The 1,066,650-nt window shown below is 38.2% G+C and overlaps 3 protein-coding genes, 1 long non-coding RNA gene and 2 pseudogenes across 9 annotated transcripts; 2 read left to right on the forward strand and 4 right to left on the reverse strand.

Moving 5' to 3' along the window:
- The first annotated feature begins 40,418 nt into the window (after positions 1 to 40,418).
- Positions 40,419 to 834,916, forward strand: TENM1 (teneurin transmembrane protein 1). Of its 3 annotated transcripts, XM_077888554.1 has the most exons (37): positions 40,419 to 41,719; positions 56,935 to 57,001; positions 66,816 to 66,932; positions 92,189 to 92,316; positions 115,268 to 115,334; positions 267,799 to 268,079; positions 343,109 to 343,369; positions 344,994 to 345,050; positions 494,319 to 494,559; positions 523,206 to 523,444; positions 555,796 to 555,948; positions 574,589 to 574,788; positions 576,023 to 576,233; positions 580,833 to 580,934; positions 582,250 to 582,444; positions 585,496 to 585,696; positions 653,675 to 653,860; positions 655,458 to 655,481; positions 657,396 to 657,542; positions 668,269 to 668,485; positions 685,414 to 685,533; positions 691,110 to 691,371; positions 693,618 to 693,885; positions 708,533 to 708,676; positions 716,954 to 717,203; positions 725,843 to 725,863; positions 730,870 to 731,102; positions 758,745 to 758,899; positions 789,773 to 790,139; positions 792,024 to 792,534; positions 803,565 to 803,737; positions 804,859 to 805,094; positions 817,236 to 817,532; positions 823,684 to 824,071; positions 824,893 to 826,113; positions 826,899 to 827,041; positions 829,245 to 834,916. In XM_077888554.1, exons 6-37 carry the CDS (start codon positions 267,863 to 267,865, stop codon positions 830,001 to 830,003), a joined length of 8,199 nt encoding a protein of 2,732 aa, XP_077744680.1. In that variant the 5' UTR covers positions 40,419 to 41,719; positions 56,935 to 57,001; positions 66,816 to 66,932; positions 92,189 to 92,316; positions 115,268 to 115,334; positions 267,799 to 267,862; the 3' UTR covers positions 830,004 to 834,916. The 3 variants fall into 3 exon arrangements, with proteins under 3 accessions (XP_077744680.1, XP_077744682.1, XP_077744683.1); XM_077888556.1 differs by lacking the exons at positions 66,816 to 66,932; positions 92,189 to 92,316; XM_077888557.1 differs by lacking the exons at positions 66,816 to 66,932; positions 92,189 to 92,316; positions 115,268 to 115,334.
- Positions 834,917 to 837,787: 2,871 nt separating this feature from the next.
- Positions 837,788 to 860,302, reverse strand: SH2D1A (SH2 domain containing 1A). Its single transcript, XM_077888563.1, has 4 exons — positions 859,970 to 860,302; positions 845,844 to 845,907; positions 840,507 to 840,651; positions 837,788 to 839,485 (listed from the first exon to the last, which is right to left on the reverse strand). The coding sequence occupies exons 1-4, from the start codon at positions 860,104 to 860,106 to the stop codon at positions 839,445 to 839,447; spliced, it is 387 nt and encodes a 128-aa protein (XP_077744689.1). The 5' UTR covers positions 860,107 to 860,302; the 3' UTR covers positions 837,788 to 839,444.
- A 1,428-nt stretch (positions 860,303 to 861,730) lies between these two features.
- On the reverse strand, positions 861,731 to 875,152 carry TEX13D (TEX13 family member D). Of its 4 annotated transcripts, none has more exons than XM_077888561.1 (7): positions 872,881 to 875,152; positions 872,310 to 872,517; positions 868,418 to 869,967; positions 866,592 to 866,733; positions 865,107 to 865,256; positions 863,557 to 863,795; positions 861,731 to 862,298 (listed from the first exon to the last, which is right to left on the reverse strand). In XM_077888561.1, exon 1 carries the CDS (start codon positions 874,928 to 874,930, stop codon positions 872,891 to 872,893), a length of 2,040 nt encoding a protein of 679 aa, XP_077744687.1. In that variant the 5' UTR covers positions 874,931 to 875,152; the 3' UTR covers positions 861,731 to 862,298; positions 863,557 to 863,795; positions 865,107 to 865,256; positions 866,592 to 866,733; positions 868,418 to 869,967; positions 872,310 to 872,517; positions 872,881 to 872,890. The 4 variants fall into 4 exon arrangements, with proteins under 4 accessions (XP_077744687.1, XP_077744686.1, XP_077744685.1 ...); XM_077888560.1 differs by having other exon boundaries at positions 868,418 to 869,879; positions 872,310 to 872,524; positions 872,881 to 875,151; XM_077888559.1 differs by having other exon boundaries at positions 865,149 to 865,256; positions 872,310 to 872,524; positions 872,881 to 875,151.
- Positions 875,153 to 917,834: 42,682 nt separating this feature from the next.
- LOC144308029 (prothymosin alpha pseudogene) lies at positions 917,835 to 918,671 on the reverse strand (annotated as a pseudogene).
- Positions 918,672 to 929,141: 10,470 nt separating this feature from the next.
- On the reverse strand, positions 929,142 to 980,975 carry LOC144308787 (uncharacterized). The gene is made up of 3 exons (XR_013375109.1): positions 980,745 to 980,975; positions 934,490 to 934,618; positions 929,142 to 931,470 (listed from the first exon to the last, which is right to left on the reverse strand). It is a non-coding gene; the product is annotated as an uncharacterized LOC144308787 (long non-coding RNA).
- Positions 955,753 to 960,298, forward strand: LOC144308224 (ATP synthase peripheral stalk subunit OSCP, mitochondrial pseudogene; annotated as a pseudogene).
- Positions 980,976 to 1,066,650: the final 85,675 nt, after the last annotated feature.

A 1,066,650-nucleotide genomic window follows, 5' to 3' on the forward strand; every position in this document is an offset into this window, starting at 1 on the left:
TTAGCATGCCATGCCACCTATACTGATCAGATTAGGATAGGTTGATATTGCAGTAACAAACAAATCTTAATAGGCTAACAAAGAAAATGTGTAGTTCTCATTCCCACAAAATCCAGTCTGGATCAGGGCAACTCTCCAGGATGGTTGTTCTCCATGTTAATTTCTACAATAATTTGACTAGATTCCTGATAATTTGACTCAATTGTTTTAACAGATATTTCCACAAGAGCCAAGGAAGAGAAGTGAGAGCTGGAGAATTGTGCACTATGTTGTAGATGTTTCAATTTAGAATTAATATATAACATTGTCTGCTTAGCCATTTGACCAGAAATGGAAATGTGACCCTACTACCATGAGGAATCTGGGAAGTATGGTATTACAGTTAGAGGAGAACAGGACTGGATTTGGGTGAGTGTTAATAGTGTCTACTATACCATTCTAGACCACCTTAGAATGAAGCAACACACTAATATTCTTCAAAGAAGTAGGAACAAAACCAAAGACACTATAAGGATCTTTTGAACCCTAGTTAAAGAGTCTTGATTTACTTTCTAAAAGTTAGAAATCCAACCTTCACTGAACTTATTCCAGCAAGAAGCAGAATTATTTAATAGATTTAACTTGAATTTTGTGTTCAATTCTCAACTCCACCATTTACTAACCGTATGAGTATGTGTTTTTGGACAAATGACTTATACCGTTAATCCCTGATTTTCTCATCCTTAGAAGGAGGATGATAATGCCCAGTTTCCATGGTACTTTTGAAGAATGAGTGAGATAATATTGAAAATGAACTAGCACTGCCTCTGGTACATACCAGAGTCTTACTAAATATTACTTCCTTTCTTTATCTCCTCTTACTTTTCCCTTAACTTTTCTAAATATTTGCATTTTGCAAAGAAAAGAAAGAGCTTTTGTGATTATGAGGTTGAATTCTGAAAATAGAGTTTGCATCTTAGCTGTCACTCACTAGTGTATAATCGGGAAAATTACTTATATCTCTCTGAGCTTCAATTTCCTCATCTATAAAATAAGGGTCAATAAGGCAGCCTGGGTGGCTCAGCAGTTTAGTGCTGCCTTCGGCCCAGGGCCTGATCCTGGAGACCGGGGATCGAGTCCCACATCAGGCTCACTGCCTAGAGCCTGCTTCTCCCTCTGCCTGTGTCTCTGCCCGCCTCTCTCTCTCTCTCTCTCTCTCTCTCTCTCTCCCTCATGAATAAATAAATAAAATCTTCTTAAAAAATAAGGGTCAATATAGTACCTACCTCATAGAATTTTTAGAAGGATTAAGTTATATAGTGTATGTAGAATATTTAACAGATTTCTCAATAAATGTTAGCAATCATTATTATTATCATTATTAACAATGCAATGTGCTTGCAGGTTTATGTCAGAAATTTGACCTGCTTAAACCAAGCTATAGAAAATGCCTTATAAATACTCAAAATATAACCCATAGCCCAGCAAAATTGGCATAATTTAGGAGCTTTTTAGAAATATAGACTCTTAGGCCCTGCTCCAAATTATAGAATCAGAATCTATAGTTTAAAAAGATTCCCAGGTGATTCTTATATACACTGAAGTTTGAGAAGCACTGCCCTAATATATGGAGTGGCTGAGTGTTTTCATGTGATGTATTATCAGAGTGGTGACAAATAGGACGTCCAGGAAGATAGCACAATGTTTTGAAAGAGACATTTGATTAGGAATCAGAAAATCAACATTTAAATTCCAACTCCTCCACTGACAAGCTGATTGACCTTATGTAAGTCATTCAATTCATTTTAGGTTTTTTTTCCTCATTTACAAAATGAAAGAGTTAAACTCTACCTGTGGTTCTTAACCAGGAAGACACACCAGAATTAATAGAAGGAGTAACCACAAAATATCTGACAAGCCTGGTACACATGAAGATTCTGATTCATTAGGTGTATCATGGCATCAAAACTGGGGGCAGCTGCTTTTATTATGTAAATCTCCAGAGATGAGAGGAGTAATAATTGGAGAGAGAACACTTGTAAGACGGCCTCAGAAAAGAGCAGAGATTGGAAAACTGGAAACCAACATCCATCGTGCAACAGACTTTAGCAAATGCTCTGGTACAGGACAAAATTCCATAAATAGGGCAGGTCGGAGAGCTGCTATGTTCAGTGTTCTTGTGGGAATAAAAAAAATTATATGGGTAAAGATTAGCATAGAACCTAGCACAGAACTGATTCTCAATAAACTTTCTTTTTCTTTCCTATTTCCCTCGTTAAGGAAACTCCTAATTCATTTCAGAGGAATCTAACCAATTTCCACATGGCACACCATACACTAACTCTCTTAGCTAAAACATACCGGATATTCTCAAAAACAAAACCATATAGTAAGTAATTTGGGCAAATAAAACAGAACAATAAACATAATGTCTCACTTTATTAAGCAATACACCAAGACTCCAGACCAGTCATATAATTTTAGGAAACCAGGGCAAAATGAAAATGTAGGAATTCATTTTTCAAAATGAATTAAGTATAAAGAATTTCAAGGCAGTGACAGCAGAGCATTAAACCAAGTGTAGGTACCCTTCTGCACAATGGGGCTTGTGTGAATGCACAGGTCAGATGCCCTGGAAGACTAAAGGAATCCTGGACTTGAAGTCTGAAGGCCTGGAAAATATGCTAGATTGACAACTTTTTTACTGGTTGATCTGAATCCCATCACTTTACTTCTTACATATATATAATTCAAAATTACTCAACCATTAGAAAGGATGAATACCCACCATTTGCTTCAATGTGGATGGAACTGGAAGGTATTATACTGAGTGAAGTAAGTCAATCAGAGGACAATCATCATATGGTTTCACTCATATAGGGAATATAAGAAATAGTGAAAGGGATTAAGGGAAAGGAGGGAAAATGAGTGGGAAAAATTAGAGAGGGTGACAAAACATGAGAGACTTCTAATGCTGGGAAACGAACAAAGGGTAGCGGAAGGGGAGACGGGCGGGGGGGGATGGGGTAACTGGGTAACGGGCACTGAGGAGGGCACTTGATGGGATGAGCACTGGGTGTTATACTATATGTTGGCAAATCGAACTGCAAAATAAAATTAAAATTAAAAAATAAAAAATGAATGATATCAGTACTACTATGCTCATTTTAAAAATAAATCAAGGGCATAAACTGATAAATAAATAAATAAATAAATAAATAAATAAATAAATAAATAAATAATTTTTCATATCTGTAAAAGTATCTCTGATATTTTATGGCTCCACAGCATACCCTGGAATTTCCTAGAAAATATGTTGCTTAATTTTTTATTTCTTTGAATAATGTTTAAATGGCACTGAGCCCGTGAAACAAATTCATTCAGGATTTTGTTTCCCCCTCTGCCCCCTACCTGTCTTGTATGTAATTTATATTACTCATCAGGCAATACATGGCTAATATAACTGATAAAAAATACTTTTTCCAGGCAGCCTGGGTGGCTCTGTGGTTTGGCGCCACCTTCAGCCCAGGGCGTGATCCTGGAGACCAGAGATCGAGTCCCACGTCAGGCTCCCAGCATGGAGCCTGCTTCTCCTTCTGCCTGTGTCTCTGCCTCTCTCTCTTTCTCTCTCTCTCTCTCTCATGAATAAATAAATAAAATATTTTTAAAAATAATTTTTCCAATATCTGAGCACAAAGAGTCCAGATTTTCAGATAATAGGGGTTATTAGGAATAGCCATTCAAGCAGCTACAGTTCCTAGTGCTCCACTGGAAGAAAGATACAGATTTGTATGGAAAAATAGTAAAGATAAACACCAAGGTCCAACGATAATATGCTTGCATTATTTGGACTCATCTTAATATCTGAAGTATTTAGTCTTACTAATAGCTTTGTTCCCATTATATTCAGTTCACTATAGAGTAAAATAATGACTACTTCAAAAATACAAGGCTACTTGAATGTTCATCCTCCTCCTTGTTATCAAGACTTTCAATTCCATATACTAATCAAAGAGGAGAATTTGGAAAAGCACCAGTGAGACAGAAGCTTAGCACGTGTGACCAAGATTAACTCAAAATCACTAGAAGAGAGACAGGAAAGAAAAAAGTTAATTCATACCCCCTGCAAGAGTTTTTTTAAAATGAGCAAAAAGATTGATTAAAAAAACCTCTAAGTCAAAAGGACTATTTGAACAAAAGCAACACTTGAACAAGATGAAACAGAATACCCCAGGCAGAACAGAAATGATATCCACTGGAAAGCTAATGTTCCCCAAAGAAGGAAACTCCCCAGAAATTCAGAACAAAGATAAAGGCATAAAGAATCAAAGTGCACATTAAGAATATTAAATTCTACTAAATTAACAAAGTGCTTGGTTCATAAACAAGCACAGTAAGGAAGCTCTGTACTGAGTATTGTGTTCTGCCAGAGAATGCAGGCAATGAGTACATTCAAACAGGCATTCATGACCAAGCAGAGACCACCACCTTACCATAACGTTATCCTTGTGTTTACAACATGGGACCATATTATGAATGAAATAGTCTCACAGTAGGCTTGCTATGTGTCCCCCCAAAATTCATAAGTTAAAGCCCTAATCCCCAATGTGATGGTATTTGGAGGTGGGGCCTTTGGAGGCTATTCAGTTTAGATGACATCATGAGGATGGAGCCCCCAAGATGTGACTATACGGCCAGATCTCTTTTTCTCTCTACCTGGTAAAGGAACGGAAAGAAGGTGCCATGGGTAAGCTGGAAGTAGGTTATCACCAGATACCCATACTACCAGCACCTTGATGGTGGACTTCCCCGCCTACAGTACTATGGGAAATAAATGTTTGTGGTTTAACCCACCCAGTCTATGGTAGTTGTTATAGCAGCCTGAGGTGATGAAGCCAAGGGTTCTTTTCATACTTTCATACCCTCTTCTAGAGGGTAAGTATTTACCCTCTACTCCATGAAATCAAGAAACATCTAGAAAGAGCTAACCTAAGCTGCTTTGTATCATTTTTATAAGTTTTGATGAATATTGTTACATGTTTGCTTCAATTTATTAAATGCTTGTTCAGATCCTAGTATTTAAACAGATTCTTGTCATTGTATTAATGATTAAAAAGAATGATTCTCTAATGGTGGGATTGCTCACGCTGAAAAGGAATAGGTAGGTACATGGGACTTCTCACCAAACTTCTAGTCATATTGGGTAAGTAGGTATTTCCTCTACCTGTGGAAAGGCTGATGTCCAGTTCTTTAATCTGTGACATCTTTTAACAATATACACAGCTTCTAGTATGGTATAGTGGTTGTCTAGGTAACTCATTTATTCATTCTTTCATTTATGTAGTCATTCATTTGAGAAATAAGAGCCATATACTGTGCTATACACTAGAAATACAATGGTAAACAAAACCAATATTGTCCTTTGCTCTCACAGTTATAGAAAAATTAAACATGATGAATTTATTTTTTAATTATTTTAGTTATTTATCAAGTTTTTAATAAATTCTATTAAGTTAACACATAATGGAATATTAGTTTCAGGAGTAGAATTTAGTGATTCATCACTTACATATAACACCCAGTCTTCATCACGGTAAGTGCCCTTCTAAATGTCCATCACCCATCTAGCACATCCCCCACCCATTTCCCCTCCATCAACCCTTAGTTTGTTCTCTATCATTAAGACTCTCTTGTAGACTGACTTCCTCTTTTTTCTTTCCTTTATGTTCATCTGTTTTGTTTCCTAAATTCCACGAGTGAACTCATATGGTATTTGCCTTTCTCTGACTGACTTATTTCACCTAGCATAATACCTTCTAGTCCCATCCATGTTGTTGCAAATGACAAGATTTCATTTTTCTGATGGCTGAGTAATACCACATCTTCTATAGCCATTTGTCAGTCAATGAACATCTGGGGTCGTTCCATAATTTGGCTATAATTGATACTGCTACTATAAACATCAGGATGCATGTGCCCCTCAAATCAATATTTTAATACCATTTGAGTAAATACCTAGTAGTGTATTTGCTAGGTCATAGGCTAGTTCTATTTTTAACTTTCTGAGGAACTTCCATACTATTTCCTAGAGTAGCTGTCAGTTTGCATTCCCACCAACAGTGACAGAGGGCTCCCATTCTCTGCATCCTCACCAACACCTGTTGTTTCCTGTGTTGTTGATTTTAGTTATTCTGACAGGTGTGAGGGGAGTATCTCATGGTAGTTTTTATTTCTATTTCCCTAATGATAAGAGATGTTGAGCATCTTTTCACATATTAGCTACCTAGAGGTCTTCTTTGGAAAAATGTCGATTCATGTCTTCTACCCATTTCTTAACTGTATTATTTGTTTTTTAGGTGTTGAGTTTGATAAGTTTTTTACAGATTTTTGTTATGATCCCTTTATCAGATTTGTCATTTGCAAATATCTTCTCCCATTCTAAAGGTTACTTTTTAGTTTCAATGATTATTTCCTTCACTGAGCAGAAGCTCTTTATCTGGATGAAGTCTCAATAGTCCGTTTTTACTTTTGTAGCCCTTGCTTCCAGAGACGTGTCTAGTAAGAAGTTACTATAGCCGAGGTCAAAAAGGTTGCAGCATGTGTTCTCCTCTAGGATTTTGATGGTTTCCTGTCTCACATTTAGGTCTTTCATCAATTTTGAATTTCTTTTCGTGTGTAGTGTAAGAGAATGTTCCAGTCCCATTCTTCCGCATGTTGCTGTCCAATTTTCCCAGCACCATTTGTTGAAGAGATTGTCTTTTTTCCATTGGATATTCTTTCCTGCTTTATCAAGGATTCATTGACGATAGAGTTTTGAGCACATTTCTGGGTCTATTCTGTTCCATTGATCTACATGTCTGTTTTTGTGCCAGTACTATACTCTCTTGATGATTACAGCTTTGTAATATAGCTTGAAGTCCTCCAGAATTGTTATGCCTCCAGCTTTGCTTTTTTTTTTCAAGATTGCTTTGCCTTTTCTATGTCTTTTGTGGTTCCATACAAATATTAGGATTGTTTGTGTTACCTCTGTGAAAGATACTGGTGGTATTTTTATAGGGATTGTATTAAATGTGTAGATTGTTTAGGGTAGTATAGACATTTTAACAATACTTATTCTTCCAATCCATGAGTGTGGATTGTGTTTTCTATTTCTTCATGTCATTCTCCATTTCTTTCATCAGGTTTTATAGGTTTCCGAATACAGATCTTTTCCCTCTTTGGTTAGGTTTATTCCTAGGTATCTTACAGTTTTTGGTGTAATTGTAAATGGGATTGATTCCCATTTTGCTGTTTCATTTTTAGTGTATAGATATGCAACAAAGTTTTGTACATTGGTTCTATATCCTGCAACTTTACTGAATTTATGTATCAAAACCAACAATTTTCTTGTGAAGTCTTTTGGGTTTTCAACATGGAATATCATGTTGTCTGCATATAGTGCAAGTTCGACTTTTTTCTTGCCAATTTGGATGTCTTTTATTTCTTTTTGTTGTCTGATTACATAGGACTTTCTCTTCTATGTTAAATAACAATGGTGAGAGTGGACATCCCTGTATTGTTCCTGACCATAGAGGAAAAGCTCTTGGTTTTTCCCCATTGAGGATTATATTAGCTGTAGGTCTTTCTTATATGGTATTTATGATGCTGAGGTATGTTCCTTCCATCCTACTTTGTTGAGGGTTTTTATCAAGAATGGATGCTGTGCTTTGTCAAATGCTTTCTCTGTGTATATTGAAAGTATCATATGATTCTTATCCTTTCTTTTATTAAAGTAGTACATCATGTTGATTTATTTGTGAATATTGAGGCACACTTGTAGTCCAAGAATAAATCCCCCTTGATCATGGTGAATGATTTTTTAATGTACTGTTGAAGTCAATTTGCTATTAATTTGCTGAGAATTTTCATATCTATGTTAATCAGGAATATTGGCCTGTAATTCTCCATTTTAGTGAGGTCTCTGCTGGTTTTGGAATAAAGGCAATGCTAGCCTCGTAGAATGAATTTAGAAGTTTTCCTTCCATTTCTATTTTTTTGAAACAGTTTGAGATGAATAGGCATTAACACTTCTTTAAATTTGTGGTAGAATTCCCCTGGGAAGCCATCTGGCCCTGGACTTTTGTTGATTGGGAGAGTTTGGATTACTGATTCAAATTCTTTGCTGGTTATGGATGTGTTCAAATGTTCTATTCTTGTTTCAGTATTGGTAGTTTATGTGTTTCTAGGAATTTTTCCATTTCTTCTAGGTTGCCCAATTTGTTAACATAATTTTCATAATATTCTCTTATAATTGTATTTATGTAGTGTTGGTTGTGATCTATCCACTCTCATTGGTGATTTTATTTGGGTCCTTTTTCTTTTCGTTTTGATAAGTTTAGCTAGGGGTTTATCAAATTTATTAATTCTTTCAAGGAACCAACTCGTAGCTTCATTTATCTATTCTACTGGGTTTTTTAAAATTGTTTCTATATCATTCATTTCTGTTGCAATGAAATGGTATTTGCCTTCTGCTCGCTTTAGGCTTCATTTTTGTGCTTTTTCTAGCTCCTTTAGGATAAGATTAGATTGTATATATGATATTTTCCTTGCTCCTTGATATAGGCCTATATTGCTATATATGTCCCTCTTATGACCACTTACACTGCATCCTAAAGGTTCTGGACTGTCACGTTTTCGTTTTCATTTGTTTCCATGTATTTTTAAAATTTCTTCTTTACTTTTCTGGATAGCCCATTCATTCCTTAGTAGGATGTTCTTTAACCTCTATATATCTGTGGTCTTTCCAAATTTTTTCTTAGGGGTAACTTCCAGTTTCATAGTGTTGTTGTCTGAAAATATGTATGGCATGATCTCAATCTTTTGTATTTGTTGAGGCCTGATTTGTGACCTAGTATGTGATCTATTATGAAGAATGTCCCATGTGCCCTTGGAAAGAATATGCATTTTTTTGTTTTAGGATGAAATGTTCTGAATATATCTGTTAAGTCCATCTGGTCCAGTGTGTCATTCAAAGCCCTTGTTTCCTTGTTAATTCTCTGCTTAGATGATCTGCCCATTGCTATCAGTGGGGTGTTAAAGTCCCCTACTGTTATTGTATTATTATCAATGAATTTATTTATGTTTGTTATTATTTCATATATTTAAATGCTCCAAAGTTGAGGGCATAAATATTTACAATTGTTAGATCTTCTTGTTGGATATACCCCTTTATTATGATATAGAGCCCTTCTTCATCTCTTGTTACAGTCTTTGGTTTAAAATCTAGTTTGTCCAGGAGCAACTGGGTAGCTCAGTCTGTTAAGCATCTGACTCTTGATCTCAGGTCAGGTCATGATCTCAGGATAGTGATATCAAGCCCTGCACTGGGCTCCATGATGGGAGTGGAGCCTGTTTAAGATTCTCTCTCTCCCTCCCCACCTCAGTAAATAAATAAAATAAAACCTAGCTTGTCTGGTATAAGAATGGCTACTCTGGCTTTCTTTGACATCCATTAGCATGATAAACTGTTCTCCATCACCTCACTTTCAATCTGCAGATGTGTTTAGACCTCTACTGAGTCTCTTATAGGCAACATATAGATGGGTTTTGGGGTATTTTTTAATCCATTTTGATACCTATGTCTTTTGATTGGAGCATTTAGTCCATTTACATTCAGAGTGATTATTGATAGATACAAATTTAGTGCTATTGAATTACCTGTAAATTTGTTGTTTCTGGAGATTGTCTCTGTTCCTTTCTAGCCTTTGTCACTTTTGGTATTTCTTTCCCACTCAAATGTATTCCCTTTAATATTTCTTGCAGTGCTGGTTTAGTGGTCATTAACTCCTTTAGTTTTCATTTGTCTGGGCACACTTTATCTCTGAATGACAGACTTGCTGAGTAAAGTATTCTTGGCTACATATTTTCACATTCAACACATTGAATATATTATGCCACTTTCTTCTGGCCTGCCAAGTTTCTGTGAATAGATCTGCTGCTTACTTTATTTGTCTTGCCTTGTAAGTTAGGGATTTCTTTTCTCTTGCTGCTTTTAGTATTTTTTTCCTTTTCTCTGTATTTTGCAAATAGTACTACAATATGCCTTGGTGTGGGCCTGCTTTTGTTGATTTTGATGGGAGTTTTCTGTGCCTCCCGGATTGGGATGTCTGTTTCCTTCCCCAGATTAGGGAAGTTTTAAGCTATAATTTGCTCCAATAAACCCTCACCCTTTCCCCCCCCCTCTCTCCTTATGGAACTCTATGATATGAATGTTATTATGCTTTATGGAGTTGCTGAGTTCCCTAAATCTACATTCGTGATCCAATATTTTTCTTTCCCTTTTCCTATCAGCTTCATTAATTCCCATTATTTTATCTTCTATATCATGTAGTTGTTCCTCTGTTTCTTCCATTTTTGTGGTCATTATATCCCATTGGTTTTGCATATCAGTTACAGCATTTTTTTTTTAGTTTCAGCCTGAAGAGTTTTTAGGTCTTTTATCTTTGCAGTAAGGGACTCCTTGGTGTCTTCTATGCTTTTCTCAAGCCCAGCTAGCATTCTTATGATTGTTGTTTTGAATTCTGGATCAGGCATATTTCTCATATCAGTTTCAATAAGATCCTTGGCTGTGACCTTTTCTTTTTCTTTCTTTTGGGGTGAATTCCTCCATTTTGGCATTTTGTCTAGGTCTCTATGTTCTTCTCTGTGTTAGGAAAGCCTGTTATATTTCCTGCTACTGTGATTAATGGCTTTTTTTAAGCATTCCATTTTTTAAAAAGATTTTATTTATTTATTCATGAGAGACAGAGAGAGAGAGAGAGAGAGAGAGAGAGAGAGGCAGAGACACAGGCAGGGAGAAGCAGGCTCCATGCAGGGAGCCCAACGTGGGACTTGATTCCGGGTCTCCAGGATCACACCCTGGGCTGCAGGCGGTGCTAAACCGCTGTGCCACCGGGGCTGCCTGAGTAATGGCTTTAATACTTTCCAGGGTCAGGTGCTTCAGGTAGTGTTTCTGCCATATGCTGTGTGTACTCTGCTGCTGTGTTTTGGGTGCTCTTTCCCTCAGATCAGTCCTCTGAAGAGTTTCTCCTTGACTGCAGTAAGGAGTTTTTCAACTTTGTCCAGAGTATGATGAGTTTTATTAGGTGTGCTCTGCTGCTTGTTAAAAGAGGCCAGATCTATTTTCCCTAGATTTGAAAGTTTGCAGCACTCAGTCAGTAGATTTGGTGTGTGCAGGGTGTGTGTGTGCTGGTCTTCTGGGGGAAAGACCCACTGCTCTGGTTCTCAGGCACACTTGTGCTAGTAAAGAAGCAGCACCTGCAGGGTGCAGGGAGGCAGAGCATAGTGTAAGTTGCTGAGGACCCTACTATTGGCGCTGCTCTCCTCACTGATGATGGTCTGTGTTGATGGACAAGGGAGAAAAACAGTGCCAGTTCTCTCCCTTATCCCAGAGAAGGGAGTTCACTCCTGCTGCTGTTGGGAAATCCTTACAGAAGAGCAAAAATCTCCCCTCATGTGTCCTAGGCCTCCTCAGATCCCTGCCTTCATTCTCTCTGTGTCTGGGCTGTCTGCTCACCCTGCACCCTGCAGCACAATGCACCTATGTTTTATCTCAGGCATGCTGGCTGAGTTTCAAAAGTCTTAACTTTCAAGATCACGCCTGGTCCAGACCCTTGTTGGTCCTCTGGGAGGAAGTCTCACTGTGCTGGAGCTGTTGCCAGTTTGTCCCCGAGGGGTAGTTACACCAATGCATCAGGGCTTGGAGTTTAGAGTAAAGCACAGCAAAAGGCCACTATCCAGGTTAGCTGCCCTCAGCAGATGTCTCTGCCCCTATGCTAAGGAATAGGACAGCACTATGGTGTCTATAAGCTCTTTTGTCCCCTGAGAGGCAATGCCACCTCTCCCAGATGCACTCCAAAAAGAGGGAGAGTCTCTTCCAGAGCATCTGAGGGGATCCTCAGGTCATGCTATCCACTCCTGGCTCTATGCCCTCTGTCACCACAGGAGCAGCACTGTGCTTGCTGGGCTCCATGTTGACCATAGCCTGGACTTCTAAAACACCAGTGTTTGAGCCCCACTGGTTGTAAAAACTCATGATGATCATCCCCTCTCATTTTCCCAGTAAATGGTTTTGGAAAAGTGTTTTCTTTTGCCATCCTCTGTGTGCTGCTTTTTCTCTCTCTCCCTCTCTGTCCTCTCTCTGTGATCAGGGTTCCCTCCCCTCTACAGCAGTCATGATCCTTTTCTCCTCTAAATCAATTCTCTACACCTCCTACCTTCTACAATGTAACATCTTGTCTCTCTCTAGTTGTGCAGTTTATTCTCTCAGTCCTCAGATCAATTTTGAGTATTCAGAATGATCTGATATTTATCAACCTGTGCTTGAGAGACAAGGAAAGCATAGGGTCTTCCTACTACTCCACCATCTAACATGATGAATTTCTAAGTCTAGGATATTACTTAGAACATACAGCAATGGTTATTTCTGCCTGCATATATATTACAGGCAAAGGTATTCTTATAGCCTGCTTGTAAAGTAATTTAAATCACAGTGGAGACATGCTTAGTTTTCTTGTGAAGAGGAAGAAATTAGTGAAAAAAATCTATGAGGAAGTATTGTGAATTAGAAAGCAATCTTCTGCAATGAATTACTTTTTGAATGAGCAACTTTGGAGAATGTTCACATCAATATGGTTTATTGGGTTCTGTGAATTTGGAAAGGAAAATTGACTAGAATATGTTAGAACAAGGAAAATTGACTAGAATATGTTAGAAAAATGAAGGCAGTACTTCCCCACTTTTTGATAAACTTTAAAATACACATCTCTTTACTTAAAGATGAGCAAAGGGACAGGTATTTTTCAAGTCATTCATCATTTAAACAAATCAATCTCACCAAAAATCATTGAGATTCAAAGATATTAAATGTTAAAGCAAGGATATTGTTGAATACAGAGCTTACAGTAACAGTTCTGTAACAACACATTAAGACTTCTCCTTTGACATATCACTTTTAGTAGATGCCCTTTACAGAAGACCACTTAACTCTGCCCATTTAACAATCCATTCCTTGCCTTCTGCTTTTGAAAGTGCATTGACATTCACCCTTCTTATTTCTGTAAGCAGTGTCATAAAGCTTAATTTCAGTCACAGCTTCAGCAGATCAGAAAATTTGTACCCTTCCATTTTTCTTGTGATGCAAAGCAATATATTTTTTTCCAGCAGAAAAAGGGGTAATGAGGTAAAGATTTAGCATTCATGATTATGAATGATTTCTGTGGTTAATCAACTTAATTCTTTTTAAAAAGTGTTTTTGCTATGTGTTACAGACATAATTAATGTGTTTATGCTAATTTTATATAAAATTTTATCATTGGTTAATTAGCACTAACAAAATATGAGTGTTACATAATCATTTGAACATAATTTATATAAATTTCGAGCATAGTGACATTTTTTGCTTTATGTTTGCTATATTATAAATGGATCATTCTAAGTTCACCTGTGTTGCTCAGTCAATTGGGTGTCCAACTCTTGATTTCAGCTCAGGTAATGATCTCAGGGTCATGAGATTGAGTCCTACAATGGTCTCTGCACTCAGTGGGGAGTCTGCTTGAGATTCTCTCTCTCCCTCTTCCTCTGCCCCTCCCACATGTGCATGTGCTCACTCCCTCTCAAATAAATAATCTTTAAAAAAAATAAATGGACCATTCTTTTATCAGTGTTCTTTATCTTTCATACCATTTATTTTTCTTTTTCAGTACAAACTGAAAATGTACTTAAGGAATGAACAAATTCAAATTAAAGTTGTACACCCTTGGTGTTAGTTTCTTATAGCTGCTGTAACAAATTAGCAGAAACCTGGTGACTTAAAAAAATATGTATTTGTTCTCTTATGGTTTGGGAGGCTTGAATTGTGAAAACAGTTCTGCTGGACCTAAATGAAGGTGGTAGCAGATTTATGCTCCTTCCAGAGGCTCTAGGGGACAATCTATTAATTGCCTTTTCCTGTTTCTGATAGTTGCGCACATCCCTTGGCTTATGGCCATATCACTCCAATATCCCCTTCCACAGTCATAGTGCCTTCTCCTCTCCTGTGTGTCAAAATTTCCTCTGTGTCTCTTTTATAATGATACATGTGATTACACTTAGGGTGTGCCCAGATAGTCCAGGATAGTCTCCTTACCTCATGATTCTTAATGGCATGCCTGTAATGTTCTTCTTTGCTATCATATAAGGAACATTCAGAGGTTCCAGGGATTAAGACATGATATCTCTTGGGGGCCATTATTCAGCCAACCACATCCTCTTGAAGTACATTCAGGACAATATATTTTTTTAAATTTTTATTTATTTATGATAGTCACACACAGAGAGAGAGAGAGAGAGAGAGAGAGGCAGAGACATAGGCAGAGGGAGAAGCAGGCTCCATGCACCGGGACCCCGACGTGGGATTCGATCCCGGGTCTCCAGGATCGCGCCCTGGGCCAAAGGCAGGCACTAAACCGCTGCGCCACCCAGGGATCCCCATTCAGGACCATATTATGACTTCTGTGAACACTTGCCTTTGTGGTCCTTTTCTCCAAAATGAAATTTAAAATTATATTTTAATTGCATGATATAAAGATAAATCTTTGTATATTCATTGTTATTATTAATATATATGTGCATTATTATTATATTCATTGTTTTCTTCTGATGTCAAAAGAAATTAAAAAGAAAATATTGCTGTGGACCTTCAAAAGTGTTATGGGCCCTAGGCATTATACCTAGGCACTGTATATAAATAACACATAAGGTCTCTGGATCTCAGCAGCTGATAAAATGTTAAAAGTACACAAGCTCAGGAAAGAATCCTAATATATACATAGATTTCTTAATTGCACTTGGGTTTTCAAAATTCACAGGATTTCTTCTCCAGTTTAGATAAGTGCTCCATTTTCTAAGCTCTGTCATTTCTCTATCATGTAATCATTAAAAAAGGAAAGACAAAATATTTTTAATAAGATCTATTTCTTCCATACCTCACTGACAGAAAAATAATGTGAAAGGTCTTTTAAAACATGTTTAAAAAATGTTTCATTCTATGTCATCTCACTGCAGAGTCTGCATATAACAATTGTATGTGTTTTCTTTTTAATTTTTAAAGGTTGGATATAAGAGAGAAATAATGCTAATAACATTGAACTAAGTCATACAGCTTCAATGTGACCTGGTTGGATTTCACCCAATTTATGCCTTGTCCAAATTAGGTTTCTCAACAATAATGCTGTTCTACTGTCAAATGGTTCATAATTGTAAACACAGTTCATTTGTGGTTTGCAGAACTACATTTCCTTTGGCAATATAAGAAGAGTGAGAAATCATACAAATTTTTATTTTCACTGTGTTATGAAAGATTATGTTAATCAAAGAAATCACAGCTTGGGTATCTAACAGCAAATCAAAGTTTATTTTTTCTCCTTTAGTAGGAAAATGCCATTATTATTGTGCACTGCTTTTCAACTAGGAATTCAACAACCTTACATTTTCTAACATGTTTCAGAATCTCAGTTCATTAGTATTTATTTATTTATTTATTTATTTATTTATTTATTTATAGAGGGAGGGAAGAGAGGCAGAGGGAGAGGAAGAGAAAGAATCCCAAGCAAGCTCCACACCTAATGTGAGCCTGACACAGGTCTAGATCCCACAACCCGGAGATCATGACCTCAGCTGAAATTAAGAGTCAGATGCTTAACTAACTGAGTCACCCAAGTGCCCCCAGTTCCTTAGTTTTAATAAATTCTTCTGATTTACATGATGCAACAGATGATATTTTATATTATATATTATTACCTCCAAGACAGTTTCAGCTACACCTAAAGTAAAATGTGCTATCGCTATATCTATTCACTACTTTCTTTGGAAGAACAGAATGAGTAATTATATATGAACAGAATGAGTAATTATATACAAAAAGAGTAAATGAGGGGCACCTGGGTGGCTCAGTTGGCTAGGTGTCTGACTCTTGATTTCAGCTCAGGTCATGGTCTCAGGGTCATGAGATCAAACCCCACATCCAGCTCCATGCTCAGCATGGAGCTTAAGATTCTCTCTCTCCTTCTCCCTCTATCCCTTCCCCTGTTTGTGCATACTCTCTCAAAAAAGAAAAATTAACATTTTGATAACCTTGTGGATAAAGCTATTAGTTTGTTACGAAGTAACAGATTTAAACAGTAATCTCAGTCAGTTTCATAAATATATGGAAGGCACAGAGAGGATTTGGACAGAGAAAAATCTGTAAGTCACAACAAATTTGTTGCTCCTATTGAAAGGGAAACCAATCAAAGACCATGTCCCACTGAGGAGGGGACAGTAGTGCCAATTTAGTAGTGCCAATTATATTTAAAGAACAACATTAAAACATAATGGAGCTATAAGCTTTCATTGAAAGCACTTTGTGCTTTGCATCACTGTTTTATAGATGGAGGTATCTCCATTAGTACATGATACCAGAAGTAAAATAACAATAATAATAATAATATATGTATGAATGTTTACAAAAAGTACTCTTTGGCTCACCCACACACACATTGACCAAATTAACAAATCACTTTAATACCCTAGAATCTAGGAATTGGAAAGGATTCCTTTTGTAACAGTTTCCAAGCACAGTTTATGAGCAGTGCAGAGTTTTCCTCTATGTTACACCTGGTAAGTAGACATCCAGTCTCTGCATAACCCTGCCAGTAATGAGCAGCATGAAAAGTAGCCCATTATTGTACAGTAATAGTTTTGAGATTTTGTTGTCTTACCAGGCTGTCTGTACTTCCATTTATTAGGCCTACTTGGCTTTTTGAAAAGGACAGAATTAAACTTAATCTGTTCTCCACATGACACTATTTTAAGGTAGCAATTATGTTCTTTTTCTTCCTTTGGATATTCACTGCAGATTCTGTTAACCATTATTCATATGGAATATTTTCACAGAATGAACATGCTATTGCTAATTTACTACCTAATTTATTGTGGGCCAAAGATCATGCAGTGAACTTTGTAAGTTATAAGTGAGAAGTCACCTGTTTCCTATCTGCAGCTTCCCCTCAATTCTGAAATTATCTATTCTTCTCCTGAAACAAAGCTCATGAGAAAAACACCTTCCTCTGATATTTCACTATGCTTGTTCTTAAGCAATCTAAAAAGAGAATGCCTTTACCAAAATTGTCGCTTGATTCGGGGCATTTGAATTTGTTGTATGTGATCATGCATCCAAGCAGTTAAAAGGCTTTCCACCTCATGTGTCAGCATAGCATGCTTTCTTTTGACAGTTGATTATCTTGGCCTTGTGCCTACCCTATCAGTTTTATCCACATGCTGGCATCAATCATAGTCCTTAAGATGTCATAAATGTGTTTTTGTTTTTATTGTGTGAATCTTGGTCAAGTTGGGGAGAAGACTTAAAAGTCAAGCATTCAAAAATAAAGTATAGCCCATATTTTACCACCTTCCATCTCTCCCATCTACACATTAGCACTGAAACAACCTGAGGCCAACATTCTACTCAGAAACCTGAAGCCATTTAATCTTATCTTCAATTTTTTCATCACATGTGCATTCTCAAACTCTCAAGCCTCTATTGCCTTGAACTTCTTCCTTCCTTTCATTCTTCCAATGGGGATAAGGTTCCTTTCTCTCTCTTTTCAAAGTCTTCCTCCTTTATAATGCTTTCTACTATGCCAATCTGTTTCGTGATAAACAACCTACCTCATCTTCATTTCTTGAAGCAAAACTTTTGCTCTCTCCCAAGGACAAGGAAGCTTCCTCCAAGAAATCCCCTAGAGGGAAAACTACTAATCACTATGCTTTGAATGAGTAGAGAGAAGTGGGTGTTCCAAGGAATAAGTATTAGCTAGCTCTCCTTTATTGTTTTCAAAACTTTACTTCTCTAACCTTCCTATTAAAATATTTTGCCCTTAAAGATGACCTTACCTTTATCTAACCCCACTACATCAGTATAATCTACAGATTTCCAGGTCAGTTTTCTAGTATTTAGGTTTTTTTAAAAAGATTTTATTTATTTATTCATGAGAGACAGAGAGAGAGAGAGAGAGAGAGAGAGAGAGAGAGAGGCAGAGACACAGGCAGAGGGAGAAGCAGGCTCCAGGCTCCATGCAGGGAGCCCGATGTGGGACTCGATCCCAGGACTCCAAGATCACACCCTGGGCCAAAGGCAGGCACCAAACCACTGAGCCACCCAGGGATCCCCCTAGTATTTAGTTCTTAGAAGCCCAATCAGGTTATATATGTTTTTTCTGGAATAGAAAACAGTTACATCTGAAACCTAGGATGAAATAAACAAAAATTTTTAAAACCAGTGTCAGTCTATTGTCACCTGCTTCCACCTCTCCTCATATCTAGAGTATATTTATTCATTCATTGTCTTCATTTCTGTTTCCTTGCCTCCTTTTGGTAAACTCTCATAGACCGCAATTGGGCTTTTGCCTTACCACAGCAAGTGAAATGTTCTTACCAAGGTTCTCAATGTCTCCTGGTTGACAAATCCAGTGGATACATTTATTTGACCTACCAGTCAAAGACTGTAGGCCATTCTTAAATGATCTCTTACTTTAGCTCCCATGACACAACTTTTCTCTAGGTTCTGCTCCTATTCCTTGGACTTCTCTCTGACCATCCCTTACATGTTGATGTTCTCCGAATTCTGTCCTAGGATCTCTTTTGTTTTTTACTTTATACCTTCTCTTTTGGAAACAGAATCTCTGTCTTCTCATCTTACCCTCTTTACCAAAACTACCCTGATTCTGGACCTGCCTACTTGTCTGATCCTTTAAGTTTCAGCCCCAGAATTCTTTCTTCTGAGGAGTCTTCCTTGATTCATTTTCTTTCTAACTCTTAGAACCTGACACACTTCTTTGTTTTTATAATATATATTCATTAAATCTTACCTTTGTTTTGTCTTTACTTTTTTAAAATATTTTTTATTTATTAATTTTAGAGAGAGAGAGTGAGAGAGAGCACCAGTGCAGGGAGGAGGAGGGGCAGAGGGAGAGGGAGAAGCAGACTGCTGCCTGAGTGGGGGGCCTAATGCGGGACTCAATCCTAGGACCACGGGATCAGAACCTGAGCTGAAGGCAGATGCTTAACCAACTGAGCCACCCAAGTGCCCCTATTTTGTTTTAACTTTTGGAATATTACTTTCCTTAAGGCCTATGGTATATTGTGTATGGTTTGTTTCTTGTTTATTAAAGTTTTAAAAGGGGTCATCCTTTCTGAATGCTTCTATTGATAAGATTTCCTCAATCAGTTCTGCATTGTTAAATATAAAGTCCAAAGCAATATTTCCTGTGGTGCTTTCTCCTTCTTTCCTGTGAGGTACTAAATTGTTAGCAACATTAAGACAAGAATGTATAAGTGTTTCTACTTCAAAAAAATCTAAAATATGTATATAGGTGAAGTTCTTCTCCCTACAACATCTTGCCCATGTAAGAATTGAGGCATTCTAAAACAGATACCTACCATTTTTCTATTTGGGTAGTGTATATATGCTTTAAAAATTAAATTATTTCTCTGTCCTTCTCCTTTAATCTTATAGAATATTCTTACTGCAATCTATACTAAGATTCTTGGATTTTCACGTGGGTGCCCATTTTGAACAGTGTCATTCCACAATATTTTTTATTTCCATTTCAAAATTGTAGTCTAATTATGATTCACATTTATGGTTGGCAGCATTCTAAGATGGCCTTGAAGATTCCCTCCCTTTAGTATACAGAACTTGTGCAAGCCTTTCAAATATGATTACACCTATGAATATGATGAGACATCACTTCTATGAGGAGGTTGCTAATCAGTTTTGACTTTGAATTAATCAAAAGAAAGTGGGCCTGGTAATAATCAGGTGAGTTCTTTAAAAGAAGTATCAGAGAGCTACTTCTGTTGACCTATATGAAAGCAAGCATCCATGTTGTGAATTGTTGGTGGAGATCAGATGACAAGGAAATATGGGCCACCTTGAGAAGCTAAGAGAGGTCCCCAACTAAAAGCCATTAAAAAAATAGGGACTTCAAGCATAGAAGGAACTAAATTCTACTAATAGCCAGTGAGTTTTATTTTGGTCCCCAGGAAATTCACTTTCTTTACTGTCTGAGCTTCCCACTACTACAGTTTAACAGTATTCTCCAAATTTCCCTGGTGATAAAAACCACCTAGGTGCTTGATAAAAACAAAAAAAACCCACAAATTCCCAAGCCCAACCCACACCCACTGAATAGGAATCTTTAGAAGGAGGGGCTTGATTATCTGTTTTACATATAATTCCTTCTACTAAATCTTAGCCAGGAAATATGGAAAATGCTGGTTTATACCATCATCCAGAAAATCAGTTTATCTTGACACCAGCTATGGAACCATATGATAAACCATTGTATCCTTTAAATGCTTCCAAAATCAGGACACCTGGGTGGCTCAGCGGTTGAGCCTCCGCCTTAGGCTCAGAGCATGGCCTGGGATCGAGTCCCACATCAGGCTCCCTGGATGGAGCCTGCTTCTCCCCCTGCCTATGTCTCTGCCTCTCTGTCTCTCTCTGTGTGTCTCTCATGAATAAATAAATAAAATCTTTTTAAAAAAGAAAATAAATAAATGCTTCCAAAATCATGATGTTCAACTGGAAAAAAACAAAAATTGCACTTGTGTCCCAACCCCATCCATTTCCTACCCTGGATTGAAAAATTACTGGAGATTTATTATTGTTTACTTCTGGTAATAACACATATTTTCCAATGCTTCACATTATATTTGGATTTCCTCCTCTTCATCCCACTGGTGAGGGAAGTATTCCCAATCTTCCCGGGATGGCTGAACACATGACATCCAACACTGGACAGATGTGACTAACAGCAGTTTATTAATCATATATATTCACAGTCTGTGCGAGGAGGACACCACATGCTATGCAGAGCCACACAAAATGGAGTGGGGATTTTACTCAGTGATCCAGTGAAAAACCAGGAGCTGTAGGAAGCAGGCTCTATAGTATCAGAAAGGTGGGGGTGACTCCTGGTGCCCTCAGGAGGATATGATTGATTTGTCTGAATAATTCCACAGGCTAATGAAGAACTGAAACCTCAGGGATAAGCAAGGACTATGTCTGGTTCCCTTGATAAGGATGGTTGTTAGACGAGGGGACCTTATCCACGGGAGCAGAGTGAGGAACAAAACTTTGCTATTTGAAGCCCTCCCAGTTTCACCAGATACCCAGGCAGCACATAATTTGGGGCCTTAATTTTAGGCCTTAAACCACACACTAGCTCTGAGAAAGAATGACAGGCAAGACCCTCAGCATATTCTGAATATGTGTACTTAGAAGAGAATTTATGCCCCTTTAACCATGCTAGAGTGAATCTTTAATGTATGTATACATGTAGTCATTTTCTGATTGTAATATTTATAACAATAAAAAATCATGGTCCTGGATTCCCAGGTGAATGCATGTCATGCATTTATTTCTTGATAAAATGGCAAATTCTCAAAATTATTAATGGAGGAGAGTTATTAACTGTTATCATGTAGTTAGTTTAAGTCTTTCAAAGTAATCCATTTCAATTGTACTTAAAATATCTTACAGAATGGAAACACTGAGAAGACCATAATGCTTTAAATCAAATAAATTTGTGAGTCCTTATTTCTTGGAAATTGCTAAAAGACATATTTGTCTAAATAGATTTATCCATGGCTTTGACTTCAGAAACAAAGAGCAGAAAGCCTTTAGGGCTACAGTTTCATACTTCTAATAAGAAGAAAGTAGACAATTCTTTCTATATGAAAAAATTTAGTCATAAATTTTCTTTTTACTTTCTATATCACTTGGACAGTTTTTTCACACTGGATATATATGCCCTCTTCCTTTCCTCCCTTTCTGTTCCACCAGGTGATGTTGCCCACTAGGGGAAACTATTTCCTCCCCTACACATAGCTTATAAAGAAGAAAAATAAAGCTATATCTATCTGAACTCAAGGGAAACCATTATTGTTTGGACATGTATTCCTATCCATAGTACCTTTACTGACTGAGAGTAGTGATCATAATTGCAATAAAGACAACTTAAATGAAAAAACCCTAACTCTAGTGAGCTAAACTTGCAAACCTCAACTTATGCAGTAATCACAAACATCAAGTATGTCAATGTAATAGTTGCAAATGTGAAACATGATCTAGTTTAAACCATAATTAATCAGATATGGGCAATGGTTCAGAAATGTACTGCTTCTATTTTAAAGATGTTAAAATTTATTACTATATTATTGTACTTTTTAAAAATTTTGGACACTGGGTTTAGGCCCAGAGGAATTTTGAGAATCAAAACTGACAATACATATTTAACTATCATAAACCACTCAGCAATTATGGTTAGCTGCTATAGTCTCATCCAATAACTCCACAATCTAGGAACTTCTGTGCGTATTGAGATTCCTATGGAAGTTATAGCATTAATGAAATTGAGTTTTAAATTTCCCTAGGCTCAACCTAGACATTAAGAATATAAATGTAAATTAACAGAGAAGAACTAGCAGCCATGAATACTAACACTCAAATCACATTCATTTTCATTTAAATTTTACACAGACATCAGGGAAACAATTTCTCCTCCTTCCCTCCATAGAAATTATATTAATAATTTTGGCAGGCTTCCTGTGAAGGAAGAATGTGCAACATCTTTACATTACTTAGAAAACAGGGGTATTGAAAACTAGCAGTTGATAGATCATGTTTGCTTTGCTTGTGGGGCAATTTTAGAGACTGAATCTAAACAGACTACTCCTGAGTTTAAGGAGATTCTAAGGTTTAAATGTCTGAGTTGACTATACTTACCAATCAACAACCAGTTAATGGTATATAGTAAGCACTACCAAGTATAATAAAAGGACGCATAACTTAAATAGTTCAGAGAACAAAAACTGCATAACGATATAATAGTAACTCTTCCTCTCCCATTTTTCTGTAAGATTCTGCCATGACCAGAAGGTTGTGTGCCTCCTACATAGCTTTACTCGATGAGTAAAAGGAAAGGGGAAAGAGTAACAAATTGCTGGCTGTTTAGTGGCTGGTTTACTTGACATTTGGTAAAGAAATGAGTCTCCTATAGGTGGAAAGACAAGTCCAAATAGTTTGGAGCTCCTAGGCAGACATGTGGATACCAAGATCAATCCCTTCTGAGAGCAAAATCAAAGTTGTCCAGTGAATGGTTCCATTCCAAAGTTCATTTGAAACATGAATTTATTCAGGTAGGTATGGTAAGTAGGACAACAAGAGCAAGAAGCTGAGCTTCTGGAAGCTGTCCTAGCCCACAGGCCGTTCACTCAAGATAGGAATCTGATCCTTTTCATATGCCTTAAAGGCCCCCCTACATAATTTCTATTTTGATTTCCCATTTGGATTCTCTTCTCTGACAGAAGATCATTCCTTAGTGTTATAGATAATTTTCCTCTGAGACATACATTCTTATATTTTAATTTTCATATAACAGTAGTCCAAATTCATAATCCATTTTCCACAGAATTCTTGATAGAGAGGTAGTGTCATTATAAAAAAATATGGGCAGGAGAAAGATCTTCTCCAAAGTTCATATAGGTGAAAAATATTTTTTTACCTAAATAAATAAATAAAAACAAGAGTGAAAGAGGAAGGAGAATGCCTTACTGGAAAGATGTCAAAACATACTATAAAACAATGTTAATATAGCATGATATTAGTTCAGGGAAAGTCACTCAGATCATTGGACTAAAATTGAGAACTTTAAAAAAAGATGTATAAAGGTATTATAATTATATCTTTATATCATAAATATAAATATAAATATAATTATATTTAATAATATTTTATTTAAAATATAAATATTTTATATTTATAATATAAAAATAAAATTATGATTTATATTTATATTAACTTATAATAAAATTAATTGATTGAAGGATATTCACATATAATGTTATATTTGTTTCAGATATGCAACATAGCGATTTGACAATTTTATACATTATGCAATGCTCACCATGTTAAGTGTAGTTACCATCTGTCACCATACAGTGTTACTATAATATGATTTATAGTGAACTTTAGATTAGTTAGAAAAAGATGGACCTGTTATAAAAGATTTTGGGACAAATGGCAAATCAAACTGAAAAGAAAAAAATAGGCCATACCCGTATTAGAAACCAATAACAAAAATAAACTTTAGAGTTACAATTTTTAAAATGTATTGAAGATAATCAAATAAAAGAATGGATACTTTTTAAATGGTATGGGGTAAATTCTTTTTAAGCAGAATACAGAATACAGACTCCCAGACTCCATGAAGGAAACAGCTGACAGACTGGCAAAATCAAGTGATAAACTGAGAGAAGATATTGGCAACATATATAATAAAAGAGTAATATCTAAAATACATCAGAATTCCAATAAGTGCATGAGATAAAAGAAAATAATATTATAAAAATCAGAAAGTGACAAAAGAAATATTAAAAATAAAAACCATATTAAGGAGGAGGGGCAAGCTGGCGAAGAGTAGGGTCCCCAAGTCACCTGTCCCCACCAACTTACCTAGATAACTTTCAAATCATCCTGAAAACCTGTGATATCGGCCTGAGATTTAAAGAGAGACCAGCTGGAACGCTACAGTGAGAAGAGTTTGCACTTCTATCAAGGTAGGAAGACGGGGAGGGGAGGAGAAATAAAGAAACAAAAAGCATCCAAGTGGGAGGGGCCCCGCGAGCAGCCGGGTGAAGGCCGGGGCGAGTGTCCCCAGGACAGGAGAGCCCCTTCCCAGAGAAGCAGGAGCTGCACCAATCTTACCGGGCGGAAAGGGGCTCCCAGGGAGTTGGAGCAGGACCCAGGAGGGCGGGGATACCCTCGGGCTCCCTGGGACAGTAACAGACACCTGCGCGCCCAGGAGAGTGGCCGAGCTCCCTAAGGGCTGCAGCGCGCACGGCGGGACCCGGAGCAGCTCGGAGGGTCTCGGGCGGCGGCTCCACAGAGGGGGCTGCGGGGCGGGAGCGTGAATCCAACAGCGCAGACCCGGAGCCCAGGGCGCCGGGGACACAGCCCAGGATCCGGCCTCCCCCCGGGACAGGCAGAGGCCAGGAGGGCCCAGGACAGCGAGGACGCTCTTGCCCCGAGCTTAGCAGATCAGCGGCCCCGCCCCGGAGCCTCCAGGCCTTGCAGACAGAGCTCCGGAGTTCCTGCGGGGGCTGAATCCAGGGCTCCAGAGCTGGCCCCGCCACTGGGGTTGTTCCTCCTGGGGCCTCACAGGGTAACCCACTGAGCCCTGCACCAGGCAGGGGGCAGAGCAGCTCCCCCAAGTGCTAACACCTGAAAATCAGCACAGCAGGCCCCTCCCCCAGAAGACCAGCTAGACGGACAAGTTCCAGGGGAAGGCAAGGGACTTAAAGTACACAGAATCAGAAGATACTCCCCCGGGTTTTTTTGTTTGTTTGTTTGTTTGTTTTATTATTTGTTTGCATCCCCCAACCTTTTTTTCCCTTTCTTTCTTTTTCTTTCTTTTTCTTCTCTTTTTTCCTTCCTTTTTTCTTTTTCTCTTTTCTTTCCTTCTTTCTCTCCTCTCTTTTTCTCCTTTTCCCAATACAACTTGTTTTTGACCACTCTGCACTGAGCAAAATGACTAGAAGGAAAACCTCGCCTCAAAAGAAAGAATCAGAAACACTCCTCTCTCCCACAGAGTTACAAAATCTGGATTACACTTCAATGTCAGAAAGCCAATTCAGAAGCACTATTATACAGCTACTGGTGGCTCTAGAAAAAAGCGTAAAGGACTCAAGAGACTTCATGACTGCAGAATTTAGATCCAATCAGGCAGAATTTAAAAATCAATTGAATGAGGTGCAATCCAAACTAGAAGTCCCAACGACCAGGGTTAATGAGATGGAAGAACCAGTGAGTGACATAGAAGACAAGTTGATGGCAAAGAGGGAAACTGAGGAAAAAAGAGACAAACAATTAAAAGACCATGAGGATAGATTAAGGGAAATAAACGACAGCCTGAGGAAGAAAAACCTACGTTTAATTGGACTTCCCGAGGGTGCCGAAAGGGACAGAGAGCCAGAATATATATTTGAACAAATCATAGCTGAAAACTTTCCTAATCTGGGAAGGGAAACATGCATTCAGATCCAAGAAATAGAGAGATCCCCCCCTAAAATCAATAAAAACCGCTCAACACCTCGACATCTAATAGTGAAGCTTGCAAATTCCAAAGATAAAGAGAAGATCCTTAAAGCAGCAAGAGACAAGAAATCCCTGACTTTTATGGGGAGGAGTATTAGGGTAACAGCAGACCTCTCCACAGAGACCTGGCAGGCCAGAAACGGCTGGCAGGATATATTCAGGGTCCTAAATGAGAAAAACATGCAACCAAGAATACTTTATCCAGCAAGGCTCTCATTCAAAATGGAAGGAGAGATAAAGAGCTTCCAAGACAGGCAGGAACTGAAAGAATATGTGACCTCCAAACCAGCTCTGCAAGAAATTTTAAGGGGGACTCTTAAAATTCCCCTTGAAGAAGAAGTTCAGTGGAACAATCCACAAAAACAAGGACTGAATAGATATCATGATGATACCAAACTCCTATCTTTCAATAGTAACTCTGAACGTGAACGGGCTTAATGACCCCATCAAAAGGCACAGGGTTTCAGACTGGATGAAAAAGCAGGACCCATCTATTTTCTGTCTACAAGAGACTCATTTTAGACAGAAGGACACCTACAGCCTGAAAATAAAAGGTTGGAGAACCATTTACCATTCAAATGGTCCTCAAAAGAAAGCAGGTTTAGCCATCCTTATATCAGATAAACTAAAATTTACCCCGAAGACTGTAGTGAGAGATGAAGAGGGACACTATCATACTTAAAGGATCTATCCAACAAGAAGACTTAACAATCCTCAATATATATGCCCCGAATGTGGGAGCTCCCAAATATTTAAATCAATTAATAACCAAAGTGAAGAAATACTTAGATAATAATACACTTATACTTGGTGACTTCAATATAGCTCTTTCTATACTAGATAAGTCTTCTAAGCACAACATCTCCAAAGAAACGAGAGCTTTAAATGATACACTGGACCAGATGGATTTCACAGATATCTACACAACTTTACATCCAAACTCAACTGAATACACATTCTTCTCAAGTGCACATGGAACTTTCTCCAGAATAGACCACATACTGGGTCACAAATCGGGTCTGAACCGATACCAAAAGATTGGGATCGTCCCCTGCATATTCTCAGACCATAATGCCTTGAAATTAGAACTAAATCACAACAAGAAGTTTGGAATGACCTCTAACACGTGGAGGTTAAGGACCATCCAGCTAAAAGATGAAAGGGTCAACCAGGAAATTAAGGAAGAATTAAAAAGATTCATGGAAACTAATGAGAATGAAGATACAACCGTTCAAAATCTTTGGGATGCAGCAAAAGCAGTCCTAAGGGGGAAATACATCGCAATACAAGCATCCATTCAAAAACTGGAAAGAACTCAAATACAGAAGCTAACCTTACACATAAAGGAGCTAGAGAAAAAACAGCAAATAGATCCTACACCCAGCAGAAGAAGAGAGTTAATTAAGATTCGAGCAGAACTCAATGAAATCGAGACCAGAAGAACTGTGGAACAGATCAACAGAACCAGGAGTTGGTTCTTTGAAAGAATTAATAAGATAGATAAACCATTAGCCAGCCTTATTAAAAAGAAGAGGGAGGAGACTCAAATTAATAAAATCATGAATGAGAAAGGAGAGATCACTACCAACACCAAGGAAATACAAACGATTGTAAAAACATATTATGAACAGCTCTACGCCAATAAATTAGGCAATCTAGAAGAAATGGACGCATTCCTGGAAAGCCACAAACTACCAAAACTGGAACAGGAAGAAATAGAAAACCTGAACAGGCCAATAACCAGGGAGGAAATTGAAGCAGTCATCAAAAACCTCCCAAGACACAAAAGTCCAGGGCCAGATGGCTTCCCAGGGGAATTCTATCAAACGTTTAAAGAAGAAACCATACCTATTCTTCTAAAGCTGTCTGGAAAGATAGAAAGAGATGGAGTACTTCCAAATTCGTTCTATGAGGCCAGCATCACCTTAATTCCAAAACCAGACAAAGACCCCACCAAAAAGGAGAATTACAGACCAATATCCCTGATGAACATGGATGCAAAAATTCTCAACAAGATACTAACCAATAGGATCCAACAGTACATTAAGAAAATTATTCACCAAGACCAAGTAGGATTTATCCCCGGGACACAAAGCTGGTTCAACACCCGTAAAACAATCAATGTGATTCATCATATCAGCAAGAGAAAAACCAAGAACCATATGATCCTCTCATTAGATGCATAGAAAGCATTTGACAAAATACAGCATCCATTCCTGATCAAAACTCTTCAGAGTGTAGGGATAGAGGGAACATTCCTCAGCATCTTAAAAGCCATCTATGAAAAGCCCACAGCAAATATCATTCTCAATGGGGAAGCACTGGGAGCCTTTCCCCTAAGATCAGGAACAAGACAGGGATGTCCACTCTCACCACTGCTATTCAACGTAGTACTGGAAGTCCTAGCCTCAGCAATCAGACAACAAAAAGACATTAAAGGCATTCAAATTGGCAAAGAAGAAGTCAAACTCCCCCTCTTTGCCGATGACATGATACTCTACATAGAAAACCCAAAAGCCTCCACCCCAAGATTGCTAGAACTCAGACAGCAATTTGGTAGCGTGGCAGGATACAAAATCAATGCCCAGAAGTCAGTGGCATTTCTATACACTAACAATGAGACTGAAAAAAGAGAAATTAAGGAGTCAATCCCATTTACAATTGCACCCAAAAGCATAAGATACCTAGGAATAAACCTAACCAAAGATGTAAAGGATCTATACCCTCAAAACTATAGAACACTTCTGAAAGAAATTGAGGAAGACACAAAGAGATGGAAAAATATTCCATGCTCATGGATTGGCAGAATTAATATTGTGAAAATGTCAATGTTACCCAGGGCAATTTACACGTTTAATGCAATCCCTATCAAAATACCATGGACTTTCTTCAGAGAGTTAGAACAAATTATTTTAAGATTTGTGTGGAATCAGAAAAGACCCCGAATAGCCAGGGGAATTTTAAAAAAGAAAACCATAGCTGGGGGCATCACAATGCCAGATTTTAGGTTGTACTACAAAGCTGTGGTCATCAAGACAGTGTGGTACTGGCAGAAAAACAGACACATAGATCAATGGAACAGAATCGAGAATCCAGAAGTGGACCCTGAACTTTATGGTCAACTAATATTCGATAAAGGAGGAAAGACTATCCATTGGAAGAAAGACAGTCTCTTCAATAAATGGTGCTGGGAAAATTGGACATCCACATGCAGAAGAATGAAACTAGACCACTCTCTTTCACCATACACAAAGATAAACTCAAAATGAACGAAAGATCTAAATGTGAGACAAGAATCCATCAAAATCCTGGAGGAGAACACAGGCAACACCCTTTTTGAACTCAGCCACAGTAACTTCTTGCAAGATACATCCACGAAGGCAAAAGAAACAATAGCAAAAATGAACCATTGGGACTTCATCAAGATAAGAAGCTTTTGCACAGCAAAGGATACAGTCAACCAAACTAAAAGACAACCTACAGAATGGGAGAAGAGATTTGCAAATGACGTATCAGATAAAGGGCTAGTTTCCAAGATCTATAAAGAACTTCTTAAACTCAACAGCAAAGAAACAAACAATCCAATCATGAAATGGGCAAAAGGCATGAAGAGAAATCTCACAGAGGAAGACATAGACATGGCCAACAAGCACATGAGAAAATGCTCTGCATCACTTGCTATCAGGGAAATACAAATCAAAACCACAATGAGATACCACCTCACACCAGTGAGAATGGGGAAAATTAACAAGGCAGGAAACCACAAATGTTGGAGAGGATTCAGAGAAAAGGGAACCCTCTTACACTGTTGGTGGGAATGTGAAGTGGTGCAGCCACTCCGGAAAACTGTGTGGAGGTTCCTCAAAGAGTTAAAAATAGACCTGCCCTAAGACCCAGCAATTGTACTGTTGGGGATTTACCCCAAAGATTCAGATGCAGTGAAACGCCGGGACACCTGCACCCCGATGTTTCTAGCAGCAATGTCCACAATAGCCAAACTCTGGAAGGAGCCTCGGTGTCCATCAAAAGATGAATGGATAAAGAAGATGTGGTCTATGTATACAATGGAATATTACTCAGCCATTAGAAACGACAAATACCCACCATTTGCTTCAACGTGGATGGAACTGGAATGTATTTTGCTGAGTGAAGTAAGTCAATCAAAGAAGGACAAACATTGTATGGTCTCATTCATTTGGGGAATATAAATAATAGTGAAAGGGAATAGAAGGGAAGGGAGAAGAAATGTGTGGGAAATATCACAAAGGGAGACAGAACATAAAGACTCTTAACTCTGGGAAACGAACTAGGGGTGGTGGAAGGGTTAGAGGGCGGAGTGTGGGGGTGAAGGGTGACGGGCACTGAGGGGGGCACTTGACGGGATGAGCATTGGGTGTTATTCTGTATGTTGGTAAATTGAACACCAATAAAAAGTAAATTTTTTATAAAAAAATAAAAAATTAAAACCATATTAAAAAGTTCTACGTTACAAGTGATCAAGCAACTGTATATTAAAACATCTGTGAGAGGGACACCTGGGTGTCTCAGCGGTTGAGTGTCTGCCTTTGGCTCAGGGTGTGATCCCGTGGTTCCGGGATCGAGTCCCACATTGGGCTCCCTCCATGGAGCCTGCTTCTCCCCCTGCCTCTGTCTCTCCCTGCCTCTCTCTTTCTGTGTCTCTCATGAATAAATAAATACATATTTAAAGAAAGAAAAAACATCGGTGAGATATTTTTGTCCATCAAATTTAAAATGGTTGATGATGACAGGGCACCTGGGTGGCACAGTTGGTTAAGCTTCCGACTCTTGGTTTCAGCTCAGGTCATGATCTCAGGGTTGTCAGATCCAGCCCCGCATGGGGCTCTGTGCTCAACACAGAGTCTTCTTGAGATTCTTTCTCTCTCTCTCCCTCTGCCCTTCCCCTCCTCCACTTCATGCTCACTCTCTTTCAAAGAAATAAAAAAAATCTTTAAAAAAATAAATAAAAAGTTTGATGATGTGCCATGTGGTTCAGTGTAATGGAAATGGACACTTTCAGACATTCCTGCTAAAGCCCTTTGATTGATTATTTCTCAATATTACTCTTTAATCCATTCAATCCACTCTAGGAATCTCTTCTTAGGAATTTCTCATAGAATCACACAAAGATTTATAATTAAAAAAAAAGAATGAATTTGTCAATGTTTATTGCAGCATTATCAATAAAAGGAAGTAAGGGGAAACTACCTGGATGTCTATCAGTAGAAAAAGGCTACATAAACTATAGTACATCCACAAAATGGAATACTATGCAGCTGTTTGAAGAATAAGGTAGATCTATAGGTACTGACTTTGCTATTTTTTTTAAGTAGAAAAAGCAAGCTTCAGTATCCTGTATATAATGCGATCCAATTTAGATAAGGGAAATGCATACAGCATATTCATATACATAATTGTGTAGAACCAAGACTAAAGAAATGCATACCAAACTGCTGATAGTGTGAAAGCAGGAGCAAGACTAAGGAGAGCTATAGCAGAGTGAGTAAGAGCATAGATTTCTGGGGTCAGAAAACTCAGTGACTGTTGTTCTAAGCCCTAAGTTTTAAGGCTTTTTAGAGCTTGAGTTTCATTGTCATACAATAGTTAACTGATACAAAGGATATGACATCTGATGGAGAGAGGCCACATGGAGAGAGGGACCCAGAAGCCTTCATTGTTCCAGCCACTCCAGCTGAGTCATTAGACATTTGAGTAAACCCATGTGGGATGAATTCATCCTTAGGTGACCTGTCAACTGAATGCAGCTACTTAAGTGATTTCTGAGAAGACCAGCAGAAAAAAAAATTCCCATCTAATTCACAAAATTGTGAAAAATTGCAAAATGTTGTTTTAACCTCTTAGACTTTCCCATGGCATGGACTAAGTAAACATGGTGCTAAATCAAGGCACCAGATTTTTAAAAAATATTTTATTTATTTATTTGACAGAGAGAAAGAGAGAGAGAGAGAGAGCAGAAGCAGGGGGAGAAGTAGAGGAAGAGTGAGGGGGAGAGGGAGAACCAGGCTCCCTCCTGAGCAGGGAGCCTGATGAGGGCTCAGTCCCAGCACCCTGGAATCATGACCCGAGCCAAAAGCAGGTGCTTAACTGACTGGTGCCCCAAGGCACCAGATTTTAAGAAAATTTCCTGTAGGAGGTAGGAAACTTGAATTCTAATTAAACTTCATCAAATAGAATTTATTACACATTTCTCTTAATTATTCTCATTGTTTTAATCCTTTGTTTTAGCTGTAAAGTTGTTAAATTCAAAACCTGTCCCTAGTTCTTTCTTTTTTAAAAACAATTTTATTTATTTGAGAGAGAGAGAGAGTGCACGAGCAGGGAGGAGGGGCAGAGGGAGAAGCAGACTCCTCACTGAGCCTGGAGCCCAGGAAGCCAGATGTGGGGCACGATCCCAGGACCTTGAGATGATGATCTGAGCTGAAGGCAGACACTTAACCGACTGAGCCACCCAGGTGCCCCCTCTAGGTATTTCTAAAGGACCCACTATTTATAACCAAGGTATGTAGAAGGGCATGCCCTTGACCTCAAAGAAATAAAAGTATCTAAGAGATAAGAGAAATAGGCATCTAAATAAATAACTATAATATAAGGGAGAATGGGATAAGAGACAAGAGAGGACAAGTGCCTTAACCATTCAGAGGTAAAAGCATTTCTGGATGGAAGTTCAGAGAGTACTTTTTGAAAAAAGGGACTAATGGATAAGAGTTCTGATAAATATGAATAGACAGCTAGAAACGGAGAAGGAAAGGCATCCTGCACAGATGCAGCAGAGTTTTAAACTATAGAATTTTTAGGCTTTATTTACGATAGTATTTGAATGAGAGACTAGACTGTCCCACTGTAACTGAATGTCCATCTGATGGCCTGTGGGATAAACTCTACACAATCTCAAGACACACAGAACTGCAGTAGCAGCATCTAGAAATTCAACCCATGTGTCAGGTATCCTAGAAAACTGTTGAACCTGCTTTGTGGTGCGAGGTGAGTCTTGCCTATGCTCGTCCTGTGATTGGAATTCCTTTGGTGATAAAACAAAGTGGTCTTGCCTTATTAAAATGATTATTACTGAAGAAGTATGTGTATAGCATATCTTGAGATAAATAGAATCATGCCTTTAAAATGAAAGGCAAGAGTAGGTATAAGACTTATAAGGAAGATCAGTTATATTTTTATATTTTCAATAATGGTTTTCTGATTACAAATTAATATGTATTATTATGGAAAATAAAATATACAAAATATAAAACAGAAAATTAAAACCACTAACAAGCCCACGAATCACTATTAACATTATGATTTATTTTTCCTGGTCCTTTCACCATGCATCTATTTGTAAAGATTTTAGTTTTAGTCAATTCACAGAAACATGAGATTATATGCTTTTGTGATCTCAAAAAAAAATAAATAAAATGCTATTCAATGCCATTTTTCTTACTTAAAAATATATTGGGGATCAGTTAAGACTTTTTTAAAGATTTTTTTATTCATTTGAGTACATTATTTATTCACGGAGAGAGAGGGAGAGCATGAGCAAGGGGAAGGGGCAGAGGGACTCTCCTTTTTTGTAGTACTACTTCTCCTTCCTTCTCCCTCGAGAAGCAGACTCCCCACTGAGCAGGGAGCCAGACAGGGCTCCATCCCAGGACCCTGAGATCAGGACCCAAGCCAAAGGCAGATGCTTAACTGGCTGAGCCACCTAGGCACCCAGGATCAGTTCAGTTTTAAACAAGTTGAGTTTGGGATAGTTGTGAGATAATAAAAAAAGAAACATCCAGTTGGGACAGGGCTGTGATCTGGAAGATATCAAACTAGAAGTAATTGTTGAAACCTGGAAATGGGATGAGATCATCCATACTTTTTCCAAGTGTGGGTTACTGGGTTAAGAAAGCAATTGATTTGCTTAGAATAGAATAGATAATTTGAAAATGCATCACACAGCAGTTTTAAGTGATCATTCTGGATTGCAATATAAAAATTGATTTCTTATTGTGAGAATTGAGACTTTAGAAAGAGTAAAAGACACTAATAAGAGGGAAATCACAGCCAGTTTTAAGAAAAGAAAATCAATGGTGGGCATTGGTCTCTAGACCCCTTTACTAAACTCTTCAAAATTTTTGAGGACCCCAAAATGCTATTGTCTTTGTAGGTTATCTCCATTGATATTTCTGTAGCAGAAGTTAAAACAGACAGATATTAAATATCTCTGTATTGATGCACTTGAAATAATAAACTCATTACATGTTAACATAAATAAGACTTTTATGAAAAAGTACTACATTTTCCCAAACAGAAATTATTAAGAAGAGTTAATAGTGTTATCTTTAATACCTGGCTTAATAGAACACAGCTAAATTTTCCTATCTGCTTTTGTATTCAATTAATTGATGTATGTTTGTAAGAGAATATGAGTGAAAGGCAAATAATATCTTAGTATTATTTGTATTAAATTATGAAAATAATTTTGGGTACACAGATACTCTAAAATTCTCTAAGGAAATCCCAGGAATATCTGGATCATAGAGAGGTCAAGAAAAAAAAGGATAGAAAAAGTTTATAATTTGAAAGTTGTAAGTACAAAGGCTTGATTGAGATCCGCTGAACTGTAAATCAAATCATATCACACCTTCCTGGACTTCCACTGTCCTTAGGGCAAAATCTGAAATCTTTATCAAGGTCCCTAAACTCTTGTATGACTTTCCTCTTTTCTGCCTGTCCTGTCTCATCTTATGTCACTCCTCCTCCCCAGCTCCCTTCTACTTCTTTTTTTTTAAAAGATTTATTTACTTATTTGAGAGCGAGAGAGAGCATGCACACAAGGAGGGGGAGGGGCAGAGGGCGAGAGAATCTCAAGCAGACTGTGAGCTGAGCACCGAGCCTGATGAGGGTCTCGATGCCATGATGCTGAGATCATGACCTGGGCCAAAATAAGGAGTCCTAAGCTTCACTGACTGAGCCACTCAGGGGCCCCTCCTGCCACTTCTTATGCTCACTACACTCCAGAGGCACAGGCTGTCCTTGCATTCTTTGACATTGTCAAGGTATTTCTCACATGAAATACTGTAGATTCTTTTCTCTGTGCTTGGAATGCTGACTAGTACACATTCTCCTGGCCTCCTATTAGTAAGTAGCCCCTTCCTCAGGGAAGCCTATCTAACCACTCCAACCTCAACATAAATTAAGTCTCCTCTGTGTTCTCTTGTCAATATAGTGTTCTTTTCCTTCAGAGTATTCATCAGTTTAGGACTATGTATCTCATTGTGGGATTGGTTATGTCGTCTCCTACCAGTGGACCATAATCTACTCAAAGACAGGAACAAGAATGTTTTGCTTACCACTCTGTTCCCTAGTATTTAGCACTGAATAGACACATATTAGGTAGTCTATAAATCTTTGCTTAAAGTATGAACGAGAGAATGAGGAGCCTCTGTCCTTAGTCTGAAAAGAATTATTCATGTTTATTATGTCGCATGGAAAATGATAACATTCTATTTTCCAATCTTCATATAAAATGCATTTAAAATCTGTTTATGATAGACTATTCCTAATAATTGTTAGCATCTAATAGCAATTGCTAATGTATGTGGCTATAAAAGTCTTCTTATGGCCGTTATTAAGCATGCATTTAAGAAGCACTAAATGCTTTAGTTATTTCAATACAAATTAATAGTTACCTGTAAGTCATTCATGATAATAATTCACTTAAAAGGTTATTATGATGAGGTCACAAAGTTAGAGAGAAGTTCAAGTGCATTTAAATGCCAACAGAACAATCCTAATTGTTCTATACTCTCTTCAAATTCTTTCTGGAGTGTAATTTCATCTTTCAAATAGAAATCATGGTACATTTTGAAATCAATATTTCCCCTTTTCAACAACTGTGATAGTTAAAAAGTGCCAAAAAGTAATATTCTCAAAAGTATTTCCAATAAAAAGAAAAACACTAGTATAAAGCCAGCTTTCAAATCTGCAAGGGAAGGCACTACATTATCTTTATGAGGATAGAAATTATTGTTATTGCCTTATTTTATGCGTATGCATATCAAATATAAGTGAATTTCATATAAATTAAAGACCAAGGTGCCATTCTTTTCATTGTCTGTAATTTTAAATTTAGCAATTATTTGAATCCATTATGGCAATAATGCACATGAATTGTCACTGCACCCTATTGAGAAGTCTTCGTTTCTGAAGGTTATGATTAATCTGTATTAGGGATACATTTTATTTTATTTTATTTTATTTTATTTTATTTTATTTTTTATTTTTATTTTTATTTTTTTTAAGATTTTATTTATTTATTCATGAGAGACACATTATTTATTCATGAGACACACACACACACACACACACACACACACACACACACAGGCAGAGACACAGGCAGAGGGAGAAGCAGTCTCCACCCAGGGAACCCGACGTGGGACTCGATCCCGGGTTTCCAGGATCAGGCCCTGGGCTGAAGGCAGCGCTAAACCGCTGAGCCACCCGGGCTGCCCGGGATACATTTTATTTTGATAGAAAGGTGCAGCAGCACTGATGGAGCCTTTCCAATGAGGGATATTCTGTATGAATGGACACCTCTGGGAGCAGGGATTGCTATGTGGAATACAAAGTGACTTCTAAAGCCCAAAGGGAAAAAAAAAAAGTATTTTGCTTCTTCTTGGAAGTCTAGTCAGAAAAATGGATCTTCAAGATTCATTTGGATACTAAATAGAAATAGGTAAAGAGAAGACTTTGATTGGCTTGTCAGTTGTCCTCTTGAGCCTTTCTTGGGTGTGTGAAAAAAATATCATGCCTGACTCTGTTCTGAACAGATGGATGCAGAATCCTGGCCACCAACTGTTCACATCCAGGCTCAAGTGAATTTCCTCCAACGTGGCTGCTTTCCCCAAAGGGGCCCACAGCCGGCCGGAAACCGGCACTCCCTAGCAGCAAGCTGGTGATTGCAGTTTTACAGCTCTGTTTATGGAAAGTATTTGGGTAAAAAATCATTAAGCTACCTCTGCTGCTTCCAATCATCATAGCCAAAAGTTAAGGTGCCAGCACCATTCATAATCTCTGGTAGCTGATCTCTGGATGACATTGTTATCAGTTGCAATAGGAAATAATGGTGCACCACAAGTATGTATTGAAAGTGTGTCTTTGAAAACATCTTCCCATTCGATAAGCAACCAACAAAACTCCTTCATTTCAGATAGTTCACATTGATTTTCTTTATGTAATTGTTATTGACTTAGTCTTTTAATATTATTGTACTTACAGTCTTACTTATGAGGGTACTTAGAAACAAGATTGAAATAAGTGATATTCTCCATTATGCATTCTTTGCAGAGAATGAAACCTATGGATTAAACAAATACATTTAAGAAAAATCAAGGCTAGAACATATAAATATTGTTCTCTAGTACTGAGTTGTTCTAGATACATGGTAATGGCCACTCCATATACGCTTGTCCATTAGTGAGTTGTTCACAAATCTTTCAACATCTCTTAGCTTAAGTCTCAATTTCTTTATCTATTCCTGGTGCTGGCACAGTTCCTGAAACATAGTAGATGCTCTATAATCATTTGCTGAATTCAATATATGTAATTACATTAGTTCTGGGAATATATGTATAAAGATGTATGCATACATGTGTGTGGTCTTTGTTAATGAAAAGACAGCTCTTTTAAAATTCCTAGCAAATTATTTGAATAATATAATCTAGGCAACTGAATAACTGTGCTATATAGATTGCATACTCCATTACAATTGGTTATAGTTTCCTTTACATTGGGCATTCTGAAACTGGCAATTTAGTGTGCCTTCTTCCTGATATCCACATTTGAAATAGAAATTCTTGCTCCTATGAGCAAAACGACTTGAAAATTCTGCAACTTCCTGCTACTTAAATGTGTCTAGGGAATCCCTAAAGTTGAATAAATGCTTTAGGAAATCCACCTACGGTATCAGGCTGTGGACTTCCAGAAGCAGTAAATCAGTTCTTTGGAAAGGAAGAAAAGTGACAGAGCCCTCTGTACTTTGGAATTAGAAATGGAAACAATGTTTTTGAAGGAACTAAAGGTAGACAGCTGCAGACCAAATGAACTAAGGACTCCAGGGAGCTGTGGAAGACCAGTAAGGAAAATGAGAGGGAAGAATGTGAGAGAAAATACAAAGAGGAGGCAGCAGAGGAGAGAATTTTTTTTTCTTAAAATGATTAAAAGGATTGTGCTATTTGCCAGGAGAGAAACAAGCTGAATTTCCTTTTATGAAATCCCTAGTTATCAACTGCCCTCTCCTTCCTGGGTCTTCCAAAAGAGTAACAAAAGAGACAGCAAGTGTGAGAGTGAGATGATCCTGGTTTTAAATCCTGTATTCCATTTCCACAGCTGTTATGGTCTGTCCACCTACCACTCTGTCAGAATTCCCTTTTCATTTATGAGTTCTTTCCATAATCATTGGTTACAGAGTTTCCTTAGACTCAGAGTGTTTCTAGTCACTGGAGAAGGGACTGGCCAGATGTTTCTTTTTCCTCCTTCTAGAACTCTTAGTTGGGAATTGAGGAGGTATCCTGAAAGTCTTTTCCCTACACAGTTCAGGATTCTGGTAGTTCCTAACGAGGATTCTTTCTTTTATTTAGGGTATTTATGTATGATACATATATACACACACGCTTTTGTTTCAGAGGAGGGTAGTGGGTTTTAGGAAGGTTCGTTTACATATTCGTGTCGAGACACAGGCTTTACAGCCATGACTTCCCCCGTTGCTTTTTCAGCAGCTCAAGAGATGGTTCTGGAAGCAGTTGCTATCCCCCTACAGAGTCGAGTTGTCATCTTTTGTTTCTTTGTTGGCAGAGCGGTGGGGTGGGGGTGGGGGTGGGGTGATGAACGGCAGGGAGCCAAACGATTCCTGCCCAAAGCTGAAGGCGGTGTTGGAAAAGGGACGCAGGGAAAATTCAGCTCTTGACTCCCGGAGTCTTTCCCCGAGTGCTCAGCTCGGTATATGTCCTCCCCTCGGTGGTGTACCGGGCTTATAATGCACCCTCTTTCAAATACCTGTATTAAAAACCAGGAGGAGGAACACACGGTTCCGAGATCTCTCCCCCTGGCGTCACCCTATACTACCTCTTTCGGAAACCGAATCGGGTCCCTCAGCTCTGGAGCGCAGGGACGGTACCGCCCGGAAGCTGTCCTCGCGCAGCTGCCACCACCCAGGGAGGAGAACAGCTGGAAGCTCTGGTGCGCGCCCACCGCGCCGCGAGCAACTCTTCCCGGTCGTTAGGTCCAGCCAAGGCTCCGATCGTGCCTCATTGCAACCCCTAGCGGGCTCTCAACTCAGCAGTAGCTTCTCGCTTTCCTGTCTCTGCTCTTGCGGAGAAAATTTACAAACGTGCGTGCACACATCCACATTCACACACGCCGTTCTTTCTTCACTCAAGAAAACCACCAGGAAGCGTCTTTCCCCAAAAGAAGGTTCGACTCTTCGCGCTCTCTTTTCTTTGCCTAGAGGTTAGCAGTCCCCGGAACGCACGCGGGGCTCCCTCCGCTGCTCTGCGCGCCCCCTACCTGCCTACGGCGGGGGTGGCGCTGGGGGGAAGGGGCTCTGGCAGTACGCGACACTCCCGTTTCTCCAGTTGGTGCAGCTCCCCTGGCTCGGTACTTGGTATCTCCCAGGGTCTTGCTCTAGCTGGGAAGCCGGGAAGGAGAAGGCGACTGTGGGCGTCGCCGCCGCCCTTCCCGGAACCGGAGCCAAACTCCAATAGGGCGCCAACGCCTCCCTCTTAAGGTTCACATCTGGCGCGGCCGTGCAGAGGTTGGCGGCCGGAGAGTTCCTGCACGCGAGGCACCTCAAGTCCTGGGCATGCCCAGTAGGACTCCTAAGGCTCCCGAAGCGAGTTTCTGGACATGCAGATTCCGCTTTTCCGCTTTTTAGAGGAAGCTGAAGAGGGTGGGAAAGGAGGGATGCGGGGCTTGGGGCAGCGCGCTGAGTTCTCCCGGGTACGTGCCCTCCCGCCCCGCGGGGTGAGGGGCGGAGCCGGTTGCGGAGCCCGGGGACCCGAGCAGCGCGGCAGGGCGGGCGCTGAGCTGGAGCGCTGCCCCCTGTCCCCGCCCAAGAGGACTTTGTCAGTGCTGAGCTGACGCGCCGCCAGGAAGCTGCGGGGGGCGGCCTTGGCGCGCTGGGGTCACGCCATCGGCTGGTGGCACTCCGCGGTGCTCTCACACAGACGGACGCGAGCGAGCTTGCGGGTCACTCACGTACTCGCGGGCTTGGCTTTTCTGGAAGGCGGGGGAGAGGGGGAAAGGAGGAACCCAATTTCCCTGGCTCCTCGCTCGCTTTTCTCTTCTTCTTCTTCTTCTTCTTTTTTTTTTTTTTTGTTGCCAAAGTTATACTGGCAAGAGACTTCGGATTCTTTCTAAGTCAGTCCTGAGGCTGATCACAGCGCAGCAGTGATCACGCTCCTTTGTGTGTGTGTACGGTGTGTGCCCGCGCGTTTGTGTATGTCATGACTATGAAGCACCGTCCCAGGTTGATCTTGGGAATGACAAACACTCCTCTGAACCTCCTACCTCACCTAACCCTCGGAGGGGGGCGGAGAAGCCAGTCATGAGAATCCCCAGGCCGGAAACTCATTGTAGCACAAAATCTAAATTTTGTTGATCCATATTTCCTTCCTCTGCTCCCACCTCCAGCTTTCTCCTTCCCTCTCTCCATCCTTTAACACCCTACCCTGATCTTTCTCATCTCTCGACTTCCTTTCCTCTGCCCGTTACCTGCTCCCTCGGCCCTCCTCCTCCTCCTGCTCCTCCTCCCTCTCCCCATCTCAGCTGCGGCTAAAACCTGGAGTCTTGGGGAAAAGGGAAAAAAAAAAAAAAAAAAAAAAAAAAAAAAAAAACCCTCGGCTGTAGAGCTGTCAAACCGGGCATGCTCAGTAGACAGGGCAGGTTTTTTGGTCTCGAGTAGCGGAGAAACATTTTTTGCACCACCGCTACCAGCCTTAGAGCGCGGCGGCGGCGGCCACGGCAACATCAGCACTGCCATTCGCCGTGCAGACGCCCCGCACCCGGGAGCGCGGCGGGCTCCGGCTCAGCCCGGAGTTCACCTCCGAGTGCCCCGGGGGCTGAGCTCACCCCTTCTGCTCGCACACACACGCACACTCTCTCCTTCACGGACACTCACGCGTATACACACTCTCGCACACACACACGACCCCGGGCGCAAGCACCCTCCTGGCAAGGATCGTCCGCTGGCGCGGCGATAGCCAGGTTCGGTCCCTGCCCCCGGCGGCTGCCGGCTGAGAGCACCGCCGCCGCCCGCCGGAGGAGAGCGATGCGGGGGCCCAAGCGGCAGCTCGAACAGTAATGTGGATTTACAGTCGTTTCCCGCAGGAACCGGCCGAGACGCCTGAAGTCCTGGGCACCGGCGGCGCCCGGCGGGGCTGAGCACCTGGCAAGGGGGCGGGGGACCGCACCTGGGGACGCCACCGAAACTTGCGCCTGGACTAGGTAGGTGCGTTGCTCTCGGCCCTCACGTCCTTCCCTCCGGCTCGCGGCCTCCACCCCCACCTCCCACCCCAAGGACTCGGGCGAACTTCGCCCCGAGGCTGCGGGCGACGGATGGCGGCTCCGGCCGTGAGCCACGGGCTGCGTCCGCTCTGGGAGTTCTGCCCGAGGTAGCAGAAGCTTTGCTCCTTCTTCTCCCGGCCTCCGCGGGGCCCGGGGCTCTGGACCACCCGGGGAAGGCGGCAGGTCGGCCTCGGTCTCAGTTCAAGCTTCCAGCGGGCCCTGGGGGCGCTGCCTTCGAGGGCTCGCTGGGCTTTTCTGACGACACTTTTGCCAACCAACTCCTCCGGTTGTGCAAGGGGAGCCCTCGCCTCGGCTCTCGCGCTCTAACAAGTGGACCTGGGCGCTGGGAAGAGGGGGGCTCGGTCTGAGAAGAGGCAAGGGGCACCTCTTCTCCGGCATCCCTCGCACCTGGAGCGTTCGCCCCGGGCTCAGCCACTTGCGTCCCGCTAGTGCCACCTCTCCAAGATGCCCAGGGGCTAGGACGCACTTTAGTACCTGTTTGCTTCTGAATTTTTCTTTGAGCCTCACTTGGGGAGCCCAGATTCGGGGAGGGGGGAACTCTAGAACCTCCTTCTAACCTACGCCGTCCGGGGCCCCACCCGTTGCGTCGTCCTATACCCCAATCTTTGTCAAAAGAGACAGTCATTACGCAGTAGTCGGTGTTCTGGGAGCCGTCGGTGTTGGCTTTAACCACGCGCTCAGCTGCGCGGGTTTGTGTGGTTTTTTTGCATTTCATCCTGAGACGTGGGCCCGGGAATCTAGCAGCGGCCAGTACCTCTGCGGAGCGCCAAGTACCCTCTGGGCATGCTTGGGGAAATATAACCTCACTTTCTTCCACTCCACAAGGGGCGGATCGGCAATTCAGTTTCAGGATGCTTTTCCTAGAGGTGGAGAAGGGAGACTGTTAGCGCGACTTGGTGAGTGGATTTGTTTGCTGTCAGGAGTGTATTTAAACATTTCAGCAAACCCAGTGGAGCCAGTTGTTTACAATTGCGGAGACAGACGATCTCACTCCACTAGTAGATGTTGTCTCGACATCTATTTCGCCACCGGGAGAGTAGGGGCGGAGGCGAGGTCTGGTTTGCAGCTCCTGCTTGCCGTCGGCAGCTTCAGCTTCGGGTTTAGCAGATCTGCATCATTGCTCGGTGATATGCTAATATGCGTAGGAAAACTCCACATTTTCTATATGAAGCAGTTGGTCCGGAGCTGCCTGAACTTCCCGTACCCCCCACCCGCAATGTGAATCCCGAGATGTATTTGAGGTGGCCCAGAGAAATACGAAAAGAAGTTTCTGGTGCTATAGAAGGGCAATTAGTAGCCATTCGGTTTTAGAAACCAAAAGGAAACGAAATACCCCAGTGGACTCTAATACGTACTGTTTGATTAACATTTAATTGATCGCCTTTGTGGTAAGTAAGGGTCACAGACAGCTTCCTGGAATTTTAGGTTGTTGGTTTTTTTATTACAACTAACCAGGTACTGTGAGAATCAGTCGCTCGCTACTCAACCTGTTTGGGAAAGACATTGCATATGTCTGCTCTGTGATTATCTTTTGGCTGAAATATCCTAGTTCATCTTCTTAGTCCAAAGACTTTCGTTTTGGAGCATAGGGGACTTAAGTGCTGCCAAGAAAGTACAGTCTAAGAAGGAAAGGTTTCTTAAAATTATTATTAAAAGGAGAGCCACAGCTTTACGTGATGCTCCATGATTACCCAGCATTTGCTTGTTTGCTCAACACCCCCTTTGCTCTTCATATCTGCATTGTGGGGGAAAATGAATTTTTAGAAGACGTAGTATGCCCCTTAAAGTAAAGAACTGGAAAAGCAAGATCCTAGCTTTTCCATTTTGGTCGAAGTTTATAAGACTTTTATTGGGTGATGTATTAACTAATTTACTATTGCGAAGTTTTTTTTTTTTTTTTAAGGGAGTTAAAAGCTTTCAACTATGCCCAAGTAATGTTGGAACCTTTTAATGATAATGAAAGTCACAAGACACATTTGAAAAGGAGTTCAAGTAATTTCCAAAATGAATCCGTGCTTTAAATGTTAGTTGGAAGTTTTCAGATTGTCCCCCAGAATGTTTTTGATAAACAGGTGTTTCTGGAAAACAACTCTACAAAGAAATTTTAGCATTTGCGTAATAAAACTAACAGAGTCTAGTCTCTAGAACAATGCCAGACACAGTAGAAAATGAGTGTTTTTAATACATGAGTTAATATTTACCATTAGTTCTAGGTCCCAATTGTGAACATTATAATATATAAGGAGGCTGAAGGAAAGAAGGCTTTGTAGAATCATTGTGCTATAAAGGTGATTAAGTGAGACTCCAAATACTCAAACATATAGGAGTGTTAGAAAATAAAATCAGGTTACATGTAATTATGGTCTCATTCAAAGGCCTAATTCAACATCCAAGTCCAAATACCCTAGAAGTCTCATAGTTCCAATTCAGCTATGATATGTTTAAATAACACTGACATAATCATAGTTTCCTTTATAGTCATTGTACCTTTCTGATGCCTTTCATACAAAGATTCTTGCTGAAGCAGAACAGCTCAGTATTTAAGATTATTCTGTACAATATTACTTTAAATCATCAAACTACAAAATATTCTTTTGACATGTTGCCTCTGAACTTTATTTTCCATGACAATCTTAAAAACTTGGAAGTAGTAAGAAGGTTCAGTAGTAATTAACATAACAGATTTTTTTCTACTCTGTGTTAAAGATAGCCATTAGAATCCATGTAATTTTTGCTTGAAGCTTGTTTTTCCCAAAAGTCCATCGGTTTCAGATTTTAGTTATCAAATGTTTAGTATAGATTAAGTTAATAAATCCCCTAAGGTCTCCCAAACTATTTATTTATTTATTTATTTATTTACCCACCCACTGACTGACAGACTGACCTGAGGTCAGAAGAAGAGCACTACTTTGCATGCTCATATTTTATTTTAATGAAAACAAAATTCTTATAGTACATACTAGTTCTCCCACCCATGCACACACACAATCTCTAAAGAATGCCATGCATCATATATAAAACATATATAATAATTTTACTAAAATTTTATATATATTTTTAAATTCCTGTGACTTTACCCTCAAACGTGATAATCTGTGCACACTTAAAAAGAAAAGAAGTTACCATTTGGAATAAAGGTTTGAACTGGATTACTAGCACAACTACAGGCAGATTAAATGATGAAGAATATTGTAATAAAGAGTATTTGGCATTTCTGATCAACAGCATATATCCATAGCCAGGAATGTAGCTGCTGATTTAAGAAAAATGAAATCTTAGAACTCTTTCCATATACAGTAAGTGCTTTAAATCATCTGCAGATTCTGTGTATTAGATTAAATCACTATTTTGAATGTAGATTACAATTATTTTTCCTTCCCCTAAAAGGTAAAACATTCTGAATCCTGGCTTTCTATGATATTTCTATTTCTTTCTATTATCCTGGCTTAATATATTTATTTCTTTCCGTTTTCCATTGATTTTTTTTAGAACTGAGAAAAGTAAATATCAGATAGAACCAGCTACAACCATGCTTAGTTAGAAAACGTTTCACGCAGCTTTGATTATTCCCGATAACCTTGATGGTCCAACTATAGGTGTCTCTTCAGTATGTGGTACTGTGTTATGACAATTATGTGATGTATAGAGATTTTGTAGTTTGCTAGATGCATGGTGGTACAATTTAGCAAGGCCAACAAAATTGCTTACATTTGGAACCCATGAAAAATAAGGCTGAGGAAATTGGAATTTGATGTCATAAATTGAAAATTATTGTATAACAATATTTATATCAATTGTATTGCTAACATTTTTGTGTATAATCAAAGTAAACTAATTTTAATTGGAGATAGTAAATATTTTTATGGTTGATGTTGGATCTCTAATATTTAAAAAACAATATTTTAAAGCCTGATAAATAAAGCCTGTTAAATTCTTATGTAACTTTAGGACTCATTTCTAGACCTGGAAGTATAATCTTGGATAATTTACAATTGAAAAAAAAATCGGACTTTTACTTCCTGTCCAAGCCTCTACTTTAGGTAAACAATAGCATATGGTGAAACATGCATATATGCCAACTAAACACTATCTCTTGGATGATGTTTTCAATGTGATGTAATGACTCTGAAATACTGGGTTCTCCATTCCCAACCTACTTTAACTGTGTGAGTGGAGAAGTTAATTGGAAAATGGGTTAAATAATCTCTTTTCATGTTGGTGGAGCACCCCCTGTGAAGCTCTTACTCTGAGCCTTCATACCTGTGTTTATGGTAGGTATGTGCCAAGATTAGTATTTTTTTTCTGGGTTCTTATGACAGGTCTCTATGGCTCTCTCTCAGATATTTGAGTGAAAAGTTCAGTCAACCATCCAGCTGTTTGAGTTGATGCAAGCAAACATCTGGTTGGTTGAGAGAATTTTTTACTTAGTCTCTGGATGTTTGGAGTCATTTAACAGGCTGATGAATCTTAATATCTATGCTGAGAAAAGAAAGCAAAAATAAAATGAAGCACTTTAAAATAATATAGAGTACCTTAAACACTCTTGGATTACTATAAAATATATAATGAACTATGTGCCATTCTGAATCTACAGCGTTCTATGAAATGTGTAAGGAGATGTTGCTTGCATCCCTTAGCAATTACAAAAACAGAAACACACTGGCCTTTTCAACAAGCCAGGAGATTAAAAACTTTAACTTCAATTCTACCTCCCCCCTACGCCCCCACTACTGATTCATCCGTTTAAAGAAATCAACTTAAAGAGTTTGATATGTTGGCTTCTTACAATTTTCTGCACCTCATTTCCCACCAATTCTTCTACTGCCATGGAAACTAGACGGGACAGACAGCTGGGAGTCACTAATTCAGGATGGGAACCTGCTTGTTAATTTAATTTCATGCCAGCCTATTGGTCCCTGAAAGTAACCGTAAAAGGCTGGGGAATTAAATTTGCGAGCAATAAATGATTAAACAGAACAAAAATCAGTGCCATCTCTGTCATTTTCCTGAAGATCTTACTGCTTACCCTTTTTGTCCCCTACTCAACCAGATCTTTCAAAATAATCACAGAAATAGAGGCTTGATTTGTGCATTCCTGTTGGTATTTATGTGTGCTACAGAGCGTTTTTGTTCTATGAGGACATTCACAGCTGTAAAATAGACTCATAATAGCTATTATATTAAAAAATATGTTCTTTCAAATTATGATTTTGTAGACTTTGAAGAAGCCTAGTTAGCAATTATAGTAAAGTTAAATATAAGTGATGCTTGAATTTTCCAGTAGGATTGGTTATTTTTCCTTTCCAAATATGAAAACAATTTTATTAAAATATCTATGCCCCAGTTGTTTTTTTTTATTACAGAGACCAAATGGATTTGAAAACATTTATTTGAAATCTGTAAAACACTCATTTTACCCGTCACCATAAAGCATACTGATTGTTTTAATTTTAATTGACTAAGTTGTCAGTTGATAAGTAGTCAACAATGAGGAAATTGCCTTTTAATGTTTCTCATATTCTGTTGTAACATTTTTGTGGCTGATTATGACTTACAAAATTGAATTTTGGAATCACAAATTCTAATATAAGCTGAATTGCAATCCATGTTAAGCTTTTTGCAATATTATCAGCAATGGGTCCTAATAAACTAATATTTTTTCCTGAGAATTTATGGCTGTAAACAAATTTCTATATTATTGCTAAGAGTGATTCCCAAAAAGGATTTTGGTGATGAAAAAAGAATGAAGTTCTGTATTTATATGTCACCAGGTATTTTTGTTTTAAAGTGACTAGAATTTCAAAATATAAATATCCCAGACAGAATTTTTAATGATAGAATAAGCTGGAAATTTATAATGTAGGAAAAATTATATTTTTACATTTTAGTGAATATTGATAATATTGGTATCTAGCTGTGTGTTATTGAATTGCATATATTTTGATTATTGGTTTATTTTTGGTACTTCGGCCATAATGGTGTAATATGAAAATAGCTGAGTAAAATGTGAAAAATTCAGTCAATCATCATTGTTGAACATATAAATTTCCTAGTATCTATCTGTGTCCTATCTTCTGTGTCATGTCCATTTCTTCTAGCCTTTGAGCAGATGCTTGGCATTTGGATGTACAATGTAAAATAGTAGTCAATCATCTAGATGGTTCCAAATATCTGACCAATGAATTTTGGCTATTCATCTAAATAATGTTCTGGTGTTATCACCTTAGTTTCCCTTTTGAAATTATCATATATTTACTTTTCAACTGTTTTCCTATTTAGATGAAAAGTATTGTGAATATTCAGGACGAGGATGCAGTTATATATATAAAACTTGTTGTAGAATCCCTATATGGTTATATCAAAGGAAGTCCATTTTCATTTTAATGTTTGGAATTACAGTTTAATGTTTTTAGCTGCCTGTGTGAATGAGGATTTTTAAAGCAGCCAAAATAAAAGTACATTACATACTTTGGGGAAAATCTGATCACTGGCTGAGGTCAAGGAGAAAATTTCCCAGTTGCATGGTTTTACATAATTGGTGATTCTAAGTGTTCATATTAACTTCTTATGCCTCTATCTGGTTTAGACACCTGTCAAAGAGAGGGTGCCAGATTAGGTGGTCAATTGGCTTATTAGATATTATAATCCCTGTGTCCCAGCTGTATATAGACATTTTAAGAAAACTCTTCAGTTGTTCAGAGAAATTAGAAAAAGATACTGCAGATGGCCTATCTCAATAATCCACGTTTTTTTCAGGTACATTTAAAATTAAATGTCCTAAGAGATGATTAATTCAGGGAAGTTATTGATAATGAACTCATCGTATGCTACACATCCTTTGCACCTATGATGATGCCTTATTAAAGGTGTCTCAATCTTGCTAATTACCACCTGTGTTTAAATATAGAGGTGTATAAATACACTACAACCACAGGGTGACTGGAAGCCTTCTAAATCTGAAATGTTCCTAGCTAACTCAATTCCTATCAACAGAATGTTTCTGATCAACATTTTGAATTTATACTCCATGAGTTACCCCCTTTAGCATTAATGATTTTATTTTTTTAAAGCTGCTCTGCTTAATTGCAAGCATTTGAGTGATACTGATGTGTGATCTCCTGCTCTATTAACTAGCCCCAAAATATGTTTGTGTTTATGTGTGTGGGGATGGAATTTTTTTCTAAAGGAATATTTATCAAATACTATATGTACATTTTTATATGGATTTTGCAAGTATCATTTACAGAAACGTACATCACTTATTTGCTTACTCAATGCTTAAAATGAGTATATCTTTGTGATTGTGACTCATTAAATGTTTACAGCTCTAAGCAGTGTAGGGAAGCATTGACATCATTGCTATGCAAGTCAAATAAGAAACTCCTTTTGGAAAGATAGTATTAATTTCACTAATGAGATCTAGTGATCTCTAAGGGAGAAGGCTGTGCAGTTGATTGGCCATTGATACCTATAGCTTAGATTTGAGAAGACTCTTGTACCTTGAAATAGCAATAAAAATCACTCTCATTTCTTCTTCTTTCCCTTTTTCTTTTTTTCCTTTCCAAGAATTGAGGTAGTGCATAGGGTTATGAGAAAGGAAGCTCTGGGACACTGGTAGTGATTAGCCTTTTTATTCTTTTTCTAAATCTGACCATTTCTTTGAGTATCCTAGAGAATTATAAGTGTAATGTAAAATATTATTCTTTGTATTGTTTTTGGCACATACAGTCTCTCAATGATCTTGAGTAGAAGCTAAAATAATACACTGATTTCCTAGGTTGTTATTCTTTATTACAGATGTACTCTGTGCATATATCCATACATTGTTGGTGCATTTGTGATTTATCTTTCACGTTTAGTGTAATAAAATGTCAACACTTAGGTGTGACACCATTTATTTTTGGTTTCAAACCCATGAAGCGTTAACACAAGGGTGTTACATTTTTTTCATTGTTTTGTTCTTTTCTCATATTTGAGATATTGCCTTGATGAAACATTGGACAACTTGTGAAAGTGAGGTAATTTTAATGTAAACAATTAGAATTCAGTGCAACAGAAATATTTTAGGAGTAATTCAATCTAGAATAGACAAAATTTTAACAATATATTTCTGTAAAACGTGGAATAAAACATGTTTAAGAAAATGTGTAAAACAGGAATAGATGTAGTGAGAGAACACTGGTCCTGGGTATTTAGCAAAATACCTGGAACTTCTTTGTTGTAGGAAAGGCAGAAAAAGAATGACCTTTATACAGACTTCAGGGGCAATGTGTGATGAAGTGTCAGGTCTTCCACAAAGACTCTATAGGTCTCATGGACTGTCCTCTTCTTTTACTGAAGACTTCAGTATTACATGGGTTTGATTATATATCATAAAACAGTCTTCATGAAGAAAAAACTTGATCTGTTCATTTCTTCATTCATTCATTCATTCATTCATTCACCAAAACTTTTTAAAAATGCCTCTGCTTACCCAATGATACAAGGGCACTTTAAAAATTTAGATTCTAATGGAGAAGGCAGACATATATGCATACTATTGTCATGTAATAGATGCTCTAGAAAAGGAATTAGAATGCTCTGGATGCTCAAAGGTAGATATAGTTAAGTAAAGGATGTGTCATTTGAATTGGCTTTTAAAGAATAGCTAGGAATTTTTTAGTTGAGAGAATATGGGGAACCACATTCCACATGGGAAAGGATTATGAAAGGGCACAAGGCTAAATTAGTAATGGAGAATACCAACCCAGGATAGTAGAGTTTCATTTTATTTTCTATCCAGATTGGGGAATGGGGTTGGGGCTAATGTCTATTTTATATCTTTCTATGTGCCTGACACACAGAAGATGCTTAGTAGATATTTGGTAAGTGAATGAATGTATTGAGATTTTCCTCCATGGAGAGTTGTACTGGAGAATGGTGGTTTTTCTGCTGTTTATCCAAAATCATACAATGTAGTATGTTGTAGCAGAGTCTATAGAATTAGATGAGGGGCTTTAAAGTGAGGGGACAGGTCACCAACTTTGGTTTTTTAGAAAGATGACACCTATATGAAGAATGGATTAAAGTGGATTAAGAGTAGTAGCAGTGAGACATCGAGAGACTATGTTGTAACTGTGAGCAGTTATGAGGATATGAACTAAGGCAGTGACAGTAAGGATGGGGGTGGGGAATTCGAGAGCCATTCATAAAGTAGCCTTAGTGGGACTTGGAAAATGAAAATATTTAGAGGGTGAAGGAGGAGTGACTTTGAGACTTTGGCTTGGGAAATTAGGTAATGCCATTAAGCAATATAGGGAACATAGAAGAAAAAGTCAGTTTTTGTGGGGATAACGAGGTCATGTTTGGATTTATTTAATGTAAGACACCATCTAGACATCCAGATGGAGATGGTTTGTAACAGATGGAAATTACAGATCTGAAGATGAGGTCTGGAGGTAGATATTTGTGTGTCATTGGTCAATGTAGTAGTTGAAATCATAGGAATAGGAAGGGAAGTTCTCCTAGGGAGAGGGCATATAGAGTAAGAAGAGTAGCAAGGGTGAAATCTTGAGAAACACTCAAGAGGTTGGTGAAATAAAAGAAGCCTTCAAAAGAAAACAAGTCAGATTAAGGTCAGAGAGGTAAGAGGCAAACCAGAAAATAATGAAGTAGAAGCTAGGGGAGGGAAGGATTTTATTTTTTATTTTTTAAAATATTTTATTTATTTATTCATTCATGAGAGACACAGAGAGAGAGAGAGGGGCAGAGACACAGGCAGAGAGAGAAGCAGGCTCCATGCAGGGAGCCTGATGTGGGACTCGATTCCGGGACTCCAGAATCACGCCCAGGGCCAAAGGCAGGCGCTCAACCGCTGAGGTACCCAGGCGTCCCAGGCTGGATTATAAATCCCATCTAGACAAATGCATGAAAAGATTATTCACACAAGGAAATAAAAATGGCCAATAAACGTGAAAAAGGGTGATCAATAATAAAAATAAACATGAATTAGAAACAAAAACAAGGGATTTTTTGTTGGTTTTGTAGGATAATGCTCAGTGCACTTGCTCAAGTCCCATATCTTAGAGTCCTTGATTCATCTTTTTTCACACCTGGCCTCCAATCAATTAACAAATGTTGGTGACTGTACCTTCAGACTATGTCCTGTCTGAAACATTTTATATTCCTTCATTATTAATACCTTAGACCTAACAACTATCATCTCTCACCTAGAATACTGAAATAGCCTCCTAATTATGCCCTTACCTACATTTTTGGCCTCTGTAGTTTTCCACATAACAACCAGGGTCATCCTTTTATTTTTTTTTAAGATTTTATTTATTTATTTGAGAGAGAGTGAGCAAGAGAGAGAAAAAACAAGAAGGGGGGAGGGAGAAGCAGACTCAACACTGAGCAGGGAGCCTGATGTGGGGCTTGATTCCAGGACCCTGAGATCATGAACTGAGCTGAAGGCAGAAGCTTGACCAGTTGAGCCACTCAGGCACCCCAGGGTGATCTTTTTAAAATATAAATAAGATCTTGTGATTTTCTCACTCTTTGATCTCCAATAGCTGCCTTCTTCTCACACTTAAAATACAATTTAAAAAATAATTTTAAATTGTTTACTATTGCCTACAAGGCCCTATATAATTTGGTGTCTGTTGGGCCTTTCATCTTACTATTTTATCTGTCAAACTTTGGTCATAACATTCTAGCTACACTGTCCTCCTTTTTGTTCCTTTAACATGCCATGCATTTTTATTTCTCAAGGCCTTTGCAGTTGCCATTTCCACTGCCTGAAATGAATTTTCTCCAAGATTTCTGTAAGCTTACTTTCCTGCTTCATTCAGATCTTTGATCAAATATTCCCTAACCATAGAAGCCTTCTTGGCCATTCTATGTAATGAGTCCTGTCATGATTCTTCATTTTCTTTGCCTTTATACACTTCTATTTTCCTCTTATTACTCATCACTACCTGACATCACACTGTATTTTTGTTTATGATTTATCAAATCTACTAGCATATTAGCTCTATGAGGGTATGGGCTTTGTGTCTGTTTTCTTCACTACTGCATCCATATCACCTAGCATAGTGCCTGGTACATAGTAGGTATTTAATAAGTAGTGATTGAATAAATGCATGAATATAAGGACATGATGAAATGTTAGTTGGTATAGATTTGGCAGTTTGAAGCAAAAGCCTTAAAAATGCTTATATCCATTTGACCCAGTAATTCTACTTCTGGGAATTTTTCCTAAAGAAATAATGCAAAGTGCAGAGAAAGCTTTATTTGCAAAGATTTTCACCAGAAATTATTTGTAATAGTTGGAAAAATGAAGGAACCTAAATGTTCAGCAAGGGAATTGCTAAGTGATTTATGGTACATCTAGACAATGTAATATTTTATGGCCATTAAAGATGATGTTTACAAATATTTTACGATAAAAGGAAAATGTTTATGTAAGAAAGAAAAAAAAGACTGGAAAATCAAGCACAAAAGTGATTATGTGTCTTTGGAGGAGATGGGTATTAGGTGATTCTTTTTCCTTTATACCTTCTGTATTCCCAGATTTTCTACATTAAGTCTGTATAGCTTTCATTGCCAAAAAATACATTTACAAAACAAAGAGGAAACAAAAACCACAAAAATAAATATTGCCACCTTAGATAGAGGTAAGGTTTAGGTCATAAATAACAAAGAGGATAAACCTGTTCTTCTTGAGAGTGCTAGAGGGAGAGGAATATACCAATTGTTACTGGGACCAGCTGTTCTCTGGTTGCTTTGTTTTGAAGAGATCTACAGACAGGGAAAATAATTGAGATCCACTGATCCAATCTAGTTTTAGTCATTGGAGAACCAAGAAGCGCTGAGTTTATCCTGTCAGAATTTGAACAGGATGTTCAAGGGAGATTAGGCAAGTTAAGACTTCTTCATATTGCTGTGGAAACCATCAGCAATTTGCTTCATGTAAAACAGGAGTGATTACTCACTATATTTCTTCATGTCATGTAGTAAAAACAATTATGTGAAGTTAGACTATAGATTGCTTGGCTATTCAGCCACAGTCACCTCTAATGGAAAAGAAGAAAAATAGCATTGACAAGTTTTGGCAGGTCTCATCATTAGAAATGCCCATATTGCCAGAAAGAAAAGAAGCTGCAGCCAATAATGTAAACCTAGAAGTTCTCTAGACCCTGAGGAAGAAAGTGACGATACAGAGTGTTGCGGCATTAATTGTCTGAGAGCACTGATCATTGTAATGGGGAAACCGTCTCTGTTATTAACGCAGTTATTTTCTACAAGGTCTTTGAGTAAACGTCCCATTAGAAAAATAGCATTAGGGCTTTCAAAGTATGTGTAGCAATATATAAAGATATACGCATTAGTAAAATAAAGTGCGACCTATATGCAGCCCAAAGTCCCTTGAAAATAGAAAGTGTTAATAACTTGTTATAGTTATAATTAGTATATAATTGAATAATTATTGAAAACAAGTAAAAAATGGCCCGTTTCCTAAACAAATAAAAATTATACTTTTGAAATCCATCTGAGAAAGATATTCATCCCTACACACATATATTTATATTTTGATATATATGTATTTTTATATATGTATGTATTTTTTGAACCAGACTCTTAGACCATTCTTCTGTTCCTTCACCTTCATCTTATTCACTTCCTCTCCACATCCAATCTCAGATGATGGTTTTGTTTTAAGAGGCTGAGAACTGAAGGATGTAGAATATTATTCTCTACATAGGACCAAACAAGAGGCAGTAGCACTAATTAAAGTGTGGGTTAGATGAACTCTTAATGAGCTATTCAGATTTGACTTTAGGACCCTGCTTGCAGGCTCTAGCCTATCTCCAAAACCAATAGTCAGTACTGTGAGATGCATTTCTAACATTTGTGTATCCTACTGCTTTTGCCTCTGGTTTGCATTACTTGGTTGCATTCAATGATGGTCCTGTCAAGAATTCTTTTTTTTTTTTTTCCTAAAGAGTAGCTAGCCCACATGAAGTATTAAGACAGTCAGTGGTTTCTTTTTTGGAAATGAATTCTTGAGTGAAATACAGAGGTTAAAGGTGAAGGAAGTGGTACATGTTTGAACTGGTAAGTGACGGCATAATAACCTGGGATATCTTATATAGATCCATGTATGAACTGGCCTTTTCTAGTCATAAATGGGGAGCTATCTTCCTGAAGGCTTCAGTTTGAAGGCAGTTGAGAAGTAAGCAGAAAAGAGCTAAATCATTTCAAAGCCCTTGCTTCTCAGTCCTCTGTGTATGTCACCAAGGCAAAATGCTGCATATAGGGCAGTTTATTTTTTAAAGTACTTTTTGCTAACCTCCTTGCAGAATCAGCCTGATGGGTATGAAGCCAATTTCTACAGACTTGCTCTGGTACATGTGGCAGAAGAGCCAGAAATACTTTTTTGTAGTTTAGATGTAAGTACTTCCTGAAATGTCTTCCCTTGAAAGATTCTAACTTAGCACTATTATGGAACCACATGAACACTTGAGCAGAACTATGTTTTTTTTGAGCAACCATTAATGGTGATGAAAAATGAACGTCAGGCAATTAGATTGCAACTAATCAAGAGCAGCACTTCAGTCTATTATGATTTATATATAGTATATTGGATATTGAGATCATTAGTAATAATATAATGTTCTATTATTATCATTACAAGGTCACATTGATGATCTTTGTCAAAGGTGACAATAATGCTATTGACTTACATTTTAAAAAATTGCATTTAGATATTTTCTTCTGCCTTGATTTGCTGTGCAGAAATTTTTAATTGTTTGCCCTTATTACTGAGATTTTGCCTCAATATAAAAAGAATAAGTTTTGGGATTACTTGATTGATAAATTGGGGCCATAAGGTTAATTGAGTGCCAATCATAAAATATTGGAATACTAAAGTTTGTTTTCCCTTTTATTTTAGTTCAACACGCTGCCTTTTCTAAAATGAATTTTTTGAGACTTTTTTTGGTTTGTTTTATTTCTTTTTCATTTAAATTCCAGTTACCTAACATGCAATGTAATATTACAGTGTAATATTATTTTCAGGTGTACAATATAGTGATTCAACACTTCCATGCAACACCTAGTGCTCATCACAAGTGTCCTCCTTAATCCCCATCCCCTATTTCTTCCATCCTCCCGTCCACCTGAAATAGATTTTTGAAGAATTTAAAGCATAGCTTTTCTATATATGAGTGATATATGTTCATTATAGAAAAAGAAAATACAGATACACAAAAAATGAAAAGAAAATGTATTTTACATACATATATGTCTTTTTAAAAGCTAGACTCATGTAATTATAATGTGCTTTTTTATTTATCAATATACTGTTAACATTTCTGTGTCAATGAAATATGTATACACACATACATACGTGTACATATGTAGAGAGAGAGACATATGTCTCTCAAGTCAGGCGATATAGTAGGAATTTTGATAGGAAATATTTCCTGCCCCTTTGCCTAGTACCAAGTGTGGCCTATGGAGAAATATAGTTAATGTTATAACTATCATGAAGGAAGTCATGTGGGACATTAGACAAATGACTGAACTGAAAGTGAAGGGACCTGGATTCTAGTCCTGGCTTTGCCACTAACCACATATGTGACTTTGTGCAAGCCATTTAAGCTCTCAGTCTGTTTCTTTAGGTTTGTTTTGAGGATTAAATGAAATATGTATATGAAGGTTTCTGGTGAACTATAAAGAACTATTTTAGTATAAGAAATTTAAATTACTACAAATTATTTCTATTGGTGAAGACTCCTTGAAATTGTGGGCATTTCATCTCAAAATGAGTGGTATATTGAACAATAATTGAATACTATTAAATTGGGGCTGTCTTGTGGGTGAGAATCCCATAGCCCTCTAGGTATACTCATTGTTAATTTAAAAATTCTTAGCTATATAGTTAATATGATTGTTTGAAGTTTCAAGCAGACCTTTTAGGAGACTGACCCCATTATTCCTTGTGAATTGCAAAATGAAGTCTTATGTTCACAACCCCCATGCCTCCTCCCACCCCAACCCCTCATGCATCTCTTCCTTTCCCTCATAGAAGGATTGCTTTGGACCTGCTTGTACATATGTTTGAAGGATAATTTGGCCTAATTTGTTTACAGGAATTACAAGAGTGACCTTTATTCAGCTGTCTCCTTTCTGATTCCCATAACTTCTGGATCTATCGAGGTATGTGCATTCTACACTGAAATTTACTTGGGGAATTGAACACTTTGTTGTATAATGTGAAAAGAACGGAATGTTTCACAGATATAATCAGTTCTATTCATTGAGTGTCATGTAAATGAAATACATTTTTTTAAACCTTTAAAAACCTATTTGGCCATGGTATAGATAAGAGTGTGTCTGTACTCCATAATTGTTAGTCTTTGCAAAATCAAATATGCAAGCTGTCCTACATATTTGAATGATCCTGTGACCTTTTCTGTAGACAGCTGCTAAAACTAAGAGACTCCTTTCCTAAGGGAAATATCTGCAAAGTACAAGGGAAGACAGTGGCCAGTAAGGATGTTTGAGAACCAATGGTTTGAGAACCATTTAATAGTTCTCACTGACGGCAAATAAGCATGGCATTTTTCCATATCAATGGAAAAAAATTCATTCAGAGAATTTTACTGACAAAACAAATACTTGCCTCCTGAAATGAATCTTTTAATTTTTTAGGAAAGTCTCAAGTAAAATATCTGTATTCACGTGGTATTGCATTCATTTATTTACCTTTCCATCCTTCCTTTCATCCATCCATCTACCAGTTTATATGCTCAATAAATACTTATTGCCCAACTACTGGGCAAAAGTTATTGTGCTTTTTATTTTGGTAAATGTGCCAAAATAGATAGAACTCACCTGGAATATTGAGAAAGCAATTGCTTTCTCTATTCAGTCCTCTGGTAGATGGAATATGTGAAAAAATGTGGCAAGATGGGGGAGACTTAGATTAATTAAAATCTACAGTTACCTGAAGGACTTCCCTCATTGGCCTTCACTCTTATGAAAAATATTGGTCAGTGTTCAGTACTTAGTAAGAAATAGAGAATATTATTTTTTTCCTTTGCTACTAATATTTGATAGTGCTACACATTATTATTCAAATAAGATTACTCATCCCAACTTGTAAAAAAAATAAATAGAATGATCTGAATTTGTGATAAGTCTGTGGAGTCACTTGATGCTTTCTCTAAAGTATGTAAACAATGAGGTTATATAAAAATGAAATTGTTAAAATCTTGCAATTTGCTTGTCAATTGAAAAATACAGCACAAATACGTTAAGGGTTTTTTTTTTTTTAATTGGGTTCCAGTTAATTGGAATTAGTCTGTAAAGGGAATTTTAAATGGATTTGTCAGTTTTTTAAACTATGCATATAGTTCCATTTGCCATTCTTCTTGAGGTACTGCCTTTAGGGAATACTATAGCCAAAAAGTTGCAATCGCTATAGGGAAAAAAAGTATCAGAAAATAAAATGACAGATTAAAAATGAAACTTACTGAGGAAGTAAGATGAGATTTCTGCATTTTGTGTCATTTGTGGAAATAATGTTCTTAATTTGGGAATTGTAAGTCTGCCAGTTGTGTAATATTAACTGAGAGGTATTTTTTCATACTTAAGAAGACTTAAGTGTGTGAAAAATGAGTCTTCCTAACCTTAGGTGATTGAGTAGATCAGAATGGAGGAAAAATGCCTAACAGGCCAAAAGAATGCACACTTATGAAAATAATTGGCACTAAATATTTAAAAGGTTCAGAGAGCAGCTAGTTTTCCTCCCTTAGAGAGACAACATGGTATATGCTAGAAGAGCCTGTGCCTGTTAATCAGAAAATCTGGGCACTGCTCCTGGTCTTAGAATACTGCTGATATGGTCCTCCTCAGGTCATTTTCCACTCTGAGCCTTGGTTTTCTAGTATCTATAATAAAAACTTTGGATAGCTCTAATCTCAGTGTATGATTTTTAGAAAGTTAAGGATTCTTCTCAAGTGTGCAAAATGGAATCAAGATTGGCCATTAAGCTGGAATACACATACCAGTTGTTGTTAAAAAAGATTGCTGCTTGTTTAAGTGTCTTAGTGCATTAGTAATAGGGCTTTATTTATGTTTTATGTTAAAATAATTTTGTGTCCTAACACCACTGCCCCCCCACCACGTACACACCAGTATTGGCATTATAATATATAGAGTCAAGTAGAAATTCAGTTAGTAGTCTTATTTTTCTCCTCGATAAAAATGCTTAACTTTGGAATGCTGATGTGTTGCTCTTCTGTAAATCTCTTGAAATTCAGCAAAACTGTATATTTCCTCCCTCTTGCAAGGTGGTCATTCAAGGTCAAGCATCTCTCTGTAACTTGGAACCAGCCAAGTGCATAACCTGATGAGTTCAGACTCCAATGCTTTCAATCTGGCACCCTTCATGAGCATTGAGTTCATAGTAAAGCATTTAAAATATATTCTTCTTCATCTACATATCACAGCAATAACAACCTAGGCACAGGACAGTGCCTGGGAGCAAATAACCACTTGGAGTTAATGATCTGAGGGGCAGCTGAAGGACCATTGACTCTTCCTAGTCAGTCCTTCATCCCTATAAAATGTCTATTCCTGAGATGGCAAGCCTTCAATAATTTTTCTGTCTCACATTAGATTGACTGGTGGCCATAAATAATAGCGTTTAATACATAATAATGAGATGTGGAAATGCAATAAAATATCAACAATTCTAGTACCATACAGAGATGGCTATTCTGATCAAACCCAAAAGAAAGAGTGGTAAATAAACTTCATGAATCATAATATTTTAGAAGTGACTTTCCCCTTATTGATTTGAAATGAGATATAAGAATTCATATGGTTTAGGGGAGCAGTTCCCTTTTCTTTTTTGTTTCTTATTCCACTGACGAATGATCCAATATTAGAAATAATAAAAAATGCCTCTGACCTGCATTTTAAATGGATTTTTAAAATAGTTTATGTTCAGCTTCCCCCTCCCTTTTTGGCACTAGATTCAGCTTTTGAGATATGTATAGCTTTGAAATAATTAGCAAACACAATTCTACATATTTTTTTTTTTTAGTGGAAGAAGCATTTTTCACTGATTTACTACTGTGACAAACAAAAATTTCTGCAGTGTGCCAGGCATGGTACTAGGTGCTGGGGAAACAAAAACCAATAGGAGACATAGTCCCCAATCACAATCTCATGGTAGAGAGGTGAGGCCTGACTTGTACACAGAGAAATAAAATAACCAATTGTTATAGGTGTGGAATGCATATGAATTTATTTGCTCATGGCACTCATATATATTTTAATTAAAAATATTCACATATTGGAACCTACTTAATATATATAATCTCAAATAGCTCCCTACTCACAAAGTCTTTAGGAATCACTGGTCATGATAGACAGAGTGGCTCCCCGAAGATGTCTATGTACTAATCCCTGGAACCTGTGACTATGTTGCATCACATAAAGGGGAATTAAGATTGAAGATGGAATTAAGGTTGCTATTTAAAAAAATAAAAGGTTGCTATTTACCTGACCTTAAATTAGGAAGATTATCCTGGTTAACTGGGTGAACTCATTATGATCACAAGGGGTCTTAAAAGTCTAAGAGGGAGGCTAAAGAGAGAGGACCAGAGAGATGACAGCTTGAGAAGAGCTTGGGCCAACATTGCTGGCTTTGAAGACAGTGGCCACAAGCTAAGGAATGGGGGTAGCCTCTTGAAGCTGGAAAGAGTAAGGAAAAGGATTATCCCCCACAGCCTCTAGAAGGGAGTGTAACCCTGCCAACACTTTTACTGTAGTCCAGCAAGATCCATTTCAGACTTCTGACTTCCAGAACTGTAAGATAAATCTGTGTTGTTTTATGCCACCAAGTCTGTGGTAGTTTATTATAGTGGCAATAGAGGACTAGTACACTGAGGTTTACCTGGTTCAGAAAATTTGCAGTAAAATCTCTAGTTAGTAGTCATGATTGCTGAAGGGCATGGTTTATTATGATCTTGGTGCACAGGGATATTTGACTAAGGACCATTTTTCCCCTGGATATGCATTATCAGGCCCCTCCTTTAGAAGTACAACCATTTATGAGATCTCTAAAATCCTACTGACAGTCTCAAGGAGAATATAGCCCTCTTTCTCTCTCCTAATATGGACCAATTAGGTCCCTTTATTTCCATCCCCTTGTCCCCCATACCTCTGCCTTGATGTCTAGGATGCAAAGTTCATGGATAGGTGAAAAGTAGAAAATTATCTTTCTTTCATGTGACCTACAGCAACAAGAAAGATATAGGCACTACTATCCTAATAAATTATCCTGACATGGGTTTTATGACAAGTATAAAGTTGGGAATTGAATATAGTATGAAACAGGAGTCTCAAGCTAGTGGCATACTACTCAGGATCAGTCCTCAGATTTGTTTTGTTTACAACCCAGGACTCTTCTTTTCTTCTCTTTCCTCCCTTCTCCTTCCTTTTTTTTAATGCTTATAGCTTGAGTGTACCCTGTTTCATTCCCTGTGTCTGTACCCCCTTCTATCTTATTCTTTGCTTACCTAACTCATGTGTTATGATCCTGGGCCCTATGCTATAGAGGTTCAGTGCATATGCTTTGAGGTGTAAGTCGATAAGATGATCCAATTCTGCCACATATTTGTACAACTTGGACAAGTAGATTAAATATAATCTTTCTAAACTTTAGTCCCCTCATCTTTAAAATGGGAATTATAACACTTATCATGATGAGCACTGAGTAATATATAGAATTGTTGAATCATTATATTGTACACCTGAAACTAATACTGTATGCTGATTATACTTAAATAAAATTAAATAAAATGGGGATAATAATTATACCTCATACTTCGTAAACTTGTGAGGTTTAAGATGGCATTTTGCACAATGATTGCATATAACCTAGTACATGCTCATAAAGATCAGCCATCACTCTCACTACTGTTATTGCCACAGTGAGAGCCGAGAGAGAAATTGCATCTAGTAGAAGAATGAGAATCAGGCATCTGAGAAGGCTTCATGTAGAACGGAATGCTAGTATATTAGAGCCATTCTATAAGTGTGGACTGATAGGGGCTAGGAAACAGCAGTATAATCTGACGAACAAAAGGCAAAGATGGGCAGATGTTCTTAGCAAAAGAAGCAGTGGCACAGAAACATCCAATAGTCCTGGCCCCTTAGAGGAGCTATAGTCTTTCTATATAGGTAAAGGGTGATGTGGATGGTAAGTGTGAGAAAAGATGAGCCTGATGAAGAGGAACTTCTACTTCAAAGGAACATCTCCTTTCTCTTGCTGACCAGTGGTTTTATAAAGCTACTTGTAAAATTTTAAGTTTGGTTTACTACCCACTGAGCCTCTGTATTGCCTGAGAGCAACCTTGAAACTCACTTAGAGACTCAGTTTAAAAACCACTTCTAGGGGCACCTGGGTGGCTCAGTGGTTGAGCATCTGCCTTTGGCTCAGGTCATGATCCCGGGGTCCTGGGATCGGGTCCTGCATTGCGTTCCCATTGGGAAGCCTGCTTCTCCCTCTGCCTATGTCTCTGTCCCTCTCTGTGTGTCTCTCATGAATAAATAATAATTTAAAAATAAAAATAAAAACCATTTCTATAGGCATGGAGGAACTAGGAAAACATTTTAATAATCACATTTGTGATGTAGAAGGGTCACTCTGACTGGATGATGGGCACCGAGGAGGGCACTTGATGGGATGAGCACTGTGTGTTATACTATATGTTGGCAAATTGAAGTTCAATAAAACACACACACACACACACACATAGACACATATCTTTTATATATATATAATAAAGAAGGTTCACTCTGGTGATAGTATAAAGGATAGATTGGAGGATGTAATATTGAAGGCCAGGGAACCAATTAAGAGACTGTTGCCATAGGCCAGATAAGAGATGATGAGGGTGGCATCCCATCCATCCAGGTGGCAGTTGACAATGAGAATAATGGTAGATGGATTTGAAGAATGATTCTCAAATTTGAGTGTGTATCAGAATCACTTGGAGGGCTTAAGTTGCAGATTGCTAGACCCTTCCCCCAAGTTTCTGTTTCAGTTGGTCTGTGGTGGGGCCAAAGAATTTGCATTTCTTTTTTTTTTAAGATTCTAAAAATGTATGTATGTATGTATGTATGTATGTATTTAGACAGGGAGAGGATGAGGGGGGGCATGCAGAAAGAGAGGGAGAAAGAATCCCAAGTAGACTCTGCTCTGAGCACAGAGCCCAATGTAGGACTGGATCCTAGGACCCTGAGATCATGACCTGAGCCAAAATCAAAAGTTGGACACTTAACTGACTGAGCCACCCAGGTGCCCCAAGAATTTGCATTTCTAACAACTTTCCAGGGGATACTGATGCCATTGATCCAGGGACTATACTTTGAGAACCATGAGATTTGACATATGCTAATAGGTGTGAGTCACTCATATGTAAGAAGTGAGAGAAAGATTCCTGGCTTGGGAGACTGGGTAGATGGTAATACCACTCAGTATTACTGAGATCAAGTTGAAACTGAGTTGAAAAAATTTCTCATGACCCTAGCTAAAAATCAGCTAAAAATCTTTAAACACAGTTTGTAATCAGATCCTGGGCCCTTTTCTGGATCTTTTGACCCTGTTCTTTTGTAGTGGTTTCTTCCACTCCCCCCTCAACCCTACCCCTACCCCACTCCCATTCATCTGCTTTGGTAGCATTCACTTTCAGGGAGTGAAAGTAAAGGTTTTGGCCTTGGTGGTGGGCAAATGGGGGCCATAGGTAAGGATAATGAGTTCCATTTTATACCTGTTGAGTTTGGGGAGCATATGGAACATCTAAATGAGAAAATCTCAAAAAAATAACTTAGGCTTTAGTTTTTGTTTATTCTTCATTTAAGAAAAGTTTATCTCCTTATTTCAGTTTGGTCATCATTTTCTGTTTATGAAAAATCAGAATAGTCAAGATATAGGTCCAGATGTCATTAGATTGAGTTTTTAGTGTATTTGCAGTCAATCCTTTAAGGATTTCTGAGTGTTAAATTTTCTCATGGCTGACAATCATCCTTTTTATAGTATAGATCAGTGAATCCAAAACATGTTCATTTTAAAATTCCCCTTGAACATTCCAGTGACCTAGCTTTCTCTACCACTTCACCAAAAAGAAAAATCAAAGTATGACAGAATATCCATGCTGTTAAGTAGGGGAGAGTAAGAGTATCATGTAGGTTTGCCCGTTTTTCTTTTTTTCTTTTCTTTTTTTGTGTGTGGCCTATTTCAGTAATGGTCAGATTTTCCACCAAAGCTATAAGCCATGTCTCTAAGTTTGAGAGTAGGCAAAGAAAAGATCTTCCAACAGGATAAAGTACCTACATGCAGTGGTAAGATGAAGAATAAAACAGGGCCTCTTGGGACGCCCAGGTGGCTCAGTGGTTGGGCGTCTGCCTTCGGCCCAGGGCATGGTCCTGATGTTCCAGGATTGAGTCCCATGTCAGGCTCCTGCGGCAGGCCTGCTTCTCCCTCTGCCTGTGTCTCTGCCTCTCTCTCTCTCTCTGTGTCTCTCATGAATAAATAAATAAAATCTTAAAAAAAGAAACCAGGGCCTCTTAGCCTTTAGAGGAGCAGTAGAAGTGGATACTAAGCAAGAAGAATTAAATTGATAGACTTGATTTTGTTGTGAGAGGTCAGTTGTACAGATTAAGCTGAACTTTTCTGACATATGATATATCCTTACAGATTAGGTGATAGATTGATAGATCAATAGATCAGCAGATCAATAATCAATAGATTAATAGATTGATGGGAAGATATGGATTCTCAATTAACTTGTCAGCTTATACTTCCATGAAACAGTAGTATCATCCTTAATACATGGGCAGAAATATGGTAAGATGATCAATTATAACCATTCACTGCCATAAACTTCCTTGAAAAGATGCATTTAACTGTGCCATCATTCTCTTTTGGATTCTACTGATCTTAGTGAGTGATTACATACTTGTGTTTTGTGGATAGGACAACCATTCATACATTTCCATCTGCAAGACACATAATGAATCTTAACTTGTAGATTGCATTCATTTTCTTGTAGCATTTAGCTCTGATCTTTTAAGGAAAATGGAAGCATTGCTCAGTTGATACTTATTCCTCTACCTTAGGGGAAAAAGAACACAGAAAACAACCATAAAACTGAGAACAAAGCCTCAGGCTTTTGCTAAATGTTTATAGATAAGCCATAATCTGAAATGCATACATATTTGCCAACAAGTTGTCCCACGTTAGATGTTTAGGAAATGGGTTCAGAGTTAATAGAAATGGCTCTTGTGGCTTTTGGAAGATCTCTCTGAGCAGATCTTCTTTAGGGGTGTTATTTCAACAGGGAATATAGCAAAGCATCTTTTGGGTGAGGCAAAGTCCAGTCTTCCATTTCACCTTAATAAATTTGAAATCACTATTTCTTCAGTCTAACTCACTTCCAAAGTATATTGAGAATGACTATATATTCTTTTTTAAAAAGATAGAAATGAAAAAAAAATAAACAATGACAAAAATTATGAAATAAGTACAAAGCAGTAATGTAATCCTGTGCCATGTAGTACACTATCTGAAGTAGCCAGGATCTTTTCTATAGGATAGATGTTGAATTGGTGACCTTCAAATATTGTCCTATTTTTGCTAGATGTCTGACAAATGTCAGATGAAACTATTCAACTTACATGATTTTAAATGGCTGTTTTCCAAGAACACATCAGTTACCTATTTTATCCCAGATTTATGTGTATAAGAGCCTGCGAACTTCAATTTTGAGAGATACACTTTAACTGACATAGCTGACTATCACATGTGTGATCGATGACTGATTTTGTTCTCCTCTTATGTGCAACATTTCTCACCTGGTTAAATGGGTGGGCATAATTCATAGTGTCTGATGTAAACCTTTAATGAGAAATTAATATAAACAGTACAAGTTTTCAGTGGCCATTGTAATTTTATTTAATTTTACACCCTGCTTTTTCAAAAGCACCTTGATTGATGCGTGAATATTTTGTATACTGTGTATGAACATGTAATAAAAGACGCGCTTATGGGCATGCCCTGATCCAAGCTTACATCTACATACTGTATGATGTGAGCACCACCTATGAATACTACTTTGCACCAAGCTTATAGTTTTTTTTTAAGTTTATAGTTTTAATCGCAAGAGAGCGCGCAAAGTTACTATTCACTTTACTGTTCACAATAGTTTGAGGAGGCAGAGGAAGGAGCTCAAAGAAGACTGGTAATTCTAAGAAAGGCTGATTTCCAGTTAAGTACATTTTCGTAAGTCATTTTGTCATTTGGTAAACACACGATGATTATTCCTTCAGACAGATGAAATATTCATTAGGAAGAGAAGTGAGGAAATCATGGTACTATTAAAGAGTAGCAAGGGAGTGGGAGACCTGTCAAGAACATTCTGACCCCAGAAAAAAGAAATCAGAATTGCCACAGAGAGGGACCACAAGAATGCAAACTTTAAAAAGGTTATTTCCATAAAGTCTGAGGAAATCTTGGCCTCCATTAAGATTTTTGTCCCTGAGAGCCTAAACTGTAAGTATGGTATCTGCTTTGTCTGCAGAATAAAAAAGAAGATCTTCGCTTAATCATTATCCTGGGAGCTGAACATCCTGCTACATTTGAATAAAAATGCCTACTTCATTACTGATGGGAACACAGAGTTCAGTGTACCAAATGATTTACAGTAGAGCTTACTGACAGGGCTACCTTATAAATGAAGAGGCTGTTTAAAGAATGCTAGTTGTTAATGTGTTTACTATCAAAGGACGTCATGTTGACAGTAATGCCCACAAATTCTAAGGAATTAACTAAATGAATGCTGTCTATTAAAAAAAAAACAGTTATGCAATACCTGTAGGTAAAATGGAAAAAGATGACGTAGAAAATAAGACTCTGATGTATCGGCAGTACCATCGTTGTTTTTTTTTTCTCTAGTGAAATCTCTTAAAAGTGATGAGAAACAGAGCTACGAAATAACTGAGCTGCAGAGGACCTTGAGAAATCATTTGCTTTAGGCTTTTGCTTTCAAGAATGTGAATGTCTACACAAAGGGTAAGGGAATCATGTCATCTGCGCTGAGCGTAGAATTCTTTATTTAGCAAATATATATAGCATTTATGTGTCAGGCACTGTTCTCAGTGCTTTATAAATATTAACTGGGCAAATCTGTCACAGCACTGATGTTTCCCCCCTTCTTTCTTTTTCTTTCTCCTTATTTCCTCTTTATATATCTTTTCCTGTTTTCCTTTTCCACTACCAGTTTCGTAGGTTTGCCATTGGCCCTCCTTAGCATTATTCCAGGCTTGTTGGAGCTCTCCAGTATAATGAGGCTACTGAACTCTAGTGTAAGCCCTTTTTTTCCTCATTGCTTTTAAGAATGTCATAGGATTTACGTCAGATTTCTTGTTGAAATCAAAATAGATTATTTTACCATTTTGCCTTCATCTCTGACTTGTCATATTGTCATGAAAGGAAATAAAATTGACCTAGAAAAATTTGATATCTGCGTAGCCTTGATAGTTATTTCTAGTGTTTTAAGATCAATTCTTTAATGATAATACTTTTGGAAAAGACTGGAATTGGAATGGGGATTGCATAGACCATTGCTCAAATAATAATTTCCTATTTAAATTTTCCAGTTTGCCAAACCACATGAGAATCTTCTCTCGCTCTCTCCCCCCACTCATTCTTGACATTTGGTGAAAGAAGGTGAATATGCTTTCTTCATTTTCTATTTTTTTCCTCTCGTTCTTGGGTTTGTGTTTTTCATTTTATAAATGTTGAAGGTCTTTATAAATGACTTCTTACCTTGTTCTTTCACTTTTCTGTCTAGGGCATAGAGAATCCCATGTGACTGACATACTTATCTTTTAAATAATAGTAGACAATTTGGTTTTTAGCTTACTTAAAAAAACTTATATAGACTTTTCTATGTGTTGCTAATTGACATGTGCATGTATGTTTGATAGAGATCTAGCAAGTTATGAACAATTGCTGTATGCCAAGAACTGTTCCGTTCATTTTAAACCTGGTATCTCACTTAATCCCCACAATAACTTTATGAAGCCTCTACTATTATCATCTTCAGTTTTAAAGTTTAAAAAGACAAGAGAGGTTAAGTAATTTGTCTAAGGTCAGTAAGTTAGTGGCATGGCCAATATTGAAATAAGGTTTGGACTACTATTTTTTTTATATCTCTATTTGTTACTAAATCCATTAAGAGAAGAATCCTGTTTTATTTTTAATCTGACTTGTTTTTATAGTTTTGGTGCCCCAATTTAGGAATTCCTAAGTTAAGCAATGTGAATCCTAGACTGGACTTTCGGATTTGGCAGCAGAATTTCAGACACCTGCACAGAGAGTATTCTTATTGTGGAATACTTCAACTAAAGGATCCTCATGTGACTCCCCTAAAGAATGATTCTAGTAAATATATTCTAAAATATAATCTTGATATGTTTGCAGTAGCCAGGGCGCCTGGGTGGCTCAGTTGGTTAGGCACCCAACTCTTGATTTCAGCTCAGGGCATGATCTCAGGATGGTGAGATCAAGCCCCATATCAGGCTCCATGCTTTTCCCTCTCCCTTTGTTCCCTTTCTCCCTCCCTCCCTCCCTTTCTCTCCCTCTCCCTCTGCCTCTGCCTCCCCCCTCCAAAATTTTTGCAGTATCCAAAACAGATAGATAGATAACGTAGATCAGAGAAACCTTATTTTCTGGTATCCCCTCATCCTGTGCCTGCCCATATCGCCATTCTGAGAACTTGTCTTCTCTTTGTCTGATATCAGTGTTGTTCATTTCCTATGAATCTTCCTTGAGAAAAGAAACTGGAGATTTCTTCCTGGATTATTTTCTGTTTTCTATATTCAAACTGTTTATATACTCAAGATCCACTACTTGTTTTTCACCCTCTACCTTTTCTTTCTTGGGGATTTCATCTATGTTTATGACTTTAACTGGTATTTCTTATATAAATGAATTTTAAAAACTATTTCTTTCACCATAGTCCCATATCTCCAACTTCTTGCCATGTGTATACCCTTGGATATTCTGCTGATACCTGAAATTTGTCACATTTCTAAAGGTGAGCACATCTTCTTTCCATGGTTGGATCCCCTGTCTGCCTTCTCAATTTCTGCCAGGGATACCATCATTATTCCAGCTACCCAGGCTTGAAACCTTGAGTTTTCTTTGCCCTCTTTTTGTACTATGAATTCCATGTATAATCTGTCATCGTGTCCCATCAGTGCTTCATAATGTCTTTTACTTCCCTCCTTTCTCTTCTCTATCACTGCTATGAGCTTTACCTCTAATTTAGACAGTTTAATATCTTCCTCATTAATTCCCTTCTAAAGCTTCGTGTATTTCCTTGCCCACAGCAGGAACCTGGTATATTTTTCTTTGTGATTGATTGAGGAGCAGGTTACCTTCTACCTCCAGCAGCAATGGAGCAAATCACTTTAGGAACTGGATTATCGGAGTCCATCTTTTTCTGCATGTGTGTAGTATCCCTTTTGTAACCAGGTGTATATATTTTTATTAGGGTCAGTGTTATATGCCTGTCTTTCAGGGGCTACTAGGAGGAAAAGGACTTAAATTCATCCTGAATTAATGACTTCCAGGGCTTTAGGAGGACAGTCAGTGCATTTTATCCAGTGAGAGGGAGATAGTAAGCTCCATGATGATGGAGGCTAGATAGAATTTATTTACTGCCAGATCCTAGCACCTAGCTCTGTACCTAGCATGTAGTAGATATTTCCAGATATGCATTGGATGAATTCATGTGTAAATGCAATGATGGTGATAACTATGTTGTCCTAAAACAGGAGAACAAAAGTCTCCTGATGACTTGTCTCATTCTCTCTAAAATATTAGACTGAGAGGATTGTGCCCAACATACTCAGATTTTCCACATAGCCTTATATTTAAGGCAATAATTGGATCGTTAAGTAAAATTTATGTCCATGCTAAATTATGCTTCTTGTGGGATATCATGGCATGATTCTACATGGGCACCACAAATTATATTGATGGGGTGAAATGTGCTTTCATGTCTGTTTGTAAAATGTGGAAGATTATTGAATTACGTTAAGTGTCATGTTTGAGATGAGTTTAGGCTGGTTTCTTTGCGTTTGACACATTTCAGTCTGTCATCCTGTCCTTAGAGATGTTGAAAATTAAATGGGGATACTTAAATAATTTAATTTATAAGCTTGCTTACAGCCATGTGGTTTATCAAGCCAGATGTCGGTAGCTTCACTTTCTTGCAGCTCAGATGCTGCCAGACATAAATTAAAATTGTTTCTGCATGTTGGGGATTAGCATGTAAAAAAGGAAGAAACTTTCTTTCAGATGGCCAATCTCAATGTAGTCTCTGCTGGGCATTGCCATTTTTTTTTAGTCATTGGCAAATTTTGAAAAAAAAAAGTATAAGTCATTCATAAAACAAGCTCAATCATATTTCTGGGGAAATCCAGTTCCCTGTGCACATGATGATGTAACTCACTTTATCACACAAAGTCTGTAATAGAAATGTTATTCTAGTTTCATGCCTCCCCCTACCCAGAAGTCGTCTTCTGTTATTGTTTAAATGCAATAGATTTACTCAAGTTTTTATGGCTATCCTGTCTACATTTCCAGTTTCTCTTTTAAAAATTGGTCTAGACAATGTTTTAGCAGGGTATTTTTCTCAGCAAGAAAGTAAGCATCTAATGGCTGAGTAATATTCCATTGTATACATATACCACATCTTCTTTATCCGTTCATCTTTCGATGGACACTGAGGCTCCTTCCACCATTTAGCTATTGTGGATATTGCTGCTATAAACATTGGGGTGCAGGTGTCTTGCTGTTTCACTGCATCTGTATCTTTGGGGTAAATCGCCAGCAGTGCAATTGCTGGGTCGTAGGACGGCCATTAGAAGTGACAAATACCCACCATTTGTTTCAACGTGGATAGAACTAGAGGGTATTATGCTGAGTGAAGTTAAGTCAATCAGAGAAGGACAAACATTATATGGTCTCATCATTTGGGGAATATTAAAAATAGTGAAAGAGAATAAAGGGGAAAAGGAGAGAAAATGAGTGGGAAATATCAGAGAGGGTGACAGAACATGAGAGAATCCTAACTCTGGGAAACGAACAAGGGGTAAAGGAAGGGGAGGTGGGCAGGGGGCTGGCTGGGGTGACTGAGTGATGGGCACTGAGGGGGGCACTTGACAGAATGAGCACTGGGTGTTATGCTATATGTTGGCAAATCAAACTCCAATAAAAAAATATACAAAAAAAAGAAGTAAGCATCTGAGTTCAACTTCCCCCACAAAAAAAGGAAACAAACTGTCTCTGTGTAATTTAAACGAGGTTGTAGGAGACTCCAGCCCATCGGAGCAAGGAAGAATCTCTCTCAGCTCTGTGGAACCTTGAGTAAGTCAGTTACTCTATCTATAGGCTCACTTCTTCTTATATAAAATGAGGAGTTAAGGCTGAATCATCTCTCAGTTTCCTTGCCTGCTCTAGAATTCTTTGAGATGTTTTAAAGTCTTAGCCTTTATTTCAACTCCTTTTGCATTAATAAATTCTTTCCATTCTTTAAGACCCATGAAATATTCCAAGTTGCATGACTCTAAGATGACTGGCCCAATTTTTTGAATTCCTACAGCATTTATTTAGTCAGAATGCAGAGCTTTGCATGTTTGTATAGTCCTACTCTTTTTTGTGCATTAAAATGATCTCCACGACTATCAAGGGTCTTGAATATAGGAACAGTGTCTTATGCCTCTCCTCTTTCCTTCATTAAATCTATTACATTATGAATTACATAAAATTATTAATTGATTTGGATGAGATGCAAATCGCTTACCACCCGGATTGAAAGAATTTGGCCTGTGAACAAAGAGAGCCTCTTTTCTTGAAAGTGTGATTCATTTGGTAGCTAAAAAAGAGTATAGAGGCCTCCTGTGAAATTATTGCCCTAAAGCCCTTATACTGAAGTAATATCCCAGTCAAAAAGAAATTTTTTTCTGGGTCTTTAGATCTGGGGATTCCATTTCAGAGAAACAAGTCCCTATTTGGCAGAAAAGAGCTATTTTGGTCATCTTTCTTTTCTGGACCTCTAATATCAATTTTCTAATCCAATCCAGCCAACATAAATTGAGCGCACACTATGTGTCATGTACTGTGATATACACTGTGATGGGTTGGAGGAAGATTGGTGTGTGTGAAGATTAATAGGACAGGATTTTTGCCCTTGAGGGGTTCAGAGTATAGAAGTTGGGGTATAATTGACACAAAAAGAAACAAATGAAACTCCCTACAATATAATATAATAAGAACAGTAATAGAGGTATATATGAAGTGATATGGAACCAGAGACAAGGAAGCTCCTGACTGTATCTCATGTTTTATGTCTAGGAATATACTACAGAAAGATGACATTTATTTGGGCTTTAGAAAATGACTAGGAACATGGCTGTTAGGAAAGGTAGGGAAGTGAATCTAAGGTGGATATATTAAAATAAGTAAAAGCATAAAGGCATACAATCTATGGTATATCTGAGGGACCATCTGGTATGGCTAAATTACAGGATGTTTAGGGAAAACATTTCAGAAGAAAGGACTGGAGTAGCAGGCCAGCTTCCTAGTTTATTATTGATCATCCAAGTTCATTTAATTCCCTAGAGGATATATATATATATATTTTCTAAAAGTAATGAAGGCCATGAGGTGGGAGAGACAGTATACAAGAGGAACTTATAGAAGTATATTCCATTCTGCCAGCAATTTTTCAGAATCAACTTCTTCAACTGTCCTATATATTCAAGACAGTAGGGTTTTTTGTTTTGTTTTGTTTTGCTGTTTGTTTCTCTTGTATGTGTATTAGGAATGATGAGATTGTCTTCATTTGTTTTAAGACTAATTAAAATAGAAAAAACCCTGAGTATGCATCTGAAACTGAAATCTTACAACTAACACATAGCAGTAGGCAGCAACACAGACAGCTGACACTACATTGCACTCAGGCTTGGGCACAGGAAACTTCTTCAGCAAGTTTGAAATGTGGACCTTGCTTTCTTGTGTACTTTTTCAAGTCTTGATGGTGGCTGTCTCCTGTTCCCTCAGGCAACCAGGAAATTTACGTTTTTACCTTCTTCCTTTATGTCTACTCTCCAGAAAACATAAAGCCTATTCAGAAAAGGATCTGACCAATTTAGTCGGTTGGTTCTTGAGCCACTTAAGGCCCTGTGGGATGGTCTGTCAGTGCTGTTTGCATTTTCACAAGGGGAGGCAGGCCTTGCTGAACTTAAGAGGCTTTAGAATTTCCTGCTAGCTACCACCTTAGCATTGAGAACAAGTTACTGATAACACTTCATGGCCCTTTATCTTGTTCAATAACACTAAGCTACTTGAAGTCTGATATTTCTCACAACTGAAATGAGAATATAGAGCTAGATTTTTATAATAAAAATGGAATGAAGGCTTGGATTCTCCAGACTATTTCTCACATTTACTGTTTCCTTTTAAAATAATGAATAAACAATATTTTAGCTAGAGAGAAAAAGAGAGTGAGAATAAAAGAAAATAAAAGGACTATAAGAAGAAATGACTTTTCTGGCTTCTCTTCCATATTGCTGAGTTTATGGAACTGATTTTTGATTGGCAAGGAGAGTGTTAAGATTTTGAATAGAAGCTTAGCTATTAAAAGAACTGTATTTTACATAAGCAAATTAGCATGGGCTCAGGGTGTTTAGTTTTGAGATAAAACTAAATCTATTAAAAACTATCTAAGGGTCAGATTATTTCTCAGTTCCTTTAAAAGCAAAGCCATTGCCTGACTGAGAAGCAAATTAAGAAAGAGAAAAATAATTCTGATTTATACCAGCCATGTGTGGCCACCATAACCAGTTTGTTAGTCAGTTCATTGTAATTGGATTTCTGAATTATTTTTTTCATCCTACATTATTGCCATCTTTAAAAGGAATGTGGTCATTTTTCAGCTTCTTGCATTGATAAGTAGGTACACAACTCCCACTGTTATTCATGTGTGTCTAATTTTTGCCACTCTGCTGAAAAATACATGACAAAACAGAAGTCAGTATATTCCATTTTACGTCCTCAGTAGAAAGCAGTTTCAGCAGGAGGTACAGTATTATACCTAGTGCTCACAAATAGAAACTATTTGTTTTAGCCAGCACCTATATCTGTGGTGTACTTGGCTGGGTACTAGGCACTAGAGAGAAGCAAAGCAAAACATGTGTCTTCTTCCCTCAAAATGCTTATCCTCTAGGATGAGAAATATGATCTGTACAAATGCACGATATATTGATTTCCTATGTCTCTGTAATGAATGATCACAAAATGAGTGGATTAAAACAATACCAATTATCTCCATATCTGTAAGTCAAAAGTCTGGGCATAGACTTAGAAGATTTCTCTGCTTAGAATCTCACAAGGCTACAGTTAAGGTGTCAGGGTGTTGGCTGGGTTTGTTCTCATCTGGAAACTAGACTGGGGAAAGATCTATTTTCAGCTCCCTTAGGTTGTTGGCAGAATAAATTTCATTGCAGCTGTAGAGTTTATGGCAGTTTGGTTCTTCGAAGCCAGCCATGGAGAGTCCCTGCTGCTTCAAACCTCTAACTTCAGAGGTGGCCTTAAGCTTCTTTACAAAAGGGCCCTCCTGACTATATCAGACCCACCCAAGATAATCTCTCTTTTTATTAAGCTAAGGCCAATGAATTTAGAGGCCCTAATTATACCAAAAAATCCCTTTGCCTTTTTTATACCCTATTGATTAGAAGCAAGTGGTAGATTGGGAGAGGGAATTACATAAGGGTGTGACTTACTGGGTGTTACCCTATGGTGTGTTGGCCACATACAGCAAACACTAAATATAAGCATTAACGGTAAAAATACCTTGGTACAGACAACAGTCTAAGTTGAAAGTATGCACAGGGACTGAGGGGACAGAAGAAAAAAGTGATTCCTGCTTAGCAGTAGCTCATTATTCAGCAAAAGTTTACTATGCACTTACCATGTACCAGGCCTTGTGTTAAGCTCTGAGACTGAAGTAAATACAAATGCCTGAGGTTATTCTTGAAGACACACAATGTTTAATTCCAGAAGATTCCAGAATTCTGTTAGATATACTTATCTGAATGAAAGATACTAAAGAAATAGATGATAATAAATATATTTACTTATAGGCATGGGTTCCTTATATCTTGCTGTGGACATGTAATACAGACACACAGACACACACATTGGGGTGGAAAACTGTAATGATCAAGTCCAGGGTTGGAGATCTCACAATTGAGTCAATTCAGGTAATATACACCTGATGAGCAGGGAAGCTTCTCATATCAGTCATTGCATTCAACATATTACTTAGAGTTTATTTGAATCTTTTTCTATTTATTACTTTATTGGATCTGAACACCAGCCCTGTCACATACACACAGCAAAGTGCCACTCCCACTTGACGGAGGAATTCCTTATCCAGAATTAGATAGGCAGGATAGTGGAAAACAAAGGCTAAAACCTAAGTCCTGTCACTCCGAATCCAGGGTTTTCTATATGATATTTATGATTTAAGAGTAATGAAGTAGGATGGAGAAAAAAAAAAAGTATAGAAAACCAAAGTGTCCAGCTTCTCCAATAAGATTGTAAGATTTCCCTTCTTATTCTGTGTTCAGTGAACACTTTTTTTTTTTGCCTTGTTCATTTTTAAGCCCCAAATCATAAGCCTGGAGTTCTTTATGGAGTCAGAGTATTTATACTCAAGAATTTATGAAAATCAAAGTCATTGTCCCTGAAAAGTGCCCTTGGACTCACCTAGAGGGACCACTTCCTAGGAATAGGTTGTACTGAGGGTGCAAACAAGCTTACCATTTCACAATGACTGTAATGATGTGAGCATTGGCCCGTTGGGAATGAGAATAAAATCACCATTTCATATAGGCTATTGTACAACTGATAGTTACAATAATAAATTTCAGGACGCTGCTGTCTGCTTGTTCAAATTCACTTTGGGATTTTTGCAGTTCACCCAGTTTTGTCCCAGATTTTGTGTTCTTACTACTATTCAGGCTACTTTAAGCCAAAGGTTTAGTCAGTTTTTCATTTGTATACTTACTGCCTACATTCAGGCTTCACATAGTATCCTAGAGATACTGCTTGGTTACCTAAAGCTGTCACATCCTGTCAATGGGAGAGCATGTTGCACAGTAAATCCTAAGAAGAATGGGCATTTGCTTCATATAGGTGTCTCACAAGTTAATTGCAAAGGGCTTCTCAGGATTCCATTGCAACATTTGTTTGTTTTCTGCAGGTGAAGCTTGAAGATTAAACAACAGTGTCATATCTAACTGAAGCTAACAGCCTCAAACAAAACTGGTTATGGAGATTTGATTATAGCAAAATGGAATTCAGGATTCCATGGTCATTTAAATACTACCTAATATGCACTTTTATCTGTCTTCAATTATTTGTATCTCATTTCACAGACACATTAAAGATAACCTCACATCCAACCATTTTGGGTAGTGTGTTTCTCCAAAAATCTCTTAAGATTTAAATGTAAAGTTTTCTAGTATGTCAGTTTTCTAGTATGTCTAGTATGTCAGTGGTAGCATAAACATAATGGGCCTTTCATTTTTACACTGTATTAGACTAATAATTTGGGTCCTTGAATTTTAATTGCTGACTATTACTAACTAGCTGTGTGACATTGAGAAAGTTGCATTACCTCTCTAGGTCTTGGTTTTCTAGTTTATTTCCCAAGGCTATAGTGGTGAAAAATCAAGATAGTGTACACAAAAAATACTTTAAAGAAAACCAAGTGCAGTGGACAGAGTAGTTATTAATAATAATAGCAAATGTTGGTAACTTGGTTGACACTGCTATTTAAATTCATCATATTGTAAAACTTATGTACATGACATCCAATCTCTCATGTGAATATGGGCATTCTTAAAGTAACATCATTTCATTTGAACTTAAATGCTATTTTCCAATGAGGTTATGATGTTTTACAGTTATCAGGTGTAACTGGAAAGGTCCAGGTTTTTCAGAGATCCCTAACGATATCTTTTTTACACAAGACATTATATGTTATTAGATTCTACTCCCTAATAAGTAACGTATAAAGTGAGGAATAGATACTGATTTGTTCGGCCTGCAATGTTATTATGCATGCATTTGCATTTTTGAAACATGCTCTATCTCAATATATATCACATGTGCAAAACTCGAGTGCCATCAGTACCAAATCATTTGAGTTATTCTTTACTAAAATTATTTTTTCCTCTAATGGCAAGAATTATGGCTCCTGAAGCACCCAGAAAAGTAACTCAGGCTTACCATAATGGTTTAAAAATGTAATTACTTTATTAGTTTATGGCAGTTATAAAATATATGGCATACAAGGAGCAGACAAAATGTTTTCCAAAAGAAATGTCTATGTGATTTTCACTACCTGAGTTCTCTCTGTTGAAGCCAGGTTAGGAGTTAGTATAGTGCATTTCCTGAATTGTGGGCCTAGTGGTGCCAGTCTTTCAAAAGTTGAACAGAAAAGCAGTTCAGCTTTTGTCTTCCTGCTATCATTAAAAATATCTCTGTTTCTCTTCTCCCTGCCTGTATCCATAGAAGTATCACCACATGAAGGACCGTTACCTGTCATTGTGTGCCTTTATGATGCGGGTGCCCAAATTTTTCTTTTTCTACTCTTTATTTCATGGAGTGGTAGTAAAGTTAAGTTTAGGCTTCCTATGGAGAGGACAGCTTATAAATGAAAGAATGCCTTAGATCTACGTTCACATTTCTCTATGTTAGTGTCTAATGATTTTGTTTTGAGCCATGGATATATTGGCTATTAATAGAGCCAGAGAATATGGCAAAAATCCAACTTCCTCCACATTTCTGCTTAATATGCAAAACCAATCCTTCTCCATCCTGTTGTTTCCCGCCCTCTCCTCCTGTGTCTCTTCCATCCTCATAATGGTGTTAAGAATTGGTATAATTTCATTAACTAGAGGTTATGCAAATTAATATAGAAGGTTTCTTTTGATGGCCTAGATAATGTGAATGAGAATCACTTTCTCACTGTAAACTAATCTGTAATGGCAGACACTCAATGTCATTTGTGTCACTAACAGCTTTTTATGCTGGCTTTAGCAACCCTTGTCCTACTGAATCAAGTTTGTTTTCTGGTCATAAACATGATATTCAGTCATGAATACCTTTTTGGTAGAAGTTGAATGGAGAAGGTGGTTGGTGTTGGAAGTAAGCCATACTCCCTTTCCACAAACTTTCTATACTTAGGCCCAATGCAGGCTGACTCCACTCTGTTACATCTTCAATGACAGAACAGTGCTTACAACTATGGTATACTTACATAAATTAACATTGATTTAGTGAAGAATTAGAGGCATGCAGGAAAGGAGCTTTTCCCTCTTATTTACTTGGTGAAGTATAATTTGAAAGGTTGTTATCACACCTTAGGTGCATTCTTAGCCCAACGGAAGAAGTCAGTGAGGCAGGTTTACAAGTGTTATGGAGTGTCTACTATGTGCTAGGTATTCTGTTAGGTACTCTGCCAGGTACAAAGCAATAATTTGACATCTCAAGTGTTCACTTTATGTTCTTTAGATTTTAAGTGCAATACAAATTGAAAGAAGAGAAACTCAGTACAGACTGTAGTACTTATGGATGCTTTTGTAGAGGAACCGAGGAAAATCTACAATCTGGAGAGACTGAGGAGTGAAAATATTCCATTTTGGCAGAATGACATATCAAAGGCTCAGCCTTTATTTCATAGGAAAGACAAAATTATCTGAGGATTTTAAGCAGGGGTGTGACATGATAAAATGGTATTATGGGATGGATAGAAAGTGGCTTGAGAGGTAAGGGTTTGTCATTTAGAAAGGTATCACGGTAAGCTGTGTCTATACATTACTTAAATAAATGGCCAGTTTTCAGGCTTTGTGTATATACATGAGTGAAATGAGTCCAAGAACTAGTTGTTTTGAAATTAACTGACTTGGAAATATTGTGAAAACCACCAGTTTGATTGAAGTCAGTTGTTTCTTTCCAAATCAGCTCATTATTATAGAGGCACTATGTGTTAATTACACTCAGAAAAAAGTCACTTAAGCTTGTTGTTTCATAGCTTACAGGCAAACCAGCTTGTAGATTACCTAAAAATTTGGCTTTTCAGCTGGAAGTTTCAGTGTTGTGTCGATATAGGCTTTTAAGAGTTGCGTAGATATTGGCAGGCAGTACTAAGTAAGATATGTTAGAACTACTAGGTGTTAGGAAACAGACTTAAGTTATCACCCATAGCAAAATAAATCCTTGAGCAAAGAAGTGACAAGAACCCATATGGCGTACTTATTAAATTATTTTCAGTGGTTTAGAATTTACTAACTTGTAAATTAAAATTTACAGAATGGAGCATGGAGAAGAAAAAAAGGGACCAAAAGGCACTTTCTTTTATATATAATATTTAATCCACAATGAAGAATATGCTATTGTCAGGAAATAGGCTTTTCTGAAGAGAGGGAAATCATTTGTCAAAACCATATTCCAAAGGGTTGGCACCAGGCTAAACATTAAGCAGAGGTCATGAATATTTTTTTAAATACTTATTTTCTCATATCTGTATGTCATTTCAAACTTAACTTTTTCTGAAGGAACACCAACTGCACTATCCTTAATGATATCCTGGGGCATCTTTATTTTTGCTTCTCATAGCCAACCTAAAATATAATAGCTATATCAGTATATCTAGAACATTAGCTACTGATGCTTTCTAGATAGCTATTATGATGGCATTGTCAATGCCAAGTAAGTCACCTGTTTGTGACAACCTGTGGCAAGGGTTACTCACTGGCTAATGGCACCCACCCTAGGGAATGTAGGGCAATATAAAGCTTCTTTGAGAAAAGAAGCACTTTTCTGTGGCAGTTCTTGCTCAGCAACCACATACTGCCACTATCAATTTCTTTCCAGCTTCCACTTTATAGCTGTATCAGTAATACAACATCCAGAGAGACTAGAGGCAGGGATACCATTTAAGAGGCCAATGGCATAGCCTAGGAAATTGGTAGTCTCAATTAAAGTAGTGGCAGTGGGGGTATTAAGAGACCGATGTATGGTAGAGACATTATGACAGTTGAATTTTCAAACTTCGGTAACTCTGGGGAGATGGAATGTTAAGAGTGAGAAGGAAGATCAGAATGATTCCAAAGTTACAATTTAGAGCAACTGGAAGTATATGGGTACTGTGAAGTGAAATTGGGCATTCAGGAGGTAGAGTAGGTTCATGATGGGGAAAGGTATTCCATTCTGGATATATTATCTTTGAGGTGCCCAGGGTGATGATAGTCAACTGATTGTTGGGATTGTGAGATTGGGGCTTACATAAGAGAGTGGAGCTGGAGATGCAGATATGGGAATCATCAGTTTATTCAGAATTTAAGTGTTAATTGAAAGTGTGACAATGGATGCAGTTGCCCACAGAGAGAATAGAGAGAGCAAACAAAACAAAACGGACTGAAGGAAAGACTTGTGTGCATAGAGGAAGATTAGCCAATGAAAGACTAAGTGCAGGAGCAGTCAGAGAGATAAAATGAAAACCAGGATAATATAGTGTTTTGGAGTCTAAAAGAAAAAAGGAAAAAAAGTTGGGGCACCTGGGTGGTTCAGTGGTTGAGCGTCTGCCTTTGGCTCAGGGTGTAATCCTGGGGTCCTGAGATTGAGTCCTGTGTCAGCTTCTCTGCAGGGAGCCTACTTCTCCCTCTGCCTGTGTCTCTGCCTCTCTCTCTGTGTCTCTCATGAATAAATAAATAAAGTCTTTAAAAAAATAGAGGAAAAAAGGTAATCAAAAGGTGTGAAGATGGTCAGCACTATGAAATGTTGCAGAAGTGTTGATGAGGCTGAAGGTTGAAAAAAGGCACATGGGGATCCCTGGGTGGCGCAGCGGTTTAGCGCCTGCCTTTGGCCCAGGGCGCGATCCTGGAGACCCGGGATCGAATCCCACGTCGGGCTCCCGGTGCATGGAGCCTGCTTCTCCCTCTGCCTATGTCTCTACCTCTCTCTCTATCTCTGTGTGACTATCATAAATAAATAAAAATTTAAAAAAAAAAAAAAAAAAAAAAAAAAAAAAAAAAAAAAAAAAAGAAAAAAGGCACATGGTGCTCTGGTGACCTTTATTTAAGGTGTAATTTCAGTGGAGTGGAAAGAACAGATATCAGCTTGCAGTGACTTACTATAGATGCTAGGTCACATGTTGTCAGTGATAGCAACTATTGTGATAAAGTACCAAAAAATATGAAAATTTCCTTAAGTTTATGGATTTTAAATATGGCAGTGCAGAAGTGCTTCATTAGGTGGTATCCCCAGTTCATTTGCTTATTCCCCATGAAGCCAGTGTAGCACTGTGAAATTCTGTCAATAGCTGATAGGGTTTTCACAGCCCAAACAGGGAGCAACAGAGCTAACGTCAAAGAAGTTATTCTTTTACTGAGTCCTTTTCTTATTTCCTCGGGATCTCATAGTACCTGGCACATAGTAGGCACTGAACAACTGTTAGTTGAATTGAATTGGATCCTTTGAGAATCTCTGATTGCCTTAGGGAAAAACAACCAAATAAAAGCTTTTCTCCTGGCCAGGGCCCATACATGCTACCATCTTTTTTGGGAAACAAGCAGTTGACATTTTAAGTCTTCAATGTCAGTGTTTAGTACTGGACTTGTGGTGATATACCCCCAGTGTCTTTGTTTTCCAAATAAATTTTAATAGAGACATCGTGTATATTAGCAAATGATCTTAACAGAAAGTCCCTCACCTAGGAATAGATGCGCACACACACACTGCTCTTCAAAGTCTATTGTAAAATGAAGGATTTTTCTGTCTGAAAGTAAGAATAATTTAGTTTTTTTCATTAAACATCTGTCATGATTTTGCAGACAAAATATTGCTGGCATTCTTTCATCTAATTGGGTTATCATCCAGACTTAAGCATCAGCATCAAATCTACCTAATCTGTTAAGATTAGAAATCCTGTTAACATACAAATTCTAAAAATTTATAGTACATAAACTTAATACAACCAGTGTTTTTGCATGCTTTTGTATCATACTAAGATTTTTCACATCAGATTTTATATACAAGGGAGAGCTTTCTGGGAGAGCTTTCTGGAGACCTGTTGAAAACTAAAAAGTGATGAAGAGGAAAAGAAACTAAGGAAACTATTTTCTAAAAGTCTATTAATAACTTAAATAAGTATGTCTCTCATAATGGGGTATTGGGGTTTACAGTCAGACAAGGTTGATGGCCATGGTAATAAGACTTCATAAAGGACTTTGCTAACTCTTAACTTTAAATGATTATTTAGTCACCTCAAGTCATTTTGGATTAAGATGGAGTACATTTTATTACTTACGATGTTGCTAAATACAACTTGGAAAAAAACCCCCACAACTTAGAGTGACTTTAACAATAGAGATATATTATCTCACATAACAAAAACTCTTAAGGTAGGGTTGCTCACTTCTGTAGCTTACAGGTATCATTTTATTTCTTGCTACTCCATTTACAGTATGTAAGGTAGCTTGTTCTCATAATAGCAATATGGCTGCAATAGCTTTAGGCATCACATCCTCATACAATGCAGAAAGGGGCAGAGAAAAATCTTTTGTTTCTATAACTCTTTAGTGCTGAGAAATCTTTCTTACATTTTTACCCCCAAGAAATCTTTCCCTCACACTGCATTGGCCAAAATTGGGTCACATGACTCTTCCTTAGTCAAAGAGAATGGAATTATGACCTATTTACATTGATCAAGACTGACACTCTGTGACTGAATCTGGCTTTGGGTGTGGGCCTGCAGTTTCAGCTGGGACTAGGGCTAGGGCTGTGGATATAGACTTCTTAAAACAGCTTTATTGAGATACAACTCACATAGAAAAATTCACACATTTAATGTGTACAATTCAGTGGCTTTTGGTCTATTCACAGAATTGGGCAATCATCACCACAGCTCTTTTTGGAACATTTTCATCACCCCTAAAAGAAATCCCATACCAGTTCAGTAATTATACTCTATTCTCTTTGTCCCTAGCCCCCAGCATCACTCATCCACTTATTTCTGTATGGATTTGCCTATTCTGGATATTTCACATAAATGGAATCCTATGTTATGTGGCCTATGATGACTGGCTTCTTTCACTTAGCAAAATATTTTCAAAGTTCATCCTTGTTGTAGCATGGATCAGCTCTTCCTTCCTTTTTACGGCTTTATAATATTCTCTTTTATGGATACAACACATTTTGTTTATATATGGGTTGATGGACATTTGGGTTGTGTCTACCTTTTGGCTACAATGGAAATGATGCTATGAACATTTGTATATAAATATTTGTGTGAACATATGCTTTTACTTCTTTTTTTTTTAAAAAAGATTTTATTTATTTATTCATGAGAGACACAGAGAGAGAGGCAGAGACATAGGCAGAGGGAGAAGCAGTCTCCCTGCAGGGACCTGATGTGGGACTCGATCCCAGGACCCCAGGAATACTACCCGAGCCAAAGGCAGATGCTCAACCACTGAGACACCCAGGCATCCCTACTTCTTTTACATATATACCTAGTAGTAGAATTATAAGGTCATATAGTAACTCTATGCTTAACCTTTTGAGGAAATGCCAGATTCTTTCCTACAGTGATTGAAGATTTGTCCCAATTTCTCCACATTCTCTACAATACTTGTAATTATATGTCTTTTCTATTATATAGTTATCCTAGTGGGTATGAAGTAGCATTTCATTGTAATTTTGTAGTCTTTCTTGAAGCATATGGACAAGTGGAAGAGAAAGGATACCTGAACAAATCTGGGATCATGTTAATAAAAAAGGAGAGAGAATTGGTTGTTATAGGCCAATAACAGTTTCTGATCACAGGTAACTAAAAAAAGGTTCTTATTTAAACTAATTTGATAGCCTTACTCATTTTACTTCAACTTTACATTTGCTATATGTTTTTGACTCAGAATTTCTCGGTTACTGACTGGAGAAAGATTCTGTTATATAATAAGAAAATATGTCTGGGTATAATCATCAATTTTCTAATTAAAATATGGCCTGAGAAATTTAAGTTTTCAAATTCATTTGGGCTGGTATATTGATAACCCCAGCAGATGATATGGATGACACAATAGATGATCAGTGTTATAAGATCAATTCTCAGAAGACCATACTATTTGTAAGGCCCATTTATCCCAGGACTGGGAGTTGGGTTTGGTAAAAAATGGCAGAGTACATTTTTTTTCAAAAACATGATTATGTACATATGAAGTTTTATGTGGGAGATGGGTGTGTGTGAGTACTGTAAATCCACAGGCCAAAGTTCAGTTCAGTCTGATAGTTTCAAGGGGGGCTAGCAAGAGAAGTTAAAGGCCTCAAAACCAAAAGAGAGTCTGCAGCTTCTTTCTTAATGATTAGCAATCATGTGACCACAGTGCCTTCTGTGCACCTCCCAGGTCATTGTATCCAGTATCTTTTTTGAGTGAACTCCATTTCCTACTTGTTAGTTGTGCTCATATTGGATTTCAAAAATCTCATCTCATGTGTTCATGGACTGTTTCTGCCTTTGCTCTCCCACACAACTTGGGTCTCTGGAAGCTGACTCTAACTCTCCTTTTTTTAATGACTGCATACTGCCATTTACTTATCCAACAACCATTTCCTCTTCCTTTGTTGTTAACATAGTATCAATTTTTTTCGGGTATCCTAGAATCCTAGTGTCACAATCACATTTTTTATTTTATAAATTAAAGAGAACTTAGAAGTCATTGAGTCCCCATTTTCTCACTGGGAACTGCATTCAAGCCCATACCCTCCAGTTGGGCCTGGTACCTCAACCACTAGCCTCCATTAGTACTCTTAGCCACAGACATATAGTGATTCCTTGATATTGGTCTGAGTGTTGATGTGGGTGATTTCGCCTACAAATACTATATGGGCCCTTGTTCTCTCTTGGGAATCTACTAAATCAGAATCTCTAGGAGTGGAATCCCAAATTGGTACTTTACAGGCTCTCAAAAATGATTAAAATATGCATCTACTTCTGAGAGTTGCTGACTAGTGTAACTTCCCAAAAATTGCTTTGAGAAGTATGGATGTCAATGCCATAAAGGGCTGCTCTTGGGTACTACCCTCAGCTTTTGTGGTTGATGTCATGTAGACAACCATGACCCTTTATCCCTGGTCTGAAATGCTCCTTGGTACCTCTATAAAGACCATCTTGAGTGGGAATGAACATAATTGACTCAATTTGGTATTTTCCATGATTTTTGAAAATATATTTATTATTCTATGTCAAGATGTAGGTAAGAGCACAGCCAAAAAATATTTCTTCCTCTTCATAAATTTGATGTCTTTATTTTTGGTTTAGGGATGTATGTCTTAGGAAGTTTGATTTCTTTACATTGGTGTCATGTATGCTATATATATTTGGCTTAAAAGATGGGAATTCTGAAGCACACTGACTATTTTGCTCTTTTACCCTTTATCATCTAGTGAGTTTGCTCAAATGATGATATTTTCTTTCCTGAAATAGTGGGATTATCGCTCAGATATGTGTTCAAGTTAAGTGTTCCAGGGAACATATTTAGGTATTTCCAGGTTTTCTTCCATGAATTGTACCCGAGTGAACTCTGAATAACATGACTGTATTTTATACCTCGATTTTGAACTCCTTTCACTTTAGATGTGCATTCCAAACACGGCCATTGGTGTTGAATTCATAATGCAAAGTTGTTTGGAAATCGTGGCATGTTAGTTTGTTCACACCAAATAGACTTGTTGAGAGGTGAGCTGTTCTTGGAAATTGCTCCCAGAGAAACCAATCATCATCAAGTTTTATTACATGTGCATGGTGTAAAGTGCTTCAAAATCTATAATAGCAACAAAAAACATGGTATCAGTCGATGGATACAAAAGTATATGTAATATGTGTCTATCTGCAAACAGCCTTGTGCTGAGCACTTGTACTGTAACCTGATAGTGACATTTATATTTGCAAGCTGTATTGCATATTGGGGTGATTGCTATAATAAGCTAGTTAAACAGAAGCAGAAATTTGTCCCAAGGATTCCAATATAAGGCAAACAGCCTATGTCTACATGTATGACTATGGAATCATTTTCTAAGTGATTAAGTAAAAAATGAACAGCTAGATCAACAGTTCTCAATTCTAGCTGCATATAGGATCACCTAGAGAGATTTTTAAAAAGATAATGACATCCAATCTCACACAGATTGACTTAATTGGTGTGGAGTGGAGCCCAGGTGTCAGTATTTTTTAAGTACCCCAGGTGATTCTAATGTGCAACCAAAGTTGAGGATTCTTGGACTTGACTATATGCCTTGTGAGGATAGGCCAGTGCCTAACACATAGCAGTTCAATAAATACTTGGTTCATGCAAAGTTACCAGCAATAGAGTTGGTAGAAAGCTAAATATTTAGATTCAGTTTTTGAGGCATTCAAAAAACAACATTTGCTGAATGTTTAGAGTAAACCAAGAGTTGAGGATGTTTACAAAGAATGTGATCTCACAAAAGCCCTCATTAGGAGGTTTTCTTAACTAATGGCCCATTATGCCTGTGTCTGGCTTAAGATACAAGCGTCAAGAACAAAAATGCACAGGTCCTGACCTCAAGGCCCTGACCTTAAGGTAATCTGCAAAAACTCTACTAATTTCCCATGTTCTCCTTTTTGTGTGGTCTCCTTCCTGCTCTTAACCCTTAAGAAATGTGGACAAATACTACCGTCAGGTGGGTCTGCTTTTTCTTTTCACTATAATATGAAGAGGAAGGTGAAAATATGTTGATTAGATAGAGCAAGAGACCTCTGTCGAAGTTTCAAGATCATTCCCAAGCCTGTTAGTACAGGTAAATCTGGGTTAAACTCATGCATCTCAGACACTTTTCCAAAAAGAAATATTTCAAGCTAGTTTCCATCTCTTACTCTGTCATAACTTCGATGACTTCAGAGTCTTATCCCAAACGCCAGGGTTATGACTCCAATTTAAATATGTAAATTTAAGAAATGTAACGCCAGTGCCCTTTCTTTTTAGTGTAGATTGGCTTCAAACACTGGTATAGCTGGGATTCGATAATTACTTTGGCCTATAGTAAATCTAGTTGGGTAGTGAATCAGGTAACATTTAACTAATTGATTGTATTTTCTTTTTATTAATTCCATGTTTGCAATTGAGTTATGTATGAAGCAGTAAAAACATCCCGCTGTTCCTTGAAAATGGTGTTATATTTTATCACACAGTGTCTTAAGCATACTAATGTTTAAGGAGATGACGCAAGGTTTAAAATGCAGCTTTAGTTTATGAACAACATACCTCTCCACAATAGTCGACACAACATACATGTAGTGAAAATGACACCCGATCTATTAAGTGTGGGGACTGATGTCTTGTGTAAAAGATGCCTGCGTCACTGCTGGGGGACGTGCTTGTGCATTATTCATCTCTGCTCAGGCACTACATTCAAATCCCTTCCAAGTGTTCCCTTTTCAAGTACTTTCATGCTGAATTGCTGTCTGTGAATTTGTGCTGTACATTTAACACCCAATTTGACTTTTCACAGAGTCACGGTAGCAAAGTAAGGTGGAAACTAAGGGTCAAAGAATAGCTTAATCTGAAAATCCCAGTTTTATGTAGATACAGTTGGTATAAGAGGACTCTGGTGAGGAAGTGCTCTTGGAAAATGAAAGCTCTACAGATGTTAGGTGGGATTATTGTACTCAAGTATGCTTGGCATGAAAACCCCCTCTGTTTTGCTGATTAGTATACTTTCACTAATTACCCATCAAGAAAAAGGGGTGGGGAAGAAATAACTTTCAATTCTGTTTTAGTAGTCTCACCTGAGGAATTGAACCAGTTAGGTTTTTTTTTTTCAAGACTCAGGAGATTAATTCAGTTTATATCTAGAAGAGGAAAAGACCTTTTTCTTCAAAGGTTGACTGGTGTAGAAAGGCCTATAATTAATGCAGTAAGTGATATTCTGGAAATTGCGTTTGAGTAGAATCACCCTCCCTCCCCCCCAGTCATTCACCCCAAGGGCATTCTAACAGTTGAAACTCAGAGTGAATTCTACTTGTTTTACCTTGTGTGTCTTAAAACAGAACACTTGGTGGCAGTCCTCCTTAAGCACCAAATTTCCTTGATTTAGCTCTTTCTTGGGGGAAACAAAAGAGTTTCCCTCAAGCTTTTCTTGGGCTCCTGACAGATTCCTTTCTCCTTTATGTGGTAACTGAATTACTAAGGCATTTCCTCCAGTGAGGAAACAGCAGTTGGGGGACTCTAGCCTTATGCTTGCTTTTTTCATTTGAGACTCAGCTTGCTTAGGAAGCAATTGTTTTCTTGGGGTTTTCAGACACACCTGTATTCTTTGTATTATCACTGATTTAATTGCTTTCTGTTCCTCCTCCCTTCTCTCTCAAGCAGCTCTCTCAGCAAGTGTGATTTGGGTTTAGGCTTGTCTTATGGTCCTCTTCAGTGGCATCTACTAGCCTCTTGACCATAGAGCACATCTTGAATCCAGAAGGTATTCTTGGGTGGCAATAATGTTGGTCTTCTTCACAGTATCCTAGTTTGCACAAACTGTGGTTCTGTGTGTTCCTAGAATTGTATGGCTATCGCTCTCAGAAATTGCCTTATGGAACAATGGCTCCTAAGTTTTACTGGAAAGCTTTCTCTCAATACAACGAATGGAAAATCTACATACATGTGTTATTTTTGATCAAATGAACAAAATCCATCATTTTTCTATAATTCATGTCCTCTTTCATTGCAGTTAAGTAGTATTCGATATGTGTGCCTTTTTTTCTCTTCAACCACCCACATCTGCACTACGTGGGGAGGAAAAATAATTTTTCCTGTATCCTTTTTAGGTTCTTGGCTCAGACACTCCTGTGCTAAAAGACAGATTAACAGGAGAAAAACAAGTAGAAGGCTAATAATATGTTTACCTCCTGAATGTGTGGGAGGTACCCAGCAAAACAGTTACTCCCAGAAATGGCCCAAGCCAACACCTTAAAAATTATCTCCACCTAAAAAGAAAAGAAGATTTGGGGAGGAAGTGAGAAGCCAGTTATGGGAGGCTATCAGAAAAAGCACAGTAAACAAGGGTAAGGTTGTTATACAGTTCTAAGTCATTGCCTTCTCCACTGATAAGAGTTTCTCGAGATTTAGAATCATCTTTCTCTTCTTGGCACAGAGAGGGAGACACCCTTACAAATGGAGATTTTCCTTATAAATCTAAAAGTCTCTTATAAAAGGATAAACTCTACTCAGTTTTCAGAGCCTTTCCTGTGTCAGCTGTTTTTTAAAAATAATCAGCCTAAAATAATCCTTATGGCAAAGAGGTGTATTTTGCGGTGGTATATTCTGCTTCCCTTCAATTGGTCAAATCATCTTTTACCTTCGTTTTTTTAAAAAAAGATTTATTTTATTTATTTATTTATTTATTTATTTATTTATTTATTTAGCAAGAAAGCATGTGCGTGTGTGCCCACACAGGAGCTGGGGAGAGTGGGCGAGGGAGAGGGAGAGAGAAACTAATGATTCTGAGATCAGACCTGAGCCAAAACCAAGAGTTGGTTGCTTTAACTGAGTGCACTACCCAGGCACCCCCATCTTTTACCTTCTTAAACCCACACACATTCTTCTGCACATTCACACTACTTACTCTTGGCTGCCTTCCATGAAATATGCTGCCCTACTAGATGAACCTATAAAATAGTTTTATTATAATCCTCTCTAGCAAAATCCATAAATTAAAATGAAATCAACTTATAGGTGAAAATATCTTCTGATATCTTTTGTACAGTACTTGGACATGAGATCCAAGATGATACTGTATATGACAAAGTTCAGTCTGTGTTAGCTAAGGTTGTTGTAAGGTCTCTGTATATTTACTTAGTCGAGGGTTTCTCCACAAAGGCACTATTGACATTTGATGTTGGGTAATTCTTTGTTGTCAGGGAGTTGTCCTGCACATTGTAGAATGTTAGGCAGCATGCCTGGCCTCTACCCACTACAAGCAAGTAGTACCACCCTTACCCTGCCACCAACAGTGACAGAAATATCTCCACATATTGTCAAATTTCTCCAGAATTGGGTGGACTGGGGACAAATTACCCCTAATTGAGAAGTCCTGGGTTAGACTATCTGGGGCCTAGCCTTTCATTAAAAAGGTACAATCACTTTTCAATATAACTGTATATACAATTTTCGATTAGTGCCAGTTATGCTCTGTGTTTGTACCACTCTCCTGACCTTCAATACACTTCCTATATTTGAAGAGTTAAAAATAGCCTCATCTGTTTTCTGTGATTGTGACATGATTATCCAAGTAATTTATAATATTCTTCCCCAAGTCCCATTTTCAAGCATTTTCTCTTACAAAGCAATAATCTATAATATACCACAAACAGTTCATCTGTGTCTTTTCTGCATTGGTCTCTGATCTGTGTGTGATCTTATGCTGACTTGCCATTATTTTTAAAGCAGTGATGTTAAACTATTTTGGATAAATACTTTCATTGCTTTATAACTTTGCTGGAAAGATCAAAGTCACTTTATTTTAATATTTTTGGGGGATTTCTTTTTTGCTGAGGATTTTTAGCCTGCATTGCTTTTTAAGATACCATGTTCTGATGATTTATTTTTTAAGTTTACTCTTTCAACATAACTGTGGCTATAAGCCCGAGATGCATCATACATTTTCAGGACCTGTCGGCCCACTAGGATTTCCATTTTTCCCCTCAAATTCCTAGGAATTTTATACAGATTTCCTATTTAAAGATAACTTTGATTTTGTATAAACCTCACTATGCCATTTAAGTAATAAATATTGGTGCATGAACTGGTTTGACTTTCTGCTGAGAACTGCTAAAAGCCTTTTAATAGAAAACAATAGGGAATGTCAAACACTGAATCACGATCTCACAGAAGCAATTTTTCTTAGAAAGACTTTCATCACACAGAAGTTTTATCCTTGCTCAAATTTTGCCAGAAATTATGTCCAGTTAAAATCCATTGTTATGCTTTGTACAGATTGTTTACCCATGTTTTTATGAATAAAAAACATGCTTTTAATATGTTGATACCTTTTAACTTATTTAATTTTTATCTATAGATATATTTAGAGGCAAAATGAGATTATGGCTTGATTTTAGATTAGGCATTCGCTAGGAGATGTGGTATAATGGCCACATGCATGTTTAATAGTATATGACTGGTTACTTTGAAGCAAATAAGGAGAATTCCCCCAGATGAGCTACTTATTTTCACTCTATCTTCTTGCCGGTCTCTTGCCGGTCTTTGCCCTCTAACCCAGGCCAGCTGTCTCAACAGACAGCATGTGAAAGGAATGTAGACTTGGCAGAGTTGTCGCAACTATAGAAAATTAGTAGTAGATACAAACTACTAGGTTTATTTATTTTGATATTTTGCAACTACAGTATGCTCTCTGTAGAGAGTTTTCAGTAGGCTTTAATTTTTATAACTCCTATAGATCTGATTAGAACAGTTGAGATGGGGAAATAAAAGTGAAAACCAAACAATAACTCAGATTGCCCATTCTGTCCTCATGTAAATACCATCTGTGTGGGAAATGTGAAGAGTCTCTTTCCATAGCTAACCACCATTTTGGGCATTTCCTTATCTCCTTCCCTCTCTCCCTCCCTCTTTGCCTTTCTTCCATTTTTTAATCAAAACGTTTAGATGGTGATGGTCGTCATTACTCATGTTATAAACATGTGTGCGATACTGAAATAGTAGTCTCAATAAGCTAAAAAATAAGAATATTGCCTGTGTTAGACCATAGAGGAGGTGGGTCTTAAGCCACCTAAAAGATGTAAATTGTGGATAGAATATATTTTATAGCCCCTCATTGCATACTTCCATCCTAATTTAGTGCCTCACATATGGAAGGTACTTTATTTTTTTGTCAGGGTCTCCTTACATTAGAAGTAAAAACTGATCCTGTTTTCTTCCACTTTGAGTTTCTTTGATGGCCATAGTTATTTCCTTTTCCCAGGGGGGGTGGGGGACAGAAGATGCTTTATATGGCATTACTGTATGATATCTTAAATATAGTCAGTTCCATGGTAATTAAAATATTATTTATCCTTTGTTACATGGAAGTTATTTTTCTTAATAATTAAATATATTCATTAATTCATTTACTGCATACAGATTCATTGAGAACTAAATATTTACCATACTCTGTGCTAGGTTCTGAAGATATAAATAGATGTCAATCCTGTCCTCAGGAACTAACAATCTGGTTGATGAGAAGAGAGCATAACAACTACGGTCTGGTGGAACAAGAGCTATAATACAGATATGTACAGTGTGCTGTGGTAAGCAGAGGAGGTTAATTTCATTAATGGAGACAGAGCGGGCTATAGAGGGAGATGGTAACAATTGACCTGGTCTTAAAAATTGGTAGGAGTTTACCAGTTAATGAAGTAAGAGTGTATGCTGAGTGCAAGGTGGAGTGGTATTCATCCCAGTCTACTGAAAGAACATGAGCTAGGACATGGTAGTATATCACTTCTTTGACATGTATATCATGTGTTCTAGTGTGGCTGGAGCATAACTTGCATTGGGACAACTTAAAGTATGTATTGCTAGAGTGATGGAACCTTGAATGCCAGTTAATGAATTTAGACTTAATTGTGTAGGCAAAGAGAGCCATTGAAGTATTTTAAGCAGAATTCTGGCATGATCTAGTTTTCATTTTGTGGAGAGAATTTTGGTAGCTGTATTGAGGGTGTATTAGAGGGAGAGGATATAGGATGTGAAGGAACCAGTTAGGACTTCACTACAATTATCCACGTGTGAGAGATGAGTGCCTGACTTAGGACAGGGCAGTATAAATGGAAAGGAAGAAATATTTTTTAGGTATGATAGACAGAACTTAGTAACTAATTGTATGTGGGGCATAAGGAGCAATAGAGAAGAATGACCACAGGTCTTCAGCTATCACCTAGGGGAATACCGGGGGAGGGGCAGGAGGAGGGGCAGATTTGACTGAAAAAAGTGATATGGGATGTATCTAAGATTAATGTAGAACACTAGGCATTCAGAACTCTGAAACTGGAGTTCAAGAGATATTTCAGAGCCAGAGATATAGGTTTGAGCATTATATGTACATATGGGAAAGTTAAAACCATAATCTGTGAAAATTGCTCAGTGTGAGCATATAGAATGAAAACAGGGAAGAGGACATAACTCAGGGGGAGACTGGCTTTAAGAAGCTGGTAGAGAAAGAGAAGCAAAAGGACCAAGTAGTTGGGCTAGAGATATAGTAGTTAGACTAGAGAACTAGCATATACTATGTTGAGGAACTCAAAGATGAGAATGAGAACAGAAGGGATGAGACGAGAGCACTTAAAAAACAGGGTAAGACTGAGAGAGAAATTGAGAGACTGAGAGAAACTGAGAAAGTAATTGCATGTTGGAGAGAAAGAGAATGAACAAGAGAAAGATTGAAAAAGAGTGAGTGAGATAGACACATATTTATAGAGAAAGAGTTAGAGATAAATTTTGGTAGGGAAAAGAATAGAGCAGAATTTCAGAAGAGGTGATATGAAGGAGATGGAGATTAAAAGCACAAATGAGGGAAGATTATTAGAAAATTAGGAGAATATTTCTCCCTTTGGTGCAGATGAGAAAAGGAGTAGAGATAGATGAAAATACATCTGGAAGGAATAGCTAAGGAAAGCTGAGCATTCAGACCCCGGTGACTTATTTCTCTAAGAATAAGAGAAAATGCCCTCCGTGACCAAGGGCTGAGTGAAGTAGGGCTGAGTAAAAGCATCCGTGCTAGATTTTTAAGGACCCACTGCTGTTAAAAAAAAAAAAAACCTTGATGGATCTGCAGTGGAACCAATCAACAAGAAGATGTAGCTTTTGCTTTCAGCTGCCTGTGAGCAGGAAGGGGGAAAAAAACGAAAGAGGGCCGGATGCAGGGTTGTGAATCAGTGCTTCCCGTGTGGTAGCAGGTGGGGCATAGAGGACCTGTGATCACTGGTGAGGGTCAGGTGGGCACATGAGGGTAGTCAGGAAGAGGCTGATAGACTGGGAACTTAGACACAATGTGATAGGAGGTTTCATTGAGGATGAAGAACAGATTTAGTGGGAGTGAAGAAGTGTATTTTAAGTCTAATTATAAAGTTAGAGTCTTGCAGATTTAAATAGAGAGTCTATTCTGGCTCAACTAATTTTTATAACAAAAAAAGTAATGTTGAGTAAAACATGAAAAGAATCTTTAAACTCCCATGAAGCATGTGCCTGTGATTAGAGTTGTGGAAGCTCATAGGAGTAAGATGAGAAACAATGAAGCTGGAAATGAAATGCTCTGTGTTTGTGCACATGCGCTCATGTGTATGAGTTAAGGCAAGAAGATACTGATTGTTTGACATGTGTGCTGGTGCATAAGTTGCATTGGGACAAATTATAGTGTATAATACTAGAAAGATATATACACATTTATGCACATTGTTATATATATTAATATTATTCTATGTAGTGTATATTTTATACATGTACATATTTTTTCTTTCATCCTATTTGAAACAAGAAAAACTTGAGAAATTTGATGAATCTATGTTTAAGTGAAAAGGGAAGGATTGCACCTGAGAGGAGCTAATGGAAATTATTAAGGGCTATGGTCAGGTTCTTGGTAGTTGGGCTTAGAATTCAAAGTGACTTTAAAGTGACTTTAATATACTGAAGAAATTATTAGAAATCAGCCAAATTCAATGAGGACATGTTATGGAGTAACATGGGAGGCAAAAAGGAAAAGAAAGAAAAAGAAAAAAAATGGGTGAGCAAGGCTTGGCTTGCTAATCATAAACCCTTTAGCTTGTTTGTATCTCTCACTAAATATGTGTTGCATTAACTTCAAAGGTGAGTAGGTTTTCCCTGTGAATAGGAAAAAACTGCCAATTAATTCTACTTTTCACTCTATGTCCTAATCCTCTCTCTCTCTCTCTCTCTCTCTCCCAAAATTCTCTCTACAATATGGGAACTTATCATTCCAGAATCCTGCTTAAAACATTTTTAATGGCTATCTGCCCATAAAATAAAGTCTAAAATTTCCTATCCAGGTGGTCCCTACTTATGGTTGGTTCTACATTAGAAATATCTTCTTGGGTTGATCTTTATACCTCTATGTTGACATATTGACTTCGTGTTTGCACAAAATTCACACAGATTGCCTAGTAAATTTTACTGATCATTTATGCCAACTAAAAGGTGACAATAGGTATAAAAGCTCTTTCTGAAAAAGGACAGTGTTCTAGTTAATTCTGTTATCATAATGTGCTCAATCAATATGTTTTCTATGATTAAGAAAGTTAGGAAGCAACTTGAAAGATTTAACTTGGTCCTATGCCAGTGAACCCAGGCTGAATCAAACCAAACTTGAGTTCTCAGCTCCAAGAGGGCATTTGTTCTAACTGTGTTTTCTGCTTGATTTCCCTCAGTTGAAGTGAAATGGATGAAGAATTTTAATTTGTCTTTTTTTGCATTCAAATATAAAAAGTCATTGGGTGTTAGTTGAAAATTTATGAAGTGACAGTCTTGTTAATAAAGATAAATGAGATGGCTTGTTTTATTAATATTAATGTTGCACATAATGTAGCTTTGCTAAATAAATATAGGGTTACAGTTTGCAAATTTTGCAAACTAAGAATCTATAGCAATTGCAGAGCTTAAGACCAAATTGTGATTTTCGGGTGCATTTCAGTTGGTAAATTTTAAAAATTGGAAAGTCACTTGGATTTGTCTGAAATATTTGGGAGGCAGCCTGGTTATAGCCTTAATGATTTCCAGTATGTCTCAGTGATGGACTCAATCATCATTTAACAATAAGGACTAATACAAAGTGTAAAGTGACCTGGTAATTGAGAAGCAGAATCCTCCATTGTCTAATACAAGTCAATCTCATCACTATGAATGCCATAGGGGGCCACATGGTCTGGCTGCAGTGAATGCTTGTAGTCTCAAAGAAGAAATCAGGCCCACTTTTCTTATGGAAGATGGGAATTAAATTAATAGTTCGGGGGATGGAAAATGGGAAAGGAGAAGGCCTTAGACATGTCTTTATTTTACTCACTCATTTATTCATTCATTAAATATTTATGAGTACCTATTATATGCCAAGTCCTAGGCTAGGTACTGTGAATACAGCTGATAAAGTCCTTGGTCTTATGGATACTTATCACTTTACTTCTCAGATGTGGTACTCCCATGCTCCTGGGGCATTGTAAGTTATTTGGAGAATATGGCTGAGTCTTTCAGGCCCAAGTCCTAACTTAGTAAATATGATTAAGGTGTTGAAGTAGAGAGAAGGGAGAGGAATTGTAGTTGAACAGAACTGATGTGGAGAGTTTAGTTCTCTCCTCACCCCTTACCCAGACTGCCTGACTCACTTTAACAATGGGTTAGCAAGTGGGATGTGTTTTATAGGCAGTACATGACTCCCATTTCAAGTTTTTCATGATCATTTTGTAAAGTGACAAAAATTAGAAGGCCACTATTGGCAGCACAGGAGGTGGGGTGACACTTACTCTGGACCATTTTAATCTCTTTAGTTTTATGATGTAAGCTGTGATTTCAAGTGTAACTGTATTAGTGTTTAAATTTCATAATATCAGAATAAGCATTAAAGTATAAGAGAGGAACATGATGTAAAAATTGAGTTACATCTTTAGATTTATTGGAAGGTTAGTTTTCCTAATGTGTACTCATAAATGACTCAGGATCACTGACATTGCTAATGAATTTGACCGAAAGTTATCATCAGAGTGATCCTCACACCTTGTGTACATTTGGATTTAGGAATACACCATTCTGTACTTCATAGGGAACAAAAACATTTCAAAACTAATCTGTTTGGAGGAAATCAAGTTGCTGCTTGCTTTCTTAAAATAATTTGCATTATGACTCAAAATTACTCTGTGTCAGTGAGACATGAGAAATATCTATGAAAAATAAAACTCTAGAAATTATCCAAATGTTTTTAAAGCATCCAACTGCTTAATTTTGTGGTCTAGGAAAACTAACCTCTAGATTGACTATTTCTCCTGATATCCAGAAATAATATTTTAAATAATGTAAAGGGAAAAGCAGTAAATGCTATGTTAGTCTCTTTCCCAAGAAGATTTGGGGCTTTTTTCTCATTTTTTTCCCTCATGGGATCATTGCAGTACAAGAGAATTTCTTGTTTCACAATCTACACTTATATGCCTATGCTTTGTGTAGGGAATAGTTAATTTCTCTTTGACAAGATTTCTAAATTTTTAATATCCCAAAGTTAGTATGTTGGTCTTTTGATGATAGGTATTTTAAAGGAAAGTGACAAAGGGTTGCGCTACTTTTACCTAGCAGCTAACATTAGTTTCCATGGCTGAAGACATGTAAGCTATTGTTAGTCTTGGCAGTATAGAAATAAGATCAGCTTTGCTCAAGAAAGTTTTCATTTGGGTTAATAATATTAGAGTAAAATCCCAGCTGAGTCTACATCAGGAAATCTTTTATGCTCTGATATCATTACACATTCAAGAATAACAATCATTCCTTTAAATAAAATTAAAAGGATTCAATTTGAGGCTGGATAAAAAAAATAGATTGGAAAACTGTATAGTGGAGATATATACTCTTGCTCTGTTGGGAACCCATTTATCTCTGACTCTGAGACTAATCATATTATTAATAGTCATACACACTCTGGGCAACTTGAAAAACAATCCGTTTCTTCAGTTCCAGAAGGGGTCTCTGAGATATCTTCTCTTGCCTGAAAACCCCTCTGTTTGACACCATCTCTTTATGAGATTATTAAGTATTTCTCTACATTTTTTTTTTGCTTTTGCATGTGTATCTACCCCATCATGATGCTTCATACGTGAACTGCCGTTATTATACATACTCTTTTATCTAATTTTTTCTCCTTGGTGGAACCTGTCAAGTATTGCCGACCAACAGATGTTCCCTTGGTGAGCCAGTTCAAGGATCTACATATTATTTCCAAAGAATCTTGCATACTGCTGGTGCAGTGACTCCAACCCCCTCCTCCCCTCCCTACTGCTGTTTCCTTTGGATAAGTGTGTTCATGACTGTATAAGCAGCATACACCTAGACCAACATACTTAAGATCAGATATATTTTCAGGCTGCAATTCAGATCCATCCTAGAAAGATCAGAAGCTGTATGGTTACAACTGTACTAGAATGAGGTGACTAATAGTGTGGATGTCAGACTCAAGTAGAATCGCAGTCCAGATTTGACTGTCCGTGCCAAGGGAAAGAGGCTATGTTGTACAGCAGTGGGGTCTTACATCTTTTTTTCTGAAAGACGTCCAAGCATCTTCTTAAGTAAAATCCTATGTAGAATCCCAACACCTATAATTAAGTGGAGCTACCTAGATTAGAGAGAAGGCTGAGGCCCAGTCTCTCATCTTCTCTACTTTCTGCTTGGCCTCCTCATTATCCTCTACCGTGACCCTTAAGGAATCTCTTTGGATACATAAAGCTCAGAGGAATTAGATTGAAAAACACTAGGTAATAAAATGTTTTTCTTAAATCATTGATCATTGACTTTGAGTGAGATGTTCTTTTTAAAATTTTTTACATTTCGAAATTGGAGTGTCAGCTCTTTAGTGAAGTCATATCACTTCACATAAAAATAGTCCTACCATTCAACTGGAATCGGGAAGAATTAAAAACTTGTCCATCTTTACCATCTAATCAAAAGATTAAGTTAACATAAAAATTAATGAAGTTTCAAGTGATTGAAAGCTAGTTTCCACACTCTGCCCCCATATCCACTGCACTGATAAAGAGGGGAACTAATGTTTGTTGAGCATCTACTATCTGCTAAGTGCCCTGTTGTGTGTTTTATATTCTCTAATTCTCACAACACTGGAAGATAGAAATTATTCCTATTTTACAGCTTATGAGAATTTGGCTTGTAGATATTTTACAAGCTAAGGTCAGACAGCTAGGAAGTGGAGAACCTGGATTCTGAACCCTAATCTGGCTGACTTAACTGCTCCTACTCTTTCTTCAGTATTAGGCTACCTTTCCAATAGTACAATGAGGGGAGCCAAGAATATCATGAAAAGTAAATACAAGAGAGTTCTGAAAATCTGTGTAGAGATGCCTTTAATCACAAACACAGTCTTTTTCATTTACTACCCATGCACTACTACTATGTTTGTGACTCTTCTGTTTATTTTGTAATATAGTATATTCTTCCTTCTAAACCTATCTTCTCCTGTGCCTGCCTCCTCCTTTCTCCTTTCCATTCTCACCTTACTGCCATCTTTACAGTTGCATAGTCTTTTTCTTTAACTGAGAGGCTTTTATTTATTTATTTATTTTAAAGATTTATTAATTAGAGACAGTGAGGTGAAGGGCAGAGGAAGACAGGGAAAGAAGCAAACTCCCTACTGAGCCTGATGCAGGACTCAGTGCAGGGCACAGCATGGGGCTTGATCTCATGACCCTGAGATCATGATGACTTGAGATGATGACCTGAGCCAAAACAGAAAGGTGGCTGCTTAACCAACTGAGCCACCCAGGTGCTCCTACAGTTGCACAGGCTTAAGGGGTCCACCTTTTTTCTAGTCAAGGTTCTTTTGGTTGCAAAAAAAATGGAAACTCACTTAACATAAAATGGGAAGGTTATTGAAAGAATATAAAGATCTCACAGAATGCAATGGCAAGGTGTGCCTACTATATTAAGACATAAATGGCTCTTCCCACCTCTCTGTGAGTGCATACTTTTGTTTTACGTTTGCTTCTTACGGCTTCTCTCTGAACATCTACTCTTTCTCCCCTCACACCTCTGCTTCCCTTAATTGACTTCCTCTTTTTAGTCATCTTGAGCCCAGTATGGATGTCCAGGTCCAACTTAGCATGAGTTTCCAGATGTAGTACCTCAATCTTTCTTCTACATCTCTAGGCCTAAGTTTCTGATGGCATATGATTGGCTTGGCCCAGCTCAAGATAGAAACCATCTTGTATTAGGTATTCTACTCTGGTCCATTTGGCTGTATTGGTATGACAGGTCACAGTTCAGATATGGTTCCTTCAGTAGACCCTATAGGTGGGGTCTGAACCCCAAGACATGTCAAGTAACCTTTCCTTTACTCTGGACTTTGTTTCTAAGTGTACTCTCTTCCCTGTACCCTAATTACTTGAGACTAGGAGAGGAGGGGTCCCTGAGACTAGCAGGACGCTCTCCTACAAAGGAGGTCAGATTGTTCAATTTAGGGCTTACAGTGGGAAATATGTTCAACTCAATTATGCCTGGGCATCCCGTAGTGTAGCAGAAGGCTCAGAAACCTTTGTAGGAAAATAAATGGAAAAATTTTTTCTTGAGTGTTTGTTTTTACATGGAGCCAATCCTTACAAAACTGCTTTTCAAATTAGAATGAACAACATGAGAAGCGTTTACCACATGGCATAGTTGCTTTAGACATGGGTGAGAGAGATGAGTGTAATCCACCTTGCCTAAAGTTTTCTTACTTGGATAAATAGTAGGAAACATGTTTCTATGAATAAGATATACTGGATGCTTTGTTTGTGATGGGTTTGTCCATATTTGAAAGATAAACATCTGTGATGCTGCTGCCATTTAAGGCCGGATAATACATTACAAAATCATTCAAAGAACATTATCAAATTATAAGGCAGCCCTTTTATACTGTGTGTGTGTATGTGCATGTGTGTTGAGGATAGAGAATTACTCCCAGTGTGAGGTGGGAGTAATGTTTGTGTTACAGGCTAATGAGATTATATCAGACTTTGGCTCTAGGAGTTATGATCTGAGTAGATGATAAGTTCCTGATATATAAGGACTTGGTTAAGAGAATTCTAGGGTATGTGAGTCTAGTACTGATGGATCATGTTGTGAGGTTGCAACTCTTTAATTTTCCAAAAAGCCTAAAAACTGTTTTTTATACTCCTTAGGCATCTTTCATTATATTTAACCAAGGAAGTGTTAAAATGCAAAGTTCAACTGAGTAAATTTTAAAGATCTTAATGGCTTTTTTCAGTGATTCATGGATTGGGCAGTATTCCATCTGGCAGATAGAAAGGAACTCCAAGGGGGCACCTGGGTGGCTCAGTCGGTTAAGAATCTGCCTTCAGCTCAGGTCATGATCTCAGGGTCCTGGGATCAAGCCCTGCATTGGGCTCTCTGCTCAGTGGGGAGTCTGCGTCTCCCTCTCCCTCTCCCTCTGTGCTCTTTCTCTCTCTCAAATAAATAAATAAAATATTTTTAAAAAGAAAGGATCTCTGATAAACCATACAAATGAAATGCCTATAAAATAGGTAGAAGGGAATAGGACAAGGAAGCTATACCAGCAGAAAGTGGATTGGTTGTGGCAGGGGTCTATCAGGCAGATTACCTGCCTAGTGCTGACCAGGTAATTCTTGATTGACTATTTTAAGATTCCATTCTTAAGAAAGGCTGAAGCTATACTTAGGTAGTAAGTCTCAGTTTGGTGATGTGGGGCTTAGCATAAGGGACTCCACTTTGAGATTCTTGTCACTCTTTTAATAGATATAAAGAAGATGGTTATAATCAATAAGTTCTAAAACCTGGAAGCATATCACTTTCAGGTTTGACGGTTTTTCCTGAAGATGCTTTGCTTCTAGACACCCCTTCTTGCCTTCCCCACAGTGTCAGCATGTTTAATGGTGCCTATGGTGGGCTAGCCACTCTGTGGTTGTTCAAGCTTTTCTATGTCAGGACCTTCATATATGATGATTCTCCTAAACATCATGGTTGATGACTTCCCACTTTAGGGAGGCCCTCCCCAACCATCCAATCTAAAATAAACCTCTTCATCCCTTGCTCTTCTCTCACTTTATACTGTGCTCTATTTTCTACATTTTGCTTATCACAATCTGCAATCATTTTATGTCATGCTTTAGGCTTTTCATGTTTTATGGTTTATTGAATGTTTTTCCCACCAGACTGTAAGCTCTGAGAGGGTGAGGACCATATCTATATCAGTCACAATTGGGATCCCCAGTGCTTGAAGCAGTGCCTTGCACAGAAAAGGTGGTCAATAAGTATTAGGGTTAGAGTAATGAACAAAGCATTAGAACACTATCATCCATGATTACAAATGATCCACCTAAGTCATTGTTTCACTTTAGAGAACATTTAAAAAACCTATTGTTACCCTCGCTGTGTCTCTTATGTTCACTTGGTTAGCATTAGTGTTATCCATGGAGAATGGGATAAGGGATTTGAGCAAATCATACTACATGAAAAGTCCCCATACATACCTTTCAAAAATAACATTTATCAAAGTTTAATATACATATAGAAAAGCACCCTTTGTTATAAGTGTGCAGGCTGATGATTTTTTTTCATACTCTCATCATACCCATTTGGCTAACAGGCAGATCAAGAAGCAGAATATCCTTGATACCCTGGAAGCTCCCCTCATGCTGGCTTCTAATCACTATTCTTTCAAGGTTAGCTACCATCTTGCCTTTTAACAGTATATATTAGTTTTGCCCATTGTTACTTTATATAAATGGAATCAGAGTTTGGAATCTTTGAGTATGATGTTTGTGAGATTCATTCATCAGCCATACTGTTGCATGTCCAAGCTTAATGTTTTTAAACAAGTGGAAATGAATCCCAAGGCACAATGAGAGGCCAAGGTAAAGGGAGAAGGATGTTAGTCATATAGAATGAAGATTGGAGATTTATGTGCTGAAGCGAGCCATGTTCTACTAAATTCATTTTGCCTTCTTTGCTTCCTCTAGCTTTGCTTTCCAAATCTTAAATATGTAGCTTACAAATATCTACCCTTGGGAAAATTATTTACTGATCCACTGAAAATCCATCTCTGCCACTGCAATAAATAAATAAATAAATAAATAAATAAATAAATAAATAAATAAGTCAGTCAGTCTTTTGAGCTCATGCTCTCTCTGAGGTGTGTCAGTAGTATTATTTCTTTATATAAGGGGCAGCATTTAATTATTGATTCTTAATGCACATGTCCTGAAGGTGTTTATTAAATTGAGTTTAGGGGCATTGTTCTATCTCAGTGCAGGAGATTATGAGAAGACCTACAGAGGAAGGGGCGATGGAAAATCTGATTAACTTTCTGGACTTTACACAGAGACAGATAAAAATAGAATACTATGTGTGATTTAAAATTGGCAAGGACAGGCCTTCAGTATGAGGAAATTTCTTCAAGTTATTAATTGTGAGTTATATGTTTTTGTGACAGTGAAAGGTAGAAGCTTTAATTAAACACACCTTAATAACCTTCCCTTAGAAAATCTCTTTTTAAAAATAAATGTGGCATCAGATAATCTATGGAAGATGTAGAGTAACTCTTCTAGAGTCCTATATAATGAGGAAGCACTCCCTGACGGAGAAGGTTGCCAAGCACTTTGCACAAATTACTAAGGAAGGCTGGGGAATCGATGGCCATCTGTTCAGCATGGTTCTCATGCAAGTGTGCCTGGAGCCAGGGGGCTGGTTGACATGATCTCAGAAGGAAAAGACCTTTCCTTTTTCATTTGATAATTATCAGGGTTCTTCAAGCCTAAAAAAATCCCTTCAAACTTAAATAATGAAATGAAGTGTTCCTTTGGTTCATGCAATGTGTCTGTCTCTCTCAAGCATTTTCAGACTTTATGCCAGAGACTACTTGGAGGCAAAAGACCATTTATTTTACTCCTTCCACTCTTAGTACAGCACATTAAAAAAAAAGGCATTGTGCTGTTGCTTGGGTACAGAGCTATTATTTACTGGGCCTCATTTTAAAAATGTTATTATTGCTTTTTAAAGTGGTCAAAATGACACTTTTAAAACCCACAAATTTTGTGTGACCTGCATATTGAACCAGCCCAGACACTACTTGCAAGGTCTTTGCAGGCCACTATGGCTCCGTACACCATAATAATCAATACTACTTAGACTACTTTTTGGGTGCATACAAGGTGCCAGGAACTGGTTGGCATTTCACATACATTATCTCATTTAATTTCTCAATGATCCAGCAGGGTAGGTATTATCACTCCAACTACAAATAAGGGAAGTATTTCTTGGCCAAGTCAGAGAACTAGCCCTCAGTCACATAGCTAATTTTTTTAAGCACTGAATTACACACCCTCATCTGTCTGACTGCATAAAGGTCCACATTTCTTTTCTATATGATGCTTTCCTAATACTTTGGGAACCCTGACCTATTTAAAGTAATACTGAAACAAACATAACTTCTGATTTGGATATGTTTTCAGGTTCAACTGATTTGTTTCCTAGTCATTTTTGACATACTGTGAGACTCGGTTTTAGAATCAGGTAGTCCTACCTTTAACCCTGCCTTTTCTACTTGTCACATATGTGACCCTTCAGATTCCTCTTCTGTGAAATAGATTAAATAATAGAATAGACCTCGTAAAACTGTTTTAAGAATTCAAGGAGATGATGCAAATGAAAGCATATATCAGGATGATAAAGAGCACATAGTAAATGTTCAAGAAATATTAATAACAAAGAAATATTAATAACAAAGATGCTAGGAATGGTTTTTGAACTTACAGGACCTTGACACTTTTTCTTTCCCTGTTCAGTATTTAACGTGGTTGCCTCCTTCAGAAGCCTTTCCTATTCCATCAAGGCCTACCTTTTTCCTACCACTAAGAGTTGAAGTTTACCAATTAAATGGAGGCTGTCAACAAAAGAATTTTGGTTCTCAAACTTAGATTTTTTAGCAGCCTGATTTCCCATCCTTAAGGTCCAAAGAATAACCACAAGAATATAAATGAACTTCAATCAAATTGAATCATATGTGTCCTGGAATCTCAAATCTTTAAAATATTGTTACCACAGAATTTCTGGCTATTTACCTAGCCTTGTGGCTGTCCTACATGCCAAACCAAAGATTGGGTCACATGGTCTTACAGAGATTTTTTTTCTGATTTATAATCTGATTTATAGGATAAGATCTGTGGAGGCATAAAAACTAAATGCATTTACTTATACATCTTATGAATCAATTTTGTGGAGAAGAATATAGGAATTCCAGAGTTGAAATCTCCGAAAGATCAGGGACATGTGCACTCCACATTCTTCTTTTGAGTAAAAGCCTGTCAGCAATGTTTTTTAATATCCCTGAAAAGCACCTAAGTCAAAGAAAATTAACATCTGTTGCAATGTTAATAACTTCATTCCAGAATTTCCTTTGGTTTCTGTTGTATAGCTTCACTTGTAGAGCTCCTATTAATGCAGTGATAAACTTACAGAAACACATGCTTTATCTAATTTTTGGTGTTGGTAAAAGTGATGCATATTCAGAGGGGGGAAGAAGTTAATTAGCCCCAGGGTTTGATAGACATCATTTAGTAGTCGTCCAGTTAATCTAAAATCCTACATATAACCCAATTACCATCGTAATGAGAACTTTAATTTTTAAACTTCCTATCCAATTTCTTTCAATCATTGCTGCAAAACATTTGAAAGCCAACAATGCAGAAGTTGCTGTGCAGGCCTGTGTTAGAAATGGTCAGATCCGCAGAGAGCTAAAAGACCGTTTGCACACGTAGAATGATCTTCTTTTCACTCTGAGCATTATATAATTTAGACTTTGAAAAAAGTCGTAGAAAGGAGGAAACCACGCAACTTTTAGTGATAAAAATACTGTGTAACCATGTTCAGAGAATACCCATCCAAGACCATTTGTTTCTCCTGATCTTTCTAAAGAAACTGTACTATTTGAACTGACTCTCGATAAAGCATCTTGAAGGTGGTGGGTGTAGGATTCCTGTTGGAATCTGCAGGTCTCTGTGTAGCTTTTGCTGTTCAGCGCCTTTTCTGTTTCTTTTCTCCTCTCGGCTTGCCTCTTCTACCTCTTCTTAAAGAGATTACCCTGTAAGCCGAGGGTGATTCATTTCTACTAGTGGTGAAAGGCATTTTCATCCACTACTCTGAGGTAGTATTAATCTGCTAGGCCTTCATAAATTTCATTGTGATGGGACTTAATTTGTTTCCATTATGAGAACTTTTGAGTACATTCAGTTATCATAATCAAAAAGCACTTAACTGCCTGTGTGCTATGCCAAGAGAACTACAGTGACACATTTTCTGCCCTCTGAGTGTTCAAGTTTAAGACTGAGTGCCAGGTTTTGTGCATCACTATGCAGAAGGGCAAGATAATACATGATCTTGGTGAGCAAACTTAGGCTCAGGTTGTTAGGCCAAACCGAAGCATCTGTGTCACAGCTAGAAATTTCAGGGGAGCTAGGAAGTGGTATGGGAAGTCCAGGCATGATAGGGAAGAAAATAGAAGCCTGGTTAGTCTGTGTAGATTAGAGAACTGCATCCAGAGGATCAAGCACAGCAAGAAGGTGCAGGCAGATGTGAAGTCCAAGCATACAAGTTGTTCAGGATTCATGTCCGGCAAGAAGATAGTGTTTTGGCTCAGATTCAAAACCAATAAGGCATGTCCACTTAGTAACACAGCCATGGTGGGAATCTGTTTTCCTTCCCTTGCCCAGATTTTAAACATTTCTGTTGTATTTGGTTTAGGAATCCTGATTTGAGCTGCTTCTTCAGGTGAGGCAGGCTGCTACAGATGCTGGGTATTATAATACAGACTGGGATCCTGGAGTGGGCTTTTGTCATTTTTACCTTTGAGACTACATTAATATGAATAAACATTCATTTGAAGGTCAAATGATATCTAGTGTCTCCGGGTTGCAGCGTATCTGGACTTCTTGATTCTTTCTTGCCAGTGAAATACACAATATAGGCTGACTCTCATCAAAGCAGCTTTTAACATTTAGAACTGAGGAAACCAATTGACATCTGAGTAGAATTTTTTCCCCCTTCTCTCTCTTAGGTCCTACAGGCAGTAGACTTCCCAGAAAGGGATTGTAGATTGTGGTCAATTCCAGGTGATTTGTCAATCTGTTCAGTGGCAAGTACCAAATTAGTTCCTGTCTTTTTTTTTTAATTTCAATTTATTTTTATTTTTAATTTTTCTTGAGGAAAAGTAGCCACCCCTTTAGCTGCAGGATTTTACCTTGACCTCTAGTCATCATTTAGTTTGATACACATTGGCTACTACACTGGTTTCAGCTTGAACAATGATACTATTTTTGCATAGTGTCACTGTGATTTGATAAACAGGTAGTAGTGCCCTTTCTGGAATCAAGGTAAGCATAAGCCCTTGGATGAGGGAGAGGGGAGGAGGCAAGGACTTTAAGGGATGCTTAACAAGCTGCTAATTACTCTTGATGGCATTATGCTACAGTGCATGTGTTAAGGACCATCTTGATGTCTGGAGCAGTGAGCCGATTAGTATCACTTGGAACCCCAAGGGCAGGAGTGAGATGGTGGGAGAGACGGTTTCAAAGAGCTCTGGGGCAATCAGTTCAAGAAAGTCAGGGCTCTACCTGAGTTTTTGACAATATGTTCTGAAGAATTAAATAGTCGCCTGGATTCCTAAGAAAAAGAGAGGGAGAAATGGGAGAGAAATGCACCCTCTGTGCATTTGATCTTCATAATGCCATTATCAGTAGGGTATATTATCATCTTTGTTTTACAGTTGAATAAACTGAACTTCAGAGAGGTAAAATAACTCGCTTAAGTATCGTGGTTAAGAATTAGGACTCTGGAGTCAGAGGAAGCTGAGTTTGAATTTTGGCTTCTGCTAATTTGTAGCAGTAAGGACTTGGGACCAACAAACTTTTTGTGCTTTGGTTTCACCATCTATGAAAGAATGATAATAATAGTACCTATAATCAAAAGAGTTTTGTGCATATTTAATGGAAAAATGTGTATAAATTGTTTAGCACTGTCCTGTATTCCTAGTAAGTGCTCAAAAAGGATAGCTATTTATACTCCTCCTCCTCCTCACCATCATTTACCACTACCACCACCCAGACATGTAGGCCCAAAGCTCATGCTGTTTCTGAAACATTACAGTGCCTCCAAGTGCTAGTAAGAGCAGTGGTAAGAAGGGCCAGGGAAAGTCAATATGTCTAAGTAGAAGATGAAAAGATAAGGCAGTGAACGGAAAAAAAGACAAAATTTAAAAAGCAGGATAAAAGGAATTCCATAATAAGAGATGTGGTCACTAGAAGGTCACTAACTAGCAGTTGTCTCAGATGCCCCCCACACAGTGTGGCCTACAATAGAACAACTCTTCCTTTCTGACCCCCTAAGGTTACTGCATTGTAGACAAAAACAAACAAACAAACAAACCTCATGTGATCAGTCAATGGGATTGATTGACAGGCCTTCATTAGATCTGGTCCTCACTCTAATTGTAAGGAGCTTAAAAACTAGTTCTAAGGCCATGTACACCCAATGAAAAATAACAGGCAACACAACATGTTTATGTGACTTTAATGATGGAATTGAGGCAGTTCCATGACCTGTGGGATATAAGGAATGGTTATTAATTAATCAATTAATTATCTTGAATTTCCAAAGCCATGGATTATCATGTGCCAAAAATTACTTAAATTGTGCAATAACTGTTGGGATCCCTGGGTGGCGCAGCGGTTTGGCGCCTGCCTTTGGCCCAGGGCGCGATTCTGGAGACCCAGGATCGAATCCCACATCAGGCTCCCGGTGCATGGAGCCTGCTTCTCCCTCTGCCTGTGTCTCTGCCTCTCTCTCTCTCTCTCTCTCTCTGTGTGACTATCATAAATAAATTAAAAAAAAATTTAAAAAAAAATTGTGCAATAACTGTATTAAACTATTATGGAATGCTTTAACTCAATTATAAGTCACTGCATGAACTTTGATGTTGCTTCATATGGGTGTTCATTGCAGCAGCACTCAACAAAGGTAACCAACTACGTGCAGCCCTTGGAAGAAGAATGACTCTGCCATGTCTAGATGTACAGGAAAGCTAACTTCTAAGCCAGATGAAGTTCAGTTAGCCTGATGAATTCATCTTCTGTGTGATTGCTGGTTTGGCCTTTGTTTTATTATAAAAGTGAGAATAAATAGGATCTTTTTTACTGTTCCTCTAGTGATTGATCACCATTTGTACTAATTCATTCTCAGGTTCTACCCCATTTTCTTTTTTATTTACTTATTTATTTTTTTTCTACCCCATTTTCTAAGGGAGAACCCGCCAGATGCCTTCCACCTGAGAAATCCCTGGTTCTAAGCTTGAGTTACTCTCATGAGTATTGAAGTTCAACACACAAAACTGTTGGACGTTAGCTGATGAAGATTTAACTCCTGTTGACTAGGTGGGACTTTTAAGTTCTAGGTAGAACTTTCCCACATTCTGGGATTTGGACTTTTGACCTAGTGGGGCAGCTGATACCTTAATCAAAACAGTGTTCTCTTTATACTCTAGGTGGCAGGAGCTCCTTAATATAAATGTGAGGGATTGCTATAAAAGCAAGTTTAGACCAGTGCATCACTAAGGCTGCTGTCATTTTATAGAAAGAATGCATGAAAATGTGAACCCATGAGATATTAAAGCGGAACCTGTGAAGAAAGAAATCCTTTGTGTTCAGCATGGTAGTCTAGGATTTAGTAATAGTAAAACAAGATTATTGTTCTTTTACATAATGCCATTTCAAAAAAATTCCAGTAGTAAATTAAACAAAATGGAGTAAATTAGTAAAATAATTTATTCCTATGTGTTTTATTGCTTGAAAGCTTACTTCCTACAGATCTCTGTCAAAATACCATTTTATTAGTAGGGCCTTAACTCCACTAGCATTCCCTAATCCCTGGATGTTGTTTTGTTTTCTCCACAGCACCTGTTGTGTTGTGACATACTTCATATTTTCCTTGCTGATTTATTGTGTGTCTCCTCTACCCACCCCCCCCCCCTCCACTGCCTCCCAGAATGAAAGCTTTATGGGCAAGGACCTTGTTTTATCCACTATTGCATTCTTAGTACCCAGAACAGTGATTGGTACATAATGGGCATTCTGTGCATGTTTATTGAATGAATGGATGAATGACCATTAACAAATTAAGGTAAAGTCACAATAACTTGAATTTAAAAATTATCTTTTTAGAAAAAATAAATTCAATTAAGATATGGAGTAAACATTTTATAGTATACATGTCTAATTTTATTTTTCGATAATCATTAAAACATAAAATACTGTCACCTAAGGAGACTAGTCTCTATTTTAATACTTGATGGTAACTAAGGTAATTAATTTTTAAGTAATTATGCCAAATCTGTTAGCTGTTCTAACAGATATTTTGATATCATTAATCAAAATAATGAACCTTGTTATTGATAACATTACGATTTACTGGTATTTTACTTTTTGATTTCATTTTTTATTTGTGTTTTGAGAAGTTGTGTAATATCTTAGGGAAAGAAAAGATAAAATGATGATAATAACTGAATTTGTAGCATTTCTGTGTTATTAGTTTTTAAATATTCAAACTGCCTCTGCAAGTATACCTTTAAAGTTTTACTTGTGATGTGGTAAAGAGAATCTTAGACTGAGCATTTGAAGACTCGGGTTAAGTTTTCTTGGCTTTGCTACTTACCAGCTAGGTGATTTTGGCAAAGCACTGAATATTTCCAAGGCTTGAATCCCTTATATATAAACTTGATATAATAATTTTTGCCCTGTCTTTTCATAGGATTATTGAGATATATCAGAAATTCTCTGTGAAATATGAAGTTCTATTCAACTATAAGGAGTTCTATGATGCTAGTAAATAATTTCATTTGTCAAATGATTTTGCCTTTAGAATGCTTTTTTTAACAAAATGTGCAATATTCTCACTGCAATTCTTTAGAATGAAATAAAATTGCATCTAGGAATATGTTACTGTTAGGAACAAAGAAGGTATTTGCCGACCAGGCATGCTTTGCTAAAGAAGTAGTCATTAGTACCAGCATCTTTAGAGAAAGATAAAGAAAAGTGAAAGCTAAAAAGCCATTAGACTTGTCTTTTGGGAGGTCAGTGGTTTTAGTATTGTGGCCCTGGAAACTAAATTTCAGACAGTCAAAGAAAAAATGGAAATAGAGAAGTGAATGTGAAGCACTTTATTATGTGGTTTGATGGCCTAAGAAATCTGGGACTCGCTGATGAGCCTGGGTCAACCTTGGTGCTGGATGACTGAGATGGAAAAGAAGCTTCTAAGCAACGAGGCAGAAGGGTAGTCTGGAGTGAGAAGTCAAGTCACTATTGTCTGAAATGCCATGTATGTGATGGAGAACCTCTCTTAGGCTGGGTGGGGAAGGATAATGTAAGTCCAGAGGGGAGCTAACATCAGAGGCCTAAGAAACTGGGTCTCTGGTCAAAACAGCAAACAATAAGGTAATTAGCCAAGAAGCTAAGAAAACTGAGGGGGATTCATGGAATGTAGCTGGTGTCATCATAATATTTCAAGATCCACAACATGTGGTGAGCTGTTGCTTTTATGTGAAGCTAGTGTATTTTGCATGTGTGTAGGCATTTCTTTTCAAATTGCTGAACCAGGTGAGGTGGGCAGCAGGGATGAAGAGAAATTTTAGTTTTGTCCAGTCTTAATTATAGAAATGTTTTTCTAATGGCAAAGGGCTAGTATACATGATAGCGATAACCTTTGAAAAATATCTCAGGTTTCCTGTTGAATATTCAGCAGAGATAGACCTTACTTAAGTTTCTCTTCCATAATACAGACTGTCTCAAGTATTTTGTTTCTTTTATTTATTTATTTATTTATGATAGTCACACACAGAGAGAGAGAGAGAGAGAGAGAGGCAGAGACATAGGCAGAGGAAGAAGCAGGCTCCATGCACCAGAAGCCCGACGTGGGATTCGATCCTGGGTCTCCAGGATCGCGCCCTGGGCCAAAGGCAGGCGCCAAACCGCTGCGCTACCCAGGGATCCCAAGTATTTTGTTTCTAATACCTTCATGTAGGACTTTGAATATGCTCAAGCTGCCATAACAAAATACCAAAGACTGAGTGACATACACAACAGAACTTATTTTCTCACAGTCCTGGAGGCTAGAAGTTCAGGATCAAGGTTCTGGCCAATTCAGTTTCTGGTAAGACCTCTCCTCCTGCCTTGCAGAGCACTGCCTTGTTACTGTGTCCTCACTTGACCTCTTCATCCTGTAAATGTGGAGAAGCTTACCTCTCTGGTGTCTCTTCTTATAAGGACACCAGCCCTATCTGATCAGGTCCCACCTTTATGACCTCATTGAACCTTGATTACTTCCTTAGTAACCTCATCTCCAAATATAGCCACACCAGGGGTTAGTGCTTCAACATAAAAATTGAGGAAGGAGGGTCACAAACATTTAGTCCATAACAAACCCTGACAGCAAAGTGTATAATAACTGACTTTTATTGAACTCTTTTTTTGGGTTTGCCAAGTACTGTGATAGGTACTTTAAATGAGTAATCTCATTGTAGTAGTCAAATATTTTGGTGATTTATCACATATTTGGTATTCCCATCACCATTCCATGAGGGTCAGTAAGAGGAACTCTTTTCTTTATAATTAGTTAAGACCCAGGCTCTTTCCATCTTGTGGCTCTGGTCTCTTCTCAGTCTAAGAGTCTGTTCATTTAGCCAGTGGATGGTTAAAGAGAGTTAGTATTGCATAAGGGAGGTTTTTATGGCCCATGCCCAAAAGTGGCACATGACCAATTAATCATTAGCAAGAATTTAATCACATGGCTAAACCTAACAGCTAAGAAGTGCAGTCCTCTCATGTATTGAGGAAGAGGTAAGCAAGGAAATACAGATATTGATGAGCTGTAGCTATCTCTATCACACTCAATGAATCTTCACAGTAATGCACCAAGATAGGTACCATCAATGTCCCAATTTTACCCATGAAAAGGGTGAGTAGTTTGTTCAAAGTAATACAGCTAGTAATTTAGAGCTGAACTCATTCTGGCTTCAGAGTTTGCTTTTAGCCACTGTGCTGTTCTTTCTGAACTCAGGATAAGAGAATTATTTCATTACTGTGGTAAATGTTTGACACTTTTGAACCATCCCTCAAAGATATTTTAGCAAAACATTTATGTTTGGATAAGTAATATATCAAACACTTTGTTTTAATTTGTTTATAAAGGAAAGAAAGAAACAAGAAAGAAAAGAAAGGGAATGAAGGAAGGAGGGAGGGAGAGAGAACAAATAAGAATAACAAGTCTTTTGTGGAGGTGTTGGATTCTCTGATTATATTTCATCTTATATGTACATGTTAATACTAGCTTATTCATCCTTAGGGTCTTTTCCTCAATTAGCATAAACTACAGGGATACTTTGAATGTGTTTAGGGTATGATTGTGACGTGAAAGTACATGGGATCTTTGTCCCCACATAACTATAAAGGAGGTTGTACTGTCCAGAGATATTTTGTAGTTTCACCTCAGATTTTGAATCCATTTGTCCATATTGAGCACAATTTGAAAGGTCAAGGTCTAGGATAATGCTTTCCATTGAGCTAGGGGGTTCCTGAAGTGAGGGGGCAGGGAGGAGGGATAAGAGATTTCCTCTTTCCTTTTATTTAAGCGAATGTAGTGCTAAACAGTAATTACAGTAAGCTGCCAGTTGTCTTTTGGGTCTGGGTTGACCTTATAGCCACCTGGATTTGGCTTCCTTTCCACTATACCACACTAAATGGTGCATTGGTTGGTTTGCAATTTTCAATAAACATCTATTTTTTTCCCCAGTATTCTATTGTAGTTGAGAGTTCATTTTCTTTTGATAGAGAGTACAATACTATCCTAATTCTAGATAAGTTGCACTAACAAAGTACAGAATATGAAATTCTAAGCTTCTGAAAGTTATTTTCCTACCATTCAGATGGTATGTTTCCTAAAATGCCAACATTTCTCAAAGACAATTTAATTCAGCCTTCTTGAAGCACAAGAAGGAAGTATTTTTCTAGCAAAGCTGTTCTCCTACCATATTAAGTGAAATTTCTGTAATAGTCCTGGTAGCTTCTGAAGGTGGAAGGAGATAAACTGTTTAGACAGAGTGTGAAAAAGCTTAAATGTTTCCTTCCTATATTAAGGAAAGGAGCACTCTGGGATGGTTTCATTTTAAAATAGATTTGTGTTCTGTGGTTATTGGTAAAGGGATAGGGAAGTACACTGGACTGACCTGTTCCATTATTAGAAGCCAAGTCAAGAATGTTGCCTATATATATATAATGAGAGTTCATATACAATGATATTACATTAGGCTTTCATCCTGTGCTGTTGATAGTAACAATAATTTGGATAAGGCCTATTTTACCAATTCTGAAACACTCTATAATCTGAGAAAGCATTGAAATCAGACTTGTAGAACTGAATTAGAGATGTATGGGTATTAAAATACTCCATCCACCCCATTTCCACATGTACCATCTGTTGTTTCCAGATGTACTGCATCCTAGAGGCAGTATTCATGGGCATGGTATTATAACAACAAACCGGCATTCCTAGTTCTGGGACTTAATTCCCAGAAATACAAGTTTTCATTGGCTGCACTTCAGGGAATTAGACTCCTCTGTGGCTAGGGACATGCCATTACAACCATGGTAATGGAAATAGACCAATTCAGAGCTTATAAGGCATCAGGGAGCCTTCAAATTTGGAGCAGTACAAAGTTTCTTTTATGTGCCTGTAACTCAAGGTAAGTTGGGCAACGCTATTAATGCTCCCCTCACCCCTTGGTGATTAGATATGCCTAGCTCATTGTAGATAAGGTGTTGGAGGTATCTCTTCTATGTTAAGTTTGATAAAGGAAGTTATAAAATGCTCCAAAAGCTCTAGAGTGTATGCTTAAAGCCTCGTATATAGTCCAGCACCTTAATCTGATGCTGTCTGTAAAGCAATGGGCTGTCACCTCCCTCCAGACCACTGCTTGCCTCATTAATACCACTGGAACAAATTATCACTTCACAGCCCAGAAATCTTCTATAGCAGTTGTGGTGATTGATGTAACAAGGCTAAAAAATAATGATGAAATGCATGTTCCAGAAGACAGATTCAAATGGCAGGAGCTTCAAAGGCAATTAAATGTGACACAGAAGGAGTCTTCCTGGAATAAAGTATTTTCAAATAAATGGTAAGATAAGTGTGATAATCTCCTAGACTCACATTACACATAAATTAGTTTGCTATGAATAATTATTTCTGAAGGCTTAGTGTGCATTGAAGTAAAAGTTTAGAAACAGCCAGTATGAACCATTTAAAAAATACATTTTTTTTTTTTTGGTTTAAGATGGGGCACAAAGCAATGCAGTGGGGATGGCATCTGTGCTTATGATGGGATTTATTTATCTGTGGCCATAGTATTTGAATGATCTTTTGATATGCTTTAAGGTTTCCTGTTGGTTGGAAAGTAAAGAATCGTGACTACAGATGTCAAGTTGAACTGCCTTCCTCCAAAGTGAGTCAAACGATTCTTTTGATGTATTGATTCTATACCACTAAGTTACTAACTGTGCTGTGGGAGGAACCTGCCTACTCAAGAGAGTGCAGCTGTACATTAGATGGGCACATCAAGGTCGCTGTGAAGGGGAAATTTAAGACATGGAAGTAACTAGAACAGCTGGGCAGTGTTAAAGCACTCTGGCATCTAAAGCCTTGCAAAAGGTACACCTCAAATTGTCATTTTAGGTCTGTAAGTGCTACTCTCTTGTTTTCTTGAAATACGAACATAGGACAGGTAAGACAAGTATTGGCTTAGATGTAGCAAGAGGAGATTATTTTTACAAGGTTTCTTGTTTGAAGGGTTAGTTAATCTTAATCATGAAACTGGATTTGTAGAGAGTTTTAAGAATACATTTTAAATGGTTATTTTTAAAAATAATCTTGTTTGAGTTAGGTGTAAAATGATCTGAAGTTGTATTGGATATTTGTTTAAAGTTATTTCCTCACTAATCTGTTATTAGCTAAACCTGATGAGGCCATTTGTTGATTTCTTGGCAGGATCAAAGGAACACACTTATTTAAGGTAGAATATGTATCAGTCTCACCCAGAATTATCTAGATATGAGTCAATGCAATTCAACAACCATTTATTACACTTTAATAATCAGTTTGACATTTTTTTTAACAAAATCTTGGCCACCCTTTTCAATAACATGATTGAATGATTCAGAAGTTTGTTTCTAATTGTACAGGTCATCAGTAATACTGTTATTTACCCTGAAGTGGTTGAAGTGTCCTTTTGAAATACAAATTAAGGACTATTTTGATCTCATTCTTTGAAACAAGTATTACTTTTATGCCAGGACACTGTTTAGTATGTAGACCACAGATTGAAATATTCACCAACTGTCAAAAAGGCTGAGAAGTTATTTCCACTCTAAGATGTCTGCAATTCACTAGTTAGAGACACATACATGAATCAAGTAACTTTTTTTTTTAATGGGCTTTAAAAAATTGCATTACTCTCTTAAAAACCTTGAATTTGGACTTGAGAAATTCTGCCTTTTACTTACCTGGCTTGTTAATTGGTTGAGCATACTGAAAATACATGCTTATGGATGGCAGAAAACACATATGACTAATATGACAGCTGCTTGAAATAGAAAAAGCAATAAAATGACTTTGTACTTTTATGACACATTTATAGACTGGTAATAAAGCTCCTTCCTAATCTCATTCTCTCATCATAGCACCCAAGTGATTTGTGTAATTATTATTTTATCTGTCTTTTTAAACAATGGAAAAGCCAGAAGATGAACCTAATGACCCAGCATTCATTTTTTATTGTTACCATCCTTTAACTACAAGCACACTCATACTCGTTTTTAAGAAAACCGTGGGCTTTTTTTTTTTTTTTTTTTTTTGGTCCTATCCAAAAAGCATTTCACTAAATTCTCGTACCTGGTGACAACTGGCAAATAATAGCTAGAGTTTTTTTTTTTTTTTTTTTTTTACACGAACTGTGGTTTTAAACAACATTGAGAATTGGTTGTTTATATGGGGTATTTAAATTAAAGCACATAGATAGGCCTTTTTAACTGAATACTTGGAACTACCCAATTCCAAATTCATCATGTAATATTTTAAGAAAGGAAATATATTTACATGCGCTGAGTGTCTGCTCTGGGCCAAACACTGTCATATATGTAAACTTATTTAACAGCAACTTCACAACAACATTGTGCGGTAGTTATTTTTAACCCTATTTTTATGGAGGAAGCAACCCAACCTCAGAGACGTTATGTAGCTTCTCCACTGACACACCAGCTAGCTACTTAGTGGCAGAGCCAATATTCAAATGTGCATCTGCCTGATTCTAACTACCACATTATACAGCTTTTAAATAAATGTGGAGAATATGTTTGATAATAATGGCTAAATCAAAACACATCGGAATAAATCTGTGTAATACTGTTCATCAAGGTAAAAGTATGTGTTTAGTTTTTGAAATTGCTTTATCCAAGACACTAGAATAAATTAAATGCATGAGTGATATCAGAATTTATAGAATTATGTTTATTGGATTAATGGTGTTTTATAAATTATAATGATTTACATCTCAGAACAGTCTACACAGTATTTAATGGAAAAAATAAACTTATTTGCACCCACATTCATAAAATTATGGTTTTTAAAGCTAGAATTTCTATTTTCCACAACCTCATATATAAAATAAGCCAATTACTGAAATTGAAAAATGATATTACTTCAGATTTGAGCTATCTATTGCTTGGTGTGAGGACTGTTAAAGATATTCTGATGCAAATTACTATTTAAAAAGACGGCTTACATTAAATACATTCAGGGGTATAATATACTTTTGGCTTTAGGTTATAATATAATCAATTATTTCATTGTGATTTAATATTGATATATATATCTGTGAAGAAAAAACCCAGTGACTATGGCAAGCAATTATATATGATTCTACTTGTGTAGAAATCTTGCAGTATAAATGCATTCCAGTTATTTTTGCTACTAATCATTTATGAATATTTAAGGCTTTTAATTTTTTCACTTTTAATCTAAATGATACTTTCTTTTGCAGAATTACAGAAAGAATAGGTTCACCCTAAAATGACTGTAGCATTTATTAGAAATAATAACTATTCCAGAAAGTACAGCAAAATAAGTTTCTATTTCTTCACCAAATCAAGTGTTCAGTACCTATGATAACCCTCTCAGTCCATTTGACCTTATAATTCTGTACCTTCTCTGAGCCCATTGCTTTCTTGTCTGCAGAATGGGATATTAACTACTTCTTTGGGATGCTATGATAATTACATGATTTAACATATGAAAAGGGTAGTGAACAGTGCCTGGCAATGGGTAGCTATCAAATTGTTATTGAATCAATGTATTGAGCATATAATTCAGCATTTTGAAATATAATTTAGGAACATCTTATAATCTGATGCAGAAATTTATTTTAAAAATGAATTAAATCTCAATTACCATGCAGCTGCTTATCAGATCCCGTTGATAGCTTCCCCAATATTGATCAAAATTATATAGACCTCTTAAGAGCATGCCTCCGTTGCCACATCCTACCTTACATCCTTCCTTTTGTGTTTCATTAATTTCTCTCTCAAAGCAGAGCATTTTGGTCTAGCTTTGTTTGACATGACCATTTTGAGAGGCATATTGACATAACCACCTCCAAATAATCCTATCAAATATAAAATCAGTTTTTTTGTCTTCCGAAGATTATCTTATGAGACATCCCCAAACCTAGTTCTGTCTCTACCACCCAGACTGCATGATTCCTTCTCTTCCTACTTTACTCATATTTGAATTTATTTTTTTATTAAATATATTGCTTTTATAGTCATAAAAACCGTAACTATTTAAAAAATTCATACATAATCATTCATAATCTCCAAGGGAGAGGTGATTTTATCCCCAAAACCATTATTATGAAAGAGTGCTACCTCATAATTTATGAGCACTATTGTGGAAATTGTTAAAGGAATTGTTCTCATAGCTCGTCCCCAGTGTCTTATGGGATTAGCAAAATCAAGAAGTGTACCAAAATCACAAAGCCACTTAAAAAATATTTTCAGAAAAAGAATTTCTGCAGGAAAACAAGACAAATTCCACAATTACATTCCTAAATCTGCATTTCACTAGAGATTAAAAGCATGACTGTTGTAACTTTAAGAGATCAGATAATTTGACTATTCAGCAAATGAAATGAATTATGACTGATAGTCTTTTGTGAGAAAAGCATATGTGATAAGCATGGGGCTCCTCGTTTTATATCATGTGGATGCTAGGTAGTGCCTAACCCCAATCTCATCCTTTACCCCTTTTCTGAGCTTGTTGTCATCTCATACTCTTCTGGCATATAGAGCAAAAATGGAGTGAGGCTCAAAGATAGGATGAGGATGATTACCTCACATACTGCTTGATCTAAAACAATCTGAATACTTAAACACTTTGTTGTTTAAACCTTGTTACATTCTGAAACTGTCAAGTACATTCTTCTTTTCTTTCCGGTATACTTGTCTCCTCTCTTTACTACAACACCAAGTGGTAGATAATTGTGCTACAGGACAGAGTTTATGTCTGTATGTGTGTACATTGGTAGATGGGGATAGAGTGGAGAATGATGTATGCAGTTGGTATAAGAAGCTGGGCATTATCTTCCTTGATCTTTCATTTTGATTCCCTGCTTCTATGATATGAGACAAGTAAAAATCCTACAACTGTATAACAAAAGGATTTTAAGATATTTCTAAATAATAAAGAATATCTATTTGAAAATGGGCTTTCAAACTAAAAATGAATCCCTATCCAAAGATAACGTCTTGGAAGCAGTAAAAAGACCAGAACATCTGCAAAAGATACAATTTACTCATGCCATTATAGGAAAGATGTGACAGATTTGAAGAGATATTTGTATAAAAAAACAGGCTCTATTTTTTGCAAGTAACCTACCTGACTATAGTTATATAGTAATAGACAAAGATTTGAGTAAGGAGATTGATGATAGGAAACATCAATGTGGAACAAGCTGGTGATATATTTTATAAGGCCATGTCGGCCATTGCATATCCTATATAACAGGCATATGTTAAAATAGCATCAATAATTATGCATTTGTTGAACATCTATGAGCAATGTATTTTTATAATATAATGGATGCAGACATTCCAATTCCTCCCAGTAGATGGTTTTCAGTCTAGAGGGGACCCTATGATATGCTGACATACAACTGATTGTAAAGAAGAACAGTCTTAAATATTGCTTAGACAGATATTTAAATATTGTTAGTGCACAGATCTGATATAGTCCAGGTTAATCCGAAAAGGTCTCTGAACCAAGTGAACCTTAAAATCAAATTTCTAGGAAAGGATTTTGTTACTTGGTCTTATTTTTGAATCAGAAGTATTGAAGACTGCTCAAGGAACCCTGTGATTTCTATTATTTTCTAAGTCTAGAGAGGAAGAGTCCTGTTATGAGATAAAGTTCATGAAGGAAGACTGACAGAGGTGTTGGTTGGATATGGTGCATGCTGATTTTATGGTAGCAGAATGTCATCAACTGGCATACTATAATGACTATTACACACCACTCACATGATTAGAAGATAGCAACCATTCATTTCCATTTTGATCATCTGCATTTTTTCTAGGATATTTGTAGCTTATAAAATAGGATAACCTGATTAAATTTAGTCCCTTGAATCACAAGGAATTCTAGATTATTTCCTTTTTAATTCTGGGAGAACTTAAGCCATCTGTTGCCTTGAAGCAGAGAGATTTAGTAATCAGGCACAGCAGAAAGAAGATATTTGTCTAGGGATGCTATTAATTAACAAACTTGGAAAGCATTCTGCATTTCTTACCTTAAAGTCAAAGTACCCCTAACAAGTATATTGGACAATTAGATGAGAAAACCTGTCTTGGGTCAGATGCTCTTTATGTTCTGTTTTGGATAGTGCAGAAGAAAATATGAATAGAACGTGTTGGATCCAGTACCATGGGGGAGAAAAAGCAGCAAATAATAAGAATTATTAATTGTGAGATTCCCAAAAAGGAAAACCCCAATATTTCTAAACTTATGATATTTATGATTAAAGTATTATGATTTTTTACATAATCACTTTACACTTAAAAGGAATTCTCCTGGTGTTCCTTCTAATTAACTCCTAAATTTAAATTGGAAAATTTGAGCAACAAATTTTGAGGGAACTAGAAAGCATGTTTTTGTTTAAATAAGGTTTATTTAGGTGTAATTATCGTACAATAACATGTACCCTAACTTTAGTGCATACATTGATGAACTTTGACAAATATATATATATATATATATCCATCCATAGAATCATCACCACTCCTCAAGACTAAGGATGTTTTCATCACCACTTAAGACTGATCCTCTTTTGCCCTTTTCTAGTTGGTTCTCCCTGTCCTCAGTGCCACAGAATCACTGATTTGCTTTCTGTCACTAAAAATTAGATTTGTCTTTTCTAGAATTTCATATTAGTGGAATCATACACTACTCTTCTGTTTATGACTTCTTTACACTTAGAAGGAGGGTGTATAGTTTGTTTTCCCCCCATCTTTGTTAAGATATAGTTGACAAATAAAAATTGTATACATTTAAGGTATACAACTTGATGTTTTGATATATACTCTGTGAAATAATTGCCATTAGCTATTTATCTTACCCATCACCTCACATAGTTACCATTTTATTTTATTTTGCTGAGAACACTTAAGATCTACCCTCCAAACAAATTTCAAGTATACAGTACAGCATTTTTAATTATATTCACATTACTGTATGTCAGACCTCCAGATTTATTCATCATATATAACTGAAACTTTGTACCCTTTGACCAACATTACCTATTTCCTCTTTACCCCAGCTGCTGGCAACTACCATTCCACTTTGTGCTTCCATGAGTTTGACTCTTCGAGATTCCATATATAAAAGTGAGATTGTGCAGTGTTTATCTATAGTTGTCTGGCTTATTTTACCGAGCAGAAGTTCCTCCAGATTCATCCATCTTGTTGCAAATATCAGGAATTTCTTCTTTTTTTTTTAAGGCAGAATGATATTCCATTATGTGTGTGTATGTGTGTGTCATACATATATACTCATTTTCTTTATCCATTCATCTATCAACAATTAGATTGTTTCCATATCTTGAAATAATGTTAATAATGCTGCAGTGAGCATGGGAGTGCAAATATCTCTTTGTGATCCTGATTTTTTATTTTGGATTTATAACCAGAAGTGGGATTACTGGATCATAAGGCAGTTCTGTTTTAATATTGTGAAGACCCTCCATACTATTTTCCATCGTGGCTGTACTGATTTACATTCCCACCAACAGTGCACAAGGGCTCCCTTTTCTCCACATTCTTGCCAACACTTCTTATCATCTGTTGTTTTGATAATAGCCATCCTAACAGGTGTGAGATGATATCTCATTATAGTTTTGACTTACATTTTCCTGATCACTAGTCATGTTGAGCACCTTTTCATATACTTGTAGGCCATTTTTATGTACTCTTTGGAGATGTTCAGGTCCTTTTCCCAGTTTTCAGTTAGGTTGTTTTGTTTATTCAGTTTTGTTTTGTTTTTGTTTTTGTTTTTTGCTATTGTGTGAGTTCCTCATATATTTTGGATATTAACTCTTTATCAGATACATGCTTTGCAAATATTTTCTCCCATTCCACAGGTTGCCTTTTCATTTTGTCGCGTTTCAGTGTTCAAATGCCTCCAGGGTACATAAATTAGTTGAGCATACACAATCGAGACTTTTTTTTAAAGGTTTACTTATTTATTCATGAGAGACACAGACTGAGAGAGAGAGAGAGAGAGAGAGAGAGAGAGGCAGAGACCTAGGCAGAGGGAGAAGCAGGCTACTCGCTTGGAACCTGATGTGGGACTTGATCCCGGATCCCAGGATCACGACCTGAGCCAAAGGCAGGCGCCCAACTGCTGAGCCACTTGGGCATCCCTGCAATCTAGACTTTAAGCAGACCTGTGTTTGAATCCCAGCTCTTCCATTGACTTTTGTTTTGCTTTTGGTAAGTTATTTATCAACCCTAAATCATTGCTTCCTCAATTCAGAGTTAATGAGAGTACTTTATAGATATTATTATTGCTAGGATTGAATGAGATAATCTATGTAAATTGCTTTTGACCACAGTGGCTGCCATGTAGAATGTTCCCACAAACATTGGTCCTTTTCTTCTTCTCTTTGGTCACTCTAGCAATTAGCTTTTTTCTTTAGTAAACTTTTATACTTCTTGTCCCTTTCCAGTCCAAACTATCCTATATACTACCATCACGGCAATCTCCTAAAAATACCTTTTGGATCTTGCTGTGCCCTGTCAGTCTCCAGTGGCACCAGAGTTATCTGCTGGCTAAAGTTCTAACTTTTATCTGGCTAAAGTTATCTGCTGGCTAAAGTTCTAACTTTTTGGCTCAATACTCAAAGTCCTCTATAATCTGCCCCCGGCTGTTTCCTCCCTATACCTCTACGTGAATGTTTTACTCAAACTCAATTAGTAGATGCCATTGTTTCTCCAATAGGTTGGAAGGCTTGTTGTTTGAGGATAGAGAGGTCTGGTATTGTGGAGAAGCCTGATGGTGGGGTGATAGAGATGCTGAAAGCATTTTAGACAGAAGAGGGCTAGATCAGAGAAAACAACATTTCTTTTTCCATTTCCCTCTCCCACTGCAATGGCCTTCCATGAAGTAGGCCCAGATTATTTTGGCTAGATCTGTTTCTTTAAAAGACTAACAACTCTGCCAGATATTACCCTAGGAATGAAGACTATTGTGACCTTCTCCTCAGTGAATTTATCACAAATAGAGGAAGTGGACATGAAAACAAACAATTTTTAAAATTATAATATGTGATACTGCCTTTTTAGGTGTATGTATATGTGTGCATGCATGTGTGTATGTGGATTCTGTAGAAACATAGAGGGAAGAGTGACAAATTGAAGTACGTAATCACTCATTAATACGGTAACATTTGAGTGTGAACTTGAGGCATGTAAAATTTCAATGTGAAAAGAAAAATAAAATTTCAATGTGAACAAGAGCATTGAGTAATGGTAAGACAGGGAGGGCATTTAAGACATGGAGAACAGGGGAATCCCTGGGTGGCTCAGTGGTTTGGCGCCTGCCTTCGGTCCAGGGTGTGATCCTGGTGACCTGGGATCGAGTCCCGCGTCGGGCCCCCTGCACGGAGCCTGCTTCTCCCTCTGCCTATGTCTCTGCCCCCGCCTTTGTGTGTGTGTGTGTGTGTGTGTGTGTCTCATGAATAAATAAATAAAATCTTTAAAAAAAAGACATGGAGAACAGAAGACACAAAAGGATAGAGATGTAAAGAGTTTGATGTGTTCAGGAAATCCCACAAAGTCTAATGAGGCTTCAGCATAGGACTGGGGTGAGAGAAGTGGAAAACAATGAGAAATGAGGCTCTGGATGTAGTTTGTGGACTATATGATATTACAACAGTAACCAAATTATAATTTATTGACTACCTACTATGTGCTAGGCACTGTGTAAAATCCTGTGTATTAATCTCCTTTTTCAAAGATTTCTATCAACCATATGAGGTATTAGAAATATTATTATCCCCATTTTATAGATAAGGAGAATGAGGCAGAGATTAAATAAGTGCCCAAGGTCACCAATTGGAAATGGCTGAGCCAGGACTCAAACCTTGGTCTGTGTGACCACAGAATCCATAAACGGGAGCAAATGAGGTAGTGATGGTGAGGTGGATATAGAGCAGAGAGTGTAGACTCTGAGGCATCCTCTTAGGTAGAAAGTGTTAATGTGGCTTGGTGACAGGTTTTGGTGTTGAAGGATGAAGTAGAGTGAGGCATGGAGAATGACTCTAAGGTTTCAAACTTGGGAGATATGGTTTGGGGATATGGTAAACCCATTAGCAGAGATGGGGAATTTAGGAGGGAGAGGAGTGGCAGGGAGCATTATGAATTTTCATAAACTTCAAGATTTTCCAGTGGACTGAAGGTAGTCACTAGACAGTTATAAATAAAGCTTGAGAGGCCAGAACTGAACGTAATAGGTCTGGAACCATCAGGATAATGGCAATAATAGGAGATTTAATAATGGACAAAATTGTTCAGAGGGAATGTGTAAAGGTTAAAAAAGAAGAGTACCAAGGATGGAATGCTCCTTTCTTTGAGAATTTTTTAAACATTTTCCATGCTAAAATAGCATAAGCTTCCTAGTGTTATGTAAGGGGTTTTTGTTTCTGTTGTTTTGTTTTGTTTTGTTTTGTTTTAACTGTTCTGATGTCTTTTGGACAATCAGCTACTTGAGAATGGAGACCTCTCTGGTTAATTTCTACAAGCTAATTGCTAACCAGAATTTAGCTGAGAGCCTTGTACATAGTGTGAATTCATTATATTGGATTGTCCTGGAACATGGAATGGTGTTAAGAATGGGCCCCTGAGAAACCGCGAAGGAGCGGCTTTTTTCGCTGTCAATTAGGAGCCAGAGAGAGAGCCATGCACTGGGAGCAGCAGCAGCAGCAGCAGCAGCAGCAGCAGCGAGAGGTTATCTCCTGCTCCTGTCTTACCAAGGCTTGGGCTATTTGCTTCTTTTAAAGTTGGAAGTATTCTCAGATGTGACATGTGCTAGAACTTAGCGGAGGTAGTGAGAAGTCCTTCAACTAGAGCTTTCACATTCTAAAAAAACCCTTCCTGATTGTAGTAAATGATGAACTGAGTTCTTATTTGTTTTCAAATTTAGAAATAATATTTCAACTATGCATCACAATGCAGCTGTTTAAATCAACTATTCTCTTATTATTCCGGGATTCAAGAAGATACAGGGCACCACATAAAGCCGACAATTGTTATTTCACTGTTGCTAAAAGACAAAATCGATACTTGATTACTCTGAATTAGTATAACCAGCCATGCAAATCTTTAACCTCAGATTAACTAAATGTAGGACCATGACCCAACCTACAACCTAACATTTAGAAATAGAGAATTGACTGATGCAGAGCATATTTATAAAGCGTGGAGTTGCACTGATGCCCAAGCTAGTTTTCTGGGTATCGTTGTGTCTAAAGTAGCTGCAGAATTATAGCAAGTAGAATTTTAGCTAATTGGCATTTCTGTGATCCTCCCCCTTCTCCCTATGTCAACTACCCATTTTATAGCACAGCTCATAAATGAGATCGTCCTACCCCCAGTGGTACTTTTGCATCATAGTGAAGATTGTTTCTTTTGTTCATATTCTAAAGAGTTTTACAAATTGCCATTTCTCATATCTCTAAGTATCCATTAAATCATTCAAAATGTAACAATTATGTATTTTATACCTGCTTGTGCCAGGTAGTATAGTAGCATACTAGGCCTTGGAGCTGTAGTGGTGAGGAAAACTGTCAAGGGGTCTACCTGTAAATCTCTAGAATTGGGGGATCAGGCCAGAAAAAGAACTCCCCCTGAAATGAAAGGCAACATGAATCTTCCTGGAGTAGATACGTGCAGTTTTTTGCAGCAGTAGCCCAATGACAGATGCATGAAGGTACAGCTGTTGAGGTGGGGATGTGTCTAATTGGCAGACAGAGAAATATCCCCTGGAAGGTATCCATCTCAAAAGGAATTCATGGGAGATACCCTGCAGTGTCACTAATTTCAGCCTGTGCTTCAGGAGATGTCAGGATACTGGAAGATTTTCCTGTCTGAGGAAATTTTGAAATAAGTGAGTTAGAGATTTGTGATTTCTGCACATGTCCAAGGGACAGAGACTATGTGTGGTGGCTTTGAATCCTTAGGAAGGCAGTCTTTGTAGTGCAATGTGAATAATGTTTTGGATTCCATCAGAGTAGAATCCACCAGATAACACTGCCTACAAAATTCTCTAGTTCCCCTTTCTTAGATTCTATGTGCCCCAAATTGCCTTTGTATTGCCAAAAATAGCTTCATCTATTTGTCCTATGCTCACAGATGTGGCCACATGTGCAATCTAATTCAGTCATCAAACAAGCCCTACAAGGTAGGTTTTATTCTGTGTCAAAGATCATGAAACTAAGGCCCATTGGAAATGCCCCCAGGAAAATATCAATCTTCACATAAAATGTAGAGAAATGAACAAATGTGAATATCTTGGAAATAGAGCCAACAGGATTATTTTTATAGATTTGGTATAGAAGATAAATAATATAGCTTCTTTATCATTGCTACTGACAGAGAAATTGAATTAGTTAAGTTTAGTCTATAGTTGTTGCTAGAAAGCAACTATTAATTCTTCACATTTTTGCATTTGGGTCTTCCACAACTAAAAGAAAAACTTTTAGAAGGGCTTTTCCTTTTCTTTTTTTTTTCTAGTTATTTGATCCTTGAGGTAGTTATAGATTAAGTCATCCATTTATGAATATTCTGTTTGCTAGTATTACTCGGTTTAATAATGTAAAACTTTTTCTAATGTGAGGAAATTGGTTGTTTCCTTTAGTGAGTTGGGAGAAATGGTTGGGGATGGAGGGAGTTGGTCCTTTGAAATGGGAGAAGATGCTCTTACTAATGAAGAGTAGACTCCAGTTATACAGCGAGAGATGGGTCTGAAGAGGTCCAAAACTTTGTGAAGGACATTTGATAATATATTAAATGGAAGAATGGGGTTAGAGATAGATCACACTTTTCCTAGGCTTTTGTAATCAGTGCTGTGCTACCTGTGGATCACTTGCCTTTCACAGAGTTGTTCATCTTAAGGAAGAATTTTGGAAATAGCTGGGAAAGAGGAATTGAACTCAGATTTGTAGACTTCCTACAGTGTACCAGGAACCATGGCAAGAGTTTTCTGAATGTTGTCCCATCTACTTTCCACAAAACACTGGGAAAAAGTATTAAGGCCTTTTCACAGATGAAAGGATGCCACTGAACCTTAAAGACGTTAAGTAACTTGCTCAAGGAACAAAGCTGGTAAGTGGCAGGTTCAAGATTTAAACTCAGGTGACTCCATAGTCTATCTTCTCTTGGCACTACAGACTTTGTGGTGCTGTGAATGAACTTCCAATTTATTTGTATTTTCAAATATGGATCGTCACCAAGTTTCTGACTGTAGTTAAAATTTAATTTTACATTAAGCAAGCAAGACCTCCCTAATTCTGGAAATAAGATGGTTGAGTTATGGAAAGATGTTTCAGTGCTGTCAGGTTTAAGAGAGAAACCCCCCTTAATATCATGGTTTGGGGCTATTTGATGAGCTGCTGCTTTCTGTTAACATTTAAAGGGTTATAATGAAAAAAGATCACACTTTGGGTCAAGGAGAACTCCAAACACTACCCAGCATGGGAACCAAGTTACCTGATTATATCCCATGGTACCATTAAGACCTGCAGTGTTAGCTCCAAATGAGAACAAAATGGGACTAGAAATGTTCACAGCTTTCATGATGAATTTCTAATATTGAAACCAAATTAACTCAGGGTACCATTTTATAGTGTCTATGTCAAAATTAAAATACTAGAGCTGGGAGATTCTAGAAAAAGCCAATAAAAACTGAAAAAGGAAATCTTTATAATTGGATTTTTAAAATTAAGAGTACATAAATTGAACATAAACACCTACCTTTTGCATTATAGTTGTAAGGTTTTTGATTGCAAAGGAAAATACATTTTTAATGTCAAGTCTGTTACCTCAATGAGAATGATTTATTGAGAGTCAAAATGTGGGATTTAAAAATAATTTCAAATTAACAATTCTTTTTATCATGGACATTTGTTAATTTGCTTCTTATATACTTCAGCAGAATTTATTTCAGCAGAATTTTCCTTACTATTTTGGTTTAAGTTTCCATCTCCAGAACATAATCTTGCAAGATCACCTCTCACCCTTATCTCTTGGTGACTGGATACTGAGACAGGACATTATGAACTTGATCTGACAACTTAATAAGATGTAATAAGACCTGAAATAGGGGCAGTGCCCTCTCAACTGAGAAGTTCTAGATAGGCACAGAATCTTTTCAAGGATATGTCTAACTAAATTCCATTTAAGACTTCCCTTTAAAACATTAAATGTCTTTTTCCTGTTTCAAACTAGAATGTGATCAGTTGGAATATTGGCGAGGAACAGGTCATTAGTGAAAACTCCAATGAAGACAATTGGCTTTGGGTTTGATTTTCCTGTTTTTGCGGTTAGCTTAGCACCAGATGGTGCCCTAGTGAGTTCTGTATAAATAATACAATCATAGGGTTGAGTGATTCTCTACCAGTCACAGACTCAAGCAGAAAATAACACTTGTCTTTCCACATAAGCCCATGTAGATTCTCTTATTGCTGAATTGTTCTTATGCAGCTCTAACCTTAAATTGTTGTTATGGTTGTTAATTTTTTTCCTGTTTCTGTATTGGGGAAGCAAGCAGCCAAATCCTCACTGTGACCCAAAGGGAAAGGCTACTGATTTGAGGCTCTTCAGCTGATCTATCCACCCATGGCAGAGAGGAGGAGAGGCAAAGAAGCAAAATCTCTGCACTCCCTCTATTGTTCCTGAAAGGGAAGAGTGGCCCTAATACTCCCTTGACAGTTGGTGCACATTAGGGGGTGATGGAACTGGCTTTGCTTACAGAAGCCCTGTGGCAACCCCTTACAGGCTTTCAAGGTCCAGCTCAAGTTCCAACTTCAGCCCGTGATGCTCAGTGATCTTTCCTCTTTCTCTGAGTTCATATGACAGTTATGGTTTGAGCCTCAAGATCTAGCTCTTCATTATGTACTATTTGGTATTATCCTTTCCCTGTACCTCTCCCTTTGGATGTAAGTCTTACGTCACTTACAGGAGTCTATGCTCAACTCTATTTTCTTACTACCTGAACTACTTAAGACAGAATTGGGCATTTAGTAACTGTTGTTGACTTGATAACACATGGGGTTATAGCTCCCACACATTGGAGCACTGTTTTAATGGTCAGTACCCCATTCAGAGATCAGAGTTCACTTTTATGGTACAAAGGATTCTGGTTTCTTAAGAATGATAAAGAAATGCTGAAAAGCCTCCCCCACTCTTCCTTTTCTCTTTACTGTCCAGAAGATTTGACCCATATAGTAGCAAACCACAGAAAAGGTGATGAAGCACATTCGGAGAAAATAAGCAGAATCACTAAGAACCTTTCTTCGTTTGAAAGCTTCCTGTATTTTAACTTTGGAAGCACAAATAACCATATAATGTATCCAGCCTTCACATAGGCCTGAAATAAAATGGACTCATTCAGTTGTCTTTCTGAGCAAGTTTGGGGTGCCATTTCCAAGTGATTGTTACCTCCTATGTACTAGATGGTTTGTGTGACCTCAAAAGAGGTCATTAGGCTATTTGGATCAGGCCATTTAAACCAATGATTTATTAAATATATTCAAATGACTCATTTCATAGATTTTCCAAAATATTTTATGGTGTGCTGCAGAGTTCTCAAAGTGTGGCCTATGGAATATTAGTATTCCATGAGTTATGAATAGATGCTTCTTGAAAACAGATTGGTTGTTTGGTTGTTAAGAGAAATGTTACACACTCTATTTGCCTCTTGGAGCATCACATAGCATATTAAAGGCCCCAGTGAGTCCTACAGCAAAAAGATTGGTTTAATTTGTTTAACTTGGCATTTAGCATATTTGACCTTAGGAATAGAAACAATATTTAGTGAGTATTCTGTGCCAAGTATACGTGAGCTTACCAAATTTCCATAGTCAGACTCTAAATTAGGTCTTATTATCTATATTTAAAGATGGTAAACTTAGGTTCCACTATGTCAAAGGGTTTATTCCATGTCATACAGTGACAGGATCTCCTGTAGTGAGTCCTCATGTTGATTCTATCACCAATTTTGAATAACTATATCAATCTTGATATCCTTATTTGTGAGTCACATTAAAATAATAATGTTGGTTTGAACATGAAAGAATTTATATTACCATGTTTTGAAAAAAAAAGTACCACAGAAGTAGCATTTATACTTGACAAAAATAGAAGGAGGAGGAAGAGGGCAGCAGTTAGTCCTAGGAAACATGTTCACTCATAATGTATAAGGCTAAGTGCTAGACTTTTAAGAGCAAAAGCAAACAAAAAAATAGTTGTAGCTGCCTTGAATGCACACCAGAACGTGTACATTTTCATTTGTAAGTACTGTGTATTTTGGGTTTAGTCAGACTCCAGGACTTGGGGTGGATTGATCAAATTGGGTAATATGACATTAAGGCCCCCACTGGTCCTGTTGGGAAATGTTAAGACTAGAAATACATTATGACTAGATATTGCAGCTTTGACCCTTGACTGCAACTTTTCTTGCTTCTATGGCTATAAGCCAGAAGCTGGGATTCTTTCAATTCATTTTTGTGTCATTCATTAAGTAGGCATTACATAAACCACTTGTGGCTCTGCCTCTTTACTCCACCAGTTCCACCATATGGTATCTGATTCTTAGGACTCTGTTATCTCAGCTTGTCCAATTCACCGTGTTAGGCAAACTCATTTTTTCTTGGCCCCTTGCAAGCTTAGTCTTGAGTGATTTTGATGTAGATATCTTTTCCCCTTGATTTTTCAGTCTTTATAACATTCTGCCTATAAATTCCACAAATAAATAACACAGCATTTAATGTAATACGTAGTTCCATTTCTCTCTAAACTTATTCTACATATTAACCTGAATGTGGTGATGGGCTTATGACAAAGAGGAAGACGACTGCTAATTAGACATCTACCTTGCCAAATTGGAAACTGATTTCCTCGTTACCTAAGTTGAACAGAATCCCGTTTTCAATCTAGAAGTAATTACCAAGGCAGTGCGCAACTGAACTCAGACAGACTTCATTTTGCATTCTGCCTCCCTGAACTATCATTAGCTGATATCATAAATATTGATATATAGTATAATACTCCACCAAGTTTATTAAAAGAATAATTTAGAAGTCCATAGTGGTTTTATCATCCAGAGTTCTACCATTCTCAGATGTGTGATGAGTGTTTCTGTGGTTTTCCTACATTTTGTATTTATGAGTTGTTTATGGCTCTGACATTATTTTATGCCAGAATTCATTAACCTTTAAAAAGTTTCTGATATGGTTAGGCACTATTGTCACCTCTGGTTTCTAGACACACAGAATGCATCCTAAAAAGAGGAGATGGAACTGATAGCATTCAGATTCACTGGAAGCTTCTTTCAGTAGCCACCTGGTCTCTGAGGTGAGCGCTGGATGTACTGGTGAGGGCAGAACTGCCTTTGATGCGATGATATTACAGTTCCTTTGTTAGAGCCCCAAATTACAAGCTTCATTCTCTGAGAACTGTGATTTCTTGAAGGGTGCACCTCCATATCTTTACTATAAAGAATAGAAGAGAAATAATACCACTTTTTAAAGGATGCTCTCAAAATATGAAAAAAGGGGTAATTACCATGGAATCTGTGTATGGCCTTAACGAGCTTATATTCTGACAAAGGCATTGCTCTAAAGGCAACTCTGTGGGTAGATTAATGCTATTGTCCAGAGTGCTCAATAGAGCTTACAAGACTGAATGAGATGGACAATAAAAAGCAAATGGACAGACATAAAAACAAAAACCTCTTCCACTTCTTTCTAAACCCTTTGGTCTTTATGCAGCTCAAAAGATGAAGCAAAGATCAGAAGTACTTTTAACACTTATTAAGTCACGAGCCTTCTGTTGCTGAGCAGTGACTTAGAAAGGACTGAGGCTGAAATTAGGTCTTTTTTTTTTTTTTACATTGATTCTGGCCTGATATAAATGTTTATGTCCTTGAAATAATTTGCTGGTGGTCGTCTGTTCATTATTTTCTTTATCTATTAAATAGGAAGTCCTTTGGTCTCCTTCAAGTTCTGGATGTGCTAATTAGCCATTTTGTAAACCAGTATAGTACAGTATTTCATCTAGATGAATTAATTTATAGTCTTGCATTGAAATGTAATTAAAATGTTGTTGCAACTAGTTTTTAGTCCCTAATCAGCAATTGCTATTACTCTGTACATGAATTGGATGTTAAATTTCATTAGCTTGTTTTCCTGGGCAAAAGATAGTGTCTAATCAGAGTCTCTGATCCACAGAGCTGCAGAACAAACCTTTGACTTGAGCTTGCTAAACAATAGTTGTTTATGCCCTGTTTTAAAGATCTCCTTAAAGTGAAGGGGTGAAGATGCTCCTTTTTGTTTTGATAATGTATTTTTCATTTCCTTGATGTTGTCTATATGCGTGACAATACTTCCCTTATGAGCTTGAAATAAGGCTATTTTTTGCTACAATTTAAGCTGATATTCACTTATTTTGTTCTTCCTCCATAAATGCCAAGCACAAGTGCAATCAATGCATCGGTTTGTCTGCTAATGCTATTGAAAAGTAAATTTCAACCCTGAAGCTTATCCATTCACTCCATTTATTCTGTCACTCAACAAATATTTATGTGTGACTACATTGTTCAAGGTATTCCGCTAAATAGACCCTGTGATGTTTTTTTTGCAAACATAAGAAGATAATTTAAGTTTAAAATTTGATGTTAGTCAAATTAAAATTTTAAAATATCAGATTTTTTCAGCAGAATGAGGCCAAATTGGTGACAGTATTTATCAGTAAGCATATTGTATTTTCACGACTTTATCAGTAAGCATATTGTATTGTATTTTCACGACTTTATCAGTAAGCATATTGTATTTTCACGACTTTAATACTTAGTACCTGATTGTGTAAAGAGCAACATATTTGCTGAATTAGTGACTTTTTTGGAAAAAAAAATTTTAAAAGATTTTATTTATTCATTCATGAGAGACCCAGAGAGAGAGGCAGAGACACAGGCAGAGGGAGAAGCAGGCTCCATGCAGGGAGCCCAACACGGGACTGGATCCTAAACTGTGGGATCACGCCCTGGGGCCAAAGGCAGACGCTCAACTCTCAACTCTCAACCGCTGAGCCACCCAGGCATCCGAACTTTTTTGGAAATTTAAATTGCTTGACTAGTAGCCCTTTAAGAAAACAGTGACAGACTTTTCTGTAATGGTCTGTGCAATCATGTGATTCTATAACACTAGAGCTTTTTTCCTGGGAAGGCACATTACCTCAGGATCAAAATAAGAAATACTGTACTATGTTTGTGTTACAGACCTCAGTTTTAACACATTTTAGTAAATCCAATGGAACAGATTAAAAATCAGTGGGACTTTTTGGTTGCAGAAGGTTATTTAGAATTTTTGGTAACACCTTAGGTGAGATTTTTAAAAATGCTAGCATTGCTTTTCAACATTGCTTGAATTTGTAGAAATGAGGTTTTGTTGTTGTTTCTACACACACACACACACACACGCACACACTCACACACGCACGCACGCACACACACACCAATTGATACGCCAGTTGAAAAAAGGAAGTTGGGTGTTGGGGCACCTGGCTAGTTTAGTCAGTGGAGCATGTGATTCTTGATCTCAGGGTTGTGAGTTCAAGCCCCACATTGGGGGTAGAGGTTATGCAGTATACCTTCCTGATTGGTAGGGGATAGGCCAGCAGACCACTCTGGAGTGGGAGGTAATTTATATTATCTTGAAAGGCATAAATTTAGAGCAGAAAACAACCTCTTACAGACAGGTATTCTCATGCATCACATCATAACTATCACTCAGTACCAGAAACCCAGTCTTCAGTAGGTAGGTGCAGATGCATAGACACCTTTCTAACATGAGGGTAGTAGGGAGCTGGTGGTTGGTGAGTGCAGAGGCTAGCAGCCCCAGAGCTCAGGGCCACATTGTTCTGTGGTGGCGAAGCACATAAAACAGGATGCCACTCTTTGACCAGCTTCTCTGTGTCCTACCAGGCTCTCGTTTTCACATTGTTATCTCTAACATCTTTTCACCAAAGATTCAATAGTCCTTCTGCCAATATTTTATAATTAAAATAGTTGAAAAGCCAGATCCTCTGAAGCCTGTGCTTGTTGGAGGAACTATTTTTCCCATCACTCTGCTATTGTGGGAGTTCTCTAGAGAAGTTTCCCTCATTAGATGCTCTGCTCCAGGTGTCCTAGGAAATTAGGGCTATTTATTAGGTTTAGTAATCAAGTTGCATGGACTCCTGAGGGTAGGAGGAAACTTTATGGTCACTTAGACCAGCATTCATCTAATGTTGGGATCTCCTCTGTTTTTTAAAGAGTCTCACAAGTAACTCTGCTTCCCGAGATAGTCTTTATTCAGTGTTTCCTCTGGGGTGTTCTCTTTAATGCCAGTCCCAAGAGGTGCTTTACAAAAGAAGTGCTCCATGGTCATATAAGTTTGAGAAGCAATAGTTACCATTTGAGCTCTGAGTATTCCTATAGAAAATAGGCTTGTTTAAATTAACCTGAAGTCTCCCTCAGCTCATTTTGTCATGAAACCTCTTTCTTCCACATAACATGTTTTAATAGCCCATTCCACAGACAACACTTAAGTATTTTTTTCAGTTAATACATATTTATAAAGCAACTTAAAATTGCATTGACTTTTTGGACTCCTATCAAGCTGACCTTTGGCTCCTTGAGTCTTCTTCTTTAGTACAATTTGCTTTTTAGGCACATCTTCATATTTTGCTGTGCTTGCTTTTTGGACTCAAGTGTTGGTCTTCTTTTTTTACATTTCATCCTATTGGTTCCAGTGTACTACTCCAATTTGCCTTTTTTTTTTTTAGGGATTTTATTTATTTATTTGAGAGAGAGAGAGACAGACAGAGAGAGACAAAGAAAGCAAGAGCAGCAGAGGGAATGGGAGAAGCAGGCTTTCTGCTGATCAGGGAGCCCATTTCAGGATTCGATCCCAGGACCCTGGGATTGTGACCTGATCTGAAGGCAGACACTTAATCCACCAAGCCACCCAGGCTTCTGTCCAACCTCCCTTTTTGGATCCTGGCTAGGTCACCCTGCACATTCATCAGCACTCAGATCTGTGCCATTCACTAATGTCATGAACATGCCATCTACATCTTTATTCAATTGTTTGATTAGAAATGATGAACAGGACTCAGCAAGGTTGAAATCATTCCATAAACCATCACCCTTTGGTTCTTTTTTTTTAAAAGATTTTATTTATTTATTCATGAGAGACAGAGAGAGAGAGGCAGAGACATAGGCAGAGGGAGAAGCAGGCTTCTCGCAAGGAGGCGGATGTGGCACTTGATCCCAGGACCCTGGGATCATGACCTGAGCCTAAGGCAGATGCTCAACACAGAGCCACCCAGGTGTCCCTCACTCTTTGGTTCTGATCAGTAATCTCCCTAAAAACCCTTCAGAAGAAAGGTTCTAACAGCCGGTTTGTAAACCTATTTTCTCCTACTTTTAGCTTCCTAATTTTTTTTTCCAAAGCAAAACTGGTAATAATTTTGTTTCTAAATATAGTCACTCATCAACTCTTCATGAAACTAATGAAACCTCTTTTGAAGTAGTAATTTTGATCAAAATCCCACTTTATATTTTGCAGAAAATATTTTAGGGATTCCTTATAACACCCGTGGTATCTTTCTGTGCCTGGATAATTTAGTTTGTGTGGTATTTAGTATATTTGTATTGTAATTTCCTATTTGGAGGAAGTCTATTGAAATTGTATATACTAATTAGTGTAGTTTGTAAAATAATAGATACTTTTCAGTGTGTGGGAGGTAAGGCTTTCAAATGCAGCATTTTAATATAATTGCTGTTTAAACATCATTTCACTTTAAAGACATGTATTCATTAATTTTTCTTATAACTGCATGTTTGGGGTGATCTATTGTTAATTAATCTCCACACAAAGCAGAAAAAAATCCAATGTATTGCACAAACTTTCCCCAAACAGCCCCACATGTCTTATTTTTAACGTAGTTTATTTATACTTCTGTGCGTATATTTGCAAAGCTTTAGCCCCAACTCGTTATTTCCACTAAATAGAATCCTGGAGAAAAAATTCTACTTTGTTTGCAAGTCACTAGGGTAGTATTACTGAGATTTTGAATTTGCTTTTTTCTATCAGAGCATCATTAGAGTTTCATTGTTAAGGTCAATTTAGAAAGGAGTATGTCAGAGTCATTGAAAATCCAAGTTCTGAGACTGAAATGACATGAGTTCATAATTGATAGCCTGCCACTTTCTAGCTGAGGTACCCTAAATAAGTTACTTAGTTGTCTAAAGCTCAGTCCCTCATTTGTAAAATGGAGATGAGGATGATGATGGATTACATACCTTGCAGGATTGCTTTGAAGATTACATGAGGAGCATTCAGATAAAGCACTTACTACATTGCCTCACACACCTTGAGAAATGGATAAGTGATTATCAATCTTTTAAATTTCATCTATAAGCAAAACCCTTAAAAGGTCCAGGAAAAGTTGGCATATTATAAGTCAACCTTTTATTTGCATAGAGCTCTGGCAATCAAAATAGTTCTATTTCTCAAAGGTCTTCAAGTCTCATGATGACCATGGGTTGCATTATCTGACTCTAAGGCATACAACATAGCAGTATATTTGGAATTCAGACTGTTCCAGACAATCTGTTTTATACAGCGACCATCCAGTAGTACCCCAAATATATCTCAGCCATGGCACTTACCAGAGTGCACAGAAATGTAGATTGTAAGTAGGATAATACGGTCTACTGCCCTTGCATGGCTCAGATAAGGCCTAGGCAGTCTGAAAGAAGTACAAAACAAAACAGTCCCTTTACATTGCACATCCAGCTATTCTGAATTGTCAAAGTGGAAATAGGTCTCTTTAAGATCATTTAGGTTTAGGATGTGGTTCTGGATATTTTATTTCTCTATCAAAGCTGACTAATTTGAGAAAAATTTTGTCTATTTTTCATTTCTTAGGAACAGCCTAGGTTACAAAAATACAGTGGATGGTACTGTGGCTTGGAGTAAAATGTCTAGGTGGAGTACACTCCTATGTAATATTAAAAGAGCAATGGGATTCAATGACCTTCAATCCCATTTAAGGACCCAGAAGAAGAGACCAATCAGCAGCCCAAGTTCTTTGGAGGGACAGCCCCAGAGAACAAATCTAATAGATGTTATTAGACAGCCAGTGGAGTCTTAAGGATGCTCGTACAATTTGTTTTCTGCATGAGGATGCCCTACTGAGGGGACATGAGTTTGGGCTAAAATAGTAGCCTAGACTCCACTCACTGTGGGGCCTGTATAGTTGTTCTGCCTGAAGATGGCACTTTGTTGGCATTCTTCCAACCAGAGGGGGTGTTTTGTTCTATTTTGCACAGAGGTACTTTGCAAAGAGTGCAGACCTGACAGTCTACTCAGCCTTTGTTTCTTCCCCTGTATGCCTTCTCACTGTGCCTTGAAGGCACAGAACTCTTTCATATAGAATTGTCATATGGTAGGCTGAGAAGGCATCACCTGGTCCCCCTCTCAGAACCATATTCTTGGTTCCTGTGATATTGTGATTATTAATAAAAATATATATTTAGTCATTCAGATGACTAAGGCTTTCAAATGCAGCATTTTATTTTATTTAAAGATTATTTATTTATTCATGAGAAACACACAGAGAGAAGCAGAGACATAGGCAGAGAAAGAAGTAGGCTCCTTGCAGGGAGCTGGATGTGGGACTTGATCCCTGGTCCCAGGATCACGCGCTGAGCCTAAGGCAGATGCTCAACTTCTGAGTCATCCAGGCATCCCAAATGCAGCATTTTATTTTATTTTTTTAAAAGATTTAATTTATTTATTCATGAAGGACACAGAGGAGAGAGACAGAGGCAGAGACATAGGCAGAGGAAGAAGCAGGCTCTATGCAGTGAACCTGATGTGGGACTTGATCCCGGGTCTCTAGGATCATGCCCTGGGCGGAAGGCAGGTGTTAAAGCACTGAGCCACCCAGGGATTCCCCTCAAATGCAGCATTTTAATATAATTGCTGTTTAAACATAATTTCCCTTAAAAGACATGTATTTATTAATTTTTCTTATAACTGCATATTTGGCGTGGTCTCTTGTTAATTAATCTCTACACTAAGTAAAAAACTCCAATGTATTTCACAAACTTGCCCGAAACATCCTATTTTTTGATGTAGTTTATTTTTATTTATGTGAGTATATTTGCAAAAGTCTAGCCCCAACTGTATTTCCCCTAAATTGAATCTTATAACTTTTCAGATTGCTCATGAGAAATATATATTTGGTTTTCATTCTAGGTTTCCTAGCTCACAGCTCCCAAAACCCTTGGAATCTCCTAAGTATTGAGAGTGATAATGATGTCTTTTGTATGTTAATGACATGACCTTCAGAAAACCCAAAGGGTGGTAGCTGGTTGCCTGGGGAACTGATCATGTGATTAGAGGGTTGGAACTTTCAGTATCTCCCCCCCCACACACACACACCAACCTCCAGGAATGGGAAAGGGGCTTAAGGTTGAATCAATTGCCATTGGCCAATGATTTAATCAATCATGACTATGTAATGAGTCCTCCATAAAAACCCAAAAAGGACAGGGTTTACAGAGCTTTCCGGTTGGCGAACAAGTAGAGATTCTAGGAGAGTAGTGTACCTGGAGGATTTGGAAGCTCTGCACTTTCCCAGTACTCTACCCCATGCATCTCTTGCATCTGACTGTTCTTGAGTTATATCCTTTTATGATAAACCAGTGATGTAGTAAGTAAAATGTTTCTCTTGAGTTCTGTGAGCTGCATTAGCAAATTAACAGAACCTGAGGAAGAGGACTTGGGAACCTCTCATTTATAGCCAGTTGGTCAGAAGTACAGGTAACAACATGGGCTTGTGACTGGCATCTGATGGGTAGTGTCAGGATTGAGTTGAATTATAGGACACTGAGATGGTATCCCTAGGATTGCTTGTTGGTGTGCAGATCCCTCCTCCCTGCCCCACTTTGGAAATTGAGTCTCACAATACCAGAAGAGTTCCACAATATCTCTAGAAATGATACAAGAATCCACATAGTGAGATGGTGAAAAGAACTGAGACTTTGTAGTAAGAAATAAGAAGGCCAAGGATTTTAATCCTAATTTCAACACTTACTGTCTTTGTGACCTTGATCAAGTCCATGAAAAATGTGAGATATACATCATCAGATTGACTCTCTAACATTTTCAATGGTCACATATGCTGTGAATTTTCTTAAATTTGAATGAAACTTAGTTTATGAGTAGAAAGAAACGAATGACTTTTGAGACAAAGAAATGACTTTTCACTATTTTGAAGCAAAATAGTCATCCTGCCTACAATATTTACCCTAGGTAAATATCTCTTCTGGTCCATGTAGACTGATAGAATACATGTATGATTCTTAAAATTGTATGAATTCTTGAAATCAGAGAACCATCTTGACTCTGATGAACACTCCTGGGATTTAGAGGAAGTGACTCCTCTTGTAATCTGGCCCAATGGGGTTTGGGCTGTACAGGAGAAATGTCCCATACCACTACGTTGAAATTTGAGAGCAGCAAGCCAGATCACAGAAGTTAGTCATCTGTAATGTCCACTTTGCCAGCCTTACAAGTGTATTTCAGAAATTGCTATGAGGCTTACAAGAATCCTATTCAGCTAACAAAGTTTTTTTTTCTTTAATTTTCCAAGTAGAAAGTTCTGTGGAGGAAGGGCTCATTGTATATAGAATACACTTATCAGCAATAAAATTCCAAGGTTGTCATTTACACAGGAGTGTTCTAGGTAGCTTTCATTGATAGAATATGCAGTGGATATAGATTCTGCAGTTGCTAGTCATGCATAAGTTGTTTAGCAGGAATCCTGAAGAGTAACCTAAGAAAAATATAAGAACAAAATTAAACTCCAATAATATCCTTATGACTCTTACTGGTTCCAGGAATATGGGAAGAAGTCCTCCAGAAAATGATTTCTTTCATGTAAATTCTATTAGTAAACAACATTGAACCATAGAGAATATTCTTTGCATTGTTTGCTAGTCATGTTTATAATTTGATCTGTGGTTCACATATTTAATTCTGTTCCATATCTATACCTTGTTATTTTCTGGTGGTACGGGCATCAGAATCCACATTGATTTGTGACTTCTCTGGTTCACAATTTCCTACTTCTCCATAGCACTTTACTTTCATATTAGACCATAGAATTAAGCCTTATCTAAAAATTGGTTTTTCTAGCATCTGTATTCCTTGAAATCACATCTGCTGTTGGATTTCACTTTTCTGAACAATATTGTCTTTCATTTGTCTCCTTTTAATGTGTCTTTGGATTTTTATTGTTGCTTTCATTGACTACATTTTTGGGAGAAATGTTAAATTAGTTCTATGACTCTTTTTGGCTGCTATAAAGTCTACAAAGCTTTAACTGCAGAATGGTATTGGGGAAAAATAATAATCTTAAAATGCATAAAATACTTCACCAAGTTTAATATGACCTTTCCTTTTCCTTTTTTTGATTGAATAGCTTCCCTCTGTTGGGATCCTTAGAATGACAATCTAGTTAAGCAGGAAATGTGTTTGTTTGGTAGATTCTTTGAGTTGTCACATTTTAGAGAGTTTTGCTTCGATGTGGGCTTTGATTAAAAGAAATTTATATACAAGAGAGTAGGGCATAATTTCCGCAGTTGGTAGGGACTACAGGGAAATTTTTTCTACTTTCATATAGGTATCTTTCTATTCGAAATATCACATTGGCAGATACTGGTGTAAATGTCTCTAGCAAAAAAAAAAAAAGTTTTAACCATTCATTGTCCTATTTACCACAGAATCACTCATTTCTCCCCTTAAAAATATTCTTCAGGGTTTAAATTATAGCTCCACAGTAGATGCAAAGCAAACACTTTATCTTCTGTATTATTTTGGTTTAGATGTTCAGTTCTCTAGCTGATAGTTTGGGATATTATGAAACTATATTGTGAATGAACATTGAGCTACCCCTCCTGATCCCTAAATGGCCTTTTTGAGGGCAGGTTTCTCTGGCTACCTGTCATTACAATAACCCTATGGACCAATTCTCCTGACACCCTGGTGTCATTTGCTTGACCTACTCAACCTACCTGGTCTCCTGTTAGTGGATTATATTACAATTTAAAGTTTCTAAACTTCACTGAGCCCTCAGCATTTCTTTTATAAGACAATCTTTTTATCCCTCCACAGTAAACTTCTTTTTCCATTCTACTCAATGGCTGTCTCTAGCCATGTCTTCCTCCCTCCCAGTAGATAATTAGGCCTAATTTCACCAAGAAAATGGAGGTTATCAAGCATGAACCCTCTCAACTTTCCTCATGTTTGTCTTAAAAATATTGTCAAGCATTTTTTTCTCTTTCCTTCTTGTTTTTGAGTAACAAGTCTGCTTTGCCAATATTTTTTCATCATCCTTTCACTTTCTACTTTCTTGCTGCAAATCCTATAATTCAGGCTGTCATCATTTGTCATCTTCTAACTATCATTGTCTCCAGTCCTGTCCCCCAACCTGCCAATCCAATCTCTACAGTATAGCCAAAGTGATTTTCTATTCTAATCATGTCACTCCCTTGTTTCCAATTCTTCATTGCCTTAAGTTAAAATCTAAAATACTTAACAGAGTGAGCAAAGTCCTTCCTAATTTGTCTCCTTATAATCCCACTTTCTACCATTTCTTTTGCTGTAGTCATGGTCAGTCACTGCTTCCTGAACATACCATGTCATTTTATATCTTTGTGCTTTGCCATGCAGCTGTTTCTGTTCCCTTTACCTAGAATGTCCATGTGAAGTCTTGTCCTAGTTCACCCACTAGGCAGCATTAATTCCTATATATTTACATGGTCCTCTTTGTATACTTTCTTACAGTGTCTTCACAACTCCTTGCAACTATTTATGTGCTTTTCTATCCTGATTTGTCTGATGAGCTTCCTGTCTTAATCACCTTTTTTTTTTCAAGCTTTTCAAGCTTCTAACATAGTGCCTGACATGCAGTGGACATTCCACAAATTGTTGAATGAGTGTATGAAAGAATGACAGGTAGCACAGGTTTCATTTTGGATAGTTAAGCATAACTTGAAGCCTCAAACTCCAGGCACTTGAAAAGATAGCAACATTCCAACAAAATTGGGAAAATTCAAAGAAGATGATGACATGTGTAGTGGTGGCAGATAATTACTGGATCTAAAGCCATCCACTTGCCAAAACTTTTGTTTGATGATGGGGATTTAGGGGGAGGCAGCGTTGGACACAGAAGTAGGAAGGCAAATGAGTGATTGACAGTGATAGGTCCCTTCTTCATCCAATGGGCTTGATACACATACCCTTATGTATTTTATCTGGCTCCTCCTATAATCCTTTTACATAAATGTGGGAAGTCAGTATTTTCCATTTTTCTCATGTACTTTCTCAAAGGGCTCTTGACTTTGTTCCTGAATGTCCTTCCCTATGCTCCTCCATGGCAGAAACACCAAAGGGAGGATGATTCAACTTACTCCCTTCTTAAACTATTACCATCTTTATGTTCCTCCCATTTGGCTTTATCCCAGACAGCATGCCAAATATTTTTATATAGTTCTGTCTCAAAGTAAGAGTCATGATATGAGTTTAAATTGTGAGCTTCTAAACCAAATTCATTGAAAGATTACCCCATTTATTCATTAATTCAACCACCAGATTATGAGTGCCTACTGTGTGCCAAACCATAGAGTACTCAGAAAAATGTTCATCATGCCTTCTAGGGATGGTATGGTCTCATATGCTAATTGAAATGGTACATTCCTCCTGATTTTTATTTTTTTTAAGATTTATTTTTTATTTATGTGAGAGAGAGAGGGAAAGAGAACACAAGTGGGGGGAGGTGTAAGGAGGAGGGAAAGAGAGAGTGAGAATCTCTCAAGCATACTCCTGCTCTGTGCTCAGCACAGAGCCCTACATGGGGCTATCTTATGACCCCCAGATCATGACTTGATCTAAAACCAAGAGTCTGTGGTTCAACCTACCGAGCCACCCAGGTGCCTTTCCTGCTTTTTAATTTTTAAGTAGTTTTTTGGAGTTCAGTTACCACTCATGTATAAGGATGAATCTTAGACCCAACAATCTGATTGTAGGTGATAACAGGAAAGTTTTGGCAAAATAGGTTCTTTTTTTTATATATATAAATTTATTTTTTTTAATTTTTATTTATTTACGATAGTCACACACACACACAGAGAGAGAGAGAGAGAGAGAGGCAGAGACATAGGCAGAGGGAGAAGCAGGCTCCATGCACTGGGAGCCCGACGTGGGATTCGATCCCGGGTCTCCAGGATCGCACCCTGAGCCAAAGGCAGGTGCTAAACCACTGCGCCACCCAGGGATCCCTGTGCCACCCAGGGATCCCGGCAAAACAGGTTCTTAAAGGTATATTATTTTTACCATTCAATTTAGTAAAACCATAGTAGAGGGATCTTTAGCTGTCAGGATGACCTTGAAAATTAATGAGCCTTCTCTGGAGATCTTGATAAGAGATCAACATCCCACTAAAATGTTATAGACAATCATAAACTTGGATGTGTTGATCTTACTGAGGTCCTTTGAGCCCTAAGATCCTGTGATTAGAATCCATGCTTGATAACACAGATTCTAGTAAAAATCTCTCTTCAGCTCTCTGATTTATTTTTTAATGTCCCATTTCGAAAAATGTACTAATGTTAAGTAGCCTTTAGGCTAATTTCATTTTTTTTAGGCTAATTTCAAATAGTCAGTCCTCTTTATGTCACTGGTGATGGGGAAAGAACTATTATATCAAGATTTTCCTTTATATAGGTATTTTTGAAGTTGTGATTTGGCATATGATATATCATTTCCTATTGTAATGACTTATGACATTGACATTTAGATTAAGTGGATTTGATATTAGGAAAAGCTTGACTAGTGTCATTGCTTATACCCATTTTCTTTCAAGAGGCCAATCCCTCCTCTTTCTGCATTATAATCCTGCAATTTGTCTGACCTCTTTGCTGTTTTTTAAAGTAATCTTTTAAAAATTAATAAACTGGGGATCCCTGGGTGGCTCAGCAGTTTGGTGCCAGCCTTTGACCCAGGATCGAGTCCCAGGTCGGGCTCCCTGCATGGAGCCTGCTTCTCCCTCTGCCTGTATCTCTGCCTCTCTCTCTCTCTCTCTCTCTCTCTGTGCCTCCCATGAATTTTAAAAAAAAATCTTAAAAAAAATTAATAAACTATTTTTAGAGCAGTTTTAGGTTTACAAAAAAAATTAAGCAGATAGTACAGAGATTTGCTATTACTACAAACACTACCACTACCCCTCCACCAGCTCCCACCAGCACAGATTTTCCCTTATTAACATCTTGCATTATTATGGTACATTTGTTGCAATTAATGAGCTGGTACTGATTCATTATTACTAACTAAAGTCCATAGTTTATTTAGATTTCCTTACTTTTTACACAATGTTCTTTTTCTGTTCCGGGATCCCATCCAGGTTACCCATCCAGGTTACCACATTACCATCCACATTACAGTGAGTTGTCATGTCTCTCTAGGCTCTTCTTAGCTGTGACAGTTTCTCAGACTTTTTTGTGGGGGGTGACTTTGGCAGTTCGGAGGAGTACAGGCCAGGTATTATATAAAATGACCTTCTTTTCGAATGTGTCTTAATGTTTTTTTCATGATTAGACAGAGGTTATGGGTTTTGGGGAGGAAGGCCACAGAAGCAAATAAAATATCACTTTTCTTCACAAAATATCAAGGATACCTATTATCAATATGATTTATGTTGATGTTGGCCTTGGATTGCCTGACTGAGATACTGTTTGTTAGGCTTCTCCACTGTAAATTTATTCTTTTTCTCCCTTTCTATAGTGTACTCTTTGGAAGGAAATCATTATGTATAGCTCATACTTAATGAGTGGGAATTAGATTACACTTTCCTGAGGATATAATATCTATATTACATTATTTGAAATACTACACAGGATATTTGTCTCTTCTCCCCCATTTATTTGTTTATTTTGTCATTCATTTATATCCATATGAACACATGGATATTTATTTTATACTTTGGCTTATAATCCAGTACTTTAGTTTGTTGCTCATACTGTTCGAATTTTGGTCATTAGAATATTTTTCACTTGGCTCTTGTGTCCCTTTGACATATCCCCATCAATGTAGGGTATTTTTTCTAGCATTTACTTAGTTTTTGGAACAACAAGATGCTCCCATTTTTTTGTTTCAATTTCATTTTGCATATTTGCCTCTTTGCTTTTAATATCAGTGATCATTGTAGACACCATTAGAAGACCACAGATAACCAGGAAAAAAACTGATTAATGGTTTAGAAAAGTAAGGTGTCTTCATGCCTTTAATTAGTCTTTTATCTATAACTTCAAATTGTAGTAACAAGAACTCTTTTTGTGCTTTATATTGATTTCCTCCCAAATATAACTGATCTCTATATTTAAAAACTGGAATTGTAAGTGATGACTTTAATAGATTTATAAAATGTTGGGAATTTTAGATTCACTGAATCAACCTTTGTCTTTAGAAGAAAGTAGTTGATATGTTGGTGCCCAGACATCATAGGCACTAGTTACAATTCTCTATAAAACATTGAATATATGATATATTGTTTAAATAATTGAAAAGCCTTTTAGACCATGTCCTGATAGTAACTTAAAGGGAGACAATGGACATTGAATATGATAAATAAGACAATGATTTTAAGAAAACCGTATCAGTTTACATTTATTGCCTGTGTATACAGATATTGTCATATACGAGTGACATTACAGGTGCACAAGATACTACAATCTCCTCTTGTAAGGTCTGTCAGCTTTTTCATAATAAACCTACTTTTCAAGGGCATATAACATCTCCTCTAAAATTTCATTTAGGATTTAAACTTGCCAAACACAATTGCAGACTATGAATTTTTTTTTGAAAATTTAATCAGAATCATTGTTTTTGCCCCAGTGCTTTGACTTGTGTGATAGCTACTTTCTTTCTTCCTGTGTCTTGATAAGTGGTTTCTCCCTCATATGAGAATGATAACTGTTGAATGAGAACATGGCCTTGAATTCTCTGAGTTTGATGGGTGGTGCATAATATCATAACTCTTTGATTCTATAGCAGGCAACTTCTAGCAGAGAATATGTTTTCTAAATGGCAATAAGTGTTTCTTCTTCTATTTTTTTAATGGCCTATTAATGTAGTCCCTATGGGTTGTGCTATACTTCTCTGTTGATGTATCAGCAATAACTAGTTATAAATTATACTTATGAAAAAGGAGTTTATTGGTGATACTTAAAAATAAATACCTTCAAATTTTAAGAACAATTTTAACAAGAAAAATATGAGGCCTATATTTTCTTCAAAACTACCAAATATTCTGGAGAAACAAATTAAGATTTGAATAAATGGAGAGATCTAACATGTTCTTATCTAGGATGTGGTGAATATTTAAAATATGTAAGTTTTCCCAATTTAATTGATTTATAGGTTTACAGGTATAGGAAATTCAAAATTGGGATGCCTGGGTGGCTCAGGGGTTGAGTTCCTGCCTTCGGCCCAGGGCGTGATCCTAGAGTTCTAGGATCGAGTCCCACATCGGGCTCCCTGCATGGAGCCTGCTTCTCCCTCTGCCTGTGTCTCTCTGCCTCTCTCTGTGTGTCTTTCATGAATAAATAAAATCTTTAAAAAAAATGAAATTCAAAATTAATTTATAGGCTTTATGTAAATTCAACAGAAATTTCTCTACACTTTTTAGACAACGATTTGGAAATTTACTTTTGAAGAATAATCAGATTTTTTTTCAAAAATTTATTTATTTATTCATGAGAGACACAGAAGGGCAGAGACATAGGCAGAGGGAGAAGCAGGCTCCTTGTAGGGAGCCTGACATGGGACTCGATCCCAGGTCTCCAGGATCACACCCTGGGCTGAAGGTGGCACTAAACCACTGGGCCACCAGGGCTGCCCGACTAATCAGATTTTAATACTTAAAATATGTTTTAAATATAGCAGTGATAGATATTAAAATGTGTCAGTTACAATAGTTACTATTGTGATGCAGTTTTAAGAATGGAGATGTGATAAATGAACTAGATAGCCTTGAAAAATGATATTTTATGATAAAAACATTATAAACAACAGGAAAAAGCATCATTCAATAAATAGTTCTTAGAAAATTGGCTGTTTGGGTGGTGAGGGGATTTTCCATAAAATCTCAAGTTACAACCGTATTTTTTTCTTAAAAAAATCAGTAATAGAATGAAAAAATCAGAATCCTAGAAAATAATATATGCAACATATATAAGAATGGCCTAATATCTGTAAATATATCAGTATCTCTTATAAATCATTAAGAGAGAGGTGCCTGGTTGGCACAATTGGTTGAGTGTAAGACTCTTGGTTTCAGCTTAGGTCATGATCTCAGGGTCATGAGATGGAGCCCAGTGTTGCGTTCTATCCTTAGCACAGAGTCTGTTTAAGATTATCTCCCTCTCCCTTTGCCTCTCCTCTCTGCTCACAATGCCCTGTCTAAATAACTAAAATAACTAAAATCTTAAAAAAATAAATAAGAAAAAGATGAATATTCTTATAGGAAAATGGCAAAAATGTAAATAGGAAATGAAAAGTAGACAATAAACATTTGCAAAATACAAATAGAAATTAAAAGCATATTCTTTTTCTCCATGTTGTATTCACAGAGATTAGAAATAATACTAAGTTCCTATGAATGTGCTGTGATTCTTGTAGACTTCTAGAGGAGTGTAAATTAGTATAATCTTCCCTGGAAAGCAAATACAAAGAGCCTTAAAAAACTATTAAGCTTTAACTCAGGAATCCTGTATCTAAAAAACAACCAAGAAAGAATAATCTGAATGTGGACAAATAGATGCTGGGACAATCATTTTATCCATTATTACTAATGATGAAAGACTGGAACAAATCTAAATGCCAGCAAGTGAGGGAAACATTATGTTATGGTAAATCTATTATATAGAATAATGTATAGTCATTTACAACCATGTTATGTACATGATTTGAGTTGTCATTTGAGTAGGTAACTTTTTTATCCTCCTGCACATTTCATTCCTGAGCCTGATCAAATTAAAAGATTGATATGTAAATCAAGGAAATTTTGTAGAATTTCCAAAACTCTATAGACAGTCACTATTCACTGGTTCACATGTTGGATCTTTTGGCCTGGTTAGGATGAAGCTCTTTTGATCTTTCATGGGTATCAAATTCCATTTGTGATTTACTTAGATGATATAACCCTGAAAAGATCTCAGAACCTATGTCTCAGTAAAGAACTCCTACTTCTCCTTAGTTGGCATATCAAAAGGTTGACCATTCACTTTCCTAAAACTGTCTTCTCTTTACTGCTAGGTCATTTCTCTCCTTGTTTGGCCCTATTTCTACTTGTCCTTCTGCTGTCTCCCTAGTATGATGGAGAGATGTGCCATGTAGGTCCCTCAAACAACCCTCTGCATTTCAGAATGACTGTGTTTTTGGTTAAGACACTTACTACGGCATGAAACAGAATGATGAGTATGGGATTTGAGGTCACACAGACCCCAGCTCTGCTTCCAGTTAGTGGACTTTGGGAAAATGACTTAACCTCTCTAAACCTTAGTTGTTATGGATTAAGAGAGAAAATGTGCATAAAATTCATTCACTCATTGAGATATAGTAGGTAATTAAATTGATAGCTATTATTGCTATTATGCATTAAGGACTGTAGGAAACCATTGAATTTCTAAAGAAAATACTGATTTTTTAGGAAAAGCTACTTTATTGTTATTAGCAGCTGATGCTACCAAAAGAACAGAGTATCAGCTGACCTGCCATTCTAAAGTTACTTAAGTTATAAAGGAAAGAAGTAGATCTCAGGAAATGTTCTAAGCAAGTGGCACTTAGAGACCATGCCTCATCTACCTCTCCATCCCTAGCACCTAGCACAGTTCCCAGTAGGTAGTAGTGCTCAGTAAAGATTCGTTGAATAGATGGAATGGAAGGATGGCTGGCTGGCTGAATTGTGAGAAATCAAAGGCCCTGGTAGCTAGGGAGTAATGTCAAGGAACCTAGTGCATATGTATCTAGAGAAGAGAGATATGGAGGAAGAAAAGGGAAGGCTGAGACAAAGGGAGATGGAAGAGTATGAAAAGAGAACTCTCAGTGCCTTTTGGTATCTTCTAAAACACAAGGATTTGGGGGGACTTTCAGAAAGGCTGGTACTGTCATGGATTACACATACATAGACACACACATGCAACACACATCTTTATTATAGGAATTCCCATCAGGATTTTCAGTAAATTTTTCCATAATCATGATAAAGCTAGAGAAGTCCAGGTAAGACATGTTCAGTAGCAGGTGGTAGAAGAGTAGGGTCCAATAGATATGCCGTTAATCAGACTTGACTGGTGAGGTAACAAAAATCAGGAATACAAATGGGACTGCAAGGAAGGATTAAGAATTCACTGAGATTATAGTATGAAAATTAAGTATACTTTGTAAGTAGACCAAGAAGTAGAACGAATCATTTGTTCAGCAGGAAACTGAATGTTGGTGAAAAGATCCCAGGAGATCTTGAGCTTTATGAAAGACGAAAGGTACACATACTCATTTGGCTTGAGAAGAGAAATGAGGAAGGTTTCAAAGGCATAGGTGGTGTCACTACCATTCATTCAGTCAACAAATACTTTTGGCAAGCCTGTCACGTGCCAGAGATAGTGTTGTAGGCACCAAGGAGACAACATTAAGACCTACTAAGTTCCTGCTTTCATGGAGCTTGCTTTCTAAGAAGACACACAGATAAGTGAACAAATACATATCTAATGTGTTAGGTGGGGATAAATTTATAAGGAAAATAAACCAAGACAAGGGACTAAAGAATAGTATAGTAGAGCTGGAGTGTTATTTTAACTGTGCTGGTCAAGGGTCTTCTCTCTGAGGAAGTGGTACTTGAATAGAGGCAGAAAGCATGTGCTGGAGCCAGCCATACAAACCTGCAGGCGGGGAGTGGAGTGGTGTTCCAAATAGATGGGTTAGTAAGTGAATATGCCCTGATATAGTATTAAGCTTGGAGTACTAGAAGAACAGAAAGCAAACCAATAGGGTTAGAGTTTAGTGATATGAGGGAGGCAGGGGCAGGTTGTATGGGGCTCCGTAGGCCATGGTGGAGAAATCGTTTGATTTTGAATTTGATTGAAAGCCATTGGAGGCTTCTGAGTAGAGGAGCTAGATGATCTGTTTTATGTTTTAGAAAGATTACACTGGTTGCTGGGTTGAAAGAAATTTTAGGGAGGTGAGACTTGAAACAATGAGACTCATTCAAACGTTTTGTCATAGTCTGGGTGCAGGCTGATTGATGGTGGTGTGACCAAGAGTGGGAGTGGTGAAGGTAGTGAGGTGTAACTAGATTTAGAAGACATTTTGAAGGTAGACCTGGTATAACTTGGTAATTGACTGGCTCTGGGGATGAAAGGAAGAAAGTTCCCTAAGTCCAAGCTTCTAGCTGGACTAAGAATTAAATTAACTTGAGGCAGATCAACAGGAGACAATCAAAGTTAGTTTCTTACATTAGGGTAATCTACACAGGCAGGAAATTTCAAGACAGGTAACATGAGGCTTGGATGACATTTGGAGCTAAAGAGAGGGCTAAGGATCAGGGTCTACAAAGGGGAGGAACACCATTAGCAGGAAGGTGAGAGAAAGCAAAGGTGGCCCTGTTATCCATACAAGCCTCTAAGGTAAAGAAGAAACTCTGTGGATAGCTTTCTTCCTGGCACAGGCTCTCCTTTCCTATTTAAGTTTGGGCAGTTGAGAAGGAGGTAAGAGCTTTTCCTGAATCTGCTGGGGTTTGGTTGCTTATTAATGCACGATAATCATCATGCCAAAGTGGCCCATCTTGGGGGGCCTCCCCTACGCCCTTACAGTTTAGAAAGAGGAACTAGGGAGGGCATCAAGGTTTTTGGTCTGAGTAACTGGGTAAGTAGTAATGCTATTTATAGAGGTGGGGTTATGAGGGAGTGGAAAGTTGGGGAGCGAAATCAAGGGACAGATTTTGAACATGTTAAATTTGACATGCCTGTATTATAACCAAGTAGTGATTAGTAGTATGCGGTTAGATTCATGATTATGAAGTTCAAGATGAGATCAGAGTTGAAATTTTAACCTGAAGACTGGATACATACTATTTAAACTTTGTGATTAGATGAGATAAAAAGGGGTCCAGCAAATATGCATTCCATAGAAATTATCCTCGCCAAGATGTATTCAGTTCACAAATATTTCTGAGCGTTTATTATACGCTAGTCACTATTCTAAACTCTGGGGATATAGGGGAGGACCAGATAGATAAAACTACTGTCTCTATAGATCTTCAAATGAAAAGTTACATGGCTAATGAGAGCAATAGGATAAAAAAAGCATTGCCCAGAAAGATAGATTAAAACATTAAGGTTTACAAAGAACAAATCTAACAACAGTGAAGTGAAAGTTGTCCAGTTAAGCCAGAAGACAGAGAAAATGAGTATTTAGGATATGTGTGGGGAATCAGGGAGCAGGAGAGGATCAGAGTCAGGGACACTCTCAGGAGTGAGGTTAACTATCTCTGGAGAACATACAGGTAGAGCTGAAGCCTTGGATAGAAATTTTTGAGCCTATTGGGAAAATGTCTCTCACACAGAGTAGATATGGAAGGGAAGTGCATTCGCGTTGTGGCAGAAAAGACAACCTGGAGTCGAAGTAGAGAAAACATCAGAAAGGCAGTAAGTGTTTATGAGCTCAGGTTCCAAAGTCAGACAGACGTGGCTTTATTTTTGCCACCTTTAGCTATGTGACTTAGGCAACATACTCTTTCTGAGTCCCGGTTTTCCCATCTGTAAAACAGGGAAGGAAAGTACTGAACTCACGGGCTAGATGTGAGGATTAAAGTGATGATGGATGGAAAATATCTAACAAGATGCCTTGTATATAATACTGAATAAATGTATCAGTTTATAATAATACTGATTCTGATGATAATCAATGAAAACAGTCTTCTACAACTGAGCTAGTATTGATCTCCATCAAGCTGGTATTTCCTCCCAACAAAGTGAGGACAGAAATGGAGTTAATGAGGCTCATAGGTAAGCTATGTTGACGCTTGGTAAATATGCCTGTTTTTATACTTCTGTGGTTTTTGTTCTCAGTTTTACATCTCATCCTCTCTAGAGCAATGTTTCTCAAACTTGAATGTGCACAGGAATCACCAGAGGATCTTGCTAACAATGCAGATCCCCATTCAGTAGGTCTGGGATTGGGGCTTGAGATTCTGCATTTTTATGAGCTTCTAGGTGATGCTGATCCTGGTGCTGCTTTCAATGAACCAAACTGAGTAGCACTGAGCAAGGAAACTTATCTGGGCTCTAGAAAATGTAGTAGAGCTGGGGCATTCAGTGATCTGAGTCTCAAATAAGTGAGAGATGCCCGCCATGATTACACCTGCTTCTCATCTCAGCCTCAAGTGGTACTGTTATGTTAACACGGTGTAAAGAAAGGATTTGGGGGTGGCAAATGGGGTTATAAAAACATGAATGCTGCACACGATCCCTTATAGTCTCCATGTTGCCCTGAAACAGATGTGAGTGCACAGCTGTCTACTACAAAGAGAGCTTCTGAAGAAAGTCTCCATGGAGCAATATATCTTACTTTTATCATTCTCCTTTTTATGATGTTTTCTTTTCTCAGTCCCATGAAAGATCACATAATGGCATTTTATTGTAGCCTGTTTGAATGAATAGGACAATGGAGAAATAATGTCAAGAAAGTGTTCCCACAACTAAGAGTTTATCTGAGAAATGTTTGTGGCAGAACATAAGCAACCATTAGAAATGAAATTTGGACAAAATAAAAAAATCATTCAATATAAATTGCATATTGTTTATCAGAAATACTTGTAATATACAGAAAGATTTTCATTATGATTATTGAGATTAAAATATGGCTTTTAAATACATTGTTCCAATATGACCAGCATATTTTATTGCAAAAATGGTCCTTCCTCAGGAAAGGCCTCTGATAAGTAGAGGTTGAGATAGACAATACATTTAGATGCTACTGAATATCCTCATATATCTTGCTTTTCAGCAAGTAAACCAGAAATTGGTGGTGACAGTGTCCCTGGTTTGTTGGCCTTTTCAATGTGATCCACCCTTTTAATGAATGAAACATTTTTATTCTGTTAAAAGGCATTTATTGCTTTGTATATTGTTCACTCTTTCTGTTTATGATCATTTAGTTTTTTATTCTTAACCTGCAATCCTTGATTTTTCTGGTACCTGATTAATTGGCATGAGAGGCAGTAGAGCAAGGCATTTAAGAGCATGGACCTTAGGAAAGATTTGAATCCTGCCTGCCACATATTGTCTGAGTGACTTTCGAGAATCAATGTAAGCTCCTGGTATTAGTTTTTACATCTATAAAATGGGAATAATAATCATAATAGCCCTTAATTTATGGAATTATTGTGGGTAATACATGAGTTCGTATATGTAAAACAGCTGAAACTAATGACCAGCAAATTTGTGAACCCTTACTAAGCATTCAAAGTATTTTGGATAATATTACTAATGATGTTACATGCTAAACCATTTCATGGCAGTGCACATGTTTTCTCCCTAGCTGGACTACAAACACATTTTAAGTATGGGGACAATATCTTTTATTTTCTGTTTATTTCCTTCAGTACATGATTATTTCTGTATGCTTGCCATCATCACTATAGATTTTGTTCGCAGATGCAGCTACCAAGAAGTGCATTATAGGGCAGCCCCGGTGGCGCAGCGGTTTAGCGCCGCTTGCAGCCTGGGGTGTGATCCTGGAGACCCGGGATCGAGTCCCACATTGGGGTTCCTGCATGGAGCCTGCTTCTCCCTCCTCCTGTGTCTCTGCCTCTCTCTTCGCTCTCTCTGAATGAATGAATAAATAAAATCTTTAAAAAAAAGTGCATTATAAATTAAAAAAATGGAAGGAGCAATTAGGAAACACTGCCATCCATAAGCAGTGGGTAATGAGGTGGGGTAAATGGAAAGCACATATTTTCTCACCAATAATTAATACTAATTATAATAAAACTATTTATCAAGTACCTATTTTACTGTGTTTAGACACTTTATGTCATCTCTTTTGTTCTTCACAATAATACTATGAATTGGAACACTGAAACTCATAGAGAGTTAGTAACAAGTTTTAGGTTATTCAATTAGGATTCAAACTGATTACTCTCAAATTACAAATACTTCATTGGCTCATATCTTTTTTAACAATCTGAAATGTGATTCTTGGCTAAAACAGCTGAATTGAGTTCCCATAACAGTTCTGCCTCTCACTAACCATGTGACAACTTGGAATTCAGAACCCAGGCTTGTACAGAAAGACTCTAAATCTAAATCTAAAGCTCCTTTGTAAGAGACTTTATCCTCTGCTGCTTCCCTGCTAGGCTGCTGCTCCTTTCTCTAGAACCACAGGAGTTGATCATTTCCTCTAAAGTCCCTAGTTACTGCTAGTCCAAGACTACACATCCTCTGTTATTATGTCCCAGGATTTGTTCTCCTTTTTTTCATAGGTATAAGTTATGATGATGCATTTCTGATTTCCCATTCAGTGAGAAAAATCCAAATATTAAAAGATTGTATTTCTCCATCTGATTTCACACTTAGGCTAGCTATCAACATTTTAATTAGTAAGTACTACTCTGAAGCAGTGGTGCAGAACAGAAAGAGAAAGATCAATATTGCTTGGTCCAAGTCTAGATGTACTATAATGAGCATCTTGGACATAAACAGGATTACTTTAGTTGGTTTATATATAGTCTTGGTACCAGCAGATTATTAAACCACTGATAATCTCCTAGTTCTACTTTGCTTGGGGCCAATAGTTTCAAGGGATTTTCCCTTCTCTCCTGATCATTTCCATTCATTACTATTATTATGAGAGAGTGTGTGATGGGTGGAGGAATTGGTCAAGGCTAGGAGTAGACGGTGGTGGTAGATGAGAGTGTAGGAGGAACTGTGAATGTATTTTCGTATTCCCAAGAGTCCTTAATATGAGAATATATTTTGCTTTATATTAATTCTGTCACCTAAATAATATGTATCTTTAAAGTTTTGATTACAGATCCTTCATCATTTTCTTTTCTTCCAATTTGAGTATCATTTGCAAACTAGAAAATGTTTGCAATATCCTCATCCAAATAATTACATTCATATAAAAAATCTGTTAATGAAACATTAGAGCTAAGGACTTAATTGCTGAAAAATCAACTCTCAGAGCTAGAAAATTCAGTTTAGGTTCCATGGCAACAAGATCTATTATTAACTGTATAAATGTTATCTAATAACATTTTGAAATTAACATGCTAGTTTAGGTACTTGCAGGACTATATATAAAGTAAGGTGCTGCTTAAAAATAAAATAGTCTGTTTAAATAGTTTTTCTGGATGAAAATTATGGAAAACTTCCCATTCCTTCCAATTATTTTATTCCTTATCAAAGTTTATGCTCATTTCTCTATCAGTTAATGAGAAAATGCCTCATTTCTTTTGAAATATGGCAGCATTTAATGTCCATGAGTCATATTTCTGTCTCACTTTTTTTCTAAAGAAAAAACTAGCAGAAAAGGAAAATGCAAACACAAACTTAATGAAGTAGGAAAGCTGCTATAGGATGTGTCCTGAGGAGGGACTCTAGGAGAGCAGATTGTCCTTTGAAAGAAAGAGTTCTAGACATGAGAAAATATTTGTGAAAAGTTTAAGCGTGATAAGGATGACAAAGGCATCTCAAGTTGAGTGAAAGATATTACATACTTATTTGCTATAAGAAGATGAAAGAAAACTGGCCCAGGTCAATAAAAATGACTGAAGGAAGGTGGTAAAAGATTTTAGAATAAGCACATCATTCATATGAAGGCAAAAATAATTGAATGTTGAAACTGCTGAATGTATGACTGAGAACTTTCAGTAAGAATATTGAAAAGATTCAGGAGTGGGATTTTCCTCTGCTGGGATCTTCCCATTCAGACCATACTCATGCTACAGATGGCAAAAGAGAGGCCAGGGCCAGGCAACAATTTTCCCAATGGCACAAAGCACATAGCAGCAGCCTCAGTACACAGAAAAATGCCCAGCTCCACCCTCCAGAGGAAAATCATATCAGTATTAGAGAATCCTTCATAATTATGGTACTCAAACACTGGAAGAAGCATTTCTTTGAAACATGCTCTTTATTCATCACTCTGTTGGTTAACACAGGGGATCCAAGCCAAAAGGACACAGTATTTGCCCATGAGAAGCTTTTTATCAGCTTGGGAAGACAAAATCTAACATATTTACATTAAGCTCTAGAGAACAAGTCCAAGTTCAGGTAGAACGTAAGAACCTAAAAGACTACACAGTACAAACTATATACATGTTGGCTAGAGCAGTTAATTCCAGGTAAATGTAGATGGTTCTGGGGTGAGGTGACTCTAAAATATGATGGAGAACACAGGCAACACCCTTTTTGAATTCGGCCACAGCAACTTCTTGGAAGATACATCCATGATGGCAAAAGAAACAAAAGCAAAAATGAACTATTGGGACTTCATCAAGATAAGAAGCTTTTGCACAGCAAAGGATACAGTCAACAAAACTCAAAGACAACCTACAGAATGGGAGAAGAGATTTGCAAATGACGTATCAGATAAAGGGCTAGTTTCCAAGATCTATAAAGAACTTATTAAACTCAACAGCAAAGAAACAAACAATCCAATCCTGAAATGGGCAAAAGACATGAACAGAAATCTCACAGAGGAAGACATAGACATGGCCAACAAGCACATGAGAAAATGCTCCGCATCACTTGCCATCAGGGAAATACAAATCAAAACCACAATGAGATACCACCTCACACCAGTGAGAATGGGGAAAATTAACAAGGCAGGAAACCACAAATGTTGGAGAGGATGCAGAGAAAAGGGAACCCTCTTACACTGTTGGTGGGAATGTGAACTGGTGCAGCCACTCCGGAAAACTGTGTGGAGGTTCATCAAAGAATTAAAAATAGATCTACCTGGGATCCCTGGGTGACGCAGCGGTTTGGCGCCTGCCTTTGGCCCAGGGCGCGATCCTGGAGACCCAGGATCGAATCCCACATCAGGCTCCCGGTGCATGGAGCCTGCTTCTCCCTCTGCCTATGTCTCTGCCTCTCTCTCTCTCTCTCTCTCTCTCTCTCTGTGACTATCATAAATAAATAAAAATTTTAAAAAAAATAGATCTACCCTACAACCCAGCAATTGCACTGCTGGGGATTTACCCCAAAGATACAGATGCAATGAAACGCCGGGACACCTGCACCCCGATGTTTGTAGCAGCAATGTCCACAATAGCTAAACTGTGGAAGGAGCCTCTGTGTCCATCGAAAGATGAATGGATAAAGAAGATGTGGTCTATGTATACAATGGAATATTACTCAGCCATTAGAAATGACAAATACCCACCATTTGCTTCGACGTGGATGGAACTGGAGGGTATTATGCTGAGTGAAATAAGTCAATCGGAAAAGGACAAACATTATATGGTCTCATTCATTTGGGGAATATAAATAATAGTGAAAGGGAATAGAGGGGAAGGGAGAAGAAATGGGTAGGAAATATCAGAAAGGGGGATCCCTGGGTGGCGCAGCGGTTTGGCGCCTGCCTTTGGCCCAGGGCGCGATCCTGGAGACCCGGGATCGAATCCCACATCGGGCTCCCGGTGCATGGAGCCTGCTTCTCCCTCTGCCTGTGACTCTGCCTCCTTCTCTCTCTCTCTGTAACTAACATAAATAAATAAAAAAAAAATTAAAAAAAAAAAAGAAATATCAGAAAGGGAGACAGAACATGGAAGACTCCTAACTCTGGGAAACGAACTAGGGGTGGTGGAAGGGGAGGAGGGCGGGGGATGGGGGTGACTGGGTGGCGGGTACTGAGGGGGGCACTTGATGGGATGAGCACTGGGTGTTATTCTGTATGTTGGCAAATTGAACACCAATAAAAAATAAATTTATTATTTAAAAATATATAAAAAATAAAATAAAATATGGAGTTTCAGCTGCTCATGCTATATTGAAAAGCTGGAAAATTGACTTTAATAAGAGTAGATATTTAGGTTAATAATAAGGAATAACTTTTCATTAAAAAATATTGAGGTCGTTTTATAGTACTTTTCAGGACTGAGAAGTCAAATGAATTATACACTTCTTACTTTTCCTCACTTTATAATTTAATGTAAGATATAAGGTATTTTTAAAGCTTATTTATTTAAGTATTCTCTACACCCAGTGTGGGGCTCGAACTCACAATCCCAAAACCAAGAGTCACATGCTCCTCCAACTGAGCTAGCCAGGTGCCCCAGATACAAGGTATTTTTGAGATGTAAGAAATAAATAAGGAAGTTGATGATTAAGTACTAAATGAGAGACATAAACAGGAAATCACGTGAGCACTATAGAATGGTCTCAGAGGAGGGGGACTCTGAGGATTAGTGACAACGTGGATGATGGTGATATGGAAATACTGTAATCTACGGAGTCATATAGATTGGGTTCAAATGCAGGCTTTGATGCTTATCAGGTATTTGGCTTTGCCGAGCCTCTTTTTTTTTTTTATCTGTAAAACTAGAGATGTAATACCTAATTTATAAGAATCCTGTTCAGATTGTCAATAATGGATGCAAGGGTGTGGAGTTTCTTTTAGGGGTAGTGACAATATTCAAAAATTGATTATGGTAATGGTTTCACAACACTGAATATACTAAAATCCATTGAATTGTATACTTGAAATAGGTGAATTGTAAGTTGCATTTCATATATATATATATATATATATATATATATATATATAACTCTAAGAGATATATATAGTAGATGCTATCTAAAAAAGTGAAACAAATTTACCATATGATTGAACAATTTTACTCATGGGTACATACACAAGAATAATAAAAACATACATGTACACATAAAAACTTATATTTGAATGTTCATAACAGTGTTTTATTCCTAATAGCCAAAAAGCAGACACAACCCAAATGTCCATCAGCTGGTAATGGATTAGGAAAATGTCATATATCCATACAGTGGATGTTATTCAGCCATAAAGAAGAATGAAGCTCTGATACATGGTACAACATGGATGAATATCAAAAACATTATGCTGTGAAAGAATCCAGATGCAAAAAACAACGTATTGTATGATTCTATTCATACATCATTTTCCTGAAAAGGCAAACCTGTAGAGACAGATAATAAATTAGTTGTTGCCAAGGACTAGAAGTGGGAATGGGTAGTGACTGCAAATGGGAACAAAGAGAAGCTTTTGGGGCAATGTAAATATTCCAAAATTTGTTTGTGGTTGTGGTTGCATGACTCGGTAAGTTACCTAAAAATCACTGAATTGTACATTCTAAATAGGTATGTTTTGGGCAGCCCGGGTGGCTCAGCGATTTAGTGCTGCCTTCAGCCCAGGGCGTGATCCTGGAGACCTGGGATTGAGTCCCACGTCGGGCTCCCTGCATGGAGCCTGCTTCTCCCTCTACCTGTGTCTCTGCCTCTCTCCCTCTCTCTCTCTATGTCTCTCATGAATAAATAAATAAAATCTTTAAAAAATAGGTATGTTTTATGGTGTGTAGATTATATCTCAACAAAACTGTAATGCGATCAAAGTGTCAAGTCATATATGCCTAGTAAACGGTAGCTTTTACCATAGTTGAAGCACTCAGGAAAGGCCTTCTGAAGGCAGGGGATCTTTAGTAATGGGGGATTGGAGGGTTTGGCTGGAGGGTGAGGAAGGGAAGAAGGAAGGATAGCAAAATAGCAATGAGCAGGAGCCTGGGTGAGAAATAGGCCTGGTGTAAGTAGTGTTGCTCTAGAGTGGACTAGAATATGGGAGTTTATATAACGGGCTATTGGTAGATAAGAAACTGCTGGAATCAGACCTGAGACTGGAAAAGGACTGGTGGTGGGCGCAGGGCTGACACCTAACATTGATGACTGGGTAAAAATGAAGATGAGGTTCGAGTGGTAGAGGCCCCAGGTGATCAGAGCTTGTTTTATCAGCTGGCAGTTGCCAATCCCAAACCTGTAGAGGCTGAGTCAGGAAGAGCTTAGGTGATGGGAAGTGCTAGGGTGCAGGATGGTGTGGGTGGTGTTGTATGACAGGTGCCTCAGCAGTAACTTATATGAGATCAGTTTTGTGTCTGAGCAGGTAAGCTAGAAGGGCCAGGCCCAGAGCAACTGGCTTGGCAGCATGTAAGGTAAAGATGGTGTTGTGGAGACTTGTAGGTAAAGAAAAAAAAATGGTGATCCAGCTGACTATCTTTTCTCTGGCTGCTCATGGAATCCTGTAAGCACTGACTAAGCTGCCTTCCAGTCTTATGAGTTATTTAAGTAAGCAGCCCTGTCAACATTATGCCCTCCAGCTTTCCAACAAATTCAGTGAGGTCGCTGGGGGAGAACTCTGAATGTCTTCTTGAAGTTGTCTAGAATTTTAAAGATTTCCCAACCAACTCGAAGCAAATTCTTACAGTGCTTAATCTAAGTGATGTGATAAGATCATGACCTTTTCAGAAATGCCTTTGATGTCAATCCTAATTCTGCTAAATTTTACCTGACAGGGTAAGAATGAAACATTATAAGCCAGTTTGTCAAGCATTTCAGTAATCTGTTGTGGCAATATTCTGCTGCAACTCAGGTCTGCAGGGATGGGGCCTGGTGAGTGATGTTCCTTGACTTAGAAGGAACTTATTAAGTGTTTGGCTATTGATTAATGAAGTAAAAATGCACAAGGTAGACCTTGAAGTGATAAACCAAACAGGAACCTCAGCAGCCACTAGTTCTTCCTGCCCACTGTCCGTAGTGTGATTTATTTTGAAAATGATGACTTCTCATTTTCCCACCCACACACCTTCAGTGACTCAGAAAAACCAGTGTTGACAATCAACAGATACAGAAATGAAAAATATTACAGGTAAGTCATTTTGAGTTTTAATCGTCATTATAAAAGTGGGAAAAAGATGTACCCGTGAAGGATTAGAGTTATGAAAGCCCATTTTTCCTCAAATGGCCTTTCTGATGTGTAAATCAAAAAACTATGCTATCATTTTTGATTATATAAACATAAAAGAGCAAGGAAATTGAAATTGCATTTTTATTTTTTCAGGTGTACTTTATGATTGGCCATAACAGCAAAGTAATTATGTGATTTTTTTTAGTTGATCATTTATTAAGTTTTAGAATGCTTTTCATCTCTTCTTCATCAATGTATCCTATTTTCCCAGAGACCATAGACACTATAGTTCACAAACTGAAGAAATGGGATTATTCTTTGTTGCTTTTCTTAATGTTTTTGTGAGCTATCAGCTTTTTTTCTGTTAAATTGTCCCTCCATGTCCACATAGATTATTGAGTGCTTTAGAGGATTGACAGCATACAGAAAACTAATTTTCCTGCCCTCTGTCTTGTGCCATCAGTGTGATACGCAAGGTTTGATCCGAACTATTTGATACTTATGTAGACTAGCAGCTCATGAATCCCTCCCTATTGAGGCTTGTTTACCAGGAATAACTTTTTTTATTGTTCAGGTTCACTTTGGCTTGTCATTCCAGACTGTAGTCTTTGAAACTTCTTTTAGAGATATCTGTCAATGTGATCATATGACAAATGACCAAAAACCTCCTCCTTTATCATAAAAAAACCTTACATAGCACTATGAACATAACATAACATTCAGAATGTTCAAAACCAAGTGAGATACAAAATCAAGGTGGCATAGAAGATTCCATCAGATTTGGAAGGTCTACCAATGTCGCCTTGCAGTTTCTTTCCTGGACTTCTAAGGGCCTTTTTGTTCATTATAGCTCTGGAAAGCTTTAAATACTACAGTCCCAAACCTCGCTCCATGACACTCCCTGTATGGGCAATTCATTACCAAGAATTATGATATCTTAAAAATGAAGTCAGAAGTTCTTAGTTTGATAACACAAAGCATCTCTTTATGTCTTGGTGTCCAACAGGTACTCTTATAAATTACTGACGAGTAATAGTAGGTGGGAATTCCTGCATGGCTGCTACTGGTAGATAAATGTAGGCCATAATATTCCTCCTTTTATTGTCTTTTAAAAGATCATCAGTTTTATTTTAGAGTAGCAAGGATATAAAATAAATACACAAGATACCTTTCCAGCAAAGGAGTGGAAAACCAGCATTTTTTGTGCCTGAAAATAATAGTGTCAAAATGGAATGACATTTCTGAGCAACTTCTTGTTTCAGCACAAAAAATGTATATCCGTTTCCTACTTGACTATAAAAAACACAGAACCAGTTTGTCGTAGAAGAAAAATCACAGGACCAAGAGAGAGAAATACCAATGTTTTAGCCCTGCCTCTGTCACTAACAAGCTGTATGACCTTTAACAAGTCACTTAACTTCACTGTATCTTAGTTTCTGCCTCTGTAAAATTATGTGGTTAAATTAGATGACCTTCAAGATTCCTTTTGGTTTTAATATCCTATAGTCTAATAGAATGAATGCACATAATGCCATATGTAGTATATTTATAATTATGTAGCTTATTTGTATGACCTGACAGCAATATATGACTACAGAGCTAGCAACTTTTTATTTTAAAGATGCTATTTATTCAAGAGAGAGAGAGAAAGAGACAGAGGGAGAGATAAAGAGCTTGGGAAGGAGCAGAGGGAGAGGGGCAAGCAGACTCCCTGCTGAGCACACAGCCCAATTTATGGCTCAATCTCAGGACCCCAAGGTCATGATCTGAGCTGAAACCAAGAGTTGGATACTTAACCAACTGAGCCACCCAGGCATCCATAGGGCTAGCAACTTTGTGAAGATGAAAAGAGAGGATGTGGCTACTGATGTAATAATAACAATAATAACTAAATAATAATAATATCAATAATAATAACTAAAACTTCTGTATTATTAATTCAGTCAACAAATATGCATTGAACTCCTAGGTGCCATGTCAGTAGTAGGTATGAAGGTAAAAATGAAATATTCCCTTTTGTTTCATGTGTAATAGTGAATGACATGATCCTTTAATATAAAAAAAAGTCTTGATTAACTAGATGCTTAGGAAAGGGGATGCTAATTGAAGCTTTTAAAAAATTAAGTAGCACAGCTATTTTTTATTTCAGTCTTTGTGGTTGGAACATTTTATAAAACTACTTCATTTTACTACCTTAATAAGTACAGTTTAGTGAACATAATTGAATTTTACTTTAGTATTTGGAATATTTTTTCAGGGCCTCAAGTTTATCATTCTGAAATTAGTTCTTATTTTACGAAAAAAGTAGGAGATTATGATTAATTTATATTGGACCATACCACTTCTTGGAACCGAGTTTGTTTTTAAGATATCTGCTTGTCTAGTCATCATGTTTCTTTTTCTCATAAAAGTTGAATATAGAACATGAAGTAAAATGTTTCATTAGTTGGGCTTCAGTTAATTAAGGTTTTACTGTATGTAGAATCCTAATTAGTAACAGAGGAATCTGGTTGCTTTTTGGGGAAATAGTATGCTCAGTCTTCAGTGCCAGATTTGGTTAGGAACATGGGCTAACTACATGATGGTGTCCAGAAGAAATCAACTGAAAAGATGAAGGTAAAGCCTATTGTTACTGGTTTTTTCCCACCTTTATTGAGATATAATTAACATATAATGTAAGTTTAAGGTATATTATGCAAATGGATAAAGGAAGTTAAAGTGTGTGGAGTGAAGAAAGAGCAGGAGATACATGTACCTTCCATCTATAGGAAGAGCTTTTTTGTAGATGAGTGAGTAGAATCCCTTTTGGAAGGGATGTGGAAGGTTGTCTAGTTGAATACCTTTTCTCTCTCTCTCTCTCTCTCTCTCTCTCTCTCTCCATATGTATATATAGATAGATACTATAATATTTTAATCTCTTCTACAGTATTCCATGAGGTGACTGAGACCATCTGGAGAACTTCTGATGCAGCCCATTCCACCCATTGGCTCTTCTTCATACTGAGCTCAAATACATCCATCCACTGGTTTGAGCCATACAGAGTACCTCTAATCCTTGCCATACCATAACCCCTCAGATATTTAAAAAGCAGTTAAGCATGTCCTCCTGTTGGATCTCATTTTCACTCCCCTGAACCTTAACAAGTAGACTCAGTCTCCAGAAGACGGAGCCTACAAGATACTGTACAAGTTCCTCATCATGGCATTTAAGGCTCTGCCCACCTTTGGTTTTAATTCGTATTATTTCTCCAGTTGCAGGCTACACTCCAACCTCCCTGGGCCTTTCTTTGTTCCTTGAACAAGTTATTTTGTCTCCATTCATGCCTTTGCTGGTGAATGCTTTCTCTTCTTAAATAGTCTTCTTTCCTTCTGAGACCAGTGAACTTTGAAGAACTTGTTCAGGGCTTAGGTCAAATGCCCTCTTTTTTTGTCAAATATTCATACACTCCTCTTCATACCCACTTGCTTCCCTCAGAAAACTGAGCTCTAATATGTTCTTATACCCCTAGCCCATGCCTCTTTTAAATCTTTTATATCATTTGCCCAGCTAGAATGTGAACTTTTGAGGTTAAATACCATGTCTTGTTCATATTTCTTTCCCCTAGATTAACATATTTGGAAAAAATAATGCATAAATGATGTATAAACTTCATTTGCCAATTTCATGGGATGTTCCCTTATTTTACCTTTCCGAAATGTGATTCATCAGTCTATAACTTCATTTGTTAGATTTCCTTTGTCTTTCCAGGTTGATGATGCTTAAGAATACTTTTTGGCTGTTCCCTATTCCATTCATTTTTCTCTGGATCTTTTCTGTATCTATCATGGAGCAGAACACTGAACAGGTCTAACTGGGGTTGAGGGGAGGCACTGGGACAATTGATAGCGTATTTGTCCTAGATGAAAATCCTGAATGTTGTCAGACTACCATTACCACTTCTTTTCATTCTAGCTTGCCTCTCCCAGGATAGCTCCTAAGTCTCACTGAATCACATAGCAGTTGTGATCATTTCTACGTCAGTGGCATATTAATAGTTTGTCTTTCTTTGCTCAATAACACAAATCAGAGAGTGTTTTGTTTAAAATGATGTGCATTTTAATGTATGGTACTAGAATGTTAGTTCTTACTCTTCCTTTGCACATGCATCTTCCAAAGCATTGCAGGTCAATTCTGAATCAACTTTTCACTGGGATTTCCAGAAAAGTATAGGATACTTCCAAACCAACTTTTATTCTCTAAAACAATGGAGAAAAAGGATGAGGAGGAAAAGTGAAGTGTTGACTGGGAGCCTGAAGTCAGTTTCTTTAGGTAAAAGTTTGAAAGTAAAAACAACTTCTTTCTGAAAAAACGCAGGACAACCACCTAGAGAAGCCATTTCAAACTCTAGAAGTATTAAGAAAGCTATGGCCTGCTGTGTAGCTCAGACATGATAGAAGTTGGTCTGCCTGCCTCGCCAATAGTGTTTGAATAGGCATTCCTTTAGATGACTGACTGAATTTCAGTTATGGAAAGCCCAGGTAAGTGATGCAGTTGATCAAGTGGAACCCAACAAATGAGGAGCAGAGATGAATGCTTCCTAAAACAGAGGAGAACAATAGGGAAAACTTTCATTAGATAAACTATACATTTCCCCCTCCCTGTCAACAAATAGGATCTCTCTCTCCTAGAGTCTCTGGCAAAATGTCCCTTGGAAGGGACTTGGAAGGCTCCAGCATAGTAAGCTGAAATCTATTTGAACACCAATGTTATTTTGGGAACTAGTGGTTTATAATGCTGAGAAGCTACTCATGTCACAGGATTTTTGATGAGATTGGATTTTTCCCCAGGCCCCTTGACTTGGAGCCTAAGGAAAATTAACCCTTTCTTTGGGGGTGTTGAGGCAAGAATGATCTGTTAACATTTGCTGTGCATTTCTGCAAACCAATGTACTATTACAGCGAGAAGTGAGCAGTGATTCTCTGACCTGCCATTTCTACTTCTGAGAAAAATTATATTTGGAAGTCATTGAAAATGAAGCATTTATGCCTTTAATCGTATCTATAAATACTACAGGTTTGGACCTTTCACTTTTTCCTATGCCAGGTATTTCTGCCTTTTAAATAAGTGACATATTTAGAATCAAATATGTAAATTGAATCAAAAGCTAGAATGAGCCATTCTAATTTGAAGAAACTCTGCTTGAGGAAATTCATACCAGAGAGTCCCAGGCTCACTCCTCTTCTGTGAGTGAAGAAGGGCCTCTGACCTTCTCTCCCAAGCATTGGATTTGGGCTGCAAGTTCCTTTTTTGCTTGATCTGGCATTTGCTATGCTAGGAGGCAGCTCTTTAAAGAAGGACTGTGTGAGATTCTATGAAATTGAACTAATGTTTTAAAATTGGACCTATGTTTAAACAAACCAATCAAACACCAAATAAGAGAACATCTAAAGCATTTAGAACTGGAAATAAAACTGTGTTTGCCTGAATTATCTAACTTAGAGTTCTTCACATTGTCTGGACTGAATGTGTAGCATGGCAATATTTCATTCAATTTAATTCACTTTAATTCACTAAGTCAAATGATGACATATTTTCATGTTTTTTTATATTGTCTTTGAAAAAACTGAAGTGTTCTTTTTTTTAATTTTTTTAATTTATTTATGATAGTCACACACACAGAGAGAGAGAGAGGCAGAGACACAGGCAGAGGGAGAAGCAGGCTCCATGCACCGGGAGCCCGACGTGGGATTCGATCCTGGGTCTCCAGGATCGCGCCCTGGGCCAAAGGCAGGCGCCAAACCTCTGCGCCACCCAGGGATCCCTGAAGTGTTCTTTAAAAAGTAACATAATTGTGATAAAATTATAGTATATTTTTATTCTTAAAGTGATTTTAGAGACCACTTAATGTGACTTCCTTCTTCAGATTATAAAATTGAGAAGAAATCCAAGAAAATGGACTAATGCAGGTTTTATATAACCTTGGTATTCTCTCAGTTCAGTGATCATTTCAGTACTGCAAAATGTTCCCTATTGCAGTCAGTTCATTGGAGATTGCAACTTAAAGAGAACAATAGAAAATAAAAAATAAAAAAATAAAAAAATAAAGAGAACAATAATGAAGGACAATAAAATTTGCCACTAATTTTTTGCTTCCTTTTATTAGCATAAATAGCTAGGCTCTGAATCAGGCTTATTGTGCAAGGGACCCTGGACTAGAAGCCAGTAGGAGATGGAAAGGGGGAAGGTAGTCCCAGACCATCTGAGTTTCAAAGAAAAGTTGATCTCCCCATATTTATCCATGGAATACTCATAATCCTTTAACAACTCCTGTGTTCCTTAGGTCCCAGTTCCCTACCAGTTTGCCCTCTTTAAGGCACAGATTCAGGCTTGAAAGAATCCTTCTTCGCAAGTCATCTGTTCCTATTGTTTTGTGTCCTTGCACAACTTCCTTGACAATTGGCCATTAAACACATGCAGGAATCTTTATGCCATTCAGCTATCCTAGTCCTTCTCGACACACACTATTTGGTCTGTTGTCTTTTTAAGAGGAGGAGCCCATAGTTGAATACAGCACTTTAAGTATAGTCCCAAATCACATCAAAAATAGTGTCTTTTGGGGCAACTGGGTGGCTCAGTTAAGCAGCTGCCTTTGGCTCAGGTCATGATCCCAGAGTCCTGGTTTCAAGTCCCGAATCAGACTCTCTGCTTAGCAGGGAATCTGCTTCTTTCTCCCACTGCCCCTCCCCTTGCTTGTGCATTCTCTCTCTCTCTCTCTCCCTGTCTCAAATAAATTAATAAAACCTTTTTTAAAAAAGAATAGTATCTTTTTTCTTTCCAAGGTCTACATTTCCATTTACACAGCCTATGCTCATATCAACCACATCATCCTGCCAACTCATCGTGCTTACAGTCAAATAAAATCTTTTAGTCTCTCTACATATGCTATTTTAAAGCCAATTCACCCACGACATGCTTAATGTAGTATTTTTAATGCCAATGCAGGATTTTATATATCTGTCTATGAAATGATAATATGTCATATTTGGCTTATAGTCACATCCTGGCATGAATTTGGGGCATCCTGATTGTATCATTCAACAGGGTAGCTCTTCTGACTAGTTCTCTGTCCTCTAAAAATGACTTCTTAACTCATGGAATGGATAAAAATTTTAAATAAGATGAGGGAGAGGAGATAACTAGAGACAAGTCAACCAAATGAAACCTTGTTATGGTTATTTATATGTTAACTCAGTTGCACCACCATATATTGTTTAAACTCATATAATAGTATATCATGAAAGACCTTGCAAAGTGCTGTGTTGAACACAAAACACTTAAATCTGCCCATTTCCTTGTCCTGTCAATTTAGTCAGCCTGCTTAAAAGAAAAGTTAGTCAAGATATATTCAGAGTATGCCTATGCTGACTACAATACTAGCTGCTTTCTACTCTCAGAGCTAAGTCAGTGCTCTGAGAAATCTTTCACGAGGGCCAAGAAGTATGTTTTTAACAATACCTTCTCATGAATCCTGGGCTTCAATTTGTTCTTACTAATGATTCTGTTATTCTTTCTAGTTCAAAATCTCTTTGACAAAAAATATATATCTTTGACAGAAAAGACAGATGCAAAATAGGGGTTATCTACTTATTGATTTTAGGATTTGTTTGACAAGTATCATCATTACACCACTGACTCTAGAGTGTTCATATTCACTCATTTTTAATCTTGCCCTAGATGTACCTATAAAAGCATCCACTCCTATGTTTTTTGCTCTCTACATCTTTCATAAATTGTATTAGATTTAGCTTAATCAGACCCTGTTCTTGATCATATGTTACTATTTCCATCTTTTAGCATTGTGGCTTAAAAAATTCTGTCAAAAAGTTTCCAACTGGCCATATATTAATTTTATGTAAATTTCCTTTGTGTCTCCAGTCAATATTACTAGGATAATGATGATGAAGGTTATGAAGACGTCAGTGACAACAACAGTATTATAAGAGCTAACAGCTATTAAGCACTTACTATGTGCCAGGCACTCTTCTGTCTTACTCCATTCAGGCTACTCTCACAGATTACCAAAGACTAGGTGGCTTCTAAATAATAGAAATGTATCTCACAGTTTTGGAGGCTGGGAAGTCCAAAATCAAGGTGCCAGCAGATTCAGGTTCTGGTGAGGAGGGCCTGCTTCATGTGGTAGAAGGGGCAAGAGAGCTCTCTGGGGTCTTTTATATGCACATGAATCCCATTCACAGGGGGTTCCACCCTAGGACCTAAACACCTTCCAAAGGCCCCACCTCCCAACATTGTCACATTGGAGGTTAAGAATTCAACATAGGAGTTTTGGAAGAACACATTCAGTCCAAAACATACTCAAAGTGCTTTTCCGATGTTAACTCTTAATTTTTACAACAACCCTTTGAGATAGATTCTGTAGATCAATATCTCCATTTCCCATATGAGTATATGAAGGCATGGACAAGTTAAACTAGTTTGCTGCAAATCTCATGGTGAGTAAGTCTCAGAGCTGAAAGCCCTGCATTCTGATTTCATAGTGTAGCCAAACCTTTACTCTATTGCTTGAGAACACAGGTCAGACACTGAAAGGTTGAATTGTTAGGGGAATCATGATGCAGTCTCAGGACATCTAGGCAAAATTGTGGCTTTTTTAGTATACTAATTCCATATTCATTTTTGATGTGCCCCATCTCTTCTGTACATTTAACTACGTTTGCTTGTTGTCACCCTCTGGTTTCCCTCTGCTAATAAGCTATCCTTAACTCTTCAACTAAACTCCATTGTCACCCACATACTGTAGCCAAGCACACGGTCAAACATGGGGTGTATGTGAAATCATTGTGGAATTAAATAAGTGGCAGACCTTGGAATTCATTGCTGAAAAAATGAGTTGTGTTCTCCTAGAGGAGATGTGTATGGACGTGCGCATTCAGAAGCTCAAATGCTTTTCCAAAGAAACTGTGGGTAGTGGGGGAAAACCCAATACCTTGCATACAACAGAGCTCAGTGACTGTCTACTAAATGAATAAATGAATGAGGCAGAGAGAGTTTCCCTGGATAAAGATCAATATCAATTGTCCCCATGCCTTATTTCTACAGAATATATGCTCTTTTGAACAATTAACTAACTGATGCAGTGTGCTAAAGTCTTTTATTCAAATCTGAGTCACAGTAATTATGCCAGTAGTTTACAATACTATTTCATTTCAAGTTCAATTAATAACATGAGTGTGGATATGTACGGGAAGTGTGTTTGCAGGCGGGCGCATGTGTGCATGTATGTGTGTGTAATCTCCAAAGAGAGATAAGGATATGATGGCTTTTTGTTTGGGTAAACAGATCAACTCCTGATGTCTTTCAGCTAGGTGAATACAGTTTATTATCTTAGTATCTGGGTAAATCTTGAGGTGCAAATTGACTCAGACCTATTCAAATTTAATATCAGACTTTAGACAAATCCTTTCATAACAAAAAATAAATGGAGAACATATGATGGCTTAGGTCTTTTATATATAATTATATGGTTCCCAGAGGGGAGTTATAATTGAATTATAAGCTGCCTCATGAGCATTCTAGCTGGTGTTTAGAGAACCGCGAAGCAGAGCTGAGCAATTTTTTTTTCACCAGCTAGAATGTGAACAAGACACCCTATAATTCAATTATAACTAGCCTCCAGGAACCATATAATTATATTATAAAGTAGTTTGGGCAAACTGGAAAACTGAATGTTTTTCAACACATTGTATATGTTTAAATGATAATATGATAATTTTACTTTACCTCTCACCTTTCCTAATCACACAGGTATGGGGACATTTTTTGTGACCTTATTCCCATGTACTTTTGTACAACTTTCAGAATAAATTATCATCCTGGGAAGTCCTTAGTTTATTCCCCTTTGATTGTAGGACTGTCTGTGTATATATATATATATCACTTAAATTCTTTGGTCTTCAATTATTTCAACTATAAATTGATAAGATTTCATTTGAATGATCTGTAAAGTGCTTTCTAACACACTTGCTGAGTCTTATATTAGTCTGGATGATTCAGAGAAGCAAAACCAAGAAGATAGAACTATATCTAACTATCTATGTATCTATCTAACTACCTATGTATGTATGTATCTATCTATCTATCTATCATCTATCTATCATCTATCTGAGAGATTTATTTTAAGGAATTGGCTCACATGGTTTTAGGGGCTGGCAAACCCAAAATCTGCAGGGTAGACTGGCAGCTCAGAGACCCAGGGAAAAGGTAATGTTGCAACTTGAATCTCAAGGCAGTCTCGAAGGCAGAATACCTTGTCCCCCAGGGAAGCTCGGTCTTTTCTCTTAAAGCTTTCAACTGACTGGATGAGGCCTACTCACTTTATGGAAGATAATGTGCTTTACTCAAAGTCTGCTGATTTAAATGTTAATCACATCGAAAAAAAAATTACTTTCACAACATATAGGCTGGTGTTTTTGCCAATACGTGAGTACCATGGCCTAACCAAGTTTACCCATAAAATTAACCATGGCAAGTCTGTATAACAAGAGAATTTTTACTATTCAAGTTCTGCTTCTCTAAATTGTGGATTATCTTTTGAGGACATAAATGTAAATTGGGAAGGTAAAACTTTAGCTCTGAAAGCTTGGTACAGTTCAACATTGTCATGAGTACAATATATGAAGAAAGCAGATGCTTTTATTTTTAACAAATTCATCCTAAGAAATATGGTTTTAGGAATGGAAAATGACATGTTTAAATCTATTTCCTATTAAAGACTTTCTCAGAATTTCTACTCTGTAAATAGCTGATGGAACAGTATGGATGGAACACTCTCCATAGAAAACCCACTCTATTATTCACTTTTCTACCATCTTTTGGAGGTTTCCTCTGAGCAACTAATAGTTGTGGTAGCTACATTAATTTTTAAAATTCAAACTAGTTTTTATTAAAAAGTAATGCATACATGTGAATCTACCTGTACACGAATGCTTATAGCAGCACTATTCATAATAGCTAAAAAAGTAGAAACAACCCACATGTCTATCAAACGGTAAATAAATAAACAAAATGTATATACATACAATGGAATATTATTCAGCCATAAAAGTGAGTGGAGTTTTGATTCATGTTACAGTAATGATGGATGTTGAAAACATTGCACTAAGTGCAGTTAAGAAATCACAAAAGGCCACATACTATATGATTCCATTTACATGAATATCATGAATAGGTAAATCCATAGAATAGAAAGTAGATTGGCAACTCTCAGGGCCTGAGGGCAAGAGTGGGAAATGGAAGTTAATAGGTACAGAGTTTCTTTTGGAGGTGATGAAAATTCTTTAAAATTAACTGTGATGATTGCATAACTCTGACTAGACTCAAAGCCATTTAATTGTACGCATTAAATAGGTTACTTGTATGGTACATGAAGGGTATTAATAAAGCTGTCAAAAAGCTTAAAAAAAAACACCACAGAAGATTCAGACAACATTGAAGACTATCTGTTGGAATGTTAAAGTCTTCCTCTTACTTGTACCCCAATCTGTATTCATCCCTCCACTCCTTACCAGTAACCACTATTAATATGTATTCCAAATACTATTTTTCCCTTGATTTTTCACTCAGTGAAGTTTTTTTTAAAGACTTATTTATTTGAGAGAGAGAGTGCACAAGCAGAGGGAGAGGCAGAGGGAGAAGCAGACTCCCCGCTGAGCAGAGAGCCCAATGCAGGGCTTGATCCCCCTGCCCTGGGATCATGACCTGAGCTGAAGGCAGATGCTTAATGGACTGAGCCACCCAGATGTCCCCACTTAGTGATGTTCTAAAACTTTCTGTTTCATCATATATACATCTTTGGCATTATTTTGAACAGCTGTCTGATACTCCTTTGTGTGGATACATCAGAATCTATTTAAACTTTGCCCTTCTGAGGAATTCCTAGTCCTTTCCACTGCTTATGACAATGCTGCATAAACATTCTTCTACATCTATTCACAAGACAGTGCACAAATACATCTGTAACATAAATTCTAACAGGAAATTGTCTAGTCAAAAGGAATGTGCGTTTTAGATTTTGATAGATATTGATTGCTACATTGCTCTATACAATAGCTGTACCAATTTAGACCCCCATTGACAATGCTTGAGAGTACTTGTTCCTCCAGATTAACACAATATATTATCAAACTGTTAATCTTTTTCAATATGATGGGTAAAAAATTTTTTTTCACATCAGTTTTAAATTGTGAACAAAGTGGAACATCTTATATTTTGTCGTATATATTTTTCCTTTGAATTTTCTGTGCGTTCATATTTCTATTGGGTTATTGGTTTTTTTATTATTGATTTGGAAGAGCTCTCAAACATTAAGGAAATTAGTCCCTTGTCTGTCATAAATGCTGCCAAGATTCTGCACTTTTTCATTTGTCTTTATCTTGGGTTTATGGCATTTTTTGGATGGATACTTTCTTAAAGTGTTCTTTTTGTTGCTTTCAAATAGATTGGAATGTACAATGGAAAATATAGTACAAACTGAAATCACACTTTTATGTGACTTATTTTTTTTAATCAGGCCAGGAAGTCCCCTCTGGAGGAAACCCTGAAGTTGCCAGTGGTGTCAGTACTCCACTTTACAGACCCTTGTCCTCATGGCTATCAGATATCCTTAATTCTCATTCTGAAGTTTGCTTTTACATAAGGGTATTTTTTGTTGTTTATTTTTTAATTGGTCACAGCTTGATCAATAAAAACGTGGTAACATTGAACAGATTTCAGATCTTTTTTCCGTTGCCAGGGCATTCTCACTTCACTCAATAGAACAGCTGCCACAGTGCTTACATTATTTGCTAATTTAACTCTATTACTCCTTTCTCATAGACCACATCAGAATCTTTACAACATGCGATTTTAACATGGAGACAAAATGACACTTAAAATGGTTTCAAGTAAAAAATGCAATTAAAAATATGAAAGACCTGAGCACTGGGTGTTATTCTGTATGTTGACAAATTGAACACCAATAAAAAATAAATTTATTAAAAATAAATAAATAAATAAATAAAATAAAAATATGAAAGACCTGACAATAGGGTATTAACTATTAGGACTGCTTTCCTTTCTCTTCCCTCCCTCCCTCTCTCTCCCTTGTCTCTTTCATTTCTATTTTAGTTTTTTCATTTTTCCTTTCCTTTTTTCTTTCCTTCTTTCTTCCTTCCTCCCTCCCTCCTTCCCTTGTTATAAAAGCAATGAACACTCACACTAAAACACATGTGTATAAACAGATACAGAATGAGAGATAACATTATAAACGGTATATAAAGTAAAACCTCCCCTGCCCCCCACTACCTCAACTTGCCATTCACATGCCCCAAAAAGTACAAGTTTTTTTTTAATGTATGGCTTTTGAAATTTTCTATGGGAATACACATGTGTATATGTGCATGTGCATGCAATTTAATATATTATATTGCAAGAATATATGCATACAAATGAGTGTGATTCTCATGGAAATAATCACATCAGGCTATACAGAGATTCCATTGCTATCATTGCTAAAAAAAATTTCCTTAGGGTTTCTTTCTGGCTATTGCTTTTAGAACTTGGGAATTATCACAAAATGTTCTCAACGGTAGGGGCACCTGGGTAGCTCAGTTGGTTAAATGTCTCACTCTTGATTTTGACTGAGGTCATGATCTCAGGGTTGTGAGATTGAGCCCTAAGGCAGACTCTGTGTTCAGCTGAGATTGAGATTCTCCCTCTCCCTCTGCCACTCCCTCCATGGGTGCATGTGCTCTTGAGAGAGAGCACATGTGCGCGCATGCGCTCTCTCTCTCTCAAATAAATAAATAAATCTTTAAAAAATGTTCTCATTTGTGGAATTTGTTTTCTTTGAAGGTAGATTTCATTTTGGGGAACAACCAAATGCTATTTGGAGTCAAGTCTTTGCAGTGTAGGTGTTCAAAATATCTAGTATGACTTTTGATAAAAAACCTAGAGTAGTAAAGCTGATTTTCTAAAGCAGCTTATAAAAAAACACTAAAATAATCATCAATGAAGAATTCTAAAAATGTTTTGAATAATGACAACATTGTATATTTATGGCATCACGAGGTAACAGAATCAATGAAGGAGCCAGGACTCATTTGTATGTATGAATTCTGCCATTGTAGTTTTTGGATGTCAGAGTTCTGCTTACAAAATTTGCCTTAGTTCCCCTCCTTAAGAGCCTAAGAAGCCTCATTCTAGGTCAGCATTGTGGTATATCCAGAACAGACTTCTTTTGACAGTAGTCCTGATGAATATAATGACCATCTCAGAGGTGAGGAGAGAGCTCCCTGGATATTTTTGGTGGTCTTTCGTAACCCATTGTATAATGGCTCTTCCCCCCCCCCTCCTTTTTTTTTAAAGATTTTATTTATTTTAGAAAGAGAGAGAGAGAATGAGAGAATGAGACCATGAGCCGGGGGAGAGAGGGGGGCAGAAGGAGAGGAGAAGCTGACTCCCCTCTGAGCAGGAAGCCCAATGCTGGACTCGATCCCATGACCTGAGCTGAAGGCAGTTGCTTAACCAGCTGAATGGCTCTTTCTAAAATATATATATATATATATTTATTTATATTTATATTTATATTTATTTATATTTATATTTATATGTATGTATTTTTAAAATGTTTGATTAACATGTATGTATTTTTAAAATGTTTGATTACAGTCTTTCAGGAACAGATATGTTGTTTCACTTCAGTAAAATACATCTCATAAGAAAAGCAAGATAAACATGACATTCTCTATCATCTTTTATATTGAGACACTTTTTAAACTTTTTAAAAGCTGTCACTCGATGAAATCATTATCATATTCTCATGTTCAAGAATTCCTTGCTTAAGGACAGCTTATATTTTCATTGGCGGTGATGGCCAGTATGGAAGCTCAAAACGTAAACTAATGAAGTATACAATAATGATCTATGGCAATCTGGCCTAAAATTGTGGCACAAATGATTTTTGATTGAAGTGTCATTGACACGATGTTACATGAATTTCAGGTATACAACACAGCGATTAGACAAACAAATTACTTTTCTTTTTCATTCTGTAACGTGCAAATGCTAGATGCAACAGAAGTAGGAAAAACATTGCACTGTGATTATAAAGAGGATTTGTGGTATTAGGTGTGGGCATGAAAGAAAGTAATTATAAAAGCTATTCATGAGAAGTGAGCCTTGGTTTCTAAGTATGATACGGTAGACAGGAGGAGGCCAGTGATTTGGACTCTTAAGAGCCCTGATTTTCAAAATGAACAACAGTTCTCTAAATTAACTGCACATTTCCTTCAATATGTTTTTCAGATTAAATGGGAAAGGGCAATCCTTTTTTGATTAACTATTTTATTTTATTTTATTATTTTTTTTTTTTGGTTAACTATTTTAGGTATATAACTGCTTGAGTTTACAATGAAGCCCATTGTCAGGCAGCCCTTGTTCTTGTTAAGGACAGCCATGTTCCTATTCATTGGTTTGTCCCTTTTAGTAATGTGGCCTGTCCCTACAATTGAATGGGTCAAAATGTGGGTGAAAGTGTCTTCAAAAGGTTTTATTGAATTTATATTGACAAAATGTCATTCCTTTCTTTTGAAAGCATGTGTTGAATACCCACTATGTGCTAGTCACTGTGATAGTTGCTGGGAATATATAAGCCAAGAAGATGTCATCTTCCCTCGAGAAAGGGAAGGTTGGAATAAGGAGTAGATCTGATAAACCAGGACAATAAAGCATAAAAGGTGCTGGGAACAAAGTATTTTTGTGGCATTGATTGACTATACTAAAGGCTTTCTTAACCTTCTCTTCTGTTATAAAAGTAAATAAAAGGCAATTTATTGAATTCAAATCTCAGCCCTGTCACTTGACTAGCTGCAAAACTGGGTTCAAGTTCTCCACATTTCATGAGCCTCTGTTTTCTCTTTGTCTAATTGAGATGATACTAATAATTACCTTACAGATTTAGGCAAACTTTGTAATTTATACATATAGTATGGCTATTCTTTGTGCACAGTTACTAAATGGCAGCGAGGATCATGAGTATTAATACATAATTTGCTTATACGGATTGCATGGTGTGTGACTGAGAGTTTTTTCCCCCTTTTTCTGAAACAAGATTTTTCCAATTTAAAAAGTGACAAATGTTAGAAAAGAAAATGACTCTATTTCCCCAATGCCTTACAAGTACTTTGAGATAACACCAAACATGTTTTTATGGTTACATATTTTGTATCTCTCCACCATGCCATGCATATTATACTTGCCTTAACAATAATTTCATTTGCCACTTAATTTCTGTCTCACACATTTTCTTTTTCATATTTCCCTTGTAGGGGTCATGCCAAGAAAGGCTGCACACAGGCGAACGTTAGCCTCCCTTCCACCACATGTCTCTGTTCTATTCTCTGATATTTTTCCTGTCAAATTGAAGCTTTAAAATTGGACTCACTTTAGGACATAGAAAGCTAACACTGAATAAAGAAATAAAAATACTTGACCATGACTTATGGCAAAAACTTTTGTGTGCTGCTTTCTTCTCTGTCCTTTATGTTGCTGGTTTCAAGCTTTCTCCACTTAATGTTAAAATATTCAGTCATTGGGAAAAATCATCCAAATTAGATGGCCATTTATAGACAGATTTTTTTTAACTGACTGCACTTCTGGAGCTTTTTGACTTTATGATATGTTGTTGCAGACTTAAATGTGTCTTACAGATGAGAAATAATATTTGTTTTGGGGCAGGAGTGTCAACTTAATCACTTTTTTTTGATTAACTATTAAGCTTAAATTCATTTTTAGTTTCTTACTAGTTAAAAAAAAGCCCTATAAGTAATTTTACTTTTTTAGTAAATTCAGTAAAGGCATGGATAGCACATTGCATATATGTGCCAACTATTGTGGTACATACCCAGGAAGCTGCTAAGATGTTACCTCCTTCCTCCATCTTAAAGAAGGGTCATAGTATCAACATAAACTTGCTATAGAAATCTGATCCATGCTATGATAGAAATATAGATGGATGACAGGGTAATTACCTATCATGCATTCACTTAAATATTTCTTGAGCCCCTATTATATGTTAGTTACTATGGAAAGCATTAGGTATTTAGCAATGAAACAGTTGAGACAGATAAGAAATAGCTAAAATTAAAATTGTGATATATGTGCTGAAGAATAATAAGCAAATGCTGTGAGAAAATGTATCAGGGACCTTAATCCCAGTCTGGTGGGGAGGGCAGTCTTCCTTAAGTGACATTTAAGTTGAAAGGGGAAGGAAGGGCAGTAGTGACAATGCACAGGGATCCACCCCCAATAAAGAATTATCCAGCCCAAAATGTCAATAGTGCTGAATTGAGAAACACTGAATTAGATCCTAGAAGAAGAGAGGAAGATCAGTTTACTTGGGAAAAGTACAGAAACAATACAAAAGAAACCAGAGTTTAGTTTACCACACTTCATGAAGTACTATGTATTAGGCATGGGGCCAGGAGACATCATTCATCCTTAATGAGTTTACTCTAGAAGGGAAAACATAGGTAAACTCTAGAAATAATGCAAGTGATAACAAATAATCATACTGTGCTAAGGAAGCACTGAGAATGGCTACCAGTCATATCTGGAAGCGGTCAGGAAAAACTTCCCCACAGATTGGATACTTGAATAGATTTTAAGTTGTAAGTAGGAATTCATCTTTCTGAAACTTCTGGAATCATTGATAGAAGAGAGTTGGAAATGGATTGTAGAAAGTTACAAATGGACTAGGGAAACTAAGACTTGGGAACACAAAACAAAGGTATGACATTCCATAAACTAGCAAGCAGGCTCATGGCAGTGGGCCCTGGAACAGAAGTACAAAGGGGGAACTCAAACTTGCAGCCTGACCCCCTTCCTTGTCATCTCTCTCTCTGCACAGACCATTTGGGCAAGGATTTGTACAGTACAACATCGTAGGGATGGAGGGGAATAGCAGGCTTGGTACGGGTATGGCTCCCTGGCTCTGCAAAATTCCCCTTCTGTGAGCAGGGGAGGGTCTAGATAAGAGTCAAATCAGAATCCTTTAACATGGGGTCCAGGATAGGGGTATCTGTAGCCCCAACCTAGAAAATGGAGCTATTGGTTTGGAGTCCAATGGGTAGTTAAAAGTCAGGGTACAGAAAACACAAGATTAGTTTTAGGTAATGGATATGCTCTGGATTTGGGATGGCTTCAGGATAGTAGACGTAAGACACTCCTAGCAAGGGCATCTTGTTCCTGAGACTCTAACCTCTGAAACATCTGTCTCAGCCAGAAGCTTCTTGTATATCTCCTGCTAGTGAAGGAACCAGTGTAAAACTGTAAATAGATAAGTGGGTATTGCTTCAAGTTAATTCAAAAGTTTGGGTATCTAATGTTCATCCTTCTGAAATGTTTTTTGCTGAACAGGATTGTAGCTAGAGATTTAGTTGATTTTATCTTGACCTTTGGGCTTATGCTATGACTAAATTCTGGTATTAGTTTAATTACCTCTTTGTAGAACTATGACATTTTTAAAGTAAAAGAGGTCCCTAGAACTCATATAGTCTGATGGGCTTCAAGATTTTATGTCCTATTTTTTTAAGCATCAGAAATTTTTGTTTTTGAAATGGATTATATAGTGGTTAAGAAGATGGATAGTTGAGCCAGCCTGCCTGAGTTTAAATTCTGCATCTTTTATTTACTAACTTCAAGAACACGGGCAAATTACTTACCTTTTCTTTGTCTCGATTCTCTTCTGAAAAATGGCAATCATGTGAAGATTAAATCAGCTAATGCATTAAAAGTACTGAGAACACTGCTTGGCACAAAGAACATATCATTTAAATACTTAATACTTTTCCAAAAAGTAATCTTTTATAGAATGCAAACTTTATATAATCCAAAGAGCTGCTCTGGTTGAAGGGGAAAGGGTGGTGAAGTGACATTACTGGCCAGCCACATCCCACCGGGATCTATTCCTTTTTCCTCCAGTAGAGGCAGCCTGGAAACAATTGGAAAACTTGAAAATAGTTTGAAAACCACTGATCTGAGCCAGTCACCTCTTTTTGCAAATGAGAAAATTGTTTTAGGTGTGTTAACTCATTTAATCCTCACAAAAGTCTCCATGTTTTTGAGGTTTAATAACTTGCTCAAGGTCAGGCTGCTAGTAAACTGCAGAGGTGGCACTTGAAGCCTCGCAGAAAAGCTAGTCAAAGAATATGGGTATTTTTTTTTTTGAATATGGGTATTTTTATGTATTGGCTTTCATATCTACCAACTGCAAAGACTGTGGACACCTTCCTCAAAGAGGACTTGGTCAGCCACAGATTAGATACTTGATTTTGCAGCCCTCCCTTACTTTCATTTAATCTAGTCAAGTTAGAGCATAATAAATTAGACTACAGTAAATTTTCCATCAATAATTAGCTATTTTTTTTGTCACTAAGATTTTCACAGTCACCTTCTACTGTTTTGTTTGTTTTTTTAAATAATAGTCTTAGGTTGCGCCTGGGTTGTTCAGTGGGTTAAGGTCTGCCTTTGGGTGAGGTCAGTATCCCGGGGTCCTGGAATAATATCCTCAATCACAAGATTGAGCCCCACATGGGGCTCCCTGTTCAGCAGGGAGCCTGGTTTCCCTCCCCTGACTGCTTGTGCTCTCTCTCTCTTGCTATCTCTGTCACTGTCTATCTCTCTCACACATAAGTAAATAGAATCTTTTAAAAAATAATAGTCTTAGCAAATATTTGTCAACATACTACCTTACAATTTTCTTAATTAAATTTGTGCCACTTTTGGAAAATGTGTTTGGGGGAACAACTATTATCTCCGCTTCTGTTTTTTGTTGCTAAAGCCTGAAACAGTTGTCTTCTGCACATAAAAGTACTTTTAGATGCTGGTGAGTAGAGGTGTGGGAGTTATATTATCTGTTTTATTTGAGGGATCTGTCCATTGGGTTGCAGTTTTTTATATTTTAATAATATATTAGTCTTCATGTACAAAATGAACTAAATGTTCCTTTCACATTATTATTATTATTGTGTCTTTAAAGGAGATGAGACATCTGGTTGCTTCCTTTGATGAGATGTTGTTAGGTATTTGGTTATGTGGGCCACTGGTGTAGGAGTTGAGCTTGCTTCTGCAGGAAGGCAAACAGGGTTTTGTTGAGTTGGGTTGGGCTCTGTCCAGTATAAAGTATCTTCGGTTAAAATCGAATGCATTAAATTCATCTGCTGCATCCAATTACTGTGGTAATTGAAAAGGACAGCATTCCAGTTTAATTATGTGTTCTCATTTCTGCGTTTCTTTTAATTTATGGAACCATAAAAAGTAAAGCAATTGTAAAAAAAAAACAACTGTTGAAAGAGCCATTTGGTACTGTTCATCTTTGACCCTGTCCACTTGAGATTTCCAGATTTTCTGTGATTTTGGTCTGTTTCCCTAAGCACAGTTTGTTAGCTTCACTGGTTATTTTCAACAACACATGAAATGTCTCCTGGGACCCTGTTTTCTGGCTGACATTTGATATTGTTTCTGCTGTCACTTTTAAGATTTTGTACTTCTCCAGCTGTCGGGTTCTGGAGTAATTTGCCTGTGTTGCTTACACCAGAATCATTTAGAAATTACAAGGAAACATGAATGGGGATGTGATTGCATTAATATTTCTAATGAGCACTTTTTACTTCCTATAGTTAATAATCATCATCATCATCATCACCATTGTCATCATCATCATCATCATCATCACCATCATTAAAAGGAAGATGGAAGCTGAGGAGGAGGAAGAAGAAGACACCATCAAGAAAGTGAAATGACACCCCATAAAATGGGAGAAAATATATGCAAACCATATATATCTGATAAGGGACTTATATCCAGAATATATAAGGAGCTCTTATAAGTCCATAATATAAAAATAAATAACCCAATTTAAAAAACGGATGGACATGAACAAGATGGTGGAAAAGAAGGCATCAATACTCATGTGCTGCTCCCCTCAGAAATAATAACTTGATAGCCATCCATGGACCTTTTTAGAGCTTTGAACCCTAGGTACGAGATTATGAAATCCCAGTGGAACCCAAAACTGAGGAGGACCATTTTGAGAAGTGAGGAAGACCATTTTGAGAAGTCTTCGCCCAGGTGGCAGATTTCCCAACCATGGTCCCCAGAAAGAGCTTTATTCCCTTATAGACTCAGCTATAGCCCTATTTGGATTTAGTCCTGCCACCAGCACCATCTGCCAAAGAAGCTGGCAAGAGTCATGCCTGCCTGTGCCCCAGATAACAGGCCTGTTGAACTCAGTCCTGGTTGTGAACTATGAAGTGACTGTGATGAGGCTCCAGCCCCTCTCAGCCTCCAGTCCTTCCTACCCAGGATTTTGGCAGGAGACATGCCTGGCCATGTCCTAGAGACAGCCCTTCTGACCTTGGTCCCATGGCAGACCCTGAAATGGCTCCATGGCTCAGTCCTGGTGCCTCTCAGCTATGGATGGGCAGCACCCCTGCCTATCCATGGGACCAGGTGGGACACAAACCCATCCATGTCCCTGATGTAGCATCACTCCCGCTGCAGACCCTGAACTGGCCTTGTGACTCAGCTCAAGCCACTCTTGGCCGTGGGCTGTGGACCCCTGCCCAGCCAGGAACATGCTGAGAAACCTGCCCCCTGTGCGTCTGAAGCCCACCAACTTTGGCTTGATTTTGGACCTTGAAACAGCTGTCACCTGGCCCTGGCAGTTGTGGCACTGGTTCTCTTTCCCGGGGGCCTGGAGGGAGCTTTGCCTGCCTGTGTCCCCCGAAGCAGGACTCCTGACATCAGTCCAACTACAGACTCTGAAGCAACCCTGTGAGGCAACCTCTCCCCACTCTGCCACGTTCTCTGGGAGGTCCCACCCACTCAGGAACCTGGCTGGAAGCATTCCACTCTGCGCTCCTGGAGGCCAGCCTATAATCTTTGGTCCCAGCTGTGCATCATGAAGCGGCCCTGTTACTACACTACAGCCCCTCTTGGCTGTGGTCCAGGGCCCATCCTATCTGCACAGGGACTTGCCCCCTGACCTATTAGGAGTTTTCCCAGGGACATGTAAAGAGCCACAACTGTCTGCATATCTCGTAACAGGCCTGCCATCTGCAAACACTGAAAAGAACCCTTGTCACATTGCCAGCCCTACTAGCCAAGGTCCTGGTGGTAGTCCCATCCACCCAGGGGTCAGACAGACTCCGGCCCCACCTGAGACCATGGTGACAGGCCTGCCAGCCATATACTCCACTGTGGACCCAATAGAAGCCACACAGTCTAACTCTTAAGAGCTTGCCCCCAGTCCCAGAGGCAATACCATTAGACTCAGGACTCTTTAGGAGATGGATATTACCAGCCATAACCACTCTTCAAAGACTGGAAGGGGTATTTGCTCCTTCAAACATACCAACACTAATGCAAAGCTATACAGATCATGAAGAACCAAGGAAACATGATATCACCAAAGGAAATCAATAAAGATTCAGTAACCAACCCCAAAGAAATTGAGATTTGTTTATCACCTGACAAAGAATGCAGATAATCCTCCTATAGAAACAATGAGATGCAAGAGAATATGGATTGACAACTAAAAAAAAAAAAAAAAAACCAGGAAAACTACGAATTAACAAAATATGTTTAATAAAGAAACAGAAACCATAGAAAAGAACTGAACAAACATCCTGGACCTGAAGAATGCAATGACAGAACAGAAACATTAAATAGCTTCAGCAGCAGACTTGATCATGCTGAAGGAAGAATCCCCAACTCTGAGGGGCCACTTGAAATTAGCCAGTTAGAGGAACAAAAAGGAAAATGAATGAAAATCCACACTTATATGCTCAACTAATTTTTGACAAAGGTGACTTGAGGAAAGGATAGTCTCCAATAAATGGTATTGGGAAAACTGGATATCTACATGCAAAAGAATGAAATTGGACCCTTAACCTTACACTATACACAGGAATTAACTTGAAATGGATTAAAGACTTAACTATAAGACCTGAATCCATAAAATTTCTTGAAGAAATATAGGGAAAAAGCTTCATGATATTGGTCTTGGCAATGATTTGTTTGAATGTATAATGCTTTTGGATATGATACCAAAAGCATAGGCAACAAAAGCAAAAATAAGCATGTGGGACTACATCAAAATTAAGAAGCTTTTTACAGCAAAGGTAACAATTGACAAAATTAAAAGGCAACCCAGGGAATGGAAGAAAATATTTGCAAATTGTATATCTGATGAGGGGTTAATATCCAAAATACATCATTTCCTACAATTCAAAGCAACACCCCCCCATGACCCATTTTTAAAAAATGGGCAAAGGACCTGAATAAACAGCTTTCCAAGACACACTAATGGTCAGTAGTATGAAAAGGTACTCAACATCAGTAATCATCAGGGAAATACAAATAAAAACCACAGTGAGATATCACTTCACACTTGTTAGGATGGCTATTATCAAATAGTCAAGAGATAACAATTATTAACAAGAGTATGGAGAAAAACGTTAGGGGGAATATAAATTGGTTTAGCCATTATGGGAAAACATGATAGAATTTTCTCAAAAAATTAAAAATGAAACAGTAATATGATCCAGCAATCCCACTTCTGGATATTTACCTGAAGAAAATGAAAACACAAATTTGAAAAGATATGTGCATCCTCATGTTCATTGCAGCATTAGTTGTAATAGCTAAGACATGAAGACAACCCAAATGACATCCAATGGATGACTGGATAAAGAAAATGTGGTATATGTATATATACAGTGGAATATTTTTTGGTCATAAAAAAGAATGAAATCTTGTCATTTGCAACAACATGAATGGACTTTGAGGACATTATGCTAAGTGAAATAATTTGGGCAAAAGAAGACTCTACTGTATGAACTCACTTATAGGAGATGGAGGTGAAGGGTAGTGGGTGAGGGCATCAAAAGGCACAAAATTCCAGTTATAAAGTTAGTCATGGAGATATAATGCACAACATCAGACTGTAGTTAATAACACTGTATTGCATACTTAAAAGTTGCTAAGAGAATAAATTGTAAAAGTTCTCATCACTAGAAGATAAATTTTCTAAACTATCTATGGTGATGGACGTTAACTAGACTTACTGTGGTGATCATTTTGCAATATATACAGATGTCAAAGCATGTTGCACATCTGAAACTAATATGTTGGATGTCAATTACCTCAGTAAAAATATATAATAAAATATAAGTAGATATTTTCCTTCATAATTTAAAAAGATGCTTTCATTTACTTTTATATTCAGTTGTGAATATTTAAAATGTTATTTTATTCTACACACGTATCTTGTACAACAAGACCTTCTGTAATGATATGGAATGGTGGGTAGGAAGGTACTGCAGGAATTTTGATGAAGAAAGAAATAAAACAACCCACTCAAAATATGTCCAATTTACTCTAGTATTCTTAGCAGCATTATTTGTGATAACCAAAAAGTAGAAATCCACAAATGTTCATCATGTGATGAGTGAATAAACAAAATGTAAAATATTGTTACAAGGGAATATTATTTATCCATAAAAAAAGAATGAAGTTCTGATCCCTGCTACAACATAGATAAACCTTGAAAACATTAAGGCAAGTGAAAAAGCCATACACAAAAGGCCACATATTGTATGATTCCATCTATATTATATGTCCAGAATAGCCCAATCATAGAGATAGAAAGTAGATTAGTAGTGGCTACTGGGGGAAGAGGGGAACTGGGAGTGATTGTTAATGAGTAAGGGGTTTCTTTTTGCAGCAATGGAAATATTTTGGATTTAAAGATTTTATTTATTTATTTATGAGAGACACAGAAAGAGGCAGGCAGAGACATAGGCAGAGGGAGAAGCAGGCTCCATGCAGGGAGCCTGATGTGGGATTCGATCCTGGGTCTCCAGGATCACGCCCTGGGCTGAAGGCAGATGCTCAACCGCTGAGCCTCCCAGGCATCCCATATTTTGGATTTAGATAGTGGTGATGGTTGGATTTAGATATGTGGCTGTACTAAAAACCACTGAATTATATACTTTAAAGAGATAAATTCTATAACATGTGAGTTATATTCAATAAAGCTCTTATTTAAGAAGGAGAATAATAGCCAACACCAGGCACTTATTAGATTCTAGGCATTAAGCTAAGTACTTTTCTACCCATGGTCATATTTAATGTTCACAACAGCTGTATATGCATCGATACTATATTATTTCCTCCATTGTACAGATGTGAAAATTGAAGTTTAGTAATGTTATTCAAGTTACTTCAGAATTTGCCCAAGGTTCCAGAGCCTAAAAACCTGAAACTGGAATTTAGAATCTAGATAGCTGTCCTCCACTCTTGAGTACTCTATGTTCTTCCTGCCTATATATTTTTTTGAGAGAGAGCAACAGTGGTGGGGGACAGAAGGAGAGGGAGAGAGTCTCAAGCAGACTTCACACTCATTGTGGAGCCTGATGAGGGGCTGGATCTCACAACACAGATCATGACCTGAGCCAAATTCAAGAGTCGGCAACTCAACTGAATGAGCAACCAGGCACTCCTCTGCCTACATTTTTAAAACATTGGCTTTAAGATATTAACATACCATGTAATTTGCCAATGTAAATGAACCACCCATTCAGATTTTTTTTTAGTATATTCACAGATGTATGAAACCATCACAATAGCCAATTTTAGGACTTTATCATTATAAACAATCCTCCTCTCCCAGCCCCAAGCAACCACTAATCTGTCACTGCGGTGATAGATTGATAATGACCTCTATAGCCGTTTGTGTCATTGTATTATCTATTAAAATTGTGTTAGTCAATTATGAGAATTATGAGATGGTACGATTCCTTTAAAAAAATGGCTCAGACACCTCCATTGTTAGGGGAGAGAATAACTGAATATGATACTCCTAAAGGCAAAGGAGAGACATTACAGATTTTGATTTGCCTGTTTCTAAAATTACATGCATTGTTTTACTGAGGAGCTAGGTCTGCTATAAGATATATATGAAATAATAATAAGAAAAAAATCTTGATTGATAAAAGTATATTTTGCTTCTGAGAGAGAATGAAGAAATTGTCAGGAACTTTCTTTGCCTTTGAAATTGGCACAATGCCCTCTAGCTAAATGGTTTTGCTAAGTGGCTTTGCTAGAAACCTTTCCTCCCCTCCTTGTCCTGAAGCTACTGCTTTTCTTCCTGACCCTCTTGACTTCAGTTTGAGTATATGTCTTCCAGTTTAACAAGTAATTTGGGGGAGTGTCAAAAGGTAACTAGTGTCCCCTGGGTTACAATTAACCTAAAAATTAAAAGGTGGAGTTTAAAATCCTCATTAAGTATAACAAAAACATTAAAAGGAGTTTCTGAATTCGAGTTGGATTTAGAAACTCACCCTTGAATTAATGAAACTAACTGTACTTGACTGTGTACCAGGCTAGGTATTTGAGAGAGGATATATATTTGAGAAAGGATATATAGTATAGTTTAGTGGCGATTAGTGGTTTAGGCAAAATGAGTAGAAAAAAAATCTTTCTAGGAGGCTTTTTCTGTGATCCTACCGACTCACAGTATAAATGCTAATATCCTTCAGTTTTAATTGCCACTAATTTCTGAAATATTTGAGTGTTATATTATTTGAATTAAAAATTACTGTTTTCTCATTTAACCTGGCCAGATATTTGGTAACATCATGTTTCTCTAAGAAATGTTGTTGATTTATTTTTGAAGGTAGCATAATAAAAACAGCTGGGGTCTCTAAAAATGATTTATAGTGAATTCTTATGGCTTAGTAATAAATTCTAACTATATGTATTATTCATAATGGATGCCTATATCTTGTTAACTCTACGCTAAAAGTGGGAAACATTGTTTCTTACTATATAAACCTTAAGCATCCATTTTGTGCTTGATATACTTTGAGCATGGTGAATTTTTAAAATATTTAATAATTCAGATATGCCACTGTTTATTTTGAAATAATTCTAAAATTTGATTCTAAAAGCAATGAGGTTCTGGGTAGCTCAGTCAGTTAAGCACCCAACTCTTAGTTTTGGCTCAAGTCATGATCTCAGGGTTGTGAGATCGAGCTTCATGGTGGGCTCCACACTCAGTGCAGAGTCTGCTTGAGATTCACTCTCTCCTTCTCCCTCTGCCCCTCCCCACTTCTTGTGAGTGTGCACTCTCTCTAAAATAAATAAATAACATCTTTTAAAAACAATAAGGTTCTTACTCTAAAATAACATTTAGAATCACATTTTATGGAAGTCAGTTTGTCATCTCTAGAAGCAGAAGTATATAATATTATAATCATCTATTGAACAGGAAACATTGGGGAAGGACTAAAAAGCATCACTGCTGTTTTGGAAATTCAAAACTGAATTGTTCCCACCGATATGTATGTATGCCCTTTCATCACATTTCTTTCTTTTTTTTAAGATTTTTTATTTTATTTATTCATAGAGACACACACACACAGAGAGAGAGAGAGAGAGGCAGAGACACAGGCAGAGGGAGAAGCAGGCTCCATGCAGGGAGCCTGACGTGCGGCTCGATCCCAGGTCTCCAGGATCACGCCCTGGGCTGCAGGCAGTGCTAAACCACTGCACCACCAAGGCTGCCCTTTCATCACATTTCTATTAAATAGTGCTTCAGTAGTAATAAGCCTCATTTACTTATTTAAATGTATTCCTCTAACCCCATCCTCTAACACACACACACACACACACACACACACACACACACACACACAAGAATGAGCAAATATGCTGTGTGTTCCATTGTCTTAACCTTCTCAAGTTACTTGGCTTCTAGGGAAGTTCATTTGGGGACACGGAAAATTTTAAAGGTGAAATGAAGTTGACCTCACTGACCCAAAGTCAGCAGGACATGTCCCTTGAGTTTAGAAATGCAGGTGGCCTTGCCAGTTTCTTTATAACCTGTGACATACATTTCTGCAGCAGCTGGTTGGGGGTTAAGCTTTTCTCTATACCCATGGTACAAAGAAAAGATAAGGGACTCATTTGAAGATCAACCCCCCTCCCTTTAGCTCATTAGTGCTGGGCATTAACCAACGGATATAGAATTATAAAGAAGAGAACAAGTAGCAAAGGGCAACTAGGAATTTTATGACAGAGAGATTGTGTAGGTATCTAGGACATTTTCTTCTTCATTAGGAACTCCTCTGAAGGCTCACATACTTGAATTCTTTGGAGAGACATTTAAGATCTCTCATGTGTAAGGTTACTACTGGATTCAAACAGACTGTGGGTTTCTTGACTGAGGTCAAAGAAAGATTTTTAGTTGGTGTGAGTGCATGAGCAAGCTTGACTCTTTAAAATACACGCTGTGTACAGATAAAAATAATACCTAAAAAGGGTAGTGCTTTTGTACTTATTTTCTTTATCTTTCAATACATCTGTAAAAAGTGAACAGATTTGGTTACTTAGTAGACCTCTTCTCAATTTAGTTCACATCACCAGAAATGAATTGGCAATATTTAGAATTTGCTTTTTCTGTTTTTAGTACTATTCTTTCAATATTTTGTTTTTTCCAAACTACCTCCAAATCAGGAGTGCAATTGGAATTGCAGAACAAGTAGGAATTCATTGTTTTGCTTCTTCAAGAGGAAAAACACCAGATTCTTCAAGAGAAAAAAAATTTCCTAGTGTTTGTAAACAAAAATGGTATATTAATGCATATGGAGGAGGTCTTTTAATTAAAATTAAGTTGAAATTAATAGATGAAACTGTTTTTGGCTTCAGCTGAATGAGCATTAATATGCTCTAAAGTTTTCCAATAAACATATAATGTTGGGAAGAAAGAAATTTCCTCTGACCTTTAGAGTCCTTCTAGCGGAATTTGATTCAAGAATCAAATTGACATGAGTTAAGATGACAAAAATCAAATTTAGTTTTGTATGTGAGGGAATCCACACAGGTATGAAATTCCAAAGACAGGCAACAAGAATCTTATGTGATATCCTGAGCTAATGAGAGGGGTAGGGGTCAAGGGATTCCAAGAGGAGGAAGACCATTAGTGGTAGGGTGAGAGGAGGTGTTTGGAAAACAAAAGGTTACCCTGTTATGCAAATAAGTATTTTAGGTAAAGAAAAATCTGTTAATATTTCTCTTTATGGTGTAGGCTCTTCTTTCCAATGTAAATTTAGGTACTTGAAGAGGAAGCAAAGATTTCCCCCAAATCTACTGGGTTTTGATTGTTCTTAACTCAAAATAATTTTCATGCCAACATGGCCCATCTTGAGGCAGCTCACCTTTGTCCTCTACAATCTGTTGGTAAAAGACTGGTGACTATAATTTACTATCTTATCTGTTGGGAAGTGACTATTTTCTACTTGCACTGAATTTACAATGATGGTCAGAGTTTCTATTGACAGGGTTATGCTTATGAACTCAGTAAATTGGTTTTTCTGTCCCATATTTAGTTTGATTAGTTTATCTAGGTCATTTTCATGATTACTAACTGGCACAATGATTAAGAAATGTGACTTTTCTGAATCCTGAATGTGGATTTCATAATTTCCCTGGCATTTAATATTGATGAACTAAAGCCACAAGTAGTTAGGTATCTAGCAGTAAATGAAAAGGGAAAAACAGAGTTCCCACTTTCTCTGTGGACATATACTTAGGAATGTAATGTCTTAATCTAGAATTTTATTTACTTACAACCAGCAACAAAATAAAAACTACTCCATAGCTTTGGGATTAAGTTGAATATCATGACTTTTAGATATATTTCAGAAAGAAATTTAGAAAACCCTAATCGTTAAGAAATGAATCACTAATAGAATAGTAACACTAGTGTTATTTTAATAAAAAATCATTATATATTTTAACAAATTTGAAATTACTCACCAAGTTACAAAATTTGGTAGTATACTTAAACCATCCCCCAGATGTTTTTTTTTAACCATTTAATAGAGAAGAATATCCTTGCATAAGGACTTGAATTTAATGAAAAGATGGGAATGTTTTCTAGGCTGATAATATATCACAACCTAGAATTTATATAGTCTGTGGTTAGTGATGAAAACTTAGGCCAAAGATATGTATTTCTATTTTAATTTGGGTTTATTGAGGAAGGTTCCATGTGAAATGATTTTATGATTTTTAAGTCTGTAATTTGATAGGTACCTACTCATCTCTAAAGATGAAGATCAAATTAACCTATTTCTAAGCTTCATATTCAAATGTGATTTTCTTCCTGTAATAGCCTAATTTGTAGAGCTCGCTGACCAACTTGTTTACCTGTAGGGCTGAATCTGTCTTTTGACACCTGTCATCTCTCCAGATATGTTTCAAATGTCAATGTCTAGTCAGGGTTTTGAACTTTGTTACTTAATGGTAGCCTCTTGTAATTGGTCAATCATGTTTCTTTCAGCAGGCTCACTTGATATTTGTATAAAAGAAGGGGGATTTCTCTCTCCCAAAGTATCTTTGTATTTTTCTTTTCTTTTCTCCCCAAACAGCTCCCACTTACCCCACAATGGTGACTGAAATTCCTTCTTTAGAGTTAAGGCATTATTGCTCTAGGAGCCCCAGACCAACTTGCAATTACCTGTAGTGATTTTGATTTTGATTGATTAGTTTATTCAGATCATTTTTAGATTTCTCACTTGATAGCAGAGTCCTAAAGTGAAGGCTAAGTCGTAGCTTGGCTCAGGGGTGAGAGGAACAAGTCTGAAGATCATACTATTGTCCATTCTGCTATTAAGTCAGAAGACTGTATAAAATTACTGGTGTTACTTAGTAAGATAAACAAAAGAGAGATACAGAAATAGGAAAAGAGGATTTAGAAGGAAAAACAGATCTACAAAGACCAATATTAGCTTCTTTACCCAAACCTGACTCAAAAATCTAGAGGTAACTCAACTAATTACTGGGATTGATTTCAAGGTATAGTACTGGTTTTAAACTTAAACTGTGTCAAATTCTGTGATTAAGAGAAATTAATGAACAACTTCAACTTTTAAGTATTTTTTTCTCTAAGAGCACTGAAGTCATACTTAAAGCTTTTGAACAGAAAGTGCCCATTAATTGAAGTATGGGATATGTCCAGGTATGAGAGGGCTTTTTTTATCCTGGGAAAAGTGCAATGAATAATAATCTTTAGAAGCCATTAAAGCACACACATTCTACTTGACCTGCTATATTTATGTAGTCTTTGCCAGCATTTACCCATGTGGTTATATCCTCTTTAGTTTTTTTCTTTTGCTTTTCCTCCCTTTGATCCTCCTTAGTATTCTTTTAATTTTTTTTAAGATTTTAGTTATTTATTTGACAGAGAGAAAGAGTGCACAAGCAGAGGGAGTGACAAGCAGAGGAGAGAAAGAGAGAGCAGGAGCAGTGGGGAAGGGCAGAAGGAGAAGCAGGCTCTCCACAGAGCAGAGAGCCCAATGCAGGACTTGATCCCAGGACCCTGGGATCATGACCTGAGCCAAAGGCAGACACTTAACCAACTGAGTCACCCAGGCGCCTCCCCTCCTTACTATAAATATATGCTTCCTTTAGCTCTTCTGGACATTGCTAAGCTAAAGGAATATATAACCCCCTGAGTGGTACCAGTTGGGGGACATTACAAGATCTGTGCTGCCCTGGTGCCTGAAATTTCTAACATTTTGGTTATGGTTTGTGGCCAAGGCACTAGGCTCCCCCCTCACCTCTAAAAATACCATACAAAATCTCCATAAGGATGGTGTATATGTCCAAAGCAAGTACATTCACATTTGTTCCTTAGAAGGCAGAGAGAAGTTAAAATGTTCCATTTACTTAGGACTTAATGTAACTTAGCATGTTAGAGAAAGGAAGGATCTTTGAGGTCATCTCCAGTTTTTAATTAAAGTTGGATTTTTTGGTTTCCTTGATGTTTTGTTTTCAAATCCTTTCATTAACTGAGATTTGATATAAGAGTTCAATGAATAAAATAGATGAATCGGAGAATATTAGGGCTCACCTCTTCTACTCATCATCAGTTTTGTGTAAGCTTGGTGGTTCTGTGGAGTTTAAAATGAACTCAGTTCCAGAGACATTTTGTGGAGACAGTGCTAAAAGAAGCCAAATCTTCTGATTCCTGATCTAGGACTCTTTACATCCATTGAACTAGTCCCAGTAATTACTTTTTTCTTTAATTCACCTGAATTTCTTCTACTCGGTGGAAACATTCTTAATTAACATGCTACTTAGTAATATTGCAGTAGTACTAGAGTGAAATGACAGCCAGCCATAGGGAAAATAATCCAAAGGGAGAAGGAAGAAGCATGATTCTGAAACAGAAATTTTACTGGCAGGGTCTACAGTGTCTAAGAGAAACTGAAATGCATACCTGATTATGGAGATTAGGTAAGGGTGTTGTATTATTGGTAATTTTATTGTTTTATTGGTTTAATGACTACCCAATTGACATTAAAGCAATATCCAAGTAAAGTGACCTTTGATAGAAAGAGGAATGAACTGTAGTTTCAATTCTCCCAACTCTAGAGATTACTTTCTAAAAACAAATAGCAATATTTGGTAAAAATCAGTTTTCTGAGGTCATGAGCATAAATTTTATTGCAAAGCTCCAAATGATGAATAGTGTCAATTATTTTCCTTCAGGTCAGATTTTTAACACCAGAGAAAGGAATTTTGCATATGGCAAAATAAATGTAATCAGTGAATACAAGTAGAACAGTTATTGGGTAGTGAGACTGGATCCGAATGGACTCTTATTAATCAGAATATGCTGTACTAATTAGGATGACAATTGATACCATAACATACATCTAGTGATGTCTTAAAAACTGTAATTGGGGATCCCTGGGTGGCGCAGCGGTTTGGCGCCTGCCTTTGGCCCAGGGCGCGATCCTGGAGACCAAGGATCGAATCCCACGTCGGGCTCCCGGTGCATGGAGCCTGCTTCTCCCTCTGCCTGTGTCTCTGCCTCTCTCTCTCTCTCTCTCTCTCTGTGACTATCATAAATAAATAAAAATTAAAAAAAAAAAAACTGTAATTGATGAGAGTTGCCTATAGTAAGCATATGATGTTTTCTTTTTTTTTTTTTCAATGGATGGACCTTAGCCATTTCCCGGTTTGTGGGAACTGCAATCTGAGTGTTACCAAGGTGCTGACCATGAAGCAAAGAAATAAATGTCACATCCTGACATTTTATGATCCTAACTTCCATAGAGTTCCAGTTATTTGGTTTTTGTTGTCCTATGTTGCTACAGCTTTTCCTTCAGAGACACTTCTCTTTCTGGAAGAGGTGTAGGCAGGAGACAATATATGTTTTGTTGGGGCCTAAGGTTTATATAATTTGGGGTCTTCTCTTTAAAAAAAGAATACAAGATCACAGATGCAAAAGTTCGTATGAAAGTGAATATTTAGAAGGCCTATGCAAGTGAGGTGCCCTGAGGCTTAAGCTTCAAGGTAAATCCACTTGTGCATGCAGAACACACCACTAAATAATTTAGTAGTTGATCAGTGAAGGAGAGGGAAATTTTTCAAAAGCCACAACTCTTTGATATTGGAGGGGTTTTTTGATATGTTAATGACATGTATAAATACAAGTGACAAGATTGCAATCATTTGGTCAAAGAAAGACGGAATTATAATGTGCAGTTTGATAAGATGAGATCTAAATTAGATCAATTAAACTTTGATAGTGCTGAGACAATCTGGTATGTCTTATGCAGTGCATCTTGAGGAATTTAGTTACAATTATTTTAAATCACTGATAGTGCGTTTTATACCAATGAAATGGGAATTACCAAGAAATACATTCAATCTGATCAAGGTTAATAAGAAAAGGCTCAACATTTTCATAAATGCTCTCTTAAACAGATGGTCTCGTGTAACATGTAAAATGAAATCTAGGATTAAAGTAATGATTCATTTTTTAATTTGTGATATAAACTGCAATTTAATGTAGAATCACTATGCTTTTAGACATCTGAGTCTATTGTATGGGTTATTCACTAAATAATAGCGTCTAGTTATCTTCAGCCTCTCTGAGAACCTTTGTGTACATGTTTTTAATCTATCAGTATTAGGTTTAACTATGTTTTCTAATTCACTGGAAGCTTAATTTAAGGTTTATCTATAGAATTACTGGCAGGAAGATTAGAATATATATTTATGGCTACTAGTGGTGGGTGAACACGATTGGCTCATATTTTTGGGACCAGCCATATATGTTGGGGAAACATTTGGCTCCCTGAGTGGTACCATTTAAAGGGGTGCCACAAGATCTACTTGCAAGAATGTCTCTCTCTCTGTGTCCTGCACTGGTACCTGAAATTCTCACCATTTTGGTTATGATTTGGGGTCAAAATACTGGCCTGAAAACACAAATCATCAGAAAAATTAAACTTGCCAGATGAAAAAAAACTCACCTGATTTTCTATCCATGCAAATATGAAACATATAGAGCTTGGCTATAAATGTAAATGGTGTGTAGTCAAGAGGAAGATACTGAGTGTTATTGGAATATATTCATAAGTACATAACTTGAATTTAGGGATAGTATAGATGTAATAAATTGGTTTATTGCTAAAGGACCATAGCTCTCCTCCTTCCCTACTTGGTTATTAGGTATGACTTCAGGAGTCATTTGAATTCTCTAAGTTGTCCCTCATTGTAGCATGTAGTAATTGGTCCCCTATCAATTTTTAGTGACTTAAATACATGTTGAGAATCAACTTTTTTTAGCTTGTTCTGGAATATTAATCCAGAGTTCTTTAAATTCAGGTCGATAAACTATTTGCCACTGATGATACTTGCAGTTATTTGTTGATGCTCTACCATATTCATATACACTTTCCCTTTTCTACTATTTACTTTTGGAATAGAGGCCTAGGTCAATTGTAATGGTTTTGTGAGATGAAAAAGAAATTGAAAATGACAATTTTATAGGCTGATTTTATTTTATTTGTTGTTTTAAGATTTATTTATTGGAGAGAGAAAAGAGGTAGAGGGAGAGAGAGAGAGAGAGAGAGAGAGAGCGCACTCATGCACACACAGCAGGGAGGAGCTGAGAGTTTCAAGCAGACTCCGAGCTAAGCACAAGGCCAGACCCAGGACTCAATCCCATGATCCCGAGACCATGACCAGAGCCGAAACCCAGAGTTGGACACCTAACCAGGGATGCCAATGAGGTGCCCCTAAAGGCCAATTTTAAATTCTAACTTGAAAATTGCCCACTATAGATATGTATGTCTTAACTCAAAACAGGTGTGACTGTCCATATGACCATGATATCTATTTCTCTTGCATCTAGTTGGATATGGCCTCAGAGAAAGCTACAGTAGAGTATCAGTTTAAATAGCAGAGTATGCAATTTGCCTATAGTAGTTGTTACAAACAACAAAGTGATTTTATAAAACAAATACATTTATGTGGCACTACTTATGAATCAGACACTGTTTTGAGCACTGTAATACTTGCTGATTTAATCTTCACAATATTATCTCCATTTTATAGATGATCAAATTGAGACACAGAGTTGCTAAGTACACCTGCTTAAGCTCACTTATAGAGCCTAAAGTGGCAGATGGGGGGACCAAACTGTCTGATGCCAGAGTCATAAGGAATAAAGTAGGTATAGTAAGGAGCATCAAGGAAGGATAAAATATCAAAGGGCATAGAAACATTTCTGTAAGTAGCCAAGCAAAACTCTGTCACACCTAGAAAAAAATATGTTCTAAAGCACATATAGTTATTAAAAGCCATTTACAGCAATAATATACAAGAGTGGCTAGTCTTGCATGAGACAAAGAGGAAATGGCTGGACAGATGTGAAAAATGGGACCATGAGGCTTTATTGTTTTACTGACTCTGTCTTGCTGCCTTGGTGTAATGATTACCCCTTTAGCCAAAGTACACCCAAGAATGTGGCATTCCACAGGCCATTTTGAAGCAGATAAAGTTCTTTCCCACTCGATTCTGTTAGAATGACATGTGGAATGCAGGGGACCCTATTTAAAAAGAAGTCTGGGAAAATGTAGTATACATTCTAAGAGCCTAGAGAGACTAATTTATGAGGAAAGATTAAAAGGATTAATTATATACAGCTTGGCTAAGTAATGACTAATGAGAAACATGAGAACTGTCTATACGTATCTGAAGAACAAATACACCAAGGAGAGAAGGGATTTACTTAGTTAGGCACAAATAATGAAACTAGAAACATTGGTTGAAATTACGGAAAGGATCATTTTGGCACATTAGTATATAAAACTTCTTGACAGGTGATATCTACTAGTCTATAAAATAGATTCAGGAAATAAAACAAAGCAAAAAAGGGCCCAGTGTGACCTTTAAAAATATCAGCAGGGTTTCCGGGAAGGTGCAGTGATATATATTAAGAAGTATAGTCTAGGTTAAATCCTCTGGTCTTACAGTGTGATATCCCTTAGAGTTGGGAAGGTCACTGCCTACGCAGCTCAGAACAGTGTTAGCATGCAAGTTATGGTGGTTATGTTTTATTCACTTTGCCCAGTGGTGTCCAGGAGTTTTTGTGCCTGGTTTTTTTTGTTTTTTTTTTTTTTTTTTTTGTGCCTGGTTCTTGGGATGGATGTTGCAACAGGAAGGGAGGAGACACCAGTGAGAACCAAAACCATTCTCCTGAGGGAAGATGTGTTTCAAGGAGATACTGGAGCCCAAGAGATTACATTATGAATCGGACATTTTAGTTAACACAGTAGGTGCTCATTTATTATGTACAGAATGTATAAACGGATGAATGAACGAACCTCACTGAATCGGAATATCCTTATCTATAGAATATAGTTAACAAAAAGTATGTACCCGTTAGCCAAATTAAAGAAATTAACTGGGCACCTGGGTGGCTCAGTGGTTGAGCATCTGCCTTCAGCTCAGATCATGATCCCAGGGTCCTGGGATTGAATCCTACATCAGGCTCCCCACAGGGAGCCTGCTTCTCCCAATGCCTATGTCTCTACCTCTCTCTCTGTGTCTTTCATGACTAAATGAAATCTTTTAAAAAATTTGCTAATGTATGTGAAGCCTAACAAAAGGTATATATTCAGGAAATGGTGGCTATTATCATCTGGTGCTCAGTGAACTGGTATAGAATGATATTTAAGATCTTTCGGTGACGATTCCCTGCCCTTGTACCCCTGATTATGCCTATCTCATCAGGAGGGTGTTGACAGGGGTCATAATACTTAAACTCCTTGGAGGAAGTCAGGACTACAAAATGAGCCACTATTGAAGCATTCACTTTTGGATTCAAATTAAGTCATTGTACACAGAGTGGAAGCCTGATGGTGCCACTAAAAAGAAAAATAGATTGCCATGTTTCACAGCATTGTTCTGATAGAAGAAATTAAGATGGTTTTATACCATAGGTTTCCCTAGTATTTGCCTTTCCTTTGACTCTTTGTCACTAGAAATCACCCATGTGAAATAAAGCTGAAAGTCCCAATTAGCCATTGAAATATTATCAGAATGACTTAGTTTTAGTAAGCAATGCAATACAGGTATCCCCCACTTTTTGAAAGTTCATGTTACACCACTTTGTTTTTATGAATGACCTGCATGAGTTCCTGTTTTTGCTAACTGAAAGCAATTCAGAGAGGATTTTTGCTTTTGTGGAAAAAGGCAAAAAGCAAAAATAGCATTCAGCATTGCTTTTTCAGCTAGCTGTTATAAGGCAGCCTGCACCTGGAGCAAGTGAGAGTGGCCCCTCCAACCTCCTTCCCTGGGAACTACACTCAGCATCTCAGGCTCAAGCCACCATAGCTTTGAACTGTGTCTGTGAACATCTGTGCTTGATCAGGATTTATTTTGTGCATCCCTTAGCAAGATGTATCCTAATGTATTAGAAAACTGTAAGAGAGGTTATTTTTGGGGTCTAGGAATGCTCAAAATTTTTTCCACATAAATTAATGATAATTGCTTCTTCACTTTACACCATTTGGCTTATGAAAGGTTTCATAGGATCACTGTCCTTTCAGATAGCCAGGGAATCCTGTATATTTCTACAAATGTATTATTATGTCCTAACCTCTCCCCAGTGCCCTGCATTATAGCTGAAATCTATGTAGTCTTTGTCTTTATGTTTCCCTTTTATAATTCTTTTTTTCCCTTTTATAATTCTTTGTACATTTTGACACCTTAACTCACAAGCATTTCAAACTTAAATGTGTTTTTAATTCTCAGATGTTTAAAATCAACACAAGTATGTTGCAAAACCATGATGCTTTATTTAGGGTGAAAAATCATTCTTTTTAAAGACACAGTAGTTGAGCTTTCAACAAACACATCCTTAAAATGAATATAACAAAAGCAATACCAGGCATAAATTACATTCAAAGATAAATCAGGTGAAAATAGAAAATTTTGACTAAGTGCCAACTGCTACATAACGTTGTTAAGACTTAAAGAATACATTTACATTTATTTAGTGAAGATTAAAGGCATCTCTGTTTGCAAAATGTCAATTAATAAGGACCTGCAGTTTTGGAGTGAGCATGCATTTTAATTGTTTCTGTGGAATTTTAATAATGATTCAATTGTCCTTGTAACCCGATTACTAGCCCTCAGTCTCTAGAGTAGCCTGAGAGATAATACATAAAATAGTTTCTGCAATATTTTTTTATAAACTTATCCATTAAGAGTGACATGCTGTTGTTTCTAATGGAGCGCCATAATGGGAGGACAGCACACCTTCTTCATTCACAGGGGATAGGCTCTAAGACCTTCTTGACTCCCCATATCCTCAAATATCACTCTAGCATATAATTTCCCTCATAAAATGCAGTAAAGTATAACTAAAAAATTTAACAGACCCTTTTCAGGCCATTAATGATTCTATAAATACAAGACTAAAAATCATTTACAAAGCCACCCTCTGACTAAGAACTAGCACTTTCTTTTCATTGCCAGTATTAGCACTAGCAGTTGTTTTTCTTTTCAGGGCCATTTTCCACATAGAAATAAAGTTACCTTTTGTCATTATAGTAGAGTTGCTGCATATACCCCAATATGTAGAGAAGAACAGAGTTTTGGATGCTGGGAAGTTGGCCAGCTCACTTGCTAGCTGTAGTATACCAGACTCTCAACCCCAAAGATCCAAATTCCTGTGTCAGCAGCACTACAGGTTAACTACAGGTCATGGACCCATGGAGTCACTTCATGAATAGTTGAAATTGCAAATGTTAAATCCATAAATTCTAAGAATCTACTATATTTACCAGCTTAATGAGCTTGGAAGTTGCTTTTCACTGGTTATAGTGGAGTATCAAAAACATCTGAGTTGTAATGGTGTCATTATCAACCCCACAAAGAAATCTAGAAAAATGTTTTATGTCGTAGATGTTGGGCACCAACACTGGCCTTTATGCTGCTATCCATGCTTTGTTTTTGATACTCCCAAATGTAATATACCATTTCTAGTAAATTACATTTATTTTACTATTAGGAATGTAGAGAACATTCTATTTGTCTGAAAATTAGATGCTAAATAGGAGTATGTATGAGCACTTAGTACTTGCAATATCCAGATACTCTGAGGGGCACTATAGTGAATTAAAAACAATAATATAGAAGCTATCGTTTGTTAGTTACTCCTCTTTGTGTCAGACATTGGGTAATCCCTTTACATTCATTATCTCATTATTCCTAATGAAGAGCCTATGAGGAATTCTCTTTGCCCTTAAGGAGTCTGTAATCTATTTGAAGTGATTAGTCATAAATGTTACATCTGATTGGTTCCTTAGGATGGCCTGATAGGCATGAGGGGTCTTACTCCCACAATATATTAGAATTCCAAAGTCCAGTTTTCTAAGTCAACTGCTTTTTCATCCCACAAACCAACTACTTTAGAATTTCTGTTAATTCAAGTAGGTATCTCTGAAGTATATGTACCTTTGTATATCTAATTTTTAAGAATTTATCGGGATTATTAATAGTAATACATTATAGTGAACACTTAGTCTTCATTGGAACAATCTGCTTTTGTGCTTTTTATTCCAAAAATTTTCATTGCCTATAATAGCATCTTTATTTCTTATGAAAGTAGATTCTATAGCCTATTGGACTTGTGGTAGTTTGTAAGATAATATAATTCATCTGTGATGTTCAATCAAAATATCATTATTTTCCATGAGAGTTGCAGGCATGAGACAGTTCCAACATTGTTCCTCCAGAGCAAGCTCAACTTACTGAGTTAGAATTTGTTGATCAGTGCAGATTGACGCCAACTCTTGCAAATGACAAATCTTGGTCTCCCGCCTGCTCTGGTGTAGAGTTAACTAAGAACAGTGTAACACAGAAAATCCTGCAAAACCAAACAGATTGCAGAAGTCTAGCATCTCGGATGGTATGTAGATTTGTTGCTTTTCCTGGAGGGCTCTTCTTATCTGTGAAGCAATAAAGGCTGATAAATAAAGTCTCTTGAGTAATATATTGTCTAGGGAGTTAAGAGCTGTGGCTTCTAGTCCAGGCCTTGACACAGACTGTTACTTTATTTCTGAGGACCACAGTTTCTGCAGCTATAAAATGGGATGATCATCTCCTAGTGCTGTTGTAAGGGCAAATGCAAAAAAAAAAAATGTGTTCCCTTCAGAAGAAAGGCACAGTGTACATTCAAAGTAGTGTTCTTAAATATGCATGTATGTGTTTTTTCATTGTTGACATGTATAATGAAAACTATTTGTCATTTTATTTAACTGTTGCAGCCCAACAAGAGGTACAGATGAATAAAACTTGATCATAAACAAAGGAAGAATATTGTGTAGATGAGCTGAGTAAATTTTTCTTCTGCAATGTATGCAGTTTATGATTGTTGTAGTCAGGAAGAGGATATGAAAAAAGAAAGCAAATCTGCAGTTATTCAGCACCAATCTTTATAAGGTAAAATGCTCTATAGCAAACCCATGGTTCAAGAGAAGGAATTGAGGTTTCCAATGTTTTCCCAACCCTTTGTTGTTCCCTGCCTCCTACTACTTATGGCCAGAGGCTGCTTTTTCCACTCCAAAAACTTCATAGCTGGCCCTGAGGAGGTTTAGCAGGCTCTATTGTCACAGCTTTGTCTTCTTTATTGATTTCAAAATGCAGTGAGGATGACACGATTATCTATAGGAGTATCCCTCCCCTGGATGACAGAATATACATTGAATTTCAGGGTTTTCAAAAATATATATTTCAAGTCAGTAAGTCTTTACCTTGTAGCTACCATGTATCCAGACTAGTATTAGATACTGTGAGTGACTGATGGAAAATGACCAACATAGTTCTGACACCAAATAGTTTATGACTGAGATATAACATTTTTATGCATGACACTTATACCATCTTCCCTTTGAACCAAAAGCTCTTTGAGACCATGAGCCATGTCTAGCTCATTTTGAGGCCTTCCATAGTCACTTTTTGGGAGAGAGAGTTCTTCATACTATGGGACTACCCTATATCATTGCATCATAAATATTACCCCTAGTTTCTCTGACTAAATGCCAGTAAATCTCTTGGTCACTATAACAACCACCACCACAACACCCCTCCACACACACATTTTCATACTTGAGGCATTTGTCCCCACAGCTGAGAATCACTTTTTAGAGTTTCATAGATATTTTGTTGTATGTGATAAGAGCTCTGTTAATATTTTCTGAAGGGATGAATTCATGAAACATAACAATTGGAGAATAATACAGCAGAGCAGAAAATCACATGCAAGCATCTTTGGAACAGAATACTAGTATATTAGGGCTCTGGGAAGTGAGACTGTATTATATTGGCTGTATGAATGATCTGAGGCTGTGCCTCAAAGCATAAGTAGGCTTTCAAAACTGGGGGAGCCTAGTCCCTGTAAGTAAGAATCACGAAATTAAATAAGCACAGCTGTTGGAAGGAACCATGCTGACTGGGTTGGAAGACTGTTTGGGGAGATACGACAAGGAATGTTTGGTATATAGGATGGACCAGACTGTAGGCAGCTGAAAAGTCTGGCCTTGATCCTGTAACCAACAGTTTGCTCCCAAAGGCTTTTATACAAGGCTATATGATGAAAGTCTTATTTTATGAAGATGAACTTGGTTATTTGGATGTGAGTTGGATTTAAGAAAGCCCATACTGGAGACCAGTGACAAGTTAGGAAGTTATTGCCATAATCTAGTTGAGGAATATGTAGTTTCTGCTTCTTCTTCTTTTCTTTTTTGTTTGTTTTCCCACCCATATTTTTCTTATATTGTTTCTTCATCTCTTTTAGGTAGTGGAATATTATTTTGATACCCAAACTCATTAATGTTTTCTTTCACTTCTCCTTACCAATGGAATATATTCTATACTTTTATAATTTTACAGAATCTGCTTAGCTTTATCTTCCAGCATTTATTTTACAATTTAAAAGCCTGAAACTTAAAGCACTGGAAGATGGAAGCAAGAATCAACCCAGTGATCAATCTGCTCTGCTCCTAGAAGAATAGGGGGGAGAATAAGAGGAAACCTTTAACTCTAAATCCTGAGGTTCTTAAATATGAATGGATGAAATTCACAAAGTAGCAATGCTTTCTAGTTTCTGAAAAGAAAAACTTGATGAATTTGATTATATTAACTTAGTTTCTCTTGGCAGATTCTTTTATTCATTTGTCAATAGTTTAAAATTTCAGTTGGAACTGGGTTAGAAAAGGGCAATAATGTATGTCCTTACTTCTCAAATCAATTGTTATTTACTTAAGATAACCAGGAGAGGGACAATATAGTTAATATAGCAATATAATATGGCAATAATTCATTGCTTTATATTAATTCATAAAAATGATTCAAGTTTAATATACTAATACAAGATTCCTAGGCTGGTTATTTAAACTTTTAAAGGAATACATTTCCAAAACATATTTTTACTCAAGCATCCATTGATATACAAGCAATCAATACACTAGTTTCAAATTATTTTTATCTATTCATTAAATGTCCTAAGGGACTGCTACTAGTAACACTTAGGAGTTAGCAAGAATCACTGTTTGCAAATGAAAGTAATGAAACTATTACATAAATGAAAATATTTTAGAATTTAGACTTTTTTTTTTAAAGATTTTATGTATTTATTCATAGACACAGAGAGAGAGAGGCAGAGACACAGGCAAAGGGAGAAGCAGGCTCCATGCAGGGAGCCCGATGTGGGACTCGATCCCGGGTCTCCAGGATCACACCCCAGGCTGCAGGTGGCGCCAAACTGCTGCGCCACCAGGGCTGCCCAGAATTTAGACTTTTAAAAAATTTACAATTTTCTCACACCACCAAGGTTTTATTCTCTGTGTAATACACGTGTTAACATATAACATTAAGCAAAACAAGTGGCAGACTGTTAGGTAGAGACAAGTGAACTTCGGACATCTGTCATATATAGTTTTAAAGAGCATTCTGGGGAATAGATCAGATAAGATTGAACATTTTTCATGAACAAATGGCTAAAGTATGGAATATTAAATCTTAGGTGTTATAGAAAGCTGTTTTGGTAGCTCAAAACTAGAGAAAATAGAGTTGTGGCTTTTTACCTTGATAATTAAATTTCCTTTGATACCTTTTTGAACTGGAGTTTTTTTGGTAGGCCAACAAAAGAACAGCTAGATACATTTATGGGGCAAAGAAAACAATAGTTAAGAATGAGAAATGTATTTTTCCCTTAAGTAAGAGTCCAGCTGAGCTTCCTGGCTTCTTTTTTTTTAATTTATTTATGATAGTCACACAGAGAAAGAGAGGGGCGGAGACAGAAGCAGCCTCCATGCACCGGGAGTCCAACGTGGAATTCGATCCCGGGTCTCCAGGATCACGCCCTGGGCCAAAGGCAGGCGCCAAACCGCTGCACCACCCAGGGATCCCTACTTCCTGGCTTCTGAAATGCTAACCTTCTTGGGAGTTTTTTAGGACTTAAGTTTGATGCTTAGCCAATTGCAATTCTGTGATTTGAAGAGGAAAAAACAGGCCTCATGCTGCCTGTGAACTCTTTCAAACATTCATTTGATTAACCAAATGATATGTGACATAACTGTATTTAAAATGCCTTGAAGTGAGCAGCCCGGGTGGCTCAGTGGTTTAGCACCGCCTTCAGCCCAGGGCCTGATCCTCCCAGGATCGAGTCCCACGTCGGGCTACCTGCATGGAGCCTGCTTCTCCCTCTGCCTGTGTCTCTGCCTCTCTCTCTGTGTGTGTCTCTCATGAATAAATAAATAAAATCTTTTTTAAAAATGCCTTGAAGTATATATTAGTTAAAAAGTAGAGGATACACTGTAGATAGTCACTGATCAACCTCAATCACTTTGAGAATATAAATAACACAGGTCACTTCCTCAGGCAAATCTCTTTCTTTCAGTTGTGCCGTAAGTGGGCCAGAATGATAATCTCTGATCTTAGTCTAAATATCTACCATGTCCAAAGTCCCCCTGCTTGGTAACTTTGGTCCTAAATTCTAATCATTGCTTGACTGAAGAACTGGATTGGACTATGAGTCAACTGCAAGGACCCTTTCTGCCTTAGCCATGGGCAGGCTACAGGGATTCAGGGCACCACTGCTTTCCTCTTGGTTTTCTAAAAGAGGCCTGTAGTGAACTTGAGCCTTTGTTCCCTAAGACAGGACTCCCTGAGTTTTCTTACCACACTAGCTGCATGAGTTTCAAAAAAAAAAATCAAAAAGAGGAGAGCAGTGTAATATATACCTGCAAGATTTACTAAGTTATTTTAAACATAGGAGGAACACATGGGCTTTGTAAGCAGACCACCCTAAATTCCAGTTGTAGGTTTGACAAACATGTGCTTTATCATGTGACCACAGGCAAATTGCCATATCAGTCTGAGTCTAGGTTCCTCATCTATAAAATGGCCAAAAGCATGCCCACTACCTGCTAGGATGTTTTGACTTCAAAGTGAGGTAAGGCATGAGAAGAGATGGGGTATCTCCTTCTGGATATTGGAAAGAGTTGGTATAATACAAACTGGTTCCAAGAAAAAGTGATTAATACCTGTTGTTGAGATTTAGCCTGAGGATAAATAAGAACTATTTTTTTTAAATAAGAAGTGTTCTTAACATCTGGCTTATGAATAAATTTAAGGAAAATCAAGTAGGACATAGATCAGGATAAAAGTAAGACTTCAAGGGACTGGAGACAAAGAGTGCTCCAGATGAAGGATAAAAGAACTACCTATAAGTTCAGTGTTGGGCAGTCTGAAGACCCACCCAAAGCCAAGTGCCTTCATTACTCAGTGTGCATCAAGGCAGGATCAGCAGTGCCCCACGTATCCACAGAGCAGAAATTCAGACTGTTTCATGGCCAACACATATAAAACAGAAGACTATGCCAGGAAAACAAGATGTGTGGTGTCTTTTATCTAATGCCGGTTGGCTGCAAAGCTTTTTTGCATCTATTAAATCAATTAATTCTTACAGCAACTCTATGAAACAGGCATGACAATTATTTCTACCTCTCTCTTTAAAACTTTTTTTTAATAGACTAGTATAGAAATAGGCTTTGGAGAAGCAGGAAAAGAAAAGGATAAAAGGATCAAGCCAGGCCCACCCCTAACATTTGCTAGGCCACAGGGTATGGGTACATATATGGAGATTGACTTACCATATCACTAAAAATTTACAGGCAGTATTTTAAACTACATACTTTTAAATAAAATATATTTGACAAATATACCATTGTAGTGACCGAGACGGCCAGGTTCAAGTTTAGAACACTTGGACACACCTCTAAGTGTCCTAACATACCCACAGTTGACATTCCAGCCAGTGTATAAACTCCAACCACATCTTGCAAACAGCTGTCTCTTGACCCTGTTAGACCTTGGGATGTGTACGAAGAAGTCATGTCTGCCTTTAGGGGTAAGGACTTGGGGAAGAAACCCTTACAAATCTTCGAAATGGGTTCCAGCTCTTTGGCTGGGGAATTCCAGGGTCTTGGTCACCAGAGCTTGGTCTCTGCCTTCATTCCTTCTTCCTCCTTCTGCTTTCCTTTTCTCTCAATCATCTTCTATATGTGAAATTTTAGATAATTATGGTGTAAGATATTTGACTTCTAAAGCCAGATGTCATTAAAACAACCCAGCAGCAATTTGTAAGAAATTTTGGAATTTCCCTGCAGCTCACAATTTGTAGGCTTCTTTGCTTTATCTTCTAATTACTGCAATTTTGGGGATGGGGGTTGTATAGCATTAAGTTGCATTAATATATATTTAAATCAGCTTCTCTGGCCATGAAATCACTTGATGTTTTATAGAATTTAATATTCGGAAATCTTTAGTGGCATGTGAAGTCAGCATATAGCTGCTAAGTGCCAACTTTAAATCCTCAATACAAAACTTTTTTTTTTTTAAGTTTATTTGAGAAAGAGAGTGAGCAAAAGAGAGAGAAAGCATGAACAGAGGGAGGAGCAGATTCCTCACCAAACAGGGAGCCGGATGTGAGGCTCGATCTCAGGACTCCCTTATCATAACCTGAGCTAAAGGCAGATGCTTAATGGACTGAACCACCCAGGCATCCCCTCCATACAAAACTTTTAATTCTATTTGAGTTTATCTTGGGTTTTCAGTAATAGGTTGATGGCTGGCTCCTAAACTGGAGAGAAATTTTTAAAAAGATTGGATGAAATAGTTTTGATTTTCTTCTGTGTTTTTTATTAATGATGAAATATGTCAAATGTACAGGGATTTGATATAGCAGATCCTCATATGCCTATTACTCTTTGAATCAGCTTAAATCTAGTATGTATTTTCTTTAGATTTACTTTCAGGAGTGAAAACATTACAGACAACATTAAAACTTTCTTAACCCTCCCAATCTCATTTCCCTTCCTCTCAAATACAACTCTTGGATGTAACCAGTATCCTGAGTTTGATATTTATCATGCCTATATATACTTTTTTTACAGTATTCATATAGATTTCCGTTAAATACATAGCCTTTTTCAATATTCTTTTGTCTCTTGCTTCTGTGATTTAACTCTGCTGGTATGTGAGGTACTGTTTCATTTCATTAATTTGTATATATGGTGCATTAGGTGAATATATTAATCTTCCCCGGTAATGGACACTTAGACTGTTCCCCAAATTTAATTTTACAAATTGTGCTGCAGTAGACATTTTGGTGAGTACTTTTTGTGTGTATGTGTAAGAGAGTATGTTAGAGTATACACCTAGAGGTGGAACATGAATATTCTCAATATCCTCCTTTACTAGGTGTTACCAAATTGCTTTCCAAAGCACACGAGATAAGACTCCCACCATCAGTACGTGAAATTGCTAATTCTCTATATATTTATCAACATTTGTTCTTGTTAAATTTTTGCCAGTTTGCATACATTATGAGTACTCACTGTTTTAATTTACATGCCACTGATTATGAGGCACAGTGCTTTTTTACGTGTCTATTCAGGTTTACTTGTCTGAGAATTGCCTGGTGATATCATTTGTTCACTCTTCTACTTTTTGTTTAGTTGTATTTTTATATGTATACAAAAATCCTGGAGATGCCTGAGTGGCTCAGCGGTTGAGCATCTGCCTTTGGCTCAGGGAGTGATCCCGGAGTCCTGGGATCTAGTCTCACATTGGGCTTCCTGCATGGAGCCTGCTTCTCCCTCTGCCTGTCTCTGCCTCTCTCTCTCTCTCTCTCTCTCTGTGTCTCTCCTGAATAAATAAATAAAATCTTTTTTAAAAAAGCCCTGGATACTAATCTTTGTAGTTGTGATCTTTGCAATTGTCTTCAAGTTTGTGACTTGTGTTTTCAATTTGCTCTTATGTCTTTGATTGATTGGCATTAATTTGGTCTTTTGGGTATGGGTACATATATATGGAGTTTAATTTGAGTACAATTCATATTTTTATGATATTGAGTCTTCCAATTCATGAACATATTTTATTTCTCCATTTGTTATAATCTTTTATGTCCTTCAATAATTTTTGCAGCTTACTCTATAAAGGGTTTGCTCAGCTGCTAGTTTTATTCTCAGTTTCTTTTTAGCTTTTGTTAATCCTATAAATTGGATCTTAGTTATTTTTCTATTGAATTATCTAATTGGTTATTACTTGTATAGGGGTTTGCTATTGATTTTTACATATTGATTTTATTTCTAGAAACTTTCCTAACCTTTCTTGTTAGTTCTGATAGTTTGTACTTACTCTTGGATTTTTCTATGTAGACAGCTATGTTATTCACAAATAATAACAGTTTTATCTCATCCTTTCCATTTTTATACCTGCTTTATTTTCCTTGTTTTATTATATTGTCTAGTACCCTCATTAAAATGTTCAAATGGAAGTGGTGAGAATGGGTGTCTTCGTCCTGACTTTCATGGGAACGCTTCTAAAATTATAGCATTGATTATTATGTTTAAGTTGTTAAAAGATAAATATTTAAGAAGTCAAAGAACTACTGATGTAGTCCTAATTTCCTGGATAAAAATAGGTTTTCAAATATGAAAAATGCTCATTTTTGTTAAATGCTATTTCTGCATCTATTCAGGTCATATATGTTTATATTGCTTTATTTTGTTATTTTGGTTAACTACACTGATTAATTTTTCCAGTGTTGAACCATCCATTCATTTCTTGGATAAACTCAGTTTGGCCATGGTATATTATCTTTTTTCCACATTCCTGGTTTTGATTTGCTCTTTTCAAAAGGATTTTTGCATGAGTAAGATTAGTCTGGAATTCTCCTTTCTCAAATGGCCTTTGTCAGGTTTTTGTGTCAAAGTTTTACAAGCCTCAGTGAATGAGTTGGATAACTTTTGCTCTTTTTTTAGTCTCTAAAACAGTTTATATGTAGAAGTTACATATTCCTGAAAGTCTGATAAATTTTGTATTTGAAATTGTGTTAGCCTGTTGTATCTTGAAGTGGGAGACTTTTAATTACACATTCCATTTGTTTAATGATTATTGTTTAGTTTTCATTTTTACTTTTTTGTGTCTTCCTTAGAGTGTTTTAGTAATTTGTATTTTCATAAAAATAGTCCTTTTAATTAATTTTTCTGTTTATCAGTTTTGCCAAAGGATTGTCTATTTTGTAAGTTTTTTTTTTAATGATCCAGATTTTCGCCTTTTTGGTTCCTTTCTCTGCTTTCTACTTTCTATTGTAATAATTCCAGTGCTTACTTTTACTTTCCTTCCCTACCTCATTATGTAACATCCACAAATGTTGCTATGCCGTACTTTTGCTGTCTCTAATTTCTAAATATATATTTTTAAAATTTCTATTGTGATTCCATTTTTAACTCATTTAATATTTAATAGGGCTTTTATTTTTATTTTTTTAAGATTTTATTTATTTATTCATGAGACACACACACACAGAGAGAGAGAGAGGCAGAGACACAGGCAGAGGGAGAAGCAGGCTCCATGTAGGGAGCCCGACATGGGACTCGATCCCGGGTCCCCAGGATCACGCCCTGGGCTGAAGGCGGCGCTAAACCGCTGAGCCACCCACGGATCCCCTAATAGGGCTTTTAAAGTTTCCATCCATCTAGGCTAGGTTGAGAACTGTCATTTTAGTGTTGACTTCTTATTGCTCATCATTGTGTTTTAGAGCTCTCACTCATTCCATCCTTGAGGCAGTGAGTACTTAGCTCAGGGCTGGAGTGTGAGCCTGTGCCTTGTTCTTTTCTTTCTAGGTCAGCCATTGATTATAAATCTGTAACCCTTTCAGGAGGCCTTTGCTATTCACCTTGCCTGCCTCAGAGTACTTATATTGCTGACACCCCTCTGAAGCTGAAGTCTTGGGTAGCATCACATACTTCTGGGCTCAGAACCCAAAGCATCATTTGTTTCACAGTGCTTTGCAGTTTCTCTTCTGTTTCCAGGCCAAGGAGATGTTAATCTTGTCTTTGAACACAGCTATGTTTTTTTTTTTTTTTTTTTTGCTTTTCTCTTTTTATGACAAATCTATCATTTCTATGTATTTAGAGTAGAGGGATTTTGACTTTCATTATCTTAAGTAGTGTTAAAGCATTTACTCCTGTAAAAATGAAGAACTGACATAACATCCTCACCTCCATTTCCTCACCATAAAATAACACTAGATATACTTATGGTCCAAATTTTTTTTTTATTTTGACTAAGTACCGCTCCATACAATTTTGAAAATTTGTCTTTGCTTTTTGGTCATGAAGAACAATACTTTGGTAGGAGCATTGCTTTTTTTTTTTTTTTTTTTTTTGACCTTTTGGAAGTGATAACACTTTTGCATTGTGTTCAATATTCTCAATATAACTTTTTAAAAATTTTAACTTTTCATGTAAAACTGAAGGTCATGTTGCCTGTTGAGAACCAGCTCACTCCAGTAATAGTGAATCATAAGGCCAAACAGAATTGATTGGGAATTGGCAAGACTCTGCATTCTCAGGGCTTATCAGGAGATTTAGTGGAAGCTAATCACTTCCCTGCAAAAATAGCTAAAAATGTAAAGCTTCCTCTTGCACTTGGTAAAGCATATTGATAGTAGTTAGATTTTAGTAATGAAACTAACTAAATGCATTATTCAAAGCATACTTTAATGGATAGTAAGAATATAGGTCTTAGTTTAAGGGAGGTATTGAAGAATGTATGTCCTTTATAAGTAGTGTTCATGACTGAGAGTAGTGGCTACATGCTTTAAAACTATTTTTAATACACCCAATGTGGGGCTTGAACTCACCATCCTGAAATCAAGGGTCACCTCTCTACTGATGGAGTCAGCCAGGCACCCCAAGTGGCTACATGTTTTATACAGAACTAGCCAGGATCATTATTTATACCATGACCCATGCACTGAATTTTTTTTAGATTCTTCTGTCCTTATTCATGAGACACAAGCTATTCAGTAAAATTGTATGCATGTCATCATCCAACATTATTCTTCTGGGGCATTATCCTCTCTAGGATGATGAAGACTATAAGACTCTGGTCAATCTTTTATTTTCATTTATTTTTTTAAATTTATTCATGAGAGAGACAGAGAGAGAGAGAGAGAGAGAGAGAAGCAGGCTCCTCGATCCGGGGACTCCAGGATCGCGCCCTGGGCCAAAGGCAGGCGCCAAACCACTGAGCCACCCAGGGATCCCCCTCTGGTCAATATTTTAAATATAATGTCAGTCAGTACATGTTTGTGTCTAAAACTTAGCCAAATAGTGATTTCCACAGCCTGATACTTGCGGCTTTCAGAACTGATGTGGCCCAAAGCTTAGTGGACCAACTTGTTCTTTAAATACTGCACATTATTTCTATTCATTCAGTATGCAGAATAGGTGATTTATCATAAATCTACAGTAAAATGGATGATAACTGAACACAAGAAAGAAAGAAAGAAAGACTATAAAATTAAGTTGTATTGCTTGGGAATTCTACAGAGAATATATACACATTTAATGTAGACCTAAGTTTCTCAAATATAAAAATCAATTGTACTTTAACTCTTACCTCAGAGGGATAAATAGTATGTTTTAGTAGGAACTGCCTTTTTTCTAAATTAATTAGGCCCCTTGATGTTTGGGATACTAAACAGAAATTTTTAAAAATAATTTTGCAGTCATGAAAATGCTCTTAAAAAGGTTCATTATATATCATATTTGAGACTGGAGCTTTTAGAGCACTGGGATATTATTCGAGTTCCTAAAACCAAAGACCAAACTCTGTTTATAGTAATAATTTTGCTACTTGGTCCTCATGTCACAATGCTATCTGAATCTCTGAGGAGTTAACTTAAAAGTAGATCATATATTATACATTTTGACCTGGAAGTTTTACTGTTGTTTTCAACCTAATTTTTACCAAACCCTGAGTACCATTTCTGCTTGTGTCTTATTTCTCCTGTAGTTTTAGTTTCTTTGAAAAATCTATATGGGTCTTTCAGCCACTGGGTGTGTAAAGTGTACACTTTACACTTAGGGTAAAGTCACTAAGCAAGGCCTTTTTTTTCTTGTGGAGAAGTTTATTTGACCTGTGGGGGTGAAGCACATATCAATAATATTTGAATGTTGCGGGGGGGACCTTGCTGTTAGATGCAAGGAGTTAGCAACATTCATTTTTAGCCAAGTAGGTGATCAACAAGTAATTTATTAAGTGAATGAATGGGCATAAATTCTAGAGTTTGCTACAACTTTTTCAACTTTTTAGTGCCATATCTGTGATTATCAGAGATATAAAGGATAATAATTTCTGCCATATACAAATGTCAAGGGACAAACCAACAGGGATTGGCAGTTTACAACCCTCAGCCAAATATAGCCGTGCCTCCTGTTTTTGTATGATTTGCTAGCTAAGGGGATCCCTGGGTGGCGCAGCGGTTTGGCGCCTGCCTTTGGCCAGGGCGCGATCCTGGAGACCTGGGATCGAATCCCACGTCGGGCTCCCGGTGCATGGAGCCTGCTTCTCCCTCTGCCTGTGTCTCTGCCTCTCTCTCTCTCACTGTGTGCCTATCATAAAAAAAAAATTAAGATTTGCTAGCTAAAAATAATTTTTACATATTTGAATGGTTCAAACAGAAAATAAAAAGGATAATATTGTGTGACGTGAAAATTATGTGAAATTCCAGTTTCTATGCTCATAAACAAAGTTTATAAAACATAGCCATGTTCATTTATTTACATATCAGTTTTGCTCTATAAAGGAAGAGATGTGTAGTTAAGACAGGTTCTATATAAACTGCAAAGCCTAAAAGAATTACTGACTCTTTAAAGGAAGAAAAAAAAATTTCGCCAACCTCTGAATTAAAGGATTGATGAAATGGTTTTCATAAAAAAAAACCTACTAGGGGAAAAACAGTGCTATATAAGCACAAAAGCGTTATGATTATTTCATTTCTAAATCTGTTGCTATTATTTTTCTGCTATTTGCTTCCAGGCCTTATAATGGTAACAGGTGCTAATGCGCAAGAATAGAACAATAACTCCTACCATAATTGTCCACATTCACAGAAAACTGCAGGTATAGCTGCAGCCAGATGTTTAAAGAATGGGAACTGAAATGGAAATGTAAAAGTCTTTATTGGGAAGAAAACGGATAAATGATATAGGAATTGTACCTAAGACCTGCTAAGAATCACAGGCAAAAGAATTATTTGTCTTTAATTCAGGTGTATAATACCCGGGATGAATTTTTAATAGACAGCCTCACAAAAACTTTGTAAGACCATAAAAGGGTTTTCTCTTCTAAGGAAAAAAACCTTAATTTCTGTGAAATTGACATAGCATTAACCCATTCAAGTAAAGTTAGTTTTAATTTAATTAACAGCGAGCCATTTAGAAAATTTTAGCAATTTATTTAAAGCCTTGGTGAGATGTTTATATCCCTATGGGGTAAGCGTATAAAGTTTTAATTCAGTGGCAGTGAGGGAAAAAGAGTGAGGTATCAAATTTGGAATAATATAAGGAAAACTGAGCAAATTTTAAGACTACAACCATATTTTAGGGCTAAAAGCTTACAACGGGCTATCTTAAAACAGCACAAATGGAAATGAAGTTTAACTAATGGAGTTCATTTAACTAATGTAGACAATAAAACCAGATATTTCACTCCTCGAATGGGATTACACTTTGGCAGTTATCTAGTTAATTTGATTCATGGGGATTTGTAAATTGGATCATTCAGAGTCCCTAGTGAAATGGTGATTTGAATGCAGCTCAGTGGTCTCTGGAGAAATAATCAATTCTGTGGAATTCATCTGAAGAATTAAGTTTTTTCCTAATTACTCACCTGGAGAGTTAACTTGAATTTTCAGTCATTTGACTAGGTAAAAAATAAACCTGGGCCTTCCATTTAGAAAAACCCTCCATGGAACAACTTTGGAAAATTTCATGCCCAGTAATGACAGGCCTAGAGACTATGTTCTTGATAAAAAGCAAAAAAATCAATTATATTGCTTCATGCAGTTAGGAGATCTATTCACTTGTTTATTTAGTAAATATTTATGAAATCCTTCTATGTGCCAAGAACTTGTATAACCACTGGGAATACAGAAGTAAACATGTGGATGAGACAAATAGGTTCTCTGCCTTCTTGGAGTTCATGTTCTTGTCAGGCAACAAAGATAACTGTTTAAAAAATAATTTCTTTTTATTAAAGATTTTATGTATTTGTTCATGAGAGACACAGAGAAAGGCAGAGACATAGGCAGAGGGAGAAGCAGGCTCCATGCAGGAAGCCCCATGTGGGACTTGGGACTCAATCCTGGGACTACAGGATAACGCCCTGAGCTAAAGGCAGACACTTAACTGCTGAGCCACCCAGGCGTCCTAAAAAGATAATTCAAAAAAAATAAATAAATAAAAAGATAATTTCAGATGGCAATACATTCCATGTAATAAAACAAAGTTATTCGATATAGATTGAGAAAGGAGGCAGTACTCTAGCTGGTGTGGTCAGGGAAGTCCTCCTCTAGGAAGAAGTTTGTAGCCAAAACCTGAATGACAAGAAGGCACCAGTTATGGGGAATAGTTAGGGAAGATCCATCCAAAGATGCCCAATTAACCTAAGTTGGAGACAGATTTCATTCCATAGAGTATTAGATTTCATTCAACAGTGAAGTCCAACCCATTTTTTTCTTTTTTACTGAATATTAATGAAACACCTTGGAAGGACAGTTCTGCCACAGACTTACTACTGTCACTAGCTTTGTTATAAGTAACATTTTATAACTCAGAAGTTAGATGTTTTTGTGCATAGCATTCCATTTGAGCCTCATGTGGTGGATGGGTACTAACAATTACCCTATTTCATAGAAAAGAAGACTTGGGTAAAGGAAGATCAAGTAGCTTACTCAAAGCCACTCTAGAAGAATTTCATAACTGCGGAGGTAGGGCCTTGAAGCCAGAACTTTTTGTTCCAAGTTCCCAAGTTGCTTATTTTATTACACCACTTCTACCTTAAGATACACTTGTAATTGTATCTGAGTACTAATTAATATCCCCAGCAGACAACATATTTCTATCTGATAAAGATTGCTACTATGTACTACTTAAAGTGATCAGAACAAGATTTTCCATCTGAGACTTCATGATGGTTTATGATCAAAATAAGGGATATAATTGATTTTAAATACTACCACACATGATGGCCCGTATTTAGTTTTTTGCCTCCCTCTTTTCAAAATAACTCAACATAAAAACAACAAAAACAAAACAAAAACAAAAACAAAATAACTCAACATGCATAAATATCAACATTGTTATTGGTTTATTTTTAAAAGGAGAATTGTTCTTTGAACACCAAATCAGTCGTAATGTCAATTGGCAATCTGGTGCGGGTTGGTTCGGTTTATTTTTTGTTTTGTTTTTGTTTTGAAGCTGCCCTGATGCTAATGCTAAAATTCCCATCTGCACTGGCCTGGGTTTGTGGGGTATTCATTGACTTAATGTCCATAGAAAAGTAGTGAACATCGTCTTATGTGCAAAACACATTTGGCTATGGTTGACAGGATTTTCATTTTCCATTCACAGATGTAAAGCATTTTCAATATAACACAAGCCTCAGCATAACAAAGTCAGCAATTTATGAGAGGCACACAGCTCTGCTTACCTTTCATTTGTCAAAGGTTGATGGGAAACATCTATATTGCTTGTTCAATCTGTTAATTGTATGTTTTCATCCAAGCTGAACTGACAAGCTAAGATCTGTCCACTCATGTTAGTCTGTAGGGATGTGTTTGCCAATAAGACCTTTCAACTGCTTTACATGTGACCTATAACTCAAGTAATTCTTAATAAAACACATTCAAAAGGTTATCTATTCTTTAATATTACATTTGTGGCACTCTCTAAAGAATAGCATCTAAACTTGAAAGACTGCAGTGTAATCATTTCTAAGATTTAGAATTTAGTTAATTTGAGATTGGTTACCGTGAACTTTGAGAAAGGAATTAGGAAATTTACCATTGAAAATACTATGCTTTTAATTTTTAAATTACTCAAACTTTTACAAGGAATTTGGAGAGGTTTGGGTAGGTAGCATAGTGAGTTTTAGACATTTTTCTCCCCAAATAAGCCCTGAAAAAATTATTTCAAAATCCAAAGTGTAGAATCTTTGAACTAGAAGCATAGTGGACTATGAGCCCCTTGAGAGGAGTATCTCAACTGCTTAGCTCTGGGTTTAGTTTATAAAAGGTGCTTAGTAAACGATGGGTGAGTAAATCACCAGTCTCACTAACTTTACTGTTTTTGATTCTGAGGCCCAAAGAGGTGAAATGACTTTTTACATGGTCACGCAGCAGTTTAATGGTAGAAGAGGAAAGAGAACTCTGGTTTCAAGTCCCAGTCGGCTTTCCACCCTTTCCTCTATGACACTGTTTCTTTGAGTTTATTTACTTTGTTTCCTCAATCCTAACTTCCAGTGACTTGGATTGAGTAGGCAAATGGCTTTGTAGGCTAAATCCCAATGTAAGCCTGCACTCTCAAAAGCAAAGAGAGTTTAGATACTCTATCAAAGCATATGTATGGAGTTTGTAAGGTTAATATCGAGTCCTCCATAAAAGGGGTCAGTTTTTATTTGCTGTGCCTACCATAGGTTGAATCTCAGAAGTGACAACTGAAACGAATGTGCAGCACAGCTTTTTCTCATTAAAGAGAATTGCTTGCTCTGATATATTACATATATGCTCCTATGATATATTGCATAATCCTTTGGGAAATGTTATCTTATTGATGCGCTGGAGGGAAGGTTTCACTAAGCATTGGCAGATAAAACACAAGATGCTCGGCTGAATTTCAACTTCAGATAAACAATTGATATTTCTTTTTGGTATAAATATGTCCCAAATGGGATTTATTTGCTAAATCTGGCAATCCGAGATTATCGGTCATGCAAAAACACCCAAGGATGTCTCTATCTGCTTTTTGACAGCTTGCTCTTCATTGCTTGGTTTTAATAGTTGTAGTGATTGCTTTGCTCACCATCCTCTTTACCGTGTATTTAGTGAATCTTCAGAGCATTACTGCAGGCCAGTTGCTAGTGCTGGTGATTTACCTGACCTGTTAACAGATTAGCGATCCAGGCATAATGGGAACCTTGTCCCAGAGGCTTTTGGGGGGCTGGGGCTAAACCCCTGAAACTATTTTGTAACCTATGCAAACATAAACCTCCTTTTAAGAAAAATAAAAACGTATCTCCCTGAACTCTGCTGAGAACGTTGTTTTCTATAGATTCTTTTAGAAACTATTTTATCCTTTTTATTTTACAAATATAAAATTAGATTATGATAGTAAGTATGCTTTTTCAAGTTACATTCCATATAACATTGCTCTAGAGATTTTGAAATCCACCCCTAGAGAATAAGGCCCTCAATTGAGAATCAGTGCTCTTATAACAGGGTAAAACCAATCAATGGAAACAGATATTCTCTCAAGCTACTCACTTAATATTTTGTTTTAGTTTTTGCTACATCAGTGTTTATCAAAGGGTAACTCCAACAATGGTTAAATAATAATTACATAATTAGTGTATATTAGAAAATAATGGTTTCCATTCTGTTGTAGAGATAGCTTCAATTTGGAAACCACTAGTCCATGTAGAAGCAAAGACATAGTTTGTCTTTCTTTTTTAAAAAGATTTTATTTATTTAACAGAGAGAGAAAGGGAGCACAAGTAGGGGGAGTGGCAGAGGAGAGGGAGAAGCAGGCTCCCCGCTGTGCAGTAAACCTGATGCTGCTGGGCTCAGATCCCAGAACTCTGGGATCATGACCTGAGCTGAAGGCAGTCCCTTAATCGACTGAGCCACCCAGGCACCCCTGTCTTTTAAAAAATTCTAATATCTTCCAATTTTTCCTCTTAAATTGATCAATTGGTTGGGCTTTTCATAGGTAAGTAGAAGACTGCAGGCCACATACATACCTGAAAAGCCTTTTATTGTTAACACCTGAAATAATAATAATACCTTGTGTTTCTTTGTATTTACCTCTTCAACACAGGGATACAATAATATTATTCCCATTTTGCAGATGAAGAAACTAAAACTCACACTGAAGAGATGCCTGGCTAAAACTATTGAGGATTGGATCATAATCTTTATTATAAACCATAGCTTGCTTTTACTTCTGTTGAATTAGTTTTTTAAATTACATTATTGCACATTTCTGGGCTTCAAGTGTCTATTGATATATGAACTATTAGATTTATTTTTTTTGAACTCTTAGATTTAAAGGAGGAAGTTTTTATGAGAAGATTAATATCTAGGCAATTATAGCGCTAGGAAGGAAGCTTAGAGCTGTGTATTAATTCTCCTTATAGATGTTTGTTTTATTTCCACTCAAATGATAGGTTTAACATCATGCAAAGAAATATGTAATAGCAGTGTTTTGTATTGTATCATCCACTTGTGGATTAAGTTTGCTGAGCTGCTCCAGCAATACCAGGGTTCACACACTTAATCTGGTTAGGCTGTTGCCTGCCGATTAACTAGGACTTATTGATTTTTTTCAAGTTGGAGAGCACTGTGACTCAGAAATCTTTACCCTCTGATTTAATCAACCTAAAATAAAGACCAAACTTAAACTGATTTCTGAGCTTATCACATAATATCACTGAAGCGCAGACCATCATTTATCATTGTGGCGTATCCTGGCCTGCTAAATAAAGGAAAACACAAATTACCTACTACAATTTTTTGGTGGAAAGGTATGAAAATACCATTTTGTTAATTAGACATCTAATATTAGTTCTTCATGTTAACAAAAGTCAGAAATGAATAATCAGGATCTTTAGTGGTTTCTGTATTATGAATTATGTATTTTAAGGTTATTGCAGATTAAAGTATTAAGCACTGATTACTATTAAAATTAAATACTAAGATATTTATCAGGCTTACTTTAAAATGCATAGTCTGTCTTATAACAAAATTTCTACAGCATTAAAATTTAGATAAAATGTCTAAAATCCTACCCTAAAGCAATCATTATATAGTTACTCTTCATTTATGATTGCCTACCCTCATTTGCCTAGACATTTTGATTTTTGAGACAATCAGTTTCGTCTTTTCTGTTTATCATCATAGAACATAAAAAGTCATCAGCCATCAGCCGCTTTGGAGATGAGGACAATGAGGTATAGGAAGATTAAGTAACTTTATAAAGGACTTTTCTAAAACTTCTTCCTCAGCCAGCACTAGACAGAATTGGAAGTATTGAACACTTTGGGGCTCTATCTTCCTGATCAAAAAATCATTCATGAAAATGTGAAATATTGCATGTTAACTAAGTAGCCAATCTATACAGTGCTTTTAGATACTTTAGAAATATCTGATTATTTTCACTGGTAAATCAGATGCATGAAAACCATATTGACCTAGCCATCTTCTATATACTTACATAAAGCTAAAATACCGTGTTATTCAATCAACTAGACACTAAATGATCTCAGCTACTATCCTAGAATTGTTTTGATCTCATGAACACCCATCTTTGGTCTTGTGCTGTATCAGTTTTTCATATTTCCTTCCTTTAGCCTCTATTTTGTTTTAGGAATAACAAAATACAATTCATGTTAAATATAGTTCTCATGTGATTTAGAGTATTTTCTTACAAACCCAATTATTATACTATTCCATGAATATTGAAGTCACTTCCAATGGACTATAATGAGATTACCAAGATATATATCAAAGAGAATACTTTAGTTAAATTATTGTAATCTAAAAAACTGGCTCTGGGTATGATGATATGATTAAATTATTATAATTATATGATGCTTTTATTTTATTTTATTTTTAAAGATTTTATTTATTCGAGAGAGAGAGAACACACAAGAGGGGGGAGGGTCAGAGGAAGAAAGAGAAACAGACCCCTTGCTGAGCAGGGAGCCTGATGTGGGATTTGATCCCAGGATTCTGGGATCATGACCTGGGCGGAAGGCAGTTGCTTAACCATCTGAGCCACTCAGGCACCTGTGATGCTTTTATTTTAAAATAGAGTTGTAAGTATATTAAATTTGAATTTTTAATACTTAAAACTAAGGAGCCAATTTCTATATAGGTAGTCTCATCTTAATATTGGAACGTGGACAGGAATCTATTCATGCTTTCTATCAGTGGAACATTAGATCATTTTTCCTCTAAAACTTTCTTGAACATGTTATATAAACCTTAGATTCTATTAGTGGAACATTTATCAAAATATGTTTTCTAGAGATGCTCTTTAACACATGTACATGTGTCCACTCAGCAGCAACAGCAACAACAATCAAAAGTCTATCACTTAATACAATGGAGAGATACTGCATACCTAACTGCTTTCATCTTGGAGATTCCCAACATATATTAGTTTACTAGAAACTCTAAAATGTTCTGCAATAAAGAAACTTGTTTATGTAACCCAGCATCTCCTAAACTCATTTGACCATAGAATTCTCTTTTTTTTTTTGGGGGGGGGGGTTATGTATAATAATTACTAGCTCCTGAAGAATAGATATTATGGGGAACATACTTTGGCTAATGCTGGCCTCATCTAATTTCTTTCGTTATTCTTTGGGACTGAATTTTGAACAGCAACTTAGTATCCTGGAAAGAGCATAGAACTAAGAGGCCGGAAACTTTCCATACCATATTCCTAGTGCCTACCACAATTCTGATACAGAAAAGGGACATGTCATTTCTGTTGTTACAAACTTGCTCCAATATCTGGGACTAGTCTTTTGAATATTTTATTCCTAAGTATTTTTGTCTTAAAAAAAGAAAGATCACTTGCCCTACTTAATAATGTTGAGAAAATAATAAATATTAAAATAGTTTGAAAGTAAAGGTATAGGGATACCTGGGTGATGTAGCGGTTGGGCGTCTGCCTTTGGCTCAGGGTGTGATCCTGTGGTCCTGGGATCAAGTCCCAGATCGGGCTCCCTGCATGGAGCTTGCTTCTCCCTCTGCTTCTGTCTCTGCCTGCCTCTCTCTCCATATCTCTCATGAAGAAATAAATCGAATCTTTTTTAAAAAAAGAAAATAAAGGTACAATATAGAAAGGCTATGTTCTCTTCATGCAGAAATATTCAGGGAAGAAAAAATCATGATATCTGGAATTTACTTTAAAATACTCCAGCTTAAAAAAATGAGGCAAATTTAGCAAAATATTAGTAATTATTAAATCTAGGTGATAGGTATGTGGGTGTTTATTACACTATTATCTATTTTTATATGTTTCAATATTTTCAGAATAAAAAGTCTTAAAAATTCACAAAATGGTATGCTCTCTGTATGTAAAGTTGTAATTTGATTTTTAAAAAGATTTTATTTATTTATTCATTAAAGAGAGAGGCAGAGACATAGGCAGAGAGAAAAGCAGGCTGCTCGTGAGGAGCCCAATGTGGGACTCGATCCCAGGACTCAAGATCACGACCTGAGCCAAAGGCAGACATTCAACTGCTGAGCCACCCAGGCATCCCTACAGTTGCAATTACTAATTCAGACATGTTTACATGATTTTATAGAATGAGGTACAAGACTGCAGAGAAGCATGCCTATTTTGTTGTCTTGTGTTCCCTGTAACCAAGGGCAGACAAATCTGGTTAGGGTGGTCACATCAGAATTTTCCAACTGACTGAAATGAGATTTGAATTTAAAACCTTATACTCAGTATGACCATGCTCTAGCACAGTAATTCTGAAAGTGTGTTCCTTGAACCAACAGTGTGGACACCGCCTGGGAGCTTGCTGGAAATGTGAAATCCGCAGGTCCTATCCCAAACTTACTGAATCAGAAGCTCTGGGGGTGAAGTCTAGAAATCTGTATTGTAACAAGCCCCCCAAATGATTCTGATGCATTCTCAGGTTTTAAAATCACTGCCATAACATATTGTGTTGATCTACATAGACTGAAGTGCAATATAAAAACTCCATTTTTATCATTGGCATTGTATGAATTCTCTCTTTTTAAAAAGATTTTATTTGTTAATGAGAAACACAGAGAGAGGGGCAGAGACATAGGCAGAGGGAGAATCAGGCTCCCTGTGGGGAGCCCGATGCGGGGCCTTATCCCAGGACCCTGGGATCAGGACCTGAGCCGAGGGCAGATGCTCAACCACTGAGCCACCCAGATGTCCCTATCTCAACTCTAAATAGGAAAAAGTTAATAGAGATTGTATCATGGGTTGACTTAACACCCTGCTTCTCTATCTTTAGGTACTGTTTATACAGGTTTAGTAGATGGAGTGAGGAGCTAAGATGTGTCTACTGTTTTAATTACCTGAGAGCCTTGCTATGTGCCACAGAGGTCCCATCCACATAAGGCACGCTTATGGGATGAGAACCTTTCATTCTGCAGGTATATTTAGACCCATCATTCAAGTTGTTGTTGATGGCTTATTATCTTGGTTTTGTGACAAGGATATTATCTAGCAGGGTCTGCTTATCTGTGGATAGTAGATAGCAGCCTGTCTATATCCCTGCGGCATATATAAAAGCACGCAAGTTACTGGATACTAGAGTTTGGGGTCAGTTGCTATTTAACTATGAACTGGCCCCTAAAGTGGAAACATTCTTCTCAGTTTTGGTGAAAAGTAAAATGAAACCATTGTCATCAGAAGTTATAAGGTGGTCCAAACTGTTCCCCTTGAGGCTTTCTGGTAGAGGTGACTAACGTTTTATATATTGAAAATAAAATTATAAATCAAGCCTCTTCAGAGGAATTTGTAAAGCTTTGCATTCCACTATTGACTTGTTGAATTAGAGAAGTGGATAATTGTTTCTATACAGCGGGAAATTGATAAGAAATGGAAATTTGGTAACTTCTATCTAATTGCATTGTTGGCATTATATATGTATTATAAATGCAAAGCAAAACACTTTTCTTACAGTTTTTAATAAGGAAGACCATTTTGTTGATCATATTTCACTTTTTATATGATAACACTTGGCAAAAGTTCTTCCCTAATGTTTGTGGAAATCCAGGACTCAGGCATAGTATCACAGGAAATTTCCTGAAACCATCTCCTTATTTTTTAACCCCATCAAAAAATGGCAGAAGCTTTTGGCATCATGGAGACCATGGCCATTTCTAATCATGACAGCTGTAGTGTGAGATTTACTGGCACTTTCTTGTTGGCAAATTGAGGGCATGTTCTCACTTTGTACATTGAATTAGTATTGCAACAGGTTTTACCATTTACAGTGTTTCCTTCCTTCCCTACTTTTAATTTATTCCATTCTAGGGCAATGAGGACTGTGAAAAATTTCCAGTCCTATTTAACAAATCTCTTGGGTCAGTCAGGAGTTAAGTCAATTTATAAAGAAGTGAGTTATGGAAACCAGAGTGTCTTTTAATTAGTCAATAGAATTACTTGGGTTTGTAACGGAAGGACCCATTTTTTTTTGTCTTTATCTTGCAGTTACTACAATAGAGTCTAGCAAGAAGGCAAAAATGAGAGAGTAAGTCTTATGGAAGTCCATTTTCTTCTTTTGCTTGATTTTCATTTAAATTTGTATGAAATGTTTTTAACCAAAACCCATTTGGAAAGGGCTTAGTTTTGTGAGTCAAATGTACAGCAATAAATATTGAAGCTATTTTTCAGCTTTATTGAGATATAATTGACAAATAATAATTGTATGTGTCTAAGGTGTACAACATGTGATTTGATATACATTGATCACCACAATCCAGCTAATTAACATATCTATCACCTCACACACCTCACGTTTTTGCATGTGGTGAGAACACTTAAGATTTGCTCTCAGCAAATTTCAGGTACACAATAGAGTACTGTTGCAATCATCACCAAGTTGTACATTACATCTCCAGAGTTTGTCTTGTAACTGAAAGTTGGTATTCTTTGAGCAACATCTCCCCCATTTCCCCCAATCCCTAGCCCCTGGCCACCACCATTCTTTTGATATTAGGGACTCTGGCAGGGAACCAGGTTTTCTTTCTAGGACAGGTTAAAGGCAAGTTTGTGATGAACAGTGTTCAAGAGATTCAGGGTACCAAGACACTTTCGTGCTTTGTCTTAAATGGAAAAGGACCCTCAGTCACTCAGGAGAAGAGCAAGTGACTTAGAGGATATTTTGTTGGCCCTAGAAGGCATTCTCCATTTACAGAATTAAAAGAAATTCGCCAAGTAGTTCCAGCTTTATTGAACAAATATTGAATATTTCAATCTGACTCTCTGAAAGAGACAGATAATATATAGCAATTATAATATAAAGTAATAGGTTTAATCGTAGTGCAAGAGCAGGGTGCTAAAGGAGCCCAGGTGAGAAGCACTCTGTAATATAAGTCCTTGTTCATTAATTAAACAAATATTTACTGGATACCTACTATGTTCCAGGCACTAGGTGCTGAGAATACAGTAGTGAATAAAAAAGACTTGGCCCCTGCCTTCCCCTGGCATATCGTATAGGAAGGAAGAAAATGAAACAGCTATATTCCATAGGTGTGATCAATTTAGTCATTCCAGGGTCATAGATACCTTCGTGATAGGCAATGGAACCTCATCTTTTGACCTGAATTGTATGTGTGCATGTGTGAGAAAAATCTCTCTAGACAGACAGAGGTAGGGGTAGAAATAGATATATACACACAAAGTTAGGGTAAATAAGCTTATAGCTTATACTGCTATAAGCACTCTCAAATCACAGCGTTTAAACACAAAGTTAATTTTTTGCTTCCTTCATAGTCCAGTGTGCATTGGTGTGGGGGAGGAATTTAGGAATTCTACCCTGTGCACCCATGTCTCTCATTTTTGTACATAGCCTTTTCCTACCCTGCAGTGCATCCTTGTAGACATATCTTAATACCCTGACGAGGTTTCAAGCCTCCTTTAAAACATTACCTCTGTTTCCCCAGTGCCTATCATATGCTTATTGAAGATAATCTTCTAGAGATGTATAGATTACTAAAATAAATAATGAAGTGGATTCAAAGTGGGTTGAATCATAGGTGATGAAAGCAGGGAAAATAACTTGGAGAACATTTAGCTCCAGCTACCTCATTTTACAGATGAGGAAGGTGAGATGTCATAAAAATGGACCAAAGACTATCATTTCTTTCCGTCAATCTCACCTGACATGGTCAGCCAAGTGGAAGCCCTGTATTCTATGGAAAGGATATTGTGGAACCAGAGGAGATGATAAAAGGTCATTAATATGGTGTACCCTCTTGATGGGATGAGCACTGGGTGTTATACAATATGTTGGCAAATTGATTTTAAATGAAACAATTTTTAAAAAGAATTAAGATCACACACACCAAAAAAACCAAAACTGTAGTGTGCCCTGCTTCCCATTACTTTGCAAGGTAGGCTAGAGGGGTGTTTTAGCTAATACACAATTTCTAACACTTGGACCCCTTCTGTCACCCCATAACTTTATATATACAAAGATTCTTTTAAATATATAGCAGAATTTGCAAAGAACTGAAGTCAGACCAAAAATAGTAAAACCAGGTAATCTATGTACTTACAGGCTGACTGAAGTACACTCCTAGGACATTGGGTGGCCCTTGGCAGGTTTGTTGCAAGCAAAAATCCCTTCGGAATTTAATCAAGACACTAATTTGAATTGAAATAAGTTGGGTGGGGGTGGGCAGTGAGCTCATTCAAGTACGATAAATTTAATTCCAGAGAAGTCAGTCCCTGGTTGTGATTAGAAGTCTTTGGAAGCTGCAAAAACTAGGAAGAGGAACCTCAACTTCATAGAGTCAGCTGCTCAGAATGAATTTGTGAAGAGTTTTCATTCAGAATATACAGGCATGCCTCATTTTATTTTGCTTTGCTTTATTGTGCTCCACAGATATTGAAGGTTTATGACAACCCTACATTGAGCAAATCTATGGGCATCATTTTTCCCCATACCATCTGCTCGTTTTGTGTCTCTGTGTCACATTTTGGTAATTCTTGGAATATTTCAAACTTTTTAATTATATTTTTAAAGGTTTTATTCATTTGAGAGAGAAGGAGAGAAAAAGCGAGAGAGAGAGAGAGAGAGAGAGAGCACATGTGAGCTAGGGAAGGTGCAGAAGAGTAGGGAGAGAGACAAGCAGACTGCTTTGAGCGCAGTTGTCGGGCTCTCATCCCAGGACCCTGAGATCATGACCTGAGTAAAACCAAGAGTTAGAGTCAGATGCTCAACTGATTGAGCCACTGAGGTGCCCCCCCCAAACTTTTTCATTATTATTATATTTGTTTCAGGGATCTCTGACCAGAGATCTTTGGTGTTACTATCATAATTGTTTTGGGGTACATGAATTGCTCCCAATATAAGACAGTGAACATAATTGATAAATGTTCTGACTGCTGTGCTTACTGGCTGTTTCCCCCTCTTCTGGGGCCTCCCTGTTCCCTGAGGCACAACATTATTGAAATTAGGCCAATTAACAACTCTACAGTGACCTCTAAGTGTTTAAGGAAGAGTTCCAGGTCTCTCACTTTAAAACAAAAGCTAAATCATTAAGCTTAGTGAGGAAGGCATGTTGAAAGCCTAGATAGGCTGAAAGCTAGCCTCTTGTGCCAAACAGCTAAATTGTGAATGCAAAGGAAAGTTCTTGAAGGAAATTAAAAGTGCTACTTCAGTGAACACTCACATGATAAGAAAACAAAACAGCCTTATTGCTGATAGGGAGAAAGTTTGAATGGTCTGGATAGAAGATCAAACCAGTCACAACATTCCCTTAAACCAGGACCTAATCTAGAGCAAGGCCTAAACTCCCTTCAATTCTATGAAGGCTGAGAGAGGTAAGGAAACTGAAGAAAAAAGTTTGGAGCTAGCAGCTAGTGGTTCATGAGGTAAGGAAAGAAGCCATCTCCATAACAAAAAGTGCAAGGGGAAGCAGCAGGTGCTGATGTAGAAGCCTTAGCAAGTCATTCAGAAGATCTGGCTGAGACCATCAATGAGGGCAACTACCCTAAACAGCAGATTTTCAATGTAGACAAAACAGCCTTCTGTTGGAAGAATATGCCATCTAGGACTTTGATAGAAGACTTTGAGAGAAGTCAGTGCCTGCTTTTAAAGCTTCAAAGGACAAGCTGACACTTGTTAGAAGCAAATGCAGTGGTGACTTTAAATGGAACCCAGTGCTCTTTGACCATTTTGAAAATTCTAGTGCCCTGAAGAATTATGCTACATCTACTCTGTGCTCTATAGGTTAAACAACAAGCCTGAAGGACAGCACAGCTGTTTACAACATAGTTAATTGAATAGCGTAAGACCTACTGCTCAGAAAAAAAAAAAAAAGTTCAAAATATAACTGCTCATTGACAATGCACCTGGTCACCCAAGAGCTCTGATGGAGATGTACAATGAGATTCATGTTGTTTTCATGCCTGCTAACACAATATCCATTTTGTAGCTCATGGATCAAAGAGGAATTTCAACTTTCAAGTCTCATTTAAAAAATACATTTCATAAGGGTCTAGCTGCCATAGTGATTGCGCTAATGGACCCGGGCAAAGTAAATTGAAAACCTTCTGGAAAGGATTCACTATTCTAGATGCCATTAAGAACATTCATGATTCATGGGAAGTGGTCAAAATATCAACAGGAACAGGAGTTTGGAAGATGTTGATTCCAACCCTCATGGATAACTTTGAAGTGTTCAAGACTTCAGTAAAGGAAGCAACTGCAGATGGTGTGGAAATAGCAAGAGAACTAGAATTAGAAGTGGGGCCTGAAGATGGGACTAAATTGCTGCAATCTCATGATAAAACTTGAACTGATGAGGAGTTGCTTTTTATGGATGTGCAAAGAAAGTGGTTTCTTGAGATGGAATCCTCTCCGGGTGAAGATGCCATGAAGATTGTTGAAATGACAACAAAGGATTTAGAATATTGTATCAACTTAGTTGATAAAGCAGCATCAGGGTTTGAGAGAATTGGCTCCAATTTTGAAAGTTCTACTGTGGTTAAGATGCAACCAAACAGCATCATATGCTACAGAGAGAAATGATTTGTAAAAGGAAGAGTCAGTGGATGAAGCAAACTTCAATGTTGTCTCATTTTAAGAAATTGCCAGTGCCCCAAATTCTAGCAACCCACCACCATGATTACTCAATAGCCATCAACAAAACCCTCTACCAGCAAAAAGATTATGATTCACAGGGATGCCTGGGTGGCTGAGCGGTTGAGCATCCGCCTTTGGCTCAGGGTGTGATTCAGGGATCCAGGATCAAGTCTCTCATTGGGCTCTCTGCAGGGAGCCTGCTTCTCCCTCTGCCCCTGTCTCTGTGTCTCATGAATAAATAAATAAATCTTTAAAAAAAGATTATGATTCACAGAAATCTCAGATAATGGTTAGCATTTTTAGCAATATTTTTAAATTAAGGTCTGTACATTGTCTTTTTTAGACATAATGCTATTGCATACCTAATAGACTACAGTGTAGTGTAAACATGACTTTTATACACACTGGGGAACCAGAAAATTCATTTGACTTGCTTTATTGCGACATTTGCTTTATTGTGGTGGTCTGGAACCAAACCCTCAATGTCTCCAAAGTATGCCTATTATCTCCCAAAGGGCTAGGCTTGCTGGCCAGCAAAAATAAAAAAATTAAAAAATTAAAAAATTAAAAAACCTGCAAGAAACCATTTGGTTGCAACAAATATAACATGTACATGGCATTTCTCATTTTATGTGAAAAAGCAGAGTCAAATGGGGTTTAGAATTTTTCATATACTTTATCACTTGGTTTAAAAAAAGAAAAAAGGAGGGGTACCTGGGTGGCACAGTCAGTTAAGCATCCAACTCTTGATTTAGGCTCAGGTCATTATCTTGGGGTCGTGAGATTGAGTCCTGCATCGGGCTGCATGTGAGCAGGGAGCCTGCTTGGGATTATCTCTCTCCATCTCCCTCTGCCCATCCCCCTATGCTCATACTCTCTCTCTCTCTCTCAAAAAAAATAAGACTTATTTTGATATTAAGGCAAACAACTGTTCATACCAGAATCTCACCCAATGTACATTAATGTATCTCCTCTCATATTTGTAACATTTGCTTTTTGAGAATATGATGTTTTTAAAAGAATTCCAAAAACACAAACCCCACAAAACAATGTAACTTTCCCATATTCATTTACTAGTCTTTGTATCCTGACACAAACAATAAGATAGCCCCAGTGTTCAGAGACTCTTGTTATTCTCAACCGTGAATTTCAGATGAACTTTCAAGTTTCAACATTTTCCTTGCTCTAGGTCAGATAGTATTTTCAATTATTAAAACTATAATCTTGAAGACAAGCATAATTTTTGTAGCTTCCTTGTAAATTTGTAATTTTAATGACTTAGTTTACGCTGAACATGAATAATAAACTATCACCTATTAAACCTGGAGAGCACCAGAAGTTACTAATATGATTTACAATGCACTGCAAAATGAGATTCATTATTATCTTGCATTTTTAGATTTGCAGTGAAGTGGCATAAACAAGTATTTACTTTAATTAAGGAAATAGCCAGTGTTTTTTAGGGCTGTGTTTTCTGGAAAAAAATACTTATCCAAGACCAAAAAATCTTGCACTTGGTAAAAAGAATTCTCTGCATTGACTGAATTCTACCAGGAAATCTGTTCCTCCTTTTGCAAGACAATAAGGCATGTCTAAAAGCTTATCTACATGTTCCTGATGGCTCCTTTCAGTTCTTGCCAGCTCACCCTGTCTTTAAAGCAAGGTCAGTGGGGAGGGCCTTTACTCAAGGGAGGGAGAACTGGAAGTACCCATGTTACTTTTTTTTTTCTTTTCTGAAGTTACCTTTGTAGAAGAAGATATTTATTAGTGGTCCTTGAAAGATTTTTTGAGACTTACAAAATCACAGGTGGAGGGATAATAGGCTAACTTTAGATCATGTTCAAACTTTTCAACTAGCATTCCTTCACAGCAACTGCCACCCACCCCCTGAATGTGGCCCATTCTGTGTCTGTCTCTTTCTGCTCTCCAACGTTAACATCTACTTCTGTTGATGTTTTGTTTAAAAATGGATTTTAGAAGGTTGCTATTTCATATGGAGTTGAGTCTGTTTTTGAGTCCACTTTTATTAGCTAATGAAATTAGATTCTGCTGTCCCACAGGGAAGATTGCTTCCCTTGCTTGTTGAAATTTAACCCACTGGTCAAGCCTAGGTTTTCCCTACTGCTTTCCATGAAGTTCTTGTCAACGAATCTAGTTAATGATCATCACCACATAATTTGAATACCCCTAGTACTTCTAACATATCTGTGCTTGTATATCTCATATGGAACAATATTCTTCTCTATTGGTCTTATGTAAAATGTGTGATGTCAGATGTATAACCTCTTAACACAAACAATATTTACATTTTTATATGCACACACATGCTAGAAACAGTTTATACAGTTAAGTTTTCTTCTAAGAAAGTTATTACTGAGTTTAGAGATGCTGCCCCTGCTCCCGAATTTTGGTCAGGGGGTGCTTTTGGAGAAAAGTTCCACCTCATTTCTTCATGTCACATTGTGGTCTTGACACCGAATGAAATTATCTAGCTTGATAACTCATTTCATTTAACTTCCTTCTAACTTATGATTTTAGATATTTCTAAAATTTGAATTGAACCTCAAAGATAGAATATGTCTGCTAGGGAATAGGACGAGTATGTTTCTGGTTTAGAACACAAACAGTAAAGAAGAGTTCCAGAAATTTCTGCAGCAGTGTAAATAAGTGTGTGGCTCCCTAAAGTGACTGTTTTGAACAAGACAGCCCTCATTTGTTTCTATGCATTCTGCTTTATTGTTAAAAATAAATCCACAATTGCTCTGTTCTCAGGAGACGTATATTAAAGTGTATATCTGAGTCTTATTGCCTCAACCAGAAGGTAACCTCATGCTTCAGTGAGCATTTCACCTCAGGAAAGTTGCTGAAGTTCTCTGTGTCTCACTTTTCCCCTAAGTCACATGGTTATAAGGCCTATCTCATAGGATGCTATGAAGACAAAATGAGAGTACATAGAAAGCAGTTAGACATCGAGCCTGCCATGCAATAAATACTCAGTATATGTCAGCTGCTATTGTTATTACTTGTTCTTTGAAAGTCTTTGTTTACATATACTCTCTTTTTGCAAATCCGGTGGCCAGACTTTATTATTTAGACCCCAGTCATGTTATATTAAGTCCCCACGCACAGCACTCCTGCTGAAATATCTTTATCCATTTCTGAGTTTACTCCTTTTCTTGAGACCTCTTAGTGGCTTTCTATTTTCTTCTGTTCCAACTTCAAACCCTTTGAAGCCAGTTTCAATGCTTATATCTTGTGACTGTCATTGAAGTCAAAGACTAGACCTCTTTATGGTATCTAGCTCATGTAAATTACATTAATAAATAACGATGATATCATAACAAGCTACATCGAAGGGCTAGAAAACTGGAAAGGCATGTAGGGGAAATAACCAGTGGGAAATCTATTCTTTTTCTAACATGAAACTGGTGATTGGCCATGATGCAGAATCACAGGTGAAGCAATTGAAAAACTCACCCCTTCTAAAACCAGCATGGACAATGGATGCTGTTAATAAACAAACTCAGGGATCACTGCCTTGACCTTGTACACAGATGAGAATAGAGCGGTTTAGGAGATGAAGGCTTTCCACAGTGGTTTAAAAAATGGTCAGAGGTGGTTCTACTTGAACAACCTTACTATCCATGTTGAAAATGGGACAAGGGAGCAATCAGATCTAAAGTACAAAATTACAGCCCAATTTGTGTCAGGTCTCCTCTGTGTCTCCTTTTGGTGTCCAGAGCCACTGGCTCCCACCCTGCACTAAATGTACCAGGGAATGCGAGACGTTGGCATTTGACAGAGCACATTGTCAAAGTTCTTATCGTTCCTTTGACCTAAATTAATGGAAGCATTCATGACGAGAGCACACCAGCACATTAAACCCAGACCTTTTGTCTCTGCAGAATAATGTTCTGTTTTGAGATTTCTCATTACACAAAGTAATGAAACAGCCAAATCGCTATGTACATCTGTGTTTGTTGATACTTGACATTTGGTTTTAAAGTGAGATTTAGGAGGACCCTTATTTGATCTGGGTTGGACTCTCCTGTGATCCAATTTATTTGCTGCCGTTTGGATTTCTTTTCTGTGTTGAGCATCCAGTTGCCCCAACATAAAATTAAAAAGGCCTTCTTCCTTTAATTAATTATACTTCCCATATTCTGCACCATTATTCAGCTCATTCACCTTGAAGAGTTGGAATTAACCCTATCTCAGGGCCATAGACAAATGGCACTCTGCTAAAACTGTGCCTTGGAGAGGTTTTGGAATACGCTTGTAATTGCCATTGGCTGAAATTCAAACTCCTTAATCTAGCATTTAAGGCCTTCCATAATCTGGCCTCAATTTGCCTTGTCCTTTCATTAAATCCCTTGCACATTCCCTGCACGAGATAGTTGCTTAATAAATCGGTTATGTCCTTCCTCCTCCCCAGCTCTCCTTGTTATACTTTAATCAAACTGGTATCTTCATGTTTCTCTGCTTTTCAAACCACACATTCTTTAAAGTCCACTGAAATCCCACCCTTTTCTTAAAAGTTTTCCTTATAGTATGGTCTCCATTTCTCTTTCTCTTGTTTCTTTCATTTCTTTGGGGCTATGTGCTCAGTGCTGGTGGCTAGTTGATAAATGTTTCACATGTAGATATTTTCAACAAGAATATAATGGCCAAGTGGGCACAAGGACTGCATCTCATTCACTTGTCCATCCTCCAAAGTGCCAAGCAGAGTGCTAAGCTTATAAACAACACTCACTTAATGATCTATGATAGAGTAATTGATTGGCCTTTAATTGTTTATTTAATGAGTATATATTGCTTGCATTGAGTAGATATTGCCTGTGAGGGGTATTATGAGAAGTTAGTATATCTTGGTGAATGACATATGGGGTTGAATTTTGTTTGAAAGTTCAATTATATTATTCTGGAAGGATAAAAAAAATTTTGTTTATTTTGGGATTTTGTTGTTGTTGTTGTTGTTATTTGCCTTTTAGCTGTAACAGAATCAGTAAATCCCCTCCTGATTTAACATGGAATCTGTTGGTAAGCGGCTGTTAGGTTTCTAATCCTGAAAAGCAGAAAATAAAATTGGACTTTAAACTAGAATATCTATTTTTAGGAGTGCTGTATTAGACATATGTTTTCAAATGGACTACTCAGAACCCAACTACATCTGTAAGATAGTTGCTAACATAGGGCAGCTTGAATAAATTAGGTTTTTGTGTCACTAAAATATTTTCAGGGACTTAAGAGTGTTTGCAAAAAGCTAGGTCAAAAAGTTAATATGGAGACGGATTAAAGAATTTGAAAGATCAGGCACCTATTAGATGATTATAGTACTTCAGGATTATAACTTGGATTTTCTAAAGAATATGCACAATTCTCAGATTTCACTATTAAAACTCCACTTATTAGTTTAAAATAAAAACCTTCTATACATAGTGTTTCCCAAAAAGCATTTCACACATTTTCTTTATTATTTCACTTAGCTTTAAAAGCATAAAAATACAGATATTTCAGCTTATATGTTTTTTTTTAAGGAAGAATAATATTCTGGTTTTTTTTTATTTCAAATAAGTAACAACTCAGTCTATGAAAGGTTGTTTGTGATGTTTCCATAAAAACATTAGGCATTTTAAAGAAAAATGAAATTCAGAAACCCAGGTCAGCAAATTGAAAGTATTAGGGAAAAAATTTTCCAAAAGAATTTAAATACTGGTACCACTACTACATGTTTTCCTTTTATGGTTAATGGTCAAATGCTTCCCTTTAAAATTCACATATATACTACTTTGCTGATAATAACACTCTGTACTCCCCTTCTTTAAAGCATGTGATTTACTGTTCTAGCAGTGGGACTGAGTTGCTGATGCATTCATACACTCCCCTTGGTGAAAAATGCCATGCATATGTTTAGCAGCTGGCAGAAGTCAGGGGTTTAGTTTGTTGCCAAGAAATAGAAAAACACTAGATGTCCCAATCCTGTGTTGTTGGCCTAAATAGAAGCAGCATTGTGCCATGAAGAGTTTTGAACTTGGACGTAGGAAATGTGGATTCTAACTCTATGAGCTTCTGGCAATTCATGCATTAATTCACTAAATTAATATTTATTGAGCTAAGGACAAATCTTTGGGCTAGGTGTTGGGGCCTATAGTGGAGTAAAATAGGCAAGATCCCTCCCCTGATGAAGCTTACAGTCTAAAGACAGACATTATTAAAATAATCATACCTATAAACAGCTAAATTGTACCTCTGACAAGTATATGGAAGAAAAGCTAGAATGCTGTATAAAAACATATAATAGGGGAATTTAAACAAGTCAAGAAGGTGAAAACAGACTTTCCTGAGGGAATAATGGTTTAATGCTTGAAATCAAACTGTGCAGAGGTGCGGAGGGAAGATCATTCCAGACATAGGAAAAGCATGTGCAAAGGCCCAGTGATGTGAGGAGGTTTGGCACATTTAAGGGACTGAAAGCAAGTTAGAGTGGTTGGAGCAGAGGGAGTGAGGATGCAGAGAGTACAAGGTGAGGCTACAGAGGTAGCAGAAGCTAGGCAGTAGGGGGCCTTTTAGGTCATATTAGAGAAGTCTGATGTTTATCCTAAGATCAATAGGAGGCTTTGAGGAGTTTTTGGCAGAGATAGGATGTGCTCAGATTTCATTTTGAAAAGATCACTGATGGGCACCTGGGGGCTCAGTGGTTGAGCATCTGCCTTCAGCTCAGTTGTGATCCTGGGGTCTTGGGATTGAGTCCCGCAACAGGCTCCCTGTGGGGAGCCCGCTTCTCCTTCTGCCTGTGTCTCTGCCTCTTTCTGTGTGTCTCTCATGAATAAATAAATAACAATTTTTTAAAGAGGAAAAGATCACTGACTAGGGCACGAAGAGCGAATGGGAATGGGGAAAAGCAGGGAGACCACTTAGGGAGACTGTTGTAGTCGTCCAGGGGAATGATGCTGGCAGTGGAGAGAAGCAGAGAAATTCAACAGGGAGGATGTAAAATCAGAAGAGTTTAGACTGGATCCAGGAATGATGAAGAGGGGCCTGTCAAGGATGACTTGTACATTTCAGGCTTGTATAACTTGTAGATGGTGGGTCATTCCTTGAAATGAGGAACACTGTAGAAGAACTGTGATTGGTTTTGGGGAACCAGTAGGGCAGCAAAAACCACGCATTTGCTTTTATCAGATATATTGAGTTTGAGTCATTTCACCTGTTTGGGCCTCAATTTCCTAATCTATAAGATAAGGGTGATGAGTCATTGAGGTCTCCTCTAGAGCAGAGGTCAGCAAACTTTTTCTGTAAAGGGCCAGATAGTGTTTTTGGCTTTGTGGAACATGTGTTCTCTGTTGCAACCACTCCACTCAGCTGTTGTAGCTGGATTAAAGTATTGTATCTCAGTTATGAGCTCCTTAGGCCGTGTCAACACAAACCTGCCAATTGATTTGATCAGCTGCAGTAAATAGTCAACTCAATGACGAACTGATGGTATCATGATTTAATGACTCAAATCAGTAAAATTAGGAGATGTGGTAGACTTGAATAGATCTAACAGCATGTATGTATTATAAATTGAACAGACCCTGCTGCCAATTTGCAATCAGGAGAATATGGATTACCCACCAATGCAAAAACTAAGCAGAACAAAGCAGAACAATCATCATGAAACCAGGGATAAGCGAGGCACTTACTTTCTGAATAGAAGTTATGTTTTTGCTGACATTGCTTCCTGTTCCAGTCATGGGTGTTGCCACTGCCTCTGTCTTGGAACCTCAGTGTAGTTAGTGGGGACAACTCAGCAATGGAGATACTGTGTGTGTGTGCATGCACACACACATTTAGGAAAATCATATGATGAATACTGTATTGTAATCTACTTTTTTAACATAATGTTTTGGACATTTGTTAATTCTATTAACTTTTTGTTCCAAATATGCTTATTCTTAGCTTTGTGGATTATCTATATTTAATTCTCATTTTGTCCCAGCTGCCCAATATTTTTCTGAAGCTGTGTTCTCTCATTCTCAATTGGCATATATTTTGTCCATAGCTACAGCTCATTAAACATTTGCATAGGAGAGAGTAGAAGCATAATATAATGTAGTCCTAAGGCTCAATAGTTTGAGGTTTTGAAAAATATACTATTGTTGTTGAACTATTTTTCTGCTCCTCACCATTAACAAGGATGATCAGGGGTTAACCATGTTTGAGCATGACTTATACACTAGGTAGGCAAAATGAGGCTTCTGAGTATATGGACTATGGCAATTGGGTGAATAATTGACTATCTCAGGAAAAAGTGAAAATTTTAATCAAATCATACCCATAATTCATCCTTATGAAATACTAGTTCATTTCCATTCTTTACAGCTTGTTATGAATGACTATAAGAAAGCTAAGCCTAAAGCCAAAGATATTTTTCATAAAATTCTTTCAATTTGAGACAGGTAGGTTGACATTTCCATGATTTATTTAATAAGATACTTTCTCTTTCATGCTATATTATTGTTATTTAATATTTATTGAACACTCTAGACTGAGATGGTCTAGGGGGAAAAGAAGGGTGTTTGTCAAGTCTTAGTTTACACCGATAATGAGCAAAAGTTTTGCTGTAGCTTTGAGTCAAAACCAGTAGCTCTACTATCATGATTGGAATGTGACCAGCATTAAGGTAGCCCAAACTAAAGTTGGCTAAAACCTGAAGGCCAGGCAGATGGAGAAGGACTAGACAGAGCATTGCAAAGGTCCAAGAAGGTCTTGGTGGTAGGGAATACCAAGGGAAGTTTAGACATGTAGATCATTGTCCTCAGGAAACTGAGTAGTAAAATAAAAAAAATCTAATAAGCAGGTTGAACACGCATCAGAAAAGGCTGATGTTTAGTACTCTGTTGGTCACCAAATGTCAGGCCTAGCTCTACCGGAAGATGAGGGAACCTGAGAGTTGTAGCCAGATTTTCCATTCCACAGAAGGACTGGAGTGAAGGCACTGCCCACACCTGTAGTTTTAGACAAAGGGGTTAGAAGGAGTCAAGGAAAAACATGTGGTTCCTGGAACTAGGATCAAAGATGGGGCTTAATTATAATGGAGCAATGCTGAAATACTAAGAGTTCACAGGGTTAGAGCAAGTCCAGCAGCAAAGTTGGTTTGATGCCAGACTTTGAGTCACATAGAGCTTTTTAAAATTCTTCCAGTTGTTTAATTCACAGTTGGTCCCAGATTCAGGGATGGGGAGGGAATGGGGAACATCAAACATAAACATGGGGTCTTAGTGACACTGGATCCTTATATTGGAAAAATACAGAGTTAAGACATGTATGTACTATCATTAGATTCAGATGATAAGTGGTATAAATGCTCTTTTTTCATCAATCACATGACTGAAAATTGTGGTTGAAATAGTCATGAGAACCACTTTGCTACATGAATTTGAATTCACTCTCAAAAACACACATACACAGACACACACTCACTTGCACTTTCATAAATATATGGATCCACCAGAAGAGAATGGAGCTGGCCTTAAGCGTACGTAGCCTTCCCTATGATGAGGTGTGCTCTTCTGCAAACCTAGCCATCTCCTGCCTTGACATGCCTGAAACCCCTCTACTGAAATCCCACTTCTTTGGGAAGAAGAAGACATGGTTGCTGCATTGTTGCTTTGAAGGAAATATATTCCAGATTATATTTCAGGGAAGACATAGAAGGGGGTTAAGAAGTGGTGCTTTGTCCAGGGATCATCTGGGTGATCTCTAAGTAGGGGTGAAATGATTTTTGCATGTCATCCCACCTCACTTTTCATACCCTTATCCCCAATATGTCAAGTCTATCAAATTATGTTCAAACTCTTCTGACGAAAATAAAACTCCTAATCATATAGCTTCAGTCTACCTTTTTTTAAAAAAGATTTTGTTTACTTATTCATGAGAGATACACAGAGAGAGAGGCAGAGACACAGGCAGAGGGAGAAGCAGGCTCCTCGCAAGGAGTCTGATGTGGGACTCGATCCCAGACTCCGGGATCACATCCTGAGGCAGACTCTGAACTGATGAGCCATCCAGGCGTCCCAACCTTTTTTTTTTTTTTTTTTTTTTAAGATTTAATTAATGAGAGACACACAGAGAGAGGCAGGCTCCATGAAGGGAGCCCAATGTGGGACTCGATCCCGGGACTATGGGATCACGCCCCGAGCCAAAGGCAGATGCTCAACTGCCGAGCCACTCAGGCGTCCCTTCAGTCTACCTTTTTAGCCTTATTATTCCTTGCTCTCCTACACTGTAGGTGTAGGGAACCTGAGAGTTGTAGCCAGATTTTCCATTCCACAGAAGGACTGGAGTGAAGGCACTGCCCACACCTGTAGTTTTAGACAAAGGGGTTAGAAGGAGTCAAGGAAAAACATGTGGTTCTCGAACTAGGTGACTTTTGGGCCATATCTAAGGATGGAGCTGATTGCCACTGGAGCCAACCATGTGACTGGAGGGTTAGAACTTTCAGTTCCACCCTCTGATCTCCAGGGAGGAGAAGGCAGCTGGAGACTGAGTTAAAATGCAAATGGCTGATGATTTAACCAATCTTACCTATATAATGAAAAAATAAAAGGATGGGGTTCAGAGAACTTCCAGTTTGGTGAACATGTGGAGATTTGGGGAGAGTGGCACACCTGGAGAAGGCATGGAAGCTCTGCTCCCTTTCCTACATACTTTTAAGATGCATCTCTTCCACCTCCTGTTCCTGAGTTATAGTCTTTATGATAAACTGGTTGTCTAGTAAGTAAAATGTTTCTCTGGGTTCTATGAGCTGCTCTAGCAAGTTAATTGAACTTGGGGAGGGGGTCGTTGGAACCTTGCCAATCAGTAAGACGTCTAGGTAACATCCTGGACTTAAAGTGGTATCTAAAGCGGGAATGGGAGTGACAGTTTTGTAAAACTCAACCTTTAACCTGTGGAATCTGATGGCATCCCTGGGTAGATAGTGTCATAATTGATTTGGTGTCCTTAGAATTGCTTGCTGGTGTGGGGAACTCCCTGCTACATGAGAATTCATATCAGAATCAATTTAATAATAATCATGATAGCAGCAACCATTTTTTTGAGCCCTTATTTCATGCCAGGCACTCTATTAAGTACTACACATGCATTATCACTTTCAGTCCTTACCATAATTCTGTGGGGGAGGCACATTTCCTCTCTCTCCAGACACCAAATTCTCCAAGTCTGTGGGGAAGGTTAAGAGTGAATTTATTCTTGTCTGTAGCCTTAGTGACTAACACCTGGGGCTGTCATGTTATAGGTACTCAATGGAAGATTACTGGTTGCGTGAGTGTATGCTGTTTCCTTGCTGCTCAAGGCTTCCAACCATGATGTCTTACCTAGGCTTGAACACCTGAGCTCATTCCTAGCTCCACCCACATACAGGAAACTGTATCTTTCCTACATTAGATACCCTCAGGATTTTTATTTCTGCTGGACAATTGATAAATTAATCCTGATAGGATGATAGCAGCAGATAATTACTGTGAGTATGTTAATGTGTCACCCCTCCTACATAGCTTATTTGCATTTTAATGGAGCAATTCTGGAGATAATCCCTTACAGCAAAGGAATGAATCTTGAGGGTGAAAAAGCCAGATTCAGTGCCAAACTGCAGTTGTGGGGGTGGGGAGAAAGCAGGTGACTTGCATATATCAGAAGAGATACCATATAGATAGCTGCCTACTTCACCTATGTGTTATGCCAGCTTTGCTGGATAATTTTTAAAAAGCCAGAATTATGAACTATTGCTGTCTGTTCTTAATTTTATATTAGATTTGTTAATTCTCTAGAGCAAAACCTCAAAGCCCTTTTGGGCAAAGACGAATGGCTAAGCCTAATAAGATGCATGGTGCTGTGAAATTAGATTAATTAAGAGGATTTGAGTTGAAGTTGTTTTCAAGATAAAATTTGTCCAAAATGTATTCTTATGAAATGTTCATTTGCAATGCCTACAGTATGCCACATTGACTGTAATTCTTAATACTGGGAAGGGGAGCATGTAGTCAGCCATCACAAAAAAGGATAAAAAAAAAATCTCACTCTATACCCTTCTCTCATCCCAAAGGTCTGTTTAACTCACCATGTATATTCTATTTTTTTAAAGATTTTATTTATTTATTCATGAGAGACACACAGAGAGAGGCAGAGACATAGAGGGAGAAGCAGGCTCCTCCTAGGGAGCCCAATGTGGGACTCAATCCCGGGACCTGGGATCACTCCCTGAGCCAAAAGCAGATGAGAAGTATGTTACCACAGGTTTTTTTTTTTAAGTTTTAGTAATTTCACCTAAAACATATGCAGTCAGCTTTTATATAAATGATTCATTTTGAGGTTGATGGAGCTAGATTATTTTCAAATAACAAGATGATGTCATTTACCACAGAGGATTAATTAAATCTCTGTCAAATGATTTACTGGCCTAGTGTAAATGCTTAAGATGCCCATTTATTCAACAAATGTTCAATGAATACCAAGTATGTACTAGAAACTGAAAGGTATAATGGGAATGTAAAAATTACTAATAAATAAATATATTTTGTATATTTTCAAGCCAGATGTTGGGTTTCAAACTTTTTTCCTATAGAATACTTCTTTTAGAAACTGCTTCCATTAGGTTCTATTGATCCATTTACTTTTTCTTAGACCAATATTCAACTTTCTTGATTACTGCCTTTTTGTAATAAGTTTTAAAATCAAGTAGCATAATTCCTTCAACATTGTTCTTTCTCAAGATTATTTTGGCTATTCTGAATCCTGTGTTTTCCTACCTAAATTTTAGAATTAGCTTGTCAATTTCTACCAAAGAAGCCTTCTGGGGGGCACCTGGGTGGCTCAGTGGTTGAGCATCTGCCTTTGGCTCACTTCATGATCCTAGGGCCCTGGGATCGAGTCTTGCATAGGGCTTCACACAGGGAGCCTGTTTCTCCCTCTGCCTGTGTCTCTGCCTCTGTGTGTCTCTCATGAATAAATAAATAAAATCTTTTTTAAAAAGCCTTCTGTTACTTTGATTGGGAAGGCAGTTTGGGGAGAATCAATGTCTTAATGATATGTATCCACAAATTTATTTCTCCATTTATTTAGCTTTTGTTTAATTTCTCTCAGTAATGTTTCATAGTTTTAAGCATAGAGGTCTTACACATTTTTGTTAATTTTTTTCTTAAATATTTTGTGTTTTTTGATGCTACAGTAATTGGCATTTTAATTTTAATTTTCTAGTTGTTTATTGCTAGTATGTAGAAATACAACAGATTTTCATATAATAATCACAAATCCTGTGACCTTCATAAATTAACTTACTAGTTTCTAGTAGCTAATTTGTAATCACCATAGGATTCTCTATGTAGACAGTTATGTTATTTGCAAATAAAAGCAGTTTTATTTTCTTCTTTAAAATCTGAATCCTTTTTAGTTCTTTTGCTTACCTTATTGTGAGGTCTAGGTTCTCTAATACAACATTGACTAGAAGTGGTGAAAACATACATCTTTTCCTTGTTCCTGATCTTAGGAAAAACATTTTTAGTCTTTCACTATTAACTATGATGTTAACTCTATTTTTTTTTAAATATATAGACACCCTTTATGGTTGAAGGAGTTCCCTCTTATCCATAATTTGCTGAAAGCTTTTTAAATCATGAATGAGTGTTAAATTTTGTCAAATATTTTTCTGCACTCATTGAGATGATCATATGAATTTTATCTTTTATTCTTCCAGTAGTGTGAGTAACGTTAGTTAATACTTAAATATTGTACCAACCTTGGATCCCTGGGATAAACCCCATGTCATTATGGTTTATTATCCTTCTTCATGTTTTGCTTAATTTCATTTGATAATTTTGTGTTTATGTGTTTCTTGTACTTGTCAAGTTTGTGTATCAGAGTTATACTGGCCTAGTAAAATAAATTGGGAATATTTCTTCTTTTATTTTCTAAAATAGCTTGTTTAAGATGGTTATTTCTTATTTTTAAAATGTTTGATAGAATTCACCAGGAAAAGTATCTGGGTCAAAAGTTCTTTCTTGGAATTGGTTTAAAAACTACAATTCAAGGGTGCCTGGGTGCTATAGTAGATTGAGCATCCAATTCTTGGTTTTGGCCCAGGTCATGATCTCAGGGACATGAGATCGAGCCTGGTATGGGCTCTGTGCTCAGTGTGGGGCCTGCTTGGGGTCTCTTCCCTCTCCCACTGGCCCTCCCTGGTCATGTTTATTCTCTCTGAAATAAATAAGATAATCTTAAAAAAAAGCAACAAGAAAGTACAAGTTCAATATCCTCAATAGTTATGTAAATAATTAAGTTTTCTATAGCTTTTGGGGTAAATTTTGCCAGTTTTTAAAGGAATTTGCCCATGTCATCTATGATACTGAATTTATTGCTATAAATTTGTCCTGAAAATTCCCTTATTATTCTCTTTAATGTCTATAGGATCTGTAGTGATGTCCCCACCTTTCATTTTGATAAGTCTTCTACCTTATTTGGTGGTGGTTAGAAATAGTTCAATCCCAGATAATTTATAATTATGAATGTCCCTCTTTAGTCAATATTTCCTAATCTCCAGACACTTGTTTCTCTCTCTCTTCCATAATCTATCACCCAACCTTGCTAAGCTACTGTATTTACCCAGAAAAACCATTTTATTTTTCTGTATATACTACCACTGATTTCTTCCAGAGAACTCTTAATCAATATGAAACAATAGATTATCTTGAACCAATCAAACCTGATTCCAAAAGTAGCTACTACCTTTGAATTTTAATGATCTATAGTAGTTTTTAGATTGTTTAAAGAACAATAAAAATCTGGTGTAAATGCTTGGATTAATCATCCAGCAGTAATGTTCTGTTCTTTTTACATTTGTCTTTAAGTTCGATTCGCCAACATATAGTTTAACACCCAGTGCTCATCCCATCAAGTGCCCTCCTCATTGCCCATTGCCCAGTTACCCCAACTCCCTGCCCACCTCCCCTCCCACAACCCTTTGTTCCCCAGAGTTAGGAGTCTATCATGGTTTTCCCCCTCTCTAATTTTATCCACTCAGTGAAATAAGTCAACTGGAGAAGGACAATCATCAAATGGTTTCACTTATAACGTGGAATATAAGAAATAGTGAAATGGATTATAAGGAAAAGGCAGAGAACTGAGTCAGAGGTAATGTTCTAGAGGTGTTCTAAAATCCTAGGACATGAAATATAAAAGTAGTTAGGAAATGAAACAGATCAACACAGGGGAAAAAAAGAGAGAGAGGCAAATCATAAAATAGACTCTTGAATATAGAGAACAAATTGAGGGTTGCTAGAGGGGAGGTGGGCAGGGGGATGGGTTAAATAGGTGTTGGGGATTAAGGAAGGTACTTTTGATGAACACTGGGTATCATATGTAAGAGATGAATCACTAAGTTCTATTCCTCAAACCTAATATTGTACTTTATGTTAACTAACTGGAATTTAAATAAAAACTTAAAGAAGTAGTTAGGAAGTATATAATCTTATCTGAAACTTAGATAAGTGTCCTTAAAGACAGTCTCATACCATCTTTTAAAATTAAAAGATAGGTGAAGGGGATTAAGAGGTACAAATTTCCAGTTATAAAATAAATAAGTCATGGAGATGGAAAATATAGCATAGGGAATATAGTCAATAATGTAGTAATGTATGGTAGCAGATGGTGACTACACTTACTGTGATGAGTATACAGTAATACATAGAATCTTCAGATTACTGCATTGTATACCTAGAGCTAATATAACATTGTATGTCAACTATATTTCAATATTAAAAACAGTAAAAAGATATACATGCCCATAATGCAGAACATGTGGACAATATATATTATCCGTAGTTCTAGCATCATAACTGCTGTCACTTTTATACATTTTCATTTGGTCCTTTTTAGGTGCTTCTGTTTGGTCTCTCTATGCAGTGATTGTTTTAGCTCAGTTATAGACAATAAAGTATATATATTTTTTCTTCACTAAAGATTATATCATAAGAATGTTTTCAAGTCTCTATATAGTTTTCTTTGCCTTCTCTTTTAATGATGGCATAATACTAAATCAAGTGGCTATATAAAAATACAACCATTTTCCTACTTTTACCTATTGTATTTTTTCCCCGGTATTTTGATTCTCTAAACACTACTAAAATTGAATATCTTCACATATATAACTTTTTTTTTGTCAATTACAGAGATTTTGTGGTCATGAACTTTTTTTTAAGATTTTATTTATTTATTCATGAGAGACACACACAGAGAGAGAGAGAGAGAGAGAGAGAGGCAGAGAGAGCAGGCTCCATGCCGGGAGGCTCACGTGGGACTCGATCCCGTGTCTCCAGGGTTAGGCCCTGGGCCGAAGGCGGTGCTAAACCGCTGAGCCACCCGGGCTGCCCCGATCATGAACTTCTTACTGGATTCCCTTACATGTTGAGGATGATGATTAATATTGTTATCATGGGATATCAACTTGGCATACGAAAAAAAATTCTTGAGTGCAAAAAGTAAGGCATAGTGTAACAGAAACATGGGAACACTTAAAGTCTTTCAAGATCAGGATTTATTCGGAACCCAGGTCTAGGGCAACAATGTGGTGAAGGAATGGTGAGGAGGGATGTGATGTTAATTCCACTGAAGAGTCAAGACATGTAGCAGCTTAAAAACTCCTGCTGCTGAGAGATCTGAGACATATTCACTGGGAAGGCCCTTGTTTCATAGAAAATCCATTTAAATATTCTCTGTAAGAATTCAAAGCTATAAACAATATGATTGCTTCTGATGTTGTTGGGCATTATACTGCCTTGTATTCAGAGAGAAGCATGGAAGTACCTCATATGAGATTGCCTCAAAGAGAGTTTTATATGATCAAGTAAACCCTAAGACAGTAAGCTCCATGCTTGAAAAAGTCAAAGAGGCTTTCAACTTCTTTCTCAGCATAAGGTTTAAGTAGTATATGAAAGTGACTTCACTTCATTTCCTAATTAAGAGGAGAAAGGTCACCCTGACTATCATGTACAGAAAGATTCATGAAAAAATTCAGAAGTATAAGCAGGGGATACCATTAGGTTAGCCATTCCCAAAGAAATTTCACACCTTAATATTTCATTTTCACTGACTAAAAGGGAATCAGGAAAAAGGAAATATCAAAAATAGAACATGAAAGAACTTATTTAACATATATCTGATATTGAGTAGAGTTAGTATTATTATTTAAAAAACAATAGTAATCACCTCTCCTTATATTTCCCCCTTTGTGTCAGCTTGCATGCCACTCTTTCTAACTTACATGCTGACTGTCGGTTGGAGACTGTAAACTTTTAACTACCAGATTTCCCCCCACTGGCACTGCAGCTCAGTACACTTGATGTGCCACATTTAATTTTCAATGCTTTTTAAAATGATGTTTGAGTTGTGATGTTGTATAGAAATGTCAGGGCTACTGACTTGTCAACCTCATTATGCTGTGCTCCAGTGACTGCTTCCCAAACATTCATCACATTGCACAGAGACCATGTCTATTGTTTTTAGAGTTTTTTTTTCCCCCCTTAAACCCTGAACTTTAAATTGCTTTAAAAATTAAATGTGGCTAATTAGTGTTTATAATATTTTCTTAATTAAACACAATTAGAAGTCTAGGCTGTGTTTTATATGACACACAGCATTGCCAAAAGATAGCCCACACCCAGTTCATTTTCTGTGACAAGCAGTTTGTAAATGATTACGACTCATGCCACATTTGTCAACCTATGTGTATTCTGATGTCAAGATACCTTAGAGATATAAATGACTACTTATCTCTAAGCATAGTGGATGTCACCCATGTGTTAGTCACACTTACTCATGAGTAAATGCTTTAAGGTGACACTGCATCAAAGGAAGTTATAGTGAGCCTAGAGGTTGATTCAGAAGTGTGTGCCTTGATGGTAGTGTTTTTATAAATTCAGCATGATTGAAGAATCAGAAGGCCTGCTTAATCAAATAATATGATTTGTACCACTCCTAAGGAATAAGAATTTAGTAAACTATGTTAAATGTAAAATGATAATGAATGGAGTATAGTCATTTTCTGAATATTCAGAAGGCATTTCCAGTGTATGCTGTTCTTCAGGGTCATCATTAAAATTATTTTTTATGGTACAGGCGGAAGCCCCAATCGATAAGAGTTTTCTTGCTGACAGAATGCCAGAGCACAGAGCATTGACTGCAATTCACATGCTTTGTTGAAGACAAAGGCTCAGAGTCATTTACTGTGGGCATTTTTAACCTTAAATTTTTAAAAAGATTTTATTTATATATTTGAGAGAGAATGAGAGTGAGCATGAGCAGGGCAAAAGGGAGAGGGAGAAACAGATTCCTCACTGAGTGGGGAGCCTGATTTGGGGCTCAATTCCAGGATCCTGGGATCATGACCTGAGCTGAAGGCAGATGCTTAACTGACTGAGCCACCCATGTGCCCCAATCTTAAATTCTTGAAACAAACACCAAATGAGACTCAGTGAAAAAAAAAATGTAGAAATACCAATTCTCTTTAGTAACTTGAGGCCAGTAGCTTTTCTAGGACTTGTACAACTTTGGCCGAGGAGGGAAATAGACCTAGATTTGTATCACTGAATCCTCTGAATCCTATTAGAAGAATTTTTTATATAAGCACATGGATACTACAATTTATAGGAAGTCCCAAATCTTATCTTACTCAAACAGTGTTCATTCATATGTTGAAGCAACCAATGTTATAACATGGAGTCCCTCTGAGGCTGTGAAGGGGAAGAAATTTATCATTATTAATTTCTATCTAGGGATGAGCTCAATTCTTCTCACTTAATATTAAATCTACAGAAGGCATTCCATGAGGATTTAGGCTAGTCCTGTCTCTGCCCTGAGGCTCAAACAATCAGGTCCTGCTAGAATTCAGCCCCATAAAGTCATTGCTGAGTTACTTTGACTTAGGAAGCACAAAGGAAAATATTCTCCCATCACAAAATTATCTTTCTCAGTGGTCTACTCTGGGGCCTAAATATCAAAATTAGAAATTAATACCTTTAGTCACAGATATGGAATTTCCAAATGGCCTCTGTAAATTTTAACTTCTTCTGGGAGGGATAACTTATTTAGTCTGATTAGTCATTAATCACTTTGAATAAGTCGTTGACAGGTAGACATCTGGCAAAGACATGAAAGAACAGGATATATAGACATATCAAGTAACCTTTGATGAAGGAGAGGAAAGAGGCATAGATTTGGAGTAGGGATGAAGGGAAAGTGTATATGAGGGACTTTTATTCAGGCTGGAAGCAGCAAACAGCCACTGAAATTCTGAAGAAGTGAGTGGAAGGGATTTCCTCTGTGTGTGTGTGTGTGTGTGTGTGTGTGTGTGTGCAAGTGCACATTGACATGAATAAGAGGAAGGGAAGGCAGTGATTTTAGAGAAAAACTTTACCTGCTAATTGTAATCTATGGGAATTGGTAAGTAATTATTGAAGCACATTGTTATTTGTTAATTTTCATTATTGGAAATCCCTTCCTTTTCTTGATGTGACTTTGTCTCTGTCATATCTTCATATCACTCTTGCATATACTGTCCCTTTGTCAAGATTTCCTGCCTTTTTAAGTAATCTGATTCAGTGAGGGCCTATTGTGGTTGCTCCTGTTTTTGCTGGTGACTTTCTAAACCAGATCTATTTATTCATGATTCATGGAATGAGATGTGTCCATATGTGTGTGTATTTCAGGCAGTGTGTTAGGCATTGTATTTGCTTCTGAGATACACAGGATTAAGTAAGCTACTAAACCTCTCTAAGCCTCTTTTCACACCTTTGATAGGAAAGATAAGATGATGATACTAATGACAACAGTGATGGCAGTCAACAATGAGGAGGTGAGTGCTTATTGTGTGCCCCACACAAGAATAGGAGCTTCACATATATTATTTTAAAATAATATGTGATACTCTTTTTGTCATACTAGAATGTGTTCATTGTAAGAAAACATAAGACAATAAAAAGAAAACAATGAATGTTTACCTTTATTAGCATCATATAATAATCAACCTAAGAATCCTCCCATCTAACCATTGCTGATACCTTGATGATGTATATATTTTCAAACTTGTTGCTACAAAATACATCCAGCATAGTTTTCGTTAATTCTCACATCAACTTTGGAAGGTAGATATTGTTATTTCAATTTTATAGATGAGCAAACATGAAATTAAATGAATGGAAAAGCTGGTTATAGAACTCAGGTCTGTCTGACTCAAAGTCTTGCTTCAATATACTGCTTCTCATTCTTCTGTAATAAAGGTATTTTAGGATGTATGTGCCTCTCTTTGGCCAGCCAAACTTCTGCACTTAAAATGAACTCCAAAATATTTTATTTCTTCCCTTTTATAAACCACCTTCCCAGTAAGCAGTCAGCTGCATGTAAGACAAGGTTTACCAAATGAGAAGGATTGACCATAACAGTTGGAGGACCAAGTTATCCAAAATGACAGTAAGATTTCTGGATAAGACCCCTGTCTCATCTAGGGAATGCCTCCATTTAAACATAAGGTCTTCTTTATAAATTGGTATTTTCCCTGAGAGTTTCTATTGAAGTGGTAACAAAGATTCTTGTAGCAGATAAAGTAAAAATTTCTTGTTCTTAAAAATCTACAGAGATGTCTTCTTCAAACACCCTGTGGTGCCCTGCTCTGCTCTCTAGCATGTCTCTTCCCTGGTAGAGAAGAGATAGATTCACTTGCATTAAGGATTAGATCCTTTGCACTAAACTAAGGTGTATTTGGGGGTTTTACAACCCCCTAGCCACAAAGATACTATTCTATTATAAGAACACTTAGCCCTGGTTTTATTGTGCTTTGCTTTGTTGTGCTTTGTAGATATTGTGGAGGAGTTGTGTTTATTTGTTGTTGTTTACAGATTTAAGGTTTGTGGCAACCCTTTGTCAAGCAGGTCTTTCAGGTGCCATTTTTCTAATAGCATTTGCTCACGTGTCTTTGTGTCACATTTTGGTAATTCTCACAATATTTTGAACTTTTTCATTATTAATGTATTTGTTTTGATGATCTGTGATCAGCAATTGTGACTTGCTGAAAGCTCAGATGTTGATTAGCATTTTTTAGCAATATTCTTAATAAAAATATGTACATAATGCTGTTGACATAATGTTATTGCACATTTAATAGACTCCAGGATTGTGTCAGCATAACTTTTATATGTTCTGGGAAACCAAAAAATTCATTTGAATCACTTTACTGTGTTATTTGCTTTATTGTGGGGGGTCTGGAACTGAGCCCTCAACATCTGCAAAGTACACCTGTACTTTAAGTATACTTAGTTATTTCCTAGATTAACCTTGATTTTCTTTGTGGGGGGGGGGGCTGTTTTTACTCTCTGAGATTATAAATCCTTAATCTCTAACCCAGAGATGAATCTGAGACTCAATTGTATCCCCACTTTCCCTGAACTGATGGGAAATCCAGATGATAATCTAGAGTTCTTCTCTATAGCGGATGATCTGCATTGTTTGTACCCACAAATGGGTCAAGCATATTGCATTCAGTGTTCCATCAAGTCATGCCAAGTCCGTGCTCTCATGGGTTTAGATTTCAAAAGAAAGGGCTAGGAGGTTGTGCATTTCCTGGCATGGGGTATACCTCTTAGTGAAATGAAAGACACTTTGCAGACCAAAAGCTGGCATGAAACATACCTTTGATTTCATCAGCAAGCATGCCATATGTCACAAAATTCTCCTGCTTCCTCCCTGTTATTTCATCTGAGTGCCTCTTTCCTGCACATGGCTCTCTGTTGCAGTTAAGTAAAATGGATAGTACAGTTAATTGATGTAACTAACTTGAATTCAATGGGCTTAAGTTAGTTATTTGCTAAATTAATAGTATTCTGAGTTGGATACTGTTTATGGGAGGCAACATGTTATAGTGAAAAGAGCACCAGAGTAGGAGTCATGAAACCAGAGTTCTCATCTAAGGTTTGCTCCTGCCTTGCCGGGTTTTGTGAATATTTGAGACTCTGTTTTCTTATCTGAAATGAGAGTAATAATGTCTTCCTGGTGTGCTACTTCAGAGGGGTGTAAGTATATAAATTGTAATATTGTATATGAAATTTAGAAGTTTGAAAATGTCTAAAATGCTTTGCTATGTGTGAGGTACTTTTAATATGTAACTTCTAATGAATGGCCAAATAGCTATACATCTGTATGAGCATAGATAGGAGGAGCAAAAAAGGAAAGTAAAAATTTCAGGTTCTTCACATGAGACTTGTCATTCCTATTTTTCTGATGGAAAAGTAATACATTCTCAATGTAGAGAGTAGGGAAAATATAATAAGGAAATAAAAGTTATTCATAATCACAGAACACAGAGATAATTGCCATTAGTTATCTTGACATATTTCCTTTCAGTTTTTCAATTTTTTTCAAATAATTGGTAATAAACCTCTATGATGAGTACTGTTTTTTCTTATTAAAAATCAATGGAAGTTAATTATAGAGAATTTAATAGAAAGTTAAAGTTCTATGTAATCACCCCCTCTTCCCATGAAATTTGTTTTAACAACATTTCATCATTTATTTCAGTTTTGTATCTATTTTTTTCATTTAACATTATATTCTAGTATTTTCACAAATGATTAAATTCTCCAAAGCTATTTTAACTTTTTATTATCTAAAATTTTAAACATAAACTGAAGTAGGTAGCATAATTGAATGAACCCAACATGTAGCTATCACATAACTTCAATGATTTTCTTTTTAAAAAAGATTATTTATGTATTTATTTATTTGAGAGGGAGAGCAGAGAGGAAGAGAGAGAGAGAGAGAGAGCAGACACATGGGGGGGGAGGGGCAGAGGGAGAGACAGAAGCCAATTCCTCACTGAGCAGGGAGCCCAAGGTGAGGTTCAACTCCAGCAGCTTAACTGACTAAGCCACCCAGGAACCCTAATTTTCAATCTTCTAGATGAATCTAGACCCCAACCAATTCCTTCTCTTATCTCCCTAGATTTTTTTGAAGTCCAAGATATCCTATAATTTCATCCATAAAGCTTCAGTATTTGACTATAAGATATGAAGACTCTAATTTAACTGTAATATCCTATTACACCTTAAAAAACAATAAATCTTTAGTATCATTAGATATGCTGTACATTTCCAAATTTCCCAGACTATCTCATAAACGTATGTGTAGTTTTTTGTTTGTTCAGATGAGAGTCCTATTAAGAGCTACACATTACAGGGGTGCCTGTGTGGCTCAGTCAGTTAAGTGTCTGATTCTTGATTTTGGCTCACGTCATGATCTCAGGGTTGTGGGATCAAGCCCCACATCGAGCCCCACACTGAGCCCCTGTTAGGCTCCATGCTCAGTTTGGAGTCTGCTTGAGATTCTCTTTCCCTCTCCCTCTGCTCCTCCTTAAGCTCTTGCTCTCTCTCTCTCAAATAAATAGATCTTTTTCACAAAAGAAGTACACGATTTATAGCTAAATCTCTTAAGTCTCTTTTAATCCCTATATTTCCGTTTTTGTTTTTTCTCTTTCAGTTCATTTATTGAAGAAATTGGGTAATTTTTCCTATAGAGTTTCTCATACTCTTGATTTCACTGCTTGTATCCCTGTTGAGTTATTTGATGTTTCTCTGTCTCTAGTATTTTTTATAAACTGGATATTAGATCTAGAATAATCTAATTAATTCAGGATATATATGTGTTTTTTTTTAATTCTGAGAAGTCACATTAAAAAAGAAAAAAGGAACAAGTGAAATTAACTTTGTTAATATATTTTACTTAACTCAGTATATCCAAATATTATAATATGAATATATAGTCAATATAAAATTATTAATGAGACCTTTTAGATTGTTTTTCTTGTATTAAGTCTTTGAAGTATTAAGCAAAACCCCCACAAAATCCCTAATGTATAGCATTTCTATATAGTTCTACCACTATAAGATCAGTAGTGGGCAGGATTTCTGGCTATAGCCTAGTGAGGATCTATAAACCTACTTCCTAAAAAACAACTATTAACCATAAAACTTGACAAGTTGACAAAAACAGCCCTATAAGCACCCTGGAAATCAACCAACGGCCTATCCAAGAAGGACTTATACTTGAATAAATTATTGGACTTTGGGTAACAAAAGTGTCAATCTCTGGTATTTTTTGTCCTGGGGTCTGCTTATGGTCCACCATCTCCTCTCCTTGACACACACACAGAGATTGGTCAGTGCCCATGGTGGGCCAGGCTGTAAGAATTGTAGCTGTACTACCATGGTTGAAGATGTTTCACTTGATGTGGACAGGTGCATGACTCCCACGTCCAGTGACAGTGTTTGTAGAAGTGACAGTTTTGGTGGGATTTGGCCTGTGGGGAGGGCCAATAGTTCTGCTAATGTGAGTAGTGAAAAGTATATTCCTGTCTGAGACTATGCACATGTGCATCAGAGAGTGAAGCTTTGAGAATATTAATGCTAGCCACACTTGTACAGAAGAGATGCAAAAAGGCCCAGTGGAAAATAAAAGTTGTGGCAAACTTGAAAATGTGTGAACTTTAAATGTACTCCCTTTCCCACACACAGATCCATTGCAGAAGATAAAAAAACTTAGATTTGAGACGGTTAAGCGCAACCTCTATGCAATCATTGACCACAAAGCTACAGGGATACAGAGTTCTCCCTTAGGGAACCAGGCTTTAAAAAAGGATATAACAAAAATATGACCAAATAAATCAGTAGGCACACATCATTGGCAACATGTTTCACAGATTTAGCCCAGGCAGTTTACTGAATAAAGAAAGAAAAAAAATGAGCAACAATTACTTTCAGGGGAAAAAATCAGAATCCAGAGTTGCTACAATATATTACCTATCCCAAACGTCCAGTTTTCAACAAAAAGTTATGAGATATGCAAAAATAAGAGCGCATGACCTGTACTCTCAGTTAAAAAAATCAGTCATGTAAACTATCTTTGAGTGTGTCCAGATGTTGAAATTAGCAGGTGCATCTTCAAAGCAGCCATTGTAAATATATTCAAAGAAGTAAAGGAAAGCCTAAATAAAGACTTAATGGAAAGTATGACCAAAATGAACAAGTGATTTTTGAGAAAGAAGTAGAAATTATAAAAAGAACCACATGGAAATTTTATGATTGAAAAGTACAATAATAGAAATGACAAATTCAGTAGATGGACTCAATAGCAGATTCAGAATGGCAAAACAAATGATCAGTTAACTGTATAAAACAAATGATCAATTAACTGTATAAACTGTCCAATCTGAAGAACAGATAGAAACCAGATAAAAGTATAATGAACAGAGATATGTGAGGCAACATCAAGAATACAAGCAAACACACAATGTGAATCCCAGTAGGAGAGGTGAAAAAGCAAGGAGTAGAACATTCTTTAAAAAAAAAAAAAAAAACTCACAAATTTAACACATGTCGAAAGGATTATATTCAGAAATAAACTGGATGTAAAATACTAATACATGCTAAAGAATGAATGAACAAGAGCCAGATGCAAAATACAACATGGTTTCATTCACAGAAAATGTCCGGAATAGGCGAATGTAGAGACAGAAAGTGTATCAGTAGTTGCCAGGGGCTGGACAGAGGTCGAATTGGCAGTGACTGGTTCAAGGATGTGGCAGTACTTTAAGGGTGATGGAAATGTTTAAAACTGGATGATGGTGATAGTTTCACAACTCTCTAAGTGTACCCCACATCATTGAACAGTAGATAACCTAGCATTGATACATTTACAGTTGGAAAAGTCAGTAATTAATAATTACAACTATGTAGTTGTTATGTATTATTGGACTCATCTGCCAGCACTCTTAAAAAGGAAGGGCAGTTAGTTAGCCTTTATTATGCAGAAGGAAAAGAGGTTAACTCATTTATCCAGCTCATTTATCCAGTGGCATATAGTTAATGACACAAGATGGGCCGGAACTCAGACTTCCTGACTCCCAAGTTCAGTGCCTTTCTTACTACATTATGCCAAACCGACTCTCTGGTGGCAACCCAATTGTAATTACATTGTATTACTCCCTGTAGGTAAGTATGGAAATTTAGATATCAGAAGAGGGAATCACAAAGGTGAAAATTGCGTTTTAATCTGTGCTCTGTTCTTGTTGAGTTATTTGTTGGTAAGGGGGCTGAGGAAGTCTAGTTAAATTTCTTGCTTGTCCCGATCACACATGACCCAGCAATACCAAGTCAATTCTAGCTCTCTCTTCTGGAGTGTCTAGTAAATGCCAAATGTGTTAGGCAGCGGACTTGTGTTGCACACTAACACCTTATAAGTAAAAGGACTAGAATCTGTGACCCTTGTAGAGCAAAGAGATTAAGAGTATAGACTCAAGCTGGAGTTTTTGGTTTTGACTTCTAGCTCTGCTAGCTGTGTGATCTGAGCGAAATTAGTTACCCTTTTTCTGCCTGTTTCTTTTTCTGCAAAATAAGGAAAACATATCCTGTTATGAAATTTTTGAGAATTAAAAGGAATCATGGATATAAAATGCTTTAAAAAGTGTCTCTATCTTTTTTCTAGTCCTTTTACTCTGATAATCATCATCATCATCATCATCATCATCATTATTTAAGCAAGTTGACAACTTAAACTTCTACTAGGGCATTTCCTCTGATACTTTTATTTATTTTTTTTTATTTTTATATAAGAAATAGTGAAAGAGATTATAAGGGAAAGGAGGGGAATTGAGTGGGAAAAATTAGAGAGGGAGACAAACCATGAGAGACTCCTAACTCTGGGAAATGAACAAAGGGTTGTGGAAGGGGAGGTGGGTGGAGAGTTGGGGTAACTGGGTGATGGGCACTGAGGGGGGCACTTGATGGGATGAGCACTGGGTGTTGTACTATCTTTTGGCAAATCGAGCTTCAATAAAAACAAATGAAAAAAACAAAATTAAAAAAATATATTTTTTTAAAGATTTTATTTATTTGTCAGCGAGAGTGAGGGAAAGCACAAGCCAGGGGAGCAGCAGGCAGAGGAGCGGCAGACTCCCCTCTGAGCAAGGAGCCTGACGTAGGACTCAATCCCAGAACTCCAGGATCATGACCTGAACTGAAGGCAGCCACTTAACCAACTGAGCCACCCAGACATCCTTGGTACTTGTTTTTTGAAACTGCCAATCATATTATTTTCATGGGCTACCATAACATCCCTGTGAGATTCATAGGATTAATGATATTAGGTGTTTTCCCACTTTATAGTAAGAAAATGGTGTCATACTACTGTCATAAAGCTGGGTTTAGAAGCTATATTTCAAGGCTCCTTCTAATATCACCTGCTGTCCTTGGCGTCCTGTACCCTTATCCACAGTTTCACTTTCTGCAGTTTCAGTTACCCATGGTGAACCGAGGTTTGGAAGCAGATGATCCTCCTGACATATCTCAGAAGGTCAATAGTAGCTTAACACTGTCACAAGGCCTAGGTCATTCGCTTTACTTCATCTCATCTTGTAGGCATTTTATCATCTTACATCTTTATAGAAAGGGTGAGTACTCTACAATAAGATATTTTGAGAGAGAGACCACATTCCCAAAACTTTTATTATAATATATTATTATAATTGTTCTACTTTATTATTAGTTATTGTTGTTAGTGTCTCACTGTGTCTAACTTAGACTTTAAATTAAACTCTATCATAGGTTTATATGCAGAGGAAAAAAGTTTGTATAGGGTTTAGTATGATCCCTGGTTTCAGGCATCCATGTGGGATCTTGAAACATACGCTCTGGCAGATAAGGTGGTACTAATGTAGTTAGCATTTTGTTAGAGGAACAGAATACTTGGTGCAAACCCCCACAATCATTATTACCCCCTGCATTCACCTCTATAATTAAATTACTAAAGGGTCTATATCTTTGTAGCATATGTAATGTTAATTTGATTAGCTCCACTTCTATCTAATATTTAACATAATTGAAAGGTTCAAGTTAGTAAGCAGTGAAAATGCTTCTGCTTCCAATTGTTAAACATGAAACGAGAGAGTTATGGAAAATGTACAAGTTTCACTGAACTAATGCGGAATATGGATGTTAATAGAGAGCTACGATTAATAATTGCTATCTGCAAGCTATGGAGGAAAGTGATATCGCTGGTTGTTCAATACCATATTTAAGCCTATTACTTCTCAGGATACTGTATTAAATTTGATGCTACATTTTAGATAAGTATGTTAATGCTAAAATTACCACAAAACTTACAAAATCCCAATGGATTTCATTGTAAGGAAAATGAATTGAATATGATTGTTTACTTGGTAAAATCAGCTGTTGTTCTTCTCTAAAGAGTAAAAAAAAAGCTTTTATACATTGAGTTACCTTCAATTTTCTTGAAGATTGTTCCCATATTAAGTGTTTAGCTGATTTACATAATCCACCACAAAGGATATTGAAAAGTTATAAGCGAAAGATAATTTGAAATTACTTTAGGAAGCTGTTGGAGTTCCACAAGAGATGGTGTGGTGGAGGTAGATGTTACTGCAATTCAGACGTAGATAGAGATGTGCTTAGTAGTAATACAATTAAAAAAGAAATCTCTGCCTTAATTGAAAATAGCTGCTAGAGATTATGGGCCCTCATTTGGCCTGCGCTAAGCTGTTGCCATTTATCTATTGCAATACCCAACGGGGGCACCTGAGTGGCTCAGTCTTTTAAGCATCTCTTGACTTCAGCTCAGTTTATGATCTCAGGGTTGTGAGACCAAGTCCTGATCTGTGCTGATCACAGGCTCTGTGCTGGGCATGGAGTCTAATTAAAATTCTCTCTCTCCTCCTCCTCATTCCTCCCCCACCCCCAAACAAAAGCCAAAACAAAACAAAATAACCCAAAATACTCAGCTGATCTTCAAAATCACGGTATGTATAGCTCTACTCCCCCAGACCTTTTTCCACACTCATGTGTGTTTATGTGTGTGTGGTGTATTGGAAAGGTATGGAATCCAGATTCCATAAGCAGAATAGAGAATACTAAGTGAGAGAAAATATTGCAAATAATTGATCTAGGGTTCTGGATGTTGATTTTTCTTTTAAAAATATTTTCCAGGTTAGAGTGTCTTTGCAGAATCTGGTGACAGCACCAATTTTTCCATTCCTAATTCTCTCTCTCCACTTGTCTCAAGTGATCTAGCATCAGTGTCCATAAAAATGTCCAAAAATAATGAGAAAAAATAAAGATACAAGCAGCCAGAAAAAACAGCATCTATGGAAAGAGATGTGAGATTAATTAATCATCACTCTTTAGTTATGGAATTAAGAGGCTTCCATTTTTCTCTTTCAAAATGGCCTAATGAGCCTGCCTGCCAAGGCACCGTGAGGACATCCACTGCAGCTGTTCTCACAACTGAGTCAAATCAGTTTTGGAGGAATATTTTTCTAGGAGGGACCTTTCAACCTTCCATTGTAGGATTTTAAAAATGCTAATAGAACAGTTAGCTTAAACAAGCACATGTGAACCAATGCAGTAAACAGAATTTCATTTGAACTCTTGAATGTTATCTTTTTGATATAATAGGATATGTATGTAGCACAAAAGCAGTCTACTTTGAAAGTTATCATTTCCTGGATAAAGAAGCCCTGTATGCAGTACAGAAAATTCAGCCTAGGGATCCCTGGGTGGTGCAGCGGTTTAGCGCCTGCCTTTGGCCCAGGGCGTGATCCTGGAGACCCGGGATCGAATCCCACGTCAGGCTTCCGGTGCATGGGGCCTGCTTCTCCCTCTGCCTATGTCTCTGCCTCTCTCTCTCTCTCTCACTGTGTGCCTATCATAAATAAAAAAATAAATAAATAAGAAAATTCAGCCTATCTCCTGAAAAATGATGATTTATTTCTCTTTTTATTTACTAATGATACTTATTATTTACTTATTTATTTTTTATTTACTATTTACTAATGAGTCTGTCCATGAGACAGACACCAAAATAACTGGCCAATTCCATGACAAAATGAAACTACTGCTTTAGACTTTATGTACCTATCTGGGTTCTCATCACACACAAATTGATGGGTTTTTAATATATATATATGTATATATAATATATAGATATTAGAATTTAGTCAAACTATAGTGATTTTGTGAATAACCAAATGAAGTCAGTCAAACAGCTGCTGAGTGATTAGATATTAAATTGTTTTCAGAAAACCTCTTGGTTTACCAAGTTTATTGTATTTTTCTGAAACAACTGCTTTATGTCCAGCCAGTGATCATGCTTTCCTTTTAGTATAAAGTTCAGTCATCTAAAAAGGACCAAAAAGAGGAGCAAACAGCAAACTATGAAAGATAGTTTTAGCATATGTTATGGATAAAGGGTTAATTTATTTGTTATATGCTACTAATATAATTATATATATATAAAAAAAACAGATTCAGGTCCCCAGTCGATAAATGCACAAAAGCATAAGTAGTTCACAAGACAGGAAATAGACCTAGCAAACGCATGCAAAAAAAAAAAAATTACTCAGCCTCACTAATAATCCAGGAAATTCAAACTACAAGAAGATACCTTTAATTTACTTATTTCAAATAGACATTAAAAAATAATACTCAAGATTGGCAAGGGTACAATGAGAGGAGAGGGTTCCCACACATTGCTAATGGCAGTGTAAATCATTACAATCCCCCAAAGCCACAAATATGTTCAAACCTTTTGGCTTATTAATTCAGCTTCTTGGAATTTACCCTAAGGAAATAATAAAAAATATTGAAGATGTGCATGTTATCTTCAAATGACTCCAGTTAGAATACTTATAAATAGGGAGAGAAAATGTAAATACCCAACAATAGGGGAATGAGTATGCAAATTATGGTACATCCACTCTACACTGCTAATAAAAATGATGGTTACAGAAATTTTGTAGAAAAATGCAGAAATATTAGACTGAAGAAAGCAACATGAAAAAATGTATTTGCATATTATGACTGGAAGGAAATGGACCAGAATGACAGCAGTCACTCTTAGAAGCTGGTAGGATAAATGAGGCAGATTTCTCTCTCAGTGTTAGAAAGATTCAAGTGATTATCCTGCTTTTACAGCTTTGTTTCTTCCCCGCAACAATTCACTATTTAAGCATTTCCTTAAGAAAAAACAAAGAAAAGTAGGAAAGGAATCAGCCAAAACTTCACATTCCATTTAAGGGCTTCCTAATCCAGGGTTTCCTTTTCTTTTCTTTTTATTTAATTGAAATGTAGCTGACAATACAGTATTATGTTAGTTTCAGGTGTACAATATAGTGATTCAAGATTTATATACATATGCAGTGTTTACCATGTTAAATCTAGTTACCATTTACCATCTGTCACCATACAAAGTTATTACAATATTATTGACTATATCCCCTATGCTGTACTTTATATTACCATGACATATTTATTTTCTAACTGGAAGTTTGTATCTCTTAATCCCTTTTACTTATTTTGTCTATCCTCCCACCCCCTTTCCCTCTGGCAACTACCAGTTCTCTGTATTTGTGAGTCTGTTCCTGTTTTATTTTGTCCAGTCTTCTCTTTCGTTTTATAGATACCACTTATAAATGAAATCATGGTATTTGTCCTTTTTGTCTGACTTATTTCAATTAGTATAATACCCTCTATCTAGTTCCATCCATGTTGTCATGAATGACAAGATTTTATTCTTTGTATGGCTAAGTAATATCCCCCACCACGTGTGTGTGTGTTTGTGTGTGTGTGTGTGTGTGTGTGTGTACACCACATCTCTATTCATTCATCTATTGATGACTTAGGTTGCTTCCATGTCTTCGCCATTGTAGATAATGCTGCAATAAACAGTGGAACATATATATTTTTGAATTAGTGTTTTTGTTTTCTTTGGGTAAGTACTCAGAAGCAGGATTGCTGGATCATATTGTATTTCTGTTTTTAATTTTTTGAGGAACCACCTTACTGTTTTCTACAGTGGCTGTACCAATTTACATTCTCCCCAACAATGCATGTGCTCCCCTTTCTCCACATCCTCACCAACCTCTGTTACTAGTCTAGTGTTTTGTGAATAAGTTAATCTGCATTAATGAAAAAGGTCATTATTGAAGAGAAATTAATAATAATCCCAGGGAGTACTATCCCCCTTTGCTAGCTATTCTGTTAGGTACTAGGTGGCCTCATTTCCTCTGTCTGCCGTGTTCTGAAGAAGCCTGTTCTCCTTGAGCAATGTCCAATGTACTGTTTATTTTTTTCTGGAGTAGAGTATGTCTTTTGGTGAAGGCTCCAACCCATAAATAGTTGCTATGAGTAGGACAGTCTTGTTTTCCATTTTGAGAGGTTGTATACATGATTAATAATAAGAAATGGAAAGGAAATAACAGGATAGAGGAATAGGGAGGGAGGTTATCCCCAGTGCATAAATATATATACATATCAATGGATTCGAAAGTAATATTTTAGTTAAACTACCCCATAATAGATAGGAATGTGTGTGAAGGGTTGGGAAGAGGGAGAGGAAAGGAACAGAAGAGAGAGGGATGGGGGACTGATAAATAATGTAGACTTTGAATAAGCCTACCATTTTTCTACCTTTTTAAACTTTTTATTTAAAATTCTAGTTAGTTAGCATAGAGTATGATATTAGTTTTGGGTATACTATATAATGATTCAACAATTCCATACGTCACTAGTGCTCATCACAACAAATGCATTCTTTAATCCCCATGCCTATTTCTCCCATTTCCCCACCCATCCTCCTCTGGTAACCATCAGTTTGTTCTCTATACCTAAGAATCTGTTTCTTGGGGCTCCTGGGTGGCTCAGTCAGTTAAGTGTCTGCCTTTGGCTCAAGTCATGATCTCAGGGTTCTGGGGTCAGGCACCCTGCTCAGCAGGGAGTCTGCTTCTCCCTCTCCCTCTGCCCTTCTCCCTGCTCCTTCTCTTTCTCTCTCTCTCTCTCTCAAATAAATAAATAAAATCTTTAAAAAAGAATCTTTCTTAAAAAAAAATTTTAAAAAATAAAAAAGAATCTTTCTTGATTTGCCTCTCCCTCTCTTCCTTTGCTCATTTGTTTTGTTTTTTTAGATTCTATATAGGAGTGAGATCATATATGGACTTTGTCTTTCTCTGACTGATTTCACTTAGCATAAACCTACCATTTTTTGACCAATCGAAGCTTCCCTTCAGTTTCATAGACAATCATGAGATTTTAGAGCTAGAAGAGCTCTTTGAGAAAATGTAATCTCCTTATTACATTTAGAAAAACTAGAGGCCTTAAGAGAGAGGAGGTGATATACCTTAGGCCACCGTGCCAAGTGTCTTCTGAATGACAATGTGGAATAGTGATTATGAGTGTGGCCTTTGGAGCAGATTGTATGAAGTGAAATATTGGCTCTACCATTTACTAGCTATGTGACCTTGGTCTAGTCACTTAACTGCTCTGTTCTTTGATTTTCTTTATCTATAAAATGTACCCACTTCATCAGATGCATTATGAGTTAAAGGAGTTAATGTGTGAAAAGCACTTAGAACAGTATCTAGTGGCCTTGCATGAGACCTACCACCTGAGTTAGCTGCTACTTGCTGTTATGGTGCTTATTCTGCTATTCTAAGGCCAGTGATTTTCATATACCAAGTTGTCTATAGCTTTATGGTGACTGAAGAAATCAACATATACCTCCATGGGTCTTTTCCAAAGTCACCTTGGAGGTTATCTTAGTAGAAAGCAAAAAGTGGAACACACAAAGGGAAACCATAGGTGGTGACATTTGAATTTATACTATGTGAAATATCTGAATATATCTTCTACAGTAGAGAAGATAATTGATTTTGTTTTTCACTGTTTCACAATACATGCAGCATGTATTTTACCTACACAGTTCCTTTTTTAACATTTATCATTATCAAAATAACAGAGAAATAAGAGAAACTGCTGTGAATAGTATTATATGTACATTTGGTTTTTCTGTGAGTTGACAGGGAGATCGCCATGTCTAAATAACATTTGCTTATCACTGGACCTCCAGGATGCCATGTTGGGCACTGAATGAAGAAGTCAGTAAAGCAAATTATGAGCCTGTCCTTTACCGCAGAGTATTTGTAACAGCATCTTTTCAGAATTATTGTGTTTTTAAACTTTGTTAGCTTTAAAGTATTAATCTTTCTCTTAATGTTTTCCTATTCTTTTTTAATTTTCAAAAAATGAACCATTTGTGAGTGAAGCCAAGCTCTGCCTTACAGGACTTTGGTAAATATCACAATTATATATTTTCATAGTTCTAGGCACACAGAGTTGTGTACTTCCATATCATGTGCCTAAAGAGAGGTGGAATGTATTTTCTGCTGTGTCCACTGACACAAATATTAAGTCAAGAAGTTGTGGTTGAGGGTCAGGGAGCAGGGAAGGATTATTTTCTCTTGGTTTATACCAATTTGTGGTTTAAAGTAAAATTGCTTCCAAGAACCCTCAATAACCTTGAATAGATGTGACATTACTGGTTGATTCATAGCTATGAATAGCTGTGATTAGAACTTCAAGAATGGTTCAAAATGGCTATAGGAATATTCCTTTCTCCCCTCTCTCTCTTTTTACCTCCCTCCCCCCAGAAGTTTTCATGTTACAAGTAAACATACTGAGGGAAAAGAGAATATCTGCATTTCCATACATAAAAATAAGAGTGATTTTAACATCATAAATCATAGTTGCCAGAACACAACATTAGGCATTAGAAGTGAGATGTTTTTCATTTTTAAATTTAACTTGTTAGGTTTGAATGGTGTTAAGATAAGTGTAAATTCATAACCAACTGAGATTTAAGAAGGAATGCTATTTTGACCGTACCTCTGCTATGTTAATCCCAATCATAGTGAACCAAACTTGATTAAAAGGGCAAGTGAGAAATGAGAGAGAAAATAAAATGTGTTTTTCTATATTATAACAGAAAACATTTTACTAAATTATTTTTAATTATAAGGCCCTTGATTGATATTTTTGCATCATCAATGTCCTTATGTGGAAAATAGCTCTCCACCCCTACTTGGTAAACTTTCATTCTTTAATGAACAAAACCTGTATATGTTGGCTGAAATGAAATTAGGTGATATTTATTGATGCCTCCTTTTCTGGGTGGAAGTCTAGTTCTCTATTGCAAAGATGCATTTCTGGAAGTCTACTGTTGATATGTTTCTCACCTTGCACTATTTGTAGCAGTCAGGGTCTAAAATCCAGCCAACTGTCCACCTTATGAGGCACATCCAATGGGAACCTAAGGAGAAAGAGATTAAAATTGGCCTTATCACATAATGCTGAATGTAATTTCAGTGGTTGTGATGATGGTGTTGTGATAAACAAATAAGCTGAATCAAATACAGGCTTTCCCAATATCCTCATCCTTGGTGCTTAAACATTACTTTGTCTTTCTTTATGAGGCCTTTCATTCTGTTTGGTAGTAGAGTTGTTTATCACTTGCATTAGACTGTAAATTCCTTGGAGACTATGGCCTATTCATTTCCACATTCTCTGTAGCCCCTCTTGTGAATGCTGGGCAACAATATATTCAACTCATTCAGCAACTATTGATCACAAGTCTACTACATGCCTGACATTGTGCTTGTTTGGGGGATATAACAATGAACAGAAAAGATAAAAATACTTCATGGAGCTTAAATTTTAGTGGAGAGAGACAGATGACAGGGAGTAAACAAATAAGCAAAATATATAGTATGTCATTTGGTATTAAGTGCTACAAAAGACAGGAAGGAGGATGAGAAGTGACCTTTTTTTGGTGGTTTACAATGGGAGGTTGCCAAAGTCCTGAGGTGGAAACATACCTGTGAGTTTTAGAAACCGTGAAAAGGCTGGTGCACCTAAAGTGCATGAGATGGGTGGAAATATTGGGGGATGAGATTAGAGAGGTTAGGGTAGGGAGAGGTGAACCTCGTAGGGGCCTTGTGGTCATTGTAAGGATTTTGGCTTTTATTTTGAAGGAAATGAGACACTATTGCTGTTTCCGAGCAAAGGAGAGACATGACATGACTTAGATTTTAAAAGCCTCATTGGGCTGTAGTGTGGGGAATGTGCTATAAAGAGAGCAGTGGCAGAAGCAACATGACAGACTATTCCAATGATCCAGGTGAGAGATGATGGCTTGAACCAATGAAGTGGGAGTGGGGAAGTGGAGAAGTGTCACTGGATTCTGGATATATTTCAAAGGTAGCATCAACAGAATTTACTGGTGGGTTACATGTGGGATGTGAAAGACAGGAATTGATGTGTGTGGCCTGAGCAAATGGAAGAATGAAACCACCATTTACCAAAATGGGGAAGACTGTGGGAGGAGCAGGTTGGAAGTTGTGAGAATCAAAAAAAAAAAAAAAAAAAAAAAAAAAAAGGAAGTTGTGAGAATCAGGACATCAGTTTTGAACATATTAAGTTTGAGATACCTTTTAGATATCCAGGTAGAGTTATTCAGTGGGCAGGTGGATATTCACATCTGTGACTCAAGGGAGAGATTATGCTGGAGCTATAAATTGGAGAGTGACTAGACAATATGTTTCATGAGATGGCATGAGATTAGATTGTTGCCAAATCATCGGTGTATATTCACTTACAATACTTGACTTGCTTTCTCTCCAAGTATGCTCATCTCTGATATTAAGTCATACCAAACTGGCTGTCTCTATAGACCATTTATGGGATTTGTATTAGGTGTTAAATAGTTTCTCCTATGTTTGTGCCTAGAGTAGTGCTAAGTGATATGGGGGCTGTAAAGAAGCCTAAGACTCAGATTCTGCCTTTAAGGACCTTAACATTCAGTTAGGGAAGTAATGCTTCGATTCATGAAACTTTGTTCATAGCACAAAGGATTAGGTACCATTGAATACATATCAGTCAATCCATAAGCTTTATTGAGTGATTTCTCTATTTTGTACATTTACTCTATATACACTAGGAATTCCAAAAAGTGAGATACTGCACATGATTTAGATGCACTATCTAAATATCGATAGATTCCTTTGAAAATACACATGACAAAGAGCTTAAGAAAAATAAAGGGATCCATTTCACTGCAAAATAAAATCATGAAGTTATTTGGGTTCAAACTAGAGTTTTCAAGATTGTACAGAAGGACCAAGTTGCAAAGCTGCAGCATTTGATGAAAATAATGATAAAATAATGTAAGGAGTGAAAACAAGTACACTTCTACCAGGCTTTAAGCTTTTCAGAGGAGTTTGACATCTCAAATGGCATTTGATGTTCTCAAACCTCTCTCTGCTAAGTAAGGCAGATGATGCCTCTACTTGCCCTAAGAGCCTTAGTGACTTCTAGCTCAGCATTCTGTCGGGGGGAGGGAGGGTTCTTACAGCGATTTATCATGAAGTTTTAAAATTTCTATTTCTAAACCCGATTTCAATCCTGCTGTTCATATACCAGGGTACTCACCAGAAGTGGTGTTTACATCCTCTCACTACAATGAAGATCAAAAATTGACCGCCACCTAACTCATTAAAAATTCTCTGCAAGCCTGAGGCTCAAAAGCCACAGTATGGACACAGAGCTCAGTCCCCCTCAAGGACACTTTATTTCATGAACCTCCCTCCCTCAGAATTCTGCCCTTCTTCAAAACTCCTTTCTTAACTGCAACATGAAACCAGAGGCAAGACTTTTTTTCTGAATGCAGTCCTCTTACCAGTTTTCATTTCAAATGTGGGATGTGCTAGGTTAGTCTTTGTACTCCTGGCCACTTGCAAATCTTAGAATGTTTTTTAATCCAGCCACTGCCATTATCATTAAGAACACGCAGGCACCTTAGAAAACGTTTATTTGCATTCCAGTGCCAATAGTTTTGAAGACTGCCTCTCTTCTACATCGAGTATTTTCTGATGCTTCAAACTCCAGTTTAATCCTAAATGCTTGCCGATGTGTGCATGTAACACAGAGTGTTATTATCACCCCAGGCTAGCTTCATGTCATCTAGTTTGTCTTTTGCTTCACTCCTTTGATAGTATTATCAGAACCAATTGTGAATCTGCCAGATGCATTTTCTTTCCAAAGGACAAATCTAAGAAGGCTTGTGTTTTTCCCTCTCTTCCAGGACCACTTACATTAAAGGAGTTCCTCTTCCTTCATTTCATGAAATTGAGCTTGTTTAATCAGACATGGAGCAAACAGACTGCAAACCCTACCAGCCTCTCTCAAAAGTCAAGCATGAAATGGATCTAGCTTATACCAGTTCTTCTGATGAAAGTGAGGATGGCCACAAACCCAGACAGTCCTACAACTCCAGGGAAACTCTGCATGAGTATAACCAGGAGCTAAGGATGAATTACAACAGTCAGAGTAGGAAGAGGAAAGAAGTGGAGAAATCTACTCAAGGTATGTTTTCACTGGTTTTTTAGAACTAATATTCTTTCTCAGGAGGGAATGCTTGTGTGCGTAAACTTATGTTTCAAAAACAAATTTGCTGATGTTAACTGGTTAATAATGCACAGCTGCTTACATACGCTTAGTGAATCTGTTCATATGCCAGTCCAAGCTGAGGTTGTAGGTTACATGTGCTTTTTACGGATTATGCATGAATTTAGATGCAACAATCCTCTTATCAGAGCATTCAAAATTTGTCTAATCCTACAAATAGCCATTTACAGACTGAAGGATAAATAATTTATAGTAAGATGAAAAGTAAACAGCTAAGTGCTTTTCAAGCCATTGCCTATATGGGACGAAAGTCTCAAATAAATATTTGGCTTCTAAAAGAGCTTTAGAAAGGTTAGTGGGGACCACCAAACAAAAGTCCAGAAAGTCTGTCATCAGAATGTGGACACTTTGTGCAACACAATCATAAGGGAAAGTGAGAATTTATTTGAACCCTTCCTACCATGGTCATAACGTAGAGCAGATCTTTTGGACAGCCTTGGATTGATAAGACAGTTATTAATAAATAGAAAATACATAGAAATATGATTGCCTTATTTCTTTTTAATAGGTAGTTAAGCAGTGGTGTATACTCTTTTTTAACTACACAGAAGAAGAGACACTGACTAGTACAGGTTAATATATTTTTTAAAGAATATGTCAATGCTGAAATGAAAAAAAAATAGATTTGATTATCTAGATCAGTGGTTCTCAACTTACAGACCCCAAAACAGCAGCAGCAGCATCACCCATAGGACTTGCTAGCGATGCAAATTCTCAGGCTCTGGCCCAGACCTATTAGAAACCCTGAGGTGGGACCCAGCAATCTGTGGTTTAACAAGCCCTCCAGTGAATTCTGATGCCAACTCAAGTTTGAGGACCACTGCTCCACCCTTTGAAATCTCTTTTACTCAGAGAGCTGCAAAAATCACATCTAATTGGGTGACTTCCAAATATTTATCATCAGCTCTATCATTTTTCCCCAACTCTAACCCTGCATTTTCAGTTACCTACCAGATATTTTTGAATGAATGGACATTCCCATTGGCAGCTCTAAATCGATATATCTAAAATGGCAGCAGTTGTCTTAACATCTCCAATCCCAGTCCTTTTCTTTCCATCACAGCATTTGTTAGTGATGCTCCCATTCTCCCCAGCCATCCGTGTATACTTTCCAGACCTAATCAGTTGCTTCTTCTGGAAAATTTAACCTCTGCTTGTCTCAAATCCATCTTCTTCCTTCCATTAGCATAATCACCACTCTGATTTTCTCTTACCTCAACTGTTTTTGTTTCCTAACTGATCTCCTTGGACCTCACCTCATCCGACTTCAGTCCTTTTGCCGTCTTGTCACCTTTCCCTTGGAATGACCTTCTCCGCCATCTCCATTTAACCATATTCAACCATCTTCAAGGCCAAGTCTTCCAGCATTTTTGCCACAGAGCCTTTGGTGCACTGTCAGCCCCTTTGTATCCATTTCTGATTTTCATTATTTTTGTATATACTTTTCTATATTGCACACTCAATAAAGGTGGGGATCATGATTTATTTACTGATCTCTATTTTTCCATGATACTTTGCATATAATCTGTGCTTTATACATTTTAACTTAAGGAATCAGTTGCTATCAACCAAAACATAAGTATTTACCATGCATTGAAAACTGCTTTTTAAATACTGACATTGACACAGGTTTTTGGGTTTTTTTTTTTTTTTTTAAGAGTAAGCCCATGCTGAGATGAAAAAAAATTGATTTGATTATCTAGATCAGTGGTTGTCAAAGTGTGGAGCCTAGATCAGCAACAACAACATCACCCATGAACTTGTTAGAAGTGCAAATTCACAGGCATTGCCCTAGACCATGTAAAATGCAGTTATTATAAATGGAAACTACTATATTGTAATTAGTATGAGTCTTACGTTAGAGAAATTTTAAGTTGAGCCAAAGACTTTATATATATTCATAAAAACATTTAAATAGACCTTAAATGTTTATGATACCAACTATATTACACATTTTTTAGCTCTTACCATAACTGGTAAAGTTTTGTATCTGTCTTTTCAAGTAATTCTTTTTAATCTTTCCTATTTTTTCTGCTAATGACTGTGTTAATTTGTTATAAAATAATTTTATTCTCCTGCCTAACTTTTTTTTAAGATTTTATTTATTTTTCATGAGATACATAGAGAGAGGCAGAGACACAGGCAGAGGGAGAGGCAGGCTCCATACAGTGAGCCTGTTGTGGGACTCGATCCCAGGTGTCCAGGACCAGGCCCTGGGCTGAAGCTAGCGTTAAAACCGCTGAGCCACCTGGACTGCCCTCCTGCCTAATTTTTTTGGCTCTTTTATGCTTTAAGAAATGTATAGTTTCCATTAAAATATTTTTCTATAAGTTTGTCCTTACAGAATGTGAACTTACAAGTGTTAGTTGTAGGCTATGGGAATGAAGTGTAGAGTGCTTGACCTCATATGAGTTTAAATAAGAATACACTTCTAGTGACAGTTTGTTCTAAAAATATAAGCAATTTTGTACTGACTCAGTATAAACAGCCTAGCCAGCCTCAGATTTCATTTCTGCGTTGTGATCAAAATGAATTTTGGGAAGATGAAAGTTTGTCTTCTATGATGCCATCCCAGCTTTTTTAAGTGACCTATTAGTACTCAAAAAGCTTTTACTTAGCCCTCGTGATGTGTCAGGTCTTGGGTCAGTGCTAGGGATGGAGATGACTCCAATAGTTCCTGCTTATAGGAAATTCATAATGTGGTAGAGAAAAAAAATATCAAACAAATCATTGCAATTGGTAATAAGTACCTTTATAGATAAATAAAGTGGTATGGAAATATACAGGGAATTGAGGTCTATAGAAGGGTAATATTTGATTTAGGTCTTAAAATTTGAATACGATCTTTCTTGGAAAAGGACATTCAAAGAGGGTGGATTAGCAGGTGCAAAAGCATGAAGCTGTGAAAAGGCCTGGGATGGTGAAAATTTCAGTTGGCTAAGCGTAAGGTACATTGGAGCTGGATCACAATAAGTATTGCATGCCCAATTTAGGAGTTCTTTTTTTTTCTTTATGCATTAAAAACCTCAGCTTTTAAGTGATGGAGAATTTCATGTTGAATATGATTTTTAGGATGAGATGTGTAGAAGAGAATTGTATAAGCAGCAGTATAGTAGATTGATTTCAGGTGGGAAAAATTGGATGCAGGGAGACAATCTATGAAACTACTGAATTAGCCCAGGCTAAGAATGGCAATGAAAGGTATAAACTCTGGCTGTATCATAAGACGAAAGAAACATAGTGCCGAGATATCAATGTGGAGGAATTGATAGGAGTTGGTAATTGATTAGTTGTTGAGGTTGAAAGAGATAACAGAGCCAAGAACAGAGCCAAGGACTCAATTTCAAGTTTGGGACACTGGGAGGAAGATGATCCATTTACCAAGAGAAGGAAAATAAGAGGAAGAGTGGGTTTGGAAGGGAAGAAAATTAATCTCTTTCTAGACGTGCTACATGTAACATGCTTGGGTGGATTTTCCTATCCAGGTGGATTTTCCTATCAGGCAGTTGGAAATGGGTGTTTGGAGTTCAGAAACGATCTGGACTGTTGATATAAGTAGATTTGAGTTCATCAGGAGTAGGAGATGCCTAGGGATGGATGACATTACCCAGGGAAAATGTGTAGAGTGAGACTACAACAAGGCCAAGGACAAAAACCTGTTTCTGTCATCTGGGAACTTACATACACACGTTGTCAACCTATTTAAATTTTTAGCTAGCACTATCCTTTGGTGCACTGACTTATATACACTCAGGTATAAAGATCCAAGAGGTTAAAGTCCAGAAACTTGGGGTCTTATCTGTCACTGACTCGCTGATCTTTACAGATATCAAAGAGGGAAAATAAGTACCTCTTTGGGGTAGAAATTAATTATCCTGCATTAGACAAAACTGTGGACCCAATTATCATCTTTTTTAGTGAGGTCTGAAATCTACTTTGTTGTCTTATTCCATGTATTACTACCTATGAATAAAAGAAAATAGTAATATTTTTCACATATTTATATGAGTGGTAGCATTTTGCATTAACCTAGCTCAATTTGAGCCTGGCTCATTATTTATAAGGAATAAAATTCTCATAAAATTGTTGAGTTTTAAATCAGAAGGGAAGAGAGCAAATACAACTGGGCACCTGCTATAGTGGTAGACACTCTGCTAGATGCCCTTCAGGCTTACTAGCAGTGCAGACTTAAGCAAGTCACTTCAGCTCTGAGCCCGTTTTTCATCCTGCAGAATTGACTTTGTCATCATCATCATCATCAACGCCATAATCACAATGATAAAAATAAAAGTAATAATAAATCTTGAATAGTATCTACTCTGTTTTGGGAATCTGCTAGGCACTTTACATTTGCTCCTCAAATACCTTATGAAGTAGGAGTTTTCATTTCCAGTTTACAGATAAGGTAACTAAGACATGGAGAGAAATAACTGGTCAGTTTCCGCAGCTAAGAACTGGTAAGAGTAGGATCGGAAATCAAGTCTTAGGCTCTAAAGTCCTCATCCTCACTACACCACACTCCTCCCATACCTACCTCATGAGGTTATGATAAGTATTTATTGTGATCATAGGTGCTAAAATGTTTAGGAACTCAATAAATGTTAATTTCCCTTTATTTTCTTCCCTGACAACCTTGCCAGCCTCTTTTTGTTTCAGTGACCAAGGGTTTACAAAGAGGTTTAACAAGCCTTTTCATTCTGATTATTCTTAGAAAAGACCAGATGATGTGCCATCTAATTTATAATGAAATATTCCGAAGTTCGTTTGTTTGTTTCACTTCTTAGGGAAGCTATTGTGCCATCCAATTCAGGGCTTGTTTAGGGGGAAGTATTAATAAGAGGAAATGCTTGATCCCATCTGAAAATATCTTTATCTTCTTATTTTTATTTGCCAAGAAAGCAGCACCCTCTCCCCCAGAAACACATAGAGTACTGGATTCTAAAACTGATTTTTCTCATCTTCCAAAGGCTTTAAAATTAAGGGATGGACAATAATCTAATATCATTCACATTCTTTACTAACGGGATGGATGAGCCCTAGACAAACTTATTTTATATGATTTTTGGCAGGTCTAATAGCAGGGGTAAATTTCCTGGAGGCACAGAGGCTAGCAGTTTTTCCCAAGCAGCCTCACTTCCAAGGGAGGCATCAATTAACTACAAAAATCAGTGTAAGACAAATGAAAATATAAATATATGAATGTATGAACCAAAGATAATAATTTTAGTTATGAGAATTACCCTAGAATTTTTATAAAAGATACAATTAGTTTTGAAAGTAGCCATTTAACCTATCAGTAATTATGAATATGAAGTCACCCATGCATGGAAAGGAGGTATGGTGAGGACCTATTACAAATCCCACAAAATCACAGACTCCTGAGATGCTACAGTTGACACATTTTCTCTCATGTCTTTTGACCAGGTCTTTTGTGGCTTCTCTTTTCTCCTAATGTGGTTTTTGTTTGGTTGGTTGTTTTCCTCTTCTGTATTACAACCTACACTGAAATCTCACATTATCGCCATCTGGTGGAAAAAATTTTAAACTGCCGATTTGTATCTACCAAGATTACATGGAAGCAAACCTTGTCATCCGTGGATCTGTCTACCTATCCATCCATCCATCCATCTGTCCATCTATTTTTTTCATTTACTCATTTATGCATCGTTCATTTAGTGTCAGCTATGTTCCAGCTACTTTGCTAGATGGATGAAGTTCATCTTGGAGCATAAACTATTGTTTGCTTAATATCTAAAAATTTTGGATAACACTTCCTATGAAAATCTTAAGAGAAATGATCATCTCAGGCTCTGTATTTACATGGTTAAAGATCACAGATGGCGGGTATAATACAATGTAGCAGGGCCTATAAAATGAAATCTTTAACAGCATTTAATCACCTGTAATGAATTTAGTGCTGTGAGCATGTTGCACTTTTAGTTGTCACAAATTCTAGCATAACAATCTGTGACTGCCCAGAAAGAACATAGACTCTAAGAGAAAACTAAGTGATCTAGCAGGAACACCAGTTGGCTCATGTCTTTTAGTCAGTATCATTTGTTCATGAAAACTTATTCAATAAACATTTACTTACATAGTATCTAAAACTCTGATGGAATGACTGTGCCACTTCAGTCACTGCTCCCTCTAACCTGCCTCCTGGCAGATATCCCTGGTCAAATCATCTGAGGTGTTCTTTCTTGTTGTGCACGACTGCAGCCTCACATTCCGATCAACACAGCATTCCACCCAAGCATCGTCAATCAGTTGTCAACTGTAATTGAGATGAACCTTTTTGAGATGAAACCCACTTCCTGTCTATGCTCTGCTTATCTGTGCCAAGTTTTGTGTTAAACTCTGAAGATAAGTAGATGAATGAGAAACAGCTTTTGCTCTACAAGAATTCAGAGTGCAGTGGAAAGGCATATATAAACCAGCAACAGTGATACAACGTGACTGGTGTTATAATAGTGATATATGTAAAATGACTATGGGAGTCTGGAAGGTAGAATTATGTACTTGGCCTGAGGAATGATAGCAATGATTATAAGAGAAAAATCTAACACTTATTAAGCACCAGGCACCAAGTAAGGCACTTTAGATGGATTATGCTTTTCAGTCATTCTAGTAATGCTATGAGGTTGGGGTCATTATTATCCCCATTTGCAGATGAGTAAAGCGAGGAACAGAGATGCTAGGTAACTTGCCTAATATTACAGATGTAGTGAGTAATAGGAATGGGATTGGAACCCAGACAATCTGACATTAGAGCCCACTGCCATAACTACCGCACAGAGATAGCTCAGAATTCAGATCTTGAGTTCAAGGAAATGATGTCACTCTGTGTGTGTGTGTGTGTGTGTGTGTGTGTTGTCTGTGTGTGTTTGGAGTCATCAATAAATAGATGGTTTCTGAAGCAATGGAAGTAGAAGAGAGAATCCAGTGAGAATATGAACAGTTAGAAATAAAGAGAGCCAAATATGATACCCTGAGGAATAATTGAATTTAAAATAGTGAGCAGAAGAATAGATATGGTCTTAAGATGTCAGAGAAAGATCAAAAGGAGGGGGTATTTTTTAAAATTATTTATTTATTTATTTATTTATTTATTTATTTTTTAATAAATTAATTTTTTTATCGGTGTTCAATTTACCAACATACAGAATAACACCCAGTGCTCATCCCGTCAAGTGTCCCCCTCAGTGCCCGTCACCCACTCACCCCCACCCCCCGCCCTCCTCCCCTTCCACCACCCCTAGTTTGTTTCCCAGAGTTAGGAGTCTTTATGTTCTGTCTCCCTTTCTGATATTTCCCACACATTTCTTCTCCCTTGCCTTATATTCCCTTTCACTATTATTTATATTCCCCAAATGAATGAGAACATATAATGTTTGTCCTTCTCCGACTGACTTACTTCACTCAGCATAATACCCTCCAGTTCCATCCACGTTGAAGCAAATGGTGGGTATTTGTCGTTTCTAATGGCTGAGGAATATAAAAGGAGGGGGTATTACACAAGCCAAGGGAGAGGACTTCCCAGCAGATGTGACTAATATTGTGATATACTTCAGAATCAACAAGTAGAATGAAAATGGACAAAAGACAGTAAAACAGGCAGTTTAGAAGGTCACTGCTGACTTTAGACCAGAGATTCTCTACCTTGATTGGCATTTAAATTACCTTATGAACCCCAGTGCTAAGACTGGTCCTTAGACCAATTAAACCAGAATTTCCACAGATGAGACCCAGGCATTTAAGAAAGTTCCTCAGGAGATTCCAGGGTGCATTCAGGACAGGAATTCACTTCCTTAGAGTAAACGATTTTGGTAATCTTAGAGAAAGATCCCAGATCATGAGGATGTGAGGAGAGAATGTAATTGAATGTAATGACTGGAATAAGGCATTTCTGAAGGATGTTTTAGGATCTCAGGTGGAGGGGAAGGTTTTGAAAGGGTTCAGTGCCTCCTCTGAGACAGGAAGTAAGTTCTGAACTGGAGTGGCAAGCTTTGAAGTTCATGTAATGATCTCAGTTTTCTTGGATAGAGTCAAGGTTATCTGCTACAAGTGTGGATCCAGTCAGGAGTTTCAGATGAGTAGCAACAGAGGTTTTTGACATATATATCTGGAGGTCAGGAGAGGTGGGACTGAATACGGAGATGTGAGGATATTAATGACAACAAATATTATTGACCATTGTGTGTCAAGTATTCTGCTGAGTGGGCTCATTATTCAGTCTTTATCATAACTCTCTGATGCAGAGAGAATCATCATGACCCTTCATTTAGAGTTACGCAGCTTGGGTAAGTAGAGGTAAGATATAAATCCATGATTTTTTGGACTAAAGCCTGTATTCTTTCCACAACACTGTTAGGTGTGGTTCTAATCAATGATGTCTGCACTGTGCCATGAATATTCATTCTCATTTGGAGAAAATGTTTCCAAACAGTAATGAGTAGTGCCAAACTGAAGTAGGAAATTCTATATTTTGGGGGTGCCACCCTGTGATGGATTTAAGGGACATAGGACATATACCTGATGGTTGAAGTTTCTTCTAAGGAAAAGGGAATACCAGACTCTCCACTGTATTGTTACCAGGGATCTTTCTAAAACACAAATCCGATCACACCATTCTTCTGAATATCCTTTAGTGTCTCCCAGTGCTCAGAGTAATGGTTTTTCACAGCAAGGGGTACAGGAGGAGACACTACTAAATGCTTTAAGAATCTGATCAAAGCTCTGAATCTTCTGTTCAGAAGAAAATGCACATATATACAATATCTGCCATACATTTCAAGGGGCTCAGAAAGCCCTTGAAGTCCTTCTGCATCCATAGATCATGGGTTAGGATTCTCTGCTAAGGGAATTTCATCTTTGCTTAGTTAATGCAACTTAAATCTTCCAAGATTTAGCACTAAAAGAAGCTACGAGGAGAAGCTGTTGGGGGTGGGAGCCAGCCAAGTAGTAAACTCAGCCCCTGAATTTCACCTTCCCTTGGCATTATGTCACCTTGATTTACTACTAGCATCATTAACTAGAAAGGTTTCCACCCAGTGCTAAATCCACAGATGGTCTGGATTTTGTTTCTAACAAGCAAGGCAATCTTTCCTTATATCGGCATCCATACAACACACCCCTGTACACAAATGATATTTTTAAGTTGTGCCGATGTGTGCAGAAATATATATTGTACAGGTAAGTTAGAAATGTGATTTTGGAGAAGGGAAGGGAGCCAGATAGGTGGAAAAATGGAGGAAGGGTATTTGCAGTGGTGAGTATAGAGCTTGCACCTGCAAGCATCCTTCTGAATGTCATCATTTCCGTAAAACTCCCCCTTCCTTCTTTATCAGTTGGCTCCGAATATAGGTAGCCAGAGTCACGTGCAATTCACCACTTCCTAAATACCAATTCATTATCAAATGGGTAATATTCACCTAGTAGAACTAAATGTGATAGAAAGAATTCTCTGTATAGATTCTTTTTTAAATTTTTGTTTTGAAGATTTTATTTATTCATGAGAGGCACAGAGAGAGGGTCAGAGACATAGGCAGAGGGAGAAGCAGGCTCCCCGTGGAGAGCCTGAAGTGGGACTTGATCCCAGGGTCATGACTTGAGCCAAAGGCAGATGCTCAACCACTGAGCCACCCGGGTATCCTTCTGTATAGATTCTTAAGCTAATTTTATGTAACAGCATGCACTTACCACCAATTACATATATGTTCCATGAGTGCGGTTTTACCTTTGACCATCTCTCTGTTGTTGAACATTCTTTTTTTTTTAAAGATTTTATTTATTCATTCATGAGAGACACAGAGAGAGAGGCAGAGACACAGGCAGAGGGAGAAGCAGGTTCCACGCAGGGAGCCCGATGCGGGACTCGATCCCGGGTCTCCAGGATCACGCCCTGGGCCAAAGGCAGGCGCTAAACCACTGAGTCACCCAGGGATCCCTGAACATTCTTTATCCAGGGACAGGCAGGAGAGTTTCTCAGTTCTTTTGCCTTGCTGCTTCTGAGGCAATGTGGCTTTTTTCTCTCGGTCTGAAAATACCCATTGCTTCTGCACATCCATTCCCTTTCTGCTGTCTGTCCCTGAGTCTACTTTGCCTAATACTATGCTTAACCCTCTAATGCTTCTTCTTACGTCTCTATTAAAGCCTCCGCCGTAGCATGGAGAATGATAACGGTGTTCCCTTCTTAAACAACTCTTTACTCAGTTGAATTGTGTACTTTCCTTTGAGGATCTGCATAATTTCAGAAGGAAAGGACTGGCTCCCTGGCAAGGTGTCACATAGATGACTATGCCCTGGGAAACAGAGCAACTATCCTCTTTCAGGTACATAATTTGGTTCCTCTCTGTGAATTGCTTCAGCTGCAGGGCAGGATCAAAGGGAATGGATAGCCCTGGGATTGTGGCCACTGGGGACAAAAAAAAGCACTTTGTTCTTTTCCTTTTAACTCTTTACAGCCCATCTATCAAATGGTTAACACAAAGGCCAGACTAGGGTAAATCAGATAATTTGAATGGCAAACGAGAGAGGTAAGGTGGCTGATGCCCAGAGACTATTGAAGATCCAGTTCAATAGATGACAGGGAAACTGAGGCATCTTGGAGGGTTTCGGTTCAGAGAGTTGATTGAGACTATGTCCCCGGTACATGCGGAGTCTCTTTTATTACAAAGATTTGAGCAAGATTCAGAATTGGCATTTCAAGATGGAGCTTTTTATTCATGTGAACAGTCAAAAGCAGTTTTAAATATCTGCAGAGGCATGACGCTGAGGTATGCCAGCATGTCCTGTCAGGAAACCGTCCTGTCAGAAAACTGTTATTCTGTTTTTTTGGTCATCTGTGAGGCAGAACTAGCTCCATATACAAATAAGTTCTATTTATTTTCAGCACTTTTCTTTCTCATTATAATTCTGAAAGGGTCTAGAGGTGACAGAAGATAAATCTTGAATCCCCTGGAACCTTGGAAATATTCTCATTTGAAGCCTTTATATGAAAAGCTGAGGATTCTGCTGTCCTGTCAGTATAAACCGAACCATATGCAGAGCTATTTTGGTGCCAGTCATTCCTGTAATACATGAAGTAGTTAATTTTATTACTCTTGAGTTTTTAACTGTTTGAGCAAACGACCCTTTGTGTCTTTTATGTCATGTAAGAAAGCAATTAGGAATGAACTCAAAGGTAAGAAAAAATTAATCAGGACACGCCCAAACCTCTCATAGAATTTCAAGGTTTGAGTTAAGATTCATTTCTCTAGCTTCAGTGGAGACATTTACAAGGCTTCACTAGGAAAGTCCAATTATGTCTCCTCATTAATGGTCCAGAGTTTCACGAACACTTTTTAAAAAAAATTATCACATTGACATACAACCAGGCTAAATGCTAACATGTCTTAAGTTAATCAATAAATATGGTCCCAAATCACCTTCACTAATTGGAAAAAGAGTAATCTGTGGTTTTGAAAAATGGGAGAGTCACAAGAAATGCAGAGTTTTATTGTATGTTTTACAGGTCTGCATATACATGTTTATGTCACGTATATCGTGATGATCATCATTTATATATTATACATAATTTACCATTCTATGTTTATAGATATAACTTACAAAGAATTATATCTGACTTAAAGGAACAACAAGATAGATCAATATTTAATGGAATGGAATTGCTCTCTTTATTAATTGCATTTTCTTAAGCAAGACATACTTGTATATAATAATAGAGAAGCAAGACAGAAAAGAAGCTATATGGAGCAGCATCTGAAATTCATACGCAGGCACTTATGCCTCCCTTTCTGTAGCTTCTCACCCCAAATGCTCGAAGCCCCATGTATGCTCAGAAAGTGTTAGTGGCTGGCAAGCTACGTGTTTCTCAGTTGTTTCCCTTAGACTACCTCTTGCATAGATAGGAATAAAGCTGATTTCTGAAGCATCCTAGCTGTAACACCCAGCTAGGGGTACCGGTCAGCATGTTCTTTGCAGTCTGCACTATGATTGGCAGGGCCAGTGTGTCTGGTCAATGGATCATGGAACATATCTATCTGATCAATTTGACTTAAAAATATAGTTAGGCTGGCTGTGCCAACTTTCTTCCATCACACTTTTGGGATTAACATTAGAGCCTGGAACAATATTTGGCACATAATAAATGTTCAATGAATACTTATTGAACAAGTGAATTTATTACTTGTATAGCACTTAGCATTCTCTTCTGTTACATTAAATTTTTAAGAGGCTCAAATTTGAATAGTGGCCACCTTGATGGCTGTATATCCTTTTTACTTTGCAGAGAAAAGCATTTGATAGTTTTAGAGTATGATGTTTTGTCAAATGGTTTGTAGTCCTTGCCATACCATATAAAAAAACAAGCTTAGATAAAATGATTATGCAGTTGAAGTGTAAGTTCAAAACCTTTTGCAGTTAACAACAATCAGCCCAAAATTCATTGACAGAAAGCTTTCTAAAATGTATGAGTCCCCTTTTTTCCCATGCCTTAGTTTGTAGAGTTGAATTTAGATGTGGAATTGGTTTAAGATTTCATGTGTATGCACGAGGGTATTATTCTGATCAGTTACTTTCGCTTTGATTGTACTAGACTATAGATGTAGAAGCCATTGGGTAGGGGCCTCAATGCAGAAATAAGCGTAGAGGTGGCTTTGTATTGTTGATATTAGTCTCATTCTTATCAGGACCAACTGCCAGTGGTGAGTGGAAAGGGAGGTACTCCAATTAAATGAGGCTCCCTATTATTTAGATTCTTACTAATTGTGGTTATGTTGTACTAAGATGATCTAAAATGTATATTTGCAAAGAATATATATTTGCAACCCTTATTGCACATATTTATATATTATGGGATTGAAATTTACATTTTAATATAAAGTTTGGAGCCCATGTCATTAGAATTCTACCTTCATAAGAACATTGTGGAGGCCTGTCCTCCTGGGATTTGCGATCTTACGTGATGTCCAGATTCAGCAAGAGTGCCATCAGAAAGTTTCTTTTTCAACAAACTAAACCGACTCTCATAAATCATTCTCTTGGTAAAACACTTGAACTTTTACTAAAATAATGCTTAAAAAAATAGAACCTGTAAAAAGAACAAAATTAAGCAGTTTTTATTACTCAGGTTCTAAACCAAAGTTCAAAGCACTTAAAATTGAATCACAAGGTTGGCAAGGACCTTCAGAGTACATGCCTTCAGGCAGGACCACACTAAACCTACCCGTCCACAAATTATATCAAATCTGATTCTGTCCCAGACCTATCACCAGGCTTTGGTGAGAGTATGGTGTATTGATTTTTCCCTTGCTATGGTAGCATAGTGGTTTTAATGTTTCTTTCTATATACTTTTAAGTCTCACCAGAGACTCCGTAATCAATGTTTTCCAGAGGAATCATTCAATAAATATTTGTTAATCAATGATTTTGAAGGCATCAGGAAATCTCTACCTTTTTCTGATGTTTGACAGTGTTTACTGCTAAGTATATGTTACCCAAATTCTATAGGTAGCACTTTTAAGCCCCTTTCACCTTGTCCTGACTTTTTGGAGATTATGGACACCAGACACCATTAACCAGTAACTGGGCACTTTCATATAGTGTAGTATTTTGCACATAGTGGGCCACATTTAACAAATATTTATTAATCGAATTAAAAAGTTGAGTATCATTGGGGTACCTGGGTGGCACAGTCAGTTAAGTGTCCAACTCTTGGTTTCAGCTTAGGTTATGATCTCAGGGTTGTGAGATCAAGCCCTGAGTAGGGTTCTTCACTTAGTATTGGGTCTGCTTAAGACTCTGTCTTTCCCTCTGCCTCTCCCCTGCCCCTTCTCTCTCCTTCTCTAAAATAAATAAATAAATCTTAAAAATAACAGGTTGAGTATCATTGTTGTATTTGTTGATGAATTTTTCAGGGTAGTATAATAGAAAGAATACTGACCTGATAGCAATTGGAGTTGAAATTGCTCTTTTATTTAATAGCCTAACACAGTGTTATCACATAGTAAGTACTCAGTAAACATTTCCTGGAAGAAAGAATGAATTGAATTGGATGAATGAAATCTTGGACACTGGCCTCAAACATGACTGCCCTCTTGAGGCCACTGTTTCTCCGTCAGCCACTCTTTTGGTGCTACTCTGGCTATCCCACCCTCCACAAACCTCAGTCCCCACTGCAACACTAAAAACTCCTTACCCTCATGTCTAAAAACTCCTTACCCTCATGTCAAATCCCAACAAACCTCAATAAAACAAAAAACCTGCTCCTTTGTGGTGCAGCCACCCAGCCATGCCACTTTTCTAATCTTACAGGTATGGTCTTTCATTTCTTTCAGGTTTTGGACCCAATAAAACTCTACCGGTTGACTCCAAATATTGGTATATAAGCCCTTCCTTTGTACCAGCTTTCATTTGTAGTTGAAGCATTGTGTACAAACCTGCTTTTCCCTTCTCTTCTTCTGGATAAGTCCTTCTCAGCCTTTCAGTCTCCATCTAGACGCTGCCTGCTCTGGAAAGCCTTCCTCGATGCTGTGCAATCTTGACCTTGACTGGATGCCCTTTCTATGTTCTCCTACAGCACTCTGCACACACTCCTGCCATAGCACCAATCATCCTTAATTGTAATTGACAGCAGTCAGTTGTTTCTTTGTTTGTTTCTCCAACTAAACTGTAAATTTGTTGAGAGCATGGACTGTGTCGTGTCGTTTTTTTCTCTTATAAACTCTGCCACACAGTAAGTATTCAAACGATATTTTTTTTTCCTTTTACCAGGTTTTGCTTCCTCTTATGTAAAGTGAAGCTAATATTGCCTTATCGTGGTACAGAGGATCAACTGAGATTGTATACATAAATCATTCTGAAAAGTGCCAGGACACAAATATTATTCCCAAATGTCAAATCCTTTCATAGTGCCTTCAACTCACAGAATGCCAATTACAGCTATTTTCAGAGAGTGATTTCTTGCCCATTCTTAGGATCTGGGAAATTGTGTCACTGGAAATAACTTGAAAATGAATGAAGTGGAATTTTGTGCATGGGACTAAGGAAGCACACTATGTCCACACTAGCCAGTCTGATTACATTGAAGATTCTGAGTTCCCATGTACTTGCTCTTGTAGCTTAACTCTGTGGAGGAGCAATAGCAGAATTAGGCTTCACAAACTTTTTACCCCTGTCATAGTGACTGTAGTTGTAAGACCTTCAATTAAACTGCTGTGAAACACAGAAAATGGTTTCTAGTTCAATTTTTCTCCAGAATGTCTCAGCTAAAAATGATATGATTAATGCCAGATAATAAAAATTTTAAGTCTTGAAAGAGTATTGATGAAAATCAAATCCCTGGCATCCATCTTTTTCAGTATTATAGTCATGCACATTAACCAATTGGATTAAAAGAGTCTTAATCTGCCCTAATCTGCCAAAACCATAGTGGCTTTTGTTATGCTGTAGGTCTCTGAAACCTCTATCCAAAGTAGGTTAGCATTAGAGCATGTACTCTCTAATACTTGCTGATGGTATTGACCTCAAGGCTGGGGTTTTCATGACCCTTCAACAGCAGATGAGTCTCATCCTGTCAGATTCTTCATTGCCTTCTATTGGCTTCGCCACAAACCCATTTGAAGAGTTTTATGATCCAGTCTCATTTCAGTTACTGTCTTTGCATACCCATATTTATTCAGAATTCTGTGCATAGTGATATGTCTGTTATGTTGGGAATGCTCAAGAACTGTTTAAAAAATCGAACTAATTCATCTGTTCACTTTCATTCATTGGTAGACTATAGGCAATACATTCTACTGACATTGTAGTTTGGAGAGATGAAAACATTGCTGTTTAGTTTATTATCCTGATGGCCTTCCTAACTAAGCATCCACTGGATTACTTTGCAATTTAGTCTACTCAAAGTGAGAATGGGAGAGTTTCTAATCTTCTAGGGTATTTTTTTCCCTTCCTTGAAAGGTTATGATAACTAGAATTGGTAGCTCATAAAAAGCCCAAATCAATATTGCCACTGACTTAATCCACATAAGAGGCTTAACTTCATAGGTGACTTCTGAACAGCTGAAACAAAACAAAAATCAGTCTCTGGTGAGTTTTCAAGTTTAAAAGAAAGTTGAAAGCTGTTGCAGAAAAATGCTTCTAGACTAACAGAGACAGCAGGGGTGAGACCTTGGAAACAATTATATTTCAGCATATAAATCCTCATGCTTTCACATTTTCTTCCTTTTTTGTATATTTTTTATTGGAGTTTGATTTGCCAACATACAGCATTTTCAATAAGAGCTAATATTTATTGTGTGTCTGATACCGTGCTAAGCATGATCTCATTTAACCTTTAAAACAACCTTATGACATGTAGATACTTTATAGTCCTCAGTTTACAGGTGATAAAATTGAGACTTACAGAAAAAGGTTTTACTTTTCTAAGATGGCACATCTAATAAGTGGCCCAGTTGACACTTGAACATATGTGTGCTAGACATTACAGGTCATACTCTTAATACACTATATATATAAAATATCATTCATCAGATATAGTAGTTGATATTCAAATGGGTCTATAGTAGATGATCCTAAAAAAAATAAATGATCCTCTTTACCTACCATAGAAATATCTGTATGATCTTCCTAGATGTAGGGAAATACTCTGAGCCTTCTGCACTTTAATGTCAGGAACTCATTGTGATGAGCATCAGGCATCGGACCAAGAACATTTGTGAGATGGCCATGCATGACTAAAGTGTATACTGTGGCCATGGGACAGTGTGTGTGTGTGTGTGTGTGTGTGTGTGTGTGTGTGTGTTGTTAGGATAGCGGTATATGTATACAATGGAATATTACTCAGCCATTAGAAAACGACAAACACCCACCATTTACTTCCACGTGGATGGAACTGGAGGGTATTATGCTGAGTGAAGTAAATCAATCAGAGAAGGACAAACATTATATGGTCTCATTCATTTGGGGAATATAAAAAATAGTGAAAGGGAATAAAGGGGAAAGGATAGAAAATGAGTGGGAAATATCAGTGAGGGTGACAGAACAAGAGATTCCTAACTCTGGGAAACGAACAAGGGGTAGTGGAAGGGGAGGTGGGTGGGGGGTTGGGGTGACTGGGTGATGGGCACTGAGGGGAGCATTTGACGGGATGAGCACTGGGTGATATACTATATGTTAGCAAATTGAACTCCAATAAAAAATAATAATAATAATAAAAAGATAGCTGTCTAGGAGGAAGATCAAATTTTGACCTTACTCTTTTTTTTAAGATTTATTTATTTATTTATGATAGACATAGAGAGAGAGAGAAGGCAGAGACACAGGCAGAGGGAGAGGCAGGCTGCATGCAGGGAGCCCAATGCGGGACTCGATCCCGGGACTCCAGGATCGTGCCCTGGGCCAAAGGCAGGCGCTAAACTGCTGAGCCACCCAGGGATCCCCGACCTTACTCTTTCTAATGTTATGTACTATCTGCATTAACTGAACCAGAGGTGATTTACTCATTTACTTATTGATAATCAATTTATTCCAAGGCCTTTAGTTTGACAGCCTTTCTTGTTTATTTTGAAATTCATACCATCTGACTTTTGTTTTCTCCTTCCTTCTACCTAATTAAAGTGGTCTACCAGGGCACCTGCTTGGCTCAGTCAGTTAAGCTTCCGACTCTTGATTTCAGCTCGGGTCATGATCTCAGCATCCTGAGATCGAGCCCCGCATTGGACTCTGTGAAATTCTCTCTCCCTCTGTACCTGCCCCCCACTCATTCTCTCTCTCTCTCTCTTTCTCTCTCTCTCTCTCTCAAAATAAAATAATAAAAATAAAGTGGTTTATCAATCTTAAGTCAATTTTATTGAGAGGCATTGTCCAATGTCTTATTGTTGTATCATATTCTTCTTCATTTCATTCTCTACTAATATGTACAGGAAAGGCAACATTTAGGTTAGCAGTTTTTCTAGTATCTAAGCCTTAGAGTTCCTTGACATTCTTAGCAAATACCCTTGTCAAGATCACCATGGCCTCCACATTGCTAAATTCAGTGATTAATTCTTAGTTCTCATCTTGACCTTACAGCAGCATTGGACGCTCCTTCTTCACTTGATTTTCACTTCTTCTTTCACTTGATATTGTATTTTTCTTATATATATATATTTTTTATTTATTTATGACAGTCACACAGAGAGAGAGAGAGAGAGGCAGAGACACAGGCAGAGGGAGAAGCAGGCTCCATGCACCGGGATCCCGATGTGGGATTCGATCCCGGGTCTCCAGGATCGCGCCCTGGGCCAAAGGCAGGCGCCAAACCGCTGCGCCACCCAGGGATCCCGATATTGTATTTTTCTGAGTCTCCTTCTGTGTCATGGACCATTACTCTGAGTAATACTGTGGTCTTCCTCATCTTCCCAATCATGAAACACTGGAGATCCTGAGAACCTCTTCTCTTAGACACACTCATTCTTTCAATCATGTCATCCTGTCTTGTGTTGTTAATACCATTTATATGCTGAAAATATTTTCAAATCCAGTTTGGACCTCTCCCCCTAAAATTCAGATTCATATTTTTAGCTGGCTGTTTTTCATCTCCATTTAGATAGCTGATGAATATCTCAGACTTAACATATCTGTACCAAATACCTTTTGTTCTCCACCTCACATTCTCTCATTCCACCTTTTTATTCCAGCTGGTGCTGCAGCTACCAGCTATGAGCATGTGTACACTACCAATACCTCTTCTCAGATGAATCAGGTATCTTTCATTTCCTCCTTTTCTGTTACTTTTGTGTGGAATGCCTGGAGCAACCCACTCAACCATTCTGAAGCAGGTGCAAAGATGGAAGTGTGAGAGAGTTAATATACCATGGACAACTCTTAACCTATAAGAGAAAGCTAGTCATGAATGCCTCCCACTTCTGAGTTCAAGCAATCTTTCAGGCATTTTATAAGCTCCTCCAAGGGTCCCCAATAAGATTAAACTTCAGTTGCCCATAGCTGTGGCCAGCTCAAAAACTCAGCCTTGGATTGATTTCCCTTCTCTATTTCACTTTTACTGGTCCTCCATTCCTGTTATGGGGATCACTTCCCAAAATTCAGTCTCTGCACACAGCCCCTTGTTTCAGGTTCTGCTTCTTAGAAAACCTGATTGAGAAAAATATTCAAAGGCAAACTCCTGATTCTTCCTCTAAAACTTACTTCTCCTTTAATCTTCTCCAGTTTAGATGATGACAGCTATTCTTTCTAGGTCCTCTTATCCAAAACCTTGGTCCTTCACCTCATCCATTTTATCAACAGGCCTTGTCATTTCTACCTTCAGAATATATTCAGAGTCTGACTAATTCTTCCCACTTCCTCTGCTACAACCCTGGTCCAGGCCACTATCATTTCTCATATTGATTTTTACAGTAGTCTTCTAACCTATCCTCTTGCCTCTGCGCTTGCACCCCTAAAGTTTATTCTCAATATAGTAGCTAGAATGATACTTTTTTTTGAGAGGGGGAGAGAGATTAAAAAAGAGTGTGGGGGAGGGACAGAGGCAGAGGGAGAGGGAGAGAGAGAATCCCAAGCAGTCTCCATGCCCAGCATGGAGCCCAACATGGGAGGAGGTACTGGATCTCATAACCCTGAGATCAGGACCTGAGCCGGAATCAAGAGTCAGATGCTTAAACAACTGAGCCACTCAGGCATCTCTAGAATGATACTTAAAAAAAAAAAGATAGATAGATAGATAGATAGATAGATAGATAGATAGATAGATAGAGGGGGTGGAGCAGAGGCAGAGGGAGAGAGAGAACCCTCAAGCAGACTCTGTTGAGTACAGAGCTTGGGGCTTGATTCCAAGACCCTAAGATCATGATCTGAGCTGAAATCAATAACTGGCCACTCAACTGACTGAGCCACACAGGTGCCCCTAGAATGATACTTTACATTATCATTCATTATCATTAGGTTTACAAACCTAAGACAGATCGTGCCCACCCCACAGTGAGAACCTACAATGGCTCCACATCTCACTCAGAATACAGGAGTCTACACAATGTGGTCTTCATTGATAATTGTGAGCATATCTCCTACTAGTGACTCCTTTATTCGTCTTGCTAAAAACACATTGCCTCTATGTTTCTCAAATAGTACAGGCATATTTCTGTCCTAGGGCCTTTGCAATTGCTATTCTGTCTGCCCAGAATGTTCTTCCACTTGAAATCTCCTAGGCTTGTTCTCTCATCTGTTGCAGGCCCTTCCTCAAATATCACTTTCTCAGTGAGCTATTGAAAATTACAGTCCTTCTTCCCACACTTAAAAAAAATTTTTTTCTCCTCCATAGTACTTATCACTTAGGTGACTATAAAATTTATTGTGAAAACTGAGACTTTTTTTTTTTTTAGAGAGAGAGAGTATAGGGGGAGGGCAAGAGGGGCAGAGGGAGAGAGAGAAAGAGAATCATAAGTAGATTCCACACCCAGTGCAGAGCCCAACATAGGGCTCAATCTCATGACCCTGAGATTATGACCTAAGCCAAAACCAAGAATCGGATGCTTAACTGACTGAGCCACCCAGGTGCCCCCAGGTGAGACATTTCTGAGCATGAAAGAGTATACTAGGAATAATCACACTAGGATCACAGATAAAATCCAGAACTGTCTGAGACAATGGAGACATTATGGTCATCCTACTTATCACCATTTAACATACTATCTTACTTATTTTTATTCATATTTTATATATTTATGTATATTACTATGTGTATTATATATACTTACTATACTATAATGTTCATATATTTTTACTTATGACTATTTTTTTGTTTTACTCATTTATTTTCAATCATCCACATGAGAATTAAGTTCTATAAGAGCAGGGAGTTGGGATCCCTGGGTGGCGCAGTGGTTTAGCGCCTGCCTTTGGCCCAGGGCGTGATCCTGGAGACCCGGGATGGAATCCCACATCAGGCTCCCGGTGCATGGAGCCTGCTTCTCCCTCTGCCTGTGTCTCTGCCTCTCTCTCTCTGTGACTATCATAAATAAATAAATAAAAATTAAAAAAAAAGAGCAGGGAGTTTTGTCCTCTGCTGCATCCCAGTACTTAGTGCCTGGAACATATTAGACATCTGATAAATGTTTATTGAATTAATGCAAACCCACTAGAATAGTGCCTGGCACATAACTATCTCTCAATGAATATTAGTTATTGTTATCAATACTAATTATCGTCAAACAGAAGTGATAGCTTTTAGCTCTGAGAATGATGATTCTTGAGTGGCATTATTCTATTTTACTTATTCCTTAGTAATATTTTCATGGACTACTTATATAGAGATGCTTGCAGCTACCAAATAATTTTTTTTTGAGATTGTCTTCTCCAGTTTTTTGACTTAACATGCCTGTTATTTTGGTGACTTAGAATAGTTTGTGATTCATGACATACTGGCGAATTATTCCCTTGTACATCAGGGCAGATAAAAAATATTAGCTGGTAAAACCTTGCATGAAGTTTGTGTTGTAATACATTGGATTAACCTATTTAAAGTCCAGTTGTGAGGGGCGCCTGAGTGGCTCATTTGGTTAGGCATCTGTCTTCGGCTCAGGTCATGATCTCAGCGTCCTGGTATGGAGCCCTGCACTGGGCTCCCTCCTCAGCAGGGAGTCTCCTTCTCCCTCTCCCTCTGCTGCTCTTTCTGCTCTCTCTCTCTCTGAAAAATAAAATATTTTTAAAAAATAAAGTCCAATTGTGAACATTTAAAAAAAATGCTTGAACTTCCAATTGTAATAACAAGTAGCACTTCACTTGTATACTTTATCCAGTTGGAGAGTATGGCTAAAAATATCTTAGAAGAGTGATTTTTAGTTCTTTCAGTAGAATTCTAGAAATGCAAATTCAGATAATTGTAATGATCAATCATTTACTGGTATGTTAATTTCTTAATGCATTCAATTTATCAGCAGCAGGTTTTTCCTAATTCTAAAGAAGCAATGCTTAATTCTCTTTTTACTGATTAATTGTAGAGAATTATACTTCTGGCAGTTGACAAAGGGACTTACATGGCTTGCTTCAATACCATTCAAGACATAGGTAAATAATAAAAGTAAACAATTCATGAGAAGTGGAAACATAATTAACAGCAGTCTTATGAATGTTTGTCTCCCCTTGCAAAAATCCTGGTAAGCTATGGCTTGAGCTTCTGGTTTTCTTTGGATGAGAAGTACTTGTAGCTAATCAATGTATAATCCCAAATTCTCCTTAAACATTTAAAAATTGACGTAGCCAATTAGATAATTCAATTGGACAAGTATTTATGGAGCATTTACTATTCAAAGAATTTCCTTTTGGTCACAGACACAAATACAGCAGCATCCCTTTGTAAAGCTGATGTTTGGAAGCATCACTGGTAGCTTTTTTATTTTGGCTTTTGTCTTACTGAACCTTTATATTTCAAGGCACAGGCTTTTCTCTACAGTATATCTGTAGCCTTATAATCATGGGCTGTGTTACAATAGGACTGTGCTTTATTGAGGTGGAATGGATGCATTGAAAGTTCACTTGGTAAGTTCTTTTATTTTAATACTGAATTCCATGCTGAGAAGCCTTGTCTTCCAACCTTTTGTGCAGATAGTGTCCCTTATTCCCGTTTGCCCCCTTTCGGATTGCCTCTACTATATTGTCTACTAGAAAGATCACATCACTGGGTCAAGACTTATGCTTTCAATTTTGCTTCATTCACTCACTGAATGACCTTAGGTCTTCTTTTAACTGCCTTTACTAGTATATTAATAGTCACCTGGGGTCTTGTGGCACAGTTAATCAAAGTCCTAAAAATAATTTGAAATGTGCAGCCCTCCCTTCTGCCTCTGGAGAGAATCTTTGAACCAAAGAAGAAAAGTAAAATGGAAAGAGAGATTTGCTAAGATAATCAACAATATCTCTGTGTGATGATTTCTTTTTTGGCACTGGCCTGTCTGATCCTTCTCAGTCTCCTAAAACCGAAATACTCATTTCTGAGATTCTTCTTTATAATTCTTCATTTGAAGAACAGACCTTAGAAAATGACAAGACTGACATCTATTTGAAATAAAAATAATAAAACTGGTGATATTTCTTTATGATGCCTATGTTGAGGTCCAAGAGTACAGAATGACTTCCAATATATGCTAATCATAGAATATAGGGCTTGATCTGCATGTAGATATGGTTCAAAAGAACCGATTGAACTCTAGCAATATCTAAGTTCTAGCAAGAAGTCAGGTAAGAATTTAATTCTCCTCTAAATTACATTGCCATCTCTTTTTCTCTACCATTTTTTTCCTCTCTGTTCAGTGCTATTCCCAGTAGTGACTTCCTGTTGATATTAATAGACTTATACTTTACTTAGTTAATTACACCCTTATCAAAACAAGGTACAGTTTGAACTATTTAGTGAGCTCAGTGTGTGTAGCGGGGTGAATACTATCTCCAGGATAGAGTTTGGTATTTTTCAAGTACGTACCTTTACACCAGGGAGGATTTAATAATTTTTGTGATTTCTGTCAGCAATGCGGTAGATACATTAGAAAAGTAAAAAGAAAAAAAACGTTGAAAAGTTACCAGTTAGGAAGACATTGCAATAATCAAGAAAAAGAGGCGATGCCCACTAACTTGGGCACTGAATGTTTGAATATAGAAAATAAGACCTACATGAGAGAAATTAGAATTGTCAGGATTTAGTGGCTGATAGGATGTGAGTGATGAAGGAGAGAAAGGAGTGAAGGTTTCCATCTATGGTAAGTCAATGATGAGGATTGCTGGCAATCAAGGTAAGGCAGCTAGAAACGTGTAATTTTCAAGAAAAAAAATTCTCTCCTAGACATAACTTTGCAAGGCCTTAGGTTACCTAATATGAAGTTAGATATGTAAACTTGAGTAATGGTGCTAGAAAATGGATTTGGGAGTTGTTGATACAAACCTGATATGTGAGATTGGTCATGATCACGTAGAAAGAGTATGTATAGTGTAAAACACAGAAAAAGGAAAGTAAGGGGCAAAATCGTGGTGCATACCAACATTTAACATTGGTAGGAAGAGGAGTCCAAAAAACTGCTGAGTAGTTAAGAGAACTAGATGGAGAATCAAAACAAAGTCACGAAAGAAGGAAAGAATCTAGAAAGAGGGGATAACAATATCATATATAAAGAAAGGTCTAGTAAAAACTCTGAAATCTTTAGCAGATTTGGCAGTAAGGCACCAATTGCTGACATCACTAAGAGAGTTTTTAATATAATGATAGAGGCAGAAGACAGATTCCAGTGGGTTGAGGAATGAGTGGAAATAAGTGAAGACATTAAATATAGACTTTTAATATGCTTGGCTGAAAAGGGATGGGATGACCAAGGACAGGGGCAACAGGTTCTGGGAAAGATTTTTTTTTTGTTATCTTGTTTGTTTAATGGATGAAAAACAAATTGCACATATAAGCTGGCTTAGCCCTGTATTTCCTCCTGTAGCAATGAATAAATAGGTATGAATGAATATTTACAGAATGAGAAAAGTGGGCTAATGAAGAAAGAAAATTTTAAGTTATAAGAAAAAGAGGGAGTATCTGATGGAGCAAGTCCCTGGAAACAGCCTAAAGGGCTGTGATCCAGAATACAGATGGAAGGTTTAGTCTCCGAAACATGAGCGAAAGAGGGATAATTGAACGAATTCATGGTGTCTCATAACATAACTCTAATGAATCAAATATTATCAGTATAGTCTCTAAATCTTTTAAATGGTCCTTATATTTAAGCTTCATTTTCTTTTATGTACATGGTGAGAGATACAGCCAGTAAAGCCTCATGAGCTTCTCTTACAGTCCTAGCTGCCCTGATAGAGAAGAATTCTATTCTGTAGGCTTCACTCCTAAAATACTAAGCAAGGACTCTTAACCCTGTTTGGTCCAGTTGCCCACTCCTGGATCCATCAGTCATGACCAGGAGTGGGATCTGTTAAATGTACTTTGATTGATAAAATTCAGGTCAGATTTTCACATATGAACTGATGAACTCTGGCAATTCATTGCATCACTCAACCCCTACTTATCGAGTGCTTACAGTGTGCCAGGTCTTGTTCTAGCTGTTGGTGATATAATGGTGAAAACATAGACATGGTTCTTACTTTGGGGAGCTTGTACTTTAGTAAAGGGAGATTAATAATAAATAAAATATTTCTGGTTATTTATATAGTCTCGGGAGAAAATAAAACAGGTTTATAATAGAGAGTAACTGGTGGTGGAGTCTACTTCAGGAAAATCTGAATAGCTGACACTTACATCACAAGAAGCCTATCTTCACTATTTGAAGAGTTTGGTGATGAGCATTCAGGCAGAGGGAAGAACAAGTGCAAAAACCCTGAGTAGAGAATGAACTTGACGTATTTATTTAATAGAAAGAGACCACTGTGGCTTGATCTTCATAAGTAAAGGGAAGAGTAGTACGAGATGAGGTCACAGAAGTGGTCAAGGACCTTGTAGGCCACAATAAGGAATGCTCTGTGGGGATGGCCCAGTTAAACCAAATGGCAGTTCTTGAAGTAACCATTTGGATGGAGGGCAGTATTCGTAGGAAAAGAATACTAAGCACAGTAACATGAGTTTCCTTATAAGCCCATGTGTAGAAACAGTAGAAAACAAGGTAAGACCTCTTCCAGAATTGACAGGGCAGGTCAAGTGGAAAGATGAAGGATAAAGGAAAGGTAGTAACTAGTTGCTGAGTAACTAGGTAAAATGACTGATCCTGGATTCATGACCACCATAGGAAAGGGTCGAAGTTAAGAGGGGGCTGTCACGGTCTTTGTCAAAACTGGAGAGTAGATTTTATAGATGTGAGAAAGTCCAATAGGTAGAAGTGTACAATGTCATTATCAGAGTTAGACCTCCTAGTCATAATGCCCTTTCTCATTCAGATGAGTATTTGTTTTTATATTTTTAATTTGTATTCAACCCAAATCTGTGAATATCTAGTTTCTAGGAACTTGCTGATGTGGGTTCAAAATACCTTCTCTTTTTCCCCCCCTCCCTTTTTAAATTGTGATCTTTTCCATTATTAAACATTGGCTTTTTTCCCAGTGATGGCACTGAAGAAGAAAATCAATGACATATCTAGCCAGCCGCCTTGGACTGAATGGGCATTCAAATAGACACCAAGGGCCAAGTACAGATGGTGATTTATTGTGCATACAACTTCTACAGAATGCCTTCATTTGAGCATTGATGTATATACAATTACTTACCAGAATGCTACAGTTTTACAATTTAGCCAGGAATCTGTGGAGAGATTATGTTCACTAAGAAATCCACAAATGTAGTTTCCACACTTTTGGGTAATTCTACAAACTCTCAGTAGTCTTCTATATGAAGAAAAGAGATTTCAAAAATGGTCCTTCCATTTCACCGTATTTCTCACTATTTGCCATCCCCATGCAATTCCTATTTCGGAACCAATTCAAATTTATTAAACCATGTTCCCCTGCTGACATGTAAGTAGATGGAGTTGCTAGAGGCAAACCATTTATTGTGGCTAGTGTGAAACCCAAAATTGCAGTAGTCATCGGCATATATTACAGGCTTGCTTATTGTAAAGATTGGTTTTAGGCAGTGTTTATGTGATACCGAAACAACCAATTGAAAGTTGAACAATTTAAGTAAACCAAATACTTGACATTTTACGGGCAGGAAAAAACAATGAGGGTACTCCTAAATTCCTTTTTCTTATTGAAAACAGTTTGAATGATCAGCTTGTCCTTATAATTTGAACTTCAGTTGGAATCATGAAGGTATTATTATCTATAGGAGGATAACTTCCACATTTTGTTTTTTATCTCTGGCCTAGTATTATCTCATTACTGTGCTATTTTGGGGATGGCACCCCAGTCCAAACATTTTTATAATATTATGGAGAATGGGTTATTCATAACTGGAATTAAATTATGATTTTCTTTGTACTAACATATAGGGAGTTATTTCACAATATATTTTCTTTAATATTTTGGCTAGATTTCAGTGAAAAAAATGTTAATCATTTTAATAGAAACACTTCAGACAACTCTTTAATGCAAACAATACATGGTCAAGATTAATAGAAGTTATAAATTAAAAGAAGCTGTAATAGTATTGATAAAAATCAGCTCAGCAAATGAAAATAAGGAAGTTCAATAACAAATAATATACTGCAATGACATAGCCCATCGAGTTGCTATATGAGGTAGTATGAGTAATAGCCCTTCAAATTATTTATGTACCTTAGAGTACAATCAGCATCTTGGATGGTAAGCTACCAGAAGGGATAAATAAACTTAGTATGTATGGTGCTAAACTTAGTACCACCCTCAAATTAAATGTGAATATGGATTTGATGCTGCATGATGGTGCTTCTCCTAACGTGATTATGCCCATCATTATTGACTAACTTTCCAGTGATCATTAGTATTTTATAAATCTGTATTTTCTCTGTCCTTTCTCAGGGATTTTCTGCATTTGAATCTTAGGATGAGTTTCATAATAGAAAAGCTCATGGTCTGTGTCTGTTAATTCAAGGAGAATCACTGACATGAGCATCATTTATTTGCTGAGCAGTGCAATAGGCACTCTTGGAGCAATAAAAATAAAATCAAATCTATGGATGCTATTTTCCATGTATGGAGTCTAGACAGGAAGAATAAAAGCATACCTGTGGAGGAGTTTAATGACACATAAATATAACTTACCAAAATCTAAAAACAAATCATTAATGATAATAGTATTTCTATAAATAGATAATCATTGTTTTATTGATTCCATACTACCATATGATATTTATATTATTATGAATGATTCAATAAATGGGTGAATGTTTTCAGCTGTTTCCTGTTCTTGTGGTGAGGTGTCATGGATAAGTGCTGAATAGTTACAGAACATTTTAAGAGTTGTGACTAGCCACTAAAGATCTATTTATTAAGAGAGCTCCTCCCCCATGACGAGCCGTATTTTGGTTTTACATCAAAGACCACATCATCATCATTAGCACTCTTAGTATCCATTATGCATCTGCTTTGTATTATAGACCAGAAATATATAGAGAGGCAGAATACCAGTTAGGTGCTAGGCACTGTACTGTGTGCCACAATGCTATGAGTACTGTGGTAAAAGAAATAAATCTAGACCCTGCTTTCATTGACCTTATGATCTACTGGGGGAGATAGGTAGTAAACAGTGCTGTGAAGGTAACCAACAGATTATGTTGTTAGAAGATAACAGGATAAGGCTAGAGGTCTAACTTTATGTGTTCAGGGAAGGCCTATCTAAAGAAACCATCTTTAAACTGAGGTAAGAAGGATGAGAAAAAGCCAAGCACACAAAGAACCATGGACAGAGCATTCAAAAAGCTGGGGGAACAGCATATGCAAAATCTTGAAGATGTAAAAGAGTTTGGTATGTTTCAATAACTTTAAGGAGACCAGAATGCTGTAGTGCAGAGAGGGAGAAGAAAGATGGTACTTGATGAGTCTGGGCAGATAGGAAGAAACCTAGACCTAGGGCTCTGTAGACCATGCTAAAGATTTGAGTCTTTCTCTTAAGGGTAATGAATGGGGAGATACTGACGAGTTTTAATCAGGGGTAGGAGTGGGCTTTACATATTTAAAAGATAACTTTTGGGGGTACTTAGGTGGTTCAGTGGGTTAAGCATCTGCCTTCAGCTCAGGTCGTGATCTCAGGGTCCTGGGATCTAGCCCTGCATCAGGCTCCCTGCTCAGCAGGGAGTCTGCTTCTCCCTCTCCCTCTCCCTCTGTTCTTACCTCTGCTCGCTCTCATGCACCCTCTTTCTCTCTCTCAAATAAATTTTTAAAAATCATTTAAAAATTAATTAATTAATTAAAGATAACTTTAGCAAATGGGTAGCTCAGTCAGTTAAGTGACGGACTATTGGTTTCAGTTCAGGTCATGATCAAGGGTTTTGAGATTGAGCCCTGCATCAAGTTCCCCGCTCAGTGGGGAGCCTGCTTCTCTCCCTCTCCTTCTGTGTCTCCCACCTGCTTCATGCTCTCTCTTTCTCTAAAGTAAATAAATAAATCTTAAAAAAATAATTTTGGCTGTTGTTTGGATAATGAATGGGGAATATAAAAAAGAATAGGAGGGATCAATTAATAAAGTTATTGCAGAGGTCTAAGCAAGAGGGAAGCTAGAGGGAAGTGGAATAAATCGAGATAGATTTTGGGGATACAACCTATAGGGCTTGCTGTTCTGGGTTATATTGCATGGGAAAGGAGGAGGAGGGATCAAGAATGAATCAGGTTTCTGGCTGGAGTGACTGATGTGGGGAAGACTAAGAAACAAATGGATTTTAGGCTATAAATAAAAAATTCTGCTTCAAACATTTTCATTTTGAGATACCCATTAGATACATAAGAATATAAATAAGTAGTTTCATTTGCCAGCCAATGATGTATCAAGTTCAGAAGTTTCTACCATAAAAATAATTGATGAGTGGTTTGACAGCCATGCTTTAATTAATTCAGCAAACATGTGGTGAGTCTCTGCTGTGTGGCAGGTATTGTGCTAAGTGCAAAGAATAACAAAATAATCATAGTCGCTGCTGGTAAGGAGTTTATTATAACCTACTGAGGAGACTGAAAGAAGCCTGGATAACTTAAAATCCAGTGTGACAAGAATAGTAGGAGGAACATCTAACTCAAATAGAAGGTTGGAAGAGTCAGGGAAGGATTCCTGGAAGATACGACATCTGAGTTCAATTCAAAAATAATATCTAGACTAGCCAGGTACAGAAGAGCAAAAGGTGTTCCAGACTATCTTGATTAGAAAAAAGAAATAGTATTGTTAATGGACTTAAGGCAAATCTGAAAAGAAACGTTTTCATATTTTTCTGACCAAAAAATATTTTTATTGCTGTATGCAGTATGATAATCAAATACATCCATAATGTCAGAATTATAGAAGTGGAAGAGCTATTAGAATTCATCTAGTACAGACAATCCATGACTTACAATGGCTCAACTTACGATTTTTTTACTTTAAGATGGCATGAAAGCAATATGCATTTAGTAGAAACCATGCTTGGAATTTTGAATTTTGATCTTTTCCTGGGTTAGTGATATGTGGTCCAATACACTCTTCGTGATTCTGGGCAGTGGCAGCCACAGCTGCCAGTCAGCTACAAGATCATGAGGGTAAACAACTGATACACTCAGCCATTCTGCACCCATACACCATTCCGTTTTTCACTTTCACTACAGTATTTGATAAATCACATGAGCTATTCAATACTTCATATAAAGTAGGCTTCGTGTTGGATGAATTTGTCCAACTGTAGGCAGATGTGAGTGTTCTGAGCATGTTTAAGGTAGGCAAAGCTATGCTATAAAGTTTGGCAGGCTAGGTGTATTAAAGACATTTTTTCTTGACTTAAGATATTTTCAATTTAAGATGGTTTTATTGGTACGTGACCCCATTGTAAGTCAAGGAAGAACTGTATAGCCACCTAATTTTACACATGGGGAGTTAGACTCAGAGAGAAGTGACCTGTCCAAATAATCAATTCCACTGTTAGTTTTTTGTTTTGAAATACTGTAAGTAAATTGTGAAGCACAGTCTGAAGATCTTTTATTTATGTATTTGAGAGAGAAAGAGCAGAAGCTGCATGAGGGGCAGAGGGAGAGGGAGAAGCAGACTCCCTACTGAGCAGAGAGCCCAATCCAGAGCTTGATCCCAGCCAAAGGCAACAGCTTAACCCACTGAGCCACCCAAGTGCCCACGTGAATGTAGTCTAGATGGAGCCCTAAAGCATTAATTTAATCTTCTGATTTATTGCCTATTATAAGAAAATATTTTATTCCCAGAGAGATTGAGTCACACCATGATTTTGCTCAGTTATTACTTCCCCCTTAATTCACAATATAATAATGTAAGGCAATCCTTCAGTAAGTGGTATCTGCAGGGATACTTGGGTGGCTCAGTTGGTTGTATCTGACTCTTGATTTTGGCTCAGATCATGATCTCAGGGTCCTGGGATGGAGCCCCCCATTGGGCTCTGTGCTCAGCAGGGAGTCTGCTTGAGATTCTCGTTCTCCCTCTCTCTCTCCCTCTGCCCCTCCCCACACTCTCTCTCCGTGTCTCTCAAATGAATAAATAAGTCCTTTTTCTAAAGATTTTTTAAAAGATTTTATTTATTCATGAGAGACACGGAGAGAGAGGCAGAGACATAGGCAGAAGGAGAAGCAGGCTCCCTGTGGGATGACCAATGCAGGACTCGATCCCAGAACTCTGGGATCATGCCCTGAGCCAAAGGCAGACACTCAACTGCTGAGCCACCCAGGCGTCCCAATAAATAAATCTTTTAAAAAAATAAATGATATGTGAATTTAAACAGACTGTTTAACATTTAATATATAATCCTCAAAATAATAGTTGTGGTCACATTTCCTTATCTCCTAAACCATTTATAAGTTTCCCTTTTCTTCCATTAGACATACTAGTGTTTTAGGGCAAAGATGAAAGAGCTGACTATTCAAAGTTCACCTATGTTTGGTTGTCTCATAGCTCTGTTTCTTTTGCTCTTATCCTTGCCAGACTGACTGTCTTCAGCTACACCACTGATTTCCTACCTGTTTTGCCACTATTTCTAGTATTGTACACAATAGAAAAAGTAGCTCCTCCCAAGCCATATATGGTAGTATCCCCTTACTCACAGTATCATTTTCTATGGTTTCAGTTACCTATCATCCACTGTGGTCAGGAAGCAGGTAATCCTCCTGACAAACCATTAGAAGGTTAGTAGTAGCCTAATGGTACATCACAAGGCATTTGTCATCTCACATCATCACAAGAAGAAGTATGAGTACAGTACAATAAGATATTTTGAGATATGCATGGGAGACCACATGCATATAACTTTTATTACAGTATATTGTTATAATTGTTCTATTTCTTTATTGTTTTTGGTTTCTTACTGTGCCTAATTTACAAATTAGACTTTATCCTAGGTATGTATGTATAAGAAAAACAATATATATAGGGTTTGGTACTATCTGCGATTTCAGGCATCCACTGGGGTCTTGGAATGTATCCCCCATGGATAAGGGGGTCTTCCTGTAGTCAGTGAGCAAAAAGAACGCAAAAGCAGAGAACAAAACCATTCCCCCTTCCTTCCCCTCCCTATAATGCCAAATACAGTAAATGAGTTGAAACCTTTAGCAAAAAGAGCAAATTATGCCACAATAATAGCAGTGTCTTCAAAATCAAAGGAACGGATTGTAGAGTAGATCCTCACTTAGACAAGTTAAAAAGAAGCTCATCTAAATGTTTGAATATATTAGTAAGAATCACAGTTTTATTACTCTAAAATATAGATAGTTATGCGCTCTTGTGTAATGCAAATCCACACAATCTCTTTAGGGGATGATTTTGACAAAAACAAAAGGGAAATCACCTTAAGTCTCCATCAGTAAGGGCTGGTTGAAACAATCCATGCTTTCATGTAACATAATACAATGCAGCCATTAAATACGATGTATACAGATCTCCAAGATTCTACATTGTTAAAGAAAATATAGAATTGTCTATGTCAAAAGCTTTCATATTTCATTTAAATATATATATATTTAAAATATATTATACATAAACACATCTATGTGAATACACACACTTTGATCCACATTTACAAAGGCATACACTTACACAAACACATATGTGTGTGTATGCATACAAGATACACAAATACTCTTAATCATTACCTCTAATAGCACTTAGGAAGAGGAAGAGAAGGAAGTATCACTTTTCATGCTGTATATTTTAATACCTTTGGAAATATTTACCATATGCAAGTATTCTTTTATTTTATAGCAAAAATGTATGAGATAAGATGCGAAAATACTGTGAAAAATATATTGTGCAAAAAAATAGTGTACGTAGTGCTGTGGAGCCATATAAAAATTATGGAGTAAAATATGCCTCAGTGATTTCAAAATGCAGAGGAACTTAAACAGGGTAAATAAAGTATGGCCAATTAGAGATTCTTTGCTGTCTGTTTTAATGAACAGGTAAGAATGATTACCAATTATTGGAATGTAAATGCATGTCTTTAAAATGCTTTGCAAAAGCTTCTTGTAAATAGCTTAAGCTTTTCCTCTCCAAATTTTAATTTTGCAATTAATTTCTTTTACATGCATTTTTCACTAATAGTAAATTTCTAGCAAAGCCTCTTGGAATTTTAACAAAATCTGGATTTGTGGAACATTAATGAGGATTTTAAACATCTTTTCAGTACTAACAGTGGATAATATCTCATTCTTCTTTTAAAGTACTCTTTGAAATACTGAACTAAATATTGTCTATAAACTGAGAAACCACTCAAGATTGTTCTAATCACCTTTATGAGCCTTCAGATTTATTTATCTTCTTTGAAGTCATGGACATGTTCTGTTGGGTGAACCAAATGCTCACAAATTTGGATTGTTGAAAGAGGATTTTCACAGTTGGTAGATTGTGTGTGCCTTTCTCTCTTTGGCAGCTGGGTTTAGCCTTTTCACTGCTTATTAACACCTTCATGAAAGTGTGGCTGACTGAAAAGAAAGAAAAAAGTGAAGTACAGACTGGTTAATACTGCTGCCCCCAGGGCAAAAATCTCAGAGGAGGACTGTATGAAAACCAGAGGTTAATTTTCTGTCATACTACCACATGGATAATCAAGAGTTGGAACTATGGAGTTGGAGGATTTGGTTTTAAGATTACTCTTGGGATTATTTTTAAATAGAATTTATGATTGATTTGAAGGTGAATTCACCAAGTGTAGGGACTTTATTATGGAGCCCATTCAGAGGCACCTCTTGGGATTTTTTTTTTTTTACTCTGGCACTGATTGTGATCTTAAAGCTAAGTATGCAGAGATGCCTGAAATTTAATTAAAGTAAAAAATTTTAAATTTATTTTTCTGTTTGGAATTATATGCAAGTTTAGGGAAAAACCCACATGAATTGTGATGATTTATTTCACTTTAATCTCTAGGGACTTTCATTTCCATATTAATAAGAATACCTACACTGATTCTTACACTCCAGAGTAAACATAGTAACTGTGACTCATGCTGAAGGTCATATTTGGAATCTCATATTTCCCTCGAGTTTTAGTTACAAACATTCTTTCTGGGATTCTTTCTTGCATTTACAAATCCCATCCATCCCACATGGCCTAACTAAAGTCTCCTTTTTTTGATAAAGTCTTCCTTCCTGACTTCAGCATATATTGTTCACCGCCTTCTGTGAACCCTTACAGTTTTTACAGTCTGATATTTCACAGTCTTGCAGTTGACTATTTACTGGCTTAAGCATTGGTTTTAAAGCCTTTCTCCCTCATGAAATGGTAAACTCATAAGAGTAGGGACTTCAAATAGTTTTAATTATATTGATGTAGAGGGCTCTCTAATTCCTTAAAATACCTAACATAGAATACCTAGTAGATGCCCAGAAATACTGGATTTCTTAAGTCCATTTTTGGGCTGTACACAAGTTCCATTTAAAATTCCTTCTATCTCACTATTGCCACTGCCTCAATTAGTTCCATCCCTTACTATATCATTTTTTTTATAAGGCAGGACAAAATATTGCCACTGATATTGAACTCTAGTTTGGCTTATCTGCTGGCAGCAGGCTTTCCTGTAGGGCATTGTGAGCGTTTACAAAGCTAGTATAGCTAATCTGTTACAGAGCTATCTTGCCCTTTTGGTCTGATTTATTTTCATGGGGCTGCAATATTCTCTGGATGACTGTGGAAGCTCAGAATTCGACTTTTGCAAGCATCAGTGACCAGGTAGTAATTCTGTGGAACCAGAAATTATGGCATGTTCACAAGTGACCATCTACACTTAAAGGCCAAGCACCTCCTATGGTGATGAAGGGCCTTTTGGCAAGTGTATGTGAGAGGCAGGGGGCATGGTGATGTACTTTCTCTCCCACTTACCTTTATCTACACTACCAGTCCTGGGAGGCTTCACGCTACCTGAGATCCAATATCTTTAAGTAATATTTTAATATAGCACATAATAATTTCTATTCTTTCTCCAGTGTAGGCCATAGAAAATGTTTGCCTCCCTCCTCTGCCCAGGTCTTTAAGGAATTGCCTTCTATCTTCCAGCAAGTTAACTTGAGAGACTATGAAATTTGAGAGACTTCCATGGCATCTTATGCCAAGGCGACTCTGCAGTCATTCCTGCCAAGGAAATAACTCCAGAGGAATCAGGGACAATATTTAAGGCTCACAAGAGGCATCCTAGCCTGCTCTGAGGTGTTTTTCTGCTGTTTCAGCCTTGCGGTTCCTTTCCCTGAAAAGAACAGGTGTGCCTGACAGCAGGTGTGTTTGTTCTACTTTTCCTATGGCAGCTGTCTCTCCCCAGGTAACTCCCTTTTCCAGGTGGTGAATTCTTACAACCCATCATCTTCTTTCCTGGCTACCATTACTTTAAAAAAAAAAAAAAAGGTTTGGCTGTCAATCCTCCCTCGTTGGACTTTAGATTCTGTCGAAATGTTATTGCCATTGTAGATATTTTGGCTTTCGTGTTTTAGATTGATTTTTTTTTTAAGGGAAAATACGTCTTCGGATGGATTCCATTTACAGTTCAGACAAACTTAACATTTTCCTTTCAAAAGCCTCCATGAAAGTCTGCAGCCCCTTTGATTTGGATTTGAGTTTTGAAGCCTTCTTCTGTGACAGCTTTGGGTCTTTCCAGTTTTGCATTTTCCCATAGATCTTGGGGTCCGGCCTCCATCAGAGCACCTGCTGCTGGGACTGCCAGTCACCACATGCTTGGCTTTCATCCTCTGTTGTTTCTATTCATAGCCTTTACTTCTCGTAATTCTAAAGGGCTATTCGGTTCCCCCACATTGTTTAATATCTACATGATTAAAGCAGCTGAGAGAATTAGCACCTGTCCTAGGCCTAAGGAAAAATTCAGTCCAGGAAAAATTATAGGCCCAGATGATTTTTAATAAGCTCTGCTGCTCAGATTTACCTATTCCTCTGTTGGGCTCCCTTGGGCATTTGGTAGGTATTTGAGGGTTAGCTTTAAAAGAATACTTTCAGGCATGTGTTTGTACGATAACATTTACTGAGCTCTCATGGTGTGTAAGACCCTTACAGTGGTTTCATGGTGAGATACAAAAGAAGTCAGCATACCATTCTAATGCTTGAAGAATCAAGTGCTCTGGAACTTAAGATTGACGACAGAGACAAAATGCACACAGATAAAAGACTTAGGTGCTTTTTGAAGGCATCAGATGAGCAAATGAGGCATGAGGACCAATTAGATACGGGGAGGGGGTACATAAATGAATATTTTGTCAAAATGGGAAGGACATAGGCATCTTTAGTGAGAGCTTCAGAGGAGTGGTGTGAGTGGGAGAGCTTTTCTCATAAGGGTTCTCAGGGACTTCAACAAGGGAATGAACAATGCAGGAAACAAGTATGTCTTCCCATAGTTACATGACAATGATAATAACAACTGTTGCTATTTAATTTCTTACTCTGTCAATGTAAAATGAGTGGAAGAAAAAGGGAACAAGAAAATAGAAGCTTTAAAGAAGTACATACTTTTTATTATTTATTTTTTTAAGTAGGCTCCACACCCAGCACAGAGCCCAATGTGGGGCTTGAACTCATGACAATGAGATCAAGACCTGAACTGAGATAACGAGTCAGACACTGAACCAACTCAGCCACCCAGGGGCCCCTAAAGAAATACATTTTTAAAGTGTCAAGCGTATGACCAAGGGTTTAAGTCTAGCTATGGAGGTGGGTAAAGTTTGTGTGCCACATGTCAGTTGACATGTGCAGATATGTGTGTGTGAGAGACAAAGACAGGGAAAAAGAGAGATGGGAAGGGAGAGAGAGAGAGAAACAGTGAGAAACTTGGAGGACAGGGCTCAGTCTGGGAACTAGAGGTTACAATGTACAGTAGGTCTCCCCTTATCCATGGTTTCAGTTCACTTCAGTCAACTGTGGCCCAGAAATAAATGTACTCCTTTCGTAGCCTAACTTGACATCACAGTGCCTACATCATTCACCTCACTTCGCCTCATCACATAGGCATTTTATTGTTTCACATCATCACAAGGATCAGGGTGAATGCAGTATGATATTTTGAGAGAGGACATTCATGTAATTTTAATTACAATATATTGTACTTATTCTACTTCATTTTTAGTTATTGTTGTTAATCTCTAACTGTGCCTAATTTATAAAGTAAACTATGTCACAGGTATGTATATATAGGAAAACACATCATTATATAATGTTCAGTAGTATCTATGTTTAAAGGCACCAGGGGTTTTGGAATGTATCCGCCATCGATAAGGGGGGAACACCATAAGTGAATAGTAAGTTAAGTGAGGAAAGGAGTACAATTAAAGAGAGTCTGTGTTTAGAGAACGATTCATAATCCTAGATTTGGAATTAAATTCTACCTTTTGAATGGATTTTTCAGTGAAACCTTGGATTTATTTTGCTCATGCATAATAAAATAGAATATTTAAATTTGAAAATAAAGTTTTTACAGAAAATAAAGTGTTTCTTTAATATGCTAAGTTCTTGACTTCTAGGGTATGGCCAATTTTTCCACAATTTGTAATCCATGGTAATTCTAGGGCATAGCCTATTGGAGATTAGAATGCTGAGGCCATGTCAGAAAACTAAGTAGGTAGATTTACAGTGAATTATTTAAGAGATTCACATCATCACATTAGCACATGGCTTAGCTGTATTATGACAGTGGAAAACTTGGCATAAGAGCCTCGTAGAGCACCAAGTAATATGCCTGAGGTCCCTTTCCTGCAGGTGAATTCTCTAGTGGCAGTTATTACAATTTATGCCAGAGGCTTATTTTTATGCAGACATAATCTCTGGCAGAAATTTCACAGACTCTGTTGACAGAACTGACAATATATATAGGCCCAGGTTACCAGACAACACCAGCAATCAGTTAGTAGTAAACAAATATTAATTATGTCTTGACCATGTACCTAGCACCAAGCTAGAAACAAGGGGGATATGAAAAAAGAGGCATACATGATCCCCTGAAATACTTAACAGTCTAGTTTGAGTAACGGGGCTGACATACTTAAAGAAACTAAAATAGTGACAAGGCTATATTTAATCAAATGCCATGTTAGAGAGTGGTGAGTATTTTAGGATGTTAGAAAAGGAGGAGGTCAATTAAAGCAATAGATTGGAGAAGTCTTCATGAAGGAATTGGAAATTGTCCCATAACTCAAAAGGTAGGTAGAATTTAAAGAGGCAGAGTGAAAAAAAAATAGGAGATCTGTTTGCCTTGAGAATAAGTCAAAAGAAAGAGAAGAAACTTGGTATTTTCATAGTACAACAAGGAGACAAACATGATTGGCATGGATAACATGTCTGAGATCAGTACAAAATAAGTTAGGTAGGGCCAGATTATCAAAGAACCTTGACAACCAGATCAAATATTTTGAATTCGATATACTGAGAAATGAGGATTATTGATAGTTGTAAGGTAGGAATATAGAATGATCATTAAGGGAGCATGATACTGATATACAGGACAGATTAGAGAGAGGAGAGAATGGCACTCAAATGTTATCATAGCTATAGAAGAATAACATATTTGACTTTAATCTCACTTTTCAAAGAAGTTATGCAGGCCATTCCCAACCAAGTCCTAGATTCCATTGTTAGAGATACCATGCACTTGTCTCAATGGAGAAAATCTCTAGCTTTTGGTTTGGATTCAGTTTCTACAAATGTTCTTTTAAGAATTACCATTATTTTTTTTATTAGAGCAACATCTCAGATTTTCTCCATCTAAAGCTGATGGAATAATTTGGCAACGTCTATTGTAGGAAAAGTGGAACATATAAAAAAAAGATGGAGATTTCCTTGAGGAGAAACAATGTGTTTTAAGAGGAAAATATAAGCAAACCTGAAAATTTAGGTGGATGACCTAAAACCCAGAATGTAGCTGAAAATAGAAGAGCAACCAACTACCATTACAAATAACTACAAACTAGAATAAGAAGATGAGCAATGCATGAAACTTAAAGTGTGAGCCAAATTTTACCAGAAATATACGTAAACATTGAGACAATTCCTTATTTCTGGTTTGATTCATATACTTTGGTATTTCCCTGTCCAACTTTGTAAGTATAAACTTGGTTAGATTTGTATCATCATCAAAGGAAAACTGATTTACATTTGAGAAAAGGAAATATTTTTCTTTAAAAAAATTGGATGACCACGGGGGGGCGGGGTGGAAGGGGAGGAGGGCAAGGGGTGGGGGTGAATGGGTGACGGGCACTGAGGGGGGCACTTGACGGGATGAGCACTGGGGGTTATTCTGTATGTTGGCAAATTGAACACCAAAAGAAAAATAAATTTATTATTAAAAAAATAAATAAAAAATAAATAAAATAAAAAAATTGGAGGTGAGGACCCAGGGCAGCTACTTCTCCAATGAAAACCATTTAAAGATAATTGATATCAAGAGTGGGTTAATTAAATGGTATTTTAAGGAAAAAGAAAGTCAAGTATATCTTTACTTATTTGTCTTTTACCCTCCTCAGTTCTTTCCCTAGAGCATGATCTCCTTCCTTTAGAACAATGGTTCTCAACCCTGGCTGTATGTTAGGATCTCTATGGGAACTTTCAAAAAGTTCGCTGCTAAGACTGTACTCTAGATTAATTCAAGCTTTGGAACCAATCCAAAGCTTTCCAAGGGATTCTTATTGGTAGCCAGAGTTGGGAAGCTCTATATTAGATTAGTACCAGCATCTTTCCCTCTTTCCTCCTTTATATAGTGCCTTAAGGCATAACACTTTTTGCAAGAGACATATATTTTAACAAAACTAAAAACTAATGTTACACTTAAGACTGAAAGCCCTTGAGGGCAAATCCTTGGTTTGTTCGTTTCATATCACTCACTGGGCTTCAATCAATAAAATTCATTAAATTAATATTAGGGAAAGGTGTAAGTAGTAACCAGGATTGGAAGTAGGACCTAGGACAGGTGAATTTCTATGTAACACATGAGGGGAAGGAAGAACTCAGATTGTAGGATACAGTAGTGGTGGCTTTAGTGGGAAAGTCTTGGATAGGTCCTGTGAATATAATAAAAACAACTTTAGAACTATATTCTATTGCTAGATCTGTTAGTTATTTGACTTTAGGTAAGTTATTTATTACTAGATGTCTCTGATCTTTGTAAAATGAGGAAAATAGTTCCAGTCCCATCTACTTCACAAAGTTGATGTGAGATTCAATTGAAATTTATAATTATGTGTGTTCATTTGGCAGTGTTTTTAAATACAATACGCTAGATATATACAAAATTGTTATTACAATTCATAAAGCCCATGATTAGACTTTTTGTCAGGATGAAAAGCCTAGAAGAGTTAAAAAGAAGACTATACATAAGGGCCTTTAACCATAAAATCCAGTAGAAGTGTGAGAAATAGTTTGCTTTTGAAAGGCTTCTGTCAAAGTTTGCATTGTCTATAAACCTGAAAGATTATATTCATGGTGGACATTGCATAATTTTGGCAGACTTTAATAATGCGATGGAAATAATCCTAGAGAAGAAACTTGATAGGAATTCAAGTTCCAGGTACAATATTAACTGTCTTTATGAACTTGGACAACATAATACATACATGTGCTTGGATTTGTTTATTTGTTAAAGGGAAGAAGTCAAGGCATTAACATTTGTTGAAATCGTGTGTGTGTGTGTGTGTGTGTGTGTATGTGTGTATGTATTTGATTTCATATACTTATATTTATTAAACACCTATTATGTGTCAGAAAGTATTCTAGGGCTGTGAATAGAGCAGTAAAAAAAAGAAATATATTCCCTACTCTTACAAAACTTATTTTCTAGTAGGAGTTGGGCATAGTATAATTCCAGGTACCAAGAATTGCTATTGAAAAACAATAAAAGGGTACCTGGGTGGCCTAGTTGGTTAAGCATATGCCTTTGGCTTAGGTCATGATCCCGGGGTCCTGGGATCAAGCCCTGCATCAGTGGGGAGCCTGCTTCTCCCTCTCCCATTCCCCCGGCTTGTGTATGCTCTCTCGCTCTCGCTCTCGCTATCTCTCTCTGTCAAATAAACAAATAAAATCTTTATTAAAAAGAAAAGAGAAGCAGTAAGTAGGGTAGAGACACAGTAATAAATTAATATCAAAAGAAGGGATGTTTTCTATGTGTCAAGATCCACTGTAGGTACTTCCCATGTGTTAATTGTACAGACTCCTTACAAGTATCTTATGCAAGATGTATTATATCTTCATTTGGAAGAGAAGGAAACTAAGATTCAGGGAGCTTAAGAAACTTGTCCAAGGTTATATAGTGGCTGCATAATAAAGTTAGGCTTGGAACTAAAATCCTGAGTTTAAATCCTTTTTTCTTTATACTACATGTGGTCAGCCCTTATGTGATTTAATCTACGTTCCTATATTCCTTTCTGCAAGGTAAGAATATTGGACTTTGTCAGAAATTGAAATCTGGTGTGCCATGCACTATGTATGTCTTGTGTGTTTTAAGAGAGTAACATTTTTAAAGCTGAATGACTTATCAGTATTTAAAAGTAAGAGATTTCATATATACTTACTGATTTCCAAATTGTCTTAAAGCGTTAAAAAGCTGGCACCCCGGACCTATATTCTCACATGTCATTACCAGCTGAAGCTGAACAGTAGCACTTCTTTTAGACAGAACATATATTCTCTGGTTCTCCATGGTTCTCTCCAGTCCATGTGGCCATCCCTGACCCACTCCTCTCATTTATATTATCTTCCTGGGCCATGCAGCTATTGAAATTTGTGACTCACTAGACCATGTAGCATGAAAAACCTCCTCCAATATTAAAGGTTTGATCCAGTGCTGAAAATTCAGTCTTAAGCTTTATATTTTCCTTTTAGTTTTTTATTATTTTTTTAAGATTTTATTTATTTATTCATGAGAGACAAAGAGAGAGAGAGAGAGGCAGAAACACAGGCAGAGGGAGAATCAGGATCCATGCAGGGAGCCCGATGTAGGACTTGATCCTGGGTCTCCAGGATCACATCCTGGCCTGAAGGCAGCACTAAACCGCTGAGCCACCTGGGCACTCAGGGTGCCTTCCTTTTAGTTTTTAACTGTTCATTTGACAGCCTTAGCTATATTTCAGTGAGTTTTCTTCCTTCGTTTGTTCTTTGCTTTGCTTGTTTTATTATGGTTTAGCAACCATGTAAATGATAATCAAAACTGCACACTAACTCCTTTATTTTTCCATTTAAAAATATGATCCAGGGATGCCTGGGTGGCTCAGTGGCTTAGTGCCTGCCTTTGGCCCAGGGCATGATCCTGGGGTCCCAGGATCAAGTCCCACATCAGGCTCCCTGTGCGGAGCCTGCTCCTCCCTCTGCCTATGTCTCTCTCTCTCTCTCTCTCTCTCTCTGTCTCTCATGAATAAATAAATAAAATCTTAAAATAAAATAAATAAAATAAAATAAAATAAAATAAAATAAAAATATGATCCAGTGAGTCTTTATAAAGTAGGAAAAAACGTGAAACTCGTTAAACATGTTAAAAGCCTCAAGTATGCATACAAAATATAAATAGCATAAGTAACAAGTAATTCATAATGGTAGTTAAATTCTGCCAATGTGGAAGCATGAAATCCAGTTTAGAAGTCCATGTTTTAGTTTTGTCTATAATTCACTATAGCCTTTAAAATGTAAGTAATTTATTAAGCTAATACTGGGTAGAAGTGAAATTTCAGTAATAATACTGAAGAAGGTGCAGAAAAGAGCTCTTTCATGAAAATCATTCAAAGTATAATTATTCTTAAGCACGGCATTATTAAAATGTATTTCTATAATATAAAAGTTTTTATTTGTATTCTGTGGTGTAAGGTGCACCATTGCAGCATTATGTTAAGTTCTTTCTCTGTATTTGTAAGTTTTATAGCATTTCTTTTATAGAGGTAAACAATGGAATCTCTGCTAGGCTTAGAGTGACTTAGAGTTGTTTAATGCTGTGGGTATAAGTTGTTTTGTCAACTTACAGACCTAATTATCTGTCTATGTGGTTGTCCTAGAGCTGCCCTGAGGCACAGTAGCCTCTATGGCCAGGATATCCAGCTTGTTTGGTGGTTCATACCATGTAGTTCCTTGTTTGATTTCACACAGGTGGAATAGGAGCCGACTTATATAGTACTAGGTGAAGTATGACATGGAGTCCCCTTCCCTTGTCCCAGCCACAAATGGCTCCCTATAGAGCCTAACACAATGCCTAGGATTTCCATCCTTGAAGAGTCATTTCTTTGGGTAGAGTTATTGTTCCCTTCTGGAAAGCAGAACCACTTGGAAGAGGTTAAGCCATTGTCCCAAAATAAGTGATAATGGCTTCATAAACAGCATGAAATTATTCATCAATTTGTATGCCAAAATGTCATGGACCATAGAGTCAAGTCTCTGGGAGAACAGGACACAGAGAAGGAAACTCTGGGACTGGGGTTTAAAATATTTGGGTCTAAAGAGAAGGTATTCACCAGGAAGGTCATGCCTGGGATGAAGCTTTTTGGGAGAGAGACTTGAACTGTACATACTTGGTTGGGGGCAGAGGGCTGGGGACAAAGGAAAGGGACAACTAAAAAGGGGGAAGTAAAAGTAAAATAAGGTTAAATTTCACCTACTTCCTGCTACTCCCTCCCTGAGTCTAACCCTCCTATTATCTGTTGGTTATAAATTAAAGAGATAGTAAACCTTTAATTAGTGTGAGTGCTTAAGGAATGGGGCTCTGTAACTGAAAGCTTTTGTTAATTTAGATTGAAATATACTGTAAAATAAAGATACCAGGGAAGTTGCAAATTGCTGCGAAGGGGCAGATAAGAGAAAAAAAAAAACAATTTAGAAATTAAATAAGAAAATGGAAAGAAGAATAAATAACAAAGAAGAATATTAATGTACTTATTTAATTTTTAATTGGCTTTTTCACAGTATCCATCTACCACCCCCCCCGCCCCAATAATTTGGAAACATATTGTTATCTACATTTTAAATATTGTATTAGTTTTCTATTGCCATAATAAATTACCACAAACCTAGTGGCTTAAAACAACACAAATTTGTTATCTTACAATTCTGGAAGTCAGAAGTTTGAGATGAATCTCACTCAGCTAAAATCAAGCTACCGGCAAGGTTGTGTTACTGTCTGAAGCTTCTCAGGGAGAATCTGTTTTCTTGACTTTTCCAGCTTCTAGAAGCTGTCCACATTCATTGATTTATGGTACCTCCCTACATCTCCAAAGCCAATAATGTTTTATACCTTTGAACCTTTTTTCAACATCATATCTCCTTCTTATTTTTCTTCTGCTCAATCTTCTACTTTTAATGCCCCTTGTGATTACAATAGATGTACTCAGATAATCTCAGATAGTCTCCATATCTTAAGGTCGATTGATTAGCAACCTTAATTCCATTTGCAATCTTAATTCCCCTTTGCCATGGAATCTAACATATTCACAGGTTCTGGGGATTAGGTCATGGACATCTTTGGGAGGACATTACATATTTTGCCTACCATAAATATAACAAACATAAATTATTACACTATAATTAAGACATTATATTTGTCACAGTAATATAAATAGGTTGACATTATTTCCAGACAAAAATTCACAGATTTACACATTTTAGGTAAGTACACCTTAAAGAGAGAAACATTAAACAAAATGATGAAAATGTTTCAAAATAAATGAATGTACCAAGATATGTGAGAAATTCTCAATAAATAAAGAATAGAGTGAGAATTCCAATATAGGATAAAGTGACATTTAAGGCCAAAGCATTAAAGTAGAATCTACATGTATTCATTCATTCAACAGGTAAAATGTAGTATGTAACTACTTGGAATAATACATGAAGCATTTAATAAAATACAATGACGGTTGTAGAATAGAACTCTCAGAATTTGAAAAATAAGTAGGCAAAAAAGTAACAAGATAATAGATTTTTTTCCCCAAGTTTTTATTTAAATTCCAGCTAGTTAAAATACAATGCAATGTTTGTTTCAGGTATAGAATTTAGTGATTCACCACTTTCACACAACACCCAGTTCCAAGACAATACATTTGAGTAATATAACTAAAAAACTTGACCTAGTATTTTGACAAATAATAGAATTATATACTCTAATGCAAAAGAATGCAGATTCATATCTTGTGCTCTGTACCATTTACAAAAATTGATCTTAGCCATACACACCAGAAAAACATTAATAAATTCACAAGTGGAGAATTGATAGGTCACATTATCTGATGAAAATTTTATAAAGCTAGAAATCAACAATAAAAAATATGGCAAATAGTAAACAAACAAACAAAAATCTTGGAACCAGGGCACCAGGGTGGCTCAGTTGGTTGAGTGTCCAACTCTTGGCTTTGGTTCAGGTCATGATCTCAAGGATCCTGGGATCAAGCCTTGTGTGGACCTCTGTTCTCAGCAGGGAGTCTGCTTGAAGTTTCTCTCTCTCAAATAAATAAATTTTAAAAAATCTTGGAACCATAAAATACATCTTTAAAAAAATATTTTTTATTTGAGGGAGAGAGAGAGAGACAGAGAAAGTAAGAGGAGGGGCAGAGGGAGAAGGAGAGAATCTCAAGCAGACTCTGCACAGAGCACAGAGCCTCTCAAGGGCAGGGCTCAATCCCACAACCCTGAGATCGTGACCTAAGCCAAAACCAAAAGTCGGATGCTCAACAGACTGAGCCACCCAGGCACTCCCATAAAATAGTTCTGATAAATAATTGTTTGGATTACAGAAGAAAGCTAACACATTTAAAATCATTTAAAAAATAAGCAAAAATGAGATAACTTCATAAAAATCCTAGAGATGTGGTTAGGAACAACACAAGAGATGATTTATGGCATTAAATGAGGTTAAGGAAATATTGAAAAAAATAATCCAACTCAGGGAAACAGATAAAGAAAGAATACATGTATCACTTAAAAGTAGTTAGACAAAACTAATAAAGATTTTAGTCAAATAAATGTGGACTTAAAGCCAAAAACTGGTTCCACAAAAAGATGTATAGTAGATGAGGTTCTTGGTTCAACACTTAAGCATACACTAAGAAAGTTCTTGAACTTCAAGGATAAAGAAAATTTGCAGGCTTCCTGGCAGAAAGATCATGTTATCTACAAAGAAATAAAATAATAGGGCAGCCCCAGTGGCCTAGCGGTTTGGTGCCACCTTCGGCCTGGGGTGTGATCCTGGAGACCCGGGGTCAAGTCCCACATCGGGCTCCCTGCATGGAGCCTGCTTTTCCTCTGCCTGTGTCTCTGCCTCTCTCTCTCTCTCTCTCTCTCTCTCTTTCTCTCTGTTTGTCATGAATAAATAAATAAAATCTTTAAAAAAAAGGAAATAAAATAATAAAAGTGCTATTGGTTTTCTCATCCATATCATGGAAGCTAGAAGACAATGGAATAGCATGGAAATAGAAACTTTTAAGAAAAAAGTAGTACAATCCAAACATCCTACTATCCAATAAGGATATTGTTCACATCCTACTATCCAATAAGGATATTGTCAGAGAAAGATGTTTGAAGACATGCAAGAATTCAGAAAGTATATCACTATCATACACTACTGAAAAAAATATTAGAGAAAAACTCAAACCAAACAATAAATGAATTTGAACCAAGACCTCAAGGTGACAGAAGATAAATAAAAGGGGAAATAATAATGAGCAATGAACCTGGGTCTCTGGAAAAATAATTAAATCTAAATGAAAATGCAGATGCTTAGTACAAAGTTCTAAACTAGAATTCTTTAAACACAAAGGATATTTTATAAAGGAAATGTAATAATATTCCAAAACAGAGTGTCCAAAAGAATTATGCCAAGTAGACACAATTTTAAAAATAAAAAATTGATGAAATTAGTCTAATAATATATTTTCTTTAACCTAGTCTATCTAAAATATTATCATTTCAGTGTATAATCAATATAAAAATTATTAATGAAATGTTTTGCTTTTTTTTCATCTCAGGTCTTAGAAATCTCACATACATTTTATATTTGTAGTGCATCCCAGTTGAGACTAGCCACATTTCAAGTGCTCAGTAGTCATATGTGGCTAGCAGCTACCATGTGGGATGATGCAAACCCATAACTGGAAATGCTAAACCATCTCAGAAAAACATGGAACTGGAGGATGAGAAGAAGGGGGAAGTAACAGCTATTCAGAAGATATCATGAAGTCAGGAAGATAAAGGAGAAGGATGTTGAATGCAATATTGTTTGTAGGATTAACAGTAACAAGAACTTGGATGTCTAACAACAGGTTACTTATTAAGTTAATTAATGGCACATTCATAACATCAAATAATTCCAGATAATGAACAATTTACAGGCATATCCTATCCTTGAGGAACATGTTATATCTTGAGGTAAAATAAACAAGTATAGTATAATGCATAAAATAACCCATTTTCTTAAAAATAAGATCAAAGTCTCTTTAATGTGTCTATATGTTTGTGCATATTCTTATGTATATGTAGAGAAAAGTAAGGAAAGATACTCACTCTACAGTGAATATCCATTGCCTTGATGGGACTGGAGGAGGCAGAGAAGGAATTATTAATTCATAACTATGAACATAGATAACTATGAATAAGACTGTTTATGACTGTTCATAACTATGGACATCTGTATTGTTTGAATTGTTATAATGAGGGATTTAGGGAAAAAATTTTAAAACATATAGTATGAACAAGAGTGAGAAAGAAAGAGAAATAAACAATAATAGCTCTTGGTGAGTGGACTTTGATGGAGTCAGACAAAGCCTGAATTAAGAGCATTATTAAGTCATTAATCAGGGGAGTGTGGGATTAATGAACAATAGAAAGGAGGTATTTTTAAAAATAATTCTGTTATATAGAAGGCCATTCCTAAGTCCAGCATGAATCTATGGCCATGCCATCCTGAACATGCCCAATCTCATCTAAGTCAAGCATGAAACCCAGAACCCATAAAGGAAAAAAAACTGACAGATTTAACAACATAAAAATTGAACACCCATAAACAATAGTAAGAGAGAAGCAATAGACTGAGAGAGAATACTTAGGACGTATAAAATGCAATGAGATAGCACATTCCATGTACAAATGAAAGAATTACATATTACCAATGAGCATATGAAAATACATTCAAGTCAAAGGAATATAAATATATATAAATAAAATACAAATAAAAATGAAATAATATTTTCACCTTCTAATTTGACAAAAGGAACAAAAAGATGTTTGATGACATCCACTGTTGGCAAGGACATAAAGGAGCTGGCACTTGGGTACACTGTTAGTGAGAATGTGAATTAGAACAATCTTTTGTAGCATAATTTGGCAGAATCTAGCAGCTTAAAAAGCACATATACTGTGACCTAACAGACTTTCAGGAATTTATGTTACAAAAAATAGCAAGAGTGTAGAAAGATATCTGCATAAGGATAGTTGTTGAACTTTGATTATAATAGTAAATACTTGGAAACAAGCTAAATGTGTGAGCCTAGTTAAATAATGATAACCTCAGACAGTAGAATTCCTTGCATTATTAAAAATAATTAAATATATATATTCTGACATGGAAAAATGCCCATGATATAGTATTGAGAGGTAAGAGAGACAAGTTACTGAACTATTTTATATATATATATATATATATATATATATATATATATATAGCATATATTATATATAACATATCCCACTCTTATAAAAACAAAAAAATATATAAAAAATCCAGTTCATACACATGCGTTTTTATGTTTGTTTTCAACAATACATAAAAACAATAAAAATGCAATACATTTTCAGTCAACAAAATGTTTAGAGAATGAAGAATTCAAGCTAATCTGTATTTTTGGTTGATTTAGAGTTAACCATAAATACATATGGAGAGCCACGATTCAAACCTACATGTCTCTGGCACCAAATTTTTTCACTACAGAAAAACCCCTGGTAGCTGCCCTTATTATTCAAATCCCTAAAATGAAATTGTTCATTTTTCATTCATTTACTCTTTCTCATAGTGGAAGGCTACCTGGAAAATGTATTTTGGTTGGAAATTTTTGTCTGTTGAGTTCCAGCAGTTAATGTTCAATGTATTTACTACCACCCCCTCTGTATAAAAAAAATAGATCATCACCGCTGTAGTTTTGATTCCCCTGTGTGATCCTTCCAGATCTCAACTCTCACCCCTTCTCCTCTACTAGGTAATCATTCTGGAATATGTTTATCATTCACTTGCTTTTCTTTATAGTTTTACCTGTATACATACATCCCTAAATGATATATAATTTAGTTTTGCATATTATCAGACTTTTATAAATCTAGTCATATGTATTTTTCTGGGACTTGCTTTTTTGTACTTAGTACTACTTTAGTGACATTCATCCATGTTGCTGTGTATTAGTCTACTTAATTTATTTTCAAGGTTATCTATTATTTCTTTGTATAACTGTGTCACCATTTTTTTCATGTAATCTTCCATTGAAGAATTTCATGGAACAGCTTTAAATAAATTACAGTATCATGGATGCCATAAACTATTGAGTACCTGCAGGTATCGTGCCTGTTACCTGTCTGCTCAATTTAGTAATAGAAGAAACAGACAAACTGAAGAACTACTACAAGGCATTTAAATAATAACTGTACAAATAAAAGTCTAAATAGAAGACTGAGGAAGTATTGGAGAGGGTCAGATTTAACTGACTAGAGCAAAGATTTGAAAAGAGATGATTTAAACTGGGCCTTGAAAAAATGAGTAGAACTTTCAACAGGTCCATATAAAGAGCTTCAAATTTCAATGCAAAAGAAACACTTAAAGCATATTGTTTGAATATTGTAAGGACAATATTCAATAATGACTAGCATGTGTGTAGCTGGGGTGTAGACCTTTTTGAAGGTCTGGCTTACCCAGCTTAGACAAGAATATACTTTGGAGTCAGATCTGTGATCAAATTTTAACTCCATTTTTTTTTTTTTTTACTGGCAGCATTAACTTGACAGGTGACTTGGCCCTGTTCTCGCATCTGTAAAATAAAATTGATAATGCCTACCTCCCTGAGTCATTGTCATGATTATATCTCTAAGTGGGAAATATATACAAAGCTCTAAGCACAAGATCTGGCACAAAATCAACACTTACTGAATGTCAGTTCCCTTCTCTTCCTTGAAATTGTCTTGAGTAAGGCCTCTTACACGTTTGTTTCTTTTTTTAATTAAAATATTTATTTATTCATGAGACACAGACACACACACAGAGGCAGAAAGGCAGAAAGGCAGAGACACAGGCAGAGGGAGAAGTAGGCTCGATGCAGGGAGCCTGATATGGGACTCCATCCCGGGACTCCGGGATCTTGCCCTGGGCCAAAGGCAGGCACTAAATTGCTGAGCCACCCAAGGAACCCTACACTTTTGTTTCTTAAGGAATTGAGAGGTTATGCAATGGCAAATAAATTTTTCGTGGAATTTCTCTTCAATCTCAGAGCCCCATCATGACACTTTGCTTCTATTGGAAAACTGGCTACTCTCCGACTCAACTTCTTAGCATTTTCATTGATTTGTTCTCTTTCTAATTTGTATATGCAACTGTCAGTTCCCATACTTTCTAAGACAGCCCAAACTGGGATATGAAACTCAGGCCAAGGAATTTGTGGATAGAAAGAGAAAAGAATGTAGACAAGGTTTCTGTTTGGGTAACTTGAACTGAAAAACCAGCATCAAAAATGGGTTTTGAAATCGAGTCCCAATCTAACAAGCTAGGTGTTCCCTTTCTTTTTCATTCCTGGAAGTAGAGCTGATGTCAGTGCAGAGACCTCTGAGCCTCTATATTACCTGGCTAACATGGAAAATTGTTGAGCAAGTCATGGCCACGAGACTTTATTTTACTTGAGGGTGAGAAAGCCAGATGAGCCAGTGAATATCCTAGGAAGAAGCAGCACATGCATGAGTTAAACAGAGGTGTCCAGAGTTGAGTCATACAGCAAAATAGAGACTGACCAGTCAGCAAGGGCAAGCACATAAACAGGGCATATTGGAGTTGAAGACTAAAAATCCTAAGAGGAATATATCACAGTTCAATTAGTTATCAAGCAGGGGTTATGGACCAGCCTTTTCTCCTGGTCCTGGGGATGTACAGGTGATACACCCAAGAACAGTGTAAAATCCAAGTCAAAAACCAAGAAGTCTGTGAGATAAAGGAATGTGGTACAAACATCCAATAGCAGAGACTTGACCATGAAGATGTTTTCCGAATCCAACTCTAGGCTCTTTCCTCTGATTTGTTTAGTAGTCAGGCCTGATTCCAATAATGGAAACCCAACTCCAACTAGCTTAAGAGAAGTAAAATTTTTTCAGCTCATATAACCAATTGACAAGATGACATGGTCTTAGGAAAGCTGCAACACAGGCTGGGACCATGGACTTGAATACTTTCAAGACTCATTTTTTAAAAAATATTTTATTTATTTATTTATTCATGAGAGACACAGAGAGAGAGAGAGGCAGAGACACAGGTAGAGGGAGAAGTAGGCTCCACGCAGGGACCCTGTTGTGGGACTTGATCCCAGGACTCCAGGATCACGCCTTGGGCCAAACGCAGGCACTAAACTACTGAGCCACCCAGGGATCCCCCGTGTCAAGACTCTTAGGCCTAATGCTCTCTGTGTGTCAGCTTCATTACGTACAAGTTGGAAATCTGACTGCTGCTGACTGCTCTGGGCTGTCAACCTTCTAGCTGGCCTAGCTGACTAAAAGGGAAAGGATCCTCCTTTGTCTCCTTGAAGTAAACATTTAAAACAAAATCGGAGGATATATCTGAATCAATCTGGCCTAGGTCCTATAGCAATGTCTGGACCAATCTCTCTGGACAAGGAGGGTATGGGATATTGGCCTCGACTGATGAGACGTCCATCCTTTGAAAATTACTGTGGCTAATACTGCAGTCCAAAGATGGGAACTTCTTTTGAGATCAAAAGTCAAGAATGGGAATAAAAAGAATGATCTCTTCAAATAAGCCACTGAGGGAATCACTGAGCCAGTCATTCAGACATGTGTCAGTTCCACTAGGCAGGCACACAGACAGTGTAAAGATACTGAGGTAGGGAGAGATACTTGGAAACACTAGGCTGAAATGGAAAGTACATGAACATTTGTGATAGTAGCAGGTATGGAGAGGCAGTTCTGAACCAGCTGAAAGCCTTCAGTTATTCTCTGTTGCCTGTAGAATAAATTCTAAAATACTTATGAGTTAAGGTCGTTTGCAATCTTTCTTTCCAATATTATCTTCCTTTTCACCCTCTATATGAATTCTCTAATCCAGCCAGAGTAGTGTATCTCCTAAACAGAGAACCCTGTGCTGAAGCTACCCTCAGTCCTTCTTTCTGGTGCTTCTGCTGCTCTCTTTACTGAGAATGCTTTCCTGGTGCACTCTTGTATTCACTGTATATATATTGATATTGCTATGTCTTAAAAAGTTGTTTGGGATACTGACTAGGATAGTCAAGAGAGTCATGGTCCCTGCCTTCAAGGAATTTACATTCTGATAGTGTTGGACAATCATGGCATAGCTATATAAGTAATCCTAAAATTAAAATTATGGTAAGTGCTATGGAGGAAAAAAAGAGACCTGATCTCATCTGCAGGGTGAAGGATTGAGCTAAAATCAGAAATATAAGAAGGAATTAACCAAGTAAAGATATGGGAGGGGCAGGGAGGAAGGGAAGGGGACCATGCATAGAAATGTCATGAGGTGACAAAGAGGATGCCCCATTTGAGATACAAGAAGCACAGTGTTGCTGTTGCAAGAGAGCAAGAGGCCAGAGTAGAAGGAGATAGGAAGCCAGGTCATCTAGGGCTTTGTTCAGAATATTAAGAATTTTGGTATTTTTCCTAAATATTGCAGGAAAATATTGAAAGGGTGTGATGTGATTAGTTTTATCACACTTTTAGTGGCTATGCAGAGAATGAATTGGAGAGGGACAGTATTAGAAGCAAGGAGATCAGTCTGGTTTTGACAATCATGTAGGCCACAGATTATTGCAAGTGGAAAAGGAAAGAACTAGACAGATTCATGGTATAATTATGAGATAAAAATGGCAGGATTTGGAGGTTTTTGGGAAGATGGCAGAAGAGTAGGGGATCCTCAACTCATCTGGTCACACCAACTTAACCTAGATAACTTAAAAAATATCCTGAACACATATGAATTTGACCGGAGATTTAAAGAGAGAACAGCAAGAACATTACAGAGAGAAAGGTTTTCGCGTCTGGCAAGAATCATCTGAGGTGAAATTTACTTAGGCTGTGGATGATATTCTTGACTCAGCTCGCTCATACAGCCACTCTGCACTGAGCAAAATGACTAGAAGGAAGAATTCACAAAAGAAAGAATCAGAAACAGTACTCTTTGTCACAGAGTTACAGAATATGGCTTACAATTCGTTGTCAGAAAGCCAATTCAGAAGCACAATTATAAAGCTACTGGTGGCTCTGGAGAAAAGCATAAAGGGTTCAAGAGACTTCATAACTGCAGAATTTAGATCTAATCAGGCCGAAATTAAAAATAATTAAATGAGATGCAATCCAAACTGAATGTCTTAATGGCTAGTGTTAATGAGGTGGAAGAAAGAGTGAGTGACATAAAAGACAAGTTGATGGCAAGGAAGGAAGCTGAAGAAAAAGAAAAGCAAGAGACCATGAGGAAGAATCTATGTATAATTGGGGTTCCAGAAAATGCCAAGAGGGATAGAGGGCCAGAAAGCATATTTGAACAAATCATAGCTGAGAATTTCCCTAATTTGGGAAGGGAAACAGGCATTCAGATCCAGGAGATAGAGAGATCCCCTCCCCCCAAATCAATAAAAACTGTTCAACACCTGGACATTTAATAGTGAAACTTGCCAATTCCAGAGATAAAGAGAGAATTCTTAAGGTGTGAGAGACAAGAGATTCTTAACTTATATGGGGAGAAACATGAGATTAACAGCAGATCTCTTCAGAGAGACCTGGCAGGCCAGAAAGGGCTGGCAGGATATATTCAGGACACTAAATGAAAGAACATGCAGCCAAGAATACTTTTATCCAGCAAGGCTGTCATTCAGAATAGAAGGAGAGATAAAGAGCTTCCAAGATAGGCAGGAACTGAAAGAATATGTGACCACCAAAACGGCTTTGCAAGAAATATGAAGGGGGACCCTATAAAAGAAAGAGGAAGCCCAAAGAAATAATCCATGAAAACAGGGACTGAATAGGTATTATGACAACACTAAATTCATATATTTCAATAGTAACTCTAAATGTAAATGAACTAAATGATCCCATCAGAGGATGCAGGGTTTCAGACTGGATAAAAAAAAATAGCAAGACCCATCTATTTTCTGTCTATAAGAGACTCATTTTAGACTAAAGGATACCTCCAGCCTGAAAATGAAAGGTTGGAGAACCATTTATCATTCAAATGGTCCTCAAAAGAAACCTGGGGTAGCAATCCTCATATCAGATAAATTAAGGTTTATCCCAAAGATGTAGTAAGAGATGAAGAGGGACACTATATCATACTTAAAGGGTCTATCCAACAAGAAGACCTAAGAATCATGAATATTTATGCCCCGAATGTGGGAGCTGCCAAGTATATCAATCAATTAATAACTGAAGTAAAGACATACTTAGATAATAATATAAATAGTAGGAGATTTCAACACGGCACTTTCTACAAATGATAGATCTTCTAAGCACAACATCACCAAAGAAACAAGGGCCTTAAATGATACACTGAACCAGATGGATTTCACAGATATATACAGAACTTTCCTTCTGAACTCAACGGAATACACATTCTTCTCAAGTGCACATGGAACTTTCTCCAGAATAGACCACATACTGGGTCCCAAATCAGGTCTCAACTGATACCAAAAGATTGGGATTGTCCCCTGCATATTTTCAGACCACAATGCTTTGAAACTAGAACTCAATCACAAGAAGAAATTCGGAAGAAACTCAAACACATGGAGGTTCAAGAGCATCCTACTAAAAGATGAATGGGTCAACCAGGAAATTAGAGAAGAATTAAAAAGACTCATGGAAACTAATGAAAATGAAGATAAAACCATTCAAAATCTTTGGCGTACAGCAAAAGCAGTCCTAAGGGGGAAATACATCACAATACAAACATCCCTCAAAAAATTGGAAAAACTCAACTACACAAGTTAATCTCTCACCTAAAGGAACTGGAGAAAGAACAGCAAATAAAATGTATACCAAGCAGAAAAAGAGAGATAATAAAGATTGGAGCAGAACTCAATGAAACAGAGACCAGAAGAACTGTAGAATAGATCAACAAAACCAGGAGTTGGTTCTTTGAAAGAATTAATAGATAGATAAACCATTAGCCAGCCTTATTAAAAAGAAAAAAGACTCAAATTAATAAAATAATGAATGAAAGAGGAGAGATCACAACCAATACCAAGGAAATACAAACAATTTTAAAAATGTATTATGAGCAGCTATATGCTAAAATATTAGGCAATTTAGAAGAAATGGATTCATTTATGAAAACCATAACTACCAAAACTGGAACAGGAAGAAATACAAAACCTGAAAAAGCCAATAACCAGGGAAGAAATTGAAGCAGTCATCAAAAACCTCCTAAGACACAAAAGTCCAGGGCCAGATGGCTTCCCAGGGGAATTCTATTAAACACTTAAAGAAGAAACAATACATATTCTAATGAAGCTGTTCCGAAGGATAGAAAGGGCCAGAATACTTCCAAACTCGTTTTATGAGGCCAGCATCACCTTAATTCCAAAACCAGACAAAGAGCCCACCAAAAAAGGAGAATGATAGACCAATATCCCTGATGAGCATGGATGCAAAAATTCTGAACAAGATACTAACTAATAGGAAACAGTACATTAAGAAGATTATTCACCATGACCATTTGGGATTTAACCCCAGGATGCAATGGTGGTTCAACACTCCTAAAACAATCAACGTGATGGATCACACCAACAAAAGAAAAAAAAGAAGGACCATGTGATCTCAATAGATGCAGAGAAAGCATTTGACAAAATATAGTACCCAAAAGCATAAGATACCTAGGAATAAACTTAACCAAAGACGTAAAGGATCCATACCCTAAAAATTACAGAACACTTCAGAAAGAAAATGAAGAAGACACAAAGAGATGGAAAAATATTCCATACTCATGGATTGGAAGAATTAATATTGTGAAAATGCTACCCAGGGCAATTTACATGTTCAATGCAATCCCTATCAAAATACCATGGACTTTCTTCAAAGATTTGGAACAAGTCATCTTAAGGTTTGAGTGGAATCAGAAAAGACCCTGGATAGCTGGGGGTATATTAAAAATGAAAACCAGAGCTGAGGGCATCACAATGCCGGATTTCAGGTTGTACTACAAGCTGTGGTCATCAAGACAGTGTGGTACTGGCACAAAAAAAAAAAACAGACACAGAGATCAATGGAACAGAGTGGAGAACCCAGAAATGGGCCCTCAAATCTATGGTAAACTAATATTTGACAAAGCAGGAAAGACTATCCACTGGAAAAAGGACAGTCTCTTCAATAAATGGTGCTGGGAAAATTGGACAGCCATGTGCAGTAGAAGAAACTAGACCATTCTCTTACACCATACACAAAGATAAATTCAAAATTGATGAAAGATCTAAGTGTGAGACAAGAATCCATCAGAATCTTAGAGAACACAAGCAACACCCTTTTTGAACTTGGCCACAGCAACTTCTTGCAAGATACATCCATGAAGGCAAGGGAATCAAAAGAAAAAATGAACTATTAGGACTTCATCAAGATAAGAAGCTTCTGCACAGCAAAAGAAACAGTCCACAAAACTAAAAGACAACGTACAGAATGGGAGAAGATATTTGTAAATGACCTATCAGATAGAGGGCTAGTGTCCAACATCTATAAAGAACTTATTAAACTCAACAGCAAAGTAACAAACAATCCAATCATAAAATGGGCAGAAGTCATGAACAGCAATTTCACCAAAGAAGGCGTAGACATATCCAACAAGCACATGAGAAAATGCTCCACATCACTTGCCTTCAGGGAAATGCAAATCAAAACCACAATGAGATACCCCCTCACACCAGTGAGAATGGGGAAAATTAACAAGACAGGAAATAACAAATGCTGGAGAGGATGTGGAGAAGGGGAAACCCTCTTGCACTGTTGGTGGGAATGTGAACTGGTGCAGTCACTCTGGAAGACTGTGTGGAGGTTCCTCAAAGAGTTTAAAATAGACCTGCCCTACGACCCAGCAATTACACTGCTGGGGATTTACCCCAAAGATACAGATGCAGTGAAAAGCCGAGACACCTGCACCCCAATGTTTGTAGCAGCAATGTCCACAATAGCCAAACTGGAAGGAGCCTCAGTGTCCATCAGAAGATGACTGGATAAAGAAGCTGTGGTCTATGTATACAATGGGATATTACTCAGCCATTAGAATCAACGAATACCCACCATTTGCTTCAACGTGGATGGGACTGGAGGGTATTATGCTGACTGAAGTAAGTCAGTTGGAGAAGTACAATCATTATATGGTTTCACTCAATGGGAATATAAAAAATAGTGAAAGTGATTATAGGGGAAAGGAGAGAAAATGAGTGGGAAAAATCAGAGGGGGTGATAAAACATGAGAGACTCCTAACTCTGGGAAAGGAACATGGAGTAATGGAAGGGGAAGTGTGTGGGGGGGGGGTGACTGGGTGACAGGCACTGAGGGGGACACTTGATGGGATGAGCCCTGGATGTTATACTATATGTTGGCAAATCAAAATCCAATAAAAAATATACATATGAAAAAATGGCAGGATTGGATGTGTTGAATATGGTCAGATGACTCCTATGTTTCTGGCCTATGCAAATGAGTAGACAGTGGTTGCAATCACTGAAAAGTGATACCAAAAGGAGGATTAGATTTGGAGACAATGATGATCATATTAGTTTGAGACATTTTTTTTATTTGCGGTGCCTTTCAAATATGTAAGTTAGATGCCAGATGAACAGTTGAATATAAAAGCCTGAATCACAGTATTGGAGTCTAAACTCTTCCCTCTGCTCATTCAAACCCTACCCATTCATTAAATCCTAGCTTAATCTACCACCACCATGAGATGTCACTGAACTAGTTTTCCCATTGTGCACTTCCCCACCTGGGGGTGGGTATTAGAAACAAAAGGTATTAAATGCAGATGACTGGGATCTGAATTTTGACTTCACCTCTTACTAGCAATGGTGGCCATAGTGAAGTGGTAACTGCTTCAGTCAGTTTGCTTAGTTTTGTTTCTAACTACTACTTAGTAGCAGAAAGAATATGCATTCATTTTGTTACAGGTAAAATGAACTCTTGCTCTATGTAGAAAAGGAGGTGATAGTGAGGGATAGCCTAATCTAACATGGTCTCTAATTTCAAAACACTAAATTTCTGGGGCGCTTCGGTGGCCCAGTCCATTAAGTGTCTGACTCTTGATCTCAACTGGAGGGTATTATGCTGAGTGAAGTAAGTCAATCAGAGAAGGACAAACATTATATGTTCTCATTCATGTGGGGAATATAAATTATAGTGAAAGGGAATATAAGGGAAGGGAGAAGAAATGAGTGGGAAGTATCAGAAAGGGAGACAGAACATAAAGACTCCTAACTCTGGGAAACGAACTAGAGATGGTGGAAGGGGAGGAGGGTGGAGGGTGGGGGTGAATGGGTGACGGGCACTGAGGGGGGCACTTGACAGGATGAGCACTGGGTGTTATTCTGTATGTTGGCAAATTGAACACCAATAAAAAATAAATTTATTATAAAAAAAAGAATAATATTAATACCTACTTCTGAGAGTTATTGTGAGGATTAAATGCATAATGCATGAGAAGTACATAGCACAGTTTATGGCACATAATAAGCATTAGAATAATTATTATATATAATATATAATTATAATTTGATGATGATGATGATGATGATGATGATGATAGGGATCAGAAGGTACTATAATTTACTATGACAGCCAGTGGCTAGGGAAAGGTGACAAATTAGTGAAAACAAAGTTCCATAAAAGCACATGCCTGTTCTTCCATGCTTTTTTCTCTAGTATGATTTCTTGTCCTTCTCCAGTTCAGAGATTGGCCATCAACTCGTCTTCTTTATCTCTGGCTGGACTTTGGCCTCTGGTTTTAGAAACATCCTAGTGGAACCGGTTTGTTTCCTGTGTTTTACAAAGCATAAATTAAGATGTGGCTGAAAAATCACAATGTAGGAGTTGTGTACACATGTAGATATATTACATACATAGGTACCTATCCATCATTTTTATTAAAAAGACCCATTTCTCATAGTGTGTGCCATGTATTGGTCATTATGTTGCTGACAAGTAAGAAGAAATCATTCATTTTTGAGGAGAGCAGCATATTAGCTCTTCAAACTAGTAAGGGGTACTTTTAGTAAATTATTCCATCCAGTTGCTTTAATTGCACCCTAGTCACCCACCCTACACTAATGTATCTGAACGCTAAGTAGCTTTCTGTGACCTCACTAAAAGAACTAGTATATTTCTTTTTTAACATGAAAAGCCTTGGGAGAGTGCAGACTGTTTTTTCTTTTTTGTATTAATGAAATATTTATTTATGGAATCACATGGGGAAGTATATAGTAGATATAAGTTGCTACTTCTACTTATAAAAATCCAGTATATCTTTTAAATGACTAATAGCAGTAAGAAAAAAAGTTATGGTAATTTTTTTTCCAACTTTTACAGACCTTACCTATGATTCCGCTTTTATACTTATTTGACTATTTCTTACTGTTAAGCGCTTTTTTAATTGAAATGTGGCCTTGGAATCTAGTGGTATCTTTAATATACTAGTAGATTATATGTATTTCAATTTCATATGTGAATAATTAGAATTCAAAATGGCCTTTCCAGTTAGTTTTCTTTTCATACCTCTCCTAAGGCCCATTTGAATTTTATGTAGGTTAAGAAATAAAACTGATTTCCTAGGTGAATGAAAGTTATCTTTCTATAATTTTAGCCTAATGCTAAAATTAAACTATTCACAAATGGACTGTTTTAAATAACCCTGCCCAGTCTTGAAATTCTTAGAGCAAATATTATTTGGCATTTATATAGGATACACTATTCAGAATAGACTTTTATTTACTGATTATATATCATGAAGTGGAACAGTGATATGCTTATAATTTTATAGATAAATTGTGGAGTAATTCAATTTTTCTTTTCCTCCCTCCTAGCAAGACCTGATCACTGAAGGTGGCCCTTCCCCTTCCTCCCCCACCCTCAAGACTATTTTCAGCTTCCAAGTATTTAACCAGAAATCTTCTGGGAAGCTGAAAGTGAATGCATATATCAGGGCCAAATGTAACAGATTTTAGCATAACTTCCCAGGGTCTCAACTTCCCTAGTGGAGGATGCACAGGAGACATCATTGTTACAGAGTAAGTTTCACTTGTTACAAGAAACTAAATTCCTGTGTGTCACTCACTGCTTTCATATACTCATGGTTTAAGGAAGCCTCTGGCAGGACCCTGAATTAATACACAGATAATAATATACAAATTAATATACAGATGAAAATCTCTGTGATTCTGATGCTGAATTTGGTCTGAGCTCCATTATTACAAATTTATTCCACCTAGAATATGAGCTCCATGATGTCAGGGATCTTTGTTTTGTTTATTGCTTTTTCTTTGGTACTTGGAACAGTGCTTGTCACATCATATGGTTCATAAATATTTGCTTAAAAAGGAATTTCTTTATATTCTGGATTAAAACTCAGAGCTCTAGAATGTCAAGTCTGCTTTGTAGGTTTCTGAAAAATTCTTCAAATTTGGTTGCATGTAGATGAATGATTCTAGGGTCCTTAGATATAGGAACAATAACTTCCTTACCATAGCATATAAGGCCCTTTGCAAACTGGCCCCTCTACCCATACATCTGTAGAATAGACACACAGGGAATTATTTGCTATTCTTTGAATTCACCATTCCCTTGTATGTATCTTTGCCTTTTAAAGCAGAGCTTCTCTCTGCCAGAAATGCTTTTACCACCTTTTTAAGATGGTGAAAGGCATGTTTACCACCAGAGGCATATTCATTCTTTAAGACACAGTGCAAAGTATCATCTGTTCTCTGAAGCCATTCTCATCTTCCAGGCTGGATGAGTCTCTCACTTCCCTTGGATTCCATAGCCCTTTATGTACAAATTTGTCATGGCACTGACCTCCTTGTCCTGTCATCATTTCTATGTGTGCACTAGATTGTCGATCCTTCAAGGGCAGAGAATAGGTCTTTTTTCTCTCTTGTTCTCATCTGCTCAGATCCTACCATGGTGCATATGACACAGTAGGTACTTCCCAAGTGCTAAGTGAGTACCTTCTAAATAAGCGTGTGACAAGTAAGGGTAGAAGTATTCTATTAAAAATGATACTATGTAATTTGGCATGGGTTTGGGAAGAGCAAGTCTACTAAATCTAGCTTAGATTTATCAGATTTGCTAGCCCAGTGCTATGCTTTGAGGCAACTGGCTGAAAAAAAGGAACATTTGAACAAGAAAGAGAGAATACATAAATGATGGGAGGGTTCTAGATAAGGAAGTGAAATTAAGGAAATTAAATACTGGATGCTGGGGGTGGAGTGGGAGAGGCTGAAGGATAAGTGAATGGACAGAAGGAATGGACTTGCTCCGAATCATGTCTAGGACAAACCTTGGAACTAGAGAAAGCCAGTAACTGTGTCCAAAGTGAAAGTCCAACCAAACCGATGGTTGGTCAATGTAACATCACATCTCTGGCCGTTTTTGGGAGGTGCTTCATCGCCCGAGATGCTGATTTGGGAACTGAGTGGAGATAACTGTTCAGGCATTGTGTAGACTCATGTTGTATTGGTTCCTTATACTCTTCATGTCCTTGAGCAATCCTCATACATTGTTTGACCTGAACATCTTTCCAAAATCTGTAAAATGAACATGACTGCATTCATGTATATAAATTTTCCATTGTTTCTTAAGTGCCTAAAATGTTCATTTGCTTGCTTGGGTTAAATATTTTGAGCAATGTTAATAAGGAATTGGGCCATATGAGTTTCCAATTAGAAAGCACTAATGCTATTGTTGCTGTTTATATTTGCTTTCTAGCTTTAAGAGGTTTTGAAAAATGCATTTGTAGAACTTGCCTGTGGTGTTTGCAATAAATGATAAAGAGAGGCATGCTTTTATCTAATTTCATACCTCCCTGATAAATTTAAAATAAAGGAAACTCTTCCTCAACATTTAATCGAACACTGCAGAGTATTTTCAACTCAAAGACTTTGAGTGCTGTGATATATGTAAAATTTTTTGTGTAGATCACAGATTTAGGCTCAATCTATTTAGCCTGAGATCTTAACACTGCCTTGTAAACAGGAAGTGCCCCCAATTTTGATCTGATTGTCTCCTCTGGCTGGGTAATAATGTGCTGAACACACAACACACAATTCCCAATGAATAATATTCATCTCATCTTTGTTAATGTAGTTAAATAATTTCAAAACTCTCCTCAAGGCAGCTGCTGTGAGCTAGGGAGCTAAACACGAGAGAGGCCAATGTCTTCTTTTATTTGTCCGCCTGTAGACACAGATGTTGTTTGTGTTGTCTGAAACACAGAATATGCTCTAAAATATCACTGTTATTTTCAGTGAGTCAAAGTGACATGATGCTGGTGAAGTGAATCCATAAGAATTAGCACCAAGTGGAATAATACTCCAAAAAGGAGGTAGAAAGAAAACATTAAATTCGTACAAGAACAATGAGCTAATATATGCACAGTTGAAGGGTCTCCTTTTTTATACTGTCAGTGACAAAGGAAATGCCCATTGTCTCCCAGCTGCCAATATCCTTCAAAATACTTTGAAGGATATTGGCAGCTGGATGTGGAAATGGAAACAGCAGCTAGCTGAATGAGCCCTGGGAGGCAAGAAGCAGGAAGTTCTTGCACCAGCCACATACACATTGCACAAATGAGAACTAGACTGTGAATTTGAATGTGCTACTTATAACTTCATGTGCTGTATAAGGTGATTAGGATTCTGTTAAAATTGTTTCGAGTTCACTTTGCCACTTGGTATCTGTGCGGCCTCAGGCAGTTTACTTAGTCTCTCTTTGAGTCTTAGTTGCTTTGTTTTGAAAAAACAGGGATAATAATAACCTTTCTTGAGGTGCCTGGGTGGCACAGTCAGTTAAGTGACCAACCGACTTTTGGATTTGGCTCAAGTCCTGATCTCAGGGTCATAAGATCAAGCCCCATGTAGGTTTCCATACCCAGCATGGAGTCTGCTTAAGATTGTCTTTCTCCCTCTACCCCCCTCCCCTGCTTGCTCACTGTCTCTCTCAAATAACTAACTAACCAACTAACTAACTAACTAACTAACTAAATAAATAAATAAATAAATAAGTCTTAAAAAATAACCTTTCTCACAAGACATAATGTGAGGATTAAATCAAATAATGTATGTTTCAGGTCTGGTACATAGAAGATGCTAAATTCACATTCAGGTATACTTCCTTTTTTTTGTAATGTGTAAAACTACATGTTCTTTCATAGCTTGACTTCCATCCACTTGTGCCCTTGGACTGGACAACATGTGTTTTGAAATTAAATCTAGTAGTTCGGGGATCCCTGGGTGGCTCAGCGGTTTAGTGCCTGCCTTTGGCCCAGGGCACGATCCTGGAGTCCTGGGATCAAGTCCTGCATCAGGCTCCCGGCATGGAGCCTGCTTCTCCCTCCTTCTGTGTCTCTGCCTCTCTCTCTCTCTCTGTATCTATCATGAATAAATAAATAAATAAATAAATAAATAAATAAATAAATAAATAAAATCTTTAAAAAAATAAAATAGTCCAAGTAGTTTAGTCTAAAACCTCGTACTTTGTCAGTTATGAGTGAATTTCCTAGTAACTGAGATAGATTAATTTCCCAGTTTCCACAGTAAATAGAGAATGACCTTTCTTTCTAAACATAAGTTTATACTGGTAGGTCTATAATGTTATTACACTCTCAAAAAATTCTATTATTTCAGATCAACTATACTTCAGAATGAGGTCAACAATGGCCCAGATTATTAGTGTTTGACTTCTATGCTACTGTCTCTATATAATAACCAATATAGCCATTGACTATGTATATATGTATATATGTTTATAAGCTACTAAAGAGCTTTTGCAGAAATTAGTAGTAAACAAAGGGAACATCACTAACATCTCATTGTTGAGAGATAGATTATGAGGGTTGTCTAAAAAATAGGGCTACATTTGCACTAAGTTAACCAGATCCTCTCATCTTAGTCTTCTTTGAAATAAATGATATGTGTTTGATTAGAATGATTAGCCAGGATCACAAGAGAAATCTGTAGCTATAGAATAAAACAAAGGCAAGTAGCTTGCTAGGGGAATGGCAAATGTGTGTTACTGATATATGGAGACCACCTGCTCTGTCATGGTACTTTATTGCTCAGCCCAGATGGGCCCAGGAATCCTTCCTGCCATGTTAGGATCAAACCTAATCTGTTGATCATGTGTACAAAAGTTTATAATGATCTAAGTAAGCATTTTGGAATTTCAGTGTCCATAATTGAAGCACTTGTGATTCTACTAGAGTGAAGGCAAAATGGCAGACAAGTCAAGAGAAATTTATCTGTCATTTCCTTCATTCATGGTAGTTTCTGAACACAGATTGGTTTTTCAGTGTTATCAATCATGTTACTTTGTTCCATTGTTCCCAGTATTCAACTGGGACATTTAAATTAGGCAACCAGAAAACGATCTTGTTTCCTACTTCTGTTTTCTAAAAACTTGCTTATCAAGGTATATACAATAAACTTTACATATTTGTACTGTGAAATTTGGCAAATTTTGATAAATGTGCAGACCTATGAAAATATCACAACAGCGATTATAGTGAACATATCTATCACCTCCCAAAAGTTTCTTCTTACCCCTTTATAATGCTTTTCTCTCTACTACTGCCCATCCACCCCACTCCCAGGGACCCACTGATCTGCTTTCTGTCACTAGAAATTAGTTTGCATTTTATATAAATGATTTACGTACCATGGCTCAACTTAGGATTTTTCCACTTAGGATAGTGTGATTGCAATAGGCATTCAGTAGAAACTGTACTTGGAATTTTGAATTTTGATCTTTTCCCAGGCTACTGATATGGGATATGATACTTCTCATGATGCTAAGCCAGAGCTCCCAGTCAGCCATGCAATCATGAGGTCAACAACTGGTACACTAACAACCATTCTGCACCCATACAACCATTCTGTTTTTCACTTTTGGTACAGTACTAAGGAAATTACATGAGATATTCAATGCTTTATTATAAACTAGACTATGCGTTAGATGATTTTGCCTGACTGTAGGCTCTTTTATGTGTTCTGAATGTGCTGAAGGTAGTCTAAATTATGATGTTCAGTAGGTTTGGTGTATTACATGCATTTTTGACTTAAAATATTTTTCAAAAAAATAAATAATATTTTTCAACTCACGATGGGTTTATCGGAATGTACTCAGTGCCTGTGAATTTTTTTTCACTCTGGCTATTGAGAACAGGGACAATTTACACCCCTGTTTCAGATTTAGAGTTGTTTCCTTTAATTCTTTCAGGCAGTTCGTTGTCCAGTTTTAGGTGATTTTCTACCAGGCCTGTGCCATTCAGGACTTCTGGTATGCCATTTAGGATTCCCAGTGACTGACTATCAGGGGCTGGGAAGGAGGGGAACTTTTCAGATCTCTGGAGTTCTCTTTCTACACAGCTCTCTCCTGTTTGGTACCCTGTACTGCAAACTCTAACTGTCTTGGATTTTCCAGACTACTAAATCCATCTTCTCAACTCAGACTGTGGAGGTCCACCTATGTTCTCTTTCCCTGTGCTGAGTCCTGGAAACTTTGCAGACAATAAGCTGAGGCAACCAGAGGGCTCATCTCATGTGTTTCCCATATCTTAGGAATCACTGTCCTTTGTCACCCAGTGTCTGAAAACCATCGTTTCCTGTCTTTTTTTTTAATGGATTTTGTTGTTTTGTTTCAGGTAGGTCCCTGTCATTCTATTTTGACTGGAAGTCAAGAATTTAGTGTTTTAAGGTTTTAAATTCTCTAAAATTTAACATTTTCCCATAAATAGAATTCACATTCAGAAGTCCCTGATGAGTGCCCTAAGAATTCTTTCTAAAACCTTTGCCCTTTTGGAGAGTTTCTTCTTTTATATTCCCCCCCAAAAAAACCCCACATTTTATGAAAACAGTCTCTCAGAGGAGCCACCTACTCACTCCAGGACACTCTCCAGATTTGCTAAGATGCTAACTTCTATCTGGTAAATGGGATGAAACTGATAGATGCAAAGGACAAAAGAAGTTTCCATTCAAGCTAGCTGAAAGATTGTCTTTACCAAGGCTTTTAGACTGATTCTAAGGAGCTTCCCAGTTCTATTCCCTAGGGTATATTTTGAAGACTTTTAATAGGGAGTCATTTCCCAATTCATTAAGCCAAACAATAAAGTGAGGGCAGCTTCCTCTGTGATACTATTTCAGTCAGAGGACAATAGAGAGAACGTGTTCTCCATTAGTCTGATATTGCTATAAATTGTTTTTTTTCCTGAATCCACAGCCAGTGGGCTGCTGTCTTTCTCTTCTTGGCAAGTTTGTGAAGCATCTATCATTTGAAATGCATAGCTAATTTACCAAAACAACAATTTTTCAATTTGCATTAGTAGGCATTGTTTTATGGTAAGCAAAACTATCGCATATGCATCAAAATCGTATTCATGAATTTAATTCTTTTCAAGAGTGGTTCTCTATTAAGTACTGACTTTAAAGCTTTTGTACTTAATGATTGGTCCCTGACTAGAATTATTCTAGGGCCTGAGGGGATGACAGAACTAACTACCTTATAGTTATGTAGTCCTTACTAAATCACACAACACTTTGTGGAAATTATATGATTTTGAGAGATACCAAAGTTTAGAAAACACTGTAGGATCTGGAGGTCTAATTTAGTAGGTAATACAAATGATACACATATAGGGGGAAAAAAGAAATATATGGCCAGGTATAAAAATACACAGTAAAGACTAGAAAGGCTATGGATGAGGGTAAGATGATTGGGAGAGGGGAGAGGAAAGTTTGGAGAATACGTGGTGAAGGTACCAACACAGGCTGGATATTAGGAATTAGATTAATGAAAGACCAGAAAGGGGAGGTTGGCACAATAGGTCCAGAGATATACAGGCAAAGAAAGTTAAATGGGGCATCTCTGACAGATGGTAAGAAGAATCCCCTGACAGAGCACAATGTAGTTTATTCAGTAGTTTTTTGTTGTTGTTGTTTCTTTTGTTTTGTTTGTTTGTTTGTTTTTTTAATAAACAGTGACTCTGGTATACAGTGCTATCTTGGTATCTTGACTCGTTCATCACAAAATAAATGCTTACAGATTAGTGCAGAATGTTACAGAAGTCACATTGTTTGCTTTTGTAAGTATGGTCTAAAGCACTCAAAAGTGTTTTTTGTAGTTATTTAACTCTTTACCTCACTCATCTCACTTCTGGAGGTGCACTTGTGCTGCAGATTAATGCAGTTTCAAATTCACATGCACACACACATTAAACAAACAGCTTCACATGCTTCGTGAACATAATGAAAATGCAAAAGTATACCTGGAAGACCACAGTGGTCAATAAGAATTCAGTCTCCAAAGTGTTATGAGCAGTCAGAAAATTGGACCAACAAAGGTAAGAAATGAGAAATTTTGAGGGCCATTGAGCACCATGCATTTTCAGTGTTCAGTAGCCCTGAAAATTTCTCATTTAGGCCAGGAAGTTTCTGTCTCATTCGAAATGTTGAAATAAAGCGAACATGCACAGGCTCTCATTGATCTAAATTTCTGTTGAAGTCCAGGACCTCCCACCATCTTTTCTAGTCCCTGATTATTTTTCCAGACTCTTGTTATGAAGACTGAAGAGCCAGCATCCCATTTTTCATTGTGGCGGGAACCTCTGTGTGTTAGTGTCAGAGCAAATTTGCCCATCTTCTGTGTGTACACCCAAAATGGGCCCTGCACCAAGGTGACTAGTTCAAGAAGATAGACAGAAGTTGCTTCTTTCCACATCACATTTCCTTCCTTCTTAGATTGCTGACGGATATTCTCCTGTCTCTCTAAATAAGATTGGAGTCCCTTTTGATTTCTTCCAGGTTCCTACCTCATCTCCTTTCCTTCTGACTTTCTGGGACAATTCTGTACCCTTCTCTGGTTTGAGCCATTTCTACAGATTTGCAACTTAGTGTACTCCTGAGAGCATCCTTTTTGACATGAACATGGTCTGTTAACTATCTTCTGGGATGGCTCCAGTCAGCCAATATTGATCACAAAGCATGAACATTTATACTTCAGGCTTTTAACTCTGCCCAGATTTTTTGCTGTGCTTGTCACTAGACTGACAGATGGAGAAATCTTGAAAATTAAATAAGGCGTAATTGGTAGGTCCTGAGTACAGAGATAATGGGTACATTTGAAACTGTGAGGGGGGAGATTAGGCTTAGGAAGCTTTCCTGTTTCCTTTAAGTCCTCTGATAACCACAGGCTCCAGATGTACAGGTGGGAGCGCTCTGACTCTCACTGCTGTGCCCCAGAAAAGACTGATAAGCCCTCAGCAGAAAAATAAAGGTCACATCTGGGTGGTGTGCCTTTATTACTTTGTTGTCATTTGGACCTTTAACAAAGCTCTCTGTGGAACTTGCCAAAGGACATGGCATGGTCCTGTTAACTCACTCTGCTCAGTGCCTAGTACAGTTTTGTGCATTTGATAAAGCTTTTTCATGAAGTCAGAGAAGAGGAAATTAAATTGGGCTAATTTTCTGCGACTAAGAGAAATCAGAAGTCTATTTTGTTTTGTTTTCTTGACTTGAAATTGAGTGGGTGTTCAGTGGAGCTATGTTTAAGTAAACTTACATGAACTGATATGTTTGACAATTCGGTATCGTTTTATTTTCCAACCCCCTAAACTGAGAAATACAAAATGGTACCCAGGAGTGAAAATTATTCGTGTTCTTTCCGGTGTTGTGCAATTCTCTCCCTTCCTTCCTGTCTTCTTTCTCTTGTTTAAGATTGTAATGACTCATTATATTTTTCTCTAGAGCCAGGAATGAATTATTAGTGGGTCAATGATACTTGTTAATTGCACAACTCTTTATTCATTATGCTATCAAGTACTGTTTGCAATAGCCATGTTTTTAAACTGATGATTTTAGGTTTGATGAATAACTATTTACTCAGTCGATTTTTTTTACATTATGTATTTTACATACGCTATCACTAATCTTGCAGTTCACAGTGGATACTTAAGCTGGGTCATTACTTTAATATTGCAAGACTTGTAATCATGACACAAGATCTTATTTAGCTAACGTGTATGATTACTCTTCACAGTAGAACTCTGAACCACACCTTTATTTATAAAACCACTAATTCTTTATTTACTTGTAAATATTACCCATTCTACATATTGCAATTTCAGGTTCAAGTTATAATTACAGAATTTTAGAACAAGGGAGTTACCCAGAGATTTGTTTCTAGGTGGACTTATATTTTCCAAGTGAGGAAACTGAAGCCCCAAGATGTTAAGTGACTTATCCAAAAACAACATGGCAAATTAAAAACACCTGCTTTTGCATGTAGTCCATAAGGCATGTGACAGTATTTAAAGCTAATAATTGTATCCCCTTTCCCTCTTCCTTACTTTAGAAATGGACTATACTCTTTAGAAGTTATATCACAAATCACTCAGGTCATGGATAAGGTTGATCATGCTTTTTGACCTCCAATTATTTATTTGGCATGTGATGCTTTAAAGCTTTCATTTTAGAGGAAGTTTGGTGGAATTTTTAGGAAAATACAGTCTTGATCTTATCAAACTCAGGAATGGCATTTCTGGAAAAATGCTGATATAGATAACTATGACTTTCCCTTTCAAGTTTTGATGAATGACTACTCCAGGCTGAACACCTGAAGACCAATCCCTAGATTCAGAGAAAAAATTCACTGGTTCATTTTACTGGGCACTTAATAGCATTTAAGAAATTATATTAATTTATTAGCATCAATAGTGGCGTAAAATGATCCTTTGTGCAGATCCACTCAACTTAGTCTCGTGATCCCTAACTACACAATGTTCCCTTAGATGCTGAAAGTTCATCAGTGATCAGTGTCATTCTTAGTTTCCCTCCTAAAATTAGCTTTCAACTGTAGGGTTCCTAGGAAAAAACAGCGCCCTAGAGAATAACTGAGAAATCATGCATCAGTTAGCATTGATTACTTGTTGGCTTAGATAAAAGCAAGACAACATTTTGACTACCTTCTCATTCATGTTACATGTACTTTCTTCCACTAGGAAGAAAAGCGTAGGGCCTGCTTCTAACTCAAAACTGTGGCTCCACCTATGAAAATTCTGATTTTCATGGACTGGAATAATTCTCCAGTCTCCTCATTGTCTTATTTCCTGGTGGTGTAAAATCCACTAAAATAATTATAGATGTATAATTCAAGTACAATAACCTACACATACTTAAAGTGTAAAATTGATGAACTTTGGCATGTACATATGTGAAACTATTGTCCGAATCAAGAGAACAGAAATTTAGATCATCCCAAGTGTTTCCTTACATGCCTTTGTTCTATACTTACCCCTTATTCTCTCCCACAGGCAACCACTGATCTATTTTTTGTTGCTATAGATGGCTTTGCATTTTCTAGAATTGCATTTAAAGGAGCGCATACATATAGACGTTCTATTGGTCTTCTTTCTCACAGCATGATTATTTGGGGTTCCATGCATCTTGCTGTATATCAATATTTCATTAATTTTTTAGGACTAAGTAGTATTCCATACATTCTGTGTATGTATATATATCTACCACAGGTAATTTATCCTTTCAGCTACTCATGGACACTTGGGTTGTGTCTTCTTTTTAGCTATTATGAATAAAGCTTATGAACAACCTTCTATATAATTTTGTTTGAACAAAGTTTGCACTTCTTTGGGATAGATATCCAGGAGTGCATTGCCCTCCAGTTAAGTGTTGCTTTATCTTTTCAGGAAACTGGCAAATTATTTTCCAAGATGGTCATACCATTTCACTTTCTCACCAGCAGTGAAGATAGTTGCTCCACATCCTTGGTGTGGCCCAAAGTTTTTTAGCCATTCTTGTTAGGGCGGTAGTGGTATCTCACAGCAGTTTTAGTGTACATTTTCCTGACAACTAATGATATGAAGCATATTTTCAATTGCTTATTGGTTATTTGTATACCTTTTTTGTGAGGCTTTTATTCGAATCTTTTGCCCCTTTTAAAAATTGGATTTCAATGTATTGATTTGCTCAGATTTTGTCTCTTAAAAGACTGGAAATTAGGTTTTTCTTATAATAAAATTTAAATACATGTTTGTGAAGCCCAGAATGTATTATTTACTTGGTAACATCTGTATCTGTTTATTCCTGAATTGTAGTTTCTCATGGTACCAGTCTATCCATTTCAATCTTAGATATCCTAAGAGTATACTTCCATTTCTCCTATGGCTAGCTTTTTGGTAAGAATAGACCTATACTAAGTCCAGTTGAACTTCATCTTCTCTAGGGAATGTGTAGTATTTTAGGTAACAAGGTTATATGTGAAAGGCTAAAAACAACCACTTATGGTACACTGTAAGTGCTTTATAGAAAATACATCCTATGGGAGTTTTGAACACCACCAAGACTTTTGTGTATTTAAGGAGATAATTCATGGTGGTAATGTTGATTTCAAGAAGGGAAAGTGTTCACACCATTTACTGTAAGTAAGGAAAACTTGTTCTTTTCTTTCTCTCCTTTTATGTTTGTTTAGACATTTAAAAAGCTACTGATAGCTTACTTGGATTGTTACTTTCTCTAATTATGTATCAACAAGGAAGTATACTTTTATCTGGTTGTGTTTAATTAGAGAATTTGTGGTTTAATCTATGTATGAAGATCAGACTGTGGTTCCAATGGAAATCTTATGCAATTTTTTGATCATATTATACCACATTTCCTTAGAAGGGGACAAATCCGTGTTCAGATTTCTTTCCGAATAAGAGATATATCTCTAACAAAAGGCATTTTTTTCTAGATTTATTTATTTATTCATGATAGACAGAGAGAGAGAGAGAGAGAGGCAGAGACACAGGCAGAAGGAGAAGCAGTCTCCATGCAGGGAGCCTGACGTAGGACTTGATCCCGGGTCTCCAGGATCAGGCCCTGGACTGAAGGTGGCACTAAACCACCGAGCCACCTGGGCTGCCCACGAAAAGGCATTCTTATATTTGCCAGTGATCTTTATTTTTTTTAACTGTTTCTAGTATTTTATTATTCAGAATGTCAAATTGGCTGTGTATTTTTTTTGCTCATCCTTCTCCAGTGAATGTCTTTACCATGACTCAGATGCTCATATTATAATCTTTGGAAAATAACCTCTCAGTGTCATTCTGAGTGAAAATAAATGCAAGTCTGTGCTTTTGAAAGTAAATTTCCTAATTAGTGCCCTGAGTCCATGGAAAATAAATGGGGATACTTCATAGCAATCCAAATTCTTTCTTTCTTGCATCTCCAAAGAGAATTACGGCTGGTTGCTGCAGAATCTTTAGTAATGCCACAGTAAAGTTCTTCTCTCACATTTCTCCCCTTTTCCTGGCTCCCACTGACTCCAGGAAATGCCCAGGGATGGAGTTTTCAAGGTGTTGTGGTCCCTGGGCCAGGAACATAGGCCTTACCTGAGAACTTGTTAGGAATGCAGATTCTCCAGCCTTACGCCAGACCCGCTGAATCAGAAACTGAAACTGGAGGGCAGGAACAGCAATATGTGTTTTAACAAGCCTTCCAGGTGATTCTGAAGCTTGCTGAAGTTTGGGAAGCATTGGTCTAAGGGAGTGAAGGAAGTTGTGAATACAGACCTATATAAAATTCCTCTCCTGCAGCTTCAAGCTGACAGGTTCATTATCAGGTTGCTGTAGCAACAATTGCACAGTAAGATTGGATAATGAAACATTGTGAAATTAAGAGGCATGAATATTAACTGATCACAATATTCTAGATCACTAAGATTTATATTGGGCAAAATGGATTTTTACCCTTAGCCTTATGTCAAGGAGAAGCACAGTTTCCTGAGGTTACTTGTCTGACAGGTGGAAACCATGCCTATTTTTAAAACATTACTCCTTTGAAATTTAGACAAATTTTTGTAGAAAAACAGAATTACTCTTAGAAACATGCATCACAAATCATAAGTAATGTGCTTAGCAGTGACTTATAACCCTGAAAAAAATTAATTTATAATTGAATTATCCTAATACATTATAGTAGCTTTCTCTTCCCACAATATCTGTTTCATAGAGCACAATGCTGAACACCTAAAAGCTATTAAATAAGCATTAAGATTTGATTTGTTGAACCCTTTTTTGGCAATTTTATGTCACAAAAATATAATTTTTATAACACATATTCATATTCTGCATTCTTCTTTCCAGTGTATGGTCTATCTATCTAAATTCTAGCACTTTCTGTATTCAATGAATTAAATTCATTTCAGGGTTTGCATTTTATTGATATGTGCTAAGGATTAGATGCACTCAGTTAAGCTTCTTCCCGGCCAAATGACATACCCTGTCTCTGATGTCAGTCTGAGAAAATTCTATATAGTGTACAACATCCCCGGATTACCTTATCTAAGTATTACATGGACATTTCAGATGATATATCTTGGCATGTGGTCATTTTTCATTAACTTATTAGGGACTGTTATAGCATCTTTTCCCCTTTTTGACACCTCACCATAATTGAATGCAAAATTGACTATAAGACTGAATGCCTGATATTCATGCAGTGAGTAGATGGAGCTTCACTGTTGTCTAGCAGAAACCATGCCCCAGATGGCTGTTTTAGGAAAACGGGATCTGTTGCTACCTGACATAGGCAACAGACAAATGACACCTACTCTCTGGACCTTTTTTTCCTCAACTGTAAGAAGAGGGGATTCATTACATCATCTCTAAGATCCTAAACATTATATGGATCTTAGACTTGGGGGAAAGAGTGAGGGGAATTCAAACCATGAAGCCCTGCTGAGGTGTAATATATAATTGAATATTTTTTTATGTATTTGTTGAAAGAATGAATGAAACAATAATTGACATCAAGGAGGCCTCAGACTCCTTTGGAGACAATGGGAAATGATGATATTAAGCCCTCATCGTTTCAGTGGTTAGACTAATGTGTTTTGGGAAACATACTTTACAGAAGTATATTTAAATGTATTGTTCCCCACCCCCCAGATTTTTCACATTGAATTATTTATTCTTAACCCTAATGTGTATGAAATACATAGGAAAGCCAATAATTTTAATATTTTAAGCATAGGTGTGCTCTACAGGTCATATATATTCTCCCTAGAAAAGAAATATCTTTTAAAGGACAGCTTTCTACACTTTATACTCTTCTGCACTCACTTATTTCATTACATTTTGTGCAACCTAAAATTGTAGCTATAAAGCTATTTTGGGCATGCTTTTTCCAGAGCCTTGTAAGAATCAACAGGAGCATAATTTTAAGCCACAGAAGTGCAAAATAAGCACAGAATCCTAGCTACCATAAATAAAAAGGCCAGAATTCTAACTTTGCAAAAACACATAATTACTAGCAAGGGGGGAGGGGGACATAAGGACAAAAAAGTAGAATTTTATTGGGTGTTTCTTCCTATTTCTAAACTTTTTCTCTGAACTTTGTTTCTTCTCAGAGATGGAATTCTGTGAAACCCCTCACACTCTGTGCTCTGGCTACCAGACAGACATGCACAGTGTTTCCCGGCATGGCTACCAGCTAGAGATGGGGTCTGACGTGGACACAGAGACAGAAGGTGCTGCCTCACCGGACCACGCTCTGAGAATGTGGATAAGGGGGATGAAATCAGAGCACAGTTCCTGTTTGTCCAGCCGGGCCAACTCTGCATTGTCCTTGACTGACACGGACCACGAGAGGAAGTCGGATGGGGAGAATGGTAATAGAACTATCTCTACTGTTTAAGTAAAACCTAGAGAGAATGTAGTTTTTAGCTTTTGATTAATTTTCCTTCCCAATGTCTGCTGCTTAGACATGCGGGTTAGTGGGTTCCTGTGGATAAGTCATGTACTGAAGTATCTGGCAAACAGACACATTTATTTATAATGATAGATAAAGTGCTTTTTATTTCTAGTGATCCTCCAGGAAAATAATCTCATGTCATCAGTGATATTGTGCATGTCTTATTTATTACTCACCTTTTATTTTCATCTTTATTTTCCAGTACAATACCAGTGGTATTTATTATAGAAAGTACTCATTTCATGTATTTTGGTTTTCTATCAATATAGGAACAATGAGATAAATGACTATATAACAAGCATGTTCTGTACGTGCTTTCTATTTTAATTCAGATTAGCCTGTCAAGTGTACAGATTCAAATTAACCAGGTTAGACTGAAATGTTTAAAAAAAAACAGAGGGTAAATTAACTTCAGCCATTTGCCAGACAGTAAGTAATAATACCAGTATCATTAAATTGCAATTATATATTATTTTCTTATAACTTTTAGAAACAGAAAAGTATAGTCTTTTTTATTTGTTGGGAAGGGGTTAATTTATTTTTTTTTCTGTTCTTCTGTCCCTACTGAGAAATGGAATCCTTTCATGGAAAGCACATTAATGCTTATGAAACACGTTAATCTAGGCTCTTCATCATTCTGTTTGTCTAAATTTCATAGGTCCCATCACCGTGACAACAGGCCTACTCTGTTAGCAGTGGCTAATTAGTATTTTCTCAGGTGGCAGAGAGGTAGCCAACAGTCCTATACCTATTTTTTTTTCTATTCTGTCCTTCTTTGCCTGGTTCAGTCCACAGGGGACCCTGAACACAATTATATAATCAGGAATGACCATTTGCCTACCAGATAGCATATTATGTCCTTAATGATAGGCTATAACATTTTGTAATATCACCAAGTATCCTTGGGGTCTTGATTTTTTTAGAATTTATTTTCATGTAGGTTTGTGTATGTTGCTGGCTTTGGTCAAGAGCATAAGAGGTGAATTATGGAAAATGAGAAGGGAACATAGATGATCTATGTATGCATAGTCATGTAAGTGAAAGAGCATTAGGATGGAACTTCTGAGACCTTGGACTGGTCTCTAAAGTTTTCTGGGCTTCAGCTGTGATATAGAAAAAGTGATAACCAAATTTATGTGAAAAGGAGTGGTAGATGATAACAAGCTATCTTGTGGTCCCTCATGTCACTCAATGACATACGAAGTTTTAGCCAGTTCACTGCATTGAAATATTAAAATTAAAGAAGTTTCTCCATGGGCTTCCACCATCCTTCCAGTCCTGCAAGACCCTAGGTATGAGGTTTCTTTTGAAGTGATGAAATAACTCTGGAATTACACATTGGTGATGGTGGCAGAACTCTGTACAAATCCTAAAAACCACTGAATGACACATTTTAAGAGAGTGAACATAGTGGTAGATGAATCATATTTCACTTAATCTGCTATTTAAAAAATACTACTGGATGAAAGGTAGGGGTTAAAGATTGAGGAATCTCAGATGAGTTGGATAAGGATTAACTCGTGAAATGTTTGATATTACAGGTTTTAAATTCTCACCTGTTTGCTGTGACATGGAGGCTCAAGCTGGGCCTACTCAAGGTAAGTGTTTCCAAATATTGGAGCACCAATTATTTTTACCTCACCCCATCCCTGACACCCACCCCACAGAGTGGATCCCTGCCCTCCCACCTCCCATGACAAACAACACACGGGGCTGGTAAACTAACCTGTCAAAGATTAGTTCATTGGCTGCTTATTGGTTTGTTTCCTTCTGCAAAACATGTGTGTATGTTGGTAGTGAGGAGGACTTAAGGCAGGAGCTGGGGACAAGGACAAGACAAGATTTAAGGTGGGATAAGGAACCACTGATTCAATATAGAAGTGTAGATTTTAAATCGAGTTGGGTTGGGTTTGGCCTCATGATTTCCTATGTTATCTATGATTTTTTGCATCATTCTAGTCATTAATTTAATTATGATACTGTCATAATTTTACAACATCTCCTAGCAAATGGCTTTGGTCTTTTCCTTCAGATACTCTGACTTGGGTTTAGGATCCCGCTATATCCATGTCATCAATTATAAATAACACCTTCAATAACAGAAATGTTGTTCATTCTTCTCTGTAAGCCTTTGTTTAAATTGTATTATTTTTCAGTGAAGGGACATTCATGTCCTTTTTACTTTGTCTTCGTTGCACTCATTAGACTTTGCCTTTTTTCCCCCCTGAGACATACTGAAAGCAATATTTATAAAAGATTTTGATGAAAATGAAACTCTTAGAGGGTGGGATCTTCACATCTGATCACAGGGCAATGACTCAAAATTGGAAGGTAGCTGGGGGAAGGGATCAGAGGAAAGATGTATCAGAGTGAGCTTTATCAAAATGCACATTATCCCCATTATCCACCCCCTGCCCCACCATAAGAACTGCTTACCAGAGTGAGCCACTATAGTATATTACTGGGCCTTATTCCCTGGAAGTATTACGGACTTTCAGGAATGAAACTGTTCAGTTTCATTTGGCCCTCAGTCTAATTATCCATCTATCTACTTCGATCATGTAATACTATTTACTAAAACAGAGTTGGAAGACCCAGGACATGCATCATTTCTTTTCCTTGTAGGTCTATTTTCCTTATAGTTTACTTTAGGAACTGGATAGGGTATCACAAAATTGGGCTGGGCTGCCATGGAAAACTGATGATCTAGTCTGCTAAAAACTCGTCCTTACTGGAAAACTGTGTTGGTCCAATATGTACCTCCAAGAATGATGTCAACTTTTTGAGGCAGTAGAGCATGGTGATTAAAAGTTTGGACTGTGGAGCCAGACAACCTAGGTTTAAATCCCAGCTGTGTGACCTTGGGGAAAGTTATATAAAGTTTCTATGCCCAAATTTCATCATCTGTAAAATAAGGATAATATTGATGTTTACCATAAGGGTTTTGTGATGACTGAATAAATTAATGCATATAAAGATTTATAATAGTATTTGTGACATACAAATGCAATTTGAATGTTCACTGTTATTATCGATCAGCACTTCACAGTTTCCAAACACACTTTTAATACCTTTATCTCATATCATCCTCATAATCACTCTGCCAAATAGATTCTATTGTTATCCACATTTTACATAGGAGGAAGAGTTAAAACAGCAATTCAGAAACCAGCTAGCTAAGTGCAACTAATTATTTTCCAAATAGCCATTTCTTTCTTTCCCTGGGTCACATATAACATGAACTTGAACAACTTTTTCCTTCTCAGTGAGAGTTCTGTACATTTTACTCTGACTCGTACTACTAATTTTCAGTAAAGAGTATAAAATTTAGAGTCTTATTTATGACATATAATATAATTTCACCAATTTGATCCTAAAAATTTTCAATCAATGATAACCAGGACTGACTGATCTTTAGCATTTCCAAAGGTTCTCACAGAGGAGGTTTGAGTTAAGATGAGAGTTTAAATGGTTTTTCTAAAAGCATATTAATTTGAAGAAACAGTTATTTTCAATGAATTGAACTTGATGTTTGTGTGCAAATGTTGCTATTTATTTCCCATTGATCTCATCCATTCATGGAAAGAGGCCTAGCAGGGCATCTACTTCATTAGTCTGACTTTGTATATACCATATTTGAAAAGAGTAAAATGACATAAAATTTTTAGGATTTATATATTTTACTGTCTCCAACTCTATGCCATCCCTATGCCTCAGTTAGCGTCAGTGACACACTCTTTTGTTTCTGTCTTTCTATACATTTTGATTTTGAGATTACTGATGAGGCAGTGGGTACAATACTATGGACCAGCTAAGATTTATTTAAGCCTTACTCCTGTAAATGAGGGAGAAAAGTGAAATGGGGAAATGTTTATTTGGGTGAGTTATTCAACTGAGAAAGATTCTGAGACATAATTTCAAGGGTGCTTTCAATTCTACCCATCCTAGATTATGACTTGGATTTTCTACTTACAGTTCCAAAATCATTGGAACTATGAGTCCTAAAAGGACTCATTTCTTTCATTTCATTAGTGGGTTAAGCCTTTCAAAATATTTATTTTTTCTCCTTTTCATAAACTCTATTTGGTTACCCTCAAATGAATTTAAGTCTCTGACATGCTATAACCTATGAAGGATTAAAATAAATAACCATTCATGTTACCATTAAAACTCTTGGACTGAGCCATCTGAAGTATAGGGCAGGGTGAACATTGGGTAACAGAAGGGAATCCAGATTTCTTAGCTTTCCCAGGGCAATCAGAACACTAATGGAGTTTGTTTCCATTCCCTTAAATGTATCCTAAGTAAACCCTTTGTTGTCTCTTGATGCTTTAATTGTCCTTTTAGGAAAACTACAGATTTACTCAAGTTTGCTTTATCCTGAGGCCTGTGATTAGGACACTTTGATATCAACCATACTGCTTTATTCATTTTACTCCTTCATCATTCCCATTTCACCTTACTACCAACAGTGCTCTGAGCAAAAAAAAAATTAAAACTGAGAGTATATTTTTGTAGATCTTACAAAGGATAGAAGTGCTAGTGGGTCAAACTTCCGTTCATCTGACACACAACTCTGCCTTTGAGAAGTGATCCAATGGGCATTTCTAAGAAGGATTCGGCAGTCCTACTTAAGCATCAACCTCCCTGATTAGGGTGCCCTTCATAATTACACTTGACTATGCCTTAGAGTGGAGGAATAAACTACATGGGCAGCTACATTTGGATAATCAGTTTCCAAGAATGTGTTTTTCACATATGGGCCTAAATGAAACAGTTGGATTAGAAAAAGTGAAAATTAAATTGCATATCCAAGAAGCCAAATGGAGAGAAACAGAGAAAAAGCATTTTGAACCTGTAGCTAATAAAGTATACAGATGGTCCCTGACTTACCATGGTTCGATTTAAATTATTTTGACTTTATGGTGTGAGAAAGCAATCCTCATTCAGTATAAACTGTACTTTGAATTTGAATTTTGATCTTTGCCTGGAGTAGTGATATGCAGTACAATCCTTTCGTGATGCTGGGCAGTGGCAGCCACAGCCCCCAGTCAGCCACATGATCACAAAGATAAACAGCCAATACACTTACACCCATTCTGCACCGTATAACCATTCCGTTTTTCACTTTCAGTACAGTAGTCCATAAATTACATGAGATGTTCAATCCTTTATTATATAAAATAGGCTTTGTTTGAGATGGTTCTGCCCAACAGTAGGCTAATGTGCGTGATCAGAGCATGTTTAAGGTAGGCTAAGCTAAGCTATGGTGTTCTGTAGGTTAGGTGCATTACATGCATTTTTGATTTTCAATGTTTTCAACTTATGATGGATTTATCAGGCCATAACCCCATTATAAGTTGAGGAAATTGCAAAAAAATTGTAAATTGCAAAAAAATTATTGATAGCTGTAAATTGCAAAAAAATTATTGATAGCTATATTCTTTTTTTATAATGATATTGTTATGCAAACAATATTTATTGAGCACCTACTTGCTACTAGGCTCTGTACTGGAGACTGGGGATATATAAAAGATGACCAGTATACAATCCACAACCTCAAAGAATATACAGTTTAAAGGGAGTAACTGATGCCCTATTAGGATTATTCATTATTATTTATTATTGTTATTGCATTTAACAGAAATAAATTTGAGATAGCTCAAACAAAAAAGCCACATTTCCTTAAAAGGGCAGGAGAATCCTTCTTGGGACCAGGGCGAGAGAGTGGCTAGATAGCAAGAAGGAATCAGACCAGAAGAATTGCCTAGACTTTGCCCACTTGCTTCTGAATCCAGTTCCTACAGTCTTACCCTGCAAGTTGACATTCTCTAAATCTCCATTTTCAAGGCAGACCTAAACCCTCATACAATTGCTCAGTTTAGGGATCCCTGGGTGGCGCAGCGGTTTGGCGCCTGACTTTGGCCCAGGGCGCGATCCTGGAGACTCCCACGTCGGGCTCCCGGTGCATGGAGCCTGCTTCTGCCTCTGCCTCTCTCTCTCTCTCTCTCTCTATGTGACTATCATAAATTAAAAAAAAAAAATTTAAAAAAAAAACAAACAAAAAAACAATTGCTCAGTTTATATTTCTTTTGTTCAGGAAAGTAGTTGAAATTAACCCAGTATTTTACAATACCATTTCTAAATTCCAACTGAACAGAGTAATTTTCCCAGCTTGAGTCAGATGTCTACTACTGGTCCCATCAGCTGCACTCAGGGAATGAGGTCAGTAATACAAATGTTGCTTTGTGGGAACCCAGCCATTGGATTCTTGGAGCAGTTCTTAATGCAGGGCTGTCAGAGTCAAGTGGGCACATATAACCAAAGAGGTCTATTAGGAGAAGGAGCTAATTTTAATACAATCCAGTTAGTACTGTGATAAAGACATGTGTGCTTGCTATGGGAACACAAGTGATCTCAAACCATTAGTTGGAGTAAAATGGTTATATGAATGCAATCTAGATAAACCATGCTCTCTGGGATCCCTGGGTGGCGCAGCGGTTTGGCACCTGCCTTTGGCCCAGGTCGCGATCCTGGAGACCCGCGATCGAATCCCATGTCGGGTTCCCGGTGCATGGAGCCTGCTTCTCCCTCTGCCTGTGTCTCTGCCTCTCTCTCTCTCTGTGTGTGTGACTATCATAAATAATAAATAAAAAATTAAGAAAAAAAACATGCTCTCTGTAAAGTGTGTGGTTAAGAACATGATCTACAGTATAAGATAGACCTAGATTTGTGCCCTGGTTTAGCCATTTACCTGCTGTGTGTCCTTGAACAGGTAACTAAAGCTCTTCAAGCCTCAGTTTACTTGTCTGTCAAGTGGAGACATTACCTATGGAGTTTGTGTGTGTGTGAGGATTAAATGAGAAAAATGAATATATTGCTCTTCACAGTGCACCTGTCATATGGTAAATGCACAGTAAATGTTACTTGTGGTGATTATCTATCACTCAGGAAGAATTTGTTATGTATGTATTGTGGGGTAAGTGCTACCAGGTAAAGGCTCTCTTAGCAAGGATTAGTCAGACCTGCCATGTGACTTCTGAAACCTCTGTTGTCCCAGGACACTCTAGCCAAAGTTCAGCCTACTTTCTCCTCATTTCAATCTGGATAAAATGCCGTACACTCATCTTACCTTAAACAGTGCATCATTTCAGTAGTCAACAATCTTGTTCTGCCAAGAATAGAAGACTGTGAGAAGAAATTCAGTGAAGTACTTCAGACCTGGCTGAAGGTTAACTTGTACTATTGTTTTCCTTGTTGACATTGTAGTAGCCCCTTAAAGTAGAGCTGGGATTTCAATTACCCAGAAGCCCTGTTGATTTCCATGATTGTTGGGCAGCAGAGCTCCCTATATGCTGCTCAGGAACTTTACAGGTAAAGGATTATCTGATATAACCCCGTAATAGCCAAAAAAATCCATCAGTACTGTTCCCTATTGTTTCTGTGCTGCATACCACAGAAACCTGGCAATATACCATGTGCTACCAATAAACACCATACCATCATAGCCATGCGTATGTTCTTCTCAGAACCTAAATTGCTTCATTGGAACAGCAGGAATTGTGAAAAAATAGCTAGCCTAACACCTGGGTTTCTTGAATGACATGTAATAGTTATACCCAAATGAGGAGTCATTCCTTCTGATATTTGACCATGTGGGGCCATTCGTGTGCATTTAATGGAGGGAATTTGTTTATTTGTTTTGCATTTCTTTCCTTTGCTTTTTTGTTTTCCCTTGGTAATGTAAGTTATACAGGACACTTCCATAGCAATGATAACAGTTCCTTGGGAACCATCTGAATGTCAAAGGAAGTGTGTGAAACAATGCAATGGCTTGGTAATAGCTTTGGCAGGAGCCCTGCCATATAACTGACATCCTAATGGCTCTGGTGGACCCATTAGGCATGTATAAGACAGTGCAGTTGACTTTGTAATGGCTCCTTTGGAGATGTTACACGATCAGAGGAAGTGTGTAAGTCATTGAGATTACTTTATGTGTGGGTGAGACACTTCTGTGGTAACTGTGATACTCTTACAATTGAAAACAATTTTGATTTTATGGAAATTCAAGCCATTATAAAGTTAAATAGAATAAGCTCACATTTTCTTTTTTTTGTAGGCTATTTTCACTAGTATTTTTTTTGTATTGAAGTACTATCAGCTGGTGGCTTAAAAATTAAAACAGTAAAAACAGGTTTAAAGTGAAAAACCTTTCTCCTTTTCACCCTTCAGGTGCCACTCTTGAGAGGTAGTTAGTGTTAACAGTGTATTGTGAATCATTTCCCGAATGTTCTGTATATGTACAAATGGGAGAAAATCCTATAGAAAGTCTAATTAACCTCTTCTAGTTAATATTCTATCTCAGACATTCGCCTATGTTTGTAGTATGGATCTGTCTTGCTCTTTTTAATGGTTGTGTAGTATTCTGCTACTGTGCCATTTTTGTATTTAATTAGTTCCCTTATTTGCAGATATATAGATTTCCAACACTTTATTAAAAACAATGCTGTTTTTAACAGTGCTTAACATCTTTGTATACATCTTTTTGCACACCTGTCAGATAATTTCTTAGAAGCAGAAATGATGGGGCAGGGATATGTACATTTAGCATTTTTTTATAGCTATTACTAAATTTACCCCTTAACCAATTTATCTTCCTGCTAATGCACCAGTTTTCCCATATCCTTATCAACATTGACAATGATGATGAAAAAGATTTCCAATATCCAATCTGCTAGATGAAATATGGTATCTTTTTGTGCTATTATTTTGCATTTTATTTATGAGTGAGCTTTTTGCCCTTATTTTATGAGGGCATCTTTTTGTATGTTAATGGAAAATTTGCATTTCTTTTGCTGTGAAGTGTCTGTTGACATCCTTCACCCATTTTTCTATCTGAATGTTTATATTTCTTACTGTTTTTCACGAACACTTCATATATGAAGGTTAAAAATCCTTGGTGTCACATATTATGCATGTTTCTTAGTTTGTCATTTGCCTTTTGAAATAGGTTTATAGGATGTGTCTGTGTATGTAGATGTAGAGCTCTATCTTTTTAAGTGGTCAAATTCAATCATCTATACTTTATGACTTATGGAAGTATATGTAGAAAGACGGATGGATGGTAGATAGATATAGTTATCAACAACATTATAGTGTCCCCAATTCTAAAGTAAACTGCCTGAAATTTTATTTTAATTTTGAATTAGAATATGAGTATCTACATACAAATAATAAATCTAAATGTATGGAATGTATACATGTGGTGTACGTCATGGGTATAGTTACATGAAATCAAACTTGAATATAAAAGAAGTGAAATATAGTATGAATAATGTAGACATTAAAATAAATTAGAATTATTTTTTAGTCTTTGTAATTGATCTTGATATGTTTAACCACTTATTTCTTTAGTACATTAAATAATGTGAAAGAAGCCAAAATGAGTTAATGTACTTACAGAATTAGCTTATCAATAAATTTTTTTAAAAAATTTTTTGAGTAGGCTTCATGCACAGCATGGAGCCCAATGTGGGACTTGAACTCATAACCCTGAGATGAATACCTGAGCTGAGATCAAGAGGTGGACACTAACCAACTGAGCCACCCAGGTGCCCCGGTAGATTTTTTAAGAGGTTAGAAAATATGAGAAAAAATATGGTTGAGCATATACTCACTAGGAATAAATGACAGTACAGGCATACCTTGTTTTATTGTGCTTTACAGATACTGTGTTTGGTATGAATTGAAGGTTTGTGGCAACCCTACTTTGAACAAGTCTATAGCACCATTTTTTTCTTTTTTTCTTTTTTATTTATTTTATTTATTTTTTTTATTATTGGAGTTCAATTTGCCAACATTTAGCATAACACCCAGTGCTCATCCCACCAAGTGCCCCTCTTGGTGCCCATCACCCAGTCACCCCAACCCCACACCCACCTCCCTTTCTACTACCCCTTGTTAGGTTTCCCAGAGTTAGGAGTCTCTCATATTTTGTCACCCTCGCAGATATTTTCACTCATTTTCTCTCCTTTCCCTTTATTCCCTTTCACTAATTTTTATATTCCCCAAATGAATGAGACCATATAATGTTTGTCCCTTTCCGATTGACTTATTTCACTCGACATAATATCCTCCAGTTCCATCCACATCAAAGCAAATAGCACCATTTTTTTTCAACAGCATTCCTAACTTTGTATCTCTGTGTCACATTTTGGTGCAAAATTTCAAACTTTTTCATTATATTTGTGATAGTGGTCTATAATCAGCGACCTTTGATTGTACCATTGTAATTGTTTTGGGGCACCACAAACCATGCCCATATAAGCTGGTGAACTTAATCAAGAAATGTTGTGTCTTCTGACTGCTCCACTGACTGCCCAGTCCCCCATCTTTCTCCTTCTCTTTCAGCTACCCTATACCTCAAGACACAACAATACAGAAATTAGCACAATTAATAATGTACAACAGCCTGTAAATGTTCAAGTGATAGGTAAAGTATCATGTTTCTCATTTAAATGAAAAGTAAGAAATGTTTAGACTTAGTGAAGAAGGCATGTTGAAAGCTGAGATAGGCTGAAAGCTAGGCCTTTTGCACCAGTTAGCCAAGTTGTGAATGTAAAGGAAAAGTTCTTGAAAGAAATGAAAAGTGCTACTCCAGTGAATATTAAATGATAAAGCAAAATAGCCTTATTGCTATTAGGGAGAAAGTTTGAATGGTCTAGATAGAAGATCAAACCAATCACAACATTCCCTTAAGCCAGGACCTACCTAATCGAGAGGAAGGCCTTAACTCCCTTCAATTCTATGAAGGCTGAGAGAGGTAAGAAAACTGAAGAAAATGTTTGGCGGTAGCAGTGGGTGTTTCATGAGGTAAGGAAAGAAGCCGTCTCCATAGCATAAGAGTGCAAGGGGAAGCAGCAGGTGCTGATGTAGAAGCCTCAGCAAGGTATCCAGAAGATTTGGCTGAGAACATCAACGAAGGCAACTACACTAAACAACAGATTTTTAATGTAGACAAAACAATGTTCTATTGGAAGAAGATGCCATCTAGGACTTTTACAGCTAGAGAGGAGCAATCAGTGCCTGGCTTCAAAGCTGCAAAGAACAGGCTGACAGTAGATTTGAATTCAGTGGCTGAATTTAATTGAAGCCAATGCTCCTTGTTAACTATACCTTATTTTTGGATATTAGCATTTCTAGTATTTCACTACTATAAAAATGTTACAATAGACATCTTTGTGATCGAAGCTATGGTCTGGTTCTGATTCCTTATGATTTCTACAGAGAAAATAATTGGGGGTGCCTGGGTGGCTCAGTTGGTTTAAGCATCTGCCTTCAGCTCAGGTCATGATCTCAGGGTCCTGGGATGGAGCCCTATATCAGACTTCCTGCTCATTGGGGAGTCTGCTTCTCCGTCTCTCTCTGCCTTTTCCCACCACTTGTGCCCTCTCTTTGTCTCAAATAAATAAATAAAACCTTAAAAAAGAAAAGAACTGGGTTTGATTAACATTTACATTAAGATCCAAGATACAAATTATTTCTGAATTCATGCTCCCTATTAGCAAAGCATGAAAGTAGCAGTTTCATTGTTCTTTCACTCATACTAGATGATTTACTTTAAAATATTTTTGCAGGGACGCCTGGGCGGCTCAGCAGTTAAGCGTTAGCCTTTGACTCAGGGCATGACCCTGGAGTTCCGGGATCGAGTCCCACATTGGGCTTCCTGCATGGAGCCTGCTTCTCCCTCTGACTATGTTTCTGCCTCTCTCTCTTTGTGTCTCTTGTGAATAAATAAAAAAAAAGACTTAAAAAATATTTTTCCCAATTTTTTGATGAAAAGTAAAAAAAATGAAACTGTTTAAAATTACATGTCACTTATTGATTCTGGAATTGAACCTTTTATCATCTCCTTTTTTTCTAATGATATTCCCTGATTTGTTAGTTGAACTGATTTTTCTGGTTATATTTTACTAAAAATCTAGAACTAATGAATAAATCTGAAACTCATTTCATGGGGGGGGCAATTAAATAGATAATCAAGAAAAGGAGAGAAGATAAAAAATAAGCATGTCTTAATAACTACAGATAAAGAAGGAATTGAACAACTCCTAAGAAACTACTTTGTGTACCTCTTTGAAGATACACTTGAAAACCTCGGTGGGGTGGATGATTTTGTAGGAAAAAATATAAATGCCCAAAACTGGCCTTAGAAGATAGAGAAAATCTGAACTTTCTAATTTATATGACAGAAATAAAATTGCCAAAGAACTACTCAAACCGAAAAAAGGAGCCAAATTAGTTTCATCAGCAAAATCTGCCAATCTTTTAAGGAACATATCATTTCAATGCTCCTTAAATATTTTCAGAGCATAACACAAGTGAAAGCTTCCAAATCTTTAAAAAAAAAATTTGGAAGCAAGAAAGCTTTGAGATCTACAGCAGAAAAAGAAATCCTGAAATATGTCTACAAACCTATTGTACTTGTGAATATTGATGCAAACTTCTTAAATAAAATACTGGCAAACAAAGTCCAGCGATAGAGTAAAAGAATAATACACTATAACTGAGTGCAATTCACACTAGATGCAAAGATGGTTCATTCTTAAGAAATCTGTTACTCTGGGACGCCTGGGTGGCTCAGCGGTTGAGTGTCTGCCTTTGGCTCAGGGTGTGATCCCAGGATCTGTGATTGAGTCCCACATCAGGCTCTGGCCTTGCATGAAGCCTGCTTTTCCCTCTGCCTAGGTCTCTGCCTCTCTCTCTCTCTCTCTCTCTCTGCCTTTCTCTCTCTTTCTGTGTCTCTCATGAATAAATAAATAAAATCTTTAAAAAAAGAAGAAATCTGTTAATCTAATTTACTATATGAATAGATAAACCATATGAAAAATTGCTTAGATGCTAAAGACATTTGATAAAATCCAGAGTTGTATTTAATAGTAAACACATATTTACTCTCTGCAGACACCATTCTAGGTGTTTTACAGATATTAATGAGTTTAATTCTCACAACTGCTCCATGACTTAGGTACTAATAATGTTTGCATTTATATATGTAGAAACTGAGGTACAACAAAGATAACTAAAGTCATTTTGCTTGTAAGTGGCAAAGTCAGGCTTCAAACCCAGGCAGTCTGATTCTAAACCCTTGCATTTAAATACTATACTATACTGCTGATCATCAATTTTTGATATTCTTATTTAAATATACCTATGTATTTATATAAATCTAATTTCTTAGATATAATTCTATTATATATTCTATCATAATTAACTATTACAATATAGTTATGTATTATATAATTACAATTTATACTGCATTATAAGCATAATTATAATAGCATATATAACAGAACTATATAATCATATACATAAATAAACATAATTATTTCCTTATTTATTTATTTATTTATTTATGATAGTCACACACAGAGAGAGAGAGAGAGAGGCAGAGACATAGGCAGAGGGAGAAGCAGGCTCCATGCACCGGGAGCCCGACGTGGGATTCGATCTCAAGTCTCCAGGATCGCGCCCTGGGCCAAAGGCAGGCGCCAAACCGCTGCGCCACCCAGGGATCCCTAAACATAATTATTTATAATTAAATATATATAATTCTGTAACATGATGTCATGCAAAATCATAAAACCCAATTTTCTAAGTGAAGAAGCACTAGAAGGATTTCTATTAGAGTCAAGAACAAAACAAGAATGTCCACTTTCACCAACTACTGTAAAAGTTATTATGAAGGTTGCGACTGTCACCATTAGAAAATTGTATTATAAGAGGAAGACAATTAAAAGCAATGAAATAGGGCAGCCCGGGTGGCTCAGCGGTTTAGCGCCACCTTTGGCGAATGGCGTGATCTGGGGGACCAGGGATTGAGTCCCGCATCGGGCTCCCTGTGTGGAGCCTGCTTCTCTCTCTGCCCGTGTGTGTCTCTCATGAATAATAAATAAAATCTTTTTTTAAAAAAAAGATAAAAAACTTTTAAAAAAAGCAATGAAGTCAATTACTTGTAGATTATATAACTATGTTTACAAAAATCTTAAAGCAAACAAATGAATACAAACAATAAGAATTCAGTAAACTAATTTGGTACAACATTAGCACACCGAATTAATAGTTTTTTCTCTATATAGACCACAACCAATTAGAAAATATAGTTGAATAAATTATTAGTTTAACATACAATGTAATGGTGACAGTCAAAGTGCCAGGAACAAACTATTAAAAAGTAAAGACTACACACATGCATGTACACACATACACTACAATGCTATCGAGGAACATGGAAACATATAAACGGAAAGATATACCCTATTCTTGGATAGTAAATCTCAACATCATCAAATTCTCCCTAAATCTGTAATTCTAACATGCCTCCAATAAAATTATCAATTGGCCTTGTAAAAACACTGACTTTTTGGCTCTAATGTTCAAATGGAAAAAAAAAAAAACCAAACATCTGAAAACACTGAAAATATTTGGGAAAAAAATAATGTTGCGATAGTAAGTTTGCCAGTTATTAAAATGTATTTAAATTCATTTTAATTATACTAGTGTGATGCTAGTAGGTGAATAAAGAAGGTATTAGAATGGAAGAGCAAACCAAGAAACGGACCCAAATACGGATAGGAATATAGAATATGTTAATCATGCCATGTCATTAAAAGGGAAAACATGAATTATTTTAAAAAGGTGTTAGATCAATTGAGTAGCTATCTACACAACAATAATATTGGTTTTCTACCTCCCCCTACACTGAAATGAATTCTAGGTGAATTGAAATTTAAATGTGGAGATAGTTACTAGAAGGAAATATGGGAGAAATTTTTTCCTGACTTGAGAGTAGGAGACGCTTTTCTAGATATAGCACAGGAAAACAGCTGTCAACAAAAATGTTGTCATGCTACATTTGTAGCATCCAGAAACAGAGTTAATTTCCTCTTATATAAAAAGGACTTGCACTCAATGAGAAAAAAGCCCCAACAATAAGATGAAAAACAATTGATAGAGCCCATAGAAAATAAATGAGAATGGTTCTTGAACATATAAAAAATGTTTACCTTACTTCTAAGAGAAATGCTTAATAGAAATATAAGTTATCATTTATCACCTATCACATTGATAATAATAAGTTTGTAATATGCTTTGTTGATAAGTGTGTATGAAATGTTGATTACAGAAATATAAATAGATACAGTCTCTATGAGAGGAAATTTGACAAAATCTAGCAAAAAGTCTACCTCCTTTGACTCAGCAGTTTTACTTGGCAGAATTTATCCTACAGGTATTGAATGAGTATGCAGTGATAGGTATGAGGACGATTACAGTAGTATTGTTTGAAATATCAAAAATTCAAGGATATCGATGAAAATGTTCATGATTAAAAGGCTCCTTGAATAATTTATGGTACAGTTATGCAGTGGAATACTCTGCAGCCATACAAAGAAGGAGATATACATGATGGGAGGAGAAGTGGAACGGTTTAGGAAGAATTGCATAGAGCTATTTCAACTCTATTGATGCCATATTTGTTTATTTGTTTGTAGCATTTTATTTCTTAAACTACGTGGTGGGGGTACATGGGTGTTATAGTATTGCTTTTTATACCCTTTTGTAGATATCTGAAATATTTTTTTATTTTTAATAAATTTAACATGAACAAAATGAGATAACTCTGTGTATTGAAGTAGAATGAACTTCAACATACATCATTAAACAAAAGCCACAGGGTTTGAATCATTGTGTGTAGCAGTGGCTTTTTTGTTTGTGACTCAGAAAAAAAATACTTTTACATTGTGACCCAGTTCATAATGAATGTATAAATAAAAATAAAAATTAGCAACAAAAATTTTACAAGACAATACCTACCCTTACTATGAACAACATACTCTGGCATTTTTTATTCCATTTTATTTCATGTCTTTGTAGTGCTAATTGTGATCCAGTAAATTTATTTCATAACCACTAATAGGTCATAACCTCCAATTTAAAACCTGATGTCTAGCACACTATACTTGATGTGTAGTTTTTTTTTTTAATATTTTAGGAAGGAGCCTTGGTGTCCATTAAAAGTTGAATGGATAAAGAAGATGTGGTATATGTATACAATGGAATATTCCTCAGCCATTAGAAACAACGAATACCCACTATTTGCTTCAACGTGAATGGGACTGGAGGGTATGCTGAGTGAAGTGAGTCAGTTGGAGAAGGACAAACATATGGTCTCATTCATTTGGGGAATATAAAAAATAGTGAAAGGGAATAAAGGGGAAAGGGGGGAAAATGAGTGGGAAATATCAGTGAAGGTGACAGAACATGAGAGACATCTAACTCTGGGAAATGGACAAAGGGTAGTTGTAGGGGAGGTGGGCAGGGGGTTGGGGTGACTGGGTGATGGGCACTGAGGGGGGCAGTTGACGGGATGAGCACTGGGTGTTATGCTATATGTTGGCATATAAAAAATATATAGAAAAAAATAAAGATTTTATTTATTTATTTGAAGGAGAGAGAGTGAGAAACAGCACAAGCAGGGGGGAGAAGGAGAAGCAGGCTCCCTGCTGAACAAGAAGGCTGATGTGGGGCTTGGTCCCAAGACCCTGAGATCATGACCTGAGCCGAAGGCAGATGCTTAACCAACTGAGCCACCCAGGCACCCTGACATGTAGTTTTTAATAGAGCTACATATATATGTGTTTGCATATATGTAGAATTTCTCTGGGAGTATTCACAATAAATGGGTAATTTTGATTGTTTATGGAGGGGAACTAGGTGACTGTGGGGCAGGGGTTGGAGAGAGATTTGTTTTCATATGCGTTCTTTTGTCCCCTTAGAACTTTGTACTAAGTCTTATTAAAATTTTTAATTTAACATAATTAAAAACTAAATAAAATAAGAATGATATCAGAGAGGACTGAATCCAACTTGCTTTCTCTACTACCTTTTAAAATAACCAATAATTAAAATAAATAAATAAATAAAAATAAAATAACCAATAATTGTTGCTTACAGAGCTCTTTCCAATGATTTAAAAGAAATGAAAAAAAAACCCTCCTTCCTTATAAGCATAGGATTATAAAATATTCCCTTTATGGCAATCCCTAGATTTAGTTCTTGATTTCTTTCTTTAACACAGCTTTTTTTGGTGTGTGTTCTTTCTAAAAACAAAGTGAGAAATCTATTAGACTAAGGGTAATATTTTGGTCTTTACTATTAAGTCACCTGCTCATTCTGATTGTCAACATGAAATTAGAGCTCTATATGTGGAAGAGACATACCATGTTTACTTGAAAAAGCTGTATTTGGAGAACAAGTTTCTGTCTTACACAGGAAACAAGGCATGGAAGTATTGTTATACACGGCCAGCAGTTCTGTTTCAAAGTTGTCTGACAAAATTAGCCTTTCTAAAACAAACAAACAAAAAAAAACAGCTGCAAATTTCAAACCTTTCATGTAATATATACCATATTATTTTCCTTTGAAATCAAACACGTGTATTTGCGTATTTGCCATTTAACAATTTCAACAGCATACACATAATTGTGTTTCCATGAATAAATGGCTTTTATGCCAAGTGACTGAGTTTAAATAGCATTTCCTTATTCACCAACGTCCATATTTTTGACATTTTGTTTTCAAATTTTTTATTAGTTTCAGAGGTAGAATTTAGTGATTCATCAGTTGCATAAAATACCCAGTGGTCCTTACATCAAGTGCCCTCTTTAATCACCATCACTCAATTATTCCTCCCCTGCCTCTACCTCCCATCCAGCAACCCTCAGTTTGTTTCCTACAGTTCAGCGTCTCTTATGGTTTGCCTCCTTCTCTTATGGCCACTATCAAATAAAAATTTGTGGTCCAAGATTTCCATTCATTTTGATGTTTGTAACTGCAAAACTAGTCTATTTAAGATAATATCCTTTAGTTTCATTGTTATTCGGTGAGTTTATATTTGCTGAAATAATTGCTCCACTTGCAAACTTGCCCATCTCAGTTGATGGAAACTCCGTCCTGCCACTTGTTTGGGACAAAAACCTTCGAGTCCTCCTGAAAGCTCTCTTGTTCTCATACCTTAAATCCTATCAGCAAACACTACCACCTCCAGCGCTATACCACCTTCATCCAAGCATTTGTCATCTGGGTTAATTCAGTAGCCTCTAACAGTTCTCTCTGCTTCCCAGAGTGATCCTTTTAAAATGTAAGTCGACTCTGCTAAAACTATTGCAAGGGCTTCTCATTTCACAGAGTGAAATATTTACAGTGGTCTTAAATGCCCTCCATGATCTAGCTTTCTCTTTGACCTCAAGTGCCCTCCATGATCTAGCTTTCTCTCTGACCTTACTTCCTTCTGCATTTCCCCTTGTTAGCTGTGTTCTAGCCACATTGGCATCTTTGTCAGTCTTAAACAAAACAAAACCCTACCCAGGGTAGCTCAGTGGTTTAGCGCTGCCTTTGGCCCAGGGTGTGATCCTGGAGACCTGGGATAGATCCCTCATCAGACTCCCTGCATGAAGCCTGTTTCTCCCTCTGCCTGTGTCTCTGCCTCTGTGTGTGTGTGTGTCTCTCATGAATAAATAAATAAAATCTAAAAAAAAAAAAACCCTTTCAGCACACATCTGCCTTAGGGACTTTGTTCTAGCTATTCCTGTGCTTGGAACCCTCTTCTACCAGCTATCACATATTTAACTCTCACAGGTCCTCAAAACTTTGTTCAGCTGTCTCCTCCTCAAGGAGGCCTATTCTGACCCATACTATATAATACTGCAACTTTCACTCCCACCCCCAAAGTCCCAGTACCTTTTACCCTGCTCTACCTTTTCTTTTCCATAGCATATATCATCTTCTGTAAAATCTATGTAGGTACTGTGATTATTGCTTATTCTCTGTTTCCCTCTTCAGAATTGTAAGTTCCACAAGGGCTGGGATCCTTGACTGTTTTGTTCACTGAACTCTTTAAAGCTCATAGAATAGTTCTCAACACTTAGTAGGTATTCATCAAATGTTTTTGAATGAAAAAATAAGTATAAATATGTAATTCTTGGTATATACATTTTGGCTGTGCCTTTATATAGAACCGAATAACCATTTTTAATTGATGTGAACTATTATTTTTTTTTGCACAATTGATTTTTTAGGTCTATGTCTATAGGTGTAAAGCAATTTGGTTTCTGAATGAGATGGTCAATCAGCTCAATAAAGTCAGTAATTTTAAAACTCCTTTATTAACAGTTGAATCAGTCAGACCTATTTTCTGTTTCCTAGATTCATTTAGTTTCAGTTTGTGATGACAGTACTGGCTGCTATAGGTAGAATATTAAAATGAATTTGTGCATGGAAAAAAGCCTGCAACTGATAGGCCAAATCAATGCATGTAGACATAACCATATTCAGTCACAATTAGACTACAAGTCAAATAAATATTGTAGGAGAACTTTATAGTCAGGATAGTTGGTTTTAAGGCTAAGAAATAACAGGGGATCCCTGGGTGGCTTGGCGGTTGGGCACCTGCCTTCAGCCCAGGGCGTGATTCTGGAGTCCCGGGATCAAGTCCCGCATCGGGCTTCCTGCATGGAGCCTGCTTCTCCCTCTGCCTATGTCTCTGCCTCTCTCTCTCTCTCTCCATGTGTGTCTCTCATGAACATATAAAATCTTTTTTAAAAAATTAAGGCTAAGAAATAACAAATACCAATTGATTCAATGTCCATAAATATAAATAAATAAGGAGAGAAAATGAGTAGGAAAAATCAGAGAGAGTGACAGAACATGAGAGACTCCTAACTCTGGGAAATGAACAAAGGGTAGTGGAAGGGGAGGTGGGCAGGGGGATGGAGTGACTGGGTGATGGGCACTGAGGGGAGCACTTGACAGGATGAGCACTGGGTGTTATACTATATGTTGGCAAATCGAACTCCAATAAAAAATATACAAAAAAAAATAAAAGAAGAAAGAAGAAAGAAAGAAATAAAAAAGAAAGAAAGTGCATCCATATATATCTTTCTAAGTGATTTATGAAAATAAGTAAGTCAGTCAAAATTGTCAAATAGGTTGATTCATTTAAGACATTGCCTAAATTGGTATGTTGTCTGACTGAATTGCCTGGTCATTCCAGTGGAAACTATTGAACCTTTTGTTTATGAAGACACAACCATATTTTAGCAAATGATGCATCAATGGATTTTTTAAAAAAGCATTCCAGTTAGAATTGATCAATTGATCCAGTCAGAATTGTCAAGAAACGTGAGTCTATAGGACAGTCAAGTCTAACGTAAAGCCAGAATAAGAACATATAAGATGTTAAAGTGAGATATTATCAACCCCGTGTTATGTCAGCGTTTTGAGGAAATGTCTGTAAAAGTTGAAAAAAGAGTAGGAAATAAAAGTCCAAACATTTTAGCTTTGAATGAGTCATAATACCATCAACTCATGATATTTTCACCACTCCTCCCATTCTTACTGGTGTCAAAACAGTGCCACAGCCGATATTGAGAGGCCTCAGGAAGGCAAAGCAAGACAGAGAAGAAAAGAACAACCACAAAAAGAGGAAAGAAAAGAAAGAGAACAGACAATAGTAACTCCATGATGAAGTACTTGATATATATTTTTTATTTGCCCTCAACATATGTGCAGAAGTTATTTTAACTTGTGCCTGCTTTAATTTTAGTCTTGAACCTATAGGATACCTTATGTTGATCCATACAACTTGCATGGGGAGCAACAAGGATTTGGAAAGGAATTTTCTTTTCCCTCAAGTATAGTTTTGTCCCTAAGCTCCGTCATCTGTATATCAAACTAATACTGTCATTTTTCTCAGCTTAAGCCACAAGGTTTATCAAGATGTTTCTGTTTTACTTCTTGTTTCTAAGTAGCTGCCTAGAACGAGAGTCATTTGGAAGTTTTTTTCTTTTTATCACGTTAAGAACCATATGTTTATAAAAAGAAATTAGCCTAAAGTAAATCTCAGCAGAAAAATGCTTTTCTTTGGTAATACTTTGCCTCCAACGTAGATGGTGATCTTTACTCACAAGAACTAGAGAGGATAATTTGGACATATTTTCTTGTACCTTATACCTTGGGCCTATGAGACTTAAAATAAAGAAATATCTTGCTTTCTAAGAAGTTAGGTTTCAGTTGTTCCAGATTGAATTAGTGTAAATAAAATAGAAAGAAGAGCCCTAGCAAATCAATACTGCATTGGTAGTAAACTAGAAAATACTGACAAATTATCCTTTTAGGCCTTAGCAAGGTTTAATCTAAACATCGTTTTCTCTTGACAGTATGAGAGAGAAGAGGGTAATTTATTACATAGTCCTGGTATGGATGAGAAAAGACTGCTGCTTGTTCTTCACTGTTCTGGCTCTTTCCCTCTCCATGCCAGTTCAATTTTTATTTTGCTCCAGAAAATCATTCTCCAATAATATGCTTTGAGGTCTTATAACTCGAGTGTACAGTGATGCTGTCTTATCATGGTACATGTGAGTACTTACTAAACTTGTTGAATGTAGATTTTTCACTGCTCTGTTGGAGACTCCAGTTTCTCTTAGTACATTCATGAAGCAGGTTTCTAGAGCATTGTCTGCAAATCACTTCCCACTTTTACCTGCTGCATGAAACAAAGTAATCTTCGAAAATCTGGTCACATTATAATGCAAATAATTACCATTCCCTCAAATTTATGATTTTCATAACTGGTTACTTTTGCTTTTTGCCTTTATTTAAGGTGGGCCCTATTTCTAGTGCAATTAAAATTTACTACCCATCTACAGGAAAGAGGAGATTTGTGGTTTTTGAAAGAAAAATTATTTAGTGTTGTTTCTAATTTCTTAAAATGTTTAATTGTTTCATCATATAACTCTTATTCTATGTGTTAGATGTGAAATACAAATATGCAAAATGTGTGGCAGAAAAATTAGGTCAGCAATTTGTTCATCTTTTTCTGTTAAATAAATTAGTTGTGTTAAATGTCATATTTTCCAACATGGATATGATAAAATAACATTTTTAATTAACCCAAGAGGGATATGAATGTAAGAAAACCAAATACTTTCTCGAAACAAGATCATTTCTTAAAGTAGTGCAGTATAAACAATATTTAAATTACTGGTTATATTTATGCCACATATTTTCTACAACTTAAGGTCTTATTATATTAACATTACACCTCAATAGTTATTATGAGACTAATAAAGAAATGAACCTCAAACTTCTTATACATTTTGGGGATTATATATATATATATATATTAATATAATAGTAAATGTTTTCCTATGTAATGAATCCCATACCAAATTGAAGCCTTCATATGTTTAATTATTCATCTACACTCCAGAAATGTTTAAATTTCCAGGTGCCTCTAGCCAAAAGATTAAACAATTAAGTTAGAAATTGTGAACTTATTTACAAAAGGATGAATTTTAATATGAAACTCAGTTAAATTTAGTTTTGTTGATTCAGAAGGGAAAGAAATTTCTTCTGGGAAACATTTTCTAAACGTGAAAAATGTATTTTATATATATGTGTGTATATATATGATTGAAATATCAATTATAAATGTTGCAATCTTAATCTACCATAGACCAAGCCATTATGACAAGATCTCCCTATATAATTAGCAACATGCTGTATATTCCAGTGAATTAAAAGGAGAAAAAGATCAATTTGATGCCTTAAACATAATTTCCTACGATATTTGAATTTGCTTTATTTCAGATACTGTCTGAAACATTATTACCATTATGTGAGATTTTTTATGTTACTAAACAGTTTTAAATTCCCTTTGGTAGTCCAGCACCTGTTACAGGAAAGATCTGGGGAGATGTGAGGGGACAGATGACTAAAAACGAATGTGGTCATGGGCCTTCTACTTAGCAGCTTGCTTTCTTAGACCTAATGGTGTTGATAAAAGTAATTCTGATGGCATTATTAGCCTATCTTTATACTACTAGGCCAATTGACCAGAATAAGATCAATATTTTTTTCCAATTGTCAAGACAGCCAATCACCACGGGTTTGATTGGATCACAGTGTGGTCGATCCAATTCATTAGTCAAGATTACTGAAATAAACCACACTTGGAAAAACTCAAATGCAGGTTCGTGGGCAAGTGCCAAGTAGTGGAACAGTTCTATAAGATTAAGCTCATCAAATGATTTCTGCAAGTCATTATTTATGTCCAGAATTGATTCCGTGAATAAAGTCATTTGAAGGGTCTGGAAGATAGAAGTAGGAAAAATGCTTTTTAAAATTTAAAGTGAAAACATCTGTTAACATTTTTTAAAGTCTGTTCAGCACTAGAATTTATTTATTCAATAACCATTTGTCAGGGCACCTGAGTGGCTCAGTCAGGTGTCTGCCCTTCAGCACAGGTCCTGGGATCCAGCCCTGCATGGGTCTCCCTACTTAGCAGAGAGTCTGCTTTTCCTTCTCCTTCTGCGCCTCCGCCCCCCCCCCCCCCGCTCAGGTGCTCTCTCTTGCACTCTCTTTCTCTCTAATAAATAAATAAAAGTCTTTCTTAAAAAGAGCATTTGTCAAGCACCCACCATGTACAAAGGACTGGGGACCCCGAAGGGAACAGTTAGACATTCTCCCTCATCTTGAGAAGTTCACAATCACTGCGCAGGGTTGGGGAGTAAGCAAATAAATAAATAAATAAGGTGTGATATAGTACATTTTATAAGAAAGATGTATGCAAAATGCATACCGTGAAAGCATAAAGCATGAAATAACAAACTGGGGAAATCTGGGGATGCTTCACATAGAAGGTGATATTTGAGCTATGAATATGAGCCTCCGCACTAGAAAAGAAAAAGAACATTTCAGGCAGAGCAAACAGAATGTGCATGAGCACAGAGGCATTAAAGGGCATGGCATATTCTAGAGATGGCAAGAAATTGAATCTGGCAAGTGATAGCATGTTAACAGAGATGGATAAAACATGATACATGGAGATAATTTGGGACCATTTTGCAAGAGCCTCACAAGCTATGCTTAAGAGTTCAGATATTTTTCTCCTGAAAATGTGGAGCCACCAATTTAATTGTCAATGTGATAAGATTTGTACTTTAGAAAGACAACTCTTGGGATCCCTGGGTGGCGCAGCGGTTTGGCGCCTGCCTTTGGCCCAGGGCGCGATCCTGGAGACCCGGGATCGAATCCCACATCAGGCTCCCGGTGTATGGAGCCTGCTTCTCCCTCTGCCTATGTCTCTGCCTCTCTCTCTCTCTCTGTGTGACTATCATAAATAAAAAAAAAAGAAAGACAACTCTTATGTAATTACATAATAAGGATTGGAATTCATTCACTAATTCAACAATTTATTGAATACTTACTATTTGTCCAGCAAGTATGGAGATTAAAAGACCAATAAATCACGGCCCCTGCCTGGAAAACTCAGGCTGGTGGAAAAACAGATATGCAAACAATGAAAATTCGATATAATATGTCCTGTATTAAAACTATGCCCCCAAATACAATGAGAACACAGAAGAAAGAGTGCTTATGTTATCCTGAGGAAGTCAGATAAAGCTTCATAGAGTATGTGGCAATTGAGATAAGACAAAAGATAAGTAAAATCTGTCACATGGGCAGAGAAGAAAGACATTTTGGCATAAGGAAAATCTAGAAGTAATTTACATTTCTTAAATGGCAGAGTAAAGTTGACCCTGCTCTTTCTTTTCTCTAAAATTCTCACATACAACAAAGAGAATGGAAAAAAGGAACAACTTTATGTCTGAACTCCATGAATGAATGCTGCCAAGTGCAGCAGGGATCAAGAAATGTAGGAAGATACCTAAGGATGACTAGTCTTCAGACAAAGCAGAACATACTTCCCCAAAGTAATCAGCTCACATCGTGAAATAAACCAACACTCTTTTATTTAGAAAAAGGAGAATAGGATCTATAGATTGTTGGTGGAAGCTTCATGGGCCAAAGGGAATTAAAGTCTTAACCAAGAAACACATACATAAATCATCTTTGCAGTAATCATTTTGAGGAATGATAGAGGAGAGGGATTGAGTTTTGAGTAGCTCTACAGCTTCCAATAATCATTGACTGGAAATAAATAAAAGAGAAAACAACTCTGAGTCTTTGTCTCTTTCTCTCTGGGCCTCTCTCTCCCCACTACACACAAACACACACACCACACTCCATGTCCAAAGGAGCTTCACTCTAAACCAGGGAGAATTCCTATTAGTCAGGAACAATGCATTTGACTGTCTCCTACATGGACCTACTACCAATAGCTGGTCTAGGAAGAACTAACCTCATGAAAGATGAGTAGTAATCCAAATGGAACCAGAACATACTCTATACAAAGGAACTACAAGAAAAATAATGAAATAAATAGGAAAAACAAATGGCAGATAAGCACCCAACAGAGAAATATTGCCCCCAAGGAGAAAAAAGTAGGAACAAAATATACTGCCATCCAAAGACATAGTATATAAATCTGAGAGCTCAAAGGAGAGTGATAAAGTTATAATGAAACAACATAAATGAATAAAATATGAAACAGGACTGAGGAAAACAAAAGAGTAAAAATTAATCATGAAAATGAAGTAAATGTTGGAAGCAGCACAAAGAATAGATAATGCCCAAGATACAGTAAGATGCATGAAGAACAAAGACAAGCCAGGAAAATTAATGGAGTAAACAAATAGCTTTAAAGAAATAGGAAGAAAATCTATGTAAGATGGGCACAGGATATCCAATCTAAGAATCTAAGTGCAAAGGTTATTCCTGACAAAGAGAAGCAAACAAAAGAAAAAAATGTGTAAAGATATAATTCAAGAAACATTCTAGAAATTAAAGAAGACTTGAATTTATAGGTTGAAAAGCATAACATATCCCAGGAAAAGTGTTGAAAGGTTGATGAACATTGAGACACACCCTGGTAAAATAACTGGATTTCAAGAATCTTATGCACATCCAGGAAGAATGATTAAGTATATATAAGGCTGCTAAGAGACTACTTGACAATAATCTTCAGCAGTAAGAGACCATGAATCAGTGCCTACAAAGTCCTCAGGGTAAAAAATAGAACTCATTAAATGTGAGACAAGCAAGGTGCCTAGGGCACAAAATTTAAGGTAGCAATCTCAGGTGCCAACACTACACTTACACGAAAGAGTGAATGTCTTTTAAAATTCTGTACCCTGGGAGCCTCACTTGCCTTACAGCCCTGGATACTGGCTACAAAAATAGAGGATGATTTAGAAATATAAATAAATAAATAGAGAATATTTTATAAACTCATAACTACAAACATAACCATTAGTAGGACCGGTAAAACTAAAAGCAGAATACAAAACTTGCACATTATCAGAAGAAATGTGCATACATAATATACATGACAAAGAAAATATACACTATGTCAGTTAAAAGAAAAGATGCAATAAAATGTATAGAAAAATAAAATATGAAATAACAAAGTACAAAAAGCAGCCATATTAATAACTGTTAATGAGCAGAGACAGTTTTTCCTCAAAATCTGTTTTACCATTCTTACTTGATGATGAACTCACAAATGTCACCTGGGTTTCTGGCCACCAAAATAAACAAAGTTTGATTTTCCAGGGGCTCTTAAATCTAGATTTGGTCACATGACTAAGTTCTAGCCAACAGAATATCAGAAGAAAAGATATGCACAACTTATAGGATTTTTTTTTTTAAAGATAATGGTCTCTCCTTCTTCTCTTTTCTCCCTTCCATTGACTGAAATACATATGTTATAAATAGTGATATCTCAGTAGTTAGGGGCCACGGAGGGAATCTATGTGTTGAGGTCGAAGGCAGAATAAAATGGAAGGAACCTTAGTCAGTAATATTTAATGACTATGAAGCTGCCATATCAACCCTAAACTACCAATCAGTATATTTTCATGAGGGAGAAATAAACTTCTATCTTGTTTAAGAAATAGTTTTCTTTTATTTAGAGCTGAACTTAACCCTAATTAATATGCTCATCCACTAGAAGAAGGAAATTCTCAGAACTCATCACAAAGCATAGCTGGCAGGCTGAATTCGAAGATGGCCGCTGTGATCTCCACTCTGTTACTCCTGTCATTAGGTTGCTTACATGTCAAAAGTAATTTTGTAGATGTAATTAAGGTTAGTAATCAGTTGACTTTAAGATTGGGAGATTGCTTGGGTGGGTCTAACCTAAGTGCATGAGTCCTTTAAAAGGATTGAGTAGCTGGTGGCAGAAAGGAAAGTTAGAAAGATTTGCAGAGCAAGGGGGATTCGATGTGAGGAAGGTTCTATGTTGCTGTCATAGAGGCAGCCATGGGGCAAAGACCTGAGACTGGACTCATTGATGAGAGTAGTGTCTGGTGGCAGAGAGCAATAAAAATGGAGGACCTCAGTCCTACACCCACAAGGAATTGAATTCTGCCAACAGTAGAAATAAGCCCAAATGAGGCCCCTGAGTTCCAGGAAAGAATGCTTACATGTTGCTTTCAGCCCTGCAGTTTCCTTTTATTGTCTCCATTTTGCAGACTTCAACCATAAAGCCATCTTACCTTTTCTTATTGTCTCTTCTTTTCTTTTCTTTTCTTTTCTTTTCTTTTCTTTTCTTTTCTTTTCTTTTCTTTTCTTTTCTTTCTTCTTTCTTTCTTTCTTTCTTTCTTCTTTCTTTCTTTTCTTTCTTTCTTTCTTTCTTTCTTTCTTTCTTCTTTCTTTCTTTTTTCTTTCTTTCTTTCTTTCCTCTTTCTTTCTTTCTTCTTTTTCTTTCCAGGCTCTGAACCCTAAGGCTTCAAGTTTCATTCCTTATATCTGGAAGGTTTTATACGTTGTACCTTTGAAATTCCAGCAATATCCACTCCCAGTATTTTTAACACGACCTCCAACCTACTCCAGGCCTTTATCACTTTGTGACCAAGCTACTAACGACATCATAGTGAACTTCCCCAACAAGCTCTCCCTCTCCAATCACATGGCCTATTCAATATTAAATTCATGGTGTTTAACTCTGTTTTTTTTTTATCACATTTATTTATTCTAAAACCTTGGAATTCCCATTTTCTCTCTTACAAGGTGTTTAAATTTTTCTTTCTGGCATTTAAAATAATTCCTAATCTGACTCTTCTTAATTTCTCCAGCTTAATCTCTCCAATGTGAAAATTCTATTATAGTCACTTCTGTCACTTCTTAGTTTCACTTAGGTTGTTCTGCTGAGAATAGGATGGAATCTTTTCTCTACTGAGCCATATCTCATCCCTTCTTCAAGGTGTATCTCATCTATGGAGTCATCAGAAGCCTTTTGCTATGTATTCCAGCCCACACTGACATCCTTAACTCCTGAAGTACTCATATCTAATTTTGTACCATCTGTAATTGTTTTAACTCTCTGTTATCTATACTTTTTCATTTGTACATGTGTGCATGTATTTTCCTATCTCCCTGTCTAGTCTATAAGCTTCTTGAGAACAAGAGAATGCCTTGTATTTCATTTTCAGTCCCATAGTACTTAGCACAGTGCTTTGTCTAATATAAACATGAGGTCTAAGTAGTAATTCATTGATTTCAGGCAGTGAAAGTGAAGCTAGTTGGTAATGTATTTGTTAGTCAGAAGGACCCTTATTGTGCCTCTTTGAATCAGACAATAACTGCCTCATCTGCCCATTCCATAAATACATATCTTTAGTGAGCCTTTATTAACCTAAATATATTATATGAGCCATACTCTTAGGTCCCTGCCTTGTTTTTTTTCCTCTAGTCGCTACTTGCTTCCATATTGATTTTGTTGGAAACTGAGAATGGCACCTCTGATTTTTTTGTGTTAATTTTAATACATTTCTGCAATAATTCCATATGCTGTGATTACTAGGTGGTGGTGGTTTTGCACTTGAACTGAATTGATAACGTGATAGACATGTATTGGAGGCTACTGTCAGAGGATGGATATACTTTTAAATGAACTCTACTTTTTCTTATGGTTTTTAGCAAGACTTATTCTCCTCACAACGTATGCATGTTGTACTTTTCTTTACCGTGTTTGTACAGAGTGTGTGCACACACACACATGCATTAGCATGTATATCACTTACTTTTTGAGAGCAGCATGACCCAATTCAATCTAGCCTAGGGACAAGGGGAATGTTTGACTACAGGTGTATGTTTGTCTTCAGGTATGGCTTGATCAGGGCTCAATTTATGTCACCAAATCCATTTATCTCTCTCTCTTGGTTCAACTCTACTCCCTAGTTGTTAGCTACATTGTCAGGCTTTGTAATGGTAGCAGAAACTCTTGTAGTGGGGAATGAAAACATTCCTCTTTCCCAAAAACTTTAAGAAATGTCCAAGGGCTTCTTATTCCCATTGTTTAGTTTTTTTGCCCAGCATTGAACCATTCACCTTGGCCTGAAGAAAGAGATTAGCTGATTTTTTAGGCCCATCAAAGGCCCACATATGTAGCCAAGAATGGGGTCAACCTCACTACTTGAAGCATGAGACTTGGAGAAGGGTAATGTATAAAGAATAAAATAAAATAAAAACTTAAGGTACGATTTTATTTTTGAAGAAGTTTTAAAAATACTGACTAGCAAAAACAGTAGCTTACCACCATAGTGTGGCCTAGTGGTTGTTTATTCTGACTTGTGTTCACTATTCAGATTGCTTATGAACCTCTTGTTTTTGAAAACATACTGTTCTGCTTTTTAAAGCAGTTTTATTGAGATATAGTTCACATGTCGTGCAATTTAGTGCTCTTCTGTACATTTACAGCTATGTACAAACATAACCACAGTTAATTTTAGGACATTTTCATCACCTCAAAAACAAACTCCCGTACCCTTTACTGATCACCCCACCACCTCCATATCTCCCAGCTCTAAGAAACCAATAATCTTCTTGCTGCCTCTATAGGTTTGCCTGTTCTGGACATTTCATATGAAGTTAATCATAGACTATTGGCATTTTGTGTCTGGCTTCTTTTACTTCATATGTTTTCAAAGTTCATCCACAGCGTACCATACATCAGCATTTCATTCCATTTAGTTGCCAAATAATGGTTCATTGTAGGGATATGACACATTTTGTTTATCTATTAACTAGTTGATAGACATTTGGGTTGTTTCCTCTTTTGTCGTTCTGTTTCCATAGAGAGTTTTCTTTATTTTTCTTTTTATATTTCTACTGTTCATCTTGCTGATTTTTAAAATCATCTTAGAGGGGTATCCCTGGGTGGCTCAGTGGTTGGGCGCCTGCCTTCAGCCCAGGACATGATCCTGGAGTCCTGGGATCAAGTCCCACATCGGGCTCCCTGCATGGAGCCTGCTTCTCTCTCTGCCTGTGTCTCTGCCTCTCTCTCTCTCTGTGTCTCTCTCTCTATCCCTCTTTCTCTCTCTGTGTATGTCTCTCATGAATAAACAAAATATTAAAAAAATAAAGTAAAATCATCTTAGAGATTCATATGTATCTATATATCATTTTTCCCAGTTGAGAATTATTTGTTTTCTGAGAATCAGATAAATGTGGTTTTCCCTCAGATGATAATAATCTTCTGGTCATATCTGTGGTCATGAGTAAAGCTTGTCTGTACGCTCTGTGAAATGCAGAGGTAGCTCCTAAAGCAGTAACTTTCATACTTTTTTGGCAATGACCCAAGTAAGAATTTGTTTTTCACTGCAACCCAGTAAACACATAATATATATACACACATAATGTGTGTATATATATTAAATAAAAATTTCATAACACAGTTTACAAAACATTACATACGATGCACTGACACCTTATTCTATTCTATTCTGTTCTAGTCTATCCTATCCTCGTCTGTTCTATCCTACCTGACCCTATCCTATCATATTCTTTTCTGTTGTTTTCAATGTACCTTTCATGACCCCATACATTAATTTCACAACCCAGTAATGGTTTGCTACCTAAATTTTCAAAACCATTTGCCAGAAACATCCTTCCTCATCTTTCTGAGGTGATGGTTAAAGAATGATCTTTTATTGTCTGATACCCATTAACATTGATGAATAATAGAAAGCCCCTATGTTGACACCTCTGTTCTCAACCTACTGACTTTTAAAAGCAAAAGACTAATTATTGGCATAATTTATTATGCTGGGAGCAGCTAGAGTAACTATGCTACGTATATTACCCCTTCTCTTAGGAATTAACTACACTGTTATGACCCATAATATATATATTTTTTGTACTCAGAATCTAATATTTACCATTTAAATATTTTACCATGACAAACTCTTTATGGGCCTTCCTGTCTGTACTTTAAAGGATGCCTTAAGGTGACAAAATGTCTCTGGAGTGACAAGTCCAAAGGAAGCAGAAGCAAAATGTTCCCTGTAGAAACTAGAATAACCTGAAAGACTGTTCAGGCTCATTTTTCATATGACCTGCTTTACTATATTTGGCTTTTTAACAGTTTAGCTTCTAGAAGGAAAGGTAATTGCCAGTCAGAATTGAAATGGCAGTGAGTAAAATGTGTCTCTAGGACACAATATGATAATATGTAATAGCGACCTTTTTTTTTTAAACTACAAGTCCCCCAACCTTACATTGTGCCCCTCATGCTTCCTGAATGAAAGGATACTACTTACTCTCTTCCTTTGATGCCTTTATTGCTGACTTTACTCCCTTCCACATCCACACCTCCCCGCAAACACATTCAAGCTGGGAAAACTCCTCCAAAGTACCTCCTACCTCCTATGCACAAATCTTCCTTTCCTGTTGTCTTTATTTTTCCTGCTCCCAGAGCCTTTCCATCTTGTAGTTGTGATTACCATTTCCAAAAGACCCCAAAATGTAAAACTGATAGGAAACACAATCTGGGTTAGAGGGAAGGGCAGAAACATCAACTTCTTTTTTTCCCTCTTCACTTGTCACTGTCATCTTTCAGAGAACTTACTTTTTTAAATATTTTATTTATTTATTCATGAGAGACAGAGAGAGAGGGAGGCTCTCTGCAGGAGCCCAATGTGGGACTCGATCCTAGACCCTGGGATCATGCCCTGAGTCAAAGGTAGGCCTCAACCACTGAGCCACCGAGGCATCCCGAGAACTTACTTTTTGATGACAAAATTAAAATCAAGAGGTAACCACACACAGTGAAGGGCTCAAGGAAGCCCCAGAAAAGAAAAAAGATATTCAACCCTTCCAGCTTGTTACATGTTCCTCATTTTCCTTATTCAAACTCTATCCTTTTTTAAATCTATATTTCCTGCATGGTTCATCATAACAGCTCCATCAAGCATTCAGTTTTAGTCCTTTTTTGTATGGAGTTATTTTCGTGAGTGGAGAATTGCACACCAAGCAGTGCATTTAAGTCACGCCCACTAATGGCTAGGAAAGACAGTTTTGTGTATATACTTTCTAAATAGCAGATAATGTCCCAATCAGGTAAGAAAAGACAGAAAAGTCATAGGTGAAAGTTTAGTGTATGCTTCTATATTTACGGCTTATCCTGACTTCAATTAAGAACTATGATTTATAAAGGTAAATAAAAGAAAGTCTAGATACCAGTTATCAAATGTAAGATATATGAAAGTCTCACAAACATATGAAATAGCAAATATACTTTCATTTACTTGTGGGCAATAATGACTTCAATTAAGCCAGAACATCTCAAAATAACAGTAATGGAAATTACATAGGTTAGAAGACTATAAAGTGGACTTGAATAAATGGTTTCATTTTTCCTTAGACATGTTGGCTATTATTCAGTCTTCAAGTGTAAAATATTCTTTACATGTCCATTTGCAAAAAAAGATCATTTTTAACCCAATTCAATTTTACATTTTTCTATTATCCTACCAGGCAGGGTTCAATGCAGCATAGTTGGACTTGTGTTATCTTTTATTAAATAAGTTTATCCTACTTGTCCAGAGTTAATGCATTTTTCTACTTTGAAAGTCATTATTTAAACTTAAATGTATTTTCTACTATTTTGCCTAACAACAGTTTAGAGAATCTATTTTATTGAAGTGTGGCTTTAGATTTTAAGATTCTTTCCCCAAATAGTATTTATAAAACATATTTTCTGTTGTTCTATTGTAAGAAGTTTTTTATAATTGGCATTTAATGTGTTTTTTTGACCCATTAGAATGATATTACACGTACTAGATTTATACTCCTCCTTATTTTTGGTTTGGACAGATAAATCTGTTTTGACAGAAAAAAAGATATCCTCTTAATGATAGAGAACAAACTGAGGGTTGATGGAGGGAGGAGGGTGGGGGATGGGCTAGATGGGTAATGGGCATTAGGGAGGGCACTTGTTGTGATGAGCACTGGGTGTTGTACGTAAGTGATGAATCACTGAATTCTACTCCAGAAACCAATGTTGCACTGTATGTTAACTACCTAAAATTTAAATTAAAATTTCATGAAGGGATGTTAGAAAAATAAGAACCACCTGAAATAATTTGCCTCTAATTTTGGACACATAACCCATCTGAAACCATAACTTCATAGTTTCTGACGTTCCTTGAGCCAACATTCACTACCTCCACTCTGCTTCAGCGAATCACTTTCACCTCTTCACTCCCACTAAATTACCTCTGGTGTATCATCAAGAACTCTAGGTCCCTCTCTATTCCCTAGCTTCCTATCTTCTCTTCAGACTTTTTCATGCTTTCTCTCTTACTAATCCTAACACTTTTTAACGACAAACTCGTGGACATCCTCCTGTGACACTGTCTTGCCAATCCCCAACCTTGGATTGTTTTTTGTTTTGTTTTGTTTTTAAAGATTATATTTACTTATTCATGAAAGACACTCAGAGAGAGGCAGAGACACGGGCAGAAGGAGAAGCAGGCTCCATGCAGGGAGCCAGATGTGAGACTCGATCCCAGAACTCCAGGATCACACCCTGGGCCGAAGGCAGGTGCTCAACCACTGAGCCACCCAGGCATCTCTTGGATTCTTTTTACTTGATGTTTTCTTTCTTCCTGATTGGTGCCACAGCAAATTCATATTTCTCCAACCTTTGCCACAACCTTGAGACTACCTCATCTTTATTTTTGTGCCGAAGTCAACTCCCTTTATAAGAACACCATTCTTACTGTTCTAATGCCATTTTCTCTGGGCTACTTATGTTTCCCACACTCTGTCAGGCAGCAGAAAATGTTGTTTTCCTACCTCAGATGGAAAACAGAGGCCACCCAGCATGTTCCCTCCAACTTCCTACCACCCTACTTTCAACATATCTGTATTTATACATAATCTTACAAGAAGTTTCACAGTCAAAAGGAGCCATCCCCTTTTCGGTGCCATCTTCATTGTGTGTTTTCAATCCCATGCACTCCTCATTTCTCCTGGAGCTAAAACTGTTAGTTCTCTCTCACTTGCACTATTAATTTCTCCATTGTCTTGTAAATACTTCCTCCTCTACCATTCAGTCCTCAGTCTTCCTGGATTGATCTTTAATTTTTTCAGGTCTTTACTTAAACATGACCTACTCTGGGAGTCCTTACCTGACTATATTATCTAAAATTACAACCTCAGAGACCTTACCCACACATATGTTCCCTATCCCCTCCTCTGATTTAGTTTTCCCTTCAGCTCTTGACACTGTCTAACATACTTTAAGTTATTTATCTTATTTCTCTGCTTTCCCTGCTAGAATATAAACTCCACAGAGTGGGGATTTTTGCTTGACCTCTTATTGGCTATAATAATGTTTGGCACATAATAGGAATGGAATAAGTAATTATTCAATGAAATGAATAAACAAATTGTAATTTGACTTTTGTTCCACTACTCTATTACAGTCATGAAGATTGTCACTGACATTTTGGCCATTTCTTCATTTTACTTCTCATCCTACTTGAACTTTCAATAAAAGTTAGTACTATTATCCATTTGTTCCCTTGGGGGAAATCATTTCTCCAAGTTCTCCAAAATTTTTAGATGCCTTCACAGATAGTTCTTTATCATTCTGTCCTTTAAAATTGTCAATGTTCCCCAAAGATCTATTCTTGGACCTTTTCTATTTTATTCTTTTTTTTCTGAGAAATACCTTTCATATCCTTGTATTCAGACACCACCAGTGGCTTACCAATCTACATCTCTAGTCCCCATTTTGCTCCAAAAACCATTTCTGACTCCTATTGGGCATCTATAGATGGTCCACATGTTCTTCGAACTTAATGCAACCAACATCAATTCATCACCTTCCCTTCTTCCCGAATGCCTTGCTTTAATAAATGCCATCAACATCTGTCCAGTCTCCCAAAGTATGTATGTACATTTTTAATTTATTCGAGGTTCATTCTTCTCCCCTTTGTCCAATTCTCCCTCATGTTCCAACAATTCTACTTCCTAATTCCATTTCTGAAATATCCCCTTTATCCAATGTCCAACACTTCTGCCTTAGTTCAAGCCTTAAAATTATTCACATGTTATGTAACAAGTCATCCGATTTTTTTTTTTTTTACCTACAGGCCTGCCTTTTTCCAATTCAGCTTTTATACTATTTTCCCAGGCTAGTCTCCTCTTGAAACATTCAATGACTATCCATTACATTGTGAGAAAAGCTGTTTTATTCCATAAAGTCCAGTGTCACCCTACCTCTCCAACCTGTAGAATTCTACAGGCATATTCATTTATTCACTTTTCTTTCAAATACACCAAGAATTTTCACAACTCTACACATACAGTTCATTTACCTACAATGTTGGTTTCTTTCCCCTAAATCTGGCAAACTTCTAAGCACTATTCAAAAGCCAGGTCAGCTGCCAATTCCTCTGCAAATCTTGTCCAAATCTCACAAAGAAAGTTACCTTGCTGTCTGATCTAGCATTCTGTTCATCATACATCTCTATTAAAAACATGTTTACATTGTGCTTTAGAAATTTGTTTAGCTTTTTGTCTCTTACTGGATTGTGAGCCTCTAGCTCCCAAGTAATTAAGATAGTCTTGTTGAGGAGATGAAATATAGACTTAAAAGATTAAATAGTATAAGTTATGATATGATGGTCATCATATGAAGGAAACAGGCTAAGGGTAGAAAAATGGAAGCAATCAGGATTGGTTTGGGAGGCCTGCACAGAGGAAGTGGATTTTGAACGTTGAATAGATTTGGACAAATCAAGAGGTAAAGACCCAGTATTTCACTTGAGGATTATGCTCTGAGCCAATATGAGAAGATTGACTAGAACAAAATGGTCAAGAAGAAGAGTAATGAGATACTCTCACCGATTTCCTGTAACACTGAGACAGGGAGATTTGAATTTGATTATAGGTTGCCTGAATGTCATGAATTTATTATTGCATCGTGTGTGTATGTTTATAGAAACATGCATGCTGCTTAGATACAAGACATGCATTTATCTATCATTGGTTGTTTTTCTTCCCATTCTCATTCCAGGTCTAAACCAAAAGTTTTCTGAAGTCCTCAGAGAATCTGAAAATCCTCGCGTTATTCTATTTATTCAAAACTGTCCTTCTGGAATCTACTCTGTTCATTTTGATCAGCCTCTGATCTCAGGGGCCAAATTATACATTGTACTGATTAGGGAAGGAAGACAGAAAGCTGAAAGTTCTAAATGGGATAAAATGTGGATCACAGAGATCATTTGCTTGATGTGGCAACAGTTTTCAGCTGATAAGGTGAAAAGGCAATAAAAGCAGCCGTACGTATGGTTCTGCAGTTTGAATAGCAAATTGTAGCCATAACATTGGGTGTCCCTCTTTATCCTCTGGTTGTCTCTTTATTCAGAAGTCTAAGTTAATTAAGCTTGGCTCTCCTAGTGTTTGAATGCCAATTCTAAATCCTTGCGGTGAGAAAATCACAACCTATAAAATCAGTCAAATGCACATTCTAGAAGAGTCATCACAATTGATAGTGATATTTCCTAACATCCTTCCATCCTAGTATTCCTGCTTTTTTTCTCCAGTGTTTTTTCTAATTATTATCTGTTGAGATTAGTGGTTTGCCCTTTGCTTTCTGGCATGGCACACTGTAGAAATGCTTTGTGGTGGGACTTTAATTTGTTCATGATGACACTCTTCTGCCTTTGCCCATGGGAAAAATAAAATTGAGTCATTCTTCCTCTGGCCTTCTTCAGCTACATATCCTGTCAGTATGATGTTTATCTCAACTTGCTTATTGATGATTACATTGATTGTGTTGTATTCTAGTATGCAGCTCTGTGCTTCTGGCTTTTTAGTTTTGTAGGGTTTGCTTCCTTTAAAAGGATTCCCATGTGAACTTGAAAAGTCACCGATTTCCTGATACTAAGGGACAGAACTATATCTGACATGGATTATCAGCCACTACTGCGTTAGCTGTAAGTCAAAGAGGAAATTATGTGAATGGCAGAATATATAAAGCTGTGTGATGATGAGCCACATTATAGTGAGGTTCTGTTGTAGTAACTCTTGAGTTTTTTATTTTAAATCACTGCAAATGAGTGCAGGAAGAAGTAACAGATTTGGGAGAAGAGAAGTAGGATTAGATCTACTACCTTTGCAGGGGAATAGCTAGACTACTAACTTCTTTTAATCACTTTTTTTTAGATATTTTATTTATTTATTTTCGAGAGAGAGAGGCAGAGACACAGGCAGAGGGAGAAGCAGGCTCCATTTAGGGACCCCGACGCAGGACTCGATCCCGGGTCTCAAGGATCAGGCCCTGGGCCGAAGGCAGCGCTAAACCACTGAGCCACCTGGGCTGCCCGTAATCACTGGTTTTTAAAGGATCTTCTGAAAGTGAAGTGGGTTTTTAAATACTGGATCATTTGTTGATTTTTTGTATTCTTTTTAATGTCCTGTTAAACACAGGTTTGGGGTATGAATCTTGACTTAGCTACTGACTAGCTACCTACACCTTGGACAAATTTTATAACATCTTAAGACCACAACATCCTTATCTATGGCCACTTCACAGGAGTAATATGAGGATTTTGTAAGATAAGAGATGTAAATGCATAGGATAGTGCATAACAAAGAGAAAGTGATTTATAAAGTTCAAGTATATACATTTGTCAGTGGCTCAGCTGGAGGGAGTTGTAGACAGAATAGTTGATGGGGAAGATCCTCCTGTCTTCCACTGGTTGGTATGGCATCAGACAGATTGTAGAAGGAAGTAATTGTGTTAGTTTTCTATTACTGTGTAGCAAATGAGCACAAACCTGAGGACTTAAAAAAAAAAAACAGTTGTTGTCTCATACTTGCTGTAAGTCAGGAATCTGGGCACACCCACTGGATCCTCTGTTTAGGGTTTTGCCAGGCTGAAATCACAATGTTAGCTGAGAATAAGGTCTCACCTGAGGATCCTCTTCTGAGCTCATGTGATTGTTGCAGAATTTATTTCCTGTGGTTTAGGGCCAAGTTTTCCATTTTCTTGCTGTCAGGGGTCATTATCAGCTATCAGAGGCTACTCTGTAGTCCTTGCTGCATGACCCCTTCCACAGGCCCACTCACAGCATGACAGCTTCTTCAAAATCAGCATCTGACAGAGAGAGAGAGAGAGAGAGAGAGAGATACTCTTTACTTATTGCTAGTAAAATGAGTCTTATATGTATAAATAATAATATAATTAGGGTAGTGATAGTTCATCACCTTTGCTATATTCCATTGGTTAGAAGCAAGTCACAGGCCATGAACATAAGGAACACTCTAGGATCTATGGGCCATGGTACTCAAAGAAATAATAGATAATTCACGGCCCCAAAACCTAAGAGAAATAATGAGTGTGTCTCTGAATACTTTAATCTGCTTGGTGAGAAATAATATAAAATGCTTTTCATTTGTTTTTCCTGAGTGTATGACTTGTGAAACTAATGCTTCGGAGATTATTGCAGTAGCATTTTCCTGAAAAATGTATCAGTTAGACAAATAACACATGATTTTATGCTTATTGTAAAATGAAATAAACCACACAAAAGTATAAAATGAAAAGCCCTTTATTCTTCATCCCTACCCTGTCCAAACCCATTGCCCTATCTAGAGGTATTTAGTAATAGTAATTTGGTAGATACCCTCTGTGATTTTGTTAAAACCTAAATGGGATTGGGGCACCTGGGTGGCTCAGTCAATTGAATGTCCAACTCTTGGTTTCAGCTCATGATCTCACAGTCATGAAATAGAGCCCTGTGTTGGGGTCTGTACTCAACAGGAAGTCTGCTTGGGTTTCTCTCTCTCCCTCTCCCTCTGCCCCTACCTTGCTTGTGTTCTCTTTCTCAAATAAATAAATCCTAAAAAAGAAACACAAGATCATGTTATATGTGTTCTATTGCTTGCTTTTCCTATATTCTAACACTGTGCATTGGAGAGTTTTGTATGTCTGTATAGCCAGATCTGCCTCTGCTACTTGATATTCTTTATGTATTTATGGACAATTAGGTCATTTCCAATTTTTTACTCTTATAAGTAACACCACAGTGAATTCCATGTACGTGTATATTTGTGCACCTGTGGAATTGTCCTGTAGGAACAGATTCCCTAGAAGTGGAATTGATGAGTCAAAGGAGGGCAGCCCGGGTGGCTCAGTGGTTTAGCGCTGCCTTCAGCCCAGGGTGTGATCCTGGAGACCCAGGATAGAGTCCCACATAGGGCTCCCTGCATGGAGCCTGCTTCTCCCTCTGCCTGTGTGTGTCTCTCTCTCTCCGTCTCTCTCTCTCTCTCTCATGAATAAATAAATAAAATCTTTAACAAAACAAAACAAACAAAAAGCAAAGGATATACACGTTTAATATTTTGATAGAAAATAAATGAGAGATATCTAACTTTTATAAACTGCTAAAATGTCCTCCAAAAAGACTGAATACATTTAGAATCCTACCAACAGTGTGTATGTGAGAGTGCCCATTCTTTTTCACTGGCCTTTTCTAAAACTAGCAATGTGTTACTTTTAGCAACTTGATATGGGGAGCACCAATAGAAGTTGGTGAGCATGGGGATGGGTAGGATCTGAGAAAACACTAGAAGCTGTGGGGAAGGATAGTACCCATTTGGCTGGCCACAGAAAATTTAGGCACACTAATAGTTTTGAAAATGACTTCCAAGGCTGTCTTAAATCAAGAGATGACTGTCTCTCATGGCATACAAAATTAGAGTACCCATTCTCATTCAGCCCGCATTATGTACACATACCTAACATGTATGGAAAGGGAAGAGGAGGGAAGAGGAGTGAGAATGGCTCATTTAGTGAGTGAACACTTTGGGAGTATAAAAAATGTCATGGAATGTTGGTAATGCATGTTATTAACTCAACAGCTCTAAGAGTCCTTCTTCAAAGCTATTTCCAAATCACCTATGATTACATGATTAGAGACCTCTTAAAACAAGTAAAATAGTTCTGTAAACTAGGTTATCTATCAGAGTACTAAAAAGCCTGCTGAGCTATCATGTAAAAGTGTCACAATGCATAGCCCCCCAAAAAGAAGTACAATCGCCTTGATAATATATAATAATACCAAAAGATATATTGTAGGATAATATTGCTGGACTACATGGAGATTTTTCAATTTGCTGATTACAAAGCCTACTCAGAATTCTCAAGGTTCATTCCAAACCACTGTGGTTTGTTGAAACCCTCATTTCTTGTTCAGTCTTCTGAAAGTAATTATGAATGCTGCAGAAATACTCAATTTTATCCAATTTCTGACAGCTACATTCTGATAACTACTCCCATTTAGTTTTCCTGTGTTGAAAGAGAATATATATAGGAGGAACACAACAAGCAAATAAACCTTCTTTGTCCATACTTTCTGTTTTGCATTGCACACACTTTGGGTTAATAATGTCTACAATTTGTGGCTCGATCATGTAAAGTGGTAATCTTGGTTTAATCCAATTGGTTTAATCACCCTGAATTACATGTCAGATACAGAAGTTATACTACGCTGCCAATGCTGAAAGGTACTGATTACAGGGTAGCATCAGCAATAGTGTTTGGAAAGATGTGAAGATATTTTGTGTGCAAGCAATTTTTAAAGAAATAATTAAACAAAATTTATACTATTTCTTAAGTTTAGAAATCAATGATTATTTCAAATATATTCTAACTTCCGGAAGTATATTATAGTAAAATCCTAGTTTTATACGTATGTACTGAAAAAGAGAAACAGTCAATGTGTTTAGGAAATGCTGGAAATACCATATCTAGCTATTGGTAATTGATGATAGATAGCAGTATATTAAAGACTGAGAAATTTTGTAAAAGAGAAACCTGTACAGATGTGTTTAACACAAAGTTCCCAAAGTTTATTTGTATTGAGAACTTCCTCCTCATACAACACTCACCAATATTCCCATACACTAAGAAATGCTGATTTAAGAGATATAATTACTAGTATTAGCATAATTTAGCTGTAAACTATTTCAACATTTAGCATGCTATTCCTGTCCTTCATTTTTATTCATTTGATGAAAATTTTAATTCCCTTTAGAAAGACAAATACATCTTAAAATATTAAGGTGATATATTTGGCTGGCAAATTGATGGCGGCTTTTGTTTATAAAACTCATCATAAAAGGCCTATTAATTAAGGTTGTTGAATTATCCACGCAATGGGGAAGAAGATGATTCTGGATAACCACACCCCTCATTTCAAAAGATTCTTTGATTCATGTTTAATAAAAAATGCAGCCCTCAGAAGATGGTATTTGATAAGTCCTCATCTTTGAATTAATTTATTTTTCCTGTTATCATTGTAGACTTTGCTTGTAAAAGATAATCTAAGGGCACCTAGGAATTCGATAAAGAAGGAGTGCTGGGTCACCTTCATCCAAGCGATGAACTGATAACTGTGATTGAAAATTGTAGTCAACTTAAAACAAAACAAAATAAAAAAGGAAATTACTGTCAAATGGAAGTGTAGCTTTGGAAGCTGTACCCTTATAAATTGTATTGACAGGGAACCTGCACCTGAGCCACAGTGACTCACTTCACTTGGATTATATTTAATGGCAATTGGAAATATCCTTGTTCCGTATGCTTTTATTGTATGGCACTTTTTTTTTTTTGGTGGTTCATCTCAGAAAGTCAAGTTTATTGGGAAATAAATTTTCAGTGTTTCATATGTTGTCTTTAAAGAAACAGTGGTCACCACCTGCCGCTTGACACCCACCGATGTCGTTTTTCTTCCCAATCAAAAGAAGCAGGTCAGCAATTTCCTAGCAGGACAAAAATAATAAAGGTTACTTTTTTTCTCTGTACTATATCATGGGCATGGCTTACACATAGTATGATTTGAGCATATTTCTTCCTAACTTCCCTCCAACTACCTCACTCCCCACAAGAAGAAACAAGTATTTATAGAATTGTCCTGAGGCTGGGAAGTCCATATTATTCTCTCCTTTGGGTCTGAATAAATTACATTTTCTGTTTGGGCTACATTTTGACTAAGTGACTTCTTTGTGCAAAACTTTTGGCACTTCTAAGCCATTGTGTATTCTGTTCCCTGTGCCTGGAACATTGTGCTCTCCTCTCTCCTCTGCACATCTACTCACCCCTCTTCTTCCCAGCCTACCAGACTCCTATGCATCCTTTAGATTTAAACTTAGATACTGCTTTCTCCAGGACACTTCCCTACCCCCTCCCATACATACCTAATCACACCCCGTAATTCCCCCTCCTTGTCAAATAAAAATCAGAGTGTAAGTCCCAGGGTTTTAAAAATAAGGCAAAATGAAATTTTCAATTTTTAGAATAAATAATTCAGTGTGTTTTATTTTTAACCCCCTTCTAAGGATTCAGTGGCTCTCCAGCTGTAATGGGCCTACTAGTCACCTGCAGTGCTTATTATACATGTAGATTTCTAGACTCAGCCCCAGAGATTCTGTATCATGTGGCCTATAATGAGTCTGTGGTTTTAACAAGCTGCATGGGTGGGTCCAATGTAGGTGGTCATGGACCTCATTTTGAAAAATGGTAGGAGGTCAGAAGTGATAAAGAGAAAGAATGCAATATAAATTTATTAAAATAAACACCATCTGCATCAATCCAATTGTAGAGATTTCCCTAAAAATACAGCACCAAATGGCAGACAGTTTATTTTCAAGAGACCAAGTGAAGAACATATTTTACCTCCAGCACAACTTTTATTCATGTTTGCTAAAGTTCCACAGTCAGTGACATACAATTTTTCAACATGAAATATTACTTCTGTGGCAGGGCCTGTGGTTAAAAGCCTTAGCTATCATTAGCTATCAGAGCGCATATAGTCTTTTACTGGAAGCACTCAAAACATACTACAAAATGATCACCCCTCCTTCTCCATCACTACCACCCCATTTGACCACATAGTCCATCACGACTGAGAGACTACTGCTGAGAGCACCAAAGGGAATGTTGCAAAAGGAAAACTTTCTCTTAATGATCCAATGTAGATTATAGACTATTGCCCATGAATTTATAAGAGCTGGAGAATAACGTGGGTCATGATGTGTCTCTTTGTCTGGCAACAGATTCTAGAATTGAGTAATTGGATGCATTGGAAATGATAACCTGGAACACACCTTTACAGTAGTTTGTGTGCTATAAATAGTAAAGTATTTCTATATTTTATGCCCTTGAAAATTGCTTTCTGCTTGACTGGAAGATCCAGTGCCATCAACTCTGGGTGCAGCAATAAAGGAGAGGCTCTGCCTATGTCTAAGTAAAGATTCTGCAGAGCATGGAACTAGAGAAAGCTAAGTCTGTTACGGGGCAGCCAGGGTGGCTCAGCAGTTTAGCGCTGCCTTCAGCCTAGGGCCTAATCCTGGAGACCCGGGATCGAGTCCCACATCAGGCTCCCTGCTTCTCCCTCTGCCTGTGTCTCTGCCTCTCTCTGTCTCTCATGAATAAATAAATAAAATTTAAAAAAAAGATAAGTCTGTTACATAAACTGTGCATCTAGAGAGCAAGGTAAGGAAAGCCACTCATGCATAATGTGGCTCCCCTGTGAACAGAACAAGGAAGCTGGAAGGTTGCTAAAGTTCTTGATTCTACTCTGGCTGCTAATGGTAATGAATCATTGAATGCATCTGTTCTTTGCATTCCATGGCATCCCGGGAGGAGAGGAAAGTAAAACATAAAACCCCAAGGAAGTTAAACAAGAACACAAAATGAAGAAAACACTATATAGAAACTAAGTATCTCAATGGATGGTGCTACAAACCTCAAGTGGTACTGCTTGGAGGTAGGGAAGCCCAGCTGGGTTCTGCATCATGACTTATATGGATGTATAATGAAGAAAGAGAATCAAGTTTGGACCTCTCCTTTAAAACAAAGGTAATTTTTGCTGAAAGAAAAATGCAAAGGCTATCTGAATTTCCTTGCAAAGGGCTGCTCCAGCATTCTAGGAAATATGTGAAAAATAAATGGTTAGTTTTCATTCAGGTTCATGCATTGTTCAAATTACCCGAAGAACCATTAAGGAGGATTGTGAGGTGAGGAGCAGATCTCTAAGAAGGGGGAGGTTGTGATGGAGGTAAGAGAAGTGGCGCGGCCACAGGAACTGACTGCAGTTAGTGAATATGCTCCGAGACTGAGTGAAGTGGCAAACCGCACTCGTTAGACTCCCAGGTACTGAAGGTGTTGGAAATAGCAGGAAGAAGAAGGGGTTCCAGATGAATAGAATGTCTGCCAAAACTGCTCAGGAAGTTAATGAAATTGGCATAGGTCTAGAAAGTGGAAGATAATGTGTCTTGGATAAAAACATGGTCATTTTGAGAGTGAAACAATGCTTAATGGAAACAAATTTTATTTGTTTATAATAGGTAAGAGAAACACTGTTGGCTATGCAACCCTACTATGGCTAGTATGCCAAGAGTAAGATCTATCATATGATCACGTCTTGCTACTACTTGTATTTGAGCTTGGACACCTTGCATGACAGGATTTGAGGCTTCTACTACGAGTATGTTCATTTAAAAAAAAATTAAGACTTATTTATTTTAGAAAGAGAAAGAGAAGTGTGAGGGGAGAGCAGAGGGAGAAGGAGAGAAGCGGACTCCCTGCTGAGGGTGGAGCCCAACTCAGGGTTCTATCCTACAACCCTGAAATCATGACCTGAGCTGAGACCAAGAGTCATACCCTCAACCGACTGAGCCACCCAGGCACCCCCTAGTACATTCATGCTTGATAAGAAGACCCAAGATTTGGAAGAAGAAGTGAGCCTGTGCAGAAAATGGCGTTGTTTGATTTAAGGGAACCTGAATAGAATGACTGGCTGTAATGTTGTCAAAGAATTCTGTGCAGTTTAATGGACTCAAGGGAAAAAAAAAAACCTTTTAGTTTCTTTTTTCAAGAACATAGTCCACTTGTATTCTGATCTTCAGACAGATATCCTTGGTAATTAGCCTGAAAATAAAGCCAGTGTCCTATGGACTGAATTGTGTCCCCTCAAAATCCCTATGTTGAAGCCCCAACCCTCAATTTCATGATATTTGGAGATGAGACCTTTGGGAAGTAATTGGGTTTAGATGAGGTCATCAGAGTGGGGCCTTCATGATGGGATTAGTGCCTTTGTAAGAGGAGACACAGAGAGTTTGCTCTCCCTCTCTCATGTGAAGACACAGCAAGAAGGTGGCCATCTGCAAGCCAGAAAGAGAATATTCACCAGAAATCAATGCTCTTATCTCAGATTTCCAATTTCCAGAACGGTGAGAAACAAATTCCTGTTGTTAAGTCACCCAGTATATGGTATTTTGTTACAGTAGCTTGAGCTGACTAAGGCACAGTGTAGTTGTCATTCAGCTGCTAACTTGGTTTCCTTTTCCTGGAACCATCAGCAAAGGAATATGCTGCTTATGAGCAAAGAATGGGGGATGTTGGTATACCAGCCTTAATTATTTCAAACCCATAAGATTATCCCATTTTTGCAGTTATTCAGCAGAACCCTGAGGAATTCTGTCTGACCTAGGGTTTTTTTTTTCATTCATTTGTTTATTGATCACAAATATTCATTAAGCACATATCTGCATCAGAGGGTGCAGTAGGCATTGGGTCAAAGTACTATGGAGTTCTAAGCAGTAGACTACAAACATGAAAATCCCAAGAGATGATGAAGAAATATCAGAAAAACATAGAAAACTGAGGAAGAGGGAAGGTAAATACCTATATCATGATTTTATCTATACCCAGGTCTGATAACACAACATGTAAGAAATTAAATGCTGCAAATTATGAAATATTTCTAGGGAACCAAATTAAGTTTCTAGAGGTCAATTGTTCAATGGCAAATATAATTTGCTATTGAAAAACAGACCACAAACAAACCAACCTAGAGTGATTATACATGAAAGACAAAGTTATTCCACATGTTCTTGATAGGTCCTGGAGGCTTTATTTACAGTTTTTCCAGAGTTTATATAATCCCCAGCAGCCCCCCTCTGTTTCCATCAAAATGTTGCTGGCATCATTTATCTTCCTGTTCAGTACATGGACCATGGTTTGAGAGCATCTGAGGTGATAAAGACATAGTAGGTCTTGACTACAGGTAAAAGAACCAGTAGGTGGCATGTTGATTCCATGTCTGTCAAATCCTCTCTAAATTCATTCCCTTTCTTTCATCATTCTCAGAAAGAGGCAGCCAGATTACTCACCTGCTAGCCAAGATGGGTCACAACCTGTGCTCTACATGTGGAGCTTTTGAGAAGCCACGGGTTACCAGGAATGATGCAGAAGCAATTGTACATGATTGGTACTCCTCTGGGCTGAGTTTTGTCCATTCTTTTCTACTAATGGGGAACACATGTTGTGTACCAAGGAAGTCATTTTGCCTTTGCAGGAGCTCTTGCTTTCATTTACAGAATACAAGTCCCCTAAATACTGTATCTGGGTTCAGTTTTAGTTTAAACTCCATCGCTTATCTGCCTGCTCTCCTGTTTTCCTTTTCTTTCTTTAACCAAAAGGACAGAAGATGGTGTGTTTATCTAAGTTTATGCTTTCCACTGAGGTAGAAAGACATGGGGGAAATAGTTTTACCACCTAACTGAGGGTAATGTTTAGAAATAGCTAACTATTCTCTATTTTTGTTGCTTGTCATTTTACCAAAAGTATCTACTTACGTGGAAAGGTTTACTCTTCTAAGCCCTCAGGTGCAAACTCTCTAGAAGTACTTTTAGGCATAGGAATAGCTTATCCATGGTGTCTATGTCCCTATTTTGATCAACAAAAACAGAGTAAATCACCTTGAAATAAGCACAATGAATCATATTCTAACTTCATTCCTGTTCTGCTAGAGAAATTGAGCTGAAATATAAAAGCAAAATGGTGTATTAACTTTGCTGTAACGTATCAATGCCTGAGTGTGTGTGTGTGTGTGTGTGTGTGTGTGTTTGTGTAAATATCATATATAGAGAGAGGTCTTCAGGCTTGGCTTTTTTTCCAAATTCCATTAGTATTGAACGCCTAGAGTTTTATTTTTGAGGTGGTCACATAGGCAGTTGAGTACTGATTATGATTAGCCCATATTTTAGGCATGACCTGATTCATCTAAGGAAAATAGATCAGCAGCTTTTTGGAACATAAGACACTTTCAGAGATGTTGTGCTATGTACTTTGGCAGGTTTGTGTGATTTTTAAAACTACAGGCAGCAGCTTCTCTCTTTTGCACATTTATCTGCAAACATGGACTCAAAGAGTTAATCTTTAAATGTTCTGAAAGCTTATCATCTACCATAATATCTATAGATAAAAATACCTGAGTGGTCATTCTGTAAGTCAAATAAATGTCTGAATTTTTTCCATACTTCTACCACCTTTATTACTAAGCCTCATTGCAAAATGAGTAGCTAAGGCTCAGAGTTAAGTAATGAAAAGTCTGGAAATTTAACAAATACTTTATAATCATATTATGTTCTCAAAATATTCAGTATGAACCAGATTAGTCTTAAAACTCTCCCAAGAGAGATTAGTTGACAGGAGTGCCATAAAGGTAGCTTTTGCTTGTAAGGGAATCTCATACCATACGTTCCAGTAACATGATTATAACAAGGTTATTGTGTAGCACCTTGCATTTATCTAATGATGAGCATCCAAGAAAAGAAGTATATTTTAAAATTAGTTTCTGGTGGTCAATATTATTATCTTCATTTGAAAGATGGAAGAACAGAAGTCCAGAGAGATCAAGCTACATGTCCAACTTATAAAAAGTCATTGCCAGAGATTGAATTCTCAAGGGTCCACTCCTGTACTCTATCCACTCCTGTCACTCAGCTGTGAAGCCATCAAAGATTTACTATAAGCAGAACTAAAAACAGCAGGACCTCCTCTACTTGTGATGTACCAAAGAGATAAGGTCCAATCACTTGACAGAACGGATTGAGGCTGATTGCATCTGAAGAACATGGGACAGATGATTTAAAAGGACTATTTTTTGTCCATGCTTAAAATGACCATTGAAGTACTTCACTTAGAAAAGACGTTATAAAGATAATGTTTCATTCATTTCCCCGTTCTGGGGATGCCTGGGTGGCTCAGTGGTTGAGCATCTGCCTTCGGCTCAGGTCGTGATCGTGGGATCCGGGATGGAGTCCCACATTGGGCTCCCTGCGAGGAGCCTGCTACTCCCTCTGCCTGTGTCTCTGCTTCTCTCTCTCAGTCTGTGTCTCTCACGAATAAATAAATAAATCTTTTTTAAAAAAAATTTCCCTGTTCTAAATATGGTACCCTTTTTTGAATAGTTGATAAACATTCTCATTAGCTGAACAGAGACAATGCTCTCGCTTCTGTCTAATCAGCAACTTTGCTCTACCCTTTTGTACACTGAAGCAATCCACTTTCTTTCCCTAGTTTATTCTCCACTCACACAAACACTAACTTTATTTTTTGTCCTTAACCTTTTGAACATATGAAAAAAGTACAGAAGATGTAACGTTTATATGCCCACAACCAATATTGTACTTATATTTATAGCTTGCCACAGTTGTTTCATGGTGCTTTTTTGTTAAAGAAACAAAATGTCAGGACGCCTGGGTGGCTCAGTGGTTGAGCCTCTGCCTTGGGCTCAGGGTGTGATCCTGGAGTCCTGGGATGGAGTCCCACATCGGGCTCCCTGCATGGAGTCTGCTTCTTCTCCCTCTTCCTATGTCTCTGCCTCTCTCTGTGTCTCTCATGATAAATAAATAAAATATTTTAAAAAACAGAAACAAAATATTAAACACCTATGTAGAGTTCCACCCCATTCTTGGTTTCTCAGATAGCCACTCTCCTGAAATTGAATTTGTTTTGTATAAGTTTATGTATGTTTTCATAATTTTACTCTATATGTAAGTGCCCATCACTAGTACTTGCTAAAACTTTTGCCCCTAAAATTTGCATGGATGTTATATGTTTTTCACAAACAAACATTTTTCAAATAGCTTTTATTTTGGAGATTTGTCCATGTACATAAAGATAGCTCTGTATTGCTGTACACTATTTCATTTTCTGAATAAACTACATTTAAACTATCCATTTCCTCTGCTGATGGACATTGAAATTAACTATTTCATTTACCACCGTGAATAAGGCTTTAATGAACTTCCTTATGGTTATCTCCTAGAATATATATACAAGAGTTTTCTAGCATAGATACTTAGAAGTGGAAGTGGGTTTTCATCTTCAAATTTACTAGATAGTTTAGGTTGCCTTCCAAAGTAATTTCATCTGCTTTTACTCCTACCAGAGATACACAGTTATTCCTATTTCCTCATACCCTAACACTTGCTATTATTAGACTTACTAAACTTTTTTCACTCTGATGGATGAAATAGAATCTTGTTATTGGTAGAGTTGAATACCGTATCATATTTATAAGCCATTCGTTTCTTCCTCTGTGAATTGCCTCATTTTGTCCTTTTCCTAGTTTTATTTTGAGCAGTTAATGTTTTTCTAATTAACTTATAGGAATTCTTTATATATTCTGGATACTGATCCTTTTTTAGTTATATATCTACATTGAAAATATCTCCTCTTGGTCTGTGGCTTCACTTTGTACTTTGTTTAGGGTTTCTAACCTTTTCTAATCTTTCTTTTTTATTTCAATTTTCAAATGGAAAACAAATAAATGATAGGAAACTGAGATTCATACCCTATTAATCCTATTAATAGACAAAGATGTCTTCTGTAAATATAATTCTTTTGGCCTTTTTTCTTCCACATAACTTCCAAACTTATTAAAAATCTAGTACAAATTCTATAAAAAGATCACTGCACTTTTATGGTTACAGAGCAAAATAAGATTTTTTTGGATTATACTGATGTGGTACACATTTATTTTTTTTTCCTCTTGGTCTTTCTGCTTCAGCACAAAAGCTAATTGATTATGCATTTACCAGGCCCATCTGCCCAGTTGAAGGAAGAATCTCTCTATCTAGCTAGAGAACTGTTCTTCTTCACAAGTTATATGAGCTGGTATGCCTGGGGGACATGTCTGAAGTCTCTCTGCTCATGTTTTATCTTGTTTGATTTCATTTTCTTTAAGTGTGAGCAATGCATCTTTTGTTTGTGAATAAGATTAGGGAGCATGTTTTTCCAGTACACATCTGTAAAATAAAAAAGATTTGGCAGTGCATTTCTGTGGCTTTTTTTACATCTAACTAGATAGCAGTTAACATCCGTCTCTGCAATGTTGCAAAATTCTTTGTACCTGTTGTTTTCCTGTCTAACCCATAATTAAAATAATGCTGTGTTTAAAATGTTTTTCTACTGTCATCATCCTTGTGAGTTTCAGCAATTCCTTTTTGTTATGCCGTAGGTCCAGTGGATGTTTTAGAAGAGGGAAGAGGCCATGTCACATTCACTCAGATGTGATTGTTTATGGTTCCTCGATGGATGTAATATGATATGTTTAGAGGCAGTGTTTATATGGTTTGAACATAACCCATTTTACACTTCACCGATTTTTACCAAGCAGAGAACATGTCTGCCTTTGTTTGCTACGCTGATGGAGCCATGTTCACCTCTTTAGACATAATTGCCTTCAAGTAGAGGAAGTTGTTTTTTCCAACTCTATTTTATAGAAGTCTGTCACTGAACAAACTGATCAAGACATGAGAAAATAAGATCTGTGTGTCATAGTTGAAAGGCAAACCTAAGCCTCAAACCTGAATCTAGATTATACCAGATTGAGGCAGGTGAGCAGCCCAGGAACATAACCTGATTAACATCACAAGTTATGGGATTAGTAAACTGGCATCAGTAGAGGAAGAGTACAAATCAAGATAGAGACCACGAATGGGGATCCCTGGGTGGCTCAGCGGTTTAGCACCTGCCTTCAGCCCAGGATGTGATCCTGAAGACCCTGGATCGAGTCCCACATCAGGCTCCTTGCATGGAGCCTGCTTCTCTCACTGCCTGTGTCTCTGCCTCTCTCCTCTCTCTCTCTCTCTCTCTGTCTCTCATGAATAAATAAATAAAATCTTAAAAAAATAGAGACCACGTGTCCAAAACAAATCCTGTGAGAGTAAAAAGAATCAAACTCAGAAAGCCAAAGCAGTTGGAGTGAAGCAAGGATAATGTAATCACAAACTAAGAGATAGTGTGCAGTCTGCACAGTGTGCAGACTTTGTTTTCTTAAGCAAGCCATTTTATTTCTCTGAACCTCACTTTCATCATCTTTAAACATAAGGATTTGATTATTGACAAGGACTCTTCCAGCTTTAACATGTTTTAATTCCAAATCTAGGATGTAAGGAAACACAGAGGACTAATGCTAAATCCAAATACCAGCAAACTATTTACATTTATGAGAGGGGCATATCAACTGGCAGGCAAGTAAGATGGTAGTAAATAATATTTAATTGGTCATACTGCATTTTGAATCTTTATAAGCTTTTTAGAGCTCAAACATACAAGAGGTAGAAAAGTCCAAGGACAATATCTTCCTTCTAAAAAAGGATTAAGACTACATTATGCTTAATAGTGAGAAAGGGTAGTGATCAGACTGGTAAAGAGTAATCTAGAGTAGAATGGGAAAATGAGGGAGAAGGTAGGAGAAAGAGGAGGAAAGCAGAAAACTTCTGAGGTAAGGGTTATCAGGGAGCTGGAAGAGAGGCTCAGACACTAACAATGGAAGAGGGCTGACTAGGATCTGGAAACAAAAGATAGATGCTACTTTAGAGGGAAGGAGCACTTATTTTCCTGCATAATCATAAATATATTTGTCATTCATGCATATAAGTACTCTTCTATAGAAACTGATGCAGACATAGGAAATGATACGACATATTTTAGACAACATTCTTAATATCACATTATACTGAACACACTTTAATGGTGTGACATGGAAGTGTAACTTTAAAATGTTCATTTTCTCAGCCCCTGAGCCAATATCGCTAAGCCACCTGTGGTCCATAGAAAATTATTTTATTGGCAAAGAGACCATGTGCCTTTCCAGAGTCCACATGGTATTTTAAACCCGGTTTCACTCCTGCAAACACATCCTTGTGCATGCAATGGCCGTGCCTCTTTCCTGTGTCCTTGAAGTAACTTTTAACGGGTAGATAAGTGAGATGATTCCCGTTTGGAGCCTCACTTTTGCTGTTATTTCTTTAATTTTAATAATTCTCATTACCTTGAATCATTTATGAAGGTAACTCTGTGCCAACTCTGAGTGACCAGACCAACTGAAAACAAATCAGTGACCCCTTAGAAGCTAATGTAGTGAATGTGTCCTATTGCTCCCAAGAGGATGGGAAATATTAACACTTAGGGTAAGAGGTTAATAAAAACTTGAGTCAAATGTTGTAATGAATTCATTCATAGAGCAGAAATGTATTTTAACATTTTGTAATATATATAAAACATTTATAAATATCAACTAATGTATATTTAATGAACATAGCAAGTTTTCTACTGCCTAATATCCAAACATTATATTTCATAATTACGATCTGCTCACTGGGCAACATTTCACAGATGAGAGGTCATGGCTGTGAAAACAATTTTTAGAAGCATAAGCCCCAAATGTACATTTTATAGCATTTTAGCAAACTACATTACTGTATTTACCCATGTTTGTCTCTGTCCCTTAATTTTGAAAAAGAAGTAACTTTATTATCATGATTTTAGTCAATAGATATTTACTGAGCATTTCCTGTGTGCTGTGGAACCTGGAAGGACACACAGCAGTCTACTAGGTCACAAAATGGGGTTGACCTCTTCAGGCAGTGGGAATCACACGTGCAAAAAGCCAGAACCATGAGAACGTGGAAGGAATTATTGGAGAAACTAAATCTAGCGTGGTTTACCCAGAGCACAAGGTACCTGTAGGAAAGTGAGGTGAGAGAGGTGAACTTTACCCACAGCCCTCTATGCCATCTGTGGAATTTGGGCTTCATTCTAAAGGCAGTGGGGAACATATAAGCGGCATGACTGTATTTGCATTTCAGAAAGCTAAATCTAGCAGCAGCTTGAAATAAAGACTGAGTGAGGGATGGTTAAATATGGACACAAGGAAGCCAATTAAGAGGTTATTTCATTGATCCAAATGAGAAAGAATGGTTGGGACTAGAGTTGTGGAAGAGGAAACAAAGCAACTGACAAAGCAACATGGCGTGACCATGGGCTTTGGAGTCTGTCAGAAATAACTTCTAATTCCTGCAATAATATTTACTATCTCTATGGGTTTTTGAAAGTTATTAACTCATTTGAGATTACACTGGTGTGGCACAGTGCCTGGTGTGAGTGCTCAGTAAATGGTTACTATCATTTCACTATTGGGATCGTATGATCTACGGGACTTGGTGACCAGTTGTATGTAGGAGTTGAGAGAAAAAACACAACCTATAACGATTCCCAAATTTTCCCTTCAGATAAAATTGTCAATGGCAGGCAAAGCCCCTGAGAAGTTGAAGAGTGGTATAAATGGTTATTTTTTTTTCAATAATAAGGGGAAAAGTGTGCAATCCTATTTGTACATTTCTATTTGGGGATGTGGTTTTAAAATAGGAACAGTGGCTGGTGGCTGTGGGGTAAAGAACTGGAGATAAAAAGAAAAACTAAGCAAGACAGATAAGACATGTAGAGGTTAAGTTAGTCTTCATAAGGTTTAACTGAAAGCTAATGGAGAGTTTTAAGGAGGCAAGTAATGTAGTAAAAATATGAGGAAATATTGTGAGTCATAGAATCACAGAATTCTAAAGCTGAAATGGAGTACAGAGTCCATCTAGTTCAATTGCCAAACCGATGACTCCAAGAACCAGCTAAGCACATAAGCATTTCTGCGCAAAAGCCACCTGTGCTTCATCTGATTTAGTATCTTCTGGGCAGATCCTTTTTTGGAAAGGATGTTGGTGATTTTTACATAAAATGCTTCTCCAGACCTAGAGAGACCATTTGATAACCACTCATAGATCTAGCATTGAAAAGTGTCAGTAAAAAAATTCAAACTTATTCAGCCTATGTTTAGAAGTTCATCTTTCTTTCTTATAAGCCTATCAATTTAACCTATAATGTGTACCTTCCCTTTTAGCTGTAGGCTCTTGATAATTTCCATGTCAGTACAAGGCGTATAATTGCTATTGGACTTTCTTTCAGCTATTTTATTTTTTGCTATTTGCCATCAAGATGTGCTTTGATGGCTAATGTAACCAACGTTTTTTTTTTCCTAACATCTGATAATGACAAATAATAAACATAATAATAACAATGATAAACAATAACAATAATGTGTTTATGACACAATATCCAGCAGACACTGTTTTAAGTACTTTACACGGGGCAGCCCAGGTGGCTCAGCAGTTTAGCGCAGCCTTCGGCCCAGGGTGTGATCCTGGAGACCCAGGGTTGAGTCCCGCATCAGGCTCCCTGCATAGAGCCTGCTTCTCCCTCCGCCTGTATCTCTGCCTCTCTCTGTGTGTCTCATGAATAAATAAATTAAAAATATTTTTTAAAATAAGTACTTTACACATATAGACTCCTATAATTCTTATATATGATAGACACTGTTATCATTCCCATTTTACAGGAGAGGAAACCAAAGCCAGAGACCTTCAGTAGTGTGTCCAAGGTCACACAGCTAGTAAATTGCAGAGCCCATATTCAAACACAGGTAGTGGCAGTCTGACTCCGGAACCCAGGCTCTTAACCCCTTCATTGTTCTGACAAATAAATATGTTTTGCTGGCTAAGAAACAGATGCTATATTGAACATTATATAACACTGGTCTCTTTAGGTATAATTAATTATAATTCCCTTAATAGTATTTATTTCTCTCATTTTGCCTCTCCTAAAATCTTCATCCAGGTATTTATTTCTGTTTTGACAATTGCCTTAAGATGCATATGTTTGCATTTGTTCTAATTTTGTTTAAGTTCTCTATTATGAATATATGCCCAGGGCAATAGCAAGGCTTATACAAAAAACAAAGGGAAAAGGGATGGATTGATGGATGGTTGTATAAGTAGATAGATAGATAGATAGATAGATAGATAGATAGATAGATAGATAAGGCCTCCCCCACTTCTTGGATCTCAAGGGGCTCTGGGATGTGATAAAGCAAAACACTGTTAAAAATTCATACAAGTAACTTGTGTTGTATATTATGCATGGCAACTAAACTTTTTAGTGTCTTGGCAAAGCCCTGGGGCAGCAGAGAGGTACCTCAGAGCAGAGAAAGTGCATTTGAAATGGTAATGAGAAGCGAACCCTCTGACAAAGTGCTAGTCACTGAAATATTTCTCTGAGACAAACATAAATTTTGGAGAAGGTGGAAAGTCATTGACTGCTGCCATACCATGACCTATTTTAATGTTTTCTTCTCCCCCCCACACTATGCTTAGATGACTTTACTGAGGGCCCAATTTTCATAGTGCAATAAATACCAATCCATTTGAAGCTTGATGCTAACATGTTAGGTTGTTAGTTCTCAGAATGGCAACTTTGGGTTTCATTGTTTTAAGCCAGCAGCAGATCCTAAAGTACTTTCAAGGTTTAGAATCCTTGAAATACTACTCTGTTTTAAAGAAAATTCCAAAGTTCTTCTTCATCATGCCGTAATAGACTGTAAACTTGGTTTTTCTCTGGACTGTTGGATAAACAGTGAGTGAATTCCTTATATAACACATTTTTGTTGGTACAAAGTTCATTAAAGTCTCAGCCTTCTGGTTGCTGATGAATAAAATATGATAATGAAAAGGAAGCAGCTTCCAAGTTTGCAAGAGTCATTGAGTACCATTTCTCATCACACACACATACACTTCAGTATTCAGTGCAGCCTGTGGGCTACTGGTACAATGCTCTGCCTTAAATCAGCTAGAACTTCCAGATGCTCAGAACTTTGGGGTAGGAGATTAGGAAAGAGAGGCTGTCTAGGGAAACTTTCAGTCAGCCCCTAAGAAGAAATTTAAGGGAGGAGGGGAGGTAGGCCACAGTGGAATGTGAAAACCACAGACGCTATCTCCAGCAATAGAGCACTCAGAGGACAGAGAATGAAGTTGTGTAAATGCTGTGTTGGGAACAATGGCAAAAGGCAAGGGACACAACAGATCTTCAAAAAATTGTCCTTCGCTGAGCCAAAGACAACTATGGAGCTGGCCCCACACTAAATTGTCACAGCCTGTTACTCTTGGGTACCCTCAGGAGCTCCAAAAGAAAACAACAGAAGCTTGGAACACAAACAGACAAAATCAGGATGGACCTCCAGTGTCTTTTGACATACATGTGATGCTCTTTGATTCCTTGAGAAGACTTTCTGAGAGTGCAGTACCCTGACTTTGTAACAAGCCTAGTGTGTTTAAGAAGTAGAGGTGGTCATGAATAGGCTCAACAGCCTGTTTAGAAAGTGCATGAATTTTTTCTTCATTATTGAGGGACCCTGGGCTTTCAGCAGTCTAGAAACAGATGAGGTCACATGACTGTCAGAACTCAGGCTTGCTTGTCCTTGGCATCCCAATAAACACCTGCAGGTATTCCTTGCAATTTGCAGGATCCTGGCTTCTCACTGCCTGAGTCTTTCCAATTCTTTCTGGGCTCAGCACCTGCTCCCCAGTATCTCGCATGCTCAAAGGCAGTCCTTCTACAGTTTTCTGCTCTGGCCTTCCTATAGCTATCGCCACAATTAATGGTACACTCTTTATGTGAACTGTCTCCCTTTCAGGGGTCCCAGTGTTGCCCACTCCTTTGGTGTACCTCACTGGGTCACCAGGACCATAATCTGTTCTATGTAGAAAGGAGAAAACTGCCCGTGTCCCCTCTTCTGTGGCAGTTTTTGTCACCTGGCCCTGGAAGCAGCATTACAGATGCTCAGTCCCTCATGAACACAGTTCTTTGGTTTTTGCCAGTGACCCTTATAAACAGGTTCACGGAGCCAAACAGAGAAAGCATATTATGCTTTAGTCCGGCCATCTTTAGTTCTCCATCTCTGGCCCCCAGATATATCCCTCACCACAAATTTCCATAGGACACTTGTATTCAAAGGTCTCCCTCAGCCCATCCAAATACCTCATGCAAATGAACTCCCCGGGGAGTTGTTATATGCTCCTTGCTCACTCTAAGGTCATACTAAGCCTGGACCACCCAACCACCTAACTTGGGATTCCTCATGCCATGGAGGCTCACTATGTTTGAGGTACTGGGGCCAGATGATTTTCCCCAAGTTTTAAGTGCTATCTGAAAAAAAACACTAGAGATGATTATTTAAGAGGAGGCTTTGGGGTTTTGTTTCTTTTTCTTTTTCTTTTTTTTTTTTTTTGGAGGTGTGGTAGAGGTGGATACCGTTTGTGATGAATATTGCCCACAGACTGTAACACAATAAACTGTGTGACAGCTACCATACAACTCTGAGGCCAGGCAGGTCCAACTTTGAAGTTTACAGAAGGAAAACACAGGAAACAGTGACGATGTCCAAATGGAATGATTTTTCCCCTCCTTCTGAATCTCTCACCCACTAGCTCCTGTTGCCCTGGACCTTTTTAAAGTAAAGGCCACTAGTATTGTATATTATGCCCCTGAGACTAGGAATATACTGGCTTGAAGAACGTAATGTCTTAGAGGACACAGACTGTGTCTCCTGTGTATCTTTCCATCATCTGGTACGCATGTACTCTCAATGAATATTAACCAGTAAGGTGTGACCCTCTTAACCATAAGAGATGATTCCTCGTTTTGAGATGATGTGCCCTGGGAATAAAGAATGCTTCCTTCATTTTCCATGGCTGTCAAACTGGCATCTTTCATCAACACTAAATTTCCTTTTAAGTAGTGGAATGCCTTACAAGTTTTAACAGGAAATCTCTCAGCACCTCTAGCTATTTGTTGAAAAGAAAACAACTCTTTTTTTTTCCCAGATACATCTTGCAGAAACCCATTTCCCAAATAAAATACAAAAACGTAGTATCATATTTAGAGGGAAAGAAATAAGCCCCTGAATCATAGTGCCAGTTTCATGTTTTCCTTAATGTTGCAAAGGTGATTATTTTTGCCATAATCTTCTTCTGGCCGTTAGCCCAGGATGGCAAGCTGCATAGTGCCTTGTTTAAATAAAAGAGAGGGGAGACTTTCTTGAAACCATTTTTTTCAGAGAATTTGTACATATGTATGTAGGAAGAGTGTGGATAGAATTCTCAGGACAAAAATTTCCCATCTACTACTTTCATCGTAATTCATGAAAAAATGGAGTTTTATCACTTGTTATTAATTGAAGCCCAGGAAATATACTCTAATCATCAATATTGTTTCCAAACAACATATAAATATCATTGCATATTCCAAACCACCAAACAGCTTACACTCGTGATGCATTCTGCGGCTCCTTCCTTCCTTGCTTCCTTGCTTGCTTTTATTTTTAGTTGGGAGTCTGTGTTGGTTCAAAAAAGAGAGGAGTGGGCACGTATAGAATGGCTTAGTGCTTTGCCTCAGCCTCCGTGATAATCATTCTTTACTTTTTTTTTTTTGGTCTATTCAAATGTGTGCAGTTCTAAAAAGAACAGTTTATTTGAAATGGGGCTAATTGGCATGAGCTGCCGTTCCTGTCACGCTGAAGTCCTGCTGACAAGGCTGAGGTTGGCAGAGAAACAAATAAAAGCAACTGATAAATGTCAGAAGTGAGTATGTAGTAAAACATACTGTTTGTTTAATGTTGATAAAAGGGCAGGTGGAAAGTACATCAAATCCTCTTCTCAGAGAGTCCTTGACTCATAAATTGCAAATACTCACGAGAAATTAAATTTATGTCTTATTTAGTCATGGCTAAAACAATACAATAGCAAGTGTACTAGGAGTAGAGCATATAGCAAGCCCTGCTACTATCCATGCTTGCTTCTAACAGATCTGACAATTATGAAAAGTTATGTTTACTCGAGATGATACTCTAACGTATCCTTTAGCAATTGTAAATACTTAGATTCTAATAGAGCAGAGGGACAGTGGCATTCCAGAAAATAACCTTAGGGTAAGATAACTTGTTTGAAATCAAAATGTTGTTGGAAAAATGTGTGTAAACGGCTGTTAACCAAAACCTGTTTTTAAATCGACTTGATTTATATTCAAATTTCCAAGATCTATTACCTTCCACTCTAATTACTCTTAAATTGGCCATGACTCCTAATGTTTTATCAAAAGTTTTAATTTCCTGCTTTCTTTCTTTATGTCATTGGACAATGCTAGCACTGGGGCCCTTTCTTTCTAAGGGTCACCTTCTTTTGAAATACACACATAAAGGATTGACTTGCGATGGGAATAATAATTTACCTGTTTCTGCTTGTTCTTTCAGTCTATGTTAACTATATTGACTTTTCCTAAAGAGGGAAGATCTGTGAATAGTTAACTCATAGCAAAAATATTTTAAATTACATGTTAATTTCCTCTAATGCTGCCATAGGAAGTTCTGACTTGGCATTACCACCATGCTCTTCTTGGGATAATAAGGGCACACATGCTGCTTATCTGATTGACACTTCTTTCAGAAGCAGGAGATAGTTTTATTGACTTTGGTGTAAATCCCATCGTCAAGGCTTCCTTCATATAAAAAATAATAATGTGAACCTTGGCTGTTGGGAAGGTCACAGACTTTGGATCTGAGCCAAAGATCTATTTTATTTGGGGCTCCCAAGCAAAATTTTCATACCAGAACCCATCAGATTCACGTCACTGCAAAACAAACATGTTCTTACTCCATCCCAGTTTTAGTGTGAGAGGCCCTTATGTTGTAGGGGCCTGTTTGGGCAGTATTTGCACTTCAATATTGAGTACCTGTAAAACTCAGCTAGAAAAGTGAAAGCTATCCAGGTGGGCTTGATAAAAATCAGGAAAGGCCGCCTGAAAGTTTTAGCAAATCCCCCTCTTTTGCTTTGCTTTGCCCTTGTAAAGAATCTGTGATTTGGAGAGAAGTGACACATTTTTGCTGTTGGAAATATTTGTTGGTGTTATTGTTCAAAACACCACTAATTGTAAGAAACAACCAAAGGATGCGACAGTGGACAAAGAATGTGACCTTCACAAACCCTGATGTTGCCAATAAAACCTAGAGTCCAAAATTTTGATGTCAAGTGACTTTTTTTAATTTTATTTTTTCCTGGGACGCCTGGGTGGCTCAGCGGTTGGGCGCCTGCCTTCGGCTCAGGGCGTGATCCTAGGATCTGAGATCGAGTACTAGATTAGGCTCCCTGGGAGCCTACTTCTCTCTCTGCCTGTTTCTCTGCCTCTCTCTCTGTCTCTCATGAATAAATAAATAAATCTTTAAAAAATTATTTTGTCCTGATTTTTGAGGAAGTAGATGGTCATTGTAGAAAATTTAGAAAGCACAGTGCAGTAAATCTTGAAAATACAGAAAAGCATAAAAATGCAAGGGGAAAACTACTTATTCTCCTACAAACCAGAAGTAACAACCATCAACATTTTAGCTTATTTTCTTCCAGGCTTTTCATTTTTTACTTAATGCAAATCATATTATTTATGTAATGTTATATATTTTGTTTAACATTAGTCACATGTAAGTTATAATACCAGTAAATGACTTTTTGGGAAATCATTTTAATGGCTCTATCATGTTTCATAATTTATTTAAATATTCCCCTGATGCTGGATATTTAGAGTGCCTCTAATTTTTCAGCATTCTAAATAATTCTACATTGACTACTTTTTTGCTTGCATCTTTGCCTGCATTTTAGATTATCTTCCTAGGAGAACTTCCAACAATAAAATAATAAGTCAAACAGAATGGACAGTTTTTAAGATTTCTATTATGGTTTCAAATTCATTTCCAGAAAACCTTAGCTCATTTACATTAAAACCAACAGTGTATGAAAGAACCTGTCTTTTACTCATTTTCCCAGCACTGAGTTTTAGTGTTTTTTTTTCATTCTTTGCTAATTTTGTCAATACAGGGTGCTTTTGTGTTTTAATTACCATTTCTGCCTTTGATTAATTTTCAAACTAATGTAAACTTGTTGACAGACCTGAAGGCTAGATCCTACACCACTTCCTCAGGAGATGAGATGTTTTATTTACAGTAAGAATTTCCTTTGAGTATTGATTCATATTTGAAGTGATGTAGAAAGTATATCATACACATATTTTATATCAGTTAAATGCAAAGAATGGTTAATTGAGGATTGGAAAAGCTCAAAAGGAAAAACATGCATAATAAATGCTAGATTCTTTCTTGTGTTCTTTATTCATTCACTTTTTTAATTTGAAGAGTTCATTTGGGCAAAAATATGTTGGAATGGGGCAGTGCCAAACTGGAAGTGGTTAGGAGTGCTCCCCCTTTTGAAATGTTTAATCATGGATATAATAACCCATAGACTTAAAAGTAAAAATGTGCAGCAATAGTAAGCCTAATTTGTTTGGAACTTTTTGGATTGATATTTTCTGCCCAGTTTTCTACCTAAAAGGGGGATAAAATTGACTCACATATGAAAGAGAAACTCTTCATTTCCACTTGTAGAATATCTTTCAATCCAAAATCAATCCACAGGATAATAATAATTTCCTTACTTTCCTGTATCTCATCACCTTCCTGTTTCATCATTTTTATTTCAGTGGAAGTAACGTGTGTAATGGGGAAGAAATCTCTGCCATTTTATTAAATTTTATTTTTTGTAAGACAAAGGTTGGGATGTGAGATTGGTTTACCTTCAAGCAGGAAACCTTCAAGTAGGAAAAAATGTTGCCTTTAAAGGAACAAATAGGGATCCCTGGGTGGCGCAGCGGTTTGGCGCCTGCCTTTGGCCCAGGGCGCGATCCTGGAGACCTGGGATCGAGTCCCACATCGGGCTCCCGGTGCATGGAGCCTGCTTCTCCCTCTGCCTGTGTCTCTGCGCCTCTCTCTCTCTCTATGACTATCATAAATAAATAAAAATTTAAAAATAAATAAATAAATAAATAAAGGAACAAATAGAACTCTGACCTTAAAGCATGAAAGGTAGGAAGTAATATTGCACATTAGTAGTATTGCACATTAAATGGACTGTATTTTTAAATTTTGAAGTTACATCCTGCTGTTATTTTATTTTACTATTGCTATTGTTTTATATGGACCTGATTAAAAAAAAAAACTTGGCAGTGGTTTACAACATGGACTTTGAAGCTGAACAGATGTACAAACTCCTTACATTTCAGGCTGCCTATATAATGGCATGTATGCGGCACTCCCTCTTATACCTACCTGTTTGGTTCTTTCTTCCATCAGGTGGCTATTAACCACACTTAATGTTGTATGTCTTTTGTGGCTCTACATGAAATGCATGAAAAATATGTGTACAGTGGATATGGCAGCTAGGAAAAAGAGATGTTGACAGGTACAGAGAGCATCAGGTCTAAAACATTTGCCTCATTTACTTTAAACCAGTCTAGCTAAAGAAGTATCAATTTTCTCTTGAAAATTTTTGACTAAAAGACAAATTCCTCTATATATATCTTATTAAAATATTGATAACTGTTTTTATCCCTACATTTTGTGCAATTAGGTATAAATGAAATAAATGTGAAGGAATGAAAAGACAAAAAGACAGGAAGAAGGTCCTATAATGGAGGTCTGGTTAAATAAATTAGGGTATTTCTCTAGAGTAGAACCATTATGCAGCATTAACCATAATGCTTTAGAAGACTAATGACATGAGACATTTTTCATGATATGTTAAGTAGAAAAAAGCTTATTATAAAACAGTGTCTATGTAATGATCATAATTTCTCAGAAAACATAATTATATATGTTTTAAATCAGCCAGAAAAATGTCCACTAAATTGTTTATGATGGTTCTTTCTGGGTGATGAGAATATGCAACCTGTAATACTTCTATAAATTTAAAATATTGTTTTCAGGGAAAGGAAGAAAAATAAACTCTGGAAGAATAGTATATACACATACTAGCCACATCCTAATTCCAGCAGGTGGGAAGGGCTCACAGATTCTTTTAAAAACTATTTTTTTGCATTTCATACTTTTGTCTTTTAATTTTCCCCCTTTGCTTGCACAAGGAGTTAAAAAATGTTATTGAGTAATGACATATCAAAGTACAAAGATGAAAAATATTGTTAGAGGAAAGTTTGCTTTGTTCAAACCTTATTTTACATTGATTTGGAATGGTAGAGGAAAAATAATAAACAGTAAATAATAAATTTCAACCCAAGATTTCATGCACAAACAGGTAAGCATATTTATTTGTTTTTAAATCATTTCTTTGAAAATTGCAGGTCAATTTCCTTTTTTACCAATAGCTATTGCCCTTTACTACCAAACACAACATATAGGTCTCTGCCATATTATAAAAATGATGGTGAAATGTGAAGACTAGTAAAAGAAATCCAGCATAATGTAACAGTGTAGGTTTCAGGCTCAAAATGGTTCTTGATCTGTTCAGCACTTGACTCTACTAAGCCTTTGGCAGAGGACAAAAGTTATTACTAAGGAACACTTTCCCACATTCCGGTTAGGACTCAGTCATGAGTAAAAACTCTTTATGGTTAACTACTACCATGCATTACTTTCCTATTCTTTGTTGGTGCAATGAAATGCTGGGAGAAAAAGACAGCATAAGACATTAGATAGCAGGGTTATAGGTAAAAGTTGTTTTAGGATCAACTTATTGTCTATTCTGGCACGCAGATTCTATTCTGCTTCTGTTGCCCATGATAAATGTATACTTGCTCCAGGCTCATTCAGCTACAACAGAAGATTATAGAAAAACAGCATGAAGCTCAAATGTTTCCGTCCTTCATTCAGTCAATAGGCACTTCTTGAGAAAGGCACAGTACTGACACTTTTGAGGTTACACAGATGAATAAGATAGGAACTCACTCCCATGAAGTTTGTTCTGGTAGAAGAGAGAAGACATACAGAAATGGAACTTACTTTATGGCTTTGGAAAATGAGAAGTCCTATAAGAAAGGGACAAACAGGGTTATGTTCAGCTGGTGGAAGCTTGGAGGTAAATCAGGAAAGAATTTGTGGAGAAGTTACATTTCACTTATGACCTAAAGAACAGGGAGGGCTTTGTCACAAATAAATGGATGCAAGGGACACACATAATAAGAAGCCATTGAAACATTTTCTGTTATATAATAAGTATTAGTTACATTTGTAAGGGTAAAAGGCTTAGTTACTGTAACAAATGACCCAAAAACAAAATTATTGTACTTTCATGGAACAGTCTGAACAGTCCAGGGTGGGTGAGCAGACACGTTGGCTGCACACAGTCATACAGGGACCCAGATTCCTCACTTTATGTTATTCTATCATCCCCTAAGGCCACTGTTATCATCTGGGTGGTTGAAACTGCTCCATCCACATCCTAATTCCAGCAGGTAGGAAGGGGAAAAAGTGAAGGGAACACTTGCAGTGGGTTAAGGTTTCCACTGGTGAGCAAAGTCACCTAACTAAATTGGGGCCGAGTAATGCGGTCTCTGGCTGGGTGGTCATGTGATTTCTATAATTCTGTTACTAAGGAAGAAAGGGAAAACAGATTTTGGTGGATAGCTATTCTTACAATTGCACAGTACTTACCATCACCATGCCATAAATGTACCCTAGTAATCTGAAATACCTAGTCCACTTCCCTAAGCAGTGAGTTTTCTGCTATACAAGTGGCTTGAAACCAAGATGTTCTTGTCACCATTACTATGGAACAGAATTCAAACCATTCCCAAGGCCTACCTCAAGCTCTCACTAAATAAACTTCCCTCACTGCTTAAGGCTTGTATCTTTGCCCCTAAATATCCCAAGCTGTGAAGGAATGGGTTATAGAGTGAACTACAAAACCAGTGCACTGAATTCCCTGGTTTTATTATTATTTTTTTGATTAATGTATTTCCCAGTACAGTGGCAAGGGAAAATTGATTGAAATGTTTTATTCTATACTACATTCTTCTTTTGCCTTTTAAAAACCATTTGCTAAAAAAAATCTTCAGGTTCATTTTGAAATTTCAAGTAATAGTTCTCCTTTTGTGAAATATTTTGCAATAAATTAAATGGATAATAATGAATGCTGTGGGAAGTTTATAGCTTTCATAATATGTACTTTTCTAACTGTTCTAATTTTTCATGGTCATCTTGGGTATGTAGTGGCACATCATCTTATTTAAGTTTGGGAATTATACCAAATGGGGATTTTGAGTACTGTGCAGAAATGTCTATTTTTTAAAGATTTTATTTATTTATTAATGAGAGACAGAGACAGAGAGAGAGAGAGAGAGAAAGAGGCAGAGACACAGGCAGAGGGAGAAGCAGGCTCCACGCAGGGAGCCCGATGTGGGACTCGATCCCGGGACTCCAGGATCATGCCCTGGGCCGAAGGCAGGCGCTAAACCACTGAGCCACCCAGGGATCCCCGAAATGTCTATTTTTAATCAACTTTTTATTCTATATCCTGTTGACATAGTGATTTATTTGTAACTCAGAAATGGCAGGACAATCCACCTGTCTCTAGTGATCTCTTGTCTCACAGAATCTTAATTGTAATGCTAATTCAGTCTTGGAGTTAGTGAGACACACTCAACTAAGTGATAAGTACAAGATATTGATAAATGACGAGTAGGAAAGCAGTTAGCAAGTCATTGGTAAATGTGTTTTAATGTTTTGCGAAATTTGAAAATTAGAAGAAAGACATGAGTATATTTATGAAATTTTATAAAGTAACTACTATATCCCAAATATTGTTCTAGATGTTGCAGAGGGTTATATAAATAGAAAGAGTGAACTCAACTTTGGTTGATCTTTGTCTCTACTGAATGGAAGGCAACATATACTTTCAAAAGCAGAAGTGATACCAACAAGGCAAGTTATCAAGTATAGGTTACATCAGAAGATAAGAACTGGCCTTGTAATACAGGAGATGTGGCTTTTGGGATATACACCATCTGGATATGTGACCCTGAGGAGGTTACTCCTTCTCTCTCGGCCATAGATTCCCCACCTACAATATGAGGGTGTTGCATTAAATAGACTATGATCCCAAAGATTATGTGATTGACTTATGTAGCTATATAATATAAATGATCTACTTATATTGAGAGAATGCAGAGCACTGAGGGAAAACAATTCAAGTGTGAGAAGTTCACATTCCCTGTGATGTTGATATTTAATGGACAAAGATTATCTGAGATTCTCAAGTGATTACTTTCAGTGACCTTCAAAGACCCTTCTAATGCTAGGACTTCATGAATATTGGTAGGCAAAAAGTGAGATCTCTTTTATTCTCTTGAAAAACTGTAGAAGATCTAAATTAGGTGTTATTTTCACATCTGTATCTGTACTCATCAGATGAATTGGAGAGAATCCAAATGGAATGAATAAAAAATGAAGATCTATGTGTGTTTGTGGGAGTGGGGGAAGTTTCTTTGACGTTGGGTAAGATTTTTAAAAAAAACTTTAATTTACATAATCCATATAAGGAAAGACATGAAAATAATGTATAAGTTACTGGGAAGTGTAGGTAAAAGCCAAGTCAGGAAAGAGAAATGAGTTTTCTGATACAGGGAGGAATTGGAATGAAAGTGATGGGGGGGCAGGGCAAGATGGCATAAGAGTAGGAGTCCCCACCTCCCCCGGCCCCACCAACTGACCTAGATAACTTTCACAACATCCTGAACACCTATGAATTTGACCTGAGATTTAAAGAGAGAACAGCCAGAACGCTACAGAGAGAAAAGTTTTTGCTTCTAGCAAGGTAGGAAGGCTGAAAAAGATAAATAAAAAAATACAGTGGGGGAGGGGCCCCGCCAGGGGCCAGGCAGCAGCAAAAGCCTCTGGGACAGGAAAGCCCAGCCCTGTAGAGGTGGAAACTTTAAAAATCTGCACCGGAATTTTCCCCCAAAGGAAAAGGGCTTAGCAGGGAAATTGGGCAGAATCTCAGGAGGGGCAGTGGAGCCTCCAGATTCCTGGAGTCACTATTAGAGGAAGGGCACCTGGGGGAAAGCACACTGCAAACCGAGGACGGATCTCGGTAAAGGGCTGGAGTGCGCGCCCTAGGGGCATTTGGGAGAAGCCAGTTGGTTAGGCGGGCTGGCTCCAGTCAGAGGTGGCTGTGCCCCATTGCCTCCAGAAGCTGTGGCCTCCGGGAGCGCAGTACCAACAGCACAGGGCCCTGGATCCCAGGGCACCTGAGCGGTTGTAGCCGGGGATCCTGCACTCCCCCTGGGACAGGCGGAAGCGAGGAGGGCACAGGACATCAAGGACTCTCCTGCCGCTGGGTGCCCCCAAGCTGTGCAGATCAATGCACCCGCACCCGCCTGGGAGCATCTAGGCCAGTGTAGACTGGGAGACTGCGGTAGTTACTAGCAGGGAGCTGGCTCCAGAGCTGGGGAGCTGGCTGCCGCCAGTGTTGTTGTTCCACCTTGTTTCACCTTGTGCCTGGGAGGAGCAGGCCACCAGGGAACAAAGGCCTCATGGGGTTAACAGCTCCCACGGAGCCCAGCACCTGGCAGGGGGTGGGGTATCTCCCCCAGGTGCACACACCTGAGAATCAGCACAGCAGGCCCCTCCCCCAGAAGACCAGCTGGAAGGACAGGGGAAGTGCAAATTCTTGACCAAACAGCACTGGAAAGCTCCAGGACCAAGGGAAGATCAAGGGAACATAGCATATAGAACTAGAGGGTCCCCTCCCCACTCTTTTTTTATTTTTTTTCCTTTTTTTTCTTTTTTCCTTTTTCCATTAAAATTCATTTTTATGTCAGACTAAAAATTTCCAATAATTTTTTCTTTTCCCACCTTAACTACAATATTTTACCACCTCTTCATTTTTAAGTTTCTTCCTTGTTGACTTTCATATTTCTACAATTACATGTGTTAGATATATTTTTCACTTCTGGATTCTCTTCAACATACTCAATTTAATTTTGGGAGATATATGAGATATGGGTTTTTGTTTTGTGTTTTTTTTTTTTTTTGTTTTCTCTGCCTTGTTTTGTTCTACAATGGCAAAAGCTAATACCTTCTAAAACATGACCAGCATACACCCAGAACCAAGTGGAATACTGTGCTGGTTCATTCTGTGAGATTATATTCTTTCTTCATTCCCATTCTGCCCCCCTTTTATCTTGTTTATGTTTTGGAGGTCAATGTTGGGGCTCTCTACAAGTATTGCTGGTTTATATAAATTTGGGATTGAGCATCTTCTAAGATACAAAACTTAATACACTCAGAACCAAGAGGATCACCCTGTAGGACCACTAAGGTAGACTACATTTGCCCTCCACTACAACTTCTTCACCACCACCATCTCCCAGTCCCCTTTTACTTTTTCTCCCTTTTTTTCTTTTTCTCTTCTTTAGGATTCCTGGCCTTTTGTTTTTTACTACTTTGTTTTAAAATTTGTTTTTCAATTTAGTGGTCCTTTTGTTTTATTTCGTTTTAATCTTTGTTTTCAATTTCTGGACTGACCTTGGCAGAATCATCTAGGGTGAAATTTACTTAGGTTGTGGTTGATATTCTTGAATCAGCCCGTTCATTCAGCCACTCTGCCCTGAGCAAAATGACTACAAGGAAGAATTCAACACAAAAGAAAGAATCAGAAACAGTACTCTTTGCCACAGAGTTACAGAATATGGATTACATATTTGATGTCAGAAAGCCAATTCAGAAGCACAATTATAAAGCTACTGGTGACTCTGGAAAAAAGCATAAAGGACTCTAGAGACTTCGTTACTGCAAAATTTAGATCTAATCAGGCTGAAATTAAAAATAAATTAAGTGAGATGCAATCCAAACTGGATGTCCTAATGCCTAGGGTTAATGAGGTGGAAGGAGTGAGTGGCATAGAAGATAAGGTGATGGCAAGAAAGGAAGCTGAGGAAAAAAGAGAAAAAACAATTAAGAGACCATAAGGAAAGGGAAATAAATTATAGCCTGAGAAGGAAGAATCTATGTAAAATTTTCGTTCCAGAAGATGCTGAGAGGGACAGAGGGACAGAAAGTATATTTGAACAAATCATAGCTGAGAACTTCCCTAATTTGTGGAGGGAAACAGGCATCCAAATCCAGGAGACAGAGAGATCCACCCCCCCAGAATCAATAAAAACCGTTCAACACCTGGACATTTAATAGTGAAACTAGTAAATTCCAAAGGTAAAGAGAAAATCCTTAAAGCAACAAGAGACAAGAGATTCTTAACTTATATGGGGAGAAATATCAGATTAACAGCAGACCTCTCCACAGAGACCTGGCAGGCCAGAAAGGGCTGGCAGGATATATTCAGGGTCTTAAATGAGAAGAACATGCAGCCAAGAATACTCTATCCAGCAAGGCTCTCATTCAGAATAGAAGGAGAGATAAAGAGCTTCCAATAGGCAGAAACTGAAAGAATATGTGACCACCAAACCGGCTCTGCAGGAAATATTAAGGGGGACTCTGTAAAAGAAAGAGGACACCCAAAGAAATAATCCACAAAAACAGGGACTGAATATGTATTATGATGACATTAAATTCATGTATTTCAATAGTAACTCTGAACGTGAATGGGCTAAATGATCCCACCAAAAGATGCAAGGTTTAAGACTGGATAAATAAGCAAGAGCCATTTATTTGCTATCTACAAGAGACTCATTTTAGACCTAAGGATACCTACAGCCTGAAAATGAAAGGTTGGAGAACCATTTGCCATTCAAATGATCCTCAAAAGAAAGCTGGGGTAACAATCCTCATATCAGATAAATTAAAGTTTATCCCAAACTGTAGTAGGAGATGAAAAGGGACACTATATCATATTTAACGTGTCTATCCAACAAGAAGACCTAACAATCATGAATATTTATTCCCCGAATGTGGGAGCTGCCAAGTATATCAATCAATTAATAACCAAAGTAAAGACATACTTAGATAATAATATAAATGGTAGGAGATTTCAACACGGCACCTTTTACAAATGACAGATCTAAACACATCACCAAAGAAACAAGGGCCTTCAGTGATACACTGGACCAGATTACTTCACAGATATAAACAGAACTTTGCATCCAAACACAACTGAATACACATTCTTCTCAAGTGCACATGGAACTGTCTCCAGGATAGACCCCATACTGGGTCACAAATCAGGTCTCAACCAATACCAAAAGATTGGAATTGGCCCCTGCATATTTTCAGACCATAATGCCTTGAAACAAGAACTCAATCACAAGAAGAAATTTGGAAGAAACTCAAACATTTGGAGGTTAAGGAGCATCCTGCTAAAAGATGAAAGAGTCAACCAGGAAATTAGAGAAGAATTAAAAAGATTCATGGAAACTAATGAAAATGAAGATACAACTGTTCAGAATCTTTGGGATACAGCAAAAGCAGTCGTAAAAGGGAAATACATTACAATATAAGCATCCCTCAAAAAATTGGAAAAAACTCAAATACACAAGCTAACCTTGCACCTTATGGAACTGGAGAAAAAAACAGCAAATAAAACCTACACCCAGAAGAAGAGAGTTAATAAAGATTCAAGCCAAACTCAATGAAATAGAGACAAGAACTGTAGTACAGATAAAAAAAAAACAAAAACAAAACAAAAAACAAAAAAAAAAACAAAAACAAACAAAAAAGACAAAACAAAACCAGGAGTTGATTCTTTGAAAGAATTAATAAGATAGATAAACCATTAGCCAACCTTATTAAAAACAAAAAAGACTCAAATTAATAAAATCACGAATGAAAAAGGAGAGATCACAACCAATACCAAGGAAATAGAGAGGATTTTAAAGATGTATTATGAGCAACTATATGCCAAAAAATTAGGCAATCTAGAAGAAATGGACACATTTCTGGAAAACCACGAATTACCAAAACTGGAACAGGAAGAAATAGAAAACCTGAAGAGGCCAATAACCAGGGAGGAAATTGAAGCAGTCATCAAAAACCTCCCAAGATTCAAAAGTTCGGAATGAAAATGATAGGCTACATGTCGGAGAAGTGGAATTGAAGTGGAATCGAGACAGAACCCTGGACAAAAATCCATTGACTGATATATGAAAAAAGAATGGGCCTGCAATATTTTAAAATCAGATGGCCCTGTGTCATTCAGATTAATTAAAAAACTTGGAGCTTGAGAATTTCATGGTGCTTGTACATGAGAGAAGGCTAAGGTTAGAAATAATTTTAAAAAGTGAAGAAGTTTCTTACAATTATAGAGGCCAGAAACATTTCCCCTACTCTCTCAGGCATTATGTTTTCTTACCTGTTGCCTGTATTGGTAAAGTTTCAGTATACCACTCTGTAATAAAGGAAGAATTATAGCTTAAGGTTCTAGGTGTCAAATCATTGAGACTACATGATGTGGTGTCAACTCTATTTTTTTTTAAGATTTTATTTATTTATTCATGAGGGACACACAGAGAGAGAGAAACAGAGACATAGGCAGAGGGAGAAGCAGGCTCCACGCGGGGAGCCCGATGTGGGACTCGATCCCCAGGACTCCAGCATCACGCCCTGAGCCGGAAGGCAGACGCTTAACAGCTGAGCCACCCAGGCGTCCCTGTGGTGTCAACTATAGATTCTAGTCCACACTGCCAATGATGTCTATGACACATGAATGACTTTAGTCAAATTACTAAGCCTGTTTATAAAAGTTTTCTCATATAATCAAGGGACTACCACCTTATTTAGTGGGTTATCATAAGAGTTAAATAGGTGGTAAATCACCTTGAGATTTTAAGGTGCTATAAAAATTCACCAATTTCCTGTACCTTCTTTGCTGACCTATTTTACTTTTTAAGTAAGCTCCATGCACAACATGGGGCTTGAACTCTCAACCGAAGTCAAGAGTCATGACGTGCTCTACCAACTGATCCAACCAGGTGCCCTGTATATATATATTTTTAATTGTAAGTGACTTGGTTCACAAGACTGTGCCATGAAAATATTTTGAAGTTTAGGATTGGTTGAAAGACCTGAAAGTTTTAAAATTCAACTGAATTTCTCTGATTATCTTCATGTAAGACCTTCTTGATTTTGTTATTAATAATAAAATAAGAATAATCCATAGCCTGACTAATTTAAGATCAGCCACTGAAATTTGTGGTTGGACTGTTTAAAATTTGTTGGATTATATTAAATTTATAGTCTTCCCCAGAATCATGTCATCATTTCCTTATTTTGTCCAGAACTGGCCTGGGGTGCATACCCTTGTAATAGCCTTACACTGGGGTTACTGTACTTGCTCTCAGGCAAATTGCTTAGTTCTTCTTTAGTGTTTAAAGTATTCTCAGACAACCTGACAGCTTTCTGCAGTGGACTGACCTGAGCCAATTAGATCATGTGGAAGTTTGAGTCTTTGTTTTTCACAAATAACAGTAGCCTCTGATGAGGTCTCAAAATGATTGAGGGTCACTCTCCCAAACCTCACTATCAGTTTATAATAAAAGCAACTCTCAAATCAAATGACGCCATACATACATTTATTACTGAAACATTTATTAGCAATTCATCATATAAAAACAATTCATTCAACCTGTTCTGTAAGCTCAAAGAAATACCAGTTCACTACCCCTACAAGTGCTCTAGAGATTCAGAGACAACTTCCCTAAGAGAGATCTGAAAGTGTGTATGGGCTAATCTTGTCATATAATAAGTGCTCCTAAAAGTGAGCAGGTGTAGGTAACCATGGTATTAAACTCACAGACGGTGTATTGTTGTTTGTTGTTCCATTGAGAAACGACAATGGTGACAATGATGGTGATGATAGAAAGACTAACAGTAAAAGTAGCAAGCATATCACTGTGTCGTATTTTCATCTCCAAAAGGTAAATTTCATAAGGACAGGAACTTTGTTTTATTTACCACTGTATCTTCAGCACCGAGAATTGTGCCTAAACCATGATAAGCATTTCATAAGTTTTTCTTGCACAAACCAATGAACGACAGCAACAACAATTTGAGTAACTGATGTGTCAGGCACTGTTCTAAGCTCTTTCCATGCATTATTTCATTTACTCTCCACATAAACCTGAAAAAAGCAAATTAAATAGGGTAAGCTTTTACTAATATAAATGTTCAGGAAATGAAGTATATTAATTAATTGAATTTTCTGGTTAACAGAGCATTTCACTTTAATTCCTTTTTATTTTAACCCTTTTAATTGCAAAACTTTTAAAAATTCAGTGACTTTCCTGTCTCGGTAAATCAAATCTAGAGGATGTTCTAAAATTTTTGGTGAACCCAGAAGCTCCATGCATCTCTTGTTTTATGCAAAATCATAAATGGAGAAGGTGCAATACATTGAATTAAATGCATACATAATTACATAACACTCTTAGAAGCTATTTTTTCTTTTTTTCTTTCTTGGGGGCGTGGGTGGAGTTGCGTGGGTAAAACTTTACTATAATCATGTTTTTCTCTGCTGGTTCTCTCATTCACTCTTACATACTCCTGGAGAGGCAGTAGAGCATGGTGGAGAAAGCAGAGATGTTGGAGTATGAGAAGGCTGTTACAATCCTAGCTCTGTCATTTAACTCCTGTGTAATTGAGGCAAATCTCAACATTTCAGAGCCTTGTGTCCTCTTCTACAAAATGGGCAAGATCCCACTGAGTGTAGCTTTGTTTGGAAGATGGAATGAGGTAGTGTATATAAAGTTCCTCTCGCATATCTGCTGCTATTTCTTTGATAATCTCATGCAATTTGAAGGTAACGTCAAAAACAACTTGCTTTAGAAACACAGAAAGCATAGATAAGAAACTGTTCTTTGAAAATTGGAAAATCTTGTATGAAATGTATCAAATGATTAATTAGAAAAGTACTTTGTTCTGTTTAGAACTAATGACAGTGATAAAATACTAATCCCAAATAACTAAGATAATTTCAAAAGTTTTACAGCAAATGGTCCATTTAATAAATCCAGTATAGTGAAATGAATTAATTCTGAAACTATAATTATGATTATGAGTATAGTGGCTAAGCTACATTCCATTGCTTAATTTAAGTTCTGGATTGATAAGCAAATTCAGACTTTTGAAGTAAGGTAGCAGAAAGTAGAAAATACTTTAGAGAAACCAAAGTATTTTCAAACACTTTGTAAGTACTCATTTACATGTAAACAACTGATAGGCAAATTGTGGTCATTCTTCTATATTTCCAAAAACAAGTGCTTAGGGATATTTTTTTAGCTTATATTGAACTGTGTATTTTCCAATTTTTTCATATGTACTTTAAATATGGTGTGTGTACATATACACACATATATACACACATGCATATATTAAGCATTTAAAAATGTATTGATCAGGTATAACTGACATATAATGTTATATGGCTTTCAGGTATACAACATAGGGATTCGACAATCCTATACATTACTCAATTCTTACCATGATAAGTGTAGTCTCCATCTGTCACTATACAATGTTATTGCAGTATTATTGACTAATTTACATATGCTACACTTTTCATCTTCATGGCTTATCTATTTTATAACTGGAAGTTTGTACCTTTTAATCCCCTTCATCTATTTCACCCATCCCCTTACCCACCTCCCTCCTGACAACATCTGCATTTAAGAATTTGTTCGTATTTTTGTTTATTCATTTGTTTTGCTTTTAATATTCCACATATAAGTGAAATCATATGGTATTTGTCTTTCTCTGTATGACTTATCATAATACCCTCTAGACCTATCCATGTTGTCGTAAATGGCAGTATCTCATCCTTTTTATGGCTACATAATATTCCTCTCTCGCTCTGTGTGTGTGTGTGTGTGTGTGTGTGTGTGTGTATCACATCTTCTTTAGCCATTTATCCATCAATGGACACTTGAGTTGCTTCCATATCTTGGCTATTGTATGTAATGCTATAATAAACAGGGATGCACATATCTTTTTGAATTAGTGTTTTTGTTTTCTTTGGGTTGTTGGGAAGGAAAAAATTTTTATTCAACCCATCAAGGTCCTCTAGCTAGACTAAGAATTAAATTTACATAAGACAGATTAATACAAAAAACTAAAGCTCTGTTACCTACATACAGAGGCCCAATAATGAAACTGAGACCTAAGGAAATGACCAAGGGAGATAGTTTTTTTGTTGTTATTATTTTAAGTTTTTTATTTATTTGTTTGAGAGAGAGAGTGTGTGTGTGCACACATGAGCAGGGTGAGAAGCAAAGGAAGAAACAGACTCCCCACTGAGCAGGGAGCCCTATGAGAGGTTCCATCCCAGGATTTGATGCTGGGACTCATTCCCGGGACTTCAGGATCATGACCTAAGCTGAAGGCAGATGCTTAATGACTGAGCCACCCAGGCACCCCAGGCAGACAATTTTTATACATTTTAGACAAAGAGACAATAAATTGTAAAGAATTTACAGGATAAAGAAAATAGATGTTTGAGAACATTGATTAGTAAGGAATTCTAAGTGGAATTTGGGCTGAGGTAGCAGATTAGTTAAAGAGTGGTAACACAAAAAAAAAAAAAAAAAAAAAAGAGTGGTAACAAGGTTTGTTTCTATAGTTTTCTCAGGTTCAACATTCTTTCCTGCTTTCACAGGGACAGAAGATGGTCCAAGTACCCTTGCACTGACTTATTTTTAAATAACTTTTATTTAAAATAATCATGGAGCACCTGGGTGACTCAGTGGGTTAAGCATCTGACTCTTGATTTTGGCTCAGGTCATCATCTCAGGGGCATGAGATTAAGCCCCAGATGAGGCTCAGTACTGGATGTGGCCTGCTTAAGATTCTCTCCCTCCCCCTCCTTCCTCCCTTCCCCTCTCTCTAAAAAATAATAAAATAAAATAAAACAAAATAAAATAAAATAAAATGTAAAATAATCAGCATGCCAAAGTGGCACACTTTGGGGCAGCTTGCCTTTGGCCCTACAGGGTAAATACCCAGTAGTGGAATTACTGGATTGTGTGGTAATTCTATGTTTAATTTTTTGAAGAACCTCCATATTGTTTTCCACAGTAATTGTACTAATTTACATTCCCACTGGCGGTACATGAGGCTTTTCTTTTCTCTAGATCCTCACCAACAATTGTTATTTTCTGTCTTTTTGATACTGGCCATTCTGACTGGTATGAAGTTGATCTCATTATGGTTTTGATTTACATTTCCTTGATGATAAGTGATATTGAGCGTCTTTTCATGTATCTGTTGGCCATCTGGATGTCTTCTTTGGAAAAATGTATATTCAGGTCCTCTGCTCATTTTTTAATCTTACTGTTTAGGTATTTTCTGTGTTGAATTGTAGAAATTCTTTATGTATTTTGGATTTTTTTTTGGATTATTTATTTTTTAGTGAACTTTAATTCTTGAGTTTTTTTACAAGTTGGTCTGAAAGAGAGGTGACATATTTTGTTATATTTTATCAACACCAACTTTATCATGTCCTTTCTTTCTTATGATGCTGGCATAATTACCATTTTATGCTCCACAATTGAATTTTATTTTTATGACAGCTGTATGATTTTCCCCTTTATAATCCTCTTGATATATTCACAAATAGAATGATTTCCAAAATATTCAGAAAGAAACAAAAGGATATTGTGTTCATTTTCAAATGTCAGACCCAATTCTTTTTCATTAACCCAGTTTTACAATATTTTAAAATACTTTTACTAATTTTCAAATATATGTAAACCCTTACTAAACTAATTTTCTTTAAAATTGCTTAAAATTTGAAAGAAAAATAAAATTGCTTAAAATTTGAAACATACCATTTTTCATCCAGAGAAATCTGTCTCTCAGCTACTTTACTTCCTTTTGTTTCATACCAGTGTTTCCATTCTGTCTATTGCTCAAATAACTCTTTGCCAAGTCTCTTCAGATTGTTGCATTGAACAATTCTGTTTCATTGAACAATTCACAATGTGTTAAATCAGTTTTATTTCCCTAAGTACAGTATTTGGATAAAATTTTCTTTATTCACCTAAAGTACTTCTTTTTTAATTAACAGAGAATCTTTTATTATTGGAAATTATCTCTAAAGTATAAAATGCTATGTACATACTGATGGTATTTTAAAGAAAAAAGTAGAATCTATTTAGCTTCTGGCCATACTTTTTCTGGCAACTATTTCAGAAGACAATAGTCATTTAAAATTTAATATTGTCTGGTGTTTTGCAAAGTCCCAATTAGAACATTATAATTTACTGTATAATGAAATCACTGTTGGAATAAAAATCCCTGGCTTTAGCAGAGCAGCTCAGTTGTGTCTTGGTTTTAGGAAATTTTCTTTAATGTATTGTTTCATGCCACCAAATTGAAAATTGCCTTTATGAACATTGGAGAACACTATAAGTTACATTATTTTGTAATATTTATTTATTTTCAGCTGGGCTACAGCTTATAATTTGGTGGAGGATAAGTAGAGTCTTTTATCACGTAGACTTCTTGGAGTGTATAAATAAGCATTTCTAAAACCCTGAGCTGATTCTGACAGACCCAAGGAATTGACATGGTAGCCTGCCAGCCATCTACAGTCAATGCATAGCCTCTTGAACTCCTCATTAGGAAATAATGAGGAAACGGTCATAAATACATCCAATTGATTATGATTATGCATTACTACTGATGATTACATTCCCTTTCAGTACTGGTTAGGTCAACTCTAGTGTTTTAATTAATAGTTTGTAGCACTTGCTGATAGAAACATTAGAAATATGCCATCAAGACAGAAATAACTTTTTTGCTTGATTTAGTGAAAATGTTAAAACCTGGTATAAGTCTTGGTTACCATAATATTAGCACTGGAGGTTACTTGTAGTGTCAGGTTACACCCACAGGATTCAGTTAAATAAACTGGTCAGGAACTGGAGTCATTTCTGGCCACCAATGCCAATCATGTGCTGCCTGTCCTCCATTCTTTCTCATGCCTGCTTGTGTCGGCCCTATTGTATCAGTCGAGGTCTAACCAGGAAGAGAAATAAAAAGTCAGAGAGATTTCATATTGGAACCTGGATACACAGGTCACGGAGGTACTGAAAAGCTGAATATGGGACATTGAGGCCATCCAAGTATAAGCAACAGCAGGAAGCCACCATTGCCTCCAGGCTGAAGGGATATGGGAAGAGTCAGCTGCCATGGAAGCATGAAATTTCCATGAAATGGGAAACGGGAATAAGAAACAGAGAAGGAGAAGCATGAATAGTAGATCTGAGGGCAAACAGACCCAAAACAAGCAGAGTTGTAGTGGGCTTTTGGGAGGAAAATGAGAAGAGAACAAAAATTCAAAACTAAGTTTGAAACTCTGGAAGAGTGAATAAGCCATGTGAACAATAATAGTAACATCAATAATGATTATTGGTGATGATGATAATGCTCATGCTAATAGCAGCTAACACTGTGGAGCATTATGTGTCGGGCTGACTCAGAGGAGCATGCAACTCTTGATCTTGGGGGTCATGAGTTCGAGCCCCATGTTGTGTGTAGAGATTACTAAAATAAATAAATAAACTTTAAAAATGGCTGGCTTATTTTGGATAGAATTAGGAAAGGTCTAATGGTTTGTTTTATTTTAATCCAAACTATTATATCTTTTATTTCAAAATTTCTATCCTGGATTTTTAATTCAAAAATAATTATGTATAAGGATGCCTGAGTGGCCCCATCAGTTGAGCAGCCAACTCTTGGTCATGATCTCAGGGTCCTGGGACTGAGCCCATGTCAGGCTCCATGCTCATCTGGAAGTCTGCTTGGGATTCTCTCTCCTTCTCCCTCTGCCCCTCCCCCATTCCAGCTCCCTTTCCCTCTGTCTCTTTCTCTCTCAAATAAATAAATCTTTTTTAAAATATAAGCTTTCATTGCATGCTTGGAAAAAGTGTCACATAAAATGTATAGGAACATTTTTTCCTGATATCACAATGTATTCATATAAAAGTAAAAATAGAATAAGAAAGAACAAGAAAACCTTTTAGCATTTTTTTGTTGTAATTTCTGTTTCTGATTTGTGGAAACAAATTGGGAGCCTTTTCCCAAAATGATTTATAAAACTTTGAAATTTTATGACATTGATGTTATCATTAATTCTACTGACAAAGTCATGACATTTGTTAGGTAAATATTACAGTCGTGTGTATCTATTATGACTGTAAAATAAAATTTTAATATTGAGCAATGCTTGAGACTACCTGTTTCTTTTCAATCTTGCCAAACATCAATATTTAAGAAAAATAATCGATAATGACACATAATGTGTTATCTTGTTTTAGTTGTTGTTTTTAATTTTTGAAATATTATTTTGAGCCTTTATTATTATATCCTAAGCCTGTTTGATAACTGTTAACAAATGATTTAAATGTTCATCAGTTATTAACACAAATAATTTCCTTTTCCAAAGCTTTTTCTTAGTGCCAAGCTAAATTTCAGTCTGATTTACATCCATGATGTCACAAATACCTCCCATAACCATTCATTCCTCTATTCATTCATTATATTAATCAACATGATTTTATTGAGCACTTCATATATAGGCACTGTGTTAAGGGCTAGAGATAACAGCACCATTACGGACGGAGCTTATGTTCTGGCTCTCATATAGCAAAGTTGCCTTCTTTAGCATCATCACATTCACCTCTGCTATATAGTACTGACTCCATTCCTCTCTCACCTCTTTTTACTCTATCAGCCTCGGAAAACCTTGTTCATTTCTTTTTATCATGTAACTAATTTCATTTAAATTTCTACCTCAAAAAAATAAAATAAAATAAATTTCTACCTCATCAAATCCAAACTCTTCTTTCAGGTTTTCAAGGTTAGAAATATCATCTGTTGCTTCCTTTTGTCCTTTTGTATCTATTTGATGTTATTTTCCATGACTCCCCACATACTTGCTTTTGTACTATCTCTTCTGCACAGCACACTTCAGAATCACTCTTCCCATTATTCATGTTGTTCTCACCTTATCTGTTTTCTCCATCCTTCAAGGCTAGCATGTAGCTGAGTGAGAAATGCATACAACATCATATCTGGATTCCTGTCCCAGATCTTACCAGCTCTTAAAAGCTGTGTAACCTTGAGCAAGTTAAATGACATGAGGCAGTTAGCATATTTCCTGGCACAAGGAAGATACTAAATTTTCTTTCCCCACCCTCAGTCCACATGGTTTTCCATGGAGACTTCCCTAAATATACACTCTCTCTTCTGGACTGCAGATACTCCCTATGTCACACAAACCAATACTATCTTGTAGTGGTGTTGTTTGTCATTTTTTCTCCCTAACTAAATTATAAACATCTTTAAGTGAAACTTTACTCCTTGCACATCCATCACCCCACTCCCCAAATTACCCATTATAATGCTAAGGTACCAGGTTCTCAATAAATAATTGGTAGTTGGTTTGTCTATATTTAAAAATAAGATAGCAGTGTCAAACTTTTCTTCTGTTGATAAAACAGAATTCTAGGTAAACATATAGCTTAAGAACCTAGTACTTATTTTTCATTTTGTTGTAATCCCTGCTAACATCTTACAGATGATTGGATGCAAAAATTTAACAAGAGCCATTTTATGACTCACAAAAATCTTTGCTGTTAGAAGTTACTTTTCAGTACCTCTTCATTGGTATTAGGTTTGTAAGGGGAAATGGAATCAAAATTGTAGTGATTTAAAGTATCATAAGATAGAGGAACTAGGAAATCAACATATTTAATTATAGATTTTGAATGACTTCAAAGGAAACTCAGTTTTTTTTAAAGGATTAAGCCAGGAACTGGGCCCTTATTACACGAGACCACTTGGGCCTCCATTTAGCTAGTTTCTGGCACATTCATTGACAGGAATAATTTAATGATTGTGAATAATCACCAAGTTCAGGAAATAAGGTCCTCTTTGAATCATAAAGCTTTTAAACATGAAAAATATTATGCATTTGTTTGAGAATGGTAAAACGTGTGAACTAATTTCATATTGTCCTACCAATTATGAATGTGTTATTTCTGGCAAGCAAGTCTCTTTAAAATTGCATATGCTTAGTTCTTTGCCAGGGAGGTGAGAGAAAAACATTGTCAGCCTCTTTATACCCAGCTGGGGCCAGGTGTTGTTCATTAACATGTAAATAGTGCAATTACTGCCAATTAAGATTTTTAAAAACATTAAAGTCTATGGGAACACAGTTATATCACCTATAAAATTTTTAAAAATATATACATCTTAGTGCTTTATGTTCCTACAAGGCATATAATATTACTTGTACTCTTAATTACACAGTGCAAGTTACTATTTCTTTGCAGAATGTCGCTGTATGTGATTTGAATGGAAAGTAACAGTACATTGATTGGGTTAATGATTATAGCCACATATTGAGTTTTTTTATGGGTTGTATTGATTGTAGGTTATAGTGTTTTGTCCTTTAAAAATATTTACTGAGTTCCTACTGTGTGTAAGACCCTATGTTGGGTGCAAAGTATTCAGTGATGAACAAGGAAGACATGGTTTCTGCCCCAGGGAGTTTATGGTCTAGCTGGGCTCCACACAGGAACACACAAGAAGCATACAAATAAACATGCAAATAGATCAATATTGTTATAAGCACTCATATAAAATGATGCCATCAGAAAACGTGATGGGGTATAGCAGAGATAGAAATTTGGGTAGAGATTGGAATCTCTCTCTGAATAAGCCACATTTCAACTGAAACTCCAAAGAAGAGCAGGTGGTATCCTAGTGAAGGGAGTGGGGAAAAGGACATGCCAGCAAGAGAGAAAAGTGCTTAGGACCCACTTCAAAATAGTGTGATTGCCTTTGTGGAGAGCAGAGGGGAAGGAAGCAGAATAGAATTTAGGAGAGGTAAAAATGGGACTTCAAGAGCTAACTATAATGTTTTCATTCTTTACTAGGAGACATAAAGCAAATATGATAAAAGGTTAATGTTTGTTAATTTCCGTGGTGGATTTATGGATGTTTGTTACATTATTCTCAATACTTTGAGTTATGTGATTAAAATACTTGATCGCTGAAAGAATAAAGCCAATGAGAAGCGAGAACATGGAGTTGAAAATGTTTTTCAGCAGTGTGAACTGGGCTTCATTTGTTATAAGAGACTTAAAACTTTCAATCTATTATTGCCTAAATCCAGTCTTTACAAAGATACTCTTTATTTTACTTGAGGGTATTCAAAATCCTTAGCTGCTCCTGACACTTAATTGCAAACCCTATTATCCAGTGATGACATAAATGCTGATATCATTAGATGTAACATGACAACAGACATATTCTTTTAGTGCACCCTACTTTAAGTTGCAATAATTTGTTTTTACAGTAATAAGGCCACTTGGGGCTAAAATGGTGGGACTTCAAAAGATACCTACACAGCTAACTTTTCCAGGTAACCAAATCCCTTTATTAAGAACATCTAAATAAGCCCACCCCAGATCAAATGCTATTATCACTGAGCTAGCTTAGTTATTGTGTTAATGCTTTAATTATGTTTCCAGGGAAAAATAAATTATGCCACCCTCTCTGAAAACTGCAATCAAGTAAATAAGGCGCCCTTGAAAGAAAGTTTTTGAATTGCAGTATTTTAAACTCTCTGCCTTATCAAAGTGATTTTATATGTGGATTGACAAATCTCTAGAAATACCTGGTGACTGAAAAGCCAAGAAGAAAAAAGATCCTATAAATCATCTTGGGCAGCCCCAAAAGCTGTGTGATATGGAAAACCACTCAGAGAATAATCAACGAGAGGTTGCCCTTGTTTATCTATTCTCCTGGTTGAAGACAGGGAACCAGACCCATCCAGTTCAGTCACATTAGTACTAAATTTCAGTTCAACAAATATTTGAATCATTACCATATACAGGGCACTTCATGGGCTACAAAATTGAGTAAGATACAACCTGAATACACAAAGAGTTTGCAGTCTGCTTGTGGAGATAAAATACAAATTCTAATCTATTTTAGAGTAGGAGTAAGAATGGGAGTGGGGGACATGGTAAGGTGGCTGTGGTTGGGAAATGGTTATATTTCTTTCAACTCCTAGATAAAATGATTCAAATTAGAGTGATGCCCTTATTCTTATCACATTCTCATAGAAGACAAACTAGTAGAAATTGAGAAATAGTAATTAAACAGCTATTTTAAATACCAAAGGGAAATTAGTTATATATAATTATCTTTCAAAATCCAGGAAACCTTTTTTTTTCTGTGAAAAAGTCCAATTATAACAATGAATGTCAAGATCCCCTAAGTGTATATCTTACAGTTGATGCTTAAATGGCTGAGGTTGTATTTAGCATTCTAGAAGATACAGGTTGGTACGTTATATAGAAATTTTATTCTGCCTTATAAACTGTCTCTTCTATATTTAGTATAGTAATGAGCTTGCCCCAGCAGAGCACAATATTCTTTGAATATAATGTTCTACACTGGTCCCAAGATGGTGGTACTCAAGGTACTTGTTTTAGAAAGAAGAAAACAGAAAGACTATCCTGTGTTCTAAAGTAGAGAAGTCCTGATTTTATAAATTGACTTGGATAGAAAAGTGCATAAAATATAACGTGAAGGTCATAGGGGTCTCTTATCTGTTCCAAAATAGTGATCCCTGGTGGAAAAGCAATGTAGTGCATATTGCCATGTGCTGCAAAATGAAAATGTGTTATACCACTGTTCATAAGCAGGACCTGCTGAACTGAATAAGCACAGATGTACTTCAAATTAATATTTAATCCAATACCAAAAGCACTTAAAGGAGTTAGGGATATGAGTTCCTTGTAAGAAATGACTTCTTTCTCACAGAGAGCAATTATAGAACCACAAGATAACACAAATAAGATTGTCATACTCTCCTTAGGCTTAAATAGTAAGTCTGGAGGTGAAAGTGCATTGTTGGCTCTTTTTTGAATTTTCTAATTTTTTTTAAATAAAAAGAATTATTTTTGAATGGCATGGCATAGGTCAAAAGTAAAGCTAATAAATGAGTTTGATTGAGAGACTGTCTCAGTCCTTGAGAGTAGATGAGAGTGACTTTTAATTGACATCATTAGAATATTATTAGAATAAAACAGTACCAGGTAACCCTTATTAATCTTTAAAAAGAAAATGGGGAACCCTGGGTGGCTCAGCGGTTTAGTGCCTGCCTTCTGCCTGGGGCCTGATCCTGGAGGTCCGGGATCGAGTTGCACGTCGGGCTCCCTGCATGGAGCCTGCTTCTCCCTCTGCCTGTGTCTCTGCCTCTCTTGCTCTCTCTGTGTGTCTCTCATGAATAAGTAAATAAAATCTTTAAAAAAGAAAAAATAAAAAAATAAAAAGAAAATGCCGACAATTAAGTCACAATTCCTATTCCTTCCTATTGCTTGTTGAGGGCATCTTCAGAAACCAATCCCCAGGGATGCCTGGGTGGCCCAGCGGTTGAGCGTCTGCCTTTGACTCAGGACGTGATCCTGGAGTCCCGGGGTTGAGTCCCACATTGGGCTCCCTGCCAGGAGCCTGCTTCTCCCTCTGCCTATGTCTTTGCCTCTCTCTCTCTCTCTCTCTCTCTCTCTCTCGCTCGCTGCGTCTCTCATGAATAAATAAATAAAATCATTTTTAAAAAAAGAAATGGAAAAAAATTCCCAAAAGAAGCTTGAGTCCAGAGCCACCTCATGCCTTTTATTTTAAACTCATTTTTTTTTCCTTTTGGCCTGTGAAGGATTTTAGAATGACATTACATATTGAGTATTCAGAAACTATCACCTTAGGTTAAAATGACATTTCACTTTCTAGGATTTTTTAATTATAATATAAATGACTGAACCTACTAATTCAGTGGGAGGTTTAAAGCAAAGACATTTTGAAAATATAACAGGTATTACTGGAACCACTGTATGACAAAGAAGAAAAAGCAATATTACCCCTACTGTCATGTTTCACTATAAAATGTTATTGCTCCTTCTGAAGGATAGTTCGCTTTTGTATGATCAAAATGCCAAAGAGATGTTGTATTGAGGTGACTATTCTTAGGTGATGGGTTAGGCTTATACATTATGACAATGAGAAGCTATCTACCTGTTAGTTTGAGAGGAGATTAAAAAACATTCCTTCCCAACTATTCATTCAAGAAGTATTGAAATGTACTACTTATTCATCCATTCAGTGTATATATTTGTTAAGTACCTAATATAGCTAGATGCTAAAGATATTACACTAAACAATGATGCTTATGGAGCTTATATTCCAGTGGGGAAAAGTAGAAAATCAAATAAAGAAAACATAAATATTGAATTAATGTTATAAGCACTATGAAGGAAATATATAAATTGTGATGAGGCAAAGATGGGGTGGATATAATCTTTCAAGCATAGGCAAAAAAGGACTTGTGGTGGGAAAAGATGACCCTATCTACAGACAACAAGACCAATGTGTCAAAAATAAGGTGGACCAGGGGAAGAACAGCTCAATAGGAAACCATAAGCTAAACAGCAGCCAGGTCACAGAAGGCTTTGGAGGCCACGGTTTGAATGTCTTTCTAAATGTAGAAAGCCATTGGAGTGATTTAGTAAGCACAGGAGGGGAATATCCAATTTGTTCTTTAACGTTTACCCTAGGCCTGATTATCATACAGGAAATAGATCAAAGGGGGTAAGATTGTAAGTGGGGAACCCGAAGGAGGCTGTTGCAGTTATTCAGGTGAGAGATGAGGGTAGCTTAGGATAGGGAACAAAGAGAAGTGGATAGATGCAAGATATATTTCTGAAGGGAGCCAAAAGAATTTGGTTATGAATTGGATGTAGGAAGTATGCAAGAAGGAGAGATCTGAGATGATTCCATTTTGTGGCTTGAGCAGTTGGATACTTTGTGGTGTCACCTAGGTAAGATGAAGAAAGTGTGGTGAGAGTGAGGGAATCAGGAGTTGCATTTTAGGCACATTAAATACAGGTCTGTGAGATAGTCAAAGTATATATTGAACTTCAGTTGGATGTACAAATCTAGACTCCAGAACTCTGGAGTTAGTCTTCAGCTAACCGGGAGGAGTCAACAAACAGCGGCATCTGCAGGTTTTTTGTTTGTTTGTTGTTGTTGTTGTTGTTTGGTTGGTTGGTTTTTTTTTAGTTTTCATAGCTCTTGATAGTCCTTGAACACTTACTCTTTTTATTCAGGTATTGAGAACTGTACGCAAAATATCAGCACTAACTTCATGGTAATTCATCCTACTTAATGCTATCTTGTAACCTTGACTTGAGAGAATGTGCCACAGGATGAATGAGTTTTGTTAGACTACTGAGGGTTAAAAAAAACAAACCTGGATTGTATAATTTAAGAATGCAGATTTGGGTGGGATTTCACAGTCAAAGGGGAGGAGCTGCTTGGGAAGAAAAGAGGCAGCTGTAAAGGAAATGGGGTTTAAAGAAAGAGGGAAGAGAGCCCTCCTTTTTGTGTCATATCACAACTTTCTATAGAACCAAGCCTGCTACTAAACATTTATCCATACATTATTTTAAGTTCCTTTCTATTAATAAGAATTGCAAAATTTAGTGAGCACTTACTATATACCTAGCACCATTCTAAATACGTGAATTAATTCATTTAATTCTCTCCAGAAACTGTGGGAAATTAGTTATTTGATCACTTTTACAGATTAGGGAACAGATGCAGAGAGGTTCAGAAATGCCTAAATCAATGGGCATTAAGTGATGTGCTGAACTTTGAACTTTGGTAGTCAGTTTCCGAATTCCTGGTCTCACCACTACACTATACCTTTAAGTTTGCATGTAATATAAGATGTGATTGTAAGTGGCATTTTGTCTCTCTAATAAGTAGGTCTTTTGAGTACCATTGACATCTTAATACTCATTATTTTTTATTCTGTATGCTCCACATGTTTTATGGCATGGAGAATAATTGTGATGATGGTTCTGTAACATTAAGAAATCTGTTTCTTGGTCTACATATTGTTATTTTTATTTTATTTTTGTTTTCTTCTCATTTTTCTTAGCTCTTGCCCTTTAAAAACAGTAACAAGAGCAATATTTACTGGTCATTATAGAAACCACTACCCAATTCCGCAACACTATTATATTGATTATGATTTATTGATGAAGTCTGCCATCTCAAACTCTTCATCCATATTTCCTCCCATTGGGAGAAGACTATAAAATTATCTTCTTGCCTGGCACAGTTAATTCCAGAAACTTTTAACTACTGTTGTGGTGAACAACTTCAGCAGATGTTCCAGATTCAGAGCCATTTTACCCCATAGAGAAAAATGAAGTATGCTAATTGGCTAACCTATGTATTATAATATTTATTTATTTAATGATAGATATAAGTTAGTTTGGCCATATGTTGAAGCACATGTTTAGAAACCTGCCTATTTTCAAATGAACATTTAAGAAGAGCTCAAGTGTTGAGAAAAGTTTGATTGACTGGAATTTATAAACAAAACAAAAATTATCTTTTATTGAGTTTAAAATAATATTAATGACTTGCCATTTTTAACCTCAAAATGCTTAAAACTCATTCAAACTTTGTTATAATCAATTGATTTTCAATGTACTACTTTGAAAGCATCTTGACTTTTTAAAGCAATTTTTTAAAAATCCTAAAGAAACATTTTTTTCCTGATGCCTGGGTCCCGTTTGTCATTATGCATATAGGCTTGCCCTTTTACTTTTACAAATGGTCTATGTCTCTTTTAACAAATATGTTCAAATTTTCCCGGAAAATATGAAACAGTGTTTGCTCTTATTCTGTGGCTGAGAAATGGCATAAACTTATGACTCTAAAGAGTTGATTACTGAGAAAGTTATAGATAGATCTTTGCAAAAAGAACCAAAATAATTTTCTCTTCTGATTACTGACAACAGTACTCCAGTTGAAAGTGGGTTCAGAGGTAATTCCTGTGTCACTGGCATGTTTTCTTAATGCACTAATCAAGGCATAAACAAAGACTGAAAACAAATGACCTACAGTTAACGGAAGCTTGCAGGCTGTAAAGACTCTGGAAATCCACCTACAGAATACCTAGCATACAATTTTTATTGTATGAAAATGCAAATTCTTTCAAAGAAAAAATGTATCAGAAGAAGTGCTAGGGAAAGGATGGAGTATGGGACTGGGGGTGGGGTAAATTAGATTACTTGAGTTATTGAAATGATTCAGGGAAGCAAGTTTCTGGAACTCCCAGTTTCCCTCTGAGATAATTCAGTCTTCCCAAAGATAGGTTGGGTATTTTCCAGAGAGAGGAAATATTGTACTATCTGAAAGAAATAAAATCCTTGCCTGGATCCATCCTTCATAGGGAGGTTAACATCTCCCTGAAGGCTCTCTATCACCTCTGGAGACACAGTGTGGTGTGTCTGGGGAGTGTATTTTTCAAACACACACACACACACACAATCTTTCTCTGTTTCTCTCACACACACATACACAAACCACTAAAACAAGAGAAATAATGACTCTACTTATTGCCAGCTTCTGACTGAAATGTGCCAATTCCATTGCTCTCATAATGGAGAAATTAATATATCCTGTCAAGACCACATGATATGAATAGTGAAATGCTGTAAAGTGACTGCATATAGAAGAGTCGGGAAATCCACTTTGATCTACATTTTTGATGTTTGATAATTGCACTTATTATCGGGTCCTTTATGCTTTTTTTCTTTGACATGAGATCCATTATCAGTGACAGCATGAGTGTGAGTATGGGTTTGATTTGAAAAACTACTTAAGATGAGGTAATGGAAAAGAAGCTTTTTTTTTGTCCATGCATATTAAGAGAATGGAAGAAAATTAAGTTTCTTCATACAATGCCTCACTTGAATTATTTCTCTTTTATGTTTAGTATTGTTTCAGTGCCTTATGAAGCTACTTTTTTTAAGAATCTGTTCTCTAACAAAATATTTTGTACATGGACTGCTATTTGCTTTGATGCTTTCATTCCATGAGAAAGCATTGAATGAACAGTGACTTTCGTCACAAGGAGTTGGATAGGTCGCGTAGCCAATCTTTGCATTTTGAGAAATCATTATAAGTAGAATGCATAGGTATATGTGGATAGGAAAGGACTAGAAACAGAACACAAACTTATATTTTATAGCAAGATAGATAATTGGTAAATTCATTAACTAGGATTTTTTCTGTATCTGTTAATTTATTTTAAATAACACTAGTTACCTTGATGCAAGTCATTATTGGCAATTAATATATGATATTGTATTTGAACGTTCCTGCTTGCCTATATTTCACAAGGGCCATGGCTAATCTAGCACTTTATGCAGAGTTTTACACATTAACAAATTAGTATTCATCACAGTAAAGCCTAAGTAAAATGCTGATTCATTCATTTACTTATTATCTCTTTTACAGGCATTATCTACTGTTTGGCCTTTGCCTGTCAATATGTATAAATAAATATAATATAAATAATACATTGTTGCATAGTAAAATTATAAAACTCTTTCAGACAAAATTAAATGTTATTCCTACATTTTAGTTTATATAAGGGCTGAAAAATTTTCTCTTCTTATCTCCTAGTTTCTTCCACTGATCCAATAATTACATTGATATAAGACAGATTAACAAGAAAAACAAAGATAAATTTAATAACATGTATACCTCCTGCATAATTGGGCGAGACCCAGGATAACTCAGTAATTCCCCTAATGGCCCAAACTAACACCTTAAATTACCATCTCCAGCTAAAGACAAAAGATGTCTGGGTAGTGAGGAGCCACTTATGGGAGACTCTGAGAAAAAGCACAGTAAACAAGGGTATGATTGTTATAGACTTAAGTCATTGCCTTCTCCAAAAGACTTTCTAGAGATTGAGTCATCTCTCTCTGAGACAGCAAAGAAGACATCCTTACAAGTGGGAATTTCCCTTGTAATAAGTTCAAATGTGTCTTACACAAGGGTAGCTTCTACATGATTTTTAGACCTCTGGTATCCACCTTTTTTGTTTAAATAACCAGCTCAAAATAATCCTCATGCCAAAGAAGCGTTTTGGGGTGGCAAATTCTGCTCTCCTTAAAGCTTATTTTTTCCATCCAATTTCACAAAATAGTAGAAAGTTTACATCATTGTCAGAACTCCTTTGGCTTCACACACCTGAAACCTGATGCTGTCATTTGAATATGTTCTCTGGGGACAAAAGGGAACCTGTTGGAAGTTAATGACCCTCCGGTACCTTTTTGATAGAGGTTGACCCTGGTACTAAACAATAAATATCAGGCTACGTTAAGAGTTAACACTAAAGGCAGGGCCTGAAGTTGAAGGATTAAAAGAAAATTATTGAATTGGAAGGGGCCCAAAGCAAACCTGATCTAAAATCTGCCTATAGCCAATAACATCAAGACAAGATTTATTAAAAGGGTAACCTTTCCTAAAGTTTGTAAAATTTTTTTCACTGAATTAATTCCATGCGGTGAAAGTACACACCAAATGTTTGTAGAGACATTAATTGTTGTTAAGGTTACACTTCCCAGACATTTTCACAGAATATTAACTTTGATGCCTGATCAATACCATAGCTGATGACCTCAGATATTTCAGTTCCAACTAATATGTATCCACTTTTGTGTAGAAGTGTTAACAATTAGCCCTGTAATGAAATGGTGTAGAATACTTTGAAATTGAGAATTGTGTTGGGTGGGCAATAATATTTTCATTAGGGCAGCCCAGGTGGCTCAGTGGTTTAGCGCTGCCTTCGGCCCAGAGTGTGATCCTGGAGACCCCGGGATCGAGTCCCAGGTTGGGCTACCTGCATGAAACCTGCCTCTCCCTCTGCCTGTGTCTCTGCCTCTCACTCTCTGTGTCTCTCATGAACAAATAAATAAAATCTTTAAAAAATAATAATATTTTCATTTAAATTATAGACTAGTGTACTGAATAAAATTACTAATGTTTTCTTGAACACTAAGAAGAAGGTATATAATCTCTGCGATTACATAACTTTTAACTTCTTTTGAATTAAGACTTCAGTGTCACATTTTCATATTGAACTACATTATTTTTAAAAACATAGAAAATAGTCTTTCTATCACATATTTGCATTGAGTTGTTAGGCCATGTTCATTCCTTTGCTTTGTCTTTTTGCCTTGCTTTCTGCATTATCATGGATAGCGTTAGGGAAAAATTCAACTGAGTAAATTTGAAGATCTAATTGGCTTTATTAAGCAATTGCTGAATTGGGCAGTGTCCCATCTAGCAAATAGAAAGGAGCTCCAAAGAGTTGTACAAAATGGAAAGTTTTTATAGGAAGGAGGGTGAGACAAGGAAGTTACTAGCAAGAGAAAGAATTGTTTCAGAAAAAGTCACTTTCTCTTAGAAGGGGAAAAGCAGGGATTCTTATCATACAGATGACCTCATCTTCCTTTGGGGGATGAAGAGGACATCGGTGCTGAACCAAGATTTTCTGGCTGGCTGGTTAAGACCACATTTCTAGGGGAGATTAAAACTGCAATTAGGTTTACTATTAAGCCTCATTTTGGTGACTTGGACTAGTATAAGTGACTCCATTTGGGGCCTATGGTTTTCTTTTTGACAGTTGGAAGGGGAAGGGCAAGCATTCTGAAATAATTTACTTTGTCCATATGAATAGTGGCTCAGATGAAAAACTAGCAAGTTGAACCATAGTATTGCATTCCACATTACAACCCAGCTACAGGGGTTCCCTGGGTGACTCAGTGGTTTAGCGCCTGCCTTTGGCCCAGGGCACGGTCCTGGGGTCCTGGGATCTAGTCCCGCGTGGGGCTCCCTGCGTGCAGCCTGCTTCTCCCTCTGCCTGTGTCTCTGCCTCTCTCTCTCTCTCTCTCTATCATGAATAAATAAAAAAAAAACAAAGTATTTTTTTAAAAAAAACCTCAGCTACAGGAGCATCAAGCTTCCATTGATTTTTTTTATTTCTGCTTTGTAACATGTGTGTATATGTGTGTTTCTTTTTTTTAAGATTTTATTTATTTATTCATGAGAGACACACACAGAGAGAGAGAGAGAGAGGCAGAGACACAAGCAGGCTCCATGTAGGGAGCCCGATGTGGGACTCGATCCCAGGACTCCAGGATCACACCCTGGACCAAAGGCAGGTGCTAAACCGCTGAGCCATCCAGGGATCCCATGTGTGTTTCTTTAAGGCTCTTTCATTTGGATAAAGCTGACTTCCAGAAATCTTCGATTTGTAGGTAAGGTTCATTTAAGAATTTCATAAGTGTTTGAGAAAATAATTTGAATGTTGGCTGATGTTGTCCACTAAATCCTTTGAACATGACCACACACAGTTCTCTCACATACCATAAACTTAAATTGGTGTGGATAGATATGAAAAGAGGTAATCTATTGACAAACATTTTTTTGTAGAAGGACCTATTACAAATTCATTTTACATCATGTGGTTAAAATATAATTTAACAAATAACCACTTGTTTATATACATTTGCCAGAGTATGTATGTTGGATATGGAAAAGATCGATCCAAAAACATGGTGGCAGAAGCAAATAACCTTTATTAATTTGTCTTTCTGTACAAATATCAACTGCTTCTCACTTTGACAATGCAGAGTTAAGGCAGAGAATACAGTGCAACTTTTTTTCCTGCTTCCAAATAGGATAATATCATAGTGAATATTTTGCTTTTTATTTATTTTTTTTTGCTTTATATTTAACATTCTTACAATATGCATTTTCTAGCTTTACCTGGAAATGCCCCAATACATTTGTATATATGTAGATTATTTTTTATATTCAAGAGTAATATTATTCTATTACATTGATAATAAAATATATGATCCATATATAGTTCCTACTTGAGACAAGTGTATTTCCAGTATGAAGTTATTATAAAATGTTCCAAATATTCATGGACTATTCAAAACTAGAGTAAACACTATTAAAAAACAAAATTCAACTGAGTAAATTTGAAGATCTAATTGGTTTTATTCAACTATTCATGAATCAAGCAGCATCTCATCGAGCAAGTGGGAAAGAGCTCTGAAGAGCTATAAAAAAAAAAGAGAGAGAGAGAGAGAGACTCTTACAGGCAGAAGGGGGCAGGGACAGAGAAAGTGTGGATTACCACTCTGTTGCTGACCAGAAAATTCCAAACTGACCAGTTAAGATTACATTCCTGGGAGAGGTTGAAACTGCTCTTAGGTTGGATATTCAGTATCAGTTTGGTGACATGGAGCACAGGTAACTCCATTTTGGGCCTGTTGTTTCTTTTTTAACCAATCTCCCCTCTTGATCAGACTCTCAGCATACTGAGAAATGTAATAAAAATGTAAGACATTAGTGCCACTATCAGGTACCACTCTAGAGTTCTCACAGCTTTTATCGATCTTCTGTGTGATATTCACAAATCATAATGGTTTTTGCTGAGACTTTGTGGTAGTCATAGGTCATGACTTCAGGCTTACAATTTTTAAGTCAATCATTCCTTTTATTTCTTTTCTGACATTCCAGTTTTAGGGAGATCATTTACTTGGTGATTAGTAGCTGCAAACATGCATTCAAAGCTTTTGAGAAGACACAACACACCAGGGAGAGTACTGTGATTATTATAAGTAAAATAATTCTCAATGTCTGGAGTGCCCTTTGGAACTGTGGTCCCTAAGATCCAAACCAATCAGAATCAAATAAGTCAAAGAAAAACCCTTAAGAAGATTCCTTCTTAAGCCAAGTGGCTTACTCATTGATCTTATATAAATGAGTTTTAACTTCTCCAGAAGTGTTAATCCAGATGCAGCAGGTGGCATTGGCCATAGCAGAGACACTTTCTTGCTCAGCTAAAAGATAATCAAAGGCTATCCTATTATCAAGAATAATTTTGACCAGGGATCCTAAGGGTTTTTTTGGTGGAGGGTAGCTATTGTTTTAGTACTGGATTCTGCAATATTTTAATAGTTAAGGAGAGGTTCCTGATTATATTTGCACTTATATTTACTCCAAATCAGGGAATTAGGACCCTGCCAAGGAAGCAGATCCTGATTCATAAATGCTTCATGGTAGTTCCATTTAAATCTCTGGCTCAAGACCGGGAAGAGTAACCACCATGGCGGCCAGTAAAATTTCAAGGGTCTGTGGAGTACACTGGCTATTTATTTTCTGGTTGTCCTTAGCTTGTGTCTCTTTCTTTGCATGTAGCCTGGACACAAAGGTCCCCAGGTTTGGGGTAGTTAAGCAAAGATAGGGAAACAGACCAGGGAGTCTCTTACATCATGGACAGATTGAAGTTCTTGATGACAAATCCAGCAGTCTGAAAAGTTACCCTACTTAACAATCACTGTAGAGACAGCTGATGTTATCTTTCTAGGGTAATGCCAGAGTAAAGGAAGGAAAGAGAAGAAGAAAGGGTTTCATGTTTAAGTGAAGTGCAAATTCTTGATCCAATGTTTTTGGAAAAGAAGTCTACCTTGATGTCAGCTACTTCTCTTCCTAATCAGTGAGACTTAGAGGTCTGTAACATTAACACAGGACCAGATTTTAAGTGAAGCTTTTTTCAGCTTTAAGATGTGTATCCGAGGTTCAAGCCTGAAGTTTGGCTGACAACTGGGTGGTGCAGAGGACCTGGTATAGTCCCTTCCAAGCAGATTCAAGGGCAGTCTTTTGTTCTTAGTGATTCTAAATCAGAAGTGTAGGAGAAAAATTGGAAACACTAATTCGGAGAATGGTAGCCAGATATTTGAGGAAATTAGGAGAATTCAAGATCCAGTTCAATTAACAGGTATACACCTAAAAGATAATTAGGATGATTAGAATTTAGTATTTACAAAGGTACAGACATAATTTTTCTTTTTTCCAAGCATGATCACAATAAAACTTATTTTTTTGCATTGGACTTGGCCTCATTATCTACTTAAGTGCAGCAAGGATAGTGACTGGCCATATAAGCTCTGTTTTAAGACTCCTTTGTTGGAACCTTGTAAGCAAGATACCAGGTCTATTTTTCCAGGGGGCTTTATTGGCCCTATAAAATCAACCTTAGTTCCTTTTAAACTGTCTGGTCATGTCTGAGTCTGCAAATCTCTCAAATATGATATTCCAGCCAAACCTTTGGTAATATAACCAGTGTTTCTATTTGTGTCCTGTTAACAAGAATAGATTCTTATAGGACTTACATAAATAATTATTTTTCCATGGTAAAAATACTCAAGAGTCCAAATTCTGGAGGGATCAGGAGAGAGAAAAAACTAAATGTTTCCTTTGTTTACAAAGGTACACTTTACCAGATTGTTGTAAGTTATAGAGAAGTGAAGAGAAAAAAGTTTCCTCAAATCTGGAAAAAACAAAACATTAAGGAATAAGCATTGTTTCAAACAAGAAATCATAAAAATTATTAACGTACCTGTGTAGCTCAGTTGATTAAGTGTCTGACTCTTGATTTCTGTTCAGGTCATGATCTCAGGTCCTGGGAGCCTCGTGTTAGGCTCTACACTCAGCTGGGAGTCTGCTTGAGGATTCTCTCTCCCTTTCCCTCTACCCCTCCACTTGCTTGCACACACTCTCTCTCTAAAATAAATAGATCAATCTTTTAAAAAATTATAATCTTCCCTCTCACTTTATTCAGCCCCATGTTACTAATTCTCATTCTGCTTGAATCTAGTTTTTCCTTTAGTTCTGGAAATTCTTACCCAGTTTAGTTTAATGATTTTGAAGTTATCGGAACCATATATGGGTCAAAAGTATTTCTCTTGACTCTCTTTGAAGATGAAGTCTTTTGTAGGAACACTTTTACAAAGCATCAGAATAAAACAATCACTGTCTATAAATGACAAAAGACTTAAAAATGCCCATTGTTAAACGTATAATAAACATTTATTACAATGGAATTGACAAGGAAATTTGGCTATTTCTATAACATACAACAATTCAAGTTAATAACTGGAATTATGACTGATATCACATATGAGATTTTTAGGAATTTTATACAATTTCTGGAACAACATATGCATACAAGAATATACATAAAATCTTAGCATTACTTATTTGACAATACTTTCCATGTAATTTAACATATCAGATATGCCTCATTATTTTAACATCTTCCATTTTATAAGAAGAGAGAAAAAATCAATGAGATGGTCTGGGATACCTCTTAAAAATCCCAAAGTTAGTTCAAGGTCAATAACAATTCATTTAACATTTGATTTTGGGAAGTTAGTCAAAAATATTAAAAGGTTTTAAAACAGTCAAAAAAGATCATAGCTTACTGTAAAAGAGCACTTAATTATCCCTTTAACCACGGTGACAATTAGAGTTTGTAGGCAAATACAGAAAGTTATATAGTTGTACAATTTCTTAAGAGCATATCAATAATCTAAGAAAACTTGTCCTTTTAGCACATGACAGAAAATTAAGAATTAGATTTATATAACTACACTATTACATTATTAAAGCTTATTTTTAAAAACACTTATAACCAATTTATTCAATATTACTCAACTTGACCATGCATTCAATTCCTTTCCCAAGATTCCTTTTTTAAACAAGTTGCTACAATTTTGTCCTTTGTTTTTTCACTTTCACATTCTGAAATAACCAACCTCTCTTTAGTCCAAAATTACTTTCTTTTCCCTCAGAAAAATGTATTTCAATTCCTTATACATTCTTTTACTTTTAAACATATACTCCAATTTCATCATATATGGGAATGTTTCCCTATTATTTCTAGTAGTTTTAGTTATATATATTCGAATTGTTAACCCTTAAAAACCTTAATTTCTAGTGAAAATAAATCTTTGCAAACCATCTTTCATATTGACATTCTGTAACTTGGCAAATTTATAAATATTTTAAATAATTTCTGGAAGCATATACTTTCTCATAGTAAATTTTCTAGTATGGCACAAGTCATGCTCACTAGTAAACACAAATATCTTTAATTTTTCTGTAAAAGTAAGCAAAAAGGAGATCATCTGTATTCAGTAATTAACATTTTGGTATTTTATCTTATCTAGAAATGTTCCATATGTTCGATGACTTTAACTCATCATTTAACTTAGCAAAATTTGAAGGATTTAGGTTACCAAAGATTTTAGAAAACTATTTAAAAAGCTTTTATCATAATTACATCTACTTAATTTACTTGCTTTTAACAATTATGTTTACATTACTTTCAAAAATTTTCTTAGACATTAAATGTCAGTCATCATACTAAATTATTTTTCTGGCTGACAAGTTTTATAACTGGTAACATGAAGTTATTTGATTAGTAAACCATGGTAGAATAAAATTTTTATATTTAATACTGACAACTCTAAAGACTTGCTTATTTTAATTAAACTAACAATTTTAAATTAGCTTTAATATCAAATATTTTCCCAGGTCACATGAATCTGAAATTCATTTGATTGAATTTCTATTATAGTTTTGGGAATTTAACTTATATAAGCTTTTAGTGTTCTTTAAGCCAATTAAATAGAGCTGTTTAACCAGTTAGTTTTGGCAATAACTTCTAGAGGTAGAAAAATGCCACGCATCTACAATGCATACATATATAGACATACATGAACATATGGACAGGTGCAGAAACCTTATAGCTTTCATTCTAAACTTTTAACTGGGTAAAGACATTTTTTATGGATAATACATTTAAGTTGTTTATTATTATTTTTTATCATGCACCTAAGCTTCAAGAAACCTTTCCTTCTGATAAGAATTACCTCCCTCAAGTTAGTACTTTTAAAGAGATGGCCTAGATTTATATCTCAAAGGCACAGAGATAGGATGCCAAGTTCCTCCAAGAAGGACTTTGTTTCCTGAGGCCAGAATTTGTACAATACCTATAAGCCTTTTTAAATGAATAAGGGAAGTCTTAGGATTGGTAAAAGTAATGGGTGGAATTTGAACCTCAAGAGCTATATTGTTAGTTTTACAAAGATCTTTAAGATAAGGACAGTTGCTCTCAATTCCTCAAAGAATTGGATTGCAGCCTAAATGACACCATAAATTGATCTACCCAACGAACTATTCATTATCCTAAATTTACCTTTTTTTTAAGGGTGAAGATGTCCAGCTTAAGCAGAAATCAAAAGATTTCTATGGTTTGGATTTAGAGCTGTTTGTTTTAGTAAATCCTTCCAGAGATGCTTTAGAAGGCTTTTTTTCCCTTCTGGGTACATAGTTTTATTTCAATTTAGGGAAGAAGACCTAAAAAAATTCTATCAGGCTCTAAATATCTGCTACCAATTTGTTACCACAAAGCTACTTAAAAATTCTTTAAAATATCTTGTCAGTTTTCAGCTGGGACAAATAGTAAATAATTCCGGCAGTATTAAATAACTCTCTGGACTTAAGAGGCATTCTCAAAAAGGGTACAAAAATATTGTACTGTACCTCTTCATTGAGTACTACAGACAGAGATTTGGGCAAGCTGACTCTGGTAAGAATACTCACCCTTAGACGGCTTTTGCCAGCTTACCAGGGTCCTATTTGCAGCCTCTGAGTGGGGTTTAAAGTAGAGGGTGTATCTTTGTTATCTATTAGAATTTGACAAGTTCTTTCACTACTTTTCATTTTATTTTCCCCTTAGCTGTTTAAGGAAATAACATAGGGGTTGACCAGAAAATCTCTTAGAGTCTCCTCATCAGCTCTGGGAGGGGCTCATATGGGAGCTTTCCTTCAAAGGTCAATACGGTGTTTGTAAGGCTACTAATTTGGCAAACTTTTATTTATGATTGTATAGTCCTTTCAGAGTGGGAGGATAATTCAGACAGGATTGTTAGGATGAGTACTCAAATAAAGGAGGATAGATGGAAGTAGTAGAAGTTATGTTGATCCTATAGCCATTTGTTTTAGGTACTTGTTATGTCCTTAATTTTTTATTAGTCTTTTGCCTTGCATTTTTAATTAAGCTATTTTGGAACTCTTGAAGCCTTTTGAAATCTTCTGCGTACCAATTAAAATAAGCGACCCACTCCCGTTTCTTTAATTCAGAAACCCTTACTTTCAAATGCACTTGTTAAATGAATGATCTTGTCTAACTGGAACACTTCCAATAGTGACCGTTGTAATTCTGCATTGTTTTGAGTAGGGATTTTGGCATTTTTGTAGATATTTATAGCTTCCAGGACCATAGTTCTTAGACATAAAATAAGCAGGTCTTCCAGAAGGTAGCATGCTTAACCCTTTGGAATTTAAAGATCTTATTTTAGGGGATCCCTGGGTTGCTCAGTGGTTTGGCACCTGCCTTCAGCCCAGGGCATGATCCTGGAGTCCCGGGATCAAGTCCTGCATCAGGCTACCTGCATGGAGCCTGCTTCTCTCTCTCTCTCTCTCAATCTCTCTCTCTCTCTCTCTCTCTGTCTCTCATGAATAAATAAAATCTTTAAAAAACTAAAGATCTTATTTTAAAATCTATCTATGTATCTATCTATGTATCTATCTGTCTATCTATCTATCTATCTATCATCTATCTATCATGTACCTATTTTGGGGTCTCTCAGAGCTAAACTAATACCAAAAAAGGATGTGTTGCTCGGTCGGGAATTGTGTGATGTTTTATAGTATGTCTCATTGCAGGGAAGTTTTCTTGAGGTTGGCAAGTGACCGAGTGTCAATCCAACCCATTCCATGACCAACTTATCTTAATATTGGAGTCTGAGTTATACGGGGAGCATTTTAACAGCTTTTAAGTGCTCAACCCATGCCCGCCAATTTTGCAGGGTTTTTTTGCTTCCAAGATTTCCATTAGCAATAGCCTTTACTTAAATTTTTGTTAACTCAAGGCCCTGTACTAGACCCAGTCCAACTTATATCTGACCCAGTCCATTCCTGGGTCCAGTTCAGTTCTTACGTCAGAGTTAGTCAAACTCTAGCCAGTAACCATCAACAGTTCCCATTATGGAAATCTGGGGATTGGGAAAAGGACTGAAACAGCAGAGCTCAACAAATGAGAACTGTGGACTCCATGCTCCACATAAATGGGGAACTGTGGAGTGCCATAACAGTTCCCATATTAATCTTGTGACAGAATCAAAGGCTAGGGTTTGCAGTCACTTTGGGAACTGTAATGCCAGTTAGATCAGGAGTTAGACAGAACCAAGAGGAACTTATTCATAGCCCTCAGAAATGGCAAGAAAGAGAACTCGAAGAGTTCATGGGGTACCATGCCTCTCTTTCTCATTGTCCCTGAATGCCATCAGAAGTGTAACTTTGGATCTCACTCTGAAGTTCACTTTGGTTTTCAACACCAATTCTGTTTAAAAAAGTTTTGAAGATCTAATTGGAATTATTCAGTGATTCATGAATTGGGCAGCATCCCATCTTGCAAATAAATAGGAACTCTATAGAGCTATTAAAAATGGCAGAGTTTGATAGGGAGAAGGGAGCAGGGACAAGGAAAGAGCAGATTACCTCACTACTGCTGACCTGGAAATTCCAGATGGACCAGTTAAGATTATATTGCTGGGGAAGGTTGAAACTGTAATGAGGTTAGATATTAAGTTTTGGTTTGGTGAATTGGGGCTTAGCACAAGTGAGTCCATTTTGGGACTGTTGCTTCTTTAATACTATTGAACAAAGCATAGTATTTGGGAATAATTTGAAATTTCACCTATGTGGATATTAATTACAGAGAATGACAAGATAGAATTATTGTCTAGAAAGACTATTGCAAATCTGGGCCTCTTTGGGACATACCTATTGTGTTCCACTATTTGGTACTTCAAATCCATTCTATTTTTTAAAGATCTTATTTCTTTATTTATTTTAGAGGGAGAGAGAGTGCATGCCAGCTAGGGTCAGGGAATGAGGGAGGGAGAGAATCTCAAGCAGACTCCACAGTGAGCATGGAGCCCCTCGGAGCTTGATCTCATGACCCTGAGATCATGACCTGAGCTGAAACCAAGAGTTGGTTGCTTAACTGACTGAGCCATCCAACTGACTGATGCCCCAAGTCCATCTATTTTTTTATAGCATCAAAGAGTTATTTGACCATCAGGGGTCTGTCTTACCTTAACCAAACTCTTAAAAGAGACTGATGTATAAAACTCTTATAAGAGACTGATGTATAAAAAGCATCTAAGAGTTATTTGACCATCAGGGGTCTGTCTTACCTTAACCAAACTCTTATAAGAGACTGATGTATAAGTAGGTCAAGTGATTAATTTGAAATATGAAACATCACTTTCAAGCTGTTTAAAATATTTTTGTCAAATGGTCCAAGCATGAATTTCATGTTAGGAAGCTACATGGGAAGTCAAATGATAACCAGGTTTCTAGACAACAATGGATATGAGAAGGAAAAAAGATTTGTTTAGAAGATCAAACTCTTGAGGTGCCTGGGTAGGTCAGTTGATTGTCTGACTCTTGGTTTTGGCTTAGGTCATGATCTTGGGGTCCTGGGATAGAGCCACAGATCTGGCTTCAGGCTCAGTAGGATGTCTGCTTGAGATTCTCTCTCTCTCCTTCTCCCTCTGCCCCTCTCTCCTCTCTCAAATAAATAAATAAATCTTATTTTTTTAAAGATGTTATGTATTTATTTATTTATGAGAGACACACAGAGAGAGGCAGAGTCATAGACAGAGGGAGAATCAGGCTCCTCGAAGGGAGCCCAATGCAGGATTCGATCCCTGATCCCGGAAACATGCCCTGAGCCGATGGCAGACACTCAACCACTGAGCCATCCAATAAATAAATCTTAAAAAACAAAAAGATCAATGGGCACCTAGGTGGCTCAGTGGTTCAGAAATCATTATAAAGCCTAATGAGCGACTCGGACCAGGAATTAGAAAGAAGTCAGTATCTCCCATGGTCTCAATCTCTTCATGTACTTCTCTCTGTACATTTGTTTTCTTCTCTCTGCAGATGAGCCCTGTTTACTTATTTCTGTTCATGGCTAGAAAGGGCCACACCCCTGATTTTGAATTGACATGACACCTCAATTTAAAAATCTGACCAAGACTGACTAAAGTTCTGTTTCAATTCTAAAATCCTGGAAGAGATAGTCCAATTAGTAAATCTAGGACTGGAGGCCCACTGCCAGAGTATTTAACTGTCAAAATACTAGGGGAGGAATTACATAAGTGCCATGAGGATCTTATCTCTGTGAGTGTTGGACAATTTTTAGAAAAAGGAGAAGGTGAACTAAGCAAATACCCCTAGATTGACTGTTATATATGTAGAGACTGATGAGAATTAGGTACTTCTGTGACTTAAATTTCCTCACCTTTTATTTCAAATATTGTAATATTCACTTTTGATTTACATTTGTCTTTTTATAGTTTCTTTTTCTCCGGTGAGGTTTTCTTTCTTTTTATTGTGACCATATCTTTCTTCATATCTATGAGCACGGTTACAACAGATACTTTGAAATCCCTTGTCCACTAATTCCAACATCTGAATTAATTTAGAGTGAGTCTCAATAATGTTATCTTTTCTCTTAAGAATGGATCACATTTTTGTATTATATATTGAAAAATTTTGGTTTGTATCTTGGACATTGTGATTGTAACTTTGTGGAGACTCTGCATTCTGTTCTATTCCTCTAAAGAATGTTGATTTTTTAAAAAAATTTTATTTTAGCAAGCAACTCAATTGTTTTGACTCAAATAGAAAACTGCTTTTTGGGTTGCAGCTCCAGTCTCAATTAAGTTCTATTATTTTTAGCTGGAGTCTGACTCACACATGCATGCTTCCAGGCTCAGCTGGAGATTTGGGCAGTTTATGCACAGAATGTCGGATGCAACCTTTCCATCTCCTTTTGGGGATTCCTGTTGACTCTCCTGTGGCTGCAATTGCCTGAACTCTGTCCTCTGGTTTTAAGCCAATTTTCTGAGGAAATTCTGAGAATTTTATGGCAAGGTTTTTGTCACCTAGTGTAGCTGTGATAGTTTTCTACTTTCAGGCCCAAAAAACTCCATTAAACTTTAAACTCACTCATGACTTCTCATCTTCCAAATGTTGATTCTCCTCTAGAATCTACTTGCTTTTGCTTACACTCCAATGCCTATAGGTCATTGATATATTTTCTTAAGATTTTATTTATTTATTCATGAGAGACATAGAGAGAGAGAGAGGCAGAGACATAGGCAGAGGGAGAAGCAGGATCCCCACAGAGAGCCTGATGTGGGACTCCATCCCCAGACCCAGGGATCATGCCCTGAACCAGAGGCAGACACTCAACCACTGAGCCACCCAGGTGCCCCAGGTCATTGATATTTTTATTGGATTTTGTCCAGTGGCTGTTATCTGCAAGAGGGTAAGTTATGGCAGAAATTTATTCAATTATACTATTCATTTATTAGATACTCCAACTGCTCTTTATAGGACAAATTAATTTTTTTTGTTTTTAAATTAAAGTAATACAAGCTTACTGTATAAAACAACATAATAAAACAGCATGTATATAATGCTTAATATGTGCTAGACTCTGTTCTAAGTACTTAATGTATAACAGCTAGTTCATGAAATGAAGTACTTGCAAAATTATGTAAAGTACATTTAAAAGTTATACTTTTCTCAGGGCACCTGGGTGGGTCAGTTGGTTAAGCCTCTAACTCTTAGTTTTGGCTAAGGTCATGATCTCATGGATCATGAGAGCGAGCCATGTAACCTTGGGCTCTGTGCTGAGCAAAGAGTCCACTTGAGGATTCTCTCCCTCTGCCTCCCCCCACTCATGTGTTCCAGCTCTCTCTCTCTCTCAAATAAATAAATAAAATTTTAAAAAGTTTTACTTCTTACTCCCTGAGAGATGAATGTTCTTCATGATCTTCCTGGTATTTTTTACAGAAATGAGATTATGTTGTATTTTATTTTTCTAAGATAGACTTTTTTCATGCAATAAATCCTATTTTCCCAAGTCATTTAAAATCTTGAATTATCGGGACGCCTGGGTGGCTCAGTGGTTGAGCATCTGCCTTCGGCTCAGGGCGTGATCCCACAGTCCCTAGATCGAGTCCCACATCGGGCTCCCTGCATGGAACCTGCTTCTCCCTCTGCCTATGTCTCTGTCTGCCTCTCTCTCTGTCTCTCATGAATAAATAAATAAAATCTTTTAAAAAAAAATCTTGAATTATCTAAAATAAACTGGCTACTACAACAACAGCTACTACTACTGCAATCTACACAGATAAACATGCACACACTTACAGACTATGTGCTTTCATAAAGAAAGTTGCATGGTCAATTTTATGAAGGAATTTTTATGGTTACAATAACTTTACCTGACTAATTTCTTTTCCTCCTCTTTGAGGTGGTTAAATCACGTTCATGCCCAGTGTCAGGGTATTGAGATCTAGACTGTATTCTGTAGTTAACTGTACTTTACAATTAATTAACTCTCCTATTTTAGTCCACATAATCATTATGAGGGTAAAAATGAAATAACAGAAATATATGAAAAATACTTTGAAAAGCTTAAACTGCTATATGAATTCAAGTAATACCAATTCAACCTATATTTTGTGAGTGGAGTGACTCCTGCATATAATAGTCTATGCTAATTGCTGGGGGCTATAAGAATGAATGAGACACAATTTCTGTCCTCAAGGTGATACAGTTCAGTTTTGCAAATAGGCATATGAACACAGCTTAACTACATATCAATTTAGAAATATAGTTAATGCTATGATACAGATTTTTAAAATGTGTTATAGAAGTGGCAGTGGGAGGGCAATTGATTCTGACAAAGACAATCAGAGAAGATGTCTCAGAGATCATAAAATGTGAGTTGGACTATGAATGATAAAAAGAATTTTAGGCATGGGGCAGAAGAAAGAGAATAGATTCTAAAATGAAGGAACAGCATGGGTACAGGCATGAAAGTGTTTTTTTTTCTTCTGAGAATCCACGTAATTTCTTGTGGTTGAAGCAGAGGGTATGGAATATAACCATGGGATGGTGGGAGGTGAGGATTAAAAGTAGAATGAGTAGAGTGATTCACATTTAGATTATGAAAGACCTTATACCTGTCATTCTAGGGATCTGCATAGCATATGGTAGCTAATGGATAAAGGATTTTGACCAGAGGACTAGCATGGTTCAGTAGTTAAGACAATGCCACTTTCTGTCACAACCTAGCTTAAAAATGTACAGTGGCTCAAAAATAGCTATTTATTTGTTATTCACCTAAATGCAACCTGGGAACTCTTGATTAGTAGGCAGCTCTCTAAGGTTTCACCCATGTCCCAGGCTCCCGCCATCCTATGGCTCCACTATTTGTTACTCATGGCTTGAAGAGTTGCCATGTTTTTGTACATTAAGCTAGAGGAAGGGAGAAGAGCAAAAATGGGAGGTTTTTTTATGGATCAGATCAGGAAGTGTGGTACTCAACACTTCTCTCTTCTAGACTCAGTCATAGCTAGACCTATCTGCAAGCAAGGCTGGACGATGTGGTGTGTGTTCCTTAGAAGAGGGAAAGGGTTTAGTGAACAGCTGGGTAGTCTATGCCACACACAGTCAGATTTAGTTTTTAGGAAGTATATTCTGGTGGCTGTGTTGATTGATTGGGGTGGGGCTACTAAAGGTATGAAGAACAGATAAGAGGCTGTTGTAATAGTTCAAGTGAGACATAATGAGGTCTATTAGGCATTTGCAGCAGGGGTAAAAGGGATACATTGCAGAGGTAGGATTTGGAGACTGAGATTTTGGAGATGGGGAGGATGTTGACAGGATCAATTAAATGAATGGTAAATTTTTCTATATCACACTGATAATTCTCATACAAAAGTAAAAAGTTGCTTTCTTAAACTCATAATTATCAAGTACTTAATGGATCAGGACCCTTTACTAAGAACTATTGGAAAATAAAGTAGATATTTGCTAAATCCCTTTCACTCAAGAGTTCTTAATCTGTAATACACTTACAGAATAACTTGAGAGGGACACCTGGGTAGTTCAGTGGTTGAGCATCTGCCTTCAGTTTAGGGCATGATCCCTGGATCCAGGGATGGAGTCCCACATCAGGCTCCCTACAAGGAGTCTGCTTCTCCCTCTGCCTATGTCTCTGCCTCTCTCTGTGTGTCTCTCAGGAATAAATAAATAAAATCTTTAAAAAAAAAAAGAATAACTTGGGCAGCCCGGGTGGCTCAGCGGTTTCACACCACCTTCAGCCCAGGGCCTGATCCTGGAGACCCGGGACTGAGTCCCACGTCAGGCTTCCTGCATGGAGCCTGCTTCTCCCTCTGTCTTTGTCTCTCTGTCTCTCTCTCTCTCTCAGAAAAAAAGGAATCTTAAAAAAAGAATAACTTGAGAATTTATATATATATATATATCCATAACACAAATTGATTCACTACAATCTGAACCCAGAGTGCTAGAGATATTAAGTGGGGGGAGTTGTGATCAGGAGTGCATAGGATCATTTAGACTAAGTTTGGGACTCAGATTTTTTTTCTTCATTTAACAAGCTACATATTAAGTGTACAGTGTGCTTGATAATTGTATTTCCTGGCTCATAAAAGGTCAATTAATATCTCTTGAATGAAATATTAGCTGTTGAATTAGACAAAATACTAGCTTTGCTTTTGAGGGACTTATTGGAAATAGTAATAGGATCAATAGGGTTAACATACAGGTAAACAAGCTGGTACAATAAAATCCAACAAGTGCTATGATAGTGCTAATTAGGGCGCAAAGGAAGCAGTGTTCAGGAAGATATTTATAAAGGAGGAAGCCCTTGAGCTTATCTTGGAATAAGAATGCAGGAGACCACACAAATCAAAGAAGAAAGATGGGAGAAGGAAGGTCAATGCCAAGGCAAAGAGAAAGAAATGGCAAGTGAGTAGGCTAGATGTGAAGTAAAGTGTCCCCTGAGGGTAGGGACTAGGTTATGTTAATATCTTACCCTCTTGTCCACCATGGTACTTAGCCCTTCACAGAGCCTCAGAAATGTTGGCTTGTATCCCTAGGACCATTCTCATAGTCCTTGCTAGTGTGTCTAGTTTACTCCTCTCCAACTTCAGACATTCAACTAATTAACAGAGGTGGTAAAATAATGATTTTTCCATCAGTAGTTGAAGGCTCTCCTTGTCCATGCTGGTGAATTCACTTTGCATTCCCCTAAGGCTACACAAAGTCATTTGCAGGTGTATGTGGTTGCTTTAAATCACAATTGCAGACCTGCAATGATGTAAGCCATCTGAGTCCCAATTTCTGTTCAAGTGAGAATTCTAACTGAAATAATAGTATCACCAAATACCATCTTGAATTTAAAATCAGATGGAGGCAACAAATAAAGTTTTATGTGTTGTGAATCACCAATGGTTTGAGTATCTCTTACTGTAACAGAACTATATTTCTTAAAAGCTAACAACCATATTTTCTTAGTGAAATTTACTGTTTGAAATGTGTAAGTACACTTTGGTCCTTGAAGGGTAATAATTTTAACCTGAAATATTTCAGAATAAGATAATAAGGCAAGAAATGAACACTTGGGCAGAGTTTGAAAATGTAATTTTATTTCTTGGAGTTTTTGTATCTATCATCATTTGTATATTTATGCATAAATAAGTATCTATTATAATCTAGACTCTGTAGTTTAATTTTCTGTGAACTAAATCCCTGATCCACACTGATATTCTTTTAAAATTAGGGGTATCTAAACCTCTTCAGTGTTTTCCTGCTAATAAATACCTTACATTACAATAAATGAGTAGGGGTCACAGATTCAAGTTGTTTCCAGGTTTGTCGCTTACTAATAGGGTGGCCTTTCTGAGACTATTCATCTGTGTCTTAATCCATCTGGGCTAGTAGTATAACAGAATACTGTAGACTGGGTAGCTGAAAAACAACAAAAGAATAAATACTTTTTCTTGCAGTTTTGGAGACTGAGAAGCCAGGATCAGGGTGCCAGCAGATCCAGTGTTTAGTGAGAACCCACTTCCTTGGTTCATATAGGTTGTCTCTCTTGTGTGTTTTCTCATGGTGGACAGGATGAGAGTCTTTTTTTTTAAGGGCACTAATTCCATTATGAGGGCTGTATTCTTAAGGCCTGATGACCTAATACCATCACATTGGAGATTAGGTTTTAATTTATAAATTTTGGAGGAACACATGCATTCCATCTATAGCAATCTGTAAAATGCGAATGGTAACAACTACTTTCTTGCAGGATTTTTGTGAGAATTACAGATTACCAAGTATGAGGTCTTCAAGATTGGAAACTTCTACTTCCACCAGTGGTGTTGTCAGCATCTTTAAAGTAAAGTCATACTTCCTGGAGGAAGGGGGCAGGGAATAGTGTTTGGAACTGTTCTCCGTATATTACAATTTTAAAACTTCTTCTCCTCGTACCAATATTATGTGCAACTCCAATGTGTACAACAAGTAAAAGTGAAAATTAGGGCTCCAAAGCTCCAACCTCCATCCTAGTCCCTAGGACATGTTCCTGAAACAATGAAAACCATTCCTTCAGTGGCACACATTTGAAAGCACTAGGAAAACTTAAAACAGGACATTGAAAACAATAGCAAGATGGCTAGGAAAACTCTCTAAAAATTTCTTGGAGATCCCTATATGATCTAAATACTTATTCTATGGTCACTATGATAAAATCACTGCGGTAGAGATGTATGAGAAAAGTGTGCACTATGCCTACTGACCTATCTTTAATTCTGTATAGTTAACATACAGTGGTATATTAGCTTCAGTTGTATAATATAGTGATTCAACAATTCTATACACTTCTTAGTGCTCGTCGTAAGTATACTCTGAATCCCCTTCATCTATTTCATCCATTCCCCACTTACCTCCCCTCCTTAAAATTAAAACTACCAGTTTTTTTCTCTATAGTTAAGAGTCCATTTTTTTGGTTTGTCTCTTTTTTTCTTTGTTTTGTCTCTTAAATTCCACATATGACTGAAATCATATGGTATTTGTCTTTCTCTGACTGACTTATTTCACTTAGATCTATCCATGTTGTTGCAAATGGCAAGATTTTATTCTCTTAAAAAAAAAAAAAAAGATTTATTGGGCAGCCTGGGTGGCTCAGCAGTTTAGCGCCGCCTTTGGCCCCTGGGGCTGATCCCGGGGGCTGATCCTGGAGACCCCGATGGAGTCCCATGTCAAGCTCCATGCATGGAGCCTGCTTCTCCCTCTGCCTGTGTCTCTGCCTCTCTCTTTCTCTGTGTCTCTCATATATAAACAAATAGAATCTTAAAAAATAAAAATAAAAAAAGATTTATTTATTTTAGAGAGAGTGCACGTGAGCGCATGAGTGGGGGGGAGGGTCAGAGGGAGAAAGAATCTCAAACAAACTCCCCACTGAACAGAGCCCAATAAAGTGCTTGATTTCAGGACCCTGAGATTATGACCAGAACCAAAATCAAGACTTGGTTACTTAACTGACTGAGCTACCCAGGCACCCTTCATTCTTTTTTTATGGCTGAGTAATATGCTATGGTGTGTGTGTGTGTCTGTGTGTGTGTGCGCAGAACACATCTCCTTTATTCATTCATCTATCAATGAACACTTGCGTTGCTTTCATAATTTTATGAATAATGCTGCAATAAACATAGGGGTGCTTATGTTGTTTCAAATTAGTGTTTTCATATTCTGTGGGTAAATACCCAGTAATAGAATTACTAGATCATATGATAATTCTATTTTTAACTTTTTGAGGAACCTCGATACTGTTTTCCAACAGTGGCTACATCAATTTACATCCCTACCAACAGTACACCAGGTTTTTCTTTTTCTTTTCTCCACATCCTTTCCAATACTTGTTTCTTGTATTTTTGATTTTCATCATTCTGACAGGTGTGAAGTGATATTGTAGCTTTGATTTGCATTTCCCTGATGAGTGATGTTGAGCAATGTTTTTTTGTGACTATTGGCCATCTCTGTGTCTTCTTTGGAGAAATGTCTGTTCATGTCTTCTGCCCATTTTTAATGCGATTATTTGGGGTTTTTTAGTGTTTCTGACCTATAATTTTTAAAAAGAAACAAATAGAAATGGATGTCCTTAGACTAGAGAGATATAAACTTCCCATGTTTTTCTATCTTTGCTGAAGTTTTGCAGATGGGTTAGCTACAATAATTATTAGAGGTCTTACAATTATTAGAGAGAGACTAATTCCCTTAGGGAATGCAAGGCCACAACTCAACCAAATAACCTTTAAAATGTGACTAAGAACAAGAACCCTTCCTCAAGACTTTGTTACAATCTATTTGAAAGTTATCATAAAATATTGGTTATTAGAATAAGAATGTATAGCCATCTTCCATAGACTGTTTTAATAAGTCTGCAGGTTTTCAGTATCCTCTGTGATCCACAGTGTCCCCAATATGAATGGCACTCCCTAGAATGGGGCACTCTTGTGTAGTGTGCAATCTGCATATCATTATACAGTGACCCTGACAATATCTGTAGTTTTAAATGAAGATGAATTATTTGGGTAATTAAAAATGGCAGCTAATTAAAAATACAATTTCTACTTAAATTTTTTCAAAGACTCTTTAGGAAATGAGTTCAAGTAAAGCAGTAAAACCACACAGATTCTCAAATTTCAAGGACTTCTCTGTAGGTAGATAAAATAGCAGAAATTCAGCTGTCAACAAAATTAAAAGCAGATTAGTTGCTATCTTTGAATTTAAATGCAAAATTTGTAATAATCTTCCTGGAGATGATTGAGTTGAATATAATTCACACACATTGACAGATGAAATTCCTTCTTTTACTTTTTTTATGGTTTTAAATATATTGGAAATATAAACGCATCCCCTTGACTCTTATGCTGAAGTACTTTCAGAATATTGAAAAATGAAGGCAACATTTCTTTCAGGCCTCAAAAGCAAATTTTTAACAAAAGTCCCACTTACTGGAACAAAAACATTTTGTAGTTTAAGAGAATGATTAAATAATCCTGGTAGTAAAACACTGTTTTGTGAAATGAATCCACCGGGTAATGAAAACCAAGGCCAATACAACGGGTCAGCAAACTATGGCCCCTGGGCCAAATCTGGCCCACTGCCTGTTTTCATAAATGAAGTTTTATTGGAACACAGCCACATATTCATTTAAATATTGTCTATGGTTACTTTGGTGCTACATGGTAGAGTTGAATAATTAGACAGAGACCATATAACCTGCAAAGCCTAAAATATTTAGTATCTGGTCCTTCACGGGAAAAGTTTACAGACTCATACAATATTAAACTGTTTCAGTTAAATATTAAATTATAATTTAATATTGAAACATTTCAATATTAAATTATATAGAATTATAATTTAATACTAAAGTATTTCAATATTAAATTATATGGAATTTCAATATTTAATTATATAGTTGTATGAGCAAATTCATAAATATAAGAAAGAATATTCCACACCACTTTACTTTAAATGTTAACGGATATCAGGAAAGGTATTGGAAATTAAACAGAATACTTGAAGCTCCCTATTGCGCAGCTTCAGTGAACCCAGACATAAGATCACTAAAAGGCATCAAGCACCAATACTGATATCAAGCCATCCCATAGAGGGAGCTGTTGTGACAGCCATAATTTGAGGGAGCTGCAGAAAGTTCTGGAATGTGTAGTTCAGCATCAAGAAGGCTAGGGAAAACACTAACGGGAGGGATGGTTCTCAGACTTTATTTGCAGAACCCTTTATTTGAACAAAATTTCAAGGGGAAGGAAGCCCAAGATATGAAAAGAAAAAGTGGAGGTGATGATGAAGCTGCAGGGGGATAAACTTTAAAGTTCCATTTGGTTGGATCCCTCTCCTCTCTGTTTTTCTCCTTTGTGCAGAGGAGCTTCGTATTTTCAAATTAGCAGCATATCACTGAAAGTGAATCAGAAAACTTACTGAAAGAAATAGAATATTTGTATGTCCATCCAATCTAATTTCCAGCATGTCCTGATTCGTTTCTTATGCTCTGTTGCCATCTCCCATTTATTTTGTCTTTTATTTTCCTGTTCTGAAATATTTGTGACAAATGAAAAAAGTTGAGTTTAATATGCACTCATCAGATTTTGTAAAACTTTAATGCAATAAAATGTGCACATAAACAAATATTTTTGGTATGCTGTTCAGCCAATAGTCATGGAAAAGTTTACTACGTTTTTGAAAGAAACCATATTTTTTACATTCTGTTCACTGGTAAAATCGGTATTTTCACAACAGTGATTAATGACTATAATGGATATAATTTATTGAGTGCTAACCATGTGTCAGGCACTATTCTCAATACTTCCTGTGGATTAATGTATTAATCTTTGCGAAATTCCTATAACATAGAATCTATTATTCATTTTAAGTCGAAGGAACGAAAGCACAGAGTAGTTAGTAACTTATTCAGGGTTGCCCAGCTAGTGAGTAGCAGAGCTGGGGTTAAGGTTTTGAAGTGACTATGGCCTTCACTCTTTCATTCTCTCATAATCACTACTTTTAAATGTTTATCTTTTACTGCCCTCTATTGAATTGATTTTATTTTATTCTTTTTCTCCCTCTAATAGAAACTATTCATTTTAGTTCTGTTATTTCAGGAGATATCTTAAATTTTTATCATCTTTATTTGGCTTGAAGTCTAAAATTAATAGGTTTCTCTACCCCTTCCCAAGACAATAAATGGAGCTTAGAATGCTTTCATACGGATCATCCTCTCTTCACTTACATGTCATTATTATCGATTATTTTAGTTCCATTTTCTCTTAACACACAAAATTATGTTTTCTGCATTCAGTGCTCATTTAGATTTACCCATGTTTTTGTCATTTACTTTACTCACCATTCCTTTTTACAGTTCCGTCCTTCCTTGTAGATTCAGTTTTATTCTTCCCTAAGTGCATCCTCTCATAGTTCTTCATAAAGGGTCTGTTGGTGGTAAATTCTCCATCCTTGTAGGAAATTGTCATTTCAGGGATCCCTGGGTGGCGCAGCGGTTTGGCGCCTGCCTTTGGCCCAGGGCACGATCCTGGAGACCTGGGATCGAATCCCACGTCGGGCTCCCAGTGCATGGAGCCTGCTTCTCCCTCTGCCTATGTCTCTGCCTCTCTCTCTCTCTCTCTCTCTCTCTCTCTCTCTCTCTGTGTGACTATCATAAATAAATAAAAATTAAAAAAAAAATTTAAAAAAAAAAGGAAATTGTCATTTCACCCTCATTGTTGACTAACAAATTCACTAGATGTGGAATCCCATATTGACATTTTTCTCGAAGCATTTTGAAAATATTGCCTCATGAACTATCAGAATCCTTTCTGATACAAGAAATATACCAAGAATATTCAAAATAATAGCTCAAACAATAATAATAATATGTACTCTTCTGTCATAACATGCAATCCAGACCTAGGCAGAACCAGAGTTGATCAGTTGAGCAGCTCAATATATCAGAGCTCTGGATCAGCTTCTGTGTGACTCTTTATGGTATGACTGCTAAATGTCTAACTGCTCCGAAATCATGTCCTAAAAATGACAATGTCCAAAGGCTTGAAAAAAAAAACCAGATTTTCCCTTACATCTCTCTCTGTATACATCAGATAGAATAATCTTTGTCAGAAATGTCTTTCAGATTTCCTCTCATCCAGAACTGGGTGACATGCCCATCTTCTAATCTAATCACTAGCAAGGGAGAATGAAATATTCTAGTTGCTTGAACTAGTAATGGAGCTCAGGGTGGGGCACATCTTTTATACCTGAACAACTAAGGGTTCTATTAGCAATGTGAAAGAGGTTAATGGCTATTGGATAGGCAATCAACAGTGCTTGCCACACATTATCTTACAGCTCCTGTGGTGTAATTGAGATATCTGCTGTCAGTCTAATTAATTATAGTTCCATTATAGGTAATCCCTTTCTATTTAGCTGTTTTAAGTCTCTCTTTCTCTTTGATGTTGTGCTAATTCACATCATTCAAGAAGCATGTGCCAAGATGAGATTGGATGGGCAAGTGTTTTGGAAGACTGTCTGAAGGATAAAAGAGAGGGAACAGGAGAAAACAGGCAGAATCTTCAGGTTCTGACATCTATGGGGGAGGAAAAATAGGTAGGAGGAGTTTCAATCTACTATGCAGATCCAAGAAAGTTTTGGCCAGGCTGATGGAGAGTCCTAGAACCAAAATTACCGTTAAAACACTTCCTCATCATGCAGGAATAGAATATTTTAATACCCAAACCATGTTTAGCCATTGGGTGGGAGTAGACCACAAGGAATCTGGCCTTAGGGTGGACCTAGTAGTGAATTCAGAAAGGCAGGGATTGGGGCTGATAGTCAACTATGCACCCATAGCAGATCCAGTGGTATATTTTCATGGCTGCCTCAGATGTTCTTAATGTGTGGGTTTACTTTTATTTATCTTGCTTGGGGGTTGTGCTCCCTGAATCTGAGAATTTTATCACAATCTCATTTTTGATTCTTTAATCAATCTTGGAGAATTCTCAGTCGTCACTGTTTCTTCCTATCTTCTTTATTTTCTGCTTCTAGAATTTTTATTAGATCTGTATTGTATTATGTCATTCTGTCTTCTATGGCCCTTACTCTATCTTTTAGATTTTTAATCTCTTCATCTGTCTGCACTACATTCTGGGTAATTTCTCCAGATACTCATTCAAGTTCACTAGTTCTTGTTTTGTTTGTGCCTTACTTGCAACTTAACTTGCTGTTTGTGTTATTTTCCATTGAGTTTTGCATTTTGATTTTATATTTTTCAGTTTTAACTTCTTATTCTTTTTAAAGTCTACATGATTTTTTTTCTTTACAAATACTGTTTTGTTGTTACGTTTTACATTCTTCCTTTGGCCATTTTAAATATGCTTTTTTATGATCTCTAAACAATGGCACTATTACCTGGTATTCTCAAGGACCTAATGTTATCGTTTATTCTGTGTGTTGACTTTGGTTAAAGTGGACTGTCTCCTCAGATAATTTTTAACTTTAGATTATGATCTTGTTAATAGGTGCCTCCACCAAGGTGTCCAGATACTTCCATACGAATGTCTCATATTGGTAAACACTAGACCACACAGAACGTGTAAACTCAACTCTAATTCAATGTATGAGCTACATCCAAACTTACGTATTTTCACGAATGATTTTTTTATTGTTTTTTCCCAGAGCCCAGTCCAGAACAGACAGAATTCTTTTTTGTCCCTTGAGCCAATGGGCAGATTTTTTTCTACTATACCCTTTTCTGAAGTGCGGTATTCTAAAGGTCCATATATAAGCAACATAGGCAGGTCTCAGTTGCAACTTCCTGCCTTGGGATAACTCAAATCCTTGTGTCTTGCTTCTTTCACCTTAGCCTTAAAAACCCGTGTTTCTATATTACCCATTTGCAAAGGAGCTACTATATCAACTCCTGGGCATGCCATTCTTATTTAGAATTCCCACCTTGCTACCTTGCTTGGCTTCTGGGGTTTTTTTGTTTGTCTGTTTTTGTTTTTGTTTTTTTTAGCTTCTGAGTGCCATTCTTCATTTAAAAAGATAAATGATATGTTCACCTAGCATTTCAGGTACTTTGTAGTGTAAAAGGTTTTAGGTTTTCTAGTCCACTATTATTTCCAGGAACTGAATTATTAGTTCCTTCTCTATACTGTGTCTCTCTAGTTTGATTTCCAAGCATCAAATTTAGCTTGGCATCAATATACCTTTTCTTAATAGTTTAAGAAATCATGATAGTAGTAGAAAAAAGTGTTGATATCTCCGACTTTAGAGAAAACTGTAGTGCTTCCGGGGCAGCTGCAAGAGGTTGCAGACATACTAGGCATCAAGATGCTAGAAAATGTTTTGAACAAGCTTACCATTCTGTCACTGAAAGAAAAGGAGAGGTCTTTTTTAAAGAGTACTAGAAAGGCATGTTGCTCTTTTTTTTTTTTTTTTAGCATAGGCCATTGTTTCAAGGAAATTGCTCTAATATTACCTGTTTTCAATCATCTACTAGGAAACAATGAGGAAATAATCTGCTGTGACCCAGCTGACTAGTTGTGCAAGTTACATGGTTTTATTTTGTCAGTAAAGAGTTACTTTCCTTTTCCTTTTTTTTTCCTTTTGAGAGAGGTGGCAGTGGGGGTGGGAGAGAGAGAGAATCTCAAGCAGGCTCCAAGCCCAACATAGAGCCTCAACATAGGGCTTGATCCCACAACCCTGAGATCATGACCTGAGCAAAAATCAAGAGTTGGATGCTTAACCAACTGAGTCACCTAGGCACCCCAACAGTTACTTCTCTTAAGAAGGTTTTTGTTCCTGAGTCCTATAAAACTGGATGAAAGGAAGTCAGTTGCTAGATTATTATCACAGATGAAAGTCCCATCTAATGGCAAATGTTCATGTAAACTCATGTCCTTCTAATTCACAGAAATAAAAATAGGCTCATTTCTTTTTATGTAATTGACAGAGAATGACATATATCACATAACTTTTCAACATCAACTTTTGAATAAAAATGTTCTTGGGATCCCTGGGTGGCGCAGCGGTTTGGCGCCTGCCTTTGGCCCAGGGCGCGATCCTGGAGACCCGGGATCGAATCCCACGTCGGGCTCCCGGTGCATGGAGCCTGCTTCTCCCTCTGCCTGCGTCTCTGCCTCTCTCTCTCCTCTCTGTGCATTCTCATGAATAAATAAATAAAAAAAATTTAAAAAAAAAAAAAAAAAAAAAAAAAAAAAAAAAAAAAAAAAAAATGTTCTTTATAGTATGTTGTAATATTCCTTTAGAGCTTCTATAAAAGAGATTTCAAATGGCTACCAAGTAGCTATTATAAATTAGAGAATTGCTTTTAAAAATGTTTACATCTTTTGTATGCCATTTAAGGGACAATTTTTTAGTTAATTTAATAAGCAAAATTTCATAATTTTGAAACTCATTTTCATATTGACAGAGCTAAACTGAAACTTACCCTGAGATGTCCCATGAAAAGGGTACTATGAAGATTGTAGACAGTTTGTTTCACCTGCTTAAGAGCATAAACTATTTTACACATGTTAAAAGCAATAAGACTACAATTGGCATTTTTATTGCTTTTTTTTTTAAACTGGTGACCATAAGGGATTCTATAGGACATTGGTAGTAGTAACATTCATGCAGTGCACCTGAAGGTAATTATCACATGTTTATACTTTAAGTATGACTTTCACTTCACAATTAATAAAATTTGACTTTCTGAATTAGATTGAATTACTAAAATTTAAAAAATATTTCTAGTCATTTTCTTAAGTGTGAATATTGTATATGCTGAGGGAAAATACAGTTTCTTTCTCTTAAGCTGTTTCCTTTAAGGAATTGTTACATTTTCATGACTCACACCTTTGAATTCCATTTTAACTTACAATTCCAAATCGAGCTGTTCATGTCTCTTCTCTATTTCAAGCAATTTTTTGCCCCATTCATTTTGAAGATATGGTCAGAGACAGGGGGTGAGTGGATAATATTCAATCCAAACAACATGACTACACCTAATTTAAAGCAGTCACTGCATTTTAAACTGACATTTAAGGATTGCTCTGGACTAATTTATCCTGCCCTCTTCAGCCTACATATTTCTTCTCTGCATAATTCCTTCTTGAAGTTAATGGGAATTTGGCATGTGGCAGGAGTACATGTTTCATGAAATGGGAATCTGGGAGCTGTCATTTAATAAGAAATCTGCTTCTACCTTAATTGGTCTGTCTCCCTATTGTCTTGCAGTATGCTATTGCAACATCGGCAGGCCTTCCATTCCAATGCGAAATGCAACTATTTTAAAATGCAAGGTAAATGTAGATTACCATGAGCAGGAGGCAAGTAGTATGATGTATTTAGACTGAAGATGGAAAGATTTTGAAAAAGCATAGAAGTAAAAATTTCTACGTGCTGCCTTATGTGCTGCCTTATGAATGTTTTCATTATAGCATATATTTTTACTTACCCATACCAGTAAATCCTGGAAAACATCTTAATTATGCAATGAGCTTTAAGACTAGGACTTTAAATCAAAGAGAAAGTAATGGTCTTTCTAGTTGTTCTTCACTACTATGCACACTACACTAAGATTTAGCCTTTACCTTAATATCTACATTTTTTACATTTCCGTTATATAGATAAATGCTTCTTATGGGTAGAATGAAATGATCTTTAGCATCAAAAACATTTTCAAATAGTCGGGCTTTTAAAAGATTTTATGTATTTATTCACAAGAGACACAAGACATGGGCAGAGAGAGAAGCAGGCTCCCTTGGGGGAGCCCGATGTGAGACTCAATCCCAGGACCCCAGGATCATAATCTGAGCCAAAGGCAGACACTCAACCACTGAGACACCCAGGTGCACCAGCCAACCAATAGTTGTTAATAATTTGCCAAACACATTAACTAAATTTTATATCCATTCAAGGGGATACTATGCAGCTTACAAGAAAAAATGACAAGGAAGATTTCTATGCACTGATGTGGAACAATCTTAAGATGTATCTTTAAGGGGAAAAAAGCAAGGTGTAAAAATGTGTATGTGGTATACCATATTTTGCATATGGAAAGGGGGAAAATAATAGTGTATATTCATATGTTGTATATAGGTAAGAAGAATATTGGAAAGACGAATAAGAAACTAGTAAAAATGTTTACCTACAGGGGCTGGAGGAGGAATGAGGTAGAGGGGCAAAGAAGAGAAAATAAAGCTTCTTAGTGTATAACTCTATATATAGGTTTGGGGTTTTTTAATTCTTTAAATTCAATTTAGTTAACAAATGGAGTAATATTAGTTTCAGGAGTACAATTTAGTGATCTATCAGTTGCATATAACACCCAGTGTTCATTCCACCAAGTGCCTTCCTTAATGCCCATCACCCAATTATTATATCCCCCACCCACCGCCCCTCCAACAACCCTCAGTTTGTTTCTCTTGGGGTTTGCCTCCCTCTCTATTTTCATCTTATTTTATTTTTCCTTGCTTGTTTTTAGTTTTGAAATGTGAATTTAATGGAATACAGAGAAAAGGAATTTACCAATACATAAAAGACTGATTTACCCTCTGATTCCCCAAGAATATATAAGTTTACAAGGTAGACCTAGATTTTTTCTTGAGTCTACTATGAACCAGCTATGTGACCTTAAGCAAGTCCTTTAACTCATGTGGACTTCAATATTGTAAAATAAGGAAGTGAAAATAGATGGTCACCAAGATACTTTCCAGTTCTAACATTGTATGACATGAACTGGGTGACCACATAGTATAGGCATATATAAGTCAACTTTTTATTTTAATTCCAGTGTAGTTAACATACAGTGTTACATTCGTTTCATGTATACAATATAGTGATTCAATTAAGTCAGCTTCTTAAGGACTAGAATTTTATCTGATTGATAAAAGTATTTATTGCTACTCTAGGGTTTTCTGTTTTGGCTATTTTTTTTTCAATTAAAATAATAGTTAAAATGGGTTTTCTTACTCAGGCAGTTAGGTGCACATTAGATATAAATTACCTTTTGAAAACCTGTATTTACCGCTGTGCTAAAGAGAAGCTCTTTTAACTTTGGGCAAAAACATTATATAAATATTTTTAAAGATATCATAAGTGTACTAACACAGATGAACTTAAAACTAACTTTAATTGCTAATCAGTATTTTGATAAGCTTCTGAGTCTTTATTAAATACGTGTTCATGTTTGATATCCATTCTGTTTAAGCTTCAATTATTTAATTACAGGTCTTGATATGAAACTAATCATGCATATATCTATACGAAACTTGCATACTGACAGGATAAAATCATTAAATAGTCATTACTGTAAACTGACGTTGGCCTGAAATTTTTGCAGTTAACGGGGGAGTTGATGCTTGATGAACAATCCAATTAAAACTGGCAACAAAAGACCTAAAATGTCAGCCAAATTGCTTTTTAATAGTCAATGCAGCCGTCACAAAACATAAACATTAAAGTCCCCATAGAAGCATAAAGCTTCATGGTGAAACAATTCTAGAAAATGAATAATAATTACAGCATCTTGAGGATTCTTTAAATAGATGTGCACTCATTAAAAATACTTTGTTAGAATCAGATGACAAAGTACGTTTTGCTGATTGCTTCTTTATGTGTTATTGTCATGGTTTTATTTAATATTAGATAAGCATAATTTCTATTATTATCAAAAAAGCTATTTAAGAGGCATTTTAATAACCTAGAAGACAAAGCTCTGAAAAAAAAGAAAAAGAAAAATATACATGACCTAACATCTCAAAATATAAAACAACAATGAATCCTCAGTTACCCTAAAGTTTAAATGAAAAGACAGGGTATTATGCTGAGTGAAATAAGTCAATCAGAGAAGGACAATCATTATATGGTCTCACTCATATGTGGAATATAAGAAATAGTGAAAGGGATTATAAGGGAAAGGAGGGGAAATGAGTGGGAAAAATTAGAGAGGGAGACAAACCCTGAGAGACTCCTGATTCTGGGAAACAAATAAAGGGTTGCAGAAGGGGAGGTTGGTGGAGGGATGGGGTAACTGGGTAATGGGCACTAAGGAGGGAATTTGATGGGCTGAGCACTGGGTGTTATTCTGTATGTTGGCAAATTGAATTTAAATTTTTTTAAAAGGGAAGAAAAAAACAAACTGGGTCACAAAAATAAAAAAAAAGACAGGGAAGCCAATTGTGATTTCCACAAATAACCTGAAAGCAATAGCCAACATTTAGACTCTTGAGGCTCTAACAATGTAATACTGAACATGTGAATGGATTAATCACCTAGATGTTTCCTACTATCCTGCAGTTTGATTTTTAGTTGAAGATACAAATTCAGATATTTTACTGAACTTTTTACCTTTGGTTTAAATGTTTCACACAAAGAAGCCAAAGTGTTAGAATGCTATGAAAGATTGTCTTGTATTTAAAAATAATCCAACTTCACCTGCTGCCATCCCTGCCATGTTTTCTTCAAAAGCAAAGAAAGAAGTTGTGAGGTTTTTATCTTTGTGGAATTTTAACACAGGAGAAAACATCAAATGGCTCCTCGGGGAAATGTTCAAAACATCAGGGTTTTAATAATATATTCATTTCTTTTCCCAATAAACATTTGCTGAACACTTCTTATGTGTCAACACAGCATTGACCACTGTGGAATCTGGAGATGAATAAGATTTGGATGCTATCCTAAGCTTACTATTTAATTGAAGGTTAAACATGTAAATAGTCAACTGTAATACAAGAGAGAAATGTGTGAAGAATTCAAATCAAGAAAATAAAAATACTTCTCTCCCAGATTTACATGTGAGTTAGGACTCCTTAGCCTACCATATATTTTTTGAAAATATTTTGTAGCATAGATATACACAGTAGAGCACTCAAACAGATGGTGTCCTAATACATTTATGTATTAGAATATCTGTCAATTAAATATTGCCTTCCTCTACAATCATAGTATAATTTTATGTGCTATGAAGGGTAAATTGGTGTTCATACTTCTCCAGCTGTGGTTCCTCTGTTTTATCTGTTGAGAAAGTTAGTGATGTGTTTTCAGAACAACAATTAAAAAAAAATCTCTCAAAGGAGTGATAGACACATTGGGACTTCAAACTCTATTAGCTGAAACAGTGAGGAGAAAAGCCTATAGGAATATAAATGAAATGTTAATAGCGCCATATCACAAAATATTGAAATGACCCAGCTATCAATAAAAAATTCCTTATCTTGTATTTTTTTCTTTAATACAGTGATGACTAAAATATAGAGGGAAAATTCTATCATGTAGGCTATATCTCTAAACTATCATCTCAGCCTCTGGGAAAATAAAAATGCCTTGGTCTGTATCATGCACATAATCAGATAAGACAATGTCAGCAGTTTGATTAAGTATTAGCTTGAACAGACCAAATCAGCTAGTTCTTTTGCTAATGTATGGACCCCAGAATAAATATATATAAAGAGAATTTTCTACCCCTAAATTAGTATTTTATTTTAGTTTTTTGTATTTTTTATGGGAGTTTGATTTGCCAACATATAATATAACACCCGGTGCTCATCCCATCAAGTGCCCTCTGTAGTCCCCGTCACCCAGTCACCCCATCCTCCCACCCACCTCCCCTTCCACTAACCCTTGTTTGTTTCCCAGAGTTAGGAGTCTCTCATGTTTTGTCACCCTCTCTGACTTTTCCCACTCATTTTCTCTCCTTTCCCCTATAATCCCTTTCACTATTTTATATATTCCTCGTATGAGTGAAACCATATAATGTTCAGAAATCAGTGGCATTTCTATACACTAACAATGAGACTGAAGACAGAGAAATTAAGGAGTCAATCCCATTTACAATTGCACCCAAAAGCATAAGATACCTAGGAATAAACCTAACCAAAGAGCTAAAGGAGCTATACCCTAAAAACTACAGAACATTTCTGAAAGAAATTGAGAAAGACATAAAGATTTGGAAAGATATTCCATGCTCATGGATTGGAAGAAGTAATATTGTGAAAATGTCTATGCTACCCAGGGCAATTTATACGTTCAATGCAATCCCTATCAAAATACCTGAACTTTCTTCAGAAAGTTGGAATAAATCATCTTAAGATTTGTGTGGAATTAGAAAAGACCCCAAATAGCCAGGGGAATATTGAAAAAGAAAACTAAGCCAGGGGCATCACAATGCCGGATTTCAAGTTGTACTAAAAAGCTGTGATCATCAAGACAGAGTGGTACTGGCACAAAAACAGGCACATAGATCAATGGAACAGAATAGAGAACCCAGAAATGGGCCCTCAACTCTATGGTCAACTAATATTCGACAAAGCAGGAAAGACTATCCACTGGAAAAAGGACAGTCTCTTCAATAAATGGTGCTCGGAAATTGGACAGCCACATGCAGAAGAATGAAACTGAACCATTCTCTTACACCATACACAAAGATAAACTCAAAATGGATGAAAGATCTAAATGTGAGACAAGAATCCATCAAAATTCTAAATTAGTATTTTAATAATCAGACATTTTTTAAAAAAATAAAGCTTTCAGTGTGAAAAAGAGTAGATACATATATACATACATAGAAATTCTTGTGACCTCATGTGAATTCCTTGATGTATGTTTTACATTTGCCAATGTCCCTTCAACTAAAAAAATATATCTCATGTATTTAGCAAAGAACTGGGTACCTGTTACTACCCAGGCATTGTGTTGGGCACCATGAATTCAAAGATGAGTAATATAGAGACTTCACTCTCAAGCACCTCACTGCCTACCTAAGGAAACTTGCACAAAAAATAATTATAATGTTGTGAGATCTCTGATAACTGTAATAAATTATGTGAGAACACAGAAAAGAAATGGATGAAGCCATCACAGAGGAGGTAACATTGCCTAGAAGACTTCTGTTTATCCTTTAAGACCCAGCTTCACTGAGGAAGGTGGGAGGCAATGGCATCTAAGCAAAGGAAGTACACATAATGACTTGGAGACATGAAAGTGCATGACCTATGTGACGTGGAAGGATGGGAGATAAAGCTGCAGCCATTTATATGCCCTATTAAGAATTTCGTACTATATCTTATTGGCAATGAATAGCCAGTGCATTAATTGTAATTAAGAGAATGGTTGGGGGATCCCTGGGTGGCGCAGCGGTTTGGCGCCTGCCTTTGGCCCAGGGCGCGATCCTGGAGACCCGGGATCAAATCCCACGTCGGGCTCCCGGTGCATGGAGCCTGCTTCTCCCTCTGCCTGTGTCTCTGCCTCTCTCTCTCTCACTGTGTGCCTATCATAAGTAAATAAAAAAAATTAAAAAAAAGAGAATGGTTTACTTATTCTGAGTATTCATGATAATATATAAATTAAATAAGTTGTTAATAAATTCCAGGAGACATCAGATATATTTTATAAAAATCCAATGCTTTACTTTCAAGGTGTTATCTATAGTCAGTGTTTTCTATATTCCCCTGAATATATTTAAGTCAGGTAAATATTTTCTAAGATAATTTCATTATAAAGCATGATTAGCATTTTTCCCCATAAAAGCAGGAATAAAACCAGTGTTGTACCTATGTAGAAACCCTAAATTTTTAAATATAATATTCAAGTAGAACTCTTAAGAGAGGTCAAACAATGAAATTACTCTACATAATTTGTAACTAACTCGAGGATTGCCAGAAAATATATTTTTAGTATCCACAATTATTTAATTTATTTTTTAAATTTTTTATTGGAGTTCAATTTGCCATCATTTAGCATAACACCCAGTGCTCATCCTGCTAAGTGCCCCCGTCAGTGCCCGTCATCCAGTCACCTCAACCCCCTGCCCACCTCCCTTTCCACTACCCCTCGTTCATTTCCCAGACTTAAGTGTTTCTCATGTTTTGTCACCCTCACTGATATTTTCATTTTCTCTCCTTTCCCTTTATTCCCTTTCACTAATTTTTATATTCCTCAAATGAATGAGACCATATAATGTTTGTCCTTTTCCGATTGACTTATTTCACTCAGCATAATACCCTCAGTTCCATCCACGTCGAAGCAAATGGTGGGTATTTGTCATTTCTAATGGCTCAGTAATATTCCATTGTATACATAGACCACATCTTCTTTATCCATTCATCTTCTGATGGACACCGAGGCTCCTTCCACAGTTGGGCTATTGTGGACATTGCTGCTAGAAACATCGGGGTGCAGGTGTCCCGGTGTTTCACTGCATCTGTATCTTTGGGGTAAATCCCCACTAAGGCAATTGCTGGGTCGTAGGGTAGCTCTATTTTTAACTCTTTGAGGAACCTCCACACAGTTTTCCAGAGGGGCTGTACCAGTTCACATTCCCACCAACAGCGCAAGAGGGTTCCCCTTTCTCCACATCCTCTCCAACATTTGTGGTTTCCTGCCTTGTTAATTTTCCCCATTCTCACTGGGGTGAGGTGTTATCTCATTGTGGTTTTGATTTCTATTTCCCTGATGGCCAGGGATATGGAGCGTTCTCTCATGTGCTTGTTGGCCATGTCTATGTCTTCCTCTGTGAGATTTCTATTCATGTCTTTTGCCCATTTCATGATTTGATTGTTTCTTTGCTGTTGAGTTTAATAAGTTCTTTATACATCTTGGATACTAGCCCTTTATCTGATAGGTCATTTGCAAATATCTTCTCCCATTCTGTAGGCTGTCTTTTAGTTTTGTTGACTGTTTCTTTTGCTTTGCAGAAGCTTTTTATCTTGATGAAGTCCCAATAATTCATTTTTGCTTTTGTTTCTCTTGCCTTCATGGATGTATCTTGCAAGAAGTTACTGTGGCCGAGTTCAAAAAGGGTGTTGCCTGTGTTCTCCTCTAGAATTTTGATGGAATCTTGTCTCACATTTAGATCTTTCATCCATTTTGAGTTTATCTTTGTGTATGGTGTAAGAGAATGGCCCAGTTTCATTCTTCTGCATGTGGCTGCCCAATTTTCCCAGCACCAGTTATTGAAGAGACTGTCTTTTTTCTAGTGGATAGTCTTTCCTCCTTTGTCGAATATTAGTTGACCATAAAGTTCAGGGTCCACTTCTGGATTCTCTATTCTGTTCCATTGATCTATGTGTCTGTTTTTGTGCCAGTACCACACTGTCTTGATGACCACAGCTTTGTAGTACAACCTGAAATCTGGCATTGTGATGCCCCCAGCTATGGTTTTCTTTTTTAATATTCCCCTGGCTATTCAGGTCTTTTATGATTCCACACAAATCTTAAGATGATTTGTTCCAATTCTCTGAAGAAAGTCCGTGGTATTTTGATAGGGATTGCATTAAATGTGTAAATTGTCCTGGGTAGCATTTTCACAATATTAATTCTTCCAATCCATGAGTATGAAATATTTTTCCGTCTCTTTGTGTCTTCCTCAATTTCTTTCAGAAGTGTTCTGTAGTTTTTAGGGTATAGATCCTTTACCTCTTTGGTTAGGTTTATTCCTAGGTATCTTATGCTTTTGGGTGCAATTGTAAATGGGATTGACTCCTTAATTTCTCTTTCTTCAGTCTCATTGTTAGGGTATCGAAATGCCACTGATTTCTGGGCATTGATTTTGTATCCTGCCACATTGCTGAATTGCTGTCTGAGTGCTAGCAATCTTGGGGTGGAGTCTTTTGGGTTTTCTATGTACAGTATTGTGTCCTCTGCGAAGTGGGAGAGTTTGACTTCTTCTTTGCCAATTTGAATGCCTTTTATTTCTTTTTGTTGCCTGATTGCTGAGGCTAGGACTTCTAGTACTATGTTGAATAACAGTGGTGAGAGTGGACATCCCTGTCATGTTTCTGATCCTAGGAGAAAGGCTCTCAATTTTTCCCCATTGAGAATGATATTTGTCATGGACTTTTGTATATGGCTTTTAAGATGCTGAGGAATGTTCCCTCCATCCCTCCCTATACTCTGAAGAGTTTTGAACAGGAATGGAAGCTATATTTTGTCAAATGCTTTCTCTGCATTTGACAAAATATCATCTGTTGAGGTCACATGGTTTTTTTTTTTCTTTTGTTGGTGTGATCCATCGCATTGATTGTTTTAGGAGTGTTGAACCACCCTTGCATCCTGGGGTTAAATCCCAAATGGTCATGGTGAATAATCTTCTTAATGTACTATTGGATCCTATTGGTTACTATCTTGTTCAGAATTTTTGCATCCATGTTCATTAGGGATATTAGTCTATAATTCTCCTTTTTTGGTGGGGTCTTTGTCTGGTTTTGGAATTAAGGTGATGCTGGCCTCATAAAACGAGTTTCGAAGTACTCCATCTCTTTCTATCTTTCCAAACAGCTTTAGTAGAATAGGTATGGTTTCTTCTTTAAACGTTTGATAGAATTCCCCTGGGAAGCCATCTGGCCCTGGACTTTTGGGTCTTGGGAGGTTTTTGATGACTGCTTCAATTTCCTCCCTGGTTATTGGCCTGTTCAGGTTTTCTATTTCTTCCTGTTCCAGTTTTGGTAGTTTTTGGTTTTCCAGAAATGCATCCATTTCTTCTAGATTGCCTAATTTGGCATATAGCTGCTCATAATACGTTTTTAAAATCGTTTGTATTTCCTTGGTGTTGGTAGTGATCTCTCCTTTCTCATTCATGATTTTATTAATTTGAGTCTTTTCTCTCTTCTTTTTAATAAGGCTGGCTAATGGTTTATCTATCTTATTAATTCTTTCAGAGAACCAACTCCTGGTTTTGCTGACCTGTTCTACAGTTCTTCTGGTCTCTATTTCATTGAGTTCTGCTCGAATCTTTATTAATTGTCTTCTTCTGCTGGGTGAAGGTTTCATTTGCTGTTCCTTCTCCAGCTCCTTTAGGTGCAAGGTTAGCTTTTGTATTTGAGATCTTTCCAGTTTTTGGATGGATGCTTGTAATGCGATGTATTTCCCTCTCAGGGCTGCTTTTGCTGTATCCCAAAGATTTTGAATGGTTGTATCTTTATTCTCATTAATTTCCATGAATCTTTTTAATTCTTCTCTAATTTCCTGGTTGACCCTTTCATCTTTTAGCAGGATGGTCCTTAACCTCCATGTGTTTGAAATCTTTCCAAACTTCTTCTTGTGGTTTTGAAACATTATGGTCTGAAAATATGCAGGGTACAATCCCAATCTTTTGGTATCGGTTAAGACCTGATTTGTGACCCAGTATCCACATTTATTTTAATGTTAAAACCAATTAACATGGAGATTTGGTCATTATAAATTACTTTTGGGCAACTTTATAATTTAGTGGGTGACATGTTATATAGATCAATGACTTCCCATTTAGTTTTCTCACCATTTCAGAGTTTGAAATATATTTTGCATCATAATAGACAAAACTGAAACAAGTTTCATGAACTAATTCTTACCTTTATTAAATAAATTCTTAATCTCACTAGAAAGTGAAATGGTAGAGCTGATGCTCCATGATGTATTCTATTCTATTTAATTTTTTAAATGCTAATCAAAATCAATTTCATGACCCATCAATTGGTCAGAGCCAGAAGTTTAAAAAACTTTGTTATAAATAGAATAGTTCAAAGACGGGTTCTTTTTCTGGTTTCTTTTCATCACTGAAAATCTCTGTGACCTTGGTAATGTCTCTTGACTTCTCCATTTTTTGATATACAAAGTGAGGATGATGCCTTCAATGTCTATCCCACAGACTCCTGTTATGAGGAGCAAATGAGATATTTTAAAGTGCTTTGCAAACCATAAAACACTATATAGGTATAAGGAAGTGATATCCATAAAATGAAGCTATACTTCATTGTGATGTGTTTCATGTGACTTTGCTGAATCTTTTAATCCTTCAAATTCATTCCTGAAAAATAATTTCCTTGAGGGTGTCTAGTCACACCAGATATATCTGAAAATAAGGTTGACAAAGTGTTTCCCATTCTGAATAAGAGACAGCAGTGACACTAGTTCAAGTACAGTTTACATTTTTGGCCTCTCAGAAGAGAACCTGATACAGATCACCACCCTTTAAACTGAGAAGATGCTTGTTAAAATAATGGGAGGAACGCATGGCTTCATATTGTGTAATTTGCTTATATGATACATCTTTTATGATACATGGTGCCACTGCTGAAGTTAGCCTTTGGCAAAGATATGTCATAAACACGTTTGCAGAGCTCTAATAGGAAGAAATCTATAATAGTGAAGAGGGAGACAGGCAAGCCATTTATTTGAAAAAGCAATGTTTAGTAAAATATTATTATGAACTGCCTGTGTTCGGTTCTTGCCTCACTAAAAATGACCTGAAATTCAGTATAATTTGATGATCAGTTTTCCAGTTTACTCCATTCTTCCAGCAAGCATTTATTGAGCACTGACTGTGTGCCACACTGCTGGTGCTATAGGCGCCATGATAAAGAAGAAGCCATGGGCACTATCTTTCAAAGAATTTATACTCTATTAGGGAAGGTAAAACAAGTATTTAGATACAAGGCATCAATGTTAAGCTGTTTTGGTTGTGTGAATCAAAGACTTAGACTAGCCCACGTGATAAGGGTTTATGATAAATGTGATATCCAAAGATTGAAAATGAATCCAGCTCTAGAAACCTCAGCCATACAAGTTTGTGAATATCCCTCCAGCCTAGGGTTCTGCTATTCATGTGACACAGTGACTGGCCTCATATCTGCTATTTTATGTGACCATCTGCTTCTCTTCCTGCCGCCATCTAGCTTCATATGTCTCAGGAGGTGGTGCTGAGAGCATAAGAGGAATACAGGTTCATAGGTGGTCAGAAGAGAAAAATGTTGCTTCTTTATTTAAATTTCAAGGAATGTTTAATGGAAGAGATAGCATTGGTATTGGGCCTCAGAGGAGCAATGGGATGTAGACAGAGTATGGGATGGGATGGAAGGACATTCAGAGTGAAAAGTCAAGTATGAAAATAAAGATTCAATGATGGAAAGCACCAGTTGTGTCTTTTGAATGGCAAACATTGCAATTTAGCTGGAGAAAATGAAATATAAAAAGGTAGACTGGGGCAAAATCATGTTCTTTTCACCTCCCAAATGTATAGTTTCAAACTTTTGAAATGAATTCTAGTGTACTCAACATATTTGTACACATTAAATATAATATACAATATTATATATTATATGATAACATATAACACAGAATGTTATGTAACAATTTTGATACTAATATTATGTATGCATTATATATATGTGTATAATTAATTTTCCAATTTCAGAAACAGTTCAAAGCATACTTTTGAAATATCTTCCAGGGGCCTTTGCTTTGGTTTATTTTGCAGAAACCTGAACACATTTGTCACTCCATTGACGAGATCATCTAGTGAGGCATGGCACTAGGCATTGTGTGGATTGATAGAATAAGAAACTTCCTGTCTTTAGAATTCATCATTAAGTTGAGAGACAAGACAAAGAAGCACAAACAAACATAAAGTTACCAGAGGCAGGTACTTGTATGCCACTGTCACCAAGTACTGGCGTAATCCCTAACCACTGTATGCTGGTATTGCAGCCCAACCCCCTCATTAGCTTTCTTGCCCTATTATCTTTTCTCAAATCCCTTACTCCTCCATCTGCCCTACAGCAGCACGAAGAGACACCTAAATGGCTCTCAAATCAAAATAACTTGTCCTGGGTTTAAAGGCCACCCCCAATAGTCATCTGACTATGTTCATTTCCCATTTCTACCTAGCTATGCCTTCCTCTCCAGGGTAGCAGACTTATTTGTCATTGGAAAATACTGTCTTGAGGATCTCAGAGTCTTAATAGAAGGCAGAAGAGCAAACAAAGAATCACTGATAAAATTTGATTGCCTTTGATAGAGTAACATGAATAAGGGCTTAAAACATAAATTCCTTGATAAATGTTGGGTCAAAGCTTAACCAAACTCTGCAAATAACAGTTATGTGTTAAGTAGTCAAGGTATGCCAGCAAGAGTCTTTTTTTTTCTTACTAATTCTCCAGGAAATAGAGGCTAACTAATCTAAGGTGATATAATTACAGTAAGACTCAACAAAGCCTCAGTCTTTTTATCCTCAGGATAAAAAAGGTATCTTCTTGCTTCTTTTGAATGCCCTCCAGAAAGAGAAGCCACATCCAAGAATATTCCAAACTAATTCTAAACCCAAGAGATATCTCTGTGCCTGTTACCTAATTCAGTTATTGCCATAGCAGTAATCATCTTGTAAAGCACACATAGAAGTGACTCTAGAAAGACATGTCTTCACATGAAACCTAGACTATCTGTGGAATGATTATATGTAGATTAATGATGTGGCAGTTAGTAGTGGCAGGTCTACTGAGAATAGCAGGCAACCTTCTAGGAAAACAAAGAACTTCATGTCTCATTATTTTTTCCAACTGACTCTAAGCTTTTTGAAGGGGTGTGTGTGTGTGTGTGTGTGTGTGTGTGTCTGTATGTGTGTGTGTGATAATGAAATTAAGCTTTCTTAAATGCAGTCTGAAGATTTAACATGTAATTTTGTTTTATTGAATTTATTTTCAGAATCTTGGATTAAGAATATTTACAAAGTGGGAAAACAAGATACTGCTAGTTCAGTATAAAACATTATAATAGATGCATGGTGGAAAATGATTTGATATACTAAGAAAATATTTCTAAAAATAAACAGACTTGCAAATACCTTCTCCCATTCTGTAGGATGTCTTTTGGTTTTGTCGACTGTTTCCTTTGCGTTGCAAATGTCTTATCAGATAGAAGGCTAGTATCCAAGGTCTGTAAAGAAGCTTATCAAACTCACCACCCAAAGAATAAATAATCTAGTCAAGAAATAGGCAGAAGACATGAACAATTTCTCCAAAGACTACATACAAGTGGCCAACAGACAAACACATGAAAAACTGCTCAACATCACTCGGCATCAGGGAAGTACAAATCAAAACCACAATGACAGGGAGCCCTGATGGCCTGGCGGTTTAGTGCTGCCTTCAGCCCAGGGTGTGATCCTGGAGATCTCAATCGAGTCCCACGTCGGACTCCCTGCATGGAGCCTGCTTCTCCCTCTGCCTGTGTCTCTTCCTTTCTCTCTTTCTGTGTCTCTCATGAATAAATAAATAAAATCTTAAAAAAACCACAATGAGACACCTCCTCACACCAGTCAGAATGGCTAAAATTAACAAATCAGGAAACAACAGATATTGGCGAGGATATGGAGATAAGAAAACCTTTTTACACTGTTGATGGGAATGCAAGCTGGTACAGCCACTCTGGAAAACAGTATGGAGGTTCCTCAAAAAGTTGAAAATAGAGTTACTCTATGACCCAGCAATTACACTACTAGGTATTGACCCCAAAGATACAAATGTAGTGATCCAAAGGGGCACCCGCACCCTAGTGTTTATAACAGCAATGTCCACAATAGCCATACTGTGAAAGAGACCAGATGTCCATCAACAGATGGATAAAGAAGATGTGGTATATATGTAATGGAATATTAGTCAGCCATCAAAAATGAAATCTTACCATTTGCAATGATGTGGATAGAACTAGAGGGTATTATGCTAAGCAAAATAAGTCAGTCAGAGAAAGACAATTATCATATGATCTCACTTATATGTGGAATTTAAGAAACAAAGCAAGATCATAGGGGAAGGGAGGGAGAAATAAAATGAGACATAATCAGAGAAGGAGACAAATCATAAGAGACTTAAGCATAGGAAATGAACAGGGTTGCTGGAGGAGAGGGGGTGAAGGGACAGGGTCACTGGGTGATGGGCATTAAGGGGGACACATGATGTAATGGGTGTAATGGGTGTTATGTATCACTGATAAATCACTGAATTCTACCTCTGAAACAAATAATACACTATATGTTAATTAACTGAATTTAAATTAAATTAAATTAAATTTTAAAAATTAAAAATTTTAAAAATGGACTTGGTGCCTGAAAAATGCAACTAAAACTAGGGTCATGAAATATTCCTTAATTATATTCATGTCTGTCCCCCATGCCCTGGCCCCCACCCCACTGTGGGATTTTGAGAGCAGTGACATTCACTTTCACCATTATTCTTGGGTACAGAACATCCCTAACACTTAATAAGCAGTCTATACATGTTTGTTTAGAGAATAACCATTTTGGGGTTGGGGAGGTAGCAAATTAACATTAGCATGTCTGTTGTCTTCTGTTCTGTCTCTTACTCCATTGTTTGCCTCTGCCATTCCCATACATCATTCTCGAAGCCATCAACAAGCTGATCTCCTTTACCTGGGCCTTTCCCCCCACCTGTGTATCCGTCAGCTTTTCTGTGAAACCTTATGGACTATTCTGTACCCTCTTTCTTTTCTTTTTTTTTTAAGATTTTATTTATTTATTCATGAGAGACACACAGAGAGAGAAAGGCAGAGACACAGGCAGAGGGAGAAGAAGGCTCCATACAAGGAGCCTGTTGTGGGACTTGATCCCAGGGATCATGCCCTGGTCCAAAGGCAGTTGCTAAACCACTGAGCCACCCAGGGATCCCTTGTTCTTTCTTTTTTAAGTCTGCTACCATTCACTATTTCCTGCTCATCCAGTCAGTTGTATTTATATGTACGTGCTTAACGCTACCCCATGGCAGCTGTAAGACCTTCTTCTCTGAAGACCACCACGTTTCTTGTGAGTTTCCAGGTTAATGCATATGTTAGGGGAAGGGGAGAGAGGGTTGAAAGGCAGAATGACGTCTGTAATCTTTGCAATGTGGGTTAGTCAATCAAGAATACGCACAGATGTGTTTTTAAAAAGCTCTGCTTAGTCCACACTATAGTTTATTTTCTGAAAGACCTATAATGCTGACCATTTCACATAAAGGTGGAAAGTGGTTATGACAGCAAGTAAAGGCATCCTCATCACAAGTGCTGCCCTTGCCAGACCATGTGATTGTGTGCAAATAACAAATTTTCCATGCTTCATTTTCCTTGTCTTAAATTTAAATGTATTTATGGATTGCCCTAGCAACTATATCATCACAATAACACATGACATCTTATAATGGGAACGGTATATTAATGGAATGATATTTGCATCTCTCTGTCCAGGAACTGCGAGCAATTAAATACAGTAGAAAATCATTTACTCAGAATGTCTAAGACCTGATCTTCTCAAGATTAATTATAACAGTGTTTATATATTTTAACTCCAAATGAGCAAAATAATTGTTAAAGGAATGCTAGTTCATAAATTTTGCCATTTAGTGTGGTATGTAAAGTGTAGTGAGAAAAAAGTTTAAAATCATCTCTGTGTTAGAAAAGATGACACATGATAATGTAAGATATGGTAGAAAATAAGCCAGTTTTTAAAACACAAGTCTTTCCCCTTTATTCAAATGAATGGGAAATATCAGAAAGGGAGACAGAACATGAGAGACTCCTAACTCTGGGAAACGAACCAGGGGTGGTGGAAGGGGAGGTGGGCGGGAGGTGGGGGTGACTGGGTGATGGGCACTGAGGGGGGCACTTGATGGGATGAGCACTGGGTGTTATTCTATATGTTGGCAAATTGAACACCAATAAAAAATAAATTTATAAAAAAATAAGTAAAAATAAAACACAAGTCTTAGAAAATATTTATTTACTGTTAATATATTATCCCAAATCAACTGAAGCCTATGCTAGTGCTATGTACTGAATTGTGTCTCCCCTGAATTCATATTATTGAAGCACTCACCCCCAGTGTGATGCTACGTGGAGATGGGCCTTTGGGAGATAATTAGGTTTGATGAAGTCATGAGGGCAGAGCCCTCGTGATAAGATTAGTACCCTTAAAAAAAGAGACATCAGAGAATTTGCTCTTTCACTCTCTCCCTGTCATGTGAGGATACAGTGAGAAGGCAGACATTTGCAAATGAGAAAGAAAGCCTTCATCAGAAACTGACCATGCTGGCACCTTGATCTGGAGCTTCTAGCCTCCAGAACTGTGAGAAAAAAAAAGCCACTCAGATTATGGGATTTTGTTATGACAGCCTGGTCTGATAAAGACAGTTGGCTCTTTATCATTTTATTACCTCCAGATTTTGGCAAGTAGTAAGTACATTTCTTTCTTTTATAATCATTTGATAAAGCCCCAAATTTCCAAATGCAATCACTTTTCTCTTTTCAATATATAAATTAAGGAATCGGCTGTATATGTTAACCGAATTCAGTGCATTAAAACTATGCTTACCCATTAAGGGATAAATGACCAAGAATCTCACAGTTCTTTTGCTACCAGTAAGATTTATGATGATAATCATGTAATCATCTATTATAATTTGCCCACCCTTTTCATAATGCTTAGATTTGACCACACTTTGAGGTCACTAACCTACATTATCGCACTATCAATCACCATATGACTGAAGTAAAATACTTAATTAGTGAAGGAATGGCATGACTTTTCTATTGTGGCTAAAGAACACATAACTTAAAATGTGCCATCGTAACCATTTTTTAAGTATTTTATGTATTCATTCATGAGAGACATAGAAATAGAGGCAGAGACATAGGCAGAGGGAGAAGCAGGCTCCCCAGGAGGAGCCTGATGGGGGACTCAATCCCAGGACCCCGGGATCATGCCCTGAGCCAAAGCCAGATGCTCAACCACTGAACCACCCAGGTGCCCCCGTCGTAACCATTTTTAAGTGCACAGTGGAATACTGTTAACTATATACACATCATTGTGCAAGAGATCTCTCGAAAATTTTCATCTTGCAAAACCAAAATACTATTCCCATTGAACAACAGTTCCCCCAGTTTCCCTTCCCTTAGCCCCTGGAAGCCACCATTCACCTCCTCTATGAGTTTGATTATGTACCTCACATAAGTAGAACTACATGGTATTTTTGTGACTGGCTTATTTCATGTATAATATCCTCAATGTTCAATCCATGTTGCAGCATATGACAGAATTTTCTTATTCATTAAGGCTGAGTAATGTTCCATAGCATGTATATACCATGTTTTCCTTTTCAATTCATCCATCAATGCACATTGACATTGCTTCCACCATTGGCTAGTGTGAATAATGCTTCCATGAACATGGATGTGCAAGCACATCTTCAAGATCTTATTTTCAGTTATTTTGGATGTATACCCAGAAGTAGAATTGCCAGATTATATGATAATTCTATTTTTTAATGTTTTGAAGAACCTTTATACTGGTTTTCCATAAGATCTTCAACATTTTACATTTCTATTAGCAATGCACAAAGTTGCAATTTCTCTACATCCTCACCAAATCTTATTTTCTGTTTTTGTTTTTTTTTAAATAGTGGCCATCCTGATGTGTGTCAGGAATATGTTATGGTTTTGATTTGCATTTTCATGAGGATATTAATGCATCTTTTCAATATGCTTATTGGTCATTTGTATATCTTCTTTGGAGAAATGTCTCCTCAAGTCCTTTACATATTTTTTAGTCAGGTTATCTCTTGTTGAATTTTAAGAGTTCTTTATATATTCTAGATAGTAACTCCTTATCAGATATATGGTTTGAAAATATTTTATCCCATTCTGTGGGTTGCCTTTTCACTCTGTGCATTGTTGCCTTTGCCCCACATAATGAATAATCACTTAAAAAGTCATTTTAGAAAATCACTATTGTTCAGATAGACACTTGTAGTCATTAGACTCCTATACAAACAAACTTCTGTTGCAATGTTTAGATCGTTAGGGGTTTATTTTTGTTTGTTTTTACATTTTCAGGTCTTTCAAATGGAGGTACTATATAAATTACATTAGAATGTTTGTGTTATGAAGAACATAGTAATTGGTGCAAAACAAGTTACAAAAATCCACAAAAAAATCCACAAATATAAAATAAAATTTAATTCACCGTTTTAAAAGCCCAGATCCAATATCCCTAGGGTTTTGAGACTTTAGATTTTTGGCATAACCATGATGTGTTATACTATGGATTTGTATAAGAGAGCGAAACATTAGAGCTGTTTTACTGAGTGACACTTGGACTACACAACCTTAGCCATCTTCGTTGTTATCCATTGCTGTAAACTCCAGCACATATTCAGAAAAGGAAGCCCCCATCCATGACTCTCAGTTTCAGGAAGTCCATTTTATTTTAGTAGCATTTATTTGAAAACCAGTTTGATACTTTCTGTGACTAGATAGATGGTCATCATGAATGCAAATTATACAAAATGAGAATTTATTTTATAGCCATAGTACTTCATTAGTAAATATGGTTAGGTTAGGTTTTAATGTGCAGATAGAAAAATAGCATAAATAAATTGCTCGGTTGTCTTTTTAAAGAAAGCCCATTAAGCAATCTCTTCTGATATTTTCAGGATCAATGGGATAAAATGATAAACCAGCTAAGTTAAGACTGTTAATAAGTATCATATACATTATATAAGTACTACTGAAATGAGGATATTTGCTACCGAGAATTAAAAGGAAGCAATTAATGATGCATGCATGAGCATGTTGAATTGGGCTTACAAATAAAGTAACCCATTACATGGATTTTATTATAAGTTGTTACATAGCTAATTCAGTCACAGAATTTTATCTTCAGTGTTTGCAATAAATATGAATGGCAAGTGTGATAGAAGCACTCTTGGTGTGGTTTGCTTTGAATCCCAGGAGAGATGGCTGAGTGGGAGCAGTCAGTCAGTTCAATGCCATAGGACCCAAGGCCTTGGACTAGATCCTTCACTTCGCCATCTCTAAAATGAGCACCATGTATGACATTAAAACATCACATTTTCTTCTGAAACAGTAGAAAATATTCATCTCTTCAGAATATTTTCAATCTCACTTTCTTACAATTTTGTTAGATAGTCCGGTTTCATTGCATACTAATTAAGTGAGCAAGAAGGTACAATAACAGAGAGGTCCAAGAATAATAACACTAAGAAGCGGTAAATGAGGCTGGTAATGTCTTCACAATGAGTGTGTAGACTAATGTTTTGTTTTCATGGCACCAAAAGAGTTGATTAAAATTCATTGAAGTCAGTTATTTCTTTAGGATTATAAAAAGTATCTCATCTGATATGGTGTGTTTTCATGGCAAATCCATAGCCATAATCTTTGTGACAACAAGACACTATATAAATAATTTCAGTCAGAAGGCCAGAAGAGGTCTTAACATCTGAATATCCATGCCTTTCTCCATCTTGAGCTGCTGCTCCTAAAAAGAAAAGGGCTTTTCTTCTTACTTCCCAGGTACATAGCTTAACAAGAATTAGAGAAAGAACTACAGTAGTTCCGGGGTGCCTCGGTGGCTTAGTGGCTGAGCGTCTGCCTCCAGTTCATGGTATGATCCTGGGATTCTGGGATCAAGTCCCACATCAGGCTCCCTGCAAGAAGCCTGCTTCTCCCTCTGCCTATGTTTCTGTGTCTCTCATAAATAAATAAAAATTTAAAAAAAAGAACTACAGTAGTTCCCTCTTTATCCACAGTTCTGCTTTCTGCAGTTTTAGCCACCCCCAGCCAATCCCAGTCCAGAAGCAGATGATCTTCTTTCTGACATATTGCCCAGAGGTCAATATTAGCCTAACACTACATCACAACACCCACATCACTCGCCTCACTTCATCTTATCGCACAGACATTTTATCATCTCACATCATCACACGATGAAGGGTGAGTACAGTACAATAAGGTATCTTGAGAGAGGGATGCCTGGGTGGCTCAGCAGTTGAGTGTCTGTGCTCGCCTCAGGGCATGATCCTGGTCCCAGGATCGAGCCCCACATCAGGCTCCCTGCATGGAGCCTGCTTCTCCTTCTGCCCTGTGTCTGCCTTTCTCTGTGTGTCTCTCATGAATAAGTAAATAAAATAAAATCTTTTTAAAAAAAGGTATCCTGAGAGAGACCACATTCACATAATTTTTATTATAATATGTTATTGTAATTGTTCCATTTTATTGTTATTGTTGTTAATCTCTGACTATGTCTAATTTATAAACTAAACTCTATCATAGGCATGTATGTATAGGAAAAATGTAGTATATCTAGGGTTCAGTACTAGTCATGGTTTCAGGCATCCACTGGGGGTCTTGGAAAGTATCCCCCATGAGTAAGGGGGGAGTACTGTCGAGCTGCAGCAACATTGAATTCTTGGAAAGATAGCTGTCTTCTCATCTGAATTCATGAAAAGAATTACAATAATAGTGATATTGATAACTAATATTAACCGAATCTATAACAGCTACCAGGTAATATGCTATGTACTTAGCATACAACCCTGGTCTGATGTCCATGCTCTTTGCATATACTATACTTGAGTATCATTAATATGCGGTGCTTTAATAAATATATTTGGATATTGTATAAGGTAAGTCATCTACCACAAATTAGGTTGACACATAGTTCCACAATTGATCAAATATCATTAGGTTATAATGTGGATGTTGATCCTGGTGCCAGGATGACTAATTTCCTGTGTATTTATTTAATATGAAAGTTATGCCTACGGAATACCATACTTCTAAGTAGTAGACACAGTTTGTTCAGTGGCATTTTGGTATAATACTACTTTAAAATGTTTCTGAATATTCCTGACACTTTATCCAGCTATCTATGTGCCTTCCCTCATGGGATTTTATGTACTTTGAGGGAATTCTTTGAAAGGCAGTTTTGCTTGCAGCTTCACCTAGTGAATAAAGCATCAGATAATATTTGTGAAGGTCTTTGAGAGATGCAGATGAAAGGTGCTTCCTAAATACAAAGCACTAATGTTGTATTCATGAAAATGGTTTTTCTTCATATCCTTTGCTCGAATGTTAAAGTCCCAAGGTGTTATTGCAATAAGTACTTTCGAAATGCATGTATATCCCCAAATCATTTGGTATAGGGGAAAATGCAAGTGAATGCACTCAGAGCACTAAAATAAAAATCATGAAATAGAGCCTGTTATCTGAAGTAAAAGGGACTGGGAGCATAATAAGCAAGCTAATCAATAGAGAGTGTTTGGTGTGGCTTGGAGGAACAGGAAAGGAGTCAACTGTTCTTCTATTGACTCATGATTTCAAGAATAGCTTCTAAGAACTGTTTTGAAGAAAATAAGAAACGTGTGAAAATTGTAAAGTGTTTTTGAACTATAATGGAGAAGTTTTAAATAAGCAAATATGTTGGAATCAGATAGATTTTCTCTTAGGTTACTTACTAGTTGGTACGTGAATTTTATAGATTTTGTCGGGTTCAATAATTAAACATTCATTTAATAATACTACTTAGTGATTACTATGTGCCAGGCACGCTAGTAAGTGCTTTGTACATGTGACCTCATTTAATGCTCACAAAAACATTAAGAGATATTTATTAGTATCCCTGTTTTACAAGATAAGGAAACAGAGGCTTCAGAAGGTTTTATTGATCACTATCAAACTGATAGTAAATAGCAGATCTGTGATTTTAAACCCAGACTGATCTGATCCTAATCAGGATCTGTAATTTAACCACTGTGTCATTTGGAATTGTCACAATGTACTTGCTAATTTAAACAAGTCACATAGAGATGAGTTCCTCTAAATAAGTAGATTAGTATTCGAGAAAATACTCTACTTGATTCATGTTATTGAATGTAAACCAATGAAACCAAGATACTCTCCTGTTCATCTTCTACTTCTGAATACATGGTATTCCATAACTAATTAGGTTTAATCCCTTCTCTACTTTGGCTTCTCTATCATTTCTTTGGAAGGTATAAATAGTAATACCATATCTCTATATCTTGACCTGCAACTGACTTGATGATTGCTACTAGAAGTAAGAATTTGGATATCGAGGAGCTGCACGTTAAGCCTGTGTGACAGGACTTCCTGAGTAACAGAATTATGCTTTACATAAGCTGTTTCTAAATGCTAATGAGGCTGGGAGTGCAAAAGACAGCAAAGGTAATATGTTCTTTCATCCTGTTAGACACCTCATTCTGTGCAGGCTACCAAGACTACCAAATCGAGGCTTGCCTTTGTGGATTACAAGGAATGCAAAATGGAGCCGGGTACACATGCCTGCATTCTAATTTTATTTGTATCTTTTGCAGTACTTATTTGCAGTTGGTGAGCAAACCAAAATAACTAGGGGTGGTAGAAGGGGAGGAGGGCGGGGGGTGGGAGTGAATGGGTGACGGGCACTGGGTGTTATTCTGTATGTTAGTAAATTGAACACCAATAAAAAAAAAAAAAAAAAGAAAGCAAATTTGAATCAAGTCCATCTATGAACCCAGATCACACTCTTCAGTTGGGTCTGGTGTAGACCTTGAGTATTGATATGCAGGAATGAGCTTCTCTGCACTGATTTCAAGCACTACAAGTGGCTTCTTTCAAAACTCATTCAGATAAGCAGTGTGTGCTTGATCCTCTGTCCCTCTCAGTAGGCTTTCTGTCATCTATAAAATGTTTCCCCTGAGAACCATTGAAAAAACTATTTAAATGACCTTAACTAAGAATTAAGTTGCTTAAGACACTTTGTTAAAGAGTTATCAGTCACTACCTATGAAATATTTTCTGAATTTCTAGGATTACCATTTATATTTAATGTACAGTCTCATATTCATAGTTTCTTCAACATATGTTCTCATTGTTTTTCCTCCTGTTTATGCCAGCTGACCTTTTTCCCCTTGAGACAAGCTTATTTTTTTCTTTTAGTTTTCCTAAGGCATCTATACATGGTGGGATGGGGATGAACCTGTCTGAAATCAGCACTTATTCAATCTACTCTAACATTATATTAGTAGATTCCACTAATTTGCTCATTTTGATGGACTTTCACTTGATCCACTAGCAAACACACTTATATCAATATATCAGTATATTTCCTAATTGAGCTGCCTTCTCGTGACTTCATTAGCCATCTTCCACTTAATGAAGTCTCAAGTGCAATCTATATGTAATTTGAGGCTACATGTGAAAAGACATCATTACAAAAGAATTTGTCAGATAACTTTTTTGCATTCTGGGTGATGTTCATCCAGAATCCTGCATTTCGTTTGGGGAAACATAAAGACCTAGTTAAGTTGGATGGAGTCCAGAGAGATAAGCAGTAATGTAATTGAGGGAATGAATCAGATTTTGAAGGAAAAATAAAATGAGTTAAATATGCATAGCTGAGCATAAGCAAAGTTTATAAGGGAGGCTTAGTAATATATCTTAATGTTGGCACCCCTCCAGCAAACAGCTCTATTTAGCATCTCACTAAAATAACATGTTGAAAAACAAGAAAATGAAAATTTGTAATAAGAAGGGAATTAATCAATGAGCATTTCAGGCAGAAAGCTTCAGATACAAGCTGTGCCCACACAATGCCAAAACAACTGGTAGGAATGGGAAGAATTCAATCAAATAAGATATTTGGTTTCATAAAACATTCTCTCACACTGTAGTTGTTATAATTTTTTTAATAAAATAAACTTAATTAAATTCCAACTAAAACTTTGAATTTATTCCAATTAATTAAGTTCACAAGTAAACAAAATTTTAAACTTGTATTGACTAAAATTATGGGCTAAGCGTTTGGAAGATACAAAGATGATTCAGACCTAGATCCTGATATAAGACAAGGAGATGCATAATTTGACTGCAAGCTGGGAAATAAAACTTACTCTCTTCTTCCTACGCACCCATCACTTCCCAGTTCATAGTTCTTAGGAGACTCCTTCAGTAATCCAAAGATCAGGCAGAGAGGTTGATGGCAGCCAGTAGGGTTCTACCATCAGACGTCAAGATCACAATTCTCAATTTTGTTGGCCTCAGTATATTTGAATAACATGTACATGTGCATATACTCTTGTGAGAATACCAAGAGTTTTGTTCCCAATCCCCACCCTGCCCCATTTTCTTTTTTGAGAGGAGGAACAATCAAATTTTCATCATCCCTATAGTATGCATATAATCATTTTATCAGGAAGTGGATGTGGGAACTAGTGATTAAAATGGTTTATGGGGGGACGCCTGGGTGGCTCAGTGGTTGAGCGCCTGCCTTTGGCCCAGGGCATGATCCTGGAGTCCTGGGAGTGAGTCCTGCATCGGGTTCCCTGCATGGAGCCTGCTTCTCCCTCTGCCTGTGTCTCTCCCTCTCTCTGTGTGTCTCTCATGCATAAATAAAATCTTTAAAAAAAATAAAATGGTTTGTGGGATCACAGTTGTATCTGTGTCTAGCACTAACTGAACCCCACCCCTTTCTCTCCCATCCAAGAAAGCACATGCATAAGAAACTCGGTGAGAGTGACACTGTTAGAGCTATCACCTTGAGTCCACTCTCATCTATTATTTGTAAAGTAAATTATTTGTGAATTTTAGTCCTCTGCTGTAGTAACGAGTGATTGCAAAACTTACGTATGTTTGGATCCTGTAGCTCAGAACTGCTGAACTTGGGCAAAACATGGGTGAAATGTGAGAGTTGTCTCGTCTTGGGCATGCTGCTGTAACAGGGCTGTCTCTCCCCATTGTCTCAGGTGGGGGCTGTGTATCTGTTCAGTACCCAGGTACAGATGCTAGAACTCCTCTCCTCCACTGCACTAGGCGTCCATGGGTCTCCTTTGTTCCTAAAGTTGTGCTGGGGAAGAGGAACTACAGGGTATGGGGAAACTTTCTCACCAAATAGCCAGACAGTATTGGATAGATAATGGTATTAATAATCATCTTTTTCTTTAATCTCCATCTGAAATAAAGTTTTGGGTGGAGAAGCTAAAACATCCCCAGCCTTCCTTAGTCCCCCATGCTTTGTTTTTATCCTGTAGGATTGTTGCGTCTTCTATTTTTTGTTGTTTTATTACTCTTAATATAGCTTGCCCTCATTATTTAACATATGGTAGTATGAAAAATATTTTTCTTAGAAATTTAGACACAGTCATAATGTTTTCTTGATTTGTGCTCTGAACATTCAGAGTTCTATTTTCATAAATAACATTAAAGTGATTTTCATCCATTGCTTTTTGAACAAATACAGGATGATCATTTGTAATAGTCTAATAAAAAAAAAACCAAAGCTCTGAAAATGTAAACTTTGTAAAATTCCAGAATATCTGTTATTAGCTAATTTATTAAATGATTCACTGTCAATTAATTCATAACCCTCTATTACCTACTTGCAAATAAGTAATGAACTTGGGGATTGAAAATAATTGAAATACCTACATACGACTTTAGTTTGAGGATAAAGTAAATATGAACTTTTAAGGATCATTACTTTTTTATATTTTCTTTTTGATATACTTCACTGCCTAATAATGGAAGCCACAGCATCATTGTCAGCATAAGATAAAACAGGGCAATTATCTATTTCTTATTTCCTGGCACATAATGGATAACAGAGTTCCCTTCAAGACCACAGTGAAAAAGGCTTTGGCCAACCACTAATTTTAATTGTTAATTAATACCATATATTCATATTTAGAATTTGACATTTAAAATTCCAAATCGGACTGCAAAGTAGAGCTTTTTACCATTCTACTTAGAAAAATGAATAGGTAACAAATGTGTTGACTTCACTTTTCCTCTTCTTGCAATGTTGCCAGAAGCTCTGAAAATATAAGCAAAGATGTATCCGTCCTACATTTTCACAACCCAGAAAATTGGGTAATTTGAACATTTACTTCAGTAATTTAAGCAAAACAGCATTTAGCCACAGTCCTTTCTTTTTTTCTTGATTGTTAAATCCTAGTTTGTTTGTCTTAATCTATGTCAGAGAGTTGATTGAGTTAACAAACCAGCCACTTATTGGCAGGAATATTGACTGTTATTTGTTAAGATTGGCTAATTGCACTATGTAAAGCCAATACAAGGCACAGCACAGTTGGATTCCCCACGAGAAGAGGAAGAAGTGCGTAGGCGGGAGGGTTGCCTTGTAGATATTTGACTCATTATTATACTTGTACAACTTACAGGAGAACAGGAAAAGAAATTAATGAGACCTAGAAAATAGGAAGTTGACACTTTCTGTAGGTAGACCAGCACATTCTTTGAAGACAAGCATCAGTTTATGGAGAGACTAAAGTGTAAATACAGGTTTCAGCACAGACATGTCAAAGGATTGTAGGTGCTTCAGTGCTGACCTTTATTTCCAGTGGTTGTAACAAAGATCAACCCAACTGGCAGAAATTAATAGAATGTACTCTCTTACTTGCTGTCTTGGTAAGAGAACCTGTTCGACGTCCTCAAAGGATATACTTTACAGTCTGAAAGAGAGTACATAGCATCACAGAGCTCTGGAGCCATGCATAGTGCAGTAATCTAGAACCAGATTGAAACCATGTAAACCAGAAAACGTTATTTATTGTTGGCCCGCCCCCAGATCTTCTGTGACTCTTCTCCTGCAGTCATGTGCTTTAGTTGCCAATTCTGTTTCGCTCTCATTCTGCCTCTTTCTCTTGTCTGCGTCTCGCTCATACACATGAGCATATACACATATGCATACACATATGTCCATATACACACACAAACATCTATTAAACTTTACCAGTTTAATAGATTTTATTTCTCTTCTCAATCTAATGGTTTATTTAACTAATGGATCTGCTTTTATTAAAGGCTGTGGGTACATTAATAGTAAAGCAGTATTATTTGAACCAGGAGAGAGATAAGGTATACCTGTTTACTCAATTTTCTTCTGAAAACCAATTTTCTTTCATATTCTTTGAGCCTCTAATAATAATTATAAGGCTGAGAACAGAAAATGTCCACAGCCAGATACAGTTAAGACTAATGTGGTGATCACTGAGCACTCTCAAGTTAATGGATATTAGCCATAACATGCGAATTTATAAACCACCTCCTCACAGGTTGTGAAAGCTCCCTGTGGCAAGTAAAGTACTATAAAGTAATAATATACATTTAGAATTACTCGTAATAGTTAATATTAATAATAAACCTCCCTTCTTTATTTTAAAACATTTTCTTTTTATCCCCTCTCCTGCCTAGGAGGGAGAATAGCTCAGAAAAACAACCTAAGGAACCAAAGGCTTGTAATTGGCCTCGAGAGACTTGACATAAGTAGTTATGGCAATAACCCTTGGTGCCCTGATGTTCTTTGCTCGTGTAGATTACCAAGGCCTTCATAAGCATTAATTAATATTACCTCATAAGAGTTCAGAGAGGTGGTTAAATACTAACACAGGCCCATAATCCTGCATCAAAAATCTTTGGGGTCCTTTTGTTTCAAAATTGAGAATTTTTCAGATTTTACACAGGTAATGCCATGCATATATTATGTGTTGTGTAACACCCAGTCTGGGATGTGGGCCAGCATCCTTTAATAATACATCAATATTTCTGCAGCTAAATGTATAAAAATTCTGTAAAGGAAATAAAGGCCATAAATACCCTTATATCAGTTTAGATCAGGTTTCACTATGAAATGAATGAGAAAAAAAACCTTGGTTTTCAGGAATTTTTTGATTCCAGAGCTACAGACAATGTATAGTCGTGCCATCTTCTCTTTGGCCAATGCGGTAATGAAACACAGACTTAATTAAGGCCAGGAAGTATAGATAAGTTTTCTGACTCCCCGTGACCTTTTTCTACAGCTTTGAGAATATGTGCTCCTCTTGGTAACATACACCACATAGTAACTTGAGGGGGGGGCATATTTTGGGGGTTATTTTCTGAATTTCAGTACAGAAAAGTTTGATTGGTTAAGTACACAGATCTGGGGAAAAATAAGGCATGTGTCTGCTTTGGTCACATTTTTCAGAAAAAAATCATCCATTTGGCATTGCTGTATTAATGACAGTATTTATTTTTAACACTTAGAGAAAATGATTTTGCATGTACAGTCAGTTCTGCTACAATGCTTATTTTGAAAACATTAATTTGTTCTTGTGCTATTGGTATCTTTCAGAACAATTCGAACATAAGACAAATTTTGTGTCTACATACGTGTGATTCCATCTGTTAAAAATACTAGGGGAAGGGAGAAAACTGCACACAGCAGAGTGAACCATTGAGGAATGTACACAGTATACACATGCATATAACGGAAACATCCACCAGCTGTCTTGGTACACCATTTGGTGTTAGGAGCCTTGCAATCTATCTGCACCTGGGGTTAGATCTTTCTGTGGGACAACGCTCCTTCCATCATGCCACAATAACTCATAACTTGCAACCCATCTGACACCCACTGTCACGAACCAGCTTCAGGTCTTGTGCCCCCAACCCCTTTTCCCCATAAGCCCTTTCCCAATGTGCAATTTTGCATAGTGCAGAGAATGTAAGAAATGCAAACATCGCCTTATAGCCAAATGCACTATGTTGATGCAGCCCTTCGATAAGTCCGCACACAGTGTTTCTGAGTAGAGGCATTCTGATATCTGGTGAAACGTTTCTCTGACTGAAAAACAAAAACAAACAAACAAAAAACCAACTATGCACGACAACTTTCTTTTCCTGCTTACCCTTTGGAGATGATGGTTGTTTCTGAAGGCCTATACTTCTGCTAACAGTTCTCCCACACCTAAAATACCTTAGTACAACTGGGAAGCATTTTCCTCTCACAGAGACTTTTCTTACCAAGTTATTTTAGGACCTCAAACCTGAAACTGGATCCTATCCAAGTATGTTATGTGAATTAGACCTTTCCATCTGAAATCTTAATTTACTTTCAGAAAGTTTTATAGGTATGTCCAGATATACACATTTCATAATCACTGCCCCCCCTCCTTGCGTCTCTCTCTTTGGGCGCAGAAATGTATGGCTGCCACATACATTTGGAAGTAAGTGCATGTGACTCTTAACCCCTTGGAACTGGTGTTCTAGAGCTCCCAATGCTGAACCCAAATATATTTTTCATTAGTGTTTAAGGTTGGGAAATCCCATTTCATGGAGCCCAAGAATTAAATTACTTCATTTGGGAGGGAACAAGTGCATTCCCCATTTTTTTCCTGAGGTGAGAGAAAGAATGAAGCTGAGATCATTTGCATTTCATAAGGGCTTAAGGTCTGGATGTGTTCCACTCAATTCAACAATTCAATATTGTGAGAGCCTTTAAAGACAATATTAACAAGTAGGGAAACCTTTGCATATTTAAAACATGGAAACAAAGATGCACAATACAATAGATATAAATCAATACAGATGCATGTATATATATAAGCAAAAAAACTATACAAAGTAGTTCTACCTGCAGCAGAAATGGTATAATATGTTATAAGAATACCATGATCATACTTTTCAATGAAGTAGAATTTTTATCATGTTTCATAATAAGGAAGTTGCAAAGATTGTGAGGAAATCCAGCAAGCAATAAATCCAGATGACAATGAGTGATTCTTTCTTTTGAACAGCTGTACTTAGTAGAGCCTTTCTGTCTTTTGAACAACTGTACTGACACAAATACCTACTGATTAAGCTAATAGATGTCACGTGTCATTCAGAGGTGTTCTGGACACAGCATGTACAATTGATTCCTTCTCTTCTTCTAACTCTAGACTCCCACCGTTTATTTTCCTTCCTCACATCATTAAGTTCATGGATTTAGGTGGCAAGTCTGTAGAGTGTGTCACTGCTGCCTTTTGCGTGTCTTAGAGGGGCATGGTTTTAAGCACCCTCTTTGGAATATCATTGCCCTTCTCCATGGCTGTGGGAGAGATTTCACTACAACCTCCAAGGGGAAACCTACTGCTCTGTGAGCTATCAAATAGATACCTAGCAGCCACATCAGAATGAAAGAGCCAAGGGGGGACACTGAGAGTAGTTCTCTAGATCCCAGGGGGGAGTGAAATAAAAGCTTTTAGGGGTCTTACTCTGTACCTAGCCCTGTGCCCATATGACATGCAAGAAAAGTAGAAGATGATCTTGCTCTAAGAAATATATAGTCTGTTTTGGTAGATAAAACAAAAAGTAGGATAACAAGGGGATCCTATAATATTGCAAACTCAGGAGCCAAAGTTATGATAAGAAGACTACCTGTTAAAGTCAGAGAAAAGAGTCATATTTATTTTCCAAAATTGCATATGGAAAAAATACTGGACTGGGTGGGAATCATCAGACAGAGGCAGACAAATTCATACAAGTTGAATGACTTGAACAAGTCACTTTACCTCTCTGAGTCTTGGGTTCCTCATCTTTAAAATGGAGAGGGGAGGAGGGAGAGCTGAACTAAGTGATCACCATGGTCATTTCCAGGCTGAAGGTTTCATCCTTTTACTACATTTTTTTAAAGATTTAATTATTCATGAGAGACACAGAGGGAGAGGGAGAGGGAGAGGGAGAGAGAGAGAGAGAGAGAGAGAGGCAGAGAGGCAGAGACACAGGCAGAGGGAGCAGCAGGCTCCATGCAGGGAGCCCGACGTGGGACTCCATCCCGGGTCTCCAGGATCACACTCTGGGCTGAAGGCGGCGCTAAACCACTGAGCCACCGGGGCTGCCCCCTTTTACTACATTTAATAAATAAGCAGTCACTGACATACTGTATCCAAGCACATTCTTCATGAATTCAATTTAATTGCTAGGAGAAAGGATTATTGTCTCCATTTTACAAATGAGGAGTTAATGTTTCTAAGTGGCACAGGCAGTCTTCAAACCCAGGCCTGCCATACCCCTAAATTCTATGCTCTTTCCAGTATGCTGTGCTGTGTAACACCACCATTAGCCTATACCATTACGCTAAACTGCCTTCCTTTTCAACGCTTAAGGAGATATGATCTAAGAAGGGAAGCAGACATATAAACAACCACAATGGAAGGTGGTATGTTATCAGTGAAAAGTCCAGAAGATGTGGGGGATTCTGTGTTTCTAAATCTTAAGGAGTTAAAGAGAACTTGTATTAGAAAGATCTACAATACAGTGAGTGGAGCATTGACCAGAGAGTCAGGAGATGAGCTTCTAGTTTGGGCCATGCCAAGTATCCCTGGACAAGCTGCTCTCCAAACATCAGTTTTCTCATCTGCAAAATGAAAGGATCTTCAAGATCTTTTGGGTTCCAGCATTCAATGCTTTTTTGAGTCCAAAGATGGAAAGCATGCTTGTAGTTATGGTTATGAATATGAGCCCAGAGGTTTAAAAAATTAATGAGATGTTAAGTTCTTGTGATGATATTTTTAGTGGAGAGATTTGGGCTGGGCCTAGAATAATAGGGTTGATTTCGAAAATTCATGAAGCATTTTAGTTCCTTTTAAACATACAAGGGTAGCTGACTATCTAAAGGGATATTTTGTATAAAATGAATGATCACTCCTCCTTTCCCTATCTATCTTTTGTACAATTTCCTTTTTCATATAGCAAGCTTATTTAAAGGGAGAGCCATCTATAGGAGAAAACACAGCCAAGAATTTGTCATGCTCTTGGGGCACCAGTATCATTTTAAAATATGAAAACCATGCCAGTGTCTTCGAAATTCAAGTTTGAGGTAGAAGGATGGAAAGAAGTTATTTTTTCCCTGTGATCAGCCGCTGCAAAGTGAGGCTCAGCACAAACCAGCTGAGCCCTTTTGCTAGGCATGGAAAGCCTCTGGCATTTTTCTGCTTTTCAACTCTCAGTCATTTGGGAGGTGGGACAAAGCCATGCTGTCTACAAAGTTTATCCAGAACGTGCTGGTGTTACAAGAGCTCACTTGACATCTATTATGTTTCTCCCGTGGAAGAGAGGTGGCTATCAGCTACAATAGTGATTCCTTTTCAAAGGGGTTTAATTGGGGCATTTCTCATGGGCCAAATTCTAATTCGCTGTCTATACGTGTGCCTGCCAGGAAAACAGTGGAAAACTACCAAACAATAGCAACAACAGAAGTCCGCGGACCACTGTCCCAGGCTGCCCCCACTGCAAACAGGCAGAGAAGGAAATGGTCTCCCTTCTGCCAAAGCTGCGGCTAATGTGGCAGAGACCCTAGAAAGGTGTGGCAGGCGGGGGAGGGGCACAGACTGTGCAGTGCATGGCCAGAGAAATGCATGTAATAACCAGAACAAACTCCTTTTAAAAAGCCTACCTCTTCCAGGCAGCACTCATAGTTGGGGGGGTGGGGTGGGGGGGAGGCTGGCAAAGAGATGCATTTCGCGCAGGTAAGTCACACACTGGGGGAGCTGTTTTTCTGAAGTATGGCTTTGCCCCCGGGTAGGCGGGCTAGCATCCTTTCCCGAGGTAAGCCAGAAGGTGGCCTTACACTTTTCTTTGAAGCGTCGAATGATTTTTCTTGCAACAAATTTGTGCCTTTCACCGGTATTTTCCGAAGTGAGACTTCTGCAACTGATGGAAATCGGCTCACTTCTGTTCTGCAACTTAGTGTCTTGTTGATGATTTATTTGTTCGGTAGCAGAAACTATGACAAATTGTGTGAGGCAGCCTCATTTACTTTTTAGCTGCTAGAGCCCTGAAGAATTTACATGTAAATGCAACTGTGAATGTTTTACATTTCATGAGCGTGCTGCACGTGTTTTTGTAAGTTAAGTGACATTTTTCCGGATAGACTGAACTTAAAAGTCTGCCCCCCCCCCCACCGCAGGTTATATTATTCTGAAATCCTAAGTCTGACAAGCTGTGTTTTCCTGACTGCCAAGTGGGAGAGTAAGTCTCTATTTGGTGTTTTTCTTCTCTCCTCTTTAGACATGCCAAGCAGCCCGCACAACCAGTTCACCTTCAGGCCGCTCCCGCCGCCCCCGCCGCCTCCGCACGCGTGCACCTGTGCCAGGAAACCAGCCCCTGCCGCCGACTCTCTTCAGAGGAGATCGATGACTACCCGCAGCCAGCCCAGCCCCGCGGCTCCAGCTCCGCCAACCAGTACGCAGGATTCAGTCCATCTGCATAACAGCTGGGTGTTGAATAGCAACATACCTTTGGAGACCAGGTATTTGAGCTATTATTGATCTCGATAACCTAAATATTGGCAGGGGCCGATTTCACCGAGCGCGGACACTCGTCTCACCAGAGCCACCTGCAGAGGCGCACAAATGCACACCCAGATCCCCCAGATGCAGGGGCGCGAAGGCAGCCCCCTCTGCAAGCACAGGAGCGCGCCCGGGCACACACATCATGATTCAGGCCCGCTCGCAGACACAGACCAAAGCAGATTCACATGGAAAGATGAAACCACAGAGGCATAAACACCCCACAGGCAGCCACCCACAAAAACATCTGAAGCGAAGCAATAATCTAAACTCTCGGTGCATCCTCAAAGGCACTGGTCCCTTGTTTTAGGAAACTGCAACGTTGCGGGGAAAATCCAAACACAACGGGAGGAGCCGTGATAATTTGGATTTTATCGTAAGATTCTTTCAAAAAGTAAATTGCCGTCAAACATTTTCAAAAAGGATTTGCTTCATAAATTGGACAATCCATGTGTACTCACTTTTATTTATTTATTTTTGTATATGTTTTTATTGGAGTTCAATTTGCCAACATATAGCATAACACCCAGTGCGCATCCCGTCAAGTGCCCCCCTCAGTGCCCGTTACCCGTGTGTACTTTTATTTATTTATTTATTTATTTATTTATTTTTATTTTTATTTTTATTTTTTTTGTGTGTACTTGTAAAGACACTTCTGCCTTCAGGGTGACGTTTGGCCTTTTGACAAAGAAAAGTTTGCCTCTGTTTTTCTGGCCCTTCACATATTCAGGTTTTTGGATTCACTCTTCAGGTCTTTGTCATGAGATTCAGGTTGTACTCCTCCACAGTTCTAGATCTCTGTCTGGAGCATAATAGACTTTAGCACTGGATGCGATTGAATGAGAAATTATTCATCATTTCTAGTCACTCCCTCTTAAATCAGAAATTACAACTTCCTATTAACATAGAAAGACATTACCTAATAAAACATAGTAGTTTGTCATCTTTTAAATCCAAGGACTTCCCCTTGCCTTCTATATGCCTTATTTAGATCTACTACCAAAGCTTTTTGTAAACACATTTGTATGTAAACAATGGGTATAATATATCACTTGATAAGCAATGTGTGGTGTCAACTCTGATCAATTTCTATCCCAATATCTGGGAATTGGAATGGAAAGGGGAGGACTAATATACCTACATTATAAGACTGCTTAGTTTTTTTTTTTTCATAGCAGATTAAGTTATATGCCAGCCATGGCATCAGTGAATATGTCACTACCAACAAACTGAGAGCATTATGGCTCAAATCCAGGAAACTCTGTATCATCCATCACTACTAGATTAAATAGATTCATAAACTGATATTTCTGTTATCTCCCAAGAGAAAGTATAGAAGTCAACTCTGATGGTGAAGATAACCCAATTAGAACTGTACTAGTGATAGTGTTTGTGTATCTTTTTTTTTTTAATGAAAAAGGGAGGTGAATGAGGTGAGAGAAGCAGAGAACAATGTGTATCTTCAAGGAGTTCTTGCTAATGTTGGTGATTTACTCAGTCCTTTTTTTTTTTTATTTACTCACTCTTTTAATTCTGTTGCAGGGCTTGGTGATAGTGAGCTAAGGAAAGAGTGGGGCAGTCTGGTTATCTAGCAATCATGACAAGCAAAACACCCTCTTTCCTTCTAAAAAGCCAAATAACAGGAAATCTGGAAGGAGGTGGGCAATGGGGCTCAGGCAAATGGGAAGAGAAAACTATTCTTATTTGAAGTGTACATCTAGGCATGTTTGTACAAACTGCACCCACGGACCTTCTGTATCCATGCAAGGAATGTATTAATTGGTCTCAGCTTCATAAGACGCAGAGAAGAACATAAGTTTTCATGTGAGATTGTGCAGAGAGTACCTTTTTAGTACATTTGGGAATATATTCAGTATCACAAACACAAATTTTTTAAAAACCTAGAAATCCTATCAGCTTGATGAGTTGGCATTTCCCAGAAATATCCTTTAAGATGTTTTTTTCACGTATAGTCAACAAAAGGTAACTCTGGGGACATGCTGGTGTGTCATCATGAGCCTCAGCTTCCTCATCTATAAATATGAAGGTAAAAATGCCTGTCTCAACATGTTGTGTGGAAGATCAAGCTACTGTGGCAGAAAGTGTCTCATACATTGCAAAGCATTATACAACCCAAAGGTAATCTACTGCTATCCTTACTAAGTAGTCACCTGCCTCTACTTAAATAGCTGCAAAATAGGTAATCGATTTATTCCTAAGGCATTCCATTCCATCTCAAGCAACCCCAAGAGGATTCTTAGTGAACCAAAATCTCCCACCTCTTAACTCTGCCCGTTTCTCCCAGATCTAGTTCTCTGATCTCACAGAATAAATAAAATTCCTCACACACCTGACAGCCCTTCACTGTCCCTGATCCTGTTCTTCTTTGACCTAAATGTTTTCCGCACTTCCTTCACCATTTCCTCACATCAGCTGGTTTCAAATCCTCCATCCTGATCTCTTTCTTTCTTTTCTTTTCTGATCTCTTTCTTTAGAACACAGTTCTATACTGCTGACCTCACTGCTCCTGAAGTGTCCTAGCCAAGGCTGAATGCAGGTGGGGGTTTTCATGAGGCTCCTTGGTCGCCAGGAGCAGAGTCCCATTTGGGTTGCCTCAAATAATTGAGAGCATCTTTTCTTTTCTTTTTTTTTTTGAGAGCATCTTTTCAAGATAAAGTAGCCCACCCCATCCCCCTTATTAGCAGTTTTACTTTCTACTGAAGCAGTTTAGCTTCAGTTACCTACGGTCAACTGTGGTTTGGAAGCAGATCCTCCTTCTGACTTATCATCATCAGGTTAGGGGTAGCCTGATGCTACATCCCAAGGCCTAAGTCATTCCCCTCAGTTTATCTTATCAGACAGGCATTTTATCATCTCACGCCCTCACAAGAAGGGTGGGTTCAATAAGGTATTTTGAGAGAGAGACTACATTCATAGAACTTTTATTACAGTATATTGTTATAATTGTTCTATTTTACAATCAGTTATTGTTGCTAACCTCTTACTGTGCCTGATTTATAAATTAAACTTTATCATAGGTGTGTATAGGAAGACATAATATATATGGGGTTTGGTACTATTCTTGGTTTCAGGCATCCCCTGGGGTTTTGGAATGTGTCCCCCCTCAGATAAGGGAAGATAACTGTATTCTTTTAGTCACATGAGGCCAAGGGGCGAGAAAGGGCCATGTGATTAAAAAAAAAAAAAAACTATAGCATGGCCACCTATGGCTGCCCCTTGAACAAGGGCAGGGAGCAGAGCTGATGAACTTTAGATGGAACTCTCAGCAATCACCTTGATGCACCCACTCAGAAATTTGTGCTGTGACTGACAATCAGTTGCCTCCTTGGTTCTGACGAAACATTTCCTTTAATGCTGTCTATGCCAATATCAGCTTTTTTGGTGGATATATAATGCTGCTGATACATCTTGAGAACACTTAGTAACTAAACTCTTAGAACTTCATAGCAAGTTCCAAGGCTAAGGCACATTTCTTTTACTCTAAAATTATATAGTTGGAGATTTTTAATTGGGTGTTTGGGATGAAGAGTGCAGGTGGAAATGTTTAGAGCCTTCATTTGGCTTAATTTTATTTCACCTTGTTAGCCCCTGGAGATGGAGTTGAATTCTAATTCTGCCATACAAAGTATTTGCATTGTATTGCTCCCTTACCTGTGTCATCTGTACTTCTGTTAGATGTGTTCTCCTCATTTCCATGTAAGTCATTAATAAAAATGTTACATAGGACAAGATGAAGGTCGGAACGCTGTGGCCCACCACTAGAATCCTTCCTGTGGGTTGACACTTATCCATCAGGCAATTTTCTTTACTAGGATACAGCCCACATTTCTCCATCTTGTTTACAGGCATATCATGAGAGACCTTGTCAAATGTCTTGCTGATATCCAGACAGTATGCCTACTTTCTCACTGATCTGCCAATCCAATAACCATGTCAAAAGTAGAAGTGAAATGAGATTTGTTTAACATGACTTGTTCTTAGAGAATTTGTGCTGCCTCTCATGGTTACTATCTTTTTTAAAAGTACTTACAAATCATCCTTTTAATAACGTGTTCTAGAGGGGATCCCTGGGTGGCTCAGCGGTTTTGCACCTGCCTTTGGCCCAGGGCGCGATCCTGGAGTCCCAGGATCGAGTCCTGCGTCTGGCTCCCAGCATGGAGCCTGCTTCTCTCTCTGCCTCTCTCTCTCTCTCTCTCTCTCTCTCTATGTCTATCATAAATAAATAAAAATAAATATTTTAAAAAAATAACATGTTCTAGAATTGCGCAGTCAACATGCTTTCCCTTGGTCTCATCTAAGGATCCTGTGTGCTGTGTGCTTCCTTTTAAAAACCAAAGCCAATATTTGCTGTCTCCAGTCTTCTGACACATATCACCCACACCACAGTCCTGAAACTTTAGCAACTATGACAAGGCAATAGAATCTACAAGACTTGTCACCACTCTGGAACAGAATTTTAATTCATTTAGAACAGTTGAGTACTTTCTTATGAACACTTTGACTATTTTAGGCTTCAATTTATGGTTACAGATGTTTACTTTACTCTTTTTAGATCTCTGATCATTCCTTTCCACAAGGAAAACAAGTCATTGAGAAGGCCTCCCTAATCTCAGTCATCCAATAGCATTGCATGAATTACACATCTATCCTACCCCTGGCTTTCTTGTTCTAAATATATATCTTAAAAAAAAACAAACCCTTTCTGTCATCTTTAGATTTTTTTCCCCAAACTTCAGGCTCATTTGGGGTATGAACCTTCTTGGCATCATTTTCATCACACCCTCTTATATTTATTTATCCTTGATTTTCATCTCTTTCTTTTGTTCCATGTTCTTTAGAAATCTAAACTGAATGGAGAACACCCAGTACAGGCATACTGGTTTCAATAGGCAGCAAAACTTTCCAACTCTTAATCCATCTCCTTTTTTTAAATGTCTCAGGGCAAGGAATCATACTGACTTCACTTTAGAGAATTGCTTTCCTAAAGTCTAGGATTTTGCTTCATAATGTACTTTTGGACTCTAAGCTAAAATTAGCTTAGAGTTGCTTTCGACAAAGGTTCCTATCACCGTAACTCCCCAGTTTCTCTTTTCTAGTCAGAAGAAGCAAGTTTCCTTGTTTTCTCTACCTTCTTGGAGGTAGAGTTTTCAACAAGGGAGGTTAGGGACCTGTCATATATCTGCCTTTAGTTAAATGATACATCCAGCAGATGTCTTTGGAGTTGAAATCACTCATGTCCACTACACTTCACTCTTAGGACACTTTTGCGGTCCATGTTGGAAATGAGTGTCCATTTCCTCCATCTGGGCAAGTGATTTATTGCAGACTCCCTGATCCACCATCTATTAGCTGTATGAGCTTGGACATCTGTGTTCACATTGCCATGCCTCAGTTTTCTCATCTGGAAAGTAAGGATGATAGTACCACCTTTTAGTAAAATAGGTAAATTAGTAAAATAAAGTCATTGTAAGGATTAAAGGAATTAATATCTGCAATGTATTTAGAGCAGTCAGGCACATAGTAACCACTTGGTAAATGTTAACATAATAATACCAGCAGTAATATAGAAGAAACAACTTTACTTTTGTCCCTGCCTATTTTTATCTTCCTCTAATTAAAGATGTTTCTACTCTTATGTTCATACTTTCCCTGGGTAAACACAACATCATTTCACTTCCTCTCTTAGCATGCTTTTAAATAGAATATACTCTTTTACCACTGCCTTAGTCTAATTGAGCTGCTGTAACAAAAATGCCATAGACTGGGTTACTTAAACAGCAGGTATTTATTTCTCACAGTTCTGGAGGCTGGGAAATCTGAGATCAAGGTACCGGCAAATCTGGCATCTGGTGAGAGCCTACTTCCTATTTCATAGACTGCTATCTTCTTTCTGTGTCCTCACATGGCAAAAAAGGCAAGGGAGCTCTCCAGGGTTTTCCAGTCATAAGATCCAACGCATTGGAGATTAGGTTTCAACATGTGATTTGGGGGGGGGGGTGTACATTCAGTTTATAGCAACTACCAAATTCCAATCATTAGAACCATTCCCTCCCTTAGGTTTTGATGGCACATGTATGTGAGACTTTGTGATAATAAGGCTTCAGAACAGCTCTTAGATGGTTACCTGCCTTCTGTCATTCATAGAAATAATTCCCCCACTACCAGCATATTCAGGATTATGCCTGCCCTGAGCCCTCCCTTACTCAAAGATCAGCCTTTCCAGCTCCTCCTCTAAGCCTTTTCTTGGATTATCTCTTTTTGTGGCGGGGTGAGGGGAGTGTCTTTCAGATCTGGGAAAGATGGTCATATTGTCAGAGATGGAGATGGAGAGTCTGGGTGATGTGTGTAAGTGTATAGGCTCAAACAACACTGGACTAAGCTACTTAGTATAGTTGTGAATTGGGACACATTACCTAACTTCCATGGGCCTCAATTCCCCATCTGTTCTGTGGAGAAAATGACAGATCCTCCCTCGTGTGGTTGTTTTGAGAACCAAATAAGATAATCTGTGTAAAATGTCTCCTTGGAGCTGGGCACAGAAAGCATACAATGAAAAATATTTTCAATATAAGAGCCTGGCACTGACACACTGGCAAAGAGAATTCAGAGTCACAATAGTCCCAAGGGAGGAAGTAGCAGACCCAGGTCAGATTTTGAACCCAGGCTGTAGAGCCAGGGTCTTTATATTCAACCACTCTCGGTAGTAAAGAAGGCAAAGTGAAATAAATAACAATACTGTAAGTGCTATTATTAAATTTGAGTAGTTCCAAGGTAGGAACACTTGGAGGTGGTAGATCTAACCCAGAGGAAGTGTTGAGGTTGGGAGATGGGAAAGTAGAAATTTTCCTGAAAAGATGGCCTGAAAGTAATTTATTACTAGTAATAAATATAATAATGAAATCATGAGGTAGTAGTAGGTGAACAATAGAGGAAAAGGCATTCTGGGAAGAGTGTTTTACACTCAAATTCATGCATAGTGACCAGTTATCCATTTCGGTAATATTAGATGTTATCCTTTCTACTATTCCTCTCCTTCTTCCTCCATTTGACATTTATTTTTTTAAGAATTTATTTCCCTAAAAAAAAAGAATTTATTACCTTGAGGGAAAAAGAGAGCATGTGCACAAGTGGGGGGAGTGGCAGAGGGAGAGAACCTCAAGCAGACTGCCGGCTGAGTGCAGAGCCTGATGCAAGGCTCCATCCTACAACCCTGAGATCATGACCTAAGCCAAAATGACCAGTCAGACACTTAACTAACTAAGCCATCCAGGTGCCCCTCCATTTGTCATTTGAACCCTTTACTAGAGGTGCCTAGGTGACTCAGTCAGGTAAGCCTCTGCCTTTAGCTTAGGTCGTGAGCCCACAGTCCTGAGGTCGAGCCCCACATTGGTCTCCCTGCTCTGTGGGAGTCTGTTTCTCCCTCTCCCTCTGACCCTCCCCACTGCTTGTTCGTTCTCTCTCTCTCAAATAAATAAAAATCTTTAAACAACAACAACAAAATTTTTCAGGCCTTTTATTAGGTTGTCTTGTCTGGAAGCCAATATATTCCTTTTAATACTAATAGGAGATAATCATTCTGGAACCAAAAGCCCATAATTATTTTTTTTAATTTTTTAAATTTTTTATTGGAGTTCAATTTGCCAACACCCAGTGCCCATCTCATCAACTGCCCCCCTCAGTGCCCATCACCCAGTCATCCCATCTCCCCGCCCACCTCCCCTTCCACTACCCCTTGTTCATTTCCCAGAGTTAGGAGTCTCTCATGCTCTGTCACCCTCACTGATATTTCCCACTCATTTTCTCTCCTTTCCCCTTTATTCCCTTTCACTATTTTTCATATTCTCCAAATAAATGAGACCATATAATGTTTGTCCTTCTCCGATTGACTTACTTCACTCAGCATAATACCTTCCAGGTATATCCACATTGAAGTAAATAGTGGGTATTTGTCGTTTCTAATGGCTGAGGAATATTCCATTGTATATATAGACCACACCTTCTTTATCCATTCATCTTTCAATGGACACTGAGTCTCCTTCTACAGTTTCAAAAGCCCATAATTCTTAAGCTGTGATCCAGAAATCAAAATTTTATTCTGAAATTCCTGCTGTCAAATTGCCATATTTTCCTTCCTTACCTGGAGACTCATCCTTGGATGTACTTCAGTTTGCAGATCCTTTTATTCTGATTCTTCTCCAGAAACTGTCCCTTCCCCTGCGTGTGGGATAAGCCTCAATCCCAGAGCTATTCTGTACCTTTAGTGGTACAGTGTTGTGCCTTCTTCATAAAAGTTGGAAGAGTGGTTAACACAATTTTGATTGTAGAAACCAGCAGAGGCGGGTCTGAGTTTCAGTTCTGTTCCTTATTAGCTGTCTCTACTTGGGCAAATTATTGAAACTTTCTGAACCTTACTTTCCTGACCTTAAAACTGGGCTACTAACACTCATCATCATAAGGTGGTTACAGGGATTATTTACGATCTCACATGTGATTTTTACACCCATTTTAGTTTTGTCTCCAATTTCTGTTCTTCCTCTGTGTCATATTCCTCCTTTCTCCATTCCATTGGAATTGGTTTTTGCTCCATTCTAGCTTCTCAGAATATCCCAATTTACCACTTTCCTTTCTGTATTGGTCTCTCTTTTCTGTCCATACACTTTGTATGTGAGTAGATTGCTCTGCCTTTAACACAAGATTAAATGGAGTAGTACTCATTTCTATCAGGATCTCAAACATAGCCCATTCCCTGCAGGGAACTGGGACAGTTCTCTTAGCTTCTTGACCTCTTCATCTGGATTTACTCTGAAATGGAATTACAGCCATTTTTAATTTCCTTTATTTACTCTCTTTGCTGTCCCCTAATTCAAACTCCTAACTCAAAGTTTACTTGATACTCTTACTCATGGAGATTTTTTGGCCAAGTATTGGCTCTAGACCCTAACTTGGACCAGCCCTCAGTAATGATGATGGACATCAACCATGATCTATCCACCATGATGAGTCTTAAGGATTTTGCTGTGATATTTAATACTATTAAGAATGTGGTTTTGGTATTAACATAACCACTTCAATTCACAAAGACAAATTAGAATTATGTGGAGGAGTCATGCCTGACCAGAAGAGGAGGTAGCAACTATTTTCATTGATTTTTAGCATATTCTGACAGATGGCTGTAGCTTCGTATGAGGCTAACTGCCCTTACTGGCTCCAGGCCAATGTGACAGTCAACAGGGTATTTTTACAAAAGAAGAGCCAGGGCCATTGACAGAGGAGATGTTGGCAAAGAATGGAAAGAGAAATTAAATCTATATGACCCATGCTTATTACCAGACTTCTAGAGTAGTGTCTATATTGGGGAAATAAGAAGAAATATTCATTAGTAGTGATGGCAGTGATTTAAATATCCATAGAATAATATTCTTTAAATGTTAACCCATAAATGTAAGTTCTCCAGCAGTAGTTATATTTCTTTGTTATATAGTACTGCTGAAATATACCTAACATTTATAAATAGGATTTTTTCTCTAGTACATTTGCAATGGAAAAATAGATTTAGAGACATAATTTTTTCTTTCAATAATGACTAGAGGAAAAAAAGCTCAGAATGTACATATTCAGTGCTTAGATCCAACAATAGCTCATGCTTTAATCCTTTAACAGCACTGGGGTTAGCAAAATCTATCTTCAGCCACAGATTTAAAGATTCTTTTTAAGACAGGAAAAGACTTCGTAGAACTAATCTATGCCCTATAAATCCTGTTTACTACAGATGAGCAGGAATCAACCAAGCTTTTCAGCCTACACCAAATGATGGATGTGGAATATGTTGAATTTACATGAAGGAGAATTCTGTGGCCTTAAAAAATATATTTTACATATTGAGAGTAAAAATAGATCTATAATAGTCTATTGTGCTTAGGCAGTGAAGAGCAGTATTTTGGAGATTATCGTGATACAGTCTCTAGTCACTTTGGTGGTGGTATTATTTTTAAAAATGCTTTTGATTTGACTATTTTCAGTTTCACTTTCAAAGTACAAGCCATAGGCAAATATAATGTGTTTCATTTTATAAGGGAAGGAAATTTCACCATAGGTGAGATGAAATCTGGTGTTAATATGGAGAAGATTTTTTTAGCAATTCAAATGTGAATCTAAACAGATGTTTTAGGGAATTTTAAAACTGAGTTGATTGGTGAAGTATGTGAGTGTAGCAAACCAAAATTAAATTTTAGAGGAATCTCTGTATCAACCCTTTTGCCTCCCTTCCATCATATATACTTACCTATACTGGGTTGTATATTTAAAATAGAAATATCTGGTTTTGATCAAGAGAGAAACAAGTTCTTAACAACTTCATTGACTACAAAGTTACTTATCCAGTTAATCATAATAAATATTTTCATTGCTATGTCAAGTTAATAGACACTTGTCTGTTATATTTTACTACAAGCATGAAATGTATTTGAGGTAGCAAAGAATGATTTTCCTGTCAATTATTCTCCTTATTTTCTACAGAGGGGTGTGTGTGTGTGTGTGTGTGTGTGTGCGCGTATGTGTGTATCAAAGACATTCTACTAAACATCTCCCTCTGGGAGAATCCAGCTGGCTCTTTATTAATTCCACAACACAAAAATGTTTGTAGCTTTAAAAGCAAAAGATAAGATCAGGTTAAGTCTTGAGGTCTTTGAAATGTCTCTGCAAGAATTGTGAAAGTGTGTACTGACTATTCCATTTAAAGAACAAAAAAGCTCAAAAAGAATCGCCCCCTTTGGCAAACAGATAAGCAAATAAACAGTAACATCTGCTTCTCCATTCTGTTAATCTTTTTTGGTGTGATATCTGAGGATATAAGAATGTGTATAATGTGAATATTTTAAATGAAAAACAATTCAGTATAAATACTATAATAAATTAATTCTAACATAAATAAGTTTAAACAAATTTTGACAAATATTTGTTGAGTGACCACCATGGACCAGCCAGTGTTCTAGTTGTTGAGGCTACAACAGAGCAAAACAGAAAAAATCTCTGCCTTTATGGAGTTTACATTCTAGTGGGGGATCCAGCCTTTATCCTAAAATTTGATAAATTTGAGGCTAATAATATTGTAGGACTTGGGGTCCTATAGATGTAGTATGGGAGAAGGAGGAGAGGAGTCTTTACCTGCCTTAACTTCCCCACAGCACCTTTCATAGAACTTTCCCTGATCTGTGGGCTCCTAGCATTCTGTGCATGCATCTATGGAGACCTTATTCCATTGTATATGTGTACTCTCCAAAGATTTTATTTACTTGTCTTTATTCCCTGTTGCAACTTGAATGAAGGACTTGTCTTCTTTTTTTTACTTTGATTCTTCAGTGCTTAGCTCATATTGTTTAACGAAATTTTTGTAAGGTATATAAACAGAGTAACTGAGTAGGGTATTACAGATGGAGTAAATTTCTGAAATCAAGAAGAGTAGTCGGTAGAAGCAGACAATGAGTTTTGTATTATTACTTATGCTTTTTCAAACTGTGGCTTAGAGAAGCTGAACAATATGCTACAAGGTCACCAGTTAGTATATAACTGAGCTAGTTCAGTTGCGTGTCTGATTCCAGAGCTCATGATAGCTATGAATAATGGAGAATTTCATAGGTAGACATAAAAACTCAATTATTATTGAATGGATGGAGGAGATGGAAGTGATGGAGGAGATATTGAAAAACTGATACAGGGGCAGCCTGGATGGCTCAGCAGTTTAGCGCTGCCTTCAGCCCAGGGCGTGATCCTGGAGACCTGGGATTGAGTCCCACATCGGGCTCCCTGCATGGAGCCTGCTTCTCCCTTTGCCTGTGTCTCTGCCTCTCCCTCTGTCTCTGTCTCTCATGAATAAATAAATAAAATCTTTAAAGAAAAAGAAAAACTGAGAGAGTGTTTAGTGCAAGAAGACTATAAGCCAAATGATTGGAATACTTACGTCTTAAGAATTCGTGAAGGAAAACTAGCCAGCATTAGTTATTGAGGAGTAATCATGGAAGAAAAGACACAATAGAAAAAATTTCAAGGAGATTGTCATCATGGTTTTCAAATGCTTCAGAGGAGTCAACTAGAATGCGGATGAGAAGAGACCATTCATTCTGTCAATTATAGACTTGTTGACTTTGAAGCAGCCAATTTCAGTGAAGTGATGAGAGTGAAGCTAGACTGCATTGGGTTGGAAGAATTGGTAAGTGGTAAGAAGATGGAAACAGAAGGTAGACTACTCTTCTGAAATGGAATAATTGAGAGGAAGTCTAATTAGGACAAAACTTTGATATGAATTGGAAGGAGGGAAAAAAGTTGGGGAGGGGACTAAATTCAATGTGGAAGTAGACAGTAGTGACCAGGAGAGTGGTGTGGTTTACAGAAAGAAACCAACAGACCAAGTTGGAGATCAAGTTTCCTCACTGGTGAAGAATATGGAACTTAAAGGAATTGTCACATAATACCGAAGAACACAGCATGATCCCGCACAGTGGTAAAGTCTTCCCAGGTTGCCAGGTTTCAACAAGGGCATACAGTTGATGATGCCACCACCATTGGGGAATCATAAATCCCATAGGTGCAAGAAGTTTGCCTTTCCTATTCTTATACTAGAAGGTAGCATTACATGCTTGCACCCTTATTTAAATTTGGCTCAAATATAGGTCCTATTTCCAAGGGCAAGCAGCTATCTCTGGCCAATCCAAGATTATACTTTAGACCTCCTGTCTCCATCTGGCATAACACAAAACACTAGGCAGTCCCCTGTTGCTGATGAAGATACTTAATAGTGACTTATGTACACACAGAGCTTTCATTGACATTATAAAAGCTAACATGATTATTTCTAATTCACCTATCAAAATATCAAGTATAACATAAAAACACAGATATCATTGATTATTTTCTTTTGTGGCATAATATTAGCCTCCAAAGTAAATTGACTTTATTCTGGAAGAAAATATTCACCTTCTGCTATGTCTCCTACATTTCAACTAAAATAATTGTTTTTTTTAATTTATAGCAGAATTATTCTTTCACATTTTGTCATTTACTGTATTGAATAGTATTACTAATTTAGATAATTTTATGGTAACATGACTGGTTGCTTTTTAGTAGATACACTTGCAACTAAATTCTTATTTGTCATCTTCAAAAGACTCAGATTTTATCTTTTTTTTAATTTTTTAATTTTTATTTTTATTCATGATAGTCATAGAGAGAGGACAGAGAGGCAGAGACACAGGCAGAGGGAGAAGCGGGCTCCATGCCGGGAGCCCGACACGGGACTCGATCCCAGGACTCTGGGATAGCACCCTGGGCCAAAGGCAGGCGCTAAACCGCTGAGCCACCCAGGGATCCCCGAGACTCAGATTTTAGACTATATATTGTATACATGTTCATTATGTCTGTATGCACATGTGGGCACACATGCTTATGTAAGTGTGTAAGTGTAATTTTCTGTTGTTCAAAGACCTTTCACTTGTCATCTCATTTTAAACTCTAAACAACCCTGGAGAAATGGACATAACAGAAATTATGCCCAATTTAAAGATAAGGAAACTAGGTCATGGGAAATTTTGCTAATGTGTCTATATGACAGTTTAGAGCAAGAGTTGGAGCTGGAATTCAAGTCCCCATGCAACCAATACAGTATTCTTTGCACTATAACCATTTGTCTCTGGAATATAAAGAACCCAAGTTATCCTTTTCTGTCTTTTAGTGAATATTTATAGTTCAGTTAAATTTCTCTGCCCGGAGACGTAATCTAGGTTTTATTCTATTTATATTAAAATCTTGATGAGCCTAAATGCCCAGAAAACTGGAGGTTCTGGTTAATTGGATTTGGTAGATAGCTTAAGGTTAGATAGAACTTTTAAAAAATTGCCATTCTTGTTGAAAATCACTCTTAAATATGAATCTATTTTCTGTTTTAATCCAAATGATCATAATTTAATCTATTATAATTGAAAATCTTATGTTAAGTCAGGATTGCCATTCTGAACATGGTTTTTAATTGTATAGCATTTTCGATATAGAAAATATTGTAGAGTGAACAAAATGTCTTATGGTCCCAGGATATACTTTGTGAATTTTGGGTGGCCTCTTGTGAGTAGCTGAAAAAGCACTGGATTTAGAATTGGAAATCTTGAGTCCAAGGCCAATTCTGCCACTAAATAGCTATGTGACCTTGATAGTGTCCCTTTTTTCCCCTCCACCCTCATTTTCTGCAACAGTCAGGTAAGGGAATAAAGCTAAATGGTATTTGATGTCCTTTCGGCCTTTACTTTTTCTCTGTTATTCTGTAGCTTGCCTTCTTTCATTTGCCCCTCCACTGAAAGAATCCCGCTCAGTTTAGCCTTCCAGTTAGTTGGATTCTAATGAATTGTAAGATTATAGATTCTCAGTGAGGTCCCCTAACTGCTTGAAGTGAAGCAGTCAAGATCCCTTCAAAAATTTCCAGTAGACAAGAAGAAATGAGGAAGACACTACACATCCCTGTCTGTCAGGGGGTAATGATAAGGGCAGACAAACATAGTTAGAAAACCAATCTTAGGCCACTACAATACTAATCTGTGAACATATTTTACTCGAGTAGATACACATAGGTGCTCAATAAAAGTTTACTAAGTACATGAATTTAAGAACAAAACCCTTATAGAGACAGGATTCAAGATGCAACACCTTCCAAAGAAGTCTACCTTGTCTTGGGTCATATTGTGAAGTCCCCGATGTTTCAGTATTTTTTTTTCAATTTGTCAGTATCTGTATAATTAAGAAATAAATATAACTTTATTTTATGTTTCTTATTCAAAGATGAAAATACAACCTGGATTGGGTTTAAGTTCCAAGCAGCCATTCCTATACTCCGTCATGTGACTTCAGGATGATGGTTTTTTTTCTGAACTGACAATGATGCAGAGAGAAAATAAGTTTAGGTTCAATATTATTTTTGCCAACTATTACATGTATATTTAGAGGTCAGAGAAGTATGTAAAATCATTATGCTCTTGAAGTTGACCTGACCTTGTTTATCTCCTTGTGCTATCCCTGAATAATTAAAGCAAACCAGAGGGTTTCTTTTTTGCACTCTTGAATTCACACTGCAGGGAAGCAGGGAGAGAACATTTCCCTGGAAAGAAGGCCTGGTTTCCACAAATTCTCCTGTGTTCAAGTGAGATTATAGTTTCTAGGCTTTAGAACATGGCACAAAGCTAAATTTGACTGTTTCTTAGGTGACCTAACCTAAGGGGGGTTAATGTTATTTCCATTGCTATGATTATTGTATATTCTGCATATTTTAATCAGTATTTCAGCTTTGGGATTTATGCCTTGTGACAGTTCATGAGAGGTACAATTTGAACAGCAATTTTAACAATTGAAAGTAGAAAATGTTTCCTGTTCCTGGTATCTTACAAAGATTTCCTTGTTTGGTCAGCAGGGGTAAAAGTTGGAGGTAATTTTGGGTGAGTTGTTTGCGCTGTCTGGCCCCAGGGTTCAGGGTGTTTGTTTGGATAATAGACCAATCCCAAGTGCAAATAGCCTCAAGGGAGGAACAGCTGTGAGCTTGGGAGGAAGATAAGATCAGGAGTGACTGGCAAGAAACTCTTTTTCTGCGAGTCTTATAAAGAATGACAGATTCCCTCCCATAGGGATGTTGAATACTTTAGAACTGCATGCTCAAATCAGAGGAATAGTTTTAGACCAATGCTTCTCAACCTCACTGCTATTGGCATTTCAAGCTGGATGATTCCTTGTTGTGGGGCTGTCCCATGCTTAATAGAATGTTTAGCAGCATCTCTAGCCTCTTACCCACTAGATGCCAGTAACACTCTCCCCCCCTAGTTGTGACAACCAAACATGTCTCCAGACAATGCCAAATGTCCCTTGTGGGCCATTTCATCCCCAATTGGGAAATGCTGTTTTAGGCTAATGGTGAGGCAAAATCTTTTGTTTCCTTACCTGCACACTTTACTCAACTCCACTTCAGATTCTAGCAGTTTCTTTTTTTTTTTTTTCCTTTTTTTCCCCTTTCCATCTTCCCTCTTCCTTTCTTCCAAAGCCTTTGTTGGTTGCATTTAAATTCTCCAGTTTATAGTATAATTTGTGTTGGAGACTACTGTTATAAATTGAATGTTTTGATCTCCTCAGAATGCATATTTTGAAAATCAAGATGATGGTATTAAGGTGGGGGCTTTGGGAGGTGATTAGGTTCTGAGGGTGGAGCCCTCATGAATAGAATTAGTGCCCGTATGAAAGAGACCTCTGATTGCTCCCTAGCCCCCTTCCATCACGTAAGGATACAACAAGACCCACTAGATGCCCACAGCAGACTGGATAACAATCTATAGCCCAGAAGAGGCCCTTTACCAGAACCCTACCATGCTGGCACCCTGATCTTGAACCTCTAGCTACCAGAGTGTAAGAAATATATTTCTGTTGTTTATAAACCAACTGAAGTATATAGTATTTTATTACAGCAGCCCTAATGGACTAAAACAACCGCTAAACTAAATCCCTTTAGCTCTAAGGTCTCCTCACCCCTGCCAATTGGTTTCCTTTCATATAGTGGCAACTCCTCATATAATTTTCTCCCCAATTAACTTATCATATCCTGCATTTCTATGTGAGAGTTTTAAGCAAGAGAAATATATTTTTGGCACATTGAGTGTATATCAGTTTGTATATATACTTAATTGGCTCATTTTCTGGGAATGCAAAAATCTAGAAGAAAGCAGTGTATCACTGCTATTTGGATCATCTCTAGACAAGGGAGCCCCAAGTGACCTCCAAAGCCACTAAAAAATGATCCTTTACCCTGGCATATATAGCCCTATCTCTATCTATCTATCTATCTATCTATCTATCTATCTATCTATCATCTATCTAAAATTTCCTTTCTTATTCTATTCCTTTTTCTTCTATATTCTTCATTCTTCCTATGTTCACTCTTTGTTCTCTCTCTCCTGCATTTACTTTAGATGTATACTACTTTGGGGCATTTCCTAGATCTTCCAATATTGTTCTTTGCTGAAAAGATTACCAGGACACAGGAGCCTGAAAGAAAATGACACATTTGGGAAACCAAACATGACAGCATGGCCAGTGCTTAGGGGTCATGGGAGACAATGGCAGTAGTAAGGTGGAGAGGCCTGCAGAGAGGCCAGATCATGAAGGACCTTATAAAGTAGTACAGCTTCATTTCAAAAATAGGAAAAACACAAAAGAGAAAAGTAACTACAAATTCCTCTACACAAAGATAGTTACTATGAAGATTTCTATGTTTTCTTCTAGATCAGATCTCTGTAGAGTAGGGATTTAGAGCTGGAGTTGTTTTTGTTTTTGTGTGGGAGATGATAGCACACAAATGTGGCTGCACTGTATATATGAGTTATGTTTTTCCCTCGACATGGAAAATTGTTTATTGCCTTAAAATTATTCGATTAATGGGAACAGAAATGCTTGAAAACTAAATTAAGTAAAAATGAGGTTTAAAAATGATACAGGATAATCTCACAGGGAAAGAAAAGGGCAGTGAGTACAACCATGCCTAAAGAGAGATGGACCTTTCTCCATTGTTCTATTGCTTTCTGGAACCACGTGATGTTTCATCACTATTTCTTTCTGCACATATTCTCTCTTCTCAGGCTTCATTTTCAGTAGGATTTGTTTATCTGTTCCCCCATCATGTTGTAACTCCAGCTCTGGCTCAACATGACTTTGTACTTTGGCTCCCTAGATGAGTGGGTTTCTGTGTCTAGATTTCTGAGAGAGGGAGAGAATATGATTGTCTCCAAGGTTCACTGTTCAATTCTGCTCCAATTAACTATGGCTGCAGGCAATCCAGAGTGGGATGGGGGCAATCATGGATAAGGGTGCTCTGCTGAGAGACAGTGATCAGCATAGTATGCTCCTGTGGTTTAAAATTCTTAATATAACTTCGCAATATTCCATGGAATAAATATACTAGGATCCTTCCATATTTTGAATCTGCTCTTGTAGTCAGTGGATGAGTAAGGAAATTGAGGATCCTAGGTAGGAAGGTTTTACAGGAGAAGATTGGAAGTGTCAGACATCATTTTCACTCACACTTTGCATTAGCCACAACTCAGTCACATGACCATGGAAATGGTGACTGGAAAATGTAGTCTGAGTGCCCAGGAAAAAGGAGAACATGAGTGCTGGTGAGGAGCAGACAGTTTCTGCCTCAGACCACTTCTTTGATTTTGAGGTTGCTATTTCACAGGACAGCCATGCCTTTTGTCAGTCAGTCCCTCAGAGAAATGTTAGACTAGATAGGTTAAAGGACTGATTGGAGTGGCATTTCTTACTTTATGTCTTATTAAGCATTTTTGCCTTTAATGTACATGTATGAGTAAGACTTACAAACCAGTGAAAGCTACTGTAAGGCAAATATTGATCAACACCCTTCAAAAGGTGTATTAGAATGATAATCTATATTTTCAACCTGAAGAGCTTACTGGGAAATGTTTAGGTTCTCTCCTTATTGTACTCCTTTGTAAGTATTTTGAAATTCTCTCTTTTTTAATGATTTTACTTATTTATCTGTCAGAGAGATAAGAGAGCCAGAGAGCACAAGTGGGAGGAATGGCAGAGGGAGAGGGAAATGCAGGCCCCCCCACTGAGCAGGGAGCCTGATGCTGGGCTTGATCCCAGGACCCTAGGATCATGATCTGAGCTAAAGGCAGACACTTTAACCAACTGAGCCACCCAGGCACCCCTGAAACACTCTTTCTTTAAAATCAGGTGTCTTTGCTAGTAGATTACAATTCAACTAAAACAAATCATGCAGAAATGTATGCCATGTCGACTGGCTCATAAAATAAATGAGGAAGATGCATATCTATAGAAAATGAGGATGAATAAAAAAGTAATCCGAATATATAATACTCGGGCAGCTCGGGTGGCTCAGTGGTTTAGCTCTGCCTTCAGCCCAGGGCATGATCCTGGAGACCCAGGATCGAGTCCCACGTTAGGCTCCCTGCATGGAGCCTGCTTCTTCCTCTGCCTGTGTCTCTGCCTCTCTCTCTCTCTCTCTCTCTCTCTCTCTCTCCCTCTCTGTGTCTCTCATGAATAAATAAATACAATCTTTAAAAATATATATTAAAAAAACAAATATATAATACTCTGCCCACTACCCGCTTCTCTAAAAAGAAAAATAAATAAGCCAAGTAACCAGTGAAACCAATTCTATAAAACCAGCAGGTTGCTCTGATAAGTAAAATTAGAAATGGACTTTCAGTTTTTGTAAAGAGAAATATAATTTAATTTCTTTACAAAGAAAATTTGGGATCTGGTTTAATTTTAAACATGGACTCAAATTCTGCCTGGGTCACATGTTTATTCCCATTTAAAATGGTCCCTGTTGGGAGATGAACTATTGAAAATTCTGGCGCAGCATTCCACTATTCCTTTGTGGAAATGATGTATACAATCATAAAAGGATTGAAAATCTCACCCACCAATAGCTTTCTAAATTTTTTCTAGTTTGAAGAGAGATTACAGTGTTCACAGCATACCTTAGGAACTAAATTATTATTAAGTATAAAGAAAATGAAAAATTGGTAAAGCTTACAGATCTAAGTAAATAATTTTTATGTATTGGTCTGAGCCTTTTAATATAGGAACATTTACATTAATAGAAAATATTAATTTGATATTTACCCCTCAACCAGTGTAGAGTTTTTTAATAATAATTTTTTAAATTAAAGTTACACCTACAGAGCATGAATCTAACTTGGAAAATGAGAATGAGAATATGTCTTGAAAGGGCATTATTATAAAATAGAGGATGATTGTTTAATTTACTTCGGGGTCTACTAAAGCAACTTGATCAAACAGAATATGTAATATTTTCTTTCTCCAGCTTTTATGTATCGGTGCCAGTACACCTACCTCGAGCTTATCTCTGCATATCCTGTTATAGAAATGTTTAATTTATATAGGAAAGTCCAATACACTATTATGTGAAAGATGTTCTGATATCTCTTATACTCTAAAAGGGAAGACATGGCAATTAGCTCATTAGCTCACTGTGTACCCTTCTGATACCACTTTGTCATTTCTGTAAATTTAAGAGTTGAAACAAATATTTCTATAAAAACATCTTCAGTGGAATATTAAACTTATGTATACTCACTTTGAAAATGCCACATAATCATGTGAATTAAGAAGATTTTGTTATCTTAGTGATTAACATTATGAGTGATATCAGTGATATCATGAGTTAATGTGTGCACAGTGGTAAAGTAAATGGATTTTATTGTTTGTGCATGAATTTAAAAATATTTATTGAGCACCTTTTATTTGCTAAGTACTGTTCTAGATGCTGAGGATACAGCCATAAACAAGACAGAGATTCCTACTCTCATGTAGCTTATGTCTAGTAATCAACAAAACTGAAGTAGATCCCCAGCTCTGTCACTTATCAGTTGTGTGACCTTGGGAAATTTATTTGACATTAATAGCTGATTCGCAGCCTCCTAAACTATAAAATATGGATAATATCATCTTCCTTAATAGGGTTATTGTGAGGATTCAATGAGAAAGAAGCACAAAGTATTTCACCAGAGTGCCTAGCACATAGATGTGGTTTAGTATATAGTCATTGCTGTTGCCATTATTATTAGCAGCAATTATTTTTAATTATTAGTATTTTTATTAACAATAATTCTTTCATTACCCAAATGTCTTACAAAAAGAGATGAAATATGAATCAACTATTTCTTTGACTTCTTTTAGATTATGTGAAAACAAAATGAAACCTTATAGTTGTCCTTTTACATTCAATAAACCAAGAGATATTTGCTCACAAGTGAAACTTATTTTAGAGTTCCCAAGCCTCATTCATTCTGCACAGTGAATCAAGAACCTTTCAAAAGAAGGGAAGGCATTATACAAATCAATATATATTCATTGAGTACCTTTGAAGTATGAGAAAACATACCTAGAAATTAAGACTTAGTCCCTGCTCTCAAGGAATATATAATACAGGCAGGGTGGATATTCTGATAAGAAGAGTGAGAATAGGGATCCCTGAGTGGCTCAGCGGTTTAGCGCCTGCTTTTGGCCCAAGGCGTGATCCTGGAGTGCCAGGATCAAGTCAGTCTCACATTGGGCTCCCTGCATGGAGCCTGCTTCTCCCTCTGCCTATGTCTCTGCCTCTCTCTCTTTCTCTGTGTCTCTCATGAATAAATAAATAAATAAAATCTTTATTTAAAAAAGAGTGACAATAATAGCCACAAAAAGATTTTTAAAAAAGCTCTCTCATTAGCTACCAGTCTAGACCATAGAGTATTGCCATTCAAGGATAAATTATAGAACCAATGCTTAAGCCTAGAAAAATTAAGGATTAGATAAGTATCCTGAAACTCTTTAAAAAGAAAAAAAGCTCCTAAAAATTATGAACAACATGGATAGAGTTTAAATTTTTTTAAATAAACACTTAGCATGTAATATTTGGAGGGGATATATGGGCAGGGTGGCTTAAAATTTGGAAGAAAGAACCCTTGAGCAAGTAAAATGAAATCCTCTTATGTAGCTATTAGTGGAGAAATACAGTTTGTTACCCCAGGATGTTGTCCATGCTGGTAATTCCATTGAGTTTCAAGAAGAGTTTGGATAAATACTCTTTGGGGAAGTATTTATCCTTAAAAAGGAGTATCAGGAATGGCTACAAAAGACAAACTACAGATGTTGACGTTGATAACCTTGACTAGTAACCACACTTTTCTGCAAAATAACACTGGGTATTCTTGTCAGAGAAGAAAATCAGAATGGCATTAAAAAAAAATTTGGAGGCATAAGAATAAACACCTACAAATAAACATTTCTCCAAAGATGATATAAAAACAACCAACAAGCCTATGAAAAGATACTCTGCATCACCAGTCAGCAGAGGAATGCAAACCAAAAGCACAATGAAATGTCACTTCACACCCATTAGGATGGCAACTATCAAAAAAAGAGGAAGTAACAGGTGTTAGCAAAGATGCAGAGAAAATGGAGCCCCTGTGTACTATTGATGGGATTGTAAAATGATGCAACTGCTATGGAAAATGATATGGAGATCTCTCAAAAAAATAAAAAATAGACGTGTTGTATGATCCAGCAATCCCATTTTTGGGCATATGCTCAAAAGAATTGAAAACAGGATCTAAAGACATATTTGCACACCCATGTTCATAGCAGCATTATTCACAATAGATAAGAAGTGGAAGCAGCCCAAATATAAGTGGATAGATGAATGGATAAAGAAAGTGTGGTATATACATATAACAATATTATTCAGCCTTGAAAAGGAAAGAAAACCTGTCCTATGCTACACATGAGGTACCTTTGGGACTTTATGCTAGGTGAAATAAACTATAAAAAGACAACTACTATATGATTCCACATATATGAGGTATATAAACTAGTCCAATTCATAGAAAGAGAAAGTAATGTGGTGTTTCCCAGGGGCTGAGGGAAGGGGGGGAAAGAGATTGTTTAATGGGTATAGAGTTTCATAATTGCAAGATGAAAAAATTTCTGGAGATCTGTTTCAGAACAATGTGAATAAACACTACTGAATTGTATCCTTAAAAATAGCTAGGAGTGGTGCACCAGGTTGGTTCAGTCGGTAGAGCATGCAACTCTTGATCTCAAGGTCATGAGTTCAAGCCCCATGGTGGGTGTGGGGCCCACTAAAAACGAAAAATAAAAATAAATAAGATGGTGGATTTTATATTTTGTTGGTTTTTTAATCAAACTATTAAAAACGCATTTAATAATTTTTGAAAAGGAATAAATGCCTAAATGCCACCTTTCTATCTGAATGTGACTTGGTCATAATAATTTTGACTCAAGGCTTTCTCATTGCAGTCTTCAGTTTTATTTTATTTTTTTTAAATCACCCTCAGCTGTGAACTGGAAATAAGTTGAATGCCTTCTTCTGGGTATAAAAATGAGTCAAATGCTTATAGCTAAGGGAATACAGGTTTAGATATTCGTCTCATAAGCATGTTTACAAGATGTAAAAGAAAAAAATTCATTGGTTATTTATGCATCTGTTGTTAGAAAGCTGTAGATTTCTGTCTATTTCCTATAGAATTTTAAGTGCTACATTAAATCACATTATTTAGTGCTAACAGATACCCTCAGAATTATGTAGCAAGAGGGGTTTGAAAAGAGAGAGTACATTTTCCCTTTTTTTATAGATGATTTAAAAATCCTTACAGGAGCATTTATGATATTCCCACTTACCACCACTGGGTCTCATCAGTCTTCAAGATATTTTTTTTTCAATTTCCTTATATGCCCATTTCCTTTTGGCAATATCTTGCTTTTCCTTTTTAAATTTGAACTTGAATATTAAAACAGATGCAAAGGAGAGTACTACTTACACATAAACTCTTGAACTGCATTTTTATCATTTTCTCTGTGCAAAAAACCCAATTGTATGAAATTGATAGCAACATTTTAGTATATCCTCAGGTCCCCAGGGAAAAGCAATGTGCTTAGACAGATGATCTGATTTTATGAGCACATAGCTGAAGTCTAGCACTGCGCATTTGTCTTTATGCTCCTACTTTTTTCAGGGACTATGAAAACACATTTAGGCAGTAGTTTCACTTTCCAACAATGGCCTGCAAAGCCTTTGACAATACATAGCATTTGCAGTGCTGTTTTTCATGATGCACATCAAAGTATAGATCACTTGAGCATAGAATCTTAATCTCAGCTTGTTAATAAGAAAACAGGAACCTAGTATATGAACTCATTTTATTATCTCCCCTCACTGAGGACTGTGATTTGGATTCCACTCAAATATGAATTAGTTTAAATGTTGCTCTGCTGCGACTGCTGAATTTATTCATTATGCTGTAATATTTTACTTATGAAACTGCATTTGGAAATCCTTTGGTGTATATCACAATGAAATTACAGTGCTCAGGGATATTGATTATTGCTTGTAATTGCCATCATAATAGCCAACAATTCTCTGTCTTTCTTTGTCTTTCTTCTCGCCCTTAATGATATACCAAACCAAATCAATATCCAACATATGGAGCCACTTACATTGTCTCGAAAATCCAATTGTTCTCCTTCATAAATATGAAAGGATCGAAGATTTTATCTCCAATCGCTGGGGAAAAAAAGCGTTCCATACTGCTGGGTTTCCCTTTTATCCCACAGGAACATATCAGGGTGTCGCTGCAGGACTGGATATACATAAGTGACATTTTGTCACCTCCAGAGTAACCACTAGGTAGTGGTGAGGAGATGAAAAGACTATGCCACTCTGCTGTCTATAAAGTGCTACATGTCTTGCTTGCTAGTAAGTTAGATATCCAAAGGGGAAAATGTAGGCTGTGAGAGCTAACCAGACTGTAAAGAAGAAATTTACCTCCTTGTGAATGGAAAAGACTGTTTCAGGGACTAAAGAGCAAGTACAATTTAATGGAAGGAGCATAACACTGTGAGTCCTTTTTTCAGTGTATTTATTCTTATTTCTACTATATGCTGTTTCTTCATTCTGGGGATACGTTAGGTGCCTTTAGAAGTAGCAATAACTCCTTTACCTTCTTTTTTTTAAAGATTTTATTTATTTATTCATGAAAGACACACACACACACACACACAGAGGCAGAGACACAGGCAGAGGGAGAAGCAGGCTCCATGCAGGGAGCCCGACTGGGACTCCAGGATCACGCCCTGGGCCTAAGGCAGGTGCCAAACCGCTGAGCCGCCCAGGGATCCTCCTCCTTTACCTTCTTAATAACAAAAGGGTAGCTTCACTGTAATGCTTCCCCATTCATCCAAAATAGTTAAGATGGTCTTTCAAACTTACTATAAGAACATGTGCCATACAGAAGAATAGACATGGTATTATGTAGGACTGCTTGAATGGATTGTGTTTGTTTAGCCTGGACCAGTTAACCCAGGAGATTAGAACCAGGTAGTAGTTCGGTGACGACTGACTGGCAGGTTGACTAGGGCAGTGGAAAGACACTATTTGGAAGTTCCTGATTCCAAGTTCATTTATGTCATTAAGTACTTCTGTTACTTTCAGGTAGTCCATTTCATTTTCTGGGCCTCAGTTTCCCTAACTGCAAAATCAGAGTGTTGTGCTGTTAGATAATTATGGAGATCCCTTCCAACTCTGTGATTCTATAGCCATCATTTTCGTGTTGGTCACTGTTCCCAAGGGAAACGGTAAAAGTGGCTCGGTTCAGTATTACCCACATGCTTCTTCTGTGCCCTAACCAGGTCTGCATTCCTATCTTCATGCATCCACTACCTGCATCACCCTAGTGCAGTGCCCTGTAGTGTAGAGGTTATGAGCAGGGGCTCCAGACCCAGCCTACTTATGTCTGAAACTCACCTTTCCCAAGTACTAGCTGTGCAACCACGAACAACTTAACCTCTCTGTGCGTTGGCTTTCTGATCTGTAAATGGACATACTTATTTCAGGGGAGATATTTATTTCAGATACTTATTTGTCGTGAAGGTTAAATGGTATAATAGTTATTCATTATTTAGGACTATGCCCGACACAAGTAAGCACTTAATGAATGTTAACCTCTTATTACCATTATCATGATAACCACTCTGATTCCCACTTTATTCCTAACTAAAAACCTCTTTTGGTCTCTGTGTTATCATCTATAAGATTGGAATAATAACTGCTGCACATAAAGTACCTTGGTGCCTGGCCTTTTAGGTATTCAGTAGATCATGTTCACCTAAATAGAACCACTGTGCATGCAGTTGATGTTAAGCAGTGCATTTTTTCAATTGTCCCACCTCCCATCTTTTTTATACTTGTTACAAAAGCAATAGAAGCTCAAGGCAGAAAATTTCAAGAAAAAAAAATACCCCTACTATATCAAAGATAACGCAGGTTACTATTTTTTCATGACCATATATAATTTTTTTTATTTTAAAAATTGTATCCTGGTGCACTTGCATGGTTCAGTCAGTTAAGTGTCTGCCATTGGCTCAGGTCAGTCATGATCTCAGGGTCCTGGGATAGGGCCCCTGCTCAACAGGGAGTTGGCTTCTCCCTTTCCTTCTGTACACACACTCTCTCAAATAAATAACTAAATAAAATCTTTAAAAAATCTTTAAAAATCTATTGCCCATACTATTCTGAAGCCTACCTTTCTTCACTTGGTGATATCTTTAAACACTTCCTGGTGAATAGATAGTATTTTACAGTACAATTTGTAATGGTTGTATAGTATTCTACTATGCATTCATAAAATAATTTAGTTAACCACGTACCTAATATTGAGCACTTGGGTGTTTATTTTGTGCTATTAAACGTAACACTGCAATGAACTACTTGTTATATATATTGTCAGACACATCATTTCCTAAGGATAAATACTGTAGGCATAATTATTCGGCAAAGGATATGCATATTTGAAGTCTTCTGATACTAATGCCAAATCGCCCTCTGGAAAGGCTTGTGAATGTGTACTACTCTCAGCAACCCTGTCCTTTAAATAACCTTTACCTTCATTATAATAAAGCAAAATCCTCTAATGTGGAGATTTTTCATTAACTGGCAGGTTAGACAGTTGGTTTTTCCTTTAAACACATATGCTTTTGTTCTTTAAATGTGGAAGTTGGAAATCAGCCTTAAAAAGTCTTAATGATTTATACATTTGGTCGTATGTGACAAGGTGACGTTGGCTCTCTATTTAGTGAAGGGGTTTTGTGTTGTCTTACATTAAAATGTAGCACCAGAATGTGTCTTGCTTAGCAGTTCATTTTACTGCTACAGGCGGCACAGTAGAGAGGCTAAGATTAACGATTTTGGACCCAGAGGGACCCGGGTTCCTATTCTCGTTCTGTCATTCACGTACTAGGAGAATGTAAACAAGTTTTTTAAATGTCTTTAGGTCTCTGTTTCCTTAAATGCACAATGAGAATAATAATACAGCCATTTCATATGAGTAAAAACTAGCTAAGATTATTTTTTCAACACAATGCATGGCACATAGCACTCAGGAGTGTAAAGCATATGCACAAAAACATACTTTAATGTATTTGGTTTTGGCGGGTCCCTCCATGTTTATAAATCAGTACTGTTTAGGAAATATCCATATTACAATAGTCATGAGCAATCAATAATCATCCTACTATAGTGATTCAAACATGACAACAGCATGAAATTCTAGAACAGGCAAAACTAATTCATGGTAGAAAAAAATGCTAAATCCTGGTAACCTGGGGCAAGTGGGGTAGGGATTTACTTAGGCAGGAGGAGGAACCTTCCTGGGGTTATGGGAATGTTCTATATCTTGATAAGGGTTTATGTTGCACAGATGATTGCATTTGTCAAATCTCAGTAAATGTATATTCAAATTTGTGCATTTCATCATGTATAATTTTTTATTGAAATATACTTACATATAACATTGCATAAATTTAAGGTGTACAATGTTGATTTGATACATTTATATATGACAATATGATTGCCATTGTAGCATTAGTTAACACCTTTACGATGTCACATAATTATCATTTCTTTTTTGTGGTGGGAATAAGATCTCTATTAGCAAGCTTGAAGATTATAATACAATACCGTTGTCTATAATGACTATACTGCACATTAGATCTTCAGAACTTACTTATCTACTAGTTGCAAGTTTATACCCTTAAACATTTCTCCGATTCTCTGGCCTCTCAGGCCCTGGTTAGCGCCATTCTGTTCTGTTTTTATGAGTTCTTGGATGGATCTTGAGGGCATTATGCTAAGGGAGATAAGCCAGACAGAGAAAGACAAATACAGTATGATACCACTTATATGTGGAATCTAAGAGAGTTCAACTCATCATGTATAAATTTTACATTTAAAATCTGTAAAAAAGTATTGAACTCTAGAGAACATGCAAGTTGAACTGTATGTATGAAGGGAAGTATAGTGATATATGCAATTTACTTTGAAATGCTTGAAAACTAAGATGGAATGATGGACCAAGACAGGAATGGAAAGATGGAGAAATATGTGATGAACTTAGTATAGTGGTGGTGTGTTAACTGTAGTGTCTAGTTGGTAAATATATGTGAGTTTATATAAAATTATTTCAACTTGACTGTATGTTTGACAACTTTTATAATAGAATATTGCTTGAAAATATGTCTGTGAAAGCGAATCTCTAAATAAAAACAGTGGTTTCTAGGCCATTCAGATTTTAAAAATGCTTGATGATAACTTCTCTTGTTTCTGTTTTTGAATCAATGCTCGAGTGTCATATTTAACGAAAAAGGAGCATGTAGGGAATGACATCAAAGGTGGAATGTCCCCACACAAGAGTGTGCACAACTCACTAGCCAGCAAGCTAGGGAACATAAGACCTCTTTCTGCCTCCTGGAGGCCTGAGTGAGAAAACAAAAGGAAGCCATCAAAGGTAATTTGGAGTTGAACCTAGGTATAGGAAAATTTTGCTGAGACTCTGCCAGTTTTCCTGAGCTTCATCAAAGTGAGGTTGTTGGAAATAAGTGGGATTTGTGTTTTTTGTACCAACTGGCTTTGGTTTTTATAGCTCGAACCTTGGTGTCCTTTTCGCAGGCATTTCCTGTTTAAACATGGATCTGGTTCCTCGGCTATCTTCAGTGCGGCCAGCCAGAACTACCCTCTGACATCCAACACCGTGTACTCGCCGCCTCCACGGCCGCTTCCTCGGAGCACCTTTTCCAGACCTGCCTTTACCTTTAACAAACCTTACAGGTGCTGCAACTGGAAGTGCACAGCCTTGAGTGCCACTGCGATCACCGTGACTTTGGCCTTGTTACTAGCCTATGTGATCGGTAAGGCCTTTATTCCATGCCTGTTTTCTTCTTAATCAAAGCCTTGTTTTGCTTCTGGCGGGGGTGGGGGGTTGGGGGGTGGCGGTTCTGTCTTAACTCTGGGACCTAAAATTTGAACCGAGGCTTAGTATTATAAATTCGTAATGAAGTTTTTTTTTCACTTCGTAACCTTAAATACTGCTAAAGAGAGTAAGGAATGCTCTTTGAGAAGAAATATTTTTACTACTAACGCAGTCTTATTGATTGCAATTACTGTAGTTAACCATTTTCCCTTCAATTAAAAGGTTGTTATGGTTTTCTCATTAGAAGTCATAAGTACCAATCTACAATAGCTTCTTAAATTATAGTTAAACAATAATACTACTACCAGATTTTCAGGTAGCAATTTCATTAAAGTAGTAGTAGTTATTTGGAAGCTATCAGAAAATCCAGTGTATAATTTCTCCCCAAGAATTCAGTTTTATACTGGGATTTATATATATATATATATATATATATATATATATATATATATATATATTTACAAGGTAAATGGCTATGGAATTGTATGGATACTATGTTTGGGGAGGTAAAGGAGAAAACAGTTGTGAAGCACTCTTTACACACATTAAAGAAAAATATTATTCTGGAGTCACTCTGATTAAAGTCACCCTCACTTGATAGCAAATTGTATTGATTTTTCTGGATGGCATTTTATTTTGACTGAACATTAATTTCCTTGCTCGAGTGGTTCTGCAGTCTAAAATGTAAATTAACTTAAGAAACATGTACTTTGTAGAAGCACTATTCTAGAATGAATAGAATATCATGGTAGAAAAAAAATTCTATCCAGATATGGCACTTGTAACTTCTTTTCAGATTTAACCCTGTTTCCTAATTGAAGCAGAATCACCCATGAAGATACAATGAATATGATTCTGAGAAGTAGATTAAAACCGATTTAAATGTTCTTATAATTATAAATAATAAGGGAAGTTTAGTATATTCTGATTTATTCAAATTATGAACAACAAGAAAGTTTCCATAACCAGTTTTATGGGAGTCGTAGAATAGGGGATGCTAAGTTAATAGATTTATTTTGTAGGGAAGTCACTGATAATGTCAACAGTATAGGATCATAGCCTATATTGGTGTTCATGATTATCTCCTTTATATTTTTATTGTACAATCTGAATACATTTGAACAATGCTTCTATTAAATGTGGATAACATTACCTATAATATCGAAAATATGTCTTTCATCTCAGACATTTTAGGATAACACAACATGTATGTTTATTTGGTTTGTAAGAGCCTCTAATGATAAATAATGCTGAAGGAACAAAGGTAGGGCCTGAGAAAGTACTGCAATACAAACACAGTTTTACTATGGAATCATTCAAAACAAGGAGTAATTCTTCTGCTAACTTTTACCATATATAGAGATAGATAATGTTTTAAATAAAAGACTTAAGCCCCGGTATAAACAAAGCTACATAATGGCAAGCTCTTTATTAATAGGTTTATATGATGTTTAGGTCTATGTTCCCATTTAAGTTTATTATAATGGCCACTCTGGTATCAAAAATTCTATTACGTACTCTAAGCCTTGTTTAATTAGTTTATATATTCATTTTATAAGTAAAAATAGAACATTTCAGTCATTTAAAAGTTTGGCCTTTTTTGTAGGGTGAACATTGGCATATGATTTATACAGGAGAGTAAGGCAATATGATGTGGTTGTTATGAACATAGATTTTTAGACCTCTGCCCCTTATTAGGCATGGTACCTGTGGGAAATTATTTAACCTTTTAAGGCCTCCATTTCCTCATATGTTAAATGGGACTATAACATAGAGTTGTTATGAGAATTAAATGAGTTAATATAACTAAAGAACTTGGAATAGTACCCAAAACATAGTAAGTATACTATAAATGTTAAATATTATTCCTGTTATTGTTATTTTCATTCTCTTTATAACTATTATTCACTATTAAAACTCAATGGTTCTCAGAATTAACCATTTTGTTCACAGCTGTATCCAAGCGCCAAGTTCAATGCCTGGCACATAGCAATCCTATCAGGAAAACTTGTCGACAAAAACGACTAATGGCTGGGCCACCTGTGTGGCTCAGTTGATTAAGCATCTGCTTTCTGCTCAGATCATGATCCCAGGGTCCTGGGGTGGACCTCACATAGGGCTCCCTGCTCAGCAGGGAGTCTGCTTCTCCTCTGCCTCTGCCATTCCCCCTGCTTTTTGCTCTCTCACTCACTCTCTCCTTCTCTCTTTCAAATAAATAAATAAAATCTTTTTATAAAAAATCTGACTAATGCTAAGCATTTTGCTTGTATTAGCTCATTTAATTCTGACAACAATTCTTATGGGCAGGTATCAGTATTATATATAGTATAGAAATGAGTAAACTGAGGCACGGCAAAGATAGTTCCTATGAGGTCATACTGAAATTAAGAGCTCATATCACTGAGAAGTAGGGATTCTGAGCTTTAAGCCAGAGTATACTGACTCCAGAACACATGCTCTTCGGCCCTAGATCTTGCTGCCCGGCACTCTAGCCCTGTAGGAAACTCCACAGCTCTCTGACTTCTTGGTCTACTAAATAAATCAACCAGACAATTTTTTCCTTATTAAATTACAAAGTGAATTACATTTACCAGGTCATCCACTGTAAGGTATGTGCAAATAAGCTTTATTGTTTGGTGAGAGATATCCATTGAAATCATTTACTGTGAGATTTGTGTAGATGTAGAAATATCAGGCTAAATGCTATATATCAGTAGGTTGAATGGGTTCTAAATGAGATGTTAATGGCAAACACCGTAACTTTTTTCCAAGTTCTGTCATGAACTTGATATTCTGTGACTTTGGATAAGTCCGTTAAAATTGCTTCCTCGATTTACCCCGTCCGTGACATATTGTTAACCACCTAAGGAGGGCAGAGTACGAATTCATCAGTAGGTATGCAGGTGAAAGATGTCACATAAGAACTGTAACTAACATACAAGATTATTTTTAAGTGGCTTTCTGTGGTTAAAATAAAAAAGTATTACATTTCAAAATATGAAACTATTTTACTTTCCACTCTGAGTCTGTAAGAGTCATTGTTTTTTTTTTCAATCCCCCTTTGCAGTTGCTGTATAACCCAAGTAAAATCTTACACTGAAACTATTTATTGCTTCTGTTTCCTTGCAAATTCCTTTCTGCTCTTTCATTTTCCTCTATTATCCATTATACATAACCTTTAGATACTAATGGCTATATGCTGTGCTGCCCTCAATCCACTGGGGGAAATCACATCGATATCAATGGGACATCAGTAGACGTTCTGTGCATTATGGCTTTGTAAGTGGTCATTGGAAAACTGTGGAAATTCAGCACATGAAAAGTCAGGCAACCAGCCCCATCTCCATACCTACTCACTGTGTCTTTTGGGTCAGCAAGAGAGTAATTCCTTTAAGTAAGTTTTGAGGTCATACCAATATGGTAAAGGGAGGCATGGAAAGATACTGATTATATGAAGATATCATGGAATGGCTATTGTTATCACTTCCCCATAAATCTGTAATATTTTCCCTGTGAATCAAAAAATATGTCCTCTGCTTCATCTTCTCTGATGTTTTGGCATCAGTGATGTATCATTGCCAGTCAGAAGCACATTTGCTTGCATTTACAAATAAGCCATATGAGGTAGTAGTCAGGAAGACAGACGACCAGATGTTAGGCATCAAGAGAAGGCGAGGTTAAGGTACTTCATCAGTGGTGGTGAAGGGCACAAACACAGCTTCTCTGGTAATCTTGGATGTTTTGATCAAGTTTCTCCACAGTCAGCACTTTCTATAAGAGGCAGTAGACACTCCCAGGAATACGTTGTGCCTGGGGTCAAATGGGCTGCTGCACTGAATGAGGTGGAGGAGAGTAGGGATTTCCGGCTCTCAAAACCAATACCATCACTTAATGACATGGATGTTCCCTTTCCTTTGCCGGGAAATTAGAAGTGATTCGCACCACCCTCAGGGTATGTAGGGAGTGTCCAAACTCTATAGATGAAATACTTTAAGTCCATAATTCTCCTTGCCATGACAGACTATATAGCCCACATGTGGAAAGTTGACCAGAATGGATATTAATACAGAATTAGGGGAGAGAGAATATTGAGCCCAGTTCTCTGATCAAAAGTTTAGGGGTGAAACTATTCAAGAGGGCAAAGGGCCTACTTTACTTTGCTCTCTGAACCAAAATTGAGTGACATTGATTAAGTGCTTTCTTGTGCCTCCTTTATAGGCATCCAAATTGTCCTGCTTTCTGGGGCTGTTACAGTGGAGCTGAAAGTGATAGAATGAGAGGAGTGGCCTTTGTTGCTTTCTTCACAAAGAGACTGTAAATATCTCACAATACAGTGAATACAGTGAAGAAATAAAGCAGAATATGGCAAATTTTGATTTCAGAAAATTCAGGAATTAGATTTTCTTTTAATGTAAAGAATAGATATGGAAGGTTTTCCCCCATTAAATCTTGATACATAATGCCCCTTCACACAGTTTACTAAATATAGGTAAATACACCTAGCAAAAGCCATCTCTTTCACTTTCTAGCCACTTCATTAATGCCTCTGTGCCTCAGTCACCTCGTCTATAAAATGGGAATGTTGACAATACCTTGCCCATGGATTTTCTTTTTAATTAAACAAAATGAAGCATGTAAAATTCCTAGGACATTGCTTAGCAGATCTAAATCAAGATTAATGATTGTTATCAGTGGAATAGGATTATTATTAGGATTATTAATTTGAGCCAAGATAAAAATAATGAGCATATAATTTATCCTCACATAAACCACTTTTACTTCTCTTCCCAAAGACATCTAAAACAGTTTTTTCGGAACTGGAATGTTTGTTTCATAAGAATCATCTAATAGGTTTGTTGTTTCCTTCTGCCTGGCCTAAAATATCTGTAACTTTGCCTTTATTTTAGCAATTTCCCTTTTCCTTGGTGTTTTGACCCTTCAAATGGTTTTGTATTTCTATCTGGAGGCCATATCTGGGTTGAAACACATTTTCATTAAAATATATTATAGCTTATAACATTCAAGAAATGACTCAGCATAAAATGCTAAAAAGCATTTTACTTTATCCTTATAGACCATTATCAATCCTTTTGGTGTCCCGTTTAGTACTTATTACTACTTCCAGTTCACTCTCGTGGACCCATTCATGATAATGATGGCAGTTTCTGCATTAGCATTAACTTTGCCTCCTACCCATGAATCTACTAGCTTTCTAGCAACCTCTCTAAGAAGGGATGTGGGAAATGGTGGTATAACTTCAGTCTAATTATAAATCTGCCATCCATGCATTTATCAGAACTCTTCTTCAAAAAAAATTTATATTTTCACCTGACATCACCTTTTGGTGTAATATGTTCCATAAGTTTTATCCTCACTATGTTAAATGGCACTTTTACCTGTCATAAATAAAAGTATAAATTCAATCCAAATCAAACATACCATAATGACAGGAAGAACCTCTGTCACATACAACTAATCTGCAGAACAACAGTTAGCATCTATTGCTCAAAATGAAGGCATTTTCATGAAAGGCAAATATTGTACGTATTTTTGTCTTAGAACTCTAACATGCTGTGGATTTAAAACATAGAGTAAGAGAGATCATTTCTTGGGTGAATGAGTAGTGAGTACTAACCATATGGCTTGCATCAAGAGATTATTTTGTTAAAAAAGGGGGAGCGCTTGGCTGGCTCAGTTGGTGGAGGAAGAGACTCTTGATCTTGGGGTTGTAGGTTTGAGCCCCATGTTAGGTATGGAGATTACCTAAAAATAAAATCTTAAAAAAACCCACAGAGATTATTTTGTTGTCTCAAGTAGAGGCAGTCATCCTACTAAGTACCTCCTCTACAGCACTTTCTTAGCCTAGGCAGAGAAATTAAAATGAGGCATTGTGAAATAAAGATCCACCAGAAGGCATAATAAAAGAGGACTGGACAGCATTTTAATAATTTTGGAGTTTTACATGCTTAAGAGATTTTAGAATACCAAGAATCAGTCTTGCAAATTCTGAAAAAAAAATCTCTCTCAAGAAACATCTGATTTCAAAGTAAATAATGTGAACTTTGTTGCATAAAGGAAATTTCACTCTTGTTTAACTTACTTTCTCCTCATCCAAATTATATATATATATATATATATATATAATACATATATATTATATGTTATGGGAATATTTTTAGACCCACATTGCATAAGTCGTTAAGCTATACTTACTCTGAAGTGAATAAGAATATACTAAATTAGAGCAATGGCTTTGAAACAGATGGTGGGTTAACCCATTTTAAACTTCAGAAATGTGGCTGAATTCTCATATAGAACAGCCAGAGTGTGGAAGGCCAGTCTGAGCAACAGAATATTTTATTCATCACAGTCAAAACTAAGAGGTGGCATCTTACAGGGTGGAGATGCATTCATTTGGGGCTTAGCAATATTCCTGTTACAGACAGGTGAAAAAGCACAATATGTTTTATTAAATACAAGTATATTGGAAAACCTAGGGAAGGACAAATGGAGGATATGGGAAGGTGGCAGGGAATGACAAGAGTACGCAGGAGCAGATCATGAAAGGCATTTTAAGCCATGTAAAGGAGCTTGTAATTTATTCTGAGAGCAAATGGGATGTTTTTATGGTTTTTCATTAAAGCAGGAAAATTATTTGCTCAGATTTAACGTTTAGAAAAACGCCTGGTGGCAGAATGGAAGTTAGCTTGGCAGGCAGGATGGTGAGGGTTGTGAAATCAAAGAATTGAAGGGATGAAGATAAATTAGGAGACTATCATAGTAATCCAGGTGAGTGAGAGTGAGAGCATAAACTTCCAGGAATGGATAAGGAGAAGATGGAGTCAAGAAGTATTTAGAGGGTAAAACACACTTGACTTAGTGACTGTTTAGATGAGACAGGAGAGAGAAGAGTTGTTTGGCTTACAGACTTGGTAGGTGGTAATGCTGTTAGCCATGATAGAACATTAGAAGAAAGAGGTTTTAAGGATGAAAATAGACATTCAGGTTAAGATAACCTCATACATTATGAAATACCTGGTACTGAACGTTTAGAGGTGTTTACCCGTGAGAACACCAAAATCATGGGAGTAGAACAAGGAGAAAAGTGTGAAGGCTAGAACTCAGGGGAATGCTGATATTCTAGAAGGCCAACCACAAAGGATCTGGTAAGCAGACTAGGAAGGACCAACTAAAGGGGTTGGAGAAAAACTTAAATGGTGGTAACAGAACAGAAGTCCTCAGTGTGTGGTCTGGGGACCACTAGGGACCCCAAGACCAGGTTGAGGGTTCACAGAGTAAAACTGTGTTCATAATAGCACAAAGACATTATTTGTTTCAGTCATTTTTTTGGTTTTATAAAATATACTTATTTATCATAACATTATTTATATTAAAATGTAAAGGTTTATTGTTATTATTCAATAAATTAATACATAAATACCTGTAAAAAGTTATCAGTTTCTAATATAGTAAGTATTGATTAGATATAACCTACATCAACAAGTCTCTTTGGTGTCCTGAGTAATTTTTAAGAACATAAAGAGGTTCTGACACTAAAATATATGTAAAAGGTTGAGATAGGAAGACCAAAGAGCTAATGATTCATGAAAAACAATTAAGTGAAATAAGGACTGTTTATTGTTTCCACTAAGGAAAAGGCTGGCAGGTGAAGTGCAGCAAGAGGATAAAGGGATAAGGAAATTATAGTTGCTGGTGATAAAGTTTTTGAAGTCATCAGCCAAAGGATCAAACTCAGTAAGGAAGGAAAATAGGAGATGGAACCTAATGGCATGCTGAGGAAGAGATGGGTCCCAATGTCTAGACATCTTGAGGATATTGTAAGGTAGTTATGGCTGTGAGTAGGCTTAATAGCTAAAATGAGATGACCAGAGGGTAGTGCATCCAAATTTTAGATTTCAGACTCACGAAAATGTGGATCCCCTATATATTTTAGAACACAAAATATGATTCCCCTATATATTTTAGACCAAGTTAAGAAACATACGTGAAGAACTTCTTCCAGATGAAATTTTCTCAGGGAAGGCTAGATTCTGGGCTAAGTATAATCTCACAAGGTCCCTGGGTAGACTCATATGTCCACCAAAATATGAATAATGTTAATTTTTTTAAAAGATTTTATTTATTTATTCGAGAGAGAGAGAGAGAGAGAGGCAGAGACAGAGGCAGAGGGAGAAGCAGGCTCCATGCAGGGAGCCCGATGTGGGACTTGATCCTGGGACTCCAGGATCATGCCCTGGGCCAAAGGCAGGTGCTCAACTGCTGAGCCACCCAGGCTTCCCCGCTGAGCCACCCAGGCTTCCCTGGATAATGTTTAAATAAGAGCACTGCATTATATTGGATCCCCCAGGATAGACAAGACTCATACGGAATTCTAGATCACAGTATGATTCCTCAAGAGCTCCTTCCTTGGGCTTTCTATTGATCTTTATGGAACAACAGTGAACAAATTAAGAGGGTCCAAGATGACCCACTGTAATTTTCTGCTGATCAAAACCTCATCATAGCATTGCCAATCTAGTGAAATGTAGGCCTTATATAACACATTATAGTTAACTTCTAGAGTAACTGCTTACCATGAGAGTTGCTAAGGAAGGGCCTCACAAATGTCTATCAGGTTGAATTGATAATAAGAAATCCTTAAATGGAAGAAAAGACATAGGACATGTGCTTTGTAAAAAACAAAAAAGCAACTCTTGATTCCATTTCTTTTATATTAAACAAGTTTGGTCTCCTATTTAAATTATTAGGAAACTGGGCAGCCCCGGCAGCTCAGCTGTTTAGCGCCACCTTCAGCCCAGGGTGTGATCCTGGAGACCTGGGGTCGAGTCCCACGTGGTGCTCCCAGCGTGGATCCTGCTTCTCCCTCAGCCTGTGTCTCTGTCTCTGTCTGTCTCTCTCTCTCTCTGTCTCAAATAAATAAAAATCTTAAATAAATAAATAAATAAATAAATAAATAAATAAATAAATAGGAAACTAAAGGCTATCATAATGTTCCAAGGACATGAGAAGAGGTTGCTGAACTCTTAGCTAAATTAGTTGTGGCTGTGGCCAAAACTGAATGCAAATGTGATTTTGACAGTAAGCAATCTATGCTATTCTACCACCTAGTACAGAAGGGGCAGATTTTGCTTTTTGATATTCAAAGATTTCACCCAATCACCCAGCCCCATTGTTTATGTCATAGACAACCTTATTTCAACTTTAGTTCAGTTTTGCCCTTTATTCACTGAAGGAAGCATCTAGATTCCCTTTGACCTTGAATTTTCTTGTAACTAGACATAAATATTAAATATGGCACACAATGATACCACATAATATCCTTCATGTATACCATATCTCCAGATACTTTGTAGAATTAACCAATAAAATTGTGGAGTTAAATGAAAATAATATTAAACTGAAGATGGTAAATATAAGATTTTGAATTTTACTCATAACAAGCAACCAAGCTAATACCAGTTGTACAGTGCAAGACATAGATTATCAACTGTCAAGAAATTAGGAACAAGCATACTGTGCTATGAAAGAAAGTGGAAATTTTTTGGAATGGAGTGGTTTTGTTAAAGATCATGTGCTACTCCAGACACAGAATCCAAATGAATCCAAATCCTCTGAAGTTATCAAATCATTCAGTGGTTTCCCCACCACCTAGCAAAGAGCCATGAAGTTCTTACTATCTTTGACCTTGGTGGCAAATCTCACTTCAATCAGTCCATAAGCAGTTGAAGGGTCAGATGGATTTAGAATCTGGGTAAACTATTTGGTCTTTTCAAAAGTGAAAATTTTTATGCCAGTGAAAAAAATGTGGTAAAGCACTGCACATGCTCAGTGTGACTCCAGGCTATAATAGCACATGCTCAAGGATTATCATAGAGGTTATTGCAGAGATGGCACTAGTTAAGATTTACCAACATAGAATGCTGTGGGAGTATTTGAAAGCCAGCTGGTACAAATAGAACCTTTCTCTGTCATGCCTAAAACACAGCCTGCTCAAGATTGAATAAAGCCCAAACAAACCATTAGTATCTTTGGTTTCTGTTCCTGACTGCTGTATATTTTTAGTTAAATTTCCCTGACCAAATCCTGCCCCTGGATTAGCCGGCATTATTCTCCTTGCTGATAGGCACTAATCTAATCTTTTAAATTAGTGAAGTTTTTATAAAATGTAGAGATAAGAACTCATTAAGAGGAGGGGCAAGGAAGCTAAATTTTAAAAATAAGAGATTCAGTGGGCAATCAAGTTTAAATACATAAATATACTTCTCCCAAAAAATTATAAAAAGAGTAATGGGTATGTCTTTTGGCCCAAACAAAACAGACTTGATTATTAGTATACACAGCCGACTGGTGAATATAGTCCTATTTTTATAAGAAATTATAGTTTATGTGTCTTTTGTGACTTCAGTAGGCAGAAAAGAAACAAAAATATTTAGATTTCTCTATGACTGTCTCAGAAGCATTCTAGCTAATGAGGCCAAGGTCATGAGCTCAGTCACTGCTTCCATCATTCAGTTCTGTTCTGTTTCATTATGAAAGCCTCCATTTTCAATCTCCTGTTGTGTTCCGTCCTCCAAATCAGGAACCTAGTTTTGCCTTGTACTCCCTAATAAAACCTGAACCAGAAATGAATCTGATGAGCTAGACAGGTTTTTCTTGGACACGTTAATTTAACAAATTAATTTTAACAAATTTTAACAAAATTTGTTAAATATTATCAACTAATTTAAAAATTTGTCTAGAGATTTTACATAAAATCTTTGGCTTACATAACATTTCTAATCTCTCTTGAAAAATAAAAAGATCTGGCATACTGAAGCCTGCATTCACCAATTTGCCCACACATTTATTGAGTAGCTCTATGTCAGGCACTATTCTAGTCTTTTGTGTGGCAAAAATAAGATGACATCCATTGACTAGAGCCAAATAGGGACTCCTCCTAAAAGGACCATGATGTACTGGATCACTCTCCAGTACATCAGAGTACTCATCCTGCCCTCTTTATTCTTTTGTATTTAAGCTTGTAGCCCATATAATAAGATAATTCACACTGAAGTAAAAATGGCTGTGATAAAGAAAATGTATTATATCTCCCTAAGATTTATTTGCATTTTAACAGAGAAGACAGAGTTGGAAGCCAAGAATGGCAAATCCCTGACATTAATGTCATCACTTCCCTGTCTGAAGCCCATAGAAGATATAAGTAATCAAATGCAACAGACATCCTTTCCTGCTGAGTCTAGATTCTGTAGTCACAGTTTACTCAGAAGTTGAAACGGGATCCCTGGGTGGTGCAGTGGTTTGGCGCCTGCCTTTGGCCCAGGGCGCGATCCTGGAGACCTGGGATCGAATCCCACGTCGGGCTCCCAGTGCATGGAGCCTGCTTCTCCCTCTGCCTGTGTCTCTGCCTCTCTCTCTCTCTCTCTCTCTCTCTCTCTCTGTGTGTGTGTGACTATCATAAATAAATTTAAAAAATTAAAAAAAAGAAGTTGAAACATATTGCTATCACTACTTTGACTTAAAGAAATGAGATACTCATTATGAATTTATTATCATTAGAAGTTCAGGAGGAAGAATTATGTAGGGCCAGAAAACACACCTGAAGACACAACACAATCACCCTATTGGTACAACTGCCCTCTTCACAGCTACACATGATAGCCCTGAGCATGGCCAACTATCTCATATGTACATAGAATTGAACATAAAGAACACTGGGCAGGTAAAATTATAACGCATCTGCACTATTAGGTATTCATTTCAAAAGAATGTTCTATCAGTACTGGGTACACAATGTTCAAGTGTATGTGTGTGTGTGCATATATATATATATATATATATATATAGTATAAATATAAGAATAGATTATTCATAGTGAGTTCTGAGTTTCTGTAGAATAATATTGGTCCCTTAAAGCTAAATCTATCCACTTCGTCCTCCAAAAAGAAATGCAAATCAACAAATAGAGCAAATAAAGCCACATATGAGCCAGTTCAATAGTGTGTGTAGGAGATTGCAAGTTCTACACACTTCAGATTACACATAAGTAGAGAAATAAACACATGAATGAAGCAGAGCTAGCTCTGTAGCCCCTATCAGAGCCCAGAGTCAGGCAAAGACTAAATAGAAAAGATATGAGAGCTGACGCCTAGCAGTGGCAGAATCAATAAAATAAAACTCCCATTAACAAGAAGTCCCACCTTTGGTAGACAGCTACTAAGAACAGATCTCAGACCTGGCATTTGAAAACACTGGCTACTGAAAATTGAAATGTGGAATGTGCCTTAAAGCATACAGAACTAGGGTTGGTAAAAACAAAACAAAACAAAACAAAAACAACAACAACAAAAAAAAAAACAAACCTAGGGTTGGTAAATTGGCAAGTACAACTGCTGAAGGCTTAGAGGAACTGACTTGGGAAGAATGTCCCTCTAAGGCTTGATGGTGAAGGGAAAGGAGGAAGCAAAAGGTAGAGTTTCAGGATCCTGAAGAAATAAAAGTGAACCACAAAATTCAGGGGTATACCAAAGCCCCTATCCAAAAGGCACTGTTGATTTTTAAAACTGCACTTTAATAAGAACCAAGAAACGTAGTAACCTGCTAAGTCACCCAAACTCCTGACTCCTCTAGCTGCATACAACTGTTCTTGCTGACCTAGGAAAATATTTCAGAATGAACATAAAAAGGCAAACAACATACACACAAAGTTTTCTATAAGAAGAAAAAATAAGAATCCTGTCAGCTGATGAGGAACCTCTCCAAATAACCACCCCAAAGCAGAAGAAAAACTGCAACCAAATGCATCAATCTTCAGTATCCTTAAACAAATATTTGAAGATATGAAAAAAAAAACCTCACTCAAACGATAAATTTTAAAACCTAGAACAGAAATGCGCAAAAGGAAGATGCAAAATCAGAGTTGACTTAACTCGGAAAATAAATTTCAGAAAAAGACAAAAATCATCTTGAAAAAGAAAACTATATAGAATGGTGACCAGGAGAGAAAAGATTTGAAAATAAATGAGATGCAATGATGGAAGGCACTAGAATAGTGAAGACAGCAGCATAGAAATGATGAGGTAAAAGAGATCAGAGAAAGTGATTGCTATAGAAGATAGGCAAAGCAATCCAGACTACATATAATTGTCATTCCCAATGAAGCAAAACTAAACAATGACAGAGAACTAATATTTAAAACTATAATCAAAGGAAACTTTTGGGAAATAAAAGACCTGACTGCGAGCATTTAATAGAAAAACCGAAAGGACCCTGGAAATCTGATTCTAAACAGCCAACTCCAAGTCATAGCTTAGTAAAAATAGTAGCCTTTAATGATAAAGAAAAAAATAATAATCTCCTGGGCCTTAGAGCAGGATAAGTCATTTACAGAGGAATGAAAGAAAAGTCAGGTTTGGCATCAGACATCTTGACAACAGACAAAGCAAAGTAAGTACAGAGCAACATTTTCAGATAAACTCCAAAAAGGGAATATGAGCCACGGGTTTTATTCAAACAAGCCATCTTTCAATTATTACGGGTATAGAAGAACAGTTTTAAGCATGCCAGAATTTCGTGAATGCTGTGCTCGCAAACCATACTAGATTTGGAGTCAGCAAACTTTTTCTGTGAAGGATCAGACAGTAAATACGTCAAGTTTTGCAGGCCCCATGGTGTCTGTCACAAGTATTCAACTTAAAACCAAAAGTAGCCATAGACAATATGTAAATGAATGAGTGACAGAGTTCCAATAAAATTTTATGGACACCTGAAATTTGTATTTGATAAAATATTCACATATCCTGAAATATTGGTATTCTTCCTATTTTTTTCAACTATTAAAAATGTAAAAGTAATTTTTAGCTCATGGGCCATACAAAAATGAGCAACACACCAGATTAGGCTAAGGGTTAAAGTTTGTTGACTTATGATTTAGAGAATAAACTTTATCCAACTAAGAGATGATGAAGGAATCTTTGGCAAAAGGACAGATGGTGAAAATTAGATCTATTTCATTGTGGATTTAAGATGATTATAACAAATATGGGGACAAAGATGGAAAACAGTATGGAAAAATAGTATGTAGATGTTACATATTTTAATAAAGTAATAATAATTCAGATAAAACTGAAAGGAGAAAAGGGAAGAGTAAAATAAGCTCATTGATTGACACATAGAGGATCAAAATACAATTTCAAGCTGTCAAACCAAATAGTAGAAGATCAAGCAAGCAGAAGGGGAATGTGGGCATTATAAAAGGTAACAGCATAAAGGTAATAAATAGAACAAAAATAAAAACCTCCCTAAGTACCAAAAGAAACATTTAGAAACCAAAGAAAACAAGCTACATGAAGAAATACAGTAGATTTAACATAATACTGTATAACATAAATAATATGGTACAGTTTTGTCATATCAATAAACGTAAATGGGTTTAACTCACCTACTACAAGGAAGAGATTTTCAAAATAGGCCACAAAGTAAAACCTAATTCTATGCTGTTTACAAGAGACACATCTGAAATAAAAGGAGTCAGAAATGGCTAAAAATTAAAGAATTTACCAGGTAAATGGAAACAGTAAGAAAACAAGTCTTATAATCTTCATTTCAGGCAAAGTAAAACTCAAGCCAAAAACCATAAATCACAACAAAGAGCCTACTCTATGAAATCCCATGACTATCTGTGCACAATAACCCAACAGCTGCCTTTATAAAGCAGAAACTGCAAAAGATGCAAGGAGGAATAAACAAAAAACTAGTAATAAGAAATTTTAACCTACCAGTCTTAGGTCACATGGACAGAAACTTAGTAAATAAAAAAGCAAAATCAATAAGATCTTATGGCTATGTATTGAACTTAACATCCTGATAGAGAATATAACTTACTTCATAAGTGCTCACAAAACATTCACAAAATTTGATCTTATATTAGGTCACAATAGGAACCTCAGTGAGTTTCATAAAGTAGAAATAATACAGATACTCCCAGATCACAGTGAAGTGAAACTAGATTTTAATAAGAAAATTTTTTAAAAAAGAAAAACTCATTCACCTGGAAAATTTTAAAATAAAAAAAACCTCTTGTGTAAAAGGAGAAATAAAACCTAAAATTACAAAATTTCTTAGAAATGATAAACACGCCATGTGTCAAGATGTATGTGATACAATTAAACCATTTATGAGGAAAATTTGTATCAGTAAAAATGGAAATAGAGCTTTAAAAAGCAATAAAATAAACTAAAGAAAGCACAAGAAAGGAAGTAATAAAGATAAAGCACAAATTAATGGTGTAGAAAACAGAAAAATAATAGAAAAATAAAGTGTGGTTAAAAATCAATAGGCAGACCACAAGCCACCTTAAATCAAGATACAGAATATAGTCTGTGATATTGTAATCTCATTGTATGGTGACAGATGGGACCTATACTTGCAGTAAGCATGGCTTAACAACATAGAAAGAGGTCAAATCACTATGGTGAACACCTGAAACTAATGTAACAGTGTATCTGCTATGCTCAAAAAAATTTTAAAGAAAGAAGTCGGGGCAAACATGCAAAATAGGTAAGAGGAATTAACCATTGAAACAGAGGAAAGTTTAAAAAATAGTAAGCAGCTTAAAAAATAAAATTGGCATGCCTGGCTAGCTCAAGTGAGTAGAGCGTACGACTCTTGATCTCAGGGTCATAAGTTCAAGCCCCATGTTAGGCATGGAGCCTACTTAAAAATAAAATAAAATATTAAAACAAAATAAGGTAAGTAGTTCCTCTGCATGAATCTCCTTCACAGGAGTTGTATACTATTCAGAATACCAACCAGCAATAGGCAGAAGTGCCAGTGTCCCTGTGGACCTACCACCGGAGTGTGTGGCAAGCTTTTGAATATTTGTCAGTGAGATAGGTTAGAAAGCATATCTCATTGTAGTTTAATTTTGTATTATGAATGAAGCTGAACATCCTTTCACATGTTTAAAGATCTTTTTGTGAACTGTATACAGTTCACGTCTTTTGTCTATTTTTCTGTTAGGGTTTTTTATTTTTTGGTCTTCTTTGTCTCAAATTTTAAGAGTTCTTTATATATTAGGAAGATTCATCCTGTTGAATACATAACTGTACACTCCAAGAAGGATATAGTCTAATGACAAAAACAAACTTTTAATTTTACTTAGTAGGTTTAGTTCTGGTAGTGGTCTTGGTATATTGATTCTAATACTATTTTGTGTGTCTTGTACGATAAATGAGTAAAGATTGATGTTACTGAGAACAGGGTTTACTGTGTGAAAAACAAGATAAAAATATGGAATGGGGGAAGGAAAGAACTATGCGATATTGGATTAATATTAGGGACATAAATATGAACTCATTCTTTAAAAAACATACAGATAGATATGTGTGTATCTACATGTATGTGTGAATATACATAAATACATGTATATGTATGCATATATGTTAACAAATGAGGTAATAAAATCTAAAAATTTTGTTCTATGTGTATATATCTCTGCTTTGTCCCCTTAAAGGACTTAAAAACAATGACACCCCATTGCAATGAGCAATGCCCAAACTTGAGTTTCTAAGTACATTTTCTCTTAAAAGCTTTTTGAAGAAATGGCTGTTTCTAGGTCTGTGGCAGTGAAAGGAAATGCAAGGTAAGTCTGAAACATTGTGTTCAAAAGCAAGACATGTCAAAATGACGCAGAAACCAATTTGAAGGGGCTCCCACTGGCCAAATTTGAGCTTCAAAAAGAACAGTGATGGTAATGGATTAAACATTGAACAACAACAACAAAAGAATCTGTGAATCTATTAGTAATACTAAAAAATAAGTGGGCACATACTTTCTAGAAATGGACATGATTTGTACTTTAACTCACATAGGTCCCTTTATGCATAGTCATATTTTTCAAATTAAATATTGTTATTTTTAATTAACATATGAGAGAACTGACACTCAGAGAGGTCAAGTAGCTTACGCCAAACTGCACAGGAAGTTAGTGGGAGAGCCATCACTCTTCAGATCTAACTTTTCAAAAAGAGCCTATGCCCTCACTTATTACACTAAATGGCATCTAAAAAAGGGCTCATATAAGAAATACAGTTGTATAACCTATGAATATATTTATTATTTAATATTTTTCTACAACAGTATTCTAAAGGTAACATTATCTATTATAGTTATAGTTATTGATTTAATCGACCCCTACTTGCTGGACATTTAAATACTTTTCAATATCTTAGTAGTATATGCAACATCATATTGAACATGGTTGTTCTCAAATCTTTTTGGATCCTTTTCTTAGTATAAATTTTTAAACATGGAGTGCTAGATCAAAATGTTTAAAAACATTTCCAACACTTTAGATATATATTACCACTTTGTCCAAACGTTTTGCAACAATTTATACTCCTAGCAGCAGTATGCAAAGTGCTCATTTCCCTGAACCCTTGAATACTTCTGATGTCATCATTTATTAAAAAAAAAAAAAGGAAAGAAAAAAAGCCATTTTGATTGGCAAGGTTATATTTCAGTGTTTTAGCTTACATTTTTAAATTACCACTAGGGTTGAACATTTTAAAATGTCAGTGCTAATTTGCATTTCTTCTTTTGTGAATTACCTATTGATGTCTTTTGCCCATGTTTCTCCTAGAGGGTTCACCTGATGTTTATTGATTTATGAAAATTTTCATATGTTAAAGATTTTAACATAAACTGCATATCTTAACAATGAATAAAGAATCAAAATTACAATTTTAAACCATGGGGAAAAGAATTGAAACTGAGAGACTGCCATATTCTCACATCTCCTGATATCCTGGCAAGACATTTCAAGAAATATTAAGAAAAATTTTAGACCTATTTTCAGGGGTTATATGAAGTGCAATAAGCTTCCCACTGTCTATGTTTTCTTTAAAGCAAAACTTGAATCTATTTCAAAGATAGAAAAGAAGGCTTTGGGCAACCAAGTGATCAGGTTTAACACAAATGCTAAGACGGTTGGGATGAAAACGAGAAGAGATTGTAAAATCAATATAAAATACATAGCATATATATGACTTCAGTTACATGTGATCCACTAATCCAGTAAAGTAGCGTCCATATAAAAGGATGATTCCACTGATCATGTATTTTGAATTGATGGAGGGTTGTTACAGAGTTCCAGTTCTTTTCTATCCACTTACCTAAGATGGATAGGCAAAATTAGTTTCAATAATCAGTGTGTGGGCAAAGAGCAGAGTTTTCCTCTATGCAAAAGCACCTGGTTGGCATAAAAATTTAACCTATAACTTTGACCTCATTAGCCCAATATTCCACCTAAATTACTTCAGTATTAAATGTAGTTGGATAGGAAAAATGGATCACATCTTCTCCTGGTCCTGAATAAGAGAGAAGCTAGTCTCTGCATTTCCTTGGGCAAGCACTTCCATTCTCTCTCTCTCTCTCTCTTTTTTTAAGATTTTATTTATTTATTCATGAGAGACAGAAAGAGGCAGAGACATAGGCAGAAGGAGAAGCGGGCTCCCTGCAAGGAGCCTGATGGGGGACTCGATCCCAGGACCCTAGGATCTCAACCCAAGCCAAAGGCAGATGCTCAACCACTGAGCCACCCAGGTGCCCCAAGCATTTCTTCCCTTTAAACTTCAGTTTCCACATCTGTAAAATGAGGAGACTGAACCTAATGGTTGATATGTGGTCTCTCCTTTTTGAAAAGAAGATTTTAATTTTAGAACACTTTTAGATTCACAAAAAAGATGCAAAGATAGTGCAGAGAATTCCCATGTACTCTTCATCTGGTTTCTCCTATTACTAACTTCCTGCATCACCATGGCACATTTGTTACAAAGAAATCAACATTGATAATTACTATTAATTGAAATTGATACTTAATCTGGATTTTACCAGTTCTTCCCCAGTATCCTTTTTCTGTTCCAGGATCTCATCCAGAGCAGGATATTACATTCAGTGTTATGTTTCCCTAGCCTCCTCTGATATGTGACAGTTTCCTATTCTAGATGACCTTAACAGTTTTGAGTAGCACTGGTCAGCTTTTTTGCAGATTGGCCCTCAATTTGAGTTCTGCAGATATTCTCATGTTGAGACTAGGGTTATGGAGGAAGACCACAGAATTGTCATTATCATCACATCATATCAGGGATACATGCTATCATGTGCATGCTGTCACTGATGATGTTAACCTTCGTCACTTGGCTGAGGTAGTGTTAGGTTTCTCCACTATAAAGTTACTACTTCCCTCTCTTCCAAACTATAGTAGTCTGTGGTCCTTTTGAGCTCTAACATACCATGACTTTATGATGTTCCAGACAGATCTCCTTACCTGCACAGATCAATTTACGGAGTTGATCCATCACCAGAAATGCATATTTCACTAGGTAACTCAGCTGAAAATGTCCTTGAGACCCATTTCATACCCTGTGAAAACTCTCAGGTCTGTTTCATAAAATGAGACTCTAACCACTTTCTGCTAATCTTTGTAGAAAGTACACTCTACTTAAAGAATGATGACAACTTTACAGATCTTAAGAATGCTCTCGTTTCTGGAAACATTTTACCAAGAGAACCCAAAATCTATATATCTTCCAAACCTCAGCGATCATGATGATGGAGAAAAGGAAATGAGCAGCTTTGGGGAATGTTAGTGGGGAAAGGAGAGAAATGAATGTCTGTTCTAAATTAAGTCCAAGGTCTAGAATTAGGAAATTACATGAGGTTTTTTGCTTTCATTTTATTCTGCTATGCAGCTGTGTGAAGATGGCTGCTAAAATTCTCTTAGAGACCTCAGTCCCTCTACATTGCTCTCACTAGAAGAAGGCAAACCTTTTCTAGGGCAGGAAAGTAGAAAGTCCAATAGGCAAATGACCTGGCCTTTCTCCAGTTCCAACATGGTTTTGGAAAGGCTAGCTTGAGGGGAGACTTAGCCAGACATAATAATAAATAATAAATAATAATGTTTTAAATAATAAAACATTAGTCATAACATTTATTGAGCATTTATTATGTGCCAGGCATTTTTCTATGTACCTTACATGTACTGATCTACAAGGTCCTCACAAGAACCCTATGGGGAAGATACTACTATTGTCCAAATGTAATGCTGAGAATACTGAGACACAGGGATTAAGTAATTTGCCCAAGGTCACTCTGCTAACTGTAGCAGAGCTGGGATTTGAAACAAGACACCTTGGCTTCTGAGTCCTTGCCCTTAACTACCGCATGATAACTGCCTCCCTTTAGATAAACTATAAGCTCCAGGAGGGCAAGGCTTGTTACAACCAAGCAGTTACTGTTGTATTCTTAGAACCTACAACAGTGTGTAATACATAGTAATTGGTAACAAATAACTATTGCATGAAAGGAAGGGAAGGCTTGAAAGATCCTGGTAATGAATCAAGCCCAAACATCGGTGACTTTTCCAGAAGCACACTGTTCTGGTGCCACCTCAGGAAACCCAGAACAAACTGGGTCATTATAATCTCCACTCTGTTCTCTGTTTTCTCCCCAATCTTATCAAATTGGGTAAGGCAGCTATGGTTTTCTACCACTCATTTGTCTTCCATCTAAATAAGATAATAGAAATGAGAACATTTATATCTCCTGATTCCTCAGCCTCATATAAGGCCTGCTCTTCATTGCTAACTGTGAATAATCAGGTAATAGAAATTCAAGTCTTAAAAATCTCAACATCTAAAAGTTTGTAGAACAGATACCATGTATCTGTGGATATCATGACTTAATGCTAAATCAGAAAAGTGAGTTTTATTTTTTTTTAATTTTTATTTATTTATGATAGTCACAGAGAGAGAGAGAGAGAGAGGCAGAGACACAGGCAGAGGGAGAAGCAGGCTCCATGTACCGGGAGCCTGACGTGGGATTCGATCCCAGGTCTCCAGGATCGCGCCCTGGGCCAAAGGCAGGCGCTAAACCGCTGCACCACCCAGGGATCCCCCAGAAAAGTGAGTTTTAAAGCACCAGCTACCACGAGTTGATGACATAAATCAATGAATATATTTCCATTTTTATAATTTAAATACATCCAGGGCAAATGGGTAACAGGAGAGGGCTTTCATATAGGTCTATGTCTCATTCTGTATATTCACCAGTTTTATCTGGATCTTTTAAAAGAATATGGATATTATTACGAATAGCACTCAAACCAGCCATCAATAATAATAAAGTAATAGGCAGTAATTTGGACCATAGCAAAAAGGAGAATTTGCTGAGCAGGAAATGAAGTAAAATGGAAAGAAAAAAAAATTTTAAAGAAGAATGAAAAAGTGCTGATTCCTGGCCAAGTGGCTATTTTTGCTGCATTATTAATTAAATGGGGTTTTTTGAAAAAAATTTATCCCATCATTACGCCGCTGATTCCCTCTGACTCCACAAAGCAAATAATAATACAAAAGTAAGTACAATTTGAGTTATGGAGAGCACTTATTGGTGCTGTGACTTGAGATGAAAACACTAAATAATTGTGTCTGTCTGATAAGGAATACACAGATGGGCCCGTTATGCAACTGCAAATGGAGATCATATATTACACCTGTGATAAGATACCCAAATAGACATGTTATTTATAAATATTGCTGGAGCCTGGGAATGGAAAATATAAAATACATAGTAAATGAAAGTTTTAAGATACTATAATATAGAACTGGGATATTAAAATGATTTATTACCTTGATAGAATCTTTTCTAGCCTTGATACTGGATATAAAACTAGGACCATACTAAGGCTAAAAAGAAAAAAATCGTATGCTGCAATACAGAATAATTCATTTCATTTAGGAAAGTAAAGGTAGGGTTTCAAGCCATGAGGCTCAACAAGAAAGGTGTCCTCGGTTCCTGTGTTTTACCACCTCAATCTTTTCTTCATTTGGCATTGAAATTTACTGTTTCACCATGGCAGATTTGCAAAATGTGTTATGTAAACCAGATCAACGAAAACTGACTTGTTTTTTTTTTTTTTTTTGCTTCTTTTATTTAAATTAGTGAAGTCCTTTCTTTCTAAGGAAGTTTTACCCAGCCCCACCATGACAGCTTTTCAGGCTTTCAAAAATGTGTGAGAGGGACCTCAAAGCCATATTGACTCCATTCAAATTACTTTGAAAAGGAACAGTTAAGTATGTTTTATTTATGTTCATGAGGTAGTGCAAGTGCAGATATTTTTAGTAGAAAATGTATACGTATAACCCTAAGGGGGAAAGAAAGAGAGAAAACGTGAATAAAACAGGCTGAGGCAAAAGTAAGATGCCATAAATAAACATGCATTGCTTACTTTATTTAGTTCTTGAAAAATGCTTCTCTGAAAACTAATGGTTTTCAATCTTGCATGTAATCTGGTTATTACCTGGATAAAACCAAGATCTGAAGGTAATTTATCAAAGAGCTATAGTTCACTCATATACCAATTTGATGTTTGATATAATGAAAATGGGATTTATTTTAAGGTAGAAAGGTAACCTGGTTTCTGTAATGTTAGCAGTCACAGCATTTAAGTCAAATAGCATTTATTTCTGCAGTGATGTTCCTTACTGCAGAAGCATCTAGCTTCACACGGTGTCCACTGAACTATCGGTCTGGTGAGATGGCTTCCCATAGGAGTTAACTTGAAAGCCTGAAAGTCATCAGGGGTCACCATCTGAGTAATGTACTTGGCATATTTTTCAGGAAGGGAACTGTTCAACATACAAGTCGATCTGTAGCTCTGACAAGCTTTGGAAGTAGAGTGCAAAAGCAGTAGCATTCCCTAGCCTGAAGGGACATGAAGCAAGCTGTGCCTGGAGGGGGGAGGGGGAGGGAATTGCTGACAGGAAAAGCAAATTATCTTGGCAGGACTTGAAACTTATGACATCATCTGTTATGGGCAGGATTTTGTTTGTGAGACAGGTTTCAAACTTTCCAAATAGGTTTATTTAGTAGAATTAGAAAGTAACGTCAAAAAAATTCTTGCAACAAATAGATACACCATCCTTAGCTGAATATGTGTAGATTCCGATGTGCAAGATAAATTCCCTGAAAGCAAAGTTCTGCTTGCCTTACACATAGTGCGAATCCAAGGTTTGCTTGTGTATTTGATATCAAAGCCCAATTTATCTTGCTGTTAAGTGGGTTTTAACATTATCTATAAGAGAATGGGCACAAAATACAGAAAGATGCTGAATAATATGAAAGGTTTCATATGTCCTGACAATAGCAATAAAGGTGTTACAGTACATTGAACTGCCAAAATAAAGTTCTTAAAAGCACCCAAATTGGGACACCTGGGTAGCTCAGTGGTTGAACTTCTGCCTTTGGCTCAGGGCATGATCCTGGGGACCTGGGATCGAGTCCCACATCGGGCTCCCTGCAGACAGCCTGCTTCTCCCTCAGCCTATGTCTTTGCCTCTCTCTCTGTGTGTCTCTAATAAATAAATAAAATATTTTTTTTAAAAAAGCACCCAAATTTTTCCTGTTCAGATATTTTGAGGATAATTTTTGAGACTAGTAGATTTCAAACCATGTCTTTGGAGTTTGGGGGCAACTGTTTTCTAGCTCCAATCCCTTTCAATCAAGAGTTCTGTTTTATGTTTTATGTGTTTGGATTTTTTTTCCTATTTAATTGCTGGATTGCTCTGCTGCTTTAAATTGTTTAGAAAAGCTTTATTTTAGAAAGAATAGTAACACAAGAGAATGAACAAAACAATGCATCTATTAATTCAGATTTAACAAAAGGTTTGTGCATGGGGCACTTGAGTGGTGTAGTCGGTAAAGTGTCCAACTCTTGGTTTCGGCTCGGGTCATGATTTCACTATCCTGAGATCAAGCCCTGTATGTGGCTGATCAGAGTCTGCTTGAGATTCTCCCTCTCCCTGTGCCCCTCCTCACTACCTGCTCTCTCTCTCAAATAAATAATCTTTAAAAAAATAAAAAAGGTTTTTTGAGCACCTGCTATTTTTTTTATTATATAACAATACATGAATACATTATCATTGTAAAAGACTCTAACATTATTATGAAAATGTTAAGTTCCAGCTCCCCACTCTAAAGATCAGTGGTTTGGTATAATCCCTTCAGTTCTCTTTGTATGTATTTATATATGAAGAGATACATTTTTTTTTACTAAAATAGGATCATTGGATATACATTGTTCTGCAATTTTTTTTATACAAATCTTAGAGCTCTTTTCATGTCAGTACGTGTAGGTCAACCAGTGGTATGCTGATAAATGTTTAACTACCAGCTCTCTGTGCAAAAAAAAAAAAAATGATTTGCAACGTTTGCTGGTTCCTGGACTGTTAATAAACCCACTATGGGTGATTTCAACTACCAACATGAAGTCACTGAAGGTGGAATTAGGAAGATGTGTGCACAGTTGGCTCTTGTAAATCAGTACTAGCTGGCTACAGCACACCACTGAATCTATTCTTTTTCTTTTTAGGGTTTTCATTTTGAAATAAATTGAGACTTACAGAAAAGTGGGCAGATGCAGCTCTGAATTTCTGTGTACCTGTCACTCAGCTGCCAATATTAACATCTTGCATAACCATAGTACAATTATTAAAGTAAGAAATTAACATTGGTATGATGCTATTAACTCAGAGTTTAATACTGCTTTCTCCAGTTTTTCCTTTTTTCTCTGTTCTAGGATTCTATCTAGGATCCCACATTGTATTTAATTGTCATGTCTCCTTAGCTTCCTTCAATCTGACAGTCTCTTGATATCGGTCCTTTTAATTCTTACATAAGATTTCATAGTATGGGTATACCACTCTCAGAGATGTTAATATTTTTTACAATATTAACAGTCATTATATTGACAGTGTTGTGTTGAATTTCCTTGTTCATGCACCTAAGTGATTATTTCTTTTTTTAAGAAAAGATTTTATTTATTTGAGTAGAGGAAGAGAGAGAGAGCACACACACAAGTGGTGGTGGGGGGAGGCAGAGGGAGAGGGAGAAGCAGGCTCTCCACTGAGCAGAGAGCCCAATGTGGGGCTTGATCCCAGGACCCTGGGATCATTACCTGAGTCAAAGGCAGATGCTTAAGCTACTAAGCCACCCAGGCTTCCCTTATATATGATTTCTTTAGTAGATTCATGGAAGTTGAATTCCTTGGCCAAGGGACATTCCCAATTTACATTTTTACCTATATCACAAAATTGCTTTCTAAAGCTCCCTTACCACTTTATAGTCCCATCAGCAGTGTATAAGTAGAGTATTTCCTAACTACCAGGCACTGAGTTAGATACCAGGGATAGAAAAATTAAGAAGACGTGGGCCATACCCTTTGAATACTTTAATAATGATGAAGCAGACACATAGATACCTTCAATATAACATGGTAGGTCCTATGATAGGGTGCTAAAAGAGAAACATCCTATCTCTTTGTGGCATGTTCTAGATAGTCAAGATCAGCACTGGCCAATAAGAATACAGAACAAACCACATATGTAATTTAAAATTTCATAGTAGCCACATTAAAAATGTAAAAGAAAACCAGTTGGGATTAGTTAAAATTTTTATTTAATTGATATATATCTGAAATATTGTCATTTCAATATGTAGTCAGTATAAAAATTAATTTGATATATTCTATTTTTTTCTTTCATATTAAGTGTTCAACTACTAATGACTAACCACATTTCAAATACTTGTGGCAAGTGGCTACAGCGTTGGACAGTACAGACCTAGGTTATTTGGCGTGTATTTTCTGCATCTACTTCTGGAGCATTTCCTATGGTATCTCTTATAAGTGAATATTTTTGCCTTTTGAAGGGGAATGGAATGAGGAAGCAGCATCAATTATAAACATTAATAGAGGCCTTCAATCTTATTTAAGAGAAAAAAAAACAACATCCTAACAGAGAATGCAGAGAAGTAACTGCAAAAAGATTCAGAGCTTTCAGCCTCAAGAAATGTGCAAGTTAAGAAGAGCTTATTCTCCTAAAGTTAGCCTGCCTTGAGATCCAATGTTGTTGATCCAGTTTGGCAATTGGGGACTGTGAGGTATTCTATTTGTTGCCTTTGTAATAAATTTATAATTTCAGAGCATAGCTTTTTGCAATGGGATAAACCAAGAAGGATAATAATTATCGAATATACAGGACTCCTTTCTAAGGAATATTTGCTAGAGCATTAGGGACTGCCATTTTTAATAAGCTGAAAAGGCATTATTCCTGGACTATGTGAATAGGCATACACATTCTGTCCAGCCATTGAATTTCAGTGAAGTATTATATGGGACTGGTACTCCTGGAGAGATCTAGAATGTCTCCATCCCAGATCTGGGATGTCCCCCTACTCATTGAGGATGTCTGTTTTTATATATGTCTTTAGGAGAAACAGCTTTGACTTTGCATCAGGAGTACTTATATTAGACGTATTAGAACTAGCATTGCTCTTTTGGAGGTGTATGTTCCAGTATGTGTGATTTAGTTTTGTTACTTTTGTTCACTTGTAATGTTTATTAATGACCAGTTTGTGAAGTTGGTTAGAGCACAGAGACAGCAGAATCATGGGTACAGTCCTTCACTTTAAGTTTTCCTACCACTCGTCTTCCTCACTGAGCTTCACTCCTACTGGGCTCCTTAGTGTTCCTCACACATTACACACAAAACTTAAGAGTTTTGTGTAATTGCTGTTCCTTCCTCCTGAAAGGTTGTTCAACTAAATATTCATATGGCTTCACTTCATTCAAAACTGGGCTCAAATATTACCTCCTCCGAGAAGCCTTCCCTGACCAGTCTTACTTTTTTCTTCATAGCACTTATAACTACATGACATTATTTCATTTATTTGCTTCTTTGTTTCTACACAGCTACATTATATTAATTATATCATATATTTATTCATTGCCTGCATGTCTTAACCCACCACCCATTCATACGAGTTCTGGGAAAGTAGAGATTATTCACTGCTGTAAACTTAGAAAAACAGTGCCTGGCACAAGTAGACATGCAAAAAAATATTTGTTGAATCAAGCTATGAATATAATTTAATACTGCCAGTGTGTTCATTACTAGTTATACCCTTAATTCTAGCAGTTGGCTTATAATGTTTATACTTGGATTTGTGGGATTTGCCTCAAAACTGTGGCCAAAAATATGTGGCATAGATCTGGATGGGGATCCTCTAGAAGCTCAGGATTCTGTATCTTCATCCTGCATCCAAGGCTGATATGCAATCAGTGTGTCCTGGTGAGGCTATATTGGTTGTTTATATCCCATTCCATATTGGTCAGCCAGTACCTCTGGTGTCCTGACAAATATTTTTGTTACCTTTGTCTGTCTTCCCAACGTTCCCAATGTGCCCAGCATATACTTTGTAGATATTTGTTGAATGAATTAATAACATCCCATAGGAAGTACCACCATATCTTTCTAGTATTGGTATGTCCCAAAGGCCAACATAATTTTATCTATTGGTCTTAGTACGAACAAAATATTACTTATTTCTAACAGAACTCAAAGACTGGAGTTAGTTACCTTAGTCTACCCTCCACATACTTTCTGACTTCCTTTCTCAAATCAGCATATGGAAGTTCAGTTTGGAGGAGAAAAAAAGACCAAGTAGCCTTGCTTTGGTACCCATAACCTGTAGCAAGTAAATTAACTTGCATTATGTATTCATACAAATACATATCACAAAATGATTATTGCCTGGAAAAGACAAAGTAAACTCAAAAAATGATAAAGCTTCACTACTCTCAAAGAATATTCTACTAAATGTGCCCACACCTCTTTGTCTGTCTTGATTGGTTGGAAGTAGTCCATTCCACTTGATGGTGAAAAATTAATACTTTGCCTTATTATTTTGAAGTGATTCTCAGCACAAGCATTTTCTCTGTCATTTTTGAGTGTCCTCAAGACATGGATTTAACTTAAAGTATATAAACTATCCTCCTTGATCTTCAAAATCAAAACTACTATGCCTTTTGTTCCTTATGGCCAATCTAATTTCACAACAGTAACTGAACCAAGGGAATCCAACACATTTTCAATATGGCTTTTAACATCCATCATATTCACATTATTTGGGGAACAGAGTAGACAAAATTTTCTTTAAAAACTAATAAACCCCTTTAATTGGAGTATGTTAAACCAACCATACTTTATGTCTTTTGCCATACTGTACCTTACTCAGAATAATGATCATTTGAGTTTCAGTGGTTTCCAATAATTGCAAGAGAAATTCATCAGGCAGTACTGGCCTTAATCCAAAGAAAAGGGTAGAAACCAATTAAATGCTTAAAAGTTTTAAGGATAAATTAGGAGGTAGGTGTTAGAAATCTCTAGCTCCAACTAAAAGTGGATGAATGATTTTTAAATAGGCTATCTGGCTAGCTTTCCTGTTCTCGGTTGCTAATCCATATACTATATATGAGTATTAGACATACAAATTAGCCCCTTTCACTCTGCCTAAGGAACATAAAGGAAAATGTTAGATGGATTATGAACAGATCCACGTTTTTTTTCCTTTCGGTAAGATTTGGTTGATGTTAAAAATTGCAATGAGAAAACAGATAAAAGGATTTCCCCAGATCCTGTCCTAATTATTGTTTTCTTCCAACATTATCTGCCCTCGGTGACCTCATTTACTCTCAGTGTCAGCTGTTGCCTCTGTGCTTCCATGATTCCACAGTCTGGTTCTAGCCTTAATGCTTCACCAGAACTTCAAACCTCCAAAACTCCTATGTTGAACATGACTATCTGGATAGCCCATTGGTGTGTGGAACCCAGCACCTCCAAAGGTGAACTCATTATATTTCTCCCATCACCCCATCCTGCCCCAAACCAAATAGTCATTCAACAAACACGTCTGCCGCATCAGTTATCTGTAGCTAGTGCTGGCTAAGTGAAGAATCCCTTAACTCTGTTAATCCTTGCACTGTGCTTTCAGGTACTCAGGCTCAAAACCTAAACCTTAGAGTTCTCCTTTTCCCTCCTTTTTTTCTATTCTTGCCCTCAGCACACTAACATGTGTGCATGCAGGTACTCACATACGCGCACGCACGCACACAAACACACACACACACACACACACGCACAACTAGTTGGCAAACCCTGAGAAGATATTTATGCAATTTCTCCTTAAGGAATTGCCTTCTTTGCATTCCCATTGCCACTGCCCTAATGGAGACGCTCATTATTTCTCACCTAGATTATTGCAGTGCCATCCCAATTTGTGTTCTTGCCAACTCTTTGGGCCTCCAATTCATCGTTCTCCACACTAGTATTGGATTTATCTTTCCACAAAGGGTGCTCTGATGATATCATTTCTTTACCTAGAAATCATCAGTGCTCCCCATTGCTATCAAATTAATCTTCCTAAAGAAAACTGATCATAACACTCATTTGCTCAGAAAATAGCAATGCCTCCCTGCTGCCTAATAAATTGAATTCAAATATCTAAGTGTGGCATTCAATGTTCTCCACAATATGGTCCTAATCCTCCCTTTGAGCCCTAACTTCCACTACCATCTATACATAATTATACTCCAGCCAACCCCAGCCACTTCCTTTGCCCCAAATACATGCTGTGCTTTTCAACTTCGTGCTTTATTAAGCCTGCCCCCTCACTCTACCCATTGCTGTCACCTGTCAAAACCCTACACATTTTTCAAGGTACATCTCTAATCCTATTTCATTAAAGCATCCCTGATCAGCCAAGCCAATTTTAATCTGTTGTTCTTTTAAACCACTTCTTTTTTTAAGTTTTTATTTTAATTCCAGGTAGTTAGCATACAGTGTAATATTAGTTTCAGGTGTGCAATATTGCAATTCAATACTTCCACACAAAACCTGGTGATCATCACAAGTGCCCTCCTTAATCTCCATCACCTATTTGACCCACACCCCTTACCTCCTCTCTGGTAGTCATCAGTTTGTTCTCTGTGCTTAAGAGTCTGTTTCTTGGTTTGCCTCCCTCTCATCTTTTCCCTTTGCTCATTTGTTCTTTTTCTTAAATTCCACATATGAATGAAATCATGATATTTGTTTCTCTGACCGACTTATTTTGTTTAGCATTATACTCTCTAGCTCCATCCATGTCTTGGCAAATGCGAGATTTCATTCTTTTTATGACTGAGTAGTATTCTATCATATCTATATCTATATCACATCTCCTTTATCCATCAGTTGATGGACATGGGCTATTTCCATGATTTGGCTGTTGTGAATAATGTAAATAATTTAAACATGGGATTGCATGTATCCCTTTGAATTAGTGTTTTTGTATTTTGGGGGTAAATACTCAGTACTGCAATTGCTGGATTGTAGGGTTCTAGTTTTAACTTGTTGAGGAAACTCCATACTGTCTTCCAGAGTGGCTGCCCCAGTTTGCATTCCCACCAGCAGTTTGGAGGGTTTCCCTTTCTCCACATCCTCTCCAACATTTGTTGTTTCTTATGTTGTTGATTTTAGCCATTCTGACAGGTGTTAGGTGATATTTTATTCCTGGGTTGCAAGGGTGGTTCAACATTTACAAATTAATCAATATGATATACCACATTAGTAAAAGGATAAGAACCGTATGACCATGTCAATAGATGCAGAAAAAGCATCTGACAAAGTACAACATCCATTCATGATAAAAGCCCTCAACAATGTAGGTTTAGAGGGAGCATACCTCAACATAGTAAAGGCCATATACGGAAACCCATAGGTAATATCATCCTCAGTGAGGAAAAACAGCTTTTACTCTACAATCAGGACCCATACCCGGATTCCATTCTCACCACTGTTATTTAACATAGCACTGAATGTCCTAGCCACAACCATCAGAAAATAAATCACTTCTTTTATTTTTAAAAATAATTTGTAAAAAAATAATAATAATTTGTAAAGGGCAGCCCCGGTGGCTTAGTGGTTTAGTGCCGCCTTTGGCCCTGGGAGTGATCCTAGAGAGCCAGAATCCGGTCCCGCATCGGGCTCCCTGCATGGAGCCTGCTTGTGTCTCTGCCTCTCTCTCTCTCTCTCTGTCTCTCTCTGCCTCTCTCTCTCTCTCTCTCTGTGTGTGTGTGTGTGTATCCATGAATAAATAGATAAAATCGTTAAAAAATAATTATAATTTGTAAGGATTATTTTATTTGAAATGAGAGACTAAACCATTTTTTTAAAAAACAAAAATTCCTTTTCCCCCATTTGGCAAACATTGCCCATGTTCATTATAAGAAGAATGGACCATACATAAGTCCTAAAGAAGAAAATTAAAACCCTTCATAAGCCCTCTTGTTGTGAACATGCTGCTACATATCGTCCCAACCCTTTCTGTCTCCAGACATCAACACATCTATACACACACATTATAGATCATGCTATTCATACTGTTTAGTAGCCTGATGTTTTTCATTTGATGCATCATAGTTATTCCCATGCCAGTTCATAGTCTTCTGTAACATGATTTAATAGCAATGTAATCTTGTATTATTTATAACATCATCAGTTATTTCATTAATCTCCTTTTGATGAATATTTAGATTGATCATAACTTTCTACTAGTTTTTAAATGTTACAATGGATAGCCTTGTAGTTTGTACACATTCATAATTAATTCATAAAAATGGAATTGTGGGCTAAAAGGTAAGCCAAATTTTAAGGTTTTTTGATAAGTGGTGCCACATTACCCTCCACAAAGATGATTTTTTAAATACTCTCATGAAGGGTATATGAGAGTGCCCATTTTCCTGCACTCTGATCAACCCAGATATTTTTTAATCCTCTGATAGCAATTGAACCTGTATCATGTCAATTACTCTGCATTATATTATAGTTATTTTATACTTGTATGATTTCCAAATCCTACTCTAATGGGCATCTTTATTTTAACATCTGTAGCAGCTGTCATAGGACCTTACACACACGAGGCACTCAGGAAACGTTGGGTGCATTGAATTGAATCAGACAAAGCCATAGCAAAGGCCTCCCATGTTCTCGCCATAGCCTGTCCACCATTACTCTGCAGTTTCCATATACAAAGTGGAGTTCCACAGCTAAGGGAAATGGGAAAGGAAGGGCTGACGGTGTTGAGGAGCAGCATCTAATCCCATTGCAGTTGCTTCCTTAATGCCCCAACAGCTATCACTGGGATAGCTATAGCCTCAACATTTTAACAATGGGCTCCTTAGAAAAGTAACTACATGTATGATGTAGATATAAACTCTAAGCTGCTTGGCCTAACTAAAAGAAAACTGGTCATGGCATTTGTAGGTGAAAAGGAACAGCTGGTTTAGAGACCTTCTCAGCAAGTCTGGAATAAGTTCATGTATGGCTTGTTTTCTTGCAGCAGTACATTTGTTCGGCCTGACTTGGCAGTTGCAACCAGTTGAAGGACAGCTCTATGAAAATGGAGTTAGCAAAGGGAACAGAGGGACCGAATCCATGGATACTACTTACTCTCCAATTGGAGGAAAAGTTTCCGATAAATCAGAGAAAAAAGGTACAGTGATCAAAATGATTGATTTATTGACTATTGATTACTTTTCTTCTAATTTGGTCATTAGAACCAAAGCTGGGATGGTTTCACTTCACATTAGATTTCATGATCACTCAAAAGAAGTACTCTACGTGGACAGAATAAATACATGTAAATGTCTTATGAAAGCAAATTTTCCTTTCGTGCCTTGAGTATAAACCAATTAAACTTTTCAAATATGTAGGCAATTTTGAAAATAGATAAATATTTACAGGATGGAGGTTTCAATACAATGGAAATTGCATTTCGCATATAACTACCCTGAAGCAACATGGGATTTTGATTAAGTTCTCTGTGTCCAAGCCCAGCATTTATATATAACATTTTACAAAGGGTATATGGAAATTTCTTCTGTTTATAATAAGAAAAAGCCTTTTATGCTTAATATAAGGGTGAATGTTTATGTCAAAGTGGGGGAACATGAATTTTTTTCTAGTTGGGAAACATGAATTCTTCCCAGTTGGAGAAAAGGAAAAAATACTTTGAGTACTGAATTGTTCAATTTAACCAACATAAGCTTGAACTACCTGACTTATTTACAATAAATGTCACAGTACCACCACTCCTAACATCTTATTCACATTGAATGATCTTAGTCTCGATATACAGGTATTAAAAATAGCTGAAAGTTTGTATTATTATTTCTCTTGAAATAGGATTCAGCACACAGGGACTCAAACAATGTACAATTTCAGGATGTCAATTCCAAAAGCAGAAATTGAAAACACAATATAGAGCCAGTACAGTCCAAAATATTTTTAGGAGATCACATATAAACAGAGGAATGAATGAATGACCCAAACCTTGCCCTCAAGAAACTTACAATTTTATGAGGGTGATAAGACAGTCTTATTTCGGCTGGTTAGTTGCCAAAACAAGCTATTTTGTTTTGTAGTTGTTTGAATTACTAATCTTTACTTGTGTTTTAAGTTTCTTTGCGGGGTTATTGGTAGGGTTTGCTGTTTTGTTTTTGTTTGATTTTGAAGATGTAATTCTATTTTGGACTATGCTTCAGTAAAAACTCATGCTTAGGTTTCAGGAAAACATTATGATTTGTCCTAGTTTTTGATTCACAATGCGGTTTGCTTTACGTCCTCATTTAGAAATACTGTCTCTAGCCTTGGCTGACCTTTCCCAGCAATTCCATTGTTGCTGCTGAGAGGGGCAGAGGGTCAGAAATAACAGAGAGAAGGGTCTACGTGCACTTGGACATGGGCTTTTTCTCTCTTACCTTCTTTCCTACTCTTTGATTCCTTTATTTCTGTAAGTACAAAAGCCACCATTTGGTGCCTAGGGGTTTCTTGCCATTCACACTGGAAAATCCTGAATTATCTGTTCGAGGAAAAATGAAGCATGCTAGACAGAAGGTGATCACATAGTCATCACCAGAGCATATTCATTTGTTTACTCTTATTCAGATATCTGTAATTCCCTTCCACAAAGTACAGTTGACCCTTGAACAACACGGGTTTGAATTGCACAGGTCCTCTTCTCTACAGACTTTTTCCAATAAATACAGCACAGGACTGTAAATGTATTTTCTCTTCTTTATGATTTTCTTAATAACATTTCTTTTCTCTAGCTTACTTTATTGTACGAACCTAGTATATATTACATGTAACATACAAAATATGTATTAATTCACTGTTTATGTTATTGATAAGGCTTCTGGCTAACAGTAGACTATTAGTAGTTAAATTTGGGGGGAGTCACAAGTTATACAAGGATTTTTGACAGTATGGGATTGAGAGGGAGGAGATCAGCACAACTAACTCCATCATTGTTCAAGGGTTAGTAGTAGTTTGATGATGATGACTGAAAGTTATTGCACAATTAGCCATGTGCCAAGAATTGCTCCAGACACTTAATGTGTCTTATATTATGAAGGTAACATTATGGCCCTCATTTTCCAAATAAGAAAACAGAGGCACAGAGAGTTTAGGCGACTTGCCCAAGGCCACAGATCTAGAAACTGGTGGTCTGATTTTGGAGCCTTGTCTCTACACTGTACTGAAATCTACACATGAAAGATATATGAAAACCACAAAAGACACTTTACACAATGATAGCAAAGCACCAGGGTCTATTTGTGATAGATTTTAGAAAAATTCTAGACAGCTATCTTTTCATGTGTTATAACAAATTTCATAAATGAAAAAATGTTTTTTTAAGTTTCTGCTCAATTATAACAACAAACAGGCCAAACCAAGTTCAATTTCAATTTAATACTTTATTAAGAAAAATCATTAAGGGCTGGTGCCATATATACCAAGTTGTTATCTTAGATTGACTTTTTATGTCAGTCAGAACAAAACCTTAACTGTAACTGCACATCATAGTTCTGCTGTATTAGGTCTTTACTGCATATCACTCACCAAGTAAAAACATAGTTCCTGTTTTATAATGCCATGTGTATACTAAACCAAATGTTGCAGAAGATGTAATATACCTAGAAGGATATTTTCAACTGGTCAGCTGTATCCTTTTATGATTTTCTGGACATCACATACCCCATAAATACAGTTGTAGAAGCTTGTCTTAATGATGCTGTATGCATTAAAATATAAAACTAAAAACCAGATAATCCTTTTTACATTATTTTCCTCACTTTCCTAGAGGATTGGGCAATGTAGCACTGTGGTTAAGAGCCTGGACTCCGGAGTCAGACAGATCTGGCTTTGAATACTGTGTCATTTCCTGACTCTCCAACCTCAGGCAATGAATTGATATAACCCTGCTGAAGTAATATCCTTATCTGCAACAGGGAGATGATAATAATAGTACCTGTCTCATAAGCTGGTTGTAAGGAACAAGTGAGATAATGGTTGTAAAGCACAATGCCAGGCACGTTGTTTAATTTAGCAGTAATTATAATTGGACCAAATTGTTGGAAAATTACCTTGAGAGGGTACATCCCATTAGTTTAGTGACATCCCAGTAGGTACTGTAGATCCTGCTCTTGAACTATCAGCTTTTCCACAAATGATGGCCTCCTTGGAATTTAGATATTTTCTCTTTTTAAAGTTTGATCTCTCTTTCCTTAACAATTCAATATCTATCATTTTGTAATTATCATCTTTATCATCTAAGTGATGGATAAATAGAACATCACTGTAAAAAAAATCAATTTCTACTGGCATTGGTTCCCCATTAACAGTAGTTATATATATCTGCTTCTCCTTAGGAGATTAAAGAACTTTCTCACCACTTAGTTTTCCAAATGAAAGAAAACAGAATATTTGATTATAGACATTTCATATGCTAACATTTTATTTTTGAAACTTATTTGAATAATTTGAATTTAATTTGAAAAGAAGACATAAGTCACAATCACATATTGGAACCTACCAGGAAAACCAGCTGTCGGTTGTTCGATAAACATTTATAGAATTGAAGGTATTATACTAAAACATCCCCTACTACCTTAGAGGCTTACAGACTACTCAACTCTTTCTCTTAACTAATAAACATTATGTAACGACTACTTTAAACAGAGCAGGCAGTAGAAAAAAGTAAAAGACTTAGTCACAGGCCTGAGTCATGTCACATACATAAATTGAACTAAAAACAATTACGGTGTAATTTATCAACTAATATGGAATGTTAAAATCTTGAACATTATCAAATCCAATGTCTTTTTTTAAAGATGAAGAAATGGAGATCCAGAAGGGTCAAGAACACACAGAAAGATCTGAACTAGAACAGAGGACATTTGATTCCAACTCTTCTGTTCCCTCATCTATTACTGAAATAATATAACACAAACTAAACATATAAATTGCTCAAGAGATTTTCTAAGGAAGTATCAAAGGCAAAGACTGAATAGGTAGGGAAATTGATTCTATTCAGGCTATTGCAATATGGAAAGCGTTGCAGATAGGAAGATCAGGGTGTCTGAGCAAAGTGGATTTTGTCTTAGACTTTTATAGGAGGAGTGGATAAGAAATACGTGGAATGATTTACAGTTGGGATTGTTTTGTACTCCTGGGAAGTCTCAGTCAGTCAACTGAGCAGGAAATGTTTCTGTCTGTGTCTAGCTGGTTGAAGGGAAACAAATAGTTGTAATGTCAGATAATTATTTATGAGACAAAGAAGAGACCATTGGAGGGTCTATATCTGGGCTTACAGCAGGTTCCAGCAAAAGGGGAAAGGTACATGTTTGGCCTCGTTACAGGTCAACAAAGGAGTCTTCTACAGTTCTTACAGGAGCCATGAGAAAGGGTGGGCAGAGAGCCATATCTAATAATCATATGAGAACAGGTTTTTAATGGGGTTATTTTTGGTTTTTCGTCTGCTTTGCAATAAGCCATTTTCTAAAACATAAAAGAATGAGAGGGTTTTGAAAAGCAAAAGGTTGGGAGGATTTCTTAACCAGCAGTTGTCCAGGAGCATAGGGCTCAGGTCAAGTCCAACATTGTCATCGGTTATCTGAATGAGGAAGTTTATCGGTTAGTTGACGGGACTGAATTCCTGCAGGGTGGATGCCAAAATAGAGCACGGGAACAAAAAAGGTGGGTGGAGAGACAGAGCTAATGGATACTCAAGTCAGCCTTTTTCTCCTTTATAATTTGGCAAAAGTCTGGCCTTGGGGGAAAGTAGCATTTCTCTTAAATTCATTCTACAAGGTCTGTCCCCACAAAGTTTTGAAGGGGGGGAAATATATTTTCCAGTTCAATGTCTGCTGAATATATGACCATAGAAACAACATATAGCTGATTGATATGACACAGCTCACAGTCTGTCGTGAAGATGCTTTAGCCCAGACCAAGCAATGACTAGAGCTTCACCTCTCTGGCCTCCTATTTCTTCTCTGAAAAAAAAAAGGCAGTTGGCTTTGTAAGGGTTGAAAAATAATTTTTCCTCTAACCTTCTAGGTTCTTAGCCGAGGCCCCCACCCACCCCTGCTGTAATAAAAATAAATAAATAACAAGAAGGAGAAAAACAAACAAGTTTACTAACATATGCCCCCCACATACACAGGAGAGACCCAGGAAAGCTGAGTAACTCCTGGAATGGCCCAAGCCACCTCCTTAAATACCCTCTCTGGCTAAAGACAAAAGATGTTGGGAGCGTGGGGAGCCAGTCATGGGTGGCTGTCAGGCAAAGCACTGTGAGCTGGAGTATGGTTGGTAGGCAGATTTAAGTCCTCTCCTTCTCCATTGCTAAGAGTTTCTAGAGATCTAGACACCTCTTTTTCCTGGTACAGAGAGGGAGACACCCTTAGGGATGGCGAGTTCCCTGAGAGACATAAATGTCCCCTTACAAAAGGGGAACTTCTGCATAGTTGTTCTATGTCTGCTGTTTCTTCAAGATGATCCTTATGTCGAAGAATAATATTGTGGGGTGGCAAATTCTGCTCTCCTTCAGCTTTAAAACTTTTGGGAGAGTGGAGGAGGGATAGTGGGCAGTGAAACACATTTTGCAAATTAAATCTTACCCAGAAAGCACAAATAAAAAACAGATAAAAGCCACCACTCTGCAGGTAAAATGGAAAGAGGGTCAGATTCCTGGCACACTTCGCCCTGCCTTCCCCCTTGCCTTTCTTTGCTTTCCATTTTCCTCCCAGCTGTTAAAGCTTTGACAAATAAGGGGTGATGCTCAGTGGGACTGGCTTATCTCTGAGGTCCCCTCCAGCTGTGTACATTATGAGTCAGTGGATTTGAATTCCGCAGTTGAGGAAGAACAATTAGCCACTCCAAATAAAAGTGGACCTATTTTTGCAAAAGGCATGTATGCTCCTAGAAAATGGTTGAAATGTATGTCTGTAAAATTTGTAAGCCACTTTGCCATTTAAATTGCTTGCAGAGGATTCTGTTATAATTCAAATAATTAATTCCCAGTTTTCTGCCTTATAAGTTTGGATTTTTGACATGTATGTAACAATAACAGCCTACACTTAGAGAGCATTTACAATTTCAAAATACTTTAATGTCTTTTATCCACATAACAGTTTTATGCTGTAGCAGCTATTGTTACCCTTGTTTTACACTTGAAAAGGAAAACACAAGAAGGTTAAGAGACTTGACTTGCATAACAGGCATAGCTGAAATGAGGATCCAGACTTTCCTTAGTGTCAGCTCAATACCCTTCTTTGAGCCTTTTCTTTCTTCTTTTTAAACTTCTTTTCTCAAGGCCGGTTGTTTAAGTAACAGCTGTCTTGATTAAAAATCTGAATGCATATGGTCAAATGTATATCTTTTCTCTAAGAGTACTTTGCAAATCTTGCATTTCCCTCCAAAGATCTAGGTTTAGCAAGACTCTCCCTCCTCCTCAAAGCAGAACACACACATTTTGGCAATTGAAAGTTAACAGCCTAAATGTACCTTTCCTGACCTCCTTTCATTGTAAACCTAGCTGGAAGGTGTGTGTGTGTGTGTGCACTGCTTTTTTTTTTTTTTTTTTTGGCCATGTTGTTGTTGGGGTGTTTTGTTTTACCTGCTGCATATTTATATTGAAGGCAATTTATTCAGTGACAATTGTGGACTTTAAATGAAAGCTTGAATTCCAGATTTACTTATACTTTCACTGATATTTATTTCACAGACCTGGCCAGTGGGTAGATTCATTTTGTGGTAATCATTGTGCATTCATTCAGATAGAACACATTCCTGCAGTATAATTCTGTGGCTTTTCAATATCGGTTCATAGGACATGTGGATATGAAAATGCACTCAACTGCCCTTTGAATCAACCCATAGTTTCAGTATCTTTTACTTAAAGAATATTAGAACCCAGGACATGGTAGTAGGCTTGGGAATAATTCATATAAGCACAACAAACCACATAAATAAAATAGTAGTAATGCACTAACAAAGACAACCATGTTGGGAGCGTAACATTATTATTTTTAAAGATTGATGGCAAATTACGGTAAATGTTTCCTATAATGCTGTATAGATGTTTCTCTAATACAAGGTTTCAGGGGGCCCCGCTAGAGTGCTGCAGCTTGTTTTCTACTATATTAAATCACTTTATCAATATACTTCAGTTTTAACAAAGGCTTTTCTAAAGCATACTGGAGACCTGACTTCTAAAACAGATTTATGGAAAGGGTTCACCATGCTAAAAGGCAAACTTATTTATGGTATAAAAAATTCATGTTAAATGTCCTTGGTCATATATGTTTAATGTTTCATTCTTGGTTTCATTTTAATCCTCATTTTACTTTTGTTTGTTTGTCTGACTAATACACCACCTTTCCTGTAGAACGTAGCTACCTTGTGGTCCCTCTAGCCTAATGGTACGTATATGAAAGGGCCCCTGAGTGGTGTGCTGTGGAATGGCATATTGATCCTTCTGGAGTAGTCCTTCAATAGCTAGGGGATCCTCTCATAACATCTTTATAACATCATAGTATTTTTTGGTGGATGGGGGAGTGCAGTGTGGAAATTTACCAGCCACGTGTGTTTCTAATTCTATGGAGTATCTGTTCATATCTTTCTGCCTATATTATTTTTGGAGGAAGTTCAAACACTCACTAGCTTTTGCCTGAAGTCATAGGTAATTCTCGTAGGTAAGATTTACTTTTGAAAACAAAATCTCAGAGTTCCAGGATTTAATGCACCTGTCTGCATTTCCCTTTGTATAACTTTGGCGATCCTGTAGAAAATAATCACATATCCTTTCTTAGTCTTCACTTTTCTAATACTATGAGCCTTTGGTCTTAGTTCAGAACTCGTCTTGTAACTGTATTTTCCCTTAGTCATTTTATTAGCCTTTTGCTGTGTCCATTATATATCCCACCGAAGGTATCTTGATCAGAACTGTACACAGATACCATATTCCCATTGCCAGTGTCATTCAGAGAAAGGGAAGAATAAAAGCAAAAAGTCATATTGTAGGAAAAATGACTCTTGACCACCCCAAACTCTCTGTGAAGATAATATCAAGGGAAGAAAAATGAAATCTTAGAATTCACGAGCATAGAAGTTCATGATTTTTAGTGCTATGTGAGTCGAGACGCTATTTTAACTGTATGAAGGACTGTGGAAAGCTCACAAATGAAGCAGAGGACATAGCTTTTGCCCTCGAGAAAGGCCCCATTCAACAGAAGACCTGGGGCAAGCAGGCACACATGCATGCACAATGCAAAATAACCTGCAACCAACTGGTGCACAGCAATAGAAATAAGATGGTCAGGTGACTAAGAGGCTTAAAAGACAAAAGATGAAAAGATGATTGTTTATTAGAGGAGTAGTTTGAGCTGGGCCTTGAGAAACCAGAAAAATCAATCCAAATTGACCTTACAGAGTGTGTATTTAGGAGAATGGATGAATAGAGGAGTGGGGGGGAAATGCAGATGGTACTAGCCTAAGTGGTAAAGGGATAATGAAGCGATAGAGGCAGCAGATGGAGACAGCTTGGCAAGAAAAGCAAGGAGAGAAATAGTATGATAACTAGATGAAGGGGCAGTTGGGTCATTTTAGTTTTTTTTTTTTTAAAGAGAGACTTGTGCTTGTTTGAAGATGAAGAACAGGAAACCAGTAGAGAGGGAGGCATTGAAGATGCCAGTAAGAAAAGAGAGTGTGAAGGGACCAAAGTCTGGACAGGAGAAAAGAGGAGGGAGGAGCCTCGGGGAGAAAGTGGGACACAGAATTTTACGGCACACCGAGTATGAGAGAGGCATTTTGCTATTGCAGAAATAAACGAGAGGTAGGATTTCCAAAAGAGGACCCAGTAAGTGTTCCATAGATGGTACTGTCTCTCCCGGTTTTGTATTACTATTGTTGTTACTATTGTTACTATCTACAGTGAGTGTTGCTTGCAAGAAGGAGTTTTAATTTGATACAACTGAAGATTTTCTGGGTTCCTTAAAGATAGAAATTAAAGGTGATAGCAAATATAAAAACCCACAAGAACTGGTCCCTCTGCTGGCTGTTTCTTTTTCCTGAGGCCTGGCACAAGAGGATGTACAACCCCCTTATCACTCTTAACTGTGGGATAGATGGGTCATAATATAATTGCCTTTATTAAATGCCCAGCAGGTAGATGTCAAGATTTTAGACAGCCATGACTGCCCTATCCTCTGGGGACTTTACATTCTAAGATACAAAAGGGAGTGCTAGATAAATTGAGCCATGACCAGCCCCCCTGCCACCCTCCCAAAGTCCAGAAGGATGTGATCATAATAACCTACATATTACTAACATCTAACATGTATAAAAATATAGAAAATAGGCATCGCTGCTGTGTACTACCAATTATATGTTCTAAATACTGGCCAGGAGACAGTTTGGCTTCTAGGTAGCAGATGACCATCTAAAACTACTTGGAAACACATCAAAACTCTTATTGCAGTTCATACAGTTTGTATGTATGTGTGTGTGCAGGCTGTGCATGCCAGTTTTTAACTTATAACCATATCTTTTGGAACAGCTTTGTTGAGCTATAATTTACATACTATATAATTCACTGATTTAAAGAGTACAGTTCGATGATTCTTAGCATATTCAGAGTTGTGTAGCCATCATCACTGTTTAATTCTAGAGCATTTTCATCGCACTGAAAAGAAACCTCAATAGGCATTGGCAGTTACTCCATATCCCCACTTTTCCCCAGGCCCTGGCAACTGCTAATCTATTTCCTGTATTTACAGATTTGCCTGTGTGTACATTTTATATAAATGGAAATGGAATCATGTAATGTGTATTCTTTTGTGTCTGACTTCTTTCAGTTAACATAATGTTTTCAAAGTTTGTCCATGTTGTAGCATGTACCAATACTTCATTCCTTTTTATGGTTGAATAATATCCCACCATGCGAGTATACTGTATTTTGTTGATCCACTCATCAATTGACAGGCCTTTTGTGGATTTTTCATCTTTTTTGGAACATTATGAGCAATGCTGCTATAAGCATTCACATACAAGTTTTTATTAGAACACCTGTGCTCGGCTTTTTTGAGAACCCAAGGATAAAAAGGTGCCAATTTCTCCACATTTTTGTCAACATTTGTTATTATCTCTCATTTTTATTTTAGCTATCCTAGTGGGTATGAAGTGGTTTCTCATTGTGGTTTTAATTTGCATGTCCTTGATGACTATTGACTTTGAGCCTCTTTTTCTGTGCTTATTGGCCATTTGTATTTCTTCTTTGAAGAAATGTCTATTTGGATCCTTTGCTCATTTTTCAATTGGTTTATTTGTATTTTTCTTGGTGAGTTTGTAAGTCTTCTTAATGTATTCTAGATTCTAAGCCTCTTATCCAATACATGATTTTTAAATATTTTCTCCTATTCTGTAGGCAGTCTCCTCACTTTATTGATGGTGTCCTTTGAGACACAAAAGTTTTTAATTTTGATGAAGTCAGATGTATCTCTTTTTTCTTTTGTTGTTTGTGCTTTTGATATCATATCTAAGAAACTATTGCCAAATCCCAGGTCACAAAGATTTATGCCTGTGTTCTCATCTAAGAATTTTATAGGTTAGCTCTTAAATGTAGATATTTGGTCCATTTTGAATTAATTTTTGTATATGTTATGAGGGAGTGGTTCAAGCTTCACTCTTTTGCTTATGGATATCCACTTGTCCATCACCACTGATTGAAAAGCCTATTCTTTCCTCCATAGAATTGTCTTGGTGCCCTTGGTTGAAATTCGGTTGACCATAAATGTGATATTTTATTTCTTGACTCTCAATTCTATTCCATTGATCTATATAGCTATCGGAATACCAACACCACTACTGTAGCTTTTTAATGGGTTTTGAAATCAGGAAGTGTGAGGCCTCCAGTGTTTTCCTTTTTTTCTTTTTAAGATTGCTTTAGTTATTCTGAGTTTCTTGAATTTCCATATGAATTTTAGCTCAGCTCATGTATTTCTGGAAAATGGTAGTTAGAATTCTGATAAGAATGCATTGAATCTGTAGATCAGATTAGGAAGTATTGCCATTTTTATAATAAATCTTGTAATCTATGAATATGGATATTTCCATTTATTTAGGTCTTCTTTAATTTCTTTCAGTGATGTTTTGTATTTCTCAGTGTACAAGTCTTGCAACTTTTTTAAAGATTTATTTATTTATTTTAGAGATGGAGAGAGAGAGTATGCAAGCCAGTGTGAGTGGGGGGAGGGGCAAAGGGAAAGGGAAAGTATCTTCAAGCAGACTCTCTCCCCTGAGATCATGACCTGAGCTGAAACCAAGAGTTCAACACTCAACCAACTGAGCCACTTAGGTGCCCCAACTTGCAACTTTCTTTGTTAAATTTATCCCTAAGTTTTTAATTCTTTTTGATGATATTATAAGTGGAAATGATTTTTTACTTTATTTTTTTATTGGTGTTCAATTTGTCAACATATAGAATAACACCCAGTGCTCATCCCGTCAAGTGCCCACCTCAGTGCCTGTCACCCAGTCACCCCCACCCCCCACCCACCTCCCCTTCCACCACCCCTAGTTCGTTTCCCAGAGTTAGGAGTCTTTCATGTTCTGTCTCCCTTTCTGATATGGAAATCATTTTTTAATTTCCTTTTTTGACTTTTCACTGCGTGTTTCCATATTTATTCATTAACCTTTGAATATGTTTTTTTCTTTTTTTTTTTTTTTTGCTAGTGGCAATATTATTTTCTTTTAAGGAGGTGTTTTATACCATGTTGACCCATGACTCTGAGTCAATGTTTAAATATGTAAAAATGTGATGATGATAAATTTGAGTTTTATATCGATTCAAATTTTCACCAAAAAAGTTTAAAGAGATTGATTACATTATGTACCATTGGTAGTAATCAACAGACTGATATTCTACAAACATAATTTGTGTTTTGCTGTGTGAGATTGTATGTCAAGTCAGGAGAGTGTGAAATTTGGAAACCAATGTTTGTGAATACTACTTAGTGGTCATTATAACACACCATAAGAACTGTGAGATTTTTAAAAATGTTTAGAGAAAGTGGAAATCCTTATGGCAAATCTTAAAGAAAGACTTCTACAACAAGAATTATGTCTTTTAAACAATAATATGTTCAACAATCAGATAATACAGGGTCAGATACAATTCAAAATTAGTGTTTTAATTAATGGTGAGATTTTGACAATACCATTTCACTTCTGTCTGAGAAGATGTTTATAATACTAGAGAGCTTCTGTACTGGACTCTGAAGTCTGTCAGTGTCTCGACGTAATTGTTTACACTTACATACTAATGTATTTCTCAAGTGTAATATTTGCTAATAGACTTTTCCGCACAATTAGCTATCTGTTATCAGTGTCGGGATGGCAGGGGTATTTTATTTCTAAATATATTTTATTCACAGTTAATTCCTAAAAGTCTCCATGTGAAGATGTGTCAATTCTTCCTCCCACTAAACCTTGTATCAAAATGTCAAAATAAATTATCAACATCATGAAATAAATTATCAATATTACTATTTTATTAATTCATCCAAACAATATTTACCAAGTACCTATTATGTACAAGGTTCATTCTTCCTTTTCTTTCTTCTGCACGGTCCTGGGCTATAGAACCAAAATAAAAAGCACGTGTAATACACAATCTGGAAAATCTGTCCCTGAAGAACTGAGAGTTGAATACATATTTTTCCTTCAACATTTTGTATAAGGAAAATTATACATGGCTACTTAGATGTGAAGGGTAGGATAGGTTTTCACTGTGCCCTTTATATCTCTTCACAGCTTTTGATCACAGGGATTAGGGGTTCATTTCACCTCCCCATTTTGTTCTAAGCACTGATACTCTAAATTTCATAATGATTTATTACTATGAAACAATTATTATGTTTGAAGGAACAAAAGGGAGATGGTACTTAAGCCATGAGACATACACTAGGACTGATTCAGGTGAAAGACCATTCCAAAGGTATTTGTTGAAGTCTTTTGAAGATTCTGAACGTGCTATATGATGAAGTGAAGGCAAATACAATCTTAAAGCATATTTCTTTTTCATCCCTTCGGACAACATTCCCTTCAGTTAATAAAACGGGAATCTTCTTAGCTTAGATACATTTTATGGAACTGGCAAATGCCTTTAAAGGACTGCTAAGAGTGCTGTTATGGACAATGCCATAATCATTTTTACACAAGGACCTGATACTGGAATCTTTTTAATACCTACATGTCAGTATCTTCTACTCATGTTTCACTGAGTTTTGTGCAGAATCATTAAATCCAGCCTAGCTACCTTAAGTAGGAAAAATAAATGCATGTATGTGTCCAGAATAGAGTTATTTACCCCATCTTATAAGGACAATCTTTTTAGTAATTATGTTATTAGTATTCAGGTATGTGGCTGAGTCTAGAGATAATGAAGCCTTAGTTTAGTCAAGACAACCACTGCTCACAGTGTCACCAATTCCAGGCCTCTGTATTTACCATCCAGGTAGCTTGACCTTTTCCTTTTGAACTAAGCAACCGTGAGTTAGTTTGCCATCCTTCAAGACAGCCTATCTGCCATTTTTTTTGTTTGTTTGTTTGTTTGTTTGTTTGTTTGTTTGTTTTTTACCACTCAGCAGTTTATGCCTGTGTTGTAAGCTATAAAGAGAGTGTTTAGCTCAAACTAAATTGTTGGATATTGGTGGGACTGTAATAACCATAGTACTGCACAGTTTGATATGATCCAGGGCTGTCTGCACTTTCTCTGGCATTTGTGCAAGGGAGTCTTCTACTACTGGAGAATATGGTCTCCCTGCACCTTCAGATGTGCTATAGCAATTGAAGTGATTATATGACAATTAAAACTTGAATGCTACAAAATCCGTACCTTCGTGCTATATTTTAACCCTGCTTCTGACACCTTGCAAATGAAGGATCAGAGTCAATATTAAGTTTGACCAAAATTATTCCACTTACTTATACAGGTGCAGAATGCCTTCCTGAAATCACATTATGTATTGTTTTTCTGTGTGTCATTTTCTTCTCTTTAGTTTTCCACTTTGAACTGCATTAAGAAAAAAAAATTAAATAGTAAATTAACCGAGAACCACTACATTGTAACCCATAACAAATTTTGAGAAAAGATAAAATGGAGCAGGCTATTTAGTGTTATAGATTGCTAACAGGGAGATGTCTCCCTTTCTGATGCACTCAAATCTAAAGGTTAGAGGCTGAGAAATTTTCCATCTGCAAGCTGTAAGAAATTCTCTTTAATACCAAATTGCTGCAACTAGCTTGCTTTGCTATTTTTATTTAAATTATAGTCCACATGTTCATTCATGTTGTCATGTCTCTTCATCTATCTTGTTTTAACTGTGATGCAGGCTCTCAAAGGGTAAGATTGTCTTTTGAAATCATTTTTATAAATGACTGAGTATATATGCTTCAGATATTTACTAATGCTAGTAACCAGGAAGCTCCAATAACACAACTTCACGAGTTTCTTTTGATTTAGTGAATAACATTTAAGTAGCCTCATTATGCAGTATATGATGCTATAAAGTGCAGAAGGAAGACATGGTGTAGCATTTGGTAAGGCTCGTATATAAAGGTTAATGTCCATCAGCCAGTTTTGCCCTGATTTTTTAAAATGACAGTGTCTGCATTCATTAAAGGCTGTTCACAGCACCTTTAAAATAGTGTTTGTTGAACCTAATTTTAAATTATTTTATATTTATAATAGTGTTTGAATAACCAAATGATGCATTTTAAGAAGTGATAAAAGCCCCTGATGAGGATAGCAGTTGAACAAACTGAACATTAAGTTGAGGACGGAAGTATCCGCATAAACACGGTCTATTAATTGTCTGCTCTTTAAAGACATTTGTCAGCTCCAGGACCTAAAGAGTTAAATGCATAATCAACCCTTTGGGGACAAGACCAGTCTGTCTCACATGGGAAAAAGTAACTTTCAGTGAAAAATAAGGTCCTCAGTTGGTCATTTATCATCTCAAAGGGCATATTTTATTATAAATGTCAATTCCACAAAATTATGTGTCCTTTAATACATAATTATGTTCAAAATTGCATTTGAAATCTATTATTAACAGTTAACAGCGAACATTCTTAAAATAGTTATTACTCTTGGCCTTAACACAAAAAGCGATAATGGAGGTATTTTAGGGAGTTAAAAGCTGCAAGACATTGGCCTCTGAATAAAGCCACCGCAGGTGTGTTCCTTAATGGGACGTTAATTTTATGGCAAGTGAACACAAAGGACAAAGACCATGTGTGTTTTTAAACTGTGTTTGGTGTGGAGAAAGAGTTGATGACCGAAAAATATAAAGACAGTGTGAAATGAGGCCAAATTGAATTTTCCCTCTTGAAGAGTGATCCTTGTGGCTTAAACCCAAGACAAACTAATTCTTGCCCCTCCTCTTCTATTCGCCACCACCACTTAACAGAGAATTCCACAGAAACATAGAGTAAACTGGCACATTGAAAATAATTCGAAAATATGGCAAGAAATAACAGAGATCTGCTTGTCCAAACTCATCATCCTCTCCCACTAACCAGCTCCTTCTAAGTTTCTTGTTTTTGCTACTGGCATTGTGTGAGTCACCCAAACTCACGACCACAGGGTCAGTTTTGACCTTTCCGTAGCCCCCATACCTAGCACCCCAGTGTCCTAAGAACCTGGCTTCTCAGTGTGTAGGCTGTGGACCATGCAACATGGGCATTACTTGGGAGCTTGTGAGAAATATCCAACCCTAGACCTACTGAATCATAATCTGCATGTTAACAAGATGTCCTTCCATAAGCACATTCGAGTTTGAGAAACGCTGCTCTAGAATCTTCTTTACACTGTCTTTCTTTTTTTTTCTTCTCAAGAAAATAGCTTGTTATTACAAATCAGTATCTTTATGTTTTAAGTATATATTTGTAAAATATATGTCTTTTAGATTTTACTTTTTAATTCAGAGTGATGAAGCTTAACTTTTAACATAAGCATTTAGTTCGTTGCTCTTTATTATAATTTATTGTCCATCTTCATGTTTTCTAACTGATCCATCTAGTCTGTGCCTTCTCTTTCTTGCCTTAGTTTAGATAAATTATTTTTATCTCAGTATTATTTTCTCTGTACTAGCTTGAAAAATAAATTTTTATTTTTTAGTATTTATGCTTGAAAGTACAATAAGATTTTTAAATTTTATAATAATCTGAAGTTCATAGATATTTATATCATTCTTTAGGATAACCCAGTTTTATACTTCCTTAATATGTGATTTTTTTAACTTTATTGAGGAAAAATTGACAACTGTAATTGTATATATTTAAGTATACTACATGATGATGTCATATATCCATACAATGTAAAAATGATTAAAAAGGTCAAGATAATTAACACATCCATCACCTCACATAGTTAACTTTTTTGGTGTGATAATAATGCTTAAGATCTACTTTCAACAACTTTCAAGTATATGATACTGTATTATTAACTATAGTCACTCTGTTCTATGTTAGATTGTCAGAACTCTCTACTATAACTAAAAAGTGTGCCCTTTGACCTACATCCCCATTTCCCCCTCCCTCCAGCCCTAGCAACCATCTGTTTCTGTTTCTATGAAACTAGCTTTTATTCTTTTATAGATTCCACACATAAGCGATATCATACATTATTTGTCTTTCTCTGTCTGGCTTAGTTTACTTAACATAATGCCCTCCAGAATCATCCATGTTGTTGCAAATGGCAGGATTCCCTTTTTTTTGGTGGCTGCATATTTCATTGCCTGTATGTATATAACATTTTTTATCCATTCTTCCATCAGAGGATATTTAGGTTGTTTCCATATCTTGGCTATTGTGAATATTGCTGCATTGAATGTGGATGTGTAGATATCTCTTCAGGATCTTGATTTCAGTTCCTTTGGGTATATACCCAGGAGTGGTATTGCTGGATCATATGATAGTTCTATTTTTTGAAGACCCACCATACGTTTTCCAAAACAACTGTACCATTTTGCATACCCACCAACAGTGTATAATGGTTCCCTTTTCTTCACACGCTTACCAACGTTTGTTTTCCTTTTCCTAATGGCCAACCTAACAGGGTATGAGGTGATATCTCATTATGGGTTTGACTTGCCCTTCCCTAATGATTAGTGATGTTGAGCCCCTTTTCATGTGTCTATTGGCCATCTGTATGTCTTTTTTTGGAAAAATGTTCAAGTCCTTTGCCAATTTTTAAATTAGATTATTTGCTTTTTTGCTATTGAGTTGGATTATTTGCTTTTTTACTATTGAATTTTATGAATTCTTCATATATTTTGTTTTGTTATTTAAAGATTTTATTTATTTATTCATGAGAGACACACAGAGAGAGAGAGAGAGAGGCAGAGACACAGGCAGAGGGAGAAGCAGGCTCCATGCAGGGAGCCCGATGTGGGACTCGATCCTGGGACTCTGGGATCATGCCCTGAGCCGAAGGCAGACATTCAACCACTGAGCCACCAGGCACCTAGTTCTTCATATATTTTGGATATTAACCTCTTATCAGATATATGGCTTGCAAATAATTTTCTCTCATTCTGTAGGTTGTCTTTTCAATTTATTGATTGTTTCTTTTGCTGTGCAGAGTTCCTTAGTTTGGTGTAGTCCCACTAGTTTATTTTACAGTTGACTGGAATGGATTTATCCCATGTGAACTATTGAGCCTACCCTAAATTTAGATCTTTATGTCATTTCACCTGAGTTATTGCTCAGTAATTCTCTATCATTCTTGTGTTCCTTTGCTCTAAATCATCCTACCTTCTGCCTCAAGAAGAGTCTTTCTAATGTACCCAGACATCTCCCCTCTTCTTCAAAACCTTTAATGGCTTTCCATCCTTTACGCAATAAACCTTCAGGACCAGCACTCAAGGTCCTATGATGCCATTCTCTTCCTCCAGCCCTATCTCCAACTGCTCCTCTGTATAGACACATACCCTACCCCATAGCTTTACAAGTTTCTCTCCTCTTTGTTTTGTTACAAAAATGTTCCTTCCCCATGGGATATTCTTCTCAACAGCTCTGTTGAAATTTTCTCCCTTCTTTCAGGCCCATCTTCCATACTACCTCCCATAAATACCCTTTTCTCATTCATTCATTCATTCATTCATTGAATAAATATGTATGGAGCACATACTATTTGTGTACATTATTCTAGTTACTGAGGATAAAGCAAGGAACAAAACAGCCACAGCCTCGTGGAGTTTATATTCTCTTGGTAGAAAATTGGCAATAAATAAGTAAAATACGTGGTATGTTAGAGGGTGATAAGTACTAAGAAAAAAATAAAGGAAGATAAAGGGCATAGAGACAGCTAGGAATGAGGAGTATCCTCCAACCAAATACCCTTACCCAGAACACTTATTTTCCTTTACAATGTGGCTATCTGTGCACTTGTCCTATTTCCTTTCTTATATAAAAAGCTCCATGAAAGCAAGAACTGCATCTTGTTCATTGTTGTATCTCCTATAGCTCCCCAGACCACACTCAGTAAATAATGGTTAAAATGAATCAAATGATGGAAATAAATGCAATAGTTGTTCAAGAGAAGGGGAAGACTCCTTGGAAGATACTTAATTTGAGTAAAGCCTTGAATTATGAGTTAGAGTGGGGAGGAAAAAAGAGCTGAGTAAGTCATTTCGATATATTTGTTCTGAAAAACTAAAAACCATTGCTTTATAAAGATTGAGATTAATATTATGTGCAATTTTCTTTACCTTTAAAACCAGTGTTTCAGAAGGGACGGGCGATAGACACTGGAGAAGTTGACATTGGTGCACAGGTCATGCAGACCATTCCACCTGGCTTATTCTGGCGTTTCCAGATTACTATCCACCATCCTATATATCTGAAATTCAATATTTCTTTAGCCAAGGACTCTCTGCTGGGGATTTATGGCAGAAGAAACATTCCACCTACACACACTCAGGTATTTGATGTTATAGGAATTTCTTGGTCCTCTTAGAGGGTGGTGGGATGAATTGTTTCAGGGTTTGGGACTCGTAAAGTATGTGGGAGTCAAAGGTGAAGGCAGACCATGTTTGTAATGAGCAAATATCCAGAATAATCACACTCAAGTGAATAGGAAAAAATGACATTGAAAAATAAGCAATAGCATTTAGCAGAGCAGATTCAGAAAAGAAAGTTTAAGAAAATATTCTTGAAACTTGAATTATATTTCCTGGAATAGGATAATTGTGAGCTTTCCCCACACCCTCATCTTACTTAGCTTTTGGGCCCACACCACCTTAGCTGGCTCCATATGGCCTTGAATCCTTGTCCCAATGAAGAATGCAAATCTATTAGGGAAATGAGCCCAAAAGGCAGGTTTTATCTTACAGGTAGAAATTTTTTCTTGTTATTGTTAATAATAACTCAAATATGTAAAACCTCTATGATTTACAAAGCCCTTCATAAATATTAGCCACCTGATTTCTCTCATTTTTTTCCTTATCTCTTCCTTACAAGAACCCATTTGGGGCCCTACTCCATCTAAGAAGTAGCATAAGGATCATAACTATCAGGGGATTGCTTTTTTTTCAACAGATACGACTGTAGTCCAAACCTTACCTTCTGGGAGGGAGTAAGCTGGGAGTTAGAATGCCATTCAAATGTGACTTAAAAAAATGCCAAGGGAAAAGTGTACCATGTGCTTGTCCACTGATTAGGGGAAAAAAGGAGGGGGTCCTTTAGATTTTTAAATATGCTACCAAAAATGTAGTAAATTATTATGAATATTCTCAAATTTTTACTATTTGTTTTAAAAACTGCAAAACTCTTGTATTTGTAGAGAAGATCATGATCATATTTTTGAGGAGAATGTGTAGTTTTGAATATCTTTTATTTGATACTTTAGTAAATATCAAGATTCTCTTGCCAAATACTCAATAAGATTTTTTTCTATTTCTTGTTTTATTTATTTTTAGACCATTATTTTGAATACTCCAAACTGAAAGGTTTATGGCACTTATATAGTGGGGCTTTTCTTCAGAATTAATAATATACTTTTGTGTTTAAGTATACTTAAGAACAAATAACTTCTTTTTTCATTTTGCCTACCTGAAAGAAGTATGAAGTATGAAATAGGGCAATTGAAGTTAAAGTTTTTCCTTAGTCTAGAAGTAAAAGTAAGTAGCTCATATTTGTATGTGTATTTGTTCCAGTTTGATTTTGTAAAATTGATGGATGGAAAACAACTGGTGAAGCAGGACTCCAAGGGCTCTGATGATACCCAGCACTCCCCTCGGAACCTGATCTTAACCTCACTGCAGGAGACAGGTTTCATAGAGTATATGGACCAAGGGCCTTGGTATCTGGCATTTTACAATGATGGAAAAAAGATGGAGCAAGTTTTCGTGTTAACTACAGCAATTGGTAAGCTGTCGACTATTATTTTGAATTAACAGTATGGTTCTAGAAAGAGAACAGTGATTAAAGTGATACAGATGTTGTTTAAACTCATTGCTCATTCTGCCTTAAAGTCCTTATTCAAGATAGGTCACTATGAGAAAGGCTTATATTATTGTTGTCATTAGTGTTGTTTAAATGCTGATTAAGATTCTTTAAATGCTCCATTATTTGCTGCTATTGTAGGATATTTGCCTTGTACCATTTTTATGTTTTCAACGGGAATAATTACCTGGATAATAACATTACCAAGGCTGCATAGATCAACAACTTCAATGAAATAGGGAATAAGCAGAATAATCTCAATTAATTCAAGAGCTATTAGAAAAGAAAAGGCAAATAAATACCTTTTAAAATGGAAGAACTAGCATCAGTCCAGTTCTTCTTTTGAACAGCTGATTCTAGAACCATTAAGGCTTCAAAATACAACCTAAGAGTATTTAGACCAGAGTCTTAAGGACAATAACTTGGGTCACTCAAAATCTTTTTTTTTTTTTTTTTTTTTTAGAATTTGTTAGCCTTGAAGGGAAACATCTCATAGACTCAGTATTTTTATTGTGTGAATTTTCCTAAAACACATGTCTTTTAAAAGAAAGGAAAATACTTTACAGCTGTCAGTTTTCTATACAACTCTCACCACCTTATCCTTTAGTTAACCTGTTCAACCATATGTTTAGGAAGATGTGTTGACTGTTAATAGATATACCATCTGCTCTTTATAACAATTATGTTCTATTTTTACTTGATGCCAAAGACCTTGAGTCAGTAGAAAATGGTATTCCAGCCATTAAGATTATCAAAAACTTCCCTCTAAAGTAATCAGAGAGGCTATAAAAATGCACTGATGATTTTTTCCCCTAGAGAAAAACTGCACTGATTTTACATCTTCAAAAGACAACATATTTGTTAAACTAGAAAAAAATATTTTAAGCCATGACACTGTTTTGCAACACTCATAGACTCAATGGAGCAGATTTCTCAGATGTACCTTTCATGATATTTTTCTGTCAAGTCCCAATTTTGATAATGCAAATGCCAATGAGTTATGAGAGGTTGAGTTTCTCCTAAGAAATCCAGCAGTTAGAAGACCTAAAATATTTGTGAAGATTTTCTCCCTCCTGTTATCCTTACCACTGAGCTGAAGTTAAAACACTTACCCAACTATTAACCTTTCAAAAATCAATAGACCCAGAAACATGCTTGAAGTTTTTTCCCTCCCTTACTTCCTCCCAAAAAGAAGCTAACCTTTGAGAAAGAATACCTATTATCCAGATATCAAGCTGTCAGTTTCATATGCAACAAAGTATTTGCTTTTTCCTTAATGCTAGTCAGGTTTGGTTTGTTTGTTTGTTTGTTTACTTTTCTTGAAGCAATAGACACACTTATCCTGCAATTTCCACTTAAAAAGAATCCAAGTAAATTTCTGAAAAAAATCAAAGGTATTAAATTATTTACTCTAAATTCTCCCCATTATTTGTTTATGTTTTTATAATTTATCTTAATTATAGTAAAAAGAAGCTAATATATTTGATTAAACAGTTTAAGCTTTGTATGAATTTACGCTAAATGCTGCTCATTCTCTCTTTCATGATAATGTAAGAAGCAGTTGATTGATATTAACTATATTTAGTCCACTGCTAATAAGGATCAAGACCGTATTAACAACCAACATTTATTGAATGACTAATATAGGCTAACCACTGACGTATTAATATATATTATTTTCCAGTAATATAGACAGAGTTGTCAATATCCCCTAATCTCAGCCAACTTGCTCTGTAACATGAGAATATATACCATTTATGGAGTGCCATTCTGCCCCAAGCACTGTACCAGATGCTTTACATTCAGTTATATTGTTAGATTCTCATCACAACCCTGATAGCACAGGTGTTGTGATATTTATTTAATAAATAAGGAAATGGAAGCTTGGAATGAGTAAATAATCTGATAGACTCTCACAGCCAGCAAGTGGCAAAATTGAGGTTTGAGACACCCAGTATGTCTGATTCCAAAGCCCATGCCCTTTATACTGAAATTATTCCATCAGACTAATCATTACCTTTAGTTTCTCCCATAAGAAAACCTGCCAGAAGCAAAACCCATCATCAGTGCAGATGCAGATACCGAAGGGCTTTAGACTCTAGAATAAGAACAGAGTTTTATGAAGAGAACTTTAAAATCCTTCTCAACTCTAATGATCAAGGAAGTGATTCTGAAGTAAGATTAAAAAGATAGAAGGCCAAATTTCATGGAGGCCAACCAAAATAGGCAAACACATTCTTTTTTATGACTGGTTACTTATGTAATCCTCCTCCTAGATTCCCTAGGCTATAGCCATCCTCCTCCTAGATTCCCTAGGCTGTCCCAGTGTTTCTGTCATACCTGGTAGAGGGAGCAGCTTCCAGAACCTCCCTATATTGCCTTCCCTTGTCATTTGCGTTGCTGGTGTTAAGCTCTGTGTGGCAGTGGGGGCCCAGGGACAGATCTTAGATAAGTCAATAAGATGTAGGGATTTTTATTTATTTTGATAACAAACTTTATTAAACATTTCTCTACAATGGCTACATTCCCACAAGGCTGCTTCCATAAAGTTGTCAATAGGAGCTGGTGTGAAATTAAATTCAACTATGTTTACCTTTGAAAGCTTCCTCCATGGCCTCTTATTCGCAAGCAGGGGAAATCCAAATGTAGATCTAAGAACTGCCACTGTTGCTTAGTACAAGAAAGATAGATTAAATAGAAAATAAAGAAATGATTGTTCCATCTTTGAATGGGAATAACTCTCTGTGCCTCTTCATAATGATCTTTTAAATAAATTATTTTATGAAAATAACTAATGTTTTAATAAGTTAAAAATGGGTAGCTCTTTGTCAAATGCTCCATTTCTGCCAGACCAGTTGTAGTTCAGCAAATGCCATGTATAAATTTCTTACCCAGTTCAGTTTTCTAACACAGGAATCAGAGAATAACTTACCGTAAACCTGCAAAAAGCTATCTGATGTATTCACACAGGGGTGAGAAAAAGAATCTTCTCTGAGTGATAATAGGGTGGCTATCCACACAGTGACTGGATTTATTCTCAGCTTTCTAAGAATTCCCTGAATAAACTAGATGCCATTTTTCTTCCTCTCACTTTTATTCTACCCAAGGCTGAACTCCAAATCTAGATCAGAAGTTGTCTAACTATGGAGGTTTACTATTGGAAACATTGGTCCTCAATGCTTCAATGTGGTGAGCATCTGCAGGGTCACAGGTGGTTCTTTTTAGGATGTGGATCACTGAGCTGCATTCTTCAGATTCAGTAGATCTGGAAAGAAGCCTAGATATCTGCATTTTAAGTGCCTCAGGTGATCCTCCTGATACAGGTGGTCAAAAGGCCACATTTGAAGAAATGCTATTTCTCGACCTTCATTATAAATTCTCATAGTTGAGTGGAAGATGCCAAGACCACTTCCTAGAATATCTCCTTCTAATTGGAAATAGCTTATGCAAGTGAAACTAGATGAAGTAGATAATTTGGATTGAAAAGGAAAAACTGGTACATACGAGAAGTATGAGTTAAATGGGCCAGAACATAAAACTCTGAATCCAAGAATGCTAAGTATAGAAAACTTCCAGAAAGAGTAATGAGAAGACGATTAAAAAAAAAAAAACTGAAAGAAGAAAGCACACATACCATAATAGTTCATGGACTTGGAATTTGATTTTATTATACTCAAATACAATTTTAAACTAGAAATAATTTTTTTCATTGTCAGAGTCTGACTTTTGTATAACTTCATACCTCTTCAGCCAAGTTACTTACCACAAGACTTATCAAAGTTCTGTCGCACTGCACATCTTTATGTCACTAGAACTACCTATGGGCACCTTCAAAGCCTTCTCAATTCCCCTGAAACCTATTCTTCTCTAAGAATGGATTGAAGGGAAATTAGTGGCAGAGAACTGATAAGCATTTACAGTCAAGAAAGCATTTCTCAACAAAATACTTAGGTTCTAATGCTTTTAGTGGTGGTGAATTTAATATGAACACTTACTTTAAAAGCCTTCCATTGTCACTTATTAATGAAAATGAAATACTGATTATCATATTTAAGCTGTCAAGGTAGTAGATTACACATTTTAAGATGCTAGAAAAGAAATTTTTTATTTGCTACAACCTAAATTTTAAAAAGTAAACAGTAGATTTAGTCTTTTGGGTTGCATTTTTAAGCCCATTTTGCTTTTGAGAAATGTCCTATAATCTTAGGACATTTTAAGCTTTGTCATGAACATCTCATAAGAATACAATTCATCTAGACCCTTTATGCACTTTAGAGATGAGATTGGTTTTTAGTTTCACTCTTGAATAGCCAATTCAGCAAATCCAGGGCCCTTTTAATAATTTGGTGCTGCATGTGAGATCTTACAAAAATCTTTGGCATCTGATTTTAAACAGTAAGTGCTCCAAGAAAGCAGAGGGCAATATTGTTACAAGCCCAGAGTATTGCAATTAAAAAAAAATTAAGGACTCTACAGCCTGGAAGTTTGCTCATTTGTTTTTCTTTTTCTCTCTTTTACTAGAAATAATGGATGACTGTTCAACCAATTGCAATGGAAATGGAGAGTGTATCTCTGGCCATTGTCATTGTTTTCCAGGATTCCTTGGGCCTGACTGTGCGAGAGGTAATGTTGCTCTCTTACTCCAATTGGTGTAGGGAAATACATGTTAATTTGAGAACTCAGGATCAGTAGCAATAGGAGGAGGACAAGTGGCAGTAGAAGTGACAGCAACAGCAGCAGCATCCACCCCACCACCACCACCACCGTAACCAAAAGTTGAACACTTATTCTGCCAGACACTGTTCTAAACACTTTGTTACCTCTTCTGATTCATACTTACTGTGATAACCCAATGAAGTAGATCTACTGTTATACCAGTTTAGTGGGCAAAGAAACAACCTCAGAGAGATGAAATAGGGTGGAATTTGTACCTAGATAATCTGTAACTGCTATACATACCCATATAGACTGGAAAGGATAGGTAATCACAGAATGGGTAAGTAGCCTTAGAAAGTAGACTGGCAAGTCAGAAGTTAAGCTTGGCAAACTTTACTGTTTCCTAGATTTGCCCATAGTTTAATTCTTGAAAAGCTTTGGGTAAATCACACCGTGTTTCCCCATAGGCTTACAGTTATTACCGTAGAGGTGCTTTCCACTCATTTTCAATATATTCTTAGAGTTCTCAGTCTGCTAATGCTTTAATCTCAGGTTTCCCAGCCACTCAGTTTCCTTAGATTAAATTCTGCTCAGTTTACAATTCTGTGGCAATTGCTGGCTTCCCAGGAGCATGATAAATCTGGCAAATGTAGGGATTAGGAGTAAAGATGGTGGCTGGTATTATAAATTGAATAGGACAGAAGATACAGGTCCTGCCCTCAAGGAGCCCATAGTTTTAATAGGGAGCGAACAATGACAATGCAGAGTAAGTATTCTAATAAAGATCTGCATGAAGTGTCATGGGAATAGACATCTGCCCAGCATAAATCTTTTTAAATGTACAGCTTTTTAAAGATAACGTTTTATAATATGAATAACTCCCCTATTTGTCAGTTTTTACATTTTTCAGGTTTTTCTTTCTAAAAGTAACATACATCTGTTTGAGGTAGAAAAGCCATAAGAGGAAAAAAAAACCCTAGCTTGAAATAATAATAATAATAATAATAATAATAATAGCTATTTAAGAGTATGGTGGGATCAAAAACAAATACTTGACATAATTTTTCCACTCAGGATACTTTTATATCTTATCCTTACCCCACTCCCATAAAAGAGGAAAATTCTGTCTGTAATCACAAATATGTGTTTATTTAATAAAGGCTAAGACAGAAATAGTACAAATTTTTGCCTGAAATATTATACAAGAATCAATAGAGTAATGCCCCTTTGGAGATTTTAAAAGCATTCTGAGAACACTACAAGTTCATTTGCCAACCTTCAGATTCGTGCCCTGTGCTATGTGGCGGGAATGGAGAATACGAGAAAGGACACTGTGTCTGCCGAAATGGCTGGAAGGGGCCAGAGTGCGACGTTCCAGAAGAGCAATGCATTGACCCAACATGCTTCGGTCACGGCACCTGCATCATGGGAGTCTGCATCTGTGTGCCAGGATACAAAGGAGAAATATGCGAGGAAGGTCAGAGCCCCATTTTCATCTATTGCTTCAGGCTTTTCTCTCACCGAACTGTCCAAGTGTCATTCTGTGCTTCTAGTAGAGATGCAAGTCGTCTTTGCAAGCTGTAAATGTTCAATATGTCTTTAGTACGTGGAGCAAAGGGCTGGAGTCGGGGGAGTTCATGTCTCTTCTGACAGTCTCTAATATTAACACGAGGCTGTATCTGTGACACTTGCAGAGTGCTAAGGAAAAATGGCATTTTCCCCTCTATTTTTAACTTATATAACTTGAGCATTTCCATGTTGATGATATTAGGTGTTAATTCATGTGCTTCCGTTACTACATAGTACATTAGGCTACATCTTTAAAGGACATGATAAAAAAAATAATATATGCACATTTGGAACCATTTTGCTGAATATTTTCTTTGGGAGCGATTTGTAATTACTATTATTATCATTGCTTTATATTATTTATTTTTACATACCTCATGCTGAAACTTGACCTCCGTGCCTAAGGAAGCCAAGTTACTACTAATGAGTTTCAAGGCAGTGCCTTTATATTACAATTCACCCCAAAGGAACCTTTACGCACACACGCACAAATGTAGTTTGAAATGGCAATAGTTTTATCATTTAAAGAGACACATTGAAAAATAACTTTACTAGTAATCAGATCTTTTTCATGCCACATCCCTCAAATAAGACTGATTTTAGAAATAATATTAAACCATTACCATGGGAGATGGTCTCATCACAACCGTTGTTCAGGAAAGAGGCTGCTGAAAATGCACTATAATTGCCTTTTAAAGATGGCTCATTAAGACTATTACACAGCATTTTAAAGGGTTTAATCTCATTCTGCTCCAAGAGTTTAGCTTTCCACCTCCAGTTAGCAATAGTAGAATTTGGGTGTGAAGATTATATCTGTTCCAATGAATGGCATTGGGCCTAGACAGGGCACCAGAGTACCTCTGGAAATTGTTTTTATGGTCATCCAACCATAATCATCATATTTAAGCTATAAATTCTGATGTGATGTGGACATATGCATGTTCACCAGAACATGGTATCTCTCACAATACCCATAGTTCGCCATGAAAATGTTTAACCTAATTAATTTGGACCCTTCTAATTAAAACTTGGGAGCAGTTGAAGAAATAGCTTAGCTTACATTTCCCTTTTAGGGATCGCTAAGAAAATTTGTAGAATAACCAAGATAGCAAGGAAGAATGCTCACCATATTTAACAGTATGAACTTGTCAAATACAACAGAAAAAAAAATATTTTCAGTCAAACACTACAGACCAGAAACTCACAGGCTGAACTGGGCTTATGGATGGGTTTTTTTCTGGTTCACACAGTGGTGATGATGGTAGTATTTTTGTTGTTGTTGTTGTTGTTTTAATGTGATCTATTTGCCAAATTTAAAAATAGCTAAGTGTCCTATAAAAACCTCTCTGGAACAACTGGAAAATCTGATAACCCTGGGCCCATGTTCCTACATGGTGACAATTACCTGGGACCAAGAAACAGCAGTTTCTATTAAACTGGATACTCCTCTCAGTTCACTCGGAACACACCGGATTCTTATATCCAGTTCATCGCATTCATGTATGCTGCCTGCTGGCCCATTCAGCCATATGACCTCGTGCTTCTGACTTAAGTGACTTACCTACTCATTGAAGGTGGCCTTTTAATAAAATAAACTATACTCAATTAAACATTTTATTTGTTAAAGTAGTTGCTGTGTTTTAATATAACAAAATGGCCTCCTTCTAAAACAATATTTTAGACTTTCCCTCTCGCTCCAAATAATGAATGAAATAAAATTAGGTGTACCTTTTAGTATTTATTTGCTGATTAGCTCAGTAGTAAAGCCTTGTGCTAATGACCTTGAGATTTGAGGTTAATTATAATGACAATAACGCTAATTATAATAATGCTTAGTTAGCCTTACTATGTTCCATGACCATAGGCCACACCCAAGACCAGACTGGTCTTGCAAATGAAGGCAGGTTTTATCAGTCTGATTCCATTGCTGGAAAAGTAATTCAAAACATACATCCTCATAATGGGGAGTTATTTTAGTCTCATCTTACTTGTATTGGGAAGGTAGAAGTTTGGAAATCAACCTTTTCCCCTGGAATGGTCATTCAGTTAAAAGCACAAAACAGTTTTCCTCAAAGCAAACACAGAGATTTACTCTTAAGAGTTTATACCTTTGTTAGAATGTGTCCAAAAATTTCCAAACTCACAGAATCAGAGACAAATAGAATTGCATCTGTGATATTCTAAAACATTGACACCTATATCACAGCATCCTGATGGAAGAAGGCATGGAAAAAAAACTTTAATAATTTTTAAAATTAGGTTTACAAATGTTGTATTTTCAGTGCTCCTAAGAAATTAATGAAAGATTATAATAAATTCATTATATTGTATGATTTCATGCAACAGTAATCAGCTCACCTAATACCTAATAATCTAAGCTTAAAAAAAAGACATGTGCATTTTAATATTTTATATATTTTTATATAAATATTTTTATATTTCTAGACATTTTATATATGTAGTATATTTGTGTATTTTATATATTCATTTATTTGTTTTATTTTTTGTATATGTTTACTAAGTATATCTTTTTCTCTAGTCACATCAAGTGAAAGCCATTTCTCAGAGCTGATTCCAATTTCAAAAAAGATAAGGAATGACTTCCCAAAAATTCTTGGGTTTTTTCACAAAGCTGAGGAATTCCTATCAAAGGCCCACACTGGTGCACCTACCCATATGTGTGGGAGACTACACACTGCTCACAATATTATACAACATATGTGTGGTTTCCTTAGTCTTCTAATTTTAGGATGCAACCTTTATGACACTCTACCATATTTTTAAGTGTTAATAATCTTCTGATTTGAATACAGCCTTTGAATGAGACATTTTATTACCTGATTAAAACAGTATTCATGACATATTAGGAAATCAGTGTGCCTGTCTCAGTTTCATTATCCTAAGGTATGCAGGCCACATCTGTTCACTTTTAACCTTTTTCTCCTTTTTGGGCCTTCAGAGGACTGCTTAGACCCAATGTGTTCCAACCATGGCATCTGTGTAAAAGGAGAATGTCATTGCTCTACTGGCTGGGGAGGAGTCAACTGTGAAACCCCACTTCCTATATGTCAAGAGCAGTGCTCAGGACACGGGACTTTTCTTCTGGACGCTGGAGTGTGCAGCTGTGATCCCAAGTGGACAGGATCTGACTGTTCAACAGGTACACTGGAGTTACTTCTTTCTCTCCCTTCCTCCACTCCCAAATTCTCACTGGTCTTTGCCTTCAGGTAGTACTCCTCAAAGTCTGATTTGTATGTCTTCATGGGTTAAAAGGGACTTCCTGCAGTCATTTCTATACAGGTTATTTCAAATATGTATCTCCCCTAAACTCGAATTATCTTTCATTGTCAGTCATCTGCTGAGTATTTCCACTGGGTGTTCCATCACTTAAAAAATGGAACTTAGCTTGGGAACTCTGTTTATACGTTGCCATATTGCCGCCCAATTGCTATTCCCACAACTTGGCTTTCCTTTTCCTATTCCCTACCTTAAAATTAGCTATAGATCTACACTGTCTAGAGATAAGCTTCAGATATCCTACTCTGTTATTAAAAAGTCCACCACAAACTCTTCCAAAGCTCTATCTCCAGCCTGTCTTCTGCTTCCACTTCCTGCATAAATCCCTGCTTCTGTGAAAGGACTCTAATATGCTTTGCTCACTCCCAGGATATCACATGTTCACACTTTTCTCTATGCCCTTTCCTCAGCATGGAATGCTGGTACCTTTCCACCTATGAAAATCCAATCCTTCCACTAAGATCAACTACAGTTTTAGCTATTCTCTAAAACCTCTCCTGATCACATCAAGAGGATCCTCTGAAATCATACTGTACTCATTGCTAGAGAGTAAAAATGGCATCATGATATAGGTATTTGTGTGCATGACTTGTTTTTCCATCTAAACTAAAAATAACGGGTCATTCTTTATACTTTTTTTTCTTATCCTCAGGCCATGTGCTCATGAAATGAGTAGAATTAATAAATAATAACTCCTACAGAACCTCTGCCTATGAATTTTGTTGAGGATATAAAATGCCATGTGCTAAACAGAAAAGATTAGAAGCTCTCTGAGACTTCCTGTACCACTGAATTAGTTTATGAACCAAAAAAATCAGCAGTTCTGTGCTGTAAAGAAACAAGAATATCCCTCTGTTAAGAGCATTAATTCTAACATAATACTTTACTGTACAAAATTTTGTTGCCTCACTTAGAAATAATATGGGAGAGAGGATTGCATTTTACAGTTTCAGAAATGGATAAAATGATAAAGACAGTGTAATAGTAACTAAAATGCAAACCTTAAAAATTATTCGTTTATTTACTGAGCAAATATATGTGTACCTACCATGTGCTTGGCATGGTGCTTGGTGCTGGAGATATAGCGGCAGACAAGATGGCTGTGGCTCTTGCACAAAAGAACCTTATAGTCTAGTGGAAGAGATACATAGAACAAGCTAGAAAATGGTTAGAGAAAGAAGGTAGCTGGGTATGATGGGACTGTATAGGATGACTCTAACTTGGTTACTGATTTACTTGCTAAATGTTATTGAACATCCTTTCATGGGTTAGATACAGTATATCCAGAGCTTCAAGTTTAAAATAAGAATATTTACATTTGTATTATTATTAAAGCACACACAAAATTACTATGTAATAAGCACTATTCTAAGTGTTATACATGTATTTTTTTGGTCTTTACAACAGCCCTGTGAGATAAGTCCTATAATTGTGTCCACTTTGCAAATGAGGCAGCTGAAGCACATAGAGGTTAAATAACCTGTTCAAAGTCAGCCAGATAATAAGTATCAGAGTCTAAATCTGGACTAGGGTGTTCTGGTTTCACATTCCATACATTCAACCATTGTACTGTACTATACTATCCCCTTCTCTAGGAGTCCATCACCTAATTCACCATATAAAAAAAAATCTTATCATAGGACTATGTGCAGAGTCAGGTGCCGCAGAACACAAAGAGGGAGCCATCGGATATTTCTATGAGAAGAGGCCCTGTAGTCAGGCAAGACTTTGAAGAAGTCAACACTTGAATCAACATTAGAAAGATGATTACATGTTTATCATGTGGACAAGAGGGGAAAGAACATTTCAGGCAGAAGCACTAACTTAAAGAAATAAAGATGTGAATTCAAATGACATAGTTGTCATTGGGTATAGGTGCAGCCTAGGAGTCCAGAGGAGACATGGGCAGGAGCTAGAACGCAGGCAGTTTTCTTTATACACCATGCTAAAGGATTTGCATTTCCCCTTGACACAATAGGAAGCCACTGAGTGGTTTATAGTAAGCCGCATGTTGGATCGACCACTCTGACAGCAAGTGAGAGGATGTATTGGAGATGCATGATGTGGGGACGTAAGGGACAAGTGCAGTGTGATTATTAGAGTAGACCAGGAGTGAAGTGTTAGAGAGGGCCTAGCTAAAACTGCCGCCATGAAAATAGCAAGGTGGAAACAGACAAAGAGGGAGTTACCATAGCAGATGAGGGGCAGAGAGGAGCCAGGGATAACTATCCTGGGTGGCTAGGTAAAAGAAAGCATCACCAACTGAGACCAAAAAAGCCCAGGCAGAAAAATGGGTGTGGGCAGAGAGACTGGATTTGGTGAGGTCAGCTGTGGATATGCTGAGTTAGAGGTGTCTGCAAAAGATCCAGGTGGCTGTGCCCAGTGAGGGATTGATAGTCAAGAATGGAGCTTATGGGAGAATCCTGAACTGGACACACATATTTGGGATATAGTTCAGACCTTAGGAATGCACATTATGGTCCAAGAAGAGTGCAGAAAATGAGAATGAAGAAAGTCAAGACCCTAGAGAACACCAATATCTCGTGGCGATATCTTTAACATGAGAAGTTTCTTAACATTTACTCAAAAACTTACCTGTTTATATGACCTAATAAACATTTCTTGATTGAATAGTGATTCTGTATCATATGATTTCTCCCTAAGGCCACTCACATCCCTATGTGTCCTTCCTGATGCCTCAGAATAGGCCAAAACCTTTGGCAGTATACTAGTCACCAGTTGTACAAATTCAAATATTTGTATTTCCCACAAATCAACATGAAATTCATTGTGCAGAGAGTTTCTCTTTCCTCAGCCCACCCCTTCCACCTAATACACAAAGACATGCACCAATCCTGTCAGCAGAAATCACTCAGAAGGGGAAGAAAAGGCTAATTACAATTGTGCCTCTACACTCGCCCCTCCTCACTTCCAGATGAAGTACCCTAAACCCTACCCTACTCTTCCCTCACCTCAAATCACCCTTACCCACCCAAATGAATCAAATGATGAGGACAAGTGATAGTCCCATAGAAGACTAGGTGTGGAAGAGAGTGCAGAGATACCTGCTTCAATGGTTCAGAGATGTGGTGGTCTCTAGTCCCTCTGCCCAGCATCACTAAGGATTCTAATACTCAGAGGCACAGAGAGGTTAAATGGTGTGCCCAGAGGTGAAAGTTACCACAGTGCTCTAATCTCCTCATCTTAATTGCTCATTTGCCAAACAGTTATTGAGTCCCTACTATGTCCCTGTCAGCATGTGAGGTGATGAAACATATCCACAGTTAGGAGACAATCGTGAACAAAGACTCAAAATGTCTCTCCTTAAGTGAGATGCAATGTGCAAGGTGTATTTTATGTTACTTCAAGGTCTAGGAAGTGGTCGCAAAAGACTTTGCGTACCAGGAAGGGGCCACACCTAGGAGTTTGGACTTGGTCCTGAGGACAATGGCAAAGGCATTGAAGGGGTTTAGGGAGGTTAATATCATGACCATGTATTTTGTATTTTTTTGAGATTTTATTTATTTATCTACTATTTATTTATTTATTTATTTATTTATTTATTTATTTCAGAGAGAGAGGGAACCAGTGGGGGAAAAGAATAGGGGGAGAGAGGGAGAAGCAGACTCCTTGCTGAGCAGAGAGCCTGACGCAGGACTCATTTGCAGGACCGCAAGATCATGACCTGAGGCCGAAGGCAGATGCTTAACCCACCTAGCTACCCAGGCACCCCAACCATATTTGTATTGGAGAATATAGTAAAAAATGATGAAAACCTGATATAAGAGAATTTAAGCACAGATGGAGACAAAAGGATGGATATGAGAGAAGCTAGGAAAAGGACTTGGTTACCGGAAATGTGTAAGGGAGGGGGCAGGAATTTTCACTGACTCTGTGATGTCTGCAGTGGGAGACTGGATGAATGGCAACACCATTAATGGAGAAATTAATTATTTATCTATTAAACAAATTTTCATCAAGCAACTACTATGTGTTGTGTGCTAGGATCTTGAGATTCCTCAGTGAGGAGAACAGAGATTCCTGCACTACTGGATCTTGCAGTCTGGCAGGGTGAGACAAGTGGTAAACAATGAATAATGGGGACACCTGGCTAGTTCAGTGGGAAGACCATGCGACTCTTGACCTCAGGGTTGTGAGTTCGAGCCACACATGGGATGGAGAGATTACTTAAATAAAGAAAACTAGAAAACAACAACCATGAATATGTTTCAAGTTTTTGAAACATGAGGAACCTGAGGGCCAGAGAGGTTAAGTAACTAGTCCAAGACCAAAGGCTTGGCTAGTTACAAACCTGTAAATAGAAACCAGTTCTGTTTGATTTCATTCCATGTCTGGCATTGTTTTCAGCCCTCCATCTTCACCCCTGCCAAAGGAAGATGGAAGAGTTAGACAGGAGCTGGGAGTCCAGTGAATATATGAGCTTACAGAAAAGAGAAAGTTCAAGGGGATGAAGGGCATCAAATATCAAGTGCATGAATGACACATTTTTGTCTGGAGATCCTGGATGAAAGCCACATTCATCCATTTTGGACCCAATAGAAAAAGAACACTTAGAAACATCTCTTGCTCAAAGAAGCAAAAGGGTGGGTAGGTATGACCCAAAACTCAGCAGCCTCTCTGGCAAAAGCCTTCCTAATAAAACTACCAAATTGAAAAATAGGGGAAGGAAATGCCTTCCAAATCTCTAGTGTCACAGTAGGAATAGTCCTTCTGTGATTTTTAAGCTCCATAAAGGTTGTTCCCACAGAGCATATTTAACCATCAAGATGATCTCACTGTGCAGACTTTTAATTGAGTGTGCTCAGTACAGGAAGCAATTTAACATCTGATTCTTATAATGGATCATGTCATTTCAAAGGTGGATATGCTCTTTGCCATTGATCATTTTCTTCCTCTAAGCACATGAAGCTTAGCTGTTAGCGTGTGAACTGTGCCGCTCCGATACTGAGAGGACTGCAATGAATGGTTTACTGATTATTTCTCATCTGTTTTGCAGGCACATTGAGTATTGTTAGCATCACTGGATTGATACTTGATATAGGTTTCTTTCACCTGAGAGTCTCATGGTACTTCACAAAGGTTAACTCATTAGTCTTTTAAAAAAACCTCAAGAGGAATACATTCGAAGCTTGTTATAATATGGTTGAGATTTGGATATACCACAAGTCAAATCACGCTCCCTTAAAATGGAGCTCCTTGCCCTGAAATCTCAGTAATACATTTAACCTATACTGAGGAATATTAGCCCTAACCAATGCTATTGTCATTTTAAAATGCATCTACTTTATTTCTTTCATAAAATCTGGCTTCTCCTGGTCACATAGTCTTTGAGGGGGAACATAAAAGCAGAGTTCAGAGCTTTGTAGTCCTCTCTCCTTGATGAGACTTCCTCTGAGCCACCCTGTCTATTGTTACTCCTAGATAACTGACAGCGAAATTCATAGAAGGTAAGCATTCATGTAGAGAGGATAACTCTTGCTCTTCTCTACTGTGGTCCTCTCTCATTATACTGTGTCTTAGAAGTAGATTAATCAACTAAAGAGAGATGGAACATTCAGCCCTAGATATTTCTGAAAATTCTATTTGCTATACAGAAGAAACCATATGAGGTACTATCATCATGTACCCTATCCAAGCAGGGTTAGTTCCCAAAGATCCCATAAGGCTTTGTTATAAGGATATTTGTTTACAGGTTAGCCTGTGACATGTGACCATCTTGTCCATTCTGAGAGATGACAGTAAAGGGGTGTGTGTGTGTGTGTGTGTGTGTGTGTGTATTCACAGCACAATGATCTTGAGTAACTCACTTAACTTCTTCGAATCTCAGCTGCCCCATTTGTGAGATGGTAGATTAGCCAAATGGCCCTTGAGGCCCCTTCCAACACTGAGATCTATGATTCTTGATCCTGTACATTGAGCTTTTGACACTGATTATGAATGGTTCATGGATACAGTCCATAACCTCTCTTAACTCTGTATTCTTCATAGTGAAAAAATATTAATTGTAAATAGTTTTGTTTTCATTTTAAAGACATCCACACTTTGATATATAGACCATGTCATTTGAGAGTTTACCTCTGTTTATAAAGGTACACGTACACACACACGTGTGTGTATGTATATATATATGTATATCTTCATTATAACAATGTCTCATTATGTTTTTAAGTGTTCCCTAATGGATGGTGATATGCATATACTAATAAAAGAGATAATTAGAAGAGGAAGTTGTAAGAGGCTCATATAATTATTTTTGCCAGGGAAACTTTCCTTGATTATACAAGTACCATAGCTTTAAAAGACATTATGAGTTTTCCCCTTTATTGAAAGTGCCAATAATCAAAGGATCTTCATCTGACCGTACATATCTACCACATACAATGTATCACTTTCCTGCAATTTCCAGGTATTGATCAGACCATTTGACATGATGAGTGTGTACACTGTATTTTTCCTACAGATATTACAGTAACAGGAGAGTCATAAATGCCGTTTGATAAAGAAGCTTTGTTCCAAATGTAGCGCACATGCTACAGGCACAAGTGTGTAGCCATTCATCAGGCCAGTGAGGAGAAACATCTACTCGTATATCGAATAATTAGAATTTTTCATTTTCAATAGAAAAGAGATAGTTACTGTAACAAGATATGAGCCTAGTGGTGCAGGTACTTTTTCCCCATTCGGTTTTGGACACACACCTGAATTTCTTAGGAACGGTAACTGAGCTCTCAGAAGAAATGTTTCTCTTAGCAAAAATGTTAGCAGTATGCGACAAATTCCCTGTACTTAAAGAAAAGCTAAAATATAGACAGCTAGTCACTGAAACATGATAGTGCTTTTTAGCATACAGGGACCAAAAGCTTGTGACTAATCCCTGCATGGGCTTCATTAACTTGCTATTCAAAGTATAACATCTCTGATCAAATTTATTGTAAAGCAACTTTTTTTTCTATTCAGTTAAAAGAGTAAAGAATAAACCTTCAGGTGACTCTGATTTGATTGATTTAATAAAAAAAAAACCCTGCTTGATACAGTGGCTACACCATTAACATTACAGTGAAACCAAAACATTAACTCTAGATTATTGAATCAATAAATGAAGTTCATTGATGGCACTAGAATACAACCCAAGACCATCCTTAAGAGAATTACAAGTCAAATTAAGTGTGTAAGACTAAATCCACAGATATATCTTTGGGAGGTAGGTATGAAGTGGAAAAAATCACACTATTATCATCATTTCCTAGCAACACATCCCACTCAGAGACAGTTTGTCACCCCCTAAGCCTTTTTTGTCTCAAGTGAAAATAGAAATTGAGCCCCAAAATATTCTCCTACTCAAAATCCATTATCTTTATAAAAGAGAATTCATTTAATGACCATTAGATTGCATATCTAGTCAGGTGATTCAGAGCACATCAAATATCAAATGTTTTCAAGATACATCTTTTACATTTTGTTCTGAGATAATGAAAACCACACCTGTAATGCCAGCATTAGCAGGCAGCAATGCAAAATCCAGTGGAACTTTTGACAATTTGACAAGTTGGAACAGAGAGGTAAATTTGCAACTGCCTCCCTGTAAATCCGAACTAACTCTACTGACTATCCCAGGCCATTAAAGCTTGAAAATTGTTTTTCAAACCAAAGACATATATTGAAATAAGGTGGCAATTGTGAGGTAAGAAAATATCAGTAATCATGAGTGTCAGGATGTGTGCTTATGGTTAAAGTCCAGTTATTAATAAGGATTGCATTTGTACAGATCAATAGTATCTAAAGACAGTAGACAAATTTTGTTTCACTTTAAATGCATTCCTCTCATTTATTCAAATTCTTATTCTGAATCCTGGGTTCATTTGCTATTTGGCATTTTTTCTCAGTTGTTATTTATCTACATTGAAGTGAAAAACAGACCCAGCAAAGGATCTAGTTAAAAGATGTATTTGGTCCTGTAGGTGGGATCCTGTAGAGACCAGGGTGCCCACCTCTATAGCGTGACCTGATGCTTAGCCATCCTCTCACAGGGCAGAAAGAGGTAGAAAGGTTTTATAGTGGACATAGCATGAGAGATTAAAGGAAGCCAGAATTCAGTTGTGCAAAACCAGTGGCCAGGACATTCGGAACGGATCAAAATAAGTTCTAATTCTGTATGTCAAAATCAGATGATTGGAATTACTGAAGAGTATCCCATATATTTACTCTCACCAATAAATGGAATGATTCTTTCATTCCTAAAATATAAATATCCTGCATTTATCTGATGGCTTTAATTTTTTCCTCCAAATTCTTACATACTCATTTTCTTCATTTCATCGTTATGGACACAATATGGGGTCATTATCCAATCTTGGATTGCACATTGATCTGTGATGATACAAAATGCCTGCAAAATACCTGAAGGACTATTCCAAATATTCTGAGTAATTGGAGAGAAGGAGAAGAGGGATAGGAAGGACAGATTAGTCCTTCATTAAAGAGTAAGGACAATACATGTTCACGTTAGCTGAAGCTCCGAGAAATTCTGAATGGGCTTTTGCATCTACTATAAAAAAACTTGACTTGTACCTAAGCTTCCAAATTCGCAGTAATCTAGCAAAAGGGTTTCTATTACTCTCATACTGCCATAAGGTGTGAGTAGAGTAGGTCGTGGTCTCCTCATTTGATAGTTGAAGGAACTAATTTGCTTTGAGACCCAGGACAACTTACTTTATTTTGTATGTTTCAGAGTTGTGGCTGGCAATAGAATTCGTGGCCCAATGTCCTGTCCTAAAGATCACTGAAGATTAGTTTTTTTTAAAATCTTACTTGTGACTTGCTGAGTTTCTTGAATGGAGAAACATTTGTCTTTCATTAATCATAGAAAATGTTTAATCATTACTTCTCTAAATCTTGATGTTCCCACATTCTCTATTACCTCCTTTTGGAAGATCCATGAGACCCTCCCACTCTGGCCTCTATGTCATTTACTTCTTTTCCCTATTTTCCATTTCTTTTTCTTTGTCATTATTTCTTCAAATTTGTCTTCTGGCTCACTAAATATCTCTCCAGCCCTGTTTATTATGATGTTTAACCCTTCCACTGAATTTCTAATTTCAGTGATTATTTTATTTCTAAAATTTTAACTTAGTTTTTTTCATTAATTTGGGGGAATTTCTTGCTCTTTAATCCTGTTTCTGGTTACTGTCTTTTCTTTAAACATATGAAATATAGTTATTTTATATGCATATAAGTGTAGCATATCAAGGGTCTATGGGTCTGGGTCTATGGTTTGTTGTTTCTATCAACTCTTGCATACGATGGCTTGCTTTCTTGTTTCTGTTATTTTTTATTGTGAGTTCAAATATATTGAGATTCTCTGTAAGTCCCATGTGAAGAAAGTTTTCCTCTGGGGAAGATTTATGTTTGTTTCTGTCAGGAACCAGTCTCCTACATATCAGAATAAACTTTTTTATTGTTATTTAAATTCAGTTTGCCAACAAACAGTATAATGCCCAGTGCTTATCACATCACATGCCATCCTTAATGCACACCGATACCCCAACGTTCATAGCAGCAATGTCCACAATAGCCAAACTGTGAAAGGAGCCAAGATGTCCTTTGACAGATGAATGGATAAAGGAGATGTGGTATATATATATACAATAGAATATTACTCAGCCATCAGAAAGGATGAATACCTACCATTTACATCGACATGGATGGAACTGAAGGGTAGTATGCTGAACGAAATAAGTCAATCAGAGAAAGACAACTATCATAAGGTTTCACTGAATGGGGAAGAATCAAGGTAAACTTTAAATTAGAAGATCTCAGGTTACAGTTTTTTTGACCATACAGATAGTATAAATTCGGGCCCCATGCCCACATGAAACTTGGCTAGTGATCATGAATTCTCAGAGGAAGCTTGTTACTTAGTATCTTTAGACTTAAGCCTCAGACAGATCATTTTCTTCTAGTCTGTCTTTTGCAAGGCACATTTTCTTCTAGATCGGTGTCAAATATTGATCTCCAATCCTGTGTCAGCTCAAAGTTGAGCTAATAATCTGTTCCCCACTCTGGACCCTCACCAAAACTCTACATACAGCAGATCCTCCAGTGTTCTGGCAAAGGTCTGACTTCCAGTGTAATCTTAGGCAAATCAGCCACTCAGGGTCTCAATTTACACCTCTGCAAAATGTGTTTTTCAGCTAAGTTCACATTTCAATCTATATCTTAGTAAGTTACTTTTTTTACTCTTAAATGAAGAAAAAATTTTAAGTTCCAGGTAAATCAAGAATTCTTTCTACTGAAGTATGAGTAAACACATCAGAGTCCAACAAACTGAAATGAGTTCATTCCATGCAAGTAATCATTTGGTTAATATACATTAGGAGAACATTTTGAGAAGTATTGTTCAAAAGATATTTCTGAAATCATAGTGGTCAAATTAACAGTGGCGTTAAGAAGAAACAGTTTGACCAATGAAAGAGAGCTTCCCACACTTCTCTGCTAGGTCCATTTATTTTTTAAATCTTATTCTGCATGTCAGGCAATGAGTTTTTAAAGCACTCTAAACACTGCTGCCTACTTTCTTTTCAAACAGTCTCTCCTTTGTTCATTTCTTTGTTGACAGACTTACTGGCATAATCGTGGAATGTTTTTACTAGATCAGATCTTAGAGATCACCTTGTTCTGCCCCCTCTCTTGTAGAAGAGAAAACTGAGGCCTAGAAAGGTCGAAAGACTTATGCGGGGTCGTGCAGCTAATTAGGCCCATAGTTAATAGACAAGTCTCGGAATCTCAGGTTTAGACCTTTTGTTCAATATATCATTCAGAGAAGCTTGTTCAAATTCAGATATCACCTTTCCATTGTCAGCACTTGAACTGAATAGCTAGAAAATTGGCAATGAGCATATATAGGGCAGCATCCTGGTACCTCTTCCTTGACTGTTAGAAAGTTAGGAAAATTGTCAGAGATTCGGGACAGAAAGATTCAGACAGAAATGAACTCAAATCCGAGCTCGGCTTCTAAGTTACTTGGTTTTTCTGAGCTTTTTCTGTGAAATGGGGAAATAATTCTTACTCTGTAGGGTAGTTGTAAGGGTTAAATGAGATAATACATCTGAAACACCTAGCATACTGTTTCTCTCATCATAGACATTAAATTATAATAATAGATGGTAGCTATTATTGTCATTATATTTCAATTCTCACTATAAAGACACATTTCAAAGACAAATCTTGTAAGTAGAAGATAAATTAGTAGCTGTCTCAAAGAAATTCATTTTCAGATTCTGTAAAGTTGAATTAGTTTAAAAGAGTATGAAAATTCTCTCTACTCCAAACCATTGCATGCTTTTGTTCCTACCTAAATGGTGTTTTTTCCTCTGTAGGATAGAGGTTTTACTGAAAAGTTGGCTAAGAAGTAGTTGTTCTGTCTTTTCCCTCCCTTTAAGTTCTGCTATTCATTATAAAATCACAGTCAAAGGAAATTTATATTCCTGGTATGTCAGATAAGATTAGAGTTCAGTGACAGGAAATACTTCCTTTAAGAGAAAAAAAAAAGAGTAGCTTAAACAAGATATAAGTGTGATTTTCTCTTACACAAAATAAATCTAGAGGTAAGTAGTCTGAAGCTTGTGTGATGACTCCAGAAAGAAAGCTTCTTCCCACTCACGCCTCTACTATCCCCAGGACCCTTATTCTCATACTATGCAATGGCAGCTAGTGTTCAAGCTACCACATATGTGTTCTAGGCAAAATGAAAGACTAGGGAGTGGGGAGAGGGTCTGTCCCCTATTTCTTTTTTTAAAAGATTTTATTTATTTATTTGAGAGAGAGACAGAGTATGAGCAGGGGGAGAGACAGAAGGAGAGGGACGAGCAGACTCCCCACTGAGCGTAAGGCTCCACAAGGGGCTTGATACCAAGACCCCAAGATCACAGCCTGAGCTGAAGTCAGATGCTTAACTGACTAAGCCACTCAGGCCTTTCTGTCCCCACTCTTTTAAGAAGACTTTATTGAAGCTACTGCTGGAAACACTCATTTATATCACATAGACCAATAACTAAAGCCACATGACTGCACCTAGATGCAAAGGAAGCTGAGAAATGTGTTATTTATTTAAGGAAGCTATAGGCAGGGTGCCTGGGTAGCTCAGTGGTTGAGCGTCTGCCTTTGGCTCAGGGTGTGATCCCGGAATCCTGGGATAGAGTCCCACATTGGGCTCCCCCTAGGAAGCCTGCTTCTCCCTCTGCCTGTGTCTCTGCCTCTCTCTCTCTGTGCCTCTCATGAATAAACAAATAAAATATTTAAACAAAGAAGCTATGTGCACAAGTAAATAACATCACATTTCACTGTAGTTTTCTATCTCCTGACCAAAACAACAGAGTAGCATGATCAGTTCTCTGATTCACTGTGTCCCCCCCAACAGAAAGACAAACGCATGGCTCAACAGAAATAAAACCTTTCTTTGTATTAAGAGCACTGAAATACTTCACCTATGTACCTTCTTCAAGATTTGGTCTGATGGGCAGCCCGGGTGGCTCAGCAATTTAGCGCCACCTTCAGCCCAGGGCGTGATCCTGGAGACCCGGGATCGAGTCCCACATCAGGCTCCCAGCATCGAGGCTGCTTCTCCCTCTGCCTGTGTCTCTACCTCTCTCTCTGTGTGTCTCTCTTGAATAAATAAATAAAATTTTAAAAAAAGATTTGGTCTGGAAAATGAATTTAAGTATCTCCTTAGTTTTTATACTTCCTTCATGTTGAAAAGATACTTTGGATACATTGGGTTAAATAAATATACAAATTATTATTTACTTAAAATAATTTCACCTGCATTTTTTAAAAAATTTAGGGTAACTACTGGAAAATTTAAAATTATTCATGGTGAATTTTATTGGAAGCTCACATTATATTTCTATTGGACAGCACTGCTCTAGCATATGGCAGTATATTAAGGTAGGACTGCAAAATATAACCAAATGTATCTTCCAAATTAAACTGATCATATTCAGATACCAAGGTACCTGAACAAGTAAACTTATCATATAGGATTGTTGGCAAAATCAGTTACAGGTAGAGGCCTATCAAAAATGATGATTTTGGTTTTAGTATAATTGACCAAGAATCCTTCCTATCAATAATAAGACAACAGTGGTAACCATTACTAAACCCACCTCTAATTTATGACAATAAAACTATAATAAGTAAGCATAAAAGAATGTGTGTATCTGTATTTCCTAAGACAGGAGAAGCACTCACTCATTAATAGAGTTCTTTAAAATATGATAAAGAATATCAGTGTGGGACAATAGTAGAATAGTTAAATGCCTAATGATAACCTACTTCTCTTGTAGAACATGAGCCTGTGAAGCCCAGGCTTTCAGTCTCCCAAGAAGAAAACCAGCGTATCTTTCAGATAAAATATCTAATAAAATATCTTAAAAAGTAATAGATCTATAACTTGGTTGGCATAAAGAGGTTTTATGTAATCAAAGGAGTTAGAACACTCTGGGTCCAGCCAGAAAACCTATAGAGATAAGAAACCAACTGGCTAAGATTAGACCTTGTCATTCAGAGTAGTTCTTGGATGATTCATAGGCCATGAAATCTTCCTCAGGTGTTTTATTTAGGTTGATTATTTACCAAATTGTGTGCTATATAAAGGAGAATTACTAGGATGGTGACAGGTTCTCCAGGGTCACCAAGTTATCATTTGGCATCTGAGCTGCCATGACCTCGTTGTCCATATTTGTACCTTGTGTAACTCCCAGAATCTGGCTTCTTTATGTGGTGGAACAACAGACCTCAGATCTTTCCACAAGGTCATGTTAAATCAGACTTTTTACTTAGCAAGAGGCTTTTCATAAACAGAACTTGACTCTGATAAAAATCCAAGTGACTTCTTTTTATTTAGGAAGGCCACCACATTAACTTGGCCAGAGTTATTTGTTTTTCTCTGTCCGACATTCTTGTCAAACCAGATACCAGGACAGTAAAGACAGAGATAATATCCATTTTAATTATCAGCAATCCATTCATACATAATAGGAACTGTCCCTCACTTGAGGGACCTAAGAGAAGAATTGTAAGGGTCCTTGGGAAAGCCCCTCAGTCCACCTCATTCCTCTCCGCCTCTTTACACTGTGAGTCCATAATCTAAATGCAAACAACCTCCTGAACAGCTATACCAATGGTTAAAATAGTGAAGAAACGACTAACTTCTTACTTTTTCACAATGTCCATCTTAAGCATCATAGTGAGAAAAGAGAAGCTAATCCTATTCATGAATCCTATACAAATAAAATCTATAACGTTGGCCTCCAGGCTAGATGCAAAGTTTCTTGTAGATTTATCCCACATATTACCCTTCAGTACCAGCAGGTTTGGTGCATAAATACATTTTTTATGTGTGAGGAAATATCCTTTTAGGTTAATACATCTCTCTCTAAAAATATATATATCTCTAAAAGATTAGTTCGTGGAGGAGCAACCCACATAGTCCCTGAAGACTTCTAGTAGAAAGCAATAGGATCCACCACTATCCTAGAATTCAGCTCCTGAGATATGATTTAACTCTACCATAAGGAGCAGAGAATGGATAAAAGTTTAAAGATGATTTTAAGAGAACCATATATCTAAGCAAATTGTGTGCACCTTGACAGGAGATATACAAGAGTAAAGGCAAATTATTTCCAGATTGCCAAAGAACTGAATCAAAGAGAAGATAGTCCAGTTACATAAGTCAGATATTCAATAACAGTTCACCGTACCTCTGCCAAGTTTCACAGTTAATTGTTTCTTAGCTAAGTGAAGAGGAAAAGAGGCAAAACTCTCATATATGGGAAGATACTTGTGTTTAAAAAAAAAAAAAAAAAAAACAGGTTTCATGAAATGCTAAAACCAACCAAAAAAGGCAATGCAACAACAGGGTCTCTATGGAAATCCAGCCTGTGATGTTCCAGGAAAATTTTAGTCATCAAAGAGCCCATTGATGACTCTAAGGAATCTATTTTATACAAATAAATGCACCCCATGTAATTAATATATCGTCTGCTGAAGTTTCTACCACCACTGGACTAGCTCACCCTAATCTGGCAGACAGAACCTCTGGCTGCAGTTTGCAAACCTCTGTTTCTAGGAATATACTAGACATCCCTTTTCTGGCCAGGTAACCTGTACCAAGGAGCTAATTGATGACTATAATGATGAGTACGGTAATAATGATGATGTTACATTTATTGAGCTCTTACTATATACCTGCCTTACATGTATTATTCATTTAATCTTCATGACAAGTCAGTGCTTCCAAAATTTTTTTGTATACAGCTGTTTTCTGCAAGATGTTATAGACCAGGACGCCTGGTTGGCTCAGTGGTTAGGCGTCTGCCTTCGGCCCAGAGTGTGATCCTGGAGACCTGGGATCGAGTCCCACATCGGGCTTCCTGCATGGAGCCTGCTTCTCCCTATGCCTGTGTCTCTGTCCCCCCACCTCTCGAATAAATAAATAAAATATTTTTTTAAAAAGATGTTATAGACCAAAAAAAAAGTATGTGGTGAGAAAATAAAAGGAAAAATACTACATGTAGTAACAACTCTCACTTGGAAATTCACAAAGTACGTTCTCATATTACAGATTCTAAAATACCCCTGCATAAGGAAAGCTATCTACCAGAGCTTTCCACAAAACTTTGATCAGGAAACCCAGGTTTTGCTTAGCATTTCTTCAGATCCCATGGAGCTAATAGTCTTCTTTGGAGCACACTTTGGGAAAAGTTGCTATAAAATGCTACTGCTGTTTTATAGATAAGGAAATGAAAACTTAGAGAAATTCAGCAGGTCCATCTGTTCCCAAAGCCCATACTCATCATGAACTATAATGACTCAGATAATCACTATCATGGTATTATCTGTCCATTATGTTCAAGGTGCTTTATGTATATTGTATCTCATCCTTGTAACAGTCTTGCAGTGAAAGCACTGTGATCCCCATTTTATAAATGAAGAAACTGAGGCTCAATTAGATCCAATGACTTACTCAAACCTTGCCAAACAAAGAAGCTTATGCAGGATTGTCAGCAGGGATATAGAGTTGTCTGGTTCTGGTCATGTAGTCTTAAGCAAATTACCCAACTTCTTGAAGTGCCAATGTCCACATCTGTAAAATGGGTATAATACCTCTGGCGCACAACAGTTATTCCGTACACTGTATTACACAGTCAGTAATAAGTTTAATCAAGCCAGTATACTGTAAAATAAATACGTAGTGAGAAAAAATACATACCTACATAGTGAGGCGTAACGGTAGAAATATAGTTCATGAATTTATTCATTGCCCCTAAGGTAGATGGGAAATTGATAACAGCCAAGTTTTTAGGCATCATTAGAGAGGGCAATTGAGGGCTAGAAAGTAGCAGGCAGCCAAGTAAACCCCATGCCCTGTGAGGGAAGATATAAATTCTGTAAAGGTCATACTTTCAGAATCAATCAAAAAGGTTCAGCACAGTGTAGAGCAAAGAACACAGTTTGGAGTCAGAGAGATCTGAATGGGAAACCACCTTCAGCCCTAATTAGCCACATGACCTTAAGCAACTCATTTAACCTCTCTGAGCCACAACAGCCATCTGAAGAAATGGAATTAACACTGCCTTGCAAGGTTGTGGTGAAGATTAAATGAGATAATGTATGTAAAGATCTAGCACTGAACCTGGCACTCAGTACATGATAACTTTGGCTCCTAGGGCTTTGACTTCTCCCTCCTAGAACAGCATGCTTCAACCAACAAAAGGGAAATGGATCAATGAATGGGCATTGGCCTGGTCCCAGAAATGTACCTGGCACCTTCTACAACTTTAAGGGTGGTCTGGGGTGGAAACTGATGTTAATTACTGTCTTTTAAATATTAATCCCAAAGTGTCCTTAATCGCTGCAAGAGTGACATGTGTCACTGTGAATGAGGAATCCTGAGAGAATAAAGTAATCAAAAAAATTAAAAAGCAATGGGAAAGGAAGATTTCCCAACTTTGGCAGCTGATTTACATCTATTAAACTGATATAACCAGGTGCAAAATCCTCGGGCAAAATTTGAATATCACTATTTTTTTTCCTGAAAATTTCAAGCGAGGTGTAAATTGTGTTCATGTTTATGCAAATATCTTATAGATATGTTATAGATACAGTTGGGGAGGGCATTTCCCCCATTCTATGCAGAAGCTAGTAAAATAATTCTGGAGTATGCTCTAATGAGTGCCTAAATAAAAGTGCATGTGACATTTAATCTCCAAGCATGCACTTAAACCAGAAAGTCACACACTTGTACAGTCATGCAGTCAAGGACAGTATCACATGCAAGTCACACAAATGCACAAACACGCATACACTTATACAGTCATACATACATGTACACTCACGCACATAAACAATCCTCACATGTGCACACACATATACTCACACACTCACAGAATCACACATACACAAAGATACTATTGCACACTTATGCATGCAGTCAACCACGTGCTTGCCTACTCATGAACACCTATGCACATTTGCACACACTCACATACATGTTCCTGTCCTTACACACATACACACATGAGTTTGTGTCCATTTATAAAGAACGGCATCATTAGCTTCAATAAGAAGAAAATTATTCTATAATAATATCCTACCTGAGGCTTATTTTGTACCCCCATTGAACACTTAAGATTTTATTTAGTTAGGTTACATTCTGCATCAGAGATGATGCAGAATTTTAAAGGCTATAAATTGTATTCAGGCCTTTTCAGAAGTTAACTCTCTCTCATTCTGTCTTCAAATACAGAACATCTTTAAAACTGAAGTGCTTTGGGAAAAAAATGTAAAATTTTGTAATAGTCGTAAATTGGTATGTGCACTGTAGAGTAATTTAAAATCATTAGAATGATGCATTTTTTAAAGTAAGTGCTTCACAAGAAAATGAGTGAAACAGTATCACAGTATATTAATGGAGCTCGAGACATCTTAAATTGATTTTGAAATTAAACATCAAAAACTGCAACTTGAAAAAATAATTAGGGTAAACCATTATATAGCAATCAAAAAGGAAAAAAAAACCTCTTGAAATTTAGGAAATTGCAAATTAAGGGTGTCAGTCATCCTGATTTGGCAAGGGCAAGGATTGTCAATGAACAGAAAACATATGCCTACTTAAAATATTCTTGAAAACTGAACCGTGCCCAAGGTTTGCTACTCTCCTTTGGTTGCTGATGTTGGGCTTTCTTTTGTCTATATTGATATCAGTGTGAGAGCGTCGGTCAACAGAGGTCCCAAAAATGTACCTGGTACCTTCTACAACTTTAAGGGTGGTTAAGGGTGGAAACCTTTTATCAGTAGAAGGGCTTGCAAACCTTTTATCAGTAGAAGACTTGACCCTGTGAGCCCATTGCAAAGGAAGCAGGTGGCACAAGACTAGAGTAAAGGGTCAGGCTATTCATCTCCCCCCCCCCGCCCCCCGCCGAAAATTAGATTGAACCGCATGAAATTACTGAAATTCGATCTATAAACGTGACATTTTCATATGACACAACCTAATATTTTCAATATAACTAGATCTGGGAGGAAAAGTTGTAATGATCTGGGAAATGGCCTTCTTGTTCTGGTCCCAGCAGGTATACGGAAAATAAAACTGATCTAAAAATCATTTCTGAGGCATGTAGCTAGTTATTTCATTGCTATCAGCCCCGTTCACTTAAAAAAATGGGAATAAAACCAGCCTGCCACACATTCCTCCAGAGTTAATAAGATAAAATTAAATAGCAGGTATGTTTTTAAATAGTACAAATTATGGTACAAATAAACTTAAGTGCATCCTCACCTGTCTGGATCTTTCATTTGTTCAGACTATTCTCAGATGTAAGCTAGCTTGCATGAAGGCTTTCTCCATTTTTAGTGTCAGGCCCAAATACTTATCAATTTGAAATATCTCCATGCCAAAAGTCTTCATCTTCAGCTGCATGAGAGGATTTAAGAAATCTTTTTCAACACTATGTGGGTTTCTCTATTATATAGATTGAACCCAGTCTCTTGCTAATAAAGATGCCTATAGTTTTGTTCTATTCCCTTCTTCTTCTCCTATCTCCTTGGGATTTTGACGACTCCTTATCAAATGGAGTGACAAGATGCAATCTGCCCCCTCCTTTTAGATAACTCCTTCTATCATTTATTCTTAATGGACATATTGGTGATATTTTGTTCTTTGATTGTGACTTTAATCATTTCTAATAATTATTTCCATAAGACAAGTGGAATGATTTCAGGCCTAGAAAGAACTTTACATGGGTACTCTGTAAGGCAACAGACATAATTAAGCACCTACTATGTGCTGGATCTTATGTGTTATGGGACCAGCACATACCAACAGAATAGTAATCCAAACAGCATTTCTAGACAGGAATTTGGCAAGTGTGCAATGTTGTTCACAGTGATTATTCAAAATAATAAATCAGCTACAACTTAAATATGCAGTAGGATCTGAATGGTTAAATAAATTATGATGTATTTTGGAATATTATATTGCCATTGAAATGTTTACAAAGAATTTTTCATTTATATTAGAAAGTTCTTAAGATGTAGGAAGTACAAAAGCAAGCTAAAAAAAATGTGTATCTAGGGGCATCTGGGTGGCTCAGTCGGTTAAGCATCTGACTCTTGATTTCAGCTCAGGTCGTAGTCTAAAGGTTGTGAGATGGAGCCCTGCATCCAGCTCTACACTGGGCATGGAGCCTGCTTAAGATTCTCTCTCTCCCTCTCCCTCTGCCCCAATCCCCTCTTTTAAAAAATGTGTGTTTAATATCTAAACAAAGTACATAAAGTGCATAAGAGAAGGAAAGAGGCCAAAATATTGACAGTGCTTTTTGCTAGCTTGGGGGATGCTCTTCCCTTCTTTATTCCTCTCTGTATTAGAGACTCAGGGATTTAGGATTATAGAAAGCAACATAACTTAAAATCCTGGCAAAAAGATCCTTGAAGACAAGTTAAGGCCATTATTCATTCAGAGAAGATTTCCTAAAAGACTTCAAGTACTTGAAAAGCTTTCAGACAGGGCATGGTGACCAAATCTTCTCCAACACCATTTTTAAAAAATAGACTAAAAATACATATGTAAAATATAGCAAGAGAAGTAAGATTTTAGCTATATGGGAGAATTTCAGTGCAGGAGGGGATAGCTTAAAAGTCAGAATCGCTTATAATGGCAAACCATGACATTTTCTTTTTAGGAAGTTTGAACAGTAAATTTTTCATCTGCTTATGAAGATTCAAGAACAATTCAAGCACTCTCCTGAAGGTAGAAGGGTTAGCTGATTGCTTTCTCAAAGATATGTCAAGCTCTTTGCCCTCAGAGCACATGGTACAACTCTGGCCTCTTGACATTATACCCTTTATTATGTGCCATTCTGAAATCTGTTCAGACCTGCCTTGATAGTCTTTAGGAAAGCAAATGGAAAAGATTCTCAATTCACTAGTAACCAGAGTAATACAAATCAAAAAGCGATTTTTTTTTCTCACTCCTCATATTGGCATATTGGTCAGGAGTGTCGGGAAACAAGTATTCTCTTGCTCTGCTTGTTGGTGTGTTAATTGGTACAACCTTTTTGTCAGTATCTACCAAAATTTAAAATACACATAGCTTCATCCCAGTAATTCCATTTAGAAGAAATACCCTAGAGAGATGCTGGCACATGTGCACAGAGACATTGCTTATGATAGAAAAAAGTTTAGAAACTATCTAAATGTCTGTCTGTAAAGAATTTAAGTATAGAACATCCAGACTATAGTATGCTATATAACAAAAGAACAAGTTAGTTCTAAATAGACTTAACAGTATGTCTTGGAACTATCTTCCAGTCCATGAAAAATATATACAATATTATACCATTTGTGCTAAAAAATATACTGGGGCACCTGGGTGGCTCAGTGGTTGAGCATCTGCCTTTGGCTCAGGTCGTGATCCTGGGGTCCCAGGATCGAGTCCCACATCAGGCTCCCTGCATGGAGCCTGCTTCTCCCTCTGCCTGTGCCTCTGCCTCTCTCTGTGTATCTCTCATGAATAAATAAATAAAATCTTATGTGTGTATGTGTATATATATATACAGAACAGTCATGTATCTATATGTACCTATGTTAATTTAATGCATAGAAAGATGTCCAGAAAGAATTTTTAGCAAGGAGTTATTGGTGGCTACCCTCTTGAGAAGGAACAATGACTGGTTTGCTCAAGCTAGATTATTTTGTAACCTGTAGTCTGAAGTTTTATAATGAAAATATACTCCTTAATTAAAGATCAAGTTAAAGAAAAATTAGGAACGAGTATATAATGCAGAAACGAAGACAAGTATTTAAAAGAGATGTTTGTGGCATTTGACAAGGGAAAAAACTGGCAAAATTAGGCTAAACCCAGAAAGGATGGTGGCAACACAGGTTGCAGGGGGAGACTGAAAAACATGATGGAAAAAATCATAAAAGCAAAAAAAAAATTCTTAATATTAAAAAACACAAAATGTACAGAACTGTAAAGAAAGCTATAAAATTCTACTGAGTAAGGAGTGAAGACTTGCCCCACCAGGTTTCAAAATATGTTCTAAAATGTAAGTAAATAAAGCGAGTTGGTACCGATGCCTGAATAGACACCTCATGGAACAGGACAGAGTCTAGGAAGCAACCGAGTACACAGAAGAATTTGGAGTATGATAAATCATTAAAGATAGGATAGTTAAACCAATAAATTCCAAAATGTTAGGTCCCAGCCCAAACATCCTGAAAGTCTGACTACACCTCTCTGAGGAAGTAGGAAAATGATGGGCAGAATGGGAAAGTCACAGAATTCCCCAGAGTAGTAGTGAGTTTGAATGCTACTGGTTTAAATTTACTCATTTTTCATGGTTTTCATATTCTATATTTTTACTTAAAGATTTTACTTTCCTGGAGCACCTGGCTGGGTCAGAAGGCAGACTGTGCATCTCTTAATCTCAGGATTGTGAGTTTGAGCCCCACGTTGGGTATAGAGATTACTTAAAAATAAAATCTTGCAAAGGAAGATGATGACACAAGAATGGGGAGGGGAAGTTCTGAAGGACCAGTGATGTTTGTAAATGGAATCCAAGATTATTTCCCCTTTAATATTTAACTCTCACTTTGATTTCATTAACAGCCTCTCACCTCCTCTGGAGAACTTATTAAGAAGGTCTTATTGTCCAGGAAATCTCAGTATTTCTTATAGACTCTAAACAAACTCTGGGAGCTGGTGGGAGTGGGGAACTAACTGGTGAACTGATTTCCTTTCTGGGAAAAAAAAAATCATCATCATAACAGGAAGAAAAGCTTAATTCAAGTCCCTGAGGAATCTAAAGTAAAAATCATAGGGCAGCAAGATGGAAGCCCCTAGGTTATTGGAACCAGTCCAAGCTGAACCAGAAGGGCCTAATGCAGTCATTCATTGATTTGAGAGATAGGATATGTCAAAGGTATTAGAGTTACAACGAGGCAAGCTATAAGGCAGAAGCTAGCCTGCCAACCTTTACTTGATCATTCGCTGCTTGATATTACTGGCAGGAGGGTCAGAAATATTACCTCTTCCCTGCCCCCTTTCCTCTTTGCGTGATATCAAGTCAATTCTTAATTCCCCTCTGCTTCAGCTCCAGTTACCTCAAAAATAAACCTTCTCCAGAAAGCCGACCTTTACTCCACATATATCATTGTCCTTGTACTTGGCACTGTTCAATCTAGTCAGGTGTGAAAATTAGGGAGGGACGATTAGAAGTCCCTTAGTATCCTTTTGTCTCAAGCCACCCTTTGTGATTCGTATTTAGTGACACCTATTCAGTGACACCTCTCAGGGCATATGGAAATATACTAAGCACCTTAATTTCTACTTAGAAGAACCTAATTAACGTCAGTAGTAATGACAGTCAAAACTTTGGCGTGATCACAAAGAAGTGTAAAAATGCTAAGAATAGCCTAAGACTAATGACCAAACTTCATATACTGGGGAGTCTCTGAGGACTCTTTAACAACCACCAGAGCACCTGGGTGGCTCAGTTGGTTAAGTGTCTGCCTGCAGCTCTGGTCGTGATCCCAGGGTCCTGGGATCCAGCTTCCCATGGGCTCTCTGCTCAGCAGGGAGCCTGCTTCTCCCTCTCCCTCTGCCTGCCACTCCCCCCTGCTTGTGCGTTCTCTCTCTCTCTTTCTCTCTCTCGCTCTCTCTCTCTCTCTCTCATAAATTAATAGAATATTTTCAAAAAACAGTTTTCCATGTTAGATTTTTTTTTTCTTAGCGCCAGAGCCACAAGCAGGGAGGATTCTCAATATGGTAGAGTTTCCCTCCTTCAGATACAAACATCTTGGGCGAGTGGTTTTCTCTTTTTTTGAATTCTTACGTAAGATCTTCCACCAATTCATTCTGTGGATGTTTCCCACTACTCTTTGCCAGGCATTATGCTTACATGATGCAGATAGAGTGGTGAAAAAATCCAAACTCCATCCCTCCCTTCATAGAACTCTCACTTGAGGTGGTCCAAGACATAGAAATCATGTATGTATTCCATTTCTGTTAGAGAATCCTCATGAAGAATAAGGATGCATTCCCTTGTTAAATATGTTTCTTAAAGCTCTACAAGGGGACAGACTCTGCAGTAGTATTTCTTAAACTTCAATGTGCATCAGAAATAACCCAGAGTGCTTATTGAGCATGCAGATTTCTGCCTCCTCCCCAAGATTCTAATATGGGAAGTCTGGGATGGGAATCAGGTATCAGCATGTTTAACAAGTTTTCCAGATGATTGCAATGCAGGTGACTACAAGGGCAACACATTGAGAACACTGCCTCGGCCCTTGCTTATAGCTAATTAGTAATTCACACATTTCTATTTAAGGCAATTAACTTTTGGTTCAGTCTTTTCTGGACACAGAAACAGATGCCCAGCATCTTCTTCATATAAGAAGTCTAGAAACTGCCCAGGATTGATCATTTTGTGGTTGATTTGGGGCTTTTGGCCATATTAATAGCCAGTTGCTCTGCAATCGATCAGAACAGATATGTGGTTGTTTCAACCATTAGGATGGCCAACAAAGTAACTGAGCTAATGATGCCATGCTAACATTTAGACATGTCCAAAGTCTAGCAAATCACAGCAAAGACAATTTTTAAAATTCCTTTCTAATCATGATGACAAAAAAAAGAAAAATACCCTAAGTAATTTCCATTAAAACGGTTTAATTTGTTCGGATCTGAGCGTTGGCAATTAATGACTGTAGGAAACATTTATGTCCTCATCCCAAAAGGAACGTAACAATACCAACTTATCTGAAGATTAAATGACATAACATTTAAAAATGCTTATTACATAGCTCTGGTAGGTGCTCAGTAAACATCTTTTTCCTACACAATGATCCAGACTTCGCAGAAGTTAATCTGTAGTAAAAAGTCATTAAGTAGTTGTGATTATAGTATATCTGACCCTACTAAAAAACAAAATAAAAAGAGAGACTAAGAGAAAACCCTTAGGCAATTCATGAATTATCATTCTTTTTTCAATTTATTTCTTAGAAGTTGTTGGTTTTCTATGAGAGATTATAGCTAAAAATAATGCTACCTTAATTTTGTGTGGCATTGCACTTCTCAAAGCTCTCTCCCCATCATTATTTTACTTGATACTCAACCCTGTGAGGAAAAGAAATTATTACCATTTGACAGATGAGGAAACCAAGGCCCAGAGAAAATAAGTGATTTGCCCACATCCACTCAGTTCTTGAAGTGCCTAGAGTAAATACTGTTTCTTGACTGAGTGCGCTTCTTTCACAAACCATTTCATAAGTGAGATCAAGCTTGACTGTCAATAAAGTGTGCTTAAATTTCAACAGACTTCCAATTCACAGTTTGAAGCCAAGACACTTTCATGCAGAAACATCTCTGATCTAGGCATCTCTGATCTCTGGTTATCTTACCTTAACCAACATTGACTCAGCTGCTTTGCTTGTCCTTCTATTCCCAGAGCTACACATTTTTTCAAAAAGCATAAATCTTTGTATTATCATCAAAACACATTGCTTGCTTCTTCCTTTTGTGGAAAAAAATAGGAACTAAGAATGCTAGAGAGAAGATTGTTACTGGCCAGATATTAAATCTTGGGCCTATTCCTGGCAAAGAGACCCTATTTTGCTCTTGAAAATACCTTTATCATAACTTCCCAAATAGGGGCATTTTGCCCAATGCACTGAGCAAACCAGGACACATACACACAAGAAATGTACCCGCTCCATGCCCAGATTTTATAGATTTAGATCCTGAACCTTTGGCTTTGACCATCCACACATCAATTCTTGTTTTTTTTTTCTTTAACTTCCCTCAATTATGATGTTTAAACTCCTTCTACATTTATACCTTCAACCAAATCCCCTCTAGTTTGAGGCATTTTCATTCCCCCCAATCTCTATCTTTGTTTAGTTCTGCCTTATAGTTACTGGTCAGTACTTCTAAACTGCTATCTGGGTAACCTCCCTTCTAGCTTAAATAAACTCTGGCTCCTTTCCTCCCTTGTGCTATCCCATGCACAGCCACCCTATGTCAATCCAGTCTTGTTTTATGTACATGACCTAGAAGTAGAAGAGTTGGAGATTGTTTTCATGGGCCAGCAAGCATAGCATGGAGTTTCTTGGAAGGCAGATATATTAACTTCTTAGGTGCAATGTTCTATACCGTGGCTAATTTTTTAGATTACCTTGAGGTTCCATTCACCAGGTTGTCAAGAGAGAATCTTGAATGAAGACTGCACTCTTTATAAGTATCATAGGGACAAACATGGCCACCCCTAAGATTTGTGCTAACATTGATGGAGCTTAGCGCAAGGATACAAATGATCCTCTTTTGCCTGTGTCCAGATCCTCTTCTCTTCCCAGCCTTGACTCTGTTCCCCACCATGAGGGGCTTTGTATGTATGTACCTAGCCATCTCAGCCAAACTCTTTCCACACACCATGCACTCCCATCCCCAGAAAACAATTGTCCTTTGGCCGTCTCTCCAGCGTAGGAGCTGCATACTTTGACAACACATTCCATACCAGGCAGAGTCCTGCATAGCTCACATAGTGCCATGTGGCTCAGGCCATATAAACGGAGAATTTCAGACTCTCGGGGAGTGGTCTAATGAGGGTTAGAGATGCAAACTCCAGGTGGACCTATACCACTGGTTCATTGACCTTCTTGCCCCAGGAAAGGAGTGTGGCTGCAGGTTAGCCACATGGGGCATTTAAAATGGGCTCAAAGGAGACCCTAATTGCATGGGTCTAAGGGTGAAATAACATAGTGTCTTGGAGCTTTTAATATTAAGGCCCAACCATCTAAAGCTATAGAAAATACATGGGGGAAAAGATTCCTCTGATATTACCAGGTCACATATTATCAGGGAGTGAAAGCAATGAAATCGAGGAGATGGGCAGATTTAAAGGTTACAAGAATAATTTGAAGAATGAAATACTTTATGGCCACTGACCTATAGTATAGTTGGATCTCCCATCTCCCACTGTCTCTTCACTCTGTGCTAGATTCTATCTGCATTTTCAAGGATACTTTTTTAATGGTTTGTTGAAACTAGGGTATTACTCTGTTCTTCCTTCTCTTATTTTCAGAATAAGGTTGACATATACAGACATTAAAATCAAGTACACTGGGATCAGCAGGTGTCTCTTTCCTGGATTTTCTCAACTCATTTCTTGCCCTGGTAATTTCTGTTTTTTTTTTTTTCTCATATTGCCTCAGGCCTGGGGAGCAGGGAAAGTTTAAGGTGATGTATATGACTTAAGACATTATGATAATGGATCAGAAAGTGTTTTGTAAAGTGTAAAGTTCTATACAAATGTCAGTTGTTTATCATCTCAACAGGCAGCATCTTTCAGTAGCAGCCTTATTTCAAAAAATACCTCTCCCACAACACCAATAGGGAACTTTGAGCTAGGGTATTCACTTGGCTTTATAGAATGGAGAAGGTAAATGAAGGCAACGTCCAGTCAATAGGATGGAACGTAGATTTTCTTTTCTTGTTCTGGAAAGAAAATGAATTGGAGGGCTAGTAAATTGATTTATTTACCTCCAGTATGATCAGCTGCATAGGTTTTATATGTGAAAAGTCTGTACCTTCATATGTAAACACAAAATTGATGTGGGAATGTGCTCTGGTAGGCAGGCAGGTAGACAGATAATAGATCGAAAAGAAGATGGATAAGTAGCAAATAGATGGACGGGAGGGAGAGATAGGCAGGAAGAAGGAAGGGAAGGAACCAAGAACACTCAGATTACAAGCCCTCCTCTTCCCAATCTGGGAAATGTAGACCTGGAACAAAAATATCTTTATTGTGTGTATAGTTATGTAATCAGTTGTCATTTCAAGTGCATAGCACAATAGGAAATCTCTTCTCTCTTGGGGATTTGCAGTTGGGTGAAAAATGCTGGCATTCTTTTTATCACCACAGTTGGGGATAGATGACACTGCTGGAAGGAAGAGAATTCAGGGTTTAACTCCCAGGAAAAACATTGACAGATATGTTTTCAGGAGAGAATACTGTTTCAACCTGGTAGATTTCAGCTTTGATTTCTACCTAACCTACCTAAAGGCTATAGCAGCCTTCTCCTCTTGGTAAGGGCAATTTTTTTGCAGTATAGATTCTTAGTTGGGGATAATTATGAGAATGGGTGTGATAAAGTGTGTATACTTCCCCCCCTGGTGGTTTGCCCCCCAACACACATGCATGCACAAGCACACACCTTGAAGCGCGCACCTTAGAGCACTCTTCTAAAAGGGTTTTTTTTTTAAGATTTTATTTATTTATTCATGAGAGATACAGAGAGAGAGAGAGAGGCAGAGACACAAGCAGAGGGAGAAGCAGGCTCCATGCAGGGATCCCGATTGTGGGACTTGAACCCGGGAATCTGGGATCATGCCCTGAGCCAAAGGCAAGCGTTCAACCACTGAGCCACCCAAGCATCCCTAAATGGTTTTGTTCTGTGCCTAAACAAGCATCTCTGAAATATATACACTTTGATTTTTCTGTCTTGATTAAAAACTGTTCTTCATAAAAACTAGTGACACTGAATGACCTTTCTCATATTCAAAACAATCATTTTCCTTCCAGCCACAATCCAATAAAAGAATTTTTGTTTTCTGAACAAATCATATTTTAAAATTCAACAAGGATGAAAACTTACAGGCATGTTATATTAAAACATTTACTCTTGCATGCAAGGCAAGTTGCTTAGTGGTAAGAGGCAGCTGTGGAGTTCAAAATGAATCTAAAAATGTGTACCTCCTTTAGAAATTAGTTTCTAAACCATGCTGTGCACTTGAGACTTAGCATTCATTATGGGTAATATTGTGTGCACCTAATACATTGTGACATTAAAAGCCACAATATTCCTGAGGATTTTCTGTATCACAGTGGGAGAACTAAAGTCTAGTGAGTAGAACAAGAGACAGAATGGATCATTCTGTGATCTGTTCTCATTCTAGCTTCTATTTTATCATATGACCCTGAAAGAGATTATTGGTCTTCTTATCTTTAATATAAAGGTACTTATTCTGTATGTCTGCTTTCTATGTATTTTGGGGCAGTGATTTTGAATTGTGTTCACTAAATCCTGAAGTTCCTTAAAAGTGCCTTAGTATCTTCCAAAGGAGCAAGGGAAAGTGAAGTTGGTTTTGATCTCTTCACCATTTTGTATCTGTTTTTCTATAAACAGGGGTTCTAAGTAAGATTTCATGTAAACAGAGGGTGTTGTGGTAGATATATTCATGTTCACCCAGAATCTAATTGTTTTCTCCTATGGGCCATAGGGCTTCTTTGTAGTTACATGTGACCATATGACTTTCTTTGGCCTATGAAATGTGAGTAGATGTTATGTGCAGCATTTCTAAGCAGAAGTGTTCAAGAGCCACTGCATGATTCTTCATGTTCTTTTATCCTGCCTTGGAGGACCGTAAAAGCCTTGTGGTGATGGTAGTGTTTTAAATGGTGATCAGAGCATCACCTTCTGAATTACATTTCATATGTAGCATGAATGAGAAGTGAGCTTCTGTTGTTTCAAGTCACTGAGATCTGGGGGGCTCATCTGCTACCTAATCTAACCTATACTGACTAGTGCAAATGTCCTTTCAAGGCCACTGCCGTAATAGAAAAAGCAAAATGCCAGGAGTCCTAAATCTAGTTCCAGCTCCGCTCCTGACCAGCTGTGTGACCTCAGTCAGGTTAACTCATTTCTTAAGTCTCAGTTTTCTCTTACTTAAAAAAGCAGAAATAAGAAGCTGCATGCTTCACCAAATGTTTAGGAGATATGAAAGAGTACTTATTTAATTATCATTATTATTGTATAAACTATGAGTGTAAATGTTTGCAAATCAATATAATGCTGAAAATTTCTAGAAAGGCAAGGACCAAAAGACCAAATTCCTAAATGTTTTCTCCCAAGTGCCTACATACCTTCCTGGTAGAAAAGATCTCATGTGAAGGCAGTATCATCTCCTTTACAAGCAACTAGTATACCTAAATTTGGCAGATTCATTTTACTAAGGATCCACCAAGAAATAGTATTTCCTGTTGAGATTTGACTGCACACACTTAAGGAAGAAATTCAAGACACATTATAATCAAAGAATTTAGGTGTCAACAAACTTAACAAAGCTTGTTAAAGACCAAAAAACTAAGGTAGAATTCATAGCTTTTCTGCATTATAGCGCTTGATTACTATAAAATAGTTTCCAAAGGCAGCAAAATTTGGATATTTGAAATGCATGTTCCTCTTACGGTGACTTCAAATGTTCAAAGGTAAAGAGTGAATATCTATTACACAAAATGTATAAATTTGTATGTCATGGAAGATATTTTCCTTCATTGCTGAGCTGTTAGCTTCTATTATTGCACTATGGGTAGAATCATAACATTTTGAGCTTATATATTGTCAACTTTCTGAAGGAGTTTAAGATGGACATTAAGGAGGATACATGATGTAACGACCACTGGGTATAAGACTGATGAATCACTGAACTCTACCTCTGAAACTAATAATACATTGTGTGTTAGTTAATTGATTCTAAATTTTTAAAATTATTTAAATTTTAAAAAATTTTAAGTTAAGGAGTTTAGAGCAATATAATCAAACTGCTGTAGGATTTTGGACAGGTTATTCTGGGCCTTTTTTCCCAATTATCAAAACAAAAATAGCTACCTATCTCTTCTCTAGAGAGGTGATGAGGTGCCTGTTAACTTGGGCTAGTGAATTAGAAAGCATCGTGAGGCATTGAGAAAGCCCCCACTTAGAAATTGATTATAGGTAATATCAATTATTATCTTCTGGTCATCCACAGCAAACATGACATGGCACTTACCAGCATTATCTTTATTCCCTAGACTGCCCTTGAGGGACTCCAGGGTAAAAATCTGCATGTGAATTTTTAATATCCACCTCGTCTGGTGACTGTATATTTACAGCCATAGCCATACATTTTCTGTCCCTTCATGCTTCCTTGGCTTTAGGCATCAATCCTATATTTAAGGGTCATAATCCTTAGGGACAATGTTGCTCTTTCTTGTACTCCACCTGAATTATTTCTCCCAGTCTCAACCCTTTGTGTACTTCTGCACTATAGGTTTCCACGACACTTAACTCCAGTGAGGGTAACCGAGGGTTATATGAGAGGAGACAGAGGCAAGTCAGGGTTATTATATCTTTTGATGAATTGCATTTCCCCACTCCAAGTCCACTAGCAATGATGAAACACAGTTCCTCTGGTATTGCCACAGTTTTGATTAAGCATGTTAAAAAATCTTGTTGGCTGCAGTATGAACCCCTGGCAACACCTGTCTTATGGTTTCACTTGTAGCATGCCTTGCTCAAAACCAAACGCTTTAGATACATGTGAGAGAAGAAATAACAGCCCTGATCCAAGAATCTGCAAATTTCATCTCCTCTAAAAGCTTAATTTTTAAAAAGTTGATCTTGGCTTGGGAGACTTTTATTTCTTCAATGACTATGTCAGTCTAGTCTTCCACCCTCTCAGATTAAGCTTTTATTCATTTATTGTAAACGATTTCCCACAATATCCTTATTTGATCTGCCAACTTGTACGATCTATGGGCCTTCAGGGTAAATGGGGAAGGCAAGTTCTACTATTCAGAAACCCCCTGAGTGTTGGCCACAGCATAATTGTATTTCTGCTTTACACCTATATCATGGTTGGGTAAACAAAGTTATACCCAATGGTGAATGAGTAATCCTTTTCAGTAGTATCAATTTCCAGAGCTTTGGCCCCATGAAATGAAATATCTGTTAGTATGTTTACCATTACCAGTCCAACTCATAAGATTGTATTGATTAGATTTTTGCACTGCAAAAATACCATTTTAAACCAGAGTGAAATCAATATGGGTGTGTATTTTTTATATACAAATTGGATTTAGCTCAAAAAGAATATTCTTCGTTGGAGCAGAAATAAATCTGGAAAGAAAATCTGATAAAGCATCCTAAAATGAAAAAAAAAAGTTTACCCTTCCTGGTGCTTTAGTCCTTTCCCCTGACTATTAATCTGAGCTCAGTCCTTGCTGTCTGAGCTGAGATTTCTTTTCTGCTCAAAGCAGATCAATGTTTGCACAAATTAGGACTTGAGATAACATCATCAGCGTGCAAATGCCTTCTTTAGATTTAAATGACACAATAGCGGTCCATTCAGCTCTTTGGGAAGCAGCACAGACTGGAGTATAAAACAGCCAGTGAGGCTCCTGATGGCAGTGCGCTTACTGTAAAGCACAGAAGCTCTTTTTCTTGGAGCACTTAACGCTTCAGAAACATCCCACCAGATGGGGTAGGATTATTTCCAGAAAGCAATTAAGGCAGTTACTGGAGCGATGGTAAGGCATCACTGTGAGTAAGCAAATAGCAAAGTTGCAACCCCTCAACTTGTACTAGTTTTCATTTGATTTGGTTAAAGCTGAAGTTCAGAGATAATGAATATGGCTTTGGAAAGCTGAGAAGTGATGTATATTAACTCTGAATGCGGACTTCCCATGCATGAGGAAGACGGTAGCTTATTCCCAAAATAATTTTATAAGCACTCAACTAAAACTAAAGACAGTGTTCTCCAGTTCCTTTGTAATACTAACAACAGCACTTTTCTAATAAAAACCCAGAGGACCTGTCGCTGGGTTCCTCACACAGGAAGTGCTCGCTAATGTTAGTTGACTGACACTTTTCACTATATCAGCTGATTGGCACATATACTTCATCTTCCCCATATCTGCCACTCCTGTAGTCTCCCCATCTCAGGAAATGCAATTCCATTCTTTCAGTTGCTCAGCTCAACACCTTTAGTCAGCATTATCCCTCACATCCACATCCAGCCCATCAACAAATCTTAATTGGTTCCATTCTCAAAATGTATACAGAAACTGACCACTTCTCACAACCTACACTGGTACTATTCTGGTCCCAGGCCACCATCTTCTCTCGCCTGGATTAGTGCAATGGCCTTCTAACTGGCTTCTCTTTGTTCACTTTATCCCCCTATAGAATGATCATTTGTATATCAGATCATGTCACTCTTCTGCTGAGAACCTTCCATTGTCTTCCCATTTAGCTCAGAGTAAAAGCTGACTTCCTTCCCATGGTCTATAAGGCCCTCCACCATCTGTTCCCGCCCACTCCCATGACCTCTTTCATACCATCTACTATTACCATCTTCCACTTTCATCCACTCTGCTCCAACTACGGATTTTGGAATCAGGCCTCCTTTTTTGTTCCTCAACACTCTGGGCATGGTCTCACCTCAGAACCTTTCTCCTTGGTATTCCTTTGTCTTTCCCCTAGCTAGGTGCAAGGCTCTCTCGCTCACATCAGGTATCTGTTCACCTGGTACAATATTAATAATTGATAAATTATTAGAGAAATCACCTATGTAAAATAGCAACTTCCCACCCTCCATCTCTCTGGATCTCTCTAACCCTGTTTTAATTTTCATCATAGCAGTTATCACCATCTGAAATATCTTGTACTCACTTATTTATTATCTGCCACACCCACACTCCCTTCTACACACATACACATCAGAATATAAGCTCCACAAGGTAGAAATTACCTGTTTTGACTCTGCTGTATCTCCAGTGCCTGGAACAGTACCTGGCACATCATAAGTTCCCAACCAATTATTTGTTGTCAAATAAATATAGCAAAGTACCAAACACCCACCACAATGTCTCATTTCCTGTCATTTTTTCTTCCTTTTCCCCCTCCTGTTCCCCTTCTTTCTCTTCTTCATCATATCTATTACTTCTTAAGAACATGTTTCTGGGTACTGTTGCAGATATTGTTCTATCTCTTTGAATTATGACAAGAAGTCTATAAGATACATATTATCCTAAGAAATTAAAGCCCAAAAAGTAGTGTAATTTGCTTCAGATTACTCAATAATATATCAGAGCAATGATCTAAACCCTTATCTGTCTGATTCCAAAACTCATGCTCATTCTATTCCTGTATACCTAGTGACTTCTTCAGCTTATCTTCTTTTTCCCTCTGCTGTTCTCCCTGCAACAACTGGTGCATTAATAAAATCCAAGAATGTTGGATCCAAATAAAATCTTAAACGGTAATTTATCTAATAATCTGGCTTCCTCTCATTCCTTTCCTACTTTTCCCCATTTTGCAATTGGTGAAATTAAAGCTCGAAAACATTAAGACTTGACCAAGATTAAATGGATAATAAAATGAGGACTAGAACCTTCTTATTTCCAATCTTGTATTCTCAGTAGAACACCCACACATCTTTTAACAGCCAACAGGACAGCATGAGGTTGCTGAGAAGGGATTCAGACTAAAAGGATGATGAAAGTTCTTAGGGAAGGAAGAAAGAGATGGAAGAGTGCCTAAAACCACCAAACCAGTGGTTCTAAAATATTAGAATGCATGAAAATTACCTAGAATATTGTTAAAAGGCAAATTCCCAGGCCCCACCCCCACCCCCACATTTTGATTCAGTAGATCTAGAGTGAGGCCCAAGAATCTACATACTCAACTGGATCCCCAGCAGGTGATCTGTGGGCCATACTCGGCTAAGACCGTATAATCCAAACACATGAGGTTTAGGGTGACAAATATATAGTCTTGTTGCAAGGGTGCCATAAAAATTATTTTTCAGAAGAAAAACATCACATTGCTGCATTTAGAAACTTGGAGGAAATCGAATTGTCATTTCAATACTGAAAATAACTTGGAGTGGTTTATAAATTTCAGGCTTTAATACACATTGCCACAATAAGAATTCAACTTTTCAAGTAGGCAAAGTAACACAAGATGAGAAAAAAGTCTGCTTAGTTTGATATATGATGACAAAAAAATGTATGCTAATTAAAAGCCTCTCAGTTAATGGGAACTATGCATTTATTAATGATGCATGACATTGGCATTCTAGTAGAACAGTAGATAATGTTCCATATTATCCAATGCAGTGTATTACAGTAAATACCCCAAGGATTAATAATGTTTCATTATGGGAAAATCAAGTTTAACATCATTGTTAGGTTACTGGACAAGTGACATCAGCCTCAGAAGCTGAAAATACAGACAACACTGTGCAAAGCAAACATTACCGAAGATGAAATTGGCAAAACCAAAACCAGAAGGGTATTTGTAAATGTTATCTAGCTGCACTTTCAATATTGGAAAAAAATACTGGAGATTCAAAAATGGAATTTGCTCCCAAAGTTCACCAACAATTCTCTTGCCCCTTGACTCCATATAGAACAGAAGGTCCCATAGATCACACCTGGAGTTATTTGAGGAATAGAGCAATGGAGGAAAAAAGTTGTTTTATGTGTGATTTTTAAGGCAAAACTTTCTGTTGGACCTACGAAAGGACAAAACTGTTCTTAGACACATAAAGCCACCTGGTCAAAGTAGTAAAATTCACCTCTTTTATTATCTTTACTGAAAGAAAAGCCTATCTAGTATGGTGAAAGTGGTATTGAACTATAGAGAACACTTTGAAAACTCGTACTCTAGATATTAAAGGCCAATTTTCCAAAATGCAGCCTCCTTTTTGGTTGAACTCAAATTGATTTTTTCAAGAAAATTCAGAGCCTGACACTTTGACTTCATAAGATTTCCTGGGGCTCTGTCTTAGGGCTTTTTTTTTTCTTTCTGTGAGCTCCATATAGAGGAAGCCTACCATCCACCCTAAATGGGTTATTATATATGTCCTGGGTCTAGAAGTGTCCTTCTGGAATAGAAAGAGCATCAAAGGGAGGGATAGGGAAGGGAAATAATATGTGCCAGTTGATGTACTAAATACTTTCATAAACATCACCTATTTCAAACAACCCTTTTAAGTAGATGCTTTTTATCTCATTTGACAGATTAGGAAACTAAGGTTAAATTAAAGTATCTCTCCAAGTCCATATGGCTAGTAGATGGCAGATCCAGGATTCAAATCCAAGTCTGTCAATCAAGAAAGTTCATGCTATTCCTTTTTTCTAAAAAAGGCTTTATTAATTTATTCGTGAGAGACACAGAGAGAGAAGCAGAGACATAGGCTGAGGGAGAAGCAGGCTCCCTGTGGGGAGCCCCAAGGGGGACTCAATCCTGAGACTCCAGGTTCACACCCTGAGCCAAAGGCAGACACTCAACCAACTGAGCCACCCAGGTGTCCCACTCATGTTATTCCTATATATATCAAAATTACTTTGGCTTATTAAGTTGTCAAAGTGTTTTTTCATATTTACACATATTTTCAATGTTCCTATAAGTTAGGGTGGGTGATTGCATAATACTTTTTGCAAAAGAAGACAAAGACAAACCAAACCATATATCCAGGTTTACATGGCTTATTAGCATATCCGGGGCTCCCAGTTGAGTCCCTTGATTCTACCTTATACGACTTTGTATTTAAAGATGAGTTTCTACCCGAACAACTTCAAACTGATAATCTGAGGCATTTTTATTTAGAAAAGTAAAGAACCCTATCCCTTGAAGGAATAGGAATTTTGGAAAAAAAGCAATGTGATTCTGTTTGAGGAAGCCAATGCTTTTAAGGCATCTCCTACATAGAGAAATATTAAAAATATGGGATTGAACCTACTACACATTAGTACTCTTTTATATCATTGTTAGCTTCTGAAATAAAAATATAATTAAGAGATAATGTTAAGGGAATAGAAGGTATCTTAGTAGGAGAATTTCCTATGACAGCTCTGCAATCCAAATGTCAAGGCAGAGCAAAGTGCCTTCATTTTTGAGGCGGAGCTGCTGATTTTGAGATGGCACCATATTACTATGTCTTTTTTCCATTATGCTGAATAATTTATGTAGATTAAATAAATTTACCACAGAAGTTAGCGCAAAGGTGTGAGAATAACTGAGGAATATAGTCAAATTAAAGGGTGAAATGTTATTGTGATAATGTAATGATTTTATTAAAGTGTCATTTGCATGTATTATAGAGCAAATAGCTTAAATGAAAAAAAGAAAAATTGGACATTTTTTATTAGAATCACATCCCAATTTAATGCTGGCTGGGGTAAGTATGGTATTGTAGAAGTTAGCATTTTTTTGCTTTACTCACCTCTGGTCTCTCAAAGTAAGTAATGGGATGTCTTGATAAAGCTTCCATTTCATTGTGATGTACACTTGTACTTATTATATAGCAATGAGCTGTCTGGATTTAGGTTGTACTTAAAAGTGAAATTCCCTTTGTTGTTCAGCCAGTCAGACTTGCTTAGAATATAAACTCCTACCAACTGGTGTAGGTCATCCAAACTACTGTTGACTGCGATCCTGTGTAGGGCTTCGAAGTGTGGGATCTAGAGGCAGACAGTGGGTTCAAATTCCTGCTGTACTGCCTCATAGATATATATGACCTTAGGCAAATTGATAAACCTCAAATCCCTGCCTCTGAAGGGTAGGGTTAATAATGGTACATCAATCACAGAACTCTTGTGAGGACTAAGGAAAAGAATTCATTTAAATCACTTAGCACAATGCCTAGTATCTAAAATTCCCAGTAAATGTTAGCAATGGCTGTCACTATCATTATCATTAGTATTGCTTAGTGCCAGAGATCTGTAGGTTGAGAATACATTATGTGTTCTTGAAAACTACAGTGAAATCACTATTTGTTTAAATAACAAGAGAAATATATTCTCTCACAGTTCTGGAGGTTAGAAGTCTAAAATAAAAAGTATCAACAGGGAAGCACTCCTTGCCTCCTCCAGCTTCTGGAGGCTTTCAGCTTCCATCTCTACATGGCCATTTCCTTTTCTCTTCTTTTTTGTCTCTTGTAAGGACATTTATCATTGGATTTAGAGCCACCAGGTTAATCCAGAATGATCTCATCTCCAGATCCTTAATTACATCTGCAAAAGCCCTTTTTCAAAATAAGGTCACATTCACAGGTTCCAGGGGTTATGACAAGGGTGTATCATTCAACCCACCACACTCGGTACAAGTTTAGTTTCATTTCCTCTATCTTCATCACCTCTCAGATTGATACATCCAGGAAGAGGGTTTGTCGTATTCTGCTTGGGCTGCAGTAGCAAAAATCCCACAGATTGGGTGGCTTACAAACAACAGAAATTTCTTTCTCACATTTCTGGAGGCTGAGAAGTCCACAAAAAGACACTGGCAGATTCAGTGTCTGGTGAGGGGCCTGCTTTCTGGTTCATAGTGCCTTCTCACTGCGTTCTCAAGTAGCAAAAGGGGCAAGCTAGCCCTCTGAGCCTCTTTGATAAGGACTCTAATCCCATACATGCAGACTCCACCATCATAACCTAATCGCCTCCCAAAGGCCCTACCTCCAAATACCATCACATATGGGATTAGGGTTTTAACACACGAATCTGAGGGATACACAGACATTCAATCTATATAGCTGAGTTGTGTCACTTTATCTCAGATTTTACCATGTCGAAGACATGATCTCTCCTGTATACATAGCATACTCATTCTACCTGCCACCCACTCAAGTCTTCTTTACCCTGAGCAGTATCTCTGACTCTGGACTTATTTTTTCCTGTTTAACTTCCCAATAATTTTATTATCATTATTTTTTTAAAGATTTATTTACTTATTTATTGAGGGAGGGAGGTGCAGATGGAGAGAAAGAATCCTGAAGTAGTCTCCCTGCTGAGCAGGGAGCCTGATGCAGGGCTCGATCCCAGGACCCTGAGACCATGACCTGAGCCAAAACCATGAGTCGGACCTTTATCTGACTAAGCCATCCAGGCACCCCTATTATCATTTATGTTAACAATATTTTGTTAGTGCATTCTCCCAAAAATCTGGTAAGAAAAATAATACAGGTATTATAATTTAAAATTTGTGAGAAAACTGACACACTGTCTGAGTTCTTTTCACTAGACCAGTCAGGTTTTTGAACTCCATTTTTTGGCAACAGAAACTTCCAGTTAAATCTTCCCCAGTTAAAACCAAAATAGGAGTTGCTCATGTGGACGTGAAGGTATCTGAATTATAATAGTAAAATACCTTAGTTGTCGAGATTTCAGGTACTGTGAGCCATCTATCCTTTGACTCCAGAATCAATATATTTAACCTATTTCTAATAATGCTGAACAGATAGGACCTTCACAACCTAAAATCTGTAATTATGTGCTAGCTCTTTAAAGTTCTGATTAATGATTCCAAGTGATAAGCAAACTAGAGAACATTATTGTGATTTATTGAGAAGAGTAAGATTTTCAGCTTGGAGAGTATTCAACTTTGGATTTATCCTAATACCTCAGAAGTTTACTAGGTTATAGTCTCAGTGTTTTTTTTTTTCCATCACTAAAAGGTTACAGAATTTCTTTATATATATAGAAGTTCATTTAAGGGAGAATAAAGGAAAACTTATATCTCCCTAGTTGTGATACAAATGGCCTATCATTCCAGTCTCTCTTGCAAATACCCTAAAATCCCGTGCTTCACTGGGCCTCCCTGACAAAACTCAAACAATGAATGATGGCAATTGCTAGCGTTTTCCCTGTCTATACCCAGAAACCAAACTCTGTTGAAGAAAAATCGTAGTTTGGGTAGATTGGTACCAAGAAAAATTCATGGTTACCAACCTCTCTTGGGCCTTCAAGACTGCCCAGCAATATTACCACATTCCTCAGGTTACCTCATTCTGTCATCCCCTGCAATTCTTTTTTTCAGAATTTCTCTGCTTTTTTCAAACTTCCAATTTCCCCACTGTCTGTCCCTTCTTAGTGGATGGCCTTGCCTCTTGCTTCACAAAAAAATAACCATCACATGAAAACTCCTTCCGTTTTCTAGCATCAAATCTGAAAAATCAGATTGTGTCTGTGCCCATATCCTCTTTCTTCCTGCTGCTATAATGCAGGAAGTGTCCTGTCAAAGATCAATCCTTCCATTTGACCTCTGGATCCCACCCCTCTCCCACTTTCTCTCGCATGTAAGTTTAACTCCAAAGTTCCTATTAGATCTTTCTCAAAAGCTTTTAAACATGATCTTGTCTCTCACTTGAAAAAAATATTTTTTAAGTCTCACATTCTCAGCTAACTAATCATCTCTTGCCTTCTTTAATGATTCAGCTTCATTTCTCCACTTTCTTACCTTCCATTCAGCTTTTCTTTTCATTTTGAAACAATTACAAGCTTACAGAAAAATTCAAGTACATTAGTAAGAATTTTCCCTGGAAACATTGAAGAATAAGTTGCTGACCCATTTCCCATAAATCCTTTATTGCATATCTCCTAAAAACAAGGGTATTTTTCTTTTCTTTTTTTTTCTTTTGTATATTTTTTATTGGAGTTCGATTTAACAACATATAGTATAACACCCAGTGCTCATCCCGTCAAGTGCCCCCCTCAGTGCCCGTCACCCAGTCACCCCACCCCCCACCCACCTCCCTTTCCACAACCCCTTGTTTGTGTCCCAGAGTTAGGAGTCTCTCATGTTCTGTCACCTTCTAGAGAAAATGAGTGGGAAAAAAATCTTCTCTTTTTTTTTTTTTTAAATCTTCTCTTTTTTTTAAATTTTTATTTATTTATGATAGTCACACACAGAGAGAGAGAGAGAGAGAGAGAGAGAGGGAGAGAGAGAGGCAGAGACACAGGCAGAGGGAGAAGCAGGCTCCATGCACCGGGAGCCCGACGTGGGATTCGATCCCGGGTCTCCAGGATCGCGCCCTGGGCCAAAGGCAGGCACTAAACTGCTGCGCCACCCAGGGATCCCCCTTTTCTTTTTTTTTTTTTTTAAAGATTTTATTTATTTGAGAGCAAGAAACAGAGCACGAGCCAGTGGGAGGGATGGGTAGGGAGAGGAACAGAGGGAGAGGGAGAAGCAGACTCCCCACTGAGTGGGGAGCCTGATGCGGGACTCAATCCCAGGACCTTGAGATCATGACCTGAGCTGAAAGCAGACACTTAACTGACTGAGCCACCAAGTGCCCCTGTATTTTTCTACATAATCACAATATACATTAAAATCAGGAAATTAACATTCATATATTACTATCATCTAATGCTCAAAGGCCATTCATGTTTTATTGTTGTCCCAGTAATGTCCCTTATAGCAAAAAAAGTGGCTCAAAATCAAGTGTTGCATTTTAGTTGTCATAGCCCTTCATTCTCCTTCAGCTTGAACAGTGCCTCAGTCTTTCCTTGACTTTTGTGACTGACATTCCTGAAGATTGTACACCACTTATTTTGGAGAATGATTCTCAATTTTAGGTTTGCTGATATTTCCTCATAAGTAGATTTAGGATATACATCTTAGGCAAGAAAACCACAGAATTAAAGCTGTGTTCTTCTCATTGTATCTCATCAGATTGTGTTCATTATTGATTTGCCTTACTACTGGTGAAGTTAACTTTGAATGCTTAATTAAGATGGTATTAAAACAAAAGATGGTATCTGCAAGGCTTCTCTACTGTTCTCTCTCTTTCTCTCTCTTTCTCTCTCTCTCTCTCTCTCTCTCTCTTTCTCCACTTGTAATTAACAAATGTTTAGGGGGGAGGTACTTTGAAGCTATGTAAATGTTCCATTACTCATCAGACTTTCAATTTATTTGTTCATTTATTTATATCTGTGTGAACTCAGGCTTTCCCAGTAACTTGGTAGATCATATTCATTACTATTTCTGTTTGTTTTGATACTTAGATTCTTTTGTTTTGGCCAGTGATAGCCCTTCAAGCTGGCTTCTGTGTCCTTTTTGACATGTCATCATCATTCTTTGGGCACTTCCTTACTTTCTGCCACAGTAAGGTGTTCCAGTCTCATTTGTACTTTTCTTATTCTATCCCTAGAATCAGGCTTTCTCCAAGGAGCCTGATTCCTTTTGGTGTAATGGTATTTAGAAGTCAAGTTCTAGGCACTAAGTGTGTTTGTTGCTATTAGGATGTTGCTATTCACAGGCCCTCGAAGTGAACAGAGTTAGGGAATATACACATACATTTACATGCATAATATACTCATTTCTATCTATATTAACTTATTTATCTATAGAAAACCATGGATTTCTATTAATATCTCCAGGTGCAATCCAACACCACAGCATTCATTCTACTTTTCTCCCTTTTCATACTTAAAACTCTCTTCTTTGACAGAGCTTCTCTTTAATTCCCTCATTATTTTTTTAAAAAGATTTTATTTATTTATTTATTCATGAGAGACACAGAGTGAGAGGCAGAGACACAGGCAGAGGGAGAAGCAGGCTCCATGCAGGAAGCCCGATGTGGGATTCGATCCCAGGACTCCAGGATCATGCCTTGAGCCAAAGGCAGACACTCAACCGCTAAGCCACCCAGGCATCTCATGATTCCCTTACCCTTCATACATGTACCCTAGTCACACATCAGTCAATTCCATTCTAGTTTCTACCCTTCATCACTCCACCAGAATAGCTACCAACAAATTATTAATGATCATTGTTTTACTAAATATGTTGAACACTTTTGAATCTTAATGTTACTCGACTTTAGTAGCACTTGGCATAGCTAACTGCTCCATATATATAAAAAAAGACTCTTCCATCAATTTCTATGATACTACATGCTTCTGTTTTTCTTATATCCCTCTCACTTTCTTTTACTGGATCTTTCACTTGTACTTGACATTTACATGTTAAACTTTGTCTGTCTTTGGCCCCACTCATTTCCCATCTTAGTTTACATCTCCTCCCTTGGCTTTAATTATACATTTTATTAGTGACTCACAAATTTAATCTCTAACCCTGACTTCCCTGCTTAATCCCAGACCCATATATCCATCCATCTGCTGCTTGACATCTTTACTTGGATTCCTCACAGGCACTTCAGGTTAACATGTCTAAAGCTGAACTCATGATCTTCCCCCTAAAACTTGTTCTTCCTTCACTATTCCATATATTGATTAAAAAATAGCATAACTACCCACACAGTTGTCCATGCTAAACCTCAATGCCACCCGGGGCCCCTCCATATCCTTTAGCTCTGTCTTTTCTAATCAGTCACCAAGTCTTGTTGCTTCTACCTCCTAAAAATATTTCTAATGCATCCATTTCTCCCTATCTCCACTGCATTTACTCTAGCCCTAGCAACCATTTTCTCTCACCTGGAATCCCATAATAGTCACCTAAATGGTCTTCTTGAGTCTTTTCTTCCTTCCACCCCATTCTCTATATTGCATCCAAAGAGACCTTTTAAATACAATCTGATTTTTTCACTCCCTTGCTACTTTTCAATATTTTTCCATTTCTACTATAAATTTTAAAAGGCCCTGAGTTCTTTGACCTCTGATTCTCCAGACTTATCTTGTACCATTCTATTCCTCTATTTTTCTGTACCTCAGGCATATATTATCCATTATATCTCCCTTATCCCCACACACATACACCCACACGTCCCATAGGTTTCAACGTAAACACCAATGCCTGAATGAGATCAGAATCTTGACACCCTCAAATTAAATTAGGTCACCCTGTTGTATTCTCTCATTGCACTTTGTCTTGCTCCCTCCATAGTAGTTATTACATTTTGTAGCTATATATTTCTTTGAGTATTTATGCAGTAGATTTGCTCATGAAGGCAGAGGCCATATCTGTCTTTGTTGTATTTCCACCAGTTAGTACAATACTTAACTCAGGGCGCACACTCAACAAATATTTATGAGATGGAAAGTGGTGGAAAAGTTGAAAGGAAATAAAATACGAAGGAATGCTAATCGTCACAATGACAAACATTTGGGTAAAAGATAATCATTTCAGTCAAACATTTAGATATATCCAAATGGTTACATACTTTAGGGTTACATAAATATAAACAAATATTTTTCTCTTTTAAGTCAGGCATAAGAGCCAATCTGATTGGGTGGCTTCTAATCATTTCACTTTGTGTCATTCAGAAATCACTTTGATGTGGAAACCTTTTTTTAACTCAGTTGCTCGAAAATGAAATTGGATTGTATCCTGGACACAGCAGGAAGGTAATTTAAAGAACCCATGAACATTGTTGAAATTATCATGCAAGCTTATTAAACGCAATGTATATTTAAATTGAAAAAAACTTTCTTTATTAAACCTAGATAGATGAATTTTTACAGCTTCCAGCACTAAAATATATTAGATTTGAGAGTCAGGTTAGATTAATTTCTAATCTTTATGGAAATCATTTTTATTAAAAAGTGGAAAGTTAAGAATTTGACAGTTACAGGGCTTGGATAATTCTAAAAGGGTCATCATTTAAATATGCAGGGAAAGTAAAATCAGAGTGCTTTCATGATAAAGATGATTTGTTTATTTTATATGCTCATTTTTAAAAGCTGCTTTAATATTTAGGCTTGTTAAGGAAAATCTGAAATGTGGTTGAATATATTAAAACCTAAATAAAAGTTTTGACTTCCATTTATATTTATAAGAGCCAACCAAACAAATCTCAGCCTTGGATGTAGATGCTAAAATGAAAAAGATTAAGGGGATATTTTCACTTATAATGTAAGTGATCAAAATATTTAATTTTTATTTGAAAATACATTCTATAATTTTCAAGTTAGCCAGTATTTTCTACTTTTATAAAACAATATTTCACATAATTGTAATTTATTAGCTGATCATTTCCATTTCATGTTGTTTCAATTTAAAGGACACTTTGGATTTTGAGGGTGATTTACTCAGAGGTGTAAAAAAGTGTTATTTTCTCCAGGAAATGGCTGATAAGAGAGTAGGAGGAAGCTGCCTCTCTCTTTTGAATTTGGATTGCTCTTGGTGCTCTTCGAAGTTGGAAACCAAATGTCAAAGGAATACAACACTTTCCTCCTCCAAAAGAGCAAAGGCATTTGTCTAGTGTGTTTATTAGCAGTTTACAAGTAGCTGGGAGGTGGTAACTGATGAGAACAGACTTTCGAAGTCTTCACAAGAGTTAACTATCCTCACAATCTAGGGCTTTCAAACCAATGATTGTATAGAATGAAATCTTCACTAAATGAAGATAAGAATGAAAATAGAGATTCAAGTGTTTACTTTTGAGTATCCATCAGAGAAATTTAGAAAAGGAGTTTATCAAACACACATGAGAAAAGGCAATCCTGTTTATAGCCACTAATTTCATCTTGTTGCTTCAATTTAATGTTATTCTCAGTCAAATGCCTAAGAATTAACACTGTCCCCTTTCCTGCCTTCTTTTTGTATTCACAACAGTACCTAGCATGGAACTTTCAATGTGTAGCTTAGTAAATATCTATCATCCTGCATCTTTTGCCAGCATTTTAGATTCAGCACATCCAACACCAAACACAACTCTCATCCCAATCAATCACTGCTTTTTCCAGACCTCCTCAATAGTGCCAGTGTTTTTCTAGTGACCCAGCCTGAAAATTTCAGTTAGATGCTTTTATGTTGATCAGTTATTTATTTATTCAACATTCATTAAGGTCTTATTATGCCCTGAACTATATGGGGTACTTAAATGTTTGCTAAATGAATTAATGAAATAATTTCACATGTATTTACCGAGTGCTTATCATGTGTCGGGATGTATAAGAAAAAAAATTGATGACAAATACCCACCATTTGCTTCAACGTGGATGGAACTGGAGGGTATTATGCTGAGTGAAGTAAGCCAGTCGGAGAAGGACAAACATTATATGTGCTCATTCATTTGGGGAATATAAATAATAGTGAAAGGGAATATAAGGGAAGGGGGAAGAAATGTGTGGGAAATATCAGAAAGGGAGACAGAACGTAAAGACTGCTAACTCTGGGAAACGAACTAGGGGTGGTAAAAGGGGAGGAGGGCAGGGGGTGGGAGTGAATGGGTGACGGGCACTGGGGATTATTCTGTATGTTAGTAAATTGAACACCAATAAAAAATAAATTAAAAAAAATAATAAAAAAAAGAAAGAAAAAAGATTGAGACCCTGCTACTGCCTTCATCACCTTATACTATGATAGAGAGAATAATACATATGTATAAAAAGCTACAGTAACAGATTATATGCAGTAACAGCTTTTAGAGGTATGTAAACAAATTTCTGTAAGAGAACAAAAGAAGGTAATACCATTCCAGCCTTGGAGCATCATGGAACATGGACTGTTACCTAACAAAAGTGTCATTCAAGCTGCAAGCTGAAGGATCATTTGGGAAGATAGAGATAGGCTGTGTGAAAGGCGTTGAAGAAGAACAGAAACATATGATGTAGCTCCAGATGCATGAAAAAGAAGGGAATTCAGGACATGGCTAGTAGTCAAATTTGTCTGTAGCAAAGGATGCAAATAGTGAAATAATGAAAGCTAAAGTAAGAAATGTAACAATCATGGTTTGGTTGAGAAGAGTTTAGATTTCTAAGCTAAAGATTTTGGACATTAGTGTGCTTTGAGAAACTCTGAAATATTTTTACATACAGTGTGTGACCAGAGCTGTGCTTTGTCCAACGAAGAGAAACCAAGATGTTAAGGGTAAACAAACCATGGAATGGCTTGTAATATGTAATATGATGAATTCTTGAAAGACTCAGTGATGGTTAGAAGAGGAACAACTTTGAGATTAAATAGCTATTATTGATTATCCAAGAGACTGGCCGGTGGAAGAGAGAACATGTCAATTTTTGGTAGATCAAAAGGACAGAAATAAAATAAATTGGTGAAAGAGGAAGACAGCAGATCTCAGTTCACATGGACAAATTACTTTCTAATATGGCAAAATAAAAATAGACTTGGAATTGGTTTTGTGAAGCAATAGCTAAACTTTTTTTTTTTTTTGCAATAGCTAAACTTTAAGGAAAATATCAAAAAAGTAGGATGCTTGTATATCAAAGAGAGGGGTTGAACCGAATGAATTTTACACCTCTCCCAATTCTTGAGATTCTAGTATTCTAGCTTATAGTTGGTTGTGGGATGTTTAAAGAGAGAACAGAGCATTTGAGAAACCAATAGCAAGACTTCAGTGAGACTCAAGACACAAGATGATAAAGGCCCTGATATGTGTATTGGAAACAGACATAATCATATTAGCTAATACTTACATAGCACTTATTATATACCCAGCACTGTTGTAAGCACTTTGCACATATTGACTCACTAGAATCTTACAACCCCATTTTCTAGATGGGAAACTAAAGCACAGAAAGATTTAGTGACTTGCCCATGACCACATGACTGAGCTAATTAGTATTCCAGCCCAAGAAATCAGGCTTCAGAGTCCAGACTCCTAACTACCATGCTATATTGGCTCTGGAGAGAGAGAAGTAGAAGTGGAATTGAAAACAGAAGAAAGACCTGACTAGAGCATGAGGCAAAAAGAAGATGAAAACATAATGCGAAGGTTCCTAGTTTTGGAAACCAGGAACATTATCATGGTATTGACAAAAATAGCAAAATCAGGGTAAGAAATTGGATTATGAGCAGAAATTAAAAGATATGTTATACACATACTGATTTTAGGGTGCTGGTGGACTAGCCAGGTAGAACTATGTAGCATGCTATTTGTGAAATTGAAAGTCAAGGACTGTAACTTTGTCTAAATACAGCTAAGTTAATATACTACCTACTCATAGCTTTCTTGCAGTATAGTGTAATGTCACTGGAATATTGGTTTTGTTGGGACAAGGATAGACATGAAATCAACTTCTTTATTCCATTACTAATCCTTAGAAGAATGGATACGGCTCTTACGACACATATAAAATATTTCCCTCAAAGTTCAAATGACACTAATCACCATAGAGCCTTTTAAACATTTTAGTGATTGCCATAGAATAAAATTATAAGTTAAAAAAACTGAATGTATTAAGTGGCACTGAGCTGTGTATTCAAATGATGTATAAGGACATTTATATGCCTTTGTTTTCTTCATGCGGAGGATTTTGTTGACTCTGGATTCTTTACATTTCTTTTCTCCTTGTCATATTTATTTATAGGGGTAAAAATAAACTGTAGGTGCATGGTCTGCTGGGCAATGATGGCAGCTTTGTAAATATGTATGCTGCCCTTCCCTGGGTCTTTGACAGAAAGCTGCTTTCCATGCCTCTGTAATACCTTGAACACTCTTGCATTTATGATGCAGGAGCTTACAACAGTTGCACAGGTGGCCTTATGACTGCTAGCACTGTCTCTCTGGAGAACTGCAATTAGACTTCATTTTGTAAAGCTAGGGAGCCCTTCACAAGCGTGTTGAAATGGGGGAAAACCCAACTCTCTAAGCCCTTTCAAATTCAGAATAAATTTGTCAGTCTGCATGAAGTGTCCTTCCACCAGACAGCTTTGGCTTCACCATTGAAATATACTTTCAGGTGTGTTTGGGAACTTGAGTGTGTCTCTGAAGATCCCTCAGTCCATTATTGACAGAGCTTCAGGGGACACGGACCTTTCTGTGTTAAATTGGGAGGCTTACTGCCTTAGCAAAACACCATGCAGGAATTTTAGATGTACATCAAAGGGATTAATGACAGTCATTTGGAGGACAAAAGAGGTGATGCCAAAATTTTTTCAAGAAGGGAAAACAGGTCTAATACCAGTCAGAGAAGGGGGAGAAAATTCTCCCTATTGAAATCTTAACATTATGTCAAATCATGCCAAAAAGAGTGCAAAACTTTATAAAGAATAGCTTTCTGGGGATCCCTGGGTGGCGCAGCGGTTTGGCGCCTGCCTTTGCCCCAGGGCGCGATCCTGGAGACCCGGGATCGAATCCCACGTCAGGCTCCCGGTGCATGGAGCCTGCTTCTCCCTCTGCCTATGTCTCTGCTTCTCTCTCTCTCTGTGCGACTATCATAAATAAAAAAAAAAAAAAGAATAGCTTTCTGACTTTCTAATAACTACTTCTTAAGTAGCCACTCTGAGCCAGGATGTAGCATAATTATCACAATAGTAGTTGTATATTGTTTTGTGAGAATACTATTTTATTGAGGCCAGTGATAATGTGTTTGATACCCTGATAAGCCAGTTAGGCCTGACCTTTTAGATGGTCACAGACTGCAAATAGGTAGCAAAGATGTTAAGAATATCTTGGTAAAAAGCTGTGGATAGACCACACAAATTTTCCTCAGCTGAACACTTAGTCCAGAGCACATGGCCCACTACTACTGATAGGTTGGGGGTTCCCGAAGTTCTTATTTTGTCTTAAGGGTAATGGTTTACCCTGACAATCTAATACCTATTGGGTCAAGTGAAAAGTAATTGTGAGACAAGTATCCAGATTTCAACATTCTTTGGCAGTAGGGGATTACTATAGGATGGGCGAGTGCGTTGTGTTCATAATCAAAAGATTGGCACACAATCTTGCATCCCTTGCATCCCATAGCCATGAATTTCAGAGGTTCACCCCAGCCTCAGTTATTCCAGCCTCTGATCACTGAGATAGGCAAAATATGACCTCTAGACATATGGGAGAATATTTTATTTGACCAAAAAGGAAACAGGATTTATTCCAAAGGAAAGAATCTAGATATTGAAAAAAAGGCCAGCGGTTTTATTGAATTCAAAAGTTGTAAGCCAGGCATGATTTCTTTCTGTCTTACCGGGTTTTTCAGATTTACCAAAGAACAGTTCACCATTTTATAAAGGAAATCCAAAGTCATGTGATAACCATAATCTATGAAACATTAAGCTGAAAGTAATTCTACTCTTGATCTTTGAATACTAGATTCTTTCACATTCGTATTCTTATCCATCAAGAATTTGAGAATCATCTCAAGATTTTTATAGGCTGGAGTGTGGTGTTGTTTTTGTTGTTGTTGTTGCTGTTGTTGTTACCGCTGCTTGTATATTGTTATTTGTACAGAAGGCACTAGCTGACATTTTGTAATCTCTTCAATCAGATTCTTGTTCAAAGGTAAGATAGTGTTAAGATTACTAACATATATTGAAACCCATTGTAATGCTGGGGTGGAGGGACAAGGGTAATGCGTGTGTCCTAGGGTTTCTATACCTAAAGAAGCATTCCCTATTATATAACAAATAAAATACCCCCCAAAATGTAATCTATAGCCCAAGATGACACCAAGTCTTTGTCATAGCTAGGTACTTGTCAAGATCATATGGACGTGGGGATCCCTGGGTGACGCAGCAGTTTAGTGCCTGCCTTTGGCCCAGGGCGTGATCCTGGAGACCCGGGATCGAATCCCACATCAGGCTCCTGGTGCAGGGAGCCTGCTTCTCCCTCTGCCTATGTCTCTGCCGCTCTCTCTCTCTCTCTCTCTCTCTCTGTGTGACTATCATAAATAAATAAAAATTTAAAAAAAACTTTAAAAAAATCATCATTGAAGTTAGCTCTAAGCAGTAAAATAAATGCATTATTAACAAACATTTTTCCAATTGCTTTTCAGAGAAATAGAGACCAAAAAAATGTGTGTGCATGTGTATGTGCATGCCTGCATTCATGAGCATGTGTTCTATTAATACTTATAGTAGTCCCACTCTCAGCTAGAATGTCTACCACTGAGGAATGAAAGGAGCTGAAAGCAGTAAAATAAAAATGATTCCAGTATTTGAGAAAATGAAACCAAGTACACAAACTTTTCTTCTGAATAATACTTCTTATTTGTGATTGATTCACTGCTTGATTTTAGTGAGGAACTTGGTATACACTGTAAAAACTTTTCAGCCCTCAGGCTGTGTGAGTTCACACTGCCCACACATCCCAAATCAACTTACTTTTTTTCCCTTAGTCTTATTTCCCACGTTAATCACACAAGACAGTGAGAAAATCCTCATAATTTCTCCCCCAAAAAACATTGTGTTGTAATCTAACAAAAGAAAAGTTTCCATTCAGGATCATTCATTCCCAATTCTTGATTTTCCTTATGGTCCCAGTCTGATTTCCTTTGATCTTTAACTGATTCTACTTGATGCTGAACAAGTAGACACATAATAATTTCTTAATTTTTAAGAATTTTTACATTAAAAGTGTCCTCTCCTTGTTTAAATGTCACATAGTATTATTGAAAATATTACAGAAGTGCATAAAATATATATATTGGCACGTATAGATGCCCAGATTTAATATTTTGGGGTGACCAGTATTAACATTGTCTAATATTGGGCACAGCCAAGTTCTAAGAGTAACAGAATTTACTGGGAACTTTTGTCTAAAAAGTAAATCTCAGAGAAATGGTTCTGAGGGAAGCTGTGAAGGATTTACTGTTTAATCAAATTGTTCTTTGTCAGCATGCAACAAAGAAGTGTTCCAGTTGTATCCTAGTTCAATTTATACAAGTGTTGTTCATTGTCGACATGCATAAAGAAACTTATTAAAAATGAAATGTCTCAATAGAACTTTAAAGTGTCTGCCTGTATTTTTCATGTTCTTTTCCAATACATTTGCACAGAAGAATGTTTATATTTTAGCATTCTTTTGTCATATTTTGTAGCCTGTAATGTTAATGTATTTTCAACCAGATAGAAAATATTACACATAGAATAGAACTACTCATGAGACAAATATATTAGAACAAATATTATTTCTATCATGTTTATAAATTATACAATTGCCAGCATCTATTTTCTGTTAGTCCTTGCCCCATGCCTACCCCACTGCTGATTATAAAAAGATTGGGATGGAAAAACATCTTAGAATCGGTCCAGAAACTCCATTTGGAACTGGATGCAATTGCAGGGATGTTGATGTAGTTCAAAATGAGGAATGCTTATTGTTTAAGATCTGCTTCTCCATTTGTAGTAATTTATTTCTTAGAGTATTCCTGCACTCATGAGGATATTGCTTCCCACCTGGATACTTGAGGTGCTGAAACTATAAATCAAGTTAGTGGTTGTGGCTTATATCCATGAAGGGTTTTGTGTTGAGGAGTGCAAGAGTTAGGATAAGTCATAGCTCCACTTACTTATTCAATAGAGCAGTCCCTAAAGAAAGTTGTTTCTCACTGATTCTTTATATTCTTTTGTAAATCATTATTAAATATTTCAGGGGTATAAATAACATAATGAACTCACAACTTAGCTTTAAAAATTAACAAATACTAAAAAAATAAATAAATAAAAATTAACAAATACTAGTGAAGTCCCTGTGTGTCCTGTGGTGGTCCCATTCCTCTCCCTTCCCTGCAGGGGAAACGGCAATCCTAAATTTCATCATCCTTGTACATATTTGTAAGCTTTTATAAATACATGCATACCTAGAAAATATTTTTTCTCCATGTGCTTACATTTCGTATGAATAGCTCGTTTTCTTCCTTCATCATTATGTTTAAAGGTTTATCCATATTAAGGCATGTACTTCTACTTCATTCAAATTAGCCTCTGTGTTTTTTATACTGTATGAATGCAACAAAACTTATATATCCATTTTCCTATTGATGCACATTTAGGTTAGGACACACACATCAATGAATATGCTTCTTCAAAATGTTCTTGGGAGTCTTAGTCTTTTCTGTTCCATATAGATTTTGGGATAAGGTTTTCAAACTCTATGAAAAATGTTGTTGGGATATTGACTGGAATTACATTGAACTTATAGAACTGATAGAGGAAAATTGGCATCCTGATGATATTGAGGCTTGTGGGCCATGAACACAGTATATCTCTCCATTGATTGAGTCTTTGTGTATCTTCTTCAGTTCAAAAAGTTTAACATTTTCTTTTGTATTTTGTTTTATTTTTTTCAGTTTTTATTTTCATGTTCAGTTAGTTAACATACAGTGTTGTGTTAGTTTCAGGGGTACAATATAGTCAACAATTCCATATATCACCTAGTGTTCATCACAAATACACTCCTTAATCCCCATCACCTATTTCTCCCATCCCCCACCCCCATCTCTCCGGTAACCATCAGTTTGTTCTCTATAGCTAAGAGTCTATTTCTTTTCTCTCTCTTTTTTTCCCTTTGCTCATTTGTTTTGTTTCTTAAATTCCAAATATGAGTGAAATCATATGGTATTTTTCTCTCTCTGACTCATTTTGCTTAGCATTATACTCTCTAGCTCCATCCATGTCATTGCAAATGGCAAGGTTTCATTCTTTTTCATAGCTAAATAATATTCCATTATATATATATAATGGAATAGAGATAGATGATAGATAGATAGATAGATAGATAGATAGATAGATAGATAGATAGATAATAGATAGATAGATAGATGTGGTATATATACCACATCTTTATCCATTCAGCAATCAGTGGTCACGTGGGCTGCTTCTATATCTTAGCTATTGTAAATACTGCCATTATAAACACAGGCTTCCATGTATCCCTTTGAATTAATGTTTTTGTATTCTTTGGGTAAATATGCAGTGGTATGATTGCTGGATAGCAGGCTAGTTCTATTTTTAACTTTTTGAGGAACTTCCATACTGTTTTCCACAGTAGCTGCAAACCAGTTTGCATTCCCACCAACAGTGCAAGAGGGTTCCCTTTTCTCCACATCTTTGCCAACATCTGTTGTTTCTTGTGTTGTTGATTTTAGCTAGTCTGACAGGTGTGAGGTAATACATCTGATTTCAAGAGTGCAACAGATTTCTGTACAGTGATTTTCTATCCTGAAACTTTGCTGAATTCATGTATCAGTTCTAGCAATTTTTTGGTAGTCTTTTGGGTTTTCTTATATAGAGTATCATGTTATTCTGCAAAGAGTGAAAATTTTATTTCTTTCTTGCCAATTTGGGAGCTTTTATTTCTTTTTGTTGTCTGCTGTGGCTAGGACTTCCAGTAATTTGTTAACTAACAGTGGTGAGAGTGGACATCCCAGTCTTGTTCCTGACCTTAAGGAAAAAAACTCTGTTTTTCCCCATTGAGAATGATGTTAGCTCTGGGCTTTTCCATATATGGTATTTATTATGTTGAGGTATGTTTCCTTGAAACTTACTTTCTTGCGAGTTTTTATAATGAATGGATATTGTACTTTACTGAATGCTTTTTCAGCATCTATTGAAATGATCATATGGTTCTTATCCTTTCTGTTATTGATGTGGTGTATCACATATATTGATTTGTGAATATTGAACTACCCTTGCAACCCAGGAATAAATCTCAATTGAAGGGCACCCGGGTGGCTCAATGGTTGAGCACCTGCCTTTGGCTCAGGTCGTGATCCCGGGGTTCTGGGATCAAGTCCTGCATCAGGCTCCCCACAGGGAGCCTGCCTCTCCCTCTGCCTATGTCTCTGCCTCTCTCTCTGTGTCTCTCATGAATAAATAAATGAAATCTTTAAAAAAAAAACCCACTTGATAATGGTGAGTGATTTTTTTAATGTATTGTTGAATTTGGCTTGTTAATATTTTGTTAAGGATTTTTGCATCTATGTTTATCATGGTTATTGGCCCGTAGTTCTCTTTTTTGTGAGGTTTTTATCTGGTTTTGGCATCAGGGTAATGCTGGCTTCATAGAGTGAATTTGGAAATTTTCTTTCCTATTCTATTTTTTGGAACAATTTGAGAAGAATAGGTGTTAACTCTTCTTTAAATGTTTGGTAGAATTCACGTGTGAAGCCATCTGGCCCTGGACTTTTGTTTTTTGATTATTGATACAATTTCTTTGCTTGTTATCAGTGTGTTCAAATTTTTTATTTCTTCCTGACTCAGTTTTGGTAATTCATATATGCCTAGAGAGTTTATCCATTTCTTCTAGGTTGTCTAATCAACATACAGTTTTTCATAATATTTTCTTATAATTGTTTGTATTTCTGTGATGTTGGTTGTTATTTCTCCTTTCTCATTTGTGATTTTATTTATTTGAGTCCTTTCTCTTTTTTTCTTGGTAAGTCTGGCTAGGGTTTATCAATTTTATTAGCTTTTTCAAAGAACAGCTCCTGCTTTCATAGATCTGTTCTATTGGGTTTTTTTTTTCGTTTCTATATCATTTATTTCTGCTCTAATCTTTATTTATTTCCCTCCTTCTGCTGGTTTTGGGTTTTGTTTATTGTTCTTTTCCTACCTCCTTTAGGTGTAAGGTTGTGTATTTGCGATTTTTTTTTTGCTTCTTGAGATAGACTATATTGCTATAAACTTCCTTTTAGAACCACTTTTGCTGCCTCCCAGAGGTTTTGGACTGTTATGTGTTCAATTTCATTAGTTTCCATGTACTTTTTTATTTCTTCTTTTATTTCCTGGTTGACCCATTCATTGTTTAGTAGCATGTTATTTAACCTCCATGTACTTGTGGTCTTTCCAGATTGTGTGTGTGTGTGTGTGTGTGTGTGTGTGTGTGCTTGACTTCTAGTTTCATAGCATTGCAGTCAGAAAAGATGCATGATATATGACTTCAATATTCATGGATTTGTTCAAGCTGGATTTGTGGGCTAATATGTGATCTATTCTGGAGACTGTTCCATGTGCACTTGAAAAGAACGTGTATTCTGCTGTTTGAGGATGGAATGTTCTGAATAAAGTGTCTCTGTTCCTGTCATTCAAAGCTGTTGTTTTCTTGTTGATTTTCTGCTTAGATGGTCTGTCCATTAATGTAGGTGGGGTGTTAAAGTCCCCTAGTATTATAATTATCAGTTCCTTTATGTTTGTTATTAAATGTTTATATATTTGGGTGCTCCCATCTTGGGTGCATATACTTTTACAATTGTTGTATCTTCTTTTTGGATTATCCCCTTTCTTATTATAGTGTCCTTCTTTGACACTTGTTACAGTCATTGTTCTAAAGTCTATTTTGTCTAATATAAGTGTTGATACTCCAGTTTTCTTTTGACATCCATTTGTGTGATAAATGTTTCTCCATCTCCACACTTTTAATCTGCAGGTGTCTTTATGTCTAAAATGAGTGTCTTGTAGGAAACATACAGATGGGTCTTTTTTATCCATTCTATCACCCTGTGTGTTTTAATTGGAGGGTTTAGTCCATTTACATTCAAAATAATTATTGATATGTATTTATTACCATTTTATTACTTGTGGTTGTTTCTGAAGATTTTCTCTGATCCTTTCCAGGCTTTCTCTCATGTTTTGCTGGTTTTCTTTAGTAATATATTTGGATTTATTTCTCCTTCTTTGCATGTTTATTAGTGGTATCTGATATATGGTTACCATTAGGTTTGTATATAACCTCTTCTGCATAAAACAGTCTGATGGTCATTTAAGGTTGAACCCAATAGTCTGTATTAAGTTGATGGTCATTTAAGGTTGAACCCAATAGTCTGTATTAAGTTGATGGTCATTTAAGGTTGAACCCAGTCTTTTCTCCTTTCCTCCCTATGTCTTAGGTATATGTTATATTTGATATCCTTTTTTGTGAGTTCCTTGACTGATTTTTACAGAAATATTCATTTTTACTGATTTTGTGTTGCCTACCTTTATACTGTCACTTTTGGTCTCTCCTCCACTCAAAGAGTCCCCTTTAATGTTTCTTTCAGTGCTGATTTAGTGTTCATGAACTCCTTTAGTTTTTGTCTGAGAAACTATCTCTCCATCTATTCTGAATTATAGCCTTGCTGCATAGAATATTCTTTGCTGCAGATGTTTCCCATTGAGCATGTTGAATATATCACGCCCCTCCCTTCTGGCTTCCCAAATATCTGTTGAGAAATCTCCTGCTAGCCTTATGGACTTTCCTTTGAGTTACTTCTTTTGTCTTGGTGTTTTTAAGATTTTTTTCTTTCTCGCTATATTTTTCAAATTTAATTATAATATGCCTTGATATGGGTCTGCTTTTATTGATTTTGACAGGAGTTCTCTCTGCTCCCTGGATCTGGATATCTGGTTTCTTCCTCAGATTGGGGAAGTTTTCAGCTATTATTTCTTCAAATAAATTTCCTACCCCCTTTTCTCTCTTCTTCTTCTTCTAGGACTCCTATTATAAGAATGTTATTATGTTTGTTGGAATCACTGAGCTCCCCAAATCTATTCTCATTTTATGTAATTCTTTTTTCTCTCTTTTGTTAAGCTTGATTACTTTCCATTACTCTGTCTTCTAGGTCACTAATTCATTCATCTGTTTCTTCCACTCTGCTACATTCTATCAGATGTGTTTCTCAATTTGTTTATTGAGTTTCTCCTATGTATTAAAGGTCTCACTCATGCCTTCCTCCTTTCTCAAGTTTAGTGAGTATCTTTATGATCATTGCTTTCAATCCTCTCTATCAGGCATGTGACTTGTATCCGTTTCACTAACTCTCTGGCCATGACCTGTCCTTTTCTTTCATTTGGAATAAATTTCTCTGTCTCATCATTTTGTCTGCCTCTCTGTGTCCATTTGTGTGTTTTATGAAAGTCAGCTATGTCTTCTGCTCCCGAAAGCAGTGACTTTATGAAGAGGAGGTCCTGGAGTGCCCTGCTATGCAATTCCCCTATTCACCAGAACCTGGCACTTCAGGAGAATGTCCTATGTGTTGCTTAGGCTTTGCTGCTGTGCCGGAGTCACTTTTCCTTTCAGTGCAGTCATCTGCCCTGATTCTGCCTGTTGTGGGCTGTGCTTACTCTCTGTGGTGTTAGTGTGACCCAGGCAGACCAGCTCTGAGGGAGGGTGCCCATTGGGGAACTTGGGAGCAGGTTGGCAGTGTTATCAAAATTTGCACTGGGCCACTAGTACTATGACAGATCCTCTAAAATGCTGCAGTGGCTGAGGGGCCTGCGCCAGGGCAACAGGGGGCACCATGTGGTGGCTGAGCATGGTGTGAGGCAGCAGCTGTGCACCTGGTGTGTGGGTGTGGTGTACATGGGTACCTGGGCATGTGTGGCTGGGTGCTGCCCTGCAGCTGTGCTGGGTGCTCACTCAGCTGTAATGAAATTTGCCCTGAGCCCTGAGCCAATGCTTCAAGTGTCTGTGCCACCCCACCTTCCACAGGGGGCTCTGTGTTTATACTGGGGTATGGGAGAGAAAAATAGCACCTGCCAGCTCCCTCATTTTCACAGAAGTCCCCCCAGTACCTCAAAACTCAGTATGAACAAATCTGTCTCCCATTTGCCTCTGGCATTGTGTAAACTGCCATTTTTATGTTACCTCTGCACAGGCTGCTGTCTCTTTAAGGGCAGTGACCCAACCATCGCCTGCCCTCACAGCTCACCTGACTTAAAACTCCAGGCTCCCAAGTCCCACTGGTCATACAAACACACAGAATTCAGCCCCTCTGGTTTTCTAAGCCAAATGTTACAGGGATTAGTCTTCCTCATGTGAAATCCCTGGTGTAAGGGCCTGTTTCTCTGCCCTTTCCCCTCCATGCAGCTCCATCCCTCCTGCAAGCAGCCTCCCTTCCACCTTCTGACCTTCCTAACCTTTCAGATGCAGCTTCTTCTCAATATTTAATTTGTTCTGCCGGTCTTTGAATCACTCTCTGGTTTATTGACTTGGATGTGGATGATATCCAGTTGTAAACATGGGACAGGATGTGCTCAGGGTCCTCATACTCTGCCATCTTCCCAAGCTGCTAGAAAAGTTCTAAAAATCTTATATAAAATAATGTTGAACTTTTTTTTGCTAGATTTATTATTGTGAGATTTTTTAAGTACATATTTTAATTTGGCTTCTATGTATAGACATGATGTTGATCTTTTTTTTTCTGTTGATCTTGTATCCAACAACATTGCTATCCTCTTCTAATTTTCTTAGTTTACCTATACATTCCATTTTGCCTCTTCCTTTTCAGGTATTACACATTATATAGTTTTGGTTGTCTTATCATGCTAGCCAACATCTCTAGTACAACATTGAATTAGAAGCAATGGTTAATTGTACTACTTTTGACTTTAAGAGGAATGTCTCTATTTTTACTAAGTGTGATCCTTACTTTGGGATTGTGGTAAATCACTTTTATAATATTCAGTAAGTCCCCTTCTAATCCTGTTTTGCTGAGAGATCCTATCATAAATAGGGACCAAATTTTATATAATGCTCTTTCTGTATTTCAGATAAGATAATTTTATTTAAGATAATCCATTATGAAATGAACTTAAAGTGAAATGGATTAATTCAATGATGAATTACAGGACTACATTTTCAAAAGCTAAACCATTCTAGCATTCATGCCTACCTGGTTGTAATTCCTGGAGTTTTTAAAAGGATTTATTTATTTATTTGAGAGTGAGAAAGTACTCATGCACATGAGTGGGGGAGGGGCAGTGGGAGAAGGAGAGGGAGAAGCAGACTCCCCGCTGTGCATGAAGCCTGACTCAGGGCTGGATCTAGGACCCTGAGGTCATGACATGAGAGCCAAAGTCATAGGCTTAACCAACTGAGCCACTCAGGTGCTCCGGTTGTAATTTCTATATTTGTGTGTATCTATGTATATGTGCTGGTTTGATTTCCAGATGTTTTATTGGGGATTTGTGCAGCCAAAAAGTGAGATTGGCCTGTAGAAAAGTCCCTTCCTTTCTTACCCCATTTTGGAACTAGATTATAATAGTCTCACAAAATCATTCAGGAAGACTTCTCTCTTTTCCTATTCTCTGGTATAGCTTATAGATTATTTGTTCCTTGGAGTTTAGCAAAATACACATACAAAACCATGTAGGCCATTTTCAATGTCTTTAATGTGTTTTCAGGCTTTGTATTTCTTCTCTAGTCCATTTTGTTTCCTTGAAAAATGTGTACTTCATCTAAGATTTCAAACTTACTGGCATAAGGTTGTTCATAGCACTCTCCTTTACTTTTATATTTTAGTCTTTAACGTTTATTTGTATCATTTCTTTTCTTATTTTCCTTGCTCTCTGTTGCCAGAGGGTTCTCTATTTAATTATTCACATCAAAAGGAACAGATTTGGGGTTTGTTGATCTTCTCTATTGTTTGTTTCTTGTTTCATTAACTTCTGCTCTTACCTTTTTTGGTTTCCTTCTTTCTACTTATGTGCAGTCTTTTTTCTTACTTTTTGAGTTAGACACTTTGTTCATTAATTTTCGATTGTTCTTTTCTGTTAAATGTATGTAGGGCTGTAAATTTCCTTTGGGTAACTGTCTAAACTGTATCCCACAAATTTTTATAAATAGTATTTTCATTGTTATTCAGTTCCTAATTTCCAAAATAATTTTTATGTAATTCATGAGTTATTTTAAAGTGTGTTCTTAACACTTTTCTGTGGTTTTTTTTTTTTTTTTGCTTTTTGTTTATCGATTTCTATCTTTAGTGCATTTTGTTGAAAGATCGTATGATGTAAAATCTTTGCCATTTATTGAGCTTTGCCTTGTGAACTACTGTTTTTCAGTTTTTGTAGGTATTCTCTATGTGCTTGAAAAGAATATGTATCATATAGTCATAGCTTTGGGTTCCATATATGTCCAGTATATTAAAGTTGTTCATTGTACTATTCAAACATTCTACCTCCTCACTAATTTTTTATCTTCTTATTACTGATTGTGACATTTTCGATTTGTCTTATTATCAGTCTATCAGTTTTTGCTTTAATATATCTAGAAGCTATATTTTCTTATTCAGTCTGGATTGTTACATCTCCCTGATGAATTATTCCTTTTATTATTACATGATGACTCTCTTTATCCATAATAATGCTTTATATCTTGAAATCCATTTTGTCTGATAATGTTATAGCTACACTAAGTTGCTCTTGGATGGTACTTTTCTAGAATGCCTTTTTCCTATTATTACTAAATTTGTGTTAGTATGTTTCAGCACATATCTTTTTAATAGAAAGAACATAACTAGCTTTCCTTTTCCACTCAGTTCCAAAGTCTCTCTTTTAAATTTCAAGTTCAGTTTGTTTTTATTTACTGGGATTACTGACATGTTTGGATTTATAGCTCAGAATCTTCTTTTGTGTCTCCTACTTATAATATTTATTTTTCTTTGTCTTTTCCCTTTTTGGCTTTTTCTTTGAGTTATCTTCATTCTTTTTCCACCTTGAAAGTTGTAAATTTCTGTATGTTTCTGTTCTTTTAGTCATTACAATTAATTTCTTAACATTTTATTAAAATGTAACACATATACAGAAAAGTACAAAGGTCATAAGTATACAGCCTACTGAATTATCTGAGTATGAAACACTTGCTAACTGCCACCCAAGTCAAACTATAGGATACTGTCTCTAGAAGCCTCCTTTGTGTCCCCCCCGCCAATTATTACCTCCTTCTTCCTTCCTCCCCGGCATAACTACTCTGACTTCTAATATTTGCCTGCTTTCCAAAAATTTTATTAATGGAATCTTACAGCATATATGATGTTGCATTTCATTTATTTCACTCAAAATTAGTTTTGGTGGGATTCATCTATCTTATGGTACGTAGCTGTAGATCACCCATTTTCATTGTGATGTTATTACTTTTTTGCAAAATTACCACAATTATATCTTCTACTGTTGATGGATATTTAAAGCATTTCCATTTCTTGCCAACACATATAATCCTATGAACACTTTTATACATATATTTCAGTGAATATTTGTTTGCTCATACTTCTGTTGAGTAAATAGTAAGAAGTGGAATTGCTAAGCCACATGATATACATATATCAAACTTTAGCAGATAATGTCAAAGAGTTTCCCAAAGTGGTCGTACCAATTTACACAATCACCTGTAATACATGAAACTTTTTATTACTTCACACTGACACCAACACTTCTCACTGTCAATCCTATAGATTTTAACCATCTCTGTGGGTGTGCAGTGGTATTTCATTGTTATGTTATTTTGTATCTCCCTGATAAGTGATGATGCTGAGCATATTTCCATATGCTTTTGTAGACTTGGATATCCTCTTATAAACGACTTCTTCAGATCTCTTGCCCATTTTTTTCTTAAGATTTTATTTATTTATTTGAGAAAGAAAGCACATAAGGGGGGGGCAGAGGAAGATGGAGAGGCAGTGAATTGCAAGCGGACTTCACGCTGAGCACAGAGCCCAATATAGGGCTCAAACTCATGACCCTGAGATAGATCAAAACTTGAGCCAAAACCAAGAGTCAGATGCTAACTGACTGAGCCACTCGGATATCCCAAGATCTCTTGCCTATTCTCCTGTTGAGTTATGTGCCTTGTTATTATTGATTTTAAGAAGTTCTTTGTATATTCTGGACACAAGCTCTTTTTCAGTTTTATGTTCTATGAATATATTCTACCACTTATAGCATGTTTTCTCTTTGTCTTTTGAATACAAATTTTTAATTTTGATACAGCCCAATTTATTATTTTTTGCCCTTATGGTTAGCATTTTTGGGTACTGTTTAAGAGAATTTTTTTACCCTAGATCATAAAATTGTTTTCTTACATTGTGTTCTAGAAGTTTTGATAATTTACATTTACTAAATTCTATCTGGAATTGATTTTGTATATGGAGTGAGGGTTTTTTTTCCTAGTGGATATTCAGTTTCCCAGAGAGATTTAACTTAAAACAGCAGTCATTTGACAGTTGCCTGCAGAGACATCTTAACTGTAAATCAAGTATCCTTGTATGTTTTAAGACTTTATTCAATCTGATTGGTCTATTTGCCATTGTGTCAATATCCACTGTCTATATTAGCATAACTTTACACTAAGTCTTGCTATTAGCTAGAGTACATCTCACCTTATTCTGCTTCTTCCTTTAGCTGGTCAATATTTACACACATGTAACACATGTGTCTACATGTAGAAAAATACACACATACACAAACTGCCAAGATACTGAGTGAGGCTACATTGAGGCTGAGTGAGGCTACAAGATACTGAGTGAGGCTACATTGAATCTACAGAATAATTTGGGGGAATTTGACATCTTTAATTTTATTTTTCAGTTAGAGTTTGCCATAGTTTCCATTTATCCTTCTCTAATTTTCTTTCATAAAGTTTTATAGTTTTCATCATAGGTTCTGCAAATATTTTTTTCAATTTATTGCTAGGTATATGATGTTGTGATGCTATTATAAATGTTTTATTTTTCTCATTGTTTGTTGTCAATAAAAAGAGAACATTTTTATATGTTAGCCTCATGCCTAGAGAACTTGCTAAATTCGTGTATTCTAATAATTCATCTATATAGATTATTTTAAGGTTTTATTTATTTATTCATGAGAGACACAGAGAGAGAGAGGCAGAGACACAGGCTGAGGGAGAAAGAGGCTCCCCACAAGGATCCCCTATGTGGGACTCGATCCTGGATCCTGGGATCACGTCCTGGGCCAAAGGCAGATGGTCAACCGCTGAGCCACCCAGGTGTCCCTCTATATAGGTTCTTTTACCAGTTTGTATATGTACAATCATACTATCTTTGAGTAATGATAGCTTTCTTTCTTCCTTTTCAATTTCTATACATTTTTTCTTTTTCTTATATTATTGCACTGCCTAGGACTTCTAAAATTATGGCATATAGAAGTGATGATCATAAGCAACTTTTCTAAGTTCTCAATAATAGAAAAAATATTTCAGCGTCTCACTATTAAATATTATGTTTGCTGTAGGTTTTTTTGCAGCTAATCTTTATCAGATTAAAGTTCTTAGTGTTCATTTGCTATAAGCCTTTATCCTGAATCGATGTTTATTTAATATTTTACTAAGTACTTATTATATGTCTATTTAGATGGTCATATGATTTTTTTCTTTTATTCATATATCTGATGAATTACATTGATTGATTTTCAGATATTAACATAATCGTGTATTCCTAGAGTAAGGATAAATTGATCATTATATTGTTTCATGTTATGTAATGCTAGGTTTGTTGTTGAGTGTTTTGTTTAAGATTTTTGCATTCATATTCATAAGTGAGATTGACCTGTATTTTTTCTTGAAATATTCTTGTCAGAATTTTATATCAAGGTTGTGCTGGCCTCATAACTCACATTGTGGTGTTTCTTCTTTTTCTCTTTTTTGAAAAAGATTGTTCAAGACTGGCAGTTTTTCTTCCTTAAAAGTTTGGTATATTTACAAGTACTGATCTGAGACTGTGATTTTTTTTGTGGGAACATTTTGCATTGTGGATTGAGGTTCTTCATAGAAACTATTCAGTTTCTTTTGTGTGTGTGTCTATGTTCATTATTGTATATTGTGTTTACTAGGAATTTGTCCATTTCATTGAAATTTTCAAAAGTATTGACGAAAAGTTGTTTGTAACGTTATTTTATGATGTTTTATGTCTGTACACTCAATAGTGATGTCATCTTTCCCATTCATGGTATTGGTAATTAGGATCTTCTGTATTTTCTTCTTGATCAGTTCCCATCAGAAGTTGACCAATTTTATTGGGCTATGAAAATTGCAGTCATTGGCTTTCTTGATCCTTTCTATTGCATATTTGTTCCTATTTAATTAATTTCCGCTTTAATAACTACTATTTTCTTTCTTCTACCCTCTTTGAGTCTACCTTGCTTTTCTAATTTCTTAGAATGGATGCATGGGTCATTGTTGTCAGCTGATTTTCCTCTCTGCTTTATAAATTTTCCTGTATACGTGAATTGAGTTATACAAATTTTGATATGTTCATTGTATTTTCATTTATTTAAAGTATTTTCTAGTTTCCATGATGATTTTCTTTTTGTTCCATAGTTTTTTCAGAGGTATATTTTGTAATTTCCAAACTTATGTGTATTTTAAAGTTACTTTTTGCTTATCTTTTTATTTCAAGTTTAAGTCCACAGTGGGCAGACAACATGCTATAAATAATTTCAATACTTGAGATACACTGAGACTTGCTTTATATAGCCCAGCATATGGTCAATATTTATAAATGTTCTATGTACACTTTAGAATTATGTGCACTTTGTAGTCATTTATTGTACTGCTCTATATGTGTCAATAAGATCAAATTTGATAATCATGTTACTCAAATATTTTATATCCTTTCTGATTTCTTGTCTGTTCTATCATCAGTTAATGAGAAAGGGGGCATTAAAGTCTCTTACTATGTTGTAAATTTGTCCTTTTCTCTTTTCTTGTTCCTCCAATTTTGCTTCATATATTTGGCTTGATATTTTCTTCAGTATTAGAAATTTCTTAGCCATTATGTGGTCAAATATTTTTTTCTGCACCTGTGAGAGTGACAAAAGTTCTACCCAGCTTCTGAGTCTTCCAGCTGACTCTACCAGAACTGACAGATACTTCCAGAGGAAAAGCATACATATATGCCAAACTCACCTCTCTGGCTTTTCTTTTACTCCTGGAATGTGGCCCAGTAATGCTTAACTGTTTTGTGAACTCCAGCAATGTCCAACAGTTTTAAAATATGTTTTGTCTAGATTTTCCAGTTTCCATCAGGAGAGAATAGTAAAAATTACTTAGGTCACAATTACTAGAAATAATTTCACTTTTAAATTTTATATGCATACTTGACAAAATATCTTAACTCCTTAATAGTACAAATTTCAGAAATATTTCATTCAGGGCATTCTACTGCACGTATTATTATTCAATAGTATTTTATTTTAATATTGTTTTCTAGCTCCCAAATCTATTATTATTAATGATAGTTATTATCATTATTATGGTTAATGATTCCTTGCCATCTCTCTGGGCTAGTGGATAGAGTTTTACTAGTCCCCATCTCACTGAGATTGCATCCCTTCAAGAGTCCTTACTTTCTGCAGGAGTTTCAGTCCAACGCCTCATCTTAATGGACCAAAAATCTCATCCTTTTTTCCTCTGTGGACATAGATACCCAACCACCGAGTCATTACTGGGTACGATAACCACTTAAAGCTGCCAGAGGTTGACTTATATGCTTACTTCTTTGGCTGTTAACATCATCTTTGTTTCTGGCATTTGATAATTCTGTTTCTTGTGAGCCAAGACATGCAATCTTTAAAATTATTAAATTATATTTAACATGTCTACGGTTTATATTGAGATGGTTTAAGGGTAGCCTAGTCTGCCATTTTGCTGTTACTGTTCATCTAGTCCTGTTACATTTCAGGAAATTATCAGAATGATACATTTTTTCGGTGCCTAAAGTTTATAGTTGTATAAAGCAATATACACAAAAATTTGCTTCCTAATTGTTTCTGTTAGCTCTGACTTGATCGGTTTTGACCTGTTTAGCTCCCTAATTTTTGAAAGGTCCTTTCAGTTCAGCCTTGGGGAAAGCCATTAGGGGAGCATAATTACAACCTCAGATTCACTACAAGAGCTGACATTATAAATCCAGATTATCAATTAGAGATTCAGAAGCAAGATATAGAGAGTAGATGCTGTTTCAAGATCAACCTACTTGAACTACCATTTACTAGGCAAAGCCCCCCCTTTTTTGTATTTTCTGGGTTCTGTACTTTTCTTACAATCTGATGACCCCACACATGTTTTTCCATTCACTCTTCCACTCATTCAAATCTGAATTTACAACTGCTACCATATCAATACAGCTCTTCCTAAAGCCACCAACAGTTTTCATATTGATAAATTCAATGGACACTTCTCTGCCCAGATCTCACTTGACCTCTCAGTACTATTATACTGCTACTCTCTTCTTCTTCTTGAAAAAGCATCTTCTTCTGGCTTTAGTTAGACCACAATCTCCTGGATTTCCTCCTATCACTCACTGCTTCTCCTTCCCAGTCTCTTTTTAATGGCTCCTTTTTTTAAAAAAAAAAAATTTTATTATTTAAGTAATCTCTACAATGAACATGAGGCTTGAACTCATGACCCCAAGTTTAAGAGTTCCTTGCTCTCCTGACTGAGCTGCCAGGCACCCTCATGGTTCCTTTTTTTATACCTTACCTTCAAATCATGGGATACCTCAGGGCTGATTCCAGCAGTTGTCTATACTCTCTCCTTAGGGATATCATCTAGTCCCATGCCTTTAAATACCACCTATGTGCTAATGCTTGCCAATTTCATATCTCCAGCCCTGGCCTCTCAAATTCACTTGGCTATCTACACATTTATCTCAAAGTTAATGTTTGATCTTCTACCCTTATTCTTCCCTTAGCCTTTCCTATTTAATTAATGGCAGCAGTATCCACCCACTTGTTTAAGCCAAAACTTTTATTTTTCTCCTTCCTTCAATCCCCACATCCCATCTTGAGGAACTCCTTTTGGCCCTGCCTCTAGAATATATCCCAGATCTGTCCAATGACCCTTTGAGATGTAAATATTATTACTTCCATTGTGTGGTTACATGAGCAAAGATTAAGAGAACATGTTAGTGGGATCCCTGGGTGGCGCAGCAGTTTGGTGCCTGCCTTTGGCCCAGGGCACGATCCTGGATACCTGGGATCGAATCCCACATTGGGCTCCCGGTGCATGGAGCCTGCTTCTCCCTCTGCCTATGTCTCTGCCTCTCTCTCTCTCTCTCTCTCTCTCTCTCTCTCTGTGACTATCATAAAAAAAAGAGAACATGTTAGTGGTTTTCCTATGGGTACACAGCTTTTATGCAGAGGAATCCTTATTTCATATCCACTATTCTTTCTATCATACCTTGACCTACAGAGAATACTTGTGACTGAATTAGTGAACAAATTGATTTAGATAGTAATAAAATCTATACCCATGGCTTTATCAGAAGAATATTTTCACCCACTGAAAAATAACTGCTATCTGTAGACTAGAAACCTTTGTTACACAGAAAGGCCCTTGTTAAAGGTAATGTAGAGTAATACAGATATCATGACATGTCAATACCTCTAACTATATAAAACCAGTTTCAGAATTTGGGATTATGAAAGGTATATGACTTGGCATCCAGAACACTCTGTTTCTTTGAAGGGTATATGGCCAGTTGTACCCAAAACCTATTGCATTATTTCTTTTGCATTCTTTCTATAGACTTTTATCCCCCATCTCCTCCTCCAGAAAGGGTATCCAGTCAAGAAAAAGGCTTGCCAAACTTTTATTTTAGCTTCTCTCCTGTCATAACTTTATTAATATTCAGCATGTCTCAACAAAAAGTCAAGGGGACAGAGGAGAGAACCTCGGCAGAGCCAGTATACAACTTGATTATATTGGCCAAATAATGAATGACATTTCAAGATAAGACTGTATTTTAATCAACCAGGATTCATTTTAAAGGCTTAAAGTAAATGCAGATATTGTTTGTATGTTCAGGGAAACCAGCTGATTACCATCATTGGCAGCTTTACTTTTGTATATTATAAATTTTATTAGAAAGCTATCTTTCCAATTGTAGAACCTCTCCTCCTGAATGACGTTAGAGCACCATTTTACTATGCGTGTGTGTTTTCCCCCCAATGATTGCTTGTAGCATTGTAAAATCCTTGTAACATTATTTGTGATCTTAATGAATTTTTAGTAAAGCCCACTTGACATTTGTTTGGCACTGACTTCATTTCTAAGCCTTGAATGCCATTATCATTTTATGGACTTTTCAAAATCAATTTGACTTAGGGTTTATTTTATACTTCAGGACTTAACTATCTTTTTTATAGAGTTCCTTGCACATTCACTCAAATGCTAGAGGTCTTTGTGATATTTGGCTTATATTTTTAAAATATAAAAATAGAGTGGAATTTTTGGTAATTCTAATGTCTTTTGGAAAGAATAGACTCTGGTTTTAATAAAATAGGTAAATGTATCTTCTTTTAATTTCCCACAGAGCTTTGTACCATGGAGTGTGGTAGCCATGGAGTCTGCTCACGAGGAATTTGCCAGTGTGAAGAAGGTTGGGTAGGACCAACATGTGAAGAACGCTCCTGTCATTCTCACTGTGCCGAGCATGGCCAGTGCAAAGATGGAAAATGTGAGTGTAGCCCTGGATGGGAGGGCGACCACTGCACTATTGGTAAGTACCAGCATACTTTGAACAAAATAAGTTGAATTAATTGAAGAAGGAAAAGCATGTTAGCAATCAATCACCAAGCTTTTCATAGAATTTGAGGTTGGAGGAGAGAAAAAGGAACGGGAGTTAGCCATAAGTTTGAAAGTTTGATTAACTGGGAGTCTTCCTCTTTTGTTGATAGTATCTTACTTCTTCCTTGTGCCATTTATTTTCTCACTACTTCAGTATTCCTTATATTTTGTTTTCTCATGCTTTAAGTTACTCAAATGAAAGAAGATACATTGGAATGTAGTGTCATTAGTTAATAAGAGAAGTGCTTTTGTTGTGAACATAACATTCACTGCCCATTTTTCCTTTTGAAAAGTATAGGTTGTTTCACTCGAAAGCACTTAGAGGCAATTTCATTAAGCAGGACTACTTTAACAGAGGCCATTCAATATCATTAGGAGCTGTCTTTAATGTATGTGAGGAGGGCACTCCTGACCTACCATTGGTAGAACATCTGTGTTGAATTGCTTATTGGTTAGTATAGAGAATATGTACTGAGGCACCCACCCTCTCCCATCCCTTGTCACAACTTTCACTAATTTTGAGGATGCTGCCTGGGGGAACAGCTTTTGGGTATGAGAGGAGCCTATGTAATAAATCTATCAGGCGGTCTTCACACTAGAAAAAAACAGTAATAATAACTAGGGTTTCAACTTCAAAATACTTTTGTCTGAAAATAAATCCAAGTCCTTGACACATGCATATATCTACCACAGAGGCCTCTTGCATGTACAGACGGACAAGTACGTTTCCCATTGTTCAGCTAAGGAAAGTGGGTCACAGAATGTTCCAGTGGCATTCCGTGAGCATACAGAAATTTCATGCAGAGCAAAGGCCAGTATGGGCCTCTGGATACCCAACACATTGTTTGTGGGCTTTTTTTTCCCCACCAGACTGTAGCACCACTTTCATTTTTAGGTGAAAGTATTTTGTTATAATGGTTGGGCCCTGCCAAAGTAATGTATAATATATATAACATATATAACATATAATCTTAATAAACTGCATTACTACTCTACTAAAGGTACAGTAAGTCTTGTTCTGTGACTGTGGAAAATATTTAAGATTCATTAAAAAGGTGGTAAGGGGTGAGATTCCGATGCGGCGTAAGTAATTACATTCCTGCAGTACAGTAAGTTTATTGCCTTCACATAAGAGGATTTAAATATTGTGATGATTACCGAAGGTGGTTACTCCAGAACTCCCTTCTAAAGATATTACTAATAAGAAGTTGAAGCTAGTGCTCTTTCACTAAAGTTATTACTGAAATGTAAAAACGCAGTTCTTATACTTTTAATGAAATATGACACTTTTTTAGGAAGCCTAATAGAGTTTCTTGCAGAAAAGCCATTAATATCTTTCCCACAGAAAATATTATTCACAAACTACACAGGCCCGTGTACCAACTTTTGAGCTGCAGGCATTTCAGCAGTTCACAGTTTGCTGTTCTCCTCCCAGGCAACAGATGGTAAAGCATTAATACATGTTGGATAGCTGTGGTCTCCCAGAAATTCATTCAATCACTCTTTCCCCCTCTTTCCCCCCCTTTTAGCTCACTACTTAGATGCCGTCCGAGGTAAGATTTTTCTCACTCGTTTTATAACAGAAAAATATTGTAAATGGAAAATATGCCTGTGGGAAAGGAAGGGTTGGTGGGGGGTTTTGTGTGTGTTTGTGTTTTGGGTTTGTGTTTTTACTTCTGGCAGGCTTCCTTAAGTGTGATATTGTCAGGTTCATGCCGTAATAGTCTAACTAAAAAATAATTTGTTTTTCCAACATAAAAGAGTCATTTTATTTTTTTGCCATAGTGTATAATGGATTGACAAGCAACTTTAAGAACTGTTTTTTCTTTGTCTTTCTATGGAGTTTTATGAGTGTGTGTGTGTGTTTGTGCAGGTGTCTATGTGTATAAGTAATTATTATATGAACTTGATTTGGATAGATGGCTGAACATTTTCTTTAATACAGCAATATGGATCTAAGTCCATGTACAGTCTACTTTCAAGGAGAGAATAATTCTCCCTTTATAAGTAACCCATCATGCATCCCCGAGAGATGGTAAGGGTTTTTCTGTCAGATAACCTGTGCCTTTCATTACCTCAGCCTCCGAAAGTTGACTATGTTCCAAGTTATCCCTAATTTCTTTTTAGCCATTGTATATCCATGATAATGGAAGTAGATGAATGGAGCTAGATAAACTCTTTTCTTAAACCTATCTGTATTCATCTTATACCACTTCTTGAGGAATACATATATATTTATATGAATATATATAATGAGAGAGAGTCTTTGTATTTTCTAACAGCCATCTGTCATTTTATTTTAAAGTTTTTTCTTCGTCTGGTCTGTTGATAGTTACTTAGAAAACCATTTGGAAGGAACACTGGGTTATGTCTACAGATTTTTTAAAAATTATTTTGCTTTTTATACTTCTGGACTTTTCTTTCAAAGACAGCAAATGAAAAAAATATATGTTGATTGGACTCTCTCCAGTAAAATTCAGATCTGGTCTTATGCTACTATTGGGAAAATTCCAGAAGATATATGCCATATTGCCATCTCTGTTCATCTGTCCACTGAGCACTTGGCGCATACACAGTTACCCTTTGGAATGGCCAAACTCTGAACTATTGGTAGAAAGAGTAGGGCATCTCAAAGAAATTAAAAGTCCAAATTGAGACCATTGTTAGTGTTTGTGGTTTATCAATGGATAGAAGTCATTTAAGCACAACAATTTCCTCTTGACTGCATTTATCCAGTCATTCTCTAGAATTCTGAAAGTCTCAGTCTGGCATGCATTAGTTCCATAAACATTTGTTGAGCACCTACTATGGGCTTAATAGTATTATGCTAGCTTCTGAGTGAGATGCCAGATAAGTTAAAAATTTAATCTTTAGCTCTCAGATCAATGATAATCTTAAATTAAAAAGCCAAATAAATATAAAGCAACTGAAGCACATTTCTAAGGCATTTATATGGACAAATAGTTAATGGTATGCTCTGAACTGTGTACCAACATACCTAAGTCCCGAAGCAGTGCATCACAAGGGAAAAATCAGTAGAGACTGGAAGTAGTTAGGGGAAGTTTCTTTTCATAGAAACTTCTGTCTTTTCCCAGCTTATTGGTCATAACTAGATACAATACCGTCCATCTGGGTTTGATTGAGCTGAGAAGATTCGTGTTTTTTCTAAAAGAAACAAAAACATTTTTTGTCCCCATCATAGTTTCCATCCTATCTAAACCAGAGATTGGGAATTGGGGTTAGCATTAGTAATGCTTAATTGGCTCTCTAAGGAAAAGCACAGCCAAGGAAGGGATAACAAGTTCCCTGGGAAGGTTTTGTAAGCAAGCAAGTTCCTCTTCCATTTATTCAATACCTCATCTGAATGGAGCCCAAGTGATTAGATGCTTTCCTATAGGTAGATACATCATTGTTAGCCAATCCCATTCTCATGTCTCCATGATTGTTATTTTCTGCTGTCTTTACAGATGGCTGCCCAGGGCTCTGCTTTGGAAACGGGCGATGCACCCTGGACCAAAATGGCTGGCACTGTGTGTGTCAGGTGGGTTGGAGTGGAATAGGCTGCAACGTTGTCATGGAAATGCTTTGTGGAGATAACTTGGACAATGATGGAGGTGAGTTATTTATAAAACGTAAATATAAGAAAGGAATAGCCTGCACAGTGATGGCCAATATGGCAAAGGGTAAAAATTGAGACTCCTTCATATAAACGATATTGAGTTATATAAGGCTACACTACTTTTTAAATCTCAGTTTATTGAGTATTTACTATCATCAGGCAATATTGCAAATTCTGCATGCATTATGTCTCATTTAATTCTCACAACAACACTATGAGGTATAGGCACTACTTTCCTTACTTGGAGATGGGAAAGCTAATGCTTGGAGTGGGGATAACATGTGACTTTTCCAAAGTCACACAACTAGAAATTCACAGCACCCAGATTCCAGTTGAGGTCTATATGACCTCAAAGTCTGTTTTCCTTACTACAACAGCCATGCTGCCTCCCATATCTGTGGCATTTATTATAGCATTTATTGTATCCATGTACCCCTGTTCAAACTGTCAAATGCTAGTATAGCTTGCACTATACACACTGTGAAATTGTTTTCTTTCTTCTTAGTTACTTAGAGCAACCTCTTGTGTCTCTACCTTTTAGAAATGCTTTGTATCTTTCAAAGGACACAGCATCAAGACAATTCACAGTAGAATTTTTATATTTAATTCAAGAGTTGCACATGATGTTTTCAAAAGCCATATTGGCTCCAAGGCCTCACGGTAACCACTCCTTTTTAGTCAAGCAAACAAAAGCATCTAATATACTGTTCAGTCAGTCCTCAAAACAGCCCAAATCACCTCTGAATGAAACCTAAAACAACAAATCCTTACTTTTCTCTTTCTACTCAAGGAAACATGAAGTTAATAAAAAAAGTTTTCCTTCTAATCTTGTATATTAGATTTAAAATGAAGTAGGTCATGAGATTTGATTCCTCTGGTTTCTGTATTCACTTAGACGATTATATACCTTGTCATTTGAATCCAAACTTGAGGCTTAAATCAATAAGGTAGCAATTTTAGTTTAAGGAACGCTGGATGTAAGATTTCCTCCTTTACTAGTTCTGGCCAGCAATTTACCTAAAAAGTTACATGACCTTATGAATTTTAAGTGGAAGCAACTTTGTGATTCAGTGCACATGCCTTTGAAGTTAGACTTTCTGGCTGCTATGTACTTACTGGCTGCTGTATGATTTAGGGAAAGTTTCTTGATATCTCTGTGCTTTAATTTCCTTATTTCTAGAATGGGGCTGTTAATAATATTAACTCTCTAATAGGATTATTGTACGCATTAAATGAGACAGTTCATGTGAATTCTTTAAAAGATGATGGACTCTCTGCTTCATCCCCTCCACATGCAGGTACACATACACATGCATTAGACTTAGGATAACAGCCCATTTTCAGAAGAGACCTACCTATTTAAATTAAAATTTTTATTTGAGAAGCCAGGGTGAGATTTTCAATTAAATGGTGTACTGATCAACTATTTACTGGACTCTTATGGCCCTCCAACATTCATCTTCACTTTCCTTTACTTCCTTTTCATTATATGCCCCTTTATGTGGTGTGCCTTCTCTTCGACACCTGTCGTTCTCTATCACTTAAGTCCCAATTCAAGCTATATATCTCCCACGAAACCTCTGACATCCACCACCCCTGTCTTCCATAGTGTTTATCATATGTACCATGTCACCAAGCATTTAATTCTTGTTACATGTTAAGCATGACCAAGAATCCATAATTATATGCCTAATATAATCACTGATAATATTAGCTTACTTGTATTTAGGATTTACTATGTACAAGGCACAGTGCTGAGTCCTTTATGTGAATTATTTCATTTTATCCCCATGAGGCAGGAACTACTACTAATATACTACTTTATAAATTAGGAAACCAAGGCAAGGAGAAGTTGAATAAGTTGCTCAAGATCATATAACCAGGAAATGATAGAACCAGGGTATAAACCTTGGTGGTCTGCCTCGTTGCAAAAAGGATTTGAAGTTGTGATAGAGATTTCTCAGTTGATACATTGATTAAAAGGTTTATGCTCAGAAAATACTTTAACTACCTTTATGATTATAATTTCTGAGGGTTGAGCCAAAATAGGTTTCCTGCCTTAATAAAGTACAGCTTGATAAAAATAATTGAATACTTAATTATCAAGCATTTTTATGGCCTCAAGGTCACCTTAAGGCAGCCAAAAATGTTTAATGAATGAATCAATTAAATATTAATGAATTAATGGATTACCAATTCTTAATATTTGTGGTATATATAGACACAAAAGGTATAGAAGATTTTGCTAAATATGTATTGACATCTGAACATTCCTTTAAAACTGTGTATCTATGTGGGAATCAAAAATCAAAGACCCTGATTTGAGTTCACTGTATTTTTATGATTGTTTCTTTAGGGAGTAGCAGGGGAAGGCTCCTTGAGAGTTCCAATTACCATTTTTTTCCTTTAGTAGGATTAAGATGATATTGATGATAAATATAGATTTGGTCCTTCCCTGAGATGGAAAGATGAATTAAATAAACTCTGAAAGACCCATGACTGAGATTTTGGACAATAATTTGACTCTTCTGCTGTTTAAATTTTATCCCTAAGAATATATTAAATGCCCTTCATTTGGTAATTTCAGCTTTCCAGTTATCCAGAATGACTGGATTCATTTAGTTGAATATGACTAATGATTAATATTTGCATACTTGTTTGTGCATGTGTGTGTGTGTGTGTTTTAATTAAATCAGAAAGTGCCAATTGAACCTTTTGGGGAAAAAATGGTCCTCATTTTTAAAATGTAATTCTTAAGAAATCTTCCCAATCAGAAAAAATCACTTTCAAGCAATTGCTTCAAGTAGCTGCTACCTGATTGCTCCATATTATAGCTGATACTTAAAGAATGGCTGGATTTTTTTGCATTCTAATCAGCTTTGAATACTCATTAGTATTGCTGCTGTTTCCTGCAGCTTTGACTTTAGTTACACTCTGATTCAATGCATTGTGACTCTTACTAACTAATTGGGCTGCATTGAATATGTAGGTGACGAGGCTGGGCTAAGAGCTACCTAAAAGCTCCTTGAACAGTAAGAACAGAACAGAGAACAAATAACCTTTGGATTTTTTTCTTAACACGCAAAACAAGGAAAGCTATCTTATGCATTGTGCCTATAAGAACTAATTACCATAGAAATTACAAACCTATCAAATGCCTTGACCTCATATCCTTTTAGCCAAAAAGCACCTACCATGTGCACAGCCCTGTGCTTGGAGGATGAGACTTAATATGAATGTGAATGATGACCTCAGTTTCATGTGTTAATCATATGTACTGATTTGGGGTTTAGAAAATGTGATCACCATATATTACATGCACATATAAATTGATATGAGAAAACAAGTTTAGACATCACACTAACTGAATCAGAATAGCTAAAACAAATAGAACAAGCTAGAACTATCAGATCTTAAAGAATGTTTTAAAGCTATGGTAATTAAAACAAAGTGGTACTGGTGGAGGAGTAGACAGATCAGTACAACCAAATAAAAGCTCTGTAACACACCCAGTACAAATAAAAATTTAGTAGATTATAAAACCAGCATCAAAAATCAGTAGAGAAAAGAAGCACTGTGAAATAAATGGTGCTGAAACAACTACTAAGAAAAAAACCTTAGGTTTTCAATTTCTAGCATATTCTAAAAGAATAAGATAAAAACACTCCAGCTGATTAATGTTAAAGGTGGGAAAACCTCAAACACAATTAGAAGAAAGTATAGGTGACAGATTCAAGACAAGAAAGGACTTCTTAGAAATAAAAGCAAGGAAAGAAACCATAATAGGAAAAAAATGATAAATAAGACCTCATAAAAATTTCAAAATTCTCTATGTTGTTCAGCTAAGTTTATAGGCCATCCAACATCTAGATATCAGAATCTGTTCTGTCTGATATGATAGCTACTAATCACATGTGCTTATTTCAATTTAACTTAAATGACATTTAAAAACCTGTTTCTTGGGGCACCTAGGTGGCTCAGTCAGTTAAGCATCCAACTCTTGGTTTCAGCTCAGGTCATGATCCCAGGGTTGTGAGATCAAGCCCCATGCCTGGCTCTGTGCTCAGTAGGGAGTCTGCTTGAGGACTCTCTCTCTCCCTCTCCCTCTGCCCCTCCTCCCCATACTCGCTCACTCTCTCTCTAAAGTAAATAAATATATCTTCAAAATTCTGTTTGTCAGCTGTACTAGGCAATTCTCAAGGGCTCAATAGCCACATGAGCCTAGTGACTACTATATTAGCACAGATCTAGAACATTCCCATCATCGGGAAGAAATTTTATTGGATAGTGCTAATCTAAATGTTTGACCCAAATGTGTACCTTTCAGCGAGACATTTCATATTGAGTATACCCAATTTTCCACTTATTCATTACTACTTTGTGCCAAGTATTGTGCTTGGTATTAGAAAGAAAATGACAAGACAAGTTTCTGCCTTCATGGAACTTATGGTCTGGGAAGGGAGACAGATAATAAATAAGAAACGACACAAATAACTACCTATTTACAACTGTAAAGAGTACTATAAAATTTTTAGAGTGCTATAAAAATGTATAAGGGGACCTAACCAAGTCTACATGGTAAGGGAGGCCTCACCTAAGTCAGGAGCAGAATGTTCCAGGCCAAGGAAACAGTATTTACAAATGCCCTTTGGTGGACATGTACTACGCTCTTCTAGGAAGTGAAAGGAAAATCATTGTGGCTGGAATATGAGCCAAGAAGAGATTGGTAGGAGATGAGAATATGAAGGCGGGCATTAGCCAGATCATACACAATAGTGTGAAGTTCATATGATCTTCAGTTATCAAACAAAAATTACATTTTATTCACTCTAGTTATAGAGGAAGGCAAGTGGTTTCTGATGCTGTGAAACGATTATCAAGGAGGTTTAAAAGATGTGGAAAAGGAATGTTTACTCTAACGGCCCTTTTCCCCCTGATCTTTTAAGTATTTGTCATATGTTTTCCAAGCTTCTCTTACACAAACTCTTCCAGTGGTCTATATTCATATTCATTGGTAAAATCAATAAGTTAATTGCCTAAAAGAGTATGATCTTCCAGGAATCATTCTTCATAACAAGTCACCATTCATTAAGAACAATAGCTATTTGCAAGGCTATTTTATGATATAGTGTTTCTAGATCTAGAAATCAGCACCATGGGTGAATTATGAACACATAAGCTCATGGATCAATAAGCCTTGTGTTTTGAATGTCACCAGCATGCTGCAGTGTTTAATAAATAGGAAAATGAAATAGAAGGAGCAATGAATTGGTAACGTTTGCTCTGTTTAAGGGCCATACACTCTCTCCACGTTCACTTTTAAGGTTCAGCTTGGACAAAAGACTAACATCAGAAATAGTCCTAATTATTATCCTCTGACCATTACCCCCCCCTCATTTCCAAACAACTCATTTATTAAAGGATCATCATTACTTAGTTATGAGAGCTTAAACTACCAAGTGATGCCAGATACAAAATCTCCCAGGTACAAAATTGGAAAATCTACACGCTGTAACCCACCTAGGCACTCTGTGACTACATCTGTCACATTATCTATCAACTAAGGGTAGTCATACTTGACATCTGCCGACTTTGCCGTGGTGAAAATGAATGAGCTAGTGTTTGAAATATAGTCATTTAAGCTGTTAATAAAAGTGTGGTATCAATGAAGTATCTATTTATAACTTGGGTTTTTTGATGCATTAGTTGAACGTTTATTAATCTCTAGATAAATTTACAGATGTCACAGAAATAGGACTTTCAGGACATCCATTTATTCATTCTGTACATTTTCATCAAATGCTTACTTTGAGCCCAGTGCTGTTCTAGTGAAGAAATAGCCATGAATAAAAAAGACTTAAGTCCTTGCTTCTGTGGAGCTTACACTGTCATCGTGAGAGGCAGACAATAAACCAAAAGTTGAAAAGAAATGGTATGGTAGAAGATGGTCAGTGTGATGGAGAAATTTTTTTTATAAATTTATTTTTTATTGGTGTTCAATTTGCCAACATATAGAATAACACCCAGAAATTTTTTTTTAAAAAAAGCAGGCAAAAAGATAGGACCGTGGAACAAGGGTGCAGTTTTAAATAAGGTGATCAGAGAAAGCCTCACTAAGAAGGTGGTGTTTGGATCTAAAGGAAGTGAGGCGGTGAGCCATCTTGATATTGGAGTAAAGAACATTCCAGGCATAGGAATAATGGGGAAAGGGGTTATGGGATAATAGGAGGTAAGATCAGAGAGGTGAGAGAGAGAGACTGTGGGGAGGTTAAGTCATTGTCAGGACATGCGCTTCTACTCGGAGTGATTTGAGAAGCCATTAATGGCAGGTGGGGACCGGAGGACAGGAACATTAGTGGCATCTAAACAATTTACTCTCCTGACCCAGACAAAGTCAATTGTATGAGGTGATAGCAATAACAATGATTGGAGCAGGTCAAATCCTCAGTGCACTTGAGCCTCTCCCATTTTCTTCTTACTAATACAGAAAAATGCTGGGGTGAAAGTCAGCCTGGATAAATGAAAAATCAAGTGAATTATAGACTACTTCCCAAAAAATATAGTCCTGTTACCTTCAATGCAAGTAACAGCAACAATTAAGCTACCAGGAATGTCTAATAGGGGGCCTGCTTTAGTGATAATTTGAGTGATTTATAATTAGTCCATTTTTATGGGTTTCTAAAATGCCTGAGAAGATTTTGTTTAACTGAGTCATTGGAATGATCAGTCCTTCAATTTCTTTTTCACTATTAATTTGCTTGGCAGACTCTCTATTCTATAGATGCTGAAAAGGTTAAGCTTCTGTCTAAATGATAACAAATTGTGAATTTGTGAAATTCAATGAATAAAGATTTACTGTAACATTAGTGTCTATTTAGAGCTACACAGGATCCTACCTATCTGACAACCTAACCGAACAGGGTTCACAAAATGAACACATTGAACTGAATATGCTACACAGAAGTTAATTGCCCTCTGGCCAGTGATAAGTCACCGTCAATAGAAGTGGCTCTGAACATTTTTAGCTGGCACTGCACACCATTGGCATCTACCCTTAGGACTCAATCCCTAGACTCTTTGCAGTCTGTACAGTGTAGAGCTTGGTTAATGGCAAACTTTTTATGATTATTATACCATGTGATCCTTACAACAGCTCTGTGGGGTAGGCATTTTTGTAATCCCCATCTTGTAGGTAAGGACGTTGAGAATCCAAGAGATGAAATGATTTGTCCAGGATCGTTTAGATTGTAAGTGGCAAAGTAAGATGAGAATTGTAGTCTGGTTCTTTGACCTTAACCACTCTGTGTGTTCTAAATACCTATAGTAGTCAGGTACTTGAAAGTATTACAGCCTAGGTCATTCTAGTAATACCACTTAGATGATGCTGCTGAACATGTGATTTGTAGTCAGAACGCAGGATGTGATATGATTCTCATATTTCTTCCAACTGTGCAGCCACATTTGGCCTCCCCTCCTTCATGTGTAAATGAAAATGAGAATGTCTACCTAAGAGGGTTGTTGTAGTAGAGATTAGTTGAAATCATAGATATGGAAGTGCCTCCTGCCATACCTGCCATATTAACTGATTATACATGTTTCCGAACCCTTTGGGATACCCTATCATGAACTAGCTGTCCATTTCTTTCAAGGTGGTAATATGGATATTGTCCCTAAAAGTATATACATTTACAAATTCATTTTAATATTAGAAGAATATGGGTTTTCCCTATATCATTCACATTCCCTGTCCAATCATTCTTTCATCCAAGGGCCTACATCTAATAAGTAGAAGTTTAATAGTAAATTACTTGCTCAGATACAAAAGAAACCAGTGACCTTGATCTTTATCAGCCCCAGTTGAACCTACCTACTGGCATAGTCCCTAACTGGTTGGCAAAGCCGGGATCAGCGAATGCCGCATTTAGTCCTTCAAGATAATTTAACCTCCTTCTTTTTTGCTGGCTTTTATTTTTATTCTCTTAAAAAATGAACAGGCCCTAAAAGTAAAATCAGTTAACATTTGATATGTTCATATCTGATACTCTGAGCCTGGCTGTCAGGAGGGTGCCACAGCTTCCACTTCAGAGTAATAAAAGAACCAGTAATAGTCCAAAAAAAAAAGAAAGAAAGAAACCCACACATGCAGTGTGACTGTCATTTGCACTTCTTTGTAACAGTCTAGACATACTGTATGGAGTGTTATTCAATGTGATAATTGGTAAGTAGATCTTTGCCCACGTATTGGGCTTACCTACGAATTATAATTTGGGCGTTGCATACCATTATTGGCGTGCCTGCCTGCAGCCTTTCTAGATTCAACAGAAGTCTCTGTTCTCTCAGAAAACAGAGGTCTTAAGAGGGTCAACCTTATATAATAGGCAATTATTAAATATGAATAATTATCATGGAATTTATAGCACATAACTGGTTGAGAATGTGAGTCCCAGTTTTGAATTGGTTCTGTGTTTGGCTTTAGAGTTCAGTTTTTAAGATCATTTGGCATTTCTATTTATTTGAAATCTGTTTCTTTTCAAAACTAAGTTCGAATTGTGTGGCTGACAGGTTGAAGCCCGTGAATGCCAGATCTGATTATTACTAGTGCATTTGTTACCAATTGAAAGGTAAAGGTGACTGCCCATTTGAAAAGCAGTTTTTCATTGTTCAGTGTATTATGCACCAATTCCAGACATCAGAGAACCTTTTTAATCAGCCTGATATTTTTGCCAGCTTTTCAGAGCATCCAGATGTTTAATTAGCAGAGTAAAGAGATAATGTGCTAATAGGAGACTGACAGCAACATACTGGAGAGAGGTGGCGGCAGCATCTAAAATCTATAGAAAATCTGTTAATATGATTTACTGAATGAGGGGAGAAAGGAGAGCAGAAGTGGCCTTCTTACTGGAATGAATCCACACTTAAAAGTTAGTCATCAGTGAAAAAGAAATATGTCTACAGAGAAGTAGAAATCGGGGCAGAAATGCACTGAACAATGAGGGGAAGGCAAGAAAACAGCAAACTGCATTTTAAATCAAAGTAGTGTCTATGGTACAGGGAATTTGAAAGGACCTCATGTGGGGAAAAATATTTCCCGGGTGCCCTAGGGCTACTGTTGAAAAACGTCTACTCCCTTGGTGTTCCTGGCTTGCATTGCCCCCAGCTGTAGTATGCCCCTTCCAGCACGGAAGGGAGAGGGAGCAAGCAAAGGAGCCGCGTGAAACCAATGCCAGTAACTTTCATCATCAGCCTTCAGGAGATGGTGATCCATTTGAACCTCCCTATTCCACTGCCAGCCAAGAAGATTAGCATCTTTAGATTTACCCTTGTTAAGCATTTAAATTAGAGCCACTTGTCTGCTCTAAGAACCTTGGAAAGATTTTAATTTATTTTATTTATTTATTTATTTATTATTTAGCTTATTGGGTTGGAATGGAGTGTCTATATGCCTCAATCACTCCAGCCCCTCCTCTCTGCATGTAGTCTCCTATAACACTTACTGCACTTTTAACTAGGGTAAGAGCCAGCTGTGTATACACCTATTTCTCCTGCTAAGCTCTGAGCTCCTGAAAACAGGAAAAGGGTCTTTTAATCTCTTTACTTCCCCAATCACCTAACACAGTGTTTTGCATCTACTAGATCCTCAACATAACCCCTCCTCCTGTAACCCCTGTGCCCCTCATCAGTTCCTCCACCAAAGAATGAACCATTTATGTGATTTTTTTTTATTGGTACAACTGTAGATTCAGCAGTCTAAACAGTAAAGGCCTAGAACATGAAAGAGAGCAGTTCATCACATTCATATGCCGGAGATGATTTAGTATTTTCATCAAATAGTCGCACAAGTAAGCTCTAGTTGCTTCTACAAATTCCAAAAAGAAAAAAATATGTTCTGAAACATTAGTGTGCTTCAGCATAATCCAGAATCACCCAGATTAAGTATGCATAATCCTGGACTCAAAGAAATTCTGATTTAATAGGTGGGGCTCAAGAATATGCATATTTAATAAGTTCCCTCAGATAATCGACTGCACATTTGATATGCCCTGCTCCAGACACTTTTTCACTGTGACAATACCAACCTCTGTTTTGAGAATCACCCTACACAAGAATATTAGGAGATGTCTTAAAAAATACAAATTCAGGTTGGCAAGCATTTGTTAATTGTGTGCTCATAAATGCACATAGTGTGAGAAATTCAAAAAAAAATTAGAAGAATCATTGCTATCCTGGACGGAGAAGAAAACTTCTAAAGAGAGTGATACCTCATGGAATACTCTGTCCAGATGTAAACAATGTGGCACAGATCATAAACGCTCGAGAATTCAGGGAAGAAAGATTTGTGAGCAAAATAGTTTGTGCCATCTAAACTTAGAGTAAGGGCAGCCCCGGTGGCGCAGCGGTTTAGCGCCACCTGCAGCCCACAGTGTGATGCTGGGGACCCAGGATCGAGTCCTACGTCAGGTTCCCTGCATGGAGCCTGCTTCTCCCTCTGCCTGTGTCTCTGCCTCTCTCTGTTTGTCTCTCATGAATAAATAAATAAAATCTTTTTAAAAAATAAATAAATTCAGTAAGTTTTCATGAGAAACATGTGAATTTAATAGATTCTAAACTCAAAACAGGGATGGTTACCTTTGACTGTAGTCTAGATTTTTTTCACCATTTGTGCATGTTTTAAACAATGTTGTTTCTCTTGAAGCTAAATTTCCAATAAAAATTTTTTTCAGATGGTTTGACCGACTGTGTGGACCCTGATTGTTGTCAACAAAGCAACTGTTATGTAAGTCCTCTCTGTCAGGGCTCACCAGATCCTCTTGACCTCATTCAGCAAAGCCAACCCCCCTTCTCTCAGCATACTTCGAGACTCTTTTATGATCGAATCAAATTCCTCATTGGCAAGGACAGCACTCACGTCATTCCTCCAGAGATCTCATTTGACAGCAGGTATACATGTATTTTTTTATTCCTTAATAAACAGTAGTCATGTTTTTCCTTAACTGTGAAAGAAAGATGTTTTCAAAATATCAGGCTACTTTCTTTTCTTTTCTTTTTTAGGCTACTTTCCATTCCACACAGTACATGTTGATTTCTTTTTTAGGCTTCTCTGGAATGCCCAAGACCTTACTGATTAGTTAACAGAGACAAGGCGTTTCTAGAGATTCTTTATCATGAAGGATGAATGTGTGTGTGTGTGTGTCTGTGTGTGTGTGTGTTTGTATACAGTTGACCCTTGAACAACAGGTTTGAATTGCATAGATCCACTTATATGCAGATTTTTTGCAGTACAGTACTGTAAATGTATTTTCCTTATGATTTTCTTGATAACATTTTTTTCTCTAGCTCACTTTACTATAAGAATATAGTATACAATACCTACACAAAATATGCATTAATCAACTGTTAATGTTATCAGTAAGTCTTATGGTCAACGGAGGAATCAAAAGTTATATATGGATTTCCAGCTGCATTGGGGGTTGGCACCCCTAACCCCTGTGTTGTTCAAGAGTCAACCGTGTACACACACACACACACACACACACACTCACAATGTGTATTATTTATAGTAAAGTATAGGTGGCGCTTTAAATGACAAAAACAGAATGCAGGTATGATTTGTGGATTTATTATTTAGCTTCTGGATTGATCCCTTGAAAGCGCTTGAATTTCAAAAGCTAAATTTCAAGTTTTATTCCATGATGTAAAACGTTTCTATATGAAAGAGTTGGGTGAATTTGACATCTTAATGTGAAATGCAAGGCTTGTGAAAATCTATCTTCTAGGAAAGCTCAAATGCATGAATTGTCTACTAAAGACCTGAGACCAAAGGCCAAGCCCATAGGTAGAGAAATTTTTTAAATTACCTTACTCATTTGAAGTGTAATCACATGAATTTGCTCATTGTTATTCTCTGCTTCATCTTCAGCAATGATATATTTTACTAATTAGCACTAGACATAAATAAGTCACTGAAGTCAACATTTCTGGTCTCTTAAAAATGTCCTCCTTTGTTCATTCAATAAGCAGATGTTTCACTACCTTCTAGGCTTTTACAAATGGGAATTCAAAAAAGCATGCAAAATATTTGTCCAGGAGCCCCTGTCTATATCCCACACAGTTTGTTGCATCCTGGTGGGTGTTATCAGTCCCCCAGAGATAACTCAGTCAAGAGTTTATATTAATATGAGTAACAATCTAAGAAAATGACAACCCCACCTGGACCTATACAAAGTAGAAAAAGAAAAAACCCAGATGGGCGTGGAAATTTAAAACATTCAGCATCCTCTCCATGGATTGTAGACAAGAACTGATATTGAAACGTCAAATTTTTCTCAGTGTTTTTTATTATTGTTCAGTTGTGACCTTTCAGGGGTCTGATGGAACCCAAAACCCAAACACCAGCACATCACGAGAAAGGCCTGTTCTGCCAGGGGATCTAGTCAGGGTTTGAGTTCGCCCAAGAGACTCCGTCACCCCCATTCTGAAGAGTTTCACTCAGCTCAGTAACAACCCCGGAGTAACTTTCGGATGGACTGCAGTCAAAGCCATTATTTAGCTGGTGGAGATTGTACCACAGAGAAACAAAAGGAACCAAAGGCAGCCGTTACCCTCATTCTCCTATTGAAGCGGGAGAAAAGTGGTCACTCTGCAGCTTTCTCCGTGCTCTGGGAAAAGTGAGTCCAAATGTCCAAATCAGAAAAAAGAAGCAAGCAGAAGAAATACAACCTCCATGACACGGAGGTATGTTCAATGACTCGCTGACCTCAAGGAAAGGGAGAAGGTCATGACCTCAGGGAGGCAAGGAGACAAGTCGTTGTGACCCAGAGCAGGACGCGGGACGACGAACTTGGCAAAGCCGAGAGAGGCTCACAGCCCTGAGGTCAGAGCCCGGCTCCAGCAGTGCTCGCCGGGGCCGGCAGAGTGAACAAGCTGATCACACTCATGGTAGCTCATGCCCTTCTCCTTCTCCTGGTTTGAGTGCGTTGTCCTTATTCTTTTTTTTTTTAAGATTTTATTTATTTATTCATGAGGGACCCAGAGAGAGAGAGAGAGAGGCAGAGACACAGGCAGAGGGAGAAGCAGGCTTCCTGCGGGGAGCCCGACGTGGGACTCGATCCCAGGACCCTGGGATCACAGCCTGAGCCAAAGGCAGACGCTCAACCACCGAGCCACCCAGGCATCCCATGTCCTCATCCTTTTGTAAAACGCTCCAAGTTACCATTTGGCTCTGCAAGTCACATTTGAATTCAGAACGACAGGTCCCCCTTCAGCCTGGGGGCTCAGCTATTAGAGACCTATGGCATCTGTCAGAAAAGGTGGAGGCCTTTTCCAAGGGATATAGTTGAGGACAAGCAATCTAACTATACTTCCTCTAGAAGATCAGCACACGCAGTGTCACTCTGGGTCTCTCTGGGTAAAATAAATCCGACTCCAATCGCATATATAAATAATAATCATTACTGGCTCTTACATGTAAATAGGACCTCTTCATTTGCAAAGTCCTCACACATGCCTAATTTCATTTTGTCCTCACCGTATCCCTATGAAGTACGGAGGTATTAGCACGTTTTACATATGAGGAAACAGGTTCAGAGAGACAAATGACTTGCCCAGCATCATTTAGCCACCAAGTTTGCAGCGAAGCAACTCTTGTAACCTTTCTGTTACAGTACAGCTGAGCCATTTCAACTCGTCCGTAAATAAACCTGGTGACTTGGACCTAATTTCTGCTTGAGAAGTTGCATCTGGGTCAACACAAGGAAAAAACCAAGTGATGTTTAAAAATCCAGTTCCATTTCATACATCTCAATGGCATTATTTGCAAACTTCAAACCAGTGCTAATTAACTTCCTGTTGGTAGGAGAACACCACTGAATGGCTGGCAAAATGGGCCCTTCGCTATACGTGAATTGCTCTTGAGCATTTATTCTGTGTCAGGCCTCATAGTAAGCTTTTATATGTGCTATCTCATTTAATCCTTACCAAAACTCTGCATGATAGACACTGATTTTATGCCTATGTTCCAGGTGAGGAAACCAGAACTGAGGTGTCAAGTAATGACTTGCCCAAGGTCACAACCCACGAGTGTCAGAATCAGGATTTGAACCCAAGCAGGCTGGCACTGAGAGCCTGACCTCTAAACCACTATGCTGAGCCACTTTGGCAATTTAGAAGACTGGGCTAGCTAACCCTGAAAAGACTTACGACCCTTATACATCCCTGGCTGAAGAGTTCTACTCTTCAGACAGATCTAGAACATTTCTGTGCCAAAATCATGTGAACCAGTCTGCTTTTTTGCTTTTGTCACATAACTGAGAGAGAACTGGATAAGCAGATGAAGAAAACATTGTCAAGGGGCTCATTTGCCTACTGGCAAGATGTAGCCCCCCAGATGACTCACTGCTGGGTGTTGCCACCATCAGGAGCCTTTGGAGCTAAAGACAGTGGCATGCAGGTGACTAATTGTTGCAAGGACACACAAAGGTTAAATATCTGTTCATCTTTGTGCATCCAAGTGAGACTAGCTTTTGTTGTCTCAGGTTTGCTACACAGGCATGTGAGCACCATGAAATGTGTACCTCCTGTGCCCCATGAGAGCACAATGTCACTCTGAACATGTAACCTGCACACAGTAACACCTCTGGCAAGCCCAGCTCAGTTACCGGTTTTCTCTCAAATACATTTTACCCTGGAGCCTGAGCTTCTTTCATTTTTTTTCCAATCTACTCCAAACATGACTACAAAGTAAACCACATATTATACGTGCTCTGTATGACTTATTACTTTTTAATAATGTAAATAGGTGAACAGAAGCATTATTGATCTTCAGTGTCTAAGCATTTAATCACTATTAATAATGTAAAAGGTTTTTATAAATATGTAAAAACAAGAGTACATTAAACTAAACGACAGCAGTAATTTGCAAAGCCAGACATTTCACTCGCCATCACTAATGGAGAAGTGCATTTAAAACACAAAATCCTACCAGGGTTAGTGCAACCGCTGACAGCAAGGTCTGGCCAAACTCATTTGTCTGTTTTGTAGCTGTGAGAGGCTGACCCCACATCAATCCATGTCAGGCATCTACTTCAGAGATTGCTTAATATCAGCCCACAGATGTATTTTGTTTGGCCCAACATTTAGGAATTAAATATCTAATATAAAAATTGGAATGTCTTCCTTCTTTATAACATTTACAAAGCTTGGTATCTCTGCACCCAGTCCCATGACATAGGTGGTATAGAGCTGAGGGCCACTGTCCGTGTAGAGGGCATATGACATGGCTTTCTAGCTCACGCTCCTCCCTCCCCTTCCACCTGGCTCACTTCCCTCACTTTCAGTGACATGCCTGGCCCTGCTGGACTAAACAGCTTCTAGAGCCTTCCTTGGAAAGACCTCAAGTGTTTGGCTTGTTCTTTCTGATCAATTTCCCTGAGGGTCCTTAAAAATCTAATTGTATCATTTTACTTAATTTGAGGCCTTAACTATGTTGGTTTACAAAGAGAAAAAAGGTAACTGAACATGAACTGGAAATGACATTAATGGAATATTTCCACCCTTACTTCACTAGGGTACCTGTATATACTTTATTGAGTAGTTGGTCTACACTCTGCCTCACACCTTAGGCTCCCTTGAGGCAGTCATCAGTCATGACATCAGATAATCCAGAGCCCACCGTAGTAGAAGCAAAATGTCTACTTCTATGAGAAGGATGTGTCTGTTGAGAGGCATTTGACTATTGCATTTATCGCTTTGAAAAGTTTTAAGAACAATTTAAAGATCTAAAAATTTGCAACAGTGCTGCTAGGTGCAGTTATGGCAGCCTCTCTTGCCCACTCCAGTCAAGAATGCCTACCCGTAGTTGGAAAGTTCTATTTGTGACCAAATGTAATACAGCATTAAGCACATAACAGCACTGGTAACAGGATACAAAGTAAAGAGGTTAAACGAAATGATAGGTTTTTTCTAGTTTCTATGAAATTGCTGTATTTCAATTTCTTGCTGTACTCTGGGATGTACACAACAGCTCTGGATTGTCATAATTGCTAAATCTTAAGTTCTAGGAGGACAGGGACCAAGTCTGATTTGTTCCTTGTTTTGATTATCTGTTGCTGTGTAGAAAACTACTCCAAAGCATAATGGAATAAAATAAATTTTATTATTATATCTCAGGATTCTGTGGGTCAGAAATTCACACAGAGTATGTGGCCAGGATGGCTTGTCTGTTCTCCATGAGGTTTGGCCTCTCAGCCAGGATATCTCAAGTACCTGGGAGCTGGAACAGCTGAGCTACAGCCAGGAATCTCTCTTTGTACATACAGCCTTTCTACTTGGTCTTCCTATTGGCATGGCAGCCAGTCTTGAGTTTGTTTGACCTCACATATGGTGGCTCAGGGCTCCAAGACAGCATTTCAAGAGATAAAAAAATGGAAGATGCCGGTCTCTTAAGGCTCATGTCCAAAAATTTTAATAGTGTCACTTACATTGCATACTATTAGTTATAGCAGCCACAGAGCTTGTCCAGATTTGAAGTGGGGGAGACATAGATGCCCCCCTCTTGATGAAAGAAGTATCAAAGAATTTGTGGCCATCTTTAATCTACCATACCACTGTATCTCCAGATTCTAACATAGCACCTAGCAAAAAGCAAGTAAAGAATGAGTGAGTGACTTAGTTGTGGTAATATTGAAGTGTTCTTCTCATATTTGCTAATGAAAAACTCATTTTTGTTGCCTAGAACACACAGATGATATTAGGACCTCAAATAAGTCAATTCCCAAATGTAGAACCAGCCTAAAGGTAAGATTACTGTTCTCCAAATAGCACAGGAACGAATTCATAAAAGATGAAGTGATTATCTAACAGTAGCAAAGTAATTACTCTTTTTTTTTACCTTATGAGACATTCCACCACTGTCAGAGCCTGCCCATAATTGACATCATTTATAACTTTGTATAAGCATCAATAATTCTCTCTGCCTTCAATGGGTTAGATAATCAAAATTTAGAATCAAGAAAAAAATGAGAGAATAAGGAGCAATGTCACGAAGCCAGTGTGAAGGCTGCTGTTAACTGGCTCATTTTGGTATGTGTCCTTATTCCATCTCATGAGAAAAACAAAGACAAGGGCCCCAGAACAAATCGAGGTACTACAGTGCCTTGAGCATGGCATTTTTGGCAAACTCTTTACTTACACAAGCCTTCCCCCTCCTTTACTACACCCCACTCAATAATAAAACCTTGATTCATGCTCCTGATTATTCATGATACCTGGTAACAACCATAATTACTTATCCTAACTTGTTTAATAAAACATGCTTTTCTGTACTTAGTTGAGCTGGTAATTTATACCATTTGAAATCCTGTGAATGGTAAAGTGAGTTATTGAATCAAGAGTGAGGTTATGGGGGCAAGGTTGCAGGAAGATGGGTCATTGCTACAGAAACTGTCGATCCTGAATAGAGACTGGGACTTAAGAATAAGCACGCTTGATAGACACTAACTGCTGCTTTTTAAAAATTTGTGTTTTATTGACATATTAGTATTTCCAGAGTAACCAAGGACTTTAAATTCTTTTAGAAGAGATATCAAATTCCTCTGCTGTCCCTAATGTAATATCAGATCCTGATGTCAGCTCATTTTTTAAAAAGGGCTGAGGATATGTATCACTCATTTATTCAGCAGATATTCCTTGAGTGCCACTTTGTGCCAAAAACTATGTGAATGGAAGGAAACAAAAGAAACAGCATCCCTTTATTCACAGAACTCCCCTTACAGTCTAGCAGTAGAGGCAGTCAGAACATCAAGTAAATGCATAAATAATGAAATTAACTGCAAACTGCAGTAAATTCTGCAGATTATGAAACATCAGGTTTTTGAGGAAACTTGGAGTTCATCAGCTCAGGGTTCTCAAATCCACCTGCTTTGAACCTAAGTCCATGTAAGACAAAAGGGACTCTAGCAAGTGAAACAAAGTCATTAAACAATGACAGAAGTAGGACTGACCTGGAAGTTTGCAGCAGTAGCTCAGAGATGGTATTCATTAGCTCAGGTGAGCACGAAGACCTGCTAAAATTGACACAAACAGGAGACTATTGATAATTTGCCAAAAAAAAAAAAAAAACATAAAGCTTATTTGGACTGTGAGCAGCTTAACAGTTTGCAAGAAGTTCTGTCCTTTGAAATGTGGGGCTGTAGGTAATTTTTTTCTACAATTTAAAATGTTTGTATTAAACAAATGAATTCAATGGGGAAAAAATCAATCATCGCAAAAATTCTCATTTACCCCAATGAAAAAATTCCCATTAACAACATTTTGGCATCATTTATAATGATGGATCCTACAGTTTCTTTCAAGATAATCCACATTGAAGAAGATTCATCATTTCACTCAGGAGATCAATAAACATTACAACGTTTACTTGGTTAATTTATCCATTTGGTGATGGGCACTGTCCTAGGCTCTGGTCTACAGCAGACAAAGGGCCTTTCCCATACAGTCTAGTGAGGAAGAACGATTCCAGAAAAGGTAAATGTCAGGTAGGTATAAGCACTTTCAAGTAACACAAAGAAAGGTTAGGAATGGAGGGTGACCATTTTAGAGAGAGAGGTCCAGGAAAGCTTCTCTGGGGAAGTGATACTGGAGCAAAGACCTCGTGGCATTCATCTATACCTCAGATGATCTTGGACCTTTATGCAACAGATTGTCACACAAGCCAGGGCCTGGTGGTGACTTTTAGAGGCCCAATAAATCAAGATTCTGTGACACCATATGAAGAGGTAAAACAAACCTTTCTCAAGGAATTATTACATACTGGTTACTGTGAAAGGTTTTACTGATAAGGGGATAGGGTACCTGTCTTCTACAAGCACATTGAGAAAATATGAATTCCTCAGACAAACGGAGTAGCCTCTAGAAACACAAATCAGCAATAGCCCTAGACAGTTTAGTCATGAAAAGAAAAAAAAAAAGTAACAGATCTTCATCAATTAGTATTGAACCCAAAAGGGATTGCATATATAGAAACCACTTGCCAATTTGGAATGAGGAAAAAGAAGAAGCAAGAAAAGCTTATATTTTAGAATATTTGTTAAGGAAATCCAATGTTATTACAGTATTCAAGTATCAATGGAAGTAACACACAGTCTAGTCTGCGCACAGGTAATCCCCAGAAGGTCTGTTACGTAATCATTTGTAATTTTGCTGAGGTACAAATCTGAATCCATATATTTGGTGTTTGACTTTCTCACGAATCTGTTGGTTAAGGATCTCCAAGTCTATTTGCTAATGGCAGGTGCTTGTGCAGTTTTAATATACGAGCATGAAAAACACTATACGAGATACACAGCTAGGGGCTGATAAACACACAATGCAACAATTACTGAATAAATTGAATATGTTGAGGACAGGGGGAAGCTCTTTCTACAGCACCAGCATCCACATATCTATCTCTTGTTCACCTTTCTTTCTGAAAGGAGGCATTGCACAGACCGGCCCACATTTGCAAAAGGAGTCCCGAGGGTGATTTGGCTCAGCCATGGTTCCCTACAATTCTATTTGTCTTACCATGATGCTTTTCCTGAGCAACCTCCTTTGCTTATCACTTCTGCAGTTGTCCTAAGTGGAAAGGAAGATCGTTGCTACTTACTAATAAAGCACTTTGATTGCATTTATATGAAAGGTGTTACGTATGTGAAGATGGGATCTCCTGATTTTTCCGACAACTCTTTTGTCTGATGCTAAAGTTTAGGAAACATACTATAAAAATTACAAAGTGCTGAAGGTTCCAAGATTTATAGTGCTGACTAGCTCCTGAAATCAGCAGTCAACACCTAAAGGTACCAAAAAGAAAGAATGTGTGACTTTCACTTCCTTGCAAATGCTCTTGGGCAAAGAAGAATTAAAAAAAAAAAATCAGAGCACAGATCTTCAAAACGCTGTTCAGTTGATTATGTGTGGTATTTTGAAACTCGGATGTTCTGAGATGCTTAATAACTGTGATTAGTAATACCAGTAGCCATCTATCTACAGCTTATCTCAGTATGGATAGGTATTTTCTAATATTTTATCCATCTTACTACTCCATTAAGAAATTCAAAAGGCTCAAATCCTTCTTACTCGCTTCTTAGCCATACTGTTCGCTTGCAGTGTCTCGAGCTGGTTCTATCATCAAAATTTGTTCCTAGAGAGGGCAGAGTAAATGCAGGTTTGGGGAGGAGGAATAAATGAAGCACATCTCCACTAAACACTCTGCACGTAGAAGGTACTCAGCAGCTCGTCAGTGTCCACAGGAACTGATGTCCATGGGTAGTGAAAGCACCACCTGTGTAGGTGAGCTCTAACTCTCTTTTCATTTGCATCCACATTTTTATCCATCTTAAGAAAGATCTGCAATATAGCCCAGGCCCCTTGGAATCCAGGTCAGAAGGCCTCCACCAATCCACCACTTTCTAGCTGTGTTATCTTCAGCAAAGTGTTGTTTTTTTTAACCTCTCTGGATCCGTTTCTTTGCTTTTAAAACAGGGCTAGTAGTTGTACCCACCCAGGGTCGTAGTGATATTAAATGAAATAAGATAAGGAAAGTGCTCGACGTAGTACATGACCCATAGTAAGCGCTTCATAAATGCTTTATTTATACGAACTTGTATATGCATTTATATACATTATATATATTTAATGAATACCAGGGTACCTAATAGAATGTAATTAGAAAGGTACAACTCAAAAGACAATCATTTTACTGGGTTATTTTTTTGTTGTGGCACCTTTGTGAAGTGGCTGAGGATAGGACAGGGAAAAGTCACAATGGAGGACTAGCAGGCCAGTGCTAGAACTGGAGTGGGTGGAGCTAGGCCACACGTTTTCCTCTGTGGAAGAAAGAGTAATCCACAGCCAGGCTATAGCCAACTAGACAGATTTCCCCAATATTTAATGACTATCCATTATTTGAAGGGCAGATTCGCAGAGAAGTGACGGGAAAGGTTAATGAGGTTAATAAAACCCCATAGGGCTGATGACAAAGAAACCATTTGAGTAAAGTGTAAACCAGGCAAAAAAACAAAAAAAAACAAAAAAAAACCCAAATCAACCCAAATAAAAACAAACTTGAGACTATTCTAGAGTTGCAAGGGCTTACAGGACAAATATTTCAGGATTCAAATTCCAGACAAAAATAATCATGTGTCTAAATGAAGCAAACTGGCACTTACGCGGTCCTGAAAATGTGACTGTGTCGTCAGTTTTCTTATTGCTTCAAAACACTTGATCTTTTTCCCATTACTTTGGGGATCTCAGGCATCCAAAGCAAGCCTGCTTTTGACAAGCAATTACCAGGGCAGATGGGAAAATAGCCACCGTCCTCAGGGTGAGTGCCCCCATTTTGTTTTACTTGAAACATCACTAGCCATGAGGAAAATAATTCTGCTTAAAAAGCTATCTGCATTTTCAATAGCACCACCTTTCCCAGAGTCCTAGAATGTTGATGGGTAATGCTTCCAGCTGCTTTTACTGTTGCCCATTTAGTAGGTATTATTTATTTGGGCTAGTGACCAACTGAGTAGGATTAAATCAGCCTGCTCTATTTAAGTAAAAACTAATGAGATTTTATTGGGTTTGCATATGAACATTCACTGCATTCACATTTTCAGAACATGAAAACGGGCTTATGCTATAACATTAAATGTTTTCATGGTGCTGTACCAGCTTAGATAACATATATCAAAAACCCAGCATGTGTTGTGTGGAAACCCCCCCCCCCAAATATCTGAATATTAAAACCCTCAAATGTATTTAAATTATGAAATACCACATCGTAATTATATGGTAATATATAAAGGAATAATGGGGTTAATGTTCATAAATTAAGCATTTGAGGAGGACTATTCATTCATTCTTCCCAATCACAGGGGTACTATTTAATTCCCTGAAGTTGTCAATTATCAAACAACGCTCTCATGATGAGAAAGTCATAATGCACATTCCAGAATGCTGGCCTCTCATAAGTGAACCGTAAGGCATCTGTCGTGCGGGAACCTCAAAGTAGTCTCTGAAACCTTTGAAGCAGTGCCATGAGGGTGGGTTGCAAGTATCTTACATCTCCATATAAACAAATATTTGAACCGAAATTCTGTAAAGCTTTCTCGAGCATGGGCTGTGTACCCCAGGCACTGGGAAGGATGCAAAGAGGAAAGTCAGTCTTTGCCCTGATGTAGACTATCTAACGGTAAAGACAGACACGTATATCACTCTCATCCAAGACAGGCTACGTCAAGTACAGTAACCTGTATCTGAGCGCTAAGGAGACTAATGAGGATGGAGACAAACTTGACACTTATTTGAGACCGATAAATCAGGTTAAAACATTTTTTCATCACACAATCACTGGATTTGAAGGGACCCTACGGTTCATCTTATAGTCCAGCCTCCGCTTTGGCATGACGGTTTCAACGTGATTCCCCAAACCACAACGTGGCAGACTCTCTTCCAGAGGTCTGGAGGGAGGAGTTACAAATTCATACCTCACAGATTAACTTCCTAATGGTCCGATTGCGAACCAGTGAGTGACTTGCCTGCCTTCATAGTTTCTGTCCTGTGCCTCCCTCTTGAGGGGTTCATACATCTTAATAGGCTGACTGTTCTGGTCTTGCTTTCACTAAAACAGTGGTTCTCAAAGTTCAGCCTTTAGACTGGCAGCATCAGCATCACTCAGGAACTTGCTAGGAATGCACATTCTCGGGCCCCATTCCAGATCTGTGAATCAGAAACTCTGGAGTTGGGGCCCAGCGGACTGTTTTACCAAGCCCTCCAGGTGATTGTGGTGTGTAATCAAGTCTGAGAACCACTGATCTGTATGCAAGAAATATTACCAGGAAGGACTGAGGACCAATAGCACAGATGACACTCTAAAGAGAAGATCCTTTATTCATTGCATGATGGCAGCCGATAAGATGCTTTAGTCCAAGTGACGCAATCTAAAGCTGTGAAACTTGACGGTATAATGAGCCTGCGGAGATGTTGGGAGAACCATTGCACCATGCCTCACAGGCAGCAGGTTTCCATCCCTTGGAGACACGAACCAAATAACGACTCCTAGAGGAATTTACAGAGCAGAATTCCAGCTCCAGTGAGCAGAGCATTCGCGTGGCCTCTCTCAGCCCAGTCCTTCTCAGTGCTGTCTCTTGACCAGAGCTGTCAGCTCTGGAAAGGATTTCATCTGTTCCTATGGAGAAAACAACCTAACCTGCCCAACTGCTGCTAGATCCCCTGCTGGCCAGGACCTTGATTTTGAATGTTACCCTTCAAAGGTTGCTTACGCTCATGTTAGCAACAAAAGCAAATGGTTATAACTTCCCTACTCTGAGCCTCATTTTCCTTGCGAAAGATTTTAATCAGAAACACAATGCAGTAAATTATATCTTCTTACAGCAATTTAGTTTTCAGTGTTGTTTTTCAAACCAAATCTTGTGCTTGAGGTTAATGTTTTTGCCTGAGGTGTTGAATGAATATTGGAAATTTGACACTGAAGACAAAAGACAACAAATAAGAAAAGAGGAGAAAGGAACCAAGAGTTTATTGGAGGCTAGGGATAATTTGACTATGCCATGGAAAAAGAAAATACAGAATGAATTAGACCATTTTGCATCAGAATGGTCTAACAAGCAGCTCGTTAGTTAAATAAGGCTCTGAGTAAAGTGTATTCTGACTTGCATTTCCCAGGATGCCCTGCTCTTCAGACCAAGCTCCAAACACCTACAAGATTCAGCATTTGTTAAAGGAAGAAGCAATTCCTTGGGGGTTGCTGCTTTAGCATAGTGACAGCAAGTAGACAGCTTGGCAGCAGCCTGTATTCTCCAAAGAACGGGAAGAGAGACACTTGTGAGGGGTGATCTATCCCCATACGTGTTTCTAAAGTCGCATTGGTCATGTCCATCTGAGTTCAAGTTATCTCACTCTAACCCAGAACAGCAGGGAGAAGTTCTGGTTTTTAAAGATTCAAGAAAGGAAAGCATCCCAACCATGTCTGTGAATCAAAGGATAGTGAGCCCCAAGGAAAGTGTGCAGTCCCTGCCATTGAGAGTACACAAAAACACACACACAAAACCAACACCAAAGACAGTCACACTAGGCACATACCTGCTGTAGACATGCACAGGGTCAGCTTTATGACAGTCCAGACGGTTCAAAAGACTCAGAGGAGTTCCGTATACTTAGTGGGGAAAAGTTTCAGAAAAAGACAGGTGCTTGAAAGATTAGGACTCACGTTGAGGGTAGTTTGATGGGCAATAATTTAAGAATTCCAGATGTTTCCCCAAGACGGGCCAAGAACAGGCCAGGTATGAATACTTTTTTAGGTGGTGATTTGAAGATGCCGGAGACTCTCTGGGCAAGGAAACAGGGAGGTACCACAGTGGGAATGATGAATAGCACAGAAAGTAGGATCGTGGTGGTACTACCAAAGACAGACTCGCTGTCATATCCAGCTCACTACTTCAACAAACACCCAAACTTGAAAAAAAGATTAATTATACAGGATGCCTTGGATAAGAGAAGCACAATCCGAATAGACAATGTGAAGCGAAGAGACACTACATTTCAGTGACTGTGTGACTCAGGAAAAAATTAAGTAAATACAAGGTTACCATCCACAATTATGAATAATTGAATTCAGAACCCCAGATTGCACAAAATAGCAGTTGAGCTAAGCAAAGTAGAGAGAACACCATACTTGCAAGAGTATATATGAAGGCTCCCTAAGGGCCATCTGGAGCAGGAGTAGCCTGGGGAAGCAAGTAGACTCAAGAGTTTTCTTTTTGAAATGGAAAATTTGCCTGGGAAAATGTTTTCCCTAGGTTTCTGCATGCAGTGCCAATCAAGATTACTGGAAATTAAGAAAGAATACTTTAATACTGTCCTGAAATTTAGACAGCTTCCACTGACACAGGATGACTGATGTTGGTCAAAGATTACAGTAAGTACTAGTAATCCAGGAATAAAAGGAGCTAAGAGTTATTCTTGTGAAAAATAGATGACATGGAGTGTGTAAATAATGGGAGCAAATGCAGCAAGATACAGGGACTCTTAGAACATTTAAAGTCTAATACATTACAAAGAGACCTCAATGCTGATAAACGTAGAATAATGAGTTTTATGGGGCTTTATCATATGCTATAAGTTGGTGTGCATCATAAAATATGAGAAATAAAAAATAAAGTAGTTGAAAGACAAGTCTGCACATTATTTATGAATGATGCAGAGTGAAATGAATGAGAAGAACAGGTAGACAATGTCTTGAATAATGATGACTTTGATGAGTCGTTATCACACAAAATCTGTGTGCTTCATAAAATATGAGGAATACTAAAGAGCAGAAGAGTCAAAAGACAAGTCTCCTCAGAATGAGATACAGAATGAAGGAAGAGAGGAATACAAGGGAAATGCACAGAATAATGATAGCTTTTATGAGACTTTCACTCACCAGCCTGGATCCTTCATAAATATAAACTGTATAGAAAATAAAAGAGCAGCAAAGAGAAGAGACAGGTCTGTGTCTGTCATAAAATATGAGCAAATAATGCCAACTAGGCTTGACAAAATAAAAACAAAAATAATTGAGCCTAGTATAGCTGTGGGAAGACACAATGTCTAGAGTAATATGAACAAATGAAATGAGTAAGTGTAGAATTGTCTTGCCAAAAGGGAATCAGCGACCACCTAGGTAGGCTTTATTGTTGCAAAGGCCACCTTGTTAACTGGTAGAGCCTTAGCAAGTTTGGAGTTACCCCCACCCCCAAAAAAGCCATCAGCACTTAGTGCTCGGGGAAGCCATGTTCAAGGGATTTTCCAGTGCCTCTTCTCAGCCCTTCTAGCTCCAATCCCTACATAGTTTGCAGATTTTCTCAGCTTGCTTCTACTTCATCTGTACCCTGCTTGTCAGACTTTGTTTTATGAAGACCTTCAAAAGGTTGCTGTATAAAACTAGAGACATCCTTTCATTTTCATTTCTTGTTACATTGGACTTAGAACCTGGAACCACATCTGTCAGGGTTAGTTCAAAATCCAGAACTCAATGACCTTCAAATAAACGTCTCCTCTATTAAATGGGATTTCAGAATCTCAAACTTTCGAAATCTCCCCAAAAGAAACTGGGAGAATCAGACAAGACAAAGCAAGTGCCACTATGTCATTTGCGTACCATTCAGGGCCATGATTTATAGAACTCATAAAAATGTACCGTTCATTGGAAAAAAGAAAGCCACTGATCTATGTCAAAATTAGGAATGTTGGTCTGAGACTTCAATACAGCGATAGCAACAGTTATACCAGCTTACTTTTGGTTAGTACTTAATGGCTTGTAGTTTGTTTTCGGGGAAGGCCTTAGGTAATGCAAGATAAATCCTATTAGCATAACTTATATCCAATTCCTTTGATTATGTGTGATAGAATGGAGTGTGGAGTCTATTGGCTGTGATGTATAAAACAAACTTTGGCTGGTAACTGTCTTTCGATTTTTCAGAGATTTTTTTTTTTTCTCTCAAAAGATTTTTGTGGCCATGAGCCTTCAGATATATTGCCTCAACTTGCTAATTCTTTTTTAGGAAGATATAATGCCAGGGAGGAATTATCATGGTTACTTTGGAAAGTCATGTTTGCCCAAATGACATGGCCCTCTTTAATCTAAGATTGAGATCCCCTGGATCTACTGAATCCCACTTGGTGAAAAAAAAAATGACATTAACTCCCCAGGAAAAAAATCACTGACCTTGCTCAACCTTCCTCAACACCTCCAGCTCCAGCTACAAAATGCACATGCTAGAGCTCAGGGCTGCCAAAACTAGGATTGGACTCCCCCCCTCCACAAGTGGTGAAAAAACTGCCCCCCAACCCCTGCTGCCCCCAATAATGGCAGATCAGTGAAAAAAAACTTTGCTTGGAATTTGCTCCTGGGTCCTCTTATTAACTGTCAAATGCCTGAAATTTGTTATAACTTGGTCAGGCTAGAGCTGAAAGTATGCACATTTTAGTGGACTATGTCTGGGAGACAGCCCTATTTGAGAGCTAGTTTAATAGAATCTCATTTTTTGGGCAAGGGTGAAACTCCTTTGTTTAAAGGAAAAAATCGCCTGAAATATTTTATTTCAATTAAGCAAGAGAAACAGAATACTATAGCTAAGGACCATGTCTTTTTTGCAGACTCACTCTTAAAATTTGTCCAAATAAGTTTGCTTTCTTATAATATTGTTTTTCCAGAAAAAGGCAATTTGGCAATATGAATCAAGAGCCTTAAAAATATTCACACATATGTATGTAAGTGCATGGAGAATGCACACATTACTGATTACCTCTGAGGAGAAGACCAAGAGCTGGGAGGGAGGTCTTGAGCAGAGACTTTAGTCATATGTACAATGTATTTATGTATTAATAAATGTGATGAATTTTAATAAAATAAAATTATTCTTCCACAACTAGGACTATCTCCCAAGGAAATATAAGATACTCAATGCAGGAAAAATTAAGAAACTACTATATGTCCTAAAAAAAGGAATGAATTAAACCAGTTAAGGAATGCTGTTTTAAGGCTATATTGTATAATAACAAAGTGATATATTAAGGAATTTCTGATTACATTGGACAATGTTAATAATACACTGTTAACATAAAAATATCAGGACACAGATCTATACTGAGTATAATCCCAGTTTTCATGGGCAAAAAAGATACACATGCCATCCTCGAAATGTTGTTAGTAGTTACTACTGGTTGGTGAAATTATTGTGTTTTTTGTTATACTTGACTGTGTTTTCCAAAGTTTCTCCATCTTGGCTTCTAGAATCTAGTTTCAACATGCTTTTATATTTGCCTTTGATCTTGTGTTGCAGGCGTGCTTGTGTGATTCGAGGCCAAGTGGTGGCTGTAGATGGAACTCCTCTAGTAGGGGTGAATGTTAGTTTCCTGCATCACAGTGATTATGGGTTTACCATCAGCCGGCAAGATGGAAGGTACGTCAGTATTCCTTCTAATCATTGGGGGGCCAAATAGTGACTTCTAGCTATGAGCCAAACCAGGGCTTAGATGATACAGTGTTTGTAAGCCCATCTTCCTTCTAGCCTGTATTTCAGAAAGTCGTTGGTGATGTTTATTTCCTCTATTCCCCAACTAAATCAAACCAAATTTCTCTTCTAACCATGCACTATTACTCAAGTCTTCTGGAAACCCTGGCCACCTGGAAAGTTTCCTAGCCTACATCCAATTCCATTTATCAATCCAGCTTCAAAATTCAGTGAGATGATGCAGGTAATAAAGAGGGAGCCAGGAACACTTAGGCTGTTCTTCCATGGCAGACTTAAAATATTTCAGAAATGAAGATGTCCAAAAGATTTCTCCCAAAAGTACAAAATTCAACCTCATTAAGATATTTATTTTTAATGTGTGCACCCTAGACTGCTTATTTTTGTAGTGGCTGCAACTGATTGACAAGCATGGCCAGCCTAACCAATTCCCTTAAGTGTCTTTAATAACTGTAGTGATTTAACCTCAATACCAACCACCAGGCTACTCTCTAAGGGCTTCTCAGGCTCTCTGAGACCCAGGAAGCAAGACCACTAAGTAAAATCTTTCCACCCCAGAAACGGATTTGCTCATGAAAACATTTTTGTTTATCATTTAGGTAGACATTTTGTCTACCATTTAGATAGACATTTGTTCAAAATATTTGAGTCAATAGGCCCATGTGTCTGGCTTAAAGGTACCCATTTATGACCCTCAGGAACACTATAATAATGGCCTTGAGGTGCCCTAGTCTCCAGATGTCTGCCCTTAAAATGAACTACTCACAATAAGCTGCTTCAGTAGTCACATAAAGAGATGTTGGCTTGGAGCTTTATCACAGTGTGAGACTGTCTTATTTCAAGAACCTACAATCAAACCTTATTAGTCCTAACCACTTCAGAATTGCTAATTGTTCAACCTGGGCTATGCTGAATTTTTTTTTTCAACTACCTATCAAGGAAATGCTTACAAAAATTAAAGAAGCTAAAAAGAAAAGTTTTAACATACATAAGAAAAACAGTTTTTAAGACTTCAGTAAATCATATAAATGATTTGTACGTAAATTATATTGCAGATTATTAACTAGCCACCTATTTATTAGAATAAGCTCAGCAAAAACTACTCTGGGTACAGGTAGTCTGAATACACATAAACACACACACATCCATTGTATATATGTGTATATATGCAATAAAAAGTACATTTCATTTCAAATAGTCCATAGTTGGAGGTCTCCACTAATTCAAATGGACCTTTCTCCCAGCTTGACTGAATGATGAAATTTTAGTAGTTCCCTCACCAGTAACTGGTACACAGAAGTGGCCTCTCCCTTTGCCAGCATGCTTAACTATGTGCCAGAAATTGAGAAATGGATTGTTTCTTTAAATAGAATATGCCCTCATAGACATTTGACTTCACTTGGAGAACTCATGGGCCTTTAGGGTTTTTTTTTAGCATGTGTAGAAAGGTTTGAGTGAATTATTTGATATTTACAAAAGAGCTTAAAAGAAACAATATCTTAAAAAAATCTAAAAATTTCTGTTTCCAGTTTACCGAAAACATTAAAAAAAGAACAATTTTTGTCGTCATTTTTGTGTTTTTTGTTTTAAGTAAAATGCCAGGACCCTCATCTGCTGAGCTCTCTGTGAGAACTACGTTTATGTAGATGACAGATACAGCCAGAGTCCCCTCTGGCAATAACTCTCCCCTCAGGCTCCACAAAGGGTGTAAGCGTTCAAAATCTGTGCCCCAAATGCCAAGCAGACTGTCCCACTGTCATCTCCTGGACATAAAGTGACAGTGTGATGGGAGTTTCCATTTATATGTTTCTGCTTGTTGCTCTCTCAGACTGAGTACATTTCGAAAGCAGAGTATCATAAGGAAACTATATCTGAGAGCAAAAGGATTACAGAAAGGCTGAGATTAGCATTTAAATACCCAGTAGACAGAGTGTGATATGTAAGATGCTGTAAGGGGCCCTCTGTCTCCAAGTCTCAGTCCAACCTGTCTGCCACCTTGCCTGTAGTTCCCACCAATGGCATCACTGCTTTGGGTTAAGCTGTTGACTCTAAAAGTTCTCGTTAAATGCAAATATGTTATGTGGGATGTAGAATTACTCCCATTATCATCCATTTGCACAAGTTAATTGACAACTTCCCCTAGAGAACCAGGAAAAGTCTAGGTCACAGGACCAAAGTGATGTATAAAAGGCGAAAGGAACTATGGGAATGGAAGAAGGAGACCTCTAAAAGTAAGAAGAGATTAGACATGCAGATTGGGAGAGGCCGAAGTATCAGAATAGAAGAAAAAAGGCAATTCCAAAGGAAAATGAATATGTATGAGTATCTACTGTATGCCAGGCATTTTCATAAGTGTTGATCTGTGTCATCCTCACGACAAGTTTATGAGGTAGGAAGCATTATTATCATCCTCCTCCTCTGGCAGATGAGAAAACGTATCCAAATTAACACAGCTAATAAGGGTCGAGCCCAAAATTTGAACCCAAGTAATCTGGCTCTTATCTTCTATAATTACCCACCTTCAACTTAGATTATATAACAAGTGCTCAGGAAAGCTTTGAAAGAGAACTTTTTATGTTATAGTTTAGCCAGTGATAAGAACAATAGGTGAAGCGCTGACCTTAGAAGATTCTTGAGAAGCGTTAAAGGTCTCAAGAACTTTGGAAGACTTTGAAAAATGAACAGGGAGTTCCCTCCCTGTTCAAGTCCAGAGTTTGTGGATTTATAGATACCATAAGGCAGAAATAAGCATTTTGCATTGGCCTTAATAGTCGTCCATTTATGGGTAGGACTGCTCTGATTTATTATAGATTGACAGGTAGGTCTTCAAACAAATATGTCCTCTCCGTTGGGTCTTTTATACTCACTATCAAATGACTTGATAACCTGTTCTTAATGACCCATGCCAATTAATATCATTTGTAGTGGGGGAAATCCCAAAGAATTAATTATTCAGGGAACATGCAGCCTGGCATTGGAATATGTAGATGGAATTTTGGTCACAGATACACCTTCCACCTCTATGGCAATTGAGTCAGTCTGACTATATATCAGCTAGGTGGGAAAAGGAAAAATCAGTCAGGGTTCTCCAGAGAAAAAGAAGCTCTGTGTGTGTGTGTGTGTGTGTGTGTGTGTGTGTGTGTGTGTGTGTACATAGTATATATGAGAGAGAGAGAACAAGAGATTTCAAGGAATTGGCTTATGTGATTGTGGGAACTATTAGGTTCAAACCTATAGTGGCTGGTAAACTAGAATCTCTTAGGGAAGGAGTTGATGCTACCTCTGTAGTCTTGAAACAGAATTCCTTCTTCCTCAAAGAAACTTCAGTTTTCAGTCTTTCAACTAATTGGTTCGGGCCCTCCCACATTATCAAGGGTAACCTCCTTCACTTAAGGTCAACTAATTGTAGATATTAACCACATCTACAAAATGCCTCCACAGCAACATCTAGATTCATGTCTAAATAACTGGGTACTATAACCCCACCAAATTGACATATAAAACTAAACTATCACAGGATACCTAGGAGAAGTTCCCAGAAGAACTTAAAAATCAGTATCTGCTTATGGAGATAATCAAAAGCTGGCCTACAGCTCATTTGAACTACAAGAAGATATATCTGTAAATATAATAAGGCAATGGATCTGATTTGAGAAGAGAGTTAACATTTGCTGAGTCCTTGACCCTTAAGTCTTTCTTATTTACTAATTAGCAGTATTAGGTGAGTGATAAATCATATTAGCTCCATTTTACTAACAAGGAAACAGAAATTCATGGGAGTTAAATAACTAGCCCAAAGACACAATGTTAACGTGGCAGAGCTGGGTTTCGAACCCAGGTGTGTATGAAGCCAAAACCTGCCCTGTCTCCTTAATCTTTCTAGAAGTAGAGAATAACTCACAGGTGCATATGTTTTTGTTTGGATAGTTTATGTGTGTATGTGTGTGTGTGCATTTGTTTTTGTTTTCAAATAAATAAGCACTTCAATTTTAAGGAGGCAAGAGCCAAGGTTTAGGCAAATCAAACTTGCCCAAGGACATGGAGGTAAATCAGCATAGACTGTGAACTAGAGGAAAGGTCTCTTGGCAAGGAGTGTAGGATTTTCCCCACTACACTTGCCTTAAACTGCTTCAGTATTATCATGAATTCATCCTCTCTGTCTTAAATCATAAGCCACTTGGGCTTTCTTTTTTAGTTCAAACCTAGATTATTTTCTATAGCTATTGTAGTTCTTCGAATCCTCTTTTTGGAAACTGCCTTAATATTACAGTTACTTGACTGAAAAAAGGAACAATAAAAAATACAGTATTAGCCATCCTTTGTTACTGTCCATTTATCTTTATCTGGAAGATTTCTGCAACAAGATTTGATTGGCAATACTATAGTAAATATAATAAATGTTATATGAAGAAAGTGGTGAGATATCCATAATTAAGTCTGATTTCCTATCATGGCATTCTATCATTGAAAAAGTGTTTTACAGAAATATTTCTTTTAATGCAGGGAATTGCTTACATCTCTCTTCTGTGGATTTTAGTTGCTTTGAATATTATGAAGCATCATATTGTCCTTTATCCATTTTATGATATAATAGTAATAATTTATCATTATCTTACTTTTACATAGTATTTTATGCTTTTTGAATGCTTTCAAGTCCATTATCTCAAAGACATCATTATGCTTACAGGAGAAGTAAGGTACAATCATCTAGTGCAGAATGAACTGAAATCTGAGTGTGTTATGCTTCAAAGCAAGAGTAATGTCAGATACCACATCAAGTGATGGACAGAATTGGCTTATAGGAGAGGTAGTCTTGCTTTGTCAGAGATATGGAAGGTGTTGTCAGCAGAGATGGATAGGGTCCATTACAGGCTGTCTTACAAAAGGAAACCAAGAGGCATCCTAGATGGAACCAGAAATCCTAAATGTAGACTTCAAGTAGAATCAGCAGCTGAAGTGGACGGGCAAATGTGGAGGGTTCAGGCATGGTACTGTTCAAATTTCACTGAACAACGTTCCTCTGCTGCTACCTTTTCCAAATGCCATCTCAAAGACACCACCAGATTTCTGACACTGTTTGTGACTCCGAACAAGATAGTTAACCTTTCGGCTCTTTACTTTTCTTCAGTTACATTTTAGGAATCTTTTTTTTTTTTTTTGAGGATGAATAATGTATTATAGTAAAGACACTGCTGAATGTTAAATGGTAAAATACGACTTTGCAGAAATACATGCAGTGATTTTGTTTAAGGTAATATTAAAATTGGTTTACAAATTCGGGGTGCATATCAACTGGTGATGCAGAGTTTTTTTTTTCTCAGAAGTCTACTAGATAGTGAAAAGAAGTCATCCATACGTTTAGCTAGAGGAAATTTATAAAACAGAAATACAAATGGATATAGTTGAGTCCCAGAGGAAGGAAAGTGTACAAAAATCACTGATTTTTTAACTTGCACATTATTTTGGTTGTTCATTTGGTGAAACTGTCTTATATTTTTCCTCCTCAGCTTTGACCTTGTAGCCATTGGTGGTATTTCTGTCATCTTGATCTTTGACCGATCACCTTTCCTGTCTGAGAAGAGAACACTCTGGTTGCCTTGGAATCAGTTCATTGTGGTAGAGAAAGTAACCATGCAAAGAGTGGTATCAGACCCACCATCCTGCGACATCTCCAACTTTATCAGCCCAAACCCTATTGTGCTTCCTTCACCACTCACATCATTTGGAGGGTCCTGTCCAGAGAGGGGAACTATTGTTCCTGAGCTGCAGGTGGGTACATTGGCCTTTGACTGTATAAAATCATAGTATGGCGGGGCTGGTCAACCATGTATAATGGCTGGATTCCCTTTCCTAGTACTTCTGCCAGCCCTATAATGGGCTGCCCTTCATTTATCAAGAGAAGCCTTCAAATGTAATCTCTCTGGCACACGTTTGCAAGGTGATTGGCCAAGGCTATAGGGTGCTATCTATAGCCATAGAACAAAGCAAGATGAACTAGCTGTCATGAGAATTAAACCCCAAACCTTGACCTAATGAACACTGTGCTCTAAAGAACAAAGCTTGCTAGCTAGCTCAATAGTGATAACAGTATAATCAATGAGGTGGGACCGTTTGTGGTTCTGAAATTAAAGCTCCTTAAGAAATCTAGTTTTCTTCCATTGTCTAGTTTGTATCCATTGTCGTTGTTCGTAGAAGTCATGACAACGCCTCTTGTTTAGCTGTGTTTGGTAAAGGCAATTTTCAAGCGTATGGGTTTTGTTTAAAGCTTTGCTTTTGAGTGTTCAAGCTTTATAGTCAGAGGAAGATGTATTTTTGAACCTTGGTATTTTATAGTCCCTAAAAAATTTTTTGAGACTTCAACATGTTCATTTCAGTACTAAGCCAATTCAAACATCTATAGTATAATTTTCCCATCACATTATACAAACATTTTAATGATAGGTAAGTGTAGAAGCCACCAAAATGGACCCCAGTCACACACATCCAGAATTCAAGAAGTATACTCAAGAGGAACTAAATGGACACTCCAAGACTGAATTGGTTTTTCTTCCACCACAACATTCCCAACAGCTGTTAGTAATAACCAGAGGATACCACTGGTGAAAGACTCACAAAAATAGTGCTCTACGGGAAAAGGAGTCCAATGAGTTGCCCCTCCTGTCTTTTCCATTGTTTTTCCTTAGAAATGAGCAAAAAACAAGACCATGCTTATTGAATGGGTACACCAGTCTCTGTATACTTGTCACTAGGAAGCGCAAGTCTTCTTCAGGGCAAAGGTTTTCAAACTGATCTAGGACTGCGTGTTTCCGTAGGGAAATGAAATATTAAGGTGGTAAGTGTCCCTCTGTCCTTCACTATTGTATTTCTACCACCATCTAAGGAGACAAAGCCATTGTACAGCTCTGGTATCAAACAGCTAATGTAGAGGAAGAAAAATCGGGCAGAGTAGACAAAAGCAATTTGTGTCCCCAGAAAAAGAATGACCAGAAATCTTGGACAATATGAGATACCATGTGGTTAACAACCAGTTCTACTACATGCACTCACTTGGGAAAGGGTGAAACGACATGGTTCTGAGATAAAAATGAGTGGGGGAACAAAAATATCCACACCATTCATGTCACCTTAAAAGTATTGACTAGGCTCTTTCTTCAGCTGGGTTTTGAAAGTTGAAAGTTATGGAACACAAAATTCAGTTTTAGTGACCACTTTTGGTTAACTCCATCTGTGCTAATAAACAAATAAGTGATAGCAGTTAAAGTAGCCAAGTGGTAGCTTCATTCTGGGATTCACATTTAGTATAAAATGTGCACAGGAGTTAATGGGAGTTATTTACTTCTCAGTCACAGGTGCCAACTTGGAAAAACCTGTTCCGAGCTATTGGTACATCAAAGCACAGAGAAATATGTAAGCAAAATTTGATTAAAAAAATTGACCCTCGAGGTCATTCCAAAGGTCCAAAGAAGACAAGTTTGATGGCATCAGTAAAGATTAATTCTAGGGAAACCATAATCTCTGTCATAAAACATCACCTCGCTGAGCCTGGAGTCCTTCCTCTTAGAGAGCCTGTCCTGAATAAGGATTACAGCAATGGTTTTATGATATATGACTTAACACACCAAACAAGATTTTGTGTATGTGTATTTAAGAAAAAGACCTCTCAATGGAGCCCATAGCACTGAAATGCTTGACATTCAGTAGTGTGATCTTTTCCAACTCCTACTAAGCAATTTTGGGAACACTGTTAAAAAACTAAAATTGTTCTTTTCGCTGCCTTTCCTGGCAGGGAAAAAATGAGCACAATCCTCAGGGTTGGTTGGATGTCTTGTCCTCATGCAGCTTCAGTGCAAAATTTGAGACCTATGGTCACACAGCCTCACAAAGATTCTTGCCTTGGCATCCACAGGATCCCTTTAACCTCTCTCTTTTGGTGTGTTTCTAAGACAAGAAAGTATGCAATAGCCTTATCTACCCGTGACCACTTATCGAGCCACTTGGGCTTTTTTGTCTTTCAGGTGGTACAAGAGGAGATCCCCATTCCTTCCAGCTTTGTGAGGCTGAGTTACCTGAGCAGCCGCACCCCTGGATATAAAACCTTGCTCCGGATCCTTCTGACACACTCAACCATTCCTATGGGAATGATAAAAGTACACCTCACGGTAGCTGTGGAAGGGCGACTCACACAGAAGTGGTTTCCTGCTGCAGTTAATCTCATCTACACGTTTGCTTGGAACAAGACCGACATCTATGGACAGAAGGTTTGGGGCCTGGCGGAGGCTTTGGGTATGTTGAACTAATTCTGTGCAAATAGCAGCATTATGTTCACAAAACAGAAAATACTGGTTGCATATTAATTTGTATGTGGAAACATTATGTATGGGAAAATAACGGTTTTCTTTTATTTAAGGGATCGAAAGCCTTTTTTCATTCAAACCACTATCCTTGGACCTACTTAGTGTTCCCTTTTGACACATTTTTGCTTCAAAGCTAGTTTAGTTCTCCTTTCAGGATGGCTGCGTACCAGTGGCATCACACACTCTGACTTGTAACTGTCTCCAGCGCTGAATATTGCCTTCTAACTGTGACCTTTGGTGTGGCGTTCTTTTGGTCATGTTTTTGGGTTTGACATTTAGACTGTCATTTCCACTTAGAAACTACAAAATTTTAACTTATAGGCATCTCCACTTATTATCTCTTCTGTCTAAGATAGTTAGACTCCATTAACTTGTTACTTCAGTAGGTTAAATGCAAAAAGAAATCATCTCACCTTCCTTGTCCTTTTAATTTTCTTTTATTTCAAGACTTTAAAACCTAGGATCTTCCAGATAGTAGGGACCTTTAGAAGTCCTCTGGGCCTACAGTTTTCAGATATTTAATTCTGTCAGACAAATGACATTTTAAAAAATTAGACTGAAACAGATTTGCCAACTTTTTATTTTGCCAAGTAAGAATATCTTAAAAAGAAAGAAGAAAAAACCTACTACAATCTACTACTCACTGCTACCATAATTTCATCAAGGAGGGGGTATCTTAACATCAAAAAAGAGAATATTCTGTCTTTTAAAAATGACAGTAAGCAATCTAATACTGATGCTTAGAGAGAGACAAACAGACAGACAGACAGCAAGGTCTTTTTTTCTCTCACCTTGTAGAAGACAGTGAAAACTTCCTAAGGGACCTGACACAGGTCGGTGGAGCCACAGCTGGGAGCCATTGATTCTTGTGCCTTCAGGCAATATCTCATGGAAACCACCCTTGGACAGATGAGAAGACTATTTTTAAACCTCTCCAGAGGAGATGTTTTCATATCCTCCCTTGGAAGTGTCTATCATGGAATAATTCCCATATAACTGACATTTATCTTTTAGACTGTGGTGTGTCAATTTCCTCCCTTTCTTTCCAGAGGAAAACTAATAGAGGTGGGAGAAAAAGACCAGTAACTCTTCTTTGCCCAAGAGATTCTCATATATTTAAATAATTAATTCATCTCTGTTGGACTTTATTAGAATGCAAAAAACATAGAATGGTTCAGATGTCCTCAATTAGTGAGGAGTTATTGTAAAGACATGGGGAAGTAAGAAAGATCAGGAAAAGGCATCAGCAAACTGCAGCCTTCCTGAAGATATCTTATGGTTCTAGAAAGCCCGAACCTGCTTTGTCAACTTAGCAACAGCCCTTGTTGTCCTCTCTGCAGCAAGAGGCCACTGCCTCCCTCCATGGTGACTTGGCTCTACTGATGCCAGAATTCCTCACGTCTCCTCTGACATTAACTACCCTCCCTTTCTCTTGGCTTTTCAAACCCCACGGTCTGGTGACTTGCTATGTATTTTGCATCCAGATTACTCTTAGAGAGAATATCAGATTGTGTCAGCTATAGAGTAAACACCCTAAACAGAGCTCTACCATTGAGCTGACTACCATCAAGGTTGTTGGCCAGCCTATGGACTCCTACTTGACCCGTTTCAGTGAGTATAGTGGTTAAGAGAACAACTCTGGAGCCAGACTCCCTTCCTGGATTCACATCATCACTCATCTACTTACTATGAAACATTGGGTCCATTAGTTAATCCCCAGCAGCCACAGTTTCTCCATCTATAAAATGGGTATCATAAAGAGAATGCTACTCATAGCATTCATAGGTTATTATAATATGAGGATTAAACAGGATGAGTAATGTAAAGTGCTTCCCACATGGTAAGCACTCAACAGACGTTCAGCGCTGGTATCATCTTGGCATTTCTGCTGGTGGCCCGTGTATTGGGATCACAAGGTATAAAGCATGGAGGCTGCCCAGGTATTTGTAGTCTCGGCTTCTTTTAGTAGGGAACTGGGTATAACAGGCAAGCACTCAGGGACTTCTGGGTGGCTCAGTGTTTGAGCATCTGCCTTCACCACAGGTCATGATTATGGGGTCCTGGGATCGAGTCCCACATCAGGCTCCCCACAGGGAGCCTGCTTCTCCCTCTGCCTGTGTCTCTGCCTCTCTCTGTGTGTCTCTCATGAATGAATAAATAAAATCTTTAAAAAAAAGACAGACAACCACTCAGTTATTCTCCATTTCCCTCCTTGCCCCCCCCCACACACACACACAATCTCTTCTCTGCCCTTCTCTGTGCTATGAGAGACTGGCTTCTAGGGACCTCATTGCCTGGACTCCTTTACTCTCTGGCTTCCTATTTGATGAGGTCAATGGATGGCACCATCTAGAGACTGCAGGGTGGAAGGAGAAGGAAGTCAGAGTATTTACCCCTCTCCCTGCCTCATTGCAGTTCTAGCAACAACTACATTAGAAGATGGTGGCTCCTATCCTGGAGATCCTCCTCTACGTCCCCAAGCTGTCTGGTCTTCTGTATCATCATTCCCTCCCTTTGCCCCTGCAAACCCAGGAGGCTGCTCACTGTTGCCAGTCCCTGAGTGGGTCACCATCCCTCATCGATTCCCTTAACTCTGCTCGTGCTATTGTAAATAGCCCCTTCATCTGACTTTATGCATGAACACTTGAGTGTGATGTGTGTTTCCTGCCATGACCTTGACTGGTGAATACTCAAACCTGTCTCCAGGATGTTTTCTCCAGAATATTAGCCTAACACCTTTGCTGCCCTGGGATAAACCAAAATCCTCTAACTTTTCTCCATAGGTCTTTGTTTTCCAATTCCCTATTACCCTTCCTAGAATCCCTGTGGGGTCATTGCCTTTTTTTGTTCGTTTGTTTTTACTTTTTTCTTAAGTTATGACACTTATCAGTTTACCCAGTACTCTCAGGAAGAGCTCACCGAGACAATGTCTAGCAGCCATTTCTTGCCAGGGTTCACATAAATGCAGTGCAACCTTACTTTTTTAAATAACGGCTTCATTGAGACATAATTCACATACCACAGAGTTCACCCATTTAAAGTGTACAATTGAGTGATTTTTTGTATTTTTACAGCATTGTACAACTATTACCAGTATCAGATTCTGGAACATTTTCATCATCACCCTACAAAGTAGCACCCCCGCACACACCAGCAGTCACTCACCACTCCTCCCTCCCTGATGACCACCAATCTACTTTCTGGTCTACCTCTTCTGAGTATTTCAAACAAATAGAATCATGCAATATGTAGTCTTTTATGTCTGGCTTCTTTCTCTTGGCATAATGTTTCCAGAGCTCATCCGTGCCATACATGTGTCAGTGCTTCATCCCTTTCTATGACTGGATAATATTCCGTTGCATAGACACCACATTTTGTTTATTTGTTCATCAACTGATGGACATTTGGGCTGTTTTACACCTTTTGGATATTATGAGTAGTGCTGCTATGAACATTCACATACAAGCATTTGTTTGAATATCTGTTTTCAGTTCTTGGGGAAATATACCTAGGAGTAGAACAGTTGGATCATATGGGAATTCTGTGTTTGACTTGTTGAGAAACCACCAAACTGTTTTCCACAGTGTCTGCACCATTTTATCAACCTTACTTTATGCGTAAAAGTGTTACTTCTCTTTCTTTTAAATAACTCCAGTGCTAAAGATTCTAAAATTTTCTTCCATATTGTAGTTAAGCACTCTAAATGACTTAGCTTCTAATATGCCCATTGATTATTGAATAAACAACTAAAACACAAAGAAAAGCAAAGATTTTCTAGTATATACACAAGTGATGAAGCCCCCATTCCTACTTTTGCCTATAGGTATTGGTTTGCATTCTATTTCTACGATCATATTCCTTATCAAAACATCCTGAAGCCTTCTGACTATAAAATGACCTTAATTAAAATGCTAAAATATATGCTGTTGGTTCATTTTTAAGGCTAATAAAGTAACAAAAGCAAACGAAAATTGATCTACTCAGATATATCCAAAGAGACAGGAAACAAAAGTATTATTCATGGTATTTTATGTGCACTTAAAGGACATATTTTTTTAGGGTAGAGAAAGAATGTGGCAAAGGTCTCAAGCAAAATAGTCAAAATAATTTCAAGCATGGTGCCTAAGATGGAATATGGATTATTTGCCTTGCAGGGAATGTCCTTGATCATCATGGTTAAAGAGATTTTATTTACTACCTTGTCTGCATTTCCATATGCATGGAGACTAAGAGAATTTCTTGCCAGTGGTAAAACATTAGAGCAGGTCGTAGAATGAAGTCAGAGATTCTAATTCTCTGCAGATGAACTGTGAGCATCTTAAAGAATACAAGAGACAATAAATAGTTCAAGTCATAAATGAGTGAAGACAAAGGGATCAAGTGTGTGACCACTGGTATGAGCTCATACCTTAATAGAGATGAGTGAATCTCACCAAAAATGAAGAAAATATTTAGATGTACTCCTGCCCATATTTTATAATCTCTTAACTAATGCAAGAAAAAACAGACTACATTTTACACCAGATAGTGACAATGGTGCTCTATATAACATTTCGCAGGTTTGCTTCAGATTTAGAGGTCCTAGGATGGCCCTCTGGTAGGAAGAATGATGACCACCAGCCGCCAAAGATGTTCATCCCCGGAATCTGTGAATATATTATGTTATGTGGCAAAAGAGAATTAAGGTTGCTGATCAGCTGACTTTGAGATGGGATGATTATCCTGGATTATCCAGGTGGGCCCCATGTCACCACAAGTGTCCTTGAAAGTGGAAGATGGACTCAGAAGGGGAGGCCAGAGTTAGAGGAAGGTATAACTATAGCAGAAAGGCACAGCAGGGTGAAATATTGCTGGCCTTGAAGATGAGGGAAGGGAACCAAGAAACAAGGTTGTTGGTGGCTGCTAGAAGCTGGAAAAGTCAAGAAGACAGAGTCTCCTTCGAGCCTCCAGGAGGAATGCAGCCTGCTAAGATGAGCTAAAACCTGATTTTAGCTCAGTGAGACCCATTTCAGACTTCTTAACCTCCGTAACAGTAAGATGACAATCTGGCTCATTTGAAGCCTTTGCTTGTGGTAATTTGTTGCAATAATAATAGGAAACAAACCTTGACCAATACTCATACTGTCCCAGTTATAGCAAGAATTTTGGTAAAAACTATGACTAGAAAGTTCTCCCACTCTTCTTACTTTTCATGCCAGGTAAATATGAACCCTTGTTACACCCATTTCTGGGTGATAGAGAAAGAGGAGATCAGCTATTAAGCTGAATTCGAAGTGATGGTGAATATCTAAATTGCAATGCCCACTTAGTTTGAAATGTGGACCTTGTTTCGCATGTAGCTCAGCTGTGGGGAATTGATGTCATCCCTAAGGGCTAGGGTGTCTCAAAAGAGGAATTGAGGGTTGAGGGGCAGCCACAGTGAGAAAGGAGTGCTTGAGATCCTAGAGTATCCCATCATTTTTTTTTTTTTTTTTTTTGGAACTGCAACAGATTTCACAAGTGGAAGGACAATACCAGAGTGAATAAATTACCAACAGAGATTGTGTGAACTACTTCTTTGGCGAAGTATCAATGGCAACTGATAAGATTGATTAATCCAAGTACAATATTGATCAAGTAGAAGAAGAGGAAAATCACCCCCAGGGTTGCAGTACAAAAACCAGAATCACTAGCTCATCCGGCTTAAAGATTTTGCTGTCTGATACACAGACAAGACTCCCCTGCTAAAAAAACTCCATCTGTGCATTTGAAATAATTTGGCCCTAGTACTTGATTCTCTAGCTCTAAATGAGGTATGATGTGTGGAAATCATTGTATATTACTTAGCTTCTTTCCCAACTCTGCTGCTTGCAAAACAATGTAAAAAAAAATCATTGTTAAGTTCAGAGTCCTGTTAAAATTCTAGAGATGGCTTATTTAATTGGACAAACTGGCTTGTTCGGGGGCTCTGATCTGCATCCATTATATGAATTTTGTCAAAATAATTCCCCATGTCCGCCTGGGCCTGCATACATTATCAATATGTAATAATGCATTCTACCCAGTCTTCGTTTTAATTAAATTAAATCACAGCGGTTCAGAGTCCTGGAAGTTCAGGAAATCAGCCATTGCCTGTAGTAGCACTGCTATAAACAATTTTATTTTTTTTCAAGGTTATTGGCAACAACAATTGCATAATTATTTAGTACAGTAGTTTGGCAAGAAAGAGTGGTGTTGCAGGGAGAACTAGACTTCCTAAAGGTTCGCAGTGCATAGGAGTCTGTCTAAATTGTGTTTGAGAGAAACAAGGGAACATTAATAGTAATAGGTGCTAAGCTACGATTGCTTTGTGCACACGAAACATTGCCGAGAATGATGCTTCAGTGTTCATAAATTTCCCTTCAGTAAAACCTACGCAGGCTGGGCAGCCACAAAACTCGCAGCCACGGAATATTTTAATAATAAATGGGTAGTGCTTTACAGTTTGCAAAGTACTCTCATGTACATTATCTCATTTTAATCCTTATAACATTCCTGCCTGGTAGGCATAGGGCGGTGAATATGATCTTCATTTTACAGAGGGGGAAACTGAGGTTCAGAAAGAGCAAGTGACTTGCCTAAAGTCCTCTACAGAGCAAGAATTCAAATTCAGATCTCCGGGTCCTGAGTTCTGCATGCCTTTCACTGCTGCCTCTCTTCACTAAATTGACCAACCCACCTTACCGAGCACCCAATTCAACGCCCCAGTGGCTTTCTGTCAAAGAAGCTAGCAGAGATAATAATCTTTCATCATTTCTCTCCACTCATGAATTCATAATCGTTAACTGAGAGCAGGGCTGTTTTATCCATTCAGCTTTATAGGCGTAGCACCAAGGATATGAGTTTTTCAAGGGCCTGAGAAAATGTTTGCAATCTGAAAAATAAGTATATTGGCACCGAAATATGAAAAGAAAACCAGAAAATCAACATTAATAAAAATTTAAATAAATGTCTACAAAATGAAGCATTATGTCAGCTCATCAACTACTTCTAGATTTTTACGCTTACATATGAACTATGTTTAATGCAGGGTATGGATTGTGGGTTATATCCATTTTAGTATGTTTGACAAGATGTGAGATAGGACCTCCAAAATGAGAGTGCCTAGAGCCTACCAGAGTTTTTAAATGACTCTGATATCCTGGTAAGCAAGTGGTCCATGCCCGTTTCAAACTACTGGTCACACCCATTAGTAGATTACAAAAATCCATTTGGGGAGTCAACCAGTATTTTTTTAATGGAGTAGAATGGAATAGAGTGGAGTAGAACAAAAGTGAATAGAATTGAAAATACCAGAATGTAAAGCTATTAAGAGAGTACTGTTTTGGAGAACTTGGTTTCAATTGTACGTGTGTGTACGTGTATGTGTGTCTCTCCCCGTGTGTGTGCTGCATCACAAATGGCTTTCAGGCATAACAATCTGAAAGCCATTGGTAAGATGACATAGTCAAGAGACAGACAATTTAAATGGTTTTCCAGACCATATGTCCTATTTTCCAAGTCCGTATTTATGATTGTTCTTGCCTCCTGGTCCCCTCTACCAACCCTTACCAGAGCTATATGGAGATATTTCTCGAAGACTGGGTGACCATATAATTTATCATTCAAACCAAGAGACTTTTGAGAGTAAAAGAGGATGTTGTTCATAATAACATCAAAACAACAGCATAACTGGGTGCTGTTTTTGGCCAACCAGAATACACGGTACTTCTTCAAGGCTAACCCTGGCCTCCTTCCAATCCTTAATCTCTTTAATCCAGAGCAAATGAAACGTTATTTATTTAGCGCTTCTGAATTGTGGGTCTTGCCCTTACTAGCTGTGATCTAGCATCGCAGGAGGAAGCCTTTGCTTATGAGTCACTGGATTTAGCTCTGGTTCTGCCATTTACTAGCCAGATGACCTTGAACTAGTCACTCTACCTCCCTGACTCTATCATCTCATCTATCAAATGGGAGTAAATATATCTTCCTAGTAGGTTTTTGTGAGTCTTCAAATTAGTTGAGACACAAAAATGTATTTAACTGTTGCGCATCAGACAAATGTAAGGTGATATTATTTTTGTGATAGTATTAAGGAGGCCATGGATGAAAGTTCCAAAAGGTAGGTAACCCTCCAGGGTCTGGCTTCTCTCACATGACAAATCATCCTGCTCTGTGTAATATCCCCCATATCTGCAGTGCTCAGCGGATCACCTGCATGGCACATAGAGCAGCTCAGTAAAGGTTTGCTGAGTCATTAAATAACAGTCCCCTTATTTCCATTATAACATTGTATCCCTTTAAATCAATCACGATGTTTTAAAAGATAAGCAGTCCATATTCAAGGTGAATCTATTTCCTAAAACCTCTCCTAAGAAAAAGGCGTCAGTACAGCTAGAGAATAGTAATCTTTTGTTTTACTTCATACTGGGAGGGGGGAAGGGGTTTTTCTTCATTTATTTTTGACACTCTAGAGAGAAATCAACCCTCTAGCCACTCTGACCTTTTTTAAATCTCCCAAAGATACCAAGCCTCAAGGCCTTGCACACATGCTGTCCTCTCTCTAGAATGCTCCTCCCTGTACTTCATAAGATAAATCCCCCTCTGCACAAAGAAGCTTTTCCTTATTTCTCCATTCCACCTTAAATTCTCTTGTTACACTCGCCACTAATACACTTCATTTTCCCATCATAACATTTATCACTTTGTATGTGTGTTGGTTTTGTTTTATGTTTTTTCCTCTCACTAGAATGCGAGCTGCATGGGTGGGGGGTAGGGGTGGCAGTGGTAGGGGGAAGTGCTGTCTTGTTCTGTCTTTATCCTCATATCTCCAGTTCCTGACAACAAGAGATACCCATTAAATATTGCATATTTGTTGAATGACTGAACAAATGAACAAGGGCAGAGGCTAGAGCGGACCTCTTAACCTTGCCTATATAATGGGATGACGTGCCTGCCAAGGGAGAGGAGAGCTGTGCCCAGGTACATGAAGGCACTCACAAATATGAGCCACATTGTCCAGCCTTCATGGCACCTAGATCATCCAGGTTCCAGGTCCACTTCTATGCAGCTGGGCTCGAACAAAGCAGCCAGGAAAAAAAATCTCATTATATTAGATTTCAGTGTACAGGACCTCTTGGCAAAAGTATTGTGTGGCTACCTCACTGCTGGACACTTTTTACTCTTCTTACTATACTTTTTCTTCATTTAACTACCTTACTTTTAGCGCTATCATGTCTGAACCTTATTTTTATAAACTGCTAGGGTGTAGATCCTAAGTATTACCAAATCAAATCCAGTGCTTCATTAAAAAATAATATATTATAACAAGTACTTTTTAAAGATTTATTTATTTGTTTATTTGACGGTGGGGGAGGAGCAAAGGGAGAGGGAGAAACTCCAGCAGACTCCCCCACTCCCACCTCCCGAGTGTGGAGCCTAGCATAGGGCTTGACTGCATGACCCTGAGATCACGACCTGAGCTGAAACCAAGGGTCAAAGACTTAGATGACTGAGCCACCCAAGTGCTCCAAATAGAGTTAAAATTATTTTAGGATCACAAAGATGGTTCAACCTTAGGAAGCCTATTGCCATAATTCACCACCTTAATAGATTAAAAAAGAAAACTATGTGAATATTTCCATAAGTGCTGAAAAAGCACTTGATAAAAATTCAGCAGCTGATTCTGACACTCCTAGTGAGCCAGGAATAATAGATAAATCAACAAAGCATTTCAGGCCACTAGGCAATGTGTCAAACTGAGGAGCCTCTGGAGTCATCCTATCCTATGATAAATCAGCAGAGAATAGGAAAAGGTAGAAGTTCTAAGAGCACATGCCCATTCTCAATAGATAGCATTGTATCTATAGTCTTGGTCTGCTGTGGCCATGGCCTTCACTTGGTTCCTTAGGTCTCTTGTCCTTTGTTGTTCTTGTTTGTTGTTGTTTTGCATTGATCTATGATTTTCAAAGAACGGGAAATGTTTATTGTTCTACTTAATGATTCCTTTTGGATAAAAAAGTTTTCATCTTGTTGTTTGTTACCTCCTAAATGTCATGAAATTATTTTTAGTTGTTCCTTGAGTTTGTGAGGTAACATGTCAGTTTCTCACACTATCAGACTACTTTTAATTATGTATTGCCTTCATAAATGCAACCATTATGATTTCTGAAGCCTTAGCCTGAAGCTGTTGAAAATCATCTGCTTGATCTTGTCATATTTTGCACATTAGCTTCCTTGCATAGCGTCTTTACCTTGGCTATTTAGTGTCAATCTATCCCAGCGCTTATAGATGATTCAACAGTCACTGAATTGGATGTAAGGGGCACGGTGGTCCTCCGCCTTCTTACATTATACAAATGATGCTGCCCAGAGAAGTAGAATGGTCATTCAGTTCTGTTTTCCAATGTCCAATGACTTTGGGGAAGCAAGCCGCAATCTTTATTCATAAACCAGTATAAGGAAGTCTTCTTCATAAGCCAGTGTATTTGCAAGATGACTGACAGTGAAGTCAAAGCTGCAATCCTGTGACCAGACCGAGGCCTCTGTAAATGTAACAGTCCTACCTTGACCATCAATGACTCTTGGTTAAGAAACGTCCCATTAATATCTCTGTGGAGGGGTGAGGGAAAAGCATAGGAAGACAGAAATCCAGGCAGAATGAAGGGTATCACAAGGGAGGCAGTCACATCATTCAGAGAACATATTCTGCTATACTAATGGCTCTTTTCTCACCTGCTTTCCCAAGATAATACATTCCAGCATGGGACCACACTATACCAGCTCCTGGGAAGGATAGTCAGGGACTCCCCTTCCTTACTTATCTCGGCCCACTGCCAGACCAGTGTGTCTTCTGCAGCTCCTCTATAATGTTGACGAATAATTATTTTTTCCTTCCTCTTACACTGTTCTTCCTAATCCCCACTCCAGAGCACCAGATGCTGAATCTGCAGCCTGAACCGTGCTATGTTGATGATCAGATGTGATAGGCAACAGGCTGCCCTGAGAGATGGTAGTGGTCTGTTCTGCTTATAGCTGAGACTCAGCTGTCACAGTACCAGAGTATAATGTGGGGGCTCAGCATTTTCATTGCCAGCCCCCGAATAGCCCCTTTCCCCCTATATTTAATTATAGGAAAAAGAGTAGGCATTTAGTGCATTACAGTCTGCTTCCATGAGAGAAGTCTAGGATTGGTTGCTTCTGTATTTGCCAGTTTCCTGTGCACTTGGAGAGTAGCTCAGCTCTGTGGGGTGAAAAGTCTGCCTTCTCATAAGCCAATTGCAAGTTCCAAGATTATGTTAAAGTGGGCTGCTGTCAGAAAGAAACCTTGCCTTGCTACTCCGAACAAGAAGCCACATGCAAAAATATCCCAACACACAGCCATTCTCATTAAAGTTAGTTGAAACTTTGGACAAGTCTTAAGTATAAATTATAACTTTATTAGCTCATAGAGCTTTCTCCCAAGAAAGTAAACCTAATAAAAATTAGAGGGAACTTATTAAGTGGCTGCCTTGTTGCTATTTGCTATGACTAGGGGAAAAAAATAATATCATTGTGGGGTTTGCAGCCAATGCACTTTTTTGTTGTGGACTAGAGAGCAATTCAGAGAGCAGATATGAGGTGAAAAGAGTATGTCTCATTACCATTGCATTGAGAACTCTTTAATTGATACTTTATAAAAGCATTTCCTGCCACAGAGTGAGGAGGATCTTTAACTGTTACTCAGAGGGAAAAAATCTGGCTCCAAACCACCATTGGAGGTCACCAGGGCACACTACTTATTTGCAAAACTGCATAATCACCTTCGGGAGAAGGGATTCTAGGGGAGCTCACAAGGCTTACAATGTACAAAAAGCAGACCCTGACAATGGTAGGGAAGGAGATGATGGCTTTCAGGGAACTTGTAATTGTCACTGTGATTATTTTAAACTTTTAAATGTTGGCAAGAGGAGCCGAAACTGTGTTATTCTACATACCAACATGGCCCTAAGTATGCGTTCTCACCACCTGATTTTGCCAACATGAGATACGGTGCTCTCCTTAGCTTTTGGGTTTAATCCCCAACTAGAATCGATCAGATACAATCTTGAAAAAATACACTTTGGAATCATAGAGTGTTAGTGTTCAAGGGGCACTATTAAAATTATCTAATGCAAAAGTCTTTGATCTGAGATCTCTATTTGGATTTCAGGAGGTCAGTGAACCTCCTAGAATTACATACAAAATTTTGTCTGCATCTGCATTTTTCTTTTTTTTTTTTAAAGATTTTATATCTCAATAGAGATAGAGAGAGAGCACGAGCAGGGGAGGGACAGAGGACTATGGAGCAGGAGAAGCAGACTCCCTGCTGAGCAGGGAAGCAAGATGCAGGGCTTAATCCCAGGACCCTGAGCTGAAAGCTGTGCTTAACTGACTGAGCCACCCAAGTGCCCCTCATCTGCATATTTCTAGGAAGAAATCTAGGAAGAAGACTCTTAACTTTTATCAAATTCATAAAAGTTTCCCTGACCCAAAAGGGTCTAAAAATCATTAATTCTAGTCCATCGTGCCCCACTCTGACTTTCATACCAGTGAAGAACATGATTCTCAGAGATGCAGAATAATTTGTCTGAGATGGAACAGCTAGTTGATGGCAGACCCAAAAGTTGAAGTCTTTTCTGACTCTAGCTCTAAAACCAACTCTTTCCACACTCCCAGAGTTGTTTAGCAAGCATTGGAGCCCATGATAAGATATCGAGGAGATTGTAGACAGCAATGATTTGTGCCATGACTGTAACCTAAACTAGAACACTTTTGAGATCCTTTTCATCACTGAAATTCTCTGTTTCCATCCAACATAATAGACAACAGCATTGACACGGGATGATCCCGAACTAATTTCTATTTAGAAATTATTTCCATTTTGCTATTAGTCTTTCCAGCTCCTCATTGATCTCCTTTGCTAATAATGCTTGGTTAGGGCCAGTAATAAAATGAGTTTGCATTCCATGAGTCTTCATGCTGATGGCATGGCAGCTGATGGCAGGGTGCAAGGGCATCCCCATAATTTGCAGGGCCCAGTGTTAAATGGAAATAACAGAGTCTCGTGTTAAAAATTAAGGATTTCAAGGCAGTGGCAGCAGAGCATTAAACAAAGCAGGGGACCCTTCCAAGCATGGGCCCCTGTGCAACTGCTCAGGTCACACACCCAGTGAAGGTGGCCCTATAAGATCTTAATTAAAGCTTTGATACAGCACAGGACAAAAAGAAGCCAACCTATTATTTAAAATTGGCCACAGATGATCCACAACGTTAGAGAGTTGTATATTCATGATCATAAGGACTTTTTGGCTTCTCTGTGCATATGCTCTCTCTTTCTCTCTCTCTCTCTCTCTCTCTCTCTCTCTCTCTCTCTCACACACACACACACACACACACACACGAACATATAAATCAGTTTGACTAAAATTACCATCTTTTCCCTTCACACACTGCCAAATACCAAAACCAGTTTGCTTTGATTTTTCATCTTAGGACCTATTGTTCCAGCATTGTTTAAACACACATTCTCATTACCAGTTTTCATAACCAAATGCCAAAAGAAGGAATGATTCCTCCAGGGTCATGTAAAGAGTCAGGTAGAGACAGATGCTGGAAAGCAATGGCCAACTCCTAGCTAGGGATATTGTAAGCTGCCAGAAAGGGGGGAAGCAGCTTCAGGGTGTGCAGCATCGTGAGCCAGAACTCTCAGGCTTAGATCATCATGAGGACAGAAAGCATTGTAAATTCGAGAACCAGAAATCTGGGGTTCCTGAACAGGTAAGCAGATTTACCAACTGAGGAAATGCCTGGTATTTGGTGTACATGAGCTAGACATATTTCTGTAGAGCAGAAGCACTTCCCATTTTAGTGGCATTCCAGGGTTCCAAGTTTAATGCACAACATCTGTGCTCCATAAGAGTTGAAGCCAAATGGTGGGTGATATCCCATTGGTTAGCTATATGCAGAAACCAAAATATAATGTGCACAAGGTGGAATTTACACTTACAGTGCTCTAAGCGAACTCAGACTTCTTGGCAAACTGAAGGCCAGTTAGCACAAAAGAAAATATAAAATGGGCAAATCGATTTTTATTAGTCTCGTGTGTTGTATAAGTGACCCAGTACTCCAAAACCAGCTTCCTAAGTGCATTTTGCACTCTAGAGAGATAAGAAACCAGCCCTCCCTGCGCCTCTCCTAGAAAGGTAAAGAAAGAAATTATATCAGCATAGCTTACGCCTTCAGAGAGCTTTACAGTACAGCCTCCAGCCCCAAAAGCCCAAAGCTTAATATCCATAAACATATGGTACACACCTAATGACAGCACACACTCAATCACTCACACATGTATGTATCCGCTATGCACTGGCTGATGTTCACTTTTGGATGCCAATGCTATGCTAGGTGCTCTGCTGTACCATGTGAGGGGAAAGGCATTTGCAGTCAAATTTCAACCCAGATCAGGATTCGATAGCAAATGCAATATCCACAGAATTATCAACCAGTGTAAACATGAAGCCAATACTTTAAAATTCTCTAATGTATTAACTCTTTGTTTGCAGTATCTGTGGGATATGAATATGAAACATGCCCTGACTTTATTCTCTGGGAGAAAAGGACAGTCATCTTACAAGGTTTTGAGATGGATGCTTCTAACCTAGGAGGCTGGTCACTGAATAAGCATCATATTTTGAATCCTCAAAGTGGTAAGCAGCTTTTTATTTTATTTTCGAAGGATATACAATTTTATATTTTTAATATTTAAAGATTCTGTTTATTTATTTTAGAGAGGGGGGTAGGAGAAACAGAGGGAGAGGGAGAAAAAAACCTCAAGCAGACTCGGTGCTGAGCGCAGAGCATGGAACCCGTTGTGGGGTGGCGGGGCTTAATCTCGCAACCCTGAGATCATGACCTGAGCCAAAACCAAGAATCTGACACTCAACCAACGGAGTCCCCCAGATGCCCCAAGGATATACAGTTTTTAAATCATACTCTTATTTTTATTTTTTAAGAATTTGGGGAAACTGAAATGTCCAATTGGAAGGGGAATGGTTTAATAAATGCTGATAGTCATGCAGTAGAATTTTTTTTTTTGAGAGAGAGAGAGAGGGAGAGTATGGGTGCACACTAGAGCAGGGGCAAAGGGCAGAGGAGAGGGAGAGAGAATCTTAAGCAGGCTCCACGAGCATGTAGCCCATCATGACCCTCGATCTCATGACCCTAAGATCATGACCTGGATCATGCTTTACCGACTGAGCCACCCAGGACTCCACAGTGGATTTTTTTTTTAATTCTTGTAAAAGATACATAACGAAGTTTACTGCTTTGACCATTTTTAAATGTACAATTCAGTGGCACTAAGTACATTCACAGTGTTGTGCGACTATCACCATTGCCCATTTCCAGAATATTTCATCATCCCAAAGAGAAAATCTATACCCATTATACAGTAACTTCCCATTCCTCCTCCCCCAGCTCCTATTCTCCTTTCTGTCTCTATGAATTTGTGTAGCTTAGGTATCTCATGTAAAGGGAAAGATGTACGTGTTTTTAAGGATTTTCATACATATTGCCAAGTTTCCCTCAAGAAGAATTGTCCATTTCATGGTCAAGAGTGCCCATTTCTTTGCACTTAAGGAGTTTTTTAAATATTTATTAATACTGTCTTCTTAATGCAATATATATACACACATCCATAGTGCTATTTATATGTATTGCACATATGCAACGCATATTTGATGCAGACAACCTCGTAAAGTACAAGGAAAAAATTACCTTTAAGTCCACCACCTAGATAGAGATGGCCATATTAGTATATTTCTTTTCAAATACAACAGTCTGATTTCAAATTAGTGCTAGTATAGTGAGACCTCTTCACCCCAAAGTTCTGTGAGACTGGGTTTTAAGAATCATCTATCATCATTGCTCTATCCCAACTAATTGACCAGTGTATCTGCCACTATAACCACCTTTTTAAAAAAGTAAAATATAATGTTTCACATAATCTAAGACTCCATCAGTTATACCATTACTTTATGGAAAATGCTGCCAATTGCACTCTGGCATGCAGTGATTGCAAGATATGTACTTATTTCGGAGATGTTAAAATGTGAAGCAAAATGTGCACCATAGGATTGAAGAATCATCCATGTGATGCGGTTTTCAAAAGGCTTTGGTGAACTCTGTCCCATTTTAAATACAACAACCCTGCAGTGTGGCATTAATCCCATTGAAAAGGTCAAGCATCTGAGGCTTGCACCCCCATGTTGCACCGTTCACAAGTGGCTAGAGCCATGTGCTTCTTTCTCTCCACCACTGTCATGGGTCCACATAAATGTCAGTAGATCCAGTGAGAAGCTAGGAACTGAGTCCAGGAACAGTAATGAGTTAAAAAAGAAGAGGTAGGAGGATAAAAATAAGAGGTAAGAGGAAGACAGAAGAAGTGAAAGAATCTAGGGAAAGAGGGCAGCCTTGACTTCACTGAGTTTTAAGTCTCCTAAATCCTGGACTTAGGAAAAGAGGAAAAGACAGAGAAGCAGGACACTGTCATCTTCCATCTTTGCCTTCTTTGAACCGCTGTTCCTTCTGTCACTTTCTCCTAGTTTGTAATTTATATGTTAACTAAATCAGAAGACGAGACCACAGATGGCCCTTGAGCCCATGAGTCTCTCGGATAAACTGATCTCACCCGCACCCCGCCCCCACTTGTCAATGTTCCATCCCAGTTCCCTTACCTCGTTTTACACCCTATTGGGAAGTCAGTCATTGGTGTTCCCATCCAGCTTTCACTTGAACATCTCCTGGAAAGTTTTCATTGCAAAATCACATTCTTTTTCATCCAAAGAGGCAGATTCTGAGCAACCTTCAGTAGAACATGGACTTTGGGTTATTTCTCCAGGACTGAGGATGTGAATGTCTTGAGACAGGTACAGTCTTCCCTCCAGCCATCCCTGTATGCATCTTACCTTTATAAAACAGCTGGCTAAAGTCAAGTTATCTTGTAAGGCCATGAACTGACCAAGGCTAAGAGATCCATTTTATAATCACGCCCATGATCTTACTTTGTTTGCACCACAGTTGAGTCAGCTGAGTCAACCAGCCACAGGGGCTGGGAAATTTTGACTGGCAAAGCCAACCAGGTTTGCTTCAACCATAGCATGGCACCACCTACCATAGCCCCCATGTGGGACCCTGAAGGTAAATGAGCCCCTTACTGTATGCATTCATTAGACCTCCTTCCCCTCTTTCAAGGAATATTCTAAATTCCATTTCAAATTATTTGTTTACTTAAGAGCAAAGATTCAGGCACAGATATAAAATGTCAACTTTTTTCTGTTGTCCAAAGGAGAATCACCGTTTTAGAAGTACAAAAACGAAAGGGCAGATGCCACTTATTAAATTATGAGGTTTTTTGTTTTGATTTGAAAGAGTTTGACATTTTAAGCAGCCGTTTCTTTTCCACTCACTTTTATTGGCTTGTATGGATTGTCTTTTTCAAATGCCTGTCATTGACATTAAGCACAAAGTGGGAAATGACCTCAGTCGAAGCAGCCCCCAGCTGTGAGCTCCCAGTCCTGTGTCCTCTTACCACGTGCTTCACACCGGGTTAGAAATTCAGAGCAGAGGGGAGCCATTGAGAAAGTTGGCTTTGTCACCCCCCCACCCCCCCGATATCCTCAGATGTGTTCCCTCCACCCTTCCCTCACCAGCAAATAGGTTTTAGGCAATAGGTACAGAGTTCTCTCTAAAAATCTTTTTTAACACCTTTTTTTGAAGTATAATCTACTCCATACGACTCACCCGCTTTAAATGTACACTTCAGTGATTTTTAGTAAATTGTAAAGTTGGGCAGCCAGCACCATAACACAACAGTTTTAAAATATTGTCACCCCCAAAAGATTCCTCATGCTCACCCCAGCCCCACTCAATCCTGTCTCTTTCTCAGAATTTTATTCTGAGAATTTTATTCTGAGAAAGAAACCTTATTTTAGATAGTTTTTTTAAAGGAACATTTGTCCATTGTATCATCTCATTTGTAGGCACATTGTATTTCTAACCAAGAACTTGTCACACTTGCCAGGAAACAGATCTGAAGCCAGCTCTGCCACTGCCTTTCAGCCTGACCTTGGACATGAACACGTCTCTTGGGATGTTTTCGAAGTCTAAATCCCACCCACCAAGGCAGTTTTAGAAGTAGGAATGATAAGTGTGAAGCAGCAGCTTTGAGAAGACCAATTTAGAAAGCAATGCTCTTTCCCCCTCAGGTCAGACAGTCTTTTCTGACTGATTAAGGCAAGAACGACCGTCTTTCCAAATTCCCCCACTCCGCTTCTTTCTGGAAAAAGCCTAACTCTTTAGGCACCCTGCTTTTCTGATCTGAGACAGATGGCAGATTAAAAACAAGAATCTACCTTCCCCCAATTTCCTCTCACTGGTTAAAAAGACACCTGTAATTAGACTGGATGTCTGCTGCCATTCATTTCTTCAGTTTTTCTTTGGTTCCCAAATCATTATGCAGTGGGTAGTTTCTAGAAGGCAGTGTTTTCAGACCATTTGTCATTTTAGCTGCAGCAATTATATTTACCTGACAATTAACCATTGGTTGTGGAGAATTGTTTCCAAATATTATGCCTGATATATATAGATGGTTTCTACTTTCACCGAGATTAAAAAAATAATAATAATAAAATAAAATAAAACAAAAAAAAAAAAAACACCAGGAGCTTGTGGTTTTCAATATTATTCCTTCAAAATACATCCTCTTAGTGATTACAGGGAGTACATATCCGTATCTCTTAAGATAAATCAGCTCTTTAAAATTATGAGTAATAGGGCAGCCTGGGTGGCTCAGCGGTTTAGCGCCGCCTTCAGCCCAGGGTGTGATCCTAGAGACCCAGGATCGAGTCCCATGTCAGGCTCCCTGCATGGAGCCTGCTTCTCCCTCTGCCTGTGTCTCTGCCTCTCTCTCTCTCTCTCTCTCTATCTCTGTGTGTCTCTCATGAATGAATAAATAAAATCTTTTAAATATTTTTAAAAATAAAATTATGAGTAATAAAAATGTGTACGTCAATCATCTATTACAGAGGTAAGCTATTTGTTAGAGTATATCATGATATCAAACATATCTCCCAGTGTGTCCTCCCAATTGAGTGTTAAAAAATTATTAGACAAAACAATCCAGGGTACTAATTGGATACTGTCATCTGTCTGAAATGGATAAAGAATTTCTTTTAGCTTAGCCTCCAAAATAGGCCAGTAGCTTGTCGACAAATGGTTTTACTGGGAGGGGAAGTAAATTTCCATTGATCACACTGGCATATCTCCCAGTTTGTGTTTATATCCTCTCAGTCAAGTCCTAAGAGAAATATGTATTGTGTCCCTCGTTGTTCATAAGTCTGAAAAATGGTTTCTTCTTTGAAATCAGCATAAAGCACCACCCACTGGCTTCCGAGGGGAATTTTCATTTCAAACTTATTTATAAGCTTCAAAAGAAGTTCTGAGCAAGGTAGCAGGAGGGTATGAGTAGTGCATTTAAAGGTGTACTTAACTTATTAAACAACAGACCTGGCTTTTTGGCAGAGAAAACGAAGACTGAGGGGAGAAAAGTCGCAGTAGGCCCCTTTCAGTGGGGTTTCTTTGTTGACTGTCAACCAGACACCCAATCCTTAGCAGGAAGTTGGCCTTCACATAAATAATGTGTGTTGTCCTAGGATCATTTGATTCTGTTTTCAAAATGAGCATGTGTGGCAGAATAAACTGGAAGGGAGGCAGCAGTAATTGATCAAGATTTCCAGGAACATAAACAAAATATTTTCAAAGCAACCTTTTGCAGAAGAATTGGTGTTAAATCATTGTTGCTAGATGGTATGCCCCGGTTCTATGTAATGGAAGGTTAAACAGATTCTTGAAACAACAAAAACACCCTTCAAAATGATCTATTTTTCCAGGGCAATACAAAAGGGGTTTGCCCATTTTTGTTTTGATTGCTTCAGCTTTAAACAGGAATGGTAATTTCAGTACACGGGCACTTTAGTACCTTGCATGAAAGCAAGACATCAATTGTTGAGATGTAATCAGAAAGTACATTGCCTTATGTTTTATTTCCTTTAATCATTCTTCTTCTTTGATGGAGTGCTGAGCTTTCTAATAGAAAAGGGGAGTTTTAGAATTGCAGGCTTAGAAGAATGGTTTAGAATAGCCATCTTTAGTTTTTAAATTGCCAGGAGCCTGGTAATAACATGTCATTTTGAAGGTAATTGTTAACTATACCGTTATATTGATATAAAAAAGATAGAGATCTACCTGTGAAAATAGATGTTAATGGCAAATCTGGTATTTCCAAGCCAATAATTGGACATATTTTTGAATGATATACCCTATAATGCATTGCTGAAATACAGACATGCTAAACAGTTGGTTTCCTCATTTGTTCGAGAACATATCATAGTCTCATTGGTAGGATATTTGGTTAGGGATCATCAGGAGGTTTCTTTTCAATGATGTTGTGTGGCCATCATCCCAGTTCTTATTCACTTCCTCCCTATTCATTTAAACTGTGGTGTTGATTGCACTGCAATTAACCGTTTTTTGGGAAATGAAATTCACTCCTATTAATCTTACTTAATTAACTGTTCTAAATCTCAAGAATTTTTTTACTGCCTAATAAAGTTATTAATAAAATTAATAAGAAAGTAGTGATCCTCGAGATTTCTCACAGTTCTGCAATAAAAGACCAATTTGTTGGGGCATAAACTCATAGCTGCTCCTGCAGATCATATGTTGAAAAAATAGCCAGAAATCACCTTGGGAGGGAGAATCAAAATACCTAGACTTGAAACCCAAAAGCTATATGATGAATGGGATTTGTTTCCTGAAAGGCGCCTTCTAAGTACATATTTGGTGTCATGGTATTGTGCATGTTTTATCCTCTTATTTTTCCAGCAATGTTCCTATTTCAGAGTGATCAGTGGTTTCTATTGTAGGACTGTGGGACCAGAAGTTGAAAGAACTGAGGAAGACATTTCAGGAAATGTTTAGGGAGAATAACAGGCAATCCAAGGAGATAGATAGCAGGGGTCATGGGAGGAAAAAAGAAGACTCTATAGGATTACTGCATTCATTCATTTGCCATCAGTTACTTCAGCCTGACGCGCTGGCATGCCTTCTCGCACCATGGATGTTTTACCTGCCCAGGCTCATTCTGAGCCAGCTTGAGCACAGCAGTACTTGTTCCTTGGATTTTCTGCCCAGGTTCAGCAGGTCTGCAAAATCACTGGGATTTGGACAAGGAAACTACAAGAGACTCAAAGCCTATTTTGAACATTTACTGAGCTCTTATAATGACTTGGCCATGGGCACTGGCACTCAAATGCAAAAAAGAGTAAGACAGAGGGTTTACGTTCATGGAGCCCAGGTTCTAATGGAAAACATAGAGAAGGTAATGAAAACTGCATTATACAGCATAGTTGGTGTTATCACGGAGCTATGGGCAACAAACCACGTGCTCAAAGAAGAGAGAGTAACTCATTCTGCCTGGACAGAGCACTGAGGAAAACTCAAGTTGAGCTTTGAAGGATAGGTAGGAGTTCCCCAAGCAGACAAGATGAGGAGGGCTTGCAGGATAGAGAGAATGGCGTATACGAAAGCAGAACGGAACGGAAGAAGGTTGAAGGCAATTGCAAATAGTTCACTATCGCTGGAATTTAAGATACAAACAAGAGGATGCTGAGAGGGGAGACAACATAAGAGTAGACAACAATCAAGTCATGAAGGACTTCGTATGCCTTAGTAATAGGGAATGTGCCCTTTATCCCATAGAGGATTTGGAGCTGTTGAAAGATTCTAAGCCACACACTGAAACAGTCTCAATGGCAAGAGTGGGAGTGGTGCTTGGGAGAGAGGTATGCATGGAGACCGGGAGACCAAGAAGTTAAGAAACGCTGGACTAAAGCAGTCATGGTCATAATGGAGGCGACAAAACTGGTTCAACATATTTTAGGAGATAGACTCGAAGTGGGTTTCGGAAAGAATTAGGTTTAGAGAATGCTGATAAGAGCAGCCTTGGTCATGTCCACATTTCCAACTTGGGTAAATACATGCATAGTGATACCATTCATGAGTGGGGAACACAAGAGGAAGAGCAGGGCTTGGTAGGGGGAGCAGAAAAATAATGAGTTCAGTTTTACACCTGTTGCATTTGAGGTACCTGTGGGGCATCCAAGTGGAGTGATGGAGCAGGAAATTGCATGGCAGGTGACAACTCTGGGTAGGAGAAAATTTCAGCGTATAGAGATACGAGTTAAAACTGTGAGAATGGATGAGATTGCCCAAAGAGAATGCCTGCACAGTATTTTCCAGCATTTTCATAAGTCAGTATCTCTATTTCCTGCGCTGATGATAGTGAGATATGGTCCAAAAGAGTGGAAAATTCAAGTCCTTTCTTATATCTCTGAAGTACATTCTAGCAGTATGATTTTTTTTTTTTCTTTTCACAGAAGTAGATTACCTTCCTGATGGTGTTTTGCTAAGGTTAATATTAAAATTGACTGATACTTCCTTTTCAGGAATCAGTCAGTTGCATAGTGAGGGTAATTTGAAGTCAGACAAGTGTGTGCAGCCATCAGGAGAAAGTCAGCCAGAGATGAAAACTTAGCCACAGATGATTCACAGAGCCCAAAGTGAACAGGAGATCATTAAAAGTTTTTCATCAAATGTTTTATTGAGGCATTTAGAATCAGCACCAAAGGGCCTGGATGTATTAACCCATATCACAGATAGATAAACTGAGGCGAAGTGTTAGGCTACTGTACGGTGTGGCTGTGCCGTTAAATAAAACTATAGGCAATGTGCTTCACTCCCAAGTTTTTTTATGCCAGGCCAAAGCTCCATGCTGCTTTGAACAATGAGAGAGATTCAAATGTTGCTGAGAATATTGTGTGGTAATTGTTTTTTTTTATATTCTGTTTTTTTTTTCTTGGATCTAGGAATCATACATAAAGGGAATGGAGAAAATATGTTCATTTCCCAGCAGCCCCCAGTTATATCAACCATAATGGGTAATGGACACCAACGGAGTGTAGCCTGTACCAACTGCAATGGCCCAGCTCACAACAACAAACTCTTTGCTCCTGTTGCCTTAGCTTCTGGCCCTGATGGTAGTGTGTATGTTGGCGACTTTAATTTTGTAAGACGAATATTTCCCTCGGGAAACTCCGTTAGTATTTTGGAATTAAGGTAAGTCTCTCCTAATCTATGTTTGCTTAGCGGATAAGGAAAAAACAAGACTGCAATAACACGAAGAGAAAGACGTTGCCAGAAAGAGCAGAAAGTGCAGTTGCCTGTATTGAAGCCCTGAGCCAAGATGCAGGACTAGGCACAAAGGACGCAGGTCAACATGCCAGTTCTTCCTGCTTAATCGACCTTTGAGCGCTCCTTTGGAGAAGCAGGAAGTGTTGACATCCCTGTACATGTGGCTTCCCTGTGGGCATTGCCATCACTGACATGGATCCCAGTACTTCCGAGCGCTCAGATGAGTCACTCAACCTCTGCTGGTCACTACAAAGACTGATCGAAAATCTCTAATTCATTCTAGCAGGCAGAGGTAAAGGCTACATTTTATAAGTTCTCCAGGTTCAATCTTTTGAAGTGGTCACTTCATAAAAAAGAAAATGGAAGTCTGTGTTTGTGTGCCCTGATAAGGAAGAGCTAGTTTTTTACACTTAAAAGATCTATTCCATGGCAGGGGGTGGGCGGGGGGGGAGGCGATTAAAATCTTCATCGTTAAGACTTTCTCACTCTGTTCTAGGAATTTTCTTGAGAGTACAAAGTATTTTTTCTTTTTTTTATAATAAATTTATTTTTTATTGGTGTTCAATTTGCCAACATACAGAATAACACCCAGTGCTCATCCTGTCAAGTGCCCCCCTCAGTGCCCGTCACCCACTCACCCCCACCCCCGCCCTCCTCCCCTTCCACCACCCCTAGTTCGTTTCCCAGAGTTAGGAGTCTTTATGTTCTGTCTCCCTTTCTGATGTTTCCCACACATTTCTTCTCCCTTCCCTTCTATTCCCTTCCACTATTACTTATATTCCCCAAATGAATGAGAACATATAATGTTTGTCCTTCTCCGATTGACTTACTTCACTCAGCATAATACCCTCCAGTTCCATCCACGTTGAAGCAAATGGTGGGTATTTGTCATTTCTAATGGCTGAGGAATATTCCATTGTATACATAAACCACATCTTCTTTATCCATCTTTCGATGGACACCGAGTACAAAGTATTTTGACACCTTTTGAAAGGAATTTGTACCTTCTGGTATTCCATGTTCTGAAGTCACACAAAGACTACAACAAAATAGGGATCCCTGGGTGGCGCAGTGGTTTGGCGCCTGCCTTTGGCCCAGGGCGCGATCCTGGAGACCCGGGATCGAATCCCACGTCGGGCTCCCGGTGCATGGAGCCTGCTTCTCCCTCTGCCTGTGTCTCTGCCTCTCTCTCTCTCTCTGTGACTATCATAAATAAATAAAAATTTTTAAAAAAATCAATCTAAAAAAAAAGCCTACAACAAAATAGACTATGGCTTAATCAGCTTTATTTCTCCTTTTCTGAGGCTATAAGATACAAATATATGCCCTCTGGAGTCCTAGAAAAGGGAAGCACCCCCTCCCATTCCAGTGAGGATAAGTCAAACGTGTTCCTCTCTCCTGGGTAAATTGATAGAATCTTCCCTCCAATTGGTTATGACAGCTTTATCCCTGACACATACCTTTAGAACTGTAGGCTGAAAGTTTCTCTCTGTTCCAGAAGATTTTGATGCCATCCCATAAACTAGTCCATAAAACAGTTGTTGCCTCAAGCATCACCTCATTGACCTGAAAGATAGTGACCAGAAATAGTGACTGAGAGAGCAGAGACACTGATGGAGCAACTTCTACGTACAAAGCACCATCGAGGCCAGTCAAAACATCTGAAAAGTCTTGGGTCATTTCCATTTAACATTATGTTCACACAAGCATGGAAATTTGAATATATGAAGACATTCCTTGAAATTGTTCAGATTCTCATGCTTGCTCTGGAATCTATCTCCTTTTTTTTTTTTTTCTCAGACTGAGTTAGTCCTTCGCGCTTAGCTGGGGACATCTTCCAGCCCCAAGCACCCATCCGTTTTTCACATTAATTCATTCCAATTTTAATATGTTTCTTAATTATAATTGCAAACATCATCATAGAGAAGAAAGCTGTTAAATCCTTTGACTGATAAAAAATAGACTGTAAAATTAAGATTTTATAAAGATAGAGCACATCTAGAGAGTCTAGAGAGGTATTAAGTCATAGCATCAAATGTTCGTGTCCCTTAGGATCTCACACCTCGTGGTGACTAGTCATTTCCAGCAGTATATCTCTTTGGGCACCTACTTACTGGAAAGTCAATGAGGAAGGCTGAGACAATTGTATACCTAGATTTAGAAATGATTTATACAACATTCAACATTGTTTTCAACATCCTGGGGATGCTCTGTATACATGATGCCAAACATTGATGGAGCACTGAACGATTAATTCACCATCTGAATGTTTCCAGTGGTGCAGATACTAGCTGTCAGGTAGACAAAGACCTTGTCTTACTGAGCCTATCTGTATAGCTAACCCTAGAAAGGCTATATAGCTAGCCCTGTGTAACTACCTCATCAAAGGAAAAACCATAAGATTAGCTATAAAAACAAATACTAATACTAATAATATTACTGTTAAAGAAAGCCCAGTTAAGTTTGGTCCTTTCCTTTGTGATTTAAATGCAAATTTACCTAAGGAGGAACAATTTTCATTCACTGATGAGATTCTCCTTTGCTCAAGGATCCTTAACAGTTCACAAATTTGCATTTTGGTCCAAAGTATCTTATGACCTTCTACACAAAGTCATTTGAAGAATAAAACAGCATAACTTGGACCCCAATTGCAAAGTAATTTTCTCAGGATAAAGAAGAATCCATTTCTGGCAGTGTGAAGTATTGTCCAATCCCTCTATTCATTCTTACTCCACAGTACTATTCTCTCACATTGTCACAGCTCTTCAAACACATAGGCATGCACACACCATGAGCTCACACACCCAGGCTCTCTCACTTAGCCTGAGTCTCTCTAGTTGGCTCTTCTGAGCTCACATCCTTTAGAGCAGTTCTTCTTAACATTTTTTTTAATTCTCAGGCCCCTTTCAGAATATATGGAGGGCTGTGGGCCATCTCCCCAGGGGAAAAAAAACCCACATTCACACAAAATTGTACATGTGTTTCCCTTTCTCCCTACATGTCCCCACCTGCCAGCAACCTACACCTTTCATAGGCTCATGGTTACAGTTCCCTGGATTAGGTTCAAGCAGGAAAAAAGTAGTTCTCTCTTGCATTAAGTTCAAGGAGAAAAAAAATAGTTTTCCCTTCTCTACTCTAACCCTCCTGTTATTGGCCATCAGAGAAGTAAACTGATTGAATTTACATGATCAATTTGACCCAATTTATAGATAACTCCCTGTTTTACTATAGTTAAAACCATAAAACCAGTGTATGTCAGCAAACATTATCTGTCATGCTTACTCAGAAACTAATAATAGTTCTTATTAGATTCACCTTTTTTGAAAAAAGTGTTTGATCAGTAGCCTATACTGTGTATGTTGTATCTTGGGCATATAATTGGTGATTTTATACATTTGCTTTATAAATTCCAGATTTAAACTTCCTGGGGAGAAATAAGTTGATAAAATAAGCCTTCACTATGTTAAGAACCATAATGTTCAGTTGATTCTATTGCATATAGATAGAAACTTCGTTTGTACCAGTTTTTTTCATTGTTGTTAAAGTCAGTTAATTTAATTGCTGCTGCCATCCCCCCTCTCAGTGTGTATTAGTCATTTTACTTGGTTGAGTCATCTGTTTCCTTGGAAACACAGACTAATATAGTCATTATGTTATTGGTTGCATTTAAAGCTGTGAATGGAAGAGCAATGTTGTCAATAGGTTATTGCAGAAAAGGATAGAGAACATTCCAGATCTTGACCCTCTGTCAGGGTTATTCATTATGTAATTTAACCACTCTGCTCTCTACTTCTCTATCTATAAAATTGATTTCAAGTTAATATTTGAGCATTCTTACATGTCTCATACAGTTTAACTTGTTTTAAGATCCACAGATGTATAGTTCCAAGCCCAAAGTTTGATGGCATTTTGTGCTCTGACATAAAGCTTGCTCCTACTGGATGCCCTTCTAGATTTCCTTCTCTTCTACCCTCTTGTTTCACAGTGGGCCACATTGATAAATTCCAGGTGCCCCTTGATATTTCAAAGATTGGAAGACTATAGATTTTTCCTTCCTTAGCTCTGCTGATCCAAACTGTCCCTAATTGAATTTCTTTCATCTGACCTCCGAAGTAATTTCATTGTCATTGGTTGCCAATCATTTATTTCCTCTAGCTGGCCCCCCATTGGCCGAATAGGGTTGGTAAGGAAAAGCCAGTTCTGTCATTATCATTAGCAATATGGCAAGAGCAACAATATTATTTCTTGTTATTTAAGTATATAGTATCCCTCTGCTTGTTTACTGCAGATTTCATCCACACATATCATCTTAGTGCTTTCTTCCGGTGGGAAATTGAGGTAAGATAATAAAGAAGGGAAGCTTATAAGATCATTATATAAGTAATTAAACCTAAGGGAATCTCAAAAATATATTCTCTGAAGATTCTTTTTAAAAGATACATTCATTTCTGTGTGAGATAGTTTAGGTCTAGTTTCCCTGTGGATTTGCTTCTCATGTTAAAAGTTCATACACACACGCACACACACATATATATCAGTAACACAAAAGTGACATCACAGCTTTGTGAGCTTAGTGTTAGAAAAGTCCATGGAGGTATCTGGCGTAACATGGCGCCTACGACATGCCTGACACTTGATCACATCTACTTTGTGTGATCCCTTTCAGTAACAGGAAACTTAAATACCCTTCTAGACAGCCCATTGCATCTTTGGAGTGCTCTTTTAGAAAATTCTTTCTTACACTGAACTGAAATCTAAAGCATCCACTCAGTAGCAGCAAATGTTAGCATCTGAAGCAGCACGGAAGACACTTTCCTCTTTTACCTGACACGTTTCCATGTGTGTGAAGACAGACATCATAGGTTCCTGAGCTTCCTCCTCTTCAGTCTAAATATCCCCCAAGTCCTCCAACTATTTCTCATCAATTATGACTTCATTGCTTTTTCCTTGGATTATAGCCTCAGGGTCACTTTTCAGTTCTCTAAAACTAACAGGGATAATTATATAAGTAAAAATAGGAGGTACCACATCAAGTGCTTTGCAAGAACTCAAATATATGAATATCCTCCTTGTTTCCCTCTCATCTTCTAATTTCACAAATCTATTATAAAATTTATTAAGTATCAATGCAAATTATTTATTCTTTATAAAAGCCTCATGCTGATATTGTTCAAGATGCTGAGATTCTCCAGATATTTATTTTCTCCTTCCCTTAAAATGAAAGAAAGAAGAAAATAAGAGCCTGGCAAATGCTTCTTGGTATCTTGAGTAATTTGGACTCGACAAATGTCAACGTGACATAAAAAAAGTTATCTTGAGATTCTACTGTTTCTTTTACGGTGACTGGTTAATATTTCCTCCATTGTTCTCAGGACTTGACTCTTGTCACTGACTAGAGATCAAGTAGAGCTGGAATAGCACCCACTTAGGGGAAGTTAGCATGCAGAGGGGCAGTGGAACCTGGACTTTGAGAGCTCTGAAAATACCTGATAAATGACCAAGAATCATCCCATTGTCAGCAGCACTGGAGCAGCAAATAGAGAAACATTCCATATAGATGAAATAGGTGGTTACCTTTCCAGGGTGAACTCTATATGAGGGGTAGCACTCAACGGCCCCCTCCACCTGACCCTAAAATATCTCTGCTGGTCTTCTAAGTGCCCAGATTCCCACTCTAAGACATGTGTTCCTTTGAGTTGAGACACTGCTATCCCTAAGAGTCCCCAACACAGGAACTCCTGTTAGAATGACTCATCAAGCTAAAATCATCATTAATCCTGGGCATGGATTCTTTTATTGGATTGTTTTCCAAGGAACTGCTAACTGAAAGCAGGGCCCTAAAACGCAAGACAGGTAAGAAGTGAGAAGGGCAAGGGACAGAACCAGAACGTGAGGGAGGGTAGTCTTAGGTGAGGGTTGCTGGAGTTGGAAGCTCTAAGAAGTCAGTGATTGGCAGGAGTGGGAACTCAATCTTCAAAGGAAGAATACCACGGAAAGATGAGTAGAGAGGGAAGACCACTTTTGGACATCAAATATTTCTGGCTAAGCATAAGGAAAGAAGCTGAGAACAGCATGTGAAAAAAGTGAAGTGCTACAGCCACCACAGAGCAGGCCAGGCAAACTCATGAAGCCAGGTCACCAGGCAGCAACTCCACAGCCGGTGTATTCTCTCTTTCTCCATCCCCCACCTCACAAAAGTATAAAAGGAATAGGTTGAACATTATGCTAAGTGAAAGAAGCCAGACACAAAAGGGCACCTGTTATAGGAGTCCATTTATAGGAACCACCCACAATAGCCGAAGCCATAGAGACAGAAAGATTAGTCACTGCCTGGGCCTGGGGCAGGTCAGGCATGGGGACTGACTGCTAATGGGTATGGGCTTTCTTCCTGAGATGATGAAAATGTTCTGAAATTGGATGATGGTGATGGTGGCACAACTCTCTGAGTGTACTAGAAACTGCTGAATTGTACTTTCGAGAAGGGTGAATTTTATGGTATGTGAATTATATCTCAGTAATTTTTTTTAATTAAAAAAGAGTAGATGGCCCTTTTAATCATCTTGATCCTGAGAAAATCCAAGATCGACTTAAAGACCCTACCATGGGAGCATTTCTTAGCTCTAAAAAGATTTGCAGTTCCACTCCTTTCTCCTCCTGACTCATGGCAAGCTTCAAGTCACTTGGTTGCCAGGTGGCAGTGCCTACCGATGGGCCCAGGCGCTTGTGAAGAGCCCACACTGGCACCCCAGCATGTAGTCAGTTGCTAGCTAGACAGCAAACTGACTTTGGTGGTGGCTCAGTCCTAAATCCTTCACTAAAAGTAATTCTGAGACAGAACAAGGTCACACACTGGAAATAAATTCCGTCATTTTCACTTCCTCCTTCTGAGATGTTAATGAGAGAAGCTGCTCTGCATAATACGGGACATCTTTCCAAATTCACAGTGACATTACTGGCAGGATCAGAAGCAGCTGCAAGAAAGTCAAACCACTCTCCTCCCCATCCCTTGCCATCACCACTTCAAAACCCTTTGTAGCCACACAAATGGTTCTGTACCATGAGAATCTGCTGTAAACGAAGCCACGTTTTAATGAGGTCCTTCTAGTACTTCCACAACTAAACTTCCTTCAGGAAATGATTAGAGCCAGCCTCGAGCGCACTCACCTGCTAATTTAGAGGCCACGAAAACAAGCAAGTGTCTAGAGATAAAGAAACTCAGAGAGGTCCAAATGCCCGGGGCCAGGTTTCTAATCAGAGCTCCCAGCCTTACCTTTTGACCTTTTGTGTCAACCCACAGGACACCTACCCTTTTGAGGCAGGCTAGGGAAACAGAGAAAGTCAGTGGATCCTGACCCGTAGCCCAACTAGTCAAATCCCAGAAAGATTTTCTTTAGAAAGAGTTGAATCAGTAGGAGCAGATAGCTTCAGATGAAATCATTTTGTATCTTCTCTTCTTTCCTGACATTCCGAAGAATAAGAACATTTTCTAGTTTAGATGAAAAGATTTGTTACCTTCATGTTTTTTAAAATGACATAAAGGGCCAGGTTTAAAAGGATTTTAAAATTAAAATGACTAGATTTCACAGATGATTATAGCCTTTTGATTCTGGGCAGATTTGACCCAAAGTCAGGCCTGCACGCAGACTGTGTGCCCGATGTGAGAAGCCTCATCCCAGGTCCTGGAGTACCCTGTGCCAAGGGATTTACCAAAGAGGGGCCCCCAAAGTGTTCTGCTTCTTCTGACCTGACATACCTGTTTTGCCTACCCCCCCCCATTGCCCCCTTAGAGCATAGATAATTGAAAGACGCAAGGCCCTAGTAGTTGATGTACATGACGTTTTATTGAAGCTATTTTGATGCAGCAGTTTTGACACCAGGGACATTCTGCCGTGGACTAAGAGAAAACCTTTATACTTTTAATCTGTTAAGTGTTTTTTTAATATTCACAAGTAATGTGCTAATGTACACGAGAGATGTCCACTATCTTATTTCTGAGAGCATGTAAGTGGCATTGGGCTAGATTTGGGATGTCCATTACACACAAGGCTTGATTTTATATTTTGATAAATTGGCTTTCAAAACAGAGTCTGGAATGGTCAGAACCTTTGCAGTGGCTACTTCTTCAAAGCTATCCCAGTGGTTCTTAAACCTTATTCTGTATCAGAATTCCCAGCTGAGTTTGTTAAAAACAGAATTCCCACGCCCCACTTCCACCTAGAGGTTCCAATTCAATATGACTGAGGAGAACCCCAGGAAACTGCACGTGTAGCAGGAACCCAGGTGGTTCTGATGAAGACAGTCCAGAGAGAAAAAACTGCCTGAGAGTTTTGCCCACCCACCAGGCAGGGTATTCAATCACCTTGACACCATCTTAGGAGGAGAAGCCAGGAGGGATCGGGTCCATTTTGGCTTGTACATCTGACAAAATGATCCCTATGGAGTCTCTAATAGCCGCAAACTGAATTAGGACTAGGTGTGTCTGGTTAGATTTGGTTTGTTGAATGATACTGATGACTCTCTATTTGTTTTTACTTGCCACTCGTGGATAACCTTGTGCACCCTAGAAACAGAGATACCAGACATAGGTAAGCAAACCACCCGGGCAGCTACCTAATGACCCTTCTTGCCAAACAGCCCATCTCCTAATAACGGGCTAACAGGGAGATTTTACTTCTGAAATAAGGTGAAAGGAATGATGTGAAAGTGCATTTAGGAGTTAGGATTCAGGTAAGTGTCTGAAAAAAGAAGAGAGCTCCACTAATGGGAATTTGCTGGAAGATCAGACTATATCGAAAAGAAAACAAGATAAGTGAGAGCTGGCAGTTCAGTACTTCATGGGAAAGCAAAGCTTTGAGTCTCATTATGTTTTCCTTAGGTGATATCACAAATGAGTCTGTAAGTTCAAATAGATTCAATGTTTTCAAGTTGCAGTAGAAAAAGAGGTGATACGGCAATCTTCCCAGATCCAGAAATATAGTTGACGAGTATATTAAGAGACAGTGACCACGATGACCCTCTTGAATAAGATTTTTCCTTTTTCCTTTTGTGTGACCTCATGGTTTCTATTTCTTCCCACCAAAAGGAAATAATAAAAAAGCTTTAAACCAACCATTTACCGACAACGGCACAAAGCTCTGAAATTAATCATAATGAGTATTTCTATTCAATTTGTTTATGCATTACACTTGTCAAAACTGTTCTAAATTACCTGAAATTGCATAGGAGAAAATTGAATTTGTTCACTTCTGAATGCCAATTGTCATCAAAATGGCACTGATAGGGCTTTTAATTTGGATTTCGTTTGGGAGATGCCACTTCTTAAATGCCAGTGCACAAGATCAGCCTTGCTACTTTGGCATAACTGATTCCTTAAGCAAATTAAGTTGGTTGTCAAATTGCTTACTGGTTAAGTGTTGCATAGTATTAATTATAGGCATTAATTGCCCATTTAACAATCTATGTGATTTTAACTAGCATGAATGAAGTGATCTTTGCTAAGTTGAAGGGCATTGCTCGAATGTAAAGCTAACCAGAAAGGTGACAAGAAGTCTAACACTGAAGTTACAAGAGAAATCTTTCACATATCTCAAATAGCAATATGCATGTAGACACAAGGGATTAGAACAAATTGAAATGTAGTCCAGCGGTTTTCTTTCTCGGGTATGGCATGTTTTTAAAAAGTGGAAAGAAACCAATCTCAAAAGAGCTGAAGTGCACTTGGGAAATGGCATGAAATGGCAAGAAATTACATATCAATATAGGAGACCTTCCTGACTGTTAGCTGTCAGGAAAATAACATTAATCAGATTTGAATTTTGTATGTTAGACTATTCTATTTTCTAAAGGCCAGCGCACAGAATTTTAGAACAACCTAGTTGAGCAAAATAGGATATGTTGCTCAGTTAGAAGAAAGCAAGAACACCGATTTTTTTTCTTTATCACCTTCAGAACTAAAGTATTCTGAAGGTACTTTGTACACACAGTCACATATGATCTAATCTAGTGTTGGTCAGGGCACAGGCTTGTTAGTGACCCTGGGCAAGCCCTCTATGTGTCTGGGTTTCCCCAGCTGAGATTTGAGGAGAATGATCATTTTAACTTCCCTCACAGGCACATTGGGGATATTCAATAATAAATGAATGTAATGCATTCCAAAGTGCTTTTGTGCGAATAACATTTCTCTTGGAAAAATAGCCTATGGACTTTTCCTAAACAAAGCATGATTAATCTGGCTCAGTTGAAACTTCCACAGACTGGCTACCAAAATATTGAAAGTTGTTTCAGGGAAGGGTTGTGATCCCCTTCTTATTCTAGAAGGATCTAGGGGCACTGGAGAAATTTTATTCTGAAGGCAAAAATTCAACTATATATGTAAAAAAAAAAAAAAGTTTTACTCAAACCCCTATTTAAGCAGTCTTTGCTACAGAGATGCCTTGTCTGATATGACTGCCAAATCAATTCTGGAGTCTGTTGGGGCCCTTTACAGTTTATTTACGGCAGCTGGTGGTTCCAGGGTTGAAGATGTCCCTGGAATCTACTGAATTCTCTTATTTGACGAAGTGAAGGTAAGTAGAAAAAAAATCAAGTATTCAAGTTGGATCTGACTTTTTTCCAATTAGCACTATAAACTGGGTCTCAAATCAGTATCTGCTAGCCTTTACTATTATTAACATACACAGATATGCTTAAAGGGCAAATATAATTACCAATGCAATCAGAAACATACCAGTCCTTAAGGGCAACATACTTACTCTGATGACCCCCTCCCTGCCATTTTGCTGGGCTGGGTAGCCAAGACCTGAAAACTTCCATGTATTAGTTAGTTTCATGTCCTACAGTTTAGTTTAGCAGTAACTGAACATTGACCCTGTCAAACACTCTATTGGCACTCAAGATAGATGAGTATGGTTCCTGCCTGCAAAGAGCTTACACTGTGATTGGAGAGATGTGGAAAAAAAGTGAATCTTACCCCCAGCACTCACTCACATCTTGGTTTCTAATACCATTCTCCAAAATAAGGAACCAGGGGTCTTTAGCAAAATGATTCATTCCAGTACTGGGGCAAGGACTATAAAAGATGAGCTTAGAGCATCTTGTAGTGCCAAAAAGTAGACAGGGGCTAAAAGAAAACAAAAAAACAAGAACTCCACATTGATGGATGTATGGTAAGGTCTCACAGGCCAACAGAAGGAGTTCCCAGTGACTAATGCCAGACAATTTGAGCAACAAAATAAAGTAGCATTGGGTTTTAATGCAAAGTATACAAGAAATATCCATGAATCCCTACTGATATAAATGAAGTCTTGAATTCATAAATTAATGGGGGAGAAGAGATAAAGCTCTCATGCAGAAGAATTCCAAATTGTTGATGTAGACATTCTACCCTCAAGGAGGTGGAATCTAATTCCCTACTCTCCAAGTGTTGGCTTCACAGAGTGACTGCCTTCCAAAGAGTACAATATGGAAAGTGGGAGAAAAATAGTAACTTTATGCTGGAGAAACCTGACCAACTCTACCTCAGTCAGGTGATCAAAGTCAACATCAACAGTGATAAGTCACGTTGATTGTTATGTACTCTTGATTTGATCTGATGAGAATGGCACTTCACCCCGGTGGTCTTCCTCCCCAAAACCTATAACCCCTGTCTAACCAGGAGAAGAAAATTAGACACATTCCGGTAGAGGGCATCCTACAAAATACCTGACCAATAGTCTTTAAAACTGTTAAGGTCATCAGAAACAAGAAAAGTCTGAGAAACTGTCACAGCCCAGAGGAGCCTAAGGAGACATGATGACTAAATATAATTTGGTATCCTAGATGGAATCTGGAGCAGGGAAAGGATGATAGATAAAAACTAAGGAAATCTGAATAAAATATGGACTTCAGTTTATCTTTAAAAACAATGTTAATACAATATGATAGGTGCTGGTAGGTCACATATACCTCCTCTCTGCTCATATCCTTTCCTTCCTCCTCTCTGCTCATATCCTTTCCTCCTCACACTTGACAGTCATAGCCTGTTTGCTGATCTGACTCCCCCCTTGGACCATGAATTTCATGAAGAAAGGGGCTGTAGCATTGGGTTTTAATGCACACACACGAGTAGGTCTCTGGCCCATAGCACAGTTCCTAGGCACATTAGTACACTTAGTAAATATTTCTTAATTAATGAACAATTACATGATACAGAAATCGTACTGAGGAAGGAACTCAGATGAGAGGCTTAGACTAATGACCATGGAGATAAAGTGAAGTGGGCAGATTGGAAAAGAGTTTAGAAGGTAGAATCTTTAAAAGCATCCTGCTTTACTGGATATGGAGAATGATAGAAGAAGGAGTGAGGAATAGCTCTTGGCTTTGACAACTGGGCATGGGGCAGAGTGCTGGGCTGTGAGCATATCAGAGATAACCAAGGTTAATTTCCTCCAGGCTCGCATGGTTTATTGGGGCTTACAAATTTTTAAAAATAATACAATATGTAATCCCCCAAATAGAGGTAAATATAGTGTAAATAACCCAGTCTGGAGATTTAGGGAAGGCTTTCTCCAGGAGAAGATGCCTGAGTAAAGCCTTAAAAGGCATGTGAGGATTTACTAAGTGAAGAAAGGCTTGTCTACCACACCAAGAAATGTTAAAAGGTTTTTAGGGTTTTTAAAGATGGAGATCCAACCTTAGGATCAAGCAAAATATCTCCCAAACCAACATTACTACAGCCATTGTAAAAATGGAATTAGGAAGAATCAAAATGAATGAATGAGCTCAGCCATGTATGCAGGTAAAAATATCACAAGAGATTCCATGTGAATATGTAATTGAAGAGTTTAAGGAATACCAAAATCCAATCAAGGTAACTTTAGCGTCACCTTTAAAAGGTACAGCTGATTGTGATTATGAGCCCCCCCAAAAGGTCCTATATAGTCAGTTCTATTATGTCCTGAAACAAGACAAAATGGATTAGAAAAGTGTGATTGTCAGCTAAAAAAAGGAAGCTTGGAGAAGAAAGGTTTGGCAATGTGTCTCTATCACAACCCTCCCTACACAACATGCCTCCATCTTTGTATCTATGTCTTTCAATTTACAACAGGAGCCTGGAGGCGGGTAGGGCCCCCCAGGAGGCAGGAAGCCTGGAGGAGGAAAAGTAGGGTTCTGAAGGATGGAGTAGGCAGGAAGAGGTGAACTTCTGTTTGAGATTTGTTGAATTTGAGGTGACTGAAAGCTATCCAGGCAGGCATCTGGTATGTAATTAGAGAACTGGATATGAAAGGTATTGATGAAAAAAATATATTTCCTGAAATTTTCTCTTTTTTTTTTTGAAATTTTCTCTTTTCTGCTTCTTTCTCTGCCTCCCAGATGGATGGTATTGAAATCCTAGCTTCATTATAGATTAGCAGTACACACTGAGGTTTTTTTTTAGACCCAGACCCATCACTAGAAAAACAAAGTAGTGTCCATCTCTTTAGTACATGAGAAAGAAGATATATTTATTTTTTTCCATCTCTGAAGAGAATCTTCCATTTGTGACAAAAGGCAGATCCCAGGGGATGTATATTGAAAAAACTGCTTTGAATAACTTTACTTTTCTCTTTCTTAGCACAAGTCCTGCTCACAAATACTATCTGGCTATGGACCCTGTGTCTGAATCACTTTATCTATCAGACACCAACACTCGAAAAGTCTACAGGTTGAAATCTCTTGTGGAAACAAAAGATCTGTCCAAGAATTTTGAAGTGGTGGCAGGGACAGGTGATCAGTGCCTTCCCTTTGACCAGAGTCACTGTGGAGATGGCGGGAGAGCATCGGAAGCTTCACTGAACAGCCCCCGAGGTAAAAAAAAAAAAAAAAATCCTTTGGTCATTTAAAGATTTCATTTGACTACACAAACTCCTAAGATCGTTGCCACACTCTAGTGCATCTATCTCAATATTGCCTCTGACACACATTGTCGATGAAGTCCATCCCAGAAGATAAGCATGGTCAGGACTAATTTTTAGATAATATGCATTCATGTAGTCATAAGTGTTACTAAAATGTTGAAATGCTTCTTTCCTGGGTGATAATTATTTCCCAGAACCCTCTGAATGCCCTCCTAGACACCCCACCCTCTCCCAAGACTAGTACCTGGAAACTCCCAGCAGTCCAACAACTAAAATGTTAATGCCTGACCCAGCAGAGAGCCTCAAAGATAAGGCTTCAGTACTGTGGCCTGCACTGGTTGGGTTCAGGTCTGTGCTCGCCTTCTACCACTGTTAAATATGTTGAATATCGCATAGACTCTACACATTCCTGGCTCTTGCTTAACTAAGAATTAATGAGCCTTTCTTCTATTAATTTATCTAAATTATTCTTGAAGCTATTTGTACTTTCAATTTGTATCCTCCCTAGAATAACAAATTCCTGGGGGGGAAGGGAGTTGCCTTCTGTGGGAACTTGGCCTTACTTTCATCTGTCCTAAATTTACTCCTCAATCTTCAAGAGCCAGTCCTCAATTTTATTGCCTGGGATTTGTGAATAAATCTGTGTTCTCTCAATCAGCTTCATGATTTTATAGACTGAGATCATATTCCCACCTTAGGCCACTAAGCAAAAGGACGGTCAACTTTAAGTCTCTTATCATATATTGTCCACTCTATCCACTTTCTCTGTTCCTTCTCCATGATGGTGTGTGTGTGTGTGTGTGTGTGTGTGTGTGTGCGTGTGCACACATACATTTATTTTAGTAGATTTTATGAACTGTTCGTTTTGGTTGGTTTTAAGAAGCCAACGTGATCTTTTTAAACTATTACACAGATAAAACACATTGGTTGGAGAAAAATTAGAAAAAAGGGGGTGCAAGAAGTATTTCTAATTAAAGTCACCCATAATCCTACCACATATAGAAAGCAACTGTTAATATTTTAGCATATATTCTTCTAGACTTTTTTCTGTGCATATCATATATTTTATTTTCTAATAATGGAATCATAGTATAGAATGCTGTTCTATAATCTGCTTTTCACACTTTATATTAAGAACATCTTTTCATGCCAAAAAATATAGTGAGGTCAATGTGTTTCATTTGTTAGATGGTCACTTATTATTTCAAATATTAAGAGGTTACTCTTTAGCCATTTGACATTTGCCATATGGGGATTAAATTCCAACTATAATCAGAGTTTAAAGCCTTCCCTTTCTTCAAGGCCATATTCAAGCACTATGTCTTCTGTAAAGCCCCTCTGGATAACCCCAGCCCATTAAATCTGAATTTCTCTAACAGGGTCTACACCACCCTGTTACTACTACACTACTAGATTATATTTTGCCTCATCTTACTTTCCAGTTCTTTCACGAATAGGTGGTTTTTTACCACCACGGCAAGCTACTTGAGCTGAAAAACTACATCTACTATTTCTTTTGAATCTTCTACACCTCCCCAGCAATATCTTATACAGTGTGGGATCCACTATAATCGATCGGTTAGGTAACTCTTAGCTACATCAAGTGTTCCTAAAAGGAGTTTCAATTGTGCTTAAAAAATATGGCCTTTTCCCCCTAAAGGAATATAAGCCCCCCAGGTATCATGATAAAATGATTCAAAATGTTTCTTCTCTTGTGCCAGCTCTCATATCTTACACATAGTAGGTTCACAACAAATATTTGATGAGTGAATGCACAACTCAGGTGCAACATATAATCAACTCATCTTTCAAGGAAATGTATCAGGCTAGGTGCCACCTTTAACACAGGTTTAAAATTCTTGCAGGTATTATAAGGATTTCTGCATAAGAAATAGGGAGGAATCAAGCTTGTATTGTGCCTGAAATTGACATCCTCTTGAGTTGCTACTTGTATGAAAACCACTCATCTCACCTACCACATTCAACCTGCCACATAAAGGGTGAATATCTCAGCTTTTCCAAATAGAGCAAATAATTGGTTCACTGCAGCTTTCTTCCCTTTTTCCTTTTGCTTAGAAAGCAGCAATAATAGAGTCCTGATGAACAGGATTTACATGCACTCTTAAAGCATCAGTAATGAGAGTGCCAAAATTTATATATCTATTAAAGCTAATATTAAACTAAGTCTTTCTTCTTGTCATGGCTACTAGTACATTTTCCTTTGGCTTAATTTACTCCTCTTTCTATCCAAGAGTGGCCTTGATAATAATCCAGTATACTTTATTCATCCCAAAGTAGGCAGGGGCCCTAAGAACATCTGGCCCAGGCTTCAGAGAGCTGAATGTCTAATCCATCCAAGACGCTTTCACACAACGTATTGAAGCTGATGCTAGCAACATCTGCTCTGATCCAGTGAGTGAACAAGGATGTTTAAAGGAGGGAAACATGTGGCTCACACTAAGTATCCATCACATCTTCTTCAACCATGTTAACAGTATTTGAAGACCCTGTTAGGGATCTTCAAAATCACTCAGATGGCGGAACCTGCGTCCAGACATCAGCTGCTCTTGAAATTGCTGGTCAGAACTCTTAGATGCCTAGCTAGGGCACCCATCTTCATGCTAAATATAGACAGCACTCACCCTTGGCAGTCAATCAGAAGTGAGATTCTCATTATATGGAATGCTGCAGGGCAATTTCATAGACTTCTGTAGAAGAAGGAAAAATCATGCAAGAAGTCATTAAAGCACAGTGTGCAAATTGAGGGGAGAGTATTGCTAATTGTTAATGATGTCTTTGAGGTTCTCCTGCAGGTTCTTTATCTCACAAGAAAGACCAATTTGTTTGTTTTTTGCTTTACAACTATCATGCACGTCAGCTCCTTCTTCCTTCCCCCATAGAAGACAGCAAATGTTTAATGGATTTCTTTAAGGAGAAGTTTGATTTTTCTCTCCACCTAAAAGCTAATAAAGAAAAGCTGTAGTTCACTAGAAAATGGAAATGTACATCTAGGGAGTACAATTTCTAGGTTAGGAAAGAGAGCTTGCTCTAAGACTTTAACAAGCAACATATTGCAATTATAGGCAGGCTCTCCAACATGTCCTTAATTATGCAAGGTAAGTCAAATAAATGTTAATCTGCAAGACAGCTCATTTATTTTCTGAATCTATTCTAAAAATAGGATGAAATGAAATTTGCTTTTGAGATCATTCGTCCTAAAGTCAGAATAAATTATAAAATGGGATTAAAAACCAGTCAGCAAAAGGTAAAAGTTCAGAAGCCACGGGATTTTTTTTTTAAATGGCAGCAAATTGTGACGAATGCCAGGTTAGAGAACCTAAACTTTTTTGTTCAATCCATGTAAAGCCAGTGTTTCTCTGGATGACCCTGTGTAAGTCCCTGGACCTTGCTGAAGTTTCATTTCCCAGAACACTAAAATCGTTTTAATGGTGTCATTGACTAGTTTTGTTACACTGGACTAGTCATTTAAACACTGGATCCTGGGATCCCTGGGTGGCGCAGCGGTTTGGCACCTGCCTTTGGCCCAGGGCGTGATCCTGGAGACCCGGGATCGAATCCCACATCAGGCTCCCGGTGCATGGAGCCTGCTTCTCCTTCTGCCTATGTCTCTGCCTCTCTCTCTCTCTCTCTGTGTGACTATCATAAATAAATAAAAATTTAAAAAAATAAAATAAAATAAAATAAACACTGGATCCTGAGATGCGTCAGTTGTAAACTTGAGGCTGTGGGATGCTCTCCCTCCCAGCTCCAGTGTATTGCAATAGCCATAGCTGTAACTTAGGCTGTGCTACCTATTTTACAATATGTTATGTCTAATCTTCACAAGGATGCGCAAGGTAAATTGCATTTCCCTTAGTTCTATAGATGGGGAAACAGAGACTCAGATAGGCTAAGAAATTTATCCAAGTTCACAGTTCACAGGTAACACTGGAATTCAAAACCATGATAGGGGTGAAAAAAAAGGCCTGTGATGCCTCCACTCTACGCCACTGTCTTTCAGCTAAAATCCATGATCTCTGGTTTTTCTGGGAGGGTAGGAAATATTGGAAAATGCTTTTTATCTGATGACTCATATTCAAAAGGTGCAAAATATTTTTATTTGCAAGAAAAATGACTTTCAGTCAAGTTTCCTCTTCCTCATAAAACTATTTTTCTGGTTTTTCTGACCTAGTGGTGTACTCCTAGTGCACTACACAGCCCTTACATAGTCTATAACTGTAATTATTCAAATACATCTTCAGGAAACCTTGTCACATCTCTTCGGAAGACTCTGCAGTTAAGACCTTCACCAAATTTTTCTTAAGAGATGGAGGCAGGAAACCCTAACTTTATTAAATTTCTTGATTACAACTGGTAATTACAGATTTTTTTAAAGGAAAATTGGAAGCCTCTCCGAACAGAATTTCATATAAGATAGCCCCTGGGTACTTCTCCTGGAAATAAGTCTTTATCTGATCCAGTTTTATGCACTTTGAGTTGAATCTCAGTAAAGAGAAACATTTGCCATTTTACTCATCAATACCTCAATGTAATGGGGCAAGGAAAAAAGTTTAGGAAAGAAGTTGATGGCGTGCTAATCCCTGGCATTGTATTTGAGTTTGAATTGACTTTGAAAGATGCTTTTAAAACATGCATGGATGATGTAGTTGAAACTTAGGTTCCATTTATTATTTTTACTGCAACTTTCTTTAATTCTACAGAGAACTCAAACTAATGAGTCATGTAATAGATGACCAAGTACTTAAGCAGAATGTGAAATGGTACTAGGTGGAAATATAAAATAAAATTTGTGACAAGCTGAATACATTTATTTTTTATAAGTAGATACAGAGGGTGAAGGAGTGACTGGACAAGATGAAATTAATCGATGACTTAATTTGGTTCTCTTGGACCTCATCAAGGATTATATCTCTATTTTCTTGTGCATCTTTAAGCAAACTGACCTCAGAACTCAGCAGGACTTAGGCAATACCCAGATGAGTGCAAACAGCTCCTGAGCCATTCCCTAGGAGGGAAATCATCCTTAAATCTTGACAATTTCCAGAAATGTTTTTAGGGTATTCATGACACTAATCATACAGACATCACTTTTTTATTAACAATTAAGAAATCTGGGTAAGATAAAGTCTAGACAAAATAGTCTGGTTTTGGCCTTACACAAATATAATTGAGGTACATCCTGAAGCTCTACTGACTCCCATGGCATCTACATGCTATTCTGAAATGCTAAATTTGAGGCAAATGGAAAGATGCTAAAACACAAAGCGGTAACATCTTGCTGATGTCACCATTGTCTAAGAGAGAGAGTATGGTGCACAAACAGGTATGAGAATGTTCCTTCGGTTCTCCTATGCAATGGAGAACAGTCAGGTTTTCCCCAAACTCCTTTCATACATGATCCATCACAGTGGCATAACCATTGGGATTGACACTAGGGCAGTGATCACCAAAATTACAAGCAAGCAGCAACATGAGTAAAATGAGTGATACATTTAGGAACCTACAAATAAATCAGTAGTGTTGAAGTAAAAATATTTAAGGGTAATAGGAAGAGCAGGGGCAGGAATAGGAAGTTTGGATTTTATCCTATAGGCAAAGGAGTTGAAGGGAGAGTGATGTAATCATTTAATGCATACATTTTTTTATAAACTGTTTTGGTGACGGGTTACTACATGCACTAGAGTGAGGCTGGGGCAAAGAAATCATAGGGAGTACTGATATTTATAGGAGATGCAATGGAAGGGAATCTAAGGAAGGAGACAGAGAAGAGGGCTTCAGAAGGAAGTGAACAAAGAGATTGGTATCCAGGAAGCCGAAAGAATCGTTTGTTTCAAGAAGATATGGAAAGTCATATGAAATGTTTCACACTTGCCATTGGATTAGGCAATGAAGAGTTCATTGGTGATCTGCTGTTGGTGGTTTGAAAAGCAGTAGGGATGGAAGCCAAATTTCAGTAATTTAATTAGCCAATAGGAGGAAAGAAAATAAATACCTCTAGAGAAGGTCACTCTTCTGAGAAGTTTTGATGCAAGAGATATAGCAAAACGTAGTGAGAGGACAGGGCACCCAGGGGAGGTTTCATCTATAGGAGATATGGTATTGGTTATAGGTAAATGAAAAGGTACAGAAGACAGAGAACAAATGATGAAACCAGATCTGGAGGAAACTGGGAGGGAGCAGGCCTTGAAAGGGAAGGGAGATTGGAGAGACCATCCTCAAATAATGGTAGGTATAGTGATAAAGATAAGTTTGTAGGTAGAAGGAGCCAGAAGGTTGATGGTACTCTGCTCTGGTAACCTTGGTGTTCTCCAAGAATTAGATCTATTCTGATAAAAATGAGAAAGTAAGGTTAGGAAAGATTTGGGAGAGCCAATTGGTGAAGAAGGCTTTCTGGGTAATATCAACATTCTACCGCCCATGGCCAGATTCCCAGCTCAGCTTCAAGGCATTTTCCATGAGAACTTTCCTCTGACATCCTTGTCCTAGAATCAGAGGGGCCTTGAGAAAAATGTGTTTGACAAAGACTTAAAATTCAGGCAAAATATTTGTTTTTTACTGCTCAGTGATCCTGTGCTGTGTACACTACTCGAGATTTCTTTCTGAAACTACAGTTTTGATCTCTTAGTTTATGGTAGCTATGCCAGAGGACTTAGTGCCTCTTATGCAACCAGAATGAGAGTTTAACGTGTTCCTCGCAGTTGTTCCAATGCCTCTGCCTATGATAGCCAAGTGATTTTGACCTTATATTATGTCAGCAGCTGGAACTTGAAAACCTTTCTTGCTGTTCTGTCAGAATCCTAAAGCCATCAAACTGTTGGTGTGAAGTCGGACAAAAGGAAGGCACGTAGGTTTAGCTTTGGCAATTAGGTCCAGGAAACATCAATGGTTAATACAGAGGAACCTGGATTGAGTTCATTTAAGTTTTATAAAGCTACAAATGCATTATTAAATGACTTTTTCTTCTGCATTTATTTTAATTTTCATACATGCATAATATTCTAGCAAACACAGAGATAGTATTTAAGAGGCCAAATACCATGAGAAATAAGTTCCCAGATTCTGGAGTCAAACAGAACTGGATGCATATCGCAGATTCACCACTCATTAAATGTGTGACCCTGAATAAGTCGCCTAAGTTCCCTGAGCTGTGGCTGCCCCGTTTGTGCAGATAGAATACTAGTTAATAGTGCCTACACAACGGTGTTCGGTAGTACACGTAAGGTGCATTGCAAAGCGCACTGCCCAGCAGTAGTGTGTACACGTGAAATGTTACCCACCATTAGGATCAGGCTTACTGTTTTGTTGCCAATAACAACACTACTTATAATATTAACCCAAACACAGAATAAGTGACTTTGGAGGGAGGCAAGTTCCGTGTCCTTGTAAGTCAGTCTGAGACTTGATCATTTCCAAAAAGGAACAGTGACACAAAAGAAGCAAGAGTCAAGGTAGAATGGGATTCAAGAGTTGTATGTGACTGACTAGTTTATCCCTCTCAACATTGAAACTCAATAATTCCAGTGCTGTCTTCTTGTGCATGTTGTAGTTTGGGGAGCCCACAAAGGCCCAGCTAACCAAAGTAATTTCCTTAGCAGCCCACCGTTTTGCCATTAAAGTCACTTCATAAGGGTTTTCTTCAGATATGAACTTCAGTGTTTAGTGCAGGGTATTGCGTGAGAGAGCAAAACCTGAATTCCTCATTAAAACACTTTATGGGGGGACTTGAGGGCATATGAAGCACAGGCTGGGTGTGTTTGGACCAATGAGATCACCTGACGGGAACAAGCCAAGGTGGGAGCTAACCCTAGGGTAGCATGAGGAAATGAGATGCTAGGTACCTAGCACAATGGTGGCAAAGTGGGGAGAAATGGGGGAGTAACTGTAATAATACTTCTCCTCTGAAGTTTTGTCTAAGATAAAACATAGACCCCTACATATCAAGACAAACAGTATGGAATTATGATTCTTCCTCTTTTTATTTAGATCACTAGCCAAGATAACTTTGCCTCCTTATCACAGCTCCACAGTGTCACAGCTTTATCTGTCCCCTGAAGAATCACCTCAGCTGATAAAAAGAACTCCCTCCCCACTAAACAAAAATGACAGAGATCACACACAAACAGACTGCAAATCACTGAAATCATATTTTGAGTGGTGTATTATGGTAACCTATAAATAACTAATTGCATAAAATTGCTTTAGTAGTTTCTAGATGGCAGCTTTAATTAAAAGCACCAGAGACATTTAGAAGTTTAGAAATGGATGGCATGTAATTTGCCCTTTTACCAACCATAAAATGGTAATTAAGGAATTTGATTCACTTCTTCCTATTAAAAGTTTTATGAGAATAGCAAATTCCTTCTAAATACAGTTTCTCTTCAGCAGAAGGTAGTACGTTTGCTTTATCAGTCTTCTCCAGCAGGGTAAGATGTTTTAATGTACAAATTCTGCAGAAATTAATTAGGAAATTTCTTTCAATGCAAAATGTTTGTTTTTAAGGTTCTAAAACATGAAACTGTATTAGAGCTACACCTTTGATCATGGCCCCATATTGCTCTACCATCAATACATGATGGCCTAATAATTTCACGTTTACCAAATGCATGGAGCTGACTATCAAAACAAAGAGGAAGTCATTTCCTGGTGAGTCTAGCATGCTTTGCTGATTCTTGAAGGAATCTGAAATCTACAGTGCCTTGACTTCCCAGAGAATCCAGAAAATTCACTCCACAACAGAGAAGTCATCAGATGTTTTTAGCTTCATTGATCCTCCAGCAATATTGAGTGAATTAGCACATGTACAGTGTAAAACTCAAGCAACATGCAGCAAACTCATACGTCTTTGGAAATCCATGATTTTAACATCATCATGAGCTAAAACACAGCTGGAAATGGAACCAGAAGGACCATTTTTATTTTTGTAATTGATCAGTTGATTGCATTTTGGGCCATTTCAGCCCAAATATTATAGATGGCACCACACAGAGCATTTAGATCAGTGTTTTGAAGGCACTAATGACTTAAGTTATATGCACATAAAAAAGACAGCTCCTAGGATTGGTTTGTTTTTTTTTTTTTTTTAAGTCCAGTGGATTCTCTGAAGTTATCTAAGCTGGATGAATCTAAGCAGCAAACTGATCAAGTAGGACATGTTGGAAATGGTTCCTATTTCTTCCCTGGTTCAGTGATTCCCCTGACTAACCGAGCCCTTGCCCAGCCCTCAACCTGTCACCCCTATATAGAAATTCACCCTATTCTCTTCCCACTCTTTTCAGAACTGGGCAGACACGGTGGTATACTTAAAAGGGTATGACAGTGAGAGGACTGTTTCATCAGTGACACTGTTTAGACTTTCCCGTGAATGGTGGTAGTAAACACAGACCTGCTATTCATCAGTGTTATTATTGTTTTTACTATTTCTAGTGAAAATTCACTCCCCTTGCTGTCAGCACTCAAGACAGACCACTCCCACAGTCCCCAAACCTTGGCACACCCTTGCAGGTGTAAGGAAAATATTCACAAAATATTACTCAATGGAAAGTTCAGAATACAACTGTATAAACCACATGCTGCTACCTCTGTAAGGGTGTAGGGGTACTGTGTACTTAAGAGATAAAGTGCAAAAGGAAGTTTATCTATGCGCACCTGGGTGGCTCCATTGGTTAACCATCTGGCCCTTGGTTTTGGCTCAGGTCATGATTTCAAGGGTGGTGGGGTCAGGCCCCTCTGGACTTCATGCTCAGCAGGAAGTCTGCTTCAGATTCATTCTCCTTCTCCCTCTCCATCTGCTCCTCTCCACTTGTGTGTACTCTCTCTCTAAAGTAAATAAATAAAAATTCAAAAGAGGAAGTTTAAATGTTAGCAGTGATAATTGTTGCATAAGGAATATTGAGTGATTTTATTTTCTTCTCATTTTTCTGAGCATTTATTATTTTTATAACTGCACAAAAGAGAAAATATTTTAAAATAAACATTCACGCGCATGCATGCGCACACGCACACACACACACACACACACACACACACACTACCCTGTCCTATGGCCAATCTCTGAGGATTCAGGTTTCCTTGCTTGCCTACATGACTGCTCTCCAGCTAGGGTGTCACAGTACTGATGGCTGACAGTGGGTTCCTCTGATCTTAGCATGTTACTGGAGACCTGCTGAAAGGGCTAACACTGTAAGTCAAGGAAGAAACCTAAATGAAAGTCTTTGAAGGCATCCTAGGAGGTCAATAGTAAACATATTTCAATTACATTTGTTATCCTATAAGAAAAAGAAGTAGAAAAATACTAATTAAAGTGGCCTATAATCTCACCATCTAGCTAAGCCCTGTTGATATTGAAACATAAAAATAGAGAAGTAACATGTGAGTATGATTAGAAAGTTTGAACTCTATAGAAAGGTACAAAAAGCAGATTCCCGGCTTCTTCACCACAAACTCACACAACTCAGTCCCTCTTTTTAAAAATAACCAAGGTTGGGATCCCTGGGTGGCGCAGCGGTTTAGCGCTCGCCTTTGGCCCAGGGCGCAATCCTGGAGACCCAGGATCGAATCCCACGTCGGGCTCCTGGTGCGTGGAGCTTGCTTCTCCCTCTTCCTGTGTCTCTGCCTCTCTCTCTCTCTCTCTCTCTCTCTGTTAACCAAGGTTAGCAGTTCCTTGTGATTCCTTGGAGACCTTTATATATTTCTCCCCTGACGTGAAAGGAATCACAGCATATAGATTACTCTTCAGCCTGCTTCTTTCATTTAATAAAATATCTTGAAGACTTTTCTATAAAAGCATGTGTATACCTACCTCTTTGTTTTGAAGAGCTGTATATTATTACAGCATATGGATATCCCATAATTGATTGAGCCATTTGCTTCTAGATGGATGTTTTTGCTTTTTTTTTTAACCACTAAAGTACTGTGCTGAACAACCTAGGTCCTATAATACTGGAGCAGTTTTGTAAATATATACATAGGGTTCATTTTTAGCGGTAGTCAATATTACCAAATTGTCCTCCTGAAAGATTGAGCACATTTATACCAACAGTATGGAAATATGCCCATTTTGCCATACGCTTAGCTGCTCTGAGTATCATTAAGCCTTTTAGTGTATGCCCATGTGATCAGTGGGAAATAGTGTCTTGTACCCTGTAGCTTTAATTTGAATTTCTTTAATTGTAAACTAAGCTGAGTGTCCTTTCATATCTATTGTGACCATTCGTGTTTTTCAGTAAACTCATTCTGCCATTTTTTCTAATGAGCTGTTGATCTTTGTGGTTTTTTTTGATCTTTGTGTTTTGTCAGTTAGAAAAGCAGCTTTTTGTCCCTAATATGTCTCACAGATATTTTCCAAGTTTGTAATTTCTCCTTTTTTTTAGCCATACATAAGTTTTCTAACTCTATGTGGTCAGATTTAGCAATATATTTCCTTAAAGTCTCTAAGGTTTGTGCCTTCCCAGAAAAGCCTTCCTGAAGTGAGGGTATTTTTAAGGCAAATGGACAGCCCTCTCAGTAACCCTTGAATCGTACTATGTGTTCTTCTCCCTTGGGCCCTGTGAAATTTGGAAAACTCAGGAAGCATTTGGGGTAGTTTAAAACTAGAGACTTTAGGGTCAGGCAGATAAAACTGAGTTCAAATTGATTAGTCACTTCTTCGAGCCACTGTTTTCTCATCAGTAAAATGGAGATGGTGCACCTACCTTCCTGACAGGGTTCTCGAGAATGAAATGACACACTATGGGCTAAGCCAGTTCCTGGCACAGATTAAGTACTAAATAAAGTATGAAGAGGAGAACAAGGATGAGTAAATAAGTTTTAAAACCAATAACTTATTAACTGGATTGTTTTCAAGACCAGTAATAATCATTTTGGTTTCAAAATTGTTTGACTATATTCAAATTCTTTTCTGTCAAACTTTATAGATTGAATATTCACAGCCCTAATTGAATTCTGTTTGCTTGCAAAATACATTGTCCAACTAAAGGGAAAAAAATTGCAACCATGTATTTAAAATACTTAACTGAAGGAAAAGCTATGGAAAGTCCTAAGTACATATGTGCTAATGGAGACATGTGCTAGGATGTCACTGTGGTTAAAAAAAAGGAAACAGTTTAACAATCCATCAATAGAGGCTTAGTCACATGGCAAAATCTTGCATAACAGTAAAACTGAATTAACTACATCTACAAGTAAAAACATTAGTGGTCACAAAGCAAAGTTGCATGAATAAAAGAAAATTGCAAAAGAAAAATGTGGCATAATATCATTAGCATATTATAGTGGTAAAATATACGAAACATGAATTTTGAATTTTACCATTTTAAATATATAAAATATAAAATTTACCATTTTCAACATTTGCAAGTGAACAATTCTGAAGCATTAAGCATATTCACATGGTTGTACCGTCATCACCATCATCCATCTCTGACATAAGTTTTTGAAGCACATAAACAATACCAGATTATTCGTAGACACATACAGATGTAGAAACTGTGTGAAAAGGTGCATGGGAGTGACGCACGCTAACCGCAGGGCTGTAGTTACCTCTGGGGAGAGAAGGGAACAGGGAGTAGGGATAAGGACATGGGGCTTTGTCTGTATTCATAACATTTTCTTTCTATTTTTTTATGAGCCCATGTGAAGTGAATGTTAACATCTGTTAAATTCAGGTGGTAGATGCAAGGTGGCGTGGATTGCTATTTTCTGAGTTGTCTACCATTTGAAATATTTCATAATTTAAAAAAATCTTAAATCAAAAGTAGGGTTTAGAAAGCTACTTGCAAGTTTATACCTAACAATTCCCTTTTTATAAGTGCTTTGTTTGTTTTAAATAAGGCTTTCACGCATGCAAAGATGATATTCAAAATATTTAACAACCTATAAGGCACGAGTTACCAATGTATTGGAGCACACACCAGCTTTGGCCCTGGAGTAGGGTCTTTAAGGCCTCCTACAGTGGCCAGCATACATCCATTCTTTTCGTTCTGATTGGATTTGAGGCTGTAGAACCTTCTAGCACCTCTAGTATGTGTCCATAGGTGGGTTTCCCTGAATACCTGACAGTGAACTTCTCCAATATTAAAAAAGTCTCAATAGAGGGATCCCTGGGTGGTGCAGCGGTTTGGCGCCTGCCTTTGGCCCAGGGCGTGATCCTGGAGACCCGGGATCGAATCCCACATCGGGCTCCCGGTGCATGGAGCCTGCTTCTCCCTCTGCCTGTGTCTCTGCCTGTGTGTGTGTGTGTGTGTGTGTGTGTGTGTGTGTGACTATCATCAATAAATAAAAATTTAAAAAAAAGTCTCAATAGAATGAGTCAGCTTTATTGTTGCCCAAAGAAAGTCACTGTTTCCTTGGGAGTGAGTCCTGGCCCATTTAAAGTTTCTCCCTGAGGAATCAAAGGCTTAATAACTCAAATGTAAAGTTATCTTCAAGCCCCAACTATCAAAGCCTGGCCAGGAAGCCCCAATGTTATTTGCTCTATTTTTCTTCCAGTTTCATTTACTAGCTATTCCATTTGGTTTTTCGAAAAGTTTGTTAGATTGTGTAATAGGTTTTTGGGAAAAGGAAGGTGGGGGGTGCTTGATTTTATCAGTATTTACTCAGGAAATAAAGCTGATTACAGCGTAGTTCCCCTTAGAGCTCAGGAATCATTTCCCATTTTGGAAGGCATCTCTAACCCAAGGAAACTGAAGCTGGAGTAATAGATTGATAGGTCTGCTTTGCCCCTCCCCAAGCCAAAACCCATCAGAATGGCTTCTGCCAAAACTACCTACTTTGGTTTCTATAATCTTTGCCCTGTGTTCTCTTGAACAAAGTAAAATCAAAACTCTAGACAGACTACTACCCTAGCCCTGCACACTTGTCTCTCAAAAGGCACCTGCCCGCCTTTCTCAGAATAGTAAAACTGGGAGCATTCCTGGGGAGAGTGGTCTGGAAGAGGACTACTTTTAAAACTCCTGATTTTAGCCTGTTAGGCTTGAAATTTTTGAAAAACCACAGATCAACACTTAGCACCTTCAAGATCTCTGTTATGGGATGGGTGTTTTGTTTTGTTTTGTTTTGTTTTGTTTACTAATGCTGGGCCCTCCCTTATTTTCCAGGGATATCTGGTCTAGTTTTAACAGCATGACTTGATTCCAATTATCTCCTTGGATGTTTAAAAAAAATTGTCAATTAACTAAAAAACAAAACCGCTGCCTTCTGAAGTGGCCCTAAATTGATACCTTCCTAGTTCCTGGAAATGCTAGAGATTTTTGAATTAAGGAACCACTGCAGTTGCACAAAAAAATGGTATCTGGCTGTATTTTTAAATGCCTCCATTTCCTTGTGTTTTACCTCGTTTCTTAGATTCAAGGTTATTAATTTAGACTGGCTGTTATTAATTTGGGGTTTTTTCTAATTGCTCAAATTGTTCTCTTTCTACTATAGATCTTAGTACTTTATTCCATTAACATAGAAAGCACTCCTGTGTGGCAGGAGCACACAGCTAAATGCTGTCTCCAAACACTGCGGTGATCTCTTGTGACAACAAAGACCTCCCAGTTATCAAACAGGTATCCAGAAATGCCATCATCTTAATTAAGACTTTCAACATATTTAACTGGTGTCGATAAGACACCAGTGTCAGTGACCCCACTATACTACTTATAAGACTCCCACTGATTTTCACTACTCTGTCAGACCCTCATCACGCTCCCAGTAGATCTTGTTAGAAAAACAACCATGTTCACTGAGCTCCACCATTCTGTTAAGCTTTTCAAGCAGCAAATAATCTGGTCTGCATGGGAAAATTTGGAAATTATAAGTGGACTAAAAAGACATGGTCCCTGCCCATGAGTGGAATATGTTCTGGTTGAGGAGAAAAGAGAGGAATCCTCAGAGAAGACTATAATCTAGCATTAGGTTGTGTGATATAAACTGTAAACATTCCTAGCGTTCAGAGAATGGAGAGCGGTCATTTGGGCAAAAGGGGAGAGAAAAATGAGCAGAAGGGGGAATAGAGGTGGAAGAAAGGAAAGGAGTCTGAAAAAGAGATGGACACGTGAGGAAAGAAAACTAGAAGCTAGATTCTAACCTCCATTCTTGATAGGTTAGGTTAAGTGAACTCAAAAAGGAATAAGATCAAAGAAGAGAAAGTAGGACAGTGGAGAGCAAAAAGCTAACACTAAATGGGAAATGAATAACTCAGCCCTTCCTGTGAAGGTTAGGATGGTCCTGAAATGAATTTGTTAAAATGGTCCAAACTCGTATCTAAAGTGCATTCTTGAGTGAGTCCAGCCAAGATACCCTGTTCTCGTAGTCACAGGCCAGACTTTAGATCTGCAACCTAACAACACTATACCTCTTTGTGATCCTTATTCCTACCCACTGGGATTGGTAAAACATGATTTCTAATACATTCAGAAGATTTCTACCATCAGAAAAGAATGATGAAATTGTTTGATTTAATTGACAAGGGAAGACCTCCATCAAGATGTTTGAAAGTCATCAATTCAGTTCGTATATTCCAATTATTGAGGCTAGACTTGTGCTGTGTCCTGAAAGATGAGCAGGATTGGGATGCTAGGAGAAAGAAAGGGCCCTCCACGCACAGGGAAAGCAAATATGTGGCGATGGCAAAGGGAAAAGTATGTTTTAGAGCCATGACATAGACCAATTGACTGGAAAAGTAACACAGGACCCTGTACAGACTCATCATCATCGCCAGCATGGCAGAGATGCTGACAGGACTACACATCAGGTTCCTGAGCCCTGAGTCAAGCCATGCTGAAGCAGGTAATCATGTAGCCAATCAACTCCAGGATGATGCCAGAAAGCTAACAGTTAATCAAAAACATAAATATGAACATCACTTGTGTTAACTTTTCAGAAAGATTTTGCAGGCAGAATAGATGCTATTTTATTTGGTCTTTACAGTAATCCACTGACATGGGCAGCTCAGCCTTCATTCTCACCAGTAGACAAAGGCACACACCTGAGCACTGGGGAGATTATGGGAAGTTCTAACAGTCAGTCTCAACGGGATCACCCAGCTTCTACCCAGATTCTTCCTCCTCCTCCCATATCTCCCATGAACATGTCTGAGTGATTGAATTTAGAGAAAAAAGGTGGGGATGGCTGTGGAAACCCCAATCACAGTCAAGACAAGGGTAGGGAAGAGTCCAGCCCCTTATGAACAAGGCACCCCAGTAGTCTTCAATTCCTTTCAAGAAAACCTTAGGCCTCCCGAATGTCGAGCTTGTACGTGAGGATGTAGAAAAGAAAAAAGTTGTTTGTCTCATAAGGCAACTGCTTTGACTATTTTTTTTACTCAGCTGTCATATTTGTGTATTTGTGTGTGTTTGTGTGTGTGTGTGTGTGTGTGTTATACTCGTATATTGATTGAGCCCACATTGGTCCTCCTAAATGTCTCTTAAACTTCCATTAAGAGGTTTAAAAATTATATTCATGCAGTATTTGTTACACTTCCTTACCTTTTGCCAGTGACTGTCTACCATTTCTGACTTTGGGAACCTCTCTTCTAATGTTAACTTCGTTAGTCAAGATGTACAGATGTTGGAAGAATTTTAAAAGGGCCTTCTGTGTTGTTTTTGAATGGGCACTACATGCAAATAATTATCCTACAGAAATTTTGATTCTTCTTGAGTTAGCCCACTTTTGTGAATAGTAAGCACTGTCAGGCTTAATTCCTCATATCCTGCTTTTATTGAGTATTCAGGCCAAGGTATTGTACTTAGTTTGCTTTTTTATTAGGACCTCTCAGTCGTTCACATACCTTGAGAGAGACTCATTTTCCCTAGAGTGTAACAACTGCAATTAGTTTTTTGCTGGTCCATGGGCAATAAATGAACTTTCCCTCCTCAGGCTAATTGTTCACATAATGTTCTTGCGAGGCAGTTTGTTTCCTTAGGATGACAGAGGCATTTCTTCAAAATGTATCTGAGTAGTGTCCCAGATATGGTTGCTTGATGTTTTAAGAATTTTTAAGGGGGGAAGGAATATAAAATATTCAGCTTACATTTGGTAAACCTCATTTATCTTAGCCCATATGTACTGAGTCCCCTTAAATCTCAGCCTGCAGGCATCTTTTAAACAAGAACTCTAACACAAAAATAAAATGAGAGATGTGCATTTCAACTTGAACTAGAACCGTCTATTTACCCCAATCTCTCTTACACACACACATACACACACCTACATCTTTAAAACAAGGAAAAAGAATTCATACATTTACTAGCATCTGGTATCACTGTTATATATTGAGACACCACCACCACCACCACCTCTGGCCCAGGAACTCCCTGAGCCAGTTGCATAGCATGGAGCCTCATTTATTTGATTCTCTGGATAAAAACTTTAGCCATCTCATAAAAGCTTGAAGGGTTTTTGTTTTGTTTTGTTTAGCTTGAAGGCTTTTATACCAACCTTTCAATAGTGCAGTATTTCCCCTAAGCTAACAAAATTGTTTTTCAACCACTGCCTTGTCTATGGTGAATCTAACATAGGGCAACTCTGCTACTGACAAGGGTTACATAATGCTTTATGGACTTAAATCATATACTATGCCTGTCCAACATGGAAAAGCCTAAAATGTTAGAGCAGGGCCTATGAGGAAATGTTCATCCATGATTCTAGGCTCAGGAAAGTCCCTTTCAGAAAGAATCATAGCAATGACTGAGCAATAGGGACACCACTTAGCACCACTGAATCCTTTTCAAAGTACTTGCATTTCATTGGCTCTTGTGAGCCTCACACCATTTCACCCTGTATAGTAGGTAGGATATGGGTTAGGAAATCAAGACACTGAGTAGTTCAGTGCCTTACTCAAAGCCCTACCGCTAATCTGTGTCAGAAGTCAGCCTGGAACCCAGATTCCCTGATGTGACCCTGGAGCCAGTGGTTTCTCTGCTTTTTCTTATGGGAAGGCAAAGAAGTGAAGCAAATTAAGGCAAAATCTTGAGGCATTTCTGTTTCTTTAGTACTCCTGAGATGGTAAGATTGAAAGACATCACAAGATCACAACACAAAGCTTTGACAGAGCAAAGTGGATTTGAGGGAGTCTGAGCTATTCATTGTAGCAAGCTACATGGATCAAATTTATTTGCAGTTCATTTGATCTGTGGTTCTCATTCTATTTGCTTTTGGTTGGTAACCCACTTCCTCCCCCCATATGCTAATCATCACTAATTGATAGGGGACTGTACTCCTCTTAAAAGTCTTTAGAGAGAGAATGTATCATTACCTTCTTTCTAAACTCACTGTTAGAGAAATTTATGTGAAGCTCTTGACCTCACGGCATGCCTTATTTGATTTAACTTAGGTGCATTTCAATGTACAGACAGTCCCCAAGTTACAATTTTTTTACTTCACCATGGTACAGAAACAATACGCATTCAGTAGAAACCATACTTTGAATTTTGAACTTTGATATTTTCCCAGGCTATCAAGATGCAGTACAATACTCTCATGATGCTGGGCAGCAGCAGCAGCAAGCCGCACCACCCAGCCACATGATCACAAAATACAACCATTCTATTTTCCACTTTCCGTATAGTATGTGATAAATTGTATGCTATATTCAACACTTCATGATACAATGGGCTTTGTGTTAGATGATTTTACCCAACTGTAGGCTAACATAAGTATTCTGAGCACATTTAAAGTAGGCTAGGTTAAGCTATGATGTTCAGTAGGTAAGACATATTAAAAGATTTTAGACTTAATGATATTTTCAACTTACAATGAGTTTATCAGGACGTAACCTCATCATAAATTGAGGGAAATCTGTAAACATGTGACAATTAAGTCTATAATTCAGCATGTTTTATTGAACATCTGTGTCCAGGTCTACTGGATTTGTTGAGATGTAAAAGTAAAGCATAATAAAATCTAGTTGTTTTTCCCTCAAGGAGTTATTGCCTGGACAGAGCATGATTGGAAAATTCACACTTAAAGAAGCAAAAACAAAAACAAAAACCAGCTTCTGTAGGTTAGAAAACAAAGACACCAGATTGAACTGGAATTTGCAGGGAAGGCTTTCCAGAAGAGAAACATCTTGTAGAAGCTTTAAAAGGTGAATAGTATTTGAGTTGGTAAATGTGATAGTCAGGCCAAGCTAACAACTATATAGAAAATGGAGGGGGAAAAAAAAACATGCACTCTCAAGGGCTTAACAAAATAATACTTTGTTTCTTGCTCATAGTCCAAATGGGTTGCCCTGGGGATGTGGGAGAAACCTCTGCTTCAAGTGGTAATTCAGGGAACCAGGCTCCTTCTATCTGGTAAATAGCTACTCAGTCCCTCTGTATCTGGCTAGCCTGCAGGGGAAGAGGGTGATCCATGGAAGAGCTCAACAGAGGTTTTGTTAAGGGGGCCAAGCCTAGAAGTAGCATACATCATTTCTGCCCACACCTAACTACAGAGGAAGTTGGGAAATGTAACCTAGCTCTATTCTCAGAAATAAAAATAGATAGGATGACCTGAATACATAGCATTGTCTCTGCCATACTAAAGAGAGAGGGCTTTCCGAAGGAAGGGTGAGGAAGAGAAAAGTAGCAGAGCAAAAGCAGAGTTGAGTTCAGCTTGGACGCCTACTTTTCTGGTTTGATTTGACTAAATTTGATGAATCTGTCACCAATTCTGAGCTTTGATCTTGGTGGGGACAAAAGAGGCCACATTCTTAACAAGTATTGTATATCAGCCATCCAGATTATTTCATTTTCCAATGATGAGAATCACAAGTACATTTGATTATCTCTGGTTTTATAGTGCTAATACCGAGACATAATTTTTAACAGACTTTATATTTTTAGAGCAATTTTAGGTTCACAGAAAAATTGAGCAGAACCTTCATACACTGAAACTACTCTGTATGTTACTCTAATGGTAAATACATGTCAGTATACATTTGTCCAGACCCATACAATGTCCAACACCAAGAGTAAACTCTAATGTAAACTGTGGACTTTGGGTAATAATGATATGTCAGTGTTAGGTTCATCAATTGTAACAAATGTACCACTCTGGTAGGGGATGCTGATAGCGGGGGAGGCTATGCATCTCTGGGGGCAGGGAATATATGGGACATCTCTGTAGCAAGACATAACTTTTCACAGCAGCACTACACTGGTTATTAGATTTAGTCCAAGTTCATGGATCTTCTCTGCCCACAGCAGCCTCTTCACTGACAATATATTCCTCCTGATTATCCTCTAGCAAGCATCATAAATCGGCAACTCGAGGAATAAATCCAGTTCAAAAATATAATTCCTTTGGCCCACACTCTATTTATTGAAGAAAGACAAGATTGAATGCATTCAGGTGGCACCTGCTCTCTTTGGTTAACCTTAGTTTCCCCTAGAACCTATAGAGTCTAACACCGGGCACTAACTTACAGATTTATGTCACCTGCCTGACCCCTGCCAACACAGGAGTTGGTCACTCTTGTTTCTGGGGTCTTCTTTTGGTGTGGTAGGTACCAAAATCCCCAACACATGGAAACTGTGAGTACTTTCTCAAAACTCACCAACTTTATGGAGATGAAGCCATGGAGTATCTTTGAAGAATAATTCTGAAAAAGTCCAAGTGATCTATAGGAATATAAGAACTCTTAACAATATTTTGAGAGGGGTCATTAGTCACTCTGACAATTTAAAACAATGGACCATCTCCCTATACACATAATACCTTGCAGATAATTTCATGGAGTTTCTGAGACCAGTCTGCACCCCACTCCCGTGATAAGGTAAAGGGATAGATAGCCCCTTGTAGGCTACATGGAATAGAGATGAAGAGAAAGGGCATTGAACTCAGACAAATGATCTAAGTATAGCATTTTCTAGGTAGTTAACCTGGAGTTAACTCAACCTCTGAACCTCTGCTTCCCCATCTGAAAAATGACAACAATACCTACTCCACAAAGCTGCAATGAGGATTAAATGAAAAAATGGATGGAGAGAATCCAGCACCATACCTGGAATATCATAGTAGTCCCAGCAAATGAAAATGATTATTATTGAGTGATATTAGTCAGCCTTCATGGGTTTTCAGTAGTGCTTACCTGGATTTCACACTAGGCTCATCAGGAATTCGACATGGTCATTCAGATTTTACTTATGTGTCACTTACTTTGAGTGTGACCTTCATTTCCCCAGCCCATTCCCCAAGGTTGCTGCCATGGCATCCTGGACTTCTAAACTAGTGTATCTTGAGGCGCTGTAATTGTCTGGTCATTGCTTCATCTCCCCCACCAGTTTCTGAGCTCTGTTTTTATACTACTCTGCTGTACTCCTCATGCCTAGCACTGTACTTGACATATAACAGATACAAAACAAATTTAATAATAAATCAGGAGAAAGAGCTTCCTCAGTAAGCTTTTAGAAAAATAGTGGTTGGTGGAGGTAGGAGAGCTCTTCATTCACCCTGCCTTGCCCTGAAGGTTAAAGCTTTGAGAGGATCAGAGGGAGCTGAAGAGAAGACAAATGTTAAAAACTGGCCTTTCTTTCAACCGGAATTCTTGGTTAACTAAGCCCAAACATCTTTTGTTCTTTATGATATCTCTGAAGCCCTTTAAGGTATCTTGTGAGTCATGAAAGAAAGAACATTCCAGTCAGTAGAATATTCATTTGAGTGCTTATCATTTTTAATTTGTATTTAAATTCTTTGGAAAATGACCTTTACTGTTTAGAATATACTGTAACTTTTTTATTAACCAATATCGGATCAACTAAGTTACACCATTCACTAGTCATGCAATATTACAGTGAGTTTATTAGAGTCTCTTACTGAAGAAACCCTGTTCTCATTGTTAAGGACACAGTGAAATCATTTCAGCTGGTCATTAAGCCCTGCCTCCTTCCAACCCTAGTGACACACAGATATTTGTAATTCCTCCAAGTTCTAGAAGCTCCATTTAGGGGCTGCCTAGCAAGGGAATTTAACAGGCTTACTGTGCAGAAGTAACTTGACCCTTTCTGATCCCAGTGGGTAATTAAGTAGACAGTAGTCAGATCAGTTGGAGAATGGACTTTTCTGCCCCTTGGAGAATTTCCATATAGACCAACATATGATACCAATTTTCAGAGAAATGGATTGCACATAAACAAAGCAAAATATTTTAATCTCTTTCTGATTTAGAGGGCACTTTATGATCAACAGCTAATGTCAGTTACACAATTCAGTACCCTCAGTATTGGAGATTGAGCTGACACCATATTGCACTTCGGACATTTTCTGAAAGTTTATTTTAACCATTTATCTCTGTATCATAAAATTAAAGAGCACATCGTGGCAGGGGGGAGAAACCAGTATTTCAGTTTTCTGGTTGCTAGGGCTGTAGATGCAGAGAATTTTATGACTACTTTCCAAAGCCTATATTCAGAAAGAAGGTTCATTTTTAATATAGAAATAATAAAAATGTAGGTGGCCTCAACAGCTGTAATTTTTATAAATTCAATACAAAGATGCCTTCTGCCAACATTTGAAATTGGCATTCTGCACAGCCAAATACTCTGATCTTCACTGCTACCTAATTTGAGATTTTAGCTACCGTTTCTGGGCTATTAACCTCCACATCTGGACTCGCAGTGACCTCACATCAGGAAATCCCTGCTGCTTTGGTATTGATCAGTTCTCTTCCCCAACAGGTGATACATTTATTAGTAACTATCTGGGCTGCCCCAGCTTTAGGCAATTGTCTTCTTCAGAATTATAGTATTTATTCATTGGAGGATAATAAGACAAGGGAAGAAGTCAAATAATTTTGCCTGTAATTTGCAGCTGTTTCATACAGAGCTATGCTTCACAGAGAAGAGCCTACAGTTCAGATATTATATAATGTCCCCTACTTTGCATAAGACATTGTGAATAATCTTTCTTACAATATGCACTTTATTTATGAGCAGGTCCCTCCATAGAAAGAGCTTGTTAGGGCTTAATGCTGATGAATGGAGACAGCACCATTCACACTTCCAGGTTATGGTCTGTCAGTGCTTTCATTATATGCACTAATTTACAAAGATTTATTTATTTTCTCACAAATGTAAAAATGTGCTCCAAGCTAAACATGCTGTCTGGGCGTCTGAGCCCAGTGTTTTCCTTCCTGGAGGTGGGGTGGTGTGGGGGCTCAAGCTGTGTTGTTTTTCCTACCTCCACCTCCACCCACAGCCTAACCTTGTGCTAACATCAGAGATCTATATATTTTTGCTTGCTCTCAAAATGAATACTGGTCAAAATTTGAAACCCTGGAAGTGGTCTTCTCAGTGCTATTTAATTCCTTTCTTATCCAAAGACTGTGACTTCCAATGTGTTTTAAGTGGTAATGAAAATGCTTATCAGTAAGCACATGAATGGATGTGGCCATTGGAAAAAATTATGCCCATAGCATTAGGTACCAAATTTTGGAAATCTGGGTACAACAATATCAAAATATAAAAGTCAGTTGCATCTGCAGATCTTGCTAGCCCCAGATGGCTTTATGTGCTCTGAAATCACTCACTCACGTCCCAATCTCTGGAAAATAAAGCTTAAAATATATAGGGCATGTGCCACCTTCTCCCACTCAGCCCAACAAACGGTAATAGATCACGCTGACTGCATCATCGACATCCTTGGGCTACAACAATACTCATTATGGGAGGGGAGACCACCGCCTTCCAAGTAATGGCAAAAATAATTCTCTTTTTCCTGCCTGGGATTTCCAATTTGGTTTTTAACCTCAGTGAAAATCACACACCTCTTAAACCTCACCAGTGAAGAGTGTGAAACTAATTGTTTGGGGAATCTATTCGTGTGTGCATTGGTTGGTTGGTTAGGGAAAGAAAATGAGAAGAAATGAAAATATGTACATATAAAATATACCTAGATGCACTAATAAAACATCTGTCACACAGCCCCTCAAAGACTTTTCTACTATTTCCTTTTCCACTCCAAACATAAGTATAACTCAATCAAATTTATTTAATTAAAGAGTCTCAAGAAAAACAGAACCTGCTGGAATTTTGGCCACAATAAAAGAAATCACTACACAAATATATGTAAGGAGAATATCCTACCATCAGCGAAATAAGCCCTGAAGGCCAACAGTGAGTACTTAATAAGCCTCATCTGTGGAATTCAACTGACATGAACAGAGAGAGAGAGAGAGCAGTTCACAGTATTTAGAAGTAAACAAAAATTAAAAGTGGAAAGCCAGGGCACCTGGGTGGCTCAGTGGTTGAGCGTTTGCCTTTGGTTCAGGTCGTGACCCGGGGTCCTAGAATCCAGTCTCGCATCAGGCTTCCCGCAGAGAACCTGCTTCTCTGTCTGCCTGTGTCTCTGCCTCTCTTTGTATGTCTCTCATGAATAAATAAATTTTTTTTTGAAAAGGTGAAAATTCATGTAAAGTCCAGGATTATCCTCCCTAGATTAGTACACACTTTACCCTCTGATAGAGATGAGAAATGTAGTGGTCAGAGCAACAAAATTGTCCTCCCTAGTGTCCATATAAAGATGTAAGGACTTCCCCAAACATACTAGTTTGTCGGGACACATTTATTTCTTTATACCTTTTGTAAATCTGATCCAATTTTCAAGGGATTAGAATCTCTAAATGTCCTGCGTCCTACTTAGAGCAACACTTTCCTGGTATACTCCTCTTAGTTTCTGTGCACTTAGGTTTTTTGTACTTTGGCCTTCACAGAACTTGGCACAGTGACATGCAGTATGTATTTGGCAAATAATCCATGATTTTAAACACTTCAAGTGGAACTACTCTCAGCCTTTCTCTCTCCAGACTTGAGTCTTGATTTTTTTGTCCATCCTCTTATCACAACGAAATTTTAAATTTCATACTCACTGATATTTTTTTAAAGATTTTATTTATTTATTCATGAGAGACACACAGAAAGAGAGGCAGAGACACAGGCAGAGGGAGAAGCAGCCTCCATGCCAGGAGCCTGATGTGGGACTTGATCCTGGGACTCCAGGATCACACCCTGGGCCAAAGGTGGCACTAAACCGCTGAGCCATCCGGGCTGCCCTCACTGATATTTAATAAAGAGATCAGAGAAGGTAATCATAGGCCTGCCACAAAGCAGACCAAATACTAGGCATTCGAGAAACTGATTTTGGCCCCCCCACAAAAAATAATGAAAACAGAGGTCCCTCTTGATTCATCCTCAATCCAAATATTCTGAAGTTGTAAGAAATGCTCATGTGCCACCATCCTTTGACCTGCTCAATCTTAAAAGTCTTTTTAAAAACCTCCCTAAAGGTCCTTATGCATCTACAAATGAAAAAGGGACTTAATGACATGAACTTCCCCTTGTGCAGACATGCTGGTGTCCTTGAAGAAGTCTCCAGAACATAGATGAATTTAGAGGTATTCAGGAAATATTAAAATGAATCTGTAACTTTTCCAGATATTAAGGATTAATACTTCATGAAGAACATCAGGATTAATCAAAATGCACTGTAAAACCAAGTCTTAATATTAACCTCCTGCCAATAAATTAGTTCATCTAAAAGCAGTTTATTAAGTTGGGTTTATAAATTGGCTTTAAGTTCACTCTTTACCCAGAAAATGATTGTGTGTGTGAATGTATGTGTGCACACGCCAAAAGGACATGCTTGTTATCACAGATGTTCCTAACTTTAATATACATTCGGTGTTTCACAAGGTCTGGATAAAGGAGAGAGAGGAAAAGACTAAATTGTAGACAGGTTTTAAAGTAATGCCATGTGGTTATTTTCAAGAGCACTATCAAAAGCACTGAGGGAAGCAGGAGCTGAGCCATATGTTCTTTATATGTGTCTGACACTTTTGAATGTATTATTTCATATGATATTTATAACAACTTAGGCAAAGAGTAACCAACTCATCCCAGTTTGTCCAGAACTGTCCCAGTTTTAAAACTGAACCCTGCCTCAGTCCCAAACGGAGACAGTTGGTCACCTTAGCTCAGATAAGGCAGTAGACAATGTTCTGAGACCAATTTCCAGCATGGATGGGGGATCACCCCACAGCACTAGCAAGGAGTTCTCTGATACCAGCTGTGTAATCTATAGTTTCACAAAATTCTGATGCTATCTACCCAGAGAAAGTGTCAGATCTTACAGACTAAGGGCTCAGTCCCACAAAACTGCCCCCCCACACACACACACACAAACACTCCAGATGCCAATCTCAAGTCCAGGTTGTCACCTGTGCTTCTGGATGACCAGCTATAGACTGGAGGTCCCAACAGCCCCTTCCTTGGGTTCAATTAATGAGCTAGAGGGGCTCACAGAACCCACAGAAGCCTTTTACTAACTAGATCACTGATTTATTATAAAAGGATGTAAGTCAGGAACAGCCAGATGGAAGATACACACAGGGCAAGGTATGTGAGAGAAGGTATGAAGCTTCCCTGCCCTCTCCAGGCACACTGCTCCCCCCAGATCTCCATGTGTTCGCCAACCTGGAAGCTCTCCAAAGCCTGTCCTTTCAGATTTTTACTAGAGGCTTTATTATATATATATGATTGACTAAATCATTAGTCATTGGTAATTGAACTCAGTCTCCAGCCCCCCTCCTCTTCACAGGGGAGTCTGGGGGCGGGACCCAAAGTTCCAACCCTCTGTTCATAAATGGTTCTCCTGGTAACCAACCCATCTTTAGATGCAGTCCAAAAACCACCTCATTAGCATAACAAAAGACACCTTTATCACTCTTGGCATTTTGGAAATTTCCAGAGTTTTAGCAGCTTTGTGCTAAAAACAGGGACGAAGGCCAAATATATATTTCTTATTATAAATCACAATATCACAAGCAGATAATCTTTTCCATATTTTACTGAAGAGGAGGCTAAAATTTAGAGACACGAATGACTCAAAATCACATAGGAGTTGTAAATGATGTGTTCAGTATTAGAACCCAAGCCTTGTAACTGCTATTATATATTTTCCAAAACACTAAGCTGTAATTAACATAATGTGTAAAAACTACTGTGAGAATTTTATTGGCTTTCATTTTTTTCTAGAAGTTTAACCATTCCCTTTGTGACACTATAATTTTGCTCTCCAAACTCCTCTTAATAAGTAATACAGAGAAAAAACTCAGTCCAGTTTATCAGAATTATTACAGAGTCTCTGTGGGTTGAGTGTGAATTGATGAAAATAACTTTAATGCTTTCCAAGTCAGTTATTTCTAATGCAACTATGAAAATAAGCGGTGGCCTATGCATCTGCACCCTAAAAGAAATGTAAAATACCCTGCCTCCCCTGTCTTTTCTCATTTGTCTTAAAGAAGATTTTTTTTCTATGTGTGTGGCGGGGGGGTAATCAAGTATTGGGGGGGTAGCAATGTAAAACTAGACAACACAAAATAATTAGACCTGGCTTTATTTCCTCATGTTACATTTTATCATTTCTTCTCAATACACAAAGAAGCAAATGTGTGTCCGAACAAACCTCTCCCATTACTGTCTTGTCTGTGCTGAGCAAAATTGAATCCATATGTCTTTAAAATGCTTTTCCATTTCTGTGGCTTCTTTCAAAATACTGATCTTGGTGCAAATGTGGCCCACTAGACTACTAATGCTCATTTGCTCTTTCCCAACAGGCATCACAGTTGATAGGCATGGATTCATTTACTTTGTGGATGGGACCATGATTCGGAGAATTGATGAGAAAGCTGTGATCACAACTGTAATCGGCTCAAATGGTCTGACTTCCACACAGCCCCTGAGCTGTGACTCAGGAATGGACATCACTCAGGTAGGCACCGCTGCTTTTCAAATGCTATCACCATTTGGCATCATGGAAATGGATAACAATTTTCTCATACAGAAATTAGGTAGAAAGGAAGCCTGGTGTATCTGTTATAACATCAGATAGCCGAAGTTTCTCTTTCTGTAAGTTACTTTTTTTTTCCTCAGAAAAACTCACTTGGGAGTAATGCTGGTGGAATATTGGCATTAGAACAGGAGTGAAGGCTCTGAAATTTGAATCAATTGGAGGGCAAGGCCAGTCTTTATTGTGTATTTTCTGAGATATATAATTTCATCATTTTTATTTTTTTTCTTTTTTTTTAATTTCATCATTTTTAAATAGTACGTATGGTAACTCACATTCAGAAAAGCACTGAGGGAAGTCCTTAGAAATCGTTTGTAATGCACATGTGAGCATGACTTGTTATTCATGTGTATGTAAACAGCTATCTTTAGGGCATTTGGAAGTCTTAAGTAGAAGCAACGTCCCCTCTGAGATCTATTTTACATTTATTTAGGAAAGCTCTTTGTCAGAACAAAGGGGAAAATTCAGCGTAACTTTCAGCTGAGTCGAAAATTCTGATTTTACCACAATTGTAGAAAATCGGGATTAGACATGTAGAGAGATTACAGAGCATCCAGCACAATTCCAGCACCCTGTGGGCATCTTCCTTAGTCTGCAGACACAAGAGGTTGGTATGTAAAACGAGAGAAATAGACTAGACAGTCCTCTAAGGGGCTTTCGCGCTCCACTAGTCCATGAATCTGTGACTGGTGAAATAGATTATTAGATCATCTTTTTAAATGAATTAGAGTAGAAGTTGAGAATTTTAGGATTGGTTAGTGAGTGTATCAGAGAGGGTGGTTTTGGCTTCAAATAATGAAACGTATCAGGATGAGCACTGGGTGTTACGCTAGATGTTGGCAAATCGAACTCCAATAAAAAAATATGCAAAAAAAATGAAACGTATCTAAATAGTTTCAACAATAGAGTCTCCTGATCTCACACAGTGAGATGATCAGAGGTAAGAAAGATGTCAGTGGATTTCCTTCTTGTGTCACACGGAGAAGAATGGGGTCCACTGCCCTTGCCTCCACCAGTCACTGGCAAAAGGGGAAATGGGATCACCAGAATGGATTCGGACCCTCTGGAACTGGGTCACCTTCCCTAAGCATATTGCCACCTAATTCTTGAACCAAAATCAGGCTTCTCTTGGCAAGGAATGGAGGACTGCTGCATGGGCAGGCAACCGGTGATACCCTCCACACTCAGGACATTCCTGTTGTTTCATTCCTTGTACCACCTGAAACCTAGGATCACAAGGTAAATTAGGTAAACACATCATCCAGAAACCTTGGTCTATTTTCCCCTCTTATCTCCATCCCCCAAACATACATACGGCTATAAAATACTAGAAATGTGCCTATCTAGGGGGCTTCTTTTTCTCTCCGTGCCCCCACCTCACCCCAGAAATGCAGAAAGTAGTCAATTATAGTCAACTACAAAAATAAAATGGAACTGGGAAGGCCTGGAAAACTGGCCCAATGAATGAACCATTCTTCAGAGAGATTTGAGTGGATCAGGCTGTCAAGTTGTAGAGCAGGCTAACTTTCCATGATGCAAAATCCCACAGAAGGCAAGGAAAAGGAGCATTATTTATGGCAGTAAGGAAGGGTGTGAATGTGTTTCTGTGGAGGAGGGGGACGAAAGAGAGAAGATGCACATATATGATTCACTTGTGAGATATTTTTAACTTAAAATAGGACACTTAGTATTGCAATCAGTCAAGTCTAAACAACTTCTCTGTTTCTGTGTGGAAAATTTATGCTCAAAAGAGAATTCTTTGTCTAAATAGAGCAAACATATGATCCTCATCACCATAAGAAGGGTTCTCTCGCACATGGCATTTGCTGGCCATAATTGCCACAATAAATGCTACCTATCCCTTTCAGGCAGAGATGTAGAGTGTAGCCCATTGAAAAGGAGCCCTGGTAACCAAGAAACCGAATCACATTTTCCCTATGGCATTTCATTCCAAGCCTCAGTTTCCCTGATGGCCTCCCTTCCCTTTACACAACTTCAGCTTTGGATAAACAATAGTTTTGGGGCACCTGGGTGGCTCAGTCAGTTAAGCATCTGACTATGGCTCAAGTCATGGTCTCAGGGTCCTGAGATCGAGCCCCGAGTCTGGCTACTTGCTCAGCAAGGAGGCTGCTTGTCCTTTTCCCTCTGCCCCTCTCTGCAGCCCATCCTGGCTCTCTCAAAAAAGTAAATAAACAAAATCTTTTAAAAAGAAAAAAAACAGTAGTTTTGGGGATGGATAGGGAGTTGAGTGAGGCAGGGTGGGAGGTGGGTATTAGAAATTAGCAAGACTGACTGGGAGAGAAAGCAGGCTTCGTGTCCAAATTATTTGGCAGCTTTCTTTGCAGCTTATTTCCTGTTCTGTTCTTAAAGCACCCTAAAGAGTAATTAGAATTTTTCCTCTTAGGCTGGCACAAAACAATGAGTCTGTAATGATCTCTACCTCAGTGTCCAGATTATGACCCTCCACCTTTATTAGGGGTCTGCTTCTCATAATCCCATTCCCTTAGTCTGGAATTATCTCTGCTGCTCCAGATCCCATTCCCCATCCTCCTCACACCTCACCTTCTTCAGGGCACACTTCCCTGATGGTTCTAATCCTCACTGTTGTTTGATTCTCTTGCTAAAATTTAGTGTCACCACATTCAATATGTAATCTGTTCTCTTGTCAAACTGTATCCAACTAGTCTGCCAAGGTGGACTATATGTTCTTTGGGCATGCATAGCATAATGCTCAGCAGGCACAGTTAACAAGTCTACCAATCCCAAAAGGACAGTGTGGTGCAAAGTATATGGAAAAGTAGTGAGAGATGAAGTTATAGGTAAGTGGGGACGGCAGGGCAAAGTTTTATCCAGTGGACAATGGGGAGCCAATAATAACATTAAGCAGAAAAGTACTTTTTAAAAATATCATTCTAGCTATTGCACAGAGAATTGAGTGGAGGGAAATGGTGTTAACAGGCAGGGAGACCACTTCAGAGGCTGTTAAAGTAATATAGGTGTGATGGGGACAAAACATACATATAAATGATCAGCACCTTGTCAAAAGACTTCTGTACAAATTAAATGGCTTTGCAATGTTTTTTGGATGTTCAGATGATGTTTCTTTGGGACACAACTCTGCTGACACTGACCATGAAGCTGCTCAGCTTTATGCAGGTTACAGAGGCAAGCAAGGATAATGGCCAAACTTAAAGTATCAGCAGTATGGATTAAGAAACCTAGACAGATTAGTGAAACTTTGATGCTGAAATCAAAGAATTTGTTGAATGGACTTAATTTTTGTTTTTTGTTTTTTTGTTTCTTTGTTTTGTTTTGTTTTTTTACCCAACAATTTTTTTTCATTTTTTTTATTTTTTATTGGTGTTCAATTTGCCAACATATAGAATAACACCCAGTGCTCATCCCATCAAGTGCCCCCCTCAGTGCCCGTCACCCAGTCACCCCCACCCCCCGCCCACCTCCCTTTCTACCACCCCTTGTTCATTTCCCAGAGTTAGGAGTCTCTCATGTTCTGTCTCCCTTTCTGATATTTTCACTCATTTTTTCTCCTTTCCCCTTTATTCCCTTTCACTATTTTTTATATTGGACTTAATTTTTGAATTATGGAAGTATAGGTATGATAGTACCATTCTCTGAGATAAGGAATATAGGAAGAGAAGAAGCAAGAGTTGAATGATGGGCCCAGTTCAGGACATGTGGTGCCGATGCAGGCAAATATATCTTGCAGGCAACTGGAAATGGGTCTAAAGTTCAAGGCCTGAAATGGAGGATGATTTGGGATTATCAATCCACACATGGTAACATCAAATAGGGCAGTGCATGAGATCTTCCAGGAAGGGTACAGAGATGGCATCAAAAAAAAGTGTAAGACCAGACTCCAAAGGCTCAAGAGAAGGCTGAGGAGTGGGAGGCCACAAAGGACACTAGACGGAAAGACCTGACCAGTAGGAGGAAAACCAGGAATGTGGGCAGTCAAAAAAGCCAAGGGAAATAAGCTTTTAAAAAGGAAGGGAATGGTTAATAACAACTGCTGCTTTAGAGGTCACATAAAAGAAGCTGAGTTTTTTTTTTTTTTTAAGCCATTTGGTTTGACAGCATTCGTGACTTTGATAGGAGTGCCTGTGGTAGAGTGCTAATTAATTGGAGTAGGATTGCAGTGGTAGAGTGGGAGGTGAGGAAATGGGGAAAGTGAAAATAGATCACTTTTTTGAGATACTTGGCTGGGAAGGGGAGGCTCTGGCACTAAAGTAGATCAGCTACCAGGTGTGTGCAAATCAGCACCCAGATGTGGCAGAAGTGGACAAAGATGGCGAAAGCCGAGTGAACTCAGCTGAGTGAGCGCACAGAGTGTCGACCAGGAGGCAGGCAGTGTGTGGCACAGCTGCCCAGATGCTCAGCCTCGATGGCCAGGGTTTGCCCCATCTATTTAGACAGCTGTGGCAGATGGGGGACCTGTGTTTTCCATGACCATACTTAAGAACATGGGCTGTCTTCAGCCAGAAGGAAGAAAGCGGAGTCGGGAGCTTCATAACACCTTCCAAGAGCAAAGCCCCAGTTGTTTCTAGTCATACTTACAGTGATCCAGGTGAGCTTACACAGTGCTCAGTTTCATATTTCAGTACATCAAAATATATTGATGGGTGGAGGTGGAGACAAATGTCTACATGAGAGCACACAGAGTCTGCTGACAGAAACAGGAGAGAAAACAGAGGCCTTGCAGCATGACACGAAGATTTGAATCAGACCTTATGTGGAGCTTACTGACTCTAAGACTGTGTGGCAGCATCATACATTATCAAAAGGCCTTACAGAGTCCCCACTTGTTGAAACTTTTAGAGCAAATGTTGGATAGCAACAATCTATGACAGCTTGAAATATAAGCCTCTCTAGACTCAGGGAAATGAACCAACTGTTTTCTCCAAGTCCCCTCCAACTCTGAAGGTTGCTCTACAGAAATGTAACCCAACTCCTCAATTTCCTTGTTACTTTCCTGCATTTCAAAACCAAAAGGTCCTCAGCAGGGGAAGGTTCATCCATGGTAGCATAGTACCTTTGGAAACTGAGAAGTGATGTGGAGAACATTCTTTCTCTTCCTCGCTTTTGACTTCTGCACTTTTCTTTTTTTTTTTTAAATTTTTATTTATTTATGATAATCACAGAGAGAGAGAGAGAGAGAGAGAGAGGCAGAGACACAGGCAGAGGGAGAAGCAGGCTCCATGCACCGGGAGCCTGACGTGGGATTCGATCCCGGGTCTCCAGGATCGCGCCCTGGGCTAAAGGCAGGCGCCAAACCGCTGCGCCACCCAGGGATCCCAACTTCTGCACTTTTCTGAGGCAAATCTGAACCCTGGGAAGAATTAATCCTCAATAGCCTTCCCTAAACTTCAGTAAATCATGATGTCCTCCCTATAGTAATTCTAACTATTTAGAATTACTACCATTTATTAAGCTAATATTTATTAGCTACCATTTATTAGGAGCTTACTATGTGCCAGGAACTATGCTAAGCATCTTATTCACATTGTTCCATTTTGTTCCATTTTATCTCCACAACCCAACCACCCTTGAGAAGTAGGTATAATCATCTCCAGCTACAGAGGAGAAAACTGGTAGTCAAAATTATGGATTGTGCTATGACCGTGGAGTTATGAAGGGATACAGCCAAGATTCAAGCACAAGTTTTCTGACCCCCAGTGTGCATTTTTCTGACTTCTACATTTTTGGTGACAATCAGAGAATGACCAAATATCATTGTAGTTAGTGGGTGACAAATGCTGTTTGGTTGAAGGATATGCTATTTATTCACAGAATGTGTGTTTAGTGGCACTTAGGAAATAGTTTAATAAAAACCTAATCATCTCAAGAAATGAAATTTGCTTTGACAATAAAATCAGCCATTTGTTCAAAATCAATATCCTTTTTTGATTTACTGAAATGTGAAACTGAATTCTCAGTATAACTGAAGCATAACTGCCCTTTGTAAGCACTGCTATAAACAACTAGGCCCTTCACTTCAGAAGATGAGTTGATTATGAAGAGATTGGGCTCTTTATTTCCGTTGCTGCTTTTCAATCATCCTGCTCTGGTAACTCACTTCCATCTCATGCCTGACTAGAATGGAACTGGGAGTTAGACAAAGTCTCTTGGTGTGATAGCAAATTTGAGAGCTAATATTCGATAAAGGAGGAAAGACTATCCATTGGAAGAAAGACAGTCTCTTCAATAAATGGTGCTGGGAAAATTGGACATCCACATGCAGAAGAATGAAACTAGACCACTCCCTGGCACCATACACAAAGATAAACTCAAAATGAATGAAAGATCTAAATGTGAGACAAGATTCCATCAAAATCCTAGAGAAGAACACAGGCAACACCCTTTTTGAGAGCTGACTTACTCCCTAGAGCCCATCTAATGCTCTCCCAAAATTAGCCCAATAGCAGATACACAAGGAACATGGACATTTTGTGTGCATAGACAATGCAGTTGACCCAATGTCCATAAGACATACACTTTCAGGTGTTTGTCTACAGTTTCCAATATATAACCAGTCCTTTCTAAATTTTTTTTAATTTATTTTTTATTGGTGTTCAATTTGCCAACATATAGAATAACACCCAGTGCTCATCCCATCAAGTGCCCCCTCAGTGCCCGTCACCCAGTCACCCCCACCCCACCTCCCTTTCCACCACTCCTTGTTCGTTTCCCAGAGTTAGGAGTCTCTCATGTTCTGTCTCCCTTTCTGATATTTCCCACTCATTTTTTCTCCATTCCCCTTTATTCCCTTTCACTATTTTTTATATTCCCCAAATGAATGAGACCATATAATGTTTTTCTTCTCCGATTGACTAATTTCACTCAGCATAATACCCTCCAGTTCCATCCACGTTGAAGCAAATGGTGGGTATTTGTCGTTTCTAATGGCTGAGTAATATTCCATTGTATACATAAACCACATCTTCTTTATCCATTCATCTTTCGATGGACACCGAGGCTCCTTCCACAGTTTGGCTGTCGTGGACATTGCTGCTATAAACATCGGGGTGCAGGTGTCCCAACATTTCACTGCATCTGTATCTTTGGGGTGAATCCCCAGCAGTGCAATTGCTGGGTCGTAGGGCAGGTCTATTTTTAACTCTTTCAGGAACCTCCACACAGTTTTCCAGAGTGACTGCACCAGTTCACATTTCCACCAACAGTGCAGGAGGGCTTCCCTTTCTCCACATCCTCTCCAACATTTGTGGTTTCCTGCCTTGTTAATTTTCCCCATTCTCACTGGGGTGAGGAGGTATCTCATTGTGGTTTTGATTTGTATTTCCCTGATGGCCAGTGATGCGGAGCATTTTCTCATGTTCTTGTTGGCCATGTCTATGTCTTCCTCTGTGAGATTTCTATTCATGTCTTTTGCCCATTTCATGATTGGATTCTTTGTTTCTTTGCTGTTGAGTTTAAGAAGATCTTTATAGAACCTGGAAATTAGCCCTTTATCTGATATGTCATTTGCAAATATCTTCTCCCATCCTGTAGGTTGTCTTATAGTTTTGTTGACTGTATCCTTTGCTGTGCAAAAGCTTCTTATCTTGATGAAGTCCCAATAGTTCATTTTTGCTTTTGTTTCTTTTGCCTTCGTGGATGTATCTTGCAAGAAGTTACTGTGGCCGAGTTCAAAAAGGGTGTTGCCTGTGTTCTTCTCTAGGATTTTGATGGAATCTTGTCTCACATTTAGATCTTTCATCCATTTTGAGTTTCTCTTTGTGTCTGGTGAAAGAGAGTGGTCTAGTTTCATTCTTCTGCATGTGGATGTCCAATTTTCCCAGCACCATTTATTGAAGAGACTGTCTTTCTTCCAGTGGATAGTCTTTCCTGCTTTGTCGAATACTAGTTGACCATAAAGTTCAGGGTCCACTTCTGGATTCTCTATTCTGTTCCGTTAATCTATGTGTCTGTTTTTGTGCCAGTACCACACTGTCTTGATGACCACAGCTTTGTAGTACAACCTGAAATCTGGCATTGTGATGCCCTCAGCTATGGTTTTCTTTTTCAATATTCCCCTGGCTATTCGGGGTCTTTCCTGATTCCACACAAATCTTAAGATGATTTGTTCCAACTCTCTGAAGAAAGTCCATAGTATTTTGATAGGGATTGCATTAAACGTGTAAATTGCCCTGGGTAACATTGACATTTTCACAATGATAATTCTTCCAATCCATGAGCATGGAATATTTTTCCATCTCTTTGTGTCTTCCTCAGTTTGTTTCCGAAGTGTTCTGTAGTTTTTAGGGTATAGATCCTTTGCCTCTTTGGTTAGGTTTATTCCTAGGTATCTTATGCTTTTGGGTGCAATTGTAAATGGGATTGACTCCTTAATTTCTCTTTCTTCAGTCTCATTGTTAGTGTATAGAAATGCCACTGACTTCTGGGCATTGATTTTGTATCCTGCCACACTGCCGAATTGCTGTATGAGTTCTAGCAATCTTGGGGTGGAGTCTTTTGGGTTTTCTATGTAGAGTATCATGTCATCTGCGAAAAGGGAGAGTTTGACTTCTTCTTTGCCAATTTGAATGCCTTTAATGTCTTTTTGTTGTCTGATTGCTGAGGCTAGGACTTCCAGTACTATGTTGAATAGCAGTGGTGAGAGTGGACATCCCTGTCTTGTTCCTGATCTTAGGGGAAAGGCTCCCAGTGCTTCCCCATTGAGAATGATATTTGCTGTGGGCTTTTTGTAGATGGCTTTGAAGATGCTGAGGAATGTTCCCTCTATCCCTACACTCTGAAGAGTTTTGATCAGGAATGGATGCTATATGGGCAGCCCGGGTGGCTCATCGGTTTAGGGCTTGCCTTTGGCCCAGGGCATGACCCAGGGACCCAGGATCGAGTCCCACATCAGGCTCCCTGCATGGGGCCTGCTTCTGCCTGTGTCTCTGCCTCTCTCTCTCTCAAGAATAAATAAATAAATAAATAAAATATTTTTTTAAAAAAGGAATGGATGCTGTATTTTGTCAAATGCTTTCTATGCATCTATTGAGAGGATCATATGGTTCTTGTTTTTTCTCTTGCTGATATGATGAATCACATTGATTGTTTTACGAGTGTTAAACCAGCCTTGCATCCCGGAGATAAATCCCACTTGGTCATAGTCATTAAGAAGAATAATCTTCTTAATGTACTGTTGGATCCTATTAGTTAGTATCTTGTTCAGAATTTTTGCATCCATGTTCATCAGGGATATTGGTCTATAATTCTCCTTTTTGTTGGGGTCCTTGTCTGGTTTTGGAATTAAGGTGATGCTGGACTCATAGAATGAATTTGGAAGTATTCCATCTCTTTCTATCTTTCCGAACAGCTTTAGTAGAATAGGTATGGTTTCTTCTTTAAATGTTTGATAGAATTCCCCAGGGAAGTCGTCTGGCCCTGGACTTTTGTGTCTTGGGAGGTTTTTGATGTAACCAGTCCTTTCTAAATGTTCACTGGATCTTCTGTATACTTCCCAGCGGTTCCCAAAAGCATCCATTTGTCAAATGGTCCTAACAGGTGGAGGAAAGCATCATCCATGGTTATGAAGGAAAGACAGTAACTGGTTCTTTGAAGGAGGAAACTTTGGCCCCATGCATTTAATCTGTTCAGCTAGTCTACTAGGAATCCTACTCTTTCTCCCAATCATTTGATGCTGGACTTTGCTCCAGCATATTCTAACCATGTAGTAACCAACCTCTCTCCAAATGCCTCTTGTGACAGGAAACTCACTACCTTTTCTAGGCTGCTCATTCGATCTTTCAATGTCTCTGACTAAGTAGAAAACTCCTCTGGGATACCTTTAACTTCAACTGTTTAGTGTTCCTTTAACTTTCACCATCTAGTCTTACTGCAACTCTTGAGGCTCTGTGTTATTAATCTAATCTGTTTTCTATGGAATAAATGTATTAGTGAACAAAGGACTACTATACTGGGCACTTTCATATATGTTATCTTGCTTATCTTCATGACAGTCAAGTAAGTATTATGTTTGCCTATTTTTAACAAATGTGAAAAACAACATTCAAAGAAGTTGAGTAACTTGGTCGAGCTCACAAAACCAGTAAGTGACAGAATTGAAATTTGAACCTGGTCAATCTGATGCCCAAGTCCACATTATTTTCACCAAACTGCTATATCAAACTGCCTCTTATACATGATGGCCTTCTCAATATATGTGAACAACTCTCTCAGGCCTCCTAAGTCACATCCTTGATTCATTGAACTGCCTCTCACTTGGCATGGTTTTGAGTTCTTTTGCCACTCTCCTTACTCTTCTCTGACCATGTTCCCATTTATTTAATATCTCTTTGAAAGTGAGATTTCCAGAAGTGAATCAAATAATCCAAATGTGCTCTAGCTCAGAGGTAGAATGGGGACCATCACAACCCTCTTTCTGTATTCTCTGTTTCTGTTCATTTTGCCTGGTGGTTTTCAGAAGACTTTTGCCAAAGGACATTTACTTCAAATAAAATAAGTCCCCATTTATAAAACTGATGCAAACAGCAGATTCAAACAAGATGTAATATCCCAGAACCTTCCCTATTCAGGCTCATGCCCACCCAATGGTAGTTCACATGGCGATCCCAAAGGCATTTTTCAAAATGCTAAGGAAATAAAGCACATGGATTAAGAAGCCACAGCTGAAGTAAAATTGGGTTTTTGGACACTTTTGACCTATGATATGGTTACAGAGGGCTAAAAATTCACATGTCTCTCATCCCCATCTCCTCATTTTGTACTTGTACAGTTGGTTGTTTGCATCATAGTGCAGGATCTTACATTAGTCTGTATTCAATTCCATCTCATTAAGTTCGGTCCATATCTTGGTATTCTTCTGCCATTATCTAATATCTTCATTATCCTTCCCAACCTTGTGTCACCTATGGATCTGATGAATGCCTTCTATGTCATCTCTTTCATGATAATATTGATGGATAGATAGGCCAAGATGAAATTGTGGCACCACTAGACTAGTTATCTGTTAGATTGTGAACACATCTGTTTGAACTAGTACGTATGGGTTGTGATTCATAATGGAGCAGGAAATAAATATATTGGCCTATGACCAGCTTTAAGAAGAAAAGAATCAGAACACAAAACCTCAGAGTGCATCATGTGTAGTGAGGGTGAGTAAGTATTGTTTCATTAAACTTTTATTTCAATTGTATATCCTGGATAATGGTGTAAAATATAATTCCTACTGAGGGTCACAGTCAAAACAAGTTTGAAAGCCACCACCTTCATCTATATTTTCTTCAACTTATCCACAAAGAAACCTTAGCAAGCTGGTAACACTATTTAAAAGGGGATAAGAATCCCTGGACATAATTTGTTTCCAGTCATAGTATCCATAAACCTCACTTTCTCCTCTAAGAACTAAAAAACAGTGACTTAATAACACATTTGAGGGGCTTTTCCTAATGGACATCAGGTTTCCTCCAGGCAATTTGTAAGGCTCATCTCCTGATTCTTCTTGAAGTCAGAATTGTGCTTACCCACCTGTAATCTTACAGCCCATCTTCTACTGCCCGCTATTTCTCAACAATCACAAAAAAAAAAAAAAAAAAATTGTTCTAAAAACCCATTTACAAGTTCTCTCTAAGAGGTCATTCTTCCTTGCCAGAAAACTTGAACTCAATTTAAAGAAGTTAGGTGCCATGTTACAATCCCTTCACTCATCTGGAATCTAGTAACTTTGAATCGGTGTTCTCTGTGGTCATTCTCCTTAATAGAGAAAACAAAACTTTTCCCTCTCTCGTCCAACAGCAGCATTACATTCTGCCCCGCCCCCCCACACACAAGGCAATAGACCTCTACCTTCCCTGCTTGTCTTCCACATTCTGCATAACTGAAAAAGCCATTTTCTAGTGTCCTTAGACTTTTTTGCAAGCTTCAGATAAACTAACCACAACCAGATAGAAAGGGAAATATAAAGCCTCTTTCTCAAAATCTACATGTCCATTCAACTTTATACAAGTGGATTTAGCATTTTCTGTTGTTTTGGAAAATACATATATAATACATACATATATAATAAGGCATGAAAAATTACAGCAATCAGGGGAGAAAAAAGGGGGAAAAACAAAAATAGTCGTTTTTGAACAGAAAAGGCACCTTCTTTTCCCTTCTTCAACTTTTGCCTGATGTTTCTCATTGTCTCTTCCTCTCTTCCTTGCCAACCCTTTCATGTCTACAGAATGTCCTCCATCACCCTGAGTGATACAGATGATATTGAAACTCAAGTTCTTCAGGGGTTACCTGCCTTTCTTTGTGCAGTTCCATCACTCTCCCACGTGCATACTGAAAGGGAACAGAATTAGATCTTTCAAATGAAGGCCATTATAAGTAAAATTCCCTGCAGAGACAGACTTCTAAATTTTGTGAAGCTCTGTAGGGAATCAAGAAAATCTGAATTATAATAAGTTTGCTTGAATAAAGGGATCTCCCAGTGGAAAAAAAAAAAAGAAAGTTTATTTTAAAAGTTCTTGCCACCAGAGATGAAAATCTCACCACCTCCACCCCCAACCACACTCTCTCAATGCTTCAGTGACTATGGAACCTGTCTCACTGTCAAAGCAGAGAAGAGGTCTGTGACCACATTCCAGATAATTCAGACAGAGGGATATGTGGTAGAATTCTGGGAGGAGTGAGTTGCTGGTAAACAGCAAGACAGAGAAGGTAAAAGCAACTTCTCTGAGATACCTGTAAACACCTCTGCCACGAGCCAGCAATACCACTGGATAGCAGGCACAGCTGGATGAGAGTAAAAGAAAGGTGACAGAAGGGATAAGAGATTAGGAGTGGAGAATGGTTCAAACAGCGGATTAACAAGGCCCAGGGAGTAGTAAAATGAAACCAAAAAAAGTTATGTGGTAGCCCTTGTGCCAACCATTTACTTTATTCTGCTTGGTCATTGCTAGTTTGACCAACTGAAGCACCCGCTTCTATAGTGACCACCAGCTAAAGGGTCAGATGCCATTAAAACTCGCACCAAGATAGACGAAATCCGGTGCGTGTGTTCAGCAGAACATTACACAGCCTCAAACAAGGAAATCTTGTCACATACTACAACATAGATGAACCTCAAGGACATTATGCAAAGTGAAAGAAGCCAATCACAAAACGAGAAATATTTCATGATTCCATTCATAGGAAGCATCCAAAGTAGTCAAAATCATTTAAATAAGAAGTCGAAAGGTGATTGCCAAAGGAAGGTGGGGAGAGGGAATTCGTTTTTCACGGGTAGAGTTTCAGTATTGCCAGATGAAAAAGTTCTAAAGATCTGTTGCAAACAACATGAATACATTTAACACTACTGAACTGTACACTTAAAAATGGTCGCGATGATAAATTTAACCATATGAGGTTTTTCCACAGCAAGTATGATAAAAAATTCATAGAGCCCAAACTTCCGATGGATTTTCCCATTTTCTTTCACTGTTCTCACGCCTGGACACCATCAATTGTGCAGCAATCTACCTACTCAGCAATTGGTTGTTGCAGCAGTCCAAACGTAAGCATCCTAAATCAGCAATGTTCTGCTCTACTCATTGAGCCACGTGCGCGCAGTCAATCCCCATCAGTCACAGCCAGTCCCTCCTGCAGATCCGAAGGCTCATACTCCAAATGTAGAAATGAGAGTGGGGGAAGTGCTAGTCTCTACAGGGTAAAGAGGGAGCTCAGTCTACATCAACCACGGCAGGAAGGCATTGCTAACGTAGCCACACTCTTCTCAAAGACCTCAATATATCAGTAATTTTAAGTGGGAAAGCATTGAAAATAGAAAGTGATGGCTACTAAAAATGAGCAAACTTCCTAACAGATGTGTTTATAAGCTTGGAACATTTTCTTTTCTTCGGGATTACTGGGGCATATTTTACTAATGTTCTCTAATCACCTATTTCCTTTTGACCAAGGAAGCATGTCTAGTAGAAAAAGCACAGACGATCCTGAGTGTGAGTCCAGATTCTGCCACTTATTAGCAGTGTGTCCTCAGGCACATTCCTAAAGGTCTCGGAGTCTGAGCTTCCTGAACAGTATCAAGTAGGATAAAAACTCACGTTGTCTCCTAAGGCTGTTGTGATAGTGAAACAAGAAAACAAATGTGAAAGAACTTTGGCTTTTGAAAGCCACTTGCCACTGCAAATCGTTGGTGCTGATCAGAACTGAAGAGAGAGGTCATGTGGCCTTACAGGTAACCGTGGCTTTTATGTGTTCATCTGCCACACCAGTTAGCGGGGTGGCATATGGAAAGAAGGTGGCAGAAACCTCAATATAAATAGCAATCAAATTATTCTGTCACAGAGCTTGAGATGGCAGGTGATGTTGTTCAGATTTGATAGCAGCACCAAGAATCATTGAAAAAAAATTTCTTTAAGAGTCCCTATTGGCTCTCCACATTACTCACCTGTAAATGAGTGATCCATTTGAGTTTATGCCTGAAATTGCATAATGATGCTAAATAAACACTACTTTTCATTGCCATTTCTATATTCCAGAAAAAGAACATCTATTTTTGAATCATTTATTCTGTTCTCCTCTGAAATACGGCAGTATAGAAAAAATAAATCATTTTTGTCTACTTGTTGACCCAAAAGAGGTTTCTCTATAATTTCAGATTCAGCACTACACTTGGAAAACAAACACTAGAATTTTAGAGCTGGTTAATTATTCCTCCTTATGAAGGCTAATTCAATAAATGACCCAATTGTTGATTAAGTGTCCTCGCTTTTTTTCATGTGAAAGCACTCGGAAAAGTATGAGCTGCTTTACAAATATAAAGGATGATGTAAGATGTTAATTGGCATCTTCAGGAAATATTTTCTGTTGATTCATCATGCACTTGCTAAAATGGGAGGACACAAGAACAAAATAAGTCTGCAAGGTGGTTATTCTGATTTTGTAATATCTGTGGTTATCAGTCTCTAATTTAAATGCATTCCTGGATAATGTTATTTATTGCTCGTTCAGTTCAAAACTACTCTCCTCGCCCTGTGAAATGCAGGAGAATACTTTCTGGAATTGGAAGGGAGAGCCAAACTTTTCTCTAAGCCTTTCACGGAGAGTGCAGGAGACAAATTCAGGCCTCTAGGGTAGACTCTCCTTCATAGTTATACCAATATAAAAAGTCAGTAAAGCGTAGTGGTTGGGAACACAGACTACCTGGGTTTGGATCCTAGATCCACCACTTGCTAGATGTGTGCCCCCAGGAAAAATTCTTTATCTATAAATGGCAATGATGATGTTATATTCCTCTATAGGGAAGTTGTGAGGATTAAATGAGAGAAAATGTATATAAATCACTTAGCAAAGTACCTGGTTCATAATGCTCAGTAAACGAGTAGCAGTAGTATTTGACCCTCCATCCACATAACAGAGAATTGAACTGCTCATTTACAAAACCAAGACCAAAAGGACCAAGAATTTTGGAACTGCTATAGAAATCGTTGCAATCTTTCCTTCTGTCCCTTGTACATAAGTGTGCCTTCTGCAAAAGAGGTGTGCACATACCTATAGATGAGTTTGATGGGTTGTAACCAAGCATGTGCTCCAGACACTGGTCTTAGCCTGCTGTAACCTTCACAGAACGCTTCATCTGCCTAATGCTGATGTGGCACAAATCTAGATCACCTACAGGATGCTCACTGTAGTCATTGAGTGGTGCCCCAAATCCTTCATTTTCTTTCAACTTCCAAAAAGTGTCATGCTGACTATGGAGCTAAGGCTGGAATGTAGTGTGAGTTTCATATGTCTATGATTTTGATGTGTATAGATTTTAGATCATCTTCCATCTCTTTGAAATCAAAAGGTAAAAGAGCAGCTCATTCTGTATAGTGGCCTGCAGCCATCCTAGGTAGGTCAACTTCACAAAAAAATAAATATGAGAGTAGATAAGTAAGGAGACAGAGTTTATCTAGGTCAATATGGAGAATATGACTCTCCCAAGACAAAACAAGAGGCTCCCAGCTACATGGGAAATCAAAAGGAAAGAAGTTATAAGGCTGACATATTCATTAAAAAATGCAGTATATCCTAGGATTTTGAAGCAAGTCTAGCATATGAGTGGCTATGTCTATCCTGTGTCCCTTCTGTTTTATGAAGATATTCAGGTTCCAAGCATGTCAACCAGTTTTGAAAGATTCTAATATGTAAAAACCCAAATTTAACAAAATAATAAACTGGGGAAACCATTGCAATAAGATGGTACACAGAGTTCCTTTAAATATCATTTCCCTTCTCCAAATTCATTTATATACTCTTTTTTTAACTGCATTTTTCAGGCCTGCACCTCTAAGGAAAAATCACAATCAGAGAATAATAACCTATTATCAGAGATATTTGCATTGCTCCCTCCAAAGCGACAGCTCGGGTTGTTTATATAAGAAGTGGAGAACAGCAGGCCAACATCTTCAACTCCAGCATATCCAAATTCTGCTGAAATGTCTGCACACAAGCAAATAGCCAGAGTTGTCAGGGGCCTTAAAATAAAAGTCAAGTACCGTGCTCAATGCTATATCGAAAACATAATTTATCACATAAATAAAACTCCCTCAGCAGTGTCCTCTTTCCACACAAAGGACAATGGCACGTTAGCTCTTATTAAAACTATTAAGCACCAGAGGAAAAGCATCTTCAAAGTTCAGGGAGAGTCACAAGATGCAAAGCTTGCAAACTACTTTTGAACCACTCTGTCTTCCACACATTTTGCTCGGCAGGCGCCATGACCTGAAATAAACCTGAAACTCTCTAAGATACGGAAATATCTGGTTGGTAAATTCAGTGGTTAGCATCTAGGGCTGATACAGCCAACATCCTGGGCTAAGTCCTAACATAAGCCAGTTGGCCTAACTGTATTTCAGACCATACCTTTGAACACAGCTGCACTCTCTATTAACTACGGGAAGGGAGAGTATATGAATCATTGCCAACCCATCTTTGTTAAATGGAAACACAATTCAGAGAAAGTTCTGTTGGCTGTCATCAGGAGTGTCATCTTTCCACGCAAAGGTTAGTATATTCGGGAAAGTGAGCACAGGAACATATAAAACATTTACCAAGAGGCCACACCTGTTGAGAGGTGTTTACCTTGAGCTACATAAGAGAATCGATTCTGAAGGAGCGATCCCAATGTCTGACAGGGAGACAAGCAAGAGGGAATATAAAAGATATTTAGTAATAAATGTATTTTTACTTATAAGCAAGTGTTATTATTTATAAGTAAACTCTGAGCACATAGGGAATGCTGTCATGGGCCAACCTTCTAGACCATTTAGTGCAGAATTCTGTCTCCCAAAGAAGGCATGTGGGAGAGTGGCATGATCCATCGTGAAAACTTCCTCAGAAATCACAAGAGTGAAAAGTTTCTAGAGAATAATGACATCAATATGGCAGTTCCAGACAGCCAGAGAAGCTCTGGATAAAGCCGGTCACAACTCCCTAGAGTCCAGGCGCAGTGGATTTATGTCACATGCGTGTTTTCTGGACATGGCAGCTTCGCCGGCCAGCAGGTAATGCAGAAGATGCTGGGGACTAATAACTCCTCTGGTTCTCTGCCAGTTCTTGTTCGCCTTTACCAGTTTTCTTTCTTTTTTTTTTTAATTTTTATTTATTTATGATAGTCACAGAGAGAGAGAGAGAGAGAGAGAGGCAGAGACACAGGCAGAGGGAGAAGCAGGCTCCATGCACCGGGAGCCCGACGTGGGATTCGATCCTGGGTCTCCAGGATCGTGCCCTAGGCCAAAGGCAGGCGCCAAACCGCTGCGCCACCCAGGGATCCCCTTTACCAGTTTTCGATCACCACCGGCTCACGAGGGGTGTTGCTCTTCCTCTGTCCTTGTAAGAGGCTTGGCGCTGTCTCAAACTCCAGCGGGGCGGGGGGGGGGGTACCAGAAATCACAGTAGTGTTTTTAACAGAGAGAATTTAATCTCGGGAATGGGCTGCCCGGGTTTTAGAGGATTGGAAGAAGAGGTTGAAATAACACCTGCGGGAACCGGACCTGGAAAGCTGGAGAATTCCATCCACGGAGGTGGCACCCACCCCTGCAGCTGCCTCTGGTGCCTCGGAGGTGGCAGGACGGGCCTGATGCTCGGAGCATAGTCGGGAGCTGGAAAGCGGAGAGCCCCGGCGGGAGCAGAAGGCGAGCAGCAGGGAACGAGGCCCCCGCCCCCGCCAGCCTTCCAGAATCGCTTGGTTTCCCATTTTGTCAAGACCTATCAGAAATGCAGCTGGCAAAAGAGAAAGGCGGTTAGCAGAGTCCCCACCCCAGCCCCACGAAGCAACGTGCGAAGGGGTGAGCTTGGAGCAGCGAGGCGGTGGCTTAGGAACGAGTCCGCCGTGCAATGGGGTGTTTGATTTCCACGTCCTTGTTGCCGGAGCCACTCGGCTGTGCTTACGGTTTGGATGAAACGTTAATTGGAGTGGACTGTTTGCCACAGAGGATTTCAGCATTCGTGAATCCATAAAGAAGGTGTTATTGGGAAACCTCAACCGGAGCCGCACGGCGTGTTTTCGAGAGTGATTCTGACTCCCCTCTTGTTGAAGCTCGGGTACTCAATATTCATCACCATTTTTTGCTTTTGTTCAGGCTCAAGTCTGCAGCCTGCTTGCTTCCTTAAATGATTCTGTACACATGGTAAGTGGTCAGGTGGCCAGTCTCCAGAGTTCTGGAAGCATGAAGCCTGAGCTGGGCCATCTGTTGAGTGCGTGCTGTTTTGTATCACACACAGGGAAGTGGTGGGCAAAACCCAGAAGCACACTGGAGGCCTAATGAAAATAGGACCAGTTAAATCTTTCCTCTAAATGTTCATTAGGCCATCTGCTCTTATTAGTATCCTTATCATTTGGAAACATTACAGAGTTAAGATAAGAGAGACAATTTGTGTAAAGCTGGTCTAACTTGAAATGAACTTTTGAGCCGAGCCATCATGAGTTGTGATGTTTTCTCCTGCCATTCAGAACCCTGCCCACTTATATCTCAACATCTCCATGGTGCAATTTTTTAATAGTTCCTTCCTGAATATTATACCAGAAAGGAGGCTTAGTGATAGCTACAGAAATGAAAACATAATCTTGGAGTGGCTGATCAATGAAATCAGACCATTTCATAAAAGCTGTGCAGTCATACTTCTGGCCTGTAAATTGCTTTAGATGCCAAAGGGAATTGGAAGCTTGGTCTGTTCTGTCGAGCCAATACTATAATATTAACAACCTGCAACAGACAAGTTTCTGCAACTTCTCAGTGGGAAGACACTGCAGAATGACTCCAGGAGCTTCTTCTAAGACCTTGGCTCCTTTACAGGCAAAGCCTTGGCTCTCAGGAGCACAGGAGCCCCGCTTCCCCCACCGACAGTGGTCCTCTCCTTCCCGAATTCACTCAGAATGTATGGCCTTATCACCTGTCCTCAAATTTTTTTTTTAAGGATACCCTGGTCTGTTCTCTAGTTGTCTTGCCTTCTGTGTGCATGTCTCCCACAGTGCTGGATACACAGGAGATACGTCCTGAATACATGTAAAATAAGGAAACAGAGACTCGAAAGGAAAAAAAAAACAAACAGTAAAGCTTTCATGTTCCTCTCCCCACCCAGGGAAGTGGTGAAAGGGTTAAGTTTTTTGACTCTAATGATGAAACCCAAGATACAGACAGACACAAACAGTCAATCGGCAAGTAGCGTCATGTACAATATGTTCTTCTTACAATAACAATCAAATTTACAAACAAATTAGCTGTGGAGTCTGAAGGACATTTTGTAGTTCTCACACTGGGCCTTCATCTCCCGCTGATAGATGACTTTGACTGGAAATTGAAACCTGGAAGTGGTTAAACATTCTGTGTATTCACAAGTGCCATTTCCAAAATTGAGGCTTCAGAGAGGAGATGCAAGAAAGGGTCGACGGAAACCCAGAGCAATTATGCCTGTTATTAAGATGAGGTAGTGGCAATTACACAGCAGACTCAGAGAGAGTGTGTACGTGCTGATTGCTTGGAGGGAGCCTGCAAGAACAAACTTTTATAGCACCCATCAGGCCTTGGGCCTCTAGAGGCCATACAGATTTTCAGCCACTCTGTCAGTGTGCTTTTGGACAGAGCTTATGGCCCCAGGAACCATCTTGGAAGGGATACATGCTTGTTTTCTTGATGAGCTTGAATGAAACTCTTATATAACAGAATGGCTTCATTCGCTGTTTCTTTCCTCTAGGATAACCATTTTCAAGCTTCTTGGTGTCAGGACCCCTTTGCACTCCTAAAAATTATCAGGAACCTCAAAGAACTTTTCTGTCTGTGGCCTTTATCTATAAATATTTGCCTTATTGGAAATTCAAACGGTGGAGGTGTCTGGCTGGCTCACTCAGCCAGTAGAGTGGGTGACTCTTGATCTCGGGATTGTGAGTTTGAGCCCCACAATGGGTGTAGAGATTACTTAAAAATAAAACCTTTAAAAAAAGAAATTAAAATTTTAAACTTTTTAAAATTTTTTATTTTATTTATTTATTCATGAGACACAGGCAGAGGGAGAAGCAGGCTCCATGCAGGGATCCCGACATGGGACTCGATCCCTGGTCTCCAGGATCACACCCTGGGCCAAAGGCAGGCAGTCAACCACTGAGTCACCCAGAGACCCCCCCGATCTTTTTTTAACACAAAGATATGCTAGCCACAGCTACCCTCTAAACAACTACACTGTACACTCATGAGAAAGTATAAAAAGGGGGATCCCTGGGTGGCTTAGCGGTTTAGCGCCTGCCTTTGGCCCAGGATGTGGTCCTGGAGTCCCAGGATCGAGTCTCACGTCAGGGTCCCTGCATGGAGCCTGCTTCTCCCTCTGCTTGTGTCTCTGCCTCTCTCCCTCTCTGTGTCTCTCATGAATAAATAAATAAAATCTTTTAAGAAAAGAAAAGAAAGTATAAAAGGCGAATAATATTATTAAAAAAAATAGTTTGACCTCACACACCTCCTTGAAAGAGTCCCAGGGATCCCCAAAGTGCACGAACCAAAAGGGGAATACCATATGTTCCTCAATCCTAAGATACCATGGGTCATAAGACATAGCATCAGTTTGACAACTTTGGATGGTAGGGGAGAAATGCTCCATTAAATATATGCAATGATTTTTTTAAAGATTTTATTTATTCATGAGAGACACAGAGAGGCAGAGACCCAGGCAGAGGGATAAGTAGGCTCCCTGTAGGGAGCCCGATATGGGACTCGATCCCAGGACCCTGGGATCACAACCTGAGCCGAAGGCAGACACTCAACCACTGAGCCACCCAGGTGCCCCTGTATGCAATGATTAGTAAGACACATTCTCACTCCGGAGAAGTTAAAATATGAAAGAAATAGCAAATACACTTCTTAAGATTGAGGAAATATGGCAATTCCCACTAACCTCAGTGGATCTCTGGACACCCAGATTTACTGACTCACACATGTTGATGAAAAATAGTTTTTCTTACAGCCTATTTGTATTTCATAATATTTAAATGCTTTCATGAACTGAAAATGTTACAATCAATGAGACACTAATGTTTTCATTCAACAAACAAATTTGCCAACTGTAATACCAGATAGTAGGAATACAAAAATGAAAGAGACCTCATCCCTGCCCTTGAGGACTCACAGACCTAGTACAAGACATAGGAAGGCAAACATATATTTATAGTATAAAAAAGACACATTAGATCTGAATGAGTCATGAAGCTGGAAGCAGCTTGAAGTACCCAAAGATGGGGCACTGGGTATTCAAGAATGCTTGAGGTTAATCACTAAGTTTAAGTTATTGGTCATCCTCTTCACAAAGGGCTGCCCTGGTGGACTTTGCCATATGTGTCAGTCACTTTCAGACATTATTTCAATTTAATTTAATTTTGCAAACACTGGTGATCTATCCAGAGACATAGAACTAGAAATTTGTTAGAACAGTTTAACCGTAATGGTATAGTCAGTAACACTGGTCAGGAACAAAACCTAACAGAACATTTTCGTCCTTGCGATTAGATTAAGCTGAGAGAAACAGAAACCCAACCCCCCAACATAACGGTGACATAAGCACTACTAGCAGCCAGACTAGATGTATAGTCCAGGACTACGGTGGCAGCTCCATGAGATCATCTGGGACCCAGGCGTCTGCCATCCCAACACATAGCTTCTGTTTTCATGGACACCTCATGGTCCAAGACATCTGCTAAAATTCTCAACCAATATATTCATATTGCAGAACAGAAGGAAGGGCAAAGAGGCTCCTTCCAGTTGGGTCAGCTCTCCTCATGCAGCCATTGAAAGCATCAATTTAAAAGTTTGGATTCTTCAAAAAAAAACGGGGGGTTGCCTAGGTGGCTCAGTGAGTTAAGCATACGACTTTTGATTTCAGCTCAGGCCATGATCTCAGAGTTGTGAGATCGAGGCCCCTGTCTGGCTCCACACTGGGCTTGGAGCCTGCTGAAGATTCTCTCTTTCCCTCTCCCTCTGCCCCTCCTCTGCTTCTCTCTCTCTCTCTCTCTCTCTCTCTCTCTCTCTCTCAAAAAAAATAATAATAATAAAAATAAATGAATACAAATGTGGATACTTCCATACTTCTCTAACATCTTATTGCCTTGAACTATATCACATAGCTACAGAGAATTGCAAATAAGACTGGAACATCTTCTGTTGTAGATAACAATGTGTCCAGATTAAAAAAATAAATAAAATAGGAGGCAGTGCCTGAGTAGCTCAGTCGGTTAAGCATCTGCCTTTGGCTCAGGTCATGATCCCAGGGTCCTGGGACTCAGCCCCACATCTGGCTCCCTGCTCAGTGGGGAGCCTGCTTCTCCCTCTCCCGTTCCCTCTGCTTGTGTTTTCTCTCTCTCTCTCTCTCAATCCCTGTCGAATAAATAAATAAATAATCTTCCTTTAAAAATTGGGGATTTACTACTAAGGAAGAAAGAGTAAATGGATGATCGAGTAGGCCTAGAACTAGTAGTCTCTGCCACAGGCATCTTAGTAACCATAAATTTAACATTTTGTTTTGACCCTGATACTGTCTAAGCTGCTTCAAATTTATAAAAGCCATCTAGAGAAAGTTTGGTTTTCTGCAGTAGGAAAGCAAAATGACACCTCTCAGAATGATGGCCCCTATTGATCTTGCTTTTAAAAAGTAGAAATTATTAGCACATGAAATACACCAGGAGTGCCTTGAAGCTTTTTGCTGTTTGTTTTTTGCTTTGCTTTGTTCCCCTACTACCAAAATGTTTTAAGAACATTGGACTAGCTGTAATTTTAATCTGTAGGTTCTGCAGCACAATGATTCTAAAGATCAGTCCCACTGTAACTCTTGATTAGAATGATCCTGACTATTCATCTGCAGTGAATAATGTGACTTAAATGCCCGTTTTTCTGATTGGGCAGCTATGAAGACAGACTGTGCTGATGCATTTGACCAAAGGTTGAGAGGTTCCTCAAACTCTCCAGCTGCTATTCAGAGAAACACAAGAGTGTGGATCTGAGAAAATGGGAAATAATTTGCCGGTTGACAAGTCCATGTAATCCTGGTGTATTTCATCTTCTAATAATTTCCACTTTTTAAAAGGAAGATCAATAAGAGCCGTCACTCTCAAAGGTGTCATCCTGCTTTCCAACTGCAGAAAAGCAAACTTTGTCCAGACGGCTTTTTCCCTCTTTTATAAATTTGAAGAAGCTCAGACAGTATCAGTGTCAAGAAATGAGAAGGCCATTTGAAAACTGACAAAAAGTGATGCTAACAATCTGGAGTTGTCAGCTTTTAGAAGCATGGGGAAACCTAACGTGGAGTTGGCAGGACACCTGGCACAGAGCACTCAGTCCCGTCACTGGATCTTCCCCAGGGCTGGCATACTACGGAACAGATAATCATACATTTCCTGGAAATTCCTACTGAAGAGGCCTCAGAGATCACAATCAAACAGTCGTTTTTCAAATGAGCCATAAGGCTGAAAATGTAAAGAACGGAGATTAGAAGTGTCATGTTTGGGATGGGAAGACAGGGCCTTTTGGGAAACCACTGGTTTCTGCAGCATAAACTTCAGGAAAAGAAGTTATTAGCACTTGGTGGCAATTGTAAAGCATAGTAGCAGGCATGCTATATGTTTTTGAGGCTTTTTCATGACAGTTGATTTCTTGAAATGGATAGAATGAAACAGAAATAGTCTACCACTCTGTGTCACCGGCAACCGCTTGTGGATGCCGGAAAACGAAGGAAATGAAGTCAGCACAAGACTGTAAGCCCTGTGGAGGCAGGACCCAGTCTGTCTTGGTTAGACTGGCTCCCTAGTGCCTAGCATAGTGCCTAAAAATGGGATAAATAGATATTTATTGGCAGAAGACAGGAAAATAATTAAAGTAGCATGTTCTGCCCTTGGAATTGTACCAAGAATCCTGTTACAAGTAACAGCGGGGAATCCAAGTAATAAGCTAAAATATTAGCTGTGAAATTGGCTGACAGATGTATGTGAAATAATATACCCCCATATAAGCCACATTTCTTGGAGGACACATAGCTTAGAAGGATTCCTAAGGAATGGAATAAATGAACAGAGGGAAAATGGCCAATGGCATAGAAGCAGGAGGAACTTTGAAAGACCATGACTACTATATAATTGCACTCCAAAGTTCATGAGATAACAAAGAATCAGGACACTGCAATAGTCAGACAGGGATCAGAAGACATACAAGCATGTTCCATAATAAAAAATAAGTAACAACCCTTTATAGAGCTTTTTCTATGTACCAGGCACTATGCTAAGTGCTTTATGTGGATTTTTTTCAATTCCTATAATAAATGTTTGAGAGAAAATATTGTTTCCATACTCAATTTCTAGACGAGGAAACCAAGGCTCAGACAGGTTAACTGACTTGCGCCAACATCACAGAGCTAGCAAATAAGAGACAAAATTTAACCCAGGAAGTCTTAACTCCAGAGCCTGAGCTCTTAACCCCTTCGTTCTTCTACATCTGAACCTTTTCTTATGGAGAGAGTACGTAGCTTTCATCAGATTCTCAAAGGGCTTTAAAAAAAAAAAAAAAGGTATGAGAAGCAGTGTTCCAGACTCTGAGCACCATGAAGGCAAGCACTAGACTTGTCTAGATCAGCCCTCAGATAGTTGTCAGCTGGTTGGCTGGATGGCTATATTGGTATGTGAATGTCTGTGACTAGCTGGCCTCCCAGTTGGCTCTCCTGCATTCGTCTGGTCTCCCCCTAGCCTGCCCCCAAACTTCAGCCTAGGTGATGTTTCTAAAATACTAATCTGACCATGTCATCCCCCCAGCTGTGAGTATGTTCATAGACTCCTCAACCAGAGTTTAAGTCCTCAATCCTTAGCACACACAGCCCTCCATGATTTAGTCCAGTGGTTCCCCACAATGGACAGTTTTGGCCCTCAGGGCACATTCGGCTAGGACATTTTGAGTTGTCACAGTTCACAGGGAGGTGCTACTGACATCTTGTGACTCAAAGCCAGAGACACTGCTAAATAGCTCATGGTGTACAGGACAGCCCCCACAAAAAAGAATGATCTGGCCCAGATGACAATCATGCCTCAATGCAGAAACTTATACCTAGCCCCTGGCAAACATTTAAATTTCCTTTACCAGCACTATATGCCTTGCTTTGACTTTATGCTCTAGGAACACAGACCCATGTTATTTCCCCCCATCCCATGTGGTTTCATCTTCCTATTTTCATTTGCTCTTTTCCCTCTGCTGAAATCACTCCTCCCACTTGACTTCATCTCAGTGCCTTAGCTTCATCCTTCAAGATGAAGCTGATGTTTACCTTCTGGAAGTTATTGCCCCCAAACTCCCTCTCCGTGTTCCTATGTCAGTCTGGACATAACATCTGTCATAGCACTTTAGCCACATTATATTGAAATGAGCTGCTTCTGGATCTGCCGTCCCCCACTTGACTGTGAGCTAATCAAGGGCAGAGACCTATTTTCTTTTCCTTGATAATAGTGTGTGATACATTTTCCTTGATAATAGTGTGTGATACAGAGTAGGCACCCACAATGCACTGAACCAAAAGATGACAAGTGACAGAGACAACGAGGAATCACTCAAGTTCTAATAAGCTTTGACCTTCTCAGTTCTCAGCCAAAGAGAACAACCCTTAGAAGGATTCAAATGAGGTAAAGGGGATGCCAGAATTGGTGAGGAGAACATGAAGAAATGCATCCACTCTTCCAGCAGAAGAATCAAATGGCACTGGGGCTATGAGCACATATCTAAAAATGGGGATGTCAATCGTTTCTTTCTCGAGTGATTGCTCTAAGTATATAAAGTCATAATCCATGCAAAGAGCCTGACACATAGGAAGCACTCAATAAACAGTAGTTACTTTTATTAAAGGCTCAGATGAGCGAGCCTGTAATATTATAGATGTTATTGATTAGAATCAGTTCAAAGGAAGGGGAAGCACTTATTTATACTAGAAGTCAATTTAAAGAAAAATATTAAGTCAATGGTAGTGCACGTGGTGGACGGGCAGGGCAAAATTCATAAGGATGTTATGTGGACAAGTAGTATCACTGTCTCAATCCACGCAGTAACTCTAACAGAGAGACTATTGCTAGCCTCTCTTCCTTGATGCAGCTGAGGAAACCAGACACTCACAGAAGATACCTCATTTGCCTAGGGTGACTCACAGTACAGGAAGGAATTGGCCTTCAAACTGTTAGAAAGAGCCCAAGTATCCAATGTATGGTCTGCATCTACAGTGTGGGGTTAAGTTTTGACTGAGGAAATTCTAGCTTAAGTCAAACTGAGGGCTCATATTTAAATACTGCTTTTACACACGGATTTTCCCCCATAGGACTCTGCTGCTTTATATACTGTTACTTTCAGTCAAAATTAGCTGGATCTTTAAACCAACCATGGAACTGGCTGACCTGAGAGTCAAGTCCCTTCAAGGCAGATTTTCAATTAGCAGAGGAAGACATAGTGCTGTCAAGGCTTGACATCCAGACCAAGCTCTCCTTCTTGCTCAGGGTTATTTCTCAGGGAATGTTGTTGGGAGAGGGGCACATTCCCCGAGCTGGCAGCTACACCAATGACCTTTAATACTGGTTTAGCATAAATATATTTTGACATTTCAAACAAATTAACGTATTTTTACAAGGTGGGGCAACCACCACAAATTAGGCCAAATGGTTTGCCTGTAGGCCAGGTCACCAGGCAGAGATTCCAGAGCTTCCCTGCTCCTCCTACATCTCTTTCTGATCCCACCTCCAAAAGAAATGTTTATTTCTCCCCAGAAACCACTTGGGCAAATGCCAGCAACCCTCAGGGATTAACCTTAGCCCTATCTTGGTAACATACAATCCTAGGGTCTCACTGCAACCAACAGATGCTAATTCTAACTGCCAGAATCAGCTCAAGGACTCGGTTCCATATGTTATGTTGTGTGTTATGGAAATGCTTTGGTAGTAAATATAGTGTTTCTATTGTGTGGGTATAAAGCACCAGTTCCTTGAAAAATTACCTGGAAATGGGAGTATTTAACATGAGGAGGATATAAAAGGAACTGACAACCTAAGAGAGGTGAAAAGGTCCAGGTTCTGAAAAGGCAGACCTTGGACTACTAAGTAGCCACACATCTTTCATTTGAGCAGATTTCATAGACAAGCTGCCCAGCCAAATCAAATGGGAATTAAAGGGATTCTGTGTAGCTAGTATAGAAAGTGTTTCAGAAGCACAAAGGCCACTTTAGTCACAGGAAACTGCCAGAGGGTGACTTATTTGATGGAAAAGAAAACAAACAGACACAATAGCTGGTGTATTTTTGAGGCAATATTAAATCTAATAAACATGACACCAATAGTATTGACTTAAGTCGGGTTGGGGGAGTTGGAGAATTTAACAGCTTATCTTCCAACCACCAGCCTTTATCTCAGAGGCAGCTTTGACAGCAGAAAACAGAGTCCAAAACATGTCCTTCTCTGACTCCTGCCAGGTGTGTGCTGTCCCTGGCCTCTGCCCTGGCCTCAGCTCTCAGAGTGGAGATAATTAGAACGTCATTTCTGCCAGCTTTGTTTTTTCTGGGTCACTGACTTCAGACTTGATCAAAATAGGAGTGCTGTACTGAAATAAATTCATTTCCTCTTCCTCAGCCAGCCCCAAGTTATTTCCTGGGGGACTGTGCTCCATAGGACCAGTGCACGCAGCCAGCTGCTGTATAGGAGCGATAGAGTGTGTGGAGGTCCAAAGCGAGGAGTTGGCCCCCTCCGCAGCAGCAGGCCCGCACTCTCCCTCTCGGTGGCAGGGCCCTGACAGGCACAGGCCTCAGACAGACGTGCTGAGGAACACATCACAGCAAACTGCTCGGGGAGCTGTTAAAGCTGGTGTTTAATGTTTATCCAATGGCCTCAGTCTGAAAGGCTCTGTAGAACATGCATAACACAGCTCCGCTTTATACTCCATTAGCATTCGAATTCCTAGCTGCCCAGAGGCATATGGTACTGACCAGGGAAGGCCAGCCTTTGTGGAGGTCGAGGGCACGCGGAGAGACACGGGGGCAGAATGAGGTTGCTGGGTGTCTGGGAGACACTCTCAGAAACAGGGACAAAGAGCCCCAAGTGGTACAAGAGGGAAGGCCACAGACAACCTTTGCCCATGTTACAACATCACCAGCTGTCCTCCATTAAGAGGCGACATGAGAGGGAAGGCCTACCTCAGACTGGCCTTTGTCCGCGTCATTACTGACGGAGTGGAAGGCCTCTCCCAGCTAGGGATGGAGGGGGCTTCCCAGTGCAATGGCAGACCAGATCTTGTTTTCAGACTTTTGGACTCAGTGAGAAAAACCAAAGTTTCCCTGGGCTTTCACTCAAGGCAAGAAGAGTAGCCACATTACAGCTACTATTTTGGCCGGGAATGGGCCAGATTGGACTGCCTTTGTCCAACCTAAGAGAAGGGCAATAAAGTATAGGATAACTGAGTGGTGGGGTGAAGAGTACATGGAACACAGTTTTCTGAGAAAGTGCCCAGTGATAAATAGCTATGAGGGGATGTCAAGGCAGATATTGGGCTGACCACTGTGTCCAGGAGGAACTAGAATGGGGCCGTGTTTGGTTGGCCTGTGTGTTCGTCCCCAGGTGCCTAGCACAGCATGTGGCACAAGATACAATACACACACACACACACACACACACACACACACGCCAGTCCTTTTTCTTCTAACTGCCCCTAACGCGTCTTAAATCCATCTTCTTCTCTCCATCCCCACTGCTACCATCCTAATTCAGGCACTATCATCCCCCACCTGGACCACTGCTCGAGCCTCCTAATGTGGGCCTGCCTCTTCTCCCATCTCCTCTTCCAGAATCGTCTCAACAGCAGCCAGTGTGATTCCTCTGTGTCACACTCCAAGCCCTTTAGTGGTCTCTCACAGCCATCCGAATAAAGCTGGACATACGCATCCCTCCCTTACCTGATGTATTAGTGTGCTAGGGCTTCTGTAACAAAACACCACAGGGCCGCCTGAGTGGAGCAGTCAGTTGAGTGTCTGACTCTTGGTTTTGGCTCAGGTGGTGATCTTGAGGTCATGAGATCAAGCCCTGTATCCGGCTCCCCACTCAGTGTGGAGTCTGCTTAAGATTCTCTCCACCCCCCTCTGCCCCTCCCACTCATTCCCTCTCTCTCTCTCTCTCTCAGATAAATAAATAAGTCTTTAAAAAATACCACAGACTGGATGCTCTACAAAAGAAATTTATTTTCTCACAGTTCTGGAGGCTACAAGCTCAAAATCAAGGTGTTCATAGCTTTGGTTTCTCCTGAGGCCTCTTTCCTTGGCTTGCAGATGACTATCCTCTTACTGTGTCCTCATGTGGGCTTTTTCTCTATGCCAGAAAAAGGAGATGTGGAGTGAACCAGGTCAGGCTAGGGGGCAGGGCATTGCCACTTAGGATCCCACATCACCAGCTGATAAATTGTGCCTGAGTGTTCCACAAGATGGACGTTAGGTCTGTGTTAATGGAAGATCCTGTCCCAAAAGGTTGCTGTTAGAGTAAAATCCAGTTTCTCTGGCACTGTGTTTTCCAGAAGTCTTTATGACTTTCTCTTCCATGTATCTACAGGAGAGTGACAGAGATCTGTATGTCCTAGTGACACGGAAGTCCTAGAGCATTGGTCCCCAAACTTGAGTATGAATCAGAAGATGATGGAAGGCTCATTAAAATACAGATGAGGGGCAGCCCGGGTGGCTCAGCAGTTTAGCACCTGCCTTCGGCCCAGGGCGTGATCCTGGAGTCCTGGGATCGAGTCCCACGTCAGGCTTTCTGCATGGAGCCTGTTCCTCCCTCTGCCTGTGTCTCTGCCTCTCTCTGTCTCTCTGCCTCTGTCTCTCTCTCTCTCTCTCTCTCTCTGTCTCTCAAGAATAAATAAATAAAATATTTAAAAACACACACACACACAGATGACTGGTCGCCCACTCCCAGAGGTTCTAATTCAATAGGTCTATGTTGGGGTCTGAGAATTTCCATTTCCAACAAGTTCCCAGGTGATGCTGTTGCTGCTCATCTGGAGACCACACTCCGAAAAACACTGCTCTAGTCCTTCTGGAATTATGGAAAATGACTTGACATTATGTTGGAAATGGTATGAATGATAAATGTGTTTCCCAGAACATTCAATCAACCACCACCCCCAACTTGGCCACACCACACCAATGTTGCTGAAATTCATGAGACAAGGGAACCAATAAGCCGATTTTTCTTTCAAGTTAAAACTGCCCCTGGAAAGATATTGTAACCTAATGGTGTGTGTTCTGCTCTTTTTGCAGGTGCGATTAGAGTGGCCAACAGACCTTGCAGTCAATCCCATGGACAATTCATTGTATGTCTTGGATAACAACATTGTGCTGCAAATTTCTGAGAACAGGCGCGTGCGGATCATTGCAGGGCGCCCCATTCACTGCCAGGTTCCAGGCATCGATCATTTCTTGGTCAGCAAGGTGGCAATTCACTCCACTCTGGAGTCAGCTAGGGCCATCAGCATCTCCCACAGCGGGCTGCTCTTCATAGCTGAAACAGATGAGAGGAAAGTAAACCGCATTCAGCAAGTCACCACCAACGGAGAGATCTCCATCATAGCTGGTGCCCCTACTGACTGTGACTGCAAAATTGATCCCAACTGTGACTGTTTTTCAGGTATGACCTTTTTAGCGATTCAGCAGCTCCCTCTCTCTGTTTCCAAAAGAAAAACGCATATCAGAAAAGTCAAAAGGAAAACCAAAGTGTTATTTGTGAGCATTAGTATGAGCGAGTGGAGAAAGCGATGGGTTGAGGTCACATGGCTTAGTATCTGGTCATTGTTCTGCAACCAACTGACCAAGTGACCCAGGGAAAGCCACAAAACCTCCTCATGACTTGCTTACCTCATCTGGTAGAAATGTCACTTGTCTCAGTTATATCACCTTGCTGTATTGAGGATAAGCTACTATCATAAAAGTTTGATACTCCTAAGAAGTTAAAATCAGGGGCACGCTCAGTGGTCGAGCGTTCGGCTCAGGTCATGATCCTGGGGTCCTGGAATCGAGTCCTACATCAGGCTCCCTGCAGGGAGCCTGTTTCTCCCTCTGCCTATGTCTCTGCCTCTCTGTCTGTGTCTCTCATGAATAAATAAAATCTTTTTTTTAAAAAAAAAAAAAGAAGTTAAAATCACTATATGAATGTAAGATCATGATACTATTTCTACTTTGGAGAAAAGGAAACACAATAAAACCTGCCTTTACTGATTTAGCTAAGGGAAAAATGACTTCCCCTAAGTGACTTGTTTCCAAATTAATAGTGCTTGCTATTTGAAACCCAAAGAGGGATGCATGGGTAGCTCAGTCTGTTAAGCGTTCAACTCTTGATATCAGCTCAGGTCTTGAGTTCAAGTTCTGCATTGGGCTCCATGTTGGGCATGGAGCCTACTCAGAAAAAAAAAGAAAGAAAAAGAAAAAAAAAACAAAGAGACTATAGCAGACTGTGTTGAAGATACAAAGACAAAATAAAATCCCACAGTGGAGGGTTCTCAGGGCATCAGTGTGCTACTAACACTGTTTTAAAAATATCCAAAATTTTCTTCCTAGCAAATAGTACCCTTTACTTCCAACTGAAATATATATATTTTAAAAAGAATCTTTTCCCCAAAACGTGGAGTAGATATTCCAGATAGCAAACACACCTCTAAATGTCAATAGATAACATTTATTGCTGGGATGTGGAAATCCCTCCATGCTACCTGCAGTCCTATTAAACTGCTCGTCCAGGCCCAAAAGATTCTCTTAACCTTTGCCTTTTCTCGGGCCAGAGGAATCAAGAATGAGCAAATTGGTCGATATGACTTTTGATCAATATTTCCAATGTTTTCCTGGACAATTAGTTTTATACTTATTTTGCTAATTTATATCTTTCATTCAAAGCAAATCTAATGTTTATTCCAGTTATCAAATTTGATGTTCTGAATCATTGTTGCACTTACAGACTTAGTGTACTTTGATAATGTGACAATGGGAATTAGCCAAAGAAAGGTCCTCTAGGCACAGTATCATCGGAAAGTCCTAAGGTAGATCCACAGCACTGACAGGCATAAATCCCAGGAACTCTTGGCCACATTTTGTGTGGCTTCCATTATTTGCTGCTTTTGTATCTTGTGATGCAATAGATACTGAACAGCAGGATTGAGGATTTCTCAAAATTGGTGTTAACCGAGATAATTGCATCTCACTGTTTGTCTTCCCTGGTACTGACTCAAGAATTCTGAATAAGTTTCAAATTTGTCAAGGGAAGGGTATACAGAGGATATTGGTTCACCAATTGTTCCTTTTCAAATGATTTTTTTCTTTTAGAGATTTTATTTTTAAGTAATCTCTGTACCCAATGTGGGGCTCAGACCCACAACCTGAGATCAAAAGTCACATGCTCCACTGACCAAGCCAGCCAGGCACTCCTAAAATGATTCTTGATGCACAGTGATTTCTGTATGTGGTTATGTGCTTATAAATGCTTGTGATGACAATTATTAAAATCATGGTCTTTCTTTCATAGGTGATGGTGGCTATGCCAAAGATGCAAAGATGAAGGCCCCTTCCTCCTTAGCAGTGTCACCTGATGGTACCCTATATGTCGCAGACCTCGGGAACGTTCGAATTCGTACCATTAGCAGAAACCAAGCCCACCTGAATGACATGAACCTTTATGAGATTGCTTCACCTGCTGACCAGGAGCTCTATCAGTTCACTGTCAATGGAACCCACCTGCACACCTTGAACTTGATAACAAGGGACTACGTATATAACTTCACCTACAATGCCGAAGGTGACTTAGGTGCAGTTACCAGCAGCAATGGCAACTCTGTGCACATTCGCCGTGATGCAGGCGGGATGCCCCTGTGGCTTGTGGTGCCTGGCGGGCAGGTGTACTGGCTGACCATAAGCAGCAACGGAGTTCTGAAAAGAGTGTCAGCCCAAGGCTATAATCTGGCCTTGATGACCTATCCAGGAAACACGGGGCTTCTGGCTACCAAAAGTAATGAAAATGGATGGACGACTGTTTACGAGTAAGTTTCTCATTCTCAACATAGGCTTTGTTAGGCTTTTATTTGACATTGTATTATGGTGGGAAAATGGCTTAGTAATTGCTAGGTGTTGCATGCTATTTTCTCCTAAGAAACACAATTAAAAAAAAATAAAGAGTCAAGGAGAAAATTTTACCCAACTCATAGGGTTCAAACCCATTCCTCCAGAGCAGTTTTGCAGAGCATAATAATAAAAACATAGACCGAATGAAGAATCAGGTGTGGCACTGTGGGAGACAGGAATGATCTAGAAGCCCAAGTACTCAGGAAATTTACAGCATAGCTGGGAAAACAAGGTAAAATTTCATTTAAATAACAAAACTAAGAAAATGGTTCTAAAGCAACAAAGAGGCAGTGTAGCTTAACTAGTATTTATTGATCCCTGTGGGTTTTAAATGAATGAATAAATGAATGTGTGCCCAGCCTAGCTCAGCCCAACTCAGTATAAGTTGCTGTGGGAGATAATAGAAGTTAGAATATAAGAAGTGGTCTCTGGAAAGTAAATGTGAACGGGAGAGGCTGCACTCCATTGGCTGCTTCCATGAAACATAGAGCCGGACACTCCCATACAGGTTTGGGCTTCCTCGGTTTCCCTGCATAATTCAAAGAATCTGGCACACACTGGCATTCACAGACTGGATCTGTAATGACTTTGTTTAACTGGGAATTAACACAGGGTGTGTCTGACAGCAAGCTACTAGGAAGTGTCATGACACGGAAAGAGACCATTGTCCTTGCCTTTTCAAGCATGGACAACCTTGTTTGCAGGTCAACTCATTTAGAAAGCTAGTCTGCCACCACTTGGCAAGCATCTTTTCCACAAAAGGGAATTGCTGAATTTTTAACCAGTTTACTGAGGGAAGATAATCTATGGAATCTGAACCCAGAGTCTGAAATGGCATTAAAGTGGAAAAGTGTGACAAGTGGAAATGTTAAGTATGAAGGGTTCCCAGTGTGACTATTCTGTGAGGATGCAGAGAATATGAAGAGGATATGTCCAATCTCATGAAAGCCTCCTGAGGAAACGGACAAAACAATTGGCCTTCACATTTTGGATCATTTCCCAAAGAAATGCCACTTACACAAAAAAGCTGGACAGCTATTTTAGTTTCACTTAGAAACATGTATTCAGTTGTTTCTATTACAAGCCTTACCCTATTTTTTGAAAAATTTCTTACATCTTAATAACAGTAATAAAAGCCACTGTTCACTGAAGCTTTACTATGTGCCAAGTAGCAGGCTAAGTGATTTACATACATTATTTTATTAGATTCCCCCAAATAACAACGTGGGATAGGTGCTCCTGGTATGCCATTTTGTGGATGAGGAAACTGAGGCACAGAATGGTTAATTTGTTCTGATTCACACGATGAATCAGATGTCCAGGATTTAGACTCCCAAGTCTGACTCAAGAGCCCCAATTTTTAAATATACCACCCTGAAGAAAGATCAAGTTTCTAATAAGAATGTATTTTTCAAAAATTCATGCAACATCATACCACAGCTAAAATTAGGCAACTATTTTGAAAGCTAACAGTTGACTTCAGTCAAGCAACAAGAAATGGCTGAAGTATTAACTAGTTTTCAGAATAACCAGTTCAACCATTCATTCATTTAGTCATCAATTCATCATACTGTATACTTGACAGAGATACAATTTATTTGTCAATTATACTTCAACAAAACCAGAGGGGAAAAAAGCAAAAGTAACTAGTTCATTTATTTAGTCAACAGATATTTACTGAGCACTTACTCTGTGCTAGGCAGTATTCTGATACTGGGGATACAGCTGTAAACAAAACAGATAAAAATTCATACCTTTGGGTCACCTGGCTGGCTCAGGCAGTACAGCATGAGACTCTTGATCTCGGGGTCATGAGTTCAAGTCTCACATTGGTTGTGGTACCTACTTAAAATTTTAAAAGAAGTTTTCTTTAAAATATCTACCTTCATAGAGCTTACATTATACTGGAGGGAGACAAGTAAAATGTACAGAACTTCAGATGGTGATAAGTTCTATGGAAAAATGAAGCAGGGTAAGGGAGATCAAGAGTGTGAGGCAGAAGAGGTTTTTCTTTTGGGTGTGTGGTTGGAGAAGGCCTCATTAAGAAGGTGACATTTGAGTATATACTTTGAAATGGTGACTTTTATGGTATATGAATTATATCTCAATAATAATAATAATAATAATAATAATAATAATAATAAAGAGAGAGATTGGAAACAAGGAGTAAAGAATTCTTAGGAGTGCAACCACTCCAGAAAATAGTATGGAGGTTCCTCCAAAAATTAAAAATAGGACTATCCTATGATCCAGGAATCACACTACTGAGTATTTACCCAAAGAATACAAAAACACTAATTCAAAGAGATATAGCAGCATTGTTTACAATAGCCAAGATACGAAACAGACCAAGTATCAAGTATCCATCAGTGGATGAATAGATAAAGAAGGTATGTGTGTGTGTGTGCGTGCGCACACATATACGTACATACAATGGAATATCACTCAAAAAAAAGAATGAAATCTTGCCAATTGCAACAACATGTATGGAGCTAGAGAGTATAGTGCTAAGCAAAATAAGTCAGTCAGAGAAAGACAAATACCATAGGATCTCACTCATATATGGAATTTAAGAAACAAAACAAATGAGAGAGAGAGAGAGAGAGAGAGACAAACCAGGAAACAGACTCTTAACTATACAGGTCAAACTGGTGATTACCAGGGGGGAGGTGGGTGGCGGCATGGGAAAAATAGTGGATGAAGATTAAAAAGTACAATCATCATGATAAAAAATAAAATTATTAAAAACTAAAAAAAATAATATTCAACTGTGTTGAGAGAAGCTTCAAATGCAATAGCAGGTTATTTAACCAAACTTTGGGTCAAAACTATTGGCGTCACTTACAGACCTGTGGTAACTTTTTTCTAGATTTGATTTCAAGGATAAATGATAACATTGACATGGTTATAATAAGTTATGTGATGAATGTAAGAAGAAAAGAGCCCTTCTGAGGAGGTTTGCTGTAAAGAGGAGCAGAGAAATTGGGGCTGGGGGCAAGGGGAATGAAGTAAACAGAAGAAGTTTTTTTTTAATGACAGAAATAACAGTATATTTGTATACTGATGAAAATGACCCATAGAGAAGGAAAAATTGATGATACTAGATAGAGAATAGAATATGGTTGTAGTCAGATCAGGCTGTATGCCTGGTTTCCACTGGCAGCCCATCGATGCAGGCAGTGTGTGGCGAGCAGGATACTTCCAGTGACCAGACTGGGCTGGCAGTGAGTGAAAAAGATCAACATCACTATTGCCAAATAGTCAATGCTGTGCCTCTTAAGAGCTGAGCAACGCAGGCCTTCACATGGGGACAAGTATGGAATTTTGAAGCCACAAAGAGACACTAGAAGTTATTTTACTGAGGCTCAGATAGGGACATACCTTGCCTGTACGCATTGCTAGTTGGCTGGGTCTCAAGTCAGGCCTTTGAGTGTCTAGTCCAATGTTAGTGTCTAGTCTGGAAAAAAGCTGTCTTTGCCCAGGAGGCTGCCAGAGTAGCCAGGATGCCCTTGCTTGTTTCCCAAGCATCCCCCTGGCAAAGGCTTCCGCTATACTAAATGGAAAGGTCCCACACTGAGGCCAAAGCGTCAGTGCATCGCTGCTGCTGGTCCAGGCTGAGCGGTTCCACAGGCCCTTGCACTCTGCAAAAGTCAGCCACTTGAAGACACTGCATTTAACATGATTTTTTTTTAAAAAGATTTTATTTATTTATTCACGGGAGACAGAGAGAGAGAGAAAGAGGTAGAGACACAAGCTGAGGGAGAAGCAGGCTGTGGGATCGCAAGAGTGACCGTGGGAAGTCTGGGAAGTGAGATTTTCTCTCCAGTAGCAGGAAAGGGGATAGAAAGAGAGGCTAACCAGCCATTTCTTCCTTTTTCCCCCTTAACTCCAACCAGGATTATGCTGAAACCCTCCTGACCAAAAAGTATCTATGGCGAGAAAGTCCCTCTTCCTCCTGAAGCCATCCATTCTAGTGCCAAACAGCAGTCCCCAGCAAGACATGCCCCTGTCCCTTCTTAACTGCACAGAAAAGAATGAGCAATTTCCCCATCTACATAGTGCAACCATTCCTTCTTACAGTCTTCTCTGTACAACATCTGACTTCTTTCGCTTTTATCCTCCAATGCATTAGCCAGTTCTGAACACTCCTTTGAGTTTTTCTTGGTCCTCCTGAAGCTGGGAAACACAGAACTGGACCTGCTATTCTAGTCAGGGTCAGAGCCCTGCCGAGGTCAGTAAAGTATGGCCGTGCCACTGCCACCAGGCCCTCCTGAAAGAACTCGAGCATTTCCCTGAGGTGAAGAAGCTGCCTTCTGTGGCCAAAGGGGACAAATAGTTTGCCAAGGTAGAAACAGAAATTCTGTTCTGAGTTGAGACACAGAGAATCAGAGACAGAAGCAAAATTTAGCAGGATGGAGGGCTGCCACGTACAGGTAGCTAAGCCAGTAATCCATCCTGCTTTTGATTATCTGTGGCGATGGGCAGGAGAAATGACACAGATGACCCTGAACAGTGTATCATCCAAATGGGATTTTAAAATGCATCTTGTGCAGTGCTAGTATGTGGGCTTGTATCGTGTAATGTGATGTTGTTTAAATAGTTCATTGATTTTCATAATTCCGTTTGACTTGGACCAGAATCAAAATTGCACACCCCAAGTGTTAGTACTTGATGCTTGACTGCCCCTAAGCGTCCTGAATGTCACAGGGAAAGCTGACCGCAGAGAAATGGCTAACAGAGAGGTGACTGTCAAGGCAGGAATACCGACCAAATGAGGCAAGGTTTTGGCCCAAGGGGGCTGGCAGGTTCCTAATTGCAATGACCCTGCCACAGCGAGGGCCCAAGGGAGGGGCCCAGCAACTCACATAGCGGGCAAGCTGTCTTTGCCCAGGAGGCTGCCAGAGTAGCCAGGATGCCCTTGCTTGTTTCCCAAGCATCCCCCTGCCAAGGCTTCCGCTATACTAAATGGAAAGGTCCCACACTGAGGCCAAAGCGTCAGTGCATCGCTGCTGCTGGTCCAGGCTGAGCGAGCGGTTCCACAGGCCCTTGCACTCTGCAAAAGCCAGCCACTTGAAGACACTGTGCATTTAACATGATTTTTTAAAAAAGATTTTATTTATTTATTCACGGGAGACATAGAGAGAGAGAAAGAGGTAGAGACACAAGCTAAGGGAGAAGCAGGCTCCATGCAGGGAGCCCAACATGGGACTCAATCGCGGGACTCCAGGATCACGCCCTGGGCTGAAGGCAGGCGCCCAACCACTGAGCCACCCGGGCTGCCCTAACATGATTTTTTGATCGCTGGTCTTCCATATTCTCTCTCTTTCTAGACTTTGTTAGCACATCCCCACCACCACCATCCCACCGACCCCCCAAAAAAGATTGGAAGTAGGGGGAGGAGCAAGGTAAACAAGCCACGTCTCTGGGTGAGATAGTTGCCTGGGTGTAGGATGTGATTCCCATGTAGACCTGGTTATGTAAATAGTCCAAACACATCAAAATGTTTCCAGTGTTTTCTGGAATCTCAGAGTAAAGAGGGAGCTAAGGCACCATGAGGTCCAGCCTCCAGTCTTCAGGCAGGCAAAGGATTTCAGTTAAGCAAAAACAGAGAACTGTCAACTGTTCCTTCAGGTCTCCAGAGACAGAGAGTCTCCACACCTTTGCTCAGTCACCTCTCCATGTATGTGCTTTATGGCCTTGATAAGGATCAAGACTGGACAGACAGAACTGTCATGGGTCATGCTGGGGACACCTACAGTAGAGACAGGGAGTAAACAGAAGGAAGCGAGTCTCCTGGCAGAAAAAGTTTCGGGGGCTGGTAAGGAAGATTAGCTGAGTGCACAGGACGTGTACGGAAGCTGGGCCTGGCCTCCCCACACCACCACCGCTGGCTCTGTCTCTTCTCTAAGCATATTGGCTCTCGTGTCCACCCATCGCTTCCATTTCCACTGGTATCACCTTATTTCACTCACTCAACAAGTAGACGTAGCGAGAACTTGCTCTTGCCAGATACCGAGACTACGGGCATGGATGTCACATAGGTGCCTGTCCTCTGTGGATACAAGTTTACAGCCTAGTAAGGAAGACACGTTCCAATGATTACAATCATAACACATTTAAGAAAGGCAAGAAGCCCCCATGTTCTTAGACAAATGAAAGCTGTAGCCTTCCAACTGGCCTCCCTGCTCCACATATCCTCTTTCAAGATTTGCTGCCGCCAAAGTACTGCTTTAATCATACTGTTCTCTCCTTGGAAAGTCCTCTGTGCCTCTTCATTCTCGACTGACTGCCTGCTTTCCTCCAGAAGCTGGTGCCCCACTTCCCCTATGCTCTGGTTACAACATGCCTCCCAGGCTTATCCCCCACTACCCTTCTGGGGGAACCTTGTGCCCCAACAACCCAGTCCTTTTCATGGACATCCCATCCACCTGCATGCTTTTCTTCATGCTGTCACCTCTCTTTGGAATGCCTTCTTCTCCACCCCCATCTCTACCTAGCAAAGGATTGAGCTCTACCTCCCTTCCAGAATTCAAATACCACCTCCTTCTCTTCCTTCCTCTCTGCTTGGCCCAGCTGGAAATGACTTCTGCCTCCTCTGAGCTTCAACAGCTTGTTTGCAGAAGCACATGGCAATATTCTGGCATTAGAGTGATTTGTGTGAATGTCTTATCTGCCCCACTAGACTTTGAATTTCATTCGGCACTGTATCTCTGGTACCCAGCACAAGACTGATACTTATTGAATAAAGAACAAGTGGAGATAGAAGGGCATTATGGACTTGGAGCTGAATCAAAGGAAGCCAAATGAAGTTATTGGTGAGGAAGGGGAATCCAGTATTTCCTAGAGAATGATTATTAGGTTGGTCAGGTTTCTGACATGAGTGGGTAAAAACGGTCTGTTTCCCTTTAAAAAAATAAGTAATGAATTTCCCTTCTGTAATCTTGAATATCTTTTAAAAAGCAAAGGTAGGGGAGCTTCTAGTTTTTACTCTGCGTGGCTTAGCTCTGGCTTAAATTGTCCTCAAGGGAAAAGGGCAGGCTATCCCTTATGAGAAAATATCAGACCAAATGTATTTTTAATAATGTGTAAATATCACCCTACCCCAACTAAACTATATGCTCCTCAAGGACAAGAATGAATTCTGAACTTCCTTTATAAATGTTGTCTTTTCTCTAACGGGGCATGTCTGCGTGCACGTGCACATGCATGCACGCGTGCACATACACACACGTGCACACAGCCTATTGAGGTGCTGAGCAAAACAATAGTTATACTTAATACTTCACTGATCAGTGTCCTGTGAGACCCTCATTATGGAATTCTGTAAAATCAGGACAGGAAGGGACAATCTGATGGCAAATCTCCTCTTACCAGACCCACTTCTAATGAATATGAAGGCAACGGTCATCACCTGATCACACAATTCACCAGCCAGAATTTGCAGGCCTGGTTAAGCGAGTGCTACTGCCAGCCCTGGGAAGGAGGGGCTTGCTGCCATGTTGTGGCCTGAGGGGATCAGCTGCAGCATATTGGCTTGTACTCTGCACCAAAGGATGCAGGCACCAAAGGGAAACACACAGCATAAGAGGTTTTGATTAAACTTGTATCTTTGACATTCAGTCTGGAAACATGCATTCCCCTGTGATGGAGAGAAAAAAACTCAAGCAAGCCATACGAAATCAAAGGCTCCCTTTATTTCTTAGCCATTTTTGAGCAATCTTTCCAAAGTTGTAGGAATTAGCCACTGATGAGTTCTTTCGCCTGTCACTCTCGCTTTGGAAATGACTTCACAAAAAAGAAGTAGGCCTGTGTTTAGACCGAGGGCCATCCAAATAAATGACAGAGACACCAACACTTAAGATACCACCAAATGTGATTGTTATGACCGACTGCCAGAATTGGGGTCTGTGTGTTGGGTAACGTGCTTCAGGGATAGTTTGGGGGGGTTCCCCTTCATTTTTATTGAGATATAATTGACCCATCGCACTGCAGAAATGTAAGGTGTACAGCCTAATTCCCTGACTTACATATAATACTGAGAAATGATTACCAAAACAGGTTTAGTTAATATCCATCATCTCGTAGATACAAAAAAAGAGAGAAATGGTTTTTTCCTTCTGATGAGAACTTTGGGGGTCTACCCTCTTAGTGACTGTCCTGTGTACCATACATCAGCGTTAGCTGTAGTCATCGTGTTGTACATCACCTCCCCAGTACTTATGGATCTTGAAGCTGGAACTTTTGTATCCTTTGACTACCTTCCTTCAACTTCCCCACCCACCCCATGTCTGGTAACCACAAATCTGATCTCTTCTGATGTTGGTACATGTGGGCCTTTTTTTATTTTTATTTTTTAGATTCTACATGTAGGTGAGATCACACACTATTTGTCATTGTCTGACATCTTTCACTTAGCGTTATGCCCTCCAGGTCAAGTGCTTTGTTTATGATAGAGTTAAAGTCAGATACACACTTTCAAAACAAAGATGCCTGTCCAGCCACAGAAAGGAAATCAGGCAATATGACTTTCCAGCTACCCAGCAACTGGACAGGGCCGTGGAAAATTCTACCTAATCCCCACCAGGAAAGATTCAGGCAGCCACCTCCCAGCTAGATCTATCCATGTAATTACAATCTTATCTAGGACTATTCATCTTTCCTCTCCAAATGTACTCCTGTCAATTTGGGAAGTCGGGATGGGAACAGAGTATATAGGATCATGGTTGTGCTCTAGGGACTAAGCTTTGAAACATATAATCTCAGATAAACAGCACCAGTGACTGAGTTTAAAAGTATTTGGTGGGGGGTGGGAGGGTTTGGAAACCAGATTTATCCACAGGGCACTGCTAAGTTTCATTGAATATTTGGCCCTGGTCCCTCTGCTCATGGATGGCTCAAATGACATCTGATTTTGTCATCTTGCCCTGAGGAGTGACACAACCACTATCTTCACTTTAAGATGAAATTTTGCTTTTAAAACAAGAGGTTCTGTGAGCGAAAAAGAAGGAAACTGCCCCCAAGCTGGAAAGCCCATCGGGCACTTACATGCATAGCAATTTAGGTCAGATTACCTGAGGAATGATGATGGTTGACCTTGCCACGGTTTGAGGAAACCACTTGGCAATCAGGAAGGGTAATCCAATGAGGCAAAGTTGCTGTCGATGGATGTCAAGCAGAAAGGCACTGCCTGCATAATCTAGGCTGTGGGGCCCCAGGCTCCCTGGTGAGGAAGGCAGTTTCCTTCTATCTGCTGCCTGGAAATACTTCCCTACCAGGAAAAGCAGCTTGGTACCTTGGGATAATTAAAGGTAGACGTATTCCTCTCCTAGAAGGAAGACCACGCAGACAAGGTTGAGGCTGGGCTGGGCATTCCAGCCTTTCCATGGTCCTTTCTCATCAGGGGCCTGCCTTTTGCAGTCACAGAGCCCCAGAGCAGACCAGGGGCAAATGAGCTGAGCCAGGGTCAGGGCTGTGCCATTAAGCTCAGGCACAAACAGCACCCTTCAGTCTTTTCCTTGATAACGAGGCTAGGGCGGCACAGTAGCAACACACCAACAACCTTTTTGATGAAAATCCATTGACACAGAAGATGCAGCCAATTAAACAATTGGGCGTGGCATGTCTGTGATATCAACTGACCTACTTGATTGTTTTCATTTGCACGCACGCCTGTTTAAACTGATAGCACATGTGCGTACGTGCACACGCTCGTATACCCATTGCACCGAACTTGAGGTGGCATTGCGTATAGCCCCAAGTTCAGTTCTGTCTGATAAAATAAGGTCCAGCCCCTTTGCCCAAGCCTACCAAACGCTGGTCTAGGTTTTAAAATTTGAGCAACTACCCAGGCTTAGTTCTTTAAAACCTAGTGAACTAACACTAAATCACTATGCCATTTTGCATAATTGTCGGGGGAGGAAATAGTAGAGCCAGACTTTGCCATTGTGTCCAGGCTGTATCCTACTCACTTTGGGTAAAAAGAATTTAATTGTTTAACATTTTAAAAGCAAATAAAAGTGCTTAAATATTTTGTAATTTGCAACTTGAAAAGAAAACAGTAATGGGTTTCCAAGTGCATGTCTTTACTTTTAATGAAGTGTTTATTTTTCATGGTTCTATTGGCAATAAAAGAACAGCTCCACATCAAAAGCCTTCAGGGAAGCAGTTTCCATTTGGAGGACAGTGAGATTGACAATCATTCTGATTTTTTTTTAAAAAAAAAAGTAAACTCACTAGACTATATTTCCAGATATAGGTTATTGCCTATTATCCCAGGTAATTATTTTTTTGTCTCTTACTCATATAGGCAAATTACAACGCATTATGTACTATACTCTAAAACGATTTTTTTAGAAAAATTAAGTGACACAGAGATCAGGGGGCTCCAGAATGTTTTAATGAACATGTTTCCATTATCCTCTGTGCTTGTTCATTTTGTTGTAAGAATGATTCATTCATTTCAAATTTGGCAACTTAAACAGCAGCAAATATAATTTTCCTATCACAATGCAAAATCAGTTTATTGCCCTTCCAGACACTGGGGGCCGGCTGTGCCTCCTTTTCCTTTGCCAATAGCACCCTCTGCTGGGTTTTGTTATCCATCACATCTAGTGGGATCGACCCAAATTGCAAACGGAGGCCTCCCTGCAACATTACACACAGCAGGACATGATTCATAAATCAGTTTTCCACCCTGGTGATTCATTACCAGATATATTTTTTCTGTAAAACAGCACAGCTCAAGGAAGTCATCAAGAATTCAGAAGCTGCAAGAAATACCTTCGTTTGATTAATCATCTCTCTGACCTTTTTCTTCTTATTGAACAAGGTTAATAATACTTGTTATCACTCAAAGTTAAACTGTATTAGCTGCCAAGTGATTTTTATTTGCAAAGGCCTGTTATCACTGCCAAGAGGCTTCAAAGTTGGGATTGGTTACATTCCTCAGGTATGACCCCGAGGGACATCTGACCAATGCAACATTTCCCACTGGAGAGGTCAGCAGCTTTCACAGTGACCTGGAGAAGCTGACAAAAGTGGAATTAGATACTTCCAACCGTGAAAATGTCCTCATGTCAACCAACTTGACAGCAACTAGTACCATATATATTTTAAAACAAGGTAAGGATACTTCCCACTTCACCTGACTGTAATAGCACCTTTCTGAACTTTTACCATCAAACCTCTGCACACCATTAATCAATAGAATTCATTTCTGGCTGCGAAGGTGGCTTCTTATTTTCCAGCTATGGAGGCTGAAATCCAAATAAAATCACACCTTTCACAAAGTTCGTGTAGCAACATTGGGCCACATCTCTGTGGGAGCTGTGAGGTTCAATCCCTGCCAAATCTTCTCTCCCTTCAAGTCATTTCCCAACACCCAGCTGTTTGTGAAGCTCTTTTAGGCTCTGATTGGGTTATATTAAAGAAATGAAGCCTGTGCCCCACCTGAGATTAGCATTCTAGATCAATGCTGACGTGGGTGAATAAATAGGATGAATTGGGATACGGCACCAAGCAGGAAAGTAAGTGAAATGAGAGCATCAAAATCCCATTCTAGCCAGAGATAAAAGTAAGAATGGAAGAAAAAGGAAGGGAGGGAGAGAGAGAGAAGAAAACAGAAAGGGAGGGAAGACGGGAGGGAAGGTTGCATTTGGAAGTAATGTCTCAGAAGCTAGAGGGACATGGACAGAGAAATTGTTTTCTCTCTGCCTGGTCATTAAGGACCAATTCTGTTGTTAGGTTGTGGGGCCAGACACAGAACTGCCCAGAGTTCAGGCTCACTGAAAGGATCGGTAGCAGCCTTTGTCGGTGTACTCACTTTGTGGGGTGCGATAGCCATGCCCATGTCCTCAGGCGGTCAGGATGTGGAGGTGAACTTCCTCTTCTCCTTCTGGCTCCCACCATAGCAAACCGAGGAGGCCAATCCACCAAGTCAGAGAAGGATTTTGTGAGGGAATTCTTTAAAAGTGAAAGAGACAAGCCAAAAACAGCCTGCAGCATTCGGCAGGAATCTTTTATCCAAGAAACAAGATACCCCAGCTATGAAAATAACAAGGCCCACATGGACAGAGAGCGCTTGTGCCTGTGAGAGCGGCTGCCCAGCCCCGAGGGCAGTTGGGTCCCCAGGCGAGCCACCTGCTCAGCCTTCGTGCGGTCGCCTCCGGAAGCTAAACTTTCTCTTCTCTGCTTCCTGCACTTCCCTTTCCTCCCCTCTTCCCCCTTTGCCCCTCCGCCTACAGAAAATACCCAGAGCACCTATCGGGTGAGTCCAGACGGCTCCCTACGCGTCACCTTTGCCAGCGGGATGGAGATCAGCCTCAGCTCCGAGCCCCACATCTTGGCCGGGGCCGTGAACCCCACCCTGGGCAAATGCAACATCTCCCTGCCCGGAGAGCACAACGCCAACCTCATCGAGTGGCGGCAGCGCAAGGAGCAAAACAGAGGCAACATTTCGGCTTTCGAAAGGAGACTGAGGGTAAGGCTTGACCTCACAGAGACACAAAACTTTTGTTTGCTGTTGGAAAACTGCAGAGCTGCCCTAATCAGAAGTCCCATTGCAACCCAGCGTTTCTAGGTGACTGACTGGCTTATATGATACACTAATTCAAGAGAGGGTGCTAATGGCTGATAATGGTTCAGTATCCTTAAATGAACATTCTAATAGGAGCTTTCTTTGTCATTAGCCAGCTAAAGTGCTCTAATAGTAGCAATTTCAGGCACCAAAGAAAGTCTGGGTGGAGAAATGTGTTTAGTCAGGAGGCCCTCCAGAATCGCTCACAGTGTGCCGGGGAGATGGTTATCGGGCTCCCTACATGGACCCAGCTCCCTACTCTGGGGGTACTTCATACTTTATGTGGCAAGAGCAGGTAGGCGCAAACACAAGGATGCAGGACATGAGGCAACCTTTGGACAGAGGCAAATTAAAAGGAAAACTCGGTGAATGATATCATTACTGTGAATACATTACTAAGGGCCAGAGGGTGAAGGACTAGTCCTGAGATTGGATTAGCCAGTCAGTGCTCAGAGAGGGCTTCCCAGAGGAAATCGAAGGTCTGGGGGCTTTCAAGTCCTTACCAGGCACAGCTGACTGCCGTCAGCCAGAGATCTCCATCAGGCCTGCCTTTCTGCAGCCCACAAAGCCTACAACCACCACAGCACTGTGTCTACCTGTCCCTTCTCAAACATTAACCAATGTTAGGATGATGTGACCAACTCTCCAAATATAGTAACATTCAATATCAGCCCCAGAGCAACTGCCAGCCCCAGGGAAACAATCACTCACAATTGAGGCCAGGCCTGCTTTCAGCACCTGTGTCACGCCGGGACACCTGAGAAGCTTGCATTTTCTTCACTCACGGTACAAACTCGCTCACGGTGAAAACGTGGTAACCTTTAGGCTGTGGAAATACGACGCCAGACAACCACCCAGTTCCGACCAGAAACGGTCCAACCAGTCCAGAGGCGCGATAAGGACAAAATAATCCACGACAGTATATTCCTTTACAACCAGTTCTGTTGGCAACACATAGACTCCGACTTCAGTGGTCTTTGTAATGCCGCTAGAGTTATCTATATGCAGAAGGCAATTTGTATGTTTTGATTCTATCCTGTTGCTAGTCTCTATCCAAGCATTTACTGCTGATGTGCCACTGAACTGAGAAGTAAAACCAGTCCACATAGTCACATGCACATCTCTGTGTGGGAGGCAGTCAGGGTTTCTGTCAGAAGTCTAGAAATGGGATCTCCTGGGTAGGATCCCTTTGACGTGGCTTAAGAAATGTCTTTATTGGGGTGGCTGGGTGGCTCAGTCAGTTAAGTGTCTGACTCGTGATCTCGGCTCAGGTCTCAATCTCAGGGTTGTGAGTTCAAGCCCCAAGTTAGGTTCCATGCTGGGTGTGGAGCCTACTTAATAAAAAACAAAACAAAAAAAAAAAAGAAATGCCTTTATTTTCTTCACCTATGAAATGAAAATATCATACTAAAGTAAGAACCATCTACATAAGGCTTATCAGTTTCACGGATTCACCACAGAATATTTGCATCAAAGAAATGAACTCTTAGTGCCTCCCCCAGTTTATAGCCTCAATAAAACATTATGAACCAGATCATACACTGTGTGCCTTTGGGTTTTCCTATTCTTTAGGATAACCCATCCTGTACTATGTGACTTTGGGATTCTCCACTTTCTAAGATAACCCACCATTCTCTCCCCTCCATGTGCACAGATAATGAAGAAATTATAAACTATAATTTACACCTCATATCCCAGAGTGTCCTTCATGTTGAAAAGCTAATGGTCATAAAACATCTAGGGGCTCTGTAGTGTTAAGGAGTTAAGTGTTATTTAGTGAATTCTACTTACAATTGACCCATTTCCCTTCCTGTGGTATAGTTGAGCAGATCTGTGGAACTGCTTAGAAGCAGGACCTTCTCTGTTACGTGACTTCTAGGGTACTTCCTGAGGTCCTGCCACAGAATGGAGCCCCTTATCAACTGAGCAGTGTAACCATGCATGTCCCTAGAAACCTAACAGCAATCCTTTACATATGTTTAGGGCTTTAGAGTTAACAAAATGCTTTCATAGCCAGGATTTTATTTGATCACCACAACCATCAATTGTTTTTATTCCCAATTTACAGATAAGGAGACTAAGGCCCAGAGAGGTTAAGTGATTTGCCCAAAGTCAAACAGCTATTCAGGATCAGAGCCAGCACTACAATGCAGGTCTTCACCTAGCACAGCACTCTTTCCACTACATCATGCTGTGCTGCCTTGTTCCTTAAAATAATTAATCTATAAATCATTGCCCCACTCAGTGGAGCCACCTTGGCAGGGCCTGACTCCTCATTTCAATGCTGACAAAAAGAGACAAATAATCGACTCTAATGTACTGGCAAGTGTGGGTGGTACAGGACAACTGGCTAGCCTCCAGGCAGGGGAAATGTGGAAGAGGCAAGCGAAGGGAAACTGTTTAACTGGCTAATTCTTACCTTCTCTCCCCATCCTTCTGCATTTTTTTATACTGCTGCCTCAGTTTCCCCATATTAGGCAAATCTAATTTAACGGAAGGAATATATTCCCCTCGTGTAGGTGTGAATCCAATTTAGGCAAAGCAAATTGTCTTCCCCTGCTGAGTTTATTATTTCAGAGATGGTGCCCCTTCGTTTCTGGAAGCTTTTCAAGGGGCAAGCAGATGGCACGAGATGTAACGTTCCCTCTTCCTGGGCCAGATATACAGTGACCCATTTGTAAGCATACATGTAAGGAATAAGCCTCTCTGACACCCTCAAGTACCTCAAGGCCTTGGACTGCATCATTTATTTCTCCTGGTGGAGCAGCCATTTCAGAGGGAGAACAAGTCGGGGTCCCAGAGCTCTTGAGACGGAATACCAGGTTCAGATAGTCACACAACATCGAAACCTCATGCTGTACTGTAGGAAATAGGACTCTTCTTTAAAAACAAACAAACAAAGGTATGATTGTGATTTTTAATTGTGCTTGGGCAGCAGGTCATAAAACACTAATTGTTCGGACACAAAATGACAGGTTCATTTAAAGGCACATTTGGTTAAGATGATGGACATTCCATAAAGCTACCTATCACATCCACTCTAGACCTTCTAGCTCGAAGAAAAAGCAGAAAAGGATAGACATCTCTCTTGGAGAGAAAGCAACAAGGATTGCTCTTCTCCAATGACTGGTGGGGGGTTTTCATACAAAGTCAGGATCCCCTTCAAGGTGAGCAAGGCAGACTGCTGAAAAACGTGATTTCCTGCTCAGCCTCGGCAAGCAAGGGATTTGTTACCTCTGGGCCATCCTGCACCAGCTCCATTAAGTGAAATAAATCACATTAACATCCTGAGATTTCCTTTATTTTAAAAATCCATTTCCCCCCAACCTGAGTTGTGTTTGAATCATCTTCCTTGCAAAGTACTTTTACATCCAGTCCATGTATCTTATCTGCTGCATCAGCCTGTCCCCATAAATACATTTCCCTGGACAATGGAGAAATTAGAGCACAGATAACAATGGAAGCAGTTGTAAAGGAATTGGACATTCACCAACAGCAAACCAGTTTAGGAACTTCACCCAGATTGCACCTAGCCACATCCACAGATAATAACACCGTTATAGGAGACAGATCCCAGTACTGGATCCCAGAGCTCTTTACAAGATTTCACAGACTGAGATGTGAGGTTACAGCCAAACCCCTGCACTGCAGCCTCCTTTATGAAAAGGAAAAAAAAATCCAGGAAGCTTAGCACTTCAAACCAAAGTCATAAAATCAAGTAAGATGATTATATGTTTACAAGCAAAATGAAGCAAAGACTAACCTAAAACCCTCACAATTGATTTTTGTCCCCTCTTCACTCAAAGATAACTGAGAACGGGGTAGATTGGTTTTTCAATGCAACATGTGAACGTTCATACGTGATCTGCGCTCTGAAAGGGCAAACAAGCCCAGATGCAACACAGGGTCCCAGGCTGACAAATGATGGGGAGTTTGGGAGGCAGCCAAGAGGGTTCCAGCATCTCCCTCCATTCTCAGAAAATGCCTTTGCTGACAGGGCACTCAGCTGCTGGCTGCTCAGAGCTGCAGTTCACATTTGCTTCATGCTATTTTAACTTCCTTCTCCCCAGGTCAGCTGGAGGGATTTATTTTGTGAAAATTTAGATAAGGAGTCTGCTTGCAGATAGATTAATCTATTTAAAAATATATATCTGTGGTTCTCAGTCCCAAGTAACAGTGCATCTTACCCCTAAGGAGTCACCTGGAGACAGGAGATTTTAGGCAACTGGGCAGAATTGGGTTTTTTTGGGTCAGCGAATTCTTGGGGCCTTCAAATACTAGAAGCTACTCTACTTGTTAATCTTGAGTCAATTCCACTAAGACAACTAGAAAGAAAGTATTATTTCACATATTATTCCACATGCATATAAACGTTAATAATTTGGCATAAAAAATTTCAAGTGTCTGCTGTATGATTACACAAATGAATTCACCAACAGGAAAGTATTTAAACAAGAACAAATTAATATAATGCAGAAAACCTCCAAGTTAAATGATATAGCAGAAGTCAGGTGGGCAAAATGAACAAGATTTTGAGGAAGAACTGGTATGCCCATACTTTTGTGCCACTTTTCACATCTATGAAGTGAGGATATGGGCTATGCAATCTCTATCATTAGTAGCCTTATCACAATTGAGCATAATTACAGCAGCTAACATTCACTGAGGTCTTACTATGTATATGGCCATGTATTAGCTCATTTAGTACTCATAACATTTTATCCGGTGGGTTCTATTATTACCATCCTCATTTTACAGATTAAGAAACTGGCACAGAGACAGGGTGCCTGGTTGCCTCAGTCAGTCAAGCATCCAACTCTTGATTTCAGCTTGGGCCATAAGCTCAGGGTTGTTAGATCAAGCCCCATGTCAAGCCCTGCATTGGTCTTAGCTCTAGGCATGGGCCCTGCTTAAGATTCTCTCTTTCCCTCTCCCTCTGCAACCCCTTCTCTAAGAAAGGAAGAAAGAAAGGAAGGAAGGAAGAAAGGAAGGAAGAGAGAGGTCGCACATAACTAGTATGTGGTGATAGCAGGATTTGAACCCAGGCAGGTCAATTCAATAGCCCATGTCTCAAGATCCCTACTAGCACTAAGATATTGTGGACTGGCAAGGTAAGGAAGTTGTCTTGGGAGTCAATAAGAAAAAAGAGGTAAAAGGAAAATCCAGATGGGGTAGTAGCAGCTGATGCTAACACGAAATACATGCCTTATTAGTTTATAGGCAAATCTGTGAAATAAAAGCAAGGCTAAGTATAGTTTTGATTGTCAGCCTAACAATGATCAATTAAAAATAAAATCTGTAGCATTGTACTGATTAATTTCTAAAAATCAAGTACTAATTACCTTAAAACCAGTGAGCGTAGAGTAGCATGTACTAATTTAAAATAGACTGTGATTTTTCTATCCATTCTCATAAATTCAAGGAAATTAAATACAGTGTGTCTCCCAGTGATGTGATTATTTGGCCCATCTCACTTATTCATCTTCTGATTTTTTCAGCAAAAATTAACAGGGTAATTCAGTGGCATTGTGAGCTGAAATGCCAGACAGCATCCTTGAAAATTCAGCCTTCTCTTCTTTGTAGAAGAAATCATGGGGCACTTGAGTGGCTCAGTAAGTTAAGTGGCCAGCTGTTGATTTTGACTCAGGTCATGATCTCAGGGTCCTGGGATCCAGCCCCATGTGAGCCTCCATGCTCAGTGGGGAGTCTGCTTGAGGATTCTCTCTTCCTCTGCTCCTCCCCCTGCTATTTCTGTCTAAAATAAATAAATAAATATTTTTTAAAAAATTAATTGACATAATCATAGCTTAGAATTCAACACATTTTGTGTATGTGTTTATATATATTTATATAATAATAAAATATATAAAAGATATTAAGTTGAACCATAGCAAATTGCCCTTCTTATAGGCTAAAAACAGTCAAATATCAGTAAACAACTTAATATATCTGTATCCTACTAATTGAATGAGTCTTGTATTGGAAGGGTTGAAAGGAGTTTTTCTTAAGCAATTAAAACACGAATTCCTAGGAAGAAGCGAGAAAAGGCTCTGAGTGGAGACAAAGGCACTTTTCTTTGGAGCTTCTGCTTGTACCCACCCTTTCCAAGCACTTTTGATTTCTGCTAGAAACACAACCCATGGTTCCCCAGGGCACTCACTTCCCTCTTTCCTTTCTGGTCCAAGTATGAACAAAAAGCAAGCCCTCCTCCTTACTTCTCCTTAGCAAAGCTGAAAAAAAAAATATAAGGGAACCAAAGGATGAATTAAAGCACAGATACTTTTTCCCCTATGAAAAATTGTTACCAAGTCCAACTTTCTTACCCCAACATACAGCTCATAAGTTGCCAAATCCAGAGGTCTCATTCAATGTGCGTCCTTATCCAAAGAGACAAGAAACCCATTTTAACTTGGGGCTATTACCAAATTTCACCTCTTTCTTTGTCCCCTCTTTTCCAGCACAAGAATTAGTATAGACCGTTTGGAGGAAGAGTATGTTGGGGAGATAAACAATTTCCTTCTACCCTTTTAAGTTCTTTGGCTGGTGTAATAATTAAACTGACATAGAATAGATTGAGGAGGAGAAAAACAAACATAAGTCTAACAACATGTATACCTACTGTGTATATGAGAGACCCAGGGAAACTGAGTAGTTCCCCAATTAGCTAAAGCCAATACCTTAAGTAACATCTCCAGCTAAAGACAAAAGATGTGGGAGGTGCGGAGTCAGTTATGGGAGGTTACCAGGAAAGTGACAATAAAAAAGGATGCAGTTGTTGTGCAGTTTTAAATCCTCACCTTCTCTGTTGCTAAAAGTTTCTAGAGATTTAGTCATTCCCCACTTTCTGGTACAGAGAGACACCCTTACAAATAGAAATTCCCCTTATAAATACAAATGGGTAACTTCACAGCTTTTTAAAGAGCTTCTCCTTGTAGCTGTTTCTTAAAAATAATCAGCCTAAAATAATCCTTATGCCAAAGAGGCATATTTTGGAATGGCAAATTCTGCTCCTGTGCAAGTGGAAATAAAGATCATGGCCCACACTTGGGTCAAAGGCGATTGTTGTCTTTCAGGCAAACTAGTGTTCCTATAAATGTGGAGCTTTCCCAACCTTGCTTATGACCCCAATAGCCATAGGCAGTCAGCTTAAGTTTGGATTCCTGACAAAATGGCTGGAGTATGTAAGCACTCAAGGATAAGAATGGAGCAGCCCACCTGGACAAGCATACTCCTTCCCAGCCTTCTCACACATAGTATCCACAGGAGATTTGGGGGTACTGTGTGACATCTTCTGTTCCTTCACCCGCCTTTCAGCTTTTAGCCATTTTACATTACCTTCTCTTTTGGGTTCCTGGACCCAATTCCAATGTGGGAAGTGGAGTTCCCCACATCAACAAGCAAGTCTTGGAACATGAGCCGGCTGTCCTACAATTCAATTCAATTCTGACACTATTTACCAATAAATAACATCAGATTCCATGGGTTTTCAGTCCTACAAAACTGTCTCCTGCCTGCTACTTCAGATGCCAGTCACCATGCCCAAGTTGTTGCCAGTGCTTCTGATGGACAGGCTATAAATGAGATGTTCCCACAACCCTTTCCTTGGGTTTGATTCATTTGCTAGAGCAGCTCATGGAACTTAGAAACATTTTGCTTAAAAGATTACCAATTTATTATAAAAGTTCTTCTCAGGAAGAACTGGATGGAAGAGATGCAGAAGGCGAAGTATGGGGAGAGGGCACGGGGCTTCCATGCCCTCCACACGCGCCACTCTCCCAGGGTCTCCACTTGTTCACCAACCCAGAAGCACTGCAGCCTGTCCTTTGGGTTTTTATGCAGGTTTCATTACTTAGGAATGATAGATTATATCATTGGCCACTGGCAATGGATTCAACCTCCTGCAACTCCTGCCCTTCCCTGGAGGTTTGGATGGAGATACTAAAAGTCCTAATCCTCTATCATGTGGTTGGTTTCCCTGGCAAATCAGCCCCCATTCTTAGGTTACTTGAGGGCCTTCCAAAAGTCACCTCACTAACATGACAAAAGGCAGCTTTATCACTCTTATCAGAGGAGATTCCAAGGGTTTTAGGAACTTTGTGCCAGGAACAGGGTCCAAGACCAAATATACATTTCTTATAAATCACAATGTCACACCTTCTGAAGCTTTGAAAATAGTTTTTCAACAGCATCTGAGTATCAGAGTACATTATCCAGAAAAAGAGAAGCCTGGTTGCGGACATACTGACAAGCAGAGAAGGAACATTAGGCCGCCTTCCTCTCTGCTTGCTTTGTACCACTTAACAGTGATCCCTGCTTGTGTAACTGTAATGACTTTATTAAGAAATGTGTTCTTGAGTAGTAAACTTAATCTATCAGACAAATAAAACCACAAATTTAGTTGAACTGGAAATCACTTGTTACTTTGGCTCTTTAACTATCATTATAACATAAATTGTAACAGTTACAACCGTCTCTGGGAGTACATGGATATTTTACAGCTATTGTAAATGAGCGTTATTACAGTTGGAGATACGTGGCTATAAAACCACAGGAAAGGTAGTTGAAGAAAGAACACCTGGTTATGTATAGGTTTCCAAGCCCTGTGTATCAAAAGACAAAAAATATGTGCTTCACTATCACCTTTTAGGTAATAACAGCAGGTTACTGTATATTTATGCACTACAACACTGCACACATTGGCTACACAGATGGTTTAAAGAGTCATGATTCCCAATCTGTGTGTGGCTCTATTCCCTGAATTAAACCTACCCCTGAGACTAACAGCATTTCCTTTCAAATAATTTTAAGTATCTAATCTCTAGTCTTCTGGACAGGATTCATAGCATGGAACATTTGATAGGTCCTTTTTTAAAAAAAATTTAAGGGCAAATATTATTAGCCACAGCTGGCTGATGAAGAAACTGAACCAAAGATATTTTATCTTAAAGCAAAGTGCCATACCCCAACAAAAAGAATGAAAAAAAAAAACCTTCACGAGTAGGTAACATACATGTCACCAATAGACTTTTAAAAAGGTTCAACCTCACTAGTTATCAAATAAATGCAAATTTAAACCATAGTAACATACCATTTTCCCACTCTCATATTGAGAAAAGTTTACTGACAGTGCTAACATTTACTTGATGCTGGTAAGGATGGAATAAGGTGGGCTCCCCCACTACTACTTAGAAACTTCCTGCACTAGAAAGTAATAACTCATGTTGCATCAGGAGTCTTTAATATATTCTTATCATTTCACCTGGTAATTTCACTTGTTGAGTTCTGTATTAAGGGAAAATGTTCAACAAAATATTAAATATGAAAGAATAATGGATCAAAAACTCTAATTTCCAACAATAGGAAGAAGGAAAATAATATTCATATAAGAAGATACTATGCAACCATTAAAATCCACATTTTAAGAATATTTAATAATACGAGGAATGCTCAAGATAAACATTAGCTAAAAAGTAGGACATAGAACTTTTAAGTACAATCCTAGTTGTATTTCTTGAATGTATAAACAGATTATGCAAAAAAGAGAGATGAATGGAATGCAGCCAAGTATTAGCAGTGATTAGCATTGGAGGATGAGATTACAAGTAATTATTTTCTTTTTCTATTTCTTTATTTTCCAATTTTTCTGCAATGATAAAACATCACTTTTATGATGGAGGGTGGTGTTTGAGGAAATTGTTTTGAAAACCAAAGTGAACAAGGGAAGACTGGACTTTGAAATGAGAATGTGGGCTTTGCAATTGTAGGGGTGGAAAATTTTTCTCATCTTCCTTTTAGGTTCTTCGGTTGGTCTAATAAAATTCACATGAGACAAATTAATGAGAAAAAAAACAAATTCAATTTTGTACTTATGGAGGCTCCACAAAAATACAAAAGGCTCAAAAACAGTCAAGGAAATATAAGGCTTATATGCCATCCTAAACTAAGGAATGGGAGAGGGTCTTAAGGCTTTAAAGGGAAGGAGGGTGGTTCCCAGGACAAGAATAAGAGCAGATGAGGGCACCTGAGTGGCTCCGTGTTGAGCACCTGAGTGGCTCTGTGTTGAGCCTCTGCCTTTGCCTCAGGTGGTGATCCCGGGATCTTGGGATGGAGTCCACATCAGGCTCCACTCAGGGAGCCTGCTTCTCCCTCTGCCTATGTCTCTGCCTCTCTCTGTGTGTCTCTCATGAATAAATAAATAAAATATTTTTAAAAAGAAGTCCTGGGGATGTAATGGGCAGCATGGAGACTATAGTTAATAAAACTGTATCATATATTTGAAAGGTGCCAAGAGAATAGATCTTAAAAGCTCTCATCACAAGAAAAAAAATATGTAACTCTGTGTGGTGATGGATGTTAACTAGACTTACGTGGTGATCATTTCACAATACATACAAATATTGAATTATTGTGTTGTACACCTGACACTAATATAATGTTATATGTCAATTATATCTCAATTTTAAAAATAAAAATTTTTCTTTTTTTATATTTTTTATTGGAGTTCAATTTGCCAACATTTAGCGTAACACCCAGTGCTCATCCCACCAAGTGCCCACCTCAGTGCCCATCACCCAGTCACCCCAACCCCCCGCCCACCTCCCCAATAAAAATTTTTCAATAAAAATTAAAAAAAAAACTCTGAACCAAGATTTTAAATTTGGACTATTGAGACCCCCTAGAGGTTCCACAATTGGGTTTCTGAACCCCTTTGAGACTGTATTTATAATGTTCATGTATGTGTTTATGTGCATTTTTTCTGGGGACACTATGAAGCTTTCAGATGTTTAAAAGGATCTCTGACCACAAAAATTAAAAATGACCATAAAGTTTAGTTGAGCAGCAAGCGAATCAGTTCAGTTCAACTATGATTAATGTAGTCAAACCCTAATGTTGTTTTTTTTCTCCCTTAGTCATTAGCTAGATATTTAACATTCTGTTCCGGATCATGTTAACAATTCTACAGATATAAATCTAGCATACCAAACCACAGTCACCTTGTAATCTGACACATGAGCCCATTCAAAGCTTAACCTAAATGAGTAATCATTTTATTTTTAAAATAACAATTACTAATGTTATTTTTACCTTTCACCAGTTAGCTGTAAATGTAATTTTATTTGATTCTTAGCACAACTCTGTGGCATGAGGTGGTAATATCACTCCCATTTCACAGATAAGAAAACTAAACCCCTAATAGAAGAAATGACTGGTGCACAGACAAGCTGCTAATGAAATGGTTCCTGACTCCTGCTGTTGACACTTCTCAAAGTCTCTCCTTTCTCGTTTGAAGGAGCAGAATTTGCCACCCTAAAATATGCCTTTTTGGTGTAAAGTTTATTTTAGGCGGATTTTTCTTTTCAGAGAGAGAGAGTGTGTGTGCAAGCGGGCACACACACGAGTGCATGCAAGGTTAGGGAAAGGCAGAAGAAGAGAGAGACTCCCAGCAAGCTATAGGCTGGGCAAGGAGCCCCATGCAGGGCTTGATCCCAGGATCCTGGAATCATGGCCCAAAAGGAAACCAGGAGTAGACGCTTAAGGGACTGAGCCACCCAGGTATTCAGGCTGATATTAAGAGGGGGGCACTTGGCGGGATGAGCACTGGGTGTTATGCTATATGTTGGCAAATTGAACTCAAATAAAAAAAATAAAATAAAAAGAAGCAGCAGACACAGAAGCTCTGAAAACTGAGTAGAAGTCGCCCTTTTGTAAGAGGCATCTATGTTTATAAGGGAAATCTCCGTTTGTAAGGGTGTCTCCCTCTCTGTACCAGGAAGGGGAAGATGGCTCTAAATCTCTAGAAACTCTTATCAGTGGGAAAGGTGAGGACTTAAATCTGCATAAAAACTCTATCCCAGTTTACTGTGCTTTGCCTGAAAACCTGAAAACCTCCCATAACTGGCCTTCCGTCCTCCCGACACCCACCCCCAACATCTTCTTTTGTCTTTAGCTTGAGGTGGATTTAAGGTGGTGGCTTCATGACTGTGAATGCATTTCATGAGAGGAACCAAAGCAGTGCTTAAAATGTATCTCATATCTGTTTTGTAGGCCCACAACCGAAACCTGCTCTCCATAGATTTTGATCACATAACTCGCACAGGAAAGATCTATGATGACCACCGGAAATTCACCCTTCGAATTCTTTATGACCAGACTGGACGACCAATTCTGTGGTCCCCTGTAAGCAGATATAATGAAGTGAACATCACATATTCACCTTCGGGATTGGTGACGTTTATTCAAAGAGGGACGTGGAATGAAAAAATGGAATATGACCAGAGTGGGAAAATAATTTCAAGAACTTGGGCTGATGGGAAAATTTGGAGCTATACCTACTTAGAAAAGGTAAGTATGTCCGGGAAAATAAACTAGGTCTGAGTTTCTGAATGAGAATATTGAAAATGGCCCTAATTACCAAGCTTGGTGAAGAGATCTACAGGAGAAAAGTCTGTCCTGGCAATTCTGCTCTGTAGAAGTAACAACAACAAAATGTATCTATAAGGATAAGTTGTTTTTCTGCTAAAAACTTTCCCCAACCCCACACTCTGCCAGGTACCCTTTCAAACCGAAGTCAGGATAATGGCTTAGCTTTCTCCTCATTTGAGCATATTTGCTCACGCTCTTGAAAAGGCACCTTTATTATTATGAAAGCTCACACTGAGGTAAAATAGGTAGAAAATTATGAAATTGTGTGTTAATGTATCTCAGCTCTGGAAAAGAGCCTCTTACACAGAGGATAAGGAATTCTAATTTTGTTGGGATAATCAGTCAAGTTTTAGTAGCATACATTTTAGGACTGATTTTCACAAGTAATCAGTCTGAGCAAATGGTGGCAGTGGGGCCTCATTGGTAATAGTCCTTTGTGTACAGAGAGTCTCCAGCAGCACCCGTAATGGGAGCTCGTGGGCTCCTGTCTGATGGAAATAGACAAGGATTTTAATCCCACCACCGGAACCATTTGTCAGACAGCCTCCATGTGGCAAAATGGTTTCTGGCCAGATCAGTAGCAAAGAACCATAAGAGAAAATGATTTCCATCCACCATCTCAATTTCTGATGTCCTAAGATGGTGTCTTTTGTTTCCCAAATCTATCCATTCAACTGAATTCATCAGTCCTGAATTAATTTCTGGGAAAATTGAAAAATGCTTTCCCTTGAGGATTCAAGGGTAATGAGTGCAAGTTAACCCCTAGAAGTTCTTACAGAAATCACAGGAGCTCAGAGCTCACATGACAAAATTTCACTCTTTGCACCAAATAACGCCAAGCCTTTCTGATACACTCCCCAAAGTTTTGGGGGAAAATAGCGTGCCAGTGGTTGTATGTGATTATGAAACTATAATACTACTTCCCAGAGGCAGTTGCTGGGGAAATTGCCAAGTTGCAAATGCCTAGGAGATAAAGCAGAATTCCACTTGGGAGCCAGGGTAAAGAAGAGAGTCCTCTGCTGTATCCACCCCTTGTCTGCTGAAGAAATAGATCCAATCTATAATCTGTACTCTACACTGGGAGCACCTGAATCTTATACAGAGTGGATCTCTCCTCTTGAATTTTGGTAACAAGAATGATTTGAAAAATCCTATGGCTCATGTGCATAAAGTGCTGAACTCGGTACAAAATTCTGTGCATCCAGATATTTGGTGGTACGTTTACAGGGGCAATGCATGTAATGACGACCTTCATATGAAAAAAAGGTACCGCTGATTATTAGACTATAGGCTGATTTGTTTTTTGAGGAATGAGGATGGGTTTGCACTGACCCTTTCACAGGTCATACATGTAGCTTGAAGTAACCATCACTCCCTAGGAGTATGCATGGGTTTGAACTCATAACCCCAACTTCATTAGCACCACGGTTTGGCCGCTGAGCTATAACTGCCTGTAGACAGTTACATCTGAGTCTCTAAGACTTTTCATTTAGACTGCCTATACAATAGCGGAAGAGACTACTAAAAACTTGAATATTAGCCCTTCGTGCAGCCTCTTTGACACCAAAGAAGCTATTTTACTTTTTCTCTTTTCTGAATTAGCTGATTATCTCCTCAAACTTTCCTGAGAAAAGAATCATGTGAAGGAAACTTCACCTATGTTCTCTTTGCTACAGAAACTTAGTTGGCAATAACTCTAAAAACAAACAAACAAACAAAACCTCTATGAGACTGCCAGTGTCTGCAGTGGACACAAGACCAGACTGTTGTCTCATGTTTTAAGAGAAGCCCAAAAAAAAAGAGAAGCCCTAGTGACTTCCAAAGACTAGTTTACTGACCAGTGAGACAAGTGGAATCACTTGTGCCTTTTAGTTAGTTGACTTTTGTCCCTTTCTTGAGTTCATATTTAATTTGTTCTCTAATTAAAAGGTAGCCTCAGGGCACCTGGGTGGCTCAGTCGGTTAAGATCTGACTCTTGATCTCAGCTCAGGTCTTGATTTCCAGGTTGTGAGTCTAAGCTCCATATTGTGCTCTATGCTGGATGTGGAGCCTACGTTTTTTTTAAAAAAAAGGTATCCCTTGACTTAATCGTATTATGCAAAACTCAGATCCTGCAAAACACACAACTATGAAATGGTTCTCTACTTTCCAAAAACCATTTATCATGAGATTGATTTTATCAACATTATAATTACCAGTAGTAATAACTAATTCACTCAATAGATATGATGATTAAATGAAATAATATAAACCGCCCAGAACATCTTATCAAAAAACAAAAGTTAGTTTCTTTCAGTTTACATAGTGCATTTTAGGATTTATTTTCCAATCACTAACAAATGCTACTTACTTACCTCTACTTGAAGGGAAGTTAAAATAAGAAAGAACAGAAGGAAGGAAAGGAGGAAGGAAAATGAAAGAAGGAAAAAAAGAACAAAATTAAAGCATGTTTGAAATTGTGATTCTAGAAAATAAAAAGGGAAGGAATAATGAATTTACCAAAATCCAATTTATTTTTTTAAAGACTTTATTTATTTTTTCATGAGAGACACAGAGAGAGAGAGAAGCAGACACATAGGCAGAGGGAGAAGCAGGCTCCTTGCGGGGAGCCCGATGCAGGACTCCATCCCAGGACCCAGGATCATGCCCTGAGCCAAAGGCAGACGCCCAACCACTGAGCCACACAGGCATCTCCAAAATCCAATTCAGATTTAACTTTTGTGGTGAGGTAATGGGGTTGTCTTCCTGTGCTCTTTTCAGTCCTCTCTTCAACATGGCCTTTGCTGGCACATTCTTTCACTATTCCTGGGACAAAACAAAGACAGAGACTGGCCCTTGTAATATATTTTAAAGTAGGAATTCTCAAGCTCAAAATACTTTGGATATTACCTCTGTAAATTTGCTTGCCATCCCTATACCATGATATATTAAAAAGCAACAGCAAATATTTCACCTCAGTGTGCAGAAATTTTGTAGAAATTGTGTGACTTCCTCTAGAGCAAGTGCAAGTTATGTGTATCATTTTCATGCACAATGGTCTGTAGCCATTAGGAGAAAAATAATTATTTGGGTAATAGCTGCGGTTGCTTAAATGATCTCTTCTCTATTAAAAAAAATCAATTATTGTTTCTTGAATTTTCTCTTTGTGGTCATTAATTCTCTATCTTGATTTATGAGGCTTCTCTGAGTTAATTATATTTTGAAGACTTGTGGGGCTAAAATTTTGCATTACAGTAAAATGTAAATCTTTCAGTTTCCTAAAATCGTTCTTAAGGACTTCATTTTTAAAATGCATTTAAAGATATTTTATAATCATTTAATAAGATGCTTTAGTCTGATACATTCACACAAAATGGTCTCTTCGGGGCTGAAATTTTCAAAGGCTGCCTAAAGGGATACAATGCTGGGTGCCTTGAGCTTCCAGGTGGCCCCACACTGCCATCTGGTGGTTCTTCAAGTGCTTTACCTTTTCAAATTTCTACCTTTGCTCATTTCTATTCTTGTTCAAATGAATCTACATGCTTGCTCTTTTTTTCTTCTTTACAATGATCTCTTTTAGGATCTCACAACCAATTAAAAAAATACAAAGTCTCCCACTCTATTGTTTGGGCTCATAAGAAATGGCCCTTTATCCTGTCGTAGCAGCCCTGTGGGCACTGGATGGACTCACATGCATTGTTTTTGAACAAACTGAGACTAGTGCCCACCCAAAGTGAAAAAGCAGCCAAGTGAGAGCTAAATGGCATTCCGGCAACACAACAGTTACATTCACGAGCTTTCTCATCACGTCATCCACATCCTTGCCGTTGGCAGAAAGCTTTAAAACAGACCAGGGAGCTTTTGAGACAGCACAGCATCAGCACCACCTAGGACAGGGGTCAGGCAGTGGCTTACTGCAGCACGATGGACTAGACAGGGGAGAGAACACAATGGCGATGTGTTGTCAATGTTTGGCAAGGCACGCACAGTGACTGGAAAAGGCATAGCCCAGGCAGGCTGGTACTAGATAGTGTGTGGGAGCCATATGGTGATTGTCCCTGGCCCGCATCACAGGTGACAGATGTCATTTGTTCATGGCAAACTGACAGGAGAGACTGGAAAGGAGCTGAGAAACCTGACTTTAAGCATAGAGGTAATGCAAAGGCATTTTTCACCAGCTCCCCCCAGCTTCTGTTGGTTCTGCCTTGGTCGGGGATGTAGTTCTCCCTTCATGTCCTCATGCCAAGTCTCCTGCCTCTGTTCAGCAGGGTTTTGGGGACCTTCGGGCCTTCCACAGGTGATGAGGTGACAGGCTTTCTGTACGCAGCTTTGTGTCCACAAGACAGAGTACGTGGTGGGAAGAAGCAGAAAGGAGGAACAAATGAGCAAATAATTGCAGACTTTGACTTCATGGTTCTGACACACGATTCAAAATCAATAATTCTCAGAAGGGCAGGGAGGATATGCATTTTCAAGAAATATATTTAATACCAGAATATAATTGCATATTTAGAAGACTGAAGTGTATATTATTATAGGCTTACATAATTCATATTCATAAATATTAATGTATTTTATGTTTAGCAAATGAAGAGATACCTATTGTTTTCATGACACAAACTTCAGAAAATAAAGCTCAATTAAATCCTTTTGCTTGATAAGGTAATTCTCAAGGAGGGAGGGGTAAAGCTTCCTTAGAGAGTTATATCAGAGTCTCCAGGGGTGAGCATTTTTTTTTATTAAAAGATGAGATTTAAATGTTTCTCAATTAGAAATAGGATTGAGGCCTCTGTAAAACAGTGCTCCTTTTATGTTTAGATTTAAAGTTAAAATAATAACAAAAAAAGTTAAAATAAGGTAAACCAATATCAGTGAAATACCTAAATACAAGTGAGGCATTATAACTCCACAAATAACTTTCTGAAATACAGATCAGTTTTGAGGAAAGGGGTTGCATATCCAGAGAATTCCTCATTTTTTAATGGCATGTTCCCCCAATATAATTTAAAACATGAATTACTTGTCAACTACACTCAGATTTTTTTTTTAATGTCAACTATAGGGACTCCTGGCCAGCCCAGCCAGTAGAAGGTGCAACTCTTGATCTTGGGGTTATTAAGTTCCAGCCCCATGTTGGGTATAGAGATTACTTAAGAATAAAATCTTTTTAAAATGTCAACTATATTCAAAAAATAAATAAAACATAAATTGCAAAAAAATAATTGTTATATTTTATATACAAGTTTTGAGGAGACATTACAACTACGTGAAGTCAATAAATACTTTTTGGTGGCTATAACTCAATATGTGGCATGCCCTCCCCTCCACTTACCTCCCTCCAGTCCACCTCCACATGGATGGTACTACACAAACAATAACCTTTCTGGGGTTATCTATGACTTGATTGTTTCTCCCAGCTTTGCAAGCACCCTCTCTTTCAACTTGTCTTTCAGTGATTGGTTCCCTGTTGCCAACATGCTTAAGTCCGGCCTCCTTAGCATGGCTTAGAAAGCCCAGCACAATCTGGACCCAGCCTGCTTAACTGGCCTCATCTCTTGCCATTCACCAGTACCCCCCAACACACCCATGCTCTGGCCACACAAAATTCCTCTCATTCTCTGAAAACCCATGTCCTCTTTCTTATCCAGACCTTCACAATGCTGTGCCCCCTGTCAGGAGTACTCCCTCCCTACCCTGCTCCCCCCACCTCTTTACCTTCACCTGGCCAAACCCTAGTCATTCTTTAGGTCTCAACTCGGATGTCACTTTCTCTGGGCAGCCTTTCCTGACTTCTTAAGTCTAGCTTAGCTATTCTTCCTCTACTCGCATAAGCACCCTGTCCTTCTTCCATCATAACACATTGCACACTATATTGCAGTTGCTTGGTTGCTTATCTTTCTCCTCCATTAAGCTGTAAGCTCTACGAGGATAGACACCATTCCTGCCCATTGTTATATCCACTAAGGTCCACCTCAGTGCCTGACACATAGCAAGTGCTCAATAAATCTGTGTTGAATGGATGAATGTGTTTATTTAGTCTCCTCAACTTCAGTGGTACATATTATGCTATTTTGCCTTTGTCTCATTTCAGTCCGTGATGCTTCTCTTACATAGCCAGCGACGTTACATCTTTGAATACGACCAATCAGATTGTCTGCTCTCCGTCACCATGCCTAGTATGGTGCGCCACAGCCTACAAACCATGCTTTCAGTTGGCTACTACCGGAACATCTACACCCCACCAGACAGTAGCACTTCTTTTATCCAAGACTATAGTCGAGATGGCCGACTACTACAGACCCTGCATCTGGGAACAGGGCGCAGAGTTTTATACAAATACACCAAGCAAGCAAGGCTGTCTGAGATTCTCTATGATACCACTCAGGTCACATTAACATATGAAGAGTCTTCTGGGGTGATTAAGACAATACACCTGATGTACGACGGCTTCATTTGCACAATCAGATACAGGCAAACAGGTTTGTTGTGAAAGGGTGGTGATGTGTACAACCATATGGGTCAGTATTGTTTTATGAAATTTTTACCGGCCACAGTGTGAAACAGAAGCATTAACCTGTAGTCATCCAATCCAATAAACATTCACTTTACTTACTAAATATCTTCCATTGAAAATTTAAAACCCCTGTTATAGGCTGCATGAAAGCTGATTCCTTAAAAACCTACTGGGCATTTCTCTTTCTGTGTCTCAGCTCTTGGAAAAGTTGAGATCCAAGAACGTGGTCGAACTGTGTCCTCCATCCTAACTCTCCACCAGATCTTCCCAGAGACACAGCTACAAGACTTGAGCGTCCCTGGCAAGGGCCTAAGCCCCGTGTGACCTTTATAAGCCTCAGTTGATGACAAAACATGTTCAAAAGTCAGGACTTTTGAATATATTTCATCCTTTGGGCTTATAAAATGCCCAAAGTCAGTTACCTTAATGCTGGACTTTGTCAACACCTGACCTACTGACTTTGTCACATAGGTTAAACAAATTAAAAGTACTTTTGTCAGTTATTATAACAAGAAAACATGTTTATAATATCAGTCTCACCACCCCAAGCCACTGAATGAGTTATTACTTAAATAGTTCCTTGTAATTAAATCATTCTATAACTATAGCATCTGGTATTCTTTTCATATTTAATGACCACAACTATAAGAGTATGTATCTATGAGATGATATGCCCAGGTGTGAATGTAAAAGTATCACTACTAAAGTCAGTGACACTAGATCTTTCTGACTGCTCAACATTATGCATCTAGTTCTGTTCTCATTATTTTTATTTTGATTCTTCAGGACCTCTTATTGGACGCCAGATCTTCAGATTCAGTGAAGAAGGTCTGGTGAATGCTCGGTTTGACTACAGCTACAACAACTTCCGCGTCACCAGCATGCAAGCTGTGATCAATGAGACCCCTTTGCCCATAGATCTGTACCGATATGTTGATGTTTCTGGTAGAACAGAGCAGTTTGGAAAATTCAGTGTCATTAATTACGATTTAAATCAGGTCATAACTACTACGGTGATGAAGCACACCAAAATCTTCAGTGCCAACGGACAAGTTATTGAAGTTCAATATGAAATCCTAAAGGCAATTGCCTACTGGATGACTATTCAATATGATAATATGGGGCGTATGGTAATATGTGATATAAGAGTAGGAGTAGATGCCAACATAACAAGATACTTCTATGAATACGATGCTGATGGGCAACTTCAAACTGTTTCTGTAAATGACAAAACGCAGTGGCGTTATAGTTATGATCTGAATGGAAACATCAACCTCCTAAGCCATGGGAATAGTGCTCGTCTTACTCCTCTCCGATATGACCTCCGAGACCGCATCACCAGACTAGGAGAAATTCAGTATAAAATGGATGAAGATGGCTTTCTGAGGCAGAGGGGAAATGATATCTTTGAATATAATTCTAATGGTCTGCTGCAGAAAGCCTACAATAAGGCTTCTGGCTGGACTGTGCAGTATTATTATGATGGGCTTGGGCGACGTGTCGCCAGTAAGTCCAGCCTAGGGCAACACCTTCAGTTCTTTTATGCAGACCTTGCCAACCCCATAAGAGTCACTCATTTGTACAACCACACGAGCTCAGAGATCACATCTCTGTATTATGATCTCCAAGGTCACCTTATTGCCATGGAGCTAAGCAGTGGTGAAGAATATTATGTAGCCTGTGATAATACAGGCACCCCACTGGCTGTATTTAGCAGTCGAGGTCAGGTGATAAAGGAGATATTGTACACACCTTATGGAGATATATATCATGACACTTACCCTGACTTTCAGGTCATCATTGGTTTTCATGGAGGACTGTATGATTTGCTTACTAAATTAGTGCACCTGGGGCAACGGGATTATGATGTTGTTGCTGGTAGGTGGACGACACCTAATCATCACATATGGAAACAGTTGAACCTCCTTCCTAAACCATTCAACCTCTACTCCTTTGAAAATAACTACCCAGTTGGCAAAATTCAAGACGTTGCAAAGTATACCACAGGTATAAAACTTTACACTAAACTTGATATAACATTATGGTGTTTATCATATAATCTCAGTGCCTCTGTAAATATGCTTCCTCTTCCTGCCAGTTAGGCCACAAGTTATTGTGCAGTCACTCTCTTCCTTAGTCTGCTAGAGTGAGCAGAACTGTGCATGTGGCAGAAGACCTGATACTTTTGCATCCCAGGACACCTTTTCTTCCCTTTTAAGCATTCTGTTTATAGTTCTCACTCTTAAAAGCTTATATGAAGGGTGCCTGGGTGGCTCAGTTGGTTGAGCATCTGCCTTCAGCTAGGGTCATGATCTCGGGGTTCTAGGATGGAGCCCCAGCGTCGGGCTCCCTGCTCAGTGGGGAGTCTGCTTATTTCTCTTGCTCTACCCCTCCCCCTGCTTGTGTTTGCTGTCTCTCTCATTCACTTTCTCTCAAATAAATAAAATCTTTTTTAAAAATCTTATATGAATAATTTCATAAAAGAAAAATTCAGGATTATGTTCTACCAAATAAATCTAATATTGTGGACTGTGTGACCTCAGTGCTATTATCACATTAAGAGTTTCAGTGCTGTAAACTGAACCTATCTCTGTGATTATCCATGAATCAAAAGGTTTCCCTGTAGAGAGAGGATCATATATTTTAGAGCAGGTGATAGTAGGGAGAATTTTATCCCTAACTTCCCATTGGCTGAACATTTTGAAGGCAGGAGAGGTACAGTTCAGGCTTTCCACAAAGGTTGTAAAGTATGGGCTTCATCATTTTTTTCTTTTATATTTTGTGCCTCACAGACATTGGAAGTTGGTTGGAGCTGTTTGGTTTCCAGTTACACAATGTTCTACCTGGATTTCCCAAACCAGAATTAGAAAATTTGGAATTAACTTATGAACTTCTACAGCTTCAGACAAAAACTCAAGAGTGGGATCCTGGAAAGGTTAGTTAAAATTTTACCATCTCTATTTGTCTGAAAAAGCAGATCATCCAACACCATGACATGGCATTAACATATATTCATTTACTTCTTTTTGAGTTGTCTTGAATATTCACTGAAATGTCCACAATTGTCCATTAATTAATTAATTAATGAGGAGGTAGGAAAAAAGTTTCCATGAAGAAAGGATCAGAGAATTGGAGCTTTTAGAAAAGACAAGACTAACATGGGATTTGATGACTTGCTGCAGTAAACAAACAAGAGAAACTAAACTTTTAAAATTCTGAAACGGGCTGCCAAGGGCAATTATGGATTCTGTATAGAGAAAACTGTTCACTGACATAAAAATTTCCAACAGCAAAATAATTTAAGGCATAGTGCATTAAAAGCATGGGAAGAACAGAATTAAATTATTCTGACAAAGAAAAAGTATGTAAGAGCATTGAAGTAAAAATAATAAATATTATAGGGATAAAGTGTCTGGGAAAATAGGAATACCAAACTATTCACGGTTCAGCAGATAATTTCATCAAGAGTATGAGGTACAAATGAAAACAAGAAGTAACTTTTCCCTACAACTGAAAGAAATGGAGGAGTGTCTCTTTGCAGAAAAAAAAAAAAAATTACTTCAGCAAAATAAAACAAATATGGATGGGGGGGCTTGAAATTTAAGTGTAAAAAATCAGAGGCACCTGGCTGCCTCGGTCAGTTGAGCATCTGCCTTTGGCTCAGGTCATGATCTCAGGGTCCTGGGATTGAGCCCTGGATTAGGCTCCCTGCTCAGCGGGGAGTCTGCTTCTCCCTCTGTCCTACCCTCACCCCAGCTCATGCTCTCTCACTCTCACTTTTGCTCTCTCTTAAATAAATAAATAAAATCTTTTTAAAATTTATAAGGGAAAGGCAATTCTAAATAGGTACTATAGGCTTATCCTGTTTTGTAAAGTCATATAATATGTAAAAGTAATATTTGTAATTAAAAAGTAATTAAGTCTTTTTTATAATTAAAAGTCCTTTAAAAAGTTAATCAAAATGTTGAAATTGCTGAAGCTTTGTTATGGATACTTGGAGGTTCACTATTCTCTTGATTTCCTAATATTGAAAATGCCCATAATAAAAAAGGGTTGTTGGGCAGCCCCGGTGGCTCAGCGGTTTAGCACTGCCTTCAGCCCAGGGCATGATCCTGGAAACCCTGGATCGAGTCCCACATCGGGCTCCCTGCATGGAGCCTGCTTCTCCCTCTGCCTGTGCCTCTGCCTCTGTGTGTGTGTGTCTCTCTCTCTATATAAATAAATAAATAAATAAAAATGTAAAAAAAAAAAGGTTGTTTTTTTTTTAAGTACACATAAGAAGATCAGTGAACTTCTTACTGATTTGTTGTAGTCATTTATAAGGTCACAATCTCTTAATTTTTTTAAAGATTCTATTTATTTATTTATGAGAGACACAGGGAGAGAGAGAGGCAGAGACATAGAGACACAGGCAGAGGGAGAAGCAGGCTCCATGCAGGGAGCCCGATGCGGGACTCGATCCCGGGTCTCCAGGATCAGGCCCTGGGCCGAAGGCAGACACTCAACCGCTGAGCCACCCAGGGATGCCCTGGTTACAATCTCTAAAAGCAAGAATAGGGCAGCCTGGGTGGCTTAGCGGTTTAGTGCCTTCTTCGGCCCAGGGCCTGATCCTGGAGACCCGGGATCGAGTCCCGCATTGGGCTCCCTGCATGGAGCCTGCTTCTCCCTCTGCCTGTGTCTCTGCCTCTCTCTCTCTCTCTGTCTCTCATGAATAAATAAATAAAATCTGTAAAAAAAAAAAAGCAAGAATAATGCCTTAAGCCATCTCTACCCTCACCGTGGCTACTGTATCACACCACACAGAGTGACAAACAGCTAGTCAGTATTAGTTACACTGGTGAAATTAAAATGTCTTTCTTCAGGAGGAGCTGGACCCACTTACCTTGAAGTGGCTCCTAGCTCTGAGATTCTATGATACCAAGCTTGAACAAATCACCCTATGTTTAACTCACCGAGGCCACAAGAAGTATATGCAAGGTGACCCAGTAACCTGTTAGTCGTGTCCTTGCCAAATCTCTGATGAAGAGATTCCAAATTTGGAGTGAAATTTGTTGTGAAATCACTCACCGGAACGGTAAGGCAAGAAGGTGCTTTTCACAATCACCAAGCATTTGCACTGTACCTTTCTTCTTTCCTAGACCATTCTAGGTATTCAGTGCGAGCTCCAGAAACAGCTCAGGAATTTCATTTCCTTGGACCAACTTCCTATGACCCCTCGATACAATGATGGACGGTGCCTTGAAGGAGGGAAGCAACCAAGGTTTGCTGCTGTTCCTTCTGTCTTTGGAAAAGGTATAAAATTCGCCATCAAGGATGGCATAGTAACAGCCGATATCATAGGAGTAGCAAATGAAGATAGCAGGCGGCTTGCTGCCATTCTCAATAATGCTCATTACCTGGAAAACCTACATTTTACCATAGAGGGGAGGGACACTCACTATTTCATTAAGCTCGGGTCTCTGGAGGAAGACCTGGTGCTCATTGGTAACACAGGGGGGAGGCGGATTCTAGAGAATGGTGTCAATGTCACTGTGTCCCAGATGACTTCTGTGTTGAATGGGAGGACTAGACGGTTTGCAGATATCCAGCTCCAGCACGGGGCTCTGTGCTTCAACATCCGGTATGGGACAACTGTCGAAGAGGAGAAGAATCACGTGTTGGAGATTGCCAGACAGCGCGCTGTGGCCCAGGCCTGGACTAAGGAGCAAAGAAGGCTGCAAGAAGGGGAGGAGGGTATTCGAGCATGGACAGAGGGGGAGAAGCAGCAGCTGTTGAGCACTGGGAGGGTACAAGGTTATGATGGGTATTTTGTTTTGTCTGTTGAGCAGTATCTAGAACTTTCTGACAGTGCCAACAATATTCACTTTATGAGACAGAGCGAAATAGGCAGGAGGTAACAAAAAAAATCTCTGCCTTTGCGTCACCAAAGACTGCCTGTTTTTAAAAACATAAAATGGTTTATTGTATTGGTTTTCTAGATCAGAACTCTGTATATGTAAATATGGAGGAAAAACATATCCAACTGCCTTTCAATGTGACGGAAGATGGTATTTTAATATTGTTTGTTTAAACTCTTTAAGAAATGACAGATTTTTAGTTCTTGTGTGGCAGTATTCAAAATAACACAAGTAAAACAGCTAAAACAAAAGTATTCAGAAAGCACCACTTTAAATTTGTCAAGCCATGCACATGTTCAAATATAAAGAACTCAAGGTTCTATATCTCTATCGTGACACAAAATTTCACATTTAACCGTCGGCAGAGCTTATGGGCTATTTGAAGATGTGGTGCAATATTCTGAACCTTGCATTTCGAAAGACTGCCAGCCCTCTCACATTTTCCAGATGCGTAATAGGAAACGTAAAAAGAAGTGTAAAATGTCCTCAGCCACCATCTCCCAGAGTCAGGACCCATTTGCCTCTCCTCCCTGGTTATTCCTCCTTGCTTGTGAAAGTAAATGCCATGTTGTTGTGCTGTGTTTTGGCGTGTGGTGGCTGGGTTCTGCCTACCACGCTTCCCTGCGGGTGTGGTAACCAGACTGAATTGCCACTATCTGCTTGTGTGTACATGATACCAGGGCAGCTGGCCAGTGTTAACTTCTCCCACACAACCTGTTCTGACTACATTTTTTTACCAAATTGTCCAGCTGTATTGGCATCATGTAAGCATAGCTTTCATTAACCTGGGTAGGAATTTCTCATTTATATATAGGGTGTGTTTTGGTCATAGTTTCACGTTAGTGATTCCGTATTTATACACTAATCCAATGGCTTTGTGCACACGAAAGGTAATTTACTACAAATGATTCTGGTACAAAATAAGAAAAAGAAAAAGAAAAAAGAGGCGTCAGCAGGCATGCATGCCTGACATGCCAATAAATATGTTCACTACTACTGCAGAAATTCACAAGAGCCAAAACCTTTCAAAACAAACAAACAAACAAACAAACAGACCTAGTACTAAGACGAAAGGAAAGTACCAAAGGAAAGACCAAACCAAACATCACAGTAGTTGCTGCCACATTGATTCATCCCCCTTGGATTTATCTTTCAAATGTACAATTCTGCATTGACCATCTCCCAACCACAGTAAGGAAATTTAATTAAGTGAACCCTTTCCGATCTCAGACATTTCAACTAATTATAGAGAGGCAGACTGTTTTTTGCTAAAATAATTTATGCAGTTATTTATTTTAGATCTCTGTCTTCACCCATTTATTTTGATTTAATCATCTGTCCTGCCTAGAAAAATAACTATTTTCCAGGAAGGGTAATTTTGTTCCATGATCAGTTAAACTTTGGAAAAAGATCAGGATTAGTGTTAATATCAGCTGCAGTTTCTCAATCTTTATGAATCCTGTAGTAAAAAGAAGCCCCTTCGTTAGCTGTGAGATTTGTGCCCAGTGACAAAGAGACAGTTTGTAAAACGCTGTGTAATTGTACGTTACCACAAATGAAAATACACGACAGCACAATGTGGCCTGTTGAAAATTCCCCTGAGCCAGCTTCAGCACTTTCATCACTGGGTCTGCACATTTGCTATGTCTGAAGGAAAATTTGATGGAATGTTACAGTTTGGATTCTTTCCAGCTACTGCCTAAATGCAGTGTGGGGGTCATTGCCCTGCTTTGTGATGGCAGTTTTTTTGAAAATATGCAAAGTCAGAATTCAGGCTCAGGTTAAGGTTTCTAAAGAGTCTGACTCCTTACTCCACCAAGTAGAATAAGGGAAAGGCAAGGATCTGCACAGCAGGGGAAGGTATATCCAGACATTTCATTTTCAAAAACATCAGGTTGAGATTACCACATTCTTACACATGTATTCCGAAAGAGAGAGAATTCATGATGAGCTCCTCTCTCTCTTTTTTTAAAGGTTTTATTTATTCATTTGAGAGAGAGACAGAGAGCATGAGGGGAGGGAGGGGCAGGCGGAGGGGGAGAAGGAGAAGCAGACTCCCCGCTGAGCACAGATCCCAATGCTGGGCTTGATCCTAAGACCGGGACCAGGACCAGGACCAGGAGATCATGACCTGAGGTCAGGGCAGATGCTTAACCAACTGAACCACCCAGGTGCCCCTCCTCTCTCTTTTTAATTGGAAGCACACCAGCTCAAGAGATTACTAATATAGACTACAATCATATTATTGCTTTTCTTTTTTCTGAATCAGGCCTGCGTTAGTGGTACAGTATTTATTTAAGATGGGATTCTAAAATTATGAACAAACTTGTTGAAAATTTGAATACCTCCACACCAACCTAAAAATGGACCTTAAATTCCTAGAACCTCTGATTTTCTTTTAAATCAATGGAAAAATAATTTGCGAACTGTATATAGAGAGTGCATTCATAAATGTGATGATGTATTTTATCACTAATCCAAGATGTCAATATTAGAGTCTATTTTGCTTATATTTTAAGCGATTATTATACTTTTTTGCAATTCACTGATGTATCATTTTCAAACTGCTTTAAATATCCATTAGAAACAAATATTTGAAGCTTTTACTTAATAGTAATTACCTTGAACTGTGCATTTCTAGTTTGTAATACATATTTATTTAGTTTGTGCCTTTAGTTTCTTAAAGTTATATTTGTATTATATTCAGGAAATGCACTTTTTATCACTTACAGCTGTGGTTTTAATACTGCCTTGAACTATTATTACTCTCTTTACAACTTCCAAAGTTTTTGGAAAGAAAGAGGAAAAACCCAAAAGGTTAGCACCAATGAACAGTAAATCTAAGAGAAACATTTTGGCATTTCTTAATAAGAACACGGAGATATTGGGTACATAGTTCAGCTGAATACAAAGAATGCCTTCATCGATTTGTAGTTCTGAAGTTTAACTTAATGAAAGAACAATTTGTTTGCATTTCCTGATGAAAGTAAATGCATCCTAAAGAGAAAGATATGAATTTCTCAAACCCAGAGCACAGGCAGCTGACACTGCACAGCCACACACTATTCAAGTAAGCTCAAATGAGAGCATGCTAGTTGGGCTCTCACGAAGAACATTCTGGGCTGGAGGCAGAGAATACTCTGTGGTTGTTTCTTTTTCCTAGTTAGGCCCATTTTATTTGTGCTGTTTTGTTTTGTTTTGTTTTTACTCTTGCACTACAGTCTAGAGATCCAAATGAACTGCAAAGTTGACAGTTTAACAGACATTTAAAAACATATATTTTTAGTTGTCATTCTAATCTTATTGATTAGAAGCATGACTCCTGAAGGAAAGGGAAATAAAGCCCAATTCATACTAATTTCTAGCAAAACACTCACCATATAAATAGACATATGTTTTATTTTTAACCCAGCAAAATACTGTATAAGTATGTCCTTTACTGTCAATTTATCTAGAAGACCTATAATATATAGACTATATATATAATATATATATATACAACATAGCCAAATGTATAAAAACTTGACAATGTATAATTTGGAATTCACATGCTAACTACATAGAGAAGTATAAAATTGAATGATAATTTTTCTAAGATTTTTCTTTTTCATCTCTGTTGACACAGTTTCAAACATTCTATCATGTTGCTCCTACTTTTTTTCTTTTCTTTCCTTTTTTAAAAATTCATTTTTAACCAGACTAGACCCCACTGTAATATCACCTGAGAGAGTCAGGGTGAAGTTTTTGCATTTATAAAGATACGTTCCTGTAAGGGCGATTATAATGAAAGCAAGAGTGCAGGAATCAACTATTGAAAGACACTTTAGGGGAGACTGGAGTGTATTCTAGCTTGTGGAGAGACAGAAGGCTACAGATTGGATGCAACATTCTTGTTTTCTTGGAGAAACTCACATACACATAGCTGACTTGACTAGTACTTCAGATCTCAGACTGCTCTTCCACAGCCTTCTGTAAGGTTCTTTATTCTGCAAAAGAAAAAAAAACAACAAAAACAAAAAAAAAAAAACACAAAAAAATTTAAAAACATTAAAAAACAAAAAAAAACAAAAAAATTTAAAAAGCAAAACAAAAAAAAACAGAAAACAACAAACAACAAAAAGAATTCAACCACAAAATAGTGACTGTTATTTCAGTGTGTCCTTCATGTGAAAGCTCTTAAGGACCAAACCTACTACTGTGTGTAAGAAGAAATTACTTCCTAAACAGTAACTGAAAATAGTTAGTTAAACTTGCTGTGGATTTTGTCTTGGCAGTTGTCATCTTACATTATTTGTCAAAGGAAATGTGTTTGGCAGTTAAAAATCTTTCCTTAGATTTAGTGGTGGACTTTAACCTCTTAAATAAATGTTAGTATATCAGATTGTGTCCTTGAAAAATATTTTACTTGTATGAATCATGACAATGTCTAGATCTTTACTATTCTTCTGGCAAAAGCATCAGTAAGAAAGAAGGTGAAAAAGAGAAGTATAGCCTTTACGTCAGAAAAATATTCTTTTTAGCTGCTTACTTTCTCATGAAAAGTAAAGATGTTTACAGTGTATGCCAAGATTTTCAGTTTCTATATAACAACAGTTAGAGGTTCTAATCATACTGAAAATTGTGTTATAATGGCCTGAGCCATGTTGCTAGGAAACAATAGGTTCCAATTTTGTATTCCTGCTCTCACTCCTGTGCTGAAAAGTGACTGGATACTGTACAGGTTCATGTTCTCTGGCTGCAGTTAAATGGTCTTTTGCATTTTGCTCTGGCTTTCAGGCCAGAAGCATGCATTTTTCTACAAGAGCATCACAACAACATGCTGTAAATATTTAAAGTTAAACATTATGTGTCGATATTTGAAAGAAAAAAGTACTTTGAATATTTCATTTTTAAAAAATAAAATTGCAAATGAACACCGTGTCCCATTTTATTCATGCGCCAAACTGCACTCTCAAGTCTGTCTGGTCACCTGAGACTTGAAAAGTAGCTCACTAACAGGGAACAATAAAACCACATCATCTTGAAAATGAAGGTGCAGAAATAAAAAAGGCACTAATCCTAAGCAGATGTCTCTTCATTTTTATTTTTTGTCCAAATAGGATCTCTGACACAAGTTACCATTTAATAAAAAAAGGGGGGGGGGAGAAGAAGAGTAGTAGCTGTGGCAAATTTAAATGCCTCTAGGCTATTACTTTCAAAAAGCTTCTTTCTCTTGTTGATGCCTCTCTGAGCAATGGAAAGAAAATGAATTGCAGAAGGGGTGGGGTAGAGCTAGGAGAGCAGAGCACGCAGATGCATTGGCAAAAAAGCAGAGTGGGGGAGAAAGGCAGTCAGGAAAGACTAAAAAACAACAGCTGGCACGTCCTGGGCAATCACAGTGGCCATTTGGCACTTATTTTTCACAAGAAGGTATTTACGACTGACACCGGGAAAGCGGCCGATAGATCTTGCAAAATCCAGCTTGATAGTAATGGGGCACCCAGAGTCCAAACAACCTGTTTGTTTCTGAAACTTGCTTGGAATCCTGGAATTTACATCACTCTTAAATGCCCTGCTGCCTTTTTATTCAGTGATATATAGGGTAGTCTCCCCTTCTCTGCACTTTCGCGTTTCAGGGCTTCAGCTGCCCCAGAGTCACTTGCTCTCCTCCTTGATCTTCTGATGTTGTCAGGTCAGGAATAGCCTCACGCTGCCCGGTGCGCGCGTCATCCCCCTCACTTCCTCCCATCACACAGGCATTTTATCACCTCGCATCATCGCAAGAAGGGTGAGCACAGCACAGCAGGATGTCTTGAGAAAGAAAGAGTCCACATCCGTGTAACTTTCATTTCAGTATATTGTTATAATTGTTCTTTTTTCTTATTACGTATTGTTGTTAATCCCTTGCTGTGCCTAATCTATAGATTAAACTTTCTCACACATATGTACACATGGGACAAAACATAGTATGTCTAAGATCCGGTACTATCCATGGCTTCAGGCATCCGTGGGAGTCTTGGAACGCATCCCCCACAGATGAAGGGAGATCACTGGAACACAGATGCAGTGAGAAGATTCCTGGAGCAGAAGACAATCTTGATCGGTCCAACACAACCAATCAGCAAAAAGCAACGGGGTCAGGGGACTGGGGGTGGGGGTGAGGGGGAAGCATTAGTATCACCTGGTCATTTTTTTCAACTCTGCATCCCACCCCTCCTGCAGTGTGCAAAACGAAACAGGCCAGAGCGCCTACACGGAGAGAATTATTAAACGAGAGAAGAGATTTCTCCATATCCTTCCCTATTCACCCTGTTAGAGATCTTTGAATATCAGTGCTATTTAAATTTTTAGCATATTACTTCCTTAAATTTATATGATTCTAGTACCTCAGTAATTCTAAGGAGGCAAGCAAGAGTTCATTGTTCCTGCTTGGCAAATGCAATAATAGTAACAGACCGACTTACCTAACTAAGGTCTCAGGGATAATCTGACAAAGCTGAAAAAATTCAAATCTCAAATGTTATGCCTATGGGCTCTCTCCAGTCAATCGGTTTTCTTGTATCTTTCTACATAAAGCTATTCGTTTAAGAGGCCAATGACCGGTCAGCCTGGGTGGCTCAACGGTTTAGCACCGCTTTAGGCCCAGGGTCTGATCCTGGAGTCCTAGGATCGAGTCCCGCATCAGGCTTCCTGCATGGAGCCTGTTTCTCCCTCTGCCTGTGTCTCTGCTTCTCTCTCTCTCTCTCTCTCTCTCTCTCTCTCTCTCTGTGTGTCTCTCATGAATAAATAAAATCTTTTTTTTTAAAGAGGCTAACGACCTAACGATGAACATTCTGCATTTTACCACAAGTTTGGCCAACGAGGGCACGTTATGAAAGTATCCAAACTGAGTAGTTTAACTTCACCCCTAGCTGCAAACTCCAAACTAATGGTATCCCATTTACTGCAAGGACAAACACAGGCGACCACGTTGAATTTACAGCTCTCTAATAGGAAGACTAGGCATCCTGTAACCTTGAAATGCTCAAGGGCAAACCTGGATTTTATGATTAATAGACTCTGGATGCTGAACTCAATAAAGTGAATCAAATAAAACATGAGCTGATGTCTAAACCTTCTTAACAGATTTTTAAAGCTATTTCTCACTTTTTTAATTATCTATTCATTCTATCACGAATAATATCTTAAATCCAGCCCTCCATTTATACTAGAAGTCTCCATCAGAGGCATCCTCTGTAGCCTTATTCTATCTACGTACTACCACGAAGCTTACTTGCTTGTAATAGCCAAACTGAAATTACCTAAGCTTGTCTCCCTTACTGACCTTATCTCTTAAGAACAAACTTCAGAGGAAATGAATGAGTGTTTGACAAACTGTCATGTTCCTGTGGGCTTGCTGACACACTTTTTTTTTCTGAAGAAAGGTGTACACTTGGAAATATACGTGCATTTTTCTATCTTGACTCAGCATCTTACAGGTATGTTAGCATGGCAATATTTTAGATATGGCAAGGATATGACCTTTCTGTAAAGCCGCAAGCTATTATGTACTTGGAAATAGCAAGAATGCTTATGCTGGGAGAGAAAAAGTGAAAAAACTTTATGAGTAAAAGACCAGCAAAAGAAAACAGTGGGCAGACACTTCAACTGGAAAGTTTGATAGTAACAAACTCAGAAAAGCACTTACCTTTTTCAGAGAATGTGTCCGATAAGATACAATGGCCTTCATCAATGCTTTGTTTAATATATTAATAGCACTTAACTCTGAATATTATTTTCAACTATTTTAAGACAAATTCGGTAAATAGAGCTTTCAAATACTTTATTGAAATATGAAAGACCATTAATGATTCAAAAAGCTTTTTCAAAAGAGACTCTGATAAAGAAACATGCATACATAATTCATATATTTAGGATTATTCCAGAACGAACAAGTTAGAGAGAGTGAAAATTAGATACACCTATTAAAATTTAAACCCAAACGACAAATAAGAAAAAATTATCTAAACATATGCATTTTGATTTGAAAGTCGGCTTTCCAAATTCCTTCACAAGTTAAAGTGGTGCTTTTACTTCTAGAAACGGTAAATGGCCCACAATACATTATTATGGCCCGATTCCACCTTTGCACTCTCATTGCGTCCATGTCAAATGCTCAAACACCAAATCTTGCCAGTGCACGGAGAGTAGCTCTGTCTCTTGGCAGCTCATCAAGTCCACCCCCCACTCATGTACAACCCAGAATTCCAATGTATTAGTTTATAATAGAACTTCACATTTTCCTATGGACCATGGACCAGAGTATTTGTCTTGACTCATTCTGCCTCTGACAACAGATCTACCTACACAGCGGAACCTCACATAGACCGTGCTTATCACCTTTTATTGACATCTTTTGGTCTTTCCCTGTTACTTTTTTTTAATTGTTACTGTTTTCTTGTCCAACTAGACAGCAAGCCGCCTGAGCACAGTGGCTGGGTGCATTTATCTCTGTACCCCAGTCCCTATATTGTGTTTGGTGAATAAATTCTAGGAGCCCCAAAACGATACAGAATCAAATCACAAAAGCCATGAAAATATAAATGTGAGAAAAAATATAAATATCTGTCACTGTGTAAAATCTTGACTCTCCCTTAGGTTGCCATCACTTGGAACTGTTAAAAAACAACATAACCATAAGGTTTCCAGTGTTCTTGGGCTACCAAATAGGGAGACCGCTTGCACAGCCGTGGGCAGGAGCTTCCTTTCAAATTAAGGTTTTACATGGAGTACTGACAACTGGGGCAGAGGTAGATGAAAAATCCTATAATATCAAATATACTAGACGTTGAGAACATATTTTAAATGACGGGATTTTTAAATTCCGGATTGGGCTATGGGGTCCTCTATCCGGCATCAGAACACTAGGCGAAAAGGTTGCTTTCAGAATTAAAGAGCAATTCTTCACACTTTATCCAGTACTCTTTTTAACACACAGGGCACAACTCATAAATCCCCGAAGACCCTACACCACCAGAGCTAGTGGAGAGCGTAATACCTAATTAGAACCACACAGGACAAAGACAAGGGACACAAATCGGCTTCCTGCCATCTAACCAAGCAAGACATTTTAAAAGCAGTAGCTGTCAAATAATATTTCACTAAAAATGGTGCTTTTGAGAAAAACTGAGGATTATTTTTATTTATATTTGGCAAGAATTGACATTTATCTTTTATAAAGTATCGTTATGTTTTGAATCAGTTTCCCATTTGAAAATATAACTGAAAATAACCTCATTTCGAAGCTCCTCATTATTGGCAAAGTCCATTTCAGCTTTTACATGATGCTAGATACTTCCATTACAGGACTATGATGGCTTTAGAAATATATTTGCAGCTCACTGAACTGTATTATCTACAATATATAAGACTTAGCATATATTTAAATTATAGAAAATAAAGTACAAAGTATTTGATTTTTCTTCATGGTGCTTTCAGGAAGACATCAGGATCTTCTCTTCTCCCTAAAGAAAAATAATCGTGAAAATCAAGAAAAGATAAACTCACAAGCTATTAAAATTACAGGTTAACTCAAACTTGTAACCATAAAATTTCCCACGGCATAAAGCTCACAAAGATATAACCCAGTGATACAGCTCAAGCAACCAGTACTTAAAACTGAGTTCTAAAGAATAGAACAGTTTGCAATCATAACGTGTAATTTGTAAATTGGAGTTCTATTTACATCTCTATTATAAAGGCTAACTACTCATTAATTTAATTCAGCACTTAAGTCTAATTGTCAATTTATGCCTGAGCCTGGGTCCCTGTCAAAAAAGGACCTGACAGCTCATTTTTCTAATCATAAATATTTATTGTTTCAATCAAGGCATATCCTCTTACTCCAAACAAGTGATTAACCCCTTTCAGTAGATGAATAGACAATCACATATCTGCAGACATTGACCAGTATTCTGTCGTTAGCTTGATCCGTACACTAAAGTACCTTTGCTCAGGAGATGTAACAATATGTGCCTGTAGAATAATAAAGTGTACTAATTTAGTGTCCTCCTCTACAATAAAGTGTCATTAATTCAAGCACCACAAATTCAGAAAGCAGGATCACGTGGACCACGCTAACATTAGCCTTTCCAACCCTGAAGGAGAAAATAGTCTACCAATCACAGGTAAGGGACAGCCCAGGTGTTTTCCAAACTGTCCCGTCTTTCAAATGTTTTGTGCCCAAATTAGTGAAGTGAAATGGTACTTCTGCCTTGACAAAAGGGTCAAGAGAGAACATGACGGGAAAAGAGAGGTTTACATGTTGTGGGCTCATCGAATTTTTTACATTTTCCCGGAGTTTTGTTAAAAGCCTACAGTATAGCATATTGAAATCATAGCCTGTGAAGAGTCCCCTCTTGCTCGCTTGGTTGGCAACACCTACTTCCCCACTGCATGTTTCTAAAGAATTTCCCATAACCATATATTTATGAACAGGCTGACTCATAACCCCGAGCTGCCAAGCAAATCAACGGTAAACCATACCTGGAGTACCTTGTGCACTTCTAACTGAGCACTTCTTCTCAACTGGATACTGCAGAGGTATTACAATACCTTGATCTGGCTTCTGAAATGCTGAAATGAGATTTTTTATTTTCCGGAAAAATCTTTTATGAACCCCAGGTGCTGTCTGGAAAATAAAAGGCCAAGCAAATTATTCACCTATCTCCTAATGACACAAATAGGCCTACAAAATGTGGGAGGGATGCGTAGAGAGGTAACATTTGTGTAACTTGTTCAAATATTTGAAAACATAAGGAAGAAGGAAAAACAACAGTTCTAGAAGAGCTTACTTTGGTTGGCTGAATTTCCCTGCAAGAGGAGCTAATGAGCTGTCATTTCAGTTCTCCCAAGGGTGGTATTAGTTTGTACAAGCTCTTGCTCCTCGCCCTGCCCTTCCTGCCTGCTACCCATCATACATCCTGAGCCTCTGAGGGTATACAGGCCATTACCCACAATGAATGCACCAACAGAGAGAATGCAGTTAAACACAGAAAAAAGCACAGATCATACAGGTCATTAATAAAAAGCCTGAAAAACCAAACCAACAACAACAACAACCCATCCTCCCTGTCATCATTCCACAATAAAAATGCTCCACAGGAAATTAAAAATTGACCGTTACGGGACACACAACATATCGCTAGTTAGTCCCTAGACTCTCACCTCACAATGTGTCCTGCCTCATCCTTCATTAAATTTGTTCCTCCTTGGGACACTTCCCTATCCTCCCCCAAATTACTCTCTGCCAACACTTCACCGTGACAAGGTTTTCTCTATGACACGAAAATGAAAGACTATATAAGGTCACCTTTATTTATTTGTTTGTTTGCTTTTGAAGAGATCATTATTTGCAAGTGACTATTAAAATGTATTCCTTTCCTGACATCAATTCTCTTGCAAAGGAACTGCTGAAAACGACAATTTCCTGCAAAAGCTTGCGAGCTCAGCTTTAGGCATCAACTCAAAACTGTCATTTTACATAAAATAAAATAGTATTGCTATAAGCAATTGAACAATGACTAGGTTTTTTTTTTTTTTTTTGAAAGCTGTTTTTCAGCTCTTCCATCTGGAAGATTTTTGAGGTGGGAGCTGTTTGTTTGTTAGCAGTTAATGAGAAAACGTGAAGGCTGGCATGCAAACTTTAGCCAACTCGACTAAAAGCTGAAGACAGCATGCGGTCCATAGTAACTTAGTCATTTCCCACACTGGGGCAAGTCATTTTTCTTTGAAAGCACCGAAAAAATTCTTTCTAGCTTTAAATTAGTGCCCACTCATAGGCTCACACAGCTTGGAGCCTCAGTAGATGTAGAACATTCTCTGTCTCAGTGCCACCCCTATAGTCAAAAACACCTTCCCAGAATTTGGGGCACCTGAGTGGCTCAGTCTGTTGAACAGTCGACTCTTGATTTCAGCCCAGCTCACAATCTCGGGGTTGTGGGATCGAGCCCTGCATCGTGCCCCACATCGGGCTCTGTGCTCAGCAGGTAGTCTGCTTCAGATTCTCTCTTTCTCTCTCCCTCTGCCCCTCTCCACCTACACTCTAAAATAAATAAATAAATCTTAAAAAAAAATTTTTAAAGCACCTTTCCAGGACTCAACTTGAGACCTTATCCAAAATACCATGGCTTTTCTTACAGAGCTCCAAACAGTTCATCGGCTTCAAGAGAATCTCTAAATTGCACAGGCAGGTCATAGGCACAAAATGCCTCCTTATATTTTCCTTATGGCACTTTTTCAATTTCTAGATCACAGGACCCAGTCTTTTGTCTTTCAGGCCAATATCCACAATGAATTCACCAACAGAGAGGATAAGACCAAACAGTTTCTAGAGAAGTTAGAGTCACCAACCAGAAGAGAAACTGCTCACTCCCCCAGTGTGGAAAGATTTCAAACCACACATCTTTTTAGCTGTTCTTGTGGCTTATAAAACCATTTATCAACAGAAGCATCTTTTTTATGGGGACTTATATGCAGTTAACACTTGATTATCCACACAAACAGAAGGAATAATAGCACTAGATGTACAATTTGAATTTGGGATATAATGTTTCACTGGCAAATGACTATCCTAATTTATAGAGTTTTCCTTAGATTAATAAGTAAAATTATTTAGCATCTACCGATGATCAAACATCCAGAAAAGCCCAAAGGCACTGAAGTCAATAAGGGGAGGTTAGTACATTTTCTTTACAATACACTGATGACAATGCACATATTAGTAAAGGATAGTTGATTGGGTGTAAAATTCTCTAAATTAACAATTTAGCAAAATTCTACTGAGTCACAGGAGATAAGTTAATACACTAGGCAATGATAAAACCTAAAAGTCTATCTAAAAGTAGAAATTCACATGGGGGTGCCTGGGTGGCTCAGTCTGTTACATGCCTGCCTTCCGCCCAGGTCATGATCCGGGGGTGCTGGGATCTAGTCCCATGTTGGGCTCTCTGCTCAGCAGGGAGCTTGCTTCTCCCTCTCCCTCTGCCTGCCACTCCCCCTGCCTGTACTCTTTTACTATCTCTTTGTCAAATAAATAAAATCCTTTTTTTAGTGTAGAAATTCATATAATATTTGTCTTTCATAATTTGGTGGATCCAGCGTTCAAATTTCATTCCACTTTTTGAAACAAATCTCAGATATACTTAGATTTCTAGCACAATCTTTGCACAGAGGATAGAATGTTACTGCCATGACTTTTCCTGCAGGGTGGCAAACTAAAGCATTGTTCCAAAAGGCAGTATAAATATCTGTCATTTAACCAGTTTTGAGAATATATTTACCACAAGAATTATACCACTGACAACTCCCGTTCTGCTACTGAACTTAGCTATTGTTCATATTTGCACATTTCTCATACCGCCATCTCTTAGTTATCCATGGAAACATGTTTTGGATCACAGCTGGTCTTCAATATGCTCTAGAGAAATTTCTTACTGTCAGGTGATATGAGCTCTGAGAACACACACTAGTTTAATATTCCCTTAGCAAAAACATAACTAAGAAAGCAAATTTAGTAGATAGAAAAAAATGCAATATGCATTACAAAAATAAATATAAAGCATTTTTTAAAAAACTGTTTTCCCTTTGGAGAAAACATGCCAATCTTCTGCTCTCTTGGTGCAGATAATTACAATATCATTATATAAACGGGGTCGGACCAGACAACAGGATGAAAGGACATTTATGTTCAATAAGCCCTTTCTTCCTTAACATGATCACAATCATGTAACAATCTGCATATGATGTTATACTTGAACTAGAAGAAAACAAATTTAAAGACAAGGTTAGCTAAACCCTAATAATTTAAGACATTTTCCATAAAGAATACTCTTTAGCAGCTTAAGGCTACTTCTCTGGGGAGAAGGGCTATTTCTAATCAAACTATATACAAATATAGATGTCTATATCACACATAGCTATTCTTCATAATAAATGAAATTTAATTTCTTATTCAATCATCTCTGCAGTGCTGCAGAGAATTTTAAAATATAAATGGGTAAAAGTCATTTTGATTAGATGTGTTACTGCTTTGCCTCTAATTAGTATTACAGTATTAATTATCTGTGATGATTATAAATTATTATTATTACTTATTTATTTATTTATTTATTATATAAAGCGACAACGTGTTTTAAAACATGCCCTAATTCATCTCTGTAGTTCAAAACATTTGTAGTCTACAACTTGGGCTTTCTAATTTACTGATGAATTTGTAAAGGTTAGAGCTATTTTAATTTTTTTGAAGTCTAGACTTTAGAATTTCTTAAACTCATAGATTGAGTTATTAACAGAGGTTGCTATTTGCATTTATGTTTTCAAACAACTCATAACGAAGTGCTTTCATTACAAAGACAGGCTGTTTCTTTCTCAGAAATCAAAGAAAGAATTTGAGGTCAAAATTTCAGTTGTAGAGACCTGTACATCGGTAAGATGCGATATACTACCTTGTTACATGGAAATAGATTCACTCTGCAGGCATTACGTGCAATGGCATAGTGACTCTCAAATGTTTTCAAAGCCATCAGAACCCATTTTTCTAACGAAATCTTATTTGAGCCCCAGTTGATAAGCAAAAGTGAATCTCTCAGATCAAAGATGAATTGGGGACCCAAAAGCATACCCACTTTTGTCCTCCTCTCCCTCTGTGCACCACCTCTAGCAACCCCAAGGCACCCAGGTAGAAGAACCTTAGGATTTTGCAGAGCATACCTTCAAAACCACTGTAATGTTTCCTCTAATTTTATCTGCCTACCCATGTGCTTTCCACATGGCCCAGCTGGGAGTCTTGCCTCCACACAAAGAGCAATCTTGATTACTAATATTTGGAAAATCCTCCCTTCTTTGAACTCCTATGCTAGATAACATAGCATAACATTGTTATGCTAGACAATAATCATGTTGTCCAGAGTCTGGGTGAGTTCACATTTTTGAGGGCTTACTATGTACCAGGTCTTGTGGCTAAGAGCTTTCTTTTATATGCATTATCTTATTTAACCTCCAAAATGAGCCCTATGGGGCACTTGGGTGGCTCAGTTGGTTAAGCATCTGCCTTCGGCTCAGGTCATGATTCTGGGGTCCTGGGATCCAGGCCCGAATTGGGCTTCCTGCTCAGCAAGGAGCTTGCTTCTTGCTCTTCCTCTCCCTCTGCCTGACGCTCCCCCCGCTTGTGCTCTCTCTCTCTCTCTCTCTCTGTCAAATAAGTAAATAAAATATTTTTTAAAATGAGCCCTATGAGTGAAGAACTATTTTTAGGCTTATTTTACAGATGAAGAAATTTGTTCAAAGTTAAGTAACCTGCCCAAGGTTATAGACCTGTCAGGGAGGAGGAGGTATCAGACCTGGAATCCAGATCTACGTGAGGACAAACTCAGCTCTCACATCACTGTTTAATTCATGTTGTATCTCCCTGAGAGTATTATAGGCTCTTAGAAAACAGGAGTCATGTTGTTTAATCCACCATAGAACCAACGCTCATATTGGTATCATCTGGTAAATAATTGCTTATTTAACCATTTTACACATTTTGTATACGCTTTCTAAAATTTTGCATAGGCACTAAAAGTCTGACACAATCCTTCAACTTTTGTATATTTCGCCCAAAGTGAGACCGTTCTATACAATGGTGGCTGAACAGAACTGGAACAAAAATCCTCTAAAGCCTTCTTAATGATCCATGAACAATTTTGGGTCGGAGCTTCAGTGATTTGAATTTGATGAATATTTGGGGAATGTAGGATTTGACAACTCTTTTATAAAACCAACTTAAACTTCAAACACCTTCCCATTTCCCCCAGAAACAAAAAATAAATAAAAGAGCTGTACCTCAGCACTCCAAGAACCTGTTTCTGTCTGGGACACTCTGTATGTATAAATATAACCTTGATACCTGTGAAAGAAGAAACTTCCATTACTGAAAAATTCCAAAAGAATAACAGCTGCTCTAAATTTGAGCTTAACTATTCCACATAAATGTTACATATATTGGGACACACATATATGGCACCATTGCATTCATAGGAAGAAACTCTTGGGGGATCTAACTTGCTTGCATATTATTATCTGGGTAATCCCAATTTTTAGAGAGTGTTCTTTATCTTTTCCCTTTTTTAAAATAAGAGAACTCACACTCCTAAGGGTTTGTCTAGTTGAGAGACTGGACAGAAAGAAAATAGAGACCTGTTATAATTGGTAAAAATCATGGATTATTGAATAGATTGAACAAAGTGTAGTCATGTTACTTTTAAGTACATATAGAGCTTTAAGCTGAAAAATATTTCACTGGGATAAGGTACTATCAGGTGCACTTCATAGTAGTAATAATATTAATTATGAATATAATAAAAATAATACTATGTTTCTATAACACAACTATTATGGTTACTTTACAGTATAATATAGTAAGAAAACAAATTTGAATTAAAAAAAGACTCCTGAGGCACCTGGGTGGCTCAGTCAGTTAAACATCCAACTCTTGGTTTCAGTTCAAGTTATGATCTTGGGATCATGGGATGGAGTCTTCTGTCTGGCCTTGCACTCAGGACAGTCTGCTTGTCCCTCTCCCTCTGCCGCTCCCCCCACACCCCCGCCACCCACCACTTGCTCTCTCCATCTCTCCCTCTTGCTCTCTCAAAAATAAATAAATAAAATATTTTAAAAAAAACTCCTGCTAAAGTACTTGAAAGCAGCTTGTCCTTTGGGGTAAACATTTGCCACCATTGTTTTATGTGCAAGCATACTGTCTAACTGTATAATTGATACCAAGAGTTTCATTTAAAAAATTTTTAAATACTTTATTTATTTACTCATGAGAGACACAGAGAGAGAGAGAGAGAGGCAGAGACACAGGCAGAGGGAGAAGCAGGCTCCACGCAGGGAGCCCAATGCAGGACTCGATCCAGGGACTCCAGGGTGGATCACGCCCTGCGCCAAAGGCACATGCCAAACCGCTGAGCCACCCAGGGATCCCGATACCAAGAGTTTTATATGCTGTATTAGTTTGCTTTGGCTCCCATAGCAAAATACCATAAAAAATTAAATAACACTTAAACAAAATAAATTTATTTTCTCACAGTTCCGGAGGCTAGAAGTCCAAGATCAGGATGTTAGTAACATAGCTTTCATTCTGAGACCTCTTCTCTTGACTTGTATGCAGCCACCTTCTTGCTGTGTGCTCACATGAGCTTTTCCTTGTGTGTGCATGGAGAGAGACATCTCTCTCTTCTTCTTATAAGGCTACCAATCCTATTGGATTAGAGCCCCATGCTTATGGTCTCATTTAAATTTAACTAGATACCAAAGGCCTATGTCCAAATGCAGTCACATTGCGGGGTTGGGGCTGCAACATATCAAATTGACAGGGACACGATTCAGTCCATAGCACACGGATTATCTCTTTTGGACCCCACAATAGTCTTATGAGCTTTATATTGTCAAATTAATCTTCTAGATGAGGAAACTTTGAGAAGCTAAGTTTAAAAAAAGCACACTAGAGATCAAGCAGAAGACATGGGATTAGAATCAGGCCTGTTTAATTCTAGAGCCCTAGCTCTTGGTCCCCATACTATAATGGATATACACTATTCATTGTACTTTAGTATTTATGGTAATGCTACAATAAACTTTTACTTCATAGAAAAGTAGGGTAAGGGCAGCCCTGGTGGCTCAGTGCTTTAGCGCCTGCCTTTGGCCCAGGGTGTGATCCTGGAGACCTAGGATCGAGTCCCATGTCGGGCTCCCTGCATGGAACCTGCTTCTCCCTCTGCCTATATCTCTGTTGCTTCTCTCTCTCTCTCTCTCTCTGTCCCTCACGAATAAATAAATAAAATCTTTAAAAAGAAAGAAAAGTAGGGTAAACTTTGTTCTAAATTATTTTGAATTATGAATATGAATATGGATCAGATTCTCTGGATCAACAGTTTTATTTTCAACATTTTCTGATTGTTATTCTTAGGCACAAGTTCAGGCCAATATAGATCTTTGGTTAGAATACATGTTAAACTCTGGTAAAAAATAAATGTATGTAAACTTTTAAGAACATATGATTCTAAAGCATTCCAAACAGAGGGTCATCCTCGAGTTATTGACTTTATTTACCATCAATTCCCTTTAGAACTAAGTCTTTAAATATGTGGAGTAGGGGGGCTTGGGTGACTCAGTCAGTTGCATGCCCAACTCTCAGTTTAGGCTCAGGTCATGATCTTGTGGGGTCATGGGATTGAGCCCTGCATTGGGCTCTGTACTCAGCAGGGAATCTGCTGGAGATTCTCTCTCTCCCTCTCCCTTTGCCCCTGCCCCCCAAATGAATAAATAAATCTTTTAAAAAATGTGGTTTTAATTATTATATCTTTAATCAATATCCATCAGTACCGATTACCTAAAGGACAAAAATCATACATCTAAAACACTATAATCAAGTTCATTTCATTCGAGAAATCAAAAAAATTCGATTTAATTGCTGGTGTCATTATAGGAAATTTTCATTTTTGTTATGAAGGTTTGCCAGCACACTTAGATCATATAGAAAATAGCTTGATATATGCACATATATAACATATGCAAAAGAAATATAAAATATTACATTGTTAAAGACTTTTGTTTTTGAAACTATAAATTCTACCTCAAAGTCCACTGATTAGGTAAGTACTCTATAGGGAACAAGGGAGGGCTTTGTTTTCCATTTTTCACCATGGGAACTTAAAACGTAAGGTTTTAAGTGATTTTCTTAAAGTCATACAGCAAAATGGAGATAGAATCAGACAACTAGCATAGGTCCTTAGTCCCATTTTGCCTATGGGAAGTGATTAATGGCAGTAATTCAGTATCATTAAAGGTGATGTGGGAATGCATTATTTAAAATCTCAGCAGTGATGCAAGCCAAATCGTCAGCAACTAGTTTTCACTTTCTAAAACAGCGAGTCTCTAAAAAATACAAAGAATCTATCTCCCTACTATCATTCAGCCTCATTTAGTCAAAATAAATGAGTCTGTTTTGAAAATTGTTTCCTAACGAATCTGATCTTATCTCACTTTCAGTTAAGCAGCAGGAACCTGAGTACCACTTCAAAAGCCCTTACCTCCTTCAGTCTCTGAACCACCTGGTGTCAGTGGCACCTAAAACTTCTTGCAATTAACCCATCTAATATTAAGAATTTCCTACTCCCCCGCCCCTCAGATTTCTGAATGAGCAGAATCATTTCACCCCTCAACTAAGCCAGTAGTTCATCTCTTCCACTTTCAGGTCACTGAAGTAACTGACCCAGGATCCCTTGAAGTCAACTCTCATTTCCCCATGGCCTGGATGGAAGAGATCCAAAACAGTACCATCCAAATTACACTGCAAGGGTAATGTCCTCATCGTCACCTGGGAACTCGTTACAAATGTAGGATCTCGGGCGATGGCCCAGAACTGCTGAATCAGAATGTGTAGTTTTACAACATCTCCAGGTGCTTTGTAAGTCAAGTTATGGATGTGCTGATTCAAACGCAGAAAGAATGCCCACACCTTATTGGGAGTATTGATGGCAATTCAGCCAAGTCAAGCTGGCTTCTTTCACTCACCAAGGACACTTCTGTGCCACCTCCTCCATAGTCATTCAGTCTCTCCTTTAGGAACTAAAAGTACACTGATTGTGAGGAGCACTGAGTAATGTACAGAAGTGTTGAATCATTCTATGGTACACCCAAAAGCAATATAACTCTGTATGTTAACTATACATCTGTAAAGATTTTTTTTTTAATTTCAAAATAAGTAAAAATCTTTCAGGAAAAAATAAATATAAGCTGAAGCTTTTTCAATTGTTTCAGTCTTCAGAGAGCAGTGTTTCTGAACCATGTACTTCCTCTTCTCCAACAGAATTTCATTGTTTTGTTTTCTGTTGCTTGAGTTATGAAATAATCATTTTAAAATATAAAATTAAACTAAAATATTGAATATGTTTTCTCAAACTACACATGCTCTCTCCCCATCCACTGAAAAATCACTGTTCTAGAAAAAAATCGGAAATAAAGTTATAAAAAGAGCTATAAAATTGTGCATATTTTTAACCTAATGAATGACCCTGCTTATCTTCACTACACTCCAAGGAATCAATGGATAAAGCAATTTCACAGAGATTTTCATACTAGTTCTATTTCAATGGTGAAAAAAATAGAATTAACCTGAGTACCCCTAAATAAGGAATGTTATTCAAAATAAGAAAATGGCAGTAGAAAGAACCATTCAAAATAATACCGAAGTATTTTTCAAAAAATGTTAAGCACATGGGTTATGTTAAAATAAATTATGATATGTGAAAGAAGTGAACACACAGAGACACCACTCTGATTACAACTATTCAGAACCATACTTGTATGTATACAAACTAGATGTAAGTTTAAACTAATATAAATGCATCCTTGCATATTAATTTTTCCTATAAAGTTATATAAGTAGCTACTAACTTTTTTAAAGAAAAGGAAACAAAATTACAATTTGGTGCTTTACAAATCTATTCTAGCCAAGTCACAAATCAGAAAAATACAATTTATGTTTAAAAACCATTACATCCCTTTCAAGATTATCTTTCCTCTGGCTCCTTCCATTAATACAGACAAACCAAGAATGCTATGTAATTTTAAATTCCTTCCTCCATCAAATCTTTTGTCAGACTTGTCAATTAGCTTGGAATTTAAAATTTATCCTGGAAGAAAAATCTAGTAAATCAATGATTGGTAGAAAACAGAGGCTTTTTTGTTGCTGTTGTTGTTATTGACATTAATTTTAACTAGAATTTTGCATTTTAATGACTACAAAGCATGTGTTGATTCAGGCCCTGCTAATATTAAAATTTGCCTTAATTTTTTCAAAAGCTGTCCCAACTCTTTAAAAAGTTCTCTAGTTAGAAATGAACCAGAAGAAAGCAACCTGATTTAGTTCTTATTTTCTCAAGGGGTCAGTGTTAGGGACAGATCTTGGTTTAGAACTAACAAAACCACATCAGTTCCATCTTTATACCACTTCAAGGACTACAAAAAAGTTTAGTTACATTTGCCTTCTTCATGACACTGCAAATAAAAACAAGCTAGTGCCCAGTCTTGTCTATACAAAGCAATGCTATGCACAAAATTCAAGGCACAATTAAAATGTGACTGATTTTAAAACAAATACTTCAGAACTTTTATACCCAGAATAATGGTATCCTGTACAAAGCCATCATTATTGAGTCAAGATTCTGAGTCAAGAGATTTCTGAATTTTCTATGGCAGGATCTTCATTTTTTCAGACTGAACTTGAATTTTCAGAACCATCAAGTCATTCACCTTCAAGTCTGATGGGAAAACTATGTAAACCAGTTTCGATGAGTCATGACAATAAATATAATCTCTTCTTCCCCGAGCTGCCACATAACGTTTTATTCATGTACTCCTATGATGCCCTGGCTTAGTATTGCAATTATTTGTAGATCTTTTATTTACATTAACAAACGCCTCCTACATGTTAACTTTATAAATTAGCTAATAATCCTCTGAGGATTATTAACCCTATGCGGTAAGTACTATTTTTACTACCATTTCCCTTTTCACAGATAAGGGACCCGAGGTACAGAAAGTTTAAGTAACTTGCCAGAAGTAAAATAGCTAGTTTAGGGTCAAATTGGCATGCACTCAGAGAGTTTGGATGAAAGAGCTAGGCTCTTAACCATCTTTCCATGCTGCCTCTCTCTTATACCACCGGGAATAAATTGGTCTTAAGGTGACTCCAAAAGCATGGTTCTCAAAAAGGGAGGGAGTCTACTTGGCCTCAGGGCTGGAAGTATCCAATGAGGGGGCGAGGAAAAGAAGAGGCTGGCCGAAAGAGGCCAGCTGAGGAGAGCCCAAAAAAGATCATCTCAGACTTCCCCTTCACATACGCAAATGACATCCTCAGATTAATCTCGCAACTTTAATTTCACATCGCCAGCCAGAATCAGCACTTGCCTTTGATTTACTGCTTGTGAATTGTCCATTTGGGGGTTTATGTGATGCAACTTTAATCCTAGGCTGGCTTTCAGGTTTGTTCTGCCATTAAAGGATGGTACTCAGAAAATCCAAAATAATTCCGTTGACCTAAATTATCATGGAGATAAATGCGGCACCAACACACACATATCCAATTGTAATAAAAAACTAACTGTAAATTAAGTCATAATTTCTCATTCTTTTGAGTTCTTTGCTACAACGTTCTCCTCTATTTCAACTGATAAACTGGAACTTTATTTCGTCCCTGCTCCTTCCCCCATTTCTCCAGTTCAATGGTTTGATAGGCACTTTATTCCCAGTCATCCCTTAAATCTCAGAGGACAAAAAGATAATTATCCTTTTATCTAAAGACATATATGTCAAATGACTTCATTAGGTGTCCTTGCAACTAAAGAATCTAATAGCATTCCTGCTTCCAAATCTTCCATTGGATAGGTAGCAAACAAAGTCAGAGCTGTATAGGAGGATGCTAATTATGGAAATAAACTATTTCTGCAAACTAATTATTTTAAATATTTTAAATAGGTTTTTCTCCTCCTATCACATCAAACTATCCCAGTGGACATGTAGGACTTTCCCAATGACTATCTACATTGAGAGTGAGAAGGGAAGAAATGTGAGAGTCCAAGTATAACTTAGAAGAAACTTAATATACCTAGAAAACCAAAAAGAATAAACTACACTAAAATAAAATAAAATAAAAACTATTTGCATTAATAAGAGCCTTTAGTATACAAGATGAATACAAGAAAAATAGGTATATTTAGTAGCTTTCTTAAGCAACAGAAAATATGGTGGAAGAAGAAAACCCTATTTACGATAGAAACAAAAAAAATCGACACACACATTCATACACACAATGATTAGAAATAAACTTAAAAACTGTGCAAAACCTATAGGAAGAAAACTATAAAACTTTATTGATAGACATAAATTTTTAAAATTAATAAATGGAGAGATGTATCTGGTTTTTTTAATGAGAAAACTACGTTCTTTAAAGATGACAATTCTTTTTTTTTATTTTTTTTTTAATTTATTTATGATAGTCACACACAGAGAGAGAGAGAGAGGGAGAGAGAGAGGCAGAGACATAGGCAGAGGGAGAAGCAGGCTCCATGCACCGGGAGCCCGACGTGGGATTCAATCCCGGGTCTCCAGGATCGCGCCCTGGGCCAAAGGCAGGCGCTAAACCGCTGCACCACCCAGGGATCCCGACAATTCTTAATTTATTAATGAGTTTAATGTAGTCCCAATGGGATTTTTTTTAATTTGACAAAATTATTCTATATTTCATCTCAAAGAACCAATAAGTAAGAATTGCAAATAATTGAGGCGCCTGGCTGGCTCAGTCAGTGGAGTGTGTGACTCTTGAGCTCAGGGTTGTGAGTTCGAGTCTCATGTTGGGTGTGGAGATTACTTAAAAATAAAATCTTTGGATAAAAAAGAATAGCAAAGTATTTAAATGTATTAAACATTATCATACTATAATACTAGTAATACAAGAATAAATAGATCAGTTGAGCCAAATAGATGGGAAAGAATAATTGTTATTGTTAGAGTTTAATACATGGTAAAGGAGGCGAGGAAATCAATGAGGAATGGCGTTCTATTTGTAAATCATACTGGGCCAATTGTTAGCTAAAATCAAATCAAAATCAAATAGATCCCTTCTCCACATCAAAATGAAATTCCAAACAGAATTGAAGAGTTAAGTGTAAACTAACCAAACTGTAAATTGAAAACAAAAACTAAAGTGAAGTTGCATGACATCTCTGGAGAACTTTCTAAGCTGGGAAGCAAAGGAGGAAATTACGCACAAAGGAAATAAGCGACAGATCTGACTACCAAAAATGTTAATTTTTTGTGTATCAGAGAGAAGTAATGGTAAACATCAAACTAAGAAAAGGTACTTGCAACAGATGAAAGATTAGTATATAAAAATTCATAATGTATTAAGAAAAATAGTAGGATCCAAATGGTAAAATGGCAAAATGCACAAAGAGCCAGTTTATGAACAGGAAATACAATAGCTTACCAACCATATAAAAGACACTCGCTCACTAATCAAAGAAATATGAAATGAAGAGTGAGACACCAAATTTCAAGGAGAACTTTTGTTAACAGTATACCCATTTCTAGGGAAGCTACAGTGAAATGGACAGTCTCATGCATTACTGATGAACATATATGTAAACTGGCATAACCATTAGGAAAAATATTTGGTGATCATATATATATCAAGAATCCTAAGCTGTCAATGTTTTCTGACCTGGAAATTGCACATCTTGAAATTCATTATAAGAAAGTAATCATAAATACAAGGAAATCTTTATGGACTAAAATAAGAAACATGATGACATTTGTAACTGCAAAGAAAAATGAAATTATTTAAATGTCTAAAAATAGGTGATTGGTTAAGAAAAATATAATACAGTCACTGGCTGAACTATCACGCAACCATTAAAAAATGATGTCTTAAAATCATTTGTAAGAATATTTTGTAAGAATAAGAATGGCGTTTTTTTCATATTAAATGGAAAATGCAGTGGAATACAATACACACTTGTGTGCTCAGAAAGAAATTTATTTTATTAAAATATGGAAGAAAATTCACTTAATTTTCAACAATAATTGTCTTTAGGTTATAAAACTGTAGATGATTTCTCTCATTTCCATTCTTACATTTTTAAATTTTCTATAAGAAGAATAGGTATTAGGAACTATTTTTAAAGACTCATTATACAAAAATCTGCATTTATGTATTGAAAATAACTGAAAGGAAAATTCACTTTAAAGGAAAGTGAACAAATCTGTAAATGAAAAACTTCTTGAGTACTTTATGAGATCCAATGTTCCCAAACTGAACAGAGGGAAAAGCCATATCTAAAGGCCGTTATTGGGGGCTCAGAACCAGGGAACGGAGCAAGCACAGTTTGAAAGTGGAGTTTAAAATAAAGTTTGATGACTTCCCATTCAGTTTTCCCTCCCTTCCCCTATGATCTTCTGTACTGTTTCTTATATTCCACATTTGAGTGAAGCCATATGATAATTGTCTTTCTCCAACTGACTTATTTCGCTCAGCATAATACCCTCCAGTTCCATTCACTTTGATGTAAATGGTGGGTATTCATTCTTTCTGATGGCTCAGTAATATTCCATTGTGCGTGTGTGTGTGTGTGTGTGTGTGTGTGTGTGTGTGTGTTATATCTTCTTTATCCATTCATCCATGGGGTAATTGGGTGATGGGCATTAAGGAGGACACATGACGTGATGAGCACTGGCTGTTATATGCAACAGATGAATTATTGAACTCAACATCTGAAACTAACGATGTCCTTACTATATTTTGGCTAATTGAATTTAAACAAATAAAAACAATAAAAACAGATAAAAGTTTGAAATAATACATAATGTATTATTTCTATAATAAAAATGCAGAAACTAAAGCTCAACCAAACCTTCTTGGATAATGGGTGAAAATAAAAGATAGAATGAGAAACTACTCTCAGTGAACTCTACAATCAATTCATGTTTGTTAGCTGTATCTTATTGTTCTTATGCATATGACACCATTCACATTGTCATTTCTACTGCATATCATAAGCATACAAATTTTGGGTTGAAATGAGTACATATTTTATTTCAAAATAAAATTTGATTTTTGTTACTACATCGTAGTACTAAAATGGGGGCATGAAATATTTACGTTTATCAAAAGGGACCCGTGGCTCAAAAAGATTGAGAAACTCTCATAAAAGACAATGAATCCTTGTGTCTTTCCCCTGTAGCACAGTCTGGCAATCACACTCTAAGACTTGAGGCCCCAGTGTGCCCGTCAAAAGACATGCTAGGAGACTCCCAGTTTGCCTACTACCATCTGCTACTTCATAAGGTTTGGGTGGAGAACTCAGAGTCATAAAAACTGCATTTATGCAAGATTCACTTTGGGTAAAAACTTAAATGTTCGAGAAATCCCCACTCTGCCTAAGTTAATTCCTTATGTGGTCAAGCCTACATAAGCAAAAGGTTATCCTTTTCTTTTCTTTTTTTAAAGATTTTATTTATTTATTCATGAGAGACACAGAGAGGCATAGACATAGGCAGAGGGAGAAGCAGCTCCTTGTGGGGACCCCAATGCAGGGCTCGTTCCCCGATCCCAGGATCACAACCTGAGTCAAAGGCAGATGCTCAACCACTGAGCCACCCAGGCATCCTGGTAGTCCTTTTCTTTTGCATATTTTTCCAATAGTGATCTTCAGCAGAAGGTAGGCACACATTACAATCCTTATTTAGCAGGTATGAGGACCAAGACCCAGGGAAGTTGAATGACTTCCCCAGAGCCCACACCCTGGCCTGATTATCAGTCTAAAGCTCTTTGCAGGAATGCCTGGGTGGCTTGGCATTGAGCCGGAATGCCTGGATAGCTTGGCTCTATCCCGGAATCTGGGATAGAGCCCCGCATCGGGCTCCCCACAAGGAGCTGCTTCTCCCTCTGCCTATGTCTCTGTCTCTCTCTCTGTGTGTCTCTCATGAATAAATAAATAAAATCTTTAAAATAAATAAATAAATAAATAAAATCTTTTAAAAAATAAAAAAAAAGCTCTTTGCAGTGAAGAAGAGTATTTGCCTTGGCAATTCATTGGTTAGTTCAAAAATATTTATTGAATGCCTACCATGTACCTGGTAACGTGCCTCATCACGGCTATTATGTGCTAGCCTGTGTTCCTTGTACAGGAGACGATGTCCCTGCCTTCAATGAGTTTCAATTTTGCTGAGAAACACAGCAATACATAAGTAAACAATCAAATATCAGACAGTTTAGAGCTCCTTGAAGAAAAATAAAGTCATAGAGTATAACAGGCACAGGGAGAAGGTACTTAATTTAGGTAGGGTGGTCAAGGAAGTGGTCTCTGAGGCAAGAGGCAAAAGTAATAAAGTCTAAAGATGCTGGGAGGAGAGCACAGCTGGCAGGTTTGAGAAACAACAAAGGGGCCAGCATGACTGAGTCTTTAGGTGCATCTTGCCATACTGTCTCATCTTACTCCCCTGCTCAGGCTTCCTTTTTTTGCCTCTAGGCTAAGGGGCTGATTAGCCCCTTTGTCAGCCTCTCTAAAGAAGCCCCTTTCACTTGCCCACTCCTTCCACCACATTCTTTTGAATGAAAAGAGCCCAAGAATACTAGGCGGCTTTCACTGACCTTCCCAAGTTTCCACTTGGGAAAAAAATAACGTAAGCAAATCATAAAGATCTGAGCCCAAGACTAGTATCAAAAAGACAATAAGTAACAAGTGTCAGCAAAGATGTGGAGAAAAGGGAACCCTCTTGCACTTTTGGTAGGACTGTAAATTGGTGCAACAACTATGGAAAACAGTGTGGAGGGATCCCTGGATAGCTCAGTGGTTTAGAGCCTGCCTTCGGCTCAGGGCATGATCCTGGAGTCCCGGGATCGAGTCCCCACATCAGGCTCTCTGCATGGAGCCTGCTTCTCCCTCTGCCTGTGTCTCTGTCTCTCTCTTTGTGTCTCTCATGAATAAATAAAGTCTTTAAAAAAAAAAAACAATGTGGAGGTTCCTTAAAAAAGTTGGAATAGAAATACCATGATCCAGTAATTCTACTACTGGGCATTGACACCAAGAAAACAAAAACACTAACTCAAAAAAATACATGCACCCTATGTTTATTGCACTATTATTTACAATAGCCAAGATATGGAAGCAATCCAAGTGTCCGTCAACAGATGAATGGAGGGATCCCTGGGTGGCTCAGTGGTTTAGGGCCTGCCTTCAGCTCAGGATGTGATCCTGGAGTCCTGGGATCAAGTCCCGCATCAGGCTCCCTGCAAGGAGCCTACTTCTCCCTCTGCCTGTGTTTCTGCCTCCCTCTCTCTGTGTCTCTCATGAATAAATAAATAAAAATCTTTAAAAACAAAAACAAAAAAACACAAGTTATTTTTAAAAAACAGATGAATGGATAAAGAAGAGGTGGTATAATATATAGAAAGGAATATTACTCAGCCATAAAAATGAAATCCTGCCATTTGCAATGACATGGGTGAAGCTAGAGACTAGTGAAATAAGTCAGTCAGAGAAAGACAAATACCATATGATATCATATCTTATGATTTCACTTACATGCAGAATCTAAAAAAGAAAATAAGCAAACATACTCTTAAATACAGAGAGAGAACAAACTGGTGGTTGCCAGAGGGGAGAGGGATGGTGAGGGGATGGGCAAAATAGGTGAAGGGAATTAAGAGGTCCAAATTTCTAGTACCTTCTCACACTTCAATTAAAACAAGCTCAGCAATTTAGAAGCTTGGTTATTGACACAGGTTCAATCTGTACCCCCGCCGCCCCACCTCACCCCACTCCTGGTTATAAAATAAATAAGTCACAAAGATGAAGGGTATAACCTAGGGGATATAATCAACAACACTGTAATAACTTTGTATGGTGACAAATGGTGACTACACTTGCCGTGGTGAGCATTTTGTAGTGTGTAGAACTGTCAAATCACTATGCTGTACACTGGAAACTAATATAACGCTGTATGACAACTGTACTGCAAAAGGAAAAAAAAGATCCGAGCCCAAGAGAGTCAAGTGCTTCCACATGTTCTCTTGAAGTCTTTATAATAAATGTACTTAGCAAGGCCTGAGAGTTGCCACAAACTTGGCCTGACCATGTTAAAAAAATAAATAAACAAAATAAACGAAAATCATCTAATAACAGCCTCAGCATGATCTTTTTTCACGGACCCAAAAAGTACTTCACAATCTTGCAGTGTATCATTAGGTATCAAAATTACTACCAAGCATTTTCCTTCATTTTGTTTCTGACTAGAACCGACTACACAGCACAGGTGTTTCACATGTGACACAAAGTGATCAAGCTAGGTCCTTCCTTGGAAATGTGCCATGAGTACTGAAAGAACTCGACTGGAGAAAAATACAATAATAATGATAATAGCTTACATTTACTGGACATTTGTGATGTGTCAAGTCCAGTGTTAAATTCTTTACCTGCATTTGATCCTCGCCATCCTATGAGGTAGGTCGTATTATTATACTCATTTTATGGACAAGAAAACTGAAGGACTGAGAGTTCAACTTGCCAAGGTCACAAGCCTGCCATCAGACTAGCACAGGATTAGGTCTCAGATCTCCCTGACTCGGAGCCCTTGAGGCAAAGATGAAGGTACATCTGATTTAAAATGGGTGTTAGACTAAGGCATGCCTAGGCAAGCGGCAAAGCTGAATCATAACAAGGGTGTTTTCCCTCCATGCCCTTTACCACTACTGTCAGTCCTAGCTTTTTATCAAGAAGGGTCCTACCTCTGAAACTCTCTGCCCCCACACACAGCTTCTCTCAAAGAAGCGAAGTAAGCAGATGCCAAGAGGCAGTTTCACTTACAAATACCCCGATTGGCACCCCGACCTAACCAGCATTGCACTCCTGAAGTCACGGATTCCGTTTCTCAGTCTTCTTCCTCTCCCAGAATGTGATGGTTTCCTTTGGGAGGACACCTCCAATTCCATTTAAAGGGATCTGGAGAGAGGTCTTTCCTTTCCTCAGGAGCTGGTGGCCCCAGTTTTGGCCAGTCCACCATGCCAAGGCTCCACCTAGCTGGCCTCGACTAAAGGTCAAAACTGGAAGTTGGGAGCCTGGATCTTTCTCAGAGCAAAGGTAGATTCTAGGCTGCGTTTCCCCACCCCAAAGGGCATTCTCTGCAGCTGCCACAAAAGACCCAGGGAGGCCCTTCTGGAGAGTGAAGGCCCTGGGAGTGAAAGCCCCATGAGGGGCCTCAAAGCACGACCCCCTAAGCTGGACCGTGGGAAGGCCTTGGCGCCGTCACATGAGCCGTGGAGGAGGCCTCAACGCCTCACATGAGCCTGCACCCCCGGCCGGTGCCCTCATGGGGCCTGGAGCCTGCGGCCACCGCGACATACTCACAGCACACACAGGCAGTACACGCCAGGGACGCTCTCGCTGTCTCTCAGCAAATAGCTGCCATCCAGCCCCGTGGCAAGCAGGAGCTTCTCCCCGGTCTCCCGGCTGATTTTGCCATGGTACACGGCTACCGCGTCCATGGCCTGGTGGACTCTTGGGCCGCTGAGGCGTGGGACAGTGGAGGGCAGATGCCACTGCTGCTGCAACCGGGCCCGGAGTCAGCCACCTGACTCCCAGTTCAGCCAGATGTGCAGAAAAAGAGAGAGGAGCACCCGAACCCGAACAACAGGATGTTGTCTCTCTGCCTTAAAACCTCCTTCTCACACTTCAATTAAAACCAGCTCAGCAATTTAGAAGCTTGGTTATTGCCACAAGGTTCAATCCCCCTCCCCGCCCTACCCTACCCCACCCTACACACAGGGTTCGGAAGGAGAAGGGAGGTCAATTGGAGGAATGTCCTGGCAAGATATGGACTGTACTACCAGGGCAGACTCTGGCACACAGACAGGAATGCTTGCTAATGCTTCCACTCTTACAGTTTTCCCAGGGGCCACCAGAGATGACTTAGCTTAACTAAGTTCCCAAAAGGGTTGATGATAGAGGCAAGGTGTACATGGCCTTCTTGTGGGGCAGAAACATGCTGACAGAGAATGAAAGAACCTAAAGCTCTGAGACCAAAACACAGAAACTACCAGAACTATCAGTGTGCAGTCATTCCTGAGCACAGCCAGAGGCTCCTACACAATCAGAAGTAGTCAGTGAAAAACCAACATGGGGCAAGTCTCCTTTTCTACTCTTCCTTGTCATCTTGAGCAATCTTGATCCTGAGTAAACACTGATTTTTCCTACTTTCTTGGCCAAGATCCCAGAGTGCTGATTGACGAACAAAAATCAGTCTATGTGTGAAGACGTTCCATTTTTTTTTTTTATTTGATGAGCTTTCGATGAGAGAAAGCATCATTTCATTGGTGCTTTGTCTTTATGTGGACTTGTTTATGCCCTTTGTTGTACAGGACCTACCTTTCAGCATTTGGGGCATAAAAGTTGCTTTAAATCACATCACAAGCGTCAATAATTTTATCCTCTGTCGTTAATAGAGTGTTTTTCCTCCAGTTGATGCTAAACTATCATTAATTTTTTAAAGCCTTTCAATTTTTATTTTCTTCTCTGAAATAAAACATTGCTTCCATTTTAAAATGTGCTGTTAAGTAATATTTCCCCAAAACTTCCCCCTTTTTCACTGGAATAAGACTTTATTTTTTTTTTTAACTTTTTATTTTTTATTTATTTTTTTTTTAATTTTATTTATTTATGATAGTCACAGAGAGAGAGAGAGAGAGAGGCAGAGACACAGGCAGAGGGAGAAGCAGGCTCCATGCACCGGGAGCCTGACGTGGGATTCGATCCCGGGTCTCCAGGATCGCGCCCTGGGCCAAAGGCAGGCGCCAAACCGCTGCGCCACCCAGGGATCCCTGGAATAAGACTTTAATGCTTGCCAGATGGTCTTCTACATTTTTCTTTTCAATTATGTAAAATACTTGTAAAACTGAAATTTAAATAACTGAAGCCAGGTGTCTGTTGCATCTCTTCCACAACTTCAACACCTAGTTCCTTGAAGTCATGGTGAGGCTGGGAGCTCAAGACTGGGAGAACAATTTCTAAATCATCACATGCCCTACTAATGGATCGGGTGCACAGAGCTACCTTGCACCACAGCCAGATATTTGTTTGCCACCCACTAGGGTTGAGAACAATCTTCTAAAATTTCCATGGCAGCTAGTAGTGACTCGCCTTTTTTTCTTTTTTTTTTTAGTAAACTCTACCCCCGACGTGGGGCTCAAACTCATGACCTGAGGTCAAGAGTCACATGCTCTACTGACTGAGCCCACCAGGCTCCCCATGTCTCTCCTTCTTGATTGAAGCATGCCCAGCCCTAGAATCTATCAACCTTAGTAGATGAAGTGTAAACATAAGCCTCTTACAACACCAAGACTAAACAAAGAAAATAAAACAGCATTCAAGATGATATTTGGGGGTCGCTCTGGGGAATTGAGCCAGGATTGTCTCATCATCTTTCTACCTCACTTGTTTATGGCCAAGTCCACCTTTCACCCTTCATGCTTTGGGTCAAGGAAGAAATCGTTCTAATAAGTGAACGCATATGTCAACGTTAAGGTCTTGAGAAGTCAGTCCACCCTGAGCTCTCTATATTTTGAGCTGGCAGATGATTAGCCCCGAGAAGTTCATCACAATGGTGGAATTTCAGACATGAAAGAGGAAGATGGGGAAGGGGATCCAGTTCCTCCTTCAGTCCATAGGGACAACAGCCCACCTGCAAGGTGAACGTGAGAACATTGTGTCACATGGGTAAAAAGGAAACCTAAGTTTTGATTGGTTTTGTGGGGGTTTTTTTTGTTTGTTTGTTTGTTTGTTTGTTTTGTTTTGTTTTTGTCTCTGAACAACCCTGAACAAATTACTCCCAAACTTAGGAACAGAGCAACCTGGATCTGACAGCGAAAGTGTACCATGCATTCTTCTTTTCGTTCTGTTTGGTTTTGTGTTGCTAAAATAGCATACCTGTCAAAGCAGCCAGGTACAAGGGAGTTCAGCACAACTAAACTCGTATAAAAAAAGAAAGATAAATTATAAGGTAATAGTCCAACTCTCACATCTAGCACGTCATTGTCATCTCACAAGCAAGCTGACATCTGGGCCGGCCCACTATTGCAGTGTTGATGAAAAATACCAACATCTTCACCCTAGTGCAACACCAGTACTAAACCTGACTTTTTAGCAAATTCAGAACTTGAAGGGTAGAGAAACAGGGTTTGAAATGGCTCTCTTACTCTGGGAAACGAACAAGGGGTGGTGGAAAGGGAGGTGGGCGGGGGGTTGGGGTAACTGGGTGATGGGCACTGAGGGGAGCACTTGATGGGATGAGCACTGGGTGTTATGCTATATGTTGGCAAATTGAACTCCAATAAAAAGAAATTTAAAAAAATGAAATGGCTCTCTCCCTTCTCTCTCTGGCCATACACACAAGAGAGGAAAGGGGAAAAACAGTGGACATAATGGAAGCACCAGCAGAAAAAGAGTTAGGAGGAATGGGCCCCCAACACAAGTAAAATCCACTTAGAAGCAGAGTTATCTGATGAATCCCTTATTGCCTATCTCCTGCACTAGAACGTAGAGTCCATGATGGCAGGGTTTTGTGTGCCTTATTTACCACCACTGTATCCTCCATATGGCACATTTTATTTTTCATTTTATTTTTTCATTTGTTTTTATTTTTGATTTTTTATTAACTCTACAGCCAACATGGGGCTCAAATTCTCAATCCCAAGATCAAGAATGGCACACTCTATGGACTGAGCCAGCCAGGTGCCCCCATCCAGCAGATTTCAGATGTTTGAATATATTTGTTGTGTGATTGGATGAATGAAATTAGTGCTCTAAAGAAAATAGAAAAATACACACACACGCACACACACAGAGTTGTACATGCCTCTGGCCCACCTTTGGAATGGCAAGATAAATTGGAAAGGATTAATCCAGCAATTATGAGAGTCAAATTATACTCCATGTCTTACCATGAAATCACTTTCTCTTTCTGAGCCTTACTTTCTCCATCTGCCAAGTTGACTTGAACCAGGTGACCCATAAGGCCACTTCCAGCTTTAACATACTGTGCTTTAAACAAAAGCCAAGAGTACTTTCCAGAGAAACAGAGGGGAAATGGACTGAGCTCATTTGTGTGCAAGAAGCAAGAGCTGTTTCCTCAGATCTCACCCAACAGAGGAAAGATTTTTGTTCTTGTTTTTTAAACGACCTAAAAAATAAAAATCATGAGGTAGAGGAAGAGAGCTTCACAGTTTAAAGCAAACTACAACCTTTTAAAATATAGATGCCATTTAAGTCAAATATAAAAGCATTGACAAACTGTCAGTCCAGGTTGAAAGTGTCTTCTTATCTAGACTTGTCACCTCCTGAGGTCTCTGAGAGGTGACAGAATTTTGCATGTGGATGCCCTGTCTGAGGTGCTAATTGTCTTCATTTCAAGTGCCCTGGGCTTTTCTCCAACTCAGGTAGATTAAAAGGATGATGCCAAGGGTGGTCAGTTTTATAGAGTGGATCTGACATTTCAAAATCTTTTTCCCTAACCTTTCAAAACTAACTTTGTTCTTCAACTAGCTCATCTATAGGTGTGAATTCTCCTGTGACAGTGTTATGATTTGACACCTGTGGTGAGTTTACACATTCTCTCGGCACTTACTAAAATTCACTTCCTTTACAAAAACGAGAAAAAGAAAAAAATGTCTTGAAAAGAGCACCTCTTTTTGATAACATACAGGTTGATCTATGAGGCTAATTTTTCTAATGCCCTTTTATTTTGTCAGCGAGAAGGTTGTGCGTGTTTAAGGCTATTTTAAATATGTTTAGTCTTTCGGCCAACATCATGGGCATCTATTGTAATACAGACAGTGTAGCAGATATTCAGGTTAGAGAGAAGAGCTGTGACAGGAAAGGATGGGGTTCTGGGGGAACGGTAGAGGGGCATCTAACTCAGCTTGCATTCTAAATCTGCACCACATACTCAAGATAGCAAGTTCTTGATCTTTCTGTCTGCTCTGTATGGTTCCTTGTACTTGTCCTAGTTTTCCCTCCTTCATGACTTAGAAGGTGCTTCCTCATTTGGGCTGAAACTCTCGCCTGTTTCTGAGAGTTTGTTCTGGAATAATAGCTAAGATTTGCTAACCACATATTTCATTCCAGGCATTCCTGCTAAGCATTATGCATGTATTATCTCGTTGATTTGTATCAACAATTCTATAAAGCAAATTTGTTATTTTCATCATTATTATTATTAATTATTGCCTCCATTTTACCAATGCGGAAGCCAAAACCCAGAGAGTCTAGGTAGCCTGCTCAATGTGGCACAACTGGTCAGTGTGCCGCCCAGGAGTTGAATACAGGCTGCTGACTTCTGAGCCTGTGCATTTCACCAAAGCCTCTTCTGACTCCCAACCTTAATTCTGAGTTCACTGCACTGAATTGGCTGGGCTTCAGTCTCCTGTCTAGCAACTGTAATTTTGACTTCTAGAATATTCTTACAGTTCTCAAGTGTCAGCTGTTCTCATACCTGTATAGCATGTCTCTATATGCCTTGTGAGATCAGATTTACCATTTTAGCCTGGGCCTCATTGATTAGTACTTCTTAGAAGCTCCTACAGAGTCATGGTCTATTCACTCAGGCTCACAGGTCCGGAATCTGGATCATCAGCTTATCCATCTAAAGTAATACAACACTGAATCACTATATTGTACACCTGAAACTAACATAGCACTGTATGTTAACTATGCTAGAATGAAAATTAAAACTTTAAAAAAGACAAAAGTAATAGGACAGCGAGTGGCCTGAGCATCTTCTGTGCTAGGCGGGCCTGGATGCACATATGAGGTCTTACTGCCCAATTTTTCTCTTTCTCCTTTTACTCAACCAAATGAAGGCCACTCTTGGCCAGTTTTTACTTATCTTTCTCCACGAAGATAAAATGGATTAACATATGTGATGTGACTGGAACCTACGATGTAATCCTCTTGACACATCCAGATCTTAACACAGTACCTGAGCTAGTTAGATTCTTTGTTCCCCCTGTCCTCTTTCCCTTCATCAAGGAACCCTCTGCAGAGAATGTGGCTTCTTATTTACTTCAAGGAGTATATAATTTCTGACACTGCCTTCTTTCATATTCATTGTTTATCAACGTCTATCCTGTGGTCTGCCTCATTTTGGTTTATAGAAACAACTCTTCACATCCCACACCTTGGCACCTGACAACACGTCACCCTTCTGATTTCATCAACTCAGAAATCATGACTGAACCTTCTTTCTGCCTCCATCATCCTGGGTAGGAGCACTCAGGGTATGATAGCCGTGCAAGAAAATATCATTTCATTGTAAAAGAGGTTCCATCTTTCTTTCTAAAATCTGTTCTCTTTCTTGGAAGTTCAAAAATACAGAGCTTAAACTAAAAGATTAAAGTCCAAGAGATGGTTATTTTGTCTACAGGGTTGTTTTGTCTTTTTTTTGTTTATTTGTTTGTTTTTTTGCCTGAACATTGTTTTAAGAAACCTCTGATGTTTTGAAACATGGATGGCCACTTTGATCTATACACCAAGAACACCAAAATTTGGCAAAGCAACAGCATGAAATGGACTATATAAATGTTTCCCTGAGCAGTTTTGTAGATACATAGGAAATATTATAACCCAGGAAACAAAACAGCTAATGGTGGATTTCTGAATGCATTTTGTAGTTACAGATGTGGCATTGGCATCGTTTTTCTTTTCCTTCTCAGTAATAAATATTTCATGAAAAAATGCTAGAAACATGGATCAGTGGGGAGTTCAGTAGTACGAGTCTTTTACAAAGCAGGTCATATACGTTCTGAAGTTTCAAACACTGTCTAGACAATATCAGGAATTGTAGCGATAAAGGTACAAAATTTTCAATACTTGCTCAATCCTTTTCTTGCCTGAAACCAATATGGTCACAAAATTATCAAAGTAAAAATATATCAAGCAAAAAATAAATGAGGTTAAATATCCTAAAACTTTTACTTACAGACGAAACCCGCAGAGAGCTCTTTGTCATCATTTTATAAACACTGGGGTAAGGTTAAATGCTGCCTACCACAAAAGTAATCACAGGTTTCTGCCTTGTGCACAATTATTTTTGTAAGGTAGTGTAGAATGAAGAATCAAACCTAAAATAGTAGATATAAACATAAAAAGAAAAGAGTTGGAGAATGTCACAAGTGAAGCTGTAATACTGCATATTATTTCAAAATAAAACAAAGTTAACTTTCTCAGTAACTTTTTCTGTTGACTTGGGGGCACAATTTGAAACCATTTGGCTACCATGGAAGTTTTGCAATCCCAAATGGTACATACTGAACTTGTATTTTTTTTAATCCTTTAACACTTACTGGTATTTAACATGCATTAAAACTACCAGCTTTCTACAAAAATTGTTCCTAATTTGCGCTCCCAAAGTTCATTGAAGTTTGAGAAGATAGTAATGATGGATTCTGAGGTGTTGTCTGTATTACAAAGAGCCTAGTAGAATGGTTCATTCTGTGATTAGGCTGCATGTAATAATAATAATAGTGGTAATACTATTCACTGAAGCCCCACAAAACTCTTAAACTGAAATGATAAATGATTGCTTTCACTTGGAATTATATCAAGTTTTTGTGAGGGAACCTTAGAGATGCTTTTGTAATTTTAAATGAGAAAATAGTCATATATTAAATAATGCTGTTTGATACACAGAATCTTTTGAAAACTGACATCTGCAGGCCAGAAAATATGGTCGAATAATTGATGAAAAGGTAATAACTGTTGCTTGGTGTATATTTGTCTTATTTTTTCTAACAGAACAGGAAATTACAGAGGGCAATACTAATGACTTCCAGGTTGTCAAACACAGTGCCTGGCACATCTGAACCTTCTCTAGATGTGTGCTCTTTGCCTGATCTATGAAGTAACAAAGAGAAGCTAGGGATTCCTACTGGCATTTCTTCACTCATAAAATTAACACCAGGGAGAATATGATCCTTTTTACAACTGTTTTATGCCCCAGAGAAGCTGAGCTAGATGGGCCAGGATCTGACCTACTGCAGGGATTCTTGGGCTCACTGAATAGAGTGCTTTCAGCGTGAGCTGAATAGGAAGTTGTACTCAAGGAGCTGTACCAGGTCCCTCGGGGGGTACAGATACCCCGTGTGGCAGCACTTCTTATGCCTATTTCATTGTGGTCTCGAACACGTGTCTTAAGTGCCAAAAAACAAACACCGTCAATGAGAAAAATCTGTTCAACAGCAACCTCATAAGGTCATAGGCCAGGATCCGTAAGTTTATGTGAGGCTTAGTTCCAGTGTATGCACTCACTCTATCATGTGCTAGAAGTGAGAAGAACACTCACAGGTACTATGCACAGTGCTTGCACCACATAATAAGGATCTGCTACTATTTGGTGTTGAGACTTTACAAAGCATACGATAAAGAAATTATGTATTTCTTTGCCACTCTGTCATAGATGTAGTACCATGATTTAGAAAACATCAATTCTATTCCCCATTTTGCAACAAAATCTGAAGCTTTTGAAGTCTCCTTTCGCCCTACTTCCTTGCTGAAAAGTACGCATGCATATATATTAGGCTGTTACAGCTGGCACCTTATGCACTTAAAACAAAAACTGAGTAATTCAGACAGACTTCAGATAAGCAGTCAAGATGGGCTCTATCTTAACAGTATTGAACTCAGCTATATATAAACTTTTCATAAGGCCAGTCTGCTGAATCAAATACAAATCGCTTCCACTGCCTAAATTACCGCCAGCACCCCTCTTTGTTTTGCAGTCTGGAGATAATAAGTGGTCCTACTCACTGGCAGCCAAGGTGCTCATATGTCACAAAGCTTGAGAAATTCTAAAAGAGCAGCATCACCATGACCACCGGGCTGTCACTGCGCTTCCAAGTCTCTCCATTACAAACATGTCACTGGGTTCTAGGCATTGATGATCTATGCTAACATGCAAATGTATCACTCAGTAGGGGTTAAAGGTTAAGGTGCTGTAATATAACAGAAAGAGAACAGACATTAGAACCTGTACAATTTCATTTTGTTTTTTTTTTTTTAGATTTTATTTATTTATTCATGAGAGACACAGAGAGAGGCAGAGACATAGGCAGAGGGAGAAGCAGGCTCCATGCAGGGAGCCCGATGTGGGACTCGATCCTGGGACTCCAGGATCATGCCCTGGGCCAAAGCCAGATGCTCAAACCACTGAGCTACCCAGACATCCCTACATTTCATTTTGAAGTCAGGCTTCACCAATTCCCAAATTTGGGTATTGCATTACCAAAATGGGGGTAATAATACTCACTTTGAATAACTATTAATATAGGGGCACCTGGGTGGCTCAGCAGTTGAGCCTCTGCCTTCAGCTCAGGTTGTGATCCTGGGATCCAAAATCCAGGATCCAGTCCCACATCCAGCTCCCCGCTTAGGAACCTGCTTCTACCTCTGTCTGTGTCCCTGCTTCTCTCTGTGTGTGTCTCTCATGAATAAATGAATAGAATATTTAAAAAACTATTAATATATATTAATGTATATTAATATACCTATATTCATACCTTACAGTCACCAAAAGGGGCAATGTGCTTAGAGTGACTGGCACATAGTAAACATTTAATGGTAGCTCTTGCCATCATTAATAATACCTTATTCTCATTACCACAGCACCCAGAGCAGAACCCTGAGGGTAGGGAAAGGAACTACCACTTGCTGGGGGCTCAGGGAAGTTCAGTTGCTTGTTGAAGCCCACATAGCTAGTGACTAGCACAGCAAGTATCTAAACTCAGGTCTCTTTCTAACCCCAAAGGCCAAGTTCTTGCCTCAAAAACCGCTACCATTTTTTGTGTGTACCCAGCTCAGAAAAAAGTAGTCATTTGACCACCTTAATGATCCAGGTTGTTTTAGAAAAAGTCAACCCAGAAAGACTGTAATAATATTAAACTATATAAAAAGCTACGCACAGGGTGAGTCTGCTGTCATGCAGACCTAAAGGCATGCCAACAAACAGCAGAGTTCATTCGAAACCATAAATAAAGCAACCATAGTGAGATCTAGAGTGACCCACTAGTACATCAAAGTGGATTATGCTGGAAAATTCCTGAGTCCCATCTTTGCATCATCTTCCCAAAATTCCAGGGAGCTATTGGCACACATGAGAGTATCACAAAACCAGCCCCTAGCCCAGAAAACCTAGCTTTAGGTTGATGTCCCGGATGGTCCTCTTCCTCCCCAGAGCTCCTTTCTGGTAAGCAAGGCCTCCCGGTTACCAGGCCTGAGGGAGGAAGCCAGCGAGGCAGGGTCAGTTCTCTGCTCCATCTGTTGTCCCATACAGCAGGCAGCCAGGCTCCACCCGCCATTGCCTAGGGGAACATTTGTCTTATTAGCAGGACATCTAAGCCTGGCTGTTGCCTGGGTGGCTCAGGGTTGAGAGCCTCCCTTTGGTCCAGAGCGTGAACCTTGGGTCCCGAGATCGAGTCCCATGTCTGCCTCTTCCTCTTTTTCTTTCTTTCTTTTTTTTTTTTAGGGTTTTAAAGATTTTTTTTTATTATTAGAGACAGAGAGCAAGAGAGAGAGGCAGAGACACAGGCAGAGGGAGAAGCAGGCTCCATGCAGGGAGCCCAATGTGGGACTTGATCCCAGGCCATGGATCATGCCCTGGACTGACGGCTGCCCTCTGCCTCTCCCTCTGCCTATGTCTCTGCCTCTTTCTCTGTGTCTGTCATTAATAAATAAATAAAATATTTTTAAAAATCTGGTTGTTGTGGGACGCCTGGGTGGCTCAGCAGTTGAGTGCCTCCCTTCGGCCCAGGGCGTGATCCTGGGGTCCAGGATCGAGTCCCGCATCCGGCTTCCCACAGGGAGCCTGCTTCTACCCCTGCCTATGTCTCTGCCTCTCTCTCTCTCATGAATAAATAAATAAAATCTTTTAAAAAATACATAGCAACTGCCCGCAGGAAGGAAAAATAGTTGCTATTAAAAAAAATTAAAATAAATAATAAACCTGGCTGTTTTCCAGAATCCTGAGCCCCATGATGGGGTTCTGTATAGGAAGGAGGGGAGCGTGCATTGCGGGGCAGAAACGCCGGAGGGACATTCCTGCTCACTGGACCTCTGGGAGACAGGGCCTCTGGGAAATGGCTTCTTGGTGCACAGAGCGGGGCTGGACACCAGGCGGTCGGGCTCCCAGCCTAGACAGAAACCCCCTCCCCCCCACCTCTCGTGCCCCGCAGGCCCAGGAGCAGCAGGGACCGCGTGGACATTGAGGGGCGCAGGGACAATCACAATGGGCCGAAGATTCCATAGAAGCTCCTCCCCCTGCCCTTCTTGGGGAGCTCGCTGGAAGAGGAGAGGCCCTCGAATAGTGAATGAGAGAACTTTCCTTCACTTCGGTGGGATGCTGGGAAGGATGGGCAGCCCAGGGGGGCTGAGCGGTTTAGCGCCGCCTTTGGCCTGGGGTGTGACCCTGGAGACCCGGGATCGAGTCCCGCGTCGGGCTCCCTGCATGGAGCCTGCTTCTCCCTCTGCCTGTGTCTCTGCCTCTCTCTCTCGCTCTCTCTCTCCTCTCTGTGTATTTAAATAAATAAAAAATCTTTAAAAAAAAGAGAGAGAGAGAGAGAGATGGTGGGAAGGTGTGGGTTTAAACCGCCTCGGAGCAAACCTGCCCCGAGATGCACACCTCACAGAAGACACAGCAGGCAAGTGCACACCCTTTATTATTAGAATCAGGAACCTGTGACCGATGCTGAGCTCGGTGAGCTGGGATTTCACAGGGGAACTCAAGAACAACTTTCGTTCAGGCTGGAGACCATCTAACTTTCCACCCCCTGGACTCCTCCTGCCTTGGGGGGAGTGGAGAGCCTGCAGAGAACACACCAAGTGGAAGAGAAGTCTGGTTCTTTTTTCTTTATCTTATCAGTCTTCCCAAGGGAAATACTACCCATAGCATGTCTGCTCTTGGAATGCATTTTGTTCTTCATCCACTCTTGCCTGGAAAGCAGCTTGGGATGGTAGTGGCCCGAAGCTAAGGGTTCAAGTATATAGCCAACACTCCCTCAAGCATGATCTTTCTTTAAGTCACCCAGCAGTATTTTGGGCAACCAGGAAGATAGCTGTCCCTTTCAAAGGAGGAAATCCTTAGAGTATCAGAAAAAGTCCTGCCCGCACTTTCATGAAGCCACTTTCCTGATCTCTGCCACTGCTCATTTGTCCCACTTGGGAACAGTGAGATGAGCAATTCAGTGACACAAGTCCTTTCATGAAAGTCCCTGTTGTTGCTCTTGGAATTGCAAAAATATCTAGACGTTATTTCAGTTGGGCTTACCAGAAAATCATGCTATATGCCAGGCAAAAATGTCCTCCTAATATAATATGTATGCCAAATTAAGCTTTCCCCTGTTATCTAACCAAACTCACCAAATCAAGTTATAATGTCTGCACCAGATATTAACATATAAGGCTAGCTCCTAACACACACTAGGCAATAACTATTTGTTTAATGAATTAAATGTAACCCATCAAATTTGTTATCATCTATAGAATTTAATACTGTAACACCTCTCCAGCTCTCCCAAATTAATCCCTTGTCCCAATGGAGAAACTATATCCTAACAAAATTGGGTTTTTTGGTTTGTTTTCTGATTTTTTTTTATTTATTTTTTATCTAACAAAATTGTTTTGCTCTCCTTTCCCCACTGATGAATACCATCTCCTCTTCCCCGCCTTCCTCTCACTCTTCTCAGCTCCAGCCAGTGGGGGGGGGGGGTGGTCTCCATGAGGTGTGGGTCAGCTGGAATCAAGGTGTGATTTCTTTGGACTCTTGGGAGATCTTCTAATGGGACGAGTTCAGCTTCTTCAGCAATAAACAAACAGCAAGTTCTGTGGGGCTCAGAGATATAAAAACCGGCCCTCACCTATAAACTTGAAACAAAAACAAGAAGCAAACATGAACATCGTAGTTTACTAAAGAAACAATAGCATTTTGAAGGAAGAGTAGTGCTCCTAAAATTCAATATAGTTATAACATGAAAAACATGGTTATTCCCAGCCAAAGACATGGCATTTTCAGGAAAAGGAGGTTAATAAAAGAACAGAAAAGAGTATATTTACATATGATAAAAAGTTGTTAGTTTCAGTAATGGAATAATAGATTGTTTTAGTTAATTTTATCTACAATAATTTTGGTTTTCAAATTTTCTGTGAAGTAAGGAAGTTACTTTTTTATCAGAAAAGGGTCTTGGGAAATTGGTTTTTCCTTGGAGTGTTTTCCTTCTTACCTTCTTGAAATCAGTGAGTCTGTCCTGGGTCCAGGCCTCCACTCCCACCTGCCTCACAGACTTTCTTGCATTTATAGCAGGCCTTGCGCCATGGAAAATTCACGGCTTTACACCATGGGCAGTCCCAATTCACTGGACTGCATCCTGAGGCAGGCTTCTGGTGCTGGAAATCCAATGCTTTTTTTCCTTTTGGTTGCTTGGCCTTCTGCCCCTGAGGCTGGTTTTTCTTTGGATTTTCCCTCATACTTTGGCTCCTGCCGTCCCACATGGGAGTCGCCTGGGACCTCTTTGGACCTTCTTGGCTGTGGCTCCTGCCAAATGCCAGGGAGAGCATCCTCTGGGGCTTCTGTAGACCTTCTTCCTGGCTGTGGCTCCTGCCAAACTCCAGGAGGGGCATCACCTGGGGCCTCTTTTGACCTTTTACTTGGCTCTCACTTCTGCTGTCCCCCAGGGGACCTGTCCCCTGGGGCCTCTCCAGATCTTCCTCCTGGCTTTGGCTACTGTTGTCCCCTAAAGGAGCCATGCCTTGGGGTGTTCCTGGACCTCCTTTGCTGGGGCTCCCACTGGCCGCCAGGGGTACCATTTCCTTGAGCCCCTCTAGATCTTCTCCCTGGCTGTTTCTCTTGCTGGCATCGAGGGGGGCCATCCTTTGGGATCTTTTTCGACTTTCTTTCTGCCTGGGGCCCCCACTGGCCCCCAGGGGTACCATTTCCTGGGCCCTCTCTGGATCTTTTTCCTGGCTGTTGCTCCTGCTGGCATCAAGGGGGGCCATACCTTGAGGTCTTTTTGGACTTTCTTCCTGCCTGTGACTCCCACTGGCCCCTAGGTGTACCATCTCCTGGGGACTCTCCTGATCTTCTTCCAGGGTGGGACCAAGGGTAACCACCTCCTGGGATCTCTCTGAACCTTCATCTTGGTCGAGGTTCCAGCTATCCCCAAGGGGGACGACCCACTGGGGATTCTCTTGACCTTCTTCCTGACTCTGGGTCCAGCTATCTCTGAGTGGTACCTCCCCCTGGTGCCTCTGTGGATCTCCTTCATGGCTGTGGGTCCAGCTATCCCCAAGGGGAACCATCCCCTGAGGCCTCTCTAGACCTTCCTGGCTAAGGTTTCCGATGTTCCCCAGGGAGACTGTACTCTGGAGGATCGGAGGACCTCCCTCCTGGCTGTAACTTCTTTGGTTCCACAGCGGGGCCACTTCTTCCTGGAAACCCACTGTAGCACACGGAACAGGTGGGTAGATCCCCAGAGGAGGCAACTGAAGTGGGACTACTGTAGCTTCTGCATCCATGGCTAATGCTGATGGCAGAGGTGGCAAGAAAGGGACCCCCACTGGGAGTGGTGCATGGAATGGGATTGGGTATGGCACCAGCATTGGCAGAGGGGTTTGTATGGTCTGAGCCCAGGGACTTGGGGGTCCTGGCATGTAGAGAACAGCTGGGGCTGGTACCTGGGCCTCAAAATATCGCCTCCCAGGCAATCCCATGGCAACCATATCTCTCTGTGGCTCTGCATTCAGGGGCCATGCCATAGCACCAAGCTGCTCGGCTTGAGGTCCAGTTACTATTTCATGGGCCAGTGGGATGCACTGGGCCGACCTCTCCGCCTGGAGCAGCCGCCCGCGAAGCACATCACACTCCATGAGCGCCTGCTGCAGGGTGATGCGTGTGAAGTGCAACTGTGTGGCCACGTCCTCTCGAGCCTCACGCATCCGCTGTAGCTCGGAGGCCAGGGCCCAGGCGGCGGTCTCCCGCTCCTCCATCTGCTCCTGCAGCCTCCGGATCCGGCGCCCCTGCTGCTCCCGCTGCCTTGCGGCCCCGCGCACGCCCAAGGCCAGCGCGCTCCAGGCGCAGGCTCTCTGGTGGGCGCGCGGCACCCGCGGGTCGGCCAGGACCCCCCGAAGCCGGTCCTCCACCTCACTCCACGGCCGTGAGCGCAAGGCCGCGTAGAACTCCGGGCCGCCGCCGTTCAGGAGGACTTCGTTGTTGATGAACCTGACCACCTCGGCGTGACGGAACCCGCTGGCGTGGTCCCCGAAGTCCACTGCCATGGCCGCCGCGGCCCAGCTGACCCCCGCCTCGCGGACTCCGCCGCCCCTGCCGCCGCCAGTGAAGGTGGGTCCGCCCTTCACCTCCACACTCAGCCCTACTGAAGTCCTTTCCCAGTCCTGGCCTCCCTTTGGGCCTCTTTCCGCTGACGACCTTGCTTTCCTCACAAAGAGTAAAGCACACGCCCTCACCACACCAACCCCTACCAGGCAACGGTGGTAGACGTCACAGAGACAACCTCTGAGTCACCACGCAAGGCCTCCTGGGATTTACTCCCCTCTGCAGGGCGCCCCCTACAGAGCGAACAGGCTGGATGGCTGCACTGTGGGCACTGCCGTGAGCTTCCCAGAAGAATTTGTTTCTAAGAACTTCGGAAGGACAATACCCAGCATCGTGAAATGAATTCCTAGTTGGGTGGTAGAGTTGCATACATGGGTACAGTTCTATCCTTATCCCAGTTCCCTCTCCCATAACTCTTAGGTACAACTTCAACCCTTCAATACACTCAGTCACACTGTCTATACACTTACCTTGTCATCCTGTACAGATGATCTTGGAGTCCCTTTCATTAAGAAAATCCAGGGGGACCTGGGTGGCTCAATGGTTGAGGGTCTGCCTTTGGCTCAGGTCGTGATCCCCGGGGTCCCGAGAGCAAGTCCCACATTGGGCTCCCTACATGGAGCCTGCTTCTCCCTCTGCCTATGTCCCTGCCTCTCTCTGTGTCTCTTATGAATAAATAAATAAAATCTTTAAAAAACAGAAAAGAAATCCAGTGATTGAGCCATGAATGCCCTGAACTCTCCTTATAAATTCATGTTTACTTGATCAATTATTCTCAGAAGGTGTTTCTCTTCTTCTTTTAGAGTAGATGTTCCCCTCATAATCTGGGTTTTCCCTATAAGAAATGCTGGAAAAGTGCTTTAAGCTGCGCTAAATAATAATTGGTATCTACATGAAGGAATAAAGCTACATACTAAAGGTAACTACATAGATGAATACAAAAAAATAGTACTTGTGCATTTTATGACTCCTCTTTTTGTAATATATGATTTAAAGGATGACTACATAAAACAATACAAATCCGTCTTTATGGGTACACAATGTATAAAGATGTATTTTGTGGCAATAACAATGTAAACTGTATAGGATGAAAGATTTTGTACACTAATTGAAATTAAGTTTGTATTAATCTAAAATTTGCTGTCATGAAATAACATGTTAATTGTAATCCCTAGAACAAACACTAAGAAAATAACTAAAAAATATGCAGAAAAGGAAAGGAGAAGGAAATAAAAATTGTTACCAAAAAAAGGAATCAATGAAACATAAAAGAAGGCAGTAGTGGAGGAATTTGGGTAGAGGGAGATATAATATAATTTTATTTTTTGAAATATTTATTTATTTATTTGAGAGAGAGATTGGGGGGGAGGGGCAGAAGGAGAGGGAGAGAGAGAATCTCAAGCCCACTTCCTGCTGAGCAGGGTCAGCCTTGGGGTTTGATCTCATGAACATGACATCATGACCTCAGCAGAAATCAAGAATCAAACACTTAATGGAGTGAGCCATCCAGGCCCCCCTGATATAAGACATTTTTTTAGAAAACAAATGGCAAAATGCCAGAAGTCCTTTGCTATCACTACTTATATTAAATGCAAATAGATTACAATTTATAGGCAGAGATGAATAGAATAGATAATTTTTTTAAAAACGTAATCCAAATATATGTTGCACTGGTTGAAAGTAAAAAGATGGAAAAGACTATTATTTGATGCAAACAGTAGCCAACTGAGAGCTAGAGTGGCTCTTTCTTCAAATATCAGACAAAGATTTAAAATGTAAAAAGGAGGGGAATCCCTGGGTGGCTCAGCAGTTTGGGGCCTGCCTTCAGCCCAGGGTGTGATCCTGGAGTCCTGGGATGGAGTCCTGCAACCAGTTCCCTGCGTGGAGCTTGCTTCTCCCTCTGCCTGTGTCTCTGCCTCTCTCTCTGTCTCTCATGAATAAATGGATAAAATCATTTTAAAAAAGATCTTGCTTTCAATTCTTTAAAAAATAAAATATAAAAAGGGATAGATCATATAATGTTAAAAAAAGGTCGATTCCCCAGATGGAATTTATCTTAGGAAAACAAAAGTGGCTCAATAAATGAAAATCAATTAATATAATATACCACATTACTAGAATGAAGGAAAAAACCCATGTGGTCATCTAGTAGATACCAAAAAAGAAAAAAAGCATCCAAAAAAATGCAACACATGTTCATGAAAAAAATATCTCAAGAACTAAAATAGAAAGGAACTTCCTCAACCTGGAAACAAGCATTTATGAAAATCCAACAGCTAACATTATGATCAAGGGTGAAAGACTCAAAGTTTTCCCCACTAAACAGGTGCAGACAAGAATGTCAGTTTCACCATTGCTGTTCAACAGTGTCCTGGCACTTCTGGCCAGAGCAGTTAGTCAAGAAAAGGAATAAAAGACATCCATATTGGAAAGGAGTAAGTAAAACTCTCTATCTATCTCTGTATAGAGACACATGAGAGGACATGATCCTTTACATAAAATTTTGCCAGGAATCCACAAGAAAGTCACTAAAACTAATAAATCCAGCAAAGTAGTGACATACAAGACCAACATGTCAAAATTATACCAGCAATTCCATCTCCAGAAAAATTAAGAAAATAAGTCCATTTTCAATAGCATCAAAAGACAAATATTTAGGAATACACTTAACCAAAGAGGTACAAGACTTACACACTGAAAACTACAAAACACTGTTGAAAGTAGTTAAAGGAAATCTAAAAAATAGACATCTTGTGCTCATGAATCGGAAGATATATTATTAAGATGGCAACACTCACCAAAAGTGATCCACAGATTCTATGAAATCTCCATTAAAGCCCCAGTAGCCTTTTGCTTTTGCAGAAATGTAAAAGCTGATCCCAAAATAACATGAGCAAGGGACCCTAATAGGCAAGATAATCTTTGAAAAAAAATAATAAAGTTGGAGAATTCACACTTTCTGATTTCAAAACTTACTACACAAGGCTACAGGATCAAAGCAGAGTGGTACTAGCATAAAGACAAGCAGATCAATGTGATAGAATTGAGAGTCCATGAATAAACCCATGCATCTATGGTCAATTGATTTCCCACAAGGTGCCCAAACCTTTCAATGAGGAGGCAATAGTCTCCAACGAATTGCTCTGATATAACTGGAGATCCACATGTAAAAAAAAAAAAAAAAAAGAAGGTAGACTATTACCTCACCCCATATACAAAAATTAGCTCAGTGTTTGTTTTGCTTGTTGTTGCTGCTTGTTTGAAGTCATTGCTTTAGTTACTTCTCTAAATGATTTTTGTAAAGTTTCTAATTTTTTTTATCATATATGGCCACTGAAGTCTGTGTTTCATTAGTTCAGTGGTCAGCTAATGTATTGACAGAGTATCTATAAACACCTGAAGCCCCCAAATATTTTTTTACAGAAATTTTAAAAGCTCCCCACTCTTTGAAATTTGCCTCTATGTTGGGACACTCCTGCAATGTATAGACAGGCCCTTTACGACACTGATTTCACCTTTACTTCCTGCTTGTGCAGAGCCCGAGGGTCTAGTGGTGAAAGTTTGGGATCTTCTCTGAAGATTAGGCCTTTTCTGACCATGCCTCCAGTCTTGGGTACATGCTCTTAAAAGCCCTCATTTCTGGGGCATCTGGGTGGCTCAGTGGGTTAAGTACGGGACTCTATCTCGGCACAGGTCCTGAGCTCAGGGTTGCGAGATCGTGTTCTGCATTGGGCTCTGCACTCAGCGTGGAGTCTGCTTGTCCCTCTCTCTCTGCTCCCCACCTCCCTCTCAAGTAAAAATAAATAAATAAATGCATACATACATACATAATTTCTCCTTAAAAAAAAAAAAAGCCCTCCTATCCCCCACATGCCTTCTTTCTCATTCTCTCTTCCCAGCCTTTTTGATCTGTCTCTTGTTTGTCCTGTTAGCCCTTTCCCCAGGCTGCTATGGCCAATTCTTTTGCTTTTAAGTGTTTTTTGGCAAATGCCATCTGGGCAGCTGCCCCAGACCTGGAAACACTCTGTGCTGAGCAAAACAAAGGCAAGCCCTTGTACACCAGTCCTTCAGAAAGCCACCAGACAGATGGAAATGCACAATCATGGTTCTTTGAGAATGAAGTCGGTATTGCTCCCTTGGGTACTTTGCAATCTCTAGGGGTACAGGCTGTTGGGTTCATGGCCACCTCCAATCTGGTATGTGGACAAGGGTAAGCAAATTATTGAAAACATCAGGAAAAATAATTTTTTAAAATAAAACATCAGAAACCTCTCTTGCTGCAAAGCACCTGCTTCTTTCATTAAGCTTTGTACTGGTTGTCGGAAATTTTCAACTGGACTCCAGAGTTCTGTAAAAGTTGACTCTGACAGGTTTTGCCACATCATTGATGGAGGGATGGAGCCCTGGGGTTACTGATTTTACCCTTTTTTGTATAAAGAAAGTTATCATAGCCCAAAAAAGCCATCAATATTCCAAATAAGATGAATTTTATCTCCTTGTCATCTCTCACCCATCCTTGCTGCTCAGCTGTCACCTCCTCCAGGAAGACTTTCCTGACCACTCCACAACTAATACCATAGTTAGTTTTTTTAATTCTTCTTTCTCATCAACTAGACTTAATCTCTTGAGAACAAACACTGTATACTTCCATTTCTGGATCCCTAGCACTTAACACAGTTCCAGGTACATGCCAGTGCTTATAAATGCCAAAGAGAGGGGACAACGGAATCATGAAAGATGGGGAAAGGGAGAGAAAGGAGGAGAAATGGAAACTATTCCATGATTCTTATAATCCTGGTTAAAATTCAGACTAAAACCTATAAGGCAATATCCTTGTCATGCTTTTAATCCAAAGAAAAGTAATTTTTTAAAAGAGACACACACATCCCAAAAGAAAAAAAAATCACCATATCCAAACCAATGCATCTATTAGGGGAAGTGCTCTCATACAATGTTAAACTTCATAACACCTTCAAGCTATTCCTAAATTAATGCAACATTTCATAAATGCCAAGATGTTTTAAAATTATTAAATCTAAGATACTTTTGACCTTCAAGACCTTTATGGAATCAATTTCCATTGTTAAAACAGGAAGGTGATATACAATGACCTATAGAGTGAGATTTTAAAAGTAACCTGAGTTATCATTCTTGATGAAACAATGATAATACGCAAATACCACCACATTTTACTTTGCAGGTGTGCAAGTTTGCAAAGTGTGAATATATGTTTACAAGAGAGCAGAACAATTCAATTGCATAAATTAATCAATCTGAGAAACCACATTAAAAACATAGCTAATTTTTACATGATTTTCAGTAAGTTCATATACTTTCAATTTTAGTATAACCTCTGTCACAAAGGTTTCATAACAACTTTAAATGATAATCATTGATGATAAAGGAAGGAAAATAACATTTTAAAATTCATCATTTTAGTATGTATCTACGCTTGTGGAGATTTAATCTCCCAAGAATCAAAGGTGGTAAATAGAAAAGAGAAAAAGCATATACAGTAAATATAAGCTATATATGCTGAGTACTGAGGAACAGTTTTATACTGCTTTAGGAAAATTTACACCTTTTATTACATTTGCTTTCTTTTCTGGTACTATGCACCCACAGTGACCTCAGCAATATAGCTGCCCAGCAGATGCCAAAAGAAAAAAAAGGAGGCACCTGGGCAGTTAATCTCAGAAATACTAGAGTCACATTCCCTGAATTTTTTCCCCCACGTGAGCAGAATACACCAGTCGGAAACCATAGTAGATAATCAACACAGTGTGAGCATAGCTGAACACAATGTCACATTGTAAGTAAATATAACTTACAATCGATTTCATCTAACCCATATTGACAACACACATAGTTATTATTGGGCATATGGTAAAATTAGCCATGAAGAGAAAGTGGATCTCATAAATTCATTTTATGCAGACAAACTGGATTTTTGTATTTCCTTTCCCCTTGTTAGTTCTCAAGTATCTGTAAGCAACATCACCACTGAACATTTTCACTGGAGTCATTCACAACTCTAAGTCTTTCCAGCCCCATTTCCGCCACAAACACACTCATACACACAATCTCTTACATCTGCTCACATTCCAGGATGCCCTGGAGAACTTGAGGAAGTGAAATGGAGACTGGGACATTGAGCTTCAGCAGACTGGCAAGTCATGCTTGGATTGCTGCACTTGGCAGGGAGTGCAAGGACGGACGAGTCATTGGCCAAGTGTCTTGGTGTGAAACAAAGAGGAATGGACTATGGTCAATTGATTTTCCACAGGGTGCCAAAACCATTCAATGGGGAGGCAATAGTCTCCAACAGATTGCTCTAATATAACTGGAGATCCACATGTAAAAGAATCCCCTAGGATCTGAGAGTCTGAAAGTTGGGGCAGAAAGTTGGGGCTGAAGCAGAAGGGCGGGAACCAACTGGGTAGCAGATCTGTGAGCAGCTGTTTCTTTCAGGCCAAGCACAAGCTGAGTAGCCCAGAAAAACTGGGGGCACAGTCTTTGAGAAAAATCACTGGGCTAGACTTGGAAGAAACAGAATGATCCTTTTGCCCCAGCCATTCTTAGAAATAGCTTACCAATAGCGCCACCTCTGAAATACATTTATATCATTAATATAAATTAATGTATACTATCATGTAAAAGGACTACTGTTCTGGTTTTTTTGCTGTTGTTGTTGGTTTTGTTTTGGGGGTTTTTTTGTATATTTTTTATTGGAGTTCAATTTGCCAACATATAGCATAACACCCAGTGCTCATCCCATCAAGTGCCCCCTCAATGCCCATCACCCAGTCACCTCAATCCCCCGCCCACCTCCCCTTCCACTACACTTGTTCGTTTCCCAGAGTTAGGAGTCTCTCATTCTCTGTCACCCTCACTGATATTTCCCACTCATTTTCTCTCCTTTCCTCTTTATTCCCTTCCACTATTTTTATATTCCCCAAATGAATGAGACCATATAACGTTTGTCCTTCTCCGATTGACTTATTTCACTGAGCATAATACCCTCCAGTTCCATCCATGGTGAAGCAAATGGTGGGTATTCATCGTTTCTAACGGCTGAGGAATATTCCATTGTATACATAGACCACAGCTTCTTTATCCATTCATCTTTCGATGGACACCGAGGCTCCTTCCACAGTTTTGATCTGATGGCAGGGAGGAGACTTTTGAGGACACTGGGTACCTAAAGGTCAATAGGTGATAGCTAACGATGGAATACACAGGAAGGGGTAAGGTCATAGTCTGTTTTTCACAAGTGAGGGCGAGATGGATGAGCCCAACCCCACACCATCTCACAGCCTCTTTTGAAATGCCACTTAAGGTATCCATTTTCCACAACCTTTGTTAGTCTTGCTCAAGTGAACTACATTTTGCTATTAGAAAGGAATGGGGGGACTCCTGGGTGGCTCAGCAGTAGAGCATCTGCCTTCAGCTCAGTTGTGATCCCGGGATCCGGGATTGAATCCCACATCGGGCTCCCCATGGGAAACCTGTTTCTCCTTCTGCCTGTGTCTCTGCATCTCTGTGTGTGTGTGTCTCTCATGAATAAATAAATCTTAAAAAAAAAAAAGAATGGGCAACAAGGAGAGCTAGTAGGACTTTTTCCAAATCTTCCTAATTTGAAAAGGACAGGCCCATAAAGAGATTGATAGAAGAAATAAGTTATCCTTCCAGACTTGCCTCAAGTCTGAGAAGAGAGGGTGGTGACTTCTTCACAAACTCTGCCAATGCCTGGATTCCACACCCCACTGCTGTCCTGTTTTCCACGAGGTAGTGGCAAGGAAGACAACTGACCACTTTCTGGAGGTGTCACCCCATTCTCTGGAAATTTGGGACTAGAGTTTAGAAGAACTCAGATCATACAGTGCTTTGTGCCAGGTGACAGCACTCATTACCCACTAACCTAATAAGCACAAACTCACACAAACTCTGCAGGGGAGATGGACCCCATACCCATCAGAGCAGCTGTAAAGGCCACATTTCTGCCCAGTTCTCTCTGCCCAAGTGCACACTCAGCACTGGGCCCTCACCAGAGATGTGAAGGAGAGGAAGAAAATTTCCTCTGTCCAGGATTCTTTTGGCTGGCTGAAGAATTAAATCGATATGCAACAGTTACAGGGGAAAGAAAAAACCCAAAGTTTCATTACCTGCACATGGAGACCCAATAATGAAATTGAGACCCAAGGAATTGAGACCCAAAGAAATGACCAAGGCAGGCAGGTTTTATACATTTTAGACAAAGAGACAATAAATTTGTGAGGAATTGACAGGACAAAGAAAACTTGTGTTTGGGAGCTTCAATTAGTAATGAATTTTAAGCAAAATTTGGGCTAAGGTAATAAATTAGTAAAAAGTAACAAGGTTTGTTTATACAGACGTCTTGGCTCTAGATTCCCCCTCTGTGGTGATAAAAATGTCTCTCTATCTCCTGGTACAGGGAGGGGGGGACCTTTCACATGAGAGATTTATGTCCTGCTTTCAGGGAGACAGAGGAGGTCCTGAGTGTTTCTTGCATAGGCTCTTTTTAAAGTAAACTTAATTCAAAATAATCATTATGTCATTGTAGTACATTTGGGGGCAGCCTGCCCTGGGCCCCTATGGATGCTTCTGCTCTGAAACACCACATGTCATCTCTCTCTGGAATGCACCTGTTTCCAATGCTGTTGATACTTTTCTTGATGGTCACTCATAGTAACAGCTATGATTTAAGGAGTGCTTACATGGTGACTATGCAAAAAAAATGTATGTATCACCTCATTTAATCCTCAAAATAACTCCATGAATTATAGGTACAATTATTATCTCCTTTTACAAATAAAGAAATTGGGGCTCATAAAGGTTAAGTAATTTGTCCAAGCTCACACAGCTGGGAAGTGGTAGATTTAAAATTTTTATCAACACTTTGCACACTTGCTTTAGATCCTTTTAAGAAATTTAATGTTAGTGATACAACTAAAGCTCCCCTATATCACCTTTTCTCCCTCTTTTGCCTCCTCCTTCTCTTTCCAAGTTTGTGTATATACTCCTGTGTATGCTTTTATGAATATATATTTATTCATAAACAAGATAGTATTATCTGCAGTAAATAGTATCAACTTTTTTCAAACTTGCATTTTCCACTTTCCATGATGTTTTCTATATCTTTCCATGTTAATAACTATAAACTAGTTCATCCATTTTAATAGTTTAAGAGTCTGCTGGTATTTATCTGTATGTGCTTTGAAGTAGAATTTTCCCCATGCATGCACCTCCAGCATTATTATATATTGCTAAATTGTTCTCTAGAATGGTCTTATTTACCAGTTTACATTTCAGTCTTATTACAAGTACAGAATTCCTGCATTCCAGAATTTACTGAACAGAGTCATCTTAAAAATAATAGCATAGTTGAAATAATCAATGCTTAAGAGATAGGACAAGATAGCATTCCCAAGCCTAAATATCCTACAAAATCACCCAATAGACTTATAAAATACATATTTCCAGGACTGGCCCCAGACCAAATGCTCTCTGGGTGATCCTGATGAGGTTGATCTGTGAACAAGCATTTGTAGACCACTGGTCTCAGCTACATTCTGACCATATATTATTCCAGATTCTTTTCATCTTTAACCTACACGTTAGACTATTAGAAAGCAACACACATGGCTGCACTGGCTGCTCCTCCTTGTACATTACCATAAAATATAGGTTTGGCTTTTATAAGGTATATCATAGAAGAACTGTATAAGATTGGGCTGGCCCAGTCAGAGGAACATGCGGCTCTTGATCTTAGGTCATGAGTTTGAGCCCCATGTTGGGTGTAGAGATTACTTAAATAAATAAATAAACTTAAAAAAAAGAACTGGGAGGAAGGAGGGTTGAAATTATGTAATTCTGTTTTATTCTGCTATATTCTGTGCTAAGATCTGTAACTAAATTAAGAAAAAAAATAGTCTTGTTTTAGTTACCCCAAATTTACCAACAGCAACCAGACAAGGAAAGGGGAACAACCTTACACTGTAACCTTTCAAAAGAAAGAACCAAAGAAAAAGAATTCTGGTGCTCCCAAACCTACCTCCCTTCCTATACCTAATACTGAAGAAAGGAGGAGTGTTTACAAAAACCTTACAGCTTCCACAAATTTTCTTCAATTTGTAAAGACAAGGCCTAAAAGGGTGAGTAGGAATAAAATTGCTTAATTTTTCTTGAATCACTTTTAATAAGTTATATTTTTCTAAGAATTTTCCAACTTGATCAAAGGTGCCTATTTGGGTATTTATAATATATCTCTTTAATGGTTGCAGCATATGTATGATGTATAATTTTTCATTTCTAACATGAATTATTTAGATCTTTTCTTTTTTTCTTGATCAGTCTTGCTAGAGATTTGTGTTTTATCAGTCTTTTTGAAGGAGCAACTTTGATGTTGTTGGTCCACTTTTGTATTACTATTTTTATTCTATTTCAATAACTTATGTTCTTATTGACAATGTTAAACATCTGAACCCTGTACTCTCTCTCTCACTTGTGGACCACTCTGCCTCATGTATGCCAAGAGTAGACCCACCTCTACCCTTCCTCAATGCCTCAGAAAAGATTCATTTCCATCCTTCCTCATGACTCCCATAAGATTTACCCACATTTCCCTTGTTTACTTGACTCTACAAAACCCCAGACCCTCTTCCTTTTCTTAGAGACATTCCTCATTAAGGGACACTCACCTGATTGCAATAGCATGAATAAAATTATCTCTTAATTGTCCAACATATTTTGTCTCTCACATCAGCTTTATTGTTTTCTTCCTTTTACAATATTTAGACTATTTTTTAATTTTTTAAGAATTTTTAAAAGATTTTATATATTTATTCATGACAGACACAGAGAAGAGGCAGAGACATAGGCAGAGGGAGAAGCAGGTTCCATGCAGGGAGCCCGATGTGGGACTTAATCCCAGGACTCCAGGATCACACCCTGAGCTGAAGGCAGACACTTTCACTGAGCCACCCAGGTGTTCCTGGACAATTTTTTTAATGTAATGAGCCTAACTCTTTAAATTTCAATCTTTCTTCTTAATATAGACATTTGAGACTAACTTTCCTTCCAAAAAAAAAAGACTAACTTTCCTTCCAGGTACCACTTTAGCTGCATCTCATAAGTTTTGATATGATTATATATGGAGAGATAGAGTTGTATATATACACAGTTGTATATTAAAACATATATATATATATCAGAGTTATATATATGTATCAGCTATATATAGTAGCTGTGAAGTTCAAAGTATCTCCTAACTTCCATTATGATATCTTCTTTGATCCAAGGATTATTCCAAAATCTAACTCTTAATTGCCCAAATATGGGGATTTTCTAGATGTATTTTTATTATTGATATCTAATCTAGTTGCATCAAGATTGGAAACTACATTCTTTATGATTTCAATTATTTGAAATGTGTTAGGAGTATCATTATGGCCCAGCTCATGATGATATCTGATAAATGTTTCCTGTATACTTGAAAACAATTTTTTCTGCAGTTTTTGATATAGTACTATAGATATTTCATTTGCTGAAATTTGTTCACTGTACAATTCGAAAAAAAATAGATAACATTAGATTATAACTCAGAGAATAAAATAAATACACATGAGTACATACTGATATGAATAAATGAATAAATATATAAATGGGGGAGAAGGAACAAATCTCACATGCAAAAGATTTTGAAATAAATTATGTAAATATTCCACTCTAAAGGAAGGGGAGCATAAGTCCCCACTTCTTGAGTGTGGACTTTGACTTAATGGCTCAATTCCAAAGAATAGAGTGTAGAAAGGGGAAAATAGTACCTTGACAGTGAAAAAACCTGGCAGACACTATCTAACCCAAGCAATTAGAATTAACATCACCAGAGGAAAGTCATATTGAAATCACATAACCTTTAGTATGATGCAATGAGATGGATACTTCACTTCTATGGAATTCTTTCCAAAAACGCAGAACCTCAGGGAAATTGAGATTTCAATCATGAGAAAACATCACATCAAAAAAATCCAAACTGAGGGATATTCTACAAAATACCTGGCCATTTAAAATTAGCAAGGTCATGAAATACAAAGGAAGACTGACAAATTGTGACATTTTGAAGGAAACTAAGGAGACATGACAAATGAAGGTGTTATTCTGGATTGGATACTGCAAACAAAAAAGAACATTCGCGGAAAACTTGGTGAAATGTGTTTAAGTTCTGTACATTAATTAACAGTCAATGTACCAATGTTAATTTCTAAGTTCTTACAAATGTACTAGTTAGTTAAGATGTTCATATTTGGGGTACCTTGGTGAGGAGGACATGAGAACTCTCTATCCTATCTTTGCAACTTTCTTACATATTTAAAGTGATTCCAGAATTAAAATGTACTAAAAACACATTTATTCTTTTTTGTCTAAATTATATTTATGCATATACATACACATGGACAGAGAGACAGAGGTTTTGTTCTGCCTATATTGTCAATTATTGAGAGAAGTATGTTGAAATCTACCACTATGATTGTGGGTTTGGTTCTCCTTATAGTACTCTCAATATTTGCTTTTAAATTATGAGGCTGTGTTATTGTGAACATAAACATTTTTAATTGTTATATCTCTTGGTGAATTGAAACATTTATTTGTAAGAAGTTTCCCTTTTTATCTCTAGTAATTATTTTTACCTTAAATTCTATATTGTCTATTAATAATAGTTAGCTTCCATGCTCTTTACCATTTTTCCCTTCATTTTTTTTAAAGATTTACTTATTTATCCATGAGAGAGAGAGAGGCAGAGACATAGACAGAGGGAAAAGCAGGCTCCTCGCAGGGAGCCTGATGTGGGACTCGATCCCGGATCCTGGGATCAGGCCCTGAGCCGAAGGCAGACACTCAACCACTGAGCCACTCAGGTGTCTCTTCCCTTTATTTTAAAAAATTGTTTAACTCAATTAATTAACATATAATGTATTATTGGTTTCAGAGGTAGAGGTCAGCAATTCATCAGTCTTATATAATACCCAGTGCTCGTTACATCACATATCATCCTCCTTAATGTTCATCACCCAGTTATGCCGTCCCCTCACCCCCTTCTCTCCAGCGACCCTCAGCTTATTTCCTATGATTAAGAGTCTCTTATGGTTTGTCTCCCTCTCTGATTTTGTCTTGTTTTATTTTTTCCTCTCTTCCCCTATGATCCTCTGTTCTGTTTCTTAAATTCCACAGGAGTGGAATCATAAAATTGTCTTTCTCTGATTGACTTAATTTGCTTAGCATAATATCCTCTGGTTCCATCCACATCATTGCAAATGGCAAGATTTCTTTTTTTTTTTTTTTTTGATGGCTGGTAGTAGTACATTGTATATCTATACCACATCTTCTTTATCCATTCATCTGTTGAAAGACATCTGGATTCTTTCCATATTTTGGCCATTCTGGACATTGCTGCTATAAACATTGGGATGCAAGTGCCCCTTTGGATCACTACATTTGTAACTTTGGGGTAAGTACCTAATAGTGCAATTGCTGGATCATAAAGTAGCTCTATTTTTGATTTTTCGAGGAACCTCCATACTGTTTTCTAGAGTGGCTGTACCAGCTTGCATTCCCACCAATAGCGTACGAGGGTTTCCTTTTCTCTGCATCCTCGCCAACATCCATCATTTCCTGATTTGTTAATTTTAGCCATTCTGACTGGTGTGAGGTAGTATCTCATTGTGGTTTTGATTTGCATTTCCCTGATGCAAAATGATATTGAGCATTTTTTCCCATGTCTGTTAGCTATTTCTATGTCTTCTTTGGAGAAATGTCTGTTCATGTCTTCTGTCCATTTCTTGATTGAATTATTCTTTGGATGTTGAGTTTGATGAGTTCTTTATAGCTTTTGGATACTAGCCCTTTATCTGATGTGTCATTGCAAACATCTTCCATTCTTTAGGTTGCCTTTTGGTTTTTGTCGACTGTTTCCTTTGCTGTGCAAAAGCTTTTTATCTTGATGAAGACCCAATAGTTCATTTTTGCCTTTGGAGACATGTCTAGCAAGAACTTGCTGTGGACACTGTCAAAGAGGTTACTGCCTGTGTTCTCCTCTAGGATTTTAATGGATTCCTATCTCACATTTAGGTATTTCATCCATTTTGAATTTATTTTTGTGTATGCTGTAAGGAAGTGGTCTAGTTTCATTCTTCTGAATGTTTCTGTCCAGTATTCCCAGCACCATTTGTTGAAGAGACTGTCTTTTTTCCATTGGATATTCTTTCCTGCTCTGTCAAAGATTAGTTGACCATAGAGTTGAGGGTCCATTTCTGGGTTCTCTATTCTGTTCCATTGATCTATGTGTCTGTTTTTGTGCCAATACCCTACTGTCTTGATGATTACAGCTTTGTAATACAACTTGAAGTCTGGACTTGTGATACCTCCACCTTTGGTTTTCTTTTTCAACATTACTTTAGCTATTTGGAGTCTTTTCTGGCTTCACGCAAATGTTAGGGTTATTTGTTCCAGCTCTGTAAAAAATGCTGGTGGCATTTTGATAGGGATTACATTGAATGTGTAGATTGCTCTGGATAGCATAGACATTTTAACAATATTTGTTCTTCCATTTCATTAGCATGGCATGTTTTTCCATTTCTTGGTGTCTTCCTCAATTTTTTTCATAAGTGTCCTATACTTTTCTGGTGCAGCCACTCTGGAATCAGTATGGTGGTTCCTCAAAAAGTTAAAAACAGGGATCCCTGGGTGGCTCAGCGGTTTGGCGCCTGCCTTTGGCCCAGGGCGCGATCCTGGAGTCCCGGGATCGAGTCCCGCATCGGGCTCCCTGCCTGGAGCCTGCTTCTCCCTCTGCCTATGTCTCTGCCTCCGCCTCTGTCTCTCTCTGTGTCTATCATAAATAAATAAATCTTAAAAAAAAAAAGAGACATACCTATTTTTAAAAAGTTAAAAACAGAACTATCCTATGACCCAGCAATTGAACTGCTAGGTATTTATCCAAAATATACAAAAATAGTGATCCAAAGGGGCACATGCTCTCCAGTGTTTATAGCAGCAACGTCCACAATAGCCAAAATATGGAAAGAGCCCAGATGTCCATCAACAGATGAATGGATAACGAAGATGATATATACATATATATTGTTGAATAATATATATATTAAAAGAACAATCTACTGATTGGAGAAAGCATGATTGGAGGCACTTCAGTGGCTCAGTCAGTTAAGTGTCCAGCCCCTGGTTTCAGTTCAGGTCATGCTGTCATGGTGCTGAGATCAAGCCCCATGTCAGGCTCCATGCTTAGTGGGGAGTCAGCTTAAAGATTTTCTCCTTCTTCCTCTACTCCATGTGTCTCTCTCTCTCAAATTAATAAATTAATCTTTAAACAAATAGTTGAATTTCATACACATAATGCTGAACAAAAGAAGCCAGAGTACTTTCCTATAAATGATTCCATTTACATGAAGTTCAAGAACAAGCAATGTTCTTATGGTAATGTGGTGAAAATTTGCAGCTCCTACCATCAGGAGGTAGAGTTTATTTCTCCACCCATGGAATCTGGGATGGCCTTGTGACTTGTTTTGACCCAAAGAATATAGTGGAGGTAACATTATACAGTTTCTGAGCAATTTGCTGTTGCCTTCTGACTGCCCTGAGATGTCCATGAAAAGCAGCCCAGTCTAACCTCTTAGAGGGTTAAATACCCATATGGAGAGAGAGGGGCCCAGCTGACAGCCAGCACCAAGCACAAGACATGTGTATGAAACCATTTTGGAGTATCCAGCCCTCGTCAAGCTGCCAAATGACTGCAATCACATGAGTGACCACAGGTGAGACAAGCAGAATTGCCCAGCTGAGCTCAGCCTAAATTCCTGACCCACAAATTTATGAGCAAATAAAATGGTTGTTAAGGTGCTAAATTTTAGAGTGGTTTGCAATAGAAAAAAACTGATACAGTGTTTGAAGTCAGATTACTGGTTATCTTTGGTGGGTGGGTATTGACAGAAAGAGCATATGACAGCCTTCATCACATCCACCAAAGAAGTCCTAATCCTTGGAACCTAATATGGAATATGATAGGTCACCTGGAAAGGGACAATTAATGTTGCAGATGAAATTAACATTACTAATCAGCAAACAGGGAGATTATCCTGGACTATCCAGGTGGGCCCCACATCCTTATGAGTGGAAGTGGGAGGCAAAAGATTAGAGTCAGTGGGAAAGGTGACTACAGAGGTATGATCAGAAAAATGCAATATCTCTGGCATTGAAGATGGACAAAGGGAACCACAAGGTAAGGAAGGCAGGCAACCTCTAGAAGCTGGGAAAGGCAAGGAAATAGATTCTCCCCTACAGGGTTCAGAAGAAACAAGCCCTGCCAATACCTTGATTTTAGCCCTGTGAGAGCCATTTCAAACTTCTGATAACAAATTTGTGTTGTTTTAAGCCACTAAATTCGTGGCAATTTGTAACAGTAGCCATAGAAAGTAAAGAAGCTAATCTGAATCTCCTTACAGCTCTTAGGGACCAGCAATTTCATTTCACAGCCAATGACTTCCTCAGGTGGTAAGACAGTCCTAGTCCCTGCACGCTCATTCTACACTGGCTGCTACAAGCTCATTGTTAGTCCTGCCACCATCCCATTCATTCTTCTCCATTCAGCACCAGGGCCAGAGCACCAGACCAGCCTCTCTTTAAATTGTTGCTAACTTTATTTCATGAGTCCAATTACCTTTCCTGGCATTAGGCCTTGAAGAGGGCCACTCTTCTCTACCTTGATAGATCCTCCTAACTCTAAATCTCAGGACAGAGGGGTTGGTCGTGTAAGTGTATTCCATCCTTGGACTTCTGCTCCAGACTTCTGTACATCTGTCATGAACATCTTCATAACTGACATGGCCACTTGAAGACCTGCTGCAGGATACCTTTCTGACTGCCTGCATGGAGAGTGACTGACACATCATTTCTCTGAAGAGGAAAAAATATAATTATCTCAGAACACCCTACTACATATAGAACACTAGTGCCTGGGGATATTAATAAGTGTTACAAGAAAGAGGAGCTATATAGCCAAGGATCTTTGTCAAACTGAGTTTAAAAAATTAAATTTTTTTCTGAGGGATTTCTTAACTCACTTAATGTGCTAAAGGACATTACAACTCTCCAAGGTGGGGGCTGAAGAAAAGGTAAAGTATATAGTACTTCACAAACCTATTTGACAAGGGACCTCTTTTCTCCTAGGGATCTTGCAGGACTAATTTTCCACAGAAAGTTTTGGAAGCTGTTCTCCTAAACCAATGAATCCCATACCAAGCTGAACCTTAAGTTTATCTCCTTTTCCATTGAAACGTAACCATACAAGCAAGCACACACCTAGGTGACAAGACTTCCTTTGTCTAATTCTTCCCTTCCTCTGCTCACATACATGTTCTATACAGAAGGACAGGAACCTAGGGAGTACTATTCAAATCCATGCTCATGAGGAGGGACGATGATGGTGATGACGATGATGATAGCTAACATTTATCAAACACTTGCTCTGTGCCAATAAGCACTGTTCTAAGCACTTGTCACAGATCATTTTATTAAATACAATGGCTACTTTAAAGAATATCTGGCATTTGTAATGCAAGGATTCTCAATTTATAGTTGATAAATCTCAGTGGACACAGCTGATGGTAAACTTGGCATTTTTTGTCCCAGGCTAGCAGCGTTTACAGTGGCACATCTCCACCCAAGCACCCAAGGGATTAAAGAATTCCTTTTATACACATAACAAACAAACCAAAAAAAAAAAAAAAACCACCTTTCTAAACCAACAGTGAACAATTGACAGCTTGAATGTAAATCTGTTGGGGATGAAGTTGAAACACCTGGCACTTTTTCCATTCAAATATACGTCAGCAAGTGACTGATGATACTGCTGTTCAAGAAAACTGAGATTTGTTCTAGAAGCTAGGAACTGACTGCTCGAGTGAGCTCTAAAGCAAATGCTGGGGGAAGTATGCTCTCAGCCTTTGAAGTTATTCTCAGGTCATAAAATATTTCTGTAAACACATGTAGAGGATCTTCAAGTAATGGAACACTGAACAAAAAAAGGGGAGTTCACTAAGTTTTTTATCTCTTAGCTTAAAAAGTAATAATAAAAGCCAATATGATTGCTCTCACTCCCACATAAATTGCTTCAGAAACCAAATTTCTTCAGGCCTCTTTAGCTTGTGGATACTAGAGGTCCTATTAAACATAATCACCAAACTTTGCTGGTTCTTCCATTCAGTGCACCCAACACCCCAGTTTCTTTGGTTTAAGGGCCCTCCAGAGTGTTTCTAGATGTGCCTGAGGAGTAAGCATCATCTATTAGCACCAACAACTCTAACCAGCTGTCTAATCAGCTACCAAGTGTTTTCTGTTCTCTGTTTCCACCTCCCCTGCTCACCCTCTCTGCTGGGCATCATGGCATCAGCCAGGCACCACTGTCCTCCACCAGGTATCTTCTGCCATTTCTTACTGAAAGAGGACTTCAACTACCTCTATTTTGACCTTAAACTTTCTAATCGATTAAGTTCATTCCAGCTTATCTCTTAACTCAGGCAAAAGACCCTGCAGAAAAGCATCTCATAATAGGAACTAAAATTGCTCCCTCAAGCAATAAGGATGGCCCTGAGCCAGCAAGACCCTGAGTGACTGATCCCAAGACAATGATCGACCTGACGTTTCCTGCCCCCCTGCACGTATCCATCAATCTTTGTCCCACATTTTCTTTATGTAAACCTGGAGGGATTTTCATCGCTTTGGAGACAGTCTTTGAGACTTTAGTCCACTGCCTTCCTGGTGGTGGCCTCTCTGAAATAAATCCCTTTCTTGTTTCACCACCATTCATTTCTCTCTGCCTTTGGATTTTGGAATGGCTGGGCCTGGTTTATTTAGGACTCCCAGAGCCAGGTGCTCTTGCACCCCTCAGCCCCAATTACACTACCAGGCTCCTTGATGTCTCACTAAAGCTGAAGCACCGGAATCTAGAAATGTCACCTCTATAGGATGTTCTGAGGACAAATGGAGAAGGAGGCTGCTTTTGCTCTATAATCTTTTTTAGTGGAAGGAGGAAGAGTGGGTAGTATAAGTGAACTAAATCTTCATTATTCTTTTTTTAAAGGTTTTATTTATTTATTCATGAAAGACAGAGAGAGACAGAGAGAGAGGCAGAGACACAGGTAGGCTTCCCGCAAGGAGCCCAATGTGGGACTCGATCCCAGATCCCAGGATCACACCCTGAGCTGAAGACAGACACTCAACCGCTGAGCCACCCAGGCATCCCAAAGCTTCTTTATTCTTATTGGAAGCATGCAGATATCACTTTCATCATAGACTCCTGAATGGGAGCAGATTTTGCCACTCCAAAATATGCCTCTTTGGCATAAGGATTATTTTCTCCTGGTTATTTTTAAGAAACAGCAGACACAGGAAAAGCTGGGCAAATGGAGTAGAAGTTACCCTTTTGTGAGGGAAATTTACATTTATAAAGGAAATCATTCTTTGTAATAATATCTCCTTCTGTACCAAGAAGAGGAGAGTTACTTAATCTCTAGAAACTCTTAACAGTGGAGAAGGCAAGGAGTTAAATTGGCATAACAACCACACTCTCATTTACTGTGATTTTCCTGGTAACCTCCCAAAACTGGTCTCCTCAACAACCCCAAAATCTACTTTTGTCTTTAGCTGGTGATGGTATTTAAAATGTTGGCTTGGGGGGATCCCTGGGTGGCCCAGTGGTTTAGCACCAGCCTTTGGCCCAGGGCATGGTCGTTGGGTCCCGGGACCGAGTCCCATGTCAGGCTCCCTGCATGAAGCCTGCTTCTCCCTCTGCCCGTGTCTCTGCCTCTCTTTCTCTCTCTCTCTCTCTCTCTCTCTCTCTCTCTCTCTCTGCATCTCTCATGAATAAATAAATAAAATCTTTACAAAAATAAAAAATAAAAATAAAATGTTGGCTTGGGCCATTTTGGGGAGTTATTCAATATACCTGAGTATGTACCATGTACACAAGAGGTACATATATTATTAAGCTTATGTTTGTTTTTCTCCTGTTAATCTGTCTTTTATTACAGTGTTGTGTTAGCCAGGAACCTAGAAAGGTTCTTTTTCTACCCCTGCACTGCTCAGTCTCACATGTAAATGGACAGGAACACAAATTTGGGTGATTTTTCCTTAAACAGGAGTTCCTGACCTTTCTGTGTGCCATGCACACCTTTGGTGGTCTATTGAACTCCATGAATTCTTTCTCAGAATAATATTCTTAAATGTATCAAATAAAATACATCAGATTACAAAGGAAACCAATTACATTGAAATTGTTATAAAACTATTTTAACACAAATTTTACATGGTAATGCAGCTTTTTATTAACACATTAAATAGATGATCTAGCAGCAAGTATAACAGCACAATAATTCAAAATAGTGCATGAGTAAATAATATTTTGAGACATCTGAATAAAATTGCAATGTGATATAAAAACATCTGTGATTCCTATCCATGACAGAGTCACAGATACTGCTACTACCATGGTGGTTTGTTGTCTATGCTCATAATTAGGAGAAATGTTAAATTTCAAAGATGTAACTGTTTTCCTTTCCAAGTTCACAGACCCTGTGAATTCTATTCCTGAACCCCAGGTTAAGAATCATAGCCTTGGGGTACCTGGCTTCTTCAGTCAGTAGAACATGCCACTCTTGATCTCAGGGTCGTGAGTTCAGGCCCCACATTGGGCATAAAACTTACTACAAGAAAAAAAAATCACTGCCTTAGAGTAAGTTCTCTTCAAGGAGTCTGAAGGGAAGGAAAAATTCTTCTGTACCCTCAAGGTCTTCCAACCAGAATAAGAATTCAATTAACATGAGACAGATTAACAGGAGAAAAAAAACCCAAAGTTTTATTACATGTGTACAGAGATCCAAATATGAAACTGAGACCTAAAGAAATGACCAAGGCAGACAGTTTTTATCCTTTCTAGATGAAGTAATCATACATCTGTGAGGATTTGACAGGACAAAGAAAACTATGGAAGCTTCAATTAGTAAGGACTTCTAAATAGAATCTGGGCTGGGGTAGTAAATTAGTAAAAAGCAACTAGGGTTCTTTATATAGCCTCCTAGGCTCTAAATTTCCCATTTCTGGTGATAAGGATGTCTCTACCTCCTGGTATAGGAAGGGTACCTTTCACATGAGAGATTTATTTCCTGCTTTCAGGGGGACAGAGGAGGGTCTGTGTGTCCTTCTTGCACAGGTTGTCTGTTAATGTTGCCAGGTGAACTGGGGATTCCCTGGGACCTCTCGACATAGCCCATCTCAAAGATGTTGCTGAAGGTTCTTGGTTTTGTCATGAGAAAGAATTCAAGGATGGATATAACACAATGGATGAGCAACACAAGTGGGAAAGTTTGTTAAAGCAAAAGTACACTCTTGAGATGTGAAAGTTGGTGAACTCGAGAGAAGAGTGAGCCCTGGGGTTTAGGTTTCTATGTCTTATTGATAGTTGTTAACTAGAAGGTGGAATATTCATTACTCGGGGCATGGATTTCTTGGAAGCAAGGTTTCACACCTTTTCTTCCTTATTTGGTCAGGGATTTCCTGTCAGGGTACCTGCCATCTTGGGCCTGTCTGGTTTGATCTGGCTTCTTACAGTGTGCTGCCAGGACAGGCCTTTGACTTTCGCAATAGCTGGCCATGACTTCATCTTTGCTGGCCTCCAGGTATCCTGTTAGAACCTAACTAACTGCCTCTAACATTAAGTAATTTTTATTTAAAATAATCAATATGCCAAAGTGGTCCATCTGGGGCTGCCTGTCTTGGCCCCTACAAGTCCTTGCAGGGCCCCATACTAAAAGACTTATAGCTACCCATCCCTGCAGCTCATTGCATAAGCCCAGACAAATTCAGATCCCAGCCAGGACTCAAGCTGGGAACCTACTCTATGTAGACAAAATGTTTTTTAAAATAGATGAGTCTAGGGGCAGCCCCGGTGGCACAGCGGTTTGACGCCGCCTGCAGCCCAGGGTGTGATCTTGGAGACCTGGTATCGAGTCCCACATCGGGCTCCTTGCATGGAGCCTGCTTCTCCCTCTGCCTGTGTCTCTCATGAATGAATAAATAAATAAAATCTTTAAAAAAAATAAAATAGATGAGTCTATTATTAAGATATTTCTAGATAATCAAGAGATCTTATTAACTCAATTTTAACCTGGCTTTGCTTCCCAGGCCCCACAATCCCCACCAATCCACCTACCACACTGTGACAAGAGTGATCTTTTAAAATGCAAATATGATCCTGTGACTCTCCTGCTTAAAATACTAGGCTCTTCTGGCCCTGTCACTTTAAAAAAAAAAAAAAAGGCATTTCATAAGCAGATTCCTAAATGTTACCCTATCTCCCTCCCTTATCCAGCTGTGATTTATACTACAGTGATTCAGAATCACTGAACTACATGTACTTACCCATATATACCTACATTTGTACACACTATTCCCTTTTCCTGGAATGTCCTCTCACCACACCCTTACCTGGCAAATTCCTTCTTGGTTTTTAAAATCCAGTTCAAGCACTAACTCCACTGAGAAAAGGTGTCAGGCCTTTCCTGGCCTCCCTGGGAAGAGTTTATTGCTTTCTCCTATGTGGTACCACTCACTGAACCTTGACTATACATATAGTGTGGCACTTATATAAACTAGTTTATTGAATGAGCTAGACACAGTAGGGTGTAAGCAGAAAGCAATATAATTCTTTCACACCACTGCTTCACACCACAAGCTCTGTGGAATCATTTTTCCCCACCCCTGCATGAAATTTCAGACAGAGCTCATACCTTTTTCAGTCACTCTCAGATATTAAAAAATAGTTTTGTTTTTTAGGCATTAAAAATTCCAGTCCAGTCTGATATATCACAGCTTTAATCCATCACTTATTTCCAAGTTTCTCTCCTTTCTCAGTTCCACCAGGAAACTTGTAGTGGGGAAAGGATAGCGAGCATGGGTGGCTTTCCCCCTCATCCATTTTCTCTTCTATCCTTTCTCCACCAATCACTGTGCTGCTTCAATCCCTGCCTCTAGGGTTGGAGAACAGGGAAGGACTATAAGGAAGAGCCAAAACAAGCTTTCCGTTACTGGTTCTGTTTTCACCTGGCATTGGAGAGTGCCACAGATGTCCAAAGCTGTTATTTTCTCTGGACAGTTACTTGGAACTCCCCTGTCACTGAGGTTCTCTCACCTGCAGTTCCCTTGATGTGAGTAACATCTACTCTGGCTGGCCTCTTTCAACACCTCTGTCCCTGGTTTCTATCAGTCCCTTCTGTTGGGGTCATTTCATACCTCTGAGTAACCTTCCTAGAGGATATCCCTTATAACATGACCCAACTCTAAATTCCTACCATGCTGACTCTTTATGGCCCCTGGGAAACAGACAGCTTTGCCCATATGTTGGAGAAGTACAGCTTCCTGCATACGCAGTACTCTCTTTCCTCTGTTGTCACAGGCTGATTTAGCCATAACCTCTCTCTTAAGACTTTGTTTTCAGATGTAAGTCAGTTGCCAATTCATGCAAATGTCAGTCTCCAGGAGATACACATCAAGCCTTTAGTGGTTCTCTTGTAGCTTCATTTTCACTTAAGGGAGTGGGAAGTGTCTCCTTCACGCTCCCAAGAGCAGAAGAAACTCCAAGGCATTCTCACAACTCTCTTCAAAACCATCCTCTCTACCACCTTCCTCCCAATCAATATCCTAGCTTCTCTTTACATGTCTTTGGAGTAAGTAATAGCCTAAGGGGTGACAGCATATTTTGGAAGTTGTCCTTTAGCAAATTCTATAAAGATGGTGTATCACCTCTCTTTAGAAAATGTGACTCCCTTGTTTTCAGCTTTGAATTCTTATCTAAAACTGAAACAGGAAAAGTCCTATTTTAATATCTATTGCATAAGACTGCATCCACTACTACACTATGAGTTTCTTGACACCAGGAAATAAGTTTCATTCATTTTTCCACCATTAGCACCTAGCATAGTACCTGGGACAGGAAAGGTGTTCAAAACTATTTGTTGACTCCGGTTCAAGATGTTAGACAAGGTACATCCTCACAATCCCTCCTAGAGTCCATTAAAATAAAAGCACAGCAGTATATAAAGGAATAAACCTCTAACAGGAAAAAGAATGAGATAAAGGTGAAGATATTGCCAATAAGAGATCCCAACACATTTCTGGGAGAAGAAAAGTGGATGTGAGTAAGTTGGCAGGTGAAACAGACGGATAAAACCACAGTCTAGAATATGTTATGAGGAAGCTACGGAGGAAATGGAAGCCAGCCTGCCAGGCAGAACCCTGGAGATACTCTGGGCTCTGAGTCAGCAAGTACAGAAGGGAGCAAAAATGAGAGGTGGGGATTTAAACTGGGGAATTAATTGAATATTTGTAAGACAAAACAGCTGCATCAGTCTCCACCACTATCTTCCTCCCCAAATCCTTTGCCCAGAGTAGTAGTTACTAGCATTTGTCAATAAGCAAAAAAACATTTTTTTTAAATTAGAGGGTTTTTAGGGGCACCTGGGTGGCTCAGTCGGTTAATCATCTGCCTTCAGTTCAGGTCATGATCCCAGGGCTTCAGTTCAGCCTGATCCCACATCAGGCTCCCTGCTCAGTAGGGAGTCTACTTCTCCCTCTGCCTCCACCTCTCCACCCGGCTTGTGTGCTCTCTCTCTTTCTCTCAAATAAATAAATAAAATCTTTTTTAAAAATGTGTAGAAGGTACACACACACTCTCTCTTGCTCAGTCTCTCAAATGAATCAATAAAAATCTTTAAAAAATAAAACAGAGGGCTTTTAACTGAAAAAAAAATTGAATGCCATGGAAAGAGTTAAGACTTTTAGTTTGGATATTGGCTTCTCAAAGAAATACCCTTTCTCACTGGGCATTTAGAGGGCCCATTGCCAGATAGCTAATTCTCAGCTTACCCGCTGTAAAACAAGCCTTGCCGAGCAACCAGTCCTTCCTGTCATCATAAAGACTTCCCTGTCAGAATTCCCAGTCAGCCATTAGAGGAAAGCTACCGGGAAAACAGACCTCCTTTACACAGAAAGTAGATCTGCTTTCCAAAACAGCAAAGGAAAAACTCACATCTGCTACTTAATAATTTTTCTTTAAAAACAAATGAACAGGATAGTGACATCACCAAAAATGGTGAACTATAATAGGGAACTACATCGCTCCATCCCTCCACAAAAGCAACTAATGAGCTGGCAAAAACAGAATCAACTTTTGCAGAACTCTGGAATCTACTCAAAAACATAAAACATCCAGGGAAGGCTTGGCAAAAAAGAAGTAGCTGCTATATGCTGAGAGATAGATGTAGCATTTTAAATTGCCTGCCTATCATCCCCCACCTCCAGATTGGCAGCAGCTCTGAGACTGGTAGCCCACATTACTGCAGCAAATTGTTAATAACAGAAGGAGCAACCAAACCTACTCTCAAAGACTTGTTATTGGCTATTTCTACCTGTCTGATGGCTCCCTGAAGAACAGACACAAGGGCTTGCCTTTGTTTCACATGATTCATTGTATTCTCAGGACTGGAACAACTGTTTAGGCCCAAGTATTGCCACAGCAGACTGTGTCAAGGGACAACAGGTAAGACAAGTAATAGACATGCCAAGACATATGGGAAGGAAGGGGTTATAAAAAGGGCTATATGTGGGTATAATGGATTTTTTAAAGCTCCAAAATATTCCAGGAAATTGAGAAAGTCACACACATTTCCAGTCCTGAGTACATGCACAGATATTGAAGACCATAAACTTTCACTTCTGACTCACCTTCAGGTTCTGCATAAGTATGAAGTGAAGACTAAGGCAGAATTGTAAACAATGTGGCTAAGCTTTAAAGGAGTGCCCAGGACAAAGCCAGTGTATCCAGAATGGCAAGGATTTTTTTTCTTTCTCTGGCTACAGGCAGTTAAAGAAACTGTCAAAACACTGACTGACCCTTGGACTTCATTGGCCACACACAACAAGGAATAGAGTACTTACAAAAATTGTTTAGAAAAATCACTTAACAAACAACTATAACTTATAACTTCAGTAGTAACAAATGAGAAGGGGCAGGGGAAGGAAGAGGCAGGGGAAGGAGAGGGGGGAAAGAGAGGGGGGATCAGATCTTCACGTGTACCACATTAATATTCAAAATGTTTTCAAAGTTTTCAGCAAAAAATTTCAAGGCATGAAAAGAAGTATGGCCCAATCCCAGGAAAAGATAAAATCAATAGAAATTGTCCTAAGGAAGCTGAGATTTGGACTTACTAAACAAAGACTTTAAATCAAGTATCTTAAATGTGCTCAAAAAGCTAAAGAAAAATCATGAACAAAGAACTAAAGGAAACCAAAAAAGCACTGTATTATCAAATAGAGAATATAAAATAAAGCAAAAAAAAGGATTAAAAAGAAACAAAATAGAAAATCTGGAACTTAAAGGTACAATTAGTAAAAAAACAAAAACAACTTCACTAGAGCCGTTCAACAGTAGATTTCAGCAGGCATCAGAACAAATGACAGAACTTGAAGATAAGTGAATTGAAATGATCCAGTCTGAGGAACAGAAAGAAAAGGAATAAAGAAAAATGAACACAGACTAAGGGGCATGTAGTATACCATTAAGTATACCAACATAAGGACAACAAGAGTCCCAGAAAAAGAAAAGAGAGAGAAATGAACAGAATGAATATTTGAAGAAATAATGGCCCCAAAATTCCCAAATTAGGGGTGCCTGGCTGTCTTAGTCACTGAAGAATGCAACTCTTGATCTGAGGTCATGAGTTCAAGTCCCATGTTAGGCATAGATCTTACTTAAAACAAATTTTTTAAACTCCCAAATTAGATAAAATACATGAATCTGAACATCTAAGAAACTCAACAAACACAAGTAGGATAAACTCAAAAGAGACTCACACTAAAACATATGATCAAATTGTTGAAAGACACACAAAAAGAGAATCTTGAATCAGAAAGAGAAGTGACTCATTATGTATAAGGGATCCTCATAAGATCAACAGCCAATTTCTCATCAGAAACTATGGAGACCAGAAAGCAGTGCTATAAAATATTTAAAGTGCTGAAAGAGGAAAAACTTTTTCAATCAAGAATTCTATATTTGGCAAAACCATCCTTCAAAAATGAAGTCAAAATTAAGATATTCACAGATAAAAGCTGAAGGAGTTCATTGATAGTACATCTGCCCTACAAGAAATACTAAAAGGTGTCTCACAGGCTGAAATGAAAGCACACTAGACAGTAACTTGAAGCCCTATGAAGAAATAAATAACACTGGTAAATGTTCTTTACATACAGAGGTAAATATAAAATCTAGTATTCTGAGTGAGCACTTCCTCCTTTTTCCTATATGATTTAAAAAAATAAAAACTACTAGAACTCATAAATGAATTCAGTAGTCACAAAATACAAAATCAATGCACAGAAATCTGTTCCGTTCCTATACACAAATAATGAAGCAGCAGAAAGTGAAATTAAGAAAGCAATCCCAATGACAATTATGCCAAAAACAATAAAATATCTAGGAATAAACTTAAACAAAGAGGTGAAAGACTTGTCCTCTGAAAACTGTAAAACACTGCTGAAAAAAATTAAAAATGACATAAAGAAATGGAAACATTTCATACTCATGGATTGGAAGAGCAAATATTGTTAAATGTCTATACTACCCAAAACAATCTACCCATTTAATGAAATCCTTATCAAAATACCAATAGCATTTTTCACAGAACTAGAACAAACAATCCTAGGATTTATATGGAACCACAACAGACCTTGACTAGCCAAAGCAATCTTAAAAAAGAAAAGCAAAACTGGAGGTATCACAATTCCAGATTTCAAGTTATATTACAAAGCAGTAGAAATTAAAACTGTATGGTATTCGTAGAAAGTAGACACCTAGATCAATGGAATAGAACAGAAAACCCAGAAATAAACCCACTATATACCCCATATATACAATTTTTGTACACAATTGAAGCCAAGTTAGTATTAATTCATACTGGTTTGTTATGTGTTTAACATGTAACCACTAAGAAAATAACTAAAAAATATACAGAAAAAAATGAGAAAGGAATCAAAATGGTATACTAAAAAAATCAATTAAACACAAAAGAAAGCAGTAATGGAGGAACTAGGGAGAAAAAGATATAAGACATATAGAAAACAAGTAGTAAAATGGCAGAAGTCCTTCTTATTCAATAATTGCATTAGATATAAAAGAATTAAACTCAGCAATTAAAAAATGGAGATTGTCATAATGGATTAAAACACATGGTCTAGCAATATGCAATCTATAAAAGACTTACTTTATATCCAAAGACACAATTGATTTGAAATTGAAAGGTTGGGAAAAGATACTCCTTGTAAATATTAACCAAGAATGCTGGGGTGGCCAAAATAGTCTTTAAGTCAAAAATATTTATGAGACAAAGTACTCTATACATTGATAAAAGAGTCAATCCATCAAGAAGATATAATTATTATAAACATAGACACATCTAACATCAGAGACCCAAAATATAAGAAGAAAAACTGACAGGAATGAAGTGAGAACTAGTGCTACAATGATAGTTGAAATCTTCAATATCCCTTTCAATAACGGATAGAAAAACTAGACAAAATATCAATAAAGAAACACTAAATACCAACTAGACCTAACAGATGCATACAGAACATTCCATGCAAAAAGAACAGAATATATAGTCTTCCCAAGTACACATGAATATTCTCCCAGATAAACCATATGTTGGGCCACAAAAATAAGTCTCAATAAATTTGAAAAGATTAAAATCATATAAAATATTCTCTCTGACTATAATGAAATGAACCTAGAGATTAGTAACAGAAGGAACATAGGGAAATGTACACAGCTGTGGAAATTAAACAATATGCCCTCAAATAATCCATGGGTCAGAGAAGAAATCTCAGGAAAAATTTGAAAATATTTTAAGATGAATGAAGATGAAATAACAACACACCACAACTTAGGAGATGCAGTGAAAGGAGTGTTCAGTGGGAAATTTATATATGTAAATACCTACATTAGAAAAGAAGGAAGATCTCAAATTAATAACAAAGCTTTCCACCTTAAGGAATAAGGGGGGAAAAGAACAAACTAAACCCAAAGCCAGAAGAAAATAACAAATTTTACAGCAGATATAAATTAGAGAATATAAAAACGATGGAGTAAATTGATGAAATCAAAGTTGGTTCTTTGAAAAGATCAACAAAATGGATAAACCTGGAGTGCCCAGGTGGTGCAGTTAGCTGGGCACCTGACTCTTGATTTCAGCTTGGCTAATAATCTCGTGGTCATGGGATTGAGTCCCACATCAGGCTCCACACTCAGCATGGAGTCTGCTTAGGTTTCTCTCTCCCTCTCCCACTGCCCCTCCCACTGCTGTCTCTCTCTTTCAAAAAAATAAATATATCTTTTAAAAAATGAATAAACCTTTAGCTAGACTAAGGAAAAAGAGAGAAGATGGAAATTACTAAAATCAGAAGTGAGAGTAGGAACATTACTACCAACCATACAGAAAAGATGCTCAACATCAGTAGTCATTAGGGAAATGCAAATCAAAACCATGAGATACCACTTCACACTAGGACGGCTGCAATCAAGAGAGAAAATAGCAAGTTGTAGCAAAGATGTACAGAGATTAGCATCCTCACACATTTCTGATGGGACTGAAAATTGTGCAACCAGTATAGAAAACAGTTTGGTAAGTCCTCAATGATGTTAAACATGGAATTACTCTATGACCCAGTAACTCTCCTCCTAGAAATATACCCTGAAAAACTGAAAATGTATGTTCACATAGAAACTTATAACAAATCTTCATAGCAGCATTATTCAAAATAGCCAAAAAGTGGAAACAACTTAAATGTCCATCAACTGATAAATGATGAACCACACAATGGAATATTGTTCAACCATAAATAGAAATGAAGTCATGATACCTGCTACAACGTAGATGAACTTTGGAATCAAATGCTGAGAGAAAGAAGCCTGATACATAAGGCCCCATATTATATGATTCCAGTTATATGAAATATCTGGAATAAGCAAATCCATAGAGACAGAAAACAGATTAGTATTTGCCTGAAGCTTGGGAGAGGGGAAATAGGTAGTTACTGGATAATGGTATGAGTTTTCCTTTTGGGTAACAAAAATGTTCTAGAACTAGCTAGAAATGATAGTTGCACATTTTAAATGTACTAAATATCAATGGATTATATAATCGAATGGTAAATTTTATGTCAAGTGTATTCTTACCACAATAAAAAAATGGGCAACTAAATCAAATGAGCAAAACTAATATTACCATGGATACAATATAGAAATAAAAATAAACTATGGTATTCACAACCATTTGGTGAACTGCACAAACATCATTTGAAATAAAAGAAACCAGACACAAAAGAATACATGCTGTATGATTTCTTTTATATAAAGTCCAAGAAGAAGCAAAATAACTTCAATGTTGGAAGTCAGGACTGATTATTTTGAAGGAAGATGAAGAGTAGGAATTGGGAAGAGATATGATGGAAACATTTGGAATGCTAGTAATGTCTTATTTTTTGACCTGGTGGTAGTTATGTGGGTATGTCAATTTTGTGACAAATTTATAATCATTTTACTTTTTTTCTGTCTGCTATATTTTAATAAGTCTTTAAAAAAATTTTAAAAACCTAACATTACTGGGACACCTGGGTGGCTCAGTGGTTGAGTGTCTGCCTTTGGCTCAGGTTGTGATCCTAGGGTCCTGGGATCGAGTCCTGCATCAGGTTCCCCATAGGGAGCCTGTTTCTCCCTCTGCCTATGTCTCTGCCTCTCTCTGTGTGTCTCTCACGAAAAAATAAAATCTTTTTAAAAAAACCAACATTACTGGTAATGGGACAAGACATCATGTGCCCCCTGATATAATGCACTGAGGACACATAATTTCTATGTTATTTCCACAAAAAAATGCATAACTTGAATTTAATCATAAGGAAATACCAGACAAACAAAAATTGAAAGAAATTCTGTAAAATACCTGGTTGATACTCTTAAAAAATGAACTGTCGTATGATCCAGCAATTCCATTTCTGGGTGTTTATCCAAAGGCAATTAAAACACTAACTTGAAGGGCACCTGGGTGTCTCAGTCAGTTAGTTAAGCATCCAACTCATGCTCAAGTCATGATCTCATGGGTAGTGGAATGGAGCCCTGTGAGGGACTCTGTTCTCATTGGGGAATCTGCTTAAAAATTCTCTCCTTTGGGGATCCCTGGGTGGCTCAGCAGTTTAATGCCTGCCTTTGGCCCAGGGCATGATCCTGGAGATCCGGGATCAAGTCCCACATCGGAATCCCTGCATGGAGCCTGCTTCTCCCTCTGCCTGTGTCTCTGTCTCTGTCTCTCTCTCTCTGCCTCTCATGAATAAATAAATAAAATCTTGTAAAAAAATTATCTCCCTCTGCCACTCCCCCCATTCACTTTCTCTGTCTGAAATAAATAAATCTTTTTAGAAAAACACGAACCGTGTTTATTTCAGAATTATTTACACTATCCATGATATGGAAGCACCCTAAGTGTCCATCAATGAAATGGATGTGGTATGTGTACACATGCGCGTATGCATGCACGCGCACACACACACGAATTCAGGCATAAAAAAGAAGGAAATCTTGCCATTTGGGACAACAAAGATGGACCTTGTGGATATTTCACTACATAAAATAACTGACAAAGAAAGACAAATACTGTATGATCTCACTTATATGAGGAATCTAAGAAAAAAAATCCAAACTCATAGATACAGAGAATAAATTGGTAGTTGCCAGAGGCAAGGAGTTGGGGGCGGTAGGCAAAATGGGTGAAAGAAGTCAAAAGGTACAAATTTTCAGTTTTAAATAAATCATATGTATGTTAGATAAGCTTTATTCAGGCATGAGTTATATTACTGTTGGCTGTGAATTCAATGTTAATGAATCAATAATATAAATTAAAGTGCCTTTGAACAGAGACACACATAAAACAAGGTTATGTATTGATCAGTTGATGAAAATACTGTGGCCAGAGGCTCACAGGAACTTACCCCTGTATTTCCCAAGAGCAATGGTTCAGGAGTCACTAATTCAGTGTTCGCAGTGATTTTATACAGTATAACTACTGCAAATAATAGCAATTATTCCATTACAGCATTGATCACAAGTTATAAGTATAAAGTATATGCTTATTTATGTAATTTTTAAGTGTCTGTTTTTAAGGAAAGTCATGGGATGTAATTTATAGCATGGTAACTATATTTAGTAATATTGTATTATATATTTGAAAATTGCTGAGAGTAAATCTTACAAGTTCTCATCAAAACAAAAGGTTTATAACTATGTGTGATGGGTGTTAACTAGACTTATTGTGATCATTGCACAATATATACAAATACCAAATCATTATGTTGTACACCTGAAACTCATATAATGTTATATGTCAATTATATCTCAATTTTTAAAAGTGTCAGCTCATAAAAGGCAAAAAAAAAAAAAAAGACTGAGGAACTATCACGGATTACAGGAAACTAAGGACACTTGACAACTAAATACTTCATTTAGCTCCAGGATTATATCCTGGACCTGGAAAATGACATTAGTGAGCAATTGATGAAATTTGAATGAATTATGTCAATGAGATTATTTTATCAATATTAATTCCCTGATTTTGATCATTGTACAATTGATATGCAAGACAATTACAAATATACAAAAATGTATAGTACTATTGTTACATTTTTTAAGTTAGAAATTATTTCAAAAAGAAGTGCTTTAAAATTTTTCAAATTAAACAATATGAAAAAGCAACCAAGAATCCTAGTCAGGAATCTAGGCTTCTTTTATCTTGTTGCCTCATCCTTTCCTGGGTGCTTATCTCATATTCCAAGTTGGTGCCCTATCACATACATCCATGTTGCAGGCATTGGAATGGGTGAGTGTAAAGATGGAGAAAGGAAGGGTATGAAGGGTGCAAACTGGAACTTCCAGGTATCACTTTCACTTATTTCCCATTGACTAGAACTTAGCTATATAGTCACAGCTACCTGCAAAAGGGCCGTGGAATATCCTTAGTTGCCCATCTAAAACTTAGGGGGCTTATTACTGTTTTAGTAGAGATGAATGGAAATTGAAGGGAACTAGCAGTCTTGGTCATGGCCTGATCCAGAAAATAGTGCACTTGTCTTATGAGAGCTGGAAAAAAAGTTTAGTATTATGGCTGTGCAGCAGGCCTTGGGAACAACTAGTCTAGATCAGAGCAGAAAAACAGGCATGGCAGGAAAAAATGTGGCCTCAATTTAACAAATGGCATAATGAAAAATTTGGAAAAAAATTGTTACAAAGGTAAATAGAATTAAAAGAAAATTGCAATGCTACTTTCTTGGTGTAATTGAAGGTGACTTTTATGCAAAAAAAAAAGCTATTATTAAATGGGTTTAATTTCGATTGGTTACAGTTAGAATTTTAAAACAGGTTTCTCTTGATTTTTTCATTTCAATTTACAAAGTTATTCTACTTATTAATCAGTCCAATTTATAACTTGATTAACTAAATGCCCTTAAACATTTAAATTGCATTTTCAAGTGTATTTAATTTTCTTTTAAATATTTTAAATGTCCCTAGCAAGCACTAAACAATTAAACAAGTTAATTAGAACAGTACTTAAACAATTCTAGTAAATATAAGAAATGAAATGTATTAATATGGGTGAATCTTAAGTCTGCATAAATGTTCTAACATATATCTTCCTCAGTTTATGATGGGGTTTGGGTCTTGATAAACCCATAATAAGTTGAAAGTACTGTAAGTTGAGGGGCACCTGCGTGGCTCAGTTGGTTAAGCATCTGCCTTCCGCTTGGGTCATGATCTCTGAGTCTTGGGATCAAGCCCCCACATAGGGCTCTGCACCCAGCAGGCAGCCTGCTTCTCCTTCTGCCCCCCCCCTGCTCGTGTTCTCTCTCTCTCTCTCTCAAATAAATAAATAAAAATATTTTTAAAAGTATTGTAAGTTGAAATGCATGTAATACATATAACCTACCAAACATCATACTTTAGCCTAGCATACCTTAAATGTGCTCAGAACACTTACAGTAGCCTACAGTTGGGCAAAATCATCTAACACAAAGCTTATTTTATAATAAAGTATTGAATATCATGTAATTGACCAAATACTGTACTAGAAGTGAAAAATAGAATGATGGTGTGGGTATGGAATGGTTGTCATTGTTTCATTTGTTGATCCTCATGATCATGAGGCTGACTGGCAGCTGCAGCTTGCTACCACTGCCCAGCATCAGGAGAGTATAATACTGCATATCACTAGCCCAGGGAAAGATCAAAAGTCAAATCTTGAACTACAATTACTACTGAAGGCATATTGCTTTTGTACCATCATGAAGTTGAAAAATCTCGAATAAAAAATAAAAATAAAAGAGAAAGTAAATTTAGTAATTGTGAATGAGCTACTAAAGCACTTGATGAGGTGGACAGGAGAAAGCACAACCTGTAACCTAGCAATACCATTGTTAGTTTAAAAACCCTAGAGAATCGGGGCAGCCAGGGTGGCTCAGCAGTTTAGCGCCCCCTTCAGCCCAGGGTGTGATCCCGGAGACCCAGGATCGAGTCCCACGTCGGGCTCTCTGCCCGACGGAGCCTGCTTCTCCCTCTGCCTGTGTCTCTGCCCCTCTCTCTCCGTGTCTCTCATGAATAAGTAAATAAATTAATTAATTTTAAAAAAACCCTAGGGAATCTCTTGCATTTGCACATAAAGAGACTAGTATTTCATTGCTGGAGTGCCTAGGTGGCTCAGTCAGTTAACTGTCTGCCTTCAGCTCAGGTCATGATCTCTGGGTCCTGGGACTGGAGCCCACCCCAGGGCTCCCTCCTCAGCAGGAAGGGGGAGCCTGGTTCTCTCTCTTCCTCTGTGCACCCCATCATGCACATTCTCTCTCTCTCTCTCTCTCTCTCTCTCTCTCTCAAATAAACAAATAAATAAAATCTTTAAAAAAAGAATGCTCATTGCTCTACTTCTTATAATAACAAAATTTAAGGGGCACCTGGGTGGCTCAGTCAGTTAAGCATCTGCTTTCATCTCAGATCATGGTTCCATGGTCCTGGGATTGAGCCCCATATCCCATATCAGGCTCCCTTCTCAGTGGGGAGCCTACTTCTCCCTCTCCCTCTGCCTGCTGTTCTGCCTGCTTGTGTTCTCTATCAAATAAATAAAATCTTTTTAAAAAATAATAAAATTTAAGAGCCACCTAAGTGACCACCAGCAGGAGAAAGGGTGAATAAATTGTGATACATTCATTCAGTTGAATACTACAGAGAAGTTATTACTAGAGCTACATGTATCAAAATGGAAAATTTCACAAACAACATTAAGCAAAACAAGCAAATTGCAAAATAATAAATACAAGATGATGCTGCTTGCATCATTTTATTTTATTTTATTTTTTTTTGCTTGCATCATTTTAAAAAGGAAAAGCAATATAGATATATATATAGGGGCACATGGGTAGCACAGTCAGTTAGCATGTAACACTTGGTTTTGACTCAGGTCATGATCTCAGGATCTTGAGATCGAGCCCCATACATGCCCAGCATGGAGTCTGCTTAAGATTCTCTCTCTCCCTCTCCCTCTGCCCCCCTACTCTAAAATAAATAAATCTTTTCTTAAGTATATATATAAGTATATATATATACATATATGCATGGAAATGTTAAATATATGTAAAAGTATATATATATATATATATATATATGCATGGAACGTTAAATATCAAGTTCAAGTTCAGAATAGCAGTTATCACTGGGGAAGAAAGAGGGAGGGCAATAAGACCTTGGAAGGGTATAGAAGATGCTTCAGCGGTAGTTATTTTTTGAAAAAATTAGAACAAACAAAATTAAATGTTTGTTGCATGAATTCATAAATGTGCACATCCAATATGCTGATATTTGGTATATTTTGAGTTTTATCTTGAGGTTTATATTCACAAAGATTTCATGGCTAATTATTCAAGGTTATCTTCAGTCATGTCTTGTTTATTCATTAAAATTTCTAACCTGAATGTCTAGGAATGGCAAACAGGCATTTATTTCTCCTACTAATAAGGTTTCCAAATACAATCAATTAATTAGGATATATGATTTGCATCTTATAGACCTATAAAAGCTATAACTAAATAGTGAGCACTGTCATTAGGAACTAGTACCTCAAATGACGAAGCAAGTATTGTTAGGGTCGTAACTGTTCTGCATCCATTGTAGACTGATGATTTGTCTATGGTGACAATGGATGATAAATGATAAAGGTGATAGGGATGTGGAAGAAATCCAAGCTAAAGATAATAAAGTGAGTGGAACAGAAAGGCAACTTACTCTAAAAAAACAGCTAACTATAATCAAAAGTTGGATTGGCTCAGTGATTTCTAGGTTTTATAACTAAGCATTTATCATTATTTTTTAAACTCCACTTTTACTTAAAATTCCTATAGGAAACAACCCCAAAACATCCAGGAAAATAGATAGACAACAGGAAAATGGATAAACAAATTGCCATTTATTTATAAAATGAAATACCACATGCCAAAAAAAAGAATACACTATTGATATGCAAAAAACATGAATGAATCTCAAAAACATGCCCAGTGAAAGAATCCAGACATAGAAGAGTACATACTGTTTGATTCCATTTAAATGAAGTTCCATAACAGGCAAAACTAAACTATGGTGGCATAAATTAGAGCAGCAGCTGTGGGCCAGGAAGGATTTACTAGAAAGTTGCAAAGAAATGTTATTCATTTTGATTGAGGTAGTGGTTACACCCGTGTATACATTTAAACCAGATGCATTTTATTCTATGGAAATTATCCTTCAATGAAGCCAATTTTATTAAAAATCTCTACAGGAAAATAGCATTGTAATTATGAGTCTGAAAACTCTTTAGTGCCTAGATCACAAACTGGCAGCCCACAGATGTGTTTTGTTTAGACTCAATTATTTCTTAACTGAATTAGCTGCCAACCTTTGGAAGTTGACATTACAGTCCAGCTTCTCCTGAAAAACCTTGACATCTTTCAATACTAGACCAACATTTTTGTATGACCATAGTTTGCTCATAAGCTGTCCACATTATACAAAGCATGTACTATCCATTCTCCACCACTCCCACAAGTGGACATTGTCTTACATTAGGCCAATTTCATTCAATCTGTATTATCTGCCTAGTGCCTATGCACATTTAAGTTAGGTACCTCTGCTCTAGCCCCACTCTACTTCCATTTTGCCATTGGAAAACCTGTTTTGGGGATGCCTGGGTGGCTCAGCGGTTGAGCACCTGCCCCTGGCTCAGGGCGTGATCCGCAGTCTCAGGATCGAGTCCCACATCAGGCTCCCTGCCTGGAGCCTGCTTCTCCCTCTGCCTACATCTCTGCCTTTCTCTCTCTGTGTCTTTCGTGAATAAATAAATAGAATCTTAAAAAAAAAAAAGGAAAACCTGTTTTGTGCAATGAGACTTTTTTTTATAGCATGATGTTTCTCTGGAATGAAACTATTAAGTTATGGCCAAGCAAATTATTACAAGAAATAGAAATAAGGAAATTGAAGAGAAGGAAATGGGAGTAGGGAAATTGGGGAGAACACACAGTGTATTTGTAGTGTTAAAAGGATGCCTCAATGAAAAGATTTGATAGCCAGTTGGAAACTCAAAACTGGGGTTCAGGAGTGGTCAAGTCTAGACATAGGGACTTGAAGTTCAAATTGAAGTAACATTTCTTGAGCACCTATCATGTCATAGTTACTGTACCAGGAACTTTCACAGATGTCACCTACATAGTTCAAGACACAGAAGTGAACTCAATTACTAAGAATGGACACAGAAATGAGCAAAGGCTGAAGACAATCTGGTGGAAGGAATGTTCAAATGTAAAGAAAGGGTTTTAGAAAAGATGAGAATTGAGGGAACATTAGACAGTAGTGGTTAGAGATGGGAGAGCAAGAAAAAGCAGTGCACAGTGCCAGATGCCAAGAGAAGAGAGAATTTAAAGATAACAATGCAATTATTACATAGAGAACAAGGAAAATGAGAAACAAGGGAAGGTCATTTGGGCAATTAAAAGGTCGCTGGTGAGAACAGACTTGAATGGTTTCAGTAGAGTGCTGAGAATGGAGATAAGACTAGAAGAGGTTAAGGAGTAAAGGGATGGTTAATAAATAGGAGAAGCAAGTGAGAGGGGATGATGGAACCTAAAGGAAGAAACAATCCTAATATCTAAAGCCCATAAGCAAAATTCTTTGGGCTATAGAATACTTCATTTCCACATCCATCTCCTTACATCTCTGCTCCAAGGAGCTGGGGACAGAATAAGGAGAAAATATAGACCCTGTCCCTACTCTCTTAGAGCTCACAGTCAAGTGAGATGGTACACCTACTTTGAAGGTAAGATAAAACAGAAATGCAAAGCAAAAGGTTAAGAAAAAGAAGAAAAAGGAAATAAAAAAGACAGTTATAAAATTAAAAAACAAGGATAAAAATGGAAACCTTCCCAGTTATTTTTTAAATCATGATCCTTATTCCAAGCTGATAAAGATAAAACATGTACAAACACATACACACACACAAACATAAGACCATTTTATTTATGAGTATATGCGCAAAACTTGCATATAAAGTACCAGCAAAGTGAATCCAACAGTACATAAAAATAATAATATGAATAATATGAAATATGGTTTATTACAGGAATATAAAGATATTTCAATATAATTAAACCTAACCACATTATTCATCACATCAGAGCAGTAAAGGAAGAAAATATTGTGTTTATTAACAAACAGCAAAAATACTTTTGAGTAAATTCAATTTTTAAAAACAAAATGAAAAATCTCTTAATAAACTTGAAATAGAAGGATGTTTCTTCATTAAGATTAAAAAATGTTACTTAATCCAGGAAAATTCATAGCAATACAGGTCTACCTCATGAAGAAAGAAAAAATGTTAAATAAACAACCTAACCTTATACCTAAAGGAGCTAGAAAAAGAACAACAAGCAAAACCTAAAGCCAGGAGAATGAAGGAAATAAAGATTAGAGCAGAAATAAATGATATAAAAACTAAAAAAAAAACAGTAGAATAGATCAATGAAACCAGGAGCTGGCTCCTTGCAAATAATCAAGAAAATTAATAAGCCTCTAGCCAGACTTACCAAGAAAAAAAAGAGAAAGGACTCAAGTAAATAAAATCACAAATGAGAGAAGAAAAATAATAACCAACACCACAGAAATACAATTATAAGAGAATATTATGAAAAACTATATGCCAACAAATTGGACAACATAGAAGTGGATAAATTCCTAGAAACATATAACCTACCAAAACTGCTGCAGGAATAAACAGAAAATTTGAACAGACCAAATACCAGCAAAGAAATTAAATCAACAATCAAAAAACTGCTGGAGTGCCTGGATGGCTAAGTTGGTTAAGCATCTGCTTTTAGCTCACATTGTGATCCTAGAGTCCCAGGATGGCCCCAGGCTCCCTGCTCACTGGGGAGTCTGCTTCTCCCTTTCCCTCTGCCCCTCCCCTCACTTGTATATTCTCTCTATATATCAGATAAATAAATAAAATATTTTTAAAAAAATCCCAAAAAACAAAAGTCCAGAGCCAGATGGCTTCACAGGCAAATTCTAGCAAACATTTAAAGAAGAGTTAATATCTATTCTTCTCAAACCTTTCTAAAAAAGTAGAAAAGAAAGGAAAACCCAAACTTATTCTATGAGGCCAGCATTATCTTGAAACCAAAACCAGACGCCACAAAAAAAGAGAACTACAGGCCAATATCCCTGATGAACATAGATGCAAAAATCCTCAACAAAATACTACCAGACCAGGAAGCCAGGGTGGTTCAGCGGTTTAGCGCTGCCTTCAGCCCAGGGCCTGATCCTGGAGACCCAGGATTGAGTCCCACGTAGGGCTCCCTGCGTGGAGCCTGCTTCTCCCTCTGCCTGTGTCTCTGCCTCTCTCTCTCTCTCTGCATCTCTGTGTCTCTCGTGAATAAATAAATAAAATATTTTTAAAAAATACTACCAGACCAAATCCAACATTTCATTTAAAAAACCATTCACCACAATGAAGTAGGATTTATTCCTAACTTGCAAGGGTGGTTTAATATTCACAAATCAACATGACACATCACATCAATAAGAGAAAGGATAAGTATCATATGATCATTTCAATAGATGAAAAAAAAAGCATTCAACATACTGGAAGTACTAGCCACAGTGATCAGACAACAAAAAGAAATAAAAGGCATCCAGATCAGTAAGGAAGAAGTAGAACTTTCACTATTTGAAGATGACACAATTAAGACTCTAACCCCACCAAGAAACTACTAGAACTGATAAATAAATGCAGTAAAGCCACAGAATACAAAATCATTGTACAGAAATCTGTTACATTTCTATATACCAATAATGATGTGCAGAAAATGAAATTAAGGCAACAATCCCATTTACAATTAATAATTGATTAATTATCCCAAAATAATAAGATACCTAGGAATAAATCTAGCCAAATAGTTGAAAGACTTGTACTCTGAAAACTATAAAACACTGATGAAATAAATTGAAGATGACAAAGAAATGGAAAGACATCCCATACTCATGGTTTGGAAAAATAAATATTGTAAAAATGTCTATACTGCTCAAATCAATCTACCCATTTAATGCAATCCTTATCAAAATACCAAGAAAATTTTTCACAGAACTAGAACAAACAATTATAAAATTTGTATGGAACCACTAAAGACCCCAAATAGCCAAAGCAATCTTGAAAAACAAAAGCAAAGCTGGAGGCATCACAATTCCAGAACTTAAGTTAGGTTGTTAAGGTTATAGTAATCAAAACAGTATGGTTCTGACACAAAAATAGTCACATAGATCAATAGAACAGAATAGAAAATGCAGAAATAAGCCCACTATTATATGGTCAATTAATCTTTGACAGAGAAGGAAAGAATATCCAATGGGGAAAAAAGTCTCTTCAATAAATGGTGTTGGGAATACTGGACAGCAACATGCAAAAGAATGAAACTGGACCCCTTTGGCAGCATACACAAAAATTAATTCAAAATGGATAAAAGACCTAAATGTGAGCTAGGAAACCATAAAAATCCTTAAGGAAAGTACAGGCAGTAATCTGTCTGACACTAGTCATAGCAACTTTTTTCTAGATAGGTCCCCGACGCAAGGGAAACAAAAGCAAAAATAAACTATGGGGATAAAATAAAAATCAAAATAAAAAGCTTCTGCACACCTGAAGAAAACAATCAACAAAACTAAAAGGCAACCTACTGAATGGGAGAAGATACTTGCAAATGACATATCCAATAAAGGGCTAGTATCCAAAATATATAAATAACTGACACAACACAACACCCAAAACACAAATAATCCAATTTAAAAATGGACAGAAGACATGAACAGACATTTTCCAAAGAAGACATCTGGATGTCTAACAGACACATGAAAAGATGCTCAACATTACTGATCATCAGGGAAATGCAAACCAAAACTACAGTGAGATATCATTTCACACTTACGGTTAAAACCGAAAATGCAAGAAACAAGTGTTGGAGAGGATGTGGAGAAAAAGGAACCCTCTTGCACTTATGGTGGGAATGCAAACTGATGCAGCCACTGTGAAAACAGTATGGCAGTTCCTCAAAACATTAAAAATAGAACTATTCTGGGACTCCTGGGCAGCTCAGTGGTTAAGCACCTGCCTTTGGCTTAGGGCATGATCCTGGAGTCCCAGGATTAAGTCCCACATCAGGCTCCTTGGATGGAGCCTCCTTCTCCCTCTGCTGTGTCTCTGCCTCTCTCTGTGTGTGTCTCTCATGAATAAATAAATAAAATCTTTAAAAAAAATAGAACCATTCTATGATCCAATAATCATACCACTGGATATTTACTCCAAAAATACGAAAACACTAATTCAAAGGGATACATGCATCCCTATGTTTATACTGGCATTATTTACAATAGGCAAATTATGGAAACAGCCCAGTGTCCATGAATGGATGAATGGATCAAGAAGATGTGGCATTTATATGCAATGGAATATTACTCAGCCATAAAAAAGAATGAAATCTTGCCATTTGTAATGACATGGATGGAGCTGGAGAGTGTAATGCTTTTTGTTGTTGTTGTCGTTAGAACAACTCTGCAAAATAAAATTCCGGTTTATTGTTGGACAGCATTGTTTCACACATATATCAAACAGGCAAAAAAAAATAAACAGCAACTTCACAGACAAAAAAGGAAAAAAGAAACCTTTTATCTTTGGCCTTTTTAACCATCTCATACAAACCAACTACTTAGAGTACAGCTAAGTACATACACAAAAAAAGTTACTAGAATGCTCAGAATAAGGTTTTTTGTTGTTGGTTTTGCTTTTTTTACGAGGTGTTTTTTCTCCTTTGAGATTATAATGAACATGGTCACACCACAAGTAAAGTCAGAAGTAGGACAGAGAATGCTCTGAAGGCTGGTTTGATCATCCAAGATCATTAAAAATGGCTGGTCCCCAACAATGTGTACAAAAATATAAAATGTAAATAAAAAATACAAACAAATTTCCATTTTTAAAGTACTTCTAAGAAAAAAAAAGCAGGGCCTTGGAAGCTTTTGGTTCTTTTTTCCTCCCCTGTTGCAAATTCACATTGTGGTTTTGGTTGGGTGGCAAGAGTGTGTGTCATCTGCGGGTGGCGCTGCCCTCGTTGGGCAGTCAGGCGGGATTCTACTCGAAGGCGACCACGTTTAGATTCTGAGATGGGAAGTGGAGGGTGAATAGGTCATGGTGGTCTATTTTTTGTTGTTAAGTTTAACTTTTCCTTTTTTGCTGTCTAGTCATCCTCATCAGTCTTCTGCTTCTTGGTGTCCACGTTGTCATCCTCATCATCTTCAGTGGCCCATTTGCCTGTAGCTGCCTCAGCTTCCTCATCTTCATCTCCATCCTCTTCCGCTCCATCACCTTCCTCCTCCTCTTCCTCCCCTCCTTCCTCCTCTTCTTCATCTACCTCACTGTCAGCCTCCTGTTCCCCATTTGCCTTATTAGCATTCCCATTAGCAGGTGTGTCTCTTCCATTCTCTGCCTCCTCCACAACTGCCTTCTTTTCCTTTAAGTCCTTGGTGGTGATCTCGGAGCTGGTGTCCTTGGCTGGGGCATGCTGGTGATCCGTTGCAGCGGATTGAAAAGAGAGCAAGAGTTCCAGGACTCCAGCGAGAAAGCTGCGGGAGGCCAAGGGGGCGGAGGTGGTTGCGGTGAACTGGAAGCCCGACTGGGAACAATGCAAAGACGGCTTTTCAGAGCAGCCAGTGGGGGCCAGAGAGTGTAATGCTAAGCAAAATAAGTCAGTCAAAGACAATAACAACACGATTTCACTCATATGTAGAATTTAAGAAACAAAACAAAGGAATAAAGGGGGAAAAAGAGAGAGAGAGAAACAGACTCTTAACCACAGAGAACAAACTGATGGTTACCAGAGGGGAGCTACCTGGCAGGATGGGTGAAATAGGTGATGGAGATTAAGGAGTGCCCTTGTCCTGATGAGCACTGAAGGACTGAAATAAAACATTCAGGGAGCCTGAGTGGCTCAGCCATTGAGCCTGTCTGTGTTTGGCTCAGGGTGTGATCCCAGAGTCCTTGGACCGAGTCCCACATCTGGCTCCCGCGAGGAGCCTGCTTCTCCCTCTGCCTGTGTCTCTGCCTCTCTCTGTGTCTCTCATGAATAAATAAATAAATAAATAAATAAATAAATAAATAAATAAACCTTTTAAAAATAAAATAAAAATAATTCAAATAAAAAAATAAATGGAATATCAAAAAAAAGTTTCTTAATTCAAATGCCCATATCTTACTTAAGGATAAGACACTGAGAGCATTTCCTTTAAAGTCGGAGGTAAAACAAGAACTCCCCCTACAATCAGCATTATTAACATTTTCTAGGAATGCTATCAATAAAATACAAAAACTTAATTAGAAAAATGATTAGAAAGGATACATAATTATAATTCTTATTAATTATATGTTTGTCTTCTTAGAAATGCCAATATAATCAATCAACTGAAAATCTAAGAAAGTGGCTGTATACAAAAAAAATCCACAGCCTTCCCAGTTAACAGCAATAACCCATGAGATAATATGATATATGAAATAATTGGAAATAATCTCACTAAGAAGTACATAAGACCTATTCAAAGAAAACTCCATGAATAAGCTGAGAGATTTTAAAAATTAGAATAAATGGCCACAAAGTGCCTCAATAATAAGCATAAGGCTGATCATCATAAAGATGTTGGTTCTTGGGATGCCTCAGTGGCTCAGTCAGTTAAAGCATCTGCCTACAGCTCAGTTCAGGATCCTAGGGTAGGGAGCCTGCTTCTCCCTCTCCCTCTGTCTGCTACTCTCCTATTCTCTGTCAAATAAATATAAATATAATTAGTTAATTTTAATTAATTAAAATCTTTTTTTTAAAAAAAAAAGATGTTGGTTCTTCCCTAAATTATATCTGTAAGACAATTTCAATCAAATTGATAGAGGAAAAATTAATTGTTCTATTGGAAAAACAAAATAAAGTAAGAACATTTTTTCAAAGTTGATATCAAAATGAACTCCAAATGTATTCAAGAGTTAATTTCCTTTGTTAAAAAAAAAACCTGTAAGAATATTTAAAGCATTGTAAATATAAGGTGGAATATCAATCTACTGTCAGGATAATAAAGGACTTTCCAGCATAAAAGCAATGGGGGAGAAAAGGAAAGTATTGATAGTTAAATACATAAAGGCCACAAGAAAGATAATAAACAAAATGAAAACAGGAAAGATTTCAACAAATACGATGGATAAAGCATTCATATAGAAGGACTCTTACTGAACAAGGAACATAAACAGATAAGTCACAAAATAAGATACACAAATGGTCACTCAGCATGTGAAAATAATATTGAGGCTTATCATGATCTAAGAACTAATCAGATCATCTCCTAAAACTCTTGTCAGCACTGAATATTACCCATTTCCTCTCCTTTTTTTTTTTTAAACATTTGCCGGTTTGATAGGAGAAAAAAGAATAATAATCTATCTCATGCACTGCTGGTTGCAGTATAATATGGTATAACTTCTGTAAAACAACTTATCAATATGTATCAAGAACCTTTAAAAATTTTTCTGTTCTTTTACCCAGAAATTCCTTTTCCAAGCTAACTCTGGGAAACGAACTAGGGGTGGTAGAAGGGGAGGAGGGCGGGGGGTGGGAGTGAATGGGTGACGGGCACTGGGTGTTATTCTGTATGTTAGTAAATTGAACACCAATAAAAAAAAAAAAAAAAAAGAATCTGTCTTAAGGAAATGATCAGATAAATGGACAGATATTAGATATTTATGTTTAAATTAAGATGACATTGTAATTTTTCCTCCAAACCAGAATACTTTTGAGAGTTAAATAAGGCATTGTTAATAATTATTCCAGGACAACAGATGTTTAACAGGGCTAGTCCCAGGGAAATTGGGTCATATGGTCATAAATAGTTTAAAGCCAGGGATCTAGATGCATTAGAAGAAGCTTAAAATGTACAAAGAAAGTGCAAAGGTTAAATAAAAGTGCATCCATATGATAGACTAGTCTGGAACTAATTAAAAATCATGTTTCAAAATGCATTTAAATATAATGCTGTGTTATTTTAAATTAGGATAACAAACCTTTTCTAGTGTGATTCCAAGTGTCTAGGAGTGCCTCACTGGCTCAGTATGCGACTCTTGATCTTGAGATTGGGAGTTCCAGCCATTGGGTATAGAGGTCGCTTAAAAATAGAATCTTAAAAAAAAAAAAGCAGTTTAGTTCCTTGGGGCACCTGGCTGGCTGAGTCAGAAGACTCTGTGAGACTCTTGGTCTCAGGGTCGTGAGTTCAAGCACCACATTGAGTGTAGAAGTTACTTAAATAAATAAAGCCTTTTGTAAAAAGTGGCTAAATACCTTTATGGTGTAGAATGTAAACATTCCTTAATTACCTATCCAACATCTCACCCCCTTGTCCTCTTCCTAAAAGCATCCCCATTTCCCCCTCTCCTCTTGGCAGTATCTGTGCATGGATGGGTAGTATTAAATCAAGAGCCCAAGGCAGTCACCCAGCAGCAGTTATTACCTCATATTGGCCCAGTTGGAGGAAAACTTCAAAGCCTGCTGTGAGTCCCCAGAAGCTATGCACCTTTTCCCTCAAGATTTGAGCCATGAGGGAAGCTGGCCCCTTAAAGAGAGCAGCCAAGAGACTTTCAGAGAAATTTAGCTAGAATCTGATCACATGATGTTAGAAGCCTTCATTGCGTTTAGACTTTTCAATTAACAGAAACCAAAAGACATTTGTAGAGCTAGTTTTCAGTGATGTTTCTGTTACTTGCAACCAAAAAATCCAACATGACATAAATACATCATAGTAGTCTTCAACCTGAACTGTACATTAAACTCACCTAGGGAGCTTCTAAAAATACCCATGCCTAGATCTCATACCCAGAGATTGACTCAAATGTTCTGGGTGTGGGATCCTAGCACTGGTATTTTTTTTTAAACCTTCCCCTGGTGATTTTAATATGCAGTGAAGGTCAAAGACTATGAATATATTATACAATATACATATTAGGTATATATAAAAGGTTGGAAGAAAAATACATCAAACAGGTAAGAAAGATAATTCCTGAGTATTGAGACTGCAGGGTTTTTTTGTTTTGTTTTGTTTTGTTTTAGGCAATGAAACAATGGTCCTAGTTCTATAGAAGTATCATCTGTCTAAAAAGCATGCTATACAGGCTAGAAATGGTCAAGAATACACAATCTATGTGTGGCATCACCATGGGCAGGTTTTACCTATGGTATTTGTATACATAAATGTTTAATATAACAGGATTTTTATTATATACAACTGTCATAGCAAATAATAATTCTCTTTGTATCTAGTTCCAAAATATAAATGTTTTTATTAATACTCAATGTATTCCAGTGTTTATTTGTAAAATAGAAATTTGTTTAGAGAATATAGAAAATTCATATACATATTATAGATCTATAAATAACTTATAAAATGTATATTCTATATAGATTTATTCTTATTTTATAAATTTGTAATTTTTATAAATATGATTTGTAATATAAACAGTTTTTAATAAAGTATGAATTTTGCAAATATAAATGTATTTCACAATATAGATAGCATATAGCTTATTTATAGAATAAATTTCTGAATATAATTTCTAAAATAAATTATTTTATAAATGGTTACTAGAAGAGGGAGAAAGGAGATTATTTTGAGGCATTTCTTTTTGGATACGTGGTTTCCCATTTTGATCTCCAGAAATGAAAGTTTTGATCACTAAGAAAAGAAGAGCCTCCTCATTGTGTATGCTTCAGTGAAGTGCACACCTGATGAGCTCACAAAAGTTTTAAAGCCATCAAAACTAGATTCACTGTAGAGACTCACTGAATAACAGATGAGTGTGAAACTGAGGCACCTGTTACTATATTTAACTGCTCTGTTCCTGGCACACGTTCTAATAGTTGAGCCTTTTTCAATTTGCAATACCAACACATATAAGGCAGGACAATATCTCATCACTTCTCTACAATTTTGAAGCTCATTAAAAAATATATTGTCCAAATTATCCAGCAATTATTTTTGTAGTGCATCCATAGAGTGAGACATATTCTGATAGCATGTCAACCAAGTGTCAGGCCTTGTGAAGGATACTTGGGAATTATTTAAACCATTCTGTTCAGTTGGCCAGGTTTATTTTCTTATAAGTTTTTTTTTAATTGACCATAAACATTTGCTATTTATGAAGGCTCCTTCTGGTTCATCGGACCAGGTCACCAGCACAGGTGCTTGACTTGCTGAGTGTTTATTCAATATAGTCAACAATTATCAAGTTATTTAAATGGGAGCTATGGAGAAAGACATCTAGGATAAAGAAAGCCCTGCTTCACTCTACTTCCAATTATAATTTAAACTGGCAGGTATTTTTACCCACTCTGATTCTTATAGAATTGTCCCCTTTATTTTTTCAAGAAATTCAAAATGTCCATAAAACTTCAGAAGATAATATAACAAATATATATATTTCCATTATACAGAACTGAGGCCATTAATATTGTCATCATGCTTCAAGTTTTTACACACACACATGCACAGAATGTTGCACTGCAGCCACTTCACATTTAGTGTCAAAAGCTGTTTGTTAAATTTTCAGCAATTTTGAGAGCTGATTGCTAAATCTTTGGTAGCTTAAAATTGGCGATGGTGGGAGTATCATTCCTTGGAAATCCACCAATGCCATAAATCAAAGTTTTTTTGATTCCTGGAGAGCTAACTGTTAAACATTTATCAGCACACTAGTGCTCATATATAAAAGAGAAAAAAGCAGGCTCCCTGCATGAAGCCTGCTTCTCCCTCTGCCTGTGTCCTGCCTCTCTCTCTCTGTGTGTGTCTCTCATGAATAAATAAAATTAAAATCTTTTTTAAAATTATAACAAATAAATAAATAAAAGAGAGAAAAGCTTACAGGTAAATTTAGTTCATCTTGGCCCACACTCGCAATCCCATTATCCTTCCCCCTCCTCAGAGGCAATCACCATCATAAATTTGGTGCATTATTCCAAAACATGGTCTATACTTTATTTTTTTTAAGATTTTATTTATTTATTCATGATAGACACAGAGAGAGAGAGGCAGAGACACAGGCAGAGGGAGAAGTAGGCTCCAAGCAGGAGCCTGATGTGGGACTCGATCCCGGGACTCCAGGATCATGCCCTGGGCCAAAGGCAGGCACTAAACCACTGAGCCACCCAAGGATCCCCGGTCTCTACTTTAAATGTATTCACATGCATCCATGAACAACAGAGTATAGTTTTGGTGTATTTCAAAATGTACATATACTGCAATTCACATCTTCCTCTTGACATTTTGTTGCAAATGGATCTAGATCATTCTTTTTATCTACTATTTAGAAGTCAACCATCTAAACATACCTGATGTTATCTATACGTGATTCTGTTAGTGGACACCTAGGTGGTTTCCAATGTTTTGCCATTAAAAACGATGCTAAAATGAATGGTCCTTGTTTACACATACACATGTAAAGTTTCCCTGGGCTTATATACAACAGTATAATTGCTGGGTCGTATGCGTGTTGTCAAGTTTATGAGATATTGTCAAATTGCTTTCTCAAGTATGCAAAACCAGTTTATGCTCCTACTTAACAGGAGGGAATGTGAATCCTCTTTGCTCTACATTCTAGCCAACATTTGGTACTGTCAGACTTTAATTTCTGTCAGTCTGGTAGGTGTCAAATGACATCTCATTGTGATTAATTTTTGCTTCCTTGACTACTAATGCAGCTGCCAAATTCTTTTTTCCAATTTGTCGGCCATTTGTGTTTCCTACTCTATAAATTCCCTTTCCTTTGCTCATTTTTCTTTTGGATTGCTTGCCTTCTTATTGATTTATAGGAGTTCTCAACACACTCTGGATACTAATACTTGTCTTTTCACTTTGTTTATGGTAAGCTTTTGTCTTTGTTTTTTGGTGTTGGACAGGGTGAGAGGCAGGTACGTTTAGTCTCTGTGGGCTTTTTCAGGATGTAGTCTGTGGGCCTGGTGGTCAGAGAACGTGTTTTGCTTGCCCAGGGTGATAGCTAACCAAAAGACATAGTTCCCAAGAACTTCAACTTCTGGCTGGCAGATCTAGAAACTATAGACTTACTATCTGCTCCAGCCAAACTGAAGGTTTTTTTTCAATTGCTCCTCATTTTCTTCCCTCTAGGCCCTTTCACATGCTGTGGAATGCTCTACATGCTCTCACATGTGTGTCCCCAGAACACCTTCTACTTTCTCTCAATTAGCACTTACCACACTGCACTGCAGTAACCTGTTAGCTCATCTGTGTCCTCCACTAGACAGTGAATGCTGTGTGAGAAGAGAAGGGTTTTTTTTCTGCCTTTGTAGCCCCAGCACCCAGTGGAAGGCTATCAAGTCTTTGCTAAAAATAAGTTTGTTGAATAAATGAGTGAGTGACTACAGTAAGACAGGGGCAGCTATATTGAAGGTCAGAAAATGTTTCATTTATTCACCCAATGACAACCGTCTAGCACTTGCAGAGTCCTGTTAGTGATATGGATGCTCCCCTCACCAAGCTCACAACCAGTTGAAAAAGACTTATAACTGCCAAGCACAGTCCACCAACCTAAGTGTCCTAATGGAGAGAAGCAAAGTAGTGTGAACATGCGGGGGAGGTACACGTATTCCAGCCAGCAAGTGGGAAGGAGTTTGGAAAAATATCTCTCTCGAAAATGGCGATAAGCCAAGAAGAGATGATTATTTAATAATTAGTCCTTTAATTAAAGTGTAAATGAAATCCTCTCCAGCAATCCCAGGGGCTGCTATTTGGCTTTCTTAGAGTATGTCAATAAATTAGTTTGACCAGGTGGTGTTTTTCTTCCCCTGGGTTCAGGTTACAGCAGTACCTATCAGGGAATTCCCAGTACGTACCCAGCCATGCACCTCGGCTTTGCTCCTTGAGTAACAGAGGAAACACTGTTATTCTCGTCCTCACCCCCAAACCTGGACTCTCCACCAACCCTCTGCAGCCCTCTCTTGCCTCCAGGCTAAAATGAACACAGTTGCCCCACTACGATCTGTTCCCTTTCCGTGTTTCCTTGGTGGCAAGTATGTACTAGGCACTGGCTATGCCCTGAGAACTGAAGAATAAGTAGAAGTCAGCCATCAAGAATCTCAGGGAAGAGCTTTCCAAGCAGAGAAAAGAGCTAGTGCCAAATCCCCATGGTGAGATAAAGTCTGGAATGCTCTAGAAATTGAAAGAAAGCCAGAGAATAATAAGTGATGGTAGAGTAGTACAAGATGATGCTATAGGGATGGGCAAGAGAATGCCACTGGCAGGCTTAAAGTAAGGACTTGATAGGTTTTCCACTACTTAAAAAAAAAAAAAAAAAAACTTCTATGGCATCTATCAGTTCTCCCCATAAAGGTGGGGTTGAATAAAGTGTGTCACCTAGTCCTTAGGGAGGATCTATATCCTTAGGGAGGGCCTGTGCACAGTTGGGGATTTCCAGGAGAAGCCCATAGAAAATAAAGTTCTAGGGGATGCTCAAAGGAAGACAGCAGTCTAAGGAAAGCAACGTTAGAAAGCCCAAGATGAGGAGACTGAGGGACATGCTGCTCAAGCTCTATCATCCTCTCTCTCTGGCCCTGGTTCATCAGCTCTTCCTGAATCACATTGCAGAGCTTATTCCAGTCTCTATCCCCAGAGTAATCAGCATCCAGGCATTGAGGCCCAGATTGGGCCAAAGTGACATACACAGATTGGAGCAAGCACAAGTTTCTTTGTGAGTTGCTGTCTGGGACTCAGGTGTGCACACCTGCAGGGGAACACTCTGCACTCCCAGGGCAAGGGACAGCCCGCACATGGCTCATTAGGAGGCATTTCAATGGAGTATTACATCATCGACACAGCGTAGCAGCCTCCTGGGTCCTTTTTCTATTATTCAAACATGTTTCCTCTCTTCTCCCCTTGCCTCCTTCTGGGGTCCAGGAATCTTCTTTTGCACATGGTTTCCTTCCTGAAAAATCATTCTTACTTATTTTCCTGGAACTAGAGAAGAGTTGGAAGGTCTGACCCTTTCCCTTCCAGGCTGTGCGTCTCAACTCTTAAGGCCTCTGACACCACAAAGGTGTTAGAAACAGAGGGAACGTCTCTTCACTCTGGGACCAGAAATTCTGTCAGAACTTGGCTTATGATTCTACTGTGCTCACAAAGCCTGCTGTTTGCTTGAAAACAGGTTCCTTGCTCAGGACCTGATTTCCTGATCTCTGGTCTATTTAGAGATTTGGGAGCCTATGTCACGGGTGGCCATGTTTTGTAGCCAGCTGAACTCTCTAGACCAGGACAGGCCCAACAGCAAGGTGAAGTACCCCAGGTTGAACAGCCCAAAGAACCAACCCTCCTCTCGGGACACCTGGGTGGCTCAGGGGTTGGGCATCTGCCTTCGGCTCAGATCATGATCCTGGGGTCCTGGGGTCGAGTCCTGCATGGGACACACTGTGGGGAGCCTGCTTCTCCCTCTGCCTATGTGTCTGCCTCTCTCTGTGTCTCTCATGAAAAAAATAAATAAAATCTTAAAAAAAAAAAAAGAACCAAGCCTTCTCTCAAAAGGAGCTGGGGCTTGGCTGTGAGAAAATGTGCCAGAAACCTCTCTGAGACCTCCTCTGAACTGAAAAAAAGGCAAAACCAGTCTCTAGGGGTTTCTTTCTTTCTAGCTGACATCCATCACCGGAATAACCAAGCTCACACTATTTACCAATGAAATGTGATGTTCAACTCAAACAATAAAAGATGTTTATCTATATTCAATTTTAGATCTCCTAACATAGACAGGATTATATTTCATCAGGTCATTTTTTTAAGTCTGCATAGCTCCCTCCAACTCTTTCTGGATTTGATATGAAGCCAATACTTTTCAATACTGCTTGGGAAAAACAAAGAGGAAGCCTGAGGGACAGCAGTGGGTCAAGTATGCAGTTGTGTGTGATTCTATAGATCTAAAATTCTACCTCACCTCTGCCTCTAACCACTCCATCTGCTGGGAAGACAGGCACCAGGAGGAGAAAAATATAGCTGTATCCCCAAAGCATAAACGACCCATTTGACTTTCTCTTTCTTACTTATATAAAATAACTTGGTCCAATACTAATGGAAATGCTACCTGTACACCAAAGCCTTCTTCTTTCCATAAAGAGCTGAAAAGCCAACAAAATCCCCAGCATGAAATTTGAGATCATGCAAAAGAGGTTTCATTTCAAAGCCCCTTCAATATGGAAAACAAAAGCAAAAGAAAGAATTAAATTCCCTTACTACTTACAGTCCATTGACAAGTCCTTGAAACAGGTAGAGTGACATTCCTCTAGGGACTCAACTGCCTGGATGTTGACACTTTGCCAAGGGCAACAGGCAATATTAGCCCGACCCACAGGGATCCTGTGAGTCTTCTTTAACATATAAAAATTCCTGGGGTGCCTGGGAGGCTCAGTCAGTTAAGCATCTAATTTTGGCTCAGGTCATAATCTCAGGGTCCTGGGATGGAGCCCTATGTTGGGCTCCCTGCTCAGCAGGGAGTGTGCTTGTCCCTCTGCCCCTCCCCCTGCTCATGTGCACAATCTCTTTCTCTCTTTCTCTCAAATAAATTAATAAAATACTTTTAAGGGATGCCTGGGTGGCTCAGCAGTTGAGCACCTGCCTTCCGCCCAGGGTGTGATCCTGGAGACCTGGGATCAAGTCTCACATCAAGCTCCCTGCATGGGGCTTGCTCTCTCTCTCTGCCCATGCCTGCCTCTTTCTCTGTGTCTCTCATGAAGAAATAAATAAAATCTTTAAAAATAATAAAATAAAAATAATAAAATACTTTTAAAAAACATAATTCCTTTGGAAGCTCCCTTTATCTCCACCCTCCCCCATACATGCTAGGAATCATTCTCCAAGCATATGGTCCACTGACTTACATCTAAAAGGTCTTACGACTGAGTTTTTACTAAACAGTAATAAATGACCTATTCCTAAAAATAGCTAGCCCCCTCAGAATCCTGGAGCCCTTGTTTCCAAAATTCCTTAGAGACTTATGCTCTACCTACCCCCTTCTCAACTTGTAAGTATATAGTCGGCCACTCTTCACGACCCCAGTGCAGCCCTTTCTGTCCACGCATCTTGTTCCCATGCTTTAATAAAACCACCTTTTTGCACCAAGGACGTCTCAAGAATTCTTTCTTGGCCATCGACTCTGAACCCCAACATTTTTCTACATCACCTTCAACCTGTTTTTCTCTTCACAGGCACATTTCTTCCTGTCCCTTTATACACTCACACATTCTCATAGTTCCCTCTAAGAAATGTGTCATGATAGAGAAAAGTTATCAAGATTGTATCTTTTTCCAGTTTTATTGAGTTATAATTGACAAATAAAATTGTAAGATATTCAAAATGCTCATCGTGATGATTTGATATATGGGTACATTGTGAAAGGATTCTTCCCATTTATGTTAATTAACATATCACTAATATTTATATACATGTATATATACACATTATACCTATATAAACATTTAATTTCTACTGTCAGCAAATTTCAATTATACAATACAATGTTATCAACTATAGTCACCATGTTGTACACTAGATTCTCAGACCTTATTCATCTTATAGCTGAAAGTTTGTCTTCTTTTCCTCATCTCTCCCTGTTTCCCCCAGTTCTTGGCAACCAACCACTTTTCTACTCTGTTCCTATAAATTTGTTTTTGTTTTTTTTTTTAGATTTCACATATAAGTGATACATGCAGTATTTGTCATAATTCCTTCTAAGAAAACATATCCTAAAAGAGAAAACTTGTCAAGATTGTATTATAAAGGAGTAGAGAGAGACAACTAAATTTTAACTCTGAGCTACTTGGGTCTTTCACTTACTTCCAGGTCCCTTCTAAGCCCTCACTAAAAGAGGAACAACTCATTCTTTAAAAGTCTCTCCCAGGCCCAAGGTGCTGAAGCACTTCTTCATTTGACTAGTCACTTCCTCATGCCAGCTAGTCACACATGATTGTAACACTGGGTGTCATCACTCAGGTCTAACCTCCAGCTGGCCTTGAAGGTGAACCATCCTCATGTCCTATGGCCAGAGGCATGACAGCTTTTGATATAAACCTAAAAACTAAAGAATAGATACTAACTTACCCAGTGAAAGAAGAGGAGACATCCCTGGCAGAGCCTAAATTAGCCCCTGTCTTTACATGGGAAAGGCAGAAGGACAATCCAATAGAAGATGCCTGCCTGTGGAGAGCTAAAACTAGTAATTGCCACCATTTAGGGGCTCCTGGGTGGCTCAGTCAGTTAAGCATCCAACTCTTGATTTGGGCTCAGGTCATGGTCTGAGGATCCTGGGATTGAGCCCTGCATTAGGCTCTGTACTCTGTGGGACATCTACTTGAGGATTCTCTTTCCCTCTCCCTCTGCTGCTCCCCCTGCTCATGCAGCGCTCTCTCCAAAATCAATCTTAAATAATTGCCACCATTTAATGAACACGTTCTATGTGCTAGCAACTTTGAATACATCATCTCATCTGATTTTTAGAGCAACCCTATGAAAGAAACTGAACTTTTAGCCCCTCATTTTACAGATGAGAAAACTGAGGAAATAAAACATTAAATAATTCACTCAGGTCACACACAGCTCATTTTTTGAGGCAAGAACCATGTTTTCTCAGTCTTTGAGCACTCCTCCCAGGCCTGCTGCCCAGCCCAAAGAGTTCCAAATGTCCCCAATGATCACTAGTTATGGCTAACTTTGATTAACGCAGGAGAGGATGGGAGACCTGGGCCCCATCTGCTTTCCATCCCTTCTCCCATGGCCCCAACAAAGCTCCTCAGAACTCTCAGCACTCCACGAGACACAGGATTTTTTTTAAGATTTTATTTATTTATTTGAGAGAGACAGAGAGACAGAGACAGAGAGAGCATGAGTGGGAGGAGAAGCAGAAGAAGAGAGAGAAGCAACTCCGCTGAGCAGGCAGCCCAGACACTGGGCTTAATCCCACAACCCTAAGATCATGCCTGAGCCAAAGGCAGATGCTTAACCCACTGAGCCACTCAGGTGCCTAGAAATACCATTTTAAAAACTGGACAATTCTACTTCCCCCATTCTGCTCCTTTCTCCTTTGGTTGAGCCCTGTTGGGTCTGCTTAGCCTTTCTTTTTTATTTATTAAGTTGAAATTCATATAACATAAAATTAAACATTTCAAAGTGAACAATTCAGTAGCAATGAGTACATTCACAATGTTGTACCACTACCTTCTCTATCTAGTTCCAAAACATTTCCATCACTCCAAAAAGAAACCCCATAACCATTAAGCAGTTCCCTCATTTCCCCAGCCCCTGACAACCACTAATCTGCATTCTGTTTCTATGGATTTATCTATTCTGGATACTTCATATAAGTGGGATATACAATATGTGAATTTGTGTCTGGCTTGTTTTCACATAGCATGGTTTTGAGATTTATCCACATTCTAGCATGTATTACTACTTCATTCCTTTTTAAGGATGAATACTATTTCATCATATGGATGTATCATATTTTGTTTATCCATTCATCCATTAATGGACTTTTGGGCTGGCCTCACTTCTTCAGTCTCCTCTTCTTACAGTCATAAAAGTCTTTGGGTCCCATCTGTCAAAGCAAGTGTAGCAGAACCATGCAATCTGTAAAAAAACGAGAGTCAACTTATGGGAACTCTGGACCTGAGCTTGTACGATCTTTTAAACCAGTGGTTTTTCAAGTGGGGGCAATTTCACCACACACCCTCTGCCACCCTGGGGACATTTGGCATTGTCTGGAAGTATTTTTGGTTGTCACAACTGGGGGTGTGTTAGCATACAGTGGGTAGAGACCAGAAATGCATTCAAACAATCTATAGTTCAAAGGACAGAACCCACAGTAAAGATTTGTCTGGCCCAAGGGGGAAAAGAAAGGATGAATGAAAAAGATTTTTTTAAAAGGAATTATCTGGCCCAATATGTTAATGACAAAGTTGAGAAACTCTATCAATTTAATCTGAGATCAGCTGACTTGCCAGATGTTCCAGAGAGATTTGATAGAATGGACAACTGTTCATAGATCTGATCACTTTGACTCTCTTGAAACTACAGTTATGTATAAAACTAGTTTCATGGATTTGACATACATGTACTGAGCACCTATTTATCAGACAGACTCTGGCTTGTCTCAAAATATTCACAACCCGAGTTTCATATGAAACCATTATTTATATATCTTCTACATGAGATGTCATAAAGCTAACAAATTTGCTTCTTAGGAGTATGAGGTTTTTGGTGCTAGTCTTTCAAATTGTGGAAACACTAAGAAACCAGTTACTACATCTATAGTATATTGTGTTAATATCATTTCAACACAATAAACCATCTTATTTAATTTGGCATGCCTCAACTTATGCATTCATACTTCTGTGGCTTAATGCCCTGGGCCTCAGCTAATTGTGTAAGGTTTCACAATGGGCTTTACAAATTTTAAATCTCATCTTTTTAGGCTGATTCTTTCATTTCTTTTTAAAAATTAAAAAGTCTGGCAACCCGGTGGCTCAGCGGTTTAGCACCGCCTTCAGCCCAGGGCCTGATCCTGGAGGCCCAGGATCGAGTCCCACATCGGGCTCCCTGCATGGAGCCTGCTTCTCCCTCTGCCTGTGTCTCTGCCTGTGTGTGTGTGTGTGTCTCATGAATAAATAAAATCTTTTTAAAAAATAAATAAGTAAATAAAAATTAAAAAGTCATGTTCTTTCTTGCCTTCTCTTACACTTATTTTTTTTAAGATTTCACATATTTATCTGAGACAGAGAGAGCGTGCTTGCATGAGCTGGGTGAGGAGCAGAGGGAGAAGCAGACTCCCTGCTGAGCAGGAAGCCCTATGCTGGTCTCAGGACTCCAGGATCATGACCAGAGCTAAAGCTTAACCAACTGAGCCATCGAGGCACGCCACTTTTGTTTATTTTTGTTGTGGTAGCTGACTTGTGTTTTGAGTTTTTGTTTGCTTGTTTAATGACAAAAGGAAGAAATTCAATGGCAAGGAAGAAGGCATTATATGAAAACCTACACTGTAGGGGAACCTGGCTGGCTCAGTCAGTAGAGCTTGCAACTCTTGATCTTGGGGTTGTGAGTTCAAGCTCCACATGGAGGGTGGAGATTACTTAAGAATTAAATCTTTAAAAAACCCTAAACTGTTAACACAGGACATGTCAAAACTGCCTCTCCACTCTCCACCCATTGTGCAAGGCAATTACGTAAATGGGTCCCTGGGAAATACAAAATGTCAACATCTACCACCTCCCACCCCATACCACATTGGTTTGTGATTAAGAGGAAATCTTGATTGTCTAGGCTTTGGTGTTATGGTGAAACAGGTAGTTGGTCCTATTGAGATTTATTTTACTGTTGCCATGGGAAATTAAAAATTAAATCATAATATTAAATATTTTCAAAAAGGTTAGGTAGGCATGTTTGATTTCTTTATGGCTCTATTGAATGTCAGAGGCTGGAACATCCACAGAGGACTGACAGTGAAGAATGATGGTATTTATAAAACAAATGTCATTAGGTTTACCTTTGAAGAAGATGGATTCTTGACTTTACCTAGAAAATTATGCAAAAACTAATTCCTATGATAAACTAGTTTTTCCCCACTAAGGTCGTTAGTGTTAACTAACAGATTCTAGATTGTCTACTTTAAAAACCATCACAACAAAATACATCTAAAACGATAAATGAGTCCTAATATGGGGTTTCTTCTAAGCTGGGTATATATGTAGGCAGGGCCACAAAACCTCAGTAGGCTCCTGAAGAGCTCCAGCTGGCTCACACAGCTGAGACTATCAGTGAGGTCTTCAGCAAAACAATAAAATTGTTCTTCAAAGCCCAAATCTCAAGTTTCTGTATTCCTTTTTTTTTCCCTCCCAGAGGGAAAGGTGAAAGTCAGCCACTACAGAGCCTGGCCCAGTGATAAAGCCAAACCATTCAACAAGGCTGGTCACATGAGGTGAAGGTGGACATCCCAAGGAAAGGTCATTCAGCTACAGCCTGTGGAACCTCAAAATGAAAGCAAATTAGTCAGAGAGTATGTGTGTGCATGTCTTTACTATAGGACTTCTCTGCATCTTTAATACCCTAAGATGTACTGTGACTAAGAAAGAAGATAATTTATTCTGAAAACATTATTTGACCATTTATCAAAGTATATTCATATCCTGTGAGACCCTATGGTCTCCTAGAACAGAGTTTAGGAAATGTTGCCACAGGCATATATATCCGGAAATCAGCAAGGCATCTGATAATGTTCCTATAATATTCTTGTGAATAATGCGGAGTAATAAGAACTGGATAAAAACTTGTAGGGCTGCTAGATAAAAATCCAGGATACCAAATACTGCATGGGACATACATAGATTAAAAATTATTCATTTTTTATACAAAATTCAAATTTAAATAGGCATCCTGGGATTTTTGTCTGTTTGTTTCTGTTAAATCCAGCAACCCTACACTCCTGATGAGGCTCATGAGTCTCCTGACAAACATGTTTTTTTTCTGTCTTTACAAGATACATTTCATTCTCTTTTTTTTTTAAAGTAGGCTCCACACCCAGCATAGAGCCCAATGTGGGGCTTGAACTCACAGCCCTGAGATCAAGAACTGAGCTCAAGAGTTGGACACTTACCTGACTGAGCCACCCAGGAGCCCCAGTGCATTCCATTCTTAACCATGAGCCATAGTCCAGATCCTTCTCAACATTATGAATGTGGTCAATTGTTAATTTCCATTCTCTGCCCAAGTCATCCCTTTTACCCTATGAAAGAAAATAAAATGTTACCTGTACTCCAAGTCCTTCAAGCTTTACATCTAACTTTAGAATCACTAAAGAGCTAGTTCAGTCTCGTTTGATGATATCATTTATTCCCGTATGAATCAGCAGATGTGGATAGAGGTCAGTGAGCTCAACAAATCTTGGCTGAATCTGTTTTGGGGCTGTACACTCCAAAAAGGAACATTATATCGGTCCTGCATTGCCCTCTGTCCTCTTCATTCATTTATTGAACACACAGCTCCCAACCACCCAGAATGTACCAGGCCCTGGGCTAAGCATTGGGTGTATACAATAGCTGAACAAGGTCAGCTGACATGGTCCCTGTCTGCACAGAGGTTACAGTCTAGTGTGGAGAGAAGAGGGAGAAAAATTAAACAAGTAAATAAACTAGATTATCTCACATAGTGGTGAGTTGCTATGAAAGACATCAGAGGAATATGACCCAGACAGTGAGTAGGCTGGGGGGATGCTGGTTACATTAGGTGGGACAGTCAAGGTAGGCTTCTCTGAAGAAGTGCTATATAAGCTGAAGAGTGAAAAACTACAAATTCAACATGCCAAGAGCCAATGGAGGAGCAATCCAGGCAGAACACAGGCCACAAACAGGCCCAGAGTCAGGAATAGGACCAATGCTGGCACAGCCTGATAAATGAGCCCCATAACCCCCAAGATGTCAATTCTCACCCCATTGCTCTTTCCACTGAAGAACAGTAACCTCAAAGGCTAAAGTGAAGGAAATAGTACCAAAAATAGGTCCTGAAGGAGCAGAAAAGCAAATGGCATTTGACCTCTACTGTCATTTAATACAAGAGAGAAAACACAGAGGCAATGGCTGGAGAACAGTTCTTTTATCACATACAGCCTTTATTTTCAAGGAAGTTCTGGAAGTTCTCACCTCAAACCTACTGTGATCTTTCAGATTGCCTCTCTCTGGCTTGCTCCTTGGGGAAAATATGCAGCAGTGTTTTTTGGACTCAGCACACAAACCAGATGATTTGGCTCTGAGGAATGGAATAAAAATTATTCTCAAATCATTTGGGGAACTTTCCCTCCCTCGACTGGATAGCGAAAACAGCAACAGCGATTAGTCCTCAAATTGCTTTTAGGCTCATCTTGGGTTTGAGCTTTTCACATTTATTTCAAAAAGACTCCCAAATTACCTGCTTTCTGATGTAACAGAATGATCAACTGTTTTCTCGTAGTTTGGTGTGGTTTACTATGAAGTTGCTAAAAGTGAAGGCAGCGGCCAACTGAAAACTTAAGTGTCAAATACCACAAGAGATGTAGACTGACTAATGCAGGTTGTTTCAGAGTGGTATTTACGAAGTGTAACACAGTGAATGTAGGCCAGATATGGAAAAGATAAACTAAGATTCTGCATGTTAATGATGTATGCATAAAGTTACTTTAGCTTTCAGATAAGAGGAAAAGGTGTTAAGACTACTAAAAGGTACTTTAAGGGAAGTTTCGAATAGAAGAGAAGAGATTGGGGGATCTTCAGAAGACTGGCTGGGTGTTTTCCAAGAACCCTTTTGGGGCAACAGCAACCTAGTGAATTTCCCATGGTCTGATCCCAGGAGCCTTACTTTGTCAGCATACCCAGAGTAACTCAATTTCCAAAAGTCTCCCCATTGTTCTTTCAACAATGTTAATAAGAACCTTCTATGTGGCAGACTCTGTGTTCTAGGCACTAATATGTAATGGTGAGCAGTACAGACATTAACAACGCCCTTTTGATGGGTGCATTCTTTCTTCAATTAGGTCAGTACACTACAACCCAATTATCTGATTTCACTGGTCCATGAGATCACATAACTTTTAGTGACCTAATCTGAGCATTCATCCTACTTAACCACAGAAAATCTAGTCTTCTACCAAATTCCCCTCCCTGGGACTTTTGAGAGTCCCTAAAGAATACTTACATGTTCCTTATACCCATCCTAGTTATCCAATACAGCAGGTATTCAGTAAATTGTATGAGTGAATGAATTATGATAATCCTTTACATTTAGGTTTACAAAGCACTTCATGGTTCTTTCACCTTAATTAATCACTTAATATGCACACTGTAGAATACATGACACTATAGGGGATAACTCTCCCTGACTTCAAGTGGTTCAAATCTCATCTGTGGAAAACAAATATATACATATGACAGCTAAGAATCCAAATGAGCAATATGGCTAGTGAGAATTGCAGAAGAATTCAACGGGGCATTTAGTAGCTAGGCAATGGTAATAGGAAATCCTAACTTAGCAAAAGGAAAAGATGAGAGCTGGGAGTTGTACATCGTGCTTAGAGCCCAATGGTAAGACCCATCTGGCTGAAGCAGAAGGCATGGAAGGAAACAGATTTAGATAGGTCAGATGGAACCAGGTTAAATGCCAAGCCTTCAGTGCCAGGTTCAAAATGGGAATTAAGGAGTGCACTTGTCATGATGAGCACTGGGTGATGTATGGAAATGTTGAATCACTATACTGTGCACCTGAAACTAATACAACACTGTATGTTAACTATACTGAAATTAAAATTTAAAAAAAGTTTGAGCTTCAGTGGCAAACAGGGAGGAGTCATTTTTGATTGGTGTTTATGCAGAGAGAAGCATAATCACTACCATGGTCCTGGTAGGGGTTGAAGGAAAGGACAGAGTCAATATTTCAAACTTCACCAATAAAGAGAAAAAGGATACCACTGATAGAAATGGGAAGATGAAACTTATTTTAATATATGAAAAGAGTTATTGCAACAAGTTTTGAGGTTAGAAAAAAATCAGAATGTCTTTCCAAAATAAATTATGTTAGCAGAGAGAAGGAAATAAATTAGTTGAAAGTATCTAATAACAGGTTGCAACTAGATTCCTAAATCAACCTTGTCCTGACAGGTCTTTCCCACTAATTATATTCAATTCAACAAATACTGAGCACCTAGTATATACTTATCTGTCAGGCACCGTGGGTATAGGAAAGAAGCACAGAGCACCTAGCACTGTCCCAATCATCAGGAATTAACAATCAGATAGATACTGCTGTCATTATTGAGTACCTGCCAAATGCTAGATTTCTTGCTAAATGCTTTCCATGAATATACATCAATTTAATCCTCTCAACCACCCTGAGAGGTAGGTATTAGTGTCTTCATTTTGTGGATGAAGAAACTAAGATTCAAATAAGATTATCAAAAAAATGCTAAAATTATTTGCCCTGGGTTACAGAGTCAGCAAGCAACCGGTGGAACCAGGATTCAAATTAAGGTCTGTGTGTTGTCTTTGCTTGTAACTACTGCCCCATTATCCAGGGCTTACATGCATAAAACAATTAAGGAACAATACCAGATCAAACCACTCGGCACTTCTCATTCTTCTCTGTGGTCCTGTGTGCTTTGTATGACTGAAAGCAGGTTCATAAGGGGAATGAAATGTGCTATAGAGTATTATCTTGAGACAGTCTTTTTGGGAACTAAAGCTGGGTCAAGCTGGAAATAGAGAATGCACAAAATTTCAATCCCTCCACACCACGATTCATTTCTCCCTCTCGGATTATTGACCTACAGTCATTCTCTAGTGCATTTCCATCTCTACTCTTTCACCTTGACCTATCTTTAGACCTCCTAGATATGTAGCCTTTCAGTGTTCTATCTACTTTGAGCCAAGGATAGAACATACAATACTCACAGAAGTGGGACACGAGGGTAGCATGTCCTTTACCTAAATATCTGTTCTCTCGGCCAGGCTCTTGATAAGACTTGAGGCAGGGCAGCCTGGGTGGCTTAGCAGTTTAGCACAGCCTTCAGCCCAGCCCCGGGATTGAGTCCCCTGTCGGGCTCCCAGCATGAAGCCTGCTTCTCCCTCTGCCTGTGTCTCTGCCTTTCCCTCTCTCTGTCTCTCATGAATAAATAAAATCTTTTAAAAAAAAGACTCAGGGCAGATAAATCAAGGTTATATTCACTATCAAGCAACTGAAGCAAGTAGGTGGTCTAGTTCAGTGGCCTCCAATTTTTTTAAAAGATTTATTTTAGAGAGAGACAGAATACAAGCAGGGGGAGGGGCAGAGGGAGAGAACCTCAAGCAGACTCCCCACTGAGTGGGGAGCCCAACATGGGTCTTATTCCCACAACACTGAGGTAATGACCCCAGCCAAATCCAAGAGTCAGACAGTTAACCAACTAAGCCATCCAGGTAGCCCAGCCTCCACAGTTTTAACTCAATCAGTTAAAGCACAGAACAGTACATACTCCAAATAAAAGTAAATATAAATTTTTTAAAGATTTTATTATTTATTCATGAGAGACACAGAGAGAAAGAGGCAGAGACATAGACAGGGAGAAGCAAGTTCCCCATGGGGAGCCTGATGCAGGACTCGATCCTGGGATTCCAGGATCATGCCCTGAGCCAAAGGCAGATGCTCAACCACTGAGCCACCCAGGTGTCCCAAATATATTTTAAAATCATACATGCATACAATTATACCAATATATTGCTTACATTATGATAAAAACATGAATTTTAGAAGATGAGAAAAGATTAAATCAGTAGTATTTAAAATTAAACTATTTTTTTATTAATGGCACAAAAATAATTTTGCCCTCACTTGAAAGTATTATTCAGCATGATTTATTAATGAGAATAATATGACTTAACATGGTTCCTTAATTTTTTAAATCTTATGATACATCCAATTGAAGAACTGGTTTTAAATTTAGGTGATTTTGATACTAGGTTTTAATGGATATCTTGGTTGAAAAAAAGAGATGACAAAGGCACATAGATCCAAACAGAAGAAATATATCATTGTCTGTGCTTAATATATCATCAAGAATGTTTTTTTAATTTCATACTCCAATCATTCAACAATTTTGTTGTAATTTGCCTGGTAAATCCCCTATATTTCCCAATGTCCATCAGTTACACCTGCAAACTAATCAGCAGGTGGATAGCTTAATAGTTTGAACAAATGGGTTCAAATTTTACTAAAAGTCTTCAATTGAAAAAGTTTTAAAGAGGTTAGAGATATTTTTTCCAATTTTTAAAAATTATACAGATAGCAGAAGTTTTTAAGTGACAAAGCAAAAAAGTCATATAAATGATAAAAAATGGATACTGAAAAATGTTTCTATTATTTTTTAACTCTCTAGAAGTCTTTATTTTTAATTCCAGTTAGTTAACATACAGTATCCATATTTAAAATACACTTTTTTAAAACAGTACTTTTCACTCATTAAAATTCACCTTGAAGGGATAGATTAAGTCTTTTTTTTTTTAACTAATCTTCTGGGTATCATACTATTGCCAATTACTTAGCAAGTAAAAGCCCGCAAATTTGGAATAATCTTTGTTTGAAAGAAAAGAGTTATCTTTAAATTCAACAACTTTCAAAATCTTTTCCTCAAGATAACTAGTGAACCCTCTGGGTGGTACAAAAGATTTCCATGGTCACTCTCCTTACAAAGTATTCAAGAATATTCCAAAAAATTCTGTTATTTGAGATACAAGCCATCACCTTCTCCCTGCACAGGTAAACCACAGTTTGTTGCAATATATTGAAAGCAAAACAAGTGAGGCCACTACTGAGAATCACAAGAAATTTTGAAACACTCATTCTTCCTTCATGGTGTTAATGGGCATATGTGACACATCTAACCCAGAGATCCAAATGAGTTGGCAGTGTCAATTGGCCGATTAACCATTAGTAAGGCTTACTTTCTTTCTTTTTTAGATAAAAAATAAATGTAAATTTTAACGTTTTCCCCACACCCAAAGAGATCATCTTGTACACCCCCTGCAGGTCTATACATCTACCACTTTAGAGACCACTGGTCTAGGTTACTGATTAAGTGCAAACCATGAACTCTGAAGCCAAGTAAGTAGGTGTGTAGTAGGGAAAGCATTTCATTAAGAGTTCAGAAGCTCCCACAGTGTATCAACCAGGGGAAGGCCATCCTAGGTCTGCTCAGAAGTGGGCTGAAGGAGTAGCTAAGACAAAATAGGATCAGTGGCTACGCTTAATACTATTCAGTGCTTAAAACAATGTTTTCAATTCCATACTAAGACATACTTGGGAAAGTAATAGATTTCTTTCGGAGGAAAGCTGATAAACAAAAAAATTTCATGTAGAATACAACACATCTAAAACTTATATGAGTAATTGCTAGCATTTCTAATGCTTTCTGGAGATTTAAAGCAGTCTCCTACTTCCTAAGTTGCTTACCTAGGAAGTAAATAGAGTCTCATCTCCACTTTCTACATGATGAAACTGAGGCCCAGAGGGAAGACTTCACTTGCCCAAGGTGCACACCTACAAAATGGCAAAGCCAGGCTTGGGATAGAAGTATTGCTACTCATTTTGGCCCCCAGCCTATCATGGCACATAGCAGTGCCATCCTGGGACCGGCAGTTCAATTCTGACACAAAACTATTGAATCCCACTTCAGGAACTCCTTTATTCCTCCTTGGGTCCCAGCCTTCAAATTTTAAACCAAATGTCCTATTCTGGCTCCCTGACTTCCCAGACACTAATAAATCCCCTGAAAATGTACACTTTGCAGTCTGTAATCCTCAATCCTCCAAGGACTGGGAGCAACTCTGGAAATGTACTTAGTGCATACCACCATGTGCAACACGGTGTGTTTTCACCTACAGTGTACACTTGTGCTTATTCCTCCTACCAGACCATAAAGGGCTGCAATGTGGTCTATGGTCCATGCATTGCAGGTATGCAATGGCTCCTCTTAGTTACCCCCCAAAAGCCCCTAAGACTGGGAGGCAATGCACAGAGTAGGAACTACAGCAAAATTTTATCAACTATGACATATGTGGATAGAATAAAGGTGAAAATATTAAAATTCCTTTGGCTTTAGCACTTTGAAACTTAATGTAGCTTCCTTCATAGAACTAATTTGTTCTTCAAGGCAGCTTATTAATGGAAAAGAGAAATGGAATATTCCTTAGAGAATAATTTCAGTAGAGATGAAGGTCAGTTAGTCTTTCCTTTAAAAAGTGTTAATAGCTCAACATGGCACAAAGTAGCATGGCACACATTTAGCATATTTACCCACATCATTTTCATACATATGGATGGATATATACATATGTGTAGATTATATATGCATGTGTGTACATGTATGTATATATGTATATGCATGTAAATGTGTATATGTATATACACATATGTATATATATTTGAAAAATAACATGGAAAAACCAGAGTAATTATAATGATTAGAGAAGCTATAGAGCATCAAAGAAAAATACGGGTTAAACTAACAGTGCAAATCTGGGCAAATTAACTCTGTGTCAGTTTCCTAATCTTTAAAATGGCAAAATAACTTCTACCCCCAATGGATTATCAGCAAGACAAAATAACTAATACTTGTAAAACCTTAGCAAACTGCCTGGTAATTACTAGGCACTCAAAAATTGTTCGCTTTAAAAAAATAATGATAAGCTATTATTATCATTATTCAAAGAGCAAGAAGCCTAAAGACTTGGGGCGTCTGGGTGGCACAGTTGGTTAAGCGCCTGCCTTTGGCTTGGGTCATGAATCCAGGGTCCTAGAATGGAGCCCCACATGGGCTCCCGGCTTAGCAGGGAGCCTGCTTCACCCTTTCCCTCTCCCCCAACTCGTGCTCGCTCTCTCTCTCAAATAAATAAACAGAACTTTTAAAGAAAAAAAGAAGCCTAAAAACTCATTTCTTCTGGAGTGAATTGACAAAAGCCTACATTGTGACTACAAAAAGCTTTTTCACCTGGAGAAGACTTGAAGAGTGTGGTCCAATGGTCTATGAAGGGATTTCAAGAGGACAATGTTGAAAGTTCTTTTCAATGTAAGCGGAACACTGACCAAGGGAAAAATGGGCAAAATTGAAGTAGGAGAGACAGGGTTGGAAATGAGAAGGTTTCTTGACTTCTGAGGACATGGAACAAGCTACTGAGAAAGATGGTGGAGTCTCCGACCCTAGATACCAACCAAAAGTTATAAAATACCCACCTGTCCAGCAGAAAGCAGGTCTCTGGTCCTAAGTATTCTATATGAATCTTAAATACATCATATACCTACCAGCAGTAGTGAGAAATTTTCCATCATCAATCTCCAGGGAAACCATACCAAAACCCTGGCTTCTGCCTTTGACAAAGCTAATTCACACGACCACAACAGTAGTGCTCTGCCCTGGCACCATAAAGATCATAATCCCCAGGTACATCTTCCCAGCACCATTATCACTTTCACCTTTAAATGTCATCTGAAGAGATTAATGGGCACATTAAAATTTCCACCTGCAAATGAGCAAATCCAATTTTTTCAGATGACTCAAGCTGAGAAATAATCTGAATTTTCCAGCCAACACTGAACTCAGAAAAGCCAACACCCACACCCACATGGGGTTTTGTTAATTTTCTCTACCCCAAACCAATCTGAAAAGTACATTTCTTTCTGAACACAAAAGGCTCAGTTGTAGAAATTATCAAAGGGAGATGGGATTGTGACATAAAATTAACAATTTTATGTCAAAGAGGTATCAGTGTATGTGCCATTAGTTCTGGCCCTAGATTTTGAGCTCTGTGACACTCCTTCTCTGTAGATCCAATGCTCCTTCTATATTCTGGAGGTTAGATGAGCTTCTGGACTGATTTTACTTCTGCATTTCAAATAGTGGAATCCAACATTTATTGAGACCCTACCCATCTTTGCAGCTTCTTAGAGTACATTTCTCTCAATTTCAAAAGAAAAAAGAACTGTGTGTGTTTTCCCAACTTAGTGAGATATTGGATAAATTGCTAAAAATAGCTTAGAAAAGGGACTCAAGAGGCAATTTTGTTTTTTGAGAAGTAAAGTCAGTTTTCAGGATGCAAGACAGTACCATACCTGGGGTGCAGAGTATAGAGGACACAATCAGGAAGCTTTGCTTTTCATTTCACTTTATTTGCTTGCAAAGGGTAGTGCTTCCAGCTCTCATCATGAACACACTAGACAGTTCTGCTTCTAACCTAAATATCTGGGTTATGTCTAGAGAAGTGACAACTTCTCTAACGGCTAATCTCTCCATTCATGTCATGGACTTCACACTCATAACTTTGCCCCCACTTTCTATGGGGACTAGCTAGAGGGTGATTAAGAAAGCCTTTTGAGATGTTCAGGCCAAGAATGCCTCAGAGGATCATACTGTTGATTGATTCTCAACAAATCTCCGTGGTCAACCTGCACATTGAGTGATATGAGAAGTTTAACACATTGGAAAATAAACCACAGCAGACACCAAACATATAACTAATAAACTGATATGTATATGTGCACTAAATACTGCTATTCTAATCTATATGGGGCCAGGTTTGCAGAAACACGTGACTCCCAGCATGCACACACGGATACACACACACACACGCACACACACACACACACACACACCTAACCTATCCCACGGGTCCCATGCTTCCCTCCAGTTATGCTAGGCTAATTAGATAAACTGTTTCAAAGCAAGGCTCTGATAACTATTTCCAGCTTACTGTGTTGGTGTCCCTTCTCATCCAGCTCCCTATATTTTAAAGATAGAAACAAAATATTATGTGTTCTGTAGCCTTTTTCTAAAGAAAGTTCAGGCCTTGCGGCCAGCCTGTAGGGGAAGAATCTGGCAAAGGAAGATCCTTTCCCCACACCCTACAAATCACGAGGCTTGGGCAAATGCCTACTCCCTCGACATAAAGCTGGCTCCAAGTCTAAACACACACATATGGTGTCCAGCTGCCTCTCACTTCAGAGTCAGAGACTTGGCCTTCCTCTTGTCTTCCCCAACCTACATTCCATCACCTCCTCATAGATCACTGATGGGAGCCATATGTTCAGAATTTACATGTACTGTATTCACAATGGAAAAATCTAGTCAGATTTCTGCAATAGATATCTGGATGTCAACTTCGTTACATTTCTCTGGACATAGAGCAAAGCCATTTGGCAGTCATATGTCTCCCCACATCTTATAAAAAGTAAAATAATTTTTTGTACTTAAGCAGACCTCCTTGACTATAGATTCTGAAGACTTTTGTAAATATTCTCACAAGCATGTGATTCCCTTTCATCTGTTTAGGCTAATATATCACTTTCAGAGGTGAAACTTAACTCTTTACATTTCTAAACACACATCCCAATCTGTCCTCACACAGAAAAATATACACACATACAAGTAGTGTATCTTTCAGTTACAAAAGCCTATATTCTAGCCCAGACAGATGCTTCTCCATCTCCTGCTCTGTGCCAATTTAGCACTTGCTTGTACAGTGTCTTATATGGTCTTCTAATTGCTTCCGATGTATTAAGCCAATCTTACCAACCATATTGTAGCATCCCTGAAGCCCTTCCTTACATAGCCCACAGAACCTACCACACTGGGGAGCATACGGTAGGAACACTAAAGGGAATGGATGAATCATATTAGTCTTCTTAATCTATTCTCTTTAAATATTAGGGAGGGCATCTTAAAATAAAATCAAGGCATATGGTTGGGAGGAAAGCGTGATAGCATGAGAGAGTTTTCTGGGGAGATGATTACATGAATCAATACATGTATTAAAATTCATAGAACTGTACACTTCCCCCAAAGACAATTTTCCTGTAGCTAATTTTTTTAAGACTTTATTTATTTCCTCATGAGTGACAGAGAGAGAGGCTTCTCCCTCTCCACAGGCAGAGGGAGAAGCAGACAGGGAGCCTGATGTGGGACTCGATCCTGGGACTCCGGGATCATACCCTGAGCCCAAGGCAGACACTCAACCACTGAGCCACCCAGGCATCCCCTGTAGCTAATTTTAAATTTTTAAAAAATTAATCAAAGAAGTGAATAAATTTCTTTGCATACTATTTTTTCACTAATCCTAAAACTTACTCTAACCCTTGTTTCCTATCCAGAATTGAGTAAATTGTTTCTTTCCAATCAGCCTGAATTTCTTAGAGTCAAGTTCCCTGAAACACAGTTTAGAAATCTAGGACAATCATCACATAGTTTTCAGATACCTCTGTTCTTGGATAAAGGCTATCTTCTGAATCATGCCAGATGTTACAATATCCAAGCAGATCAAAGAAAACTGGAGGTCTAAGAAATCTATTAAAATGACAGAGCATGGACTAGAAGCTATTCCAAACCCAGTACTTTTTTCAATGTACCATGGAGGTCAAATAATATAGGATTCTTCTCTGTATATGTTTACAGCTTTCCTCATACCACCAAGGATTTGAGACAACTTATAATAAAATATATAATAAATTACATACAGAAATAGTATTAACTAAAAACCAAGACCAAGGAAAAAAAAGCAAGAAAGCCAGAGGGAAGAGTAAGACAAATGTATTCAAGCCAGAGAGTCCTACTTGGTTAATAAAAGAGCTGCAAATCTCGCTCTGAACATCCCGACAACCAAAGCAAAATGATCATGTGGAAACACATGATCATTTACCAGATTTGTATTGTCCACGAGGAATAAAAGCATACCAGTTCCTCAGGATAAACAGTTTTTCCTAGTACTTAGTTCTAAAATTTCTCACATGGGGATGTCATATAGTGGACACTGGACAATAAAATGAATGAAGTCTTCAACAACAGCCTTATTATAATATATTTAATTAGTTCTGCAGGATTCTAAAAAACATTCTGTAAAAAATGTTCCTGGGTCAAACAAGTTGTGACTTAAGTAAATTAACTGCCCTACTCTGAGACTCAGTTTCCCTATCTGTGAAAATTAGGTGTTAAACTAGTTGACCTCTTAATTCCCTATCAGCACCAACATTCTTTGACCCTGTGACTTAGTACATTTTGTTTTTCCACCAACGTATGTGATCCTTTCCAATCTGTTTACATTGTATCTATGTATGGGGGATATATCTTCAGTGTTCTAGGGAATTCAGTTTCTCTTCTCCATCCTCAAACAAAGCCAACCTCAAATGGAGATATAACTGGTAGCTTGCAATCTGATATAGTTATTTATGATAAGGGGATCCCTGGGTGGCTCAACAGTTGAGCGCCTGCCTTTGGCCCAGGGCGTGATCCTGGAGACCTGGGATCGAGTTCCACATCAGGCTCCCTGCATGGAGCCTGCTTCTCCCTCTGCCTGTGTCTCTCATGGATAAATAAATTTTTAAAAAAATCTTTAAAAAAAAGGGCTCCACACAGCCTCCAGACAACCCCCTCAAAAAATTAAAAACAATAAAACCTTCTCTGTAGGCCTTGATACCAGAAAGTATGTTCTTCCTTGGCCAAAGAATAGGAGAAAGGAAGAAAAAAAATTATTGACTATCCACTAAGTGCTAAATACTTTTACATGGATTTTATCCCATGTATATTATTTGCAAGAACCCTATGGGTTAGGTATTATTATCCCCATTAGTAAACTGGCTTGTGGTAGATTTATATTCTGTTAATTTAGCTAAGCTGGAACTAGGGTTTCTAGAATTCCCTTTTCTATTCCAAATAGTTCAGATTTAGCATGGGCCATGAGAGAGATTTTGTATGAAATGTGAGAAGTAGAAGTTAAGCAGTGGCCATCATTTTCTTATACCCAGATGGTAAGGGCAGGGCACCAGATGCCATGGCAACTTAGACATATTGTCTAAAAAAACATCCTGGCTCTTGTTTTTGGTGTTTTGACAATGTCTGAGCCCCTCAGCAGCCACTAAGCCTCTTCCTTCAGCTCATCTGAATTTGAGGGTAACACATATAGGCCACAACTCCTCCTTTCCAATGGGATCCCCTTCTTCAGCTTCTCTGACTCAGAGCCCAGGTGTGTATTTAGCTCCATAATGAAGTATACTACCTTCTCCTGCAGGACACTCCCATCTTTGACACTGGAACCTTAGAGGTTATGAGCTTGTTCTCATGCACTCCAGCTGGTCCTCCTCATAAGTTCTAGTTTGACCCTGCTCTCTCCTACTTCATGTTCATCTTTCCTGACTCTATGTCCTGCTGACTTCAAGTCCAGCATCAGATGCAGAAGCAACAGTCTGATGTGAACTATTTCATCAGTTCCCACAGTCGTATAAGGTCAAATCCCCAAAATAATTTTTTTTGTTTTATTTATTCCTGATGGCTCTGCTCCTCTGACTGATACAAGGCTCAGTGAAGTAACATCATGTGCCCAAGGTCACAAAGATAGGAGCAGAGTTGTAAATTAAAATAGGTTTATCTGACTCCAAAGCCCATGCTTAATTGCTGAGGTAAGGAATTTGCTGTTACCTAAGCTCTGATGAGAACTAGCACTAATTTTTGAGGGAGACTGTAAGCAAATATACTCACAATTCCAAGCTCCCTTCTTGCTTTATTTCATACCATAGAATTTATCATCATTTAACATACTATATATGCATTGAACTACTATATTTTGTTCATCGTCTACCCAGTCCACTAAAATATGAGCTCCATGAGGACAGAAATGTGTGTTTCTTTGATTCAGTGATATATCTCCCATACCCACAAAAAGATTTTGCACATAGCAGATGAGCAATAAATATGGATAGTAGAATGAATGGAACTGTCATACCAGCCAATAGGGACAGCACTTTGAGGTAATAAGAAACACTGAAAGAATCCAAATTTAATTGAAAAAATATAAATTTTCTGAGTATCGATCTCTTAAAAGTTAGTGGTGAGAACAAAGGGTGTTCATGGTATTGAGAACTTATCAACATAATAAAAAACCACCACTAATAATGACAAGAACCTAAACAAATGTATTGTCTATGATAACCTGTCACCTCTGACACTAGTTCACCTACATAGTGTAGCTACATTTGTAAATATCCCTACTTGTAAACCAGTCATTGTTGACTTCTGGCCTTTATCTCCTGAGGAAACAACACTTAGAGGACAATAGGAAGAAGCACAGATACCAAATTATAGACCATCATAGGTAGAAGTACTTCAAAAATAATCTTTCATTTTATAGGTGAGGAGACAAAAGCCCAGAGAGAAAGGACTTCCCTACGGTCACACAGCTAGATCTAGATCTGAGTCTCCTGCTATCTAGAATCAAATCTCTATTGTGACTTCTGTAAGAAATAAAAGGAGAATAATAGTATTTACCTAGTGCTTGGGTGGCTCAGTCAGGATCTTAGGGTCGTGGGACTAAGCCCGAGTTAGGCTCCCTGCTCAGCAGGGAGTCTGCTTGTCCCTCTCTCCCTCTCTCTGCCCCTCCTCCCTTCTCTCTCTCTCTCTCTCTCCCCTCCCTCCCAAATAAATAAATATTTTTAAAAAAAGAATTGACATGAGAATTAAATGAAATAATCCATGAAAAACACTTAACACAGTACCTGGAACGTAGTACACACATTAGTGAACTCTCCCTGCCAGAAACGCATATATACACCACATCACAACACACACACACACACACACACACACACACACACACACACCATAACCTATCAATATAATCTTTCCTCTTTCCTCCTCCTTTGACTATATACACAAAACTCACATCATCTAAAGCTTTGCTACTTATTTTAACTATCTTTTGTGATGATGATTCTGGAAACACTAAGAATCTAAGGAACCCCAATAAAAATGCAAACTTCAGAAACAGGGACACTTATTTGCTGAACAAATAGATTCATAGCTGGGTTTCTTTAAGGAGCATATTCCACTGGCACATTTAAAATTGGAATTGTTTACCAAAAGTGCATTTACTGACTACCACTTCAGGATGAGGAACAATGGCAGAGTTCCAGGCACACCTGCATTCATTTCAAGCCATCTGGAAAATTCCCTACATCCTCATTTCCCCCAGTGTAAGTTTGATGGTCCCCATGCTGTTGTCTGCCCTCCAAAAGTTGATGAAAAGGAAGTCACTTTTCAGAGGGGAGTTCTACTCTGAAAAGACTTTAGTAGAATCTCTACTAAATAGAGCATTTTGCTAGGAGATTCCTGAAGACACAAATAAATGAGGAATGAAGGAGGGATTAGCAGTAGAATTTCGAGGTGGGGGTAGTAATACACCACCAGCCGTTTCCTCAAATATCATTCTGTAGATGAAAACATCTTCAGCCATTTTTTAAAGCTAACTCTTTTGGAGTTATCTTGAAGATGTTGCTAGAAAGCTGAATATGCTCTCTGCAATCAGTGAAGTCTGTCCAGAAAACCATGGTAAGAGCAGATGCCTATCTTATACTTTAAGGGCAAGACTGAATTCATGTTCCTATTTCTAGTCATCAATCACTAGCAGTCTGTCCCAAAAGACTGTCCTTCTCCACATCTATCAAACATAAGTGCTTTTCATCTTGTGTTTCTTTCTAGGGTCTTGACTGGCAAGGGGAACTCAAATTCTGAGCAGGCACTGCTGCACTCCAGTGGCAGAGCAGAAGGAAAAAAAAGTGAGGCTCAAATCCAATTCCCGGGCCATCCCATGATCATACAAGCACTAAAGCCATCACTAGATCTTCTCAGACACCCCTAAAAGGAACCACTGCTGCTCTTTTCCATAATTCTCTTTGGACTCAAAACTTGCTATGTGACAAGCATCCAAGAGAACTAAAGACAGATAATCAAGCCCACCAACCACATTCTAACTATGGGCCAGCCTCCAATCATTAAGAACATTTGGTTTTCAGAAATTTCTTTTTAAAGCATTCTTCACATGACAAAAAATACCATAAAATAGATTTTTTTGGTCATAATACATAAGAGCTGTGGAATCTCAAAAAGCTGGGTTGGAATCCAAATTCTATCATTTTCTAGCTGAGCATCCTTAAACAAATAACTTAATCTCCCTAAATTTCAGTTTCTTCACTTATAGCTAGAGATAATTACACTACTACTTTGTGAGACTATTGTGTTAAACAACATAATGTTACAATGCGTACCATTTACTTCATAATACCATAATACTTCAGTAGAGACTGTGATATTGGTTATGTGACACTGGGATTCAGTTTTACTTCTAGGGTCAGTCACTTGCCCTCATCAGGATATATAGATGGGAGCAGGGAGCCAGAGTTATGGCAGAAAGAGTCACATTCCAGAAGTAATGACCACAAGTGCTTCTGTTACCTATATCTCAAACACAGAACCACCTATACTTTGTTAATTAGCATAATGAATGTCAAAAAATGGCTTTCATTGATGAAAAATAGTGGCTTATTAACTTATAACGAGGCTATAGCTGGTTAAAAAAATATTTTAGACATATTCTCTCCTTTGCATGAGACTCTAGGGAATCCTGTAGCCTGTCTGTACCCCTAGAGAAAGACTTGAAAATTAATACCTAAAGAGTCCTATTCCAGCCATTGCTTAAAAATTTCTTTTGGTTGTCTAATGTCTGCTATAAGGCACAAAAATCCTGCTTGTAGGAGGGATGTCACTAGAAACTAGAGGGCTCCCCACCTAAAAGTAACTAATGACTTTCTAAAAACTGCCCAAACCAACTTTTGAAGAACTCTTTAATATAAAATAAAAAACTGACAATAGCCAGGGAAAGACTTGAAGAAGGAAGAGGCTGCTTTGTAGTAAGAGAACACTGTTATTCTAAATTGCCTATCCACCACTCCACCCCACAGATTGGCAGTGGCTGTATAAACCACAGCCTGCACCCTTGATGCAGATTGCTAGTGCCAAGGAGAACAATATGGACCTCATTCTCCAAACATGGGGTATTAACCCATCTGGCATTTCCCTTAAGGACCAGAGCAGGGCAGCCCTGTGGCTCAGCAGGGCAGCCCTGTGGCTCAGTGGTTTAGTGCTGTCTTCAGCCTGGGATGTGGTCCTGGAGACCTGGGATCGAGTCCCACGTCGGGCTCCCTGCATGGAGCCTACTTCTCCCTCTGCCTCTCTCTCTCTCTCTCTCTCTCTCTCTGTGCCTCTCATAAATAAATAAAATCTTTAAAAAAAAAAAAAAAAAGGACCAGAGCAAAAGCTACCCTTTGTTTTGTCCAACTTAGAATTCCCAGTGCTCAGGGAATTTCCCAGGCAAAAGCACTCAAAAAGGTACACATACCTTTGTAGCAGTCTGGGAAAAGGAATACTTGGGAGGCCAAAAAGCCTGGAAAGGAAGAGATTAGAAAAGGAGCTACATGTGGAAATAAGGGCTTTTAAAAGCTCCTGTGCATATCAGGAATCCAGGAATGCACACACATGCCCTTTGTGGGATGCATATTCAGGAAAGGGCTGAGAAGGCCCTAAGCTTTAACCTCTGGCTAGCCTTCAGGCTCTGCACAAGTTGAAAATAAAGACTAAGAGTTGTAAATGGCTTAGCACTGAAGGAGTACCTCAACACAGAACCAATCTGCAAAGACTAGGAAATTAGTCCTTTTTCTTTATTTTCTCTCCTTACCACCTTTTGTTGGCTATAGGCATTTAAGGTGACTCTGTCAAAACACCGGCTGACCACTAAGCTAACAAAACAGAGACTTGAGGAGCCACAGATGATAAAGAATATATAGGCTACAAAAATAGTTTAGAAAAAACCACAACAGGTAACAACAACAAATTTAGGGAAGGGTAAAGAATCTGATTTCTAGAATTGCCACATTGTAATATTCAAAATATCCAGTTTTCTACAACAACAAAAAAATTACCAGGAATGCAAAGATACAAGAAAGTAAGATCTATCTATAGAGAAAAAAATTAATTGAAACTATGCCTTAGGAAGACCAGGTGTTGGACTAAGTAGACAAAGACTTTAAGTGAACTAACCATCAAATATGCTTAAAACCTAAAGGAAACCATGGGCAGAGAACTAAAGGAAACAAGCAGAACAATATCTCGACAAATAGAGAATATCCATGAAGGGATAGAAATTATAGAAGAAAATAGAAGCTGAAATGAAAACTTTACTAGTAGGGTTTATCAACTGAAGCACAAGAACCAGCAGAAGAAAGAATCAGTAAATTTAAAGATAGATCAGTTGAGACTACTCAGTCAGAGAAGAAAGAGAAAAGCATGAAGAAAAGTGAACAGAGAGCCTAAGAGACTTGTGTGGACCATCCAATGCCTGCCAATGCATGCATAAACAGATTCCTAGAGGAAGAGGAAAGACAGAAAGAGGCACCAAAAAAATACTGGAAGAAGTATTGGACAAAAACTTTCCAATTGGATAAAAATATGAACCTGCACATCCAAGTCATGATAAATCAAAAGATCTCCACACCAAGACACAATAGTCAAATTGTCAAGAGAGCAGTAAAGGGGGAATTTTTAAAATACTTTTCTTATGTAATCTCTATACCTAATGTGGGGCTCGAACTCATGACTTCAAGTTCAAAACTTGCATGTGCTACCAACTGAACCAGCCAGGCACTCAAGAGCAATATTTTTATACTACTGAAATTTAATTAGTATTAATCCAAACTTGATTAGTATAAAGTTGTTAATTGTAACCTCCAGTAACCACTAAGGAAAATAATTTTAAAACACACACAAGGTCAGCCCGGGTGGCTCAGCAGTTTAGTACCACCTTTGGCCCAGGGTGTGATCCTGGAGACCCAGGATCGAGTCCCACGTTGGGCTCCTGCATGGAGCCTGCTTCTCCCTCTGCCTGTGTCTCTGCCTCTCTCTTTCTCTCTGTCTCTCATGGATAAATAAATAAAAACTTTAAAAAAAAACACCCCCCAAAAAACCCCTGAGAAATGAATAAAAATCATATGCTATAAAAAAGTCAATTAATCATAAAAGAAGGCAGTAATGGAGGAATCAAGGAACAAAAAAAAAGGTCTACCTCAACAACCAAAGGAGGAAAAAAAACATGAAAAAAAATGGGCAATGGATCTAAATAGACATTTCCCCAAAGAAGATATGCAAATGGCCAACAAACACATGAGAAGATGCTCAACATCATTTAACATTAGGGAAATGCAATTAAAACCACAATGAGATACTACTTCGTACCCACAAGATGGCCGTACATCCATCGACAGATGAATATCTGATAAAGATGTGGCATACACACACACACACACACACACACACACACACAGGAATATTACTCAGCCATCAAAAAGAATGAAACCTTACCATTCGTGACACCATTGATGGAGTGACAGTTTATTATGCTAAGCAAAGTAAGTTAGAAAAAGACAAATACCATATGATTTCACTCATATGTGAAATTTAAGAAACAAAACAGTTGAACATAGAAGAAGGGAAGGAAAAATGAAATAAGATAAAAACAGAGGGAGGCAAACCATAAGAGACTTTTAACTATGGAGAACAAACTAAGGATTGCTGGAGGGGTGGGGGATAGGGTAAATGGGTGATGGGTATTAAGGAGGGCACTTGTTGTAATGGGCACTGGGTGTTGTATGTAACTGATGAATCACTAAATTCTACCCGTGAAACTAATAGTTAACATATAGTGTTAACTAACTTGAATTTAAATAAAATCTTGAAAGCAAAAAAAGAAAAAGAAACTGGCAAGTGTTGGCAAAAATGTAGAGAAATAAGAACCCCCATATATCACTGGTGGGCACGTAAAATGTCGCGCCCAGTGGAAAGCAGTTTGGAAGTTCCTCAAAAGTTAAACAGAATTACCATGTGACCCCAAAATTCCACTCCTAGGTATACACCCCAAAGAACTGAAAACAGATACTCAAATACATACACGTGAATGTTCACAGAAGCACTATTCATAATAGTTAAATGTAGAAACAACCCAAATGGCCATCGATGGATAAAAATGTGATATACCTATACAGTAGAATATTACTCAGTTATAAAAAGGAATGACACACACATACAAAAAAGGAATGACATACTGATCCATGCTACAACGTGGATGAACCTTGAAAACATACTAAGGAAAAAAGCCAGACACAAAAAGGCCATTATCGCATGATTCCATTCATATGAATCTTCCAGAATAGGTATATACATAATGTAAGTAGATTAGTGGGTTTCAGGGACTGGAAGAGTGGGTAGGGGAGAAGATGAGTGGGGAATGACTGCCTCATGGGTATAGGGTTCTCTTTGAGCATGATGAAATGTTCTAGAATTAAAGAGTGGTAATGCTTACACAAAATTGTAAATGTACTAAATGGACCAAATTATACACTTTTAAATGATTCATAGTTCATTTTATATGAACTTTACCTTAATAAACAGAATAATTTTTTAAAACTCTGCTTCTGAAATGTGGCATATTGTGGTCAAACCTTTTAAATGGCAGATTGCTGAGACATTATCATTATCAAGCTTACAGTAAAGATAGTATGAACTGTTTTGTCACTGCCATTAATGAATGTTAATAATGTTACATTAACATTATTACATGTAATAACCATTAATGTGTATGACAAAATTTAGTCCAAGATCTTGCTTTCATTGTAACCCCATAGGCATATTGTGAAAAAGCAAATAACCCTCACTCATCTCAAACTTCTACTCCTTTGCCAACTACCATTATCTCCAAACAAACATAGATAAAATCAAATTCATTAAGGCCAGTTTATAATACACAGTATGTGTTCAAAGAATGTGGTTATTAAATTCAAAATGAATTTAATAATAGCTCATTAGCATACACAAGAACAGGAGAAAGGGAGGAGCTAATCAAGAGAATCTCCAAATAAATCACATATGTATCACCAGACAAAGTAAAATCATATGGAGTACAACTTTCAGAAGCCCACTACCATCACCATACATGCCAAACTACAAACACTGCCAGGAAAATGGTTGGGAAGCCATCAAATATCTTTAGGTAATAATATAAGGCTTATGCTTAATCATAAAGGCAAATTTGCCAATTCCCACTGGTTAAAGAATGATCCCTTGAAGCCAGATTGTGTTTAAATTCCATTTAAAACAATACATCCGGGGATCCCTGGGTGGCTCAGCGGTTTGGTGCCTGCCTTCAGCCTGAGGTGTGATTCTGGAGTCCCGGGATCAAGTCCCACATTGGGCTCCCTGCGTGGAGCCTGCTTCTCTCACTGCCTGTGTCTCTGCCTCTCTCTCTCTCTCTCTCTCTCTGTCTCTCATGAATAAATAAATAAAATCTTTAAAATAAATAAAGTAAAATAAAATATCCTTCCATTTGTGAAGGCTTTCCACTTTCCGAAGCATGCTCACGTAGCTAATTATCTTAATCTTTCCACAACAACGTGACATAGGTAGGGCAGGCATTATTCCTATTTTAGAGATGAGGAAACTGAGGCACCATGCAAGAGAGTAACTTGGCTAAAGGTACAGACTGAGGTCTTCTAATTCTCTGCCCAAGACTTTTCTTTTTCAAATGAATTTTCAGTTATATAGATGCAGGTTCAAATGTGTTCCAGGCAAGGAGAGTATCACAATTTGAGACAAAGAACCAAACAATTAAAACAGAAAAAAAAAAAAAAAACAAACAGTGTGAAGCCACAGAGCAAAATACATGATACATATTTCTCCATTGTTCACACTTTTCTTCATCCCCATTTGCAAAATCACCTTGCAACAACTTTGGTAGCATTCAGAAAACAGCCAAATAGAGATTCAAATGAGAAAATCACCCCACCCTACCGGAAGCCATAGCCATTAGCCTTTACCACTGAATGCACGCTCAGAGCTACAGTAAGTCAGGCTTCTACTTTGCCCCTAGAGTCAAAGCCATAGAAACTAGTATGGAGATAATTTCTATCCAAGTAAGATCACCTGCAACTCTGCTCCAAAAACCAAGCATGGAAGCTGCTGACTGGAATGGAGCAAAAAGGAAGGAACTCTGCACAGATGTTCCATCTCTTTAAGCTGTAATAGTTCCTTCTATAGTACTTTTAGCTTGTGCTACTTAATACTTACAAAATTGGCAAGCATCTCTGCAATACCTTCTATATTAGCTCAGTGTACAATAAAATTCAGAAGGGCATGAGAGAGAAAAACGGCAAGTACAGTGCCTGCACTTAAGAGCTTTATAATCAAGGTGGGGAGAAAAGATAACTATATTCATGAAACAGGCCAGAGTAGAGGGCATTAGATAATAAAAGGCTAAGTTCTGTAGTAAACGAGGAGGCAATGTAGGTGGTCAGAAAAGAGGCAGGGAGATAAAGAAATTTTTAAATCCTAATCAATAACCCTGAGTTAGAAACTAACTTTCCCACTTTACAGATGAGGAAACCAAAACTCAGAAAGGTTATGAAAAGAAAGAAAGGAAGGAAGAGAAAGGTTACACAAATTGCCAAGGAAACAGGTGGTAAGTGGTGGAGTCAGGAGTTCAAGGAAGTTCTGTCTGAATTCAAGAGGATTAGAGTAAGCAGAGAAAATCTCCTGGAGGTGAACCAGACCTTAAAAGATGAGAAGGGGTTGAAATCTGAAGGACCTTGAAAACAGGCAAAAATTTGGCAACCATCAAAAGGCATCCTGTGGAGTTACATAATGAAGGCAGTATGTTAGGAATATGAGTCTACGGTGATATGCAGAATGACCTAAGAGAGTGAAAGACTGGAGTCAGGAAACCAGCTGTGAGCTGTTACAGAATGCACGCATGTAATGCTGTAGGGCAGCCTAAACCAGGATAGAAGGGGATATAGTGGAGTAGAATTAAAATATCTCAGGAAAAAAAAAAACAGGGTGAGGTGACTTTAAAATTGGGGTTAAAGGACATGGATAAAAAAAGATCCCAAGAATTTGACCCTGAAATACCCTGAGAAATGCTGGTACCATGTGATGGAAATAATGTCATTGGGAAAGGAAGCAGGCTGAACACTTGGTTTGGAACAAACTGAGATTGAGGTGTGGACAAAAAAATCCAAGTAGAGATGCCAGGAGACAGTTGAAGAAATAGGTCAGGAGCTCACATGAGGTCAGAGCCAGAAGCGGCAGTCTCCACATAGAAGGGCTAGTTGAAATCATGAATGTTGATTAGTTACTGTGGCAAGCATTGTGATTTGCCTACCAAAAAAAGCTATTCCTCATTTCTTCCTTGTTTACAAAATCCTATTTTTTTTCCTAGAGCAGACACACATGTTCTGAAGGGAAGCCGGGAGCTCCTGTGCTCCAGAGGGAAGAATCAGAGGGACTGGTGTAGGCCAGTGGTTCTCAACCTTGGTTGCATAGAGGAATCAACTGAGGAACTTTAAAGACATTGATGCCTCGGTCCCACAGGCAGAGATTCTGACTTAATTGCTCTAGGATATGCCTGGGCACTGGCTTTTTAACAGTCCTCCAGATGATTCTCCTGTGTGGCCAAAACTGAGATCCCCTGGTCTAAGCCAATCATGGCAGTTTCATTCCCCTCGTCAGTAATTGATTTAGGTAAACTTAGGCGATGGTCCTGAAGGAAAGTTGGGAGGGGGCATGGAAAGTAGATTTTTCTTTCATAAATGCACTGCAGGAAACCAATTTGCAGTTCTAAAAGGAATATGCTAAAGATAACAAGCAGAGATAGAAAACACCTGGGTTGTTAATGCACTTCTTGAGCCACTGAACTGACCAATTCTGGGTCTCTCTACCCTTAGATATCTTGTTATAAGAAATAATATTTGTCCTTGTTTAAATCATCTTGAGTTTTCTGTTACTTGCTGCTGAAAGCATCCCAACTGGAAATATATATAGATGTCTCTGCTATGACTTTCCATAAAAATATTTCATATACACTTCAGATATGAAGTATTCATTCATTGATTTCCTGTCTGTCTCCCTCCCTAGTTTTTGAGTTCCCAGAAGACAAGGATTGTGTCTAGTACATTTCTGTATCCCCAGAACACAATATAAGTGTCCAAACATGAATACCTAAACATTAAAAAAATGTTTGATGGATGAATGAAAGAGTACATAAAGAAAAGGAGAGTATCAATGACTGTGTCTTCAAGGGAATCCACAGTTAGGATGAAGAAAACAAGAAACCATAAAATATAGGAGAGATGTGGTCAAAGGGATAGAAGAAAAACTAGCCTAAGACTGGGTCACAGAAGCCAAAATGTTAAAAAATTTAATAAGTGAAGGTAGTCAGTGTCAGTGGGGACAAGAAAAAAAATAGGAGTGAAGAAAAGGCTACTGAGATTTGGTAAGAAAAAGATACCTGGGAACCTCTTCTATGTATTTTCCCAAGCAGACCCAAACCCTCAGGAGGAATTCTCTCTCAATAATCTAAATTACTCATCTTCTGCAATGGAATCTCTGGCTTATAATCAGGTGCTTCAGCTGAAATTACTATTCTTAGTCAATGCAGCATTAATGGAATCTCAATCACTCTGTTCAGTTTGGTTTCTGGTAATGTCATTGGGCTTTGGGGACCCTCATACCCAAAGGAAACTCCGTCAAGGTCGAGAGTTATTACCATCATCCATGAAACAAGGCTAAAATAGCCTTAGAGAAAGAAGGTATCAAGTGTTCTCTGCAGGAAAGTGAAGAACTTTGGGTGTCAATTTCTTCAAACACAGCATAGCACCTGTCACAAATACATCGGGTAATATGAAAAGGTCAACTGCTTGCAGCCTTACTTTCCTGCTCACTAGTAGACAGGGGGTTTCCCAGGGTGGCAACATTCTCATTTAAGATATTCTGGAGCCCTAATTTCCATTTCAAATGATAGGTTATCTCTACTTTTGATTAAACAAGTAACTTTAACCCGTTGACATGGACTCCTTCTGCATTATTTTGGTGTCTGAGAATGATATGTTTCTGGGAAGGTGTCTTGGGGAAAGTCCCTTTCTTCAGTACACAAGCCCTTTCTCTTCTTCCAGCCAGGAGCTTTTGCCACTGCCCAAGTAGAAACCAATAGATCTTGTAGGTACTAAGTACCCTCTGAGAACTCTGTGAGATCTGTGGGAGCCCATTCTAACCTCTAAAAATGTAGCTAAGGAAGGTCAGGAGCTCTCCAAACCCAATGAAGTTTAACCTCAGAATAGTAGGATTGTATGAGCATGTTTCATACCACAGTCCAGTGTTTCCCACTGTTCTCTGTGGTAGGTAAAATGACACACACACACCCCCCACCAAAGATGTCCACATCCTAATCCCCAAAGTCTAGGGGACATGTCACATCACATAGCAAAAAGGACTTTGCAGATGAGACTAAGTTAAATATCTTGAGATGAAAAGATTACCCTGGCTCCCTGTGACTCGGGTTTGCCCTCCAGCCACCCGGAGAAGCTGGCCACCCCAGCGGTGTCCGGGCTGTCCCGGCAGGTGCGGTGCTTTAGCACGTCTGTGGTCGGCCGTTTTCCAAGCTCGTGAGGCTACCTGTTCAGGTATATGGTATCGAAGGTCGCTATGCCACTGCTCTGTATTCTGCTGCATCTAAACAGAATAAACTGGAACAAGTAGAAAAGGAATTGTTGAGAGTAGCACAAATCTTGAAGGAACCTAAAATAGCTGCTTCCATTATGAATCCCCACGTAAAACGTTCTGTGAAAGTGAAAAGCCTAAATGACATGACAGCAAGAGAGAGGTTCTCTCCTGGCACACCCAACCCGCTCAATTTGCTTGCTGGGAACGGTCGCTTGAACAATACCCCTGGAGTCATTTCTGCCTTTTCCACCATGATGAGTGTCCACCGTGGAGAAGGACCGTGCACAGTGACCACCGTCTCCTTTGGATGAAGCCACTCTTACTGAACTAAAAACGGTCCTGAAGAGCTCCCTAAGCAAAGGCCAAGTACTAGAATTGGAAGTTAAGGTTGATCCGTCAATCTTGGGGGGAATGATTGTCCGTATTGCAGAGAAGTATGCCGAAATGTCTGCAAGAACCAAGATTCAGAAGCTGAGCAGCGCCATGCGGGAGGTTTTCTGAAAGTATTGATTTTCTGTCAGTGAAAATTCCTAAAACTTGGAGCAACAATAAAATGCTTCCTGAACAGAAAAAAAAAAAAAAAGAAAGAAAAGATTACCCTGGATCATACGGTTGGGTCCAATATAATCACAAGAATCCAAAAAAAAAAAAGAAAAAAGAAAAAAATTCACAAGAATCCTTGTAAGAGTGAGGCAGGAATGTCAGAGTCAGAAGATGTGATGACAGGAGTGCGGAGAAGGAGAGGAAGAGGGATTTAAAGATACTAGCTGCTGGCTTGGAAGATGGAAGAGGAATATGGATGGCCTCAAGAAGCTAAAAAAAAAGCAAGGGGACAGATCCTCCTCCAAAGAAGGGACGTGGTCCTGCTGACACCTTGATTTTAGGACTTCTGAACTATGAAACTATAAGATAACACATTTGGATTGTTTTTAAGCCACATAATTTATGCTAATTTGCTACAGCGACAATAGGAAACTAATACACTTGCCATCATGACTTCCTCTGAATAATACAAGTAGGCAGTCAGATAAATACAGTCTCTAGCCTTCTTTTGGAAATTCACAGGGCACATTGCTTAGTTCACTAAAGGCTCCAAGAAGTCCTATGGAAAAGAAGCCTATTTAAGTTTAACTCAGTATTGAAAAAACTGGTTAGCTGCAACCATCAATTATCATATTGCAGAGCCATGTTCCTTTCTCACCGGTTTGAGGTAAGGCCGCTGGTGACTGATTGCATAGTAACTTGACTGAAGCTGAAGATAGATGTGTTAACCAAAGAAGAGGTTAGTGTTGAGATCTAGATGGCAGTGAGTCAAAGAACAAGAAACTCAATTTGTTGCCCAACTGGCCCAGGAAAGCTCATTCTCACATACAAATATGAGTATTTGGTCTCTGCCCTCTGATCTATCTCTAGGATGGGGCTATCATAGGTGGATGGCAGATGCCATTAAGATAATACCAGAATGGAATGAACAAATCACAAGACTAAAATGGACAACATAGGAAATAGACAATGGTATTGTAATAGTGTTGTATGGTGACAGATGGTAGCTCTGCTTGTGGTGAGCATAGCATAACGTATAGAGATTTGAATCCCTATGTTGTACACCTGAAACTAATGTAATAGTGTGCAACTATATTCAAAAAAATTATTTTAAAGATAATCCAAGGAGGTCCCCTGGTTCTCATTCCTTGCTCCCTAAACAACCTTCTATTATAAAGCTTCCCTTTTGAGTCTGGCCATGCCAAGTCCAATCTGATGAATAGGTCTCTGTACCTCTAGAAAATGAATAAAAAATGGAACTCTGGCTTTGTATCTTAATCCCTTGTGATTTCGATTTGGTTAGCATGAGTCCATCCCCGTGAGATTACTGACCTCTAAATATCTTTGACAAAACTCAGTCTCTGAGCCTAACTAGTAGCTGACTAAATTGCCAGATAGACAAACTTTCTTACTGACACCTCTAGCCTGCCTCATTCCTCCAATTTCCACATCCTCTCAGTGGCAATTTCTTTCTCTGTAACAGCTCTGTCATCACACTTAGGAAAAGGTCACTGAAAATGTGTTCAGTTGATGGAGCTCACCTGCAAGATGAGGTCCAACAGTATTGCATAAGAGCAAAAAAGGGCTACCAGGGCAGAGAACAGGGGACAATCTGGGACAGATGTGAAGATCCTCCCTTCAGACTGATGCAACGAGTATAAATGAAGCTAACACATCCATTACCCACACTGAGAGGGTGGAGGTCAGAACAGAGATAACAAATAGCACCATGTGCCAGTTCTTATCACTCGGGAGAAGCCAGGTGGAATGAGGAGTTAAGGTTTTGCAGACAGCTATTGTCTTCCCAATGCTTCATTTCTAGGACTTTTCCTTTCCCTTCCTCCATCTGCCTGCCTGGTATCAGTGGGAACTCTGTGTTCCTGCAATGTGACTTGCTGCCCTCTGTCCATGGTTTTGTAAATCCCTCACTTATGAGTTACATTTGGTTAGCAAATGTTGATCCCCAGGAGACTGAGTCCAGGCTTGGACACCTAACCCAAACTGAGCTAATAAATTCATTCCAATGGGATTTTTTTTTTTAATTAAAAGAGAGATCAGTTTCTCTCTCTGGATGGTCAGTTTCATCAAATGTGAAACTTGGGTGGTATTAGACACTATATTTTCCTCCATATGGTCTAGAAAGAGAAAGCTGATCTAAAGGAAGAAAGAAGAGTGAAACACAGATACAAAGAGGTACAGGAGCAAGTGGTAGAGGACTCAGGACGTATCCCAGGGTCCCAGTTCATCTCTGAAGATCACTTACATTCAGGAACTTGGGTTTTGTAAGACATCTCTGAATCCGTACTAAAAAAACAAAATCTCCTTTTCGTTTAATCTGTAAAATTGGGGTGCCCCTGGGTGGCTCGGTCAGTTAAGCATCTGCCTTTGGCTCAGGTCGTGATCCCAGAGTCCTGGGATCAAGCCCCCGAGTCGACCGGCTCCCTGCTCAGCAGAGTCTGCTGGTCCCTCTCCCTCTGCTCCTCCCCCTGCTCATGCTCTCTCCCTGAAATAATAAATCTTTTTTTTAAAAAAAATCTGTAAAATTGGGATTATATCTCTACCTTCTATGGTTGAATTAAAAGAGTCTGTAAATTTGTAAATTTATAAAGCCTTTAAAATGCTACCTGGCATATAAGAAGTGCTACATAAAGATTTAAAAGTTTTTTGTCACTTGCAACCAAGAATGCCCTAATCAATAATTGAGGGGGTACAAAGGACACCCCCAGGATCAATGGGAAAGAAGGCTATGATCAAATAACAGTGTCTACCATGAGAGCAAAAGGGGGAGGCAGCAACATATATATAATGCATAAGAAGTACATCCCACTTCACCAGCTCCAAGTACAAATTTAAATTGCTTTTACTGTTTAAATTACCATGACTGAGTTTTTCTATGTCCACACTGACAGGAAATTAAGCCTTTATCTTGAGGTCCCTTAGAATACAGGGCATCTGAGGCACCTGGGTGGCTTAGTCACTTAGTCGGTTAAGCAACTGACTCTTGATTTCAGCTCAGGTCATGATCTCAGGGTTGTGGGATTGGAGCCCAACATCAGTGTGGGACCCAGGAAATTTAACAAAAATCCCCTACCCCTGGACAAGCAGAGCAGGACTGACTCCATTTTGTGCTGGGCCCGCCTTGTGCTGACCTGCTTATTGCTTAGGGCACTGCCCCGCCCTAGTCAAGCCCAGGGCACACCCTAACCGGAAATCCGGCTCAGTGATAGACCAGTTCAATGGATGCTTTAGGGTAAAATGTAATTCAATCGGCCACCTGCGAGTGGACCAACAGGACTGTGCAACTTTGCGTATCCCATTGGCCACTGGCCCCTATAAGGCTGCTACGCCTCTTAGTCTCGGGGTCCAAGTCCCTGCTCCGCTGTGTCGGGTACACTTGGACCCAGGCTCGAGCTTGTAATAAACCCTCGTGTGTTTGCATCGGTGTCGGCTCCCCGGTGGTTTCTCGGATTCGCAATCTTGGACACAACAATCAGGCTCCATGCTCAGCATGGACTCTGCTTGTCCCTCTCCCTCTGCTCCTCCTCCCACTTGTGCTCTCTCTCAAATAAATAAATTAAATCGCTGGGCAGCCCAGGTGGCTCAGCAGTTTAGCACCACCTTCGGCCCAGGGCTTGATCCTGGAGCCAGGGATCGAGTCCCACATCGGGCTCCCTGCATGGAGCCTGCTTCTCCCTCTGCCTGTGTCTGTGCCTCTCTCTCTCTCTCTTTCTCTGTCTCTCATGAACAGATAAATAAAATCTTTTAAAAAAATAAATCTCTAAAAAAAAAAAAATACAGGGTATCAGGCAGGGACTATCCCTGAGACGACTATATATGCTTCACTGCTAGGCTGGATTATGTCTCGCAAGGACGATGGAACATTCTTGTCCCCAAACAAATGTTTCAAGATAAAATAGACCCAGGCTCTTCCAACTATTACATGCGCAATGGATCTTTGCTTGTGGCTTAAAGTTGGCTCCAGGAGGGACTGTGTTGAGGCAAATTCTGTAGCAGTGGCTTCAAAGATTTGGCAGCAGCGTATCCTAATACCCTGCACCACAGACCTGCAGTGCCCAGGCCAGCCACCAGGTCCTGTCTCCTTCTATCCTCATAGTACTTTTTATCTCAGGAACTTTGTTGCCCTTTCCCAATCCCTAGAATGGGCCAGGATCACCCTATCCACCCCAACATGTTACAATAACTTTGAATGTCGAATAGAAAGGGTCAGGATCTCAGTCAGAAATTCATGAACTCAGGGGGCCTGGGTGGCTTAGTTGGTTAAACAGCTGCCTTCACCTTAGGTCGTGATCGCTGGGTCCTAGGCTGAGTCCTGCATTGAGTCCCGCATTGGACTCCCTACTGAGCAGGGAGTCTGCTTCTCCCTCTACCCCTGCTCCTGTTTATATTCATTCTTTCTGTCAAATATATTAAAATGGAATGGAATGGAATGGAATGGAATGGAAAGGAAAGGAAAGGAAAGGAAAGGAGGAAGGAAGGAAGAAAGAAAGGAAGAAAAAGAAAGAAAGAAAAAGAAGAAAGAAAGAAAGAAAGAAAGAAAGAAAGAAAGAAAGAAAGAAAGAAAGAAAGAGAAAAGAAAGAAAAGAAAGAAAAGAAAGAAAGAAGAGAACAAATCTAAGACCTGGATCTCAGTCTCAAAGAAAAGTCCTGGTACACCTTATGCAAATTCCCCTCATTCCCTCCTGACAGCTGTCAGTGTCCTATGGGAATATAATGCTTTATATTTTTGTAACTAAAGGGCCATTTCCATAACTTGCCCAGAGGAAAGGGAGAAAGCCTCAAAGGAAATCTATGCCTTCACTAAAAACCGCCAGTAACCTCCAAATGGTAGCTTCCCTGCTTAAGAAATAAATAAATGGGGTCCTTCTTCACTGGGATCCACAACACAGATTTACCATCCCTGGCTAGAGAATAGAAAGATATTGGCACCTAGAAGGGAGGAAGGCAGAGTAGTCAAAGTTGATGGAATCACAAACAAGGCTAGAAGCAACAAAGCCACACAATTTTGCTTATCACCAACCTAAGACAGTCAAGAGGGATTATTTCTAGGGATTTCACCCTAGCAAGCTGAAAGCAGAACAAGTGAATACACATTCCTTGAAGGAGCACCTGGAGGGAGCCCACAGAACCAGCTGCAAGAGGTCAGTGAAGCTCTCAGCCTGCTTATTATCAATTTGGCAACAAGAACTTCATTCCCATTGGATCTATTTATTGAAGTTGTGCTAGAGCAGTTGTTCCCAATGCGCGGTCCCCAGACCAGCAGCAGCATCACCTGGGAACTGGTTAGAAATGCAAATTTTCAGGCACCTCCCCAGACGTGCTGAATCAGAAACTCTGGGGGTGGCAACCAGCCATCTGTGTCTTAATCACCTCCAGGTGATCCTGATACAGGCTCAAATGTGATTACCACTTCAAATAGTCTAGATCTATTTGAATCAACAAGCTCTGTGCTTTGTGCTGGGGTTGCCAGATAAAACACAGAATGCCAAGTTAAACTTGAATTTCAGATAAACAACGCTAATTGTAATGTAACTATGTCCAAAATATTGCATACAATATATTACTCATTTTTTAGGTATTTATAAAAGCATTTGTTGTGTATGTGGAATTCAAATTAACCAGGCAGGGACGCCTGGATGACTCAGTGTTTGAGCATCAGCCTTTGGCTCAGAGCGTGATCCCGGGGTCTGGAATCGAGTCCCACATTGGGCTCCTTGCAGGGAGCTGGCGTCTCCCTCTGCCTACGTCTCTGCCGCTCTGTGTGTGTGTCTCTCATGAATAAATAAATAAAATCTTTTAAAAAAAAACTAAGGAAAAAAATAACAGGTAATCCTGTATTTTTGTTTGCTAAATCTAGCAACCCTAGGTGGGGGAGGAGACCCCAGAGAGGATGATGATGATGGCACAATCTTAGGACTTGAGGGCCACAGAATTTGCCATCCCCAAACTATGCCTCTTCAGCATAAGGATTCTTTCAGGCTAATTATTTTCAAGAACTACAGATGCATGGAAAGCTCTGAAAAATAAGAAGTTTCCCTTTTGTAAGAGACATTTACGTTTATAAGAGAAATCTCCATTTGTAAAGGGTGTCTCCCTCTCGGTATGGGAAGAGAAGGAGGACTCTAAATCTCTAGAACTTATCAATGGAGGAGGCAAGGACACAGGCCTGCATAACAAATCATACTCTGGTTTACTGTGCTTTTCCTGAGAGCTTCCCATTAACTGGCTCCCCCTACACCCAACATCTTTTGTCTTGTGCTGGAGATGATATTTAAGGTCTTGATTTGAGCCATTGCTGGGAGTTACTGTTTTCCTGGGTCTCCCACGTATACAGGAAGCATATATGTTATTAAATCTGTTTGTTTTCTCCTGTTAATTTGTCATTGTATTACAGGGGGGCTCAGCCAAGAACCGAGAAGGATAGAGGGAAAATAATTTTTCCCAGATCATTTGGGTGAGCAAAGCTTTGACATAGAGAACAATCACAAAGAGCGTGTACTTGGGAGTGTAAAACTTAGATCTCAGAGGAATTCTAAGCAAGTGCAGAGCAAAGGGGTGGGCTGCAGGATAAACCAGAAAAGAATCTAGGAATTGGATTTGAGTTCACAGTTTAGACTCCAGGGGTCCTAGCTGCTGTAATTTCTGGCAGTGAGACTTGGTTTTGTTTTCTTCTCTCTGACCAAACTCCTGCCGTGTAGCCATAAGTCACATTTGTGTGAATTAGAAAAGAAGTGCTCTTTCCTTGGGTCACCTGGGAGCAGAACTTGGAGCATGGATCCCGGGCTGGAGTTCAGCCCTCTCAGCTAGGCACAAGCTATGCAATGCTTTGTGGCAGCTCTGAGCCTACTGCCCTCGTGACGAGTCTGCCTATTTGCTGGCTAACTTGGGCCGCTTCCAATTGCTTACACTTGTCTGCTTTGTTTTAGGGTCCTGGCCATCAATGAGGGCGGCCCCTGCCCCCACCACCACCCGAAGCTCGGTTTTCTAAAGCCGTGTTTGTCAAAAGCATCCGTGTGCAAATTCCTTTGTTCATAATGGTGGCATTCAAGTTGAATTGTGCATGAAATTGTCTTGCTAAAGAAGCATCTTTCTCCATATAAAAGGGGGCAAGAGAAATTGAAGGATCTGATTAGTTAATAAGAATTCTGAGTAGTCAAATTCCAAATTAGCATAAAACAATTTCTTGTTCAGAGCACGTGCAGCTCCAGAGTAAAAGAATTCTTTTCTTCCTTTTTTGTTAAAGCATTTTGTTCTAAAATAGTATAATCACAATAAGACATTCCAATGTGTGAATTATAGTATATTAAGTCATGACTAATTGCATTGATTTGCATTCTGGGTTTTTTAACATCTGTGTGGTAATTATCCTAATCCAATTTGTTATGCAGAATACAATCAATGTTATGTATGTTAGTGTTTAGAGCCCCTGACACAATTTCCTGTAATAAAACAGAATGAAATACAAAGGTAGCTCAGGTGGAAAGACAGACACATCTTTTATAGATATCAAGCTCCCTTTCTTGATCTCCCAAATTAGCTGGGGCTGGGGGCCAGTGGATCGAGCAAATTTAATTAGCATTTTAAAAGGAGGCCCAAGAAAAGAGAGAAAGAAAGAGCATGCGCAAGCGTGCTGAGCTCCTGAGAAAGAGCGAGAGCAGGCTGTATTAAACCTTCAGGAAGACTTTTTTCTAAGAGGCTGTGGCTTTCAGAAGCTGCCAGAAATAATGTCCTGACCTCACCTGATAATGAGGCAATGGGACCGTGTTCTGCTGACACAGTGCTATTTCAGTAAGGGTTGCATCTTACCTGAGGGTCTGGGTTTAGCTCTAAGCCTTTCATTTTTCTATCCTTTTAGGAAAAAGATAGGACCCTGCCTAATATCTCCCAGAAAGTCCTAGGAATCTGGGGCATAGACAAATATCTGAGCCGCTTTTAGGCACAGGCAAAGAAAGCAGCTATGTCTGTGTAATTTGTAGGGATACTAGAAAACCTTACCTCCTAACACCTTCAGACACACACATATACGCACGCACCCTTGCTGCCCTCCTCCCTACCCCCGCCTGACCCCCAATATCTGAATCTCCTACTTTGGGGACATCCAGGCCTTTAACTTCTGGATTTGTCCCCTTTTAAAAGAGGCCAGACTGCCTCATCAAAAATAAAAACCTTAGAAAGCAGTACCTAACCAGCCTCTTTCAGAAGGAAGAAAAGCACCAGATGTCTGGAGGGGCAACAAAGGCCCTGGCTCAGTTGGTGGAGCATGCTACTTTTTGATCTTGGGGTTGTTAAATTCAAGCCCCACATTGGGGGTAGAGTTTACTTAAATTTTAGGGGAGCTTGGCTGGCTCAGTAGGTAAAGCATGTGACTCTTCATCTCAGGGTTGTGAGTTCAAGTCCTACATTGGTCAGGCAGCCTGATGTGGGAAACAAAGGCAAAAGAAAAATCTCCTTGCTACCTACAGCCCATTGACAAATCCTCGAAACAGAGTGACCTTTCTCTGGGAGCTCAGCTGCCATGATGTTAATTCTTCGCTAAGGGCAAAAGGCAATCTTAGCCTGACCCCCAGGATCCTCTAAATCTACTTTAACATCTAAAAATCTCTTTGGAATTTTTTTTATCTCTAAACCCCACCTCAAGATATGTTGGCAGTCACCCACCCCAAGCATAGCACCCACCGATACCCATCTGAAGGGTCTCATGACTAAGGGTTTTACTAGACAGTAACAAATGACCTTTTCCTAACAATAGCTAGCCCCCTCAAGGTCCTGGAAACCTTGCTTCCAAAATTCCTTAGAGACTTATGCTCTCAACCCCACCCCTCCCAACTCACAAGTCTGTAATGGGCCACTCCTCATGACCCTGGTGCAGCTCTTTCTGCCCTGGCGTCTTGTCCCTGTGCTTTAATGAAACCACCTTTTCACACCAAAGACGTCTCAAGATTCTTTCTTGGTTTCGAACCCTAACATCTTTCCTACATCAGAGCCTACTTTAAAAAAAATATATAAACTTAAAAAATATCTTTAAAAAAACCTGAAAGGCCAGGGTGGCAGATATTATGAACAATATTCATTTACTTTGCCATTTTGCTGAGTATACAAGTCCTGGTACTCTCCAGGGGTGCAAGGAACCCATACCTATGGAAAAAATGAGCAAAGTAGATATGGGAGCCCCTCCCCAGCAACCAGTTCTCATGTTCTTTCTCCCTCTTGGTCAATCCATAGGGTAAAGCTGCGGGTCCCTGACCTGGCTGATAATGAGAATCACCAAGAGAGCTTGTTGAATATATACTCATCAGTTTGGATTTAGTAGGTATGGGATAGGGCCCAGGCATAGGTATTTTTCATGCTGCTCCCCAGGAAATTGTAGTGGACCACTGCATGGGGCAACCACAGGCATCAGCACAGGTTTCCCAGCAAGTGTGTCCACCTAGGCAACTGGAGGTTAGTGGCGCAGCAAATGGCAGACTTAATGGGCAAAACTCGGCCCCAGCCGATTAAGCCTGAGAAAGATTCTCTCTTCCATTGAAATTTAGTCAGGCTCTTCTAAGCCCTCATTTCAACTAGGCCCTGACCTTGGTCTGTCTTTAGCAAAGAATCCTGCGAAGTCAGTTTAGCAAAAATCCCCCCCCACCAGAGATACCTTATCACACTTGATATCTGATCAAGTTCCCCATCCTTGATTTTTTTTTGAGATTTTATTTATTTGAGAGAGGATGAGTGGGGGGTGGCAGAGTGGGAGGAGACTCCCCTCTGAGCAGGGCTCCACAGGACTCAGACTGGGGCTTGATCCCAGGACCCTGAGATCATGACCTGAGCTGAAGGCAGCTCCTTAATGGACTCAGCCACCCTGGCTTCCTCCAGCCCTGTTTCCTAAGTCCTTGGCTTGCCTTTAGCAAAAATCCTGTTATGCCAGCTTAGCAAAAATTCCCTCACCCTTGATGCCTGTCTTAGTTAGCTTGGGCTGCTATAACAAACTACCATAGATTGGATGGCTTAAACAAATTTCCCACACCTCTGGAGGCTGGCACATCCAAGATCAAAAAGTTGGCAGGTTCAATCCCTGGTAAGAATTCTCATCCTGGCTGGCTGCTAGCCACCTTCCCACTGCATCATCATATGGGAGAGAAGGGAAAGGAGAGAACGATGGTCTCTCTTCTTCTCATAGGAATACTAATCCCATCATGGGAGCTCACCCTCATGACCTCATCTAAATAATCACCTCCCAAAATCCCCATCTCCAAATGCCAACATATGAATGGGGGAGCAGACACAAACATTCACTCCCAAACAACATCTAATCAAATTCACCTAATTTTTCGTCCACTGACCTCATCACTCTGCTCATTGGCTAATAATCCCCACTTGTCTTTGTTAGGAGTTGAGTCCAGTCTCTATCTCTCTCCCTTATTGCAATAGTCTTGAAGAAAGTCTTTTTTGCCATTTTAACAGATGTCAGAATAATTTTTCTTTAACAGGCCCTTAAGGGAAAAAACTGTCTCCACCAGACACTAGGGCTCCATTTAGCCAACTACTCTCTAGTTAGTCAAGACCTGCTTCAGTCCATTAGGCAGGACCCCAGTGGCTCCAAGCAGGTGCCTAATATATAAGCAGGAAAGACTCTGCTAAGGATTGGCAGTTCTTGATGGGAATTTGTTGGCAGTACCTGAGAACAAAGGTGTGAGATTCTCATCATTCAAACAAATATTTACTGAGCATTTACTCTAGGTCTTGTCCTGCGCTAGGAACTGGGGAATAAGACTAGGCCCCTTTGCTCTCAAAGCTCATACAAAAGCAGGGAAGGCAGACAGGTAAACAGACAATTACAACACACTTGAAGGCTGTGACCCAGCTTATTGTAACCATTTGCTGGAAGGTGAGAAGCCAGCAATTGCAATTAATTGGCACAAAGTCTTCCTTGGATCACACTTCTGAAGTGATCCCTTCACCTTGTTTACCCCTGCAGAGTTGCTCCTGCCTCCTGCTTGTCTAACAACATCTCAGAGCAAATTTTTTTCCAAGAGTTGCCTTCTAACCCCCAGCACACTGACCCTTTCATGGCTAACCTCTACCTACAAGATAAGCCCAAACTTATTAATGTGCCATTTCAAGCACTCCATGGTCCTCAAAGAATGGTTCTGTCCCCATGAGCATGGTCAGTCATCAAGACATGCTGGACATTATCTTGAATGTCAGAAGACAGGGTAGTGCAGAACATTCCCTTGATTCCTGTGTCTACACTGTCATCGATGGACATTGACCAGTGGCAAAAAATAATAATGCTGGATGGGTCTTCTGACTCCAGAAAAATGAGAGGGATCAAGCTTAGAAAGGGAGAGCTAAAGAACAAATGTGAGGCAAAAGAAAGCCCATGAAGCACATCAAGCCAGCTGTGATGCCTGCCCTTCCCAGAAACCAAACTTCTACACCATCTCCCAAAGACCCAATAAAAGACACAGCAGGATAAGCAACTAGAAGCTTTGAGAAATAGAAGGCTGGCCAGATATGTGGGATTTCAGTCAGGTGCCACTGAAACACTACCTTGCAAAGAAAGCTTGAGGCTTCTGCCTCCATCTCCTCACCATTAAAATGGAGATGATACGGCCAGTCCTCCCTCCTCAGAGACAACAGGAGAGACAAAAGACTTGAGAATGTTCTGTAAACTGTAGGTGGCCATTCTGGTATGAGGGCTTGTTATTACTATTCTGATGGGCCCTGTAGGGCATATTGAAAAGGTTTATAGCAATACACATGAGGGCAGCGGGTTGCTTCCAGGAATAGGAACAAAAAGAGAAGATAACACTGACTCAGACATGGGCTCTCCAAGTCACCTCTCACCCAGGCACTTGGTGGGGTAAAGAGCCTCTGCCACCACCCTCCTCTACCCCCTATCAATATGGCAACAAAGTACCTGCTGTATTGATCACAGATGCCAAGACCTAACCACACATAACCACTCAGTGGCCTCCCCTTTCTTTTTAAAAGCTTATCAGCATTCTCAAAATCCTGGTCCTGGCATGCCCTGAGAAACATCCATTTCTGAGAGGCAACCTGCCTACAAGGAGTCTTTGCAAACCTCCCTTCCTTCCTGAATCTGAACCTGTGAGAAATGGCCACAGGCTACAGAGAGGACTAAGTGTGTCTGGCAGGTCTGCAACTTTTCAACAAACTACTCCACCCATCAAAATGTCCCCGCCCACACTTATCTCAGTACCCTGGGGGGAGAATGGGCAACACTGCCCCGCTGATGTGACATATGGGCCAACAAGTAAACAGCACACTCCCTCTGAAGGGGAGGAGGCATCACAGACTCCCTGCGAGTTCCAGAGGGAAATTTATTTTAGGGGTGGCAGGGCATAGAGCCTTGTCAACTTCCCTATAGATAGCCATCTGCTAGCAAGGAGGACCCTGCTTTGTTAGGCCTCTGAAAACCCACAAAAATCTCCTAGGGTAATCACTGTCAATCAGTTGGCAGCTGGCCCCAGCCCTGGGGAATTTTGTGGGAATGCCTATAAATCAGTGTAGCAGAGAAGAACTGCTGCAGAGTTCTATTCTATGGCTCTTATTTGGAAGCTCCTTTACTTTTTTTCTCCTCTGGTAAACAACACCTCAGACTGATATGGTAAGGGCCAAGGTCTAGAGACAGAAGTAGCAAGGGGCTAAAGGCCAAATACCCCCTTGGCATCTTTTCTTTCCCTGCCATGGCTTGGGGCTCCTGGTGGTCTGCAGGCCTAACACGAAGTCTGAGCAGAATCTGGGGCTCTTCGAAAATCCAAGCATCAATAGGAGCCCGAGGTCAGGTGGGACTGGGGGAGGCTGGTGGCAAGGGGTGGGGGTAGAGTGGGCGGAGATGGTGGTTAGCAGAAGAGGCTTAGGTCAGAGTTTAAAGCCAGACTTAGAAAGGGCTGAACATGCTATCCTGTTCACAGATCAAGCTAAAAAGGGGAATGGACAGAAAATTGGAAACAAAGATAAATGGAGACCAACCCAAGAACATAGGGAGATGTACTCAGATTGTCCTCTGAGACAGCCATACCATCTCAATGCCTTTTAACCTATTAAATGCACAGAATCTAACCCAATGCTATGCAATATAACTCTCTGTGATGATGGAGACATTCTATAAATGCACCATTCCATATGGTAGCCACTAGTCACACATGGCTATTAAGCCCTTGAAATATGGCTGGTATGACTGAGAAACTTAATTTTTACTTTAATTTTAATTCATTTAACTGTAAATAGCCACATGTGGCTAGTGGCTACCATATGGACTGCACAGGCCTTAGAATTACCACACACTCTGGGATCAAATCCTAGCTCTGCCTCTTGTTGGCTGGGAGACTTTGGAAAACTACTTAACCTCTCTGTGGCTCAGTTTATTCATCTGTGAAATGGGAATAATAAAGGTTCTCACAGAACTGTTGTGAGGATTATATGAGTTAATGTGTGGAAAGTGATTAGAGAGTGTCTAGTGTATAATAAGGGCTATAATTGCTATAATTTTTTTCCAGTTGGAGACACTCCATAGAATGCCTCTGCCTTCTAAGAGAAGAAGAGAATAAAGGAGAGAGACCCTTTATTGCTACAGAGACAGCAAGTGGAATCTTGCACTCTTCCTAAGCCAGACATTACAAGAGATGCAATTCAAATCATTGCCCTCCTCGTGAAATGCTGAGAACAGTGTGTATGATGTAAGGTGCAAGAGGCCATGCTCAACCCTAATCACTGTCTGGATCTAGTTCCTCATCACAGACACACAGAATACTCCTTGTTCCAAGCACATCCAGTTACAGATATATGAGAATTCTGGCTGATGTTACCATCCCCAGCAGTGGGAAAGACAGGGAGGGGTAGCCATGGTGATCTGAATCTGAGTCTCAGCCCAGTCATTAACTTACAGGGTGAGATTAGGTCAAGAACTTACTCTCTGTGAGCATCAGTTTCTCCATCTATAAAATGGAGGTATATTAATTACTATCTTCCAAGATTGGTGTGATGATTGAAGAAAATAATATAAACAAAAGCACCAGATTAGCCAAAACACAGATCTGCTAGATTTGACCAGCACAGTGCCTGGTAGCTGCTATTTCTATCCATACCTGTATGTTGAATGAGAACCAATCCAAAGCAAATAGGTAAGTGAAGTTATTTCACAAGCCATCATCAACAACCCTCTGAGCACAGCTGGAGATAAGGAAGTCTACTTCCTATTGCCCAGAGAGGTGGACATCAATTGTAAAGCCCAGGCTAAAACCCAGTCCCACTGCCTCCTAGCCCCAAGCCAGGCAGCACCACAGAGTCCCTTCAAATGGCCTGCTGACTGCTAATTTCTGATGGGGTTATAAAGTGTTTTTTTCATCAATCACTCTCAATGTAAGAAACAGAAGTAAAAGTTACTTCATTAGAAGCACTCACACATAACTGGATACATTTACATATTAAGCAGGCAACTGAGACTCTAATCTTTCTATTTTATGTACAGCTGTAATCATTACTCAGCATCACAATGCTTGTTAAATACCCAGGGTACTACAGAGAACTCTCAAACCTTTGCTAAGTACAGGTGACGATTTGAAAGTACTCCCATTCTCAAGCTGGATGCAATCTCCCCTCAGCATCCCTTGCACCCTGGTGACCGTGTGCGCAGGTGCCCCTTGAGCTCATTCAAATCACCTTAAGCATAGACAGAGATATGACTACAGGTCTCTTAGATCCCTGACGTTTAGTGTGTCTGATTAGGTAACTAATATATACAGGGAGCAGATCCCTGTTGTTTTGTACATTGTGTCATTGGTTTGGAAGTGAAGCAGAGAAGGGATACAGAAAATTTCAGAGCTCTGAGCAGCAGACAGACTATTTGAGAGTCCAGCGCCATCTGCAGTTGTCAGTAGTGTGGCTTAGCAGAGCAGAGGAAGGCACAGTGAATGCCTCAGAGAAATCTGCCCTTCTTATAACGCTGTTGCCTCAGACCGACTCTAAATTCAGCCTCTCTACTTGAAAAATAACTCCAATTCAAAACTGAATAAATACTAAATGTGACAAAGACATTATAAGAGAACTACAGCCCAGTATCCTCATGAACATAGACAAAAAAAAAATCTCAACAAAATATCAGAAAATCGAATTCAGCAACACATAAAAAGGATAATACCTCATGACTAAGTAAGGATTATCCCAGGAATGCAAGGGTAGTTAAACATTTGAAAATCAATCAGTGTAATTTATCATCAAGAGGATGAAAAATAAAAACCATATATCAATTCATGCAGAAAAGGCATTTGACAAAAATGCAAATCCATTCATGATGAAAACTTCAGGAAACCAGAAATAGAAGGGAACATCCTCAATCCGATAAATGGAATCTATAAAAATCCTACACCTAACATCACACTTAATGGTAAAAGACTGAACTCTTTCCCCCTAATAGCAGAAACAAGACAAAGATGTCTGCTCTTGCCACTTCTATTCAACGCTGCATTGGAGGTTCTAGCCAGGGCAGTTAAGCAAGGATAAAGAAATGAAAGACACAAAAATTGAAAAAGAAAAAAACCAAATTTATTTACAGACATCATGATCATCTACCCAGAGAATCTCAGAGTGTACCAAAAAGTTATAGAATGCATGAGAGTATAGCAAAATTATAGGACATGGGATCAACATACAAAAATTAATTGTATATCAATTGAAAACATTTATTTATTAGAGAGAGAGAGCATGTGTGAGTGGGGGGAGGGGCAGAGGGAGAGGGAAAGAGAATCTCCAGCAGACTCCCTGCTGAGTGCAGAGCCCAACACAGGGCTTGATCTCAGGACCCTGAGATCACGACCTGAGCTGAAATCAAGAGTCCGATACTTAACCAACTGAACCACCCAGGCGCCCTGAAAATTGAAATTTAACAAAAAGGACAATTTACAACAGCATAATAAAAATGAAATACTTAGGGATAAATCTAACAAAATATATGCAAGATTTGTATGCTGAAAACTATAAAACACTGATGAAATAATTAAAAGAGATCTAAATAAGTGGAGAAGCATACCGTATTCATGGATCAGAAGACTTAATAGAGTTAAGAAGTCAGTTCTCCTCAGATTAGTCTATAGAGTCAACACAATCTCAATCACAATCCCAGCAGGCTTCTTTGTAGGAACTGACAAGCTGATTCTAAAATTTTTATAAAAAAGCCAAACCATAATTTAAAGGAACAAATCTGGAGCACCTACCCTATCTGATTTCAAGACTATAAATCTATAGTAAACAAAGCAGTGTGGTACTGGCATAAGGCTGCATATATAGATCAATAGAACAGAACGGAAAATCTATAAGTAATCCCACACATATATGGTCAGTTGATTTTTGACAAAAAGGCAAAGACAACAGAATGGCATAGGATAGTCTTTTCAACAAATGGTAGTGGGACAATTTGATACCTGTATGCAAAAAAAAAAAAAAAAAAAAAAAAAGAACCTCGCCCCTTACCTTATATCATATATAAAAATTAACTCAAAATGGATCATAGACATAAGTGTAAAAGCTGAAATAGAAAACTCCTAGAATAAAATATAAGAGAACACTCTTTGTGACCTCTGGTTAGGTGAAGATTCTTTTTATATATGACCAAAGGTATATATGCGATGGAATATTACTCAGCCATCAAAAAGAATGAAATCTTGCCATTCATGACACCATGGATGGAGCAACAGTGTATTATGTTAAGCAAAATAAGTCAGAGAAAGACAAATACGATATGCTTCCAGCCATATGTGGAATTTAAAAAACAATACAGGTGAACATATGGGAGGGGGAAAAAGCAGAGAAAAAAACCATAAAAGACTCTTAAAGATAGAGAACAAACTGAGACTTGATAGAGGGAGGTGGGTGGGTGAGGAGTATTAAGGAGGGCACTAATCATATTAAGCACTGGATATTATATGTAAATGCCAGATCACTGAATTCTACTCCTGAAATTAATATTGCACTGTATGTCAACTAACTAGAATTTAAATAAAATTTGAAGACAAAAATATGATCAAAGAAAGAATGAATATTGGAAGAAAAAATCAACAGATAGAGTTTAATCAAAATTACAAACTTCTGCTCTTTGAAAGACAGTGTTAGAGGCACCTGGGTGGCTCAGCTGGTTGAGTGTCTGACTCTTGGTTTCAGCTCAGGTCATGATCTCAGGGTCATGGGATCAAGCCCTGCATCAGGCTCTGGGCTCTGTGGGGAGTCAGCTTGGAATTATCTCTTTCTTCTTCTGCCCCTTCCCCTGCCTGCTCTCTTTCTCTTACATAAATCTTTAAAAAACAGAAAGAAAGGGTTAGAAAATGAAAAGGTAAGCCACACACCGGGAGAAAATATTTGCAAAACACATATCTAATAGAGGACATGTCTCCAGACTACATAACTATATAAGTCAAAACTCAATCATAAGAAAACAAACCCATCTAAAAATTGGGCAAAATTTTTGCATAGACACTTAACCAAAGAAGAGATAGATATAGGTGGCAAATGAGCACACTGAATGGGCACAAATTACATGACCCCAAAATATGTCACTTGGATTATTTTGATCTGAAGGCAATCAAGACCTAGCAGAGTCAAGAAAAACTTTTCCTTTTCCTTTAACTATTTAAAGGAATTTAGATATGGGGCCTGGCTCAGAGAGAGAGAGCTATTTATTACCAGAGATAATTTTTATCCAAATGACCTATCTGTATGGCAGGACAAACATTTAATAACCAAACATCTGCTCCTTTTATTGTCCTGTGAATTACCCTCCCTCCCTTTGAAGCCTAAGGCACCTATCCCATCTCTTAGCTCAAGATGGCACACAAGCCTCAAATGCCTGTCTTTGAGCCTCTTGTGTCTGTTGGGCTCCTGTACATATGAAATTATTTTTTTTCTCCTGTTAATCTGTCTTATGTCAATTTAATTATTAGACCAGCTGAAGAACTTAGAAAGGTAGAAGGAAAATATTTCCTCCCCAGTAACATGAAAGGACATTCAACATTAGTAGTTATTAGGAAAATGCAAAGTCAAACCACAATGAGATAAAATACACATCTATTAGAATCCTAAAATTTTTTAAATTGACCTTATGCAAGTATTAGCAAGCATGCAGAGCAACTAGAACTTTTGTGCATTGCTGTTGGGAATTCAAAATGGTACAGCCATTTTGGAAACAGTTTGGTAGATTCTTTTTTTATAAAGTCAGATATACACTTATCCTATGAGCCAACAATCCAATACCTAGGTATTTACCCAAAAGAAATTAAGATTTATGTTCATGCAAAAACTGTACATAAATATTCATAGTAGGTTTATTGTCACTCAAAGCTGGAAACAACCCAAGTATCTATGAACCAGTAAATGTACAAACAAATTAATAGTACATCCATACAATGGACTATTATGTGGCAATTAAAAAGGAATGGACTAAAATATAGATGAATCTCAAAGGCATCATGCTAAATAAAAGAAGTCAAACCCAAAAGTTTATATATTGTATGATTTCATTTACATAGCCTCCTAGAAACGTCAAAACTGTGGGAATAGAAAATAGATCAATGGTTGCCAGAGGTTGGATACAGGGGGAAAGAACTGACTGCAAAGGGGCACAAAGAACTTCCTGAAGTAATGAAAATCTTCCATAGTGGGTTTGTGGTGACACAACAATGTACATTTGTTGAAATTTGTTAACCTGTTTTCTTGAAAAAGGAGAATTTTACAGTATGAAAATTATACCTCAATAAACCTGACTTTAAAAAATAGGAATAAAAAAAAATAAAAATAAATTTAAAAAAATAGGAATCAGGGATCTCTGGGTGGCTCAGCAGTTGAGCACCTGCCTTTGGCCCAGGGTGTGATCCTGGAGTCCGGGGATGGAGTCCCACATCAGGCTCCCTGCATTGAGCCTGCTTCTCCCTCTGCCTGTGTCTCTGCCTCTTTCTCTCTGTGTCTCTCATGAATAATAAATAAAATCTTTAAAAAATATATTTAAAAAAAACAGGACTCATACTAATGACCCTGTGGTAGAGAAGGGATCTACCAGGCTTGCTTCCTTAGCTTTATAAGTGAACCAAAGGAGAGTTCATCCACTCGATGCATAGCAAACCAATAAAAACCAACACAGAGCTTTTGGAAGAAAGATAGGTGATTTATTTGTGGTATCACCCAAGAGAGCGGGGAGCTAATGCTTAAAAGTCCCAAACTCCCCAGTGGCTTGCAAATGAGGGTTTTTAAGGCCAAATTTGAGAAGGTGGACACAGTTGATTGGAAGCCCATGAGGTCATGCTAGCGGGTGCTCTGGTGCCACTTTGTGAGAACTGGAATCTGAAAAACATCTTTAATTTTTATGTTAGAGATTTCATTAGGTACATCTGGTGATTGTACCTCTAGGGTAGTGCTGATTAACTACTTGTCCTACAGGTTCATTTGAATGATAAACAAGCATTACTATCTTTTGAGCCTAGGCCTCTGTGTTCCTTGGGCAGTCCAGCTGGGCCTTGGGTGATGTGTTCATTTTTCCGTCTGAGCTGGTGAGATGGATGCTGACTTCAGCTTGTCTTCCACACAGAAGGGTATGCGTGCTTGGGCGCGGGGAGGGGGGGGGGAGTGTCTCCCATTCAGGAAGGAGCCCCCCTCCTTGCCTTGCTTGCCAGAAAGCCAACTTCTGCAATTTGGTAGCAGTTGGGCAGATACAGTTTAGGGAAGAATGGGGGAGCGGGGGAGTGAGCATTGCACAGTAGTTTAGGGCACAGGTTTGGGTTTGGTTTTTGTAATTAAAATTTTAATTTTAATCCCAGTATAGTCAACATACAGCGTTAGATTAGTTTCAGGGCACAGGGTCTGACATCAGACCAACGTGAGCTCAAATCCGAGCTCTGCTGTATCCAAGTTGTGTGACCTCGGCTAAGGCAATTAATGTCTCTGAGCCTCAGTTCCCTCCTTTCTAAGACAGGAGCAACAACAATACTCCGTTATTTCGCAGCCTACCTGCCAAGTTCCCATACACAACCACGGCTGAAAGTGCCTGGCACGCACGTACGGCACAGCGATGAGATAACCTGGGAGGTGCTGTGCCTGCAAGTGCTTGATAAGTGACAACCATTCTTATTCCTAATCAAAAGATCGTGTGGGGTAGCAGTAGGAGAGCGGCCCGGCTGATAGGAAAGATGCGTGGGAGGCGTTGGTGCCTCCCACCCGCAACCACATTCACCTCTCCACTTGTGGCATTACCCATTCCGTGGGCGACCTACATTCTGGAATTTCCAGGACAGCCGCAGTTCCAGCCCATCCGTTCGGGGGGCCACGCGTCAGAGTTGGGGAAATGGGGGGGGGGGCTGTAGTTACGGGACACATTCCAAGCGTCTCCCACACCCACCTTCTTCATTTCTCTTCTTTCGTCTCCCCATCCCCGCGGATTTGCTCCGACTTCTTTCATATGAAATCAAACGGAACTAGAAGGCAAACCTCCTGGGCGGGGGAAGGAAGGCAACAAAACCCGCCACCTCTGCGCAAGACATCTGGACGCCGAACAGACGCGGTTGAGAGATCACGGTTATCTGTGTTCCGGCGATCCGCCTCCCTTCCCCGCCTCGCTGCCTCATCCCTCCCCCTCCCCTCCCCCTCTCCTCCCTGCAGGGGGCTAGGGTTGAAGGAACACTGGTTCTCCCAGCCGATCAACTGGCACCGAGAGGAAGGCAAATGAATTATTTCGGTTCCGCAGCAAGCGCCAGCGTGGGTTTTTCCGGCGCGCGCCCCCCCCCCTTTTTAATTAATGAACAATCTGGCCCATTGCTGCTCCCGTAGGTATGCAAAATAGCTTCTTCATTTGAAATCCCTGTTGTTGAATGTACTCCGTAAGGCACAATCACATCGCCGCCCCCTGTTTTGCATAAGAAACCGCTGTTTCCAAGATAAGAATCTTCTCGTTTAGCAGTCATGAGCTCATCCTCCTTCCTGTGCATTGTGGCTCCTGCTCCTTTGAGTCAATACGCAGACAATGGCCGCCTGCGCCGCCTCGGGCCCCCTCTGCCCCCCCCATCCCCACCCCCCCGCCCCCGGCGCGGAAGGCACAGGACGCCGTGGCCTCCGGAAGCCTGCCTGGGCAGAGGCGACCCAGGCTCTCTTCAGGCCTCAGATGTCAAGAGGGCAAGAAATAAGAAGGTCGGGCCCCTCTAAAGCCGACCCTGGGAAAGAGACCCTGAATGGCTTGGGGGGTGTGGCGGGGGGCTCGGCACCGGGAGGGAGGCACCCACAAGGCGCAGAGCTGCCCCGCCTCCCCTCCTCTGTCCCCGATCCGCGGACTGCATCCTGTCCCTGCCCTTTGGCTTGGAACAGCCACGCCCGGCGCTCAAACCGCACCAAGGCTCCGCGCCGATCGGAGCCCACGGAGCCTCGGGTTCTGCCGGATCCAAACGCGTCCGCTCTGCACGGAGGGAAGCCGAGGCCCAGGGTGGGCAAGCAACTGGCTTGACACCAGCTCCCTGCAGAGGTGGGTGCGGAAACTCCAGCCTCGCGCCCCGTGTTCCACCACACACGGCTGCCTCTGGAGGGAGTGAATAACATTTGTGTACAAAGCACTGAGGAAAGACACAAGACAGGAGATTAAATGAGATCACGGTAAACTACAAAGCCTATACAAACAGTAGGGGTTTCATTGTCAGCCTCCTCGTTTGTAGGAGATTTTTTCAAAAGATCCAGGAGAATAGCACAATTTAACCTTTACCACTGTGAAAGGATTCTGCAGAAAGCAGTGACTTTCCAGACAAAATGTATGTAGTCACTTTACCTCCGGGAATGGGGCTACGGGGTTGCGTCAACTCGGCGCTCATTATTTCCCCTTTGGGGAGAGGAAATAATGCAACAAAGAAGCCTTACTCTAACCATAGATAAGCACCGCGTATCCAGAAGGAAGCCAGGTGCAGGGAGGTCCACAAGAAATGGGAAAGACAAAGGCCATGCCTTTAGAGAGGTTACAAGCTGGTCGATAGGAACTTTTGTCTCTGCAATTTGATCATAAACCCCTTCAGGGCAAAGCCCGGGTATCCTTGGTAACTTATGGCAGAGAAAAGCTCACAGTAGGGTCTACTCTCTCCTTGCCGATTGGTTGGTGGTTGGTGGTTGGTGGGCTGGGATAAGACCTGCGCGGACTCTGAAGTTTTCCCAGCATCGCTTTTTCTCCTTGTTTGATACAGAGGAACCTTTATTACATTTCAAATACTTCCTCTGGGGCCCTGAGAAAGCACCAGTGATTCCCAGTATGGTTAGCCCTCTGTGGCTCTCAAGATGAGAGGGAGGCGTTTTCCTCCTAGGCATCAAAAAAAGTCCTATTTCAATGCCACGGATGATATTACTGAGTGAAAGCACAGCATGAAAATCGGGACCGATTCCCCTCACCTGCCCATCAGTTTTAGGCATCAGACATGTCACATCCTAGATCTAAAAGGAGCACTAGAGCAGAAGGCAGGAGACAGGTCTACATCCTCACTTGGCCCCTCATTAGTTGTGAGATCCTGGCAAGTCACCTCTCTTCCCTGAGCCTCAATCTCCTCATCTGTAAAATGAGGCACTGACTAGACCAGTTTCCTAAACTGAGGGTTGGAAGTCAAAATCTTTTCAAATATGGGGATATGAGGGAGTGAGGACTGAGTACCTGGTGGTGAAAAGACAAGGACCAGTAATACATTGAGACAATGGAATGCCATTCAGTGCCCCTCAAAATGAGCTAGGAAACCATGAAAAGACATGGAGGAATTTTAAATGCATATTACTAAAAAAAATGAAATTTAAAAATTTTAAAAAATAAATGCATATTACTAAGTGAAAGAAGCCAATCTGAAAAGGCTGCATGCTGTAGGATTCCAACTACATGGCATTCTGGAAAAGGCAAAACTATGGAGACAGTAAAAAGATCAGTGGTTCACGGGTGTGCGTGTTGGGGAGACAGATGAATAGGCAGAGAACAAAGGATTCTTAGGGCAGCAAAAATACTCTGTATGAGTCTTTGCCCAACATAAACTATGGACTCTGGGTGATGATATGTCAATGTAAAGTCATCAGTTGTAACAAATGAACCACTCTGGTGTGGGGCGGGTGTTGATAGTGGAGGAAGTTATACATGTGTCAGAGCAGGGAGTGTGTCAGAAACCTCTGTATCTTCCTCTCAGTTGTGTTGTAGACCTAAAACTACTCTATCAAATAAAGTCTTTAAAAGAAAAACACAAGAACCACTGGACTGGATGACTGTTTCTAATTATATTTCACGATCCTATAAAGTCCAATTTTTGTTCTTGGGATCTGCTTTAAAAGGAGCCAGGGTGGGGACAGTCCCGGTGGCTCAGCGGTTTAGCAACGCCTTCAGCCCAGGGCCTGATCCTGGAGACTCGGGATCCAGTCCCATGTCGGGCCCCCTGCATGGAGCCTGCTTCTCCCTCTGCCTGTGTCTCTGCTTCTCTCTCTCTCTCTCTCTGTCTCTCATGAATAAATAATAAATAAAATCTTAATATAATAAAATAAAAGGAAAGGGTGTTTCCTGTTTGAAAAAAAAAAACCCACTTCCAGTTAATTCTGGCAAATGGCACACATGCACTTAGCTCCTTTCTGAGACACCACGAAAAAGACAGTAAAGGAATTAAAAGACCAAACAACATGAGGACCAAGGAAACAACAGGAGGAGAGGCTACAATAGGCAAGACGGCGCACCCCCACCCACCTCCCACAAAATGTGGAAACTAAAAACTGGATAAGGGAGTAGTAAGTGACTTAGCAGAGTAGAGAAAGCTGAAACCTAAGGAAGATGTTTGTACTACAAACCCCAAAAGGCTCAGGAATTGAAGGTACCGGGCATCTCTGAAAGTAGTTTTGGTATGCAGTTGAATTCAGGATGATTGATTGAACATTTTTAGAAGGAACAATTAGTCCCCAGATCCCTTCCTCCGTCCTGGCAAAAGATAGGACACTTAAACCAAGCACAGCTGAGGGCCCACTGAGATGCCATGCAGAAAACCGGGATTAAGTTGAAATCTGCATTCTGGACATTGAGACCTCCAGTCCCTTCCCTTGGCTCGGTTCCCAAAATACGGACAGCCAGGTTTACACTCTCCGAGCAAGAGGTTGGAAGATTCTGCTCTAGGAAAGTGACTGAACCCAGAGAAATAAAACAGAGATGATACTGGAGAAGTAGGCAGGGTGTCAATTGTGGGGTCCTGTAGGGTTTGGGGATTTTAGGAAGTCATCCAAGGGTTTTCAGTAGGAGAAAAACAAGATCAAGTTTGCATTTCTTAAAAGATGTGGATGTTCACAGACGGAGGTTTGATCGTGTTAAGACACAACTGCTTACCTTCCTTCTTCATCTTCCTGCCAAAACTTGGAGGAGTCAGTGGCAGTGAAGGGGGCTGCAACATGGAGACACATCAGTGATATTCCTGCTGGTGCTGGAGGGTGTAGAGTGCTATGGAGGGGGACAAGAGGTGCTATATAGAAAGATGTCAGTAGCCTGCCCACTTGCACCCAAGGACGTGGATGGTAAGGAGAAGAGGAAAGCGGCATAGAGACAAATTGGAGGTGTGTCTATTGGTGCCCAAAGACACGGGGTACTGAAGCACTGTGAGATGCCTCAGGGCAGAGCATTGGCAAGGTGCCTGCTGATACCTGAGGATGCAGTGTGCTAGTGGCAAGGTCTAGGGGTGGCAGGTGGAAGAGAAAGCTAATGTGGTTTGAAGATTGGTTAATGAACTGAACAGATAAGTGAGGATTATAATAAGTGCCAGGTTTCTCAGTGTTGGAAAAGATACCAAAGACATGGAAAGGAGCAAGTCCAGGCTGAATCCCAAGATTCTGAGTTGAAACTGGAGGTTTTGATATGAACACATGCTTTTTAAATATATATACTCAGAGAAATAGAGAAATAGTTATAGGTGTGTGTGTGTGTGTGTGTGTGTGTGTGTGTGTGTGTTGTAGGCCCTCTCACAGACCAGCTCTGGCTACAAGAGGGGCTAGAAGTAATGACAACCCATTGGCAATGAAAACACCAAGTGCTCAAATCATGGTTTTTTTTATACCACCCTCCACTAAAGGAAATGCTCAAAGAGTAATAGGAACATGCCAAAAGAACACAGATATCACCTTGAAAGGGATTCCCAATGGTCAAATCAGGGACAATGTGAGCATCAAAATAAATAATGATGGATTATAACCACTTATATAAAACAGGAATCCATGAGTCCACATCGATATAAACAAATCAATGAATGAATAAATGGGGGATGGTCAGACTGTATTTTACAAAGATACCCACCACGATATATTCTGTGCTACCTGGTGTTCTTACAATTCGATGTTAACAATGTTAACAATTTTCCCACTAGGGGTGAGGGCTATGTCCCTTCGCCCTGAACTTGGGTGGATACTTGCGACCCCTTCAACCACAGAGTACAATGAAAGTGAAGCCACATGACCTCTGAGATAGTATCAGGAAAGGGCCATGCATTTCCCAACTCAGTCTCTCAGGGTGCCTGCTATTGAATCTCAGCCACAATTCTAGAACAGAATCAAGCAGCCACATGGAGAGGCCTCCTGCAGGGTGTGTGGCTGACAGCCCTAGCTGAGGTCCCAGCCAAAAGCCAGCACCAACTTGTCAGCCATGTGAGTGAACCACCTTGGAAGCTGATACATCACCTTGCCCAGCTGCAGATTCATAAGCCAGATAAATGTTGTTGTTTTAGGGATCCCTGGGTGGCGCAGCGGTTTGGCGCCTGCCTTTGGCCCAGGGCGCGATCCTGGAGACCCGGGATCGAATCCCACATCGGGCTCCCAGTGCATGGAGCCTGCTTCTCCCTCTGCCTGTGTCTCTGCCTCTCTCTCTCTCTCTCTGTGACTATCATAAATACATAAAAAAAAAAATTGAAAAAAAAAAGAAAAAATAAATCCATTTAAAAAAATGTTGTTGTTTTAATCCACTAAGTTTAAGAATAGTTTGATACACAGTCATAGATAGCTGGAGCAGGGGAGAATCCCTTGTCTTCCTTATAGGACAATGCCAACTGTAAACATAGGCAGACTGATGGAAACAGAAAATCACCCTGGGCACCATGACAGTAGTGGTTGATTGAGGAAGCCAAGGGTGGTGGCTGGAGGATTGATGAGGAACAGGACATTGGCATAATCTGAGAATATCTCCCCACAAAATACTAATTAATTACAAAGAAAAAACATGGTGTCTTTAGGGGGGGAAACCTGCAGACACCAACATGACCAGGTGATCAAGGTTGACCTCACCAGTGAGAGGACTGGTTGGCACTGTGTGCCCTCTGATGTGAGGTACCGAGGGGAGCATAGCACCATCTCTGGGATATTCCTGCTAAGAGAATGTGACCTGAGTCTAGTCCTGAGGAAACACACGTGGGTCATCCTACAAAATGTAAAGTCTGGGGTTTGTAAAACTGCCGAGGATCTGAAAGATCGAGAAAGACCACAGAACTATTTCAGATTGGAGGAGCCAGAAGAGATTAAACAACTGTATGCAACCCAGATGGAATCCTGGACCGGGAAGGGAAAAGAAGCATCGCTGGGACAGTTGGCACAATTTTAATGAGGTCTGGGGACTGGAGGGAAAATTGGTCAGCGAGCACAAGTGCAGTGAACTGTTAACAGTGAGGAAATTAGGCGAAAGGGATATGGACATTCTCTGTGCCACACTTGGCTTTTCTGTAAGTTTGAAACTATTTCAAAATACATTATTTTTTAAAACCACACGGTTGCTTATATTATTACCAAACTATTTCAGATCAAAGTCTCATTGCTTAATTTCAACCACTCAACCAAGTCTATTCTTCAAGGCAAAGAGGTAAAGCCATTCATGCCTAACCCCAAACCACAGGTATGCAAATCACATTGCTAGCCAGGCCCTGATTCATACTGATTCACCAACATTTCCATGCCCAGTACTGCATCAGCTCGTCAAGTCCAACCAAGAAGGCAGGGTTGAGGCCTGTGCTTCCAATACTGCAGGTGCTCATTGCACAAAGCAGCCCCACCCCTGATGTGATGCAACAGAGGTATTCCTTTGTGGTGATAGTCTTTATCTGTCATCTGTGAGTCTCTGGCAAAACTGTAACTTCTCTCTTCGATATCCTTCTAATTCATTTTCTGCCTCATTCCTCCTTTTGTCACCTTGTTCTCTGCTTCTGATGCCCTGATGGCTATGGGGGGTATTTTGAGTCTTACTCTCTGTTCTCTGCTCCTGATGCCCTGATGGCTATGGGGGGTATTTTGAGTCTTACCCTCCCTGGTTAGCATCCTACATGGAAAGCCTTCCCTGTCTTTCCCCAAAGTGTCCTGCCCCTCAACGTGTGAGTTTTAGCATGACGATATCCAAATAGTAAGTAACCATATGAAAGAAATTAAACACAAATAATTAGATAGAAACTAATAATTAGAGGATACAAATTAGATTACAATGTGGTAGGCTTATTTTAAATTAGTGCCAGTCTTTGTGCAGCATAATGGTAATATATATAAAATATATACACATATATGTATATATTTCTAAGAGATTTTATTTATGTATTTTACTGAGAGAGAGAGAGAGAGAGAGAACAAGCAGCGAGAGTGGCAGGCAGACGGAGAGGGAGAAGCAGGCTCCCCATCAAGCAGAAAGCCCGATGTAGGACTTGATCCCAAGAATTTGGGATTATGACCTGAGCCAAAGGCAGATGTCCAGCTGACTGAGCCACCCAGGAAATGGAAATATATATTAATGATCATGAAAATACTCGTGCCTTGAGTCATGCATTTTGATACAATTATCCTACTTTTAGAACGTTTCCCAGAAAGATTTTTCAAGGGGCACCTGGGTGGCTCAGTGGTTGAGTGTCTGCCTTTGGCTCAGGTTGTGATCCCGGAGTCCAGGATAGAGTCTCCACATGGGGCTCCCCACAGGGGGCCTGCTTCTCCCTCTGCCTATGTCTCTGCTTCTCTTTCTGTGTCTCTCATGAATAAATAAATATTTTTCTTAAAAAGATCATTTGAAAGATAAAGTGTGTTATTTGCAATATCAAAGAGATGTACCTATATAAATGTGAGATATTCATACATTCTTTCAACAAATATTTACTGAGAACCTACTATGAACCAAGTATATAATAGAACAGAGTAATGTTTAGGTTTTACAATACATTGACAAAATGAAATGTTACATAACTGCTAAACCACTAAGTAGTAATACAGGAAAATGTTTATGAAATTATGTAAACTAGAACACCCAATTTTATATACAGTATGTAAAACTATATATGAACTGTAAATTATAATAAATCCAGAAATGTCATTAGATGCCTAAGTATCTCATTTAAATACTCACAGAAACTCTAATATTATTGCCCCCATGGTACAGATAAGGAAACTGAGGCTCATGGGGATTATGAAAATACAATATTAGAATGTTGGTTCCACAAGTTAATGTTCTGTCTGTCTTGTTTACTGCTGTATAGACGGCATCTAGAACAGCACCTCACATAGAGCAGACACTCAATAAATAGGTCTTGACTGCCTGAAGTGACCTAACCATGCTTTGGACCCAGTGCACCTGTCTGAGAAAATATCTTCATTCAAATAAGGTAGACCCACCAGCACCATTGGGGAAATGGGTTGTTAAGATGGGTTTGGGTAGCTTCTGAGCTCTTCATTGTGTTGTGAGGGCCTCCCAGCCTGTCCTCTCCTTTCCTTTCTCTTTTACTGCCTGCCCTCTGGTGGAGGTTCTGATGCGTAGCAGGAGGTAGGAAGAAGGCCAGGATCATTGCTGCCTGGACAGATTACCTATGGCTTATCTGTATGTGACTAACAACCAATTTTGTCAGTTTCTCCATGATATGGAAACAGCTGCTCAGGTTTTCACCAAATCTGGAGGCTACATTTGAGGTGGTATGACTTAGAATACATTATATCGACAATATATTACTTGGAGCACTCTATAGGGCACCTCGGTTATTATTTTTTTTTTCCCTTCGTATTGAATTGTGTGGCTCATCACTTTCAAGACATGTAGGAGTTAAGAAATTTACACTTTATGGGGCACCTGGGTGGCTCAGTCGGCTAAGCGTCTGCCTTTGGGTCGGGACATGATCCCAGGGTTGGGGATGGAGCCCTGCTTTGGGCTCCCTGCTCAGCGGGGACTCTGCTTCTCCTTCCTCTATTCTCGCTCTCTCACACGTGCTCTCTCTCAAATAAATAAAATATTTTTTTAAAGATTTTATTTATTTATTCATGAGAGACACAGAGAGAGAGAGAGAGAGAGAGGCAGAGACACAGGCAGAGGGAGAAGCAGGCTCCATGCAGGGAGTCCAATGTGGGACTCAATCCCGGGACTCCAGGATCAGGCCCTGGGCTAAAGGCAGGTGCTCAGCGGCTGAGCCAACCAGGCGTCCCTAAAATCTTTTTTTTTTTAAGATTTTATTTATTTATTCATGATAGACATAGAGAGCAAGAGAGAGGCAGAGACACAGGCAGAGGGAGAAGCAGGCTCCATGCAGGGAGCCCGACGCGGGACTCGATCCCGGGACTCCAGGACCACGCCCCGGGCCAAAAGCAGGCACCAAACCGCTAAGCCACCCAGGGATACCCAAATCTTTTTTTTTTTTTAAAGAAATTTACATTTTATTATTGTGCTTAACTGTCATGAAGTAGACATTCAAAAATTTTGAATGAATAAATTCATTATTCTTCAAAATTATTAATTTTTATTTTTCCTTGTCTTTGAACACAAAGAAACTAAATACCACAAAATTTATCTCAAAGGTTTAAATAAGTATTAGTTTCACATCACCAAGAACATTATTAAATAAGAATTTTTGCAAGACACACCCATGTGAGGGCCAGTTGGAAAGATTGGCTCTTTTAAGGGCAAATGAACATGAACGTGCGACGAGAAGAATGTTTGGTGGAAGATCAAGAGACTGATGTTCTTTCACAGGCAGTTGAAACCAAAGTCCAGTTCAAAGAGACATTTGGCTGCGGGTTAGGAGATATGTGAGCTATGAATTCAGATGCTTCTGCAAGAGAAAATAGTGCTTTTAAATTTGAGCTCCAAATCAATGACGCCAAAGAATCTACACCAGTTCTCTGTCTGGAATCTGAAAGGAGAGCCTGAATGTTCCAACGAAAAGGTCATGTTGGAGCCAATTACTAAGCTCCTGAAGTTGCTAAAATCATTATTAATGGAACAGCACCCAGAATTCCAAGATCTTTAAGATAATATCAGAGCTTAAACTGTATATTTCAACAGTGTGCAGTAGTGAGGAATCAGTATTTAACTCTGCCAAACCACTTGTCCCCTCAAACTACCCCTTCATCTTTTAAATGCCTGAAATGCCACTTATCTTACCCACCCCCACAGCTATTAATAAATCATAAGCACAGATGCCTCAAATAATCCGCGTTGTTCTGTGATGGGGCTGTTTCTCATATGGGCAACACCATGTAATGTGTTCCTGAGTGATTAGTAACAGGGATCTACTCAAACGTGCTCCAGAATATAACACTATGTATGATCTCTAAAGAAACTTATTACAAAGTTGAAAATTTTTACAGCTCTGAATTAATTATTTCCATTAGAGAAAAATATTACAATTCCAACATTCATGTTTTTATTAAACTTTATTTAATGATAGTTAATTTTTCTGTTGCTTCCTAGAGTCTCATTTTTTTCCAGGCACTGAGCCTGTAGATTTAGCTCCCAGTTTTTTCTTTTTTAAAATTTTATTTATTTATTCATAAGAGACACAGAGAGAGAGGCAGAGACACAGGCAGAGGGAGAAGCAGGCTCCATGCAGGGAGCCCAATGTGGGACTCAATCCCAGGACTCCAGGATCATGCCCTGGGCCGAAAGCAGGTGCTAAACCACTGAACCACCCAGGCATCCCCCAGTTTTCTTTCTTACTGACGAAGAGACTAGCATATAAAGCACTTAGAAACTTCCCCAGTGACTAGCACAGTGCACATTGCTCAGCAAATAGTAAAGACTTAATATTTGCTAAATGAATGAAAAACCTTTATGAACTGGGGTTTTTGGTTGTGAATAGCAAAATTCAATTCTTGCTAACTGGAGAAAAAGAAGAATTATTTGAAGGATACAGGGGAGCGAAAAGGTTTAAGAAAAGCCTGGAAACTTTGAAAAAAAAAAAAAAAAAGCCTGGAGAACCCAGATCTTCAGAAACCAGGATCCAGAAAGTATTGAGCAATAACCATTTGAAGCTTCATCCAGCCTTTTTACCATTCCACTCATGAATCAAATTTAAAAGGAAGCTTCTAATTGACCTAGATTGGGTCCACAACACTGCTCCTGAGCTAAGAGAGGAAAGGGTGTCTTAATTAATATTCCTGCCTCTTTATCCAGTGTGTGTATGTGTATATATAGATAGATAGAGAGAGAGAGAGAGAGAATTTCCCAAAATGAAATTGGGGTGCTGTTGCTGACAGAAGGTAGAATGGATGTAGGGAAGGAAGGAAGGAAGGAGAATGGAAGGAAGTATTTTTCTAAAAGCTACATAAGGAAATACTTAGGAAGAAAGGACTTAGTATAAAAAAATCACTAAATAATATTTGATTTTATTTTTTAGATTTATTTATTTTTAGAGAGAGTAGGGAGAGGAGCAGAGGGAGAGAATCTCAAGCAGACTTCCTGCTAAGCACAGAGCCCAATGTGAGGCTCGACCTCATGACCCTGAGATCATGACCTGAGCTGAAATCAAGAGTCGAACATCCAACTGAATGAGCCACCCAAGTGCCCCCCAAAAACCCACTAAGTAATATTTCCTTAGAGGTTGGGCTCCTGGGACTCCCCACAGGGCACAAGTCATAGACTCCAGAACACAGAAATTACTTTCAAGGGGGTATTAAAGTGAGAAGGCCTTTGCTATTCACTATTAATCTAATGTAAAGAACTGAGAGGAGGCCTAGTTTTTCAGAAGAGTTGATAAAGTATAAAAAGTGGGCAGGTAACAGTGATCCTCACCATGTGCAATTTCAGTAGAGACGCAGAGTAGACAAGAGGCTGCAATCTGAAAGACCCAGTCATGATCTGAAATTTACTTAATGATCTATATATTTAACAACACTAACCACTCTTGGGCTTAAACTTACTCATCAACAAAATGGAGTTAATAACACTTGCTTCACCCAATGTTTTAGGGTGCTCCAGAGAAACAGAAAAGAACTAACAGGGTGTGTGTGTGTGTGTGTGTGTGTATAGAAGAGAGAGAAAGAGAGGGGGAGGGAGAGAGAGTTTTATTATAAGAAATTGGTTCACACACTTATGGAAGCTAAAAAGTGCCAAGATCTACATAGTTGGCCAGCTAGATCCCCAGGAGAGTCAAGGTATAGTTTTAGTCTGAATGTCAGTAGGCTCAAAACCCAGAAAGAACCAATACTTCAGTTTGACTTCAAAGGCAGGAAGAAACAGAGGTCCCAGCTTAAAGGCAGTCAGGCAGGAGAAGCTCCATCTTACAGGAAGAGCAACCTTTTTGTGCTATTCAAGCCTTCACCTGATTGGGCAAGGCCCACCCACACCGGGGAGGGCAATTTGTTTCTGTCTGGAGAACCCTGGCTAACACCAATTTTGGTACTGAGAAAAGGAGTGCTACTATAGCAACTAACTAAAAATGTGGAAATGGTATTGAAACTGCGTAATGGGCAAAGACTGGAGCAGTTTTGAGTTACAGGCTAGAAAAAGCCTAGCTTGCCATAAAGAGACTGATGGTAGAAGTATGAATGTTACAGGTGATTCTGGTGAGAGCTCAGGAAGAAAAGAGGAGAGCTATAGACAAAGCCTCTATATTTTTATAGAATATATAAATAACAGTGAACAGAATATTAGAAATATCAATATTAAAGTCCATTTTGTTGAGGTCTGAGACAGAAACGAGGAGCAGGCAATTAGAAACAGGAAGAAACGTGACCTCTGTTATAAAGTAGCAAAGAATTTGGCTGAATTGTGATAGAATTTATGGACAATGAAACTGGGTATTCGGGATCCCTGGGTGGCGCAGCGGTTTGGCGCCTGCCTTTGGCCCAGGGCGCGATCCCGGAGACCCGGGATCGAATACCACATCGGGCTCCCGGTGCATGGAGCCTGCTTCTCCCTCTGCCTGTGTCTCTGCCTCTCTCTCTCTCTCTCTCTCTCTCTCTCTCTGTGACTATCATAAATAAATAAATAAAAATTAAAAAAAAAAAAAAAAAAGAAACTGGGTATTTAACCGATGAGATTTCCAAGCACGGTGTTGAAGGTGTGGCCTGTGGCCTGGGTCTTCCTGACTGCTTATAGAAAAATGCAAGAAGAGAGAGATAAATTTAAGAAGTCATTAAGCAAAAATGAAGCAGAATTGAAGATTTGAAGAATTCTCACCCTGTCCATAAGGCAAAAAATGGGAAAGCACACTTTGAAGAGAACATGAAAGGTGTGGCTTGTTCTGGAATTAACAAGCAGAAACACGGCCAGTTCCCACTAAAGTGGGGATGGAAACCACAAAATGAAGAAAGGCTGTTGAACTTCTAGGATCCTACAGGAAGGTGCCCTAGAGCTATCCAGCTGCACATTGGGTTATCCCTTCAAAAAAGAAAAGGACTCAGGGATGCCTGGATGGCTCAGTGGTTGAGCGTCTGCCTTTGGCTCAGGGTGTGATCCTGGGGTTCTGGGATCGAGTCCCATGTTGGGCTCTCTGCAGGGAGCCTGCTTCTCCCTCTGCCTGTGTCTCTGCCTCTCTCTGTGTGTCTCTCATGAATAAATAAATAAAATCTTTTTTTTAAAAAAAAGAAAAACTCTGAAGGTGACTGAAAGATCATCGGGGGCCACAATTGCCACCACAAGCCCAGGGAACAAAATTGATTCCTCCTTGGTTTTAGAAGGTTGGCCCACCTCTAAAGCTGCAACAGATCAGGCTGCTACAACCTAAAGCCTTTGGGGCCAGGACCACACAGCCGGGTCTTGAGGATGAGCCCCCAACCCGCAGAGCCACAGGGACTGGAACACCACCTGACAGGACAGAACGTCAGGGGCAAGAGCACAGCCTAGGGATGTGGGGACAGCACTGCAAGCCCCCCCTTGGTCTGGAAGGCAGGGCACCAAGCCAGAAAGGATTGTTCTTAAGACTTAAGGTCTAATGGAATTTGCCTGGCTAGGATTTTTTTTTTCATAGTTTGAAGTCTTTGTTTAAATTCCAGTTAGTTAACACACGGTGTCATATTAGTTTCAAGGATAGAATTGAGTGATTCAGCACTTAGATACAACACCCAGTGTTTATCACAAGTGCCCTCCTATTCCCTATCACCCAGTTAGCCCATCCCCCCACCCGACACCCCTCCAGCACCCTCAGTCTGTTTCTACAGTTAAGAGTCTGTTTTCTGGTTTATTTCTCTCTTTCTTCCCCCATGTTCATTTGTTTTGTTTCTTAAATTCCACATATGAGTGATATCATATGCTATTTGCCTTTCTCTGACTGACATATTTCCCTCAATATAATAGACATGTCATTCTTTTAAAATTTAAATTCAATTAATTAGCATACAGTGTATTATTAGCTTTAGAGGTAGAGTTCAGGGACTCATCAGTCTTGTATAACACCCAGTGCTTATTATGCCCTCCTTAAAATCCATCACCTGGTTACCCCATCTCCCCAATCCTCCCCTCCAGCAAACCTCAGTTAGTTTCCTATAGTTAAGAATCTCTTATGGTTTGTCTGCCTCTCTGATTTCATCTTGTTTTATTTTTCCCTCCCTTCCTCTATGCTCCTCTTTTTTTTTTCTTAAATTCCATACATGAATGAAATCATATGATAATTGTATTTCTCTGATTGACTTACTTCACTTAGCCTAAAACCCACTAGTTCCATCCACATGGTTGCAAATGGAAAGATTTCTTTTTTTAATCACTGAGTAATATTCCACTGTATATACATACCACATGTTCTTTATCCATTCATCTGTCAGTAGACATCTAGACTCTTTCTGTATTTTGGCTATTGTGGACATTCCTGCTATAAACATTGGGATGCAGGTGCCCCTTTGGATCACTACATTTGTATCTTTGGGGTAAGCACCTAGTAGTGCAATTGCTGGATCATAAAGTAGCTCTATTTTTGATTTTTCGAGGAACCTCCACACTGTTTTCTAGAGTGGCTGTACCAGCTTGCATTCCCACCAATAGCGTACGAGGGTTTCCTTTTCTCTGCATCCTCGCCAACATCCGTCATTTCCTGATTTGTTAATTTTAGCCATTCTGACTGGTGTGAAGTAGTATCTCATTGTGGTTTTGATTTGCATTTCCCTGATGCCAAGTGATGTGGGGCATTTTTTTATGTCTGTTGGCCATTTATATGTCTTCTTTGGAGAAATGTCCGTTCATGTCTTCTGCCCATTTCTTGATTGGATTATTTGTTCTTTGGGTGTTGAGTTTGATGAGTTCTTTATAGATTTTGGATACTAGCCCTTTATCTGATAAGACATTTGCAAGTACCTTTTCCCATCCTGTAGGTTGTCTTTTGTTTTTTGTCCACTGTTTCCTTTGCTGTGCAAAAGCTTTTTATCTTGATGACGTCTCAATAGTTCATTTTTGCCTTTGTTTCCCTTGCCTTTGGAGACATGTCTAGCAAGAACTTGCTGTGGCCACGGTCAAATAAGTTACTGCCTGTGTTCTCCTCTAGGATTTTGATGGATTCCTTTCTCACATTTAGGTATTTTATCCATTTTGAATTTATTTTTGTGTATGCTATAAGGAAGTGGTCTAGTTTCATTCTTCTGAATGTTGCTGTCCAGTATTCCCAGCACCATTTGTTGAAGAGACTGTCTTTTTCCCATTGGATATTCTTTCCAGCTCTGTCAAAGATTAGTTGATCATAGAGTTGAGGTCCACTTCTGGGTTCTCTCTTCTGTTCCATTGATCTATGTGTCTGTTTTTGTGCTAGTACCATACAGTCTTGATGATTACAGCTTTGTAATACAGCTTAAAATCCAGAATTGTGATACCTCCACCTTTGGTTTTCTTTTTCAACATTTCTTTGGCTATTTGGGGTCTTTTCTAGTTACATACAGATGTTAGGGTTATTTGTTCCAGCTCTGTGAAAAATGCTGGTGGTATTTTGATAGGGATTGCATTGAATGTATAGATTGCTCCAGGTAGCATAGACATTTTAACAATATTTGTTCTTCCAATCCATGAGCATGGAATGTTTTTCCATTTCTTTGTGTCTTCCTCAATTTCTTTCATGAGTATTCTATAGTTCTCTGAGTACAAATCCTTTGCCTCTTGGTTAGGCTTTTTCCTAGGTATCTTATGGTTTTTGGTACACTTGTAAGTGGAATCGATTCTTTAATTTCTCTTTCTTCTTAGACATGTCTCTCTTTGTTTACTTCTGATTTCTTCCTTTTGGAATGGGAATGTCTATCCTATGCCTGTCCCACCATTGTATTTTGGAAGCAGGATAACTTGTCTGGTTTCACAAGTTGATGCTGGAATAAATTAAGACTTTGAGGCTGTTGGGATGAAATGTATGTGTTTTTCATGTGAGAAGGACATGCATTTGAGGAGATCAGGAGTGGAATATTATAGATTGAATGTTTGTGTCTCCAAATTCCTATGTTGAGGCCCAACCCCCAGTGTGGTTGTATGTCCAGATAGAGTCTCTAAGGAAATGACTAAAGTTAAGTAAAGTCATAAAGATGGGGCCTTGATCTGACAGGATTAGTATCCTTATAAGAAGAGGCACCAGGGTCTTTCCTTCCCCACTCCTCTTTCTCTCTCTTCATGCACACACATCAAAGAAAGGCCATGTGAGCACACAGGGAGAAGGTAGCTATCTACAACCCAAAAGAAGAGTCCACATCAGCCACCAACCCCACTGGCACCTTGATCTTGGAGTTCCAATCTCCATTACTGTGATTTTAAAAACTTCTGTTGTTTAAACCACCAAGTCTATGGTATTTTTGTTTTGGTAGCCCAAGCAGACAAATATATCCACTATGAAAAAAATGTTGAGATAGTCAAATAATTTAAGAGATACAAAAGTACCTTTTAGGGAGAAATAATTAAAATAACTGCATAGGTATAAATATTATTTTTCTAGCTATAATTCAAATAAACTAAACTATCAATTGTTACATAGGAATGTCTGAAAGACCTAAGTGTGAAAGACTACTACATTTTCAATGTTATTATCAAAATATGTATAGGGAACATTTCAAATTAGTGGGGAAAGCATGAATTATTCAACGAGTTGTATAGGAGCCATTTGGAAAAAAACAAGTTAAACTCCCACTTGATGCCAAACGTATAAAAATTCCAGACTCTTTTAAACCCTACATTTAAAAAATAGCTTAACAGTATTAGAGGGATATGTTGAAAATGTTTTTATAATTTGGGGATAGAAAATATCTTAAGTTTCAAATTCAGTAACCATAATGGAAAAGATTAACGATCATACTAATGGAGGATAGTCAGAAGAAAGATAAGCAGGGGCAAGAGCCTCCCCCATCCCGTCCTAAGGAGAAACTACCCTTAAAAGGAAAAAGACTCCATCCTGTTATTCTACACCACCCTGGAAGGAGCCCTCTACCCTTTCCCACGGGAACAACTACCTGATAGGTAGATAAGCATGTGGACAAAACCTGATTGGGTGACAGGTGCAGGGAGGATTAATCAGATTAAAACAGCCCACCAACTATCTCATAAAAACCCTCAGACTTAGAAATTCCAATGGCAACCCTCTTGGGTCCCCTCCCTCTTCAGGAGCTTTGTACTATTGCCCAATAAACTTTGCTTTGCTGCTCACCACTCTTCATCTGGTCTACCTCTTTCTTCATTCTTCAAAGTGGCATGACCAAGAATGATGGGCACTAAAAGAAAAGAAATCCTGAAACAACACTATGTAAAAATTTTCAAATTCTGTATAGCAAAATACAACACAAACAAATTTAATGGATAAGCAACAGACTGGGAGAAAAAATTTGCAGCATATAAAACAAAGGATTAATAGCCACCAGATAGAAAGAGTTTCCAAATTAATGCAACACCAATTATACAATAAAAATATAACCAAAGAATATAAGCAGGCAATTCTTTTTGTTAAAGGGTTAATACATTCACAGTGTTGTGCAACCATCACCACTACATAAATTATAGAACATTTCATTATCCCCAAAATGAATCCATACATATTAAGCAATCATTCCCTCCTTCCTGAAGTCCCTAGTAATCATTAATCTACATTCTACATAAATCTATGATCTATATAAATCAATGAATTTACCTATTCTGGACATTACATTTCATGTAAATGGAATCATATAATATGTGACTTGTGTCTAGCTACTTTCACTTAGTATAATATTTTTAAGGTTCATTCACATTGTGTCATGTATCAGTACATCATTCATTTTTATGGCTGAATAATATTTCATGGCATGGATATACCACATATTTTTATCCATTCATAACTTGGACATTCAGTTTGTTTCTACTTTACAGGTATCATGAATAATGCTGCTATTGGTGTACAGGTTTTTATGTGAACATATATTTCTAATTTTTTTAAGTATAAATTTACCTAGGAATTTACCTAGGAATGGAATTGCTGGGTCATATGGCAATTCTATGTTTAATTTATTGAGGAGCTGGAAAACTGTTTTCAAGAGCAGCTGCACCATTTTACATTCCCACCAGCAATGTTTGAGGCTTCCTATTTCTCCACATCCTTGCTACATCTTGTTATTTTCTGTTGTTTATTATAGCCATCCTAGTAGATATGAAGTAGTACTTCTTTGTGGTTTTGATTTCCATTCTCCCAGTAACTAATGATGTTTAGCATCTGTTCATGTGCTTATTGGCTATTTGTATATATTCTTTGGAAAATGTCTATTCCTTAGCCCATTTGAACTGGATTGTTTTTCTTTTCGTTGTTGAGTTGTAAGAGGTTTTACATATTCTGGATAGTAGACCCTTTTCAGACATATGTTTTCCAAGTATTTTCTCCATTCTATTGGTTTTCTTTTCACTTTCTTGATTGTATTCATTGAAGCACAAAGTTTTTAACTTTTTAAAAGATTTTTTATCTATTTATTTGAAAGAGAGAGCATGAGAGAGAGAGTCCACAAGCCCGGAAAGAGGAAAAGGAAGAAGCAGACTCCCCGCTGAGTAGAGAGCCCAACACAGGACTTGATCCCAGGACCCTGGGATCACAACCTGAGCCAAAGTCAGATGCTTAACTGACTAAGCCACTGAGGTGCCCCCAAAAGTCTTTAATTTTAATGAAGTCTAACTTTTCTATTTTTTTTCTTTTTTGCTGGTGCTTTTGGTATCATATTTAAATAATTGTTGCCTAATTCAAAGTCGCAAAAATTTATACCTATATTTCTTCCTAAGAGTTTTATAGCTCTTACATTCAGTTCTTTGATCCATTTTAAGTTTATTTTTGTACATGATATACGGTAGGGGTGCAACTTCATTCTTTTGTGTGTGGATGTCCAGTTGTCCCAGCAACATTTATTGAAGATTATTTATTTCCCATTGAATGCTCTTGGTGCCCTTGTCAAAAATCAATTGACCATAATGTATGGGTTTATTTCTGGATTCTCAAATCTATTCTTTGGGTCTCTATGTGTATACTTATGCCAGTACCACATTGCTATGGTTACTGTAGCTTTGTATTAAGTTTTGAAATTGGAAAATGTATCCTCCAAAATTATTCTTCCTTTTCAAAACTGTTTCTGCTATTTGGGGTCCCTTGTAATTCCATATGAATTTTAAAATTGATTTCTCTATTTCTGCAAAAAAATGTCATTGGGATTCTGATAGAGATTGCATTGAAACTGTAGATCACTGTGGGTAGCATTGCTATCCTAACAGTATTAAATCTTTCACTCCATGAATACAGGATGTCTTTCCATTAGGTCTTCTTTAATTTCCTTCAGCAACCTTTTTTAGTTTCCAGTATGTTTTGAACATCCTTGGTTAAATTTATTCATAAGTTTTTTTCTTGTTGGTAGTGTAAAGGAATTGTTTTCTTAATTTCATTCTCAGATTGTTCTTTACTAGTATATAGAAGCAAAGTTGATTTTCTTTTTCTTCTTCAACAGGCTCTATGCTGGGTGCAGGGGTGAATTCATGACCCTAAGATCAAGACCTGAGCAGAGATCAAGAGTTGAATACTTGGGATGCCTGGGTGGCTCAGCGGTTGAGCGTCTGCCTTCAGCCCAGGGCGTGATTGGGATCGCTGCATGGACCCTGCTTCTCCCTCTGCCTGTGTCTCTATCTGTCTCTCTCTCTGTCTCTGTCTCTCATGAATAAATAAATAAAATTCAAAAATAAAGATTTGGGCGCTTAACTGACTGAGCCACCCAGGTGCCCCGTAAAGTTGATTTTTGTATGTTGATCTTATACTCTGCAAATTTGTTGAAATTTATTAGTTCTAATAATTATTTTGTGCATTCTTCAAAGTTATCACATATAAGATCATGTCATCTACAAATAAAACTAGTTTTACTTATTCAATTTGGATGGCTTTTTTCTCACTTCATTGCTCTGGCTAGAGCTTCCAGCACAATGTTGAGTAGCAGTGGAGAAAGCAAACATCCTTGTCTTCTGTTTGATCTTAGGGGACAAGTTTTAAGCCTTTCACTCTTGAGTATTATGTTAGCTGTAGGTTTTTCATTGATACTTTTTATCATATTGAGAAAGTTTCTTTTTATTCCTTGTTTTTTGAGCGTTTTTCTCATGAAAGGGTATTGGATTTTGCCAAATGCTTTTTACTGCATCAACTGAGATAAGTTTGTGGGGTTTTATCCTTCATTCTATTAACATGAGAGTATTAATCAACGAATATTCTCTAATACAGTGTATGGCATTGTATAACATTTATATGTTAAAACCATCCTTGTATCTCTTGCATAAATCCCACGTGGTCATGGTGTATAATCCTTTTAATATGCTGCGGGATTCAGTTTGCTAGTACTTTGTTGATGATTTTTCCATCTATATTCCTACAAGATATTGTTCTATTCTTTTCTAAAGTGTCTTTGTCTGTGTCTGGCTTTGGTGTCAGAATAATACTTGCCTCCTTGAAGTAGTTAGGAAGTATTCCCTACTGTTTCATATCTTGACTAGTTTGAGAAGGATTGTCTCCTTTCTTTCTTTCTTTCATGACCTTTCTGAACTAATTTTTAAGGTCTATATTCCTGATGGTCACTGAATTCCTCATTCCATACACATAGTGGTCCGTTTGTCCTTTTCTTTAAGATTTTATTTATTCATGAGAGACAGAGAGAGACAGAGACATAGGTAGAGAGAGAAGCAGGCTCCATGCAGGGAGCCCGATGCAGAACTCGATCCCCGGGCCCCGGGATCATGACCTGGGCTGGGGCAGACGCTCAACCACTGAGCCACCCCGGCGTCCCAGCTTGTCCTTTCACAGAGAATTCCTTAAATGCCTGTAATAACCACAACAAAACCCCCAATCTCTGAGTCCTTGTGGAGGGCTCTGTGTGTGTTGTAGTATGCCATCAACACTTAGGTAGTTGACAAGTAAGCCTGAGCTTACTTGCACAGAGCCTGGAGATGAGCCATATGTGAGAGCTTATGGCCTTCTCAGGACTTTCTTGAGCATGTGCACTGTCTTGGGCATACATGTGGCCTTCTAGATTTCCAGGAATATATAGCAGTTTTTTTCCCCAAATTAACTCATTTTCCAGCCTCTCCTCCAAAGCCTTTCAGTTTTCCATTGTTTGCCCTACTGTTATCTCTTGCTCCAGGCAGCAGCAGCTAAAACATTTGTCTTTCAATATTTTCAGCAAATAGCCCCACCTCAGCTCTGAGGGAGTTCCAAGTTAGGTAAAATAAAGTTAAGCCATTTGAGCTAATCCTTTAGGGGTGATATCAGGTCAAAATTAGCCACAATTCTTTGAGAATAAAGTCTTTTCTACTCCCTTCAGCACTGGGTACTTATACCAGGAATGTGGTCTGTTGCCTTTGTCAAGCTTGGGAGTGCGGATGGCTACCAGGGTAAGTTTAAATGGTATGAAGCTCTCTTACTGAGGTTTAGATAGTTTCTTTTTTTTTTTCTTTTTCAAATTTTTATTTAAATTCTAATTAGAAAAAAATAAATTCTAGTTAGTTGATATATATTGTGATATTGATTTCAGAGATATAGGGTTTTTTTTTAAAGATGTTATTTATTCATGAGAGAGAGAGAGAGAGAAAGAGAGAGAGAGGCAGAGAGACAGGCAGAGGGAGAAGCAGGCTCCATGCAGGGAGCCCGATGTGGGACTCGATCCCGGGACTCAGGATCACACCCTGGGCTGAAAGCAGGCGCTAAACTGCTGAGCCACCCAGGAATCCCCATAGATATAGTTTCTTGATTGAGCATTTCCCTGGTTGTTGTAAACATTTGGATTATTTCCAGAGTTCTGAAAAACTTTGTACTGACAGTTTATCCTTTGCTTTTGTGGAGAGATGGACTTTTGGAGTTCTCTATTCTGTCATTTCACTGATGTTTCAGGCAATTGGGTTTTTTTTTTAAAGATTTCATTTTATTTTTTAAGTAATCTCTATATCCAACGTGGAGCTCAAACTTACAACTTTGAGATCAAGAGCTACAAGCTCCACTGACTGAACCAGCCAGTGGCCCCCGGCAATTCTTAAGATGAAAAATAGATGTGGGGCATCTGAGGGTCTGACTCTTGATTTCAGCTTAGGTCATGATCTCAGTGTCGTGGGATCGAGCCCTGCATCAGGCTCTGCACTCAGTGTGGAATCTGCTTGTCCTTCTTCTTCCCACACTTGTGTGCTCATGTGCTTTCTCACTCTCTCTCTCTCTCCCTCTAAAATAAATTAATAAAACCTTTTTAAAAAAAAAAACCTTTTTAAAAAATGAAAAATAGGTGACTGTCACCTCTCTAGTTATTAGTGAATCACTGCTTAAAATTAGATTTCTTTTCACGGTCCATCAGTTATTAAAAATAAAAAAGACTGAGAATATCTAGTATTGACAACAATATATAAGAAAAGAGGCACTCACATGCTATTTGTGGTATAACTTTTAAATGCAATTGGTAATATCTCTTAAATTTTTCAATATGCATGCCTTTAGATACAATAATTCCACTCCAAGGAATTTAACTTATGGACACACACACATGTATGAAGATATATCTACAGGGATAGTTTTTGCACAATATAAGTAAAAATCTGAAGACCAACAGGGGTGCCTAAAAGGGAGAGGTTAAGTAAATTATGGCACTAAACAGCCCTGCATAGCCCATATACCCTATGGTAACAGAAATTCCATCTTAACATCATTGTCAATTGGCTTCTTCCCCTGCCCAAGTCTTGGATGGAGAGGACTAATGTTCTTAGCTTGTATGGGTGGGTAGTAGGGGAAGGAGTTTGGGACTTGGAGGGGAGCACAGAATCAGACAGCAAAACTGCAGGCAGCCATAGAGAGGGAAGCAAGGAGCTGGAGGTAAATTTCTTGTCTCCAGTATTCTTCTGATCCACTCTCCTCAGATTCAGTCCATGAAAGCAAATGATAAACCAAGATATGTAGTATGACCCCATTTACCTAAGTGAATGTGCGTGTGAATTGCACACACACACACACACACACACACATTTATGTATGGATGGATGTAAGTGCATTTTAAAAGAACTAGATGGGGGCAGCCCGAGTGGCTCAGTGGTTTAGCGCCGCCTTCGGCCCAGGACGTGATCCTGCAGACCAGGAATCGAGTCCCACATCCGGCTCCCTGCATGGAGCCTGCTTCTCCCTCTGCCTGTGTCTCTGTCTCTGTCTCTCTCTCATGAATGAATAAATTAAAAAATCTTTAAAAAAATAAAAAGGGGGATCCCTGGTGGCGCAGCAGTTTAGCGCCTGCCTTTGGCCCAGGGCGCGATCCTGGAGACCCGGGATCGAATCCCACATCGGGCTCCCGGTGCACGGAGCCTGCTTCTCCCTCTGCCTATGTCTCTGCCTCTCTCTCTCTCTCTCTCTCCCTCTCTGTGTGTGTGACTATCATAAATAAATAAAAATTAAAAATTAAAAAATAAAAAGGTAAAAAATAAATAAAAGAACTAGATGGAAACACACAAACTAATAACCATAACTACCTCTAGGAAGTGAAAGGGGGAATGGGGAAGGAATAAAGAAGTCTCACATTTTACTATATGTAACTCTATGTTATTTGAACCTTTAGAACAGGAGTGAATTTCCAAAAAAAACATCTAAATTGAAACCTTGTTTAAGATAAGTTTATAAACAACATGAAAGCAGACTGGGAAGGGACATTGGTAGCAGTCGCATTTCTCTAGCAACAACAAGCACAGTTAGCAAATGCCACAGCTCCGAGTAAACATATAGATTACAATCTCAAGAGATGAGAGTTGCCCAAGTCGACAGAGTGAGTTAGTGACAGTTAACACGTACAACCCAGGTCTCCTTAATGCAATAGGAAAACTGGATTCCCAAACCAGAGAGAAAACCTGAAATGACAGTGGGAATCAATGAACTACTGAATGTGAGAAATGTGCCAGAGGTCAGTTGCATCTTATGGTGTTCTCCATCTCAGTGAATGTGGAAAAAAGCCCAGAGGCTTGTTATAGACCATGGAATGTATTGAGTTGGAGGTGTTCAGAAAGAGGTTGTGGCAACTTTGCCTTCTATGAGGCCTCTAGTGCTTGTACCTGTCACTTAGAATTCCCCAGGAAGCTGTTTGACAATCATAAGAGGAAATTAAGTACTTTATCAGTATCTGTGGAGTCCTTGACTTGAAGAGAGTCCCGTGCCATGTTTAGCACTTAGAAGCAGCAGTAATAAGCTTTTCTCACTCTTCAAGGTATACTTTTTTTTACTAATTGCTTTACATGGAGAAGCTAGGGAGAGGTAGCAGAATCCAACTTTGGCTAATCTGAGTAAAAAAAAAATAATAATTTACTAGAACAGTATGGTCAGTGGTATACTGCTAAAATGTTTAACAACTAACTGATCCTTCAGAACAGCAGCAACAACAAAAAATCTGATTTTCCCATCAAATACTCCCAACTATAGCCTATTGCAAGCTACCAGTGTGACATCATCTGGCTCACAAAACCTCTAAAAAATTAGTGTGGCCCTCAGAGCTGATAGGGAGAAGTTCATAGGATAGAAGGGAAGCAGAAGGTCAGCAACCAGGTGGTACCATCTCCATGGCAAAAACTACTCAAAGATATAGTCAGATCTCCACCACATTAGCCTCTCTATACAGTTCTCTGTATTGCTTTAACCACTTGTCATAGGTTTTATGACCTTTAGGGGAAAAGTCACTCATTCACTTCAAGACCCACAAACTATGTAATCCAAAATTAATGCCCCTGACCATACTGCTACATCTCAAAATACCCTTAGCTATGGGCCCTAGTTCATACCAACAAGCCCCAACTTGCAAGCTTTCTTCCTACTGGCTCCTAAACTATACAAAATGTGTTTGTACTAGTTTGAGGCAATGGCTGAATTCACAGCTTCTTACTTTTTTTTGTCTTTAAAAACCCTTCATTATGGGAAATTCACACATACGTACAGAGGTATAGAGAATAGGGTGATGAGCCCACATTCTCAATAATCATCAACTTGTGGCCAATTTTGTTCCATCTATATTTTCCCTTTTTTATTTTGGAAGAAAAGCATCACAAGGAAGATTAGAAGAGTGGTTAAGACAGCTATTTGGAATTGGACTAACCTAGTAAAATAATTAATAGTTAAGATTTTAAGAGTAACTATGGGTAGGGTTCTTTACATAAATTGTCTCATCAGATCTTCACAACAGCTCTGCTAAATTGGCATTATTATCTACTTTTCAGATGAGGAAATTGAGGCCAGGAAATGTTGAAAACTTGGCCAAAGTCCAAAAGCCTTGGCAGAGTCACAATGTAAACTTGGAAGGATATAAACTGTGTTGTACTCAAAATGCTAACAGTGGTTGCCTCTGAATAGTAGAATCATGAGTCTTTATTCTCTTCTTTTTCTGTTCATTTTCCTTATTTCTCTATAACTAAAATTCCTAGGTAGCATATCAATGCAGATATGCCAATGGGGGCTTGGAATTTTTTTCTCCACAGGCTCAACTGGTTTGCTGCCAACACACCCCCCTGAAGTAGCTTCAAGAAGACCCAATTAAACAAGCTTCCGGACTTTGTGGTGTCTTTGAGGCTTGGAGTAGAAGTGAGCCCAACAGTTATCATAGAGCGATTGCTACCATGTTCCCAAATGTGGCCTGAGCTCATTAAACTTCATTCAAATAAACAGTACATCCCAGGCAAAGAAGTAATCACCCCCTCACTCTTCTGCACCAGTCTGTGTACACAACTGAACCCAATTTGACTACATCCAGAATACTGACCAGTAGAATCATTAGTATAAAACCATGTTAATCAGTCAATTACTATATACCTACTTCGTGCTGGACCTGAAGACACAGTTCCTGCTCTCAAAAAGATGACTCCAGTGAACCATAGAACAGCTGAGGGAACTGGGAAGTATGTTTTGCCTGAAAAAGAGATAGCTCCAAGGTAGAGGGGAGAGAAGAGGTCAAGTAGAGACTAAGGCTTGTTTTATTTATTTTTTATTTTATTATTTATTCATGATAGTCATAGAGGGAGGAGAGAGAGGCAGAGACACAGGCAGAGGGAGAAGCGGGCTCCATGCTGGGAGCCCGACGCGGGACTCGATCCTGGGACTCCGGGATCGTGCCCTGGGCCAAAGGCAGGTGCTAAACCGCTGAGCCACCCAGGGATCCCCCAAGGCTTGTTTTAAACTCTTGAAAGGAATGTTGTATAGGAGAGAAATCGACTTGTTGTACACTATTCCAAGAGGCAGAGTAAATTCATACCTTGAGAATGTAGCAAACATGGTCCACAAAACAGCAATGTGAAGGGCTATCATGGGGAATTTGCTAGGCCTCCTGTGATGGGATAGAAATAATTGAGGAAAAGTGAACTGGATTGAGCTGATGGTACCGGGGACCAACTAGGCTGGAAGGCATGTGGTGAACATCTCACCTTTGTCCATGCAGCATCTGCTTCCCCTGCACTTCATATGATCCTCTTGTACTGCCAATCACTAGCCCCCATTTCCTTAAACACAAGGGTGGGTAGGTGACCCAGGAACCAGAGCTCAGGGCTGGCCCAGCAGCAAGAGTGACCTCAGGAAGAGTCTCAGAGTACCGGCTACAACCATTGATTTGCCTCTGGCCTGTGGTTAGGGTAGATCCTTAGAGCCTGGTGTAGAGTTAAGTTTGTAAATAAGAGACTGGGTGATCCCCTAGTAAATGGTCCCAACTTAGGGAGTGCATGGGTCAGGGTTTAATTCAAGAAGCAGAGCCACTAGGAGTGGCATTAGAAACTATATATATGTTACATGAGTTTGTTACAGAGATTTGACATTACAGCCCTACCTCGTTTTATTGTGCTTCTCTTTATGGTGCTTTGCCGATATTGCTTTTCTTTTACAAAATAAAAGTTTGTGGTAACCCTGCATGGAGCAATCTACTGGTGACAGTTTTCCAACAGCATTTGCTCATTTTGTGTCCCTGTGTCACATTTTGGTAATTCTTGCAGTATTTCAAAGTTTTTCATTATTATTATATTTATTGCAGTGACTTACAAAAAGCTCAGATGATGGCTAGCATTTTATAGCAATCAAGTATTTTTAATTAGGGTATAGACATTGTGGGGCAGCCCGGGTGGCTCAGCGGTTTAGTGCCGCCCTCAGCTCAGGGCGTGATCCTGGAGACCTGGGATTGAGTCCCACATCCGGCTCCCTGCATGGAGCCTGCTCCTCCCTCTGCATGTTTCTCTGCCTGTTTCTCTGTCTCTGTGTCTCCCATGAATAAATAAATAAAATCTTTAAAAAAAGGTATAGACATTGTTTTCTTAGACATTATGCTATTGCACGCTTAACAGATTACAGTATAGTATAAACACAACTTTTATATACACTGGGAAACCAAAAGATTTGACTCTCTTTTTTGTGATAATTCACTTTTTGCAGTGGTCTGGAGCCGAAACTGCAATATTTCCAAGCTGTGCCTATATAAAATTGTGGGAGCTGGGGGTTGCCCAAGGGGCTCAGTTGGTTAGGCATCTGACTCTTAGTCTCAGCTCAGGCTTTGATCTCAGAGTCATGAGTTCAGGCCCCACTTTGGGCTCCATGCTGGCCATGGAGCCTACAGAAAGAAAGAAAAGAAAGAAAAGAAAGGAAAGAAAGAAAGAAAAGAAAGAAAGAAAGAAAGAAAGAAAGAAAGAAAGAAAGACAGAAAGAAAGAAAGAAAGAAAGAAAGAAAAGAATGAATTGTGGGAGCTGGTAAAGTAGTCTCTGGGTCTCCATGATGCCTCCACACATACCTGTCCTGGGACTTGGGGAAGCTGAAGAGAGATCCAGGAGCAGGTGGAGCCATTGCAGCCCCAGCCATTGCTTCATAGGAATGAGGTGAGTCACTGGATCAGCAATATGTATGAGCTACAAAATGGCTGCTGCTTCATTTCCACCTTTCAAGGCTCAAGAGCCTTTCCTGTGGCTCACCCCAATGGGAAATAGATAGGAAAGGAGATTCTCGGGAATGTGGTTCAGTCTAGCCAAGTTAACTGCTCCGAGAGGACAGAGGTAGAGGCTGGGAACTAGGAACAGTGTGATGGGTAGAAAAAAGCCTAGAAGTTATGGGAATAATTTTCAAACAACCTGAATTATCTAATCATTGTAATCCTTAGTCATACATCATAAACCAGGAAGCGCCTCAGCTCTGGATGTGTTCAGGCAGAGACTAATGGCCAGACTGTGGAAGATCTTAAATACCAGTGAGGATCCACACTGTGTTTTTAGAACAGTCACTCCAGTAGATGAATTGGAAGAGGCAAGACTGAAATGAAGACTAGCTAGAAAGCTTTTTCAGGAACATGGGGTAAATATAATGAGAACAGGAATAAGGACAATGGTGGTAGAGGTAGCACAGGAAGAATGAATTTGAGAGACAGGTGGAGGAAAACTGGGGAGAACTTAGCAGCTGTTTTCAGCTGGGGCAGTGTATTTGATGCCTATGGTGGCCTTAACAAACTGCCACCAACTTAGTGGCTGGAAACCACAGAAATTTAGTCTCTTACAGTTCTGGAAACCAGAAGTCCAAAATGAATCTTATGGGACAAAAATCAAGACATTAGCAGGGCTGGTTCTTTCTGGAGATTCCAGAGGAGAATCTGTTCCTTGTCTGTTTCAGCTTCTTGGTGGCTGCTGGTATTCCTTGCCTTGTGGCTGTATTACCCCAATCTCTGCCTCCATGGTTGCAATGCCTTCTCCTCTTCCATGTCAAATATCCTTCAGCCTTTTAAGGACACTTAGAGTTATATCAGACTCACCCACATAATTGAGGATAATCTTCCTATTTCAAGATTCCTTTTTTTTTTGATCAAGAAACAAGTTTATAAACATTTGATAGTTAATTCTCACAACTTTCTTGTGAAGACAGTTAAACAACTTACTCGTGTTATAGACACAGTCATCCAAGGCTCCATACCTTCATGAAATAGAAAAGAATATCAACATTTTAAAAAAAATATATCAGGCTTGATTAATATTTTTAAATAATAAGGTTCTTTTGGGGCACCTGGCTGGCTCAGAGACCATGTTACTCTTGATCTTGGGGTTGTGAATTTGAGTCCCACTTTGAACATAGAAATTACTTAAACTTTTTTAATAATTAAAAAAATAAGGTTATTTCAAAAATCACTTATGAAACACATTCACTACCTATATTTGAATATATTCATATATATATTTGATCAAAAGTTGATCAAAGCTCAAAAAAATAGGCTGCACATTGGGGAAGGAAGTCTTTTTTTTCCTTAAGTTATTTTTTATTAAACTAAAATTAACATATAGTGTTATATTAGTTTCAGATGTACAATATAATGAGTCAATAATTCTATACATTACTCAGTGGTCATACTTTTTAATTTATTTTTTATTTGTTTATTTTTATTATTTTTTTGGTCATACTTAAAAAAAATATGTTATGTATGTATTTGTCAGAGAGCCAGAGAGAGTACAAGCAGGGGGAGAGGCAGAGGGAGAAGCAGGCCCCTGCTGAGCAAGGAACCCAGCACAGGACTTGATCCCAGGACCCTGGGATCATCACCTGAGCTGAAGGCAGATGCTTAACTGACTGAGCCACCCAGGTGTCCCCATTACTCAGTGCTCATAACAATAAATGTACTCAATCCCCTTTACCTATTTCACCCATTCTGCCACTCTCCTCCCCCGTGGCAACCACCATTTTGTTCTCTGCATTGAAGAGTCTGTTTCTTATTTCCTTTTTTTCTTTGTTTCTTAAATTCCACATATGCGTGAAATCATACAGTATTTGTCTTTTCCTGACTGACTTACTTCACTAGGCATTATATCCTCTAGATTTATCCATGTTGTTGCAAATAAGATTTCATTCTTTTTTATGGCTAATACTCCATTGTATATCTATATCACATCTTTTTTTTTTTACATCTTCTTTATCCACTCATTTACAGATGAACATTTGGGTTGCCTCCATATCTTGGCTCATTGTAAATCATGCTGCAACAAACCTAAGAGTCCATATGTCTTTTCAAATTAGTGTTTTCATGTTCTTTGGGTAAATACCCAGTAGTGGAATTGCTGGATCATATGGTAATTCTATTTTTAATTTTTTGAGGAGCATCCATATTGTTTTCCACAGTGGCTGTACCAGTTTGCATTCTCACCAACAGTACATAAGTTTTCTCCACATTCTCACCAACACTTGTTTGGATTTTAGTCATTCTGACAGGTATGAGGTGATATCTCATTGTGGTTTTGATTTGCATTTCCCTGATGATTAGTGATATTGAGTGTCTTTTCATGTGTCGGTTGGCCATCCATATGTCTTCTTTGGAAAAATGTCTGTTCATGTCTTCTGCCCGTTTTTTTTCTTCTTCCCATTTTTTAATTGGATTGTGTGTGTATATATTGAGTTATCCTATTTCAATATTCTTAATCACATCTGCAAAGTCCCTTTACCATATAACGTACCACCCACAGGTTGCAGGGATTAGGCTATAAGATCCCAGAGGAGAACAGCAGGGTGGGGTAGAGAGTATGGAGGAGTAGAGTTTGGATGGGAGGAGAAAGTCTCCTTCTTTAAAAACAAGAGGTAATAGGGGCAGCCCCGGTGACTCAGCGGTTTAGCGCCGCCTTCAGCCCAGGGCATGATCCTGGAGTCCTGGGATCAAGTCCCACATCGGGCTCCCTGCATGGAGCCTGCTTCTCCCTCTGCCTGTGTCTCTGCCTCTCTGTGTGTGTGTCAAATAAATAAATAAATAAAATCTTTAAAAAAATAAAAAAATAAATAAATAAAAAAATAAAAACAAGAGGTAATAAACGGGAGAAAGGCGTTTATGCAAAATAATTTTGAAATGAACACGATATGTTGTAAGATCTCACTTTGGACCACCCCGATATTATCAAAATGGAAGGTGAAATCATCAGTGAGGAATGTTATTGAGAGTGAGATTAAGATTTGAGGAAAGTAAATCATAAAATGTCAGAACTGAAAAGGATGTTGTAGAGTAGCCCATTGCCCTCATTTTACAGATAAGAAAATGGGGGATTCAAGAAAGGAATACATTTGCTCAGATTACCAAAGTAAATAGAGTTTGGTTCAACTCATGCAAGATATATTCATTGAATGTTGACTCTATGCCAAGCAGACCTTATTCTAGGTAATGGAAATACAGTGAAAAACAAGGAAGACATAGGACTTCAGTGAGGTTTTAGTACAGTGGCAAAGACACAGAAGTAAGCAGAGTGGTAAGTACTATGGTGGGAAGAGCTTAAATTGCTTAGGGAAAGCATAGAGGAAGAAGCATGTGAGGTAACAAGAAATGAATAGCAAGATTGATGAGCTGATATTCCAGCCCAGCTGAGGGCAGTGACTTGGCCATTGACCCAGGTACCAGTTTCATGACCTAAGTGGTATTTATAATTCCAGGGAGAAGAAAAGAAGGCAACTCCCAGGACCTTAACTCTGGTTCCAACATTCCTTTGTACTTGGCTCTTTCCCTCATGTTCCCCAGACAGGCCAGACCATGGGAGGAGCACTTCAATGAGTCAAGTGATCAACTGGGGGATTAAATCCTATAAATCTGAACACACTAACAAATAAGAGAAAAACTCAGAAGTTTAGCTCTACTTTTCCAAGGATGCCCAGGACTGAAGAAGCTGACAGAGCAGGGATTAGTTGTGTGAAGGTGAGGTTTACAATGAGACTTCAAGTTCACAATCGACGCAATCAAGAGATTGGTCAGCCCACTTTGTTTCACTATTTGAATGTGCCATCACATCTCTGTTAGGGCCAGTTGTGCTAGAAGCCAATAATAGCTTAAGGCAATTATGTTTTGGCAAAGAACACATTCCAAGTGTACAAAAATATATATACCACTTTTTACCTTGAAGTCAAATAATTACATTTCCATTAATTTTCTAATTAAACGATCCCTAGCCCTTCAGCTTACCTATCATTAGAATATGCTTCTTCACTTTTTAGGTTGCCTCCACTCACAAGGATCCTATGAATCTCAGGGGGTGCATACTCATTTCAAAAGGTCAGTACTGGCTTCTCTTGCCTTGAGGAAAGAAAGTTGGAAGCCTGCTCAGTCCACCGAGGAAATGTTTTCTTCAGCTGTTGTCCCTGTTGCTAAAACACAGCATTGCTAGGAGTCCAGCAGTCTAACCCCATCCTGGGTGCCATGGTGGTTGAGGCATGCATTGGCACAGAAGCTTCTCTAAGTATTGGGGGTAGTAACAGAAGGAATGTTGTACTCAGCTGTGGGCGGGTCACACCACCCGTAGGCCTCAGTCTCAAAGCCTGGCAGACCTGGATAGCGCCAAGCCTCCATTTGCACTCAGATGAAGAAACCAAAACACTCTGGAACTCTTTCTCTTGAGGACATGAGTACAGTTTCCCAAAGAAAAGAGTGGGAATGCTAGAGAGGCTGCAGAACAAATACTGGGGGGACTGGAGAGAGGGAGGTGGAGAGAGAGAGCAAGAGTGCTAGTGAGACATCCCTCTTCTAAAGGCCTAAAATGACAAGATTTCCTACCATCTCCTTGTGCAATTCTAGTGAAAGATTTAATAGATAAAGCAGAACTTCCCAACTGATGGCCCTGACACGCTGGGGTGTTGTCAGTACATTAGAAATGGGCACGAGTTATTGATCTTCTTGGTGTTTGGGGCAATCAGGCAGGACTTAGGGGAGCCAGAGACCCCAGACCAGTCACCACCAGCTGCTAGCAGCTGAAGTGGATTTTCTTCTTTTCAAAAGACAGACCCTATAGATCAGAATCTGGAATCTGCCCTACAGTCTTCACAGCCAGCCAGCACGAAGGGCACTTCCGCACTCACTGCTCCACTGCTTCATGCTGAACATACAGAGGAGGTGCTCCACCACCAGAACATCAATTTGGGGGAGACAAGGGGACACAGTGAGGAGGGGGACTGCGGGGATAGGGGGTGCAGCTCCAAGAAAGAGACTCAAATTCACATATCACATACTTAGCATCTGTTTGCTGTGCCCTTTCAGTTGCACCCCATTTAGCCACATGGTGACTACATGTGTATTCTGCAAATTGTAGCATCATCATTATTTTTAAATACTGTGCTTGACATAAAAAAATTTGACTGGATTTGAAATCTGTTTGTGTCATCAAAAGATATTTGATCATAATATTTATCAATAAGAGAAAATGACTCTTTGAATACACTTCAACTCTTGCAAATTTTGAAATGATTGTAAAACAAGGCTTAAATTGTCTTTTTTAAACAGTTTTTATTTATTTATTTTTTAAATCTTATTTATTTATTCATGAGAGACACAGAGTGAGAGAGAAGCAGAGACAAAGGCAGAGGGAGAAGCAGGCTCCACACAGGGAGCCCCACGTGGGACTCGATCCTGGGTCTCCAGGATCACACCCTGGGCTGAAGGCAGTGCCAAACCGCCGAGCCACCAGGGCTTCCCAACAATTTTTTAAAGTAAACTCTATGCCCAACGTGAAATTTAACCATTGATGTTTAGAATCACATGCTCTACTGACTGAGTCAGCTGGGTGCCCCCAGGTTTAAATCATCTTTATTCTCTTTATCGACTACTTGTGGGAACAAAGTTTCTTGTCAATGTTGACCATGAAGAATGCAAAGAGTCATCACCAAAATCCTGATAGGGAATGGTATATAATCTCTTCAAGCACAACATCTGATATAAAAAGTTATATGGAAGGGGAATGCCTGGATGGCTCAATCGGTTAAGCACCAACTCTTGATTTTTGCTCAGGTCATGATTTCAGGATTGTAAAATGGAGCCCCACAATCTGGGTCACACATTGGGCATGGAGCCTGCTTAAGATTCTTGCCCTGAAATACAAATCAAAACCTCAATGAGATACCACCTCACACCGGGGAGAATGGTGAAAATTAACAAGGCAGGAAACCACAAATGTTGGAGAGGATGTGGAGAAAAGGGAACCCTCTTGCACTGTTGGTGGGAATGTGAACTGGTGCAGCCCCTCTGGAAAACTGTGTGGAGGTTCCTCAAAGAGTTAAAAATAGATCTGCCCTACGACCCAGCAATTGCACTGCTGGGGATTTACCCCAAAGATATAGATGCAGTGAAAAGCCAATACACCTGCACCCCCATGTTCATAAGAAGCAATGTCCACTATAGCCAAACTGTGGAAGGAGCCCCGGTGTCCATCAGAAGATGAATGGATAAAGAAGATGTGGTTTATGTATACAATGGAATATTCCTCAGCCATTAGAAACGACAAATACCCACCATTTGCTTCAACGTGGATGGAACTGGAGGGTATTATGCTAAGTGAAGTAAGTCCATCGGAGAAGGACAAACATTATATGGTCTCATTCATTTGGGGAATATAAAAAATAGTGAAAGGGAATAAAGGGGAAAGGAGAAAAAATGAGTGGGAAATATCAGAAAGGGAGACAGAACATGAGAGACCCCTAACTCTGGGAAACGAACAAGGGGTGGTGGAAGGGGAGGGGGGCAGGGGGTTGGGGAGACTGGGTGACGGGCACTGAAGGGGGCACTTGTCGGGATGAGCACTGGGTGATATGATATATGTTGGCAAACTGAACTCCAATTAAAAAATAATAATAGGAAAAAGATTCTTGTCCTGCCTCCCTTTGCCTGCCCCCACTCTTTCTGTCTCTCTAAAAAAAAAAAAAGGAAGCTAATGTTTTTCATGAAACATTTCTGAAAATATTTTATGTATATGTTTGACACACGTTTAATATTTTCTTTAACCTTTTGTATTTATTTTTCTTATAATTATATGACATGAAAGAGTAATGGATGTTGGCAATGAGTCTCATATGCACATCTTTTATTTTCCCCCAGGTGTCATACAGATGTTATCACTTTCCATTTGTGTTGTGATATAAAGGAGTCAGGAATCATATTAAGATAAGAAGAGAAAGAGAGTTGCTTAAAGCAATTTACTAATCAAGACTTATTTAGTTGTAAGTGGCTCAACTACAATTAGTTTAAGCTGAATAAGCAGCGGGGGTGGAAGAGTACATTTATTGACCCAAGAACCAAAAATGTATCAATGGCAGAGAGGGAGCTGGCCTCAGTGATGACTGCTTGAAGGAATGCAAATACTGTTAGCTTGCTCTCACTATCTCGATTTCCATTTCTCTATTTCTCATTGCTGCTTTTCTTGGAATGTTTCCTTTTCTACCTCCTCCTGTCAGATTTTCTACATGAGGCAGGGAAGAAGGTTTTAAAGAGATCTGAGTTTATATCTTTATAACTTGTGTACTGTATTAGTAGAAAAATTCTGGGGAACAATTCTGACTAGCCCACTTTGGGTCAGGTGGCCACCCCTTGATCAACGGTACAGGATCTGTTAGCAGAATAGTCGCTGAGGAATTAATGACTCTTGATAGCATCAAATTTTTGTTTCCCAAAATCTGCATTGTAGTTCTGTGTATCTGCAACCTAGAAGGAACAAGCTTGGAGGATTTCTGGAAAGGAATCCTATCAGCTTCCAGATTACCTTCCAGGATTGCAGTTGTTACAGGGCTGAGGGGACACAAGTCCTTCCTGGGTAGATTATTAAGTAAAGCCACCAAATAGCTTTAGAGGGATACTACAGATGGTAAGATGGCTCCTCTAGCATGACAGATTGCAAGATTAACAACTCTGATTTCTCCTCTGTGTGGAAGTAAGCCCCATGCCACACCAGGGTATATCAATCAGGTTGGGCTAGGATCTGCTGAAGTAACAATCCTCAAATCTCAGTGGCTTAAAATAACAAATATTTATATCTCATTCATTCTTCATGTCTGGCATAAGCTGGCAGGGCCTCTGCTCTTTGTGATCACTCATGAACCTAGTCTGAAAGAAAGAGAATGCTCCAGAGAGTCTATCATTGGTAACTAAGTGCTCTGGTTTAAAAGTAACATATCACTACTACTGTCCTATCAGCTTGGGCTGCTATAACAAAATGCCATAGACTGTGTGTCTTAACAGAAATTTATTTCTCATTGGGAAGTCCAAGATCAAGGTGCTAGCCAAATTGGTTCCTGGTGAGAGCCCTCTTCCTGGTTAGATGGGTATCTTCTTGTTGTAACCTTACACGGCAGAGAGTGTCTCTCATGTCTTATTTTCTCCTTCTTCCTTCTGCTTCTTCTTTTTCTTCTTCTTTCTCCTTCTCCTTCTTCTTTTTCTTCTTCTTCCTCCTTTTTCTTCTTTCTTCTTCTCCTTTCTCCTTTGGTTGTTCTTTACTCTTTATTATTTTTTGTGTCTCTTCCTGTAAGGGCACTCCCATTCCTGAGTGCTCTACCCTTCATGATCTAATTACCTCTGGATACTATCACATGGACTTCAGTATATGAACTCTGAGGGCACATGAACATTCAGTACATAGTAACTCCTCACAAATCACAGGCCCTACCCAACCTCGAAGAGATAAGGAAGTGAAATTCTACTACGTACCTAAGAAGAACCAGAACAATAGGGTCAGTGGCACTTATGTTTACAACATATTGGAGAATGAGTGGCTGAGGCTGACAAAGAAACGACACAAGTAGCTGATCTCTCAGTATTATTGTACCTGATATCAAAAGAATACAATATGAAAAATGCAAATTATTAAACTAGACCAAGTGTGGGTTACATATTCACAGTGCCTGAATTATAGGACACAAAAGGATCCAGCTTAGAATCTAACACATCTAAATTTTATTTACAGATCATTTACTAAAGAATTCTATAACTCTTTTGTTGAACCTTAGGTTAACTGTTTCCACACATGTTTGAATTTTTACGGTATGTTGAGTTGCCTATCTCAGTGATTCTGACACAACATATAAATTAATCCACAGGTTCTCCAGGGTGAGTTGCAAAGGGTCTCTTCTTAGTCAAACCCAAAGAGAAGACTAAAGGGCACAATGAAATAAAAAGTATGACATTAATTATGCAGAATAAGAAATTCACATGGGTAGGATGAGAGTAATCTCTTTCCCCCCATGTAAAACTTTTTCTTTTCAGAAGTGGCTGGTGGGATTTTCCAAGGAGACTCAGTAGTTGACATGTTTACACATTAAAATGAATAACTAAGACCTGGGAAGACACTTTATTCCCACAGCAAAGTTGTTATAACAATAACCCAATATTAACATATGGCAATGCCTTCACTCAAGAGGACACCCCACACTTCTGTAAAACAAGGACAAAAACACACTTCTAGTCTTCTTATCCTTGCCAGTGAGCCTCAAAATCATCAGCAACAATGCACAGCCAAACTTTGCCACCACTGGCAAGGTGAACTAAACAAAACATTCAATCTCCCTGCATACAAACTTTCAATCAGGCCTTGCGGATGCTGCTTATCAAGTGTTAGGCACTGGGCCAGCTAAGCTGGAGGCCTTCAAAAGTGGTAGAAAACTTGACACCAGGAGCACCTGGGTGGCTCAGTGTTTGAGCATCTGCCTTTGGCTCAGGTCATGATCTCAGGGTCCTGGGATCAAGTCCCATGTGGGGCTCCCACATGGAGCCTGCTTCTCCCTCTGCCTATGTCTCCTCCTCTCTCTCTGTGTCTCTCATGAATAAATAAATAAAATCAAAAAATAAATAAATAAATAAATAAATAAATAAATAAATAAATAAAATCTTAAAAAAAAAAGAAAAGAAAACTTGGCACCAGTCCTCATAGACTTGACATTTCATTGAAAGAGACAGACCTGATACTAAGAGAAGTTCTAAAAAGAAAGAAAAAGAAAAAAAGGAAAGAAAGAAAGAAAGAAGAAAGAAAGAAAGAAAGAAAGAAAGAAAGAAAGAAAGAAAGGAAGAAAGAAGAAAAGGAAAGTTATAACTGCAGGCATGAAAAAATAGTCATCAGCAATACTACTAACTCACCAGAAGCATGAACACCACCACTACCTTATTGCCCCATCCTCCAACTCCATGAGCTTGGGTGCTTTGCCCTGAATGTATCTGGAAGATTACATGATTACATTGCAGGCAGCCCAGGTTGCTCAGCGGTTTAGCACCGCCTTTGGCCCAGGGCATGATCCTGGAGCCCCGGGATGGGGTCCCACATCGGGTTCCCTACATGGAGCCTGCTTCTCCCTCTTCCTGTGTCTCTGCCTCTCTCTGTGTGTGTCTCTCATGGATAAATAAATAAAATCTTTAAAAAAAGGTTACATTGCATACCTGCACCAAATCAAATAAGAAAATTGGTAGGAGCTCCTTCCCTGGGAAAAAATAGCAAATTTATTGAAACCTGAGCTGCCAAGAGAATCTTGACACCAGGAGATACAGAATGTCTGACATTCATTCATTCCCTTAGTCATTCATCTGCAAATGTTTATGAACATCCATTAATTGCTAAGCTGCATGCAAGGCATTGGACAAGATGGATATGGTCCCTGCCTTGTAGAGCTCACATCCTGGTGAGGGAGACTAGTACAGTTGACCTTGAACAACCTTAGGGGCACCAACCCCCTGTGTAGTCAAAACTCTACAAATAACTTTTCACTTCCCAGAAACATAGCTACTAGTAGCCTACTGTTGACCAAAAGCCTTACCAATAACAAACAGTAAATACATATTTTGCACATTATATGTATTATATACTGTATTCTTACAGTCAAGTAAGCTAGAGAAGAGAAATGTCACCGAGAAAATCAAAAGGAAGAGAAAACACATTTACAGTACTCTACTGTAGTTATTAAAAAAAAATCCACATGTAAGTAGATCCACACAGTTCAGACCTATATTATTCAAAGGTCAACTGCAAATTGTTAATTATGCAGGATGACAGGGGAATACAGAGACTTGTGCCCTCAGCACAACTTAAGTGACTCAAGGAGAGATTCTGGTGACATCTAAGCTAAAGCCTGGTGAAGAGGCGGAGAGAGTGAGGTCCGGGCAGAGTAAAAGGAGCATGCAAAAGCACGGAGGTAAAAGACTTAAATGGAGATCTAGAAAAAGACTGTAGAGCAGCGTCTTAGAGTGCAGGAGAGGAATGGGAGACTAGCAGGAAGGGAAGCTAGAGAAATATTCAAGGTACGGGTATTGCAGAGCCACATAAACCATGGGATCAGAATTTGGACTTTATCCCAATGGCAGTAGGGGTTTTAAGCAGGAGAGTAGCATGAACAGGTTTGCATTAGAGAGAATGCGAAGGGAGAAGGGATTGCAAAGAAGAGGGCAAGAGGACAAAAAGGGGAGCCAGTTAGAGGGCACAGTTTGGTGCCCCAAGCAAGAAATGATGGTGGCCCAGGTGAGGATAATAGATGTCATAGTGGAGAATAAGAGAAGTTGAATTTGAGAGATGTTTTGGAAGTAGACTTGGCAGGATTTGGTCATGGATTAGATAAGGAGAGGGGAAGAAAGGTCACGGAGGATTTTCAGGTCTCTGCCTTCAGCTATGAGTGCTGCCATTTGTTGTGCTAGGGGAGGCAAGGTGTTAAAGAGGAGAGACACCTCAGTGAAAGAGATCGGGGCTTATCAGCATTGAGTAGTGACTGGAACCCTAGTCATAGATGAAACCACCTGGCCTCACTACTCACAGTGCAGTGGTGACCAGCAGCATGGACATCACTTGGGAGCTTTTTAGAAATGCAGAATCTCCAGTCCCATCCCAGACCTACTGAAGGCAAATCTGCACTTTAGCAAGCTCCCCAGCGCTCTGTATGCACATTAAAGTCTGAGAAGCTCCGATCTAGGAGGCATATAAATTTCTCAACCTGGACTCCTATATGAACACTGCCTGTGAGACACTTTTTCCCCTTCCCTCAAATGAAGCTGTTTATTTGCAGCAAACAAAAGTTTTTAAGACAAAATCACTTTCACATATGAACTTATGTGTAAAGAGACTCAGGCCATGGGATCTCACAAAATATGTGTGTCTTACTAAGAAGAAGACAGATGCATTGTTTTAGAAGTTTTATTTATTTAAGTAATCTCTACATGCAACACGAGGCTCGAAGTCATGACCTCAAGATCAAGAATTGCATGCTTTTTTAAAAAAAGATTTTTTGATTTATTCATGAGAGACACAGAGAGAGAGAAAGAGAGGCAGAGGGAGAAGCAGGCTCCATGCAGGGACCCTGGCGTGGGACTTGATCCTGGGACTCCAGGATCATGCCCTGGGCCGAAGGCAGGCACCAAACCACTGGGCCACCCAGGCGTCCCAAGAATTGCATGCTCTTCCAACTGAGCCAGTCAGGCACCTTCAGAGATGCATTTTGATGTAGAAATCAGCTCCTATGATAGAATCAGATGTCACATGATCTGTTAGAGAAAGAAAGTTAGTCTCAGCAAAGTAGCAGACCCTTAATCTTTCACTAGACAAATTTTGTGACTTCACTTAAATTCACATGATCAACACCCATTACAAATAGCTTTTTGAAGTGTCTTAACTATATTTCATACACTCCATCTCTCTACCAAGGAATCTCTACTAAGATTTTAAGAATTTCTTCCTGTGACTGCTCAAGCTATTCCAGAGAACCTCGGCTAAGAATGAATTTTACAAATTTGTTTAATTCCATCAAAGCATGGTTATCAGTTACAGGATTTTCTCGGTACCTTGTGTAAATGAAAACTTAATAGATGCCATTTGTATTGGGGCCTTCCCAAGAGACAGTGTGTGTGTGTGGGGGGGGGGGAGTGTATGTGTGTGTGTGTACAGGGAGAGAGAGAGAAAGATTTATTTTAAGGAATTGGCTTACATGATTGTGGGGGCCAACAAATTTGAAACCTGTAGGGCTGGCTGACAGTTTGGAAATTGAGGTTAAGACTTATTGCAGTCTTGAGTCTGAACTGTATAGGGCAGGCCAGCAGGCTGGAAACTCAGGCAGAATTTCTATGTTATAGTCTTGAGGCAGAATTTACTTCTTCAGGAAACTTCAGTCTTTGCTCTTAAAGCCTTCAACTGATTGGATGAGGCCCACCATTTTATAGAAAGTAATCTGCTTTACTTAAAGTCAACTGATTGCAAATGTTGATCACATCTAAAAATATCTTCATAACAACATCTAGATTAGTGTTTGACCAAACAACTAGGTACCTTAGTCTGGCAAGTTAACACATAAAATTAACTGTCAAACTGTTTTTCACTTTACTACATTGTTGTGGTGGTCTGTGAGAAAAAGAATGGAGTGTTATTCTACATGTACTTCTTTCAGGCATGGGAGTGAATTTTTCTAAAGACAAATGGCTCCTTTCTCTCCACAGTATGCCACAGCCATACGTTTGGGGCTTGTATACTGTGGCTAAGAACCATACGTTTTTCACTTATTTTTTATGACACAACTTGCAAAATGGAAAGAACCTCAGGCATGTACCTCTGTGGTAACAACTTCTAGTGTTCATTAATATCTTGTTTTCTTCTCCTTCCCTTTTTTAAAAAATATTTTATTTGTTTATTCATAGACACAGAGAGAGAGAGAGAGGCAGAGACACAGGCAGAGGGAGAAGCAGGCTCCATGCAGGGTCCCCAGGATCACACCCCAGGCTGCAGGCGGCGCCAAACTGCTGCGCCACCGAGGCTGCCCTTTTTTTTTTTTTAAGATTTTATTTATTTACCTTCCTTTTTTTTTTCTTATTTATTTTTTAGTGATCTCTACACCCAACATGGGGCTTGAACTCATGACCCCAAGATCAAGAGTCACAAGGTCTTCCAACTAAACCAGCCGGGCATCCCAGTTCTCCTCTCCTTCCAAGCACACAAGGAATTAAACTTTTCCATCCATCATGAGGTTGGTTAGGGCCATGTGGCAAGTTTGGCCAGTGGGTTGTGGGCCAAAGTGGCATGTATCATTTCTAGAATGGAGTATTTAATTGCTTGTGCAAGATCCTCAGATTCTCTTTCTTCCCATTTTATGTCAGTCAAGTTTAAAACAATCATATGTTTAAGATGATGCAATTATTAGATGGGGAAGCCCCCATCAGCTTGGATGGTATAATTGCCAAATAGGGGTACAATTGTGCTAGAAAGTCCCTCAGACACACAGTGAATAAGAGAGACAAATAAATCTTTGCTGCCTTAAGGCAGTACTTTGTTACTATTTGTTACTATATCATAACTGGTATATCTTCAACTAATTGTCCCTACAAACTTGGAAGGACAAGAGGAGGCAGATAGCCAGCTTTAACCAAATCATCCATTCTTCTCCTCTGCCTAAGATCTCCCTCCTTTCATCCTTTTTTCTTTTCATTTTTTTTCAATATTTTTATTCACTTATTTGAGAGAGAGAGAGAGAGAGAGGAGGGAGGGACAGAGGAGGAAAGAGAGAATCTCAGGCAGACTCTCCTGAGCATGGAGCCTGACTTGGGGATCAATCCCACCACTCTGAGATCATGACCTAAGCCAAAACCAAAAGTCAGGTGCTCACCCGACTGAGCCAGCCAGGCACCCGCATCCTTTTTTCTGATGTACTTTCCATTATACACAGTCTCACTCCATTTCCCATCTACACCCAATATATAAATTTCCTTGCGTTAAAACAAATTGTTTTATTTTTTTTTAAGAATTTATTGATTCATTCGTGAGAGACACAGAGAGAGGCAGAGACATAGGCAGAGGGAGAAGCAAGCTCCATGCAGGGAGCCTGATGTTGGACTCGATCCCGGGACTCCAGGATCATGCTCTGGGCCAAAGGCAGGCACCAAACCGCTGAGCCACCCGAAACAAATTGTTTTAAAATGCAGTATTTCAAGATGCCTCTTTGAAACAGCCTGTACTTCAATCAAATAATAAATGAAAACTTGCTAAGCAATAAGCACTAATTTTCAAATTTAAAAACCAATAAAGAGTCCCCGCAGGTACTACCCTCTTCTTTATTCATAAAATTCAGTGTCTCTTTGATGTGTTAAAATACCTCCGCTTGGGGTTCTTAGCCAGTCAAAACACAGGACCAAAAAAATGTAAGCAGCACAGTTGGCTCCATTGTATTAAGGGCCATCAACCAAATTGATTGCATTTCTGGCATATACTGGTAGATGGAAAAAGCATCATTGGAATAAAATATTGCCACAGAGGTGCCTGTTTTTATAAGCAAATACATTGGCAAGACCAATTTAGCAGCAGGCAGCTTTTATGAAAAACAGCGTTGTAGATTATCACCCTCGTTCCACTTAAACCATCCAAGGTTGAGAAGGGGAAAGGTGGAGGAAGGAATCAGTTGGAATCTGCTTGTTATGATGGTAAGTTAACAAGATACCTAGAATGAATTGTGAGGGCTAGGAATTTTCTTAAAATATTGGTGGATAAAACTGGAGACAGCTGTTACTTAAAAAATACGAGGACAGAACTTGTGAAGTGGAAATGTGAATTCGTCTTTAGTTCAAGCTGCTTGTTTTGGGGAAGATGAGCTGGGGAGAACCCTTGAATGGGCCCTTCAGTTCCAAACATGCAAAGTAAGTAATGATGCTTTGTTCTTGAAGGGATCTCTGAAGCAACCCGAATGAAGACATTTTTAGACTGATAAACTGAGTTCCATCTGGTGATCTAAATGGTTGTGAGAATTGTTGGGTGTTGAGCTAGGATCAAGTTATGTTTCTGTAGATTTTTTTTCTTTTTGCCCTAGAGACCTGTCCTTGGCCTTATGATTACCGCTTATTCCTATGGAAATGCATCTCCTCCTATTTGAGCGATCACACACAGATGAGGCATTAGGGCTGAAAGGACAGATAGGAAGAGCCTTCACGTTAAGCAGAAGAGAGAGAAAACAACATGGGCCTGAATTAAATGCTAGCATCCTAATCCTGGTAATTGAGGGCTAGATTATTTGGACAACCTTCCTACTGGAAACAAGTTCAAAAGCCGGAGAAAATATAAAAGTCATAAAAGCATAAAAGACCCAATGTAACAGTACGGAATTATGAGACCAAAATTAAAAGGAAAATAATTCATCATGGAGACCAATAAGAACAAAGGCAACTTTCTCTCTGGGGTTTTTTTGACAATCCCCCAAATTTCTGAATTTCCATTTTGACAACTCACACGAGTGGCAGCAGGAAAGAAGTCAAAGCTCAGAGCCCTCACAGACAGAACTTCCCACGATAAGTCAAGACTTCAGAGTGCAACACCCTCAAGGAAAGGGTGAGCCAGAATTGAGACAGTCCTTACATGGGATTACAGCCTACGTCTGATTCTCTGGGTTATTCAGAGAACCTCAGGCCTTCAACTAAACTTAAAGCAGTGCCATATTGCTGATGCCCCAAGTGCCTGACAGAAACACATAGCCTCTTTGGAGGAAGATACTTCATCTTTGATTTCAAATTATTCTTTTTTTTAAGATTTTATTTATTTATTTGAGAGAGAGCACACTAGCAAGGGAGGGGCAGAGAGAGAAACAGGCTCCCTGCTGAGCAGGGATCCCAACGTGGGGCTCCATCCTAGGACCCTGGATGACCTGAGCTGAAGGCAGACTTAACCGACTGAGCCCTCCAGGGGCCCAATCTCAAATCATTCTTACAAAAAAATTTAAGTACAATGAGGAACATGCAAAGGTGATCAAGGACAAAGGAAATTACACTCAAAGAGCAAGAACCAGTAGAAATAACCAACAAAATCAATACTGCATTTTAAACAGAGAAATCATTGGTGAAACATATCATTTATAAAGATTTTATTGCTCTTGTTTGTATAAGTTTTTTGATATTATTTACCTGGCTTAACTAATTGTTAGCATTTAAACAGAATGATAACAAAAAATTCTAATTATCAAATCTTGTGGGATCTCCCTGCCAACAAAATTAAACAGTTATTGGTATTGTGCCTTATTTGCTTTACATCCTTATTTATATTGTTCATGTTTTCTTTGTTTATTTATTTGTAAGAAATAAAGTATTACACATATATCCCTTCACCTCCTTTCCTTCCCCAAGGTAACTACTACTCTGACATCGGTGTATGTCTTTCCCACATATGATCCACACTTTTACTACAAATAAATGCACTCAAACAGTAAATGACTCTGTAATATTTTTTTCTAACTAGTAAAAAATATTGCTTACAGAAAATTTCTTTAGCTTTAAATATTAAAATAAATTGCATTAAATGCCAATATTGATCATTATTTTCCTATAAAAAGATTATTTTATATACCCCAGACTAATACTTCATGTATACATATGAAAGGCTGAAAAACAATGAATTAAAACAAAAATCAAAGTACAGATGAAAACAAAAACAGGGGCACCTGGGTGGCTCAGTTGGTTAGCGTCTGACTTTGACTCAGGTCGTGATCTTGGAGTTCTGGGATTGAGTTCCACATTGGGCTCCCTGCTCTGCAGCCCTGCTTCTCCCTCTCCCTCTCCCCCCTGCTCATGCTTGCTCTCTCTCTCTGTCGCTCACTCTCTCAAATAAATACATTTTAAAAATCCTTAAACAACAACAAAAAAGAAAAAACAAATAGAGACTAATGACGTGTAAACCATATATAAAGTAGAAAAAAATCAACAAATCCAAATTTTTTGAAAAGACTTATTAATAAAATTGTCAAACTGTTGGTGAAATTATTTAAGAAAAAAGAAAGAGAGAAAACATAAATAATCAAGATAGGATCAGGGACAAAAAGCCGATTGCATGCATATGTTGGAAATATTTTTTTTTTAAACAAATGGCAAAAAATTACTGAAGCTGACTCAAGAAGAAATAAAAAATGTGACCAGATCTATAACAAGAGACTGAATCGGTAATCAAACAGAAAAGCACAGGACCAGATGTCTATACTGGTAAATTCTACCAAACATTTAAAAAATAATTAACACTGGGGTGCCTGGGTAGCTCAGTCAGTGGAGCATTCAACTCTTGGTTTCAGCTCAGGTCATGATCTCAGGGTTGTGAGATCAAGCCCCATATTGGGCTCCCTGCTCAGTGGAGAGTCTGCTTATCCCTCTCTCTCCCCTTGTGCGCTCTCTCTCTCTCTCTCTCTCAAATAAATAAATACTTTTAAAAATAATAATAATTAATACTAGGGGTGCCTGGCTGGCTGAGTTGGTAGAGCGTACAACTCTTGATCTGAGGATTATGGGTTTGAGCCCCACACTGTGTAGAGATTACTTGAAAATAAAATCTTTTAAAAATAATAATAATTAACACTAACCCTTCTCAAACTCTTCCAAAAAAAAGAAATGGAAAAAGCACTTCCTAACTCATTCTTGAGGCTGCATTACCCTGACACCAAAGCCAGACAAAATATAACAAGAAAAACTACAGACCAATATCATTAATGAATATAGATGCAAAACTCCTCCAGAAAATACTAGCAAACCAAATTCTGCTGCATGTTAAGAGGATTATAAACCATGATCAAGTGGGCTTTATCCCACACGTGCAAGGGTAGTTCACCACAAGAAACTCAGTCAGTGTAGCAATACTCCACATTAATAGAATGACAGAAAAAAATCCACATGATCATTTCCATTGATGCAGAAAAAGCACTAGACAAAATCTAACATCTTTTCAGGATAAAATATTCAGAAAACCAGGAATAGAAGAGAACTTTCTCAACCTGATAAAAGGCATTTTTGAAAAATCTATAGCTGACATCATATTCAATGGTGAAAGAATGAAAGCTTTCCTCCCAAGTTCCTAAGTTCAGGAACAACACAAGGATGTCTTTTTCTTCACCGCTATTCAACATCGTACTGGATGTTCTAGCCAGGTCAATTAGGCAAGAAAAAGAAATAAAAGACATCCAAATTGGAAAGGAAGAACTGAAATTTATTCACAGATGACATGATCCTATAAACAGAAAATTATAAAGACTCCAGAAAAATCTACTTAAGCTAATAAATGAATGCAGCCAAGTTGCAGAATACAAGATCAACATACGAAAATCAATTGTATTTTTATACACTAGCAATGAACAATCCAAAAAGGAAATTAAGAAAACATTTGCATTTACCATAACATCCAAAAGAATAAAATACCTAAGAACAAATTAAACAAAGGAGGTCAAAGAGTTGTATACTAAAAACTACAAAACATCAGTATGCAGGAAGAAATGAGACGGACTGAGTCCCAGACAGAATCCAGAGACTATTATACCCTCAGCTCTTAGCACACCAGTCATACATTTCTTTTCAAATGGCTACAAAGATCAACCCCCATATCTTTTCAGGTATTGTTTTAGGATTCACCAGACAGGGAGTATCACAAATAAACCTATTTTAAAGGGTTATATACATTTGAAAAGCTGTTTCAAGTCTACATTTTGTTTGCGTTTGGGTGTTTTTAAAGATTTTGTTTATTTGAGAGTGAGTGAGTGAGTGAGTGAGTGAGAGAAGAGAGAGAAAATGAGCAGAGGTGGGGGTGAAGGGCAGAGGGAGAGAGAGAAGCAGGCTCTCTGCTGAGCAGGGAGACAGATGTGGGGCTCCATCCCAGGACTCCAGGATCATGACCTGAGCCGAAGGCAGATGCCCAACTGACTGAGCCACCCAGGTGCCCCTCAAGTATACATTTTGAAAACAGGGGCAGTCAAAATAAAGAAGGTAAAATATTCATGAGATATACCTATTTGAGAAGAAAGAGAGTCTGTCTGTGTCCAGAGAAACAAAGATGAAAGAAATAAGACATTAAAGAATTTTTAGTTGTGCTTGCTTCAGCACCACGTATAGTAAAAAAAGAACTTTTAGTTGAATTTTTAAATATTTATAATACATAATTTAGTGACTTTGATTATGAAGAGACTGATAGATTATCAGCATCCATTGGCCATTTTCCTAATTCTGATGTTCAATTTTTTTTACTGATTCAAAAGAGCTCTTTATATATTAATTTGCCATTTATGATCAATGTAAATATTTTTCCACAGCTCATTGTTTTTATTTTCAATTTTCTTTTGTTTTTTAAAGATTTTATTTATTTGTGAGAGACACAGAGAGAGAGGTAGAGACATAGGCAGAGGGAGAAGCAGACTCCCTGCAGGGAGCCCAATGCAGGACTCGATCCCGGGACCCCAGGATCACGCCCTGAACCTAAGGCAGATGCTCAACTGCTGAGCCACCCAGGCATCCCTTTATTTTCAATTTTCATGTGCTATTAGGAAACTATACATTTTTTGTAGCCAAATTTCTCAATCTTTCTGTGATTTCTGAATTTAGGATCATACTTTAAAATATCTTCCTCACCTTAGGATAATTGAAATGTTTACCTGGGGAGGTGCTTGGATGGCTCAGTGGGTAGAATATATGACTCTTGATCTCAGGGTTGTGAGTTCCAGCCACACGTTGTGTGTAGAGATTACTTAAAAAGAAATCATTTCCCAAAAATAAGAAGATGCAATTCTATTTTTAAAAAAAGAAATGCTTACCTTTATTCTTTCCTAATATTTTTGCCTTAACATTTAAATCTTTGCTTCATTTGGAATTTATCTGGTATAAGGAATGAGGTAAGGATGAAGTTGTCTTTTGGGGGGGAGAGAGAATCAAGCTTAATTTTTTTCCCAAAAGGCTAACCAATGGTTCCACCATCTTTTCCTGAAAAGTCCTTCCTTTCTGAATTGGTTTGAAATGCTACTTTTATCATATAATTAATTTCCAAAGAGATTTGGGTCTGTTTCTGAACTTTCTGTTCTGTCTTCTTTGTACATTTGAAATGCAGTTCTATTTTTCCCCTTACCATTTTATTTCTGCTTACTGCTCTGAGTGTCCCTTCCCTGATACCGAGGTATCTCTACAATCAAGAACACAACTTAGTAAGCATGAAATGAGAATCCAAAGAAATATGTGGTTTGGGGATATTTCACTGAGGCTGTGTATACTACCTCTACCCTACAGGAGAGAATGCCTCTCTAATAATCAATGGTATACAAAGCCCTTTGTGATCTAGCTCTTGCCCCTTTCCAACATCATCTCTAGCCACTTTCCATCCTCTCCTCCTCCACTATATGCTTAGGTGTTCCCAAAACATCTAGTCATTTCACATCTTCTTGCCTTGCACATACTATTCCTTTTGCCTAGAACCCCTTCTCTTCCTGATCCAGCCCCACATTGAGCCCCACATCAGGGTCGGGGCTCAGCAGGGAGTCTGCTTGACATTCTTTCTCTCTGCTCCTCCCCAGCTCACAAACGCATCCACCCACGAGCTCTCTCTAAAATAAATAAATAAATCTTAAAAAAAAAAAAAACAGCAGAACCATATTACACACAGTGGAGGGTAATAGGATTCTATTTCCATATGTATTTGCCTGAATTCATTGCTTGTGTAAAACAAGGCATACCATAAAAGCAGCAGGATATCGATACTGTGATAGAATATTCAAATTATAGTAATGGAATTAGTCAGATATAGCAATGCTTTGATTGGACAAATATTAAACAATAATTGAACTGTTTTCTTACTCTGATCAGCACTCTATGGTGTACTTTTAAAACTGGAGACAGTTTCTCTCATAAAGTAATTCTCCTTTGGGTCCAAAGAAACCTTTATTTACATGAACTACATTTCTAGAAATGGAAAAGTTTTAGTACTAAATGTGAGCTTTTAAACTGTTCTCAACATTTTACTAAAAACATGGCTGACATAGAAAAGTACTTACGCATTCAAATCCCTTTTCTCCAGAGACTAGTCATTTTAATCTGTTTTATACACACAGTCCTTGAAGTCAATTGTATTATAAATGACACAAGTTGGCTTGAATTCTGTCAAATCGTTCTCCGAGTTCTTGGTGCAATTTTTTAATCTTAGTTCTTCACTTTAAAATTTTTCCTCTTGATTTACCAGCATGCTTTCCACCATTTAGAATCACTATCGAATTTTATGGAAACAGAAAGGGTGAGGTTGTTACCGGATGATGAAGATGCATTTGATTTGTGTTAAAACCAGCAACAAAACTCCATAATTTCTTTTGTTTCCCTTAAACATATTTCTTGGAAGTGGAATATATACATTCTCCTTAAAACCTAGTGTGTTTACTTTGTATGATCTTTTCTGATGGTATTTCCCCAGAATAATGGAGAAAAAAAGGAAGGCTTATCTGGATAAATTGCCCTGAACAAAGTCAACCCAGGAAATCTAGCCACTGAGTTATTTTCACCCTCCTACGATTTGTTTGGAGCAGTGGCGGAGGGATGAGCTGTAGCTTTATATATTTCACTTTGGCAGAGCACTTGGGCCCACAGCACAGGCCTTATCAGCAGACGTCAATTGGCAGATGGCTAGGATGTCATGGAAGAGAGGGGAGGCAGTGTGATGTGGTGGAGGTAAACCTATGACATGGTGCTCACAGTCTGTTTCTGTTTTGTATCTCGGTCTTTTAAAATATGCTCTGTTTATACTGTCACAGAATAAATAGAACCATGATTTATGTTTTATCAGCCTTCCTCCACCCAACAGCTTTAATATGTGTAATCTGATCTCATTAGACTGAAAGACATTCATGCTAATCCCTGATGTCATCGCCATATCTTACAACAAATACTACCGAACAGCATCTACATATCAGGCTTGGTTAATAATATCCAAAGGACCTATAAGCAAGGGCTCTATTAGGAGATTTCCTGGCTTCAGTTCAACCGGAGAGCTATCTGGAGTGGGAAGAGGCTACACAGATGGCTGGCTCTTCTGGTGGAGAAAGTCTTGAGGCTCCTGTTATCCTCACTATATTCCCTAATCCTGATCCTTCAGTCAGCTGAGGATTTATTTACAGGATTCTACAAGAATAAGGCAACTCAGTATGAGTAAAACCTTTATAGAAGCTTCTTTTATTTTTTTAAAGATATTTTTATTTTTATTTATTCATGAGAGAGAGAAAGGCAGAGACACAGGCAGAGGGAGAAGCAGGCTCCACGCAGGAAGCCTGACGTGGGACTCGATCACGCCCTGGGCTGAAGGTGGCGCTAAACCGCTGAGCCACCCCGTCTGCCCATTTATAGAAGTTTAAAGAGAAACTAGGGGTGTTGGAAGGGGAGGAGGGCGGGGGGTGGGAGTGAATGGGTGACGGGCACTGGGGGTTATTCTGTATGTTAGTAAATTGAACACCAATAAAAAATTAAAAAAAAATAATAAAAAAAATATAAAATAAAAAAAATGTTTTAATAGCATTAAAAAAATAAATAAATAAATAAATTCAAAAAAAAAAAGAAGTTTAAAGAGAAAACAGAACATCGAATCTTTGCCATGAAGATTTTTATGGTGGCTTTATAGGAACTGAAGTTTCTAAGGCCGCCTTCATCACGCTTGGCAACCACGAGGACTCAGTGAGGAAGTCTGCAGTGGCCTCTGCCCTCTCGGTCTGCGCCTCATCATTCACTTCCACGGTCCCCACGGGGCCTAGGGCCCACACTCTGTACTCAAGGGCTTTTCTGATTTCTCATCTAAGTTTGCCGCTCTCTAAGCCAATCCTGCGGTTATTAATGCTTGCTCTCACGGTATTCCAAAGTGCAGTTGCACTCAAATAGTGTACTCTAAAAGACCTATGGCTTTACAAAAAGGAAATCCATGGGGCCATGTCCACAGAAATGCCTGGGAGAGATGAGAGTGTGTGTGTTGGCCCCCCGAGGGTGGGGCAAGCTTCAGAAGTGTTGGGCTTAATTAGATCACTGGTGCACAAATTTCTCCAACAACTTCCTTGTTGAGACACAGCAACTGGACTTTTAACTATATGCCCTTATGTAGCACCTCTGGTCTTCATATTCTACAGAGTAAAATGAACATCAGCATGCATTTGCACCTTTAGTAAACTGGGCCTTAAATTAAAAGGTAAACAGTAAATTTTAATTGTAGACATACACTCGGGTAGAACTTAACATCTGTACTCCTTGATATCTAATACTGTCTTGTACTGTGGGTTTATTTTCTCCTAGATACCTCTCCCTAACTCAAATGAGGACATGAGACCCCCTCTGATAATTTGCACCCGCGGTACTTAGCCAAACTCATGCACACAGTAAATGTTCAATATTTTGGGGGGAATTGAAGCAGTACCTGAGGCTTGACCCTGAGAGAATGTTCAATGTCACACGGTTTGTGTGTTTGTCCATGTTTCATACAACGATCAGAACTTTTTCTTCTCTCGGTCATGGTCACCACCATTTCTTAAAGTAAATAACCTTTCAGGTGTCTACACAGCTCACGGTACTTCTTCTCTCAGTACTACTCTTCTACCTGTGTGGTGAGGAAGTCATGTTTACACCGTGTGACCCTGCCCCCATGATTGCAGTTGATTAGATTACCTGCCAAAAAGCTAACCAATCAGGTTCTTTCTCCTGAGAACTTTTCATGGGGCCTAGAGTCAGCCAGTCAGTCTCTATTTCTTTTTATTTTATTTATTTATTCATGAGAGACACAGAGAGAGAGAGAGAGGCAGAGGCACAGGCAGAGGAAGAAGCAGGCTCCATGCAGGGAGCCTGATTTGGGACTTGATCCTTGGACTCCAGGATCACACCCTGGGCTGAAGGCAGGCGCTCAACTGCTGAGCCACCCAGGGATCCTGTCAGTTTCTGTTTCAACAGAGAAGCCAAGAATGTGCTTTTGCCAAGAGAGTAAAGCAATGATGAGGCACCCAAAGAGACTGTGTGTTCTGGGCTCCTGTGCTGACTTTCGGTTCCTGGTTCTGGTTTCCTCTTGAGGTCCAGCTACATTCCATGCCTGCAGATATCATGAGACGTCCACCATTTCCCTTTTTGTAAGTGACCATTTATGTATTTTTGCTTAAGCTGGCCTGAGATAGTTTACTACCATATTTTTATATCATTATGTTTTTATCAGTATCAGAGATTAAGTGGCCTAAAACACTCCATCTCTTTGCTGTTCCCAATGTCATGGATTTATTTCATTTTATTTTTATTTTTCATTTTGTATATTTTTTATTGGAGTTTGATTTGCCAACATATGGTATAACACCCAGTGCTCATCCCAACAAGTGCCCCCCTCAGTGCCTGCCACCCAGTCACCACATCCACTTGCCCACCTCCCTTTCCACTACCCCTTGTTCGTTTCCCAGAGTTAGGAGTCTCTCATGCTCTGTCACCCTCTCTGATTTTTCCCACTCACTTTCTCTCCTTCCCACTATAATCCCTTTCACTATTTTTCATATTTCCCAAATGAATGAGACCATATAATGTTTGTCCTTCTCCGATTGACTCACTTCACTCAGCATAATACCCTCCAGGTCCATCCACGTCATTTCTTTTTTTTTTTTTTTTTTTCCATCCACGTCATTTCTAATGGCTAATATTCCATTGTATACATAGACCACAGCTTCTTTGTTCATCTTTCGATGGACACCGAGGCTCCTTCCACAGTTTGGCTATTGTGGACATTGCTGCTAGAAACATCGGGGTGCAGGTGTCCCAGTGTTTCACTGCATGTGTATCTTTGGGGTAAATCCCCAGCAGTGCAATTGCTGGATCGTAGGGCAGGTCTATTTTTAACACTTTGAGGAACCTCCACACAGTTTTCCAGAGTGGCTGCACCAGTTCACATTCCCACCAACAGTGTAAGAAGGTTCCCCTTTCTCCACATCCTCTCCAGCATTTGTTGTTTCCTGCTTTGTTAATTTTCCCCATTCTCACTGGTGTGAGGTGGTATCTCATCATGGTTTTGATTTGTATTTCCCTGATGGCAAGTGATGCAGAGCATTTTCTCATGTGCGTGTTGGCCATGTCTATGTCTTCCTCTGTGAGATTTCTCTTCATGTCTTTTGCCCATTTCATGATCCAATCTCATAAATTTAAAACTCAAATATGACACAAGCAGTTTTCAGAATTATTTTGACCTGCCTCCCAGCCCCGAAAGAGATTAAAAAGTAATGTACAAAAGTTAAGGTGGAGGGGTCTTAATATCACAGCTAATGATTAACCATTTGCTTACTGGTGGCTTCTGTTCCATCTTGAGAGCTGCTGAGCAGAGCTCGAGGTCAAACAAGTGGTTAGTTGTTAGTTCCCTGGGGTGACTGTCCCTGAAGGTCGGCCATGCTCTGGGGACACACTAGGCACTTCCAGCGGAGGTGGTTACCTTTTCCAGGTTGGGTACAACGTCTGGCTCTCAAAAGCAAGACAAAAAAAAAAAAAAAAGGCAAGACAAAGAATTTACGCACGGAATGTTCTGTTCTGCGCCCTTGGAATTAAGCCCTGGGATTTCAGAGCGTTCTCAAGAACATCAGTCTCGGATGTTCGGAGGGAGATTTGTGGGTTGATGAGCGGGCTGTTTGCCCCCTGCATGTGCCACGGCCGCGGGCACTTGGCCCACTGTGATTTCTGTTCTGGCGCCCTGGGTGCTAGCTCCTCTGCGCGGGGCGCTTTGGGTCCTTAAGCACAAGCGGAAAGGGAGGTGGGCGGGGGTGGGGGTGACTGGGTGGCGGGCCCTGAGGGGGGCACTTGATGGGATGAGCACTGGGTGTTATGCTAGATGTTGGCAAGTTGAACTCCAATCAAAAAAAAATCAAAAAAAAAAAAAAAGCCCGAGCGGCCTGGCAGAGGCACTAGCGATCATCAGTCATCAGAAGGGTCCTGACGCCAACGCCTGGGGGGCCGCCCGGGGCGCGGGGGGCGGGGCTCTGGCGGGAGCAGGGACGAGCTGGGCCCAGCTGCGGCGCGTCTCCTCCCGCAGCAGCTGCTTCGCAGGCCGCGGCCCTGGGCACCCTCCTGGCCGGGCTCGGGATCCCCCGGCGCAGCCTGCATCCTCCCCTTCGGAAGCAGACAGTTAGGACTTCGGTTGCCACGCCTCGTTGAACGAACCCCAGCTCCCCCTCAAGGAGAAGGGCACCCTCGGCCTGCCCGTCGGGCTCCTCCTTCTCCCCCGTCCTCCTCACCGTTGTCGGCAGCTGAGCCCCCGCAGGAGCCCCCCGGGAGGAGCGCGCCCCAGGGCCAGCGGGAGCAGGCCGTGTCCTGTACCTGCAAGGCAGGACCTCCCGCCCTGGAGCAGCTGTGAAATCCCCATTTCAGAGGCGCTGGGTCTCCTGCGAGTCCTGCTTTCTGGGGTCCCCTCCCTCCCAGAAGGGTTGAGTGGAGGGCCGGGGCGCTGTTCGGGTCCTGACACAGGAGCCTCTGTCACCCTGGTGGGGCCCACGATCCCCGGTGGGCTGCGGGGCGGCCGCGGGGCCGGTGCCGTGGATGGCACTGCCAGCCTGTCCCCCACTGTGTCCCCCTGAGGGGGTGCTCCTGGAGGAGGCCGGGGGCTCTGCCTCTGCTGGCCGTCCTCCTCAGGCCCTCGCTCTGCGGCTCATTTTACGCACCGTGTTTGCCTTTCAGTTTACCAGGGTCACCTTCATCCACCTTGCAGCTATTCACCTCGTTGACATACCCAGGGGAGGGCACTTGAACTGCATCAGAGAGATCCCTTTGTATCATTTTCAGCACCTGCACCCCATCTGGATTATTTTCTGTTACCATGTGTTGCAAAGATTGTCCATCAGATTTCTCTCCGAGTTTAACTTCTTTTCCTGGGGCCGGGCAGAGGCAGCCATGGTGGTGGGGTGGCTGTGCCCTTGGCTTTGTAGGCCTCAGGCATCCACACCAGGCAACACCAGCAGCTCCTACGGTTGACTACTTTAAACCAGAATCTTGCCTAATGCACTTTCCATTATCCAGAAGTCTGCCAGAGAAGAGTGAAGCTATGAGATTGGTTGGCTGACACGACATGCACACCGGGCACTGTTGAGTGAGCTGGGTGATGGGATGGCCTGTGGCTTATTACACACATAGTAACCATTCAGAAATCCAAAAAGTTCTGATCTAGGGCCCAATCATCATGTACAGACTCAAGGGACACGAAGAATACTAGTATCATTACCAAAGCATGCTTCTTAGCGCCTGCCTTTGGCCCAGGGAGCGATCCTGGAGTCCTGGGATCGAGTCCCACGTCTGGCTCCCGCATGGAGTCTGCTCCTCCCTCCTGCTGTGTCTCTGCCTCTCTCTCTCTCTCTCTCTCTATGTCTATCATAAATAAATAAACCTTTAAAAAATAGATAAATAAACAAAAATTAAAATAAAGTAGATGTGGTATATAACAACTTTTAAAGCTGTTTAGTTTTTATTTTATTTTATTTTTTATGGTGAAAAAATTTATATTTAGATTTATAGCCGGCTGGACTCAGTTTAGATGATCCCAATTTTGTTGGCAACATCCAAAGCATCATAGTCAGGAGCCAGTCGAACACATGCTTTCTTCTGTCCATCAGGCCTGATCAAGGTGTTGATCTTGGCCACATCAATGTCATAGAGCTTCTTCACAGCCTGTTTGATCTGGTGCTTATTGGCCTTGACATCCACAATGAACACAGTGTGTTGTTGTCTTCTATTTTCTTCATGACTGACTCAGTAGTTAAGGGGAACTTGATGATGGCATAGTGGTCACGCTTGTTTCTCCTGGGGGCGCTCTTTCAAGGATATTTGGGCTGCCTTCGGAGATGCAGGGTCTTGGGTCATTGGAATGTAGGTGACGTGCGGATCTTCTTTTTTTTGTGACTGTGCACACCTTTCAGCACCGCTTTCTTAGCTTTCAAAGCCTTTGCTTTGCCTTTGGTACCATCTTCGTGAAAGGGATTTCCCAGGCTCGTTTCCTGTTTAGTTTTGTAAATGCAGAATTTGACACAATAAAACAACATGCTAACGAAAAAAAAATGGGGCCACCTCACTCAAAAACTAGGGTTTAACTGCAGCTCATGTCTATAGGAAAGAAATATATCTGACTTCCCATAACTTTAGTTATTTTAAAATATTTGGGAGTAGTGCACCTGGGATCCCAGGGTCCTGGGCTCAAGCCCTGCATCAGGCTCCCTGCTCAATGGGCAGCCTGCTTCTCCCTCTCCACCTCTTATCTCTCTCATGCTCTCTTTCTCTCTCTCAAATAAATAGTCTTTTAAAAAAAAATAAAATATTTTGGGAGTAATTTTAGATTTACATAAATTTACAAAGATAGTAAAGGAGGTTCCCATATATTTCCTCCCTATGTTCACCAATGCCAACACCTTATATAACCATGGTATATTTGTCAAAATCAAGAGGGGCACCTGGGTGGTTCAGTTGGTTAAGCATGGGACCCTTGATTTCAGCTGGGGTCATGATCTCAAGGTCTTGAGATCAAACCCTGCATGGGGCTCCATGGTGGTGTGGAGCCTGCTTGAGATTCTCTCTCTCCCTCTCCATCTACACCTCCCCCCACTTGCACTCACTCCCAATCACTCACTCGCGTGTGTACGCGCATGCTCGCTCTCTCTCTCTCTCTCTCTCCCTCTCCCTCTCTCAAAAAAAAATAAAAAAACTGGGACGCCTGGGTGGCTCAGTGATTGAGCACCTGCTTTTCATGCCTGGATTCCCAGGATCAAGTCCTGCATTGGGCTCCCTGCATGGAGCCTGCTTCTCCCTCTGCCTGTGTCTCTGCCTCTCTCTGTGTCTCTCATGAATATATAAAATCTTTTAAAAATAAATAAATAAATAAATAAATACAAATAAAATTTAAAAACCAAGAAACCAACATTGATACATCACTATTGACTAAACTCCAGGCTGAGATTTCAGCAGTTTTTCCACTAGGGAAAACTGTTTTTTTGTTGTTGTTGTTGTTTGTTTGTTTTTTTGTTTTTTAACTATTCCAGGATCCAATCCAGGATACTGCATTGCATTTAGCAGGCTTTCCTTTTAATCTTCAATAAACAACCAGGAGCTTGAGGGAAATCCATCTCTCGGTCAGGATACCCTTTGAGTCTCACATTTTACAAAACCATAAAGACATCAAACTGGAAAGTCTACCTTGTAAGTATGTTTGCTGGTTTCAGAGAATATCATCACTCCACTCATTGTTCTTCCTCTCTGCTCCTGAGATCCTGCCTCGCAACTTTCTCCAACATTTAACGCGGCTCCTTTCATCAAAGAATGTTTTCCTTAAAACTTAGAATTATCACACCCATACCTAGGAGGAATTAGAAACAAGTAGCTTCCAGCAAGCATTCAAACTATGTTCTACCTCTACAGCCTTTCCTAAAGAAAGCCACAGCCCTCTTTAGTTCTCATAACTCATCTCCTGGTCAAGTTCTTCTGTCTTTTTCACTGGTATGTCTTCCCCACTGCAAATGCACTTTCCACTTATCCACCCTATTTGTCTTAAAAGGACAAATAGAAGAGTTTTATGTCTCTTGGGGCAGGTGTGTGGCGTCAGTGAAAACACATGACACTCTGTGGAAACGAAGCAGAATGAAGCAGGAGTTCATGATGTTCCTCCTTGCACTGCTATGGATTATAACCATCCCTGCACCTTACCAAGTCACATTATCCAGGCAAGTTCTGGAGCAGGGAAATAAGTAAGCGTCAGCTGTAGGGATACACTGAAGTATTTGGCCAAAATCTTCTCTCAGGTATGGCCTCACCCTTTTAAAGGCCAAATGTCTGCCTCAACAACATTTCTGCCATCACAGAATGTGTGCAGGATGTAGTCATGTATGTTACCATGATATATAATCAGTATCAAAGTGTGAGTAATATAAACGAGAAATATCATCTAGATTTATTTTTAATATCTGAACATTTGTTTTCAGATACAGGTAAGCATTGTAGATGTCAATAGGACTGAAAATCTTACTGTGTTCTTTATATGTTGAAATCTTTCAGTCATTTGACATATAAATACATATTTATTATGGCAGGAGTAAAATGATATGATTCTTGATGATTATGAAAGTCTTTAATTTTATGTACAAACATAATTATTTCGAACTTACAGTTAAATAGGAAAATAGATAAAGTCAATACAAATATTAAGAAAATATGCAGTGGGGTGCCTGGCTGTAGAGAATGGGACTCACTTTTCTTTTTAAGATTTTATTTATTTATTCATAGAGACAGAGAGAGAGAGAGTCAGAGACACAGGCAGAAGGAGAAGCAGGCACCATACAGAAAGCCTGATGTGGGACTCGATCCAGGGTCTCTAGGATCATGCCTTGGGCTGCAGGCAGCGCTAAACCGCTGCACCACTGGGCTGCCCTCATTTTTCTTAAGATTTATTTATTTGAGAGAGACAGAGAGAGAGACAGAGAGAGAGAGTGAGCAGGGGGAAGGGCAGAGGGAGAGAGAATCCTGAAGTAGTCTCCCCATTGAGCATGCAGCCTGATGCTTCAGGGCTCTGTCCCAGGACCCTGAGATCATGACTTGAGCCAAAATAAAAAATTGGCTGCTTAACCAACTGAGCCACCCAGCAGCCCCAAGCATGCAACTCGTGATCTCAGGGTTATTAGTTTGGGACCCACATTGGGTATTGAGTCTACTTAAAAGAAAATATGCAATGACTAACTACATTTAAGAGCATTCTTTTGAGGGATGCCTGGGTGGCTCAGTCTGCCTTTGGCTCAGATCATGATCTCACAGTCTTGGGATCCAGCCCTGCTTTGGTCCCCTGCTCAGTGGGGAGCCTGCTTCTCTCTCTCTCCTCCCCACTCATCCTCTTTCTTGCTATCTCTGTCTCTCTCAAATAAATAAGTGAAATATTTTTTAAAAGAGCATTCTTTTGAACCATTAATTTTTTATTTAAATGTAAGATAAAAATAAAAAGTATGTAGAATTCTAACCTTTGTATAATTTTTTGTATTAGGGGCCAAAACAAACAAAATAGCCTTAAAGAACTATATTTAATTTTTAATTATTGATTACAATGAGGCTATGCGTGTTTTAAGAAAAAGTCTTATTTGAAAATCTTTCCAGGGTGCCGGAGTGGCTCAGTCAGTTAAGCGTCTGACTCTTCATTTCTACTCAGGTCAAATGAAAGTAAACTGGGTCCTGAGAGTAAACCCTGCAGGGGCTCAGGGCTAATCATGGAGTCTGTTTCAGATGGTCTCTCCCCTTCTCCCTCTGCCCCACCCCACCCCTTCTGGTGCTCTCTGAATGAATAAGCAAATGAAAAGAAAATGAAAATCTTTCTATAGCTTATGAGGATGAAATAAACCCTAAATGTCAACTTTTCCATCTTAAAATTTCATAAGAAAGAAAAATTCCAAAATCATGTATATCTATGATAAACTATGTTCCATCTAAATATAATAATAAAGGTTATAATGAGTATAAGGGGAAGAAAGTCTTAGACACAAGTGAGATAGCCAAAGTTCGTTTGAGTCTCACTAAACAAACTTTAAAACAGACTTTACAGAAATGTTTTAAGGAACTTCCTTATTGTTTTAGGTCTATGGAGTTAAAAAACCTAAATAAAATTTATTTAAGTGATGCTTATAGACTGCCAACCAGTGTCAGTAGTTGAAATTGAAGGAATTTTGAGATTTGCTCAGGCTATGACTCCCAGCTACAAAGTTCCATCTAGAAATTAAATTATGTTTTTTGTGAATTATAATCTGTGCAAAAATGATTAGTGATACCATGAGATGTGCTACTTTTTTATTTTGTGCATTGTACACTTGGACATGCAGAAAAACCCAGAAATCTTTTTTTTAATTAGACAACACAGTAGATTAATGCTTTTACTTGCTTACAGATTCACTTAGCTATTGCTATGAAAAAAACAAGTATCAAAAATTCATGGCTTAATGTAGCAACCATTTATCTGGCTTAAAATTCTTTAGGTTGGCAGTTTGGTATGGGGTCAGCTGGGCTTCTTAATGTGTCTATGGGCAGCCATGTCTGTCAGCTAGGTAAATTTGCTTCTAAGGGTTGACTAAATACATATACATGCAATAGATACTAATATAACTAAGATACAGGTGAAAATTCATAGATAATTTAAAATTTTTGAGTCAGGGACGCCTGGGTAGCTCAGCAGTTGAGCATCTGCCTTCAGCTCAGGGTGTGGACCCTGAGATCCAGGATCGAGTCCTGCATCGGGCTCCCCGCAGGGAGCCTGCCTCTCCCTCTGCCTATGTCTCTGCCTCTCTGTGTGTGTGTGTCTCATGAATAAATACATTTTTTTTTTAAAAAATTGAGTCAATTACATTGTTCCATTGTCACATTTCTAGATCCATAATTTAAAGGCAGATTTTTCACAAATTATTTTATAAAACAGCAAGGGCTCATTTCTTTTCCTGCTGAGATGTAGAAACACATTCCATTTTGTCTTCCTCAGTGAACACAACTGTAAAACCTGGATAGAATGCAGGGAGTTTGAGGATTTTATAAACTAAGTGGTAGCAGACATCTTGGAAAAGAAGACAAGATTTCAAAGTAGCAACAAATTGGCACCCCTAAGCAACCCATGTGGCAGGGGCAGCAGCACTGACAGCATCAGCAGGGATCCCCCAGGGCCTAAAACTCTGAGCAAGGGGAACCCTCTTTTTCAGGAAAACATAATACCAAGAGGATAGAGCATACCACCATTGCTTTTTTTCTCTCTCTTTTCATCCAGATCTGAGCACAGTCACAAGAAGCACATGGCAGGACAGAGTACTGAGGTGCCAGCTTTCTGGGTAAAGGACTAAAGAGGGAAGCCCCAGAAATCAGAAAGTATCAGAGAGATGCTGGAGAGAGAAGAGCTCAGGAAAATGGCTCCATAAAGTAGTTCATGAATTCCTTATAGAACTGTACACCCCCCAAAAAGTCAATTTTACTGTATGTTAAATTAAGAAATAGAATAAAAATAAGATAAATACAATTTAAAATTAACCAAAAGAAAAAAACCACCAAGGGCATGCAAGATATCTGAAATACAGACATAAATGAGGGCAACAATCTTAAAACTGCATCTGAAAATATTCAGTAAGGAAGATTTCCAGTTTCCAGCCCAGCGTGAAAGAAGCTTGTAAGTCACTACTATGAGAGAAAATAGTTATTTCCACATATTTGATACTATGTATTTGAGCAAAGAACCTAGGGCATTCAGGAGGAAGCTCTAAAGCTGTTGGTCTTGCTGAAAACATCTGTAAATTGTGGGGCACCTGGGCGGCTCCATCTGTTAAGCATCTACGTTTGGCTTAGGTCATGATCTCTCAGTCCTGCCGTCAAGCCACCTCCCCACTCCACAATTAAGCCCCACCCCACCCCACCCATCTAGCTCCCAGCTGGGTGGGTAGTCGGCTTCTCCCTCTCCCTCTGCCCCTCCCCACCTGCTCATGCCCCCCTCTCAAATAAATAAATAAAATCTTTTTTTTTAATCTGTAAGTTGTTTTGCCAACACTCATTCTTTCATTTGCTTATTCTCTCACTTACTAAATATTAGTCAAGCACCTGTTATGTGCTAGGCATTATGTAACTTGCTGGGTTTATGACAAAGCTCAAGACACAGTTTCTGACTTCAAAGATTTCAAAGATTACTAAACAATACAGGTCTGGTTTCTAGTCTAACATGTAAAGAGCTTGGAAGTTGCTTCTCCAGGCTAACATGTAAAAGGCTCAACAAATCGAGAAATCAGCAACTCTTCTTAGATCTATAAAAGATGTGAGGTTAAAAAAAAAAAGTGAGGTCAAAGGGCAAACCAGTGCTCACAGAATAGAAGAAACTAACAGGTGAATACAGAGAATCATAACTTAGCCAAGCAGAAACCTTTGGGGAAACCAGTGCTGGCATAGGGAAACCTGAACTCTAATTGATGACTTGCTGAAGGCTCAGTGTGGACAAGTCTGAGAGTCCCCAGCTATCAAGGGTTCCCCACACTTTTGTGAGTTTTACCTCCTAGATTTCTACCAGGTTCTCTCAGTGAGTATCACAGAAAATCCCCTCCTGCTTCTGGCAAGGGGAGGGGAAAGGGAACTATTTTAAAATATGCCAGAACATTCTGTTCTTAACAAGATCTGCCCTCGGGAGAAACTATTTAACCAGAACCTAGCCTGCTGGGGATTCATCAGAGTGTGACTGACCTGAGGAAGGGAAATACTCAAATCCAACCAGTTGTAGCCTTCCCCCGGCATAAGGAAAATAACCAAAACAAACTCACTCAAGCCTTCGTATTCCACCTAAGGAGGGAGAAAAAACCTAAAAAGCACATGTGAAGTTCAGAGTCCAGAGGGGACAGGCTCACTAAAATCTAAGACCTAATTTAGGACTATAGAGTGCTTCCCCTTCCCTGACATCTTATTAGCATGTCACTAAGGCCTATTTACAGCAGTTCTTTTTTTAAAAAAAGATTTTATTTATTCATTAGAGACACAGAGAGAGAGAGAGAAGCAGAGACACAGCAGAGGGAGAAGCAGGCTCCATGCAGGGAGCCCGACATGGGACTCGATCCGGAATCTCCAGGATCACACCCCGGGCTAAAGGCAGCGCTAAACTGCTAAGCCACCCGGGCTGCCCCTCAGCAGTTCCTTTTTACCCAGAACATCATACCTGCCTATGAAGAAAAAATTACAAGATATACTAAAGGGCAAAAAAACATAGTTTGAAGAGACAGAGCAAGAATCTGAATCAAACTTCAATATTTTAGGAATATAGGAATTATCAGACCAGAAATTTAAAACAACTGATTAATATGCTAAGTGTTCTAATGGATAAGTAGACAGCATGCAAGAAAAGATAGGCAATGTAAACAATAACATAGAAATTCTTTAAAAGAATCAAAAAGAAATGCTACAGATCAAAAACATTATAACAAGAATGAAGAATGCCTTTGATGTGCTTATTAGTAGACTGGACCTGGCTGAGGAAAGAACCTCTGACCTTGAGGATATCTCAATAGGAATCTCCAAAACTGAGAAGTAAGCAGAAAAAAAGACCGGAAAAAAACCCCCACAATATCCAAAAGTTGTAGGACAACTATAAAAGGTGTAACATACATAATGGGAATGCCAAAAGAAGAAAGAAAGTAACAGAAGAAATATTCAAAACAATACTTACTGAAAATGTCCCCAAACTAATCACAAACACCGAACTAGACTCAAGAAACTTAGACGATATCAAACAGAATAAATACCCCAAAAAGCTACACTTAAGCACACCATTTTCAAATTAAAGAAGAATTCCTGAAAGAAATCAAAGGAAAAGGCAACTTTACCTACAGAGGAACAAAGATAAGATTTATATCCAACTTCTCATAAACCATGCAAGCAAAAAGAGAGTGGGGTTAAATATTTAGTATTGGGAGAAAAAACACTACCAATCTAAAATTCTGACCAGAGGGATCCCTGGGTGGCTCAGCAGTTCGGTGCCTGCCTTCAGCTCAGGGTGTGATCCTGGGGTCCCCGGATCAAGTCCCATGTCAGGCTCCCTGCATGGAGCCTGCTTCTCCCTCTGCCTGTGTCTCTGCCTCTCTCTCTCTGTGTCTGTCACGAATAAATAAATAAAATCTTTAAAAAATAAGAAATAAAATAAAATTCTGACCAGAAAATAATTCTTCAAAAGCAAAATAAAAATAGAGCATTTCCCAGACAAAACAAAACAAAACAAAACAAAACAAAAAGCCTGGAGGAATTTGTTGCCAAAACACTTGACTTGCAAGAAGTATTTTTAAAAATTATTTAAAGAGAAGGAAAAGTATATAGGTCAGAAATTCAGTCTACATAGAGAAAAGAAGAGCACTGGAAAAAGAATAATTGGAGGTAAATTAAAGTTTTAAATCTTCTTATTTTTAATTGACCTAACAGATAACCGTTTGTTCTGGAAACGAACCCTCAATATCTCCAAGGTATGCTTATATGTGAAATAAATGAAGAGACATCACTACAGGTCCCATAGACATTGAAAGGATAATAAAGGCATACTATCAATAACTCTATGCCCACAGATTTGATAACCTAGATGAGATGGATCAATTCCTTGAAATATAAAGTCTGCCAAAACTCACACGCGAAAAAATAGACAATCTGTGAATAAGTCTATATCTATCAATAAAATGGAAACAATAATTATTAACCTTTCAAAAGGATGCCTGGGTGGCTCAGTGGTTGAGCTTCTGCCTTTGGCTCAGGGCGTGACCCAGGGTCCTGAGATCGAGTTCCACATCAGGCTACCTGCAGGGAGCCTGCTTCTCCTTCTGCCTGTGTCTCTGCCTCTCTCTGTGTGTCTCTCATGAATAAATAAATAAAATCTTAAAAAAAATAAAATAACCTTTCAAAAGAAAACAACAGGCCCAGATAAATTTTACCAAACATTTAAGGAAGAAATTATGCCAATTCTCCACAATCTCTTTTGTTTTTTGTTTTTGTTTTCTTTTCCCCACAATCTCCTTTGAAAGATAGAAGCAGAAGTAATACTTCCTAACTCATTCTATGAGGCCAGCATACCCTAATACTAAAATCAGACAAAAGGCATTACAAGAAGATTACAGACTAGTATCTCTCATGATCATAGATGCAAAAATCCTCAACAAAATATTAGCACATTTAATCTAATAATGCAGAAAAAGAATTATACACCACAACCAAGTGGGGTTTATCCCAGGTATGTAAAGCTAGTTCAACATTTGAAAATTGATTATTTAATTCATCACATCAATAGGCTAAAGAATAAAAATGACAAGATCATATCAACAGATGCAGAAAAAGCATTTCACAAAATTCAACACCCATTTATGATTTTTTTAAAAACCTCTCAGTAAACTGAGAATAGAGAGGAACCTTCTCAACTTAAGAAATAATTTCTACAGATAAACAATAGCTAATATCATACTTAAAAGGGAGAAACTCGGGCAGCCTGGGTGGCTCAGCGGTTTAGCGCTGCCTTTAGCCCAGGGCCTGATCCTGGAGACCCAGGATTGAGTCCCACATCAGGCTCCCTGCATGGAGCCTGCTTCTCCCTCTGCCTGTGTCTCTGCCTCTCTCTCTCTCTCTCTCTCTCTCTCCCTATCTCTGTCTCTCATGAATAAATAAATAAAATCTTAACAAAAAAAGAACTCAGGTCGTTTCAATGTTTCTAGTATTTAAAAAAATAGGGAGAAAAAGCTTTCCCACTAAGAACATTAAGGCACATGTCCTTTCTCATCTTTGCTTTTTAATATCATACTGGAAGTTCTAGAAAATGCAATAAGACAAGAAAAGGAAAAAATAGGTATATAGATTATGAAAGAAGAAATAAAATTGTCTGTTTGCAGATGATATACTCATCTATGTAGAAAATCCAAATGAATAGACATAAAAAGAGTTGGATCTAATAAGCAATGATACAACTCAATTACTTGGCTATATACCAGCAGTGAATAAATGGAATTTGACATAAAAAATAACATTTACATTAACACATCCAAAAATGAAAAACTAAGGTACAAGTTTAACAATATGTGTATGAAGGAGTGCTAACAACACTGATTCCATCTTTGGGCCTTCAATCTTGTTTATGACCATGCAATTACCTCTCTGAAGGCAACGTGTTCCAGGACCCTTGGAGGTTAATGTATGCCCTGACTGGAATGTGAGAAGGCTTGTTCTGATCTACCCTAAAGTGGGACACAGATGGCACCACTGTAGATAATTATCCTTTGACTCATTACAATGTCCTTTGCTCTGTGAAAACTATGGATTAAGCTTCAGACTGTGTGGAGAATAGCTGTATAGTACCTGGATTGTTGGTCTGCCCAATCCCCTCTGCTAGTTAAGTTACCCTGAATAGAACTCTGTTTAAACAATATGGAGTGGCTTGCATCATTTTTCAGTTTCAAAGTGCCTTCTCAGTCGGGAGAATACTTTTACTGTTCCTCATTCACCTGCTAACATATGAACAAGATATATATGAGCTAAACTACAAAAGTCTGATTAAAGCTACAAAATAATTAAATAAATAGATATGCCATGTTCACAGATAGGAAGACTCTGTATTATCAAGATGTCAGTTCTTCCCAACTTGATCTATAGATTCAATGTAATCCAAATTAAAATCCTAGCATGTTATTTTATGGATATCAACAAAATTGATTCTAAAGTTTACATGGAGGAGTGAAAGACCCAGAATTGCCAACACGGTATTGAAAGAGAAGAACAAAGTTGGAGGACTGACCTTACTCGGCTTCCAGACTTATTATAAAGTTACAGCAATCAAGACAGTGTGGTATTGGTGAAAGAATAGACAAATAGATCAATGGAATAGAATAGATTGCCCAAAAATAGATACACATAAATATAGTCAGCTGGTCTGTGACAAAGGAGCAAAAGCAATACAATGGAGCAAAAATAGTCTTTTCAACAAATGGTGCTGAAACAAATGGACATCCATGTGCAAAATAAATCTAGATATAGACCTTACATCCTTCAGAAGATTAGCTCAAAATGGATCACAGATCTAAATGTAGAATGTAAAAGTATGGAACTACTATAATGTAACACAGGAGAAAATCTAGATGACCTTGGATTTGAAGATGACTTTTTAGATACAACACCAAAGGTAAGATCCATGAAAGAATGAATTAATAAGATGGACTTCAGGGATGCCTGGGTGGCTCAGCAGTTAAGTGTCTGCCTTTGGCCCAGGGTGTGATCCTCGAGTCTTGGGATCGAGTCCCACGTCGGGCTCCCTGCCTCTGTCTCTGCCTCTCTCTGTGTGTCTTTCATGAATAAATAAATAAAATATTTTTAAAAACTAAGCTGGACTTCATTAAAATTAAATTTTCCTTCTCTGAAAAAGACACTTTCAAGGGAAGAAAAGACAAGTCACAGACTGGGAAAAATATTTACAAAAGACATATCTGATGAACCATTATCCAAAGTACACAGACCTCTTAAAACTCAACAATAAGAGACCAAACAAATGAATAAAAACTGGGCCAAAGGGGTGCCTGCGTGGCTCAGTCAGTTAAGTGTCTGACTTCAGCTCAGATTGTGATCTCAGGATCCTGAGACTGAGCCCCACGAGCCTCACGAGCCCCATGTTGAGCCCCACATCAGGCTCCGTGGTCAGCAGAGAGTCTGCTTGTCTCTTTCCCTCTGTCCCTCTGATCCCGATTCGTGCTCTCTCTCTCTCTTTCTCTCTCTCTCTCAAATAATAAAATCTTTTTAAAAATTGGGCCAAAGACCTTAACAGACATCTCACCAAAGAAGATATACAGATGGTAAATAAACATATGAAAAAATGCTCCACATCATGTGTCACAGGGTAATGCAAGCAAAAATAACAATGAAATACCACTACAAATCTATTAGTAGGCCAAATCTAGAGCACCAACAATACCAAATGCTGGTGAACATGTGGAAACAAGAAATCGTATTTCTTGCTGGATGGGAATACAAAATGGTACAGCCACTTTGAACACAGTTTGGTGGTTTCTTTTTTTTTTAAGATTTTATTTATTTATTCATGAGAGACACACACAGAGAGAGAGGCAGGGACACAGGCAGAGGGAGAAGCAGGCTCCATGCAGGGAGCCTGATGTGAGACTCGATCCTGGGACTCCAGGATCACACCCTGGGCTGAAGGCAGGTGCTAAACCACTGAGCCACCCAGGGATCCCCAGTTTGGTGGTTTCTTAGAAAATTAAATACACTCTTACCGTACAATTCAGCAATCATGCTCCTTGGTACTTACCCAAAGGAGAGGAACACTTTTGCCCACACAAAACCCTTCACATACATGTTTATAGCAGCTTTACTCATAATTGCCAAAATTTGGAAGCAACCAAGATATTCTTTAGTAGATGAATGAATAAATAAACTGGTACATCTAGACAATGGAATAATGGAATATTATTCAGCACTAAAAACCAAGCAGTGAAAATTAACAAGTCAGGAAACATATATTGGTGAGGATGCACAGAAAGGGAAATTCTTTTATACTGCTGGTGGGAATGCAAGCTGGTGCAGCCACTCTGGAAAACAGTATGGAGGTTCCTCAAAAAGTTGAAAATAGAGCTACTCTATGACCCAGCATTTGCACTACTAGGTATTTATCCCAAAGATACAAATGTAGTGATCTAAAGGGGCCCCTGCACCCCAATATTTATAGCAGCAATGTCCACCATAGTCAAACTATGGAAAGAGCCCAGATGCCCATCAATAGATAAATGGAGGGGCCCCTGGATGGCTTAGTGGGTGAACATCTGCCTTTGGCTCAGGTCATGATCCCAGGGTCCTGGGATCAAGTCTCAAATCAGGCTCCTTACAGAGAGCCTGTTTCTCTCTATGCCTATGTCTCTGCCTCTCTCTGTGTGTCTCTCATGAATAAATAAAATCTTTTAAAAAAACAGATGAATGATAAAGAAGATGTGAAATATAGATAGATAGATATTTGGTGGAATATTACTCAGCCATCAAAAAAACTATGAAATCTTGACTTTCACAACGACATGGATGAAACTAGAGGGTATTATGCTTAGTGAAATAAGTCAATAAGAAAAAGGCAAATATATGATTTCACTTGTGTGGAATTTAAGAACAAAACAGAAGAACAAAGAGGAGGGAGGGAAAAATAAAACAAGATGTAATCATATAGGAAAACAAACCATGAGAGACTCCTAACCTTAGGAAACAAACTGAGAGTTGCTGAAGGGAGGGGGTGGGCGATAGGGTAACTGGGTGCTGGGCATTAAGGAGGGAAGCTGATGTAATGAGCACTGGGTGTTGTACACAACTGATGAATCACTGAACTCTACCTATGAAATGAATAATACAGTTTATGTTAATTGATTGAATTTAAATTAAATAAATGAGCTGTCAAGCCAAGAAAAGACACGGAGGAATCTTCAATGCATATTACTAGTGAAAGCAGCCAATCTGAAAAAGCTACACAGTGTATGTTTCCAACCACATGACATTCAGGAAAAAACAAAACTATGGGGGCAGTAAAAAGTTCAGTGATTGCAGGGCTCCTGGGTGACTCAGTCAGTTGGGCGTCTGACCCAGCCCTTGATTTGGGCTCAGGTCATGATCTCGGGGTCCTGTGATCGAGCCCCACGCTTGGTGAGGACTCTGCTTTGGGATTCGCTCCCTCCCTCTGTCCCTCCCCCTGCTTGCACTCTATTTCTCAAATAAATAAATAAATCTTAAAAAAAATGTTCAGTGATTACCATGGCTTGGAGGTAAGGAGAAGGGATGAATAGGAAGAGCACAGAGGATTTTTAGGGCAATGATGCTACTCTTTATGATAATATATTGATGAATACATGTCATTAAATATTTGTCCAAACCCACAGAATGTACAACACCAAGAGTGACCTCTAATGTAAACTACAGACTTTGGATGATAATGATGTAGCAATATAGATTCTTTGTAGCAAATGTATCACTGTGGTGCAGGGTGTGGCTAATGGGGGACACTATGCATGTGCGGGGACTGGAGGTATATATGCAATCTCTGTACCTTCCAGTCAGTTTTGTTATGAATCTGAAGCTGCTCTAAAAATGAAAGTCTACTTAAAAAATATTCAGAAAGCATTTTCTTTAAGTAGCACACCAAACAGTGCTGAGAAATGAGTGTTTCTGCAACATAACATCAAAATTTTAAATGTGAAAAAAAATAAATAAATGTGAAAAAAAATTTTGATGTGAAAACCTCATTTCTTTTTTTTTTTAAGATTTCCATTTTTAAAAAATATTTTATTTATTCATGAAAGACAGAGAGAGCATGCGGCAGAGACACAGGCAGAGGGAGAAGCAGGCTCCATGCAGGGAGCCCGATGTGGGACTAGATGCTGGGACTCCAGGATCATGCCCTGAGCCAAAGGCAAGAGCTCAACCACTGAGCCATCCAGGCGTCCCGAAAACCTAATTTCTTAACAAAAATCTTAATATTTATTGAATAGGATTTTGGATTTATTCTTATATTCCAGAACTTTTTTCTATGATAATTGTTACTTAGTTTTGGCCTTGGCTTCAGGTAAATATTGATTTTAACACTTGGTCATTTAGCATTTTGCTCTTAAGTGTATATCCAGTGCAACTCTAGTCACCAATTAAACAAGAAGATCAGAATCACTAGGAGTATTACATTTAGCCTTCTGTAAATTTTCCTTTTTTTAAAAGATTCTATTTATTTATTTATGAGAGACACAGAGAGGGGCAGAGACACAGGCAGAGGGAGAGGCAGGCTCCCTGCAGGGAGCCCAATGTGGGACTCGATCCCAGGACCCCAGGATCATGACCTGAGGCAAAGGCAATCACTCAACTGCTGAGCCACCCAGGTGTTCCAACCCTTCTGTAAGTTTTTTGATTCATCCAACAGGCATATGACTGGTTCTTCCTCAATTTTAGGTGTATCGTCATAACTTAATATCAGTTTGAAATAAGAAGATGAATGCTTTATCTACTCTCACATGCAGGTTTTATTATCACAGACTAGGAGTGGAAATAATAGAGGTTTCAAACCAACCCTTTGAAAATCAAAGTTGCCATTTTTGGTAGATATTCCTCAACATTTATCAATTTCAGCACTATCATCCTATTCAGCAAGTCAATTCATTTGGTACCTAGGCATACATTGTACAACTAGTTTCTCTTTGGTGGCTGGTTCATCAGGAATTATTGTTCAAAGCTAAATATTTCCTGAAATTCATTTTTAGGACTGAGATTTGGTTACTGCTTTAAGTTTTTTCCAACCTAAAATTACTATAGTGATGCTCTCTAGTTTGGAATTTGGGGGTCTGGTTTATCTATGTGCTAAAGCAGATCACACCTTCCTTCTCAAGAGTTTTACTGGCCATGACAGTTAGTATTCCTTTGACCTGTCTCCACACAGAAGGGCAGTGGCTTTCTATTCCAGGATGGGTTCTTCATTGGCTCATCTTTCACTTGGGTTGACTTTAAAAACACATAGCTTTGCACTTTGGCAAACAGAATAGTTGTGCGTCAAGGACTTGTCAGATAGCATACCCTCAAACCCAGTTGGTCAACTTATCAAAAGCTCAGCTAAGAGAAATCAATCATATTTATGGAGGATTGCCTGAAGACCATGAAGTCTATCCATTTCTCTAGTCTAAAATTTATCCCTGGGGGAACCTGGCTGTCTCAGTCAGTACAGCATGAGACTCCTGATCTCAGGATCATGAGTTCAAGCCCCACATTGGGCATGGAGCCTACTTTTAAACAATTAAAAATATAAATAAACGAGTAAAACTTATCCCTGGATAAAAGCATATCCCTGAATACAAGAAAAGTGAATCCTTGGACTCAATTTATTTGGCTCAACATAACTGCTTTTTAAAATTTGAGATATAATTTACATACCATAAAATTCACCTATTTAAAGTGTATATAGTTCAGGGGCATCTGGATGCCTCAGATGGTTTGGTGTCTGCCTTTGGCTCAGGTCATGATCCTGGGGTCCTGAGATTGAGCCCCACGTCAGGCTCCCTGCTCAGCAGGGGAGTCTGCTTCTCCCTCTGCCTCTGCCCCTCCCCCACTCATGTTCTCTCTTTTTCTCTCTTTCTCTCTCTCAGTATTTCTGTCTCAAATGAAAAATCTTTAAAAACAAAATAATGTACAATGTTTTTGAGTATGTTGAGTTGTGCAACAGTCACCATAATTATTCTTTGAGATGTTTTTATCAACCCCCCCCCAAAAAATCCCATGCCCATTAGCTATCATACCGCCTTTCCCCTTTCCACCACCCTCATCCACTGGAAACCATTAATCTCTTGTCTCTCATAGATTTGCCCATTTTGAACAGTTAATAAATGGAATTATCACATATGTGGTCTTTTTTGTAGAGTTCACTAGGCACAATATTTTTTTTTTAATTTTTTATTTATTTATGATAGTCACACAGAGAGAGAGAGAGAGAGGCAGAGACATAGGCAGAGGGAGAAGCAGGCTCCATGCACCGGGAGCCCGACGTGGGACTCGATCCCGGGTCTCCAGGATCACGCCCTGGGCCAAAGGCAGGCGCCAAACCGCTGCGCCACCCAGGGATCCCAGGCACAATATTTTTAAGGCTCATCCATGTTGTAGCATGTATCAGTATTTCATTCTTTTTTTATAGACAAATAATATTCCATCCATGGATATACAGTTTATTCATTCATCTGATTCATTTGTTCAACTGATGGACTTCCACATTTGGGCTATTGTGAATAATGCTGCTGTTCAATTGCTTTTAATGAGCCGCATTTTGGTATTAAACTAATAGCCTGCTCTTAGGAATGGCCTCTTAGGATATACTAGAAATGGGAGGTTTTCCCTACTGTTCTTCTTTCCATTGCTCAGGATCCTATGCATGAGAATTCATAAGAGTTAGGCTTAGCCTGAAAAACTGATTTTGTTTTATGTGTTTAGATATACTCCGAATCCTGTAATCATTTTTTTTTTACTTTTGGTGTTCACCTTTAGAAAGCTCAGAAACAAATTTATGGCCCACCTCTAGCAGGTGTACAGGACCTCACACCCGACTGATTTTTTTACTTTTATCTTTTGTCCTGATTACTGGCTTATTTTTATATTGTTGTATGGTCCTATTTTGAACAAAATAGGGTATAAATATTAGTGGCTATTTAGCCTTCTCAGAAGTCTTGGCTGAATAGAAACAAGGTCTTGAATATTGAGAGAAAGCAAACCAGAGTCAGATGGGCAAAAGAGGACCATACGTGCTTCCTCTAAATTTCAATAACTCAAGGCCAAGGGATAAAATTATGTTACCAAGACACAAAAAAATCTTTTTACCTTTATCCATATTTTCCAAAATTAGCTCCTAGAAATATTAGAGGTCTTAAATATTTTCTACCAAACAGTGGAGATTTACACTACCTATGGAAGTCATTTGGGGTTTTTTTGTTTGTTTGTTTTGCTTTTAGGAGTTTTGTGTACTATCTCATGAGATAGTTCTGCTACAATGTTGAAAAACCCCTGGGAGCGAGGAAAATTAGAGACAGGCAGTCAAAACACGTGGGTTCGCCTTTAACCTGCTTTGTTAGTCCTTGGGTATGCTTCTGTCTGTGCAGAATGAAGTAAATTGGACTAGAAATTTCTGAGGTTCCTTCAGTTCACAAAAATTAAACAGCTTTCTGAAAGCAGCCACATGACCAATTATTTAACAAGGCAAAATCTTATTTAAACAGATTGTGCTGATTTAAGTGAGGAGTTCTGCCATAGGGGAAGTGAATAAGCCAGGAGTGGTGCTCTTCTTGCTCTTGTTGGCTAAGCTCTTTAATTACAACTGTATATACTTTAAAAAAAAAAAAGGTTTTACTTATTTTTTCAGAGCGAGAAAGCATGCACAAGCAGGGGGCAGGGACAGGAAGGGGCAGAGAGAGAGAATCTCAAGCAGACATTGTGCTGAGCATGAAGCTTGATTCCACCACCCTGGGATTATGACCTGAGCCGAAACCAAGAGTCAGCCACTTAACCAACTGAGCCACCCAGGTGCCCCATAACTGTGCATACTTTTTAAACAATGTTAAATTGTTTTCCAAAAGCATATTCTGTCTGTGTATGATCAGTTAACTACCTTGGTCTATTTGGTACTAGCAACAGGTTGTTAAACATCCTTCCTTCTTAGAAGCTAGGGATTAGTGATTCTTTCCTTTCTCTCTCTTCCTCTCTCCTCATTCCTTCACTTTTCAACATTTTGTCCTGGAGATTTTCAAACATAGAAGAAAGTTTTGCAGAGTGAACACTCATATACCCACCACCTGGCATCTACAACTAGTATTTTAACTATACATATACATTCATCTATACATCTCATCTATGAATTGATTCTATTTTTTATACATTTTGAAATCAGTTAAAGATAGCAATACATTTTACACCAAAAGACTTCAGTATAAATATTAACTAGAAATAAATATTTGTTTATGGTTTTTATTATTAGGTAAAATATAAATAATATGAAGTGCACAAATCTTAAGTCTAAGGGTTTGAGTTACACAGGACAAAGCTTGTGTCACTTTCCAGTCAATTCTAGCTTCTACAAGCTTCCACACACCAGAGGCAACAGTTAGGATTTTTTTTACTATTCCTTTTTATTGCTGAGTCATATTCCATTTTATAAATATACCTCAGTTTATGTACCCATTCTCTTGTTGATGGAACTTGGGCGATTTCCAATTTGGGGCTAATATCAATAAATTGCTGTGAACATGCTTGTAACAAGTGTTTTTATAAACATATGCTTTTACTTCTCTTGGGTGAGTAGCTAAGGGTTCAATTGCTGGATCATAGGGTATATGTATGTTTAGTTTCCTAAGAAACTGCTGGACCTTTATCCAAAACAAAATATTAGAGTCTCACTTGCTCCACATCCTTGCCAGGATTTTGTGTCATCAGCCTTTTTGATTTTAGCCATTCTGGTAGGTATGTAGCAGTATCTCATTGTTATTTCAACTTACATTTCCCTCATAATGAAGTAGTATAGAACACGTTTCTCATAGGTTTATTTTCTGCCTATCTATCGTCCATTGCAAAGTGTGTGTTCAAATCTTTTGCCCATTTTTATTAGGTACTTATTTCATTGAGTTATCAGGGTTTTTTTTAAGTATCTCTATACCCAACAGGGGGCTCAAACTCACAACCCCAAGATTAAGAGTTGTATTCTCTGTGGACTGAACCAGCCAGGCACTCCTGGAGATTTTTACTTATCCTGGGTAGCAGTCTTTTCTCAGATTTATGTTTTGTGAATACTTTCCCCCAATCTATGGTTTGCCTATATATTTTCTTAATGGTGTCATTTCATTAGCAGAAGTTTTAAATTTCGAGGGCCTATTTTATCAATTTTGTCTTTTATAGATATTGTTATCTATGCTTTAAGAAACCTTTGCCTACTGCCAAATCATGAAGATATTCCTCGTATGTTTTGTTTTATTTTATTTTATTTTATTTTATTTTATTTTATTTTATTTTAGAATGAATGTGAGAGAGAGAGTGAGGAGGAGGGGAGAGGGAGAAGCAAACTCCCTGCTCAGCAGGGAGCCTGAGATGAGGCACCATCCTGGGGGTCTGGGATCATGACCTGAGCCAAAGGTAGATGCTTAACTAAGCAAGACAACCAGGTGCCCCACTCCCCTATGTTTTCTTATATAAACTTTAGATCTATAATCCATCTCAGCTTTTTTGCATAGCATGAGGTAGGGGTTGAGGTTCATTTTTTTTTTCATATGGTCATCCAGTTGTTCCAACATCATCTTACCCAAGAAGGAATCAGCATATAAAATTAAGATACAGAAATCAATAGCCTACATATGTGCAAAAAATAATCAGAGAAGATAATGGTACAGAAAAAGTCCATCCAAACTGCAATAATAAAGATAAAGTACTTAGAAACAGACCTAACAAGAAATGTGCCAATCATCTGTGAGGGAAATTTTAAACACTCCAGAAATACACAAAGTAGAGTTGAACAAATGGAAAGATTGCCCCTATTCTTGAATAGAACAACTTAGCATCATAAAGATATCAGTTATCCTCAAGTTAGTTTTTAAATTTAACACAAGTCCAATAAAAAAAACTTAAAAATTTTTAAATGGAGCTAGACAAGTTGATACTATCTAGGGAAAAATAAATATGCAACAATAGCTAGGAAAACACTGAAAAGGAAATCACATATGGGATGTTAAAGCGTACTATAAAGCCTTTATAAATAAAACAGTGTGGTACTGCTCACATAAATACAGGCCGGTGAAACAGAATAGGAAGCCCAGAAGTATAAACAAAGGACAGGGGCAGCCTGGGTGGCTCAGCGGCTTAGCACCGCCTTCAGCCCAGGGCCTGATCCTGGAGACCAGGGATCTCATGTTGGGCTTCCTGCATGGAGCCTGCTTCTCCCTCTGCCTGTGTCTCTGCCTCTCTCTCTGTGTGTGTCTCTCATGAATAAATAAATAAAATCTTAAAAAAAAAAACTCTTCATACTCTTAGAATTTAAATAAATAAATAAATAAAGGACACAGAGAAATTTAGTATATGACAAAAGTGGCATTTAAAATCACTAGGAAAAAGTAAAATGAAATAAAATCACTAGGACAAAGATGAACTTTTAACAGGCAGTGCAGGGTAGCCATTTGGGAAAAGATAAAATTAGAGTCATACCTCACACCATACATAAGAATAAATTTCAAATGGATCAGAGAGCTGAATAAATACACTGAACCGTATCAGTCCGAGAAGAAAATTTTGCTGAATTCCTATCAATGCTGGGTGTAAGGAAAGGTTTTGTTTTTTTTTTGAACTATGACTCAATATCCAGATGCAACAAAAATTTATACATTTGAACATGTATAAATTGTAAAACTTGCATGGCAAAAAAAATATCTATCAATCTCATAAGCAAAGTCAAAGACTAATGACAAGGGTGCCTGGCTGGCTCAGTTGGTAGAGCATACCACTCTTGATCTCTGGGTTGTGTATTCAAGCCCCACATTGGGCAAAGAGCTTACTTTAAAAAAGACGAGAGGCACCTGGGTGGTTCAGTGGTTCAGCATCTGCCTTTGGCTCAGGTTGTGATCCTAGGGTTCAGGGATGGAGTCCTGCATCAGGCTCCCCGCAGGGAGCCTGCTTCTCCCTCTGCCTATGTCTCTGCCTCTCTCTGTGTGTCTCTCATGAATAAATAGTGTCTTTTTTAAAAAAAGGTTTTATTTATTTATTCATGAGAGACACGTAGAGAGATCATGACCTGAGCCAAAGGCAGACGCTAAACCACTGAGCCACCCAGGTGTCCCTAAATAAATAAAATCTTAAAAAAAAACAAAAGACAAACTGGGAGAAAATATTTGCAACATGTGTCACAGATAAAGGACAAATAACTCTAAAATCTAAAGAACTCTTTAAAATTAAGTGGGAAACACAAACCTGATAAAACATAAGCAAAAGATATAAATAGATCATTCACAAAAAAAGATGTATAAATGGCCCTTAATAAAAATGTTCAACTTTACTTTAATAATAGAAATGCAAATTGATGGAGTGCCTGGATGACTTGGTTAGGCATCCAACACTTGATTTTGGCTTGGGTCATAATCTTGGGGTCATGGAATCCAGTCCCCACTGGGGCTCTGCACTCAGCAGGAAGTCTGTTTGGGATTCTCTCCCTCTCCCTCTGTCCCTCCCACCACTTGTGTGCATATGCTCTCTAAAATAAATTTAAAAATTTAAAAATAGAAATGCAAATTGAAACTACACTGAGATACCATTTCTCAGCTATCAGATTGGCAAAATTTAAAAAGTAAGACAAGTGATTGGTGAGGCTGTGGAGAAACAAGTACTTGTACATTCAGTACCATATGCTGGTGGGAATGCAAATTGATACAAACCTTACGGAGGGGGAATTTGGCAATATTTAACATAAATACACAGGCATTTACCATTTTACCCAGTATTTCCACTGCTAGAAATTTACTCTGAAGATATACCTTCAACAATACAAAAATACATGTACACACAATTATTCATTGTACCATTTTTTGTGAGTGCAAAATGATGGAAACAACCTGAATGCCCATACATAGGAAGGTGGTTAAACTAACTATAGTATACACACACAATGGAATATTATGTAACCACAAGAAAGAATGAGTATCTATAAATGGAGTGACTTCTAGGAAATATTGTGGGGTTTTGTCTATTTTTTAAAATTCCAGCATAGTTCACATACAGTGAAATATTAAGAAAAAAAAGAATGCAAAAGAGTAATAAAGAAGGGAAAATAAGACAATATCCATATATCTGCTTATTCTGTAAAAGGAAACACAAGAACTATAAACCAGAAACTAAAAAGGCTGGATATCTACAGGGGGTGAGTGGGAACAAAATGGAAATAATGGTGGATGAGAATGGGATGGGAGAAATCAGGGGTGGGAGTGAGACTTCTCTAAATATCTATTTTTGTATAGCTTTGGCTTTTGGAATCATGTTACTTGTGCTTCACATATTCAAAAATGAATAAAATCAATAAGGATTGAGGAGGACCCTGAAATTTGATATAAACAGAAGCAAATAAACCTAACTGTATGTCGAATGAATAACATAACCCCATTGTGGTGGCAGTGGTAGAGGAGGACAGTGACACAGAACATACAGATAGATATAGAAGTGTGCATATATAAGTATATACCTACAGGTATTTCCCAACTCTGTCATCTAAGATGGCCTCTAGAAGCAATCACAACCAATAACAATGAACCCATTTCCTGATATCTAAATACCACTCTCCAATAAAAGGAGCTGGGGCTTCTTGGAGAAATGGCTGATTCCAAGGCTGAGCAGGGAAAATACAAAAGGAACCCAGAATATCTTGTGGCACCAAAAAGTAATGAAACAATCAAAGAATTATGAGAACATATCAAAGGATAAATAAAAAAAGAATAGGGGCGCCTGGGTGGTGCAGTCAGTTGAGCGTCTGACTCTTGGTTTCAGTTGGGTCGTGATCTAGGATTCCTGGCATTGAGCCCTGCAATAGGCTCCATGCTTAGCACAAAGTCTGTGTGAGATTCTCTCCCTCTACCTCTGCCCCTCCCGCTTGTGCTCTAATAAATGAATCTTTAAAATAAAAAGAAAAAACATCAAATGACACAGGACCCAGTTTGAAAGGACTCCATTAAAAAAAAAAAAAAGAAAGGACTCCATTGGTCAAATCTGGGGCAATTTGATCAATGAAATAAATAATGCTATTAATTTTAACCACAGATTAAAACAAATATTCCTGAGTCCATACTGATAGTAATAGTTAAGGCAAGAAAGTTGAGTTACAGAATATTTACATAGGCTCAAAGTATCTCCCCACAAAATACTTGACTACAAAGCAAAAATAATAACTTCACAGTGTAAAAACCCAGCATCATCTCAACCAACTAACCAAAGCAAAAAATCACCAGTAGTGGGACAAATCAACATCTTATGTTTCCTGATATGATGCACTGAGGACACATTATTTCTGTAGTATTCCTGCTAAAAGTGTATAAGCCTGAATCTATCTAATCACGAGGAAATATTAGACAAGCCCAAACTGAAGGACATTTCATAAAATGGCCTGTACTCTTCAAAAATGTCCATGTTATAAAAGACAAAGACTAGCAATGTTTCTGGATTAAAAGAGATCAAGAACCATGACAATTAAGTGCAATATGTCATCATGAGTTGCTTTCTGGACCAGATATTTTTCTTCTATCAATATAAAGAACATTAGTTGGACAGTATGAAAAATTTAAATCAAGTCTGCAGATGAAATAATAGTGATGTGTCAATGCTGGTTTCTTGATTTTGTTAACTGTAGTGTGGTTATGTAAGTGAATATCCTTGTATTTTAGGAAATGTATATTACTTAGAGCTAAAGAGGCATCATGTCTGCAACATTATTAAACTTTTCAGAAAAAAATGTGTGTACATTGAAAGAGAATGATAAAATATGGTAAAATGTTAACTCTTAAGAAATATGGATACAGGGTAGACTTCTTTGTACTAATTCTTGCAACATTTCTGTAAGTCTGACATTACTTCAAAATAAAACATTTAATATATAAAACCTATACAAAAGGAGAAAACTATAAATATTGAACTCGAGTGATATGCTTCCTGAAAAAAATAGTTGTAAAAAATGACAGAAGTTCCCACCGGCAGCCCAGATAACCACACAGAAGAGGAGCAACACTAACCTAGAACAGTTACCCTGGACTGCAGAAGGGCAGAAAAAAGCCTCTCTTACATAAGCCACTATATATAAACCATTGTCAGGTCTTGTAACAGCAGCAAATTCTACATCAACTAATACAGATCAAGTACCTGAAAGAGGGATGCTTCCGAACAAAATAAACTATTTGTCATTGCCCAATTCAGAAGTGGCCATGGAGGATAATGGACAAGAAAAAACTGCCAGAGGGAGGATAAGAAAAAAGGTAAGGAAATCCCATCCAGAGAGCAGAACCAGGATCTGACCAAAGGACTTCCACTGCCTGAGCAAGAAGTCTTCACAATTTCTGTCTAGCTGGTTTTCTATAGACCAAGTGACTGCTACATTTCCCATCCTTCTCTTTTGTGAATGTGAGTCATTGTGGTCATTCTGTATGTGCTTCACATTTCTATACTGGGTGTCAGAAGATATCTGTGTTTGGACCTGATGGAGAAGACTGACCATAACCCAGAGAACCTGGATTTTGAGCAACATGTAGTAACTGGGATAGGACTTCAGCTTGTTTCCCTTGGGGGAGGGGGCAAGTATGTCCCAAGAATGGCAAGATGGATATACATGGATACCAAAGGAGAGAGACTGAGGCAGAGACTACCAGTGGTCTCCTGCCAAAATCCATTCTTCCCTTTGTCCTGGGCATATGACTAAGCTATGTTTTCCAGAACCCCCGCAAGTTAGGCGTGATCACATACCTAAATTCCCTCCAAAGGAATGTGAACAAGAGTGATGGGTGCCACTTTCAGGTCTGGCCCATGAAAACTCCCCACATGCACTCCTCCATGATCTTTCCCCACCTGCTGTGAGCTAGAATGGTGATGACCAAATAAACTTCGAAGACATGTGTTAAGACATGGCAGAGCTGCTTTCCACTAGCTAGTGTCTCTCAACAACTATAGAGAGAAAAGACACCTGCCAATTTGGAAAAGCTGTCCTGAATTTCTACCAGAGGGAGAAATAAATGTAGTAAGTCACTGAATTAAGTCTCCTCTAACAACAGCTTAGCCTTTTGCATACAGAGGCCCTGAGGCTCTCAAAGCAGCCGATTCTTAATGAAAGGACTTTGAAGGTGCTAGAATCCTAAGAACATGTCAGACAAATCTTTAAACACCATGGAAGGGCAGGTTAAAATGTGTCTACGCTAAATACTGAGACTTGGTACAAAAGACCAAGAGATTTAGAGTTGGAAAACGTGAATCTGACCCAAATAGGTTTTGGCAGGCATGAAATTGAGTGCCATGCTCTGCTCCAAGCTTAATTTTAACACCCCATCCAATCTTCTCTCAACTTACTACCAAGACCATTTGCAAAGGAGGGAAAGATGATGAAATTGGTTGGTCCACTAACACAGAAAGCCAGGAAATCACAGGGAAATTTCATTGTGGCGTAAGCCAGACTGAAAGATATGGAAGTTAGGACTAAAAATAGCAGCTACAAGTTCAATTACTCCTGCGCAGGCTTTGGGAAAGCCCCATAGAAACACCCCTGTCAGTTTTCTGTGATGGCAGCCAAAAACAAGGTATCCCCAGAACACCACCAAAATGGCACAACGTTCAACCTGCCAACAATGGGTTAGCCTGGGGAAGGGGGGAAAGACTGATTAGGAGGAGGAAACTAGTTCTATAGATAGGTTAGAGAGAATAATACTGGTAAGAAAGTTTGGCAAAATGCAGGTCACTGGGACACTGAAGAGTTTCAGTGGAGTGGTAGGAATGAAGGCCAGAACTGGAGTATATACAAGAGAGAACAGAAGGAAGAATCCAGACAGCAAAGGGAAAGAAAAGGAGCAATGGCTAGAGGGAGAGGTTTAGTCAAGGGAATGGTTCCCTCCCCCGCTAGTTTTGAAGATGGAAGATGTTTTTACGTTGTTAGGAATGATCCAGTTGTGGGGAAAATTAATAACGCAGGGGAGGCAAGAGGGAAATCCGGTATCTCAAAGACAGGGACAGCGTATCCAGCAACCAAAATGAAATGTAGTATATAATAATACAGAGGCAAGTAAGTGGGTATATTTAATAGCACAAAGATGAAGGGAGGTGGTTAAGAGCATGGACTGTGAAGTCCGATGACCTGGGTTCAAATCTAGACTCCATCACTTATGAGTTATGTATATACTATCAACTATAAATTCAGAGCAACAATTAACTATCAGAGAAGTACCTTGTAGTGTTCAGCACATAGTAAACACCCAACAAATACTGGCTATTTCTTCAAAATTACTTACAATTTTGCTGTAAGTACTATAAAACTATTTAAAAGCTAGCTTGCTCAAGGTTCACTAGAATAAACTCCTCATGTCTAAGAGGACAGAGGGTAAATTCAAAAACAAGTGATCTTACTATAGCTGACTTTTTTTTCTTTGAGAGCAAGTGAGCACACAGGGAGGAGCAGGAGGGGCAGAGAGGAAGAAAGAATCTTAAGCAGGCTCCACACTCAGTGCTGAGCCCAAGTTGGGGCTCGACCTCACCAGCTGAGGTCATAACCTGAGCTGAAATGAAGGGTTGGACGCTTAACTAACCGAACCACCCAGACACCCTGTAGCTGACTATTTAAGTTTGCACTCTCAGCCCCAAAACGGACTTCAGTTGAGCAACCTACTTTTCAAGAATTTACAACTCGTTTTTTTTTTTTTACAACTCGTTTTTTAATACAACTACACAACTGATAAACTGTAGGAAAAGTACTATATTTCTCAATGGTAGAATAAGACAAATGTAACCTATCAAGTTATCATAAGTCATAAAGGCACTCTACTACAACTACCTTGGATATTTGTCAATTCTGAGAACATTGCATGTAACACGTCAGTTACCAAAGGTGTAGGTTGCGAACATGCTTTTTCATTTTTAAGGCTGATGTGAGGTAGTGGGTGGCCAACTATCTTCCAGTTTTGCCCTACCCACTCTGAACAGTTACTAAATACTTCTTACATCCATGACAGTTGTTTATGCTGTAGCCTTTGCCTAGAATTCTCAGCCTTGGTCTCGCCATCCCCTTTCACCTAGCCCACCTTCCAGCCTTTAAAATTCAACTCAAGTAGTAGCTTTATTCATAATAAGCAAAAGGTGGAAACAATCCAGATGTCCATCAGCTACTGGACATAAACTGTCAACACATACAATAAATCTCAAAAACATACTGAGACTTTGCACAAAAATACATATTGTATAATTCGATTCATGTCAAGTTCTAGAATGACCAAATTTCATCTGTGGTGGAAAGAAAACAGTTGTTGTCTCTAGAAGGGATGGAAGCAGGGATTGACTGGTAAGATTTATAGAGGAACTTTCTGGATTAACGGTAATTTTCATTATCTTAGGGATTTGAGTTTAACAGCTGTTAAGCACTTGTTAAAACTTGGCAAATATATACTCAGAGTATTTCATCAAATACGAATTTTACACCAAAAAAAAATGGTAAACAAGTATTAAACTCCTATGATAGGCATGCTAAATATTTAAATAATGAACCCATGTTTGCAATTTAGTTTGAAATAAATTTTAGGTAGCCTCCAGGCCTAGTGTGAAGCTTAATGCAGGTCTTGAACTCAGAACTTGAGCTGAAATCAGAGTTGGTTGGACACTTAACAGACTGAGCCACCTAGGTGCCCCTACTTTAAAATAAATTTTTTTAAAGGTTTATTTATTTACTTATTCATAGAGATGCAGAGAGAGAGAGGCAGAGACACAGGCAGAGGGAGAAGCAGGCTCCATGCAGAGCCCGATGCGGGACTCAATCTAGGGTCTCCAGGATCACGCCCTGGGCTGCAGGCGGCGCTAAACCACTGCGTCACCAGGCTGCCCCCCCCCTTTTTTTTTAATAATGATTTTTATTTAATTTTTATTTATTTATGATAGTCAGGGAGGGGGGGCAGAGACACAGGCAGAGGGAGAAGCAGGCTCCATGCACCGGGAGCCCGACGTGGGATTCAATCCCGGGTCTCCAGGATCACGCCCTGGGCCAAAGGCAGGCGCCAAACCGCTGCGCCACCCAGGGATCCCTGAAATAAATTTTTAAAATGAGATGTATTGATAGATGGATATATGGTAAAGCAAGTATAGTAAAATACATTCATTGTAAAATTCAGCATTGCTGTGTGAAAACATACATAATACAAAACGTTGGGGGGAAAAAAACCCTTAACTGACAACCTTATATGAAGATTCCTCCCAGAGCACACCCACAGTGCCCCTCCTCTGGGGTCCCAGAACCCCCCACTCCACAACTGTAACAACTTGAAAACAAAGTCTTATTTGTCTTTGCTTAGCAACTAACACAAAACCAGACACATACTAGACAGTGCTGAAATACTTAGTAAACTTGTACTTTATTGGCTCATTTTCTTTGGCTGAATCATTATAGCTACTAGAATAATCTATCTGACCTGGAACTCAGCCATGTGAATCCTTACAAGTCCCCTTTGAGGCAGGGTATTGAAGACCTCCCTTCTGGGTTATCCTCTTCTTTCCCAGTCTCTCAATTTTAAAAGCTATCAACTAGTAACTATTTATGGGTTCAGGGCTCAGATTTAATTTATACTCTTCACAGAAGCCAGGTGGGTAGCATATAAAGGACAATGTCACCTCATACCATTCAGTTCTACAGCCAGCTGGACTCCTTAAAGATGTTCCACTTCCTCACCATGGCACAATGAATAATATGCCAGTCTATCTTTATGCAACTATCTATGTTATCTTTATGTATCAAATAGTTTCAATGCTCTTGGGACTTACCTTAGCCAGACCACCTGTACTTAAATGCCAACTCCCATCACTTACTAGCCATATAACCTTGCCTAAGGGATTTTAACTTCTCTGTATTCATTTTCCTGACTACCTCCTGATTTAGAAGGCGATGGGGCGGGGCAGGGCAAGGCAGGGCAGGGGGGGTGGGTGGGTAATGGGATGGGGGATCATAATAACAACTTGTGCCACCTACTGTCATGACGTTTAATAGGTTACTGCATGTAAACCACTTTAAACAGTGCCCCAGCTATTAGCTATCATTTAATATGCTTACTTCTGAATCACCAATGACAGAACACTGGTCTTATAATATGATCTACAAACTAGCATAACCAATGTTCTAGTGCTACAATGATAAGGATTTTTAAAGAGTACAATGCAAATCTTGACATGTTGAAGACAGTTGTTTTAAGTGAATTAGGAAGTTCTTTTTCAAAAGTTGGCTTTCACTCACCTCCAAGCATGAGCCCCTTGTCTAAGGGAAGTTTTATAAACACACATGCTTATTCTCTAGCTCAGCACATACTGCTAATTTCCTTAACACTCCTTACAAGAGTTTCATTATTTTATTTGTTTACCCCACTAGATCTATGAGGGAGAAACCTTATCTGGTTCACTGTTA

The sequence above is a fragment of the Canis aureus genome, chromosome X, assembly GCF_053574225.1.
Source record: "Canis aureus isolate CA01 chromosome X, VMU_Caureus_v.1.0, whole genome shotgun sequence".
Lineage (NCBI taxonomy): Eukaryota > Metazoa > Chordata > Mammalia > Carnivora > Canidae > Canis > Canis aureus.

What these genes read in the sequence shown, in the direction of transcription:
- TENM1 (XM_077888554.1), top strand. Translation starts at nt 267,863, where the DNA reads ATGGAGCAAACAGACTGCAAACCCTACCAGCCTCTCTCAAAAGTCAAG. An exon ending in GGGCGACCACTGCACTATTG is followed by an intron (nt 653,861 to 655,457) that starts GTAAGTACCAGC and finishes CCCCCCTTTTAG; the next exon opens with CTCACTACTTAGATGCCGTC. An exon ending in AATCAGATACAGGCAAACAG is followed by an intron (nt 824,072 to 824,892) that starts GTTTGTTGTGAA and finishes TTGATTCTTCAG; the next exon opens with GACCTCTTATTGGACGCCAG.
- SH2D1A (XM_077888563.1), bottom strand. Translation starts at nt 860,106, where the DNA reads ATGGACGCGGTAGCCGTGTACCATGGCAAAATCAGCCGGGAGACCGGG. An exon ending in CAGGTTCTTGGAGTGCTGAG is followed by an intron (nt 840,652 to 845,843) that starts GTACAGCTCTTT and finishes TTTATTTTCCAG; the next exon opens with ACAGCACCTGGGGTTCATAA. An exon ending in AAGTGCACAAGGTACTCCAG is followed by an intron (nt 839,486 to 840,506) that starts GTATGGTTTACC and finishes ATTTTTCTTTAG; the next exon opens with GGAGAAGAGAAGATCCTGAT.
- TEX13D (XM_077888561.1), bottom strand. Translation starts at nt 874,930, where the DNA reads ATGGCAGTGGACTTCGGGGACCACGCCAGCGGGTTCCGTCACGCCGAG.